Below are 1,072,998 nucleotides of genomic sequence, written 5' to 3' on the forward strand. Positions count from 1 at the left end.
AGGCCCTTCCCATTCTTTTCTTTAGGCTTCCTTAAAGATCCCTTTGCAGAGGCTGCCTAAAACACAGATTGGCCTTACTTTGTCTTTTTCTTTTTGGGTGTTGTTGTTTATTCTGCCAGTCTCCCCATGCATTTAGTTTGATGGGATACCCTTATAGCAAGAACTGCTTTGCCTCAGTGATGGATAGCAAGAACTGATTTGCCCCTGGCCAAATGGGGCGTCCTGTCAGATCTTCAAAGGGGACACTATTCCTGTTTCCATTTCATAAACAGTGCTGAAAACTATTGCCACATCCTTTGTGACCAGCAGCCTCCACCCCCTCAATGGGCAAAAGGGGTTGGAAGGCAAGGCAGAGGCCAGGTTCTCTTTGGCCATTTTTCTACAACCCAGGCAGCTTTTCCGGGATTTTTTTTTTTTTTTTTTTTTTTTTTTTCCCAGTTTAGGGCTAGTGTCCTTGACCACAGTGAGATTGATCTGTGGCTACCTGGGGTCAGACTGAGAAACAGTGCTGGGAGTGCCAGCACTGGGTTTAAAAGATACAAATCATTTTGACCCTTTATTCTGGCATCCTGCTCTCCTTGCACACCAGAGGTGGTGCCTTTTGATGCCTTTGACTTAGTTCCTGAGGTTTCAGACCCCTTATCCTGCAATTGTATGTACATGTGCTGCATGTACATGCAGAATCTCTTTCATACACTTTACCCCTGACAGGCCAACTTCAACATCAAGATAGTATAATAATCCAGAAGACTATCAACAGCCAGATCATTACCATAAAACATTGTCTTAGGCTTATTCCTTTAGGGGACCCTTCAACTTACTTTACCTCTGACAGATCAGCTCCCACTGCAAGATTGTACAAAAAAGAAACACAGAGACAACCAGAGAGGAGCCCCCAAAACCATGGCCATTAGCCAGGAACCTTTAAATTGACCAGCCAAGATCTTTCCCAGGAGACTAAATGTAGGGTCAAAGCAATATTGGCATGTCTTAAAAGGGGCAATAACAGAAACAAAACAAAAACGCAGACAATCAGAGGGAATTCCCAAACCCAAAGGGAACAGATGAAAACCTAGAACAGATCAGAAGGGAGTAAACATCCCTAGGTTCTCGAGTCTCACTTAACTATGACTCCTACACCAGTGACTCCCGAGATGTCCCCACAAAGAGTATTCCCATGAAGAGGAACCAAATGTGTGAAATCAAGGGACTCTGCATACTCACTGGGGACTTACCAGATGGCCAGGGGTATTGTGACTTTACTTGAGTTCAGTTTCCTTTTTCTCAAAGTGGACCACGATGGAGCTACCTATACCATTCAGGGAGAGAAGGTGGGAGTTCCCAGAAGCAAAAAGAACTTGAGCAGCTGCTGAGATAATATAGTCCCCCAGTCTCTTTACTCACAGGAACCGCTCCTCTTGTTCAAACTGAGGCAGACTCACCCATCTCCTAACCCCGCTGCAGCTGGATCTCAACAAGTTCACCAGCCACCTTGCATCTTCACCATGGAAGTGGGGTTCCTTGGAAAGCCAGGCCTGCCCAAGAAAGCTGAAGCAGGGGCTATTCTCAGGTCCCACCCAGGGTGCCAAATTTGTTGCCAAAAGCTTGGTCCTTGTCCCCAATGCCAATCCAATTAATGACACAGTTTTGAGAAAAAGGAAATAGAAGGTATAATACCTTGCTAGCAAAGGAGAAACAGGGGACTCCATCCCAGAAGCTGTGTTTCTCAGTATTTAGCTCTTAACCACCAGATATGAATTATGTGTAAAGAGAAAGTGAAGAGGTGTTATCATGACTCCATGCACAGTGTGGTGACAGCACATGTGAATTATGGGGAACTTCTTGCATGTCTGTGCTCCAGAAAATTAGTCCTTAAAATACTTTATAGTTTTATCCCTATGTCTGTTTTAGAGAGGACTATTTTATGGTATGTACTATTCATAAATGTTTTATTTATTTTTATAAATGGTATATTAATTTCCCCAACCCAATACTTAACTATATTTAATGAGATAGTGAAGCCATGTTATTGAGCATATGAGTAAATATTTAGAAGGAATACATGTAATCAGACAGGGAATGCAACTTTATTATCTTGACCACAATTCTAATTGTTAACTCTTTAGTGGCAATGCCTAGGAGAGAGAAATACAGCTTTCTTTTTTTTTTTTTTTTTTTTTTTTTATTTATTTATTTTTTTTTATTGTAAACAAATGGGATACATGTTGTTTCTCTGTTTGTACATGGCGTAAAGGCATACCATTTGTGTAATCATAAATTTACATAGAGCAATGTTGTTTGATTCATTCTGTTATTTTTTTCCCTTCCCCCCACCCCTCCCACCCCTCTTTACGCTCTATACAGTAGTACCTTCCTCTATACTTGCCCCCCTCCCTAACCCTAACTCTAACCCTTCCCTCCCCCCCATTATGTGTCAACCTCCACTTATTAGCGATATCATTCGTCCTTTGGCTTTTTGAGATTGGCTTATCTCACTTAGCATGATATTCTCCAATTTCATCCATTTGCCTGCAAATGTCATAATTTTATCATTCTTTATGGCTGAGTAATATTCCATAGTATATATATACCACAGTTTCTTTATCCACTCATCAATTGAAGGGCATCTAGGTTGGTTCCACAGTCTGGCTATTGTGAATTGAGCAGCTATGAACATTGATGTGGCTGTATTTCTGTAGTATGCAGATTTTAAGTCCTTTGGGTATAGGCCAAGGAGTGGGATAGCTGGGTCAAATGGTGGTTCCATTCCAAGTTTTCTAAGGAATCTCCACACTGCTTTCCATAGCGGCTGCACTAATTTGCAGCCCCACCAGCAGTGTATGAGTGTACCTTTCTCCCCACATCCTCGCCAACACCTGTTGTTGCTCGTATTCTTGATAATCGCCATTCTAATTGGGGTGAGATGGAACCTTAGGGTGGTTTTGATTTGCATTTCTCTTATTACTAGAGATGTTGAACATTTTTCCATATGTTTGTTGATTGCTTGTAGATCTTCTTCTGTGAAGTGTCTATTCATTTCCTTAGCCCATTTGTTGACTGGACTGTTTGAATTCTTGGAGTAGAGTTTTTTGAGTTCTTTATAGATTCTGGAGATTAGTGCTCTATCTGAAGTATGATTGGCAAAGATATTCTCCCACTCTGTAGGCTCTTTCTTCGCATTGCTGATAGTTTCCTTTGCTGAGAGAAAGCTTTTTAGTTTGAATCTATCCCAGTGGTTGATTCTAGCTTTTATTTCTTGTGCTATGGGAGTCCTGTTAAGGAAGTCTGGTCCTAGACCAACAAGATGAAGATTTGGACCTACTTTTTCTTCTATAATCTGCAGGGTCTCTGGTCTGATTCCGAGGTCCTTAATCCATTTTGAGTTTAGTTTCGTGCATGGTGAGAGATATGGGTTTAGTTTCATTCTGTTGCATATGGATTTCCAATTCTCCCAGCACCATTTGTTGAAGAGGCTATCTTTTCTCCATTGCATATTTTTGGCCCCTTTGTCTAGTATGAGAAAATTGTATTTATTTGGGTTTGTGTCCGTGTCCTCTATTCTGTACCATTGATCTACCTTTCTATTTTGGTACCAATACCATGCCGTTTTTGTTACTATTGCTTTGTAGTAGAGTTGAAGATCTGGTATTGCAATACCCCCTGTTTCACTCTTCCTGCTAAGGATTGCTTTAGCTATTCTGGGTTTCTTATTCTTCCAGATGAATTTCATAATTGCCTGCTCTATTTCTGTAAGGTACGTCATTGGGATTTTAATTGGAATTGCATTGAATTTGTATAGCACTTTAGGTAGTATGGCCATTTTGACAATATTAATTCTTCCTATCCAAGAACATGGAAGATCTTTCCATCTTCTAAGGTGTTCTTTAATTTCTTTCTTTAGTGTTGTATAGTTCTCATTGTAGAGGTCTTTCACCTCTTTTGTGAGATTGATTCCCAAGTATTTTATTTTTTTCGAGGCTATTGTGAATGGGGTAGTTTTCCTAATTTCTCTTTCTGAAGATTCATCACTTATGTATAAAAATGCGTTGGATTTATGGGCATTGATCTTGTAACCTGCTACTTTACTGAAATCACTTATGAGTTCTAAGAGTTTTCTGGTGGAATTTCCAGGTTCCTCTAAATATATAATCATGTCATCAGCGAACAGGGATAGTTTGAGTTCTCCTTTTCCAATTCGTATCCCTTTAATTTCTTTGGTTTGTCTAATTGCTCTGGCCAGAGTCTCAAGAACGATGTTGAATAGAAGTGGTGAAAGAGGGCATCCCTGCCTTGTTCCAGTTTTTAGGGGGAATGCTTTCAGCTTTTCACCATTTAGAATGATATTAGCCATGGGCTTAGCATAAATGGCCTTTACAATATTAAGGAATGTTCCCACTATCCCTATTTGTTCTAGTGTTTTGAGCATGAAGGGGTGCTGTATTTTATCAAATGCTTTTTCTGCGTCTATTGAAATAATCATGTGATTCTTGACTTTAAGTCTATTAATATGGTGAATTACGTTTATTGATTTCCTGATGTTGAACCAACCTTGCATCCCTGGGATGAAACCCACTTGATCATGGTGCACTATCTTTTTAATATGTTTTTGTATGCGATTTGCTAAAATTTTGTTGAGAATTTTTGCGTCGATGTTCATTAAGGATATTGGTCTGAAATTTTCTTTCCTTGATGAGTCTCTGTCTGGTTTAGGTATCAGTGTGATATTGGCTTCATAGAATGAGTTTGGGAGGGTTCCCTCCTCTTCTATTTTATGGAATACTTTGAGAAGTATTGGAATGAACTCTTCCTTAAAGGTTTTGTAGAACTCGGCTGAGAACCCATCTGGTCCCGGACTTTTCTTTGTTGGTAGGCTTTTGATGACTTCTTCTATTTCAGTACTTGAAATTGGTCTATTTAAATTGTTTATGTCCTCCTCATTCAGTTTAGGCAATTCATATGTCTCTAGAAACCTGTTGATGTCTTCGAAATTTTCTATTTTGTTGGAGTATAGATTTTCAAAATAGCTTCTAATTATGTTTTGTATTTCCATCCTGTCTGTAGTGATATTTCCTTGTTCATTCCGAATTTTAGTGATTTGGGTTTTCTCTCATCTTCTCTTTGTTAGTGTGGCTAAAGGTTTATCAATTTTGTTTATTTTTTCGAAGAACCAACTATTTATTTTGTCAATTTTTTGTATTGTTTCTTTTGTTTCAATTTCATTGATTTCAGCTCTGAGTTTAACAATTTCCTGTCTTCTACTACTTTTGGTGCTGTTCTGTTCTTCTTTTTCTAAGGCTTTGAGCTGTAGTGTTAGGTTGTTTATTTGTTGAGTTTTACTTCTTTTATTAAATGCGCTCCATGAAATAAATTTCCCTCTAAGTACTGCTTTCATAGTGTCCCAGAGGTTTTGATATGATGTTTCTTTGTTCTCATTTACCTCTAAGAATTTTTTAATTTCCTTCTTAATATCTTCTGTTATCCATTCATCATATAATAGCATATTGTTTAACCTCCAGATGTTGGAATAGTTTCTGTGTTTTACTCTTTCATTTATTTCTAACTTCAATCCATTATGATCTGATAGAATACATGCTAGTGTCTCTATCTTCTTGTATTTGCTAACATTAGCTTTGTGGCATAATATATGGTCTATTTTAGAGAAGGATCCATGTGCTGCTGAGAAGAAAGTGTATTCACTCTTGGTTGGATGGAATATTCTATAAATGTCCGTTAAGTCTAAATTATTGATTGTGTTGTTGAGATCTATGGTTTCTTTGCTCAATTTTTGTCTGGAAGATCTGTCCAGTGGTGAGAGCGGCGTGTTAAAATCTCCTAGTATTATTGTGTTGTGGTCTATTTGGTTTCTGAAATTGAGAAGGATTTGTTTGACATACATAGATGAGCCACTGTTTGGGGCATAGATGTTTATGATTGTTATATCTTGCTGATTTATGCTTCCCTTAAGCAGTATGAAATAACCTTCTTTATCCCTTCTGACTAACTTTGGCTTGAAGTCCACATTATCGGAAATGAGGATGGATACTCCAGCTTTTTTGCTGAGTCCATGTGCATGGTATGTTTTTCCCCATCCTTTCACCTTTAATCTATGGGTATCTTTTTCTATGAGGTGAGTCTCTTGCAGGCAACATATTGTTGGATCTTTCTTTTTAATCCAGTCTGCCAGTCTATGTCTTTTGATTGATGAATTCAGGCCATTAACGTTCAGGGTTATTATAGAGAAATGATTTGGTTTCCCGGTCATTTGGTTCATTTTTAAAATTTTGTTTATTTATTTGTTTGACACAACTTGTTTCCTCCTTTATTTGACAATTCCTTTAGGATAATTCCTCCCTTTGCTGATTTGCTTCTTTGTTTTTCATCTCTTCCTCATGGAATATTTTGTTGAGAATGTTCTGTAATGCTGGCTTTCTTTTTGTAAATTCTTTTAGCTTTTGTTTATCATGGAAGGATTTTATTTCATCGTCAAATTTGAAGGTAAGTTTTGCTGGGTATAAGATTCTTGGTTGGCATCCATTTTCTTTCAGGGCTTGAAAAATGTTGTTCCAGGCCCTTCTAGCTTTTAGGGTCTGGATTGAAAAATCTGCTGATATGCGTATTGGTTTCCCCCTGAATGTAATTTGGTTCTTTTCTCTCACAGCCTTTAAAATTCTGTCTTTATTTTGTATGTTAGGTATTTTCATTATAATGTGCCTTGGTGTGGGTCTGTTGTAATTTTGTGTATTTGGAGTCCTGTAAGCCTCTTGAACTTGATTTTCCATTTCATTCTTCAGATTTGGGAAATTTTCTGATATTATTTCATTGAATAGGTTGTTCATTCCTTTGGCTTGTTTCTCTAGGCCTTCCTCAATCCCAATAATTCTTAAATTTGGCCTTTTCATGATATCCCATAGTTCTTGTAGATTCTGTTCATGATTTCTTACCATCTTCTCTGTTTGTTCAGCTTTGTTTTCAAGGTTAAATATTTTGTCTTCAATGTCTGAGGTTCTGTCTTCCAGGTGTTCTATCCTATTGGATATGCTTTCTATGGAGTTCTTAATTTGGTTTATTGTTTCCTTCATGTCAAGGATTTCTGTTTGGTTTTTTTTCAATATCTCTAACTCTTTATTGAAATGATCTTTTGCTTCCTGTATTTGCTCTTTTAACTGTCGATTGGTGCGATCAATCAATGCTTGCATTTGCTCTTTCATCTCATCATTCAATGCTTGCATTTGCTCTTTCATCTCCTCGTTTGCTTCTCTGATCATTTTAATTATGTACATTCTGAACTCCTTTTCTGTCATTTCTTCTGCCATGCTGTCATTGGGTTTTATTGATGTAACATCTAGATTTGTTTGCAGCATTTTCTTTCCTTGTTTTCTCATGTTGTTCAGATATCAGTGGACCGCTGAGATATTGCAGATTTCCTCTGTTGATTTACAATGACCCTGAAGATTTCTATATATATCCCCTCTTAGCCTTCAGTAGGCTGAAGTTTTGGAGGAGGTTGATAATGCGGTGCTCCACAAGGAAGCTGCCTCTCTAGGAGTGGTGGCCTTCAGGTGGGGTATATTCCCTGCTAGTGGGCAGAGGTGCCTCCACTTGTTGACCAATGGTCATCCAAAGGGGACCTAGGCTGTGGGCTGAGGCAAGGCCTGTTTGGGCCTGAGCCTCTGGTTTTACCGTCCTTGTGGGAAACCTCACCCAGCAGGGAAGACTCACCCGGTGGGGAGGTCTCGCTGGTCAGTTTCCTCCTAGAGGTTCCCCTCAATTTACATCTATTGCCTGGGCTGGGCTGCCTTCCTCTGCAAAGTTTCCAGGGGCCCGGCCCTACCTCCTGGGCCTGGGAGCCTCACCCTTCGCAGATGAATCTCCTTAGGCTGCCCCTCCTCAGAGAATTTGCCCATAGGCCTGGAACCTTCGCTCCGCCCTAAGCCTGTCTCTGTGCGGCTCTTCCACCCAGAAGCCTCCTAGATCCTGGGACCCTGTTCTGCACCTAATCGCCTGGCTGCGTGGCCCCTCCTCTGAGCAGCCACCTGTGGCCCCGAACAATCGCTCTGAGTCCCAGAGACCCGCCACAGGCCTCTTCCTCCAGACAGCTGCCCAGTATGCCGGTGCGGTCACTAGGAGTCCAAGAAACTCACTTCGTGCCTCCTCCTCCCACCAACCACCCATAGCCCGGGGCAGTCAATCACTCCGAGTCGAAGTGACCCTGCCCGTTCCTCCTCCTTCTCCAGATAACCCCCCGGGTGTTCAGGAGCAGTCCCTCTGAGTGGCTCTGAATCCACGTGACCCGCTGCACGGGTCCTCTGGGCCACCGCCCGGAGCTCTGGTGTGGTCCCTCAAGACCAAGCGTCCCACCACGCTTCTCCTCCAGGCAGCCCCCCTGTGTTCAGGAGCTGTCACTTTAAGACCAAATAACTCACCACTCGCCTTCTCCTCTGAGCAGCCGCCTGGAGCGCTAATGCAGTCACTGCGAGTCCAAAGGACCCGCCGCGCTCCTTCTCCTCCTTCTCCTACTCCTCCGGGCAGGCCCCGGGGTTCAGAAGTGGTCAGGGTCCAAACAGCTCGCCACGCAGCCCCTTCTCTGGCAACCGCCTGTAGTTCCCGTATAGTCACCCGAATCCAAGCGGCTGCTCCTCTTCCTCCTTGTCCTCAGGGCAGGCCCCGGGGTTCAGAAGCGTCGTTCTGATTCCAAACAGCTCGCCGCGCGGCTTCTCCTCTGGCAACCGCCTGCAGCTCTGGCGCAGTCTCTCCGAATCCAAGTGGCCACGCTCCTCTCCTCCTCCTCAGGGCAGGCCCTGGTGTCCTGAGTCCACACAGTTCTCCCCGCCTCTCCTCCCCCGGGTAGCCGCCGGAGCCCCAGTGGCTGCTCCAAGTCCCAGCGCTGTGCCGACCGGCCTCCTCTATGGCGCTCCAGCGGGGGGAGGGGCGTCTCGCCGGCAGTTCTACTTCACAACGTTTCCTGCGTTCCGGGACCCCCGTCCCATCCGGGATGCCCCCCCAGGGGGTGAGAGTCACCCGGCTACTTTGAGTTGGTCCCAAGCGTCTCAATATCTCCTCTCTTGAATCCTGAGTTCTGGAGCAACACGTAATGCAGCCACCCTCTAGGCCGCCATCTTGAAAACTCCCAGAAATACAGCTTTCTTATCCTTACGTACTTTTATTCATGCTGAGCAGAAAAGTACTAGTTTCCTCATAAATTCCACTAGCCAAACTTCAGAGATTAATTAGTTAAAAAAAAATGAAAACTCAGAAGTATCATTTCAGTGTCCAGAAAAATATTCAGCTTGCTACTATCATGATTACACTGGGAAATGAAGAGATGGAGCATGCAGACCCATGTCCCCTGAGACTCCTGCTGTTCTTCCGGCTATGACAGTGTGCAGTTGAACTCTGCTTAATTTGGTTCCAAAGGGAATTTACCTTGTTTGAACCTGTGTTCATCATGTCAATTCTTTTATTGTTTATAGATATGGAGGATAAGTATTTACAGACTTTGTACAATGGCGATAATGTTGAACTACTATAGTTTATTTATATCTGTGGTTTGCATATTTGTTGTGGTGAATTTTGTGTGTGTCATTGCATTCTTGTCATATAATGAGTTCATAAATATCAAGATATATGGATATTTGAAATATTTAGTTGAAATTTAAGGCTCTGAATAATGCTATACCCTGAGGAACCATATTATTAAAGAAAAAAAGAGCCACCAGTTCCTCTTATAAGGCATTGTGGAAGAAAAGCCACAAAATAATTTTAAAAAATATATGGTTTGCATTCTAATGAGTGTTACAAATATGACATCTCATACATAGGAAGTGTGTATTTTTTTTTTTTTTTTTTTTTTGGCACTGGAGATTGAACTCAGGGGCACTTTACCACTGAGCCACATCCCCAGTCCTATTTTGTATTTTATTTAGAGATAGGATCTCACTGAGTTGCTTAGCACCTCAACATTGCTGAGGCTAGCTTTGAACTCCCAGTCCTCCTGTCTCAGACTCCTGAGCTGCTAGGATTACAGGCCAGGCTAAGTGTGTATTCCCTTGAGGAAGAATCCCAATTTCATGAGAGAGAACAAGCAATAAAAGAATTCCAAAGGAGGAGGCTATACTGGTTTCCTAAGCCTGTCATAACAAATCACCACTAACTTAGTTGATTAAATAAAATAAATATTTTCTGGAATCCTGAAATGCAAAACCGAAGTACCAGCAGGCCCATGCTCCCTCCAAAGCACTTGGTGAGAATCCTTCCTTGTCTCCTGCAGCTTCTGGCAGCTCCTGTTATACCTGGATTTATGACAACAACACTCCAGTCTTTACCACCATCTCCGTATGTCGCCTCTGTTTTCCTGCCTATCAAATTCCCCTTTCTTTACTCATAAAAGGTATCCAATCATTGAATCTAGTCCCATCCCAAATCCAAGATGATGTCACCACAAGACCCTTAATTATGTCTGTAGAGACTTTGCATCAAAATAGGATCATATTCATAGTTACTGGGATTAGGACTTGGATAAATCTTCACAGGGAAACAAGTCAACCAATTCAGTGATTAAGCAAGTAGGAGGCTAGTTTGCCTCTACTACTAAAGTGCCAAAGGTAAACAATAAAAATCAATGAACCAGGGCAGGAATACTGTAGGATAGCAAAAAAAAAAAAAAAAAAAAAAAAAGTTTCAATAGCATGGTAGGCCTATTTGCTTGTCTTCAAGTCCCAAGAAGTGGTCTATAGACCAAATGTAGAGCCACCTGCAGAAAGTATAGCATTATTCATGGCCTTAAATTTCAACTGAACATTTATCCATACAACTGAACAAGTTGCACTCATCCAGAGATCAAGAGTTTCTAAAGGAATCATTATATGGTCACCTTGATCTCCCTGACTACCTATATGACTGATTACTTCAGAGGCATGGTCAAAAATAATAAGTAGAGATGTCAAGGGCTGTGGTGAACTTCCTCTTCCAACAATCTACCTGTTTGTTCTACATATTCATGTTTGACATCAAGGTTTTATATGTGTGCATCTATGCTAGTTAGAATAATGGCTCTTAAAGGCATTTATACCTTAATCCTAGGAAATTATGAATGTGTTACTTTTTATAACAGGTGTTTTGCAGGTGGACCAGAAGCTACTAATCAGCTGATATTGAATAGGGAAATTGGGCTGGGAGGGCAGCTTACTGGTAAAATGCTTGCCTAGCATTTGTACAATTCTATCTCCAGAATCTCAAAGTCAATAAATAACTAAACATGAAGATTTTCCTGGTTTATCTCCCTGAGACCAATGTAATTACATGGTCCTGAAAAGTGAAAAGTCCAGGCAGAAAAGTGGGTCAGAGTTTTCAGCATAAGAAGGACTTTATCTACTATTGCTGATTCTAAAGATGGAGGAAGTAGGCATGAGCCAAGGAGTTTAGGCAGCTTCTGTAAACTGAGAAGGACTTGAGTAGCTGACAGCCAGCCCAAAATAAAAATGCGGATATTTGCCCTTTGAACACAAGGCACTAATTTCTGCCAACAATCTGAATGAATGATGAAGAAATTGAATATCCCTTAGAGCGTATGGAGAAACAAATTGGAGTTCTAGCAAATAAGAGCCGTGGCAGACTTCTGATCTTCAGCTCCCCAGAGAATAAGTTAATTTTGTTTAAACCAATGTTTGTCATACATTTGTGACTAGAGCAACAACTAACATGATGTCATTACTCTGCAACTTAGATTTGATGTTCTGATAGAGACTGTGATCAATTCTAGTGCATTTGTCTAAATCATACTTCATTAATGATTTTACCAACAGAATTCTGATCAGAAGACAGAGTCCAACTGGCAATGTTGATCTCAGCTATACAGTCTAGGATCCCATGCTTGGCTTACTGGATAAGTCCCGAACAGACTGATAGGTATTATTTCAGAGAGCAGGTACAGTTGCACTTTTCACCTGCCTGCATTAAGCCAGTTGCAATAGGAAGTGTGGATGACTATACATCCTCTTTCCTGCTCATTGAGAATGTTGTTCTATGGAACATTCACTAAAACCCATACAAGGGCTGCTGACCTCTTAAGACTTGTGGTGTCTCACTAGGGACACAGTGTCATACTGTAGTTTGGGACTTGCTGGTTTACATTAGTATTATGTTGGTTTGGTAAGCCACATAACAATATCAACAAATATTTTTGTCTTCAATAACCATGTTGCATAAACTAAAGGCAACGGTACCAGATGAAGCATTTGAATTTTTATCAGACTGAATGAAGTAAGGTTGCTCTACTGGGTGTTTGAGCATGCACAGAGCTACTCTGCATTCATGAACTTGTGGTTGATGGCCTCAGGCTCCGGGGACTCAGCCTAGAGGACCAAGATGGGAAGACAAACTCTGTGTTGCTTATGGACTCAGGTAAACAGGTGATTGTTTCTCCAGGCACCAGTAGTGAATATTTATCATCCCTCCCTCCTTACACCTTCTCATGCTCCCTGACAAATGTCAGTGATGCTGCTCTCACAAACTACTCCTTCATGGACACACTGTCCACGTATCCAAACCCAGACCTCTTCTGCACCCGGGTGACAGGTTTGTGAAGCTGGGACATTACTAAGATTCCCAAGGAGAAAAGTTGTTTGCTAAGCACCTACTATGTGTCAGTAGCTTGATTTATTTGTATTTGTGCTAGCAAAAACCTTGAGATAGAGATTTATTATTGACATTTTACAAATGGAAGCCTAAGCTTTCTGACTCTAAAGTCAGAGAAGTTTAGTAACTTTTTCAACCCTGACTCTGCTAAGCCTTCCATCTCTTGCCTTTGCATATGGCTTGAAACCAAGAAATAGCCTTTGTGTTCAATTGGATGAATTAATATGATTCAAAAACCTCATGTTCCATTCCTTTGCCATATTACCGTCTACTGCAAAGAAAGAAAAATGGAGTCTCTGTTAAATTAAAATATACGCATAAAGACACATACTATTTTGATTTTCTTTTTTCCAGTCTGTCCTGTTTTAATAAACATTTAGCAGAATTATTATTTAATAATTTATTGGATTTCCAAGATAAGTTATATAGGCATAAAAATGTATATTTTGTATGTATACAAAATCTATATAAAATGTATTTTTATTGGGCAATACAGAAATCAAGGTATATAAAAATGTATGCATATTTAACTAATACAATATGCAAATTATAAAAATATATATGCTAAAATAATGATTTCATTGTTTTATTTAGCAATTAATTGCATAATATTAAATAACATTATTTAATAGGAAAGGTATGGCACAGACATAGATCATACAAAAGTATGCTAAGATAGGTATATCCATCATCTCCATCCCCAGATGAGAAACCTGAGATCCTACAAGACTGTGTAACAGCAATAAGCAAATCATTCTATATTCAAACACAGGTTTGCACTGCACAGTGAAGAAAGCATTATTTGAATCATATTGCCATCCTGTGAACTAAAAATTAAAGTGTTCAGGGTGACCTTGGTAACAGAATTGCATTAAGCTTGTCATTCTCATATTACCTAAAAACAATATCACACATGAGTAGCCACCAACATAGACTGACTGCATTTCACTCTGGCCACAGCAAACCTGCCTTTGTGGTGGACAGATTTATGATAATGGATATATAGATCCTTGGGGATTGTTTTTAATTTACTAACTATGAAAGGAATCTGTGACCATCATCAACATAATTTACTGTTTGTCCCAGAACTACCTCACGAAGTGCTCATTGTGTTGTGTGTTCATTGTTGTAGGTAACATCATTGCCAAGCAAGGAACTCTCTTAGTAGTGAAGTATCTGAAATACCTATTTTATTAAAATTGATATAAAAATTTCTCATTCTGTGAGGTCATCTCTGCCTCTCCTTACACATCATATGTACCCTGATTTTGTTGGTGATACCAACAGTAGTGCAGCATCAAAGCACTCTGGAGACACAGCTTTTCAAATTAGCAAGAAATTCTTCGTGGGAAGTCATGGGGAGGTCCAGCAATTCTTATGCTCAGGTCCCAGCATGCCTTTCTTTCTTTGACTTCATTCCCTCACATGCAAGCTCATGCCAGCCCTCACTAAAGGCTGTGGTGCAGTACTGACGAAGTTCTTTGAGTGGTATGAGCACCTTTACTCATGCCAGTGATTCTCAAGTATTAGTGAGTTGCCACAATCATTCAGAGGGCTTGTTAAACACAGATCATTAGTCCTCACCCAAGACCTGTTGAATGGGAAGGGTTCTTTTGGGGCCTAGGAACACATTCACTGTATCTGTGAGAAAATTATATTTAATCCCACTAATTCTTGGAGAGATTATTAATAAATAGTTAGATACCACTCCCTAGATAGTCTGATTAAATCAATCTGGCCTGGTAGGGTAATGTGAGGCAGAACTGAGGACCACAGCAGCTTGATTACTTGTCAAGTCATTCACTGGAATGCAGATGTCATTGAATGAAAACATGTGGTACTAGGTAAGCAGTTTGATTCAATGTTTTTCACCTCAGTTTCTGTTTGTGATGTTCTTGACCACAAAGTTGGCACTCTCTGACAAGGTTAACAGTTTTTTCCTCTTATTTCCTGAATACCTACTATGTGACAATGCTTTCCCAAGATATAACATAAATGAAAATCTTATATTTATGTTTATGTGTGGATACTAATTCAGATGAGCAGTACTGAGATTTAGGAAGTAGAAGGACAATGTTACTCTGGGACAATGTCACCTTGGTTCATACCAAGGACACCTTCCAGTTATCTCTTAATCATATACACCAATGGTCCCTCTGCCCACTGGAAAGCTCACTGATGAACGTTACATAGCATACACCATTGCATTTGATGTGTGCGAGTTCTAATAGTTTGGCGATTTTTGGTAGCATGTTACCTGTGCACTAACCATAAGACTTTTAAAAAGAATTTGAAAAATACCAAACTCTTGACATGTCTTTGCTTTTGTTAAGCATTTTGTTCAAGACCAAAATATGCTGATTGATATTACATTCATAAATTTATTTTATAGTTTCCTGTGATAGGTATAATAAATTATCAAAATATTGTGAAAATTGGAATGAGGATGAAAAGTAATCCAGGATGGAGAGTTGATGGCATTTGTGCCATTTAGTGAGAAAGGTGGTGGAAGAATGGTTCGTGGCTCTTCCTGACGTATCGATTCTTATGATACTATGGGCTGTTTTGATAAAAATGTGGATTATTTTTATATATGCTGGGGCTGGGAAGTTTCAAAATTTTAAACTGGTAAGATAACCAGAAGAAAATATAAATATATTTTAAAATATTTTAAACTGTTTAACCATAGTCTCAATATTTACAATTTTATGTTAATCACTGTTTCTGCCTTTGAAACTATCTAATGTCTTTGCAGCAGCAATGATGAATGATATTACAAGATAAGGTACCTGTAATAATTTATAAAACATCCATTAGGGAAAGATAGAATTGAAAATTTCTATTAGCTTTTTTACTTTGACTTTTTTCTGGTATCTACTCTTAAAATAGTGCTCTCATTTAAAAGAGGTAAGAGCTAACTAGAACATAATTCTCTTTTAGAAACTACTATAATAGATGTAATTGTTCATTTGATTTGAAGTTAGAGATGATCAAGTATTATTTCACATACATTAAAAGTCATGAGTACCAATGGAATTATTAAAATATTTCCAAAGTGAATATTATTGTCATTATTACCATAAGTGGCTTTTATTATGAATATATTTCATAATGAATATCTGTGGCATTGCTTTTTAGTCTATTTTTTTGAAGATGAATTTCACTTTTGAGATGGTTTTTCACTCCAAGGATTTTCACAATTAATTTGAGTTTAACATTCTTTTTTATAAAATATTTATTTAGTAAAATACAATTACAGACCTTGATTCTAAGTAAAAGAGAAATTGATAAATAATTACCTTCAGCAAACACTGGAAAATCAGATGAATCAGGAAAACAATTAGATGAATCAGAAAAATACTTAACTTTAGTTTATCCTGAGCAATTTTTAGAAGTCAGACGATATAACTGATGATTTACAAAAAGTCCATATAAAAATGAGCCAAAGGTTAGATTTTGGTTGAAACATCAACTGATCATACCACCAGGAAATACCAGTGTCTATGGTAAATGGTGTCAGTGAGTGAAATGGAAAGAAAAATGGTGCCCAAGAGTGGATTTCATAGGTTCCATGATCTAGATAGGGTTTTAAAACAACATTAAGTCTGAGATTTCTGATTAAGAGTCCTCAAAAATATTATGAAAATAAGATAAGATCATGTCTATAATACATTTGACAGTTATTGGCACATTATTATCTCTTTCAATTTCTTAAACATTTATTCATTAAAAATCTTGTAACCAGTCATGATAGGAGCAACCTCTGGCAGGTACAGAGGATAGTTTGTTAGTGTGTAAAACTTTGTTGCTTTCCAGTGGAGTTTGGATTGAATGCTCAACAGTTTCTATATCCCCTATTTCCCGTATTATTTTATTTCACATATAGTACCCTATTGTGTAGAAATTTCTCTACCTAAGAAGTAGCCAAATAATCCTCAAAAAAATGTTGACACTTGGTAGATAGTTTTAAATATCAATAATCACACAAATTATGATGCTCATAGTTAATGCATTTAATGTGTAAGTTAACTAGACTTTTTTGAAAGTCACATCGAACATACCACTTTCCCTGCTTCTGGGGATATAATAGTAACCAGAATGCATAGTCAAAGCACTGAAAAAGAGGAGCCTCACATAATTGCAGGTACCTGAGAGATTGAAAGTATTTGGAGAGAGAAAGGAGGAAGGGCTGCTTGTGTGAGTGACTGGAAGTGTGCAGAGATAAATCACATCATATACACTGGAAGTGCATTGAATCTTTTCAGAGGGAGTGCATGTATACTGGAGGAGAATAGAGGACTTCATAAGTGTCTTTCATGTGGATTTGATTTGAAGTACACAAAACATCTAATTTTCGGAAAACATAATAGTTAAGAACCCAAACTTGGGATTTAGTATAAATTCTGATTCTTCCCCCTGCTGACCATGTTCATCTCTTTTATCCAAGTATTGGTTTCCATATTTGTACAGTGGTGGTGATACAGCTCCTACCTTGCAGGATCTACAAGAGGACTGACAAATAATGAAGTGAGAGTGCTTACTCTCAAGACTGGCATGCAGTAAAGGCTCCAAACACCGTAATTATGAAACTTGGCTTTTACTATTATATGGATCTGGATATCAGAAGCATTGGAACTGTGGACTTCAGTATCTTCAACACACAGGTGGTATCAATCCTGTAGGAAAGTGAAAGGCTATTACTGAGAATGGAGGGAGGACAGATAAGAAACTGTGACTGACCCCACAGAAGTAATAGTTGAGGATTAGTGAGGGAAGGTAGAACTGGCAATCAAAGCTGAAGAGGAGCATCAAAAAGAACAGGGCACAAACACGACTGTGATGTTGCTTGAAATCCAGAACTCCAGAAAGACAGAGTGACCGCCTCCATCAAGTGCTTCCTAGAGATTAAATGAATGATAAAAAATGTCCTCTGGATTTACAACATGGGAGTTGATGGTGGTCTTGGTGAGAGCTTTTCAGATGGGCACCAGGGGAAGAACCTGATGAATGGAATAGGACAGATGGCCACGGAAGGTCAAGAAATGGGAAAATCTAGTACAGACTGTCCTTTAAGGATATTTGTGAGAATTTAAAAAATGAGAAATACCATAATAGATATATTAGGCAGTATTTTTTTATTGGATAGACTTTAGACTTTTTAATGCTAGCAAATAATAATACTAGTAATACTAATGCTTTTCTGAGCAGGAGGACTTTGAACAGAGGGGAAGACAAGTTATTGTAGACCAAGAAATTAGTTGAATGGATGAATATTGGTATCTAAGCTCAATGGTAAGGGCAGTGAGTGGCACAGAAATTCATGAGGTTGAAGGGACAAAGGTCGTGATGACTTGGCAGAACTGGAAAGCATTTATTCCGAGAGTAGGGATGGGAGATAATAAAATAGATCAGTTGGAAGATTCGGAGTGTATGCTCAGTGATGCGTGCAGCTCTTAATGAAATATATTTTTAAAGATCCCAACTGAAGTTAGTTGTAATTATATATTTTTCACATCCATGGAGAACATCGATCAGATGTTGAAAACTCAGTATTCATTTTATAAGATCAGAGCAGAAGTCTTAATAATTTGAGCAGAAAATGTGGCCCAACAGAGGCCTCCTGGAATTTGCACACAGCAAGGGTGTCACAGTGAGTAAATCCTTAAGTTCACCCTTCAGTGTCTTATAAGATAACAACTTTGGTTTCTACCACATAGATGGAAAGGTTGTCTAAGAGATTTCTACCTGAAGAGGAGTAATTTTATCCTTCTGCTGAGTTTTCTATTTTACAAAAGTGTTGGTTTTTCCAACAGACTGCCTCTGCGTTAGTTTTACTAAGGAAAGAAGACCACTTTCATGGCAGCCCCTGCTGCTGGCCTTTAAGGCTTGTTTCTCCTTAGCAAGCAGGAACAACAGGGGCCAGAGCCTGGAGAGCATTAAGAAAGTACAGAATCTTAAGTTGGGATTTAGTCTCCTCATTTCCATCATGCTTAAATATTCCTAGCAAATAGTTTGTCCAGTCATTTCATATAAAAATTTAAAGCAAACATCAACCATCTCAATGACGTCTGTTTCTTGAAGAACAAGATTTTGGACATCTGGTGATGTTTACTTCAATTCTGTGAAGTAGAGGAAGTCTTTATACATGACTCTGATTTCTGCTCTGTCTCTGCTAGGAGGGTACCCATTTTAATCTACACAAAGGCAGCATATAAGCTATCTGCCATAAGTGACAGATTGTTTAAACATGAGGATCTAAAATATTGGTACCAACTGAAAGGTTTCTTCTGACAGTCACCAGGGATTTTAGATGGTTGCTTTAACTTTCCATATCCTACAAACCCTCTGGTTATTGAAAGCTATTGTAACAGAAAGGACTGGTTAAAATGTAAAGAGGAATAAGATGCAAAGTTGAAAAACCTATAGCAAATGCAGGATCACAATGGCAATTGCAAACCCATGCGCATGTTTTTTAAAGTAAAGTAAATGAGGTAATGTTTATTTAAAGTCTACCTTATTTCAAAGGCTAGAAATCACTGCTATTATTATGATAGGAGCACTTGAAATTCATTTGTTATTCTTTACTCTGAATGAGGTATGATTAATAAATTTAGATATTCATAGCTGAATGATGCAGTCACCCTAAAATTTAAGGTAGTTTTTTAGAGTATCCCAATTTTCCTTGTAATAACACAAATTCTTTACAGGTATTTTTATTGCTTAGTTTGACTTTTCTTACATGGTGCCTGTGATTAGGCTGAAAGTGTTTTGTACACCCAACAAGACAGACTGGAACTGGGAAATCAGCCACTCCTCCCCTTCAGTTAAAAATGACATAAGTTATCATTAGTTGACAAAATTCCATATGCAGCTTAAGTTGTATACATACTTGAAAAATTAAAATAACTGGAGAAAAAGTTTAATGTCAGACTTTAAGTTGTTAAAGTGATAAGAATTAATATGTAATATTTTATTACCTATTTAAATGTAACAATGAAAAATTTGTATCTGGGTATTATTTATTATGTTGAAATCATATGATTTAACTTTAAATTAAAAGTGATAATAGTTATCACAGATTATTTTGTATTTGTTTGACCTAAATAGAATGCAGCATTTATCTTGCATTCCAAAGTTAATTAACAGTGGATGTGAACCTGAAGGATTCTAACTTGATTCCACTTTGTATAGCTTCTGTATATTTGTGAGAATGCAAAGTGGATTCATGGATTCAGAATATATTCACTACTATGTTTAAAGTATTTGAAATAAAAGGTAGCTGGCCTGTAAGTATTCTATGAGATACTGCAGGGTTTATCCTAGAGAGAGCTCCGAGAAAGGTGACAGAATGAGGATATGGGAAGTAGGACAGTAATTAAGCACTGAATTACAGTGGCACCCCATCCCCGCCTAGCCCTTGTGTTTGTCTGGGAGAAAATTCTATGATTGAGTGAATAAACTTTCAGTATAATATCATGGTAGCCTGACATTATTTGTTTTCAAGGCAAATATGATCTATGAACCATTATTGTATTATCTAGAGAAATTGCTTATCTGGTTTTATATAATGGGCTTTACAGTTTGTGATTGACTTTGACTGGCTGTTGAATTCTCCAGGCAGAGAGCATGGGGGCAAAGCATTTGTTGATCTTTACATTAGTACATTTTAAGTCATTTTTGTTAAGTATGTATTGCTTAGGTTAGGTTAAATGTGTAGAGACTCAGATTGTTTTATTTATACTGTATTCACATAATACTCTGTGACCCTGAAGCCTTATAGTTTGTCCTTTGACCACTTCCTAGGGTGCATGTTCTCTTCATGGGCCATATCATGCTGCGGAGTTAAAACTGTTCCTTTAGGGAGGGCAAAAACAATTTTAGATATTACTGTAGCTCATGGTGCTCTGAATGACCACATAATATAGATGACTATATACAATAACTATATAACATATCCACAATATTAAAACTTCATGGTGAGGAGAATCAGGAAAAAAGATATCCAGAAAGCCTCCTTGGGGAAGGTATTAATGGTGGCATACAGGCTCTGAGAAATGTTACCCAAGGTATTATTCCTTTTTCCTTCCTTCTGGCAGAAGGTAATAGGGAGCTCAGATTAATCCATAGCAGGATTTTGGAAGTAGCAGGAAACACTCCCACTCCTATCAACTGACCAAACTCAGCCGCAGGACCAGAGATAGGTGCAAGGGAGGCTGAGAAATGTAGTCAGCTGCATGTCCAGGAACAAGAGAAAGACAGGTTTTGGTGGCTGTTGAGTTTGATTTTTGAATTTATTTTGACACAGAATTGTACATATTTATGGGGAACAGTATTCTTCAGTACATGTCCACAATATATAATAAGCATATTAGGGTGAGCAGCGTTTCCATTTCTTTAAACATCTTTTATTGTGTTGGAAACTTACAAACATTACAAGTTCTTGATAAAATATATTGTAAGGTGTTGTAAGGTATAGTCATCCTCCTGAGCTATAGAACACTAAAACCTATTCCTTCTATCTGCCTGCCTTTTGATACCTCTAACCTACCCTCCCTTTATCCCTCCCTTTATCTGTTGATTGATTGTTTTCTGAACTGCCCTGGGAAGTGGTGTGTGGATCTCTGTGTAACCTTCTAACATAGCTTATATCTCAGCTCTGTAGCTCATCAGTGAATTTTTGACCCATTTTGTAGAACTGTGAGTCCATTTTGCTTTTATGATATTCTTCCTTATTAAGCACTGGCACGAGGTGACCTGGATGTATTTCTGGGAGTTTAGTCTATGCCTCTGCTGTGAATCTTGTTTTTGTAGCATATTATTTTGACATTTAAATATGACTTATTTTCTGATTCTATATGTTGCTTTTAATGACATTATTAATCTCTAATCATTTTGAATTTGAAATTGATCTTTAAAGTATTACTTGTATAAACATGTTAAGTAATTTTGCATGAAGTTGCAGTACTTTTCTTTATAATAACAAAATAGGCAAATGACAAAATATTTTAGACCACATTATATATTCAGATTACTTATGATGGAGACTATTATAGATAAAGACCTTCAGACTACATTAAAATGAAAACATGGTGCATATAATTACTCCCGGTATGTTCCTTTATTTAGCATTTATTTTTCCTTTATTCTATTTTACACAACACAATCTTCTGAAGAAGTTCTTGGACACTGCTATCCACTTCAAAATGCACATGGTTTAAGATTAGATTTAAACCACTAGGCTGGGGAAGAAAACAACACAATAGACACTGTTTATAAGGTAGATTAAGAAACTTTGGTTCTAGACCTGTGAATCATTCAGACCATTAAAGAACTCAAAACTTTGATTTCCTCAGAAGTAAACAAAGAACCTTCCTTGGTGAACTTTATAATTCCTTCCATTTTATTGACCACTGATACAGAAAGGCTCCTGTATTCCTAAATCCGCTTTCTGATATTGGACAAAAATGCTAGCAGATTTCAGTGTCCAGTAGACAGTTGGAGGACAGACTGTCTTGTTGCGCTAAAGACTCCACTTCTCTATATTCACTTACAAATATGTGCAAATTTACCTTAACATTTGTATTTCTACCCATATAATTTGATGACGGCTTCCAACTGTATATTACATACTTGAATGGCAGTATTTTACTTATTCCTCATAAGATGCCTTATGAAGAAATTCTTTATATCACTTTACAAAGGAGAAACTGAGGCAGGGGAAAAACCAGACATTTCCAAAGGGCACCTGGGGCTGGAACCAGGGTCCATGCACCCCATCCTTCCCACAGATCTCAGGCGTTTCCCTGTCATCTTGCATCACACATTCCTTCTTGCTAATTTGTTCAAACTTTGAATTTTAAGGAGATAAATTTACATTTACTTGCTACTTGCAATTTTTACCCCATTTATTAGAGGTCAAATATTCTTAAGCTAAAACATCATACTGGATAATTTAGTTTTTTCCCTATCAAACGTTTCAACTTATCTTCACATCATTTTAACTAGTAGCATCTAACTAATGGGTCAAGAGAGAGGCTGTCTTTCATGAATTTGAAGATGAATGGGCAAAATATTTAATAAGTGTATATACTATTGTTATTTTTTAAGATTTAGTTTCCTTAGGTTGCTCAAATATATTCTGTGATGAAATAGTGGAAGTAAATATCAGTTTAAAATTTATTGTTGTATTTTACAAGGTCAGGTTTACTCTATCAGTTCCCAACTGCAGCAGAAGATCAAGTTCTATTATTCTAAAAAAAAATGACGATATAAATGCAATCAGAATGATTGGCATTCGCTGAAGCTTCTAAAAACTCTTTAATTTTGAATCAGAAAAATTAACTAAAGAATAAAAGAAGTAAAAATAAATAAGCCAAACAAAAATTCCTAAATATGTGATTTCTAATTGCTGTCTATATAATCTAAAGATAAATTTGACAGCCAGATAGATATTTATCATAACTAAAATTATGCTTCATTTTAAATAAGGCAACGAAAACTTTTATATGCCAATAAATAAATATTCTTACCCCTATGATGTGTTAGTACTTATAAAATTATGTCATTGAGGCAGTTGGTCTCCATGTGCCCACATTTGTGGTCAGTGGGTTACCATGTAAGTCTATGGCTCTAACCATAGAGTAATAGAGTAATTTAACTAAATATTTTAGTGTAGTAGGGAATAATTAAGAGACTTTTTGAAGTTGTAGATTTTAAATGATGATGACTCCTATCTAGGATTGTTGTTGGCAAACTGCTTAAAAGATTGAGGAAACTTTGTGGACCATCAGAAAATTGTATAAATGTTCAGATTTCTTGATATCTTTGATAAGCTAAGTAAATATCTCTATTTTGTAAGAAATACAAATCTTCATTAATTCTTTTTGCACTTTTTTTTTCAAAAGTAATTGTCTTAGTTCATTTTGTATTGTTATGAAAAATATTTAAGGCTAAGTACTTTATAAAGAAAACATGTTTATCTGCTGTTGGTTCTGGTGTTTGGAGGGTCTGGACACCAGGGCCCAGCATCTGGGGAGGCCCCTGGCTGTATCACCACATAGCAGAGAGGCAGAGGAAAATGGCAGCATACGTACAGAAAGAACCAGGCTTACAGCCTGCCTTTACTTTATATAACTTTATGCTGTCCATAAGGGTAGTGCTTTGTGACAACCTGCTCTCATGAGAACCAACGCAGTCCTGGGAGAACCATGCTAATTTTCTCCAAGGGTGGTCTCCCATGACCTAACTGCCTTCTACAAGGCCCACTCCTGCAGATCCACCACTCCTCAATACTATTACACCAGGGACCAAGTGTCTAACATGTGAAACCTGGAAACACACTTGAGTCAGAGCAGTGACCTTCTAAACCTTTAAGGTGGAAGTTATATTAGAATTGAAGTAAAACAAACTAATGAATCCTACCCATGGGCTGTTTTCCAAGGGCATTCAGTGTTTTCAGCTTCTATGAAAAGAGATTTAAGTTTGAATTAACCTTCACTGTGGTGCAAGCCTGTAATCCCAGTGGTTAGGGACCCTGAGGCAGGAGAATTGCAAGTTCAAAGCCAGTCCCAGCAACTTAGTGAGACCCTGTCCAAAAATAAAAAGTAAAAAGGACTGGGGATGTGGCTCAGTGTTTCAATCCCTGGGACCAAAAAGAGAGATTTAATTTTGAACCAGGTATCTAATTGGTGGCAAGCCTTATCCTAGGTCTGTCATAGGAAGAAATTATTTTTATACATGCATGACAAATAATAAAATAAATTAATTAATAGGAAATAACTATAATAGTTAATAGGAAAGTGTTTCTTTGATATATTCAGCAAATAGTCTATCTAAACAAATTCTATGAAAATATTGTGATCTTTGTATAAAGATTTAAATATCTCTCAGATTTTTGTTCATCCATTCAACAAATACTTATTAAACAATTATTATCAGAAGTATCTTTCACTTGGAAATGTTTATTGTGAAAGCTTTAAATTTTCAAACTTATTGCAAGTACAGCAGAAACATACTTGTTGCTTTTTTTTTCTTTCAAAAATATTCCCAAGATAGCTACATTTTTATGCACAGCTTGTTTCTATACACTAATGAATCACATTGCATGTGGGGAAAATCATGTTATAAAAGCAAAATTTTTTCATGGTTTGTTAGATAAATGCTTACTAACTATTTGATTATAAATAAATTTTCTCTGGAAAATCTTAAAACAGAAACGTGATATACAAGTTAGTTAATTTTCATTAAGGTAATAACATTTCTCATTACATAAAAGTTTTCTTTCTTTTTAAAATCTAGGGACAATCTTAACAGTTACTTAATTTAGGCATCTGAAAAAGAGCTTTAAAGCAGGCATACACTGATCTTCATAATAATAATAATAATAATTACTATATATAGTCACTTAAATATATATAGTGACACATATATATATATATGTATAGTCACTTATTTTAAAAATAGAGGGCTAGAATTAATACACAAGATGCAGTTTTATTACATTTATTAAAACTCAGATAGTTCCTTTTTCATATAGTATTCAATAAAGTATCTTTTTCAGAAAATAGAAAGCTCGAGTTCCTGAACTAAACAGTGTAATTCTCCAGCATGAACCTTATTTTAAAGGTATGAATCATTGACTCAGGTTAAATTGCTTATTAAGAAAGTCAACTGTCTTCACCAGAGCACATTGTAATCACACTATAATCCTACTATGTTTAACTCAAGAGGATCTGAAACCTAGGTGGTAGACTTGGGCTTTTTTTTGCATCAAAGTTCAACACTTAATCCTTAGCATCTCTCTCTCTCTCTCTCTCTCTCTCTCTCTCTCTCTCTCTCTCTCTCTTTTTCTCTCTCTCTCCATGAGCATGCATGTGCACACACACTCACATAAGTATGTACTCACCTAGCCTCTATTAGGAGACACATGACTTTAAAACAGGTGTTAGAGAGGAGAGGAAAATAAAGAAATAAAAACTATTATGTTGAGCAGAAAAGTCAAAGAATTCAGAAATTTAAAGCATTGTTTTTATGTTTACGCAGGTAAATAAATTCATTTGACCAGTAAATCACAATACCACATTTAGTGTATTTATTGGAGTCTATCTTATTAATTGAAGATCTGGCCTAGATGTTTAATTGGCTACAGGGTGAAAGATAAGTCTAAATTCATTGTTTTCAAGCATATATTTGCACAATAATCAAGGTATGAGAAATATACCTCTAAAATATATTAAGCACAATGCGGTTCCCCATTGTGCTATTTATTTCTTACATTGATTCACAACCCCTTGTAAACAATAGGACTTGAGGGTGTTGGAGACCAATTTGATAGTAAGAAGTTACTGTATTGTGAATTTTAATTTAGGTTAGATGTTCATCATTGTCATACTTACTCATTAACTATTAAGTATAAATGCAAATATTACTGAGAAACATGGCTTAAATGCAAAACAAAATATTATCAGAATGCAGTGTAATGCTGTCATAAGGTAAGTTGGAAATGTGGAGAAGCTCTTTCATTTTCCGAGTTCCAGAATACCAAACTTAATAGTATTTTTATACTCAATGAGGTGATTCTTCAAAGGAAAAATTTCACATTTCCTTTATGTATTGTGTCTATTTTAATCATATAGGACATCAAGTCATTTACAAAGTTGTATGCCTCCTGGTTTGTGAACTACTTAAGGCAGGGATAATGTTGCTAATTGTTCTAGCTCTTGGCAAAGAGGACTACTACACATGGCAGCTCACACTGAAAAAGTTCCTGTGCCATTTGGAAAGATAGTAAATATACAGTCTCAGTGGAGTTGTTTATGTAGGTACAAAATGATTTTGGAGGCATACAATTTAAAAACCAGAAGGTAATTTTGACTTCTGTTGGAGATATCTTGATTTTGTATGGATGGATTTTTCGTACCAAATATATTAAAGATCATCATACGTTAACATTTTAAGTCTATGTAATTCTTAGTGAGTTATGGGTTTGATAGTATTAAAATATTACTAAGTTGGTTTGCAATTCAAGGTCCTCACTGTGGTATTTCTGTACACATATTATCCATATCTTGATGAAAGAAAAGATTTCATTGTAATGTATTGATCTTTTATTGAGAGCTTATGAGGTCACTTTTCTAGGCTCCAGTTTATGTCTACATGCTCAGAGCACATTTTCATGTTTACTTTATAGTTATTATCTCTACATCATTAAATATTTTTTAGTTATGTTCATTAAAAATTTTCACCAAACATAAAGACATTTTTGAGTTATGCACCGTAATGAAAGCTGTCTTTAGCCAACAGCTCTGAGTACCAGCCTCTGAATTAGTATTTTATAGATTCAGTTATCTCCCGTTATCAATGTCTTAGCATGTTTGGGTTCCATTACAAAATGCTTTAGACTGAGTGGCTGTAAACAACAGACATTTGCTTCTCATGGTTCTAGAATCAGGAAGTCCATGACAAAGAAGCAGTAGATTCAACATCTGTTGCAGACTTGCTTCCTGATTTGCTGATGGCATCTTTGGAACCTCACCTGGTAGAAAGGGCAAAGCTGCTCTCTGGGGCCACAAGCATAAAAGCATGAATCTCATTCACCTCATGAGGACTTACCTCCTAATACCATCAAACTAGTGACTAGGTTTGAATATGCGAATTTGGGGGAGATGCAAACATTCAGATATGAGTAGGAAAGCAAGGTTACAAAAGTTGCACGTACTCAGAGCTGGCAACTTCCAGACTCAGGTTAATGTCAGCATCTGACTCCAAAGCCCGTAGTACATAGTATTAACCTCAATTTTCCTAGTGCGAATGCCCTTGAGTAGAACCAAGTTCCTCCCCTTCCTCCCTCCTTCTCCCTTATAGGTGTCATCTCTCATGACTCTTGGATATTCCAGTTCTACCAGTGGTCTCTAAAACTACAAACATGATTGCTTGACTGCTGAAATTCCTGGTTTTGCAATCAGGGAGACACAACTACAGGCACTGGTTGTTCTCTCACATCCAGAATTGGAACACACACTCACCCAGCATACAGCCCCATGAGTGCATTCACATGTTTATTTGATTATATGATTTGGACAAATAAATGATAAATTAAAGTCACCACCACTTTCTTTTGTATCCTACAGAAAAAATGTGATGAAATTATTTTTTATTTTAAAAAGTAACATTAAATACTGAGCTTTATACCAGCACTAAACAGTCTATTTTATAAACTCGTTTAATTTAAAATGTGTCAACTTAATCCAATGAAAATTGAAGATGCAATTTGCTTACCATGAGTAAATAAAAACTTCTGCCTTTCTCTACCCCTAACTTCAATATACAAAAATAATTTATTACTCATCATTTTAATTTCAAAGTCAACAAGTATCTATGCCAAAGTAATATCTAGTTTAATAGACATGACTATGTTTTGCTGTTTGGCAGAATGTTTTACAGTTTGTTGATTTCCAGGAGATAATAGATAGAACCTATTTTTAAAAGTGTTGGTTACTGAAACATGCTGTTCCAATGTAATCTCAAGGAATTCATTGTAAATGCTGTGGGAGATCTCTTGTAGAACAGAATTACAGCATTTCAACCTTCTTTATTCCCAGGAGAGCACATCTCTACCCTGTGTTCCTATGTTAAGGCACTCTAAGAATTGTCCTTCTTAATTTTAATATTGTAATTGTGACCAGTTATTGCTGATTCTACTAGATTTTCTGATCTAATTTGTAGGCATTAAAACAATTGGTCTTGCACACTATGAGCTTGGGGAAAAGAATTTTTAAGTACAGACCTCTCTAAATAAATGGCCACTTTATTTTCTGCTTTATAACGTACTTGTAGATATTCACTTTTCTATTTTGTCTTTTTTCAATACATTTCGTTTCATTTGTGGTTTGGTGGCTTAGTTGTTAAGTTTCTTTTCTTCTAAGTGCTTTGTAGTCTTTATGGAGACTTTTTTGTATCTTAAAATTATGATATAAGAAAAATCAGAATATATTTAAGTGAAAATGAAGCTCATTCATGTGGAGAGAACTACATGTAATCTTTTTATAAATGCTTTTAGATCTTTTTTGGTGTTCATGCATACAGATTCTCTCATACATGTATGCACTTACTGAAAAAGACCTGTGGAGGTTAGCTTCTGATTTCACTAAGCAGCACATATGCATCTGAACTTCTTTGCTTCTGCTTTATTGCACTGACTTTCCATGCAGATATTATTCATACTTGGTATATAGAAACACACATAATGTACATATGTTGTGTGTAAATAAAACACAACATATACTTCTGGCTAAATATTGTGAATCATGACTTGCCAACTATTTTTTGTCATTTTTCAAGTACTTTGCAAAATAAGTTGTTTCTACATATTTATTTAAAATTGTCATTTAAAAATAATTTCTTATTATCTCAATCCATAGGTTAGAGACAAACCTTGCATAGATATTTTAAATTAATTTCTCGATTTTTTCATAATCAATCAAAACCAGATATTTCTGGTTGTTTGAAGCATAGCAAAATTACATTTTGAATGCCCTGGTTGTGAGATGGTCCTGTCAGATGAGGTGCTATTTAGCAACCTAATGGCTCTGAAGGTAAAAATTGTTAAATTGCAGTTTAATATGTTTACTTAAAATAATTTAATCATTAGGATGAAGATTTATTCCAGATTGAACCACCTACTTATGCACCATTTCTAAGGAAATATTATTTTGTGACTATAATTGCTTTCATAATTTTGTTTCTGCACATTTAATTGTTACAATAGCATTCCAGGATAGACATGCCCTGGACCAGCAAAGATCTTACAAGATACAAGATGCAATATGTTAACGGGAAGTGGAGACTTTAATGTATAATATGTGTTCCAAGAGAAAAATTACATTATTATATAACCATATGAACAAGACACTCATATTGATTTTCAAAACAATTTGAGATAAAGAGTGCATTTGAATGTGACATCTTTGTGTGGAGTAAAGCATTTACTTCTCCATGACCTTGGGAAAATCTGATTTTGCAACCCCTTAGAGAAAGGGACTGGAGCTTAGAAGCTTACATTTCTGGAAGCACTGTCTCCTTCAATCAGTTTCCTATCATTTAGATAAATTTCTGGATATAGGTGATCAAGTATTGCAATGACTGAAAAAAGTAAAGACATTTAAAATGATAGATTACTGATTGGAGTTTGGGGCTCATACTTGCAATATTCCTATACTTACACGCAGGGTTCAAAATACAATGGCAGCATGTGCATCTCTAGTCCCTTAGCAAGTTCACTTCAGCCCTCTGAGAAATGAAGAAATGGAGCAAGTGATAGCTGCATCTCTTCAGCTTGTACTGGGTCCAGTGTTAGAAACTTTATTTCATTTCCTCATTCTATGTTCATTCTGCCCTTACCCCATTGTTCAAGACACTGACTGATAGAGTTGCTGAAGTGTTTTCCTTTTGAGTGGTAGATAAATTCCAATATTCAGTCTTTCCACTCTGAGTTCCACTCCCCAATTCTGAGCACATTGTATTTATTCTTTATTCTACAAGAATGGAAGATTTGTATACTCTAGAGTAACCTTATTTTGCCAGCTATTTTATTTTTATTTAAATATTAGTAAAATATATTGGAGTGTGGTAAATTTGTGATTATTATAAAATAAAATTTCATATTTGGGTATTCTACCTATTCTGGTAAGATATCTCATGTTGGAGTTATTTATTTCTACTGTGAGATGGCTAGTATTCCTATTTGATCTATAATTCACTGCAATAAAAGTAAGAAGTGGAAATAGAACTTTATTTTTTTTTTCTCATGTAAAAGAGATGATAACAAGAATGGGAACTGCCCTACCTACATCAAGTTTTACAGTCTAAATATAGTTATATTTTTCACTGTAGTTACCACCATAGTTGGAAATGCCTTTGCAGTTTGTATATTCCGTTTACTAAAATGTTTTAATTTTGATTGATTAACACCTGCATATTTGTTTGTGTGTGTTTGTGTGCTTAAGGTAATTGGAGCTTTATAGATTCTGAAATGTCACCTAGTATGAAAGAAATTAACACCTTTGTTTTCCTGGTAACGATAATGAAAATAAGTTAGAATTACAATTTAGGCATATTGTTAATATATGCAACTGTTTTCTTAAATCTAGAATACCATCTTCCTGTGTTTTAACGGAAACTCATGATTTCCTTTAGGACTGTGCCTAATTTGTACTCCCGTCAAAAACCATATTACTCAATGGTATCACCTTTTTTTCTTTTACTTGATATCTAACATATGCTATTTTTATTATTATTTCATGTTATTTTCCTTAACTTCTGACCTTTTCATCACTAGGCAAATAACTAAAGTGTATCTAGAGAAATTAATGAAACATGGAAGAGGACACCACAACAGATACAAAATCTATCCTTTGTAATCTATCCTATTCCTATATTCTGTATTTCCTATTAAAATACTCTGGTCCTAATATATTAAATAAAACATTCAGAAAACTGCCCTTAATATTACAGCCCCTTTTAACTACCGCACATCCTGGAGAGCATCCTTCATGAAATATTATTTAATTGTGTTATCAGCTTTTTGTTATTGTGACCAAAACACCCAACAAGAACACCTTATAGGAGGAAAGTTAATTTGCTGACATTTCAGAGGTTCAATCCATGGTGGCCCACTCCATTGCTCCACTGCCTCATGGGCACAAGGCAGAACATCATGATGAAAGGTCTTGTCAGAGGAGCACTGCTCCACTGATAGTGGGCAGGATGCACAGAGAGGGAGAGCCATGGGAAGGGGTGCAGGGAAGGCGAACCCTCTCAGGCTTGCCCAGTGTGACCCACTTCTCCAGCCATGCCTACCTGCCTAAAGTTAGCAGTTAGTCCACTCAAACTAAGATGGATGATTAATTCACAACTCTGATATTGTAATCAGTCTGCCTCTAAATCATCCTGCTTTTAAGAAGCTTTTGGAGGATACCTCATATCCAAACAACAGCACTCATAAATAATTCAAATAACCATATATGCTTTGTATTAAGTCCTGGTTTAAGTTGAGGGATCATTTCAATTACTGTGTCGAAGAGAAACACCATCAGTCAGGATACTAGTTCTATCGTTGATAAAATGCTTGGATTCTTCTATCAATGACAACTGCCTGAATCTAAGAAACCCACAATCTCCATCCTGTTAAGTTAAATATCTTTTTTCCATTCAAGAGATATGAAAAAAATTCTTACTATCTTTAATTGCAGAATTGAATGTGCCTGGAACTTGCTTAGGAATTTTGAAGACTCTTGGAAGAGGTTTTGTTCTAAAATATTTTTATCTGATGTCATCTTGAAGATTCCTCAGAAAACCTGGAATGGATCCACCTTTTGACCCAGTTATCCCACTCCTTGGTTTGTACCCAAAGGACTTAAAATCAGTATACTACAGTAACACAGCCACATGAGTATTTATAGCAGCTCAATTCACAATAGCTAGATTGTGTAACCAACGGTAACCAACCTCGATGCCCTTCAACAGATGAATGGATAAAGAAATATGATGTATATTGACAATGAAATATTATTCAGCCATAAAGAAGAATAAAATTATGGCATTTGCAGGGAAATGGATGGAATTGGAGGATATCACCCTAAGTGAAGTAAGTCAATCCCAAAAAACCAAAGGCCAGATGTTTTCCCTGATAAGTGGATGATAATACATAATGGGGGTGGGGGAGGTGTCAGGTGAGAGAAGAATGGAGGAACTTTGGATTAGGTAGAGGGAAATGAGAGGGGAGTCGGGGGACAAGGGTATGAAAGATGGTAGAATGAGACAGATATCATCACCCTATGCACATGTATGATTACATGAATGGTGTGAATCTACAACCATAGAAATGAAAAGTTGTACCCCATTTGTGTACGATGAATCAAAATGCGGTCTGTAAAAATAAAAAGAAAATGTTACAAGCTCTAAAAGTAGAGTAAATGCTGAAATATTACTGTGTGGCCCATAGCAAATTTCAGTGTATCCAGAGCTAAAGTCTATAATACTTTTTCATATTTTAAAACTGTATACGTGGATGGAATTTCAAAATTGCAAAACTTCTACCCTATATCTGGGAGATGTATAAATACTAAAAAATTAAAACTTGCTAAACAAAAATATAATAGCATATTGACACAACGAGATAAATTCCAGATTAAAAACATTGAGCTAAACATTTAGAAATATTTGTTTTTCATTTTGTCTTTTCTGGAATTTCTATTGCATTCCTGTGTAATGGGAATCCTGCCTATTCCAAGTCCATTTCCTGCGTGGCTCATTAGATTCAGGTGGCATTCAAATTATTTCAGTATATACACAGCACTTTAAAAAATGTGGGGAAAGTAAAAGAAGAAATTTTGTCTAACTTTCAGCTTCTTTGCCTTTTGGAAAGCATATGCATACACCTATTTTTTATGAATGAAGTGAATAATTATGGGTTGGTTGATTTATTTTAGAAGTGACATGGTTTCACCTAAAGAACAAACTTGTTTCAATGCTAGTGATAATGACAAAATTATGACATTAGATATGAACTTTCCTATAATAGAATGTATTATAAAAAATAAACCTCAACTGTGTGCAGGGATTCTCTTAATACTTGGAATGTAAACATATGTGGGACAGATAATTCTCAAGGAATTATTGGTGATATGGGAAGAGATTGATGGTGTAAGGTTTGCAAATGGCGGGACAGGAATGGGCATGCAGAAAGTTAGCTGCAAGATTTTTGAGGATGAGGCAACTTTAACTGAGACTGGAACCAGGAAAGAAGGTGGATAGAATTTAAACAAACACAGTTGATGGCCGGGAGTCCAGATGAGAAAAAACAACATCTGAAGACAAGCAACACTGAGAATTCAGACAAGGGTTTTGGGAAGCTGTTGGCTGACAGTTTGGCCCTGTCTCAGAGTGCAGAGTCTGCTTGGGAAATGAAATGGGAATAGTAACAAAACCTTGCATATTCATTCAGCCACTCAATGAATACATCACGGAGGATGCCGGTTTTATTTTGTTTTAAAGCAAAATGATTTCAAGTCTATTCACCAATTTTGAAAAGTTTAAATATTTAAAAATTAATATATTTAATGTTTTCTCTTTCCCCCCAATAAAATTGTCACATATTTTTCTATTCTTACAGAACAATATTAGATGCATGCACATAAAATTCTCTATTAAAACAAACAAACTTACTGGAATTGTTTTCTGGTTAGAGGAGGATATTGATTCCCATTATTCGATTTTATTTCCATTACTATCCATAGAGTATATAAACTTTAAAAATAAATTTTAAGAACCAGTAATGAAGTGAAATTTTACTGATGAGTGCATTCCAAAGTGTGGAATAAGATTTATATTGTTTCCCCTCCATCTAAAACAAATTTTAAATAAATAAATGTACCAATGACCTAAAAAACAAAAAATAAATCCTTCTTTGTCATACTACCCTACAATAGATCAATTGGATTAGGAGTCAGGCAACTGAATGTTTAGTTCTGTTTCTACACTGATTACTGAAGTGAATTTTTTTGGCCAATTTTCCAGCTTCAAGCGTGATAAAATAATGCTCCTTTTTTCAAAATAGGGCTAATCACAGCTGGCCTATCCTCCTCAAAATTGTCATGATTAAATAAGTAAAAACATATTGGGAATTGCAAATGTTTTGCAAACATAAAGTATCTTATCCTTTAATTTTGGTTTTAGAGTGATGTTGGAAACATTGTACCCCATAATTTTGAACAAATCATTAGTAACAATGCGCAGAAATGGGTGATAGGGTAGAAGCCTGTGTAGGATAGAGGACCCAGGATGCTCTGCCTTCTCACCCTGTGCCTTAGTGTTTGCTCTAACTTGAGGAGATGCCAACATTTAGGGGTCTGTGGTGAAGAGTGAAGTCAAGGTAAGGTTTGGTCAAGTCGCAGTTCACTGTGTAAGAAAAGAGCCCTTGGTTAACTCCAGTGCAGTATGGTATGGTTATCAATGCTTGGCCAAATTTATAAAACTTGGTAATGCTAAACTCTGTCAAGGATGTGTATCAACATAAACTGTTTTACATTATCATTGGGAAGCTAACCCATTGGGACCACTTTGGAAAAGTTTTGCATCATCTTTTTTGAATTTGCAATGCTCATGGGTAAACAATTCCAGTTAGACCATGAACTATTTTGATACTGTTATACATGTAAAAGAAACATTAAGTACTATGCTATTCCATGTATTTGGAATTGAAAAACATAGAAACAAATATCTGCCAAAATATTGAGGAAACAAATTATGACATAGATAAATATTGAAATGTCTTAGAGAGATAAAATGAATAAACTATGGTTTCATACAGTACAGATGAATCTTAGAAACATTTTATTATCAGATTCAAAATACTAAATCTGGTAAATACTAAATAGGATAATTATACTTTAGAAATATCAAAGGCAAATTAAAAATGAAACATTATTAATAATGTGTAACATACATATAGGATAAGTTGATGTTTAAAAAATCTTAAGGATGTTCTATTTTTAATTTTTTAAGAAACTTCCATCCTATTTTTTATAGTTGCTGAACTATTTTGCCTTTCCATCAAAAAATGTATTCATGCATCAAATTTGCTCTACCCTTACCCACAGTTATTACTTTCTGTTTTTTGTTTTATTCTTTTGACAACAATGATCCTAATAGGAGTGAGGTGATATCTCATTATAGTTTTGAATTGCACTTCCATGATGATTACAGATGTTGACTCTCCATTTATTTTTTGGCCATTTTTATGTGTGCTTTGAAGAAATGTTTATCCAACTTTCTTACCCTTTTTGAATTGGCTTATTAGTTTATTTTCTATTGAATCGAAGGTATTTCTTTTATGTTTTGGAAATCAAACCTGATCAGAGACATGGTGTGCAAGTGTTTTCTCCAAACTCGTTGGTCCTCCCTCCACCCTGTTGATGGTCTCCTTTGCTGCAGACACTCTGCAGTTTGCTGAAGCCCCACTGGTTTATTTTTGCTTTCGTTGTTTTGGCTATTGGTATTGCATCTACAAAATCATGACCAAGACAAATGTTATAAAGTATTTTACTTATGTTTTCTTTTAGGAGTTATTATAGTTTTAGTCCTTAAATTTAAATCTTCAGCCTATTCTGAGTTGATCCCTGTACCACACAGGAAGAGATGTCGCAGGAGGAGGGTCAGAGGAGTTCCCAGAGGGGAGAGGAACTCAGCTCAGGACCAGCAGGGTTCTTGGCATGGGCGACTGAAAACAATTCCAGCAAGAGCCAAAGGCACAGACAGAGGTTCATTTAGGCAAGTAGACACACATTCACCGGAGAACACAGGCTGTCTCCAGAGTGAGAAGCTCACCTTGGGCTCGGAGTCGTCCAATATTTATGGACGGTCTGTATCAGGGGCTGCCCCGGAGGTGGGTTCATGGTGGAACGGCACAATTTCCTGCCAGTTTTCACTGTGCTTGCATATCGCCCTCATTTTACAATGGAGTGGGCCAAGAGCCCCTTCCTCAAGATTTACAACTGTGCTGTCTCTATCTGTGATTCATTTTCCTTAAGATGCTATCCCAAATCCCTATGTCTCTTGTGTATGATGTATGACAAGGTTCGATTTCATTTTTCTGTGTATACCCAGGTTTTTCAGCAACAGTTCCTGAAGAGACTGTCCCTACCCCATTGTGTATTCTTTGGTGTCCTTGTCAAGATGAGTTGACTGAACATGCATGGGCTTGTTTATGGTCTCTCTCTCTTCAGTTTCCTTGGTCTGTATCTCTGTTTTTACACATGTGTCATACTTTTTTGATTACTTTTGCAATATTACTTTTTTGAAATATATTTTGAAATCAGGATGCCTCCAGTCTTGATCCAAAAATCCCATTTCTTGGCATTCCTCCTAAAAAATTATAACCTGGATCTCAATGAGATGGCAGCACTCCCTTGTTTATCGCCGCACTGTTCACCATGGCTGAGATACGGAAACAACCTAAATGTCCAGGATGAATGAACAGGTAATGAAACGAAGGCACATGTGAAAGGCGGAGTACTTCACGTGCTTAAACAAGAAGGAAAGCCTGCCACATGCCCTATCTTAGATGAAGTTTGAGGACGTGATGCTAAATGAAGGGAGCCAGTCAGTTGTAGAAGGAAAACACTGCATGACTAAATTTACATGAGGTCCAACTCATAAAAGTAGAGAGTAGAATTGTGGTTGCCAAGGGCAAGGGGGAGACAGAAAGGGAGTTGCTGCTTAATGGGTGTAAAATTTCTGTTATGCAAATTTTAGAGTATGCTGTACAACCTCACGCCTATTGTTAACAATATTTTATTGCACATTTCAAAGTGTTCTTCCCTCAATAAAGTAGAGTAAAATTAAAAATTCTTAAGGCTGATGAGCATAAGATTCAAGACTGTGGTTACTCTAGGAGGGGCAGATGAGGTATGGAACAAACACACAAGAAGATTTAATAATGTTGGCAACATTTGTGTTTCTGTTTATTGTTGGGTAAAAATGATACTTATTTCATTACGTTTTTCACATTGTCCATATATTTTTAAAATTAATCTAACATCATATTAAAATTTAGAAGAAAAATTACATGAACTCATATTGACTGTATAGCGACCAAAATAAATGTCACAGGAGAGACATGTTTATTTGCCATTTTATACGGGGAAGGAAAACGTCACTTACTGGATAAGCATTTTACTAAAAAGTACTCATAATTAAATTTAGGAATTGACTCTTGTTTAAATAAACAACTATTCAATTCTAAGAAAGAATTAACATGAAATAAGCAACTAGAAATCTTATTCGAGGACCATTACATATCTTGCTTGGACCAATTAAATTCAATATTTTGTTAAAAAATTTATGGTCATCTTAAGCTGTTATAAAGATAGTTAAATGAACATAAAATTTCTTCCTCAGGAAACCCACTGAAGACACAAATAAGGTAAGGGTAACAGGTGACAGTTGAAGAATCTTATTTCCTATGAATATCTCCCCTCATTACCACTGGGATTTTATGAAGCTTTAAACGTACAACTGACTCTTAGAATTATTTCATGACTTTTGGATCATTATTTGAATCTATTTACATGGCATTAAAATGCTCAAGCGATTTTCATTGAATTGCTTCTTCCTTTGATGTCTGACTTTTAATTGCATTCCCTCATGATTGTGGTTCCTGACTGGAATATTTGCAGCTCCTCGTGCACTTTTCAGTATGAAAACATTCTAACCCTGGAGTACAATAACATCAGTGACACAGAGTCTACATGGATATGCTGACTTGTAACAATGATACAACTTCCACAGGAAATGCTAATCTGTGGGTATATCTTGCCAGCTGTTAAAACAAAGAATAGAACAACTATTGTAGTTCCATTTCACTCTTTTTCACTTGCCTGAAAACTTTCAAATGATAATGATGGGTAATCAAATCTGATTGCATTGAAGTAGGATTTGCATTTGTATTTACACTTAGCTTAAAACTAGGTGAAATACAAATGTTTATCCCTATCACAGGCATGAAAGCTATAACCGAGGTATAATTTACCTTCTGGTAATGTAGAAATAACATTGAAGTGGAATAAGGAAGAAAGAATAGGAAAAATCCATTTTATACTCCATTATATTCTATATTCCATGTGAGACACTGCATAAGTTACATAATTTAATTTTTATGAATCTATGATAACCCTGTAGAGCTATTACAAATAATATGATTTATCAAGAAAAAAGCCTGAGATTTAGAGACATTAAACATCCTGTGCCAACAATATTAATGTAGTGGAAAAATAATTTGAATTAAAAATTTTCAACTAAAATCAGTCATAAATCTGCATAGTGGGAAAAGAGAAGGTATAGATAACAGATATAGATAACAATATGAGCTATTTCCCTAGCATGATATGTAAGTTATAGGAATTCACTCATGATGAAGGGAAACAGAAATTTAAATTTCTTCAGCATTTTTTATGATTCTGTTACCATCTGGCTTACTGTGGCAACCATTTGCTAAAGCTCAGCATCTCCAAGGTTGCTGATGAGAGAAAGGCTTTGTAATTTATGTATACTTTAATATTAAATCCAAAATTTGTATATCTTCTTTTTGAACATTGTGAAGTCACCCTTGTTGTGTCAAAGACTACTTCCCAGAATCTTCTTGAGATCTGCTTAGGCTAACATACCTCTAGACAGGTCCTGCAAAGACAAACCAAAATGTAATGTGCCTCTCTCCTCCCCCCTAAGAAAGGCAGAGCCCTTAGCACAAGCCTTTGCTCTTGGAGTCAGAAACACCACCTGTGTATTATGCAAAGGTTGACTTGGAAACTCATTTTTAACCCATTAGTTCCTGAGTTTTCAATTCTACAAGCATAATAAATATTCCAATATTATTATAATATCTGTGGATATACCTTGTGGTTCTTTACTGGAATATTATTACAATTATATTCCTGACTGGAATATTCTTATAATATTCCAATATTATATTCCATTTTTATAATCATAATTGCTATATTTGTTGCTCAGTTTAAATTTTGGTAGGTGTTTGGTAGGGGTAGGGCACTTGTTGCTACTTTACTGGTTCCTTAAAGTCAGCATTATTTTAAAATGTGTTTACCACACAGGAGCACTATGGATAGGCAACCAAAGGTAGAGGTATTCCCCAAGGCGGGAAGACAAGAAAACTGTGTATACGGAGAAGGATGCTTCTAATGGCCTGCTTCCATTGTGAAGTTGCTAGGGAAGGTCAGTGGAGGGATTTCAGTTAATTGGAGTATCATTAAATGCTCTCATTATTTTTCTAATTCTGAAGAATATCTTTTCTGTTTTTTCCTCTCTGTTTCTACAAGTTTTCCTTTCCTTCTCTGACTGGGTTCCACTGCACCCTCTCCATGCTGTGCACAGTATCATTCAAGCATTATTTATTAGTTTAATTTCTTTCTTTTGTATTTATTGTAACTTGGAAGAATTGGTCTGTGGACCCTTAGTGCTCCTGTGCATACTGAAGGTAAACACTAACTGCCATTCAGAGCAGTCTGAACTTCCTGCTGTTTAGACTATTACTATATTTGTAATTCTTCACCTCTGAGAACTCCTCTGTCCTCTCATCATGTTAAATTTTATCACCTTGCTCTGTCCTTCCATTGGCAGATTAGAATTATTGTCTCCCACTTGAAAACAGAAATTTATTTATCTGGAAATGTAGTATTCAGTAAATTAGAGATATCATATAATGAAGTAGATACAGTTAACATTTCCCAGTATTTTTTTATTTCAGAAGTGTAGTTCTGCATCTAGAAAGGTTTCCTACAGGTAGCAATTTGAGAAATCTGGAGCAGGTCAAGAATGAAGGAGGAATTGTGTCTAACTCAATGTGAATATTCCTAGACTCTGCAGTCAGTGTTGTCTGCTTTTTATATTACTAAAATAAAAACATCTAGTTCTATGTTTTTATTTATATTATTAGTTCCAATCCATTTTATGCAGTGGGCTGTACGGCATAAGTGACCCATATTGGATGTATGAATTCCAGTTGTCTAGTTATGTAGGCAACTATTAACTTCTACTCTATCTATGCCCCAGCAGTCTATAATTGAATATGTTAAATAACAGACCTTTCTTTTAATTATTTAGGTTTTAAAATTTTTTTAAAAAATGTATTTAAATGAGAAATGTTTGCATACATTTCATTAAATTCTTGAAACATTTCTGGAATGACACAGGATTGTTGTAGTACTGAGGATTGTTGCTTGCCAGGACCTTGGCAGAATCATATCACTTTGGCTCACCTAAGCCTTGGCCCTTGTTACCTGGGATCATAGGAGCACAGAATTGTGTTGTCTAACAGTAGAAGAAAGCTTCATGACTCTCGTAAACTTAACCTCACTGAAATGAGTCACATTAGTAAAACATTGCGTTGTATTTTAAGACACAAAATCTTAATTTGGGCTTCAAATATTAGAAAACAAACATTACATTCCAGATGTTACAAAAACAAAACCATTCTAATATGTTAACCTAAAAGGATCGATTAAAAAAATCGGCACACCAGTTTCCTTAATAAAACTCCTAAGTCTCAAGAGGAAAAACCATTCGTTAAGTGGAATGGCTTCAAATTCCACTTAGCAAAGGAAATAATTACAAGCATGAAGAGAGAGCACATAGAATGGGAGAAAACCTTTTCCAGCTATTCTTCCGATAGAGGAGTAATATCCAAAATATATAAAAAACTCAATTTAACACCAAATATATATATAATATATATGATATGTATGATACCAAATATATATATATAACCCAATCAATAAATGGAAATATGAACTAAACAAACATTTCTCAAAAGAAGAAGTACGAATTTCTAACAAATTATATGAAAAGATGCTCAATATCCTTAGCAATCAGGGAAATGCAAATCAAAACCACACTAAGCTCGCTGTGCTGGCCACTCCCAATCTACCAATGGCAGCTGCCACCATAGCCCCCTTGAAATGGTAACCTCCACCTCAGGGCATCAGACAGGGCCAGGAGGCAGCTGCCTGCTGCAGCACTGCCCACCAGAGCACTGCATCTCCGAACACCTCACCCTACACCACCACACAGCCTGCCCATCTCTGAAAATTGTCACCTCCATCTTGGGACTCCTCTGCCACCATCTTGGATTATCTCTGCTGCTACCATCACCATCTTTAGATGGGGCAGCTTAGATGGTGTCTTGAGACACTGACCAGGCCTAGAAGCCCAACATCAAGGTACCTACAGGTTTATCACCCTGCCATCATCAAGTTGGGACACTTCTGCTTCCCTCTAGGGCCAAGAGTCGGGGCCTGGAAGATCATCTCCAAGGTCCCTGCAGGCTTGGTTACACCTGAGATCACCCTGCTAATGTGCTAATAGCCACCATCTTGCTGCAGAGGTAGGAGAGAACCTTGCAGAGGATCGATAGGTTGGAAGAGGGTGTGAGGGCATCTTGATCCTGGTTAGCCCAGCCAACTAGCCCTGCAACCACTGGGTTCCCAGGGTCAAATCAGGTGGCATGTGCTGGGACCTGACCCCAGTCCAGTTCCAAACTCCCTCCCCAATCTGGCATCCACTGATAACCTAGTCCTGATGGTTTGGCAATCAACAAGGCTCTCTGACTCCCAAATACCCAGTCTCCCCACCACCACTTAATCACCAACCTGGTCCAGTTCTTGTAGCGATGTGACTGGCCGGAAAGCTCTCAATGCCAGGTCCTGATCTGCCTGATACAGAACAGTTCTCCATGACAGACCCACAGGTCCCAGTGCTCAGTCCTCAGGACTAAACAATTCAACAAAAGAGGTAAAAAACCTCTGCAATGAAAATGACAGAACACTAAAGAAATTGAAGACCTTAGAAGATGGAAAGTTCTCCATGTTCTTGGGTGGGCAGAATTTATGTTGTTAAAATGTTCGTACTACCAAAACCATTATACAGATTTTATGTCACTCCAGTTAGAATGCCAATTAGCAAGAATCAAATAACAAAAATTGCTGGTGAGGACGTAGTGCAAAAGATCTACTCGTGCATTGTCAGTGGGACTGCAAACACTTTGGAAACAAGTATGGAGACTCTTCAAAAGACTTGGAGTGAATCCACCATTCCACCTGACCCAGCTTTCCCAATTCTTGGTATTGGCCCCAAAGAATAAAAATCAGCATGGTACAGTGCTACATGCATACTAATGTTTATAGTAATACCATTCACAATAGCCAAGTAATGGAACCAGTCTGGGGGACCTCAGTTGATGAATGGATAAAGAAAATAAAATGTGGTGTTTATACACAGTGGAGTTTTACTCAGCCCAGAAGAAGAAGGAAATTATATCATCTGATGGATGAAATTGGGAGAATGCCATGCTAGGTGAAATAAACCAGACTGAAAATCACAAGTCAGTTTTTTCCTCTCATATGCAGAAGCTTGAGAGAAATAAGGAATTTAATTAAAAGGGGATATCATGAAAAGAGAAGTGAGACGGTAGAGTAGAGGAAGAGGATTGAGGAGGAGGAGGAGGGATGGGAAAGGGGAGGAAGCACGGAATGCAATTGACTGAATATGCTACATACATGTATGAATATAACATAGTGAATTCCACTTTTACAAAGAACTATAATGCAACAATTTACAAAAACATTACTAGAAGAAAGACCAATACAGTAGAATAAGGGAAACAAGGGGAGGGAAGAAGATAGTCCTGAAGATTGAAATTGAGCAAATTATGTTACATGCATTTATGAATAATTCAAAATAAACTCCATGATTATGTAAAACTGTAATGCACTAATAAGAAGGAAAAATCAATCAAATCAATAAACTGGTACAAGAAGGTAAGCATGATGAATGCTTTGTTTTCTCAACAGAATTCTTAAAGTTTGTATACAGTGATTTTCTTCATTCAAAATTGTTTTATTTGTATACAAAACCATTCAGGATTATATGTGAACAAATGGTTACATAGAGTATCATTTGATCTTATACTTTCAATCAAAAGTAGAAATGGATCAAATGAAAATATTCCAACTTATAATTATACAAAGTTCACATCATCCTTTGTTAACAAGACACTAAATTTATTTGAAATGGATTTAGAATAAATTATCTTATGAATATTCATCTACAAATTACTTTCCTAGTATGTTATTAAATCCATGGAAAATTTTCAGAATATCATTTATTGTAAAATGTTAACATGCAAGTATAAAATAGTCATGCTATTCTGCCAACAAAATTATTATTTGAAATGAATAAAAAGACTTTGAAATTCATCTTACATTTTCTCATTCCACAAATTGCATTGTAGCATTTTCATATGAATATTCTGTGCCTGTGGTGTTATGCTCTTATAAAATAACACTTTTGTAGAAATGTTATGGTGCTATAAGTTTTCCAGAAGGTACAATTGGATGCCAACTCACATACTACTTTATGGATTTTAATAGAATTTTACTTGCTTTTGCACATTCATCCTCTGTGGGACTCTATAAATTTATTGTACTTTTAAATTTCATAAGATATAAGATGTCTAAAAATTTTACTGCTAATATTATTTTTATATATGGTGTGTATGTCTTAAATAATAAACATTTCCTTCTCTAGATGTTTGCTGTTAATGTATCCTAGAGAATTAGTTCTTACTTTTCCAAAAAGCAGTCAAATTGGTATTTAGAAATGTCATCCTAAGAGTTGTGATCTTTTCTAATATGTTCTAGCATAGATTCCACTCTTTATTTGCTTTGCTTTCTTTTCCTATAATTAGGTTGCAGCAATGTTTTCTTAGTTTTGTGATTCAGTTTTGCAAAGCAAATAAAGACTTGCTTCATTTGTTTTCTAGAGCCCTCTTTCAATTTAGTTCTTTACTCTACATGGCTAACTTATAAATCTACATATTTGGTTATGTTCTCTTATACTTAACTGCATCCTCTGACCTTCAACTAGCTGAGAAGTAAATGGTTGACCCACTAGCATGTCAATTCAACATATTTCTATATCCAGAAAATTCATGCGTTTCAGTGTGGTAATGTTCTCCTTCATTCCAGACCCAGAACTGTTACTCATTATTAAACTATCATTTTATAACGTGGGTTATATTCAGAAATTGATGCACTCAATATCAAACAATGAATGAGAAAATAAGTTTCTCATTCATTGTTTGATATTGAGTATTTCTCTTTATGTCCTGGGTTAGGCACTGTATGTACAGTAGGAAATCAAACACCATTGCCTTCCTAGAGCTTAGAGTCAAGTAAAGAAGGAAGGAAAATTCAGGTCATGTTGGTTTCTCCCCCTCAGGAACATGTCTGGTATCCATCACTTACATGGCTACTGTGTTCTGTATCCTATGGCAGTCTCCAGGCTTGCTTCCCTTGATTTCTGCACACTGGCCTCAGCAGATTTTTCAAATTATTTTTCCCTGAATCAAAGACACTTTATTATTCCTATTTCCCTTTACACCAAAGAATCAAATAGTTCTTCCTCATTTTTAAGGCCCTATGTCCTTGATGCACCCCTTCATTCATCTGTCCCTATAGTCATTGGTTACACTGCATTCCATTCCACTGCAATTCCACTCACTCTGGACAGGAAAATATTCTTCAGTGGATGGCTGGAAATAAATTTGTCATGCTACATATAAAGATAAAATATAGATTTGTTGCGGGCCTGCATGTGAATCGCAAAGCTGTAATGCAATGAAAATCTAGAACATCTTCAAGATTTTGTAACGAGGAAGAACTTCTTAAAATTCATAAAAGCAGAAATCAAATGAAAAACAATGGTCAATTTGAATAAACAGTAACAATTCAGGTTGGGTCAAAGATATTTTAGTAAAAGTTATGAGGCAATTTATGGATTTGGAGAAGGTATTTACAAATCTAAAGTCAGTAGGAAAAATTCTTACAGGAAATTCTTACAAATTAGCCAGATAAAATTATAGGAAAAATAGAAGCAAAATGTGCAAAACATGCTGTATCTATTCCACCTGTGATTACCTTTAAACTTAGTGTGTGTTTAAAGGTGGACTTTCATTGCCCCAGGTATCAGCATCTGTGTTCCCTGTTCATCAAAATGACAGCTTTCACGGGCTCTCCCCTCCTTGTCTCCATCTGTTCTAGCTCACTTGTCATATTGGGTATCATCTGGACTCCTACTTACAGAATATTATTATTGTTTTTGTAATCAACAACTAGCAGATGTGCAGTAATAGCTGACAACTTTAGGTTTAACTGCAGGTTCTTATCATAGTGTTTTGTCTAATGACTACAACTTTGTAGCCAGTGATTAACTTTTGAATATGTATGGGTATGTGTGCATTCATATGCTTATTCTAGTAAAACTATCAATTCTCCCAGATAGTGTGTGCACGGTCGTAGGTGGCTCAGTGGATGTGTCTGATTTTCTTCCTTTTTATCCCTTAAACCAGCACATGTGAGTACTGTTGAGTGACTACTTTTTTCAAATGTACTGTGGCAGAGATGTCACGTTTGGTACTTGCAGGGCTCTTTCAGAACAAGAAGGAATACCTATCCTCAGTTCTGGAAATTTCCTCCCTATTGCTTTGCCTATTATGTAACCACAAAAGTATCTTCTGCCAGAAACCTAGTGAGTCAGATAAAGTTCTTGATATGCCCTCCGTTACTTTTAAATATGATTTTATTTTATTCTTTCTATTAAGTTATCACTTGCAGTACATTCTGGGATAGTACCTTGGCTTGACATTTGATCAAACAAATTCACGCTTCCCCTGTGAAAAATTTGTTATTCAGCTCACCTCTCTCATCATTTTATTTTCATGACCAAATTCTAATTTCCAAAGTACCAGTTTAATATTTTATGGATGTGATTTCTTTTTATTGAGATCTCTGAGGTTACTAGAAATATCTAAAATTTTATTCTGTCTCTTATTTTAACTCCAATTCTTTGGATAGGAAGTTAATTGTTGATTTTGGTGCTTATTTTATATGCTTGATTTTTCTCAATTTTTTTGTTGAATATTGGCCGTGAATGTAGTTCCATTTTTTGTTTAATATTGCCAGTTATCTCATCTATGGAATTAGTGTAGACAAACCCAGTTATCTTTTGCTTAGTGTTTGCTTGACATTCTTTCCCTATCCTTTCTTTTCTAATCTGTGCTTTTAGGATGAATCTCGGGTAAAAAGTATGTATTTGGAACATGATTTTACAACCAACCTAACCATGTCTTTCCATCGTCATGCTCAGACGATTTTTCATGCCTGCTCTCTTTCCGGTGGTAGCACAGTCCCAAGACTCAAGCTCTTTATTTTCTTCAGGATTATTAATCACACACTTTAGTATAATTAGGAGATTTAGAAATCAATTAGCAAGCAGGAAATGTATCCTGAAATAAGTGTTATTTTTATCAGGAAAATTTTGATGTCTCTATGAACTTAGGTTTGAGGTCCAGTGATCTGGTGTCGAGGAATACATGGATTTCATATCAATTCTTAACTCCAAACTTATTTCTCAGATCCTGGAACTAACAGCATGTCCCTCTTATTCATGTTATATAGAAATACCCTTTTATCATGTTTGATACAGAATGATCAACAGCCATCTGCCTCAGAGGAAATTAACATAGCTCATCAACACACGAAAAGATGCACGACTTCATTGGTCATCTGGGTTGTTCATATTAAAATGATTATGCAACTCCTCCTGACTTACTGGGTTGTGAAAATTAAAAAGTAAAATAGTATAGGTGTGATAAGAATGTGGAGAAATGGAAACTTTCCTTCATTTGGAGAACAAACCTTTCTTCATTTGAAAAACAATTTGATACAATCTAGTAAAATCACTCTAGACGAAATATAGTTTACGAGTGTTTCCTTTTGACCAGGGCAAGTGGTATAAAAAGCCTCTCATTATTCTTCCCCTATATAACACAACTGTTTTAGGTATTTTCTCTGTACATGGAGAACCATATCAGAAGTACATGGTATCTGCTTACCCATGAGACATAATATGGAAAACTCCATAAAGAGAAGAGGTCTGTGGTATTTACACCATTTTTACTTCTCTTTACTTCTCTTTCTTGATGTTACAGGATTCATTATTCTGTTAGAGAACTTCCTTAAGTCATTCTTTTGACACTGATCTGGTCACAAATTTTCTCAGTTCTTCATCTAAGCATGTCATTTTCTTTTCATTCTAAAAGAAAATTCTGCTTGCTATGGAATTCTGAACTGACGGTTCTTCCTCCACCCCTTCCCAGCACTTGAGAAGCATTGAGAAAACCCCCTTGACTCTCATGGCTTTTTATGAGGAATTTAAGATTCATCCCCTTGTAGAGAAGAGGTGACCTTCTATAGCTAATTTTGAGATTCTTTTGTTTTTATTTTTCATGAGTTTTACTATGATGTGTCTTAACACAAATTGCTCTGAGTTTGTCTTGTTGCTATTAGCTTGCCTTCTTGAATCTATAAATTGATTGCTGTTAATTTCTTCTACTACTTTTCCAACTGTAGCTTTTTTCTTCTTTCATTCTAAGAATTGAATGACATGAATGTTAGACTTTTGTACTAATCCTACAAATTGCAAAGGCTGTGTTCATCCCTTTTCTCTTTTCTCTTAGTTGTGTTTCGGGTGATTTCTTTGATTCTGTCTTGAAGTAATCGTATTTTCTGTTTGTCTACTCAGTTTTACTATTGAGCCCATACATTATGTTTTTGTTTAGTTAGACTTTTCACTTTTAAAACTTCTGTTTGATTTTTCATTATATTTTTTATTTTCTTTTGAGAATTTTTACTTCTCATTAGGAGTTTCTCTTATTTGTTTAGGTGTGTTTTTAATTGCTTATTAGACTATTTTTTAAAATGATGACTTCTTTGAAACCTATGTTGTATCTTTCCAAAATCTGTGACATTCCTGTATAAGTGTCTGTGAGTTATCTTCTCATTTAAGTTGAAATTTTTTGAGTTCTTGGATGATGGGCAATTTTGATTGATAGATTTTTAAACCTGTGCACTAATATTTAGTAAGGCTATGGAATAATGTCAAGAAGTACATAATTTCTTGAAAAAGATGTATAATTTCTGACTGTGAAAGATTTATGTATAAATATTGTGAGCAACTTCTATATTTTATATATTCCTGTGTAAATTAACATAGAAGTATTTAAAAAATATAATCTATTAATGTTCTTTCAACTCATAACTTTTGATTCACATTAGTGCAGAAAAATTTCTTATATTTTCACAGTTAAATATAATGGAAAATAACTTGCTTCTTTTTATCTGAATTCTGATTTTGAGTCACAATTTTCCAACTTGCATTAACCTAATCTCACACATTTTTTGTATTCTATTTCTATAAAACTTTAATCTCTAAATCACCAATTGGCCATTAAAATCATGTTATATATCTAAGTAAAAATTCAGTGAATGGCCTGAAAGTAGTGGCTTTCTAACTGTTGTGGGAAATTCTGAGCTTCTCTGGTGCACCATTGGAATACCTTCACAATTCAACACATATATTATTTTAATTTTTATTTTGAGATAATTGTAGATTCACATGCAAGTGTAAGAATACTATAGAGAAATGCCAGATATCCTTCACTTTATTTGGTAGCTCAAGAATTAATATTTTTGTTTCTCTATAATTCAGGTAATAAACACAACTATCATATTCAAAAGCGTTTGTGTGTGTGTGTGTGTGTGTGTGTATGCCCCCACCCTTTTTTGATGTAAGATTACTTACCAGGTGACCCTTCATTTTAATGAGTTTTACATACATTAATTACTCATTAGCTGTAGGCACTGTTTACAGCAGATCTCTGGAACTTGCCCCCTTTTTATAACTGTGACTTTATACCCATACTTCCTCACCTTTCCCTTGGGATCACCTTGCTATGGCTTACTTCTATACTTCATACTCTTTGATGTCTCATAAAGGAGGAATCATACAGCATTACTCTTTCTATGATTGACTAATTTTAAATAGCATATTATTTTCAGTTCCACCAACGTTGTCCCTAATGATAGACTTTCTTTTTAAAGACTGAATAATGTTGTATACATCAGGATAAATAGGTCCCAAATCACCACATTGTACACATTAATTATGGGCCACTGGTTATACTTAATAAGGCTGGGAAAAAAACAGCAAATCTGTTTATTTGTATATTTTTACATATTTGAAGACCACAGATTGTGTCTTATTGTATTTCATCACAATCAGTAGAAAACCCATTGGCCTGAGCTTTGGACTTTTACCTCCAGAGAGCATGCTTATTTGCTTGTAATAAAAAATAAAATAAAATCCATCCCAGTGTAACAAACTAGGACAAACTCATCTTTCAACTGGGTTCCAGACCTAATCCAAAAACCAGATCTTCACTCCATTCCTTGGATCAGACCCAGTACCAGGACCCTGAAGAAGACCACGTAGTTCTTTGGCTGGCATGGCTCCATTCAACTTGGACCTCACACCTGCCTTTCTTATCTCCACCTGCCCATGTCTGGAGTTTCTTTCTAATTCCTATGAGGTTACTAATGGAAGCTGTATTGATCCAGTGTTCTGGAGGTTTCATGGAAGGAAATGCACCTGGACCACCTGGTTTAACATGTTACTGTCTCTCCACTTTTGCTTTTTTTATTTTTCTGATTCCCTATAATCAACCATTTGCTCTATGGTCTCAATTACTGTATTTTTCTCATAATTACCACAAACCTGGTACACAGCAGTTGCACAAATACTCATTAAATAATACATCATAACTAACATAACACACGGTGATGAAACATTATCACAAAATTCATTTCAGTCATTGTTATTCTCAGGGTCTTATTTCTTCCTCTGACTTCACAGGTTGAAAAAAACTGTTCTTGGTATTTTAAGATATCATTTTGCTTCATTATCAATTTGTATTACAAAACATTTTTGATAACTCACCTTGTTTTTAATCAATAATTTCAGAAGTATATAATTATTGATAATACTAGAGAGCAAATTATAAGCAGTTTTAAAATTATTAACTTGCCTAAGAGTAAAAATATTTTGTGATTACATATGTGCATTTTCTTCTAGTAAGAGAAAATTAAACCACCATGATGTATAATTTCATTACTTTTTAGCAAATCTTACATCATGTAAATCCATCAACCATCGCTGTTTTCCTTATTAAATTTGAAAATGAGAAATTTAGGTTACTTTTAAGCTGTCAGAATGAGAGTTTTTCATAAAATATATGAGGGAATAAGAAATATTTAGCATGTTTATTGCTATGAAAGTCATAGACTGCCTGTGTTTCAATTATAAACAAAGATACAATATCAGTAATAAATCTTTAAAGGACACTTATTTCTCTATCTTTCAAGTTCTTTGGATATTACTTATTGCTTATGGGAAGAATATAGCCAAGAGGGTTTTTGAGATGAAATAAATCAAATGTAAAGAAGAATTTCTATAAATTTGGAGTCATAAATATTTATGTGTTTATATTACATAATTCTTCATTTAAAAATATTTGCTCATACCACATTAGAAAAAAATTAATTCATCTTTTTCGAGTCAAAGTTGGAAATGTGATTTGGGTGGAGAACTACCTGTTCTTATGCCATTCTTAAACTTACCTGGGTAAAATCTACTTCATCCAATTATGTTAATTACCTTTGTTATTTTTCTGCCAGGTTTCTAATCCAATCTTTCCCACATACTTGCAGCATATCCTTGAGAACATCTAACTTATTTTTAGCTAAAGTTCTTCATTTGTAAAATGGTTATATAATAGTACCAGGATGGTTTGAAGGATTAGATGTTTTCATATTTGTTAATAACAGAACATCCTCTAGCACATAATAATTCATAAATGAATTGAAATTATTTTCTAAATGCATTATGCCTTATAAATTCTTTTTGAATAACACTGTATTTAAGCTGAAATTGTCCAATAAATTAAATATGATACATGTTCAGATATATAATTATATGATAATTTTAGTAGTAAGCATATATAGTAATGCTTGCATCCCAGATTTTATGTGCTATATTGAATAACACTTTGCTTTGGACATGAGTTTCATAATTTGACCCAAGGCATAAGAGATTAAATATGATTTCACTATGCAGCAAATGCACATATATATGAAAACAAATATTTTGTTATAGTCAAGATAGAAATGTTTAAGGCAAAAAAATGTGAAGTAACCATTTGGAATACTGAAACATTACATTTAGGTATAGCACACTGTCCTTAGAAATAGTAATGAATCCTATTTAAATACCTTTATCAACATTTATTCTTTGAAAGCTTTTAATCAAATTCATTTTGATTAACTCCAAGTTTTCATATTCCCTTTTATTTCTGGTATGTACACCTACATGTGCTTGCAAAAATATTTTCAAATTATGTATAATTAGTACCATTTACCCATCTTACTCTTGCCTTATGCAACTGATTATCATGCACTGTTCCTTTGCAGATTTATGTTCAGTTCTACCTCCTTTTAATTTCCCTCTTGCACAAATTCACCTACCATATTTTCCCCATGATCCTAGAAAATTATCGAGTATAAGTTGCATACATGTATGGATACTACTTTAGGACAAAAAAAGTTAGTTATTTGATATTTGATTCATTTCAATTACAGTTTATGGTTACCTGCAGTATTCCCTCATCTATTTTCTCTGAAAATTGTTACATTTTGTACAAAATGCAGTGAGGAACTGGTAACTTATTTGTACAAATATAATAAGGGGAAAGAAAACTTAAAAATGAACATTAAGTTCTTGGTTTTACAAACCACTGAACATTTTGCATCAGAGTAGAGGAAACTGTCTAGGTCACTAAAAGAACAAACAATGTACTTTAACATTTTCAGATCTTTTCCTATTTGCATTGCACCCATATTTTGTCCACCTTTACAACACTCAGTTATTATTAATAATCTGGAATACATCATTATTAATTTATGTATACAACTTCTGTACTGAAGTGTATACTTATTCCTCAAAAAAAAAAAATACATCTAACTAGATCTGCCAGTAAGACAAGGATAAATATAGATCTTCCCCCATCTTTACTTCATCTCTCCCTGGCTTTTGTCACCCCTCCCAGCTGTCCCCTTCATTTTCTATATGTTGTCTCCTGCAAATATAGCCAGTGTATCTAATGCAAAGACAATATAAGAGGCATTTAAAGGTTATCTTATATCACAAGATGGAAGTTCTTAGAAATAATAGAACAGTAATTTGGAAAGTATATACTTCAATAAAACAAAACAAAATGTAGATTTTGGAGTTGTATCCTGAATTCTTCCTTCAAAGAAAGAATTAGAATTTAGACTATCCTTATCCTTGCTTCAGGTTGACTAAAAATGTTCTCTGTAACATTTTTATTTCTATCTGTCCATTGCAGTTGATTCCAAACTACTGGTAAAAGTATTTTTTATGTGTGTGTGTGTGTTTTGTTTTGTTTTGTTTTGTTTTTTATCTGTGAACCCCTTTAAAATTTCAATACAGAGTTGACATATAATAGTTGGTCAGTAAATATTTTCAAAACTTTGATCAATAGATTTCAGTGAATTGATGTTTGGCTTCAGAAATGGGTATAGAGAGATAATACGTATGAATAACATACTATGTATTACTATAAATTTAACTGAACTTTAATAACAAATGGATTCTTATTTAATGATTCTGTTCAAATTTAATTACAATTACTACCATGCCCAATTATGCTCCTATTTCTTAAAATGCTATCTTCCTATTTGTTGTGACTTCATTAGCTCCTTAACAAAAATGCAGGTGTTACAGTTAACTTCTGAATATCAGCAATAGGGAAGGAAAAGAATACTTTCCATTTCATGTAGAACATTCATGAATTCCTTAATCAAGGAATGTTTTAATTTAGGACAGATGACATGTAGAGGCTGCAGATTTCTTATGTTCCTATCGTGAGATTTAAATTGCGGGTACTGGTGATAACACCCAAACCATCGAGTGATTTTATTGATTTGCATATTGCTGTACCTGGATGGGAACCCTTAATCCTTAAACATCCTGAGACGTTACATAACAGAAAGCCTTGAAAATTTAAGTATTGCATTTTTGTCTAGTTTCTTGTTAGATGGGAAGAACTCCTTCAGTGTTATTCTCATAAAGTCAATGTAATTAATAGCAAACAAGCCCACCATTTTTAAGTGCATGTCTAATTCTGGACATAAAGTAAACTAGAAGGTAAAAATCAAATAAAATTAAGGGAACTGTATATATAAATGACCATCTAGCCACAAAATAGTAAATCAATTTTACTTTAATTTTCTCAGTAGTCATCACATTGTATGATATGGTTTACCAGAGTTAACCCACATCACTCCCAAAGCTGTCATGCTTGTTTATTCATTAATTTCTCTGATTTAGGGACACTAAGAAGTGAATAATAAATATAGAGATTAGCAACCAAAAATATGATATGTTGATATCAGTCTGTGATGCTTAAAACACAATTGTGAGTATACCATGTCATTCACAAATTCATTAAAAAGTCATTTATTATTACTTAATAAGACATTAATTTGCTCATTATCACAAATATACAATATTCATGATTATTTCAATGCTTTTATTTCTGCACAAACAGCATAATTTTTGACAATGAACAATTTTAAGGAGTCTTCAAAATTATGGACAATATGCTGATTGTTTTGGAACAAAAATTTAAAATGCTATTTCTAACTTAAAATAGTCACAGATTTGCTTTTGCTGTACTACAATCACAAATATCGAATCCACTGCATTTTAACTGCTGCAACATTGTCTTTGCCAAAGCTGAGTCACCTTCTATATGAATGATGTAAAAAGAATACTCACCCCAATATGAGGAACTAAATTGGAATCCTTGGTGATTTTTACTAATTTTTATCAGGAATTTTGGTGATTTAAGTATCTATTATGGTTAGAGGACTTTTCCCACTCCAAATTTCATTTTGATTTTTTGTTGTGAATAGGTATTTATTTGCCACAACTCTGTTAACTGTATGACAGCTGATTTTCTTTGATGATTTTAAATCTTCATACAACATAATTTTCCACTAATGGCCATGAGATTATGTTATAAATACTAAAAATGGCATTGAAATTGAAATTTTAAAGTGAAAACAAGTAGAATTAGGATGCAAGAATGTAGAAAACCAAGATTCTATTCCTCCTGTTTTCTTTCTATATGTGTCACTTTTCCTCAGTCATTAACAACAAAATGTATAAATGACTGTTTAAGGCATTAAGATAGGCTGTCTTTTTAAGGACAGATAAGATATATCAGTCTGTCAAAATTATCTCTTTCAACCCTACACTATGTTGAAGACTCCTTCAATCTATTTATTTATTTATTTGCAGTGCCAGGGTTGGAACCCAGGGTCTTGCATGTGTTCAGCAAGCCCTCCACCACTGAGCTTCAACCTCAGCACTGAAAGACTCCCAACGCTAAAGGAAATTAAGAGTCATAAGACATCACATCCCTCAAAGAGCACACACATTCAATGAGAATGCAAAAGCACATCCACATGGAAAAATTACAGGAGATATCATCCATTATCAAGTGAAGAGCGTAGTCATCTGTCTTAGGCTCCAGTGCCAGCTCCGACTCTGCCTCTACATTCTTACACCAAGTTTTCCGTCTACGTGTGCTTTACATATCACTTTTTTCTCTTTATGGCTTGATTTTCTAGTAATTATCAATTTACAAGTATTTGACAGGTCAAGGGAAAGTAGAAATTTAATTATTAAATATTTAGTTAAATATTTTTTGTCTTGAGAAAACAGTGAGATTATAGAGCAATTTGTTACATATAAACTCTTACCAAATATTTCAGGATAGAGGCTGGTATCTGTTGTACAGTCTGTAATAATGTTTGAGAATTATCTGTGGATTAATTTTTCTAATTTTACCTTTGAAAGTTGTTACCATAGATGCAAACTGTTTCTGAGTCATTTGAGGAGCATCATTTTGCATATCTGTCGTGTTGAAGGAACACTAATGAGTGATAAGTTAAGGCAAAGAACCCTTGTCTATTTTCAAGTTGAAGTGTATGGTTGGGGATTATTTTGTGAGGTTGGCCTGCTTTTCTGTTGGGTGTTCTTTCATTAAAATCATTGTTATCTAATAAAATGATTTTGAAAAGCAATGCAGTGTTTTGCTATGAGTCATTCTCAGAGCAAACAGTGTGCCTTCTATGCACAGCTGAAACCCTGTACTCTCCAGGAGCTCTTTCATTTAAAATAAATTCTCTTCCTAAAATCCCAGCCCCATAATGACCTTAAGCTTTTCAAAATTCTTCATCATCAATACTTTTTCCTCAGTCTCTGAGATATTGTGGGTATTTGTAAATACAGCAATAATTCAGGTTTTTATCTTCTTTTTATTCGATAGAAATACAGATGCCATTCAGAGAAGTTTTCTTTGAGGATACTTCCCCCTAGGAAATTCCTTTTTCTCAGTGAAATGGCATTTTCTCAACTTGTATCAATGTATTTAAAAAAAACTTAAAATAATTTCTTGGGTTTTTTAGGTTTTAATTAAGTGGTATTTAGATTCCATTTTATACATACAGCAAACTCTTTTATGAATATAGCTTAAAATTCCACTAAAATGTCTAGTAGAATTTCACAAATCTTAAAAATATCAATATTAGAAAATTGATTAAGTATACTCAAAATGAAAATTGGCTATTGGAAAAATTCTTATATTTTAAATGACAAAATTTTGATTATTTTAATAAAAATGATGTAAATTAATGTAAAAATCCTGGGAAATACAGAAACTATCACAAATATAAAAGGAAATATTTTATAAAATCATTATAACTTTGTAGCAGCATTTTTTGTTGTTTGATCTTATTAGTTATATATGACAGTAGAATTTATTTGACATATTATACATATATAACTTCCCATTCTTCTGGTTGTACATGATGTGAGATTACATTGGTCATATGTTCATTTATCCAAGTAGGAAGTTAATGTCTGATTCATTTTACTATCTTTCCTATTCCCATTCCTCCTCCCTTCTCTTTATTCCACTTTGTGAAATCCAAAGTACTTCTTTCTCCCCTACCTCTCCCACTGTGAGTTAGCATCTGCATATCAGAGAAAACAGTTGGCTTCTGGCTCTTTGGGATTGGCTTATTTCACTTAGCATGATAGTCTCCAGTGCCATAATTTAATTTCTCTTTATGTCTGAGTAATATTCCATTGTTTAAATATACCACATTTTCTTTATCCACTTACTTGTTGAAGGGCACCTAGGCTGATTTCATAGTTTAGCGGCCGTGAATTGAGCTGCTATAAAAATTGATGTGGTAGTGTCACTATAATATGCTGATTGTAATTCCTTTGGGTATAGACTGAGGAGTGGGATAGCTGGGTCAAATGGTGGTTCCATTCCAATGGTTTTCTGAGGAATCTCACTGCTTTCCAGAGTGGTTGCACCAATTTGCAGTCCCACCAGCAATGTATGGGTGTACCTTTTTCCATGCATCCTCGCTAACACTTATTGTTGCTTGTATTCTTGATAATTGCCATTCTGACTGAAGTGAGATGGAATCTCAGTGTAGTTTTGATTTGAATTTCTCTAATTGCTAGAGATGTTGAATATTTTTTCATATATTTATTGACAGATCGTTGTTTTTCATCTGTGAAGTGTCTGTTCAGTTCCTTAGTCCATTTATTGATGGGGTTATTTGCTTTTATGGTGTTAAGTTTTCCGAGTTCTTTATATATCCTGGAGATTAGTACTCTGTAGGCTACAAAGACTCTCTCCCATTCGGTAGGTTCTCTCTTTACATTCTTGATTGTTTCCTTTGCTATGAAGAAGCTTTTTATTTTGATTCCATCCTGTTTGTTAATTCTTGATTTTAGTTCTTGTGCTTTAGGAGTCTTGTTAAGGAATTTGGTTCCTAAGCCGACATGATGAAGATTTGGACCTACTTTTTCTTCTATTAGGCGAAGGGACTCTAATCTGATGCCTGAGTCCTTGATCCATTTTGAGTTGATTTTTGTGCAGGATAAAAGATAGGGATTTAATTTCATTTTGCTGTACATGGATTTCCAGTTTTCCCAGCACCATTTGTTGAAGAGGCTATTTTTTGTCCAATGTATATTTCTGGAACCTTTGTCTAATATGAGAAAACTGTATTTATGTGGGCTTGCCTCTGTGTCTTCTATTCTGTACCATTGGTCTACATGTCTAGTTTGGTGCCAGTACCATGACATTTTTGTTACTATTGTTCTGTAATATAGTTTAAGGTCTGGTATTGTGAAGCTTCCTGCTTCACTCTTCCTGCTAAGGATTGCTTTGGCTATTCTCAGTCTCTTATTTTTCCAAATCAATTTCATGACTGCTTTTTCTATTTCTATGAAGAATGTCATTTGGATTTTAATAGAAATTGCATTAAATCTGTATATCAATTTTGGAAGTATGGCCATTTTGACAACATTATTTCCGCCTACTAATAGGCAAATCAATTGTTTCAGTAAAATAATACACACACAATTGTTTCAGTAAAATAATATCAGAAAATTTCCCAGACATAAAGGATGAAATGAAAAATCAAATACAGAAGACTTACAGGACCCCAAATATACAAAATTATTAGAACCACACTAAGGTACATTATTATGAAAATGCCAAGCATAGAGAATAAGGATAGAATTATAAAGACTACCAGAGATAAAGATAAGATTAAATTTAGAGAGAAACAAATACAGATCTCAGCTGACTTCTCAACCCAGTTGCTCAAAGGAGGTCTTGGAATAATATATACCAATCTCTGAAGGAAAATGGATGCCAACCAAGAATACTGTTCCCAGCAAATTTAAGCTTCAGATTTGACAATGAAACAAAAAACTTCCATGATAAACAAAAGTTAAAAGTATTCACAATCAGAAAGCCTGCACTATAGTACATTCTCTGCAACATATCTCATGAAGAAGAAATGAAAAATGAAAATGAAAACCAGCAAAGGGAAGAACTACACTAAAGGACCAGTCAATCAATAGAGAAACGAATTCAAATGGAAAACCAGAAATAAACCAAGATGACTGGGAATACAAATATCTCAATAATTTCTTTGAATGTTAATAGCCTGTACTCATCAATCGAAAAACAGACTGGCAGATTGTATGAAGTATTCTTGATGAATACATTATAAACTTAGAAATATTGTTTTTAAAGAAATCCTAGTAAGTAAATGATATTTTTGTTATCATTACATTTTTCTGATTTTTACTTTGGTTCAATCACTAAAATATTGGTCACATTTTAATTTTTTTTATTGTGTTGTCAACTTTGTCTCAAAAATGGTATCAATTTTTTTCATTAGAAATGAACAATTGACTTACAAATTCTCCTAATTCTTTAGATTTTTGGGATTTCTGTATTTTAAAAATCATCTGCTTTTGATATGATGTCCCTGGTTTTAAATATTTTTGTGTTAAAGTATTTTAATTCATAGAGTGAGGAAAGCAGTACATTTCTTTTTCAAAACATTCCTGGCTCCTTTCTTACATCCTTACTTGCAGACGGCTTTCCATATTATCATTCCTTGTTCTTAAAGAAAATCCCATTTTGAGCCCTTTGATTTGTCTGATATTTAATTTGTGAATGAATTTAAAATCAGTTTTATACACCATGAATCACTGTTTATATCAAAATGTCTCTTCATTTTCCTGATCTTTGCATTCTGTTAGAAAACTTTCCTTCATATACATCATATGAGTTTTCTGTTCAGTTTATTCTTAAATATTTTCCAGTGTCTTTGCTACTATTGATTGGATCTTTCAATTACAGTTCCTGTATGTCAATTTTGGTCTATAGGAAATGCTGTTGGTTGATATGTCTTTGTTTATAATATATGACCAGATTAACCCTGGGATTCCTCATACACTTTCCAGTTGTAATTTGGGGAGTAACCTGTTTATTCTTGTATATAAAAAATGATGATTCTGTGCCTACAGTTTTAGTATTTGTAATTTTTCAATATTTTAAAATGTTGCTTTGGTCAACATTTAAATAGCTACCCTAAAACAAAATAAAAAGGCATCCTTGGTTCTTTCCTGGCTTTACATGTGCCCCAGGGAAGGTGGCGGTGATAACAGTGACGATGATAACGGCGACGATGATGTCCCAGACTCCGTGCCGGTGTGAAATTCCTCCTCACGGGGATTCACTCAGCTTTTATTTTTTGGAATGTATTTTACAATTTTTTTCAAATGTTCTTAGGTCTATAATGAAATGATTTAGGGGCATTTTTCCTTCCATTTAGCAATTTATTCATTGAATCATATGAATAACTTTCTAACAGCAAAACATTTCTGCCATCCCACAAAAAGTGCTTGCCTGTCATTTTCTATTATTCATTTAGTCTACTGCCAAGTTCAGTTTCTACTGCTTTACTTAGGGTTTATCAATTCACTCTTAATTTGCTTTCATATTCAGTTGAACATTTTTTTCATTTTAAGTAATATTTATTAATTCTGATAGGTTTAAAATATATTTTATCATCACTTTAAGGTCCAAATGTACGTGGGGTGGGAATATTTAAGACTACTACTGATATTAACTACTGATATTAACTACTTAATGTACTTAGTAGCTTTTTGAAAAGAAGAATTGTGATTTGATTTTGTTTAAACCAGTAAATTAAGGTAATATGGCTTTCTTTTGACCCTGCTATAATTAGTTATGGGTCTTGGAAATTACAATTATTTTGGGTTAAGACATTGGAAATACAATTAATCTAGGTTAGAACACTCTTTGAAAGTATGTAAAACTAAACACGGCACTGAAAGGCTTCTTGGCCTTTGTATACTAGTGGAAGCTGTTGTCTTGGTCTGCTGATCTTTATTTTGTCAGGACCACCCCATGCAGAGATCATGAACACTGTGAACCTGCAGGCACAGGCATAAAGGGATCAGAGCTGCAGAGCCAAGCCTGCTGACCTGCTGGTTTATACCTGCCCCTGGAAACCACTGAGCTAGTCCACCCCAAGAGCATAGCATGCTGTGGAGTCAAACTGTAAAGCACATAATACAATACCACTACATAATTAAATGTTTGATAAATGTTTTCTTGTATTAATACTTTGGCCATTATCCAATTCTTCTTCAGTGAGCCCTGGGCACCAGATCACCTATTGCACAATCAGGGAAATGGTAATCTTTTCTAGTGATTAATAAATTCTTTAAGAATCTTCTTTTAATATGACATTAGCCTGATGATTACTCATATCCTTTCTGCATATTGTCTAGAGAAATAATTATGCTGTTTCTAACAAAAGATTAAATATGCCAAACATTAAAAAATATAAGGGCTACATGTTAAATTGTTCTAAAAATAACTAATATTATTTCTTATCTAAGATTAAATTAATGAAAATAAGAAACATGGAAATTAAAGAAAGGGGAATAAAAGCAGGACTTCAGGTGTTAAAAGTATATTGGCATATATTGTATAAAATATTTATACTAAGAATTAAACATTTGGGTAAAAAAGAAAACAATCACAAGCATACAATCCTAAATACTTTACAAAATAAAATTTCAATAATTTTTCCAATTAGAAATGATATGAGCCATAATACAGTAAAATATAACCACAAATATTTATACAATAACACCTTTAAAATAGACATTAAAATACATTAAAATCATTATTTTAATTATCTGTCTCAGAAAAATAATTACTCATCAAGTGATTATTTCAAAAGTTATGGAAGTCAGCAGCTTTTTTCATAATAGTCAAAATCTAGAAGTAGTACACAATTCATAAACAATAATGTGGTTAAATCAGCTGTGATATATTTCTATGACAGAAAACTACATTGGAATGACAAACAAACAAAAACTAACATATAATACCGTGAATAAAGGATCTGAGCTACAGACTTTGTATGTGGTTGAATTATTTATAGAGGCCAAACGTCCACTTACCAGTATGAAACAAAGGCTTGAGACAAATAGAAAGGAGCAAAGTCCAGCAAACCAATACTGTACGTAGTTGAATTATTTATAGAGGTTGAGTGTCCTGAGAAGACATTTTGAGCTCCATCGAGGAGTGGGGACGTTTTGTGAGCTGCATGAGGTCTGAATACTGGTTATGTTCTATCAACCACAGATCATTTTCTGAGATGTAGAAGGCGTGAGTGAAGCAAACGCCAGATCCACACAGGAACCCGATGGCCAAGAAGCAGGTACAGTTGAGATGGCACTTCATCCCAGAGCGCAGTGACTCTCCAGATCATCGTGGGCAGGTGAAGTAGTGACTGTGTGTCTCAGGTCCTCGGTGTCTGTCTGCAGGTGTATCTGCCTTCCTCTGACTTCCTGACATGCTGGAGGGAGTAGGACCCGTGCTGGGAGTTCTGCAGTGGTTTGGTCCAACGGTAGTGATCCAGAGTGGAACTCTTTCCTCTAGAACATAAACATTTTATAGGCACCTAATTCCTTGCCTCAAACCCCTTTTTTCTTAGGAAATCAAGAGCTTCCTGATGAACAAAGAATGATACAGTGATCTTAAATATGTTCATTCCTTTATTCAACACACATTAGCTTAGGCCTGTTATGTGGTTATGAGGTACATCAGTGAATAAAACAGACAAGGCTTCTTGGCCTGGAGCTCTTTATATCTTAGCCAATGTAGCCAGTCACGAAAACTCGAAGGTGATGTAATTGTAAAAACCTGAGAAAGGCACACTCATTCAGAATGCACATCCTTCTTAAAGACTACAGGTGTACTTTAAAAAAAAATCTATTAACGATTTTTTAGAACTTTATTTTATTTATTTATATTTTTATGTGGTGCTGAGTTAAACCCAGTGCCTCACATATGTAAGGCAAGTGCTCTACCACTGAGCCACAACCCCAGCCCTACAGATGTTTTTAAATTTTCTTATCCAGGCACATACCCAGCCACATAGCAACTTTTATTTTATAGTATTCTTGAAAATATTTTGCTTTTTAAAATGGAAACTTGGTGATTATATTCTAATTTTACATAGATGACTAGAAATCAGTTTCCGTTTTTGTTACTTAATGTGCTTTACTTGATATATTTCAGTAATTAGAATACATATCTTTTTTCCCAATGTACTTTAAACTTCTTCCATGAAAATACAGTGTTTTCTTAGGAGTTGCCAATGAAAAGTATTTGATAATAATTTTGGAACCCAGTGAAGAATTGCAGCAACATTTCATTACAAACCTTATAAAGTAACGGGCCTCTTAAAAAATCTATCAAAAATTGTACATAACACCATTCTGTAAATAAGAAATTTAAAACATGATTGTATCTTTTCTACTTCACATCAAACCCCACTAAGATTTGTACCAGAAGAGATGCAGTTTTGAGGCTAGGGTTTTCATGGTGTGATTGTGTTCATTTTATTCGATTTCCATTTTCAGTAGCTCACATCTTTTCTTTAATGGGAAGTATACATTAATTTGAGAGGAATCTTGAGGGGTGATTAGTTATTTTTGAGTATAGTCCATGTGATTTAGGCGAATATATGAACTTTTTTAGACTTTTAGTAAATCATTTCCTCACTCTCATAATCATCTCTCTGCCAAAGTGAAATGGACTTTTGGCAAGTAACCAGTTAATTTGAGCAATGGAGATGCCAGACATCATGCAGGGGAACTGTCTCTTGGCGCCTGAGAGAGGTATTAATGGACCAAGTGGTTTGATGCAACTGCAGGGATAGTTTTCTCACCTTGTATGAACTGACCCTGTAAAATTCATGGAGCAAAGACTGGCTGGGCATAAGAACTCAAGCGAAAGTGTTAAGCTTTCATTATTTTACAAGTCTGTGATAAATGGATTGATTTTTTTCCCCCCTCAACTACACGTAGCAACAAAATAATCATCTTCAACTTTCCTACAGAATCTTTGTGGATTTGAGGTAAAATGTATGGGAAAACAAATTTATTTATCAAAGTATCAATTTAAAGACATGTTACAAGGTGTTTACCAGGATATAACATTTCTGTGCATGAGTAAATTTAAAACTGTCATTGAATATGTTCAGCTTTAAGACTAACTTAATCTCAGACTTATAGGTCGAACTTAATTTAATAACATGTTAGATGGTTTGATCTGGTTTTGGAATGCTCTGAAGCTGATCTTGTAGTAATTGACAAGGAAATGAATAACAACTGTATGGTTAAGGAAGGAAAGAGCAATTTTGGCCAATAAATACCAAAATCATCAAATAAAATAAATTCCAAAAATAATAAATTTCTAACATTTTCAAGAAAATTTTCAAAATAAGTAATTTAGAACAAAAATGCCTTCTTGTAAGCAAAATTACTTTTACTTGAGCTTCACTCTTGCACTTTAAGTGTATTTGTGCACTGGGCAGCAATATGTTGTTTTTAGGATCCAACGAACCATTTCCTGTGACTGTCTTAGAGGTATCAATGGATAGAAGGTGGCCTTACCCAGGTCTAAAAATTATCAGTGAATTTCACTTATTTAAAAATGTAAAATTCATGAGAATTCCACTAAGATGAGAATTCCATTAAGATTATAATTTGAGAATTGAAGATTATTTAATTCTCAAATTATATTGATTATATTATTAGTACATTAAAAATAAACTATTTTAAAAGCATGAATAGGTAGTATATACCATATAAATAGAGAGGAAAAATATTTAGAACTTAGAAAGCTTTGAGTAATGATTGGTGTAAGACTTTTGAAGCCTGTTAAATTTTGTGTTTAAAATTTATGACTTCTATGAGTTCAACTTTTTAAAACTTCACATATAAGTGAAATCATGCAGTATTGTATCATTGGGCTTTAGCATAACGTCCTGCAGGTTTATCCATGTTGTCATATAAGATTTCCTCATTTTTAAAGGCTGAATAATACTTCATTATTTTACTGAATCAATTTATTAGTTCTAGAAGTTTTCTGGTAAAATTTTTTGATCCTTTAAATGTAGAATCATGTTGTCAGGGAATAGTGATAGTTTGAATACTTATTTTCCTATTCATATTCCTTTAATTTCTTTCATCTGTCTAATTGCTCTCCTACAGTTCCAAGGATGATGTTGAATAAAAGTGGTGAAAGAGGTCATCCCTTTCTTGTTCCAGTTTTTAGAGGGAATATTTTCAATTTTTCTCTACTTAGAATGATGTTGACCTTAGGCTTAGCATAGATAGGTTTTACTTGCTGAGGTATGTTTCTACTATCCCTACTTTTTCTAGTGTTTTGAACATGAAGAGGTACTGTATTTTGTCAAATGCTTTTTCTGCTTCTATGAGATTATCATATGATTTTTCTCTTTATAAGTATATTGATGTTGTGAATTATATTTATTGATTTCCATATGTTGAACCAAACTTGCATCCCTGGGATGAACCACACTTGATCATGGTGCATTATCTTTTAAATATATTTCTGTATACAATTTGCCAGAATTTTATTAAGGATTTTTGCATCTATGTTCATTAGGGATATTGTCCTGAAGTTTTATTTCCTTGATGTGACTTTGTCTGATTTTGGTATCAGGTTCATACTAGTTTCATAGAATGAATTTAGAAGGATTCCCTCTTTTTCTATTTCATGGAATGATTTGAGGAGTATTGGTGTTAATTCTCTGAAGATCTTTTAGAAGTCAACTGAGAATCTGTGTGATTGTGGGCTTTTCTTGGTAGGCTTTTGATGATGTCTTCTATTTAATTGCTTGAAATTGATTTGTTTAAATTGTGTATGTCCTCATGATTCAATTTGGGTAGATCATATACCTGTAGAAATTTGTCGATGTCTTTGTGATTTTCTATTTTATTTGAGTATAATTTTTCAAAGTAGTTCCTCATTATCTTCTGTATTTCAATAGTGTCCATTTTTCATCACAAATTTTAGTAATTTGTGTCTTCTTTCTCCTTCATTTAGTTAGGATGGCTAAGTGTTTGTCAATTTTATTTATTTTTTCAAAGAACCAACTTTTTTGTTTTGTCAATTTTTTCAGTTGTTTCTTTTGTTTCAATTTCTATTGATTTTAACTCTGATTTTAATTATTTCCTGCCTTTGACTACTTTTGGTGTTGATCTGTTCTTTTTCTACAGCTTTGAGATATAATGTTAGGTAATTTATTTGTTGAATTTTTATTCTTTTAATGGATGAGCCCAGTGCACTGAACTCTCCTCTTAGCACTGCCTTCATGATGTCCCAGAGATTTTGTTGTGTTATATCGGTATTCTCATTTAACTCTAGGAATTTTTTTAATCTCCTCCCTGATTTCTTCTGTTATCCATTTGCCATTCAATAGTACATTTAGTCTCCAGGTGTTGAAGTAACTTCTATTTTTTATTTTATCATTGATTTCTAATTTAATTACATTTTGATCTGATAGAATGTAGAGTAGTATCTCTATTTTTTTGTATTTGCTAAGAGTTGCTTTGTGGCATAACATATGCTCTATTTTAGAAAAGGATCCATGTGCTGCTGAGAGAAAAAGTGTATTCACTCATTTATGGATGAAATAGTCTATATATGTCTATTAAGTCTAAGTTATTGGTTGTATTATTGAGTTCTATAGTTTCTTTGTTTGGAAGATTTTTCCAGTGGTGAGACAGATGTGTTTAAATCACCCAGTAATATTGTATTGTGGTCTATTTGATTCTTGAAATTGAGAAGGGTTTGTGTGATGTACATAGATGCTGTGTTGTTTGCAGCATAAATATTTAGGATTGTTATGTCTTGTTGAATATGAATCCCTTAAGCTGTTTGAAATATCCTTCCTTATTCCTTCTTACTAATTTTGGCTTGAAGTCCACTTTATCTGATATGAGGATGGCAATCTCTAATTGTTTACAAAGTCCATGTGAGTGCTATGATTTTTTTCTCATACTTTCACCTTAGAATGTTTTTCTAGGAGATGAGTCTCTTGAAGGCAGAATATAATTGGGTCTTTTTTAAAAAATGCAATCTTCCAGTCTATGTCTTTTGATTTATGAGTTTAGGCCATTAACATTCAAGGTTATTATTGAAATAAGGTTTATATTCCCTTCCATTTCGGTTTATTTTGGTTTTTAACTTGACTTGGTTTTTCCTTTAGTTTATTTCATTTCTTTGCTGAATTTTATTGTTGTCTTTCATTTGCTCCTCATGGAATACTTTACTGAGAATGTTCTGTAGTGCAGATTTTCTAGTTGTAAATCCTTTTACTTTTTTTTCAATCATAGAAAGTTTTTTTTAATCATCAAATCTGAAGATTAATTTCGCTGGATATAAGATTCTTGTTTGGCATTCATTTTCTTTTAGAGTTTGAAATTTGTTGTCCTTGGACCTCCTAGTTTTGAGGGTCTGAGTTGAGAAATCTGCTGAAATCCAAGCTGGTTTCCCCTATATGTAATCTAAAACTTTTCTCTTGTGGCCTTTAAAATTCTATCCTTATTCTGTATGCTAGGCATTTTCAATATACTGTGTCTTGGTGTGGATCTCTTGTAAATTTGTACATTTGGTGTCCTGTGTCTTCTATTTGATTCTCCACGTCATTCTTCCAGCTTGGGAATTAAAAAAAAATTTTTTTTTTAGTTGTAGATGGACACAATACCTTTATTATTTATTTATTTATTTATTTATTTATTTATTTATTTATTTATTTATTTATGTGGTGCTGAGAATTGAACCCAGTGCCTCTCACATGCTAGGTGAGCACTCTACTCCTCAGCCACAACTTCGGCCCGGGAATTTTTTTGATATTATTTCATTGGAAAGATTGTGCATTCTTTTCTTTTGTATGTTTGTGCCTTCCTCTTTCCCAATTAATCTTAAATTTTGTCTTTTCATGTTATCCCAGAATTCTTGGAGGTTCTGTTCATAGTTTCTTACCTTCTTCACTGTGTGGTCAACTTTATTTTCAAGATTATATGTTTTGTCTTCATTGCCTGCAGTTCTGTCTTTGAAGTTATATAGTATGTTGGTGATGCTTTCTATGAATTTTTAATTTAGTTTATTGTTTCCCTCATTTCAAGGATTTCTATTTGCTTTTTTTTCAGAATTTCTCTTTCTTAAAGTAATCTTTTGCTTTCTGTATTTGCCCTCTTATTTCTTTATTGAAGTGATCTTCTGTTGCCTGCATTTGCTCTCTCCTATCATTCTTTACTTTGCAGATCATTTTAACTATGTGCATTCTGAACTCCTTCTTTGACATTTCTTTTACTGTGCTATCAATGGATTATATTATTGTAGTACCTTGGTTTGCTTGGAGCACTTTCTTCCCCATGTTGCTTGTGTTCTTCCCCTCTAGCAGTGTGGATCTGAGTTATCACAGTTTTTACCCTGTAAACTTGTAGTGCCCCCGCAGGTTTCCAATACCTCACCTTTAAGTGGGAGATCAATATTAACAGTGCCCAATACAATCAATATGCAGCCAAAAATCAAATAGCTCCCATTAAGATGTTTACAGTTTTGTTGCAATAAGCAGAAATGATATGTTCAATTATTATTTACAATATACGATATACACAATAGACTTACAAAAAGGGTCAGCAGTTTCTAATGGTGGACAAAGAGAGAACTGGGGGAGTGGTATAGATGTGATGTTTACGAGGTAGGAGGTGATAATATAGAGATGTTAGTGAAGGTGGAATCAAAGTAGTTGGCTATTAGCAGGAGAAAAGAAAGAGACTCCAAGGAAACAGATAAGTGAGAATATATAGAGTGAATTAAAAAATAAAAATAACAAAATAAAAATAAAAAGAATAGAGTGTAAAAGAATACACAACAAAACCATAACATACTATTCAGACATTTCAGTCCTCAATAACCTGATGCATGAAAAGTACTTAGTTTAAATAATGTTGGGGGTGTGTGAGGAAAAGAAAGAAGTAAAAAAAATCTCAAAGGAAAATTGAACAATTGCTTCAGTTGGTGTTCAGTATCTCTTTCGGCTTCAATTTTCATCTGATAGATGGGGTTGTCTGTACTTTGCTGGGATCTCCATCCTCAGGATGGTGAGAGATACTAGGTTAGGAGGGTTAGTCTTGGAGGCAGAACTCTGGAGATGGGCTGTAGCAATTGCCAGTCCCCATTGGAAGACTGCACCCCAGGAATCTCCTTTAGTGTACACTTGTGTGATGTAGGAGCCTGGTCTTAACTCCTTACATAGCCTGTGGATCCCACATCTCCTGGTCTCTAATTTAGTCTCTAAACTGTATCTCTCCCTCCCCTGCCCTTTTGACTTCCCTATCAGGAACCTCTCTCAGGAGGTTAGGGACCTATGGGCCTTTCATGAAGAGCTGTTCTGTATTGTGCAGATCAGGACCAGGCATTGAGAGCTGTGGGCCAGCCACATAGCTGCAAGAGCTGGCCCAGGTTGGTGGGTAAGTGGTAGTTGGGAGACTGGGGATTGAGGAGAGAGAGAGAGGGCCCTGCTGATTGCCAAACTGGTGAGACCAAGTGATCAGCTGTCATATTGGGGAGGGAGTCCAGGACTGGGCTGGTGTCAGATCCCAGCAAGTGCCACAGGAGTTGGCCCTGGGAATTCAATGGGTGCCCTACTAATTGGCGAGGTGAGCCAGGATGAAGATGCCTTCACACCCTCTTCCAACCTACCAACCCCATGCAACACTCTCTCCTGCCTCTGCAGCAAGATGGTGGCTATTAGCACAGCTAGCAGGGTGACCTCAGGTATAAACAAGCCTGCAGGGACCTTGGTGATGATCTTCCAGGCCCTGGTTCTTGTCCCTGTATGGAAGCAGCTGTGTCCCAAGTTGGTGATGGTGGCAATAAACCTGTAGGTACCTTGATGTTGGGCTTCCAGTCTCTAGTTGGTGTCCCAAGGTGGAAGCTGTCCCAACTAAAGATGGCAATGGCAGCAGCAGAGGTAACAATGTGACTGTGGAGCTGTCCAAAGATGGAGGCAACTACTTTCAGAGATGGTGCAGTGAGGGCAGGCTGTGTGTTGGTGTTGGGCAGGGTGCTGAGGTTTGCAGCTGCCTCCCGGCCCTGAATGGCATCCTGAGATGGAGGCTACCATGTGGAGGGGGCTATGGTGGCAGCTGCCATTGGTAGATTGGTAGATGGGTCTGTGTGGAAGGCAGGAGGGGCACATAGTGGCCTAATTACTATTTTTAGCATTAATTTTTAAAAGAAAATCAAAGAGATTATAGTTGTTAAGATTTTCCATTCTCTGTTTATCTATAGCAGCCATTCCCAGAAATTGTATTAGTACTCATTTTGGTTTTTGTTTGTTTTCAGTGCTGAGATGAAACCCAGGGCCTCATGCATGCTAGGCAATTGCTCTACCACTGAGCCACATCGTGTTCTATTTTAATGTACATGATCCCATTTATCTCTTCTAATAGAAGTGATTTCCCTAAGGTTATGACACCTTAGGTATCTAGTAACCCCTGGGTTCATAGAATGTGTACAGCCTACTGCTTGTGAGTCACTGCCAGGTGATTCCAACACGTGATTACCCTCTTACAAAAGCAAAACTGTCCACATTCTGGGCACCTGGCACTTGCATTGTTTGTGTAAACAGCCAGTGAATAAATTTGAATTGCCAGACACTACTGAGGAGAGCAGTCGGAAGGTGGGTCTGGGAGTGTTTCCAGCAATGCCTCCAGCTCACCTTTTCTTCCAGTGGGGACTTTGGAATATGACATCTATGCATTTTCTTCTTCTGTTGACTTATGATTTCTTTGTTTTTTTCCTAAAGAAATTCTTAACCCATGCAATATTATATTGCTGAATTTATCCTTTATCCTGGAGCACACCCTGACTCACCTTGCATGTCAGGTGACCTTGAAGATAAGTATGAGGATATGTTTAGACTGAGAAAAGTTAAACTACTTGTTTTTTTTAAGCTTTATTTTAATATTCTGCCCAACTTTAACTTCCAATGATTCTCTTTTAGAATCACCAACACAAACCACAAGATGAAAATAAAATACTCCATGTGGAAGGACTTATTTATGTATCTTAATTTATCACTACATTAAACTGTTACATATTTCCAGATTCCCTATAAGAACACCTTAATGTATTGCACAAGTTAATGCTGACTTATAGAATTTTAAGATAGTTTCATCGGTCACAGAATTTGATTTCTGAATATGGAAGCCATCTAAACAATTAACAATTCGTGCTATGAGTAGTTACCTAATTCCTATATTATGGAGATAATCTGACTTTGTGAGTAATACTTTAAAAATCTGAGTTAGTCTTATAGTTCTATATCTAAATTTATTTATTTCAACCAAAAATGAAGGTCCAGAAGAGCACTCAACTTGTGTACTTGTGATCCCTTGTCATGTTCCCAAAAGAAGTACTAGGTCTCCAGAATCTATAAAGAACTCAAAAAACTCTACTCCAAGAATTCAAATAATCCAGTGGACAAATGGGCTAAGGAAATGAATAGACACTTCACAGAAGAAGATCTACAAGCAATCAACAAACATATGGAAAAATGTTCAACATCTCTAGTAATAAGAGAAATGCAAATCAAAACCACCCTAAGATTCCATCTCACCCCAATTAGAATGGTGATTATCAAGAATACGAGCAACAACAGGTGTTGGCGAGGATGTGGGGAGAAAGGTACACTCATACATTGTTGGTGGGGCTGCAAATTAGTGCAGCCACTCTGGAAAGAAGTGTGGAGATTCCTTAGAAAACTTGGAATGGACCCTCCATTTGACCCAGCTATCCCACTCCTTGGCCTATACCGAAAGGACTTAAAATCAGCATACTACAGAGATACAGCCACATCAATGTTCATAGCTGCTCAATTCACAATAGCCAGACTGTGGAACCAACCTAGATGCCCTTCAATTGATGAGTGGATAAAGAAACTGTGGTATATATATACAATGGAATATTACTCAGCCATAAAGAATGATAAAATGATGGCATTTGCAGGCAAATGGATGAAACTGGAGAATATCATGCTAAGTAAGATAAGCCAATCTCAAAAAGCCAAAGGACGAATGATATCGCTAATAAGTGGAGGATGACACATAATGGGGGGAGGGAAGGGTTAGTGTTAGGGTTAGAGTTAGGGTTAGGGAGGGGGGCAAGTATGGAGGAAGGAACTACTGTATAGAGGGTAAAGAGGGGTGGGAGGGGTGGGGGGAAGGGAAAAAATAACAGAATGAATCAAACAACATTACTCTATGTAAATTTATGATTACACAAATGGAATGCCTCTACGCCATGTACAAACAGAGAAACAACATGTATCCCATTTGTTTACAATAAAAAAAAATGATAATACACTGGTATTGTATAGAACAGTAAAGTTTTGGAGACTATTATTTGTTTACCAACAGATAACACAAAAATTTTTAGAAGACTTAAATTCAATGCAATAGAAACTCTTTTTAATCTTTTCTATGTCAATTCCTATTTTCAGTTTGATATGTAATGTATATGTAGGTGTGAAAAGAGATACAAATATGAATGAGAGGAAACATTATTCTTCTTAAAACATACCCTGTATATTCATCAGTTCTGATCAAGAAAATAGAAAATACACTAGGTCTACAATCAATGGGGATTTAATACAGCATTTGAGGAACTGAGAAGCTAAGAAATACACTTCTGCAGGGTACCCTATAGGTAAGTAGCAATAGGGTGGATTAGCTCCAGGACAGAAAGGCCCTATACAGCACGGACTTGTTGACAGACCTAGTAGCTGGAGCTGCGTGGTAAGAACCAGAACTGCTGCTAATGTGTTCTCTTGGAGGAAAGGGTGTGCAGATAGGAATTAGGGAAACTGCAAGAAAGATGCAGCTCCAGACAGCAGAGAACTCTGCATTCTCTGCCCATACTGCTGTCCAGTCTTCTGCCAGTCTTTTTCTCCTATTGGCTGAAACATTTTAACAGTCAGCTGGAAAAGGGCCTGGGAAATGGGTTTCCCTCCACTATGCTCAAGTGAGGAAAGGGGAGGAATAGAACTGAAAGCAAATGTGCAAGAGGCCAAACTGCACAGGGACAAAGGTGAGCGCTCAAATCACTAGTGAGGAAACATGGCAGAAGCCATGAGGAAAGTAGAGATTACCTGATGGAGGGAAGACTAAAGCTGATAGAGTAGGTAACATTTGGGTGTGACTCGTGATTAAAGAGAAGACATTCTTTATCATCTGAACTAAGATCATTTGAAGAATGGAAGGGGGCACTCTTAGGAACTACCCCACAGCAGCATGCATAGACTTGAAAATATAATACATGAGAAAGGCAGCACTCCAACCAATCATATAATTCAGTATGAATCTTCATGACTATGTCGTTGAAGATATTTTGGAACTAAATGCCAGTATCCACCAAGTGCCAGCATTATTGATGTGGAAGAATCATTGTACCATGCTATCTTTGGGACTATGAGGTTGTTCTTGGAAAGATTAAAATCAGGTTGGTTTGGGACTTCGTGAGTTGGCAAGTGTGACTAGGACATGTCTGTAGGTCTGTGTCAGAAGGTGATTGATGCCACAAGTCCAGTGCTCCATTCCGTGGACGGCTCCGTGGATGGTAGTAAGGCCTTGTATGAGGCTCCAGCATGCCGCCCTGCATTCTGCAATGCTGCTCTGATTCTTCTTGGTCAAACTCTGTCCTTACCTGCTTAGGCCACATACTGTGCTTGCTGACTATTCAACTTCAGTACCCAGCATTGTTTAATTCTTGGAAATCTGTACTCTCTTGATCCATTCCTCTGAAAGTATTCTTTCACAATTCACTAATAAATGTGTATGTGCCAGATACAACAGACATTCTTCAGTTTTTATGCTTCTGTGCATTTCTGGATCAGTTGAAATTATCAGGTACCCTTGAAAAGACTGGTATCCTTGGCCCAAAATATTTTGGATTGTTTTCCTCCTATAATGCTTTAAAAATGAAGATTATCTACAATGTAAAATGCAAATCACCTTATACTAAACCCCATAAGGAATGCATTGTCTACATTTTCAAATGTTTTGTTAATTGAACAAATTGCAAGTCAGAAAGGGAGCAGTGGAAATTTTTCTTTTCCATACTCCTGCCTTGAACATGTTCTGTTCTTATCCACTTCTGGTTAAATTCTAGGAATATCACAGAGGCCTCCACAGCATTGTTGGTCACTGCGAGCAATTCATCCTGTCTGTGGTGAGGGATTCTAGTTACAGGTCTCAGTCTGTGCTCCGGCTCAAAGCCTCTGCCTTCCTCAGTGGGCTGCATGGGGTACCAGGCCACAGTGGGCAGGTAGTGTATGTCCCTTCCTCCTCCCCAGACTGCTTGTCTGTCAGTCTCCCTGGCTCACTAGCCTGCTCTCACTTTTCATGAGGGGGAGCCAGCTAGAGGAGAGGAGGCCAGGAGGAAAAGTCTTCCTGCCATCAAAATGCTTCTCATGTATTTTAAAGACATATTATTCCACTAGGGACTAATTTCCTTAATAAGGGCCAGTTTCCTTAATAAGGGCCTAATCATATAGACAACTGCAAATATTTATTATTAGAAGTAATGCCGAGTGAACATGTCTGAATACACGTTTTGTGTGAAGGTTGCAATTTTCCTAAAATAGTTCTCTTGTCATGAAATGTAAGAAAGATCTGAATACTTGATACATCTCAGGATATATCTCTCCCCCGAAAATATCACTGATATTTGTATCTTCCTTCAGCCAAGTTCTAGAGTGTCTTTCTTACTGTTTCTCTTTCCATATTTGTCTCTGTATTTTCGCTGGGAGGAATCTTGATTTCCTCCCCGGCGACTTTTCCTTCCTTTGTGTACCTTCATCCGGGCCTCCCATGGCTTCCGGTCAGTTTTATGACACTCCCCCTGGTCTCATTTCTGTTTGCTTTTCTCACTTTTGTATTGTACTCTCTTTGGCCATTCTGCTCTTTCTCGGACACAAAAGCAAGGAGGGATTGTTTGGATATTGCTTCTGTAAAATGCAATACACAAGTACATTTATTTCATTTAGATTATTTATTTATCTAGAATTATGAGCATAAACAAGAGCTTCATACTTCATTCAGTCGTTTATTAGGGGAGTTTACTCTGAGTAAAAACTTGTAAAAGACTGATTTATCAAATGAAATCAAGCAGTTTGCCAACAAAAACGGGCTTTTTTGGAACATCTGTGACTCCGTGCAGTTGGAGGGCGCTGACAGTGGGCAGAGAGAAGGCCCAGGACTTGGTTATAAAGCACTCTTCGGCTAAGTGCCCTGGCTCTGGGAAACTGTGTAGGAGGATGTGCGCCCTGCTGAGTGAGAGTCAGGGGGCTCACTTTCTCTACCCCTGGGGCCTGCAGAACAGAAAGGGGACTTGTGATTCCATCTTCAATTCTGGTGAGTAATCGCCGATGTTTTGACTTAATATTTGTTCTCTAGAGACACAGAATACCGCCTGGACACTAAATTACGTTTGTTACTATGGTTTAGCTGTAGAATTAACAGCCTTCTTTTCAATTCCTTAGAAACCTTTAGATATCACAGAATCAGAATATATTTTATAAAAGATTGAAACGTATTGCTTACTATTATAGAACTTTATTTGGAGATGTAATTGGTGATTAATGAATGCTGTTAAAAGAGGAGAAATGTAAAAACATGATTTCTATTTGACCTACATCACAAGAACTAATTCATCTCTATGTATGTGATTCGTATGGGATATACTCAGGAAGTACACTTATAGAAACAAATACATAATTATGAGGCAAAAATAAAATATAGCTGGGTAAGCCCTATAATTTTCCCTATAATGTTTCAAAGGTACATTTGGCATTTATGTAAAGCCTTTACTTGTACCAGGGAGGAAATCTTGACTTCTTCTCTTTTTCTTTCCTCCTTCATTTGGTTCTCTGACTGAAAGGAAATAATTAGTAGTGACAGACATTTAAGTAATCCAGAATTGCTTGGGAAAGGGGTTTGGACTTGTCATTTGAATTCCATTGCATAGAATAGAGTCCCAAACCCTCAGATTATGTTTCATTCATATAGGTGATAAATGCTTACCAGCCACTGTCCTTCTGCCCACCCGAGGAAGAAACGCATTGAGTTTGGTGAGTTCTGTGGGCCCTAGGCTTACCTCAGGAAGCTCTGACTCCACACAGCCTTTCCTGCCCCCTCTGTTTCTTCTCATTTGAGTCTAGTGGTACTCAACTGTGGCTGCAATGGTAGCATCATCTGGGAAGTTTTTAATACATAATGATTCCTGCGTCGCCTTCCACCCAGGAGGGATCTCTGGACATGGAACCAATGGCCATTTTAAACCTGAGCTATAACTAGAAAGTCTTACGGAATGCCAATCTCTCCTGCTTATTTCTTTTTATAAGGACTTTGTAGTAGTTTCTGTAACATGCCTTAGGTATTCTTTGCTCCATCTGGTTCCAGCTTCCTTATGGAGATACACACCTTAGCTGCCTAATTTTACCTTAATCCAGCTCTACCCATGCTTTGACTAGAGAATACCCCATGTGCTCCCTCCACACAGCTCACTGCTGTCTGCCTTCCTGGACAGGCTCCCTCTGACTCACAAAGCCTGGCTGGCTCCAACTCTTCCCTTGCTCATTCATTCATTCATTCAGTTGGTCTTTTGGTCAGTTAGCACTTTATCATTATATTATAAGCAGTGAAAAAGATAGCAATTGTCCCTAGTCCTTGAAATATACATCATAGTAGGTTGTAGGGTGGTGGTGTCAGAAAAACAAAATCAGACCAATAAACACACCAGATACCAGGTAGTAAAGGGCAGAGAGACAGAAAATTCAATAAGTACTATGATAGACACGAGAGATGATGGGTAAGGAGAGTTCTTTGTCTAACTAATGATTACTTTTCTGTCTTTGTGTTTACCCTCCCGATTTTTGATTTAGATCCCCATTCAGAGGAGGACGTAAGGAAGAGTCCTACATGAAACAGAAAATATGTAAAGGGCCCTCGTGTTTATCTCAGGGTAAAAGCAAAAGGAAGCGCAGTTGTCGATGGCCGAGGCTGGAACTACACGCGGACCCGGGTCCAGGGAGACAGAAGGTCCTGGAAAGGGGTCCGCCCCGCGTGTGCAGACCCGGGGGCCTCAGGGAGTGTGGCGAGACAGTGGCTCTGATGGTCTCGAATAGGGGAAACACCTGCGCTTTACCTGTGGGGTATGAGGAAGGAAAGGGAAGAAGCTGGGAGAAAGGTAGGGCCGAGCTCCAGTCTGTGAGGCCCAGTTTATAGAACACGGTGCCACAAAAGGAGAGGCTCTGGGGATGGAGGAACGGGCGGGGACATGCTGTGCTCATGCTGTTTTTCCCTCCTGCAGGCACCGTGAGAATGGTGTCCACAAGGTCTTTCCAGGGCTGGATGTGGGCGTAACATAAAAGGAGGAGTCAGACAAGGATTAAATCACAGCTTCCTGCTGGCCGCAGGTAGAAAGCAGCTTTGAGGAGAATTTTACAACTTCATTTTGGGTTGAATTTAGTTTTTTTTGTAAAATCAAATATTTCAGAGAATTTAGAAATACAGAACATTTCAAAATGGACAGATGTAAGTTTAATGACAGATATCACAGCTCTTTTGACATTTATGAGAAAGATTCATGCGGCTGTAGCAAAAGACACACCTTTCATTTCATTCCCCTCTCCTTTCCTATAATAAAGAGAGATGCTGGTGAATACCTTTGTTATGTGTATTTTTACGCCTAGATCAAACCTCAGCGCACTCAACAACGTATTATTAGCTTATACACATTTTAAATGACTGACATTGTACTGCATAATTCTGCGACTTACTTTTATGCTACAATTATTTTATAGATGTCTGAATTTTGATAAATATGACCCTAATTTACTCATGTACTATATTACAGGACTCCTTGGGCTTATCAATTCCCTATTGATGAGTCTGTGTTTCCTCAATTTATAAACTATGCCATATTGGAAATTTGTATAAAGCATGTAATCCATATGTCCAGGTGCTGTTTCACATCAACAGAATGCTTTTCAGATGTGATGAACGCCACCAAACTGCTCTCAAATTGTCCATGCCAGCTTACATTCCTACAGTGTTCACCCACCTGTGCTCAGCATATATAAGAACATAAATTGATGAGTATTTTACATCAGTATGCATATCTATGCCTATGGATATTTAAAACATGATAAATATACATAATATAAGGTATTATGTGTGTTTAAAATAGAACTTTTAGAAATTGGGGTATTTTCTGAAATGATTTATGTGATGGCAAGTGTACCTATTTCTCTAAGGTTTGATAAAATTTGTCTAAATTGTTTTCTGAACTTTCCTTGTTCGACTTTCTAAAGATCATTAAAAAATATGGACTTTAGCTTGAAAGAAGGATGGAATTAAAAGAGCTTTCTGTTTTTAAGACCCACGTTCCAGGATAGGATTTATAATCCCCCACGCCGTTCGTGCCTGTCTTGTGCTGCCTTCAGATGTGCAACTACCACGCACACCTGGAACTCCATGCTGCGCCTCTCGCTCATTCAGTTGTCTGTATCTATAACTTGGTCTATGATGGCAGAAGCAGAGATTACTTGGTTCACAGTGGCCACCAGCGTCTAGCAGGGTATCTGAATGATATATAGACTGAGCTTTTTTCAACTAATTTGTTTGAGGTTGGTGGGAGAGAATTTGTTTCTTCCCCCTTGATACAGTACATGCACTCTGGGAATGGTGAAAAGACAGGCACAGAATGAAATCCTGTTCGCTCAACAAAGGGCATGCATATCGAATCTCGATTAAGTGAGTTTCTCTCTGAACCCTCCAAAGGGTGGGTGCAGCCAATGAGCAAACCATAGTGAGCTTAGTTTATTATTTTGGTAATGAGAACGATAACTAGGCACATATAAAAGACAAATATACTGCAGCAAATACTATATACATGCCAATTTTTACTGGATGCTCTTCCAATCACTTAAAAATATCACATATTTACATAGCACAATGCCCCTTAGAGATGGTGCTACTACTTGTTTACATATGATATACTAGAAAAAATAATCTTCACCATCACAGATGTCTTGAATCTCTCCAGGGGGAAAGATGGTGAGGTTAGAGCTGCATCTACTCTGACCTAGCACAGCCTGCTCAGGCTAGCTGCTCTTCGTAAGTTCCACCGGTGACAGAGCATTCCTAACACGTGTCTAGATCCACGCCTTATCACCAAGCGCAGATTCTCCCATCTCCCCCTCTGTTCTCACACATACATTATGACTCACGGCTCTCCAGCAAACTCTTCAAATGCATTTCCTGTACTTTTTCCTGTTTTATTTTCCCCCTCATTTCAGTTTGTAGTATCAGAAGCACAGAGTTATAATAGAGAGTAAAGTGACATTTTAAGTTAGGATCATAATTAAGTCAATAAGTTATTACATTGGGATATTCACAAAAGAATGGCCTTGTTCTGGTGCATAGTCTTACTTCTGACTCTATTGCCACAATCTGAAAACCTGTGATCTAAAACTTTGAAGTTTAAATTGGTGATCATTCACATCTGGAACACAGTACCTCTATATAGCCAGAACTGATAGCTCTCCATACTGATTTTTTTGTTTTTTTATGCTAGGGTCTCTTAAGACATGAGCACACATTCACATGGAATCTTTCATTTGGACATCATTTTCTCCTACTACATATGAGTACTCTCTTAATAAATAGGCTCATGGTCCTGGGTACCATGCCAAAGCACACAAACATGTGCACACGCACACACACTCTCACACCCTCAAACTCAGAAGCACACACACTCACACTCACACTACAATCTCCCATTCTCAAACTCACATTCACACCACACACTCACACACTCATACCCTCACACACTCACACCCTGATAACACTAGCACTCACACTAACACTCACACTAACACTCACACTCAGACTCAGACTCACACCCTCCCCTCAACCTCGCACATGCTGGCTACTGTCTAGGCCCCTTCCCAGTGACACATGCCTTGGGGTGTGCTGTTTCTTCAGCTTGGAACATCTTCCTCTCAAACCTTCCTCTTCACATAATGATCTTAATTAACTTCAAATTTCAGAACGCACGTCCACTTCTCTATGAAACACTGCCGTTTTCCATAGTACCATTAGCTTCTTTGTCTCTGCCAAGTGGCCCGAACCTTGATTTTATACAGTACCACTTACACAGCTAATTGCTAGACATATATTTGTTGAATGAACAAATAGAATGAGGAAAGGAGGGATAATCAAGGGAAGCAGTGGGGAAGGAAAGAAGGAGGGATGCACAAAGCTGGACTCTTGAATGGCAGACCTTGGTTGATCAGGATCCAAACCCTTCTCCACCTCCCCTTTGACGGGACACTTACTTTCCTGGAGTTTTTGCCTGCCATGCTTGCCTGTAGTTCCTCAGTACAGGAGCCGTTCTCGGCCCCAAAGTCAATGATTAAGCCAATATGAGTATTCTAATTTATATAAGCTTGTTTTCTTTATCAGTGATGGGTACAAGCTTTAACATGACAGAATTTTAGCTAGTTAGGCATGAAGTAAAATCATGGGTAACTACTAGAGATTTTTTAACTTTTAAGATGCACCCACAAGAAGAGAATTACCTTTTTCCTCTAGATGTTGTCTTAAAAATCCTGGATTTCTTGCTGAAGGAAAACCAACTTCTAAGAAGAATGTATCATTTCCAACAGAATAAACCTCAACACCACAGTGCAACTTAGACACTGTCTTAAACTAAATAAATAAAAAAAAATAGAAAGGGCTGGGGAAATAGCTCAGTGGTAGAAGGGACCTGGATTCAATCGCCAGTGCCACAAAAAGGAACAAGAAAACAACAAGAAAAAATAAAAGCACTTTCTAGGACTTCAAGACATACATGACAATATGCCTTAAAAGAGAAAATACACCTATCCGAATAATTACAGAGGCAGGAAAAAGAGTACAGTGGAAAACACCCTTCAGCTGCTGGAAATGATGACATCCCTTCTACTCAGTGTCACTGATAGAGAAAGTCGTAGCCACACCTGAGTTCAGCGGTGCAGGTATACCACGCAGGTACCCTTCTCAGGCAGAAGCGCTAACAGTTTGTGCGTAGTCATGCCAGCTCCAAAGTCCTCAACACAGACATGCCTGCCCGACGCTCAGTGAATACTCAATCACTGCACTGCAGAATCAACAGCAGACAGTCATCAACCCTTGGGTTTATTATCAGAGGTGAAACATTATCTTGCTTGCTTCTTTCCTAATAGTTACAAATTTAAATACACTGAAATCAACCTTAATACAATTTTGTCTTTACTAGTTTATTTCTACCATTGCTATTCAAGTGTATACTGTACTCATTTGCACAATGTTTTGATTTTCCACGCCACCATTCTAATAATAAAAGCAAAAATGAAGCTCAGCCTCTTTATACCAGGATTTAAGAGCTTTACCCAGTCTGTACCCAGTCGGATAACCCTTTTTCTTCAATACTTAATGCTTTAAAAGAATCTGTCAAGAACTCTCCCACAAGCCTGGATTGCCTCCCACTCGGCGTCAGCTCCACATCATCTGTGTGCAACGATACCCTCCAGTCTCCCACCCTCTGAAGAAGGCTCTTCAAACAGAAGATGCGAGGAAAGAACACCCTCCCCCAGATATTTGTCTCCGAACATTTTCCACAATAGGGAAACTTGGGTTCATCAAATCAACTCCAGAACATGACCAAAATAAATAGCATCTGATACATAATAATCAATGAATAATATTATGGCCTATTAATTTAATAGAAATTCCACAGTTGTGAAAATTTTAATCATGTAATTTTCTTTTTATTTATTATTTGTAAACCCTAATTCACTCTTCTACCCCAAACATATTTTTAAAATGTTATTTATATATTGAGCACTGGAAAAAAATTTATTGGAATTAATTTCATGGACATCAAAATACCTTATTCTGTCTTCTCTTCCCTCTCTCCCTTCATTTTTCCATTCCTTCCTCCTTTTTTCTTTTCCTTCCTTCTTTTCCTTTTTCATTCTTTCTATTTTTTTATTTGCACATCTCAAAGTTTTTGTCTACGTAAGTTCTTTTAAATCCATCTTAGTAAATTTTACAGGGCTACTGGCAAAGCATTGACAATCTGAGAAATAATTTTGCTAAATCACACAAGCATTTGCTAAATCACACAATCATGATCTTGTAAATTTGTTATAACTCTTCCATTATAACTCTGCTTTACTTTTGAGCAAATTCTTGACTTTATGTTTGAGAGATTGAGAAAGATCACATTGTCATTACAAATAGTGGAGTGGTGTTCCCTATTACGAGTTTCTTTGTCAAAGAATAAGACTCATAACTTGACATTTGAAAATCGTGTTCTGAAGAGGAGTGAGAGCTCTGTCTGCATTTCCAGCGTGCTCTGTGAAGCTATTCAATACAGTGCTGCAGTGATTTCATAGACTGCAGCGTTGCTCTGAAGCTACTGACCAGCTGACCAGTTGTGTACCCCTCTGACTGCCCTGTCCGGGTCTGTTTGCTCGTCTCTCCTGCTGCTGTTTCTCAGGATTGGTTACCAACTGGTGGTTCTGACTCTGACTGTTTATTGTACTCAATGCAGTCTCCAGGTTGGTCCACGTTGTCACCAATCATGACATCTTGTCCCTTTTTGTGGCTGAATTGTCTCCCATTATGTACATATCCCACCATGCATATGCACCAACTTGTTTTATCCCTTTATCAGTTGATGCACACTTAGTTTGTTCCTATTTCTAACTCTTATGAATACTGCTACAATAGACATGGGGATGCAGATCTCTCTTTGACCTACTGATTTCATTTACTTTAGATATGTACCCGGTAGTGGGAAAGCTGGATCATATGTTGTCCAATTTTAACCTTTTGAGGAATCACACATTGTTTCCCGTAATGTCTGTTCTAGTTTACATTCCCACCTACAGCATGTAAGTGTTCCTTTATTTCTATATCCTCATAATTGAACTTCTAAATTTTTGTTAGTTATAGATTCATATATATTTGTAAGCAATAATACAAAGAGATTTGTGCAACCTTTACCAAGTTTCTCCCAATGTTATCATCTTGCAAAATCATGTTGCAATTGTACAACCATGTTATTGAACTAGAGAAAGTCAGAACAGAGAGCATTTCCATTTTAAGAATATCTGATGTTGCCCTTTTATAGCCATCCCCTGCCTTTCCTGAGTCCCCCTTTCACCTATCACTAACTTGATCTCCATTTCTGTATTTCTGATATGTCAAAATGTTATGCACACTGTAATAATAGTTCCCTTAGTTGAATGAAGCTGAATATCTTTCAACCTTTAGGAGATATTCCATTTTCTTTCCTGTAAATTCTGTCCTTTTATATTTTATGTCCAGTTAATTTTTATAAACTTGATATAACTCAGTGTATAGTGAGATACTGTCTCATTTACATTTTCTGTATACAAAATGTTATTTTATTTACTATGTGCAAATTGTATGATTGTGATTAACATGATCATTTTATGATCTTTTGGATTGGGACTTTACTTAGGAAAACTTGTGCCATTTGACAATTTTAAAAATGCATTCAAATTTTTCTTCTAACATCTTCCAGTACTATATATTCTTTTATTTTTTATCTTTTTACTTTTGAATTTCTGGTTTGTCATTATCAGGATGACAATCAGTAAAAGATATCAAGAAAAATTCAATTTCTAGTTGTCTATCTAATTGTCCTAAGTAATTGAAAGGGTGATTCATTTCATACTACTGCCATTCTTTGTGAGTTATATATATAAATTATGATGACATTGTTTTTCAGAAAGTCAAAGAAATATCATTGGGTTTTCCTGCAGTATTATAATACTAGGAGAAGGTACAGATGTTTTTCTTTAAAGCTTTAAGAAAGATGCATTCCACGATGACAATACTGTTAATTTCATGCTGTGAATTTTCACTGAAAGTAGTAAACAACATTATTAATGATCTGAGACCCATTATTCTATAAACCTATGCCGTGCCTGGTGCTGATCTTAGCAACACTGGTTGGTTGAACAACTGTGCCATCATGAACTTGTGTGCTACTTTATCATGTTCTCCAGGTTGCTGACCCAGATTCCGTGGTTTGTGGAGGGGCGGCAGGTGACAACGGGATTGCAGTAGCACAGAATGCCTCTCTCTCAGAAACACAGTTAATAGCATGCACCATGCTTTCGATACTTCTGCTGATGTTGTAGCTGAACAGCTTTTTTGCTTTTAGTTTTATCATATTTTACTCCTCTCTTATGGGTATGTGATTTCCTTCTTTGGAAAAGATATATTAAAACTTTTCCTGCATAACGAGGGAATTGAAATATTTACTCAACACAACAAAGAGCTGTATTTTATTTCAGTCATGTTAGACACAAAAGAATGCATCTTCCACTTCCAGTTATATGTTAATCATAGTATTTGATTGCAAGCTGGGCACAGGGGTGCATACTTGTAATCCCAGGGACTGGGGAGACTAAGATAGGAGGATCACCAGTTTGAGGCTAGCCCAGGGAACTTAGCAAGATCTTTGCTCAAAATTAAGTAATCAAATGGGCCAGGGTTGTGGCCTAATGGTAGAGCACTCCTGAGTTCAATTCCCAGTAAAGACACCAACAACAGATATCAATTGCAGCAAGACAGAGTTTGAGATGGATGGGTAACCCATCTGAAATTTTCCTGGAACACTTTTCTCCTTGAACAGAAGAACTTTTCTTTCTTCATACTTCATCAGAGTTGATTGCAAATAATTGATCCCTGCTTTCTCTTGAAAGGAACTGTTGAACCTTGAACATGTCTATCAAAAACTAAGTAGACAGTACCAGGTAAATGCGGCAGAACTGACTCCTGCAAATAGCCCAGTGGATCAGAACGAGGCAGAAGCAAAAAGACTCAGATTTTGAGTGGAAGAACTGAACTGGGGCTGAACCAAAAAGAAGATGAGGTACTTTATGAATGAGCATGTGCTGAACGGCTTCAAAACAGCACTGTAGCATGTATATGAGGCATTTTGTCCTTTACTAACACATCATTAATTTGGATAAAAACCTTCATATTTTAATAATTGAAATCAATTTTAAAATTATATGGAAAGAGAAGAGATTACAACATACACATTTGTGGTGCCAATAGTATGTTTATAGCTTCAGAGTTTCAGCATGGCCTATTGTGTGCGTGTGTGTGTTTAAATATGGGCACAGCATTACTAAAACCTAGAGTTTTAAATTTAAGATTTAAGCATATATTGGAGAAATACAATACTTCTTGTATATTAGCATTGTTCTCTGGAGCTTCGGAGGAGCCTCATTTTGCTGCGTAAGGTCAACTTGTTAATGGCTATGGAATATCTCAGATGGTTCCGGAAGGCAGACATCTCAGTGTGATGTCTAACAGCATGACTGTGACTCTGGTGCAATTTCAGCTGCACTCACAAAGACAAGGAGTTTGTTTATTTGTTTGTTTGTTTTCACAGCAACACAGTCTCTGCTGTCAGTGTGACTGTGGGACTGTCCCCTCCCAGCTACGGTAATGTCAGATGGTGTTCCAGTAACTGCATCTGCTCCTGTTGGACAGCTCATGAGGGCAAAAGCAAAAATCATTGGCTCCCTCCTTAGAAAGTGTGTTCACAGTGCCAAAAATTTGGAAATTTAAAAAAAAAAGATCATTTTTCATGGAAATTAATAAAAAAGCACCTTCCACATTTTGTGCTTTAGTTTTTAATCAATTAGATTTCAATCAAGCAAAATGTATTTCTCTAGCAAAATCTTGAAAAAACAGACTCATTCCACCAGTGAAGCTCACCCCTACCCTCTGCTCTTCCTCGTGTTGTCTTGTTGGCAGACACTTTATCCCTAATATGTCTCTTTGTAATGAAGGTATTTGTCCATTTATTGATATTCATATATATTGAAAGAGTAAGTCCACAGAAGACCACAATAGTCTCAAGAGAATGTTGTTACATTTTTCTTTTATTATAGCCATTATTCCTGGGAATAATTTTAACGTGCTTATGTTTCTTGGGGTGGCAGATGTGCTGAATAAAACTTTGTGTTCGTCAATTTAAACTTTAAGAAATCATTTGTTGCTAAATTATTTGCAAGGAAATGAAGATATCTTCAAGAGTTTGTTAGTTAATGAAATATTAGTCCCCAAAGATCTGATTCAATAATATCATGGAATTATGTAGAAATGAGTCATGGTTTCAAGGATGGGCATATCCTTTGCTCCTCCATGTAGGGTTATGTGTCCCATAGCATCAGTGACAGGCATGGCCATATGATGCTCACTTCACCAATATTTGATGAGGAGAAGCAAAGCTCATTAGTTGTCATCAGAAGCTTGAGAACCAACAAAGGACGTGGGCATGTCTCTTTTTCCATGTGTGTTTTCTTCCAGGTCTCATGTCATAAAGCCAACATGCCCCAGAATAGAACATGTTTATTATCTGCAGAGATCCCAGAATGAAGAAGACATGAAGCAGCACTTTTGCTGACCCACCATGGAATTTATATGAGTAAAAGTCAGTATTTGCTGATACAAGTCACTGAGACTTTGGAATTATTGATGGGAAAAAAAAAATTAGTTGAAGCTGACTGGTATGGTCATTAAAATAATATAAGAAACAATCTCTAAATACATGGCATTGGCTTTTGTGCCAGAAGAAGGAGGTTAGAAAATATATTGGAGGTTGGAATGATAGAGACCTGTTTTATGGAGTGGAGAAACATCTGGTACATTAATTTCCTTTGATATCTTGAAAGACAGATGATGAATGGAATAAGCTGGTGGCTTTTAGGTGTAAATATGTGAACTAATATTTCTTGTTTGCTATTGGTGCATTCGACAAGCACCTGAAAGGAAGATGAACTATAAAATAATTGTCAAAGTTTTAAACAGATATGTAAGATCATACAGTAATTTAAGACATCCTGTGGTTTAGACTGCTGTAAGACACATCTGACACTCGTTTCCAAATGAGAAAATAGAAAACTAAGAATTCCTTGAATAACAAAGGTCAGTTAGAGTTGAGCTTTGCGGCAAAGACTAAATCAATGTGTGTCTATCAAATGACACTAAAGTCCCGACTCTATTAAAGTAGCATCCTATAAATCCTTTAAACAGAGCAAAACAGTACAGGGAGGAGAGAATGACGTTGTACTTCTACCAGAACATCTCAAAATTCAAGTAACTACAAGTAGCTTGGCAACAGAGTCATGTCTCCAAAGGAATTTCAGATATGAATATTTACACACAGAAGTTACTGGAATTAAAGAAAAAGACTGTGAAAGTTATACTGATAAATGAGCTTCCAGCCTGGGCTGCGATTGATTTTTCAAGATTTGAAACGATTCTCTGTTCTTCCAAACTTCCACAAGAATGTTGCTGACTGACTGTTATTTAACCACTGAGGGAGGAAATAATCCCATGAACATGTTAGACACAGCTATAATATGATGATGATGATGATGATGAAGATGATGATGAAGATGGTGATGATGAGGTTTGTGGCCCTGGTTTTGGGGTGAGCACTTTAGAAAACAACAATAATAAATAAAAAATAAAATGAAATAAAAACAGAAGCTATGTACTAAGCAACTATTATCAGGAAGTGCAAGTCAGACAAAATATAGAAATGTTCCAAGGGACAGTGTAGGTGCCCCTGTAACATCTACCAAGTTAGAATTCATTAACATTTTCTATTTCCCCTTTCTATATGGAAGAATTTATTTGACTTTCATTGTCCTAATTTTCCTACAGAATATTGAGTTTGTAGGTGTGGGCGTAAATTACTTTTCCTTATTAATGCACAGGTCTCTGGAGCAACAGAGGACACACGGAGATCTGCTATAGAAATTATCATGAGATCTTGAATGTTGAGACCAGTGCTGTATTTGGAATGTCATTTGTATAATCTTTTATGGTAGGAGATGAAAATTTTTGAGTGAAGAATAGAATAAAACATCTTATGAAATACCAAGAGGTTAGGCAGTATGGATACTATCTATAAATGGGTATTTGTGAGTGCGTGTGTGTGGTAGGTGGTGGTGTCAATATTGCTGCCCTTTGCTGTGGGAAGCTTATGTTCCCAAGCATAAATGGCAGGCTCGATCCTAGTACTTGCTTGGCCAAAGAAATGTGTGTTACTTTCCAGAAGAATCTCTAAGAACCATGGTTCCATCTGTAGAAAGATTGGGGCTTATTTCATATCTGAAGCCTAAAAATGGTTCAACACACAAAATATTTCAATGTTTTATACTTCTAATTCAATTAATTGATCACCAGAGAGGATTAATCCAAAGTACCATCAGCTCATAAGGGGTCCTCTGACTGCAGTTCTAAGGTCCTCAGTTCTTATCTAATTAAATAACATCACTGATTTTGATGGGAATAAAAATATTCATCATGAAAATAAGATTTTGCCTTAGATAGCAGTCAACATTTCCATAGTTTCACATATCATGAAGAAGCCAAGGAAATTATGTCTGTTTCATTGCTAAGCTTTTCAGTTTCATAGTAGCAAATTCTTCGAATAGCAATTAGTGTTTAATTGGAATTGCCAAAATCAAGGTTTCTGTTGACTCCCACAAGTCAACAGATTTTAAATAAATGAAAATGAGATATTAATCCTCTGTACTGTAGAGAGAATAGATATTCTTGGGCCCTTAGGAGCAAATCCAGAATCTGATTAAACGAATGATCAAATTAAAAAATTCCTTTTTTGGGTCGGTTGTTTTTCATTAGCAAATACAGCAAAAAATTCAATTTTACATATATATATGTATATATATTATATATATATAATATTTAAGTCAATATACAGTTCTCACCATTTCCCCAAAGTTTTTCTGAGTTTATGAGTTACATTTTAAAATAGAAAAATTAACCATCATATGTCCACCTTAAAAAATAATACTTTGCCATATATGATGAGTAAAACAGTGTAGTAAAAATGCAACAGTACAATAAGCATTGTTGTCAGAGACAGAAATAGATGTTAGCTGAAGATCACAAGATTCTGTGTCTTATATCCAAAAGAAATATACATAATATAAATAATTAAAAAGGCACATGAATGTTCAACCTTTAGAATTGGTGTCAAAAAGGCTAAAGGATGGAATGAATATCTAACTTTTATAAACCATTATCACATCACATGAAGAAGGGGGAATAAAGGGGAAAAAGTCAACTTGGTTATCATCACAGGGTAATAATATGGTACTTTAGTGTATGGACTTCAATTGACCAGGGTATTTTACACACAATTATAACCACTGTTGCAAGTAATATTCTGTCTCACCTTATTGATAACCATAACCAGTTTTCATGTTGCTTTGTGGTGTTCACAGACGGTGTTTCAAGGGAATTATCTCAAAGGATATAAATCAAAGCATTAATCCATCTTCCCCTATTGAAGATTGTTTGGATTTTTTTTCCAAAATTCTTCTACCTTGGGACTTTTTTAAATGTCCAATACACATCTTTTTTTTTCCATTTAAAAAGTTTTCAAGGTGGGCTTACTAACATATATGAATGAAAATAGTTCTTAGTATGCATGATCTTATCAATCTTTTTTGGTTCTCAATAACAGGTCACATCATGGAAATGACAGCTGCTACTTGATGCAGAATAGTTAACTGCATCTTAATTAATGCAAAACTAAGGTGATCCTCACAGAATTTTATAAAATTAAAAATGTTTTAGTCACTTAATTTGTTATGTTCTTAATTGTATTTTCTTTTAATTCCAGCTACTTCCTGTCATTGATTTTAAAAAAAATTGACTATTATTTAATATTAATTATTTTAAGCTCATTTTATATTTTCATCTTAAATATTTTAACTTTTCATTAAAAATTTTATATATTTGAAGTGTACAATGTAATGCTTTGATGTAGAGTGAACTGATCACGCCAGTGAAACTAACGAACATCACCTCTTCACATGGTTTCTCTTTCGCCTGTGTGCTCTAAGAACATGTTAGATCTACTCTACTAAATTTCAAGTATGCAACGCATTGTTCTTAGTTGTAGTTATTAAGCTGTACCCTGGATCTCTAGAACTTCTTCATCCTATGTAAATGAATCTTTGTACCCTCTGACTAAAATCTTCCTGTTTTCCCCTACATACTTCCTGGTACAAAAAGTATTCTGTTCTCTGCTTCTATTAATTGGACATTTTTAGATCCTACATGTGGAAAGCAGTGACTCGTACCATGTTCTTTGACTGCCTCAGAGCTGTGGCTGCACTTTACCCTGGGAACTTTCTGTGCAAAGGCTCAGGACAAGATTGTCCAGGATCTAGGTAGGGCCCTGTTGAGGAAATTCTGTGCAAAGGCATGGAGCTATATCAGTCTTGACCTTGAGTTCAGACACTGGCTGCCAGTGATACAGAATTATGAGCATACCAAGAGAACCACAATATCTTGTAAGCACTGCAACCTTCAAGCCCCCCTGCTTTGCAGAGATTTTTCCCACAAAGGATCTTCTGATGATAAAACCTATATAATAGATATGCTGTGCTGACTCTGGGTCCCTGTTCCTCCATTATAGATTGGTGTTCCGCCTGGTCCCAGCTTTCTCTCTGTAAATGTTTGTGTGTCTTTCTTAATCCCCCATTGTCACTCACTGGTTTCTAGGATTCCACTGTGCAGGTTGCAGCAGCTACATGTGAATGAGTTTGTGAAGTATTTATCCTTCTGCGCATATTTCACTTAGCATATTGTTCTTCAAGTTCATCCAAGTTGTTGTATATGGCAAGATTAAAAGGCTTAATTCTGTTCCATTGTGTATATTAAATGTATAATGGTATTTAATAAGTATTAAGTATGTTATATATTTATTAAACTGTATTCACCCACAATAAACATTTAGCTTGTTCATATCAATATTTTGTGAACAGTTCTGCAATGATATGAGAGGGAAGATATCTCTTTGATATATATTTATGCTGAAGAGAAATTTTTTTCTCTCCTTTTTTTATTGTACACAAATGGGATACATGTTGTGTCTCTGTTTGTACATGGATTAAAGGTATACCATTTGTGTAATCATAAATTTACATAGGGTAATGTTGTTTGATTCATTCTTTTATTTTTTCCCTTCTCCCACCCCTACCCCTCTTTTCCCTCTATACAGTCCTTCTTTCCTCCATTCTTGCCCCCCTCCCTAACCCTATCTCAAATCCTAACACCAACCCCTCCCGCCCCCCATTTTGTGTCATCATCCACTTATCAGAGAGATCATTTGTCCTTTGTTTTTTTGAGACTGGCTTATCTCACTTAGCATGATATTCTCCAATTTCATCCATTTGCCTGCAAATGCCATAATTTTATCATTCTTTATGAAGGAGTAATATTCCATTGTGTATATATATATATATATATATACACTGTATATATATATATACCACAGTTTCTGTATATATATATATATATATATATATATATCACAGTTTCTTTATCCATTCATCAATTGAAGGACATCTAGGTTGGTTCCACAATCTGGTTATTGTGAATTGAGCAGCTATGAACATTGATGTGGCTGTATCTCTGTAGTATGCTGATTTTAAGTCATTTGGGTATAGGCCAAGGAGTGGGATAGCTGGGTCAAATGGTGGGTCCATTCCAAGTTTTCTAAGGAATCTCCACACTGCTTTCCAGAGTGGCTGCACTAATTTGCAGCCCCACCAACAATGTATGAGTGTACCTTTCTCCCCACATCCTCGCCAACACCTGTTGTTGCTTGCTTGATAATCACCATTCTAATTGGGTGAGATGGAATCTTAGGGTGGTTTTGAATTGAATTTCTCTTATTACTAGAGATGTTGAACATTTTTCCATATGTTTGTTGATTGCTTGTAGATCTTCTTCTCTGACGTGTCTATTCATTTCCTTAGTCCATTTGTCGATTGGATTATTTGTATTCTTGGTGTAGAGTTTTTTGAGTTCTTTATAGATTCTGGAGATTAGTGCTCTATCTGAAGGATGATTGGCAAAGATTTTCTCCCATTCTGTTGGCTCTTTCTTCGCATTGCTGATAGTTTCCTTTGCTGAGAGAAAGCTTTTTAGTTTGAATCTATCCCAGTTATTGATTCTTGCTTTTATTTCTTGTTCTATGGGAGTCCTGTTAAGGAAGTCTGGTCCTAAGCCGACATGTTGAAGATCTGGATCTACTTTTTCTTCTATAATCTGCATGGTCTCTGGTCTGATTCCGAGGTCCTTAATCCATTTTGAGTTTAGTTTCGTGCATGATGAGAGATATGGGTTTAGTTTCATTCTGTTGCATATGGATTTCCAATTCTCCCAGCACCATTTGTTGAAGAGGCTATCTTTTCTCCACTGCATATTTTTGGCTCCTTTGTCTAGTATGAGAAAATTGTATTTATTTGGGTTTGTGTCCGTGTCCTCTATTCTGTACCATTGATCTACCTTTCTATTTTGGTAACAATACCATGCCGTTTTTGTTACTATTGCTTTGTAGTAGAGTTGAAGATCTGGTATTGCGATGCCCCCTGCTTTGCTCTTTCTCCTAAGGATTGCTTTAGCTATTCTGGGTTTTTTATTCTTCCAGATGAATTTCATAATTGCTTGTTCTATTTCTGTAAGGTACATCATTGGGATTTTAATTGGAATTGCATTGAATCTGTATAGCACTTTTGGTAGTATGGCCATTTTGACAATATTAATTCTGCCTATCCAAGAACATGGGAGATCTTTCCATCTTCTAAGGTTTTCTTTAATTTCTTTCTTTAGTGTTCTGTAATTCTCATTGTAGAGGTCTTTCACCTCTTTTGTGAGATTGATTCCCAAGTATTTTATTTTTTTCAAGGCTATTGTGAATGGGGTAGTTTTCCTAATTATTCTTTCCAAAGATTCATCACTTATGTATAAAAATGCATTAGATTTATGTGCATTGATCTTATATCCTGCTACTTTACTGAATTCACTTATGAGTTCTAAAAGTTTTCTGGTGGAATTTCCTGGTTCCTCTAAGTACATAATCATATCATCAGCAAATAAACGACCTAACACTACAGCTCAAAGCCCTAGAAAAAGAAGAACAGACCAACACCAAAAGTAGAAGACAAGAAATAGTTAAACTCAGAGTTGAAATCAATGAAATTGAAACAAAAGAAACAATACAAAAAATTGACAAAATAAATAGTTGGTTCTTTGAAAAAATAAACAAAATTGATAAACCTTTAGCCACACTAACAAAGAGAAGACAAGAAAAAACCCAAATCACTAAAATTCGGAATGAACAAGGTAATATCACAGCAGACACGACTGAAATACAAGACATAATTAGAAGCTATTTTGAAAATCTATACTCCAACAAAATAGAAAATTTCGAAGACATCAACAGGTTTCTAGAGACATATGAATTGCCTAAACTGAACGAGGAGGACATACACAATTTAAATTGACCAATTTCAAGTAATGAAATAGAAGAAGTCATCAAAAGCCTACCAACAAAGAAAAGTCCAGGACCAGATGGGTTCTCAGCCAACTTCTACAATACCTTTAAAGAAGAGCTCATTCCAATACTTCTCAAAGTATTCCATGAAATAGAAGAGGAGGAAACCCTCCCAAACTCATTCTATGAAGCCAATATCACCCTGATACCTAAACCAGACAGAGATATCGAGGAAAGAAAATTTCAGACCAATATTCTTAATGAACATCGACGCAAAAATTCTCAACAAAATTTTAGCAAATTTCATACAAAAACATATTAAAAAGATAGTGCACCATGATCAAGTGGATTTCATCCCAGGGATGCAAGGTTGGTTCAACATCAGGAAATCAATAAATGTAATTCACCATATCAATAGACTTAAAGTCAAGAATCACATGATTATTTCAATAGATGCAGAAAAAGCATTTGATAAAATACAGCATCCCTTCATGCTCAAAACACTAGAAAAAATAGGGATAGTGGGAACATTCCTTAACATTGTAAAGGCCATCTATGCTAAGCCCATGGCCAATATCATTCTAAATAGTGAAAAACTGAAAGCATTCCCCCTAAAAACTGGAACAAGGCAGGGATGCTCTCTTTCACCACTTCTATTCAATATCATCCTTGAAACTTTAGCCAGAGCAATTAGACAGACCAAAGAAATTAAAGGGATATGAATAGGAAAAGAAGAACTCAAACTATCCCTATTTGCTGAAGAGAAATTGAAGGATCAAATGGAATCCTATTTTTAATTCTTTTCAGGAACCATATCCTTTTTCATAATTGCTGTACCAATTAACATTCCCACCCATAGTGTACCTGGTTCCCTTTCTCCACATCCACACTAGAACTTATGGACATGTGTTTGGGATGGTAGCTGCCTAACAGGTTTGAGCTGATAGCTCACTATAGGTCGAGGTTATATTTCCCACCTTGTTGATTATTTGTATGTCTTCTTTAGAAAAAGTGTATTTAGGTGGTTGGCTCTTTTTTTCGACATTGTTATTTGTTTTTTTGCTATTGAGTTGCATGAGATCCTTATCTGCTTAGAACATTGACTCCCTATCAGATATGTGGTTTGCCATGGTTTCCCACCCTGCAGACTGTTTTCATTCTGCTCACTGATCCCTTTTTCATGCATAAGCCCTTTAGTTTTCGGTTGTTCTGGCTTTATTTTTACTTTTATTGCTTGTGCTTTTGGTATCAGATATTTTTAGAAATCACTTCCAAGACTAAAATCAAGAAGTTTTACTGTTTTATTCTAGCAATTAATGGTTCCAGACTCTGTGCTTAAGTCTTCAGTCATGTTGAGTTGGTTGTTGAGGATGTGATTGAAGGTCCAACTTCTTTCTTTTGCACACGGGCATCCAGTTTTCCAATACCACATGTCCCCTTCCTGATCATGCATTCTCAAATGGGTCAATTTCTGGGCTCTTTGTTCAGTTTCATTGATCTATTTGCATGCTTTTATTAAAATAACATACTTTTTTTCACTGTAGCTTTTAAATATAATTGGAAATCTGGAAGTGATTGTCTTCAACTTTGTTCTTTCTCAAGATTGCTTTGACAATTCTGGTGTTTTTATGGTTCCACACATACTTTACTTTTTAAAATTTATTTGGAAAATATTATTTTAATCATGAAGGGATTGTGTTGAATTCATAGATCGTTTTGGATAATAAGGGTATTTTAATGATATTACTTGTTCCTATATATGGGATATCTTCCCTTTTATTTATGCCTTCACTTTTTTTCATTTTTGCTTTTACAGGTATCAGTGGTCAATTCTTCAGCTTCCTAAGTTAAATTTATTAAGTATCTTATTACTTTTTGATGTTGTAAATGGAAGTGTGTTTTAATCTCTTTTTTGGGTAGTTAGCTGTCATTGCAAATAAATACTATTCTTTTGGGTATGTGCAGTCTGTACATTACAGAATTTGTTTATTATTTCAAACAAGCTTCTGTTGGAGTCCTTAGAGTTTTCCACATGTCATATCAGATCATCTGAAAACAGAGGGATAGTTATTTTTTCTTTTCTAATTTGGATATCTTTTGCTTCTTTCTTTTGACTAATTCCTCTGGCAGGACAACTTTGAGCAGAAGCATTGAGAGTGGACCTTTTAAAAACTTTCATCTTCCCTTCCATTGCTATGTTAGCTGTTGTGTTTCATAAATGGCCCATATTGTGCTGGTGTAGTTCCTTCTATATCTAGTTTATCTAGACTTTTTATCATGAATAGCTGTTGAATTTTGTTAAATGCTTTTTCTGCATCTATTGAGATGATCATGTTGTTTCTGCCTCTCATTTTGTTCATGTGGTATATCACCTCATTTGATTTGTACATATTGAAATCTGTTTCTTTAATTCAATTGCAGTACTTACTATTGTTCTGTGTACTTGTTTAGAAGAATAAAGCTTCAATACATGAGGGTATTTGAAATATTTAATGAATTTTTTTGTTTTAAGAAAGATAAAAATCAGGGTAAAGCAGTTTCTAACTGCCAGATTTTTATATTCACAAATAAACCTGCATAGAATAAGAGCCAACATACAGTAATTGAAAACTGCAAGGTCTATGCTTAGTAAAGGGGAGAAAATACTGCTCTGGTTTGAGGTGACATTCATGCTTTAAGTAATTCATTATTTTCTTTGTTGAAATATGATTTATTGAGCTAGGTGCTCACTACAATTCTGGGTGCAAGAATATAGATAGAAAGCATTTTTCTGGGTAGTGTTAAAGTGTATACAATGATGTTTAAATCTAGCTGCACAATAGTATCACTTTGGAAGATTCAAAAACTTACATTTACGCCTAACCTCCAGAAAATGTGATTCGATTGTTCTAGGTGCTTTTAGAAAACTTCTCAAATGATTCCAATATATCACCAAATGTCAGAACTACAGGTCTAATGAAAAAAGGCTGCTAAAATTGCGAATCAAATTTGAAACTATAGTATCCCTGGATCACATATATTTATAGTAACAAATTTTACCAGCATAACATAAAAAAGAAAATGGTCTGCTAGTGAAATAAGTTTTTTGTGTGGTCTGCATCTTACACTGTAATCTGCAAAATTAATGTGATGAGTCTTCTAATTTTGAAAGACATTTGGAAGATGACAGTCACTTAAGTAGGGAGCAGATTCAACTGAGCCCTCAGTTCACACTCCAAGTGTTAGTGTTTTGCTAAATGCATTCCAGATATAGTTTTACACTTCGCAATTATCACCTTATTGTTACAACTTAGCTAATTTTGGCCTCACATTTGAATACCTTTGGATGTCAAAAAGGTGAATCTTTTCAGAAGTTGGATATCATCAGCAAATAATGAATGTGAGAGACACTTTGATTAAGCTAACAGCATTAATCATCTAAACTCGTGTCCAATTTTTAAACATTCTTTATTTGGAAGGACATAGAAAACATTTCCAGTCCTAACTCTATTTTGGTAAAATCTCATTAATTTACACCCAGAGATTTTAAGATCGTGAGAACAGTGATAGACTGAAATTCACATTTATCCATGAAAAGAATGTGGTATGTGTTTCAGGTAAAATTAAAAAGAAATCTTAAGGAAGGAGCCAACCACAGGTTCACCTGGGGACACAGATGGGGACCGTTTCTCATGAAATCACCAGGCACTGAACAGACTGTAAATGTCAGTAGGGTTCATTTATCATTTATTACTTACTAACCTCTATGCTAAATGTTAGGATGTACTTAATTTCATGCCCAAAAGAGAATTTTACTGCATAAGGGATATTGAAACACAAATATATGGAGTCAAATGTAACAAAATAAATGCAAAATTGGTGGGATTCACACAATTCAACCAGAACGACTTGCGGAGCTTTCTTTCTTCACGTGCTCAGGACCCCGTGACTGCTTGTATTAGCTGTTTAATGTCTGACGCCCCAACTGGGACGCATGTGTGGGATTGTGGGGTCTTTGCCTCTGCCAGCCGCTCTTCTTGAAAATGCACGCGCTGCCAGCGAACAAGGCCCGCGAGTCCCTCAGCCCCGTTTCCACTCGCGGCCAATCTGAGTCGCTCCAGTAATTCCAATCCTCTTTCCGTGGATTCGAGGTTCGCTAAGTCTGTTCTTTTGCTTGACCTGCCTGACTGCTGCTTCTGCTCCTTCATAACCTGGTGGAGTCCAGACCATCCTGCCTGGCATTGTGTTACCTATGATTTTTTTGAGTTGTACCTAAGTGGAAAAGGGAGCCTGAGTCAGGAGGCCAAGTCGGGACGGGGTGTTTTAAGATCAGGGATGTGGAAAGGATTAGATCATGGTTTGCCAGCCGCTTTTCCTCCCCCTTTGTGTGTCAGACCCGCACCCTTTCTTTACCTTTTTTCTCTTTTAACAACATCTGATACCTCATTCCCTTTCCTCTTCCTACGTTATCATTCATTGTCCCTTGATTTATGAATGAATGGTTATGATTATATGTGACATAAGCCTTGTTATCTTAGATAAATAATGATAGGAAAGAGGAGTATCTTTCTCCTCTCTTTATCCCCTCTCCTCTGTTTTATTTCATTTTATTAGTTTATTTCTGCTCTTCATTCTTCTGGTAGGTAACCAGGTTGAGTTGGTACTGGGATACTATCAAGTTATTTCTTGGCACAGTTGTTGATTCCTGAAAATCCTTTTCTGATAGTGTATTCTGTTTTATTCTCATACTCACTCTGATCCTCTTCCCTCTGTATGGCATTTTTTTATATTATTGTATTACTGTTTTTTGTCTGTTTTGGTTTTCTTTGTATGCACATTTGTGCATGATGTGTCCTTTGTTTTGTGTGTGTGCACGTGAATTTGTGTTAACTCTGTTCCTGGTCTTATCTACTAGACCCTCACACAGAACCCTGAGGGGCGGCACCGGGAATGTGTGGCAGCACTTTCCTGGAGGTCCGGAAGAGGTGGGAATCTACTGTACAGAGGTTATGTGCACAACCACACCAAAGGCTCCTAAAAACTATGCTTAATGTAGAAAAGATAGGAAAACATGGTATTTTTAAAAAAGTAGTATCATTCTGCTCTGTGGTTATGATTGATTAATGCTAGAAGGTAAAAAGTAGTCCTGGCCTCGCTTCTGAAATTTTGACACTAAGTATGGTACATTGGGTAAGATAATCAGATCTGGAAGTTTTCTCTTGTGCATCTGTCATTTGTGTTATATTGAGTTAGTGTTTAGCTATATGGATTACTTTCCTGACCTGCAAAATGAAAAATAATGTGTGGGCTTACATAAATTTAACTGTTGAAATGTCTATATTTGGTTTGATAAAACCTGTAAGGGAAGTAAATAAAATGTCTATGTTAAAATATTAAAAATGATACATAGTTGATCTAAAAACATCATGGGTCTAATATTCAGCATTTAATTTACAGTGTTTAATTGGTCTTACTTTATGTAGCCAAATTTGATTGAATGCTCCAATATTGAACATATAATAATGTTGTAGTATGTTATAATATTTAACCATTATTATGAACCTGTACATGTTGCTATAGTAATTTTGGAATATAAATATTAACATAGTTATATTGTTCTCCATGTCAGCCTTACCACAACATTGAAATTAGGTACAATAATTGCAGACTTTACAGGCCTCAGTATGCAAATGCTAAGGCAGGAATCTGACAGGAAAGCAGCCAAGACACCTCCCCAGATGCTGAAGCACAGGAACAGAGCACGTCCCCTGGGGAACTACCATGTGTCACTGCATGACAACACTCACATAGATTCAAGGACCTTTCCTGCAATAGAAAGTTCAAAGATGAAAGGAATATTAAGTGCTATTCTTTTCATGTTGAGCTACTAAGCAGGTTTAGTAAGGCTGGTGTTATCAATTCCTGGTGAGCCATTTCAACTCTCAGGATATTTTTTCCTGGCCTTAATCAAAATGTTCTTTTTGTACAAAAATCAGAATGGAGTTCAGTAGCAAATAATTGAAATAATGTTCTAGAAATAATAACAATGAAATAGAATGTGTTTTATTGTATTTAGGGAAGGAAATAAAATCTTTCTTGAGAGTCTACTATGTAAAAAATATAATGAGAAATAGTGATATTGTTTGGGTGTTAAAATTATGATCAAAGGAAAGCAAGTGTCAAGGGTGGATTTATACTTTCAGATTTAAATGAAATAAAAGAAATACAATAAGACCATTCCTTGGGTTTAAAATGCTGTTTAATTCTTATTTAAATTTACTACTGAAGTTGCTTTGAGAATGGGAATTATAGATTATATGTCACCCTTCAGAAGACTACTGTTTGTGGTCTAGAGAGACAAAAAAGCAAAGAACTTTGAAAAACAGATACGGGAGAAAGAGATAACATTTGTTCTATTACTTTGGATAATGTCACAATTTTATAAATACTATGTATTCAGACATCTAAGTTATCTTTACATTGGAAATATGGAATTTCAAACTTATAGTAAAAAGTATAACTTTTATATATATATATATATATGCATATATGTATGAGTGTGCACACACATATTCTTCAGAAGTTTTCTGTTACACAGAAATGCCCATATAGATAGTAATCACCCAAAAAGCACAATAGTCTGCTAACTAGCATACTCTATTTCTCATGAATTAAAAATATTTAGCCATATTTTTACTCTGTCACCTTATGAGTTGTCTAGGGACACAGTTAAAACAACAGAGAAAATAAACACCTGTCAAAAAAGACATTAGAGATTTATTTTATGACACCCTCTGTCTTCTGATTCATGTAACCAAGGAGATTCTGAACCTCCAGTGATCTCCTACATGTGGAGGGTACAATGGCCGTGGTCAGGAGAGTCACCCTTCAGCTGGAAGAATCAAGGCAACGTGGGACATCTGTAATGGGATATCTGTAATTTCCAAATGCCGGACCTGAGCTTGTACTGTCCACCTTAACTGTGAGAAGTCGTCCTTATTTAGCAGAATCAGACTAGGTTGAACCCTGGAACACAGAAGCCTGGCTTGCAGGAATTGCCAGGAAGCATGTGGCACTGCGTGGGAGTGGTCCCTTTCTCCTTCTGGAATTTTCCCCTAAGAGAATTTAAGATCTATATCCCTTGTTTCTAATGATTTAAAAAAAGAAAAAAAAAAAACAGGAAAGAAATTATTAATATTATTTACATTTGATGTCTTGACTTTTGCAATCAAGAATAAATAAATTTAATTTGAGGTAAATAAAATTAATTATCTAAGTTTTTATTACAGGAGATAATTGATTTACAAGGATGGGATACCAAAAGATCATCAATTGGAACGTCATCTACTAAATATGAAAACATCAGATACCCTTAACTAAAATATATTTAAACATTAGATATATTTGTAATTTGATTAATATTAAAGAACTAAAATTCCTTTATTCTCTATGTTCTCATTGAGAACAAAGATACTAGCACTTAAACTATCAGTTGTGATATGTAAGTATCTAAAAAATTTTTTTTTTCACCTGATAAAATAGAAGACTGTAACATGTTGAATAAATTAAAACAAAATTTGTACAAAGTAATTTTCAAGAACTTTACATGTAATTTAATTGGTTATATATAATTGGCTATATATAATTAACACAATATATATATATAATTAAATTGGCTATATATAATTAACACAATTGGCTAAGGTTATTAAAAGTTTTTATTCTTTAAATTCTTTAAGTTTCTATTATAAAGGTTATTTACAAATATAGATAAGATCTTTTCACAAGCCCCTATTAATTGGACCTTCTAACTAGAGGATAGAAGAAAAAAAAACTTAAAACACTTATTTCTCATTCTAATAAAATAATTTCTTTTGCCTGCTGAATTTCTATTATTTAAAAAAAGCTAATTTCAAAGACATTATGGTTTATACAATTTGGTTTAACAATAACTTATTTTACAATACCATCTTGCATTCCAAATTTTAAATTTCTCTTTAAAAGCCAAATTTGACTAATATAAAAACATCAATGATGATATTTTAATTTACCACGGTAAGTAGTATTTATTATGTTAATTATGTTCTTGTTTTCCAGATAAAGAAATCTTTAAAATATTAGATTTAAAGAAACATTTTATTAAGCTGGTGCTCCCTAGACTGAAGCTTTTTCAATAATGGTCTCTTGCCAACTTATATAATAGTAAAAAATTAATTTAAAAAATTGATTATATTATTTAATATTTTAAAAATAAATAAATATGTCATATACTTTTTATATTACTCTCCACACTAAGAAGTAAACTTAGCTGTATATTTAGAGGACATTCAGAAGATAATGGTTTATTTTAAGGCTAACAATATGGGATATGAAAATATTTTGACACCTTCCTCCAAGAGGGGATGGAAGCTCTTGTCTTGTCTGTTTTATGTTTCAGATGTGATATTAGATTATGCTGCTTAATTTATGTTAATCCAAAGAATTACATATGGAAGTTTTAGAACATAATATTCAGATAAAGTAGTTAAAGATGGTTTCAAGATTAAAGTACCTTCCCTAGATTTTGTCAAGAGACCCACTTAGGAAAAATTAAGTATACATAAATAATTGTTTTTTTTTTTTTTTTGAGGTTCTGACAACTATTATTAACATTACTAAATCTTCTAAACTGCTTTCCATACATAAGCTCAGAGGTAAACATATTTTGTACATTCAGAATTATATTGTGCATTTTAAAAATTGTAACATTGTTTTAATTTACACATATTCTTTTACAACATTACTTTTTTTTAACACTTTTTCATATATTTATTAATAGCCTGTATATTTTCTTCTGTATATTTTGTCTGTCCAGTTCCTTGGCCAGTTTATTGATTTGGGTTCTTTTTTTTTGTTTGTTTTTCTTTTCTTTTTTTTTTAATTTATTTTTATTGTACACAAATGGGATACAAACTGTTTCTCTGTTTGTACATGAAATAAAGGCATACTGTTTGTGTAATCATACTTTTACATAGGATAATAGTGTTTGATTCATTCTGCTATTTTTTTTCCTCCCCCCAACCCTCCCACAGACAACATTACTTTTAATGCCAGATTTTTGTCATATAGTTCATTTATCCAAAACCCTATGTTGGACTTTTGGATTAATTTTACTACTTTAAAATCAAGGTTATTAAAGATAGTCATACAACTATATATTAAAGATAAAGATTATATTTCCATAGATCCCTTAAATACAATTCATAGATCAATGACATAAATTTTATGATTTTTAAATAATTTATTGAATTGCTATCCTGACAGACACTACCAATTCTAATATAATAGCTTAAGTTAATTTAGAATAATAAGGCCATTACCTATAGGACACACACTTCATCAGACTAATTTTCAATGTCTATACTGACTACATTTTATAGCTTTGTAACTCAACCCACTATTAGAGACAAAACCTGGTTGTATGTTTGGTGGAAATTTGGCCTTTCTTTTATTGTAATGCCCTTTTCAACTTAACAACATTGACTTTAATAATAGGTAACTTTCATTAATCTTCCTGGCCAAATAGAAATATTTATTAAGTCACTTCTTATGGTTTAAATATTTGTACAACGCTAGGCCATTGTCTACAATTTAAGGTTAATAATGCTCCAGTTTATAGTAATCTTTTTTTTTAAAAAAAAAGGGAAGGGGGGACAGATTCCTATGTAAACCTACTTAATTTCAAAAAATATTTTCTAAAAATTATGGTATTAGGAGTCTCACTGCTGCTGAGTGACACAGGTAGCAATAGAATGCACCAGAGTTTATGATCAGGAGGTCTTAAATCTCCAGCTACATTATTTATATACAGCTCTTTGAGCTCTCAGGTAAGTGAAATACGTGGGAGATCTGTTGGACCCATTTCCCAGATCCACTTTAATACATCCAACAATGTGGACTGGAGAATCTATCCCAATATTTACTTCATATGATGGGAGGTTTTGCAGATGCTCACATTACACCCATCCGCGTGACTGGATTTGACTGTACTGGATGCAATGGAAACTTATCTATATGCTGGTTCCATGATAGGCTCTCTGGCTGTCTAGAGGTAACCTTTAAGAAAAAGACAGCATAAGGAATGCCTAGGCCAGCCAATTATACTGGCCCTTGGAAATGCCATGTAATTTAGACTCTTCCCTATTGTTTGGATATTACTTTGCACTACGGGTAATCATGTAATAAAGATCAAATTAGAATCCAACACACTGATTGATATAACACTAGAAAGATGAATATAATTCACATCTGTATTCTTATAGTTATTTCTTTGATGATAATTTGGTTCATATATATTTTAATGTATTCTTCTGGGTTTCCATTTGTTTCCACATTCATTATATCTAGGGGCATGATTCTTTTTGTTAAGATGCTATGGCCCCTGAAAGTTAAATATTATTAAAAATGATTGAGATGAAATTAAATGCTTTAACAGCTACTATTTCAAATATCAGTGATGAGCCTTTTGCTCTCAAATTTAAACAAAGCCTTAAATGCCATAATTGTAAGCATGTATATTGTACAGCTAAATATGTTACTTCCCAATGGGGCTAAGAGATAATTAAGAATCATCTTATGGACATTTGACATAGCAGCAATAATAGCCTGGATCTTGGAAACTGCATCACTACATCCAAGATATTCAAAAGATACAGTTAATCTCATGGACTTTGCATTCCTGGTTGATCAGATATTTCCTAAATTGAATGGCATTGAAATAATGTTTGCTGCTAATTCTTTTTGTATTGAGATAATAAGTTACCATAATATGTTACTATACCCTCAGAACCAACAGCTGGGAACTTGGAGCTGCTCTCAGAACCAAGATCTGGAGCCTCAACAGAACTTCCCACTATTTGCATTTTAAAATATTAAAAGGGGTGAGATGTGGGAAGCCGTCCTTATTTTGCGGAATCAGACTAGGTTGAGCCAAGGGATGCAGAGGCCTGGCTTCTAGGAACTGCCAATAAGCATGTGGTGCTGTGGGAGTGGTTCCCTTTCTCCTTCTGGAATTTTCCCCTAAGAGAATAGCTTCCCTAACTCCACCCTATCCTGTCCATCACAGAAACAGCTCCTCCCAGTCCTTGCCCCCTTTACCTTATATTATAAATCAAGAAGAGTCAGTCAACTCCATGTTGTTTTAAGAGGCCCGAGCTGGTAAGGCCAGACCCATCACGTCCCCTCTCATAAAAAGATTATTGGCTCTTGTGTGTTCATTGAGTAGATAAGTTTTTTGGGTAATAGAAAAACCACCAGCATCCTCCTGCATCAGTTAACCCTTTTTTTCCTCCATGGGGCACATGGCAGAGAAGACCCCCACACTTAATGTCATTGGTCAAAAGTTATAGAGCCAGGAGCCAGCAAATAAAAAATAAAAGGTGTGAGGTATCCAAGGTGGTGTGGGTAGAAGATTCTCCAAGCTCAAGGGACTCATGCAGAGAAGACACTGAGCTTCTTCCCTCCACTGGAGTCCTTCTTATTGAGAGAGTAGAAGCCAATTTCCTCTGATCCACAACAAAAGGGAAGGGTAAAGGGAGAAGACAAATCCTACTAGAGGTACTGTAGATAGGTAATTTGACCCACAGGGGGAAAAATATTCACATACAAAGATAACATTTTAACCGCAAGGGGAAAAAAAACCCCAGCAATTTAGAATAGATTAATATGTTTGTCCAAAGAACATGTGTTCATTCATTTCCTGTAAAGATTCAGAATAGAAGTAGACAAAGACATTGGCAGAAGTCTTAAAACCAGAACAAAGGACTATGGAAAGCAAAGGGAATGTGTTGTTTGGTAGGAAACAGAATGGAAGCAACTGGTTCCAGAACTCAGAGGCAAGTTGCCATGAGAAACTTTGGCACTTATTTTAAGACCAAAAAAAGAAAATTACCATTTATAAAAAAAGTGTTCAATGCTGTTAACATTTGGCAGTATTGAGGACGGGGAAACTACTGCATATGTGTGTGTTTTGTACTCATTTCTGAGAGATATAAGACCTAAGTTCTTGCTGAATCTACATATGCTATTGCTTTCAAAAACAAAAGGTTTTATTTTTAGTATAATTTATACAGATAATGAAGCACATCAAAGTTTTCTTTTTTTTTTTGTTTGATTCAAGAACATGATTAGCTCAGTGAAGGGAAGATGATTCTGTCTCTACTTGATAACAGCTTATTGGATTGGAGGAGACCACTCAAGATTAAAGTTAATGCCTTGAATGTCAGACTTATTTGTTCCTGAGGTGATAAGCACATTTTAGAATGCAACAGGCTATAATCCATTCAGAGTAGGAAGCACCGAGGAATAGAGTTGAGATTCAGAACTAGGTCAAGTGGTACGGACGGAGGTGAGATAGAGTCTGGATCAGAACGTATGGAAGAGTGGTCTGGAATGATCCCTTGGTCTTGCTAGGTAAAACTGGAATAGCAACCCAGTCTTTCTGTTTTCTGGTCATGAATTAAGAGAGTAGGATGGAGTGAAGCTTTGATTTTTCCCTTGTAGCAGTATTAGTCTCTTATTCAAAGTAAATACAATTTAAACCTATCCCATTCAAAATTTTAAAATCATTGTTTTCCATAGTTCCTTTGAAACTGTTTAACAGGGTTTAAAAGATCTTTAAGAATAGCATACCTTCATTAGAATTGGGACATTGGACCCATCGCTTGAGGTCAGGTGATGGTTTTGATGACCCCAGGGACTGATTTTCATATCCATGATCCTAAGGAAGCTCTTTTTGCTTCTTGGCTTTATTAAAATAAGTTTCCAGTTCTAATATGCCATATAACAATTTAATGCTCATTTTCCAATTTTCTTGATTGGCATAAGATCAACACATATGTTTCCTTTTATGCTCATGCAATTTGTACCATGTCAATGTGTATTCTTTTAGAAATGGAATTTTCCATATACAACAGGCAAGATTCATTTTTATGAATTTGCATGCTATTTCCAGGTGCAAAACATTAAGTTCATTAACATTTTCACTTTAAAGTTGTGAGTTTTTTTAAATTTTTTGTTATGCATCCTAACATCAGTGAAATTTTAGATTCTTGACATGTTGATGGAGAAGGCAATTTTAATTTTTTAGGCAAACTAAAACTTCATAAAAAAAAACTATCTCATAGAAAGACGGAACTGCTTTTTTTCTTGAGTAGTGCATGAGTGTGGTATTGCTCTGAGTGCCAATTTGCCAAACTTACTGCATAAAATAATAAGAAGTAGTCATTTGTCTTGCACATGGAGCTCTGAATGTGAGAATGCGATGCACTAAGGACTTACTATATTCTGGGTCCGTAAGTAGGCAGTGGTGATACAATGGTGATTAAAAATGCTAAGGACAGTGACTGCCACCTAACAGATACCCAGATATATGTGGAAGAATGCATGGTCTCCGGTTTCACAGTGGTTACAATCTATTGGGGAAAATAGATAAAAGCAATCATCCTGGGAGTGGTTTAGTAGCCTATTGGGGCAATTAGGGACAACTAGCTTAGGCTAATCAGAAAACTTCTTGGAAGAAATATGAGCAATGAGGCAGACATTGAGAATCTAAGGATGCGCACAGGTTAGTAACCAGGGCCAGGGCAGGAGGCGGGGTGTGAGGAGAGGAGGAGCCTCCTCCAGGGCTGCCTGATGGGTGAGAGGCTGGCAGGTTGAAAGGGGAGCGCCGGCACTGCCGACCTGCGGCTGGCGGGGAGGAATGGTGGGCAGGTGGAAGAAGGCGCCTGGGGCAGGGCACAGGCCCAGAGCCGTTGGAGCGCCCAGACCTCACCCTGAAGGAGAGGCAAACCATGTATTTCAGGCAGGACCGCGGCATGGCGGTGACCACGGCCGAGTCATGACATGTTGGTTCCAATACGCCTTGTGCTCTGATCCGAAGGTGAGGCAGGTGTCCTCACTTGTCTACCCCGAGCCCTCCAGACCTTTGCTCTCTCTCCCTCCCGCTCTCTGTATACACCTGCACCCCTACTTCTATCATACACACGGATGGCATCAGCTACCCTCCTCTCTGCTGCATGGCACAGTCCTGACCAATCTTCATCACGCCTGGACACTTTAGCTCTTATTTCCACTCTTCAGGACGCCACTCCAGATGATTTTAGTATCCAGAAAGACAATTTTTAGTACTCCGTACCGTCGATTCCTCAAATTCTTCTCTTCCAATGATCTAGCCTAACACAGACCTTACCACCCCAATCCTAAAATCATACTGTAGGTGTGACTGTTTTCCCCAGCATCTCAAATTTAGCCTCCTGTTCTGTAAACACAGTCTTTTTTCTTTACAGTTTATTCCCTTTAATATCCCAAGTACCCACTGGGGCACTCAATCTGTTAATGATAACAGCTTTCACTGTTATTTGTTCACCTCTATTTTTGATTTCACCCCATGCACATTATAAATGGTGTGGTTTGACATTATAACCATTTAATTGCATATACTTCAATATTAGATATAGGTAGATATAGATGAATAGAGAGAATAGACAGGGATATAGAGATATAAATATGCACAATATGCAGATATATATACATGCATAGACACTCAAATTTTTATATATGTTAGTGGGATAAATCTCCACAAGTAATTACAGGTAGTCCTAGGTGAATTAAAGTAGCATTTGGAGCTAACATCTCTTAAAAAATATATTGTTATTGTCATTCTAAGTATGAGAAGCCTTCATTCTTCATCAGATTGAATGATCTGCATCCCCATTAATGTAAATCCTATAAAAGGATTTATGTGTTAGATATGTGAGGATATTTTTGGTACTGCTTCTAGAAACTTCTATCCAAATGCAAAATGTGTTAAGAGCTCATCCAGCTGGGCACATACTCCACAGGAGAGCATTCTTCAAACCCCTGGTTCTCAACCCTGGAGGTTCCAGAGAAGGTTGATGGAGGTGCAGGAGAGCAACACTGTCTTAATAAAAAACTTTAAGGTGCTATTTGCCTTTTTATCTGTATTAACTTTGAATTGTTCAACCAAAAAATGACAGCAAAAAATATTTAAAATTAGTTCCGAGATTATAGGCAAGGGCTGTGTTCAGAGAAGGAAATGGCAGAGAGATGAGGGTGAGTTTGGAAGCTGAGAGTCATCTCCAGAAAGAGCGCTCGATGCTTTCTCATCAGTTTTCATTTATACATAACAAATTCTCGTCTAAGGAATGTGCTTCAAATATCAGTTCTCTCTTTATCTCTTCAGCACTAAATACTTTCCTTTGGCTTTTGAAACAACACTAATGCTATGACTAGAAGTGTTGTGTTTCCATGAAATTAAACTAAAAGTTTTATTCTACTTACTATTTTGTGGAAGAAATTTTTTCTTTATATTTTAATATGGCATCAATTTTGTAAATTGTGACTATACATGTACTCTACCTTGCTGTTACTCAAAATAGCTTACCAGTGATGATAGCGTACAACCATAAATCAATCTTAAACTTATTTTTACTATGAAATATGTAGAACAAAATATTTAAACATTTTGCTTTCTTGTAAATGCTTAATGTGCCAGTTAACTACCATTTTCTTTTATATTCATCAATTCAGATACTGATATAAATGCTAATTATTTCATATAATTATCATCCCAATTATTCAGAGGAAATTAATCAAAATTTCTTGGTAGAGAAATATCTGAAAGGAAATGTTATTTTTGGCCTAGGTATGAGTAAATTTATACTAGACAAATCAGGAAGCTTAAAACAGATTACATTTAACAAATAATGTCGTGGCCTTTTTTTCAATGTTGAGGCAGTTTTTGAAACAGCACATTGTTGGACTCTTTTGTTTCTTCAAACTGGCATAAATATATGAACAATAATTATTTTTGTAGGGTATATGTGTAAAAGTTTGTATGCAAGTCAGTTTGTCTTCCTTCTAAATATTTGTACATGTGTTTTATTATAAATTTTTTATTTGAATTTAAGCCCATGAAAGGATTGATTTTATTTGTTTTGCTTTATTTTCTATGCAAGGAAGGAAACCCATAGCAACAGGTTTAGGTGTCCACAGCCCAAAGGGCTTTATTAATGAAGGAGAGGATGCAGAGGAAAAAAATTTCCCCTGAGTTTGTCATTTTGGAGATTGTAATCAGGAATGATGTTTGTATTGTAGAGGAAAAGTTTCTTCCTTCCACCACATATAACTTATGATCATTATGGTCCTTTTTAGAGACTTACAGGTTCTCTTCTAAATAAAAAAATCAAATATTAGTTTATCATGCCATCTCTTTTCTCTGGGGGGACAGTTAATATTACTCCCTTGACTTATAATCCAATCATAAAATTGTTTTCTTTTCATAAAATATATAAATAATTTTAATTTCTTATTATTTCATGCATTCTGCTTTATTATAAAGCACCTTTTGGGAGCCCTCTTCTTTGGTTTTACTACTCATTTTTGGGGGAATTTATTTTGATGTCACAACATTTTTCTAATGTGGGGCATGTATTTTTTATTTTAACAAGAGCCTGAACCTGTTTGAATAAATATGCCAAGAGTGCTTACTGGCTTTTTAGAACCTTCCATTAGTTCCTAATTTCTTTTCCTTTTGTTTTTTGTTTTCAGATGAAGTTCATGTAGCTTTTAATAAAATTGCTTTTTCTGTCTTATGAAGATTTCAGTACCTTCGTGGCAGTGAATTTCTCTGACTCACTGGTCGATTGTCACCTGTGTAAACAGTACAATGTGGGCAGTGCTGCCTTAGTGACTGGGTTGAGCTGCTGGAGTGCAAGAGCCACCTGGGAGAGTTGCCAGGTCATGCTGTAATAAATGAGCAAATAAAATAAATAAGTTGTTTCTGAATTCTTTTGTTCCTAATTTTAAAATTCCTTTAAGACAGTTTCATAATTTAGCCACACTTCTTCATATTTAGGTAACCATTTTTTAAAATTTGCTTTTCTTTGAGTTAAAATAACAGAGAATAACTGTCTTCTAATACCTAGATGCATCATGTACTGGGGCATGAAGTCTGGGGGTTCAAAGCTTGTGCTAACAGATGGGAGCTCTGGAGAAAATGGCAGTTAAGTTTCTTTCAGTGAGTTTCATGGTGCTGGACTCCTCCCCAACATCCCAAGGCAAAGAGGCATGTAGCCCAGCATTCCTAAAATGCTTCCTCTGAAAGCAGACATCTGTCATGTGTTAATTGAGCAAAGATGACATAGGGAAGGAAGATCTGTTAGCTCCCGGGTGCTTTATGAGTGCTTGCTACTGTTCAGGTATTCAGAGCAAAGTGGGAAACAGATACATCGAATGATGATCAAATACAAGAAAAGAAGCGTTGGTGCTAGTTGACATGATTTTGTCTTCTTTTGCTGTTAGACAAGGTAATGTTATTCCTTGCACAAATAATTTAGCATATTATTCAGATTAATGCAACTTGGAGTTCATTTTAATAAATATCCATATCAAAAAATCTAAGGATATCCTGGTTACAAATTAAGCACCTGTAACCTTTTGTCACAAATCTCAATAAAGAACATTCTCCTCTGTGGAAAGAGATTTTCTATAGTTGTCATTAACCTGGGTAAAATTGGAGAAATGACCCCTATCAAGATGACACACCATAAGCATGTAATATTGCCACATGGAAGATCAGTGGAGTGCTGACGTGGTCTCTTAGCAGCAGCTGGGCCACGTGAAGCTGCTGCTTTGATTCTGCAGTTGCTGTGGCTTCCTGAGTAAATGCTCCGTGTTCCCAGTTTAGGGCACAAACTGAGAAGCACCATCATCCTAGAGCATCATGCTCTTTGTTCCCTCTGGTCACTGCTGGTTTAATTTAGTTAAAAAGGAAAAATAACTGAGCTTTTGGCAAATAGTTTAATATGTTTAATGGAATGCTTTCTATATAAACATCACTAAGCCCATGAGACTATCTAGGTTAATACGTTTTAAAACAATGCCAATATTTATTAGATCTATTAAGGCATCAGCACCCATGCTTCACATCAATTCTTTTTTTTTTTTTTTTTTTGGTACTTGGGATTGAACTCAGAGACACTTGACCCCTGAGCCACAGCCCTATTTTGTATTTTATTTAGAGACAGGGTCTCACTGACTTGCTTAGCACCTCGCTTTTGCTGAGGCTGACTTTTTTTTTCTGTAGTATCATGGGAAAGTATGATCACAGTCCCCCACTACCACAAATGATGCAGTCGAATTTCTCACATTTGGGGAAATTGCAGGGGTCAGCACATCTGGAGTGCAATGGATAAACCTCGCCCAGGGAAAATCACCTTTGTGATCATGGTATTCCTTGGCTTTGAACTTGTGATCTTGCTGCCTCAGCTTTCAGAGCTGCTGGAATTACAGGTGTGTGCCACCTGCCCCGCTGTTTTGCATCAATTCTTAAAGAGATTTCAAAAGTTCATCATACCAAGTTAAAGCAACGAAATGGTACAGATCCAAGCAATGTAATTACTTAAGATAACATTCCTAAGAACTTAGGAATCATGTATATTGTTTATTTGTGGGTACGCTAGAATTAATCTTGATGTGGCTTAATACATAAAAGTGTAGCAACCAAAATGTATGTTACACTTATATGTTTTACTAAAAGGTTTATTAAGATCTAATTCATGTACAGTAAAATTCACCTTGCCAGGTGCGGTGGCACATGCCTGTAATCCTAGTGCCTCAGGAGGCTGAGGCAGGAGGATCACAAGTTCAAAGCTAGCCTCAGCAAGAGCTAGGGGCTAAGCAACTCAGTGAGATCCTGTTTCTAAATAAAATCCAAAATAGGGATGGGGATGTGGCTCAGTGGTCGAGTGCCCCTGAGTTCAATCCCTGGTACAAAAAAAAAAAAAAAAAAAAAATCACCTAAAGTGTTCAGTTCAATTAAATGATTTTTAGTATAACCACACAGTCATGGAACAATCACTGCTATCCAACTTATAAATGATTGTCATCATCCAAAATGTCAAAAACCCCATACACATCTGTGGGCATTGCCCACTCTTCCCTTGCAACTACTAATCAACTTTTTCTCTCTATAAACTTACCTGTGTGGGACATTTTATGAATGCTAATATGATCATAAAAGTACAATCATAAATGACTATATTCTTTCATCTAGCATAAAGCTCATTCACATTATACATGCATCAGTATTTCATTCTTTGGCCAAATGAAATCTCCCTGGAGGGATATACCACATTTTGTTTCTTTTGTTTATCATCTGATGGGCTCTTGGGTGTCTCCAGTGTTTGGCTATTCTGAACAATGCTACCAACATTCATGTACTAATTCTGTGTTGCTGCATTTACATTTTTCCCGAAATTTCTGGATTATAGAGTTAGACTCATGTTTAACTTTAAAGTAGTTGCCAAAAGATTTCTCAAAGTTCCTGTATCTTTGTATATTTACATAAGCAATATCTCTGAGGTTTCTAATTGCACCATATTTTCACCAACACGTGTGGGAACTCTGCTCTCTTTGTGTAGGTCTGGAGATCAAGTGCTCTACCACTGATCTATGTCCCTTGTCCTGTTTTGTTTATTTTTCTCTATAGTAATCCTTGTGGATATCAATCGTACGTGCTTGTGATTTTTATTTGAATTTCCCTAATGATTAATGATCTTTAGTATGTTTATATGTGTGAATTGGCCATTTGTATATTTACTTTGGAAAATTTCTATTAAGATTCTTTGCCCATGTTTCAATTGGGTTGTCTTTTTGTTCTTGGGTTGTGTATTTTATTTATCCTGGATACAAGTCACTTCTCAGGCACATGAATAATATGTTTTTCCTCACTTTTCTGATTCTGTAGATTTTCTTTTTTCTTCCTTTGAAGAACACTTGTTAAATTTTTTTTATTAAGTCCAATTTGTTCTTTTCTTTTCTTGCTTGTGCGTTTGGTAATGTCTGTAACGCCCAATTTAATGACATCAAGATTTAGTCTCTTGTGTTCCTTTAAGATTTTTATAATTTTAGCTCCTAAAACTTTAGGCCTGATCTATTTTGAGTTATGTTAGCCAAGGTGTGAAAAGGGGGTTCAACTTTATTATTTGCTTATAGGAGTCAGTTGTTCCAGACACATTTGCCAAAAAGTATTATTTCCTCATTGAAAAGTCTTGACATTTGTCAAGAATTGATTGACTGCTGGGCTTGGTCACTGCCTGTCATCCTGGATGCTCAGCAGGTGGAAGAGGGAGGATCACAGTTCAAGGCAGCCGAAGCAACATAGTGAGAACCAGTTACAAAAACCAAAGATCAAAAACAGCTGACCATCAATCTGAGAGTTTTTTTTCTGGGGTTTAGAGACAATTTCAATCATATGTCTATCCTTATGCCAGTAAAATATTTTCTAGTAAGTATGGAAATCAGGAAGTTGTGAGTTCTCCAACATTTTTCTTTTATTTTAGGATAGTTTCCATGATCACTTTTTTTCTCTCTCAAGAATGTTGACATATACCCACGTGTGTAAGAACAATGGCACAAAAGCACAGCTACTCGGAGCACTATTCTGGCTTTTTAATATTTAAGATAAAAATAAAGCTTTTTGGGAAATAATTGGTTGAAGATATTCAGAATATAGTTTCCTTCATTTGAATCACTTCAGTGGTCCAATTAGAAATAAACCTCTCCAAGTTTCCCCAAATGCAGTTTCTGTAACATGGGAATATCTCAAATTTGAACCTGTCATTCCATATAGAATTAGTTTTTTAATTTTATTTTTTTGTAGTACTGAAAATTAAACCCAAAGCCTCATAAATAAATGGTAGCCAAGTGTTCTGCAACTGAACTACACATTAGGCCCAAAATTACTCCATTGTACCAATCACTTGCAAGCAAACAATATACCTTTGCTTTAAATAGTGTAATTTAGAGATTGAGATATTTAGTTGTGATACCCTGTTTTTATTTTCACTGACTCTATATCTACAGAAAGTGCATTGTTAGTACAGCTTATTGGAAAAGTTATAGTTCATAGACCTCAAATGTCAGCAAATTATTTTAGCAATGCATTTATGCAATACTATACTGTTTAATATTTATTAAACACTTAACAATCTCCCATTTGACAATGAGGATACTTACTTTAAATGGAAACCATGCTGCAGAAATCTAGCAGCTGGTTCTATGAAAGCTTTAACGTCTTGTGAAGTACAAGAGTATATGCATATTAAAAAAAAGATCAGTGAGGAAATTGCATAAATAAATCTGATAAATCACACCCTTCAGTATGGGTTACGAGTCCCAGGACATTCTGTATTAGAAGATCACATTTTAATTTTAAGTGCCTTAGTACTAATACCTTAGACTCACTAAATTTACATCACCCAACAATTTCCATATAGATAGTAAAAAGATATTTTAGAACCTGAAATTCATACTGTCATGGAAAAATATGTAGTCCTGTAACACATGCTATGTGCTTTGCAGATCTCTCAACCACTTCCCCCCTGAAATTATCAAAAAGTTTTAGCAAAGTGTCCTGATTGTGTTTACTTTTTTTTTTTTTTTCAGTTGAAGAACTCATTATGGTCTAGTCCTATGATAATATGACTCAGAATATTTCAGTTCCATCTATAATACCCAAGCAAAATTTACTATGTATTAATCATTTAAAGTCACCGAATTTTTATGCTGGTTCATTTTGTACAAGGGTTCTGCATTACATGAACTGCATTTAGGGAATTTTTATAAACAGAAACCTATCTAAATTTGTGCCATCATTCCTTATTACCATGATCAAATTCCAAACTGCAGGGATTACAAGGATAACCCACCGCAGATGCCCGGGAGCAGACTTGAACAGATGGGTCAAAGGGACTTGCCAGAACGCGCCATGCTCAACTGTTACTTCAGTTTTCAAGGCAAGAACTCGTCCTGTTCTGTTGCTAAGGGAAAAACTGATCACCAACTTTTTACAACTGAGATTTGGATAAGGATTTGTAATATCAGTAAAAATAAAGATTTATATTCTGTGATCTGTAGTATCTAACTGGAATTTCTTTTTCCAGGCTTTATAAAAATTGTTTATCATATTTTCCCTTTTTTTTAATTCTAGAAATCAATATTTTCTGAGAATTGCAATGCATTTTTAGCTGAAATTATTGTTAACAAGACTCAGACTATAGTTGGACCTTGTTTTACTGCCAACTTGATCAGATTCTGAGATAAAGTTTGAATATTTCCTTTGACTAATGAAATTTTGGAAACCTACCCAGATTTCAGGCAGATGCCTGGGACCTAACAAGAGTAGCAGTAAGAACAAAGCAATTATTCTGCATTCACAGTAAATATTGAATTGGATTCATCTGGCATATATAAAGCTTTAAGATACTATTTGCATAGAATTTTTTAAATTATGACTTACTTGGCAAAAAATATTAACCACAGTAGAAGGGCATCTGTTGCTTTAGCTTTTCCAGCATCCATTTATTCTTTTCAAACAAACACATACTATTCCAGGCACTTGGAATACACGCATGCATAAAAAAATACCTGTGCGGCATAAAATAACTACCCACACTGCTTGGAATTTGCATTCTAGTAGAGAGTCGGAGGTCATTAAGGTATGAAATACAAGTATTAGCAAGAAAACATCAGAATTCTTACACTGGGATTAGGTCTCAATATTAAGTGAGGTGTCTGGCCTGAGCTTCCAGTAAACATTTCAAAGATGTTAAAGAAAGTGAATCGTTCATGTAACTGTTGAAATAAATCTCGCAGTAGAGGAAACAGCCAGTGCAAACCTCTTGATGGGACTGATCAAACAAGAAACCAGAGGATATGTGATGGAATGTTGCATATTGATAAAATGAGGTGTGTTCTTGAGTAGGGGAAAGGGTAAGGAACCCGGAGCATAAGTGAGGTGCACGTGCGTGCACATGTGCGCGCACACACACACACACACACACACACACACACACGGAACATGTATCTGCAGCACTGTCAAAAACCTTCAGTCTATTCCCAGTCTATGAAGGACTGAGGCAGAAAATATACTTTAGTTCGGTAAGCTCAAGGACAAAGGTAAACAACAGGGCTAGCGGAGTGTCTAAGGAAAGACAGCGGTACTGGTGGGGTAGGATCGACTTCCACTCTGGTGTACCACCAGGAGTAGCCGCCGCAGTGTCACTGGAGAACATGTTCATGGGCCAGATCCTGGACTCCAACCGAAACCCACTGAGCCCATATCTGCATTTTAACAAGATCCTTAGGTGATCTGGAAGAAGTTGACATTTAAGAAGTCAATTTTAAAAGATTTTAGTAGTGAAGCAGTGGTCCATTCCAGAGAGAAGAGAGGACTTGAATCAAGGCAGGGAAGAGGAGAAAAAAAAAAAATAAATAAACCTCACCAACCCCAGCACATCCACCCTGCTGTGTGCTGAGAACTATAAAACACTGAGGGTGTTTGGAGCTGATAAGGAGACGATAGTAAGAGTGTGATCTGAGAAGGAAAATCGGGGGAGGATTTATGAGCTAATCTGGGAACTGAGATTTGTCTAGTAGTCACAGGGACTGTTGAGGGATTTATGCAGTGGGGCGACATCACAGATGCGTTTGAGCCGGACCAGGTGAGAGACTGTGAAGGTCTGGATTACACCTCGGCACATTCTTTGGATCTTAAAACACCCTTAGTGCTAATTTAAATGCTTATTTATTTTTACTGTAAACGTTATACCAGCTTGGCACAGATTTAGAAAATTCTATAACATTTAGACCACAAAATGCTCATAATGATAGTATAGCCACTTCCATCAGCAGTTGAGCAGTATTTTTGTTTTTACTTTTTCCTCATGAATAATTTCACATAAAAAAGTCATAAATTGTTCACAATATTATGAGAGTTTTTCTCAATTTAGACATAAAAGTGGTATTATAAAATCTATATGTTTTAATGTCTGCAGAATGTTTCATCAGAGTGATGGATTATAATTAAATATAATACTTTCAGAAATCAAGTAGGTCAATTTAGCTTTTTCATTACCATAATGAAGCATATTTGTGCCGAAATCCTTTAATGTGTTTTTGATATTATTTTCCACACATTTGAACACTTGATGAATATTTTAGGACTTTTATTATGACTCTGATTCCAAAATGCTCTGCAGAATTTGTTTCATACTCACCATCCTCATCATTGTATGTTTTTTCTGATCCAAAAAAGTGCCCTTTATTTAAAATATCATAAGCAAACAAAGTACCAAGATAAAAAACTTGAAGTACCCGTAATTTTGTCCTCTCAGAGATGATCTGTACCAGCATTATACTTTGTTTCCTGCCAGACTTGTTTTTTCAGTCATTTATTTTATATCCACCAAGGGAAGTAGGGGAGGAAGGAAGGAAGGAGGGACGTACAGAGAGCTGGACTCTCTAAGCAGGGGTGCTTGTGTGTGTGTGCATCGTACACCAATTATTTGTATTTTCTCCATACACTTACCCACACACCCAGCATTCTGCCACAACATCGTCTCTTTGTTTGCAACTAGTGTGCCTTGGAGGTAGTACTAATATGAAGCTTCTTTCAAAGGAACATAGAAGCCTTTTTTTTTTTTCTTCAGGAGGTTCATAAGTGTAACATGCATGAATCTTAAACATCATCTAGTGACTCCGCATTTGATTGTAACACTCTTTTGTTAAATAAAAATAAAAGCTAAAAAAAAAAAAAAAAAAAAAAAGAGAGATTGGTGGACTAGACGAAGGGAAGTGAGGGGGAAGAAAAGCAGAATGGATGTGACCCGACTTTCCTATGTGCATTCGGAATACGCCACAGTGCATCTCACCGTCACGTATATCCAAGACCAACAACACCACCCCACCTCCACAACAAACTATGAGCAAAAAGGAAAGCAGAGGGAAGGGAACAGGGATGGGAGGAGGGGAGGGGAAAGGCAAGTACTGGGGACTGAATTAAACTAAATTATGTTCCATGCTTTTATAATCATGTCAAAATGAATCCGCATGCTATGCATAACTAAAAAGAGCAAATAAAAAGGCAGAAAGGAAAAACTAACTCTCTTATCAGTTGCTCTACCACTTGGAAGGTCCACCTGTACATTTTTGTTACCTTACTGCCAGCTGGGATAGCAAAGAGAGGACAGAGCCCTGTCCTGTGTTTGTTATGTGGTGACCATGTGTAACCCCCATCACGGAAATCCCACTTTCTAGGGAGGTCTAGACCATCTAATTAAAGATGGAAACCTATTGAGAGTATCCATCTGAAGTTAGAAAAGAAAATGCCTTAGGAGGACTCTGTACATGTTAGATAATATTAAGATTCTGCTCTACACAGTTCTAGAGTCTGCTCTTTCTAAACTAAAATGTGGTGAGCTACATTTTTTTTCCAAAATTACTTTGTGCCCTGTGGATTATTATATTACTCATTTTAATGATTTCACTGGTTTGAGACATGGGTCCCTTGTGTCTGTTATTTGTTATCATAGTTTACAACACTGACCCAGAGATGTTTTGTTTACATTTTCTTCATTGTAGATTAATTCTATCATTCTCAATAGCATTATATATCCTGGTAGCCTTCTGTGTTAGACTCGTTCACATTTTAAGCAGGTGACTTTATTAATCACTCTTATTAGTTTCATATGTGGGTTTGTTTACAGTAAAATAAACTCTCACACACACTTGAATTATTTGATGTGCAGTAATGTCCCAGCTGCTATGAAATCATGGTGGCATATTTGCTCTTCTGCATTATTGTCATGAAAAGTCATTATTCATATTTAATAAAGCAATTTTTATCATTTATTACTATTAGTCTGTATTTGAAAGAAGTATGGTTAGGAACAGTAACATTCTTTGAAAATTCACTTCTACAGCATAACTAAAAGAAAATAAATTGGAAAATCATAGGATAATAATATGTCGGTTAATGTTATACTAAGGTTTTTTTCCCAACTCTAACCTTGAAATTTTAGGAAGTATGCACTATAAATCTGGCATCAACCTTGCTTTACTTTTGCAATTTGATCATGTTAGACTTTTAAGTACTCTTTTCTTTACTTACTCTATTAGATAAATCTTTGAAATTCCCTTTGTGGGCTCAGGGGTGGATTTTGCATATAGTACATATGTGTGTGTGTGTATAACATATGTATGTTATAGTATGTATATATACATATATATACTATATACTACATTCTATATGCTACATATATATATATGCTAAAGTTTATTTTTGAACTGAAAAAAATTTGTGAAAATGTAAGCATTGAAATCCCATTAAATTCATCCTGTTAGGCTGATCAGGTCTGGTGCTATGAGCCACACCCCTATTCCTACTAGAACATTACATCTTATTTTTATATCAAAATAATCAAAGTTTTTAATAGGTGTGTATATGACTGTTTATTTCCTGCATTTTTATTTTTGAGTCTGAGACACATTATATACATATACACATATAAATCTAAAATGTGTGTGTGTGTATATATATATATATATATGCATATATAGAGAGAGTGAGATTAAGTATAACTTTTTAATGTGAAAGCTTTCTCAGGGCTCAGTTTGACTCTGTGACTAAATTTTTGATAAATTTGCTAGTGTTAGCATATCAATTTAGTCATTAACAAATCAAATAACAGGGTTATCTAGATTTCTCATTAGTTATCTTCTAGAAATTTGACTGAATATCCTGATTACTTTACTGATCTGAATTCTACTTCCAATCGTATCAGCAGATTTTATTGTCATGTAATAACAATGTGCTTGATCAGTAAGTTAAAAAAAGGCAAGTTTTTGTGATTATACGTACTCAGAATTGTCTTATTTTATCTTCCTGATAAATGAAAATGTGTCTTTCAAGAGTGGATGCTGCATTATCAAACCTTTAAAAAAAAATCTGTCACCAGAGGCTAAAGTAAGTGTTCAAAAACAGTATTGGTTCCTTTCTACCCTTTTGTGTTTAACTTTTCTAAACCTGAGCAAGACAGAGAGACTAGAGCACTCACAAGGACGAGGCTGAAAACTACATGCCAAAGCCAGCAAAGGAGATGCCGGAGAGGTCTCAGCCATCGGTGTTGCATCAGAAGGGGAAGAAAGAACACTGAAGTGTTGGGGGGAAAGGACAGTAAGGTTCAGGAAATACAGAATCAAAGCAGCACTTGTCAGAGACTTTCCACAGTAATCCTGCCATCACATAGAGTCAGCAGATATTCAAATTTATATCAGTTACCTTTAAAAAATAAAGCTTAAGCTAGCAATTCTCCTCTGAGCTATGTCCTAAGAGAAAATCTTACACAAGCGCATCAGGAGAGATATACAAATATATGAATATTCAGAGTAGCACCAAGCTGAAAACAATTTAAACATTGATGAACAGAAGCGTAAGTGTATTTATCACAGCATGTTCATGCAATGCTATGTTGTAAAGCAGAACAAATAAACTATAGTGACAGACACCACGTAGATGAATCTTAGCAATTACAGTTGAAAAGAAGACCCAGAAGATTACACTCAGTATGATTCTCATTATTAAAATTTTTTATTTGTTCTAATTAGTTATATATGACAGTAGAATGCATTGATTTTATTTTGATAAATAATACACAAATGAAGTGTAATTTCTCATTTTTCTGATTGCACATGTTGTAGGATCACATCAGTCATGTAGTCATACATGTACATGAGATAATAATGTCTGTTTCACTCTACTATTCTTCCTACCCCCACACCCCTTCCCCTCCTTTTACTCCCTTCTACCTAATCTAAAGTAACTCTATTCTTCCCTAGTGACCCCCCACCCTTATTGTGAATTAGCATCTGCATATCAGAGAAAACATTTGGCTTTTGGTTATTTGGGATTGGTTTATTTCACTTAGCATGATATTCTCCAACGCCACCCATTTACCAGCAAATATCATAATTTCATTCTTTATGGCTGAGTAATATTCAATTGTGTGTATATACCATAATTTCTTTATCCATTCATCTGTTAAAAACAACTAAAGTATACTTTAAAATTTATCTAAACAAATTAATTTGGTATATATTATATACACACTTAGGAGACCAATATATGTATGAGAACATATAGATTTTTTTCAGTCACAAAAACACTTAAAATCTACTCTCTGAGCAATTTATGAATATACAATATATCATTATCAATTGTAACAACCATGATAGAAAACACATTTCTCTCTAGAACTTAACTCAAGCATGTTTAGCTTCACAATTCCCTAAATCAGATCTTTAAGTTCCAGAGGTCTCTGGATGACCATAGGGAAACAAAATCTTGGAGATTGAATTCAGATACTTAGGAACCTGGTCATTATTTTACAAAATATTTTGAATTCAAGATTAGGATCTTAGAGAATGGAATTTTGATGTCCTTTATGTTTCTTTTATGTTTTCTTAAATATTAATAGCATTATTTTCAACAACTTGAGATATTAATTAAAAAAACAGACATTTGAAGCACACTTGAATTGAGGGGTCTCAGCTAGTGTTTTTTTGCTTGGTAGATGTTGCATGTTCTTGTAAAGTCAATTTAAATATCATTTAAAAATAACTTTCATTCTAAAATGCAAACAAATTTTGAAAGACAAAAGGAGATTTCAGGATACATTTCACATAAAAGATGGAAGAGTTATAATATCTGCAAGAAAAAAGTTGAAAACCTATGAGTTCCTGGACTTGAGAAAAGAGTCACTACATTTAAGTGAAAGGGTTTTTGTTTTTTTTAAATAATCGACAGACTCTTGTCATGTGATTTTTCATCTACATGGTGGAGGTGGCAGACTGTGTGAAAAAAAAATGTCATTCAGAGAGGTAACACTAAACTCCTAGAATAATTGAAAAAATTCTTCGTGATTCTTACATAATTCTGGTCAAAGGGAAGAAGTGGACAGAGGCGTCAGACCAACTGTTTTGAATTGTAAGGAGACTGAAAGGGCAAGCTGAGATTTGCACTCGGATTAAGACAAATATCCTAAGGAAAGGAATAAATCGCCTGTGTCGGGAGCCAAGGAAAAGCTGCCGCCTCTCTGAGGGGTTTCGAATGCTTTCAGCTCCGTCTGCGGAGACGTACCTGCCACAGCTACACGGCGGACCCACAGGCCTCAGAAGGGACCGTCCAGGGGCAGAGCAGACTCAAGTGCAGCTCTGTTCTCCCTTCAGGTGGTGGGAGCAGAGCAGAGTATAAAACTTCTCTTAGACGAGTATTCCTTTAAAATCTTTCCTATGTCGTATAGCTCACATTTAAGTTAGTTTTTAAGATAAAAAATTTGCTTGGAAACTGACGATATAAAATCTCACAAAGCTATGTCCAAATGGAACCGATGTAAAGGACTTACCCCAGTCAGCGGCCTATTCCATTTCCTCCCTTTCGCATCGGTAAGTGGAGAAAACAAAATCTTACTAACTCGTGGGTGAACGAGGACCACGTTTTCCCGATACGCTAGCCTTTCTGCTGGCGAAAGACTTGCCATCCATGGACACTCTGTGCCCGTTCCTCTGACACTGGTAAAGGGGGTCCGGCCTTGGGACCCGAGGTGCCCGAGGCTGGGCCCGGACTGCGCACGTTCTGATGGTGAGTCGGTATCTGATGGTGAGTGGTATGGTGAGCTGGTCCTGCGCTGAGCAGTGAACTCCCTTCTCTTCATCGACCTCTTGCAGACAAAACTCCATCCTGCTTCTGTTCGTGGTGACCACCTCTGTCCCATGACATCCTCTACTAACCAACCGACTTAGGAGTTCCCGGCCTGACTCTCACCTCAGCTACAGCCCCATGTGAGACTGGGTGTAGTTTTGAGGAATAAATACTGTGGTCTTCCTCTGCCTGACCACACCGCTCTGTGGTTCTGTGTCTGAGCCTCGAGCAGGGGTGGTCAGCCTGCGAGGCAATTCCTCCCAGGATCCTGAATGTGAGTGGAAGACAAGGGCCCCCTGCCCTTGGACCTCAGCCCTTCACCCCAACCTGCACAGCTGGCCTTGAGTTGGCCCTGGCACCACGCCAGATCACAGCATGAAGGGGCATTGAGCGCTTTCTGGAGGGAGGTCTTGTCTTAAAATCCCAGGACCCAAAAGGAATGGTTCCTATGGTTTTACCTAATACCATGTGTTTTCTACTCTAGGACTTGACTATTGTGGAAGGAAAAGGAAGCACGTCTCCATTAGCGCAGAGTCTTGCTGAGAACTGCCACTTGCAGAGTGCTGTGAGGAAGACGTTGCCCTAAGGCTTCCATGACTGTGGACCACTTCATTTTCATGAGATGCATATGATGTATCTACTTTTACCTCCATAAGTCAGATAAGGAAATTGAGGCACAGCTGTTAAGTGCACAGGATTATGGAAGAAACCACAGGAAGATTCATCCTACCGAAAGATGGGGTCACTCAGTGAAAATGTGGTTTCTATGGGCCAGGGCCTAGGAACCATATCTGCCTAATGGTTTTACACATGGCAGATCCGCACAGGGACGTGGCTTCCAGGGTGATCTCTGGGGAGTTACACAGTGCTACTTCCTTCATATTCTATTGGCAAAGCTGGTCACGAGGCCATCCCTGATTCAAGACCATGGCTCCACGGCTTCACGGGAGCCACAGGCACATATAAGGACATCCCAGGGACTGTTTTCGTCCATCATTCCAGGCAGTTGAGCACAGCTGGCAATGTGCAGCAAGTGCTGGTCTGTTATTTATTTACCTCCCTGCCTGTCACCTGGAAAAACCCAAACCCGATGGAATGGTGTTCTTAATGGGAAAATGAGGGGTGTGCTGGTGCTGGTGTGCGTGCATGTGTATGCGTGCATGTGTGTGTATGTGTGTGTGTGAGATCTGTGTTCCTTTTTCAGCAGCTCATATTGATTTTTACAAGATAATAGCACATGGTTGCTGAGGATGGTCTTTGGACGCATTTTACTTCTGAATATACTCTCCCAGCTAAATCAATAGATAGGATTTGCTGCTTATTATCTTGTGACCTTCAGCATGCTTCTTATAATAAAATTAATTCCCTCAAATATTAAATGAAATAATGTATGTGAAAAATCTGATAACAGGCCTGTCATTAATAAATACCAAACAAATATTAGTTTATTCATTTCATTCTACTTTTCAGGAGGTAATATCCTTCAGAGCAAGTAATTTTAGAATGTAAAGTTACTGTGCAAATTAAAGTACCCTTTTAAGGAAATCTTGAAAATGTATCACATAAAATTTTAAAATCATAATGACACTTGCCCCTGACTCCAACTTCTTAAGACTTTAGCCTCTTATTTGGTATATTTTCTTCTCTTTTATTGACATACGTCTAAAAAATTATTCAGACTTCTATATAATATCATTTATGACAAGAATCTGGACGTCATACACTTGACACTTGTATATTAGACTTAAAAATCAGGTGTGCAACATTATGATATGAAAATACAGACATTAGCTAGTAAAATCAGCAGTTGAATTTTGTCTTTAAATATTCTAATTTATCCTTTATGAAAATGGTTAAACTTTTACCCTTTTATGGTGAGATTTTACATTAGTACAACCATTATGGAAATCTATGGAAGCTCCTCAAAAGACCAGGCATGGGACCACCATTTGACCCAGCTGTCCCTCCTTGGTGTCCCCTGAAGAATCAGTCATCTTCTACAGCTATGCACTCATGTTCGTGTTTATAACTGTGCGATTCACAAACCATGGGACCACCCCAGGTGTCCGTCAATGGATGAACCGAATGGGTAAAGAAGATATGGTGCATATACACAATGGAGTTGTATTCAGTCGTAAATAAAAATTAAATTATAGCAATCGCAAGACAACGAAGGAAAAATTGCAGGAACTTGAAAACATTATTTTAAAGAAAATAAGCCAAACTCAGAAAGTCAAGGGTTGTATGTTTTCTCTCATGTGTGGAAGCTGGAGAGGAAAAAGAAAAGTTGGGGGGGTCCCATGGACAGGGACCAGGAGAAGGGAAAGGGCGCGTGAGGCAAAGGGGAGATAATGGCAATGACACGGCCAAGGTGTATTTTTATACTGTGTTGTGTGCACGTTCAAACGTGTAACAGCAAACCCCATCCTATGTGCAACTACAGTCCACCAATTAAAAAAATGGAAGACAATAAAGAAAATGGTTAAAATTATATACCGAGGATACCCCCCAAATAAGAACTGTTATCTAAATGTTTCTTTAACCGGATAAATAATCAATTAGTATTCATAACCACATTGAAGGACAAATCCCCAATATTATTTAAAAAAAAAAACTTAATTTAATTGCTGGGTCAACTAACTTCTACATATATGCATTGAAAAACAGAACTATAGTAACTTCAGCCAACTTTTATTGATCAACCTAAAGAAAAAGATTGCAACAGGAAAAAAAATATTTCAACGTGGCACAGGGGTCTATAAAATGTGTACAGAATGTGTCTTTCTGTAAGTCTCCAGGCTTCCAATAATGCCTATTTTATTACCTAGCTTTATAGAAGTAAATAAAAATACACGTAAGAAAGGGTACATTGGGCAGTTGATTTTAAGTGAGACTTATGGAAAACCGCCACTTCTTAGCCTGCGTTGCTGCAAGTGGCTCGCGCTGCTTCTTGCTCTTTCAGCCAGACCAGAACTTCAGAAGTTCATGAAGCAGCTTCTCGTTTATTCAGATAATACCCTCAATATCTTTAAATGAGAGTTCATATATGGTCATGAACTTTTGGGAATCTCTACTCTTCATGAAGATGATTCTGCTAGGTATGAAAAGCATACTTTTTAGAGATGTGTTCAGTGCTGTTGTCTCCGCTGTATTCAACCAAAACCTGGTAAACAATAAAAAGAATTTTTGAAAAGCAAACTCTGTCAGATTTATATAATCATTTTTGCCAATAATGGCTTGGCAAGTTTAAATAGGAAAACCATTTCTATACTGAATGTTCTTATTTGGACCTGTAAAGATCTATTCTCTAGCAGAATGTATTTCAAAGACAAATGGATTCTACTGGGAAAAAAATACTGCTGAGGCCAACTCAAACCATAATTATGGGGTGAGGCAACAGTACTATGGAAGTGGTGACGTTGGAAAGAGTGCTCCTAAGATAATGTGGATAAAGAAACATAAATCACAATCTGTGGTCCTAAGTGATTCAGTGCTAGAAAAGAATTAGAAGTAAAAAAAGTTCCTAAGGGAAAAGAATGTAATCTATTAGCAAAAAATATGAAAGGATGCACATATAGTGGAATATCATTCATGTTTAAGAAAGGAATACTCAAGTATAAGAAAGGAGTACTCAAGCTATTTACAGTGAACCCCACATTTCCCCCATGGGTGTGCACTATCCTGCTAGCTTCATAAGGTAGGGATTGACATCATTTTTTTCTGAGGAGGGTAGGCTACCAGGGATTTAACTCAGAGGCAATCAGCCACTGAGTCACATCCCCAGCCCTATTTTGTATTTTTTTAGAGACAGGGTCTCACTGAGTTGCTTAGCACCTCACTTTTTCTGAGTCTGGCTTTGAACTAGTGATCCTTCTGCCTCAGCCTCCTGAGCCACTTGGATTACAAGCGTGTGCCACTACACCCAACTTGACATCCATTTTTCAGGTGAGGAGCAGAGTTTAGGTGAGAACGTGATTTTCTTAAGTATCACATGTGTGTCTGTAGACTCTCCTTTTTATTGACCCGCTAAAATTACAGAAGAAGAGGGTTTGGAAGCCATTAAACACACACAAGACATTTAAGCATATCATTTAATCTTTCAGCATTACTTGTTGTAATAGCAGAACTTGTTGTAGTTATAAGCTTGCAGCCATAACTGAGTGTATGCCAATTATGTCAATTTGAAAGGAGGCCAAAATGTTTCATGATGAGGTTTAAATCAATGATAGATTAAATAAAAATTAGAAACGCACAATTTAAAATGTCTTCAATGGCTTTGGGCTCACCAATATTTTTAAATTTTATCCATTTAATTAATATGCATTCCTTTAATGTTGAATATTGACCACTTTTCAGTTTGGCCTCTAAAAATGAAATTAAGAAGATCTCAGGAAGAATGACAATGATTTATATGTTTGAGAATATTTCCCATAAAAGGATATTATAAAGAATTTATTTTCTGTAACTTTCAACAGCTATTTCAATTTGACTGTTAATGTCAAACAAATAAAATCTTATTCAGGGAAAGACATGGCAATCTTCTGTGGCAATAGATGGCCAGGAAGAAGTGTTTAATAGAATCTTAGAAATGAGAAATTCCATCTTACCATTAAGCTATAACTTGTGATAGAGTGTGAGATAATAGCTCTCAGATCTAGTATTGTAATTTTGTGAATGAACATGTTACTATCCTCTTACAGGCACCATTCATTCAGTTTTGTAGTAGCAGATTATATCCAATCTCTTTAGCTTGCTTTTAGGTCTATTAACTATTCTCTGTGAATAATTAGATCATAACTCAAAGAATATTACAGCTGAATGGGAATCCGTCTCTTTAATAACCTAATTCCTGGGTTTTGAAATATATTTTGGACAAAATTCTCTCCTCTTTAATGTGGCATTTAAGAAGTGACTGCTTTAGTTGAGGTGTTAGGAGAGACTTAATATACTTTACTTTTATGGTGAAAAGTGTCATCCCATGATGGGGTTAATATTTCCAGAGTGTGACTCATTAGAAAAGAAATTAAAAGTCTTTGTTTGGTGGCTACAAAATACACACGCACCTCTCAATGAGACTAGGAACATGGATATTGTACAGTTGCTAGTAACAAAATGAAAGAGTTACTGAAAACAGAAGGATTGTAGTACTTATGTCACCTGAAGGGTAGGAATGACAGTAACTTGTATTATTAACTGGGGCTTTGCCTCAGTAACATTGCCAGAAGGGCTATAGTTGCCACAAGTATTTGAGACCTGGAAGAGATGTCAACCTATGCCTTGAATAAAGCCAAGGTAAATTGGTATTTCTTATTCCAGAGATTCATAAAAGCATTTTAAACAGTGTAAAGTAGCATTTAAACACAGGAATTTCACAAATGACCATGAATATTTTTTTTAAAAATGTTTGATTTCATCCACTTATTTGCAAATGCCATAATATTATTCTTCTTTATAGCTGGATAATACTCCATTGTGGTATATATACCAGAGTTTCTTTATCCATTCATCTGTTGAAGGGCATCTAGTTCGGTTCCACAATCTAGCTATTGTGAATTGAGCTGCTATAAACACTGATGTGGCTGTGTTAGTGTAGTATGCTGATTTTAAGTCCTTTGGGTATAAATCGAGGAGTGGGATATGTGGGTCAAAAGGTGGGTTCATTCCAAGTTTTCTGAGGAATCTTCACACTGCTTTCCAGAGTAGCTGTACCAATTTGCAACTTCCAGCAATGTATGAGTGTGCCTTTTCCCCACATCCATGCCAACACTTCCTATTGCTTTTGTTCTTAATAATAGCCATTCTAATTGGAGTAAGATGAAATCTTAGAGTTGTTTTAATTTGCATTTCTCTAATTATGCACCTCTGTGTGTAACACAGTTCCCTATGAGTACTTTAATGCAATTCGTTCCCCAGAAAATAGTCACAATTCAATATATACCCGAACTTGTAATAAAGGTCAGACTCCCGATTCTAGTTTATTAAATTAGTTAGTGAGCATTAGATCCAGATATACTATTTTCATTTATTAATCATATATAGTTTAAGATGCTTTTTCTATTCCAGTTTTTAAAATCAAAATGTATTTACATGTTTTCAATTAATTGTAAAGAGTTATTGATATTGTGACCGCACTCTGCCTTTGTTTGACCTCTTACTTTGGTTCCTTTTCAAAACTCTGGAAGACACATTTCTCCCGGTATGACAGGTAGGTACTCATACTCTGATGCATAGACAATAACTTGGATTGTGCAGAACCCTTGATTCACAAAATTCTTTCATCGGTGAACTTCATTCTGCTGTTAATGTTGGAAGACATCTATCATCAGTTTCACCTTTGGCTCTTGGAAGTGTCCTTTTCTAATCAAAGAGCTAAAATGAGTTCCAGTTTTTAAGTATGAATATAAACAGGATAGGTCCTAATGCACATACGTGGTTCATATAGTTAGTGGAATTGTGAAAACACATTCATCTGTGTACTCTTCAAATTTCAGACAAGGACGACTTGAGGTACAGTACTATTTCTGATGAAATATTTTTCTTTGATCAAAGGTACTTTCCATTTTTTTTTCTGTTCATGGTCTTACCAGTTTACTTCTCTTTGTATGACGAAGTATTTGTTTATTCACTAATACAATCTACATTATTGTAAGTTTGATAAAAAACTTTAACATTTATAATATGTGACCCAAATGGAATACAGAAAACATGACTAGCTTAAGTTTATAACAAAAGTGACAGTCACCATGAAAATTTAGACAGTGAGTCATAGGAACTGGGGATAAGAACAAAATCATTCTGGTTGTTGGTATTAAAGCAATGAGATCTACAGCTATTTGGTGGTAGTGCTGTATTAGTCATATGTGAGATGCTTTCTTATGACTTCCTACTGAACTTTGAAAAATATTTTTAAAAGTGCTTCATGCACTGAGAAATATGGTGCTGTCGACTTCTGGGGAGACAGAGCAGCAGGCTTCTGTCTGGAGTGGCAGGGCCACCAGGGGCTTTGCAGCTCTCCCCTTGGGCCCTGTCCTGCTCTTTCTCCTACGAACCATCTACTGCTGTCCTACTTTTAATTGTCTTTGCCCTTCCTTTCAGAAGAGAGTGCCTCACATTGGCTGACAGTCTTTATATCACCCCGTGAATGGTTCCCACTTTCCACCTTTGCTCTGGATCCATTTCTGCCAAAGAAATTCTCTCCTCCCGTTCTGTCGGGAACTCTTGGCAAGGGAGAGAAAGAATGCAAACTCTTTCAGGATGCATGCATACAGAGTCAACTTCAGACCCTATGTGCTAGTGGTTTCCACTTGGCTTTGATGATGGTTCACTTTGTGCCTCAGTTTCCATGTTGTCACTTAATAATCCACCCTCAGTTCTTGGTTCATGACTATGAATGTGTGAACATTGAGCAAAGGCAGTCAACAGCTCGCATGTGTTTTCATGACGTGTGGTATAGAATCGTACTGTGGATGCTGTAGGTCAATTCAATATTACTTGGGATTTCATCCTGAGCCTTGCGGTACAGAATATTTGATAAAAAAAATTGTACAAACTTACTTAAAAAAAAAGAATACAGAAAATTTGTTCAATTTGCAGAATATTCTCTTATTTCTAGGACTTTCCCTGTGGCTTTTTCAGTGCATTTGATCAGCAGATTTGCATTACTGAAGAACATTGAGTTCTCTGAAAAGGAGCTTACCAGAGAAATATCCACTACCACCTCTATTCAGTTTCCAATATTGAAAATTAAAGTTTCAAACAGCGCTGTGCAATTTTAAATACAATGTGAACCATAGATATAAGCCATATGACAAAAGGAACAAAGAAGTGGATTAAATTAACTTTAATGTTAAATTTATTTAGCCCAACATTCTCAATCTATCACCATTTGTCAACATGGAATAAATATTTTAAATGAGATACTTTTATTGTGTGTGTTGATTTTACATTTGGAGCAGCACACTTGCCATTTATAGCAAGGAATTACAGTTAGTTGCCCAATAGCCATGTGTGATCAATGGCTACCATGTTGGAATTAAATTTCCATGTTTTCATTATTAAATGACCTGTTTTATTACAAATATGATGTAAGGGGTATCGATTTTCTTAGCTTAGTGTTTAAATAGTTATCATCTTCCAGTTTCCTTTATATTTGAAGTATCTTTTGTGGATATTGATTTTTTAAACAGTACATAATTGGGTCTGCATCTATCATCTATATGAAAGGCTTTCCTTTAACTTAAGTTGTAGAATCTTGTTACAATTAAAGCAGCTACTCATGTGTTTGAGTTTATATAAACCGATTTATATTTGCCATTTTTTTCCCTACTGTATTGTCTTTTAAAAAATATTAATCAACTACTTTTCTTTATTCCTCAAATCTCTTCTACTAGCTTTCAACTTTTTTCTTTACTTGGGTTTGGAAGTCTGTCTATGATGGGTCTAGATTGTTTTTTCTTTGCATGGATCCTAATTGTGGTTTTCTGCATATATTCAATCTTCAGGCTTATTCCTTTGTTAGATTTAGAAAACACTAATCATTTATTACTGCTCTGTCCTAGTCTCATTCTTTTCTTCTGGGACTCTAATTCAAATTATTTAGCCATGTCCATTCTCTCTCATGATCCATTTCATTAATATTATTGATGATGACGTTTTCTCTGGTTCAGTTTTGATGTTTTTTCATTGATTTGTTATAGCCTTCAAATAATTCCATCCTCCACTCTACTCCCTCCAGTAGGTGGAGAATTTTCAGATCAGCTACTTTTTCTTGTTTGAAGCTATGATGTTCTTGATACCTACTTCTGCCACTTCTTGGTAAAGCAGAGAAGTGGGTTGGGTCTCCTTTTCCCCAGCTTTCTGCCATCACTGTGGTCTAGATTACCATGGTCTCTTCCCTGGGTGCCTCCACCAGCCCTGAGCTCACACCTCCTCTTCCAGTCCATTCTCTTCAGTGGCTTCTCATTTAATCTAGAATATTTGAACTCCTTGTACTGAACTCCTATAAAATGTGGGATTCTGTGAGCCTTCTACAAACTACTCTATTGCTCTGTTTCAGCAGCATTGACTTTTTGTTTTTCATCTAATTGACTGAACTGGCAAAGCTTTTCTCATCGCTCCTCTCCGGCCTAGTCTGCTTTTTATGGTCATGACATTGTGTCCGCCATTCCTCCCTGAATTCTTTCTCTTTCTTTAAATGAGATCTTAAATGTCACTTTCTGATGAGATGTTTCCTGAACACAAACAACTTTACCTTTAATTTCCCAACATTCTGATATTTTCACTCATGGCACAAAGCAAAGAATAAGTGTTCTTGCATGCAATGTGGCCCTGAGCATCTACCTTTCTACCACACATAAGCCTTGTGAGGACGGGGTCAGATCTTTGTTGTTTGTTTTATTGATCACTCTATGCTCAGTGTTTCTACTCAGTATGTGGCATTTAATAACTGTTATGTCACTGATATATAGTATGTTAAATTATCATTCACTGAATTAAGGGAAATATGGTATATAATATTTAATTTCATAAAGTATTTTAAAAGTCATCATTTTGAATGTGATATATTTGCACAACGGAGTTTTATTCAGTCATAAAGGAGAATGAAATTGTGGCATTTACTGGCAAATGGATGGAACTGGACAATATCACACTAAGTGAAATAAGCCATACTCAGAAAGTTAAACGTTTTCTCCCACATATGGAAGCTAGAGCAAAATAAGGGGCAAAGGCGATGGGCAATAGGGTGGGCAGGATGAACTATTGTACAGACAGAGGGAAGATCAGCAGAGTGACAGGAGAATGAAGGGAAGGAGGAAAGAAAGAAAGGAGAGGAGGTGCATAATGAATTTGACATAATCACACTCTGTGCTTGCATATAACACGTGAAAATCCACCTTTAAGTATCTCAACAAAAGCCCAAGTAAAAACATATAATTGAGTGGAAGGCAGGTAGAGTAGAAGAAGGAAAATAGGGAAAATAGGTGGAGAGGGGAAGGTGGGGCAAGGGGACTGAAATGGAGTAAATTAAATTGCATGCATGTATAATTGTGTCAAAACGAATCCAACTATTACATACAACAATGATGCACCAATAAAAGTAAACAAAGTCAAAAGTTTGAGGCTTAATACAAAATCACATTCTCAAAAATTTGAGAGAATGGGAATCAGAAGAAACCATAATTATTATTTTGATGTAATAGTCTTTTTTTAAACACCAGGTACATGCAAGTCACTCCAGTGTTAGAGAAATCATGTTGCACAGGAAGCATGTTTAATTACAAGTAATTCCTGTTATCTAAAAATGTTTTTCTCATATTTTATATAAGAATGTATTTAACTGTTTTGCTTATAATTTCACAACAGCAGTTCACTCAATTCCCCAAAGAATTCTAAAAACAGAAAAATATTTTCCTTGTGATTTTTTGAAAGATGGACCAAAATTATCATTAATAATGAAAAATATAATCGTATTTCCTTGAATATTAATGGATGACATTCAATTTGGGGATCTTTATTATAATTAGGATCCTCTAAACTATACATTGTATCTTTTTATCACTATATACTTTTTAAAAACTTTATTTCGTATATTGTGTATGTGGTGCTGATGATCAAACCCAGTGCCTCACACAGGTGAGACCAGCACTGTACCGCTGAGCCCAACCCCAGCCCTATCACTACCTACTTTTACTGACCTGCATTTACATGTTTGAAAATAAGAAAGATTGAATGTTAGCCAAATGAAAAGAATATTAAGCTTTAAAGTGATTTATGGAAAAATCTTCTTTTAACTAACATTAAGAAAACTAACTCAAAGATTTTAAATCTTTCTAATATTCACCTTTGAACATTAGATTTCTCATCAGCATAAACAAATTCAAATCATTGCATGTGTGTCTTAATGCACTAAAGTAATTAGAATAACATATTTTGAATGAGAAGACTCAAATAATGTGGAAAAATACCTTATTTTCTGTGTCTGTATATGCTTGTGCATAGCACATCAATATATAGGTTTTGAAACATATCTGTATTCTTTCCCACACAGAATTGAGGTGATGATCAAATAAGTAAGTATATTTGAAAGCATTTTATACCTTTTTAAATAAAAATTTTAACACTGCCCGTTGTGATCATAAATATTTTTAAAGAACTGGTATATCTTTAAAAAAAAATGAGATGAAACATGACTATCAATGTAGTTGCTTACTTCCAAGAGCATGAAGCTGTTTATAAAGTTGAATTATTTTGTTATTGTGGATCTTTGTCCCTGTTTCTGAATCATTTTTACCTTTTTCAGGATGAGAGGCTTGCTTACAGAGTGACCTACTTTCTTCTAGCTATTTTTTGGGTCTATATTAGACATTTCTAAAATTACATTAACTTTTATGGGTCACTTATATACCATTAAATGAGTTATTGTTTCAGCACAACAAATTATTTTTTCCAAACTAATGCCTACAGACCATCATTAATCCAGGAAAATAAAGTTGTTTGGTGATCTAATTACACATCTAATCCTTTAAACATTCTGACTGAATAAAAACAAACTAAACGTGATAAAATGATACTTTATGCATTATACTAAAATCCAGTTGAGCGAGTCATTATTATTTTATATGTGATTGTTGACACAGTGTGTAAGTAACTGCAATTAAGATGGTACTGTAGGATTACTCACTGATCTCCCTGCCTCAGCAGATAGAGATGCAATTTGTTCTTAAAAAGCATTAAGAAGCACATAGACGTGATCAGTCATACATGTAGAGCTTCACGGGCCAGAACTGCAGCCAAGGAGGGGGCATCTGCATGTAAATGTGGACAACAGGGTCTGGACTATCACTCCTTGACTGTGATGGGAACAAAGTCAGCTTTGTCAATAAAATGTGCTATCAAAATAGATTTTAAAAAATAGAAAGAACACACATAGGTAACCTTAAAATTTAAAACCAGAGTACAGCTGAAGTTCCATATGATATTTGTATGACATAAGTGAAAATTATGAAAGACTTTAACCTATGAAGATACAAATTTATATGATATTAAAATTGTCTAGAAAATAATTTCCAGTTCTTCATATAAAATAAGAAGAACTCAAAGGAGCAATGATTATTAAACCCATCACTCATGAAGCAAGTTCCTATTTTTCCTTAAAACAAATAAGTTTTATAGCCACATTTTATACATGAATTTTGCCACAACTCTAAGGAACAGATCTTAACATTTAGAGAAACTCAAAAGAACATTCTCCTAACACATTTCATGAAATATTGTTATGGAAATTTAAACTTGATGAGAATGATGTAAGAAAATAGAATTACAAATTAATCTGCAATTATGGGTTCAAAACTCTCAGTGATAATATCATCAAATGGAATCCAGAAGTGTTATAAAATATTCATCATGACCATATGGTGTTCATTCTCCCAATTCATGGAAGGTTCTCCCCAGAAAATGTAATAATTTAATTCATTACTGTAATTGAGAAAAATGGTAAGAGTATTACATTAAAATAATAAAGTCATTTTAAAATATTGACACAAATTCATGACAAAACGGGGAACATGAAAAGACTTTTTCTAACCTAGACAGAATTTATACTTGAAATTTATGCCAAGTATTATTTTTACATTGAAACCTTTAACTTCTCAATTAATTCAGAAATGCATGCAATGATAAAGATGACCACTATCTGACTTTTCAACATTGTATCTTAGTAAAGCAAAATGGTAAAATAACGCAGGCAGGAAAGTTATTGAAAAATACTATGAAACAGTTGAACGTCCAGAGGGAAAAAAGTGAATTTTTATGTAGAATTTATACTTATCCCCCAAATTAACTCAAAACAGATCAAAAACCTAACTGTAAAATTCAAAACTATAAAGTTCCTGGAAGATAACTTAGGAGAATATCTGAATTAACTTTAGTTTGACAATTCCTTTTTAGATAAAACACCAAAAGTGTGATCCAGGAGAGAAATAGTAAACTCAACTTCACTAAAATTAGAAACTTCTACTTTATGAAAGTTAGTGTCAATAAAGGACAAACAACAGACTGGGAGAAAATACTTGAAACTATTGCAAAAGACATTAGATAAAGGACACATTAGACAAACATATCGTATAGCTATATGAGATATATTCTTTTTAAACTCAACCATAAGAATATATAAAGTGCAATGAGTCAAAGACCCTAACAGGCATCCCATCAAAGGTGATAAAGGAATGCAAATAGGTACGTGAGAAGGTGTCCAGTATCACAACACATCCAGGAAATAGTAAACAGAACCATAGCGAGCTCCCGGGGCACACCTGCTGGAATGGCCACGCTCTGAGCAGGGACAGCAGCTGGCCACGACCTTCAGCACCAGAGCCTTCGTTCGTTGCTGTGGGACTTCCAAGGGCAACAGCCACCTTGGAAGACTGCTTGGCAGTTTCTTACAAGCTAAGCATTCTATTCTCATGAACCAGCAGCATGACCCTTGGTATTTGCCCAAAGGCCTTGGAAACATGTCTACACAGAAACCTCTGCATGGCTGCTTATAGCAGCTTCAGTCATAACTGCCAAGACGCAGAAACAGCCGATCTGGAAAGTCTAGTGCTGTGTGATTCCAGTGGTAGGACGTACTGGGAAAGGAATAACGCTGGGGACAGTGGAAGCAAGTGGTGCTAGGGTTTGAGGGGAGCGGTGAGGACTAGGGGGAGCAGAGAGCATGCCTAAGGCAGTGAGACCACACTGCGTGATACGTCATGAAGGATGCATGCCACCACACATTTGTCCAGGTCACAGAGTGTGTGGTGTCACTCCATGACACCAAGAGTGATCCAGTGTGATCTCAGGACTCCATGTGAGAGTGCGCATACTGTAGGTTCATCAGTGGTGACAAAGGTACGATGTGGTGGGGACGTTAACCATGAGGGCAGCTGTCCATGTGTGGGCTCAGGAGTTACATGGGAAACTGTTATGCCTTCCTCTCAGTTTTATGAACCTGAAAGTATCTTATAGACGCATATTAAAAACAGAAAAAGCTCATTGATGATCTAAATTCTATGAATAAAAGTTTTTAGCGTGTCTTTGAATCGCTCAAGCATCTATGAAAAATTTCCTTTTTTTAAAATTTATTTTTATTGTAAACAAATGGGATACATGTTTCAGTTTGTACATGGAGTAACAGCATACCATTTACATATTCATACATTTACATAGAGTAATGATGTTTGATTCATTCTGATATTTTTTCCTTCCCCCCTACCCCTCCCACCTCTCTTTTCCCTCTATACAGTCCCTCCTTCCTCCATTCTTGCCCCCCTCCCACCCCCCATTACGTGTCATCATCTGCTTATCAGTGAGATCATTCGCATTTTGGATTTTTGAGATTGGCTTATCTCACTTAACATGATATTCTCCAATTTCATCCATTTGCCTGCAAATGCCATAATTTTATTATTCTTTATAGCTGAGTAATATTCCATTGTATATATATACTACAGTTCCTTTATCCATTCATCAATTGAAGGGCATCTAGTTTGGTTCCATAGTCTGGCTATTGTGAATTGAGCCGCTATGAACATTGATGTGGCTGTATCTCTGTAGTATGCTGATTTTAAGTCCTTTGGGTATAGGCTGAGGAGTGGGATAGCTGGGTCTAATGGTAGGTTCATTCCAAGTTTTCTAAGAAAAATTTTCTTTTTAGAAGATTATAAAATTTCTTGTAAGTATTGAAAGGGACTCTAAATTAGGAGCTACATTACATTCATAGGTAATTCATTATGGTAAGGATATAATTTCTCTTCAGACTAATCTTTATATAATTTCTGACCAGAATACCAATAAATCATTATAGAATCTGTCAAATTGCAATGAAATTTATATCAAAGTAAATTTCAAGAAATCTATGCTTTTTGTACATAAGATAGTTTTATGTTAGCTCTATTTAGTCATTTCACAGTGTGTAAATATTATACTTCAAAACATCAGGTTGTACTTGATAAATACATACAATTTTATCTGAGAGTTAAAAAATAGAAAACAAAAATCTCTTAGTATCAAATAAATATGTTCCATTTTGGGCAACAAAAAAGAGAGATTACTTCTATTATCATCAGATGTCAATAGGCACTGAAATCTATGATAACTGAAACAACATTCATTATTTCCACAATATTCATTTTTTTCTATGAATGTTACGCTGCATTTGCTGGTATTTTGGAAGATATTTTAGCATAAAACATGTGGTCAGCTTAAGTTACAAAGAATGTTCTTTGAATTATATGTACATTGAATAAAGTCAAATGCATCATTAAAATGCCTCTAATGTTTTTCTAGGGTTTTCTTCCTTCAGACATTTCAAACATAATTTGTTATCTTGCTTCTACATCAAGAATCAAAGTGCCCATGTTAGTGTGACTTATGTTTAAGTCTGAGAGGCAAAGTGAACATACTTATAGGAAAACCTTGCGACTTTAAAAGATGAAAACCAAGTCAGCAAACATCCTCATCTCCCTTGGTATGTGTGTGTGTGTGTGTGTGTGTGTGTGTGTGTGTGTGTGTGTGTGCGTTTGCATTATTTATTGGAAAATAAAACTGTTGGCTTTCATATATTTATTTGCATTTAATATTTTGATTTATGTGAATTCTTCATAGACTTTCTTAGCCTTTCTTTCAGTTTCCATGAGGCATATTTCAGTGTGAATAAATAAATCTTGTCTTTTCTACATATTCTACCTATTTCTAAATTTTTCCATTAATGAGAAAATTATGAAATAGAAAACAACCTGTGATTATTTAATTTTTCATTGTTTGGGAGGAAAGAAAATCAATATCAAATTACTCGATCCCATGAATGAATGGTCACCCAGTACGTTAGATATTACCAAATTGCTACTTTACAGTATGACTACCTGGCTCACCATTGAAGTTGTTATGGGGCCAGATTTTTAACAGCATTCATTCCACGAATATCTGAAACTGGTTTAAATGTTATGTTTTCAGACATGCAGACACACATGTAGTCACTGCTTTTAACATATAAAAATCTAATTAACTTCAGGAGAGATTCTCATTGACTTAAGACCTTTAAATACTACTCTTCATCCTCCCCCATCACTTTTATAACACATTACCTCATTGCTAGATTTTTATATACAGAATGCGAGGGTGAACATTTGATCTATTTAAAGGAATACTTCCCCATTGTTATACCCGCTGGTGACTTCCAGGGGAAAGAGAAAGGGCCTGGGCTTTGAGGGGGTGTCTGTCACTTCACAGTAACCAGACAGAGCTAACTAAATGCTATGAAAAGTAATGGGGCATTAGATTCCATTCAAACAGAAATAATTATTTATACCCAAATCTAGTCTATCATTCCTTAAGGAACTTAGAGGAAGAGTCATTAATTAGTAATCTAATATTGAACATTTTTGAACATCTCTTCATTAGATATTATCTCATTTAATTGAAACTGTGAGTCTATACATTTTTATTGCATTTTTTCTGATTAAATTTAACGAATTCTCTGTACTTTGTAAGTGCTCCTAATGAATAAATTTCCATTTAATCTTACCTTACCTAAATGCTTTATATAATTTCATGCTCCAAATATATAACTCTTCAATATCTTCACTTAAAATTTGAATATTTCTATTGAAACTCACCTGATTAGAACATGCAGTTCATGTCAATGAACTAAAATATTGTTCATGATTTTTTATATAGTTCTATATTTTATTTTAAATATTTATTTATATTTTTTGTATTTTATTTTTATTTTTTATATTTTAAATTCTCTCCATTGTTGGTGTATTTTTAGGACCTAATATTAAGCTTAGGTTTTTGAGCTACATTAGTTCATTTTGTTGACATTTACATCAACTGTGGGCACTTAAGAGTTGGTACCTAAGGAGTCTTTGACTAGAAAGAACATTCTTGCAGCTCTTTCTTTGAAGATTTCCAGTATTACCTTTACATTGTTGTCATGTCCATCAAGAGCACTGCGGAGCTCTGGCTGTGAAAGTCACTTACACAGTCAGAAGTGAGGACAGTGACAATCACAGAGGGCTTCCTTTAGCATTGTTGATGCTATGTGCTTACTTATGGTCATTAAGTTTTCACGATCATTTTATAACGTGTTTCCCAAACTCAGAAACAATTAATAGGGAAATGCATCCAACTTGTAAGAAAGTGTCTTCCACTTTTAGGAATGCCCATCTTGAAAACTGCTATTAAGTAAAAAGAAAATGGCTTAAGTTATTTGTGTAAATTTACAGGTGCATAATCTGGAGGGTCACTAGAGTTTGCATTTTTAACTAACTACAAAAGAAAAACTCAGTGACCCACTCAACATCTCAATTTCCCTTTTCATTGGAAACAATGTCAAATTCAGGAATGCAAGTGATTTATAAAATAACTCCCACAAAATTATTTTAACTTTTTTCTCTTTATGGAAAATAAAATTAGCAATGTCCATAACAGTCAGTGCCTCACTGATGTATTCTAGAATGACCAGCTCAGAGACAGCAAAGAAAATGTGAAGATGGGAGGGAGGAAGGAAAGGAAGGAGGAAGAGAAGCAGGGAGGCTGGCAAGAGCATACCGAAGGAAGGAAGTACCAACGAGAATGAAGAATTTGCTAAGTTGCTTCCTTCACTTTAAGAAGAGTGTAAAATGCTGAACTCAAATCAACCTCCGCTGCTGAAACTTCTCATGTTACTCCTGAGCTCTTGTTAATTTACGACACATTCGCAATGTTAATTTTGTTTATTTGATTTATTAAAATAAGTGCTTTACCTTCTAGTACCTAAAAAAATATACCTTCATTTGTTTAAGCCAAATAGTCAAAGATGCCTTCTAACCACAGAATCTGAAATTTGGTGTGTATTCATTTTTAATTTTAAAGATTAAATTTAGCAAAGTTATTTAAAATAATGTTGATAGCAGTAACAAAAAAATTTAAACAAAGTTTCACAGGTTCACGAGTGCCAACAAATATATTCAATAAAGGGTCATGAGGTGTCTGATGAATTTTAGTACACCATATTTGCAGATCTAATTTAAAATTGTTAAGAGAAAAAAAAAACTTTGTCAGATTAGGATATTAAAACTTTGGCTGGTCAATTTATGTCTCTACGTAATTTCCTAAGTTCAAATACTGAAGTTGGCCTTTTTTCTGTTCTCAATACAGAACCATGTCTGAGTTCAGAGTACACATGACAGACAAGGTCACTAGCATGGATGTGATTGCCAGCATCGATGTTGGAGAGAGTTTGGCCAAAACAGCAAATGAAACAGATAATATCACATTCTGTTTTAAGTGAGCCACAGGGAATGCCGTGATGCCATGCAGACATTAATGGGAGTTAGTTACTTTATGGTTAATATGATGGGAAATAAAATAATGTCATGCCGATAACCATAGTTTGTCCAGAAAATGTACAGGATTTAGTCCTTCTTAACAAATCCCTTCTAAGAACTTTGTTGGAAATGACAATTTTGCAAACCTGAATAACTTGACAAACGTAGACTGCACGCCTAGAAAATCCTGTTCTCACTACTAATTTCGTTTTCTGCCCTGGATCACTTGGTTTCATGGAAGGCCAAGACTAAATTATAAATTAGTTAATACTCTTCAGCCACTCTTGGTCTTCATATGGTGTATCTTTCCACTCGTTCTCTTATTCTGCTTGACTTCTGTATACAACATTCTCTTAGTTTTCATTTCTAAGTCTTTTCCATGTCACAGGGAGCTGATGGATGTGTGCCCCGCCTCTCAATGATCAGGTCAGACCAACTGCAGTGTGACTTCGGGAGCTGCCTGCATTCCTATTGCCTCCACAGCCTCGCCTCAGGAATAACTGGATTTGTGGTGATACAGTGTTCTTACATAATTCTGATTTAATTTTTCTGGTGGGAAATTACGAAAGTTCAGGAGCTGGGCACATTTTACTGAAATAATTATTTTCAAATTCCCTGAAGGTGTTTGTATTGAAGGGATGTAAAAAATTAATTGCAGGAGTAGTAAAATCTCCATCACTATGTGTTTACAGTGATGTTTAATTTTTTTTAATATACTCCTTCTCCTATACAGGGCAACAGTGTTTGTATTTAGAATTATGAAGTTGGAAACAATTCCCAACACTTAGAAGCTAAGCAGGAAATTAACTAGAAATACAGGCTTTATCCACTTTGTTAGGTATATTGTTGCTGTTAGATCTCAAATAGTTTTGTAGTATGGGTGAGAATCTGTTCAGTGTGTCATAATTTCTTAAGAGGCATGCCCTCATCTTAAGGAGATTACTTTGTGTTACAACTGAGCATGCAGAAATTATATTTTGGTGGGAGGGGAGAAGGGATAGGAAGAAGAGAGAGAACTACATAAAGGGAAGAACTCAGACCTTCTGGATCAAAAGGAGGAGTCAATAATTTGTGGAAATCCTTAGAGAACACGGTATCCCACTGTTAATTTTTATGAACTCACTCACCCAGTGCTCCAGAGTTACCTTTTACTAGTTCTACTTCCTTTGCCTAAAATTTGTAAGAACATAAATTAAAACATGCCAGGTGGAACACAAGAGTTATCCACAATCTCAGAAATCAGAAATGTTCATGGAACATGTTTTGCACAACTCTGCAGAGTTTTGTGACGATGTATGTGTGGTGCATAGGCTCGTTTTGTGAGATATAAGTCATGTATGTGTGCATACATATGATATACTAATTAAGACTCCTGCAGGGTGTACTCTCAGTTACACATTAGCCTACACAGAAATGAACTCATCATATCCAGCGCCAGCTCTGTGTTTGTTTTCCCCATTTCACATCAGGAACATTTAAACCCTTTAACATTTCATGTTTCAAAAGACACTGTTTAGAAAGTAAAAAATCCTGTGACAATCTAAGTAGATTTGTCCTCACCCTAAAGATTGTAAAAAAAAAGGTACACATAGGTAAACTACTAGTACTTTTTAAACTATCATTTTTTTTTTCATTTTCTTTGTTTCTAGTTTGTTTCCATCCTAGACAAATAAAACAAACAAGAACCAGGTGGTATGAATTATATTCTAGCCCATTGTCCTTCCGCTTTCATTCCTGAAAATAGTTTCAGACCCACCTCCGCATCCTTCCCAAGTCCCTGCTGTGCTTTTCCTCCGACCCTCAGCTTGCTGCTCCAGGGCTCGGTGGCATCAAAAAGGCTACACACGGCCATCAAAGGGCGGGGTAAAATCTAACCTGCGTGCCATTCGATGTCCGCAATAGGGAGGCCAAGGGAGCAGCCCAGCAGCCTCCTGCCGCGCCTCAGTCTGGGGCCTCTGCCTGTGCGCATTTGTGGTTTTTATTTTTGTATGACATATATTGCTAAAATACATTCCCTATGGCAAAGAGCAACCTGCTACTTTCAATACCATGCACATTCCAAAACACACACGAAAAACCCTAACTCAGACAAACATAGTCCTGGGTCTTCAAAGTCTAATGATTCAGATGTACTAAAACCATTAGTAATTAGGATGTAATGGAGACTAGGATTTCATCCAACTTGTTCCACACGCCACATGTTGTCAATTTCAGCAATCTCAGTGGTATCATTGACCAAGACTCCTTAATTTCATTTATTCTTCCTCCAGCAAAGAAAGAGTGGGGATGTGAAGAATTGTGTTTTATTTGAGGGACACATGACTGTTGCAAAGGTCAGGTTAAAAATAAATCTGGTAGAATCACAGTATTAAGTTTCATGAAAACTAAATAATAATGATTAGCAATAACAGTGAAGATTATTTTAATAGTCTCACAACTATGCCAATAATCTCTACTAAATTGAGGACAAACGGTTAGCATATATTTAGGAATTCTTGCAACATGGGTGATCCTGGGAAGTTGTTTATCTTAGTTTCTGCTTTGTCTAGATATACGCATTGATTCCACTATATTTATTTCGATAGCAAAATGGGTAAAAATATGCCTCATTTGGAATTGTTGCTGATACATTTTAGGAACTCAATGGAATTCAGTTTGCAGACTATTTTGAAGACAAAGACTGCTCTTTTATCTCAGCCAGCAACTGGTAAATACAGTTGGTGTGTTTTATGTAATTATGATGGATAATCACTTTAAATGTTTTGACTTTTAGATGATGCCTATATACATATATTTTAGGTACTTAGTCTTTTATTGAATTCAATCTCATATTTATCAAAGTTGTATTTTTTAAATCAACCACCTATGATGATTTACCACTGACTCATATGTGTTGTTTAACTTTGATTCTACAAATAAAGAAACTTGCAAAGGGAGAGACTCAAAATAAAATGGAAGGCTGGCTTATATGATTTGTATATCTAAGAGATGTATCAGAGAGATCTGCAAGAATTTCAACATCTGTGATATGACACTAAGGAAGTAAAATCTAATTTGCATGAACATTCTGTCCCCAGCTACTTTGTGACCTATTATAGCTTTTCACAGCAGAAAACCTAAAAGTATAAGGGAAATGGATTTCAGTCTGCCAGGTGCATTCTTGCTGAATCAGCCGACGTGGAATGATGCCAATTTTTACTGTTTTTCACTAAGGGAAAATATCCCTCAATAAAAAATGTTCATAATATTTAAAGGGAAATAACAGCCTGGATCCAAATTTGGAAGTCGTAACCAAAACAAGTTTTGCCACGAAAGTCAATAAATAACAATAAGGGGGAAAAAAAGAAATGTGAAATTTAAATGGGCAACATTGAAATTTCAGAATAATTTTAATCTTAGCTTATTATGGCATTTCTGTGTTCTTGGTATACAAAAAGAAGATATGTTCCTTTTAGAAAAAAGTGTTCAGGACAAACTACACAAGGTAATATCTGGTCTTTGCTGAGATGAGAAGGAGTTGGCGTCTGAGAAGCTATAACAGAATTCACAGACTGGGGCATTTATAAAGAATAGAGATTTATTTCCCACTGCTCTGTAGGCTGGGAAGTTCAAGATCAAGACACTGGCTAGCAACGGCTTCGTCTCCTCGTTTTCCCACTATGGTACCCTGAACACTTCCTCCTCCAGAATGCAGGGGTACCACATGGTCACATGGCAGAGGGCAGAGGGGAAACGCTCCCTCCATGGAGCCTTAGCACTATTCGAATCTCATTCACGAGAGAAGAGCCGTGGCTTCCTACCTTTACAGCCTCCGGCCTTGAGACCATTACACGGACTTCACCTGCACCAGGAGAGGACACAGTCACAGCCTAGCAGGAGGCAGTAGCTTCCTAGTCAAGGTTGGGGAAGACGTTGGAGATGGAGGAGATGCAGAGTCTATTGTAAAGAGCATGCGGCACCGTGGAAATATCCCAGGCCAAGAAGTCAGATTAGGCAGCACCTTTGACCATTTGGTTACCAGTTTCCTCATTTAGAAACTGGGTTAAGAGACTTCTCCATCCTAAATGAATTCAATGAAATAGCAGGATATAAAATGAACACCCATAAATCAGCTCCTATACACCAATGACAAATCAACTGAAAGAGAAATCAGGAAAACTATCCCAGTACAATAGCCTCAAAGAAAAAATGGAAATCAATGTAACAAGAAAGGTGAAACACTCTACAAAGAAAACTACAGAACTTTAAAGAAAGAAGTTGAAGAACTTAGAAGATAGAAGACCTTTCATGTTCTTGGATAGGCAGAATTAATATCGTCAAAAAGGCCATACTACTAAAAGCACTATACAGATTTAATGCAATTGCTACTAAACACGAATGACATTCTTCATAGAAATAGAAAAAGCAGCCATGAAATTCATTTGTAATAATAAGAGATCCAGAAAAGCTAAAGCAATCTTTAGTGATAAAAGCAAAGCAGGAAGCATCACAATACCAGAACTTAAATTATACTAGTATACTAACAGAACTGGCATGGTATTGGCACAAAAAGAGACATGAGGACCAATGGAACAGAATAGGAAACACAGAGTCATGCCAGTGGAAATACAGTTCTCATACTAGACAAAGACGCCATAAATATGCATTGGAGAAAAGATAGCCTCTTCAACAATGGTGCTAGGAAAACTGGAACTCAATATGTAGTGGAAAGAAAGTGAACCTTTATCTTTCACCCAATACAAAACTCAACTCAAAATGGATCAAGGACCTAGGGATTAGACCAGAGACTCTGAGTCTAATAGAAGAAAAAGTAGGCTCACTCTCCACCATGTCAGCTTAGAAACCAGCTTCCTCAATAGGACTCCTAAAATTCAAGAAGTAAAATCAAGAATCAATAAATGGGATGGTATAAAACTAAAGTTTTTCTTCAGGGCAAAGGAAGCAATCAAGAATGTGAGCAGATATCTTACAGAATGAGAGAAAATCTTTACCACCAGCACCTCAGATGGAGCACTAATCTCCAGGATATACAAAGAATGCAAAAAGCTTAACACCAAAAACCCCAAAATAACTCAATCAATAAATCGGCTAAGGAACTGAACAGGCACTTCGCAGAAGAAGAAATATGATCAGTCAACAAATATATGAAAAAAAAATGTTCAACATCTCTAGCAATTAGAGAAATGCTAATCAAAACTGAGATTCCATTTCATCACAGACAGAATGGTAATTGTCAAGAATACAAGTAACAGTAAGTCCTGTTGAGGAGGGGAAAAGGTTCACTCATACAGTACGGCGAGACTGTAAATTGATGCAGCCACTCTGGAAAGAAGTATGGAGATCTTCAGAAACTTGGAATGGAACCACCATTTGACTCAGTTATCCCATACCACAGTTTACACCCAAAAAGATTTAAAATCAGCATACTGTGCTTATCAATGTTTATAGCAGCTCAATTTACAATAGCCAAGCTGTGGAACCAATCTAGGTGCCTACCACAGATTAATAGATAAAGAAAATGTGGTACATATACACAATGGAATATTACTTAGCCATAAAGAAGAATGCAATTATGGTACTTGCTGGTAAATGGAAGGAACTGGAGAATATCATGCTGAGTGAAATAAGCCAGTCTCATAAAACCAAAGGACAGATGTACTCTCTGATATGTGGATGCTAACCAACAATAAGGGAGGGAAAGATTAGAAGTTCATTGGCCTAGACAAAGGGGAATGAAGGGAAGGGACAGGGGATTGGAATAGAAAAGATAGTAGAATGAATTGGACATATCCTTAAATATGAATACATGACCAATGTAACTTTACGTCATATAAAGCCACAATAATGGAATCCTAATTGGAACAAGTTATGCTTATTCTATGATAGTATAATATGTTAAAATATACCCTACTATCATACATATCTAGAAAGAACACATAAAAACTACACACATTCATACACAGACGCACACACACACACACACACACACACACACACACACACAAAAGCTAGCCATGCAGTCATTCAGAGAATAAAAATTCTATTGGCTTTTAGATAATATATCAATCTATTTTCAGTATCAATCAATGCTTTTTTCTAACAAGTAATTTAATAATTTTGAGATAAACAGATTTTTAAGATATTAGCTGAAAACCTCATATCTTATGTTCTACTAATCAACATATTTATTTCCTAGATAATTATTTTTAAAGAGAGACAAATATTTTAGAGTAAGTCAATCTGGGTTTAAGTTCTTAATACTGCTCAATGACTTGGAGTGGTGACTAAAACTGTATTAAGCTTGAGATACCTCACCAAGAGTGGAGAATGGTTGGTTCACATTTCCATTTTCAATAAATGCTAGCAATTTATGCTACTTTCTGTAGACCTCTGCTATATTCATGTGCAGTTGACAGGTGTGCATTGATTCTGTCCCTATGTTGACCATGTGAGCTTATGCATTACTTTGATGTTCATAACCCAAATAACAAAGACTGATTATCCAAATGACTTGGAAATGTGTTGCCTGGAATTTATCATTCAAAATTACTATCCACAATGACATGTTGCCTTCTAGATGCTCTTTTGAAGCATCCAACACATTGATTTTATAGTAGAGAAAAGAGGATACCTAGATGTGTGAGTTTCAATAACAACACAGTAGTTTTGCCACAAGACAGTAGGGAGAGACCCCAGAGGGATGCAGGTAATTGAACATTAAATATATGTAATGAATTTGCATTACTGGAATTCAGAGGCAAGAAGATATATGTGAAATAGGCTGAGACAGGATTTGTAGAGAAGGTTAGCTTGGAATGTGCACTTAAGAAAAATTGGGGTTAGGGGTGTAGCTCAGGGGTAAAGCATTTGCCTGGCACAAGAGAGGTCCTGGGTTCAATCACCAGTACCACACACACTCACACACAAATAATTACAAACAAGTCAAAAAACTTAAACAGAAAAGATGTAGACCATTAGCAGAGACCTGAGAAGGGAATTATGATATGCAGGCAAAAGATAGTTTCAGTATGCCATTGGGGATACATCAGGCAATGTGATTGGATAAATGGGAGATTGGAGACAGATGGTGGATGTCAAAAGTCATTCTGCTTCTTAGCTTGAGTTGGGCCTCCTTCCAGGGACCTGTGGGAGGGGAAAGAGGCAGGCTGCATGGACTTACAGCTCTGATGCACGGGTCCCAGATATTAGAATGACCATCCAGTTCAGGAAACTGAAGCTAACTCTTTTCTGATGTAGGGGCTCTCCTGCACAGCATGCTGAAGCCCCACCCCCACCCAATAGATTTTACCCGAGCTCCTTTCCTTTTTGTTCAAATCCAAAGCAATACAGCTGCAAAAATATAGTTCCTATTATTATTCTTAAAAGAAACAAAATTACTGTACCAGGCTGAAATAAGATTGTTTAAAAAAAGTAACACATGAGGTGATTTTGAAATAAAATATCCCTTAAAGTAAGGCTTGGAATTTGATCACTTAATTTTTACTGTTTAAGGAAAGGGTATCTACAAATCACAAATATAAAATATTTATTCAGGAATTCACTGCTAACTTGTCAATCTTGCCAAATGTAAAGATTCTCAGGTTTGATTTGGGGGTCTGGCCCCAGGCATATAAAAAGAAGACATGTCAAAGCAGCGGCCTCCATTTTCATCACCGAATAACGTGGAATGTTGAAAGGCTACTCGCTGGGTCTCTCCCAGAAAAGCGGTTCATGGGTTAATGTACTGGTCAGGTCATGTGTGAGAACGCTACAGAAGGACACGAGGGCCGTGAACATGAAGACCACGTTGTCCGTCGGGTTTGCCCCTCGCTAGAAGGATGCCGGCTGAGAAGACAGGGGCAGCAAACAAAGGAGATGGCCCGAGGGGCAGGAGGGCCGTAGCTGTCACCAGCAGATCGTGCATAACTGGGTCCAGCTAGAGCCAGCACGTGAGGCAGAGGGTACTGAGGTCCAAGAGGAGGAACCACGTGAGCAGGACAGGACGCATGAGAATTCTACCCTCATGCAGACACTTGTAGACCAGGAGGCTGATGCTCAGCAAGATCAGTGATGCATGACCACCGTCTGCCGTGGACGGGAGGGCTGCCCCTCAACAAGACGTCCCAGCGGGCTTGCCCTCCTAGGTTGTGCTGGGAAGTGGTGAACCTAGGAGATGGGGCCTCGCCAACGGTCCTCAAGTCCTTGAACTCATGCGTGAGGGAGGGCGTGGACCCTGGCCCTGCACCTGGCCTTCGCTCCCTGGCCACCGGCGGAGCACCCACCACATGTCCTCAACGTGATGCGCTGCTTTTCCGCGGGCCCCGGAGTCACAGCCCAACTTGATCATGGACTGGAACCACTCAAGCTAAGTCAAAATACACCTGTCTGTAGGATCGGATGCTGACCAAAAAGGGATCGGGCCACAAGCATCTAAACAAAGCTTCATTGGGGTTGGCTCTCAGGTGAGATTCACCTGTTCCCCCAGGTAAAGGGGAAGCTCCGCCGCAGGTATGGTGGGGCGGCGCTTTTGTAGTCAGGGGCAGGAGGGGGAAGGCTTGAGGGCTCGGTGTCCCCCTAGGGTTGGCTGGAGACCCCGTTGATTGACGGGCGGTTGCAAGACGCCACTGGGTTTTAGCTGTCAGTGTCTGATGAGCTGTTCTTTGCCCTGCCCCCCTCCAGGGGCCTCAGACCGCCCTAACACTTTCTCTTTACAAGTTAATTATTTCAGTTATTTTGGTAAAGTGATGGAAAGCTGGCTAACACACATATCTTTCAAGTCAAAATTCTTTGGATTCGACACTACAAAGTTAAATATCGGACTTATCAGCGAGCAATATTTTCTTATTTCAGAGTTTTAATTAACATGTTTCACTACTAGGAACACACACACACGCACACACACACACACACACACACACACACACACACACACACGGAGTTATATTCTACAGGCACCATCTGAATTGTCTGAACAGGTGCACCAAAACGAGGGGCACAGGGACTCTGTAGACATGCATACTGCATAGCCATTGGAGACCTGGACATATTAAAACTTCATGCCTTTGACATTGAAGGACAAAAAAATCATACTAACTTCTTCCCTATTTAAGCAATACTAAAATAGGAGCTTGGCTTTCTAAAAATGATCTATGCTATTTTATTAAAATGTTGCCTTTTGTTGGAAGTGTCCCCGCATAACTTTCCCACTTGCTTTAACTGTGCTGTCCTAATTGATAGCCTTTTTGTAGTTAAATAGGCATCAAATAGAGACACAAAGGCTCTGTTATCACCAGGCAATTACATTTGGTTAATAACCTGGCTGTGTTCTCTGTTCACATAGGACAGCTCTGTAAAAGTCCTGGCATTAGTGGATTTTATTCAAAGCGACAAAGGAAATATTAAAATTATAATACAATTTCCTTTATCATCTCTATCTAATTGGGGAAGACATCTGCACCATGACACAAACTCACCCGCAGAAGAGGAAGTTAAAATACTGTTATTTCTGCAGAATGACCTTTCTACTGTGCTTTGCACTTGACTTAGACTCATAATTTGGCCACTGACATGTTGTTTAAAATATAGAGAGCTAGAAATGAGCAGGAAATCTGACTTTTTAACAAGTGCAATAAAGTATGCGTGATCAGCCTGTATTCCTTATTTTTGCTTCCTAATGTATAAATCCAAATGTTGTCATTGTTTTAATACCTTTTCATAGTTCGCCAAATATATATGAGCACCATTTTATGTTAATTCTATGTTCCCAACTAGAGAATATGTTAAGAATATACATTATAAGCAGCAAAAATTCCCAGGAAATATAAATTAACTATCAATTAAATTAACAATTAAATTAAAGATGCACTTTGATATGTTGCTCACTATTGTGTAATTAACCTTGGTCCTGAAATTTGGGTGTCAATGCCAAGGTCAGTTGAACAAAAACATTTAGTAGACACTTACTTTGCAGAAAGTATTGAGATTATGAGGAAATCATAATATATTCATTCATCTTTTTGACAACTGGTTTTTGAGAGATTACTATAGGACAAGCAGTTTTTGTAGTTACTAGGGCTTAAGTATTGAAAAAAATTGTGGAATATTTGTATCCTTTTGGAATATACCTTCTGGTGGAGCAAGCAGATATGTTGAATTAAACTTTCAGTAAAATGTGATAAAAGCATGCACAGAATATCACGGGCTTGAAGTTGTTTAGTTTTGGTTATACACAGGATATATGTAAATACCACTTTTGTGAGTACATAGAAAAGCATTATTTGAGGGGAAATGAAATATACACTAATTGTTTGGGTTGTAAGAAATAAGATTTGTCTTTTTCACATTGGGCTGTGGTATAACTATCAACATTCTTGTACATGAATAGCTTCCAATAATGGTTATAAAATTTCAAAGATTTTATACTGATTTGAACACACTTTCTTTATAGCAATTTGATAGACATGTAAAATGATTTCAACTCAGTGATTGCATAATGAAATAATAGCAATAATAAAAAAAAATGTTAAAGAAGAAAATGACTTCCAAAATCTGATTGACAATACAACTATAACCATGATTCTAGTTTGTATTGTAATTGTAGTTATTTATGGTATCAGAAAACCTAGTCAATATGTAAAATCATATACAATTAAATGCAAAGTTCTTAATGTTAAAGTACCTTAAAATTTTATTTGCTTATTACATGAATTACTTACCTTATTTAATGGTGTGCTGAATTCTTCTTGTCTTCCAATACCACATAAAATGGTAAAAAATTCCAATTTTTCCTCTGTGAACTATTACAAAAATTCTAATTTGTCCACAGGTTAACCTTTTCCATCAAGGATTGTGGAGCTGGTAGACTTGAGTGGTTAAGCGTAGAGTTGGGTGACCAAGCTCCTCTGAAGGCAGGTTTCCCTGCCACAAACTCGCCTAGTCACCTCAGATATTCAGTTACTCTCTCTGTGACTCAGTTTCTCCAAATGTAAAGCAGGGATAGTCATTGTGCCTAATGTTGTTGTGAGGACTGAATGAGTTCACAAATGTGAGGAGGGTGGAAGAGTACATGGCATGAAGAAAGTTTTGCATAAACATTACTTTCTAAAGATTCACTTCTAAGTGTTATATATATTTCACACACACATACATATGTATTTCAGACAATGTTTTCCAAAATGTGGTCCCCTGGCTGGCCGTGTGGACATCTGTGCTACTTTGGCTGGTTAGGAGTGTGACTTCTCCCACCTCTCCATAGACTCAGCATTTGAAACCATGGCAGGTGTTTTGACAAGCTCTCTGGACCAACTGAAGCTTGGGTTTGAGACCCTCGGCACCAAGGGTAAGATGGTGACAGAGGAGGAGGTGAAGGGGGGTGATCGTGACATCACTCTTGCCACGACTGCCAAGAGTCTTCTGCTTCCCTAGAAGAAAGGGGGCAGTGAGAGACACAGACGTCTAACAGGAGAGAAGGACGGAGAGGAAGAAAAAGAATGAAGAATGAGAGGCAGGAGATAGAAGAGTGACGCAGGCTTCTCCACTTTGCTGCTTTTAGGCGGTAGGCAAATGTGTTCTGGAGCCTCCAAAGCTGGAACGGGTTGGAGTGAGGCTTCAGGGTAGTGGGATCTGGCAGCTTGTCCACCTGCTGGGCAGCAGGGACCAACCTGAGGGAACCTGCTGCCCAAGGACTAAGGCCCAAGGACTGAAGGCCAAAGCCAACACCATTCCTTCCACATTACCAACCTCTGTCTCCATGCCCAAGACTGCAAACTTCTCTACTGCAGAGAACAATGATCTCCGGGGACTCCACTGAACAAAACCATTACCTGGCTGTAAAAATCACCATATATGTGCACAGAATATGAATAAACAAGTGAAATTTATAGGAAGGAATCTTACTTTTTTCTGTGTCTTTAAATACAGTCATGCATTGCTTACTGATGGCAATGTATTTTAAGAAGCACATTGTTAGGAGATTTTGCTGTGCATGCATCTTGGAGGTACTTACACCAAGATAACAGCCATGTCACTGGGTGGCACGTTCTTATGAGACCACTATGACATATGTGGACCATCGTTGATGGAAAGGTCATTATGTGGTGCATGACTGTGTCTCCTATCTCACAGAAGGATGATACAAAATAAATTAAAGAGATGAAGCAAGGAGGCGTTCTCAAATATCACACATAGGGTTCACATGGCAGAGGGCGTAATGAAAGACATGAGGATTATTTTCCCCAGGTTTTTATTTTCTCTTTCACTAATGATTGCAAAAGCATCAATAATTAAAATGTTTTGTGATGTTTTTGCCGGGGTCCAGCCCTAGCAGGAGTCCATGGGTTCCACACTGGTAAACGGGGTGCGGGAGACAGCGTCGGCGATGGGTGGAGAATGAAAGACACAGACTCTAGTTCTGGTGCAATCAATCCCACTTTATTCTGGGGAAGGCTGGGTTTATACACATTTTTCTTCAGGCTATGATGATAGGCTTATGATTAATAAAATCAAAGAAGTTTCCAAAGCATAGGCAGAAATTGTTTTTACCAAAAGATTATGAGAAAACAGTAACCTTACAGATTATCCTTACTTTATCACAATTATTTTAAAAATATCTAATTACATCAATGAGCTAATACAATGTTTATTTCCTTAATATCTAAACTCTATATGACCTAAGACTATTTTTACTATTTTTGTGGTAAAGCGATAGACAATGTCATGTGACCATCTCTACTAGGTCCTTCTGGTTAATATCTAAATTGCTGAATTAAGGGTTACAGGAGGGCAGCGGTCCCAATGGTTATTATGTACCAACGTTTATTATAGGGGTGACATATTCTTTGTAGGAAGGAAGGAATGTTGTGAAATCTTATTTTTTTACCTTACTACCACACATAAACACAACCATCATCTGGATTAAACCACCCTGTAGGAGACAGGGGGAGATCTATATCTACCTTCTCTAAGGGCTTGCCTTTAGGGGGGTACCAGGGCTTGCCATAGATAAAATAAGCTGGTCCATGTCTAGTAGCTACTGTGGGAGATGCTTTGTGTTTAGAACTTGGGGAAACATTGTTATATATAAATTTCTGTGCCCCAACAGGTTCTGGCTGTGCCAGTAAATGCAGTGTTTGGTTTTTAACATAATAAAAACATTCTCCTGTAGTGAGGTTAACGTCACAGGGTTTCAACATGTGTTTTGTCTCCATGATGTTTTTCTGGAAATTTGTAGAATTATTCCCATCACCTCTAGCAAGTTCCCCAGACTGAAGTGAGTAATATATTATTAGGAAAACTCCACAGAATAACATCCGAGCTAGGGAGGCATACATCTGGCTACAGTCCTTTTAGGATGAGTCTCTGCAATCATCCTTCAGTGGAACTCTGTCAAGCACTGCAAGGAGAGCCAGGCGCCCCCGCATGTTTTCTCTTTTAAAATATATTTTCATATAAAAGGAGCTATTCAGTCTTCTAAAGGTCAGTGTTTTGTTACAACATGTATAGTATTTACATTTTGATGAAATTAAACCACATCAATCAACTTTTAATTCTAGCTTAAGCAATATTAGTTTAACATTTAATATGATAAGAATGATTTTTGGCCAACAAAGCATGCTGAATGCAATAAAAACTGTTTTTTTCTAACTTGAAATGAATTTTATGAATGTACGTTAAATTATTATTTTTGGAATAAAATTTTATATATATAGAAAGGGAGCAATGCTGTAATATTTCAATTATTTATACTTATTTTTATGAGTCCATATATCCCCAAGTAGCCACATACACCTTCCTCAGTTCTTCATAGTCTCCTCATTATTTGACCAAACCCTCAATGATGCCATTGGAACACATGAGTGCCTCTGATTTTAAATATACCTAATGTTAAATCCACATTTTTCCAGGTAGCTCTATTATGCCTTTAGAATTAACAACAATTCCTCCTCCCATAATCAAATGTGATTGAGTTATAAAATTATTCTGCCTCAAGAAGACAAATCTTAAAAAGATGAAAAATTGATGATAATTCTTATGGAAGTCTTCCCTGAAGCAAATTTAGCTTACATAACCATAACATAATTCTTCTGATGTTTGCCACCCCCATCCATAAATTCTGGTTTACATGATTTTTTAAAGTTTTAACCTCACAAAATGCAGAAACATATCAAATTTACTTTATTAACCTGTATTTTAAGTTAGCTAAACCTCTGAGACTTTTTTTTTTTAATTTAAAATTTCTATTGTACCCTAGAAATCTGGGTAAATATATTTGGTCTAGGTGGTTGTAGGTTCAGGACTGGGAGAAAAAGGTTTAGCATGACTGAGTTGTTTCAAGAGAACAAGAAAATAGCAGTGGTCAACCCGGGGAGTTGCTACCTGTGTTGTGATCTAGGTGTTTATTCAACATCAATCATGAGCTTGCTGAGTAGTTTAAGATTAGTGTCAAAAATGACATATGTATGAGAGTCTTCTTATAACAGTAACATGTTTTCAGGAAATGAAAAACCATTCTTCAGACTCCTTTATAGTCAATATTCTGAGTTGTCCCACAGTATTGAAAACATATAACACCTTCAATTTTATCTATGTACAAGCTACACACTTTGCTATCTAATATTTTCTTCCTTTTAGTATTATTTTTCTGTTGAATCCTTATGCTAATAGATTTTTCCCTCATAAACACATTTGAGTCTGTGTGATTGTTTCAACAATTTTTTCAATTGTTCAGAAATCTGATTCACAAAATTGTTGTGAGGACTAATTTTGGAAGGAGCAACAAAGTGCTTATCCTTCTCCTTGAGTTGTAGAAAACATTTAATAGTAGTTATTAACCTTGTGCCTTATTTGATTTCTCACATAATTGGTTTGTGTATGTGTGTGTGTGTGTATTAGACATCTATTGCTGTGTAACGAATTACCACAAATGCAGCAGCTTTAAATAATATTGATATTTAGGGCTGGGGTTCTGGCTCAGTGGTAAGTGCTTGCCTCACACATGTGAGGTACTGGGCTAGATCCTTGGCACCACACAAAAGTAAATAAAATAAAGGTATTGTGTTTATCTACAACTAAAAATATTTTAAAAAACAATATTCAGATTTAACTCCCCGTTCTGTTTGGCAGAAGGTATGGCTGCCTTAGTTCTCTGCTTAAGGTTTTGCAAGAGTGGAATCAAAGGCCCGGGAGAAGTCCCGGGTTCTTTCACACTTCTATCCATCATCCATAAGTTAGGAATGTTGGGTAGGATAATTCTCATGCTGCTGGTCTCTGACCTGCTACCAACCAGAGAAAACCCTGTTTTAAAAGTCTCATGTGACTAGGGCAGGCATACCTGGAAAATCTCTCTGAATTAATTCATAGTCAATGATTTTTAATTTAATTATATCTGCAGCCAAAGAGATAGAAGTTGCAGAGACCAACTTAATATTCTCCCCACCACAGCCAGGTCTCAAATTTTGTAGGACATAATTGTGTTGTAATTTTAATCATCTAAGTACCAAAACTAATTATTTCAAGAATTCAAAGGGATAATAAGGACTTGTCCCCTGAAGTATGTGGACAACCACAGCTGATTTGTCAAGAAGAATGTGAACGTGTTGACACAGTCAGAAGTTGACATGCTGCTTTTTTCTACTTTTGACAACTATCATTGAAGATTTCACAAGATCAATGCATATGGAAAAGTATGAAAAGTGACGTAAATAATACATGACAAACGCTTGTTTATCTTGCTTTTCTGACATTAAAACTAAAGGAAGGCTTGGTGAGCACAGCTGGGAAAATTAATGCCTATAATTCTCATTTCTGTATGCCTCACTTTGCTTTCCTAATTCCCCACGGCATACGGCTTCTCCATCTGAGCGAAGGGATCCCATTTGAGTGCCAGTATTTAAAAGGGAAAGCCAGCTCATGTAATATTTCTTGACTCCAAAAGACAACCAGACAGCTCAAACCCTTCCAAATCATTCTTGCCTTTCACTTAACCTCAAGATGGCTAGAAGGGAAAGGGAAAAATGCGTCCAGTACCATCAATTGCAGTTTTACGCTGATTTGTCCTTCCTCAGCTGACCTGAGGAGCTCTCCTGCCTGGTGCTCCATCCAGTCCCGAAACCAGCACAGCCCCGCTGTGTGACGCGCTGGGTACAGGGACGGTTACAAGACAGAATGAGTAAGGAGGGATAGGTGCTGCCTTTGGACAATCTACAACTCCCTGTGCAGACGAACAAGAAAAGGAGTGCAGTGTGAGGCAGCGCACCACGGAAGGGCAGAGTGGGCTCCGAGAGGGAGCAGGGTCCATGGAGAGCCAGGCCAAGGGAGAGGCGAGGACGTTTGGATCAGTCAGACCAAACACATCCGGAAAGAGAAGTGAGAGCTGCTGATGCTTCTCACGGGCATCCACCTCCTGGGCCCAAGGACACCGCAGAGGAGATGAAGAATGGGATCTGGAGACGGAGCAAGAAGGAAGGCAGCCTCCAGAGAGAGGGGAGACTCGGCCAGGATGGAGGCAGGAGGGCAGGAGCCGGGGGAAGTGGGAGGTCCTACAGGTCAGGACTGCCAGGAGCAAGGCCAGGCTTGAAGTGAGGTTTAAGAGCAAGGCCAAGGCTGCAGTCCGTGTTCCCTTAAGGGTGGGGAGCTCCCCTGCAAGGTGAGGAGGAGCCAAACCAGGCTGTGAGGTATTCACCTAGGGAGCAGTTGAACTGTAGGCTCCTGGACTCCATTGCAGGCTGGCAGCTTACATTCCCAAGGTTTTCTGAATGGCGTCCCCTGAAGGCATCACGCCTCTGACCAAGACTCGAGGACCCTTGTGGGGTGATTGTGCTGGCCAGCCCCGTCGGCCTTCACAGCCTATCCCACCCTTCTCTGCCTTGCTGTTTGGCTGTGACGCTGACCTCTAGGGACTGTGCTGCTCTCGCCCCCTCAGACTCTGGCATGGCAGTGTGACCAACAGGAGCACCGGTAGACGGGAGCGCAGAGGAGAGAGCGTGGTGACTCCCTGCCGTCTTCCTGCGTGGTCTGTACTCCGACCGTGGAGGATATTTCTACTGCTCTGCCGAGCGGATCCTCTGCCACAGCGGCTCTGGCAGACCCAGTAACAGCAGGTCCCCCGAGCCTTCCTGTGTGCGGGTGCTGCTGTCCTGCTGGACCCATAACCTGCTCGCCCCCCGGGCTTCCCTTGGGCAACAGCGCATGCCCACGGAGTCCAGGTAAGCCTTTCTGGGGAGCATCTGCTTCTGTCAGGCAGAGGCCCCGGTGAGTTATCACGTGGGGTGAGCGTAGAACCTCGGTCAGACAGCAGTGGCAGCCTCGGTCAAGGGAGGAGGGCTCAAGGCAGGGATGCCACCACAGGACCGTCGCGGGTCTCCAGGTGGGTGATGCTCAGCTTCTGAAACTCAGACGGAGAAGACAGGCCTTGAAATGACCTGAACGCCTTTGCTATTGCAGTGGGAGAGAGAGGGAGACGGTGAGGGAGGAATCTGCTGGAGAAGAGCCTGCACACTTCAGAGGGCACGGTGTGCATGTGTGTTTGTGTGTGTGTGTGTGTGTGTGTGTGTGTGTGTGGCCGCGCACGCCTGTGCGTACCTATAGCTACAGCTGGGCACACATACAGGCTGTAGAACAAGTTGTATTTGGACAATGCTTGCATACTAATGATTTTATTGTTAGAAATGGCAACATAGAGTATCGCCAGCCACCAGATACAAAAAGAGGACCTGAGCAGAGGGAGTTGGTTGGGGACGAGCTGCGGCCCATTTTATGAAGTGAGAGGCTCTGCACTCAAGCCGCAGGCCTGGCCCCAGAGTGGAGGAAGCACCGAGTGTGTTCCATTGTCTTCCTCAGATTCCACCTGGTGGATTTCATCACTAAAACCAGTCCATGGACTGAACTGTCCACATGATTGGTGATGGTCACTCTTGTCTGATGGTGGAATGTTCTTAACTGAAAAAGAGAGCAGAGGTTTACCGAGTTTCTGTTTAGTTCGAAAACTTGCCCCAGCAGGTTTGAGATGCACGGGGTGATTCAGTTACCACAAGGGCTACAGTGCAGCCTCAGCACATTCTGACCCCGGACTGTTGTCTTGATGAAGGCGTATCCATCCAACCATGGGTACCAGTAAATACTTTAGGTTTGTTTTGTTTGTTGCTTGTTTTAGGTTCTCAATATCTAACCTGAATAAGTTTGCTTTTATGTGCTTTCCTGTTAAAAGTAAAAATAACACATTGCTTTCATCTTCCTGTTTATATAGCACCTTACATCAAAAACAGTTCAAAATATTCCTTTTGGTTCTGTTGTGTTTAGAAAAAGATATAAAAATCTTACATAAAGTAATGTTTTGACAGAACCTCTATACCATAAGAGTATTTCAGGGAATCATGTAAGTGTTCAGAGCTCATTACATCACCCAGAAAATCTTCGCCTTGGTTATGGAGAGATAATTACCTTCATTTTTTTTCTATTGCTGTTCTTCAAATACATGTAATATGACAAGTTACGACAAGCAACATGTCCTTTCTCCTCTTCATGTGTTCAGAGACAGTTTGCTACACCTGTGTGTGAAGATCGAAATTCCCCTTGTCTATTAGTGTGGTCCAGTGAGTGATTTATAACAGTCCAAAACACCATTTTCCAATTTTACTGTGATGTGAAAGTCATATGCATTCAGTAAAAACAGGACTTGGAATTTTGATTGAAGTTTTAATTTTTTTCACAGATTAGCAACATGCAGCTGGGTCCTCTAGTGATACAGTTTATAGCCAGTGAGCCCCAGTTCCCAGCAGGCTGCTCCAGCTGGAGGTCACGCCCACTCCACAGTGCGCTTTGCTGCTAAACTATGTCTGGTAGACTGGGGTACCTAATGCATTGTCTACATGAGGCATTTTGAAGTTAGGATGATTTACTGGGTGGTAACCCCATGATAATTCAAGGAGCATCTGTATTTCCATCACATGATGGCATGGAAATCAAAGTTTCTGTGGTCCTGAGTTTGCAAGTAGGCTGTGTGATCGTCTGCCCAACGCTTCGCTCTGTAACACTGATAGACTACATTGCCACCGTCCTTGGTGAGAAAGGTGACATGCAACATTATCCATGTCCCTAAGAGCTTGACAACCATTTTCATTGCTATACACACAGTTACTTTGTATTCTGGCCGTAATTCCTTATCTTGTGGCTGGACCAACATCTACAGCGATTTGAAGTCATGCAGTTCCAGAGAAGTTAGACACAGAAATTTTGCCAATTTAAAGATTTCAGACAACCCTGAATGATTCTCGTGAAGATTCTCCTTCTCATGATGCTTATGAAAGCTTCTGATGATATCACAGAATGCTTAAAGAATTCTAGCTTTAACTGGTTTTAATCATTTTAGAATCTTCAACATTTCTTCTGTATCAGGTCTAACTTCTTGAACGATGCTTCCAGCTGTAGTCCATGGCTCAATCTCTTGCAGTTCTCACAGAAGTGTTGCGCTATCCCCCATTCTTCTGCTGGGTAAGGCGTCTTTGGCTGACTTTACCTCGGGCAGAGACTGCTTCAGTGGTTAATAACCTGTCCTTGCCTCTTTGCATTGCTGGACTTGTTCTCAATTTTAATTAGCACTGTGTGGTTTGATCCACGTCTGCCACTGAAACTACCAACGGAGTCACCTGTCCTTTTGCACTTTCCCTCCAAATGTAAAGGAAAAGTGTTTCTGATAATGATTATAGTTTACTCAGAACCTGAGATGGAACAATCATTGTCAACTTCGAGAAGACTCAGTACAAATCCAGAATACTTGCCATTTGCTCCTTTCATGGGGTCAAAACAACATTTCTAGAAGTTGACTGCTTCTCTTATCATTTCACTGAATGGCATTGCAAAGGATCCCATAATAGTTATCAAGATATCAAGTCATCAAGAATTGCCACCTTATATTCAGCATTTATTTTTGCTTTCAATTCAGTGTTAAGATCCTGCTAAAATGTAGAAAGGCTGTAAAAATGTTGTCCTTATAAATAAACTGGTAGAAATGACTTTCCCACATTGGGAAGCATAAGGGTTGTCCCCATACACAGAGTTCTCTACACTCAGCAGTTGAAACCTTAAGAAATGCAGTCTTCTGTTTTTATATGTGAGTTCCAGTCCTGTTTTCATATAGAGGTGTGGAAATGGTCTGTTACACACACTGAAAGAAAATTACAAACTGAAATTTAGAAAGTTCACTGTTTATTTTTATCTTTCATGTAGTTATTTCCATTTTTTAAAAAAGGCGTTTTCGTGGTAGCTTTTCTTGGTGTACAGACTGTGTTAAGAATCCCATAAGCACACTTTTAATCATGAAAAACTGCTCAGCCAGGTTCAGCTGATAAGCACACACATATATATAGTTTTCATTTCTCTGTTTTGACTTTCAAAGTCATCCATCATTTTATGCTTGAGACGATGTAATCTTTTATGGTTGTTATTAGAAAACACTGTGTTCAGACAAACATCCCAGCTGCCCTGCTAAAGCTTCCTTCGCCACCTCCTCTTATGCCCTGCATCCCTTTTCCAGGATATGCGGTCTCAGGCCAGTTGCTCAAGTTCACTTTTCCCTTTTAGGCCCCAGTCTTGCTTCTCAGGATTTTCTCTGCGACTCAATCTCAAGCAGGGCAGTTTTGTTTTCTCATGGTTGCCTACACTTCTAATTCTCTGATCTTTAGAGATTCCTCTGCTCAGTCCAGCCATGGTGGCATAGATCTATTTGAAATTTGATTTTGAATTACATTCAGTAAAACATGGTTACATTTATAATGTTTGAGAAGTGGGCTGGGGATGTAGCACTCAGTTGGTAGAGTGCTTGCCTTGCAAGCACAAGGCCCTGGGTTCAATACCCAGCACTGCAAAAAAAAAAAAAGAATTAGCACCCATTCCAAAAATGTACATGTACAATTATGGAAGAAGGCTATTTACAGCATAAACTTTAATTTCTGTATATATTTATTCAGTTTATGTTTTATAAACATTGTTAAAATAGGGGCATAGAAATAATCCATGGTAGGGCCCATCATGATGGCACATGCCAGTAATCTTAGCTACTCAAGAGGCTGACACAGGAGGATCACAAGTTCAAGGCCAGCCTCAGCAATAGTGAGGCCCTAAGAAACTTAGTGAAACTCTGTCTCAAAAATTAAAAGAAAAAAATGCTGTGGATTCTGCTCTGTGGTTAAGCACCCCTGGGTTCAATCTCCAGTATGCCACCAAAATAATCCATAATACATATTTACATAAATCTATAAATTCAAACTTGGCAAAGAAGTGCTATTTTACTTTTACCTTCTTTATTATGAAGAGAATAAATGACAAGCCGAAAACTTGGGCAAGAACAGAGTTGTTAAAGTCTCGTGGTTTCTGCCTGTTTAATATCTGGAGTTGGAGGCATCTGCTCACCAATTTGTTACTGAAGAACTACATCATTTAAATGTTGCTGAGAATTCCTCCAGGTACACTTGAGTCTCTCTGGTACAATTAATTAAAAGTGCATGAAAGCCATTTAATTTATCAGTATCCATAGAGTCCCACTAAAACCAGAAACCAGAATAATAACTGTTCATTAAGGACAGCAGTTTATCTCTATTCTAAAATCACTGTCATAATTAAGTTATTCCAGTATAGGATATTTTATGATTCTTAGCTTTTTATGTAAAATTTAATTAATCTTTAACAAATATGAATTTGGATATTAAATACATGGAAAATTAGTATTTTTATTATTTTGTCTGTAAATTCTTTTTACTTTGTGAGTTGTGAGATTTTTAAGAAAGCTACATAATAGATGATCCAAATACCAGCCCCACAGTTATCAGACAGGAATTTGTTAGATGCAAACTTTAGGCCTCAGACAGTCACACTGAAGCAGAATCTGCATGGTCTAGGTGAAGCTGATCAAGCACCTAGTGATTATGAATTTAAAAACATGGTGCTATTTAATTTTTAGTTTTTTGTTTTTATTTTTAAATCAGATTTGATCACTGAGGTTTTCTTAAGGAAAACTCGTTCAAGTTAACACCACTAATTGGAATAAGATTTCCAGTGATCTAGACGTGTGAACTGGGCAGGTGAGACTTGGTCCCCACCTCTCCAGGCCTACACTTCCTGTTGTCCAGGTGCTTTGCCACCTGACTCCTCCACTTTCTCATTACTTCTCTCTTTTTGAGTTGGTGGGTGAAACTAACCTTGGTAATGACTGCATCACTCTGCCATTTACTAAATATGCACTTCTTGTATATTTTTAAAATGGAAGAATTTTGGTATGTAAACTATACCATAATAAGAGTTGCCTAAGAAGCTGAAGAAACATACAAGTTCAGGTAGTTGGTCTATTAGTGGATTTTTTTTTTCCTGTATTATGCTTCACTGGTTTGGAAAATCAGTATTTAATTCTATATACGAAGCATTTTTTCCTAGATGTAGATACGCATTAGTAGTCACAGGAATAGCCAGAAATAGAGTTTTGACTATTAAGGAAACCATATTTGTACTTGACAAAAAGGAAAAAAATTAACATCATTTCCAAGGACCACAAAACAAATTGTGAGCCTGTTAATTCATCATTGGTTTTCCCGGGAAGCTTACTTTTGCGCAACTAGCACACATAATTGCCCAATAAAATAAAGATGAATTTTGTGTATATGTGTTATGTAGTATGAATGTGGTATTATGGAAGGATAAAAAAGTTAATCTAATATCAGAATGGAAATTACAATAAAACTAATGATAACATGAAAAGAGTCCGGCTATCTTTCATTAAGACAAGTCAATTTTGAAATTAATCTCAAGAGGGAAAGCTAACATTTTGCTGATAAGCCATTATTTTCCATTTAATTATTATAATTGAATAAACAGTCACATTTATTAGAATGAGTAATTGACTCATGCTTTTCTAATAGCATAGAAACCATGATAACTAAAATGAGATAAAGAGTTTTTAGTAAAAAAAAAAAAAAAAAGATAACCTCAGTGGTGGTTATCTAACCCTCAATTAGACAGATGAAAGAAATTAAAGGGATATGAATAGGAAGAGAAGAACTAAAGCTATCACTATTTGCTGATGACATGATTCTATATTTAGAGGATCCAAAAAACTCCACCAGAAAACTTCTAGAACTAATAAATGAATTCAGCAAAGTAGCAGGATATAAAATCAACATTCATAAATCTAATGCATTTCTATCAACAAGGGATGAATCCTCTGAAAGAGAAGTTCGTAAAACTACCCCATTCACAATAGCCTCAAAAAATAAAATACTCAGAAATCAATCTAAAAAAAAGGAGGTGAAAGACCTCTAAAATGAAAACTACAGAACATTAAAGAATGAAAATAAAGAAAACCTTAGAGATGGAAAGATCTCCCATGTTCTTGGATAGGCAGAATTAATATTGTCAAAATGACCATGATACCAAAAGTGCTATATACAATGCAATTCCAATTAAAATCCCAATGACATTCCTCATAAAGAAATCAATCATGAAATTCATCTGGAGGAATAAGAGACCCAGAATAGCCAAAGCAATCCTGGGCAGGAAGAGTGATGCAGGAGGTATCATAATACCAGAACTTAAAATATCCTACAGAGCAATAGTAACAAAAATGTCATGGTATTGGCACCAAAATAGACAGTCAGACCAATGGTACAGAATAGAAGACACAATAGAATACAATGGAGAAAAGATAGCCTGTTCAACAAATGGTGCCGGGAAAACTGGAAATCCATATGCAGCGAAATGAAATCAAATACCTATCTCTCACCCTACACAAAACTCAACTCAAAATGGATCAAGGACCTAGGAATTAGACCAGAGACCCTGCACCAAATAGAAGAAAACGTAGGTCCAAATCTTCATCGTGTTGGCTTAGGACCAGACTTCCTTAACAAGACTCCCAGAGCACAAGAAATGAAACAAAGAATCAATAAATGGGATGGATTCAAACTAAAAAGTTTTTCTCAGCAAAGGAACTAGTCAATAATATGAGGAGAGAGCCCACAGAGTAGGAGAAAATCTTTTCCATACACACTTCAGACAGAGCACTAATCTCCAAAATTTATAAAGATCTTAAAAAACTTTACACCAAAAATACAAAGAACCCAATCAATAAATAGGCTAAGGAACTGGGCAGACACTTCACAGAAGAAGATATATAGGCAATCAACAAGTATATGAAAAAGTGTTCATCATCTCTAGTAATTAGAGAAATGCAAATCAAAACTACCCTAAGACTTCATCTCACTCCAATTGGAATGGCTACTATCAAGAACACAAACAATAATAGATGTTGGCGTCGATTTGGGGAAAAGCACACTCATACATTGCTGTTGGAGTTGTGAATTGGTGGAGCCACTCTGGAAAGCAGTGTGGAGATTCCTCAGAAAACTTGGAATGGACCCATCATTTGACTCAATTATCCCACTCCTCCTTTTATACCCAAAGGACTTAAAATCAGCATCCTACAGTGACACTGACACATCAGTGTTTATAGCAGCTCAATTCACAATAGCTAGATTGTGGAACCAAACTAGATGCCCTACAGTAGATGAATGAATAAAGAAACTCTGACACATGTACACAATGGAGTATTATCCAGCCATAAAGAAGAATAAAATTATGCCATTTGTAGGGAAATGGATGGAATTGGAGAATATCATGCTAAATGAAATAAGTCAATACCTAAAAAACTGAAGGCCAAATGTTTTCTCTGATAAGTAGATGATGATACATAATAGTGGGGATAAGAGAATAATGGAGGAACTTTGGATTGTATAGAGAGAAATGAGGAGGAGAAGGGGCAGGGGGAAGGAAAGATGGTGGAATGAGACAGACGTCATTACGCTATTTACATGTATTATTACAGAAACGGTATGAATCTACATCATGTACAACCATAGAAATGAAAAGTTATACCCCACTTGTGTACAATGAATCAAAATGCAGCCTGTAAAAATTAAAATAAAATTATTAAAAAAAGATAACCTCCGTAGTGATAGGGTCTTCACATATAGAGTTAATTTAAATGTAATATGCACACGCAGCCCTGGCCACCTCTGGTAGGACCAACAAAGATGCAACCTTTCTGTTGTAGGATTTAGAGGATAATTTTACATGATGATTGTAAATATTCTATGATATGAGAAGATTTAAGATTAATAAAATCCGGAAGTTTCTTTTTTGTAGCAAATGCCAAGAAAAATATAAATTATTTCTCTAGTGGAGCAGGTGATTTGTATATAAGAGAGCACTGAAAGTGCTGTACCAATCCTGTTAGTAACACATCTATTTTCTTACACTGTATCTGATGTTCCGTGATCATATTTAATATTTTTTGTAGTACTGAGGATTGAACCCAGGGGCACTCTACCAATGAGATATATCCCCAGTCCTATTTTTTTTTTTTTTTAAAGATAGGGTGTCCTTATGTTGCTTAGGTTGGCTTGATCTTGCAATTCTCTTGCCTCTGCCTCCCCAGGACTTGGGGACTGTGCCCAGATCATGTTTAATTTGTACACATGAATATCACAGCCTCTAGAATTTTGTCACAAAATTCAACCAACTGTTTAGTTATATCATTTATGTAAAGAAATGGTATTTTGTTCTATGTGATGACCCAAGAAAATTGATCTGAATTTACAGGGAATTTATTCTAGGAAATTGCAACTAAATTGACCATCAAAAGGTACTATTAACAGTATGGAGACAGGATATTTTTAGTACATTCAACAAAGAGAGGCCATGGTAGTGACAACCAGGATTTATCTATGCAAAGAATCCATTTAACATCATCTACAGGTAATTATTCAGATTTGAATTGAATTCCCCTTATTGTGAAAGAGGAAGAGTGTAAAATTTTCACACAATTCCATATATGTATGCATTCACCATTGTCCTCAAAGTGATTGAATTTGAAATTTAAAAATACTAGATGTGCACTCTCCGCAGATTCCAAAGTTCCATTAAAATATAAAGGGCTGTCATATTATCATTATGCTTCTGTGAAGTTTAGATAGAGAATCATTATCCTCTGAGTAAGTGCTATGGTGTTTTTGGGGCTTTCAATAATAATTAAAGACAGGTAATCCTGCAAGACAAAAAAAAAAAAAAAAAAAAAAAAGGAAAAAAGAAAGAGAAATTAGGTACTTCTTAAACAAGAAAGAATTGCAATTAATTCTGCAACAAAGTGAGTCTCCAGAAAGGGAGCCTTAGCCTGGGCAGAGCGGCTGTACCCTCAGCAGGAGCACAGGCTTCTGAGTTTCTGAATCCTGTTCCCCTACCTTCCATTCTTCAGTGACTGTTCACGACTGAGCTCCACCTCGTGTGTATTTCACAGGGAGGAATGTTGGAAGGGGAAGGATGTGTCCCAGTTTTCTCAGCCGACTTCCTGCAAGTGACCCAACAATTCTGTAGACGTCTCACTGGCCAGATTCTTGTCACAAAATCACACATAGCAGCAAAATAGTCTAGGAATTCTAGCCTTCTTTACAGGTGGAAACCTATGGGAATAAAATGGGATAGTGTTCATAGAGAGGGTGAGAATTGATATTGAGAGAGAACAGCAGTGCCTGAGAAAACCAAACCCGAGTGCTTATTAAGCACCTACAGAGCTTCAATTGACATTGGGCAGATTCAAAATTACTATAAAGAATATGCAAGACTCCGTGTGACATTTTGCCTAGTTCTGTATTACCACAGCTGAAGAACTGGCATTGTGCTGTTAAGAATTAATTCCAGCACTTCCATCTGAATCCTAGCTCTCCCTCTTCCCTCCTCAGATGGAAATGGCCTCTCATTCCCTCTCACACACCTCTAATTCACTTGCCAGGAAATGCCCTAGATTCTTCTCTGGGTCTTTTTCTCCTCTTGCTAGAGTTTTTAAGAACAAGAGAGTATGCTCTATTTCAGAAAAAAATCAGAGATTACTCCCAAAGGGCTGCACTTTTTCTATTTTTTTGTCCTTCTCTCTGAAAATTAATATATTCTCAACAGTTTTGCCCATCTGTTTGTATAGCCAGGGACGGGTTTCCAGATTTACACAGAGTCTTCTCCAAGTTTGTTTTGCTATCTTTGCCTTTATCTTAGAACAGAGAATATTTAGCATCTTGTGCTCAGTTTTAATAGGACCAAATGTAAAGGATGCCGGGGGGGTGATCAATTGTTTTCCATCATTCCTTAAGGCTGAAGTCCAGTGAGATCAATGTGTGGCTTCCTTTATGTGGATAAGACGATGTTCAGGGTCCGTGTGATATTCAAACAACCCTGGTAAACTGAGTAAGATCTATCAGGCAGCTCTGTGGTGCTGCTGGTGGAAACCAATGGAAACAGATGCTATGGACCCCCGTCTGCATTACATAAAAGAGTATCTACCCTGATATATGGAACTGCTTGACATATCAAATATGTTTTATAGTTCTTTTGATCCTTGGTTTATGATGGTGAATGCATTTGTGTATATATGTGCACATAATACATAATGTATATTTAAACATATCGTATACTTTAAGTATATATTAATCTTTTTTATTGTAAACAAATGGGATACATGTTGTTTCTCTGTACATGGAGTAAAGGCATACCATTTGTGTAATCATAAATTTACATAGAGTAATGTTTGATTCATTCTGTTATTTTTCCCTTCCCCCCACCCCTCCCACCCATCTTTTCCCTCTATACAGTCCTTCCTTCCTCCAGTCTTGCCCCCCTCCCTAACCCTAACTCTAATCCTAACACTAAACCCTCCCTCCCCCCATTAGGTGTCATCATCCACTTATTAGCGAGATCATTCGTCCTTTGCTTTTTTGAGATTGGCTTATCTCACTTAGCATGATATTCTCCAATTTCATCCATTTGCCTGCAAATGCCATCATTTTATCATTCTTTATGGCTGAGTAATATTCCATTGTATTTATATATATAATATATATATATATATATATATATATATATATATATATATATACCATAGTTTCTTTATCCATTCATCAATTGAAGGGCATCTTGGTTGGTTCCACAACCTGGCTATTGTGAATTGAGCAGCTACGACCGTTGATGTGGCTGTATCTCTGTAGTATGCTGGTTTTAAGTCATTTGAGTATAGGCCAAGGAGTGGGATAGCTGGGTCAAATGGTGGTTCCATTCCAAGTTTTCTAAAGAATCTCCACACTGCTTTCCAGAGTGGCTGCACTAATTTGCAGCCCTACCAGCAATGTATGAGTGTACCTTTCTCCCCACATCCTCACCAACACCTGTTGTTGCTTGTATTTTTGATAAAGGCCATTCTAATTGGGGTGAGATGGAATCTTAGGGTGGTTTTGATTTGCATTTCTCTTATTACTAGAGATGCTGAACATTTTTTCATATATCTGTTGATTGCTTGTACATCTTCTACTGTGAAGTGTCTGTTCATTTCCTTAGCCCATTTGTTGATTGGGTTATTTGTATTCTTGGTGTAGAGTTTTTTGAATTCTTTATAGATTCTGGAGATTAGTGCTCTATCTGAAGTATGATTGGCAAAGATTTTCTCCCACTCTGTAGGCTCTTTCTTCCCATTGCTGATAGTTTCCTTTGCTGAGAGAAAGCTTTTTAGTTTGAGTCTATCCCAGTTATTGATTCTTGTTTTATTTCTTGTGCTATGGGAGTCCTGTTGAGGAAGTCTGGTCCTAAGCCAACATGTTGAAGATCTGGACCTACTTTTTCTTCTATAATCTGCATGGTCTCTGGTCTGATTCCGAGGTCCTTAATCCATTTTGAGTTTAGTTTCGTGCATGGTGAGAGATATGGGTTTAGTTTCATTCTGTTGCAAATGGATTTCCAATTCTCCCTGCACCATTTGTTGAAGAGGCTATCTTTTCTCCATTGCATATTTTTGGCACCTTTGTCTAGTATGAGAAAATAATATTTATGTGGGATTGCGTCTGTGTCCTCTATTCTGTACCACTGATCTACCTTTCTATTTTGATACCAATGCCATGCCGTTTTTGTTACTATTGCTTTGTAGTAGAGTTGAAGATCTGGTATTGCGATACTCCCTGTTTAATTCTTCCTGCTAAGGATTGCTTTAGCTATTCTGGGTTTCTTATTCTTCCAGATGAATTTCATAATTGCTTGCTCTATTTCTGTAAGGTACATCATTGGGATTTTAATTGGAATTGTATTGAATCTGTATAGCACTTTAGGTAGTATGGCCATTTTGACAATATTAATTCTGCTTATCCAAAAACATGGGAGATCTTTCCATCTTCTAAGGTTTTCTTTAATTTCTTTCTTTAGTGTTCTGTAATTCTCATTGTAGAGGTCTTTCACCTCTTTTGTGAGATTGATTCCCAAATATTTTTTTTTTCGACGCTATTGTGAATGGGGTAGTTTTCCTAATTATTCTTTCCAAAAATTCATCACATATGTATAAAAATGCATTAGATTTATGTGCATTGATCTTATATCCCACTACTTTACTAAATTCACTTATGATTTCTAAAAGTTTTCTGGTGGAATTTCCTGGTTCCTCTAAGTATATAATCATATCATCAGCAAATAGGGATAGTTTGAGTTCTTCTTTTCCTATTTGTATCCCTTTAATTTCTTTGCTCTGTCTAATTGCTCTGGCTAGAGTTTCAAGGACGATATTGAATAGAAGTGGTGAAAGAGGGCGTCCCTTCCTTGTTCCAGTTTTTAGGGGGAATGTTTTCAGTTTTTCACCATTTAGAATGATATTGGCCATGGGCTTAGCATAGATGGCCTTTACAATGTTAAGGAATGTTCCCACTATCCCTATTGTTTCTAGTGTTTTGAGCATGAAGGGGTGCTGTATTTTATCAAATGCTTTTTCTGCATCTATTGAAATAATCATGTGATTCTTGACTTTAAGGCTATTGATATGGTGAATTACATTTATTGATTTCCTGATGTTGAACCAACCTTGCATCCCTGGGATGAAACCCACTTGATCATGGTGCACTATTTTTTAAATATGTTTTTGTATGTGATTTGCTAAAAATTTTGTTGAGAATTTTTGGGTCGATGTTCATTAAGGATATTGGTCTGAAATTTTCTTTCCTCAATGTGTCTCTGTCTGGTTTAGGTATCAGGGTGATATTGGCTTCATAGAATGAGTTTGGGAGGGTTTCCTCCTCTTCTATTTTATGGAATACTTTGAGAAGTATTGGAATGAGCTCTTCTTTAAAGGTTTTGTAGAAGTTGGCTGAGAACCCATCTGGTCCCGGACTTTTCTTTGTTGGAGGATTTTTGATGACTTCTTCTATTTCATTACTTGAAATAGGTCTATTTAAATTGTGTATGTCCTCCTCGTTCTGTTTAGGCAATTCATATGTCTCTAGAAACCTGTTGATGTCTTCGAAATTTTCTATTTTGTTGGAGTATAGATTTTCAAAATAGCTTCTAATTATGTTTTGTATTTCAATCCTGTCTGTTGTGATATTTCCTTGTTCATTTCGAATTTTAGTGATTTGGGTTTTCTCTCGTCTTCTCTTTGTTAGTGTGGCTAAAGGTTTATCTATTTTGTTTATTTTTTCAAAGAACCAACTATTTATTTTGTCAATTTTTTGTATTGTTTCTTTTGTTTCAATTTCATTGATTTCAGCTCTGAGTTTAACTATTTCCTGTCTTCTACTACTTTTGGTGTTGGTCTGTTCTTCTTTTTCTGGGGCTTTGAACTGTAGTGTTAGGTCGTTTATTTGTTGAGTTTTCCTTCTTTTATTAAATGCGCTCCATGAAATAAATTTCCCTCTAAGTACTGCTTTCATAGTGTCCCAGAGATTTTGATGTGATGTTTCTTTGTTCTCATTTACCTCTAAGAATTTTTTAATTTCCTTCCTAATATCTTCTGTTATCCATTCATCATATAATAGCATATTGTTTAATCTCCAGATGTTGGAATAGTTTCTGTGTTTTACTCTTTCATTTATTTCTAATTTCAATCCATTATGATCTGATAGAATACAAGGTAGTGTCTCTATCTTCTTGTATTTGCTAACATTAGCTTTGTGGCATAATATATGGTCTATTTTAGAGAAGGATCCATGTGCTGCTGAGAAGAAAGTGTATTCGCTCTTGGTTGCATGGTATAGTCTATAAATGTCTGTTAAGTCTAAATTGTTGATTGTGTTATTGAGATCTATGGTTTCTTTGTTCAATTTTTGTCTGGAAGATCTGTCCAGTGGTGAGATAGGCATGTTAAAATCGCCTAGTATTATTGCGTTATCGTCTATTTGGTTTCTGAAATTGAGAAGGATTTGTTTGACATACATGGATGAGCCACTGTTTGGGGCATAGATGTTTATGATTGTTATACCTTGCTGATTTATGCTTCCCTTAAGCAGTATGAAATGTCCTTCTTTATCCCTTCTGACTAACTTTGGCTTGAAGTCCACATTATCTGAAATGAGGATGGATACTCCAGCATTTTTGCTGGATCCATGTGCATGGTATGTTTTCCCCATCCTTTCACCTTTAGTCTATGGGTATCTTTTTCTATGAGGTGAGTCTCTTGCAGGCAAAATATTGTCGGATCTTTCTTTTTAATCCAATCTGCCAGTCTATGTCTTTTGATTGATGAATTCCCACCATTAACATTCAGGGTTATTATTGAGATATGATTTGTTTTCCCGGTCATTTGGTTCATTTTTAAATTTTATTTATTTATTTATTTATTTATTTATTTGACACGACTTGGTTCTTCCTTTATTTGACAGTTCCTTTAGGATAATTCCTCCCTTTGCTGATTTGCTTCTTTGTTTTTCATCTCTTCCTCATGGAATATTTTGCTGAGAATGTTCTGCCATACTGGCTTTCTTTTCGTAAATTCTTTTAGCTTTTGTTTATCATGGAAGGATTTTATTTCATCGTCAAATCTGAAGATAAGTTTTGCTGGGTATAAGATTCTTGGTTGGCATCCATTTTCTTTCAGGGCTTGAAAAATGTTGTTCCAGGCCCTTCTAACTTTTAGGGTCTGGATTGAAAAATCTGCTGATATCCGTATTGGTTTCCCCCTGAATGTAATTTGGTTCTTTTCTCTCACAGCCTTTAAAATTCTGTCTTTATTTTGTATGTTAGGTATTTTCATTATAATGTGCCTTGGTGTGGGTCTGCTGTAATTTTGTGTATTTGGAATCCTATAAGCCTCTTGAACTTGATTTTCCATTTCATTCTTCAGATTTGGGAAATTTTCTGATATTATTTCATTGAATAGATTGTTCATTCCTTTGGTTTGTTTCTCTAAGCCTTCCTCAATCCCAATAATTCTTAAATTTGGCCTTTTCATGATATCCCATAGTTCTTGTAGATTCTGTTCATGATTTCTTACCATCTTCTCTGATTGTTCAACTTTATTTTCAAGGTTAAATATTTTGTCTTCAATGTCTGAGGTTCTGTCTTCCAGGTGTTCTAGCCTATTGGATATGCTTTCTATGGAGTTCTTAATTTGGTTTATTGTTTCCTTCATTTCAAGGATTTCTATTTCGTGTTTTTTCATTATCTCCAGCTCTTTATTGAAATGATCTTTTGCTTCCTGTATTTGCTCTTTTAACTGTCGATTGGTGCGATCAATCAATGCTTGCATTTGCTCTTTCATCTCATCATTCAATACCTGCATTTGCTCTTTAATCTCACTGTTTGCTTCGCTGATCATTTTATTTATGTACATTCTGAACTCCCTTTCTGTCATTTCTTCTGCCATGCTGTCTTTGGATTTTATTGATGTAACATCTAGATTTGTTTGGGGCACTTTCTTCCCTTGTTTTCTCATATTGTTCAGGTATCAGTGGACCACTGAGATATTGCAGATTTCCTCTATTGACTTACAATGTCCCTGGAGATTTCTAGTATATCCCCTCTTAGCCTTCAGTAGGCTGAAGTCTTGGAGGAAGTTGATAGCACGGTGCTCCCCGAGGAAGCTGCCTCTCTAGGGGTGGTGGCCTTCAGGTGGGGTATAATCCCTGCTAGTGGGCAGAAGTGCCTCCACTTGTTGACCAATGGTCATCCAAAGGGGAACTAGGCTGCAGGCTGAGGCAAGGCCTGTTTGGGCCTGTGTCTCTGGTTTTACCGTCCTTGTGGGAAAACCTCACCCGGCGGGGAAGACTCACTTGGTGGGGAGGTCTCGCTGGTCTGTTCCCCTCCTAGAGGTCCCCCCAATCTACAACTACTGCCTGGGCTGGACTGCCTTCCTCTGCAACATTCCCAGGGGCCCAGACTTACCTCCTGGGCCTGGGATCCTCACCCTTCACAGACGAGTCTCCTTAGGCTGCCCCTCCTCAGAGAATCCTCCCGCAGTCCTGGAACCTTCGCTCCGCCCCTAAGCGTGTCTCTGTGCGGCTCTTCCACCAAGAAGCCTCCTAGGTCCTGGGACCCTGCTCTGCACCTAATCACCTGGCTATGCAGCCCCTCCTCTGTGCAACCACCTGGAGCCCCGTATAATCACTCTGTGTCCCAGCGACCTGTGTTCCGGTGCTGTCACTAGGAGTCCAAGCAACTCACTGCGTGCCTCCTTCTCCCACCAACCACCCGTAGCCCTGGGCAGTCACTCCGAGTCCAAGTGACCCGCCCCGTTCCTCCTCCTCCTCCGGGTAGCCCCCCGGGTGTTCAGGAGCGGTCGCTCTGAGTCACTCTGAGTCCAAGCAACCCGCTGCATGCCTCCTCTGGGCAGCTGCCCAGAGCTCTGGTGTGGCCACTCTGAGACCAAGTAACCCACCACGCTTTTCATCCGGGCAGCCTCCCCAGTGTTCAGAAGAGGTCTCTCTGAGTCCAAACGGCTCGCCATGCATCTCCTCCTCTGGCAACCGCCTGTAGCTCTGGTGCAGTCACTCCAAGTCCAAGCGACCTGCCGTGCTCCTCCTCCTCCTCCTCCTCCGGGCAGGCCCCGGTGTGGAGTGGTTGCTTGAGTCCAAACAGCTCTTCTCGCAGCTCCTCCTCTGGGCAGTCGCCCAGAGCCCCAGTGGTTGCTCCGAGTCCAAGCAATGTGCTGAGCGGCTTCCTCTCTGATGCTCCCAGTTGTCCGAATTCACTGCTCCTGTATATATTAATCTTGAAGAAACTATATGTCAGTCTATATTTGCAGGTTGCTCAGATATTTCTGTTAGGGATCTTTTATGTGGCAAAATGAATATATGAGTGAAAACGTCTTTTAGAAAATAGGTAAATGTTCAGAAGTAAGTTTGATAGAGAGTGGAACAGAATGGAGAGCCCAAAAGTAAACCCACATATCTACGGACATCTGATGTTCAACAGAAGTACTAAGAACATGCACTGGAGAAAGGACAGACAAAGTCAACTTAAAACAGATGAAAGACCTGTTAACCCTGAATCTGTGACATCATTAGAAAAAAATAGGTTTCATGTTTCAGCACAGTGGAATGGGGAAGAGATTTGGGGTAAGACACCAAAAGAATAGGAAACAAAAGCAAAATTAGACAAATGGGATTTCATCAAACTTAAAGCTTCTGCATAGCAAAGGAAAGAATCAACAGAACACACAGAATGGGAGAACATATTTGTAAACCATGTGTGTGACAGGGGAATATCCAGGATACATGAGAAACTCTGGAAAAAAATAGTAAAAACAAAATATAAGCAAAAACAAAACAATCATTTGATTAAAAAATAAGCCACAGACCTAAACAGACATTTCTCAAAAGAAGGTATAGGAATAATCAACAAATACATGAAAAACATCCAGTATCACTAACCATCATGGAAATGCAAACCAAAACTGTTGAGATGTCCTCTCACCCCAGAAAGAACAGTTATTACCACAAAAACTAAAACCCAAAATGTGCTCATGAGGATGTGGAGAAAAACTAACCCTTGTGCACTGTTGGTGAATATATAATAAATGAGCAGTCATCCTGGAAAACAGTATGGAGCTTCCTGAAAGAATTTGAAATAGAGTTCCATAAGATCCAGCACTGCTCCTCCTGGGTATATGTCCAAAGGAGGTGCAGCCAGTATGTCGAGGAGAGTGCTGCTGTCCTGTGTTCACGGCATCACTATTCACAGGAGCCAGGGAATAGAGACACACTGTCCATCAAATGATGGATGGATAATAGGAATGTAGCACATATACACCTTGGAATACTCTTCAGCCATAAAAAGAATGAAATTTTATCGTTCACAATGACATGGATAGGACTGAAGACAATTATGTTAAGGGAAGTAAGCCAGGCACAGAAAGACAAGTACTGCGTGCCCCTCACTCACACGTGGAGTCTAAGAAGGGGAATCTCATAGAAGTTGAGAATAGCATGGTGGTTACCAGAGGCTGGCACTGAGGAGGAAAGAATGACTGTGCAAAGGTTGATCAATGGGTAGCAAGTTACAGATAGATGGCGGCCAGAAACTCTGGTGTGCTACTGCACAGAGGTGAACAGAGAGCAATAGAGTATGTACACCACAGAGAGCTAGAAGGAAGGATTTTACAGGTTTCCACCATAAAGGCATGAAAAAATGTTTGGGAATATATGCATTTACTCTCATTAACCCTTTTATAATGTACACATGGATCAAAACATTACATGGTGCCCCATTAATATGTACAATTTTATGTTTTTTATGTATTGGCTAAAATAAATCTGTAAATGAAAATAAAGGAAAAGAAGTAAACATATAATTATGTAAGCATACTAAGGTGCAATATTTAATTTATGCAGAGCAGTATATATATATATTATATTTGGTAAGTTGATAAGCATAACAATAGGAATTGATAAAATGAGCATTCATTAAGGTATGTAGAAATTATTGGGGGTACTTTTAATAATTTCTGAAGACATTGCAGTTTTTCTTCATATCTTTTGATGCTGAGTAAAGGTTTTTTTCTTTGTAAAATGGGGATTTCTCAAAATATTCTTTTGTTTAAAAATTGATATTATCCTATTAACTTCCTGCCCCTCTTTCCTATGATACCAAGAAGTTCTTTTGCCAGTAGCTAAAAGAAGTCCTCGTTATCTTCAGGCACCTTCACTGAGGTGCCCTGACCCTGATCACATGGGTCGCAAGGAAGGAAGAGGACCAGGAACCCAGAGATGAGCGAGGGCAGAGTGGAGGTGGGTCTCAGAGACATGTCACATGAAGGCCTGACAGCTCGGCACTGAGGCTTCCTTTCTCTACTGACAAGAAGCTTAGGGATCCTTTGTTTCTCACCATTTAAAGTTTATCAATAAAAACAAAGGCCCAGAGAAAGCAAATGACCTGCAGGACAGTAATGAATTCTGTGGTATTGTCACTGCACTAAAACTGGGCTCTCATGCTCTCTCCCTGTGACTCTGAATTATTGACTTTAAACGTGATCTAACCTAATATAAAACAAAATGAAAAAAAAAAAAACAAGAATGAGTACTTTTGTGTAAAAGACCCCTTTACTCTTAGAATTGTATTCTATGATATAATTGAACTCTGAAAGATAGATATCCTGAATAAAAAAAATAGGCTCACCTCTCTAAGTCTTAGAAAAATTTGAAACATCACAGAGTGTGCTGAAGAACACCATTGAAAAATAGAGGTGGCTTTTGAAAATAGAAAAACACAGAAAACCATAAACGGAATGCAAAAATCACAAATTTAAAAAAATATTGTGTGAATTCAAAAAAGAAAGCTCTCCCTACATACAATCAGGCATGTAAGATGTCATCATTATTAGTCTAAAATACCATATCTCTTCATCAAATGACAGTGTACAAATCACCATGGAAATTTTTAAATTATTCACTGTTTCTTATGTGTACCTTTATTTCATTGTTATTCTTCAATAATTTGAACCACAATTCTGAAGAATTTAGAAGTATAATGAATCAAAAGTAAAATATATATATATAAGAAACAAAATGAAGTTGTTTTGTGTTTGTATGAACCAACCCTTGAATTTGCCTAATAAAACCAAACTTTTTGAGGAAATTTCATTCTTTTCAGTTTCAATTTGCATGTTCTTGCACTTATGTATATGAACAGGTATGTGTGTGTGTGTGTGTATGTGTGTGTGTGTGTGTGTGTGTACTGTGTTGAGAAGTAAGTAAATAGAAATTGGACAAGAATATAGATTACACTTTTTACCCATAGGCTAATATTTTCTTGTCTTAAAAATACAGTCTTACAATGCACAAGAGGTAGACAGACCTAATAGTCTATTAAATGTTCTCTACTTCGCTTTTATATTTACATTTCTGTGCATCATTTTTACCTTCTGAAACTGTACGAGCCTCCAAGCCTCAAGATCCCTAAAGGACAAAGGAGAAGCATAGGCTACAGTAACTCTAAGGAGCATTAATTTTATTCCTGCATTTTCTTAATAGATCATTGATCATGCAACATTTTCTAGGAAAAGTTATTAGAATTACATCACCTCTAATGACTTTCAACTAACTTTCAAAGTACTAACGGGGGAAAAACATTTCATATGAATCAAAAGTGAAGGAATTTGCTTGATGAACTTTCCCCTTCTTCCATGTGCAGGGTAAGAGGATTCTTGGAAGTTGTTAAATTACATTTCTGCTTTGTTTCCTGACTCCTGAAAAGTAGGACACTATACATTTTGTCTGGTGGAAAGGATACTAGCTAACTCGACCTTGCTTGTTCTGGATGAAATCGTTCTGTCAAACCTAGCTATATTATTTCCCAAATTAACACTGATTGAAGCAAGGATGGAGCCTGGATCTGACTTTACTCCAAGGGGAGTGCAGAAGCTAACCCCTTTGCGAAGGTGCAGTCTACCTCGGAATGGGAATCCAGGCGGGAGGACTGATGTGGAAGCAGGGAAGCTGGTCAGGAGGTTATGTGGTAATGCTGGAGGAGATTGTGTAGAGATGATGCAGAGACTGAGAAGGAATCGGATTTGGCATTCTAAATATTGAGAAGCTAGAACTAAGAGACTGTGTATTGTGAGAGGAAGGAACGAAACGAGTTTACTCTGAAGTGTTTGTCCTAAGCTTCTTCAGGGCTGGACATGGCATTCGAGTTAGGAAAGTCAATCAACAGAGGTTCTGGGTAACTTCTGATTAGATGTCCACTTTGGATGTGGGCACATTGTGTTTAAGAGGAATATTTGATTTTCAAGTAGGAAGTCTAAAGGTTAATATGAATTATGAGGCATAAATGTAGTAGAGAGGTTTAAAAAACAACATAAATTTGAAGGAAAAAAGCAAGGTTGGAGGTACTGTTATTAATTTAGTGGCCATCAACAGAGAATGTTTGAAGCCGTCACACTTGATTGACTGTAGGTGTAGTAGAGATGTAGGAAAGCATACAATGAAGTGGAAAGTTTGGGTGTCTGGGGTTGTTGCTCAGAGATGGAGCACATGCACAGCATGTGCAAGTCCCTGGGTTCAATTCCCAACACCAAATGAAATATGGTTTACAGATGTTTATGCATAAAAATAATGCTAACTTTCTGTGAGTATTGTTGTTATGTTTTTCTCAGAAAACATGACGTAAGTCCACATTAACAAATATTCTAATGAAGATTTTGTTTTTAGCAAATTTATTGATGTATTTAAAAATAGCATAAAATCTATCCATTTGAGGTACAAATCCCATAATTTTAGTGACTTTATTGATGTAATGACTGTCATCATAGATCAGTTTTTGAACATTTTCTTCTCTTAAATACTTGTTGAACTTTCTCCCTACAGGCACTGCATTATTATCTGGAAGCACATCCTCCCTAAACAATTACTAAATGTTCATATTTTCACAGATGAAACATTAGTGTTCAGCATTGTGCCAGTTTGCACCACCTTGACTGGGGGTGAGATAAATTATCTTTCACTTATATTTCTCTGGTTCATTTTTGTTAATTGTCTACAATATACTCTGTATTTATTCTACTCGTATATTTTTTTTCCTTTCCTTACTCAAATAGCTCAGTTTGTCTCTATTTGCTGTGTAAGTTGTAAATATTTTCTTCGTTTGATATTTGACTTTTAAAATGTGTGTTTTAAAATACCGAGATTTTTAAGATTTATGGAGTTGATACTATAACCCCCCGTCCAGGTGATTTTTATTAATACTGCCATGTTAGGCTAGCCCATCCTCAACTTATGAGTTTTGCACTCTTTATTTCTTAACAGTGTTTGTAAATTTTTTCCAATTTACATTAATATATAAATTATAATTATTTGTTAAAATGAAAAAGTATAATTCATATAAAATGAATTAATTTCATGGTATAAGATTGAGAACTAGCATGGTTTTCTCTCTGAACCAATAAATACAAAAATATACTGAGTTACTTATTCTTCTTTTAATATACTCTGGGAGAGTTTCAGTTGGTGCAATTTTAAATGTATATTTATTAGATTCCATTTCTATGACTATCTAATATGCATGTGTTATGTGGACTTTATTCCTCAAGTACTATTTTCGAGTCTCTAATCACTTTTTCCTCTATTCATCTAGTAGCTATCCTAAACCTCCTGCTTACATAGATAAGTTTTCCAGTTGACTCAGTTCTCTTTTTTATCTACTTTACTTTTTAACTCTATGATGGTGTCCTTTTGAACCTTAACATACTTCCTGTGATGTCCGATCTATAGGGTGACCCTAAGTAAACCTATCTCCTGGGATTGACACATTGTACTGGGATTGGTCTCAGAAACCAAAGGACTGCACAGAGGATGGTATGGCACTTCCACAATGAGCTTAGGAAGGACTCCAGCTGCCATCTTGGCTTCTCTCTTTCCAGTCACTCTCCTGGAGAGGTTAGCTGCAGGTCCTGAGGATGTTCAGGCAACTGGAGGCCCACACGGCGAGGACTGGAAGCCTGGCCAAGAGCGGGTGAGGAGCAGGGTCCGTTAGCAACCTCCTAACAGCTTCTCCAGGCTCAGCTCAGCCCAGACTCCGAGACTGCAGCCCCAGCCAACAGCTGGACGACATCGCTTTCTGCCATGTTATGTTGTTTCTCTCTCTTCCTTTTGATAAAAAGGAAGATTAGAGTTTATTATAAATTTTAGCACAATACTGAAATTGGAAAGTCCTTTTAACTATCAGACATTCCAATATTTCTGTATTACTTCCCCCTTTAACAGTCCTCCACTTATCTTGCCATGCATTCATGGGACAACAGGAAATATTGCTTACTCCAAGAATGAAATGTACTCGTATAATGTGTTAATGTTCTTTAGTGTATATTTGTCAAGTCTTTCTTGAAATTAAGAAATTGATTGCTTTCTCCACATTTAGAGAATTTTTGTTTTTTTGTTTTTTTTTTTTTTTCAACAGATAGCAGATGTGAAATTTCCAGCTGAAAAAGGTAAAATAATATTATGCCAAACCCCCATAATAGTTAACCTACTTTCATTATTGGGATGCCTGTCAGAAGGAGCTATGGAATGCCCTTGAAAACTTATTTTTCATATTGTAAATCTGACGAGTTTGAGATATATTTGTCCAACTGAATATTGGTCAATGTCTACTAACTGTTAACACATATCATTGATCTTCATCTATCATGTCCCCATAGGGCACTTCTCCTCATTTAGCAGGTCTCTTCACAAGTAGGTTTAAGAGGGATGGAGAGCTGAATGTGTCTAAAGCAAGTAGTGTATAAAAGTGTTATTCACTTTTGAATTAATAGGTCCAAATGTCATAAAAATATACGGTTGATGCATTGGTGTCTAAAACCATGCTATGCTTGAAACAAAAATGAAGCTATTCACACTTTTTTTATTATCAGCAAATATCTCTGATCTTTAATTAGACAGGAACATCTCTCTCCATAACACAAGAAGCAATTGGAGTTATTTCTGCAGGAAACATATGGGAGATGACATCTGAGAGACAGTTTTCTTTAAACATCTGCTTTGTTCACTGTTTTGTTTCTTTGTCAAATGCATTTTAAGCTCTAAAAATGAAATATGTATTATGATTATGAATGTCACATCCATTTAACTGACCAGGCAACTGATTTCATAGTTGTGAAGAGTTTAGGGGTTTGTTTTGTTTTTATTTGAATACTAGAAGCAGTTTGCTGAGGTGAATGACATGACATGCATTGTGATAAGGCCACTACTCAAAGCTTATGGGGACTTCAGACATATGGTGCTCAGGATCAGTAGATATCTGAGGTTTCTCTCTCTCTCTCTCCCTCTCCCTCTCTCTCATATGCATCAGGTTTTGTTTGGGAGGGTTAGATTGGCACCTTAAACAAGTTATGAAGTGTTCCCACCTCTGTGGCTTCTGAAAATATTTGTACAAATTTGATATTACTTAATTCTTAATTTCTATTTCGGAATTTACCCAGCGAAGCAATCTGAACCTGTGGAAAAGTTGTCATTGCAATCTCAATTTCTTTAAGAGAGCTTCAGTAGTATTGGAATTCTAAGTCCTCTTAAATTAGTTTTGGCATTTTTCAAAGAATCTCTTTTTTTCAAATTTACTAGAATAAGATACCCACACTGGTTTTCTATTTGTTTAATATTTTCTTTACACATGAACACACACAAAAATGCTGTTATTAGAAGCCCACACGTGTATCCTTTTCCTGTACCTTCCTGTCCAATCCATTCAGATCTGCCACTTGAGACCATGTGTTTTAGCTGGTGGCATATTCTTGCATGATGCATATGTTATTTCCATATGCCCAACTTTCTCTTTTCTTCTTCATTTCTTCATGAAACAGCTGTCTTTTTTCTTCTTTTGCTGTAGTTTTCCTTCTTGGTCTCTTTCATTCTTCATTCTTTTGAAAACATATACTTAGTACCACTTGTTCAGCAGCTGGTAAAATCACTCCATGAGTAGGAGTGAAGTCCAGCATGAGGTAGTAAGCATGTCCTTGGTTGTGAGAGAAATACAGCCCATTCTCCCTGCCCACGCCATCAGCTTCCAGCCTGGTCCTCCCCTCCCCGCTCCCGGAGCCGGCTCAGGAAGGCAGACTGGGGACTATGTCCTGGTAGCTCTCTCTCATGTCATGCTGGGCCAGCTATGCCTTCAAAAGTTTGTCATACCCAGGATCTGTCTGTTTTGCAGCACGACCATTCATAACATGAGAAGCTGAAATAAAAAAATATATATATATTAAAAAATTAATCTTATTTTTTCTCATTTCTTTTAACAAGAAAAATTATATATAAAATACAGTACATGGGTTCAGGGTGAATGTTCCAGTGGCTTGTATAAAAACAAGGCCGGATGTGACAGCTGTTCCCTCCAGCTACTCTGAAAATTCTTTCTTTTTCAATGAGTTTTCCATAGGTTTTAATCACACAGAGCATTACAATCATATTTTAGTCACTATAAATATATTTTATAAAACCTATGTGAATTCTTACAATTTTATTTTGTTTCCTCCATACGTAACACTTTTCAGGAAAATGTCATCATTTTGGTCTGTGGACTGACGTGTGCCCTTTTAAATATGTTTATGTGGTATGTTTAATTTGACCTCTTATTAATTATTACATTTGTTAATAAGTTTCATACAAAGTTGACAGTTAAGAAAATCCAGAATATCTTATAAATATCACTTAAGTAAATGTAATTTAAAATAAGGTAATATACAGATGCATATTTATTTGTTCACTATTTGGACAAGATATTCTTTTGGCAACACTATCCATGCTTTTGATATTTAATTCAACTTAAACTGTCAGAGGTCACATTAGAAATAGTACAAACTTGGGAATTGAAAAAAAAAAAAAAAAAAAACCTTCATTTAACAGTTCTGTAGTTCCTGGATAATTTGTATTTAAATACTCTCTTTTCTTATTTTCTTATTTATATTATCTGTATAATAGAATTTTGACTTGTGAATAAAATATATTCTTCTTAATAAATTGCTTATATATATTTATTTATCTAAGCTGTTTGTCTAATATTGGGGCTTATAATTGAAGTTGTCATCACATTTTAAATCGGCAAGTGCATATGTATCTACATTTAATGCTTTTTTTTTATTTGCTATGTCTTTGGAATTTTTAGTTTTTAAACTTTCATGCTCTTCCCAGGTATTTTTTAATTTTTGTTTGCAATCTAGATCAAACAAATAATTAGAATATTCACACACATAGAAGTAACCAGGAGAGAGACTGACATTGTTCTTTTTTGATAATTATCTGTAGTTATTATATTGTAGTCATCTACTGCAGAACACAGACATTTAAGAATAACTGTCATGAGTTTCTGATTTGGAGATAAATACTTCTTGATACATAGTTTAGCCAATTTTCCTCACTTTCTACAGGAATTTATCACCAAGGAGCATGAGAGACTCCATCTTAGTTTGCAGGTCACAAATGAATTGATATGTCATTTTTTTTTTTAAAGCATCAATGGAGTTAATCCGTCAGGAGGATTTTTGGGTAAATTGCCTTTATTTTCTGCTCAGAAAACAAGGGTCGTTTCAAACTTCTGACTTCTTAGGCTTTTGCTTTCCTTGAAATATTTTTAAAAATTCCTCTAAGAGCTGTGAAGTCCCCTTTCTCCCTCCCAGGTCATGTCAGGTGGAGGGGAGAAATCACCCTCTCCCTGCCCCACTAGTCGCTGAGTAGCCTGCCTCTCCTTTATCTCCGCAAGACGGTTGGTGTTGTCATGCAACTACTCTTTCTTTTTCAGTGGAGCAAAAAGGAGCATGTTATAGAACTGAAAACCATAGTATTTCTTTGTTTTCACTATTTAAAAAGTTGCATGTGAATCTTCCCCTTGCAACCTGTCATGTTAAAACATGCCACGGTCTCTGACCCCCTTTGATAAGGAGGGAGAGTCTAATGTCCCCTTCTTGAGTATGGCTTGTCCTTAATGCCACCTAGAAAGTGGCATTCAACTAGAAGGCCACTGAGGGACTCAGGAGGCTAGGTTAGGAGGCTGAGGAGGGAGGCTAGGGTGTCGCCTGACACAGCCTCTTCTGGCACAGACAGCTTTGGAGTCCTGAGTCACCAAGCAGGGAATCCTGCTGTGCTGGAGCCACCTGAGGGAGAGTTCATGCGACTAGAGCACGTAGGCACAGATGTCAGAGCTGCTGGAGGTCCCTCCACATCACCTGACACATGGCAGATTCTTGAGCAAGTGACTCTCCAGAAGATTCCAACACTATCTCAAGGCCTTCCAAACAAGGGCTCGGAGGTGATGGAGCAGAGATGACTGACCCTCTGCCTGCTGAGCAAAATGAACAGTGGCTCTCTGTGACTGATTCTGTGGTCACCGGATCACAGTGGACTAACTCAAGCCCTAACGCCATGCTTCATGACAGTCACCAACTCAGTTGTTCCTCGCCGGAGGGAAGGTGGCCACGTGACAAGAGCTGCCATCCTCCAAGGTCGTGGGCTTCTTAGGCTCTCCTAGCATCACTGCGGAGCTACCCACATCCTTTAAGATGCATAACACCTGATACCTTGGAGCGACCTGCAGGCCTTCCGTGATGCTTTTTCAGCTTTGTGCTCCAGATGAACTTTGGTTCATCTGTTCGTTGGAATTAATACCAGAAGGTGACAGAGTCCATGGTTTAAGCAATTGTTTTGCAATAATAATAATAATCAAGATTTTTGAAAATCATGACAGGTTTCCTTTTTTGCTATTGAAAAGTATAAAAATGAGATAGCAGTATAAAATAAAATGTTTTTGCAACTTGCACTGATTTTTTTTTTTTAAATGTACTGACTTGGTTAATAGTCTCTGAGTAAAAATATCTTTGCTGTAAACAACAGATGCTTAAATTCCTATGTGCAAACTCACACCACAGGTATGAACATTTCATTTGAGTTGAATTCTTAGCACCACTGATGAGAAATGAGAAATATATTTTGCATATTTTCATATACAATATTCTTTTCTGAATTACTTTTAAAGAAATTATCTCTTCCACTGTTTTTGAAATAATATAAAACATGTGAAAATCATTTTGTCAATCATCTTCATTATGAGATATTTCATCAGATAGCAATAAATAGGGGAAATGGATAAATTTGAGTTTTATATTTGTTTTTGATCCTTTTATGTGTTTATTTCCACAACCTTCTCCCCAGTCTCTCCCTAGAACCACCGTGCATAGGGCCCTGGGAAAAAGTGACCAGCAGACAGAATACTACTGAGAAGAGAATGTCCTGAGGTAACTAGGGGCAGTAGCTAACCTCTCAGGCATTAAGATTTGATTGTTCCTAACAAAAAATTGGTTATGTATAAGAAGCTTAAAGTAATCACATTTGCTAATATTTTCCTGAATAAGAATTTTAACTCAAAAGTTTGACATATTATCCACTTCTGTAATTCCAGTGAAACACCATGACCACTATTTCTTGAAGATTGCCATTCTTTACTTCAACACTGTACAGTCATAAATGTAATTATTTCAGTCCTCTGCCAAAAATTGTCTTTAAACCTTACCACCTGTTAAATATCCCATATTTTCAAGATTGAGAATCTTGTAAAGAAATTATAGCATCTGAAGTGAATCAAAATACTATAAATGAATTCGTTATCCATGAAATGAGTGTAAGTGCTGTTCTGCTGTGTGTATCAAATTCACTCTTCCATATTATCTTATTTATAAGACACATAAAGCCCCTTAGTAAACGTTTCACTAAATGTGTTGCAACTATTCCACCATGAGGCAGATGGACTGATAGTGAGGGCAGGTTGGCCAATAGTGAGAGCATGGGGGCCTCAGAGGTTTCCTGAGGATTCCTCCCTACATCTGTATCTCTGTTCATATATATGGTGGGATCTCTTAGCAGGGTGTCCAAAAGTGTGTAATAAAGCAGCATGCTTTCAACAGGGACAAAATATCTTACTTACAAGTGTACGTACTTGGATGAGAGTCTTTTGGAGATTTGCAGACTGAACATTCCTTCTTAGTGAACTCTCCTACCACATCCCTACCCTAGAATAATCCCATCTTGTTATTCAATTGTCACAGTGGAAAAGAGAGAAAAGCTTAATAAAGAAATGGTATGGATTAAAACTAAAAACTTTTTTTCAGCAAAGGATACAATCAATAATGTGAAGAGAGAGCCTACAGAGTGGGAGAAAACCTTTTCCACATGCACTTCAGATAGAACACTAATTTCCAAAGTTTATAAAGAACTTACAAAACTTTACACGAAAGATACAAAGAACCCAATCAATAAATGGGTCAAGGAACTGCATAGACACTTTACAGAAGAAGATATACAGTTGATTAATAAATATATGAAAAAGTGTTCAACATCCCTAATAATTAGAGAAATGCAATTAAAACAACTCTAAGATTTCATCTTACTTCAATTAGAATGACTATTATCAAGAACACAACAATACTAGATATTGGCGTGGATGTGGAGAAAAAGGCACACTTATACATTGCCGGTGGAGTTGCAAATTGGTGCAGCCACTCTGGAGAGCAGTATGGAGATTCCTCAGAAAACTTGAAATGGACCACCTTTTGACCCAGTTATCCTACTCCTTGGTTTTATATCCAAAGGACTTAAAATTAGCATACTACATTAACACAGCCATATCAATGTTTATAGCTACTCGATTCACAATAGCCAGATTGTGGAACCAATCTAGATGCCCTTCAATAGATGAATGGATAAAGAAACTTTGGTATATATACACAATGGAATATTATTCAGCCATAAAGAAGAATAATATTATGGCATTGGCAGATAAATAGATGGAATTGGAGAATATCATGCTAAGTGATAAGGGACAATCCCCCAAAATCAAAGGCCAAATGTTTTCTCTGGTAAGTGGACAATGGTACATAATGAGGGTGGGGGTGGGAATAAGAGAAGAATGGAGGAATTTTAGATTACATAGAGGGAAATGAGAGGGAGGAGGGAGAGGGAGTATGAAAAATGGTGAAATGAGACAGACATCTTTACTCAATGTACATGTATTATTACATGAAAGGTATGAATCTACATGGTGCACAACCATAGAAACAAAAAGCTGTACCCCATTTGTGTATAATGACTCAAAATGCAGCATGTAAAAATGAAAAAATAAATCATTTTTTTAAAATGAGGGACAATTATCAGCCCATTAGTAAGAAGATATATCTCATGTGTCCATCATTATATAACTTCATAGTTAACTGTACCTGATTCTCATTACAGTATTCTCAATAAAATATTTGAATGTCTTTGTAAAAAAAAAAGACCAACAAATAAACAAATGAATAAATAAGAAATCACACCAAAAATAATTGAATGAATGAATTCTTCATCTATAGAAAAGCTACAGTTAATGATGTGAAACATGTGGAGAATCTGAAGTCAACTTTCAGGTGTCCTAACTGCTGGTGTTAATGTCTGGAACAAGTAGGTAAATCTCACTGATACTCTGGGTTTTCTATTTGAAAAGAAAAAGCAAAGTTTACTCTATATGTCTGTTACAATATTAAATGAGAGCATCCATATTGAAAGGTATCAAATGGACTCTCTAGAATAAATAAACTATATTTGTTTGGTCCCACACTAAAAGTAATGATATTCTCCTAAGTTCTTGAGCTACCAGAGGTTCCACACTAATGTCTCCTCCAAAAATTGGGTGATTACTTCAGTATTAGTAAGATATTATTGTTTAAATCAAGGGCTCAATTATTTTCTAGTAAAAATGTTTCATGTATAATTAAATTTGTGGCTTGCCAAAATTGAGTATCTACCATATAAAATCTACAGAAGTTATACTTGACTATGATAAGCTCAAATGATTAATTCTTTCAAATGTTATTAGTATGGACAGAGGTTATTAGTTCAGCCTGACTTTTCAATATCCCTCTTTCTTTTTAGGAGGCAGGTTGGTATTGATCTCAGAGGTGGTTGGTCTACCCACCATAAGATCCACTAGATAAATGCAAGTTGTCTATAGGATTTTGCTAAGTCTAATATAATCCCAGATGTGAAACTCTGAAAATACAGCAAAATTGGTGTATGTGTGTGCCCATAGCTAGCTTCTTTTTGTAAGTCATAAAACTTAGGTCTAACATCTAAGTTTCATATCATGCCACCTGTACCAACTTAGTTCCTGCTTTGTAGTTTATACTTCTGAATGTACTAGTGTATTCATGTTGTCTTGCCCTATGATTTTTATCTAAACATCTACTAACCTAAGAGAAGCTGAGAAGACAGCCCTAGTGGATGTCTGTGCCAATAGGGCTTCACTTTGCTCTGGAACCTCAATATTTCAAGAATGGTCTGAATAGCAGCAGTATCTGTAGTGCCTGGGAACCTAGTAGAAATGCAATCAGTACAGATACACCCAATAACAATTGGTATTTTAACAAAGTCTTAGGTATTTCATATACTCATTGATGTTTAAGAAATGCCCTTCTGTTACTTCAATTCCAAGTCAGGTCTTCATGATTGTGCAATTATGGGAAAACAAGCATTCTTTCAAACTTCCCATCAAATGATCAATCATCAAGAGACAAGTTCAAACGATTTCAACTACTAATGATCAAAGTTGCTTTGTGTCCTGGGTGCATATGTATTTTTTCTGACCATTGAAAATGTCTCATTACAAGAATTGTGGTTTTGAAAATCATAATCCCAGGAGGGTCATTCAAATAAACCAAATGATTTAAAGATACATAATCATGGAGAGTTGCTGTTCTTAAAAAAGCTTTTTTCTTAGGCATTGCTGTCTGATTTTGATATCACACCCATAAGTTGTTAAAGAAACCAGAAGTGTCCTCAATTTTATACATACCAATAGACATAAATGGATATATATAAATATAGATATGTTTAAACACATATGTATACTTACACCATTAAAAATAACCATTATACTAAAAGATTCATAAAAGCCAATAATAAGAGTACTATTCAACTCTGTTTTTATTTATACTATTTGAATTTCCAACTTTATATTTTGCAATCAGAAAAAAAATTTAAATACCATTTGATCCTTGATAACTACTGATGTTCATGTAATAAAATACTGGATGAGAAAGCTTATGCAGCATTTTATTTGATATGTGGTTAAAATATAAAACTGATTTTAAAATGCAGTGATTCATCTAAAATGTATGGAGGGCATTTGAAAAAATTCTCTTGATTTTTTTTGAGTATAGAAAACAAGTTACAGGCAACATTTTTGTAAGTAACTTATTTGTTGAAATCCTGATATAGCTTCTGAAAAAGAAAAATTGCAATTACAGTTCAATGCAATAGTTTATTCAGTGAAAAAAAGATGAAAAGGGTACTAACAAGGAAAAATAAATCCTTCTTAATAATTATTACAGAAATCCCCAAATTACATCTTCTTATGAAATTAAATGGCTGATTAAGGCATCTTAAATTTGTAAACAAAGAATTAATTAAAATATTATGAGCATTATGAACACGAATGCATCCCACATACTTTGATATAATAGTAAAAGAAAATAGTCAAAGAAAAGCAAAGGCATATTTGTCTGGAACATGTATCTATAAGCTAAACTGAGATCCCCGATCTCAACCCAGGAGCAATGATTCATTATAAAACGAATGAATTAGCGCCTAGCATTTCGTACTGATCCCTTACGTGGTAAGTAGGGAGCTTCGGAACAAATACCGCAGCGCATCCCCAGCGGAACCCCCCGCGAGGCCCGGCCTCTTCCCTGACTCCGTTGCTGATCCCCATTGCAGGAGGGGCGGGAGGCCCGGGCGGGGATCATTTCTTGCTGCCATTGTGAACAGGAGGGAACAGGCATTCGAGTGTTTGGAGAAAGACTCTTCAGCTTCCATCTGTCAGAAACACAGGTTGCCCATGGGCGCTCTGTGGCCGGCTTCTCCCGACGGATGGAGTGTCACAACGCCAAACCAAGAGCGAAGCAGAAGAGGGGCCTGCGGAGGCCAGGGAGGCGGACCCTTGTCTTAAGTGAGACATTGAGGCCCAGGTCCAACCAGACAGTCCTGAAGTGAGGCTGCAGAGATGCTGCGCCAGAGGCTCGTCATTCGTAAACGCGGGCACAGCCATGGGGCCCCCACGCAGTTTCTCCTTATCTCTAACCCCAAGATGGTGTTAGCACCTTGGCTTCTGCATCAGGACCTGACGCACAGTGTGGTGGGGGCCGATGCAGTGGTGTGGCTCTGAGGAGCACCTCCACGTGTGTTGTTTTCTGAGTGCTGGAATTTTAAAAATGATTCTTTTATTCTTTATAGATTCTAACCAAAAAAATCATACAAAAGGGAGGTTGAATACCACTTTGTATTTCACTTTTTTCCAACTAGGACTGAAAGTCTAAATCAGCTTGAAGTAGTATTTATACAGAATTTGTTCTGTTCAATCCAAGTATTCCCTGGAAGCTGAGCACAGGCCTGCCTTAATGTCAGCTCCTCGGGGTGCAGTCTGGTGGCTGCTTCTTGTGACCGAAACACCCTACAAGAATGTACTCTAAAAGGGATGCTTCCTAGTCTCCCTTCGGACTTCGGACTTCATCACATGGCTCCTTAGGACCGCATGGTGTTTTTCAAAATCTCTACAGAGCAGGTCGGGGCAGTTGTGTGCGTGTGCAATGATGACCATGAACATTTCAGTCCCATATTCTCCAAATGTGCTAACAAAAAGAGAAGATGTGAGGGCACAGAGGATGTGTTCCTGCAAATATTCTAGGAGGTATTCTATTAATAGAAGATTTATAATCTGTGGTCCCAAATTCAGAATTAGAAAAAACAGGTGCAAATACCTGACATTCTACTTCATATAAAAATATGTTCTCGTAATGCTGCTATGAGATTATAACATGTTCTCAAAATGCACTGAGTTGGGAATCAGCATAATCTTTCAAATTGGGACCAAAACAATGACAAAAACGTGGGTTAGCAATCACTGCCTGATCAAGGCACTGAGGGACTGGTCCTCTGAGACCTTGCGGGTCTTTTTCTCCTTCTCTTGGTATTCCCATGTATGTGGTACTCATTTGGGGGTTAGTTTCAAATGAACAAAATGAGGAGGAAGAAGTTAAAGCACCAAACACTAAGTGGCTTAAAACAGAAGTACTTCACTTATTCCATAGTTCTGGAAGATAGAAATGTGAATGAGGTGGCAGTAGGGCAGAGCGCTACAGAGTGGGATTCTTCCCGCTTGTCCTCACTTATGGTGGCAACAGCACTCTTCAGTGCATCTTTTTTAAAAAATAAATTTGTTTTTAATCGTTATATAAAAACATTAAAACTGTACACATATATGTAGTACTATGTGATGCTTTAGTGTGAATGTAAGTACAGTGAAACTATTATGGAAAACGGTATGGAGGAGCCTCAAAATCATTAACAATTAGCACTTCCCTATGACCCGGCCACCCCACTCCAGGGTATATACCCAAGGAAATGAAATCAGGAGGTGGAGGAGACATCTGCACTCCCACATTCATTGTAGAATTATTCACAGAAGTGGAGAAACGGAAACCACCTAAGTGTCCTGGGTGCGTCTTGGTTTGAGATGCGCCCTCTACTCTGCTGTCTCTGCATGGCTGTTCCCTATGTCTGTCTCTGCATCTCTTCTCTTTTGCTAAGGACATGATCCTATTGTGATATGAGCATAGTAAAAGACTTTAAAATTATTAGGAATTAAATACGAATGGAATACAAATAAGCACCACGCCAATCCCTTGTGCTCATATAACTCATCTCTTTAGGCAGAGATCATTTTCCTTGATAATCTAATTACCACTGGTTCTCATGATGGAAAGAATATGCAGGTGTGCGAAAGAATCAGAGAATTTGATTCAGATTGTGAAGTGACTCTGTCCTCAAAGTGCCACATCCCAGATCAGAAGATTCGTCAATCTCCACTGAAATGTGATGGATTTGACTCAGGCAAATTCTTGTTTTCCTAAGACAGTTAAATGGCAGCATTTGTCATTGTGTTAGGCAATCTCAAAGACAGACTGAAATTTCTCCCTCCACTTTTTTTCCCCTTGTAATTTTTGTTCTAAGGAAAGACATGAAGGTTGTCGTTTCAAGTGCAAGCAAAAAACTTCAATTTTCAATTTTTGAAAAAATGTCATTAATTATAGGAATATATCTTTATTTATTTCTGATCATTTATTGCTTCCTGTTTGTGGAATGAAACTATATAGAGTGGAGAACCCCATGGGGACCTTACTCTAAATGTGTTCAGAGATCATTTTTGTTTTGGCTTTTGTTGCGGTAGTCAAACATTCAAATTATACTCTTTAAATTTTAAATTAATATCTTAAATTTATAATTTTCAATTCACTTAAAATTTCTTATCAGGAAATTCTAGCTAAATGAACACACTACAAAATATAGAGCCTGGAGGAGCAATCCAAAGTGCTTAAATATAAACACTCTTTGTACCTCAGTGTCTTTTATAAAATCCTGCAGAAATTAATTGCAGCTTTCAATCATAAAGCAATTACATCAACTACAGCACCAAAGGTAAATTTGTCCTATTTTTAAATTCTAAATGTAAAATAATCACTAGCTTAAAATATTTAATGTATGAGTTATCATAAACTGTTAATTCTTTTTCTTAGTTTTACATATGCTATTTTGATAGTAATAACAATAATTTAAAACATATTTAATATAAATATTGACCCAAAGCACTATTTTAAGAGTTGAGTTTCATTGCAAATTTCCTATATAAAGGAACTTCACATTTAGAAATATTTGATACAATGATTCTTTATTAATCAATCAAGTGATCACTTCATTAAAAGGTAATACTATAAACATTGATGTGGCTGCGTTACTGTAGTATTCTGATTTTAAGTCCTTTGGGTATAAACCAAGGAGTGGGATAACTGGGTCAAAAGGTGGGTCCATCCCAAGTTTTCTGAGGAATCTCCCTACTGCTTTCCAGTGGCTTCACCAATTTGCAACTCCACCAGTAATGTGTGACTGAAACTTTTTCCCCACATCCTCGCCAACACCTATTATTGTTTGTGTTCTTGATAATAGCCATACTAATTGGAGTTAGATGAAATCTTAGGGTGGTTTTAATTTGCATTTCTCTAATTGCTAGAGATGTTGAAAACTTTTTCATATATTTTTTGGACAATATCATGCTAAGTGAAATAAGCCCATCTCAAATGACCGAAAGCTGACTGTTTTCTCTGATACATGGATGATGATACGTAACAGTGGAGAGAAGCGGGTGAGAGAGGAATGGAGGAACTTTGGATTGTGTAGAGGGAAAATAAGTGGGAAGGATGGGTATATATACATTTTTCTTCAGGCTTTGATGACAGGCTTGTGACTAATAAAATCAAAAAAGTTTCCAAAGCATAGGCAGAAATTGTTTTTACCGAAAGATTATGAGAAAACAGTAACCTTACAGATTATCCTTACCTAATCAGCAGGGCTTGCCATTGATAAAATAAGCTGGTCCACATCTAGTAGCTACTGTGGGAGGTGCTTTGTGCTTAGAACTTGGGGAAACATTGTTATCTATAAGTTTCTGTGTCCCAACAGGTTCTGGCTGTGCCAGTAAATGCAGTGTTTGGTTTTTAACATAATAAAAACATTCTGCTGTTGTGAGGTTAATCATCACAGGGTTTCAACGTGTGTTTTGTCTCCATGATGTTTTTCTGGAAATTTGTAGAATTATTCCCATCACCTCTAGCAAGATCCCCAGACTGAAGTGAGTAATATATTATTAGGAAAACTCCACAGAATAACATCCGAGCTAGGGAGGCATACATCTGGCTACAGTCCTTTTAGGATGAGTCTTTGCAATCATCCTTCAGTGGAACTCTGTCAAGCACTGTAAGGAGAGCCAGGCGCCCCCGCAAATAAGGGAAGGTGAAGGGGCAGGGAAGGAATGAGACAAACATCATTATCCTATGTACATGTGTGATTACACAAATGATGTGAATCTACATTGTATATAACCAAAGAAATGAAAAGTTGTACCTCATTTGTGTACAATAAATAAAAATGCAGATGGTAAAAATACATAAACTTTTAACAGTAAAATAAATAAAATTTTTTAAATGGTAATACTTAAGAAAATATTTTTTTAAACAAAATTTAAAAAGTTTGAGTAATTAAGTTTAACTCCTGTAAACCTGATGTTAAACCAATAAACTTTTATAAATATTGATCAAAATTTATCTAAATTTAAGCTCCTTCATTTTGACTGATGATTTAAAGTATTGTAAGAGATGTTTATCTTATATAAACATCATTCATATTGTTGCCACAATTCCATTCCAGGAACATTTAATTTCATATGCATGAGCACAGGTGAGATTTAATAAAAATGATTCTGCTTTTCTATCAATTATTTATTATTTTGACTTTTTATAACCATTTTAAAGGTCATCCAGAATTGGAAAAATAAGAGCATTAGATTACTTTTTCTGATTCTTTAATGTTAACTATGACTAGATATTTTATCTCAGTATCATTTTATATTTATTTTCAATTAATTAATGTTTCAATCAACATTTTTATCATTTTATCTCTGCATTTGTCATAATTTTGGTGATAAATTAATCTTTTATTAATATTAATTTTTTTAACTGGGAAAATATCACAAATAGGGGAAAATGTGTCACTTAAAAAAAGAAAAGGAAGAAAAAGAGCAGTTAGAGAAGATCATTCTCCCACTGCCCAGATCAAGAGGTATGAAGAAGCTCTGCCTGCAGGAAAGCAGAGCCAGCCCTCTGAACAGTCCTAGGATACAGTCACTGCCTAGCTTCCATGGAATTCTTCCTTGCATTTTACTGTATTTTCATCTTCATCATTAGTATAAGTTCATATCCTTAGCCATACACTTTATCTGTTTTGAACTCTGCATAAATATGAATAAAACTATTATTTTGAGTGCTTCTTCAGTTCAGCATTTTAATGAGATTTATCCAGTCTTTGACTGGCATTGCATTGACTTTAGAGATCAGTTTGAGGAAAATTAACATCTTAATAATGTTGAGTCTTAAATCTTACGGACAAGATAATTTCCATTAATTATATAGATCAAACAAATTACTTTCATTATATGTATTTAAGCAATATTCCCTGATTAGAAGGCTTAAATGTTGTGTATTAGATTTAATTCTAATTTGTGATGGTTTGAAGGTCTTATAAAAGATACACTTAAAAATCATATGGAAATGGAGTTGATTTTGTATATTAATCATGCATGGGAGAGTTTCTTATAAATTTCGATGCAGATTTACTTCTACCTTCATTGTAAGATTATCTTCATTGAAAGGTGACAGTTTCGCTTCTTCAGTCTTTCTGGGTAGTACTTCTTTTCTTTGCTCCAAGGGACCCTACCATCTTCATCCTGTCAAAGAAATAATTCAACACTCTCATTAAATGTAAGACTTGCTGGAGAACTTACATATCCCGAAAAGCCACACAAATCTGAGTTGACTCTACATTCTATCAGAAATGACCATGAAATTTATCAGATTACTTTCCTATATCTATTAAGGTGTTATGTTTTCTTCTTCTTTTAATCTCCTAATGTGGTAAATTGTTTTAAACAGCAATCCAAACTTTCCTTCATGAAATAAAACCAGCTGCTTGTTAAGTATTATTGTTTTTACATATTGCTGAAATTAGACCTTTAAAATATTAATTTTTATATTTTGATATTTCATCTTAGAAACAAGGAAAGTTGCAATAGTAACAATAATATAATAAATAATAAAAATAAATCATCAAGAATAGGCGAATCCTTACACACAGAAGGGACGGAGGCTTTCCTGAGGAGGTGGGGAGTGGAAAGTGAACGGGCAGCGAGTGCAGTTTGGCTGGGGTGAGGAGGTGCTTAGGAATGGAGGTGGTGACCCACAGCTCTGGCACCTTCCCGTGTACCATGTGAGCACACTTACTGTGGGGCATTAAAAAGGTCAGTGATTGGGTACTTGACTCTCACCTCAAAAAACAGTGCACTCTCTCAAAAATAAAAAAATGGGAAGGATATCAGAAGGAAAGAGAGTCGATGAACTGATTTTAAAATCGTCAATTCATTCTACATTATTTTTGTAGAAGAGATTAGACATCTTTGAATTTGGTCATGGAACCAATAGGAGTTTTGAGTCTTGTTTCAGATACATATTCAGACGTAGGCTTTCGGGATTCCAGCAGAGGCAGATAACAGGTTTCCAGCACACCTGCTAGATTAGTCCATGTGCCCACACCTCATTGTGAGAGTTAAAGTCTCACAAAAGCCAAAGGCCAACCCTCCCTTCTCGTGAAGCTCTGTGTTCAGACCCCGAGCATCAGAGTGGGAGGAAGGATCAGGAGTGCAGAAGAAAGGGAAGGGTGTCCCAGCAGCTACAGAGTGTAATGAAGTATGCGTCACAGACTGTCTTCTTCAGAGGGTGTGAGTTGCCTCTCGCAGGACTTAGGCCTCCAAGAAATTCCTTGTAGTCAAAAGTTTGATTAATTTTAAATTCTTTGCTTTAAATACATTTGCCTCTTAAACAAAGTTTGTGTTTTAATCCCATGGATTTACGTGGAATCGGCTACAGTGAAGCGCTGGGTAAAGGGTGGAAAGGAAGTGGGCAGTTCAGAGCCCCAGGAACATGGGACTGTGGAGGGGAGCAGCTGCCACATGACCAGGACAAACTCCCCTGGAAAAGCAGAGGACAGAACACAGGAAGAAGAGTGGGAAAGGAGAGCCCGGCATTTCCCTACGTGGAAGTAGCACCCAAACAGCCAGCCCTCCAATATTGCATCTGGCAAAGAGCACAATGACATCAACACATTCGAAAATAAGGAAATTGGGACCACTGGGTGAAGGACGTGAACTCATTTGCATGACTCTCTAAAATAATAGATCTCCAGTGACAATGGAAACAGGCGTGGGCAGTAACATGGAGCATTGTCTTCAAGTGTGGTGGTTTCGGGAACTGGGAGGAACTCCCAGCGATTTCTAGAAGCCCAGATCAATGGTTTCTCCTGAAGCACACCCTCTTTCCAGTGTCCAGAGTGGGACATTGACTTGCAGACAAATTTGATTAAAATAACGGACTGCTTTGTGTCCAGAAGGTTGAAATTTACATGATTACATTGGATCCTTATTTGGGGCAACCAAGAACATCACTGATTTCTAAGATTTGGAGGATAGGAGGGGCCTTATTAATGTCACCATGTTTAGTTCTTGGAGCAGTGAAAACAAAAGCTATTTGTGTATCTGTAAATGGAGCAAATTCTGTAGTTTACAAACCAAAGAGGGTAACAGTGATTTTTAAAGTTTTAGAGAGTCCAAGAGAAAAGCATTTATTTGATTGCAAATGGACATCAAAAGTCAAACTACACCTTGAATATCAGGGTACAACCCAAACAGTGCGCCCTTGCGCTGTTCTCTGAATGGTCCACACACACCTTCCTCCCAGAAGGGGCTCTCAGCTCCCAGATGGTGAAGCAGGTAGATGTATCTTGCCTCTCCCCCAGAGGCTGTTCCTTCCTGCACTGACAACTCTTCTTTAAGGCTGAGAAAGAAAGGGTCCCATAAGCCACAGTTATGGAAACGATTCTGACATTTAGACTACAGATTGAAATGAACTTCGGTGAAATGCTTTTAAAAGACTTGATAATATACTTGATAACAATGTAAGAACTTAAATGAGGAAGTCTCTCTTTTTTTCATTTTCAAAATAGTTTTTCTCTGTATTGTTTCCATAGCATACAAAGTTTTGATTATTTTCCTGTGTGAAAGAGACTTTTGTTTTGATCCTAAATACTTTGCTGTCAGTTTTTTTCACTGACCTTTACCGTTTAGTAGAAATAATTTTTATAGATGAAACTATTTTTAATTCATAAAAGAGACATTGGAAAATAATTATACCTTACTCTGAGAATATCTAAAGAGAGGTATTTTTCATGTCTTAAATTTCTATTCTTGGGATGAAATATATGTAGAGATGCTTTAGAATGAGTTTAGAAAACTGTGAGTTGTAGGGGCAAAATGAAAGAAGCCCTCTCTTCCATTATCATTTTGGTGAGTACAATATCAGATAAAAAGGAATATTGTTTTGATTGATGACAAAAATTGGGCATATTCAACTTTAAATGTGATCAGTTAGCAGGAAATAAGATCTTTTATTCCGTATGTATTAGGTAAAACATTTCATCTCCAGAAGTCATTAGATGACCTAGCCATTTTATGAGTAACTGACACACTGATATAAAATTAATATTTGCATGCCCTTATCTTGCGTTAGAGTATACATTTATGCTTTGTGCATGTTACTGGGTGCTCAGCACAGGATTTTTCCTGGGATCAAGTTGACAGAATTGGCCAGCAGCTTCTTCTCTAACCCCTCATCAGAGAGCAATATCAAGATGAAGAATTTTAACAAACCTCCCCAGATTGGAAGGAAACGAAATGGAGAGGGGGGCAGAGAAGCAGCTTAGGGGAAGAGATCCGGGCTCCTGCACCAGGGTAGCCATTGCTCCCGGCACCAATGACTGTGCACCCGGGAAGAGCAAGGACGCTGAGGATTCTTTATTTTGTCAGGGAGGAAAGTAAGAAAGAAAGGAGGCGAATAGTCACCAGAGCTCACGTCCTTATTAGCAAATACTGGAGAATGAGAGACCCAGGTAAGTACACATTTTTTTGTGTGTTGTCGACCCCTAAAATACTTAGAAAATCAAAAAGACAACATCAGTGAGCAACTCATCTTGGTACAAAAATAACACCTATGCCATGGATCTGACGGTAGAACTTCACATGTAGGTAAGAGTCACACGTGTTCACACTGATCCTTCAGTTAAGACCTGAGAAGCTGGTGTCGGCAACCACGAGGAGCCACGCTCTGTGGTCTTAGTTCTTGTTTTAGAACCATTCCATAAAGCATGTCAGGATATAATTCCGCTCGTTTTTCCAAGAATGAACAATTTGCTTAAAAAAAAAAAAAAGACTTTTGGGGAAGAATGTTAACTAATTTTTCTCACTTTGCTCCCAGACCTCCCACCCTTATACACACACTCAAACGTGACTAGTACTAATCACCACAGGTGGCAGAACCAGCAAATAACAAAGTTGATCTGTATCTGGTGAATTAGTATCTTTCTGGTAAGTAGACTTTTAAGTGGTTGACTTTACTGCCTTAAGAATAAGTTATTTGGGGCTGGGGAGATAGCTCAGCTGGTAGAGTGCTTGCCTCCCAAACACAGGGCACTGAGTTTGATCCCCAGTACTGCAAAAAAAAAAAAAAAAGAATAAATTATTCTACAATGGAAAACAAATAACTTATTTTTAAATACAGAAGAAAATATTCTGAGAGTAAAACATATTTAAAATACATGTTACAGCCAGGCTTGGTGGTGCACACCTGTAATCACAGCAATTTTGGAGGCAGAGGCAGGAGGAGGGCAAGTTTAAGGGCAACCTCTACAGCTCAGTGAGACCCTCAGCAACTTAAAGAGACCCTGTCTCAAAATAACAAATAAAAAAGGAGGGTATGTAGCTTAGTGTCAGAGTACCCCTAAGTTCAATGTTTATCAAAAATAAATAAAATGATATAAAATATTCATTGCTTAAAAACTGAAAAAAGGCAAAAAAACACATAAAATTATAGAAAAATAGTATGTCACAATAATAAATACAGATATAACATATGCCAAAATAGACATAAAATGTATACAGGGATGCAGAATAATAAAATCAACTAGTAAATATAATATTATACATTTTAATCTAGCTGTGTATTGAAGTAACATGGCTTGGACAAGAGGATTTATTCAAGGGATACATAGAGAGCTCAATTTAAAATAATAAGTTAGGTTGGATTGAGACCAAGAGGAAAGACATATAATCAACCCAACTGCTACCATCTTTTCCCGTGAATTGAGACAAGCAAGCATTCATGACCCACAATAGGAAGAAGACAAACTGTTATTATGCATGGTCCCACAGAATAAAGAGGACTATTGAGGCTCAGGAGAATAAATAACCTTCCAAAGGTCACAGACCTGTGAATGACTATTTAAAATTGGATCTTTAGATCAAATTATAGGTTAATAACAAATTAAAATGGTATAATCTTGTTTCTGCTAACAGACATAATCATAATATTGTTATAAAATATAAAATTGTACTGCTTTCAGAATGTTTATCGCCAGGTTCTAAACTCAGCTCTTCCATTTTTGTATATGGACTGATTTCTTTGTAAAATAATTTGTGAAGCTTATCCAAAGCCTATCTACCATTTTATCCACAGAATGTGCCTGAATTCCTTTGTGCAATATTTTGTATTATTCATTCATGATATTAGCACTCTATTGTGTAAACAACGAATCACAGATTCCAATCTTGAAATGACATTAATCATTAATGTGCTCTAACTCTGCCTACTTTATAGGCATACAGAGAAAGACTTCTATGAGACAAAAATGTTCCATGCAGAAGAATAAGCAAAATAAATCAAATAATTCAAAAACATGTAATGTGTTCTTTTTTGTTAGATCAGTTTCAACGATTTCATTTATATTTGTCATTGATTTTATTTATACTTACATCAAAATTAATGTACATATATATTTCCTAAATAACAGAGCTCCATCTCCTAGTTAAGAACATACATGCTCTTTCCCCAATCTAACCTCAATCTCCCTCCATAGTCTTCTCTTCCTTGACTCCCCTCCATTTCTTTTATGCTCTAGATATTTTGAGCTCATTCATGGGCCTTCTATATTTAATATCCTTTGTGACCTTGGTTTCTTTTTATGGCAGCTATCACTACAATGAGTGCCTGCTATTAAATCCCTCCTTTTCTCTCTACCTCAATGTCATGGACTGCGGTGTTCATTCTTTTATGTCCAACCGAAATACACAGTCTCTCTTGAAACACTTCTTCAAACATGCATGACCCGCTCTTGTGCTTGAATAGAGACTCTGCTCAGAGCTTCTAGGCGGCTCGCCCACTCCTTCTCTCCAATGCCTGTGACCCCAGACGCTGTGAGCTGGGGAGGGCCTCGTCTTTGCCATCAAGCCTTTCAGTTGTTGCAGTGTTTCACTGCAATTCCCAAGTGGGAGGAAAGAAGCCGTGTGTTGAATTGAGTAACTTACTCAACACTGTTATTTAGAAAATATTCCGAATAATGTAGTTGCATATGGTTTTATGAAACTTCAAAGATTTATAGCATTTGTAATTCTTCACCATTAATAATAACTCTTACAAAAAATTCATAATAAACCTTAAGGGAGACTGAGAAAAGGATTTAATTTCCAAAATGTATATATATTTTTACCTCTGAAATCGTTAGTGAAGTTTTCAAGTTAGCTGGGATTGGTACTTACACGTATTTCCTAAACATTATGCGTGCTTCCTGTCCTTGTTTATGAAGTAATGGTATTCACGCTTTTGCAGATGGTAGAGTATCTTGATGCAGGTCAAACTTGATAAAAACTTGAACTATGGACAAATGCAAACACATATTTTTAAAAACATGAAAGAACTACCAGGATACCTGAGACTCTGGGGGCCAGGATCCTGGAGTATAAGAAACTATGGTATGAAGATTCCATCAGTCTTAATAATTAATTACTATGTATGGTAAAATGAATTAGGAGGTGGGTGTTAACATCAGGCAATCAATGTATTCTTAAAAATTCTACATTCAAAATTAAGTACCTGAAATTAATAACACATTATATGGATTCATAACAGATTGTAAACAACAGAAGAGAGTATTAATAAAATAGAAGATAGGTCAAGGAAATTATTAAGAATGATACATTGAAAAGGTAGGATGAAAATTTTTAAAGAGGATAAGAGATAAATAGTACATGTTGCAAACGTTTGAAAATGTTAATTGATGTACCAAAGAAAAAGAAAATAATCTGAAATCAACATTTGAAGAAAATATCCATCACAAACTTCAAAACTGAAGAGAACTTCGAGTAATAGACTCAAGAATGCATGAACCCAAAAAAGTATGTGAAGAAAATAACACACAGTCATATTACAGTGAAAATGATGAATACTTATAAAATACCTAGGCAAATTTTAAGTAAATATTTTAAGTTGTCTATTAAAAATCCAGTTTTAAAATATAAATATAAATGCTAATATCAAGAGATCACATTGTACCTCACACATATATGCAAATATTTCACAACTATGCATATGCAGAAAAAGCATGTTATTATTTATCTCTTGCAATATTATTACATATAATTAGGAGAACCAGGTCAATTTAGGGGCTGAGCACCTGGATTTCTGGTTGTGATTATGCACTTTACCCTTCCTGTATAGCCTGGTCTATTCCGCAGTGAGAGGAGGAGACTTGACACCCACCTACTCACAGAACAGCTTCTATGACCACCCCCCACAACAAATTACACAGTAACAAATTATTCCAAATTTAGGAACTTTAAGTAAAATGTTTTCTCTCACAATTCTGGAGGTGGGAACCTCAATGGCTTTTTCCCTGGGTTTGCCTCAAGTCGTTGGCAGGGCTGTGCTCCTTTCTGGAAGATGCAGGGAAACCCTTTCCCTGCCTTTTCTAGTTTCGTGAGGCTGCCTGTATCCCTTAGCTCATGGCCTCCCTCCTCCACCTTCAAAGCCAACAAGGGCGCATCTGTCTGATCCCATTTCAGTGTAGAAAGGTCCCCTGCTTCTTCCTGGATAACCTCCCTACCTGGAGGGCATAAACCTTAATGCCATCTGCTACCTCTCTTTCACAGGAAGCAGCAATGCTGGAGATCAGGATAGAGATGTCTTTGCCGGTGGGCTATTCTACCTACCACAGCAAGAAAGCGTTTTAGTATGTTGGAGTTTCTTTGAAGATAAATGAACAAATTCTTCATGCAAATATTTCCAAATACTCATGTGAAGGCAATATCTAGGCAATTCAATTGCAGGTGCCAGCGATGAGGGCCAGTCCTCTCTTAATCTTCTGCACAATGAATGGGATTAATGAATTGGTACGATTTGATGGAAAGGAAAGGCCGTGAAGATTCCCTTTCTTCATTGGCTGGTCATGGGTTTTGTTTGCCCACTGGGATACAAACTCTTTTCACGTCTATGGGATCTGGCATCAGAATGACGGTTGATGGAAGGGTTTTTTGCTTCTGGTTTTGAACTGGTATTCCATTTCTCCACCCACTGGCAGCCGGGTATCCCTACTGTGTTCCTCCCCTGCATTTTCTAGGTATGGTTATCCAACCTTCTGTTGATTCTGCAGACATCCTGACAACCCCAAAATAAATTCTACCTCTGCGTAAATTAGTCAGGAACCTTATATTTACAAACGAAAATACATAGCTAAGTTTATTTCTCCTTACTTTAAAATCCAAGGAAATAAATAATTTAGCAGGAACAAACAAACTTTGGATCCACTGACATATTTTAGCTTGTCTGGAATAAATTCTATGATTGTAATCACCAAAATTCTGGCAAAAAAAATTTCTAGAATGTAGAATTAGATTTTTTAAAATAGGAGTAATTTAGAGGTCACACACGCACGATTGTTTAAAAAAGGTAAATTCACAAATCTAGATACTGAGATTCTTTTCACAAAGGTGCATTTAATTAAAGGAATTTAAGTGTGCTGTCTTTAGTTGTGTGTCTGTTAATAAAAACAACTCCATTTCAAAGTCAGATTGCTAATTTTTTAGACAAAAAGAAGAATGGGGTCACTGGAAATACTGATTTTCTGAGCACAGTCTAAGTTTAGCATAAGGAATTCTTTTGATGAGGGATGACATTCAAACTCAAGAACATTTTAAAATATCATCCTGGAAGGAATCTTAGAAGGATACGTTTACTTCTCCCTGCTTTAGAGAGTATTTTTTACTGCCTCCTCACATGACTCATAAGTGATTATGCATAGTGACTGTACTCACCACTCACTGACCAAGGGCTCCTGTTGCCCACTGTAGCTGGTTCCCAATAAAAAGTGACTTTTACAGAGAGCAATGAGGAAGGGGACTAGGAACTATAAAACATGGCAAGTTAGGAAAATAAAACTTTATGTTTTTATGAGTAAGACAAGTGAGAAACACACCAAAGTTCAGAACCTTCGACAGGAGTCATGTCAAAGCAATGTGTGGGCTTCTCCAGACCTTTACGCGTGAAGTCAAATGGTTGGGTCCCAATGTCAGATTAACAGCCTGTGAGTCAGAATCTGGCAGTGCTATTTATGTATGTCAAAAATGAAGATGCTGGAGGAAATGCATGCAATACGGAAACGTGTACCAAAGAGGGAAATTAGAAGGACTTGGTGGAAGAGAGGAATCTGTTCAATATGGTGGTGAATCTGAGTCTCAGCACGATGTGCATGTGTGAGAGTAGCCAGCACAGGTGTACTGATTTTAAAATCTAAGAGTCACTGCGTAACCCAGGGTGGAAAGAACAGTGGTCTGGAAAACACAACTTCTAGAACTAAATATTAAAAGAAGCATTTCACTTTAAAGGCAGGAAAGGGTAAATTGACCATTATGAAATCAATAGTATGAATGGAAGTAGTGTTTCTTTCAATGAGTTTTCCCATTAAAGTCTGATCATTAACCCACTCAAACATGGGTCATTTTCTGCATCACAGCACAATGACTCTCAAGTTGCCACCAGCCACTAAATAAGAAGAAAGTTCTATTAGATCAGACATCCAAGCAGAGAATTAATGTTCTCTGAATTGAGATATAGGATGAGGAGGATAACCTGAATTTTTAAAAATGCCTGCCTATATAATTTTCTCAATTTAATGACATGGGAGAACTGCTCATGATCATCGCCTCTGTGATGCTTAGGAAACTTGGATTGTCCCAAGTCATCTCAGAAAACCAACAGATTAATTTGACGCTTAGTTATCATGCCAAATGAGCACATTATTCTTTAGAATTTCTCCCATTAGTAACAATGATGACTTAGTAATACACTGAGCACTTCAAGTATTCATTAATGATTAGCATTTGAGCAGTGCTATCCTCACCTGCATTTCTTCTCTGAATGTGTTACTCAGTTGGTCTTTAGGACTGAAACTTACCATCAATGAATTCTATTCCAGAATTTCTGGGTCATCATGGCCAGGCAGAGACTGTCCACATTGATGGAGATCTTACTGAATTGAATACCTTTCTTTGTTTACTGATTCAAGTGTTCCATTTGAAAACAGATCTGAAAAATGTACCCAAGCTTCCTTTCCACTTATTTCTGCTCAATGACACATGAAGAGGCAGACATGATTATTAAACTCTTCTCAAAAGAGATCAAGACAATGCACTCACTATTGGAGTTGAATTGAAAGGTGGAGAAATCATGTATTTGCCAAAGTTAATCCTTTGTTCTCTTATGATTGTGGACTTATAATTAGTTACAGGATCACTTTTCTTTAGTATTAATCTCATTGGAAGGGCACATACTCTGATTTTCAAAAAAAAGTAACCTAATATTAAGGTATCTCTACCAAGGATTAATCAAAAGGGAATTACAATTCACATGTAAATGCATGTCCCTTGCAATTGTGATATTTTTATGCCCTTATAAAGCACGTCCCAGTGGAGTAAATGAATCTTTAGTCCCAATCAGGTTATTCACATATGTTATTTAAACTTTTTTAATGAGTTACATGAGATCTTTTTATTACTGTTCCTTGCCAAAAACAATTCAAATTTTTTATGATATCACTATTCTTTGAATGTTTTCAACAAGTACTGATGAGGTTAAAAGGTTTTGCCTACTCCTATTTTTAACTATTTTTATTCCCTATTTCTTTCTAGGCCTTACACTAAAAGGTACTATATGAAGCTACATGGTGGTGTTCCTGTTTTTCTATCCTAGAGTCTTACTTTCTCCAAGTTTTTGTAATCTATATTTAGGTAAACTAAATATAAGTGATGAGTATAAAGATTTACTTTTACTTTGTCATTCAGATAAAAAAACCTTATTTTAGTAGACGTGTGTTGGGGTTTATCATTAGTAAGATAGCTGGGATGGAGAGGTGATATGTTGTGGATAGCCATGGAATTTTCTCATCGGAAAGACTCTATTTTTGGAAGAGATCAGGATTTTATTCACAATAAAATAACCTACAGATGCCCACACTACGAAGAGAGAAAGGCAATTTCACAGCAAGGAAAACGGCCTGAATATTTGAGTTCTAATTAAGAAAGGAAGCCTGTGAACAGCAGCCAGGCGGGGGGTGGAAGGCGAGAGCCCACACAGCACATTTCTATGGGAGCAATACAGCAACTGCTGTCTGTCCTGTTCCAACGGCTATGTATCAGGTACAGGGCTGGACTCTGGTGGGATGCAGAAGAATGTAAAGAAAGCCCGTTTACTTTAAAAAATAACACAATTACATTTGTCAAAATATGACCTGGAAGACCATTAATTCTTCATATTAAAAAACAAGAGTCAGCAGTTCAGTCTGTCTCTGAAGTGCCAAGCACAAGGGTAATTTCAAGGCTAACCCATAATCAGAGAAGGCGCTGCCAAGGAGACAGATGTTATCCTTGGAAGTGCTCTTTCCATTTGTTGGGTAGCATCTGAGCCTTCTTCAACCTTAGCAAATGCCAAAAAGTGAGGAAAGGAATGGTTTTGGTAGTCCTTACAAATCTAGGAGTCATGCACACAAATAAATACACACAGCAAAAGACAGCCAGACTCAGGGCGTACACACATGGAACAATTTTAAACATGGTTTTCTTCTACTTTACACAGGCATGCTGACCTGATTGGCTATTGATCAAGCAGCATCATTACATCATCTTTCATCAACCTCTAGAGATAACATTTTTAAAGTATTAATGAGGAGCACATGGATGGGGAATTTGATATTTGTTAATTTAAATCATGTCCAGAATTATATCTTCCAAGACTTGTTTGAAGTCAGAGCTAATGGCTGCAGGCCTGTGCTCTGTAAATGGAGACACTTTCTCAAATGCCAGTATTGTTTCCTCTACTGATAGAGTTAGAGGGATTTACCTCTTGTCATCCTCTTCTGTGAGGAGGGAATACATTTAGTCGCTGTAATGAGACAAGGAAATAATAGGACTTGCGATAGTTGTGTGTTATATAGTAATAATAAGCTGTATTTGGTATTTGTCTGGACTTGTAAACTAAAATCATAAAAGTCGCCTGGTGACAAACTTGCTGTGTGGCAGGATGACACTCCTGAACAATGTCAATATGAACTTTTATCTATGATTTGAGTGGTGGCTCCTGGTCTAGTCGTGTTCTGGTCTTTATCAACGAGGACCAGAGCATGACTGGGCTGAAAATCACTACTTAAACCCCTGGACTTCTGGAGCAAACTGTCAGCAGCACCGTGACTGGAGGACTCCATGTCGCTGTGTCTCTTGACTGCCCTGGCTGTTGTCACACTGTCACTGATTGCTGATCCACCATTGTCACCGAGGCCAGACCACTGACCACCTCTCCTGCAGTGACGACTACCACCCAGCCTCTGGATTATCAGACACCTGAAGACATCAAGGACATCTGAGGAGCTGAGAGAGGCTACGGCTGAGAAGAATCCCCTCAGTCTTATTGACTGACTTCTTGGCTAAGAGACGTTGCATTGAGTAAGTCCATGGGGATTGGACTCTAGGTGAACAAGGGAGTGAATCTTCAATGTATTTGTGACTTGCTATCATTAGGAATGTTAAGTTGAGTGTGCATTTCATGAATAAAATCCACTTGTCGGAACCAAACTTGATTCCTCTCTTACTGCTTGCAACAGTCCCCCACATATCTCTATGTGTATATGCATCTAAGTACTTGTGGATGTAAAGGGAAGCACAAAAGTTCTCCTCACCCACACCCACAAATCAAGAGAACCAGCTGCAGAGCAGATACAAAGGTGATTGCCTGCCTGCGTGTAGTGGTATGCACCTTTTATCATGATAGCACTGAAAATTAAAGACCAAGCAAAAATGCCAGTGCAAGGAAGTTTTTTGGAAACATGGATGTAGATGCCAAATGGAAAGCTGAGAAGTTAACGTTGTTGCTTCTGAAAGGTGAGAAACGAAGGGGGAGGCTGGAGCAGGGTGCATCTTGTAATACGAAAACAGGAGAAAAGCATTCAAAGACAAAGCTGAAAATATTTGCTATTGAATTTAACTGGGGTAAGTTGAGGATGGTATTATTGGCTACCTTTACACACTTCTGACATGAGCAACTAGAGGTCTATGTTTACTAAGGTGAAGAAGATTATGCAGAGTGATTTTTTGGCTAGCAGGAACCAAGATACATTTGTTATACATTTTAACTCAATGTTAAGTGGAAATTAAACTAGTGTATTAATAGGCAGTTAGACATGCAATTTCAAAATTTGGGAAAGAACATTGGCAGTGAACATAGATATTTAAAACATACAAAATGATAATACCCTGGATGTAAGAAAAATATCAAGTTACATAGATGTTAGGACTATAAGATGATAAGTCAACTAAAAATGTAGAAGAGATGTATCTGTTTCATACTTATTTTCTTAATATACTAATAACAAGAAGCCAGATGTAGTTACTTTTGAAAAGAGTAAAAGAGATTTGTTTTCCTGAAATATCAGGAAAATTCAGTGAAATGAGACACCTTTGTCTTAGTGCATTTGAGCTGCTATAACAAAATCCCTTCTATATTCTAGGTAACATAAACACAAGAGGAATTTAGGGATCACAGTTCTGGGAACTGGCAATCCAAGAAACCCTCTGGCAGTTCCGGTGCCTGGTGAAGGCCTATTCCTCACAGGCCATACCTGCTGTGTGTGCACCAGGAAGGGACAAACGGCTTCCCTCTGACCTCTCTGATTCTGATCCACTCATGGGAGCAGAGCCCTCAGGGCCTTATCACCTCCCTCAGGCCCTGCCTCCTAATGCTATTAACTAGCAGGTTAGGTTTTAATTTATAAATGTGGAGGGGACGGAACATTCAGGTGGTATCAGTCTTATATGTGTTTGTTGCGTAATTTAAAATAAAAATTATTGACTTTTTTAACTTGGTTCAGATTGTCGTACGTGAGGCTGGATGCATGTGTTGTTCACACTGTGCTGATGCCCTTTGGTGATTTCACTCTGCTGCTCCTCCCTTCCCATCCCGCCTCCCTGCCCTTGGTCTCTTCCCCTTCCTCTACTCATTCTCTCCTCTACTTTCATGAGCTTCTGCACGATTTTTGGTATTTCCTTAATGGCAGCCATACAAACATGATAGAAGAATCGAAGCTAGTTGAAGGGGAACGAAAGACGTCAGACTGCAGAAGGTATTTAGTGCAGGCCAGTAGGTTCACCTTTTCTAGAATATTTTTTCTTAACTAGACATTGTCATAATTTATACTACTACTATATCTACATCATGTACTACTATATAATCTTACTATATATGCTTTATTAAATTTAAAAAAATATAACCTGTAATAATTAAGTCATAGTAGAATTGCTCTTTTATAATTAACTTAATCCTGGGTCTTGAGGTGTAACTATGATTAAGAATATGGGCTTACATTTAAATCCTATTTTATGAGGCAGAAAATAAATATTCAAAAATAAATTACTAAAAAGGTATACAAAATACCATGGGAATAAAAGACCAAAAAGATAAGTAAGTTTGCCTATAGAAAGTAGGTGTTGCCTCAAAAAGGGTTTTGAAAAATAATTAGGAAAAACCTGAGAAGATAATAGCATTCAGGATAGTCTTTATTTTATTTATTTATTTATTTTTGGATAGTGTGGATTGAACCCAGGGGTAACCACTGAGTCACATTCCCAACCCTTTTTATATTTTATTTCGAGACAGAATCTCTCTAAATCGATGAGACTGACTTTGAACTCATGATCCTCCTGCCACAGCCTCCTGAGTCGCTGGGATTACAGACTGGTGCACCACACCTGGCTCCTGGTAGTATTTTAAAGTCAGAGAAGCATGAGAGGCAACACATATTAAGGAATGATTGTCTTGCTAGTTTAGAACATTTGTTCTGTCAGGAGGAATGTAAGATGGCAGGGTAGGAAGAGGAGCAAGACCTCTTTTGAAGCATGCAATTTTACAGAATAGCAGAGGCAAGGTCTTTAGAGTAAATAATGACAAGTTTGTGAGTCAAACTTACATATGAAACAAATTTTCCAATTTCCTTCAATATCTTCCTTTTGGGGGAAATTCTGGGGATTGAACTCCGGGGCACCAGGCCACTGAGTCACATCCCCAGCTCTATTGTGTATTTTATTTAGATACAGGGTCTCACTGAGTTGCTTGGTGCCTAACTTTTGCTGAGACTGGCTTTGAACTACAATCCTCCTGCCTCAGTCTCCCAAGCAGCTGAGATTACAGGCATGCACCACCACACCTGGCCCCTTCAATATCTTCTGGAGTAAAAAATACAACTAACATCTTTGACAAATTAACACATGCTGTTCTTTAGCAGAATTAAAAACTGTGTTTAGGCACTAAGTTTTGCTATTTTTAAGCATATATAATAACATAAACCATTCTCAGAAGCATTGCCTAGACCTTTGGAATAATTTGACACATTACTTATATTAAAAATATTTATTTATTTAGACTACATTATATGATGTATAAATTATATCAATTACACATTTTATAAATTATTTAAATTTGGTTTTAGAAAACTCATATATATGGATGTTCTTATGATAAGAATGCATTTTCTATATTAGCAATTTAAAAATTCTCTAATGTCCTAGACTGTCATTTATTCATGTATTCATACAGCCATATAGTATTTATTTCATGAAGATACATTTTAAGTTCTGTAGAAAATACGTTGTTGAGCATACAACATATTTTAAAATTGCCTAAAAATTCAGAAACTTAAAGAAAACTGGACATTTATTATTTTAAACAGTTTAAGAAGCTGGATACAGATTACCTGAGTGGGTACTGGGTCTCTCAGAGGCTATTGTGGAATTGTGGCTGTGAACTGACGTCTAACCACCTAGAGTTCTCGGGATGAATTTCTGTCCCCAAGCTCAGTTCCATGGTTATTGTCATGCAGATCTCTCAGTGGGCTGCGAATTCCCTGACTAATCCCAGAGAGAACCAGAGAGTGGCACAGTCTACACATAACCCAGTCTTAGAAGTGACATGCTATTATTAAGCCACCATTTCTGTGTAATGAAAGTAAACCGCTAATCCAGCCCACAGGGTAAGCATGGAGAAAGTAAACTCCATTTCTTGGGGAGACAGAGAGCTAAGAAATGGTTGCTGCATTGAAAACCATCACTGGGAGTTTTTTCTATTCAACTCAGTTAATTATTAGAAATAGGATGAAATCAGTGTAGTTAGGGTGTTTCGTTTTCACATAGCTCATAATGAATACAAATATCTCCACTGTTTAAAATCAGACGGTGCAGTGGCCATGCATGACCTTCATAATTAACATCTGAATTCAAATCTCTCCTCTTCCACTTACTAGAGGTAATCATGGAGAAGTGTGTTTACCCTTTTAAAGGACCATTGCTTAACATTTTTTAATAAATATTACCTAATGTGATTACCTGTAAAGTTTTTCCAACTTAAGAATATCTACTTGTAATTTTATTATGAGGATCACTAATGAAAGAAGTGATAAAGGATTTGTTATAATACCAAGAGCTTACAACAGATCGTGTTTGCACACACGGAAGTGAAATGAGAGTGCACCAGAGGCTGGAGCTGGCACTAGCACTGAGAGGCACAGTTGGGTAGGAACAGGCCATATGCCTCCGTACACGTGGAGGCTGCAGCTGCACTGTAGTCACCTCTCATGCCACCGAGCCCCTGAGTAGTGAAAAACATATGGTGTCTCTCCTCCTTCCTGGTGTTTCTCTGTCCTAGGTTTGACTGACAGCTGTTTACCATTAATCTTCTGCCAGTCATAAATATGAGGAGATTGCATGTAAACTCTTCTCCACACAAGGAATTGTTCTGTGGCCTTTGCATACTCTTCCTTTATTAGTGTCAATTTGTGTCATTAATTCCAGTATCCGTGCCTTGCATCCCTTCCTAAGCAATTCTTATGAAAAAAAATAGCCATTAGCCATTTAATGCAAAGGCGATTTTAAAATAGAAGAAAACTGTTTAGTTCCTTAATATCGGTTCATACTATATTATGATATTAAGCATTCTTTCCAATCCTTTGATTCCAATATATAAAATTCCAAAAGTTCTTATAGGGAACTGGCATAACCAAATGTCCTTTTACAAATTATCCAAAGAGAATAAATACTTGAAAATCAGAAAAACTCTATTTTTTATTTGTAAAATTTACAACGAAATTTTAGACAAAGTCAGAAACTGATTGAACCTCAGTCTTTACTTCAGTTGATAGTAGAGTAACAGAAAGAAGGGAACTTATATTGAATGGAAAGCCTTAAAAATATTGTCTACAATCTCAGAGACTAAAATAAAGCACACAAAACCCAGTTTCCATGATTCCCAACGATGCAGAGCTAACACATGACATCGACAGTTGCAGTATCAATCACCCTTCTGCTATTCTGAATGATGCAGGTAGATTTCCTCTGGTTTAAGTTGTCCTAAGTAGCGAAAATTATACAATTCTTCTCATTTTCCTACTAACCGCTACTTGTACTATATAGATAATCTGCTATATTGTTTTGAAATACAATCAATCATTATTAAATGCTTACTTAGCAGTGATACAAAATGGAAGCAATACAACATGGAAGATCAAACGCCTAGGGACCAATTACAAAGACTCCCGACTGACCTGGTTCAGAGTAGCCACACAACAAATCCAATGCTGGAATCATTATGTTATTATTAGCTTTGTTGTTAATAGCAAAATAAAAATATTCCTATCTCAAGGAATCATATTCTATAGTTGCAAAACGTATTCAAAATAATGCAATAACATAATGATAATTAAAGAAAAAAGACTGTACAAACTTTTCATGAGGGTTAATATTACTTGTGAAATGTTAATGAAAGGTGATGTGCCTTCAGCAAATGCTTAGAAGTGAGAATCTTCAGGTAGCTACGGTGCTCATGCACCACAGATGGAAGACCAACTTCAAGAACAATTAGAACCTATAGGATCAGAGCTCAGAAGTTGCAAGTCCATCTCTGCCTGATCCTGTCCTAGGTGCTGGGAAGCTAGGGAAAGATAAGCCAAGTCTTTGCCCTTAAAATCTTCATTCTAATAAATAAAATAATTTCTGATGGTGTCACACACAGGCTGTGAAGAAGTTGAAGTAGGTGGCAGGTCAGAAAGGAAAGAAGTCAGAGCAGGCTTCGAGAGGTCTTGAGCACCAGGAGAGTCAGCAAGCATGGATCAAGCCCACGAACCTAATGGATATATTTTTTAATTCATTGATTTTAGGCTATGGTTTTTTTCTATTTTCTAATTACAATGGGTTTATACACTTAAATTATTAACCAAGCTATTTATTATTTCGTTAAGTATTTATGGGTAACTATTACAGCTATCATAGGTTAGTCATAAGAAGTACATGGCTCTGGAATAGCTCACAGACTAAATAAAAAGTGGGAAGTTTTACAAAAATGTTGGTCAATGTAAATGGAAGACCGGCAATGCAGAGGAGGCCCGGAGGGTGCGTGAGAGGGAGCTCAAGGGACCCGTCGTGTGGTTTCAGTGTCCAGCACTAGTCTGGCTCCTCAGAACAAACACGGGCTGTTTCATTTCAGAGTGGATTCACCCTACACAACAAAACCACTGGATGTCTAATAGCGTGCCCGTAATGTTCTGAAAACACTTGTCTAGTGACAGTGAAATCAATAGCAGCCCTGCAAAAAGCAGGGGATCTCTGAGGTCGCGAGTTGGACTCACTTGGGTTTGGTGGAGCATCCTGCAAGCAGCATGGATCACCCTACTGACTGGGAGGCGGGTTGCAATGGCTTTTCCTGGTGCTTTTATAAACTGAACTCAAGAATGAAGGCTGGGAGGCTCACAGTCATTGACAAGTGTCCCAACTCAGCACCTTTTGAAAACCTGGGGAGTGAGTTATACCATAATGCCGACGTGGTGAAACAAGTCAACGGCTGTAAACCATCGAGCTCTGAGGAGTTAAATGCGGCTCCCCCTGGTCACCTGCCTCTTCCATGAAATGGCACGGGTGACCACAGCCTGTCAGTGTGGGGAGAAGGAATGGCATTCAGTCAGCCTAGGATTCGAGAAGAGCAACAATTTTTTTGATTACACAGAAAGTAATTAAACCCTTCTCAGTAGGAGAAAATTTTCCAAGGGACATATAATCCAATAATGTACATGATCCAGGAGCATTGCCTAAAATATATTGTTAATATAATTACCAAATGATATTTGATTTTTAAAGTGTTCTTGTTTCCTTGAATTACTCAAGTATGTTTTTGGTTTATTCCAAATTGCAGTCATTTAGTCTCTTATTCACATTTTTCCTGCTCTTTTTCAGTCAAAAATCCCCAACACCACAAAAAAAAAAAAAAAAAAAAAAAAAAAATTGCTATTGAAAGTAGCAAAAGCACCCATGTAGATTCCATAGATGAAAAGGAGTGAGCACACAAAAGTATTCCACAGACCGTGTATAGATGAGGGTGTGTGTGTGTGTGTGGTTACTGAAGAAGAATAAGCCAAGTTCCTCAAACTGGCAACATTGACTATCTAGAGAACACCTCAGAGTTAAATTGAGTGTATAAAACATATTAAGTCTTGGGAAATCCACAAGGAATATTCATACTTAGTTGTTCATGAATTTTTTATATACTAAGAGATGTAGTTCAAGTTCATGTGAATGTTATACAAATCTTCATTTCAAACTCGCCTCCATCTTTATTTTCTCAAAGTAAAGTTGCAAAACAAAATATGTTATTTAAGAGATGCTGAATTTTTCTTGGTTGCTATTTTGCTAACATACCTTTTCCCTGCCCTTTACTTTTCTATTTCTGTGTTTGCTAGTGGATGATAGTTCTCAGTCACTGAGGGGTTAATTTTCACATACTCATGAATGCATGCAATGGATTTCTCCATTTGGATCCCAGGTACTGCTTCCTTCCAGCTCCTCCTCCCTCCTCCTGAACACCTACCTCTATTCTGTTGGAATTGGTTCACAGTTGTACCTAACAGTGGAAATCGTTGTGATATATTCCTACATGCACACAGCATAATTTGCTCAATTTCAACCCACAGTTCCTCTCCTCCCCTCCATCCTCCTCCTCTTCTTCACTGTTCTCCCTTCTATTTTCATGAGATCCCTCTTTTTAAAAATTCCTTATTTCTTCTTGATTTCTGCACATCAAAGAAAACATGCAACCCTTGATTTTCTGAGTCTGGCTTATTTGCTCCATATAATTTTCTTCAATTTCATCCATTTACCAGTAAATTACACAATTTTATGCTTCTTCTTTAGGATTCCATAAAACTTCATTGTATATATATATATATATATATATATACCACATTTTCTTTATCTATTCATCTATTGAGGAACACCTAGGCTGGTTCCACAACTTGTCTATTGTGAATTGTGTTGCTGTAAACGTCAGTATGCATGTATCACTACTGTATGCTGATATGGGTTCTTTGCGGGTCCATTCCCAGTCTTTTGAGGAATCTGCATGCTGCTCTCCATAGTGGTTGTTCTAATTTGCAGTCACACTGACAATGCGTGAATGTACATTTTCCCTGCATTCTTGCCAGCAATTATTGTGATTTGTATTCTTGGTGGTTGCCTAACTGGAGTGAGAAACAATCTCAGTGTAGATTTGCATTTTCCTGTTTGCCAAGGAAGTTGAACATTTTTTCATATATTTGGTCACCATTTGCATTTCTTCTTCTGAGAACTGTTTGTTCAGTTCATTTTCCCACTTACTGATTGGGTTGTTTGCAATTTTGCTGTTAAGAAGGTTGAGTTCTTCGTGTATTCTGGATTCTAATATCCCTTTTGAAGAGTAGCTGGTAAAGATTTTTCTCCCATTGTTTTAGCCAGCTTTTTCATTGCTGTGACCAAAAACCCCGACAAGAACAGTTTTAAGGAGGAAATGTTTCTTTGGAGACTCATGGTGTCAGGTGGTCTCAGTCCATAGAAGGCTGACTGCATTCCTCAGGGCCTGAGTCAAAGCAGAACATCATGGAAGGAGGGTGTGAAAAAGGAAAGAATTGGGAACATGGTTCCAGGAAGCAGAGAGCGAGAGAGTTCCCCTCGTCCCAACAAAGTATGTACTCCATAGGCACACCTCCCAATGACCCCCCTCTCCCAGACCACCTTACTGGCTTTCGGTTACCACCCAGTTCATCCCTATTAGGGGATCAATTCACTGATTGAGTTGAGTTAACCCAATCATTTCACCTCTAAACTTTCTTGCGTTGTCTCACACATGAGCTTCTGGGGGACACCACAAATCTAAACTATAATGCCCATTGTGAAGGGTCTCTCTTTATACTTGTTTCCTTTGCTGTGTGAAGTGTTTTAATTTGAAGCCATTCCACTTACTGATTTGTGGTTTTATTTCTTGAGCTTTAGGAGTCTCATTAAAGACATCAGTGCCTGACCCAATATTTTGTAGTGTCCAGCCTGTGGTTTCTTTTAACAGTTGCCGTGTTCTGGTCTAATTCCTAAGTCATTGATTCATTTTGAGGTGACATCTGTGCAGATGAGAGATAGGGAACTGACTTCATTCTTCTTCATGGGAATATCCAGTTTTCCCAGCACCATTTATCAAAAAGGCTGTCTTTAATCTGTTTGTGGCACCTTGTCAAGGATCAGTTGACCCTGTCCGTGTGAACTTGTGTCTATGTCTTCTATACTATGTCATTGATAGTTGTGTCTGTTTCTATTCTAACATATATTTTTGTTACTCTGGCTTTGTAGTGTCATTTGAGATCAGGTGTTGTGATGCTTCTACCATGGTTCTTGCTTGGGATTTTATGGCTACTCTGAGTCTTTTCTTATTCCACATGAATTTTAGGACTATTTTTTTTTTTTTTTTAAGTTCCATGAAGAACATCATGGTATTTTGATGGGAATTGTATTTGCATTTGGTAAATAACTGAATTTTCAAGTTTGTGCCTAAGATAAAGGTACCTGCAATTTGTTAATAACCTCTTTTCAAGCTGTTCATGTGATGAAATATAGGCATCTAACACATCCACATAATTTGTGACAATAAAGTTTCAGAATATTAGAAATATTTTCAACCATGAAAATAAAATGAACTTCTAGTTTATTCTAAAGATATTAGTGAGCAATGCTAAGTGTGGTTGAAGAAAATCTTTTGGCATAGTCCTGGCACAGAGGAATGTGGTCTGGTCCAGAGGTGCAGCATGCTGGAATGTGGGTTGCATTGAAATGGTCAATGTTGATTCTCCTTTCTCATGAAACAGGTAGGATTTTCTAGTTGCTAAGCTTATAACCACTCTAAAATTCCAGGTTACCTGCCATTTTTCCCACTCACAACTCATTATTTTGCTGACTAAAAAGCTTCCTACATAACATGGAAGAGATAAGTATTCACAGGGCTCATTCCATTGCAGATGATTTATTAAATCTCTTCCAATCACAAGATATTTTTAAAGCCTTGCCGTACTTTTGAGACTTTAAGGCTAATTAATTTTTCCTCTCACTTAGTAAGTTCAATTTAGTGTTATTTCCATTCATTCAGCAAAAAAATAAACCTTTAAAAAAATCTAGGGAACTCTGACTTTTCACTTGGTATTGGGGGACCTCCAGCAGGCCAGTAAATCATATTCTTTCTTCCTCTTGTTCATAATAAATTAAGAAATGGAACAAAGACTACCATATCATGCCCAATGTATTAGCTTTATTACTTACAAAGGCTTTGTTGGAGAGTGTGGTTCAGTGGCTTGGCAGAAGGATTGCCAACTGAACCATTAAAGGAGGCGGTTGCCCTGTGGGAATGAGCTATCAGAGAAGGCGCTAGTCCCCAGCAGGAAAATGAAGACAGGCACTGAGTGGGGTGCATGTGTGTGGTCTCTCACTGGGTGAGGGGTGGAGTGCAGGCTGGCTCTGTAGTAAAGAAGCTCCCAGCAGCAGCACTGGAACACAGCTCCCCAGAACACAGGTTTCCTGACAGGAAGGATGAAGAGGGAACTTTTCCTTCCTGGAAGCAGCTCAGAGCCCATAAGAAGTGCAGCCAGAAAGGAAGCGGCTGCTTCTGCCCCAGAGAGAGACCTGGAATTGCCTGAGAGGAGACTGCCATTGTGTGTTTCTATTTTTAGTGGTTCTACATTTAGTCAGAAAGGATGAGGGAATCTCACAAGGGAGAAGCTATTTTAGGCAAGAAAATTTTGTCAAGTAATTGCCTCACAAATTTCAACCCTGTGTATAGAAGGCACCCTCTTTCATCAGGGTGACTATTAACCTATTTTATCCCCTCATCCTATACGTGGAGAACCTATACAAAATTGTGTTGTATACATTCTATAAGATAAAATAATTGTATGACATGCAGTTTGATTGTAACATAATGTCAATAGTAACATAATAATATGACCTAGATTATGACTTCTAAACTATTTCATGTACCTGCTTTGATTTCATTGAAATATTCACAGAATTAAAGTCTTGGGACTGAGTGGATTAATGCCTGCTCTCCAATTCCTTCTGCTATATGGGTCAACATGCAATATCTTTATAAGGTTAGCAGTTGATATTTATTGAGTGTTGTGTACTAAAAAATTTTATTTAGTTAATATATGTTATCTCCTATAGTCTTCTAATAACCCCCACAAAATAGTTATCATTATTATCCCTATAGCACAGATGGATGTGCCTAGGTAGAAATAGGCTATTTTGCTTGAGGACATTGCACAGACATTAGACGTTAGTCTTTGGGGAGAATTCATGCCATCCATAGGATGACATAAACATTTTCAGTCTTGGTGGCAAGCATGTCGAGGTCTGGTCCACATCCCTATCTGCCCCTTGTCATCAAGCCTCATTGAGAGTTTTTGGTCAGACATTCTGTAATCTTTCCTATGAGTGCCTTGAAACTGTGCCTTCCAAGGTAAACCTCTAACTTATTTATTATTCTTGCTCAGTGAACGTTAAGTCTGCTATCAGTGATGTAGTCATTTCTAATATTTACTTTTTTTGAAAAACATTTAAATCTATAAGTTCAGATTAAAATTCTGGTACACTGTTTTCTCTAATCTTGTGTCATCATGCATTTCTATGAACCACACAGCTCCTTTCTCAAATGAAGAAGTCATTTCTCTTCCATATTTTTTAAAAATAAAAGCACTCCCCATTTAATTTGAATTAATTTGTGATATGAACTCCGGTAGGCTACAGAGATGTGGTCTCCAGTATTGAGCTGGAAGATCCCTCATTCCAGTGCCACAGGCTGCATAGCATGGATTTAGCATTTGACATCCTATTGTTAGAAGGCACATCCTTGGGTTTAACTCAAGAAAATATCCGTGCAAGGATGTTCAGAATTAACATGAGCACTTGCTTAATGACTGGACCAAGCCACAACTATTCATTCTTTTTTTTTTTTTTTTTTTTCCTATCCCATAAACTTGGTTTTCCATAAATTTTGCCAGACCCATCCTATGTGAGCTACCATACAACATTCTGGGATTACAAAATGATAAATGAAGAATCATAAAAGCACTTCTATAGTAAGCGATGGAAGTTCAGAGAAAGTACAAGGGACATTTGAAAAAGTTAAATAAAATCTGTGCAATATTTATGTTTTATAGTCTGGTTTTGAAAGAAATGGCAGGGAAATAAAAGCAGGAGAAAGGGCAAGTCATTACAGGCAGGCCAACCTCCAGGGGCAGGAGCCATTGCAGCCAGGTTCACATCTGGATTTAGGAGCACAGAGGACAACATGACTCCTTCCTTCAGGCTGCACAAGACGCTGAAGGATGGGGAGGTGAGCCAGTGACATTTTCAGAAAAAATGGGGGTAGCACTTCTTAGTAACAGCTAGCAGAGACAGTGGCCCTGTTCATTTCTTCCCTATCTTTTTTGCCATTTAGAAACTATTTCGACTTTCACGGATCTTCGTAGACAGTGACAGGAATGACTATCTCTTGCTCACAGGTTTTGTTGAGCGGGGAAGGTGCACAGAAAGGGCCTGCATTTCCTGCGCCCCTGTCCTGGACAGACTTCCTGCATACCAGAGAACGAATCATAAAAGAAACCCAAGTCTGGGAACCAAGTCCTCAAACATGCTCTACTTAGCAGACCTGCCCCTTCAGCTCACTCTGAGCAGAACTAGGAGTTGGCTTTCTGAAACTCAAGCCTGCTCGGGGAATGTCCCTACTCAGAGTGCTCCAACCTCCTCCTCAAACACAAGACGAATTCCAGTCTTAAATATGTCAACCCACACTGAAACAGGAAGGAAGGGGCCTTGCCTCCAGCTTCCTGTGTACGTCCAGAGTTGGGTCAGACTGGGACATGGCGTGCTGTCAACTGGACATGGACAAGGGGAGAAGGCCCAGCAGGTCCTGCTCTGGTCTCCCAAGATGTGCCCCAGCCCTGTGCTGCATCCTCACTCTACCCCTGTGTCACCAAATCCATCCTCTGTCTGCACTTTGACTCTTTTTCTTCTCTCTTTTCTGGACCCCCTTTTGCCTTTCCTCTTTACACTCTCCTTCCCCTCCCACCAGCCCTTTACCCCTGCTGACCCCAAACACTCTTAGAGATGCTCCTAACACGTGACCTTGCTGCCTGGCCTGTTCTCCATGCTTCCCTGCAGGGTGGTCCTCCCTGCCCTCTGTAGACCGTCACAGAACACCACCCTCCACGAAGCCGGGGAGAGGTTTAGCAGCAGGACTGTGTTGTTTCTCTTGCATTCTCAACCACAAGCAAAATTCTTGGCATAAAACTACTTTACATAAAAGCTTTTATGAACTGTTATTAAACATGATAAAGGATAATTTTTTGAAGACCTTCTACTGTTATTATTTCCTAGTGCCAAAATCTTTTCATAATACTCCTCTTACAATATGATGATTTGACATGAGGACTTTTATGCTTTTGATCAATAGCAATTATCCTCATTAATAATTCATTAATGTTTTGGTTTGAATGCAGCTTCATAACTGCCTTATCCCATTGATATTTTTTACTTGTTATATTCCTTAGAAAGATAAGCTGTCTGGGTATTCCAGAATCCGTGACTTTCCTAGCAAATACTTATGTCACAGTCTGACTTAATAGAATCCTGGTTCCCACATTTGAAAATCAAAGATATAGACAGATTTCATCCCACCCTAATAGTCTAGCCCGGAATTGAAGTAGAGACATTGCACACACATTAATAACCAAGCATGATATGAATTCATGAGTACTTTCCTCATGGTTTTTAACTAAATATCTACACAAATATTCTGGTGAAAGGTACCAAAGTGACGAGGTTAAAAAAAACTCACTGGTTTGCCGTGCATTTGTACATTCAGTTATGTTAATCTGGTGTATCATTTTATTTCAACATAAATACAAGTAAATTGTGGCTAATTGATATTAGTAAAAGAATCACCTTAATAGAATTTCTAAGTAATTTCTCTTGACTATAAGAAAAAGTCCTTGCTTCTTTTCCAGTGTTTGTACCTTTTTGATGTTAACTTGAACTATAATTGCTGTATATGATAGAGATATAAAAGGTACAGAAAGCCAGCTTTGGGGCTATGTGAACAATTTCACTTTGCATGTTCTGAAAATCTTCTGAAAATGGTGATTTTTTTGTCATGATAATCTTCAGCATTACAGCTCACCATGTGGCCTTATTTTAGATTATATTATTAAATGCAGCTTGGGAGATGGAATATGAAGTGGAGTTTGCATGATTTCTAACTGCCTTTCTGATAAAAGCAGCAGGGAGTTATTGAGCAATCCCATTCTTAAAGTGTATGTTTGCAGGGAAAATAAGACTCCAATCCTCTCTCTCTGTAGGCAACTCTGTAGTGGCAAGAGGAATATTTTATCAGTTTCCTCATTACAGGGTGTTTCTTTTTACAGTTTATAGGATTGCACTCTCTTACAGGATAAGACATATGTCTCTTACAGTGCACAAAGGACCTAGGTAGTACTGTTTCGGTCTTCTTGGGTCCTTACGTTTTTTCTTCAAGATTACAGATGCCCTCTTTATCATTCTGTGAATGGTGCTATTTGATAATGACACTTCGATATTTTTAAATATCTTCGATATTAAGTTTTAAATAAGAATATACATCAGATTGAATCTTAGCAAGCATTTGAATGTATTATTGTCTAATCACTAATTTAGTTCTTATCGAATAATTTATCATTATTTATTTTGATATGCTTAGTTTGTATCATTAAATATATTGACTAGACTTTAACACTTTTAAGTAATCTTATGAACCCTGAAGCATAAATAGGCCTTCTTTTTAGGATTCTTAAGGAGCACTGGTGGTAATAAAATGTGAGTTTTTCAGGAATGAGGGAGGGTCTGCCTTCGTGAAATGAATAGATGCAAGTTTCTAGTCAGAAGCTACAGTTCTTCCCCAAAGAGCTATCTGCTATCTCTGCTTCTGGTATCCTACCTTATTATTTTTTCTTGGTTTCATGGCAATTTTCTGCAAAGATCAGAAGATATAGAGGTTTGCATAGCAGAGAGCCATATTATGATAACACACACTTCACCACCATAACTGTGTTTGCATATATTTTTCATCTCTTCTGTCCCTCCTGGTCTTATTTCCTTTCACCTTTTGCCAGAGATTCTGGCTGAATGTGTGTCTCTCCATTTGTGGTTTTACAAATACTTTTGCATTTATATACACACACACATATATATCTATACACTATATATATATATATATATATATACACACTATATACTATCTATCTATATATATGCTATATATATATAGACAGATAATAGATAAATATGTCTGTAAAGAAGATATATTGTTACTGGTACTTATGTAATAATATGTCATTTCCTCAGATTTTTCAAGCTTGCTTTTTATTCCCTCAACATCATGTTTTGGAAGTTAGTTGATTTTGATACGAGTATATTTTGTTACTTACTTATTTTAGTGAATCCACTGTTTGACCACACTAAATTCATTTCTCTGTTCTTTGACGGAGGAATATTTGAATTGTTTTCACATGCTTGCTACTAAAAATGACTCTGAATGGAGACCGTGTACTTGAAAGATGCTGCATGTGATCTGAAGTCCTCACTTTCTGTTTCTATGGCATCTAAGCCTTGTTTTCAACAAAAAAATTCATCTTCAGAAGGTAATATCTTCCCTATGGAAAAATAAATAAATCAATAATTATTTTCTAAAAACTTACTGGGGGGAGCCAGTAATAGTCTGAACCAAATTGTGAAGTATTTTGAGTGCAAAGTTTATTTTTTCTTGAAAAAATGTCCTCCCTTTTTGCTTTGTAAGTAAATAAAAAGGAGTGAAGTGTTTTGAAGTGTAATGGACCAACCTGCACTCCTGTTAATGAGAATTTCTTCACAGCTTATCCAAACTGCAGAGATCTCAAGGCCTCTCTCCAACATATGGCTCTTTAAACAGCTGCTTCACTGTACTCAATTTACCTGTGCAAAGGACAAGTAGTTTCTTCTAAGATTGATATTCTTCCTAATGAGGAATTATCTGCTCATCTGGACATTTCTGGAAGTTTGACACCTGAGAAAGTTAAATAATATTTAACACCCCCAAGATTAGTGTTGTTTTTTTTTTTTTTTTTTTTTTTGTGGTGCTGAGGATTGAATGGAGGGCCTTGTGCTTACAAGGCAAGCACTCTACCAACTGAGCTATATCCCCAGCCCTAAAATTAGTGTTTTAAGCTATGAATTTTAAATTTAGAATATAGATAAATGTTTTTAAAATTAAATCTTTTGAAAACTTTAATCATCAGCCCTCCATATCTTTGGGTTTTACACCATGGATTCAACCAACTATAGGATAAAAATATTTGAAAAAAAAAAAAAAAACTGCATCTGTATTCAATTTGTACATATTTTTAATCACTGTTCCCTGAAAAATACAACATAACAACTGTTTACATAGCATTCACACTGAATTCAGTAATTTAATTGATTTAGAGAAGATTCAACATGTGAGAGGGGATATGTAGTTGTATGCAAATATGCATATAAAATATATATTTTATGTAAGTGGCTATTCAAGCATCTGTGAGGGGTACTGGAACAAATTTTTAACAGACATCAAATATTTTGATATCAATTAAATATAACTTTTTACCATTTTACTTTTCATTTGTGTATGTTCTCTCTCAAAAAATATCCTTATACAGAACACTAGACCAGTGTCCATAACAGTTACATATTTATGCCACTGATACATATAGCTTGTATTTATGCCTACAAAATGACAGACATTGATGACAGTTAATTTTGAGTGGCCACCAAGCTAGCCCAGACCATGGGTCCATTTTTGGGTCCGTGAATCCTGAGGCTGTCATAAGGGTATTTCTTAGATGCGGTTAGCCTTTCAATCAGTAATGTTAGCAAAGGAAATTACCCTCCAGAATGTGGTGGGCCTCATCCAATAAGTTAATGGATATAAGATAAAACTCTGAGGTTTCCTGAAGCAATTCCAGGAAGCAATTCTGTCTTAAGACTCTGACACAGAAACCGGGCCTGAGAGTCCTGTCTATGTATCTCCAAGTCAGGATTGTTCCATCACCTCCAGATTTTCAGCTTGCTGGTTTGCTCCTCAGGGTGGTAATTCCATTTCCCAGATATCCTATTGCTTCTGATTCCTTGAAGAAATCTGACCAACATACTGTTTATAGATCTAAATACCTGCTTTATAAATAGGGTAAAAATATTAAGAGTAAAGATACTGAAGTGAACATCAGTTCACTGAAAGATCTAAGTACGGTGACTTTGTCCTATGTTTTTCTAATTAACTAAATTTTGTTTAAATTTTGTTTTGTTTTATTAATATCTCACGTTTCTGTATGCTTTCGTTTTTTTCCTACACAATGATATTCAACTGAATTAAATAAAATGCATAAGAATTAAGATAAATTGCCTTCGGAATACAATTTATTTAGTTCAATAAGATGTGAAATTCCTCAGAAAGTCACCCCCAAACATAAAAAAGCAGGTAACGTGTTTGTTTTTTAGGAGGGCAGACTGTTTTGATTAGTGCACTGATCACAACAGGAGTGACGTGATGTTATCAGCTATATTTTACCCATGCTGACTCACAACGGGCACTTCAACAGCACTGTTCCAAGTTATTAGAGAAATATCTGCTCCTACATAAAGAAGAAAATTAAAATATTCCAAACTGCTTATTAATTATTGCTCAGGAGTTGCAATACACATTCTTGACTTCTGCAGTCTGCTTAGAGTGAGCCCTCTTTCACTTTCCATGAAATGGGACTTTTGTCACCAGGCCCTTCTGTTTGTGTTCATATTCTGTGTGCTCCAGTCAACGTGTGTGAAGCAGCTCCATGTGCCAGAAGCCCGGCAAAGCACCATCGCTCTTGTGCTGTCCACAAAAGCTAAACGAGCTGAGAAAGGGAGCCTTTCATGGGCTCACCTGTTTGCTGTCTTCTGTATACTTGAACGGCCATGTTCATTATTTAACTACAGAATGAAACGCATCCTGATTTTTTACCTCTCTTGACTATGATGTCATACTATTTGTGGAATCTGACAATGTCTTAACTCCACCTTCAGGTTGCAGGAATATTTTCATCACCTACAGAATTCTATGTTGATAATCCTTTTTATTTTCTTTTCCTTTCAGTAAAGATCTTCAGTAAACATGCCATTCACTTGTCTGCTGGCCTCCACTCATCGATAGGTTAGCAATCATGCGCATGATCTTCTTGAATGTATGTTTTTTTTCATCAATTTTGGGAAATTTTTATAGCATATCTGGTCAAATTTATGTTTTTTTTTTTTTTTTTTTTTTTTTCTAATTTACTTTCTCACTTGGTGGCTGGCTCTCTGCTTTCTAGAATAATTCAGGCTACTTTGTTTATGATGAACTCTTGTCTTTTGTTTTTCAGCCAGTAAATTGTTGGTTTCATCAAACTTCTCCATGTCCTTTACAGTGCTTCTCTGCTCCTGCCTTCAGATGTGAATTCTTATAAATGCCTTTTTTCCCAGTTGTGTGCACTCTCCTCCGGGGTCTGCCTGAGTTTGTTTGATCCCTGATGCCTTCAATGGCATCATTCTCTCTCTCTCTCTCTCTCTCTCTCTCTCTCTCTCTCTCTCTCTGTCTCTCTCTCTCTCTCTCTCTGTCTCTCTCTGTCTCTCTCTCTCTCTCTCTCTCTCTCTCTCTCTCTCTCTGTCTCCCTCTCTCTCTCTCTCTCTGTCTCTCTCTCTCTCTGTCTCTCTCTCTCTCTGTCTCTCTGTCTCTCTCTCTCTCTCTCTGTCTCCCTCTCTCTCTCTCTCTCTCTGTCTCTCTCTCTCTGTCTCTCTCTGCCCCTAGTTTATAAGGCAGGTGCTTGACTGCTAAGGAAGTCAAGGAAAGCTCTTTTCATTATGCAGATCATTTTAAAAAGATTCTTCTTTCAAAAGATTTCCCACCTTACTTGCCATCAAGTTTTGAAATTCAAAAGAAAATATAATTGTTAATTGGCAAGCAAGAATCCCTGCTAAGAAGATCATAAATATTGCAGCTTACCAATTGATTTTCATTTGGTTACAGAGTTCTATCAAACTCTGTATCTTCTCTAAAGCACTGACATCATACTCACTAATCTATATAATTACAAACTAAAATAAAATTATTTTCAGCCTGATTTTATAACCTCCAATATGCACATACTTTCTAAAAATTAGCTCCCTTACAGATGCCAGGATGATCTCAGAGGATCTTGGAACAGAGGAAGTCTGCCTCAGCCCCTCCTGTGGAACTCCGTGGTCCCCAGGCTGCTCTCCAGACTGTGACTTGAACAATCACAGCTGAGTCCCCTGCTCTTGACTGTAGCTATGGACTGAATGTTTGTGTCCTCCAACTGCACATGATAAGGCCCTGACCACCATGGGATTTTGTTTGTTTGCTTTTTGTTGGATTTAAAAAATAAAAATTAAATATTCACTCTTAAAATATTTACAATACTTTGGCATTAGCTCTCATTTCCTCTTCCACTGTCTCCCTATTTTTCCAAGCAATGCCATTTCCACTATCCCAGATTTTCTATATGACATTAGCATTCACTTTGCTAGGGAAATGTGCTTGCTCACATGTACAGTAACGGTGTTTCCTATATCTTACTAACTTACTCATTGGTCAATCTATTATGCAAATACTTACATGCCCATCTTTGCACCTTGGATTTTTGATTTTTTATTTTTTGGAAATCATTGAATTGCACTTTGCTGTAAAGAAAATTGCATAAGACAATGTAAGTGACAGTACGGATAAACAGCTTGAGGTCAACCAAAGTTCCTTCCCTCCTGAGCACATGACCACATGGTGCCCTTCTGTTAGGAAGTTTCTTGCTTACTGGTCTACCCTGAGCTGGCTTTGTCATTACTTACATTTACCCAGAGAACATTTATATTAATAAATATATTTTTAGGCACCTGCAGGTAAGATGTTGTATGCCATAGACTAATTTTGACCTTCATAATGTGGCCAGGTTAATTACTAGTTAATGAAAACCATTTATTTTACCTACAATAAGCTGCTCACCAGGAATTTTCCCTCCTAATTAATAGTGACATGTTATATGAACCTCATCTGGCATTTTGCACCCAATTCAAGGCAATTTCAGAGATTAATAATCCACAGTACATTTGACTACGTCTCTGCCAGCAATGATAACAATTCTTGGTAAAGAGTATTGGGTAAAGAAGCAGCACATGGTGATTTCTCCAGGTAATTTCATCTTCCTCACAGATAACATGAATAAACTGAAGAATATCTCTTTGCCTCAAGGTTTGACTTGAAAACCCATTCTTATTTAAAATTTAAACCATGTTCTAGCTCACACATGTACTTCTCTCAGCATTTTAAATGCTAATATTCAAGGACTGATTTGTTTTCCAAACAGACCCAATGCTACTTAAGAGTATCATAAAGGAAATGTGGATATTGCTTATTTTTACCAACATGGGATGTATGTGTCCAAGTTTGTCACCTGGACCTGTGAAATGAACTTTCTCCTACTTATTTATCACATTTGAGTCACATTCCTGTTTCTTTGCATGTACTATAATTTTTAAAAAGCTGGCCTGCCTAGAGAACAGATTGCAGCAACGTGGTTGCTGGCTCCCCTCCCTGGGGCTCAGGGTTGTCTTACAGTGCAGTCAAGTGCAGAGGATCTCAGTGACTGCGGGAGGGCACGGCCCTGGGGTTGCACGCACCACTCCCGGGTGGTTGTGGTTTCCCGTGGGCTTCCCAGGGACTTGCTCTTTCCCTGATCTCTTTCTGTGGCCCCTGGTGGTCTCAGCTGGTACTGGCCCACTTGCTGACCTTCGGGGAGGCCAGCACGTTGCTGTACTGCTTTTGATAACGCCTGTCCCAGAGGGTAAACTGCTTCACAGTGTTTTCGGATTTAGGCCCCATTACAGAACTGTCACAGGCCATGTTGGGAGACTTGTTTCAATCCATGAAAACTCTTCTTCGCTATTTCTTTCCTTTGTTCTCTCCATTGGTTTCAAGAGCACTTCTAGGCTCCTGTTACCCTACACTCTGCTACAAAGAAAGGCAGTTCTGGATAACACTCAGCCCTCTGTCCTTGCCACCTGCCTCTCCCTTCCAGTGCTGTCTATGGGCATGGGACAGTGGCCCACCTCGCTGCTCAGCAGGAGGATACCAAGCAAACTAGGTAGTTGCTGGCTGACTTCCACACCTTGTTCCTTTTAGCATGTATGATCATTTGGAGCGTGTGTATGTGTGTGTGTGTGTGTGTGTGTGTGTGTGTGTGTGGTGTGTGTGTATGTGGTGTGTGTGGTGTGTATGTGTGGTGTGTGTGTGTGCATGTGTGTGTGTGTGGGGTGTGTGTGTGTGGTGTATGTGTGGTGTGTGTGGTGTGTGTGGTGTGTGTGGTGTGTGTGTGTGATATGTGTGTGTGTGTGGTGTGTGTGTGTGCTGTGTGTGGTGTGTGTGGTGTGTGTGTGTGATGTGTGTGTGTGTGTGGTGTGTGGTGTGTGTGTGGTGTGTGGTGAGTGGGTGTGTGGTGTGTGTGTGTGTGATGTGTGTGTGTGTGTGTGTGTGTGTGTGTTCAGCGATGGGGATTGAATCCAGAGCCTCCTGAATGCAAGGCAAGTGCTCTACCTGAGCTACATGCCCAGTCCTTCCAGGGCATGATCTTGAAGAGGATTGGGGGACCCTGGTCTCTTCTGCCTCTCTTTAGTTCCTGGCCCTAAAGTCAACAGGCCCCCTCCACCACAAACCCATGGTGTGAAATACTATGTCATTACACATCTGTCAACCATAGGCAGAAATCTTCAAACGTGTTAGCCTAGCCAAAGTAGACCTTTTTTCTTTATAAGCTGATTACCTCAGGTATTTGTAATAGTAACGCAGCATGAAACCTATGAGCAAGGTGGGAGAAGGAAATCCTGAGGCCAGTGACTTGTTCTCAGAGTGCAGCGTCCACCTGAGGAGTGGTGGCTGGTTGGTTGCAAAGAAGCCAGATGTCTTCATCGGTGCCTAGAATGGAGCCTGCACATCCAGAGCTGGGAAGTCAGGTGTGAGACACTGAAGCCCTCCCCATCCTGGAGGACAACTTCAGCCTCTACTAGAAGCTGAGGATAGAGGGACCCAGTGGTGTCTGTGTCCATCCTAGTGAGGGGAGAAGATGAGCAGGCAGTAGCTCAAGTGCCGCGACTCTGCTATTTTTACCTAGATGGTGCAGAGTTCCTTAAATAAATGTTTCTTCATTTGCCATAAACCCAGAGACTTTGAATGGTGGCTTTTATTCATTTTCATTTCATTTTTATCAGTATGGCTTTGCTTAGGAGAGGGTCTAGGGAACTCTATATGCCCACCACCCTGGAAGGCATCACCTAGAATAATACTTTAAAGGTTAGGAACCAAAAAATGTTTTTTTAAAAAGAAAACTTCACTAGAAACTTTTGTTTTATTTTTCAAATATTCATACTTTCATTATGTTTCTAGATTCAGTTCAGAACAATATCCACATTTCTAACAGCTTGATACCACATATTATATTTGCATGAATTCTTAATAAACACTCTGTTAATGAAGCTACCAAATCTACTCCTATCATTAAAAAAGAAAAACCCACAGTCTCAGGCAACAAAGATGGCATGTTCCTTCAATGAATTCTGCCTCTTATTCCAACTCTGATTAACCAGTTTGTTTGTCTGTATACATCAGAAGGATTCAACACTATTTACCTTTCAGATGGTTAAAGTGAATCATATAACCAAAATAAGAAGCCTGACTAAATTAATATGAGAACCCTGGACTTGTGGGAGCAGATAATAATCCTTTCTTTTTACTTTTAAAAATACACTGAACTCCAGAGAAGCACAGAAAAATTCTCTGGAGTGTGGGAAAGTGGGTGGTTGTTTTAAAACTGCTGAAACTTCTGAGCCACAATTTTACTATATATGAATTATAATTCAAAAATCCCAACCTTAAAAGTACAGCTACCTGAAACTTTGAAACCGTTTGAAGAAAAACTGGGGGAAACATTTCAACATATAGGCGAAGGCAAAGACTTTCTGATTAGATCCTATAGCTCAGGAAATAACAGGAAGTCTTTAAATGGTATGAAATGAAATCAAAACACTTTTTTATGCCAAAGGAAGCAATGACCAGAGTGAAGAGACAACTTACTGAATGGGCAGAAAACTTTTCAAACTACTCTTCTGGCAGAGGATTAATATTCAGAACATATACAGAACCCTCAAGATTAAATCAAATAACCAAAATCAATATATAGGCAAAGGAACTAAACACATACTTCTCAGAAGAAGTACAAAAGGTCAACCATTATATGAAAAAAGTGTCCAACATCTTTAGCCGTTAGAGAAATGCAAATTAAAACTACACGGAGATTCCACCTCATTTCAGTTGGAATAACAATAATTGAGAACACAAGTTAATGGTAAATGCTGGCAAAGATACAGGGGAAAGAAGAACTCTAATACACTGATGGTGGGAATGTCAGTTATAGGCCACTATGGAAATCAATGTGGAGGTTCCTCAAAAAGCTCGAAATAGAACTACCATATGATCCAGCTATACCATACCTTGGTATTTAGCCAAAAGAAATACAGTCAGTTGTAGATGCATGCATTCCCCTGTTGCAAGACAATTCACAATATTCAAGTTGTGGAATTAGCCTAAGTGTCCATCATCAGATGAATGGATAAAGAAAATTATATATATACATATATATATATTTATGTATCTAATTTATATATATATATATATATATATATATATCAGAGTTTTATTCAGCCCTAAAGAATTAAATTATGTCATTTGCAGACAAATGAGTAGAAGTGGAGACCATAATTTGAGCAAAATAAGTCGGGTTCAGAGAGAACAATAGCTTATGTTTTATCTCACATGTGGAAACTGAGGCGGAAGGAACAGTGGAGAAAGGAGACCCAGTGGAAGCGGAAGGGAGATCAGCAGGTAGAGAAGGGAGCTGGGCAGGGTGGGGGAGGCAGTGGGGAGTGAAATCCACCAAGTTCTGCTTCTATGTATGTGCAAATATGCCACAATCTGACCCACCATTCTGTATAATTGATACACATCAACAAAAACTCCCTACCTCATAACCTAGAGAAATTGTTTCCGACTGAAACCAGAAAAGAGCAGATTTGATGGCACAAATAAACAAAAAGTGCAGAGATGGTGATAACCAGGCCTTGGGTCCTTCTTTTCAACGTTACCGCCTTGCAAACTGGAAGGAGAACTGAACCATGGGTACAGAACGGATCAGAGCAGCCTGGGAGACCGCAGCCAGAGCAGAGAGAGGAGTTCTGTTGATACGGCCAAGTCCACGCTCCATCGCCCGCCTTTGAGTGAACAGCTACTAGGAGTGGGGGGCAGCGCTGCCCAGGATCTCTCCAGCAACTCTGACTGCAGCTCACGTGGACGTCACAAGAAACGTTTAAGTTGGAGTCTATTATTACCCCGTGTAAAATTGGAAGATAATGCAGTTTCAGAAAGTTAGGTGATCTTCCCCAAATACTGAAGCTGATGAGTCATGGAGCTGGGAGTGAAAATCAAGATTGGATGATGCTGAAATGTATGCGTTCAAGTGTGACAGGATAGCTCCCTTCAAGTTCTTCAGCGGCTAAGTTATACTACGCTGAAGTTTATAAAGTCGATTGTGTAAGTATGAATCAATTTGCTTGAACTGGATGGCGTTTTAAATATAAAATACGTAGCAAGAATATGTAGGCAGTCCAGTCTTGATCACCGTGATTTACGATGATCCTAAGCTGCTTTAATAACATGGTATCAGTTGTAGAGTGGAAGTCACCAATGCTGGTGTCTAAAGCTTGGGCTAATGATTCTCAATGTGGAAGTTTGTCTCAGGCTTCAGAGGCCCCCAGAGAAAAACTTTTGAACTCCTGGGTTTCTCCACTAGACCTATCAACCCAGGAATTCCTATTTTAAAAAACACCACAGGTGATTCATAAACACACTGAAGGTAATCTCTCCCAATGTTACTTATCTATGTCCCCATTCAGGGTATCAACATTGAAAAATGACACTTTTAATTCCACACGGACCTAAGAGGCCTCTTAGAGAGTTTCCAGCAGGTTACAGTGTGGATGTTTTTCATTTGTTCCCACTTTTTCTAAATGTATTTCCTGGGAAATATTTTGTAAGTCAGTTTTTCAACAGAGGTATGCATTTATTATTTAAGAGTGGAAAATAGAAAATATAAATTATTTTATGACATGGGTTTATTTATTTTGATTATTTCAAAGCTAATAACAAATTATGGGTTATATAAAAATAAGTGAATCCTTTAAGAAGAGGCTAAAATGATGTTCTTAGGATAGTTAGCTTTCTCTCTCTTACCAAACTATAAAAACGACTCAGTTGTGCTTGAAGCAACTCCAGCTATTTATTCATCTGCTCTATGATCTATATATACTTTACTTTCAACTTCAGAGTTTTTGTAATATAAGAAAATAGTTTTGCTCACCTTGAAAGTACATCAAAGGGAAACAATGTCCTCAGAAAACACTGTAAATCTGTAGCAGTGTTCATAAAAGAAAGCCAGGTAGAGGGAAACCAACGTCATTTTAACATGGAAGAGATATTCCAGAAAGCCAAGGGGGAAAGTTGGAAGAAAGAGTATCACAGTAAACTAAAGTTTAGGGGAAAGGAAACAGACTACTGAAATGTTAAGGATATGACGTGTCTGTCCATGGGTTCACATTTTGGGTAAGTGAAATAAACATGCAGTTTCACCTTAATTTCAAGTTTTCATGGAAACAACCCAAGCAAACTCACAAAGAATATTCTGAGGCATTGACTCTATCTACATGGATTGTGTTTATAGCAGTCTCCATTCAGTTGACCAAGAGGAAGCAAATCAGCTAGTCGACACAATGTGTACTAGATATTGAACAGTCCTGTGGAGTAATGGTTAGCATTTCATATTTAAGAAGGCTGTTGTGGTATTGTAGAAAGAGGTATGGATCTGAGGTCATCACTGCATTGGCTCAGAGGCTCAGTTAGTAATGTTTACTCTGAAGATCAACTTGTAAGAAAGGAGCACTTGTCCATGACATATTTCAAGCAACTAATATTGATGTTTTTTTCATTTTCCTTATATGTTTAATGCAATCTTTTTTGGTGGGGGAGTACTGGAGATTGACCTCAAGAACATTCCCCACCCTATTTTGTATTTTGTTTAGAGACAGGATCTCACTGAGTTGCTTAGTGCCTTGCTTTTGGTGAGACTGGTTTTGAACTCTCAAATCTTCCTGCTTCAGCCTCCCACTCCACCGAGATTACAGGCATGTGCCACTGCATCCAGCTAATGCAATCTTTTTTATTTCAAATGAATTTCATGTGCAAATTGAAAATTTGTGTTTAAATTAAAGATTTTTTCCCAAATTCCTTATAAAAACGAATTGGTATGGTTACTCAGCTTTTCGTTTCTCTAACCAAAATACCTCACAAGAACACTTAGATAAACAAAGATTTATTTTGGCTCTTGGTTTCAGAAGATTCAGTCCGTGGTTGGCTGGTCCAAGACAGAGACATCATGGCAGAAGAGTGTAGCAGAGGTAAGCTGTTCAGCTCATGGCATCCAGGAAGCAGAAAGAGAGGAAGGGGCTGGGGAGAATATAAGCCCTTCTAAGGCACACTGTCAGTTTCCTGCTTCTCACAACGATGTTCTCCGCCCCAGTATAAGGACATCAGAGCCCTCATGATCTCATCATTGCCTAAAAGCACCATCTTTGAACCTTGCTGCACTGGGGGCCGTGCTTCAATATGGGACTGTGGGGGAACATTCTAGACCCAAACCATTATAGGTGCTTTGATTTATAATTCAGAAAAATATTGTAGAGAGAAAATATATGAAAATAAATACAGAAAATTTGCTTAGACATATACAGTACTTAGATTTTATATTTTAAGGAATATATTTCCATACTCCTTAAATAGAAGGATATTCAATGTATTGGGAAATGATCTGAATAGGTTACAAAGGATTGGGAAATACAAAATGAATATTGAAAAATAACAAACTGAGTTTGCTTTGTTTCATATTATTTTACACATTATAATCTTAAAAATCAATCTTATAATAAATTGACCCAAGGCTGGTCATAATTATATCAATTTCATAAGAAAGAAAGAACATAAATGAAGCATAAAATTCACTTTAATCTTCCCTTATCCTATTCATTTAATCTTGCTCCTATCCTTTAAAAAAAGCAGAAGCTTCTAATTTCATCTTCTTATCTTAGTATCTTGATGCACTGAGTGAAAATGGATGGAAGATAGTCAAATATCCTTTTAGATTTTTCTGATCAGCACTTCCTCTAACCTTGCATTTTCGTGTTGACATTAATGCAGGCTGTCCAACCAAAAGCTATATTAAATTCTATATCTTATCTTCACTGCATTTATCAATTATACTTCTTTTCAGGTCACTAATCTTTCTTAAAATTGTTATTACTAAATTACCTCAGTTGAAGTGATCCTTAAATTTCTCCACGGTACTTCCTGAAGCAGTGAGACCAATAGTCAGTCGGGCTCACATCATCATCTATCTGGGAATCATCTATCCTGGGAATCTGTTCTAGTCAGTACACACACACACACTTTCAAGAGCACTCACGCTCAAATTTACACACACACAAAGAACCTCATGCTTTGCAACATTTTGCATAAAGATTCTCAGAGACAGAAATAGCATTAAGGAAAAGGGAGAGATAATTTCCACTTACACGGCTATGATGACATTTTAGAAATAAAAGAGCAAAAAAGCAGCGTTCCCAAGATGGAGTTCAAACAGAATAGAGTGAATGATAATACCAACATATGTATCCAATAACTATAGGAAGTTACCATAAAAAGGGAGAAATGATTCAAATAACTCTATCCAGTACTCTTGCCTTGTCCATTTTGTGCTGCTAGAACAAAGTATCTGAGACGGGATAATGTAGGAGCGACCACAATCTGTTTCTTACAGTTCTGGAGGCTATGAGTCCAAAGGCTAGGTGTCAGCAGCATTGAGATCCATGAAGACTTCTCTCTCTGCTGGCAATAGGGTCCCTTGTTGCTGCAACACCAGGGCAGTAGGAGATGGGCCTTGTATCCTCACAGTGCAGAAGAGTGACAGAGATTGACTACTGCCTCAACCCATATGTAAGGGCCATAAACCCAGCCATGAGGGCAAAGCCCTCCCTTAAACCTCCCAAAGTCCCACCCTATAATACTATTATGCTGATTAAATTTCAACATATGAATTTTGAAAGGAATGCTATCATTCAAATCATAACTTCATACAAAGAATATTTAATATGCTAGAAGATTTTGTGGCTACAATATTAAAATTCTTTACATCTTCTCAATTTGCCTTAGAGATTTGGGTCTTCAGGTACAAAGAAATTAATTGGCCACCAATCTGCCCTGCTGGAGATTGTCCTTGAATCTGCCCCTAACGCCAAACTTTTCTTACAGCCCGTTTTCTCCATTCTTCCTACCGTTTCCCATGTTAATTGTAGGCTAAAAGTAAAGGATGGGGTGAATAAAGTCTCATGATGATTTATTTTGGAAAGTTCCAAATTGTATCCTATCCAGGAGATGGAGAAGCTGGAGCAGTTCTGAGGGAGGAAATCCCACGTGCTAAAGATTTCATGCGCCAATGCCTATGAGCACAGTCATCTCGGGAGTGAGGTTTTACGACTTCATAAGGAAGGTGTAAGCATTCTAACCATGGGTAATCAGTAAATGGGGCTGCATTAACTACTTCATGTCAGAAACGTCACTAAAAGAGTCGAAAGAAAAGTGACCTCAGCTGAGGAGCTGATACCCTCCTTGCGGAGGTCCCATGGAAGAGTCAGGAAGAACTGCCAGAAGTTAATAATAAATGCCAAGGAGAGTAATAAGACAATGGCACGTAGATAGCAAACATTCATAAAGGAAGATAACGAAATTTTGATAGCATGAAAAAGTTGTTAGAACACATTAGTCATTTCCTAAAGCTAAATGTACTAATTCCATATGCTCTATAAATTGACTGCTAGATAAATAACCAAACAAATAGGAACCATGTCTACTAAAAGTGACATATGACTCCAATGTTTATCAGCATAAAATGGATGAATATATTATATTTTTTGTAACAGAATGCTACACAGTAATGACCTTTAAAAGTATACCTATATTCAACATTGCCTTATAACCATAATTATAAACAAAAGTTAGATAAAAGAATGAGTACTATAATCCATTTATGTACAGCACAAAAATAGTCAAAGTTATCTATGGTACTAAGTCAGGAGTTTACCATTAGTGGGTTGATGATCAGATAGGGCACAAAGGAAGGTCTCCAGGGCTCCAGTAATGTTCCCGCTTTTTTATTTCCTTGAAAAAACTGAGTGTCTTTATTGAATGAAAATGCTTTGTTTTTCAGTGCTGGGCACTGAACCCAGGACCTCTCTCATGCTCAGCACTTACTTTCAACCCTTATATCTTACCTTCTCATGGCAAATTCTTCAAGCTTCACACCCATAGTCTTTGCAAATTTTATAATAAGATAATGAAAGATGGTTCTGAAAATATTTAGGGAGAAAGGATAAGAAAAGACATAATTTCAGTAAAATATGAGTGTTCATGGTCAAGACTATAGGTTCCTTGTTGATAGCCTCTATGTTAACTGTGTTTTCGTGAAGTTCAAAACCGTGCAGTGGTCCTATATCATCCGCCCTTCTTGTGACATTGGATATCACAGATACCTTCATGTTGCAATAGTTGTCTCAGTTGGAATTTTTTTTTTTTTTTTTTTTTTTTTTTTTTATATCAAACCACCAGTGTTTACTCAGATCTTTCTGGAGCAAGGGGTTTAGCCACCATCACTAGTGACTTGGCAAAGACCCCAAGGCAGGCAGAAGAGTGGAGAAACTTCATGATATGAGAAGCGAAGGCTTCTGTTGGGCCCCCAGAGGAGGTTGTTTCTGAAATACTGTTTACATTCTTTCCTACTTCAAGATTATGATACGTAGTCAAATCAGAATTAAATTATGTTCAGAGACTGAATATTAAATATATAATTTATACATTTTTTTCAAATTGTAAAACAGTGCATTTTATTTATTTTTAAAAATTATTTATTTTTTATTTTTACAGACTGCATTTTGATTCACTGTACACAAATGGAGTACATTATTTCGTTTCTGTGGTTGTGCACAAAATAGATTCATACCATTCATGTAATCCTATGTGTACATAGGGGAATGATGTCTGTCTCATTCTATGATTTTTCATACGCCCCCTCATTTCCTTCTACATATTCTGAAGTTTAATTTACATATTAATACATATACTGTATGTTATATGTAACTTATATAATATGTACATTAATATATTAAATATAATATTCCATCATAAGTTTCTCATATGTTGATAATTCTATTTATGTGTAATGAGTTTTCTATGTGCTATTATACCTTTTATGCAGTGGAACAGTATCTCAAACTTCAAAATTGCTATAGAAAGGTCAATAATTGCTGGATTCCATTAATTGACAGGTAATCTCTTTTATTTTTTCCACTTCTAAGCAAAGCAAACCAATAATATATCAGGCTGTTTAAAAAGGGGTATAGTCCTATATTTTAGTGTCAGACCCTGTTTTAGTCAACTTTTTCGCTGCTGTGACTAAATGATCTGACCAGCACAATTATAGAGGAGGAAAGGTTTATTTGAGTGCTCACGGTTTCAGAGGTCTTAGTCCATAGAAGGCCGGCCCCATTCCTCAGGGCTCTAGATGAGGCAGAACATCAAGGTGGAAGAGTGTGGCAGAGAGAATCAGTTCACAGGATCAGGAAGCAGAGAAAGAGAGAGAGAGAGAGAGAGAGAGAGAGAGAGAGAGAGAGAGAGAGAGAGAGTCAGTCTCCACTCTCCAGATGCAAAATATATACCCCATAGCTACGCCCCAATTCCAATCTCCTACAGCCACACCCACCACTGCAATTAATTCAGTCACACAATTCCACTGCAGTTAATCCCATCAGGGATTGATTCAATGATTGGGTTAAGACTCTTACTACCCAATCATTTCTCCTTTGAACATTCCTGCATTGTCTCACATGTGAGTTGTGGGGGGATACCTCACATCCAAATCATAACAGACCCCCCAAAAAACCAGCCCCAATGACCTGCTGTTTTCCACCAAATAAGATTCAGGTCTTCCCCAGCAGGGGTATGGCTTATGGCAGTACCAAAGGCAGTTCCCAAAGTTCCCCCTTCACGGGCAACAATCCCTGTGCCTCTGACAGCGGCCGGTCTTGCTGGTCCCTTCCTCAGTCTCCTCCCTGCTGCTTCTCACAGCTACTACCGTTGTCACTGCAGAAACACTCCCATTCCAGGGTTGGGGCTGCTTCTTAGGGTTCCTCTCTCAAGAGTTGCTTCCCTCTAGCAAGTGTGAGCAATTGCTGTCTGCACCAGCTCCTCCTGGAACCTCTTCAGAAGAAAGGCGGCTCTAGTCTCTGTGAAGTCTACTGATTCATCTCTTGCTTGGCAAACTCACATTAGAGTCAAACAAAAGATGTTAATTTCACAGGTCTTGCTGATGAGGATAAATCTACCTGTGATTTATTGTTTTCTTTTTTAATTGTACTGATTTTTCATTATGATTCCCATCTCTCTTTGCCAAGTCACAATAACTGGAAGAATGCCAGTACACTAGATCATTTCCTTCCTGATATCATAAGATTATACAATCTTAGAGAACAATGAAATCTATACATCTAATGTTTATCTAATAGAGTGAGCCATTGGGAAAAAGTGCCCAAAGTTTCACTCTGGTATTATCCATAAACTAATTATTCAAACAGTGATGAGATGCCCAGCTGTTGCGTCATTCACTCAAGGAGCTTGTGATCCAGCAGAGAGCCCCACGGCATGCCCTCTGGACTGGGGTCTCAGACCCTCTCCCTGCCGCCCCTGTGCGAGGTGGAGCAGTTCTGTCTTCACTCCCTCTGGAGGTGTGCACCCCGTTCAGTGGGTTGTGCTGGTCCTGCACTCGGGGCTCCCCTGGGCTCACCACTAGGCTGCGGCCATCTCGGAACCCCCCCAGGATTCTCGCACCAATTCCACCTTTGCAGCCAGTCCTGCAGGCTCCTCCCTGACTGCATTGTTGCTTGCTCCTCAGAACGTGCTGTCACCAACGGTGATGAGTAAGAACTGTGAGTATCTGCAGGTCAAGCACAATGCATGCATTTAAAATGGGGTATTTTTGTATTTTCATAATGTCTCATATCTCAAAAAAAATTCTGAGTCATTGTTTTTCCTTCCTGCCTTCATTTCGCTTGAGGGACTTTATATTTGTTTTTATTCTTGTTTTTTTTTTTTTTTTTCTCAATTCAGTGGTATTACTTACTATCAAAAACACATTTTTTTTTCTTTTTACATGATTCCATGTAAAAATCTGGAATGTTCACTGACTTGGAATGCAGGTTGATGGAAGAGTGTGTGTTTAGCACTCACAAGTCCCTGGGTTCAGTCCCCAGTCCCAAACAAAGCAAATAATTGAATAAAGTTAACTGGAGAGGTAGACATTAACACAGAAGAATCTATAAAAATTACAATTGTGTCCGAGGGTGACAATTGCAACAGAGGGTCTTTATAGCAACCCTGAAATGAAAGATCACTAATTAAAGATTGGTAACTTTTCTACCTTCTCCCAGTCCAAGCTCATCAATTTTTGTGGCTGCAACACTGTTGGGAATCCATAATTGGAGATAGTGTTCCTCAACCTTCATCAGATCAGCTGGAGATCTTAGCAGGGAGAATGGAATCACTTGGATGTCACCTGCAGGATGCCATGATTTGACTGAGCTGGGATAAGGCCAGAAATTCATCTATTTTTTTAAATTCCCAACAATTGGCTTCCAGTTATATGTGAAAGGATCTTGGAAATTGCCACTATTTCCTAACAACTAGTAAAATGCTGAACATAACAGAAATCAACAACTCTCCTCAGATCTTTAAGAGAGAGGAGGACAAAGAGCAAACTTCTACCCTGAAGGAGAGAGAGATAGACAGGAAAATACAGAGAGTAGAGGGCGACCTTAGCAGAAGCTCTGAGTGAAGATTTCTAAGGGACTTGATCATGGAGGAAGTGATTTTGTAAGTTTTACCTTCAGGACCACCATCAGGTTTTTATAGTAAGTATTAGAGAAAAATTGATATTTGTGCCTCTAGCAGGGAAAGGAAAGAGAATAATTTTGGAATATGTCGAAATATACTGAAGCAGTCTGTTTTCCTATCAAGTTCTGCTGTTCCTTTACCACAATTAACACAAAGTGGATCACACACCTTAATGTAAAAGCCAAGTCTTCAAAAATTTTGGAGGGTAACATAAGGGAACACCCAGATGAACTTGAGGGTGGCAGTGACTTTTTAGACAGAACATCAAAGGCACAATCCAGGATATAAATAAATGATATGATGAATAATAAATTAAAAACCTCTGCTCAGAGGAAGACAATGCAAGAGAATGAGAAGACAAGCCATAGACAAGGGGAAAATATTTACAAGACAACTATGATGAAAAGTCTGTTGTACAAGATGTAAAAAACACTTAAAATTCAACAATAAGAAGATAATCTGTTTAAAACATGGACCAAGGACCTTAGCAGACACCTCACCAAAGAAGACTTATACAATGGCAAGTAAGCCCACCAAAGTGGCTCCACTTCACAAGCCATCAAGGACATGCAAACCAAACCGAAGCAAAAATGTGATCCTGCGAAGCACCTGTTAGTAGAGACGAAGCCCAGAATCCTGGCAAAGCCAAATGCTGGAGAGGAGGTAGGCCAATGGGAACTTTCATGTCCTGCTGGTGGGCATGGAAAATGGCACAGGCACCATGGAAAATTATTTGGCAGCTTTTTGTAAACTAAATATATTCTTACCACTCAATCCAGCTATTGTGCACCCTGGTATGGACCCACCAGGGGTGAAGACACATGTCCACACCAAAATCTGTGTTATGGTTTGAATGTGAGGTGTCCCCCAAAAGCTCATGTGAGTGACAATGCCAGAAAGCTTAGAGGTGAAATACTTGGGTTTCGAAAGCCTTGGCTTAATTGGTGAATTGATTCCCAAATAGGGATTAACCTAGTGGTAACTATGAGCAGGTAGGATGTGGCTGGAGGAGGTAGGTCCCAGCAGGCTTGCCTTTGAGGTAGGTGGGGGAACTCTAGCTCTTTGCTTCTTGGGCAATGTCCTGAGCACTCTCCTCTACCTCGTTCTTCTCCCATGACGTTCTGCCTCATCTGGAGCCCTAACCAATGAAGCCAGCCTTCTGTGAACTGAGACCTCTGAAACTCTGAGCCCCCACATAAACTTTTCCTTTTCTAATTGTTCTTGTCAAGTCTTTTAGTTGCAGCAATAAAAAAAAAAAAATGTCTAAAACAATCTGGGCATAAATGTTTATAGCAGTTTTGTTTATAATTTCCAACTTGTAAGTCACCAAGGTGCCTTTCAGTAATAAAGGAATAAACTGGTGCATTCAAGAAGTGGAATATTTGAGTTTTCAGTTCCTCAAAAGGCGTGGAGGCTGCTACATGGAAGAAAACCATTATGAAGAGTCTACATACTGCATGATTTCAATAATATGCCATTTTTGGAAAGGGAAAGTGATGGAGACAAGAAAAATGTCAGTAGCCACGCAGTGTTTGGAGTGAGAGGAGGGACAAATAGGTGAAGCAGCAAGGACGGTAGGGCAAAATACTCCGCACAATATGATAATGGTAGATACCTGTCATTGTACATTTGTCAAAACCCATACGAATGTACAACACCAAACCTGAATCTTAAGGTAATACGGATTTTTCTGATTATGATCATCAATGCAGGTTCATCTGTACAAACATGTATGTCCTGTTTTGGGGAATTTTGAAAACGAGGAGGCTGTGTATGTAGGGAGGCAGGGCTACACAAGAACTCTGCAACTTTCCTCCAGTTTTGTTGTGCACCTAAAACTGCTATTAAAAAACAAACAAACCAACAAAAAAGCTTTACAATAAAACAAAACAAAAAGGAAAAGAAGCATTCTCAGCTGGTGTCATTTGGATCTGAAGTGTCCCTCAGAGGCCACGTGTTAAGGACTTGGTGCCCAGCCTGCAACACACCTGGGGAGCGACCTTGAAGAAGGCGTCGGCACCCTGGCCACTTCCTGTCTCTTTCACTTCGTGGTTGCCATGACAAGAGCAGCTTTCTCTGAGTGTTCCCACCAGGATATTCTGCCCCGCCACAGGCTCAGAAGCAAGGTCCAAAAAACCATGGACTGAAATCTCTGTAACCATGCTCCCCAAAACCTCTCCTCCTTAAGAGTTGACTTTTCAGTCATGTTCTCATAATGATGGAAACCTGACTGATGTGCCAGGAGACTCTACAGAGGAGCCCAGATAAGGAACATCTGATTCTATTTATCGATTTATGCAGGACACCTTCTCCCCCACTCTCTTCTTACCCTCCCTTATCTCTTCCCATCCTCTTTCTCAATTCTTCTTGAGATCTGGTTTCATCTTCATATTTTAAATGTACACATAATGTGATTTCACTCTTCAAAAAAATTATACCACCGCATTCCTGTGTGTGTATAGATTGCAGAGGGATTTGGCACTGCAAACATAGAATAAAGATGTAGAAAAATGGGGGAAATTTAAGAAGGTTCTCCCTAAGACCATGTAGGGTTCCAGTCAGAAATCCATGAAATGCAGAAGCAGGAGAAAAGAGAGTCCTGGTGTGTGGATTCCTCCATTCCACTTCTAGTCCATGCACCTTGAAATTCTATAAGAACTGTTAGTCATTCTCTACCACTTTTACTAAATGGCCAACCTGACCCAGTTTGGTGTAAAGAGTAAGGCAATTTTCACTGCAGTTGAAAGGGTCATCCCTGTTGGCTGTGTGGAGTGGATGGAAAGGAAGCTTCATCCAGAGAGATGATAAATGGGGGAAAGATGTCCACTGATCCATAAAGAACACATAATTCAGTGTGCAAGACATTGCCTGACCTCTGACACTTTCCAATGGGTTATGGTATTCCACCACACAGCAGATTGCAACTAACTCACCACTAAAAATGCACAGATAAGCATCCCAATGACCATCTATTACAAAGGCCATTCTATCTTTATTTGAATGCAACACAAGAAGAAACATGCAGCTTCTAATCCCAAATTCAGAAAGTTGCACAGTATGTTGTTCTCAAGTTCACTTGTTTTTTGCATCTCTAAATAAGGATTTCTGCATAGTTAGCATTCAATGTAAAGTGGGTGGGGTTTTGCCTATAATTGATCCTTTGATTTCCAATCTATGGAAAAATACAAACAGTGATACAAATTTTATTCCTTAACATGCATTTAGATCTTACTAAATATAGGAACTGGAGCTAAAAAATGCCATCCCAACAACCCTTCAGTAGAGAAGAATTTTTAAGGAAACTGAGCAATCAGAATAAAGATGTGAATTTCAGTTGCATAGCAGTGAATGCAAGTGTGAGATTTTATGTTCAAGGTCATCCTGTCAAGGGCTTAAGCCAGGGATGCATTTTGAATTCTCTGTGTGTATTTCTTCCTAGATCGGCCTTAATGAAGTACCATAATCTTATTGGCTTAAAAGAATGGAAATGCATTCTGTCACAGCTCTGGAGTCTGAACCCTGGTATCAGCATGGCCATCCTCCATCTGGAGTCTTGTGGAGCATCTTTCCTTGCCTCTTTCAGTCACCTGGTGACTCCAGCTGTTCCTTGGCGTGTGGCATCACTCCAATTTCTGTCTCTGTGTTCACACAGCCATCATTTGGCTGTGTCTGTGTCTTATCTCCTGTCTTACAAAGACACCAGTCTTAGAACCCACCTCATTCAGTATGACCTCACCAAATTACATCTTTGGTATAGTTTAGATATGAGGTTCTCTCCAAAAGGTCCTGTGTCAGTGATGGAAATTCTTAGGTCAATTTATTAGGTTGCAAGATCTGTAATCTACGTGGTCCAACTGGGTGGTAACTGTGGGCAGGTGGGATGTGGCTGGAGGAGGAGGGTCACTGGAGCATGCTCTGGTCGGGTGTGTCTTCCCTGAGGTTGCTTCCCACCTCCAAGTTTCCTGGTCGCCTCTGAGTGGAACAACATGCCTCCTCTGTGCCCTTCACCATGATCTTCTGCCTTGCCTTGGATCTGGAGTCATGGAATCACCGACCATGGACTGAATTTCTGAAACTGTGATCCAAAAAAAGAAACCAAAAAATACTTTTCTTTCTCTAAGTTATTCTTGTCAAATATTTTGATCATAGCAATGAAAAGTTAGCTAATCTTCAAATACCTAATTTCCAAACAAAAATCATTACCCTATGTCTATGTATGATTACACAAATTGTATGAATCTACATGGTGCACAACCATAGAAATGGAATGATGTACCCCATTTCTGTACAATGAATCAAAATGCAGTCTGTAAAAAATGAAAAGATAAATTTAAAAAATCATAAAAAATAAAAAAAATTTAAAAAAGAAAAATAAGTGTCAGGGATTAAATACTTAAATGATATAACTTTTTGGAAGACACAACTCATATTTATTTGTATGTATTTGTACATATTTTACTGTATGTATTTTACTGTATGTTGTGGAAGACACAACTCATATTTATTTGTATGTATTTGTACATATTTATTTGTATGTATTTGTACATATTTGTACTGTATTTTATAATCTAAATAAAAGGTTGAAATCTTATTTCAGAATTAGCAACAATAACAAAATGGTAACAAAACACCTAGAATCCTCAAGTCTCCCTTTCCGTCAATTGTCCTGAACACTGTAAGCCAGGAGCTATAACCGCTATGAAAGTCAAAATTTGAATATGAAATTGAACTAAAATCTTCTTTAAAAACCATAAATTGACTGTAATGTCGAACATAGAAACACATTTTCCTAGCATGTAAAAATCAGTCACTAAAATATTTAACAGAAAAATTACTTTAGAAGCTTTAAAAATATCATATTCAAAATAAATACGGCCTATACCATATTTGTACTTCTTATTTTAATCCAGAAGCACCAGATTAGCTCCCATTTTTGTAAGAAGTTATGCTCTGCTCTGTAAGGAGAAGTAGTGTAGTCCAGTTATAATCAGACATTTTAATACACCTCTCTCAGCAAATTGAGGTAGAGAGAAAATGGGGGTAGTAGCCTGAAATGACACTATCTGACCAAGTCCATCTAATGATAGAACATTACCACAAAATGGCAAAGTAGACATTATTTTTAAAAGTGTCTGGAGCATTTACCAAGATAGAATATTAATTCTGACCATAAAAGAGATACCAATAAGGTTAAAAGTATTCAAATTATAAAAATAAGTTCTTGGACACAAAGGAATAAAAGTAAAAATCAATACCATGATTTGTGTGTGGAAACTGTTAATAGAGAATTAGAGATACCTAAGTGAATGCTGACCCCTCAGCAAGAGCCCTCCCTTTCTGCTGTCAGAGGATAGAGTTGGTTATTGGTTACCTTAATTTCCCTGGGAACAGAGCTGAGTCAGAAATGGCTGCAGCTTCTGCCACTATTGGTTTATCTGGTAAGAAAGATGTGTGGGTTTATTCTAGAAAGACAGTTGTTTTCAAATCCTTGGAGGCTGGGATGAGTTTGATCTTCTTGCCAGCCCAGGTCTCCAGACTCCCCTGCAGTCCAGTCCTGAGGGCCCTGGGCTGTCTTCCAGGGGCTCCACGGAGTCCAGGGTGTCAATGTGTCAAGACCGCGAGAACTGCCTTCTCCAGCAGAGTCCCCCACGGGAACTACACCTGTGTCCAGCTGTAGCAAATTACCCCAAAGAGGAAAACAGTCACTGATCTCCATTTACCTAGGAAGATTTCTGATGTCATTAAAGGAATTTTTTTTAATTCACCTGCTTCTTTTTTGTTCTTTTTCCTCTGCCAATCAGAGAAGAGTGCCTAACCAGAGATCTATGCTTTCTTCTCTTTAAAAACTGCAATTCCGCTTTTATAAATGTTTGTGTCTAACAATGCAAACTAGAAATTTAGAAATTATTTAGAATATTTATGCTACATAATATGAATCATGTGTCACTTTATCTTCTTAACGGCCTCAGTATAAAAACTTCCAGTTGATAGCATTCATTCCTATGTAAAATTGGTTCATCTAATGAAAAACTAGGTCAACTGTTATTATGAAGAGTATTTATTAACTGTTCCCACCCAAAACTAGATAAGAAATTCCAAATTTAAATAGCGTATCTCATTTGCTATACTTTAGTTTTGAAATATTGTGCTGAAGATTTGTATAACTAAAAGTTTTAAAACAATGTAAATGCCATATGTATAATTTGAAGTTGCTTATTTTGATATTTATTCATTTGATTTAAAGAGTCTAAGAGGAAAAATGAAACAAATCAGCAATCTCTGCAAGGAATGCAATTGCTTTTTAAAATTAAATGAGACTATAAATGTTTTATAAAATATATGCCCAATTTTCCCAATAGTGATGGTTGTTATAGTGATTCACTGATTAACTTATTAACTGCAGCTCTTGTCTCCTATCTTTCTTCTAAGTTTGTTGCTCACATTGTTCAACTATATAAAACATGAATGCTTTTTTATAAATAATTAGATAATTTAACCTTTAAATATACCTTGAGTATTCTTGATAGCTTTAAAAATCAATATAAATGAAGTTCTATGTGGAGTTTATTACCAATATTTAACATTCTAAGCAAACAACACCAGTACAAAAGTCTGAAAAATAACACAACCCCAGCTAGCAACTTTAAGATGTTTTGCGTATTGCCACCGCAGTTACTGAGCTGTGACTCACCTCTGAGGTGCCAATAATCAAGACTCAGAAAGAAGTTGAATAGTTTTATTTTACAGGGATGTTTTCTGATTGTGTGTGTGTGTGTGTGTGTGTGTGTGTGTGTGTGTGTGTGTGTGATTGCACACAATGTTATTTGCCCCACAGGTCAGTATCTATTGCATAATTTTAATCCTATAGTGACAAAATCTCATATTCATGTTCAATTCAAACATATGCCAATTATGATACTTTCGAATCCCATCCTCAATCTGTTCCTGTAGTGTACATGTACCTAGTGAAGTATATTCACCACTTTCCACTTTATCTCCAAGGAATGTGAGTCCGCAAAGATCTCTGAGGAGAGTGTTCCTTGGTCACCTGCAAGGATGCAGATATCCTATCACCTGGGACAGGTAATCTTGTAACAGGGCTGGGACCCTCCAGAAAACTGAGATAGTATAAAAGGTCCCCTTCAAATCCCAATTTGATTTTGTGATCAAGTCACAAAGATTTCAGACAAGTTACTCAGAGTGAAAGACATGAGTTTATTGATGGAATACAAGAGGGAGAGAGTGGGTCCTCTCAGAGTAGAGAGGGATCACTTGGTCCTTCAGTTTTATTTGGGGCCCCAGGAAAATTTCCAGGTCCAATCGTTGACTTTTGACTGACAGCAGGATGACATCAGACTTTCAAGTCCCCACTGCCTTGGCAACACTAGGTCACTTTGACCCATACTGATGGGTTCTAATTGGGACCCATTCTTCCAGATTTTGTGGTTAGTGGGAATTTTCCTTATCTCACTGAGTTCTGGGGTCACAAAAGCCCCCCCCACACACACACTTCAAGGTAACTTGCGTTCTTCTCATTAGCATTTTGGACCTGCATTTCTCCTGCAGAAAACAGACGGTTTGCCGAGGAATGTGACATATCCTGTAGACTTCAGCCCGGCAGGGCTGCAGGGAAATTTGCTTTACAAAACAGAGAGCAAGTGGGGTCAGCCCAGTGACCCCAGTTCATAGAATTATTTCCTTAACTTGTGTTCCACCACTCAGGTTTGTCTGTCCCCTATCAAGCTTACTGATTTACCACAGTGACAGTCCATGTAGCTAATCCATCCATTCATTTTGATAAAAACATCATTGTTAGATGTAAAAAAAAAAATTTTTAAATGATAACTTAAAACCTTTTTGAATAATTTCATATGTTTATTCAAGCATCAGCTCCTCGGTCAGTTTCATAACTTCCATATTTAAATTGGCTCTCTATAGTGTCCTCCCACTTGACTCCACTTGTATGCATCTTCTTGTCATCATTGATGCCATTTTAAATAAATGTTTTTCCTAATTACATGCTCCCCTTGGAGTGTAGGTTTCATGAAGTCAAGAATATGCTTTTTTGTTGTTGTTATTCGTTTGTTTGTTTTGTGGTGCTAGGGATTGAACCCAGGCAAGCTCTCTATGAACTGAGCCATATCCCCAACCCAAGAATATGGTTTTTATTGTTGTAGTCAATGGTGACTTTGACATAAAAGCCACCAAATGAATATGTTTTAACTAGATTAATAAACTTCCTGGGCAATTTTTATATCACTGTTTTAAATTTTTGGGAAAAAAGGAGGGTAGATTATAAGTATTAACTATTAGCTGACAATAATTTTGACACATTTTAATTTACTAGGTAGTAAATTTTGCTATTGAGACATATTTTAATTTTTTTTAAATTTTATTGTGTATATTTGAGTTGTACATATTTTGATATAAACATGCTTAATCAAGTGATTACTTGAGTCAAGCAAATTAGCATCTGTCCTCTCATATATTTGCCTTTATTTCTTCCCCTCCTCCTCCTCCTCCACCTCCTCCTCCTCTGCCTCTTTAATTCTACTCTCTTAGGAAACAGCCCAGGTGTGTTTCAGTGCTATAAACCGTAGCCCTCACACCGTCCACTGGATCTCTAGACTTATCCATCCTCTGTCCATGCAGCTTTGCTCCCTTGGTCCACATATCCCCATTTCCCCCACCACCTTCAATTCCTGGAAACTACTTCCATTTTCACTTTCTAGGTACTCCAATGTTTAAAAATTTCTACATGTAAGTGAGATCACCCAGTATTTGCCTCTAAGTATCTTTTTTTTTTTTTCTTTTCACTTAAAATAGTGCTCCTTGGATACATTTGTGTTGTAAATGGCAGGCCACTCCTTTTTTAAGACTGGGTAATAGTTCATTATAAATGCAATACTGTACTGCATACTCAGTTCTTTTATCTAGCTTCTGTTGGAGGACACTTCCGTTGTTTCCATATAGTGTCTGGGGAAAATAATGCTGCAGCGCACATGGTAGAGCAGATGTCTTTGTGAGGTGGTGATTTCAGGAAGGCCGTTCCTTGGCTGAGGTCATGACAACCTGATGTAGAACCATAATGGTGGCACAAATCTAAGTGCAGGAAGCAGGAGCCAGGAAGCAGATGGTGTGGCCCAGGAAAGGCAGAGTCACCAACAAGAGCGCTTAGGGAATGAGGGGCTCCTGGGTGTGGCTGGAGCTCTATCCACTGAGGCCCTCGGGCAAACTACCTGACACGTGTCCGAATTCCCTCACAGAGTGTAAGACCCTGGAAGAGCCCCCTCGAATCCCTCACCCCACGTGTTTGAGGCGTGTGATCAGGTATTGACTGGACTACTGAACTACAGCTCCGTTGTGGAAGAGAGAGTCCTCAGCCAAGCAGAAAGCAGCCTGATCCTACAGGTGGCAAGCGGGTGGCACCAGGGCTGCTGAGGGGAGCATTTGGCCCAAGAAGGGTCAACAGCAGTGCCGTTGTCTGCACATTCCGCTGTCACTCAGTGGCTGTGTCCTACCTGGGACGTGTTTCTTGATCAGCCTGTTAGTGTCCTATTTAAAGAATTCACACAGGCCCTGTTTTGAAAGCACAACGTCATGTAGTGTCCTTGGCTCTGCCTGTGGCAGATGAAAGGGATCCGATTGGAAAGTGTGTGCTTGTGACACTGATAGAAATTATTCATTAATGCAGAATGTTCAAACATGTCAGCAACACAAAATGTGTAATGGAGTCTCCAAATTACTAGTATGTCATGACACAATGTTAATCTCTCAAGTAATTTAATAATTCAGTTTAGACAAATAAGGAATGGCTAATGAAGTAACACCAGAGATCACGATAAATAAATAAACTACAAGCAATAGTGGAATACAATTTAAAAGTGTGGTTGAGCTGGATGCAGTGGCACATGCCTGTTAATCCCAGTGGCGTGGGAGGCTGAGGCAGGAGGTTGGCGAGTTCAAAGCCAGCCTCAGCAACTTAGCAAGGTGCTAAGCAACTCAATGAGACCTGTCTCTAAATAAAATACAAAATAGGGTTGGGGATGTGGCTCAGTGGATGAGTACCCCTGAGTTCAATTCCCCGTACCCCTCAAAATAAGTATAGTTGAATTCATGCTTTATTAAAGAATAAACATTTAAGATATTTGAAAACAAAATGTAAATACATACTTTTAATACTAATTATGACAAGTAATTCCTTAAAAAGTTTGAATATAAGAAATGAGCAAGAATATATATAGCAGTGAAATAAAAAGAAAGAAAAAAGAAAAAAGGGCACTATTAGAAATATCAGATAATATAAAATTTAAAATAAAAAATAGCATAAAGTAGAACATGCTATGTGATAAAAGAATGGATCTCCTTATAATTTTAAAGGTCAAAGAAAAATTCTTTTTTATTTTATAGAGCAAAAAGGAAAATCTTAATGTAAAAAGATAGAAAATTAATGAACCTTTTTAATATACCTAGTACAGGCGGAAATACAAGAACTATGCACTTTTACTTACATAAAAAGAAATTTTACATATGAGGGAAATGTCATTTACCCAGCACATTAAAATAAAGGACATGTTAGTAAGCCAATGCTGCTCTTAGGATTCATGACATTTTCCTCAAATATAGACAAAGAAAACATAATATTAAAGGATTTAGGAAGATTTGAAGAACAAAATCAATAATGATTCTGTCATCAATTTACAAAATATATTCATTATTTCAAGTGCTCATGAAACATTTCCAAAAAGAGATTATACAGTATCCCACAGAGAAAAGCCATCCAGTTACACCAGGCCAGCCAGGTGTCATGTATGTCCCTGTCAACCCCCGGGCCATGCAAGTAGGCACTGACCACAAAAGTCTGTCTTTCCCTCCTCGCCTTGTCTCGCCCGAGCCTTTATTGTCCTGCCTCTTCCTTCATTTGAAACCACATCCTGCTAGAGGTCTTTGAACATCTTCATTGATAAGAGGAAATCAAAAGCAAAATTGCAGTTGCTTAGAAAGGAACGCCAAAAATGGAGGTATAATTAAATGCTGCACAATATTGAAAAACCCAAAGGAAGAAAAATACCTCAATACCTTCACAGAACATAATACATATTTAAAATAAATGAGGAAGGAATACAACTCAATCATCTCGAAGCATAATTAAATAATATCTTTTAAATTCTTAGGCTGAATACAGACAGAAGGTATGAATGAAATATAAAACGTGAACGTTTGAAAACTGGTGTCTGGAAAAGACCAGTGAAGTCTTTAGTAAGTCTGTGATCCAGGAGAAGAAAAGAAGACTAACACAGCAGTGGTAAAAACTGGGATGTTAAGATTTTAAGGAGTAGAATATAAACAGTAAAATATAGCAATGTATGAAATTATGCAGAGTATGTGTGTGTGTGTAAGAGTGTCCACTACCAAAATCATTTCACAAAGTACAAATGCTATCAAGACTAATAGCTTAGCACCATACAAAAATAAACAAAGACAAAGTTGCCCATCAGCAACTACAAAAATTAAAAAAAAAAAAAAGACTAATATCCTGAGCTCCAGCCTGGCCCACCTGTCCCTTTTGGACCCCGTGCCCCACTGTAGACGTGCCTTGCTGTGGCTCCCCATCTACTAACACCTTGGGATGCCTCTGCCACCATCTTGGACTATCTCCACCACCTCTGCCACCATCTTTAGTTGAAGCAGTTTCTATCTGGGAATAATTGCTGGAGACCAGCAGCTCATTATAAAGGTAACTACAGGTTAGCCACTGCTGCTGTCACCAACTAGGGACATGAATCCTTACATCCAGTAATTGCCAGGACCTGCAAGATCATCACCAAGGGCCCTGCGGGCTTGGTTGCATCTGAGGTATTCCTGCTAGGTGTGCTAATAGCCACCATCTTGCTGCAGAGGCAGGGCAGAGCCTTGCCAGGGGTTGATAGGTGGGAAAAAGGTGTGAGGGCATCTTGGTCCCAGCTCATCCAGCCAACCAGCCCAACACCCACGGGATCCCAGAGACAACTTGTGAGCACTTGTTGAGACCCAACATAAGCCTGGTGCATGACTTCACTGAGTACCTGGTCCTGCTGGTTTGTCAATCCACAGGTCTTAAAACTCCTCAATCCCCACTCTCCCAACCATCTCCTGGCCACCAACCAGAACACTGCCTGCAGCTATGTGGCTGACCCACAGCTTTCCAAGTCAGGTCCTGATTTGCCCAATACTGAACAGCTTTCCAAGATAGGCACACAGGACCTGGTGTTCAGCCTGCAGGACCTCCGGGGAGAGAGGCTCCTAACTGGGAAATCAAAATGGCAGGGACAGGAGAGATATAATTTAGAGACTGAATTATAGACCAGGAATTAAGGGATCCACAAGATTAAACCAGATTCCTGTGTCACATGAGTGGACCCCAAAGGAGAGTCCTGGGGTGCAGTCTACCATAGAAGAAGGACTGGCAATTGCTACGCCCAGCCACCAGGAGTTCTGCCTCCAAGTCTAATCCACCCACCTTAGTAACTCATCAACCTGAGGGTAGAGTCACCAGCAAACTCCAGACAATCTGCCTATCCGTCGAGAGGGGGCAGAGAAGATATTGAACTCCAACAGAAAACAATGTTCATCTTTCCTTCAAGATTCTTTTTGTTTTTCCTTTTTCTTTCCTCAAATTTTTTTTTCTTTTTTTCCTTCTTCATTTCTCACTGTCACATCCCCATCATCTTTGAAACCAAGTGCCTTTCATGCATCAGGTAACTGAAGACTGAGAGGTTTGAATAGTATATTACTGTTTTATTGTAGATTTATTTTATTTTAATTTTTATTTTCTCACTCTCACTGTTTTCCACTCATTTACTGGTTTCCTTGAAATTTCTTTCTCCCTTTCTCCTGCTAACAACCAACTTCTTTTGATTCCTCTTTCATCCTTCCTATGATCTACTCCCTCTGCCTTCTCACTTCTTACCTCATTAACTTCAATCCTACACCCCTCCTCATCCTCTTTGTCCACCATTAGAAATTGTAGACCTTATTGCAAACCTATTTTTTCTGCTGTAGATAATAATTGAACTCATCATCTCTGTTTATTAAAACAATACTGTTAACATCTTAATATGGGCTATTTGATTTAAGGCTGCATATTGGTTGCATCAGGTGCTGTTAATATTGATTTCCCCCTTAAAGGCAAGGTATTGGAAACCAACAGGGACACTTTAAATCTATAGTGGAGAAATCGTAAGACCTTGGATCTGCTCTGTTAGAGGGGAAGATACATGAACAATATGAAAAAGCAAGGGAAGAAAGCACCCAAATAAACCAAGATGCTATATTAATAGAATCCGTTGAGAGAAAAGTAGAAGAAATGTCAAAAAAGGAGTTCAGAATCTACATAATTAGAATGGTCTGTGAAGTAAAGGATGATATAAGAGAGCAAATGCAGGCAACAAAAGATCACTTCAATAAACAGTTAAAAGAGCAAATGCAGGAAGCAAAAGATTACCTCAATAAAGATAAAAAGATTATGACATAAAACCAAACAGGAATCCTTGAAATAAAGGAAATAATAAACCAAATTAAAAACGCAATAGAAAACATCATCAAGAGTCTAGATCACTTGGAAGACAGAATCTCAGATAATGAAGACAGAATATTTAATCTTGAAAATAAAGTTGATCCCACAGAGAAGATGAAAAGAAATCATGAGCAGAACCTCCAAGAATTATGGGATAACATGAAAAGACCAAATTTAAGAATTATTGGCATTGAGGAAGACACAGAGATACAAAACAAAGGAATGAACAATCTATTCTACAAAATAATATCAGAAAAATTCTCAAACCTAAAGAATGAAATGGAAAATAAATTCCAAGAGGCTTACAGAACACTAAATGTACAAAATCACAACAGATCCACATGAAGACACATTACAATGAAAATGCCCAACACACAAAATAAAGAGAGAATTTTAATGACCATGAGAGAAAAGTATCAGATTACATATGGGGGGAAACCAATGTGGATATCAGCAGATTTCTCAGCCCAGAATCTAAATGCTAGGAGGGCCTGGAACAACGTATTTCAAGTTCTGAAAGAACATGAATGCCAGCCAAGAATCTTATATCCAGCAAAACTTACCTTCAGATTTGATGACAAAAACCTTCCACGATAAAAAAAAGATAAAAGAATTCAGAACTAGAAAGCCTGCACTACAGAACTTTCTCAGCAAAATATTCCATGAGGCGGAAATGCAAGTCAGCAAAGGGAGGAACTACACAAAGGAAAAGCCAGAGGAGAAACCAAGTCAAGTTAAAAACCAAAAATGAGTAAAAAACCTTAGAAGATGGAAAGATCTCCCATGTTCTTGGACAGGCAGAATTAATATTGTCACAATGGCCATACTTTCAAAGGTGCTGTATGATTTAACACAATTCCAATTAAAATCCCAATGATGTTCCTTATAGAAATAGAGAAAGCAATCATGAAATTGATCTGGAAGATAAAAGAACCAGAATAGCCAAAGCAGGAAAAGTGATTCAGGAGGTATCACAATACTAGACCTTAAACTATACTACAGAGCAATAGTAAAAACAGCATGGTATTGGTATCAAAATGGACAGGCAGACCAATGATGCAGGACAGAAGACACAGAGACAAACCCACATAAGTTCAGTTATCTCATCCTGGACAAAGATGCCAAAAACAGACAATGGAGAAAAGATGGCCTCTTTAACAAATAGTGCTAAGAAAACTGGAAATCCATATGCAGTAAAGTGAAATTAAATCCCTATCTCTTACTCTACACAAAATTCAACTCAAAATGGATCAAGGACCTAGGAATTAGACCAGAGACCCTGCACCAAATAGAAGAAAAAGTAGGTCCAAATTCAACATGTTGGCTTAGTTCCAGACTTCCTTAACAAGATTCCCAAAGTGCAAGCAATGAAAGCAAGAATCAATGAATGGGATGGTTTGAAACTAAAAAACTTTTTCTCAGTAAAGGAAACAATAATATAAGGAGAGAGACTACAGAGTGGGAGAAAATCTTTTCCACACATACTTCAGATAGAGCATTAATCTCCAGAATTTATAAAGAACTCAAAAAACTTAATACCAAAAATGCAAATAACCCAATAAATAAATGAGCTAAGGAACTAAGCAGACACTTCACAGATGACATATAATTGATCAACAAACCTATGAAAAAATGTTGAACATCTCTAGTAATTAGAGAAATGCAAATCAACACCACCCTAATTTCATCTCACTTCAATCAGAGTGTCTATTATCAAGAATACAAGCAACAATAGATATTGGTGAGAATGTGGGGAAAAAGGTACACTCATGCATTGCTGGTGGGGATGCAAATTAGTGCAGCCACTCTGGAAAGCAGTGTGGAGATTCCTAGAAAACTTGGAATGGACCCACCATTTGACCCAACTCTCCCTCTCCTCCTTTTATACCCAAAGAAATTAAAATTAGCATACTACAGTGACCAGCCACATCAATGTTTATAAAGGCTCAATTCACAATAACTAGATTGTGGAACCAACCTAGGTACCCTTCAATAGATGAGTGGATAAAGAAAGTGTGGTATATACACATAATGGAGTATTATTCAGCCATAAGGAAGAATTAAATTGTGGCACTTGCAGGTAAATGGATGGAGATGGGAAATGTCATGCTAAGGGAGATAAGCCAATCCCAAAAACACCAAAGGCCGAATGTTTTCTCTGATAAGTAGATGCTGGTATATAATGGGGTACCCCTTCAGGGACGGGGGTAAAGAAAAATGGTGGAAGTTTGGATTGGGTAGAGGGAAATGAGGGGAGGGAAGGGGCAGGGGGAAGGACAGATGGTGGAATGAGACAAACATCATTACCCTAAGTACATGTATGAATGCACAAATGGTGTGACTCTATATCATGTACAACCAGAGAAATGAAAAGTCGTACCCCATTTCTTTACAATGAATCAAAATGCATTCTGCTGCCGTGTATACCTAAATAGAAGAAAGAATAAAAGAGTAGAAAAATTTAAGAAATAAAAACTAAATAAAAAGGAAAAAAAAAAAAAAACAAAAAAAACACTAAGACCCAGAAAGACAGAAATGTCGATCCACAGGGCCCTTCATCCCTCCAGAAAAGGAAACTTTCTACCTCAGGATAGACTAAACACTCAGCTGGAGAATTAGTACTTCCAATGTTATTGAAGTTTTCTATTTAAAACACAAAACAACAACAACAACTAAAAGATTCCCAACTCATCCTATGAGGCAAACAAGACCCCAATGCAGAACTCAAAGGCATCTCACATTCACCCTAAGAACAGAATATGTGTGTTTGTATAGACATAAGCAGATGTCCTAAGTACAATGTTAGCGATTTCCCCACGGCATGTTACGACAATGAAACATGGTACTCCAGGACATTTATCTGCATGAAAACTGTGTAAAGATACGAAAGAAGTAACTTTACTAATCATACTCAAGAGTTCATAAGCCAGAAAACTGGGATTCCTGGGTGCTCCTTCCTCTCCTTGGCTTCTGACCCATCCATTGCCAGGTGTTCTCAGGTTTCCCTCCTGACAGGTCCCACGTCCCCCATTTCTCCCCCAGGGCAGCGGAGCCTGCCTGGTCCAGTGCGCCTTACTCTGTATCGTCACCATCAGGGGGCAGAACTGTTCATCAAGGACAAGAGGACCTCCCGTCTTTCCCTGTGCTTCCCACCATGCAGTTTGGGGTAGCACCGGCTGGTTGCCTGAAATAAAACCTGTCCCTATATTCTTTTACTGCTGCTTTAGGACTTGTTTTTCATGTCAGCCTCCTCTATCATTTGCTTCTATTTAAAATGTGGGATATGTGGCAGGGCTCCAAATTTACCATTTTTGACTTGCACATTCAGTTTGCCCTCTCTTAAGGAATTGTTCCTTTTCCCATAAGAATTTCGAGTGCATTTTCATTCTGGAATCTGTACTGTGTTTCCCTGCTCAGTTTTTTTCTTCTGATATAGGCATTGCAACTTTCTTTTTTATTATTATTTGGCCTTGTACAGTGTGCTTGTATAACAGGGGAGTGGGGGCAGTTGCTCCTTCATGGAGAAACATGACCCAGAAGATTGTTTGAAAAACAAGTGTCTCCCTTTGGGTTTTAGAAGTTTAAAAAACAAAATTGGTGGGCTTAAGAAAGCTGTTACAATGATATAGCTTCAGCTCATACGTAAATATTTATTAATCAAATTTAAAGTGTATTGAAACTATAACTTAAAAGATTTATTAAGCAATCATTAAATTCCAAGGCAGCCAAGTTTGAATTTTTATCCTTAGGTGATTGTAGAAGCAGGGATATCATTCATTATTCCAAAATATTTTCAGCAATTATTCCAAACAAACTAGCAAATAAATATACATATATATAGGCTCAAAAGGGAATTGGATTTGGTTTATAGTGTCATTACCTGCAATTCCTTCCTATTTCTACTGGTGAACAAATTAGAATTCTCACATAGAAATTCATCAAATCTGGATTTGGGGTAAGCAATAAGCATAAAAACAACAAAAGATAAATATTTGCATGTAAAACATCTGCTTTGTCAGCACTAGAATTCTGGCTGTATTAATTTAGCAATAACAATATACCCTACAGAGACTCTATCAGGATGCTTTGTATATTGAGGTTAATGCCCTTGCAAATGAATTTACATTTACATATCCTACATCGTGGGAGTCTTTAAACCATTCTTTAAAAAAATTAGGTAATAAAAAGTTAATATGATTTCATAACATTTGAATTTAAATTATATAAGATGTTATACCAATCAGTACACCAAATTTGCATTTTATCACAGTAGCATAATGAGTTGAAGGCTGGGTAAAAGAAATGTAACAAGCTACACACCTACCCAGAATTTATTTTCCTGCAGACAGGATTTGGTATTGAATACTCCTTACCTGTTCTTATCTATACTGGACTTGGTAAACTTGGCTCTGATGTCAAAATATAGGCTACTACTACAGAGCTTTCATACACATGTTAAAAATTACAGAGATGGGGTTTATTTAATCTGCAACCATGTGATGATTGCAATAAAAACATCTTCTAATACTTTATTCCAAATTTTGGAATGAATTCTCCTTACCACTTAATTTAGAGTATTTTTGGCCTAAATATAAATACATGTAATAAATAGTGTAAGGGAAGAATTCTGACAATCATTTCCCACTAACCATCCCTGTATAACTGGTGTTACTAATACTTTTTGTGATTTAAGACATTATTTTATGGTCCTGACTGGACTGTGCGATTTTTCTCAGTCTGCTTCCCCTGATAGATTCTGCACTGAAGCTTGTATTCTTGCTTCAAATTCTTTATTATTCGTCACCTACGTATATTTTCTTTGATGGTAGACTTTTTCAGAGAGTTGCATTTAGTGCTACATCTTTTGTCTTCTGCAGAAGGCTTTCCTTTCCCTCATGGCACTATGCCAAGGGTCCACTGTGGGTTTTCCCAACACCTGGGAAACAGGATAGGAATCCATATCTGGGATGTCTCCATTGAGTCTTTGTGGAATCTCAGCGGTGCTTTCTCTTCAGACAATGATGACAAGTGTTGATGGAACTTGTTGGCTTCACAGGAACAGTCTTTCCCTCACTGAATTGACAGTTACTGCAAAGCCAGTGTTGTGTGCACTGTGGTTCACACTTCCTCCTTTGTGTGTCAGGTCCTTCCTTCATGCCAGCTGGTCACTAGAAGACACACACTGTCCCAGACCCCAAGGACACAGCAATATCAACCAGCAAAACTCCTGCCCCCGGCACACTTACAGTCTAGTAGCAATGAAGCTTTTCTCTACAGAAATATGGGTGGAACATTATTATCTAGATATTTTGGCAACTTATCAGGAAGATTAAAGAAGTCTTCATTTACTGTGGGAAAATAAAAAATTTAAATGAAGGAATTAAATAGTATACTACAAATTAACGTAGAAAGTGTGAACATGTACGTTATATGTATGAATTCAATGAAAGAGAATCAAATTCCTCTTTTGACTCATGTACTAATATTTCTAACATCTTTAGAAGAAGCACAATATGAAATTCATATTCATCTGTATTTATAAAGGATTTCACTCTAATACCCCTAAAATATTCCACATGTTCATTCTTCCTCTGTTAATTGTTCACATATGATTCTCTGTTGTTGGTATTTTTTCCTGTGTGCTAATATTGACCACTAGGGAGGAGAGAGGCTGTATCTATTTCCTTCATCTTCTATTTGCCCAAGAAATCAGAGCTTCCCATTTGTGTTCTTTCAATACACCAAAGAATTAGGTCACAATGGATATTTCCAAGGTTCAGCCTGTGCAGAAATTTTTTTAAAAAGTAGTTTTCTTTGTATTTATCTTAAATTTTGCTGTTTTATGAGGATATTTTCATTTATTTGTTTACCTGTATAACTTGGGCTCATTTTCTTTGTATTTATAATTGCAACCATTGTGATATTATTACATTGACGAATGTCAGCTGACACCTTTAAATTAATTAAAAACCTCACCTGTCTCTTTATTTTTAACATTTTTTTTCTAGAAGCTCTGTTGTGTCTAAATCTGACGGTGTGAAAGAGGTTAAAAAGAGCTCTCCAAAGTAATTTACTGTTCTTAAAATAAGATTCTCTTCTTTCTACTTACCATCTCTCTTTTTTAAAGAGGCCAAAATAACTTTATTTTGGTTTTAATAAAAACGGACCTCACTGAAATAGCTTGAATATCTTAAAGTAATTGTGATATGGTAATTTCAAACATTTTATCAATTTTTGTACAAATAACAATTTGAGGAACTTCTATAATATATTGGAAAAGATACAATGTTCATTTTACACCTTCAACTTCATATTAATATCCGCTGATAAGAGAACAGATAACTTTTACTAAGTGATAACATTGCTAAATGAAACTGAGAATTAATACTGAAACTCTTATATGCAAACATGTTGATAAAAAAGCAAATACCCAATATATAACAGAAATGGAAAGTTCAAGTTTATTCAGAATCACAAATGCAAAAAGAGCTAGGAAAGTTGCAGTTATTCTTTAGAAATTTTAACATCAAAAGTGTTCACTGGTTTAAAAATTGAGAGAAAACAGTTTTATATCTTAAACTATAATCTTCCAAGAATTAGGACACAAATATGTGCTTATCTTATATATAGATATCAACAGTGGCAGAGTAGTTATTTATCATTCTTAAATATTACCAAAACGTGTGAATGAAGCATCCCGGATATGGTGGGCATATCATGGGCAATAATCACGCGCTTTTTTTATTTATGCACAATATAATAACCAAATTCTAATTAAGATATTAAGAAGATGGAAATGATTTAGTAAAGACTAAAGCTATGTTCAAATTAACTGTAACACATATGATTCCTCAGTTTAAGAGAGTATGTACAGGCTAATGTGGAAATAAACCCATCATTATTAAGTAATAATATTCTTATTTTTAATTTGTTTTCTTATTGATTATTGTGGAGAGGATAATCTTTGAGGAGGATGAGCAGGTGCATATTTATGAAAACTAAGGAATTTGTTACTATTGAGAAAGAAAATAGAAAAGGTACAATAGCATCCAGCAGTATCAGTGATAAAGCTTGATTAGGTTTGCTTTAACATACATGCCAAACTAAATACACATTCATGGCAAGTTTTGGTTTCTGAATGAATTGTATTTCCTTATTTTTAACTATTCAAAAAGTTTAAAACAAATGCCGTCGATGAATTTGTTAAATGAAAGACTAAAGCATACAAGTGGAGGTTGTGTCATATTTGAAACATACAGAAGTGGCTCAGTGATTGGTATAATGTTAAGGTTTGGGTCTGAAATGTCTTGCAAAGGTCATGTGCTAAAGGCCTGGTCACCAGCTGGGGCCCCACTGGGACAGGGGACAAACATAAAGGTGTGGGAGCTGGTTGGAGGAGGTCACCGTTGGTTGCTACTGAAGAGTGCACGACCCTTCCCCCTCTCTGCCTCTCCCTCCACTCTTTCTCTGGCCCCCATGGGCTGGGCAGCTTTGCTCCAGTGCATGCTCCCTGGCCTGCTGTTCAGCATTACCACAGGCCTGAAAGCAATGGAACCAGCCAATGACAGACTGAGATCTCCAAAGACATAAGACAAAACAAATCCTTCCCTGAAGCTGAAGTCTGTCAGGTATTTTGTCACAGTGACAGAAACCTGACTAATACACATAGGCAGCATAAGTATTCATTTGTATTAGAAATAATTTTTAGCCAATGAAAAATTTTTTTCCAAAGTCCATAACTCTCAGAAACATTTAAATATATAACTTATATTGAAATCTTCTGACATAATCAAAAGAATACATGCTTCTATGCTCATACTTTACAAAGGTAGCTGGCTTTATTTCATAATCTAATCACATAAAAAAAATTCATCTGAGTATCACAGTACTTGCCAAGACTTAAACATCTTCATCCTTCTGAAGCTCCATGACCTAGAACTTGCATGTTTTATTATTCTTACCCTCATGCTTCTTTGTTTTTTAAACAATATTAGTTTTAATAAAGCATCATTTATTTTGCTTAATATATTTTGTTCTGTTCAGTGAATCAGTGTGGTTGTTATGTGAATGATGACATAAAATAATCTTATGAGGGGGACTATTTAGGTATATAATGCAAGAATATAGAGGAAATTCCACATTCAAACATGTTATTACTATGTACAAATGTAACATTCATTCAATGACAACAGAAATCTATTTCATAGTATGTGACTAAATAAGTACAATATATGGAATAGAATTTTTATCCTATTAATGCAGGTTCTACACAGTATTTACAAAGCACAGCTAAATTCTGGATGAAAAGACTGGTTTGAGAGATGTACCTCTGTTATCCAATCCTTTCTTTGTAGATATTATTCTTTTCAGTATGATATTATGCCCCACTTCTTAAAATTTGCAAAATTCAGCATTTGCCTCCCACGTTCTATGCTTTTATGAGTTTCTTTAAAAATTACTTTGGCCAAGGGGAGAAACAGTATTGATTAACAGCAACATGAATGATCATCATTGTTTTATCTCTTTAATATTTAAAAACATTTTTTCACAATATTACATTTTAAAAGAACTCCGGATCCTTAATATCTTCTCACTATAGGAAGAAAATACTTTTATACACTAAAGTCATGCATAATTCACTTACACCAAAGAAAAGGAGCATGAACAGCATTTGTAAAACAAATGTGATATGTTTTAATGGGACATGGAAATGTTTTCTTTATAAAGACCTAATTATATTTCCATGATCGTGGGATTGCTCATTTGAAGTGAATCAATCACAGAGTCTTTAATAGGGCTATTGTCCATCATTTTAAATCTGGAACTGTATGCTTTAATTTATTGAGAAGTCTTTACCATTTCAGCAGTAAGAGAAAAATGTTCACTTGGCCTATTTAGAACTTGGTTTCTGAAGTTTCTCACTCTATTTTATTTCATTTCATTGCCTAGATTCTTGAAACAAACAAACAAAAAATACTCCAAGTCACTCAAAGCACTGTTGTGTGTCAGCCAGGGAAGAGAGACTCAGGGTGCGACGCTGGCTTACCGGGGTCTCTGCAGCATCTTGCAGTCGCTCAACCTCCAGTCCTCAGTTCTAATCCACCTGGGCCACTGGCCTTCGTTCCTTTTCTTTGTACTTCCCCGTCTTCTCTTGTTTTAGACCTAAAGTGCTCTTATCTTCTTTTCCCCAAAAGTCTGTGCATCCATTCAAACTAGTACAAGCCATTTCTCTTTGTCATTGATCATTTTCTATGCCATTTGTTTCACTTTCAATCATCCCTCTTTTCTCTCAAACTAGCTCTTTATTCTCATCACTCATTTGCTGTTACTGTTTGTGCTAGATCTTATTTACCTGATCACAACTCCTTGAACTGAGAAGCATATCTAACATTGTCTTCTGTTTTCCACCTCTTCTAACATAAGGTTTTATGTAGTACATTCTTTAGATGCTCTGTCTAAATCCGGGTGTAAGATTTTTTATTCCATTTACACTAAAGTGTGTGTTTCCCTGCCTAAATTCAGGGTCCTTTTCAGGTAAACTTTTTTTATATTACTTGAGAATGCAATGCTCAAGAGGTAGTCCTCAGGAACTGTGCACCCTGTTACGCTCCAGGGAAACATCCAAGGAAACTTTCACTTTATTTTCCATAACCAAATAAAAGAATTAATTCTGTAATCAGGTCATCCCTTCAATTGAGACATATTACTTGTACATATTGTACACACACACAAGCATACACACATGATGAACTTAGGCAGGAAAACACAAGTAATTTGGTGAGGTATAAGAATAATTTTCAGGAAACTGTTTTCTTTTCTGAATCATAATGCAAGCAACACTGCTCCTGGAAATATTTTAAACCGAATCAAAACAAAGCAAATTAAAAAGAGAAATAACCTTACCAGAATATGACCTAACATTTTAAACTATAAGAATATAAAATATTGGTCAATATAAAAATCTTATACTCTATGAAAATAATTTATCATTTTTTGCTGCATATCTCTTTTCTAAAGTTTAAGTTAGATAGAATACTGATATTGCTATGACAGGGACAATGTGCTCTGTGATAAAAAGGAGACTCCAACTGTTCACATCGGTCTTCTTCCAACAGATTACTATATACACATGATTAAGTCTGAGAGTTCTCAGGAAGCAATCTCAGCTCCAAGAGATAAGTCCTCATTTCTAATTCTAACTTTGCTGCTTAAGTTCAATAAACAGTATGAACCTTAGTCTCTTCATCTGGATTATGGAAGTAAAACCTCCTGGCATTGTTGCAGTAAAGACTAAAGATAAGTTATGCAAAGTCCCAGCTCTGGTCTTGGTTTATAATACACATCTGACCAGTTGAAACTGTGATGACCATTTATACTAAATTTTGAGAATGAATACATTGACTTGCTTCTCCAATTTTTAATATGCCTAATACTATTTACTATATAAATTTCCCTTATTTTAGGTCTGTTTGCCCTCTAGGAGTTTTTAATGTGGTATGTCCATTTTTATCTTCTATAAATTATGATTCCAAATCAATTGCAGTTCAGGCAGATTTAGCACACCACAATTTCATATAGAATTAATAAAGCAAAATAGTCTTGGGATTGTGGAGTAATGCCGCTGTTATAAATCGGACGCTCTCATAGGAACAGGGACAAAGGCAAGAGAAACACTGAACTTTGCTTTGGGAAGTCAATCACCCAGTATTGTTTACAAGAAAGGCAAAACATTCACATGTATTTTTAAAGTAAGAGTGATAAAAAGAGAACAAAAAGGAGCAGAGGCACTTAACACCACACTGCTGTGGTTTGGTGTGAGAGGGACAAAAGAGTTGGTGCCCCAGGACCAGAGAAGTTTCAAGGAGAACAACCATGTTCCCTCCACACTTCTGAACCAGTCCTTGCATGCTGAGAGGGTTTCTAACCAGATACTATAGCAAAGAAATGAAAGTGACAGTCTAAAAATAATAAAACAATTCAAAAATAAAAATAAGTTCCTCTTCTAACAAGAAAATTTTGGGCAATTAATTGTGACCTACATTGAGGAGGAGTTTAAATTAATTTAGTGCAATGATATAAAATACAGATGGTCTTTGCTTTTATTTCTCCAATCTGATGTAACAAAATTCATAAAACTATATTAACTCCTATTGGTCAGTTTTTAGTCATTGGGATCAAAATACCTGACAAGAACAGCTTAGAGGAGGAAAGGGTTATTTTGGGCACATGGTTTCAGTGGTCTCAGTCCATGGTAGACTGATTCCATTGCTCTGGGTCTGAGTGAGGCAGAAGATTATAGCACATGATATGCAATAGTCACATCTTTTTTTAAAAAAATAAAATGTCTATAATATGTATAGGAGGATATAAAAGCATTTTTATACTTACACATACAATAAGACAAGTTTTTCTTAAATAGATTTACTTTCCCCAAAGTCCCCACCCCTCTACTTACATAGTTGCAGACATATTTAAATGTTTCCTCTGTCTAAACTGATGCCTAGTCTTGACTTTCTTCAGATCCTATTTCCTCTGGAGGTGTGCTTATTATCCACTGTACTTTTCATATTCCTATAGCAAACAATGACATCCATCATTTTGTATCAAAGTTATGTTCATCAATCACCTACTAATTCATCTACAAGCTGAGTTAGATGTTGGGGTAAGTGAAAGTGGATGACTTAATTTGCTAAGTTTAAAGCAGTTATATCAAATTCATGCAGAAAATTAAAAAGCTACCCTCTAGAATAAATGACATCAAAATGAGTTTAGAGGATGACGCTACCGCTTGAAGTAAAAGAGGAACTTTTGCCAGAACTTTTTATTTTGATTGTCCAAGTTTTGTCTATATAAATGGAAAATATAAAGTGAAAATCCTATTAAATCTAAGGTCGGACCCCCATTCCCATTCACAAATCTGTGAAATACGATTGGATGAGGGAATGGACCTGAGTTGCTACATCTTAACAGCAAGCACTTCACAAGTTTGAATGGCAGATCTGGTTGATTCCATCCTATTGGGGACGTAGAGATCAGACAAGTGGACGTGAGTCTGCTTTTCCTGAACTGGAAGCCACTGTTATCAAAGTGACAGGTGCCCTTCAACACACTCAACCAAAGCGCCTGTCAGCTAAGCAGATGGTGAAGCTCTTCTCCCTTGCTGACAGCCTGCTGATAAATGGAGGGCTTACCTGGACGGCCCATGCACTGCTGAAGAGCAGGGATAAAGGAAACATCAAAGAAAAACACCTATTGATCACTGAAGAATGGGTCCGTTCATGTTTGAGATAGCATAAGATTTTGTCTATCAGAGCTGACAAGGCAAAATTCAAGATGACTTAAACTCACTAAACTCAAGCAACAAAAAATACAGATTTTTGGTGACTGCTGTGATGATATTCCTTCAATAAACAGAAACCTGAAATCAAAACATGTCAGCTAAAAAAATGGAATATGTATGTGACTATATAAACACATTTTTGTGCTTACACATAAAATAAAGTGAGTTTTTTTGTAAATAGATTTATCTTCACACAAGTCTCCACACATGCAAACATACTTAGTTTCTTCTCTCTAATCTAAATGAAAATCAACAGAAAAAAATTTAATTAAAATTTAAAATAGATTCTTGTGATACACACACCTATATAGCAAAATATATATATGCTAAAATATATATATGTTAAAATACATGTACATTTTAACATCCTTCACAGGGAGAACTAGGGCACTCACTTATTCTTAGCTTCTAATATGCTGGAATTTGCCTTAGAGCTATATAAAAGTCATAATATCATCTTCATGATTTTATACTGCTGGTACTATTTTAAGTCCGAGCAGGTCTGGTGATCACATCATTTTTTAACTTATTAGTTGAAGTTATTAAAATAAAGCTTCCTGATAGCCTAAACTTTTCTTTTTCTTTCTTCTCACACATTAACAATCTTAAAGGTCTCTCCACTGATCAATTATTTTCATAATCTCATCTTCTTTTCAAATACCTGGGTTTCCTAAGAGCCTCAAACACCTGAGGCATCACTGTGTACTCAGGGGAAGGTCCCCGTGAGCAGGGGCCTGCCATTTCCCTGCCCCTTCCTTGTGCCTGGCAGCGGCTCTCAAGGGTACCTGTTTTCCTCTTCTTTCCTCTTTTATTGAAATGAAATCAAACATTAACATCTAGTGTGCCGTCAGCATGTTAATGGCGTCTGACATTAAGACTAAGTACATCATTCCAAATTCCTGCATTTACCTGAGAAACACTTGTGCGGGACCCTTGCACTTCTTTTATCTTTTAATTATTTTAGGTAGGCAAAGATTGATGAACCTCACACCTCTCTCACAGAGGGGTGAAATGGACTATTATACAATCATCCTGGGCACCTCTATGATTTATGAGAGGAAGGAAAATCCAGTTCATTAAAGGCACAAGCTTTCAGAATGTTCTGTCCAGAAACCATTTAACCTCTGGGTTATTCCTGCCATGCTTACCTGGAGGAGGAACCAGGCAGGGCCAAAGAGCAGACATTATTCAGAGATAATTGAGAAGGGCACTTGCTGGCTTCTTTTCCCCTGGCCTTGTTATGAATAGCAGAAGACAGCTGCTGTCAACAAGGTAGCCAGTGAGGGGTGCCAAATGTCCTCTTGGACAAAGCTGCCATCAAAGTCTTGCTTCATTTTTAAAGATTCCAGCCTCATTAGCTCCTTTGGTGCCCTTAACTGCTCTTTAGACAGTATTTTAGTTTAAAAGGATAATGAATTTTCCATCAAATGAGCTGAGATAGGTTTATCCAACTATTTATTACTACCCTCTACAGAAGAACCTTGGGGAATTAAGACAAAAACAGTTTAGGTGGTAGAATAAAATAAGGAGTTTCCAGGAGAGCTGAACTTTATCAGATGGGGTAAATGTTGTAATTTCAAACAGGAAGGTCAAGGTGACAGAGGCAGTTTGGAAATCCTTACACGGCATCCAAGCACAGCGTACGCATACTTGGGAATGACACAATGAAACGCTGAACACTCACAATTTAAGAAGAAAACTCATGAGAAACGGAGAACTGAATTTGGTGGAGAGGGTGTGTGTTGCAGATACCTAGTAAATAGCTTGGGGTTTGCACCCTTTTTTAAAAAGTCCCAGCCTTTTTTATTCTTCTCCTTGGAGAAAGAAGACAGCCATTTTTACATAAGCCTCAAGGGAACAGAACCTTGAATCCCTTCTGCAGACCCCATAACACACCCACGTTGGCTATCACCTGTCGGTGGCAATGGGCGGATACATTCCCGCTACGTCTGAACTCCCCTGATCCCACAGAAGTGAGGACAGAGGAGGCAGGGAAGCAGAGAGGGGCCAGTGGGAGGAAGAGGGTTGAGTCAGACACCACTGGAACTTCCAGGACTCAGAGCAGGCTCCATTTCCCCAACCCATGACACCTAGGGGGAGATTGCTTCCTGGAGAATTCCATCCAGCTCTTTATGCCACATGCAGTGATCAGTTATTTAGTGTTAAATCATGTAAGATAGTTCAATAATACATTTACTTTAGTGAGAGCTCAAAAGAATTGCTTGTTAAACCAAGGGAATGATTTCTGGGGAAAAAATGATAGTGGTTTCCTTAAATTAGATTTTCTATTTGCTGAGCAGAACTCTTAATTATGTATTTTTAGTCAATACTCAGCGTTCCTTCACCCAGACTTTTAAGCACAGTTTAAAGATAACAGAACACTTATCTTATGGTAGTGACATTTTGCATAGTTTAGCTTTAAGCACACAGATTGCAGGCTAGATTTAAAAGAAAGGCAGTTTTCAGTAGATGACACGCACGTTTGTAGTTCATCTCGATACGAAGGCAGTTCCATCATGCTTGCAATTGTTAGACTGACCTGGAAAGGGTGAGTGAAGCTCATTTTTGACTGAGGTACTTAACAAATATGTGACTGTAAGTGAAAATTTTTACGACTGCTTCATTATTTATTATTGTTATAACAATTTTTTTCAACGGATGTTGATTCATTTGGGCATTGAGATAAGAGTTGAAGAGATAAAAGTGAGCAAAAGGACGGTCCTCCTCCTTGTGCTTTGAATATGGGATGTCCCCCTGAAGCTCACGTGCTGAAAGCAGGTTTGCCTGCAGCAGGGTTCAGAGGTGGGCTCTTAGGCGGTGACAGGTCCTGAGGGCTCTGAGCTTCTCAGTGGATTAATCAATTGGCAGCCGAGAGGACTCCGGGGGTGGGGGTGCCAGGTGGAGGAGCAGGGCTCAGGTGTGACCCCTGGAAGGGTTCACCTGCTCCCAGCCTCCCCCACCTTCTCTCTGCTTCCAAGCTGCCACCAGCTTTCCTCTACCACGGCCTTCGCCATGATGTCCTTTCTGCCTCTCCTCAGGCAGAGGCAAGGGAGCCAGACAACCGTGGGCTGAACCTCTGAACCACAAACCAAAATAAGTCCTCTAAGTTGTTTTTGTTCAGTGTTTTGGTCACAGAAATGACGATTTATGTTTCTGAAAACTTCCTATTTTAGGAGGAGGGAAGGACATGTAACTGTAGAGCTAAACCAATAATATCAATGAGTTACTGAAAAGGACGACTTAAGACAATGAGAAGTACTCCTCTGCCTGAGAGGAATGACATGAAGGATGGCATGATGTCTACAGTGCCTGACAGACACACTGGGAACGCAGAAAAAGAGTTAAGAATGTCGGTATTTATTCCACCAGAGGCAGATGACTGAATTAGGAAAGAAGCTCTTCGGTGAAATGGAGGCGGTAACAGTTGTCTCTGTGACACAGCAGGGGACAGACTTAATAGCAGATGCACCGGGATGTAAGGAAAGCAGATTGCAAATGGCTTGGAGAGAAAACAATCGCACAGTGTCCTCAAATAAGTCTCTTTGGACGGTTAGGATGACGGTGTGACGTGATTGGTGGCCGTCGCTCCGCTCTAGGCTGGGGCTCTGCAGCCGGGAAGGAGCAGGGAGTGTGGTGAGTACCTTCAACGGTTTGGGAACGTGAGGTGACGGCAGATGCAGGCTGCCAGGAGGTGAGCCCGGAAGCACAGCAGCGCTGAGCTGAGGGTCGTGAAACGCCTCGCACGCCGTGACCTGGGGGCCACTCCAGGGAGCGACGAGCCCTGGGCAGGCCGTCCCAGTCAGAGCTGCATCTACGCTTGGTCACCCCAAGGCAGCATGCTTTGAGGGGGCCAGGGGTGCAGGAAAGTGTGCTTGAAGCGGGTGTACGTGCAGGACAAAGAGCAGCCCTGGGAGCAGCACGGCAGGAAGGTGGAGGGTGGAGGGTGCAGCCTCGTCGGGAGACCCAGGGTTGAGGAGGCAGAGAGGGCTGGCAGTAAGAGGTCTGCCTCTCCTCCCACCTGTTCCTGTGACTCTGAAGTGCCTCTTCTTACTGGAAGAATCGGTGCTTATTTCTGACGGTGCTGTGCTCACATGATGTTGTCCAAACATCTCACTCTGTACAGCCCTCTCCTCCTCACCCAGCTCATGTGACTTATTCATGACTCTCCACAGACTTCAGCCTGCGATGACTCGGGCCAAGAGTTGTCCCTGTCCTGTGCAGTCACTACACACTACCCCTTCACTTACTGTCCCCAACGCTGTGCTCAGATTGCCTCACTCAAGCATCTGTCCATCTCAGAGGGATGGACCTGTCAGGGCTGAATGGAAAAGGCAGGTGAGGGGCAGGCAGGTGTCCTTCCAAAGAACTCGGGGAGAGCCAGCAGCGGAAGGGCCTGAGGAAAGAGATAGATTTCTGTGGGTTTTACTGACAGACAAGGAGCAGTGCAACCAGTAGTCAGGAGGGAGGTACTGGAGAGGGAAGGACTGGGGCCGCAAGGGAAGCAGGCAGCCCTGGAGGGCTCGGGGGAGTAGCTGTTTGCCAATCAGTAGATATTTCAACCACCAGCACAGCTGTTTGGCCCGCCCAGTCTGCCTTTCACAGATGTGGGCTGCAGAGTGGAGAGCTCATAGAACATCCAGTTCTCCCTCATCAAGGACCATGCTGAACCCTTAACAGGTCTCTTCTGATGGAGTCTGGATTTGCTGTTGTTATGGTTTAGACATTAGGTGTCCCCACCCCCAAAAGCTCATGTGTGACAATGAAGAAGGCTCAGAGCTGAAATGATTGGGTTAACCCAATCAAGTGACTTAATCTCCTAATTGGAATTGAGTGGTAACTGCAGGTGGGTATGGCTGGAGGAGGCAGGTCATTGGGGGTGTGCCTTTGGGGTAAATATTTGGTGAGCTGAGCTTAGTCTCTCTCTCTGCTTCCTGGTGTGAAGTCTTGATCCTCTTCCTTCTGCCACACTCCTCCACCATGATATTCTGCCTCACCTTCAGCCCCAAAGAATGAAACTGGCTGTCTACGGGTTGACCTCTGAAACCAGAGGAAAATAAGCTTTTCCTTCTCTAATATTCCTTTCAGGTCTTATGGTCATAGCAATGAAAAAACAACAGCTTTCTTCTAGGTTTGGCTGATGTGCTTTCTGGCCTCGGAATAAACTGACACCTGATTCTCTTGGTGCCCTTATTTTTTAGTTCTTTTTTATTTGACTCAGTGTAAATCTGATCATAGTGCCACAAAGCATGCTCTCCTTTAAGTGAGCTATACTTTTGCAGGCTTCTTTCTATATTTATTACTGGGAAATGGCTCTACTTTCTTTGGGTTGAACCTGTAGCTTTCTATTTATACATACTTAGCTGGCTCTGTGCTTAGCTGCAGATGCAGGGAGATTTAAATTCTGCTCCTTCGGCAGAATGGGGTGGAACTACATGGGGGAAGGGAAGCTTCTTATGTACAATGCCTTCTAAAAACAGATTCCCTCATTACAGAGAAACGTGACCAGCTCCGTGATTCTGTGTCACAGCTCTCACGGGCTGCCCGCCCTGGGGGGCGGCAGCTCAGAGGTCTTCCAGCTCACACTCATCCCTGCAGTCGCCATCTACCATGGGCCACAGGAGCAGATCACTGTCGTCCTGAACCGCCGCCCTGGCCTCCCACCATGGGGAAGCTGTGTGTGTGTTCCTTCTGAGCTCCACCACACTTCCACAGTTCGCCTCTGCGCTGAATTATTTTTAGCTCTCATTTCAGTTCTTGGATTGATATAATTTAATTTTCGTGCTATAGTAATAAATGTTCTTTCTAGCCTCTGATGTAAACGGCCAGCTCGTTTCAGTTTTGACTGTTTCTTGGCCACTTTTATCTCCTCTTTCATCTGATGTTCTTCTGCTCTTAGTGGTTTTTGTAGCCAAAAGTCTCTCCTCTCACCTTCTTCACCTCCAACCTCCTCAGTCATTAAGACCTTCGTTTCATTCCCTTTTCTCTTTCTCCTTTCTTCTTCAATTTTTAATTTTTTTTTTATTTTTAGAGACTGCATTTTGATTCATTGTACACAAATGGGGTACAACTTTTCATTTCTATGATTGTACGTGATGTAGTGTCACACCATTTGTGTAATCATACATGTACATAGGTCATGATGTCTGTCTCATTCCACCATCTTTCCTACCCCTGTTCCCTCCCACCTCTCATTTCCCTCTACATAATCCAAAGTTCCTCCATTTGATCTGTGCCTACAGACACTCAAAGGCAAGTCTCACTTCCACGAATCCATAACATTGATTTTATGAATTCTGCCTTATTTGAGTTCATGCTCAGACTCTCCATCGGCATCTTAACATGGGCATGTCGGACCTTTAATCTGAGATTAGGCCACGCAAGTCACCAACTTCTTTTGGAGAAGATACATTTTTATCTAGAACTGATGGAACTCAGGATTGGGCCCAACTGCAGGGGACCAGACCAGGAGGAAACACAGAAGAAGGTATTCCCCACTCTAACCCCCAGCCCCTCACCCCCACCACTGATTTAGTCTGACCTAGAAGGGTGCCTGTATTCTACACCAGGTGCAAAAGCTTGGGGACTTTTAGGGACCCTTACTCATTGGGACCACATGTCCTTTGATTCTGGAGGCCCTTACTGCTGGGACTTGCTGCTGAGGAGAGCGTAACTGGGAGACAGTGATGGGGGACAGCAATTCCCCTGCCTTCTGTGGGCCACATCTACATACCACCTAGAAAGCACAAATGCTTTCCTTTCCGTGATTCTGTGATTGAACTCTCAACATGGCCATGCTCCAAAGAAATTCAACCTTCGCACGTGGAAAAGTTTTTGAAAATTTTAGATGCATGGAGGTTTTCTAAGACTCTCATCAAGTCAGCAAGTTATAAAATACTTACGGTGACATCTGGTCCTAAATTTGAAAAAGAAATGGACAGGTTCCCTCCCAGAGACATTTCTTTAGACAGCAGGACAAAATCCTTCTTTCTACTTCTATTTTGCTGACTATAATGGAAGTTATATTAGACTGCAGCCTCCCAAATGGCTACATGACGGATGAGAAAGTAGGCAGCAGGAAGGAGAAAAAAGACTGCTCATATTCCTGCCAGGGCCCCATGTATCACGTGGAAAGCTGGCTCTCAGCCAGGGTGGGTGACTTGATACATGCTGAAGGTGGCAGGCTAAGTGAGGTAATCAGAATTACATCTGCATTCAGCTGTTGAGTTCTCATCTGTTTTTCTCTGAGCCACTAGGTTCTTTCAGTATCTGCTCACTGCAGTGGTGTATTTCAGAACCATTCTCAGCTAAGGAGGTGGGGACCTAGGAGTAACACCCATGACATGGCAATTGGGAAGGACTGTCATTTGGAATTCTGTGGAATCCTGGCTAAAACACAGCCCCAACTAACCACTGACAGAAAACCCACCAGAACTGAACAGAACACTGGAACTGGGCTCTATTGTCAGTCTAGATATTCCTGGACTTGGGCTTCACAGCTCCCCAAAACATCTCCATCTCTCTAAAGAGTCAGAAAACCAAGCACCACCAGATAGGTCTAATGCTGGAACCTGGGGCAGCTTAACAGACTAACTAACCAAACAAATTACAGATGCAGTAAATCCAGTTCTCTGTGTTCCGAACCCCTATACTTTATAGAGGTCAGTTTAGTCTGACATCAAAATAGGATGGATGTATGAAAGAAAGTAAAAAATGTTCTTATTTTGTAGGACCCCTTTATTTCACCTCATGAACAGTGACACATTGCAGTTCTTGAAATTTATACCCAAAGGACTTAAAATCAGCATATTACAGTGATGCAGCCACATCAATGTTTATAGCAGCTCAATTCACTATAGCTAAACTATGAAACCAATCTAGGTGCCCTTCAACAGATGAATGGATAAAGAAAATGTGATATATATATGATATATATATATTATATATATCATATTATATATATCATATTATATATATCATATTATATATATCATATATATATATATGATATATATATATATATATGATAGACTATTACTTAGCCTTAAAGAAGAAGGAAATTACGGCATTAGCCAGTAAATGGATGGAGCTGGAGAATATCATGGTAAGCGAAATAAGCCAATTCCCTCCCCCCAAAAAAGCCAAATGGTCTCTCTGATATGCGATGCTAATTCATAATGTGGTGGCTAGGGAAGAATAGAGTTACTTTATATTAGCTAGAAGAGAGTGAAGAGAGGGGAGGGGTATGGGGGTAGACAGGATGGTAGAATGAATCAGACATTATTACCCACATACATATATAACTATACAATGATGGGATTCTACATCATGTATAACCAGAAGAATGAGAAATTATATTGCATTACTATGATGATATATGGTATATATGATGTACCAAAATGCATTCTATTGTCATGTGTAACTAATTAAAACATATTAAAATTAAAAATAAAAAAAGAATTAAAACACCAAAAACAGAATATGTCAAATTTAGTAAAGTCAAAACCAAAATATAAAAATTACATTCAATCATAACCATATTCTTTATAGAAAATAGTTACCTTCTCAAATACAATTATAAAATTTAATGATTTTACTGATTTTAAGGAATTCTGACAGTATATAGTATAGTACATACTATATAATATACAACTAGTTGATTGACCTGTAACAGTGAGATCGCTGAGAAATCCTAAAAGTCAACATGAAACTTGATGTCATATTTATAATTTCTAATGTAGACAAATGCATTTCTCAGTGAGCCTGCCTAATTTTTTGTTTTTGGCTCTGAGTTACTCCACTCCTGTGAAAGTATGTGTATAATAAATTTCATCTTCACTTTGATACCTAACGAAAAGCTTGGTGATCGCTGGAAGTTTTGTGAAGTTCTTTAATTGATTATTTATAGTGTGTCTTCTCTAAATCATTCTTCTTTTTCACCTCTGGACATGTGCTCTAAGCTAATATAAAAAGAAACTATTTTCTATAAAATAAATGAAATCTGCTTGTCATCTAATTACATTGTTAAACACATTTTTATGTTCTCATTGCTTTTATGTAATATTTATTACATACTATTAAAATGTTCAGATGTCCTCTTTTGTATATTTTTTTCATCAATTTTGATCTAGACTATGATTAGCATAAATAATTACCTGAAGAGTAAGAGTGAGCATTTTGCAGTGTGGTTGTCAAGAGAGTTAGCTTATATCACAATTAACATGGGGGTAGGGAGGAGTTGTAAACCAGGATTCCTAAACTATATTAGCTCTTTGAGGAAAAATTTGTAAAGGAGGGATGAGCATTCCACAAGGAAATTTAGAGAAAATATGCCCTCATTGTAGGTGGAATGTAATTTTACAGTAAGAAATGTGCACAACCTTCCTGTTCTCTCTTCCTGAATTTCCTTGGACAGCATTCTCTGTGATCACAAACATGCCATTGTATGGGCAGACTTTGATCTTGCAAGCTCTCCTAAAAGTTTATTTTTTGTGATCATAACAAAATTCAAGTTCGGTTGGGCAAATAGGTGCAGCTCAGTAGTAGAGGGCTTGCCTAGCAAGAGTGAGTCCCTGGATTCAATTCCCAAAGGTGCAAGGGAAAAACAAACCAACAAAAAAACAAACCAAGCGCAACAGTCCTCTACATGCTGGGCACAATGAAAGGTGTTTGAGAATGAGAAAACAAGACCACCTTTCCCTGGAGATTCTAGATTATTGCAGAATAATATGGAGAATACCATTCATAAGCAAGTTTGGGGGGAAGAATAGAAACTTGCCAAGCCTGGGGAGTGTCTGGGAAGGCAATTTGAAGGAGAGGATGCTGGATGCCTGATACCTGTGCTTCAGAAAAACAGATTGTGCACATTGAAGACAGTGGTCTCATTGAGAGCAACATCAAATATGAAGGTCACAACAATAAATAAATAAATCAGTATTCCATTGAGCAAGGAATGCTCAATGAAACAAATAAATGACAGGTCAGATCACTAGTTCAGTATATAAAATACCTCTGCATTATCTACCATTAGCAGATATTTATCATTTCTCATTAGTTTTCAATATTCTGGTTACTCAGGGAACAAAAAATCAGAATTAGTATTTAAGGGCAAACCCAAAGGTATTTATTTAACAGTGTTTTACAAAGACTGCCTCCTTGAATCTCATATTATCTCTATGAAGTAGGTGCTATTGTAATACTTATCATATCACTTGGTTAACCAAGGAATAGAGGTTCTAAGTAATTTCAAAATAAAGGTAAGTTACCAACCTAATATGTATTAGAGGTTAGATTCAAACTTAGGTCTGTGTCTCCAGATTTTATTACCAGAATATGTCATTCTACAATCAAAATCTTAACTCAGGATGAAGTAGGCAGATGAAAATACCTGGCACCAGACCAAATTCCTAGGATTAGATATGATTCTCACAGGCAGGAAGGAACTGAACATGAAACAGGAACTAAGCTAAATGCTCCAAAAGAAACTCATCATAATTTCAAATGTAGTCAAGCACAGTGCCCTAGTTATTAACAGACAGTAGAATTTAATAAGCAAGTTGAGCCAATTTATGATTGTAAGTGACCAAAAATGGTCTTCAATGTCATTTAGACTTTTCAAAACAAAGGGTCAATACATCTCTTAGGGTTTTCCCTGACAACTAGCAACATCCATTTCTAACTCATTTTGTGCATCATTCTTTCTTCCTGCAGAAATTACCTGTAAGATTTTTGTAACCTTGGTAACTTATTTTATGTTGTATATAGTTACTCTCCAGAGGGCAAAGACTGCGTCTTATATTTTCTTCTCAAATTTTAAAATAATGCTATCCATGATAGTTAAACAGTGATATGGTTTAAAGCTCGTATCAAATTAGGCAAATGCAGACACACGTGTAAGAGAGAAAGGAGGGAGAAGTCTAAAGAATAAAGGTGCTTTCCAACTCTTCAATATGAGTACCACCGAGTAAAAGAGATTCATAACTGAACCAGTGATACCTCCACCAAGCTCACTCCTCCAGCTGTTCACAGCACAAGCATCTCAGCTTTGAATGTAATTCCATGGACTCAAAAACATGTAGTTTTCTGAAAGAATATCTCCTAAATGCAAGGTAATGAATTCATTGGGTGTTCAACTAAAAAACTCAGTGGTTTATTCCAATGTTGGGAAGAGAACTGATACTTCAACTTAAGTCTTCAATGTTGAGATCTCCTAAGGGATTTTTAATGGAAATGTTTACACAGTCATGACTCTAGAAATCACCTATGGATTCTACCTGGTGATACTTGTCACTCTATTGTATTCAATAAATAAATGCCATGTTAACTGATAGAGTGAGTTTTGGGGTTTTGGTGGGACTAGGGTCAATGTTAGTGATACTTGGCTAGAAAACAAAAGATATCTGAATTCAGTTCAACTCAACTAAACACCCTGTGACTCTCCATAACAAGTTTTTTTGTTTGTTTTGTTTTTTATGGGGGGACAGGTACTGGGGATTGAACTCAGGGGCCCTCTACCACTGAGTCACATCCCCAGCCCTATTTTGTATTTTATTTAGAGACAAGGTCTCACTGAGTTGCTTAGTGCCTCACTGTTGCTGAGGCTGGCTTTGAACTCCATGTCTTCCTGTCTTAGCCTTCCAAGTTGCTGGGATTACAGGTGTGTGCCCCTGTGCCCAGCCACAACAAGGTTTCTAAGAAAGAAAATGGAGCCTCTGACCACTTTTCCTGCGGTTACCCTGAGTTAATCATGTTTCCCACCCAGGCTTCCAGTCCAGCTGGATTGAAGCATACAACTCAGTCTGAAGCCCTGTTGAGTTCTAAACTTCCCCTCAGCCCAAACCCCATTTCAGCAAGTTAGATGGAGCAGAGGTCCAGTAAACCTGTCCACAAGCAAGAGCCCAATCCTCTTCCTAGGTAGTGTCTCATCACTGTTTGTAGGTGTGGAGCTGCAAAAGAGGAGTGAGGGAGAGCTTCTTTTCTCTGAAATATCCACACCCATTTACTGTGTGTGTTAAAGCAGGGTGGGTAAAATGTTGAGAACAGGTTGCTCTTAGAGAGGTGATTACTCTTTCACTTCTGAAGTTTCACTGTGCCTTCTATTACTTACATTGCATATCCTAAAACAACTTATTAATTACTACTGTGTATTTTGTGCTAGTATTTGTTTGAATCCATGACTACAATGCACAACAGGTAAAATGAAATGTTTGTGAAAACAAGCCAACAATAAACTGTAAGTATCGGATAATGAAGTCACCCCCCCCCAAAAAAAAAAAAAAAATGGAAAGACCTCAGCAATAACTGTGGAGGAATGAGGTCAGGTGTTTAGTCTCTCTTCTGTCGTGGTGTGGGTTCCCTTTGCACTTGAACTATCCACAGACTCTTGGTTTTAAAGTATATAGAGTTTTATTCAGTTACCTCAATCTCAGAAGAACAGGGTGTGGCAAGAATTCAAGTGAAGAAGAGAGATGGATAAAAGGATTTTTAAGAATAGGAATTCCACCTCTCATCTGTCTGAATCTGTGCTTCGGAAGTCAGGCAGGAGCTCTGTGCTCTCAAAAGATCAAAAGCAGCGTGTGCCTGCTTCTTTTCCGCTTGTCTATTCCATTGCTTTTCCACACCAACCACTTCTTGTTCTATAAACATGAGTTCGATTGGCCTGCAATAAATAGGCAACTTTTCATTTCTCAAATTCCAAGTCCAGAAATAGTAATTACCTCCCTTTCATGGATGCTAGAAGTCACTGGTGATGCCTTTGAATTAGGAACGCACTGGTACCCAGGGCCAGAGAGTCATGTGATTCACCCTGGCAGCACCAGGAAGTGATCCTGGAGAAGGTGAACAGAGACGGGAAGGTACCTGATTCAGTGTATTTTACCTTATCATTTACATATTTGTCAGCTAAATGTAAAAGGGGTCTAGGGCTTGGAATCATCTCCTTACTAAGTTAATTTTAACCTCATATGTATTTAATCTTATCACTTTTAAAAATTGTGTGACTTTGGTAGATCCATGTGTATTCTTTTCAAGTTTGTTTACCTGTTTTAACACACTCCTTGATGATTGCTGAATGCCATTGTGGAGTTAACCAGCTGTAAGAGTTGCTAATGCATTAACAGCTTCCACTTGCCAATAAGCTCCAAGTTTATTTTGTTAAATTTTAGATCACTCAAGGAGTAGAAGTTAAGCCCAATGCTCCATGTCTTTGCTATCATCCTGACTAGTTGATAATTGACATTATGCACTTTGATGGCCCTTTGAAGTTCTTACAATACTGCTTCCATCCCTCAATATGCAGGAAGCCAGGAAGTTAAACATCGGATAAGTAAGTAGCATGAAATACCACTAAATTACAAGAACTGAAGTTCATTATTTCTCTTTTATCTCAAGCTCAATCCCCAAAGTTAAAGTGACGCATTATTCCTTTTAAAGAAAGTTGATTTAATAATTGAATCCTAAAGTATGCATGTAATATCGCTAACATTTATGTCCCATGAACCTACCAAATCCACCATCTCTGTACTGTCAGAAATCCTATCCTAATAAGTGAAATACCATTTTACTGAAAAGACAGATTTTCAGTTTTATCCTGGTCCCCAGTTGTACCTCTGTGAAAAGCAATTTGGATCACAACTTAGATCACAGATTTACTTTCTAAGGCGCATTTTTGGCTGTGTTAGCATGGTAATAAACAGAAATATTCTTTCCTATAGATTAGATTGCAATGCATTTGAATTTATGGAGCTGCTTCTTCATTTGTAAAGTGGAGTTGAACTAGCTCATATTTAAGTTTCCTTCCAGAATTAAAATGCCGTGATTCTATGACTCTGCAGTTCAGGTAAGCATTCCCTTTTTCTAACAAAAGATTTAGAACTCAGGCAAAATTTAAAGTCGGCTGCAAGGGTAACTCAGTTGCCTGTCAAATTGTTTCCTCCACATTCACAGACTGTATCTTGTCCTCACAGAATCACTGGTGTTCTTTTCTAACTGCTTTAAATTATTGTTCCCTTCAGAGCGAAGCATTTGTAAGGGGAGCCCGAAAATAGGAAAAGTCTTCAAGATACCAAGTGATTAATTACTAAAGGTGAAACTTCAATAAATGATGGTGGTCCTTCAATTGTGATGACCTACCTTATCTACTCAGGCCTTCTGGATCAGCTAGAAGTTTTGTAGAATTTAACTGGCTCCAAAAACCATTTTCTTCCTTGTTCAAATTGACAGTTAGTTGAGTAAAAGATGTCAAATACTTATTTCCTGTATTGGTCAATATGTGGCTGATTCCTATCACCTTGATAGCAGACTAGACAAAAATAATGAGTATAAAATATATCGAGTTCTTTTTATGGTATATGGTATATTTGTGTGGACAGAGTGGAATTTGGCAAACAATTAATTTGCAGAGTTCAGGGTCATCACTGACCTTATGGGGTCCTTCATGTCCTCTTATAACACACTGCGACTCAGGTTTAATATTTGAGGTTCTAAACTATGCATACAAAATATTGTTTGCATAAAAGAAATCATTTTGGTTATAAAACATCTCCAATTTATACCATCCTTAATTAGAAGGCAAAGATGACATTTTCCAGGACACCATGACCTGGTAAATGAATAAATTCCATTTTGTTCACATTAGGCCTCCCAGATAAATGAGGTTACGTGACTAAATGTATTTTATAGTTGAGAACTCTAGTTTTCTCTAACAGTGAAGACATTAATGCATTTGCCAGAAAGTTACATTAGCATATGCACATGAGGATTTGGCCAGATTTTCTTTTCTTTATCCCAGGAGAGAGGAAAAGGTTACAGCTAAGCACTGTTGACAATGGAATTGATATTTGTATTAATTATCCAGTTTCAACAGAACCAGTATTATCTGAGGCAAACCAAGATATTGTGACATTAGAAAATTTTAATCATGTTGCACTAAGGTTAACTTTCAGACATAACAGAACAAACATGAGGAATTGTTAGAGGATAATGTTAAAAGATAATAAGAAGTGTCAATCTATGATTCTTTTTATATTATATTTTTATGTGTTCTAATTAGTTATATGTGACAGAAGAATGCATTTATGCATTTTGATAAATCATACATAAATGTAGTATAATTTCTCATTTTTGTGATTGTACATATTGTAGAATCACATTGGTCATGTAGTCATACATGTCCATGAGATAACCATGTCTGTTTCACTATACTATCCTTCCTACCCCATACCCACTCCCCTCCCTTCACTCCCCTCTTCCTAACAAAACGTAACTCTATTCTTCCCTAGCCGCCCTCCCTTGTTATGACTTAGCATCCACATATCAGAGGAAACATTCAGCCTTTGTTTTTTGGGGTTTGACTTATTTCTCATAGCATTATATTAACAAGCAATTCTTTAATTTACCATTATAAGTGTATGAGTATGATTCCTTCTTAAATTGTATATTCCACTTTGCCTTAGCATCTAGAACTGTGAGTCACTGTCCAATGATGAAATAGGGCATGAAAATCTGGGTGCTTTTATTGTTGTTGTTGTTTCTTTTTCTCCTTTTTTTCTTTTCTTTTTTCTTTCATGTCTACTGTAGACATCTTCAAGTTCTGCAGGATTAGGTTTCCTTTGAATGAACTGGATGAAATTTCCTGTATAGGATGGTTACCTGAGCATTTTTTTTCCTATTTATTTATTTGGTTTTTAATTTTTTTGCGAACTGCCTTTTGATTCATTGTACACAAATGGGGTACATCTTTTCATTTCTATGGTTGTGCACAATGTAGATTCATACCATTCATGTAATCATACATGTGCATAGGGCAATGATGTCTGTCTCAGTCCACTTGAGCATTTTGATAGTTCTTTTTAGCAGTAGGGACTGCTCTACTCTGGGGGTTTTGAGTGTGCTCCCCAAGAGTTCTAGTGTTGGAAGGTCTGTCCCCATCATGCCTGTGTAAGGTCTGAAGAGACTTAAGACTAGACTTAAGTCTAGGGGGAGGTCACTGGGTGACTGAGGACACTGTCTTCAGAAGGGATTAAGGTGGTTCTCATGGGACCCTGAATTAGATCTCACGAGAGATAGTCGTAAGACAGTAGCCTGGACGACGCCCATGCTCTGGCTTCCTGTCTTGCCCTGTAATCTCTCCCTACCTTAATGTCATCCGCAATAATATCATGCAACCAGGGGCCCCTCCCAAAAGTTGATGCCATGCTATTTGAACTTCAGCCTCCAAAACTCTGGACTAATTTAAACTCTTTTATTTATAAGTGACGCAGGTTCAGGTGTTTTGTAATAGCAATGGACAACAGACACACGAGGGCAAAAACTGGAAATGCATTTGTGAAGTTAGCTTAGACAAAGTCCTTTCAAATTATGAGTGTAAGGTGGGAAAGGAAATCTGCAAGATGTATATTAGTTGGAACATCAACCTCCAGAATGAAAGCTGGGGGATTTCTCTGCATAACTACCTGAAATATGGAGGGAAAAGGGACCATTCATAGAATGTCCCATAAGAGAGTCTTAAGGGTAACTCTATGTCTCCACAATTTGTCAAGTTCCACAAGCTCCCCAGCTTGTTATCACTTGGCAGCTGTATAATCTTACACTCTATTTCTTGGGACATATATATTCAACCACTGGTTAGTATCACATTCACCACATTGAGTTAGATCGCACTTTTTGTCCCACATAACAAATTACTTCATGAATTCAACAATAAGAACACTTAATATGTCACCTCAAAGTCCCACTGAGACTTCTGTTGCAGATTTTTATAAGTTCATCCTTTACAGAGGGGTTTCCATCTTGCTTCAAACTCCAGGACCCTAACTTTTATCCTGAATTGATTCCCATAGGATTAAAACAAATTGACCATCATGGCTTCCAAATGCTGGTCCAAAAGCAGATAGGAAGGTGACTTCTTCCTAATGGGTCCACTTTTATCAGAAACCAATCTTTGCCAGCAGCCCACTACCAAACTTATATTTTGTCAACCAGAATAGAGTCCAAATCATCTGCTAAAAGAAAGGTAATTATAGCACTTCTGCTGGTTTTTCCAATTATGGTCAATGTTGAGACTTACCTTTTGTCACCCCAGACACATGGTTAATTTGAGATTCTGCTATCAAGGATGAAGGTTCAAATGGATGTGGGGCAGCAGCTCCAAACCCTCCTGACATGCTCTGGAGTGTTGACTCTATTCAACACAGATTGAAAAGCTTCACATATTTCTATCTCTAAATCTGCAGAGCCTTTCAATTAGGTGTGTTCGATTTTTACCCTCACTTGGTAGAATTTTCAGGTACATTTATAAACTCATCCAGACTATACCAAAATCATGGTGTAAGAAGAGTCCACAATGATCCACATTTTTATGTTCTCTGCAAAACAGAGGCTGCTCTGCTGTGGTAGGAATTATAATCAATGACTGAGGCCTACTCTGATCAGTCGTTGCAGTGAGACAGAATATCGCATGCCAGTTATGCAGGGTTAATTTTTTTTTTAAAGAAAAAAACTATAGTTTTAATCCTGAAATAAAATGATTGTTATCCCAAAATTAGAAATAGGAAAGTTTTCCATTCACTGAATAAATCTTGAATGAATATAGAAGGTAGTAGAAAATTCTTGAGAAAGGAATTTTATCTATGCTCAAAGCTGGCTAAGGTGTGATGAATTTGATTCTAAGGTATTTATAAGATTAACAACTTTATGCTAACTTTATTCTTTTGGTTAATTGTGTTTCACTGTTCATTTAAGTTATGTACACATGATTATACTAACTCTAGTATAAAATGCAGATGATCCCCAACTTGTGATGGTTTGACTTATTATTTTTGAATTTAGCATACAGGTGCTAAAGCAATGGGATTCAGTAGAAAATGTGCTTTGGATTTTAATCTTTTCCCTGGCCAAGTTCACGTGGTCCGATACTCTCAGGATGCCAGGCACTGCAGTCCCCCAAGTCTAGTTGGGCTCTCCTTCACCAGGGTAAACTCCCCGCCCTCCACAGCACACGGCGTCATTAACCATGATACTCTCTCTGTAGGTCAGGGTGCTGAGTACATTTTGAACGTATGGTATTTTCAGTTTCTGTGGGGCTTATCGGGTTTTAATCCCATTGTAAATTGGAGCGATGCTAATTCACAATTCATAGGGAAGAACAGAGTTACTTTATAATAGGTAGAGGGGAATGAAGGGAGGGGAAGGGGCATGGAGGTAGGAAGGATAGTAGAGTGACACAGACATTACGACCTCGTGCACATGTGTGACTGCATGATCGATGTGATTCTGCAATATGTATAATCAGAAAAATGAGAGATTACACTCCATTTATATATGATCTATCAAAATGGATAAATGCATTCTACTGTCATGTACAACTAATTAGAACAAATTTTTAAAAATTAAAAATCAGGAAGCATCTGTAGCATACAGATGCAAAGCTGGAATTTGGCTTTTTTTCTGATAATATTACAAAATGTTCTTCTGTTCTTGGTTCATTATTACTAAAATTTTGTAAAGTATTACTCTCTATCTTTTGAGTAACCTACCTAGAAGGCAAGTATTATGTATTTTCAGAATAATTTCCTTTATTTTATGTTGACTTCCTTTTGTCCTTGACTATTTAAAAAGAGCAAAATTTCTTCACATATAAATAAAACTAAGATTCTTTGGAATCGTGTTAGCTGCTCTGTTTCGTGTTAAGGTATTCCATCTCTGTTCTTTCTCTTTGAGCTATTTTCCACCTCTTTGTAAATTGCATAAAACTGACGTATATACAAAATATGTCTTTTCTGAGGCAAGTTTGGTTGGATCCTAATCTTAATCTTAGAAATAACAGATTTGGTACCTGTGAGTGGGTGAATAGTGTCCCCCTCCCCTGAATTCATGTCCACCAAGAACCTCACGACCTTATTTGAAAATGATGTCTTCACTTATGTATTATTTAAAGATTTTGAGATGAACTTATCTTAGATTTAAGGTGGGCCTTAATCCAATAACTAGAATTTTTATAGAATGAGAAAAAGATGTAGGGAGAGGAGAGGCAGGAGCCCCCATGAAGGCGTATTTTCAGAATAATTAACTTGGAATGGTGCAGCCACGGTCCGGGGGGCCAAGGTTGCCTGCAGCCAGCCCTCCCCTCCACCCTGTCCCCAAAGCTGGCAGAGGCTAGGAGGAGCTCTCCCCAGAGCTTCCAGAGGGCCATGCTCTGCCAATACCTCTTGACTTCCAGAACCATGTGAGAATAGACTTGTGCTGTTTTATAACCACCATATGGTATATTGTTATGGCATCTATAGAAAACTAATAAAGTAACTATCTGTGAATTGGACTGTATTCTGCTTTCTTGTTCAAGATTTTTTTTTACCAAATTTCAAATGTTTCCAGTTTCATTCAAGATACCTTTTCAGTGTTTTAGGCTAACTTTTTCAATTTAGCCCCCTGTCTATGTGGATGTCACCAAGAACAAAAACCTGACTGTCTAGATTATTATGGAGACTCTAACTGGCTTTATAGCCAGAATTTTCCCTTAACATCTGAAACAAAAAAAAAAAAAAAAAAAAAAATCCCTGGGAGCTGAAACCCAAAACGTTAGCATAAACATCATAGGGCTCTTCACTGCAGTAGACCAAGTGTTTGGGTTTCTCTCTGGGCAATCCAGTCTGGACCACAAAGGAGTTCTGGCAAAATGATTGGTCTATCCATGCCTTTTCACAAGTGGCAACAAGGCCTTGGTCAACATCACCAAGAGCACCAACAAGCTGGGAATGGATATACTAATTACTCAACTTCAATCATTACACATTACATACATGTGTCAAAAAATCATGCTGTATCCCATAAATATGCATGGTTATTATGTTAGAATTAAAAACATGCAAAGATCCTCAACGTTCTGCATATCTGAGGATTTCCCTTTGCCAACCACCTGAAATACAATGAGCTGGTTACTTTATTCTCAGGATTCACCTCCTGGCTCTCTACTTTAGTACAAACTTTCGGGTGAAGATTTCTGTTTCATCTCTGTCATTCCTGCTCAAAGATGGCTTATCTCCAGGACCTCACAGCACCTGACCTTTACTGTCTCCTTTCAACATCTGGTTCTGGGGACGTCACAGGCACAGGCCAATGAGTCTTTGGGAGACTAGCTCTTTCTAGCCTGGATGGCCCCATTTAATATATGGATGGTCACCTCAGAGCTGCTCAAAGATACATTGCTATCTTGAATAAGGAGAGGAGCAACGGTTGGAATTTTACCTGAGCCCTGTGTTCCCAGCAGTGGTGATGAAGATCCCTCCACCCTTTTGTCTTCTTGGAAACAGCCAACCCTCCCACAGGACCTAGAGGAGTCTGCTGCCTGGGTCTCCTCCTCACCCTTGTTCAGCTACCTCTGGGTTCCCTTCCTCTCTGTGAACTTGCTGCCCAAACCCAGCCCAAAACATAGATTGTGTGGTCACTTACCCTGTCCTACTGCCCTGGTTTTCTCCCCAAACCCACTCATTTTATTTTTCAATTTTTGCTTTCTATTTCAATTTTTAAAGTTTCATAGTGCATTTATTTCCCAAGAGCAGCTGTTTTACTTGTCATTTTTTCCTAACTATACCTAAGGAGTTAACGTGCCAGCCTATCTCTGGAAACTCGCTCTATTTCACGTTGCACAACGCCTGTTGCTCTGGGCATCTGTGGCTCACTCACTACACTGCAGGGTATTGAAATGTCACAGATTATTCTCCCCTTTTACTGTGAATGTGCATCACTTAGCAAAATTGCCAGTTTGCAACCCAGGAGGAAAATCCAACTTGTACCATCTCAAATGTTGTGTTTTCTAAATGATGCATCAACTTGCAATCCCAATATACAATATTTTAGGAGACTATTAATTTGCTCACTCACCACATCGGTGTTAACTTCTTGAGTACTGCCACTGTAAAACCTGTGAAAAATTAACTTGCATTTGCCTGGTTATTTGTGAGTTACTGTGTTTGTTTTGGTCCTTGTGACTTTTGACTATTTTTCTATTTATTTGTTTAGTTGTTTTTAGTTTGTAGGAAGCCTTTCCATCATTCTTGAAAGTTAACCTGTGGTCCAGTGGCTGTTGAATAATTGATCTAACATATGCTGCACCAACAGAAACAAATGAGAACAAACCCTTGGCAGCGAGTCTGGTTTGCTTTGGCTATGAGACTTTCCAAGATCCCTTGATTCCAGCGCCAACCCTGAAGGAAGACCTCCCTTCTGGACTCCGTTGGTCTTGTGCGAGGAAAGAACAGAGACAGGGCATAATTGGCTGATTGCCTGGTTTGACATTAGCACCCCTCAGTTCCACTCTCATCAGAGTGGCCAAAGCAAATCAGTACACAGACAATTCAAAATCTTCCCTCCACCAAGAAGGCAATGGTGAATAGTTAAAAATAAGAACACACGATGCAGTGAAAGCATCGTGGAGTTGATTACTTGTCCTCTCACTTTCTGAACCAGAGGTCCATACCTTGAGAAAAACCCAGGACCGAACCATGAAATTGAGTGGAATTCTGATGTCTATTCTTCTGAATAGACCCTGAATCTTCCCACACCTACAGGTGGGATGCCAGATCACATAGCTCTTTGCTTTATTCTATTTTTCAAGGGAATTTCATACCATTTTTTCACAGCAACTATAGGAGTTTTGCATTCCCACCAACCGTGTCTCAGGGTCCTGATTCTTCCATGTCTTTTCCCATGCTTCTATTTTTATTTTTGCTTTTACTTTTTTTATTTGTTTGTTTGATAAAGTCATCCTAATAAAAGTGAAGCGATATCTCTTTCCAGTTTTGATTCGCATTTCCCTGATGTTGAGCCTCTTTTCCTAGAGCAGCTAGACATTTCTAGTCCTCCTCTCCTGGAATCCTCTGCCATGGCCGATTGAGTTGCCTGTTTTGTTTTGGTTACTGCTGCTGCTGTTGATGCTTTTGCCATGCAGCTGCCGCAGGTCCTCACGAATCGTGACGTGACACTTGTATAAGATGTATGGCTTGCAAATGTCTCCCTCCCATCCCATGATTCACCCCTTCACGGTTGGTCACTCCTGTCCACGTGCAGAAGCTGTTTGGTTTGGTACAGTTCTGCTCGTCTGTTTTAGTTGTTGGCTCTCTTGATATCAGACACAAGATACCACTGCCAAGACCCACGTCATGAAACGCTTCCATTCTGCTTTCCTGAGGTAATTTTATGGACTCGGGTTTCACCTTTAAAATTTTAATCTCTTCTGAGTCGATTTCTATATATGGTGCAAAACAAGAGTCTAACTTCATTTTTCTCTTTGCGGATATTCAGTTTTCCCAGCCTCTTAGTTCAAAGAAGCTGTTCTTTCCTTGTGTTTTCTTGGCACTCTGATGGAAAATAATTTGACAGTTTCACATGATGAGAAAGTAGTATTGGAGTTCTGATGTTGATCAACAGAGGATTTACATTTCTCTAAAGATTGGGCGGAACACTTCAGGATATCTCACTCTGCAGCACCAGCAGTGGAGTTGTAATTAACAGTGTCTCTTATTTCTAGAAACTTCCACAGTCTCTCAGACATGCCCTCTGTAAGAAAACCAGTTCGCACATCTTTTGAAGATATCCTTCTGAGTTGAAATAGCACAAGTTGAGTTTTAATGCAAGAAATTCAGGCAGTAAATGATGAACTTTCAAAAATTATTAGGGAGAAATTTTGTCAATAAACCACTATAATCTGAGATCTGAAAAAAAAAAAAAAAAAAAGGCAAAGCTTTCCTCTTTCAAAGGCAAGGCGCCTTCTCTAGATAGAAAACAAATCATCCCAGGACTTCAGGACAATGCACGTGGCTGTACATAATGACCACAGTCTGTGTCAGAATCATGAAAAGGGGAAATGCAGGTTTGAAAAGAAAGAACCAACCCAAGGAATCATTTCTTTAGCTGGAGGAGAGAGATGTTAAGAAAGGAGTCAAGAGTGACTCAGCCCCCACTTTTGAAAGAATACAGATTAATCTTTAATTCCACGTGGCACAGTAATCAGGCCTGAGCTGAATCCAGGGCTGGCAGACTCGGGGTGAGAGAGGGGACTCTGAGGACATGTTGTCCCGCAGGGCTGGAGGCTGGGCTCTGATTCCGCCCACGTGCTCGGTTTTCTGTGCCTGTGTTCTGCGGTGCTTGGAGGTTCCTCTCCGATCACTCCCTCATCGAGTGGGCTGCAGGATGTGAGGCCCTGGGACTCCATACAGCCCCTCTCTAGCTGGATGTCCCTCCTGTATCCGATGCTACACCCGCATTGTGACACCATCTTTTCCTTACATCCTCTGACACCAGCCTCTCCTCTCCTGCAATCTCCTATGATTTCTTCTCGTCTTCTCAAGTTCTTCCCTGTGGCCCCCTCATGCATGTTCACAAGGCCCTACTTCCTGTTGCCTCTGGATAATGGCACCCACACCCAGGTTCTCGACTTCCCGCAGTGTGCTGATAACGTGTGCCTCTTCAGCTGCAATCTCCGTGTGACATCAGCGACCATCTGTTCCACCTGCACTTCATGTTCCCGGCGTGCCCTGGCCTCCTTCACGTGCAGGTGAACCTTTCCTTCAGAAGCCCTTTCACATGGAAAGACAGCACCATCCAGTCCTTAACAAGAACAGAAAATGAGGATCACCCTAATCAATTTCTTTATCTTTTTCATTAGTTTTTTCTGCACTTTATCTAAGTCAAGTTACATTATTCGGCAAATGGTCCAAAATCCGTTTCTTTCTCTATTCACCTCCCAGAGTCTGTTAAGCTGGACATCATTTCTCCGCATATCAGTCCAACATTCTTCTACAGGGTGTCAAAGAAAAATTGTACCAAAGGAGACGTCACTCTCACTAGGGCATTGTGATAAGGAGAGGCTAGAAGGAGGCCTTGAGCCATGGCTGGTGCTAAGACCTGGGGTGGGGAGCTCAGGGCTGCCTGTTTGCTAACTGATTTCCTCTCATCTTCTTGACAGGACATAGTTTTACCACTCAGAGCAGGGCTCCTACCAGCAAACTTCGCTGGTTTGGGGGTCAAAGCTGAACCAAGTAATATCTCCACCTTTGGGCTACTGATGACCAAGGAGATGACTATACTCAGAGTCTGCCTAATACAGGAAAGGCTGTAGAGAAGACAAAATTGTTCTAGTTATAGAAATCTGGAGGGAGAAAAATAACACCTAATGTGATACATAAAGGAAAAATGAGGACCGTCAGGTTCATCAACGTGAGGAAAACATCCAAACAGATGGTGTGTCAGGATTGAAGACCTGGAGGAATCACAGAGCCTTCTGTGAGTGAAGTGCTTCAAGCAAATCAGTGTTTACGTAAACCATGAAAGTCAAAGTCGCCAGTGGCTGGAAAATGAGCAAGGCGAAGGGTAGGCTTAGGGACAGAGAATGCATTCCAGGGAGCATGACGGACGTCTGGGGCACTTGTAATGATCTGTGCAAACATTTATCAAGACAGGATCCAAGGACACATATTATCAGGGATCCTTGGGAATTTCAAAGATGTAATTTGCAGCTTTCGTTTTGATTGTGTATTTGGGATCATTTTGATGAGTGCCCAATTCCCAACCACTGCCATGTAATTTCAGCAGCTGCATCAGGGATGGTGATTAAAATGACAGACATGGCCAAGGAATACGCCTTTAATTGCCACAAACTACCGCGAAAATAGAATACACACAAAACCAGGCAAAATAATATATTTGCAGTCAGTGAAGGTCATATGGTAAGGTACAAGTGGAAGTCTCATAGAAATTCCAATAAAACTAGACAATTGGGAAGAGAATTGCATGAATCCCTCTCATGTGGCAGAGTGAATATGAATTCCAGAGAAAAATAGACACCAGTAACCTGGAAGGCGTGATTTAAATTCAGCAAAACGTCACTCGTCAAATTCAAATACCACTTTCAATTGTAATTGATTTATAATTCAATTTCTATTTACTTTGTAATTAATTTATGTGCTTTTGTTTTATACAAATTATACCCATAAAGAGTTTTACTTATGTACTTATATATCATAATAAAAATAATTTCTTTAAGCCCTTTAGATCTGTAGGAATTTTTTTTGTCTATTTTATTTATTTATTTGTAAATTTTTTACAAACTGTACCTTGATTCATGGTACACAAATGGGGTACATCATTTCGTCTCCATAGTTGTACACGATGTAGGAATTTATTTCGTATTTAAAGAGGCCCTGGAGCTGGCCGATTCCCAGTAGAAGGTTAACATTGCAACTGCAAGGTAGAAAGCCAGAGATCTGAGTGGAGCATCTGGGTTTACTGGTGTGACAAGAAGGGCCTATTTTAATTACAAGGTGCTTCCCCTCCCATTCCTTTTCTTGTTATATGGTCTTTTTCATTCTGTCCAAGTCAGATTATGAACCGATTACAGTCTGAGTTTATATCAATTGTGTTTTTGTTAACCTGTGAATCTGCAGTTGTGAGCAATCAGTATAGATTTTCAAAATCCTTCCAAGTTTACACAGTTGTGGCCTCTGTTACTGACACATTTTGGAGAAGACAACTAGAAAACAACTCGAGAGTTACCATCTCATTTTCAAAAAAGAAAAAAATATTATTAATAACTTTAACAAAATATGTCTCTATTTCATTTTTAACATCATGTTTTACAAGGGCAACATGAAAATCACCCTCGGAGATAACGTCTGCTGACAAGACGCTGATCTGAAGGCATCCGAAGGCTGAGGAAGCCGCAGTCTCAGGGAGTCCAGATGTCTAAGCGTCTTCTCAGCCAGGCTTACATCAGCGCTGCATCCTTCAGGGCACATCCCAGCCCCAGCTCGCCAGCCGGGACTCTCCAGGGTCCTCCAGACCAAGCGAGATGCCACGCCCCCGCCTCAGTGCTCAGGTGGAGAACACGGCTCCCCAACACACGGACTCACTCATCATGCAACCTGCGGAGTGAACATAGAAAGGTGAAGTCACCTCACAGCTAAAGATTTTTGAGTCCCTTAACTCTTCAAATTTATGCTTTTCCCTTAATATAGTACTTTGAACTTTCTGATGAGTCCCCACCTTTCCTTTACTACCTCAAGACCTCTTCCACGAGGGGCTCATGCTTCTTTCTCCATTGAGCAGAGTGGATTTCAGTAGGACTCATGAAAAAAAAGAAAAGATATCCCCATTGGAATACTGTTTTACTCTCAGAAACCTGCCAGTTTTTGGTAGAGGTTACAGATAATGTATTCTGTCTAATTGTCTGTCTGTATGCTACCCCTTCCCAAATCTTTACCTCAAGTCCCTTCCTGGTCTGACAAATGGTGGATGGTACCAGTCCTGGGCCAAGGAGGGAATCCAAGTCCACTCAGATCACATTACGGTTCACACTCCAAAAGTCTAGAACCAGAATGCAAAGAATGAGAAGAAATCTCAGTTTCCCCTTGAAATATTTGAGAGTATGATATCCTGAAATATCTAGAAGAGACCAAATAGCATAATACACAGCAGACCCACAGCCAAGACTCAAACCATGAACAGGCTACTTCATGTTTTTCCTGTAAAAGGGAAGAAAATAACAGTATCTGCCTTGTATGGCTTACACAAGGGTTGGACATATCAGGAATGGTGTTGAAAGGTAAAATAGTCCCTCAGTGTGGTGTCCACCTCAATTACTGTTCCATGGTTGCAACAGAAGGTACATTTTACAGACGTGCATAGACGGCCTTTTATCTCTTCTCGCAGACAGCTAAGGATCACAGAGCTGCACCAACAGGAAGGGGGAAGGTAATCAGGGAGAGGCTTTCTTACCTAACTGAGTAAAATAATTTACCAAAGCAAAGTCACAAAACTTCACAACTTAGAAGTACAGGCTCCCCTAGCACAAGTTGAGAGATATTAACACTAATGGAACTGATAATCATTTTTTAAATTAAAATCAAAACAAAAATCACAAAGTTCCCAAAGCCCCATGTGTTGCTTCTAGACATAAAATAAGACTGGCAGTTTGCAGTCTTCCCCCAACACCGCCACATCCAATTGTCTTCTGACTCAGGCTTTGCCCCAAGGATAACCTGAAATAACCTCCCTCAATTGATTTCTCTTCTTCTGATGCCAAGAATTCTTCTATAAGATTATATTGTATAAGACTCAGCCTTGGAGGCATTTTAATGAAAGTTCTCTACCAGGAGGAGATATGCCTGCCAGAACGGAGAAAATACTTCAATTCTTAGAGACTTTAACAAATAAAAAAGTATTGTAATCCAAAGAAGGCCACTCAGCCCTCATCAAACAAACCAAAAATCCCTCCTAGGAAGAAGGTCGCTTTATTTAAATCATCTCCTTAAGACAGTAAGTCTTAACTTTGAGAACTTGGAAATGGAGAAATGTCCCCTTAAATAAGTCCAGATTGATGATGATAAAGGGCAAAGGGGTTGTATATATTTAAAACAAAACAACTTAATCAAGAAACGCTGAGTGAAGACCAAAAGAAGAAACGTATGATCATAAGTAAGTGTGTCTTAATATCTGAAGAACTTTTTTATATTTTCCATGTTAAGGATTTCCTGCCTCCACACATAACTTTTAATTATTGTGATTCACATAAACATAAGTTGATTGAATTTAAATTTTTTTTTTTTTTTTTTTTTTTTTTTTTTTTTTTTTTCAGGAGAGCTCAGATTTTAGGGAGGAAGTTTTGAAAATGTTCCTGGAGCATTTGGAGACCAAAGGACTGGATGCCACAGTCAAATTGGTCCCTTCAGAGGGTTTTACTACCGGTGGCATGTGTAGAGGGTCGGTGGGCAGCATGGGAATCGCAGGGTGGTGCTGGAGCCCTAGCTGGCAGCCAGGAGTGCAGGAGGCAGCTGGCACCAGGAGGGCAAGCCCTGGAGAGAGGTGGGCGCAACCCCCCAGCCCAGGACACTCCGAGGGGTTGGGAAAGTTACCCCCGCCTCTCGCTCTTCTCCATTTGACCATCTGCTGGGGTTCAGCTGGCCACCAGAAGGCAGGAGACCCCTGTCGGTGCAGCAATAAGTCAGCGTCCCGGGGAACCCAGGCGGAGGAGGCGGAGGAGGCGGCAGGCCCGCTGAGGGTGCCCAGCCCCGCTGCCTCCCCACACTCGGCTTTCAAAAACGGAAAATTAGATGTTCTGCTGATAAAAATATGAAGACTTCTGTTTCTGTTCTTTACTTAAACGTTTGTGTTTTTAGTAAATTAAAGAATGACTGTGAATCACTTTGATGGAGCTAAAATTTATCAGAATTGAACCTGTTACACTAAAAATTCTCCTTCTTTTTAAGAGTATCCTCTTAAATTTAAGAAATTTAACTAATGGGGTGATAAGATCAGGCTGCAAGCCAAGAAAGAGATAAAAGGATTAACTAATCCAAAGCTAAAATCTTTATTTTCTCAAGAGTTAGTTTTGAATTTTCCAGTAGCAAAATCCAGATTTTAGAAAGTTGGGAGGGGTAAACATCTTCCTCAACCCCTACCCACGGTTAAAGAATTATTTATGAATTTCTAGGTTTTTTTAAATATACATTTTTTTATTTTGATGTTGAATATCAAATTCCACTTTGAATTAACATGTGATTTTAAAGTGCACATGATATAATAAAACTAAGACATTTATTGTCTTACCTTGTCTTAGATAATTTTTTTCAAGAAATGAGCACTGTTACTAGTAATATAAACATGGAATTGGGGACAAAGCCTAATCTAATTTCCTGCAACTATTTGCTTTTCTTCACTAAAACAATGTAAATAAAATATTATGTAAATGTGACAGGAATTTAGTATTGTCCTTATGATATTAGGGTTTGAGTTAGAATTGTATAAACTTAATGCTCTAAAAATGTGAATCTATAAACAGAATCCATGGAATCTGTAAACTAATATTTAAGTTTATTTACTATGTGCATGTACTTTATAAACCTTTCCAAAAATTGTAATTTAGTGTTTGCAAGTTGAACTTTATCACTGAAATGGACACTTATATTCCAATGTTCTTTGACATTTTTCGATTTTCACAAAAGGAATTATTGTAGTTAATATAAAAAATGTTTAAAATACAAAAACAAGCAGAGTAAAGTTGAATTTTGTTGCATTATTCAAAATAAGATCACATCTGCATCACTACAACTTGTTTTTATATACCTTCCCCACTTGTCATGAGAAATTCCAAGAGAAGGCTCAACCCCTGGATTTCCCTACAGGAAACCTAAGACAGGTTCAAATAACACTCCCGGAGAGAATCACTTGGAGTGTACTTGGCAAGAATTGGAACAATATGAATAATAAAATAATAAATAGCATAGTGCATTAAATATGGAAAGAGACGTTTCATATCATAATATAAAGACAAGTTTGTGTGTCCAACAAGCTTTTCCATAAAGATAGTTTGGCAATGTTAAAATTTAATCGAATATGCAAAAACATGGAAAATCTACTAATACTAGAAAGTCGAGAGTTGAAGTCAGAAAGGGCTTGCTCAGTGGGAACTCCTGTATGTGAACACAGTGAACTATAAATTTTTACAAAACTGTAGTTGGATTTTAGTGGCAAAATGAAAGATATGTTTAGAACTTTTTCTTTCTGATTATCTCAGGAATGACTGGCAGAAAGCCTTTTCCCTCTCCTCCAACAGTTTAATAAAGTCACAAAAACAAAACAAAGGGATAAAAAAGGACAAGCACCCAACGAGTACCATAATAATTTATGACTGAACTCTTCAGAATATCACTTACCTGAAATAAAAGAAGAAAAGACAAAATTGAACAAAACCATCAATCATGATAGGGCATCATTGGCTGTCAGTAGAGAAAAGCAATTAAATGCTCATTTCTTGGGTGTTCTAAGGACAAAAATGTTTAAGAGGAAATCATAAGTTCATTAAATAGATTATTTTTCTCATATTAATATGATTTTCACACGTTTTAGGAAAGATGATCATTAACAGAAAAGTACATGGGTGTCACTTGGAGAAGACAAACATTTGTAAAGGAATGTGATAATATCAGGCTGAGTTGGAAGATGTCAGTATGAACTCTATCTTCAAAAGAGAAAACAGTTATCACGCACAGTCCTTCTGTTCCCCCAGATACCTAGAGACGGGGCCACGCTAAGGCCAATCTCATTCCCCACTAACTGATCAAGAACTCCTTGTAGGTCAGAGTTCCACCCGTCCTAGGGGAGCCTAGAACATGCTCTAGGACCAGAAGGCAGGGTGTTGCCAAGGATAACGGAGTCTATTGAATGTGCATACAAAGTGTTCCCAGGGAATGAAGTGTCCCCAGTTGGTGCATCTAAAGAGAACCAAGACTGGACTGGACTGAAAAACGTTGAAAGACACGAGTTCAATTGTTAACTCTAACCAAAGTCAAAGGAAATGATAATATCAGGTATTTAAACTATAGAAGTACAACATCCTCTTGCACTTCATATACCTTAGAAACGCGTTATAGTGACAGAATTCTGTGAGAGAACAAAAAAATTAACACTTGAAGGCCTCCTAATCTGTATATGTTTACATGTTTAAATGCCTACGTTTTCTAAAGCAAGATTTGTCCTTTTAAGTTAACAGCTTTGTTACTCATATAAAAGTTGAATTGAGTAACAAAGGGTTAAGGATTTATGGCCACATTTTATAATTTATGAGCGGTATCACGACATCTAAAAGAACTTAACTGTATTCATATGAATAATTCATTACATTATAAAAATTATTTTGTAGATAGAAGAAATTTATTTAAAATACCAGATAATTGAAGTACTTTAAAAGGAAATACAACTTTGAAAATAAAGCGGAGGAGGGATGGGATACAGGAAGAGTGGTGGAATGGATCTAAACTTCCCATGTCCATATAGGAATATACCAGTGAATCTCACCATTATCTACATCCACAAGACACTCATTAAAAAAAAAAAAAAAAAAAAAAACTAAATAAATAGCAGAAAGATCAGTAGGGTACAGGGATGGAAAGGGAGGGATGAGGAGAAAAGGGGAAATAATGGGGACTGAAATAGAGCAAATTGCATTCCATGCTTTTATAATTGTGTCAAAATAAATCCTAATGTGGTTTATAACTAAAAAGAACCAATACGAAAGCTAATATATGTAGACTGACTTCAGCATTATACAATGAGTACTTGATTCAAAATATTACATGGTACCTTCTTGTTATAGACAACTTTTATGATTTTATCTTTCAGTTAAATTTTAAATGAACAATAAAAAGATCAACATATGTAAAGATACTTAAGTTAATGAATAAGGTCAAAGACAACCTAGAAAGGGTGGCTGAATATGGGGGAGACTTCTGAATTGAATGATGACATTTCCAAGTGGAGTTAAGGCCCTGGAAGAGAACACCCAGGCGTGCAGCGCCCCCCGGCGCTTCCCTTATGGCACGTCCAGCAGGGCCTTCAGCTCCAGAGCAGCCGAGCGGCCAGGGCGCGAGTGGAACCGACAAGCAGGGCCTCCCCAAGTCCAGGCTGCTGTTCCTCAAGCCGTGCTTCCTCCAGCTGCTGGAAGACATTAATAGAACAATGGCTACCCAGCTATCTACCATGTGGCCCCTCGCCCCACAGAATGAAGAGAACGAGGGGGAAAGTCTCCTCGAGTAACCGAGCTCTCTGCAGGTCAGGTACAAGCAGAGTCTGAAAAGTCCGTCTCTACAAAGTGTCTCTTTGTGGCAAAACCGCGAAGCCTGCCACGCAGGTGACGGACCTTCACCTTGGAAGTTCGCTCAGGTTCCACTCTGGATTCTCTCCTCCCTCGTCTGCACCATGAGCACGGATTCCTGCTCTGAGATCGGGCACGTTTGGGAGGGTTTTCAGCTGTACGTACTCAGGGTTTCAGGCCTGCAGAACTTTCCCTGCGTCCCTCACGGTGTGCGGGGCAGTGAGCAGCAGTCGTGCTTTGATTCTGTGTCCGTGGCCCCTTTCCCCTCCTAGGCGTCCCGGCACTCCATCGTCTTTGACACCGAACCAGACAGAACTCTAAATCCCAGGCCCAGCTGTCACCTAGACGCTGTGTGTCTATTAGAGAATTCACTTGCTTTCTGAAATAACATTTCTTATCTGATCAATGATGCTAATAAGAGTTACAATTTCACAAAGTCAACTGAGACAGCCCACGGGAAGCACTTGGAACATGCCTGATAAATGCATGGTTGGCTAGCAATAGTTTTGCTGGAATTTTCGCAATATATTATAATTTTTAAAAAATATTTTATGTCTTAAAATCCAGATCATTAAGGAATGGAATATACTTCACTTTTATTTCTGAATCTCCACTATTTTTTTTTGGGTGGGGTGGTGGTTTCCTGGAGATTAAACTCAGGGGCACTTGACCACTGAACCACATTCCCAGCCCTGTAGAGACAGGCTCTCACTGAGTTGCTTAGCTCCTCACTTTTGCTGAGGCTGGCTTTGAACTTGCAATTCTCCTGCCTCAGCCTCCTGAACCCCTGGGATTACAGGCATGTGCCACCGCACCTGGCTCCTATATTTAATATTGGTATATTCACTACTGTTCACAAATGAATGCATTAGTAAATTAATTAAATGCCTAGCTGATAAAATTGTCTTTCAGATCCCTTCTAGTTATGGAATGATGTACCTTAATGATAAGAGGACTATTTTATCCTGAATAAATGGAAGTTTGGGCAAAGAAAGCTCAGAAACATTTGAATCCACAGTGGTTTGTACAGTTTTCAGTCACTCAAGAGAAAATTTTAAGGATAAGTTAATTTTAGCTTTAAACAGAATCAGTTATATTGAAGGAAGGAAAATACAATCTTCTGTATGGTTTAAATTGGTAATTTTTGTAGGGGAGAAAAACCCAACCTGCTAAAATATGTGGAACATTATTCCATATCAATCTATCTACCTAATTAAAATTGTGCTGTAAACAATAACTATAAAGATAGTATAAATATCTAAGTGCCCACTGTTGGTTTTGAAAGCAATTTAATCCACATTAGAAAATACAATTTCAAAATGATATATGTGTGTGTGTGTGTGTGTGTGTGTGTGTAAATACATACATACAGACATACATAGATATATAAGGGGAGACAAAAAGAGAGAGATAAAGACAGAGAGACAAAGAGAAACCATGCAGGCACAGATGAAGGCGGACGTGGGTGTAGCTTCTGAGGAACACTTCCGTGGAGCATCGGCCTTCTGAGCAGAAGAATGTAGTGGCCCCAGGTGTGGGCGTTCTACCTGGGAGGTGCTGTCACTCCAAAGGACAGTGTCTCCTGTCAGTGCATGTATGTCAACTGGAAGGTGCCAGGGGCTGACACAGAATCCTGCGCGGCAGCGCATGAAGAAAATGAACTGGAAGTAGACCTGAGCGGTCCCTGGGCTAGTTCCATTGCTGAAGGATCTGAAAGCCGGGGACCTTCCATGCGCTTCCCCTTTGTCTCACGATGGCCTCGTGGTCAGGAGATCACGGCTTCCCTCCAGCATCACCTAATCACAGGGAAAAGGACAGGTGAAGGCCCAAAGCACAGATGCACACAGGCAAGCCAGACAGACAAGGCGCCAGGCCGAGGGCCCACGTTAGCGGAGCTGTCCCAGAGGCTGCACCCAGGACTCCACCTACCGAAGCCTTGCCCGTCCACCCCACTCGAAGGCCATGGGGAGAGGCAGCTTTACAGCTGGAGGGACGCCGTCCAGTGCAGTCTTGGTGCTGTTAGCAGGGGAGTCGTGGTGAATGGATGTTGGATTGGTGTCCTGGAATCCTGGCAGCCACCGAGTTTCCATTTTTTACATCACTGTGTTTTGCTAAATTATTAAACAAATAAAACACATCTATTATTTAAAAATCAACCCTGGTAAACTCACCAACATTTTTTATTAATAGAGATTTTTTTCCTCTTTAAGGATAGTCTTGAGTCCACAGGACAATTGAGCAGAAAATAGGGCACCCATAGCCCCAGCCCCCCGCAGTCCCTGTCCCTCACCTGCGAGGCTCCTGTAGTAAGAATCCCTGAGCCACGTGGACACATCTCGACTGGCCCACCTCCCGGCTTTCGTTAGGGCGCCCTGTGTTGCACATTCTCTGTGCAACATGTTTCATCACGTTTCTGCATTTGTCGTATCATACTGAAGAGTGGCCCTGCCCCAAGACCCCTGCACTCTGCCTATTTATCCCCGTTTTACACAAACCCTCTCTGCCAGAAATCTCTACTGTCCCCATGGGTTTTCCACTGTGGGATGTGTTGAACTCAAACACTCGTGGAGGCTCTTCAGATAGGATTCTTTCACTTAGCGAGGCAGGTAAGGTGGCTTCACGTGTCTTTACAGAGTGACAACTCCTTTGTTTTCAGTGTTGAGCCATGTTCTGTGGTGTGGCTATCTCACAATTCATCAACCGAAGAAGGTATGAGTTGCTCCACAGGTGCAGAAATTATGAATATCTGCTATAAAATTCATGTGGGGGTTTTTGAATGGACATAAATTTCCAATTATGACTTCATTTTAGTCACATGACATAACAAATTTTGGCAAAAGTGTCAAAGTACTCAAGAACAATTAAATTTTAATGTTGGAATTGGGATTAATTTGTCCATCAACACAAAGTACAATTTCGTTGCTTACATCAAACATATTTTTCAAGGTGAAAATACGTATGGAGTTACCTATTTAATAAAATATAATTTAAAAATTATTTTATATTTATATTAAAAATAGTTCTATATCAAGCTAGTGTCACTTTCATGTATATGTACATTTATACATTCATGTATACATTTTGAAATACACAAAGCATATCTTTTTATGTCAAGCTATATATTGCTTTAATAATAAACCCTTATTTGAATTTTATTTCTAAGTTTTTCTAAATCTTTTCTTGCTTATTTTAGGAACGGATCTGTCTAAATCTTCTCCAACCATGTTTACATTTCAGATTAACTGCTTTTTTGTTTTATATTTATCTGTCTTAGCCTCTAATTTACTTCTACTCTCTGTGAGCTCACATCAGTCAAATCTAGAGGCTTCACACCATCATCCAAGGCCTGGTGGGCTCTGGAGTGCTCAGTCAACTTTATTTAGTTGTGTAGGATTCAAACCACTTTCTAACTGACTCGACCATTGTTAGTGGCATTTTACACACTTCCAGTCCTTGGTTTATAACATCCCTTCTCTCCGTTCCTTCATTCATGTCTGACTTCTTCAAATGCTCTAATGTAAGAGAACTTGCCTATTGCCATTTCTCCAGGAGTCCAATAAACCCCTGCCCAATGCTCCAGAGAACATTGGACTCTCTCTTTCTGAATATCCATGTGTCAGCTCATAACACACACCTGGTATCCTGTTTTGTATTATTTTCTAGCTGTTTTTGTATATTTGCTCCTAAAATCATCTAGGTCTCCATTGGAACCTCCTGTATTATGGATATCATGGGAGATAATCAGACTCACTAGGTTTTTAGTTAGTTGATGATGGATTGCTCTCATTTATAGATATGCTATTACAAGGTTTTGTTACCCACCTTGTCCTACCTATCTGTACCTGTAGATCCAACCCCATGCTAGACTCTGTCAGTGATCTTTCTTAGGCAGGTTGGAGGAGTAGCGTCCAGGTCAATAGTGTTTTTATACAATGGGCTTTTACTCAGCGTTAAAGAAGAAAGAAATTCTGGCCTTTGCTGGTAGAGTTAGAAAATATCATGCTAAGTGGAATAAGCCAAACCCAAAAAACCAAAGACCAGATGTTTTCTCTGATATGCAGATGCTCATTCAAAATAAGGTAGGGGGACAGGGACAAATAGTGTTACATTAAATTAGGTAGAGGGGAGTGAAAGGTGGGGAAGTGGTCTGGGAGTAGGAAGGAGAGTAGAGTAAAACACATTACTGGGATTTTTCAAGATGGCGGACAAGAGGGTGGCTGCATTTCATGTTGCTCCAGGACTCAGGATTCAAGAAGAGGAGATATTGAGAGACTTGGGACCAACTCAAAGCCACGGGGGAGTCTCTCCCATTGGGGAGGCATCCTGGATGGGGCGGTAGTCCCGGAACGCAGGGAAATTTGAGAAATAGGGTTGCCCAACGAGACACCCCTCTCCCCACTGGAGCAGTGAACTCGGACAACTGGGAGCATTGGAGAGGAGGCCGTTCAGCATGACGCTGAGACTCAGAGCAACCCACCAGGGCTCCGGGAGGCTGCCCAGAGGAGGAGCTGTGCGGTGAGTTGTTTGGACTCAGAACAACCGCACTGGAACTCCAGGCAGCTACCCGGAGGAGGAGGAGGAGCACAGCGGGTCACTTGGACTCAGAGTGACTGCACCAGGGCAACGGGTGGTTGTCGTGAGGAGGAGGTAAGCAGTGAGTTGCTTGGACTCATAGGGACCACTACGGAACTCCGGGCGGCTGCCTGGAGAAAGAGGAGGTACGTGGCGGGACACTTGGATTCAAAGTGACTGCTTGGAACACTGGGTGGCTGCCTGGAGGAAGAGGCATGCGGCACGTCTACGGGGCTCCAGGTGGCTGCTCAGGGGAGGGACCTCAGAGCCAGGCAATTAGGTGCACAGCAGGGTCCCAGGACCTAGGCGGCTTCTTGGTGGAAGAGCCGCACAGAGACAAGCTGAGGGGCGGAGCAAAGGTTACAGGACTGCAGGCAGCTTCTCTGAGGAGGGGCAGCCTAAGGAGACTCGTCTATGAAGGGTGAGGCTCTCAGGCCCAGGAGGTAGGTCTGGCCCCTGGGAACATTGCACAGGAAGGCAGCCCAGCCCAGGCAGTAGTTGTAGATAGAGGGGAACCTCTAGGAGGGGAACTGACCAGCGAGACCTCCCCACCAGGTGAGTCTTCCCCGCCAGGTGAGGTTCTCCCACAAGGACGGTAAAACCAGAGACACAGGCCCAAACAGGCCTTGCCTCAGCCCGCAGCCTAGTTCCCCTTTGGATGACCATTGGTCAACAAGTGGAGGCACCTCTTTTCCACTAGCAGGGAATATACCCCACCTGAAGGCCACCACTCATAGAGAGGCATCTTCCTTGTGGAGCACCGCATTATCAACTTCCTCCAAGACTTCAGCCCACTGAAGGCTAAGAGGGGATATACTAGAAATCTTCAGGGACATTGTAAGTCAATAGAGGAAATCTGCAATAACTCAGCGGTCCACTGATACCTGAAAAATAAGAGAAAACAAGGGAAGAAAATGCCCCAAACAACTCTAGATGTTACATCAATAAAATCCAATGACAGCAAGAGAGAAGAAATGACAGAAAGGGAGTTCAGAATGTACATAATTAAAACAATCAGAGAAGCAAACGAGGACATGAAAGAGCAAATGAGGGCATTGAATGATGACATGAAAGAGCAAATGCAAGCATTGAATGATCGCACCAATCAACAGTTAAAAGAGCAAATACAGGAAGCAAAAGATCATTTCAATAAAGAGTTAGAGATATTGAAAAAAAACACACAGAAATCCTTGAAATGAAGGAAAAAATAAACCAAATTAAGAACTCCATAGAAAGCATATCCAATAGGATAGAACACCTGGAAGATAGAACCTCAGACATTGAAGACAAAATATTTAACCTTGAAAACAAAGTTGACCAAACAGAGAAGATGGTAAGAAATCATGAACAGAATCTACAAGAACTATGGGATATCATGAAAAGGCCAAATTTAAGAATTATTGGGATTGAGGAAGGCTTAGAGAAACAGACAAAAGGAATGAACACTCTATTCAATGAAATAATATCAGAAAATTTCCCAAATCTGAAGAATGAAAGGGAAAATCAAGTTCAAGAGGCTTATAGAACTCCAAATATACAAAATTACAACAGACCCACACCAAGGCACATTATAATGAAAATACCTAACATACAAAATAAAGACAGAATTTTAAAGGCTGTGAGAGAAAAGAACCAAATTACATTCAGGGGGAAACCAATACGGATATCAGCAGATTTTTCAATCCAGACCCTAAAAGCTAGAAGGGCCTGGAACAACATTTTTCAAGCCCTGAAAGAAAATGGAGGCCAACCAAGAATCTTATACCCAGCAAAACTTACTTTCAAATTTGACAATGAAATAAAATCCTTCCATGATAAACAAAAGCTAAAAGAATTTACAAAAAGAAAGCCAGCATTACAAAACATTCTCAGCAAAATATTGCATGAGGAAGAGATGAAAAACAAAGAAGCAAATCAGCAAAGGGAGGAATTATCCTAAAGGAATTGTCAAATAAAGGAAGAACCAAGTCATGTCAAATAAATAAATAAATAAAATTTTAAAAAATGAACCAAATGATCGGGAATACAAATCATATCTCAAAAATAACCCTGAATGTTAATGGCCTGAACTCATTAATAGAAAGACATAGACTGGCAGACTAGATTAAAAAAAAAGATCCAACAATATGTTGCCTGCAAGAGACTTCACCTCATAGAAAGAGATACCCACAGACTAAAGGTGAAAGGATGGGAAAAAACATACAATGCACATGGACTCAGCATAAAACCTGGAGTATACATCCTCATTTCAGATAATGTGGACTTCAAGCTGAAGTTGGTCAGAAGGGATAAAGAAGGACATTTCATACTGCTTAAGGGAAGCATAAATCAGCAAGATATAACAATCATAAACATCTATGCCCCAAACAGTGGCTCATCCATGTATGTCAAACAAATCCTTCTCAATTTCAGAAACCAAATAGACCATAACACAATAATACTAGGTGATTTTAACATACCTCTCTCACCACTGGACAGATCTTCCAGACAAAAATTGAACAAAGAAACCATAGATCTCAATAACACAATCAATAATTTAGACTTAATGGATATTTATAGAATATACCATCCAACCAATAGCGAAAACAAGTTCTTCTCAGCAGCACATGGATCCTTCTATAAAATAGACCATATATTATGCCACAAAGCTAATGTAAGCAAATACAAGAAGATAGAGACACTACCATGTATTCTATCAGATCATAATGGATTAAAATTAGAAATAAATGAGAGAGTAAAAAACAGAAACTACTCCAGCACCTGGAGATTAAACAATATGCTATTATATGATAAATAGATAACAGAAGATATTAGGAAGTAAATTAAAAAATTCTTACAGGTAAATGAGAACAAAGAAACATCATATCAAAATCTCTGGGACACTATGAAAACAGGACTTAGAGGAAAATTTATTTCATGGAGCTCATTCAATAAAAGAAGTAAAACTCAACAAATAAATGACCTACCACTACAGCTCAAAGCCCTAGAAAAAGAAGAACAGACCAGCACCAAAAGTAGTAGAAGACAAGAAATAGTTAAACTCAGAGCTGAAATCAACAAAATTGAAACAAAGAAACAATACAAAAAATTGACAAAATAAATAGTTGGTTCTTCAAAAAAATAAACAAAATTGATAAACCTTTAGCCACACTAACAAAGAGAAGACGAGAGAAAACCCAAATCACTAAAATTTGGAATGAATAAGGAAATATCACAACAGAAAGGATTGAAATACAAAACATAATTAGAAGCTATTTTGAAAATCTATACTCCAACAAAATAGAAAATTTTGAAGACATCAACAGGTATCTAGAGACATATGAATTGCCTAAACTGAACGAGGAGGACATACACAATTTAAATACACCAATTTCAAGTAATGAAATAGAAGAAATCATCAAAAGCCTACCAACAAAGAAAAGTCCTGGACCAGATGGGTTCTCTGCCATGTTCTACAAAACCTTTAAGGAAGAGCTCATTCCAATACTTCTCAAAGTATTCCATGAAATAGAAGAGGAGGGAACCCTCCCAAACTCATTCTATGAAGCCAATATCACCCTGATACCTAAACCAGACAGAGACACATTGAGGAAAGAAAATTTCAGACCAATATCCTTAATGAACATTGATGCAAAAATTCTCAACAAAATTTTAGCAAATTTCATACAAAAACATATTAAAAAGATAGTGCACCATGATCAAGTGGATTTTATCCCAGGGATACAAGGTTGGTTCAACATCAGGAAATCAATAAATGTAATTCACCATATCAACAGACTTAAAGTTAACGATCACATGATTATTTTAGTAGATGCAGAAAAAGCATTTGATAAAATACAGCACCGCTTCATGCTCAAAACACTAGAATAAACAGGGATAGTGGGAACATTCCTTAACATTGTAAAGGCCATCAACGCTAAGCCCATGGCCAATATCATTCTAAATGGTGAAAAACTGAAAGCATTCCCCCTAAAAACTGGAACAAGGCAGGGATGCCATCTTTCACCACTTCTATTCAATATCGTCCTTGAAACTCTAGCCAGAGCAATTAGACAGACCAAGGAAATTAAAGGGATACGAATAGGAAAAGAAGAACTCAAACTATCCCTATTTGCTGATGATATGATTATATACTTAGAGGAACCAGGAAATTCCACCAGAAAACTCTTAAAACTCATAAGTGAATTCAGTAAAGTAGGAGGATAAAGATCAATGCACATAAATCTAATGCATTTTTATACATAAGTGATGAATCTTTGGAAAGAATAATTAGGAAAACTACCCCATTCACAATAGCCTCGAAAAAAATAAAATGCTTGGGAATCAATCTCACAAAAGAAGTGAAAGACCTCTACAATGAGAACTACAGAACACTAAAGAAAGAAATTAAAGAAAACCTTAGAAGATGGAAAGATCTCCCATGTTCTTGGATAGGCAGAATTAATATTGTCAAAATGGCCATACTACCAAAAGTGCTATACAGTTTCAATGCAATTCGAATTAAAATCCCAATGACGTACCTTACAGAAATAGAACAAGCATTCATGAAATTCATCTGGAAGAAAAAAAACCCAGAATAGCTAAAATATTCCTTAGCAGAAAGAGCAAAGCAGGGGGTATTGCAATACCAGATCTTCAACTCCATTACAAAGCAATAGTAACAAAAACGGCATGGTATTGGTGCCAAAATAGAAAGGTAGATCAATGGTACAGAATAGAGGACATGGACACAAACCCAAATAAATACAATTTTCTCATACTAGACAAAGGTGCCAAAATATGCAATGGAGAAAAGATAGCCTCTTCAACAAATGGTGTTGGGAAAACTGAAAACCATATGCAACAGAATGAAACTAAACCCCTATCTCTCACTCTCACTCTGCACGAAACTAAACTCAAAATGGATTAAGAACCTCGGAATGAGACCAGAGACCCTGCAAATTATAGAAGAAAAAGTAGGTCCAGAGCTTCCTCAACATGTTGGCTTAGGACCAGACTTCCTTAGCAGGACTCCCATAGCACAAGAAATAAGAGCAAGAATCAATAACTGGGATAGACTCAAACTAAAAAGCTTTCTCTCAGCAAAGGAAACTATGAGCAATGCGAAGAAAGAACCTACAGAGTGGGAGAAAATCTTTGCCAATCATACTTCAGATAGAGCACTAATCTCCAGAATCTATAAAGAACTCAAAAAACTCTACACCAAGAATGCAAATAACCCAATCGATAAATGGGTTAAGGAAATGAACAGACACTTCACAGAAGAAGATCTACAAGTAATCAACAAACATATGAAAAAATGTTCAACATCTCTAGTAATAAGAGAAATGCAAATCAAAACCACCCTAAGATTCCGTCTCACCCCAATTAGAATGGCGATTATCAAGAATACAAGCAACAATAGGTGTTAGCGAGGATGTGGGGAGAAACGTATACTCATACATTGATGGTGGGACTGAAAATTAGTGCAGCCACTCTGGAAAGCAGTATGGAGATTCCTCAGAAAACTTGGAATGGACCCACCATTTGACCCCACTCCTCAGTCTATATCCAAAGGATTTAAAATCAGCATACTACAGAGATACAGCCACATCAATGTTCATTGCTGCTCAATTCACAATAGTCAGATTGTGAAACCAACCTAGATGCCCTTCAATTGATGAATGGATAAAGAAACTGTGGTATATATATATATATATATACACAATGGAATATTACTCAGTCATAAAGAATGATAAAATTATGGCATTTGCAGGCAGATGGATGAAACTGGAGAATATCATGCTAAGTGAGATAAGCCAATCTCAAAAAAACCAAAGAACGAATGATCTCACTGATAAGTGGATGATGACACATAATTGGGGGTGGGAGGGGTTAGTGTTAGGGTTAGAGTTAGGGTTAGGGAGGGGGGCAAGAATGGAGGAAGGAAGGACTGTATAGAGGGGTGTGAGGGGTGGGGGGGAAGGGAAAAATAACAGAATGAATCAAACAACATTACCCTATGTAAATGTATGATTACACAAATGGTATGCCTTTACTCCATGTATAAACAGAGAAACAATATGTATCCCATTTGTTTACAATAAAAAAAGAAAAGACATTATTACCTCATGTGCATGTATGACTGCATGACCCATGTGATCCTACAATATGTATCGTTAGAAAAATGAGAGATTACGCTCTATTTATATATGATGTATCAAAATGTACAAATGCATTCTACTGTCGTGTACAGCTAATTAGAACAAATAATATAAAATAAAATAAAAACCTGTGCAATAAAAGTAATCTAAAAGACACCAACATATTAAAAAAAAAAAGTTTTTATTTATCAGAATATTTTGCTGTGGTGTTGGTGATTTTCCCTGAATCTCCCAGTGGTCAGACTGGGTGTTTCTCTTCTCATGTGCTTTCGACTCACTTCCCCCAGCTTTTTGGGGGTGAGCAGTCCCTCTCCTCCAGGGCTTCATCTGGTGTGAGGGGTTCTTTCACCCGCACAGGCAAGTTCCCGAGAAAGTGGCTGCTACTTCTCTTGATCAACACTGTTCCAGGCGCCTGGTAAAATGCTGGTGGGCTCTGAACAGCAGCCACTGGGTGAGCCAACGCTTCCTAGGTCTGCGCTGGAGTCTGAGCGTTGCCGATGCGGCCCCCTGATCACAGTCTTGGTGTCCTGCTTGAACAGACCTGGATTTTGAACTGATTTTGTTTGGAAATATTTTCAAGAATAGTCCTCCACAGTTGGTTCTCTCCTCCTTTAAACGCCTCGCAATTGGCTTTTTTCAGCATCTGGATCTTCAGTCTTCAATAAACTGTTCCTCTCCTTGCCAACTGAGACCCAGTTCAGTTACTGCAAAATGACTGCAGTCTAGCCTAGAGTCAAAATTACAGAGGGTGATTTTAACACGTTTGCTGTCCAAACATCTCCGTGTTCCAGGTTGCATCACAAATGGGTGAACCTGTGAGAAAATTCAGCTGATTGTGGTTTGCAAACCCCTGTAATCTAGCAGGTGCCTAAGGCTCATCGTGGTTCTCTTCGTAGAAGCCTTCATAATAAAATTTGTTTGAAAACAACGAGGAATTTCTGTTTTTCACTGTATATCAAACTCACCACTAGCTCAGAATTTCCCATGCATTCTTAGTCCTTAGGTTATTGCACACATTCATTATTGCTTTTATTTACCTCTAGTATGATTACACTAAGTACGAATTTTAGCAAAATATTGTTTCTCTATTTCCTTTATTCATTCCTTTTTTATTTAATTATTTTTTAAAATTTTTTACAGACTGCAGTTTGATTCATTGTACACCCATGGGGTATGTCTTTTTGTTTCCATGGTTGCACACAATGTAGATTTATACAATTCGTGTAATCATACATGTATAGGGTGATGGTGTCTGTCTCCTTCCACCATTTTTCATACCCCTCTACCTCTCATTTCCTTCTACATAATCTAAAGTTCCTCCATTCTTCTCTCACACTCAACCTCCACCCCATTATATATCATCATCCGCTTATCAGGGAAAATATCAGCCTTTGTTTTTTTGAGATTGGCTTATTTCACTTAGTGTGATATTCTCGAATTCCATCCATTTATCTGCAAATGTCATAATATTATTCTTCTTTATGACTGAATAATATTCCATTGTGTATATATACCAGAGTTTCTTTATCCACTCATCTGTGGAAGGGCATCTAGGTTGGTTCCACAATCTAGCTATTGTGAATTGAACTGCTATAAATATTGATGTGGCTGTGTTACTACATATGCTAATTTTAAGTCCTTTGGGTTTAAACCAAAGAGTGGAATAGCTGAGTCAAATGGTGGGTCCGTTCCAAGTTTTCTTAGGATTCTCCACACTGCTTTCCAGAGTGGCTGCACCAATATGCAACTGCACCAGCAATGTAAAAGTGTGCCTTTTTCCCCACATCCACGCCAACATCTATTATTGTTTGTGTTCTTGATAATAGCCATTCTAATTGGAGTAAGATGAAATCTTAGAGTTGTTTTAATTTGCATTTTTGCATTTCTCTAATTACTAGAGATGTTGAACACTTTTTCATATATTTATTAATTACCTGTATATCTTCTTCTGTAAAGTGTCTGTTCAATTCCTTCACCCATTTATTGACTGGGTTCTTTGTATTTTTGGTGTCAAGTATTGTGAGTTCTTTATATATTTTGGAGATAAGTGCTCTATCTGAAGTGCATGTGGAAAAGATTTTCTCCCACTCCGTAGGCTCTCTTCACATTCTTGATTGTATCCTTTACTGAGAAAAAGCTTTTTGGTTTGAGTCCATCCCATTTATTGATTCTTGTTTTGATTTCTTATGCTTTGGGAGTCTTGTTAAGGAAGTCTGATCCTAAGCCGACATGCTGAAGATTCGGGCCTACTTTTTCTTCTATTTGGTGCAGGGGCTGTAGTCTAATTCCTAAGTCCTTGATCTATTTTAAAATGACAATGGCATTTGTCCAAACTATGTTCAATTCTGAAAAGCTCTTCCTAGTTCACTTTCTTTATTCACAATGGGAACAATCAAATTTCTCCAAAATTTGCTCAAAAGTGAGGAATAAATTTGAGAAGTGAGCAGTTGTATCTTCTCTTTAAGTTCTTGAATCCTCTATTTTTGTCAGCTCTTTCATTGCTGCGACCAAAAGACTGAAAAGAATAATTTTAGAGGAGGTAAAAGTTATTTCTGGCTCACAGTTTCAGGGGTCTCTGTTCATAGATGACTGACTCCATTCCTCAGGGCTCAAGGTGAGGCAGGGCATCAAGGCACAAAGGGTGTGGCAGAGGAAAGCAGCTGAAGACAGGTCACCAGGAAGCAGAGAGACATACTCCACTATCCAGGGATAAAATACATGTACCTGAGCCGCATCCCCAATGACTGACCTCCTCCAGCTACACCTTAACCTGCCTATAGCTACTGCCCTGTTAACCACTATTAGGGGTGTAATTCACTGGTTGGATTAAGGCTCTCAAAATTCAGTAATTTTACCTATAACACTTCTTGCATTGTCTCACACGTGAACTTTTGGGGGACACCTCATATCTAAACCAGAACATCCTCTAACTGTAAATTACGCCTAATAGCAGTTTTAGGATTTTAAAATGTTCTTATTTGGGTGTAATTTCAAATTAGCTTGCAAGCTTTCACACCTTATCTTTGGCTGCAAAGATGTTTCTGAGTGTTAGTGTTCTGAGCTGCATTCCCCGCCTTTGTGACAGGCTTTGCATTATGGATGTTGTGGGGAGAAAGAAAGCAGAACAAGTCAAAACAAATAAAAGCATAAAAGACTCTGAGCACCAGGGGAAATAAGGCATGTGTGACCTTTGTATTTCTCTTTAGAAGGAATGTAACTTGGTAGTAATGTTTTTGAAAGAGAAACAATGATCCAAATAGTAAGGACAGTAAAGACTTAAAATCACATTATAAGTCCAACCAAAACTTTCTGTTTCCTTTTTTTATTTTTCATTTTATTCCTTTTTTATTATTATTTTTACAGACTGCATTTTGATTCATTGCACACAAATGGGGTGCGACTTTTCGTTTCTATGGTTGTGCAGGATGTAGATTCACACCATTGGTGTAATTATACATATTCGTAGGGTAATGATGTCTGTCTCATTCCACCACTTTTCATACCCCCCTCCCTCTCATTTCCCTCTACGTAATCTAACATTCCTCCATTCTTTTCTCACCCCCCACCCCCATCATGTATCATCATCCCCTTATCAGGGAAAACATTCGGCCTTTGGTCTGTTTCCTTCTTAGTATGAAAGACAAGATTAAATGGAGGTTTTAATCATTCAACTAGACATGAAGTGCCCTAGAGTCTAACTAGCAGTTTTGGGTGTTTATATACCTTTTTAATAATGCCTCTGTACACCTCTTTAAAGCCTCTCAGAAAAATAGGAATTATTGCATTCTTTCTTTTTGATAGTAAGATAAAGAGCCTCGAAGAAAACTGCCTTCATTAACGTTGACTAGCACAATAGAATTGTGGCCACTTAAGAAGAGTACTGGTTTACAAGGATTTCTGTAAAATAAAACCTTGTGTCATTTACAAATCTCATATACAAATTTTCTTAGCCTGTTCTAATACACAATTTTTCAAGGTGTGACAAATTTAATTAATGTGGAGTTACCTGTGACGCAAAAAGTAATATATTACTCAATTTTCCTTTCCAGCTCAGGAGTTTTAAAACCGTGATGAAAACGTACAGTTCCTAAAGCTCCCATTTACTTTCCAAAGTTCTGCCTTATTTAGCATTGGGCTACTGACGGCACCTACAAGGGATAATTTGTAATTTCTTTCACTTAATTATCCCAGTCAGAAAAAGGAATAAAATGATGCTTTTTCCATTGGTGAAAGTGGTATTTGAATATATTTCATCTCAGTGATTCGTGCTTTTTACTCATTGGGTCCTTTTTATTAATAGAACATAGAACTCATTCTGTAATTTAAAGCTTAGTTATTTGCAGGTTGGCAGTCAACTGTGTACGTAGGCATATGGTGTGGGGGGTGAGATTGTGTCCCAAGAAAGAGGCTTATTGTTGACTGGTTACCGACTTGTCTGAGTGTGGTGGAAAGGAGCACACAAGTCACACAAAGCAAGTCACACAAGGCAGCTTTATTTCTTATGGAGACCAGAAGGCCCTGATTCATTGCCTGTCAGTCCCCCAAGACCAGAGCTCTTACCAGGCTGGAGGCTTGTCTACGTGGGCATCACTTGCACTGATGAATGGCGCGCAGCCCACTTTGGGATTTACATCCCAGGAGTCACACAACATCATGTAGTGTTGAAATACATTCTATTCCTTGGAAGGGACTGGAACAGAGCCTGAGTTGCCCTATCAACTCTTTATCCCCTACACATTCTACCGTTGTCCTTGAGAGTACAAGCAGGAGGGCAGGGAGCAGAGACTTCCTCCGGGGCCGTCCAGAGAACTGGCTGCCATATGCTTTAGCAGTCCTTTCCTATTCCCACACCCACTCCCTGGCCTTAGGCCTGAGTGAACATCAATCTTTCAGCATATTTATTTTTGCTCCCTACTTCTGAATCTAAACTACATTCTGTTTGTTTTTACCTACAAATTTAAAATTTGGTTAACAAAAACTTGATTTGATTGTTCAGGAGATTAGTTTTCTATTACTGCCATACATATTTCCACAGTTTTTGAAACTTGAAACAATAAAAATTTGTCTTTGGTCATCGTAGGCCATGAGTCTGAAACACTCAGCTGGTTTCTCTACTCCAGTCTGTACAAGGCCACAGCCAAGGTATCGGCTGGTCTGAGCTCTCTGGAAACTGCTCCCAAGCTCGGTCAGATGATGAGGATCCAGGTCCACACAGCTGAGGGGCAGGGTCACCACTTCCCTGTGGCTGCCAGTCAGGAGAGGGCTTGACTTCTGTGCCCGGCTGTCCTGCAGGGCTTTGTCCTACATAAACCCCAGCCTCTTCCCCTCTGTGCATCCCTGCGTTCTTCATCTCTGACTCCAGCCTGGGAAAGGATCAGGTGACAAGAAAGGGCTGACACTGACAGTCCAATCTAATCTCCCCCACTTGATGGCTCTTAACTCAATTGTATCAACAAAGTCCCTCTCATCAGGCAATACATCACGGGTTTTAGATACTGCTGTGTGAATGTCTCTTGGGGGCCATTTGACTCCAAGAGGTACCAGTTTATCTGTTTACCACTTATAGGAAGATGGCATATTAACCTGAAAAACGTAAATTTAATGACACAGACATGCAACAATTAGAAGATTTTAACCATCAAAAATTAGTTAAAAATGTGATGCATTAGTTCTTTAACTGACATTATTTTCAAGTCTGAAGTCCTTGCCTGTTTTCATGTAATTGACTTCATATAAATATTTTCTAGTAAACTTAATGCATTTTGTGACTATATTTTGATCCAGTTGTGACTGACCAGAACCTCAGTTTCTCTCTCCGTGCCTCAGTGCACACTCTCCCAATCTCACACCTAGTTCTATTTCTAGAAGAAATGATCAGCTCATTCGGAAACAGTGCTGGGAGCTCAGAGCTGGTGGTCCATCTTCTGCACCTTCTCTTCCTCTACTTCTTTCCTTGGCCTCAGCCATTCCTGTCTTCAGTTGTTTGCTTCTGGACCCAGGGGTAGGGGCACATTTGATTGTAATCCAGCATGGTGGGTGTGATCCAAGTGTCTCTGGGCTCACAGTTCTGGCAAGAACTCCCCAAGGTGGCCAGTTGAGCTGTCAGCCCGATTTCTCACCTTATTTCTGCACTTTTCATAGGGACCGTAAAAAATTCACAAGACCCATTCTTTCATAGCAGATGACTGGGAAAACTAGGGCAGCTGTGACTTTTGGAAAGAGCTCAATTGTCTTCAGTCCCTAAAAGACACCAAACTGTAAGGGGCTTCCTCTCTCATTTCTCTCCTTCACTTACTCAGAACTCACCCTGCAGAGGTAAAGGAACCACAATGGCAGTTTCTCTACCTTCTGTGCCTATTTCTCTCCTATTTCCTACCCCTAGCAGCCCTACCAGGAATGTGGAAAAGTCTCATCCATTTTATTTTAATATCATAACCTCAATCACATATACAGTACTTGTAAATATATTTGTTTTATCTTTATTTGAAGTAATGATCTCTTTAAAAGACATAAGTTAATTATGAATTCATAATTATTCTTCATTTTAAATTAGTAAATCAATATTTATATACCTAATGGATGGCTACTACAATATTTAAACTTAGATATTTTAATGACTATTGCTGCCAGTGTGATTGCTTACTCAGTTTCTCAGAACCAGGCTGATCAGGAGATTAAAAAAAGAAGATGAACAAATGCAAAAATAGAGAAAATGGGACCGGTGGTTCAGTAGGCCTCTGATAGAGGGTGACAGACCAGGAGCAGGCTCCGTGCATCTATTACACAGGTTTTTACGTCTAAGGGATTCACTGTGAGAAGGTGACTTTAAAACAGAACCAGGGTCAAAAGATTGAACAGCCCAGTTACAGTCATCAGCTTGCACCCACAATTCTTCACCCCCGGATGATGGAGCCTGAACTTTAAATCATGAACTGATAAACCCCATGGCAACCATGGAATTTCCCCTTGGACAGGGCATCCCCATACAAATGGGTGGTTTTCTTGGAGACTTTGCACGGAAAGCTTCCCAAAGGAGGTGTCAGCCTCTGTGTCTGGACAGCTCAAAGACCCGTAATTTTCATTCACCATTCCTGACAAATGAGTTATTTCAAATATCGCTGTTAAGTGGAAATGAATGAATAATGAATGCATGCAATCTTTTTTTTTTCTTTTTCTTTTTTTGAGGATATCAGTGACTTTATTTCCTTTTCATATATGCCCACTAATGATATAACTGGATCATGCGATACTTTTAGTTTTTTGAGAAATCATCATGCTGTTTTTTTTTATATTGGCAGCATTAATTTACATTCCCCAACAGTATGTAAGAGTTGCCTTTTCTCTATATCCTTTCCATGTTTATTTTTTGATTTTTAAAAATTTTTAAAATTTGTTCTAATTAGTTGTAGATGACAGTAGAATGTGTTTATACATTTTGATAATTCATACATAAGTGGAGTGTGTTTTTTATTTTTCTAATTGTACATATTGTAGGATCATATCAGTCATGCAGTCATATATATACATAAGGTAATAATGTGTTTCACTCTACTACCCTTCCTACCCCTCCCCTCCCTTCACTCCCCTCTACTTAATATAAAGTAACCCTATTCTTCCCTATACTCCCTCCATTGTGAATTAGCATCCGCATATCAGAGAAAACATTCAACCTTTGATTTTTTGGGTTTGGTTTATTTTGCTTAGCATGATATTCTCCAACTTCATCCATTTATCAGCAAATGCCAGAATTTCATTTTTCTTTAAAACTGAGTAATGTTCCATCATGTATATATGTACACACATACATATATATAATTGTATTTTCTTTATCCATTCATCTGTTGAAGGACATCTAGATTGGTTCCATAGTTTAGCTATCATAAATTGAGCTGCTATAAACATTGATGTGGCTGTGTCACTGTGGTAGGCTCCTTTTCCAAACATATACTCTTTACAATTCACACATTCAGAAAACTTTTTTGTCCTAGCAAATTATGACTGAAATTATTCAGAAACATTGACATCAGATTATTTATTCTTTAAATTTCCCCTGCTAATTAAAATTCTCTTTACAAATACTTGGAAAATCGATCTAAATAATTGATTTAGGAATTCCTCCAGCCATTCATTCCTGTGTAATTAATGACTCTAAAATTTGATGGCATATAAAGCAGCCTTTTATTATACTCATGATTCTGGGGGTCAGAAGTTAGGAGAGGGCACAACAGGAATTCTTCACTTTGGTTGCATGGTGTCTGGTCTGGGGTTGCACACCACCTGGAAAGACTAAGGAGCAATGAGCCTGACTCTTGATTCTTCTTCACCAGCAGCGCGGAGGCAACCCCTTCTTCATGCACAGAGTGTTATGTTGGGAAGGGCTGCCTCAGACAAGCTGGTGCCCTCTCCAAAGAGGCTGGCTTGGCTTGCCGCAGAATCTACATATTTCTCACTTGTACCTGGCTTCCAGAGGGAGAATATTCTAGAAATCCATCCTAACCATGAGTGTCTAACATTTCTATCCCCTTTCCTTGGTTACAGATTCAATATTGAAAAGAATTGGGCAAGAGCATGGGTACCAGGAATTGTGGTTTACTGAAAGCTGGCTACCCTAGAATCCAACAAATAATGCTAATTTCTCCTAGATAAATGCTGTGGTTTTATCTGAAATGTTGTATATTCACATTTGTGTTCTTTTGTGTGCTTTATGAATAATTTAAAACAAAAGGAAGTAGAGTATATTATATTTCTTCTTCATGGTTGTCTTGAACCCAAGAGGTAAAAATATTCTATTAGTGTTTTACAGTAGTGGATGTTGAATTATATGCATGGTGTACGGCCCCAAAGTGGACTGACTGAAAATCCTCCCATGGGAGATTTGCAAATAACAGAATGAAAAATAAAAATAAATAAAAACTCAATAAAGCATTTGAGCTAAAAGAGCTAGTGTTGATATTGTTGCTGCTGCAGATGGGACGTTGCGGAAGATAGAAAGACTAGAAATGGCACTCAGACACTGGGCCACAATTATTCAATTTTTGGTTTCCTAAGAGCAAGGTCAGCCTCTTAGGTTGCACAATGAAATGGTAGTGAGATGGGGTAATGGTCATGACAAGCTCAGATTGGGATTGAAGTTAGCTCTGAGACACAGTATCTTTTATTCTTCCCTAAAAATCTTAGCCAAAGGAGAAACATGAGTATGTCAAAGTTGGATGAAGAGGTATGGGGTGCGTGGGAGGAGAAAGTCTGCTCTGATGACAGGTGTCCCTCTTTGTCACAAACTCTTCCCTCTTAAATTAGAGTTCAAGAAACCCAGGTGACGGTCTTCGCCTGCCACATGAACATCCTTCCTACCTCGTCTAGACCTGGTCCACAGTAAGCCTAGCTTCTTTCCCTTATGTACATGTTATTACTTAAACATTCATTCCTCATGTTCCTCTGCAGAAAGTGTGCATATTTAAAAACGCTTCATCTGAACTGGACTGAGAGATGGTATCCTATCCATTGCTGAAATTCCTACCTAAACCCCAAAGGCTTCTTCTCACATTTGGGAAATTCTGATTCTCTGGACTCCCCATTGGAATGTGAGGGCTGTTTGATCTCATGACTGCAGTTCAGTATGGCTGCTGTGTTCTGTGACACCTCCAGAGAAACATCTAGGCACATCACCACTAAGAAATAGTGTCTGGACCAATCTACAAATGTGGGACCCTATGGGGATGACAATGCTGCCAACCTGGGCAGCATTGATCCATTGTTGAAAAGATTACTCACCTCTACAAAATCTCCATTGTTTACAAAGCTTCCACATATGTCCATAAACCCTTATCCCCAGTCTTCGTCATTATCAGTATGCAGTTGGTGCTACAAATTCACAGTTTTCATGTCCATGTAGCTAATGGACTCTGGATTGAACCTATTTGGAAAACTAAATGGTGTCTGTATGGGACATGTACAGACTTCTTGTCATTGGTCCTTAAGCAATACAATAAAACAACTGTTTGCACAGCATTTACATTATTTTGGGGTATTCCAAGTAATCTAGACATGATTGAAGTACATAGGAAGATCGCATAGGTTATATGCAAATACTGTGTATTGTATAGAAGGGAGTTGAGCAACTTCAGATCTGGTTAACCAGAGGGCACCTAGAACAGATAACTCATGGACATCAATGATGACTATTTCATATTCCTGTCTTGCCAACTACACTACATTCTGAATTCACTATATACATTTCTTTTCTTTTTAAAATAACTTGGTTTAAACTATTCCTTCATTTTTTAAATTTTTTCTAATTAGTTGTAAATGTCAGTAGAATGCATTTTGATGTGTCATGCATGCATGGAGTACAATTTCTCATTCCTCTGACTGTACATGATGTAGAATTACACCAGTCATATAATCACACTCAGTTTCATTCTACTGTCCTTCCTACCCCAAAACCACCTCCCCTCCCTTCACTGCCCTCTGTCTAATCCAAAGTACCTCTATTCTTCCCTAGCCCCACCTTATTGTGAATCATCGCATATCGGAGAAAACATTCGGCCTTTGGTTCTTTGGGATTGGCTTATTTCACTTAGCGTGATATTCTTCAGCTCCATTCATTTATCTGCAAATGCTATAATTTCATTTTTCTTTAATTTCATTTTTCTTTATTCCATTGTGTGTATATACAATATTTTCTTCATTCATTCATCTATTGAAGGGCACCTAGGTTGGTTCCATAGTTTAGCTATGATGATTTGAGTTTCTGTAAACATTGATGTGACTGCATCACTGTAGTATGTTGATGTTAAGTCCTTTGGGTATCAACTGAAGGGTGGAATAATTTGGTCAAATTGTGGTTCCATGCCAAATTTTCTGAGGAATCTCCATACTGCTTTCCAGAGTGGTTGCACCAATTTTCAGTCCCACCAGCAAAGTATGAATATGCCTTTTTCCCCACATTCTCACCAATATTTACTGTTGCTTATATTCTTGATAATTGCCATTCTGACTGGAGTGAGCTGGAATCTCAGTGTAGTTTTGATATGCATTTCTCTAATTATTTATTCCTTCATTTTTAAATGCCTAGAATATATATTGCCTTAGCTTCAGTTTTCCAAATTGTTTGGCATTCAAATAAAATTCCACATTCTATAATTTCCATATTCCATATCAGAACTAATATTTTTCTGAACTCTTCTAAGTTTTTGATACCTCCATTGCTTTTTCTTTTTACATTAAATGTAATTTATTTATTATAGATTCTTAAGTTAATATCATTTAATTTCTTGCTGCCAACTATAGGCCTACACCCCAGCACCCTACCATTGATACCTTGAGCATTCTAGATGCCTAATTATGGCTAACATGAATGAAAAAAACATTTTTAATGATTAATTATTATGCTATATTAATGTTTGAGTACAATACTGATGAGTCATATTAAAGTTTGAGTAAGCTAAAACATTCATAATGTTAAAAGAGAGTCTTTGTAAAAGAATGTGAAATTAGGCTATTGGAAAGAAACGTCAGGGAATCCATCTAATATCTCATACTTAGGTTGGTAATTTTTTTAACTTTGCCATACAGATTCTGCAAACACACTAAAGATATTATAAAGTGTTCCAATGATGGCTAATTATTGCCTTATAATTTTGATTTAATATTCACAGCATTTACTCTAAGTAAAAAATATGTTTCAATATGAATTTATTAATTGTTTTTGCTTCACTACCATTTTACCTATTCATTTCAAATAACCATGGACTGAGATGAGAAGAAATGAGAAATGGAAAAATTCAATGTCAAAATGATTTATTGTAGGACACATTTTCAATGGAAAAGCCTAAAAGACTAAGGAGTTTCAAAATTCAAATATTCTGTGGAAATGAAAAACAATAACACTTGAAATTAAAATGCTTTGTAAGAGAAAAAAGCGATTAGTCGAGGCTTTTGTGAAGTTTTTATATTGTTTTCAGTCAGATGTTGAACATTCAGAACAAACATCACTTTCCCAATATAACATCACCTGAGCTAATTAAAAAGTTGTTATTCACCAGAGACTCCACCTTTGTTAAACAAATGCATATACTTATGATAATAGTCCCTTTCAAATGTAATTTGCCTTTAACTTTTGTAAATGTTATGTTTTATCTGCTGTTAAAACACACTTACTACAAGATATATGGAACATATATAAACATGTAAAAGAAAATATATCCTATTACTAATTTGTTATATTCTACTTCCAAAACACATTTATAAATTTTAACTGTCTGCCTTTAATTCAGTTACAATTAGGACTTTGTAAAGCTTTTCATTAATTGAAAAAGAAAATATGAAAATTTCAAAACAATTTCCCCACAAGATTTATTCTGAGTTTTTCTTCAGATGTATCCGTCTGAATATTTTATTTCCTTATATAAAATCTTACTAACATTCTTTGTTCTGTGTTAAATTAATAACTTTCTCATTTCTTTCTTCATTTCTTGCCTGCCCCTCCCACACACACTCCTTTCTTTTTCTTCTCCATATTAGAAAGGAAGATCTGCCCTAAATGGGGAAAGTGCAATCTCGAAGTTATAAGACCTTTGAAATCCATGAATGACCTTTGAAGTCATGATGCTGTTGAGCTAAAGACCTGGCTGTGTCTAGTTATAACCATCCTTAATCATCATCAAAATCATAGTCAAACTTCCTCATGTGTTATGGTCTAGATATGAAGTGTCCCCAAAATCTCACGTGTAAGGCAGTGAAGGAAAGTTTACAGCACAGTTATTGGGTGGTGAGAGCCTTAATCTAATCAGTGCATTAATCTCCTGGCTGGGATTTACTGGGTGGTAACAATAGGCAGGTAGGTTGTGGCTGGAGGAGGTGGGTCTTTAGGATGTGCTTTTGAAGTACATATTTTACTGATGTTCAGCCAAAGTTTCCCTTTCTCTGCTTTCTGATTGTCATGCCCTGAGTTGCTTTCTTCCACCAAACCCTTCTGCCATGAATGCTCTGCTTCTCCTTTATGCATAGAGCATTGAAACCTGATGTCTACAGACTGAGACTTCTGAAACTGTGAGCCCCAAATAAACCTTTCCTCTTCTATTTTTGTCAGGTCTTTTGGTCACAGCAGCAAAAAAGCTGACTAAAACAGAAATTGCTAATGGGAGTGGAGTTCTTACTGTGACTTACCTGAATATGTGGTTCAGGAGTTTTGGAGCTTTTTGGAATTTGTGGGAAGAATTTTGAAAAGTTTAGAGATGCAAGTTGGAAGTTTTAGATTCTTGTAAGTGGAGATGAACGGGTGATTCTGGTGGAGCTCAGAAGACCAGAATGCTGATCGGACTGTGGACAGTAGACTGGAGTCATAAGGTTTTAAAGGAGAAGGAAAACTCCATTGGAAGCTGGACTAGAAGCCACTCATGTTACAATATGCCAAAATAATTGTCTACATTTTGCCCATGTCCTAAGACATTTTGTGAGGGTGAATTTAAAGGTGATGGACTTCTTAACTGGCAGAAAAAAAATGTAGGTGGCATAATATTCAGGCATGGGTGTTGCTAGAGGCTTTTAGCTGAGCTTACTGTGATAATTAGGAGCAGAAAGCAGAGCAGAAAGATCTGAAAAACTTAAAGTTTGGCCAGAAAACTGCCAGTAAATGTAAAATGTCAGTTCTTTTGGTCACAGCAGTGAAAGAGCTGACTAACTCAATGGGTGGATATTTAATAGATGTCTCCAATTTTTTGTTCACGTTACATCTAAATAAAACTTTCATTTTACCCACCGCCTCTCAGTCTCCTCTGAATGCAATTGTTTAAACCCCAATACATCAACCCCAGGCCATTGGCATGAACCTGCCTGTGGATGACGTATTCACTGGCAACCACAGACTTTTCTCAATCCCCTTTTCTCTGCTTACTTTATTCCACAGTTTAGAGAATAAGACATCTGCATTCCCATTCTTGTGTGTAACCAGAGGTTGCCATATGTTCAAGTTCTGGGCAATAAAAATAGATATATTTATGGGTACTATGTAAAGTTTTGTTATATATTTGCAGTGCAGAATGATTAGGTCAGGGAAATTAACAAATCCATCACCTTACATGCTTACATTTTGTGGTAAAAGCATTAGGATCTATTTTCTTTGTAATATTGAAATATACAATTTTGAAATATTTAATTCATTATTGTTTATTACAGTCACCATTCTGTGCAATAGATCACCAAAGTTTATTCCATGGCACTGAAACTTTGTAACTTTCAATACACTTCTTTTCTTCAGAACTAAAATTCTAGGACTTTGTCATCCTGCTCAAAAGGATACAGCTCATGCCATTAAAATCCCTCAGTTCACCCCTCTGCATGGGTGAACGTGACGCCCAGAGTTGAGACTGCTTTCATGTGAAGAGGTGAGAACGAACAGCAAAATCTGCAGTGAAGGTATCAGGAAGAAACGCCTTGGGTCTGGGATGGCACGGGGACGCAGCGGAAGCATAATCAGCAGGCACTTGCTGCCGAGTTCTCTTAAGCAGGGAAGATGACAAAGACTGGAGCCCCTGAGGTCCCGGGCTGTTACCTGCAGCTGAAGTTCTCATAACCAATCTCTCTCCGTCACGTCCCCTCCCAGCTCCTACGCCTCTCCACCACTACCACGTCTTGATAATTCTACCTCCAAAGTAGATCCTACGTACCACAACCTTACTTCAAAAATCCCAACAGGCCTCTCTTTTTATATGAGCTGATCATTTAAAAATGCCCCAGGATCAGGTTATATATGAACTCACCAATAATAACCAAGAGACCCAGAACCTGTCTCACTGCCTGAAAGGCAGCACCTGCCAGAGGCAAGCCCTGTGAATTTTTCCTTTCTTGTCGATTCTTTCAGGATCTTCCCAGGAGTCAGTATAATTCTTGGCTGCACACTAACCCCGTGCAGGCAGATGGCTGCTCAACGTTGTGCTTGAGTTGATACCCAGAATGTCTTTCCTGAGGCCCGCGTGTGAAGGCCCAGCAAGTGTGATATCGCCCGTACTTCCTTCACACGACAGTTGGAGTAGTTCTTTCTCTCACATTAAACGTGATATAATATGTGCAAAATGAAGCAGAGAAACTAAAGGGAAATGGATAGATTGGTCAAAAATGGTCAAGACAAAATTGCCCATCATTCTGGACAAACATAATCAAGTTAGTTTCATCTCGCTTTGTAGACCAAATTAAAATCAAGATGAATTTAAAAATCAAATGTAATAAGCTAAACACTAAAAACTTCGTTACTCATTTCGTGTCTTCTAAACTGCCTCATAGCCTTAACATGTTAAAATACCATAATAATTATCTCCTATCTAAAGCACACAATTCTTGATGGATACTACCCTTTTGCCACTGCCAGCTTGAATTTTAGGATTGTCACCTACATGGAGAGACACTCTTAGTTTAGTCTTAATAGAAAAAGTCAGACATTGATCAACCTTGTGCCACATAAGGCAATTTTTCCTAAAAAAAAGAGATTAGAGAACTAACCAAACAAAACCCATTAATTAAAAAAAAAAAAAACACTCAGTATTAATTTCCCAAAAATAACATTTTAAAAGTGTTATTGTACTGAAATTGTACTGTTACTGATTCTCATTCTCAAAAAATCCCCAAAGAAGAAAGAGAAGTCACAGTGGTTGCACAAGTTACAGGTGAGTACAGGAAGACACATATAGATGAAGCCATTGGATGGTGGACCACATGCCCACTAGAATCATGTCCATCTCAGAACTGGCTCCACAGATGTGGGAGCCGTAGGGACGGCAGGGTGGCTGCTGTGTCCACTGCTGCCCACTTCTGTTCCAGCCACTCCTAGCCCAGCGGTGCCTCATTCCTTCCCAGAGACAGACAGACACTTAGTGGACTAAATAAAGCCTTCTACCTCTTGCACCAGACAAGAGCAAATGTTTACTTTTTAAGTATATGTGGTTCCTTTATTTCTAGACTTAAAAATCATATACTTTGTCTTCAAATCTTAATTTCTGGTTGCTAACACTGTCCATGATTTTTTCTATGGGGGGACGGAGAGATGCTTTGCAATGTGGGAAGTAAGAAAAAATATCTTTGAAAATAATATATAGAAACCATGTATTCATTTACAATAAGATTGTGTGTGTGTGTGTGTGTGTGTGTGTGTGTGTGTGTGTGTTCCTCGTAAGGCCCTGATGCTACTGTAGGAGCAAAGAAAATGGGAAATTCACCCTTCTCCTAATATCTACTCTCCATAGGAGACAGTATCTCTTCAATTTATTATATTGTGATAAAATCGTTATTTTAATCTGATTTCAAATCTGATATTTCACTTATATTTTCTTAAATTTAAACAACACTTTATATAAAAATAAATCGGTCATCTATCTTAATAATTTTTCGGGACATTAAAATTAATGGAGGATGCACGTCAACTTGAACTTCCTCGCAATGAACCATTTCATGTTGAAGAATGTCTCCAACCCATATTGAAACCAAAATGCTTTGCTAAATCACTCTGACCCCATTACATATATACAACCTTTCCTGGCAACGCTTTCATATAAACTGTGAAAATTAAAAAAGTCCGAAGTTACTCTACCCTGGTAAATGTCTTCCTATTATTTCCAAAAGTACAGAGTTCATCATGCCACTTTGAACTTCACTGTGGCTAGGTGAGGGGCTCATTTTCCTGTATGTGCCATGTCCATACCTAGCCTCTGGCTCCTAAACTTAGCAATTAATCCCTCTTATATCTAACACAGAAAAATTCATTTTAGAAAATCACAGTACAGCTCCATCACTAGAATTTTCCTTATTTATGCCTTATTTATGGTGACAGCCGAGTCTTCGAAGACTTGCTTTGTCCTGCTGGAGCTTCACCTCTGTGCAGCCTGGCGTTTCTGAGGTTGGCCTTACCAAATGCCCTCTGCATGGCTTTCTCACTCTCTTCTGAACTATTTCCTCACTGATAGTCAGGCCTGCTCTCTCATATATCATGCCAAATATCTTGTATTCAATAATTCTCTGAGAAGTAGTTCCAAATGGTCACTTAAGTTGTTTAAAGCAGTTTGGCTAGACCCTCAGGCCCCAGTTTTATGTGCTTATCATCAGCATTTCTTCCAGTATGACTGCATGAGTAGATTTCCCAAGGATGAGCTGCAATAGCAAATCAGTGGAAATCAACATCATCTGAAAATTAAGGAAACAGTACAAAACAAATGTTTACTATGCAAGAGAGGCTTAAAAGCTAAAGGAAAATATTTATCCATTCATCTACTGATCTTTTCTTAGCTAACTTCTGATAACTGGAAATTGCTGTCAGTCATCTTATTTTAAACACGAATTTTCAAGCATAATGGTCATCTAGTGTCTACGTGGCAGGTTAGCCAGATGGCTACATGCATCATTTTGGTCATTCACAATGCCCAGATCAAGTACATGTGGATGGTCAAGCTCAACCCAAACCCTAAATTGTGATGTTTGTTTTGCTTCTGGCAACAGACATTGTATGTGAGCTAATGAGAGCCTATGGGTAAAAATAAGAATATATACATACATGTAAAATTTTATATGTGAATTAAAACCAAGCAAGATTTGGAAAGGAACCAAAAATGAACAACACTAACAAGTAAACCTAACTCTGTTCCAATTTTATAAAATATGAAAGATGCATGTGGTGGGGAAGGAAAGAATGAACCTATAAAGCTTTTTGAAAACACTATTTGGATTTGCTACTATAATACTAAAGACAACAAAAGCTGCACATAAATGCTGAAATCTGGTTCATGGATCTGTATTATGTGCACAAGAGACTCGAAAGAATTACTCTGAGAGAAAGGTACAGGTAAGCAAAGAGGGAAGACCAAAGAGAATCCTGGTGATGTTGCTCTGAAATCAGGTGTCAGTGTGAATTCAGTGATGGACAGATGGTCAATCGTAGGTGGAGTTAGATGTGGTAATGATGATGACGAGAGGTTGGAAGAGGAGGAGGATAATGAGCGCAGGCAGTGGATAGCTGACGGATGGATAGATAGATAGATAGATGATCCCTCTTTATTCTTGGGATATGTTCTAATACCCCCACTGAATGGCTGAAACCACAGAGAGCACTGAGCCCTGTAAATACAGTGTTTCTAGACACAGATCCTCTTGGGTGAATGAGGTTTCTATCCGAGTTGCACCTCAGTCTTCAAGCTCCACTGGACGCTTGTCACACTCTCGCTCTGCCCTGCTGTGTGGCAGCCATGAAAGCAGCTGCATTCTCATCCTCTTCCTCCTCCCTGGGCATCCACCTGCCCGTTGATGGATGCTGCTGCTGATGGAGCTGATGCTGGTTTCTCAGCTCTCATATCCTCAGGCTGTGGTGGGAACGAGAGAGGCGCTCCAGGTTCTCCTGGCCTTGGGCTTGGCAGCTCTCCGGCTGCCGGATCTCTGCTGAGCCTCTTTGGGGAAGGGAAGCAGCCCACTCTCCTCCGCCATCACCCCTCCCTTGTGGAGGAGCTAAGCTTCTGGTGGCACGGGCTCAGCAGCCGCTTCAGCTCCTCTCTCTCTTCCTTCTTCTGCGTCTCTTTCTTCCCTCTCTTTCTCTTTCTCATGCTTGTGGAACTTCCTTGGCTGTCCCACCTGCCTTCCTGGACAGGACCTGTGGCAGCTCAGCACTGGTTTCGTCTCACCCTTGGCCCACAGGAAGCCCACCGACAGACGTAATCAGAATGTGCACACCTCTCTCTCTTTTTCCTGTGATGGCAAGTTAGGAACCAACTTTATGTGCATTTATTTATCCGATATGAGTTGAGTTTTGGTTACGTCTTTGAAACTCTAGGAAACAAGTGTTAAACTACAGAAGTTTTCCAAGTAAAGTCCCTCTTCTAGACTTTCGGTTGAGGGAGGAAACATTTCCTGATCTTCAACCCTCGTCTTAACTCTTCATCTTCTTGGCAGCCTGAGAATAATTGCAGAAACCCCCTTTGGGAGTCTTATGGAAAGGTCTTGGATTCCCTTTGCAATGTAGGACCTGCGTCTTTGGGTCTTCCTCTAACAGTGAAGAGTAAAATAGCTTCATTTAAAAAGGATCTTCAGACCCTGATAAGACGTGAGAAGTCCCGTTTTTTGTTCGTTGGCTTCTGTTGAGCACTTGAATACAATGGAAACTAAGAATCGAAAGAAAAAGACTAGACTACTCAATGTTCAGTGGAATTTGTGGACGTAACTAAGTGGGCAAAATTGGTCCTGTTACCAAACTTCAGTAATAAAATATGTTAGCATTACAACATCTGGTGTGCTCACATGAGGATGGCTGGTTTGCTGTGACTCGCATCTGTGACTATAAGTAGTGACACCCTTGGCGATAACGAACTTGCCAGCCGCTCTCTCCTTCTCCCTTGAAGTCTCAACATTATAAAATTTAATCTTGGAATCATTTTTTCAAAGTTTATTTCAAGTAGTTTGTAAATTGTTATGTATGAGGAGATGTAATCAAGAGGAATTAGGGATGATTTCTGATTTAATAGTTAAATTTAGAAATGATTAAAAAGTAGTTTGCATTAAAGTTTCTAGACAATAGAAAATGCTGAAGGAAAATATTGAAAGTGATGTGAGAATATTGCTTTTGATATGATATCACACACTCCAGCTCTGCCCAGGCACTGAATCATTGCTGCCAAAGAGCAGTACAGAAATCGAAAATTTGAAAAATGACAAAACATTATAGAAGAGAATCATGAGGCTAAGTGAACTGGCAAATCTAAAGTGAAATCACCTTAATCTAAATGACAGACACAACTTTGTGAAAATGTGAACATTAATTCTGAACAAGTACCGTTCATCAAGTAGAGTCCTTATGATTTGCACGGTAAAACTGCTTGCTTTTATGAATTTTTCATATTTGCATTATTCTACCATAAAGCATTTAGCAATCCCCCTTTAGGCCTCTCCCTTTTAAATACCAAAAGAGTATTTTTCTACTTTGTACAAAATAGAAGATGGAAAGCAACCAAAAACATCTTTTCTTGGTTGACTGGCATTCTTAAAAGATCTCAACATGCTTTAAAAATACATTGATTACATCTTACAATAACATAAAATTGAAATAATATAAGAAAGAATTTCATTATAAACTTCATTTTTGCAAAGATAAGGTACTTTGGAACTTTACTTATTATCCCAGAGTCAAAGAGTTTCGCGTCGTGAAAACGGTGTGGGAGTAACAGGAGCGGCAGAGCCAGGCTCACAAGGCGCAGCATGTTTGGCTGTCTCGGTGATGAGGTCTGAGTGAATTCCTTCTGGCTTCCAAAATACGCCGTCCTGACTTGCTCAGGGATGGCCAAAGCGCTCTCCAAGGTGGCCAAATCCTCTCATCTCAGTTAACTGAAATCTTAAACTGAAAGTACCTCTGCTAAGTTCAAAGAAAAGATACTGCAGTTTTTCTTCGATTCAGATTCAGCGAAGGAGGATGTCAGTGAACACATGAGGACTTCGAACAAACTGACAGAGGATGGGGTTTTCGTGGTAAAGGAGAGAGGAACACACAGAGATCCCAAGGTACCCTAAGAAGGTCCCCATCTTGAATATGTTGTGCAGGCTCTGGAAATTGGCCTTCTGTTGCCATTCCCTGATTGCAGAGTGGCTAAAGCTTTCTGTAGAAGGGGGCCATTAGGTCACATCACAGAGCCTATTGATGACTATTGTGGATACAGATTACTGAAGTACTAACAAATTCAGCGCAGAGGCTGGATGATCATAATTCATCATCATCATCACCATCATCCAGCCTACATCAATTTTCTAGAAAGTGCTGTGCATGACATTGAGAACACTAAGGATAAGGGACAAACAACATTCCCAAGGGTAAGCCCAGAAACGAGAATGAAGAACTGACATTTAGGATATCAGTGAAACGTCCGTTCTCCTTAATTTGTTACATCTTTTTTGCCTAAACACGTTACTATATTTAATTAAACTGATTTTAATATGTACCTATTTTTTAACAAAAATCAATAACGTCTTTATGCAGAAGAGACGTAAATGAGTGAATTAGACTGGTCTCTAATGGCAGGTATTGGATGGGCAAAGGGCTAGTGACAGACATACTGCTAAGTGCCATATAAAATGGAAATATGAAACTTTATATCTACATGATGTTTTAATATTTAATTTCACTATAACATTCAAATCCATAACTCCAAGAGCACAATTTTTATATTTATAAATGAGAAAACTAGAGAAACAGAAAAGCTAAGTTTTTCCCAAGGCTTGAAGATCCTTTGTCTTGAAGACTTGGGTCATTATTTTATGTGCTATAGGAATATCATTCACCTGTTTGGGAATTATTTATCGAACACCAAAACCTGGTCACAATATGCCATTGTTCAGTTATAATCATAAGCAATACACTGCTCTTGGCCAAGATTCATGGTCCTTGGGAAAATACACTTGGACAAATAAAGGCATGATTTTCTGGGGGAGTGCTACAGGAAACATGCACAGCAAGAGATACGTTGGGGGCACTGTATTCATTTTCTATGGCTGCCACAACATGTTATTAAAACATTAAAGATGACTTGCAAAAGCACAAGCTAATTGTGAATGATTTCTGTAATTCTGAACTCCAAAGTGGGTCTTATTGGGCCAAAATCAAGGTATCAGCAGATCCTTCTGGAGGACCGGAGAAGACCACCTCACTGCCTCCTCCAGCTTCTAGGGCCTTGCCATTGTACTGGGCTGTGATTCACCTTCCGCTTTCCCAGCCAGCAGCACTGCATCTCTCTGCCCCTTCTCCCTTAGTCAGCTCTGAACTCTCCTCTTTCCCCTCCCTCTTCCACTCTCAAGGCCCTTTGAGATTATGTCAGGTCCACGTGAATAATACAGCATAACCTCCGTATGTTAAAACCGAAGTTAGCAGCTTAATTCCATCAACAACCTTAATTCCCTTTTGCCATGTCACCAACATGTTCCCAGCTTCTGAAGACAAGGGCGTGAGTATCTTTGGGAGACTGTTATTCCATCCACTACCAATGCAAACAAGGAAGTAGAGAGGATAGACGTCATCAGGAAAAATGTTTCAATGATCAGACCTGAAATATGATCAGAGCCAAGTTGCTATGGCAGTTCAGAGACGGAGAGATCGACCAGAATATTAACGCATTCCTGTGGTGACACAGCAAGGTATTGTAACTGACAGACCCTCCCTAGAAGTAAATCTACACACACCCCGTCAACTCTCAAGGCTGTGCTGAGCAGGAAATGCTCTTGACATACCAATGAGAAAGACAGAAATTAGTTCAAAGATAAATTCCATTTCCTATAGCAAACTTATGTTTAAATTGACCAAGAAACACCCATCATACAAATTTGAGAACTCAAGAAGAGTTTTAGCAACTTGTCAGCAAATAAAATTTAGCTCTTCATTTTGTAATTTATGCATGTTTGGATTAGTGTTTTAATCCTTGAAAAATTAATAAGTTCAAGTTTGTTATTAAATGAAAAATAAATATACATGACACTGAAAGTTTGAATTAGTTAATTACTATATTATTGTTCTCTAGATATTTTTCTCATTATACCAGGTCATGTGTTCAAGGGAGTTTTTCAAATTAAATGTGCGTGTAATGTTTATTTTCAAATTTTATCTTAAATGTTCTTCATTTTGAACAATTTTATAATCACATAAAAATTGGGTAGATAGTGCATATACCTTGCACCCAGTTTTCCTATTATTAATGCCTTACATCAGTATGGTACTTGTGTTAAAATTAATCCAACAGTATCAACACATCTTTGCTAACTGAACCCTATGCTTGACTCAGATTCCTTAGTTTTCCCTTCTTTTTCCTTTTCCAGTATCTCATCAAGGGTACCACATTATTTCCAATCATTACATCTCCTTAGGTTCCTCTTGGCTGTGATGTTTCTCAGATGCCTCTTGTTTTTGATGATTTTAATAGTATCAAGGAGCACTAGTCAGATGTTTTGCAGGATACCCTTTTATTGGAATCTGTCTGACATTTTGCTCATCCTTAGATCAGGATTATCTGGTTTTGGAGGAAAATCATGAGGTAAAGTGCATAGCATCACATCACCTACTCTCTGTAGGGTGTGTCACCATTGATGTTGGCCCTGATCATGTGCCTTAGGCAGTACTTGTCAGGCTTCTCCACTGGAAAGCTACTCTTCACTGCATAATGTTTTCTTTAAATAGAAGTCACTACATCCAGCATAAATTTTATCAAGTAGGAAATTAGGCTCATCTTCTTAAGAGAAAGTGTGGCTACCTAAATTATTTGCTATTCTTCTAAGTGGGAGATTTGTAAAAGCCCTCCAGTGATTTATTTTTCTATTCATTTATTTATAGTAGATTGCACTCTTGCATATGTGTTCCTGTGCTTTAGGTTATAATCAAATATTTATTTTGTTGCTACAACTGATCAAATAAATTGTTGTTTAAAGAAGATAATGCTGCTTAAATATTTTGGTTAAATTATCAGTAATAATGCAATACAATGGCTAAATCTGTTAGATCTGTGTATTACGTAATATTTTAATTAGACAAGTCAGATTAGACATCCGGAATATGTAAGTTCTTCCTTAGTCATTGTTAAAGAATTTATCATTACAAATTTAGCCATTTTAGATTCATACAAAAATTCACTTCCCAAAGGATGTTATGGCTAGAATATTTTATTCAGTGCCACCTGCTTGAATAATAACAAATCTATTTCTTTTCATGTCCCTTATTATTTGGCAGCTGAATTAACTAAATATGATTTAGCTAGAGAAGCGTTCTTTATATTTGAACTAAAATACAAGACGCTGAGAACAAATAATAATATTATAATTGCTTTTAGAACTCAAAATTCTCTGCAGGCATATTTTGCAGGATTTAAATGGTATAAAATAAAATTAGTCTTACCATGGTGATATTCAGGGTTCATGTCTGAGGTCAGAAATACTTTGAATATATTAACTATATGTATTATTGTGAGAAGAAATACAGTTCTCTCTTTGCCTGATCTCATTGGTCAAATGTATAATTTAACATTCTGTGCAGCTGTAAAGAGGAATTGAATTCTCAATGCTTAATTACTTTAGCCAGTTTCCATCTGTTACTTGATTTTAGGCCTTTTCTCCAACTATAGATGACATAGAAATTCTGCAAGCAGTACCATTGCATGATGGGAATTTCATGCTAAAATGCAACAGACTTAATGTTCACCTTCAAATTCATTTACCCAGCATCCTGGCCCTATGTGACCTCCAAGTATATGAAATGGGTTTTATTTCTGTGTCCTCAATATCGTTTTCCTATCTGCAAACCTAACATTTTAAAAAAGTATAATCTTAAACTGCTTTTACTGAGTCACACCTTTGATCAAATAAAATGGAATTTTCTTTTTTTTTCTTTTTATTTTTGTGGCTGTGCTAGAGATCAAACTTAGGGCTTCACACATGCTAGGCAAGTGCTTTACTACTGAGGCACATCACCAGTCTTAAAATGGAATTTTTAAGACTGTTTAAGAATGTTTTACCACAAGTAAATTGAGGTCTGACCAATTTGCGATTTTGAAATTTCAGCCTTTCTTTCCAGAATGGTCACTGTTCCCAACCCACTGTACATAAAGGTGATATCCAAGGAACTTCACATTATTGAAAAAATAAAACACCCTATCAGGACAAAACAAAAGAAGTCCATGAAATGTTACATAGTCTGAGAAAAGTCCTCTTGCATTTCAAGACCCAGACTATAGCAAGAAACACAGCTAGAAAGAATTATCTGGAAAGAAAACTGCAATCCAAAAGAAAATGGCCAGTTGTATTTCAGTTGTCCTAGGAAATAGATGTCAGAACTGCTCTCACCAGAAAATGTGAGGAGAGTATTCATCATGCCCAGTGAAATTCCAACAAAATGAGTTTGCAAAATAGTCACTGGTTCTTTTCTCAAAGGAGATCTTGGTATCAAGGAAAGATATAAGTTATATCCCCTAAAGTGAATACGTTTTTCAAGGATGATGGAAAAATGACCCACAGTGATCTGAGGAAGAGCTAACTGCCACAAAATTTTGCTTTGCTGCACTCATGGTAGGCCAAACTGAAGTTGGTATCATAATCATGCCATATGGGATATTTCTGAAATATTGGAGAAATCCTGTTTATCCCAGAACTGCACAATGGTTGACTGAATTTGGTGCTGATATAGTCATTACAAGAGACGTTGTTGTTTCTGATTTTATTGGTAATGATTCCTGGAAATTCACCGTCAGGAGAGAAAGGCTGGCAGAAAGATAAACAGTCTCATGATGACCTCAGAGAAATGACCCTTGAAGGGCTCCAGATGGTAAAAGAAAACTTTGAGTGGACTGAAGAGAGTCGAGTTGCTTAAGAAATCAAGGCCAGCGCGGGCTTGCAGTATTGGTGAGTTCAGATTTTTTATGCCTATCACAATGAAAAAAGTCAAAAAGCCTTGTGGATATTTTGGAATCTAGTGTCAACTTCAGGTAATGTCTGCCCAAAAGGAATCAGATGAAATTCTGGGGACTGAAGTGAAGGGACGGCTCTTCTCCTGGATTTGTGGCAGTGGTGGGCCGAAGCGATGGTTTGGGCCAGTGACGCCTGGTCACTGCATAACCAGTTCTCAATAGGCTGTCCTCCCCTCACGCCAGGCTGGGATGCTCAGGATGTGTGGGCTTCTGCTTGATACCCAGTGGTCTAGGCTGTTCAAACATACTTTCTCCAGAAGGATCAGTTCAGCTCTGATATTTGGATTAAATAACCATTTGGTGTGGTCCAAACTGTAAACAAGCATTCCGGAAAATATAAATGTAAGAAGGAATGTCACTGTATTTTCCAGGGGAAAAATCTACAGATTTCTAGTGTAGTTGCAGAAAAAGAAAAATCAAGCAAGGTGAATCACGGAACCATCAAGTGCTGCATCTCTTTTCTCCCATCTCACTGCAGGCCCAGCGGGCTGCACTTGCCCTCACCGTCCCTCGTGCCTGGCTGCCAGCGCCCCTGCCAGGAGCAGGTTCTGACACCTCACTCTGCCACTGCTTTCGGACCCTGCAGAATGACAGTACAGGATCACCTCCCATGCCCGGATATGCCCCAGAGTGACCCTAGCTTCAGTCATTGGACTTGAGGTTCCTCCCCCTACAGTATTACACAGCTTTCATGTTCAGTAAGTCTAAATCAAGCTGGAAAACTACATAAGGGTACCAAGATCCTATGATCCGTAAACGTCATTAAAAACAAGAGATCCACACCAGCTCATCATTCAGAAAGTCTAATGAAAATAGATCGGTACTGAAATAATCCAAAGTATGTGTCCACCTAATTCCGTAGCTACATATAATGATGATGGCATATGATTTTGTTAAAGAATGTAGAGTGACCGTACGCCTTTTTGGTTATTATTTTCAGATGGATGTGAGTTTTGGGGAAAAAGCAGTATTTTACTTTTATTCCCATGGCTCTACAGGCACACGTTTCTACATGCCTATGTATTTGTCTATGCACATGAAATACAAGAGCTAATCCAAGCAATGTTTTCCTTTTCTCCATTACAGACTGTATTTAATTAAAGCTTTCATTTTTCACTGAATTATTACAGGGCTGCCGCTAGGCCTCCTTTCTTATAATCTCCATGAACCTGCATCTGTGTTCTTACAAACCCTTCTGAGCTACTTGCTTGCTCAGTGACTGACCACGTGTTGTGGTGAGATTTGAACTGCTGATTCTGACAAGCAGCCGTTGGAGCTGAGGCACTTACCCCCGTGCTGATCCTGGCACACGGGCCACGGTGCTGTTTCCAGAAGGTGACAAATTCCATATGCATACTGTTCCTTGTCGTTACCTGTCCTTCCAATTTCCTACAGATTTTTTTTTTCAGTTTGTCTTTTAATTTATTTGTTTATTTTATTTTTATGACTCCTACATGCCATTCTGACTGTGTTAAGCAATCATCTTCTCTGTGCCCTGGAGCCACCCTCTCCTAAAGTCAGCCATGCCCTTGCCTGCAGTAGCACCTGATCACCACTACTACTGCAGCCTCTGTCCTCTACTCTAGAGCATTTGTGCATTTAAGAATCCTAAGTTCCCTCGTTGCTGACATGAACAATTACTCACAAATGTGTTGTGTGAACGATAAGATCATTTGGCATTTGTTATCTGTATTGTTTTCTTCTTAACTCCAAACTCAACTACGAAGAGAATGTGAGTCAACTGTATGGGACTATTTCAGAGATGAAAATTGAGGGACACCACATTGCAGAACAGTGGCAGGGGGTCCTGTGGGTATATTACTGTGAGCCTTTTGCTGTTACCACATTGATCTGCCACAATTATTAGAGTCTTTCCCTTAGTTCTTGTCTTAGCATTTAAGCTTGTTTCTTTGTACTTTGATTGCATAAGGAATAAAACTACACCAGTATATATCAAGTACACATCCTTCTGTATTGTTTACACTTTTTTGCATGTCTCTTCTTTCAATCAACCAGATTAAATTTTATTTCTTTATTCACTGAAAAACATTATTTTTTCCCATTGAAAACAGTTATTCAAAACCACGTATGGCAATACTTATTTTACCTTTTCAGTAAATACAGGCAAAAGAATTTAATTATTAGAAATCTGATTAAAGATTTTTAAAGAATCAAGTTTTCAATTTTAAATAGCAGTAGTACACTATTTTCAATAAACAAATTTTCATTTTCCTCATTAAAATATGTTCAGGGGTGTTTAAAATATTAAAGTTCTTTAAGCACACATCTTTGGAGAACATATGGTAATTTCTTCATTGATAAATATGAATTGATAGATTCTGATCTCTATAAATGAGAAATCATTATGATACATGTTTGCATATCACATAAAATATGATAAACATGCCCAGCAAAGACATTTCCAAAATAGTAATAAAAGAATTAATCATTATAATGAAATGGAATTCACATCAACACCTAAGTTTTTGGAATCTCCTGTCACATAAAACATTTTAATGAATTCATCAAAAGAGCATTCCTTGTTCAGGAATCAAACTGGGGGGGAAAGGGCTGAAATTTTGGCAAATACCCCGATTCAAATTATAGCTGTGAGCTCGAGAGGAAGGTACATCATTGGTCATATGAAAACCTCATTATTTTGAAGAGATGTAAAATAAAATATTTGCCTTGTTTCAGAGAGCTTTTGCGTGCATGAGTTTTCATACCTATCAGAGATTACTGCAGAGTAATGAAACTCAGCTCCAAAACTCATTTAGGAAAAAAAAAATAATTTTGAGTAATAAGACCCTTGTTTTGAGTCAGATACGACAATTGAAGAACAGAGCACATTAAGCTATGCTCCATCTGTGTTCTCAGACCAACGGGGCCTGGAGGCATCAGGAAGGACGTCACCACCCTGACAGGTTCCTCGTCCCCACGGGACCATACAGCACCTGGGGGGTTGCTGCCTTTAAGTAGCTGCTCCAAAGGCTGCCGCAGTGAGCGCCTGCTCTCATCTCTAGAAGAGAGGCAGATGGCACCTCCCGCCTGGCTTGCTCTAAGGTCTCCCAGTGCAAGGCAAGGATTGGGTCGCAGGCTCTTATACCAGGAACTTCAGGAGCCTGGGGTTGCCTTAGTAAGGGAGGAGCCCAGCTCCTGTGAAGTAGACACCATGCACTGAGACAGCATCACATGGAGAATTCCTAATATTTATCTAAGAAAAGTTCCTTGGAGAAGGGTCAGTAACCTGATGCTTCTTTATTACCTGGTTAGTAGATGAGAACTCATATTCCTCTTTCAATTTTTAAAGCACTGGACAGATTTTCTACAAAGCTTATGCTTTATCTGCAATAGTCACTTAAATACCTCAATTTCTTTCTAAGTAAATCATTCCAATTGCAATGCACTGAAAACATTTTTAACAATAAACAGGTAGAATGTTTTACTTAATTTTTCACCTTTTAATATCCAGACATCATAGATAGCCACATTTGAATTTGGGATAATTAAACCAATTTAGTATGTATGTTTCATGTCCATGTTATCTATTGTGGAAATCAAGAAAATAGCACACAACACGAGCTCTGATTAATTTTTCAATTTCTTGATCTTTTTTAATGAAATTCAGATATGTCAAATGACCATGAAATATTAAGTGTCCTAAGGGTTAAGAGGAAAAGGTTCAGCACTTAACCTGGGGGCAGGGGCAGAGGATGAGGTGACTTTACTAAGGAGAAGGGACTTGAGATGAGTCAGATATATATAATGAGTCTAAAGAAGTTGCATGAATGCGGGACAGAAAAGATGTCCTGAGGGGCCTAATTCCCACACAAAGGCAAGAGCGCTTGCAGCAGGTCAGAAATGGGTGGTATAGGGAGGGAGAATCCTCTGGCTTTGCAGAGATGCTGAGTGCTATTTGGCTCTGGTTATTGACTCGGAAACTCAGCTTTTATTATCAGCAAAGGGGAAGAAAGGGTGAATGGATAATTGGGACTTGATCGCTGAAATGACACTTGATAAGGACAAATTTAGAACAAATTAATGTGATGTCTGGTCACAACAGGTTTCCTCAACGTTAGCGGTACTTGCGATAGTGAACACGAGGCCGTGAACGTCCGTGGCGATGGAAGCTGTTTTGGTGATGGGAAGAGAAGCATGGCATCTCTGGAGGGTAGGATACAGAATCGAGAGTGAGCAGCGGCACATGCGGGATGAGGCTCCTGTGGGATCTAGGTGTCCTGACCAGGCCCTGGCTGAGGGCTGCAGAGGTTCACTCAGGAACACATATTTCAACAATCATGCTCTGCCCTCATTTTCCTCATCAAAGCGCCTCTCTGGCCTTAATCCTGGAAAGGGATTTGGATTTCTTCTCTGCCAGCTGCCTCCGAAATGAAGTCACCTGGAGTATCTGTCAGGCTGAAGAAGGGAGGTCCTGGATTCGGAAACAGTTGCTTTGTCTCCTCTCTCCAGAGCTGCTTGCAGGTTAATATAAAAACTGTGCCATGCTTCTGGAATTGAGTTTTCAGCAACAGCTAAAATTATTTAAAGAGAAATTCATTCAAAATCATGGTTTTATTAATGATATGGAATGAGATGAAAATTCAATATCAATTTTTATGATCAATTATGTTAACCTTTGAAAATTTGGAGAGTAATAAGCTATAATCTCTGAGCTGGAACATAGAAGAAAAGAAATTAATTGATCAACACTTGTTTCATATTTAATGGATAATAAATAAGAAATCTGGTAAAGCAAAAAATCAATGCAGTGCAAACATGAATAATAGATTTATAATACATGAAGTCCCGATTATTTTGAATATTTACTTTCATGTACAGAGACTAAAAAGAAAAAAGAATTTTACCGTATTTATTAATTCAGAAGGAATTCATCTAGAGAAAAAAAACAGTAGAAACATTAATTTGTGTGTGTGATTGTTTCATAATTAGTAAAAATCTAGATTTCCATCAAAATCACATCAGAAATATAGCTGTATTTGTGTATCATGTTCTTATAAGTCATACCTAACTGCTACTACTATAAGAAACCAGGGAAGAAAATTTTAGCAAGTTATTCCAGATAAATGAGCATAGAAAATGTACATAATATCACTAAGTTTAGATTCTTAGGATCCTGAATTGTAAGCAAAGAAATGAGCTACTTAGCTCCCTCTCAGCAAGAGCAGATAATTAAACAATTATTTGCATGTTGGCAGAAATTCATATAAAATGCAAGTTTCAATCAAGGTTTTCTTTTTTCTTTTCAAGTAATTTGGGTTTAAAAACCCTTTAGAGGTAGAGTTGAATGCTGTCTTAATTTCCATAATATCTAGCATGGACTTGGAAAATACATGCTAGTTGCACAATAGGAATTTTTAATAATATGAAATTAAAATGATTATTACATTGTCTAGTTATTAAAAGGTATAAAAGAATGTTGAAGAATATACATTACCAGACATCAAGATATGCTATAAAGTTACAGTAATTAAGAATATTGTTATTGGCACAGAAAAGACTAATAGACCAGTCAAGCAAGATAAAGATCTCAGACTAGAACTCACATATATAATGACTTGATAGGCAATAAAAGTACCAATACAATTTAGTGAAAAAATATTATTTTGGTAATGTTTTAATAATTTCACTGAATGATTTGTTTGGTAAAATTAAGTTTTTTCCTACAACACAAAAATCCTTATAACATATATTTTAAACTTTAAACGTTTAGGCTCAAATAATAATGCTTGCAGAGGAATATAGAGGACAATATATGGGTTAACTGGAGTGGAAGGTATACAGTTGTGTTAAACAGGACACAAAAAGTATAAAAAAGAAGAAGAAAATTCAGGTAATTTGGGTTTGTTAAAATTGAGATTTTTACCCAACCAATACTATGATTAAGAAAAAGAACAAATGAAAAAGGCAAGACACAAACTTAATGCAGTTATTCGCCAAATATGGTAAACAGAATTCAAACCATTCGAATCACTAAATAAAACCCAATGAAAAAAGAACTAATATCTTGGATAGGCATTTCAAATTACTTCTACATACATCATGGTTGAATTTATTGAGCTAATGTAAAGTGAAAAAATAGGACCTCTGAAAGAACATCCTATGTGACTTCATTTCTATAAAAATTCAAGAACAACTTGATAGACTAGCTAAACGAATCTGTAGTGATTGAAGTGAAGATAAAGGATGGGGGTCATATGGACTGGAAAGGGACACCTGGAGCCTTCCCCAGTGAGTGTGTACATTGAGGTGCACACTTGAAATTTCTTTACAGATGTGTATACTCTGCCAAACTTGTATAAAACCCAATAAAAACAAACAGTACCAACAGGTATATGTATTGAGAAAGAAAAAGAGAAAAACAGTCAGAGAGAGAGATGCATTTGCTATGGGAATGGGCTCGCATGATCGGAGAGGCTGACAAGTCCCACAGTGTGGGGTCTCCAAGCTGCAGAACCAGCAAAGCTGGTGGTCAAAGGTCTGAGAACCAGGAGCTCCGACATCTGAGGCCAGGAGAAGAGGGGTGTCTCTGCTAGGGAGAGAGGCAGTGAGTTCACCTCCCTTCTGCCTTTGTGCCCTATTTGGGCCCTCAATGAGTTGAATGGTGCAGGTGATCAGCTTTACTCAGTCTATGATGCTAAATTCTTCCATGGGAAACACCCTCCCAGCCTTGCTCAGAAATAGTTTTACCCTCTATCTGGGTATCCCCTGAATCAGTCAATTTTATACATAAAATTAGCCCCACAGTATAATAATGAATGTCTAAAAAGTTCAGCAAAAAAAACAAAAATCAAACAACCTTTAAAACAGAAAATGATGTTGGGGAAGATGTATGTCATTTGGTATGGCTCCTACAAGGCTAAATTTCTGAGAGTCAGTAATCCTGTTGCAGAAAGACAAAGGTGATCCATTATGTTAGTCTCAATCTTAACAGTTAAAAATTTTTATAGTTGCATTAAAATTGTAAATAGTAGTGGGATTCATTGTTTCATATTCATATGTACACACTCTCAAGCACAGGCTGTTCAAGTTTGTGGGGAAATAATCAAACAAAATAACCAAACTTACTCTGTAGGCATCCAAACTATTCAGTCTATTAACACGCCTCCTGCAGAACTTGAGTTCTCTGAGATCTCCTTCCACAATCTTAAATTCAAGGCACCAGCCCTTCCCTGTGGATATTTCTTTCCCTGTGCACTAATAAACTGAAGGCCACACCTCCCATATTTCATGATGGAGAGATGAGAGACAGCTGTCACCACACCTGGTCAGTCTCAGAACTTTTACTTGTAGAGCATGTCTTCTTTAAGAATCGCTCTTCTAAGGTCACCAACTTCAGTCTCTGTTGTGTCACATCTTCTGCCGATTCCTGGTAAATTCTAGTCATTAACTAAAGATCTCCATTTCCATATCGCATGATCGTCTTCCCTATCACAAAACCAGACTTCATCCCGGACAGCCTCAATCATGTCCCCCAACATGTACCCCGAGTCCAGGGACCTTCAAGAGCCAATAATCCGCCCCAGGCCATTTCAACGAGGCTCCATATGAAAGCCTGCCACTCAGCAGACGCGCTTGTGGGGTGTCTGGAATTACAGTGCTCCTGACTCCTGTCCATGACCTGTGACCCCTGAGCCCCCCCTGCCTTACTTTCGCACCTCAGTACAGTGCCTCACGGTGATTTTGGCCTCTCCCCCTCTGATTCATACACCTCTCTTTCTCACCTTTGCTTTCAGATGACGTGTGCTGCCCATCACCTTCCCCACTCTCTCTCTCCATGCGCTCCAGTCTCCTGGCCTACAGCGTGTCCGTTGCCTGGCAAAAGTCCCAAGGGCAGATTCATCCAGTTCCACCTGTGGACCCTTCTAAAATATGGGCAGTGGAACTATTTTAGAAAAACCAACACGGCCCTCCAGATTTTAGCCTCGGTGTTCCTGTGGTATTCCTCCTCTCCCAAGGGTGAGTACCACCAGCCCTCGGATTTTATCAGGATAACCAGAGCACTACCGTTTCTCCACAGAGACCATCTCAAGCGCTTTCTTCCCCACCCTGTGTTCTACCAGATGATCTCTTTCCGTTTTGAAATCAAATACAAATCATTGCCAGAATTTCCTGAACATGATAGCTATAAATTACCTTTGTATCCATCTTGATTTCTTCCAGCTTTCCTTTAGTTTACTATGGCTCTCAGAGGTTCCCAGCCTTCTGATGTGTTTCTTTCTATTATTCCCTGTGGGACCACTCTTCATCAGGTCCTACTCCGTGTCTTCTCTATAGTCACTTCAAATGATTGGGCCTTTCTGTTTCAATTAAAATAGTCCTTCCGAACAGCACCCCAACAGGTGGAAACCACGTCCCTTTTCCCTTAGACGTACAAAATGATTTCTTAAAACTATCCACCTTTCGCATACCTCTGGACCCTTATTGTCAACCCCACTTTCCATTCAAATAATCCCTGTATCTCATAAAACTTCAAAAACTGTTCTTTTCTTTCTATTTAATACCATCAACCCCTGAAAGGTATACTTTAAACACATACATACAAAACCAGCCTCTCTCTGTGTCTGTCTGTCTCATACTTAGGTAGGTAGGTAGGTAGGTAGATATAGAGATATAAAACATGTGCATGCATACAAGGACAATAGTGCAATTTATTACATTATTGAATTATATTGCACATGAGTGATGTTATTGTTTTGGGTAGAAATATTATAAAAAGTCATCTTTGAAATTAAAGCTAAGAAGCAACCTAAGAAATGACTAACATTTTTGTAGTGAGCATGATTCATTTTGCAACATTTCTTTAATCGACTATTGCATATAAAATATTCCTGATGTCTCAATCCTTTACACCAAAAAAAAAAACAGTAAAATAAGTTCTAAACTAAAAGGTGAAAACAAAAAGTTTATTTAAAAAGTCTTCAATTTCTGAAATTTAAGAAAAGTCAGGTAATATTTGAAGCGCCAGAGCCAAATTCAGGCCAAGTTCTGGCTCTGACCATCATAGATTGAGCCTCATAAAGAACGAGTTTTAAATGTGTTGCTATGTAACGATTATTCCACTTCAGCAACTATAAATGTTAGCTTCTCTCTTTCTCTCTCTTTTTGAAATTTCCCTTTTAAATACTCCCTGGTATCATCTGTCTCCTCACTTGTATTTCCTTCCCTAATGGTTTAAAAATAATTCCGCCACACCTGTGCTTTCTCAAAGGCTGCCATCGTTTGTACAATTGCATAACAAACCTTCGTTCTTTCAGCTTCCTCCCTGCGTGAGGAGCTCGCTTCCCCGAGACAGCATTCCTCACGACAACCTCAAGCCGCAGGGTTTTAAAATGCACTTGACGCCGCCGAGTCTTCGCTCCGAGACCACTGCTGTGGAGAACTCTTGAAATGATGCGCACAGGTGAACTGGCTGGGGGAGAGGCACTGACCTGGTTGTCTTTAGACAGCCTATCTCAGCACCATGTCCCCAAAGTTACTGAAACTTTCATTGTCTGTCCTCTGCTTTTCTGTTTGACTACTCTTTCCAGATTGACAGGGACTGATATTTATGGTGGAAGAGGACTGGCCAAGGGAGGTGACAGGGAGGTGGAAGCTGTTTGTACAGTTCCCACCTCAACTCCTGCTGGGTTCTCAATCCACCCAGGAAGGTCACCCTGACCGCAAGTTCCACCACAAAGCCCTAACCCCTCACCCCACTCCTCTGTGAACTCACATTAGGACACGCTGTGTTAGTATGGATGGACTCCTGGAGAATACAAATTAAATATATTCATAAACTCCCTTTCTTGACTCCAACACAAAGAGAAAATTTTGCTTTTGTTTTTGCCCATTTTAAAGTCCCACAGTAATAGAAAGAATTTGAGAAGCGCAAACCTAAAAAGTGCTAAGAGATGGAATCGTTCCTTATCTTTATCATCTTGGTTTTATATTCTGACTTTTTTTAAAAGGAGCAGATATAGTGTGAAATAATAAACATGAGAAGTCAATAACAGAATTCCTACATAAAATGCTCCATTAACTTAAGCACAAATTCCCAAGCCCTTCTCTATAACTGTGTTCAAATAAGCATATCTAATTGTGATTTTTCCACATAAAACTGCTAAAATGAGTCAAAATTTTAAGAAGACCTTGGTTAACATTTTTATAAAGCAGGAGGAAAACTTCCAGAGAAGAAGGAATATTTCAACATAGAAGATACAGTGGTTACATACGTACTTATAATAATACTATTGATACAGAAAATTTTATTTAAAAACAAAATATGGTACTAAATGCATGTATGCTTATATTATTTGACACCATAAAGACTTCTAAAATTCAATCTATATTCCACAGCATGACCAAATGAGATGTATTCCAGATATTCAGGTGCAGTTCAACTTTTTAAAATCAATGAATGTAATCTACTTTCATGACTTGATAGAGAACAACTCCAAATAAACCTATAGCTAGTATCATAATTAGTGTTGAGAACCTCTAAGATTTCTCACTAACATCAGAAGAAAAGCAATACTCTCAGTAGTATTATTTTTCAATATTTTACTGGAAGTTGGAACTAATCTAATGAAATCAAAGTGTGTACAGCTTGGGAGTGAAGAAAATTTTGTTTGTAGATGATGTGACTATCTATGGAGAAAGTCTGAAAGAACCAACAAGAAATCGTGAAGATTACAGAACATAAGGTTAATAATACACAGAAGCCAATTCCTTCTCCATACACCTGCCATGAACACGTGAAAATCGAAGATAAAAACACAATAGTATTTACATGAGTACAAACAAAAATGAAATTCTTAAGCAAAGCCTAACAAGACATGTACAATATTTACATGATAGAAACTACAAAACTCTGATGAAGAAAATCAAGAAAACTGAAGAAATGGAGGAGTAGTTCATATGCATGGATATAAAGACTCCATATTGTCAAGATGACATATTTTTCCAGCTTGGACTGTGGAGTCAATGAAATGCCAGTCAAGATCTCAGCAAGTCATTTGGTAGATGTCAGTAGTCGGATCCCAAAGTGTACGTTGAGGAGCAAAAGTCTCACAACAATCAAGGAGGGCATGCTGTAGGACTGGCTCCAAAGCTCTGGGCATCAAGACAGCAGAGTGCTCATGAAAGAGCAGACAGGCAGATCAGCAGAACAACACACCCATACAAATTCAGCTGGTCCTTGATGAAGAAGCAAAGGAAATCCAATGAAGAAAAGACAATATGTTCCACAATGGTGTGGGGACAATGGGACATCCCCCTGCAAACATGCCTCACACCCCTCTCAAAAATAACTCAGAATGGGTCTCAGATCCAAACCTGTCATGCGAAAAGCGTAAACATCAAGAGAGCATAGAGGAAATCCAGGGTGGTGAGGTTTTTAAAATGCAACTCAACTTTATTAAAACTTAAAAAAAACTTCTACACCTTGAAAAACATTGTCAAGAGGGTAAGAATATAAGAGACTGATTAGAAGAGAGTATTTTCAAAAGGCAACTGATAGAGGACTGTTATCCAAAACATAAAAAGAACTCTTGAAACTCAACAGGCAGCTGGGAGCGAAGGGAGGGAAGGGGCATAGGGTTTAGTAGAAGGGATAGTAGGATGAACTGGGCATTATTACCCCATGTACATATAGGGTTACATGACCGTTGTGATTCTACATCACATACAACTGGAAGATGAGAAGATATACTCCATTTATGTATGACATGTTAAAATGCATTCTACTGTCAAGTATAACTAATCAGAAAAACCAAAAAAAGAACGCAACGGTTAGAAAACAAAACACCTAATTAAAAAAATGGAGAAATATGTGATATAACACCTCACTAAAGATAACATGCATATGTTGAATACAAATCTGAGAAGATGCTCAACATTATGTCACCTGGGAAATATAAATTAAAACAAGGAGATATGACTACATACTTATTAGAATCGCCAAAATCGGTAGCACTGACGACCTCAAAAGCTGGTGAGCAGGAGAAGTGGTGCAGCCACTTGAAGGCCACATTGACAGACCCTTACTAAATGAGCCCACATGAGCTGGAAACTCACACCCACACAAATACCCCCAAGCGAAGAGTCATTCACAATTGCCAAAATCTGGAATTGACCAAGAGACCCTTAGGATGTCAATAAACAAACTAAGGCACATTCAGACAATGGAATGTCATTCTTAGCTGAAACGAAGTTACCATCAAGCCATGAAAAGATGTGGGGGAACTTAAACACCCATTAGGAAGGGAAGGAATCCAACCTGGAGGAGATGCATGTTCACCACCCTAAATCGTGAAACTACGGAAGAGACCAAACTGCAGATTCAGTACAAAGATGGAGTTGCTGGGGGTTAGGGGACAGCGTGGGATAAATAGGCGGAGCACAGAGGAAATTTAGAGTGAACTACTCTATTGCTGTTATAGTGGTGGATACACGGCATGAGACAATTGTCAAAACCCATGGAATGCACAAGACCAGGAGTGACGCCTAACGCAAGTGATCTTACCTTTGGGTTGTAGTGATATATAAACGTTGGTCCGTCAGTTGTAACAAATGTACTAACAGACCACAGTGGTCGGGGTGTCGATAGGATGAGAAGATGTGCCCATATGGGAAATCTCTGTACTCTCCACAGAATTTTGCTATGAACCAAAAACTGCCATGAAAATTAACCTCTACTGTTAAAGATGCAAAGAAAGATGCCAGTTCATGCAACAAAAACCCCACATTTTTATGCCTTTCAGCTCTACAGTTGGAAAGAGATTATACACAGACCATTCCGCTTACTGCCTCCACATCACCAACCTTCAGGGACTTCATCATTGTTTCAGACTTTTTAGTTCTTTGAGCTACTCAATTTTTCTTCATAAAAATTTCCCCAAACATGTTTTCTGGAGAGAGTGATTTATAAAACTTTGAATATGCTAAGCCTCAGTTTGGGAAACACAACATCACAGCGCTGGATATAACCAATGATTGCCATCATGAAAACTCTGATGTGCCGGGGGGTAAAGTTCCCTCTTCTACCTCTTGGTACACAAGCATTTCCTGAGTGTTTTTAAGCATGAAACTCAGTTTGGAAAGAACTCTTCTAAAAATTCTATAAAGCAAATCTAGAAAACAGCATTTAATCATTTTTTTCTAACTACAATGGAAAACCATGAGAAGAGTCCAGTTCCTCCAGTGGGCGAGCTATTTCCTTTGCTCTTGGCATAAAGGGCACTTTTAACCCTCAGGCGTTAGTGGCTGTGCTCTATCATGACTGATGGTTGTGATTTAACCTCCTCTGGAGTTTACACAGCAGACACCATCATGGAAACCCTCTTGGGTGCAGAGATGCACTGAAAATGCCACCTGCAGTTAAGTGGCCCGGTACCCGGTGACACTTTGTCCCTGTACTTAGTTACAAAGGAGGCAGTAGATCGCGTCTCTGCCTCTAAAGACTAGAACACGACAGAGACAATGACTTTATAACAAAGATACCTACAAACACTGCCTCAGCTAGGCAAGCAAATTAATGCCAACAGCCAGCACTGTTGGGCACACCTGTAATCCCAGCAGCATGGCAGGCTGAGGCAGGAGGATCACAAGTTCAAAGCCAGCCTCAGCAACGTAGCTAAATAAATAAATAGGGCTGAGGGTGTGGATCAGTGAATGAGCCCCCTGGATTCAGTCCCTGGTGACTCCCAACAGTGACGGATCATGTTGAGAGGGTAGCCCTGAGGAGGACCCAGGAGCTTTACCTCACGTAGTTTTCTGTCCACAACACGTAACCCCTGTCTGACCATCAGAAATGCATCGTGCAAACCCCAATTGAGAGAACTCCCGAACACTGCTTGCTAACGTTGCCAAAGTCAAAGGAAGACAGTCTGAGAAACCATCACAAGTCAGATTAAGCTAAGGACACGTGCTAACTAAATTAAATATGGTACTGGAGAGAATTCTCCACAGAAAAGGAAATCTGAACACGGTGTGGGATGTAGTTAACAAGGATGTGCTGGGATTGGCTCTCTGGTCGTAATAGGTGGACCATGGAAATGGAACTTAGGAACAGTAAAAGCCCCCAGGTGAAGGTCACTGGGGCTCTGGAGTCTGCTATCCCACCGGCTAGTCCTGTCCATCTGCAACTTTCTGTCTAAAGCTGTTCAGAAATAAGAAGCTCATTTTAAAAATCACTTTCCTTTTCTGATTCGAGTAGCAATAAGCCTTCCCTCTGGAGATAAATGCATTTTTAAGAGATGATTTAATCTTTAACTTTTATATGGTAAATAATGCTCTGCAATCTCTCCTTTCTGGTGTTTTTTGACTCCTCTGAGCATGCTTGGGTCTCATGATCTTCGAAGAGTGTGACAGTGACCGAGCCATCATTTCCTCCTTCTGCTTCTGCGTTTGGGGCGAGGTGGGTCTCAGGGTCGCCTCAGCTCTCCTGGTGGAGGACGCATGACCCACTGCCTCCCTTCCGGACAGGGTCTGAGTAATCGCTTCATGTTTTCTGGCAAGTTGTGAAACCAGCAGTGACTGAGGACGTGTGTCACAGACTGAAGGGCAGCCTAGGCGAACGGAGAGGAGGCAGAAGTCAATGCGGACCCCTGACCCGTGACTTACTGTTCTCCCCAGCAACATCTGTGACAGGTGCCCATGCCTTGCTGGGGATTTCAATGTGTGCTGTCAAAAATATGACTCAAGAACAAAGGTGTTTTGAAAACAAGTGGTCAGCATTTCTTAAATCATATCAAAAGTCATTATGTTTACATAATATTCAGTGGTATTTATAAAACTTTAGAAATATACATTTAAACACCAAGATGGGAACAAACCCATCTGTGATATAACCACCTGCAGTCACAAGACCTGGGCTTCTTATCTGCTTCTTTTGCTTATGAACTGTGTGGTATGTGCCCAGAGTCTTGGTCAGTTTCCTCTTTTCTTCACATAAGGATGCAATACCATGTCCTATGTACATCCCAAGGTTTTACTGACAATCGGATGGTACATGGTACCTTATATGATGGTCTGTTCCACTCTCTCTTTTCTTCTCTGTCTCTAATACCAACCATCTCTATCCCTAATCCAGCTCTTCTGATTTGCATAAGCTCTCACTCACCTCCTGGTTGGGCTCCCAGCTGCCAGACTCCAGATTCAATGGCAGGAAGAGTCAGGCTGAGCATCTGATGACAGTGTCCCTGGTTGTCCAGGAGGAACAAATCCAGCCACATTACAAGTTCCCCCATCAACGAGCCCCTGTCTATCCGTCAAACTCTCTCATACGTGCTTCCCTGATCCCCAAGTAGTAGAAACAAAATCTCCATGTCTCTGTTCCTTGCTCACTGTTTAATTCAATTACAGGAATGAAATTTCTAGGTGTTATATTTTGTCTCATTCTAACCTCAAGACTGAGCTAAAGGCTCATTATCAATGCTTTTATAAATACCTTGCTCATTTCTTCATGATTTTATGTTCATATTTCATAGTCTTTTATGAGCTGAACTCAGTCTCTGAAAATGGAATTTTTTATTATTGTTTCTGAGTAATTAATACAATATTAAATAGATACCTTATTCAATATTGTTTCTGGACTAGAGTTAGCAGTAGGTTATACAAATATGAAGTTATTCTATTATTAATTCAGGGAAAATTCTCTTGAGTCTTAAAGTCCATGCTATAGGGTATGTTTCTGAGGGCTACTATAATTAGGATGTGTTATGGATTAAATAGTTCCTTCCTGAGAAAATGATATACCAAAATCTTAACCCCCAGTAACTTAAGAATATGACTTTATTTGAAAATTGAGTCGCATGATATGGATGTAATTATTACAGAAATCAGTATTAAGTGACCAAAATTTAAGATTTTACATTCAGTAAGTTAGCAATTGTGAATGAAGACAAAGGTCCTCAGCACTGGGTGTGTGGCACAGAGCATGAGGCCCCTCATCAGCTCCAGGACTGGGTCCCCACTGATGGCAGCTTGTGCTTGAAGTATGAATCACAGAAGCCAGAGCAAAATAAGGGGAAGAAGATGATCATGGGGTGCGCTCCAATGCCGTAAAGACGTGGGGTAGGTAGTGAAGTGGGAGATTGAGAGGGAGTGAGGAGGGATGGGAAGGGGAAGAAATGCAGACTGCATCAGCAAAATCATGCAGTGCACATGTATAAAGGTGTCGCAGGGAAGTTCACTTTTAACCATATGTAGAAAGCACCAAATCAGAAATAAATACATAAACGAAGGAAAGGAAGATCAGTAGAGTAGAGGCAGGAAAACGAGGGGAGGGGGGGAGGCAGGGAATAGGGATAGAAAACAAATCCCACACAGGTACGATTTTGTTAAAAGGAGCCCTGCTACTATATATAACTATAATACTCAATAAAAATATGAGCCACAGGACCCAAAAATCTAAAAACCCTCCCTAGATACATAATTAAAACTCTGGTCACTATCCTTGGTTCCTATAAATCTTGCTCTTTTAATCCCTTAACCTCACCTCCGTGGGCTATGTTGTATATGTAGCCTGTTGTCAATTTTCAGTAAAATATAATTAAAAACAAAGTCTATCCCAAGCCAAAGTTCTCTCCATGAAGGTAACAGAGAAAGAAATCACTTTAATTATTGAGTAAGCATCAAACTAGACTGTGAAATACATCACAGGCAATCCACCAAGAGGTTCCAAAGACACAAGAAATCCTGCTGGTGTATATGGTCAAGCAGATCTAACCCATTACTTGGACATTTTCAGGATAAAAGGTAGCATCCTCAAGGGAAGGGGACGAAAGCACTTTTTATCAAACATGGTTTGTGTGAAATGTTCCCATGACCATCTGTACTGGCTAATTGGCCCTATCCAAAGACGAAGCAAAGGAGAAAGTAATAAGGCACATCTTTATTGAGAGGCACATTTTCACAGCTTGAAGGAAGGTGTCCCTGAAGTTAGGGTCCCAGCATCCTGTGGAACCTGGGGCACCCAGGTCTTACCCTGATGTTTCCGTACCAAAGAGCTGGCTCCCAGGTTCTGGAGAAAGACATCCCAGGGTCTCAAAGCTGACCAAAGCCTATCTAATATTTATAAGCACTGTGTACATATCAAAGAGAGGAAAGAGTACTTAGAAATTTTCTAAAGTAAATCCTTAAGGACATAAAGAGTGCAAAACCTTTCCATTAATTTCGAAGTGTAGAATTAAATCTCTTTTTTAAAAAAATTTATTTATCCTTACATAATATCTTATTTTGAGACTCACTGTCTAATCTGAGTCATTCAAAAATATGTTCAAGTCCTTATTAAAAAATAGTCTACTGGTCAAAATGAATTATAAATTATATTACTTCTAATTAAACTATTCAAACTATTTGATGTGAAATTAAAAGTAAATTTGATCACATTGAAAAATATAATAGGTTTTTATTAATCTCTTCATCCTATAATCCTTTCAAATTATTGTGTTAGGAAATGTGTTGAGATCACCTCCTGCCCGTGCAGGAACTGAGCCCAGGGCCCTCCTGCCTGCTAAGCATAGGCTGTACACTGAGACCCCACAGAGACATTAATGTGTCTTTTGTTCTGATGGAACACAGCCCTGCCTCCATATCCATGGGCATTGTATCCATGGATTCAGCCAACCAGGAACTGAAAATATTTTTTAAAAACTTGATCCTATACCAAATATGTACAGATATTTTTTCTTCTCCTTGCAGTCTGAACTTTCTAACTACATCAAATTTGTACTAGATTAGGTAGTATAAATAATTTATAGATGGTTTACAGAATGGGAGAATATGCTTAGATTATATGAAAATGCTTCATCATCTTACAAAAAAAGGAGTAGAGCCTCCCTGGATTTTGGTATCTGCTGGGGATCCTGAAACCAATCCCCTTGGATCCCAGGAACAACTCTTTACCTTTTTCATGGAAGTAGTTTTGAGTGCTTGACTTCCTTAAAACAGAGCCTTGGGCTGGGGATATAGCTCAGTTGGTAGAGTGCTTGCCTTGCAAGCACAAGGCCGGCCCTGGGTTCAATCCCCAGAACCACAAAAAAACAAAAACAAAAAAAAAACCCAAACTGAAAAATTCTTAAATAATATCTTCTTGCTTTCTGCTGGTTCATTTAAGAATTACAATCTAGCTTTCCTGGAAGATGAAGAGAGCTGTCAAAGATAAGCAAAGCAAGGAGCTGGGTGTGCTCAACTTTGGGGCTAGCTCCCTCACATCCTCAGGTCCCGGACTCTACCCCCTGCCATCCCTGGAAGTCTTGGAATGTTCTCAGGGAGATGGGTACTAGCATCAGAGATCTCAGTCTAGGCAATGTTGGGCAAGCGATGTGTCTGCATCTGTATTTGTTGATACATATTCATGTGCATGTAAGTGGATAGGTAGGTATATAATAGAACAAGCTATACAGCAGCTGAGAATACAGGAGAAATGGGAGAAGTCTTAAGAAGAAATCTAAAAAAATCATATATATGAGATTTTCAAGATGGCAGAATAGAGGTCACTTTCCTGGCTGCTCTGTGGAGTGAAACCAAGAAAGCAGACAGGAAGCTTCTCAGCAAGGTGGGTGAAACAAACAAAATGGGAGAGGACTTTACTGGAATTTAAAACTGGACATTCGAAGCTGATAGGGGACTCAGGAGGTTGGATATAATAAAATAAGGAAGAAATCCCCAGCTGGCCAGACTGGAAGCACCTCCTGCCTGCTAAGCACAGGCAGAGTGGTCACTCCAAAGACAAAAGTGAGGGATAAGAGAATTAAAGGGACCTGCATTTTTAGGAGCTTGAGGCTTATAGATCAAGGACATCACCCAAAAACCTGAAAGGCGTGCTGCACAATATCCTTGTGCAGGAAAGAAGTCACTATCTGTCCAGCAGAGTGCAGAGAACAAAAGAAGAAACTATTTTGCAGCCCCAGTGTGGGAGCCAGCAGCTGAAAAAGTCAGTTCCTGGCAAACCTGAGTTTGGCCCAAAATACAGGCCTAGTAAACACACACTGCATGCCATAATGCTGCATCCAACGGGACCAAACTCATGGTTCCAGCAAGGGGCAATGGGGGATTAGAAAATAAAGACTCACACATGCAAGTTTAGAAGATAAAGCTGGGATCAGGTGGGGCACTGCTCTCTGATGGAGAGGCAGATCTGAAGAGTTACACCAGCAATCTTTATTTATATATGTCTCATTATCACGTTAAAGACTATGCAAACATTATTCTTTGTACTCAGAAAAATTACAAAATTAGAAACATCTATGTAGGTTTTCCACAGTTGCAATGTGCAAAGTTAGGAGCTTGGTGTAGCACTCGAGGAGGTCCATTGTTTAAAATTGATAAGCAGGCAGGTTCAAGAGTAGCAGAGCTAGTGAAACATTGTGGTTGTCTAGCATGAGAATTCCTCTATTCATGGGAGTTTTGTGCCTGAGATCAAGGTCGAAACTGATAAGACTCTCACACAAAGTCTCCTCAGGCAGGATGTTCCATAGCAGCTAGGCATCCTATGCCCTTGCAGAGAAACATTCACAGGTGAGCCACAGGCATGAGGTCATCAGAGACCCCCAATCCAAGAGTGTACTTAGTGACCAGGAGAAAATCAGAGATGGAGAGAGTTTTACATAGGGGATAATTGGTTGTGGAAACCCACCAGGTTCTTCCCCACCCCCTCCAACCCTGCTTGCAGGACCAGCTGGGAGAGACACATCTGGCTTGGAATGTGGAAGGGTGGGGACAGGAGAGATTGAATTTGGAGACTGAATGCAAGACCAGGCTATATGGGGGCCGCAGGTAGCATAGGGGACTAAGAATTGACTCCTTCACCACACATGTGGTACCCAGGGGAGATCCCTGGAGTACAGTCTTCCAGCAAGGACCTTCAATTACTGGGACCTGGAGGTGCACTGATCTAAAAATCTCGAGACCAACTGGCATTCAGTGAAGAGCCTGGAGCCACCCTAAGTCTAAACACTTCCTCCAGAAATTCCACCGATGGGATTACCTCTCTACTCCACCAATCCAGAGGGTGGAGCATCATGCTCCAGAGGATCCCATCTAATACTGCTGAAAAGGGAAGCTGAGAATCTTTTGAACTCCAAAGGAAAAAAATTCATTAACTTTTCATTGAGATTATTTTCTTTTTTTCTTTCTTTTCTTTTTTTTTTTTTTGTTCTTTTCTATTTAGTTGTGACCTTAATGGTACATGGACAGATATATATTCATATTTTTTTTCTCATTTCTACCTTTTCTGAAGTGCATCATTTTTCATGGATTGGTATTTGGAGGACTAACAGGTTTGATTAGTATGGTTTAGTTTGTGAATTATTTTTATTTTTATTAACATTTTTTACATTATATATTTTTCACGTACCTGTTTCCCTTGATTTTGTCTTTTTTTTCCACTAGCCATCAATCTCTATTGTTTTTGCTTTCACTCTTCCTTTAATTTTTACTTATATCTTCTCTCCTCCTCTCTCATAATCATCACATCCTATATCACTTCTGCTCCTCCCTGTTCAGCATTTGATATTGTAAACACTTTTGCAAATTTGCTGTTTTTATTATAGGCATTAACTAATTATATCATTTCTGTTTATTGTGATAATTAACATTGTAGACATCATAGTAGGAATTATTTGGTTTAATGCTGTGTACTGTTTGCATTGGTTGTTATTATTTGTCAGCCCCAAAATGGTAAAGTACTGGAAATCTTCAAGGACACTGTAAGTCCACAGGTTAGAAAGTCTACTACATCAGATCCATACTATCAGATGTGTAGGCACACAAATAACATGAAGAAGAAAGGGAACAGATCACTTCAAATGAACAAAAATACTTCTATAAGAGAATCTAACAACACCATGATAGAAGAAATGTGAGAGAAGGAACTTAGAATTTACATAGTTAAACTAATTTGCAAGGTAAAAGAAAATGTAAGGAATAATATGAGAGAAAATACAGGAAGTGAAACATCACTTCAATAAAGAGGTAGAGATTCTGAAAAAAATCAAGGAGAAATCCTTGAAATGAAGGTATCAGTAAAGCAAATTAAGACTTCAATGGAAAGGATCACCAACAGACTAGTCCACATGAAAGACAGTTTCAGGCAATGAAGACAAAATATGTAATTTTGAAAATAAAGTTGACCCTGGAGAAAAGATGTAAAGAGGCCATGAACAGAACTTCCAAGAAACATGAGATAAACTAAAAAGAGCAAATTTAATATTTACTGGGATAGATGAAGGTTCAGAGATACAAAGCCAAGGAATATACAATCTTTTCAAAGAAGTGATATCAGAAAGTTTCCCAAACCTAAAGAATAAAGTGAAAAATCAAATACAGGGGGCTTACAGGACCACAAATATACAAAATTACAGCAGACCCACACTAAGGCACATTATTATGAAAATGCCTAACATACAGAATGATAGAATTTTAAAGTCTGCCAGAGAAAAACACCCAGTAACACTTAGAGAGAAACCAATTCGGATCTCAGCTGACTTCTCAACCCAGACACTCAGAGCTAGGTTTCAGAATGATATATACCAAGCTCTGAAAGAAAATGCATGCTAGTCAAGAATAATATACCCAGCAAAATTAAGCTTCAGAAGTGATGATGAAATAAAAACCTTCCATGATAAACAAAAGTTAAAAGCATTCACAACTAGATTCAGCAAAGTAGCAGGATATAAAATCAATACTCATAAATCTAATGCATTTCTATTCGTAAGTGATGAATCCTCTGAAAGAGAAATTAGGAAAACTACCCCATTCACCATAACCTAAAAAAAATAAAATATTTGGGAATCAACCTAACAAAAGGGGTAAAAGACCTCTACAATAAAAACTACAGAACACTAAAGAAAGAAATTTTTAAAATCTTAGAAGATGGAAAGATTTCCCAATGTTCTTGGATAAGCAGAATTAACATTGTTAAAATGGCCATACTACCAAAAGCTATACACAAATCCAATGCAATTGCAATTAAAATTCCAATGACATACATTATAGAAATAGAGAAAGCAATCATGAAATTCATTTGGAAGAATAAGAGACCCTGAATAGCCAAAGCAATCCTGGGCAGGAAGAGTGAAGCAGGAGGTATCACAATACCAGAACTTCAACTATACTACAGAGCAATAGTAACAAAAACAGCATGGTATTGGCATCAAAATAAACAGGTAGATCAATGGTACAGGATAGAGGACACAGAGACAAACCCAAACCCACATAAATACAGTTTTCTCATACTAGACAAAGGTGCCAAAAACATACAATGAAGAAAGGATAGCCTCTTCAACAAATTGTACTGGGAAAACTGGAAATCCATGTGCAGCAAAATGAAATTAAACACCTATCTCTCATCCTACTCAAAACTCAACTCAAAATGTATCAAGAACCTAGGGATTAGCCCAGAAACTCTGCACCTAATAGAAGAAAATGTAGGTCCAAATCTTCATCTTGTTGGCTTATGATCAGACTTCCTTAACATGACTTCCAAAGAACAAGAAATAAAAGTAGGAATCAACAAATGGAATAAATTCAAACTAAAAAATCTTTTCTCAGCAAAAGGAAACAACAATGTGAAGAGAGAGCCTATGAAATGAGAGAAAATCTTTTCCACACACACTTCAGATAGAGCACTAATCTCCAGAATTTATAAAAAACTTAAAAAACATTATACCAAGAATACAAATAGACCAATCAATATATGGATAAGGAACTGAGGAGACACTTCACAGAAGAAGATCTACAAGAAACCAACAGATATATGAAAAATGTTTAACATCTCTAGTAATAAGAGAAATGCAAATAAAAACTACCCTAAGATTCCATCTCATCCCAATAGAATGGCGATTATCAAGAATACAAACAACAATAGGTGTTGGCGAGGATGTGGGGAAAAAGGTGCACTCCTGCATTGATGGTGGGGTTGAAAATTGATGCAGCCACTTTGGAAAGCAGTATGGAGATTCCTTAGAAAACTTGGAATGGAACCACCATTTGACCCAGCTATCGCACTCCTCAGTCTATATCCAAAACTTAAAATCAGCATACTACAGTGATGCAGCCACATCAATGTTTATAGCAGCTCAATTCACAATAGTTAGATCGTGGAACCAACCTAGATGCCCGTCAACAGATAAATGGGTTAAAAAACAGTGGTGTATATACACAATGGAATATTATTCAGCCATAAAGAAGAATAAAATTATGGCATTCACAGATAAATGTATGGAGACGGAGAATATCATGCTAAGTGAAATAAACCAATCCCAAAACACTAAAGGCCAAATGATTTCTCTGATAAGTGGATGATGATACATAATGGGGGGGATCAATAAGGCAAGAATGGAGAGAGGATGGATTGTTCAGAGGAAAATGAGGGGTGGTGAGATGTTGTAACTAATGACACGTTAACTAACTCAGGCTGACTCCTTACTCCCTGGCGAGTGAGCAAGATCAAGGCCTCAAAGGTGGTTTCAAAGGTTAATGACGATAAATCGGACCACCGTCAGGGATTGATTAACAACAGTTCCGCAAACGTGATCAGCTCGTGCTTGCCATATAGTCCTATGGGACTCTCACCTGCATGAACACCAGTGCCTTGCTGACCTTTAAGCTGATTGGCTCCCACCTAGTCCCCACCCTACATAAAAGCTGTGTGACTTCCTCGGTAAATGAGTTCCTGCTGTGACTGGTCTCCCTGACGCGTCTGATTGTCCTCTGCCCGGAGGGCTGCCTGCGGGCGGTCAGTCGGCCCTACCTATCCAGGTCTGGCCTTGTTGGGGAGTGTCCCCTTCCCTTGTTGCTGCTCGAGAAGAGTAAGGGGGCTTAAGACCCGGACAGTGAGAGGGTGGCAGTAAGGAAAGATAAGAGAATGAGACAAACATCATTATCCCTGTGCATGTATGATTTCACAAACTGTGACTCTACTTCTACTTTGCATACAACCAGAGAAATGAAAGTTGTACCCCATTTGTGTACAACGAATCACAAAATAATAAACAAAGAAAGACTTTGCTACAAAACATTCTCAACAAATAGTACATAAAGAAGAAATGAAAAGTAAAAGTCAAAACCACCAAAGGGAAAAACTACACTAGAATAGTTAATCAAAGGAGAATATAATACAAATTAAAAAGCAGATAAAAATCAAAATGACAGGGAATAAAAATCATTTCTGAAAATAAGACAGAATGAAAATGGTCTAAACTCATCAATCAAAAGACAAAGACTGGCAGATTGGATTAAAAAACAAGACCCAACAATATGTTGTCTTCAAGAGATTCGCCTCATAGGCAAAGACATCCACAGACTGAAGGTGAAAGAATGGGAAAAATACATGTCGTTCACGTGGATCTCGTAAACAAGCAGGGGTTTCTACCCTTAGATAAAGTGAACTTCAAACCTAAATTAATCAGGAGGAACAGAGAAGGAAATTTCATACTGCTTACATCAACAAGACATTAAAATCTTAAATATTTATGCCCCAAACCATGGAACATCAATGTATGTACAAATCCTTCTCAGTTTCAAGAATTAAAAGACCACAACATCATAAATCTGGGTAATTTAAACATGCCTCTGTCACCACTGGCTAGATCCTCCAAACAAAAACTAAATAAAGAAGCTACAGAACTAAAAAGTACAATTGATGATTTAGACTTTAGAGACATATTTAGAATATTTCATGCATCAATGACTGAATACCCTTTCTTCTCAGCAGCACACAGATCCTTCTCTAACATAGATCGTGTTATGTAAGCTGTCATATATGTTGCATACAAATGTAATATTACCCGAATGTATCTTCAGCATCTGTAGGGTAATCTTATTTATTTATTTATTTTAGTAACAGAAATGTTTATTATGACATTATTTAATAAAAGGAAAGCATCTTGAATTAGGGTTACGGTTAAGTAGAATATATTTATCTTTATAATGAAATACTGTACTATTAAAGTTATATTTATAAAGAATCTTTACTGACATGGTAAAATGATAACATTATATCTTATCATTTTTGATCTTCATTCTTTTTTTTCAATTATTCATTTTTTTTTATTTTTACAGACTGCATTTTGATTCATTGTACACAAATGGGGTACATCTTTCCATTTCTATGGTTGTACACCGTAGGGTTATTTTGATAGCTCCCTTTCCACTGATATTAGTTTTTGTGTTCTTGCCATTCTTGATGAGGCTAATTTGATTTTAATCAACTTAACTGTATTATTTCTTCTCTATTTCATATATTTTACTCCCACTCTTATTTTTTCCTTCCTACTACCTAATTTGAAAATAATATGATTGTTAATCTAGCTTCTTTCTGATACAAGCACTTTAAGTTATAAATGCTCATCTGAGCACTGTTTCATTCCAGAGATTCTGACATTTTATGCTTTTATTATCACTTAGTTCACAGCACTTCTTGTTTACTTTTCTTGTGCTTTCTTCCTTGACCTGTGAGATATTTATATTTGTGCCATTTAATTCTGCAGTAATGGATGTGTGGGAGTGGGGTTCATATATCTTGAAGTGGTTGATTTCTAATGTAACCAATCATGCAGGAAACAGTTTGCATGATTTCAAATTTTTTTCACATCTCTCTCCCAAGCTCTTCTACTTCCTCCTTCCTCTTCTGAGGACCCTGGTGTTTGCCTGAGCCCAGGGGAGAAACCTGGAGAACATCCTCTTCTCCAGATCCTTGACTGACTGGCAGCCTCCCAGTCCACTTTACCGTGTGCAGTAGCAGACCCAGGGATTAGGTGGACCCTCTCAGCGACACTGCTCTGACTGCAGTTTTCATATTTCATGCCCGGGAGGACAAAAGCCCATCATAGATAGGTGGACACACTTAGTGGAGAAAAGCAATAGTTCTCTGCTTTCCACTTGCAATCTGTCACTGAATGAAGATGCCATTAGCTACAAGTGATTAGAGGAGATGAATGTTGGAAGCTGAATGATGAAGTAGTTGGTAGTACTTTGGGAAGCAGGAGAGGGAATTGACTAGGCTGGTAGTAACAGATCTTTTAGACCTCACCTGAGTTTGGGGATGATAATTTTAAGATCACTTTTCAATAGAGTAGTATATTTTCTCCATTGGGTTTCAGGTTTGTATCAAGTAGGTGGATATTTGGCTTTCCTAGGAGCAAGATGAGGACCAAGGCTCTTGGAGATCTGCACGGGAGAAGGTTCAACATTGTGGGGCATCATGCTCAGCTGGACAAGAGGAAAGGAGAACACATGGGTTGGCTGGACTCTGAGGTGGAGGGCGGGGACTCTGAGGTGGTCAAGCAGGCACAGAAGTGGTCAGCTCCAGGATGAGGGGTCAGGAAGAGAGGAAAGAATCAGACAGGCAGGAAATTGAAGTTTTAAACAATGGAACTGGCTTGATTATTATTGAAGGCAGAGTCGAAGTCATGGCCTGTGGTGGAGAAAACGCAATTAGAAGTTTAGAGGTAAAGAAACCAAGAGTCCCAGGAGGTGGTGGTGCGCTCCTGAAAGTCCAGCACTCAGGGAGGCTGCAGGCGGAGGATCACAACAGAAGGCCAGCCTGGCAGCTTGGGAGACTCTGTTTCAAAATAGGGGTCTTGAGAAGTGGCTCAGTGGGAAAATCCTCCTGGGTTCAGTCCCAGGCCTAAAAACCAAAACCAAAATATAACCCAGGAAGCTGGGTTTGTCTTCCCAGATGTGTCTGTGTGCATGTCCAAAAGTCTGTCTAGTAGCACGCTCTCGCTTGCTCGCTCTCTCTTTCTCTCTCAATCTCTCTCAATCTCTCTCTCTCTCTCTCTCCTCTTATCATTTTACAGTTTATTGGGAAAAAAGGAGTTTTAACTCAAAGTTTGAAATGCTCTCTACATTGAGTTGTTAATAAAGATCAGACTTGAAAAGCAGTCTTTTGAATTTGTTCCCAGAAATGTCCTCAGTTAACCTTCGTATTTTGCAAAAGGGCATCGTTGGCGAAATCATGAGGAAGAACATTTCTGATGAATACCACATATGAAATGTGTCCTAGTCCAGAGAGTCACATCGGGTGGGGACTGCACTCTGATGTGCTTGCGTGTTGAGGACAGGGAGCTTTTGCTGTCATGAAATCCTATATGCAGTCTCTATTCCAAAATGAGACCCTGAACCAGTATAAAATCAACCAACTGGCCTACCATGTCAGCCGAGGCGGTGGTGAAGCTTGACCTTGGCTTCCAGCTGAGCACCCTGCAGAGCTGCCTCAGACTGTGCCTCTAACTGGGGAAGGCATGGGGCTCCCCAGGAGGAGCGGACGGTCTGGGGACACGTCCTCACATAAGACTCCTCTACAGCCCCACATCCTCTAAATGCCTCACTAATTAACGGGGAGACCATCATATATCAAGCGCAACGAGCATCCAGGGACCAGAACACCATTGTAAAGAAAGATGTCGGGTTCATACCGAGCCATTAAATTCTTTATTTTACTTCTTTCTCCTAAATGATGACATTATTGATATCACACAGAATGATATTTTAAAATTGTGCTCTACATGAGATTAAGTTGTAACCTACAGGGATAAATTCCATGATTCTCTAAAATTAATTTATTTTCAAATCTATAATTAACAGTTCACTAAAATCTCTAGCACCATTATAGCAGTAGAACGGCTCCTAAAGTCCCAACTATATGCTCATAAAATTCTGATTACTTCTTGTAATCATGCCATCTGGTACCTTTGTTATAGCGATAGCTTAAAACTTACTGGAAGTTGGCTGATTATTAAGGTTTTTTTTAATATTCTGATAATTCATCATCTTGGGAATAAAACTATAGCTTTTCATCTTTAAAAATTAAACCATATATAAGTTGCTCTTGTATAAAAATGAACTTTTAACTAGTTTTGTTAACATCGGTACTTACTATGATAAGCACTTCACATAACATTTATTAAATCTCTATTGAGTTTAAAACAGCAAATTTTATATCTAAGGTGCAAATAAGGGCATTTGAAATAGAGTATCTTCTGTCAGATAATGTGACTAAAAAAACTAAATGCTTATTTTAATTTTATGCAAGCATAAAATTTTCATACAATCATATATCTAAAAATAAATGATAATAGAAATAAAATGATAATAGTGATAAAGAGAAGAGGCCCAGCTTTCAAGAGCCTCCGCATCCAGGTACTGCTCTCAGGTCTGGCTGTGGATCTGCTAAGCAAACAGAGAGGCGGTAAGGATCTTCAGATCCGAGGAGGGTATGTGAAGCAGCATTTGGGGAAGAACAGCATTGTGCCGCTGGGTGACACGGGACCCCAGAGTGGCATTAAGCGCCATGGCCACCACAGCCGCCGTGGAGTCTGACACTGTCTGGCCTTCCCTGCTGCTGGCTGCCGCTGGGGACCAGGTGCACCCTCCAGGCTCCTCAGTAGCAGAGAAGCGTCTCCCGTGGCTCCAGGCTGCTCCCTGCTCGCTCCAGAGCCCAGTGCAGACCACGCCCAGCCCACTCCTGGGTCTGACTCCAGGGCCCCGGGAGCTGACCCACAGCTGGACCGCAGTCCCAGAGGCAAGCAGCCCATCCACGGCCCCACCTTCAGGGACCAAGGGACCTGCAAGACCAAGAGAACGCTTGGATCAGGTCCCTGGGGAGGCGGACGAAGGAGCAGGGAAGCAGAAATCGGAATGGAATATTTTTACTTTTGGAGTTTAAAAATTCCACTATATGTTTTGGATTAGTGGATAGTAACTGTAAAACCCAAAAGTAAAGCTTGCAGTATTAGGTGATAAAAATGCCTCGGGCGCAGAAAACTCTAAAGATAAAATAGAGGAGAAACTAAAAGCACCTGGCTAGGTTGCCATTGTTATTAAAAATTACCTGTGAGAGATTATAGCAAAGACAACAAGAAAACAAAACACAACTGTAGGTGGAAGGTCAGCACATCCAATGTTAGGATCTTACACTTTAGAATCCAAGGATTAAGTAAAATCTATTAATAGTTTTGTTAAATGATTGATTATAAGAAGGAAAACGGAAAAAACTGTCCCGTGGTAGTGACAACATAAATCGTGATGCACTTAGAAATGCATTTAACGGGGTCCCGTGTAAGAGTAAAAACTGTGATTAAAAGATAAGAGCAAATGGAAAAAATAAGACATAATGGATCTGAAAACTTAAAGTCATCTGATGTAAATCATCACCAACTCCAAATGCAATGCGATTTTCATGAAAAATCCTGACAGTTTTATTTTTTAAATAGAAAATAACGTTGATTCGTTCCCAGGGTTTTGTTAAACACCAACACTTGTCATTCCTGGGCTTGCTCTTGAGGGTAGGAGGCAGTGAGCCTCTGCCCCGGAGCACCCCCGCCTGCTAGGGGAGACGTCCCCGTAAAGCCACGCGTGACGCTGGGGAGCAAAGAGCGGGAGGAGGTCAGGAGCTCTGGGAGGAGGTCCTCCGCGCTGGGCGGACAGGAGGCGTGCCCGGAGTGCCCGGCCCGGAAGGTCTGGAGGTCCAAGGAGAAGAGCCTCCAGGAGGGAGCCCAGGGCCTGAGGGAAAGACTGAGTGTGAAGGACAGGGGGACAGAAGGAGTGGGGAATGGCGGGGACTGGGGTCAACGCACCAGCGGACACACCTAGGAAGGGCTCCTGTGGAAGAATGAGGACCCGACCTTTGCTGCACTTGTGTGGGGAGGATCGGAAGCCGTGAGGGTGAGGGGACAACGGCAAGGGCCAGGCAAGGGCCTGGCGGGAGCTGCAGTGCGCATTAAGCCAGGCTGTGCCGTTGTGCGGGAGCCACAGCTGAAGTGGAGGTGAAAACGTCCTGGGGCAGCGCAGGCAAGCGGAGCGCAGCTTCCTTAGGAGAGTGGAGATCTGGTTGAGGAAAAGACGGCAGGTACACCTGCTGAATGCAGCTGTTTGTGAGTAAAATGGAAAACCAAGGACGACCTTTCACATCACCCGAGCGACTAATTGCACCTCATATTCAGAGCTATGAAAATCAGGGACTACGTAGGGGAAAGTTTTGAAGAATGTCAAAGGGTCATTTTTTACCTGATATCAGAACTGTTGAAAAATTAATAAGGTAGATTAAACATTGTGCTGTGACTTCAAAAGGCAGGTAGACTAATGTGTCATAATATTGAATCCAGAACTAGCATTATGGTATGTAAGATTCATTCCATGACAGATGTGATAGTGCGAGTGCGGAAGGCGTGGAGCACTTGCCGAGGCGTGCGCGCCGTGAGCGAGCCATCTGGGCAGTAGCTCGTGGGCACGTTCCCACGAGTGTCCCGGGCGGGCCCAGTGGGCTGATGACTGAACTAGGGGGAGAAGACTTCTTTACCAAGACCAACACTTACAAACTACGAGGGAGAGCCATCCACCCCAACACACACACACACACACACCCCTTGGGACAGTACTGCAAAGGATATTGCAAAAAATCATTTGAAAAATAATCAGGAAATTTATTTTTCAATTCACATGACAAAACAGTGATTATAATTCATATAATATTTCATGTAATTCATTTAAAATACCAATACCCTAAAAGAACAGGGGTAGGGAATATTAAATGATTCACAAAGAGTTTCTATGAATATTAAAATCTGTATACCTCACCCTTTAATTCAAAAATTTTACTCTTCATATTGGAGAAAATTGAATAGTGTATTCATATAGAAATATGTAATAAATATATATCACAAAAATAAAACTGATATATAAGTATACCATGAATAAGTTATTTAATGTAATCATGGTGTGAAAAGATGAAAAAATTGGGATGTTAGTACTCTAATTAGTTGGAATATTATGCAGTCAGTAAAAAAGAAAGATTTATGTTTTCACTAGTGGACTTGGAAAGGATTTTGTGGAGTATTAAACAATGAGCAAAAAAATATAAAGCAGTGGGTGTGAGTCTACTTTTAAAGTAGAAGTAAATCAGTCAAATAAAATATGATTCTAAATATTTATAAATTTTATGGATATATGTAGATTTGTATATAAACATTTATGCATCTGCATTTGCATATGTGATTATATGAGTGAAAAAGCAAATATTTTGTACAATAACTATACTCTGCACTCAATATTTAAAAAGAAATAAAATTTCAGCCTTTAAATATGTGCTTGAACAATAATTCATAAAGAATGAACAATACATGTGAATTTTTAAAAAACACATAGGGAATATTGCATGTAGACACAGGCACAAAATAAAAGTTAAGTTCTCACAGGACATAATGTTTTTGCAGAAAAATTGCTATGCTTTGTCAAATTTCACATATAGAATCATATATAAATGCAGAAATGTCATTGTAAATATTGCTTTAAATATCTTATTGAAGAGATCAAGAGAATAAAAACATCATATGTGTTTAGTTAGGCATACGTGTATGGAACAAACATACATGTGGGTGTGCTACACATGTACATGGTTACTAACGTTTAAGATTTTAGACACTTTTAATTCTATTTTGTATACAAGAATTTCTTCTGGTGTCAATCTACCTCAGTCAAAGGACCAATTTCTTCAAGTGTTCTCGTAGTTCCTCTCTGTTGGAGAGGAATTCTCTGGATTATTGTCTGTGTTGGTCTCACCTTCTGTCTCATAGGATACTTCTGCTGAGTCAAGAGTCCTGGGTTCGCAAGTGCAATTCCTTGATTTGTCGCCTCTGGGGCTTGCTCTTGATCAGCAACTTCCGTTTCATTGCTTCCAAGCACATATTTCTCCTTCTGTTTTCAATTTTTTCCCTCCATTCGTGGCTTTCAGCACTGAGCGTGGCTCTCTTCAAGTTCATCCAGTGTGGCAGTTACTGGGGGACTGGCTCTCTGAGTGTGTGCGTGTGGGTGTTTCTCAGCTCTGGAGCCTTTCCTGACAGTAGCTTGTCCCATTCATTTCCCTGCCTCTCTCTCTCTAGCCCTCTCTCCACCTCACCTTCTCTCCCCAGGTCATAGGTGTCCTTGTCAGCTTTCTCTTGCCGTGTCCAGGAGACCTCACAAGAAGAGCTTTAAAGGAATAAAGGTTCATGTTGGCTCGTGGTTTCAGGTTCCCTTCAGGATGGCTGATTCCACAGCTCTGGGCCCCAGGTGAGGCAGAACTCATGGTGGCAGGACCTGAGAGGGGAAGGGGATCAGGACCTGGCAACCAGCAAGCAGGGAGGCCTCCACTCTCCAGGGAGGAGAAGAAACCGCAGGCCCACCTCCAGTGACACGTCCTCTCCTCGGGCCTACCTGTCCCAGACCCTTATCAGTGGATTAATCAACTGTGAAGGTCGCACCTCTTTGTCTAGAGCCTTTCAGCTCTGCAAACCCTTGCATCGGCCCATCCTGAGCTGAGTCCCATGTGAGTCCCATCATGAGCTTTGTGGGGACAGCTGATATCTAAACTGAAACAGCAGGCCTTGATTGACACATCTGCCAAGTAGTTTGATATCTCTAACTCAGTAACTGAATCCCTGTTCATAGTTTTGCTTTCTGTTTTTTAGATTTGCTATGTTTTCTTTTCAAATTATTATTATCATATTTTTAATGTTTATATTATTAATCATATTACTTTTTTATTTCAGATATTGTAAATTCCCACTTGATGTTTTTGTAGGTTTCTTCACTCTACTGATTTTTCTTCATTCATTATAGTCATATTATCCTTTACGTTATTGAACCTATTTATAATTATTTATAGCTCTTTACCGCTAATTTCAATACCTGGATCATCTTGCCATTGGTTGCTCTTAATCAATCATCTTTCTCTGCCAGTCAGGCTTCTTTATGAGCCTAGTAATTTTTATTATATGTTGAACTTTGTAAATGCAATATTTTTGAGATGTTAGATTTTGGTGTCTTCCTTTAGTTAGTTATCACCAGATATTGTTTTGGCAGTTAATTAATTTACTGATGTCATAGTTATCCTTCAGAGTCTTATTTTTAATTCTTTAGAACTAGTCTGAACTAGTCCTTATTCTAGGTGCTTTCTGAGTTCTTAACTGAATTCCTGTGACTGTAGCGTTGAAACTCTTTTTTTTCTTTTTTTTTTTTTTTGGTGGCAGGGATTGAACCTAGGGGTGCTTAACCATTGAGCAACCTCCCCGGGCCTTTTTTATATTTTATTTAGAGACAAGGTCTCACTGAGTTGCTGAGGGCTTTGCTAGGTTGCTGAGGCTGGATTTGAACTTGCAATCTTCCTGCCTCAGTCTCCCAAGCTGCTAGGATTACAGGCGTGCTCCACCATGCCCAGCGAAATTCCTATTTCTAAGAAATGTTTGACTTCTACCATTTCTGTTCCCTTCAAAGCCCCCTGGAGGCTGTTAAGCTGGGTCTTGTGCCGTTTTGCTGAGAAGATGTACATAATCAGATGTTAATGGGAAGTTGGTAAAAACTTCTAAAGATCGCTTTGTGCTGGGCCCTCCTTTCCACCGTTCCCTGGAAATTTCCACTGTCCTCCATCCATTGACTTAGACCAGGCGACGGACGTCGGGAGTCTTCTCTGCTCTAATGGGGCGCTGCCTCCCTCTGCCAGAGTAGAGAACGCCAGCGGGTCCTTGCCCAGGGGTGACAGTGCCACTCTGTCCCTGTGCACTTGAAACTTTCCCGCATGTGTTTTATACAGTTGTTCCATTGTGAATGACGGGAGGGTCGGAGTGGTGACCAGTTAGTTACTTCATGGAGGCTGGAGTTGGTGACGTGGTTGCTCTGTCTTTTGGGTCTGCTTCCAGGCATCAGCTCGGTCCCGGGATGGCTGTGACTTACCCAGTGCTGGAAGGTAAAGCCCAGTTACTGCGCAGGGCGTTCTCACAGGAGAGCAGGCCCGGAGAACCGCGCCCTGACATCTCAAGATGTAAAATGCTCCCCAACAAACAGAAAAAAGTCAGGGAGCTGTGTGAACTTGAGTGAATGCAGCTCACACTATTTTCAAATCAGAATTTTTCCTGTTGATGGCACCAAAAAAAAAAAAAAAAAAAAAAAAAAAAAAAAAAAAAAAAAAATCCTGGACATAATTCATGCAAGTTAAAATGCTCTATAAAATGTTGAATTATTAGATAATTCACTATGAAAATAAATATAGAATGTCTACTCTAATTTTAAAAGCCTTTTTTTTTAAATCTAGGATTAAATCAATAATTTTAAAGTAAGAATACCTTTATTCCTTACAGAAAATTAACTCATAAACCCTTTTATTTGTTGTTGAAATCTCAAGAAAAGGGAAACATTGTCCTTTCTTCATAGTCTAAAGATGTGCTCAATTTTTGAATGATAATTTGCTCCTTTGAAAATGATAAAAACATACTTTTTTTTCCAGAAATTATGCATTTTTGGAATTCTGACTCTATTAGTGGAAACATGAAATAAATCACAGTGATAAAAGGCTGTCATCATAGAGCACTCTGATGCATCATTTTAAATAGGTTCTATATTGATCATCTACGTAAATCTGAATGCTCAACTAATCACAATTTATTATAATAATTTGGAAAAATAATAAACATCAACAATGTGAGCTGCATTTGTAGGATAATACAGGCTGGATTTGGAAACTACTCTTCACCCCAAAAGGGTAAACCTAATTTTTGGTACTAACTGAACACATTCAATGTCAAGCACACATACCCCAAAGATCCATCATATTGCTCTAACACTTGGCTAATTTTGTCAAAATAAATTGACCACATGTTAAGCCATGTTAAGCCTGATTCAGATTCACTTGGCAATGTCGATAGAGCCTAGATCACATAGCGTGTGTGTATGTAGATCAACTCAATATCACATGGCTACCCCACTGCTTGGAATAAGCCACAGAAATGTCAGCAGTACACGCCACCAAGATGTTCAATCTGACAAATTCCCCTCTGAAAACCTCCCAATTTGCTATCTAGAGCTCTGGCACCAGGTCCAAGAGAATGTGTGGAGGGTAAGAATAGAAATAAGCTCCCTGGCCTCCTCAATAAATGCAGCTCTATTTTTTAATTTTTTAAATACCAAGATTTCATGTGAGAGTTAAATATACATGCATATGTGTACACACTCACACACACACACACACACACACACACACACACGTGAACTATAAACTATGTAAAGGTCAGACAATGGGACACTGCCACAGCTTGGATCAAGTGACATCCATGCACCTAATACACTGGCAAATTTTGGGGGTCACATAATAAGGTCAACACATTTGATGAAACACATAAACAACAACAGATGAAGCCTGGTTCTCAGGATACACAAGAGAAAACAAATAAAACAATGCAAAAAGCACCTTGCAATATATCCACAAATTATGCTTCTTAGTATATATATCACTAGTGGCATTTTGAAATTTTATTTTGGTGCTGATGAGAGTGTTGGAGAAATTTCTGTGAAAACCCATTTTGACATCTTCATTGACAGTCTGTAAACATTATTAGGACTTTTAACTGCAGATAATACATATTTTGAAGTATATTACATTTTCTTACCATAATAATAGCATATAAAACACTTATTTCACAGGTTTTCAGTTTCATACAGTTTCCAGTATGTGAATTTTCTGAGACTTACAAAATAGTGACAAATAGTAATTTGACTATTTACCCTATTCTTACATTTTGAAGTTCTTCTTATGATATTCAAAAGTAATTTTATTACTATGATATAATAGAATTTCACTTAAATGTATAGCCAGTAAAACCAATTGATATTTTATAATATATTAATAATCCTGGAAATATAGTTGATTTAAGCCAGTTGACAAAATTGATTCGTAACATTTAATTTCCATATCAAAATGGTGAAGTGGAATTCACACACACACACACACACACCTATTTACCCATTTTCATTTTCCACTAGAGGCAGGGAGGTCTGGAGCTCTGCACCCGAGGGCCCAGCTTCACAAGGCAGCCTATCAGGGAATTCATGCTTCTCTGCTTATCAGCATCTATATCCGTTTTCAATGATGGCTAGCCTCTGAGGTTTTCATAGTGTTAGGTGAAAACAGTTGACTTTCTTCTTTAGAGTTTGGGGCTTTTTTCCTGATAAACAGCAACATTGTTTGTCCTTCACTTTGATCATTTTGAAGCTTTTTAAAATCTCTATTTGAGTGTAAGCAGCGTAGCTGTTAACCTAGGGGAGAAGATAGCCCCGTCTCTAAAGGAAGCCACTGGATAGCCTTGAATGTCTCTTTGAGTAACGAGAACTCTCTAGTTTGGATGGTTGGAGTTTGAGAACTCCACCTTCCCCTGAACACTTGGCAACACGTTCATCTCCTGGTGTCCCATGTTTTCTTTTCTCAACTTTGCAGCGGTGATTTAGGAATGGACACCATTCAGAAAGAGTCTGTGTAACCCTCAGCAGATCACCGTTCCTTCTCTCAATGGCTTGCTTTCCAATATCTAATGAAAAAATGTTATTTAATTTTTTTCTTGCTTATATTGGAATATTTAATTGCATATCTGATTCCTTCACAGTCAGAGTACAAATGAAATTAATTTTTACTAAAAACTACATTATAGGGTATCAGAGGTTTAAGCTTCACAAAGTTTAAAAACTTCAAATATTACCAAAATCAAATAGACTGTTAACAAATATATTCCCTACCTCATAAAAGAATAAATTATTTTGTACTATTAACATTTGAGTCAGAAAATATGTTCTTGGTCTGAATCTGTGATTAATATTCAGTGAGACCTTTGTCAATGCCCTTTATCTGTATATTTTATAATATCATTAAAATATGAATAATTTACGCATTTTCATGGAAAAAAATTCTACTATGAAATTGTTGAGAATGACATAAATATTCTGTAGACATTAATAGCTGGTGGGCATTCTTATATAAAGATATCCTACAAAGCCCTTACTGAGATTTCAGGCCGAATCCTGGGGACACGTTAATAGCCTGTGATTAAGATGGTGCATAATGAAGCTCAGCACTACTTTCCTCACCGTTACACGAAGGCCTCACTTGGCTTCTACCCAGGGCAGAGCGGCACCCCAGTCTCACTAGACCTCAGCTCCTGTTCCCGTTTCATGGAGTTGCACAACAAGGCAGTACTCTGGGTGTGCGGAGAGGCTGTTGTGATCCCTGGAACACCAGACTGACTTTTCCTCATCAAGGGCTCCCGTGTGCTAAGCTCACACCCATGAATGGAGACACACACCACGAAACCCCGAGAGCAAAGCACTCTCATCAGTCAGAGAATGAGACTCTATATTTCAAAAATGAAGTGCAGGTAAAAACTGGTAGGAGTTTACCCACTGAAAACATTGCTAAACCCTAATTCAGATTTGCAGAGTGCACAGATTGGCTAATGGCAGTATTGACAGGGAAAATGTGACTCCTAAGCCCTAGTGCATGATTTATAACGGACAAGAAAAGTTGCTCCCTTTTTAAAAGAGGGTTTTTTAAAATGCTGCAAAATAGTACAACAGGAACAAGGTAGACTGAGAATAATGAAAGGATTTAAGAAACAACCCTTGGAAGCTTATTTAACTTTTGACAACTAATAATTTCCTTAAGGTTGGCATGCTTCCCCTCTATTCACAGCTGTCCTACTTTACATCACCACCCAGGTAAGAATGGAGTTGGAATGTGTGATCCAGCCGCTGATCTGGCTCCTGGAGAGGATCACTTCCTGGACTAGGGGGCGCTGTCCACTCGCAAGGGTGCCATTGGCCTTTGCACAGGTAACACTCTCATGTGGTGGTGGCAGTGGGCCCAGGGATCGTGCCTTGGTGGGCAAGCCAATTTATTTTCTGCTTACTGCAGTTTTATTTGCATGCTGTGTTAATGTTCAGATAAAGTATATTAAAAAGGCTAAGTCAAAATATGATAAATATGTGAAACATCCAAGTTCATTTATCATCATGACAGCAAGAATAGTCTTATAGCCAGCTGCAACCGGGCGAGCATATGGAAGTTCTGAAGTGGACTTGAAATTCATCGGCTAGGATTACGGAGCTCATATTCTACTCTACTGCTTGACTTATCTGAGTGTGTGGGGAGAGGGGTACTGGGGTGTTGAACCCTGGGCCTTGCATGAATTCTACAACTCTTCTGCCACTTAGCTATATCCCAAGCTATTTTATTGTATTTTATTTTGAGATGGGGGTCTCACTCACTTACCCAGACCTTAAATTTGCAGTCCTTTTATGTTAGCCAAGTAGCTGGGATCATAGCCATGCACCACTGAGCCAGTAACCTTGATTTACTTAACTTGTTCCATTAAGTTCAATGGCTGGTCATGTGAGGGGCGAGAACTCTTTTGGATCTTCTATGGTGTTTTTTGTAGGATATACTCTCCTATTAGAGCAATAAGGCAGCTCTGTAGCTCTAGATTTCATTTATTTGCTTTTAAAAACAAATAATCAAGAGGCAAACCTTTATTCTAATAGAGTTTAAACCAATTAATTTTTTTAAAAAAAGTCAAAATGAGTGATGGAGGAAAGGTAACACAGATGTATAGGACCGGGTCTCTCCATCCACTATTGTCTTTTAAACTACCATGCAAAATAGTTTCACTCCTGTCTAGAGCAAGTCTCTGTATGCTACTTCCTAGCTCAGTCGCCAACTGATCTTCTTCCCTTTTTGAATCAAGGTGATGTCTGGGAAACATTCAGCAATGTCAAGTTCTCCCACATCCTGGTTTCTACCTCAACTTCCAGAGTAGCATTATCAAATCCTTTTAGTGCATTTTGAGGTATCAAAGTGCTGTGTTAAGCCAATCTCAAAAAACCAAAGGACGAATGATCTCGCTGATAAGTGGATGATGATACATAATGGGGGGTGGGAGGGGGGTAAGAATGGAGGAAGGAGGAACTGTATAGAGGGAAAAGATGGGTGGGAGGGGTGGGAGGAAGGGAAAAAAATAACAGAATGAATCAAACACCATTACCCTATGTAAATGTATGATTACACAAATGGTACGCCTCCACTGCATGTACAGAGAAACAAGTTGTACCTCATTAGTTTACAATAAAAAAAAAAAATGTGCTGTGTCGTATGCTATCTACACACACCTTGGTTTCGTTTCTATTTTTTCAATTTTTACATGGTTCTACATCTACCATGCTTCCTCTTTACGATTGGAAGAAATTCAAATATCTTTTCGCTGAAATTTCCTCATTTATTCACCAACGGACCTCTCTTTTCTCCGTTTTTCAATAATGCTGTATTAATATTTCTTTCATGAAACTCATTACCTTTTACCTTGCACCAAAACACCACCAAAATCCTTGATGAGAAGAGAATCTATATTCGCCTTTCTTTGGACATTGTCCACAACCTAGCATTGTCATAGAATAAGCTAAAAAAGCTGGAAGTTTTTGCTGTTAACTTTTTCCTCATAAATCTTCAAGTCAAGGACCCTGGAATTTTTTATTTTTATTTTGTACGCTGTAGTTAGGTACAACATTGCTTATCCTTGATCTACGAATTTGTTTTTTTCTATGTTTGATTAAACAAATTCATGTGAATGCTTTGTTGAGAAAGTTCTACTACAATATCTCGTAATAAATTTGTCTTTAAAGCCCTTTCAGGTAAATTTTAATAATGTCTCATTCTTTCTCACTCCCCTTAGGGTCATTTTAAGAAATATTCAGCAAGAGGATATAATGAAAGAAAAATGTATTTTCACATAAATTTTATAGGAAAGAATAATTGACTCCTCTAAAATTATAAGTGGCAAGACTATAATTCTTAAAGGATTTTTAGTTTACAAAAAAATCTTAGATGAAAATATGGCTTCTGACCATGACTTTCAATTTATAACTTGGATACCTTCTAGTTCAAAGATGTGTCTTTACATCTGTACTATATAAAGAATTTCTTTAAAGGACATGTTATGTAAATTTAACCTTTGGAATACTCTGTGAAAAAAAGGTATATCACATATTTTTTCCTTTTATACTTCAAATAGCAATAAAAATGCAAATACTTTCAGCAGTGCTGAATTCAAGTAAAATTAACCAACCAAAATATAGCAGAGTTAAATACAGGGGGAAAATTCATTTTACCAATTAAACATTTTCAAAAGATGGAAATCAAAGACAATTTGATAATTTCAAGCAAGAGCCCCTGAGTAAAAGAGACCTATTAAACAGCTTAAGGTGAACACCTGATGGATAAATAAGTATAAATTGAAAGATTGATAGATGAAAGTAGCATTCACTAAAAAAAAAAAAAAAAAGAAAAAAGAAAAAGCAAAGTTAGCTTTTGTAGGTCTTAGAAAAACTGTTTTAGGGACAAAAAGACTATTTCATGTGTGTAAAAATTGTCATACTCTACACCAAAATTATATATGTGGCTAAAAATATGGAAGAGATTTCCTTCAAATTATCACATGGACTGGGATTAAGAAAGTATATTCTTCTAGTCAGTAGCAGACAAATAAAAGTAGAGTTTAAAATCATAATGTAACATCTGTAGACACCCCATTATAGACTAGAATAAAACAAACAGAAGGTGGAGCTGGAATCATTCCCCTTTTGGTCAAAATCCCTTTCTATTTATTTATTTATGTTTTTTTATAGGCTGCATTTTGATTCATTGTACACAAATAGGGTACATCTTTTCATTTCTATGGTTGTACACAATGTAGATTCACACCATTTATGTAATCAGCCATGTACATAGGGTAATGATGTCTATCTCAATCCACTATCTTCCCCCCCCCCCTTCCTGGCCCATTTCCTTCTACACAATCCAAAGTTCCTCCATCGCTCTCTTACCCTGCCCTCTCATTATGTATCATCATCCACTTAGCAGGGAAAACATTCAGCCTTTGGTTTTTTGGTCTTGGCTTATTTCACTTAGCATGATATTCTTCACCTCCATTCATTTACTTGTAAATACCATAATTTTGTTCTTCATGGCTGAGTAATATTCCATTTTGTATATACATACCACAGTTTTTGTCCATTCATCAACTGAAGGGCATCTAGGTTGGTTCCACAATCTAGCTATTGTGAATTGAGGAGCTGTGAACACTGATGTGACAGCGTCACTATAATATGCTGATTTTAAGTCCTTTGTGTATACACCAAGGAGTGGGATAGCTGGGTCAAATGGTGGGCCCATTCCAAGTTGTCTGAGGAATCTCCATAGTGCTTTCCAGAGTGGATGCACCAATTTCTGTATTACATAAAAAAATAAGCTCTCTTCAGGTTCTTCTGCTGCATGGCAACAGCTCTGCAGAGCAGAAATGGCAATGGCCACCAATCAGCTACTTCTTCCACTCCTTGATTTATATTTCCTTCAAAATTCACTTCCTATGTATCCCTTTTTAGTTATTTGATGTACCTTCATCTTTTTTGATTATTTACTGTTGTAAAATATTAGACCAGTTTGATATTGGAGATTCTGGGATCGCAAACACACTGTCTGTGCATGAACTGAATAGCACATACACAGTGATCAATCACCAAAAGAATTGAAAGCCCTGATGTGACTGGACCTTGATCGTGATGCATGATGCATGTTGTCTACATAGTGATATGTGTACCGAAGAGCTAGCAAAATCCTTGTACGTTTGGGAATTTACCCACAGTTAGTATATTGCCCTAATCAAAATTGTAGCTGTATTGCTGAGAGACTGCTGTTGAAGTAAATATTGCTAACTCTATATATAGGCAATATCTTTAAAATACTGAAAGAAAACTATAATCATCCACTGATAATTCTGTATGTGGTAAAAAAATATTTCCAGAGACATTAGACAAAGAACTTTTTTCAATAAACAAAATCTCTGGATGACATTGAAGACAATAAAAAATTAGGCCTTAAATCCTGTAAGGAAAAATACCATACACAGCAATAAATATTGTCACAGAATTCAAGGCATTTTGAAAGTATCTTTCCAAAGATAAGACAAAATAGCAACTCTTTTTTCAGAGAATATATTACCAGCATACTTGGAGTGAGCAATGTTAAAGAAACTTCTTTAGGCAGTCAGAAAGTGATCATATATGGAAATCAGAACCTAAGAATGAAAGAGTAACAGAAAGAATAATACTTGGGTAAACATTGAACAAATATTTGTTTTTTTTTTCTTGTTTAGGTTTCTCTAAAGACTATTAATTAATTATACAACAATGTCAATGATTTGTAGAGTTTATATTATATAAAGAAGGAAAATACATTACTAAAATATGAAAAAGAGCAAGAATTGGAAAATAGAAGAAGAGCTGATATAATTTGGAGGTTAGCCATGATAAGTTAAAGACATAATGTTTACACAATAGGACTAGTAACGTAAATAAAACAAATTGGTCTAACAAATCTTGGGGACAAAAAGTCTGTAGACTCTAAACACGTTAAAGATACAACACAAAATATTAAACGAACTGAGGAAAGCAAACCCAGGCATTTATAAATAAGAAAATATGCCTTAATCATGTGGGGTTCATCCCAGAAGTGAATATTTGTTGTTTAAAATTTATCAATAAAATTTACCTTATTAACATTGACATTACCCTTTACAAACATGTTTTGATGTATAGTCCTTGGTTTGTCCAGTAACTTTATAATTAGTTCATCAATTTTCACAAAGTAACCTTTCCTCTTTGGATTGAAGAGAATTAGTCTTTTGATAACACTGAGTCTTTTGATATGAGCATATTATATCTCTTCATTTATTTTGAATTCTTCTGTGGAAAACATTTTGCAATTTTCTAGATACTTCAATATATTTTCTTAAATTTCTTGCTAATTATTTAGTATATTTTTGAAATACTATTGTTATTTTAATTTCAATTCCCATAACTTGCTGTTAGTATATTGAAATAGAATTGAGGCCTTTATAATAATGTTTCTTTGATAATTTAGCCATGTCAAAAGTATTGTCAAAAGTATTGAGAGAACTGCAACATATGATTTCAAGATTTATTAGCTACTAGAGCAATCAAGCCCTCGTGATATTAATGCAAGTTAGACATACAATTCTGAATCAACTATGCTTCTAGTCAAAGATACAAAATTTTAAAATATCTTTGGAAAATGAAACTTGAACAAAGACAAAAGTAGAATTTCTCAAAGAAATAAATAACTGAAATTAGTGAACAGGAAAAAAAGATTACCCAGTTTAAAAGCACAGAAAGATGAGGAAATGGAAAGCAGAAAATCAAAGGCGACATGGATGACGGGTATACAGAAAAACAGACGATTGGCTAAAAGCAGAATTTTAAAACTAATGCCTAAGAATTTTGAAGCATAATGAAAAATGTATACATATATTCAAATGTACAAGGATGCCCAAGAGGGGAACAAAAAGTTTTAAAAAGAATTGAGAGAATAATTGGAGGGGAAAAATGAGCAAAAATAGAATACAATTAAAAATCAGGAAAACAGTCAACCACAAAGGTCATGTATCCATGTGGAATGTGCAGTCCAAAGCTCCTCAGTACAAGCTCTATGGAGGTACATCACACCTATTTGCAAAAAAAATGGCTCTAATGTGCCTATAAGCAAGTTTCAATGAGACTCTAAAGACTGCAATAACATGAAGCATGTTTTCCCACCAGAATTTAATCATGCTACTCTAATGATGCCCAACAGGCTGCCATCAGGAAACAGCACACTAAAACAGCTCATGTGAGAAGAATGTGAAGGATGTCAGATTGAAAGCACAGGTGGGCACAGCTTTTTCTGTAAGGGGCAGATACTAGTAGCTGAGGTCTTGAGAACCCATGTCTGGTGCAGCTGCAGGCTCTCAATGTTCAGGAGCACACAGAGCAGGACCCTTGAGCGGCCCTGTTCCGGTAGGAGGCGGAGTGCAAAGCTGTCAGGGGCTAAATATGGCCCCCAGCTGCAGTCCGACCACATCTGCTGCAGTCAATCAAGTCTTCGGGATTTCTGCTTTGCCACCTAAAGGCCCTGTGATATGAGGTTAGTTAATAAATCTCTCCTTGCCTCAGAGTGCTCATCTGAAAAATGAAACTAGTCTTTCTCTTTGTCTCAGGATTTTGTAATGAGATAAAAATGAAAATTCTCCGTCTCACCCCAATTAGAATGGCGATTATCAAGAACACAAGCAACAATAGGTGTTGGCGAGGATGTGGGGAAAAAGGTACACTCATACATTGCTGGTGGGGTTGCAAATTAGTGCAGCCACTCTGGAAAGCAGTATAGAGATTCCTCAGAAAGCTTGGAATGGAACCACCATTTGACCCAGCTATCCCACTCCTCGGCCTATGCTCAAAGGACTTAAAATCAGCATACTACAGAGATACAGCCACATCAATGTTCATAGCTGCTCAATTCACCATAGACAGATTGTGGAACCAACCTAGATGTCCTTCAATTGATGAATGGATAAAGAAACTGTGGCATATATATACAATGGAATATTACTCAGCCATAAAGAATGATAAAATTATGGCATTTGCAGGCAAATGGATGAAATTGGAGAATATCATGTTAAGTGAGATAAGCCAATCTCAGAAAACTAAAGGACGAATGATCTCGTTGATAAGCGGATGATGACATATAATGGGGGGTGGAGGGGTTAGCGTTAGGGTTAGGGTTAGGTTTAGGGTTAGGGTTAAGGAGGGGGGCAAGAATGGAGAAAGGAAGGACTATATAGAGAGAAAAGAGGGGTGGGAGGGGTGGGGGAAGGGAAAAAATAACAGAATGAATCAAACAACAACAACAAAAAAAAATGAAAATTCTTAAACATTCTTTTTGGTAACAGGCATTGAACCCAGGATTGCTTGACCACTGAGCCAAATCCACGACTGTTTTTGTGTTTTATTTTAAGACAGGGTCTCACTAACCCTTAGGTTCTTGTTAAGTTGCTGAAATTGGTTTCAAACTTGCAATTCTCCTGACTCAGCTGGGACATCTCTGTATTAAACAAAAACAAAGCAAAACAAAAACAAAAACAAATCCAACTTTTTAGTTTGTTTAATCAAATGTATCTGACTATGTTAGAGGTCATAGAACCTGTTACTAAATCAATGGCTATTTGAAAACAATATGAGCAGAATAATTGTTTTTCCTACATACCTCAATTCAAGTTATTTTTCGACCATTCAAAAGTATTGTTTGATTAGTTAATACCCATTATCCATTTGAATTTCCATGCTCATTTGATTGCTCTTAATGCAAGCCTGTCTCCCTGCAGATAAATCACTCATCCTCTTTCAGAGGAAAAAGTGATAATTACCTCTGGAAAAGTAATATTGCTTTGTTCTCTCAAAAACATCAATTCTATTCATTGGTAAGGGAAATCATCACATTTGGAGGAAGATAAAATGGAGATTCATCATTTATTTTAAAAATTTGGTTGCCATCTGATTTTTGGAAAAACTGTTTCATTTATTAAAATGTAACCACAATTGTTTTTCTGTGAAAATCAGTTTTATAGAGAACCATATCTAAATCCAACTGTACAGAAAATAAAAAATGATATTGAGTAGAAACTGAAACCATGAGCCAGAAAATAGTATTCTAATTTGTGAAAGGAACCAGAAAACATTTCCTGCTTTTAGTAAGAAATATTGAAATGCCTGGTATAATACTGGACAATAACTTATCTAAAAATCAATTGTACCAGATTTGGTATTTTACACATGATTTACCCTACTTTTATAGATTTTACAAAAAAAAAAATCCTATTAGCATTATTAGAAGACTAAATATTTTATTTCATTTAAATAAGAGTAGAACTATCATTATTGTTAAATCTGAATACTCATCAAACATTATAATACAAACGTGCAGATTTGATCATTCTCTTAGAAACAGCATGAGTGTACTTAATATTGCTTGCCAGTGACATGATGGCAATAATGTTGGTGAGCAGAGCTGAATGGATGGCCTGCTGGGCACAATTACTACAAGGTAACAATAATGATATGCAAACAGGACTTTGTTTTCCTGCTTGCAGTTGGAATGATTTGCCTTTCATAAAATAATAGAGAATCACATTGCAAAAAAAAAAAAAAAAAAAGACCTCGAATTTCACATAATTCAGGGCATTTTTAGAATGACTGAAACTCAGAAAGTTAAAGGGGTGCCCTGAGTCTAAAGTCCTCAACTTCAGGACTGACTCCTTCTCAGGACCCTGCTGGTCCCCAAGGGCACCAAACACTCCCAGCTGGGACTCCCTAGCCCAGCCTCTTCCTTCAGGAAGGCAAACATGGCAACTCGGGTCTCACTGGAAACCACTGCTGGTATTCTGACTGCAAAGTGGCTTCTTGCTAAAAAAAAAAAAAAAAAACCCAAATTTTGGGGTAGCATACATTGTCAAATCTATGGTATACAAATAAGAAAGTTGCAGAGGTTGCAAATGAGCTACAGCAGGTAAACAAACCAGTGGAGAGAGCAACACTGCAGCTGGCCATCAGTGCAGGGTGTCCACACGCAGCTTCAGTTTTGAGTGTGAGTAACTTGAGGAATGATAGGTGGTAGATGATGGTCCTTGCTTACAAACATTCCACCATGGGCAAACACAGCCCAAGTTCTAATATTAGTATAAAACAAATGATTTCAGAAGTATGTGTTTATTTTATAAATTTAAGTGTATGGCATTTACTTAATACAAAGTGAACATGTGGGTGGTATAATAAATTGAAAGCTGAATATTATATGGTTGTTTCATTCACACACTTAGGCCTCAACATCTGCTTGTGTATTTTTATAGTACAATGTTAAAAGATCCTAACTCGCATTTTTATATTTAAATTGTCTTATAACTTCATATTATTGTTTAACTGTGAAATTTCAGGTTGAATTTCAATCTGCATAAAGTGTGATTTTACTGAAATGCAAATTATAATTGTGTTCATCCTATTATGCTAAAACTAATATATTTCAGTATGCAAAGTTAAAGACGCCAAGCAAGGTCTCTCCTTCATTGTAGCCCAGTCTCTACTAATAATCCAGAAGTCTCAGTAAACATAGATCATTAACCAAATAAATTATAAAATAATTATTATCACATAGAGTCTATTGGATTGTATGAAACAGATTTCATTAAAATTAAGAATCACTAGGAATTCCAACAAGTCAGTAGGTAGTAGATGTCCAGAAAAAGTCCTCTGTTCTTTTTCTTTCTCTTGTGCACATTTAAAATTACAAAGTCAGTAACAAACACAAAAAAATCACCTGTATCTGCATATATTACCTTCAAATAATTGACACATAATTTAAAAATCTATTAAAAACCACGCGATATTGATGAATAATTTTAACAAAATATGCATAAGGCTAAAAAAATAGAATAGAAGCTATACATCAAAAACTAAAAGTTTCTAATAGGTAAAATTAAAGAAAATGTTAATAGGTGGATATGTTTTAGTTCATTTCCTATTGCTATAACAGAACACATTCTTGTTCTTTTTAGTTCAATACTAGCTAAAACTCATCCAATAGAAACCGGAACAGAAGCTGTGGCAAGGTGGGAATTGATACAGTCACAAGGTGACTTGATTAAGAAGAAATAATGTGGCAAGAAATTCTCCTTTTTATCTTTTGGTATTGATTGTAGATCTACTACTAAGGACTGAACTTTAAAAAGGTTTTTCTTATTCAATAAATTTAATGGATTTTCAGAGCAAGAAAGAGTAATAACAATTCTGTTATTTTTTCTTTATAACAATTCTGTTATTTTTCTTTAGAACTCAAATTTAAGTAAAATGTAGTATTATCAAGTATTGTTGTTCTCTCCTCTAACATAGATTTTAAAGTGTTAGAACTGAAAATAAAGATCTACAAATTAGAACAGACAGCAGTCTAATCTGATGCCTTTGAAAATGCATATCAATTAAAAATCAACTTCAAATCACTTTTTATGACCAATTTACTAATTAAACTGAGTTATTGTTAAAATTTAATTAACAGGAAGTTCAATAAGCTTGGAAGTATTCAGTCATCATTTGTAGTACCATTTTATTAGAATCCAAAGTTAACAGTATTCATTAATGTATCACCTATGAAAGTAATTTTAATTATATTAGCATTGAAATTTAACTTGTAAGTTTTAACATGAGCCATTATTAATCTCAATCAAAACAAATTTGTTAGATAGTATCAATTAAGCAGGTCAGTGATGGTGTTCTGTTATTAAAGACATAGGATCTTTTCAGGTGTGATGAAATATTACATTAACTCCCATGGTTTTTAAATGATGAGGATTGTTTCTAAGCTTGTATTGGGTTCAGTAGACTACGATGTGCAATGATTAACATGACCAAGATTTGCTGCTGAACAGTTCTGAATTAATGCTTCATTTCGATGCCTATTACTTAATCCTGAACTCCAGCTTCTAAATTTGACACTAACAAATGATAACATTTAAAAATGTTTCCTCAATAAATTATAAAGATAGCAGTTTGTAGCCTATAGAAAATTAGGCATCAAAATTAGGTTTTGAATCTTATCTATGAAGTTAATTTCGGCAGATATTTTTAAAGGATCTCTCACTGCACTATACATAACTTCTAATTAATTAAACTTGCATTATGGTTTCAATAAATATCCAATAGTGTGGATTACACGTCAAGTCTAACTGTCCACTCGAGATGGTGCATAGGAGGGGATGAAATACAGTGCATTCTCTTTTCCCAGCCCAGTATGGCCACGGGGGTGGCAACAGTATTGTCATGATGATGGGCAGGGAATGATTTTCTCTTTCTTGCTTTCCTTGCTTCCACACTGAGCCTGAGAGCTGGCCTGCACTAACCAAGATGGAAAGGAGTGGCAGAGGGAACGAGCACCTTGCCTTGGCTGCCATTTATTGTCTTGGAAGTTCTTCCAGGCTTAAATCTCACAGGCAACAAGGTAGTCATAAACCGATTAGCCTGGTTACCTTATCAGTTCTGCATAGATGGAAACGTAAACAATCTGAGCTTACCAGTACACCTGAGTCAAGTGCTTGATGCTGTGGTTTTTCCCCATATTTACACCTCTTTGAGACCATGGAAACTTCAGTTCCTGCAGATTATGTAGCAATGTCAATCAGTAATGAAGTATCGGAGGAGGGTAGGAGAGAAACCTCCTAATAGCAATTTTAAAATTTAGATAAGAAGGAACGTGCGTATACTATAAATGCATCATAGCTTTTCTGGTTTTTGTTTGTTGTTTGTTTTGTTTTGTTGTGGTACAAGGAATAGAAAGCTGACCTCCAGCATGCTGTGCAAGTGATCCATCACTGAGCCACATCCTGGCCTTCCAGTTAACTTTTTATGTAACAAAGCCAGTGTCAGTTTTGGAGGAAAATTGACAAGATATAGTTTTTAAAAATTTGCCTGGAAGGATAATAAGTGTCACAAAAGTAAACATGAATAGGAAGATATATTACTCACAGTATGTGATAGGGTTAGACCAAGAAGATATATGAAAGATTGTAAAACAAAAAGAGCCATCTTGCACTTTGACAATTGACACATAGACTGCAGAAATAAATAGCATTTGTTATACAGGATAATTTAATATATTAAAAATAAGTCATTTTGAATGAATTATAATAGGGTTAGTATTTAATTATTGTTTAATAATTGGTTGACACAGAAAAAAATTTCAGTTGAGCTCATTTTGTAGGTGAATTAGAGAGTAAAACATGCATGTACAGTATGCTGTTTTGAAATATGCATAACCGTAAAATGGCTAAGTCATATACCTCCTTTTTTTGTTGTACTGAAAACACTTAAAAAGTTCCCCTTTTAACAATTTTAGACAATAAAGTATGTTGCTGCTGAATGTAGTCACCATTGTAGGTGTTCATAACATTTATCTTAGACCTTCACAGCAACAAGAGTGGGGGTTGAATGAATAACCAGGCACAAATTAATTGTGTAGCCAAGTTGACCCATAAACTTAACCACCCCTACTGCAGAAACACAAGCCTGCCTGGGACTCTCAAGGGCTCACCCACAGTTGACTGAGACACTCTGAGGACACCAGCACCTGAAGTTTAGGTCAATCAGCTTCATCATTTGCATACCTATCGTCTACACTTCTAGAAAGACAGTAGAAGGCACACTTTGAAAAGTTCACTTACAGTATCATCAGCATCTTTCAATCAAAATAATGTATGTTTTCAGTAATGGATGCTTCAGCAACAGAATGAAAAGTCTTTCCCTTGTCCTGACATATTGATCCAACAATTATAAGGTTCTTTGACAGTCCCGTACTGGAGAGGGACCAACAATCAAACTAGCTGTATCAGCCATGAACCTGCATCTCTTTTGTGAATGTAGCCATCCATGCCTTATGGAGACCCCATGTCTGTGGAGTTGACGTGGAGCTGGGCGGATGACCTCTATTCTTTTCCTGAGGTTGACTCCTTCACCCATCAACTGCACTTTTCCATCTTACCTAGCCGGGAATCTCTCCTCTCTCTTGTGTGGAAATTGTTTTTCTTTTTCTGTTATTCCTGTTAGCTTTTAAACATGTTGAAATAGTTACCATCTTTTTTAAAACAGTATTTCCATTGATCCCCATGTCCCCTCAGTTATCATTTCAGTCTCAATTCTTTTTTACTACTGATTCCACTTCCTGTCTCCCTTTTTCTCCTCTTGCACTCCAGTCAGGTTTTAATCCCCGAATGCTTGACTGAAATTGCCTTGGTGAAGATTTTAAATGACTTCCATATGGCCAAATCCCAACCAGACTTTCTCGCACATGGCCAGTCCCTGAAAGGATCCTGCTTCCTTTCCTAAAGCGCTTTCCCAGGTGGCCTCCACCTCTTGCTGATCCTCTGAACACACTGCCCTTCCCCTTATTCTTCTCACGGACCTTTAAAGGTGGGGCTGCCTGAGAGCTCAGTAGTTGCTCCCCCTCACTTTACTCTCTGCTTGGATCATCCCCTATGTTCCCATCATCTGAAATTTCAGATGTAAGTGAAATGTAATCTGAAGGTTACATGGGAAGGAAAGATTGAGCAGAAAATCTGTAACCTATACCTTTTTCACCTGAGGGTTGAAACTTCAACCCAACATTTTTTTTTTAAACCCATTTAAAAAGATTTCTTGGAAAAAGTAATAATGGTATTTACTAGAAGAACAATCATAGTAAGTCCTGTTCTACAATATGTTTTTAAATGAAGATAGCTGTTCCACAAATATTATATTATATAAGTAAGTTGGACCTTATGGATTTATAAGGGAATTCTTGGGATTAAAGAATATCAAGAAAATTATATAATCAATAGATTGAAGATGATGGATTTGAAATGAAAACGTTCCCTAACAGAAATGGCTTTCTCCATGAAAAATCATGTCACATCCATTGCTCAAACACATTGTTTATTACCCTGAGGCTGAATTGCATCTCGATAGAGCAAACTTAGGCTATTATTTTACTGGAGGTGATGTCAGATGTTTTCAGATTCAAGCACAAGTCTGGTGATGAGCTGTGATCCTTCTATCAGAAGTAAAGTTTGATATGGAGAAACCTCCATGAGTGTCCTGATTCTGATTTAACAGTTCAGTCCTTGGTGTCTCACTCCCAAATTTATTTTTCAGCTAAAACACTTTCACCAAGAATACAGAATCCATAGCCTAATTTATTTAAATGTAAATTATTTGGCTGTAAATTTTGCTTTTTAAAAGAATATCAAACTCACTAACAGATTGCTGAGTCTTTCCCATCTGATAAATGCTCATCCAATTCAATGCACTTCATTCATTCTGTACTTGAACAGGAATGTATATGTATATGTGTTCTCTCTCCTAGAACCCAAGTAGGAGTCTATACTGTAGTCCATGCATGGCTTCATGTGAGAGGCATCACACTATAAACTTTGGGCTGTATTCCTCTGATCTTCCAGGTTAAGTCAATTAAGCTGGCTGTCTTTCTCCTTTCTCCTCAATGACTTAGGTAAAAGTTAAAACATGCATGATATAGGTCATCGTTGGATGAATATTATGCATCTAATTTTAAAATCACTATGTGAGGGTTTCTAACTCTTTATTCCTAGTAATTTTTTCTGGACAGTAGAAAATTCTTTATACATTTATAAACTTGGTAAAGTTTCTGCCAATGCAGATTATCTTCACGCTTTCCATCTATTGCTTTATTAATCTTGTACATAATTTTTATATCCTTAACCATATCATTTTTATCACTATATTCCTATATTTGCCCATTTCCTCTATATTTTAGAAGAGTATTTCAACTTGTTCTTCCTTACAAGGTATTTAATATTTTAAATAATAGCCTTTTTGAAGTATAATTCACATTAAATGAAATCCACTACTTTAGTATTCTATCACCCAGAGGTTTCTAAGATATTCACAGATTTCTATAACCATTACCATGGTCTAATTTTATAGAAAACCCTGGCCTGATTATCAGCCACATTGCATTCCTAAACCACTCTGAGAGCCCTGACGTTACAATGCACTGTGCCTTGCCTTACTGAGTATGTCACGCAAATGGAACAATGCATGGGATCTTTGTGACTAGTATGTATAGTTCAGCAGAATGTTGTCAAGGCCCACCCTGATATGGGTGTTGTGGCCCATATCAATACCTCATTGCTCTTTATCGCAGAACTGTGTTCATCAGAACAAATAGGGCCCCTTACTGTTCATCCACTGATGCACACTTAGGTTGCCTTCACTTTCGGCTATTATGAATAAAGCTGCTAGGAACATTATATGTAGACGTGTGCACATGTGCATGGGTAGGTGTGTTTGTTTACATGTTTTGAATTTTCCTGCATACCTACCCAAGAATGGAATCGCTGGGTCTTATGGTAATTATGGGTTTAACATTTCAGAAGCTGCCAAGCTGTTTTCCAAGGTGACTGTGCCAACTTTACAAAACTATTGACCATGTATGAGGGATCCAGTCTGCACACGTCACATCAACACTTGTCACTGCCCGTCATGACTGTTAGCTGTCCTGGTGTATATGAAGTGGCACTTCATCGCAGCCTTGATCTGCATTACCCTCATCACTGACCATGCTAAGCATCTTTCCATGGGCTTATTGGCCATTTATGCATCCTTTTTGAACCATCCATTCAAATCCTTAATGCCTATTGAATTGTATCATCCTTTTATTATGAAGTTTAAAAAGTCTTTATATGTTCTGGGTAAAAGCCCCTTATCAAACATGTGACTTACAATCATTTTCTCACCTTCTGTTGTTTTTCTCCTTTCTTTGTTGTCTTTAGAAATAAAGTCTAATTGATTTGGGTGAGGTTTATCTCTTTTTTTCTTTGTTTTCTTGTGTTATTAATGTCTAAGAAACAAAGGACCAATAATGACTTATTGTCTTGCCGCACATCCCGCGTGGGCAAGGGAAAGGGTTCCTGTAGGAGGGATGGGCTGGCCGAGAAATAAAAGCTATGAAATTTATTTATCAGAAATAACGACAGAAGACAGAATTATCCTAAAGGAAGGGGCATGGCTGATCACACTGTCCATAAGGGTCTGGTTCTAACAAAGTATGGAGCCAGTACTTGGTTTATTTTTAATGGTACCGATCAAAAGGGGACTGGTAGGAGCTTCCTCAAGAAAAACAGGATGGGGGCTGGAGTTAAGCCAGCCATTTGTCTCTAGCGGGTCACTCCTGCATCCAACTCTTGCATTTGAATTTCAGCTCCTGCATCCAGTACTTGCATTTGAATCTCTGCGGTGAACCAAGGAAGGATAACCACATAACTCAGGCAGTTCCTGAGGCCAGATCCTCCTAACAGCTCAACCAAGCTTGGTTCGCATACAAACCATGAGTGGATCCCAGCATTGTCGTCCTGTTTTTTGTAAAATTTTTAGCTCTCACATTGAGGTATTTAATTTATTTTGAGATCAGTTTTACATATGATGTGAGGAAAACGTTCGTGTTCATTCCTTTAGAAATGGAAATGCAGTTATCACACCAGTTTGTTAAAAATATCCTTTTCCCATCTAGTCACTGGACCCCTGTGTTGACAACCAACTGATGACAAGGGGAGGCTTGATTTCTGGACTTTGGATGCCATTTCATGTACCTGCAGGTCTATCTTATGCCAATGCCAAGCTTTCCAGATTGCCGAAGCTTATAGTAAATTCTGAAGGTGGAAATATGAATCCTTCAAATTTGCTTTTTCTTTTCAAAGTCATTTTGGCTGTTTTGCATCCTTCCATCTCCATTTGAGTTTTAATATTTTCTTGTCAATTTTTGTGCCTGATAAAGTCACTTGGATTTTGCAGGTGGAGTGTAGATTAGACCAAGCTGGGGAGCACGGACTTCCTAACAGCAGCAAGTCTTCAGACTCAGTAGCACAGGCTCACTTTCCCTCCTTTAGAGCTTATACAACTTCTTTTTCATGTCATTTTATACTTGTCAGAATATTTTCTCACATCTCTTCCATATTTAGCTCATCTTTATTATTCTGGTGCTCTCATAAATTATTTTTATTTTTACTTTTCAATTATTCCTTGTTATGAAATAGAAACTTGATTTCTGTATATTTTTCACTCTGAAAACTTGCTGAATTCATTTCTTAGTTCTAACAGTTTTTCGTGTGCTGGTTTGTCTTCTATATGAAAGATCATACTGTCTATAAGCAAAACATCTACAAACAAAAGTCTTGCTTTTTTCTGATAAGAATGCCTTTGGCCCCCATCCCAATCCTCAGTGGTCTTGGCCGGAACTTCTAGCACAAAGTTCAACAGAAGAGGTGAAGACAAACATCCTCGGGTTTGCTGATCTTGCGGGGGAGTTCTTAGCCTTCCTTTATGAAGAAGGATGTGCCTGTTGATCTGTTTCTGAGGTCAAAGAAGTTGTATTCTATCCAGTGTGTTAGCCATTTTATCATGAGTTGGTGTTGGATTTTGTCAAAGGATTTTCATTCTTTATTAAGAGGGTCATGTGGATTTTCTTCTTTGCTCTATGAATATAGTGTCTGACATGAATTATTTTCAGGTATAGAAACAGTTTTGCATGATGGTGGAAACTGCAATTTGGAGGTATGCTACTCATATTCTTGTTGCACCTAGTTTGGTGATATTTTGTTGACTTTTGCATCTATATGCATAAGAAGCATTTGTCTGCAGTGTTTCTTGTAGTGACTTTATAGGACTTGGGAATCACAGTCGTTACAGAATGGGCTGCTATATCTTCTTTCCTCTACTATTATGTTTCAAGTTATCTTATCAAGCATTGATCTGTTGCTTTGGTACTGTTGAGTTGAAAGAGTTCCTTATATATTCTAGATACTACATTTGTGAACTATATATGTATATATATATAAATATATAAATTTTATACGTGTATACATATATATACACGTATAAAATTTGAAAATTATGTATATAATTTTCAAATGTTTTCTCCCATTCCACAGTTTGTCCTTTGATACAAAAAAAAAAATTTAATTTTGGGGAAATTCTAATTTCCCCTTTTTTTTTTCTGTTATATCTGGAGTCATATCTGAGAATTCTGCTGAAAAGTCTTCCAGATTTATGGTACTATTTCTGATGCAAAACCCAAATTTTCCTTTTAAAAATGTTTTGCTTTTACTACCCAGTTGACAAAGGTTTTCCCTCCTCCCTTTCCTTCTCAGAAAGTTTTATAGCAGTTTGATGTAATTAGCAAATTAAGAGAAAGAAACAGAGTTTTCCATTACGCTCTCTGCCCCTAATCATAAATATCCTCCCCCTCTATCACCATCCCACGCTACAATGGAACATTTGTTACAATTGGCGAACCTACACTATTAAATCATCATTATGCAAAATATCATTTAAGTAAGGGTTCACTCTTGTGACATATGTTCTGTGAGTTTGGACCAATGTATAATGAATGTGTGTGCCATTATATACCATGCAGAGTGTTTCTCTGCCTAATAATCTGTGCCTCATATATTCATCTTTCCTTTTTCCCCAACTCAGGCAAACCACTGGTCTTTTTACCATCTCCACAGTTTTGTCTTTTACAGAAACTAATAGAGTTGGAATTGTAGACTATAATGGTCTGGATATATCACAGTTCATTTTTCCATTTATGTACTGAAGGATATCTTGTTTGCTACTAAGTTTTAGTGATTTTGAGTAAAGTTGCCATCTGTGGGTACATAATTTTAACGTTTGGGTGAATACCAAAGAGCATAGTTGCTGACCTGTGGGACACAATTGTGTTTCATTTCCTAAGACCTCAGACTGTCCTACCAAGGGTCTGCACCATTTTTCTTTCTCAGCATGAACATGTGAGAGTTCATGTGGCATGCATCCTTGCCAGCATTTGATGTTAATGTTTCTGAAACTGTTTCTCTGAGTTTTTCCATCCTCCAAAATTGTGCATTTCAAATATTGTGCATTTGAATTATACCTGACCTTTAAATCATGGTTTTTATAAGTACAGTCACTTGGGCCTTGAACTGAACATTCATTGAATTTTTTCACCTTTGGTCTCTGCCCTGATCTTCAAGGACACTTTCTCAGTATTTTTCTATTTTCTTCCTTAGAATAGGTTTCAACTCCCCCATCCCCACAGATTACGCTTCAGTCCTTTGTTGGAATTCTTCTGTCTTCCCCAAGTTTCCTTTAGCTTGTCTTTGTTTACCACAAAGGCTCAGACCTGGTTGGATGTAACTCTACCACATGGGAGAAGCATGGTGGAATTTGGTGATGCTTTTCCTTTGCACTCAGTTATTTTTTGGTTTCAGGAACTTTTGGCTTCAAGTCATGCTGAGCAGGTAGTTTTGTGTAGAATTTACTTTTCTCTTTTACTTGTGGTTTGGGAAATGTATTTCTGGACTTATGTAGCTATGTGACACTGCTGCTCTTAGTCACCCAGAAGTCCTTCTTCAAAGGTTCTATATGACATTTTTTACAAAGAAGATGGAGAAAATATTAAGTGGATAATATTGCTACTGCCTGAATTCACAGCTATTTAGGCAATCATACACAAAATGTATCATTTAATTATCTATTTTGACCCATAAGTACAGGATTGAAAAGCCTGAATTGGCATCATTTTATTTTTTGTTGTTGAAAAGAGCCCTTTTCACAGTTGGCTTCTCTTCCTGGCACACATGCTGTATTTCCACCCCTGTCCCTGTCTGGCTACTACGTCTCTCTTCTTCACTTGAACACCTATTCACCCATGAAATCTCAGTTTGTATGTCACTGGTCTCCAGGTTAACTGAAGCTCTTCTGATTTAAACTCTGATAACTGCATGTGCTTACATGGTATGAATTGTCGCAATGGAGATTCTCCCCAATCAGCATGTGCGTACTGGGCTTCTGTCCGTCTAAATTCTGTTTCAGAATCTCACAGCTTGCTTATCATATTGTAGATGTTAAATATCTATTTCTTAAGCTAAAACATGAACAGAAGTAAATGTGGAATTTATGTGCAATTTCTAGACAATTTTTTGGCCTATTATTAGTCAACATTTGAAAGTTACATGGAAAATACTAGAAAAACATACCACAGATATCCAGCAGGCATCCAAAAGGTAAAGGAGCTTCTAAAAGTGAGCAGCACATCCTATCCCTGATCCTAAGAAAGTATGAGGACTATTTGTGAAAAAGGAAAGTTCCCTCAGTGGCCTCCCCAGTGCAAACACACTTTATATTCTTGATCGTCCAGCTTGGGTGAAGGAAGCAGAAGAATCTGTTTACTCCAAAAAGTTTGAGAAAGGAAGCAAGGTAGAATATTCAAATATTAAGGCCCCCTAATAATCAGCAGCAAACTAAGAAAGAAAAATGATTCCTGCAGCCCTCAAGAGGGAAGTCAAGCAGAAAGAAGCAGAGTACATTCCACCCTGGATGATTATAGAGGAGTTGAACAGAAAATTACCTATAATATCGTAGTATCTGTTCAGGATACACACACACCCGCATGTACATTATTGATGCGGAAAATATAACTTACTAAGTCAACAACTAAGCATGCAATACAAAAGAGTAATGTCTCTCTCAACCCAAAAATTTTTGAAAGAAAGAAATATGTTTATTGTGTTAGTCAGCTCTTTGTCTCTATGACCAAAATATCTGACAAGAACAATGTAGAAGAGGAAAGATTTACTTTGGCTCATCATTTCAGAGGTTCGGTCCATGGTCCGCTAGCTCCAAGGTACAAAATTGTGGTGGAAGACTGTGCTAGAGAAAAGCTGCTCAGCACCTGGCAGCAGCAGGAAGGTGGGGGCGGGGAGGTGGGCCGGGGCCAGGCACATACACAGTCCATGGAGGGCCCTCAGTGACCTGCGTCCTCCAGCCACTTCCCACCTGCCTTCAGCTACTACCCAGTAGCCCATTCAAATGCTCAGTCCATCAATAATAATCAGCTGATAAGGCTCCAGTCCCCATCATCTTATCTCTTCATCTTGCAACATTGCTATATTGCCTAACACATGAGCTTTTGGGGACCACTCCTAGATCCAAATCATGATATTAATATACCAAACAAAGCTAGCATGAGACAGAAACCACGGAAGAGAGGCAAGAGCACATGTGGATAAGTCTTGGAGACACTATTCAAAAAGAAAAAAAAATTAAATAAGGAAAATATGGAAGATGTAAGCAGAAATTAAACAAAATAAAGTTGTTTTAAGATAACTAAAACCTGTAGATTGAGAATGCTTGCCAAACTCAGTCTGGACAAAGAAGAAGAGGTGCAGATAGTGATGAAGAAATGCAATCAGTACAGCCCGTGACTTTCATCTGGCTCTGCTGACAGCAAGATACTGGAACAGTACCTGCACACCAGGAAAGAAAGGAGAGGGCAGCATGAAACCCCGTAATTTTCTCTCTAGGAAGCTCTCAGTGCTCCGTGAGGGGAGAAGAGGAAGCGGTGCATAAACTGTGAGGTTGGCACATCCATGTAATCTGCATGCAGACAGCCCTGGAAAATGACTTCACCTTAATCATAAAGGTGATGGGGGTGAAAGTAATATCAATAACAACAATTGGGAGACGCAGGCAGAGAAGGTTGTGATGAACGTGAATCACCGTTCTAAATGGGTGATGGTCAAGTGCCTGACAGTGCACTGCACTGGTCTTACACAATGACCCAAGAACAGCTGGGGAATACTGCAACGAATATTTGAATCATTGACTGAAACTTAAAATAACCATGATGAGTCAAATATAGTCAATGTGTCGATCATTGCAAAATGTGAATGCATCAAATCACTGTAAACAGAAGACAAATAATACTCAGTGATATTCAGTTTGCAACAAACACACTAAGATTGTAAAAAGAGTTGATGGTGAAGGAAAAGGCACGGGGACACTAAGCAATCAAAAATTAAAGCAGCAGCAACCACGCTATTAACAGGTAAGTGAAATATGAGCTTAAGAAGAACTAAATGAGGGAGGGGGTATGAAAAATGGTGGAATGAGACAGACACCATTACCCTATGTACATGTATGCTTACGCAAATGGTGTGAATCTACATCGTGCACAACCCTCGACACGAAATGATATACCCCATTTATATACAATGAATCAAAATGCAGTCTGTGAAAATAAAAAAATAAAAATTAAAAATAATAATAATAAAAAGAATAAAGCAGAATAAAGAGGGAAAGTGAAGGCATAAGAGCTATAAATTCAAAACAAGCATATAAAATTATATTTAAAAGGACTGAATAATCTATTTAAAACACTGTAAGATCATCAAACCACATTACATACAGTGAACAAAATGCAGACATTAAATATAAGAATGCAAAAAGGTAGAAAGTAAAAGGAGGAAATGAAATACCATGCAAACTCAAACCAAAGAGCTGGTGGCATGAGATAACATCAGAATAAATATGCACCAGGTGATAAATTCAGAAAGACGTTTTTAAGAACCAATTAAACAAGAAGAAAAGTCTGAATGTGTATGTCTCCAATGGCAAAGCCACCACAGAAGCCATCCTACTGGTAGCTGGTATGCAAGAGGCATGTGGCACACCCCTTGCAGAGAGTGGCACTGAAATTCTGTCACTGCTGCACTGCCACAGGGATTTAAAATCACACGCCTGGAGAAGACATGTGTTCTGGGTATGGATTTGCCTGTTCTGAAAGCGATGCTTCTGCCAACTCCATCATTGCTAGACTCAGGGCCTCTTACTTACCAGAGTGGTGTTCTAGATAACATCGTATCTGAAAAAGCACAAGATATCACAGCAAAAGAAGTGCAATGGACATCACTGGTCTTATCATACACCCCATAACAGAAAAGGGGCTGGGTCTATAAACATGGGATAAGGGTCAACTGAAGACCGACTTATAGTGCCACTTGGGGGAGAAAAGTAGTTTAAATGACAGGGTTCTAACTCAGAAGACAAATGTGAACCCGGGACTGAGTCATGAGGCATTCTCCCCAGAGTGGAAACGGAGTCTGCAGATGGAGGAATGGGTGTGGAGACCCACCATCTCAGTGTTACAGCATAAGACACTCAAAGATCTTCTTTTCTTCTAGTTCCTGCAAATTTGAGTTGCACGGATTTAGAGGTGTTTTAGTCAGCTTTTTCACTGCAATGACTAAAGTATCTAGCCAGAACAATTTTAGGGTAGGAAGAGTTTATTTGAAGGCTCACAGTTTCGGAGTTCTTAGTCCATAGAAGTCTGGCTGCGTTCCTTAGGCTCCAGGTGACGCAGAGAACATCATGGCAGAAGAGCGCGGCAGAGGGAAGCAGCTTGCATCATCAGGAAGCAGAGAGTCCACTCCCCAGATTCAAATATATACCCAAAGCCACACCCCAATTCCCACCTCCTCCAGCCACACCCTACTACTTCAGTTACCACTCAGTTAATCCCTTATCAGGGGATTAAATCGCTGATTGGGTTAAGACTGTCACAACCCAATCATTTCTCCTCTGAATCTTCTTGTACTGTCTCACACGTGAGCTTTTGGGGGAGACCTCACGCCCAAACCGTAGCAGAGGTCTTGGTTCTCAGGCAAGAAATGATTTTACCCACATAAAAGTGGTTTTGTTGAACTAAGAACTAAAGCACCCTACATACCAATGAGCAAGCAAGGAGGGAGGTTTTCTCTTAGGTGGGGTGATTCATCCCAGTTGCTAGGCGGGAACTGATGGGGACAGGTAGAATCAAGTCTGTGAGTCACGGTCTGAAAACCTCTGTGAACATTAAATAAAGGAATGAGACCCTCGAGGAATGAAGTTTTTCTTCACTCTACCACTGATGTCCTGGGTTAAAGGAAAATGGAACTGTAGTAGAACAAAGTTAAAACCGTCTCCTAAAATCCCTTCGTGAGAGTGAAATGAAGACAACAGCAGCTGTCTATATTCCTCTGAGGTTATTGGACATCTGCACAGCAAACATCTCTTCCTCCTCCTCTTGTTACTATCTCTCGTACTCTTACTGTTGTTGCGGGTGAACTAAAACATTTCTTTTCTCAGATAACTGAATATTAAGAAGGGACTGTGACTGAACTTAGCTGTCACATAAACATAACCCAGAGAAGGTGGCCATAACCAGCATGGCTCTAATCCTTCAGTTCAAGAAGAACAGAACATCTCAATTTGTACAAAAGCAGTTTCACATGGCTAGATGCAAAGACAGAGATGTGTTGTTGTTTGATGGAAGCTCTGGTATTATAGAAGGGTGGTGTGTATTTTACAAAGGAAAAATAGTGTACTCTGCCAGTTACAAAGTCACTGTGTGTGCTTCAAACCCATTTTTGTATGTTCCCTTAGTAAAAATGGGACCAATGCATAGCTGGATCAGGGTGAGGAGGGAAGAGACTTGGGAGCAAGGTCAGAGGGTTACTGCTGACCAGATGCCTCAGGATTTGTGGGTCACCTCCCGGGATTTGCCTTTTACTCTGTGAAATAAAGAGCCACAGGGGACTTTTGAGAAGCATGGCCTGATGCTTCCTGGCGTCCATGCAGACCATTTCCGTGCAAAAATCTCTCTTCCTAACACTCCAGCAGATAGCTGGCTCCTCTGGAGCTGCCTGAGGCTTTCCTCCCTCAGTTTGCTCTTTGCAATTGGCTTTCCTGCTCCTTTGAAAATAGTCGATGTTTTCTCCAGAGCCTCTCTTAAGTTGCTTATTGTTTACTTAGTAAACACTTAATGCTTTAAAAAAAGTTTCTCACATACCAACTATCTTCTTGGATGCCATGGTTTTGTAACTTCTCAGTTTATAAAAGTAAATGCCAAGGCCACAGTCCACTATAAAATTATCAAAATTCTCCCTAGGATTCAATGATGTACTTGGGACAATCCACAAGGCTCAAAACACGGTGGTCCCAGTGGTCAGGGAAGCTTTGCTGGAATTAAGTGACTTCCAGTTGCAACACTAAGGCAGAACTCTTTTGAAGTCCAGTCCAGGGGTTTTGATTGTTTGTTTGTTTAATTTGTTCTTTTTAGGTATACCTGACAGTAGAGTGTATTTTGACATGCTGTACATACATGGAGTATAAATTATTCTAATTAGGATCCCTTTCTTATAGTTGTATATAATGTGGAGTTATACTGGTCTGGTTGTGTATTCATATATGAACATAAGAAAGTTATGTCCCATCCATTCTACTGTCTTTCCTATCCCCATCCCCCCCCCCATCTTTTCATTCCTCTTTGTTTAATCCAATGAACTTCTGTTTTTCCTCCTTCCACTAATGTGTGTGTTAGCATCCACCTCTCAGAAGAACATTCAGCCTTTGCTGTTTGTGACTGGGTTATTTCACTTAGCATGAGAGTCTCTAGTGAATCCATTTACCAGCAAATGCCATAACCCCATTCTTCTTTATGACTGAGTAATATTCCATAGTGTATCACATTTTCTTTATCTGTTCATCTGTTGAAGTGTACCTAAGTTGGTTCCATAGTTTAGCTATTGTGAATCGAGCTGCTATCCACAATGATTTATCTATGTCACTGTGGTATGCTGATTTTAAGTCTTTGGGGCATAAACTGAGGAGTGGGATAACTGGGTCAAGTGACAGTTCCATTCCAAGTTTTCTGAAGAATATCCATACTGCTTTCCAGAGTAGTTGCACCAATTTGCAGTCCCACCAGCAATGTGTAGTATAGCTTTTCCCCCACATCCTCGCCAGCATTTATTGTTACTTATCTTCTTGATAACTGCCATTCCAACTGGAGTGAGATGGAATCTCACTGTAGTTTCAATTTGCATTTGTCTACCAGCTAGAGCCGCTGACATTTTTTATGAATGTGTTGACCATTCATACTTCTTCTGTGAAGGGCCTGTTCCAGCCCAGGTTTGACAGCAGCTGCAGTATCCACCAGGCTTCCACAAGGCTGATGTAACATAGCTTCCTCTTGCTGTAATTTTAATACCATTTATATTTTATTATATTCAATAAAAACCACACGCAAATAAGTGTGTTTTAAGGCATTGTGCAATTGTACTCAAACACACTTGCGTGCTTTTAGAGACCAATTAAGGCAAAGGTTGGGAGTCTTCACCGTAAAAAAGACTTTTTTTTCATTTTCTTCCTTCTTACCATGGGAATAAAGTAATTTATCATTTATAATTTTCAGTTATTTCTTTGAAATTAATGAGAGAAAGCATGCAAAAGTCCTCCAGATAAAAGAGTTCATAAATTTAACCGAAGCACACAGATAATTTCTATCAGTGTTTTCCCGTATAACTTTTGAAACTGCTTTATTGTATATTTCAATTATTATTAAGAGCAAAATCACAGGTTTCTTTGTTGGCATTTTGCTCTTTATTCAGGGACATTAGACAAAACAGCATTTAAATGTGTAGATATTCAAAATAAGAAAAAACATTTAAATTTTGATCTGTATAATTAAATGGCTTGAATTTGGAAATAGTATTTAAGCTCTAGTGTAAATAATCTCAGTATAGATGAGATTTTAAAATCACATTAATTGAACTGATAAAACCAGAATAAATCTTATTCACTAATTTGCAGAAACTGCATTCAGTATTTCTTGTTATCATTGGGGTAGCTTATATTTAAGTTGATTGTAAATTACAAAGTATTACACAGATGTTAATTATTATCTAGTTTTGATAATGTTGGAATGAGAAATTTGCAAATCTGCTGTAAAACATCTGTGTTTTGTTAAAGGTGAATATCCTTTTAATGTTGGTAGTGATTTTTTTTTATTATATTTATATATCACTTGTAGTAGAATATCTACACTAAAAACAAAGATTTCTGTTGCCATGAATGTTATAAAATACTACCAAAGTTTCATAAAGTTAGAGAAATAAAGTGTATTGTATTCTCTTTGAAATCTTAGTAACATGTACTTTCTGGTAGCTTGGTGGTACCATGGCAAGTGATTAACCAGACTGAAAACAAAAAGCAGATCCTGAAAGCCAGTGAAACTCGCATGCTGATAGGCCACCCTTTAGAGTGTGATCTAATTCTACCCTTTAGTAGCTAAGTTAGCACTGAAGATGGAACTGTCCAAATAGACTCACATATATCTGAGGTCTTCCCCAGTACCACGCTTCTCTACAAATTCAAGGATACAATCAAGAGACCTGGGTGAAACAGGGAGAGGTCCAGCTCATTAAGGTGCCTTCCTTGGTCCTTTGTTCCCCAAGATTAGCATCTTTATTCCCAAGTAAAAGATGGGACTTTTATGGGAGGTGTTGCTTCTTGCCCCAAAACACATTCAAGACAGTAGCATCTTTATGCTGTGCACAGGTGCACGTTTGGCTTGGGTAGCCGTTGCAGGAAACCTGCCTCCTGAGTCTAGATTTTGTAGCTGTGCTACCTGAAGCATAAGCAGTCCCAGAGGCGACATCTAGGTGGAGCATGCGCAGTGGTGTCCCTCCGTTTCCAAGGCGAGCCCATCACCAGCTGATTCGCGGGGGAATCAGATCAAGACAGCTCTGTTTTTTTTTTTTTTTTTTCCCCAGGAGAAGCCCAGCCTTGAATCAGGAGATAATGACGTGGGAGGCCAGCAGCTTTCTTTTCTTTTTTTTTTCTCAATAACTCTAAGAATTTGGGCATTTTACTTACAACTGATCGATAGATCTGTGTTTTCTCATCGTTTATGTGAAAATAAGGGTGCATCTTGCTGAGCACAGTACCGCCCCCAACGCCCAGGGGTGAGAGCTCAGTGAATTTGAGCCTTTGACCTTGTACTGTTTTTATTTGTTTGCTCCAAATAAAAAGGAGTGAGTTCGTCTTTACCAGAAAAATTCTAGGTGCGGGGAGAACAAAGAGGGCAGTAGTGAATATCACAGAATGTCCAGCGTGGGAGGCACTTCATGCCTACTTGACTGACCAGGAAGAAACCGCACAGCGTCACACCCCCTGGCTACTCAGTGAACCAGTGCGCTTCCGTCTCCATAAGGGAAGCTTGTGGAGTCCCGTATTTATAGAATGTCCTAGAAAATGTAGTTTTTAAAGATTGAAGGAGTTAAAATTTAAGTGCCCATAATTAAAGCACAGAATCTGTAGGCTAGCAAATGAACTTAGGAAAAGAAACAAAGAGGGACAGGCCTGAGGCCTGATCATACCTAAACAAGCCTAAAATAAGACTGCCAAAGCATCAAAAACTAACTGGCCATGGAGGATAAACAATCTCCACAAGACCGTGGACCATCTGGTGTCACCCACTTTCCCCCTTCTTCCCTTTTCTTTAAGGTCAACTTGACCCCTGCTAACCAAAATACACTGCCCTACCACATTGCTGGAATGTCAATTTGCATGTACTACTTGCTGATGTAATCAATGTAGTCATGTGCCCGCTTATGTTTGAATCAGCCAATTATGTGTATCCTCGCCAAACTCCCTAACTTTTCCTATATAAACCCCTGACTTCTGAGCCTCGTGGTTGTCTCCTCTGTCTCCTGCGTGAGATACGTATTGGCCCGGAGCTCCGCTATTAAATAGTGCCTCGTGCTTTTGCATCAAGCCGTCTCTCGTGCTTCTTGGAGCGCGCCATCCTGAGACTCGAGTAAAGGTCTCCCTTTTTGAGGGGGGTCCTACAAGATCACTGCTGAAAAAATACAGAAACAACTTAGTGTCTGGTAACCTTAGAATCCACAAAGTTAATAAAGTAAATACCTTTGTTTACCCTCACTTGAATCTTCAAGCTTGAAAAACACTGGAAGGAGGACTCTCTCTTGGCTGAGCCTTTAATGAGGCCGTCCCTTCTTCCATCTTGTACTTACATCCGCCAATGGGTCAAGTGAATGGGTCACTGTGTTAGCAGAGGTTGAGAAAAGTGTCCCACCAAAGTACCCAACACACCACTGTAATGGTGAATCTGAATTGTCACCTTGGTTGGATTAAGAGATGCCCAAGATTAAGAGGCCTCTGGGTGTGTCCCTGAGGGCGTGTCTAGGAACAGTGGGAATGCTGGATAGAGAACTGGAGTGCAGCCCCTCCCTCAGCGTGGGCAGCACTGCCCAATAGGATGGAATAAAAGCTGGAAGAACAGGAAGCAGATGCAGATGCAAGCTCGGCTCTTCTTGAACTGGTTCTTGATGGCTGCTTCCATCCTCTGAGGATATCTGACTCGCCGTCTTCACTCTTCCAAAGCAGACTCTGACAGTGATTCTCCAGGGAGTTTCCAGAAGCCTTGGTCTGAGACTGGGTAGCACTGTTGATCTCTCTTGTTCTGGGGCTTCCGCCTCTTGGACTGCGCAGCTGCTGGTTCGTCCAGCTCCCCAGCTGCAGACGGCCATTGTGGACTATCCAGCTTCTGGTCCTGTAAGCCAATCTCATAAATCCCCTTTTATAATCCTACTTCCTGTTGATGCTGTTCCTCTAGAGAACCCTGACTAATACAATCACCTTGCTTATTTGCTTACTTTTTTATGCCTTCCTGATCATTGTGTAATTATAGCAAGCAACAGTGACGGCTCAGTGATTTGGGCTGGGTTTTGTCTTTTTTTGTCCTCTGCCTGTGTAAACGGGTTCTGGGTTCCTGGACGTGATGATGGGTAGGAATTCCATCAGTCTGCTGCCCTTTCTGAGAGTAGAACTTTCCTTATCATTTTAAATTGTTCTGGGCTTCATTCTTATGCCTCCAACACATTTTGGGCCTTTAACTTATTGCTGACTCTTACTTTTCTTATTCAATCACCTATTTCTCCAGCTTTATCAAATCAGTATGAATTATCCATCCCATTTTTATCTTGCATTGGTCTTCTTTTTATTGCCCAGTTTTGCTTATGCTTTTCTCTCTAATTTTCTTTTGGATCCAACTTGACAAAATTGATTCTTTCAAAGAATGATTTTGTGGTTGTTTGCTAAAGTATAGTCATTTTGTTGTTTTATTTGTATTTAATTTATATTTTATTTTAATTCCCCATTTTTACCCATAGTTAAATTATAGTCTTCTTCTCCCAGTTTCTCCGTGTTAAAGTTTGTTTATTTTCAATCTTTTTTGTTTTCCAATTATGATATTTAGATTTTTAATTCTCTTGGTCTCATAGCTATGATATTTTATGTCTTTGTTTACATTTATTTTTGATATAGTTAACTTGAATATTTAAATGTAATTCAAATTAGACAATTTTTCCCCCAAGGTCTAAAGATTGGAGGATAGATGGTATATTTAATAGCTGATAACTTTTATCTCATGTTCAAAGAAAAAACCTGTGTGATTTTACCAGTTTGTACTTTATTGAGTTTTCTTTGCTTTCCAGTAAAGAGACAATTGTGTAAAATGGTTATGGATAATATTTTGCTTCTTCTTCATAGCTCTACTCTTTTATTTTAAATTAAAAGATGTTTTTCAGCAATAATTTATATTCATAGACATTATTTTCCTTTCTTTCTTTTGTGGTCTTTTTTAATATCCTGTAACTTCCTCTCCTTGGAATTAATTTTGCATGTTGGTAGAATACCTCCCTTGTTGATTTTGTTTCAGAATTACTGCATGATGGGAAACTTCCTGGCTTTGTCTACAGGAATAAGTCCTTTCCCTCACCACTAAATGCTGAATTGGATAGTTGCAGAATGTTAGATCCTACCTTCTCTCTCAGAATGTTAACATCTTCCTCCATTTTCTTTGAGAATTCTATATTACCAACAAGAATAGTGATCTATAGCTAATTTTTGTTCCCAAATAGTAACCTATGTGTTTTTTCTGAAAGTTTTTTTATTTCCTTTAGTACACAGATATTTAGATGTCAATCATTCTTTTGCTCAGAGACTTTCTTTCTTTTCATATTTCTTCCCCTTGATTTTTTAAAATGTGATGGATATTGGAACTTCTGGACCTCTGGTCTCTCTCTTCTCTCAAGAGCTTCATTTTGATGATGGCATCAGAGGTATTTGCATATCTCCAAACTCATCAAATTGTCTTCCATTTAAAAAAAATAAATTTTTTTATTTTTCTTGTGTTTTTGAGAGAGCCCACAGTACAATCATTCAGTGTAAATGTGTCTATTATGTTATTCAGCCCATTTATGGACCAACCATCAAGTGCCCTTCTAATTTTCAAGAATGTAGGTTCTTTTTCATAGCACATTTAATTTTCTATAAGATCATATTTTTTCAACTATGTTGAAAGGTATTGACTGTACTTTTTTATAAACTCTTTCCTTTTTCTAAAAACATACTCTATTTCCTCTGGACTAATAGATATCTCTTTGTTTTTCATTTGGATTTCATTAAGTTCTTACAATTTTTGTCTCTCCGTTGAATTGATGATGTCTAGATGGGTCAGTAATGACAAGCTAGGTATTTCTTAGCCCATAAGAAAAATTCTGTGTTCCTTCATACTGAATGTAGATTCTATGTTGTGGAGCTCCAAGTTTCATGATTGACAGGGCTATGGACATGTAGCTGGGCTTTCTAGAAGACTTCCTATGATGTTCCCAGCAGTGTTTAATGGGATTGGGAAATGGGAATAGAATCTCCCAGTTCCAGTAGGACTGCTTTCTCAACAAAGGTCTCAGAGTATCAACCCATTCACTTTCTGGGGATAAACAAAATCATTGGTGTCACTTTCAAAAAATTCCTGTACCAACTTTATGGTATTATTCTGTCTGTCTCCCACTGGCTCTGATTTTTCTATCATCCAAAGGTGAGCTGCATTTGGGATGGTAAGCTACTCTTATCCTGTTAGCCAGTTTGATCTGATTTCATACAGAGCAACTTGTTCTCATTTATAGCTCTACTTCCAACATTATCGTGTCTACCCCAGCAGAAATATTTGTTTTCATTTATATTTTATATCTCAGTTGTCTTATGGGAATGGTGTTCACAATTATGTTCAGAAAGGTATGCTGAACTAAAGGCTAAAATTTAAAAAAAATTAAAGCTTAAAACATGGTGGATTTAAGATGAAATCTTCAAGAGTATCATGAGATAATTCTAAAACGTGATCTACAATATGTCACTAGTAATTTGGGCTTTAATCATGGTATACCATATTTTTCAAGATCTTGCAAATAAGTAAGATTATCCTTAGGTGTTGCATTAAAAATAAATACAATGTAAAAAGAAACAAAAATTTGGGCAAATACATAATTCCTTAGTAATAACTTCATTTATCTTTCTGTTATCTGTATGCATCACCATATTAAAGCTATTACACTCATCATTGCCTTCTTTGTGAACTTTACAAAACACTGAACACTGAAAGCTGTCAGCGCAGAGTTCCGGAATGTGGGGACCAGTGAAAAGCATTACTCTATATACACCAAACAGAGAAGAGGGCAGAGAAAACTCTGCAGAAAAGATGGCGAGTCTTCTCACTGCATTATCAAAACTAGTAGCAATTTTACTGTGTTTTTTTTTTCTTTTCTTTTCCCAAGGAGTGATTGTTATATTACTTAAGTATATTTAACTCTTTATCAATTTATTGGTTTTACTCTAAACTGCCTCGTGAAGTAGACTGATCACAGGGACAGTACTTGATAAATCATGGGCAGGCTTTACAAATCCCTATGTCAGTATTGTCATGACCATTATAATTTGAATGCAAATGGGATTCATTTTTAAAAGTATAAAGCACTTATAAAATATCTAAGCAAATTGTGATTTTTGTGGGTATGTTAATCATTGTTATTTTCCCTTTTTTAGTTTGTCAAATTATATTCCTTTCAGATGCCTTCTCACCATGTTGCCCTGGGACTGATGGGACTTATCTTTTTATTCAGGAGTAGCAAGATTTTTTTTTAAAGTGCCAGGGAAAACTATTTAAGTTATTTTGTATTTTTCTGGGTAAATTTTTGAAACAATTGGCAAAAAGCAACCTTGTAGAACTATTCTGTATATGAAGATATTTTATTTTAAGCATCAAATGAAGTACTATTTCATTTCTTTATGTATTTAAAATGCAAGTGAGAGGTTTCAAGATGGCGGCCTAGAGGGTGGCTGCATTTCATGTTGCTCCAGGACTCAGGATTCAAAAGAGGAGACATTGAGAGACTTGGGACCAACTCAAAGCAGCCGGGTGAGTCTCTCCCGTTGGGGAGGCTTTCCGGATGGGGCGGTAGTCCCGGAACGCAGGGAACTTTGTGAAGTAGAGCTGCCAGGGAGACGCCCCTCCCCCCGCTGGAGCAGTGAACTCGGACAACTGGGAGCGTCGTAGAGGAGGCCGCTCAGCACAGCGCTAGGACTCCTGAACGCCGGGGCCTGCCCAGAGGAGGAGGAAGAGGAGGAGGAGGAGCGCGGCAGGTCGCCTGGACTCACAGTGACTGTGTTGGAGCTCCAGGAGGCTGCTCAGAGGAGGAGGCCAGTGGTGAGTTTTTTGGAATCAAAGTAACCGCTCTTGAACACCGGGGGGCTGCCTGGAGGAGGAGTGCTGTGGGTCGCTTGGTCTCGAGTGGCTGCACCAGAGCTCCGGGCGGCTGCCCGGAGGAGGCATGCAGTGGGTCATGTGAACTCAGAGCAACTCAGTGCGAATCAGAGTGACCGCTCCTGAACACCCGGAGGGCTACCTGGAGGAGGAGGAGGAACGGGGCGGGTCACTTGGACTCGGAGTGACTGCCCAGGGCTACGGGTGGTTGGTGGGAGGAGGAGGCACGCAGTGAGTTGCTTAGACTCCTAGTGACCGCACCGGAACACCGGGCGGCTGTCTGGAGGAAGAGGCGTGCGGCGGGTCTCTGGGACTCAGAGCGATTGTACGGGGCCCCAGGTGGCTGCTCAGAGGAGGGGCCGCATAGCAAGGCGATTAGGTGGAGAGCAGGGTCCCAGGACCTAGGAGGCTTCTTGGTGGAAGAGCCCCACAGAGACACGCTTAGGGGCGGAGCGAAGGTTCCAGGACTGCGGGCAGATTCTCTGAGGAGGGGCAGCCTAAGGAGACTCGTCTGCGAAGGGTGAGGCTCCCAGACACAGAAGGTAGGTCCAGGTCCCCGGGTACGTTGCAGAGGAAGGCAGTCCAGCCCAGGCAGTAGCTGTAGATTGAGGGGAACCTCTAGGAGGGGAACAGACCAGCGAGACCTCCCCACCTGGTGAGTCTTCCCTGCCCGGTGAGGTTTTCCCACAAGGACGGTAAAACCAGAGACACAGGCCCAAACAGGCCTTGCCTCAGCCCGTGGCCTAGTTCCCCTTTGGATGACCATTGGTCAACAAGTGGAGGTACCTCTGCCCACTAGCAGGGAATATACCCCACCTGAAGGCCACCACCCCTAGAGAGGCAGCTTCCTCGGGGAGCACCGCGCTATCAAGTTCCTCCAAGACTTCAGCCTACTGAAGGCTAAGAGGGGATATACTAGAAATCTTCAGGGACATTATAGGTCAATAGAGGAAATCTGCAAAATCTTAGCGGTCCACTGATACCTGAACAATATGAGAAAAGGGAAGAAAATGCCCCAAACAAATTTAGATGTTACATCAATAAAACCCAATGACAGCACGGCAGAAGAAATGACAGAAAAAGAGTTCAGAATGTACATAATTAAAATGATCAGGGAAGCAAACGATGAGATGAAAGAGCAACTGCAGGCACTGAATGATGAGATGAAAGAGCAAATGCAGGCATTGAATGATCGCACCAATCGACAGTTAAAAGAGCAAATACAGGAAGCAAAAGATCATTTCAATAAAGAGTTAGAGATATTGAAAAAAAACAAACAGAAATCCTTGACATGAAGAAAACAATAAACCAAATTAAGAACTCCATAGAAAGCATATCCAGTAGGATAGAACACCTGGAAGACAGAACCTCAGACATTGAAGACAAAATATTTAACCTTGAAAACAAAGTTGAACAAACAGAGAAGATGGTAAGAAATCATGAACAGAATCTACAAGAACTATGGGATATCATGAAAAGGCCAAATTTAAGAATTATTGGGATTGAGGAAGGCTTAGAGAAACAAACCAAAGGAATGAACAATCTATTCAATGAAATAATGTCAGAAAATTTCCCAAATCTGAAGAAGGAAATGGAAAATCAAGTTCAAAGAGGCTTATAGGACTCCAAATACACAAAATTACAACAGACCCACACCAAGGCACATTATAATGAAAATACCTAACATATAAAATAAAGGCAGAATTTTAAAGGCTGTGAGAGAAAAGAACCAAATTACATTCAGGTGGGAAACCAATACGGATATCAGCAGATTTTTCAATCCAGACCCTAAAAGCTAGAAGGGCCTGGAACAACATTTTTCAAGCTTTGAAAGAAACTGGATGCCAACGAAGAATCATACCCAGCAAAACTTACCTTCAAATTTGACAATGAAATAAAATCCTTCCATGATAAACAAAAGCTAAAAGAATTTACAAAAAGAAAGCCAGCATTACAGAACATTCTCAACAAAATATTCCATGAGGAAGAGATGAAAAACAAAGAAGCAAATCAGCAAAGGGAGAAATTATCCTAAAGGAATTGTCAAATAAAGGAGGAATCAAGCCGTGTCAAATAAATAAATAAATAAATAAATAAAATTTAAAAAATGAACCAAATGACTAGGAAACCAAATCATATCTCAATAATAACCCTGAATGTTAATGGCCTGAATTCATCAATCAAAAGACATAGACTGGCAGATTGGATTAACAAGAAAGATCCAACAATATGTTGCCTCCAAGAGACTCACCTCATAGAAAAAGATATTCATAGACTAAAGGTGAAAGGATGGGGAAAAACATACCATGCACATGGACTCAGCAAAAAAGCTGGAGTATCCATTCTCATTTCAGATAATGTGGACTTCAAGCCAAAGTTAGTCAGAAGGGATAAAGAAGGACATTTCATACTGCTTAAGGGAAGCATAAATCAGCAAGATATAACAATTTTAAACATCTATGGCCCAAACCGTGACTCATCCATGTATGTCAAACGAATCCTTCTCAATTTCAGAAACCAAATAGACCATAAAACAATAATACTAGGTGATTTTAACACACCTCTCTCACCACTGGACAGATCTTCCAGACAAAAATTGAACAAAGAAACCATAGATCTCAATAACACAATCAATAATTTAGACTTAACGGACATTTATAGAATATACCATCCAACCAAGAACGAATACACTTTCTTCGCAGCAGCATATGGACCCTTCTCTAAAATAGACCATATATTATGCCAGAAAGCTAATGTTAGCAAATACAAGAAGATAGAGACACTACCTTGTATTCTATCAGATCATAATGGATTGAAGTTAGAAATAAATGAAAGAGTAAAAAACAGAAACTATTCCAACACCTGGATATTAAACAATATGCTATTATATGATGAATGGATAACAGAAGATATTAGGAAGGAAATTAAAAAATTCTTAGAGGTAAATGAGAACAAAGACACATCATATCAAAATCTCTGGAACACTATGAAAGCAGTACTTAGAGGGAAATTTATTTCATGGAGCACATTTAATAAAAGAAGTAAAACTCAACAAATAAATGACCTAACACTACAGCTCAAAGCCCTAGAAAAAGAAGAACAGACCAGCACCAAAAGTAGTAGAAGACAGGAAATAGTTAAACTCATAGCTGAAATCAATGAAATTGAAACAAAAGAAATAATTGAAATAATTGAAAAAATAAATAGTTGGTTCTTTGAAAAAATAAACAAAACTGATAAACCTTTAGCCACACTAACAAAGAGAAGATGAGAGAAAACCCAAATCACTAAAATTCGGAATGAACAAGGAAATATCACAACAGACACAATTGAAATACAAAACATAATTAGAAGCTATTTTGAAAATCTATACTCCAACAAAATAGAAAATTTTGAAGACATCAACAGGTCTCTAGAGACATATGAATTGCCTAAACTGAACCAGGATGACATACACAATTTTATTAGACCAATTTCAAGTAATGAACTAGAAGTCATCAAAAGCCCACCAACAAAGAAAAGTCTGGAACCAGATGGGTTCTCAGCCAACTTCTACAAAACCTTTAAAGAAGAGCTCATTCCAATACTTCTCAAAGTATTCCATAAAATAGAAGAGGAGGGAACCCTACCAAACTCATTCTATGAAGCCAATATCACACTGATACCTAAACCAGACAGAGACACATTGAGGAAAGAAAATTTCAGACCAATATCCTTAATGAACATCGACGCAAAAATTCTCAACAAAATTTTAGCACATCGCATACAAAAACATATTAAAAAGATAGTGCACCATGATCAAGTGGGTTTCATCCCAGGGATGCAAGATTGGTTCAACATCAGGAAATCAATAAATGTAATTCACCATATCAATAGACTTAAAGTGAAGAATCACATGATTATTTCAATAGATGCAGAAAAAGCATTTGATAAAATACAGCACCCCTTCATGCTCAAAACACTAGAAAAAATAGGGATAGTGGGAACATTCCTTAACATTGTTAAGGCCATCTATGCTAAGCCTATGGCCAACATCATTCTAAATGGTGAAAAACTGAAAGCATTCCCCCTAAAAACTGGAACAAAGCAGGGATGCCCTCTTTCACCACTTCTATTCAATATCCTCCTTGAAACTCTAGCCAGAGCAATTAGACAGACCAAAGAAATTAAAGGGATACGAATAGGAAAAGAAGAACTCAAACTATCCCTATTTGCTGATGATATGATTATATACTTAGAGGAACCAGGAAATTCCACCAGAAAACTTTTAGAACTCATAGGTGAATTCAGTAAAGTAGCAGGATATAAGATCGATGCACATAAATCTAATGCATTTTTAGACGTAAGTGATGAATCTTTGGAAAGAATAATCAGTAAAACTACCCCATTCACAATAGCCTCGAAAAAAATAAAATACTTGGGAATCAATCTCACAAAAGAGGTGAAAGACCTCTACAATGAAAACTACAGTACACTAAAGAAAGAAATTAAAGAAAACCTTAGAAGATGGAAAGATCTCCCATGTTCTTGGGTAGGCAGAATTAATATTGTCAAAATGGCCATACTCCCAAAAGTGCTATACAGATTCAATGCAATTCCAATTAAAATCCCAATGATGTACCTTACAGAAATAGAGCAAGCAATTATGAAATTCATCTGGAAGAATAAGAAACCCAGAATAGCTAAAGCAATCCTTAGCAGGAAGAGTGAAGCAGGGGGTATCGCAATACCAGATCTTCAACTCTACTACAAAGCAATAGTAACAAAAATGGCATGGTATTGGTACCAAAATAGAAAGGTAGATCAATGGTACAGAATAGAGGACATGGACATAAATCCAAATAAATACAATTTTCTGATACTAGACAAAGGTGCCAAAAATATGCAATGGAGAAAAGATAGCCTCTTCAACAAATGGTGCTGGGAGAATTGGAAATCCATATGCAACAGAATGAAACTAAACCCATATCTCTCACCATGCACGAAACTAAACTCAAAATGCATTAAGGACCTCGGAATCAGACCAGAGACCCTGCAAATTATAGAAGAAAAAGTAGGTCCAGATCTTCAACATGTCGGCTTAGGACCAGACTTCTTCAACAGGACTCCCAGAGCACAAGAAATAAAAGCAAGAATCAATAACTGGGATAGATTCAAACTAAAAAGCTTTCTCTCAGCAAAGGAAACTATCAGCAATGTGAAGAAAGAGCCTACAGAGTGGGAGAAAGTCTTTGCAAATCATACTTCAGATAGAGCACTAATCTCCAGACTCTATAAAGAACTCAAAAAACTCTACACCAAGAATACAAATAATCCAATCGACAAATGGACTAAGGAAATGAATAGACACTTCACAGAAGAAGATCTACAAGCAATCAACAATCATATGGAAAAATGTTCAACATCTCTAGTAATAAGAGAAATGCAAATCAAAACCACCCTAAGATTCCATCTCACCCAATTAGAATGGCAATTATCAAGAATGTAAACAACAACAGGTGTTTGGGAGGATGTGGGGAGAAAGGTACACTCATACATTGCTGGTGGGGTTGCAAATTAGTGCAGCCACTCTGGAAAGCAGTGTGGAGATTCCTTAGAAAACTTGGAATGGAACCACCATTTGACCCAGCTATCCCACTCCTCGGCCTTTACCCAAAGGACTTAAAATCAGCATACTACAGAGATACAGCCACATCAATGTTCATAGCTGCTCGATTCACAATAGCTAGATTGTGGAACCAACCTAGATGTCCTTCAATTGATGATTGGATAAAGAAACTGTGGTATATATATACAATGGAATATTAGTCATAAAGAATGATAAAATTATGGCATTTGCAGGCAAATGGATGAAATTGGAGAATATCATGCTAAGTGAGATAAGCCAATCTTAAAAAACCAAAGGTCGAATGATATTGCTAATAAGTGGATGAGGACACATAATGGGGGGAGGGAGGAGTTAGTGTCAGGTTTAGAGTTAGGGTTAGGGAGAGGGGCAAGAATGGAGGAAGGAAGGACTGTATAGAGGGAAAAGAGGGGTGGGAGGGGTGGGGGGAAGGGGAAAAAATAACAGAATGAATCAAACAACAGTACCCTATGTAAATTTAGGATTACACAAATGGTATGCCTTTATGCCATGTACAAACAGAGAAACAACATGTATCCCATTTGTTTGCAATAAAAAAATACATATATACATAAATAAAAAATAAATAAAATGCAAGTGATATATGCTGTAAAATAAAAATATGAGCATATACAAGAATATTTTAGTATACTGCACAAATTTAGTGAATTGACCATGATTTTTCGATAGTAGTGGGTATAATTTGTTTAGAAATAATCAATTTCTATGGGAAATAGTGAGCGTTTTAATTATCAAAAGATATCAATTGGATTGTGTTTTATAGCTGTCATCAAAAATGTAATGGAATAATCAAATACTCTTCAGAATCAGACATTATCAAAAAAATATTTTGCCTATGAACATGATATTGGGTCACCAGTCATTTGTATTTATAAATGGCATCTTCTGCAAAATGAAGATAATACAACCACTAATTTTATAACAAGCATTGATATGAGTTTATGCAGTGTTCATTGGAGACTTATTTATGTTCCATACTATGGTCAGCGTTACATACCTCACTGAATCCTCAAGATAACCCTAGGAAGTGAGTACAGTTTTCTTCCTGATCTTCATAGAGAGGACACTGACCGAGCATGTTAACCTAGATCTCACATTCGTAAGCGTCAGAGGCTGGGAAGCCGCGTGGGAGCTCTCTCCGTGGGCTCTGTGGTTGCCCTGGTGTGCACTTGCTGTGGTCTGTCTCCGCCTGTACTTCCACTCCTGATTGCAGCTCAGATTTCATCCATGCCTTTGGGGATTCCAGCATGGGGTAACTCTGAAAACCAAGCCCTCGACATGGAGCACACGTCCCATACATCTAGCTGCTCACGGCAACTTAGGGTGCAGGTTGCCACAGAAGGCGCCCACGTTCTAAATGCCACCTTGGGAAAACGTTAACTGGACCCATGACTGTGGTCTGACAGCCGCAGTCTTACAGTAGTTACCACCATTTCTGACAACACAAGCACCATGCTAGTGTAGTTGCTTTGAGTATCCCCAGAAGACTCGGGCTTCTGGAGACAGCGATTGTAACCAAGATCACTGTCTTGCTACTTTTGTCCCTGGAACACAGTGGGTGCTCAGGAAATATGTACTGGCTTTAATTGAAGTTTTTGTGAATGGTTCGCCCGAGGCAGACACATTGGCATTCGAGAAGCCAGATACTGTCTTGCTTAAGGCCACACAACAACGGATGGATTTCAGCATGTGGCTGGACACAGCGTAAATGTCAGAAATGTACTTTCCTTGGACAAATGACTGACTTGGTTATGAGTGTAATGAATGTCATGAAGATACTATCATTGAACAAAATAAAGTGACCAAGTAACAATTTCAAGACATTCCCTACCTGAGGAAAAGCAGGGCAACAGAAGTTAGAGATATCTACACATTTACCTTGCAGACAGAGTCTTGGGTTGGACCCTGTGTTACCTCCAGTGCCAGCAAAATAAAATATGCCTTCACTGTGAGCCACTAATTTCCAAAAGAAAAAAATGTAGGCAGAGTTGGCTTATGCACACCTGGTTGGTTTCCCCAATTTGCCAGTTGACCAAGTTTGACCACCTCCCTGCAGGTGGGGAGAAGAGAGGGCATGGTGGTTCCAGGTTGTATACTAGAATCTGGACTCATGGAAAGAAGAGAAGTTTCTTCCCTATGAAACTGGGGTTAACATCTAACAGAGACAGTTTCCGTTCCAAGAATTCTTATGCCTAATGTATGGTGGGAGGTGAGCACAGACTCCTCTGGTGCCCAGTGTGGGTCCCTGGTCACTTCCCTGGACTTCCACTCATCAAGGGAGAATCTATCCTCTCAGGATGCTACTGAAATCAACTCCCAGGCTTTCCATTTCCATTCTATTTGTTTTTTTTATCCCAAATATCTTCCCACAGAATCAGAAATCAACACTCAGATAAAATGTACAAATACAATGCAGAAGCTCCAATTGAGAATTTCAGCTGAGCCATGCCCTGGTTTTAATTCTATACAATAATACAATTCCCAGGAAGAAATTAAAGGCAAAATATGTAACACCTTTTCAAGTTAAAATGCAAACATAAAGGGGTCTGAAGCATTTAAGATCTATTATCTTATTCTTAGAAGTTAAAAGTCTAAATTGCAAATTTTTGTGTTAAATTTAAATTTAAAATGTCACTGCCCTACGCTTTTTCCTACTCTTCACCTCACTTGGAGATGTTCTCAGTGACTCCTTGGGCATCTGAAGTTGAAGATGGCTCTAGTGTGTCCACTCCAAATTCTGTGGTTCTTTCAGGCTCAGAGAGCAGAGAGGGAACACATCTCTCAAGAGTTCCATGATTTTTTTTATTTAAAAGTCTTTTGTTATCAATTTTCTGTCTCAATCTACATAAAATTTAGAAAACAAGACAATCATTAGCTCTTACAGCAACTAACCCAGGCACATTTATATTCCTAGAACCCAGTACTTACTTTTGCTTAAGTCCCAGCTATGAACTGAATGAAGGGAAAGTCTGCAAATAATCATCCAGCCAGGATGACAACTGGATCATGCCCTTGCCCTATAAACCTTATAATAAGTCATGAAACATTGTTTTTGGTTCTACGCAATTGTTAAATCTGAATGAAAGGTCTGTGTTATACATTAATCTCATAACTCATCTTCCGGCATTCAAATGATGTCTACAGGGTCCTTTTGGCCCGAGAACCCTGGGGGCGTGTCCAAACCACTCCCCTAATGGCCCCAGGCACCTCTCTCCTGAATTTCAAAACTCTTATGGTCTCACCTCACCATCTGGCAACCCCTGTCTTTGCTGTAGGGTGTCTTCTTGGAAGTTCAGAAAATTCAGTGAATGGGGTTACAGTCTATGGATGATATTTGGTTTTTCTTTGATAATCAAAAGCATGGCCTCCAGTTTTCTGATCTGACGACCCGCTGAAGTTAGCATCCATCTGAGATGACGTGCTGTTGTTCTGGGAAGCCTCTCGTTCCCAGGCCGCGGTGCCACATCCCCCTACTTCTTCTTATGGGATGAGTTGAAGTTGGTGGACCGTGACCTTCTTCTCCTCTCCCTTTCTCAGTTCACTTGGAAAAATCACCTTCAGGTTCCTGATCAGGGGCTGCTCTTGCTCTTTGACGTTTTTGAAACCTCTGCCAAAAGGATCCTAATGAGAACCACTTCTTCCGCATGTTCATAAAAAGACACCTTTTTATTCACTTTCTGAATGTTCCAAGCATTGAATTCAGTCAATGACTTTACATTGTGTTCTCTCCCCAATAGTCATGAAAGCCCCATTCATGAATCCTGATTCCCTTTCTTTTCCTTATTCCTTTCAGGAGGGTGGAACTGGGTTCTGAAGAATTCAATCTCATTTTTAACTTAGTTTCTTTCCCTTTTTACTACATGTGGATTTTATATAATTAGTTTTAATTGAAGAATAATAATTGAGAGTTAGCATTTTATCACGGATAAGAACAACTTAGAGGAGGGAGAGTGGAGGGGGGAAGCCTCTCAGTTCCTGGCAGCTTGGAGGCAGAGAGTGGGAGTAGCCAGTGACCCTCCCCCTCTAGCCATGCCCACCTGCCTGGGGTCACCACCCCGGGATCCCTTCCAGTTCCTAACCCTATGGATTAGCCCATGGATGAGGTTTCGCTCTCCTAACCTGACCATTTCACTTCTGAATTCCACCCCACATCCAAACTGTAACAAATTAAATACATTCATGGCTACAATGTGATACTTTTATAATACTGTGATATATCGTAGAATTATTTGCTTTAATTGTATCAGGAGTCTTGATTTTTTTATATTAGGTCCCATATATTTTTTTCCACATATTCCTCATACTTTGTCCTCAAAGTTAAATGGTTCTGAATCTTCCAAATGTGTGTGGGTGGTGAACTATCGTTCAAACAAATCTGTCCTCCTAGTGTCTCGGAGTTGGATACTCCCGTTCCATCACAACCGTCGGAGCCTCACTCAGTTTGCCATTGTCTCTTCCCTGAGATGTCTCCACTAGTACTTGGTTCTGGGCATGAGTTCCATAACCTTATTGGGCAGCTGGCTAAGGGTAAGCCTATATGTCTGCCATTTGTGGCTCTAGCACCTTGGAATTACCTAATAAGCCTCTTTCCCACTGACATTTCTGAATTTTCTCCTTAAGCCTGCACAGATAAATTTTTGGTAATCCCTGTCACAGTCTTTAAAAGTGGTTCTCCATATGGTAAGGCCACTTTAAAACAATACCCTGGATTCTGGTTTCTTTGGAGAAATTACTCCCACTTATTTTCTGTGAATACTCTTAGATTTTTTCAGACAGATGAGGTTTCTGATTTCTAATAAATAAAAGGTATCTTTTACTTAAGTGCTCAAACATAGGGGTTCTCTTTGCATCTGCATTGTCTCCTCTGGCCTTCGACACCAGATCACATTTTTCTCCTCAGATCTGCTAGGTCTGTGCCTTAGAGTCTCCACCCCTTGCTAGAGGATGCCCCTCTCTCTGAAGCACCCCTTCTGTTGCTTCAATTGCTTACTTTATTCTATTCCTGCTTGAGTGCTAAGCATGCTTCTCAATCTACTTCTTAACCCATGTAATTTATTTACCTTGTTCCTCTAATACCTGGATGACATGTGGTAAGGTACCTGCTTCTTTTTATTTATGTACTAATTAGATCTGTTATCCTTACTTTGATGAATGTAGTTAAGTTATAAAAAGCAGGCCAAGGAGATGCAGTGATTAAAGCTTCAGATGCTTCCCTGTGGGGTGGGTGTGTGCATCTATGCTGGGAGTGGGGACACCTCACAAGGTACGGAGCGTAGGTCAAGACCCTCTGCCGGGTCCTCCCCAGGGGGTGCTTGCTTGCTTCGTTGCATGCTGACATTGCGCTTGCTGGTTGGCCCTGTCGACATTGAACTCCTGATGTGCACTGCCCAGGCTTCACAGCTCTCTGAAGACCGGCTGCCTAACGCGAGGGTGAGGACACAAGGAGTAACCCTAAAGAGAAATGACGGAAAGTATGTAAAGTAAAATAAACACCATCAACTGTGATTGCTAGCCCAGGTCAAGAAGCTCCGTGGCTGACTCAGATGAGTTCACCTGGGCCACAGCGGGCAAAAGCCACTGTCTCGATGACAAGCATCCCCTTGGCCTAAGAGAGGCCTCCGTGAATCACTCAGGCCGATGTGCCTGCCCCTCACCCTAAAATCTATGGGTACAACCTCACTCTGCTGTTCTCACTTATTACCTGAGATCCCACCTGGTTAGACATCCCCTCAATTATGTCAGCCCCTGCCTTTGTTTCCAACCTATTAATGCAATTGTTTTCTCAGCAGTTCAACTTTAAGAAGCTTAAGTCCAACATCAAGTTTTAAAGTCAGGAAAAGCTGGTTTCAGAATGGAAGTTAATACCACTTAGTTGTGTCTGGGTTATTTCATGATGTGCTTCAAATTCCCTGTTAAAACTTATTAATGTTTACTACAACATTGCTAACAAAAAAGACACATTCCTCACCAAAGCCCGTTTGGGAATATATGGGTAGATATGTAAGCATAGACAAGATTGGCTTTTGAGAAGTCCAGAGAGATTTGAACTTCTTCAGTTTAAAAATCAGTTGGAGGCTTAGAAAACTGTCAGAACAAATATCGCCAGAAGTCTTCTGCAGCCTCCAATCAAAGGCGAGGAGAGAGCACTGGAGCAGAGCAGTGTTCTGAGCCACTCGTCTGACCTGACTTTTTAAACACCGTATTGAACCCACAAAAAATAAGCCTCTGCCATATTCCTGCATTTTATTTATCTTTAGAGTTGCTATGGTAACCTTCCAAACTCTAAATTTAATCCCCCTAGGTTGCCTGTCATTTTTACAAATTATTGAATTTGAAGCTCTATGGCCCTCGGCCAGAATCACTGCTGAGCTGAGCGCCCAACGCGAAACTTGGTAACATGCTCAGATTTATGAGGAAAGAGCAAGTCCACGGGTCCCAGAGCTGACATCTGAGCCACCTGCAGACCTGCCCCTAACCTACCCACCATCTGCAATCCCCCCTTGAGTTACTCGTGATTCGCGCGTGCGTGGTTTGAGGGCGTCGCCCACAGTCCACGAGTGGGAAATCGCATCCTCCTGACGGCAGTGTCCGGGGTGGGATTTCAGGAGGTCGCGGGTGAAGCGCGCTCGGAGTTGCGTCACCAGCGTGGGGTCTGTAACTGTCAGAGTGGGTTTGTGGCAAACATGAGTCAGTCTCCCTCTTTCTTCCTCCCCGACTCCCGGAGGCTCTTGGCCTTCCGCCTTCTGCTGTGGGAAGAAGCAGCAAGAAAGTCCTCGCCAGAGGCTGCCCTTGATCTCGGACTTCCCACCTCCAGAACCTTGAACAAGCAAGCTTCTCCAGCCGGTGCCGTGCCTGGCCTCAGGTCTCGTGTTGCGGAAGGTGCATTGGACTTGCTGGTGCCTTTCCAGACTCTCAGTGAGCAGTGCCTCTCTACGAGGCCACCATAAGCATGTCCTTCCCACCAGCGAGCATTCTTTGCCTTACGTTATTTCTGATCACGATTTTCTCTTCTTCCTTTCTATCCCTCTTCTTCTCTTTGCTTCCTTTTCCCTTCTGGTCTAGAACCTCAGGAGCGACCAGCACCGCTTTCTGGCTCCTGGTTCCGGACTGACTGCTGACCCTGAAACGACCAGCGCTCTTGGCCAGCTCGCCTGCCTCCACACGCAGCCGCTGCAGTGTGGTTTTTCCTCATGTCCCCAAGTCAAAGGACAGCCACCGTGGTGTGCGCTTTCACTGTAGACGAGCTAGTGTTGAAGCTGAGCCCATTTTCTCCAGCGGTGTGTGAGAGAAGCGAGATGCTCCAAGAGACTGTGTTGCTCAAAAGAAGGAGTTTGGATTTATTCTCAGTTCAACATGGAGCACTGAAGTCTTCAAACAGTAAAGTGACAAGATTTTCTAAATAATACAAAAAGAAAAAACCACTCTAGTTTTACTTGTATGGAATGATTTTAGGGAAGCAAGGGTTGCATCAAGAGAAGAACATTGTGAAAAATGTTTTTTGTCAATTCCTTGATTCATAAAAGTATTTTAAAATGAATTCATAATATTACAGGGAGTCCTCTGATTTTTTACTTTAAGCATTTATTCTAAAACTTCTGATTTAACCTATATAGACCAGGTATCATGTGCTTGTTTTAAATCAATGGATTCCAAAATAAATGTCTTCAAAATATGAATATTAGATTAAACAAGCAAATAAAAAAATAAAATGCAATAGAATAAAATAAAAGTGCTTTTAATTTTTATTTTATTTTTGAGCAGCCTGCTTGATAACCCAGAATGACTTGTCTTTCTCTCTGCCATATTGTTTAATGGCCAGAGTTCTGTGTGGGTGTGTGTGCTCGTGTGTGTGTATGTGTATGTGTCCCTTATATATTTTTCTGCCTTCTTGCGGTTTTATTCCTGATATTTTGTCTATTTTTGCTGCATTTCTCTCCCTGCCCCTTGCATCTCAATGAGATATGGCAAAATATATGATTTTGTAATGATATATTCATTTGTTTTCATTGATTCAGGGTCAGATCCAGCCTCCATGGCTGTACACTCCTATGTACCCAGAATGTGGCAGAGTGAGTGCAGAGTACAGAGCACACACAAGCAAACATTTGCCAGATTAGTGAATAAATGTTTCTATCTAAAGATACCCTTCAACATCACTTCACTCAGGAGCTCACAGAGCAAGATATTAGTAGACACTTTTAGGATCCAAATAAAAAAGTTACAGAATCCATCCATTTAGGAATATATTTATGTAAATTAATGCACTTTTCTTCTATTTCATGTTCTTGGATATCAACCTTGGGAAATTGGTAGTAACGATTTATTTTAAACTGGTGATACATTTATGATATATAGTCACTCCTTGATTATTATTTGAATATAGTTTGTCTATCAAAAATGAATCTACATCATGTACAATCACATAGATGAAATTATGTACCCCGTTTGTGTACAATGAATCAAAATGCAGTCTGTAAAAAATATATATAAATAAATAATTTTAAAAAAATGATTTATTTTCTAAATGACTTCTGCCTCCAGTTGGTATTCTTCTAAATAGCTTGTCCAAATGGTTATACAAAGATAGGAAATTATTATTACATGTGAGAAATAATTACAAATTAAAATGTGTGAGTATATGATGGAATATGCAGGCAAGGGAAGAGTTCAAATGAATTAAAATGGAGTTAAAAATAGAGAATCTCAAAGCAGAAACTTTGTGTAACAAACCATCACTAACAAGTTGAGAGGGTCACAGTATGGGTGAGCACTGGCTGTTTAAAGACCACAAGAGAAGCTGAGTCCAGGCCTGCTAGGTATGGAGAAAAGTGATATGGAATAGAGGTTTCCTAAAAAATGCCCTTTAACTCAGGTGGTCACTTCAATTCACTGAGAGTCCAGGGATTTGAAACTTCATCATATTGCAAAAAGTCAATAATATGTGTAGCCCATGGAGCAGGGGGCAGAACTTCCTGCAAGCCTTCCCAAACCTAGGCACCTCATGAAGAATGCCTTCTCACAGTCTATTACTTCACAAGGCCTCAAGGCAAAGAGTATGTGTAAAAGAGAAGCACCAGGAAAGAAAAGAGAAGGTGCCATGCTTGAGAGTTACGTGTGTGATTAACAGCACATAGGACTTACTGAAAGAAAACAGGCCTTCCCAAGCTTGAGGAAGTTGTAGTGCCAAAGAAAGACCAAACTTCTTTAAAGACTGATTTTACTGTTGCCTTCTGTCCCGTGCCTGGGCCACTGTATTCACAATTTCCCACGCTCTACCATGAACTTCAGATTAGACCAACAAGGATAATGGGTCAGGAAGAAACTCTCAAAAGGAAGATAATGGACACGTGGGTTGCCAGAGGACCACCAGGAGGCCGTGTTGGACATCCCGTTTCTAAGCAATGATGGCTGCTCCTGGTCCACCACTGTGCAAAGTACACCATGCTCAGTTCTGACACACCAAAGCCAATCCATTAGTGGGCCCTGCCAGCTGGTAACAAAACATGAAAAATCTCAACTGTGTAAGGACTCCAAGGAGTGAACAAAAACAAACTCTCAGGAAGAGGCAGGATTTGGAAAACCAGTTGCATTCAAGAGTATTTTGGTATTTGTTTGTTGTCTGTCTTCCCCCGCAGTTTTGTTCTTAGTAAATCTCAAAAAATAGAAGTAATAAAAAAATAAATGCACACATTAGGATCAAACTTTCCAAAAGAAACAAACAAAAACACACAAGTCAAGTGGAAAATCTTTAAGGGGAGAAAAAAATAACTTTCCGCCCAGATGTCTACATCCAATGAAAATGCCCTTCTGGAATTAAGGGATCTTCATAAAGATATCTTCAGAGAAAGGGAAACAAAGAGTGTTCATTGCCAGCTGACCCACTTACAAGAAATTCTAAAGGATTTTTTTCCCCGTGAGAGAAAATTATGCCTGAGGTAAAGGAGGGTTGTATAAGGAAGCCAGGGCGTGGGGCAGGGGATGATAAATTGATAAGTATCAACTTTAGAAAGACTACTTCACTGTATTCACAATTTCCCAAATGCACATCTATGTCAAGTCTGTCCAGATCACACTCAAAATGCATATATTGCTTAATGTATTTCAATTTCGTTTCTTTAAATATGTAAAAAAAGAAACTTTGACTTCATTTTAAATGTTGATTAAAATTTTCAAAAGACATGTAGAGTTAAAGAGATGATTTATTATCTACCAGGGTATTTGTCTTCACCATTCCCTTATTCTCAGTTGTGGTGGTACACTATCAGACTTTGTATCCCATGATTTACATTCAGGTAGATGCCCCAAATATGTATAAATTAATTACACTAAGGCAGCCATTATGCAAGCTAGGAATGAGGCTGAATTGGACCAGAATGGTGACTATAGAATTAATAGAAATCAACAGCCTACTATATGCTGACTCTCGGAGAAACACAGTAAGTAAAATGGATAGATTGAAAGCCAATTGCTGGGGAAAAAAGTTCCATGCAAACAGTAAGCATAGATAGACCAGAGCGGGTGTAGGACTCTATTCACATCACATGAGACAGACTTCAAGATCAAGTGTGTTGCCTGAGATAAAGAGGGATATTTCAGAATGATGAAAGTGACATTTCCTTGATATGGATTGAAAGTACATGCTTAACAGAACAAGATTCTGGCTTGCTTTTGAAATGATAACATTAGAGAGAAAGCAGGTATTTTGGCCTGAACAACTGGAAGGATTAATTAGCCATTTAATTTCACTTAGTCTGGGAAGCCTGGAAGCACCAGGTATGAAGAACTCAGTGATTAACTCTGAGATGCTTATTAGACCTTTAAATAAGGCTTGGGGATATTTCCAGCCTGGGGGTATTAGGGAAATATTTAATGTCCTGAAAAGAACTGAGATAACCAGAGAGATGCATACAGATGAGAGGAGTTCCCAAATTCAAGCCCTAGGACATTTCGACACTAAAAAGTTTGGGGTATAGTTAACAATTGCAAGCATTTATAGTAACAACAAAGAGTTTGAAACTGAGTTGCAGGTATATGAAACTTTATAAATAAAATTGATATATGTTTTTGCATATTCATAAAAGAATATATGACTCCATCAGTTGAAACACTTTATATAAATAAACATGTTAATTTAATCATCAGAACAACCTTATGCAATAGATATAGTTATAATCTCCAAACATTGAAGACTACTTCAGTACTTCCTTCATTAAATGCAGAAGAGCTAACTAAGTACCCACGTTCTCACAGCTAAGTGCTAAGTGGTGAGCATTTGAACTCAGGCCCACTGAGTTCAGAGTTAGTAGCCTCTCCTACCGTACCCCATCCTCTTATGAGGAAACCCTGGCAATGGTCCCTACAAAGAAGCATCTCATGAAGTCAGAGAAAAATCTAGACAAAATTAGGGCCTTGTATCCTGGAGGAAGGACTGGTAGGCAAGGTTCAAAGCTGCTGGAGGGTCTACTGAATGATGCTGAAAACAGAGCATTAGCTACCCAAGGGAGTCATTGTGCACCTGACACAGAAGTTCCTCTGAAAAGGGCTGATAAGGTGTGATTTCAGGAAAGACTGTGAGGAGAGAAAGTGAAAACAGACTGTGGGCCTCTCTTTCAAGAGCAGAAAACAATATGGCAGCTGGGGGTGACTGTGTCCAAGGAAAGGTGCCTTGAAGACAAAGGATGCGACTCTCCACTTCCGTGTGAATCAATTCTGCAGCATCGAGAGACAAAAGGTCACAGGGTGACCTTGTTAGGAGTCATTGTCCTAGGAGAAAGAGAAGGAGACTCCTTGTGCAGGTCAGGAGATCGGCCTCAGGCAGGAAGAAGGCCATTCACAGTCAAGGGAAGGAAGGCGGAGCACCTGGGCACCCTGTAGGGTTTAACCTTCCTGGGCAGAAGGCAGAGTGGGAAAGAGTAGAGAGCACAACGTGGTGGAGCAGAGGCAGGGAATGCAATGAGGACGAGAAGATGGGTGGCTGGTGGGGCCACTTGCTAGATGTCAAATGTGCGACTGGTGGCACTAAGAGGCTGTTGGAGTGAACTGGGAGAAAGACCATGATTGCGAGATAACAGGGTGCTTGAAAATGAGATGATGTATTTAATGCGATCATCTTTATACTATAGCATCAGAGCAACATTCTCCTTTAATAATGCAAGATCATTTTACATTTGAAATGCATTTTGCATGGTTTGTAAAGTGCTAATATAAAGTTTCAAAATTAGTTCGGACTTTCTACATATTTATACTCATACAGATACACATACAGATACTTATACAGATACAGGTGAATTATTCTGAAGTGAGCTTTTAAATTTTCAAGTATTAAGTGCATAAAATTCCATCCCAAATACTTTTAAAATATAACTGCAAATTTCCAAACACTAAAAATGGAACCAATGTATTTCCGATCTGTAGCTCTTTGGATGCTTTATTTCTGTGCTCAGTTCCAACCCCTGGGCTACTGTGATACCTCACCTCTTTTCCAGGACACTGAGTCTTGTCTTCACTTCCATTTCTTAGTCCTAATGCTGTGGTCTTCACATAGCTCCATAGATGTTTCCTACTTGAGTGATGCTATAATACCCTGCCTTCTCTTCTCAGTAATTTTTCAATGAAGGTACAATTATAGTTTTCTCGCGTTCACTATAATTTTCATTCAATATATCTCCAGATTATTTTCAGCGTGGCACATAAATTTTCTTCATTCTTTGAAGAACACTCAAAATGTCTTATCCTAAAAAGGGAATTAATCTTGATAATGTCTTTTTTGTTATTTCCCACCACCAAGCACTTCTCAAGGCTCAAGGTGATCTGAAACACCAAGTTACTTCAATTTTCCTCTTGAATATTGGTCCCAAGAATTTTATTCAAAACACTGTCAACTCATGAAAACATTTTTTATGCATTTATACTATACAAAGATAAATAACTCTAGAAAGTATTGTTTGCCATTTAATATATCAGCCCCAAGTTTTAAAAGTTGCTTATGAGGAAAGGCCTATAAATACTTTCTACAGGGAGTACATTGATTGTTACTTTGACTGTGGGAGAGGAGTAGACATTTGTTCTGGTGGGTCCCTGATAGGAGCAACCCAAGACAGAATGGGGACGTGTTATGATTTATATCTGGAATGTCCCCCCAAAAGGTCAGATGTGGACAGCATAGTCCCAGTGTAACAAAGTTTAGGGGTGGGGCTTTTAGGCAATGATTGAATCATAAGGCCTCTGACCTCATCCATGGTTTAATCCATTTGGTTAATTAATCCTTTCATAGCTGAATAGACTACTGGGAGGTGGAACCCAGTTGGAGAAAGTAGGTCACTGGGAACATGCCCTGGAAGATTATGCTTTTTCCCCCTATCGTCCCTCTCTCTCTCTCTCTCTCTCTCTCTCTCTCTCTCTCTCTCTCTCTCTCTCTCTCTCTCTCTCTCTCTCTCTCTCCCAGTTGGCATTAGCCAAGCAACATTCCTGCACCATACCCTTCCACCATGATGCTTCTGCAATGGAATTGGCCAACCTTAGACAGAGACTTCTGAAACTTCCAGTCAAAGTAAATGTTTTATTCTCTAAGTTGTTCTAAGATGTTTTGGTCATAGCAATGAAAAGCTCAGTAGTACGCGGGGACCGTTGGAAATACGATGATCCACAATGAGCATATGACTCGAATGCAGTTTTAAGCATGAACACTCACTTCACAATTTTTTCCTAGATCTGCGTGAACATTTGTTTTTATTTTTTCCCCAGAACATTTTCTGAATGTTCAGTTCAAAACTTTCCATCCCTACCACCTCATCTCTCCACTTAGATCCCAAAGTTCTTTTTCTTAAGGTGACTCTTCCATTTCTTACAGAGCCAGAGTTCCATGAGAAATGACATCGTGGAAACCTTTTTTTAAAAGCCAGGTGACATTTAGAATTCGTTAACCATGTTGACTCTAGCCAAAAGATGAATCTTTACTTTTTTGGTTTTCCCAAAACTAAAAGCTGAAATGCCTAACTCCTTTTCATCATATTTTCACTACATAGAACAAGGCTAAATGCATTCATAACTTACTACTCCCTTAAAGAAAACAGTAATGGGCTTTTAGAAACAACCTTCTAGAGCACACTTACATATTGGTAAGCAATATTAAAGCACTGTTTCTTTCTGCAATAATTTAATGCCCCTCATATAAGAATTATCCCCGTACAGACTCAAATGTTGAGTACCTCCACATTAGTCATCAAATAAAGGTTCGATTAAGTATATGTTTGTAGGATTCCTATTATACAACGGAATACTCCAGGCATTATTTCAGAGGCACATAATTCCTGTAATAATATTAGTATGCTAAACAGACAATGAAAAATGCAGGAGGAAAGCATGTCAAGCCATCCATCGTCAGAGCCATCAGGCCTTCCACTCTGACCTGTCCTAGCTCAGCACCCGGGATTCTCGCTCTTCATCTTTGACAGCTTGGAAATGATGTTTCTTTAATATCTGCTCTGATCACACAATTTCCACCTACGAGTTGGTACCTGTCACAGTGTCACCACCAGATACACAAGTGTTGGTGCCTTCTCCTTATTGTTTCTGATGGCCGTGCTACACTTCTGTTGCTTTTATACTGAAAAAAAAAAAAAAAAATTGTTTCTAGTGTTACTGGATCAAATCCAGTGAGAATTACAGAGAGGGCAAAGACTTCAAGGTAAAGAACACAGAGTCAGCAAATGCTGTGTGGGGTCGAGCATGTCCCTGACCACTGAGCAGGCATAAGAACTATCGTTCACATGCACATCAGGAGTCCAGGGACTCAGTTACCTTAGTGGTTCATCCCAGGGCCAGATAGCAAAAGCATATGAAGCATAGTCATCCCCATGGTATTTCCCTACACCAGGTATCTGAAGGGGCTGGACCAGATAAAGCCACCTGGCAGAGGCCCTGTGAGCCCCTTTCCCCTCAGTTAGCCTGCTGAGGAGGCCAGGGTGGTTGAGGAAACCACACACTGGACAGAAGGACAGGCAACATAAGATCTTCTCCAAGCTATCCCACCCAAGTTCAGCTTTCCCACTTAATTTGGAATAGTACTATTTTTTCTTCTAGGATTTCAGAATTGAATGACAAGACCTGTGGGAAGTATCTGGAAAAAGTGGATACTCAAGGAATGGCAATTTGGCTTCTTTCCTTTTCTCATTTCCCAAGGAAGTAATGTTAGGTCCATCCCTTGCTCTGCTGGGCAGACTGGGTTGTCTCCACCTGAGCAGCAGATATAGGGAAATGGGGAGGATGAGGGTGAGAGGCAGTGCTGCCCAGGTGGGGCCTCGGGAGGTCCTAGCAGAGACTCCAGGAAGCAGGCAGTGCACCTCATGCGTGAGATGGAAACACATGCCACCCCCTGCAAGACCCTGAGCTGTGGCAAAGAATTCCTAATGTCAGTGGAGTGACAACCTCCTGCAGCAGAGATAGGAGCTGAGCGTCAATCAAGAGCAGAGAAGAAAACAGGCCCAGGCAGGAATAAATATTGTTTGTGGTGAGCTTTCTCCAAGAGACCAGATGCATGGCACAGTGATTCCACAAATCCCTGGGATCAGCTCAGAGGTTTTCAATCTTTTACCTGTTTAATGAGGCTTAGAATAAAATCCAAAGTTATTGGAAGTCATTTAGAAACCATTTTTTTGCAAAACTTTGCCTTCACTCAGTCTAAACTTTAACTGGAAAAAAGATTATAAGATGGCTTTTTTGTCCCGAGTAGAAGCTTGTCAATGTTGTCTGATCACCGTGTAGCAAGAAGTGACCACATTTGCTGTGACGGAATTCACTGTTTGCTATGGCATGCAAATCAGAGTACTTCTTTTCCTCTAGGATGTTCCAGTGGTCAGATCTTACAATCTGGAAAGCAGAGAGAGAGACCTGTGGCATCATCTTAGCTATCTATCTTGATGTTGAAGAATCATTGAATTTTGAAATAAGGTTTCCAAGGGCAAAGGAGAAGGATCAGTTTGAGGAGCGTGGAGAGGCTGGAGACCCTGCCTTACTAGAACAGAGCTGTACTTCAACACCACGAATCCCGCCCAGGTCTCCCAGACTTCCGTGAGTTCTTCAGACCTATCCACTAAGTTATATTTTGTGTGAAAGAGTTCCTTCTCTGCTCGCCTTCAGCACACCCCATCCAGCACACCCTCCAGAATTCAAGTGGCAAGAGCACTTACTAGAAGCAGATGAAGGAAAAGATCTGGGTGCATCACCAGAAACACAAAAGGCGGAAAAGTCACTGCCTCATGATACAACCAATTCCGTGTCTGGATTTATCTAATTAAAACAAACAAGAACTCTTTCCAATACTGTACTGCACTTTCTTCCTTGCTCTACCTTAATCAGAAAGAAATTATAAAAACTGAAATGAGTAGGTCATTTGGGGCTTATGAAAATAGAGTTCATCGATTTCTGAGGCAGAATCCAAATTGCAAAGGCTTAGCATGAGGGGGCAGTGGAGACTGGGGGTAAGCAAAGTAGCAGGCGAGGCAGAGAAAGGACCCTGGAGCCAGAGTCATTGAAAAGGCTGCAAAAGGGAGTGTGATTTAGTGAATGAGATGGAGCTGATAGACTGAGTTGAGGATCAGCAGGGGGAGGAAACGGACAATGAAGAGGAAGAACACAAGGGACAGGGATGGATGAGATTCCGGAAGCCCAGGTGAAATGCCTTTGATTTTTTAAGGTGATTCATGAATTCACAGGCCTGTAAGTGATCTCAGAAGCATCTGAAACAGCCTCCTGATAGGTACATGCATTTCTTCTTCAGTATTCAGCAAACAAGCCAGGCAGTTTCTTCCTGAAACTTCTAGTGCTAGTGACATATTATCACATGAGATTTTATGGGTTGCTTCTGAGTAGCTCCAATGGTACACTGTAGTAAATTGAGGAAAAAGTAGGAGCCCTTAAACCTTCCATCGATCTGTTCCAGAAGCTCAAATCTATTTTCCTAACATCCATTCCAAATACTTTCTTACTTGAGGTTAATTATAATTCTTACTTTAGCAGAGTAACGGATCCTAACATGTCCTTTAAAATATAGACTACACATCACAATCTGTTTTCAGGGGCATGTCTGTTCAGATCACCCATTGTTTTTCATCTGGAAAAGCTTTTGAGTTCCTCTCTCTCCCCACCTTCTTTCCCTCTGTCCCTCCTTCCCTTTTTCTCCCTTCCTGTCTCTCTGTGACCATATTTCTTGCTGACTCCTCATTTCTTCCTTGGCCTCTTCCCCTTCTTCCTTTAAGGTCCTACTGTGCCTGAAGCCTGGGTCAGTGAATGTGTGGTCAGAAGCCTTTCCTCTCCAGGCAGGTGATGCTTACCAAGGTGCCGTCAGACACACATTTCTTTCTCTTGGCCCATGTCGTAAGCAGCAGCGATTCCTGTAATTGCGCTTTCTACTTAGATTTGACTCTCAAGTTCATGTTATCTCAGACCCATAGATGTGTCATCACATCATGACATGATTTCTGATACACTTTATAATAATTTCCCCCAGAAATTGCCAAGACTCCTTCCTATTGATTTTCTTTATCCCTTGACAGACAAGATTTCCAGCATTCTACCAATTTACAGCTATATCAGGTCCGTCTTTCTCCTCCTTCTTTAAGCTTAAATTCCTTGTCATGAAATCAATAAAACTCAGGGAAAGTACATTTTTAAAAAAATCTTCACATCAGTCATCCGACCCTTAAAGGGAAGCCATGTATTGCACAATGTGTTCCAGAAAGTGAAATCTTACCATTCATTTTAGATATAAACTTTGTCAAATCTCTCCTTCATGTGAAAATATTCATTTTCAGGACTTTCCAGGCCCTTATTAGGATCTCATACACACATGTAATGTTTCTTTCTCCATCACTTATTTTCTTTACTGTAAGATTTGTTACCACACTGATTCACCCTATAACTTTTTATGGAACATTAATCATTCTTCAGTCACCATGCTACATGGTGTAAATGAAAAGACAAATTGGACATCTTCATTTTTCTAATGGAACTCTCAGGATATTACATCAGGTATGTGAGTCAGTTAACAATCATCTTATTGTTACTGAATGAGTTACTGATTATTAATTGTTATTAGTTGTTGGTTATTGATTATTAATAATTATTATAATAAAAATCATGTTATTGTTACTGATGAGTTCCTGGTTTTTGTCTGAGGGCATAGCGAAATCAGTAACAGCCTTGAGAACATATGTCATTTTAGTGGCGACCTCTGGAAAGACCGAAGTTAGATTTTTTAACAGTCTTAAGGCTGGGAGGAATGCAGGCAGTAGGGCTGAATACGTCCATCTGCTCTCCACACCTTCCATAAGGCCTCTCCACTGTCACAGTGTTAAGGAGTTGGCAGTTTTAGAAGCATAAACGAACTCCTTTCCCTAACTACCTGCCTTGGATCTGACACTGACATATTTGTGAATGGCCAGCTGCTCCCTTAAATGCTTTCCAAGTATCCCTCTTTGCTATCTCTACCTCGACTGCATGTGACTTAATGAATCTGATATCCCCCCTCTGTGCTTAGAAAACTGCTCCCGGTCATATTCAAAACTCAGGAATCCTGAGGGAGGGAACTTCTGACGCCTTCCCAGCTTTGATTTAGTCGCACCAGTGGCTGTGATGAAGAAAAAGCTGAAGAGCAAAGACACGGAGAAATCAACTTTTGTGAGATCTTGGTGGGAATTGCCTCTCTGACTCATCACACAAGCCTTTGTCCTGCCCCCAGTGTGGTCTGAAAAATCTCCTATGACTCATTCAGCCAAATAGCCTGTCCTTCAGCCTCAGTGTCTGTTGGGACGTTCTCAGATGGAGAGAAGGGAAAAGTAAAGAAATAAAGAAAAAAAGAAAATGAAAGTGAAAATCTACCATTCTCTTTTTCCTTTTTATTCAAGCATTAACTTCCAACAGCGCTTCTTTCTTTCTAAAGGCTATATTCCTTTTACTCTTAAAACATGTTGTAAATACCCTGTTTCCTTCTCCCCCTGGGCTGCTGGGGAATAAATCCAGGGATGCTCTACACTGGGTTACATCTCCAGTCATTTTTTTTTTTTTTTTAATTTTGAGATAGGTCTCCCTAAATTACTGAGGCTGGCCAAGAGGTAGAGATCCTCCTGCCTCAGCCTCCTGTGTAGCTAGGATTACAAGTGTGCATCACCACACTCTGCTTGTGAATACCCTCTTTAAGTTGCTTTTGCATACTTTCTTCCTGTAAGCTCTTTATATTTATTTAGGTAGCTATCAATGTTCAGGATTCCATACTTACGTGTTGATTCTTTTTCCTTACATGAGTGAGAAGATTTCTCTGAAAACTGTCTGAGTCTGATGTTGCAGAGTCAAATGCAGACTTTGGTGAAGTAGAATGTTCTTTTTCCTCTCTTCTCTAAATATGTTTCAAATAGTCTGCAATAATTGAAGTTATTTATATTTATAATGTGCTTCAAGGTTATACTGTTAACATTCAACTGCTATTTGATCAGCACACCAAATATATGGAACATTTTATTTGTACTGAATATTTAATTTTTTGAAGTCTATATTTAAATTTTAATTTATTTTTACCTTTCACTTTTTAAAATTAATCATTATTATTTTAATTGCACATATTTGGAGGCTGAGAGTGGTCGTTCTGCATACCTTACATACTGATGGAGTCAGGGTAATCAACATTTCGTCCTACTTTGTGTTTGGAGTCCTTGAGCTCCTCTCTTGTCATGATTCATAAAATATGTAATAGCTTGTTGTAAATTATTGTCACCACCCCATGCCCTCGGAAGCCAGAACGTATTAGGAGGGTCACTCCAGGAGATGACTCACTCTGCAGAGTGACCGCTGGAGCTTCTAGCCATCACTCTTCTCCAAGCACATGGGTGGTTTTTAGCATCCACTCTGACACAGAACTAGTGGGGGCTGCCTCTCGGTCTGACTGACCTCACCTAACAGAAAATCCCCCAGTGCCATCCATTCTCCTGTAAATAGTGAGGTCATGTTTTTCTTTCTTAATCTTTTTTTTTTTTTTTTTTTTTAAATAAGACCCTAACATCACAGGCCACAGAAGCAAAAATAGACAAGTAGGATCATATTGAGGGAGAGGGAAACAATCAGCAATGTGACCAGTCAACATGAAGAAATGGCACACTTCATCTGATAAAGCTTTAACATCCAGAATACATAAGAAGCTAAAAAAACAAAAACAAACAAACAAAAAAAATCTCAAAAAGAATAATGCAGATACTCCAACTAAAAATGAGCAAATGATATGGACAGACAGATGTTAACCAAAAGAAGAAATTCAAATGACCAACTCATTTATGAAAAAATAAAAATAAAAAAGCCGCACTCAGAAAGTCAGGGTCCTATGTTGTCTCCAATTCATGGAAGCTAGAGATAAAAGGAAGAATAGGGATGGTATGAAAATAGAAGGGATACATAAAAGTTTATCTCTTGCCTGAATTGAGAACTAACGAGAAGAGCTCACTGAGAGTTCTGATGCATGGATACGTATCTGAGCTGCTTCTCTCTATGATTCAAAGTATAATGTTCCAACTGATTTAGGGAAGGTAAACCCTGCTCCAGAAAGTCCTTGAAGACAAAAGAATAGTATGTTATGTGATTGGTACGGTGTAGAAAAGTGGCTGCTTAGATCAGTCGACATCTCTGGAGAATTGGTTCCCCCTTCATTCGCTGGGAAGTCCTGCCCTTAAGTAAGCTGTGGCTGGTCTTGCCCTGTCGCCCTGTGGTTGGCCTTTGCACAGCGTAGTCATTTCCAGAAATGGAAAGGGAGTGGCAAAGAGTCATGATTTCTTGAAATATAGAGAAGATGTTGAACATCACAGGAAACAGCACTGAATATTTTTAAAGCAATTATTAGAGACAGGACAGAATTGTTTAAAAACTTTTCAAGGACAACATATCTGGAAACACAGAGATGACTGTACCCGGTGGAAATCTGCCCTCTGCAACTCTGGAACTCAAAGGTGGACTATCCTCATCTGTCATTCTCTGTGTTCCCTGTGTGTCCCGCTTCCTAACTGAAGCAAAACTTTCCCTTATTTTGATACCATTTTGTCTTCTGAGTTTTAAAAGTCCACTCTGGAAATATCACTCAATTAAAATAAATGTCCCTAGAGAGGTAAAAATAAAACACTACTTGTTTTATGAAACTGGAAATCTCTAGCTAAAAGTGAAGAAATCTATACGAGCTACAACTGACAAAATCATTTTATTTTTCTTAACTTACATGGATTCGAAGTGTGTCAAACATCTTTATATATTAATGAGCAGGCATTTAATTAACACTGGTTTTTAATTTCTAATTAAGTTTCATAATTAAACATTACCATTCACTACCTTGTACCTATTGATTTGTTCTAATGGGAAATAAAAATGAAACATAAATATTTTCTTCCACAATTTGAAAATGAATTGCTCATTTGCAATTTAATAATAAATAAGATGTAAATTAGAATGAAGGATCAAATGTATCTTTGAAAGACAAAAAGAAAGCTGGAAATAACAAATTCAACCCAAATAATATTTGAAGACTTATTTAAATGGGCAAAAAATTTTAAGAGCAAAAGTAAGTTAAACCCCATCTTAAATAGGAGAAAATCAAAATTAGTATTTGAGTTTTTCTCTTTCTGTTATTAAAATGCATATCAAAATGCTTTTGAAATGCTCAAAATAATAAGTGGTAATATTTAAGAGATTATATCTCTTCCAAAATTCTTGAGAGCAAGCAAGGAAAGAGAATCTAATCAATGTAACAAAATATAGAAAACAGAGGAAACAGCATGTAACCAGAAAATACTAATGCAGAAAACAGAGTAATAATGTTGATATCAGCCACAGAGAGAAAGATCAATAAGAAAAACCAACAAGGAACAAAACACATTCAATAAGTATACCAGAAAGAATGTAACCCACATACATACGAGTAAAACAGATTAATTTAGACATCTTTACAAGTATGAGTAAGAAGTCTTAATAAAAATAGCAAACAAAAAAAGAACTCAAGGAAAACCATATTAACACAGGGCAATTTTGTGTTAACAAGTACATTTTCAATAAGGAGAAAACATAAAAGTTCATGAACTAATCAGCACTCCATTAAAATGCAAAATTTGATGAGACAGAAGTATACCTGGCATTTATTGAGTATAAAGAGCGTGATAGGTTTTTAAATGGAATTATTCTATTATATATTATTGATAGACAATTCTGGAGGTCATTGATACTCCTTGTATCAAATGAAAAATATGTGAGAGCCCACAGAGACCTCAACTCTAACTCCAACACTAACCTTTGTGAAAAAAAATTTTAAAAAAGCTATTATAGTGATGTTGTTTGGCAATAACACAAAGAAAAAACAATTTTGAGATTAACATACTCAATTTTTTGTCAAAGTAAACAGAATGGACAAGAATGTAGAAGAGTAAATAATACAATTAAGACTAGTTTTCAGCATATGTAAATTTTGAGATAATATATTTGGGGACCCCATGGGAAATTCTGAAATACCAATCATGTTCTAACAGAAAACATCAAATATTTTCCAACTTTATAGGATTATAATTATATGGGATAGATTAATTCTACAGGATTTGTTCTCTGGCGACAATGGAATAAAAATTTGAAATGTTGCTTGGAGCTTATGTTTGTTTTTGTATGTTTTTTCCCCTAAATATCTTTTAAACCAAAAATGAAATCCAAACCTCAATTCTTTCCTGTTTAACAATTAATCATAATGAGAACATCACATGCAAGATCGCCAATAAAATTGATCTTAGAAAAAAAGCTCACAGCCTTAAGCAGCTTTATCATTTTAAAAAGGATAAAAATATGTTATTTAAGCATCTAGTGTAAAAATGGGAAAAGTAAGAAATAATAAATCTAAAATGGAAACTTAGAAATGAGAACGAGGGCAAAATTGGAGATGTCTTATTTGATGGCCCTTCATAGGCCCTGTGCTTTCCCCAAGTTCAGGTTGGGGGCGACCCTGCCCTGAGCAAGTCAGTTGGCAACGTTTTTTGCTACTGTCACATTTGTTTAATTCTCATAGTATTTCAAACCTTTCATCACTGTATCTGCTCTGGTGATTTGTGATCAGTCATCCTCAAGGTTACTGTTCTACTTGGGGACAACATACGCCATGCCCACAGAAGACCCTGACTCTTCCCCCAGCCAGCTCTTCCCCCCAGCTTTCTCCCTCTCCTTTGACCTAGCTGTTCCCTGAAACAACCATATTGAAATAAGACCAGTTAATCACCCTCCAGTGACTTCTCAGTGTTGGAGTGAAAGGAACAGTGCACATCTCCCCCTTCAAATCCAAGCTAGAATCTGTGAGTGAGGAGGCATGTTGGAAGCTGAGACAGACGGAAAGCCTGGCCCCTGGCGCTGAGCAGTGAGCCTCATTCTGGATGCAGAGGAAGAGTTCTTCAAGAGAATTGAAAGCACTACTGGAATAGACACAGCAAAGATGGCAGAGTGAAGCTGCCATTTGCTAACAGGGAGAAAGTCCTAGTGGTCTGGAACCAAGAGCGAGCCAGGCACAGCATTCAGGCACAGCATTCCCTGGAGCCAAAACCAGAACAAGGACCCCACCCTCTTCCATCCTCTGAAAGGTGAAAAGGTTTGAAATCTGGATTCATGAGGTTTAAGAAAAGAAGACACCTCTTTACAACCTGGTTTACTGAACATTTTAGCTCACTGTTGAGAACGACTATTTGTAAAAAGAGACTCCTTTTGAAACAATACAGCTTATTGATAATTCACCTGGTCACCCAAGAGCTCTGACGGCAGGTATACAAGGAGATCGATGCCCTTTCCTTTCTGCAGCCTGTGGATCAAGGAGTCATTTTTATTTTTAGTTGTACTATTTAAGAAATATATTTTGTAAGGCGACAGCTTTCAAAGACAGTGATTCCACGAATAGTTTTGAGAAAAGTAAATCAAAAACCTTCTGGAAAGGATTCATCATTGTAGATGCCATTAAGAACATGGGTGACTCATGAAAGGAGGTCAAAATAGCAACATGAAAAGAAAGAGGAAGTTTCCAACCTAAAGGATGACTTTGAGTTCATCAAGATTTCAGTGAAGAAACTAATTACAGAAATAGTGGTAATAACAAGAGAAATAAAACTAGAGTTTAAAAGAGCAAAATAAATGGTAACATATTAGTTTATGATCTGAAAGCAGAAGTGCAGAGTATGTCTCAGAAAGGACAAACAGAAATTAAGGGATTTAAAGAAAATGAGGGAGAAGAAATAAAAAAGGAAAGTCTAGGTTTAGGATATAATAGAAAATCCTGAAAAAAAAAAAAAAAAAGGATAGCCAAAATGAAACAAATAATAAATGTAATAATAGAATACATTTCTATTATATTTATAATAATGTGAACAAGTTCTTGGTCATCTCAATGAGAAGTCATACAAAGCTAAACCATGGTATGCTTCTGGAAAGGAAGAAGGGAAAATTTTACAAGATTCAGAGTAGAAAGAAAAAAGCCACATATGAAAAAAGGTCAAATGGACATTGCATGCCTTTTCCGTCGATGATAATTTGAGGACTATGTCTGACACATGCATACCCAGAGATGTAAGTCTGAAATCCAAGAGTCTGTGCATGTGTAAAGCGGAAGTAAAGATGTTTGAAGAGCTGCTAGAAGTCAGGATGCCCTACACGCAGGCATTTCAGGAAAGCATTTTTTTAAAATTGTTTTAATGTCTTATTGTGGAAAATGTTAAATGTAAACAGAACCTTGCCCACATATTTATCATCCAGCCTCATAAGTTAACAACCTATAGCACATCTTACCCTACCCGCTTGCTTTCCTTTCTTTGTTGTTGTTGTGGTGCCAGGGCTTGAAATCCGGGCCTCACACACATCAGTGAGTACTCTGCCCCCAAGCTCCAACCCAGCCCCTCCCTCTCCCATGTTCTTTTGAAGCAAAATCCAGACATCATATTATTTCATCTTATCTCTAAATATTTCAGAATATTGCTAATATGACGGCTTTTTAAAAAATTATCACATCCAAAAGGATTAAAGAACAAATAAATAATAATTCTTTAATATAATAATATCATCAAATACACCATCAGTGTTTGAGTTTCTTTTAAGGACACATTGTGCAGGGACAGAGAACAGAAGAAACACCTAATACACGGGGATGAGGAAAGACAATGAGGGAAAGAATGTTGGGCACTTGATCCATATAAAAAACATGCTTTAAAACGTGGAAATGAGATGTGTCTGGGAGTGTGTCCTACGGGTGTTAAAAAACAAGTTATCATTATAAATTAGTGAGTATTCATCTCAAAACTCTTGTAATGGGGGAAGAAAGATAAGAGAAATAAAAGCATCATAAATATCTACTGGGAGTAGAAAAAAGGTAAAAGAAATTGGAACTGAAACTATTCTAAAGTTACATCATTTCATTGATGGTTAAAGAAAAATAGCATATATCAGTGAGGAAGATGTTGATTTGGGTGGGAGGAATTAATTAGCATATTATTTCCAGTCAATTTATCATATATATTTGTCTGCGAGACCAAAATAATAGAAATATTAATTACTATCATGAAAAAGTACATTGCAATTTACAAATTTAGGGTGGGGAGTTTGAATAGATAAAAGGTAAAGTAGGAAGCATTGAGAAGCGTTTAAAATCATAAAAAGAAAATGTAAAAAGAATAAAATCTAGCATAGTCATCATAAGTGTGAACTAAATGAATAATTTCAGCAGCTGTCACAGGATGTTGAGTTGAAATGTAAAGCTCTTCTAGATTTTGTTTAAAGTGATGACAATTTAAATCAAGGAAAGAAAATAAAATATTTAGTAAAGAGATATGTTAAAATATAGCAATAAAAGAGCAGTATTTTTAACATATACTTTAAATATGAGAGCACCAAAAAGCACACAGGATATTAAATAATTTCAGTGGCATAATATGTGATGCAGCTACGCATTCATTTACCTGAGTGCAACGAACGAGAGTGTAACAAATACATGAACAGATTCTATTACATGCAAGAAAAAGAAACAAAATTAGATTTTAATGAAAAAAACTCAACATGACTTTCTGAGAATTTGACATAGGAAAAACATAAATGCAGTTGAAAAGATTAACTGCATTGAATCACCATCCATTAAAGGACATGTCCACGTATAAAAATCTTACGAAGTCTTTAAAAATAGAGATTTTATTGACTACTATTTCATAGAATGTCAATAAACTCGTTATACATTCATAAATTACTTGAGCAGAGTTAATTACAGAAAAATCACAACATCTCTGGAAAGCAACGAAAGCATATTTCATAGACAATGAATGAAATAAAGCTTTTTAAATGAATTCTGAAAAAAATTCCTTAGGTACTGACGAGACTGGGGGTTTAGGGCCTCAAATATGCAGCAGGCTTCCCACCTGAAGGAGTGTGTTGAAGTATGGGCAATGTGATGTGGTCTATATGGCAAAGTCCGAAGCTCTAAACCCTGGGACGTAAAATCCTTACGGTCCCACTGGGCTCGCAGAGTCAAAGATCCATCAGGTTTTTGAAAACACAACCCTCAGGTAAGCGTTCAAGGCCACAGAGAATGTGGTGAAGTCATTAGCTAGCACCATTTCTTCCCGAAGGCATTTGGCTATACCAACCCATCTAGAGAGTGAGAATTTTCTTTGCTCCCAGGTCTGTGCTGAGGCTGTGGAATCGTTACAATGGCATGAGACTTAAGGAAAAAACTGGAGACTTGCAGGTGTCTGTAACACTGTCTCCTGCTCAGAACAATCACCATTTCATAAATTCAAAATCCATTCTTGATCAAATCAAACAGAAAACAAGCAACTGAAGCATCTATATAGTGAAAGTTATTTATGAAGTTAGTATCATATTGATGGAATCTTAAAAAGATCTTCCCCTAGTAAGCACACAGGCAAAGACATCCAGTCCTAACAAATTGATACAACATTATTCCCTAGGCCTTAATCACAGCAGGAAGGGAGAGGGAAGAAGAACTGGAACTTCAGGTGCATGCCACAAAGCCCAGATTTTTAGTACTACTATTTTTCATGAGGTGGTCAAACTATTCTAAATGTGGAAAAATGCAAAGTAATGTGCATGTATAATGCTAAATTCAATAGGTGAATCTAGGAAGGTCAATATATAAAAACCAACTATTTCTGTATACTGAAAGCAAAATAAATTGAAAATGAGGTAAAACACCACTCATAAAGACTTTAAAACCAAATATCAAGAAATAAATTTAAGGAAATAGGTGCAGACATCTGAAATAAAGCTATGGAATGTTTATGACAGCATAGTGTTTTAGTTTGCTAGGAGCACCATAGCAAAGTACCAAAGGCAGGGAGGCTCAAATGACAAGTACAAGTAACTGGATATGATTAGCTATTAATAGTAATAATATAACTATTTTACTTTAATCAATAGTGAACATTTTAGTTATTTGTCAACACGTTAAATAATCCTTCCCCAAATCTCATTTATCAAAAATATTGTGAAATGATTTCTTTAGCATCTGTTTTGTACCATTGTTCCAGAAGTTATATGCATTTCAATAAAATGAGAAAATATTTTAGTAAAAATGTTGACAAGGAAATAAAATTATTTGAAAAATAAATGCAATAGAATTTACTTAAATCCATTTGAAATAATGTTTTTAATGATATTTCTGCAAGAGCATTTGTAGTATTCTAGTATAAATATCCATTACAAAAAAAAAATTACTATTTCCAATAGCAAAAATACACCAAAGAATGAGTTAAAAAGAAATATGGCATGTTGATGCTTATGAAGAAAATTGCACAGTTCTACCAAGGAGCATGAAAAGAAAAGCAATTTATGAAAAGAAGCAGCAAAATAATTTACTACATGGGAAAACTCAGTATTTTAAATACATAAATTCACTCCAATTTCGCCAAAGAAATTCAGTTTCAAGCAAATCCAATGGGAAATAGGTATGGTGAGGAAGCAGATTTACAAAATAATACTCTATCACAAATACAAAAGAAGAAAAAAATAATGCATACAGTGGGACAAGGGACCTGCCCAACCAGATGCCAAAGCACATTATAAAATATATTAAATCTGCATTGTAAATATTATAATAAACTAAAGTTTTGCAGTTCTATAATGAAATATATTTATTTTCAGTTGAATACAAGGTACAAAGCAGAAGTTATTACATAGTAACTGTTAGTATATACTATTTGGACCACTGAAATTGAGTAAATTGAGATCTATTTAATAATTGTGATTAAATGTGAGGAAAATATATCCATATCAAGATTCCCTCCAATAAGCCTAAATAAATTAATTAAATATTTAAATACATCACAAATATTTTGAAAGATAAGGTGGCTACTCTGGAAGATGGCGTTTTTGTGGACAACAAAAGAATTAGAATATCTTAAATCTTCTCACAAACATGAAGATTGCAATTAGATTAGAAAAGGAAAATAATCCTCATGCAACTCCTGCATATAACTAGGTGACAAGGCATGCCACAGACTGCAATAAGATGGGACATGTCCCATCAACAACAGGGACAAACCCCCAGGGGAAGAGTAGTCCCCTAGGAGACAGGAGAGGCAAAGAGTGGTCTCTGACAGTACAGGGAATCAAAAATCCCAAACACCAAAGGACACACCTCCAAGGGGAAGAGCACCCACTCAGAGCAGAGGAATTAATAGATCCCTCTGAGAACAGGGTGGAGGTCAGAAGTCCTGAACTTCCAGGTGATCGTGTCCAGAGGAGCGGGTGAACTAAGAGGCCTGGGCCCTCAGCACTCTGAAATATGAAGTCTAAGAGAAAATGCAAGTGTGAGCAGGCGAGGGCACAGAACATGAACGCTATCCAATTCCAGATATTCTGGGTGAATCTCAGACAGCGTTAAGATGGGCTCATTGTGAAGCCATCTTTCTGATTATTTCATGGTGCATGAAGAGAAGGATGCTGAGGGTATCCTACCTTGGTTTCTCCCCCATAAAAAGAAATTACCCCAAAAAATAAAATTTAAAATAGTCCCTAAAAATTAGCATCAAAAAGGACTGGGAGTGCACCTTCCCCAGTGTCTTGAGTAGGACACATGAATTAGCTGACATCTTTAGGTTAGATGACACCCAGGAGGAGGGTTCTTGTTCTCTGGTATGTGAGGAAAAGCCAAGAGACACCGAGGGACACATCCATATTCTTATGGTGACCTAATCTTTAAAACAGCATCCTGTGATATTGTGTTTGTGAGAATCAGTTCAGTGAATCCAACCCAGGCTCAAGAAGAGGGATTACAAGGAGGTCAAGTCCTTTGGGGCCCATCTCAGAAGCTGCCCACAGGACCACAATAGCTCATGCTCTTCATGTGCAAAATACATTGACCCCCTCCCCAACCCCTCAAATTCTTGCCCCATGACAGTATGAGCTCAAAGGACAGAAACTTGTTAGGTAAAACGAGTCCTGGTGTAAATCAGGCTCCTCAAGTGCAAACAATACCTTAGGCTCAGTTCTTCAACTATAGATTTTTTTTCTCAAACTGTAATATTTTCTCAAAACTTTGAAACTAAAGAGGCAAGTTATCTGCTTCCCACAAATCCAACATCCAATGGGAATAAGCATAATATGAACACTACATATTTCTGTTCAAAATGGGTGACTATGGAAAGCATACAGTTACTGGTCCATAATGGTTCTGAAATCCAGATGGAGAAATATTGAAAATATGGATTAGCTGTCAAGGTCAGAATATAATTATCCACGATTCTTTGCTCTGCCCTGTAGGCTTTTGGTTCCTCCTCTGAGTAATCTCTAGTTTTTCATTAAAGTTAGCATATATTTGAAGCTGGGTAATTCTCTCAGTACAGTACTGGGAATCCAAGTGCCTCTCCTCATTCTGGATTTTCTTTGTCTGGCAATGTTTCTGCATATATAACTCCTTCAATAATAATAGTTGAATAAATTAATGAAATAGTTTCTACAAAGAGAGGTAGAAAATGGAGAGGAAGGAATCACAGATCGATGTGCTTGTTTGATAGATTCAGCTTTGGAAATTTGTAAATATTTCACATAAAACTAAAAAAAATAGATACAAAGCTTAAATATTGAATCTCCCAACATTAATTTGAATTGGAAATAGCCTTAAAAACTGAGAACTTTTTTCTTTGGAAGTATATTTCTATAGTAAAAGAACTCCCTTACTTTGTAGCAGAAAAGCTTATGAACACTAGAATCCCCCACACACACACATATGCACACATGCACACATGCATATGCACACACACACTTGCACTCCTTCCATAAACAACCAGTTTATGGAAACTGGATTCTTTCTCCATTTCCCATTTTTGGAACCAAGGATCCAAGAGAAGTGATGAATTCTAGGTCTGGAGCTGGAAGTGTCCAAGATGAGTCTGGGATACTTCCTGTCTAGAGTAAGACTGGTAGTGTTCTTGAGAACCTGTTAAAGCACAAGAATGTCAAGTGAAGCAGCACCTCCGAATACAGAAAAGAATAATGACCATGAGCTATTCAACTACAGGACAATCTTCTAGTTTAAAAAGAAAAGTTATTCTTTATGTGTTTGTTTGGTTTTGTGTTTAGTAAGGGAATTAGAATTCATAAATTCGGGAATAAAATAAAATTAGAATGAAATAATACATGTGATCAATGATCATCTGTGGCAGCAAAAATCATTAGGTGGAAGGTTGGTGGAGGATTTTATAATATATCTTTTATAATTTCAGAAGTCATATAATTCATACTTTATTTATATATTTATATATTTCACAATTCTATAAAGGCAGCATTACAGAATTCAAGTTGGCAGCGTTTTGAATATTCATGTGGACAGCTATGTGATACAGAGGGTTAGAAATATTTCTTCTGGATTATCGTTGAGGAAAAAAAGAAGAATATAATCAAATTTCTAAGTCACATTGGTAGTTAATAGGACATGTGGGACTTAGGTGAGTATATTAAATAATTCCATAAGGATACAATGAATCAAATTCATAGTTGGGAAAATTTACATGACAAATAACCTAGTATTTCAACTGGCAAAAAAAACAGCACACACAAATTGTTCTATCAGGAATTTTAAGATGAAAAGTAAATATAGGAGAATATTTAAATTATTTGAAGGTTTCATAAAGACCTTCATAAGCATAAAAATGCAGGTACAATCATTACATAATCCTTAAAATTCATAGTTGCCTATCATACTTGATCATTATGTAAGCACTAAGACAATTGCTGAGACAAAAGTAATCCCTAACTTCTGTGGAAACAGATTATGGTATACATGGAAATGGAAGTGAGTGATCATGAAAATTATAGTCCCAAATTCAATCTTGAAATTTTGACTGTGTAATAGAACATTCTCATGTCTCAGTTTTCCTTTCTAGTAAATGGGCAGAATGTTTCATTAAAACTTTATGGTTGCAGAGGACTGAATGAAATGTTGAATTTACAGCACATGCAATCTAAAGTAGTATTTACCTTTTAAAAAGCAGTCATGTGCTATGTGAATATAAGTGGAATAGATAACATGTCTCAGGCGTTTAGAGGAGGAATCACATGGAGTTAATAGGGAGGTTTTGTAAACTTTTTCAAAAGCCAGAAAGAAATTGAGAGCTCATTTCTGAGCGAAAATCCAATGAACTCTGCCATGTTATTTTAATTCTCTCCCACAGCATCTGGTAGTTTGCATGGTGGGCAGTTAAAATAAAAAGAAAAGAAAAGAAAGAAAGAAAAACAACTTGCTACATATATGAATGACTGGCATAGTATGTAGGAATTTGGAATTTCCACTGGGTTGCATGGGCTCTAGATGGAGACTCTTGTTAAGGATGGGACAAAAATCATCCTTGGGATGCAAATTTGATTGGGGTGAAGGACATGCTAACTTGTCCTCCAAGATTTTAGTTTTTTTCTCCCCTTAATCAGTTTCTTCTCTTAATGTGGATCGCATTACAAATAGGGTTAAGACATTTTAAATGAGAACCCGGAAAATACTGCTCAAGGTAATAAACAGAAATGAACTGTTTATTATAATCTTCTGAACATTAATTAAATGTAAATTCTTTACAAATGAAGGAGACATAATAACATTTTCAATAGGCATTTTTTTTCCTAGTTAGGAAAACCTTCAGCTTCTAAGTGCTAAAAGTAAGCCATATATGGACAGCAGTCAAAATTCAATACTCCCCTTTTCCTTGAATCTTAGAAAACGATACCACTTTTAAAATGAAAATCTTTCCAAAAGATTCAAAACCTACTTCTAAATGTTCCTACAGTGGGGGGCGAAGTTCTTCATTCCTTTTATTTTACGAGTTGGACATTTCAGTGCAGCACTGATAAGAGCGACGCTCTTCCCCGGGTGGATGAAAAGCCAGGAGCCACCGTTAGTCATAGTTAACTAAAACGCGTGCATAAATCAAGCCGCCGGGTCGTCTTGCTTCTTCAGTGGAGGACGGCGGCGCCGGGCGGCCTCGCCTGATTGCTTCAGCCTCCTCAGCAGCAGAAGGATCAGACACATGCGCAGGATCGGTCTCTTTGTGTGCACCAGGAAGGGTTTGGCGTCGATTTACACTTCCTAACGGGGCAAGGACCTGGAACGGCCGCGTGTGCCTAGGAATAAAAATGCACTGTAAACACCGCCACTGAAATAAACAATGGTCTCGCTCCGTTTGCCGGCTGCGTCGGGAGTGTCCCCACCGCCCCGTCCCGGTGTCCGGCTTGGGAGGGGAATGAGGAGCCCGGGAGTGATGAGACCTGTCCTTAGGCAGCCCGCACCCGGAGAGCGTGGCGGGCGAGGGGAGCGGAGGGAGCGGCGGCGGGGGCGCGGGCGCGGGAGCCGCTCCCGCCCGCGGAGGGGTGATGGAGCGCGTCTTGCGAGCATCTTCCAGCCCAGCCACCCCGGGGCCGGGGGGAGGGAGCCGGGCAGGCGAATCGGCCCGCCCCGCCGTCCCTCCCCTCCCCCCGCGCCGGGGAGCCGCGATGGTGCGCTCCGGCCAGCTGTGCGCCGCCGAGTGAGGCGCCAGCCCGTGGGTGCTGCCGGGGGCGGCGCGGGCCGCGAGCGGGGCTGGCGGCCGGGGGCGGAGGTGGGGACCGGAACGCCGAGGGCTGGCGCTGCTCGCGGCGCCGGGCCCCGTTCCCCGATCGCGGCGGCCCTGCCTGCGACCCCGCGTCCCCGCCGGCGGGAGCTCGGGGAGGACCGGGCGGCGGCGCGGCTGCTGGCGGCGGCTGGCTGGATGCGAGACCTGCGCGGACCCGGCGGCGGACGGCGGCTTTCGACTCCGGGAAGCGGCTCGCCCAGCGGACAAGGCGGAACGCGCTGGCCATGGCCTCCAACTTTAACGACATAGTCAAGCAGGGCTACGTGAAAATCCGCAGCAGGAAGCTGGGGGTGAGTTGCTGCTCGGTTTTCTCCTTCCCTGCGTTTGGCCCCGCTGGCGGCTTGGGGGGTGGGGGCGGGGAGAGGTGACAGGCACGGGGACGGGGGCAAAGAGGGACCCGGCCCTCCCGCGGACTGTCCGCTTGTTGCTTGACCCGGCTGGGGACCCGCACCTGCCTGGGGACTGTGCCGACGGGGGCTCCGGACGCTCCCAGGTTTCTATCCTCAAGTGAGCGGGCTGATTGCGACCATACTGAGAAGTCCGGTGGACTAAAGGGATCTTCAGTTCAAAGAGGAATGCGCCTCGGAGGAGATTTATATACCGTGCAGTCCACAACGATGCTCTCAAAAAGTGTGCGCCTTTCCGTAGACTGCTCCGTGTGCAGACGCCGACTGTATCTGCGTGTGTTAAGAATCACCATTTTCTGGTCCCCGCTTCCCCAAGCCCATTTCCAAATTGTCTTTTGATGCACTGTCAGCACCCTGCGAACCTACCGGCTATAGCAAGCGAGTTTCATGTGCCCTTAACAATTGCCCACTGGCAATCTGCCTCTTTCCGTGTGTGCTCCTGGGCATGTGTACCTGCGCCGGTGTGCGGGCAGGTGTGTGTTCACCCATTCTCCCGCCGACACTGGAAAGTCCACGGAGCAAAGTTTATGGAGACCTTCTCCTACTTTCTTCTTGAGAGATGTTTTGCTTGACTTGGGAGAGGAAGTGTAGACCTTGGGGGTGAAAAACTTATCTAGTGACCAGGCGGTTGTCGTAGAGGATCTGGGGTGTAGACAGAAGGGAGCAGAAGAGGAGAGGCGAGCTCCTGGGCTAAGAACTGTCCAGACTTGGCGGACTCAAGGGGCGGAGGAGGGATCGGGGTACCCAGGGGGAGCGCGCGATCTGAGGTGGCAACAGAGTACCACCAGGGCGGGCTGATCCGGAAGATGGAAGGGAAAATCGATCTGGAAGAGATGTCCAGACATCCAGACAACCTCTGGATGTCTCTCAGCCTCACTGGTCTCAAAGTTCCAGTTCTGAGAAGCTCGGAAATCCTGGGGCAAAGTGGCCCGGAGCTAGAACATTCCCCGCGTTCTCCGCGGAGTGAGTGAATACTTCTACTTGGAGAAGGGGAGAGATGAAGGGGAGAACTTCGTTAATCTTCGAGTAAAAGGGAAAGGAAATGCACCTTTAGATAATTGAACAAAGGTGCACCGCAGTGTCCCGGAAAGAGGGAAAATACGCATCCAGAATTCCTTTGTAGGGAGTTGATGGAGGCAGGTGTTGGGAGCAGGATGGGATAGGCAGATTGCCTCTTGTCTGGCCCCTGCGCAGACTGTACCCCGAGGACACAAGAGACCCATCCGCGAACTTCAGCAGATTGGTTGAACGCTGGGGTGCGGTAAGAGGGAGGAAAACGAGGCTGGGTGAACACAAAGCCCCCCTTCCCCAACCTAGCACCATGGCGCGCTGATGTATGCTCCAGGGCAAGGCGTTCAGACCCCCGCAGCCGGGTCTCAAGGACTTTTCTTGGGTAGAAGATCGCACTTCATTCTTTTCCAGGGAGATAAGAAAGAACCCCGTGAAAATCTGCGGTTGTCCATGAGGCTAAATGCTTCTCGCAGTTGGGACGCTGTGCTCCAATCTGTCACCCGCCCAGCTGTCAGCCAAGAAAGGAGGTGCGGAGCTGGAGCTCCAGAAGAGTCTTCTTACCCTGACCTTTGACGCCCTTTGCTTTCCAAAAGGGAGCTTGTTTACCATTGCCTCCCTCTGTCTTCTCAAACTCCAACTGTGGCTGACTCTTTAGACTGTAAACTAAAGGATGAGTAGAGTCCCCCAGTGAGATACTTTCCTGCTTCCACAGTCACAGTGCTCTTGAAAATGAGGTGAAGAGCCCCAAGAATCCCCCTCCTGGAAGCCCATGGAATTCCTCCCCCATTTGGCCTTTCTGGCTTTCTTACAGTAAAACCTGAATATGTAGCCCAATAATCGGGTGCATGTAAAGAGCATTGAAGACTTGCTTGCAGAGCGGCAACCTCTGAGATGTCCTTTTGGAACAGCAATTTTGTCTAACCTTGTGTGCACAAGTTACACACACAGGAGGCCCAACTGAGTCTTGTTCTAAACTCACTTTAGAATTATGCCTTTGTAAAGGGCAGCCATCAGAGCAAATAATAAAACCATATTTAGACACAAATTGTTTTGGTCTTCTATTTCTGCTTGAGAAATGTGAACCTCAAAGTTTAATGTTGAAATAGTTTTGTTTTAATATTAAATATATTTTGGAAAACATCACTTATTAAAAATTCCGTACAGACTTTTGAGAATGTTCTAGTATGCAGAGGAGTTCACTCAAATGACAAAACTTGACCTGCTTGGGGCTGTGGAGCTTGAGTTAAGTGGGTCCCATAAAATAGTGAAACCTCAAACAAAACCCTATGCCTTTAAACTCTATGCCTTTAAAATGCATTATCATGCCTCAAGTCATAGCAATGAATGTTATCTAAAATTCATGTTTATTTTCATAATAAGTATTGCATATGCGAATTTTATGAACTCAAAACCACACACATTTACAAATAAAATGTTTTTAACTCTAAGGATACATGACATATGGCCAACACTGAATTTCAAAATAGAAATAATTGCAAGTGAATATATTCAAATAATTGATTTAGTATGAACAGAACTCAAGCTTTCAAAAGTCAGATTTTGGTTTGGGCCGACCAGGAGACCAACCGCATCAGAGATAATTGCGACGTGAAAGCATATTTTATGATGAAATGCTGTAATTCACCCTTTAGTCCTCACACATTAGTGTTGAGAAGTAAGTCATTCCTTTCCCTCTGAGCATTGCTGACCTTACAGAGGTGCTTCCTGGGTTAAGTGACTGAATGGCCTTTGCCCTGTGCCTTGTGGAAAATCTACCTCCACCTGTTGACTGTAGCTGCTGAGCCAACAGTTTGGTAGTTTTAAGGAAATCTTACTATCAGATATTAAATTTGTCTTCCACTCATTAATCAGATTTTCTTTCATTTAGGAAAAAAATTGAGAAATACAACATTTTCCTGAATTTTATTATTGCTTTTTAAAAGTGTTATGTATTGTCATTAAATTTTTATAGATACATTTTTAGGCATTAAACTTTAAAAGTATGACATGCATTTGTTTAAATTCTGTACTTAATTTTCACTATATCAGTGTTCTGTGAATACATTTTTTTTTTCCTTTTGCAGGATTTCAAAGTCTTTAGGAATGTCTAGTTCCTCTAAGCCTCTATCTGCAACATGATTGGTATTATAACTCACAAGATGCCATGGCACTCTGTTTATTTTAAGAAAAGGACATTTGAAAATATCAATTAAAATAATAACTAAAACAAAACAAGTGCCAGACATATTAGTGTATGCCTATATTCCATATACAGCTGCTTGGAAGGCTGAGACAGGAGGATCAAAATTTCAAGGCCAGCCTCAACAATTTAGTGAGACCCTGTCTCAAAACAAAATAAAATAAAATATCATAAAATAAAATAAGGGTTGGGATGTAGTTCAGTGATAGAGCACTTGCTGAGCCTGTCTGAGGGGCTGGGTTCAATCTTCCCAGTACTGAGAAAAAAAAATAAAATTTAAAAATAAAATAAACAAGTCTGCCATTCAAAATTGTTTATCTCTTAGTCTTGATTGCCTATTTTCTTCTGACTACTGATGGGTTAAACTTAGTAAGCAAGGCATGTATTGCAAAATATCCAATCTGTTCTTGATTTGCAGCCAAACTAAGAAATCTATCACTGAAACCATTAATAACCTAATATCTTGCTTATTGACTCTATAAATGTATAAAAATTAAATGCAGCATTATGGAGTGATATCAATCATCCTCACCAACATCAATGAATAAATTCCAGACTGCTATACTTTGATTAATTCTAAACTTGGGCCTCTCATCATTGTTTTCAAGGAATTTCAATTAAATACAAGGTGAGCAACCCTGATCCAAAACTCCCAAATCAGAAATGTTCCAGAATCTGAAACATTTTGAGTGCCGACATGGTGGTGTTTTCCTCGGCCTGTCTAGTTTGGGTCCAGGTCCTTGATTTCCCAAACAAAGATTTGAGCAAGACACACACGAGTAACAGGCCAACTACAGATTTACTGAAGGTGCAGGTGGAAGAAGAGCTCCTAAGGTAGAGTGGAGTGGTGGAGCAAGAGAGAGCGGCTCAAGGCCCCATGTCTGGAAACCAGCCTTCTGGGCTGAGCTGTGAGGCTTCTCTTCCCTATACAGACCTGAATGAAGGCCTTACCCCATTAGCCCCCATTGGTTACCTTAGATACCTGATTTGAATATTGTTGGATTTACCCCTATTGGTTACTTTAGAAGACCTAATTAGAATACTATCCGATTTACCCCATTGGTCATTTTAAAATACTGATCCTGTGGCAGGAGTTGTCATGGTAAATGGGACATGACTCTCTCCCTCTCTTGTTCTGCAGTGCATCCTTCTTATACACTGCTCCGCCATCTTGGCATCTTGAACTCCTGCCTAACCAAGGCACAAGTGGAAAATTTCCCATCTGACCTCATGTGATGGGTATCCTTCAAAATGCAGGCTCACAAAAATTATTGCATGAAATTACCTGCAATGCATGTATATAAGGTACATAGGAGAAATAAATGAAGTTTGAAATCAAATTTTAGTCCTACCCCCAAGATATCTCATTACATATATGCAAATATTCCAAAATATGAAAAAATGGGAACTCTGAAGTATTTCTGGTCCCAAATATGTCAGTGAAGAAATTGTCAACATATATATCAGTGTGACTCTTCCCAGGCACACTGTACACAGGCAAAACAATAATTTATGTAAACTTTTTTATTTCTTATTCAAAGTTAGGTGAGACTTGGTATTGGTATGTGGGGATGGCAAGGGAGTGTCTCTGGATATGATGGGATGTGTGTGTGTGTGTGTGTGTGAGAGAGAGTGTGTGCGTGTGTGTTTAAATTTACATAATCAACAGATGTTTGAATGATCATGGAGTACTTAGAGTTTATTCAATGGTGTACACTGGTGTGTGTGTGTGTGTGTATTACAGAGTCATGTTGTGTTCAGCCAGGTTACTTACAATAAACTTAGATCATTACTCAGCATGTCGGGCCAGTTAGAGTCACTTTGCTGTTATAGAGAAGGCACAAAAATCTGGAAGAACACATTTGGATTTTTTGATGAGCACAGACTCTGTGGAGCTGAACACCAATTCTATGCAGGATTTTCTTTTTCCCATACTTTCTACTTGTTTGAATAACATACTGGGGATTCATTTAATTCTTGTCCACTGCTTCTCCTTGATTAACACCTCTAGACATCTCCGTTCCTGGCTTCTAATGGTGATTGTCATTCTGCAGACACCTCCAGTTTTCCTTCTTCTGCTGATAATTGGTGGGACAGCAGTAGTCATGAGAGAGACTTAGGAACCTTCTCTCTTTCATAGAAGCTCATTCATTCAAATCAAGGGGAATGCGTGCATATTTGCACAGGCTGTTTTGTTCATTCCAGTATTTTTAAAAATTTCTTTGATTCACCCAAAGCTCTCAAATCTATTTTGTGAAGAGTGGCTACATCTTATATGGTATGCATTCTCATTTGCCAAGAATTAGACACAGTTAATATGTATTAAGATTAAATGTATACAAAACAAACAATTTTGACCGTTCAAGAGCTTGAAAGAATTTCAGCATCATTAGCTCAGGTGAGAATTCTCAATCTGTGGATTTAAAGAGGGGATTTGCATTGGGGGTGTGTAAATCTTTACTCATTCTAGAACATTGTGTATCCTGGGCATTACTGTCAGAAATGGATCCATGATGCCCATGCTTCTTTATAATATATCTCCTCATTAAATATGGATTTGGAATGTATGAAAAATTCCAGTTATTCACACTATTATATTCTACATTTTTATTTATAATGACAATTATACATATTCATAAACATGTATACATGCCAGTTATTTTATATCTTTATATATATACCTTAAATATGATTGATTCCTAATGTTTAGAGTAGAAAAAGTTCTTATGTGTAAAGTTAGTGTGTATGACATTTTGTGTAGACTTAGAAACTCTACTTTCTACATGGATAAGATTTATTTATTTTTAGTTTTTTTTTTTTTTTTTTTTTTTTTTTTTTGTCTCTGTACCTGTGTGTGGGCATACCTGATATTCTTTAAATTTTAGAAAGCTAAAGTCCAAAACAAAGAAAATAAAAGTAACCCTACTATAAAAACCAAACCAAACGTTTGGCTGGAGTTTTAAAGCTCCCAAGATGAACTTATAGATGGTACTTTTTGTCTCAGATAATAAAGATGGCATTCCGTACTTAGAGAAATCTTTCACATGACTGAAATGACTACATTGTGAGCAGGACAATCTTACTGTTGTCCTGTTGAGATCTACATTCCAGTTTCCTTAAGTATTCTCCAGAAATGCACAGTAATGCCTGATATGTTCAATCCATATATCTGGAGCCTGTATATTTGACACAGGTGTTGTCCTTTGGACACCTTTTGGACTTCTTTTTGTAAGTCTTGTTCTCTTTGGATCCTAATAATCCTTGAGGATATTGTTGAGTAGAATTATTACATATTTGTGTCTTTGGATTCCTTATATTCACAAGAACTATATTTTAGAAAGAGTAGAGAATTTTTAAAAATCAGCAGTGCAAATAAAATGAAAATTACAATTATTCCTTCCATTTACAGATAATGTCTAGATTTCACATTTTCTAAAGTGACAGTTTTAAGGAAACAGTATTTCTGTCAAATGAGATTAGAATAATTAAAAGGTGTATACTGCAATTTCTTGGGTTCACTTCTGTTACTTTTGCCTCACTTTCTTCACAGTGTTTTCTTCTTATTTTTCTTTTAAGCCAACATAAATTTGTCCACAGAGTCCACAAACATAAGACAGAACATTTTCATTAACTTTCTGTATAAATTCCCATTAGCTTTAAGACACAGAGCAGAATTACCAACTGAGTAATTCATTTTTACATTATAGCACTGTTTTCTCAATGAGAATATTGCACCTGCCAGTCAAATTAGATGGAATAAGAAATGGTATTATTGCATATGCAGAGAATAGAAATTTATTTAAAAAGGAAAGCTATTATTTTTTTCATGTCTGAAATTAGTGATGGTTGCAATTTTTGAACTTGTGCAAGATATTTTGTTCATTATTTTTGCTTAATTCATTGTAAACTTACGGTTTTTATTTGTTTGTCTTTGAACTAAAATTAGTGAGTATGCAAAAACATTGAAGCTTAAGGCTTAGTTTAATATGAGACTTTGTAATACAACCTAATCATGATGCATTTTGTGTACACTAGGTATTTACATATTATGAAAATTTTTCACATGCTATACAATTCTCCCAGTAGGCTTTTCAAAGTATATTTAATTTTTATTCCCATATTATACCTGAAATAAAATCCAAAAGAGCAAAAATATTGACCAGAGTTCTCGAGACACAGCTGGGTTTCAGTATTTGCTACAGCAGAGGCTGGGTTTTGATCTTCAAGTCCAGGGTGTAATCTCCTGTGCAGCAGTTACTTCTTAGCCATTTATTCCTGGCAAGTAGCAACATAGTAGTTTGTACTCCTCAAAGTAAATGTGTTTTCTTTCATTGGTAACTTGGCAAAAAGCTAATATGATCATTTACTTCACTCAAGTTACTTAGATTACAGCTAAAAATACTATTAGTGAAAGATTTTATGTCACAATGAAGAAGTGCAATACAGACATTTGTCCAAGCCATTTTAACTGGACACTAGTCCATTTTCATTGATACTGGTGCTAAACTCAGCTAATCTCCTTTGAGTAAAGAAACACAGGCTCTGAAATGAACTGACAGTATCTGAGTAGAATTCAAAACACTTGGAAAATATTCAGATCTACTTTTTCATTGCCTTTACTTATAAAAAATGATCATTTAAGGTGGTTATGCAAAATATTATATTTAAATTAGTTAAAAGAGATCTCATTTAAAAAATATCAAAAATCAGTACAGATTTACTGAGATGTGAAAAACCAAAAGTTGGAATGTGGTGACCAATTCATGTAGCAAATAATTGGATGGTATTCCTCAAATGCTTTGGGGAACAGCACTGAACTATACCAGGATGTTCACCTGAGAGGCTGGTTGATTTTGTTGCTTGCTGATTTTAAGGATAGGAATTAAAGTTTATATATTCAAATGATGTTCATCTTTAAAAATTTCTCTTATTGTTTAAATTGTATTAAATGCTACTCTCTTATACATATATTTATAAGCATTTTATTAATATTTTTCTTTGTAAATATAAAATTCCTTTTGTCTGACTACTTGGCTAGTCTTTAAAATATATGTTATGTATGAGAGTACTGTATGTATGTGTGAACATCTCTGGGTACACATACATGCAAATGTGTTAATGTTAAATATAATGGATATGTTAAACAAGATATATATATATATATATATATATATATATATATGTGCAAAAGGCATGTCAATACTCAGACCCACAGTCTATATGACAACAGCTCTCCTCTCTCCTGCACCTGGGAAAGGAAATGTTCATAGAATATGTTGATAGCAGACAAGGGAAATTTTTATTGTGTGAAGTGTTACATATTTAACACTATTTTTATTTGGGAAAAATGGAAGTGTTGTTAGCCAAAAATTGTGTGGCTGATGAATTATTTTTTAAAAAACATTATTTTAAAGGAGGAAACTAGGAAGGTTCCATATTAATCTGTTCTTACACAACCCTAGTAAATTTTCTCATGTATTATTCAAGGATAAGAATAGAAGCATCCTTTTTACAAATTTTAAATGCCTTTGACAAATATGCCTTTTGGTTTAACTTATTAGCAAATAGGAATGTATTTCTCTGAGTTCTTTAAGAACCCCAGGGCCATGCTGTATAAAGTGTCTATGTCATTTAACTGATGATTTTACAAAATCCATCACACTTGGAATCTTTAAGTAGTAACTGTGTAGGTCTAGTTAAGTAAAGGAGGACATCTCCTGCCAAATCCTGATGTTGAGTGTAAGAAACCTCTAATATGAAACATGCTGCTTTATACATCGACATGAAAGCTACTTAGAACTCTGAAGGCTGTTAACACACATACTATTGCTGATAGTTCATATAATTATCTAGATGACCTAGACCTTTATTTCTTTATTTTTAAATGTTCTCTACCTTGCCTGCCTCCAAGACACCTACAGATCTTTCTCATTAAACTGGTCTGGAAGATTTGAGCTTGGGTAGGCTTTTAAAGCACCCCCAAGTATCTTAAATGTGGTGCCAGGGTTGGTAACCATTGTCGAACAGTAGAGATTTAAAAATATATGTATATGTATAGAAAATGTTGTGATAAGCTAAGCTACTCTAACACTACTGTTATTAGTGCTAAGACTGCTGAACTGGCATTTCTGGAAAAAAGTTGTTTATTCAATAAATCAATCATGTCCCTAGGTTGCCGATAGCCTACAGTGCTTTAGAATATGAATATGCCCACACACGCACATGCACGTGCGCGCGCGCACATACACACACACACACACACACACACACACACACACACATAAAAGATACACCAAAAATTTCTTTGCAGCACAGAAATTCACTGTTAAGCAATGTAATGAATACAAGTTAGATTTTTCCTGACTCGAAATTGTTTTTTTGGGTGCTTCTATTGGTGCCAAACTGAGGTTTCCATCTGCAATGTGGCTGTCCCCAAAGTACTTGCTGCTTCTGCCCTGGGAATTCTGACTTGGCTGACTGAGCTTTCTGAGTTTCTTGTGTGGAGCTGGAGATCACATGGTCCTGATCCTCCAAAATCACACAGCCAGCAGAGCTGGCTCTCTAGTTCTTCTCTCCTCCCATGATAATTTTGGTTTAGATTATTTTTAAAGCAAATGAGGTGCCGCCACAGTAGAACTTGAGGCTATGACGGTGAAGTTGAAGAAAAATGGAGATCTAATTTCAACTGCTACAAGTAGGCAACGTGGGTCTAACCTGCCTGTAGGTAAAATGGGTGAGAAACAAAATAAGAAGTAGCTGTAAGCCTGCTCTAGGATTGAATTTAGTGAAGAATGAACCCAAATAGTTCTTCCCTTAAAACCATCATTCTTGGACCTGGACACTCATCACATCATGGGAGAGTGTTTTTCACTTTTTTATTTGTTTTGTTGATTTTGTTTTAATCTTCCCAAGTAATTCTAGGAGACATGAAGTGCCTTCCATTAGAATAATTTTTTGAGCAGATTGCTTAGCACCAGGTATTGCCATGGACCCTGGGGAGTCAGAGTAGGTTGTGATACATCTCCACAGGTAGCTAAGCACCTTAACACTGGATGGCTGTGCTGCTCATGTCTCATCTACTTCCCCCCCAGAATTTGAGTTTCCTTCCCATAGTTGGAGCATACCCCAGGTTGGGTTGTGGGACAGCACCCAATGCCTTGCATCGGAGAGGATGAAATGGCAAAAACATTCTTCACTCATCTCCCATGTACCTGGGGCATGAGAAAGTGAGTTAGGTTTTACCAATTACAGGAACCTAGGACAGAATTGGAGTCAGTGACAAAAGAGCTGATTCTGTGGCAGGGTCTTCCCTGTGGACAACAGAGTAATCATTTCTACTGCATCCATTTATCAATGTTAAAATATAAGCAATACAAATTATTGCATCTTCCATCAAAAGGTAGTATTCCCATCAAGCCACTTTAATGACTTCAGGGATCATACTTGTCTGTTAGTCTTAAACCTGGTTTTCCAGTCCTCTCTAAATCAGCCAGAGTAAGCCTCTATTGCTTGCAACTAATGCATTTGACTGATAAAGTAGCATTAAAAAAAGTGACCCAATTAAATTTCTTAAGTAATATAACTAGTGTTTTGAGTTCTAGATATTAAACATCTGTCCTAGTGATATATAGATACTAGAATCATTTTCTCTAGTGTTCACTTCTAGCTAGGACAATTAGAACATCATTATTAGAGTCTTCTGCTCACTCATGAAGATGTGTAGGAACTTTGATGTAAGCATACATGCATATCATCAAGAACAAGATTATTCCAAAAAGGAGCTCACATAAATGCATGTAATGGATTTTTGACAAAGGTGCAAAAATGATTCAATGAAGAGTTACCTTTTCAACAGATATTGCTGGAGCAGTTGACCCATAAGCAAACTCAGTGGACCTCAGTGTGCAAACTGTCTCTGTCAAGAAACCGATATTAAAAAAAACAAAACAAAAAACACCCAAAACTTTACAGAAAAATTAAAGATCCATTAGAAAACCAGCAAAGTACCGAAACAGACATTTTAGCAAATTTGAGGTGCAGATGGCTAGTAAGTACATGCACAGGTATTTGGCATCAGGAGCCACCTGAGGTGCAGACTGTCACAGGGCAGGCACGCCTGTTGGAAAGGCCACAGTGAGAAACAGGGGCGACGCCACACGCCGGTGCTTGCACCTTGCTGGCAGGAATTTGAAATGGTCCAGAAGTCCTACTGGAAGATAATTTGTAGGTTTCTGGTTTTAAGATGTTTTTCTTAGCTTTATCAAATCACAAGGGGAAAGACCTACATGTATTAGGAGGAACAAAGTGATGTATGCACGTATTGTGAAATGCTTATCCTTATCGAGCTCACTAACATTTCCATCACCTCTCCTACTTAACCTGTGTGTGCCTGTGCGTGTGGTGAAACATTTAAGATCTATTCTGTTAGCATATTTTACGTATATAGTCATCGTCATGATTATTATCTTGTGGTGCCGGCAGCATGCTCAGCCTCTGAGCTGCACCCCAGCCCGTGAGCACTGTTAAATACAGTCCCCATGCTGAATATTGCACCTCGCTAGCTCATTTTTCCTGCATAACTGAAACTTCATACCTTTGGACCATCATCTCCCACTTTCTTTACTCACTGGCCCTTGGCAACCACCTTTTTACCATTTCTAAGGAATTCAACTTTATAAAATTCCACACTAAGCATGAGGTCACGCGGGATTTGCCTTATTTTGTTCATCCTAATATCTTCCAGGTTCATTCATGTGGTTGCAAATTTCCTTCTTTTTTGAAGGCCGATCATCTTCCACCGAGTGTCTGTCTGTCTGTCCATCACCTGTGTACATACCATGCTTCAGCTATCCATCCACCCACTGATGGCCACTTGGCTTTGCGATGTATTTTGGCTACCATGACTACTGATGCCACCAACACTGGAGAGGCATCTCTTCGATGTGGTGCTGTTCTTTCCTTTGGTTATTCTCCCAGTAGCGAGGTTGCTGGGTCACACAGTAATTCTGTTTTTTCTGAGGGGCACACTGTTTTCCGAAACTGCTGTGCTGCTTTACGTGACCACAGCAGTGTGCCAGGGATCCCTCTTCTCTCATCCTTGCCAGCGCTAGTTCTCTCTTGTCCTTTGGCTGTGAGCCTTTTTAAAGGGAGTGAGGCATAATGCAGTGTAGTTTAGTTTGCCTTTCTCTGTGATTACTGATCTGAGTGTGCTTCATATACTTGTTGGCCACTTGTATGTCGTCTGTTGAGGAAAGTTCACTTGGGTCCTTCGCCCATGGTTAAGTTGGGCTGTTTGTTTCCTTGGGGTTAGAGCTCCTCTCTATGTGGTGCAGCCACCTACCCCTCACCCTGACCGCTCCCTGGTTGTCCAGCAGCTGTTTAGTCTTGAGTGATCTCATGAGCCAGTCTTTGTTTCCATGCTTGCTTGTGGTTCGTATTCAAGAGCATCGTGGTCCACACCAGGGTCTTGAGCTCTTCTTCTCTGTTTCCTTCTATGTTTTTTGCATTTCCAGGCCTTATGGTTAATCCTTAATTCATTTCAGGTGGATTTTGTAAGTGGCATGAAACAAAGTCTGACTCCAGTTCTTTCTCCAGTTGGCACCCTTGTTGAAGCTCAGTGGATTTGTCAGTGTGGACTCGTTTCTGGGCCTCCTGTTCCATGGGAGTACCTGTGTGTTTCCGGGCCAGCACCAAGCTTTTCTGCCTACAGCAGCTCAGGAGCAGAGATTCAACTCAGTGTGATGCCACCAACTTTGCTCCTTTTGCTCAAGGTTGCTTTTGATGACTTGGAATACTGTTTGATTCCCCACAAATTTTAGTTTATTGTTTTCTATTTTTATGCAAAATGTCATTGGAATTCTGATAGGGATTCAGTGAATGCATCGATCACTTTGGGTGTGGGGACCTTGTAACAGTATTAATTATTCCAATCCATATCTTTTCATTTATTTGTATCTTTTTAATTTTTATTTGTCAGAATTTTACAGTTTTCAGTGTGTAGATATTTCATCTCATTCAAATTTCCTCCCAAGTATCTTATTTTACTTTTTTTATTGTAGCTCTTACACATGGGGGTTGTTTCTTGAATTTTTGTTTGAAGATTATTGTTTGTATATAGAAATGATACTAATTCCTGTTGATTTTGTATGCTGCAACTTTGCTGACTTTATTATTCTCACTTTCTTGGTGAAGTGTTTAGGGTTTTCTATACATAATGTCATGCATCTGCAAATGGAGAAAATTAAATTTCTTCCTTTGCAATTTGGATGCCTTTTATTTCTTTCTCTTGCCTAATGCTCTGGCTTAGACTTGACTTTTCATTTTCTCAGTCTAAGTACAAATTGATCATATGACCTGGCACTTCCACTGCCAGGAAATTTATTCCAGAGAAATGAAAACTTCTGTTTGCACACAAATCTGCAGAGAATGTTCACAGGTGCTTTGTTTGAAATACTCCCAAACCAAAAGCAAACCATGTGTCCATCATTGCATGAATGGTTATAAAAACTATACTACATTCATATTATATATTACTCAGCTATAAAAATGACCAACCATCAATAAATGCAGTGATGATCACTTTTGAGAGAATTATATTGAGTTAAAAAAAAATCTCCAAAGTCTTATTTGATTTCATTGATGTAACACTCTTGAAATGACAAAATTATGGAAATGAAGAACTACTCAGCAGCATCCTGGACTTCTGGAGGAGAGAGGACAGAGGGGCTTATGTTTGAGGTGGGAGGGGTCCTCACAGAGCCGTACAGTTTTCTTACCTTCCTTGTCTTAATATTATTCTGGTTGTGATATTTGATTATAGTTTCACAAGAAGTTACCATAGGAGAAAACTGAGAAAATGGGGTGATCTATGCAGGGTCACTGTGTGTTATCTCTCACAACCACATTATGACCACAATTGTGTCAACATAAAAACTTTCCTTAAAAGGTGTAAGAGGAGGCATCACAGTGTAGCCCCATTTCCCAACCATGACCAACAGTGTTTTGAGGACACAGTTGCAGCAGGGAGAGTATAGAAAAGACTGGAAGGCTACTGTCTTCAGGATTCGACAGTGTGATGTAATCCATAACTCTGTCAGTTTAAATTGTGTAAGCCAAGGTTAAGTCTCAAGTGCCTCTGTGCCTCACTTGGCATCATTTACAAAATGGGGATAAGAGACCAACCTTTTTGTTTTGTTTTGTTAGAATTGAGTAAAATAATATTTCACACGATCTCAGTCTATGACCTTTGAAAGGTAGCATTGGTTGAAAGAGTCCACCAGCCTCCCAGAACAGTCCTCTGCAGAGGAACACAGCATGGTAGCCCCTCTGAGCTGGGGGTCCAGGAGAGCAGGAAACCTGCTTCCTCAAGGGTCCCCATGCGTGTCATGAGTTAACTTCACTTAGCAGGGAAGACAACTTAACTACATGCAGTGCTTAGGAAAACTGAAAAAATGATGAGTCAAACCTTTTCTGAACGTCTTAATTCTCTCATGAAACTCAGGTGGAGAGAGGCTGAATTTTGCTTGATGGGGACTGTCAACTTTGACATTTCACCAAGAGCATAGCTAGGCATGGAACCGTTCTGTGAGTGAGGCATCCCACCAGGCGCTGTCTTTTTAAAGATTATTGCTATCATAAAGATAGGCTCTAAATATCTATTGGATCATAGTTTTTGGGTCTGATGTGAGTTCATATAGATGCCATATTGAAATGTCATACGATGCTTTAAGTCATTCTGTGAAAACACTGTGAAGACATTCATCATGTCATTTTCAGTGCCTAGAGGTCAAAGTGTCCATGAAGCAAACTCTGGTTTTGGGAAACAAACAATACCACACCTAAAAAACTGCAAGCAATATTTAGAGGATCACAAAAATCAGGTTAAAAACATCCACTTAATAGTCGCAATTCATACAGAAAACCAAGGCTTCTTGACATGTAAAAGATTAAACTTACGGAATTTTAGGGGGAGATGGTATTGAATTCATATATTCATGTGAGCATTTTTGGTGAATATACTCATCATTTCTTGAGCCTATCATATGGTTCAGATCGACTTAATTAGCACCTAATCACACTTAGTTAATCACATTTCACAGTGTCCTCTTCTGTAGCTATTCCATTTCCTTCTGCCCTACAAATCTGTGGACAATTTTTTTTTTCTCAATTAAGAAAGGAAAAAAAGACAGAGGAGGAAAGGAAGGAAGAAGGAAGGAAGAGCCAATCCGTCTCCATTGCAGTCTTAATGTCACGATGATTCTCCTGAAACCCAAACCACAGTGGCATAGAAAATTCTGAGTTTGGCATAAAATTTAAGTTTCAGGATAAATATATGAAAATGCCAGTATGATTGACTAGAATAACTGCTTAAATTGGCACATGTAAAAACGGGGCATAAAAATGGCAGTAATAATGTTTTCCTTCAAAATCTGAAAAATCTCGATCCTTTACTGCTACGTTTTCCCCAGAAATACCACAGGAAGCAGGAGAAACCAATGGTTTCAGTTCTTATCAACTTAGGAAACTCCCAGTTCCAAAATTTTTCCTATTTAATAAAATGCTTATATCTCACTCTGTCCAGAAAAATCTCACCCCCTTGTCCAACCTCGTCCTTTCTTCTCTCTGAGATCCTGGAGTATTTATTTGTGACTTGGGGCACCACAAAGGAGAGTATTGAGGGTTATGCCTGCATAGGACAAAGCCACTATGTGCACAGAGTCTACCTCCCTGGCCATATTCTATCTTCAGACAGGGTCTCACTGTAGCTCAGGGTCTTTCTGCATTGCTGACGCTAGCCCAGGCCTTGCCATCCTCCTGCCTCAGCCTCCTGAGTCACTGGATTGCAGGCCTGTGAATGCTGTCCTTCCCTATGTCTGTCTTTGGTCTCATAAAATGTTTCATTTTGGGGAGGATTAGACCAATTAGGCTATTTTCATCTCCCAGTTGTCAAGTAGGCATGCATATCAATAAATATATGCTGATTATAGTTATATGACTATTATTTAGAACAGTGCTCGTACTTTTAATGTGTCTACATATTCTTTGGCACTTGTTTATGCACTTTTGGGACTATTTTCAATTTAAGTCTAAGGTAAATGGACATTCTGTTATTGAAACTTTTATAATTTTGTCTAAGTCTGATGAATTTTTACAGTTTTTCTCAGTGAGTTTTCAGAGATGTGTGAAGTAGGACTTGAGTTTAATACTGAAGAGCTTTCAAATAAACATAAAATGGAGATAATTGTTTAACTCCAGGAAAGATAAAGCTTCTCCTTTTTTTGCATTTTTTAATTAGATCATCATAGTTGTTGGCTTCATGGAGAATTGTAGTCCTTGACTTCATACATGATCATTGATTTCCATCCCTGTTTCTGGTTTCCTTTCTCCCCTTCCCTCCTCCTGTTCTTTCTCTGCTCTGCTGATCTTCCTTTCACTCACTTATTTATTTTTAACTGGTTCTGTCTACTTGTACATAAAGATGAAAGTCCCTGGGGTATTTTACATATATTCAATGTGATTTTTAAAAATTCTTCACATTTCCTGCTTTTTCTGTTCCCTCTGTCCTCCCTTTGGATCTCCATCTTCTACTCTATTGATCTTTTCTATATCTTTATGATACCTGATCCTTGCACTTACTTTACTCTAGCTTCCATGTATGAGTGAAAACATTTTTGTCTCTTGATTTTCTAAGTCTGGCTTATTTCACTTAGCATGATATTCTCCATTTCCATCCGTTTACCAACAAATACCCTATTTCATTCTTTAAGGCTGAGTAGAAGACCATTGTATACATGACATTTTATTAATCCATTCATCTGTTGACGAGCATCTGGGTTAGTTCCATAATTCGACTATTGCAATTTGTGAAGAAATAGCTGCTTCTAAAGGTTGGCAAGAAATTAATAGTTAACCAAGAAATACTAATACTACTAAGGTAAAGCCTTTGCTTATTGAAGTACGTATATATCAATTATGAGCTGGAAATTTGGTGGGCTTGTTCTCTTTATGAATTGGGGAAAATACAAATGATAATTATTTAACAGTAGCAATTTAGTGTTCTCTGTGCAGTGAGGTTTATATAAGTGGCATTTGCCCATGGAATACCTTAATTACCAGGAGCTGAGAGGTTTGTACACTCCACTGAATCTAGAAACAAACAGCAGCGCAAAACTTCCCTGCCTCTGCTGTTGTGCTCTGGCTTCATCTTGGCTCAGTTAGGAAACATCATTAAACAGAAGAAGATTAAATTCAGCACCATTCCAATGAAACTCCACTTTATATCTCCAGCAATGGATCGCTTAGCCACATGCCCTTCCAAAAAGCATGATTTGCTGTCTTGGTACTAGTGGTGATACCTAGTCACAACTCCTTTTTAAATGATAATGAAACTGCCAGAATACCAAGCAAAGGAGGCCCCAGAGGAAGCATCTGAGATGGCTTAGTTATGCTCCTACTGACAGGCTCATTTCAACACTTGCATAAAATGTGAAGGAAAAACAATAAAATTACTTTTGCAAAGAAACATAAAAACATCAAAAACATTTATCCCATCATTTATCTGTGATTTATCTAGGATTCAGAATCAGTGTTCAAAGTGATAATTGTTCGTTCTCCAGTTAGAATCTGTGTATTTGTATGTACCAGATGTATTTGGTACATTTTTCTTTTGGAAATACAAATGATATATTAAGAGATGTAAAATAGGAATTAGTCAAGGATATGCTAAATATGAGATATATTAAGACTGAAAGAGTACAAATCCCAAGAATCTGGAATTTAAGATACACAGGTAGACAGTGTGATGACTAAGACCCAAAGCCACCCTAGTCCAGCTGGACATAAAAGAGGCAGGCAACAAACATTTGCTAAATTGGTAAATTAAGTTTGCATCCAAAACAGTGCCGGGACACTTTTGATTGATGTGTAGGTGAGTTTGGTACTGCCTTCACAGAAACATTTTGCAATTCTACCTTTGTAATTAGCTTCAGCAATATCAGTTGAACTATAATATAAAGAGTGGACTTGGAAATATACCAAACAGAAAATGTCTCATATTTTACCTAAAGGGCATTCATCAATGTTTAATTTTTCACCAAATGTATTCTATAACTTTAATGAAAAACAGTTCTCAAAAAATTTTTTGTGAAAGCACTAAAATTTGCTTTCTGAAGAACAAAATGTACAAAAAAAAAAAAAAAAAAAAAAAAAACCCACAACATTTATTAATGTTTTGGAGGGAATAGGTCAAGGGACAGTTTTTGATATGAAGGCTACGGAAATCTTAACAAGTTCTGCAACACTGTCTTCATGTGTGTTTCTTACATTGTTTCAGATGCCATTTTGACTCTTTTATATACTAATTTACTTATTTTTAACATTTACTGTGAAATTTCAAATAATATATAAATTAAAATTTTGCAGTAACTGATTCTCTTAAATCTTAACCACAGCCCTTGTTCTTTAATATTTTACATCTTCATGCATGCTTTGGCTTAAAGTTGGCCTTTGACTCAGCAGTACCATAGGGTGGACAGGTCAAATATTGCTTTCATGTTACCCAGGAGCTCTGTAAAGCTCGTCAGGTGAGATGACACACTGAATCAGAGACTCAATTCCATCCCTTGAGTCTTAGTCCTCAGAATTCCTGTGCTAACCACTGCACACACTTTTGTGGCGATGCTTCCCACCCTCACCCAACAGAGGCTGACTTATCTCTGAAAATGCCACCCTAGACTAGAATATGGTATGTTTTTCTTAGTAGCCAAAAAATAGTGAAGCTTCTCTTTTAATACAAATTTCCTTCTATGTAGTTTGGTACCATTTCATGATCTGTTCTAATGCTTGACCCTGCTGAGCATCCCAATTCCTAATGTTAGAGGTAATGTCACCAGTGAATCCTCAGATCTCTTTATCACTTTCTTTATGGTCAGTCTGCCAGCCCAGAAAATCTGTGATGCATGCATTGCTTTGAATGTGCTCAAGATTATGAAAATTTCCCATTGGTCTTTGTTTTTAAACAGAAATAGTCCTTCATGCACACCCATTCTGAAATAGGTTTTCTTCTGTCCTGCTGTTGGTGGTGATTTTATGTCATGTGGTTTCATGACTTAGATGGAGATTTTTAATTTCTTCTACCAATGACTACATTATTTTGTCTCCGAAACAATTCTCCACAGACTTTTGCTTCAGGAAAACCTAGTACTGCAGATTTTTTTAAATTATTTTTTTAATTTTTACAGATTGCATTTTGATTCACTGTATACAAATGGGGTGCATCATTCCATTTCTATGGTCGTACATGATGTAGATTCACACCATTCATGCGATCATACATGCACATAGGGTGATGATGTCTGTCTCATTCCACCAGATTTTTAACATGATGTGAGCTCCAGTTCAAGAACTTGACTCTCTGAGCATCCCAGTGTAGTTGAGAGCAACAGCTTTGAAAGAACAGCCTTGGGTTGAACCTGTCAGCTGTTGGATTCGGTCCTCACCATGCTCCTGACACATGGTGGACCCCAAGCCCTTTCGCCTGCTGGTGTTGTTATTTCTAAGCAAGCACTGATTTGACATGCACATTGAAGGAGTGTTACCATTTTGGAGTATTTTAGTCAATTTCACCTCTTTGAGATATCACATCTCTTTTGATTGGGGAAAATATTTTCTGGGATTTATGTTTGACACAAAGTAAGAAGACATGACAGCATTTGAATCTGCAGCAATTACTTGATTAACTGTGTCTTGGACATATGAGTCTGGCCAAATGATGCGTGTTGATTGATGCATGCGAAGACGTGGAGCCAGCGTGGAGGTTGCCAGAGCTACGATGCTGGGGTGGGGTTTTACCTTGGGGCTTCCTGGAGGGCTGCCTCCTGACTTTAGCCTGACTGGCTCTTCTGTCACTCACAAGGTTTTTTGAATGTCACTTCAACTAGTGTCAGGCAGTGGCAAGACAGTATCACCTAGGAAGGCCTCACATCTGGACCTTCCTTTGCATATACCTTACCAGTTTCCAATACTTCTTCTGTTCCTGGTACCTGAGTGTCCCATATGCCTTGGTGGCCAGGAAGCCACTGCTGTCCCCGCTGCCCACTACAGCTCTTCACTGTCTCCTTTGCCGCCTTCCCAAGGCTTGGGTGCAGGGCTCTCCCTGTGGTATTTTAAACAGTCTTATTCTCCTGTATAAAGAGCCAGGAGTGGGCTAGCTGCCTGGTGTGGAGGTTGCATTCCTAGCGTTCTGAGGACTCCATGCTGCTTTCCAGAGTAGCTGTACTAATTCCCAGTCCCACTAACAATGCATGAGTGTGCCTCTCCTCTGACACCTTCACTAGCATTTACTATTATTGTATTCTTGATGATTGTCATTCTGACTGGAGTGAGATGAAATCTTAATCTAGTTTTGATTGGCATTTTCCTAATTTTTAGGAATGTTGAACATTTTTCCTGTATCTGTTGACAAATTGCATTTCTTCTTTTGAGAATCGCATTTAGTTCTTTTGTTCATTTATTAATTGGATTATTTGCTTTTTTGGTTTCAAGGGTTCTTTTTTGAATTTGTATGTATTCTGGATATTGATGCCCTATCTGAGGAGCAGGTGGCAAAGATCCTCTCCCATTCCATGGGCTTTCTCTTGGTGCTTCTAACTATTTCCTTTGCTGTGCAGAAGCGTTTTAATTTCATGCCATCCAGTTATTGATTTTTGTTTTTATTTCTTGTGCTTTAGGAGTCTTGATAAAGAAGTTGGTTCCTGTGGCAATATATTGGAATGAAAGCAACACAGTCTTAATTACTATTCCTTCATTATAAGTATTTATACCATAAAGGGAAAACCCTTTATCTCCTTTTGTGTCATCTACTATGATTTTACATTCATAAAGCTGCAGAAAGCATCCTGTAAGGGTTTGGTTGAAACTGCACTTGGAAATGAGTGGGAGTTGACCATTTGTTTTCCTCCAGAAGTTTCAGTTTCTGGTCTAATTCATAGGTCCTTGATCCACTTTGATTTGACTTTTGTGCAGGGTAAGATATAGGTATCTAGTTTCATTCTTCTACATAGGGATGTTCAGTTTTCTCAGTACTAGTTGTTATAAAGGCTATCTTTTCTCCAATGGTGTATACTTTGGGGGCAAAACACATATATATGTTTATGTCTGTGTCTTCTACTCTATCCCATTAATCTTCATTTCTGTCTTGATGCCAGTACTATGCATTTTTACAACTACAGCTCTGTAGAAATAACTTGAGATCAGGTATTGTGATGTCTCCAGCATGGTTCTTCTTGCTCAAGATTGTTTTGGCTAGTCTGGGTCTTTTATTCTTCCAAATGAATTTTGAGACAGTTTCTTCTAGTTCTGTGAAGAACGTCATTGGCATACTACAGCCATACAGCCACGACAATGTTTGTAGCAGCACAACTCCTAATATCCAAGTCATGGAACCAGTCAGGTTCCATCGGTAGATCAATGTATTAAGAAAATGTGGTGTGGGGGTTTCAGCCACGTCCCACGTGGATGAGGGAAGGGTTAGCTGCCAGAGGACAGCTTGCTGGCAATAAATCAATTAATTACCAATAAACTTATCTAATCGATAAACACACAGGAACCAATACTCTTCTCAAATGGGAGGAGGTGTGACCGATTGGGCTCTACCAGATCTGGTCTCTAACAAGATGGAGCAGCCCACCTCTCCTTTATTTTATAGTCACACAGGTAAAAGGGGCCAAGACCTGGAGGGACTGCTTCTGTGAGGAACAGGATGGGGTGGAGTTAGGGAAGCCCTATGTCTAGGGAATTTGCATATCAGTCAGACGGTGACTCCCACACAGGGCCACCAACTTCCCAGGCTATCTGGACCAGTCTCTCATGGCTGCCAGTTCCTGGCAGTCAGGCCTCTGTACCCCATGGCTCAACCAAATCTGATTCTGCTAGATATGGATGGCTTTCCACAATGAGCTATATACACTCAATGACGTTTTACTCATCTACAAAGGAGAAAGAAATTTGAGCATTTGCTGGTAAATGGATGGAACTGGAGAACATCATGCCAAGTGAAATAAGCCAGTCTTAGGAAATCAAGGGTCAGATGTTTTCTCCCATATTCAGAAGGTAGAGCAAATAAGAGGGGGTAAGGGGGTGTCTGGACAGTATGAAGATATAGGAAAGATCAGTGAAGTCGAAGAAGTTTGAGGGAGGAGGGAAGGGAAAGAGGAGGAAATGCCAAATGAAGTTGACAAAATTATGCCATGTGCTTGTATAAATGTGCCACAGAGAGTTCCACCTTTCAGTATATCTGCATAACACCAATTAAAAATAAATAAATAAATGAGTGAGAGGAAGATCAATAAAGTAGAGGAAGGGCAAGAGGGGGAGGGAGGTGGGAAGAGAAAGTGGGGCACCAGGGACTGAAATGGAGTAAATTAATTTCCATAAATGTTTGATTAACTAAAAATTAACCCCACTCTTACATGTGACTAAAATGTAGGAAAGCATAAAAAATTTGTATTCTTTCCCTCAGAGTTTTTTAGTGCTAAGCCCTCGTTTTATTCTCTTTAGTCTTAGAAGACTCTCTGAAATAGACATTTTATATCGTGACCTCACTTTCCAAGTGTGCACGTCCACATTCCGCTCCCATCCCCGCGGGAGGCAGGGCGCACACTGCGCTCGGTCCTCGCCAGGCGCGCCTCACACCCGCCCAGGCAGGTAGAGATTTCCGTGGCACTGCCACTCTTCTCACAGGGGACCTCAGCGACAAAGCGGCCTTTGCCGGCTGTCCCTCCTCCACCACATCAGGCCAACACCCGCCTGGCTGGGCTGCCTGGGAGTCTCTGCCCCACTCTGCTTCCGCGCAGTTGGAACTTCTCCCTCTCACTTGCTCAGGGTCTGCGGTGACTCTACTGCCTGTTCAATCATCCTCGCATTCCTGTGCACGCGTGTTTGGAGATCTCAGTTTGAAACATATAATTCCCCCTCTTGAAACGTCCCATGGTTTCTCATTAACTTGAGTGATAATTACACTTAAACTAGTAATTCAAAGTTATCCACAATACCTACCATTTTGGTTTTTAGTTTTTTAAACATAGTATTTCACATAGACTGGAAATTACAGAGAATCATAAACCGGCATGTATAAACTACCCATATTTTGTCAATATTACCCAGTATTTGTTTTCCTGCTTCGAATTTTTATTTGAGATAGAAACATTTTGGGAGTTGATAACTCATTTGTACCTCTTGCCATAACCACACTCAAGAATGTTATTCAGTATTTATCTAAACTAGAATGATACACATATGTGTGTGATAGACATATATATATACATGTGCGAATACATATATATGTGTGTGTGTATTTATCATATAACTAAATCACCCTTCCTCCATTAATTGATATTAAGAAATTTTCACTATTTTTACTATTATAAACCTAGCTTCAAGCCAAACCCCCCAAACCAAAAGCAGAATGTTTTCTCTGATATTCAGAAGCTAATTCATGATAAGGGGGAGGACAGGGAAGAACAGAGTTACTTTATATTAGGTAGAGGTGAGTGAAGGGAGGGGAAGGGGTATGGGGAGGAATGACAGTAGAGTGAAGCAGACATTATCACGTCATGTACATGTATGCATGACCCATGTGATCCTGCAGTATGTACATTCAGAAAAATGAGGGATTACACTCCATTTATGTATGATCTATCAAAAGGTATAAATGCATTCTACTGCCTTGTACAACTGATTAGAACAAGTAAAATTTTTAAAAAAATTTAAAAACACACATTTCTTGGGCTGAGGGTGTAGTTCAGTAGCAGAGCACTTCCCAGCAGGTGTGAGGCCTTGAGTCCCCTCCCCAGCAAAAACAAAACAAGGAGCACACGTTTCCATGTATGTTTGAGTGCATGTATCTACATTTCCCCAGGGATGTGGACAGAGGTAGATCTGCTGACTTGTAGAACACATGCATTGTCACTTTTCACGTTAGGAGATGTTTTCCAATCACTCACAAATGACCGTTCCTGTTGAGAAACCCAGAATGAGATCTCTTTCAGCACATCTTCAGTAGCAATTGCTCTTACAAGGTTTCTGCAAATTGTGAAATGTTTCACGCATACTGAGAGCATCAGTTTTTCCTTAAATATAGTTTGCTTGTTTGTTTCAAATTCTTCAAAATCAATAAAATGGATAAAATTGAAACTCATCAATTCAGTTACTTTGGAAGTGAACTCTGGTTTATGATTCTATGTGCAGTTGATCTACATGCATTACATTTTGTGTTTCTTTAAATAATATATATTGCTGCTCTGCATAGTTCAGCTTTATGTAATTGGAATCAAACAGTTCGTCATTTCCTGTTTTGCTTAAGATTATGCTTTTGAGATTTAATTGTGTTGGTATTTAGAGTCCCAGTTCATTCTTTTTTAAAAACTTTTATATGCTATTGCTTTGTATAAAGGCTCAAAAGGTGGATTTGACTTGATGGTCAGAAGCTGGCAGTACCCTTACTAGATAGACCCTGCTGGTTTATCTGTGGGTTTTCCAGATGTACCCAAATCACAAAATCTGAGCATGTTTTGTCCTGCCCTCACCAATACCCTATGACATGAGACTTTTCTCCCTGGCAAATGGTTGTCTTAATGTTGACTTTGTCTGCACTTTGAACATATTTTCATATGTTTGATGGCCAATTGATTTTTATAGTTTGTGAATTATCATTTCAGATCCATTCCTCATTTTTCTTAGTGGTTTATAGGAATTCTATATCTATTTAAAATATCGATTCTTTGTAGATATATAGTATACGACTATCACCTCTCAAGTAGCTTGCCTTTAAATTTGCTTATGGTATCTTGCATCTTACTAAAATTTTAAGTTTTAATAAAATCACAATTATCTATTCCTTTTATGATTTGTACATTTTGTGACTTAAGAAGTCACTCCCTACTGTATTATAAAATTACCATTTTCTATTCATACAGCATTTTATTCTAATTGTTTTCACTTAGAGGTCTTTAATTATACCATTAATCCTTATTTTAGAATTTGAGTTTGGGACCTAGTTATTATCATATGAATAATCCATTTTCACCTATATTAATATTATCATTAATGAGCTTGTTAAGTAAGTATAATTTTTCATGTTTTCATATATGTATTTCTAATATTTTGTTAGATATACTCTTATATAGTTCATACATTTTGCCCTTGTGGGTGACACAATGTTTTGAGAAATTGGATTTTCTAGTTGGTTGCCCCTAGTTTCAGGGAATGGCATTGTTTTTGCATATACTTTATCTGCAATTAATTCACTGAGTATTGGTCGTGCTGAGAGCTTGCTCTGTGCATGTGATACATGTGTGCCCCAGTTACGTCGAAGGAAGGAGCGTGATCCTTGCCTTTTGATGAGGGGTCACGGATGCAAAGGGTTGTCCCAAGGTCACATCTGTACCCATGACAAGGAAAGATGGGAAAGACTCTGTTTTTGAGAACCAAGAAGTTTCCAGAGAAAAGGAGGCTTTTGAGTTAGTTTTATGAAAGAGGTAGAGCTGAGGAGGCGGGTTGGAGGAACAAGTGGGAAGGTAAATGGAGCAAGATAAACAGGCCAAAGACAGTGGAGTATCAGAATACCCACAGGTATAAAGTCCAAGGTCCTGAGTCACCTCGTGCAAGGTGCGCAAGGTTAAGTTAGGTTGATTAGGTGATGGCAGTAGAGTCATGTTTTTGTTTTATCAGGGTTTTTTTTTTAGTTACACATGACAGTAGAATCCATTCTGATAAAATTATACAAGCATAAAATGTATCTTCTTCTAATTAACACCCCATTCTTGTGGTGGCGCAAAGGTGGGATTCACTTGGGCATTTTCACATGTGTACATGGGGAAATGATGTTAGATTTATTCTCCTGTCTTTCATACTTCTATCCAGGCACCCTCCTTTCATTCCTTTTCGACTAATCTTCGGAATGTCTCTTCTTCCTGTCCACCCCTCTATGTGGTTCAGCTTCCACATATCAGTGAGGACATCCAACCTTTGGTTTTTTGGGACTGGCTTCTTTCACTTAGCACGATAGTCTCCAGATCCATCCATCCTGTCATAAAGTCATACTTCTTTATGGCTGAGCAACATTCCATTGTGTATATATACAATTTCTATATCCATTCCCCTGCTGATGGGCATCCAAGTTGGTTCCATAGCTGAGCTCTTGTGAATTGTGCTGCTACAGACATTGATGTGGCTGCATCATGGTAGTATGCTGATTTGGGCTGTATGCCAAGAAGTGGGAGAACTGGGTCAAATGGTGGTTCCATTCCTAGTTTTTGGAGATTCCTCTAGGTTAGTATGAGCAGGGTTATAAGTGAAAAATACTACGGAGAAGCAAAGCTGAAAAAAATGCAAGAGTCACCGGGGCAGCAAACTGAGGGAGCATGCCCTCGTATGCAGGGACTTTTATATTTTGCAAGATAAGTAAGAATGGATGAATGATTTTCCTGCTTCTGGTCTCCTCATTGTGTATACTCATGTATAGTAAGTATCTCTTCTACCCTCACCATAATGTCTTGTTATAGTGCCACCTGTCACTTAAAATTATTTAAAAGAATGCGTCATGTACAAGCCTTGTCTAGATTTCCTGAACAATATGTGGCTTCTGCCCCTCCCCTTCAATTGCTCATAGTGCTTCTTGATTGCTTCCTGGGTGCCTTTATTCTGCTGTTAGACTTAAGTGTTCATGGAATTATTCTTTTCTCCATTATTCCACAATCATGTATTTACTTTGTAAGCTCTTATTAAAACCTATTAACTGGAATTTGAATTTATTATAAAGTATTCTACTTTATTATTACACCAAGATTAAAATAATCTTTTTTTTTTTAAAGCAGAGCACTTTTAAACAAAATGGTGGTCTTTAAGTAAACTCTAATCAGATAGTTGCAGTTTTGAATCAGCGTGATTCTGATCAAAAATGCTAAAAAAGTGTTACTTCTTTAAATTTGCAGAAATCACATAAAGCACTAAACGTGGTCTTTCTCCTTTGACCTGAATTTTCTATCTACATATTAAGGAGTAGGACAAGACACTCTTTAATATCACTTTAACAGTAGCATATAGTAGTTAGAAATGTGTATGTACTTTTTTTAATTTCTGAGGAAATTTCTCCCTGCCATAAGATCTTCTATATTTCCTTCTACGAGTGTGAGGTTTGAATTTCCAAGTGTAGGCTATCTCACTGACATTATTCTTGATGGCTGATGTGCGATAACAGCCAGATTTATTTTTCCATGTATTTCTCACCACCAATTGAACAGTCTACCCTTTCGCACTCATGTCCAATGCTGCTTCCTTCATGTGTCTCGTTCCTCACCTGTGTGGAGTGGGTCAGCATTCTGTTTGTCCCACCTGTTTGTCTATTTGCAAAGCATCTTGCTTCCCTTCCCACCCCTAACCAACTTCCCTTTCCTTTCCAAAGTTGTCTACACTCTCTTGAACCATGACTTTGTCATCTGCATTTCAGGATCTGTTTATAATTTGAAACACGATTATGCATGAGTGTTAGATACTATGATGTTCCTTCTTAATTAACAAATATGGAAATGAAAGTCAGAAAAAGTAAATTCAGATCGTCTATAAAAACCATTTTGTATCTAATTTTCTAGGGGAAAATATAAGCGACAAAATTTGGACTATGTTGGTAAACACTGTATATCATGTTTATGCCATTCAAAATAATAAAATAGAATACTCAGGAAAAATCTAAGAAAATAAAGTCGCAATCAATACAATGAATTGTTTAAGGAAGCATCAAATATACTATCATTTTACTAAACAATCATAGCGTGTTTTCTATTTTATAGAATGTGAAATACTACAAATTCTGATGAATGCTCTTTTCTGGATCTGATCAAGTTTTTTCTGATCTTTTCCAGTCTACTGTTTCCACTTTATTTTTAAAGCTATTTTCACATTATTTCAAATTATTAATGATGCTAATTTAGTAAACGTTGTATTGCACTAATGAATGGATTATGGAGTATAGGGCATACAGTTTCCACAGAGAGAGAATAGAGATCGTGCAACACAGAACGTGTGAACTATTTCTCTTCTGCTCACTGAGCCACCTGGCTCTGTGCCTAGATGCTGTTGACTCTACACACAACTCCAATGAACTGGAAAAAAACCATATTTTGAATTCCATGGTATATGTATCCATTCATTCATTCCCCAGTAGAGATTTAGCCTGTACTTTGGATCAGGTATGATTCTAATCCTGCTCAGAGATTTAAACTCTTGCCCCAATTAATCTTTCTTGCTCTTCCATGAAAGATTTCATCTATTATCTGAAATTTGAGTTTCAAACTGATATTAAAGAATTGATTTAAAAATATGGACTTTGGCCCCAATAAGGATTAAACATGTAACTCTAGAACATCCTCATGCAAAAAATATTAGATTATAGAGTCAAAGAGCAAGTCACCTGAAAGAAAAATAAGCCTTTGATAGCTCGTTTGCTGAATAGAATAACAGAAATAATAAAATCCAAATGGATTGTCTAGGATTGTCTAACATGTCCATAAACAAATCAGCTTTACCACAACCTCTCTGTTCTCCATTCATGTACTCTAGCAAATTAAAACAAAAAGCATTTTCTCAAACAGAATACCAGAGTGTCAATTTGGTATATTTTTACCAAATGAATATGAATAATTGTCAGAATTATTGTTTCATGGTGGACTCATCATTTGTATTTATAACTAGTGTTTCTATACAGAAACTTAGAACATGCAGAAAAGAAATCTGAAAAATCAAGGTTGGTTTATTACCTCTTGCTTTGCACAAGTGAATGAATTCATGATGTGAGGCCCAACATTGCTCAGCAAGGCTGATCTGGGAAAAGAGAAAGCTTACCTCTTCAAAGAAGCCACAAGAGAACTGATTAATTGCAGACATAGGAATCAGGTTTCTACAGGATATATCTTTTAATTATTTGCTCTTTCTATGTTTTCCAATTTTTTTTTTTTTTTGGAATATATACTAAAATTTCCTGCATGACTTCTTATAAGGAAATCATGAGAGCATTTCAGTAGCATAGACACATATTCCTGTTCACTGAAGATAGGATGAGAGTATCCCTGTCCTCTTGGTATAAAAGGATGATTTGTTTCACTAATTGCTCAGTTTACATAATATAGATGTTTAACATGATTTGTTTTTGCATTATTTATTGCACATTCATAGTTCATATTTCTGCCAAAAATATATTGGAAATGGTCTCTTAGATTCCTCTTTGTATTCCACATTTTGTACTTGAATATATGTCAAAACTCACAATTTGTTCAATCAGGGTTATATTCAACAAAAATAGCAACTATATTGGCATTGATTTTATCACAAGAAAAATATTGAATTGTTCTCTGTCTTTGCCTCAGTCTGTAATATATATATATATTCCCTCAGTCTGTAATATATATATATATATTCCCTTGTAGTAGAATGTCTGACCTCCCCCTTTTCTATCATGATTACATGCAATGTCTGTAACTCCTACTGATATTTTTATTCTCATAATCGTGATTTCAAATTCAAATGCATTAAGAAAAAAGAAACTATATTTCTTTCCATTGTTCTTATTTCTGAATTTGCCTATTGAGAAACTGGTTAAACTATTGATTGTGATTATGAAACATTGATTATTACTATGAAAAATTGATAAGTTGACCATTTTTATTTAATGAAATTTCCTTTTCGAAAAAGAGAACCACATAAACCACCTAAGTGTTTATAAGGCCATGCAGATGCTTCTGAAGTAATCTAAAGTGATAGCTGAACATTTTCACCATCAATTGCCAAGACTTTTAATTTTCATAAAGCCTCCATTCTGAAGAAGGAATAGCCTAACTGTAAATCCCACCTGTTCTACCTGTGATAAAGAGTCTTGATTTGGCTTTCATAGAGAAGCAGCCCTCATGTCCAAGAAGTCCAGAGTGTCTACACCCATCCTTCTACCTTATATCTTTCTAATATCCAAATTTGAAGTATCCATTAAGTCTCCATCTTCACTCTATGCATTCTGAAATGAACAGTAATGAATGTTCAGATCTCCATGACTTGATAATTCACATTTAAGAATAGCTCTGCTTTTGCTGTATTATTTTTGAGATCGGGGCTCTTTCTCTTCAAAAATTTTATTTTCTTTGATCATGAAATGAATTGTTCTTTTGAAAATAAAAATCACACAATGTAGAAAACTGTGAGACTCACTCCCAATTGCCTGCTTCCTCAATAGTCTTGTTACCACTATGGATTTTTATCTGCATCTAGTCAATTTTTTTTTCTTTCCCTGAATGGAGCATATAAATATTTTACAAAAATAGTAGAGTATGTGCATTGTTTTGTGTTTTTTTTCTACTTAAAATGTACTATTCATATTTTTGATTGTCCATTATCAAGACTCCTCAATCTAAGACAGTGAATAACACTGTGTGCTAACAAAATCAGGTTTATTGACCCTTTGCAATGAGAAAAGTCACCAAACACAGGAACTTTCGGATTCTTTTTTTTTTTTTATTTATCTTTTAAGTTTTTACAGAATACATTTTGATTCATTGTACACAAATGGGGTACATCATTTTGTTTCTATGGTTGTACACAATGCAGATTCATACCATTTGTGTAATCATACATCCACATAGGGTAATGATGTCTGTCTCATTCCACCATCTTTCATACCCCCCTCCCTCTCATTTTCTTCTACATATTCTAAAGTTCCCCCATTATTCTCTCATTCCCCACCCCCAACCCCAGTATATATCATCATCCACTTATCAGGGAAAACATTCAGCCTTTGGTTTTTTGGGCTTGGCTTATTTCACTTAGCATGATATTCTCGAATTCCATCCATTTATTTGCAAATGCCATAATATTATTCTTCTTTATGGCTGAATAGTATTCCATTGTGTATATATGCCAGAGTTTCTTTACCTAGGAAAAATATAAACATTATAGTATTTTAGGGCATGCTGAAGTGTAGTTAAAATGTAAATAAATCAGTGCCTTTCACAGGCACAAATCAGAGCTGTTTAAAAGCATCCACTCCATGAACAATGTCTTATAAGTAGAATTATTGGTTCAAAAGTATGTATTTATTAGCTTTTTAATTTCAGATAACTTTAGGCTTACATAAAAGTTACAAGAATTGTGCAGAGAATTCTCCATAATCCTCAACCAGCTTTCTCCTATGTTAATATCTTACATAAACACAGAATAATTATCTACCTCAATTTTTAGTTTTACTACTGCTTAGGATCCGACATGAAACACTCTATTTCTTTAAAATGACAACTGTTATATTATGGGAACCTATTTTAAATTATTATAACCAAGGAAGAGAAATGAAAAAAAATTTGAAAGGAAATCACGATTAGACATTAAACCATTCCATCACTTAGTTTAAAATTGGTAAAATCTGTCTCTAAAAGTTGTTACACTAGTTTAATTGCTCTAATTGTTCCAAATGTGTAAAAAGATAGCAAAACCATCAATAAACTGAATGAAAATAATGATCCTTTCACCTAATTCTGTTTTGAGGAAAGAGAAAGAAGAGATTATACACAATTCAGATACAAAGCTACAAAATATGAACTTCATCTTATTCACAGTTTGACTAATTAGATAATAACCGCTGGCAACAGCAGCACATTTGGTCATGTCACAGCCTAGATGTTAATGTTTGAGGATGAGAAGTTTAAAATGTGCTTTTCAAAGAAAGGGAACAATTATTAGTGGAAGAAAATGAAATTTTACTTGAAGCATAAATTAATGCAGTTTAAACAAATATTTCATTAAGAAACGCATATTTGTGTTGTGCTTGAAATATATAATATGATGACTTCATTGAGCTAAAGAGGGGCCCGCTAATATTTCATAATTAAAGTGAGTGCACACTGTGTGTTTTGGCAAACTCAGAGTCGCTAAGTCAAGACTTTAAGGGTCTGCACATGTCTGCTTGACCCCAAAGCACAGAGATTTGCTTCTTGTAATGGTTCTGAGTACTGCTGAGTCATGGAAGTGGTGGTTATAGACTGTGGTGCAGCCAAAGACAGAAGCTGTCCTCTACACTGTTGAGTCCAAGAGCTCAATCCTGGGTGCCCTCCTGGGCTTGCGCCTACTTGAAGTCAGCATGTTAAAATTTTTGAATTAATTTTAAAATTGAAATAGAGCACATCCAAGTTTTCCAGAAGATCTGTTGTTACTGCATTTAATAATGCCAATCAACTACTGCTTCTGCTTGAGGAACAGGCAGTAAAACTGTCTTGGAAAGCAAGTTTCAGTTTTCCTATGAATTTTTTCTTTTTCTGACATTTGCTGAGATGTTTTTTAAATATTTTATTGTTTAAATGAATGACTAAAACATAATAGTTTTGACTTCTGAAAAGCTTTCCCTCCAATATTTTGCAAGCATCCTCTGCCCACGGAAATAGAAATGGCAAGAAACATTAGAGATGACATTTAAGTGATGGACATAATTTTTTTATTACATCAACTTTTGTAAGTGAATCATAAGGTAATAAAAAAATTTTAACCAAAATAACAGCCAATAATTTACCCCAAATAGAGATAAAACTCATAATCCAATTCTCGTGCTTTATTTAAAAATGTAATGTGGTGGGGACATTGCTGGAAGGATATCCATTCTGGTTTCTTGCCCTGAGTAGGACAGTGTAAGGTCCAATGTGCACACAGTTTTAGGGACTTGGCTCTGTTTACGTAATCTGTATATATGGCAAAGAAGAAGAAAATCCAGATATTCTTTTTCCTTAAAAGACTTGAGTATTATGGAAAGAAATGCAGTTTTCCTACTAAGGAACTAGTTAAATATATAGTCTCTTTGAAAGCATTAAGAATCACTAGAAAGAAAAAATGTGGAAAGAACAATATGAATTTCACATTTCTAATGTATATATAATGCATTTATAATGAATATATATTTGCATACAGATATATTTCTGTGTATTTTTTCACTTCAGATTTTCTACTTACTGTAGAAAGTTTTGCACAAACATGAGCAATGTAATAATACTACATGATTTTATAGCTCTACTGCAGCAAGATTTTCTGTTCACTTACCATTTTTCCAGTGGGGATATCAAGCCTACTTTTTATTGTGCCTTTTTCTGATTGACTTCTACACTTATTTTCTGATACACTTATTTTGTGAGCATAATGATGCAAGATCATGTCCCACTGGGTGTCAGAGTATCAGATCCTTCCAGAATGAATGGACACCAGGTTGTTAGCCAGGCGGAGCTGGGTTGGAAACATTTCCCAAGGCGTCTCTCATTCCCTAGGTACCTGTTCACTTCTGACCCTGCTTACATTTTCCTTAATTCTTTTACCAGGTGTTCTCTGTGGGATTTTGGAAAAACTACTTTTTTTTTTTTTTTTTTTTCTGCGGTGCTGGGGATTGAACCCAGGGCCTTGTGCTTACAAGGCAAGCACTCCACCAACTGAGCTATATCATCAGCCCTGGACAAAGTACTTGAACTCTTCTTTCTTTACACTCTTCATTGTTTTTTTCTCACAAGGAAAACAGTTCTTTGCTTTCAGACTAGGTTGAGGCTCAAATAAAATGGAAGGAGGTGATGTTGTCCTCCTGTAGGGTGTGCGTGGAGATTTGTTTGTGGTAGGTGTACTGAGACTCTTCTGGGAGGTACGCATGTAAGTAACTGGAGGAATAAGATTGGCACGGAAGCTCACCAGCAGTTGCCGAAGTTGCAACCATGGCCCGAACACCTCAGTGACTTCTGCAGTTGGATGACCCTTGAGGAACTTACAAATTGAAGTCAAGGAGCCAGTCTTTGCAATCCTGTATCTGCTAGTCAGTAGACTCAGGTTGTCACCCTCCTCTCTCAATATCCTGTGATGTTCAAAGTCAATGTGAGCACTCACTGATCAAATATCTATTTAAGCTCTGCATTCTATGGGTGATACAAAGACAGGGAAGTCATGGGCTCCTCCATTCAGAATGCATTGAACTGGATTTGTGAATCTAGTAAACTATTTGTTAGTCTAGTAAACTAACAATTCGAGGAATCTTATAGAGCTCATAACAAAAACAGAAGAGTACGTCGTCTGTAGTGGGGCACAGAGAAGGGAATTTCTATTACATTACCAACTCTGGAAAAGGATTCCTTAAACATTCTTTAAGGATATGGAACTTGAACTAGGATTTTGTAGTCATGACCCGCTTAACAATGAGCTGCGTTTAGGTAATGTACTTCTAGGCATCATTGTGCAAACACAGCATGAGTGTACACAAATGAAGATGTCTGGGGCATCACTAGATGATGTTCTCTTACAGGACCACCATTACATAGGCAGCCCTCATTGACCAAACGAGGGTTATGCACCAAATTACCGTATTTCAATAAAGCCTTGGATGGATAATAAAATGGTAAGAAGTTCATATTGTAGAGTAGCATTAAATATTATCTTTTCACTTTAATAATTTTTAAATCTCTTAGTTTATTTTTCTTAAAATATTTCCAACTCATTATTTTTTATATTTGAAGAATACCTATTATTTGCATATAAAGAAACTATAGGTATATTTTTCAGTATTGTCCTCTCTCTTTTGGTTTCGTCCCCCTGAGATGTATCTACTCCTTACTTTGTTTCATTTGGGCCTTTCTTTAGAAATATGAAAAAAATCATGAGAATTTAAGATAATATCTCTTTATTCTCTGCTATGAAAACTGAATAAAGTTAAGTTTATTTTTATTTAGTTTTTGTGTACTATTCTAACTTAAGGTTTTGACTGTTACATTATGTAACATAACTACAGTTCTCACATCTTTTCAAACTTTTGATCTGCAATATTTATATTTGTTTACTTTTTAGTTCACATGTGCTATTCACGTACATTTATGGGGTACAGATCCAAACCTGTATCATTCACCACCATGGCTGCTTCATCTTGAGTTCTTTATTTTCATGCATATGTAGGTTGGATGGAATTCATCACTAGATGTTGGAAGAGGACAATTACGAGCATCCATGAGCGTGTCCTCTGCCTTTCTATACACAGGGGAACCTCTGCCTGCTGCTCTTGTGGTTGTAGACTGGACCGCTTCCTCGGGGTACAGTTGTTCTCATGGAGACCCTTGTAGACCTGGTTCCATTGTCTTCTGGCGATGATGTAACCTGTGGGGCATCTTGGTCTCTCACCCCACCTTTCTATACAAATTGCTTCCTATTCTGGGATTTATGATTTCTTAAAATATACTTTGCTTGACTTAACTATGAGAAATGTTGAACATGAAACAAAAAAAACTGGTCTTTATGTAGAATTGTGATCTTTGAAAAACAACAGCACATTGTCTGATTGAAGCTTCAATACAGGAACTGAGTGAGTGGGTGGTGAATTTCAGTGGCTTCTTGAAGCTTTTCAAATCCCACAGTTGATTCTCAATAGGCTAATTAAAAATTAGCTGCCTACTTTCAGCTTTTGAAATTATAACAGAAGAAAGATATTAAAACTAAACTTTTCAAATTAATTCTCTATACTGCCTTATTCTTGCTAAAATGTGTGTGTGTGTGTGTGTGTGTGTGTGTGTGTGTACTCATTTTAAGTCAGTTCTGATAGTTAACAGAAATATACCCCTTGCTTCAATATCAAAAGAAGTTAAAGTAACATTTCATTTCAGGTATTATTAATACACTATGTTATGGCCAAAATTATACTATAATAGTATAAAACTATGCCACATATTCTGGTGGTGTTTGGTTATTCAAATTCAATAAGTGGGTTGCTCCTTCCTGCCCATCTTCTTCACAAAAAAGGCAAATGCTTTTGGTAGGCAGCTTCCTTCGAGGATCTCAATGCCTCACACTTCTTGAACATTTTGGCAATTGAAGACGTCGGAAAAGAGGAGAATGTGAATTCAACAGGACATCTCTGTATATAATATGTACATAATACATATTATTCAACTTAATGGGAATTACCTACTTTGAACTGTATTTCTTATGAAGAAAAATTCTCAAAACCATACCACGTCCACACCCAGTAACACTTGGGTGTGGAGATAACTTAAATTCACAAGGTGTTTCTGAATGAGATAATTATTTTCTTTGGCTCACCAGAACATACTTTGAACACTACAGTAAGAAATATAGATAAAAGTGTAATATTCCTTTTTGTAATGGGGTATCAGCAGCCAGGGATGCACAGAACAGTCGTTCATGCACCAGCTGTTGCCTCGTGCATGGCACTACGGGGGTCCTGTGGTGTGCAGAGGTGGCCCCAGGCAGAGGTAAAGCCCAGATACATATAATGTAGCACAGGATGTGGCGAGTACCTCTGTCTTGGGTATTGAGAGAGAGGAGCACACTGTCCTGGCTGGAGGGAGGGGCGAGTCCAGAAAAACACTTTACAAATGAGATCACATTTAAGCTGGGGATTAAAATAGTTTCCCTGTAACATGCTGAGGTGGAGTAAAGAACTAAATAAAGGAGTGAGAGGATTTGGATAACCCTCAATTGTGCATAAATCCTGCATAATTAATCAGCCTTCCTTTTACCTGTGTTTCTGTTTTGCTTTTTTTTTAAATACTGCATTAATGTTGGTTTTGGCTTCTTTTATTCTCTCTCCTTAGAAGAGGATCAATTTGCTCATTTTAAGTTAAATAGCAACATTTTTGTAATTGTTTTATGCTATCACTTTTCAAGATCTTTAAGGATTCTTAATATGTAAGTTATTTTGGGTTACTTTTTGCATACTAATTGTGCTGAAGGTGCTTATATTTTCCTCTCCTAACACATTTCACAGTCTTTAATTCTACTCCTCTCTGAATAGTTCACTAGTGTCTCTCTGCCTTCTAATTGGAGTACCATGAAGTCAGGGACGATTTCCCTTATTTATCAGTACAGTTTTATGACACTAAAGTCACCCACAGCAGGTACACAATACGTACTTATTGAATTAATGCCCAAAGAAGTGAAAAATGGATGCTATTCTACACTCCCTTTATTTACACATAATGATGACCACTCAAATTTGGCGTTAAGAGGATACAAACAGGAAAGACTAACAACAAATCCAACAGTTGATTCAGAGCCTGCCTTGGTACCTTTCAAAGTTCAAAATTATATATTTATAGGATCTGCAGGATTCTGCTGATGGTTTTTTCACATTGTTCATTTGTAAAGTTATCCATATTTGCAGAAAAACTTCAGTGCTTGAAGATGCGTCTCAACTCCCTGCTGGATGTGCAGCTCCCCTCTCAGCAAGCACCTTGGGGATCAGACCTTGTGAGAGAAACCTGGTGCAGTGGTTAAGTGCCCAGAGCAGACTGCCTCGGGTGGAACCCCAGCAACAGCTCTTGCCAGCAATGCGACCTGGGATATTTACCTTCTCTTTGTTCTCCCGCTTTCCCCTTTGCCCATTGCTTTTGTGGTGATGATTAGATAAGTCATGTAGTCATTTAGCACAGGTGGCACAGGTAAAGTGCGTTTGTATTACTAGGCTCATCGAGGGGACACCACTCTCAACGCAGCTGGTTAGGACCAGGGTTGCTCTCTCTAAACTGAGAAAACTTGACCACGTCTGTTTCTTGCAGACTCTAAGAAAGAAAGGAAGTGCCACCTTTGTTCCATTCATTTCCAGATGATGTCGTCCGACATGGCCGCTGCACACAAGTCTAAGGCCTCGGCTTGATGTCAAGGCCACTCCGGATCAGCCCCTGAGTTACACCCTAAGCGTCGTCCCATGCTGCCCTCTAACCCTTGTGCCATACGTTCCACTGCACAGGATTGCTTTCTGCTGCCTCTGTCTAATTTGAAGGAGTTGCTGATACTGCTCCACAGATAGAGGCCTACAGCATCCTTGCCACTGCATTTTGCTAGGCTAAATTCCATTTGCTTCTAGAGGTTGTGATCCTCAAGTCTGGGCAGGTCGAGTCTCCCTACACCCTTAAGTGCTGTGTATACTCCATGCTGGTGCTCAGCACAATTTTTTTCCTTTGGTTGTTCACAATGTAGATTCACACCATTCATGTAATCATACGTGTATACAGGGTAATGATGTCTATCTCATTCCACCATCTTTCACACCCACATCCCCTGCCCCCTCTCATTTCCCTCTACATAAAGTTCCTCCATTCTTCTCTTATCCCTCACCCCCCACCCCCATTTTGTATCATTATCCATTTATCAGGGAAAACATTCAACCTTTGATTTTTGGGGATTGGCTTATTTCATTTAGCAAGATATTCTCCAATTCCATCCATTTACCTGCAAATGCCATAATTGCATTCTTCTTTATGACTGAATAATATTCCATTGTTTATATATATACCATACTTTCTATATCCATTCATCTGTTGAAGGGCATCTAGGTTGGTTCCACAATAGAGATATTGTGAATTGAGTTGCTATGAACATGGATGCGGCTGCATTACTATAGTATGCTAATTTTAAGTCCTTTGGGTGTAAACTGAGAAATGGGATAGCTGGGTCAAATGGTGGTTCCATTCCAAGTGTTTTGAGGAATCTCCATACTGCTTTCCAGAGTGGCTGCACCAAACTGCAACTCCACCAGCAATGTATGAGTATGCTTTTTTCCCCACATCCACGTCAACACCTATTATAGTTTGTGTTCTTAATAATAGCCATTCTAATTGGAGTAAGATGAAATGTTAGAGTTGTTTTAATTTGCATTTCTTTAATTACTAGAGATGTTGAACACTTTTTCATATATTTATTAATCACCTGTAGATCTTTTTCTGTAAAGTGTCTGTCCAGTTCCTTGACCCATTTATTGATTAGGTTCTTTGTATTTTTGTATTTTGGGTGTAAAATTTTGTAAGTTCTTTATAAATTTTAGAGATTAGTGCTCTACCTGAAGTGTGTGTGGAAAAGATTTCCTCCCACTCTGTAGGCTCTCTTTTCACATTACTAATTGTATCCTTTGCTGAGAAAAAGCTTTTTTAGTTTTAATTCATCCCATTTATTGATTCTTACTTTGATTTCTTGTACTTTGGGAGACTTGTTAAGGAAGTCTGATCCTAAGACTACATGATGAAGATTCAGGTCTACATTTTCTTCTATTTGGTGCAGGGTCTCTGGTCTAATTCCTAGGTCCTTGATCCATTTTGAGTGAGTTTTGTGCAAGGTGAGATATAGAGGTTTAATTTCATTTTACTACATATGGATTTCCAGTTTTCCCAGCACATTTGTTGAATTTGTTGAACAGGCTTTCTTTTCTCCATTGTCTGTTTTTGGCTCCTTTTTTTAGTATGCGATAATTATATTTATGTGGATTTGTCTCCGTGTCTTCTATTCTGTACCATTGGTCTACCTATTTTGGTGCTAATACCATGCCATTTTTGTTACTATTTCTCTGTAGTATAGTTTAAGCTCTGGTATTGTAATAACTCCTGCTTCACTCTTCCTGATCAGGATTGTTTTGGCTATTTCAGGTCTCTTATCCTTCCAGGTGAATTTCATGATTGTTTTCTCTATTTCTATGAGGAACAACTTTGGGATTTTAATTGGAACTGCATTGAATCTGTATAGCACCTATGATAGTATGATCATTTTGACAATATTAATTCTGCCTATCCAAGAACATGGGAGATTGCTCCATCTTCTAAGGTTTTTGTCAATTTCTTTCTTTATTGTTCTGTAATTTTCATTGTAGAAGTCGTTCAACTCTTTTGTTAGATTAATTCCCAAAAGTATTTTTTATTTTTTTGAGGCTATTGTGAATGGAATAGTTTTCCTAATTTCTCTTTCAGAGGAATCATCACTTATTATGATTTTATAACCTGCTACTTTGCTGAATTCATTTATTAGTTCTAGAAGTTTTCTGGTGGAGTTTTTCGGATCCTGTAAATACAGAATCCTGTCATTAGCAAATAGTAAGTTTGACTTCTTCTTTTCCTATTTGTATCCCTTTAATTTCTTTGGTCAGTCCAATTGCTCTGGCTAGTGTTTCAAGGTCAATTTTGAATAGAAGTGGTGAAAGAGGGCATCCCTGCCTTGTTCCAGTTTTTAGAGGGAATGCTTTCAGTTTTTCTCCATTTAGAGCAATGTTGGCTATGGACTTAGCATGTGGACTTTACAATGTTAAGGAATGTTCCTACTATCCCTATTTTTTCTAGTGTTTTGAGCATGAAGGGGTGCTGTATTTTATCAAACATTTTCTCAGCATCTATTGAAATAATCATATGATTCTTAAGTCCATTGATGTGATAAATTATGTTTATTGATTTCTAGATGTTGAACCAAACTTGCATTCCTGGTATAAACCCCACTTGATCATGGTGCACTGTCTTTTAAATATGTTTTTGTGTGTGATTTGCTAGTATTTTGTTAAGGATTTTTATGTCCCTGTTCATCAGTGATATTGGTGTATAGCTTTCTTTCCTTGCTGTGACTTTGCCTGGTTTTGGTATCAGAGTGATACTAGTTTCATAGAATGAGTTTGGAAGGGTTCCCTCCTATTCTATTTCATGGAATACTTTGAGGATTATTGGTATTAGTTCTTCTTTAAAGGCCTTGTAGAACTTGACTGAGAATCCAGCTGGTCCCAGGTTTTTTTGGTTGGTAGGCTTTTGATGGCTTCTTCTAATTTGTTGCTTGAAATTGAACTGTTTAAATTGTGTATGTCTTCCTGATTCAGTTTAGGAGGATCATATGTGTCTAGAAACCTTTCAATGTCTTCAATATTTTCTATTTTGTTGGACTATAGATTTTCAAAGTAGCTTTTAATTGTGTTGTGTATTTCAATGGTGTCCGTTGTGATCTTTCCTTTTTCATCATGATTCTAGTAATTTGAGTTTTCTTTCTCCTTCTCTTGTTTTAGTGTGGCTAATGGTTTATCAATTTTGTTTACTTTTTCAAAGAACTATCTTTTTGTTTTGTAAATTCTTTGAATTATTTCTCTTGTTTCAACTTCCCTAATTTCAGTTCTGATTTTATTTATTTCCTGCCTTCTACTATTTTTGGTGTTGATCTCTTCTTCTTTTTCTAGGGCTTTGAGATGTAATGTTAGGTCATTTAGTTGTTGTTTTTTTATTCTTTTGATGTATGAGTTCATTGCAATGAGCATTCCTCTTGGTACTGCTTTCAGAGTATCCCAGAGATTTTGATATGTTGTATTGTCATTCTTGTTTACCTGTAAGAATTTTTTATTTTCTCCTTGATGTCTTCCATTATAATTGCATCATTCAATAGCATATTATTTAGTCTCCAGGAGTTGGAGTAGCTTTTGTTTTTTATTAAATCAATGATATCTGATTGTATTCCATTATGATCTGATGGAATACAAGGTAGCATCTCTATTTTTTTAAATTTATTAATGACTGCTTTGTGGCATAACATATGCTCTATTTTGGAGACGGATTCATGAGCTGCTGAGAAGAAAGTGTATTCACTCAATGATGGATGAAATACTCTGTATATGTCTGTTAAGTTTAAATCATTGATTGTATTATTTAATTCTATAGTTTCTTTGTTCAGTTTCTATTTGGAGGACCCATCCAGGGTGAGAGCAGTGTGTTAAAGTCACCAAGTATTATTGTGTTGTGGTCTATTTTTCTCTGGAATTCAGAAGGATTAGTTTGATGTACATAGAGGCGCCATTGTTTTGGGCATAAATATTTACAATCATTATATCTTGCTGTTTTATGCTTCTCTTAAGCAGTATGAAATGTCCTTCTTTATCCCTTCTGACTAACTTAGGTTTGAAATCCACCTTATCTGATATGAGGATGGAGACCCCCACTTTTTTACTGAGTCCATGTGCATGGTATGTTTTTCCCATCCTCTCACCTTTAGTCTGTGGATATCCTTTTCTATGAGATGAGTCTCTTGCAGGCAGCATATTGCTGGGTGTTTCTTTTTAATCCATTCTGCCAGTCTATGTCTTTTGATTGATGAGCTTAGGCCATTAATGTTCAGCATTATTATTGAGATATGATTTGTATTCCCAGTCATTTGGGCTTATTTTTGGTTTTTAACTTGACTTAGTTTTTCCTTTGATTGACTTTTCCTTTGTGAGGTTCCTCCTTTTTCTGACTTGCATTGTTATTTTTCAATTTCTCCTCATGAAATATTTTGCTGAGTATGTTCTCTAGTGTAGGCTTTCTATTGGTAAATTCATTTAACTTTTGTTTATCATGAAAAAATTTTATTTCATCATGAAATCTGAAGGTTAGTTTTGCTGGGTATAAGATGCTTGGTTGGTATCCATGTTCTTTCAGAGCTTGAAATTCATTAATCCAGGCCCTTCTAGATTTTAGGGTCTGGGCTGAAAAATCTGCTGATATCTGTATTTTTTTAGATTTATTTTTATTGTACACAAATGGAATACATACTGTTTCTCTGTTTGTACATGAAGTAAAGGCATACCATTTGTGTAGTCATACTTTTACATAGGATAATACTGTTTGATTCGTTCTGTTATTTTTCCATTCCCCTCCACCCCTCCCACCCCTCCCACCCCCCCTTTTCCCTCTATACAGTCCCTCCTTCCTCCATTCTTGCCTTCCTCCCACCCCCCATTATGAGTCATCATCCGCTTATCAGTGAGATCATTCGTCCTTTCGTTTTTTGAGATTGGCTTATCTCACTTTACCATGATATTCTCCAGTTTCATCCATTTGCCTGCAAATGCCATGATTTTATTCTTATTGCTGAGTAATATTCCACTGTATGTATATATATATATATATATATATATATATATATATATATATAAACACAGTTTCTTTATGCATTTATCAATTGAAGGGCATCTAGGTTGGTTCCACAATCTGGCTATAGTGAATTGAGCAGCTATGAACATTGATGTGGCTGTATCTCTGTAGTATGCTGATTTTAAGTCCTTTGGGTATAGACCAAGGAGTGGGATAGCTGGGTCAAATGGTGGGTCCATTCCAAGTTTTCTAAGAAATCTCCACACTGCTTTTCAGAGTGGCTGCACTAATTTGCAACCCCACCAAGCAATGTATAAGTGTACCTTTTCCCCCATATCCTTGCCAACACCTGTCGTTGCTTGTATTCTTGATAATTGCCATTCCAATTGGGGTGAGATGGAATCTTAGGGCAGTTTTGATGTGCATTTCTCTTATTACTAGAGATGTTGAACATTTTTTCAAATCAAGCATTTTGTTGATTGCTTGTAGATCTTCTTCTGTAAAGTATCTGTTCATTTCCTTAGCCCAATTGTTGATTGAGTTATTTGTATTCTTGGTGTAGAGTTTTTTGAGTGCTTTATATATTCTAGAGATTAGTGCTCTATCTGAAGTATGAGTAGCAAAGATTTTCTCCCACTCTGTAGGCTCTCTCTTCACATTGCTGATAGTTTCCTTTGCTAAGAGAAAGCTATTTAGTTTGAATCTATCTCAGTTATTGATTCTCGCTTTTATTTCTTGTGCTATGGGAGTCCTGTTGAGGTAGTTTGATCCTAAGCCAACAAATTGAAGATTTGGACCTACTTTTTCTTCTATAAGATGCAGGGTCTCTGGTCTGATTCTGAGGTCCTTGATTCATTTTGAGTTGCGTTTTGTGCAGGGTGAGATATAGGGGTTTAATTTCATTCTGCTCCATGTGGATTTCCAGTTTTCCCAGTACCATTTGTTGAAGAGGCTATCTTTTCTCCATTGCATATTTTTGGCACCTTTGTCTAGCATGAGAAAATTTGATTTATTTGGGTTAGTATCCATGTCCTCTATTCTATACCATTGATCTACCTTTCTATTTTGGTACCCAAACCATGCCGTTTTTGTTACTATTCCTTTGTAGTAGTGTTGAAGTTCTGGTATTGCAATACCCCCAATTCATTCCTCCTGCTAAGGATTGCTTTAGCTATTCTGAGTTTCTTATTCTTCCAGATAAATTTCATGATTGCTTGCTCTATTTCTGTAAGGTACATCATTGAGATTTTAAATAGAATTGCATTTAATCTGTATAGCACTTTTGGTAGTATGGCCATTTTGACAATATTAATTCTGCCTATCCAAGAACATGGGAGATCTTTCCATCTTCTAAGGTTTTCTTTAATTTCTTTCTTTAGTGTTCTGTAGTTATCATTGTAGAGGTCTTTCACCTCTTTTGTGAGATTGATTCCCAAGTATTTAATTTTTTTCAAAGCTATTGTGAATGGGGTAGTTTTTCTAAATTCTCTTTCTGAAGATTCATCACTTATGTATAAAAATGCATTGGATTTATGAGCATTGATCTTATATCCTGCTACTTTACTGAATTCACTTATGAGTTCTAAAAGTTTTCTGGTGGAATTTTCCAGTTCCTCTAAATATATAATCATGTCATCAGCTAATAGGGATAGTTTGATTTCTTCTTTTCCTATTCATATCCCTTTAATTTCTTTGGTCTGTCTAATTCCTATGGCTAGAGATTCAAGGACATTGTTGAAGAGAACTGGTGAAAGAGGGCATCCCTGCCTTGTACCAGTTTTAGGGGGAATGCTTTCAGTTTTTCACCATTTAGAATGATATTGTCATGGGCTTAGCATAGATAGCCTTTACAATGTTAAGGAATGTTCCCACTATCCCTATTTTTTTGAGTGTTTTGAGTATGAAGGGGTGCTGTATTTTATCAAATGCTTTTTCTGCATCTACTGAAATAATCATGGTACTTTAAGTCTGTTGATATGGTGAATGACATTTATTGATTTCCTGATGTTGATCCAACCTTGCATCCCTGGGATGAAACCCACTTGATCATGGTGCACTATCTTTTAAATATGTTTTTGTATGTGATTTGCTAAAATTTTGTTGAGAATTTTTGCATCAATGTTCATTAAGGATATTGGTCTGAAATTTTCTTTCCTTGATGTGTCTCTGTCTGGTTTAGGTATCAGGGTGATATTGTTTTCATAGCATGAGTTTGGGAGGGTCCCTCCTCTTCTATTTCATGGAGTACTTTGAGAAGTATTGGAATGAGCTCTTTCTTAAAGGTTTTGTAGTACTCGGCTGAGAATCCATCTGATCCTGGACTTTTCTTTGTTGGTAGGCTTTTGATGACCTCTTCTATTTCATTGCTTGAAATTGATCTATTTAAGTTGTGTATGTCCTCCTGGTTCAGTTTAGGTAATTCATATGTCTCTAGAAACCTGTTGATGTCTTTGAGATTTTCTATTTTGTTGGAGTAGAGATTTTCAAAATAGCTTCTAATTATGTTTTGTATTTCACTCATGTCTGTCGTGATATTTCCTTGTTCATTCCGAATTTTAGTAATTTGAGTTTTCTCTCTCCTTCTCTTTGTTAGTGTGGCTAAGGGTTTATCAATTTTGTTTATTTTTTCTAAGAACCAACTATTTATTTTTTCAATGTTTTCAATTGTTTCTTATGTTTGAATTTCATTGATTTCAGCTCTGATTATAACTATTTCCTGTCTTCTACTACTTTTGGTGTTGCTCTGTTCTTATTCTAGGGCTTTGAGCTGTAGTGTTAGGTCATTTATTTGTTGATTTTTTTTCTTCTTTTATTGAATGTGCTGCATGAAATAAATTTTCCTCTAAGTACTGCTTTCATAGTGTCCCAGAGATTTTGATATGCTGTATCTTTGTTCTTGTTTACCTCTAAGAATTTTTTTATTTCCCTCCTGATGTCTTCTGTTATCCATTCATCATACAATAGTGTATTACTTAATCTCCAGGTGTTGAAGTAGTTTCTGTTTTTATTCTGTCATTTATTTCTAATTTCAATCCATTATGATCTGGTAGAATACAAGGTAATATCTCTATCTTCTAGTATTTGCTAACAGTAGCTTTGTGGCATAATATATGGTCTGTTTTTTTAGAAGGATCCATGTGCTGCTGAGAAGAAAGTGTATTTGCTCTTTGTTGGATGGTATATTCTATGAATGTCCATTAAGTCTATATTATTGATTGTGTTATTGAGATCTATGATTTCTTTGTTCAATTTTTGGTTGGAAAATCTGTCCAGTGGTGATTGAGGTGTGTTAAAATCACCTAGTATTATTGTGTTGTGGTTTATTTGATTTCTGGAATTGAGAAGGATTTGTTGACATACATAGATGAGCCACTGTTTGGGGCATAGATGTTTATGATTGTTATGTCTTGCTGATTTGTGCTTCCCTTAAGTAGTATGAAATGTCCTTCTTTCCCCCTTCTGACTAACTTTGGCTTGAAGTCCACATTATCCGAAATGAGGATGGATACTCCATCTTTTTGCTGAGTCCATGTGCATGGTATGTTTTTCCCCATCCTTTCACCTTTAGTCTATGGGTATCTTTTTCTATGAGGTGAGTCTCTTGCAGGCAGCATATTGTTGGATCTTGCTTTTTAATCCAGTCTGCCAGTCTATGTCTTTTGATTGATGAGTTCAGGCCATTAACATTCAGGGTTATTATTGAGATATGATTTGTATTCCCGGTCATTTGGCTCATTTTTGTTTTTTGACATGACTTGGTTTCTCCTTCATTTGACTATTCCTTTAGGATAGTTCCTCCCTTGCTGATTTACATCGTTGTTTTTCATCTGTTCCTCATGGAATATTTTGTTGAGAATGTTCTGTAATGCTGGCTTTCATTTTGTAAATTCTTTTAGCTTTTGTTTATCATTGAAGGATTTTATTTTGTCGTCAAATCAGAAGGTATATTTTGCTGAGTATAAGATTCTTGGTTGGCATCTGTTTTCTTTCAGGGCTTGAAAAATGTTGTTCTAGGCCCTTCTAGCTTTTAGGGTCTGGATTGAAAAATCTGCTGATATCTGTATTGATTTTCTCCTGTAAGTAATTTGATTCTTTTCTCTTGCAGCCTTTAAAATTCTGTCTTTATTTTGTATGTTAGGTATTTTCATTATAATGTGCCTTGGTGTGGGTCTGTTGTAATTTTGTGTGTTTGTCATCCTATAAGCCTATTGTACTTGATTTGCCATTTCATTCTTCGGGTTTGGGAAATTTTCTGATATTATTTCATTGAATAGATTGTTCATTCCTTTGGTTTGTTTCTCTGTGTCTTCCTCAATTCCTATAATTCTTAAATTTGGCTTTTTCATGATATCCCATAATTTTTGTAGATTCTGTTCATGATTTCTTACCATCTTCTCTGTTTGGTCAACTTCGTTTTCAAGATTAAATATTTTGTCTTCAATATTTGAGGTTCTGTCTTCCAGGTATTCTATCCTATTGGTTATGCTTTCTATGGAGGTTTTAATTTGGTTTATTGTTTCCTTCATTTCAAGAATTTCTGTTTGGTTTTTTTTAATATCTCTAACTCTTTATTGAAATGATCTTTTGCTTCCTGTATTTGCTCTTTTAACTGTCGATTGGTGTGATCATTCAATGCCTACATTTGCTCTTTCATGTCATCATTCAATGCCTGCATTTGCTCTTTCATTTCTTCATTTGCTTTCCTGATCATTTTAATTAGGTACATTCTGAACTCCCTTTCTGTCATTTCTTCTGCCATGCTGTCATTGGATTTTATTGATATAACATCTAGGTTTGTTTGGGTCATTTTCTTCCCTCATTTTCTCATATTGGTCAGGTATCAGCGGAACACTGAGATATTGCAGATTTCCTGTATTGACTAATATTGTCTTTGTAGGTTTCCAATAACTCACCTCTTAAGCCTTCAGTAGCCTGAAGTCTTGGAGGAACTTGATAGTGCGGTGCTCCACAAGGAAGCTGCCCCTCTAGGGGTGGTGGCCTTCAGGTGAGGTATATTCCCCGCTAGTGGGCAGAGGCACCTCCACTTATTGACCAATGGTCAGCCAGAGGGAAACTAGGCTGCGGGCTGAAGCACGGCTTGTTTGGGCCTTTGTATCTGGTTCTACTGCCCTTGTGGGAAAACCTTGCCCAACAGGGAAGACTCACCCAGTGGGGACATCTCACTGGTTGGCTCTCCTCCTAGAAGTTCCCCTCAATCCAGAACTACCACCTGGCCTGGGCAGCCCTCCTCTGCAACGTTCCCAGGGGCCCAGACTTACCTCCTGGGCCCAGGAGACTCACCCCGCGCCGAAGCATCTCGTTTGACAGCCCCTTCTCAGAGAAGCTGCCTGCAGTCCTGGAACTTTCGCTCTGTGCCTAATCGTCTGGCTGGGTGGCTTCTCCTTCAAGCAGCTGCCTACAGTCCCAGGGCCTTTGCTCCCAGCCAGAGTGTCTTGCTGAGCGGCTCCTCCTCTGAGCAGCCACCTTAAATCCCTGGACTTTTACTCCCCACCCAAGTTTCGGGCTGAGTGGCCCTCCTCTACAATGCTCCTGGTTGTCCAAGTTCACCGCTCCAGGGGGCTAGGTGGTCCCGTTGGGCAACCCTATTTCACAAAGTTCCCTGCATTCTGGGACTACTGACCCATCCGTGGCACCTCCCCAGCATCTTTGAGTTGGTTCCGAGTCTCTCAATACCTCCTCTTCTTGAATCCTGAGTCCAAGTTACTGAAGAGGAAGTGGTTGGAGCGAGGCACCACAGGGCGATGGCGGGGCTTGGTGGGTGTAAGTAAGAGTCTTACTAAAGGGAATTCTGATATCTGTATTGGTTTCCCCTTATATGTAATCTGATGCTTTTTCTCTCGCAGTCTTTAAAATCCTATCTTTATTTTGTATGTGAGACCTTTTCATTATAGTGTTCCTTGGAATGGATCTGTTATAATTTTGTGCACTTGCTGTTTTATAAGCCAATTGTATTTGATTTTCCATTTCATTCTTCAGGTTTGGGAAATATCCTGATATTATTTCATTGAAAAGCTTGTTCATTCCTTTGGTTTGTATCTCTGTGCCTTCTTCAATCCCGGTAATTTTTAAACTGGTCTTTTCATGATATTCCATAATTCTTGGAGGTTCTGTTCATGATTTCTTACCATCTTCTCAGTTTGCTCAACTATATTTTCAGTATTAAATATTTTGTGTTCATTGTCAGAGATTCTGTCTTCCAGGAGCTCTATTTTGTTGTTGATGATTACTATTGAGTTTTTTATTTGGTTGTTTGTTTCTTTCATTTCAAGTAATTTTTTTTCAGAATCTCTCTTTATTGAAATGTTCTTTTGCTTCCTGTATTTTCTCTTTTAGCTGTTTATTGGAGTGATCATGCATTGCTTGCATTTGATCTCTTATCTTATTTCTTCCTGGATCATTTTAGTTATGTAATTCTAAACTACTTTTCTGTCATTTCTACTGCCATGCTGTCATTGGAGTCTATCAAAATAGCATCTTGGTTTGTTAAGGACACTTTGTTCCCCTGTTTTTCATGTTGTTCCTGTATATTCCCCTCTAGCAGTAAAGATCTGAGATATTGCAACTTTGATCTTGTAGGCTTATTGTGACCTTGCAGGTTTCTAATACCTCCCCTTTGAGGGGGAGATCAATATTAGCAGCACCCAATACAAACAATATGGAGCCCTAAACCAGATAGCCCATATAAAGATGTTAACAGTATTGTAATAAAACAGGATGAGTTTGACTATTGACTATTGTATAACCAATAGGCTTGTAATGAGCTCTACATTTGCTAATGGTGGACAAAGAGGATGTGGAGGGCCATTGGATATAACCATTAATGGGATAAAAAGTGAGTACTAGATCAAGGGAAGAGTGAGAGCTGGATCAAAAGAAGTTATTCTTTAGCATGAGAAAAGGAAGAAAGAGACTCCAAGGATACAGGTAAGTAAAAGGAAAATAGAAAAAAAAAAGAAATTAAAAATTAAAAATTAAAAAAAAAATCTATGGTACAGAGTCATCCACCACTCAAACCTCCCAGTCCTCAGTATCATGATGCAAGCAAGGTACCTGTCAAAGAACCTACAGTCTCCTGCAGGCATGTCAGGACGGAAGCACCCCACCCAAAGATGGCGACCATGCCCTCAGGGATAATTCAATGTGTCTACAGCAGCCTAAAAACACAAACATTTTAATGAAGTTCATTTTTACTTAGTTTTCCTCTGTGACATGTTCTTATGATGGTGTATCTAAGAATTCATTGACATATCCAATCACATGTATGTACCCCTTTGTTTTCTTCTAATGGTTTTATAGTTTTGATTTCTGCATTTTTGCCTTTCATTGATTTTGAGTTGAACTGTTCATAAAGGGCAAGGTTGAGTCCAGCTTCATTCTTTTGCATGTGTACTTCCAGTTGTCATGGAACCATTTATTGGAAAGACTGCTCTTTCTCACCACATGGTTTTGGCACCCTCGATGAAAGTCAACAGATCACTGACATGTCCATCAAATTGTACCTTTTTAGTTAGTTTTGAAATTGAAAGGTGGGAGTCCTTCGACTTTGCTCTTCTGCATTGTGTGTTTTGTATTGTGACTGTCTTAAATATTTGGGGTTCCTAATAGTTCCAAAGTACTTTGGATCAGGTTATCTTTTTTTTCAAAAAGCCACCGGGATTTGGATAGGAATTGCAGAGATGTTTGTATTCATCACTTACATGGGCAGAGTATTTCCATATTAACCCTGTGAAGTATCCCAACTGATGAGCACAAGATGTATTTCCATTTATTTTCATCTGCTTTAAGTGGTTTAATAATGCTTTGTAGCTTCTGTATATAAGTCTCGTACATCCTAGCCTAAATTTGTTCCTAAGTGTTATAATATTTTGATGCTACTCTAAGTGGAATTATTTTCTTAATTTTATGTTCAAATTATTATTACTGGTATGTGGAAATGCAACTGATTTTTGTGTACCTATCATATACTCTGCTACTTTGTTGAATTCGTTTATTGTAAGTTCTAACTTGCGTGTGTGTGTGTATGTGTGTATTTTCTCTATACATGAGTAGGTATTCAGCAAATAGAGGAGATTTTCCTTTTTCCTATTTTGATTTCTTTGATTTAGTTTTCTTGCCTATAGTTGTGTTCAAAACCACTAGCACCATATTGATTAGCAGTAGCTAACGTGTTTATTCTTTTCTTTTTCTGGTTTTGGAGTATAGACTTTCAGTCTTTCTCATGGAATACAATGTTAAGTGGATTTTTCCTAATTGATATCTATCACATTAAAGTAATTTCCCTCTATTCCTAATTTATTGAATTATTTTTTCAACACAAGAAGCATTAGGATTTTTTCAAATGCATTTTCTGCATCAACTGAGATAATCACATGAATTTTTCCTTCAACTTTGGAATGCATTACTTTGCTCAGTTTTCATATATTAGATCACACTTTTTTTTTTTTTTTTGCACTCCGAAAAATAAATCTCACTAGGTCATGGCATATATTTTTTTTAATATTCTGTGGCATTGTTTGCTAATCTTTTGTTGAGGATTTTTAGATATATTTTTCTTATGATATAGTTTTCTGATTTTAGTGATGATGGAATTATTACCAGGAATATTTTACAACTGAAGTATATTATATGCATATGTGATGTGCCACATTTAAACCCATTACTCTGTGGAATCACTATGTGCTACTAAGAAAACAGCACCTAAAAAAAAAAAAAAAAAAAAAGAATGCAATAGGAGTATTTCCTCCCACTTTTTATCACTTAGAAGAATTTGAAAGGATTGGTGTTACTTCTTTGAAATATAGACTGCACCATTTAAGAAATTTGATTCTGGGTTGTTTGGGATGCCGTGTGCTGATTCCCCTTTCAACCTCACAACCCTTTATGAGTCTACCAATATTTTCTATGTCTTCTGCAGTTGCTTTGGGTAACGTGTGCTTTTGGAATTTGCCCATTTCATCAAAGTTCTTTAATTTTTTAGTGTGCCATTGTTTATAGTTTCTTTTATAATCCTTATTCCTATACTGTCTGTAGTAATGTCTTCATGTTCATTTCTAATATAAATGATCTGAATCCTCTTTCTTTTTTCTTGGTCAATTATCTGGAAGTTTGTCAGTTTCGTTCTCTTCTTGCATGGAACCAGCCTGTTTGGTTGACTCTCTGTTGCTTTCTCTGCTCTCTCACTCCTGTCCCCTCAGATCCTCATAATTTCTTGCTCTGCACTCCCTCCCTGCTTCAGAGGCCATCTCAGCTCCCCCTTGACCCTCACGACCTGCTTCCTTCACTTCCTTCCAGGAGTTGAAGGTAGGCCAGTGTGGTAGCATGCTGTTCCCGTCTCTTTTCAGAGTATACTGTGCAGTGCTGGGTGTGAGCTTCGTCTTTATGATTCCTCAGAATATACACACTTCTTTCCCCATGTGTCTCTATTTCAACCTCTTCTCTGAATGTTTGGTCTTTGCTCGTCTTGATTGTTTTTCCTGACTCAGCTTCTGTGGCCTGTACCTGCTTCTGGCAAATCTTACCTGAGCCCTTAGAACGTTGTGATTAGACAAATTAGCTGGAAGCCTTCCTTCAATGAGTTGCAGGACGGTGAAATCACAACCTGGATCTTTGGTAACAGTATCCAGGTCTCACCCTCCTGTCCCAGGAGAGTTCTGCAAAAGCCGCCTGGGATTTCTTGCTCATGTTCAGGTGGTTGGCCCGAGTTCCTTTCTTTGCCATTTTTGTGATGCCACCCATTTTAGTTCTTCAGAGCAGACTACATTATTCTTGGTTTTCTGTTATTGTAAACAAATGGGGTACAACTTGTTTCTCTGTTTGTACATGAAGTAGAGGTGTACAATTTGTGTAATCATACATTTACATAGGGTGATGTTGTTCGATTCATTCTGTTATTTTTCCTTCCCCCCAACCCTCCCACGCCTCTTTTCCCTCTATACAGTCCTTCCTTCCTCCATTCTTGCCTCCCTCCCACTCCCCATTATGTGTCATAATCCACTTATCAGTTAGATCATTCATCCTTTGGTCTTTGGAGATTGGCTTATCTCGCTTACCATGATATTCTCCAGTTTCATCCATTTGCCTGCAAATGCCATAATTTTATTCTTTATGGCTGAGTAATATTCCATCATATATATATATATATATATATATGCCACAGTTTCTTTATGCATTCATCAATTGAAGGGCATCTAGGTTGGTTCCACATCTGGCTATTGTGAATTGAGCAGCTGTGAACAGTGATGTGGCTGCATCTCTGTAGTATGCTGATTTTAAGTCCTTTGGGTATAGGCCAAGGAGTGGAATAGCTGGGTCAAATGGTGGGTCCATTCCAAGTTATCTAAGGACTCTCCACACTGCTTTCCAGAGTGGCTGCACTAATTTGCAAACCCAGCAGCAATGTATGAGTGTACCTTTTCCCCCACACCCTCGCCAACACCTGTTGTCACTTGTACTCCTGATAATCGCCATTCTAATTGGGGTGAGATGCGATCTTAGGGTAGTTTTGATTTGCATTTCTCTTATTACTAGAGATGTTGAACATTTTTTCATATATCTTTTGATTGCTTGTAGATCTTCTTCTGTGAAGTGTATGTTCATTTCCTTAGCCCATTTGTTGATTGGGTTATTTGTATTCTTGGTGTAGAGTTTTTTGACTTCTGTATAGATTCTGGAAATCAGTGCTCTATCTGAAGTATGAGTGGCAAAGATTTTCTCCCACTCTGTAGGCTCTCTTCACATTGCTGACAGTTTCCTTTGCTGAAAGAAAGCTATTTAGTTTGAATCTATCTCAGTTATTGATTCTTGCTTTTATTTCTTGTGCTATGGGAGTCCTGTTAAGGAAGTCTGCTCCTAAGCCAACAAGTTGAAGATTTGGACCTACTTTTTCTTCTATAAGATGCAGGGTCTCTGGTCTGATTCTGAGGTCCTTGATCCATTTTGAGTTGAGTTTTGTGCAGGGTGAGAGATAGATGTTTAGTTTCATTCTGCTCCATATGCATTTCCAGTTTTCCCAGCACCATTTGTTGAAGAGGCTATTTTTTTCTCCATTGAATGTTTATTCTTGGTTTTTAATGAGAAATCAGTAAGTGTTGTTACTTAGTATTGAATCATAGAGAAGTATTATTTCTTAAAATCAAGTACTGCGCACAATAAAAGTGACATATGATGTACATTCAGTGAATAGTCAGTATTTTCTTTATCATTAGCCATATTTTTTAAAGTACATTATAGAATATGCAAACTATGTATTTGAAAAGATCAAATAATTTATCATCCAAACCTTGATAGTTTAAATGTAAAAAGAAATGCTAATCAGAACTTTTTTGGGTTCATCAGAAAGTATGATCTGCATGTATCTCTTCTTCTCTTTGGGGATTGATACTCTTGACTGAGGTGCTAGTTCGTTTGGATCTTTAATTTCCAGTTTTTGTTGCTCTTATGTAGCCATACAAGGAGCTATTATTAAAGAATTGGGTATTAACTAAGTTTGCCTTTGATATAATACACTATGGATAGTGTTTTTGATCTCGTACAAGAATAATAAATTTAAGGCTAATATTATATTAGAAACCTTTGCATTGCTGTTGTAGAAATGTGATCTAAGTGCAGGAAGGAGGAGAGGTTTTAATCTCCTTTGTAAACATTGACATAAATCTGTGAACCAATGAAAGAAAACAACCAAAGAAAAACATTTTTATTATGACAAAAATCAAAATTCTTTTGCATTTGAAAAAAGAACATTTTCAGTAACTACAAAACCAATTTACTATCAAAAGTTTCTTTGTTTCTTAGAGAATACATGGGGCATTTTTAAGCACATTTAGACTTGTCCTTTTGTAATGAGAAGCTACATTAAAATAAAACAAACAAACAAAAAGCTCAAGGTGAAATTCATTAATATGTGAAGAAAAAAAAACAACATAAGAAAGAAGAAAGAAAGAAGAGTAGTGAGTTGATGTCCTTCTGTCAACAAGCGTGATGCTTCTGGGACCCCAGTCATCCCTGAAAGCTAGGCTGTCTGTTAGAAGTCTCTTGATCCCCTGTACTGTTGGCCCAAACCTGCTACACCGAGGGTCTATAAACTCACTTTGTGTGTTTTTAAATATGTAATGTGAAAGCTGACTGAAATATTTAACACACATCTACATGAGTGACTCTGTAAAAGAGCTCAGCACGTTCCTCACCTGCCTGGCACGTAGGTTTCTCTCTCTCCTCTCTCTCCCGCTTCTGTGTCTCATGTTACAGGCGGCGTGTGCACTGGAACTGTGCAGTCGCGTGTGTATTTTGAGGGGATTTGATCCCTGTGACAGTGTGTTTTACATAGGGATGTGGAGCGAGAGCCACAGAGGTTCTGGCTTTTATTTGACAGAAGAGAAGCACAGAACATTTTTGAGGGGCAAATGCCACAGCATAAATTGTAAGATATTGTCATCCCTCTTTCAGTAAAATACCTGCAGCTGTATTGGCAAACGACTTGTCGTTTATATTCCGACTAAATTATGGGCAATTTGAATTCATTTATCTTTTTTATGTCCATACAAATAATGACAACATTAATCTTTTTTTTCCCAAAAAGAATGAACAACTAGTTTGAAATGTCAACTCTCTAAAGAGACTTCTACTAATAATAGTGTTTCCAAATTAAAAGCCAGAATTTAAAGGAGGGATTTAGGGCTTGAAAATTGTTTGAAATAAAGGAACTATAAGATTTCAAACTTGTTTCTACTACATAAAAATAAAAACTATTATTCAAGTATTGTAGTCAAGAGCCATATCTGCTCATCAAAGCATCCTTCCCCCTGATATGAAAACAGTTTTAATTCTAGAAATGCATTTCAGAACATAATACATACAAAGTAACCTGTTATATTTTCTGTGGTTCATCAGTTTTTTCCCAATGGTTTATACTTTTTCTCATTTTAAACATGTTCTGTACCTTTCTTCTTGATTTCTTCATGGGTCCTCATATTATCTAACTGATAATGCCAATAATGTCTAATTTTTGTTGACCATTTAAAATGTGCCAATGTTCTTAGCATTTTGCTTTTTATTTTTTTAAATTAAAAAAAAAAACTGTTTTTTGGTTGTCAATGAACATTTACTTTACTTATTTATTTATTTATATGTGGTGCTGAGGATCGAACCCAGGACCTCACACATGCTAGGCGAGCACTCTACCACTGAGCCACAACCCCCACCCAGCATTTTGCTTTATAAAGAGTGCAGTACTCACCTTTTGCTTTATTTGGGACCTTGAGTTGTCTGGTTAAGGAGACGAGCTCTACACACGGCTTGAGTGGTCACTATGCTAGTAAATAGTTTCTCAGATTGTATTCTCCATTACCAAGCTACTGTAGTTGGAGCTTTAATGACATTGAATATCATGAATAATATTTTATGATTTACCTTCAAGAAAAAGCCTCAAAAGGAAATGTGAGAGAAATACATGAATTATACCTGGTACTTGGCATAAATATACATAAATGATTTAAAAATATCTGTTTTAAATAATGTTTGTAAATGTAATTGAATTTTTTTAGGTCTTTATGGTTATACATAGTAGTTGGATTCATCTTGACAAACTCAGACTGTTAATAACATTTTGATGATGCTTATTCATGGGTACCAGTTATTTAAGAAGTTACTTTCTTGTTAGCACACTATTTGTATTTAAAAGTGAATTTTATTTATTTCTTTAATGTCAATTATGGACTAATTTACAAAATTTAATTTAGAATTAATTTATCCATTTTTATTTTTAAATTATTTCGGGTGATACATTAAAGCAAACAGTTTACATATTTAGGAGGTTTATGTGATGGTTTCATAAATGTATATACTGATGTTTTAATCAGGGTAATGGATCCATCTCCTCAAACACTGATCAATTTTTTTACTTGCTCTTTTAGATATATATGACAGTCGAGTCTATTCTGACATATCATACCCACATGGAGTGTAACTTCCCACTCACGGTTGACCCTGATGTGGAGTCACACTGGTCGTGTATTCATATATGAACATGGAAAGTGTTGTCTGATCCCTTCCACTGTCTTCCTTATCCCCATCCTCCCTCCACTCCCCTCATTCCACTTTGTCTCATCCAATGAACTTCAGTAGTGTCTGCTGTGATATTTCCTTATTCATCACAATTTTTAGTAATTTGAGTTTTCTCTTCCTCTTTGTTAGCTTGGTGAAAGGTTTCGCAATTTTGTTTAATTTTTAAAAGAACCGACTTTTGTATCATATATTCTTTGAACTTTTTTGTTCATTCATTTCAATTTCATTGATTTTGGCTCTGATTTTATTTCCTGTCTTCTACTGCTTTTGATGTTGATTTGTTCTTTTTCTAGGACTCTGAGATGTAATGTTAGTTTTTTTTTTTTTTTTATTCGTTGAATTTCTAGTCTTTTCATGAATGAGTTCAATGTAATGAACTTTCCTCTTAACAATGCCTTCATGGTGTCCCAGTAATTTTGATATGTTTTATCACTATTCTCATTTACCTCTATGTATTTTTTTTTATTTCAGATCCCTGATTTCTTCTTCCATCCATTCATCATTCATAGCATATTATTTAGTCTCCAGGTGTTAGAGTAACTTCTATTTTTTAATTTTATTATTGGTTTCTAACTTTATTCCTTTATAATCTGATAGAATGCAAGATATTATCTCCATTTTTTTGTATTTGCTAAATGTTGCTTTGTGGCCTAAGATATGGTGTATTTTAGAGAAGTATCCATGTGTTGCTGAGAAGAAAGTGTATTCAGCCGTTGATGGATAAAATATTCTATAAATGTCTGTTAAGCCTAAATTATTAATTATAATTTTTAGTTCTATAGCTTCTTTTCTAGTTTTTGTTTGGAGGATCTATCCAGTAATGAAAAAGGCAGGTTAAAGTCACCTGGTATTATTGTGTTGTGGTTCATTTGTTTCTTGAAATTGCGAAGAATCTGTTTGATATACATAAATGCTCCATTGTTTGGGGCATAAATATTTAAGATTTTTATGACTTGTTGATGTACTGTTCCCTTAAGCAGTATAAAATGGACTTCTTTGTCCCTTCTGATTAATTATGACTTGAGTTCCTTATATGAGGTGAGGATAAAACCCCCTGTTTTTTATAAGATCCATGTTAATGATTTTTTTTTTCACAACATTTTTTCTTCAGTCTGTGGATGTCTTTTCTTATGAGGTGAGTCTCTTAGAGACATCATATTTGTTGGGTCTTGTTTTTTAAATTCAATCTGTCAGTATGTGTCTTTTGATTGATGAGTTTAGACCATTTACATTCAATGTTATTATTTAGAAATTATTTTTATTCCTGTCATTTTCTGGATTTTACTTTGAATTAGTTTTTCTTTGATTGACTGTTCTTCTAGTGTAGCTCCTCCCTTTGCTAGTTTTCACTTTTAACTTTCATCTCTTCTTCATGGCATATTTTATTGAGTATGTCTTGTAGCACAAGCTTTATAGTGGTGAATTCTTTTACCTTTTTTTATCATGGAAGGTTTTTATTTCATTGTCAGTTCTGGAGCTTAATTTTGCAGGATATAGTATTCTTGACTGGCATCCATTTTCTTTCAGAGCTTGGTATATATCATTCTAAGACCTCCTAGGCTTGAGGGTCTGGGTTGAGAAATCAGCTGAGGTCTGGATTGGTTTCCCTTTAAATTAAACCTCTCATTTTTCTCTTACAGCCTTTAAAATTCTGTCCTTTTTCTGTATGTTACACATTTTCATTATAATGTGCCCCATTGTGGGTCTGTTGTGATTTTGTATATTTGGGGTCTGGTAAGCCTCCTGTATTTAATTTTACATTTCATTCTTAAGGTTTGGGAAATTTTCTGATATTACTTCATCATTGAAAAAGTTGTGCATTCCTTTTGTTTATGTCTCTGAGCCTTCATCAACCCCAATAAATATTAAGTTTGATCTTTTCAGGTTATGTCATGTTTCTTGGAAATTCTGTTCATGGTCTCTTAACATCTCTTCTCCATGGTAAACTTTATTTTCAAGATTATGTATTTTGTCTTCATTGCCTGAAACTGTCTTCCATGTGGTCTAGTCCATCGGTGATAATTTTCATTGAATTTTTAATTTGCTTTATTGATTCCTTCATTTTGAGGATTTCTGCTTGATTTTTTTTCAGAATCTCTCTCTCTTTATTGAAGTGATCTTTCACTTCCTACAGTTTCTCTCTGATTTCACTCCTTACATCATCCTTTACCTTGCAGATCAGTTTAACTATGTACATTCTAAACTCCTCTTGTCATTTTTTTGTACTGTGATGTCAGTGGATTCAGTTTAATTGAAGTATCTTGATTTGTTTCATGTGATTTGTTTCCTTGCTTTTTCGTGTTGTATGGATGTGAGGCAGTATATTTTCTATCCTGTGGACTTAGAGTGTCCCTGAAGGTTTCCAGTACCTCACCATCTAAGGGGAGACAAATAATAACAACCAATACAATATACAGCATTAAACCAAAAAATCCTGCTATGACATCTACAATGTTACACAGTGAACAGAAATGATATGATCTCTTACTGCCAACAACAAAAACAGTAAGTTTGCAAGTGGGTTTACAATTCTGAATAATGGACAGGGAGAGAACAGAAAGTGATATAGGTTGTGATGATTATGAGGGAAGAGTAGAAAAGATAGAATTAAAAATTAAGGGAAGAGTGAAGGAGGGAACAATAGAGATTGGCTGTTAGTAAAAGAAAGAGAGAAAGAATCAAGGAAACAGGTACATGAGAGAAAAAAATATACATATAAAGTAAAAAATTAAAAATAAAAATAAAAGAATAAAAAACAAAACGTAAATATACTAATCAAACATCCCAGTCCTCAAAATACTGATCCATGAAAAATAACTGGCTTCAAAAGTGATAGAAATGAGAAAAAATATGAATATGTATAAATGCCCATGAACCATTAAGGTCACAATTAAGCAGAGACAAGAGAAATAAATAAAAGATCTGAATGAAAAGTTAAAAAATAGTTTCTGTTGGAGTTCAAAAGATTGTTAGGTTTTCTTCTCACCATTGTTAGTTGGGGTTTCCTGGAGTGTGATGCTTGCTTCACCCTCAGGGTGGGATTGCTGAAGTGAGAGAACTAATCCCATAGGCAGATGTCCTGGAGGTAGGATTTAGGCCTAGGTGGGCTCTAGGATCTTCACTGGATGCCTATTGTTCTGAAGATTTAAAATCAGCACACCTCCAGGGCCCAGCAATTGCAGGTCCATTTGGAAGACTGCACCTCATAGATTTCTCCTGGGTTCCATTGGTGTGGAATTCTTAGAGGAGGAGCCAATTCTCAGTCCTCTAGGTCACCCATGGACCCCATGTTTCCTGGTCTCAGATTCAGTCTCCAAACTCAACATCTCTTGCCCCAACCCTCTGAATTCCCACCCAGGAAAGTCTCTCCCAGTTGTTCCTGCAAGCAACCAGATTGGAGGGGGAGTGGAGAGCCCAGTGGGCTTCCACTATTATTAGTCCCAGGTGTAAATACTCTCCACATTTGATTTTCTCCTTGGCACTTGGTTACTCCATGTTGTACAGCATGGTTTTGCCTGTCTTCTTTTTCAGGCCAGACTCAGGTTTGTCAGGAATTAGCTCCTCTAGCTGCTGACCCCTGTGCCTCAGCTGCAAATGGCTCCTTCTTCTGTCCTCCACACACAGCCAGGAGAGATGTGGCTTCTTTCCTGCACGAAGATATTAGGCGGCATGCTTTTCAGTTTAGTTGGTTAATGTCTTTGATCTCTAAACTCTCCATACCCAGACATTCCTCAAGGCTCTTAAAAATATAGGTTTATTTAGTTCCCTTTTCCCTCCACTTTGCTTTTGGAAGGAATGCTCTGTCTGGCGTCTTGTGTATGAGGAAATCACAGCCTTTGCTCACCTCCTTTCTAAGAGTGCCTTGCTCATAGCCCTGCTCCCAGGAAGTACCGAATATTTATGGAGCATTCCTTGTGGCTAATGTTAGTATTAATAGTAGCCGTGGCATTGTGGTGCAAGCACTTTCCCTTCTGGTTCTGAGGAATACATGTAGTAGTTCACACACCCACCCACACACACACACACACACACACACACACAAACACACACACACACACACACACACACACACACACACACACACTTTTATTAGACATGTTTTCACCCTCATCTGAAACCCAGAAGTGTTCCCATTTACTTCCAAACCTCTCTTCTGCTTCTCTGGGCTTCTGACATACCATCTTGCTGGTCAGTCTGAGCATACAACCTCTCCTTCCACTCCATCTGGGGTTGCAGTTGGACTGACAGGGCTTCCTTAATTCTGAAATAAATGTCTGACAACTGTACTAATGTCTAAATATGCCTTTACTCATCCTAAATTGAGTAGCATACCTACACTGATTGGTCTAAACTCCTTCCGGCTTTCCTTTGAATCACATCTTATGGTGGGGACCCTATGTAAGCTATTGTAATGTCTTACTTCAATCTCTAATTTGTTTTTTCTCAACCCCCTTTGAGTCTTTTCTAAATTCTGCTATAGAATGGAAAAGGGGGAAGGAATTCCATTAAAATAGAAAAAATTTCAGTGGAATGGACCAAGGGGATTGAGAGGGAGGGAGGAGGAACAGGATAAGGGAAGAACAGTGGAAAGAATCTCCCCTAAGTTGCCTGTATACGTATATAAACATACCACAGAGAATCTCACCATCATGTATGTCCACAAGGCACTAGTAGAAAAAATAAATAAATAAAACCTGCAAGTCAGCAGCAGAAAGATCAGTGGAGTAGAGGGAAGGGGATGAGGAGGGAAGGGGGAGGGAGGGAGGGAATGCCGGTGACCTACTCGGAGCAAATTATATTCTATGCTTTTACAATTGTGTTGAAATGAATCCTAATGTTATGCATAACTGAAAAGAACCAATAAAAAATCGATAGGCATTCCAGGCCATGGGCTACCCGTGTAACAATTTTAGGTATTTCCCTTTCAAGGTAATAATCTATTAACTTTGACCCCATATAAATATACCAGGTTCAACATTGTTCTGAGAAGATGATTGACATTAAAAGGTTAAATCCACAATATGTGGCTCTTCCAGTCAATTTCATTGTTTTATAATCTTGCTTCTTACAATCAATAAAAAGTATTTCTCAGTTCTGGCTTTAGTGTGTATCCCTTCTCTATCATCTTCGTAATATGTTGGATATGAGAAAGTGACATTCTATTTCAGGTATAAAATTAAAAAAAAAAAAAAAACGGAAATTCAAAGCTTTTTAAAATCTCATGTTCTCCTCCAGCTATTGCTTTACCTTTTTTCCCAAAGAATGAGCAAATATTTTCAGAGGATTTCATAATTGCCTGTGAATAAGTATGTGTGTCCTAAGAACCTGAGATAGAAGTGGCATGGGTTTGTCACTCTCCTTTAGACCTCTCTGTCCACCTTCCATGTCTCGGTCGGACCAAGTCACCCTGTGGAATGTCAGCCTGTCTTGGTTCCTGCATCCTCAGGAAGCCCAGAAGTCTTAGTTGGCTATGGCTGGGTGTCCAATTTTGGTTAGCCTCCCACATAGCTCTTTGTAGACACGATGAACTAACTTCAGTCCTCCGAGGGCAGCTTCCTGGCTCTTGGTCATCTCTGGACACCTCCACCTGTTTGCTCTTCTCCTCCCAGCTCTTCTGTGGTCAGCTGCTGGTGATTCTTATTTAGACCGACATCTCGTCTCCTGAGAGCTCTTCCTTGACATACCCAAGTGAGCTAATTCCACTCTGGGGATTATAATTATCTACTTATTTGTCTGTATTTCCCACTCGCATGAGTTTATGAAAGTAACCGCCTTTTGTATATTTTTAACCATTTGTTCTCAAAATCTAGAGCACGTCTTGTCAGGTAGAAGTCACTTGCTAGCCACTGATTCCGTGAAATGTTGGTTAGTTGGCTTCTCACATAGACTAGCATGTGTATCTCACTGTGTGTGTTCTTAACATACTTTGGGCTATGAAAGGTAAGAATATTTGCAAAATATTTCCTCAGACATCAGTTTTCTGTAAATATTATGATTATGTTCTTTATTTCCATTTTGCTATTAAAATTCTAAGTATCATGGGTATTTAAATGTATATTTTTTTCAACACACTGGCAAATGATAGAAAGTCTCTGCCTTATATGTGCTAGATTCTTGGTTTTTGTTTTTATTAAAAGCTTCATTGAATTGTTTTGTCTTTAAAAATGTTTTTATAGAGCATCCATGTATGGTATTAACTGATTAATCCGTCTCCTAGAAGATTATGGAAACCTCAAATCTGTGCAGAATTCAGCAAATCCAGATTAATAGCATTTAAGCATGGAAAGATGGTTTTCTTGGGATTTTGAACAATTATTTTAACTCTGTGCCCAAGCAACTCGAGCCATTAGGAATTGTCCTGCCTTTTAAATTTCTTGAGCCCGGAGGGATGGCTGGACACTTTGCCTGTTTTTCATCAGTGACTTTAAAGAGTGGTACTTGAAGTTCAGTCTATGGCTAAGAGTTTTGGCTACATTCAGCTGCTGTTTTAGTCCCTCTGGACATAGGGAGCTCCTGCACAGCACACACTTATTTCTCTCAGAGGCTGAGAAGTCTAAGACTCAGGCACGGGTGGATGCGATTAGGTGAAGTCATGGATGACACCTTTGGGCTGTGTCCTCACACAGTCTTGGCACAGGGTCTCTCTTGGCCCCTCACCGTACAGTCACATCTCAACTGAGGACTCTGCCTTCTTGACCTGACCTTCTCTCCAGGGACCCACCTCCTGACCCTTCACCCTGGAGATCAGGACTCCACAGGCACAGTCACTACCACTGGCTCCCTCCCCTGGCAAGACCTACTCCGCACTTTGTGCTCACCGAGGCATGAAGCAACCTCTCTTCTGCTGCCCTGCCCCAACCTGCTCCATCCACTCTCCCCTTAGGAATGTTTTCTGTTGGTTGAAATACGAAGCGTTGTCATTAAAGTGACTGAAACATGAGATAACTCATGACTGAATAGGACGCTGGAGAAGGAAGTTCGCTGAACCCTTGCTAGTTGTTTTCTGCTGCAGGGGAAGTTGTCTTTTGCTTCCTCTTCCCTCAAGGGTGTTGTGACATGAACGTCTATGTCTGTGAGTATGTGTGTGTGTGCATGGGTATGCATGCTTGTGCCTGTGTGTGTGCAAGCATGCACTCGTGCTAGCTTGTGTTTGTGATTCTGTGTTGAGAATGATGTGTGTGTGAGCCTCAATTCTGTCCCCTCTCTTATTTAGATGTCAGGTCACTGTGTCAATTTTGTAAGGATAGAGCTTAGCATCCCACTGATACCAAATAAAGCTTACACTACAATCATTGTAACTACTGCTGCTTTTGTTTGCAAGTAATATTTGCTATAGATTTTCATCAATATTTTGTTACTTACATTGCTTCCTTCTATATTTATAGCATTCAAAACTTGGGACTATGTGCATAAAGATCCGGACCATTTAAAGACGTGTCAGTGTTTAAAAGCACCCAGTGGGTCCTGTGCTCCAAACGTGACTGTAAATTTTAACAGCTAATGAGGATGATACCCTCACAGCACAGTGTTGTTTTTATAAACATGTTTGCTAATGACAGAGTCACTTCTGAAAAGAGATCATCTAATCAATGTGAATTCCAGCATTTTGTCACACATCCTATGTGGGATTTTCTAAAAACCTTACTAGTTGAAAGCTAGTCTCAGGAGACTCAGAACTAGACATGCATCACCAGGGAGGGGGATGCTTATTTTAAACTTGAGTTAGGTCCTCTTCCTGTTCTTGAAGGAGGGACTTGTTCTGCATGCTGTCTCCATCTTCATCTTTAGCTATGCTGACAGTACAGTGACAGCAGGCGATACTTTTAATGGGATTTATGCTAGATTATGAGAGTAAGAAAGCTGATACACCATGGTATGCATGACCAATTAAGGGGAAATCTATAAATATTGTAGATACATCATCTATAAAATTGTGTAGCTGAAATGTCTTATATTTGCCAATAAACTGTTTGCGCTTTGAGCTAATTATGAGCAAACGCTGTCTGCATTAATGAATAATGCAAACTCCAGAGTGCATGTAGAGATGAATAGTGCTGTTCTATAGAATTAATCAGGGCTCTTCAAATTAGTCTAGGAAACTGTTGACAGTGGAAATACTTGAAGGACCAGCCTCCAAGAAGTAAGACAGCAAAAACAAAACCTCTATTTTTACATTTCAGATCACACTTCTTAAAGTAAATGCTTCTCAAATTTAATTCTAATTAGTCCAAATTACTTGTTTCTTTTTAACACCTTTATCTAACTTAATTGGTTATTAAATACTTTTGTTAACCATATAAGTAAAACTTTTGTTCATTCAATTCAGTTTCGAGTTTTTGAAGTCTAAATTTTTAAAAATCCAGTTATGGGGGAAAATTGTTCAAATATATACATATGACTGAAAATACATTCATCAACTTTTGTGATATTTTTGATTTCTATGCTGAATGGCAGGTCCTTTAATTTTCTTAGAATATAAAATAATGAAAAACAGGAATATTTTAGTCTGTATATTCATTAAGTCAAAAGAAAGTGAATTCATTTCTTTTGTATTTTTGTGATATGACTAGAAATAAAATAAGCAGAATTCTTACGTTATTCTGTTACCCACATCCCTTTAATATTTTTATTTAAGTAGAGTTGACACAAATTGTATGTATTTATGATGAGCAACCTGGTGCTTTGACACATACAAAGTGGCTCAATCCTGCCGACCGGACCCCACCACCTCACCAGTGACCACGGTGGTTGAGAAGGCTACCTGCCCTCTGAAGTTCTCAGGCACGTGGGGTCTTCTTACTGCCTGGCATGGAGCAGACCTCTTGGACTTCCTCAGCCTCACTGAGACATGGCTCTCCGGCCGTTCTCATGCTGACTCCTCACCCCGATCCCACCCCTGGCCAATCACCATTCTAGGCTCTGCTTCTGAGTCTGACTTCTAAGAAAAGTCCACCTACATGTGAAATCTGTGGCATTTGTGTCTATGTCTGGTTACCTCATTTAGCACGGTCTCCTCCAGGTTTATCCACGTTGTTGTAAATAACAAGATTTCACTCCTTTTCAGGGTTCAATAGTATTCCACTATTGCTGTGTGGGTGTGACATTTTCTTTATTCATTCACCACACCGTGGACGTGGAGTTTAATTCCTGTCCTGGCTCTTGTGACTAGTGAGCATGGCAGGCGATGTCTCTTTAACATACTGACAGTTTTTTTTTTTTTTTCCTTTCAAGAACATAACCAGAAATAAAAATTGCTATATCGTATGGTGGGTCCTCGTTTTGAGATTCTCAGGAATCTCTGTACTACTTTCTATAATGTCTGTTAAATTTGGACTTGATAAGAAATTTTACATATTTCTCCAGCCTTTGGAAAGGGTTTCAGGAACAACCAGAAAAAGCTGAATGAAGAAAGAAGGCAGGATCCCCAGCTTATCCAGTGATGAGTTTACTGCATATGGGACACAGTCTCGCCCAGCCCACAGACCCAAGGAAGGGAGGCAGGAAGGGAGGTCCTTTCTTCCCAGTGAATAGTGAAATAGCATTGTCTGGTGAATGTTCCCAGATATAATCAGCATTATCTTTTATATTGTTATCTCCTATCTATAAACAATGTAATAACCTATGATCTATAACAGCAACCCTCTTTTCATAATCCCCTCCCGCCTTTATTTTCTTCTTAAATAGGTGGGAGGGAAGACCACAGAGGCACTTGCAGCTTGGAGGTGAGGAATAGGGAGTAACATCAAGGTGATAATGACTAACTTTATTTTTGAGTGAAATTGAATCCCATTTACATACTATAATCCAGAAAAAAAATGTTACTCAGTCCAAAATCTTAACAATGTTATAAAGATGAGGACGGAGGACGTGATTAAGAAGTGACTGAAAGATGGGGGGGGGGGGGGGAATCCTATTATTCTATGATTACTAGAGGAGAGCGGGTCACGTGCCAAACGAGAGCCCCTGAGGTTATTGATGATTCGTGTCTAAGATCAAAGGACCGTTTTTAACTGCAAAACGAGAATGGAGTAAAGAACAAGTGTTTATTATGACATGAATAAAAATTTGATCAAGAATTAAGTGGGATTTTGAAAAGGGAAGGCGAGGGGGTCCTTCTCTGTGAGTGCAATGTGTGACAAGGTGGCGATCAAGCGCTGCTTCGCGGTGACCCGAGGAAATGCAGGGCCTTTTTCCTAGTCTATATTTGATGCACAGGGTCACGTAAGTTAATCATTTGGTGTATTTACGTAAGCTGGTTTGGATATCATCGAATTATTTCATTCTTACTATTGCACAGATAATGAAAAATTTGGTGCTTTTTAAGGAAACGTCTCCCGGCAGTGTGGCACTAGATAGTCAAATCCAGCGAAGTCAGTTCCTGACAGCCAGTGGAAATCGCAGGTTCCTGCATCCCTGTGCCCTGATTCTCCTGGGGTGCCTGCCACCGTTGGCCCTGGTGCTCCCGCCGTCTGTGAAGTCGGTGAGAGGGGAGGGCAAAAGCACCGCCACAGGCAGGTGGAGGGCCGCTGGGCTCTGAGGAAAGATCCAGAACGCTGGGGACTCGGAAAAGCACTAGGCCATGCACAGCCTTGTCTGGAGTTTGAAACTGTTTCATTACCTTTTCAAAGCAAACGGGAATCCGTGTTGGTCCGTAGGGTGCGCCCTGTTTTCAGCCAGGTTCGTGCCCCCGAGGTGAGCACGGGTCCCTGCACCAATCCACCCCACGGTTTATACGCAGCGGCCCTTAGGTAATGGTGGCAATTTGATATTTCCCATTATGAGGGAATTACTTCCCTTGCGTCCCATAAAGGAGGTCTCTGTATTCTCAGAAGCAGACTGAGTATTTATTCAACAAATAGAAACATGGACTGTGCGGATTCTCCTCAATGCTGTGCCACTTAGAATTTGAACTGCTTGGAATTTAAAACTCTTAAGCTTAACACAAACACGCACAAAATGGGATTGCTAACTATGCCCAGGTGCCATGAGGGAGCGGCCAGTGTCTGTGCCCTTGAGGGGTGTGTGACCTGTAAAGGGTGTCCCTCAAGTTTCCATCAGCCCTGTATCCATCGAGATCTGGGAAGCAGGTGTGCAGCTGAGGAGACAGAGGAACCGAAAGGCCTTACAGTTTCACATCAGCCACGACAGACAGTGAGACCTGGGCCATGTTAGCTCTTACCCTCAGATGACATGGGATTCGGGCCCTGGATTTCCGTGATTTACAGGCCGACGTATGCAAGGTGGATTCAAAGACCCGGGCTATCAGCAGACCAGTCTGAATACTGTTAGAGAACTTAGGTCTAATTAAAATGCAGACTTTAAAAAAAAAAAGCCAAGAGAAAACTTCAGACGCTCTTCAGAGCAAGAGACATAGAAATTTTATAACTACTTGGATATTTGAGACAAAAAAAAGGTATATGGGGCAGTGTTAGTGAAGTTGATGTCTTGTTTACCTATAGGTCAGAAGCTAAGGATGATGCTTCTGAAGGAAGCATGGCTCATGTAGGAAGTTAATGAATTCAATTGTTTATACCCAGTAAAATAACAACAACAACAAAAAAGAAATGATGCATAAAGGCAGAAAGAAGTAGCGGGCAAAATCCAATGAGTCAAACCCAGAAATTTGGATTTATTGGTCTCTAATGTCTGCTAAGTGCTGATAATTCCATAAAGTAGATTTTATTTGATTTGCGTTCTCAGTTAAATTGTTTTTATGAGATAGGCACAGTTTCAATACGATTTTCATCCTAATCTTTATTTTAAATAATAGAACTCTTTAAATTCGAATCATCTTAATTTTGCGTTTGTTTTGCAGGATAAAGAAAAGATCATTTAACAATTTGTAGAGATGCTAATCTATTTTTTCCTCATCTTTACTTGAAACACATACAATGAATGAACTACTCCAGAAAGTCCCTTGAAAATAATTCTAGAAAAGGAGTAGAAAGCACAACCTAAGGAATCTTCTGCTTATTTAACTAGCAGTCATGCCCTGACTTGTGGCTGGAGTAGGGCAGGACAGAGATTCAATGCTCAACCCGTGGACCAAGAAATAGGCCAGGGCAAAAGCTGGAGAGGCAGCAGGGTAGAGGAGGCCCTGGTGGAGGGGGCAGCCACCGGCTCCTCTGAGCAGGCTGCCTGCAGGCTAGCGGCCAACCCTGGGTCAGGGGAAGGGCGTGCTGAGCCTAGGGAACAAACTCGGTGTGTTGGAGGAACAGAGGGAAGCCAGCACAGGGGAAGCGGGTGCCCTGGAATAATATCTTTGGAAAGGTCACTGGGGGATGAAGCAAGGGGGGATTTTTAAGTCAGGAATACTGTTGGGAGTTTGATCTTCAGTTTTCTGAGAAAACACTGGACCCTTTGAAGGAGGGACCTGTCCTTGTTTGATTCATAGTGCTCTGTTATGATGGAGAGTGGGTGCAAGGACATTGAAAGAAGGAACCAGAGAGGCCATTTAAGAGGCTGCTGCCAAAATCGCGTTTGATCAACACATACTGAACAGATGAGTGCATCGTCTTCTGCATCAAGAGAAGCGTCCGTCCTGTTCTTTTCACATGAAGACTAGTTCTTGGTTGAGCAAGTGCAGAGACTTCAGGTCAGCTGACAAAACTTGCTTATGCTTTTCCTAGTGAATCCTTTTCCTGAACTGTCCTTTCCAAGTTTCAAGCCCTGACTGCCTTGGTTCAATTATTTTAACCTTTACTTTATAGTGTTGATTGTGGGAGAATTATTAATGGTATTATGTTGTCCTGGTTTTACCTACTCAGAGGGGTTTTCTACATGTGCTTTTGCCAACAACCCTATTAGGTAGGTAACATCAATATTCCTATTTCATGTATAAGAAAACTGAAGCTTAGCCTCACCTAGGAAATATTCCTCCTATTCCTACTGAGGAAAAAATTAGAAATCAATGTAAATAAACCACTGAAAATACCCTTCACTTGAAGTTAAAGAGAGGCAGCCACAGGAGTTGGCCCTACCTAATAATTTCAGGTGCTGGGAACAGGTACGGGCTGTGCTTGCAGGAGGATGCTGTCTTCTTCCCTGTGGTTGTACCAGTCTCTCAGGTGTCTCCTTGATTAGCACACCCCAGGAACTTGCAGGCTTAGAAGATAGAAAGGCACATACTTGTGCCTGTGGGTCTAAGGTTTCTGTGGAAACCCTCCTGGACAGCATGCACCTTGGAACTGACCCGTGTTTGCTTGGCAGTCAGCCATGAGCATGGGGGCTCCTTCCGCCTGCCCATGGGCTTTGAGGCTGCTGGTCGCTGTGCCCTCTTAGACCCACAGGGCTATTTCCAGAGCCTTTGTTTCCTCTGTCTTCCTTCCCTGCTCCTCGTCAAGGGAGTCACGTGAACACGCACACGTGTGCACACACCTCTGATCCCATTACTTCTTCAAAGAAACACTTTCTGTCCTTTCATTTGTCCTCAGTCACAATGTCTGGCCCAGAGGCAGACAAATTATCCAACTCAATATCCCCTTTATAGAAACAAAGAATTTGAAACACAGGTGATTCATCTCATGTTGCTTTATGTCCTGTTTTATCCTCAGTGAAGACTCTCGTACTATTTGAAACTTCCTCAAAGACATCTCTCACATTTGCTTCTTCTGTTCCACAGCAGTGTTTAATATATAAGTTAGAGGGAAATGTATATTTTTTGCTCAAGTGCAAACTTGGTTGGGGAAAAATTAACATTCTTTATCTTATGTAACTAATATAATCTTTTCTTCCAAAAAATGAGAGAAAATGTTCAAACTTGTCATGTAATTATAAGTAGGTTAGCCAGACAGAACATAGGATATTCAGTTAAATTGGAATTTCAGATAAACACTGATTTTTTTTAAATATATATATCCAGTGTAATTTATATGTTTATTTGTTAAATCTGGCAACCCAACTTATAAGACTATTGTAGTTAAAGGTTCAGTCAGAAAACTTGGTTAAAACATCTCAAATCGATTTTCACACTCACAGTAATGAAGCGATGTTACCTAACAGATCCCAGGAGCTGGGGTGAGGCATGTTCAAGCCTGCGGGTCCCTGCTAGCTCAGACTCACCTTCTGTCTCACTGCCACTGAAGATCCTGCACAACTGCTGAATTTTGCATCTGCCTTCTGTCTTGGACCCCCACTCTGAGTATACGCTGTGGGACCAGCACTCACCCCCATGGCTCTGTGGCAGACCCCTGTGTCCATGCAGGATGATCCAGAGGGATTTGGGAGTCCTCTCACGATACAGGCTGCTGAGGGAAACAGTCACTACCTCACGTTCTTTCTCAACCTGAATACTCCGTGGAACTTTTGAATTGCTTTGGCAGTGTATCTTGCTGTGGAATCCAATGGAAGGAACTCCACCCTTCTGTATATCTATAAAGCACCCACTAAAAAGAAACTAGTAAGTGAGCGGAAGGTAGACCAGTAGACTAGAGGGAGGGAAGAGAGGAGGAGAAGGGATAGGGGACACCAGAGACTGAAAGGCAGTAAACTAAACGTCGTGCATGTTTGATTAAGTCTCCTAGAAATACAGGCAGCAGCGGCTGTCCTCCTGTTGAGCTGTTCATCTGGCTCCTGGCCTCCCAGACCCCACTGGTTTTCCTGTTGTCACCCGACTACAGGTTCACGCTCAGTGGCAGGTTGAGGGCAGAATCCTGGATTTTCTCTCTCCTTTCTCTCCTCCAAACAGAGGAAGAAGAGGGCAGCGTGCGGACAGGAGTAGCAGTCCTCATACTTCAGTTTCCCCTTGTTAAAGGCGAAGTGCTTGGCTCTTTGTAAAGTAGGCTTTTGAAATTGCACCCAGACTTTTAAGACTCATTAAAAACTCAAGGAAGAGAGTTCTCTGGCCCAACGGCATCTTCATTTCAGGAAGTATTATTCTTCCTGTTGAAAGAAGCTTCATTAAAATAGGATTTTCAGAAGTTGAAGTGTATTGCAAAATATTTTTAAACCCCCCATAAATTAACAAGGTTTTCATTATGTGTATGTGCTGGGGAGAGTTGGGTTCTTTTTTCCTCCTTTTCTCTCTCCTCCTTCCTGCTCCCTTCTCTAGTTTCTTTTCTTTCCTCATCCATGGATTCTTCACTCTCTTATTTCTTTGAGACCATTAAATAATATATGAGTAATTAAAGTATCACGGCCTCCCTTTTGAACAACAACAAAATTATTTTCAGAAGGCTGAACAAATTTAATGTTGAATTTTGAGTTAAAGACAAATTCTAAGTTACTTTTATCAATTTTGAATAAGAATTGATTCTATTTTATCTGGGACTTATTCAGAAAATGTATGCTTACAATAGCCACAATATGGAACCAGCCCAGGTGTCTGTCAGTAGAGGAATGGGTGAAGGAAATTTGATACGCATGCAGGTGAAGTTCCACTCAAACTTATAGAATGAAATTATGGCATTTGCCCGTAAGTGGACGGGAGGGAAGAACAGCACTCTGAGTGAAATAAGCCAGACTCAGAAAATCAAGGGTCGAATGGTTTCTCTCAAAGGAAGCTAGTGCAACGTGAAGGGGAACAAAAAGGGAGAGGTTGGATATCATAGAGACATAGGGGGCTTGGTGGAGTAGAAGCAGATTGATGGGGTAGAGGAGGAAGGGATTGATGGGAAGGGGAGGAAACGTGGAATGAGCTTAACAAAATTATGCTAAGTGCATGTATAAACATATCACAGTGGACCCAACCCTTACGCATATCTATAAAGCACCAATTAGAGATGAATAAAAAAATGAGTGGAAGGTAGACCCGTAGACTAGAAGAAGTGAAATAGGGGAAAGGAGGAGAGGAGGAAAAGTATGGGGGGCAGGAGCCAGAGACTAACAGGCAGCAAATTAAACTTCATGCATGCATGATTATGTTAAAATAAACCCAGCTATTACGTACACTTATAATGTACTAATAAAAGAAAACATGTGCTTAGAACTCTACAATGAAATGCTTACTGAAAAGCAATTTAAATTGATTCCTGATAAGGTTTCCTTATGGTTTAATATATGCCAAGGATCTATTCATTGGTAAATCTGCCAAAACATATTTAATGCTGTTTTTCATTTTGTAGTAACTTACAGACAACTTCCTAGGGGAACTGTCTTTACCTTCTTTGGCAAGAAAATACTTGGCCATAACAAAGCTAAGATACTTTTAAAGATTTACCAGAGTAGCATTTTACAGCATACTGAGAAGTAGAATATTCTTGTCAAAAACAAAAACTAACACAGTCCTGTAATTCTTGTAAAAATGTCATGATTTTAAAAATACTGGGGCCTACGGTATTAATTATCTATAAGCAAAGACTTGGATCAAATTGAAAGGTGTAACAAAATGGAACATTTTCTTAAATGCCAAAGTATCCATTTTGTATATTTAAAAATATGTGCCTTAAAAATTTAAATCCTGCAATAGTCTTCAAATAAAACCTGAATCGAAGGGATGTTTCATTTGTGAGTTCCAGGTGACAATTTGCTCTAAATTTAGCATATTAGAAAAACTGCATAAATCACTCTGAAGAGGATAATGCAGCTAGTAAATCATGTATGCCTCAATATTTTAATCTACTTTACTATAACAGAAAAGCATTCGAATAACATATTCTTTAGAAAAAAGTAAGAAATTGTGGTTAGATAGAAAATAACATTGAAATCTTATTTTTCCAAGGAAAGTTGGAAGAACAACAGTATTGATCTTTACCAAGAGTAAGTAGTTTCCAAGGGCACAAAGTAAAACCAAACTCCAGGATTGAACCCAGTGGAAACGCACTCTCAATTACAAATTCCTACATATTTTGAAGTTTTCCCCTAATGAGACAAAGAAACAATAAAGTACTTTGACATTAGAAATATAAAACAAAAAGAAAACAAGAAACAACATATCACAGAATTGGGGAGTAGCTTTGGATTTTGGGAAGAGAAATTAATGTCATGTGTGTAGTAGAAGTTGCCTTAGATACTTTTCTGTGAAGCCTCATTAAGGTTGTCCCAGCTGTACCTGGAATTGTGTTTCTGAAAATAAGAAAGCTTGATTGTTACTAGCACCATTCTGAGCTGCATATCACTTGAAAATTGTTTCCTTCATATGTATCAGCTCTTTGGGTGAATAACCAACAGATGTTTCTATCTCCCTGTCACTTGAAAAACTTTGTCTCCACGTCATTGTGCAGCAATTCAATATGCACATAAGCTGATCTTCTAGTTTCCTCTGCAGACATTACACAGTAGGAACCTCTAAGTCCAGCTACCTAACATCTGCATGCAGTTTTCCACGGGCTACTGTTAGTGACAAGTATTATTAATTTGATCCATTTGTCAATTGTAAACCACATTTATCATCTTTTAAACTATTTTTTTCTCCAGCATATAGGCATAGTTTTTTGTTTTTGTTTTTGTTTTTTTCTGGGTAGATGGACCTACATGTGTTTTTTCATATGAATTTTGTGTGGAGATTGTATGTAAGAGTGAGACATTCTCTACATATTCCTAAAATCTTTGCCTCATCTTGAATGTAAGTAGCTGAGAAATCCTGATGTCGTTTTTATTTTCTGCAGACGGGGGAGAGTTGACGGGATGCTGGCAGATGCTCACACATAGTCATCACTTGCTGAGCCCGGCCCGGGGCAGCCGAGGGGCTCCAGGGCTGGCTAGAGAAATCTCACTGTGGACACAGTTAATGGACAGCGGAAGGAAACCAATGAGAGTCAGGAGGGAGTGAGGGAGCCTCTGGCAGCTTCACCAGCATGAAGGTGACCCTGAAGGAGGGTCCCCAGGAGGAGTGGCCTTGGGAGATGCCTGCAGAGAGGGGTGAGGGAACAGCAGTGGGCTTCTCCTTTCGCTCCTTTCCTCCCTCCATCGCTCACCAGAACCCCCTTGTCTGACTCCAACTGGACTCCTGGGAACTTACCATGCATGTGGTGGAGAGCAGCCTCAGGACAGAGCAGGCAAGAGAGCAGAGGGTGGAGGGATCCAGAGGGGCCATGGGCACATAATGCAATTCCTGTGTATGTACACAGAGTAAGACAGGCTGGATCAGAAGATAATACCCACTGTTCAGTCCTCGTTATGTAAGTTCTGTTAACAACCCCATCACAGAATTCACTTGCAAAGCAGACTTCACCGATAAGCTCCTTGTAGCACAGAAATGCTCTCACTGTTAAGGATGGATGGGGAATGGCGGTGCTCCTTACTGTCGTGTTTCACAGCGTGTGTGGGGGTCGCGATGTCGGTGCTGCTATCTTATCTTTAGTTTCAAATGGTATCAGTTTAGAACAGCATTCACCCTTTGGCGGATCCTGTCAATCCTCAGGTATGGAAGGAGACTTTTTATAGATTCATCCCAGGATAAAAGCATCAAAAGTTCCAAGGACTGCAGGGACAAGTTCACCCTACTGGAGGCTGTGGTGGTAGTAGACCAGACCTGGGAGCAAGAAGAGAGAGTACTGTCTTCAAAGTGCTATGGATTTAGTGAGGCACAGTGGTGCACTCTCTTAATCCCAGTGACTTGGGAGGCTGAGTCAGGAGTATCACAGGCTGAGGCTAGCTGCAGCAATTCAGTGAGACCTGTGTCAATCACTGTATTCAACAGATGCATTGAGTTTCCATAAAAGTATTTGAAAATGTTGTCTTGGGAATGCAACACACACACACCGCTTCTCTGTTGCTCTAAGACATTATTACCTATTTTACACTGAAATATAGATTAACATGTCTTTGATAGGGGCCAATTTCTATGTATATTAAAAGTCAGAACTGACCCAATTCCTGGTTTCTGTTAGGTTTAACAGGACTGAGCAGAAATACCAAAGAAAACACTTGAACATTAATACTTTCAAGGTGGTCTTGGCATGTAGTACTCAATAGCCAGGACAGCCCCCTGGAGCAACCCGAATTCGACCTTGAGACTGGGTCTCCATACTCACTTTTTCTGTGTTTGGCTTCCTTCAGCATAACTGTGAAAAAGAACTCTACTGTAGCATTTGAGGCTTCAGCATTAATTTCATTAAGGTTGGATCTGTCACAAAATTTGACAATGTAAGTAATAACCATCATTAACAAATGATGAAAGAAACTTATATTTTCTTTCTTTCAAAGTGTAGAAAATTGCCCCAAATTGAGTGTTGGAGAATGGCCCTGACCTGGATCAAGAGCTCCAGGTCTCAGAGCACATCACCTATGGCTACTCTTACCCTGGCTCAGTGGAGAGAAAGCAGGCCTTCTGAATTATGGAGATCCAGCACTCTATTTAGCTACAGCACCTGGGTGATTAAAAACTGGGATTAGCAGTCTTACACTAGCATAGGACAGACGTTGGAACAATCATCTTAGTCATCTTTTATTCCCAGGAACTTCTTGCACCTTGAATGAAAGTCCATCTGTTCAGGCTACAGTTTCCAGTCTGGTCCTGTCTGACTGACCCCTCCTCCTCCTCTTCCTTCCACTCTCTGCTCCTCCCATTTTCTTACTTCCTCTTTTTCTTTAGATGAATATTGGGGAAAAATTTACTTTCTCATTGATTTTCTAACCTGAAAAGTTGGAACAATGCAATTAATATTCTAGTTTCCCAGTTACAATTTCCACAGTCCATTCCATCATTTTATTTTTATTTTTGGAGGAACAAATTCATTGAATGCCACTGTAAGATGAGTGTTTTGTTTTCTGATCCTATTATTATACATTTTTAATATGACTAATACGACCATCACTTTATTTCAAGTATGTCAATTGTATGTCTATTTTGGGACATAATATCAGTATTACAAATGAGAAAGCTAGCACACAAACTTTTACGATGATTTCTTATTGGAAATGTGTTAATTTGCAAAAGAGTTGCAAAGTTAGTACAAAGAGGCTATGATTCTTTGAGATCCCTCTAATCTTAATATCCTAAACTGACATAATTTGTCAAAACTACAAAACTAATATTGCTACATTACTATTAATTGAGCTCCACATTTTATCTGCACCTCATGTTCTTATTCTGTTCCAGAATATATAAAATATATTGCATTTGGTAGTGCTTACATTTGGTTAAATTTGGCTTTTTTTGTTACAGTTTATGGTTTAGATTTGAATTAAAATGAATTGACACTTTTGATACATATCCAATTTAGATATTCATCAGTTTTCAATCTTATAGACAGCTCAGCACTCTGAATAGCGCTTATATTGGGAGGTAAGAAAATCTTTAACCAAAAGACAGATGCAGGTTGCCTGTTCTTAGGATATGATGGTTCTGTTAACAAAAGCAGAATAAACAAGGAAAAAGGATTCCTAAGATGGAGGGGAGGACCAGGGATATTGAATCCATAGTGAACAAGTTTGGTGCTGAAGGGCTCCTGTAAAGAATGGCAAATATGAGAATTAATATCAATAAAATGACTCAGAGAGGATGTGATAACAACTTGACATGAAATCTAGCGGAGAGTACAAGATGAGCTGGCTGGAGCTGCTGCAGACTAGCCCTCAACACACACAGGATCCTCCGCCAGGTGATGGATTCCAGGAAGCAGAAGTATCCCCTTCAGGTTCTGGGGACAAGAGTGCAATCTCTTCCTCGGTTTCCATTTTGCTACAGACTTGCTTTTTATAGCCTAATCGTTGTCAGGCCATTTTTAAAGATTTAATTTTATGCTCTTAAGAAAGAAAACGGTCCATGAATAAAAGGTAATACTCTGTAACTTAAAACATTCATTTCCAGGTAATTTATTCATTAACCTTGGCAAATTTTCACACAAAAGGAAATACCCTCTGCCACCTATGGTCTGTTGGGATGGAGTGACTTCCCATGAGGAGAAAGGGCATTTAACACTCCTACATAGAACCATAAAAGAACTTAGCGAGACGCTGAAAATTCCATAAAGTACTGGAGGGAAGAATGGCTCCAGGGTGAGCAAACATTTCTTTTGCATCTGTTCAGCCTCTTCTGAGTATGTGGTAGTGACCTGATTTTGATTTAATTATCAGGACCACTAATGAATTAGCAATAAATCAAGAGGGAGCAGGTCAATTTCAAAAGTTATTAATAAACTGTCACATTCTAAAGTCATTTCACTCTTCAGGCTCTAAACCAATGAGGGGGCTTCAGCCTATTAGTTGAGATATTGTTACAATTGGATGCCTCTGTGTTAATCAAATGTGCCCCATTTAAAATGGTAAAATAAGTGTGGTTTAATTCTAACAGTGGCTTCCCTCACAATACCTTCACCTGCTACTTTGCTGAATTCATTTGTTAGTTCTATAAGTTTTCTGGTGGAGTTTTTTGGATCCTCTACAATAGATGAATGGATAAAGAATCTGTGGTATTTATACACAATGCAATGTTATTCAGCCATAAAGAAAACTAAAATTATGGCATTTGCAAATAAATGGATGTAGTTGGAGAATATTATGCTAAGTGAAATAAGCCAATCCCAAAAAACCAAAGGCTGAATGTTTTCTGATTACTCGATGATGATTCAAACAAGGGGCAACACGGGGGATAAGAGAATAGAGAAATTTTGGATTGTGTAAAGGGAAATGAGAGGGAGGACAGGGTGAGGGTATGAAAGATGGTGGAATGAGACAGACATCATTACCCTCTGTACACATATGATTACACGAATGATATGGATCTACATCGTGTACAACCATAGAAACAAAAAGTTATACCCCATTTGTGTACAATGAATCAAAATGCAGCCTGTAAAAATGAAAAGAAAATAACTTCACCCTTAAAATTGAATGATAAATTTTAGTCTTTAAATAATAACCTGTGAACTCCATATCATTTTAAATATGCTTATTCATGTGCAACTTATCACAGAAAAGCTAATGGAAGCTCCCTACATAGGGAGCTATGTTGATTTCCCAAATTTTATCCAAGTTTTAAAATGGCAAAAGGAATGTAAAAACTATGAATATTAGTACACTATGATAATGATTTTTTTCAATTGTAGTTATATTAACCCTAACTCTTAATTAAATTATTCTATGGGAATGAGGTCTCTACTATATCTAAAACATTCTAAAGCCATCTGAAATATTTGAGATCTCTTTAATAATTAATGTAATTCTCTGGACTTCTTTTGAGCTACTTAAAGTTAGTGGCATTGAGTAGAGATGTAATCATCCATTGCACGTGTTGGTGTTGATCAGTAAGTGCCTTTGTGTTGTACTCTTCAAAGGCATCTTGTTGGGGGAAGAAGTGTTTTTGGAAGTTGCTATGAATTTGATAAGACAAGGAACCTCATGAAAAAATGAAATCGAAGAATTGAATGAGGATAAATTAAAAATTCCTCTAAATAGCTATGTATTGATTGCTCTTCTTTAATGACACAATGCAATCCCATAGTGTTGAGGCCCCTGCATGTAAAAATACTCATTTTCATTATAGAATAGAATCCTGGAGGACCTTCTCTTGGAAGTTGTCTTGGGCTGTTTGGGAGGAATCCAGGCTCCCCCAGGGACAGGCGGAGGAGTGCTCGCCTTCCTAAGGATTTCTTTTTCTGATGTTTGCTTCCTTCAGCAACTCTTCTTCTGAATGCTGGTAACACCAGGGTTCCTTTCCTCAGCAACTGCAGGTGTCACTCAAACCTCAAGAAGCTCTCCCTCAACACTGCAATGACATGCCTGGCAAGGAAGACTTAACTGAAGCAGTGCCTTAGCAGGACGTAGGCGTTGCACACACTTACCCTAAGGAAACTCAGAAGGCAAAGCCACTAGGAAAACACGGGTCTTCTTGTCTTATTCATATTGTTGTAGAATGGACATCATTTTAAAAAGTTAATTGCTTTCCTTTAATGATAAAATCCACTTTTGTCCATTAATCTACAAGTCAAATTGGTTTCTTTTCATTTGATTAATTTCACTGAATTGGTATCTTTCAAATTAGCAAGCATATTTAACCATGTCAGTCAGCCTCATGTCTTCTTGGTTATATAAGAAACCAACAGGTTGAGAAAGCATACTCCGCTGACATACCTGTGACTCCAATACACATATATTGCATCACCATTGACTTAATTTATAAATCCTAAGGCCTAAACCTTAATTCCGAAGTTAAAGCAAATGCCTGATAAGTCTTTATCTATTTATTTTTTTTTAAACTAGGGATTGAACCTAGGGGTGCTTAACCACTGAGCGACAAAACCAGCCCTTTTTTATTTTTTATTTTTTATTTCATTTTGAGACAGAGTCTTGCTAAGTTGTTGAAGCTGCCCTCAAACTTGTGATCCTCTGGCCTCCCAAGCTGTTGGATTACAGGCATGCACCATAACATCCGGTTGAAACATGATTATTTTAAAGCATTTTGATTAATCTTTTGCTAATATTTTAAGTAACTGAAATATTTATTTTAGAGAAGAACTCTAAATAAATGTCTCACTTTGGAAATATGCCTATTGAATTGATTTAGTATTGGTCATAGGAATAAAGTCTAAATGTAGAAGCAATTTTTCTCTGATGCGATAGACTGAAAACGCCTCCACTTTCAGTTGCTGTGTTGTTCAGTGAGTTAAGGAATCAACGCAGCACAGTCTAGAGGGGTCTGAGCTTTGAGTGCCATTAGGTGATACAGAGCCATGCTCCCAGGTGAAATGCAGTGAGTACAGGGAGCCCTGGTCACAGCATTGTCACCAACAAATTAATACACAACCCTGTGTTAAGTATGTTTCTGATTAAAGACACTTAATGCATATTTTTTTTCATGAACTTTTTAAATTTTTGTTTGTTCTAATTAGTGTACATGACAGTAGAATGCATTTATACATTTTGATTGATCATGAATAAATGAAGTGCAATTCTGTACCTTTACTCATTGACATTGGGCTCCGGGCCAGCATCCCTGCAACTCCTGACAGCGCAAGCGTGTCCTCTCCCGTTGTCTCCAGGAGGGGGCGCTTTGCAGATCGCCTCCTTGTCTGGAGCTTACCAACACCACCCAGCTCATTTGCAGTCTGCTTGGGAGCCTCTGTAAGTGGTGAAATCACCACCACCAACAAGAACACAAAAATGCAAAACCTGTGGCTGAAGAACTTGAGGAACAGAACTCGCTGGTAGTGGGAGAGCTGAAGGAGACAGGCTGAGCGAGCACGCAGCTGGAGAAAGGCGCTGTGGGCACCCGCCTCCCCCAGCCCTGAGCCCCTCCGTGTCCATGATCTGCCGCGTGGGTTGCCAGCACGTTTTAGTAAGTGAGCCAGCAAGTTCAACATCCGCCCGAGGATGGGCTGCGTTTCACAGCCCGCCTTTCCCCTGCCTTTCAGGACGTGCTCCAGGCTCAGGGGGGCACCAGCGGGGCACGCGGTGCCACAGAGGTGCTGCTCAGAGCCCGTCCACGGTGCGACGGCAGAAAGTGGAGTCGCGCTGACGGCTTTGCCACAATTTGACACAGTGAGGTTAGATTTGTGGAACCTAATTACATTTTTACATGGGCTTCTCTAGTATGTATATTTTTAGAATTCCATTTTAAGGTACTTTATAAAGTTTCTTAACAGATAGGAGATAAAGAAAGAAGAAGGAGAAGGATGATTCTCCTCCCCAGACAGCTGGAGAGGCTAGACTAGGGTGACTGACGGGTGAGAGCACCAGACAGGCTGTGGCGGCCCCACCGCCAGCAGCTCCTCGCCATCCCCCTTCCCAAGCCTGGCCCAAGACAGGCTGGACCTTTTTGCTTCATTTTGGGCGAAGACTCCTCAGACGACTGAAGAAAGGCTGCCGGTCATGCTCGTTATCCTTCTTAGGAAGGCAGAACTGGTGATCCTCTAGGAATGAAAACATTTTCTGGTTGGGTTTAAGTGACAGATAAAATGTTCTCAGATTCCACTGCAAATATTAAACTAAAATACACTACTTATCTTGCCCTAGACATAGGATTAAATAATATATATTTATGTTCCTCTGCCTCCTCTACCACTAAGGAAAAACAATTCTAATAATATAAATTTTGGAAATATTCTTAATAACAGCCTCAGACTCACTTTTTTTCTGTACCTCTAGAATGAAATTATCACATAAAATGAAAGCCTATGGTCACCTCACAATCACCGGTACTCATTAATTTACAAGGTACATTTAATGACCATCTTCTGAGATTCAGGAATTGCAGTTGATTGAATGGTTTTGTTAATGCATGGTTCTTGAAAACTTCTTTGTACACGTTAGGAAACCTTTCATTTTATCTCAAGGAATGTAGTCATTATGTATCTATCATCTATCTGTGCATCTGTGTATCTATTCTCTATCCGTGCATCTGTGTATCTGTTTTTACTTCCTGAAAGTGAGATTGCAGGAGTACATAAATGATTCAAATAAGTGATCAGGTCAATCACACTCTTGATAAGTTCTACCAGATAGATGGCTGATAATCTATGTATCACATTGTCAAAATGTGGGCAAAGAATGGAAGAATTAAGTGTCAGAGAAGATCTTGTCTATTTGAAGAGTTGAAGCAATTGCAGGTGGCCTTTGTGGATAACACCAGGGAGAGTTAAGAGATGGAGGGAGCTCATGGGAGTCTCTAGCAACTGAGCCGAAGGTGATACAAGTTACTATTACAGATTAGTGATGCTGTGGGCTCCTTCTAAGTACAAGGACCCAGGAAACGTGGACAGCTGACTGAAGGGGTGGGAACTGCCTGCCTCCACCATACCAAGTGAGAACTGCCAGGATTGACTGTTGTCTACAGTCGGGAAAGTTCTGCTAGTCAGTGTGCAACCCTGAGATTCACTTTCAGGTGGCAGGCAAGTAGGAATGACTTACCTTTGGGGGATAACTTCTGGATTGAAACTGTTGTTCACTCCATAAACTACGCTGGTTTATGACATTGATCCTATGTGACTGGGAATGGTGGTTTTGGATGATTTGCTTGGAACCCCAAACCTCTACCTGGATGTCTCAGGGGCTCTTGCTGCAATGAACGGAGAGACCTGAGGGGCAGAAGGAGCAGATCCCCAGCTCCAGTCCCTAGGACAGTGACATCCTCCTCTGTCCCACTCATTGCAATTGGAAGGAAGGTTTTGTTTTTAAACAATGAGTTGTCCCTGCTACGGAAGAATAATTTGAATTTGAAAATCAAATTCTGTGGTTTTTGCAGAAAACCACTTCATATCTATCACAAAATTGGCATTAAATAATACAAAAAGTGAAATTTGATACACTTGACAATTAGGCTACTTGAAATTTCAACAGAATAAAAGTAAATATATATTTGGAAGGCTCCTCTTAGCAAAGAACCCCTTGTAATATCCATCCTATGTGGAAAGAATAAATCTAGAGGTCTAATGTGTAACAGGAAAAATACACTAAACATCACTGTATACTGAAAATTTGTTCAGAGAGATGATGTCCTATCATCTCTCTGATCTTTCCTACATATTTGCCACATATGTAGGAAAAAGTATGTGAGGTGAAGAACAGGTTAACTTTCTGAATTCTGGCAACCATTTTAATATGTGTATTTATATTACAACATCATGTTGCCCATCTCAAATGAATACTACAAAAATATAAACATAAATTTTGTCTGCTTTTCATAATTAGACAAACTCTTCATTGATGTTGGAGTTCTCTTTTGAGTGAATAGAACCTAGGACCTATGTTTACTGGGAAAGCCCTCTACCTCTACCTACCCATCAGTTTTCTTTTATTTTGAGACAGGGTCTCACTATGTTGCCCAAATTGGTCTTGAACTTGTAATTCTTGTGCTTCTTACAGTTGAGTGCCATCCCGCCTAATCTAACCTTGGAGAATTTTAACCCTTGATTTCTAGTCAAAATAAATCTGTTAATCTTTAATTTGACATATGTATGTGTGATAATTGGCTTTCTCATGAAGAAATCAATGCAATTGAAAAACATAATCAATGAAAGCATTAATTTATAATTTAATAATTTAAGTAATATTATAGTTAATATGGATAATATAAAATTTCATGTATATAAAATATAGTAAACAAAGGAATTATAAAATTATACACCCTTGGGCAGGAAAATACATCATGACGTGAAGATGCTTTAAAGCATCACAGGTCAAAAAAATTGAAATAATGAAAGCTTATTAAAGCATTTGTAATGGGTTTTCAGAAAAGCTTTAAAAAAGAATTACCCTTTAGAAAAATGCCACTTCAATCATACTAAATACATAATTTTTACTTACATTTAAACTGTTATGTAAATATTTGACAGTGATATTTAGTTAACAGAAATTACTGTAGAATTTTTTGAGTCCTTGACATTTATTTCCTTTGTGAAATATTTGTTTCTATTATTTATCATTGAAGATACACTGAAAAAAATTCTAACTGTGGAAGTAAATTGAGAAATACAGAAATAATACTATCGCTGACCTTTGAGGAAAATAATTTTATATACAATGTCTACTAGAATTCTTTTATTTTTCTCAAGTATTAATTTAATGCATTCAACCACAAAAATGTTTAGAAGTATACTCAAAATCTATTATAGATAAATATTGTGTGCAATTAAATTTCAACATGAGATTTGGAGGGAGATATTCAAACTACAGCAATAAATATTTTACAGATTGAAATCTTCCAAATTGATATGCCAAATAACAACGTATTGATAAGTAAAGAAGCAATTAGCTAATATACTACTTAATGAAATTTCATCGTATAACTAACATTTTTCACTTAACATGTCCTTAAAGGAAAAGGTGCTTATCATGAGGAACACATTCCAGTGAGAAGCTTTAATTTAAGATCAGGGAACAAGGTTAAAGCATTGAAACATGTGTCACAGTTCAAGAGGTGATGATACTTATGTCCACAGACTCTAGAAAGCAGTACAGTTTGTCAGGACAGTGCGAGAGCACTAGGAATTTTAGCATAGACCTTCCCTGTTCTGCTGTGCCATTTTGGATATAGGTTTCCATCTGGAGGAATCATTCTTCATGATCCATCACCGTTTGGCTGCCGTAAGCCATCCTGCTTCAACTGATGAATGCAAAAATCTGCATTTACTATACAGTTGTTCAGGTGTCTTTACTTATATAATAGGAAGATTCTGGATATACCTGAAGCTTGGGGATTTATGTTTAGACTTGCAGTTTTGAACACAAGCAACAAAACTGACATAGCTGGAAATGTAGACAACATATTTCATACTATTCTTTAGTGTATAATTGACTTTCTAGTTTTGATAGTTGATCATTAAGTATAAGCATATTCTTGGGTCAGTATGTTACAAAACTGACTATAATTTTCTCCTATTAAATACAAAGCTTAAATTTTATTCATTAATCGCCACTAATACCTAGAAGGAGTGATTATTTGTATATAGTGCCAGTTTTCGAGAGACTCTAAGGATTGTGAGGACTGTAGAGTTTGGGGACCATGAAGCCCTTGTACACTTCAAGAGAGCAGAATGGTCAAAATTGGGGGCGGGGGGGCGGTAGGAAGACCAAGAGAGAGCACCTGGAGACTGAATGGAAATATCTGGGTTGATGCCTCATCTGAGAAGCTTAGTAACATTAGGAAAGAGATAGACTGGGAACTGGGTGGCAAAACAGAATCAAGAGATGGTTTTTGAGAAGGAATGAGACTTCTTGTTACAGTTTTGTTAAGACTGAAAACGAGAAAAAGAGGCAAAATGTGCAAGACAGTTAGATGGAAGAAGATACAGAGAGGTGATCCTTAGCATAAAGGCTAAGTACTTCTTCTTGGGAGACAGAAGAGGCCTGGAAAAAGCAAGGGAGTGACTCAGAAATATTTTGGAGTGAAAAGGAGTTTGTGGATTCTTAATACAAGGTCAGCGCTTTCGCATGTTTGCAAGGGTCCGTGGCGTTGTTTCTTTATTGACTCAGTCATTTTCCTCTTTGCTTCTTGCTCATCCCCTGAGGTTGAACTTCTGCGTGCTTCCTGCCTCCTTCTGTTTGTTGCTCATGTGGATTCTGTCTGGCAGTCATTGTTCCCCATGATGTCCCCATGCCTTCTCACCTGGTGCATGTCCCTCTCATTGGAAAGGGAGCAAACCTTTCCAGCTGCTTCACCAACAACCTAGTCTCCACATCTTCCTTCACTGCAAGCTGACTCACATTTATTTCTGAAATTCAATGTTCATAAGAACCTTTGATGTTTGTAAGTGAAAAATTTAAGTCTCCAAAAATTATTGAAGAGCTTATCAGTTAGTAAGAAAGAACATATAAGAAAAGGAAAGTTTGGGGCCGGGGTTGTCACTCAGTGGTACAGTGGTTGCCTAGCAGGTGTGAAGCGCTGGGTCTAATTCTCAGCACCACATATAAACAAATGTTTATAACAAAGGTCTCATCAACATCTAGAAGTATATTTAAAATAAGAAAGTTTTTTAAAAAAATAATATTTTTATGTTTTGAAGGCAAATTAGTAAGTCACACACTTTTAAATACCAATAAGTGTATGATCTCTAGTACAACAGCTGTGACTTCCTTGGTCCATGACTGAGAGGTGCATAGGGAAGTTGGGCAGCAGTGAGGACACACAGCACATACACTGGACATGGGAGGTGCTGGTGGATACTACTGTGCTACCTACTGCATAAAATGCATTTGTCTTAAGGAATAAAGCACATATTCCATAATTTTAATACTTTCTTATTCCAAGATGCCACCTCCCTATAAAATCTCTTGGAAGAGATATTTTTAGATTTACATTCAACTGGAAACCATGATATTTTGCTTTATATAAATGAATGTTAAAATTTTAGCAAAGTTGGAAAAAGCTGGATATGGCATACTGAGATTTTGGTTTTAGGGAACTATTTTACTGCAATAAAGTGTCTTATAAATTTACCTCTAATCATTCATTAACATGATTTACAATGAAATACTGCACTAAAATTGGAGCCATTTTCTGTAACTTTGAAATCATATCTATTATGACTCATTTTAAAAATATTACACACTTCCATTCATATATGAAAAATGGCAGCCTTTTTTAGGTTTAAAATATTTAATAGATAAATAAACACTGCATATATATTGTGCATCATGATGATTTGATATATGTATACATTGTGTACTGATTAGTACAAATTATATACCAAAAAAAGTGTGTGTGTGTGCATGTGTATGTATATATATATACATATATACATGTATATATGTATATTTATATTTTAAACTGTATTGATGAATGTTAACTGGGAACTAGAAACACACAGAAAATGTTCATGGTGGATCAGATACCCCAGAAAGACCATTAAGACCTGTTTGCTTGCTTGTGTAAATGAGCAGATCTACAGGAATCTAGAAATACTTTAAAGAAAAATTTTATCCTTTATTGTAAGAAAAATGAGATTGTATTGTTTAGCTAATGTTCGTATCAGAAAAATGACCTTCATTTCTAGTCTATATATTTTGGTCACTCTAATAGTATATGTTTTTTACATTTCTTAATTTTTCTGCCATGCAGATTTCAGCGTTGACCTTTTCTGTGTTCAGATAACCATTTGTCTGTTGAGAATAGACCGCTGTGCGGGATGGCATAGGGGGTGCCCTGCATTAGCTAAGATGATGTGCTCAGGGGCCAGCCGTGCAGGTTCAAGAGCTGGCTCCAACACTCTTGGACTTCAGCCAGTCAGCTTGATTCCCTCTGCATCCAGTTCCTTACCTGTAACATAGGGAAATCAGAAGCGCTGTTGTGAGGATTATATAGGATCAGTTAAGTGGATTGATAATGCTAGTGTCATACATCTTCTCTCAAACATGGAAGTTAGAGAGAAAAAAGGAAAATAGCATGGAGATCATTCGGTAGCGGAGGGAATTGGGGGAGGGAAGAAGAATGCACAAGGGATGGTGCTGGGGAGTGAAGTTGACCAGATCTTGTCATGTGCATGTGCAAACGTGCCACAAGGAAACTCAGCATCCTGCAAAATTTATATGCAGTGATAAATTTTTAACATAATTTGAAGTGCCCAACACATAATATGTGCTAATTTATGTTACATAGTGTTACTGTTATTATTACTTCCACCAAAGGAAACCCTGGCAGAAGTTGCTTTTCTCCTTATTGAGAAAACCACACAGCACAAGGGACATCTCCTAGTTACTGAGAGGTAAGAAGGGTAATGGGGTATTATAACTGCAAAATTTTCAAAAACCTGGCAGCAAGAAGAGCAGAGATTTTTTTTCTCCAAGATTGAAAAGTAAGGTCAGGATCTTTAAAAAAAATCAATCCACTTTTCAATTCCTCCATCACAACATTTATTAGTTTCTTGTGACCCCAGAAATTTGCCCAGCTCATCCCATTCTATGGCCGTCCTCATTTTCTTCCACTTGTGGTTTTGTTTCTTCTCATTCATGTGGAATAAAACTCCTGTGTATGTTTTTCCCTATCCTGTCCCTCTTGTGCACAGGAAGCACCATTCAGATTTTCCTGAATTTTATAATTTTGGTTACATGTGTTTTGACATATCTCAAATGGATATTTTACTACTTCATGCAAGTTAAAGTTTTTTAGAAAGGGAAGGAAAAAATAGGAGGATTTTTTTTTTCTTTTTTGCATATAATTTTCTCTAAAATACTTTGGGAGGAACAATTTTAAGGCCCTTTGAAAGTCTATTTCTGCATATATATATTTTCTAGGCAAATGTTGGCTTAGTCTAAAAAGCATGCTAGAAAGCCTGTCTATATATAAATGCAATTTCCAGGCAAATTGGCATATCCCATGCAATATTATAGGCTACCATGTCATAGTTTTAAATATTCAGAGAACATGCTAATCAGTCCAGAATTAGTTTCTCAGATGGCTTGAGAATCAGATTTCTTTTTTTAAAACTTGCCCTGTGTAATTTTATATTTTCTATTTTAAGGGGGTAAGCACGTCTAAAAACAAAACCAAAACAACAACAATAACAAAAACACTTCTTTCTGCAATGGGTCATCACTCTGCCTGCAACAACTGGGACTGCCTGTCAGTGATAAGGCACTCATCTCCCGAAGGCTGTGTATCCCGTACTGTTCATCTGCATGCTTGATACCCCCCAGAGGCAAAAAGAAATTGCACTGAAATGGAATTACTAAATTAATATATTCGATAGAATTTTCTAAATTCAGAAAACAGGAAAAAAGAGAAAGAAAGAAAAAGAAAGAAAGAGAGAGAGAGAAAGAGAGAGAGAGGAAGGAAGGAAGGAAGGAAGGAAGGAAGGAAGGAAGGAAGGAAGGAAGGGAGGGAGGAAAGGAGGAAAGAAAGAGTGGACGATGGAAAACTGAAGACAAAAATGATGAAAAATGTTTTGAGTTAAGTACTTTTTATGAGTTCTTTTAACTATGTCTATTTTTAGGGAAATTAATTCATTAGTATATGCCTGTTAGTGTATATGTGAGCTAAAAAATACATTTTACATAATTTAAGACAAACTTCATTTTAATGAAAATCTTGAGATCAAAGACTAAAACTGCAACCAACTATATGCAGATGCTTTTCAATTTACTAGAGGGTTATGTCCCATATAAGTTGGAAATATATTAACCTACTGACAGTCTTAGCAACCCAGAGCACTATAGAGTATCCATCCTTTACCTTCATGATCACATGGTAAACTGTGCCTGCTGCTCCCTACTGATTCAACAGCAAGCATGTTGTTAGCCTGGAAAGATCAAACACAATCAAATGCAATATTTGAAATACAGTTTCTGCTGAATATGTATGACTTTTGAACATTGTAAAGTTGAAAAACCATAAAGTTATACCATCCTAATTTAGGAACCATCTGTACTAATATGTTGCTTTCTCAAGTTCCTCATGTACTTTCATATTGCACAATTAAACCAAATATGTGTATCTATATAAAATATATATATGCATACATATATATATATACATACACACATGTATATACATTTATGTGTATATATATATATGCATGAAAAAGGTCAATTTAAATTATTTTATTTCTAATAAAATAAAACATTATTTTGAGATAAATATAAAGAAATAAAATCATGGAATACTTCTGCTAATTAAAGCCTTGTATTAGATTTTACATTTAGCAAATCAGATCTTCTGGTTTCTAAGCAAGGTGGATTGGGGTACCATATGCATGTACTCCTTTCTGTGTGATGTTACACGAGAACCTCGTGTCTCACAGGAGTGGTGTTGGAGAGCGCACGGCCACTTGCCCAGACTAAGCGCTGAAGGAGCCCTTGGAGTGCAAAGCAGAGCTTTCCAGGTGCCCTGCTCCTCAAAGAGCTGCAGCTCTTCCTCAGACCTGGCCTTGAACACGTTGCATTTCACAAGGGGAACAATATGAATCGTAAAAAACAAAGCTACTTTTACAAAAGGTATCATATAAAATAAAGCTACTTTTTTCCTGAATTCAGAAGGGGATGCCTTCTTATTTGGGACACGTGGCAGAGTGGCCAGACCTGGCAATCAAAGGTCTGGAATGCAGTGAACAAAGGAAGCCCAGTGGCTTCTGTCAGAGAGCAGAGTGCTCAGGGGTTCCACCGGTGAGTGTCTTCTCAGGACCCAGCATCTTACAGTGCCAGAGATGTCAGCTCATTACTGTATTCATTTCTTGTTCCCAGAAAGATATAGTTTGGGAAAAAAAAAAAAAAAAGTGTTGCGAAAAGATTTAAAAATTCCTGGCATAGTTGTTTACAGTAGACATTTATAGAAAAAAATTGGAAAATATAACAATAAATCTCACTAAAGAAAATACAAATCAACAATCCTACCGTCATTTAAAATTTCATTTTTCTATTTTGTATTAATGCTTTAAACAAATAGCAAATATCACTCCTAACGTTTCTTAGGTACCAAATATAGTGGAAAGTTAGCCTGTCATATGTCTAACTAAGAGCTATGAATTTATAATTTTCAGTATTATGATACTTTACATTAACTATTTCGAATAGATTTCTTTTTTAAATCTATGCCTTTTGAGATAAAAATGATTTACATACTAATTACAAAATAAGAATATAGAATAGTAATTTCATCCAATGATATTAGCAGGTTATGTTAGTATTTTTTCTTTTCACAAAACAATACAACACACACACCTTGAAGGGAAGAAAAAAATGATATACTTAATGCCCACTGTTGACTCATATGTTTATATATTATTAATGATTGTTAAATTCATATTGGACTTTCAAAATCAACCATATAACAAGAGTTTAAAATTGTGTATGTGCATCTCTATTTTTTGAAATAAAAAGTTGCTGAAACATAAAATTCTCATACGTTTATGTATTTTTCAACTTAAATAGAGGTTTCCAGTACTGTTCAACATTCTGATAACAGAGGAAAATACATTTAATCTGTTGATTCAGTGTACTTTGCTTCTTTATAGACAGTTATTAAGTTCAATTACTCAAGTCTGAGAAAACTAATAGGAAACAGTTTTTAAATAACATATACAAAAGATTTCTCTGAAGCTAATTCTGTAATATTTAAGATATAATATTTCACTACCAAATCTGTTTTCTCAATTGATAAATAATCATTTAGTTGATTAACATAAATCATTCCTGCAAAAGGAATACCATCTATTAAACACTCAGTAAACGTTGCTACTAATAGTAATAATAAATGGTGATATGGAAATTGTTCGAATGAACTGAGACTTGTCACTAGTGTGAAAATCTATTGGGCTTCCCAAGATGATTAGCAAATGCTTTTTGTTGGTTATTTTCCAGAGGAAGTGCATCCTCCTTGAGCTTTACTATTTGGGTTGGCTCAAACACCCTTCATAGCATAAGAAAGGCTATGGAAGAATTACATTGCTCATCATTTTGTCATAAAATAAAATAGTTTTCAATAAATTGTTGGATATTTTGGGGGGGCAATAACTCTAGGAATTGAAAAAGTATTTTCTAAAATTTAAATAAAGTTACAAAGGAATAACTTGGAGATTCTGAAATGTTGTCTCAATGATTATATTATTGTATTGTGTGTCCTTTGTATAATTCTGTCACAAATTAGCAAAATGTGCAGCATGTCATCAGAGAATTTCCTAAGGAAGAATCAGAAATCTATGCTAAATACTAATTTCAGCCATGACTGCAGGTTTTCTAAATCGCAGTGGTCACTTAGGCTATTATTATGCATAAGACTATGGTTTTGGGAGTTGCTCATTATATCTATTGACTTTGAATTATTTAAAATTGGTGACCCAGGATTATTTCTGAACATGCTGACTAAATATAAAAATGATCTTTTTTTAGTCAGCTGGCTAGACATTACCACCAAATAAATGATAATCAATGTGCAGAGAGCCAAAAAATATTAAATGTAGGCATTTCCAAATTGAGAGTATAGGTAGTTTTACTATGGCCATATTTGTTAGAAAGTGTTCCTTTTTTTCTATATTTTTACAGAACTAATCATATGACAGCAGTAGATAAAAAGCTGAAGAGAGGAGCGGTGTGAATCCATAATTCCAATTATCTTATTTGTAGATAAATACTGCATGTGGCAGAACTAATATATTGCCTTTGCTGAATTTACACACTAAGAACTATAAAAATCTCAATATTGTTTCCATGAGAGCACAATTTCACACAATTATTGATTTTAAATTTATGGATATCCTACACAGTAGAAAATAGTGCTAGACAGCTTGCTTACTTAAACACTAAGAGCAATGTGGTGGTCCCTGTTGGAATCATGCACTATGTATCTGCAAGATCTAATTCTAAAACACCTCTCACTGAATTATTTTATGATGTTACTGCTTTGCATTTTTTTAAGGGTATTATAAGTAATACTCCAATGATTTGCTTTTCTTTAAACCCAAGCTGTGTCATTTATCACCTGTATTTTCTCTTTCTTAATTAAGAATGGTCATAGGAATTCCTTAGGAAGTAGTCAAGAGTTCTAAATGAGTGCATAGACTGATGTGCAGGAAGGGACAATGGAAGCAGCCACTGCCACCAGAGCCCCTTGTTGGTTTCATTATGCCACAGTCACAAAAGATCACATGCAGATCTTTCCAGACCTCTGAGAGGAGTCTATACTCCTCTATACACACAGGAGCATCAGCAGTTTTACTCTCTCGTCACTGAGTAGCATCTTAAAAGACTATGACCTGTTTTAAAAGATATTGCCTTCTTTAATCCCAACTGGAAATCTGCAAGGTAGGGTTGGCATGGTGGTGTGCTTCTTTACCAATGTGCAAGTGGAGATGCAGATGGGCAGGTGGCTTGTCCCACACACAACCTGTAGTGGCCAAGGCATGGGTACCCATCGCCTCCAACAGCTCTTCTCTGGGCTAGTTCCCAGACAGACCGGCAACATCAGGGTACACCGTTCTTATGAGAAATGCACGCCACCTGACGCAGACCTGCTGGGTCACAAGCTTGGGGAGTGGAGTTCCAGAACTGTTTTAGAAGAAGGTGATAGTGATGCACACTGAAATGTGAGAGCCATTAGCTAGATAAGCAACAAAAGATAATCTCTAAAATACAAGCGACAACTAGTTAGCAATGGCCAATTGTGTTAGATTCACAGCTGTATGTCTGTGAAATGAGTACGCCCATCTTTCAGAGACACTACAAGCAGTGTATGCATGTTATCATGCATCCTCAATGGGTGAATCTACCTAAAAATCAAAGAAACTTAAATCTCACAGATGGGAAATAATCCATGGCAGCTCTTATTTTTCCCTGTGTAATGGCTTTATTTTATTCCAGCTTCATTAACTTATAATTGACAAATTAAAACAGTATGTATTTAAGGTGTGCAATGCATTGGTTTGATATGCTTGCACACTGTGATTACCATAATCAAACTAATTAACAGGTCTATTACCTCTCGTAGTTAACTTTGTGTTAACTCTTCCTAAACACACCTTCAGATAGTCCTTCTACTCATACATGTCATTTTACTTTAAAGGAGGGTAAGCCAGGACTATCTTATGCATAAAGGTCCTTAGGAAACAGCTAAAGCACCAGTTCTAAATGAAGAATTTTGTCTTCTAATTTCAAGGAATTTCAAGTGCTGGTTGTCATGCATAATTTTCAGATCAGTGTTTCTTCCTTAAGCCCAAATTAAAACAACTTAAGACTTTTTTTTAACAAAAATGAATTTCTACATGGTAATACATAGTTTTAAAGTTACAGTCTATAATTAGGCACATGAGGGAATAAGGCATTCTATTTTCTGGGATGACTGAGAAATAATCCCTTCAAATTCTCTTCTCCTTTAATTTCTTCTTGATTTTGTCTTTACACTTGACAAATATTGACACTGACTGGTTTGTGTCCTGAGCCCTGCCTTCTCATTTTTCTTAAAAACTTAAATGATAATTTCTATTCTTTAATAGCCACTGGCTTACTTATTCAAATCTCCACATCCAGCTCAGCTATTAAGTTCCACCTATATATGTGCTATGGTACCTCAAATGGATAATTAAGAAAGAAGTTGTACCCAACGCAGCCTTTTGAATCAGCTTCTTATGCTTTAACATAATGCATTTGAGATCTGTCTATGATTTTTGACCTCAAAAGTAAATCACCCTTTCTCATTGGCAATAATATTTCTCCAAATGGATGTCACACGATTTGCTTACCTACTCACCTCTTAACAGGTATGTGACTCTTTTCCAGGTTTTGCAAGTTGTGAATAAACATTTCACACACATATTAACTTATGTTGAACATAGCTTTTATTTATTTTGATAAACACCTAGGGGTGGGATTGCTGATTTGAATGATGGGTATAAATTCAGAATTTTAGAAACTGATGGAGAGTTTCCCATTTTGAGTTCCCATCAGCAATGTATGAATTTCCAGTTGCCCCATGTTGACACCAGCACTTAAATACTGCCAATATTTATTTTGTCTTAGCTACTCTAATGAGTATACAGTGGGATCTTTTATGATGCTAATTTACACTTAACTAATGAATAATGTTGGACATATTTGCTTCTGCTTATCCACCATTTATATATTTTCTTTACTAATATTTGATCAAATAGTTTGCCATTCATTATTTTTATATTGAGTTTTAAGAGTTTTCTATGTATTCTGGATACAAGCCTTTTATCAAATACATATTTTGTTAATGATTTTCAGCCTGGTTTCTTTTCATTTTAGTGGTATCTCTGAAACAGCAGATGTTACAAATTTTATCACAACTGTTTTTTTTCCTTGAGTGATTCATGTTTGGTATCATATCTAATAAATCTTTCCCAAATGTAAGGTCACAAAATTTGTTCTTACATTTTCTTCTAGATGTTTTATATTTTGATTCTACATTTATGGCTACAATTCATTTTGAATTAAATTTTATAAGTGTACAGACTTGTGAAGTATAAGTAGTTTTTTGGTTTCACTTAGTTTGCGTTTGGATACCCCTTAGTTCCAGCAACACTTGTTGAAAATAATATTCACTCTCCAATGGACTGCTTTCGCACCATGTTAAAAATCAATTCTGTACTTTTAGGTATAAAATTTCTTGATAATACTCTGTTTACTAATCTATGTATTCATCCTTTTGCCAATATCCATTGATAGGTGTAGTTTTACAGTAAGTCTCAGAATTGAACAGTTTAGTTTTTCAACATCGTCCTTTTTATAAAAATCATTTTGTATTCTTAATTATTCTGCTTAAAATTTATATACATTTTAACTTTAGTTTTGTCAGTTTCCAGAAAAAAGTGTGAATTTGTAGAGAAATTGCATCTTACTGACATTGAGTCTTAAAAATCATGAAGACTATGCTTATTTAAGTACTTATTTAAGTCTTGTTTTGTTATTTATCAGTGTTTTGTAGATTTCAACAAACATTCTGGACCACAGTTGGTTAGATTTATAACTGGTTTCATGCAATTCTAAAAGAATATTTTTTCTTTTTTAAATACAATTCTTCATTGCTAGTGTACATATATATGTATATACATATGTAAATTGCTTTTTGCATATTTATCTAGTTTAGTATGACAAGGATATACTTATTTATTAGGTCTTGAAACTGTATATTTTTTAGGGTTTTGAAAATAGAGTCAACTCTGTTTTTCTTCTCCATCTTGAGGCCTCTTATTATCTTTTGCTTTACTAAACTGGCCAGGAACACAAGGATATTGAGCAGCCTGAGAGAACAGCCCATTTGACCCCAATCTCAGGAGGGAGCCTTCAGTCTGACACCTTCACACATGCTGCTAGCTGCAGGCTTTCCATGGAGGCTGTCTGTCAGTCTAAGGGAACTCCCTTCTAATCTTAGGTTCCTCTGCTTTTTCTATTGAATAAATTGATATTGATCATTTTCAAATTTGTTTTCTGCATCTCATTTAGTTGGTTGGTTGTGGGTTTGTTTGTTGTTGTAGTTGCTGTTTTGTAGTCTTTTGATATGGCAAGTATTTTTCATTAGCTTTCAGTGTTGAACCAGCCTTGCATTCCTGGAATAAACCCCACTTGGTCATTATGTTTTATGCTTTCTCTATATATTTCTGGATTGTTACTCTTTTATGAAGAGTTTTTGCATCTGTATTCATAAGGGATACAGATCTGTAGCTTTATTTTTTTTCTCTCTCTCTCTCTAACAATGTCTGTAATCCAGGCGGCACAAGCTTCACTGAACACTGAGTGGCTCGGGTAGACTTCTCTCCTCTTCTGTATTTGCAGTAGTTTGAACAGCATTCGTGTTTTTCTTTGTTATTTGGTAGAATTTGCCAGTGACATCATCAGTGCTGGGAGGTCTTTTTGTGGTTGAGTTTTTAATTACGATTCAATACATGAAAGACATACATCGTGTACAGTCATGGAGACGAGATGATGTACCCCATTTGTTTGCAGTGGATCAAAATGCAGTCCGCAAAAAATAAGTTTTAAAAAAAGTTTGATTAAAGGGATTTAAAAAAAAAAGACATAGACTTTGAAAAAAAATCCATAAAGATACAGACATCGGGGGATATTAAAGATCACATGTTGAGCTGATCAAGTAGCACATATGAGGACAGAGGTGGGGATGAGTGATACTCTAGGCAGGAAGGCACAGGTCAAGGGATGAGGATGGAGAAGATGGACCACACCCAGGCCAGGTGCTTTTGCACCTCAGAGACACTGGAGACCATGCAGAGGCATTGTTCTGAAAGGCCTTGGCTCTTGTGCAGTCCGTCTTAGAAATGTTTAACTGTAGTTGGGAAGATTCACTGAAGATGAAACAAGACAGAGAGGTGAACACAGAGTGGTGGAAAACTGTAGGCTTTAGAAACACTGTGGTATTGCATACTGGCCAAACGGTCTCTGCTGCTTTGAAACAATTGTAGATGCCGATGAAAATCTTGTTTGATATTATTAATAACAGATAATACAATTACATGGATTCTGAATCTGTATAGCTAATGTTACATATTTCAGCAATCTTATTATATTTCCAACATTACTCAAGTTTAGCCCTGCTCAGTGGTAACACAGACCCTGTCCCCCTTGTTCTGCCGATGGGTCCCAGTTTTCTTCCTTCATCAGTTAGGGACCTATCCGTGTCTCTACTCTTCAAAATATTGATGTTATTTTTCCAAAATAAATTATGTTCATTAATTCTTTGTTTTCCTTTATGTTTCTCTTCCTTCAGCCTCTTTTACGTATAAATGTCAACCATCTTCCAAAGTCTTTATAAAAGGTTGCACCAATAATCAGAAAAGCAACTGAAAATGCCAGGCTATTTGTAACCTGTGACCTTGAGACTTATTTCTCCTTCCCCCTGGTAACACTTCCCCAAATGAATTATTCACTTAGTATTTACACTGTGCATTTAACGGCTCACATTCAAATAAATGAGTCCCTATAGAATTTTTTTTTTTTATTCTTGCATGAACACAGCCAAGTGGTTGTAGTGCTGTTATTGAGATTCTCAGGGTACTGCGTATTTATGTAAGAGAAAATAGATGTGAATTACTTCCATTGCTTCCAATCCTCAGTGCAGACCCAGCAGTGGCCACAATAGATTTTCCTAGTAATGTTCCACTTGATCAAACTGCCTGTCTGGACAGTAGTTTTATTAAACCAACGTTGAAACATGCAAGCTTAATGAAAGATGGTGATCAGAGGTAGTTTTTACCCTGCGATTACTCTGTTAAGGGATTAATACTCTAATTTATGTTTTAGGAACCTGTCATTACCTTAGACTCACTTTGACTAGAATTTGAAAATTATTTGAAACAAATGAATTCCAGCATTCTTCCTAAACAGAGAAAACCATGAAATGTAAATTTATTGCACTGAATTTGAGCTGCAGATATTGCCTATTTAACTCTTCATTATTCTGCTCTCCTTTCTGGTGCAGCTACAACTGTACAATATTGCTTTCAAGTATTATCAAGCATTGAATCATGAAAATATCTTTAATCATTTAACAAGATACTTTATCACTCACTCTTGAAGCCATCCATTTTGCTTGTGTAAATATGAACTACTTTTTTTACTATTTATTAATTTTTTAAAGCAGTCATGCCAAATATTTTTATTTTTTAATCCTTTTTAATTTTGTTGGTTCTTTTTAGTTACACACGACAGTAGAATTCATTTTGATGTGATTATACAAGCATGAAATATATCTTGTTCTGATTAGTACCTTTTTCTTATGGATGTACAAGATGGTAGGCTTCAGTATGGTATATTTATATAACTACACAGAAAAATTATTTTGGATTCTTTCCACTGTCTTTCCTTTTTCTATCCCCAAATCCCTTCATACCCCTTTGTCAAATCTACTGAATATCTATTCTTCCCCTGTCCTCCTTACTGTGGTTTAGCTTCCACATAGCAGCAAAATCATTCACTCTTTAGCTTTTGGGGATTGACTTATTTTACTTAGCATGATAGTCTCCAGATCCATCCATTTATTTGCAAATGCCATAAAGTCATTCTTATTAATGGCTGAGTAATATTCCATTGTGTATATATTTACCACATTTTCTTTATCCTTTCTTCTGTTGAAGGGCACCTAGGTTGGTTCCATAGTTTAAGTATTGTGAATTGAGCTGCTACTAACATTGATGTGGCTACATCACTGTAGTATGCTGATTTTAAATTCTTTGGATATATATCAAGGAGTGAGATAACTGAGCCACATGGTGGTTTCATTCCTAGTTTTCTGAGGAATCTCTATACTGCTTTCCAGAGTGGTTGCACCAATTTGTAGTCTCACCAGCAATGATGAGTGTACCTTTTTCCCACATCCTCATCAACATATCTGCCATTCTGACTGAATGAGATGAAATCTCAGTATAGTTTTAATTTGCATTTCTCTAACTGCTAGAGATGTTAAACATTTTTTCATATATTTGCTGACCTTTGGAATTTCTTCTTTTGAGAAGTGTCTGTTCAGTTTTTTGTGCATTTATTGATTGGGCAGTTTGTTTCTTTGGTGTTAAGTTTTTTAAGACCCTAAATAAAATGAATTAAATAGTTTTTTTGTTTGACTTACGACATTTAATACTTAATATGCAGCCAAGTATTTTTAAATTTTTCTATAGTTTTCTGACCATTAACAAAGCAAATACCACTATTTTGTCATTGATCCAAAAGTATATATTCATTTGCATATTGTCCACATAAAGACAAGACCAAGCATGAAATTATCTTTACTACAACATATAGAGAGTTGTGAGTCTGAAATGGTATTTTAAAAAATGAATCAGATTTAGTTTAGTTTAATCAATGATATGGAAAGGTGTTTAACAGCTTATCACAATTTGGGGTTTATATTATGTTAGTAATTTTAAAATTATCTTGATTTTAACTCATTTATTTTTTCTCATTTTCTCTTTATTTTCCTCTTTGTCTTCATCCTCTCTCTCTGCCTCCCTGATTTCTTTCTCTTCCACTACAATGTGTTTTACGTGGACTAAATTAGAAATGTCACCAGGTCCTGGAAGAAGTTGCATATGTAATTGGAGAAGAACATGAATAGTTCTGGCAACATTCTCTTATTTTCAAAGAAAGGAAAATTAAAGTAAAACTCACTAGCAAAGAGAATGAATGCTGAACGTGAGATGAGTTGAGCAGCAGATGTCTCCTTCCCTGTGGCTGCTGCTCTTTTCTTTGCACTGGCGTCACATCCCGGAGTCCTGTGCGCCTGATTACTGCAGCCTTATCTGTTTGCAGTCACTAGCCTCGAAGCCCTGGAACCGTCTTTCTCTCTTATGCTCCGCTGTGTGCACCTGTCAGCAGGTTACTCTCACACCTTATGATAGTCCTGGTTTTGAATATCATGCTAAGTGAAATAAGCCAAACCCAAAAAACCAAAGGCGAATGTTTTCTCTGATATGCTGATGCTAGTTCACAATAAGGGGGCGGCTAGGGATGGATGGAGTCACTTTATAGTAGGTAGAGGGGAGCGGAGGGAGGGGAAGGGGTATGGGGAAGGAGGGATAGTAGAGTAAAGCAGACATTATTCCCTCATGCACATATATGACTGCATGACCCATGTGATCCTGCAATATGTATAATCAGAAAAATGAGAGATTACACTCCTTTTATGTATGATTTATCAAAATGTATAAATGCATTCTACTGTCATGAACAACCAATTAGAACAAATAAAATTTAAAAATTAAAAAAAAAAAAAAAAGAAATGAACCACATCAAATGAGGCAACTGGGTATAAGTTGGTCATAAAACAGGTCCTCTTTTTCTTTGGAAACCACTTACCTTTCTAAACCCTCTTTATCCGGGGCGACTGGAAGCGTCTCCCATGGCAGCGAGATGCGCTCTGCACGGTGGAAAGGCGGCAGGGACCGGCGTGCGTGTGCGCGCTCGCCCACAGGGCCGGACAGACCCGCCGGCAGGACCCCAGGACTTCAGTCTCGGGCAGAGGATTACGAGCATCATTTTTTTCCTAAAACATGGTGACAATCACAAACTCCTAAGAATTTGTTCTTCCTGTTTCTTTTTTCTAAGACCCGAACTATTTTCTACCTTGATTTATTCAATAAAACAAGTGAACAGAAAGGAGCATGTCTGTTGGTGAACTATAAATAGTTAAATCTATGTATCACACTAGTGGAAGAATTTTATTGCTGCATTTTAGTTATAATCATAAAAACTGAAAAATCGATATTAGGGTTAAATTCCATACCACTACCAGACGATTTTACACCCTCCATTTGATAAAATCGGGTGGCATGTGAAGAAACAAGGTTAAGGGTTTGCCCAGTGTTCCCTGCAAGGTCCCCAGCCGTGCTGGGGTACCGTGTCTGGTGCTGACTCAGGCTGTCTGGTCCGCGAGCACGGCGCTCATTATGGGAAGAAAACCCGGCACTGAAACCCCTCCTGTCCGGTGACTTTTAGCCATGCTACCGGCGTGGTGACGATGGTGTTGGCAAAGCTGCTGGGCTTCCAGTCCCATAAAAGCATAGCACGATTGTGTGCAGTACACGACACTGGACAAGGAAAATAAATGACTGGTACCGGTTTACATATTTACTAAAATATGTTCTATAATTATTTTAGAAAATACTCCTTCTACCTGTTTTAAAAAAAAGAAGAAGAAGAAGAAGATAGCTAGCTGTGGATCAAGAAGACCCTCCGGAGTTTTTCCAACAGGAGGCGTTTTATCAGGGCAGGTCCCATGCATGCCACTGCCCTGAAGACAAGGTGTGGAGGCAGAGGACAATGACGACGGTCCTCACCAGCGCGGACCAGGCTCATGTGTGCCTGTGTCTTAGTTTTTAACAAATTTAAACAATGAACATTTTTCAAAAATAAATAAAATAGGAAGAAACTTGTGAGTTCAAAGCTAGATTTTACTGTCTCATAAAATACTTGGAAACCTTTCTATTATTTGATTAACAGAAAAGAGTGTTGCGATTTTTGCATCATGGTTAAATTCTTGGGCAGCAAAGCTATCTAGAGGTAGCATAAAGTTTATTACAATGAGACTTTTGTTGAACTAAATTGCTTAGCAATGAATAAATGAAGTCCTTACTTGCCAAGGGATCAACATATTTCTTGGTATTATAAAACTGCAACATTATAATTTTGTCAAAAAACTAAGCCAGTGAAAATACAATGTACAATTAAAATGTTACTGTATTATCTCCTGAAAGCTAAGCTCTCTTTAATAAAATATGTTTCACATTTCATATTCACATTTTCAGATTAAAATTGAATAAAATTCTAGGTTCTTCTTAAGGTTCAAAATACATATTATTTCTGGTTAGGTTTTTAACTCTTTTTATGCAAAAAACTTATCGAATTCAGATTTGAAGTTATCATTAATATTTATTTGCATTAATAGATGCATAATGAATGGTATATAAGATTCTTTTTTTCATTTGAAATCTTGCAATTATTTGATTACCATGCAAATACTCAAAGTATATATGTATTATCCCAGAATTGACTTATCCCTGTGCTTTTTTACTGATCATTTTGAGATCAGTATAATGACACAAGTACAAATGAGCAAAAAGAACAGGAGGGAAACAAGAGAAAAAAGCAGACTATGGGAATAAGGAGTGAAGGTGAAACTTCAAAACATTTTCTCCTTTGTCATTGTCTTAAAACAATTAATACCAAGAGTTGCCTTATGAGTCGACTCTATTTTCACATCTTCTCTACAGGCTATGTTTCCAAGGTGGGGAAAAATAACATTCCTGAAAGTATTAATAGGATAGTGTGTTGTTAAAAAAAAAAAAAAGAAAAAATTGTTTTACAGTCAAATTAGTTGAATGAATCTGAAATATAATGAAAACTCCATTTGATGTATTCAAAGACATTAAAATGAAAAAGAGAATGCATGTAAGTCACACCGACGTCTGTGCTCATAATAAACAACTACATGGTTGGTTTGTTCATTTATATTGTGAACAAAACCCAGAGGATGTCATCTAACCAAAAAGTGTATTACTTTATCCCATGTCTTTCATCTGAAAATACAAAGATAGGGGCTTTTTAGAAATCATTTATATTTCAAAATAAGGAAGTTTTCCTTGCCAGAAGGGAGGAAAAACTTCCCATGTGGTCATGCATTTGATCCCTCCTGCTTTGTGACCCACTCCTGGCTAGATTTGCCTATTTCCTTGGAAGAAACGATCCTTACTGTTTGCATGCAGGCTCTGAGTTTTGGGGTTCGGCTATATGCCTTACTTAGCTCCTTTGCCTGAGAACAACTAGAAACTCTGCTCAGTTCAAAGCAGGACAATAGGGCAATTTTGAAAATGATCGACACTGAATTTTTTGCAACTTCAGATCAGCTATTCACATTGTATGCTCTCGGTTGAGGCTAAGATGGTGTCACTTTTCCATTTCTATGATAATGAAAGCGTGAGGTGAGATAGGTATTTTTATACCAAAATGGTTTTTCCAGAGTATTTAATCATGTATAATTTGTGGATTTCTACCATTTCTTCCTGAACGTACTTTGCGCTACGGGACCAGGAAAGCAAAGGAAGCATGTGTAAGGATGTGTGGAGAAGTTTCCCTATGTTGGTGGAACTTGATCTTCCCAGTGCTGATGCAAGAAGTGGTAAACATTTTTCTGACTCTAAGATGAACAGGGTAACACATTCAGTGAGCTTCCATGTCTTCTGCTATTCTCTAGATAACCTGATTATCTGCTGATGAGTTGTCAATCATTGGCCTTACTTCCCTTTGTTTTGGGGCTATCTGAGGGTCAGTGGCATACTGAGTACATGAGGACTCCAGGCATAAAATAGAAACATAAAAGATATTTTTAATTTTTTTTTTTTTTTTTTTTTTTTTTTTTTTTTTGGCCACAGCTCAAATGAAACACAAATGGAAAGGGCTTGAGAAAATAAGCAGATGTTTTAAAAGATACAAAGGAGAAAAATCAGAAAAAAAAAAAAAACTATGGAGAAATGACTTGACTTGGAAGTGAGAAATATATGGAAACTAATCTTCCCGCTCTCAGTTATTCTGGTTGAGCAAATTTATGTCAACATATTTTTGGGAGAGCAGCACCTTTGTGTAGGACTGGCTTCACAGAATAATATTAAGCGCACACAATGTTGGGTTATGTAGGGGCAGGGAGTGTTATAATTAAGGAATATTTCATTGTTGTAGGGGTTTTCAGTGTTTTCAAATGTGCTAATATATACTGTGAATTCCTCAAACAGATTTATGGTTATACATTTTTCAAACTCTTTGGAACACATTAATTTTCACCAATACTTGCTTCAGCATATACTGTTGTAATTTTATCATTGAGAAAGTGCTGATCAATTCTTATTTTTTGCAGCTTTGTAATGCAGAACATGATTTAAATTTTGATTCCAGGGAAATTTATACAAAATTTGCAAGTGTGCTGTGAATAGGACTTTAAGTGGTCCTCTGTTGTGCCCAGAAGCACCCAGAGTTTTACCAAGTGCACTTTGTCCAAGACAGCTTTGCATTCCAGGTGTCGTGATACATGTTGGGGTGCAAGAGGTTAGCTTTTTAAAATTCAAACTAAGACTCAGACTAGGGAGAACGGCAGAAATGTGAACACATGACTCTGATACAAAAAAATTAGTGGACTATCCAAGGTAAAAATAAAATTCTGTTTTACAAAACAGGACAGCAACCTACTCTGGAGGGAAATGGGCTAGCTTATACAGTGAATGTACTGAGTACTGAAGGATGACATATTCTTTCACCAGGTGAGCAAGGGAGAATATGTTCTGAACTCAGCAATTGTAAAGACAGAGACAGACACATGATTTCCTTTACAAGAAATAACAAGTAACTCGTTAAGGTATATTATGTAATAATTTTTTAGAAAGCAAAGTTTTTGTATATTAACCGTTTTGTAACTTAATACACTATCTTATCAATTTTCTTTAATGTAGTCTTAGTTACCTTAGGTAATTTGCATTTTCACGTAACAAAACTATTTGTCACTCCTATATGTACAAATTTTGAGTTTGCATCATTCTAAATAGCAAGATCTTGAAGAAGGAGATTGTAGATTTTGCATGATTACATTCTCATAGATATGTATGGATGTGAACACACGGGATCCTCGGTAAGTGAATGGGATGTTAAAATACTATCTGAACGTCCCTAGATGAGCATAAATGCATTGCAAAGATCTGCAAGCAGTGTTTTTAAGCTCTAATACATGAAGATATCTATATTCACTATGCAGATACAAGGGCTGAGTGGATTATATCTCCATGTGTAGCTAATGCTAATGATACCACCTGACTTCTACTTAAGGAAACCTGTTGTCTTGCTTATATATTTCCTAGATTTTATTTATACTCTTCATTCTTTGATCATGACTTCTAAAGAAAATCTTTGACTAGGCTAATTAAATGAGACATTGCATGATCTCTTTGATGGTTAACTGGACTCTACAGAGTCATGGGAGTCTAGTAAGCCAGGTCATGCAATGAATTATTTTTTGTGTGTACATATGTATGAATGCATGTATTGATTGATTGACTTACTGCTGCTAGAGGTTAGATTACTTTTGTTTTTTATGTGCTTTTAAAATGTTATTACTTTCAATTGTAACCATGTGTTTAATGACCCTATTCCTAATTGTTACAGTACCTCACACCTGAACTAGCACAACCTATATTTATTTAAGAGTTGTATTATACACCTTGGGTTGTTGTTGTTGTTGTTATTGTTGTTGTTGTTATTACTGTTATCATTACTTCCACAGTCTTTTCTTAGAGGTACTGTATTTCAAATAGTAAATAGTATGAATATGCACATTTCATCCCATGCGCTTAATTTGACGGTGTGGACCTGAGTTATCCCTTGTTCCGATTCAGCTTCCTGGGTGCTCTCCCGGCCGTCAGCTCCATTGCCTCTACACCAGTGTGCCGTATTAAATGTCAGCAGCGCGAGACCCGCCTGTCCCAGGCCAGATGATGTCTTTACACATCAGCTGGGGAGGCTGGCTCTCAACTCTCTCCTCGGGGCTCTGCCTGCCAGCAGCTTAGTTTCCACTTGTGCATTCCAGCGACTCTCTTAATAATTCAGAGCATGATTATTACTTCTCATAAATATTGCAAGGTTTACTCAGAAAGAAAGAATGCCTATCAGCACTCCTTAATTTTAGGAAAGCATTGCTAGTCTGATGAATTGTGAGCTTGTTTCCACAATATTACATTTTTGAAAGAAGCTTTTGGAAAAATTATAAACACCTGAACAACATGCCTGAACATTTCCCACTCCTCCCACCCTTCATTCCTCCTCCTCTTCCTACTCTTTCTTTCTCCTTCTCCCCTCTCTTTTCTTAGAGGGTTGTGTCCTCGGTGCCGGTGGAACTTCATCCTTTCCTGCCACTCTTTCTGCTCACTTCCATTCCCCTTCTTAAGAAGTCTCCTTTAATCTTTAATGAGGAAATACCTTAGTTACCTATAGAATATTGTGTTGTGCTTTAAATACATTAATATATTATTTAATCATCAACAGAGGTTATGTAGCCTGAGGTCATCCTTAGGTTATTAGGGTTAAGATATTATGAATGAATTTGAAAAGTTTATATCAAGATTAAATGAGGGGGAAATTTGTAAATGTTTGGTAGGGTAATACACAGATAATTATTTCTATTGCATTCCTTTGGTAAAAGATAAAAACAGAAAAACAATGTAAATTGAAGTGAGTACCAAAGCTCAAATCATACTAAGTAACAAGGAACATGATAGGATGAAGACATTGGCCTATGTTAACCTCTTTCAATTATGTATGATGCTGTACTAGAGTTAACAGAATATGTGATGGCAGGTAATCTTGCCATCGATAGACGTAACAATCTGGAATTCTTTCTTCTCTTCCCCATATTCCATGTCAATTAGAAAAGAAATTGCAGAAATTTGCCAACAGCATATTGAGTTGGCTTTCATGAATTTTATTGAGAAAATATTACAGATAGGATTAATGAGTATGAGAGGGACTAATGCTTATTTTGGAGCTTAACTTTCCAGATTTTATGTTGGGAACCAGAGATGAGCATTGCAGAAATAGTCATGTTGTGATTTTTCAGAATATACAGTCTACTGAATGTAATCAGTGAAAAAGAAAATCTTTTACAGCCAATTACACCTATAGCCATTTAACAGTTAGCCAGACTAAGATCATCAGAATGAAGAAGCAAAAGAGGATAATTCAGAGATAAGAATGCTCATCCCTGCTTGTTTTCCACTGTTCACACATACCAAAGGAAAACCACTGAATTGGGGGGGGGGGGAATGTGTGTGTGTGTGTGTGTGTGTGTGTGTGTATATATATATATATATAAATTATACTGGAGTCATACAGTAGACTTGAATAGAACCATTAAAAATTGAGAAATTGGAGAGAATAGACTTAAGAATAGGTTGATTAAACTTTTTCATGTAAAAGGTACAGAAGTTTAAATTTTCAAATCTATTAGAAATGTATAAAAATAGGCGAATTATACTAAAATGTACTAAAATATTTTAAATGGCTGCTTTTGGAATAGATATGAAAATGTATCATTCCGTAATGCACTTCTGCTCTCCTTACTTCCTTCTAAGGAGGACAGACAAGAGAAAGAGAAAGGGAAGAAGAGAAGATGCTAGGAAGAAAGATCTAGAAGAGGGCTGAAGTAAATAGATTTAAGGCCCTGGAGTAAGACTGGTGTTATCAGATCTGTGTGGGGTACATTCTTGCTGTCTTGCTTATTTTGTGGCAAGTGATGCAAAACCTCTGTTTGCACAGATTATTTAGCAAAACCCATGTTTCTGAGATGATTCAATAGTGTTCTTTCTGCTTCTCCAAGGATTCCCTGGGGTCACAATGAAAGCTGTGCACGGACAGCCCACATCTGATTCTAAAAGAATTGTTCTATGGAATGGGTGTAGGAAAGGAGACAGTCTTAGTAAATGAAAACATTTCATTGGAATCATTTTCAAATTTATACATTTGTGTAAAGTATACCATGTTTTGAAATATACTCTAGTAGAGCCCAACTAATTAGCAAATGCATTACCTCACATGGCTGTCAAGTTTGTGGTGAGAGGATTTAATACCCACTCTTGACAAGTCTTCGAGAATACAATTATATTGTCATTAACTATTGTCGCCATGCTGCACGGTAGGTATCTTGAACTGAATCCTCCTGTGAAATGGCATTTGTACCCTTGGACCAACACCTCCCCATCTCTTCTCTGAACTGCCTCGGCTTCCAGTAACCAACATTTTACTCTGTGAATCCACATTTCTAGATTCTTCATGTGAATGAGATCACCAATTATTTGTTTTTCTGTACCTGGATTTTATTGTTATGTCTATTATAACATTGACATATCTTAATTGCCCCATGAGAGGTTCTCAGTTATAAAAAAATTAAATAACAGTCATAATATATACCTCAGTTAGAAATAATTACCTTGTCACCTGATGAAACAAGTCTAAATCAAAGTCTTTGTAATAGGTTCATAGCCATGGAAATTTTCCTTTGGGTTTAACCAGTTTTTGTTTTCTTTTTTTAATTTTGTGTTCAAAACAAATGTTTCATTGAATGGTTAATACTTTTTTCAGATGCTATACATATAGATCTTCCATCAAAGAAAACCAATTTTTTCTCTACAAACATGTCCCCCACCCCCATCTCTTTGGTGGTGGTGTTTGGCTTCTGTGTTTTGTAATTGTTCAGCCTATCTCTAGCAGCAGAGAGCAAGAAAATACTGCCTTGTCAGCTGCAATAACATTTTTGTTGCTGATAAACCCTAGAAATCTCTTTAACTTAAAGTAACGGTCAGGAATATCTGACCTACAGAGGCTACATGAACATAATCTGCAAATGCATTAGGTGGCCATGATCTAAAAGCTGAATATTCACTCAGAAATTGATCAGACGCTCTCCCTAGCCCATATGTTTATAGTCCCTGATGCTTTTTCAACCTCTACCTCAGACTTGTGGCACTTCAATAGTGACAAAACATGTCTGCAACTGCCCAGGTGCAGGATTCTAATCCTGGGAGATTTTCATCCAAACCCGAGTGCTTCCTGCAGTGGATTTTGTATTCCGGAATGAATGCGATGCTTGTATTTATTTTGTGTGAAGGAAACACATTACTTGTGTGGTTTTGTCACTGTTTTAGTGAAACAGGACAGATCTGCATGGGAGTTAAGTAAAGCAGGGAATGAATAATTGAATATTAAGGGTTTGAACATTCTATTAGGTTAAGAAACCTAAAGATAAATGAAACCAGGCAATATTTTTCAATTATTTACAACTTACTTAGAGTGTTTAATGAAATATTCTTCAAATTTCATCTGATAATTTATGCAATTTAAATTAATAAATAACTAATTTCCTAATAGTAGTTCCCTTGTGTCTGTTGCGACACTAGAGTGGGACTTTCATTGTAGCCACACTCCCTGAATTCACTGGAAGGTGTGGTAGCTCAGTACACCAGAGGGTGGGCAATGGTATGGAGTGGCTTCAGTTATCCACATGGGTTTTCAACATAGATTGGTTTAGAAAATTGTGGCAACACTAACTAAATCCAATGTATCAGAGCTATGAAGATTACTCAGAAACTTGAGGATTTAACATTTTACTTTATAAACTCAAAGCATTCTTTCAAAATAGAAACGAAGAACCGATTGTTTTGAAGCCACCAGAAACAATGGTTTTATTATGGGGATTATGAAGGAATTCAATTTGAATTTCTTATAGCAGGTAATTAATCATTCAGCAGCCTGGAACTAGTATGCAGACTTTTGAAAACTGAAATTAATAAGATTATGTTGATTAGTTTGTTTGCCTAAAAGAAAGGAATACAGAGTGTTTTTTCATGTCAATCATTATTGTTCAACTTTTTCTTCTCTCAATCATGAATTTCTATCAATTATTAGACCAGTCAGCTTGAATTTCTCTGCTTACAAATTCACTGAAGAGAGGATAAATTTTACTTTTTAATGAATTGATATTAAATGAAATTTCAATGGAAAGCAAAACTTAATTTTCACAGTACAGTGTATTAGTACCTATGCTAGTATTTACAGAATTATGTTGAATAAGCCAAATACTGTATTTTATAATTATTTTTAGGTTGGTAGATAGAAATGGCTAAATTTTGAAACCTATTTAAAATTACATAAGAAATGAGAAATTGTTTGATTTTGCAAACTAATGTTTGTTTCTAGTTTTTGTTCTTATTTTTCCTTTATCCATTCATCTGTTGACGTGCCCCTAGGGTGATTCCACATGCTAGCTATTGTGAATCATGCCGCAGGTCTCTTCTGTGTGCTGAATTCATCTTCTCTGGATACATACCCAGAAGTGGGATAACTGGATCATATGGTAGATCGATTTTTACTTTTTAATGGAATCTCCATACTGTTCTCCATATGATTTTAGTTTTGAAGGAGTAATATACTTATGAATTGTTTCCTCATTATATATAATAAAATGCAAATGATCAATGACTGGCATTATGCTTAAATGTCAAACTATTGCATTCTTTATTTCAATTTAACTTTTATTTCTCTTTATAATGTTAATTTTAGCCTTGAATTCTATGTAAAAATTTGGGGACATATTATGAATGATTTTGCATGTTTCTGGAGGGTTTCTACTTCACATTGACATCTTGAGTAACTAGTAAAGACATGGAGATGGCAGGTGTGATAGTTGACCTGGCCATGGCGAGGAGCAGGAGAAGGCCAGACCCGTGAGCAATCATTCGGCTGTCCTGGAGACTGGACCCAACATCTCCACCTTCAGGGCATTTGCCTTAGTTCAAGCATGCATGTGGCCATCTGCTTCCCTGCTTTGAACCACATATCCTGGGTGAAAATTTTGGCAACCTTTTTCTGTATAAGTCCAGAATCTAAATATTTAGGTCTTTGTGGTCTATAGAGTATCTTTTACAACTACTTGGCTTGGCTACTGTTGCAAAAACGCAGACGTAGACAATTCATGAATAAGAGCAGCTATTTTCCTATACCCCTTTTATGGACACTGAATTTTATGTAATTCACCCCTGTCATGAAATTCATCTTATTTTTGGTCATTTAAAAATGGTAAAACTTGTTCTTAGTTTTTGAGTTATGCATAAATCTGTCCTGTGGCCTGTTTTTCTACTATTCCACAGTACAAGTATGATAAAGCTTAGAAGAACTGATCTACACAATTGAAAATTTATCCAGTAAGTCTGGATGCATGGAAATACATCATTTTAAAAAGTAAATCTCTTTACACTCTACCTTTCCTTATTAAATTTTTATACCAGTTTTATTCAGATATAGTTAACATAACATAAAATTTGATCACTTAATGTGTCCAATTCAGTGGCTTTTACACTGTGTACAGAGAATTGTTCATTCCTCACCACAGTCAATGTTAGAACGTTTTCTCACCATAAAAGAAATCCCATAACTCTTTATGGTCATGCTTCACCTCTTCCCAGACTTCCCCTACCCGCCAGCCAACCCTAAACATCCCCTGGTGAATGATTCCTATTGATTTATTTTGGACATTTCATATTAATGAAATCATCCAATATGCCATCTTTTATAACTGAGTTATTTTACATAGCTTGATGTTTTCACTGTAGCATATATTGGTACTCTATTCCTTTTTATTAATGAATACTATTTTGTAGTATGAGTACACTGCAATTTAGTTATTCATTCATCCAGTGCTACCATTTGGATTGCTTCTATTTCTGACTCATCTTAACAATACCACTATAAAAACTATTGTGCAAGTTTTCATGTAGACATATGTTTTCATTTCTTTTGAGTATATCCCCAAGAGTGGAATGACTGAGTTTTATACAAATTTAATGAAGTTCTCTTCTTAGTGAGTTATGAGTTCATTTCATTGTGGTCTTGAAACAAATTTGGTGTCTTTTCAGTCCTTTTAAATGTACTGAGATTTGTACTGAGATACCCACATATATACTCACACCTGCAAATATTTCCATATCCACATATGTGTATCAATGTTAAACCACATTTAAGTTCTTGCTAATATCACTTAATCTCATCCATTGTGACATGTTTCCTTCCTTCCCCTTCTCTTATTTATCTGTAGCCTCCTGCTCTGACAAAGAGAAATGAGCTTTCACAATCCACTATCTATTGCTGAATTGACTCCAGTGTACACTGAAGTACACAGAATTGTTGATCTGTGCTCCTGTGGAAGACAACTACCAGTACATTCCCTGCATGTGCTTCTACTCTTTTGCCTGCAGTCTTACAGTCTCCGCTTGTTTCTGAAGTTACTGAATTTGGCACCTAATTTTCCATCCACTTTAGGGAGGTTGCTTTGTATATTTGTAATACAGTAGATTGTTAGGTTACATCCTGAATTCTATCCTATGCATACATGTTTTTCCCTGAAATTTTATTTGACACAAATACTACAGATTTGTGCAAAAATGAATTTAATCAAATGCTGAATTTCTGTTGATTAGTCTTCATACTTTGTAAAAAAGTGATTCTGTCTATTTTATACAGATAAATGAATACTAAACTTGCTTATTAGCATAATAATAAAAGTTACCTTTCAGGTCAGGGGCTTCATCTTACAGATGGAGAAACTAGCGTTGAGATGCAGAGATAAAATTGTTAATTTCTAAGTAAATTAAAGGTGTAGCCAGGCAATTATTCTCCACTCTGGAAAGAGGATCCTTTCTACCATTCTTTTCCGTCTTGTATCATGTACAATTATTATCTCAGACAAAACAGTAGTAGTAGTAGTCTCTTACCGTATTCCTTTCAGAAATTAAATTTTCTAATGTATCTAGGGTTGGTAAAAGGAGGAAAGTCACTTTGAAATTAAGCATTTAACTCACCAATAGGTTTCAACAGAACATTAGACTCTGAATGGGGTGCATTAGTGCAGGGAGAACTTTGGTTCCTGTGTTTGGCATCTATCCACAAGATTCCCTGAAGTGTAGCCTGACTCTCACTGCTGGTAAGAATGCTTCTCCCAAGGAAAGCTCTGATCTTGCCAGTTTACAGTGCCAGGGACTGCGCAGAGTCCTGCATTCCAACACTCATTTATTTAGGCTTTCTACTTAAATGCAGGTTTAATAACATTGATTCTCCCGGGACCGACTGTCCATCATTCAGGCAGTAGCTCTGTCCAGATCTCACTAATGAATCGTCAGCACAATGGTGGCATATGTGACATTACTTTATATCCTCCTTAGCTGAAGCTATGAGAGCAGCACAGCTTTAGAGCAATTGGCAAAGCTGAGGTCGGATGACTCTATGTCACCTTTTTCCACAAAGAGGACAACAAAAGTGAAATTCCTTTGCCCTGATAGGTCCAAAAAGAAAATTATTGTGGATAAATCTAGTATTTCTAGAATTACATCTCTTTCATTGGCAGGACTTGCAATGCCTCTGGGTGGTCTGTTGGTTTAGTATTCTCATTCTCTCTCTCTCTCTCTTTCTCTCTCTCTCTCCTCCCCTTTCTCCATCTTTCATGAATTTGTACATATACAAGTATCTTCCTTTAACTTCAATGAAAGGAAATTGCTTCTTTATAAAAACAGTTACTGCTGAAGCTGAATTGTTATAATACACCAGGCACTCATTTGAAAAACTCCATAAATTTGATCTTAGTCCTTATTGAATAATTGGAACTTCTTTTGGATTTCTTCCTCCTTCACTTCTCTGTTCAACTCACCAATAATTTTTCTCTTTTCTGTCCTGGCTACCTGTTTGAAATACCAAGAATCAGCACTATTTTATACCTTCATCTTATGTCTTGAACTCATTGCTGGATGGAACACAAACTAGGTTCTCCAAAGAGGGTCCCCTGGCTGCAGCTTGGCAATCTTCCTTTGTTCATAGAATCTGCGTTCACTTGATGCATTGAGCCATCCACTTGGAAAAGAATGCAAATGTCTGGGGAGGCTCAGCTCCTGCTATGTAAAACAATGATTTCAGGTAGCACAGGTCCTCCACAGAATAATAAATGCAGTCTGTCCCAAATGCCTTTTCTGCACTCTTCCTTTAAATCTTTGATGAAATTATTATTACTCAATAGAAAAGACCTCTTTTTCTCACTTAGCTTTATTAAAAGCCAACATATCCCTCTTTTTTGGTTAAATATCAATATTCTCCTATTTCATGGAATCTTCAGTGACAATACAAACTGGAACAAAACTTGAACTTTGATGTTACTTAGTTTTGGTACCTCATATTTTATATTTCACAATCCTCCAACATTTTGTATAATGTATAATGATGATAAGCTAGAGGCTTTACATACATCATCTCATTTTTACAGCTTCAGTGTGCCAAACCCTGGATAAGGGAGGCTTTACTCTATAGTTGTCTCTGACATTTCCAGTTGTTTAGCTTTTGGCAAGTGTGTTAACTGTTACTCATCTATCAAATTAGAATCTTTAGGGTTCTTTGTCATGTTATTATGAGGATAAATGACATTTATAATTATATAAAAGCACTTGAATTGTTCTTCTTGTTATTGATATTATTACCTTTTTACAGAATACTAAATTAAGTCTAAAAGGTACAGTAAAACTGAGCAAGATCATGTCATTAATAAATGGTAGGTTCTAGTCTGATTCCAAAGCACGTGATGTCGACAACTGTGTATACACCCTTATTTTTTTAGTGATTGAAGAGTTGTCCTCTGCATTATAAATAGCGGGTAGACATCAGCTGCCTAACAATAGCAGAAATACTTTTTAGGTCCTCCCTGCTTTGTTTCATGTAATATTACACACCCAAAATTGTCATGTAAGTCTGTATGAATCTGAAGCTGAGTTTAGACTTTGAAGAGCTAAAGTGTGACTGTCAGCAGGGCCTGGAGAGCAGATATTGCTTCAGAGAATTATCAATGGTTCTTTGAGACACGTCAAAGAAAATTTGCACTAGACAGAGTTTAACAGTCAAGAACAACTTTATTCAGGACTACTGTAGTAGGGGACAGAGATGGAATTCAACTCCTCTTAAAAACATTACAAACAGATTTTGAACCACCGGGTGAGTGGAAAAGTCCTTTAGGGCATTGGAGGGGAGGTTTCTAAATGAGGGCAGGCCACTTTTGTTTGCCAATTCCCTTTTGAGAATTAGACTCCCAAGTTCCCATGGAGTTCCAGAGACTGGGAGCCAGGCCCTGTGTCCCTCCATGGCTACATTTCAAATGGATGGCCCTCGGGTCATTGAGGAAGGCATTCTTTTGTTGAAAACTGTCAAGAGGCTTGAAGAAGGTCTACATCTCCAAAGACACAAAGAATTGTGATGGAACGTTGCCTGAAGTAGATTCTCTAAGAGTAGTGAGTTCGGGAGGCTGAAGTAAGAGAAAAGCTGGTCTGATGTTTACTCGAGTTGAGGGGGATGTTAATGCCAAGGCCATTTTTGTCTTAAGTTATCCTAGTCCAAAACACGTTCTTAGGAATATCCCATGTGCAGCAGAACTACCTGGTGGGCTTGTTAAAAACACACAGCTAGACCCAACGCCTACAGTCTCTTTCCGCATTTTCTACCATGTTCCTAGATAATACTGAAACTGCTCATTTGGGGACCACGCCTATAGAATCAATTCCCTAGGTGACCGTGTGTCAGCAGGCTGGTTCATTATCTTACCACCTTTTTCAGCAATCTCTGTGTAGACTAGTAGACTCACTAGTTGTTCAAAGTTAATGAGAAAATTAATTGTCCAGGTACATGTGGAATATTTTTCAACGGAAGATCAAGACAAGGAAAGACAAGGAGTAAAAACACTATAACTTTTTTGATAGGTTATTATCCGTAACTCAAAATTGAGGAAAATAATTTATGCATGTGTGTTCCATCTTGATAAAATTTTCATCTTATTTTTGAATGAGTGGAAGCCAGGTACTCATGGTATGAGTTCAATGTATGGTTCAGTGTTGAACCACACAATGATATTTCTTAAAAATGAAATAGTTATCCTATGTAATTTTAGATTAAGAAAGCATAATCGCTTGGTGTTTACAAAAGTCCAACACAAAGTGACATTTTACAAATAATTGAAAAGTTTATTAGTAAATTTTCCTACTTGAGAATGTTTTAAATGAAAGACGTTAACAGTCATGAAGAGCCAAATTCTGCTCATGCAGCCCTGTGCCTATAGAAACTCTTGGTTCATGTTCTGCCCGCTTCCTCCTGCTAGCATTCCTATTCCTTTTCTTCTCCTAAAATCCCTCCATCATCTCAGAACTTAAGGTCATGAGAATGGGGTCTCCCTGTGGGATCAGTTGTCCTCATAAGAAGAGAAAGAGACACCAGAGCTTCTTCCCTCCACCATGTGGAGATACTGAGAGAAGACCTCTGAATCCGGGCACTCTGACCTTGGCTGGCCTTCCAGCCTTCAGATCTGCGGGGACCAGTGTCCGTTGTTCTTGCCACTGTCTGCTATTCATTCATGACAGCCTGGCTAAACTGAGCACCCCTTTCTATCTGAGTCTGGAGCTCTGGAGCCCTCTTCAGTTTTACAATCATTATCTTGGGGAAAAATCACATCTATCACAAAACATCGGCAGAGCACGCAATATCATTTTCAGTGTACACAGCAGGACATTGTGCTCTTATGATCCTACATGGGACAATATCTGTTGATCAAAGAAGAGACATTTTCTCATATCACAAAAAAGTGAAAATAAAAATGATTCCTTCCAATTGTCTGGTCACAATGTACTTACCCAATCAATCCCCAGTCCCTCCCTCCCTCTCTCTCTCTCCCTCTCTCTCTCTCTCTCTCTCTCTCTCTCTCTCTCTCTCTCTCTCTCTCACACACACACACACACACACACACACACACATAAAATGTCTAATTTGAATATGTTAAGTAATGGTTTTCTAAATAACTTAGATGATATTTTTCTTTCAATTCATGTTCACTGACAATGGCATTAAGATATTTCTGGGAATAAAATGGCTTTAAAAATTAAATTTCAGAGGTGGTTTAATTTTGTAAAAGTAAGCATTGTTTTCTCAGAGAACAGGTTTGTGGGAGACCATCAATTTCAATGTCTGTTCTTCTGGGAACAAATGAACAGAGACAGTCATTTTGAAAGGTAACAATTTGTGATAATCTAAAGGAAATAAGAAGAAATAACAGTGAAGTATATTCTTTGGGAAAGTCTATCATATGTTTTCTTATAGTGACACAACATTTTATTCTCCTTCAGAAAAAAAACACGGATACTGAAACAGAGCACTCAGTTCTCTGCACAGTACAAAAACGGCTTCAAATGTCTTTAAAATGGTAAACTATATAGATTAAGATCAATGTGCATATAATATTGCTTGTTAATACCATAACTCCAATGTTAACTCAAAATTAGTTCTGACATTTTTTTTCTTTTTCAAACATTTAAATTATATCCTCATTATCCACCAAAAAATTATGTTTAGTGTGGCTTGTCATGTCTTCTACAATGCAGAATAAGTCGTGTCTAATGTTATGCCGACAGGTTTTTCTATGCAGTCAAATCGAATAAAAATAAGGCACAGGCATTATCTCACTGAAAAGTTATAAAATGGAATGATTCATATTATGCAAATATAATTATTAACCTGACAAGATGTAAGATGGAAACTTATAGTAATTTTTTATTGAACTAATACCAGAAACTCCTATTAGAATATTTTATATAAGGACAAATTATTCTTTTTTATCAGTATCCATTAGAAAAATGATGTGCCTAAATTTAAGTTATAAGGAAATTGCATTTTATGTTTAGATCCTTAGTAAGCAGACATCTTTATTTTCCTTTTGTTTCTCTCTCTGTTTGAAAATCTGGGAAATTCTCCTTTGTTAGCACCAGTTGTTATTAAGAGATTCCTCAGAAGTTTGAGATATTCCATCATGCCAGCCGCACGTACAGATAGGTCTTCTTCCTTTCCCATCTTACTTCAACTTACTCCTTACTCAAGATTGTTCCCATCTTGAATGTGCCAGAGAGGACGGCCTTAGGCAGAAGGTGTTCCATCTGTCCCCATCAAATGCAATGTTCGCTTACATTTTTCCTCAAAATCTCATCAGATTGAAAAAAATTACCTGTTCATATTTCTCTTTCAGACTTTATCCTGAATAGGTATGAAATCTTGACAACTGATTTCTCTGCATATATTTAAGTGTGCTGGCTTTTCTTCTTATCATATCATTGTGAATTATATACATAGATGTTTAAATACTTTTTCTATTTTCATAAGATTATTTTAAAATTATATTTTCTTGATATATTTGATTCAGTCTTTGGTTTTTGCTGATATTATAAGACAACTTAAGACTTCCTTGTCCACTACTCCATGGATTGTTTTGTATGTTATTGTCTTTTCTTCCTTAAACATGAAATAGAATTCATCAGTGAGGCCTTTGGGCTGTGAATTTGGTTTGAGGGAAGATTATGAACAGAAACCAAATTCCTTTGATAGACCTAGGACTATTTAGATTTTTTTATTTCTTATTTTAATAACTGGTGAGTTTTCCAATAATTTATCCATTGCGTCTAAGATAATGTGTTTATTTGACGCCGTTTAGCGAAGTCAATTTGGCGTGGGAGACAAATGAGTGGCGAGGCTCTTGAATTCGGGAGGGTTTATTGCTGATTCAGGAACCTGGGAACACCGGCGCTGGAGGAGAGCCGGCTTATATCCCCTCCAGGAGGCGAAGGGTAGGGCTGACGCCCATCATGCGAAGATCAGGTGAGGAGCTAGCTGTCCAATCCCCGTGCAGGTCAAAACGAGCAGGCAGATCAGGAGCACTCGGGAACACCTGTGCACGCCTTGTGTGCGTGGACTTAATCGAATACGGCCAATGACAAATCACCTGGGTGTGCTTATGTCAATCAACCTCCTCACCACCTATGTGATCAGAACAACCTCTGGCTGGCTGCCAGGCGCCATCTTGGCATAGTATGCATGGCATAGCCCCCAACATTTATTAGCATAAATACTTTTAATGATTGTCTTATTAACCTTTCAGTCTTCAAAAAATCCACAGAATATTCCCAATGTTCTTGTTTTCTTAGTAGGTTCCCCCCCTCTCTCTCTCCCTCACTGGTATTACTGATCTTTTCAAAAAGCATTTTAAGTTATTGATTTTTACCATTTGTTTCCTAATTTTAAAACCTTGTTTTTACCTTTATTTTCTTCCTTTCACTTTCTTTGAGCTTGATTTACTTTCCTTTTTCTTTCTGTATGTGTGTGTGTTTGTGTGCTCAGATAAGTAATTTTAACCCTGTAGAAAGCCATGAAATTAATAATGACTCTGGCTTTGTCTGCATTTCCCCAGAAAATGGAAATGTTGTTTTAATTATCTTTTCATACACTTTTCTGATTCCTCCTCGACTCAACTCTGGTCCACGCCTATTTAGGACTATGTTGCAAGTCCCTGGGGTTCCAACACATACCTTGTCTTTCTAGTTCGATCTCACTGTGATTGAAGAACACTCTGGACCAGTGCAGCTCTTGGCCTTGTTTCATGTTCCTTCCTCACAGCCTGTTTGCCATCCTCAGGCCTTCTGCATCATGCATCTTAAAATCTTCCATCCTCTCTGTCCATGGCTCAGTTCAGAACTGAGCTGTCCCACATTTTTAGGATTTATTATGGCAGGACCCTGCTTTATGGTTAACAAAATATACATTATTTTTATTGCTACATTTAAACTATTCCACACTTAGAGGCTTAAAACAACAAAATTCATGATCTCAGTCTTGGTGGGTCCTGAGCCTGGGCACGGCTACCTGATCCTCCACTCTGGGTCTACTAAGACAGCAGTCTGCATGCAGAGGGGCTGTATCGTCATCTCTGTCTTGGGGTCTCCTGCCACTCGTTGTTGGCAGTTTAGTTTCTTGCAGATGTAGAATTTATGGCCCTGGCTCCTGAAGATTACCCATCCTTTCTTTTCATGTGGTTATTGAGATATAAGGCCAACAGCTTCTTCATGCGTAATGAGAGACTTTCTGTGCTGCTTCAAAATTTTCTTTGGTCTCTGACCTCTAGACCTACTTTTAAAGATTCATTGGACTGGTCATGCCCACCCTAGGGTAATATCTCTTTAGAAACCTGGAGCCAACTGGTTGAGGACCTTTGTTATATCTGAAAACTTTCCTTTGCCATGCAACTGAATGGCGGGAGGGATGTCCCACCACATCCCCCAGCTGCACCCACTGCCATGGGCAGAGGACTGTATTTGGAAAGCACAAAGGGAAACCATGAGTCTTGGGGGCATCTTAAAATTCTGCTTAACACACAGACCTGTACTTTCATACTCGTGTACCTGCACCAATAAAAATTAATTTGAATTGGGTTTTTCCTTTTATTAAAAAGTGTTTATTTTTGACAGTTTTTAGAATCTCAGAAAAGTTAAAAACATAGTTCAGTGAATAAGTGTGAACTCTTCGCCTGAATCCATCAAATATTAACACTCGCCAACCTGCGCTCAGCAACTCTTCTACCAAACCATGTGAGGGTGGCTACATACTTCGGGACACATCACCCTGAGCACTTAGGCATCTTCTATTGAAAACCAGGGCCATTCTCCAGCAGACCACCATGATCAATGCAATGGTGGGATGCAACCATGTGATGTGAAGTACAGGAGTAATAAAGAATTCTAACGTAAGTCTACACTCAAAGCCACATCCTTACAAAACACACCTTTGTGGTTGGTATGCCTTTTCCTTCAGCTGAAGACCATTCCTGTTGCACACTGCATTTGGCTGCTATCACTCCTTAACGCACCTCAGTGTAGAACAGCACCCACCTCCCTTTGTCTTGATTTTCTCGGTGATAAATTCTTCAGAGTCTAAGCCAGTTGCCTTGCGAGCATCCACAGTACGAGTCCATGAACACGTCCCCAACAACATTCACTAGGTGGCACTGGTACTGTTGGTGACACCTTCCTTGGTTAAGTCAGTTGTCACATTGGATTTTAAATCTTACATCTTTTGTGGGAAGAGCAGCTTTTCCAATTCATTTTCTTGATAAGAATTAGTGAGACAAATAGAAGAAATACAGATGAATGTGTGGGCCCACATGCCCCCTGGTGCTCTCAGATGGTAACTGTGGACTTTTCTGGACTGCTCCTCTTGTGGCACTGGACTGAGTGCTATACACTTAGTAGGCTTATTATCATAACAACTCCTAAAAATTATTTTTAAAATCAGCTTGTTATTTTGCAGAACTGAGGCTGAGCAAGAGCGTGTGCCCTGCCTACAGTCCCACCACTACCTGGCAGCCTCCATCCGGGACTCTGCTAAACCTATCTCAGAGGCAGAGGCTCTATTCTTTAAAATAAGATTTCTCTGTAAGAAGAAGAAAATGTGATGCTGAATCTGTATAGGAATTCAGAAGTAAGAGATGGTAATTATATGAAGGGGCAAAGCCAACCTTTTAGAAGCTGACACCTCTAAGTACTGATAACCTTCAGTGAGGGTGGTGTGTAATGAGCAGCCACAAAGCCCCAAAGCACCACAGTTACGTGGCACTCACTGGCCCTAGGTCCTGACCCTGCTGGGGGAGGAATTAGAAGGAGAAAGACAGCTGTTCCTTCTGCTCTTTTATCAATATTAAATCACTGGATTTCAGAGAATGTTAATGATGGCCAAATATTATTTTTAATTGAAAAAAATCACAATAAAATTAATTTATCCAAAATATTTTAAAACTTGTAATCTAAAGAGCTACAGATAATTTCCTCTATTCATTCTACTCTGAGTATTGAGAGAAATGTCATTGTGTAAAAAACTAATAACACATGTTATGAATTAGTATATTGATGTTTCATAAATAAAATAATCAAAACAGCTCCTGAATGGATGTGATATTTTATCATACTTTACTGTGTTGAGAAATTGAGCTTATTATGAAATGTATTTTCTTCTAAGTGAAGGCTTCCTGTTCTCAGTTCTAACAGTAGACTTGGCAACAAAAATGATCATCTTTTCAGCTATGCATGAACAGTGGTCTAATTGTGTCTATTTGTTCCAAGTGCTAATATGATTTTAATACAATTTTTAGTCTTGGGGTTGAATTTTGTATGTATTTTATATGTGCCTTCTGTGTATAAATGTTCATATTTTAGATATATATTTTCAGTCTAAGAAATCATTTTCAAGTCCAAAGTAATAAATTCATTATTCTATATTTCTCTCTAGAGTTTTTTAAAAAATTGCTTTTTATAATTATAATTAAATATTTATACATGGGGACTGATTATGTGTATCATGAGAACTTTGAATAAAACTTGTTCTTTATATTTTATCCATCCCTTTAACCCTGCATCAAAGCAGCACAGTCTCCTTACTCTTCCTTCATTACAAATCTTTGTACCAGAAAGGGAAAGCCCTTTATCTCCTTCTCTGTCATGGATCATGATCTACAGTTGTGAAGCAGCAGAAAGCATCCTGAAAGGGTTTGTTGAAGCTGTGAGGTAACCAGTGTGGACCCTTTTATTGCTCAGACACCTCTCCATTTCCACTGAACTTTAATGTCTTTCCAAAAAGTTATTTTCTCCCTAATAGTCTTAATTGACTTTCTTATATTTATATCTACATTTTATATTTTGGCAGTCATTGCAAAATTTGTGTTTTCTTCCTGCACTTTCAACATCTTTGTTGCTGCTGAACAAGAAAATGAATGATTTCTGTATATAGGTCTTATGATCAGCAGCTTGATAAAATTATCATTTCAATAATTTAATGGTTTGTTATGGATTAACCTGGATTTTTTGGGGGGGAGTGCTGGGAATTTAACCCAGAGGCACTTAACAAAAGAGTTACATCCCCAGCCCTTTCTTCCTTCCTTCCTTCCTTCCTTCCTTCCTTCCTTCCTTCCTTCCTTCCTTCCTTCCTTCCTTCCTTTCCTTCCTTCCTTCCTTCCTTCCTTCCTTCCTTCCTTCCTTCCTTCCTTCCTTCCTTCCTTCCTTTCTTTCTTTCTTTTTTTTTTTTTTTCTCTATTTGGCCAGTGTCTCACTAATTTGCTGAAAACCTCACTAAGTGCTGAGGCTGGCTTTGGACTTGTGACCCTTCAGCCAGCCTGGTCGCTGGGATTCCCGCTGTGGCTACCACACCCAGCCCTCACTCCATTTTTTTATGTAGACAATAGATTTCTGTAAATAATGGCAGTTCGGGGTTCTCTTAATTTTTTCCAATCTTTTTTTTTTTTTTTAACTTTCCAAATACTGTTTACTTCACTAAAACCTGCAGAAAGGCAGGGAAAAGGTATGCCAATGTCTTGGTCACCAATCCTAGGAGTGCACACTGACAATGGCGACATACAGGGCCCAGGTGCTGAGGGCCAGCAGCCCTGTTACCACTGCTCAGGCCAGCAGTGCTATCCAGCTGCCCAGGGAGCAGAGGTGGACGAAGGTCTCCATGACAAAGGCCTTGTGGACACTAAGGAACATAGCAGGACAGCTGGCCAGAAGGTATGGTACAGGTCATAGCGTGTTTATCATCCAGACCTGGATGATGCACCCATGTAATGGACAGACTGATGCTGGAGTTAACGCTCATCTGGATGCATTTCCAGTCAAACTCAAGGCCCCGGGCTCCAACCCGGAGTGGGGTGCAAGGGATACAATGAGCTCGGCTGTGGCCCAGCCCAGGGCAGTAACCATGATCCTGTTCCTTGCCCGCATTCCGGGACATGACAAGGCTTAGGCCTATCAGGTCTGCCACATCCATGTTGGCCTTCATGAACTCCTCAATGAAGTCAGAGATGCCACCTTCCCAGGTGGGGAAGAAAGTGACTAAGAACAGCATCTTGCATAGTTGCACAAAGAGGTAGGTGACCCCGGCCTGGACACATTTCCAGAAGGCGTTGTACTCAGACAGGCCGCTGCTCTTATACCTGATGAAGTAGGGGAAATAGGCAAGGACGAAGCAGTTCCCAAAGTGGAACACGGTCATGACACTGGCCGCCGGGTCCCTCCAGCACAGGAGTCACGAGGTGACCTCTTCTCCATCACTCTGTCTCCATCGCTCTAGCTGGGGCAGGGGCCTGGTGCTCACCTGACTGTCCAATCTTTATATAGCTTTTTTTTTTCTCAGTTAATGAGCTTGCTGGAAATTCCCAGCACATGGTTGGACATATATACTGTGCTGATCATAATTAATTGTGATGTTACTAAACATTGTCATCATGTTCCTGATCTTAAGGGCATTACTTCTAATATGTTGTTATTAAACCTAACATTTTTACTTTTCCCTAGGCTAGATAAAAAGATAACTATATAGAGTTCTTCATATTTCCAAATAGAAAAGAAAATGACTTAGAATGTGGTCATTCATGTTAACCCCAAATTTCATTAGGAATCTCTGGATTCCAGAAAAGAATAGATCAAGTCACAGAAAATTCTGAGCAACACTGTTACCCAAAAAATTGTTATACTTGGATAAGTTAACATCCCAATATAAATGCAACAGGCATAGCTTTCTAAACATTTCAAACCTGAAAAATCTTGGGATTGTAACATCTAGAAAGAATTCTTAAAAAAAATAATAATAAAATGTAAAGTACTTTCACAATAGTAAGTGGAAATGACATAAAAAAAAAAAAAAAAGGACTGGACCAGGCTCTGTGTCTACATAATTAGCAGAATGTCAATGGCGTTTGGTGAAATCAAGCATTTACAAGAAAGTTAATCTCTCCAAACCATCAAGTATGAAGAGGACATAGCAACATATTTAAGAATGTAAGAACCCAAGGGTTACATCTTATGAGCCCTTCTTAGAACAAATGACTTAGAAATAAAATCAGTCTACTGAAACATTTATGGCTAGAATTACCTCAGGAAAAGAATCTCTGGCAAAAGTATTTTCTAAACATGCAATCAAGTGATACTTAGATAATTTATGGAAGATAAATACCAAAGAACCAGGTATGTAAAAATCCAGCTAAAAATAGTCCACTAAACAGATATTATAAAAATTAAAAAGTAAAAGATATTGTTTTGCTCTTAAGTATAGCCTTTATGAAAGACTTCTCATCTATATAAAATCTATTCTGATTTTCCATCCATTTATCCATGTTCAGAAAATCTATACAGAATGTTGGTTATTTTAAACTGATGATTCTTTCTGGTTGGGATATTCACAATATCTCACAATATAGTTTTGTCTTAAAGGGTCTCTTAATAGTAATTTAGTTCAACTGCCTCATTTTACAAAAAAAGATGAATTAGTCCAAGTGGTTCAGTAATCTGTCCAATGATCAAGGACTCAATTTAATGCATCTTCAATTAAATCAATTCAATTTGTACAGACAAAAAAGTAACACATTGATATAGAAGAGAGAAGGTTTAAACCATATCCATGTAATAAGAGTTAAAATGACTCGTGAAGAATCCTCCACTTTGATTTTATGGAGACCTTGGCCTTGGACGTAGGTATTGGCCTCTGGGGTTGCCTGGTTAATTCAGTTCCATTCCTCTCTTCTCTTCTGAGCAGGTTCCTTCCTGCAGACTTTGCTGCTCAGACTTGTGTGGTGCCCCTCTTTGTCTCAGTGCACCCTGAGAATATCATCGTCCTTTCCCTTCCTACAGTGATCTGAAATTATTTTTTACATGCTGGTCGACATAGACCACGTTGGATTCCATTCATTATCATTCCCCAGTTCTATGAATATTTATTTAACTGATTGAATTGCATTTAAGACTCTATATACTCAGATAATCATTGAGTATTTAAGATGAGCATGACATATTGATAGGAACTGAATTATTCCTCTGTGTCTAAGACACTGTGTGAATTTTTACAAATATTCAGACTACTGTTCTTATTTTCTGCTTTTGAATGAGGAATAATTTATGACCTCTATCTGGCAAACATACTTCAAAGGTATTTTCAATAGCTACCTGGCCAAGATCCTGATAAACTCTCCTTTGCAGAGGGCATTCTTTCTGCTTTTATGTGATTTTCATAATATTATGTCTTAGAAGTGTATTGACATTATAGTCCAGCATGTCCAAGATATATCAAAGATTTGGATTCCAGCAAAAATAAGCTCCTTAGAAAGCTTACAGTATTGCTACTTTTTTCTAATGGAATGATTGAGGGATTTTTAAAAAGGATTTGTATCTAAGCAGAGATTTCAAATGAAACTGTCATGTACGATTTGGTGTTTTATGATGGTGACATATGAAAAATGCTGTAAAATTTCAGGGCTATCATTATTTTATTGAAATCTAAGGTAAATAGGATCTTTTCCCACATATCTTCTCAGTTGGAACAGATGCATTTTGAGAATGGAAATGTTATATTGATGTATGAGAATCTACATGGAAGATAAATATGAAAAGGGTGTGGAGACAGAAGTCTCGCAGCAAGTTCCATAGTGTTTAGGGGACGACGGGGATGGCCCGGGGTTCGGTTTTTAAGGCCACATGTTCTAGTCAGGCTGTGATGGCCTTTCGTGCTCCGCAGCAGAACGTGCCAGTGCTTGGGCGCTTGGACGCGCACCTCCTTGGCTGCCTCCTTACACTCCCTCCACCACCCGAGGCTCCACCCTGCCCAGCCACTCCAGTTCCGTCCGTCCGTCTGCCTTCGCACCCAGTCTTGCCTGTTCCTTCCAGTGCCAAGCGCCCCTCCTGCCACCTTCCTTAACCCCTTTCTCTCCTCGATTCCTCCGCGCACATGACCTGCTGCCCTGGTTCTCCTGGGCTATTTGGCAGCGTCTCTAAGTCTTGGTGGCTTCATCTCCAAACTGAAGATAATGGGAGTGGCCGCCACACGGTGCTGGTGAGAGGGTGGAGTGAGTGGGCGCTGGACATGCGAGGAGGAAGGTGAATGAACAGGCGCTGCTCCTGAGGCAGTGCAAGGACTGTCCCTCGCCACTCGCTCTGAGTCACCCTGCCAAAGCAGCCTTCCGTGCGCAGACGCAACCCCCATTCTCTGGTGGCTCTCTTCTGATTTTTTTTTAGAGTTCAAATGCCTCTGGGAAGCATTTGAACGGTCATTTATCCTAGTTTAATATCCCTTATCAGACAGGCGATTCAGTGGCACAGACTCTGAAGAGGAGAACTGTCTCTCCGACTCTCACCTTTGCAGACCCCACTCAATCCTGTAGTGAAACACTTTCAAAGTTTATTTTAGAGTCTCTCTCTCTCTCTCTCTCTCTCTCTCTCTCTCTCTCTCTCTCTTTCTCTCTCTCTCTCTCTCTCTCTCTCTCTCTCTCTCTCTCTCTCTCTCTCTCTCTCTCTCTCATCCTGGTGGTTGAATCCAGGGGCTCTTTATCACTTAGCCACATCTACGCCCCTTTTTATGGTATATTTTATGTTAAGACAGCATCTTGATAAGTTGCCTCACCCAGACTGACCTTGAACTTACATTTCTTAAGTTCCTCCGGCCTCCGCCTCCCTGCTGGCTGGAATTATCAGTCTTCACCACGGTGACTCTATTTCCTATGCTCTTCTACTCTGATCACACGTGCCGTTGCTGCAGTGCTTGATTACTGGGGCATCTCAGCATCAGTTCAAATGTGCCCTAGATTTCCTCACTAACCGCTAGTTCTACTAGTCTTACCTTCTTCGGTTGTAAGTTAAATAATGCATCTAGTAATTTAAGGTTTACTGCATATAAAATACTAACTAATATCAAAGAATTTGTACCCTCATGAGAGCCATTTAAGGTTTATCTCATTAAAATATTAACTACTACAGTTGAATTTACCTTCTCTCCCTATCAAGGTGAGCCTTTCATTAAAATCATGGTTTATGTCCTTGGAAATGTTTTCTTATGTTCCTTTTGTAGATCTTAACATTTCATTTAGGTGTATTTCTAAATTTCTTAATAATTACATGTCCATCATAAATGGCCTTTCCATCCTACCTTGTGGATGATTGTTGTATAGATATGAGATTATGAACTTCTGATGATTAACTTTATAAACCCTACCTCAGTGAAATTAATCCTCGTGTACTCTATTATAGATTTCAGTTGGTTCTATTGCTTATCAATATATAATTATTGAACCTGAAAATTGTTTTATCTCCTATTTTTTAGTATTTTTATAATTTCTTTTTTATAATTGCATCATTTAATATTTCTAACATGTTAATCACAGTGTGGCAATAGGGAATTTTTATGGTGATACTAATTGGCACAAATTCTTCATTGTGTTTTTAATAAGTCCAATGTTGATTCTTGGTCTTAGCTGAATGGGAGAGGTAGGGAATAGTGTGCATGTTATCTTGTAGTGTGTATACACACACACACACATACACACACACAGAGACACTTTACTCACCTAGTGATATATTTACTTGTTCTTCTGATTCCCCAAACTGTTGCCAATTGAAGCTAATTTGAGTTTTTTCCCTCCATTATTGTAAGTATGATGTTTTGCCACATTTTCAACATGTATTTACTGTGTAATTTGAATTATAAATTAAGCCTCCTAAATCGCAACATACTGTAACTTATTCTCATGCTCTGGAGTAATTCCTAGGTAGAAATAGCTCCTTGTTTGTGATGGAGGAATTGATGTCTGACATAGCGACTGGTATCTAGGAGCCTGCAGTGGTGGAATCTATGCATTTTTTATGTATATTATCCACAAAGATTGAATACATTGTTACATCTTTTTTTTAAATAGCAGCAATTTTCAGTCATTTGTGAGAGACTTTTGTTGGAAATAAGTATTAAAGTGTGACTGAAATATATAATTGCTTTTATTTGGGTTTGGAATAATTGTTGCTGGTTCTTTAGAAATCTAAAATAATCAAGTCACACTTCCTACCCATATATACTAAGCCCTTATGGGACTCTGTCCTGCAACAAGCTCTTTGACATGCAAAGTTGCATCTGCAACAGCCACCCACCCTAACAGGAGAAATGAAACTTCTATATATTCATTTATAAAACAAATAAGACAACAATAGCTGTCATGTTTGTAGCAAATGGAGCACAGGAAAATGGATACTGCAAGCATGACAATGAGCAAGAGAGCTTCATCTGCCTGAGGATTTCTTCCCGAAAACTATTAGACTGATAGGAAAAAGCAATCAGGTCGACCAGATGTCAAGACACCACTAAAACACAAAGAAAGGATGCTGACAAGTAATTGTGAGTCCCTGGGAGGTTTAATTTGAATAAAAAGAGATAACCCATAGGCAGAAGGAAAGAGGATGGGGAGAGAAGCCTTCTATGTTGGAATTACACAGTCAGATGAGCATGTCAGACGTGTGAAGCCTTCAAACAGGCAACCAGCTTGCAAACATTGCTAATTGTTGGTGGCATACAGAGGAGTTTAGAATGGAAGGGAAAGCAAAGACATCAAGTCAATTCAGCAAACAATAACAATAATTTAGTATTGTGCCAAACTCGGAGTTACTTAACTTTTCTACCTGAGTGTGCCGTTCTATCAGCAGGGGTAATTACATGACCCCCTTCTTGGATTTAGTGCTGTTTAAACTTCAATAATATTTGTAAATCCCTTAGAACAATGGAAAACTTAAGAATTAAAATGCCAGTTATTATTATTGAACGTCAGTTTGCTGCTGCTGTGGAAACAATGCCCAAATGTTGACCCAAGAGAAAAGTCAGGTTCAATCATACCATTACAATAATACTAAAACAAATGGGGAGCCCCCAAATCCAATTATATAGCTCTACACAGAAAGTCAAGACTGTTTTAACACAGCAACCAAAATTAAATTTGGGGAAATGATAGTAATAAAAATGTAAAGCAGGAAAGAAACACTGTAATTTTGCAAAGTTTTTTTTTTTTTCTTTTTTTCTCAGAAAGAGTGAAAGTGCTTGTGTAGATGCTTCCTTTCATGAGATCTTTACACCTCTGAGTCATCCTCTGAGCTGTTTCTCTCCTGGGCTTTGGAGCCCTGAAGTTTCCTGCCTCCTGATAGGAGGGAAGCTGTAGGTCAGCCACTGAGCGTGGCTGAGCTGCAAGATGGCCCTGCTCTCAAACACTATTTACTTACATCTGGACACTTTTATGAACCCTGGATTTTTTTAAAGATGCCTTAGGACTGCAGAAGATTTGTGCCCTTAAAAGGAAAGCATAGAATGCTTGCCTGAAGGAACATTTTTAAAACCCCCGTTTGGGGACAAAAAAGTATTAATAAATAAGCATGGGGATTAAAGAGTTCTCCGTTGGCTTGATCCTGAGCAAACCCAGCCATGGCCTTGGTTCTCCAGGTCTTGGAGGGAGGACTGTACATTACAGACATTTCTTTCCTTTCCTCTGTTTTGGTCTCTCCTGTCTCTTGGATTAGTATCGGGAGGACATTTTTCACACAAAGGTGACTTCAGGAACAAATAAGAAAAGAACTTGACAAACATACCACCCTCTCATTTTCACTTGATTCCTCTATTTTTAGGTTTTTTCTCCCAGCTCAGTTTGTAATTTACCCCAAGTTTGGTGTGATTTTTCCCAACTTTAAAAATCAATGGGTTCGTGTCTTGCTTGTTTAAGATTTGAATGGCTTTGATGGGTGAGGGATATGATAGAGTAATTACAAACACAAACACTAAAGCTGCATTATCAGGGTTTCATTTTTACATCTCAGCTATTATCTTTTCAGCATTTATGTACATTGATTTTCTCATGTATTTCAAATACAATGATAATACGGTAACCTAATAATGTTGTTTCGGGGATTAAATTAGTTAATACATTTAAACAGTTTACATCAGTGCATGACCTAGACTAAGGGCTTGTTTCGAAAGTTACAGAAGAGCACACAGCTCTAAGGCAGCGATTCCCTGGCACAATGATTTCCAGGCGGTCACCGTGCTCTGAGAGAGCTGTCGGTGGAGAGGAAGTTCTGTGCAAGAAGCAGTGCTGGCTTCTCTGTTGGATCCAGAAAAGGAGGCAAATTTTCAAAATGTAGTAAGGAACAAGCATGGAACGGAAAACATCCCTGAACATTCTAAATTGGAAAATAAGTGGTTCCACGTAAAGAAAATAGCGTAGGCAGAGGAACTGAAGCCAGGGTGTCCACCAGGGCAGTGAAGAGTGAACCAGTGCAAGGTGAGGAGAACCTGGAAGAGGGGGGCCGAGGACGGTGCCACGTGGCCTTGGGGCAAGTCGGGGCCAGGCCTGGAGGGCAGTTTTGAGATTCCAAATTGGCTTAAAAGCTCTGGGCAGTGGTGAGGCATTGACAGGTTTGCTGTCTGTTTTATTTTTTTTTTTTTTTTTTTTTTCCCTTTGGTGGTTTTTTTTTTTTTTTTTTTTTGGTGGGGGGAGGGAAAGTTCTGGTTTTGTTTGTTTTTGGTTTTGGTTTTGTTTTCGTTTTGTGGTGCTGGGGATTGAACCCAGGGCCTTGTGCTTGCAAGGCAAGCACTCCATTTGAGCTATATCTCCAGCCCTCTGTTTATTTCTTTGACTTTTTTAAAAATTATTTTCTTATTTTTACAGACTGCATTTTGATTCATTGTACACAAATGGGGTACATCCTTTCACTTCTATGGTTGTGCACGATGTAGATTCACAACCATTCGTGTAGTCACACATGTACACGGGGTGATGGTGTCTGTCTCAGTCCACCATCTTTCATACCCCGCCTCCAGGACCACATCACAGACTTAGGAGTCCTTACAAAATGGTTTGTAAACTTGATTGGGGTGAAACAAATCAAAAGCCGGAGATCAGCTGGGAGGCTGCCAGAACACTGTCCCTTAAGGTGAGGTTCATTAGATTTAGTAATAGAAATGGAAAGAGAGAGAGCTGAGATGTGTGGGTGATTAGAAATATTTGTCAACCAAACAGCGATTTTTATGGAGTGGAAAGGAGAAGGTTTCAGAGGCTGCCTTAAATCCAAGAAACTTTATTAACCTGTCACAAAGTAGGAAAAGAGTCAAATAAGTGTACTAACAGGAGAAAAATAAATTTAAAACCATGAGATGGTGAAGAGTTCAAATATACCAGTTACCACACGATTCTAATGTGTATGTCCATTAATAAATAGGTAGAAAGCCAGTCAGAAATGTCTAAGGCGGAAATGTTTTTAGAGGCCTTTATCATCTTTTTCAAATTTCCCTTACTGATCCCTATACATCTGCCAAGTATACTGTCAAGTTTTAATAAAAATCTCAATTATATTTTTCATTGAATTGCATTGAATTTTTAATTTAGGTTGGATACAGTTGATATATTTAAAATATTATTTCTTATGTGAGATTATATTATTCCTATCCATATACTCAGAATTTATTTCATATTCTTTATCAAATATTTATTATTTTTCTTTTCTATATTCCATACTTAGTTCATTTGTGATCATTGTGTTATATTGCTTTAATTTACAATATTTTATGCATTCCATTTCTTCAGAAGTGTAATGGTTTCAATCTTTAACATTCCCTGAAAAGTCCCTGTGTTAATGCAGGGAAGCTCAAAGGTTAAATGATAAGATTATGAGCTGTAACTTCATCCGTGGATTAATGCATTTGATGGATTAATCATTGAAATGGCACCAGAAAATGTGTCTGTTTCCTGGAGAGCTCCAATAAAGAGAAAAGTTATTTTGTTCCACTTCACATCAGTGTCAGCAAGACACTGAAGGGTGTGGTTTGAAGATCTTTCCGGGGCTGTGATTAGAACATGACAGTTCTAATGTATGTGACAGTAGAAAGCATTTATGCATTTTGATAAATCATACATGAAAGGAGTGTAATCTCTCAGTTTTCTGATTATACATATTGCAGGATCACATGGGTCATGCAGTCATTTATGTACATGAGGTAATAATGTCTGTTTCACTCTACTATCATTCCTACCCCTATACCCCTTCCCCTCCCTTCACTCCCCTCTACCTAATAGAAAGTAACTCTGTTCTTCCCTATCCCCCAACACTTATTTTGAATAAGCATTGGCATATCAGAGAACACATTTGGCCTTTGGTTTTGGGGATTGCTTATTTCACTTAGCATGATATTCTCTAACACCATCTATTTACCAGCAAATGCCAGGATTTCATTCTTCTTTAAAACTGAGTAATATTTGATTATATATATATATATATACACACACATGTAATATATATAATTTTCTTTATTCATTCATCTGTTGAAGGGCGTCTAGGTTGGTTCCGTATTTTAGCTATGGAAATTGAGCTGCTATAAATTGATGTGGCTGCATCACAGTAGTATGTTGATTTTAAGTCCTTTGGGTATAGGCCGAGGAGTGGGATAGCTGGGTCAAATGCTGGTTCCATTCCAAGCCTTCTGAGGAATCTCCACACTGCTTTCCATAGTGGTTGCACCATTTTACATTCCTACCAGCAATGTATGAGTGTGCCTTTCCCCCCACATCCTCGTCAACATTTGTTGTTGCTTGTATTCTTGATAATTGTCATTCTGATTGGGTGCTAGAAGTTAAATCGAGAATCAATGCATGGGTTGGATTCAAACTAAAAAGCTTCTTCTCAGCAAAAGAATCAATAATGTGATGAAAGAGCCTATAGATTGGGAGAAAATCTTTACCACATCCACCTCAGAGCATTAATCTCTAGGATGTATAAAGAACATCAAAACAAACAAACAAACAAACAAATTACCCAATCAATAAATGGGATAAGGAACTGAACAGATACTTCACAGAAGATATACAATCAATCAACAAATACATGAAAAAATGTTCAACATCTGTAGTAATTAGAGAAATGCAAATCAAAAATAAGTTTATTTTTAATTGATAGATACTAGTTGCAAATATTTACGAGGTACGGTGTGACAATTTAACAATATGTACAATTTACAGTGATCAAATCAGTGTTATGAACATTTCCAGTTCCTCAGGCATTCCTCATTTCTTTGTTTTTGTAAGGTGACTGCAGTTTACAACTTATGTATTTTATCAGAACACCTTTTGACAGTTACCTTTGACTCAAAGATTTCAGCCGCTCTTGCATGACTTAGTATTTCTAATAAATTCACAGAAAGGTTATTTTGAGTGTTACCTATTTTTCACGGAGGCACTGAATGTATTTGGGAGAATGGGGCAGGCTGTAAACCACATCCTGAGTTGCAGGTGTGTGTGAACACCAAACTGGCTCCGTGTGTTCTGCAGCCCGTGTTGTTAGTTGGACTGAGCCCACAGAAGCCAGAACTACAGATGTTGCAATGACAGCTGCAGATTTTTCTATTTAGAGGTAACTCGTGTCTTGGAAATTCAGGCAGTTACAGATTCAAACCGAAATCCCCAGTCAGCACATTCCTGTCTCTGTAATGTGAAATATCACAACACTTCTAATGGAAGTCACCATCAAAGTTGCGAGTGGCCCTTTTGAAGTTGACACGCACTGTTTTGTTCATTTAGTAGCAGGTTGCCGCGTTCTTACTGCCTCAGTGACAAACTGCTGCCGCTCTGTTCTCCACGCCTTTCCTAGTTCTTGATCAGATATTTAATGTTCAAAAATAAAATCGCTTACCTTGGATGTAGGTGCTGCATCCATGCTTTTTGGTGGCGATTCTCATAAAAGCAGTTTGTGTCTTGACTTGTCTGTGGTTTGTCAGTAAAAGGAGACTTGCTAAGTGGTTTTACTTGAGGATGTTTGTGGGAAACGGATGACTACATAAATGCACATTCCATGTCACCTCTCAGTTCTTCATGCACTCGTGGTCTGGGCCATTTAATGAAACAAAGTACACTTTTATTTGAACAAACTTATTAATTATATTTCCCTAATAAATGTACAGAAGAGTTTTATTTATTTTTTGTGTGTCTAGGAAATCAAAACTATTGTCTATCATTTCTTGGGTAAAGATGTATTAGCAGGCAAGAAAACAAAAGAATCCCTTTATCTGGTTTTAATCTTTTTACGATATGCTGGGATAATTTGTAAATGTTGATTTTTCAAAGTTTATCTGGTACAATCATCTTGCTTTTTTAAAATACTGGCATATAAATGCTCTAAAACTTTCTAGACCAAATAACTAGAATTACAAATGACTTAAGATTACTTAGTTCTTCAATGATACATATAAAGTCCTCACTTTTGATCTCCCTTCATCTCCAAAAATCTACCTTATGGACCAGTCTATTTAGTGTAAAGTATGAACAGTCTGCTGAACACTTTCAGACTCTAATAATACCTATATGAAAAGCATTTTTGGATGGTAATGCTGGTGAGAATTGCTACTTCTTCCCAATACTGAACACACCTGAACAAGAGAAAAGAATCCATGGGGGGAAAATAAAGCAAAATAAAGCACAACACAAGACAAAAATAAAGATGCTTTGGTTAATTAATTTGAAAAATAAAACATACATACTTCTCCTGCATACACTCAGTGCATATGGTGAGCACTTTGAGAATCCCTAAGTAGAAACAACAATTCAGCTTTGTTTAACCCAGCGTTTTCCAGAATCCTTTCTGTATGGAAACTTGGCTTCTTCACTCAACATATGTATTGCTTTAGACACTGTGCTAGTCTACTGCATAGAACAATTTGAGAGTGCTTCTTTGAAAGATGTCAAGAAAATAACCCAGTGTCCCTAGGGAGAAAAAAACCATTGACTGTCATGGTTTTGAGAATGGATGACGTCTTGTTTTCCTTTCTGCTCCATGTTCATGGGTTCTTCCAACTTTTTTTTTTTTTTTTCTTTTTAAATCTTAACTTAATTTCAGGCAGTAACATTCAATTTTTAAAATTGTACTAATTTAATCAAAGCGGTGGAAAAAAAAATCTTCATTGGTGAAAGAACAAATTAAATTTCCAAATAATTGTTTTCTTCTATTGTAAAACGTGCAGATAAGTGATATGGAAGGCAAATTACTCCTTTACAAAGGAGTTGCACTGATAACTCCACCTTTGACAACACAAAAGAGTTCCATAAATAAAACCTTATACGTAAAGTTCAGGTAATTCTTAGGAATCCTGGAACTTATGCCTGGGCTTCCTGCGCACCTGTGACCTAAGGTTTTTGCATTTCACTTGTAAAGTTTGAAGAAAGCAGTTCTGTGTGTTTCTGGAATATGACATCTTGCAGTCAACACAACATAGGGTTTCCATTTCAACAGTCACCATTTATTCAGTAAATAACTTGATTACCGTGCATGTACAAGTCACTGCCTTGGACTCAGGATAGGTGGCATTTACCCTCTTTGTCAGACGTTTGAAACATAAATCAAAATTAGAAAAGAAATGGGCCTATGCATTGGAGAATGTGGAGTTTCCTCTGCTGAGGAAATCCAAGAGGTACGTCAATAAGGAGAAAAATAACATTGCTCAGGGGCACCACACAAAATAGCAGAAAGTCTCCTGTGGCAACATGAAGAAAATCCATTGTTTTCCATCCTGGGCTAGTGGGTCTTAAGAAATTCATATATCAAAACAAACCTCCAAACGCCACAGTTGGAGAGCGTGGGGGACGTGGGTAAACAAGTACCACCTTAACAGCAGCATCTTAAAGCGTTCATTCTTTTCAGTCAACAGGTATCCATATTTAGATTTTCCAAATTGATTATTAATGTTTCTCTTTATTTAGATAAGCACTTCCAAAATATGTTACAGTCTCCATGGAGAAAAAATAAAAGTTATAATGCATCCCCTTGCTAAGTACTTAATTACTCAGGTAAGACTCACATTCAGGAGAGACAATTAGATGGCAACACTTTGCCAATTTTCTAGCAAGCTCTTTGTTGGATGATTGTTAAATGTATTAAGAGGGGATTTAAAAGCTTGCTTTCCAGGAATTTAGTGAGCATTTGATGTACAAAGATAAAAAGAACCCTGTGTCTACACATGAGAAACTCATTGTCTTATGGACAAATTGAGAAAAATATGCTTATGTAGTTTTCTGTACTTATAAAGGTTTAGAGTAAACACTTGTTTTAGGACTTTGGAAATATAAGATATATAGACACGTATTTTAAATATATAGACATATTTTGAAGACATGAATTTTAACATAGTAAATATTATAGTAAATGAATATCATATATTAAATGGCATGTTTTATTTTTATACACCCACTAAGAAAATTTATATTTTTAAATTCTTATTCATGTCATATTCATAAGACATGAAAGCTGATTCCTTTCTCCAAAACTTCCACTTTCTCTTCTCTCCTGATTTTCTTGCTTCTGGTTATTCTTTTTACTCTTTGGTTTATCACATTATTGGTAAGTTGTCTTTGCGGCCTTACTGAGAAGCAGACTTCATGAGGACAGGCTTGGAGGGTGTTCTGGTTTGCTTTTGTTCCTGATTGACACCATGCAACTGAAAATATACCTAGAAAATACCAGATATTGGACTGGAGATGTAGCTCAATTAGTAGAGTGCTCGCCGCCTTGCAAGCACAAGGCCCTGGGTTCAATCCCCAGCACTGAAAAAAAAAAAAAAAATAGCAGATACCCAAGAGGTGTGTGCTGAAAGAGTAAATTATAAGAGGTACATGTCTGTAACAAAGTGCATGCATAGAAATGTGTGTGTCTGGAGAGAGAGAGAGAGAATGAGGGAGACTGAGAGAGATTTTACGTTAGAGGAATGTTCATCAAAATATCAGCAGTCTTTTTCTGGATGGTGGTGGTCTTTTAAGTGATATTAAAACATTCTCCAGTTTGCTATTTGGTATTATGTGTCATTTTAACCAAAATATTTTAAATTTTAATCTGATTTAAAAATATTATCACAATCATGCATTCATCCAAAACTAATTTTTAATGCCTGTGTTGTTGCAAGCAATGAAAAAAAGCTGTTCTTGATCATTTTTTTGTTTTTTTTTTAATTTATTTTTATTGTACACAAATGGGATACATACTATTTCTCTGTTTCTACATGGAGTAAAGGCATACCATTTGTGTGTGTAATCATACATTTGCATAGGATAATAGTGTTTGACTCATTCTGTTATTTTTCCCTTCCTCCCCACGCCTCCCATCCCTCGTTTCCCTCTATACAGTCCCTCCTTCCTCCATTCTTACCTCCCTCCCACCCCCCATTACGTGTCATCATCTGCTTATCAGTGAGATCATTTGTCATTTCGTTTTTTGAGATTGGCTTACTCACTTAGCATGATATTCTCCAATTTCATTCATTTGCCTGCAAATGCCATAATTTTATTATTCTTTATGGCTGAGTAATATTCCATTGTGTGTGTGTGTGTGTGTGTGTGTGTGTGTGTGTGTGTGTGTATCATATTTCTTTATCCATTCATCAATTGAAGGGCATCTAGGTTGGTTCCACAATCTGGCTATTGTGAATTGAGCAGCTATGAACATTGATATGGCTGCATCTCTGTAGTATGCTGACTTTCAGTCCTATGGGTATAGGCCAAAAAGTGAGATAGCTGGGTCAAATGGTGGTTCCATTCCAAGTTTTCTAAGGAATCTCCACAATGCTTTCAAGAGTGGCTGCATCAATTTGCAGCCCCACCAGCAATGTATGAGTATACCTTTTTCCCCACATCCTCGCCAACACCTATCCTTGCTTGTATTCTTGATAATTGCCATTCTAATTGGGGTGAGATGGAATCTTAGGGTAGTTTTGATTTGCATTTCTCTTATTACTAGAGATGTTGAACATTTTTTCATATATCTGTTGATTGCTTGTAGATCTTCTTCTGTGAAGTGTCTATTCATTTCCTTAGCTCATTTGTTGATTGGGTTATTTGTATTCTTGGTATAGAGTTTTTTGAGTTCGTTATAGATTCGGGAGATTAGTGCTCTATCTGAAATATGATTGGCAAAGATTTTCTCCCACTCTGTAGGCTCTTTCTTCACATTGCTGATAGTTTCCTTTGCTGAGAGAAAGCTTTTTAGTTTGAATCTATCCCAGTTATTGATTCTTGCTTTTATTTCTTGTGCTATGGGTGTCCTGTTAAGGAAGTCTGATCTTAAGCCGACATGTTGAATTTGGACCTACTTTTTCTTCTATAAGATGCAGGTTCTCTGGTCTGATTCCAAGACCCTTGATCCATTTGGAGTTGAGTTTTGTGCAGGGTGAGAGATAGGGGTTTAGTTTCATTCTGTTGCATATGGATCTCCAGTTTTCCCAGCACCATAGGTTGAAGAGGCTATCTTTTCTCCATTGCATATTTTTGGCACCTTTGTCTAGTATGAGAAAGTTGTATTTATTTGGGTTTGTGTCCATGTCCTCTATTCTGTACCATTGATCTACCTGTCTATTTTGGTACCAATACCATGCCGTTTTTGTTACTATTGCTTTATAGTATAGTTGAAGTTCTGGTATTGCAATACCCCCTGCTTCACTCTTCCTGTTAAGGATTGCTTTAGCTATTCTGGGTTTCTTATTCATCCATATGAGTTTCATGATTGCTTGCTCTATTTTTGTAAGGTATGTCATTGGGATTTTAATTGGAATTGCATTGAATCTGTATAGCAATTTGGTAGTATGGCCATTTTAACAATATTAATTCTGTCTATCCAAGAACATGGGAGATCTTTCCATCTTCTAAGATCTTTCTTTAATTTCTTTCTTTAGCATTCTGTAGTTCTCCTTGTAGAGGTCTTTCACCTCTTTTGTGAGATTGATTCCCAAGTATTTTTTTTTTTTTTGAGGCTATTGTGAATGGGGTAGTTTTCCTAATTTCTCTTTCTAAAGATTCCCTCACTTATGTATAAAAATGCATTGGATTTATGTGCATTGATCTTATATCCCGCTACTTTACTGAATTCAGTTATGAGTTCTAAAAGTTTTCTGGTGGAATTTCCTGGTTCCTCTAAGTATATAATCATGTCATCAGCAAATAGGGATAGTTTAAGTTCCTCTTTTCCTATTCATATCCCTTTAATTTCTTAGGTCTGTCTAATTGCTCTGGCTAGAGTTTCAAGGACAATGTTGAATAGAAGTGTTGAAAGAGGGCATCGTTGCCTTGTTCCAGTTTTTAGGAGGAATGCTTTCAGTTTTTCACCATTTAGAATGATATTGGCCATGGGCTTAGCATAGATGAACTTTACAATGTTAAGGAATATTCCCACTATCACTATTTTTTCTAGTGTTGTGAGCATGAAGGGTGCTGTATTTTATCAAATGCTTTTTCTGCATCTATTGAAATAATCATGTGATTCTTGACTTTAAGTCTGTTGATATGGTGAATTACATTTATTGATTTTCAGATGTTGAACCAACCTTGCATCCCAGGGATAAAATCCACTTGATCATGGTGCACTATCTTTTTAATATATTTTTGTATACGATTTGCTAAAATTTTGTTGAGAATTTTTGCGTCAATGTTCATTAATGATATCGGTCTGAAATTTTCTTTCCTAGATTTGTCTCTGTCTGGTTTGGATATCAGGGTAATATTGGCTTCATAGAATGAGTTTGGGAGGGTTCCCTCCTCTTCTATTTCATGGAATACTTTGAGAAGTATTGGAATGAGCTCTTCTTTAAAGGTTTTGTAGAACTCGGCTGAGAACCCATCTGATCATGGACTTTTCTTTGTTGGTAGGCTTTTGATGACTTTTCTATTTCATTACTTGAAATTGATCTATTTAAATTGTGTATGTCCTCCTGATTCATTTTAGGTAATTCATATGTCTCTAGAAATCTATTGATATCGTCGAGATTTTCTATTTTTTTGGAGTAGAGATTTTCAACATAGCTTCTGACTATGTTTTTTATTTCACTCATGTCTGTCGTGATATTTCCTTGTTCATTCTGCATTTTAGTAATTTGAGTTTTCTCTTTCCTTCTCTTTGTTAGTGTGATTAAGGGTTTATCAATTTTCTTTATTTTTTCAAAGAACCCACTATTTATTTTTTCAGTTTTGTCACTTGTTTCTTTGTTTCAATTTCATTGATTTCAGCTCTGATTTTAACTATTTCCTGTCTTCTACTACTTTTGGTGTTGCTCTGTTCTTCTTTTTGTAGGGCTTTGAGCTGTAGTGTTAGATCATTTATTTGTTGATTTTTTCTTCTTTTATTGAATGTGCTCCATGAAATAAGTTTTCCTCTAAGTATTGCTTTCATAGCATCCCAGAGTTTATGATATGCTGTATCTTTGTTCTCATTTACCTCTAAGAACTTTTTTATTTCCCTCCTGATGTCTTCTGTTATCCATTCATCATATAATAGCATATTATTTAATCTCCAGGTGTTGGAGTAGTTTCTGTTTTTTATTCTGTCATTTATTTTTAATTTCAATCCATTGTGATGATAGAATACAAGATAGTATCACTATCTTCTTGTATTTGCTAACAGTAGCTTTGTGGCATAATATATGGTCTATTTTAGAGAACGATTCATGTGCTGCTGAGAAGAAAGTATATTTTCTCTTTGTTGGATGCTATATTTTATAAATGTCTGTAAAGTCTAAATTATTGAATGTGTTATTGAGATCTATGGTTTCTTTGTTCAATTTTTGGTTGGAAGATCTGTCCAGTGGTGAGAGAGGTGTGTTAAAATCACCTAGTATTATTGTGTTGTGGTCCACTTGATTTCTGAAATTGAGAAGGATTTGTTTGATGTACATGGATGAGCCAATGTTTGGAGCACAGATATTTATTATTGTTATGTCTTGCTGATCTATGTTTCCCTAAAGCACTATGAGATGTCCTTCTTTCCCCCTTCTGACTAACTTTGGCTTGAAGTCCACATTATCTGAAATGAGGATGGATACTCCAGCTTTTATGCTAAGTCCATGTGCATGGTATGTTTTTACCCAGCCTTTCACCCTTAGTCTGTGGGTATCTCTTTCTATGAGGTGAGTCTCTTGCAGGCAGCATATTGTTGGATCTTTTTTTTAATCCAGTCTGCCAGTCTATGTCTTTCGATTGATGAGTTCAAGCCATTAACATTCAGGGTTATTATTGAGATATTATTTGTATTCCCAGTCATTTGGCTCTTTTTTGTTTTTTGACACGACTTGGTTTCTCCTTTATTCGACTATTCCTTTAGGATAGTTCCTCCCTTTGCTGATTTGCATTGTTGTTTTTTATCTCTTCCTCATGGAATATTTTGCTGAGAATGTTCTGAAATGCCAGCTTTATTTTTGTAAATTCTTTTAGCTTTTGTTTATCATAGAAGGATTTTATTTTGTCATCAAATCTGAAGGTAAGTTTCGCTGGTTATAAGATTCTTGGTTGGCATCCGTTTTCTTTCAGGGCTTGGTAAATATTGTTCCAGGCCCTTCTAGCTTTAGGGTCTGGATTGAAAAATCTGCTGATATTCTTATTGGTTTCCCCCTGATTGTAATTTGATTCTTTTCGCTCGCAGCCTTTAAAATTCTGTCTGTATTTTGTATGTTAGGTATTTTCATTATAATGTGCCTTGGTGTGGGTCTGTTGTAGTTTTGTGTATTTGGAGTCCTATAAGCCTCTTGAACTTGATTTTCCATTTCATTCTTCAGATTTGGGAAATTTTCTGGTATTATTTCATTGAATAGATTGTTCATTTCTTTGGTTTGTTTCTCTAAGCCTTCCTCAATCCCAATAATTCTTAAATTTGGCCTTTTCATTATATCCCATAATTATTGTAGATTCTGTTCATGATTTCTTACCATCTTCTCTGTTTGGTCAACTTTGTTTTCAAGATTAAATATTTTTTCTTCAATTTCTGAGGTTCTGTCTTCCAGGTGTTCTATCCTACTGGTTTTGCTTTCTATGGAGTTTTTAACTTGGTTTATTGTTTCCTTCATTTCAAGGATTTCTGTTTGGTTTTCTTTTTCAATATCTCTAACTCTTTATTGAAATGATCTTTTGCTTCCTGTATTTGCTCTTTTAACTGTCAATTGTTACAATCATTCAATGCCTGCATTTTCTCTTTCATTTTGTCATTTGCTTCCCTGATCATTTTAATTATGTACATTCTGAACTCCCTTTCTAACATTTGTTCTGCCATGCTGTCATTGGATTTTATTGATGTAACATCTAGATTTATTTGTGACATTTTCTTCCCTTGTTTTCTCATATTGGTCAGGTATCAGTGGATTGCTGAGATATTGCAGATTTCCTCTATTGACTAATATTGTCTTTGTAGATTTCCAATAACTCACCTCTTAGCCTTCAGTAGCCTGAAGTCTTGGAGGATCTTGATAATGTAGTGCTCCACACAGAAGCTGCCTCTCTAGGGGTGGTGGCCTTCAGGTGGGGTATATTCCCTGCTAGTGGGCAGAGGTGCCTCCACTTGTTGACCAATCATCAGCCAAAGGGAACTAGGCTGCGGGCTGAGGCACGGCTTGTTTGGGCCTGTGTCTCTGGTTCTACCACCCTTGTGGTAAAGCCTCATCCAGCAGGGAAGACTCACCTGGTGGGGACATCTTGCTGGTCAGGCTCCCCTCCTAGAAGTTCCCCTCAATCCAGAACTACCACCTGAGCTGGGCAGCCCTCCTCTGCAAAGTTCCCAGGATCTGCCTCCTGGGCCCAGGAGCCTCGCCCTGCGCCTAAGAGTCTCGTTAGGCTGCCCCTCCTCAGAGAAGCTGCCCACAGTCCTGGAACCTTCGCTTAGCCCCAAGTGTCTCTCTGTGCGGCTCCTCCACCCAGAAACTGCCTACAGTGCCGGGACAGTCACTCCAAGTTCAAGCGACTCGCTGCGCAGCTCCTTCTCCAGGCAGCCCCCTGGAGCCCCGGTGCAGATGCCCCGACTCCCAGCGTCGTGCTGAGCCGCCCTCCTCTACAATGCTCCTGGTTGTCCGAGTTCACTGTTCCAGCTGGTAGGGGGCGGATCTCATTGGGCAACTGTACTTCACAAAGTTCCCTGCATTCCAGGACTACCACCCCAATGGGAAAGACTCACCTGGTGGCTTTGAGTTGGTTCTGAATCTCTCAACACCTCATCTTCTTGAATCCTGAGTCCTGGAACAACATGAAAAGGAGCCACCCTCTAGTCCGCCATCTTGAAAACCCCTGCTATTCTTGATCTTAAGTCAATGAATAGTTTTTTGAGAAAGATTATAAAACATTGACTGGAGAACAAAGTCAAATGTAACAAATTCCTTAACAGTCGAGCACAGTGGAAGTCCATTCTAAAGAATCATTATTGAAAATGATTTTCTTATTTCAGACATGAATAAGACATAAGTTAGGGTCTCCTCTCTGCACATCTGTTATTTAATTAAATGTCCAGTACTTCACAGTTTGGAATGGAGACAAGATGATATGGAAATAGGATGGACCACAGAGATGAGCCCAAAACCCAGGCTTCAGAGCCAGGAAGACCCATTAGTGCATTGGTAGCTCAACTTGGCCTGCGAATCTCTTCCAGATTACTTGAGCTACACGGATCAGTCACATTTACTCTTCCACGTCTTTGCTGAATTGCCTGGTCCTGGGTGAAGGCGGCACTCAGTGTCAATCAGTGTCAATAGTTGCTCTACCAGTGCGGCCCTGACACCTCGCTGATTAGCATCCCACCTTGTCTCCCTGCAGTGGCACAAGCATACGTGTTCCCTCCCCACTAGGTCCAAAGGCCGTCAGGGTTAACTTATTTTTAATAGATAAGGCTGTCAGGATTTATTTATTTATTTATTTTAGAAACTTGAGCTCATTAGATCCCAACATTTCTGGAATGCCTATATCTTAACCCAAAGCTGTTGGCATCTGCCTGCTTCCTTAGGGTGGTCAGTCTCATTAAAGGTTTATCCTAATATCTGTTCTGGCCTCTTCTTGGGGACTGCCATCTGCTCTCTTGAAAAACACAGTGGGATCAATTCCTCTGCCTCTGTCCATTGCTTTATCTTTCCTCTTAGCAGTAGGATCAAAAGTAAGGAGAAAAGTAAAAGAGGGCTCCTAACATCTGTGTAAACTTGAACATGAGGTATTTTTAACTTTTAAAAATAATTGAAAATTAAAACAGTCACAGAGAAAAAATGACAAACTGAATGGACAGGTTGAAGCAAATACTGGTCTACATACCACCAGCTAGAGTTTTTTGGCAGCCACGGAGAGCCCATGGCATATTCCTTCCCACTCACCCCACTGCCTCCCATTAAATCAACCACTCTGCTGATTGTGATGGAAGCCACCTTCTTGCTCTTGGTATACTGACCACCTAAGTATGCATCTTTGTACTGTGTTGACTGGTTTTGCCAATTTGGGGCAAAAAAAAATTATAGAAGCAACTCGACACTATACATTGTTCTTTTTTTTAACCTGGATTCTTCTATTCACGGTGAGGATTTTGAGATTTATCTGTGTAGCCAGAGTTCATGTATTTTTCAACGCTGCCTAGGATTTAATTGTGTACATAAATCACAAGGTGTGTATCTGAGACTTTCATGAATAATGCTATTAAGGACATTGTTGTACAAGGTACACAATTTTTTTGTTGTTGTTTGGTTTCTGTTTTTGTTTTTTACACAGAGTCGAATTGCAAGAGTCTGTGAATTTCTAGAATTGTGGAAGTATAGATGGCTATGCAGATTCCAAACGCATCCTGCCGGGCTTCTTCCTCAGGCAGAATATGAAACCGTTGCTCCACAGCCTCGCCAACATGTGCCATGGGCAGAGGGTTGCTTTTCCTTTCACTTTAGTGGAGTACAGCGATTTCTCACTGTGCTTCACATCAGACTTCCCAGGCGCCAGGAGACTGGGCACGGTCACAGGCTGGCTGGCCGTGTGCACGGCTCCTTTTTATAAGGGCCTGTGCTGGGACCTGCCTGCCCTCCTTAACCCAGATTGTTTCTCTTTTTCTTTTGTATTTCTAGAGTTCTTTGCGTACCCTGGATCTGTGCTACTTGATAGTCATGTGTACAGCAAATATCTTCTGATCCATGGTTTGACTTTTAATTCTCAGAGTATTTTTTCCTAATATGAAAAATTGAATTCTTGCTTACTTCCATTATACATTTTCTCTTCTAATTAAGTTCTCGTGTCTTATTTTGCTCCTAAATTGAGGTCACTGAGTGCTGGTTAGTACACTATATATTTTTTTCTGGAAGCTTCAATGATTAGAACTTTCACATTTAAGAATCCACCCGATTTCGAAGCCTGAAAACGTACGACATCAAGTAGGGGAAGGCGAGAAAGAGGAATTGAAAGGCAGAAACGCTGCTTGGCCGGCATTGCAGCGGTTGGTTAAAGAGAGTGCTCCTTTCACATCAAAAGGTGAAACCGATCTTCAGGCATCAGGGGCAGAGGGCAGTTCTCTTTTTGTTGTTGTTTTGTTTATTCAGTGACCCCAGAGCCACTGATAGCAAGTCTTTCCCTGTTGCTGTGAACCAAGAGCTTTGTTTCGTTGTAAACCAAATATCCACATATATGCTGCTGTGTTGATTCTAGTCCTTTGGTCTGTTTGCCCAGTTCTGCGGTGTCTTAATTACTGTGCCTTTTAATTAGCATTGGCACTCCACTTAGCAAGGCTTCTGTGTTGCTCTTCGATCTGGTGTCAATCCTTGAACTTGTTGGTTTGTAACCTAACACATGGTCACTTTCTCTCCCATTCTTTGAAAGTCTGAAAATCGCGTATACTGTGCAATCGTCTAGCACCATGTAGAGAAGTGTATTTAATCGGCTTCATTAATCATGTCATTCAAACACTGTACATCTGTAACTCATTTATGTATTATTTATCCTGAAAATACTGAAACCTTTGAAATGTTACTCTGATATTTCCTATTTTTTGACAATTTCGGTTTATAATTTTGAGGTTTCATTTGTGGATGATCACCAAGGCAGAATAGAACACACAATCTGCTTAATCAATATGTGAGCATTTCAAATAGTGTCTTTCCCCACAGACATATTTTTACCTTACTGTAAATTTCGACGATATCATTGCGATACTTTTTGTTAAAATTGAAGCTCTCCTCTATCCTTCATAGCTCAGAGCTCTTAGTCGCATATAGACACAGACTAGAAGCTAAGGTCCTTACCTGAGACATCTACCCTGTCTCTCTGATCTCCTGTCCTCTTACTGTCCTCCCCTGCCCACACCCCTGGAGTAGTTCAGACAGTTTCCCACATTCACTAGAGATAAAATCCCACCTGGACGATAAAGAATTACATTTATTTAGGGCTTGTTAGGATTGCAGTCTGGAAGATACAAACTGCAAGCAGTCTTTAAAGTGTGCTCTGAGGTTCTACAAGGTGATACCTGTTTTCATAGCTTGAAGTGCAAGGTGGATTGCTAATTACATCTTTTTCTTGTCAAGGATTGTCATTGGTTCATCAATGGTCAACTGTCTTATAAGGGGCATTGGGCCCAGTCTCAGGCAGCCAGGGGACGGTTTCACTAACTATAACACTAGTGATTTGCTTTCTAGAAGTCGCAGTTGGACCCATTTCACAAAGTCAGCATGTACAGTGTGGTGCATGCAGTCTGTTCACATGCTCAGCTGTGGGTGTGCCCAACACCTGCTTCAGCAGGGTCTCCTGGCTCCATTGGATGTGCCCAGGATGTGCCCAGCACCAAGCCTGCAGCTCACTTGACTGTCTTCCCCAACACTGCGCAGGGCATGGTACCTGAGCTTCTCAGCCTGGAATCCTCTGTCCCATGCCTGAGTCACTCATCCTCTCCCCTTCTCTAATGCTGGACTTGACCATCCCCTGGCCAGCCTTCCATTCCCACGCTGCTGCTCTCCTCTCTCCCTGTGCTCCAGCCCAACCCCAGCCCCAGCACCCTGGGAAAGGCTGTCCACACAGGAGCTCTCTGTCTGCTGTCACTGGCCCATGGAGGGAAATTCCCAAGGCAGGAGCTCTGTTTCTGTAGGTGCAGAAACTTGGTTTTTGTCATTATTGTTGTTTTTTTAAAAACTACTATTTCTATAGAATCTAGAATTCTCAAATACTTTTTGAATAAAGGACTGAATAAATGAGCAGTATATCTATGTATATGTGGTATTGAAAGATACTAAGACTCTTTTCTATATTGAAAATATAACTAAAACTAATGTTAGCTGTAAACAATCCTTCTTATTAGATACTTTTCACAAAGAATTAAATATCTTTTAATACACCATGTTCCTTTGGTCAGAGGACTAAGCAGCTAAAATTATTTGTAGAATAACCTGCAATAACTATCAGCTGGGCTTTACTTCTTTATCTGTTGTTCTGATAAGTTCATCTGACACATGATAGTTATGAATAAGTAATACAATCTTTACCCAGAGACATCACCTATATAGTATCTTGCTTTCAGAAAGGAATACAAACAGAAGTCATTCAGATGGGTCACTTTCTTCTGTATGTTTTTGAAACCTCTAGAGACAAAGTAAGTTTCTATAACTCACAAAAGGGAGTGACACAGATTTTCAGGTTTGACAGTTCCTATAATCAGAAATTCTTCCAAGAGGCTAACCAAAGTCCCATTTGAAGCGCAAGGTTCATTAGGTCAACAGCTTGTGATGGAACAGGCCCATTAAATCCAACTTCTGAGTAAGTTGAAGCTTGTGAACGAGTCCTATCCAAATAATGTAATTACAGCTATGAACTAAAGCCAAGAAATCTGCTGTCTTCTACTCAGTGAGACTTAAGTGCAGAAAGGATGTCCTTTGTGTAAAATCACCTTGAAAAGGAAAAGGCACTAAGGGGAAGAGGTGGCCATGTGGTAAAAGGGTTTTCATCAGACAGCAGGGGATTAGGAGGGGATTTAATTACGGGAGCGGCTGGCTGGCTAATGCAGTCAAGGACGGAGGGCAGTGCACCAGCTGGAGACCCTGGGGATTTCTGGAGTCCTGACAGCAACAAGGAATATTCTATAAGGAGAATCTGAAGAGCACCCAGGAACTAATTTGGTGAGATGATCGGCATGTTTAGGAGAGGAATCTGAATGGGAAGGTGAAATTGGCTGATGCCCTGAAATAGAGTCTTATGTAACATCCAGAAACCAAGACGGAGCGTGCAGAACATCATCGGCTAAGGGACAGACACCAGCCAAAGAGAATCCTCTTGCAAGAAATAAGTTCTGTTGCTAATCAGCCAAATTTTGTTCTTTCCTTGAGGTGATTTCCTGGGCTCAGACAGTTATTTTGCTGCTCATCTCTGGAATCTTTCCAAAATACTCATAGAAGACGTCAGTTCTAGGGCCTGAGCAGATCATAGCACACCAATGAACACTAGTTTGATAGACACGGACAAAGGGGCGATCTCCTCATGCTTCCACTCGGTTTATACTCCTCTGGTGGAGGTGGAAGCTGGTGCCCTGACTCGTACTTAATTTGACTTCACGGTAACACAAAATGACTCTTGAAAATTCTCCATACCAAGGCCTTTTTGGTTACCTTTCTCATCTTTAAAAGCAAAATATTTTTTAAAAAATGTGCCTAAAAAGGGGGAAATCTTCAATTTAGTGATTCTTTTACAAATGAAATATAATTAAATGTAAGTAGTTCACAGCCATGATAAATATTCTTTTCCCAATAAATTATGTTTGTTTGAATCACTTTACTGTGAGATTTTCTTTAGACTTTTGAAATATCAAAAATAATTTGAGACAAACAGAAATATAAGAACCTCACACAAAATATTTGACTAATATCCTTCAAAATGGTCAAGGTCATGGGAGACAAAAATAAGACTAAGAAACTGTCCTAGATCAGAGGACACTAAGGACATAGGGCAAGTGAAGTGTGGATTGGGCCCTAAAACAGAACACAACAAAGAAAAGCTGGTGAAATCTGAACATCATTTGCAGCTTACTTAGTAGTTTTACTAACTACTTTGATATTTCACCAATGTTCATGTCCTATTTTTGAACAATGTACCTTAGGTAAGATACTGATATTAACAGAAACTGAAAGTGTGGAAGAACTTGCTACACCTCTCTCAATCTGTTTATAAACCTGAAATTTTTCCAGGAAAAAACAAAGGATAACTTAATGACTTCAACCTGGTAAACAGTTTATTACAAGTCTTTAAACATCAGTCTTGGACAAGTGTGGTGTCACATGCCTGTAATCCCTGTGACTGAGGAGACTGAGACAGGAGGATCACATGTTCAAGGCCAGCCTCAGCAACTTGGTGAGGCCCTTAGCAACTTAGTGAGACCCTCTCTCAAAATAAAAACTAAAAAGGACTTGGTATATGGCTCGGTAGTAAATCACCCCTGGTTAAATTCTCAGTACCAAATAAACAAATAAATAAATAAATGTCTTCTCAAAATGGGAATGTTTGTATTTTCATGTTGAGCTCACTCCAAAATAGAAAATGACTATAGCAATACCAGATGTAGTCACTAAGTAGCTCTTGTGCATTTCTGTGAGTATTAAAGGCTTCATTTGACATGATGATGGTTCCTGAGCTACAAACAATTAAAGGACAAATGGTAACCCCATTGCTGATATAGCCATAGATATAGGCATAAATATAGACATAGGTACTGTTGATAAAGATACAGATATATTACTGATAAATAGATACATTGCTTATATATATATATATATATATATGAATCTATATATATAGATTACATATATATTCTTTTTCTTTTCTTAATCAACTCAGGCTACCATAACAAAGTGCCATACATCAGGTGACTTAAGGCACAGAAATCTACTTTTTCACAACTGTGCAGTATGCAAGGCCAAAATCGGGTGCGAGCATGGTTGAGTTCTGGTGAGGACCCTCTTTCTTCCTGGCTCACAGATGACTGCCTTCTCACCAAAAGCTCACAGGGCTCTTTGTGAGCAGGCAGGGAGAGAGAGGACGCAAACTCCCTGGTGATCTTCTCATGAAGATCAAGGTCCTCCCTTCGTGACAAACATCCAAACTGATTATCTCCCAAAGGCCCATCTCCAAAGACTGTCTCACCAGGAATTATGATGTCAGTAAGTGAATTTGGGGGGACATAGTTCAGCTCAGTACCCAGAACCCAAGAGCTTCACCTCAGACTGTAGACTACTTTTCAAGCATATGCTAGGTGCTTTCTGCAGGCTGCCACTTGTAATCCTAAAGGAATGACTTCATGATGTAGATTCGACCTTAATTTATAGGTGAGGAAGTTAAATCTTGGAGACGTTAAAATAACTCCTGTGAGGCAAGGCCTTTAAAGAATAGCAGAACTTACTGTGAAATTGAGTTTTTTACATTCTTGGGTGTTACAGCATAAAACCCCCAGCTCTAATACAAAGGCTCAAATTTGGTCAGAGACTGAGTGAGAGTACTTATTCTGTGCACGTTACTTCATGGTTCATTGCCAAGAGTAATTTTTGAAAGGGATTTCATTTTTTCTTTATTTCAACTCTGTTGATAAATGTAAACATGAATGGCTAGATTACTTAACAATACCTAAAGCACCATAAGATATTTGTATTCAGTGGAATGTTTAGAGACATTTTTCTATTGATATCATGTATTACACAGTTCTCATAATTTAGGGAATCTTCGAAAACTTCAAAGATATATATGGTACAAGTCAATTTTACCATATAGCATATGTAAGTACACTGCAGTATGCAATATGTAAATATACCTGCAATACGTGTAAATGGTTTTGGATGCCATGAAAGGCCAGCTGCTGAGAGCATCTTGTCTGTTTGTACACTTGTGTTCATTGGTGACTCTGCATGCACTGTGGGAATAATTTAATATACTTAATTTCTTTTTCACTTCACAATAATCGTACAATAAAGGCATCATTTTCCCCAAGCTAACGTAAGGACACATGCTCAGAGCTCCTCACAGGGGCTGAGCTGAAGTTCCAAGTCCTGTCTTTTCAGTCACACGGTTTGTGTTTGGAAGATCATTGATATATTTTCTGTTTATCTTTTAAACTTCTCATGTGGTCATCTTATTTTTCTGGATAGAGAGTATTTGCATCTGAGTATTCTGGCTCTGAATATCTGTCAGACTTTTATCTCTTTAGGAACAACTCCTAGGTACAGTTTTGTCATGAGCAGAAAATTGCCCCTGCTCTGTAAGAAAAAGGGGCCTGAGAAGCAAGCATGTCCTGTGGACCACCTTTCATGGATCCACCTTGCTGCGTCTTCCCTCCTTCTCTTGGGGTGCTCTGTTTGTTAGCTGGACACTGAGAAATCTAATGCTGCACAGCTAGTAGGCAGCGTAGCCAGGATGTAAACCCAAGTGTGTCTGACTTCAAACTTTGGGAATTTTCCATTATACCAAGCTGTCTTTTCTAAGTTCACTAAATGTTCACTAAGTTCTAAGTTCATCTAAATGTTACCATTTAAAATATAAATATGTTTATAAAATTTAAAAGCCGGAATTCTCCAACATTAAAAAAATAAAAGAAAAACTATATAGAATTGAATTCATTGAAGCTAAACAAACCGTATACTAAGATCATATCCTAATTTCATTTATTTATCTTTTGCTATTGTTTTACTTTGGGGGCAGGAGTCACTAAGGGGCCAAAAGACACAGAGCCATGCTGAGCACAGGTGTGGAAAGAACACAGGGGTCTCTGGAGTAGCTCCTCATTTCCACATGGGCGCAGGGAGGTCACTTGAGAGGGAAGGCATAGCCATCAGATCCCAAGCAGAGATGGGCAGACACACTCCAGGGCAGGAAACTCGGGGTTGTCCTGGACATGCACCTCCAGGCTCCCTGAGAAGGTCTAAGGAAGACAACAAAAGCAGTCAAGTGTATGTGCTATTATTCTGCTCATTGTGATTTTACAATCAGAATAATCTTTATGGGTTGCTCTAAGAGTGCCTTTTAATAAGAGAGATGCTGTCTTTTAGCGAAGAAGCAATGCACAGCAGAATTAGTCAAAAGAACTGCATTATTTGTCATCAAATATAGTGACCTAAGTTTCTGAAATTTTCGTTTATGACTTTCCTTGTGTCTGTGCAGAGGTCTTATTCCAGCAAACAATGGATAAACTTTGAAATTTAAAAGTTGTGACCAATTTGCATTCCCAGACCAGTTTAATTACTAGAATAAAAGATTCACTTTACTGCTTTGCCTCCAAAAAGACCTGTGGAGGGCATGTGGTATGGTGAGAATCAGGTGACATATAATGTAAAAGTCCAGTGTAATTAGTTCATAACTTAAGGGCAAGTTCCCGAAATAATGGTTTCTGTTTGTGCAATTATTAGTCATTTAACGAAAGCATAAGAGGCATACAGTTGTGTTTTCCAATCTTGCATTATCTCTAACTCTATCTTAAAATGAGTTAATAAGACTTATATTATCCACTAGTTATGATGATTAAAAGTGTATATAACTTCTGAAACTTATTGTACATACTAGATCCTTAATAAAATTCTAGTTACTATAACACATTAAAGAGTGAGACAGATGTGCCCATTATAAAAACAAATTACTTTCTCTTTTCTAAATTAACATATGGGCATCTGTTAAAAACCCTAAATTCCTACAAGATAAGTTAATTTTTAAATGCAATGTTCTTTTCAGAGATAGAAAATTGGACCATACAGACGTGCTTCATTTAAGCTTATTGAACTGCTACTTCATTAGCATAGAAAATAGAATATTTTCTGTCCTGAGAATAGTGGGAATAAAGGCTATTATGGTATTGAAACACTGGGAATTTACTTACATTGAAGACTACCAAAATGAACACATTGAAGAACTCATTAAACAAAGAAATCCTTTAATATGAAATATTATATTTTTAGAATTTGCTGCAATTTTAATTAGTAACATACTTCTCATTCAAATACAAAGTTACTCTATAAAGTAAGTGTGCTTTAAAAAGTTTATTCCTCATGAATTAATTGAATAGATAAAACTCTTGATGTCACTAAGAGTGTATAAAAAAGAGAGATAATGGGATTCTTTTATTTATTTTCAGATTTTCAGACGATGTTGGCTGGTTTTCAAGAAGGCTTCCAGCAAAGGACCCAGAAGGTTAGAGAAATTTCCAGACGAAAAGGCAGCTTATTTCAGAAACTTTCATAAGGTAAGTCAGGGTCCTGGGAGTCCCTGGGGGAATAGCTGGACCCTTGGCAACTTATGGAGATATTTTCTTAAAAGATGAAATCTGCAGAGGCAAAGATTCATGGTCAAGATAAAATGACCCTGTTCTGATAAAACTCAAAAGTTCTTTTTCTTCTTTATTTTAATCATCTGTTGTAAATGCCAGTGGTACCTCTGCAAAATGAAAGAGTCATTTTTATTGCTACTTTGCAAAAATGAGATGACTCATAACTCAACCAGATCATTTTCTAAGGTGCTGAGTAGGCATTTTCCCTCTGTTCAGGTTAATTGAGCATTTGTTACATTGATTTAAACCCGGGACAATATTTGGGAGATAAAATTTTGAGGCTGGTTTCAGCAGTGCTAATGATGTTGTTAATGTATGTAGTACTTGGTCAGCTCCGGAACCAGAAATGATCACCAAATATGCTGAGACGTAGGAACGTGCCATAAATTCAAGGAATAAGATATCAATTTCCTAAGAAGTAAAGGATATAAAACATAAGCCCCAACTAACAATTCATATGCTGCCTGAAGTTATCTTTGGGGATCACATCAAAACACAGTCCAGTATTTTGCAGTAACACAGGAGTCATGATCAGAACTCAGAACTGTGCAACAGTGCTGCCTGGTGGTAGGTTTCTGGGAAGCTCAGTAAAGATTCTAATCTGTCCCTGATGGTGAGCCAAAGAAAGTTACCCGTTGAGGTCAAGAATGTGTGGAATTTTATTTTACGTGATACACAATTCTAATTTATCCTTTTGTTAGCAACAGATTATTCGATAGTAATATGCTTACAAATTCTATTACACAAATAGCTAGCAGTCTCATACATTATATCTCAATCTGATCAGAGAGCTTAGAATTTGAGTTTCAGTAACTCTATGATGTATTCTATGTATTAATATAGATTTACTGTCAAAACATGCAAGTCCAAGTCCCTGTTCACTTACTAGCTCCTGGGCATTTGGTTTTCTCATGAGTGGATGGATTTTAGAATTATTATATTACATATCTCTAAGGGTTATTGGAGTTAAGGTAGTATAAAACAGCCAACACAATACTTCTTCTAACTACAGGAGAACTATTCGAATTCTACAGTCTTACTGGTATTATTGTATTATGATGATTATGGTTATGATTTTGGCAATAAGATTAAACCTGACAACAAAGAATTTCCAGGATGCAAAATATGAATACATGATATTTATTTTATGAGAAAGAAGTTGAGGAACTTAACATAATTATGCTTTCCGTGAAATTCTGGTGAGAGCCCCTGCTTGCTGATCAATGAATTATATTAAAATGAGCTCACTAGTCAGTGCACCTGGCCCTCCTCCCACCCCCACACTCCTCCTTTACTGCCTAATGTTTGGGCCCAACCATCTTCTACCTGAAAATTCAACACACCGTAGAACTCTAATCAACTATGAGGACTGGTAATGTGGACACAAAGAGGGAAATGTCTTTATTCCATGTCAAACCCCCCTGCTCCTGGTTGGTGATTTGGAAGTACAGGAGAAACAGACTTTGCCCTGACAAAGCTTTAGGACCCACCTAATTCACAAAAGTGAGTACAGATATGAACATACACATTGTTTTCTATAGAAAGAGCATTTTGCCTAATTGGGAATTCAGGTAAAACTTCCTAGCAAAGATGATTTTTTTTTGTCTTATTTATTTATTTTTAATTTTTTTATGGACTGCATTTTGATTCATTGTACACATTGGGGTACATCTTTCCGTCTCCATGGTTGTACATGATGTAGACTCATACCATTCGTGCAATCATACATGTACATAGGGTGATGATGTCTGCCTCACAGATGATATTTCTGACAGAATTAGTGGTGATGGTGTTTCCATATGCAACAATAGTCAAATACTAGGCTTAAATTTTTAATCACATAAATAATTTATTAAATGTTATTACAGGGGCAGAGATTGTGGCTCAGTGGTAGACCACTTGCCTAGCAAATGTGAGGCACTGGGTTCAATCCTGAGCACCATATAAAAATAAATGAATAAAATAATGGTCTATCAACATCTGAAAAATATTTTAAGGAAATTTTAAAAGTTGTTAAACATTAAACTTATAAGAATGGAAATTAATATCTAACAATAGGCTGTCTACAAATGATACACATTACCTATAAAGATAATCTGAAAGTAAATGAACAGGAAAAAGATATATAATGAAAACAGTAGTTGCAACAAAGTTGCAGTGGCTTTATTAAGTCAGATAAAATATATTTCAGACAGAGTATTATCAAAGAGAAACAGTTTATTTCATAATGACAGCAGTATCAATTTATGCAGGAGATGTAAAAATCATAAATGTTAATGGGTCTAACTGTAGAATCTCAAAAAATCACAAAGCAAATATGACAGATATACAGAGAGAAATAATTCCACAATTTATGTTGAGGATATTAAATACCTTCCTTCTCATCAGCTGATAGAATAGCTAGGAAAGCAATCAGTAACAACATAAGATCATATGAACTCAATCAGCCACCCCCAATTGCTATTTTAATACCAATACCCCAGACAGCTACAGAACACATGTCACTCTCAAGCGCACATGGTATGTTCCACAAAGTAGACCATGAGGTGGACTATTCAACTAGTCAGTCTCAGTAAATTGAAAAGGACTGAAATCATACAGCATGCTTTCTCTAAGGAAAAATGGTTGAAATTAGAAATCAATAACAATAAATTACCTAGAAAACTTAAGATATTTGGAAATTAAAATATTCCAAGGGACAATATTCAAAAGGCACAAGGCATAATGGCAAATACTCCCAATGACCGGTGAATGCTGGTATTAACTCATGTGGAACAGAACTGAGTCAGTGAGAACAGGGAAAGTGTAGTTTCAAGTTCTCACGTTGCCCAGGAACAAGAAAGGCGAGCACAGGTGCCAGTGAAGCAGAAGACAACGTGAGAACACGGAGATTTTACAGAGCCTAAACCTGGATCTTAGGGCTGGGGTTGTGGCTCCGCTGGCCTAGCACACCAGAGGCACCAGATTCAATACCCAGCACCACATAAAAAGTCTAAATAAACAAAATAAAGGTATTGTGTCCACCTGCAAATGAAAATATTTTTTAAAAACTGGCTCTTAGAAAATAAAATCCATCTATAATTCCCCAGCCAAATTGATCAAGGAGAGAAAGACAAAAAACAATCAGACATTGGGAAATAGAGAAGAGTTATCACTGCATATTCTACAGTCATTAAAAGGATCATAACAGCATACTGAGCACAAATATATACCAAAATATCTGGCAATTCAGATGAAATGGGCAAACTTCTTGAAAGATACAAACTGTCCAACCTCTTTCAATAGTTCAATAGGTTATAAAAAATAAATCTTATAGATGAAACATTTCCCAGCACAAGAAGTTCAAGTCCATTAACTTTTACTGATGAACACTTCACCATAGTTAAAAGGTAGGCAAAGAAGTGTATCTAAATTTTTCCAGGAAGCATAAAGAGAGGAAACTGTTTCCTATCCTATCAGACTAATACTACCCTAAAACCAAACTAGACAAAGACATTAGAAGAAAACTAGTAGAAATTTCCCTACAAATTTTCTTAAGAAAATAGTAACAAATTTCATTTAAGCAATACATTAAAATAATCATATAGCATGATCAAATGGGCCTTGTCACAGAAACATAAGATGGTTTTAATTTGAAAGTAAATATAACAATTTGCAATAAGAGAAAAAAATCACATGATCCTTTAAACCAATACAGAAAAAAATTTAAACAGTCAATATCCATTCATTATTTATCACTCTCCAAAAACCTAGGACCAATTTCCTTAATTTGAAAAATGTCATCTAACAAGAACTTACAGAAAAGAAAAGTATATTTTTTCTTACGTAACATAATTTTCTTGTTAAAAATGCTTGCTAACCTACAAACCAACTACTAGAACTCCTGAATTCAGTGAGTGATACAAATTTAATATGTAAAAATTAATTGTACTTTAAAATAGTAGCAGGTGACACCTGGTAAATTAATTTTTAAAAACTTACAATAATGGCAGCAAATAATTATGAGTAAATGTAGCAAAGCTCATGTAAAAATCCCAAAGCTGAAAATTATGGAGTATTTCTAAGAGAACTGAGGAAAGAAGACACATAAAAGGGGAAATGCTCTTGGACTTAATGACTCAATATTAATAGGTTGCGATTGTCTAAAAATTGATGTACAGCTGAGTATGGTGTGTGTGCACACCTGCAATGCCAGGGACTCTGGAGGCCTGAGGCAGGAGGGTGGCAAGCTTAAAGCCAGTTTCAACAACTTAGTGAGACTCTGTCTCAAAATTAAAAGGGCTTGGAAGTTAACTCAGTGGCAAAGTACCCATGGGTTCAATTCCAAGTACCAAAAATTGAAAAAAAAATTCATATATATTTAACATAATTCTAATCATTATTCCAGGAGTCTTTTTTTGTAGATATTAAAAGTGCATTTTATGTGTATAAAATCTGTGTAAACTAAATAAAACAATGTGAGTTTAATAAAGAGCAAAGTTGGAACTATTATACTTAAAAACATCTTACTATGAAATTGCAGAACTCATCACAATAAGGTATTAGCAAAAGGGCATATAAAGCAATCAACAAAAGGGAATAGAAGGTCAGGAGCAAACTGACACTTTCATGATCAATTGAATTGAAACAAATGTGGGAAGACAAGTCAAGGGGGAAAGAAATTTTCTTCAACAAATGCTGTTGGAACTACTGAATGTCCAAGGTAAATAAGTAAACATTGATCTTCCTTCACACCACAGCAAACTCAAAACAAGACCACTAGTCTAAATTAAATGCTAAAACCACAAAACTCCCAGACGTAAGCATAGGAGAAGATTGTGTCCACTGTGGTATAAGCAAACACTTCTTAGGAAAAATAAAAATAAAAAGTAAGAAAAAACTTGCTAAACTGATCTAAACTACATCAAAATTTTAAAATATTTTTCTCTTCAAAAGACCCAATTTGTAAATTAAAAGGACAGTAGTAGACCAGAAAACATCTTTATAAACGATTTATCTGACAAAGGACGTGTATCAAGGATACATGAATCTTATAGTGCAATAAGAATAACATGAACGATCCAGTGTTAAAAATGGACAAAAGCCATGAATGTTTTCCAAATGTGCAGTAAGTGCACGAGACAATGAATGACATCATTAGTTATGTAGAAAAATCAAACAAAAATCAACAACTACCTATTCATTAGAATGGCCCAAAAGACTGAAAAAATCAGAGTTAGTGAAAACAGAGCAACTAACACTAATATTGGTGGTTGAAATATAAAGCCATAGGACCAATAGTGTTTAAAAAGTTATCCAGTCATGTCGCTTTTAGAAATTTATCCAATAGAAGTAAAAAAACCATATTCACAGAAAGGCATGTCCAGAAATACTCACTTTGTTTACAAGAGGCAGGACTGGAAACAACCTAAATATGGGGGGGGGGGGAGATTACAGTATATCCATCAGTGAATGCCCCTGAATAATGGAAGAGAAAGTCTTCTGATATGCAGAAGGTGAGATGAATATCAGAATTATGGTGCTAAGTCAAAGAATTCAGACCCCGGATGATTCATACTGTCATGACTTCATATTTAACTTCAGTAACAGGAATGAGGCCATTGGTCACCTAGCTTTGAGAGAGGGAGAAGGGTAGAGATGTGGATGGGGAATGAACTGCAAGGAATGGTGAAAATATTCTTTATTTTTATTATGACAGTATTTTAATAGGCATATACAACTGTTGAAAATTGCACATTTGCTTATTCTAAATGGATGCAGTCTCTGTGGGTGAGATATTGTTTGGTAGCGCAATAAGGAAAAGGTCAACCCTGAAAGAATATTGAAGAAGGTCAGGAATCTCACCCTCTGCCCAGCAGGCATATTGTACACGGTAGATCTAGATCCTGTACGTAGCAGCTGTGTGAACTCGGATTGGCCATTTAACCTTCAACATACTTGGTTGTCCTCTGATAAATTAAGATTATTCTAGTGTCTATGACAAAAGGCTACTGCAAGGAATAAATTTCACCATTGCCATATAATGAGGTTAAATATAGCTGGAATTGTTAATAAATGAAGTTTTATAGCTCTGCATGCAACTGCTTAAAAGAGGTTCTTCATATACAGCAAGTCTTAAGCAGTAATTAGTACAAACCAGATGTGATGATAGCTTAGATGAAGATGTTGGCAATGGATCTGGAGAAAAAAGATGATCTTTGGACATAGTGTGTGAAAAGTGACAAAATTTACTTAGGAATTAGATGGAGTGAAAGAGAGTCATCATGCGTGATTCATGGGTTTGAACATGAGCAACAGCATCAAGGATGATGTGATTCATGACATGAGGAAGTCAAAAAGAGCTAACATTGGGTAAAAAATCACGAGCTTTAACTTTGTATGTGTTACACATGAAATGTCAGTTAGGCACTCAAACTAAAATGTCTAGTAGTCAATTGGGTAATTGAAAGTGGTCCAGAGGTGGGGAAAATATCAGTGCTACAGTTGCTCATTGGTTGTTGTGGGCAGATTGGTAGCACTCTATGCTGCAGCACGGGGTGCAATGTCCATGGAGGAGGGAAGAATAAACAGCAGAGTAACACTGCAACAACTGAAGATTAGCAAGGGCAGTGGAGCCTGGGCAGAAGTCTGGAAAGGACTCAAAGTGGAAAAGAGAACACTCAGAGTAGACCACTGGAGCCAGAGGAGAACAGCGCGAAGATGGCCATCTGTGCCTACCATCACGGAAGGGTTGGTAAGATAACAGAGAGGGTGAGATGTCAAACACAGAAGTGTTTGGTGGCTTTGACAAAACTATCTCATTGAAAAACCAGGACTAAGTTCATTTGGAGTGACCTACGGAAGAATGAGAAGTGAAAAGGGAGGACACCAGCCCTTAGGAAGCTTTCTCAAGAAGTCTTGTGCCCAGACGCGCAGCGGATACGTTTTAAAAACGTCACGTGTATGGCAACGCACCTGCAGAACGGAGGGAATGATCTAACTCACTGAAAATCATCAGGGGGACGTTCCTGTGTCTTGTCACAAGACCTTGTCATTGGAAGAACCGAGGATGCTTCATGCATTTTTAACAAAAAGAAACGGATAGAATCTGAGAGTGGATACAAGCAGGTCGTATAAAAATTAATGTTAAAAAGCTGGGACTAGACTAGGGTAGAGTGCTTGCCTAGCACTTGTGGAACATTGGGATTGGCTCCTCAGCACCACATAAAAATAAATAAAAATAAAGGTATGGTGTTCATCTACAATTTAAAAAAAGAACTGTGACTAACACTTCAAATTCATTCATGTTTTATGCACGTCTCCTCCCCCATTACATGAAACTCAAGCTACAAAACAGTAAGGAACTGAATGAGAATAGGAATATTTAAGGGAATAATCTGTTAATAAGTAGCTAAATAGATTCCATCAACTTTAATGTGAAGCTGCTGAAAGCATTTTAATAAGTAGATTCAGTATATGTGACAGCTAAAATTTACCTTTCTTGTGGCAGTGCTGAGAAGATTAAAGTTTTTATTACTATGACTTTATAGCTTTGGCAAGGCTAATTCACTTCCTTACTGACTTAAGTTTCCTTTCAATAATTTTATCTCATTTTTTTTTCCTGAGGTCGACTGTAAACTGAATTGGTAAATTTAGACCAATCTTTATATGGAAGATTAGTTAGAGCATAGTTCATCGGTGATGAGAAATCTTGCAGTTCATTTTCCACAGGGTATGTTCAGGTTCCCTTCTCGTACTTTGACTTTTTTTTAAGCAAATATTGCCTGCCACCTCCAAACAGCTGACTTACTCTCTTACCTCAGCCTTCTATAGCGACTTGCCTGGGCTGCTTCTTCCTGCAATCTTCCCCAACTCAGTGATGCTTGGCCCTGTGTCCTCTTTCCCTTAGAATGTACACTACATTTCTTCAAATTCATTTTTGTCATTCCTTTATTTTTCTGTAATGCCATCTTTATCACTCGAATATGGTCTCTTCTCAAGTCATCAAAATGGTATTGTCATTAAGCAATACTTAAGTTGGAGCAAAGCCTTCAACGTGAGTATTTGCTTTTCCTGGATGAGGTAAGTGACCTGCAGGTGCATCTATCTCTAGGAGTAATTACTGTAGCTTTTCCGAGGAAGTGCCAAGGGAGCTGCCCTCTTTATTATGAAACTGTTATTAATCCCAAGTCACATACACGGAACACAGCATGATTAAGAATGTTACAGAATTTTTTGTGAGACTACTAATACAATACTACCATTATCATGATATTTATTCCTATGAGACCACAAGGTCCAGTGACAAGACAGATATTGAGGCCCTCGTTTGCACAACAGGGACAGCAAGTGTCATGGTCCACAGGACCACTGTGAGGAGAAAATAAGATACTGCATAGGAAGAATTTAGGAGTGTGTAGAGTAGTCCATAAATGCTAAGAGTTATTATCATTGTTGTTTTAAGTTTTACACTCTAATGAAATAAAGGGTCTATAAATAGCTGACTATAATAAATATGATGAATAATAAAAACTATAAGGGAACAGTTAATTGTATCTCTGGAAATTAGGGCTTTTAGAAGGATGGGTCAGGGGCTTCTTTAAAGATTACTCTGTTGCATTAAAGATTATTGTTTTAAGCAAAATACACAGGGGAATGCATTGTGTGAAGAAGATCCACTGTGATAACAAGGTGCATCGTGGGGTGATTGGAAAAGGACTGGGTAATTGAGTGTTGGCAAACTCTGCCAGGAGAGGAGTGGGGGGGGATGAGCCAACACAGGTGGACGCGGCCACCAGGCGAGGGACCACGAGTACCTCCCAGAGCTGGGTTTTAATCCTTAACGCCACAGAGAAGTCATGAAAATTTAAAATCCCTTGTCAAACACTCCAAAATGTTGTGTTTATTAATGTTTAAGTACTTTAAACTAGTAATTAGTCAGTAATTTTGATTTTCCCTAAAATCTGCCCTAATGTATCATAGCAATAAATTAAAATAATCAATCAAATAAATGAAACGTTTCTAGCCTAAGTGAGGAATTTATGAAAAATAAGCTAAGGGTACAGTTATTTTCATACCAACTTTATATTTGTATTATGCTCTGTCTAGAACATACATTTTATAAACTTATGAGTATTGATGGTCTCATTTAGACATTGATATGTTTACTGTGAGCAACATCCTGCTGCATAAATCAATTTTTATATGAAACTGTTATAAAATGGTATATACTTTTTTAAACTTCTTGGTAGAAAGAAATTTGAAATTCAAATCACTAGCTACCGAAGGAAGTTATTAAAAATGCATTAGGGTTGAAAATGTAGCTGTATATAATTGTCACAACAGATATTCAAAACAAATTTATCCTGGATGAAAACCAAACTAGAGTAATTTACATAAGATCAGCTAATAAATTTTCCTTAATTTTCTAAGCAGATGAAAAGGAAACAGTTTATAGAAAATTTAATGAAATAAATATGAGTGCTGCCTATAAGGAGGAAAATATGAATAAAATCCCTTAGAAGGACGAATGCAGACGGAATGATGTGCGGTTTCAGGGGTGACACCACCAGAGTGAGGCTTGGATTGGGACCAACCCCATGTGGAAATCCTCGTAACCTGAAACCGACAGCCTCATTTCCAACTCTCTGCTCTGCTCCCACTGGGTGTTGGCAGTATCCACCTTCACAGGAGACAAACATCTGAGAGAGTCCAGGAAAGGATGGCAGTGTCCTGGTGAAGAGCTGCCACCTCTGCAGCATACCTTTAAAAGCCAAAAGTCCTTGGTTAGTGCAGGCACAGCGTATGTGCAGAATGTCCTGTTGAACACTCTCCTTTTGACTCTGTGAAGAAACGGCTCAATGCTTGGGTGTGTGCACACCTGACATGACATGAAGCATGTTCCAAAGCTTGGTGTCTCTTGAAATACCTGCTGGAGGTTCCCAGAGTGCAGTTCCAGGAACGAGTGGCATTTATTTGGATGAAAGTATCTTACCCATTGGTTCATTCGTTCCTGAACACATGCATCTTGCCATCTGAAGAATTTTCATTTTCTTGACCATAAACACCCTCCAGCCAACACGTGAGTTCTGGGACAGTCGCTCCTTAACCATGATCCTTTATTGTTTATTTCATCCTATCACCGATCTTATTCCCATCATCCCATGCTAGTTACTCAGGGGACACAAAGAAACGAAACAGGAAGAGCAGTTTTTACGTAGGATAAAAAAGGTAGGAAGTGCCCAAGGCACACAGTGCCTTCTGCATAAAGTGCCTCTGAAGGCGGACCCTGAAGTCAGCCATCAGCAGGAGGACTGGGAGTCAAGACTTCCTGGAGGAGGGTGTCAGCAAAGTGTGACCCCCAAATAACAGGGAACTTCCAGAGGTAAACTTGATCTGTGTAATATCAGAATCGAAGCCAAATAAAACTCTCCCAAACACACTGAATCCCCAATAAGGAACAGTCCATGTGGATTAAGGATTCCTTGGAAAATAGATCACCCAGTAAATGGATTTTTAAAACACCTATCACTTCACAGAAGATGAGAATCAGACTCTTAGAAAACAGCTATATGATTGCTAGGAGCTTGGTTTAGAGCATATAGATAAAATATTGTCTTATATGGAAAAAAAAATACTGTCTTTCTTGCACTTTTTAACATTATTTGCTTTTTTGTCTAGTTCAGGGCAACTATTTACAATGGTACTATATTTTAAAAATGGTATAATTTAAACAATATATTTCCCTATCTGTAAATAATAATACTGCACCAAGAGGATAATTACATATAAGACACCATGTAAACATAAGACAACAATGGCTGTAATCATCACTTCTGCTTCAGATTTTGCAGTTTATAAATCAGGGAAATAATTCATACCAACTTTAGATAAATTTTGAGACAAATTTGGAGGATAAATAAAATAAAATTTTTAAAAGTCATTTGATGTGGTAAATCAGACAATGTGAAAAAATATTCAGTACCACAACTCTGTTTTGACATTATTTCCATCATATCTGAAGCATTTTAACATTTATTTCACAGATTTAAATGCACTGCCTTTAATTATTATTTCAGAATTTCCTCAGCACATTTTCAGTTTTTAAAAATCTTTTCCATCCATAAAGTCTGCCTCACTCTGCCATAGCTGACAGACATGACAGAGAAACACTTACGGCATCACACTCCTGAAAATAAATGGAGTTTTTTCCTCCATTAGTGGAAAGTTATATATTATAGCCCAGGTAATGAACGCCTGCCTGTTCAGTACAACCTACAATTTGAAAATGCTTCAGTGAGAACTTATTCTTGAATAATACTTTGCACCTCACTATAAATATCTATCTCACATCTTTACTTTATAAATAATAATGCTGCCTCAAGTTTATTTCAAATTGATATGGTATTTTAATATTTTAAAGCTTTCTAAATCTAATATTTCTATTAACAAACAATAGTAAAGTTTTAATTGGCCATTGAACAATTGTATCTTGTAGATCAGGAGCCACCACCCAATGACTGTATTTATTATAAAGTAAGTCATCAATTTAGGAAATTGTGGCCTTTGAGACTCAGTGAAATCACTTCTTTTAATGACAAGTGCTCCTTTTTTTTTTTTTTTTAACTTGAAACTATTACCAGACATAATTTGGTCTCTTGAGGAAATGAAGAAATTTCTGTCACAAAACACTGAGGGAAGCAAGGTGTTAGGCTTGGTTTTGTTGGTTATTTATTTATTCATTGAGACAGGCAGATATGCACACACAAATGCACAGAGATATTGCAAATATTTGCATAAAAATGAACTATTTTTCACAACTTCTTTTTGATTTCTTTGAATACAGTTAATCATATTTAGACACCAAATATATTACAGGATTAAAATTCAACCTGGTTTAGGAGCTCGGAATCCTCCACAGGATATTCTAGTCTCCGAGTTGGATCAGCCAACTCCCTGAAGGTGAGCCAAGAAGTGAACTTTCCTGTCTTACCCAGTTCCACCCTGCAAGTAAACTGACCCGATCGATCCCACCACTATCCCCCCAAGATTCAAATATTTTATGCAGCTCAAATGCTGACAATAACGGGGGCACAGTTTTCCATGGCTGAGTAACCAGTTGTCACCAAGGCAGTGTGTCAAACAGCACCCAATTGTGAGTTCACAGTTCTGCGAGTCCAAAGCCTGGCCCAGCGTATCTCTGAGTTCCACAGGCTGAAGTCAGGGAAGCAGGTGGACTGACTTCTCATCTGGCCCTAAAGAAGAATCTCCCAAGCCCCTTCTGTTGCTGGTGGGTTCAGCCTCATGCAGTTGCAGGACTGAGTCCCCTTTTCTTACTGATTACAGACCAGAGTCGAACCCAGCCCTTGACACGTGGTTCTCTGTCTTAATTGAGTTCTCTGTTATTTGAAGCTTTATGAATTTCTAACCAAATTTTTACAAATGTGCACCATCTTAAATATGGTGTCTTGAGTCTGTAAATGAGGAGATAAACATTAGCTAGATGTTGTTCGCAGTTTACTCATACATCACAGTCAGAGGTGGTCTCATAAGCTTATGAGATTAATCACAGTCTCAGCTTTTATAACCTTTAGTATTGATATATATCAAGGACCACACTGTCCGTGCTCATTTCCACTCCGTATTCCTCACCACAGAAATACAACGGGGCCATTAGTTATGTTAAGAGGCACCGTGTACTGCGTGCTGGGCGGCTAAGCTGAAGAGCACTTGCAGTCTGCAGTGAGCATCAGTTGTCAACAGCAGTTGACCTGCTGCAATCTCAGTTGGCTTCCTTCCTTTCTCTCTTTTGCTGGCTCTGTAGAGCTCACCTGCAAAGGTTGAATTGATCACATTGATCACATCCACTCAGTGGATGCTGTCATCATTGGTTTCTATAATTCTTAAAATTTCAAGATTTTCTGTAATCTCTTTTATTCCCATTCCCTGATTCAATTCATTTCTTCTTGTTCGTAGCCATCATCACAGTGAGTGATTGGAATCTTATTTGTATGATTCATAAGAACACGTTCTGTTCATTTCTCGTACACTCACTGCAACATTAATCCACAGGAATACCACTGTGTAATAATTCTTGGCTCTGTCTTATTTTCAATCACACCATGTGGAGGCTAAGACCTGTTTGCATTTCTGTGTTGTCTTTGTCATTGGCTTCCAAAAGCTGCATGGATTCCCATAGCTTGCAATTCTATATTTTACTTTTCTGTTTTCCTAGCAAAAGAAACTACATTGGTAGCAACTTCTCATTACCTTAAATAATTCTGTAATTAAGATTTTTTTCTACATCCTAATAACCCAGGGTGAGGAACCTTTGAGGGCACATAAAAGGACTGAGGGCATTGTACTAAAGATGTGCGAAGTCTCAATTTAAATGTGTGCTAGCTGGCTGTTAGAGCGGCAGCTCTGCTCCACACCTCTACTGACTCAATAGGGCCCCACATTTTTCTCAGTACACTCCATTCCTTAGTCATCTTCTCAAATGTACGGACATAAAGTGATTCTATTCTCATTGTTTAGGACTTTCTTCCTATAGTGGTTCGCTTTTGGTTATATTTATGCAAGAATTACATGATAATACTGTTTGTCCATTTTCTTACTAGAATTAGTGTATTTTTTTCTTGCTGTTTTGTAAGGTTTACTTGTTCGTGTTAAGCATTATTCTGACTTTGATCTTACACTTTGTATTTCTTACCTCTGTCACTTGTCTGTTAACTTTGCATGGAGTCCTGCAGTAAATAGAAACCTGCAAATTCCATGCACCAAAATTCGTCCTGGGTTGAGCTCTGATCGTCTCCTTTAAGAAGTACTTTCCCACCTCGTACGTCAGCAATACATTTCCCACATTTCACTCAGTGAGCATTATAGGTTTCCTTTAATATTTTTGCTTTCCATCTATGTAGTGTCTAGATTTGTATGCTGAGTTAAGAATTCTCTTTCTTAATATATAGAGAACCAGTTTTCCCAAGTCTTCTAAGTCGTATCTCCTGCAGTCATCGTGGGGACATGCATTCAATGCACAGACACAGAGATGTTCACCTCTGCGTCATCTATTTTGTAAACTGCTTGTTCTTGTTCCATGAACACACCCTATGGCTTATCTCACCATGGTGCCATACTACGCTTGGGACATTTAGTAAGGCAAGAGTTCCCTCAACATTCAGTTGGCCCTCCTTTTATGGAAATATTTGGCCACTTATCAAAGAACCTTTTATTCTGCTTCTTTTAAGGTTTAAAATTCTCCCTAGTTATCTCATAATTTTCCTTATTATTGTGATTGCACTTATATCTTATTTTCTAACTCATAATTGCTGGTGTAGAGCAGTTACTTTTCAAACTGTGTATCTGACAATATTGTGAGATGTTTTTGTTGTTTCTAACCGTTTTTTCCAGTGACTGTTTGTTTCTGTCAGTGATCGTAATATCTGAAAATACCGATAATGGCATCTCTTTCCTTTCCTGGTCTTTTCCCCCATGTTATATGGAGGCTCTGATAGCATCCGGCAAGCCTCCAGTAATAAATGGACTGTGTCTGTTGCTTCTGCAGGAACTAGAATCAATTTTGGTATCTACCCTGTTAACTGAAGGAAATTATTTTCTATTCTGGATATAGAAATAGTTTTCTCAGAGAAGGTGTTGAACTTTATCAACAATACTACTATTTCAGTCTGCTAAGGAAATCAAGTGATATTCGTCACTTAATCTATCCTTTTTGAGAAAGATATTTATAGAGTTTCTGATGTCAACAAAACTTTTACTCCTGGGACAAAGTCTATTATCATTCACTGTCACCTTAAATTTCATAAAACTCTATTATGAAATCACCCATAAAGGTAAATGAGCACTTTGTTTTATTCGAGTTTTCAAGTTTTCTTTTTGTTTTGCTGATGATTTTGAGGATTTAGGTTTTCCTAGATACATCTTTTTTTTGCCTGCACTTTAAAATATTAGCATGCAGTTATTCACAATCCTTCTATTCACACTTACATTTTGTCCCTTTTCCTCCTGGCACCTTCTGATTTACTTCTACTTTGGTTCATGTAGCTTGCCAGAGGTCTCTTAATTCGTTCTTCCACCTGGAGCTTCCGGTTTTGTTGCATTTCATGTTAGTTTCTTCATTTCATTGATTTCTGACTTTCTTGATTTATCTTTATGGAAATACTCTCTGATGTTTTGTTTGATTTCTTCAAATGAATGCCATGGTTCTTTGCTTTCACCTTTTTGTATTATTATTCGTGAAAAATATTTATAACACTATATATTTCTTTATGCAAAACTGTATTTGTGTCTCTCAAATTTTAGCATGTTTTGTTTTTATTTTCACTAAAATCTAAGTATTAAGCTAGGTGTGGTGGTGCACGCCTGTAATCCCAGCAGCTTGGGAGGCTGAGGCAGGAGGATCCAGACTTCAAAGCCAGCCTCAGCAAAAGGGGGGCCCTAAGCAACTCAATGAGTTGCTTTATTTAGTGTCTCTAAATAAAATATGAAATAGGACTGGTGATGTGGCTCAGTGGTCAAGTGCCCCTTAGTTAAATTCCAAGTACCCGCCCCCCCAAAAAACTAAATATTTTGTCACTTGACTTGAAATTTACTTTTTAAAGCATATGTTATAACTCATATTTAGAAATATGCTATTTACTTTTATATGTATGGGACATTAACTGTACACATAAGTTTTAATTATATTGTGTTAATGCCATAGTATGTAAATTTGTATAATTTTATTCTTTTGAGTTTACTAAGCTTTCTAATCCTCTGTAGTTTAATTTTTATAAATACTCCAAATATGCTAAAATGTATTTCAGTTGTGTTGATAGTAGATATATGTATATAGATCTGCACAGATAATATAAAATAGCTTGACCCTATTCATTATATTTTGAAAAACCTCCATTTCTTTCTTATTAGAGGGAAATTTTTATTACCTAATTTTCCTGTGAACTGTCAGATACTTTTGTCACTGAGATAACATTATAATTTGTCCTCTGGTTTTTCCATTTGCTATGTAATTTACTAGATGAAAGTCAATAGATTTCCAAAACCACTTGGAATGGGATTAGGGACACCCTGCACTACTCTTGGCATCTATGTTGTCTTGATTAAGAATCGAATTTTATTATTGTCTATGCAGCCAAGATGTGAGCCCAGGCAACATTGAAAGGTAGACACAATGTCTTAACCTGCAAGGATTTTCTTTGTATTTTTCCATTCTTGTTTCCATTTGGAATCCAGCTTGTGACACTTTTAAAGGTTCATGTGTGTCAGCAAAGTTTGCATTTAACTCTAGTCTTGGGTCTTTTGAACAGCTGCAGAATCCTGAGAGTTGTTAATTTTGCTTCATGCCATCAGTTCTTGATCTTATAACATTTCTGTCTGCTATTTAATGGCAGGTCAGCAATCCTAATTAATTCATGGTAGTTCTTTCCAGATATCAAAAAGTATGCAGGCAACATTGAACTTCTCAACAGGTACCTATTCCTATGTTTCAATTCCAGTAATGCCAAAAAGAAGCAGAGCTACAAAAATTATAACCAGTGTGATGACTTGTGTAAATATTGATCAAGAATTTTCTTGAGAGTCCCATGAAAATCACCAAGTCCGTGATGATGGAGCATGGAGAGATTTCCTCCTTCCTTCCTTTTCTCCATTTTTTTCTTTGGTTGTGTTGTTGTTTTTACCAGAACATACCTGCCCTCTTGGACAAGGGTGTGCTGGAGACTCTTGGTGCCACTGACACTCTTCTCCAGCGCTAGCTATGTTGCCTGGCATTGCAGGAAGAGGGCAAGTCCTCTGTAGTGTAACTTTTTCGCTCCTATTAAAGTGCCTAGAGCAATAAAGAAAAGCGATTTTGGGTGATAAATAAGACAAAGAAGAAAGCAGAGCTACCGCTGTGGAACATCACTGAGACCTTCTCCCCCCAGCTCTGGATGACCTCTCCTGTAGGAGGGCTTCCTGCACCCCGTGCCTCGCTCCCTGATTGAGAGAGCTCCCCAGCTCGGCACCAGGTCAGCCTCGCTGCTGACCCCCTCAATCAGTAGATTTGTTTTCCAAAGAGAGACATGTGCTCTGTCACCTTATTGCTGCTGCTTTTTCCTGGGGACTTCAGTTGTGACAGAGCTCATCATAGGGAGGTGTTGCCTGAAGGACTGTCATCTTCTGTGTGGCTGTCCATCAATCATCTGCGCAGGCTCTGGGGAACCACCTTAGAGAGCCGTGTGAACTTTCTATTAATCAAAATTAAAGTAAAAGTATATATAATGCCTTCAGGTGACACGAAATAAAGATAAACCCCTGGATTTTCAATAGGCTATGAGGGAAAAAGGGCTATATACAAAATTTTCATGTTGTCTTTCATTTTGCTTTAATAGTTACTTTGTAACACAATTGGGCTATTTATCTTCAAGTAATCTGGTGTAACTCTATTAGTTTCCTGGGCTGGCCTAACAAATTGCCACAAACTTGGCACCTCAATACCACCTAAATTTATTCTCTCACAGTTTTAGAGGCCAGAAGTCATAAATCAAGGTGTTGGCAGGAGGGTAGTCCCTCAAGAGCCTCAGGGGAGGACAGGTGCTGCCTGCCCGGTACCCACTGGTTAGTGGTAGCACCACAGCTGCTTCTGCCTGGACCATCTCAGCTCCGTCTCTATTCAGTCTTATCTCAGACCTCTCCCTGTTCCCCAAGAAGACTAGCCATTGGGCTCAGGACCCACACTAAACTCAGGGTGAGCTCCTCTCGGGATTCAGGACTTAACTGTGAAAATCCCTTTCCCAAATAAAGGCACATTCATTGGTTCTGGGACTTGGGACTTGGACATATCTTTTTGAGGACTACCATTCAATCACAATAATAATGAAGATACTTAATTTTGTGCATTGCTAAGTAAAGTCCTCGTAGCTGAATAGTTTTCTGTTCACATCTGTGTAGTAAACCTGTGGTTCTTGAAGTAAGAACAGGGTCACAGCCAGTGAAGCATATTACACATGCTAAATTCATACCTAGCCAGGGCAGTGCAGAGATTCTCTATCTTAGTGCACATTGTCCTATGTACTAATTTTATGCATTTCTCAATCCTGAATATATATTATCTTTCTGTTTCATAATAGACAATCTCAAAATAATTTAGGAGTAATAATGTACTGAGGTTTTCCTAGACTTCCTTCCACCATCCCTACAGCCTGAGTCTTTTTTGTAGTTGATTTCCTTCCTGTAATAACTTCTTCTTAAGCTATTATTTGATGTTGATAAATCACATAACATTCAGGGCAAAGGCTCTTATATAAATAGAAAGTGCACTAGTCCGAGGTGGAGAACATGGTCCTCCTTCTGACCTGACTTTGTGTCACAGGCCTCCATATTGGGACAGCCCATTTTACTGTAGAACTAGAGAAGGTCTATCTGTAGAACTAGAGAAGGTCAGCTCTAAGTTTGCTTTATCAGTTAGAATCTTTTTGACTCCAAGTAAAAAGTGAACTATCATTAGTATGTTCAGGGAGGAACCTGACCTTGGGGTTATTTGATCCAATAACTCTTGTTATCAGTTAAAATTGAGGACCTCTTGTCTGCCTGTGCATGCCCCACTCCACCATCCTTGGGACGGCCTGGGCTCCTTAGCCTAGTTGCAGGCCAGCTGGAGCATTTCTGAGTTCTGACATCCAGACAGGACAGCTCCACCAGAGCCAGCTCCATCAGAGACACTCATCAAAAGCCACTGGTCCTCCTTTCACCAGAACACTCGTATTCATTAGCCATATGTGGGGCACGATCTCTCGCCTAAGCTCATCATGAGCAAGGAGACTGGTACCCTGGGAATGAGGAGCTCTACCCAGACCAGGGCTCAGAGGTTACCGCCAGGCCATGATGGAGGGGTGGGAACACAAACAAGATCAGGTCCCACCAGCAATGTGGAGCTGGAAGCTGAGTCGGAAGCCAACAGCCACCATCACAGTGTCCCTCGGCAGCTGTGGAGGACAGGTTCCACTGAAGGTACCAAACTACAGATGCTCTGCTGTAAAATAGTGTGGCACTGTGTACCCGGCACACATCCTCACATGCACCTCAGTCACCTCTGCCTTACTTACAATACCTAATGTGACAGAACTGCTTTGGAAACGGTGGTGGCTCTGTATGGTTCAGGAAATGATGACAAGCACGGAAGTCCTCACATGATCAGTACCCACTGATCACATCGTTCACGTAGTTTTGCTCTCTGGTTGGTTGAATTCCGAGGTGCAAAACCTGTGGCTAGAGGGCCAGTTATGGTTAACTTCAACTCTGAGGTAACTAGATGATGCATTTCACAAGGTGGCTTAACACGCCACAGCCTTTATATCTGTCAAAGATGGGGAAGACCGAGTTTGTGATTATTGATAATGAACACTTTCAGATAGTCAAAGGGTGACCCATGAAAGACTCTATCAGAGCACATGAGCTCTGTCACAGGTCTCTTTGAGAATACATTATATTGATTTTTCAATAGCACATATTCATTTTTATAAGCAACAAGGGGAAAATGTGAGGAGGCTGCTGCTGGAAAACCAATGTAAATTTAGTTGAAAGGAAGCAATAATAAAATTTTTATGTAAATTTTAACATCTAGCTATTGAAGCATACAATGTAGGAGATAACACAAATATTTAAATTATTCATACGAAAGCTTAGCAATCAAGAATAGAGAGACTTGCGTGTACTAAGTGTGATAATAATTATAATAAAAAATCAGTAAAATTCTCATCATCTTTTCATACTAGAAAATCAAAATTCTCTATGCTATTAAAGTTTTATTTAACTTGCTCCTAAAATGTGATATTTTATCCTACAAAAATCCTTTCTTAATTAAAACAACCATAGAATATTAGTAAAATACCAGAATTAATAATAATTATTACTAAGATTAATGAGAAAGAAGAGTGCAATTTGTGTTCTAATTCATTTGAATCTCTTGAAAATAATCTAAAAGTTCATTTCTTTTCACTTTTCGAAAGATAATTAGGTTTAAAAAACAAAATGAGCACTTAAATAGGTGGTAATTTAATCTTGACTGTCATGAAGTAAACTGCTTAGAGACACTCTAGAACTAATAATTTCAATAAATATGCCATCTCACCTATCTATGTGTGTAGGAAATAGTAAATATAATTTTACAATCGTAAGATCTACATTAAGTGCTAACATTTAGTTTAATCTGTAGTTAGGGCAAGGGGAAAATGCAGAGCTTCAATAGCATGATTTTTAAACTGCACGATGAATCTTAATTTATTTATGCTAAATGATACTAAGTGTACAAATAAAAGCACTCTGGAAAGCTTGAGCTGAGTTGCAGAAAACATCACCATTTCCTTCAGCCCATATAATTTCCCCCCAGTTAACTAGCGGTACCAGCAGAACAAGAGATTTAACCGTTTTGAATTACAAGAAGAACAGTTTCTCCCTCTGATGTGTTCTATCTATTTATAACTCCCAAATATCTAAGTATGCCCTCACTCTCAGAGCAGACCACCCAGAGAACCAGTCTTTTCCAATGCCAAGTGATTTGAAAGAAATAATCAGTTTACAAATGCCTAGTGCTTTTCACCTTGAACAGCATGCGGTCAAATACCCAAATAAATGAAGAAATAAGTAAATCCTGTCTTGAAAAAATACCTAGCTGGACTTACTGAGCCTAGTGTAAAAACCCAAACATTGTATAATAAGCCGAGATGACATCTGAGCTCAGATCAAATGCCAAGGTCATGAGAAAAAACCCAAGCGAGAGCCAGTCACTAAAGTCACCTGTGTCACTCAGGAGCACTTGCCCATCAGAGCGATTGTGAGTTTGACGGGAAGGAGGAGGCACAGGGTGCCCCAAGCAGATCATTGAGTGAAAGCCTGCGAAACATGAAGGGGGTCTGCCTTTTTTTTTGTTCAGGAACACTGGGAGACTTTGTCTCCTGTTGGAAGTTACCTTGCTCTCAGGGTCGAAGTGGAAACGGATGAGCTTAGGTGTGCAGGCCGGAGCTGGATCAGTGGAAGCCCTGGAGTTCTTGCTGAGGAGAGGGACCCTAAGTTCTAGGGCCGTGGCCACTGGCCCGAGTCTGAGGGGAATGGCCGGGCGTTGTTTAGGAAGTTAGGACAGTGACAAGATCCTGGAGGGTGCGGAGGGTGTGGGCATGAAGACAAGGAGGAGGACTGCCGCGAGTCCCGAGTCTGGAGAGGAGGGCGCGGGTGGGACAGTGTCAGGAAGCAGAACTGACAAGCTGGGTGGCAGGAACGGTGCGGTGCGGGGAGAGCGCCCAGCAGAGCGCCCAGCAGCGTGCGGGCTCCGCGGCCGGCCACGCCCCGGCAGGGGCTGACCCGCTGGTCCAGCTCTCGGTCGGTGCAGAAGCAGCAGCACGCGGAACCCCAGCACTAACCAGGGGGGCTCCGAGCCACGGTAGCAGTCACTGCATTTTTATGCTGCCTGAATAAGAAAAAAACAAACAAAGAAACAAAAACCTTAACTTAGAATCCCTGTTTCAAAGCAACAGAAATGTTAATTTTATTCCATCTAGACCCTGTTGGGGCTCTTTAACATTGTGTTTGCTAAAATAGCAAGAACTCGGAGCACTGGCGTGGCGTGGGGTCCAGCACAGTGGCTGCGGCTTCGGAGGAGGGAAAGAGAACTCCCACGGTACTGAAAAGTGGCAGGTGGCAATCTCCTCCCGCAGCCGAGGGACTTCTGGTGGACATTTCTCAAAACTGAGCTAAGGGCTGGGGATAGAGCTCAGCTGGTAGAGTGCTTGCCTGGCAAGCAAAGGGCCCTGAGTTCCATCCCCAGCACAATAAATAAATAAATACAAATTAAAATTAAAGAAAAACCTCAACTAAGCAGGGGATTGAAAGGGAGGGAGGAGGAGAGCATGGGAACGCCTGGGAAAGTAATCTGCCACATTGTGCCAGGTCCACGTGCAATGCCGGATAGATTAGGAACGGACCCCCTCGCGGGCGTAGTTATGATGCGCTGATTGACATGGTAGGAGAGGGGGGATCACAGAGCGCAGCCAGTGGGAGGGGCGAGGGGGGGGGAGGGACGGTGCTGGGAAGGAGATGGAGCAAACGTGCATGGCGAAGATGGCTTCGTGGGCACCACTGTGTCATCACAACGCACCGTCGAAAACTGAACTAAGAAAGCCCACGTTGGAGAGAACAGTTCACCGTGCTTACCGAAAATACGAAAATTCAGTCTTCAGGTGAAAATTATAATTTGAGAAACGCGAATCTGCATTCTTGAGTTGGACAACGTTTCAAAACAGATTCATCTGAGGAGATTTATGAAACTAAAGAGGTGACAGCATCACAATGTTGATCAACAGCAAAACGAGTCTGGAAACCAGAGTAGCAGCATCTGCCCTGGGAGGCTGTGGGCATCCCCGGGGTGGCGCCATACGTGAGCAAGCACTTGGCGCCTGAGCCTGAAGGTAGAGGATCCCTGGACCCCTCGTGCCTGCCGCGTTTCCCCACCTGTCCATCGCTTTGTGCTGTTGATTTTTGTAATGAGACTCCAAAAAATGCAAAATCTACAATCACTGACATTGGTGAATAAAACTATTTGGAAAAGGCCCTTGAGCAAGATTATAAATGCTTTCTTGATATTGTTTGCCACTGCTAGATATTTTATATAAAACAGCTTATAAAAAGTCTATCAATTTTGTGTTCTAAAGCAACACAAAATCATTGTTTAGAGATTGAATTTGGGTAGGATTCTTTGTTTAGGTAAAATTATCATTTGACAATATTGGTTGTCTTTTAAACCTTGCTTCAATCTACTATGTTGGAGTAAAATTTGGCATTGATATTACTTGAGTCAATTATTTAATCATTTCAAAATTCATAGGTTAGACTTTGAGAACATGCTTTGATAATATGTGAATCATTGCTCCAAAAAGATGTTCCTGTCTTTCTCTCCAGTGTATTAATCTTCAGAATCTTCAAAAGGTCACATGGTAATCTTATGAGAGATTATTACAAGTGAGAAACAAATATAAATAAGGTGTATAATAAAACGAATTTTCAAGGTATGTGTGTGACAGAACAGTGAGTTCAAAGTGACAGAGCCAGAGGGCAGCTCCAGGTGCAAACAGCAACCCTGAGTAGGGGCTTCTCTTTCACAAAGGTACAAGTCCAGGTCACTAAAGATTTTGCAAAATAGGTGACAGCTAACAACAAGCTCCTAAAACTGTAGCATGTAATTTTTCTTTGCATATAATGTATTATATGATATGAGTGGGTCTTGAATGGTTCATTTTTGACTACTTCCATCCTATCGCATCCTGATTGATATCAGAGGTACCAGTTTCCAAAATGAGGATCAAAAGCTTTAAAATAAGTGAAACGCATCTGTACATTTTCCTTTACTTAGAACACTACTCAATAATTGTGCTTATAGTGGAGCATTGTAAGTCATGAGTGGAAATGCATGTGTTCTCTTTAGCAATATCCTTCATTTGCAGTTGAAACTTGCATAATACAGTAAGGCACTGACCATTGCTCAAGCAAGTCAAAACCGCTACCCTTGTAAAGAGAATTCTCCTTGCATTAGATTCACTGCAGAGACCCGACTACTCAAGAAATCAAGCAGGCAGTCAGCACTGGGTGCCGATCTCTCCCTTACCAAGTCGAGCAATGCTGGGGCTGTTACTTCCTCTGGTTACCACTTTCTTATCTGTAACACAGGGACGATGTTAATATCTACTCTTCTGGGTTTTGTGAAAATTGTGAGAAAAACACGCATTGGATCTAAGAAAAAGATAAAGATAAAGCTCAAAATCCTAAATATATTAAATACCAGAAGGGGGCATTCTAGGGGTAGCAATGTGGCTATTCTAAATGCAGCAGAAAAGAATCACTGCTTGTGTCGCACTTTGGGGCTGTGATCTTGCTCTGAAGTTCCTCCAGATCCAGTCATGCAGAGACCTGGCACTCATTGGTGCTAACAGATGACCTTACATTCATGGTCACTACCAATCATCGATAAACAAATGACAAAACTTGAAGTGTGCTGTGAAAGCAATGATATCAGCCATTTTGACCAGAGTCTTGAAACACTAAAGTTTAATTCAGATTATGTAATCAACCAACTTAAAAAATACTCGTTTCATTCTTTTTTTCACATTAATTAATGAATAAAGGAATCCAGCACAGTGGCACCTAAAGTGCAGGCCTCTAAAATATCCTAGCCCATGTAATGTTTGTGTGTGTGCATGCATGTGCTGGTGTGTGCGGTATATTACGTGACATATGAAGGGTCTACGCTGCAGCAAGTTAAATAGCTTAACACTGAGCATTTGCTATTGCATTTACAAAACATTGAGTACCATTAGATGAGAATTATTCAGTGAAAATACATTAAGAAATTGATGAAAACAGCATTCATAGAAGGCTTAGCATTCTTTTTCTAGCATTTGACAGATTAAGTTGAAAAAATTACAGAGAATATACCATTTTTCAAATGGACTTGTGATTTTCAAATGAGACAAAAACTCAATAATTATAAAAATAAAGGAATTATAGATTACAGAAAACAAATAGAACTTGGCTATCTGCAATGTAAAAGTCCTCCTCCCGATCTTCTGTTTTGGGTAATGTGACAAGTGAGACGATTCCAAAAGCCATCCTGTGGCAACACACCTAGAGGCTGCAGTTCAGACTCAGGCCACCAAGACCTTCGCCTTTCTGCAGGTGCCTGTGTCTACACACGACTGCAAACATCCCAGGAGGACTGATTTGCAGGGTCTGAATAAATTTTAGCCAACAGGCAAATTCACAATGTGGAAATCATGAACATGAGGACTGACATAACTCAAGAAAACATGCCTGGTGAATTGACTGATTTTCCTTGACAAATAAGTTTTAGCAAAAGATCCCATCTCAGTACATGCACTTGCCCATTTCCATGCAGAGTGATGCTTCAACTCATCCTTCCTTGCCTGTGGCTTTTGTTTTCGGTGTTTTTATTGGGATTTCTGTCTAATTCACATCCTGTAATGTTAAATTCAGTTGTAAGTGCTAGTTAAATTCTTACAGCATTAAATGGCTATTGATATGGAAGTACTACATATAGATCTACACATATGTACACAAGTGCCTATATATATATATATATATGTAAATATATATAAAACATACCTATGTCCATATACTCTCACACACAGTCAACTTTCCATATCCACATTCCACATCTATAGATTCAAATGACCATGGATCAAAACTATTTGGAAAATTGTGTGTGTACTGAATATGCTCAGATTTTTTCCCATTCCCTAAACAATATGATATGACAAGTATGTATGTACCATTCACATTAAATTAGCTATTATAAATAATCTGGATCTTAATAAGTTATATAGGAGAAATCTATGTAGGTTATGGGCAAATAATATCCAATTGTATATGGGGGACTTGAGCATCCCTGGATTTTGGAATCAACAGGAGTGGGGAGACTGGAACAGATTCCCCACAGATACTGGGGGATGACTGTATATGTAAATGTTATGGGTTTGTGTATGGGTATGTGTGGGCGCAGTTACGTGTGCGTGTGTGTGTGTAGATAGATGGTCAAAAGTCAAGGTTTATTGTTTAGTTCTGTACTTATCAAAAATATTAATCTGCAAAATAACCTTCAAAAGTATTAATGAAAATTCCAGATTTTGAGAGGATAAATTAAAGCATAGTCAAAAGATAATTAATTTATCATAGGTTCCTACAGGATCATAGATATGACACCATAGTTGTCATAAAAATATTAATGGTTATCATTATGTTAGTTAATTCTGCCCACTTTCTACTAATAATGCTCATCCAGGAATAGGAAATCCTTTAAATTAAAAGGAAAAAAATCAGCATGTTGCAAGATCATTTAGAAAAAAATCAACTCAAACATTATTGCAAGGTTGTGTTGCAGAGAAGTTGAAGAAATAAGCATTTGACCATTTCAATTGTTTGTGAGGAAAAAGAAAAGAAGCACAAGTTGTAGCAGAACATGTACCAATAAGGAATCAAGAAGGAAAGTAGATAAATGCATTCTTTATTCATTACCAAATGAATAAGGCATCGTTAACCTGAGTCCATAATCATAGGTGGACCTTGATGAGAGAAGTGATTCATGGATCCACAAACACTGTGTTTTCCTGATAAGCAGATCCATTGTTGAAGGTTAGTTACTCAAAATTTTGTGGCCACCTTGCTGATGGACAGCTGTCAGTTGTCCCATGGCTATAACACTATCATAGATGGGAGTTAGGAGACAAACAAGATATTGAATACAATCAACATTCAACAGATACTTAATGAGGAGAATTATTCGTGTACCATAGCTACTATGGGTTACTGGGCATGCAACTTTACTGAAAATATAGAGTCCATGAAGCTACTCTACATAATTTTTAGAGTATTTCAAACTGCAGCAAATGACATCAACTGTGACCAAGATTGAGTGCCCTGTGGAAGAGATTGTGTTTTTTTCCTTATTGTTTTTGACTACAGTTAATTAAAAATTAGTACAATAATCCACTGGGAAATCATGTGAGACAGTGATACCTGATCCTTGTGGGCTAGCACTCCCGTATAGAATGTATTCTGAGCACTAAGTTTAAAATACTTTTTTCTTTCAAGGTAACCGAACTACACAACATCAAAAATATAACCAGACTGCCTCGAGAGACAAAGAAGCATGCAGTGGCAATTATCTTTCATGACGAGACGTCAAAGACATTTGCCTGTGAGTCAGGTAAGCAATTGCAGGCCTTCTAGAATTTGAGGAAACTGAGTGCTTCTGAGACAAAGGCCCAGGCAGATGCAGATGCAGCTCCGAACTGGACAGCTCATTGTAAGGAGGGGGCTCTGGAAGACCTTAGCAGGGAGTTCAACATACTGATTTCTACACATGTTTAGGGTATTTATTCTCTGTCTGTGCCTGGATTTTGCTCCCAGGTGGTCTGAGAACTCTGGCAGTTTCCGTTCAAGCTTTGAGAATTAAGTCAACGATACCCAGGCAATGTTGTTGGGGTAAGCATGTGATTTGTATCTTGGATTTAGCTGAGAGTAGTTGCAGGTATTTTGTAGGGCAATAACACCACCACCGTGCAAAAGGCTGCCAAATGCAACCTAACTCCCCAGATGTTGCAAAACAGAACTTTGTGCAGTGGGCTGCTTTCACTGGTTCGTGGTCCCACAAGTAAACACATTTTGTACTAGATTTCAGCCTGTGGGTTTATAAAGCGCTCTGACAGTACTGAGACGCAGCACTTTTTAGTGTGAACTTGCAATCTTCTTCATGATGAAGTCCCTGGGTCATGTATGAGTTGACCTAATGCTTTTTAAAGGTTCTGCTCAAAGAAATCACACGTTTGCTTTGTATTGGGCGTTACCAAAAATATGAAGGGCTTGGAAGATGCGAATTTAAAATGGTAGTGAAGACTTTGGGAGAAGATTTTTAATTTTTTTTACAGGAAAAATGAAGCTTCTGGCTTGTATGAAGTTGATAGGGTGAATTAATTTATTTGAAAGCGGACAATGCCACTTTGCTTGGCTGAGACTGCTCACACCCCTCACCTGGGCTGATCCTGGGCTTCCTGACCTGACCTGCAATGCACCAAAGTGTCCCTTTTTCTTGGGATGTCTTTATTCATCAGCCCTTCTTCATTTGCCATCTCATCATTCAAAACAGACTTTTTAGAGGTGCAGAGATGTCTGTGATTGGTCATATAAATTCCCATTTTGTAACAGAACCTGTCTCGGCCTTATTGATATATTATTATCCAAAAATATTTCTGCCTTCTTGTTCACTGTCTTAAAACAGTCTAGTCACTTCAATTTTCTCTGAGTTCTTAAACATATAATATTAATGTCTCTTATTAAAATTAATGACAACCAGAAAATTGGTTAAAAAAAACTAAAAAAGATCATTTTCATTATTTTAATTATTACTTTTCACTATTGTTTTACTTTTTTGAAATTGTAGTGAGCAATGTTGTGGATGTAAAAGTGCAATCAGAGTCTGTTAATTTCCAGAAAGAATGATATTTAATTATATTTAAGAAAAAATCTTATTTAGATACTCTTTAGAGAGACATTGGCCTAAAATTTGTGTTTATTTCATTAATCACTCAATTGATTGCCTTTTACAATCTGATTTTTACTAAGATTAAAGTAGAAACATTATTTAATGCAATTTCATATATTTACAACAGATGGCTTTTCTGATTTAAAGCTACAATCATTATTTGCTTAATTTCCTATCAGTTTTTTAACTAGGCTTGATATTACTACAAAACATATGATACTGCCCTCTTTCAATTTTTTGCATTCTATAAAGTTGGGGAGAATGTACAGCACACACACACACACACACACACACACACACACACACACAATTTCCTCCTCAATACCCCGCCACTCCTTGGCATTTCTCCAGATGTCACCTAAATGTCCTCCCCGTTATGGACCACAGGATGTCATAGGTCACACCAGATGAAAACACACTCTTAACTTCTGTTCTGACACTGAAAGTCATTTCAATGAAGACATATTGTTCAGACACCACATGCGTTTCATCATCCCAGGAACCTGGATTAGAAACGTTCCCCTCCGTAAGATATCGATATTGGTAAATTGACTAAGAAACTCCTGAGCACATAACTCTAGCTCAGCAGGACTTGGGCTGAACTTCAGAATGTGCTGCCTGGAATTCTCAACCTGATGTGAAGAATGCCATTGAACTCCACATCTCAGAGCACCCGGGTTTCCCGAGAGCGAGTGTGATCGCGGCAAGTGGCACCAGCCCTCCAGCCGTGGTGACAGTCTAAGCGTTGTGTCTTTACGTGCAGCTCAGCACAAACAAAACCCACTCCTCGCTGTGTCAAGTTAGCAAGTGCAACTGGAAGGTCATATAGATTAAGAATCTTAAAATAAAATTTTTTAGTATACCTAGCATCCAGCTCTTGGTTTCTCATATCAGGAATCAGAGTCTGAGTCCATTCTAATATAAGTAATTGACTGAATAAGCAAGTAAATGGTAGCAGATGGACAGATATCCCAGAGAAGAATTCATGCAGATGCCCTGCCTTTAGGAGAGATGCATAACTCCCTTCTCTGTGATTGTGAGCTGCCCGTGTGGCTTCCTTCCAAAGGAAATTGCACAGAGAGGGGTGGGGTGGGAGAGAACTTGGCAGTAGAGAAGAGTGAGGAGACCACCTCAGCCAGGGACCAAGGTCAAGATGAACACCAGTAATTCATTCTGGTTTAGGTGCCCTTGGTAGGATGTGAGGGGAAAAACTAAAACAGCACTTTACCTCATCCTCTTCCTCCCAGCGACCCACTAATCAGTATAAACACCAGACAAAAGCCAAACTGGAGGACATTCTACAACATGCCTGAAAATCTGAGATACTGTCGCACCCAAGAGGAGCAGAAGGAGCCATGAGGAGAAAATGTATGTGGCATCCTAAATGAGATCCAGAAATCGAAAAAAGGGTCATGGGACCAAACTAATGACACTCTATAAAGAGTGAGGAAACCTTGATAAATGATTGATTATGACCATTAATAAGAATGTGTCAAAACATTGTTTCATCAACTTTAGCAAATGTACATAGCAAATGTAAGATGTTAATAACAGGGGAAAATGGATAAAAGAACTCCGTATCACCTACGCAACAACGCTTTACATCTAATCCTATTCCAAAATAAGGAACATTTTTAAAAAATCAATGTGGAATTGACACAAAATATATATCAATGAACTAGGTTAAGTATAATGTGCATTTTAAAGGATTTAAGTTTACTAAAGAAAAACTAGATATTACAATAAACAGTATTTTAAAAATTAAACATTCACACCACCTATCATTGTATGGTTTCAGATGATAAAGTAACATGTATTATGTAACATGTATAATGATGAAAGTGACAATATGAAAATAACTGTTACTGGACAGTGACTTGACTGGAAATTCTAGGTGCTTGCCAAGTGCAGTAGTCACTTTCCTGGTGGAGAATCAGACTCACAGTTGCAACGTGGGGGTGCCATTATTCAGCAGAGAGATGCAGCAGCAAAGGATTCTACTGCATGTCCTCCTAGTGAACCGAGCACCGCCTTCAGGGCAATTCTAGATCACAATTCCGTTGCCACCTTTTAAATAACTAGGCATTTCCTGTTTTTTTTTTTTTTTTTTTTTTTTTTTTTTTTTTTTTTTTTGGAAGTGTTGCTGGCGAACTCCTTGGCATAGATCTCATGCAATAAAACTGGCAACTGTGGACCCTGGAGCTACAGCTGTGCCTCCCTGTGCTTCCTAGAGTGCTCTGTGGAGGTTTGTTAGCCCACATGGAGGGCATGAAACCCACAGCTGAAGGTGCCACCTTGGTCACACCATTACCATCACAGCCACTGTGACCATGCTGGTCCATCCCACCTAGTTCTAGACATCCTATCATTTTTGTGACAGTGGAGAACTTCACTCAGGTCCCACTGGGTCAAAAAGTCGAAATTATGATGGAGATATTTGTGAAGCACAACCTTAGAGATACATTTTCAATGGGTTATTCCACTGGCTTGTTCTCAAGTGAAAACATTTATAGGGAAGTGAGACTGCAATTGTATTTTTTTAATTTGATTTTTTTTACTCCCTCTGCTATTATTTTTATTTAGTTATTTTTATATGTTGCTGAGGCTCGAACCCAGTGCCTCACGCATGCTAAGTGAGCACTCTAACCCTGAGCCACGACCCCAGCCCCCCAGAATTGTATTTTAACTGAAAATTTTCTGAACACAGATATAAAATTAGAGTCACAAATATCATTTGAATCAAAGCAGGCAGACAATGGTGTAAGTCCCAGTGAGCACTTTGAACCTGTAATTTAAACTAAACGGCTATTTTTAAAATACCGGAGTTTCCCTCTTTCTGACTTTGAATCTTGACCTCATCAATTGCAAGTGAAAAAATGGCTCACCTGAAACGCCACTAATGAGACTAATGAGGGTACTACAATTAGCATCATCACGAAGAGAGGGGTCGTGCAGTTGTAAATATTTCTTGAACACAAAGAACCCATTGAGGACAAAGAGGATTTCATAACCTGCCTATGTTTTGCACCCTCAGAAGTAACCCATGGTTTAGGATCTGAATTTCCTAGTGGTGGTTTCATGGTATGTAATATGTTTGAGGAAGGAAAGGCTCTTCATTGGAAGAATATGGTCTCATTTCTAAGAGAAAAATCTCCTGACAAAGCAGCTAAAGCTAGATCTAAAATATTTGAATTTCTAGCAAAGAGTCTTCAACTAGTTTAAATTAGGACTGACTTGAAAATATTACTTGTTTTTTTAAAACTGCTTTTTGTGGATAAATATAACGGCCTGCTTGAAGCTGGTAAAGTGCTTGAGAAACAAAGGCATGATTTGTTTTAATTGTCCTCTTTGTGGCACATGCTGATGGAAAACAGAAAGACTTGGAACTCATAAACAAGGAATTTGACAACTTTTTCACAAAAATTATTTTTAGACTGATGTCATGCTGCAGCACTGTGGTCCATACCTGTTGACCAAATTCTATTTTGGGGAAAATGCTGTGTCAAGTAGACACTGCATGGAATATTAAATACTCAAAGGAAGCGTCAAGGGATGACAAGAAACAGTTTTCTGGAGGTAAAATGGAAGGAATGATGTGTCTCCCTGTCTGAGGGGGTCCCCTGCAATGCTGCCTCAGGACAAGGCCCACGGGGGAGAGAGCCCTTTTATAATTCAAAGTTTCAGAAGAGGCTGAGATCAAGTCCTTTTTAGAGTGTTCAGAAGCTATTTTCAGATTTTAAAGTCTCAGATATACTGACAGATTAATAAAAAGTCAATATAATTCAAATGAAGACTTCCTGTGGATCTGCTGCAAGAGGAGAAACTGTCTTTGTTCACCCAAACCCGCTGCAGTGCGTGAGAAGCCCAGCTTCCCGCCAGCCAGAAAAGAATCGAGCACCTGGACTCTGAGCCCCTGCTCTCACAAGCTCAGCCACTTGCCCAAAGTCTTGCCTGAGTTCCTTTGCATATTATAAAACATGTACTTCTAAAGGTAGCTCATGGGGATATGCTGTTTGCTCTTTAAGAGGTTTCCCCTTAAGTATAAATTGTAATTAGTGTAGGATCAAAGTTCAAACATCATTTTTGTTGCTAGGCAATCTGACAAATGGAACATATCAAAAATAAAAGGTACTACTGTAATTTTCACTACTTGCAAAAACAATCAATGCAAACTTTCCTACCCATAGTCTAAAGAAAAATTATATGATTAAATCATTTGATACAATAGAACATTGGAAAAATGCAGACCTATTCATCATAACCATGAGAGAAGAAAGAATAAAGGGGAGCTCCTCATATTGATAAAGAATAGCTTCAGAAACATTGCAACATTGCACTTAGTGAGGAAAACCAATGCTCTCTCCCTAAGATTGGGAACAACGTGAGTTTATCCACACTCCTCTCTGCTGTGCCACATGGCACTAGAAGTTCTAGCTTTCACAGTAAGCAAGAAAGAGAAATCAAGGACATACGGATTGAAAGTCAAGAAATAAAACTGTCCCTAACTTAACATAGCAAGATTGGCTACAGACAAATTCAAAAGGAGTCTTGGGGGAGGGCTGTAAAGGATCCTAGAACAAAAAAGTACATTTTACCAGCTCACATAATAAACGATCAAAGTGTAAAGATCAATTTTATTCCTATACACTGCAATAAACACGTGTAAACTGAAATTAATGTACAATATCATTTATGATCACTAAAAATAAAAAAACCTTAGGTGTAAGTATACAAAACACATATATTCCGGTATATTCTGAAATTACAAATACTAAAGGCATTTAAAAAATTCTAAATAATGCAGAGCTATGTTGTGTTTATGGCTCAGTGTTCCAAGTATCAATCTTGCCCAGATTGATGCACAGTCTGATTAAAGCAAGATATTTATGATTATTATAAAATAATATGGGAAAAGAAACTGTCAACAAAATAGAAGGAACATACATGAACAAAATAATGGTCATTGATTTAAACTCACATCTAACATCATAACCAATGGGAAAGTACTAGAAGTTTTCCCTCTAAGATCTGGTACAAAGCTGATGGGCACTCTTCTCACTTCAATTCTTTAACACAGTCCTGTAAATTCTAACCAGATATAGACAAGAAAAAGAAATAATATGCATCCAATCTAGAAAGAAGAAGCAAATAGTATCTGTTTGCAGATATAAAAATCCTAAAGCTCCATTTAAAAACTGTTAAAGAAGTTCAGTGAAGATGAAAGCTATGAGATCAATGTGCAAAATCAACATTATTTCTTTTTACTAACAACAAACTATCTGAAAAGGACACACAGAAAATAATCTTGGAGGTAGAGCAAGAGGACAATCAAGATCCTCCAGTGATCATCTCCATAGACACCTAAATTTTAATAGTTATTCCCTTGTCAGACACTTTCACATGAGCTAAGGAGGCCAGGTAAGAGATCACAGTGACCATTTTTAATATAATAACAAGATGAATTGAAATTGCCAGTAAGGAAACATTTGCTCAAGTCACTCCCCCCACTCCAGATCCCAAGAGCTTGGAGAGAGTTGTTCCCTGCTTGGGGGAGATAGCATAACACAAACCAATAAATGTCATATAGCATGTCAATAGAAGGAAGAACAAAACAATATAATCATCTCCATAAATGAAAAAAAATGTCTTGTGATAAAATTCAATATCCATTCATCTTAAAAATCTCTGATCAAATTACTATCAAAGAAATGTATACCAGTATAATGCAGATCATTCATAATAAACCAAAAGATAACATCATACTGAATTGGAAAGAACTGAAAGCTTTCTCTCTAAGATCTGGAACAGGATAAGAATGCCCACTTTTACCATTTTTTGTTCAACTCACTATTGGAAAGCCAGGTCAGAGTAATAAGAATAGAGGAAGAAGGGCATTGGCATTGGAAAAAAAGAAAACCAAAATGTGACTGTTTTCAGATGACGTGATCTTATACCTAAGAAGCCCCAAAGATTCCACCAAAATAGTATTAGAATGTACAAATGAATTTTTAAAAGTTACAAAAAACAAAATCAACATAAACAAATCAGTAGTGTTGCTATATAAAAATCAATAAAGCCATCCATTTTAAATAGCTACAAAAAATAAAATATCTAGGAATGAATTTAACCAAGGAAATGAAAGATCTCTACCATGAAAATTTAAAAACATTGACAAAAGAAATTGAAGAGGACGCATAAAGGAAATCTATGTCATAATCATGAAGTAGAAGAATAAAAATTATTGAAATATTCTTACAATCATAAACAATCTACAGACTCAATGCAATCCCTATCACAATGTCAATGACTTTCTTCACAGAACTGTAAAAACAATCCCAGAATTTTTAGGAAAACACATGCGCGCGCGCACACACACACACACACACACACACACACACACACACTAAGGAAAACTTGACATAAAAAGAACGAAGCAGAAAACATTATACTTCTTGACTTCAAAATTCACTGTAAAGCTGTAGTAGTCCAAACAGAATGATATTGGCATAAAAAGAGACACACAATGGAACAGAATAAATAACCAAGAAATAAACCCTCACATCTATAGCCAAATGATTTCTAAGGTCAGTATTTTTAATAAATGATGTCAGGAAAATTGGATCCATGCAGAGATGGATGAAATGAGACACCTATCTCTCATCAGTTACAAAGACCACTAAGAGTAGATTAGATACTTAAATGTAAGACCTGAAATAATAAACATATTAAAAATAGTGGAAATAATTCAGGACATTAAAATGGGCAAGAATTTGGAGGGGGGCAAGACCCCAAATCACAGGAAACAAAAGCAAAATAAACAAAAGAATTACATCAAATCAAAAAATTCTAAACAGCAAAGAAAATAATCCAAAGAGACAATCTAGAGAATAGGAAAAATATTTGAATGCTACACATCTGTCATGAGGTTGATATCCAGACTATATAAGTAATTCTAAGGACTCGGTAGCAAATAAATACATAAATAAACTAATTAAAATATAAGCAACAGATGAAAATAGACACTTCCCAAAAGAAGACATACAAATGGTCAACAGGTATGTGAAAAAAAAAAAATGTGCAACATCATTAATCGCAAAGCAAATGCAAATCTAAACCAGAGTGAAATATCACTTCATCCCACTAAGAATGATTATCACCAAAAACACAAAAGGTAAGTACTAGGGAAGGCATGGAGAAAACAGAACACTTGTATGCTGTTGGTGGAAATGTAAATTAGTACAGTTATTATGGAAAACAACATGGAAGTTCTTCAAATAGCTAAAAATGGAACTATCACATAATCCAGAACCCCAGCACTGGGTATGTAGCCAAAGAAAATGAAGCCAGTGTGTCGAGACATTTGCACAACTATGTTTATTGCAGCAATATTCCAATAGCCAAAAAATGGAAATAACTTAAATGTCAATCAGCTGTTGATGAAAAAGAAATGTGCTACATATTATAATCGAATACTATTCAACCATAATAAAAAATAAAATACCGACATCGGCAAGAACATTAATGGAACTGAAACTCATTATGTCCATTGAAATAAGCCAGGCACAGAAAGACAAATACCAAATGATTTCACCTATATGTGGAATTTTAAAAAGTTGATCTCATAGAAGTTGCAAGTAGAATGGAAGTGACCAAAGACTTGGGAGAGGAGGAGCGAGAGAGCAATAGGGAAAGTCTGATTAGTGCATAGTAAGTTATACTTAGATAGGAGCAGAATATTCCCGTGTGCATTTGACAGTAGGGTGACACTGGATAACAATTATGGACTGTGTATTTCACCAATTTAGAAGAAAGTATTTTGAATGCTTTTATCATAAAGAAATCATAACTGCTTACAGAGATAGAATTATCTTGATTTAAACATTATGTAATGTATGCATGCATCAAAACATCATAGATATCTCATTCATACGTTAATTTCTGTTTCTATGTATTGGTTAAAATTTTTAACTTAGATTTCTTTTAAAAACCCATCTTCAATAGCATCAAAAATAATAAACTATTAAAGAATAAATCCAACAAACTAGATGCAAGACCTGTATGCTAAAATCCATAAAACATTGATGTTTTCCTCTGTTGCGTATTCATAGATCCCAGCAGATGACAAAACACTCCTGGGTGAGAGAAAAAGTTTGTTACCGATGACAGAGACCATAGAGGAATTCTGCACAATTCCTTTTGTAGGGACATTTAAAATAGTCAAATTCAGACAAATACAAGGGTGGAGGTCAGGGCCTGGGAGAGAGAACAGGGAGTTACTAATCAACAGCATAATGTTCTACTAAAGCAAGATGAATATGCTCTAGAGATCTGCATCAGCAAATTGTACCTCCAGTACACAACAGTGTATTTCACTTAAAATTTTGATGAGATTATCTCATGTTTAGTGTTCCTACCTCAACAAAATAAAATTTTTAAAGGAATCTGTATTAGTCAGGGTTTTCTAGAAAAACAGAACCAATAGGTGGTATGAGTATAAAAAGGGGATTTGTTAGATTGGGTTACACAACCAGAGATGGATAGTCCACAATGGCTGCCTGTGGGCTGGAGAGCTAGAGGAACCAGTAACTGCGCAGTCCAAGATGTTGAAGCCTCAGAACAAGAGGGATCAACAGTGTCACCCCAGTCCCAGAATCAAGGCCTCTGGAAACTCTCTGGAGAATCACTGGGAGAGCTCTCTTGTGAAGAGTGAAGGAGCAAGAGTCTGATGAATTCAGACGATAGTAGCAGCAATCAAGAACCCGTTCAAGAAGAATTGAGATTGGATCTGCTGCTGCTTTGCTGTTCTTCCAACTTTGATTCCATCCAAGTCTCCAGCCTATTGGATGATGCTGACCACACTTAGGGAGGGTGTACACTTCAGTTTATTATCCCATATGCCAATCATTCCTAGACACAGCCTCATCGACTCACCCAGAAGCCTCTTACTCGTCGCATATCTTAGTCCAATCAAGTTAACAATTCAAATTAACCGTTACAGGTCCATCCCTTGTCAACTTGATATCTGAACATGACTCTTTACCTCACACTTAATCTCCAAATAAATACAATAACAAGGTCATAATTCTGCCTAACATAGCATAACTACTTATTATGGTCTGGATGTGAGATGTTCCCCAAAAGCTCATGTTTAAGACAATGCAAGAAGGTTCAGAAAAGAAACGATTGGGTTACAAGAACCTTAACCCAATCAGTGCATTAATCACCTGGTGGTAACTGAGTCTAAGTGAAGGAAGTTGGGGTGTGACTGGAGGAAGTGGGGCACTGGGGTCATGGCTTTGGGGGGTATGTTTGTGTCTGGCAAGTGGAGATCTCTCTTCCTCTCTGCTTTCTGATCATTATGTGAGCTGCTTCCTTCTGCCACGATCCTCAGCCTCACTTTGAGCCCTAAGGAATGCAGCCTGCTGACTATGGATTGAGACCTCTGAAGCCATGAGCCCTCAAATAAACTTCTCCTCCTCCACAATTGTTCTGGTCAGATATTTAGTCACCGCAGCAACAAAGCTGACTAAAACACTATCCTGTGCACAACCAAAAATGCCAGTTTGGTTCTATTTTTTCCCTAGAATATAAAGGGAAAAAATCACTTTAAGTACTGATATTAAGTCAATCAATATTACATTACATGATGAGTAACAGAAGAATAACAAGTCCACTCAATACACAAGTGAGTATGCACAAACATATTCTTAACAGAATAAGAAAGAAATATCCATGGCAATTATAATCCTCATTTCTGCAGCTGGTCACGTGACCACGGTTGGTGTTTATGACTGCTGCCTTCTTCTACTACCCATTCCATATTCCTTCTACCTTCAGCAAGTACCTCAGCAGGTCATGGACCTTTACCTGGAGGTGTGACCCACACCTTCATTCCTGAAGGGTCTGAGACATTTGTCATCTTGCCTGGATTGGGTTGTTGTAGTTTCCCCTTGACCTTAAAAACAGGAATGCCCCAAGGGATCTCCTGTACTCCAGGAGTGTGCTTCCTTACCTCCATTGTGGAGTAATAGTTCCATGTCCCCTTGGTAACCTGGATCAGTCACCACCGCCAGCACTGTCGCCTGTTCTTAGCCTGTTGACTCAGAGGCATGAGGAACCCAAGTGACCAGGGGAAGTCTTAACTTCCAGTTTAATGAACTCCTTGTTGTACCTCCTGGCAGAAGCTTTCCTCCTTCTCTACCTACGACTTCTAGGCCAGCAGAGCAAAAGGTTGCAGGGACAGGAAGCAAAACTGTCCTAGTGGGTTAGAAGGGGCAATGGTGAGTGGTTCCATCCCTGTCTTCACCCTTGATTCCTGGACCCATGAATTCTAGCAATAGGAGAGACAGGACCACAGCGTGGATGCTGAATTAGAGTGTAGCAGCCTTCTGGAGAACCTTGCCCCAGGTCTTGCACCGTATGCCACCTAGCTGGCATTATAATTGCATCTCCAAAAGTCCACTCCATCTTTCTATCTAATGAGCTGCTTCGGGATGCTGGGGAGCAGCACATTTATTTCCAGTGAAGATTCAGGGAACAGTGTGTGCTCATAATAGCTAGATGGAATATGAATTGTATTGAATTATATTAATTATTTTTTCAGGAAAAATGGCAACAATACATATATATTTTATATAATATAAACAATAGTATATATATAATATATATGTATATATTGTATACCACACACACACACATACACACAAACATACCCTTGATCTATTGAGCCTCTTTGGGACCATATCCCACATAAACAAACATACCACTACATGAAGATGTGGGCTTAAGTACTTAATGTATAATAGAAAATAAAAATAAATACCTATTAAGTGAACAGTTGAATAAACAATGGTATATCCTTTTCAAGAAATGTAATCACTAGAAATAGTTTCATCAAACTTCTTAAAAACTTTTCCATGAAGTATAGTTCTTCATGCAAAGCAACTGTTTTAGTTAGCTTTTTTATCACTATGAGAAAAGACCTGACAAGAACAATTTAGAGGAGGAAAAGTTCATTTTAGCTCATGGTTTCAGAGGTTCAGTCCACAATCTGAGGGTTCCACAGCTCTGGGCCTGAGGTGAGGCAGAACATGACGGCAGAAGGGCATGGTGGAAGAACAGCTCAGGATGTGGCAACCAGGAAGCAGAGAGAGCACTCCACTCACCAAGGACAAAATATATAACCCACTGACCCACAACTTACCTGCCTATAGTAACCACCCCATTAATCCTTATCAGTTGATTAATTCCCTGATTAGTTTATACATCTCACAATCTAAATATTTCACTTCTGAAAATTCTTGCATTGTCTCACACATGAGCTTTTGGGGGACAGCTCGTCTCCAAACCATAAGAGCATCTATCAGCAAGTGTATGTGGGATAATCACATATTGTAAAGGAAACTGAGAGAGAGACAGAGAGAGTTTTGGCAATTTTACCAGGGGTGAGAGGACATGATCTGTATAGAAAAGACTGTTGGGGGAAAATGCAAAAAAGAAAGGAAAAAACAAAATGAAATGAATAAGAATGAAATACTCAGCATATAATTTATGTTATTTACATTAAATCATTCACATGTAAACATGGGCATAAATGTGTCCAATTTTTAAACTTAATTTAGTACCAGGAAATACAAACTAAAATCTCCAGGAAGTTCACAGTGATGCATCTACTCAATAGTCAAAATGTAAGAAGATAAAACACAGGTGAACCCCAGGATTCTTGAGGCACAGAGAAACTAGATCTGCCATTCACTGCTGTGGGAGTTTAAAACACTGCAGTCACTCTGAAAAAAAAAAAATGTTTGGCAGACTCATAAAATTAAGCATGCAATTACCATTCAAGCCAGTAATTGCACTCTTGGGCATTTATCCCAGAAAAAAATAAAATGCAGACACACACATACAACCTGTATGTGAATGTTCACAGCAGGTTTATTCAAAGAGCCTAGAGCTAGACAGAGCCCACAAGTCCTTCCACAGACAGTGTGCATCATGTCATAAAATACTCCTCAGGGGGAAAAAACTGTTAATACATACAGCAATTTGGATAAATCTTTAAGGAATTATACTAAGTAAAAAAAAAAAAAAAAAAAAATTGATCTCAAAAGCCTAGTATCATGTGACTCCCTTTGTTTAATGTCTGTGAAATGACGATTTTAGAAATGGAGGACATACTGGTAATTGGGACAGGTTAGGAGTGGGGTTGGAGGTGTGGGGACAGGAGAGGTGTGTGGTGGTAAAATGATAACGTGACCCAGAATCTGAGTAATGCACTACCTTGACGGTGGTGGTACAAACACAAACCTGCACAAGTGATAGATCACATAGAATTTACACACACACACACACACACACACACACACACACACACACAAATAGAACTGGGGAAATCTGAGTAAGACTGGTCAACTCTCAATGGAAATACAGAGCTTGTGACATGATACTACAATGTTACAAAACACTATGTGGGTTGGGGGTAAGAGGACTGGACCAAGTATACCCAGGATATCTCATTCTCTATATTAATTTGCTCTATTTGTTTACTTACATGTGAGTCTGCAATTCTATCAATCAAATTTCCAACAAGTTAGATGTATCTATTATTAGATTGTCTATGATGTATTTTCAACTTGTAAAAAACAAGGGTTGGGATGGGTTACAGGAAAGCATCTTTGGTATGATTCTGAAGCCATCAAAAGAAACAAATAATACCAAACGAGAAGAAAGCTAATCCTCAACGTAAGCTTGAGCAGCTGGTGCATGTTTTACGAGCTTGGAGGCTCTCGTCCTTCCCCTAAGGTGAAGCCCACCCCTGGGTGGGCTGCCTGGCCTGCCTCCCCAGCCTCAGCACCATGCCTCACCCTGCCAATTTCCACAGCCCTCCATTTGAGGCTCCAGTGTCTTCTGTCTCCCGCTCCCTCATCTTGCACAGAGACTTTATTCCGGCCCCATAGTCACCTGACCCTGGGCTTCACACCCTCTCCCAGACCCCTCTACTCTGCCAGAGTCCATGCTCAGTGAAGGACATTGTTTTCTAAAATAACACCTTTTCCCTAAAATGACTTGTAATATTCAGTAAGATATGTTATTACCTTACCTTATTATTACATTTTTTCCTTAGAAACACTTTTTCAGAAGATCCTCTTTAGTTTTCTGCTTTTATGTTTCACCTCATCTAGAAAAGATGCTGCCAAAGCTCAACAGAGTCAGAATAAAGGTGATAGGAATGCAGTTCTGCCATCCTGTTGATTAGCATTTCTAAGCTTTATTACGGGATTATTGACAAATGAAAGTTACATATATTTAAATTCTGCAGCTTGATATGTTATATATGAAACCATCATCCCCAAGACCTATGACACCTCACATAGTTGTCATTTTCTTTTCTCTTATTCTCTTTTTTTGTGGCAAGAACTCTTAAGATTTGTCCTCTTTGCAAAAATGTGCAGTTACAAAGCCTACATTAGCTCCAACCTGCAGCACAGAATGTGTAAACATTAGAAAAAAAATTATTTGCATCTATGTTAAATCTTCAGACACTAGACCAAAAAAACAAAACAAAACAAAACACAAAAACTACATTTAGAATTAAGTTATGGCACCTACTGTGTTTTCCAGTAGCATACAATAATATATATGTGTATGTGTGTGTGTATGATTTCACTGGAAGTATTTCATTCAAGTTTTTTAAAGCATTCCTATTTTCTTACCAGGAAATTCTTTAAACTATGTAGAATGCTTACATACTGTCTGCATAAAAGTCAGAACAGGGCAAGGGTCCCTCCTGCAGAGCCTCTGTATTTCAGCTACTCACCCCAGATCACAGAACTTTTTTATGTTTGTGATAGTAGAACTGGTTTAATATAAAGTTAGATAATAAAACAACGAATAGATTTTCTTAATGTTAGATCACTTGTATAGTCAAATACGTCAAGCTGTTGCAAATTCAGTCTGGATAAAACAAAATAACAGCTTGTGGATATCTAGGACAAAGAAGACAATCAATTTTACTGCATGTAAAGGCCAGATTAGAATGTGACATTAGAAAAATCCTCATTGCTACTGCCCAGAGATGCAGGGTTTGTGGTAAACATGAGACTTGAGTTTCCAGTGACATCAGTCCATTGCTTTTATCACTTTGGGGATAATGGGGGACATTTTGGCTTAGTGATTTTTTTCAGTACAAAAGACAACATGGACGAAGTTGGAGGAACTTCTGTTTCCAGCTGACTCAGCCATTGTGGAATAGAAATGCTGGTTTATGACCATCTGCTTCTTAGCTACTTGGCTAAGAGATGTGGAAGAAATCATTGAAAACAGAATACAGTAGCCTTACGTGATCAGAAATGTGTTGGAATTTTGAAGTTAACTCTTCAGAGAAAGTGTAATGCAGCTAGCAATGACAATGTGGTGAGACTCAGAATCTGTGTTGCCCTTCACAGACCTACATCAGAGAAAAACACCAAGCTTATGTTGCACCTTCTCATGCAAAATCTAAATTATTTTGGTGAAATTTGGGCAGGGTTTTGTTGAGTTGTCATGAGAAACATATCAGAGACAGAGCTGATTTGGGCAAGTATGCTATGAGCTTTTTCCTGCATGTCAGGGACATCTGTGAAATGGGTAGGTTCAGTGGACAGCAGGCCCTGCCCTGCATCAAAAGTCACTACTGATATGAGCTGATTCCACCTAAGAACAAGAGGGGTAACATACCATTCCTGAGAGAATTTCCTGGTCTCGGACATTGCAAAGAAGAGAGGAATTAGTTTTCTGTGAGACGAAAATACAGAGGCTGATGAATAATTTATTAAAGAATATAGGATCAAGTTTAGTATCTAAACTATTGGTGTACTCTGGTTTACTCGCCAAGTAAAGACTGAAGTACTCTAGAAATTAACAGCTTCAGAGAAAGTTTAGTACCTGCCCTAAAGATCTCCTTTCCGTTCCAAACTCCAAGGGTTTGCTCTTCCAGTTTCGCCCTGTCTAGTTTGTGTGCCTGCCTTTGTACTCTGGGTGCTAAAGGGAGTTGTCGCCTCCTGACCTTCTGCTCTGTGGTCCCAGCACAGCTACCACACTGCCCGACCCACAGGGAAGCCGGACTCTGGTGACCTGTTGCTAGGCCAGGCAAGGTTTCCCCAAAGGCAACCAAGCTCAGAAAGTGATTTTAGTACTACAATCGTGCAAGAATCTAGACAGTTTTTTTCAGTTTTATGGACAATGAGTACACAGTGTCAGTTTGAAAATGACCAATGGGCTGGCATCATCCTCCGTCCTTATTTTTATACATTGAAAAAAGGTACTTAAGGTTTATTTTTATAATTTACATGAAGAATAATACCTTTGATGTGCCATTCCAAAGTTTTACCATATGCTACTATTGTATGCAGAATTGTATTTTTTTTCCTGAGAAATCAGGCCATCTATAATTGGGTGCCACATTTTTTGAAATCCTTGAAGCAGAAAAGTGGTTTGATTATTTTCCTGAAGAAAAAAAAAAAAAAAGCCTTTCATTTAAAGACTGATAAGGACTTAGAAAATATTGAATATGTTTCTTAAAGTAACAATCCATCTTAATAAACTAACATGGAGGTGTGATACATTTTTTGAACTTTCTAGAAAATATTGCAGACAATATTCAATAGTGTAATAGGCTTCCAAGACTGAACTTTTTTTAGTAATTTCTCTTTATTATCTGTCACGCACATTTTTATATTAATTTTTTTATTTGTTCTAATTAGTTGTACATGACAATAGAATGCATTTATACATTTTGATAAATCATACATAGTGAAGTATAATTTCTCATTTTTCTGATTGTGCATATTGTAAGATCACATCAGTCATGTGGTCATATATGTACATAAGGTAATAATTAACTTTTTAAAACTTTTTGTTAACTTGTCCTGTATATTTCTATTTGTAAAAACAAATGCTTTACTGCAAACAGATCAGGAAGATGTCTTAAACAAGTATCATGCTCTGGTAGCACAAAACAGAACAATAGTCTAAAAAGAATTTATAGTGCATTGGTTAGCTTACCCCCCAAAATGCATGTTCAAGTCCTCACCCCAGTGCCTATAAATGTGGCCTTATTCTGAAATAGAGCCCTGTGCAGATCTAATCAAGTAAAGATGAAGTGAGATTTCATCAGTGTCAACCCCACAGTTGTACGAGAGAAAAGAGTGACTTTTGAATAGAGACATACAGAGGAGACCTGGAAAAGGCTCTGTGGAGAGAGAGACAGAGAATGGAAAGATGCAGCCACAACCAGGGAAGCTGAGCATTGCCAAGGCCAGCAGGAGCTGGGAGATGGCCTGCAGCAGACCTGCCTCCCGGAGGACCCAACCGCTGACACGCTGATTAAAGACTCGGTCTACAGAAATGTGAGCAACGAGATCTTTGTTGCTTTAAACTAACCGGTTTGTGATGATTTGCTCTGGCAGTCCTAGAAAAATAATATTGAGCTCTTCCAAATCAAATTTTAAAACATCAATCAATGGGTACTGAATTACAGTTAGGAGCAATAAGTCTGGTGTCACCATTACACATTTGGGTGACTATAGGTAACAAGAACATACTACCATACATCTCAAAAAGCCAGAAGAAAGGATATTGAAAGTTCTTGCCCTTAAGAAATAAAAAATGTTTGAAATTTATATATTTAAACTGATTAAAATATTCATATTTAAACATATTGTGTCTGAACATAACATGGACCTATTAATATGTATCTTTTTCATATTTTACATGTAAGTTTAAAAATAAATTTAATTAATAAAAAGGAACAGTTAAAACTGGTCATGGTAGTGCATGCCTATAATCTAGTGACTTGGAAGGGTAAGGCAGAAGGATCTCAAGTTCAAGGTCAGCCTGGGCAACTTCATGAGACCCTCAAAATAAATAACAAAAAGTGTTGGGGATATGGTTCAGTGGTAGAGCACCCCTGAGTTCAATTCCTAGTACCAAAATACATATATGGACATGAAAAAGTTAAATAATTTCTTAACAACCTGTCATTTGTATAGAATTTGAGGTTTCGATAGGTAGGTGAATGGAAAAAGGAATTCATTCTGTGGATAATGGCAAAAATAAGAAACTCTGAAGTTTCTCTTTGTTTTTTTTTTAATTTTTTATTTTTTGCGGATTGCATTTTGATTCATTGTACACAAATGGGGTACAACTTTTCATTTCTATGATTGTGCACAAAGTAGAGTCATACCATTTGTGTAATCATACATGTACATAGCGTAAGGATGTCTGTCTCAGTCCACCATTTATCATACTCACTCCCTCTCATTTCCCTCTACATAATCTAAAGTTCCTCCATTCTTCTCTCACCCTCCAGCCCCCACACCCATTATATCATCATCCACTTATCAGGGAAAGCATTCGGCCTTTGGTTTTTTGGGATTGGCTTATTTCACTTAGCATGATGATCTCCAATTCCATCCATTTATCTCCAAATGCCATAATATATTCTTCTTTATGATGAAATAAAAAAAAAAAAAGACCAAGGTGTGGAAACAGCTAAGAAATCTTCAAGTGTTTGAAGTTCGCTTTGAACATAAATGGGCCAAATCAAATTCTTTTTGAAAAAAATAGGAACAACTTTTTTCTGATTATCAAAGTCATAGATGTTGTCTCCAAATATACAGCTGGTGTTACACATGAACAATTCAGGCAGCACAAAATTCAATGTCCCCAGTAAAATATAAGAGGTGGTTAAATGCATAATTCAGCATCCGAGAAAGAAAGAGGTGGCACGGAAGGAAAGCTGAAACAGAACGTCTTCAAGAGGGGCAGGCTGGGTGGGCTCCGAGACGCTCGGAAATCACCGTGGGACATGCGCACTTCAACGGCTGGACGGTAGGCAGGACGTAGGCTGGACAGAGGACCTTGGGCTTCCACCCCGGGAACACGCCCCTGTCCTCGCGGCACCGTGGTGTCTTCACAGCGCCTTCCTGGTCCTGGACGCCCCGGTTAAAGACCGGTGCAAGGCGAACCCAGAGCCTCATTCATTTGAGCACCACAGGCCCTGAGAATCCCCACATGCAACTTCCCATACGTGGATTTACCAGCAAAGAGGACCGAAATCACGAGCACAGAAGCACCTCCAGTAAAAGTTAGAAAACAGACAAATTCATTTGTGAGGAGGATCATCGCAGTGCTTTTAATAGAATAGAAAAGTTGATGACCTACATTTTCACCAATTTGTCATTGATGTTAAAAAAATTTTTGCAGCAATTTAAACTGATGATTTAAATTTATATTTGTTAGTGTGAAAAGATGCACATCACATCACGTGAAAACCAAAGTTTGCAATATGTGTACCATCATTTACCTTAAAGTTCCCCCATATTTTTTTTTATTTTTTGGTACCAGGGATTGAACCCAGGGTGCTTAACCACTGAGTCACATCCCCAGGATCCCCCCACCCCTTTTTGACTATTTCATTAGGGATGGCTTCAAACATACAAGAATGCATACACATATATACACACACCCATATATATGCACACGAGTGAGCCAATTTGTCATAAAACATGAAGTAAAGAAGATTTGTCTGGATGCTGTTTTGGGTATAGGGATATCAGTGATATTTATGTTTTATTTTTGTATTCTAAAAATTAACAAGTATGTATTTATTGTTATTTTATGCATTACTAAATATCATACATAGATAATAAATATTACAAATACCTATGAACTTACTAACTACCTTGTGAAATAAATACAGCACAGTATAAATACATGGTTCATGCTTTTGTTACAATCATATCAGTCTCTAAAACTGACCATTTGAGGGTCAAGTTTAGGGTCTAAAGTATAGTCCAGCAGACTGAGTTCAAATTATCTCTGTGCTTCTGATTCCTCCTCTGCAAATGGGACCAATAGCAGTTTCATCTTATTCTAAGGAATGTTTGATATGAAAACAACAAAGCCTGGTACATATTAAGCACTTGATCAGTGGTAGTTAATATTATCATCTTCATATGTCAAGAATGAATTGATGCATTATTTTTAATAAAAATTTCTGTAACACATAGGAATTGCACAACCCTGCTCCCAGGTGAGGTGTATCTGTGAACTTCTTGTACTTTCCTAGTCCAGTTTTGACATCAGGATACATAAAAAGAATAGCAAACTGTTCCTGTTTTTGAGTTCCAGAACAGTTTAAATAACAAATGAAATATTGCTTTCATGTTGCTTCTAAAATCATCTTAGTCTAGTTCATTTTGAAGGGGACTTTGTTTACAGATGTCACTCAGGCTTTCTACACTGATTTGAATGTATTCCAGTAGTTTGATTTTTCTGGAACACTATCCAACTCTTCCTGGTTTCTAGTTTCCTCTGTATGGTGAAGTGGGCAAGACCATGACCTGTGGCATCAATTGCCTGGTTCAAACCCCAGTATCCTACAACTAGTGATGTTTGGGAGAAAGTTACTTTATTTCCACAAAGCTTGTCCTTGATATCTTTAAGAGGTTAACTGCCGACGGCACTGAAATTGCTGTTCACACAGCACAGTGACTGAGCCTCAGCAAATGCCCTGTTGATGCTATTATCATATTACTTCTTGTTGTTTTTATTTGATTTTGTTTGCATACCCATTTTCTTCTCATTACTAATACCGTGCACTTGTATTTCCTTCTCTTTTTCCTTTTACGCTCTATAGAATGTGTAGGAAGGTATTATTTATTTTTCTGTCTTGTTCATCAAGCACATTGAGGAAGCAAGGAGAAGGGGCCAGCAAGCTCATTCTATCATAGAAGACACTGTAATGGTTGACTCTTGAGTTCAGGCTACATGAGGAGGTAACGGGGACAAGAAGTGGGTGTTCGAGTTTGAAAGTATGTCAGGATAAGCAATGGATTGATGTTCTTGGTGGTTAAAGTAGTGTTGGAACTGAGATGCTCAGTGCAGTAAATGGGAAACCAGGAGGGTCTCCCTGAGATTGGGATGTCTGTAACCTCTAAGAACCACCATTCCATGCTCAAGCGAGTCCCACCAACACACTGCTTCATTTCCCATGGATACCCCCACAGGAGTGGGACTGATGAATCATGTAGTAGTTCTCTTTTGAGCCCATTTGAGGAGCCTCCATTCTGTTCCCCATAATGGGTACAGGAATTTATACTCCCATCAACAACGTGCGCAAGTTCTCTTGAAAATAGCTCCAGTCAGAGACGTGAGGTTTATTTAGCCATCTTCCTTACCAAAAATAGTTAATTCATCCATCATCCATCCATAGTGAAAGCATCATAGAAGCCGATGCTTTGCTCATAGTCAATACACAAAAACAGTTGTTGTCGATTGTAGCATGTTTTAGAAGAGATAAAATGATCTTTTGCTTTGAAAAAAAAACCAATAATATATATTATATACTTCAAAATTGCTTTAAGATGGATTTGAAATGATCTCACTACACAATGTGGTAAGTATGTTTGGTGATAAACATTTCATTAGCTTGATATAATATTTCCACAATGTAAATATGCCAAACATCACATTGTACCCCATAAATATCCACAGTATTTATCAACCAAAAATTTAAATGTAAATGAAAGAAAACAGACTTGTGACTCAGTTTGTAAGAGGGAGGGACCAAATACTAGGGTAATTTGGTGAATGTCTTTATTCTATTCCACTTTTTAATTTAATTTTTAATTGGTTTATATTAATTATACAGAATAGTGGTGTCACACGTGTTTGTACATTTATATTACAGGATTTGATCCGTTCCATTCCCCAGTACCTCCTCCTCTTCCCTCTCCCTTGTTCCCTTCTTCTACCTTACTGCCCTTCCTCCACCTTCATGAGACCCCTTCTTTCTCTTATATTTTCCCCCTCTAACTTCCATATAAGAGAGGAAACATGACTCTTGACTTTCTGAATCTAGTTTATTTCCCTTAACATGATGTTTTCTAGTTCCATCAATTTTCCTCCAAATGACATAGTTTAATTCTTCTTTATGACTGAATAAAACTCCATTATGCATATATACCACATTTTCTTTAAATATTCTTTGTTGATGGACACAAAAGGATGTTAGTTTCAAATAGTTCAAGATCATTAGCAGCTCTTCTGTTAATTTCACCACCAGACTCCTAGACTGAATCCATAATCTGGGTATTATTAATTGTGTTGCAATAAACATGGGTACATGTGTATCACTAAAGTATGCCATCTTACTTCTTTTGGATAAATACTGAGAAGTGGTAGAGCTTCATCACATGGTAGTTTTTTTTCATTTTTTTTTTTTTACAAACTGCATTTAGATTCACTGTATACAAATGGGGTACATCTTTTTGTTTCTATGGTTGTGCACAATGTAGATTCATACCATTAGTGTAATCATACATGTACAAAGGGCAATGATGTCTGTCTCATTCCACCATGTTTCATACCCTTGCCCGCTCACCCCTCTCATTCCCCTCTACATAATCTAAAGTTCCTCCATTCTTTTCTCACTCCCACCCCTCACCCCCATTATATATCATCATTCACTTATCAGGGAAAACATTCGGCCTTTGGTTTTTTGGGATTGGTTTATTTCACTTAGCATGATATTCTCCAATTCCATCCATTTATCTGCAAATGCACAATTTTATTCTTCTTTATGGCTGAATAATATTCCATTGTGTATATATACCACAGTTTCTTTATCCACTCATCTGTTGAAGGGCATCTAGATTGGTTCCACAATCTAGCTATTATGAAGTGAGCTGCTATAAACATTAATGTGGCTGTACTACTGTATATGCTAATTTTAAGTCCTTTGGGTATAAACCGAGGAGTGGGATCACTGGTCAAAGGGCGATACCAGGCCAAGTTTTCTTAGGAATCTCCACACTGCTTTCCAGAGTGGCCCACCAATTTGCAATTCCACCAGCAATGTACAAGTGTGCCTTTTTCCCCACATCCATGCCAACATCTGTTATTGTTTGTGTTCTTCATAACAGCCATTCTAATTGGAGTTAGATGAAAGCTTAGGATGGTTTTAATTTGCATTTGTCTAATTACTAGAGATGTTGAACACTTTTTCATATATTTATTAACCACCTGTGTATCATCTTCTGTAAAGTGTCTGTCCAGTTCCTTGGCCCATTTATTGATTGGGTTCTTTGCATTTTTGTGTAAAGTTTTGTAAGTCTACTTTTAGTTTTTTGAGGAAACTTCAAATGATTTGCAAAGTGAGTGTACTAACTTACATGCCCACTGACAGTGTATAAGAGTTTCTTTTCCCCACCTCCTCACTAGGATTTATTGCTAATTGTTCTATTCCAGCTGGAGTTACATGGAATCTTGGTGTAGTTTTGATTTGCCTTTGCCTAATGGCTAGAGTTGAACCATTTTCAATATAATTATTGGCCATTTGTACTTCTTTTGAGAAGTGTCTGTTTGCCCATTTATTGAATAGAAAATTTGATTTTTATTGGTGTTCAGTTTTGGGTTCTTTATATATCTGGATATTAATTATATTTCAGAAGAGTAGCTAATCAAGATTTTTCTTCCAATATGTCAACTGGAGAAAATGATCTTAAAGTGCATTTAAAGTAATGTAATTAAAAGTTTATCATAACATACTTCTTATACTTGCTTTTTGGAAGCATTAATTTTTATTAAATAAATTAATTAATCTAATTTTCTTAGTTTCAAATAGTTTGAGTACAGTAACAGATTTTGTTTAATTTCACATTTGAAATTTCAGTCTCCATGGATTCCAGTGCCAGAAACCTGTTAACACCCACTGTGCCTGACACCATGCTGAGTAAGACCATGGAGGACAGCCACTTAACTTTCAAAAGAAATCTTTCTGTTTATTGTGTTTTCCAGAAATGCACATTCTTACCAACTTATAAACTCAATACCTTATTTTTATGACTTTCTGTAGCCCCATAAAATAGAGACTAGGAAATTATATATAAGTTCACAGTCTGATAACCTGTGTCTCCTGTGAATGCAAGCTTTGTATTAAGGAAGCACATCACATTGACATCTGAAGGGCTTATTTATTTTGATAACTATTATTTCTTGAACAGAATACATCAAAAATATCTGCAGTCAAAAGCATTTTCTTTAATGGGTCCACTAGAAGTGCTATGAAAACAGCAATGGTGTTTTGTGTTTTAAGTATCCTCTTGCCATTTGCTTCAAGCTATTTTTCTCTATTTTTAAATGTACTCCTACTAAGAACACAACTATGGTTTGCTAAATTGAACTGAGTGTATTTTTAAGTAGTGAGGCAGATGTCAACATAAAATTCAATTTAATGCGGGTCATCATGGTCTCTTTAGATAAGAACTTGTGGCATTTGATGGAAGTTACATAATGACACAAAGAAAATTGAGATTCAGAGATCTAAACACGGGCAGGCCCAACAAGTGTTCCTATTGTCTAAGGATACAAATGGGAATATTTTAAAAACTTATTTATCTCCAGACCAATTCCCATTAGGAATTCCAGGAAGCTGAGGATTCACAGGCGTGTGCCTGACTGGGCAGACACACCAGGCCTGTGTCTGCCACTTCCACACACTGATCATGTGAAAGAGAAATACACCATTTGAGTTGGAATTGACATTTTACTATTCCCACAGTTTTCACCCTCTGGTAATTATTGTGGATAATCCATGCTTTATACTCAGGGACGTTTGCCAGTATGTTGGGGAAAAAGATGAAGACGTTTCCCTAAAACATAACTAGGAAGATGAAATTCAACTTTGAATAATTAATTGGAGAGTTCTGTTGTCTAGGTGACATGGGTTCATAATATCTATAATCGAATTTTAAAAGAAAATTTATTTTTTTTTCTTTCAGGAAGGTGAGGTAATGTAGGGCAAAGGAAATGGATGGTTCTAATCCACTCCATGGCCCCAGACCAACTGCCCAACCCCACCTCATGGCCACTGGGACTGCATCGTCCAATATTGTTTCTACCCCACTGTGCTCCGCATGTGAGTGAGCACCCTTACATCTCGTAATAATGCCCGCAGCACTCTCTGAAGGCTATTATTCCCAGTTTAGAAGTAATGAAATGCGAGCACAGAATGGGTATGATGCCCATCCTGAGTCAGAGCCACCGCCCCATGAAATCAGGGAACCCCAGTGCAGAACCTCTCCTCCCGTGGGCTGTGCTGTGTACATTTTGGCCGAGTGGTTTTTTTCTGTGAAAAGGAATATTTTATAGTTCTGTACAATCAGGTACGAAGCCCCTGGCATGAGCAGACCCCAGCGAACCGTGACCACCTTACCGTGGCTGTCAAATTCCTCCTATCAGCTCTTCATGTGGAGTAAGGAACTGCGCTATTTCAGGACCTGGGAAGTTGCGCTGCTTCCTAAGTATGAAAACAGTTCAGAAGTTGACTCGTTTAGTTCGCTGGCCCTTGAAAGTCCCTCCCCTTCTCCACACCTGTCCTTGGAGGAGCCGTTAAAATCTGTCACCAGCACCCTCCTCAGCGTAACCACCCACTCTTCACCTCTCATCCTCAAAGTCAGTAAATGATCATAGTTTCAAATTTGTACCTCCTATCAGTTGAAATGGATGCATCGAACCTATTTTTATAGCAAGATTTTGTAGCCACTTTTATCAAACCTGCTAGCAATAGAATTGTATTTCGAGTTTCATCTCTTGGCAATCTAAAATCTAAAAAGTTAATAATCTATCGTTTTTTTCCATGATAAGAGAAAATGAAAAGTAATGGCTTTGTTATTACTTTGTTGTATTAACAAAGGCATTGCTCTTCACAAAAGAAAAAAATACTTGCTGAAGAAACAGCTTGTTTTGCAGAGCGATCGCCCAGCATGCGGGAGGGCGCAGTTCGAATTCCCTGCCCCTCAGGGGGGAAAAAAAAAAAAGGAAAAATAATAAAAGAACCCAAATCTAGCACAAGGTCCTGGGTTCAATCCCCGGCACTGCAAAAAACAAAAAAGAAAGAAAGAAAAAAAAAAAAAAAAACCCAAATCTAATCGTTTGACCATCCCATTTCATCCCTAAGTCCCATACAGTTACTAAACAAAAGCTTATCCAGGGAAGAATTTCATGTAAGTACCACCTTCTGGCTCATTATAGGGGTCAGATTTTTTAATTAACGGGTTCCTAAATGTATTTTTCCTCTAACAACATCATCTCTATTGGCCAATCATGGTATAGTGAATCCTGGCTTTTGAATGGCTTTATCACATATATTACAAGCCAGTTTCTTTGGAATTTACCTATATAAAATAGTGTTTTGTATGTTCTTTTATTTGACGTTGCAAGACTTACAACTAATCCAATTAAACATTGTCTTTTTCATCTTCACATACTTTTCCAAACATTTTTTCAAGATCAATGCTATCTTAAAGGTGCTATACATCCCACCCTACTAAAGATTTAACTATAAATTTTTATTTTTAAAGTACTGGTATGAAAGTCACTAAGATATTTTGAAAGTTGAAGCAGGGTCCAGAACAACTGGACTAGACAATTCTAGAGAAGATCTGAAGTCCGAGTTTCTAGTTTCTTCCAGCATCTTTTGTGTCCTCATCATGTAGGTAAATGCTCAGTGACATTTAAGAAGCTGTAGGGCAGTGCAGTAGAGGACCTGAGGTGCTGTACCCTCTTCATTAGTGTCGAGGACAAATCAGAATTCATTTTAAGGTCACAAGTCAGCTCTGTTTTATTATCTTTTCATGAGTTAAAATTATAACAGGAATGTGTTTATGGCCAGAGAGTAAGCTTTATCTATAATTTGTCAGGGAAATGAAATCTGTCGTGTGATCGGGTTCTCGGGTCTGGGAGGGTGACTCACCTTTTAAAGATGAATTCGTGGGGGATTGTGCACACAGACACAGCCTGTCTTGCCCAGCCAGCACTGCCTCCGCTCTTTCCGGTCAGGTGTTGTCTCCTTTTGAAGGTCTGAGGTCAGATGTTCCTGTTCACAGATGTAAGTTGAGGTCCTGATGACAGGAAGCGTTCTAGTCTTTGGAAGTGTTTTCTCAAACAAGTGTCTTAATTGCTACCTGTCCCTTTCCTAAGCAGCACCAGTGACATTTTCTTTGGGTCAGGCCCAGTGTCCACTAGTCATGTAAAATAATGGAGCACTATGAAAAAATGTTCATTGGCTTGGTCATTCTGAAACCGGTTTGTTATTCCATAAACTAATTCATCAATATTATAAATAGCTTCATTAATTTATAAATATCATTTTATGAAAATAAAATTACTAAAAGGAAGTTGATAATTCAGTGTTTTCATGGGTAATTAAGTGAATTCTGAATTATAGATCAGGGAAGTACAGCCCAATCCCTCATTCCTGGACAAAGTAAAAAATCAACCTGTATTAGCACTTATATACAGGATTCACCTGAAATGTTGGACTCCAGACATACCTGTTAGCACTGCTCCTTCCTGAGTAGGACTAGGTATGTGGTCTTGCTCTTCCCTTCACCCCTTATCAGTATATTCCCACTTGCTTTTGTTGACTACCAGGGAACAGAATAGATTCACCTTTCCATCTATCTCCTTTACTCATCAATTCAAAAAATATTTATCAAATGTCAACCATGTAGAGACTCGATCCAAGTCATCAGGGATACGGCAACGGAGAAAGCACCATACTGGCAAAGTGCTGTAGGCAAAAAGCTTATAATCCAGTGGAAAAAGACTAAATCTAAGCGCAACAAATAAGAAAAATGTTTAATACCGTGGTGATAAGTGCTACCAAGAAAACTGAAGCAGGACAAAGCGCTTCTAGGTAAAGAAAAAGCGAACTTTGTCATGTTTAAGGTAGGTGGCAGTTGGAGCTAGGTGGCTTCAAAGTTAAGCTCCTACCCTCCCATGGAGACTGGGAGGTGGGACACTGTCCTGGATCACTAAAAGGATGGCTCCTTGTGGTCAGAGAAAGACCTTTCTGGATTGCCAAACCCACAGGGGCTTTAAGGAGATTTACCTCCCAAAGGCACAATTACAATTACTAGTTTCCCAATGCAAGGCCCTATTAAAAGGGAAAAGAGGAGTCTCTGCGATGCTCAGGCCTCCTGAATTCCTTCAGAACCTGGTGAGAGGCCTTCCAGGGCTTAAGACAGGAGAAAGATTGTTCTGAAGTGTAGACCAGGGCTGGGGATGTGACTCAGTGGCAGAGCACTTGCCCAGAGTGCCTAAGGCCCAGGGTTGGACCTCCAGCATGTAAATAAATAAATAGATAGATAAGTGTTTAAAAGGCTAGTCACGCTGGGGGAAAGCTGAGACTCCTGATGGTTTAACTGACCTGGGTACAGACTTGGGCTTGCTGAGAAGGGATGGCACTGAGGGCTTGGAGGTCCTGGCTTAGAGCACATCCCAACAGTGGAGAGAGGCAGAGCACAGGAGCAAAAGGAGGCAGAGTGGAAGGAGTCAGACCGACTGAAGCAAAGCCAGCTGGTTATGTGGGCAGCCAAGGAAGGAGACTGAGTGGGTCACAGGGCAAAAGACAGGCTACAGCCTCTGAGGACAGCCCAGAAGCGACAGAGACACTGAAAACGGTTAGCAGAACAGAGTGGCTTGCAGACATACAGCCAAAAATTGAACCAAAATGCACGGTAATTTGGAGGGAGGTTTCTACTGTTCAGTGAAACAAATTCCTAAATGACTAAGTTTTCCTAAACTCTTCTGCCGTGGTAAAGCAAATATCTCTGGTGTCAAATCAATGTAGTCTGAGGATGACGGGATTTCACAAAAAGAGCAATCCCAGAAACTTAGTGGAATTTATCTTTTGGGACAGAACTCTTTCTTCAGCAAAATTATCCAGAACTTTTGCATTTCTATAAAACATAGAGGTGTCACTTCATAAAACTGCATAAAATAGAAAAAATAATGATGCCTGTTTTGCACTTCAAGTGAATTCTATACATAATGTATAAAAAATGTTTCCTGAAATATGACCATAATATCCATTTTAATTTTTATTTAATTCTAAATAATGTTTCAAGAAATTTTACATTTGTGTTTCCCCAAAATGTCACCCAGAGGCCATTCATTTTTTGTAAGATAAATGTCTACTGCATAAAGAGAGGATTGCTAAGGGCTCAAAGATTGGGTCATGTTGGCTTAATCAGAACTCAACCATTTTATTACCATGGAACTTCTCAGAGCATTTATTGTTACTGCAAACTACACCTGTTCAAGGAGGGTGTGATATAAACATTTCCTAAATACGCTGTTGAAGTGTGGATGGATACTTTAAATTTCTGAACATACTTTTGAACTGTAGTTCTATAGAAACATATAGAAACGATTATTAAATTGGTTAGGTTGCGAAGGCTTCATGGCTAGGCCTAAGTATGAGAGTAATTCACCTTCAGGTAGGAAGTCTCTCGGGTGGACTGGACGGGGACACGTGCTGGGGAATCAAAGCTGAGGTACACTGGGACTGGTGGTGGAGAGTGTGCAGCCACAAATGTCCACACTGTGGACATCAGAGGAGCCCGGCTCAAGCAGGATTTGGAGGACACTTGGCTTTTGGTTCAAGAGGTGGTCAGATGGTGGTAAAAAGTGGTTCAATTTGGCATTGAAGGCTGAAATGTTTTAAGGTTTCCTAGCCAGTTGGAGAGAATGTTGAAAGTCTACCAGTGTGAGGACCATCGTTCCTACCACATTAGCCCAGCAGCTGTTTTGCAAGCAGTCCAGCAGCTCCAAACTCTGCAGCAGCCTTGTCTGATGGTGTTTATGGCCCAGAAACCTGGAGCCAGGCAGGAGGTGGTTATGGAGACAAGGAAAGTGACATGTGTCTGTGATTTGCTCAGCGTACAGGGGGTTTGTTCAAGTTCAGAATAGCACACCAAGTATAACTGTGGCTTTCTCAACCATCCTAAATGGGCACATATTTAACTTATTACTGGCATGTTTCACATGCCATGTATCATATCTAATTAAAAGACAGCATTCTGACAGACCCTCCCCCACACATCACTCCTTCTTCCTGCATCTGTCACTTTTTTGAAAGTATAATTTGCAATAAAAGTGAATTTTCATGTTAATTTATTTAGAAGTGGAATAAAACCATCAGTGAGACTTGGCACTGAGGGATAGATTAATATATAAAAATAATTTTCTGTCTCCAATTACAATTTGAAAGGCAGTTTCCACCTTGAAGGACTTTTCATTTTCGCCTTGAAGAAGGGGCCCTCAGGGGTGGGCAAGCCATCAGAATAGTGCATCCTAACTCAGATTCTTCAGCACTGTGGTCTCCTACGTTCCCTGAGCACGTCAGCACACTACCAGTGGAGACTGTGATGTACAAGTGCCTCCTCCGGAAATGGCAGGGCCTGGTGAAGCCTGTTGGGTGAGGCACTGTCCCAACACACAAGTGCATGCAGCACAGCATCCAGCAAGGGCCAGAAAGACCCGAACTGATCACTTTAACGGTGATTTTTCCAATGCCAACTGGAAAATAGATTCTGGGATTCCTGATTCCAATTATTTTTCTTTTTATGATGCCATGCTCCTTGAAGCAAAATAAATAAATAAAAAGGAATTTCCCACCCTGGCTAACTTTAATTCCCCTGGATTTTTAAAATCAGTGAGTAGCATTTATTTTAAAATACATTTCACTTTAAAACTTTTGCATGAATGAGGAAAGCTATATACTTCCTTACCTTCAGTCATTCATTATTCATGAAATCAAAACACAAATAGACTGTCAGAATCTAGCCAAAGGGCTGAGTTTGGAGTAGAGGGCTGCTGTTACCATGTAAAGTGCTGTGCGAAACTGAAATCATCATAATAGAGGGTAGGCAGATAATTCTTCTTGAGAAAAATGTGCCCCAAGTTTCACGAAGCATTAATCATTATATTCATTTCTATTTTCAAAGCCCCAGGCATTATTTTGGATTTCTTTGTTCTCTGTTGAATGGTCAAATTACACTCTGAGTGCATGTATTGCATTGCATACTACAAATCTTTATTAACTCCCCTGAAATGCTTCTGTAAAAGGCTTTCGGTATTGCTGAATATTTTTGTGTCATTCATAAAATATAAATTTATTAGTCCTTTCTTAAGATAGTTTCTTAAGGGAATAAAAAGTAGGTGCCCCTGGTCATTTGGTATTTAGAAATGCAAGTAACTGAGAGGTAGCTTGGCAAACTGAGGGAGTTATTCAGATTCTTAATAATGTACGTTCACGATGTGTCTTTGCTGAATCAGGACACATTTACTTACCAGAAAATTATTACTATTCTAATAAGGTTACCAGGTCAGCCTCGCTGCTGACCCCCTCAATCAGTAGATTTGTTTTCCAAAGAGAGACATGTGCTCTGTCACCTTATTGCTGCTGCTTTTTCCTGGGGACTTCAGTTGTGACAGAGCTCATCATAGGGAGGTGTTGCCTGAAGGACTGTCATCTTCTGTGTGGCTGTCCATCAATCATCTGCGCAGGCTCTGGGGAACCACCTTAGAGAGCCGTGTGAACTTTCTATTAATCAAAATTAAAGTAAAAGTATAATAATGCCTTCAGGTGACACGAAATAAAGATAAACCCCTGGATTTTCAATAGGCTATGAGGGAAAAAGGGCTATATACAAAATTTTCATGTTGTCTTTCATTTTGCTTTAATAGTTACTTTGTAACACAATTGGGCTATTTATCTTCAAGTAATCTGGTGTAACTCTATTAGTTTCCTGGGCTGGCCTAACAAATTGCCACAAACTTGGCACCTCAATACCACCTAAATTTATTCTCTCACAGTTTTAGAGGCCAGAAGTCATAAATCAAGGTGTTGGCAGGAGGGTACTCCCTCAAGAGCCTCAGGGGAGGACAGGTGCTGCCTGCCCGGTACCCACTGGTTAGTGGTAGCACCACAGCTGCTTCTGCCTGGACCATCTCAGCTCCGTCTCTGTTCAGTCTTATCTCAGACCTCTCCCTGTTCCCCAAGAAGACTAGCCATTGGGCTCAGGACCCACACTAAACTCAGGGTGAGCTCCTCTCGGGATTCAGGACTTAACTGTGAAAATCCCTTTCCCAAATAAAGGCACATTCATTGGTTCTGGGACTTGGGACTTGGACATATCTTTTTGAGGACTACCATTCAATCACAATAATAATGAAGATACTTAATTTTGTGCATTGCTAAGTAAAGTCCTCGTAGCTGAATAGTTTTCTGTTCACATCTGTGTAGTAAACCTGTGGTTCTTGAAGTAAGAACAGGGTCACAGCCAGTGAAGCATATTACACATGCTAAATTCATACCTAGCCAGGGCAGTGCAGAGATTCTCTATCTTAGTGCACATTGTCCTATGTACTAATTTTATGCATTTCTCAATCCTGAATATAATTATCTTTCTGTTTCATAATAGACAATCTCAAAATAATTTAGGAGTAATAATGTACTGAGGTTTTCCTAGACTTCCTTCCACCATCCCTACAGCCTGAGTCTTTTTTGTAGTTGATTTCCTTCCTGTAATAACTTCTTCTTAAGCTATTATTTGATGTTGATAAATCACATAACATTCAGGGCAAAGGCTCTTATATAAATAGAAAGTGCACTAGTCCGAGGTGGAGAACATGGTCCTCCTTCTGACCTGACTTTGTGTCACAGGCCTCCATATTGGGACAGCCCATTTTACTGTAGAACTAGAGAAGGTCTATCTGTAGAACTAGAGAAGGTCAGCTCTAAGTTTGCTTTATCAGTTAGAATCTTTTTGACTCCAAGTAAAAAGTGAACTATCATTAGTATGTTCAGGGAGGAACCTGACCTTGGGGTTATTTGATCCAATAACTCTTGTTATCAGTTAAAATTGAGGACCTCTTGTCTGCCTGTGCATGCCCCACTCCACCATCCTTGGGACGACCTGGGCTCCTTAGCCTAGTTGCAGGCCAGCTGGAGCATTTCTGAGTTCTGACATCCAGACAGGACAGCTCCACCAGAGCCAGCTCCATCAGAGACACTCATCAAAAGCCACTGGTCCTCCTTTCACCAGAACACTCGTATTCATTAGCCATATGTGGGGCACGATCTCTCGCCTAAGCTCATCATGAGCAAGGAGACTGGTACCCTGGGAATGAGGAGTTCTACCCAGACCAGGGCTCAGAGGTTACCGCCAGGCCATGATGGAGGGGTGGGAACACAAACAAGATCAGGTCCCACCAGCAATGTGGAGCTGGAAGCTGAGTCGGAAGCCAACAGCCACCATCACAGTGTCCCTCGGCAGCTGTGGAGGACAGGTTCCACTGAAGGTACCAAACTACAGATGCTCTGCTGTAAAATAGTGTGGCACTGTGTACCCGGCACACATCCTCACATGCACCTCAGTCACCTCTGCCTTACTTACAATACCTAATGTGACAGAACTGCTTTGGAAACGGTGGTGGCTCTGTATGGTTCAGGAAATGATGACAAGCACGGAAGTCCTCACATGATCAGTACCCACTGATCACATCGTTCACGTAGTTTTGCTCTCTGGTTGGTTGAATTCCGAGGTGCAAAACCTGTGGCTAGAGGGCCAGTTATGGTTAACTTCAACTCTGAGGTAACTAGATGATGCATTTCACAAGGTGGCTTAACACCACAGCCTTTATATCTGTCAAAGATGGGGAAGACCGAGTTTGTGATTATTGATAATGAACACTTTCAGATAGTCAAAGGGTGACCCATGAAAGACTCTATCAGAGCACATGAGCTCTGTCACAGGTCTCTTTGAGAATACATTATATTGATTTTTCAATAGCACATATTCATTTTTATAAGCAACAAGGGGAAAATGTGAGGAGGCTGCTGCTGGAAAACCAATGTAAATTTAGTTGAAAGGAAGCAATAATAAATTTTTATGTAAATTTTAACATCTAGCTATTGAAGCATACAATGTAGGAGATAACACAAATATTTAAATTATTCATACGAAAGCTTAGCAATCAAGAATAGAGAGACTTGTGTACTAAGTGTGATAATAATTATAAAAAAAATCAGTAAAATTCTCATCATCTTTTCATACTAGAAAATCAAAATTCTCTATGCTATTAAAGTTTTATTTAACTTGCTCCTAAAATGTGATATTTTATCCTACAAAAATCCTTTCTTAATTAAAACAACCATAGAATATTAGTAAAATACCAGAATTAATAATAATTATTACTAAGATTAATGAGAAGAAGAGTGCAATTTGTGTTCTAATTCATTTGAATCTCTTGAAAATAATCTAAAAGTTCATTTCTTTTCACTTTTCGAAAGATAATTAGGTTTAAAAAACAAAATGAGCACTTAAATAGGTGGTAATTTAATCTTGACTGTCATGAAGTAAACTGCTTAGAGACACTCTAGAACTAATAATTTCAATAAATATGCCATCTCACCTATCTATGTGTGTAGGAAATAGTAAATATAATTTTACAATCGTAAGATCTACATTAAGTGCTAACATTTAGTTTAATCTGTAGTTAGGGCAAGGGGAAAATGCAGAGCTTCAATAGCATGATTTTTAAACTGCACGATGAATCTTAATTTATTTATGCTAAATGATACTAAGTGTACAAATAAAAGCACTCTGGAAAGCTTGAGCTGAGTTGCAGAAAACATCACCATTTCCTTCAGCCCATATAATTTCCCCCCAGTTAACTAGCGGTAACAGCAGAACAAGAGATTTAACCATTTTGAATTACAAGAAGAACAGTTTCTCCCTCTGATGTGTTCTATCTATTTATAACTCCCAAATATCTAAGTATGCCCTCACTCTCAGAGCAGACCACCCAGAGAACCAGTCTTTTCCAATGCCAAGTGATTTGAAAGAAATAATCAGTTTACAAATGCCTAGTGCTTTTCACCTTGAACAGCATGCGGTCAAATACCCAAATAAATGAAGAAATAAGTAAATCCTGTCTTGAAAAAATACCTAGCTGGACTTACTGAGCCTAGTGTAAAAACCCAAACATTGTATAATAAGCCGAGATGACATCTGAGCTCAGATCAAATGCCAAGGTCATGAGAAAAAACCCAAGCGAGAGCCAGTCACTAAAGTCACCTGTGTCACTCAGGAGCACTTGCCCATCAGAGCGATTGTGAGTTTGACGGGAAGGAGGAGGCACAGGGTGCCCCAAGCAGATCATTGAGTGAAAGCCTGCGAAACATGAAGGGGTCTGCCTTTTTTTTGTTCAGGAACACTGGGAGACTTTGTCTCCTGTTGGAAGTTACCTTGCTCTCAGGGTCGAAGTGGAAACGGATGAGCTTAGGTGTGCAGGCCGGAGCTGGATCAGTGGAAGCCCTGGAGTTCTTGCTGAGGAGAGGGACCCTAAGTTCTAGGGCCGTGGCCACTGGCCCGAGTCTGAGGGGAATGGCCGGGCGTTGTTTAGGAAGTTAGGACAGTGACAAGATCCTGGAGGGTGCGGAGGGTGTGGGCATGAAGACAAGGAGGAGGACTGCCGCGAGTCCCGAGTCTGGAGAGGAGGGCGCGGGTGGGACAGTGTCAGGAAGCAGAACTGACAAGCTGGGTGGCAGGAACGGTGCGGTGCGGGGAGAGCGCCCAGCAGAGCGCCCAGCAGCGTGCGGGCTCCGCGGCCGGCCACGCCCCGGCAGGGGCTGACCCGCTGGTCCAGCTCTCGGTCGGTGCAGAAGCAGCAGCACGCGGAACCCCAGCACTAACCAGGGGGGCTCCGAGCCACGGTAGCAGTCACTGCATTTTTATGCTGCCTGCATAAGAAAAAAAAACAAACAAAAACCTTAACTTAGAATCCCTGTTTCAAAGCAACAGAAATGTTAATTTTATTCCATCTAGACCCTGATGGGGCTCTTTAACATTGTGTTTGCTAAAATAGCAAGAACTCGGAGCACTGGCGTGGCGTGGGGTCCAGCACAGTGGCTGCGGCTTCGGAGGAGGGAAAGAGAACTCCCACGGTACTGAAAAGTGGCAGGTGGCAATCTCCTCCCGCAGCCGAGGGACTTCTGGTGGACATTTCTCAAAACTGAGCTAAGGGCTGGGGATAGAGCTCAGCTGGTAGAGTGCTTGCCTCGCAAGCACAAGGCCCTGGTTCCATCCCCAGCACAATAAAAATAAATACAAATTAAAATTAAAGAAAAACCTCAACTAAGCAGGGGATTGAAAGGGAGGGAGGAGGAGAGCATGGGAACGCCTGGGAAAGTAATCTGCCACATTGTGCCAGGTCCACGTGCAATGCCGGATAGATTAGGAACGGACCCCCTCGCGGGCGTAGTTATGATGCGCTGATTGACATGGTAGGAGAGGGGGGATCACAGAGCGCAGCCAGTGGGAGGGGCGAGGGGGGGGGAGGGACGGTGCTGGGAAGGAGATGGAGCAAACGTGCATGGCGAAGATGGCTTCGTGGGCACCACTGTGTCATCACAACGCACCGTCGAAAACTGAACTAAGAAAGCCCACGTTGGAGAGAACAGTTCACCGTGCTTACCGAAAATACGAAAATTCAGTCTTCAGGTGAAAATTATAATTTGAGAAACGCGAATCTGCATTCTTGAGTTGGACAACGTTTCAAAACAGATTCATCTGAGGAGATTTATGAAACTAAAGAGGTGACAGCATCACAATGTTGATCAACAGCAAACGAGTCTGGAAACCAGAGTAGCAGCATCTGCCCTGGGAGGCTGTGGGCATCCCCGGGGTGGCGCCATACGTGAGCAAGCACTTGGCGCCTGAGCCTGAAGGTAGAGGATCCCTGGACCCCTCGTGCCTGCCGCGTTTCCCCACCTGTCCATCGCTTTGTGCTGTTGATTTTTGTAATGAGACTCCAAAAAATGCAAAATCTACAATCACTGACATTGGTGAATAAAACTATTTGGAAAAGGCCCTTGAGCAAGATTATAAATGCTTTCTTGATATTGTTTGCCACTGCTAGATATTTTATAAAACAGCTTATAAAAAGTCTATCAATTTTGTGTTCTAAAGCAACACAAAATCATTGTTTAGAGATTGAATTTGGGTAGGATTCTTTGTTTAGGTAAAATTATCATTTGACAATATTGGTTGTCTTTTAAACCTTGCTTCAATCTACTATGTTGGAGTAAAATTTGGCATTGATATTACTTGAGTCAATTATTTAATCATTTCAAAATTCATAGGTTAGACTTTGAGAACATGCTTTGATAATATGTGAATCATTGCTCCAAAAAGATGTTCCTGTCTTTCTCTCCAGTGTATTAATCTTCAGAATCTTCAAAAGGTCACATGGTAATCTTATGAGAGATTATTACAAGTGAGAAACAAATATAAATAAGGTGTATAATAAAACGAATTTTCAAGGTATGTGTGTGACAGAACAGTGAGTTCAAAGTGACAGAGCCAGAGGGCAGCTCCAGGTGCAAACAGCAACCCTGAGTAGGGGCTTCTCTTTCACAAAGGTACAAGTCCAGGTCACTAAAGATTTTGCAAAATAGGTGACAGCTAACAACAAGCTCCTAAAACTGTAGCATGTAATTTTTCTTTGCATATAATGTATTATATGATATGAGTGGGTCTTGAATGGTTCATTTTTGACTACTTCCATCCTATCGCATCCTGATTGATATCAGAGGTACCAGTTTCCAAAATGAGGATCAAAAGCTTTAAAATAAGTGAAACGCATCTGTACATTTTCCTTTACTTAGAACACTACTCAATAATTGTGCTTATAGTGGAGCATTGTAAGTCATGAGTGGAAATGCATGTGTTCTCTTTAGCAATATCCTTCATTTGCAGTTGAAACTTGCATAATACAGTAAGGCACTGACCATTGCTCAAGCAAGTCAAAACCGCTACCCTTGTAAAGAGAATTCTCCTTGCATTAGATTCACTGCAGAGACCCGACTACTCAAGAAATCAAGCAGGCAGTCAGCACTGGGTGCCGATCTCTCCCTTACCAAGTCGAGCAATGCTGGGGCTGTTACTTCCTCTGGTTACCACTTTCTTATCTGTAACACAGGGACGATGTTAATATCTACTCTTCTGGGTTTTGTGAAAATTGTGAGAAAAATACGCATTGGATCTAAGAAAAAGATAAAGATAAAGCTCAAAATCCTAAATATATTAAATACCAGAAGGGGCATTCTAGGGGTAGCAATGTGGCTATTCTAAATGCAGCAGAAAAGAATCACTGCTTGTGTCGCACTTTGGGGCTGTGATCTTGCTCTGAAGTTCCTCCAGATCCAGTCATGCAGAGACCTGGCACTCATTGGTGCTAACAGATGACCTTACATTCATGGTCACTACCAATCATCGATAAACAAATGACAAAACTTGAAGTGTGCTGTGAAAGCAATGATATCAGCCATTTTGACCAGAGTCTTGAAACCACTAAAGTTTAATTCAGATTATGTAATCAACCAACTTAAAAAATACTCGTTTCATTCTTTTTTTCACATTAATTAATGAATAAAGGAATCCAGCACAGTGGCACCTAAAGTGCAGGCCTCTAAAATATCCTAGCCCATGTAATGTTTGTGTTGTGTGCATGCATGTGCTGGTGTGTGCGGTATATTACGTGACATATGAAGGGTCTACGCTGCAGCAAGTTAAATAGCTAACACTGAGCATTTGCTATTGCATTTACAAACATTGAGTACCATTAGATGAGAATTATTCAGTGAAAATACATTAAGAAATTGATGAAAACAGCATTCATAGAAGGCTTAGCATTCTTTTTCTAGCATTTGACAGATTAAGTTGAAAAAATTACAGAGAATATACCATTTTTCAAATGGACTTGTGATTTTCAATGAGACAAAAACTCAATAATATTAAAAATAAAGGAATTATAGATTACAGAAAACAAATAGAACTTGGCTATCTGCAATGTAAAGTCCTCCTCCCGATCTTCTGTTTTGGGTAATGTGACAAGTGAGACGATTCCAAAAGCCATCCTGTGGCAACACACCTAGAGGCTGCAGTTCAGACTCAGGCCACCAAGACCTTCGCCTTTCTGCAGGTGCCTGTGTCTACACACGACTGCAAACATCCCAGGAGGACTGATTTGCAGGGTCTGAATAAATTTAGCCAACAGGCAAATTCACAATGTGGAAATCATGAACATGAGGACTGACATAACTCAAGAAAACATGCCTGGTGAATTGACTGATTTTCCTTGACAAATAAGTTTTAGCAAAAGATCCCATCTCAGTACATGCACTTGCCATTTCCATGCAGAGTGATGCTTCAACTCATCCTTCCTTGCCTGTGGCTTTGTTTTCGGTGTTTTTATTGGGATTTCTGTCTAATTCACATCCTGTAATGTTAAATTCAGTTGTAAGTGCTAGTTAAATTCTTACAGCATAAATGGCTATTGATATGGATAGTACTACATATAGATCTACACATATGTACACAAGTGCCTATATATATATATATATATGTAAATATATATAAAACATACCTATGTCCATATACTCTCACACACAGTCAACTTTCCATATCCACATTCCACATCTATAGATTCAAATGACCATGGATCAAAACTATTTGGAAAATTGTGTGTGTACTGAATATGCTCAGATTTTTTCCCATTCCCTAAACAATATGATATGACAAGTATGTATGTACCATTCACATTAAATTAGCTATTATAAATAATCTGGATCTTAATAAGTTATATAGGAGAAATCTATGTAGGTTATGGGCAAATAATATCCAATTGTATATGGGGGACTTGAGCATCCCTGGATTTTGGAATCAACAGGAGTGGGGAGACTGGAACAGATTCCCCACAGATACTGGGGATGACTGTATATGTAAATGTTATGGGTTTGTGTATGGGTATGTGTGGGCGCAGTTACGTGTGCGTGTGTGTGTGTAGATAGATGGTCAAAGTCAAGGTTTATTGTTTAGTTCTGTACTTATCAAAAATATTAATCTGCAAAATAACCTTCAAAAGTATTAATGAAAATTCCAGATTTTGAGAGGATAAATTAAAGCATAGTCAAAAGATAATTAATTTATCATAGGTTCCTACAGGATCATAGATATGACACCATAGTTGTCATAAAAATATTAATGGTTATCATTATGTTAGTTAATTCTGCCCACTTTCTACTAATAATGCTCATCCAGGAATAGGAAATCCTTTAAATTAAAAGGAAAAAAATCAGCATGTTGCAAGATCATTTAGAAAAAAATCAACTCAAACATTATTGCAAGGTTGTGTTGCAGAGAAGTTGAAGAAATAAGCATTTGACCATTTCAATTGTTTGTGAGGAAAAGAAAAGAAGCACAAGTTGTAGCAACATGTACCAATAAGGGAATCAAGAAGGAAAGTAGATAAATGCATTCTTTATTCATTACCAAATGAATAAGGCATCGTTACCTGAGTCCATAATCATAGGTGGACCTTGATGAGAGAAGTGATTCATGGATCCACAAACACTGTGGTTTTCCTGATAAGCAGATCCATTGTTGAAGGTTAGTTACTCAAAATTTTGTGGCCACCTTGCTGATGGACAGCTTGTCAGTTGTCCCATGGCTATAACACTATCATAGATGGGAGTTAGGAGACAAACAAGATATTGAATACAATCAACATTCAACAGATACTTAATGAGGAGAATTATTCGTGTACCATAGCTACTATGGGTTACTGGGCATGCAACTTTACTGAAAATATAGAGTCCATGAAGCTACTCTACATAATTTTTAGAGTATTTCAAACTGCAGCAAATGACATCAACTGTGACCAAGATTGAGTGCCCTGTGGAAGAGGATTGTGTTTTTTTTCCTTATTGTTTTTGACTACAGTTAATTAAAATTAGTACAATAATCCACTGGGAAATCATGTGAGACAGTGATACCTGATCCTGTGGGCTAGCACTCCCGTATAGATGTATTCTGAGCACTAAGTTTAAAATACTTTTTCTTTCAAGGTAACCGAACTACACAACATCAAAAATATAACCAGACTGCCTCGAGAGACAAAGAAGCATGCAGTGGCAATTATCTTTCATGACGAGACGTCAAAGACATTGCCTGTGAGTCAGGTAAGCAATTGCAGGCCTTCTAGAATTTGAGGAAACTGAGTGCTTCTGAGACAAAGGCCCAGGCAGATGCAGATGCAGCTCCGAACTGGACAGCTCATTGTAAGGAGGGGGCTCTGGAAGACCTTAGCAGGGAGTTCAACATACTGATTTCTACACATGTTTAGGGTATTTATTCTCTGTCTGTGCCTGGATTTTGCTCCCAGGTGGTCTGAGAACTCTGGCAGTTTCCGTTCAAGCTTTGAGAATTAAGTCAACGATACCCAGGCAATGTTGTTGGGGTAAGCATGTGATTTGTATCTTGGATTTAGCTGAGAGTAGTTGCAGGTATTTTGTAGGGCAATAACCACCACCACCGTGCAAAAGGCTGCCAATGCAACCTAACTCCCAGATGTTGCAAAACAGAACTTTGTGCAGTGGGCTGCTTTCACTGGTTCGTGGTCCCACAAGTAAACACATTTTGTACTAGATTTCAGCCTGTGGGTTTATAAAGCGCTCTGACAGTACTGAGACGCAGCACTTTTTAGTGTGAACTTGCAATCTTCTTCATGATGAAGTCCCTGGGTCATGTTTGAGTTGACCTAATGCTTTTTAAAGGTTCTGCTCAAAGAAATCACACGTTTGCTTTGTATTGGGCGTTACCAAAATATGAAGGGCTTGGAAGATGCGAATTTAAAATGGTAGTGAAGACTTTGGGAGAAGATTTTTAATTTTTTTTACAGGAAAAATGAAGCTTCTGGCTTGTATGAAGTTGATAGGGTGAATTAATTTATTTGAAAGCGGACAATGCCACTTTGCTTGGCTGAGGACTGCTCACACCCCTCACCTGGGCTGATCCTGGGCTTCCTGACCTGACCTGCAATGCACCAAAGTGTCCCTTTTTCTTGGGATGTCTTTATTCATCAGCCCTTCTTCATTTGCCATCTCATCATTCAAAACAGACTTTTAGAGGTGCAGAGATGTCTGTGATTGGTCATATAAATTCCCATTTTGTAACAGAACCTGTCTCGGCCTTATTGATATATTATTATCCAAAAATATTTCTGCCTTCTTGTTCACTGTCTTAAAACAGTCTAGTCACTTCAATTTTCTCTGAGTTCTTAAACATATAATATTAATGTCTCTTATTAAAATTAATGACAACCAGAAAATTGGTTAAAAAAAAACTAAAAAAGATCATTTTCATTATTTTAATTATTACTTTTCACTATGGTTTTACTTTTTGAATTGTAGTGAGCAATGTTGTGGATGTAAAAGTGCAATCAGAGTCTGTTAATTTCCAGAAAGAATGATATTTAATTATATTTAAGAAAAAATCTTATTTAGATACTCTTTAGAGAGACATTGGCCTAAAATTTGTGTTTATTTCATTAATCACTCAATTGATTGCCTTTTACAATCTGATTTTTACTAAGATTAAAGTAGAAACATTATTTAATGCAATTTCATATATTTACACAGATGGCTTTTCTGATTTAAAAGCTACAATTCATTATTTGCTTAATTTCCTATCAGTTTTTTAACTAGGCTTGATATTACTACAAAACATATGATACTGCCCTCTTTCAATTTTTTGCTTCTATAAGTTGGGGAGAATGTACAGCACACACACACACACACACACACACACACACTACACACACAATTTCCTCCTCAATACCCCCGCCACTCCTTGGCATTTCTCCAGATGTCACCTAAATGTCCTCCCCGTTATGGACCACAGGATGTCATAGGTCACACCAGATGAAAACACACTCTTAACTTCTGTTCTGACACTGAAAGTCATTTCAATGAAGACATATTGTTCAGACACCACATGCGTTTCATCATCCCAGGAACCTGGATTAGAAACGTTCCCCTCCGTAAGATATCGATATTGGTAAATTGACTAAGAAACTCCTGAGCACATAACTCTAGCTCAGCAGGACTTGGGGCTGAACTTCAGAATGTGCTGCCTGGAATTCTCAACCTGATGTGAAGAATGCCATTGAACTCCACATCTCAGAGCACCCGGGTTTCCCGAGAGCGAGTGTGATCGCGGCAAGTGGGCACCAGCCCTCCAGCCGTGGTGACAGTCTAAGCGTTGTGTCTTTACGTGCAGCTCAGCACAAACAAACCCACTCCTCGCTGTGTCAAGTTAGCAAGTGCAACTGAAGGTCATATAGATTAAGAATCTTAAATAAAATTTTTTAGTATACCTAGCATCCAGCTCTTGGTTTCTCATATCAGGAATCAGAGTCTGGTCCATTCTAATATAAGTAATTGACTGAATAAGCAAGTAAATGGTAGCAGATGGACAGATATCCCAGAGAAGAATTCATGCAGATGCCCTGCCTTAGGAGAGATGCATAACTCCCTTCTCTGGTGATTGTGAGCTGCCCGTGTGGCTTCCTTCCAAAGGGAAAATTGCACAGAGAGGGGTGGGGTGGGAGAGAACTTGGCAGTAGAGAAGAGTGAGGAGACCACCTCAGCCAGGGACCAAGGTCAAGATGAACACCAGTAATTCATTCTGGTTTAGGTGCCCTTGGTAGGATGTGAGGGGAAAAACTAAAACAGCACTTTACCTCATCCTCTTCCTCCAGCGACCCACTAATCAGTATAAACACCAGACAAAAGCCAAACTTGGAGGACATTCTACAACATGCCTGAAAATCTGAGATACTGTCGCACCCAAGAGGAGCAGAAGGAGCCATGAGGAGAAAATGTATGTGGCATCCTAAATGAGATCCAGAAATCGAAAAAAGGGTCATGGGACCAAACTAATGACACTCTATAAAGAGTGAGGAAACCTTGATAAATGATTGATTATGACCATTAATAAGAATGTGTCAAAACATTGTTTCATCAACTTTAGCAAATGTACATAGCAAATGTAGATGTTAATAACAGGGGAAAATGGATAAAAGAACTCCGTATCACCTACGCAACAACGCTTTACATCTAATCCTATTCCAAAATAAGGAACATTTTTAAAAATCAATGTGGAATTGACACAAAATATATATCAATGAACTAGGTTAAGTATAATGTGCATTTTAAAGGATTTAAGTTTACTAAAGAAAAACTAGATATTACAATAACAGTATTTTAAAAATTAAACATTCACACCACCTATCATTGTATGGTTTCAGATGATAAAGGTAACATGTATTATGTAACATGTATAATGATGAAAGTGACAATATGAAAATAACTGTTACTGGACAGTGACTTGACTGGAAATTCTAGGTGCTTGCCAAGTGCAAGTAGTCACTTCCTGGTGGAGAATCAGACTCACAGTTTGCAACGTGGGGGTGCCATTATTCAGCAGAGAGATGCAGCAGCAAAGGATTCTACTGCATGTCCTCCTAGTGAACCGAGCACCGCCTTCAGGGCAATTCTAGATCACAATTCCGTTGCCACCTTTTAAATAACTAGGCATTTCCTGTTTTTTTTTTTTTTTTTTTTTTTTTTTTTTTTTTTTTTTTTGGAAGTGTTGCTGGGCGAACTCCTTGGCATAGATCTCATGCAATAAAACTGGCAACTGTGGACCCTGGAGCTACAGCTGTGCCTCCCTGTGCTTCCTAGAGTGCTCTGTGGAGGTTTGTTAGCCCACAATGGAGGGCATGAAACCCACAGCTGAAGGTGCCACCTTGGTCACACACCATTACCATCACATCCACTGTGACCATGCTGGTCCATCCACCTAGTTCTAGACATCCTATCATTTTTGTGACAGTGGAGAACTTCACTCAGGTCCCACTGGGTCAAAAAGTCGAAATTATGATGGAGATATTTGTGAAGCACAACCTTAGAGATACATTTCAATGGGTTATTCCACTGGCTTGTTCTCAAGTGAAAACATTTATAGGGAAGTGAGACTGCAATTGTATTTTTTTAATTGATTTTTTTACTCCCTCTGCTATTATTTTTATTTAGTTATTTTTATATGTTGCTGAGGCTCGAACCCAGTGCCTCACGCATGCTAAGTGAGCACTCTAACCCTGAGCCACGACCCCAGCCCCCCAGAATTGTATTTTAACTGAAAATTTTCTGAACACAGATATAAAATTAGAGTCACAAATATCATTTGAATCAAAGCAGGCAGACAATGGTGTAAGTCCCAGTGAGCACTTTGAACCTGTAATTTAAACTAAACGGCTATTTTTAAAATACCGGAGTTTCCCTCTTTCTGACTTTGAATCTGACCTCATCAATTGCAAGTGAAAAAATGGCTCACCTGAACGCCACTAATGAGACTAATGAGGGTACTACAATTAGCATCATCACGAAGAGAGGGGTCGTGCAGTTTGTAAATATTTCTTGAACACAAAGAACCCATTGAGGACAAAGAGGATTTCATAACCTGCCTATGTTTTGCACCCTCAGAAGTAACCCATGGTTTAGGATCTGAATTTCCTAGTGGTGGTTTCATGGTATGTAAGATGTTTGAGGAAGGAAAGGCTCTTCATTGGAAGAATATGGTCTCATTTCTAAGAGAAAAATCTCCTGACAAAGCAGCTAAAGCTAGATCTAAAATATTTGAATTTCTAGCAAAGAGTCTTCAACTAGTTTAAATTAGGACTGACTTGAAAATATACTTGTTTTTTTAAAACTGCTTTTTGTGGATAAATATAACGGCCTGCTTGAAGCTGGTAAAGTGCTTGAGAAAACAAAGGCATGATTTTGTTTTAATTGTCCTCTTTGTGGCACATGCTGATGGAAAACAGAAAGACTTGGAACTCATAACAAGGAATTTGACAACTTTTTCACAAAAATTATTTTTTAGACTGATGTCATGCTGCAGCACTGTGGTCCATACCTGTTGACCAATTCTATTTTGGGGAAAATGCTGTGTCAAGTAGACACTGCATGGAATATTAATACTCAAAGGAAGCGTCAAGGTGATGACAAGAAACAGTTTTCTGGAGGTAAAATGGAAGGAATGATGTGTCTCCCTGTCTGAGGGGGTCCCTGCAATGCTGCCTCAGGACAAAGGCCCACGGGGGAGATAGCCCTTTATAATTCAAAGTTTCAGAAGAGGCTGAGATCAAGTCCTTTTAGAGTGTTCAGAAGCTATTTTCAGATTTTAAAGTCTCAGATATACTGACAGACTTATAAAAAGTCAATATAATTCAAATGAAGACTTCCTGTGGATCTGCTGCAAGAGGAGAACTGTCTTTGTTCACCAAACCCGCTGCAGTGCGTGAGAAGCCCAGCTTCCCGCCAGCCAGAAAAGAATCGAGCACCTGGACTCTGAGCCCTGCTCTCACAAGCTCAGCCACTTGCCCAAAGTCTTGCCTGAGTTCCTTTGCATATTATAAAACATGTACTTCTAAAGGTAGCTCATGGGGATATGCTGTTTGCTCTTTAAGAGGTTTCCCCTTAAGTATAAATTGTAATTAGTGTAGGATCCAAGTTCAAACATCATTTTTGTTGCTAGGCATCTGACAAATGGAACATATCAAAAATAAAAGGTACTACTGTAATTTTCACTACTTGCAAAAACAATCAATGCAAACTTTCCTACCCATAGTCTAAAGAAAAATTATATGATTAAATCATTTGATACAATAGAACATTGGAAAAATGCAGACCTATTCATCATAACCATGAGAGAAGAAAGAATAAAGGGGAGCTCCTCATATTGATAAAGAATAGCTTCAGAAACATTGCAACATTGCACTTAGTGAGGAAAACCAATGCTCTCTCCCTAAGATTGGGAACAACGTGAGTTTATCCACACTCCTCTCTGCTGTGCCACATGGCACTAGAAGTTCTAGCTTTCACAGTAAGCAAGAAAGAGAATCAAGGACATACGGATTGAAAGTCAAGAATAAAACTGTCCCTAACTTAACATAGCAAGATTGGCTACAGACAAATTCAAAAGGAGTCTTGGGGGAGGGCTGTAAAGGATCCTAGAACAAAAAAGTACATTTACCAGCTCACATAATAAACGATCAAAGTGTAAAGATCAATTTTATTCCTATACACTGGCAATAAACACGTGTAAACTGAAATTAAATGTACAATATCATTTATGATCACTAAAATAAAAACCTAGGTGTAAGTATAACAAAACACATATATTCGGTATATTCTGAAAATTACAAATACTAAAGGCATTTAAAAAATTCTAAATAAATGCAGAGCTATGTTGTGTTTATGGCTCAGTGTTCCAAGTATCAATCTTGCCCAGATTGATGCACAGTCTGATTAAAGCAAGATATATTATGATTATTATAAAATAATATGGGAAAAGAAAACTGTCAACAAAATAGAAGGAACATACATGAACAAAATAATGGTCATTGATTTAAACTCACATCTAACATCATAACCAATGGGAAAGTACTAGAAGTTTTCCCTCTAAGATCTGGTACAAAGCAGGATGGGCACTCTTCTCACTTCAATTCTTTAACACAGTCCTGTAAATTCTAACCAGATATAAGACAAGAAAAAGAAATAATATGCATCCAATCTAGAAAGAAAGAAGCAAAAGTATCTGTTTGCAGATATAAAAATCCTAAAGCTCCATTTAAAAACTGTTAAAGAAGTTCAGTGAAGATGAAAGCTATGAGATCAATGTGCAAAATCAACATTATTTCTTTTTACTAACAACAAACTATCTGAAAAGGACACACAGAAAATAATCTTGGAGGTAGAGCAAGAGGACAATCAAGATCCTCCAGTGATCATCTCCATAGACACCTAAATTTTAATAGTTATTCCCTTGTCAGACACTTTCACATGAGCTAAGGGAGGCCAGGTAAGAGATCACAGTGACCATTTTTAATATAATACAAGATGAATTGAAATTGCCAGTAAGGAAACATTTGCTCAAGTCACTCCCCCCACTCCAGATCCCAAGAGCTTGAGAGAGTTGTTCCCTGCTTGGGGAGATAGCATAACACAAACCAATAAATGTCATATAGCATGTCAATAGAGAAGAACAAAACAATATAATCATCTCCATAAATGAAAAAAAATGTCTTGTGATAAAATTCAATATCCATTCATCTTAAAAATCTCTGATCAAATTACTATCAAAGAAATGTATACCAGTATAATGCAGATCATTCATAATAACCAAAAGATAACATCATACTGAATTGGAAAGAACTGAAAGCTTTCTCTCTAAGATCTGGAACAGGATAAGAATGCCCACTTTTACCATTTTTTGTTCAACTCACTATTGGAAAGCCAGGTCAGAGTAATAAGAATAGAGGAAGAAGGGCATTGGCATTGGAAAAAAAGGAAAACCAAAATGTGACTGTTTTCAGATGACGTGATCTTATACCTAAGAAGCCCCAAAGATTCCACCAAAATAGTATTAGAATGTACAAATGAATTTTTAAAAGTTACAAAAAACAAAATCAACATAAACAAATCAGTAGTGTTGCTATATAAAATCAATAAAGCCATCCATTTTAAATAGCTACAAAAAATAAAATATCTAGGAATGAATTTAACCAAGGAAATGAAAGATCTCTACCATGAAAATTTAAAAACATTGACAAAAGAAATTGAAGAGGACGCATAAAGGAAATCTATGTCATAATCATCAAGTAGAAGAATAAAAATTATTGAAATATTCTTACAATCATAAACAATCTACAGACTCAATGCAATCCCTATCACAATGTCAATGACTTTCTTCACAGAACTGTAAAAAACAATCCCAGAATTTTTAGGAAAACACATGCGCGCGCGCACACACACACACACACACACACACACACACACTAAGGAAAACTTGACATAAAAAGAACGAAGCAGAAAACATTATACTTCTTGACTTCAAAATTCACTGTAAAGCTGTAGTAGTCCAAACAGAATGATATTGGCATAAAAGAGACACACAATGGAACAGAATAAATAACCAAGAAATAAACCCTCACATCTATAGCCAAATGATTTCTAAGGTCAGTATTTTTAATAAATGATGTCAGGAAAATTGGATCCATGCAGAGATGGATGAAATGAGACACCTATCTCTCATCAGTTACAAAGACCACTAAGAGTAGATTAGATACTTAAATGTAAGACCTGAAATAATAAACATATTAAAAATATAGTGGAAATAATTCAGGACATTAAAATGGGCAAGAATTTGGAGGGGGGCAAGACCCCAAATCACAGGAAACAAAAGCAAAATAAACAAAAGAATTACATCAAATCAAAAAATTCTAAACAGCAAAGAAAATAATCCAAAGAGACAATCTAGAGAATAGGAAAAAATATTTGAATGCTACACATCTGTCATGAGGTTGATATCCAGACTATATAAGTAATTCTAAGGACTCGGTAGCAAATAAATACATAAATAAACTAATTAAAATATAAGCAACAGATGAAAATAGACACTTCCCAAAAGAAGACATACAATGGTCAACAGGTATGTGAAAAAAAAAAAATGTGCAACATCATTAATCGCAAAGCAAATGCAAATCTAAACCAGAGTGAAATATCACTTCATCCCACTAAGAATGATTATCACCAAAAACACAAAAGGTAAGTACTAGGGAAGGCATGGAGAAAACAGAACACTTGTATGCTGTTGGTGGAAATGTAAATTAGTACAGTTATTATGGAAAACAACATGGAAGTTCTTCAAATAGCTAAAAATGGAACTATCACATAATCCAGAACCCAGCACTGGGTATGTAGCCAAAGAAAATGAAGCCAGTGTGTCGAGACATTTGCACAACTATGTTTATTGCAGCAATATTCCAATAGCCAAAAATGGAAATACTTAATGTCAATCAGCTGTTGATGAAAAAGGAAATGTGCTACATATTATAATCGAATACTATTCAACCATAATAAAAAATAAAATACCGACATCGGCAGAACATTAATGGGAACTGAAACTCATTATGTCCATTGAAATAAGCCAGGCACAGAAAGACAAATACCAAATGAATTTCAACCTATATGTGGAATTTTAAAAAGTTGATCTCATAGAAGTTGCAAGTAGAATGGAAGTGACCAAAGACTTGGGAGAGGAGGAGCGAGAGAGCAATAGGGAAAGTCTGATTAGTGCATAGTAAGTTATACTTAAGATAGGAGCAGAATATTCCCGTGTGCATTTGACAGTAGGGTGACACTGGATAACAATTATGGACTGTGTATTTCACCAATTTAGAAGAAGTATTTTGAATGCTTTTATCATAAAGAAATCATAACTGCTTACAGAGATAGAATTATCTTGATTAAACATTATGTAATGTATGCATGCATCAAAACATCATAGATATCTCATTCATACTTAATTTCTGTTTCTATGTATTGGTTAAAATTTTTAACTTAGATTTCTTTAAAAACCCATCTTCAATAGCATCAAAAATAATAACTATTAAAGAATAAATCCAACAAACTAGATGCAAGACCTGTATGCTAAAATCCATAAAACATTGATGTTTTCCTCTGTTGGCGTATTCATAGATCCCAGCAGATGACAAAACACTCCTGGGTGAGAGAAAAAGTTTGTTACCGATGACAGAGACCATAGAGGAATTCTGCACAATTCCTTTTGTAGGGACATTTAAAATAGTCAAATTCAGACAAATACAAGGGTGGAGGTCAGGGCCTGGGAGAGAGAAACAGGGAGTTACTAATCAACAGCATAATGTTCTACTAAAGCAAGATGAATATGCTCTAGAGATCTGCATCAGCAAATTGTACCTCCAGTACACAACAGTGTATTATTCACTTAAAATTTTGATGAGATTATCTCATGTTTAGTGTTCCTACCTCAACAAAATAAAATTTTTAAAGGAATCTGTATTAGTCAGGGTTTTTCTAGAAAAACAGAACCAATAGGTGGTATGAGTATAAAAAGGGGATTTGTTAGATTGGGTTACACAACCAGAGATGGATAGTCCACAATTGGCTGCCTGTGGGCTGGAGAGCTAGAGGAACCAGTAACTGCGCAGTCCAAGATGTTGAAGCCTCAGAACAAGAGGGATCACAGTGTCACACCCCAGTCCCAGAATCAAGGCCTCTGGAAACTCTCTGGAGAATCACTGGGAGAGCTCTCTTGTGAAGAGTGAAGGAGCAAGAGTCTGATGAATTCAGACGATAGTAGCAGCAATCAAGAACCCGTTCAAGAAGAATTGAGATTGGATCTGCTGCTGCTTTGCTGTTCTTCCAACTTTGATTCCATCCAAGTCTCCAGCCTATTGGATGATGCTGACCACACTTAGGGAGGGTGTACACTTCAGTTTATTATCCCATATGCCAATCATTCCTAGACACAGCCTCATCGACTCACCCAGAGCCTCTTACTCGTCGCATATCTTAGTCCAATCAAGTTAACAATTCAAATTAACCGTTACAGGTCCATCCCTTGTCAACTTGATATCTGAACATGACTCTTTACCTCACACTTAATCTCCAAATAAATACAATAACAAGGTCATAATTCTGCCTAACATAGCATAACTACTTATTATGGTCTGGATGTGAGATGTTCCCCAAAAGCTCATGTTTAAGACAATGCAAGAAGGTTCAGAAAAGAAACGATTGGGTTACAAGAACCTTAACCCAATCAGTGCATTAATCACCTGGTGGTAACTGAGTCTAAGTGAAGGAAGTTGGGGTGTGACTGGAGGAAGTGGGGCACTGGGGTCATGGCTTTGGGGGGTATGTTTGTGTCTGGCAAGTGGAGATCTCTCTTCCTCTCTGCTTTCTGATCATTATGTGAGCTGCTTCCTTCTGCCACAATCCTCAGCCTCACTTTGAGCCCTAAGGAATGCAGCCTGCTGACTATGGATTGAGACCTCTGAAGCCATGAGCCCTCAAATAAACTTCTCCTCCTCCACAATTGTTCTGGTCAGATATTTTAGTCACCGCAGCAACAAAGCTGACTAAAACACTATCCTGTGCACAACCAAAAATGCCAGTTTGGTTCTATTTTTTCCCTAGAATATAAAGGGAAAAAATCACTTTAAGTACTGATATTAAGTCAATCAATATTACATTACATGATGAGTAACAGAAGAATAACAAGTCCACTCAATACACAAGTGAGTATGCACAAACATATTCTTAACAGAATAAGAAAGAAATATCCATGGCAATTATAATCCTCATTTCTGCAGCTGGTCACGTGACCACGGTTGGTGTTTATGACTGCTGCCTTCTTCTACTACCCATTCCATATTCCTTCTACCTTCAGCAAGTACCTCAGCAGGTCATGGACCTTTACCTGGAGGTGTGACCCACACCTTCATTCCTGAAGGGTCTGAGACATTTGTCATCTTGCCTGGATTGGGTTGTTGTAGTTTCCCCTTGACCTTAAAAACAGGAATGCCCCAAGGGATCTCCTGTACTCCAGGAGTGTGCTTCCTTACCTCCATTGTGGAGTAATAGTTCCATGTCCCCTTGGTAACCTGGATCAGTCACCACCGCCAGCACTGTCGCCTGTTCTTAGCCTGTTGACTCAGAGGCATGAGGAACCCAAGTGACCAGGGGAAGTCTTAACTTCCAGTTTAATGAACTCCTTGTTGTACCTCCTGGCAGAAGCTTTCCTCCTTCTCTACCTACGACTTCTAGGCCAGCAGAGCAAAAGGTTGCAGGGACAGGAAGCAAAACTGTCCTAGTGGGTTAGAAGGGGCAATGGTGAGTGGTTCCATCCCTGTCTTCACCCTTGATTCCTGGACCATGAATTCTAGCAATAGGAGAGACAGGACCACAGCGTGGATGCTGAATTAGAGTGTAGCAGCCTTCTGGAGAACCTTGCCCCAGGTCTTGCACCGTATGCCACCTAGCTGGCATTATAATTGCATCTCCAAAAGTCCACTCCATCTTTCTATCTAATGAGCTGCTTCGGGATGCTGGGGAGCAGCACATTTATTTCCAGTGAAGATTCAGGGAACAGTGTGTGCTCATAATAGCTAGATGGAATATGAATTGTATTTGAATTATATTAATTATTTTTTCAGGAAAAATGGCAACAATACATATATATATTTTATATAATATAAACAATAGTATATATATAATATATATGTATATATTGTATACACACACACACACACATACACACAAACATACCCTTGATCTATTGAGCCTCTTTGGGACCATATCCCACATAAACAAACATACCACTACATGAAGATGTGGGCTTAAGTACTTAATGTATAATAGAAAAATAAAAATAAATACCTATTAAGTGAACAGTTGAATAAACAATGGTATATCCTTTTCAAGAAATATGTAATCACTAGAAATAGTTTCATCAAACTTCTTAAAAACTTTTCCATGAAGTATAGTTCTTCATGCAAAGCAACTGTTTTAGTTAGCTTTTTATCACTATGAGAAAGACCTGACAAGAACAATTTAGAGGAGGAAAAGTTCATTTTAGCTCATGGTTTCAGAGGTTCAGTCCACAATCTGAGGGTTCCACAGCTCTGGGCCTGAGGTGAGGCAGAACATGACGGCAGAAGGGCATGGTGGAAGAACAGCTCAGGATGTGGCAACCAGGAAGCAGAGAGAGCACTCCACTCACCAAGGACAAAATATATAACCCACTGACCCACAACTTACCTGCCTATAGTAACCACCCCATTAATCCTTATCAGTTGATTAATTCCCTGATTAGTTTATACATCTCACAATCTAAATATTTCACTTCTGAAAATTCTTGCATTGTCTCACACATGAGCTTTTGGGGGACAGCTCGTCTCCAAACCATAAGAGCATCTATCAGCAAGTGTATGTGGGATAATCACATATTGTAAAGGAAACTGAGAGAGAGACAGAGAGAGTTTTGGCAATTTTACCAGGGGTGAGAGGGACATGATGATCTGTATAGAAAAGACTGTTGGGGGAAAATGCAAAAAAAGAAAGAAAAAACAAAATGAAATGAATAAGAATGAAATACTCAGCATATAATTTATGTTATTTACATTAAATCATTCACATGTAAACATGGGCATAAATGTGTCCAATTTTTAAACTTAATTTAGTACCAGGAAATACAAACTAAAATCTCCAGGAAGTTCACAGTGATGCATCTACTCAATAGTCAAAATGTAAGAAGATAAAACACAGGTGAACCCCAGGATTCTTGAGGCACAGAGAAACTAGATCTGCCATTCACTGCTGTGGGAGTTTAAAACACTGCAGTCACTCTGAAAAAAAAAAAAATGTTTGGCAGACTCATAAAATTAAGCATGCAATTACCATTCAAGCCAGTAATTGCACTCTTGGGCATTTATCCCAGAAAAAAATAAAATGCAGACACACACATACAACCTGTATGTGAATGTTCACAGCAGGTTTATTCAAAGAGCCTAGAGCTAGACAGAGCCCACAAGTCCTTCCACAGACAGTGTGCATCATGTCATAAAATACTCCTCAGGGGGAAAAAAAACTGTTAATACATACAGCAATTTGGATAAATCTTTAAGGAATTATACTAAGTAAAAAAAAAAAAAAAAAAAAAAAAGTTGATCTCAAAAGCCTAGTATCATGTGACTCCCTTTGTTTAATGTCTGTGAAATGACGATTTTAGAAATGGAGGACATACTGGTAATTGGGACAGGTTAGGAGTGGGGTTGGAGGTGTGGGGACAGGAGAGGTGTGTGGTGGTAAAATGATAACGTGACCCAGAATCTGAGTAATGCACTACCTTGACGGTGGTGGTACAAACACAAACCTGCACAAGTGATAGATCACATAGAATTTACACACACACACACACACACACACACACACACACAAATAGAACTGGGGAAATCTGAGTAAGACTGGTCAACTCTCAATGGAAATACAGAGCTTGTGACATGATACTACAATGTTACAAAACACTATGTGGGTTGGGGGTAAGAGGACTGGACCAAGTATACCCAGGATATCTCATTCTCTATATTAATTTGCTCTATTTGTTTACTTACATGTGAGTCTGCAATTCTATCAATCAAATTTCCAACAAGTTAGATGTATCTATTATTAGATTGTCTATGATGTATTTCAACTTGTAAAAACAAGGGTTGGGATGGGTTACAGGAAAGCATCTTTGGTATGATTCTGAAGCCATCAAAAGAAACAAATAATACCAAACGAGAAGAAAGCTAATCCTCAACGTAAGCTTGAGCAGCTGGTGCATGTTTTACGAGCTTGGAGGCTCTCGTCCTTCCCCTAAGGTGAAGCCCACCCCTGGGTGGGCTGCCTGGCCTGCCTCCCCAGCCTCAGCACCATGCCTCACCCTGCCAATTTCCACAGCCCTCCATTTGAGGCTCCAGTGTCTTCTGTCTCCCGCTCCCTCATCTTGCACAGAGACTTTATTCCGGCCCCATAGTCACCTGACCCTGGGCTTCACACCCTCTCCCAGACCCCTCTACTCTGCCAGAGTCCATGCTCAGTGAAGGACATTGTTTTCTAAAATAACACCTTTTCCCTAAAATGACTTGTAATATTCAGTAAGATATGTTATTACCTTACCTTATTATTACATTTTTTCCTTAGAAACACTTTTTCAGAAGATCCTCTTTAGTTTTCTGCTTTTATGTTTCACCTCATCTAGAAAAGATGCTGCCAAAGCTCAACAGAGTCAGAATAAAGGTGATAGGAATGCAGTTCTGCCATCCTGTTGATTAGCATTTCTAAGCTTTATTACGGGATTATTGACAAATGAAAGTTACATATATTTAAATTCTGCAGCTTGATATGTTATATATGAAACCATCATCCCCAAGACTATGACACCTCACATAGTTGTCATTTTCTTTTCTCTTATTCTCTTTTTTTGTGGCAAGAACTCTTAAGATTTGTCCTCTTTGCAAAAATGTGCAGTTACAAAGCCTACATTAGCTCCAACCTGCAGCACAGAATGTGTAAACATTAGAAAAAAAATTATTTGCATCTATGTTAAATCTTCAGACACTAGACCAAAAAAACAAAACAAAACAAAACACAAAAACTACATTTAGAATTAAGTTATGGCACCTACTGTGTTTTCCAGTAGCATACAATAAAATGAATATATATGTGTATGTGTGTGTGTATGATTTCACTGGAAGTATTTCATTCAAGTTTTTTAAAGCATTCCTATTTTCTTACCAGGAAATTCTTTAAACTATGTAGAATGCTTACATACTGTCTGCATAAAAGTCAGAACAGGGCAAGGGTCCCTCCTGCAGAGCCTCTGTATTTCAGCTACTCACCCCAGATCACAGAACTTTTTTATGTTTGTGATAGTAGAACTGGTTTAATATAAAGTTAGATAATAAAACAACGAATAGATTTTCTTAATGTTAGATCACTTGTATAGTCAAATACGTCAAGCTGTTGCAAAATTCAGTCTGGATAAAACAAAATAACAGCTTGTGGATATCTAGGACAAAGAAGACAATCAATTTTACTGCATGTAAAGGCCAGATTAGAATGTGACATTAGAAAAATCCTCATTGCTACTGCCCAGAGATGCAGGGTTTGTGGTAAACATGAGACTTGAGTTTCCAGTGACATCAGTCCATTGCTTTTATCACTTTGGGGATAATGGGGGACATTTTGGCTTAGTGATTTTTTTCAGTACAAAAGACAACATGGACGAAGTTGGAGGAACTTCTGTTTCCAGCTGACTCAGCCATTGTGGAATAGAAATGCTTGGTTTATGACCATCTGCTTCTTAGCTACTTGGCTAAGAGATGTGGAAGAAATCATTGAAAACAGAATACAGTAGCCTTACGTGATCAGAAATGTGTTGGAATTTTGAAGTTAACTCTTCAGAGAAAGTGTAAATGCAGCTAGCAATGACAATGTGGTGAGACTCAGAATCTGTGTTGCCCTTCACAGACCTACATCAGAGAAAAACACCAAGCTTATGTTGCACCTTCTCATGCAAAATCTAAATTATTTTGGTGAAATTTGGGCAGGGTTTTGTTGAGTTGTCATGAGAAACATATCAGAGACAGAGCTGATTTGGGCAAGTATGCTATGAGCTTTTTCCTGCATGTCAGGGACATCTGTGAAATGGGTAGGTTCAGTGGACAGCAGGCCCTGCCCTGCATCAAATTCACTACTGATATGAGCTGATTCCACCTAAGAACAAGAGGGGTAACATACCATTCCTGAGAGAATTTCCTGGTCTCGGACATTGCAAAGAAGAGAGGAATTAGTTTTCTGTGAGACGAAAATACAGAGGCTGATGAATAATTTATTAAAGAATATAGGATCAAGTTTAGTATCTAAACTATTGGTGTACTCTGGTTTACTCGCCAAGTAAAGACTGAAGTACTCTAGAAATTAACAGCTTCAGAGAAAGTTTAGTACCTGCCCTAAAGATCTCCTTTCCGTTCCAAACTCCAAGGGTTTGCTCTTCCAGTTTCGCCCTGTCTAGTTTGTGTGCCTGCCTTTGTACTCTGGGGTGCTAAAGGGAGTTGTCGCCTCCTGACCTTCTGCTCTGTGGTCCCAGCACAGCTACCACACTGCACGACCCACAGGGAAGCCGGACTCTGGTGACCTGTTGCTAGGCCAGGCAAGGTTTCCCCAAAGGCAACCAAGCTCAGAAAGTGATTTTAGTACTACAATCGTGCAAGAATCTAGACAGTTTTTTTCAGTTTTATGGACAATGAGTACACAGTGTCAGTTTGAAAATGACCAATGGGCTGGCATCATCCTCCGTCCTTATTTTTATACATTGAAAAAAGGTACTTAAGGTTTATTTTATAATTTACATGAAGAATAATACCTTTGATGTGCCATTCCAAAGTTTTACCATATGCTACTATTGTATGCAGAATTGTATTTTTTTTCCTGAGAAATCAGGCCATCTATAATTGGGTGCCACATTTTTTGAAATCCTTGAAGCAGAAAAGTGGTTTGATTATTTTCCTGAAGAAAAAAAAAAAAAAAAGCCTTTCATTTAAAGACTGATAAGGACTTAGAAAATATTGAATATGTTTCTTAAAGTAACAATCCATCTTAATAAACTAACATGGAGGTGTGATACATTTTTTGAACTTTCTAGAAAATATTGCAGACAATATTCAATAGTGTAATAGGCTTCCAAGACTGAACTTTTTTTAGTAATTTCTCTTTATTATCTGTCACGCACATTTTTATATTAATTTTTTTATTTGTTCTAATTAGTTGTACATGACAATAGAATGCATTTATACATTTTGATAAATCATACATAGTGAAGTATAATTTCTCATTTTTCTGATTGTGCATATTGTAAGATCACATCAGTCATGTGGTCATATATGTACATAAGGTAATAATTAACTTTTTAAAACTTTTTGTTAACTTGTCCTGTATATTTCTATTTGTAAAAACAAATGCTTTACTGCAAACAGATCAGGAAGATGTCTTAAACAAGTATCATGCTCTGGTAGCACAAAACAGAACAATAGTCTAAAAGAATTTATAGTGCATTGGTTAGCTTACCCCCAAATGCATGTTCAAGTCCTCACCCCAGTGCCTATAAATGTGGCCTTATTCTGAAATAGAGCCCTGTGCAGATCTAATCAAGTAAAGATGAAGTGAGATTTCATCAGTGTCAACCCCACAGTTGTACGAGAGAAAAGAGTGACTTTTGAATAGAGACATACAGAGGAGACCTGGAAAAGGCTCTGTGGAGAGAGAGACAGAGAATGGAAAGATGCAGCCACAACCAGGGAAGCTGAGCATTGCCAAGGCCAGCAGGAGCTGGGAGATGGCCTGCAGCAGACCTGCCTCCCGGAGGACCCAACCGCTGACACGCTGATTAAAGACTCGGTCTACAGAAATGTGAGCAACGAGATCTTTGTTGCTTTAAACTAACCGGTTTGTGATGATTTGCTCTGGCAGTCCTAGAAAAATAATATTGAGCTCTTCCAAATCAAATTTTAAAACATCAATCAATGGGTACTGAATTACAGTTAGGAGCAATAAGTCTGGTGTCACCATTACACATTTGGGTGACTATAGGTAACAAGAACATACTACCATACATCTCAAAAAGCCAGAAGAAAGGATATTGAAAGTTCTTGCCCTTAAGAAATAAAAAATGTTTGAAATTTATATATTTAAACTGATTAAAATATTCATATTTAAACATATATGTGTCTGAACATAACATGGACCTATTAATATGTATCTTTTTCATATTTTACATGTAAGTTTAAAAATAAATTTAATTAATAAAAAGGAACAGTTAAAACTGGTCATGGTAGTGCATGCCTATAATCTAGTGACTTGGAAGGGTAAGGCAGAAGGATCTCAAGTTCAAGGTCAGCCTGGGCAACTTCATGAGACCCTCAAAATAAATAACAAAAAGTGTTGGGGATATGGTTCAGTGGTAGAGCACCCCTGAGTTCAATTCCTAGTACCAAAATACATATATGGACATGAAAAAGTTAAATAATTTCTTAACAACCTGTCATTTGTATAGAATTTGAGGTTTCGATAGGTAGGTGAATGGAAAAAGGAATTCATTCTGTGGATAATGGCAAATAAGAAACTCTGAAGTTTCTCTTTGTTTTTTTTTTAATTTTTTATTTTTTGCGGATTGCATTTTGATTCATTGTACACAAATGGGGTACAACTTTTCATTTCTATGATTGTGCACAAAGTAGAGTCATACCATTTGTGTAATCATACATGTACATAGCGTAAGGATGTCTGTCTCAGTCCACCATTTATCATACTCACTCCCTCTCATTTCCCTCTACATAATCTAAAGTTCCTCCATTCTTCTCTCACCCTCCAGCCCCCACACCCATTATATATCATCATCCACTTATCAGGGAAAGCATTCGGCCTTTGGTTTTTTGGGATTGGCTTATTTCACTTAGCATGATGATCTCCAATTCCATCCATTTATCTCCAAATGCCATAATATATTCTTCTTTATGATGAAATAAAAAAAAAAAAAAGACCAAGGTGTGGAAACAGCTAAGAAATCTTCAAGTGTTTGAAGTTCGCTTTGAACATAAATGGGCCAAATCAAATTCTTTTTGAAAAAAATAGGAACAACTTTTTTCTGATTATCAAAGTCATAGATGTTGTCTCCAAATATACAGCTGGTGTTACACATGAACAATTCAGGCAGCACAAAATTCAATGTCCCCAGTAAAATATAAGAGGTGGTTAAATGCATAATTCAGCATCCGAGAAAGAAAAGAGGTGGCACGGAAGGAAAGCTGAAACAGAACGTCTTCAAGAGGGGCAGGCTGGGTGGGCTCCGAGACGCTCGGAAATCACCGTGGGACATGCGCACTTCAACGGCTGGACGGTAGGCAGGACGTAGGCTGGACAGAGGACCTTGGGCTTCCACCCCGGGAACACGCCCCTGTCCTCGCGGCACCGTGGTGTCTTCACAGCGCCTTCCTGGTCCTGGACGCCCCGGTTAAAGACCGGTGCAAGGCGAACCCAGAGCCTCATTCATTTGAGCACCACAGGCCCTGAGAATCCCCACATGCAACTTCCCATACGTGGATTTACCAGCAAAGAGGACCGAAATCACGAGCACAGAAGCACCTCCAGTAAAAGTTAGAAAACAGACAAATTCATTTGTGAGGAGGATCATCGCAGTGCTTTTAATAGAATAGAAAAGTTGATGACCTACATTTTCACCAATTTGTCATTGATGTTAAAAAAATTTTTGCAGCAATTTAAACTGATGATTTAAATTTATATTTGTTAGTGTGAAAAGATGCACATCACATCACGTGAAAACCAAAGTTTGCAATATGTGTACCATCATTTACCTTAAAGTTCCCCCATATTTTTTTTATTTTTTGGTACCAGGGATTGAACCCAGGGGTGCTTAACCACTGAGTCACATCCCCAGGATCCCCCCACCCCTTTTTGACTATTTCATTAGGGATGGCTTCAAACATACAAGAATGCATACACATATATACACACACCCATATATATGCACACGAGTGAGCCAATTTGTCATAAAACATGAAGTAAAGAAGATTTGTCTGGATGCTGTTTTGGGTATAGGGATATCAGTGATATTTATGTTTTATTTTTGTATTCTAAAAATTAACAAGTATGTATTTATTGTTATTTTATGCATTACTAAATATCATACATAGATAATAAATATTACAAATACCTATGAACTTACTAACTACCTTGTGAAATAAATACAGCACAGTATAAATACATGGTTCATGCTTTTGTTACAATCATATCAGTCTCTAAAACTGACCATTGAGGGTCAAGTTTAGGGTCTAAAGTATAGTCCAGCAGACTGAGTTCAAATTATCTCTGTGCTTCTGATTCCTCCTCTGCAAATGGGACCAATAGCAGTTTCATCTTATTCTAAGGAATGTTTGATATGAAAACAACAAAGCCTGGTACATATTAAGCACTTGATCAGTGGTAGTTAATATTATCATCTTCATATGTCAAGAATGAATTGATGCATTATTTTTAATAAAAATTTCTGTAACACATAGGAATTGCACAACCCTGCTCCCAGGTGAGGTGTATCTGTGAACTTCTTGTACTTTCCTAGTCCAGTTTTGACATCAGGATACATAAAAAGAATAGCAAACTGTTCCTGTTTTTGAGTTCCAGAACAGTTTAAATAACAAATGAAATATTGCTTTCATGTTGCTTCTAAAATCATCTTAGTCTAGTTCATTTTGAAGGGGACTTTGTTTACAGATGTCACTCAGGCTTTCTACACTGATTTGAATGTATTCCAGTAGTTTGATTTTTCTGGAACACTATCCAACTCTTCCTGGTTTCTAGTTTCCTCTGTATGGTGAAGTGGGCAAGACCATGACCTGTGGCATCAATTGCCTGGTTCAAACCCCAGTATCCTACAACTAGTGATGTTTGGGAGAAAGTTACTTTATTTCCACAAAGCTTGTCCTTGATATCTTTAAGAGGTTAACTGCCGACGGCACTGAAATTGCTGTTCACACAGCACAGTGACTGAGCCTCAGCAAATGCCCTGTTGATGCTATTATCATATTACTTCTTGTTGTTTTTATTTGATTTTGTTTGCATACCCATTTTCTTCTCATTACTAATACCGTGCACTTGTATTTCCTTCTCTTTTTCCTTTTACGCTCTATAGAATGTGTAGGAAGGTATTATTTATTTTTCTGTCTTGTTCATCAAGCACATTGAGGAAGCAAGGAGAAGGGGCCAGCAAGCTCATTCTATCATAGAAGACACTGTAATGGTTGACTCTTGAGTTCAGGCTACATGAGGAGGTAACGGGGACAAGAAGTGGGTGTTCGAGTTTGAAAGTATGTCAGGATAAGCAATGGATTGATGTTCTTGGTGGTTAAAGTAGTGTTGGAACTGAGATGCTCAGTGCAGTAAATGGGAAACCAGGAGGGTCTCCCTGAGATTGGGATGTCTGTAACCTCTAAGAACCACCATTCCATGCTCAAGCGAGTCCCACCAACACACTGCTTCATTTCCCATGGATACCCCCACAGGAGTGGGACTGATGAATCATGTAGTAGTTCTCTTTTGAGCCCATTTGAGGAGCCTCCATTCTGTTCCCCATAATGGGTACAGGAATTTATACTCCCATCAACAACGTGCGCAAGTTCTCTTGAAAATAGCTCCAGTCAGAGACGTGAGGTTTATTTAGCCATCTTCCTTACCAAAAATAGTTAATTCATCCATCATCCATCCATAGTGAAAGCATCATAGAAGCCGATGCTTTGCTCATAGTCAATACACAAAAACAGTTGTTGTCGATTGTAGCATGTTTTAGAAGAGATAAAATGATCTTTTGCTTTGAAAAAAAAACCAATAATATATATTATATACTTCAAATTGCTTTAAGATGGATTTGAAATGATCTCACTACACAATGTGGTAAGTATGTTTGGTGATAAACATTTCATTAGCTTGATATAATATTTCCACAATGTAAATATGCCAAACATCACATTGTACCCCATAAATATCCACAGTATTTATCAACCAAAAATTTAAATGTAAATGAAAGAAAACAGACTTGTGACTCAGTTTGTAAGAGGGAGGGACCAAATACTAGGGTAATTGGTGAATGTCTTTATTCTATTCCACTTTTTAATTTAATTTTTAATTGGTTTATATTAATTATACAGAATAGTGGTGTCACACGTGTTTGTACATTTATATTACAGGATTTGATCCGTTCCATTCCCCAGTACCCTCCTCCTCTTCCCTCTCCCTTGTTCCCTTCTTCTACCTTACTGCCCTTCCTCCACCTTCATGAGACCCCTTCTTTCTCTTATATTTTCCCCCTCTAACTTCCATATAAGAGAGGAAACATGACTCTTGACTTTCTGAATCTAGTTTATTTCCCTTAACATGATGTTTTCTAGTTCCATCAATTTTCCTCCAAATGACATAGTTTAATTCTTCTTTATGACTGAATAAAACTCCATTATGCATATATACCACATTTTCTTTAAATATTCTTTGTTGATGGACACAAAAGGATGTTAGTTTCAAATAGTTCAAGATCATTAGCAGCTCTTCTGTTAATTTCACCACCAGACTCCTAGACTGAATCCATAATCTGGGTATTATTAATTGTGTTGCAATAAACATGGGTACATGTGTATCACTAAAGTATGCCATCTTACTTCTTTTGGATAAATACTGAGAAGTGGTAGAGCTTCATCACATGGTAGTTTTTTTTCATTTTTTTTTTTTTTACAAACTGCATTTAGATTCACTGTATACAAATGGGGTACATCTTTTTGTTTCTATGGTTGTGCACAATGTAGATTCATACCATTAGTGTAATCATACATGTACAAAGGGCAATGATGTCTGTCTCATTCCACCATGTTTCATACCCTTGCCCGCTCACCCCTCTCATTCCCCTCTACATAATCTAAGTTCCTCCATCCTTTTCTCACTCCCACCCCTCACCCCCATTATATATCATCATTCACTTATCAGGGAAAACATTCGGCCTTGGTTTTTTGGGATTGGTTTATTTCACTTAGCATGATATTCTCCAATTCCATCCATTTATCTGCAAATGCACAATTTTATTCTTCTTTATGGCTGAATAATATTCCATTGTGTATATATACCACAGTTTCTTTATCCACTCATCTGTTGAAGGGCATCTAGATTGGTTCCACAATCTAGCTATTATGAAGTGAGCTGCTATAAACATTAATGTGGCTGTACTACTGTATATGCTAATTTTAAGTCCTTTGGGTATAAACCGAGGAGTGGGATCACTGGTCAAAGGGCGATACCAGGCCAAGTTTTCTTAGGAATCTCCACACTGCTTTCCAGAGTGGCCCACCAATTTGCAATTCCACCAGCAATGTACAAGTGTGCCTTTTTCCCCACATCCATGCCAACATCTGTTATTGTTTGTGTTCTTCATAACAGCCATTCTAATTGGAGTTAGATGAAAGCTTAGGATGGTTTTAATTTGCATTTGTCTAATTACTAGAGATGTTGAACACTTTTTCATATATTTATTAACCACCTGTGTATCATCTTCTGTAAAGTGTCTGTCCAGTTCCTTGGCCCATTTATTGATTGGGTTCTTTGCATTTTTGGTGTAAAGTTTTGTAAGTCTACTTTTAGTTTTTTGAGGAAACTTCAAATGATTTGCAAAGTGAGTGTACTAACTTACATGCCCACTGACAGTGTATAAGAGTTTCTTTTCCCCACCTCCTCACTAGGATTTATTGCTAATTGTTCTATTCCAGCTGGAGTTACATGGAATCTTGGTGTAGTTTTGATTTGCCTTTGCCTAATGGCTAGAGTTGAACCATTTTCAATATAATTATTGGCCATTTGTACTTCTTTTGAGAAGTGTCTGTTTGCCCATTTATTGAATAGAAAATTTGATTTTTATTGGTGTTCAGTTTTTGGGTTCTTTATATATTCTGGATATTAATTATATTTCAGAAGAGTAGCTAATCAAGATTTTTCTTCCAATATGTCAACTGGAGAAAATGATCTTAAAGTGCATTTAAAGTAATGTAATTAAAAGTTTATCATAACATACTTCTTATACTTGCTTTTTGGAAGCATTAATTTTTATTAAATAAATTAATTAATCTAATTTTCTTAGTTTCAAATAGTTTGAGTACAGTAACAGATTTTGTGTTAATTTCACATTTGAAATTTCAGTCTCCATGGATTCCAGTGCCAGAAACCTGTTAACACCCACTGTGCCTGACACCATGCTGAGTAAGACCATGGAGGACAGCCACTTAACTTTCAAAAGAAATCTTTCTGTTTATTGTGTTTTCCAGAAATGCACATTCTTACCAACTTATAAACTCAATACCTTATTTTTATGACTTTCTGTAGCCCCATAAAATAGAGACTAGGAAATTATATATAAGTTCACAGTCTGATAACCTGTGTCTCCTGTGAATGCAAGCTTTGTATTAAGGAAGCACATCACATTGACATCTGAAGGGCTTATTTATTTTGATAACTATTATTTCTTGAACAGAATACATCAAAAATATCTGCAGTCAAAAGCATTTTCTTTAATGGGTCCACTAGAAGTGCTATGAAAACAGCAATGGTGTTTTGTGTTTTAAGTATCCTCTTGCCATTTGCTTCAAGCTATTTTTCTCTATTTTTAAATGTACTCCTACTAAGAACACAACTATGGTTTGCTAAATTGAACTGAGTGTATTTTTAAGTAGTGAGGCAGATGTCAACATAAAATTCAATTTAATGCGGGTCATCATGGTCTCTTTAGATAAGAACTTGTGGCATTTGATGGAAGTTACATAATGACACAAAGAAAATTGAGATTCAGAGATCTAAACACGGGCAGGCCCAACAAGTGTTCCTATTGTCTAAGGATACAAATGGGAATATTTTAAAAACTTATTTATCTCCAGACCAATTCCCATTAGGAATTCCAGGAAGCTGAGGATTCACAGGCGTGTGCCTGACTGGGCAGACACACCAGGCCTGTGTCTGCCACTTCCACACACTGATCATGTGAAAGAGAAATACACCATTTGAGTTGGAATTGACATTTTACTATTCCCACAGTTTTCACCCTCTGGTAATTATTGTGGATAATCCATGCTTTATACTCAGGGACGTTTGCCAGTATGTTGGGGAAAAAGATGAAGACGTTTCCCTAAAACATAACTAGGAAGATGAAATTCAACTTTGAATAATTAATTGGAGAGTTCTGTTGTCTAGGTGACATGGGTTCATAATATCTATAATCGAATTTTAAAAGAAAATTTATTTTTTTTTCTTTCAGGAAGGTGAGGTAATGTAGGGCAAAGGAAATGGATGGTTCTAATCCACTCCATGGCCCCAGACCAACTGCCCAACCCCACCTCATGGCCACTGGGACTGCATCGTCCAATATTGTTTCTACCCCACTGTGCTCCGCATGTGAGTGAGCACCCTTACATCTCGTAATAATGCCCGCAGCACTCTCTGAAGGCTATTATTCCCAGTTTAGAAGTAATGAAATGCGAGCACAGAATGGGTATGATGCCCATCCTGAGTCAGAGCCACCGCCCCATGAAATCAGGGAACCCCAGTGCAGAACCTCTCCTCCCGTGGGCTGTGCTGTGTACATTTTGGCCGAGTGGTTTTTTTTCTGTGAAAAGGAATATTTTATAGTTCTGTACAATCAGGTACGAAGCCCCTGGCATGAGCAGACCCCAGCGAACCGTGACCACCTTACCGTGGCTGTCAAATTCCTCCTATCAGCTCTTCATGTGGAGTAAGGAACTGCGCTATTTCAGGACCTGGGAAGTTGCGCTGCTTCCTAAGTATGAAAACAGTTCAGAAGTTGACTCGTTTAGTTCGCTGGCCCTTGAAAGTCCCTCCCCTTCTCCACACCTGTCCTTGGAGGAGCCGTTAAAATCTGTCACCAGCACCCTCCTCAGCGTAACCACCCACTCTTCACCTCTCATCCTCAAAGTCAGTAAATGATCATAGTTTCAAATTTGTACCTCCTATCAGTTGAAATGGATGCATCGAACCTATTTTTAATATAGCAAGATTTTGTAGCCACTTTTATCAAACCTGCTAGCAATAGAATTGTATTTCGAGTTTCATCTCTTGGCAATCTAAAATCTAAAAAGTTAATAATCTATCGTTTTTTTCCATGATAAGAGAAAATGAAAAGTAATGGCTTTGTTATTACTTTGTTGTATTAACAAAGGCATTGCTCTTCACAAAAGAAAAAATACTTGCTGAAGAAACAGCTTGTTTTGCAGAGCGATCGCCCAGCATGCGGGAGGGCGCAGTTCGAATTCCCTGCCCCTCAGGGGGGAAAAAAAAAAAAGGAAAAATAATAAAAGAACCCAAATCTAGCACAAGGTCCTGGGTTCAATCCCCGGCACTGCAAAAAACAAAAAAAGAAAGAAAGAAAGAAAAAAAAAAAAAACCCAAATCTAATCGTTTGACCATCCCATTTCATCCCTAAGTCCCATACAGTTACTAAACAAAAGCTTATCCAGGGAAGAATTTCATGTAAGTACCACCTTCTGGCTCATTATAGGGGTCAGATTTTTTAATTAACGGGTTCCTAAATGTATTTTTCCTCTAACAACATCATCTCTATTGGCCAATCATGGTATAGTGAATCCTGGCTTTTGAATGGCTTTATCACATATATTACAAGCCAGTTTCTTTGGAATTTACCTATATAAAATAGTGTTTTGTATGTTCTTTTATTTGACGTTGCAAGACTTACAACTAATCCAATTAAACATTGTCTTTTTCATCTTCACATACTTTTCCAAACATTTTTTCAAGATCAATGCTATCTTAAAGGTGCTATACATCCCACCCTACTAAAGATTTAACTATAAATTTTTATTTTTAAAGTACTGGTATGAAAGTCACTAAGATATTTTGAAAGTTGAAGCAGGGTCCAGAACAACTGGACTAGACAATTCTAGAGAAGATCTGAAGTCCGAGTTTCTAGTTTCTTCCAGCATCTTTTGTGTCCTCATCATGTAGGTAAATGCTCAGTGACATTTAAGAAGCTGTAGGGCAGTGCAGTAGAGGACCTGAGGTGCTGTACCCTCTTCATTAGTGTCGAGGACAAATCAGAATTCATTTTAAGGTCACAAGTCAGCTCTGTTTTATTATCTTTTCATGAGTTAAAATTATAACAGGAATGTGTTTTATGGCCAGAGAGTAAGCTTTATCTATAATTTGTCAGGGAAATGAAATCTGTCGTGTGATCGGGTTCTCGGGTCTGGGAGGGTGACTCACCTTTTAAAGATGAATTCGTGGGGGATTGTGCACACAGACACAGCCTGTCTTGCCCAGCCAGCACTGCCTCCGCTCTTTCCGGTCAGGTGTTGTCTCCTTTTGAAGGTCTGAGGTCAGATGTTCCTGTTCACAGATGTAAGTTGAGGTCCTGATGACAGGAAGCGTTCTAGTCTTTGGAAGTGTTTTCTCAAACAAGTGTCCTTAATTGCTACCTGTCCCTTTCCTAAGCAGCACCAGTGACATTTTCTTTGGGTCAGGCCCAGTGTCCACTAGTCATGTAAAATAATGGAGCACTATGAAAAAATGTTCATTGGCTTGGTCATTCTGAAACCGGTTTGTTATTCCATAAACTAATTCATCAATATTATAAATAGCTTCATAGATAATTTATAAATATCATTTTTATGAAAATAAAATTACTAAAAGGAAGTTGATAATTCAGTGTTTTCATGGGTAGAATTAAGTGAATTCTGAATTATAGATCAGGGAAGTACAGCCCAATCCCTCATTCCTGGACAAAGTAAAAAATCAACCTGTATTAGCACTTATATACAGGATTCACCTGAAATGTTGGACTCCAGACATACCTGTTAGCACTGCTCCTTCCTGAGTAGGACTAGGTATGTGGTCTTGCTCTTCCCTTCACCCCTTATCAGTATATTCCCACTTGCTTTTGTTGACTACCAGGGAACAGAATAGATTCACCTTTCCATCTATCTCCTTTACTCATCAATTCAAAAAATATTTATCAAATGTCAACCATGTAGAGACTCGATCCAAGTCATCAGGGATACGGCAACGGAGAAAGCACCATACTGGCAAAGTGCTGTAGGCAAAAAGCTTATAATCCAGTGGAAAAAGACTAAATCTAAGCGCAACAAATAAGAAAAATGTTTAATACCGTGGTGATAAGTGCTACCAAGAAAACTGAAGCAGGACAAAGCGCTTCTAGGTAAAGAAAAAGCGAACTTTGTCATGTTTAAGGTAGGTGGCAGTTGGAGCTAGGTGGCTTCAAAGTTAAGCTCCTACCCTCCCATGGAGACTGGGAGGTGGGACACTGTCCTGGATCACTAAAAGGATGGCTCCTTGTGGTCAGAGAAAGACCTTTCTGGATTGCCAAACCCACAGGGGCTTTAAGGAGATTTACCTCCCAAAGGCACAATTACAATTACTAGTTTCCCAATGCAAGGCCCTATTAAAAGGGAAAAGAGGAGTCTCTGCGATGCTCAGGCCTCCTGAATTCCTTCAGAACCTGGTGAGAGGCCTTCCAGGGCTTAAGACAGGAGAAAGATTGTTCTGAAGTGTAGACCAGGGCTGGGGATGTGACTCAGTGGCAGAGCACTTGCCCAGAGTGCCTAAGGCCCAGGGTTGGACCTCCAGCATGTAAATAAATAAATAGATAGATAAGTGTTTAAAAGGCTAGTCACGCTGGGGGAAAGCTGAGACTCCTGATGGTTTAACTGACCTGGGTACAGACTTGGGCTTGCTGAGAAGGGATGGCACTGAGGGCTTGGAGGTCCTGGCTTAGAGCACATCCCAACAGTGGAGAGAGGCAGAGCACAGGAGCAAAAGGAGGCAGAGTGGAAGGAGTCAGACCGACTGAAGCAAAGCCAGCTGGTTATGTGGGCAGCCAAGGAAGGAGACTGAGTGGGTCACAGGGCAAAAGACAGGCTACAGCCTCTGAGGACAGCCCAGAAGAGCGACAGAGACACTGAAAACGGTTAGCAGAACAGAGTGGCTTGCAGACATACAGCCAAAAATTGAACCAAAATGCACGGTAATTTGGAGGGAGGTTTCTACTGTTCAGTGAAACAAATTCCTAAATGACTAAGTTTTCCTAAACTCTTCTGCCGTGGTAAAGCAAATATCTCTGGTGTCAAATCAATGTAGTCTGAGGATGACGGGATTTCACAAAAAGAGCAATCCCAGAAACTTAGTGGAATTTATCTTTTGGGACAGAACTCTTTCTTCAGCAAAATTATCCAGAACTTTTGCATTTCTATATAAAACATAGAGGTGTCACTTCATAAAACTGCATAAAATAGAAAAAATAATGATGCCTGTTTTGCACTTCAAGTGAATTCTATACATAATGTATAAAAAATGTTTCCTGAAATATGACCATAATATCCATTTTAATTTTTTATTTAATTCTAAATAATGTTTCAAGAAATTTTACATTTGTGTTTCCCCAAAATGTCACCCAGAGGCCATTCATTTTTTGTAAGATAAATGTCTACTGCATAAAGAGAGGATTGCTAAGGGCTCAAAGATTGGGTCATGTTGGCTTAATCAGAACTCAACCATTTTATTTACCATGGAACTTCTCAGAGCATTTATTGTTACTGCAAACTACACCTGTTCAAGGAGGGTGTGATATAAACATTTCCTAAATACGCTGTTGAAGTGTGGATGGATACTTTAAATTTCTGAACATACTTTTGAACTGTAGTTCTATAGAAACATATAGAAACGATTATTAAATTGGTTAGGTTGCGAAGGCTTCATGGCTAGGCCTAAGTATGAGAGTAATTCACACCTTCAGGTAGGAAGTCTCTCGGGTGGACTGGACGGGGACACGTGCTGGGGAATCAAAGCTGAGGTACACTGGGACTGGTGGTGGAGAGTGTGCAGCCACAAATGTCCACACTGTGGACATCAGAGGAGCCCGGCTCAAGCAGGATTTGGAGGACACTTGGCTTTTGGTTCAAGAGGTGGTCAGATGGTGGTAAAAAGTGGTTCAATTTGGCATTGAAGGCTGAAATGTTTTAAGGTTTCCTAGCCAGTTGGAGAGAATGTTGAAAGTCTACCAGTGTGAGGACCATCGTTCCTACCACATTAGCCCAGCAGCTGTTTTGCAAGCAGTCCAGCAGCTCCAAACTCTGCAGCAGCCTTGTCTGATGGTGTTTATGGCCCAGAAACCTGGAGCCAGGCAGGAGGTGGTTATGGAGACAAGGAAAGTGACATGTGTCTGTGATTTGCTCAGCGTACAGGGGGTTTGTTCAAGTTCAGAATAGCACACCAAGTATAACTGTGGCTTTCTCAACCATCCTAAATGGGCACATATTTAACTTATTACTGGCATGTTTCACATGCCATGTATCATATCTAATTAAAAGACAGCATTCTGACAGACCCTCCCCCACACATCACTCCTTCTTCCTGCATCTGTCACTTTTTTGAAAGTATAATTTGCAATAAAAGTGAATTTTCATGTTAATTTATTTAGAAGTGGAATAAAACCATCAGTGAGACTTGGCACTGAGGGATAGATTAATATCATAAAAATAATTTTCTGTCTCCAATTACAATTTGAAAGGCAGTTTCCACCTTGAAGGACTTTTCATTTTCGCCTTGAAGAAGGGGCCCTCAGGGGTGGGCAAGCCATCAGAATAGTGCATCCTAACTCAGATTCTTCAGCACTGTGGTCTCCTACGTTCCCTGAGCACGTCAGCACACTACCAGTGGAGACTGTGATGTACAAGTGCCTCCTCCGGAAATGGCAGGGCCTGGTGGAAGCCTGTTGGGTGAGGCACTGTCCCAACACACAAGTGCATGCAGCACAGCATCCAGCAAGGGCCAGAAAGACCCGAACTGATCACTTTAACGGTGATTTTTCCAATGCCAACTGGAAAATAGATTCTGGGATTCCTGATTCCAATTATTTTTCTTTTTATGATGCCATGCTTCCTTGAAGCAAAATAAATAAATAAAAAGGAATTTCCCACCCTGGCTAACTTTAATTCCCCTGGATTTTTAAAATCAGTGAGTAGCATTTATTTTAAAATACATTTCACTTTAAAACTTTTTGCATGAATGAGGAAAGCTATATACTTCCTTACCTTCAGTCATTCATTATTCATGAAATCAAAACACAAATAGACTGTCAGAATCTAGCCAAAGGGCTGAGTTTGGAGTAAGAGGGCTGCTGTTACCATGTAAAGTGCTGTGCGAAACTGAAATCATCATAATAGAGGGTAGGCAGATAATTCTTCTTGAGAAAAATGTGCCCCAAGTTTCACGAAGCATTAATCATTATATTCATTTCTATTTTCAAAGCCCCAGGCATTATTTTGGATTTCTTTGTTCTCTGTTGAATGGTCAAATTACACTCTGAGTGCATGTATTGCATTGCATACTACAAATCTTTATTGAACTCCCCTGAAATGCTTCTGTAAAAGGCTTTCGGTATTGCTGAATATTTTTGTGTCATTCATAAAAATATAAATTTATTAGTCCTTTCTTAAGATAGTTTCTTAAGGGAATAAAAAGTAGGTGCCCCTGGTCATTTGGTATTTAGAAATGCAAGTAACTGAGAGGTAGCTTGGCAAACTGAGGGAGTTATTTCAGATTCTTAAATAATGTACGTTCACGATGTTGTCTTTGCTGAATCAGGACACATTTACTTACCAGAAAATTATTACTATTCTAATAAGGTTTCTCTGGGTATTTGCACTTAAAAAAAAAATATATATATATGTTTATATTTATACATATCATATATTTATATATACTATATATTTATATTAAATGTAATACATATGTATAGTTTTGTATTTAAGTACATTTCAGTGTCCCTCCTGGATCAAATATCAATAAAGGGAATATATACAAGCCATAGACAACAAGAGAAAACATGTTTTGCCAATTGCCTTTTTGTATGAGAGATTCCAAAACTCCATTAAGGGTTCAGAGAAGACACCATTGCTAATTCACAGTCCCAATCTTCTGGGGCTTCTGCATTCCCCAGAGAATTGCCAGCCAATAAAGTCCTCACAGTAATTTGAAAGTAGAATCTGAGACAGTTCTGATCTGTGACTGCCCGAGCCCAGGACACGCTATTCAGAGAATAGCGTGGTCATCTGTCGCACCTCACCAGGGACACCCGCTGTGTTCACCTGTCACAATTCAGCTTTGGTTTGGCCAGCTGGTCCTATGCACCACATGTTCCTACAGACGGTGGCACCGATCCATGCCTGCCCCACCTTCCATTTGAGATTTCTAAAAGCTATTATTTAAAAATTTTTAAAAGTCCTGCTTTCAAGTATTATTTTGCCTCTAAAATATTTTCAAGATAGTCTTCTAAATAAGACTGGTTTGTGATCTGATACCTTTCTCTGTGGCCACTGCCTGGTCCGCAGTTTGAATGTTCTGAGAGCATCATGGTTTAGGCTGACATTAGCCATGCCTGTCCATCATGCACGTGGTTACTGAGCTTGTAGCTTTAGGTCAGAGACTCTCCATATGTGCTTAGTGTGTGGACTCTAGGGAATCCATGTATTCCTTGCCTTTTTTCCATTTGTGTTTCTATGACTTTCATTTTTTCAAGAAGTATTGTTTTCCCAGAGGACTTAAAATTAGCATAATGCAGTGATGCAGCAGCATCAATGTTCATAGCCGCTCAATTCAAAATAGCCAAGCTATGGAACCAAAATAGGTGCCCTTCAACAGAGAATGGATAAAGAAAATGTGGTATATATACACAATGGAATATTACTCAATCTTAAAGAAGAATGAAATTATGGCATTTACAGGTAAATGGTTGGAGTTGGAGAATATCACGCTAAGTGAAATAAACCAAACCCCAAAAAACCAAAGGCTGAATGTTTTCTCTGATAAACAGATGCTTATCCATTATGGGACAGGGGGAGGGTATTAGGGGTTAGGAAGAATGAAGGAACTTTGGATTGTGCAGAGGAGAGTGAGGGATGAGGGGATGGGAAGGACAGTGGCATGAGATGGACATTTTTATCCTACGTAAGGTATGATTTCACTACTGGTGTGACTCAGCACCATGTATAGCCAGAAGAATGAGAAGTTGTGCTCCATTTGTGTACAATGTGTCAAAATGCAGTCTACTGTCATGTATAATTAGAACAAATAAAAAAAAGAAGAAATATTGTTTTAGTTAATGGTTTTCCTCTGAGGGCAGGTGTAACGCCCTCTCAAGAATAATAATGGAATTATTAAACACATGATATTTGTCATGCCTGTAAGATTTGATCATATGCTGCGAATACCATTCACTGTTATTTACAGATGCAGAAATTTTAGTAAGGTAGTTTAAGAAATTTCCCAAGTTCATACATCTGGTAAGTGACAGAGGGAGAATTTAAAACCAAAACTCCTATGCAAAGCCTGTACATAGTAACATTACCTAGGAAGCCAGACCTGAAAACAGCTAGCTCTACCTTGTGGAATGTATTCTGTTGTGAAGTGCGTTGGGCTGTGCCCAGCTAGGTTTGGAAGGTTTACCACACCACTCACAAGGGTGGATCCTGAAGTGTGGGCACTTCTGCTCACAGCTCAGTCATCACTTATTCAGTGGAAAGGGGGTCACGAGAAAAGTTCAAGAGATGAATTTTCATGTCATAGGAATTTAGGTACACAATGTCTACCCCTTTGAAAATTCATCAGGCACATTTACATACAAAAGGCTTTAAGAAGAGACTAAAAAGTAGTAAAAACGATACTTTTACCCTTATTTAACTCAGTAACTACTGAACTTAGGAGCCTACACAACTCCATTTTATCTATCTGAAACCTGACCTCCCCTTCCTCTCTCTGGATGAGCTTCCTTCCTGTCTCATCATTCAGGGAGAAAGAGCAGTAATCAGAGTAACTCTGATCAGGGGTAGGCAGAATTCACAGAGCTCTAGGGAAGGAAAGGACCTTGGATAATATATACTCTAGTGACCTCCCCCTGAATATTTATGACCGAGAACCATTTTTAAATTCCTTCCTCATATATATGATTCTGGAAAAAAAAGTTCTATTAATAACTGAATATATAATAATGATTTCCCATCTCTTTTGAGTAAAGAGTTATATAGCTGCCTTTGAAGTCTTTGATTAATGTTGACTTAGACATTCATTTTGTTAATTTAGTAACACCTTCAGAAAAAACAAAATCAAAAGACATTGACATTTCAGTTGGCAAATTTTGAAGTTGTTTTTTTTTTTTCTTCAAATGACTTCTTATTTCCAAATCTCTGTAGGCTAGACCTGTAGTCTGCCCATCTCAGCTACTCAGTAATAACACAGTCTGGTTTCACAAATGGAGCATTCTTACCCTAGGCCTGCTGCTATCAGGTAGAACTCGGAGCTCCTAACTCCCTGATCAATAATCTTTCTATTGCCTTTGACATTTCTCTAGAGCAAAGGTTGGCAATGTTTTCTGTAAGGAGCCAGAGAGTAAATATTTGAGCCCTTGTGGGTCCTGTGGTCTCTGTTGAAACTGTCCAGCATTGCTTTGGTAGTGGAAAGCAGAGATAGACAATGTGCACTCAAATGGGTTCACCCCTGTAGCAATAAAACTTTATTTATAAACAGGCACCAGGCAGGGTGTAGCTGGTGAGCCACATTTAACCCCCACTAGAGACCACTCTATCACATACTTACCTGGTCATAACATTCAGCAGGACTATGGGGTAAAATACAGAGAGTCCTATACCTCTTTTCTGATTTTCATGTATTATGAGGCCCAAGAATCTGTGCTGTTTTTAAACATGTTTGGTGACTTTTTATTTCCAAAGGGACATGTTCGGCAAACATTGATCTAGGACATACTTACTCTCTATAAGATTCGAAAGTCACACATAGTTATTTCCAGTTGCAACTGATTGATATTAATTTTGCCAATTTGCACCAGGTCCGGATTGATTAAAAGAACTTTAATATCTGGATTCGGTTTCGTTTAGCAGATTAACTTGATTCCATCTTTAACTTGAGGTTTAGTTTTTGTTCCTGGTTGTTATTTGAACTTTTAAATGGTTTATTTGTGATTCATTTGAAGGTCTTCAAGCCAAATAACTCAGAGAAGAATCTAGAATTGTCTTCTAAAGGATCTGATGCCTGATTAAGAAAATGTACATACATATAACATATACATATATGTGTGTGTGCCTGTGTATACACAATCTCACGAGAGAGATGAGGGAATCTCATGTCTTAGAAGTGGGATTTTATAAAGCAATTAAAGAGTAAGTAATATTAACATGATTCTGTAGTTGAAAATGTATGTTATTCCCATTTGATATTTATAATCCTGGCAAGTAGGTCCTTTGTCCTTATTTTATCGCTGAAGAGACTGAGAGATTCAAATCATGCTGCTGGTAGACGGAACTGTGCCATAAACACAGGGCTTTAAATTTCAGAGTATGTGCCCTTAGTCCCACAGTCCAGGAGGGAGAAGCAAAATAAGCGTAATAACAGAGCCATGAAAAGCCTAAGGACCAAGGGAAGCCTTTTCCTCAGAGTTCAGTCGCCAGGGCTCCTGCTCCGAAGGGATGCTAGACTTCAGGAGCTGCTTCTCGGCCGTCTTGAAACAAAGCTAGGAAAAATATCTCTAAATGTCTTCCGATCCTCTGACTCAGAAGAACTCTTCACGGCCCTGAAGGGCCCTCTATGGCTTGAGAAATCGAGATCAAGAGCCCAGCTGAGGAGGAAGTGGAGGGCTTTGGAGGACAACGTGGCTGAGGAGGAAGAAGGAATCCTGTGCAGTCAGCAGCGCTGGGCTCCGGGTCAGCGGCCTGAAGCTGCTCCTTTCCATGGTCTCTGAAAACTGATCGATGGCCTCTCCTTTAGGTCCTTCTGCAGACTTCCACGGTTCCTGAAATACCTCTCACACACCCTCTTGCAAGACCCTGCAGGATTGTTATGCCAGCTGTTTTCTGTTCAGTACCAGGTAGGGCCAAGCTGAGCTCAGGCCCTGATCTCTGGAGGTGACCTTGACCACAAGAGAGAAGTGGAATGTGGGGAGGATAGGGCGGGAGTAGATAGGACCCAAAATAGAGGAAAGGTGAGTGTCAGGCGGGCACAAGAGACACGTCAGCATCACCAGCTGACGGAACAACGTCTAGTATCTCTACCCATCGCATTCCTATCCCTTTCCTCCTCCTAAGCAAAGAACAGCGTTATGCGGTCCCCCAGAGTCCCTCACCCTCCTCTGATTGTTGAACTGCAACTTGGCCCTGTGAATCAATGGCAAGGGTCCACTGCCTGTTTCCCAGGCGCACCGGGGCTAGAGACCTTTCCTTAGACTTCGCTGCCACTAGTTCCCCTGGCTCTAACCTCACTGCCTACTTGTTGTGTGCACAAATACCAAATTAACCTACAGCAAGGATCCAGAAGGGTTCATAGCGTCTGTACTCTGCTTAACGGAGCCTGAATTCCTTGGCAGGCCTTACTGCCCTCTGCGAGGCAGGCAAGGTGTGCGCTCGGGCCTTGCTCTCATTCATGCATTGCCAGTGGACTGGAAAATCACACTTCGCAAACATGTCCAAAACATTACCTCAGTCTCCTATTCCTGCTCTTTTTCTGGTTAGTTCTCTTTCTGTCTTTCAAAATAGGTTCCCGACATGATCTCTCAAGGAGAATCTTGGAACAGAGAAACAACAAGTATCCATTTGTTTACAATAAGAATAATTTTTTTTTAAAAAGGAAGAATTAAAGAACAGAAAGAAAAAAAAGGAGAATCTTGGGATCCTTAACCTCTCTAAAAGTTCCTGCTTTCACTCAGCATGGTGGCGCATGCTTCTAATCCCAGCAACTAGGGAGGCTGAGGCAGGAGGATTACAAGCTTGAGGCCAGTCTCAGCAACTAAGCAAGGCCCTAAACAACTTAGTGAGAACCTGTCTCAAAATTTAAAAAAATTAATTAATTAATTAATTAAAAGGGCTTGGGGTGTGACTCAGTGGTAAAGCCCCTCTGGGTTAAATCCCCAGTACCAAAAACAAAACAAAAGTTCCTTCTTTCCTATTATGTGATCATTATCTTATTCTTATCATACGAAAGCAAAATTGTACACAAAGAGCGCTGCCGAGTCAGAAAGAGGTAGACTGCACATTCAGTTCTTCAGCCTTAGACACGTTGTGTGCTGGTTTGGAGCCTTGTGTCCAAATTTGCAAAATGGTACCGGAGAGCAGTGTCTTGTCCATTTTCGCAGAGCTGGCAGCAAGCGAAACCTGCTCTCCTTGCAGCAGAGGCTTAAGTCCTTGTTCGCTGAATGACAGAAATGATCACATCAAACTGCAGGACGGGGAGGAGGCGGCTGAGGAGCCCGAGGGCAGGGGCGTGGGATCGCAGATGGGCTCCTGTTTTTGTGGAATCATGATTCTGAAATTTAACCAAAGGAAGTCGCAGAGTGTCTTGAACTGATGTTGAAACTAATCAGACACTCTAAACTATTTCCTTCTTCTAAGGTCTTACCAAGAAACGCAGCCCAGGAGTCACCAGCTGTCCCTGCGCATGCTTCTCGGATGCTCTGAGCAGTCCTGCTCCGGGGGTCTTCTCTTAGCAATGCTGCGCCCCCCCGCAGAGACGAATCAAGTTGCTTAGTCCCACTTGCTTCAGAAAGATGTTTCCCGCTTGTCTTCAGAGAAACCTGAACCCAACCTTAATGGCAAAATAAATAGGAAGTGGGGCTAATGCTGTTCCAACCCCCCAAAAAATTCCCCGTTCATCATTTTAATCATTTACGATACTAATTTCAAAAATATATAATGGGGAAAATTTTACCATATGTACTTTTATATTTAAACAACAGCAAAAAACATCCTCATGGCAGTTGTTTCCACACCTTAGCTGATGAACGTCCTTGGAAGATGAGAAAACATTTGGACTTTGAAGCCACTCCCCGAGTTTCTAATTTATCAAGTCTGGAACGCTGCCTAGGAATTTGCATTTTTAAAGCAGCAGATGCTTACCTCATAACAATAATCCATCCTCATTTTTATTGTGCTTTTCATACCTTAACACGATCATTTATTTGTGGAGTTAGATTTCAGCCTCTCATCATAATTACATTGCTTGTGAGTATCTGCGATGAAACAGTGTTCCACACTCACTGTTAGAACACGATTTCTTAACTCCAATTTTCAACTAGCTTCTGAAGGAAAACTTGTCGAGGAATAAGGGACCCCAGTTCCCAGTAGTCAGTCTCCGCTGCAGCCACATTGCTGGGCAGGAACTGCAGCGTGGAAAGCTGGGGGTGAGACTGTGCTCCCCACTGTCCTTCAGCAACCCTCAGCTAGCAGAGACTCCCCTGACATCTTACTTCCTTAGCAACATGTAATAATCACTGCTTTTAAAAAAATTATGAACATAAAGGAAAATTGAAATAAAGAAACGCAAAGGCCTGCTAATACCTGAATTTAGCAGTCAACACTTGGCAATATTTCCTTCTTTCTGCATCTCCCTGTCTTTGCATTTTTGCTGAATCTTTGAAAGTAAGTTGCACACATCATGACACCTGCCTAGAGATTCCAGTTTCTTTTATCTCTTAATTAAAAAAGCATCTCTCACATAAATATAAGGCTGTCATCACACCTAAGATTTTTAATACTGATAAAATAATTCAGGCCGTTTTCAAAAACATTTTTATTTACTTTTGCTCCAGATTTCACACAAGGACCCAATGCATTGAGTTGCTTTACCTTCTTGGTCTCCTTTAATTCGGAATAATCTCTCCACCTGCCTTTTTCATTTATTTTTCTTTAGGATAGTGACATTTTAGAAAAGTACAGGAATGTGCCTTTCCAATGTCTCCCAACCAAGATTTGTCATTTTTCCCCCACAAGTTAAACATTTTTCCAAGAATATGAACATGAGGACTCTTGTGTGTCTGGGCATTTGGAGGTACATGATGCCCATTTGTCCCCTGTCACTTATAGGTGATGATAATTTTAGTCACTTATATATTGCAGATGTGGCCAGATTCCCCTGTAGTAAAAGGAACTGTTTCCCCTGGTAATTAATATCAAATTAATACCATTTTTCCCACACAGCTCAACTCACAGATCAAATACTGATTGATGAGCCCTACCTGAATCATTTAGGGGGTTGAGATTTCATGTTAGAAATCACACAGATCTATCATCACTTCTGCATTCCTAGGTGGACTTGCTAGGTAAAGAAGAGCCTTCTCTCGTCGTGCATTTTCTTGATTGGTTTCTGATCTAGAGTGAACTCGAGGATTCCTCCTGTACTCACTGCTCAATAAACCATTACTAACGTTCTTTTTAAATGGAAATAATCATACATTCATGTGCATTTGTGCGAAATAAAAGAGAAACCCCAAGGGTAACATTCCCCAAGACCGTAGGGTCAAGTCTCGCCTGGGATACAGTCACCAGTACAGCTCACGAGGTGTACTCAGAGCCCCAGCGTTGCTTTCTCTCACGAGGGTGTGTGAGCATCACAGCCGACACCTGAGCAATTCAAACTCCACAGGGTTCTTTCTGCCGACTCTGCGTATCCACCTCGTCCCCAGCCCAGCCACCCTGTCCCTTGCTCTTGGTATGTGTCCTCTTGTTTCAAAATTTTTTCATCCAAAGTGTTATATAAATTGAATCCCATCCTAATGTGGCCTTTGGGGCTATTTTCTCTATCAGCGTGTTCTCTGGAGATGGTGTATGAGCAGTTCTCCCCTTTCGTTGCTGAGTTCCCTGGCACGGCTGTTCCCTGAGTGGACTTAACCTTCACCCCTTGAAGGACATCTGAGTTGTTTCCACTTTGGAGTTTTTACAAATAGAGCTGCTGTAGATTTTCACTTGTGGGTTTTTATCGGGACATAGTTTTCATTTATCTGGGTTAAACACTCAAGAGGCCCATTGCTGAGCTCTGTTCTAGATGTTCGCTCAATTTTACGAAAATGTGTCAAAATGTCTTCGAGAGAGACTGGAACACTTTGCATCCCATGAGCCATCCAGGAATCCACCATTTTTCTATCCTGGCCACTCTGATAGGTAGGTGTGCAGTGGTATCTTGCTGTGGCCTGGATGTGCATTTCCTTAATGGCAAGTAATAGTGGACCTGTTTTCTTTATTCAAATGTCTGGTCATGTCTTTTGCCCATTTTCTCATCAGATCTTTTTGCCTTTTTGATTGTTGACTTTTGAGAGCACTTTATATATTACAGACCTAAGTCATTTTATGATCTGTGGTTCGCCAGTATTTTCTCCCAGTTTTAACTTGTATTTCCCATTTCCATTCTTCACACATGGATTTTTACAGAATAAGATTTTTGATTTTTTGTTAGTCTGGTTGTCAATTTTTCATTTTATGAGTCCTGGTCTTAAGACCTGAAAATTTCTCTCCTACTTTCAAATTATGTTTGTTATATTCTTTTCACACTCCAGTCCTTGATATATTTTTAAAGTTAATTTCTTATTATGCTCCTGGTGTGCATGTACCAGGCTGTGTTCAATCGTGCACTGATTCAGGGCAATTGGGTTGGTTTTCATTTGGGGTGTTGCAATAAAGCTGCTGTGAGCAATCATGTAGTTATGCTACGTATGTTTTTATTTTTCTGGCATGAAGACTCAAGAGTGCTGTTTCTGGGTTATGTGTGTGTTTATTTTTCAAGAAGAAACTTACTTCCCAACTGTTTTCCAGAGGATCTGTACACTTTCCACTACCAACCTCATGCATTTTGCTTTGTGTAAAGGAATCTGAAATCTTTTTTTAATAATAAATGAACTTGATACTTTAAAAGTCATGCTGTGTCTGATGCAATTGATCTCTGCTTGCCATGAGTATGATATTAGCCCCACTTCTTTCTCCATGTGAGATATATTCTGTTCTCTTTTTCTGGGGATGAGTCTTGAGAATAATTAACTTTTCATATGAATTAAACTCCCAATGTACAACTAAACACTCTAAATGCTTAAAATCAGTCCTTTGGCCGACATTTATCTTTATGGCTTCTCCTCTAGGAGATTCTAGAGGATAGTTATTTTTTTTTTCTCTCAATTTCAATTACATGTCTATGTCCTTAGACATAAAGACCCTTATCACTTTTCCCCTTGATTCTTCTGGAATGTACCAGTGTTGTCTTATGTTGAATTCTAGGGTTTAGGAGTCTGATTACAATCTGTCTCTTTAAGTGGCTTTGTCTTTTTGTACAGGAGCTGAAAGAAATATCTCTTTATTCTTAAAATATATAGTTTTACCAGAGTAAATGGAGAAATTGCCCATCTTTCGAATTCCCCTAGTACACAACACCACTTTCAATATGTAGATCTAGATTCCTTTTATGAGCAGTTTTATTGGATTATTGTTTCAAATATCAATTTCATCCCATTGTTTTAGTTTTCTTCTTCAGGGATTCTAGTTATGACTGTTCTAGTTATCTTTCTTATTTGCGCCTCTGTATCTCTGTTCTCCCTTATCTGTTCTAAGTCGATGACATTCTGACAGAAGGTCTTGAGCTGTTGCCTATTTGAGGGTATTTATTGCAGATTTGATTATGGTATTACTGTTTTCTTCCTCTTTCTTGTTATCTTTAAGAAAATCCTTTTCACCCTTTGATATGCTTTGATTCATTTTCCAGTACTTTTTTTAATGCAGGTGGCCGCGGGATATGAGGGCTGACCGCCTTATTATAGGCGTGGCTCTCGGGGCCTCTGCTGGGGGTGCAGGAGGGGGGTGGCTCCATGGCTGCAGATTTCAGTTCTCTTTGCTTCTCTGGGAGCATCAGTTTTCAGCACTTCCTGCTTCTCTTCTTTACCTCCGAGCCTGTGAGGGAAGCTTTCCTCTACCTCAGAGAGCCGCTGGCCATGAGACCAGCCCCTCCCATGCCACACACTTTCAGGGCCCTTCCTTTTGATTCACCAGGCTACTGTTTCCATCCATCAAGTCTCAGACACATCGTCTCTGTTCTCCCTCAGAGAGCGCCCCTCTCCCTGGGCGTGAACTGAGGGATGTTCTACATTGCTCAGCCTGGATCCCCTCTGTCCATTTCCAACATAGTCTCTCTTGTCCATCACCTAGCATCTACTGCCCTGTTTACTATGTATTTACCTCTCATAGTCCATCTGTGTGTATCATCTATGATCTACGTCTCCCGTTACCTGTCATAGCATGCGTCTCTCATGCATCCACTCACCTATCGTGGCTCTTCATCTACCATGATCTAGCTATTCATCCATCTGTCTGTCACAGTATCATGCAAAGGCTCCTCTGTCCATCCATCCACCTAGCGTGCTCTGCCTGTGTATCTTTCTCTCCACTATGGACTCCACAGCTGATCTTCTAGTTGCAATTTTTTTTTTTAATTTCTGTACTGGTAAAGTGCATTTTATAGTTTCCTTACTCTGCTGAAGCATGGGTTGTGGGCAGTTTTATTTGCCATTCTGGTGATGGTGTAATGTTGGAAAACATGTTGATAAAGAAGGCAGCCATGGGAGTCCTTCAGGTCTCTGGCACCCCAAAGCCTCCAGATGCTAGAATGCCCATTCATGCACATCACTTGCAAAAGGGGCCTCCATGTTGCATGAAAATGCAGACGGAGTCTTGAGATTTGAAAGTAGATGCAGGTCACAGGGCTAAGCATGACGCTGCAGACCGTGGGGTCTGGGTGGGTGTGACGTGCCACGCCCTGTTTTCCAACATTCCACTCTCCTCCACTCTGTGGGAAAAAAATGAACGAAAGCATTAAGTTTTCAGTGATAGGGAAACTTATGTGCCGACTTATTCCTTATTCCTTCTATCTATCATCTATCTCATTATGTATGTATGTATTATCTGTAATTTATCTATGCTATTTTCTGAAAATGGACAACCCATAGATCAACTCCGTGCCATCAGGGTGAGAAAAGATGATAGTAAAAGTGATGATGTAGCAATTTAGCTGAGAGGGCCAGAGAGGCGCCCAACTCTGTCCATAGGCAGGGACCTGGGGGCTGTGTCACGGAGCACTCTGCTCCTGAGGGCGCGGTTTGAACTCCTCAAAGGCATCAGAGACAAGTTGCCTGTGTTTGTTTGCTGCTTCATTTTAGAACACGTTTTCAGTGACTAATGGGCTATGGAATACTTGTTTAGACTTAAGAATTACCATGAAGCTTGGACAACCTTTTTGGTCTTTTTTTTCTTAAAAAGTGCTTTTGAAATTTGCCTTTTGCCTTTTATTCCACACCCCTACAAAGTGAAACGGTGGTCATATTCATGCACTCATGAATATTTCGATTCCCTCCAGCTATGTACTATACTAGTTGGAGTGACTATTAAAAGCAAACAGATTCAGAATATCGTGGTGCTAAGTTTCAGAATATTTGCAAGTTAAGTGTTAACCTAGGTTACGATGTATCTACACCTGATCAAAAACAAGACAAACACAACAGAAACACGTTCTCTTTCTCTTTCACTAAGGATGTTTTCGCCATTGTGCTACTGAGAGTTTATGTAAATGACCTTTATCAGGGAATTTAGAAACAATAGTAAATGGCTTTTTAATATTTAGAATCTGGACTCAGGGTTAGAGACAGGAAGGCATTAGAAGCACGTGCCTTGATAGGCAGAGCCCAGCACTGGCCTTGGCAGTCCTGTGGGCTCAGCTCTCGGGGTCAAGGGTCAATACTCATTCTGCTTACGTCTGGATGAAGTTTGTAGAAGATGGTCAGAACAGCCCCCTATGCCCATTAGCAGTAAGAGAACTGTGCTATTGAGAACAGTAAGTTCTTTTTTATTTCCGGTTCTTATGTAGAAGGTCAAATCCCTGGTCAATTTCAAATGTATACTATGTTTTTAAAATCTATAAATTAAGATCAAGAACATGAGCTAAATCATACAGGAAAAGAGAGACATGCTGTGTACTATTAAGCACATGGTCCCACTGGATATGATCATTAGAGAATGACATCCAGATGGCATATTCTTGACTCTTGATAATTTCCTGGCAATAAAGTTTCCCTGACTTTTTCTCTATCCACATGACTTACCCGTGCAGAGTCTGTAGGCATGTCTATCCCCAAGAACACCTGGAATCTATGAGAGGGACACTTAGTTTTCTCAACACCTATCACTAATAAAATCTAAAAGGCTAATCCAATTATAGAAAAGAAAAAAATTAGGTTATCTTCATTAAAAATATTTACAATAAGGTTTTTCTCAGAGTCATTTATTCTACAATGAAAACCTATGTCGGAGAAATAATTTATAATTATTTTGACCTCTCTTTAGAGGTCTAAACGATTACTTGCTTCACTGCACAGACGAGCCATTCACAAATCCACAGAAGTGACAACAAAAAGGCCGGGCAGGTCCAGGACGAACCCCAGCATTGCACCTCTTTCTTTACAAAGGGACTGCCTGTTTTTTAAAATGTATCACTCCTAATAGATATTCTCAGAATTTGGCAAATTAATTGATATTTCTGTGAGGAAATTTTTCTGCATTCCCCTTTATTAAAATAACGGTGTCACTGCAAACTCTGCGATTGTGTAATTTAAAAAGGCAAGATGCGATCAACTAAAAATGTATTTGAATTAATGATTTTGGTAAATCAGCACAATATAAGATCAACATACAGAAATCAAGGATTTACCTACAAAGAAACAATACTTACATGCATAATAATGTGTCTAATATACGTCATAGAGTTTATATGTAAATAAAAAGACAATGGAAACCAAATGTTTCCAATGGACTTCAGGCAGTCTCCTGGTACTGGGAAGAAGGAGATGGAGTTTAGCCAGCTTCCAAGGCCACCTGGACTCAAGGGCCCAAGATGCTAAAAAGATGAAACTCAAGAGGTGAGTCTGATGCTCCCTCTGCTCTGCCTCACGAGGTAGCTCTGAGGGGCACACAAACACCAGGGGGTTTTGTGTGCTGAAGTGCTAGCAGCCTCATGATACTGGGGCCAAATTTGAATTTCCACATCCACCAAGGAAGAGGGACCCTCGTGAACACCCCAGATTTCTGGTGGGATTCCGAAGGGCTATGCCCCAGGGATAAGGACGAACTGAACATGAGCCAGTCTTTAGAGTCATCAGAACCCAGACTCCAATCAGCTGAACCCCAGACTACAAAAGTTGATACGTCTGTAAAGACTTAGAGTAAGGCAGACTGATAATGTCGATGTTATTCAGATCCTCGAATTACCTCCATGACGTTAGATACATACTTTCCAGCCTTCAATTAATCATCGGGAATCATACTAAGAAGAGAAGCTAAGAGATAAAGCAGCCAACAGAAGCAGGACTGCAGGCTATCCTACACTGGAGTTATCCAACAGGGGAGTTTAAGTAACTAATTATATGCTCAAATAGGAATGATGTGATGGAGAACTTCAACAGAGAATCGATACCTATAAACATGAATTAAACAAGGAGTGGAGGGAGGGGAAGGGGTATGGGGAAGGAAGGAGAGTAGAGTGAAGCAGACATCATGACCTCATGTACATGTATGACTGCATGACCCATGTGATCCTGCAATATGTACAATCAGAAAAATGAGAGCACACTCCATTTATGCATGGCCTATCAAAATGTATAAATGTGTTCTACTTTCATGTACAATAAATTAGGAAATAAAAAATTAAAATAAAAACAATCTGAATCACACTACAAATGAAACTAACATCTAACAAGTCAACTTAACATTTGTTAAAAACAGATGAAGAAGACATTAGTTAATTGAAAATGGGTCACTAGAATTATGTAAGCAAACACAGAAGAAAAAATAAGAGCAAAGTCTAACATGTTTGAAATTGGAATTCTGGAAGTTGAAGAAAAATGGGGGGGAATATACAAACAATATATTTGAAGAGAAAATAGCTGAGAATTTTCCAAATCTGACAACAGATATCAAGATGCGAATTCTAGAGTTGCTATGTGCCTGAGCTAGGGAAACACAGTTGTAAATCTCGCTAGAGCTAGAATGTGACATTCACCTTGAGCAACACAAAGTCAGGGCTCTGCACTTGAATTCTTTGCATTAAATCTGGTCCTTTAGGTGCTCACCTCTTCTGAAAAGAAAAGGAACAGCAAATCCGACTTGCTATGAGAAAAGAGACAGTTGTCTCAGAATTAAGCTAGAGGATAGCAATCACTGAAAGGAAGGCTTGGCCCTATGTGACTGTAGTGACCCAACATAAGACACTTGCATAAGGAAAGAATTCCCAAGTGGAATTAAATTCAAAATTAGTATGGATTGGATGACTTCTGTAGGAGGTGAAGATCAGTTTGTTGAGAAGCTTTAAGAATCCAAGCTCGTGAAGAGAGAAAACCTGCTGAAGAAGAACTTAGGAGAAACAGCCTGAACCAGGGGAGTAGAGGACAGTGAGGGAGAGTCGGCTGAGTCCAAAGCAAGGGCAAAGCAGCGCCCCAAGAACTCACTGCAAAGGCTGGAGTGTTTAAAAAGAGTGTCAAGAACAACTGCAAGAAAGAAATAGCCAGAAGCAGTGGCACATGCCTGCAATCCTAGAGAGTCCAGGGGCCGCAGCAGGAGGATCACAAGTTCAAAGCCAGCCTCAGCAAGTTAGTAAGACCCTGTCTCAAAACAAAGCATAAGCAGGGCTGGGGATGTGGCTGGTTGGTTATGCACTCCTGGGCTCAATGCCCTCAGAACCAAAAACAAAAACAGGAAAGAAAAAAAGAAATAGACATCACTTTGGAAGGAAAGGCATAATGTAAAAACAAACAAGCAAAAAACAACATCTAAACAAAGTAAGTCAGTATACCTTTGAGATATATTTGGAAGCCATTGAATAGGAAGGATTAATAACAATTAGACTAAGAAGCTTACTAGACAGTCAAAAGATAAATATAAAGAAATCAACAAGAATGCAGCATAAAAATAAGAAGGCATGAAAAGCTTGATCTAAGGTATAAAGCAATACATGATGTCAAGATATGAAAGACAGACCCAGAATGTGCAGTGTAGGTCTATCACCCATGACAGGATTTGCAATTTAAAGAATGACAGTGAAGAGGAGACACACAACATTTTTAAAGATAATAGCTGGGAAAATCCCAGATTTAGAGTTATATCAGCCAGCATGCAGACACATTGTGGTGAATGCAAAATTCAACATAAAGCAAGAAAAATTAAAAGCAACCCCAGAGAAAAGTCAGCCTGCTCATGAAAGAAACGACAGTTAATGAATGGCACTAGATGATTAGTTTCAAAATGCTGGAGAAAAATAAGAGTGAAGATAAATTAATATTTGAAAGAGACATTTTCAGAAATGTAAAAACGAAGGAATTTATTAACCCAGGCCTTCACAGAAAGGACTACTAAGAATGTGTTCTTTAGGAAGAGGAAACGAAAAGGAGAAAGGAGGGAGGTGCAGTCTGCAGCGTGAGGCAAAATGTCAAAGGGGCTTTCAAACTGTGCTGTGTGACTAAGAGTAAATCACTCCACCCCTCTGTGCCTCAGTCTCCACATCAGTTAGTTGAAATCCCCGGGGCCCACCCCAGTCTCGACAGATCGTGGGGCCTGGGTCCCAGACTCCTCCTTAACAACCCCAGGTGCTGGAAGTACACAGCCAAGTCTGAGCAGATCTGGAAGAGAAACAGCAGACAGGAGAGGGTGTGTGGAGCCATGCAGGTGGAGACAAGCAAGCGCGAGGTAGAAACCCAAGCAGCACACGGGCCAGTTCTTGATGAGACCTGGAACTGTACTTCTCAATCCAAGGAGGTGCTTTCTACAAGACAAACGCACCTAAAAGTAAGGATCCCGAGAGACGGAGGCAAAGAACGGGCAAGGTGAAGGAGACCTGGCAGGCTGCTCCTGTTTCTGGTCGTTCCCACTTTCCCTGCAGGGGTGCTGACTTCTGCTGTTAACGTGCCACATGCCAGGTGGTCCTCATTGCATTGTGCAGCTCTGTCCTGGCTCTTAGCACCTTTGCCATGAGACTGGACAGGAAGCGGCCCCTTCAGCCTGCCCCAAGCTGCCCTACGCCCAGGACCGCCAGGAGCAAGACAGGAGCTTTTTCCATGGAGAAATCCTCTGGGTCTGCGGTGCTGAGTCTTAGATTCTCAGCATAATCCAAGTAAAAGCTGATTGATACAGAAAATAGAAAACAGCTAACCGAAAAATGTTGGCATCATACAATGAGATCTTTGAAGTTAAAACATTCATTAGAGCCAGGTGCAGCGGCACACACCTGTAATCCCAGTGGCTCAGGAGGCTGAGGCAGGAGGATCTCGAGTTCAAACCAGCCTCAGCAACCACAAGGCACTAAGCAACTCAGTGTGAGCCTGTCTCTAAATAAAAATAGGGCTGGGGATGACTCAGTGGTTGAGTGCTCTTGAGTTCAATCCCCAATGTCCCCCAAAAAAAATTTGTTAGAAATTCAGGTGGCTAATACTCAGTCCTTAACAACAACAACAACAACAAGTTGCAAAATAAAAACCATATGTTGAAAATTTTATGTGGGGAAATTGGTCCCACACATGAAGGAGATGATAAATCTACCGACTTGATGAGGATTTTCATCTGTGTCTCATATTTTTGGAATTAGGTCTGGAGTTCTCCTAGACCTAAGATACTAGTGAGTCAGAGTTTTTCATTATGCTTGAGGCTGAATTGCTGGGTGACTCCCAAGTCTTCATGAGTTACATGCACAATCTGGCAGTTTATGTCAACCCTGGGGCCTCAAGGACACCAAGTGGACAGATGGGTGACTTTCCCACAGGGCTGTGAGATGACTGTGAGGTTGTGCGTGTCCACAGGGTGGTTGGGATGCTTACATGAGTCCACAGGAGTGATGGAAATTTCTTAGGCCAGACAGCAAGCATTTTTACCATACTATGATTTTATTGTTTGAAATGAGGACAACACTGCTGTCATTACTACTGCTATTATTGTTATAGTAGAAGCTCATTTCATTCCAGAACAACATGGAGAAGAGCAAAGTCAAGGATTGTTTATTTGCTAATCATCCTGATCAGATAAAAGGGGCCCCTCTGCCTCCCAGCTTCGATACTTAGATCCGCCAGCAGTGACTTTCTGTATTCTTCCATCTCTTTCATAATTAGAAATAAATCTTTTCCTCGCTTCTTTTTCTCCAGTATTCTCTAATACAGCCCAAGGTAATATGGACAGATTCAATATGCCTTATTTTTTACATGTATACCCTTCCCCTTCCAATAAGGAAAATATTCACCGGCAACCATTTTTCCAGTAATTCACAGCCCTCGACGTTCCTGGCCAAGGCTCAGAGCAGCTATAAAAGCGAGCCTGCAGGTAATCGTCAGCTGTGTTCCTCAACAATCTGTGGAAGGAGAAACTGTTCCTTGACAGTCACCCTGGTTTTGTCAGTTCCCTTAAGAGCGGAGGGGTATTTTTTTTTCAGCTTTGAACGTTTGGAAACACAATAAAACCAAGCAGACATGGGTTGAGAGCTTCCTTTATTGAATGCGAAAGCCATGCACCTGCTGAATTCCTGGTCTGGTTTTGCTGTCGCTGAGTGCCCACGAGGACAGCAGCTGCCCCCACCCTGCGTTCTGGGTGTCCTCTGCCCTCTGTCCTTCAGCCTCCTTGGTCTGAGGTTGTCTTTTCCTCTAACCTCTTCAGAAGAAACAGGCACCCTCTGCATTTCCTATCACACCCGATGGTCTAAAAAGTCTCCGCTAAACACATTCACGGGTGATCTTCCCAGGGACTCAGAGTCCAAGCATTGAACACCGGCATCTACGAGAAAGAGAAAGTGACCAGGACAGTCCTGAAAAGAAGGCTAGGAGTCGTCATTTCACAGAAGTGAGAAGATAATCACGTGGTACGTTCTCACACAATATATTTCCTTATATTCTTATTTAGGAATTAATTCCCTGAGAAATTGGACATTGCTCCCATTTACCAACCGCCTCTGTTTAATTAAGCAGCCAGAGAGAAAGCCAAGGGTGCTGTGGACGCGAGCAAACAGGTGGTGGAACGCAAGGACCGGATGCAGTCTCAGGACGCATCCCCACTGGTGTCTGCCAACCCGATCCGTCCTGAAGGTCCCAGAAAATGGCGAGAGAAGACGATGATCTGAGTGGGGCCGCAATTATTTGCTAGGACGTCACGTCTCTGAACCCTGAACACATGCTAGAGCTGAAACACTGTTAGATAAACAATTTGAAATCCTAGTTCTTCCTGACGAGCAGGAACTCCAAACTGTCCGCTGTGCCATGTGTTTTGCACTGAGCGTGTCATCGGGTCAGCTCGGGAGAGGCTGCGATGAAGTCAGGACCCAGTGTGCCACTTGCTGGCAGGGCCACCACCTCCGTCCTCCCTGATGGCCACTTTCACTCCTCTCGACCTCGTTCTGTCCTGATGAAAGGACAGCATGGTGGCCTGTGACGTGCAATTATGGATCACATTCGGGAACTTAGACATAGGTCATAAAAATGTTGCGCTCTGTGCCAAGAGTAGGATGCAACTCTCGTTTGTGTATTTATTCAAATTCAAATTAATGAACATTCGATTTCCAGGGACTTGTCAGTTTTGACTCCAGTGCACACATGTCGGAGGGGCTGTCCACCCTTCATTACTGGTTTCATGGCACTGAATGCTTGTGCCTTGATACTGGTGGTTTTTCAGATTGGTCTTAACATGAGCTCTAACATAAGCCTCCGTGACTTCAGCTGGACACATCTGGCATCTGTGGTGAGCTGAGGAGCACTCCTCTGTGAGACGTCTATTCCTCTCCCTGAGGCTCCTGTGCTTGTGTCTCAAAGTGAATGGAGAGAGCAGACTGAGAAAGCCACCTCAACACTCACCAAAGTCCCTGCTGCCTTCGTCCACTTGGGCTGCCATGAGTACCGGAGACCCAGTGCTGTCAGGCAACACACCTTAGCTTCCCTCTGTTGGGGAAGCTGGAATCCAAGACCAAGGCATGGCAGACCCCGTCGCCAAGGGCCCACTCCGTGGTCCACAGAGGGCGGACTTCTCACTGTGCTCAGAGGATGGAAGGGGCAAGGGATCACTCTGGAGTCTCTTGCATAAGGACACTAAAGCCACCGTGAGGTCCCCACATAATGAGGTAATCACCTACAAAGGTTCCATCTCCCAAACCATCACCCTGGGTATTTGGTTTCAAGTATGAACTTGAGAGGTCACAACATGCAGTCTGTAGCATACACACAAGAACGGAATTCAGGAGCAAAAGGAACCGCTGGTGTCTCCTAAATGAGAAATTGAAATTCGGTAACCTCTGTGGCCTCTGGCAGCCCAGTGGACAAAGGCAGCATACTTCTGAGACCCAGTGAGATCATTTGCTATTTATCTTTCTGTGCCTGGTTTATTTCACCTTTATAAGGACCTCCAGATTCATACACATTGTTACAAACGCCAGGATTTTCTTCTTTTCTAAGACTGCTAATGTTCTTCATCCATTTATCTATTGGTGGAGTAGTTGGGGAGAAGGTTGAGATGTTTGTCAAAGGATACAAATTATAATTATACAGAAGGAACACAATTCAATAACTGTTTTATAAGATAGATGCTATACTTAATAATATATTTCATTTTTATTTTTTTATTTATACAGACTGCATTTTGATTCATTGTACACAAATGTACAAAATTCATTGATTTTTCATTTCTATGGTTATGCATGATGTAGATTCACACCATTCATGTAATCATACATGTACATAGGATAATGATGTCTATCTCATTCCACCATCTTTCATAGCCCCTACCTCTCCCCCCTCTCATTTCCCTCTACATAATCTAAAGTTCCTCCATCCTTTTCTCACCCCACCCTGCCACCCCCATTATAGATCATCATCCACTTATCAGGAAAAACATTTGACCTTTGCTTTTTTGGGCTTGGTATTTCACTTAGCATGATACTCTCCAATTCCATTCATTAATCTGCAAATGAACAATCTTGTTCTTCTTTATAGCTGAATAATATTCCATTGTGTATATATACCACAGTTTCTTTATCCATTCATCTGTTGAAGGGCATCTAGGTTGGTTCCACAATCTAGCTATTATGAATTGAGCTGCTATAAACATTGATGTGGTTGCATCACTGTAGTATGCTGATTTTAAGTCCTTTGGGTACAAACTGAGGAGTGGGATAACTGGGTCCAAGGTTAGGTCCATTCCAAGTTTTTTGAGGATTCTCCACACTGCTTTCCAGAGTGGCTACACCAATTTGCAACTCTGCCAGCAATGCACAAGTGTGCCTTTTTCCCCACATCCACACCAACATCTACTATTGTTTGTATTCTTGATAATAGCCATTCTAATTGGAATAAGATGAAATCTTAGGGTGGTTTTAATTTGCATTTCTCTAATTATTACAGACCTTGAGCACTTTTTCATATATTTATTAATCACCTGTATATCTTCTTCTGTACAGTGTCTGTCCAGTTTCTTGACCCATTAATTGATTGGGTTCTTTGTATTTTTGGTGCAAAGTTTTTTAAGTTCTTTATAACTTTGGAGATTAGTGCTCCATCTGAAGTGCGTGTGGCAAAGATTTTCTCCCCCTCTGTGAGCTCTCTTCACATTATTGATTGTATCCTTTGCTGAGACAAAGTTTTTTAGTTTGAATCCATCCCATTTATTGATTCTTGCTTTTATTTCTTGTGCTTTGGGGCTCCCGTTAAGGAAGTCTGGTCCTAAGCCAACATGATGAAGATAAAAACAGCATGGTATTGGTGCCAAAATAGTCAGGCAGACCAATGGTACAGAATAGAAGACACAGAGACAAACCCACATAAATACAGTTATCTCATGCTATGCAAAAGTGCCATAAACATACAATGGAGAAAAGAGAGCCTCTTCAACAGATGGTGCTGGGAAAACTGGAAATCCATATGCACTAAAATGAAATTAAACCTCTATCTCTCATCCTGTACAAAACTCAACTTAAAATGAATCAAGGACTAAGGAATTAGACCAGAGACCCTGCACCAAAGAGAATGAAAAATACATTGTATTCTTGAAAAATGCTGAGCGAATGTGAAGTGTTTAGTTATTCCACAATGTGTACATATTCCAAAACATCATGTACACTGAAAATACATGCAAATGTACCTGTCAATTTAAAAAACAAATATAGAAATGAAAGAATTTGAAATCCAGAAAGCATAACTAGCTCAAGTTCAATTATGACGAACAGAGGCACCCCTTTGCCTCCCACTCAGATAACAATTCAAGATTCCTTTATATCCACTCATTGAAATAATGGTTGGAATACTTGTTTTACGTTTTTAGATTATTCTTATTGGAGATTATCAAAATGTAGCTTGATTCATGATTATCTCATCACTTTTTGGTTTCCCTAAGATAATTTTATATTAAAATATAACTTTAGTTTATTGAATTAAATTTTATAGCTGAATAAATCAGATGCAATACAAAGGAAAAAATAGAAATTTTACATAAAATATGCAACATGAACAGTTCCTTAAATACACATTGCAGACATATTCTCACTTGTCTGTTGATCAGAGACCTGAGAAGAACCGCACACCCTGAGAAACTGTTCTTCTGGGCTTAGCCAACCTGTTTTCCATCTTGATTCTTCTACCTAAACCCAAAGCATAATCTCTCTGTCCACCCTTTGATTCAGACTTCCAAAAGTTAGCTCTTTATTCTCTTCCATCTCTCTTCTCCCATTTCTTCTATAGTTCAGTCTAGACTTTCACACTCCATTCAGGGTGGACAGTTACCGAGACAGTTTGAGAAGACTCGAGCCTGCTACAGTTTATATTCTCTTTACCACCATTCTTGGTAAAGAGCGCTTTCTTTGAAAATGATTTTCTCCTACTCTAACTATATTCTCAGTAGTTTAACAGAATCTGCTCCAAATTCTTGGTTCTTTCCCTTCTGTTTACTGTGGTTCTTTATCTTAAGAATTTTTTTGTTAAATGGATATTGCCTCTGAATGAAATGGACTGTTTTGAACACGGTTTTACATTGACCCATTTTAACAATCAACCAAATCTGCATGAGTGCACAGTAATAGGTTTCCAATGAGATTTTATAGTCAGTTTGAAAATCTTTACTTTAGAAAAAAGATCATCTATAAATAAGCTAAATGGTAATGATTTGAAGATTAATTTTCTGTTCCGTTGCCAACTCTGCAATGATGTTTAGTCATCCTAAGCTTCCTGCTATAAAGCTCATCTTCAGCCAAGTTCAAAGAGGTACTTTCAAAGAAGTACTTACTGTGGGCAAATGGATGGATTTGTCCAATGTCAATGGGATGCATGCAGCCTTCAAGGTGACATTTATTCATGTTAGCTACAAAGCCAGTGAGGAAAACCAAAGGATAATTTCCCTGAACCATACCTAAGTCATTCAGAAATTATTTCATGCCATATTCTTGGAAGGGTGTTTTGACTCCCCAGTTCCGTTAATAAAGCAAAGGAGCTGAAAGGCCACTGCTTCAGGCAGAGTCAGCTGGACAATGTGTCAACCTTGGGGATACACTTAGCAACTGGAATGGATCTGACCCATCCCTTTGATCCCAGAATCCCTAAATGATACCACACTCTGAAGCAATGTTGCAGGAACTCCAACCTATAATTCTGCTTTGCTCCAGGATCATGACTTCTATAGGTTTATTTTAAGAGTTTCCAAAGGAAATTACAAATTACAAGTCAGCAGAGAACCCAAAATCCCTTCAGCTAAAATCCTCCTGGAATATGAAGACAGGTCCCAAAAAAAATAGTAATTAAATGCTGTTGATTGATGATATTGGCCCAAACATATTATGGGGCAATGCTAGTTGGAAAAAAAAATTAACTCTGAAATTCAGGAGAAGCAAAGTTCTAAGAATTGGAGAATGTTACTTCCAATTAACCTCAGGAATAGCACTAAGTTTTGTGTTAACTGTAGTAGAGATTTTAATAAAATAATACCTTAGTATGGGACAATCATTCCCAGACCATTTTGGTCTGGGAAAGCCCTTTCATTCTTATGTATACTTTCTTAAATCTCTTTGTAATTTAAAAATACATAACAATTGAATACTATCTGTATATCATATTTTAAGGAAACATTTTAGGCAAGGATTCTTTATTCAGAATGTGACCAAAGAGTGCGGAAGCTGAACAGGGAAGGGTTGGCTTTGCTGGCCTGGTGCTCTCTCCATGCCTGCCTTAAGCTAAGCGCCCTCAGACTGCCCTTCCCTGCTTAGCTGATCATGCTTCCTGTTCCCGTTCTGGTTTTAAAATCCAAACCTGTCAAACGTGGCACCGTGCTCCACTTTGTAGCCCTTCTGCTCTCCTTCGCATGGGCTGGGGGCCCAGGGCTGGGAGGCAGCGCACAATCTTCCTACGGTGGCGCCTGGGCCACACCCCGCGTCTCTGGCCTGCCGAGTCTTGGGAAAGCTGTGGAGAAATGGCCCCACACCTCCTGGCTGGCTGCTTGCCACGCTCCAGCTGGCCATGGTCTCCGGGAGGCAAGTTCTCTTCCGTCAGGCTTGTGAGCTCTCTGGGAAGCCAGGAAGAGGGCCTCATCCGGCACGGGGCCTGGTAGGAGTGAGAAGTGCTTCCACTGACCCACCGACAGCCACCCAGCGTGCGCCCTGAGTCGGTCCAGTGCTCTCTGCTGCGGGGTCTCCTTGCCACCTTGCCCACCACGCAGCTCTCCTGGCTCCAGCAGCATCCACTGGGCACTGAGTCCTTTGCTCTTCACAATCCTCGTGTGAGGACACAGCTCTGCGGATGCCACCTTTTGGCCTCTTTCCAGTTCTGCTGTCCCCATCATCCAGCCCACGACTGAGCACAAAGCAAGTCACTGCACCTGCAGAACCCAGCACCATAGAGACAGTAGCGTCTCCTCTTCCTGCAGACAGCCCCATTCGGTTTTCTCTCTCCTCCAGCTCACCCACATGTACAGCCCTCCCTCCGCTCGCAGGATGAAGGGGAGCTGTGTGCTCTTTCAGAACCACAGGGCAGGAAGCCCTGGCTTTCCTCCTGTCTGCCAAGTCCCCACCAAGATCATGGCCTCTAATTATCATTCTTGACTTAAGTGCGCACATGAAAAGGAACTGCAGTCCCCAAGGCCAGTTGACCTCAGTGCTCTGTTTACACACAACGCCCGGCCTGTGCCTGTCTTTAGAAAGCTCCTAGAATTTGAGCATATTTTCAGGAGGTTGCTTCCAACTCAAGAGGGAAAAACAAAATCCCATTACGCTGTATTACAAAGTTTACTTTAATTACATTTCTCCGATACTTAATATCTGAAAATACACTAATACATTTCTTAATCCCCTAGTTTAAAGGGTGATTGGGCAACACACAAATTTTTAAGTAATATGTGATGTTTGGATCTGGTCACAAATGTAATGTGCAATATCAAAATTCAAAATTTGTTAATGCATCAAAAATTTATACAAATTAATTTGAGGATCTAATATATGATATTCTTAAAGTTTTTAACTTAAAATAGTGGACTTGTTTTTATAATTTCTGCATCTTATTTTTAAATCACTACCAAGAAATAATTTTTCAGACCTATCATAAGTCCTTTACTATAAATATATGTCCTCTTCATGCCCAACAAATGGAAAATTAATCAGGACATAATATTTATTACTTGTTCTTATGTTGACACTGGATTTTGAAAAGCCATCTTTATGAGTTATATATTTATGATCACATAAATAGAAGATGTAAATCTTAATGACCATCTTGAAGCAAATTATCAGATTAATTATAATTGTGTTCCTCATTAACTATTCATATTTCAGCATTTGAGCTTTCCTGTTTTATAGATATAAGACTAAAATGTAAGAATTCCACAGTGTGCCATGGTGTTCTTCTGAGAGCAGAACAAACACTCAACACATTCATCTCAGGTGCTACTGTGGGGAATTCTCACCCCTTAGGCACTTGGAGTTTCTCAAACTATGTATTTAAAGGGAACACATACAGAAAAAATTTTGTCAATCTTTCATTAACTCAACAAATATTCACTGGCTGTATTCAATGTGCCAGACACCTGCTCCCAAGAGGAGAAAATGCCGCGTGATCAGGTGCCTAAGAAAAGCAGCGAGGATCCAGGGCATCATCTGTACAAAGGATCACACCATCCTTACCTTGGCCACCAAATGCCCATTCAGATTTTTTGCTAAAAGCACAATCCATTTACTCCTTCCCAAAGACATACATAAGTGGTTCACCCAGTCCCCACATGCAGACTCTGGGCCATACGTGACTGTCCCTACAGCAAGTCCAGATATGGCTCTTCTTCATCTAGAAACCAATGATCCACACACGTAGTCCTAGTGGGATGAGGCAAGATAAGCCTGCTGTGAGGCCCCCACTATGTGAAGTGGGGTCTGTCACAAACCAGTAGTAAAGGTGCCACCTTTGCACTCCCCTGTGACACCCATGAGCTCACTCTCAGGAAGCTCCTTCTACACCTGTTCTGACCTCTGAGGTGAACAGGGGAGTGTGGCCATCCTTCTCTTGGATTCTTGGCCTCCTTCTGTGGACCTGTCAGGCTTCCAACCCCAGGTTTTAGTGGGCAAACCAACCCCTGGTCTCTTCTTCCTGAGTTATTTTTCCAATTGAACAGGGACATTGGTCGTCACATACAAGGGGAGCTCATTCTGGGATGCTTTCAGCCTTTCAGAGGTCCATCAGAAGAGCTCAACGGCTTGTCTTTCTCATGCTGTCAGTGAGCTGGAGCTTCGCCTTTCACAGCTTGGAGAGGCTCCAGGTGTTTAGATCTTCTCTATTTCCTTTTAATCTATTGCAAACTGACCGATTCTTTTTCTTAATACTTTGACCAGTACAGCCCATGGCACCTAACACAAGTTGCTAATGTGATGGAATTCTATTTTCCACCTCCTTTTCCTGGTATTATTTTATATGCATTTCCCAAGTTATCACAGGTGACATTTTATCCAGACATTTCACTGTTGCTTTATATGGATGAGCATCTTTCCAGAATCTACTTACAGTTTTAATCCCTTGCTGAGGGATCACCAAGAGAAGGATATGTTTTAAGTTTTTTGTGTGTTAGCACCACCTCACTTGTTTGTTTTTCTTTCATCTTTTTTTAACTAAACAAGAAATATTGGACATATAGCTACAGAAAAAAAATCCCTAAATGTCAGTGCTTACCCTAATCCTGTGGCTCTGCAGAACATCAACATCAGGAATCCAGACTAAGGCAAGCACCATTATCTTATGTTATGCTGTTATGTTACCATATTGCAGGTGTTTTGCACATAGTAGAACTCAACAAAATGTACTGACTGTATTGGATGATAGGAGATGGAAGGTATGGAATGAGTTAGCAGACAGAAGTCAAAGATGGCCTCAAGGTTTAGAAGTCTGATGAAGAAACAGCTGCGTGCTCAGTCTTCTTCCACAAAAGTCAAGGAGAGGAGATCCATCTGCAGGCTGCAGAGACTGGGATCAGAGATCAAGAAACTGTCAGTGACCTCAGTATGACAGAGGCCCCTTTCTGCTAAATGAGGAAACCTCCATGGCCTGGGGGAGCCTGCCTACCTGTAGGCTCCACCTCCATCCCAGGGAGCCACCAGGAGGCCTGTGTATTCCCAAGAAGTCCCCCCCATCTCTCCCTACCTGCAACTCTCTCTGTGTCCCCTTATTATCAGCATAAGGCCATCAGGACTGATTTCAGTGCACTCTTTATTTCTATCCTTGTCAGTTACGACAAGAAGATCACGCTCCTTGGCCCTCTCTGGTCTCCAGAATGGAATCTCCTAGGGGCTCTGTGCACGTTGCTACTGACTCCTCCCCACACCCTGAAAACTTCTCGGCACCCTCACATCATGCCATTAACCTCATGTTCAAGCAAAATTATCAAACAAAACTCCTGATCTCACTTCCCCTCCAGCTGTTGTGCCAGGCAGCTCTCTTCTTCCCTTCAAAAGAGCATTATCTGGACTGAGTGTTGATGTTGACCTCTATTCACCAACTCGTTTCTGTGCCTCTTCTTTCTGATCTCTCTTGCACCTTTTCAGTCTTTTGTTTCCACCAGTCCAGTAAACTTTCCTTATAAGGTAACTACTGCTTTCCATGTTGGAAAATCTTATCATTTGGGGAGCTCATTTTAGTTGAGCTTTGCTAGCATTTAAAGCGGTTGATCACTCTGCTCCCTGAATCTCTTTTTGTTTGTCTTTGCTCCCAGCTTATTTCGGATGTTGGTTTCTTCTTCCTCAAAGGGCTATTCTTTCTGTGCTGCCTTCCCTGTTTATGTCCCTGATCTCTAAATTGTGGGAGTGTCCCAGGTCCTAATTCTTAAACATCCTTCTAACTACCAAGTCAAACTGCTTCGTGATGTCATTTGGTTACGTGGCTTTAAATGGAATCTGTACACTTGACTCCCAAACTTACAAATCCAATCTGAACTTCTGTACTGAACATCAAGCTCACACATCCTCGTCTATCCATTTCAGCAACTAAGAAGCATCTAAAACTTACTTCAAAAGAGAACTCTCAGTCTTCCAAATCAGCCACATCCCCTTGCTAAATGACATATTCATTCCCCCAGTTGTATAGACAAGAAGATGAAGATGAAGAAGAAGAAGAGGAGGAAGAAGACCAAACAACATCAACAACACACACAAAAAGATTACAAACTTTTTTTTTTCATCTTTAATTTCTCTCTTTCTCTTACACTCCACTTGCAAATCCTGTTGACTTTTCTGAGCACATCCTCAGTCTCCAGGGCTCTCATTAGCAATGGCCACTCCACTGCCACGTTGGTCCAAGCCACCATCATCCTCTGCCTGACATTCATTTCCATTATTTCCACTTGATCGTTCTCACTTCTTTTTTAATAACAACTTTATTTTCTTGCTTTGCTAATGCCTCTTGAGAAATATTCAGTTGAGCCTGTTCTCTCAAAGGCATGTGATAATTTTTCTTCTACTTCTTTCCTACATTCATTCTGCTCTGTACATTTCTCCTAATTTTTAAATTCATTTTCAGTCTTAGTTTTCAATATTTTTTTTTTATTTAAGTTGGTATTTTGCATCTTAAACCCTTGTCTGAACCTATGCAATTGTTTTTGGAGGATACTCATGGTTTTCCTCTGTTTCAGGTGGAATGAGGTGAGGTGGTTGCCATTTTTCTGAGTTTATTTCAATTCATTTGAATGTGCTCCTCTTGAACTTCTTCAGTTGTTCTCTATGGCTTTTATTTTCTTTGCTGATTTTTGAAGCAGGGAGCTGTTTCATGAGAGTCCAAGTTTAACACCACCCTATTCTTTGGGTTTAGGGAGGCCCAGGGAGTGTGGAGGGGTGGTTTGCTCTGGTGATGGGGGATCTGGAGGTCTTCTGTGCTCTTGCACCCTGTTGTCTTCCAGGACCAAGCCTTCTCCTTTCTCTTCTGTTCCCCGCCACCACCACACTGTCGAAAGTGTTCCCTTCCTTCTTCCTTGCTGCTTTCATGTTCCCTCAGCCCCTCAAAACCCGCACGCCCTTTCGGGCCGCCCCTCATGCCCTGTGAGAGCCCCTGCTGACCCTGCCTGCACTGCACGTCCCAGGCTTCCAGGCACCAGGAGGCTCTGCTCTCCTGGCAGCTGCTCCAGCTCCCTGGGGCCCTTTGCCAACATGCCTCCTCACTCCCTTCTGCAGTTCAGCTCTCGTGTCTTGAGATTGTGCCCCTCCAAGGTTGGTAATCCGAAATTCCTAACGCTTCTCTTTCCTAAACTTCCAGCAGGTCTACTCACACCCCACTTCCTATTTTTTTCATCCTGTTAAAATAACTTGCTGGGAGAAAGGAATAGAATATCTGGCTTTTGTGTTTGTTTTGGTTTTTATCACTAATGTAACAAATTACCGTGCACAACTGCTTACAGCAACATGAATTCATTATCTCGCAGTTCTAAGAGGCCTCAGAGCCAATGTCACTCTCATCAAAAGTCGAGGTGTCCACTTTTGTAAGTCTGCACCCTTTCCTTTCCCTAAGCTCTGGGGATGAATGTACCTCAGACTCTTTGGTGTTGTTTGCCAAATTCAGTTCCATACTCAACATGAGCTGCCACCACAATGTCTTTGGAATGGCTCTGGTTACAGAGAGAGAGAGACACTGTAAGAGCTCTGTACAATTTTAGACAGTGGTTTTACATGACCGTGTCCATATTCCAACTCCTGGCTTTCCTCCTTGCTTCCCTCCCCGCTCCCAAGCGCCTGGGGACAGTTGCACAGAACAGCATTGCTCTCTGAGCCCTGATGGCAGGGGACTGAGACCAAAGCTCCTCACAGAGCTTCTTCCTCAGGAAAGTCCCTGTTTGATCCCCGTGTTCCTGTGCAAACCCAAGCTTCAGCGTCCAGTGTTCTTAAGAGTGGAAAGTATTCAGCCTCCATGCAGATCCTCCTGCACAGAAATCCACCGCCTGGTGAGGCAAGTTTCCAAGCTGCTGCAAAGAATCCTTTCGGGCCTTGCTTTGTTGTGAGGGACATCCATTCTCACCTCCACAGCATGCACACGCATGCACAGTACACCTTCACTTTCAGACCACTTGCCTGTGCTAATTTCTCTTTTTCTTATTTCCTCTAAATTGTTTTAAACTCTTGTGACATTTACTAACCTCCGTATTAAAGCATTTTGCAATGAATTCTTGTCAGGCAGAAGAACAGCACATTTGATTGTTCTGTCAATTGCTGCTATTTGTCATTTGTTACTCTGCAAGACAAGCAGGAGCAATTTTCCATTTGGTCATATCTGGAAACTGAACCTCACTCCTCCAATTCACAAGGAGGAAAATAGCAGAATAAGGTTTTCTGTATTGATTCCAGAAATTTGACATATCAACCTATTGTTAAATCAAAGAAAATAAGCTACCATTATCTTCATAAAAGATGGAATACTTTTAGTTGGTTACTCATTTCATTGGCTCCAATTTTACTTTTTCTAAGATTCCACTGCTTTATCTATAGGAAAAATAAAAATTTGATCTACTGTGTATTACCTGTAAAATCAAAGAGGCTATGTACGAGAATTCCATGTTGACACAATATACCTAATGAAGAGATTAAAAGAAAAGATAAATAAAAAAAGAACCTAGGCATCACTGCAGTTCGGTGGAGAACATGCCTTGTGGTGTCCTCTTTCCTGCTAACTGAAGATCTCTCTTAACTAGATAACCCAGAGGTGAACACCCAAAGTCATATAAATGCAGATGGACACAGACCACAAAGCTTGCAAGAAGAGACAGACTACTCCCCAGGTCATCTGCATTAGGTTCTAGAATGTGTCTCCAATTTGGGGGAAGTCACTGCAAATCCCATCTATGGACTTGTCCCGTGTTTATTTATTAGTTTCCATATTCAGGCATTGTGCTAGGCTCTTAAGGACCACACCAAATAGGCCTCCTACACTCTAATTTCTTGAAGCACAGTAATTGGGAAAGGCATAAAATAACCCAGTGATGTCAAGGACTATAGAAAAATATGAAATTCAGAGAAACATTGTCACATTCAAACCTGGGTCTGAGGAACTAAAAAGGTCAGATTTAAACCAAATTTTAAAGGAGGACTACTAGGTGTGAGTGAGTTTTATATAAGAGAGTAAATGAGGAGCAGGCCACAGAAGGAAAATAAAGACACTTCCTCCTTAGCAAAAATAAACAAACAAACAAACAATAACAAAAAGCCACTGCCCCATCTCTCAACTGATCAATCCTACAGATCTGACCTCAAAGGTAAAAACTCTTTCCTGGGGGGTAAACAGAGATACTTCCCTTTGTGTCAGTTAAAGCAAGAGTTTAGGTGTCAGCATGCTTCCTATCATCCCGCTATAGAAAAAGCGAAGTGGCGGGGAGCTTGCTCTTTCAGGAAGGAGAGCTTCGCCCGGTGTCCTGTTTGAACAGCACTACAAACACTGCATGGCAATGAGAGAAAGCTGCATATTCTCTGAGCCACAGTCTGTGGGGAGTGGTGTTGCTTTACTTCGCAGCAAAGCATGTATTTAATACTTTAATAAGCAGCAAAGCAATCTTTATCACTAAATCGAAGCAAATCTGCACAGACAATAAGAATTAGATATAGTTAAGAATTACTGTTTATGCTGAAAACAAAGCAAGAGTATTTTACCTATGCTTCCCTGAGATTACCAATAAAAGCTAAATCCAGGGAGGACTGCATGTGATGATTTGTTGTTCCCACACAAATGTAGTCCGGCTGCATCTTAGAAAAAGCACAAAATTGCACAGGGGTCTTTTCATTCTGATATGTGATTTTGACTGGTAGCACATTTTCTGTATATGTGATGAAATTTTGGAAATAACCAAATCATAGCTCATTTTAGATAATTTAACTTTAATGTTGTTATCCTAAGGTCCAAATATAGTGAAAGAAATAAAGTTTGATGATTCTAATCATTTGGTTGGTAGACATTTATTAAGGGCCTTCTTTGTAAAGACTGCTTTCTCACTGAAATGGATGCAGGCAGGCCACCCCAGCATCCTCTGGGGGAGATGGAAAGAAGCTGAAGCTCAGAGAGGAGACCCTGTTGGACTATAGTATTTCTGGTTTGCACTGTCCCTGATCATCTTTGGCCTCTAATCAATAAGTCTATTCACTACATATTTCACTATTTGATTTCATTTTTCTTCTCCAAACATCTTTTCATTGTTTTTGAAAATTATCAAATTTATCCATTTAATCCTAATTGTGAAGAAAACATTATTTGGGTTTCTATTGTCAATAATTAAGAATTTGAACCTACGCACAGGCTATTGGAAAAGGCATCTTGCTTAAAAACAAAACAAAACAGAAAAAGCATTTCTATAATGAAAAGGATACAAACTTAACAGAATATTTTAATGTCTTTATTCCACCATAAAGAAAATTAAATTATTTATACACCATGTGTAGACTGAGAGGTTTGAAAGGTGAACCATGACAAAAGACAAAACTTATATTTGCATATAATCTCAGCTCTGTTAAAAAAAATATTTAGGGGCTGGGAGTGTAGCTCAGTAATACAGCACTTGCCTAACATACAAAAGGCACTGGGTTTAATTTCCAGCAATGTAAAATAAATATAAATATATATACACATACACATATATACGTGCATTTAGATGTGAAAGAAGAAAGTTAATTGAGAGAAAAATGCTAGTTAAATAGTGATAGGACAAAATGAATTAACATGCAGGAAAAGATGACAAGACTTCAATGGACAGCAAATAAAAAGCATAGCTGTAATTTCTTGAAAGGTGACTATCAAAAAACAGATTAAAGAAACCAAAGTCTTGTACAATACTCAAACTAATTCAACTTCTCTACAGCAACACTGTCAGATCCAGTCTTCACACAGCAAAGGTTAGCACTTTTGAGATGAAGGTTTAAGGCTGATATAATTGAACCAAACAATAACATCCTGCGAAGAACAGACAGTACTGTGTCTCCCATCTTCCCAGGTGAACGCAGCTGCTGTAAATGCCACTCTCTGCCCTGCAGATGCCCCCATCTCTGCCCAGCCATCTTCCACATGCAGATGCACACACACAAACCCATGGACACACGCCCACACGCACCCACCCACACATACAGACTCATACACTCACACACACTCACACACGTTCACTTTCACACACACCTGTCTTCTGGCTGCTGGCCTGCGAGCCCCTGTTCTGATACCTCCCACCCCGCCTAGCCTTGGCCACGGTTGCTCTTGGGACCTGGCGAAGCTAGCAGCCTTCTGGAGCACCACATACCAAGCTCACCTGCCCGTCCCACTGGAGTCTATGATAACCGAGAGCAGAAGTGGTGATCTTTCAGCTCCAAACACAGTGCCTGACGTGTACTGAGTTCACAACGGTGTATGTTTTAAAGGAACCTGATAACAACTGAAATGCAGGGAGGTGTCTCTTTCCCTTGCTCTTACTCTCTCTGAACAGTTTACAGCTCAGTCTCTGAGGCGCCTCTACTCCATTTACCTTCACTACTCTGGGTCTTCCTGTTCTTGTATGCTGCTACACTGCTCACGTGCTGAAGCACTGTGATCGCTGAGACAGGCTGCAGAGACACCCCTACCTGCCAGGACGCCCACGGGTGTCTCTCACCGCTGTGGTGGGGATTTCTCTGACGTCCTGTCCTTAGACTGCATTTAGCATTTACTTGTACTTGAAAGAGGCAGCTCAGTTTCATAGAAGCCCTTTACTATATGATGACTTCCTTTCTCTGATTAAATTCTAGGACAAAGGAGTGAATAGGGAAGGATTGAGTCATGATTCTCCAACCTTTGGGCATGATTCACCACTTACAGGGAACACTGGCTCCGAGGTGCTTGGCATATTTAGCATTCTTATTTTTACCCCAAATAGCATATTAGATATTCCCATCACCATTCATGAAGAACTGAAAATACTATAAAGTAAAATAATGTAAGTGAGATATTGATTGCATGTGATTTTAATTAAGAAATTTAATAGTAGAGTCCTGAGAAAACTTCAAAACATTAAGAATTAAAAAGAATAAATAAAATCATATTGTCTCCCTTATTGAAAATTCCAGGAATTTCTAGATACACAGCATGTAAATGAGCATAGCCTGTAAGATTTTGGTTTGCTTTTAGAAAAGCTTCCAAAACTCTTACAAATTTTGTATATTAAAACTCCAATATCCAAGAAAAATTACTTTTGATATTTGCTATTTTTTGCTTCTGTAAAAATTTTTCTAGGTAGTCTGGTGTACCTTCCCTATTTAAAAAAAAAAAAAAGATATTTTTGTTTGTTTTTGTTTTTGAGGAACCCATGAGCATCAGCAAGTGCACAGTTATTTTATCAGTGATCTTGCAGTGAGAAAGGATTATCTCTTGGGTTCCTGAAGAAATGTCCAGGCAGCCCCTCCCAGGCCTTGACTTCACCTGAGCAAAGAAACTAAGCTCTCCTGGAAATCTAACAGATCCTTAACTCAGGATGACTGCGGCTCACACCTGGAAGGGAAAGTTAGGAAATGTGAATGATTCCTCTGTAATCAGAATGAAAGTTGGAAGTATTAGTTTTATTAGAATAGCGCTCTGTGGGAGGGGGCATTTTTTTCCTGCTTTATTGTCTAACAGTATGTAGCCATGGTCTTGATAAGACTAAATAAATGACAAACTTGTCCTGACATTGAATTGATCCAACTTATTTTCGATGCTAAGGCAGTGTGACTCAGCTCAGGAAGGAAGCCAGGTCTGTCAGGTTGACCCTGGAGGAGAGCAGTTGGTACTCAGATGCGTGGAGTCCCGAAAACCTGTCACAGATAACTCTCCATGGGGAGTTTAAAATGTCAAGGCAAAGGTTGGAATGTCATCCACAGAGAGCAAGAGATTTGACAGAAATCTATATTAAACTGTTCTAGTACAGACTTACGCGACATGCAAAAGTCAGAAACTTCTCTCAATAGTGTCAGTGTGAAAGTTCTGATCTAATTTGTAGATGTGTAGATGGAAGATGTTTAAGTGTTTACAACAAAGAAAAAAATCTGTGAATATAAAGAAGTGGGGAGGTAAGCGTAGTAAAAGGAATAAAGATCTAATCAGTAGATTAGATTATTGGAATTTCCCAAAAAGGAAAGATACTGCTAACATCCTACCACATTTTTTTTCTAAAGTTAAGAATAACCCACGTTTTGGGGTTCACGGAAGAAAAGTTGATCCGTGATCTGCTACTACTCAGAATGACCCAAACATGGGATCTTCAGCCCACACAAATCTAAATCACAACCAGGAAAGCATTCACTTGCTTAACCTAGTTGGGCATTTATTTCAACTACTCATTTATATATTTTTATCTTACCGTTAAACTTTTTGTCTAAGTAATTTCCCTCCAAAAAAAAAAAAAGGGAAAGCAACCTAGTATCTGCTGTACAGGAAACAAATATTCACAGACTGTTATTTGTGAAAACAGTGAAGGATCACAATTTTAAACAATTTGAAAGTGGACGGTCAAGGGCTGGGGATATAGCTCGGTTGGTAGAGCGCTTGCCTCGTGTGCACAAAGTTCTGCGTTCAAATCCCAGCCCCCGCCCCCACCCTGCAAAAAAAAAAAAAAAAAAAATGGAAGGTCAAGCATAGGAAATGAAGGTGAGGAATTCCTCCACCTGCTGCGTATGGTTTCGCTTGCCGGATTCTCGGGATTGCTGGGGTCCTGGGTTTGGGAACCGGCCCCCGCCCTGGAGCGCTGCTGACTGTCGCTATTCCGCTTTCCAGAGCTGGAGGCCGAGGAGTGGTGCAAGCACCTGTGCATGGAGTGCCTGGGGACCAGGCTCAACGACATCAGCCTCGGGGAGCCGGACCTGCTGGCGGCGGGGGTGCAACGCGAGCAGAACGGTCAGTGTCACAGCCCGCCACACCTCGGGCACGGCTAGCTGCGGAACCGACTCCTGGGAGGACCATCAACCCACGTTACTATGGGACTTTCCCACAACGGCATCGTAGCTAGAGAAAATGCTAAGGTGCCACCCAGGTCCCCCGGCTTCTGCTGTGACATTGTCATTTGTTCAAATAAATAGCTAATAGGTTAACCCAGTGTGTGAAACGCCTTGGAACATAGAGCAGCCCTGCATTTCCATCTTTGAAAGTTGGTACAGTTTGGTCAAAGGTTGGCAAGCGCTTTCCTGGCGTTTGACTACTTCTCTCAGTAGGAAAGTGCCCAGGATGAAATCTCAGGGTACCACCCGCCTCTAATTTAACAGGTATTTCCGTTGCCTCTGAACAATCTATGCACCTCCGATGCAATTGGAGTAAAGTATGTATTATTCAATGGAGGTCTTGAGTATACTCAGAGTAATTAGTAATTGATTGTGAGCCCATTTTCCCCTACTTTTTAAGTAATTAATGCCACTACCAGATGATCTAGTATTGTGCAAGTAGGAACTTTTCAGTGTTTGGATATCATGGTCAGTGTTGAGAAAGTCTGAGAGTTATGGGTGAAACTTGACACTGTTTATTAAGAAGAATGTATGGCACTCTCCACGGTGTGTACCAGAGGGCACGGGTGAAGTGCACCAAGATAGCACTGAGGACCATAGTCCTGTTGCTACTAATAACGATGCTGCCAATAACCATTGCTCTTTCACAGCTCATTAGAACACTCTTTCATGTGTCACTGGAACCAGGAAGCACGACTTTTCCTCCTATTGATCAGGAACATTTGCAGGTGCCAGACACTGCCTGCGTCTGATAGTTCTTACAAAGTCCCAAAAGCATGTCGGCAGCTTTTTCTGGGTTCCTCTTTACACTTCAGCTCCATTCCCACCTCGCTCAGATCTCCGCATCTGATTTGTTTTCTGGAGCTGTGATAAGTGCAGAACGTCCATAGCTGCGCTGCTTGAAGTATGCTGCTCAGTACAGTAAGAAAAGGATAAAAAGGGGGGTGGGGGGACTCTTACTGATAAAAGAATTGGCAAGTACTACATAAGGAAATACGAAAGGGTTTATAAATGAAGATTTCAGGTGATTGATCATCTTTTCTAGCATACACTATGTGCTTTCAGTTTAAAGGTTTGAAGTGGTTTATGGTTTCTATCCAAATGGAAAATGGAATCCTTTTATTATAATTCTGTTTATAATTTGATGATAATACTACTTTGCCTAGACTATAAAGGGAAAATTTCAATATAGATTTGGTTTTAGGATAAAACAAATATGGAATTAAATGTAAGAACGACATGAAAAGTAGCTCTCCTTTTAAAAGTTTCCCTTTTAAAAAGGATCACAAGTCAAAACAAACAAACAATCCCTGCATATATTCTAGAGCAGATCTGAAATTATAATATTGCCAATGCCACAAATGCTTGTCTTAGATTTACTTTGTTTGATAAACCATGCAAAAGGGATGTGTGTGTTTTAAAATATAATTATATAAATCCATGAATAACTATTGAGCTGGGTAAAGTAGTATTGGGTTCATTTAAATGGTCTTCAAAAGGCACACAGTGCCCTATAAAGAAATCTCACTCAGTAATGTACATGCAGACTCACAGGCACGTTGCACACACATGCATGCACACTCACGCACACACAAACACACACACACACACACATATACACCTCTTCAGTGTTTGGCACCAACAGGAAACTCCTTGATGGGAGAATTGCCTTTCCCTGGGAATCACTGTCCCCTCACCTCCAGGCCAGGTGTGCAGCCAGCTTGGGGCTTAGAGGCTTCCTTTTGTTTAGGAGAGTCCCTGAATCCCCATGGTACCTTTCCTCAGTCCTTAGCCCATGGAAAGCTAGTTAAAACTTGAAAAACTGTCATGGACATTGGAGTAGGACAATAAAAAGAATAAAGCTCAACAAAAATCAAGATTTCTGACTCCACTGTGGTGCACTCAGTAATTCCAGTGTCTATATGCAGCTGGGGAAGAAGTGCACACAGATTGGCACAGGTCCTTGTGTTCACACCCAGTTTTCTCACTTCCTAATCAGTAGGCTCCCCTGTGCACACGACAGCCCCAACAGAGAAGCCCCCTGAGGTAATTAACTACCACAGCCTCTAAAACTTCATGGGCAAGACTAAGATTTGCTCTTAGCTGGCGGACCCCCTCCTCCCGTCTGAGACTGCCCCGGAGCCAGCGGACCTCCCCCAGATGGTTATGCCTATTAATTTGACTTAAAATGTGTAAGAAAGATGATTAATGTTTTAGCTAGCTAATTAATGTCTTTAAAACTAACATCTTTTAAAGTTTTCCTTTGACTCTCAATCACGAGTCCACACTTCTCAAGATAAACCTTCTAAAATAAACAAAATCATTAACTTCTTAATACATGTTTGAAGTCATCAATATGTACAAATTGAGCTAAGTATTTTATGAAAGATTTGTCATTATAGATTCAGTTTTTTTCTTGAGGCATTTTGGTATTAAATCATGTAATTTATTCTCTGTCAGAGAAAAACTTTGTTATCTTGTCAATCATGTGGTTGAATTTAATTTGAAGTTTTTCTCCTAAGAGATAAGATAAAGCACCCAGAATTGATGTGAAAAATTACATTAGGGTGGCTTGTAATGACCTTGTGGTATTCCACAATCTAGGGAAGTCACACTGCTTGGTCTTGACCACAGCATTATTTTGACATTCAAAATTGCTACTTCTCCTCTAGTGTTTCCCTGACTGTTCAGACAGCTTGGTCTTATTTACTCTGAGGTTAACAAAGAATAGATATTCATGCAAATAATTTTAAAGGTGAAAAATAATGTGTTTTGCTGAGATAAAAGTGGTTATTGATTAAATTCTTTGCCATAATCACCTTTATCTAAAGCTGTCAGCTGCTTTCCCATCGACTCAGAATCCTACATTCTATAGGGAAAGTTAAGCAAACACTAGCTCACACACACACACGCACATACACACACTCACACAGACGTGATTCATAGACTTAAGGTGACACGGCCACAAGAAATAGCATAGGGAGTAAACACTTCCAACTTTAAATTCTTACAATTTCTTGGATCTCCAGATATTTCAGCATCATTTTGAATAGCCTACATTGACCTTGGAAGATATGAACGTATAGTGTAACCATCATTGTTGTTTATCAAAGCTTCGCCACACATAATCATGATTCTCGAAAATAGGTGTTGCATATTAATCATCCATAGCAAAAGTGAGCATCTGATCAAGAAGCAGCTCACTTGCAGGAACTTCCTGCAGTGGCAGCTGGAAGGGAACCCTGGGGGACATCCAACTTGCTACCCATGCAAGAGACTTCTCTGCATCTGGAGCAAACATACAGAAAAGTCACCTCGGACTTTGTCATCTGGCTGATTCAGTCAGGTCTGAGAGTTTGGCTTTGTCCAGGACCCAGTGGCTCTGCCAATGACTGGACTAGACTCACTATGAATTCCTACTTTCGGCCTAAAAAAAAAGTTCTGGTCCTTTTTCCAGAACCAAAATAATATTCTGTGTTGGCTCTAAACTCTTTACCTGGGTTGTCAGAGTAACCATGCTGCCTACATTCATCCCAGACACCTATGAATATCATTTACTCTTTCATTATTCACACATCAAATATTTTTGAGGATCTATAATATCCAAGAACTAAGCTACAGAAATGCGGAACTGAGCAAAATAGGGTCAGTAGCCAAGAAGCTCACAAAATAGTGAAGCACACAAATCTATAAGCAAGGTCTGTCAATCAACATTTTGTAAAATAATGTGTTGCCATCGCCAGAAAATTCTCAATAGCACGGAGCAGAAGCATGTCTTTGCTGTTCATGCACAGGTGGAATGGCTGAAGGTCAGCTCATGTCCACTAGGTTCTGCTCCAAGTCCTCTCGTCCTCCCTACACCTGCAGCTACTAAAAGCATGTCTCAGAACAATTACTAACTGATGCAAGAGAGTAAGACCAAACTTGCAACATGACTTCATCCTCCATGTATTTCATGTCCACTGATACTGCATTGGCCAGAGCAAGTCCTGTGTCCAAGCCCAAAGTGAAGAAGCACAGTGGAGCTCACCTGTGAAGCCATGAAAGAGGTTAGAATGCTCCACCTCAAAGAAGGAAGAAATGGATAACTGAGGAATACAAATAACAAGGATGCAATCTGCTGTCTAAGCCATAATAAAATACATGTTAAAAAACAAAAACAAAAAGAAAGTGCCATGATACAGTTATGATTAATTCTTAGTATAGATCATTCTCTTTTTTAAAATTATTTTTTATTCCTCAGGAAAGCTTCTTCAGTCAGGCCAGTCTGAAATTCTTCATGTCTATCCATGGTTAAAATCAATATTAGCAGGACCTTACTCATGTGGAACATAGCCAATTAATGAAAAGACAATGGCAACAGTGACAATAAGTATCTCTTTAAGGACTTTTCTCCAGTTCCTTAAAAATGATATAAGGTAGATGATATTGACTCTCATACCTGTTCTTTATAACCAGTGAGTTCTTCAGGCTTATCGCTTTGTCCACACAGGGTGACACTGAGCCAACCCAACCTGCACAGGGCTATGGTCTGAGTTCTGTGTGCTGCCCACAAGCCTAGCATTGGACAGTGTGTCCCAGGAAACAGCCGAGATGACAATAGCGAAGTGGTGATAGTGGTGATGCTAACTGTGGGCTGAACTGGGTCCCCTGCCCAAAAGGGCACACCAACATTTCAGCTCTCAGTTCTCAGAGTGTGACTGAACCTGGAAAAGGGATATCTAGTTAAAATGGGGCCATCAGCATGAGCCTTAACCCAAAGAGGGGAACCTTGGACCCTGACAGACAAGCATAAGGGAAGACAATGTGAAGACCCATGAGGAGACAGCATGTGGCTGGAGCGATGATCTTCAGCAAGCCCAGGACCCCAATAACTTCCTGCAAACACCAGAGACTAGAAAGACGGAGCATCAGAGAGATGACCCCACCACAGGTTGATGTCAGACTTCTAGCTTCCCAAGCTGTTAAAGAATAACTTCCTGTTGTTTTACACCACCGACTTTTGGTATTTGTTATCGTGGCCCTAGGAACCCAACACCAACCTGTATGATGGTCACAATAAACACAGTAGAGTTCTTGAGAAATCCTCTTTCTGTACATGATGCATATGAATATCCTGTGGAATTCAAGTTCCATGAAACAAGGAAGGCTAAGATAACCAATGAGTGGCCATCACAGGGAACACTCAAAGTGACTACGGGCACAGCCACCGGGCAGGAAGAAGATGACGTTAAAGAATGAAGCACCGAGTCTTGAATGAGCCACAGTGTTTTGCCCAGCTTTGTGTTGTACTACTTTCCATTTCATTAATTGATTTAACAAACTTGGAATATGATTTAACAAACAGGCTAAACCACCACTTTTCTTACTTGGTTCTCAGTATGTATTCAGATGGAATGAAAGTCAATGCTATGTGTGTTTTTGCTTCTACTTTGCAATAGATGCTTCAGGGGAACCAAAGGTGTTTCCTCACCACAGAAACAAATCCAAATGGTCCATTTGTGCACGTCTAACCATATTGGTATAAAATGACATTCACTCTTGCAGGAATATTTTGGAGCATCAAAGGATGCTGCTTCATTTGCCCTGGCAAAAATCCCCTACACCAAAGGTAAAAATAAAGATGCAAATTCTGAAAACATTCCTAGCAATGTGAAAGGAAGAGCTTTCCAGGGGTATAATTATTCCAGAAGCACCACTTTCTCCATGCTGCGAACCATGAGAAGAAAAATGACTAAAAAGAAACTCTCACGGAAAAGTAATTATTATGCCCTGTCCTTCCTCTGTCCTTGGAAGTTGAGTGGACATGGCACAGGCTTCTATCTCCTCACATAAATTAGAGATGTCTTCAAAAGGAGAAGACTAGAATTGGATTTTCCCGACTAGGTTTGATGGAAGGCATGGGGCAATTAGTGGAGAGTGTTAGTGGAGCACAGCAAGATGTAAGAAGGTACAGACGGACTCCATTGTCTCAAGTTGAGTCTGACCTGGAGCCGGTGCCCAAGTTCCTGCAGGCCCAGATTGGGCTCCAGATATTACCTGGGAGCAGAAGTTGGCATAGTACAGGAAAGCAGAGTGAAGGGACTTCAAAGCAGCACAGGGGCATACAAAGCAGAAAAGATGGTCTCCTTCCCTCTGCTGACACCTGTCATAACATCACTTCAGCCAGCTTCCAATTCCACCTATAGAAATAGGCAGGGAGGCTTAGCAATTGAGCTTCAAACAAACTACATTAAACAAATCCTTTGATGAAACACAAATGAAAATAAATACAAAAAGAAATAAACAGAAACCTAAACTGCTTTCAACATACAGTATTGGGATTTGGGTTTTTTTGGATCCAGTTTTTTGGTGGTTCATTTTTTTCCTGCTATAGTAGAGCAAAATATAGAATAGGAAGGAAAGTTAAATATGTAGCCTATCAAACAGAAATTGCCAAAGTTGGTATGTAATCAGGCTGTGATCCACTTTTTACATGCCATGGGGCCTTGATCAGATTAATAAAATCCTCTAAATCTGCTTCCTACTTTGCTCATTGAAGATAATAATAGTCTTTATCTCATAGAATTGTTGGGAAGAATAATAATGTATGACATGGAAAGTAATAGCACAATGCCTAGCCAAAAACAAAAAGTCAGTATTTCTCCTGATAGCAGTGGACACCCAATGGCATTAACATCAGTGAGGTAAACAAGAGAGCTCCAAGCCCACTCACACCTGCAAGGTAGGTATCTCTTGGCAAATGGGGTCCACACATATTTCACAAGTCCAGTAATTCTCTTCATTACGAAAGATTAAAAACTGAGGGTAACAGGCTATCAATTACAATTAGCTTTTATTTAAAAAAAAAGAAGAAGAAGAAAAAATCTGCCAATGACTGAAAAAAATTATCCATTTCTTAAGAAGTTTCAAAATTATTGACATAAAATTTGACTACTACTTTTTCATTGTATCATCTTTTTAATTCTGAAGTGATATACTTTTCTTAATTTCTTTTTATATGTTTTTTTTTTCTTAGTTTACATCACCCAAGATTTACCTATTTGTTCAATCCTTTTTAGTATTGCTATGGACTAAATTTCACCACCTTCAAAATTCATATGTTGACGTCCTACTCTCCAGCACCTCTTATGTGAGGGTACCTGGATGCTGGGCCTCAAGGGGCAATTAGGTGAAATGAGATTCCTTAGGTGTGTCCAGTCCAACTCAACTGGGGTCGATAGGTTAGGACACACCCAGAGGAGACCCGGTGGAGACAGTATCTGCAAGGCAAGGAGGGAGACCTCAAAAGAGATTGACCCTGCTGACATCTGACCCAGAGCTCCCAGCCCCCAGAACCCCGAGGAGGACAAAAGTCTGTGTTCAAACGAGCCATCGACAGCACTTTGCTATGGCTGCCCTGGCAGAGGAACACATGCATGTCTACATTTCATTGATTTCTGCTCTTTATTCACCATTAATAATCACTCTCGTTGCTCTACAGTAATTGCTGGCTCTTTTTCAGATCTCTCAAGATGGATATTTAGATCATTAATTTTCAGTCTTTTATTTAATGTATTTTGTAAAGCTGTACACTTTTCCAGTGTGAGCAAGCTTAAGATATTAACATCATGAATATCATTCCAAGAGTTCAGGTTATAAGTAATGTTAAATTTGGGGAGGAAGAAGTAGGTGGAAATGATCTAAATTTCCATCTGCCATAGGAAAATTCAAAACATTATCTTTGATCATTGCTTTTGAAAATAAAATCTAATATTTCAATTACATATCTACTATTCACTAGATGAAAATAAAAGATAACAAAGGAAATAGCTTAGGAGCCATATGAAATAAAACAGATAATATATGTAAGACATTAATTTTAATAAATTTGAAAAAATTGTTCTTTATTATAGCATAGTTTTCTTCAGATTGAAATCAGTCTAATTTTATACCATTCAATAGATACAAATTACCCAACCTGACTCAAGAAGAAACAGAAAATCTAAAGAGCCCTATGACCATTTAATAAATTTAAATTGTCCTACAACTTCCCATCCATAAACTGTAGTCTCTATAACTGCACTGTTGAACTTTACCAAATATTCAAGGAAGAAATGATATCAATACTATGAAAAAATTTCAATATATAGGGGAGGAATGATTCCACAGTCCACTTTATGAAGTCACTAACACAAACAGCTACCCAACTAGACAGTCTAAAAATTTAAAGCATGCAAATTTCCTCCATGAATATACATACACAAATCCTGCTTAAAAATATTGGAAAGTGAAATGGAGTGTTATGTTAAAAAAAATGCACCCTGGTTTAATTTTTCCATATCCTAGTAATACAAAATTTCCAGAACTGTTTCATCGTTCTATAGGTTAAAGGAGAAAATTGTATAATCATTACAATTTCTCTATAAAAGGCATTTGATAAAATGCAACATCGTTTTATGAAATCAACTCTCAAAACCCTAGTAATAGAAAGAGATGTTCTTAAAATAATGAAGGACGTTGATGAAAATCCTCCAGAATATCTCTCTTCTGTAAATAGAATTTCGAATGCTTTCCCCATAAGATTGGGAATAAGACAAAGTTATGTTCTCTCACTACAGATAGTATTCTACTTATGGTCCTGATCTGCACAAAATGATAAGAAAATAAAGTCAAGTTATAAAAAATGATAAAGAAGAATAATCTAGGAAAATCTAGAGATTTGTCAGAAAACAACCACAATGAATAAGTGAACTCAGCAACAGTACAGGCACAGTTGATGTTAAAAATAATGAATGTTACATTTTATATATTCACTTATGCAATGAAAAATTGCAAAATGAATGATTAAAATACCATTTATGAAACCATCGAAAATCCATCACATATTTAGGGAAACATTGTCAAAGTATGCACCAAATTCTACATTGAAAACTATTGCTGAAAGAAATTACAAGAGATCTAAAAAAAAAAAAATGGAGTGATAAACCATGTTCATGAGAGGAATGCCCAATGTTATTAAGATGTTAGTTCTTCCCAAATTAATCCATAGATTCAATAAAATCTCCATAAAAGTCACAGAGACCAGACATTATTTTTGGTGCTTGACAAGGTAATTTTAAATGACTTTGGAAGGCAAAGGACCAGTGCTGGCTGCACAGGACCAATGCTAGCCAAACAATCTTGAAAGGAGTCAAAATGAGCACGCTTCCTAATTTTAGGATTTCCTACCAGGGACAAAAGATAGACAAAGACATCAATGGAACATAATAGGAAAAAATATCAATGCACACATATATGGACAAATCATTTTTGATGAGGACACCAAAGTCCTTTTCATAAGTACATTAGTAATTGTTGAGAGAAAAGTGAAACGTGTTTAATAAATTGTTCTAGAGTGACTGGGTATTTGCGTTGGAATAACAAATGTGGATTGCTAATCACACCGTACTCAAACAGTTTAAGATGTTTAAGATGGGTGCAGCCTAGGGATACACAAAAATTTCTCAAATAAAATGCTGAAAGCACAAATTATAAAAAGAAACAAGTTGCAATTCATCAAAATTCAAACTTACATTATGGTGCTTTTTAGCACCATCAACATTTTTAAATGAAATAAATAAGAAAGGGAAGCTACAGATGGAAGCTGGCTGCTACCAGTCACAATAACCTGCTAGAATCGACAAAAATAACCTATAGTGCTAGAAATCAGATCAGCGCCTGCTTCTGAAGGTACTGGAGGCTGGGAGGTGGCAGAAGGGGACTTTCTGAGGTGACTCAAATCTTGGTTAAAACTAAAAGAACATTTCACATGAGATATGAACATTTCATTGAATGCTACAGTATAGCTCAATCTTTCAATGCAAAGGACTTATTGCAAAAACTAAAGAAAGTAAATCTTTTTTCCACCTTTGGACTTAAATAACATGAAATTAATGAAAATATGAGATTGAATATTTGTAACAAACAGGATATGAAGTATACCTAGTATGCAGAATTCTCATAATTAACAAGAGAAACAGCAGATCTATTTTTTTTAATCTTGCAAAAGACATGCAAATGATGAGATTTGGAGTATGTGTTGGTAAGGAATTTCTGGAATGCAATTTGGCAATGTGAAATTTTTTAAATAGTTTATAGGATTAAGTCCAATAATTCAGATTTTAATACCCAATATATGTAATAATCTAATATATTAAAAACTATCTAAAATTTATAAACAATGAAGTAACTCTTATGAACCAAAACAAAAGGAATGAATTATTCAGCAAATTTAATGGAGAGTTATTTCACTGCAGCATAATTTATATTAGACAAAAATTGGCATACTTCAATATTGATCAAATAAGTAATTATTAAATAAATTATAGCACAACTATAAAGTAGAATGTTATACATTTATTAAAAATTTTATCCCCAAGGAATATTCATAATCACATCTGAAAATGTTTATACTATAACAAGTTTAGTATACAAAGTTTAAATACCTTATATTTAATATAATAATAATTGCAGAAATATTTTTTATATATAAAGTATGCTGTGACATTTATCTCTGCAAGGAGTAATAATGTTGAATTTTTATTTTTAAATAATTTTCTATACTGCAATGAGCACTGTTTATTTAGAAATGCACATAAATGCAGGCTACAGTTTTTGTAAAGAAAAGAAAAAGAAAACTGCTGAGGGATTCAAAAAATTGCTGTGATTTTTTAAGTACTGTCAATGGACTCCAGAAATCCAAGTGTCCCAATCCACAGTGGTCATATGCACAGGCCACTTAATATATGCCACTGTAAAATAAAATACATTTATAAATTTCAGTTTGAGTAGAAATGGAGGTCATAGCTTCTGAAGAGTTCCACAGGTTTTGACATTGACAAATCACGTGTTTTCTGGTGGTTCCATTGCACTACACAGATGTTGGGATGTTCCTAAATGTGGAAACACAGGCTTTTTCCAGCCTACACCATTTCTCAAACTGCTGGAATTGAAGAGTGACCCCTGTGATCTGTATGACAGAAACTTTGGAAATAAGAAGGTGCAAAATGGAATGATATTGAGTGTCTCATTATCTTCTGTGCAACATGGACTTCTGTACAGTTCCTTTAGCTTCGTTGGAACCTCGATTCCAAGATGAATATTCAGTAATAAATCTGAAACAGGTTCAGTTTTTTGTTTTTTGTTTTTCCAAATACCAGATCTCCTCTGGGCTCGTTCATTGGTACTTCAGATTAGACCAATGTTTCTGATCTTTTGACTACATAACATTTAATAAACTGTTGGTTAGTTTTGTGATCTTACCCAAATTTCATGTTTTCCAATGGTGTGTGACAATTGTTAAATAAAGTCCAGAATGAGACTTTCTTCTTGACACAGAAATGTTCTGAGGTCCCAAAACTTTAGATAGTAGATGAGAAGTACCAAGAAAACACCTAAAGGACTGATTAAAGAGGATTCTCTAATGGTATTTCATAATAGAAGAGAGGAAAGAAGCGGGTAGTTAAACCCCTCCCCTGCTGGAAGAAAGAAGAGGAGCAAGGGAAATAGTCACAGAATTTTGGCTGATTGTCAGAAGTGAGACTGACTTCTTACCTCACCATACTATAGTCACGTGGTCCTACAGTGTGCAAGAGAGTTTCAGGGAGCTCCTGAGTTTGGAGGTATGAAGGTTTCTGCTTCCACCATAACGGAGCTGAGGTTAGCATGCAAGATGGGGGCTGAGGCTGGTCATGACAACCAAATGTGCAGAACTGATCAGCCCCTAGACCAGACATCCTTCAGCATTTGGTGGGACAGTGATGTGTGAGTTTTCCTGTGAACTAAGTAGTTCCCTTATACTTAGCTGGACTTGAGTCATCTTGAAGAGACCCACACCAGGACCGTGAAAAGGATCTCCAGCAAAAAAGAGGATGGAGTTTGGAGCAGAAAATAGGAGCAGAGGAGGGTGGGGTCTCTGCACAATTAGCACCTCCTCCAGGGAGCAGGTAGTGTGGGACACGGTTCTTAGGAACATTCCATACATACCAAAACAGAGAGCCAGCATTTGAATGCCAGAACCTTGCAAAGAGGGAACTTCTAACATTGCCAGCCATGGAGAAAGATTTGATCCCTTTTCCTCTCATTCTTCTCACCCTGGGGAAGCCAAGAGCAAACACAGGGAAACTGTGCAGGCAAGGAGGTGATGGAGCAAGTAAAAAGAGCATACCTTCTTGCTGCTGGATCCTGAGGGACAGGTCTGAACTGGATCACAGGAGGACTGCACTTTAGATGAGGCAGTAAGTTCAAATTACACCCCTGGACTCACGGCAATATGAGGATGACTGACAAGTGGGTCAGCTAACAAGGTACCGCACCAGATAAGGTCAGAGACAAGAGAAGGAAGCATGCTAGGAGCAGCAGTGGAAGGAAAACAAACTCTTTTCTAAATTACACCATACTAAGCCCATGTATTTTAATGAACTAACTACAGTAACAACTATGACTTAAATGATCATTTCCATAAACATTGGGTTTTTTAATCACATAAAGTTTTGAAAAAATTTCTCTTTGAATGCTCTTGCTCTTTGAATATCTCAGTGAAATCTTTAAAATTATTTTGACCAGGTAGTTAGATACAAAGTAAATTTTGCCTATAAACTCACAAGTGAAAAGAAATAACTAAATGAAATTCAAAAGCTTAAATAGCATCCAATTACATACATGTATTATTCATTTCATAACTAGTTTTACATATAAAAATGTATGTAATTCTTAATTTTTTATTCACATTATTCCACTCAATAATGTCTAAATATTTTAACCAGTGAATGTTAACAAATATTTAAGCCTCTTTGGTGTGGAAGAAATGCAGATAATCAGGCAGAATGGAAAACACAGTTAAATTTTTACACAAGGAATTATTTGAAGCCTAAATCATTATGTCACCACAGATCTGAAAAATGTCCTTATTTTTATAGGACTTGAACTTCAAAATACATAAGCAATGCTTAAGTGTTTTTTTAAAATTATTTATTGGTTCTTTTTATTTACACATGACAGGTGAACCCATTTTGATACAATTATACAATGGAATATGTCTTATTCTAATCAGGATCCCATTCTAGTGGATGTACGTGAAGGTGGGATTCACTGTGATGCTTTCACATATGTACACAAGAAAAGTTCATCTGATTCATTCCACTGTTTTTCCTTTTTCTGTCCCCCCTCCTTCTCTCCATTCCCCATTGTCTAATCTCCTGAACTTCTATTCTTCTCCTAACTACCCCACTCCTTATTGTCGTAAGCTTCCAAGTATCAGAGTGAACATTCAACCTTTGACTTGCAGGGACTGGCTTATTTCACTTACTATGATAATCTCCAGATTCAGCTATTTACTGCAAATGTCATAAAATCATTCTTCTTTATGGCTGAGTAACATTTTGTTGAGTATATATATCACATGTTCTTTATCCATTCATCTGTTGATGGGCACCTATGTTGGTTCCATGGCTTAGGTATTGTGAATTGAGCTGCTATAAACTTTGATGTGGCTGCATCACCATAGCATGCTGATTTTAAATCCTTTAACTACATAAAGAGAAGTGGGGTAATTGGGTCAAATAGTGGTTCCATTCCAAATTTTTTAAGTAATCTCCATACTGTTTTTAGAGTGGTTGCACCAATGTGCAGCCCACCAGCAGTGTATGATTGAACCTTTTTCCCCACATCCTCGCCAACATTTAGTGTTACTTGTATTCTTGATAATTGCCATTCTGACTGGAGGGAGATGAAATCTCAGGGTAGTTTTCATTTGCATTTCTCTAGTTGCTAGACATGTTGGACATTTTTTTATATATTTGTCGACATTCCTATTTCTTCTTTTGAGAAGTGTCTGTTTATTTCCTTTGCCCACTTATTAATTAGGTTATTTGTTGTGGGGTGGTGTTAAGCTTTTGAGTTCTTTGTATATCCTTGCACTTGACACTCTTAGGTGTAGGTATCAAAAATTTTTCTCCCATTTTGTAGGCTCTATCTTCATGTTCTTGATTGTTTTCTTTGCTATGAAGAAGCTTTTTAGTTTGATGCTGTACCTTCTAGACTTTTTTTAAATTTTATTTTACTTCTTGTACTTTAGGAGTCTTGTTGGATCTACATTTTCATCTAGTAAGTGCAGGGTCTCTGGTCAAATACCTAGGTCTTTGATCCTCTTTGAGCTGAGTTTTGTGCAGGGTGAGAGAGATGGCTTAAATTTCAATCTGCTACATAGGGATTTCCAGTTTTTCCAGCACCATTTATTGAAGAGGTTATTTTTTTCCAATGTATGTTTGTGCTTTGTCTAATACGAGGTAACTGTATTTTTGTGAATTTGTCTGTGTCTTTTATTCTATTCCATTGGTTTTCTTGCCTGTTTTTGGTGCCAATACTATGCTGTTTTTGTTAATATAGCTCTGTAGTATAGTTTAAGGTCTGGTATTGTGATGTATCCTGTCTTACTTTTCTCTCTAAGAATTGTTTTGGCTATTCTGGGTTTTTGATTTTTACAAATAAATTTCATGACTGCTTTTTCTATTTCCATGAAGAATATCATTGGAATTTTTATGGGAATTGCATTAAATCTATATAGTGCTTTTAGTAGTATGACCATTTTGACCAAATTAATTCTGTCAAAGACCTAGGAGGTCTTTCCATCTTCTAAGGTCTTCCTCAGTTTCTTTGTTTAGTGTTCTGTAGTTTTCACTGTAGAAGTCTTTCTTTCACCCCTTTTATTAGATAGATTCCCAAGGTTTTTTTTTTTTCTTTAGGTTATTGTGAATGGGATGGTTTTCCTAATTTGTCTTTCAGCGGATTCATCATTGAAGTACAGGAACACAATTGATTTATGAATGTTAATTTTTGTGTCCTGCTACTTTGCTGAATTCATTTATGAGTTCTAGAAATTTTCTGGTGGAGTTTTTGGGTCTTCTAAGTATAGAATCAGGTTGTCAGCAAACAGAGATAGTTTTAGCTCTTCTTATTCTATTCATATCCCTTTAATATCTTTCTTTTGCTAATTGCTCTGGCTAGAGATTCAAGGACTATGTTGAATAGAAATGGTGAAAGTGGGCATCCCAGGACCAGATGGATTCTCAGCTAAGTTCTACCAGACCTTTAAAGAAAAAATAAGAACCATGTTCCTCAAATTAGTCCATGAAATAGAAAAGGAGGGAACTCTCCCAAATACATTCTATGAAGGTAATATCACCCTGATACAAGAACCAAAGACAGAGCAAGGAAAGAAAACTTAAGACCAATATTCTTGATGAACATAGATGCAAAAATTCTTAACAAAATACTGACAAATCACATACAAAAACACATTAAAAAGATAGCACCATGATCGAGTAGGTTTCATCCCAGGGATGCAAAGTTGGTTTTACACACAGAAATAGAAAAGACAAGAATCACATGATAGTCTCAATAGATGCAGAAAAAAACATTTAACAAAATACTCCTTCTGTTCATGTTTAAAACACTAGAAAAAATAGGAATAGAAGGAACATACCTCAACATCGTAAAAGTTGTATACAACAAACCCAAGGCCAACATCATTCTAAACAGAGAGAAACTGAAAGCATTCCCTCTAAATGTTAAATCTTAAGAGGAAGAGAATGTAAAAGTTTAAGTTCACGTCACCCAGCTACGAGTTAGGTTGGATTTAACCCATCTCTGTAGGGAACTGATGAGTTGTATTATCTGTGGATCTCTTGGCTTCCAGATATTCAGGTGCACTAACTGAGCTACTGTTTCTTAGTTTTCCTCTGACCTCATCTTCAAACCCAGGACTTCTGCATGGAACAGTTGGAAGGCTCATCACTGTTCTGCTCTCTGCCAGCTTATTTCGCTCACTGGGGGAAATTTGTGCATCACTTCATATCAGAACACCACATTTCTGACCCTTGCTTGTCCCACGCAGCTTCCATGCTCCACTGTCCCACCAGCAGGCTGGCTAACAGCTGGGATTGGTCCTGCTCTAAACTGGTCAAAAATTCACCAGATGAGGAAAGGAGTTTTTGGTGCCTCTCTGGACAGATGACCTCCTGGGTTCCGCTCTCTGCCTGGTGCCCCACTGACCCTTTACCCTGGCCATTTTTCCTGAGCAACTCCCCTCCTTTGGCTGATCTTAGTCTATTCTTTGTGACCATGCCTCAGTTTGTAATGCTCTCTAGACACTTCTTGAGGTTGCGACCTTATTGCCATGTCTCCAACCTTCTTTGGACCATGGCCCACGCCTTGGGTCTTATATCCCTCCCTAGTGTAAAAAGGCCTTTGTAAATGTAATCTCAGATTCAATACCAGTGCATCAGAGGACAAAGTAATGAGTACTCCACCTTGCTTATTGTTTCAGACATTTAAAATAAAATTGTGCTTTTTCATGTATCAGCTGACACGTGACTTCACGTTTTATTAATACACATTCATTGGGCAATAGTTGGAAATATTTGAGCTCTGTAATTTTATAGTGAGTAGGGATCACACATTTTAACCTGACATGTGTTTGCACAACTTTTCCAAAACTGATTTCTTCATAATGCGTAAGTCATAACAATAGTCGTACAATTTTTCTCATGTTTCAGAAAATTATCATTATTTAGACAATTAGTTTCTTTTCCAGTTCTTTTGGCTACTTGGCAATGGGTTTTCCGGTCCTTTTTAATAGTATTTTCTGTTGCTGTTAATCACAGCAAAATAAAAATTATTTGGAATATACATATCTTGGTAAATGATAAACTGTCTTTAGTGCACCTTCTTCCTTCCCATTCCTTTCTAAGCATGAGGTCACTTTTTTATGTCAATCATGAGTCCATGGAGATGGCATTAATTTACATGAACAGATATTAGAGAGTAGTTTTGAGAAAATGTGCTGGTTTGTCCTACTAGAACACAGCACAGATTTTCAAAAGTATTATCTTCTCTAACGTTACTATTTCCCTGGCCATATTTTAAAAGGAGTTTTGCAAATCAAAATTTCTCAAAGTGTGGTTCCCAGAGCAGCAACTTTCTCATTTCCTGGAAATAAATAGAAATGTAAATTACCTGGCTCCAACCCACACATGCTGTATCAGAAATGAGGGTGGAGATGGGCCAGTACTGTGTTTAAAACAGCCATGCAAGTCATCTTGGTGTACACCAAACTCTGAAAGCTAGGATTCAAGGCAAAAATCAAAAAACAACAAACAAGCAAAAAAAATGCAGGTTCTTAAATTTTTAAAAATGCATGCCTGTTAGGCTCATTTTACACAGGTATACATTTTTTAAATCATTATGGTAAAGCCCATTTTAATCACTCCATCTTAAAATGGTCTTTCTTTCTAATAAAAGCTTCAATGAATTTTCTTTAAGCACATATTGATGTTGCAAAAGAAGTAAACAATTTTTTCATAGCAAAGGGAGAGAGCTTCCTCATCATAATGGAATAGAGTGATGTACAGATATGTAATCTCCTATGCTACCCTCCCCTTTATGTGCCTGGTTTTAGGCTGGATTTAATTAGTCCACTTTTCAGTTGAATTTGAAATCATTAGAAATTAACCATTGGAGCACAATGAATTTTGAACAGCTAAAATTTTAAAATAATATTTCTTATGGTAATTCCTTTTCAAAGTTACAAGAAATAGCATCAAAGGAAGATAACTAACTTTCTAACCAAGTCAACAGGAATAGATAACTTGGCTTGTTGGTTTAAAAGCGTTTGACGATAGGAAGGCAGAAAGCCAGCAAGTGGAAGGGACCTAGGTAAACATCACCTGTTGTGTCCCCAGAGCCTGCCCTGGAAGGGCTCCTTCCGGGCATGTCCTCCGATCATCATCTGTTTGTAAATGTGACTCCATGATTTTGATATCTAGAGCCTTACCTTAGGTGAATCTTACTAAGTTCTCTATTATTCATGTTATTCATCATATCCGTACACTATAATTCTTCTAACACTTCCATTGGTTCTTATTATCAGATTTTATTTGCTGACATTTGAGCACGTGGACTCAATCCTGGGGATGTTTCATGTGCCATCCACCTGAATGGCACTCAGTGTCGAGATTCTTTTTTCACATGTTGTTTTTTTTTTTTTTTTTTTTTTAATAATATTAAGCTCTGGTATGGTTACCAAAGGTCTATACAGCCCTAAGCAATAGTAATACTGGTTAATGATGTTTATTTATTTCAAAATTCTGGAAAGAGCACTGTTATTTCTTGCATTTTGGCAATGACTCTTTGCTGTCTTTAGATTCTAATATTGATGGACAGGGGAGACTGCAGAAGAATGTTTTCCTTTCCTCTTTGATAACAGTGTCTTCCCCTTGTACAACAGAGACCACTGAAATACCATTAATTCCAAATGTGGAAGCTTCCCTTTCTCCAAAGGATGTTTTTTTGAGGTGTCATTTCATTTTTTAGCTTTTTTATTGGTTCTTTTTAGTTATACAAGACAGTGGACTCCATTTCGATATAATTATACAAGCATGGAATGTATCTTATTCTAATTAGGACCCCATGCCTGTGGATGTGTATGATGGTGAGATCGCTGTGGTGTCTCAAGCAAAGAAAAGAGCATGAGGTTCAGGCAATGTCTATATTCCTGAGTCCACCCCCGGGGTCCAAGTTTCATGTAAGCTCTTTTATGAGATCATGCGCCTTTCATCCCACTGGGGTAGCAATTATGGCAAGAATGCCAATGATTCATTTAATGCTAAATGCATTTTAGGATATACGCAATGAGTATATATTTGTGATTTTTCATTGTGGATAATTAATGGGACAACATTCTTTCTTCATTTTTCACCTATAAAATTGATCTCCATTTGCCATTTTCTGAGGAAATGAATGTGAAATCCATATGTATATTCACTTCATGGATCAATAAGTAAAACTTAAGTCCTTGGATGATCTTTTATCAAAAAATATGCAAACATATGTATATAATAGTAGCCATTTAGTGACCACTAAATTTTAAACTACTATGCCTATGTTAATTTCACCCATTTGGAATCCAAATATTGTCTTTTGGCATCAGAGAATTCTTACTGGATAAAATGCCTGCCAGAGAAAATATTCTTTGTATTATACAAGTAATTCCAGCTGAGCACCAGCAAACATCACATAATTCAGATCGTGATAGTAGGATGGATAATAGCACATCCTCAAACATATCAATCTCTTTCCAACGCAGCTGCATATGCAGTGTCTGAAAATTACTAACTTAACAGAACTGCATCTAAAGCACTCTTCACAATTAAATTCTAACTTATAGAGATCAGCAGCAATTCTTAAATGTGAAATATGTTAACTTTTTCATATTTCCTCAATTTTTGCCTCCCATATTCATCATGGTATAAATTATTTCACTCATACAGTTACCTGATATGTATTGATTTCTTACTGTAAAATAAGGATATGATACTAGGAACTAGGGTGTTTTATAGGACACTTCATAAGGCATACCAAGTTCTTTACTTTCTGGAACTTATAAACTAACCTCTGTGCTTGTCAAAATAAAGTCATTTAATGCATTTAAATGGGAATCAAGGGCTGCAAAATTTTCCAATAGCCTTTGAGATATACTAAAAAAATGACATAGCAGGGTTTGGAATCATTGCCTAGTAATAGTATTTTCAACTATAAAATTCCAGAATGAAAGAAGGTATGCATTTTTATTTTTCTTACGAAGGTAATGTCTTAAGTTCTGCAGAAAATGGTAACAGATATCTACAATTACTATATGCTGAATTTGCCCTGATGCCCTTTGTTTTAAGATACAAACTAAATTATTTTTTGCAGTGCTTATATAGCTAGTGAGTCAGGCAGATTGTGTATTAAATACTTTATATTACCTAGGTGAAATTCAGTAAGTTCTCGCCAATTAGAATAAGTAACATATTTCCTGCAGGATATCAACTCAGATTGTGTGAAGAAGCCGAGAGAAGCACCATTTGGACAGAGACTCCAATTAGCTTTTGCCCCCAGTTTTCTTGTGACTTCATCCTCACCATAGAAAATGCATGCCGTGAAAAGGTACTTAATGAGAGCAAAGGAATTAATGGTTAATCATATTTTAATGAGCTCCTATTTTCACACACAAAAACAGAGAAGGTGGTGTTTTGCAAGGGATATCCCTGTCACCAGGGAATTCGGTGTGTGGAGGCAATGAGGTGTACGAATTAACACTGGCCTCTTGTGAACACAAGGCCTCTTGTCACTTAATTTTCTCCATATGCTTTGTTTCTTTGCAGAGCGATTCAATGTTTATCTCATGCCTACACCAAATCTGGATATTTATGGAGAATGCACAATGCAGATCACCCATGAGAATATCTATCTCTGGGACATCCACAACGCCAAGGTCAAACTGGTGATGTGGCCTCTCAGCTCACTGAGGAGATATGGTCGGGACTCGACGTGGTTCACCTTTGAGTCGGGAAGGTAAGCTCTAGTGCAAAGACCAAGAGTAGGAGAAATGGAATAAACAGCTGAAAGAAGAGTCTATCCACTGTCGCCAGGGATGACCTTGCCATTAACAAACACAAAATCTCTTCCGATTCTCAATGATAATCTGAATAAAATTTATTAAGTCTATGGCAAGATAATTACCCCATTCAAAATAATTTCAGTCACTTCCACTAAACCTCAAACTATTTTAATAATGCAATATATTTTCCAATATTATAAAATATAATTTTTTGTTTATTTTCATGCAATAGGATTCCCATAAAATTTAAATATGTCCTTCTCTGGAGTGTGGTTTGTGAATGTACTATAAGCACACCATGTTAAATGGCATTTTTATAAATCATTTAAACATTGCTTTTCAGGCTTGTGATAAGTACACTGTTGCCTTCACAATCCAAGATGTTTGCGTTGATAATATTAGCAATTAAGCATAATATTAATTCAAAATGACTGCATAAATGTTGGCAAATCCATAATTTATGATATGTACAACTCAGATTTCAAGCTGAGCATATCAAGCAAATGGTTAGTTTTCTCATCCTAGTGTGTGCTTGAAATTCACATGTACCTGAAACGAAAACTTGATCATCATGCACAGACATGGACATAGACATGAGCCACAACCAACCAAATTGTGTCTTTATGCTGAGGCTCCTGTGAGATTGTTGTCACACTCCCAAGATAAGATTTGAGTTTGGGGTCTCTATGTAAGGAAAAGACGTTCCATGCATCCATCTGTACAGTGGGGACAGACTTACCACATTCTTAAAATGAATCCATGATCCAAAAGGTAACAAAGAGTGAGGTTTCATTGCCTTAACACAGGAATTTTAAATTGTAACCTTCTTCTTACAAAACTAAATATTTATTCAAGTCATCTGTCTCTTAAAGGAGACAAATAAAATAAAAGGAAAACCTCAGTAGTAGTAGTAGTAGCTTTACCAGTCTGGAACACTTTGCACAGAGCTCTCCACCTGCTGATCTCTCTGAAGAGTCTTGGATCTTGTTTATTCAGTGGCTGTGAGCTCACCCAGCTCTGTTCCTGTCTGCCTGGATACTGGGAGTGTAGTGGTAACCGTGTTCCGGATAACTACAAGTTAAGATTCTCATAACAAAATGAGTATTTTTAGACATATACATTATATGAAAATCATAATATGAAAAAGGAATGATATCAACCACCTAAATCTACGATACATTTTTTTTACTGGCCTTAGAAAGTGTGTATATAAATGAACTACAATTTTGTTTGTTTTTTTCTCACCACTCAGTTAACACTACTTCCAAGATCTCCCCTCCTCTCCCTGAGTCTTTCTCCTGTATATACCTATCTTCCTTTTCTTGCATACAAACGTAACAACCATAATAATAACGATAATGATAATTGTATCTGTCCCATCATTTCAACAGACTACTACTCAGGGTTTTCAAAAATAAGCCTTTTTGTTTCTTATAAAGAAACTGCACTCGATTTCTACCTGTTCACCTCATGTTTGCCAATGTTTTCATTATATTTTTGTATTTTTTCAAATTCCTTATTCTGTCAAAGCATTTAAGGGCAGTGAACTGACTCTGTATGTTTTAAAATTAATATTCTCAACCAAAACGCCAAATTTCATGCTCCTGATGATTTTCTGTACCTTACATTAAAAAAAAAAAAAAAAAAAAAAAAAACTACATTGGAATGGATAAGGTCCATAATCTCCAATTTTTTTTGTTTTCTTAGCTGAGTATTTGTTTGTAATTTTTGTTGTTTGCTGGAATAATTTCTTAAACAATGAGTATCTTAATACCTAAAACTTATGCCAACACACCCACATTCCTACATGCCCTGGGAATCAGAGTGAGTTAGGTGTTAGGTTTAGACCACAGCTCTGTCACCTACCAATTTTATCTGGGGCCTTTGACCCCCTGGCACTGGGCTTTCTCTTTTGTATTAGCAGAATCCTAACTCCTACCTCTAGCTATGTTCAAAGAGGCCAGCCAGTTGGTGCAAGCAAACCACACACCAGGCAGCATTGCCGCAGGACAGGCTGGTGAGAATCTGAGTTTCAACTCCTCCTCAGAAATCACCTTTTGCCCATTTCCAGTTTCTAAGCAGAGCTCTGGCCCAGTCTGGAGAGCTCTGGCCAGGAGAACTCTGCTGTGGCACATCCCTAGGCAAAGCCCAGGAAATGAGAGAAACAGCTCAGCACAATGCTTGGGAGAAGCTTGTGTGGAAATGCTAGAGAATTACCAGCCCTGCTCCAAGAATGGAAATCGGTGTGACTGGCCAGGAGTCAAGACCGCGAGGCCCATGTGTGAAAACAACACTGGAGCCACAAGACTTTGGGGAAGAAAGGAAAGGAAAACACTGGACAGCTGTCTGTATGCTGACGGGTGCCCAGAGCACACCTGAGGGTCGGTGGGGGCCTACTGCATTGAAGAGTCAGCAGGACACATGGAATTTACTAATTTATGATGTATAAATCTTTGAAATCAGTTTATGTTCCAGTATTACTGATTGGAGAAATCAAATTATAAAGCACTGAAAATCAAACTTCTGTATGCTCGAAATGCTAAGGGAAAAAACCTGACAAATCTATTTTGAAAAGCTGCTAAGATTAAGATGTGAATTGACCATAGTTGCGGCATATAAATATTCCAAAATCAATAATATTTTCTAGGCTATCAATGAATAATTAAAAGTAAAATATTTATGGCTTTACTTATAAAGGTGTCAAAATGTGAAATATGCACAGGTAGATTTAACACAGAAGTGCAAAAACTGTACATGGAAAACTGTAAAATATAGCTCAGAGAAATTAAAGAAGAGCAAAATGAATAGGAATATGAACATGCTTATGAGCTGGAAAAACTATCTTGTTAAGAGAGCAATCTTCTCTAAATTAATTTATAGATTCAGTTTAATCCCAATAAAATCTCAACCTGACTTTTTTGAAGTAAATGACAGGCTGATTCCAAAATGCATTTGGAATTGCCAAAGATCTAGAAGAGCTAACACAATTTTGGAAAGAAGAGTGTAATTAAAGGATTTTCACTACCTGATTAAAGTCTTGCTATAAAACTATAATAATCAAGACTGTACTATTAAAATAAGGATCAACCTCATGATCAACAGAAAATAATGACAATTCAAAAACAGCCACCTTTCATGAATCGATGACTTTCCCCAGGGATAGTAGCTCTCTTGCACTGATGAAGCACATTTGAAGCCTTTTGCATCTTACAGCTGAGCATTTTCACTGGCCTTAGGGAGGACTACATGGCTCCATAGAGCTCCATCTGTATCTGCTTTGGAAAATACACCTACATATCTGGTCAATTTGGTTGAGGATTTTTTTTTTTTTTAAGTCTACATAATTCCATGTGGAAAGGAAACAAATGGTGCTGAAATGACCAGATGCCACAGGGAGGAACGTGAACCCCCACCATTCCCTCACTGCTTTGGCCAGAACCGTGTCCTCCCAAGATTATATCGAAGCCCTACCCCCAGTGCCAGGGTATCTGCAGAGGGGCCTTTTAGAGATGATCAGATTTTGGTGAGGTCATGAATATGAGGCCTCATGATGGGCTTAGTGCACTTTTAAGAAGAGACCAGGGAAGCTCGCTGGCTCTTCTCCTCCCACCAGGTGAGCACATGGTGAGAAAGCAGCCATCTACCAGCTATGAAGAATCCTCAGCAGGAGCCACCCTCCTGCCATCTTGATCTTGGGCTGCTCAGCCTCCAGAACTGGGAAATGATAAACTTCTCTTGTTTAAGGCACTCAGTTATATTTTGCTATGGCACCCCAAGCTGACTATACAACTCATAACACCTCCTCAAAGCTCAAAATGAACCTAGACCTAAATATGCAAGTTAAAATTATAGACTTACTGAAGAAATATAAAGAAAATATTTGTAACCTCTAAATGAAAAGATTTCTTAACCACTACAACAGAAACAAAATGTATAGAATAAGTACCAGTAGATCAGACTTCATCAAAGTTAAAAACTTCAGCTCTTCACAAGATATGCCAGGGTATCCAAGAAAAGATGAGGCAGAGCTAGAGTAAAAATCATAAAATATTTATCTAACAGCAATGTGCTTATATATTCATGACCCATAAAAATTTTTTACAATCCAAAATAAGAAGAAAAATGATCCATTAATAAAATAGGCCCCCAAATGTGGACAGTTTATAAAAGAAGTGATACTGCTAGCCAAACACATGAAAAGATGTTCACTCTCATTAGTCACCAGGAATTGTAGATTAAAACCATAGACCCCACTAATCCTCCCCCTTACCAAAGAGAAAACAAAAACACTGAAAATGTCAAGAGGAGATGGAATACTCTAATTTCTCTTTGCCAATGGGAGTGATAAATGGAACATAACTTCAAGAAATAGTTTGGTAGCTTTTATGTGTACCAAATGACAGTGTTACTTCTAGATATTTACCTACCCAACTCCCAAAACAACCACAATACTTTTACCTGGATGTTCATGACAACAACTATATTCATAACAGACAAGACTAAAAACAACCCAGATGACCATCATAAGTGACTGGATAGACAGATGATAATATAGTTCTACAATGGAATGCTGCCTGATATTGGAACAGTATGAGACTGAAGCTCAAAAAGATTATCCTAAGCAATATGCTTGACCATATATGTAAAAAATTCCACAGCAGGCAAAACTAACTTGTAGTGGCAAACAAATCAATGGTTGCCTGAGTTAGGGTAGGTAGGATGCACTTCAAGGGGAACAAAGGAACTTTTTTGGTGGTAAAAATGTCCTGTATCTTGAAATGTTGAGTTTTCACCACACACACCACACACACACACACACACACACACACACACACACACACAAAGATAAAAATGTGAAGTAATGAGTTTGTTAATTAGCTCTATCCAGCCATTCCAAAACATGTGCATATCTCAAAACAGCATATTGTACACAAAGTACCTACAATATGATATTTATTTTTAAAATACATTTTAAGGAACCAGGAATGTAGCTAGATGGTAGAGTGCTTGCCTAGCATGAATGAGCCCTGGGTCCATCCCCAGCACTCCAAAAGAGAAAAAATTTTAATAATAATGATAAAGTCCTGCATCTTGACATTTAAAAATCATGGAACTTCTCACAATATTGATGAATATTATTATATGCAAATTGTACCCCATGTTTCTTAAGGTTTCTTTTCCCTGGGAAAAGAAAGTATGAAGAAATTTATCATTCTTATTTTATACGTAGAGAAAGAGGAAAGAAACCAGAGCATTCTGTGAATAGGGTGTGTTAGAACATAGGATACAGCCAGGTCTTTTTCTTGGGTACACAGGATAAGACAAGAAATCAATTTTCATAACCTGAGAAAGGTTCAAACATTTTAAAATTTTTAAAATAAATCACCAAATATTCAAGGTATTGAATTTTTACTACCTAAAATTATCTGATTTAAAAAGTTAATACAAACTTTTGAGAAAGGTATGGGAAAGTAAACCTTAAGATCATTCATAATATCTCCCTTTGGAGGTAAATGTTGTTAATAATTTGGTATACTTCTGTCCAACATATTTTTAAATGAATATAAATAATTTATCCTATTTCTTACTTACATTATATTTAAAAGAAATCCCTGAATCCTTTGAGATTAAGTTTCCAATGACTATATGAGGTCTAAACATATGGCTAGCCATCATTAATTTAACATCAAGATGTTTCCAAAATGAACTATAATAAATAAGGTCACACTGACCATCTGTGAAAAAAATGTGCAAATCTCTGATTATGTTCTTAACAGAGCCTTTTTAAAAGAATTGCTGGATCAAAGGATGTGAACATTTAAATGTTATTTACAGTACAGCAAATTTCTCTGACGGAAAGTAATACTGATTCACACACCTCCTACCGGTGCTAAGACAGTGCCCTTCTGGTCCCCATAAATACAAACACTAAAATCATGATCTAAGGGTTTTCTATTTTGATAGAGCAATTTGGTGTCTCCTTTCCTTTTTCTTTTTTCTTCTGATTGTCTCTGAGATTGGAAGTTTGTCCTTTCAAACACAGTTAATTTGTATTATTTCCTTTTTACATTTTGGGTGTCTTCTGTTCCCTAGTGATTAGGATATTGATGGTAATTATGTGCCTTCTTTTATAACTTTCAGATGATCTCCCTCCTACTAAAAGGAACCAAGGACAGAAGTTCTTGTGCCTGACTGATCCAGAGAAACACATGTAGGCCTTGTGTTCCCTGGGTCTGAGCTGGTAGAGAGACTGGTGAACGACTTGGGATAGCTTGAAGGCAGATTTGGGAGTGAAGCCAGGCTAGTCAGCCTAGCAAAATAGAGCAATAGACCCACATCTTCTGGTTTTATTTTATTAGCTCATTACCCAAGGCATACTGTTTGATAGAAATTTTTAGCCATTTACTTATATTACTATGTGTACTAGAAAGTAATATAGTTGGATATGTCAAAATATTCTTTTCTTACTGATAGACTTTTTCAAATGAGTTGATAAATTCTACTGTACCCCCAAGTTATAAAAATGAACAATAAGATGGATCTAGATCATTCATTCCAGAAGGACATAATCTCATTCACCCTTATAATTATAGTCATGCATCGTAAGCCATAGGGAGCAGGTGCTCAGGGCAGGCCAGAGAAGAACAAGGATCACAAAGCTTTCGGTCCTCGGCAGGGAACATTATTTGAGACATGAATTCATAGCCTCACATCAGCTCAGAGTGATTGTTTTTTTACCATGATGATTGCAACTTTGCATTTTAAGAGTAAAAAGCAACGAATTTTTGTTGCAAACTTATTTTCTGAAAATATCACAAATTTACCAGACCTGCAGAGTAAGTCATAGGATTCGTGATTATGCACTATTTTATCCTGTGAAAGACAAAACCACTTTTTAAACTGCTGATGTGACATTTTCACTTCATATAACCTCATAAATATTGTGAGCAAAAATCAAGATGAATAAAATGCCTACATGATAAAAATCAGGTAAGCCCAAAATCCTTTTTATAAAACTATCATTCAAAACATAACCTCCCCTATTGAGCAAAATGCTTAAGATAACAAAACTGGTGTTTAAAATAATTTTCTCACCAACTCTCATGAGATTGTCTCCACTTAAAAGTCTGAGGAAAATCTGGGTACCAATATAGAGCAATTGGGAATGTAATACATCCCCCACTGACACTATGGTTACTAAGGGATGACAGTTACAGAAGCAAATGCTGTATGTGTTATAGTAAGGATCCTGTCACATCAGAGACTTCGTTTTCCCTGAATCTTTTGTCATCAGGAATTCAAACAGAAAGCCTGCCTTCATTGGTTCATGTTTGAGTACACAGGGAAAAGGTAAGATAATACCGGCAATCCCAGTGACTTGGAAGGCTGAGGCAGGAGGACTGTCAGTTCAAGGTCCTAGTCTGGGAGACTTAGCCAAACCCTGCCTCAAAAAATAAAAAATAAAAACGGTCTGAGGAGGAGGTAGGTCTGAATGAATAATATGAATAATGGAAAGATAGAGTATTAAATATGATATAAACCCATAAAATATATAATATGTATATAATTAATATGCCATATATGAATTTGAAATATGCTGTACTATTGTGTGATATATATATATATATATATTTTTTTATAGGTTAAGGCTGTATATAAATTATATATATATAATACAGGTTAAGGCTGCCTTATTTATTTGAAAGTCTTGAGACCAGAAGTAGCTCAGATTTCTGAGGTTTCAAACTTTGGAGCATTTCCACAGACTTTCCTGGTTGAGCATCCTTAATCCAAAAATCCAAAATCTGAAATGCTCTGAAATCTGAAACATTAGGAGCACTGACATTATGCTTAAGTTTGAGGATTTCAGAGTGTTTCAGATTTGGGATTTTCAGATTAGAGACGATCAACTTGCATAAGGTATATAATGTAGCTAAGCAATTTCAGAAACGTTCTCAAGAGCCCAGCTCTTCTGGATCAACTTAAAGTTATCACTGCCTTTGTTCTTTTTTCACAAAATTTTTAATTTGCCATCAAGAGTGTTTGTGGGGCCACTTTCTTCACAGAACAGTGTACTTTTGTGATTCTGGCATTTTCTTCTGAACTACTAATTCGTATTCTGTAGGTGTCAACTGGTCAGGGCATATTTTGTCTCCCAGAGAGAGTCCATGACAGCTTTTTAGGCAGTAAGCAGGACTCATGTTCCTTTATCACACAGTCCTAAGACATTTCTGGACTGAAACATGGAAAAGTTGTACTTAATTAAAATGAAATACAACTAGACTCAAGAAGTGAACCAAGGACACACAGAACTTCAGTCCAAGGGAGGGATCCTTGAGCACTTCCACCTGGTGCTGGCTGTGCTTGTCCGCAGCCACCTGGCAGGCAGCCCTGAACAGGCTCTTCAGTGAAGACTCACCAACAGGGACAAATCAGAAGGGCCAACTTGCAACCCGTGCATTTGTTGAATGACTGAGTTGGACAGTGCAAGGCTCTGTGCTCTAGCAGAGGAGGGAGTGGCCTCCTGGGAGAAGGAGTCTCCAGGGAGGTGGTCATCAGACACCAGTCTAGGGGAGATCAAACCAGAGCTTCAACTCTCCCTCCAGTGAGTTTACCCCCTCATTTCTAGAAATCATTCCTTGATTTAATGACTATTGATAAAGTTTAGGGACTTTCTGAAGGAGAATTAAAAAGTCCAAAGAGGAAGAGCAAAACTGTCATTTTGATCCCTGTAGACCAATTAGTGAAAAGCAATTCACACTAAGTCTGTGTGGGTTCAATAAAAATGTGTTGAACTTTAAAGTTAACGGAGCAAAAACGAAGATCAGAGCCTCCATTTCTTGATAAGGACAGTTTCCTAAGGCATTTAATTAATGTTTTATCCTAGGGGAAAAAATTAGTCCTACTATTATCATAGCAAGAGAATTTCCAAATTAGACATACCAAAAAAAAAAAAAAAATGACATTTCCTAAGAGTCTTGGAATTAAAGGAAGGTACTGTCTATACCTGTGGATTTTAACAACACATACCTCCCTGATGCACGTTCTCACAAGCTTTTCCTGTACTGTGTAATCAAAAGCCAGTTAGATGCTAGGATCGAAATAGTGTTGTGACATCAAAACCTCTACCTTATCCTTTGGGCTGCTTTTATTCATTTGTCAACCACTAGGAAAAGAATTAGAGAAATAAAGATGAGAGATGCATAATCTCTGCCCTTAAGGAACTCACAGGGTATTTGGCAAGACAAATCAACACATGGCACAACATAATGTATGAATTCTAATAAAAGAAATCACAGGATGTTATGTATTAGAATAGGTTAAGTTATGCAATGGATTTTAAAATGCAGTCATGCCAACCCCAACTCTCAATGGCTGGGAACACAAAGGTTGGAGGGGTGTCTGATGTAGGCCTGCTCACAGCTCGTGGGCACCATCCAGAAGCCCAGGCGCAGCAGCCTTGGGTCTCAGATGCCTCAGTCCTCACACCTCAGCTGACACGGCAGGGGAAGAGGGCAGGACACTCTTACCAGATGTCATAGACCATATTGTGTATCCCCAGAATTTATATGCTGAAGTCATAACTTTTCGGCATAAGGATGTTTGGAGATAGGGCCTTTCTGGAGGTAATTAAGTTAAATGAAGTCAGAAGGGTAGGATTCTAATGTTATTGAATTAGTGGCTTTATGGTATTTTGTTACAGCAGCCTGAGCTGACTAATATCAATTATTTAAATACTTTGACACAAAGGTAAGGCTTGATACAACCCACCAGGCACTGATTGTAGCCCAGAGTTCAGAGTCTGCAGGTGATTTTTAACAATGTCTCATCAGACCCAGAAATAGCATTTTTTGGCTCCAGAAGAAAGACTGGAAAAACCATTTTCTCCCTCTACCCATCCATGAGTAGTTTAAGAGGGACAGGAAGATTGCACCGCATACACCCTCACTGAAGAGAAAAAGGATTGGGAGCCACGAAGCCAGCAGGCCCTAGTCCTGAGATTCTGCTTGGGAGATATCCCGGGGGCCGCACCAAGACTTACCAGGATCCTTGACTGGCCACTTGCTGCTCTTTGAAAGAGCTGGCTTGGCCTTCTTCTCCTTGGCTCTGCCCCCTGCCAACTGGGAGGCTTCTCCTTTATCGGTATCCTCCCTGGCCTCGTCTGACTGGACGTTGGGAAAATGTCCTCTTTGAGGTCTTGCAAGTGCCTCAGTCACTCTCTGCCCTGGGAAGGCCACATTAAAGACCTGAGGGTCACAGCATATTGAAAGGACATAAATAAGCCTGAGAGCAGCGTCCGTGTGGCCCTTCCCTGAGTATAGGCGGAAAGGAGTGCAGGCAGAACTCTAACAGAGGTGGGGCTACAGTTCCAGAACAATCTCAGGCAGAAGACCTGCAGGCCACAGTAGTAGCTGTTGGATCCCACTGTAAAGGGTAGGGTGCAGAGATCCAACCCAACGGCAGGAAAGCTGGAGACTGGTTCTTCTCCAGAATATAGAGGTGCCGAAGCAGTTCTAGGTGATAGTGACACTAGATAGAGATAGATAGTGACACTATCTAGAGATAGCGACACTCTCGGAAACCATGTGGCCTGAACTAAATCAGTATAGAAGGGACATCCCTGAAGCCGCCCATCCCTCAGAAGTCCTGAGATCTTCCACTCTATAAATTCCGTGTCTCTCTTCTATAATAAACTAATGATGTCTAAACATCTCCAAAATTCAGTTTCCTTTTACTGATAACAAACATTTCCAAGGAACATATAAAAATGAGTGGATAATATTTTTATTTTTATTTTTTGAGACGTCATAAACATTTTTGGTTTATGGAGTTTTCCCTCTATAAAGCTTTTTGGAATATTGCCAGGCTGCTTGTATATTCCATTCCAGTGGACCAGGTACCTAGTGTGATACTCATCAGTCCAAGGGTTTCTTGAGACACATTTCTGAGATTTGCTGTAGACTTTTATTTCCTTTGCTCAGAAAACCCCGTCTTCTGACTTGCACAGTGCCACTGTGACTTTCTCAGCCTCCAGGAGGAACGGCTTCCCTTAATCGATTCTTCCCCTCAGGTCATCTTCATCTAATTAGAAGGTGGCAGTGGCTCTGAGCCCTCAGGCTGCTGTTTACCTTGACCCGCCTTCCTCAGCTGAGATTCAGTAGTGTGTGTGCAGGTTACACACCTAATCTGCTCTCTTTGGACTGTTTTGAGTTGCTTCTGTCACTTAACCACTTTCTTATGTTGTCTCCTTCTCTTTGGTGTCTCCACACATTTATCTCAAAGGCCTTTCATTTCTTCATTGAAAATTCTCAATTTCTCGAGATCCTCTTTCTCTGCAGGGCCTTGCCAGTCACTAGACATGATTAACAGTTTCTCATTGGACCTCTTCCCCTGGAAATACAATTTAAACAAAACTAGGAAAATATAATTTAAAAAAAAAAAACCTTCACCCAACCCAGAAATTTCACCAAAGTAGGAGAGAAAGAAAAAAATTCTCGTTGTTGAATACTGTGAAAGCAGAACGTGAAGCATAGTGCAAACAATCTGTGAGGAGATTTCAAAGACATAAAGAAAAGCTCACCCTTCCATCCACTCTGTCAGACATGACCCAGGACATTCAGGTGTGAAGGATGGAGAGCGACTGGTCTCCAGTAGGAGAGCTCAGCAGCACCGCCTGTCACCCACAGCTCAGAGGGCAATCCGCGTGGCCATCGTGCTAGCTGTCTTCATCCAGAGGATACGCACATTTCTCCTGTCTTTATGGTGGAGGTCCTTAGGTTCCCAGCCTCCTCTGACCCTGAGATGCTATCTCCGGTCACTTTTACTTTAGCTGTCCTTACCAGCTAGAAGTTCATTTGGCTAGAACTCTTCTACCACACTACCCCAGGTCGGGCCAAATGTCTCCCGCAGCTTCAGACCCTTCTGTCCACCCTGCTCTCCTTTCTTTCCAGCCCAGTCACTGTTCCCTGCCACAGGTTTAAGGCTGTGCAGTCATCCGCTTGCCTGTTACCGTACCACTGTTAGGAATGAAGAGGGGCATCCTTAAGTAACGCAGTCTCCGTGGCTTACTGCAGTGGGCTCTGTTTCTCACTCGAGCTAATCCACTTTGGCTCTGGGCAGCTTTCCTGGAATCAAGACAACTCTTGCAATCAAAAAAATAAATACTATCATTTAAGTATACATCCCTTCTGTTCAGAGTCCCTCTTTAGAGAGTTTGTCATACGCCATACGGCCCCCATGGCACTGGATGTTGGGGATCGCAAGGAGAATTTGGAGAACACTACTGTCTGGGGAAAAGGACATCAAATCCAGTTTTAGGAACTTAGCTTTACTGAAGGAGATGAGTTGCAAAAAGAATCATCAAACAGTGAGTTGGGGTTATTTAAGACTAAGTGAGAGGTTGATTGGGGATGCTGGTGTCTCGGCATTCACGATGGGTGATGGCTTGGGTCCACCTGGATGTGTGTTGGTGGCTATTTTGCTGTTGGAGGTTAGAGTAAGAAACAGAAAGTGGGAAAGAGAGTTTGTTAGAAAAGAAGATAATGTTCAGGCCCAGAAACATTTCTTTGGGCCAAAAAAATATCTTGGATTTTATCTTGTAACCAGCAGGGGCTGCTTTTAATGCAGGCAAGTAAACATAGATTTAAATGTCAGATATGTCTGTCTGGTAACTTTGTTGAAGATATCTTTGAAATGAATCTTTTAACTTGGTTAATAATTTTAAATAAACAGCACATCCAGTTCATTGTTCCCTGAGTAATAAACAAAAAAAGAAAAAGAAAAGAAAAGAAAAACCCACAGGGAAATAAATCAGACAACTCAGATAACATCTGTACCTGCCAGACCCTTACTTCCCATGTGACCTCATTTATACCCTATTAGCTTTCTGTGGGGCATGATTTTTCTCATCCATGAGAACTTGATAAAATAGATTCTGTGTGTCCTCCTTCAGTGCAGATGTGAGCGTAAAGTAAAATAACATGCTTTGAAACAAGGGTTTGGAGGTTATCGGGCGTAACACAAATAGAAGAGTTGATTGAATCTAGCACTTATTTTTATGCACACAACCAGGAAATAGGAAATCAGAAAGGACCCCTTCCAAAAATCATCCTTCCTCCATGTAAAAAAGCTAAAACACTGGAACATGGTTTTGTAGTGTCAGCTGCATAGTGTCGTTGCAAAACAGAGATTGTATTTTAACAAAGATGCTGAATATCAGTACACTGCGCCTTCTGCAGAAGCAGTTACCCGTGAAGGCAATGCGTTTTATCACTGTTGTCTCGGTTGCTTTATAAAATGTCTTAGTCCTTAATAAGTCAGATAAATAATCTGTCCCTTGACTTCAATACTAATTGCTTCACTTTCTTAACTGCAATGTTTCTACTAAAAAGCTACTGGTTGATACATCTGTATTCAGATCATCACTTTACTGGACAAATTTTAAACCTCACACCAACAATACAGGGAAGACTCAAAACCACAGTTACTTTTGTAATTACAAGATTTTTTTTCTTGGTATTGCATTCTAAATAAAGATTATGAATTCATCAGTATATTTAAGTATCTGCCACAAGCACAGATCATATTATACACACATGAGCATAGTAGTGTTTAAATTACAAGATGCATCTGAAGCTAGGCCTATGTTTTATTAAACTTCAAAAATTAAAAGTATCAGGACGTTTTTGCATTAGTAGAATGAAGAAATATAATACTTCTAATGTGAAGAAAAATCAAAACTGTGTCAAAATCAGCTCTTTCAAAACTGATTTTTTTCTGTCACATTTTGTCTTAATACATTTATTCAGTTAGATTTTCACTTTTAGCTCTCTGATCATTTGAATATTTGAAAAATTATAAAGTTACTAAACACAACAACTTAAATTCCTATAAGTTAAGCAAATCATAAGAAACTTTAAAAAATTAAAAAGGGGGCTGGGAGTATAGCTCAGTGGTAGAGTTTGCCTTGCACATGTGAGGCACTGGGTTTAATCCTCAGCACCACATACAAATATATAAATAACATAAAGATATTGCATCCATCTACAACTAAAAAAAATTTAAAAAGATTAAAAAGGAGGGAAAGCATATACTCTAAACACTTAGCTAATTCTCATGTACCTTATATCACCAAAATCTTGCAAAATTGATATTTTTGTCCTCATTATCACAAATGAAAGGAATAAAACTCAAGAACAAAATATCAGTTTGTCCACACAGTAGAATCAATCCAAATCAAACAGTATTGCAAAACCCATGTCCTCATTATATTTGGCTTTGCTAATATTTCTTGGCTTTATGTTTGTAGATCAAAGTAAGTAATTTGAGTGGTGGATGTTCCCTGTTCCCACTGGCAATTACCAACAGATGATGCAAAAACTTACGTTTTGGCACAAGGAGACATAGCTTATGAGAAGTGAAATTGGTGTTAAATGTAGAACAAAACTATATTTCAAGATTTCCAGACACCAGATTCCTCCATGTCATGTCTCAGCGGATCATGAATTGAGGATTCCCTAAAAGTCTATCAAAGACTGTTCTGTCTAGAGAGCAGAAACCAATGAAGTCACATATGAAAATGGGTGTTTTTGTTCCCTTTGATTTACAATGGGTAGTTCGTGGAGATTCCCTTTGCAGCTTGCTTTAGTGGCCACTGGCTCTGTCTTCCCTGGACGCAGCTGCATCCCGCCCAGCCAGTGCGGGGGCTGCGAGAGCACAGGGTCGGGGCTCACTGCGAGGCAGGCTTTGGTTGCTCTGCTGTTCTTCCAGTCAGAGCCACGGCTCCAGCCGAGTGTCACGGTCAGCGAAGCCTTCCGTACATCGTCCACATGCCAGCTCCAGAGCTGGCCACTGTGCCACTTCACGCTGGTCCCATTTAAGAGGAGCAGGGAGAACAAATGCACAGAGAACCCGAGTTCATCACACACTTTCCTCAAGGCCTGTTTCCAAGTAAATATTTGTGAGTCATTTACAATGAGAATTGGTAGGTGGTCAGCATGTACGAAATCCATATTTGGATATGAGTTTCTGACCATAGTGGAATCTTTCAAAGATCAACAAGGTAACAGATATTCAAAGCAAATCACCCTTTCATCTGTGATTCAAAACCATCACCAGTACCAACCATTATTAAAAGAAATTAAGTTGCTTCCAGAACATTTACTAATCTTATTTTTCATATTCCCCGAAAACAAACCAATAGGATAATATATCATCTAAGTCGTTTCTTTTGAAAAATAATGCCATTACAGTGTTCTTTAATAAGAAAACATAGTTTCCCCTTGAAAGGGGGCTTCCACTGACATCTAAATATCTAAGTGACTCCTTAAGGCATCACGTGACTGGTTCCCCCAGTCATCACCTGATCTGATCCTTCATCAACATTGCCAAATAATGATAAAATTAGTCAGTTTTATACTACTCTGTAAGGTTAACAACAACGCAAGTAGTAAAAGAAGTAGAACATCATTTGGTGTTAGAAGAATAAAAACTTTCCTAAATTTTATTTCTTTGTGGATTCTCTGCACTAACGTAGTCACAGCAGATTCCATGACACTTTATTTGTGTAGAAAATCAATTCAGTGTAGGAACACTTTCTTTTTAACAGTGTCGTAGTTACTTCAAAGGGCGCAAGCTGCAACTTAGAATAAAATAAGAAGTCTAATTTTTCAACTCTTCATTCAAAATCAACAGAAAAAACACATTTTCCAGGAGAAAGGGTATGTGAGCAGGAACGTACAATCAACCCGACTCTTTGAACACACTAGTTATCTTCCTATAAAAGTACATAGGCAGGGCGGGTGATGTAGCTCAGTTGGTAGAGTGTTTGCCTTGCATGCACAAGGCCCTGGGTTCAATCCCTAGCACCACAAAAACAAAAGAAAACAAACAAACGAAAAAACTACATAGGACACTTACATCTTAAAAAAATCCCTTATAAGCGGAGGAGCAAATATAACCTTGTATCTTTCCTGATTCAATGGTAAAATCCAAAAATATTTTAAAATATTGTTTTCAAGATACACCAAATTAACCTTGAAATTATAACTAAAGTTTAGAAATTTATACATTATGTTAATGCTGGGTTATCTAGGATAAAATGTGTCACCTGAGGTCACTGAGTCCCTGATATTTAAGGAAAATACAGTATGTCCAGGTCAGAATCTGTGACTATTCAGTAGAACAGGAAACTCCTAATCCTTTTGAAATTAAGATTAGTCTGGTTTTTGGAAAAGCACAACAAAGATATAAAAAACAATTACTAAAGAAGATCTAAAATTTATAAAGAATTTTTTACTGAGTCGAGGAAGGAAGGATTTAGAAACGTGAAAACAATGAGATGTCACAGAGGTGTCTATTTCTGTCCTGGTTATAACCCAAAAACCTCAGAGAGCCAGCCCTGGGCGATGCGGGGTGACCGGGGGAGCGGGAGGTGGCCCTGTCACTCACTGAGCGTGTACTTGGAGCAAGTCACTAATTGTTTTAATCTAAAAACTATATTTCAAAGCAGTGGTTATGATATTGCTTTCATATCATCTGAAAGTTAAAAATTCCAGAATTACCATGGGCATATAATAACTAGTAATGCAAATGTGTATGGATTTATGTTCTACATTCATATATATTGTATTTATTGTATATTTATTTATTTTATATTTATATTTCATTTCTGGCTAGAAACCTTTGAGGGCACAATCATCTCTCTGTTATTTATGTTTTCTAGAGTTTCCTAGAAATTGAGTGCAATTCTTTTGACACAAATATTATATTTGCCAAGAGGCAGATTTTTTTCTGAAATGCTCATGAACCGTGATTTGAAAGCTCTTCTCTAAGAAGGGCCCTTGGGGCCTGTTCATATATGTGACCATCTATTTTTGTTATTTTGGACATGTAAAATGTTTTCCATTCGTCTTATTAAAGCAAAGGGGCCTCTAAAGTTGTATAAGCTTTGAAACCTGAAAAGTTTGCCTCTGTACCTGCTCACTGTTTCATCATTTCACCCACAGAAGTGCTGGGGTGGACTCTGTCTTTTTCACACCTCCTCCTTTTCAGAGGACTCAGCAAAGCTCCCCCTCCAGAAGCATAATGCTTCCGGTTACATCAGGACCACACTGATCTTGGCCCCAACCCACATCAGTCCTCCCAGCAAAGTGAGAAGATCAGTTATAGACCCAAGGACATGTCCCCCCGTAGAGGAGGAAGATAAGCACCTGACCTGAGATCCACTTCTCTCCCAAATACTGCTAAAGCCACCTGGGTGTGGGTGGACAAGGCAGGCGGTCCAGGCTGAGCCCGTGAATGTGCTGGAGAGCCACCTCCTGGTAAATGAATTTGTGATGTTTCCCAGGACAGAAACCCCCATTCCTGGATGGCCATGTCAGGAAGCTCCTCCTCCAGGATTACTTACAGTAAATCAAACTTCAACCTAGAGAATGCCCCTTAAATTAAACATTGGTATCTGAATGATATTCCCTTCCCAAACTGGATCCTGCGTGTGCTGGTCATGCCTTCAAATCCAGCCCTGGTGTAATCTGAGTCAAGCCCTGCAGCGTCCAAAGCCAGAATCAAGACCTGAGGAGCTGCTGGTCCTTGCCCTGCTTTGTCTGTGTCTCTTGATTGTTTTTATTAATGGTAAACCTGACATTTAAGTAAAATCTCTCAGTAATCTGACCCTTTCTTTGACTCACCCACCAATGTGCTCAAAAATGTTTGAAAGGGAATAAGCAAAATAAATTTGGAGCAGAAATTACAGTTCATTGATATTCCTTTTAAATGAATAAACCCCAAATAGATATTTTAAGCAATATATATGAGTCGGAAGAAATAAATAGCAAGCAAAATAGTTGATCATTAAATATTTAGAAGGATTTTCATATGATAAATATTTTATTTACACAGTGACATTTTTCAAAATGCAATAAGCATATTCATCAATATATAAAGACCTTAGATAAGTTGAATTACATTTTCATTGACTCACAGAATTACTTCAAAAGTGTATAAATCAAGAAGGATTTGATACAAATTCATAAATCAAATCAGGCTATGGAAACATTTTATATGTTTATTTCCTTTTTTTTGTAAAATATACAGTATCATAAACCTATTCACTAGAAAAAAATCACTAGAATGACAAACCTTTATATCTGCCTAAATTTGTTATTAGAACATTACACATTTCTCACATTTAGGTCATGTAATGAAGAGATTTAGATGAGAATATAAAATTGGCAGGTAACCGGTCTGTGTTCAGATTTACTTGTACCAAGACTCTTCACTCCTGTAAGCAGTTTCCTCATTTGAACGCTGGAGATTTTTGCCTAGGCATTGTGGTTGTTTTCAGAATTAAAAGAGATAATGAATTTGGAAAAAAAAAAAAAATGATCACAACGCCCAAAGACACGTGAGCAGAGTGAATGAGAATCACGGATATTTATTAGACCCCTCGATGTCTGCAGTAAAATGTCAAGGCTGTTGAACCTGAAAGACTCCTGCATTTCCAAGTTTAGAAGAGAAAGTAGAAATCAGGTCCCGGGGTAGTGAGCACATATGCTAAACTCAGGAGCATATGGACCCGACTGGCAACTTTTCAAACTGAAGACGCGGGCACGTCGCTTCTTTTCACGCACGCTGTTCTGCTGGCAGAGGGGTCAGTCAATGCACCGCCAAGCACAGGCCTGACGAGTGGGAAACAGAACCTTCCGCGTTTCGCTTTGCGGATGAATGAATTCTTCCAAACTTACAGACTCTGAAATGATTCTCTACAGCTACATTTACCAACTCATGCCCCATTGCTCAGTAAAGAGATTGTATTTAAAACAAGTCAGATCGAAATCTGAATCACTCATGTTGGCATTGCAAGTCCCCATTGACATTCTCTTTGTCTTCCCATGTCCACTCTGAACCCAATCTTGCTGATTTGAGAGGCTACTTTTGTTGCATTCGTTATATGACTATTAAGAAAACTGGCAGAAACTGGTTCATTCAACATACAGATGGAAAACAAAACCATTAATAATTCTGCTGGAAATAACTAATTTGCAAGTGTAAAGTCTAATCAAAAGAAAAAGAAATAATTTAACAACATGATTTCAGCAGCTGAGACCCACGCATATTCAAGTGGATCTGTTTATATTTTCCCCCAACAGTGCTAAGCAGGCTGAGATTCTAAAACCCCTCTCCTGGGGCAGCTGTGGTATAACTGTTCCCTCCCAGATACAAAGTGCACCCCTAGAGAAAGTCTTCTTTTCTACCCACCAGATTATGGTGGGTAACAGCTACTGAGGCCCACTTCGAACATATTTTGTAAAGCTGGAGAAGTTAACTGGAAAGACTTCACTGAGAACTGTCACTCTAGAATGAGGAACTATGGTATAATTTGATATGCAACCACTTTTGTAACTATAAATGACAAGCCATAAATATGTTGCAGTGAAGTTCTAAAACGGATGTTTCTGTTTCCTCTTTGCCACAGAAGTAGTTAAAAACCTTTTCCTGAAAAAGTTAGGGTACTATTCAGTTTTGTGCCATTATTTGAGCGGGTCCTGCTGATTCTATACCATGTCACTCATGTCCAACCCTAATCTGCCTTAAAATGTCCCTACTTTGTTTCAACATTCTTGTTGCCACTCGAGAAAATTCTTAGAAGTGCCTATAGTTGCTCAAAGTTGCTTTGGTTGACAGAGTCTCTGCACAATTGGCAAAAAATATATTCCTCTGATTGCCTATAGCAGGGAACTGAATTTTACTTTTTTAAAAAATTGTATTCCTGCCTAATAATGGAGTTCCAAATTCCACTCCTTTTGCTAAGAATAATTTCTGAATTATTTCTGATTTCCAATTGGGCACTTGAGTGACAAAACTGTTCAGCCCGCCGGGTCCCTAGGAAATATGGATCTGATTTCTATCCCTGCAGTTTTCTTTCTTCTAGAATATCCTTTAAATATATATCTAACTACCTGCATGTAGCACAATGCTTTTTAGATGCTTCCAGGTGTTTCATGCACAAGTGTGTATTCCGTTTTCTAGTGGTGTGAATGCACCACAATCCCTGAGCCCTCCACCAGTCAAGAGTTTTAAGATTATTTTAGGTTCTTGTCTCACTTAAACCCATTAGTTCTGGTTTGAGGAATACTTCTCTCTCACCCTTTCTGTATCCTTTTACTCCAAAATTCCTGCAATCCAAAGATATGCTGCTGGATTTTAATCACTACATAATGTAATATTTTACAACAAAAAGCTTTCCTCATATGAAGACGTGAAAGCATTCATGAAACCTTATCGATACTTCTTTTTTTTTAGTGAGTAAAACAAAAACTTTGAAAAGGGAAAGAAATAAAAACAATAGAAAAATGGGTAAATATGTTTCATGTTGCATTAATAAGAGCTTAGAAACAATTTAAAAGTACTTAGAACATATAGGTAATAATTTTAGTTGATTTTGTTATTATTTAGGTGCAATGAAAACAATAGATAGAGAGATGATTGACACTGAAATAATACTCCTGTACACTTCTCAGGAAGGGGGCATGTGCCTGTTATGGCACAGGGAGGCCATGAGGAACCAATGTCAGTCAGGAAGCAGAGACAGGAGACTGTGGACAGGAGTCTGTTGTGGAGCTGGCAAGCCAGGGTAAGCAGGTTGAGGAGGGGCTGGGTTGAATATTTTTAGCAAGGTCTGGAGGAGTCTAGTCTCTAGGCTTGACCCTGAGTGATTGGTGCAGGTGGACAGTATAAGTACATTCCTTTGGACTCCTTTGAGAATAGCTCTTTAAGAAATTCTTTTAACATCCCGTTGATGCTCTTTTAAAATCAGTAGAAAGTTGCTTTGCCTAACTCCATGTCACCGTAGCTTAAGGGAACAAGAGCAGAGGAGTCTGTGCTGCCCACATTGGGTTTTGGAGACAGAGGAGTGGATTTATTTCCTCTTGCTTTTGAAATTCACTGGGTGCCCAAGTGACTTTGGTGATTGGAAGGGAAGAGGGGACAGTGGGCTTCAGCAGGAAGACGAAGCATGGAGGTGTTGAATCCTCTATTCCAAGAGCAGTACATTCACAAGTGAGCTGAAAATAGCAATAGAGCACATTTTACTAAGAAAGGAGCTATGAGTCAGGGGTGGAAAATAGCAAGGTAGTAAAATTGTTAGAAAAATGGTTTCTGTACTCTTATGATGCCCCCATTCCATTTAAAAAGGGAAGCATAGTTTATATTGTGCCTGTCAAAGAGTGAGCAATCAGTTTCTATTGTGCTAATAGCAGAAGAAAATCTGCTGCTGTTGTTACACCAGTCATGAATTCTGCCCCTCAGATAAGCCCGGTGATATTCGGTATGTGCACCTTTTCTCTCCAGCTTGCTGGTCCTCTGTTTGCCCAGATTGGAACAAAGCATTAAATACCAGAAAAGAGAATCAGGAGGACGATCCTAATGGTAGATGAATGTACTAGGTTCTGGCAAATTGGATATTTGAAATTTCTACTCCAAACCTGAATAAAAGCTAAGACATTGACAGTATAATATAGTGGTCTTCTATGTTCAGATCCTCATCATTCTAAATCTTAGAAGAGGGAAAAATATGATAAACTTGTTGAAAGCAACATGTGATCCATATCTGAAAGCCGTGGGCCCCATGTGGTTGAAGACTGGTGTACACTGACATTAGTTCTCACCACATAAACGTGGTTTAAAGATTGAGCATGAAGCATGGTTTAGCAAACATAAGACTTACACGTTACTATTACTTGGTTTACATTTTTAAGCAAAATATTATCTACTGGCTTCCTAGGCGTTATAGAGTTATAATCACACTTTTGCATAATCTGTGCATTATCAATGTACAATATTAATTATTAACATATATTATTATATTTTCAAAACATAATTTAGATTTGTAACATTAATAATTATTAATTATAGTTGATGTTTATAAAGTACATAATGCAATATTTTGCATAATGCTATTGTTTTATTTAAGAGCTTCACTTACTTTTTCTAACCCATACCTTGATACAGGTAATTCCTTCAATAATCCACCCAGCTCACGGCCAAGCTTTCCCTAGCAGATTACCATGCACACAAGAATCTCCTAATGAGATTCACCTTTATTATTTTCAATTATTTTTAATAGTTTCTTAATTTTGCCTTTTCTACCACTGAAACCCTAAAATGCTAGTACTAAACTTATTTTTTCTCTGTCTTTAGTGTATGAACATATAAATTACTTCTGAAATGACTATTTTCAGAGTACAATGATATTTTAATTGCATAAAATCAAATCTTGATTCTTGCATTTATTTCTCAAAATACTTGTAGCAATCTCTACTTTTTCTGCCAAAACTTCTAACTCAATGTACAGCATTTACAAGGGCAGGATCTTGAGAAAGGTGAGTATAAATTGTCTCAAGAGGAAGAAAATGTGTATTACAGACCTCAAACTCTTTCAATAATAAGTTCTTTACACTACCATATATGAAAAATAACCAGATCACATCAAGACAATAAAGCTTGAAGAACAACAAGAATAAGCAACGGAATAATAACAAATTCCAAAAGACAATAGATTCTGGAGTTATCATGTGCAGATGTCAAGATAAATATACTTACAATACTTAAAGAGATAAAAGACAAGTTTGAGAATTTATTCAAAGAACCGGAAACCATGATGAAGATGAAGAAATGAGAATTTCAGAATAAATAAGCGTAGAAACCTACAGCCAAGATCTTATTTAATGAGGAAGTCAGAGCTTCCTGCTGAGACCAGGAAGGAAGCAGAGACGTCCCCACTCACCACTGCTTTCCAAGACCACACTAGAAGTCAAGCTAATCAGCAACACACAGAAAGGAAACAGCTCATACAAATTGGAAAGAAAGAAAGAAAACTGTCTTTGTTCTTTGTTTTGTTTTGTTTAATAAAAAAGTGACATTCTTTATTTATCAAACCTTCTTAAACACCAAAATGCATTCATCTTTCTGCTTAGGTTCTTAAGCAACATCTTTTCTTTCCTTTTGCTGCACATACTACTAAGTTATTTTGTGGGGTTCATCTCTAAAATTAAGATTCTTTTTTTTTTTTTTTACTTTCTTATTGTTACTAATTTTTTATTGCCCCAATATCAAAACCAATTGATAGATATATTCTCTCTTGGTCTCTAACACATGAAATGGATGTTAATAATGGAGACTGTATCAGCACATTTTCAAAGACGACATCAAAGATAAACTCAAAGCGAGCACTTCACAGCAATAACATGCCATTACATTTTTGAGAATTTAAGTATCATTGTTGGTACAAAAGAAGAAGTACTCAATTTCAGAAGCATATTCTTATATTGGACATCATTTATAATGTCTAATTAATTCACTTCCACAGTACTGATTTCAGATATGGAGTTTTCTGCTGTTCTGAAGGTTCAACATGACTGCCTCAGATTTAATTCTTGAATGTCAATGACATAACACTGTGTAGGAAAATCTGAAAGAATCAACAAAAATTCTTCTTGAAGTAACAATACATTATGATAACAAATTAACACACAAAGTCCAACCACTTTCCCATGAACCATCAATACACAAGTGGGATTTAAAGTTAATACCATTTATATTAGCACCCCCAAAATGAAACATTTAGGTGTAAAACTAACAAAAATATACACAAGAGCTATGTGAGGAAAACTATGAAACTCTGATGAAAGAAACCAAAAACTACATGAACGGAGATAGTTCATGTTCATGACAGGAAGGGTCCATGCTGTCAAGATGCCAGTTCTTCCCACCTTGATAGAGCAATTCAGTGCAATCCCAAACAAAATCCCAGCAAGGTGCTTTGTGGATTTTGGCAAACCGATTCTAAAGCTTCCAGGGAAAGGCGAAAGGTATGGAATAGCCAACACAAAATTGAAGTAAAAAATAGTCAAGACTGACCCTACCCAACTTCAAGACGTGTTATAAAGCAAAGTAATCAAAATAGTGTGGCATTGGCAAAAGAATAAACAAATAGATCAATAGATCAAAACAGAGAGACAGACCCACAGAAATATAGTCTATAGTCCACTGTTCTTTACGAAAGGAGCAAAAGTAACACACAAGAGGAAAAAATACTCTTTCCAATAAATGGTGCTATAACAACTAAACAGTCACATGTAAAAAAGTTTTTTCAAAGAATATGAATCATAGATATAAAATGCCAAGTTATAAGCCTCCTAGGAAATAATCTAGAAAAAAACAGATGACCTTGACTAAGGTGATGACTTTTTAGATACAACACAAAAGGCACAATCCATGAAACTGCTGAGATGTTGAACTTTATTAAAATTAAGAAATTCTGTTTTCTGAAAATCAATATCAAGAGAATGGAAATAAAAGCCACAGATAGAAAATATTTGCAAAAGACATACTCTGCCTGATAAGGGACTGTTACCTGGTTTATAAAGAGAACTCTTAAAACTGAACAATGAGAAAACAATCCAGCTGGTGGGAATTCCAAATGGTACAGCCTTTTTGCAAATGAAACAGGCAGTTTGGCAGTTTCTTTTTCTTGCAGTGGGTGGCGGGTACTGGGGATTGAATTCAGGGGCACTCAACCACTGATCCACATCCCCAACCCTATTTTGTATTTTTATTTAGAGATTGGCTCACATTGAGCTACTTAGCGCCTTGCAGTTGCCAAGGCTGGCTTTGAGCTCACGATCCTCCCACCTCAGCCTACCAAGCTGCCAGGATTACAGGTGTGTGCCACCACGCCTGGCCAGTTTGGCAGTTTCTTATGAAACAAAACCAACTCTAACTATACAGTCCAGTAATTGTGCTCCTTGGAATCTACCCAAAGGAGTCAAAAATGTAGGCCTACACAAAAATCCACACCCAGATGTTTATAGCAACTTTGTTCAAAATTGCCAGGACTTAGAAGCAACAAAGATGTCCTTCAGTGGGTAAATCAATAAAGAAACTGAAGTACATCCAATGAAATATTATTCAGCATTAAGACAACGAGGTACCATACTATGAAAATACACGGAGAAAACTTAAATGCGTATTACTAAGCAGAGGGAAACAATCTGAAAAATCTTCCTACTGTACATTTCTAAGCAAATGAATAACAGAGGGTATCTAAATGACCAACAAAAACAGTAAGGTCCTTCAATTCTGCTATTCCTCAGAGATAACAAATTCAAGTTTCTGTAAGGTAAGATTGTCCATACCTGATAATGGTTAAAAGTGAAAAGATTGATAGTATCAAGTCTTGGTGAAGATGTTTAACAGTAGGAATTCCCAGATAGTAAGGAGTAGAAATTCGTATAATCACTAGTTTGTCACATAACAAAGCAATTTGACTTCTAGACATATGCTTGATAAAATAAATAAATAAACCCTCTGTGCATATCGACCAAGAGACACATACATTAACTTGGTAAGCTTCCCAATATGGAAATGACCTAAATATATCCCAGCAGTAGCACTGCATAGTAAGACAGCATTATCAAAATACAGAATGATAATTTGATAAAAACAGTCACCTACACTGTACTTATATATTTGGGTGAACAAATATATAAGCCAGGTGTGGTGGTGCACCCCTGTAATCCCAGTGACTCGGAAGGCTGAGGCAGGAGGATTATGAGTTCAAGGCCAGCCAAAGAAACTTAACAAGGCCCTAAGCAACTTAAAAGGACCCAGTCTCAAAATTAAAAAGGGCTGGAGTTGTAGCTCAGTGGTTAAGTGCCCCTGGTACCAAAAAAAAAAAAAAAATGAAGGAAGAAGACAAACACAAAGAAATGAAATTGCAGGTTGAGCAGAACAAAACTATGTTTACAGCTGACTAATTAAATGAAACACTAAAGAAAATCAAGGAAACTAGTGTCCTAATCATCCGCTTAAATCACAGTAGAGAGGGAGGGTTGGGCAGGAGATGGACATAAAAATCCCTGGGTGCTTTCCATAGTCTGTGTTTTCACTAGGTGGTAATTACACTAGCACCCGGTGGTAGTACTTTATGGGTACTAGTTATATACACTGAAGTTTGCTCTCTGAGAAGTTGTTGAGCAGCACATATTTTACTTTATCCCATTCTCTATATATGTTTCTCACAACCAAAAGCTTATATGAATGTATTAAAATTATAAGAAATGTGCTCTTTTTTCTACATCAAAACCTTCTGTCATTTCAGAATATGGAAACGAATTCACTGAGCAGTATCATAATTCTGTAGTGCATCCATATTTGTGTGTGTGTGTGGTGCTGGGATCGAACCCAGGGCCTTAGTGCTTGCAAGGCAAGCACTCCACCAACAGCACTAAATGCCCAGCCCAGTGCATCCATATTAAAATACCTTGTTATTATGATATCGGGTTAACTTTCAACTCGTTAAACTTATCTCCCAGTTTGGGACTGACAGCGACATTTGCTAAGGCGTGAGATCATGAGGGCGCGTGGCCTCCTCCTGTACATATCCCATGAGCGCACTGATGTCTGCACTTTCCTGTGCAGCCTATATGCTAATTCTGAATTTAAATCTGCATGCTAAAGACAATGAAGAAATGTTCAAAGAATCGCCAAAGCAGCAGATAGAAAGTCTTAATCCGAAATGCACATCTTTAAATTCAGTTGCCATTTATCCAGAATAACATAGTTGACAGATTTCCTGAGGGGTGTTCAGGCATAAGTTTATGCAGTTCTTCCATTCAATTTTTGCCATAGCTTATGTGGACATAATGCGTAATCAGTTCATTTATCTCTCCCAGAAGTCACAAAATTTCACAGTTTTTAGTTTCTGGCTTTTGAAATAGAGACAGTATGTTGATTGTCTGATCATGTTCCCTTAAAAGACTATTGAAATCAAAATTTTAAAGTTTTCCTTCCTTTCAGTAGCTCATCAGGAGTGTGAATCTTATCAAAGGTGGACATCCTAAAATCTATACAGCTGCAGTGTGTGTATCCCTATGGAAAGGACTGAATATAACCAAAAAGAACTATGAAACATTTTTTGTTTCTTAGAAATGCCCTTTATCCACAGCATGCCCCCAAAATGTATTTGTAGGTTGAGTCTTAACTTTCCTATTATTTTTCTACTTAACATCGCTCATAAATTCCAAAGCTCACCTTCTTCGGGCCAAAAGAAAGAAGAGCACAGCCTACTGTACCCGCAATGTCATACACACGTCTGAATTTAAAGTCGTCCCCTGAGTCCTGCCAGGAGCTTGCTCTGTGCTATGGACCGCACGGTCAAGGCCTCCTCTGGAAGCCCTTTTCTCCAGCATGCACTTGAATTCCAGCACATAGTAGGCATTGGGAAACATTTTCTCAGTCATTTGAAGATGATCAGAGCCTTATAATCCTTATCTGAAGAGTGAGGACATCTTTATTTTGACCCACATCCTCTTCCAATGGCAAGGGCTTTGTTAAGTCTTCAGCAGACACTCCAGACTTGCTGTATATCTGACCAGAATGTTTTAAAAAAAATAAGGTTTTCCATAAAAACATGTTTATGACAATATAAGTTATGAATATAGGAAAAGGAGTGTTTTAGTTATCCAAAACAAAAGATAAATAAATTTACTTCATTCAATCCCATTTTGCTGCTGTGTGCAGTGTACCTTCAGGTGTATTCTTAACTGCAATAAGCATTTTCTTCTCTGTGTCTTGACAGTAGGCATCCATCAAAAAATGCTAATTATATTAGTTTTTGCCTAAGCCATCTCCCTTGGAAGGAATTTTAAAAATGCAGTAGAAGCATTATTATGAATTTACTTAAAGTAAGTATTTCATACATTTATTGATGAGAAGAGAAAATAGAGGAAACAACGACCAAAGAATTCTTTTTCTTTTGTTTACAAAAGACAATCTAAACATAGATAAAAATAAGTGACGTAAGAGGGGCTGTCTTTCCAAATAGAATGAAGCTAAAATCTCTGCAAGTGGATTCTCTCTGGTGTGAAATGCTCACCACACTGGATAAACCCATGTGACTTGTCTTTCAAAAAGCCTTCATTAATGAGAGAAGTTCTAGACTGCGAACGGTCAGGTCAAGGATACGTGTAGATTTGGAATACTATGGAAACTCAGGGGAGACTGAGACCTCCCTCAGAAAAGATGTGGTGCTATTTCAAATCCCTCCTCATGGGAGCTCTTGACTGAATTCCGTAGCACTAAATGAACTCCGGTCTAGGTCTACATGTTACTCTTGATCACGGTTGAAAAACTTTGATGTTCTTAATGCATTCTTCAGGGAAGGAAATGATGCTAAAGCTCCAACATTATACCTGTGAACTTTGGGTTCATATTAACACAAAAGGGTATTATTCAAGAAAGTTATAATTCTTCAAGTGAGTGCCGCAAGCAGCCTAGGCCCCTGCTTAGTGTGGTGGACACTCACGTTGACGTATGCCGAGCCTCAGCCCACACTTTTTTCCTTGGATCTAAAACTTGGAGGATATTAACAACCAAGTTTTGGAGCCAACTACCATCCCTCTCCCTCTCCCGACAGTGCCCCCCTCTTTGATCCTCTCTCAGGGAATTAGCAACGGACCGGATGAATGGATGGCTCATTGTCTCAGCCAGCATGACATTGCTAATTTACCAAACACCCAAATTGAAAAGTACTGCCTTGAGTTTTTCAGCCTAGTCATTATGTCAAGAATCCTTAGTTTTCTGGAGACTCCTTGTACAATGCTGAGCTCATTTTCCTTAGGTAGTCATGGCTTAGGCTAGAGTAACATTTATTATTCTATTGTTTGATTTTCCTAAGGACAAGTCCCCCTGTTCCCTGTGCTGATTCTGTGACTTTAGCTAGCATCTAGATACACTCTTTGATCCAGCTTGAGAAGCCATCTAAGCCAAGACCCCATTGTGCTGAAATTCTGTATTCTCTCTAAAGACTATCCACTAACATTGCAGTGCCCATAAATACACAGAATTATTACATGTCAGTTTCAAAACATGTATTAATTTTTAAATAGCTACAGTCCACAGAACTTATATCTCTCCGGCCATCTAATTCCCTATTTTGTTGTTGTTATGCACATATTTTTAATTTATAATTTTAACTAATATGCACCACTCAGTGTCATCTGTTGTAACTCATGGCCAGCAAGCCTTTGGAAACCCATGTGTTAGAAAAAGTCCCCTGCTTAACTCTCTCTGTGCAAGCACCATACCCAGCCACGTCCCCCAGCTGCTGCAGAGGCTCCAGAAAGCACGTTCTCAGTGTCCTCTCCCCTGCCACCTGCCATATCTGTGATAATACAATAATGACACATGATCATCTTTCCTTGATAGAACTCACTTGAAAAATATTTTTGTATGTTTTATTTGCAAAGAATCCCTTGATGAGCTATGTGTTGCTGTGCAACAAGTCACCCTGCACTTGCATGGCCTAAACCCCAACCCCTGACGACCATGAGTCCACAAGTTTTCCGAGTCATGCTGAACTGGGACGCTCCCACCGGTCCATCTTCTGCAGTCAGTCAGTCAGTCAGTCAGCAGCGTGGATGGAGACCGAGCCTGAAAAGGGTGCCTCCTACTTGTCTAATGGCTGGCCGAGCTTGACAGACGCATGCCTCTTACCCTGTCCTCAGCTTAACTGAGGACAGTTTAACATAGGGACTGAAGAGGTGTGGGGGACATTAAGGTGTAATCACAAGATGAACCAGAATGCAGGACTAGCAAGAGAGAGACTTTCCACCTCTTAGCCAAGGCCCAAGGGAGCAAGGAAACCAGAGCCCAGAGAGAACTGGATCCGGACAAGAAACACTGTCAGAACCATAGTGCCCAGGGTGGGCCGGACCCCCGGGCTTGCTCCCACCCTCTGCTCATGTCCCTCTGCCCAGAAGGCAAAAAGCCTGGACCTGCAGAAGTCTGCTTCCCCATGTACCGTGCCAAGGAGGCAAGGCAGAAAGGACAGAGAATAGAAATCAAGGTACAACTAGAGAGTGGCCTGCACATTCAAGGTCACAAAAGTCACAACAGCACAACCCAGAATGGAAGCCCCTGTCCATGGAGGCTGAATCTAGAGCTCCTTTGCTCAAATAGAAGATTTAAATTATGAATAACCAGAATATTTTCTTTGGCAGGTGTTCGCATTAATAGGAAAAGACTTCCTATCTCTAAAGTTAAACTCAATCACGTGTATATTAAAATATTGATATAAAAATATTCAGTCCAAACTCCAAAATGATAGCACAGGATCCTGAGGAAATGTGCATCATTGCTCTATTTACTAGTGAAACTGGTTCAAAATGAACCCTGCTGTAACAGAACCTCTAAAGGAGATATAATCCCCCAAAGAAATTCTGTTTTCTTGCTGTTTTGTCAAATAAAATTGACGTTTTAAATAGAACCCCAGAGAAAAATACATAAAGTCACCCAAATCCACAGTCATAAACTAAGGCTTTTCTATTTATTCCAGTCCTGATCGGCTATAAATATTTTTCATACCGCATTTCTATTAAACACGTAAAAGGCTGACCCTAGGAATAGGGATGGGTTATTTTGCCTGTAATTCTAACCATATCATCTGCATGCTCTGTTGCACTAAATATAATGAAACTTGCTACGGGGGAAGATAGCACAGCCCCAAGAACAAAATGAATTTCAAAAAAGGCAACATTACTAGGCTATGCAATCAAAACCTCCACTGTGGGGCAAACAGGTTGAAAAATGACCTTCCTGTAGCTGGTGAAATAGCAAAGTGCTTTTGTTGCTTTCTCAACTGCTGTCTGTTTTGGTGGAGGCAGAGGGAGATTTCCCCGGTGGAAAGCTGCCACTTTACCAGGGGAAGCAGTTTTTCACCAGCAGATTCTCTGACGGGGACAATTGCTAGTTTGATATAGCACACGCTAGGGTGTGATTGGGCCTGTCAGAAGTATTGTGGGTCACAGTCTGAGAATAGGAAACAGTTTCCAAACATAGAAAATGCAACATCACAGGGGACCTAGGAGCGGGGACGGGGTTCAAAGGCACAGCAAGAAAGTTTGGCCAGGGAGGAAGATTCAGCTCTCCAGAGAGCTCCAAGCCCCTGGAAAACCAGAGATTGTGATCACCCTGACAAGGTCTCTCATGGCAAAGGGCTTGGCAGTGGTGGTCTTGAGCCTCACAGCAGTCCTCTGAGGTGTGTAAAGAGTTTTAGGGGTAGGGCTGGGGATATAGCTCAGTTGGTACAGTGCTTGCACAGGGCCCTGGGTTCAATCCCCAGCACCAAAAAAAAAAAAAAAAAAAGAGTTCTAGGGATAGGCAGTCACATGCTCGGAGGTCAGGTGACTTTTGCAAGGCATCCAAACCCTTTGGCTTTTCATCAGCGTTTGCTCCAAGATGCCCCAAGCCCTGGCAGTCTTCCTCCACCCTTGCACGCTGACCCTGACATTGCTGTGCGACACCGCACAGCCAGCTGCTTAACCCTGGTCTCAAAACCTTGAAGCCTCCTTCAATGTAATATTCATTAAAAACAAACAGGACGTTTGCTTTCCAATTCTGACTTGTTTTCTACCTTCTAATTCCTTCTTCTCTTCAATGACTAGAAAACCCTAATAAAAAATAGTAAAAGAAATAATCATTGGCAATTTGAATGCAGAATCAATCCTGGGATGGAAAAAAAAAATAGTATGAGTTACAGAAGTATAAAATAACTTTACAGCTCAAGCATCCAGAATCTTAGCAACGGAACAATTTGGAACTTTTTATAATTAAGACACCTATAATTAATCCTTACAGTTAATAAGAAAAATTAAGTCCCTTAGATATTACTCAGCAGCCAACCATCTTTTGTTCACAGAGAAGATAGCACTTAAAACGAATGCTTCATGGCGCCTTAGCAGCTTAGCAAACATGCAGGAATGTCTTTCACCAAGATTGCTTTGATCCAGGATAGATATTTATAATATGCAGCCCAGGACATTGACCATTAAGAAAAATGAGATAAAATGTATACTCTTTGAATTCCCATTAAGTCGGACGAAAGAGTAAATTTCTCTCAACTCTTTTCTTTTGGCGTTTTTATTCCATTCTTTATAGCAGTTGGTGCTGGGCTGGGAACAGTAGGAAAGATTCCAGTGAACTCCCGCCCCCTTTCTGCTACCAGAGCTGCAGCCTGGGCTGGGACAGCCGCCAGAGAGGAGGCAAGGCCCTCTGTCCTGTCCCCACCTCATCTGCCCACTCAAGAAGGGGGTCTGGGAGGGACCCAGTTGTTACGGTAGCCACCTGGGCCACCTTAACCAGCTGGCGTTGGTACCATAAGGAATGTGGGATCAGCTGCCACTTGGGATTTTACATCTCCTTTCCCCCACCTGACTCGTCAGGACCCACCTTCCTGCAGCCGCTGGCTATCAAAACTAAGTTGCCACAACTCCCTCTTCTAAATACTCGAGATGGCCCTGCCCAGAGAATCGGACTCCGTTCCTCTCAATGCCCCTCCGTTACAGAAGCGATACATAATTCCCACCCTGAGCCCCTCTGGCCTCTCAGAAGTGTTTAATAACTGAGGATATTTCTGGGAACATGAAAGAAATCCGCCCGGGGCCAGTTGTGGAGACATGGTGAAATGGCAGCCGCGGTTGTAGTCTAAGCTCCTCTGAAGATGCGCCAGAGCCTCACTCCTTCCAGAGCTACCCCATTGCCACCCGGCACCTTAGGGCCACTGCGGGGCTGGACAAAGACCTTGGATACCATGAGTGACAGATCAGTGCTAGCTGAACCAGAACAAGCCAATGAGAATCACTCCCACGAGGTCTCGAGGCCCGGGCTTCCCTCCTGTGTTTGATGGAGCAGAAAAGCATCCCAGGCTTGTTCGAAAAGCACTGCCTTCACACCTAAAGATGCAGAAGAATCACCTAAAGCCTTTGTTTAAAATGCGGATTCAGTCGCTGTTAGCAGAAATCTTAACGGAATTCAAATAGATGAAACAAAAGACGCCCTTCGGGGGAGGCGGAACAGGGAGTTGAGGGTCCAGGAAGAGACCACACTCCCTCACCAAGCTCATGCACCTCCTCTGGCCTCTCTCTCTTCGCAGCTGAACACCCTGGGCCTGTTGCTCGGGGTCTTTCAGCTTCGGTCGTGGGCAGGGGAGAATGTGAGGGCCACCAGCCACAGTCAAGTCCGAATCGGGGGTACCCTCGGGCAGGCGTGAACAGGGTGCAGCGGAGCAGATGCACAGAGTACGCCGTGAGGACGAGAACTTGAACTGATCCCTGTGTTTGAAATCTGGCTCTCTCCTCCTCTGCTGCTCTTGATCTCTACCCCTCCTGCAGCCTTTCCTGTTCTCAGGATAAAGTCACTGAAAAGGGCTGCTTTTGGAATGGTCGGTTTCTCTTACTCCTTGGGGATTTTGTGTCACCACTGACTGCCTGGCCCTTCTTTCTTTCTGTCCTTCCTCCTCTTGTTCATGTGCTTCTCTGTCTCTCTCTCTAGGCCTTCCTCCAGCTTCTCAATCAGGTTAATCTCACCTAAGCAATCCATGTTACTCTACAAATCCAACTCTTCAGGAGCAAATGACCACAGCAGAAAAGATTCCAGTGCCCAACTACGCCTTGCCCTGGTGACCCTTTCTTTATCATCAGACTCTGTCTTAAAACATTGGCACTGCTATTAAAAAATACCGAAGTGGCTTAGAAACAACCAACATTCCACATAGTTCTGGAGCCTGGGAAATCCAAGACCGAACGCTGCCAGATTTGGCGTCTGGTGAGATCCCAGTCCTCTTAGACAGTGCCTTCAGGCTGTGTCACATGGCGCGGGGCATGCAAGCCACCTCCAGCTTCACTTACAAGCTCACCTAAGTGCTCTGCCCTGAGTGCTCTCCCAAGACCCCGCCCCTTCACACCATTGCATTGGGAATCAAGTTCAACACATAATTTTGAGGGAACAGGAACATTCATACCACAGCTGACTCTCTTCTGGAGTGATAGAAATCTAGATCATCAGAGCCTGTTCTAAATTATGTCACCAGATATGTTCAACATCTATAACAATAAATTTTTGGTTTTGGCTCTCTCCACAGCTTTCTGACAATGACAAGAGCCTCTTTATATGCGGTTGCTTCCATGCCTTCAAGGGTCTGGAGAGACCAAGAGTAATACTGGAGAGGAGTTAGAAAGGGCCAAATAGGCAGAAACTTACGGAAAATAATTTGCACCCAAATTCATGTAGTCTGTAGAGCTAACTTGAAGACTATAAAAATTTAAGAACACAGTAAATGAAAACCTTTGCCAGTTAATTTTCATACATGAGGGAGTGTGAGTGTTACCATTTGAAACTGCAAATATTTTACAATGGTACCAGTTTCAAGAATGTAACATTACTTGGGTACAGATTTTCACTGCACCACATATACATGCATCATCACCATATCAGATGGTACCTCATTAATGTATGCAACTTTTATACCATATGTATCAGCTAAGAAAAAAAATTACCAAGGCATCATCCGAAAACAATAAGAAAGTGTACATTCTTTATTTTCTCTGTATTTCTATTTCTTCTGAACCACTTCCCACTGGAAAGAGAAAATATTAACTGGCTATTTTGAAAAAGTTGACTCATCTTGGCGTTAGACTTTTTTCTGCCCCTCCTTTTAAGTTTGATGTAGTTTGATGTGTGACCACATGAAAGACTTTCGTGACCTTTTGGAGTAACGGGATCCTTGGCTCCAAGCTCAGGCAGCCTTTGTGGAATATGCACCACTGACCCTGGCCAGTGTCCTCAATCCTAGAAGACCGAATACTCTACTCTTCTCAATCCCAGTTCTCCGCAGAGGAATCCTGGATCCCTGCACACAAACCAGGAGTGAGGAGTATGGCTTTCAGTTCATCTATTTGGGCACCAATTAATTTTACAGTCCTGCTTTCTCTGAAATCTCCAGTAAGATACGACACCTGGACACAGACACCACACCCCGTGCTTCCCAACTCTTCCCCTTTTCCTTGTCTGTAGTTGAAAGGTCTAGAAGGAATAGGTCACCTCTCAAGTTGGGTCCAAATATCCATCTAGGTATGATTTATAGTAAAATTGATTTGGTCATCTAGAACCAGCATTTTGAATATTCACAAACATCTGCCTAGCTAGTAGCTCAACTCTTACTCTGAATTTCAGAAGCAAAATATTGGTTTTGTATTCTGTAATAATAGTGCCCAAGCAAATAAAGCCCTTAGTCAATGAGGGGAAAGCCTCCACAGTGCTTTGTCAGTAAAGGAAAATATCTGTCATGCTAGTAAGAGAGTTAGCCAACACAGAGAAGCCATCTCCTCCTGCCCCTCGTCAGCCCTGCTTCATCTGCAGCTGTGTTTGGGGAGGAGACAGGGTTCCCCGGGTCCAGGGATCAGGGGCAGCTCCTCCTGCCTTCTCTACAGGGACTTAGGGACTGAAAGCCCACCTGAATCTCAGCAAAAAGAGCTCCCAGAGTAGTGCTGGTAACAAAGAAAACCCACAAACTCTGAAGCAGAAAGCAATGCCTCTTTTCAAACCTGTCTCTCTTCATCCTTCGGTCACCAGTGTCTTTGTAAGGACAGAAACTACCATGGATCTCACTCATCTCTCTCAACCTCCCCAGGCTCGGGAAAACAGATTTTCACAGACGTAGAGGAGGGCTGGAGAAGTTAGAAGGCAAAGATAGACCTGCTGAATTAGAGTTCTCTAGAGAAACAGAACCGGTAGAGGAGAGAGAGAAGGAGAGAGAGAGAAAGAGAGAGAGAGACAGAGAGGCACAGAGAGGTAGGGGCGGGCTACATACATATATCCAAGAATGTAAAAATATACATGTCTATATATACACACATGTCTATGTGCGCGCACACACACACACACACACACACACACACACCCCATCTGAGTCTGAGAGGACAGACTCCAAGGCTGGCTGAGGATTCCTGGCAGAGACCAGCAGGAGCATGGTGCTAAAGACCAGGATGAGCACAGTTCATTGAGAAAAACGCCAAAGGTGTAGCAAGGTTGGAGCGGGAGGGGCTGTCCATGGAGCAGGGATGAACCTGACGCTTCTGTGTCAGCAAAGGTTCTTCCAAGGATTCCCGCATATTATCCTTGGGAAATGGAAGAAATATTCATTTGTTAATTTACCAAACAAAGGAGCAACCTTGCTAAAAAGTTAATGCTATCAGTCTGGGATATTTTTACCTTTAGTTGCTTGGAAAATACCACATAGTTGGAAATAAGGGTCAAAAACTCAGAGAAGAAATGCCAACCAAAAAATAGTGGTAGTTAAACTCATGATTATGGATGGGTGGCCAGGGAAAAAATAGAGAGAAAGAGGAAAGGTTGACCAATAATAGAACTCTAGAGCACAGTGCAATTTAAGGAGTAAACACACAGCAAAATAGTGAATTCCAATAGGCGAATTCACTTCAACCAAAGACTACATTTTATAAATCAAATCTAGCTTGTTATTTCATGTTTCCTTTGTTCTACTAAGGGACTCAAGTTCTGAATTGCTTTTGCATTTTGACCATTATATGAAGTAATGTCAGTAAGAAATTATTTTGCCCTCTGTTTATCTGTCCCAGTTGATATTCTACCAATACACCTGCTTTTTCACTAAAAAGGAAATTTTCCTTTTCAAAACATTAACCAAGATAGACTTGGAAAGACTTGACCATTTTTTTTTCTTCATAGTTAGAATGAGCCATAGGTAAAGGAAGTAGGACATTATTGAAATTCAGTTCACAAAAGGAGGTAGCTGGGCACCTACTAGATGAAGGGAAATTCCCATTATGATCTGTTGAAACACCAAATCCAAAGACATTACATCAAAGTAATAGGATTTGAAATTTTTTAATTGCTCTTCACTTCAATAAAGTCATTTTTTTAACCATGGCAAATAATGGGCCTATGAAGCAACACATGGGGAGAAAATTAAGAAAACACATCATCCTCAAATTATGCAAAGACAGAGGGGCTCTGAAAGTTTTATTGCAAGTTCTAATAAAAGCTATCAAAGAACAGAATCCTTCAAAGTCAAGGGAGGAAACAGAGAAAAATAAGGATGAAATTAATGTACTATGATGATAAGGAAAATAAGTTTGATAAGCTTTCATTGAAACCTTAGAAAAAGGGTAAGTCAATATAGGAGGAAGAAGGTAATCAATAGGGAAATGCACAACAGAAGGAAAAGAGGAACATCCAGCTACAAAAGCCAAAACAATTGGAGCAAAATCAACATATTCTTGGCATTTCCTAACTTGACTCTGCAAATTCATGTCTTTCATCAAATTTGGGAATTTGGGGCCATTATTCCCAATGTATTTTTTTCTCCCCTCTTTTCCTCTTCTTTCCTTCTGGAATTCCAGGCACATGTATGTTAGATGAACTAACATTTACCCAAAGAATTCTATGACTGTGTTCATTTATTATCAGTCTTTTTCCTCTGTGTTCTTAAGACTGAATGATTTCCATCAGTCTCTTGTCAAGACATTCCTCAATCTTCTCCATTCTTATCTTAAACTCATCCTCTGATTTTACTTCTTAATTCGGTTATTAATTGTATTTTTCAATTCTGGAGTTTCCATTGTGTATAAATAAAATTAATGAAAGGTTAGAAGTAATAAACTTGAAGCATACACCTGACCCAGCAGGGGAAATGAAGATATGAGGGTTCCATTCTAAGCTGGGATGCATTATTAGTATGAACCTTGATGAGCACTGAACTCTTGTATATAAGAAGATCAAAGATCTCAAGAGACAAAAGGAAAAAACTGATGCTTTTATTTATGGGGGGGATATGTTTATTCCATTTCTTATCTTCTACCTTGAAGGTGATTTAAATGATCTGTTTACCAATTGTTTTCAACTCTGATACTTTTAAGGAATGTAATGTAAAGTGTTAATTGAAATACTAAAAACTAAGGTTTAAAACATACTAACCTGCTGGGCACAGTGGCACATGCCTGTAATCCCAGCAGCTCAGGAGGCTGAGGCAGGAAGATTGAGAGTTCAGTCAGCCTCAGGAATTCAGTAAGGCCCTAAGCAACTCAGTGAGATCCTGTCTTTGAATTAAATATTAAAAAGGGCTGGGGATGTGGCTCTGTGGTTAAGCAACCCTAGGTTCAATCCCTGAAACCAAAAAGAAAAGAAAAGACAATATGGCCATCTCTGAAATCCAGAATCTAACACAGTCCCTGACAAGTAACTAGTGTCCAAAAATGCAAAATTTCATAAATGAATAGATGTCAATAACTGCAGTCACCATGATGAAGAGTGTATCTCCTAGGCTGGATCCTCCCAAGAAACTGGAATATTGCCCCACACATGCATTGTTTGTATGACACTATGCATATTATTTTCATCTTTCCCTTGTGTTTGGCAAAATATTTTAGAGATTTAACTATTAGTAGTTGTAGAAGCAGTATAGCAATAGTATTCACATAAGAAGTTAAGGTACTATTTTAAGATTTATATACATTACAAAAGTTTTTCTTTTCTAAACCGGCTAGCATTGAAACAGTTTCTTGAAGAGGTCAGTTTCCCTCACTGATCTGAAATTCCTCTTTGACCCACATATTTAACTCTCATTCAGACTGGCTCTGTTTCCGGGTGTTCTGTGTGTTCTGTGATATTGTTTTGGTCTTTCATCTGGAATGTCTCAGACTACCATTCATGATTGCCTTAGTCTACTCTCCACAGTGCCTCAGTCTACAGCCCATAATGCCCTATTCTACTGTCCCAGAATGCCTGTCTAGTCTCCACAATGCCCTAGTCTACTGTTCATGCTGCCCAAGTCTATATCCATGATGCTTCAATCTACTGTCCATAATGTCTTAGCCTAATGCCCATGATGCCCTTAGTCTATTATCTGTAATGCTTCAGTCTACTGTCCAGGATGCCCTAGTCTATTTTCCATGATGCTTCAGTCTACCATTCATGATGCTTTAGTCTACTCTCCACAATCTCCTCAGCTATTGTCCATGATTCCTCAGTTTACTGTCCATGATGTCCCAGTCTACTGCCCATGGTGCCTCAGTCTACCATCCATTATTCCTCAGCCTACTGCCCATGGTGCCTCAGTCTGCTTGTCTATGATGTCTTAGTCTATTGCCCATAAGCTTTAGACTATTTTTTCATATTGATCATAGTTTCTTTGCACAGATCAATGTTTGGCTCACCAGAGTTCCCTAAGCAGTAACCAATCTTTTCACAGCTGCCTAAAAAAACGTTTAAAACTTCAGCATTGTTACGTGATGATAAAATATTTAAACCTTTCATGAAATAAAAGTATTAATTGATTTAAACCACTCTGAAGAAAAGCTGTGCTTTTAAGAGTTTCATTGCCTTTAAATTTTAAATTCTGGATAGAAACACCACTGACTTTTCAAGAATATTCCCTGCTTTATTCCATTGCAGGCATTTAAAAATTTCCATGCACATGGAGGATAAACATTTGGTTATTAATATGTACAACAATATTTCAAAACTTAAGTAAGAATGCGACTTACAGCTGTGAAGAAGGGTAAAATTGACAGAGGTCATCTGATTGGCCTGTAGAAAACTTCATCAAGAAACTCACAGAATTATTTTAAAGCATCCCTATTATTTTTTTTAAGTAAAGTTCTCCATATTTTTTTGACTTGGCAAATTTCTTTCACTTGTCATTTAGAAGAAAAGCTGGCATTTCAAAGCCACTTACTGTATAGAGCACTATGTTTGAGACTGATAGGAAAAGGGGACAGTGAGGTCATAGTTACATGTTGGGAGCTTTTTCTCAGTAAAATCTCCTCCAGGGCTCACGTTAGGGCTGCTTCTCTCCTTGAAGGCGACTACAAAAGCCATGTATATTGGAGCACTTCATTTGGAGTTCAGGTTCCTATAAATACAGATATCCACATAATTTCTTATTCTCCCTGAGGAAAATAACAATAGGAAGAAAAAAAAAACTTATGTGGATACCTGTATTTGTAGGACATCACAGAAATGAGCCTGTTGGTGTTGTTTTGAGAGATTCTGGAAGTAAGTGCAAGACAGGATAAAGAAACAGAATATGCTGGAATAGGAATCTGGTCACAAACATTTGGAAGAAAGACAAGGATTTTAGGTTCTTATTGTATAAAAATACTTCGATGGCCAGCAGTCGTAGATGGAGGGTGCCCCAAACCTATCCTCGGGCTTCATGATTTTCCAGAAGACTCACAAGACTCAAAACCTTCACATTCACAGCATGACTGACTCGCCGCGCCCGAGACGGACTGTTTAAAACCCGGCAAAGGGAAAAGCCAGGAGACCTGAGACGGGGCCCAGGCCCCTCCCAGTGGTGCTGCACAGAACCACACGGACACTCCCAGCAGAGAGGCTGACAGCACGTGAGGAGTGCTGTCAACCAGAGGAGCTCCCCAAACCTTGGCGCCTGGGATTCGCCTGGGGTCAGCCATGTGGGCAACAGGCACCCTCAGGACCCCCCTCAGCTGCTCACACTCCAGCCTCCATCAGCAGAGTGTGGCCTCAACCTCTGGCTGAACTGGTTAAGGAACAGGCAGAGTATTCAAAAGGCCCAGAGGCTGTAATCAGAAGCCAAGCCAAGGGCCCCCGCCCTACAAAGAGGAATTTCCATGAAATCACATGGCTTGCGTAATCTGGTCATGCTGAATTAGTCCTTTCCTGCTACTACCACATACATTATCTAATAAAAATAAAAAATAAAAAAAATCTTGTGACTAAGGCTTGGTGCCCCATTCTACAGACGAGGAGTCTGTAGGTGACCCCTCTGCTCAGGGCCAGTCCTCCTACCACAGTAAACCATGTGCTTCTGTGGACAAGGCTTTTCTTCCCTCTTCTTGAAAAGTCTCCAGAAACAGTGGGTTATGTCTGTTTTCCCCTCCTCTTACCTCAGGCTCAAGACAGTGTTGGCTTAATAGTACCTACTTAAAAAAATATGTACTTGATTTACGTGACAGGCCATGGCAAGATGTTTCAAATTCGTGCCCTAGTCTCTTGAAACTTACGCTGTTATAATTTTCCATATAACAAACAGTGTCGAAACAAACAAAAACAGAAAACAAGCAAGAAAAAACACCATGGAAACAGGTGTGTCAATAGTACTCACTTCTTAGGATCGTGACTCAGAATTAGAAGGGACCTTCAAGATTTTATTCTTCAACATTTCATTTTAGATAAGAAAATGCATTAATTTTGTACAAATACCTTACTAAGTCAAAGATAATATTTGCAGTTGTCTTTAAATATCAATTGAATTCTAGTTTGGAGTCAGAATAACAGATGCTATCCATATTTTCACTTTTTCTCAAAATAAATGCAATCATTGCATGTTGTGCTGGGGGCAAGGAGTGACTGTACTCAAATATAACCAGCACCTCTCTCTGACTCTCTCCAAGTTAAGTGAAGGAACCTTTCTGGTTGGCGTCTGCCCTTTTTCTGTTCTTTCTTCCCTTCTAACTTTCAGCTTCACGTATCACATCTTTAAAAAACCTGCACCAATGAGGCTTCTAATTTGTGCTCATTTGAGTCCCACGTTTCACAATGTGCATAGAACTGCCTGGGGACATGGTCAACATGCAGATTCAGATTCCCTGCACCGCTGGCCTTGGGCCCTATTTCAAGAAGCAGGTCAAAAGCCATCTAAATTACTCCATCTTTTTGCCTGCCATTTCCTCCAGTACTGGCTCGCCACCACCAAGCTGTTTACACAGATAATAAAAGCCTCCATATCGGTTCCCTGCCAGCCCCCACCCCGCCACAACACATTTAACAAACAACAAAGAAGCCTAAGGTGTTCATTTCAACAGGGCCGGACAGGACCATGAAGAATTCTGACCTTCAGCTTGGCTTAGGCACCAACGTTTCAGAGACATTGAAGAACACCTTCTGTTTCTTTGCTTTTTATGCCAATATTTTTTAAAGGCCTTGTTTCTTGATCAAAGGATGAATTTACAGGAGTCATTTCAGAGACTGGAAAAATAAATAAATAAAACCTTCTGTAAGCATTCAGACTTCCCCCCAGGGCAGAGCTAAGTCCCAGGAAGTGGACAAGCATTAGAATCTTACATCTCAGTGACTGAGTGTGAAATAACAATTGGTGCCTTCCTTATCTCATTTCTGGAGGTTAATAGGCAGTGTTTTCAGAGGACCAGGAACAACACTCCACCTCAAACAAGAGGCACTCGGACCTACCAGTGACTTTGCTGCCGCTCTTGGATTTCCTTACTCCCCTGAATCAACAGAGAAAGTTCATTTGTTTCACTTTGCAAAAACTCTTCATTTTTCCCCCCAGGATTTCCATTTCACGCTGAGTGAATTTTATTAAGATCACTTTCACAAAAGCTAAGTGCTGGCTCCAGGGGCCCTAAGGGATCACCGTGGCAGCCTCTGCAATGTCTGGAGACTCCCGAGGCAGTTCTTTTCTGCTGAAAATTCCTTGGAGAAACATAGAGTAGAATCGAAACTCCTTCGGTGCTTGAAGAAATAGTTTGGCCTCATGAGTATTTTGATGTTGGAACCTGCAAATCGTTTGATGGTGTCATCTGAAAACCAACAATACAGTGGCCCGGTCCATATCCAATGTCTGAGGATTAATATCACATTGATATTAATCAATATCAACTCATGTTAATTGGGGTAGGTCTTTCCGAAGGCTTTCCATTATGTTTAAAAGCTGGCCTAAAATAGTAATTAAAATCCTTTTTCATTTTAGAATTAGATTGTTAATAAAACTTACCTGAATTCCTACTTGTCTGTGAATTGTAAATAGTATGGTTTTTAAAAGTCAATTATAGTTACATTTTGATTGATAATTAAAAAGTGACTTATATTCTGATTTTTCCTCTCAAATTTTACACAGTAAGAATTTTAATGTGGTTCTATGTCCAGAGGTAAGGACAGCAATAGTTGCTTAATAGTCTTTCCAAAACACTACATCATAATAGTAAAATAATCTGTATCACAATAATAGACCTAAAAATAGAATTAACCCAATCATTTCTCTATGGTAGAAATTCACTATTTCCAAACTTTCCTTATGATTAATTCCAAAGTTTATAATGAAAATAGCAATAGTTAACATTTGTTGAGTACTTATATGTGCTAAGGAACACTGTAAATATTTTGTCTACCGACTTTTTTTCACTTCATCAAGATAGATAGGATCCTAGAACTCCTATTTTAGAGGTGTGCAAAGCAGGCACAGGCCAGTTTACCAACTCACCAGGTGCACACTGCCTGGCAATTGGCAGACAATGTTCAAACCAAAGACTAATATTCTGAACAGAGTCTCCTTACGTCATGTCGCGCCCTGAGTTATACAAGATTGACTTAAGAATCAGTCTGTCAATTTTAAGACTCAGCCTATGTATGCAAATCCATAAATTAAAAAAATACATGAAATGAAAAAGGTATAAAAGCTGTGTAGTCACTTTCTGCTTGGTTCCAGCGAACGCAAAATTGCAGATTTTTCTCAAGTCCTTCACATTTTAGGAGCTACAAACTCATAGGTGCTGGTGCTGTTATATCAAGCACATGAGGACATTTAAGAAAATAACTGCTGTCTTTTACTCTCTCTTCCATACTGAATGCACTGCAATGACCTGAGTCACTTTTATCTGTTGCTTATGCTGGGTGAACGCTTTGTCTTTAGAAGTCCATCCTGATGGACTTTCAGTTCCCTTCCCCAGTGCAGTTTAAAATGCTTCTGTCGGGGCTGGCCAAGGATGACTTGCTTTCACTAACTGCTGAGAGCGAGGAGGAAGGTAGCGTGAGGGAAGGGCGTCTTACGTGGAGGACTGTTACCGCTTGAACACGTGAAGACCCATCTCTTTTCCCTATCTCTGTTCTCACAGAATGTGTGACACAGGAGAAGGACTATTCACTTTTCAAACAAGGGAAGGAGAAATGATCTATCAGAAGGTCCATTCTGCGACACCTGGGGCCATAGCGGAGCAACACGAAAGATTAATGCTAGAAATGGAGCAGAAGGCCCGGGTAAGGCTCCTTCCTTGGTATCCTATAGCTTGGGAACGGAATGTCCCTGTGGTCTGGTGTTCCATGGTGTTCATGTGGGTCCATTTCTGGAGTGCCTGTATCCACCCTGCTCTGGCCCAGGAACTTGCCCAGGGACCTCACCTGTCTTTCATCTCTTTGGTATGCTGCTCATTGTACACAGAGGTTAGTTATGTGTGGCCACTACTTGTGAGCCCTGCACTCTGTGTCTCTACCTATTGCCTTAATACCCAACGGAGGGGCAGTGTCTAGACAGTGAAGTGAGGGCAACTCTGTCCACGTAGCTCCATATACACTGTGCGAGATTCCAATATGGGCCCAAAGTAACTAGGAAAATGGAGGGTACTACCGGAGAGGATTTCACTTTCCATCTCTTTCTTTATCATAGATGCTCTGACACTTAAGTTTTTTTTTTTTTTAATCTATGTTTCAGAGCCAATAATAAAGTGCTTGCAGAGGAGCATATACTATTTACCAACAGAATAATTGGCCTAGCATCCTGTTCTGGAGCTGTACTGCAGATTCAGGGTCTAAAATAAATAATTAAGTAAAGAATCGGAAGAAAAAAAGTTTATACCACTGTAAATAAAAGTTATAAACTTTACTGCTTTGTTCAAAGAGCAGACAATGGAATGAATTTCTTCCTTCCTGCAGAAGGAATAGAGATACACCAGATTTCATCTCTGAGAGGGCAGGGGATGCTTTGGGAAACTTTCTCATTCTCTTTGATACATCAACAGGCCTATTTCCATTTAAGATGTGATGAAATTTTTATCTAGTATTGCATTATTTTTTATTGCTAAAATTCTACTGAATAATTTGAATTATGAAAGAAAATTCTGCTTTCTAAGAAGCAAGTAGTTTAACAAATGTTCTTATGTTGTTATTAATGCATTTTTGGTGTGTTTCTGATTTCCCCAATTTTACATATATATTTTATCTCTCTGTCTGGGATATGGTTTAAAAAGCCTTCATAACTCCTGAGGGGGACAAGAGCAAATCCTGCTTATACAGGCCATTTGACCCTCTGTGGGAATGCATAAGTAGTTTGAGCATTATTGGGATTGTTGCTATATAACTGTGGAATTGATTGAGCTGGTAAGACTTACCCTTCTAGAAAGATTTGGGTTAAATTTAAACCAACCCTGGTAGCAATTATCTAATTAATATGGCATATTCCTAGTGGTCCCAATCAAGTGGAAGACTAAAACTACCAATTTCCAATTATTCAAGAGACTTGTGCATTCTTTATCAGCCTACATGTACAACCTACTGATGGTCTTTTTCAACCAAAATTAAAGATTGTGATATCATTTGCTGTTAGTAACAGCTGAAGTTCTTATCATTGTTCTAAGCAGATGAATTTTCATAAGAGAAAGGTTTAAATTACACTTTCATGAAGGAAACAAAGAGTGCTTTCATGCAACCATGGTTGTCCGCCATGGTGGAGAGTACCCCACATGGGTCTCAGCTGACTTCCCAGTTCAACCACTCCCTGGCTGCGGAACCCTGGGCAAGTCACTTAAACTCTGTGCCTTGTTCTCCTTTGTCTGTAACGTGGGGACATAATAGTTCTATCCAGTTGGTCATTTTGAGGTTTCCATATAAAGCTTGGTCTATATAAAGTGCTAAGAATTGAAGCAAGCACACACACTACCCCATGAAAGTGTTTGTTCTTGTGATGTTGACATGGGAATGATTTTGAATAATTATAGGACTTGCAGTAATTGTAAAGTCCACAAATTATTATTCTAAACTGTGGCAATATTTCATCTTTCATACATTTTCAAATATGTCTAACCATCTTGTGCCAAAAAAATTGCAAAACAAAATTTAACTCACATTAGCTTTTACTGTTGTGTGTTTATCATAACCAGAACCACTGAGAGGCAAGTCAGGGAAGTGGATCAAGCAATTGCTGCTGAGGGCTCAGGGACAGAGGGTTCACTCCCTAGGAACTCGGGCAGTGGATGCACCCTGGATATGAGGCTAAAACTCAGAGATAAAAGAAAATGCAACAGATATTCCAAAACAGGCCCACTGAAGCTCCACCTTAAAACCATACATTTCTAGCAACAGAGATTCCATCCTTAGTGCACACAGGTAAATGGAGTATTCAGTTTAATTTCAAAAACAATTTCACTTATAAAGTCTTGTGAAAGCTAATGCTGGTAAAAATTTCTTCACTTCTAGTCCACTCAACTAGTCCTTTTCTGAAGGCAGGTTACCTCAACTTGATAACTGCCAAAATTCCAGGATCATAATTCTAGGACCTGGATCTTTAAAACACAACATTTTCTTTTAAGATACCTCCTGTATGTGCACAAAACTCTTTAAAAAAGAAGTTCCAAGTATGAGAGAGTATTTGAATTCCCTCTAACTCATTTGTTATTTAAAGATGCACACCTGTTCTGTCAATTAGACAATAGTGTAGCTCAGGAGTTGAAATATTACGAAAAAGTTTATCAAGATTTGAAAATGTTGCATTTCATTCATTTTTTGTCTGGTGCAAACCAAGAAGATACTACTAATTGACTTTCCAGTTCTAAAACCAGACCATGTGGGATTGATATGGATCAGGTAGCAAGTGCTTACATAATTTAATGTGATTTAAATGATTTTATAAAATTAAATCACAAAGATCTATAAAGGTAACGATGCCACAAACATAGTTGTGCAGTCAACTTTCGCATTTAGTTTTATCCTTTTAAAGAGAGATCATTGAGGGGTGTTAATGGATTTATAGATTAAAAAAAAAAAGAAAACCTCAGTGAGAATAATGTCTCGATACTAATTTCTCACTGTGCATTAACTTTTCATCACTGTGAGCAAAATGCCTGACGAAAACACTTAAGAAAAGGAAAAGTTTATTTGAGGCTCACGGTTTCGAGTTCAGTCCATAGCAGCTGACTCCATTGCTCTGGGCCTGAGGAGAGGCAGAGTTTCATGGCAGAATGGTCTGGGGGAGGAAAGCTCACGGTAGCTGTGAAGCGGAGGGAAGAGGAGCAAACCAGAGACAAAACAAAATCCCCAGAGGCACACATTCCCTCACACCCATGACCTACTTCTCCCCACCACACCACACCTGCTTACAGTCACCACCCAGTGAATCCACTCAATTTATTAATCCAGCAAATGGATTCATCCACTGATTAGGTCACAACCCTCCTAATCTAAGCATTTACCTCTGAACATTCCTGCAGTAATGCATGAGAATCTTCAGGGGACACTTCATATCCAAACCACGACACACTGCAAGAAAAAGAACTCAGTACGGTCTTTTGACAGCACATATTTTGTAGAACCTTGTTTTGCCCTTCTGAATAACCTTCCTTCTTGGATCCATATGAATAAACATTTTGATATTTTCCATAATCTAAGTAGGTCATATTTTTATTCATGCTTAAAGAATCTGATATCTAGAAAAATTTTCCAGTACTATGAATAAAACTATGTATCTCTTACAGCACTAGACAAAGAAACTACTAAATCGGTAAGGATATTGAAAGAGTGTATTTTGATTTTCTTCATTGAGAAAGATAATGAAACGATTACGCTTGACAGACTCAATTAAAGCCTTTTTAAGGACAGGTTGACTACGTATTCACTATGCACAAGATTATAATGCAGTTATTCCATACTCAGTGACCTGCACAGTGCCAAAGAGAAAACCAAGAAAAGAACGGGGAATTTCCTTCTCTCGAGTACTGCACAATTTTGTGGGATCGAATTATCTCACATCTTTTAACTTCTTGAAATATCAAGTTTCCCGTATCTTAAGACAACTGTGGATCAGACATCACAGTCAACTTCCTGGGTAATCACCTCACTGGAAGCCCTCTCAGGAAACGCCCCCAGAGACTGACTCCAGTAGGGTGAGAGGACCCCATCCACTGTTGCATGCAGATGCCTCACTACAGCTTCCCACTCCTGCATCCCTGTGAGGATCAGAAATTGTCCGTGATAGGAAGAAGCATGGCAACCTTCAGCTGTCCATTTTCAACCCCAAGCCTGTCTTGCTTTAACAGAGAGCTTTGTTCAGGGGTGCATGGGGGAAGTAAGTCAACGTAACAAATTTCAAACTGGAACCATTGCAGAGAGATTACTAACACTCGAATCACTGGGAAAATTATTTAAAGCTAGATATTTACATAGAATGCACTGCTAGAATTTGTTTCCATTTCATAGAGATCACTCTTACTCTTAGAAACTGCTGAGGTTCTTCAAATTCTTTTGCCAAAACACATTCAGCTGTGTTCCTGCCACATTGTCAAGGAAAGTCTTGACTTTCTTTGTGATATGAGCCACTGAAGAAAAACTGCACCAGAAGCCCAGAAGCCTGCTGTGGATTTAGCCTGCTGGACTGATTGAGTTCAGGCTGAAGTCATCAGAGACAATAAAGCTTCCAAGGCCCTGAAATAATTTAATTTTGACATTAGTGGAGTTGCTAGACACATTCACAACACACACACCACACACACACACACACACACACTCAGACAGAAATGGTGTGAAAGAAATTTTGTTTTCTTTTTATGTTCTTAAAAGCTTTGCAGAGGTTATAAAATGCCCAAAGGTAAAGAGCAGCTGAGAAGACAGGAATAAAAAAAAAAAATTTTTTCTGATATTTAAAAAAAAATTAAGTAAATAAAAAGGGGAATTTTCACTATTAATTTTAATCTTCTAATACTATACATAATTTGAAAACATATTTGGAGCTGAGCAGCCTCACATAATAAGAATTATTTAAAAAAAAAACATTTAGGATGCTCCCATTTTCCTGCAATTCCTATCTCCTAGTCAGCAGAAATGCTGTGTACAATTTAAGGGCAAACAGCACCAGTGCTATTGAAATACCAGCAAATGGCAAGACTGCATCCCCCCTTTACAGAATCCGTCAGCAGGACTTGCCAAGTGGCTGCTGACCACAGCGGTCAATCCTGTGAACACCCCAAACACTGGTGGATAGGAGCAGGAACATCAGAGTCTCACGTAAAACTCCTTCCCTGAAGTCAAATAAGTGTTTTATTATTATTATTATTTGCTAGTTGACACACTATGTTTCTTATTAGTAGAAATGGAAAGGATTCAAAGCAAGTCAGTTTCATGCACTTAATAAAATAAAAAATGAAAAAAGCCTCACTTTTCAACAACTGGGAACATTTTGAGGAATAATTATTTTAAAATAAATTCTATCCTTTTATAATGTGCTAATCAGAGGCATTTCTGAAGAAGCAAGGACACTGTTTTACTCTACCACCCCATTTGCATTAGAAGAGTGTCAAAGACACAGGCAGCTCAGAGGAAGACAAGAGGAAAGGAGCCCCAAGAGGAAAGGAAAGACAGAGAGAATGGAGCCAACTTTGTGCCCAAGTCAACTAAATTAAGTGGGTTGTCCCTACTCCATTTATGTTTTCCCATGAAGCTGGCCTTCTTCTGTAGGGAAAGGGTTAGCTGGGTGGTTTATGAGTGCAAGCAGCAATAATATCTGATAAGAATAACTGTGAGTAAATTAATTCTTCAAAGTTCTATTCCTACCACTCAATATAATCAATAACAGTCATAAGGCAAGCTCCTTCATTATTACTGACAAAGACCCATTCCCTGCTGGAGAATGCCACTCACGTACTTGAGAAATCTTGATGAATGGATTTGATAAACACTGATGGTAGCGAATCAATGCAAGCTCAATCAGAACAAGTTTTTATGATTGATAATAAAAGTGGACCCGTAAGCCTAATTAATTGTCTCACTGTTGTTCCGTTTCAGAACACTAAGAAATTTATTCTTTAAACACACAGACACACAGACACAGACACACAGACACACACACACACACACACACACAAACCAGATTTCTTCATTAATACACAATGAGGTGGAAATGTTGAGGGCCAACATACAATTTGTCTGGTCAGTTGTTCCATAACACAATGTAGAATAAAAAGTTCATTTAGATCATGTTTTTTTTTTTTTTCTTTTTGATTTAATTATTTTTTAATTTTTTAATTTTTCACAGACTGCATTTTGATTCATTGTACACACATGGGGTATATCATTTCATTTCTATGGTTGTGCACTATGTAGATTCATACCAGTCGTGTAATCATACATGTACATAGGGTAATGATGTCTGTCTCATTTCACCATTTTCATACCCCTCCCTCTCAGTTCCTTCTACATAATCTAAAGTTCCTCCATTCTTCTCTCACTCCACACCCCTCCACCCCCATTATATAGCGCCATCCATTTATCAGGGAAAACATTCAGCCTTTGGTTTTTGAGGATTGGCTTATTTCACTTAGCACGATATTCTCCAATTTCATCCATTTATTTGCAAATACCATAATATTATTTTTTTTATGGCTGAATAATATTCCATTGTGTATATATACCACAGTATACCACAGTTTCTTTATCCATTCATCTGTTGAAGGGCATCTAGGTTGGTTCCACAATCTAGCTATTGTGAATTGAGCTGCTAAACATTGATGTGGCTCTGTTACTGTACTATGCTAATTTGATCAATAATAAAAGTGACCCGTGAGCCTAATTAATCATTTGCTTACTGTTCAGTTTCAGAACACTAAGGGAAATTTATTCTTTAAACACACACACACACACACACCACACATACCACATAAACCAGATTTCTTCTTTAATACACAATGAGATGAAAATGTTGAGTCAACATACAATTTGTCTGGTCAGTAGTTCCATAACACAATGTAAGAGTAGAAAGTTCACTTAGATCATGTTCTTTTTTCTAAAAAGCTGTTCTGCATACTCCAAGTCACTTCAGAGAATGCATGAATGTTAGTGTTCCTTATATCTAAGCATCTAGAGCTGTAACTGCATACAGAAAATGAGGGTCCAATGTAACAGACTACAACTTCCATGTTAAAAATAGCTTTGTTTCTTTTGTTTTGGCGGATGGAACCGAGCAACGACAAGGACACGCCATGGGCTTTCTTAATTGAAAAGAACAGATTTCAACAGTTAATCCAAATCATACAACCATAGGACACACACATAAAACCCAGTTCATCAGACTCTCTTCTTTGGAAAAGTGCTTTCAAACAGAAGAAAAATAATGTAAGCTACCCTACCCGTGGGTCAACTAACACATCTGAAAGTCGACCTTGGTATTTCATAAAAGGCTAATCAATGTGCTTTCCTTGAACATCGGCGTACTGTCCACTCCCCAGGCATGCTCAGTGAAAGCACACAGGCGGTGGAAGCAGAACCCCATGGTGGTCAGCAAGAGACCCTAGAGGAAGCCTGACCAGGGCTCTGCAAGCTGGGGCGAGTCACTTGGGGTCTCTGTGCTTTCGCTACGCCTTCTTAGAAGAGGCTAAGAGGAGCACAATAATAATGTCTGCTCCACAGTGTTAGCACACCACCTGAGCTTGAAGAAAAGTCCAATAATTAGGAGCTAATTCATATGACAAAAAAACAGCTTTATTTTTAAACAGTAAAAATAGTTTTAATTGCTACTAAAAATTCATCCCAGTTTTCATTATGTGCGCATATTGGAAATTAATTATTTGTAAAAACTTAAGTACAGTCTCTAGATTTTACATATTTAAAATTTAAAAAGAGGAAAATTTTGATGTAAGACGACCATGAAATTTAATGCTTAACATGTATGCATTCATCCCGTTTTTTTATATTCAAAGAATAGCTCTGTAAATGCATCTACTTACTGATACCGATGATCCAGAGAAAGAGATAGGCATTAACAATATAAATGCATAAATATTTATATATATATGTGTGCTTGTATGTAAATATCCTTAAAAGCATTATAGTCTATAAATAAGAATATAGTTTAAAATATTTATGTAGATGTTTGTAATGATTTCTATGGTTATTCTACTGCTTGACTTTTTTTGCACTACCTGAAAATATTTTGGCCAATGCAGGATTTTAAAATATAAATAATAACTTTCATTAAAATATAATAAACTTTCATTTTATTTCAAATTTAATGTAAATAACTTTTCTGTGAAGTTCAATTGAATGACATCTAGCAACTTTCACTAAAAGACTATGTAGAACACCTTTTATTTGTTATCCTGGTACAAACTCAGCAAGTTGGCTCCTGATTCATTTCCTCTTATCGTGAATAAGATGGAAGCGTAAGTGTGACGTGTCCCCTATTGAAAATCAAGCCATGTCTGTGAGAAACCCATCAATCTTCGGAGAACTATTCTGACGGATCCAGGCAGTGCAGGGTGTGGCTGGCGTACGGGCCCAGGGTCTCGGCTCCACTCAGAATCCACATCACGAGCAACTTTCCAAGAACAGGATGGAGCGTTCCCAGCTGAGTGCACGCGTGTGCGCTTCTGACCCAGCAGCACAATGCATCTGACAACTGACACACATTCCACGGGTCACACCAGTGAGTTCCTGGTGGTTTGTACCTTCGTAATACTGGCTTCCAGTGCTTCCCTGCCCAGGTCCTCTTGCCTGGGTGTCACAGGCACATGCTGACCTGTGCTCTGTGAACATTTCCTAACGCCCTGCTCAGGCGGGAAAGCCTCCCCAGCTTCTATTGTGTGTGCGTGTGCGCACACATGCGAACACATACAAATACACACACACACACACACACACACACACATACACACACACATACACACCCCGCCCCTGGCATTGCTCATCTGTTCCCACCTTCCCCCTCCGGCCACACTGACAATTTGTCCTTCATGTTCCTTTTCTTGGGTTTTGTGCTTCTCTCTTAGGCTGAGATTCAAATGTGTGTTGCTGCCTCCATTGTCATTCCTTCCGTAGCTCGATTTTGACACATTTCTGTGTTTCGACACATACACATAGACACCTCTAGCTGTGCAGAGCAGTAGAGGCAATGACAATGCAGCATCTCCACCAGGCGCCTCAGATGTGAAAACACTGTGCTCCTCACTCTAAAAGCACATCTTCTGTAACATTTGTCACACTCAAAACAGAGTGCATCGACTCCAATTTAGAGATAAGCAAACACTGAGACTAAAAAAAAGAAAAATTAAAGTATTTGGCCTGTGATGGTATAACCAGGCAGCGGGGTCCCCCATCCGGGCAGTCAGCGGACAGGTGACGCTTCTGCCCTTAAGGGCTCTAGTCCCTCCCAGACACCACGGGAGAGGGAGCTCACAGTCGGGCCCTGGTCCTTTGGAATTCACGGTTGGTGTGGCTCTCATCGCATCTGCTCCTGAATCCTGAGGATAAGGGTTCTGGTGGCGACTCCACCAGAGATCTGGTGACGAGGGAAGAGCACCTCAGCAGCCTCGGAGGCGTGGCTCATGGCGTGGCTGTCCTCTGTGAGGTTGAGATGGCATGTTGACGATTTATGTGGACATTCGATGCGATAACACCTGGAACCAGTGGACACATTGCCAGGCATACAAAGAATGAATCACGAATGCTAATTCATAAATGCTAAACTTTGTCTCTCCCAAATGTGTAGATTTGTTACACAAGGGTTAACACAATTTTTAAATTTCTAGGTAAATACTTGGGAGATGCAGAGTAAAAAGAAAGTTCTAGGGCTGGGATGTAGCTCAGTAGCTACCTCGCACTCACAAAGCCCTGGGTTCGAATCCCAATTCCAAAAAAAAAGACAAAACAAGAACCCTACTCAAAAAAAGATAAAAAAGGAAAGTTGTGTGTGTGTGCATTCCTGCATTTGTGTGTGTGTGTGTGTGTGTGTGTGTGTGTGTGTTAAGCTATGGATAAAACCAAGGACCTGTGCATGCTAGGCTAGTGCTGCTCCACCACTAAGCTACAAAGCTACCTCTCCAGCCTGGACAGTTACCTTATTGTACAAATAATCTGGGAAAGGTGAATAGATGAATACAAATTAATGTTCATTACAGAGGGAAAGTCTCAAAAGAGCAAGGTAGAAAAAGTAATAAGATAATCCAATTGTTTTTGTTGTTGTTGTTGTTGTTGTTGTTGTTGTTGCTAGACCCACAAAGAGGTGCTGGTAGCCAGTACTGTCACAAAAGAGTCATCCCTCCCGCTTACAGGCAGTTCCAGTCCTCTCCAAGTTCAGGGTTGGATTGTCCCACACTGCAATAAGCTGGGGAAGAAACTCATTTTCCCCAGGAGAGATCGACATTCAAGTCTAAACAGCTGTGGGCTTATAAGGCTGTTAGCTACACAGAACTACTTGAAAAGTCAGTAAGGAATGCAGGCTATCACAAGAAACTCAAGGCCAGGTGCGAGTCCCAAAGAATTGCTTCCTGACCACTACCCTTTCAACCAAGAGAGATGGACAGTTTCCTAAAGTTGGGGAGAGGGGGTATGCATTGCAGGAGGACACGCTATGGAGATCTCTCTTTGATATCATCTACAGGTCTCAGATGTTTACAAATAAATAAATTTGTTTCATTATTTATTGCAAAAACGGGAAGGATCAAAAGCAGCCCAGTCCACCCGTGTTCATAGCTTTATGAGAGTCCTGTACAGAGGTTTGCTGTTTCCTTCCTCATTGTCTTTAGGAAGGCAAAACCCTTATCTGCATGGTGCTTAAATAGGGTATTAACTTATTGCCGTGCGGCTCACTTGGAGCGTACATGTGCTCTTCGGCTGAGGGCGCTGAGAGGTGGGCGACCCACAGCCAGAATGAAATGTTTTAGCTGCTCTCTGGACCTTATTGAGCTGTGTTCTCCACTCTTTCCAGGTGCCAAATAAGTGGCTTCTGATTCATTGTTCAGTATTCCAGCAAACTAACAATTGTCTCAAAAGAATGCAACAAAAACAGGGTTAGAGCCAAAAATGGGAGAAAGTTTGGGCAAGGGTCTCGAAATCTGTTAAATGCTTCTGTATTCAGTTGATTTCTGCACCTATGCCGAGGCACTCTTTCTGAATCTTGACCCTGTCTGTGCAAAAGGAGAAGCAGAGAGTGTTGCCTGCAGGAAAGAGCCCACAGTTAATACTGAGGGAATTCTGCAGGATTTTGTGTTGTTTCTTGAGCAGTTTTTCACTGACTAATGCCACTATAAGAATCATCACAGATCCTTCCAGAGCAGGAACAAAAGAACTTGACAGACATGGATCCACCTTGTTTAATTTCTTAAAACAGTGTAATTGCTTTGAAATGATCTCACAACACATTTTTTCTTTTTTAAAAGTATGTAAAAAGGCATTTGTTCTCATTATAAATGTAGATTTTCACATTTTTTTTTTACATATTTACTCTTATGATCCTAAAAACCCTCCAGGTCATATCGAAGCAATATTCTTTCAATTATATTCTTGACTGAAATCCTTCTTAATCTTTCCCTTACTTATCACATATTTAGGAAGAGAGTTCTTAACTACAATGACCTCTGTCCCTTTACTTCAGTCTCCACACATGGCTCAGGAACACTGTGCGAAATGTTCAGAGTAGGCAAATCTATAGAAAGTGAATTGATAGTTTCCTAGGGCCTGGAATGTTTTAACTGAACTGTGCTACTGACCTTCACGGAATATGTGTGTAGGGCAGGGTGTGTATTGGGTCAATTGATTTTTGACAATAGTGCATAGGCAAGTTAATGAGGAAATCACAAGCTTTTCAAGTAATAAAATATTTTGTATAGAATGTTTACATAGTTATACAAAGAATAAATAAGTAAAACCAATCTCAATTCAAAAAAAAAATTACTATAATACTATAGACCTTTAAAGCTTACTTTTATCTTGACACTTTCACTTGAAGCCTTATTATAACATGAAATAGTTAAGGATGATTATATATACTCCTGTTATTATACATACTCTTGTTGAATTCTCTCATCAAGAGTTTTATCAGGAGTTTAAAATGAGAACCAATGAAATTCTCTAATAAAAGTTCTTGGACCATTGATTCATTGTCTCAGTCATTGTGCCAATCAAAAAGACCAGTTTATAGTACATATAGTAAAGTTAATAACCCAGTTTAAAATTACTGGGCAAATCAGATAGATGCTACATTTTCTATTAGACTGTGCCCAGCACAGAGTACTTAAATTGGTTTGCTAAGAATGTCAAAATAAATATCACAGACTGGGTGCTTGGCCAACAGAAATGTATTTTTGTACAGTTCTGGAGACTGAGAGTTCCAATCGACGTCGCAGTGGGGCTGGCTTCCCAGCCTCCCTCCGTGGCTTGCAGATGGCTCCCTTCTTGCTGTATTTTATCAAGCTGTCACAGTTCATTGATCCCTGGGGTCTCTTCTTCTATAAGAAGACCTTTTTGGATTAAGGTCCTGACTTTATGGCCTCCTCTAACCTTAATTAACCTCTTCAAAGACCCTGTCTTCAAATAGAGTAAGGGCTTCAGCACAGGAATGCAACACACAGAAAGGAAACAGCTCATACAAATTGGAAAGAAAGAAAGAAAACTGTCTTTGTTCTTTGTTTTGTTTTGTTTAATAAAAAAGTGACATTCTTTATTTATCAAACCTTCTTAAACACCAAAATGCATTCATCTTTCTGCTTAGGTTCTTAACAACATCTTTTCTTTCCTTTTGCTGCACATACTACTAAGTTATTTTGTGGGGTTCATCTCTAAAATTAAGATTCTTTTTTTTTTTTTTTTTACTTTCTTATTGTTACTAATTTTTTATTGCCCCAATATCAAAACCAATTGATAGATATATTCTCTCTTGGTCTCTAACACATGAAATGGATGTTAATAATGGAGACTGTATCAGCACATTTTCAAAGACGACATCAAAGATAAACTCAAAGCGAGCACTTCACAGCAATAACATGCCATTACATTTTTGAGAATTTAAGTATCATTGTTGGTACAAAAGAAGAAGTACTCAATTTCAGAAGCATATTCTTATATTGGACATCATTTATAATGTCTAATTAATTCACTTCCACAGTACTGATTTCAGATATGGAGTTTTCTGCTGTTCTGAAGGTTCAACATGACTGCCTCAGATTTAATTCTTGAATGTCAATGACATAACACTGTGTAGGAAAATCTGAAAGAATCAACAAAAATTCTTCTTGAAGTAACAATACATTATGATAACAAATTAACACACAAAGTCCAACCACTTTCCCATGAACCATCAATACACAAGTGGGATTTAAAGTTAATACCATTTATATTAGCACCCCCAAAATGAAACATTTAGGTGTAAAACTAACAAAAATATACACAAGAGCTATGTGAGGAAAACTATGAAACTCTGATGAAAGAAACCAAAAACTACATGAACGGAGATAGTTCATGTTCATGACAGGAAGGGTCCATGCTGTCAAGATGCCAGTTCTTCCCACCTTGATAGAGCAATTCAGTGCAATCCCAAACAAAATCCCAGCAAGGTGCTTTGTGGATTTTGGCAAACCGATTCTAAAGCTTCCAGGGAAAGGCGAAAGGTATGGAATAGCCAACACAAAATTGAAGTAAAAAATAGTCAAGACTGACCCTACCCAACTTCAAGACGTGTTATAAAGCAAAGTAATCAAAATAGTGTGGCATTGGCAAAAGAATAAACAAATAGATCAATAGATCAAAACAGAGAGACAGACCCACAGAAATATAGTCTATAGTCCACTGTTCTTTACGAAAGGAGCAAAAGTAACACACAAGAGGAAAAAATACTCTTTCCAATAAATGGTGCTATAACAACTAAACAGTCACATGTAAAAAAGTTTTTTCAAAGAATATGAATCATAGATATAAAATGCCAAGTTATAAGCCTCCTAGGAAATAATCTAGAAAAAACAGATGACCTTGACTAAGGTGATGACTTTTTAGATACAACACAAAAGGCACAATCCATGAAACTGCTGAGATGTTGAACTTTATTAAAATTAAGAAATTCTGTTTTCTGAAAATCAATATCAAGAGAATGGAAATAAAAGCCACAGATAGAAAATATTTGCAAAAGACATACTCTGCCTGATAAGGGACTGTTACCTGGTTTATAAAGAGAACTCTTAAAACTGAACAATGAGAAAACAATCCAGCTGGTGGGAATTCCAAATGGTACAGCCTTTTTGCAAATGAAACAGGCAGTTTGGCAGTTTCTTTTTCTTGCAGTGGGTGGCGGGTACTGGGGATTGAATTCAGGGGCACTCAACCACTGATCCACATCCCCAACCCTATTTTGTTTTTTATTTAGAGATTGGCTCACATTGAGCTACTTAGCGCCTTGCAGTTGCCAAGGCTGGCTTTGAGCTCACGATCCTCCCACCTCAGCCTACCAAGCTGCCAGGATTACAGGTGTGTGCCACCACGCCTGGCCAGTTTGGCAGTTTCTTATGAAACAAAACCAACTCTAACTATACAGTCCAGTAATTGTGCTCCTTGGAATCTACCCAAAGGAGTCAAAAATGTAGGCCTACACAAAAATCCACACCCAGATGTTTATAGCAACTTTGTTCAAAATTGCCAGGACTTAGAAGCAACAAAGATGTCCTTCAGTGGGTAAATCAATAAAGAAACTGAAGTACATCCAATGAAATATTATTCAGCATTAAGACAACGAGGTACCATACTATGAAAATACACGGAGAAAACTTAAATGCGTATTACTAAGCAGAGGGAAACAATCTGAAAAATCTTCCTACTGTACATTTCTAAGCAAATGAATAACAGAGGGTATCTAAATGACCAACAAAAACAGTAAGGTCCTTCAATTCTGCTATTCCTCAGAGATAACAAATTCAAGTTTCTGTAAGGTAAGATTGTCCATACCTGATAATGGTTAAAAGTGAAAAGATTGATAGTATCAAGTCTTGGTGAAGATGTTTAACAGTAGGAATTCCCAGATAGTAAGGAGTAGAAATTGGTATAATCACTAGTTTGTCACATAACAAAGCAATTTGACTTCTAGACATATGCTTGATAAAATAAATAAATAAACCCTCTGTGCATATCGACCAAGAGACACATACATTAACTTGGTAAGCTTCCCAATATGGAAATGACCTAAATATATCCCAGCAGTAGCACTGCATAGTAAGACAGCATTATCAAAATACAGAATGATAATTTGATAAAAACAGTCACCTACACTGTACTTATATATTTGGGTGAACAAATATATAAGCCAGGTGTGGTGGTGCACCCCTGTAATCCCAGTGACTCGGAAGGCTGAGGCAGGAGGATTATGAGTTCAAGGCCAGCCAAAGAAACTTAACAAGGCCCTAAGCAACTTAAAAGGACCCAGTCTCAAAATTAAAAAGGGCTGGAGTTGTAGCTCAGTGGTTAAGTGCCCCTGGTACCAAAAAAAAAAAAAAATGAAGGAAGAAGACAAACACAAAGAAATGAAATTGCAGGTTGAGCAGAACAAAACTATGTTTACAGCTGACTAATTAAATGAAACACTAAAGAAAATCAAGGAAACTAGTGTCCTAATCATCCGCTTAAATCACAGTAGAGAGGGAGGGTTGGGCAGGAGATGGACATAAAAATCCCTGGGTGCTTTCCATAGTCTGTGTTTTCACTAGGTGGTAATTACACTAGCACCCGGTGGTAGTACTTTATGGGTACTAGTTATATACACTGAAGTTTGCTCTCTGAGAAGTTGTTGAGCAGCACATATTTTACTTTATCCCATTCTCTATATATGTTTCTCACAACCAAAAGCTTATATGAATGTATTAAAATTATAAGAAATGTGCTCTTTTTTCTACATCAAAACCTTCTGTCATTTCAGAATATGGAAACGAATTCACTGAGCAGTATCATAATTCTGTAGTGCATCCATATTTGTGTGTGTGTGGTGCTGGGATCGAACCCAGGGCCTTAGTGCTTGCAAGGCAAGCACTCCACCAACAGCACTAAATGCCCAGCCCAGTGCATCCATATTAAAATACCTTGTTATTATGATATCGGGTTAACTTTCAACTCGTTAAACTTATCTCCCAGTTTGGGACTGACAGCGACATTTGCTAAGGCGTGAGATCATGAGGGCGCGTGGCCTCCTCCTGTACATATCCCATGAGCGCACTGATGTCTGCACTTTCCTGTGCAGCCTATATGCTAATTCTGAATTTAAATCTGCATGCTAAAGACAATGAAGAAATGTTCAAAGAATCGCCAAAGCAGCAGATAGAAAGTCTTAATCCGAAATGCACATCTTTAAATTCAGTTGCCATTTATCCAGAATAACATAGTTGACAGATTTCCTGAGGGGTGTTCAGGCATAAGTTTATGCAGTTCTTCCATTCAATTTTTGCCATAGCTTATGTGGACATAATGCGTAATCAGTTCATTTATCTCTCCCAAAGTCACAAAATTTCACAGTTTTTAGTTTCTGGCTTTTGAAATAGAGACAGTATGTTGATTGTCTGATCATGTTCCCTTAAAAGACTATTGAAATCAAAATTTTAAAGTTTTCCTTCCTTTCAGTAGCTCATCAGGAGTGTGAATCTTATCAAAGGTGGACATCCTAAAATCTATACAGCTGCAGTGTGTGTATCCCTATGGAAAGGACTGAATATAACCAAAAAGAACTATGAAACATTTTTTGTTTCTTAGAAATGCCCTTTATCCACAGCATGCCCCCAAAATGTATTTGTAGGTTGAGTCTTAACTTTCCTATTATTTTTCTACTTAACATCGCTCATGAATTCCAAAGCTCACCTTCTTCGGGCCAAAAGAAAGAAGAGCACAGCCTACTGTACCCGCAATGTCATACACACGTCTGAATTTAAAGTCGTCCCCTGAGTCCTGCCAGGAGCTTGCTCTGTGCTATGGACCGCACGGTCAAGGCCTCCTCTGGAAGCCCTTTTCTCCAGCATGCACTTGAATTCCAGCACATAGTAGGCATTGGGAAACATTTTCTCAGTCATTTGAAGATGATCAGAGCCTTATAATCCTTATCTGAAGAGTGAGGACATCTTTATTTTGACCCACATCCTCTTCCAATGGCAAGGGCTTTGTTAAGTCTTCAGCAGACACTCCAGACTTGCTGTATATCTGACCAGAATGTTTTAAAAAAATAAGGTTTTCCAAAAACATGTTTATGACAATATAAGTTATGAATATAGGAAAAGGAGTGTTTTAGTTATCCAAAACAAAAGATAAATAAATTTACTTCATTCAATCCCATTTTGCTGCTGTGTGCAGTGTACCTTCAGGTGTATTCTTAACTGCAATAAGCATTTTCTTCTCTGTGTCTTGACAGTAGGCATCCATCAAAAAATGCTAATTATATTAGTTTTTGCCTAAGCCATCTCCCTTGGAAGGAATTTTAAAAATGCAGTAGAAGCATTATTATGAATTTACTTAAAGTAAGTATTTCATACATTTATTGATGAGAAGAGAAAATAGAGGAAACAACGACCAAAGAATTCTTTTTCTTTTGTTTACAAAAGACAATCTAAACATAGATAAAAATAAGTGACGTAAGAGGGGCTGTCTTTCCAAATAGAATGAAGCTAAAAATCTCTGCAAGTGGATTCTCTCTGGTGTGAAATGCTCACCACACTGGATAAACCCATGTGACTTGTCTTTCAAAAAGCCTTCATTAATGAGAGAAGTTCTAGACTGCGAACGGTCAGGTCAAGGATACGTGTAGATTTGGAATACTATGGAAACTCAGGGGAGACTGAGACCTCCCTCAGAAAAGATGTGGTGCTATTTCAAATCCCTCCTCATGGGAGCTCTTGACTGAATTCCGTAGCACTAAATGAACTCCGGTCTAGGTCTACATGTTACTCTTGATCACGGTTGAAAAACTTTGATGTTCTTAATGCATTCTTCAGGGAAGGAAATGATGCTAAAGCTCCAACATTATACCTGTGAACTTTGGGTTCATATTAACACAAAAGGGTATTATTCAAGAAAGTTATAATTCTTCAAGTGAGTGCCGCAAGCAGCCTAGGCCCCTGCTTAGTGTGGTGGACACTCACGTTGACGTATGCCGAGCCTCAGCCCACACTTTTTTCCTTGGATCTAAAACTTGGAGGATATTAACAACCAAGTTTTGGAGCCAACTACCATCCCTCTCCCTCTCCCGACAGTGCCCCCCTCTTTGATCCTCTCTCAGGGAATTAGCAACGGACCGGATGAATGGATGGCTCATTGTCTCAGCCAGCATGACATTGCTAATTTACCAAACACCCAAATTGAAAAGTACTGCCTTGAGTTTTTCAGCCTAGTCATTATGTCAAGAATCCTTAGTTTTCTGGAGACTCCTTGTACAATGCTGAGCTCATTTTCCTTAGGTAGTCATGGCTTAGGCTAGAGTAACATTTATTATTCTATTGTTTGATTTTCCTAAGGACAAGTCCCCCTGTTCCCTGTGCTGATTCTGTGACTTTAGCTAGCATCTAGATACACTCTTTGATCCAGCTTGAGAAGCCATCTAAGCCAAGACCCCATTGTGCTGAAATTCTGTATTCTCTCTAAAGACTATCCACTAACATTGCAGTGCCCAAATACACAGAATTATTACATGTCAGTTTCAAAACATGTATTAATTTTTAAATAGCTACAGTCCACAGAACTTATATCTCTCCGGCCATCTAATTCCCTATTTTGTTGTTGTTATGCACATATTTTTAATTTATAATTTTAACTAATATGCACCACTCAGTGTCATCTGTTGTAACTCATGGCCAGCAAGCCTTTGGAAACCCATGTGTTAGAAAAAGTCCCCTGCTTAACTCTCTCTGTGCAAGCACCATACCCAGCCACGTCCCCCAGCTGCTGCAGAGGCTCCAGAAAGCACGTTCTCAGTGTCCTCTCCCCTGCCACCTGCCATATCTGTGATAATACAATAATGACACATGATCATCTTTCCTTGATAGAACTCACTTGAAAAATATTTTTGTATGTTTTATTTGCAAAGAATCCCTTGATGAGCTATGTGTTGCTGTGCAACAAGTCACCCTGCACTTGCATGGCCTAAACCCCAACCCCTGACGACCATGAGTCCACAAGTTTTCCGAGTCATGCTGAACTGGGACGCTCCCACCGGTCCATCTTCTGCAGTCAGTCAGTCAGTCAGTCAGCAGCGTGGATGGAGACCGAGCCTGAAAAGGGTGCCTCCTACTTGTCTAATGGCTGGCCGAGCTTGACAGACGCATGCCTCTTACCCTGTCCTCAGCTTAACTGAGGACAGTTTAACATAGGGACTGAAGAGGTGTGGGGGACATTAAGGTGTAATCACAAGATGAACCAGAATGCAGGACTAGCAAGAGAGAGACTTTCCACCTCTTAGCCAAGGCCCAAGGGAGCAAGGAAACCAGAGCCCAGAGAGAACTGGATCCGGACAAGAAACACTGTCAGAACCATAGTGCCCAGGGTGGGCCGGACCCCCGGGCTTGCTCCCACCCTCTGCTCATGTCCCTCTGCCCAGAAGGCAAAAAGCCTGGACCTGCAGAAGTCTGCTTCCCCATGTACCGTGCCAAGGAGGCAAGGCAGAAAGGACAGAGAATAGAAATCAAGGTACAACTAGAGAGTGGCCTGCACATTCAAGGTCACAAAAGTCACAACAGCACAACCCAGAATGGAAGCCCCTGTCCATGGAGGCTGAATCTAGAGCTCCTTTGCTCAAATAGAAGATTTAAATTATGAATAACCAGAATATTTTCTTTGGCAGGTGTTCGCATTAATAGGAAAAGACTTCCTATCTCTAAAGTTAAACTCAATCACGTGTATATTAAATATTGATATAAAAATATTCAGTCCAAACTCCAAAATGATAGCACAGGATCCTGAGGAAATGTGCATCATTGCTCTATTTACTAGTGAAACTGGTTCAAAATGAACCCTGCTGTAACAGAACCTCTAAAGGAGATATAATCCCCCAAAGAAATTCTGTTTTCTTGCTGTTTTGTCAAATAAAATTGACGTTTTAAATAGAACCCCAGAGAAAAATACATAAAGTCACCCAAATCCACAGTCATAAACTAAGGCTTTTCTATTTATTCCAGTCCTGATCGGCTATAAATATTTTTCATACCGCATTTCTATTAAACACGTAAAAGGCTGACCCTAGGAATAGGGATGGGTTATTTTGCCTGTAATTCTAACCATATCATCTGCATGCTCTGTTGCACTAAATATAATGAAACTTGCTACGGGGGAAGATAGCACAGCCCCAAGAACAAAATGAATTTCAAAAAAGGCAACATTACTAGGCTATGCAATCAAAACCTCCACTGTGGGGCAAACAGGTTGAAAAATGACCTTCCTGTAGCTGGTGAAATAGCAAAGTGCTTTTGTTGCTTTCTCAACTGCTGTCTGTTTTGGTGGAGGCAGAGGGAGATTTCCCCGGTGGAAAGCTGCCACTTTACCAGGGGAAGCAGTTTTTCACCAGCAGATTCTCTGACGGGGACAATTGCTAGTTTGATATAGCACACGCTAGGGTGTGATTGGGCCTGTCAGAAGTATTGTGGGTCACAGTCTGAGAATAGGAAACAGTTTCCAAACATAGAAAATGCAACATCACAGGGGACCTAGGAGCGGGGACGGGGTTCAAAGGCACAGCAAGAAAGTTTGGCCAGGGAGGAAGATTCAGCTCTCCAGAGAGCTCCAAGCCCCTGGAAAACCAGAGATTGTGATCACCCTGACAAGGTCTCTCATGGCAAAGGGCTTGGCAGTGGTGGTCTTGAGCCTCACAGCAGTCCTCTGAGGTGTGTAAAGAGTTTTAGGGGTAGGGCTGGGGATATAGCTCAGTTGGTACAGTGCTTGCACAGGGCCCTGGGTTCAATCCCCAGCACCAAAAAAAAAAAAAAAAAGAGTTCTAGGGATAGGCAGTCACATGCTCGGAGGTCAGGTGACTTTTGCAAGGCATCCAAACCCTTTGGCTTTTCATCAGCGTTTGCTCCAAGATGCCCCAAGCCCTGGCAGTCTTCCTCCACCCTTGCACGCTGACCCTGACATTGCTGTGCGACACCGCACAGCCAGCTGCTTAACCCTGGTCTCAAAACCTTGAAGCCTCCTTCAATGTAATATTCATTAAAAACAAACAGGACGTTTGCTTTCCAATTCTGACTTGTTTTCTACCTTCTAATTCCTTCTTCTCTTCAATGACTAGAAAACCCTAATAAAAAATAGTAAAAGAAATAATCATTGGCAATTTGAATGCAGAATCAATCCTGGGATGGAAAAAAAAAATAGTATGAGTTACAGAAGTATAAATAACTTTACAGCTCAAGCATCCAGAATCTTAGCAACGGAACAATTTGGAACTTTTTATAATTAAGACACCTATAATTAATCCTTACAGTTAATAAGAAAAATTAAGTCCCTTAGATATTACTCAGCAGCCAACCATCTTTTGTTCACAGAGAAGATAGCACTTAAAACGAATGCTTCATGGTGCCTTAGCAGCTTAGCAAACATGCAGGAATGTCTTTCACCAAGATTGCTTTGATCCAGGATAGATATTTATAATATGCAGCCCAGGACATTGACCATTAAGAAAAATGAGATAAAATGTATACTCTTTGAATTCCCATTAAGTCGGACGAAAGAGTAAATTTCTCTCAACTCTTTTCTTTTGGCGTTTTTATTCCATTCTTTATAGCAGTTGGTGCTGGGCTGGGAACAGTAGGAAAGATTCCAGTGAACTCCCGCCCCCTTTCTGCTACCAGAGCTGCAGCCTGGGCTGGGACAGCCGCCAGAGAGGAGGCAAGGCCCTCTGTCCTGTCCCCACCTCATCTGCCCACTCAAGAAGGGGGTCTGGGAGGGACCCAGTTGTTACGGTAGCCACCTGGGCCACCTTAACCAGCTGGCGTTGGTACCATAAGGAATGTGGGATCAGCTGCCACTTGGGATTTTACATCTCCTTTCCCCCACCTGACTCGTCAGGACCCACCTTCCTGCAGCCGCTGGCTATCAAAACTAAGTTGCCACAACTCCCTCTTCTAAATACTCGAGATGGCCCTGCCCAGAGAATCGGACTCCGTTCCTCTCAATGCCCCTCCGTTACAGAAGCGATACATAATTCCCACCCTGAGCCCCTCTGGCCTCTCAGAAGTGTTTAATAACTGAGGATATTTCTGGGAACATGAAAGAAATCCGCCCGGGGCCAGTTGTGGAGACATGGTGAAATGGCAGCCGCGGTTGTAGTCTAAGCTCCTCTGAAGATGCGCCAGAGCCTCACTCCTTCCAGAGCTACCCCATTGCCACCCGGCACCTTAGGGCCACTGCGGGGCTGGACAAAGACCTTGGATACCATGAGTGACAGATCAGTGCTAGCTGAACCAGAACAAGCCAATGAGAATCACTCCCACGAGGTCTCGAGGCCCGGGCTTCCCTCCTGTGTTTGATGGAGCAGAAAAGCATCCCAGGCTTGTTCGAAAAGCACTGCCTTCACACCTAAAGATGCAGAAGAATCACCTAAAGCCTTTGTTTAAAATGGATTCAGTCGCTGTTAGCAGAAATCTTAACGGAATTCAAATAGATGAAACAAAAGACGCCCTTCGGGGGAGGCGGAACAGGGAGTTGAGGGTCCAGGAAGAGACCACACTCCCTCACCAAGCTCATGCACCTCCTCTGGCCTCTCTCTCTTCGCAGCTGAACACCCTGGGCCTGTTGCTCGGGGTCTTTCAGCTTCGGTCGTGGGCAGGGGAGAATGTGAGGGCCACCAGCCACAGTCAAGTCCGAATCGGGGGTACCCTCGGGCAGGCGTGAACAGGGTGCAGCGGAGCAGATGCACAGAGTACGCCGTGAGGACGAGAACTTGAACTGATCCCTGTGTTTGAAATCTGGCTCTCTCCTCCTCTGCTGCTCTTGATCTCTACCCCTCCTGCAGCCTTTCCTGTTCTCAGGATAAAGTCACTGAAAAGGGCTGCTTTTGGAATGGTCGGTTTCTCTTACTCCTTGGGGATTTTGTGTCACCACTGACTGCCTGGCCCTTCTTTCTTTCTGTCCTTCCTCCTCTTGTTCATGTGCTTCTCTGTCTCTCTCTCTAGGCCTTCCTCAGCTTCTCAATCAGGTTAATCTCACCTAAGCAATCCATGTTACTCTACAAATCCAACTCTTCAGGAGCAAATGACCACAGCAGAAAAGATTCCAGTGCCCAACTACGCCTTGCCCTGGTGACCCTTTCTTTATCATCAGACTCTGTCTTAAAACATTGGCACTGCTATTAAAAAATACCGAAGTGGCTTAGAAACAACCAACATTCCACATAGTTCTGGAGCCTGGGAAATCCAAGACCGAACGCTGCCAGATTTGGCGTCTGGTGAGATCCCAGTCCTCTTAGACAGTGCCTTCAGGCTGTGTCACATGGCGCGGGGCATGCAAGCCACCTCCAGCTTCACTTACAAGCTCACCTAAGTGCTCTGCCCTGAGTGCTCTCCCAAGACCCCGCCCCTTCACACCATTGCATTGGGAATCAAGTTCAACACATAATTTTGAGGGAACAGGAACATTCATACCACAGCTGACTCTCTTCTGGAGTGATAGAAATCTAGATCATCAGAGCCTGTTCTAAATTATGTCACCAGATATGTTCAACATCTATAACAATAAATTTTTGGTTTTGGCTCTCTCCACAGCTTTCTGACAATGACAAGAGCCTCTTTATATGCGGTTGCTTCCATGCCTTCAAGGGTCTGGAGAGACCAAGAGTAATACTGGAGAGGAGTTAGAAAGGGCCAAATAGGCAGAAACTTACGGAAAATAATTTGCACCCAAATTCATGTAGTCTGTAGAGCTAACTTGAAGACTATAAAAATTTAAGAACACAGTAAATGAAAACCTTTGCCAGTTAATTTTCATACATGAGGGAGTGTGAGTGTTACCATTTGAAACTGCAAATATTTTACAATGGTACCAGTTTCAAGAATGTAACATTACTTGGGTACAGATTTTCACTGCACCACATATACATGCATCATCACCATATCAGATGGTACCTCATTAATGTATGCAACTTTTATACCATATGTATCAGCTAAGAAAAAAAATTACCAAGGCATCATCCGAAAACAATAAGAAAGTGTACATTCTTTATTTTCTCTGTATTTCTATTTCTTCTGAACCACTTCCCACTGGAAAGAGAAAATATTAACTGGCTATTTTGAAAAAGTTGACTCATCTTGGCGTTAGACTTTTTTCTGCCCCTCCTTTTAAGTTTGATGTAGTTTGATGTGTGACCACATGAAAGACTTTCGTGACCTTTTGGAGTAACGGGATCCTTGGCTCCAAGCTCAGGCAGCCTTTGTGGAATATGCACCACTGACCCTGGCCAGTGTCCTCAATCCTAGAAGACCGAATACTCTACTCTTCTCAATCCCAGTTCTCCGCAGAGGAATCCTGGATCCCTGCACACAAACCAGGAGTGAGGAGTATGGCTTTCAGTTCATCTATTTGGGCACCAATTAATTTTACAGTCCTGCTTTCTCTGAAATCTCCAGTAAGATACGACACCTGGACACAGACACCACACCCCGTGCTTCCCAACTCTTCCCCTTTTCCTTGTCTGTAGTTGAAAGGTCTAGAAGGAATAGGTCACCTCTCAAGTTGGGTCCAAATATCCATCTAGGTATGATTTATAGTAAAATTGATTTGGTCATCTAGAACCAGCATTTTGAATATTCACAAACATCTGCCTAGCTAGTAGCTCAACTCTTACTCTGAATTTCAGAAGCAAAATATTGGTTTTGTATTCTGTAATAATAGTGCCCAAGCAAATAAAGCCCTTAGTCAATGAGGGGAAAGCCTCCACAGTGCTTTGTCAGTAAAGGAAAATATCTGTCATGCTAGTAAGAGAGTTAGCCAACACAGAGAAGCCATCTCCTCCTGCCCCTCGTCAGCCCTGCTTCATCTGCAGCTGTGTTTGGGGAGGAGACAGGGTTCCCCGGGTCCAGGGATCAGGGGCAGCTCCTCCTGCCTTCTCTACAGGGACTTAGGGACTGAAAGCCCACCTGAATCTCAGCAAAAAGAGCTCCCAGAGTAGTGCTGGTAACAAAGAAAACCCACAAACTCTGAAGCAGAAAGCAATGCCTCTTTTCAAACCTGTCTCTCTTCATCCTTCGGTCACCAGTGTCTTTGTAAGGACAGAAACTACCATGGATCTCACTCATCTCTCAACCTCCCCAGGCTCGGGAAAACAGATTTTCACAGACGTAGAGGAGGGCTGGAGAAGTTAGAAGGCAAAGATAGACCTGCTGAATTAGAGTTCTCTAGAGAAACAGAACCGGTAGAGGAGAGAGAGAAGGAGAGAGAGAGAAAGAAGAGAGAGAGACGAGAGGCACAGAGAGGTAGGGGCGGGCTACATACATATATCCAAGAATGTAAAATATACATGTCCTATATATACACACATGTCTATGTGCGCGCACACACACACACACACACACACACACACACCCCATCTGAGTCTGAGAGGACAGACTCCAAGGCTGGCTGAGGATCCTGGCAGAGACAGCAGGAGCATGGTGCTAAAGACCAGGATGAGCACAGTCATTGAGAAAAACGCCAAAGGTGTAGCAAGGTTGGAGCGGGAGGGGCTGTCCCTGGAGCAGGGGATGAACCTGACGCTTCTGTGTCAGCAAAGGTTCTTCCAAGGATTCCCGCATATTATCCTTGGGAAATGGAAGAAATATTCATTTGTTAATTTACCAAACAAGGAGCAACCTTGCCTAAAAAGTTAATGCTATCAGTCTGGGATATTTTTTACCTTTTGTTTGCTTGGAAAATACCACATAGTTGGAAATAAGGGTCAAAAACTCAGAGAAGAAATGCCAACCAAAAAATAGTGGTAGTTAAACTCATGATTATGGATGGGTGGCCAGGGAAAAAATAGAGAGAAAGAGGAAAGGTTGACCAATAATAGAACTCTAGAGCACAGTGCAATTTAAGGAGTAAACACAACAGCAAAAATAGTGAATTCCAATAGGCGAATTCACTTCAACCAAAGACTACATTTTATAAATCAAATCTAGCTTTGTTATTTCATGTTTCCTTGTTCTACTAAGGGACTCAAGTTCTGAATTGCTTTTGCATTTTGACCATTATATGAAGTAATGTCAGTTAAGAAATTATTTTGCCCTCTGTTTATCTGTCCCAGTTGATATTCTACCAATACACCTGCTTTTTCACTAAAAAGGAAATTTTCCTTTTCAAAACATTAACCAAGATAGACTTGGAAAGACTTGACCATTTTTTTTTCTTCATAGTTAGAATGAGCCATAGGTAAAGGAAGTAGGACATTATTGAAATTCAGTTCACAAAAGGAGGTAGCTGGGCACCTACTAGATGAAGGGAAATTCCCATTATGATCTGTTGAACAACCAAATCCAAAGACATTACATCAAAGTAATAGGATTTGAAATTTTTTAATTGCTCTTCACTTCAATAAAGTCATTTTTTTAACCATGGCAATAATGGGCCTATGAAGCAACACATGGGGAGAAAATTAAGAAAACACATCATCCTCAAATTATGCAAAGACAGAGGGGCTCTGAAAGTTTTATTGCAAGTTCTAATAAAAGCTATCAAAGAACAGAATCCTTCAAAGTCAAGGGAGGAAACAGAGAAAAATAAGGATGAAATTAATGTACTATGATGATAAGGAAAATAAGTTTGATAAGCTTTCATTGAAACCTTAGAAAAAGGGTAAGTCAATATAGGAGGAAGAAGGTAATCAATAGGGAAATGCACAACAGAAGGAAAAGAGGAACATCCAGCTACAAAAGCCAAAACAATTGGAGCAAAATCAACATATTCTTGGCATTTCCTAAACTTGACTCTGCAAATTCATGTCTTTCATCAAATTTGGGAATTTGGGGCCATTATTCCCAATGTATTTTTTTCTCCCCTCTTTTCCTCTTCTTTCCTTCTGGAATTCCAGGCACATGTATGTTAGATGAACTAACATTTACCCAAAGAATTCTATGACTGTGTTCATTTATTATCAGTCTTTTTCCTCTGTGTTCTTAAGACTGAATGATTTCCATCAGTCTCTTGTCAAGACATTCCTCAATCTTCTCCATTCTTATCTTAAACTCATCCTCTGATTTTACTTCTTAATTCGGTTATTAATTGTATTTTTCAATTCTGGAGTTTCCATTGTGTATAAATAAAATTAATGAAGGTTAGAAGTAATAAACTTGAAGCATACACCTGACCCAGCAGGGGGAAATGAAGATATGAGGGTTCCATTCTAAGCTGGGATGCATTATTAGTATGAACCTTGATGAGCACTGAACTCTTGTATATAAGAAGATCAAAGATCTCAAGAGACAAAAGGAAAAAACTGATGCTTTTATTTATGGGGGGATATGTTTATTCCATTTCTTATCTTCTACCTTGAAGGTGATTTAAATGATCTGTTTACCAATTGTTTTCAACTCTGATACTTTTAAGGAATGTATGTAAAGTGTTAATTGAAATACTAAAAACAAGGTTTAAAACATACTAACCTGCTGGGCACAGTGGCACATGCCTGTAATCCCAGCAGCTCAGGAGGCTGAGGCAGGAAGATTGAGAGTTCAGTCAGCCTCAGGAATTCAGTAAGGCCCTAAGCAACTCAGTGAGATCCTGTCTTTGAATTAAATATTAAAAAGGGCTGGGGATGTGGCTCTGTGGTTAAGCAACCCTAGGTTCAATCCCTGAAACCAAAAAGAAAAGAAAAGACAATATGGCCATCTCTGAAAATCCAGAATCTAACACAGTCCCTGACAAGTAACTAGTGTCCAAAAATGCAAAAATTTCATAAATGAATAGATGTCAATAACTGCAGTCACCATGATGAAGAGTGTATCTCCTAGGCTGGATCCTCCCAAGAAACTGGAATATTGCCCCACACATGCATTGTTTGTATGACACTATGCATATTATTTTCATCTTTCCCTTGTGTTTGGCAAAATATTTTAGAGATTTAACTATTAGTAGTTGTAGAAGCAGTATAGCAATAGTATTCACATAAGAAGTTAAGGTACTATTTTAAGATTTATATACATTACAAAAGTTTTTCTTTTCTAAACGGCTAGCATGAAACAGTTTCTTGAAGAGGTCAGTTTCCCTCACTGATCTGAAATTCCTCTTTGACCACATATTTAACTCTCATTCAGACTGGCTCTGTTTCCGGGTGTTCTGTGTGTTCTGTGATATTGTTTTGGTCTTTCATCTGGAATGTCTCAGACTACCATTCATGATGCCTTAGTCTACTCTCCACAGTGCCTCAGTCTACAGCCCATAATGCCCTATTCTACTGTCCAGAATGCCTGTCTAGTCTCCACAATGCCCTAGTCTACTGTTCATGATGCCCAAGTCTATTATCCATGATGCTTCAATCTACTGTCCATAATGTCTTAGCCTAATGCCCATGATGCCCTTAGTCTATTATCTGTAATGCTTCAGTCTACTGTCCAGGATGCCCTAGTCTATTTTCCATGATGCTTCAGTCTACCATTCATGATGCTTTAGTCTACTCTCCACAATTCCTCAGCTTATTGTCCATGATTCCTCAGTTTACTGTCCATGATGTCCCAGTCTACTGCCCATGGTGCCTCAGTCTACCATCCATTATTCCTCAGCCTACTGCCCATGGTGCCTCAGTCTGCTGTCTATGATGTCTTAGTCTATTGCCCATAAGCTTTAGACTATTTTTCATATTGATCATAGTTTCTTTGCACAGATCAATGTTTGGCTCACCAGAGTTCCTAAGCAGTAACCAATCTTTTCACAGCTGCCTAAAAAAACGTAAAACTTCAGCATTGTTAAGTGATGATAAATATTTAAACCTTTCATGAAATAAAAGTATTAATTGATTTAAACCACTCTGAAGAAAAGCTGTGCTTTTAAGAGTTTCATTGCCTTTAAATTTTAAATTCTGGATAGAAACACCACTGACTTTTCAAGAATATTCTCCTGCTTTATTCCATTGCAGGCATTTAAAAATTTCCATGCACATGGAGGATAAACATTTGGTTATTAAATATGTACACAATATTTCAAAACTTAAAGTAAGAATGAGACTATACAGCTGTGAAGAAGGGTAAAATTGACAGAGGTCATCTGATTGGCCTGTAGAAAACTTCATCAAGAAACTCACAGAATTATTTTAAAGCATCCCTATTATTTTTTTTAAAGTAAAGTTCTCCATATTTTTTGACTTGGCAAATTTCTTTCACTTGTCATTTAGAAGAAAAGCTGGCATTTCAAAGCCACTACTGTATAGAGCACTATGTTTGAGACTGATAGGAAAAGGGGACAGTGAGGTCATAGTTACATGTTGGGAGCTTTTTCTCAGTAAAATCTCCTCCAGGGCTCACGTTAGGGCTGCTTCTCTCCTTGAAGGCGACTACAAAAGCCATGTATATTGGAGCACTTCATTTGGAGTTCAGGTTCCTATAAATACAGATATCCACATAATTTCTTATTCTCCCTGAGGAAATAACAATAGGAAGAAAAAAAAAACTTATGTGGATACCTGTATTTGTAGGACATCACAGAAATGAGCCTGTTGGTGTTGTTTTGAGAGATTCTGGAAGTAAGTGGCAAGACAGGATAAAGAAACAGAATATGCTGGAATAGGAATCTGGTCACAAACATTTGGAAGAAAGACAAGGATTTTTAGGTTCTTATTGTATAAAAATACTTCGATGGCCAGCAGTCGTAGATGGAGGGTGCCCCAAACCATCCTCGGGCTTCATGATTTTCCAGAAGACTCACAAGACTCAAAACCTTCACATTCACAGCATGACTGACTGCCGCGCCCGAGACGGACTGTTTAAAACCGGCAAAGGGAAAAGCCAGGAGACCTGAGACGGGGCCCAGGCCCCTCCCAGTGGTGCTGCACAGAACACACGGACTCCCAGCAGAGAGGCTGACAGCACGTGAGGAGTGCTGTCAACCAGAGGAGCTCCCCAAACCTTGGCGCCTGGGATTCGCTGGGGTCAGCCATGTGGGCAACAGGCACCCTCAGGACCCCCCTCAGCTGCTCACACTCCAGCCTCCATCAGCAGAGTGTGGCCTCAACCTCTGGCTGAACTGGTTAAGGAACAGGCAGAGTATTCAAAAGGCCCAGAGGCTGTAATCAGAAGCCAGCCAAGGGCCCGCCCTACAAAGAGGACTTTCCATGAAATCACATGGCTTGCGTAATCTGGTCATGCTGAATTAGTCCTTTCCTGCTCACTACCACATACATTATCTAATAAAAATAAAAAATAAAAAAAATCTTGTGACTAAGGCTTGGTGCCCCATTCTACAGACGAGGAGTCTGTAGGTGACCCCTCTGCTCAGGCCAGTCCTCCTACCACAGTAACCATGTGCTTCTGTGACAAGGGCTTTTCTTCCCTCTTCTTGAAAAGTCTCAGAAACAGTGGGTTATGTCTGTTTTCCCCTCCTCTTACCTCAGGCTCAAGACAGTGTTGGCTTAATAGTACCTACTTAAAAAAATATGTACTTGATTTACGTGACAGGCCATGGCAAGATGTTTCAAATTCGTGCCCTAGTCTCTTGAAACTTACGCTGTTATAATTTTCCATATAACAAACAGTGTCGAAACAAACAAAAACAGAAAACAAGCAAGAAAAAACACCATGGAAACAGGTGTGTCAATAGTACTCACTTCTTAGGATCGTGACTCAGAATTAGAAGGGACCTTCAAGATTTTATTCTTCAACATTTCATTTTAGATAAGAAAATGCATTAATTTTGTACAAATACCTTACTAAGTCAAAGATAATATTTGCAGTTGTCTTTAAATATCAATTGAATTCTAGTTTGGAGTCAGAATAACAGATGCTATCCATATTTTCACTTTTTCTCAAAATAAATGCAATCATTGCATGTTGTGCTGGGGGCAAGGAGTGACTGTACTCAAATATAACCAGCACCTCTCTCTGACTCTCTCCAAGTTAAGTGAAGGAACCTTTCTGGTTGGCGTCTGCCCTTTTTCTGTTCTTTCTTCCCTTCTAACTTTCAGCTTCACGTATCACATCTTTAAAAAACCTGCACCAATGAGGCTTCTAATTTGTGCTCATTTGAGTCCCACGTTTCACAATGTGCATAGAACTGCCTGGGGACATGGTCAACATGCAGATTCAGATTCCTGCACCGCTGGCCTTGGGCCCTATTTCAAGAAGCAGGTCAAAAGCCATCTAAATTACTCCATCTTTTTGCCTGCCATTTCCTCCAGTACTGGCTCGCCACCACCAAGCTGTTTACACAGATAATAAAAGCCTCCATATCGGTTCCCTGCCAGCCCCCACCCCGCCACAACACATTTAACAAACAACAAAGAAGCCTAAGGTGTTCATTTCAACAGGGCCGACAGGACCATGAAGAATTCTGACCTTCAGCTTGGCTTAGGCACCAACGTTTCAGAGACATTGAAGAACACCTTCTGTTTCTTTGCTTTTTATGCCAATATTTTTTAAAGGCCTTGTTTCTTGATCAAAGGATGAATTTACAGGAGTCATTTCAGAGACTGGAAAAATAAATAAATAAAACCTTCTGTAAGCATTCAGACTTCCCCCCAGGGCAGAGCTAAGTCCCAGGAAGTGGACAAGCATTAGAATCTTACATCTCAGTGACTGAGTGTGAAATAACAATTGGTGCCTTCCTTATCTCATTTCTGGAGGTTAATAGGCAGTGTTTTCAGAGGACCAGGAACAACACTCCACCTCAAACAAGAGGCACTCGGACCTACCAGTGACTTTGCTGCCGCTCTTGGATTTCCTTACTCCCCTGAATCAACAGAGAAAGTTCATTTGTTTCACTTTGCAAAAACTCTTCATTTTCCCCCCAGGATTTCCATTTCACGCTGAGTGAATTTTATTAAGATCACTTTCACAAAAGCTAAGTGCTGGCTCCAGGGGCCCTAAGGGATCACCGTGGCAGCCTCTGCAATGTCTGGAGACTCCCGAGGCAGTTCTTTTCTGCTGAAAATTCCTTGGAGAAACATAGAGTAGAATCGAAACTCCTTTCGGTGCTTGAAGAAATAGTTTGGCCTCATGAGTATTTTGATGTTGGAACCTGCAAATCGTTTGATGGTGTCATCTGAAAACCAACAATACAGTGGCCCGGTCCATATCCAATGTCTGAGGATTAATATCACATTGATATTAATCAATATCAACTCATGTTAATTGGGGTAGGTCTTTCCGAAGGCTTTCCATTATGTTTAAAAGCTGGCCTAAAATAGTAATTAAAATCCTTTTCATTTTAGAATTAGATTTGTTAATAAAACTTACCTGAATTCCTACTTGTCTGTGAATTTGTAAATAGTATGGTTTTAAAAGTCAATTATAGTTACATTTTGATTGATAATTAAAAAGTGACTTATATTCTGATTTTTCCTCTCAAATTTACACAGTAAGAATTTTAATGTGGTTCTATGTCCAGAGGTAAGGACAGCAATAGTTGCTTAATAGTCTTTCCAAAACACTACATCATAATAGTAAAATAATCTGTATCACAATAATAGACTAAAAATAGAATTAACCCAATCATTTCTCTATGGTAGAAATTTCACTATTTCCAAACTTTCCTTATGATTAATTCCAAAGTTTATAATGAAAATAGCAATAGTTAACATTGTTGAGTACTTAATATGTGCTAAGGAACACTGTAAATATTTTGTCTACCGACTTTTTTTCACTTCATCAAGATAGATAGGATCCTAGAACTCCTATTTTAGAGGTGTGCAAAGCAGGCACAGGCCAGTTTACCAACTCACCAGGTGCACACTGCTGGCAATTGGCAGACAATGTTCAAACCAAAGACTAATATTCTGAACAGAGTCTCCTTTACGTCATGTCGCGCCCTGAGTTATACCAAGATTGACTTAAGAATCAGTCTGTCAATTTTAAGACTCAGCCTATGTATGCAAATCCATAAATTAAAAAAATACATGAAATGAAAAAGGTATAAAAGCTGTGTAGTCACTTTCTGCTTGGTTCCAGCGAACGCAAAATTGCAGATTTTTCTCAAGTCCTTCACATTTTAGGAGCTACAAACTCATAGGTGCTGGTGCTGTTATATCAAGCACATGAGGACATTTAAGAAAATAACTGCTGTCTTTTACTCTCTCTTCCATACTGAATGCACTGCAATGACCTGAGTCACTTTTATCTGTTGCTTAATGCTGGGTGAACGCTTTGTCTTTAGAAGTCCAAGTCCTGATGGACTTTCAGTTCCCTTCCCCAGTGCAGTTTAAAATGCTTCTGTCGGGGCTGGCCAAGGATGACTTGCTTCACTAACTGCTGAGAGCGAGGAGAAGGTAGCGTGAGGGAAGGGCGTCTTACGTGGAGGACTGTTACCGCTTGAACACGTGAAGACCCATCTCTTTCCCTATCTCTGTTCTCACAGAATGTGTGACACAGGAGAAGGACTATTCACTTTTCAAACAAGGGAAGGAGAAATGATCTATCAGAAGGTCCATTCTGCGACACTGGCCATAGCTGAGCAACACGAAAGATTAATGCTAGAAATGGAGCAGAAGGCCCGGGTAAGGCTCCTTCCTTGGTATCCTAATAGCTTGGGAACGAATGTCCCTGTGGTCTGGTGTTCATGGTGTTCATGTGGGTCCATTTCTGGAGTGCCTGTATCCACCCTGCTCTGGCCCCAGGAACTTGCCCCAGGGACCTCACCTGTCTTTCATCTCTTTGGTATGCTGCTCATTGTACCACAGAGGTTAGTTATGTGTGGCCACTACTTGTGAGCCCTGCACTCTGTGTCTCTACCTATTGCCTTAATACCCAAAGAGAGGGGCAGTGTCTAGACAGTGAAGTGAGGGCAACTCTGTCCACGTAGCTCCATATACACTGTGCGAGATTCCAATATGGGCCCAAAGTAACTAGGAAAATGGAGGTACTACCGGAGAGGATTTCACTTTCCATCTCTTTCTTTATCATAGATGCTCTGACACTTTAAGTTTTTTTTTTTTTAATCTATGTTTCAGAGCCAATAATAAAGTGCTTGCAGAGGAGCATATACTATTTACCAACAGAATAATTGGCCTAGCATCCTGTTCTGGAGCTGTACTGCAGATTCAGGGTCTAAAATAAATAATTAAGTAAAGAATCGGAAGAAAAAAAGTTTATACCACTGTAAATAAAAGTTATAAACTTTACTGCTTTGTTCAAAGAGCAGACAATGGAATGAATTTCTTCCTTCCTGCAGAAGGAATAGAGATACACCAGATTTCATCTCTGAGAGGGCAGGGGATGCTTTGGGAAACTTTCTCATTCTCTTTGATACATCAACAGGCCTATTTCCATTTAAGATGTGATGAAATTTTTATCTAGTATTGCATTATTTTTTATTGCTAAAATTCTACTGAATAATTTGAATTATGAAAGAAAATTCTGCTTTCTAAGAAGCAAGTAGTTTAACAAATGTTCTTATGTTGTTATTAATGCATATTTTTGGTGTGTTTCTGATTTCCCCAATTTTACATATATATTTTTATCTCTCTGTCTGGGATATGGTTTAAAAAGCCTTCATAACTCCTGAGGGGGACAAGAGCAAATCCTGCTTATACAGGCCATTTGACCCTCTGTGGGAATGCATAAGTAGTTTGAGCATTATTGGGATTGTTGCTATATAACTGTGGAATTGATTGAGCTGGTAAGACTTACCCTTCTAGAAAGATTTGGGTTAAATTTAAACCAACCCTGGTAGCAATTATCTAATTAATATGGCATATTCCTAGTGGTCCCAATCAAGTGGAAGACTAAAACTACCAATTTCCAATTATTCAAGAGACTTGTGCATTCTTTATCAGCCTACATGTACAACCTACTGATGGTCTTTTTCAACCAAAATTAAAGATTGTGATATCATTTGCTGTTAGTTAACAGCTGAAGTTCTTATCATTGTTCTAAGCAGATGAATTTTCATAAGAGAAAGGTTTAAATTACACTTTCATGAAGGAAACAAAGAGTGCTTTCATGCAACCATGGTTGTCCGCCATGGTGGAGAGTACCCCACATGGGTCTCAGCTGACTTCCCAGTTCAACCACTCCCTGGCTGCGGAACCCTGGGCAAGTCACTTAAACTCTGTGCCTTGTTCTCCTTTGTCTGTAACGTGGGGACATAATAGTTCTATCCAGTTGGTCATTTTGAGGTTTCCATATAAAAGCTTGGTCTATATAAAGTGCTAAGAATTGAAGCAAGCACACACACTACCCCATGAAAGTGTTTGTTCTTGTGATGTTGACATGGGAATGATTTTGAATAATTATAGGACTTGCAGTAATTGTAAAGTCCACAAATTATTATTCTAAACTGTGGCAATATTTCATCTTTCATACATTTTCAAATATGTCTAACCATCTTGTGCCAAAAAATTGCAAAACAAAATTTAACTCACATTAGCTTTTACTGTTGTGTGTTTATCATAACCAGAACCACTGAGAGGCAAGTCAGGGAAGTGGATCAAGCAATTGCTGCTGAGGGCTCAGGGACAGAGGGTTCACTCCCTAGGAACTCGGGCAGTGGATGCACCCTGGATATGAGGCTAAAACTCAGAGATAAAAGAAAATGCAACAGATATTCCAAAACAGGCCCACTGAAGCTCCACCTTAAAACCATACATTTCTAGCAACAGAGATTCCATCCTTAGTGCACACAGGTAAATGGAGTATTCAGTTTAATTTCAAAAACAATTTCACTTATAAAGTCTTGTGAAAGCTAATGCTGGTAAAAATTTCTTCACTTCTAGTCCACTCAACTAGTCCTTTTCTGAAGGCAGGTTACCTCAACTTGATAACTGCCAAAATTCCAGGATCATAATTCTAGGACCTGGATCTTTAAAACACAACATTTTCTTTTAAGATACCTCCTGTATGTGCACAAAACTCTTTAAAAAAGAAGTTCCAAGTATGAGAGAGTATTTGAATTCCCTCTAACTCATTTGTTATTTAAAGATGCACACCTGTTCTGTCAATTAGACAATAGTGTAGCTCAGGAGTTGAAATATTACGAAAAAGTTTATCAAGATTTGAAAATGTTGCATTTCATTCATTTTTTGTCTGGTGCAAACCAAGAAGATACTACTAATTGACTTTCCAGTTCTAAAACCAGACCATGTGGGATTGATATGGATCAGGTAGCAAGTGCTTACATAATTTAATGTGATTTAAATGATTTTATAAAATTAAATCACAAAGATCTATAAAGGTAACGATGCCACAAACATAGTTGTGCAGTCAACTTTCGCATTTAGTTTTATCCTTTTAAAGAGAGATCATTGAGGGGTGTTAATGGATTTATAGATTAAAAAAAAAAAGAAAACCTCAGTGAGAATAATGTCTCGATACTAATTTCTCACTGTGCATTAACTTTTCATCACTGTGAGCAAAATGCCTGACGAAAACACTTAAGAAAAGGAAAAGTTTATTTGAGGCTCACGGTTTCGAGTTCAGTCCATAGCAGCTGACTCCATTGCTCTGGGCCTGAGGAGAGGCAGAGTTTCATGGCAGAATGGTCTGGGGGAGGAAAGCTCACGGTAGCTGTGAAGCGGAGGGAAGAGGAGCAAACCAGAGACAAAACAAAATCCCCAGAGGCACACATTCCCTCACACCCATGACCTACTTCTCCCCACCACACCACACCTGCTTACAGTCACCACCCAGTGAATCCACTCAATTTATTAATCCAGCAAATGGATTCATCCACTGATTAGGTCACAACCCTCCTAATCTAAGCATTTACCTCTGAACATTCCTGCAGTAATGCATGAGAATCTTCAGGGGACACTTCATATCCAAACCACGACACACTGCAAGAAAAAGAACTCAGTACGGTCTTTTGACAGCACATATTTTGTAGAACCTTGTTTTGCCCTTCTGAATAACCTTCCTTCTTGGATTCCATATGAATAAACATTTTGATATATTTCCATAATCTAAGTAGGTCATATTTTTATTCATGCTTAAAGAATCTGATATCTAGAAAAATTTTCCAGTACTATGAATAAAACTATGTATCTCTTACAGCACTAGACAAAGAAACTACTAAATCGGTAAGGATATTGAAAGAGTGTATTTTGATTTTCTTCATTGAGAAAGATAATGAAACGATTACGCTTGACAGACTCAATTAAAGCCTTTTTAAGGACAGGTTGACTACGTATTCACTATGCACAAGATTATAATGCAGTTATTCCATACTCAGTGACCTGCACAGTGCCAAAGAGAAAACCAAGAAAAGAACGGGGAATTTCCTTCTCTCGAGTACTGCACAATTTTGTGGGATCGAATTATCTCACATCTTTTAACTTCTTGAAATATCAAGTTTCCCGTATCTTAAGACAACTGTGGATCAGACATCACAGTCAACTTCCTGGGTAATCACCTCACTGGAAGCCCTCTCAGGAAACGCCCCCAGAGACTGACTCCAGTAGGGTGAGAGGACCCCATCCACTGTTGCATGCAGATGCCTCACTACAGCTTCCCACTCCTGCATCCCTGTGAGGATCAGAAATTGTCCGTGATAGGAAGAAGCATGGCAACCTTCAGCTGTCCATTTTCAACCCCAAGCCTGTCTTGCTTTAACAGAGAGCTTTGTTTCAGGGGTGCATGGGGGAAGTAAGTCAACGTAACAAATTTCAAACTGGAACCATTGCAGAGAGATTACTAACACTCAAATCACTGGGAAAATTATTTAAAGCTAGATATTTACATAGAATGCACTGCTAGAATTTGTTTCCATTTCATAGAGATCACTCTTACTCTTAGAAACTGCTGAGGTTCTTCAAATTCTTTTGCCAAAACACATTCAGCTGTGTTCCTGCCACATTGTCAAGGAAAGTCTTGACTTTCTTTGTGATATGAGCCACTGAAGAAAAACTGCACCAGAAGCCCAGAAGCCTGCTGTGGATTTAGCCTGCTGGACTTGATTGAGTTCAGGCTGAAGTCATCAGAGACAATAAAGCTTCCAAGGCCCTGAAATAATTTAATTTTGACATTAGTGGAGTTGCTAGACACATTCACACACACATACACACACACACACACACACACACACACACACACACTCAGACAGAAATGGTGTGAAAGAAATTTTGTTTTCTTTTTATGTTCTTAAAAGCTTTGCAGAGGTTATAAAATGCCCAAAGGTAAAGAGCAGCTGAGAAGACAGGAATAAAAGAAAAAAAATTTTTTCTGATATTTTAAAAAAAAATTAAGTAAATAAAAAAGGGGAATTTTCACTATTAATTTGTAATCTTCTAATACTATACATAATTTGAAAACATATTTGGAGCTGAGCAGCCTCACATAATAAGAATTATTTAAAAAAAAAACATTTAGGATGCTCCCATTTTCCTGCAATTCCTATCTCCTAGTCAGCAGAAATGTGCTGTGTACAATTTAAGGGCAAACAGCACCAGTGCTATTGAAATACCAGCAAATGGCAAGACTGCATCCCCCCTTTACAGAATCCGTCAGCAGGACTTGCCAAGTGGCTGCTGACCACAGCGGTCAATCCTGTGAACACCCCAAACACTGGTGGATAGGAGCAGGAACATCAGAGTCTCACGTAAAACTCCTTCCCTGAAGTCAAATAAGTGTTTTATTATTATTATTATTATTTGCTAGTTGACACACTATGTTTCTTATTAGTAGAAATGGAAAGGATTCAAAGCAAGTCAGTTTCATGCACTTAATAAAATAAAAAATGAAAAAAGCCTCACTTTTCAACAACTGGGAACATTTTGAGGAATAATTATTTTAAAATAAATTCTATCCTTTTATAATGTGCTAATCAGAGGCATTTCTGAAGAAGCAAGGACACTGTTTTACTCTACCACCCCATTTGCATTAGAAGAGTGTCAAAGAACACAGGCAGCTCAGAGGAAGACGTAAGAGGAAAGGAGCCCCAAGAGGAAAGGAAAGAACAGAGAGAATGGAGCCAACTTTGTGCCCAAGTCAACTAAATTAAGTGGGTTGTCCCTACTCCATTTATGTTTTCCCATGAAGCTGGCCTTCTTCTGTAGGGAAAGGGTTAGCTGGGTGGTTTATGAGTGCAAGCAGCAATAATATCTGATAAGAATAACTGTGAGTAAATTAATTCTTCAAAGTTCTATTCCTACCACTCAATATAATCAATAACAGTCATAAGGCAAGCTCCTTCATTATTACTGACAAAGACCCATTCCCTGCTGGAGAATGCCACTCACGTACTTGAGAAATCTTGATGAATGGATTTGATAAACACTGATGGTAGCGAATCAATGCAAGCTCAATCAGAACAAGTTTTTATGATTGATAATAAAAGTGGACCCGTAAGCCTAATTAATTGTCTCACTGTTGTTCCGTTTCAGAACACTAAGAAATTTATTCTTTAAACACACAGACACACAGACACACAGACACACAGACACACACACACACACACACACACAAACCAGATTTCTTCATTAATACACAATGAGGTGGAAATGTTGAGGGCCAACATACAATTTGTCTGGTCAGTTGTTCCATAACACAATGTAGAATAAAAAGTTCATTTAGATCATGTTTTTTTTTTTTTTCTTTTTGATTTAATTATTTTTTAATTTTTTAATTTTTCACAGACTGCATTTTGATTCATTGTACACACATGGGGTATATCATTTCATTTCTATGGTTGTGCACTATGTAGATTCATACCAGTCGTGTAATCATACATGTACATAGGGTAATGATGTCTGTCTCATTTCACCATTTTTCATACCCCCTCCCTCTCAGTTCCTTCTACATAATCTAAAGTTCCTCCATTCTTCTCTCACTCCACACCCCTCCACCCCCATTATATAGCGCCATCCATTTATCAGGGAAAACATTCAGCCTTTGGTTTTTGAGGATTGGCTTATTTCACTTAGCACGATATTCTCCAATTTCATCCATTTATTTGCAAATACCATAATATTATTTTTCTTTATGGCTGAATAATATTCCATTGTGTATATATACCACAGTATACCACAGTTTCTTTATCCATTCATCTGTTGAAGGGCATCTAGGTTGGTTCCACAATCTAGCTATTGTGAATTGAGCTGCTATAAACATTGATGTGGCTCTGTTACTGTACTATGCTAATTTGATCAATAATAAAAGTGGACCCGTGAGCCTAATTAATCATTTCGCTTACTGCTGTTCAGTTTCAGAACACTAAGGGAAATTTATTCTTTAAACACACACACACACACACACACACACATACCACATAAACCAGATTTCTTCTTTAATACACAATGAGATGAAAATGTTGAGTCAACATACAATTTGTCTGGTCAGTAGTTCCATAACACAATGTAAGAGTAGAAAGTTCACTTAGATCATGTTCTTTTTTCTAAAAAGCTGTTCTGCATACTCCAAGTCACTTCAGAGAATGCATGAATGTTAGTGTTCCTTATATCTAAGCATCTAGAGCTGTAACTGCATACAGAAAATGAGGGTCCAATGTAACAGACTACAACTTCCATGTTAAAAATAGCTTTGTTTCTTTTGTTTTGGCGGATGGAACCGAGCAACGACAAGGACACGCCATGGGCTTTCTTAATTGAAAAGAACAGATTTCAACAGTTAATCCAAATCATACAACCATAGGACACACACACATAAAACCCAGTTCATCAGACTCTCTTCTTTGGAAAAGTGCTTTCAAACAGAAGAAAAATAATGTAAGCTACCCTACCCGTGGGTCAACTAACACATCTGAAAGTCGACCTTGGTATTTCATAAAAGGCTAATCAATGTGCTTTCCTTGAACATCGGCGTACTGTCCACTCCCCAGGCATGCTCAGTGAAAGCACACAGGCGGTGGAAGCAGAACCCCATGGTGGTCAGCAAGAGACCCTAGAGGAAGCCTGACCAGGGCTCTGCAAGCTGGGGCGAGTCACTTGGGGTCTCTGTGCTTTCGCTACGCCTTCTTAGAAGAGGCTAAGAGGAGCACAATAATAATGTCTGCTCCACAGTGTTAGCACACCACCTGAGCTTGAAGAAAAGTCCAATAATTAGGAGCTAATTCATATGACAAAAAAACAGCTTTATTTTTAAACAGTAAAAATAGTTTTAATTGCTACTAAAAATTCATCCCAGTTTTCATTATGTGCGCATATTGGAAATTAATTATTTGTAAAAACTTAAGTACAGTCTCTAGATTTTACATATTTAAAATTTAAAAAGAGGAAAATTTTGATGTAAGACGACCATGAAATTTAATGCTTAACATGTATGCATTCATCCCGTTTTTTATATTCAAAGAATAGCTCTGTAAATGCATCTACTTACTGATACCGATGATCCAGAGAAAGAGATAGGCATTAACAATATAAATGCATAAATATTTATATATATATGTGTGCTTGTATGTAAATATCCTTAAAAGCATTATAGTCTATAAATAAGAATATAGTTTAAAATATTTATGTAGATGTTTGTAATGATTTCTATGGTTATTCTACTGCTTGACTTTTTTTGCACTACCTGAAAATATTTTGGCCAATGCAGGATTTTAAAATATAAATAATAACTTTCATTAAAATATAAATAATAACTTTCATTTTATTTCAAATTTAATGTAAATAACTTTTCTGTGAAGTTCAATTGAATGACATCTAGCAACTTTCACTAAAAGACTATGTAGAACACCTTTTATTTGTTATCCTGGTACAAACTCAGCAAGTTGGCTCCTGATTCATTTCCTCTTATCGTGAATAAGATGGAAGCGTAAGTGTGACGTGTCCCCTATTGAAAATCAAGCCATGTCTGTGAGAAACCCATCAATCTTCGGAGAACTATTCTGACGGATCCAGGCAGTGCAGGGTGTGGCTGGCGTACGGGCCCAGGGTCTCGGCTCCACTCAGAATCCACATCACGAGCAACTTTCCAAGAACAGGATGGAGCGTTCCCAGCTGAGTGCACGCGTGTGCGCTTCTGACCCAGCAGCACAATGCATCTGACAACTGACACACATTCCACGGGTCACACCAGTGAGTTCCTGGTGGTTTGTACCTTCGTAATACTGGCTTCCAGTGCTTCCCTGCCCAGGTCCTCTTGCCTGGGTGTCACAGGCACATGCTGACCTGTGCTCTGTGGAACATTTCCTAACGCCCTGCTCAGGCGGGAAAGCCTCCCCAGCTTCTATTGTGTGTGCGTGTGCGCACACATGCGAACACATACAAATACACACACACATACACACACACCACACACACACATACACACACACATACACACCCCGCCCCTGGCATTGCTCATCTGTTCCCACCTTCCCCCTCCGGCCACACTGACAATTTGTCCTTCATGTTCCTTTTCTTGGGTTTTGTGCTTCTCTCTTAGGCTGAGATTCAAATGTGTGTTGCTGCCTCCATTGTCATTCCTTCCGTAGCTCGATTTTGACACATTTCTGTGTTTCGACACATACACATAGACACCTCTAGCTGTGCGGAGCAGTAGAGGCAATGACAATGCAGCATCTCCACCAGGCGCCTCAGATGTGAAAACACTGTGCTCCTCACTCTAAAAGCACATCTTCTGTAACATTTGTCACACTCAAAACAGAGTGCATCGACTCCAATTTAGAGATAAGCAAACACTGAGACTAAAAAAAAGAAAAATTAAAGTATTTGGCCTGTGATGGTATAACCAGGCAGCCGGGGTCCCCCATCCGGGCAGTCAGCGGACAGGTGACGCTTCTGCCCTTAAGGGCTCTAGTCCCTCCCAGACACCACGGGAGAGGGAGCTCACAGTCGGGCCCTGGTCCTTTGGAATTCACGGTTGGTGTGGCTCTCATCGCATCTGCTCCTGAATCCTGAGGATAAGGGTTCTGGTGGCGACTCCACCAGAGATCTGGTGACGAGGGAAGAGCACCTCAGCAGCCTCGGAGGCGTGGCTCATGGCGTGGCTGTCCTCTGTGAGGTTGAGATGGCATGTTGACGATTTATGTGGACATTCGATGCGATAACACCTGGAACCAGTGGACACATTGCCAGGCATACAAAGAATGAATCACGAATGCTAATTCATAAATGCTAAACTTTGTCTCTCCCAAATGTGTAGATTTGTTACACAAGGGTTAACACAATTTTTAAATTTCTAGGTAAATACTTGGGAGATGCAGAGTAAAAAGAAAGTTCTAGGGCTGGGATGTAGCTCAGTAGCTACCTCGCACTCACAAAGCCCTGGGTTCGAATCCCAATTCCAAAAAAAAAAGACAAAACAAGAACCCTACTCAAAAAAAGATAAAAAAGGAAAGTTGTGTGTGTGTGCATTCCTGCATTTGTGTGTGTGTGTGTGTGTGTGTGTGTGTGTGTGTGTGTGTTAAGCTATGGATAAAACCAAGGACCTGTGCATGCTAGGCTAGTGCTGCTCCACCACTAAGCTACAAAGCTACCTCTCCAGCCTGGACAGTTACCTTATTGTACAAATAATCTGGGAAAGGTGAATAGATGAATACAAATTAATGTTCATTACAGAGGGAAAGTCTCAAAAGAGCAAGGTAGAAAAAGTAATAAGATAATCCAATTGTTTTTGTTGTTGTTGTTGTTGTTGTTGTTGTTGTTGTTGCTAGACCCACAAAGAGGTGCTGGTAGCCAGTACTGTCACAAAAAGAGTCATCCCTCCCGCTTACAGGCAGTTCCAGTCCTCTCCAAGTTCAGGGTTGGATTGTCCCACACTGCAATAAGCTGGGGAAGAAACTCATTTTCCCCAGGAGAGATCGACATTCAAGTCTAAACAGCTGTGGGCTTATAAGGCTGTTAGCTACACAGAACTACTTGAAAAGTCAGTAAGGAATGCAGGCTATCACAAGAAACTCAAGGCCAGGTGCGAGTCCCAAAGAATTGCTTCCTGACCACTACCCTTTCAACCAAGAGAGATGGACAGTTTCCTAAAGTTGGGGAGAGGGGGTATGCATTGCAGGAGGACACGCTATGGAGATCTCTCTTTGATATCATCTACAGGTCTCAGATGTTTACAAATAAATAAATTTGTTTCATTATTTATTGCAAAAAACGGGAAGGATCAAAAGCAGCCCAGTCCACCCGTGTTCATAGCTTTATGAGAGTCCTGTACAGAGGTTTGCTGTTTCCTTCCTCATTGTCTTTAGGAAGGCAAAACCCTTATCTGCATGGTGCTTAAATAGGGTATTAACTTATTGCCGTGCGGCTCACTTGGAGCGTACATGTGCTCTTCGGCTGAGGGCGCTGAGAGGTGGGCGACCCACAGCCAGAATGAAATGTTTTAGCTGCTCTCTGGACCTTATTGAGCTGTGTTCTCCACTCTTTCCAGGTGCCAAATAAGTGGCTTCTGATTCATTGTTCAGTATTCCAGCAAACTAACAATTGTCTCAAAAGAATGCAACAAAAACAGGGTTAGAGCCAAAAATGGGAGAAAGTTTGGGCAAGGGTCTCGAAATCTGTTAAATGCTTCTGTATTCAGTTGATTTCTGCACCTATGCCGAGGCACTCTTTCTGAATCTTGACCCTGTCTGTGCAAAAGGAGAAGCAGAGAGTGTTGCCTGCAGGAAAGAGCCCACAGTTAATACTGAGGGAATTCTGCAGGATTTTGTGTTGTTTCTTGAGCAGTTTTTCACTGACTAATGCCACTATAAGAATCATCACAGATCCTTCCAGAGCAGGAACAAAAGAACTTGACAGACATGGATCCACCTTGTTTAATTTCTTAAAACAGTGTAATTGCTTTGAAATGATCTCACAACACATTTTTTCTTTTTTAAAAGTATGTAAAAAGGCATTTGTTCTCATTATAAATGTAGATTTTCACATTTTTTTTTTTACATATTTACTCTTATGATCCTAAAAACCCTCCAGGTCATATCGAAGCAATATTCTTTCAATTATATTCTTGACTGAAATCCTTCTTAATCTTTCCCTTACTTATCACATATTTAGGAAGAGAGTTCTTAACTACAATGACCTCTGTCCCTTTACTTCAGTCTCCACACATGGCTCAGGAACACTGTGCGAAATGTTCAGAGTAGGCAAATCTATAGAAAGTGAATTGATAGTTTCCTAGGGCCTGGAATGTTTTAACTGAACTGTGCTACTGACCTTCACGGAATATGTGTGTAGGGCAGGGTGTGTATTGGGTCAATTGATTTTTGACAATAGTGCATAGGCAAGTTAATGAGGAAATCACAAGCTTTTCAAGTAATAAAATATTTTGTATAGAATGTTTACATAGTTATACAAAGAATAAATAAGTAAAACCAATCTCAATTCAAAAAAAAAAATTACTATAATACTATAGACCTTTAAAGCTTACTTTTATCTTGACACTTTCACTTGAAGCCTTATTATAACATGAAATAGTTAAGGATGATTATATATACTCCTGTTATTATACATACTCTTGTTGAATTCTCTCATCAAGAGTTTTATCAGGAGTTTAAAATGAGAACCAATGAAATTCTCTAATAAAAGTTCTTGGACCATTGATTCATTGTCTCAGTCATTGTGCCAATCAAAAAGACCAGTTTATAGTACATATAGTAAAGTTAATAACCCAGTTTAAAATTACTGGGCAAATCAGATAGATGCTACATTTTCTATTAGACTGTGCCCAGCACAGAGTACTTAAATTGGTTTGCTAAGAATGTCAAAATAAAATATCACAGACTGGGTGCTTGGCCAACAGAAATGTATTTTTGTACAGTTCTGGAGACTGAGAGTTCCAATCGACGTCGCAGTGGGGCTGGCTTCCCAGCCTCCCTCCGTGGCTTGCAGATGGCTCCCTTCTTGCTGTATTTTATCAAGCTGTCACAGTTCATTGATCCCTGGGGTCTCTTCTTCTTATAAGAAGACCTTTTTGGATTAAGGTCCTGACTTTATGGCCTCCTCTAACCTTAATTAACCTCTTCAAAGACCCTGTCTTCAAATAGAGTAAGGGCTTCAGCACAGGAACTTCAGGGACACTATTCAGTCCAGAGCTGTACTTAATCCGTAGTAGGCATGAACGGTGACTGGATTCTATGACGTCTAAGAGAACACTTGAGATGTGGTGCCCACGATCCATGATGATCCCGAGAAAATCCATAACCCAGTTTTAAACCCAAAATCTTTCATTTTCTGCAATTAAATATGAAGGTAAAATAAAGAGAGAAGAAACCAATGGAAAATTAGAACACCATAAAAACCTTCCTAGGGCTTGACAACAAGAGAGAGAACTAGAGGAGCGTGAGGTGACCAGGGGAAGGGATTGACCTCCAGTGGTCTCCAGTTATTTGCTTCCAGCAAACAAAATATGTTTATTGTGTTTCCATGATGTTTACGACTGATCATCCGGGGTGGGGGGGAATATTTCCCAGAATAGAAAAATGGAAGAAAAATCACTTTCATCAAATTTCAGAAAGATCTATTGTATGCTAAGTAATAAGCAAATAATAATATATTTTAAAAGAATAGACAGTAAAGAGAACTGTGATTAATATAAGGTCTATGTTATGAATTAATGGATGTTATTAATGGACATTGCTGACACAAGCTAAAGATTTGTGAGTTTAATTAAGTTTAGGTGTCACGTGGGAAACTGGCTTTCAAAGCGAAAGCCTTCTCTCCTAGTAACACTTTCATAAAACGAGCCTCGCCTCTGTCTCGGGGCAGCTGGGGGTGATGAACTTCAGTCCGTGTGAGCAGATGTGGTGTGCTCTTAACGCGGGAGCCTCTTGAGCAGATATTCTCCAACCATCAGGGCTGGGCCCAGCAAGAAATGCACATTAACCATGTCCCAAAGATTCCAAACTCTTGCCATATTAAAACCCAGAAATTCATCTTCTCCTTTGCCCCTCCCCACAACAGCGGGAGGAGGCTGTGGACAGTCTACCTATGCTTGTGAATAAGGAGGGAAGCTTGAAATACGCCAAATCCTGAAAAATGTAAAAACTAGGAATGCTGCTGTTTGGAGCCATCTTTTTTAAAGAACCAATAATGCCAGACTTCTAAGTGGACGGATGGGACTTTGTGACAAGAGATAGAAGAGAGAGTAGTTCTGGAAATGTTTTACCACTAGAGAAAGTAAAATCAAATTGGCACTTTCAAACTCTCATTACACCTTTCTTAAAATGTAAAAACGACTTGCCTTTATGTGGCTTTAAGGGTCTGTTATGTCACATCATGTGCTTTCCTGACAGCAATCTCCTATGAAGGGCCCCACTCAATGCTGGATAAGGAATGTGAAGTATTGACGGTGGGTGGGGCTGGGCATCATGAGAGTCCAAGGCTAGATTTGACAGAGATAATATTTAAAGCTCCAATTTTTACTGAGTCAGGAATAAAGTAAGGGAAAATGTGAAATTTTATTCATTAGAGAATTCACATTGTCAATCAAAAAGTCAGTGTTTGCTCAGATGTCAAAGAAAGATACACAAGGATCACCTCAATCCACTTCTCTGAGGTTTTTAAGACCTGGTGTGAATCAGTAAAAACAGATCTTTTCAAAAACTTCAATGTAAACTACTGCTTTGTTTGTACTTAGCATATGCCTGAGCAAGTGATGTGATATGGTATGAGTCCCTTCTGCTATCCTCAAAATGTAGGTTTCAAATAAGAAAACATGCCAACCTTTTATTACAGTTTCTCAGAGAAAACACTTGATTAATATGGACAAGTTCCATGATAAGAGCAAGAAAAGCAGTCATTGTACAAGGGAGGAGGTATCAGGAAGGCGCTGGGATGCGTAAAAATGACTCCTGGGTGTCTCGTTCTGGGTGTCTGGTTCTGAGGGACTTGCAGCTTCCCATTTTGAGGGGTCTTTGCCATTCTGTAAGTTGTCGAAAGCTGATAGTAATGCATGCAGCTGAATGCAGTTGATTATCTCCCTGGAGATCTGCGGACATTCCTGGTTGGCTCTCAGCCTTTGAGACTTTCCTTGGAATCAGTTGACCACCCTAGCACTCTCTTCCCAGCTAGGTTCAACTGTGTACAAGTGTTAACTTAAGAACTTGGGAATAATGACATTGCTTTTTAAAAAGTTACCCTTAAATAGGCAGTTATCCTGGGACCTAGGACAGATGCTACTACATGTCACTCAAATTCAATCCTCAACAGAACAGATTCCAGTTTAATATCTTCAATAAACGCTACGAAACCTTCTCTTTCTCTCTCAGCTTCAGACGAGCTTGACTGAACCCATGACGTTATCCAAATCCATCTCCCTCCCTCGGAGTGCGTACTGGCACCACATCACGCGTCAGAACAGCGTTGGAGAGATCTACAGTTTGCAAGGCAAGTACCTTTAAACCAGTGGGGCAGCCCTGATGGACGGCCGGCCCTCAGCTTCCCCAGGTGGACCCGCCGTCTTGCAAATTGCTCTGCATTTGCTGCGCTCCTTTTCCTCCTTTGCCATTTACTGGCTGTCACCGGCCACAGTGGGAACTCTGAGAGACACGGTTGCCTTTTAAAAGGTGTAATTGCATACACTTGTGGTAAAAATTATTCCAAAAATTACTGTGAGCGCTAAGGATCCAATTTGGCACAAGACCTTGAAGAAACACATTATCAGGAGCTAAAAGCTAATGCTGAGATCTGTTTCATGCTGTGTTTTACAAAGAAATTCTATTTTAGCATCTTTTCCCCTTAACAGGATTAAGTATCAGTTCAGGACTGACTTCGGGTTCCATAATAACAGGCTGCCCAAACCTCCCCACAGAAGTTTTAAGGTACAGAGAAAGCCTCAACATGCAAACCCTTCCCGGAGGGTGCGGGCAGAAGGGGCCAAGTGTAAATATGCTGCTTCTCTATTTCCCCTGATGACTAATTAACAATATGGGAATGACTTGTGAGGTGTCAAGTTAACAGACAGCAGATATTTGATCAAAAGCAGCAGAAACCTCTGCTCAAGAGTTGCTTCCTATGCTTCTCTTTTGTTTTAAAATGAATAATATTTTCCTTCAAATCATTGGGCTACAACAGTTGACTAAGAGCTAACCCACACTGGAGGAGGACTTTTCTTTCAGCCTAAGAAAAATAAGGCTGAAATGCACGTTCACTCATCTGGCCAACAGTTACTGTGCACCAGAGGCGTGAACGGAACAGGGAGACACTCAGTACCTGGTGAAGAACCGAGTAGTCATGACCTTGAGCCTGGTTAGGCATTCCAGACGTCTGTTGCTGTCAACAACAACAGCAACAAACGTCTTTGTTTATATGAGCAACACTACATGTTGATCATAAGCAAATTAACATAACACAAATATTTTTAGAGTAATGTTCACTTGCCGGAATTTGAAGCCTAGACTAACAGAATTTGATCAGTTAGAACTAGTGGTTAAAGATTTATTCCACAAAGAAAGGCTGTTGGAATGATTTTAGCCACTTATTGAAGGTATTTGCATTTTATATTTTAAATGGCCATTTACATTTGTAGTTTAAATGGCCTTCTATGGCCAATTCGACTACCTATATTTCAGACATAGTTGTTATCTTTTTGTGTTATCTAGTTTTATGAGAAGAAATTTCATAGGGTTAAAAACTAGAAGGTTGGAAAAATCAAAAAGAACTAGTTTGGCAATTTCAAGAATCAGAAAGTGGAGACAAGCTTCTCAAATCCTGGCTTCCTTCGACAGAGGCCAGAATTCCACACTGAAACTCTTAAGTTATGATCTTGTCAAATTAATCTTTCTCTTTTCTGTGATTAGAATGAGAATATTCACTTAAAATGGAGTTATTTGTCTTTAGACATAAACACACATTGACATTCACTCAGAGAAAATAAACTATGGAATATTTGAATGAGGAAATTAAAAACATCACATTTCTAAGCAAAAAAAAAAAAGAGGTTGATAGAAATAGTTATGAATAAGTTTGAAATCAATGAAATAATAACCAGTTTTTGTCAATGGTTTGGTATATATTTCCAGAAAATAGAAGATGGTTGTTTTCATAGTGACATAATTAAAAATTTTCTCCAAAGAGAGTGTTGACATTTAGACTGAAATTCAACTTCAAAGATCATTTCACATCCATCCAAGAACGATACTGGAGTGTATTGAAATAGCTTAGAATTTTGCCAGAGATCCTTTGAAGGGTGATCTTAATTTACCTATTGGACTCGATAACAGTAACTGACTGGAATTCTCTATGATGCGTCTAATATTAATTTCTAGTAAAGCTAGGGCTTTTTAAAGAAATGCCTCATCAATTGCAATGAACAGTTTATTTACATGGTCTCAGGAACACACTTTTCTCTGGTTGGTTGGTGGTTTTGTGTAACAGAAAATGTACATTGCCTGAAGTGATTGCTGTATGTCAAATATATAGAAAAGGTAGGCAGTGTAAATTGCATCCCACTGCACGGCTGCTTGGCTCTTTGCATTACATTCTTCTTTGAGCACTACATCTTACCATTGTGTATACCCCTCGTCTTACTGTTACCCAGAAAGATAGATGCAAAGATATCCAGGTAGGAGGGAGGGAGGGAGGGAGGGAGGGAGCAGGTGGATGGACAGGTTGCAGATAATAAACAGATGGAGACACAAGCTCGCTAGTGATCCTTTGACAACAGTGGCATTTCGTTGTCCTTTTGTGGCAGACAAAAGCCTCAGTAGTATCTTTACTGGGGCTAGGCCCTAATGGAATCAGGGTAGAATGAAACTACCGAAGCAAAGAGAAAGAGAGACAGAAACAGTGAAACTCAGCACTCTTCCATGCAGGTTGGTATTTTTTCCCCACAAAACTTCATTTACAAGCGTGGTTACCTTGTCTCCCTTCTGAGTTGTGCTCCTTGAAGCGACCTCACTTCTTTACACCTAGAGAACACAGGGGGCTCACTATCCCTGTGCACTGTCCGGGTCGGGGTGCACATCTGGCCATGTGGGTGCTATGTCATCGAGGAAGCTGCTGGTGACGTGGAAGGACGCAGGTGCATCTGCAGAACTGTCTCCACAGAGCGTCACTCTCTCAACTGCAAGCCTGAGGTCAAGGTGAATTAAAAGAGTTCATACTAATGAGTGGAATGAATTCCTAAGGAATGCTTTTATTTGGAAGGTAAAGGAGAAATATTTTACATCTTTATTTAATAGATTGAGATTTAAGAGTAAGTGGCACATGCACCAGAGCTGAGAAAATTCCTGGTGTGCAAACAGATGCAGTCTGTGTCAGCACTTAGCTGGAACCTCCGTTGTCTGTCACTCTCAGTGCTTCAACTCAACTCGGTTTTGCCGTACTCATTCCTGTCCTGCATTGCTAGACACTCCTTTAAAGACAGGAATATCAATACTGAGCTGCTGCTCCACCTGAATGACTGGAGAATTAGTGCCACAGAAGGGGCCTGATTGCTTCCCCCACACACTCCCAGAAGGCCGCTCTGGAAGAGTCAGTCACTATGGTCTCCCTGCTGTATCACCTGTAATCAACGGAGTGAGGAGAGGAATCCTTAGCTTCTAACTCATACCTGTTGCCTCAGAACTGGGTCACGGCTGTTGATGATCTCTACCGGTGTGCCTCGAGCAGGTTGATTTATGCCCCCTCTTCTTGCAGGGTGATAAACACCTTCCTCTCCTCTCTTTTTACCAGTTAGTAGAGAATTGCTTTGTATTATAAGGTACTTTGCTATTTATATTCACTAACTTCCCGTGCACCTATGAAAAATGTGTGCATCACACACCTACAAAGGATGTTATCTGTAGACCTAAGAAAACCATGACTGTTTAAGGAGAAGGGAAAACAAAACATGATTTCAAACTCTTGACTCAAAAGTGAACGTTCAAAACCCACTACTTGTTGAACCCTCCTACGGCTGCGACTTTAGATCTGAAGCTTGGGGAGCATGCTGGGAGCCTGAGGGAAAGAGAGAGAAGGAAAGAAACAAAAGCAACCCCTTTAGATGATGGGGCTTTTCTTACTTCCAGCTCTCACCAGGACTTGGAATGGCCATCCAGCCCGTGGAGATGAGAAGCAACACAGTGGCATCTCTTAAGTCAGGGTTTGTAAAGCAACAAAAGCATCTGCTGAAAGCAACAAAGCACACTAGTGAAACCATTGGTGGCACCAGGGACATTTCAGGCACCAGTGACTCAGAAACTTGAGGATGCTTGAAGGTGATGCGGTCAACACCAGCCCTCCCTGAGGCTGGACCTGGGGACCTGGGACCAGTCCCAAGTCTGGGCAGCTCATGCTCCCCTTGGCCTGCGAGGTCTTGGCTAGTGTGTCTGCTTCTTGAGTCAGGATCAAGACCCTCACTCTTGCCAGTCTTTGGGTGGACAGAGGAACGGGGGTGAGATGCAGAAGAGCTGTCCCTTTAACCTGGTAGCTCCATCCATGTCCCCCTCTGGCTACTCTCCCCTGGATTGGTTCTTCAATACGCCACAGTGATGAGTCGAGGAGACTGGGGGCTGAAAATGGTCCCCAAGGAGAGGCTCTTTGGGACTGTGAGCCACCCTCCAGCTTCCCTGATGTGTGTAATGTCCTGATGCAAAATTAAATGGGAGTTCCTTTGCTCCGTTTCTGAACGACCTTACTCTGTGAGTAAAGATGGCCGGGGGTGCACCTCCTGAAAGGGGAAGCCTCCCCTCTGTTTTCATTAGCCCCCACTAGCATCCAAATGCCAGCTCTGACTTGTGCACGTCCCTCTGCCCCTGCACGTCTGTAATCATACTGCAGGCCTCTGGCGTCAGCACGAAGCTCACCTGATTACACGGAGGGCGTTCCATGCTCACGGAAGGGCATCTGTGGCTCCGATTCCTCAGAGGGACAGATGAAAACAGGCAAATTAGAAATAGAGATAACCTTCAGAAAATGCTAGAGAGTTCTTCCATAGATTAGCAAGGTACATCCACGAATTCATTTGTTCTTTGCTTTGCTGTGACCCTCTGTCCTTCTTACTGCCCATTCAATTTCAAAGCCTCATAGTACATAAATTGCTTCCATTGACATTTTCTCTTTAAATTCTTATTATGGGATGTTTTCCCAGATTACAAAGTTAATAACCCCCCCCCCCCTTTAAGTTAAAAATACAGAAATTTCAATGAAAGTGAACCAGGGGGCTGTGTGGTTCACAGGCCAGCCTCCCGGTACTTGGGGTGCATGTTCTTAGGTGCATTGGTCCTGGCCCTCGGCAGCACCTCAGAGGCCACACGTCTTCCACGAGCACAAACTGCTCCTGGCGATTTGGCAACAGCCTTTAGAAATATGAGTCTTTTTCCAGAAGCAACATTTTCTGTCTATTAAACCATATTTATGGACATTTGCTGCATATCTTTACCTTAAGAGATGTAAGCCAAAAGCAAAAAATGCCTCCCTGGATATCGCTTTTCAGAGATAAGTGAATCAATTGCTCCCCAAAGCGGACATCATAAAAATGCACGAGACACCCCCACGACACCACGTCCTTATCTCCTGCGGTTATAATTAATCACTCCTTCTCCTTGCTCCCACAGACATTTATACATAAATTTATTTTATCCACATGTTTGCTTAAAAACCTGCTTCTTCCGCTGGATTTTGATGCAGTAACTTTGGGAATGATTTTTTTGCCGTCACACCTCAGCCAAATGGGGGGCAGGGGCACAGTGTTTGTGATGAGACACAGAAGCTAGAGTCCTGAAATTTGGAGTCAAATAAACCCCGGGTGTGAATATTACCTTTACAGCAGCTAAGCTGTTTGTGGGCAATATAGCCAGCCTTCCTAAGTTTCTGCTTTCCCCCCCTCCCCGGGGAGAGGGGCAAGGGCATGCCTGTTGAACACCATCTTCTCCACCAGCAGGCAACCAACCCCAGGCCCACTCCCAGCTGCCCTGACTAGAGACCTCGGGTTGCCGAGAGCAGTTTCTAAACAAGCCATCTGCAGGTACTGGGGTCCCTGAATGGTCCTTTCTTGGGTTCAGCACTCAGTTTATGGTTCATCAATTTCTATGTAAAACATCTATAAAGTCGTCAAAACTTTTCATGGTAAAATTAAGCATTGTTCTTAAATACACAAAAAAAAGTCCACTTTTTTTTAAAGGGAGAAGCAAACTTTAGCATGATCATTGTTATTATTTGAGCATGTCTACATTAATGTTACAGCTTCTTTTGGAGTGTGTTAAAGAAAGTGAAATATGTAAAAAGAGAAATCACAATTCACGTCCTTATCTACCGCTTCCTTCCTGGTCCTCAGCACTGAATCCATCCTTCTAAAGGCAAAGAGACACTGAGAGTCAGGAAGCCAGAGACCTCAGCCCAGTTCAATAATCTCACCCAGTTTTGTTCAACTGCACATAATTTCTCCAAACAGTAGAGGAACAGAGATGAGTAGACACTGACCTGGTTTCCAACAGAAGTTTTGTGGTCTAGATAACAACTGGAAAGCATAATGTGTTTGGAAATTCTTTATGGAATGGGGGGATCTACCAGGAATGAGGCCTTATGCTAGATGTCACAAACTCATAGGAGCCGCACCCGCTCCTAAGAGGAAACTCCTAGAAGGTTGGAGGGTTTTCTGTAGATGGGAGAACACTGGTGTCATTGTAAACTCAGCTCACCTGGTTGATCACCTCACACTGGGTCATGGGATTTCTTCTTCACAACTTTGACAATTGCCTCTATTTTACAAATAAGGAGACTGAAGGACAAAACTGCAGAATGACTTGCCTAAGGACAAAGATTAGGATCATCAACCCAAACAACGTTGGTTTCTAGTTCCTTGGCTTACCTAACTATTCCCCGGGTGACGGAGTTTAAGGGCCCGGGTGGAATAAAACATTATAGTCTCCGTCCTTCTGTCCCGGTACATTCTCACTGAACCATAATCAAGGTTTACAAGAATTATTTCCCTGAAACACAGTCAACAGCAAGTCTCAAATGTGCTTTAAATGAGAGAACCCAGATGGAAGGCATCTAAGCAATTCACGGAAAATCCTCGTGTTTAAAGATGAGTTCTGTACGGTCAGGCACTGCTTTTTACAAATTCCACGTAACAGCTTTAGTCTTCTTGTGGAACAATTTAAAGCACATTGTATATGTAAATTAGCTGGTTTAACTCTTGAGGGTTACCATTACTTTTCATTATTACTTTTCAAGCTTTTAACTAAGCTTTCCAGCAAGTTCAAATGGGCTCCTCCCTCGTTCCAATTTCTTTAAAAGTGAGTTATTTTGGAGATTTCAAAATTGCTTTCCCAGTCTCAAATCTTTTTTATTCCATAAGCTTTCTTTGTGGAACATTGTTTTTCTTTTCTTCAGGCATTATTGTTGTGTCCCCTATGTCTTCAAAAACAGAAGGGCAAATGCACTCTTAATCAAGTGTTATTTCCTTTTAAAAAGCGATTTTTTGTATCTTCCATAGAAAAGTGATTTTCTAAATTCAGGCAGTAAGAGTCCTAAAAATATGATAAAATTCTAATAGATAAATACACAAAATTTAACTGAAATCAATAATCAAATTGATAAGTTGCAAAATGAATATTACCTAATTGAAAAGTTCAGGACATAAAGAAATATATAACTAAAGTAAAAATAGAAAAAACAAGTAGAAATATATAACTAAAGTAAAAATCACCACTAATTCTACCATATGTTGTTAACCTTTAAGAATATGAATATAGATAAATAGATTAAATTGTATGTTGAAAAAAATTCATATATTTACATATACAGTTATGAGCACACATTATACACATTTATTTGTCATGTTTTGAAGTTGAACATCTAATTATGTGGCAGATCAGGACCTCATGGTGTTAGATGGCTAAATGCCTTGGATTTAACTATCACTCTAAGATTCATCATGAGGTTTGTTATCCCCCACTTTTTATTGTTATAAATAACGCTGTAACAAACATCCATATATAATCTTTAAAGACACTCGTATTTGTAGAAGTGGAATTGATTATTTTTCAAAACTTATTGGCCTGTGTAGATCTTGAGGATATATTCCACTTGTGCAGCACAAAACCAGTGTGTTCTCCATCCCTATTTTGCGAGAAGTGCAGACTTGTAAATAATTATACAAGATTTGCTGATTCGTTCATTCATTCAATGACCATGCATTGGGTTACTTTATGGACTGTTTCTAGGTAATTAAGGATGCAGAGATGAAAAAGAGATACAAGACATTTATTCACATAGAAGTAAATACTGTAAGAAACATGTAAGGAAAATAATAAACAATTTTAGACTCTGAAGAATAATGTTAAGAAGAAAATGTGTCAGAATGATGACAAAGAATGGGCCGGATGTTTACATATCCTTTAAGAAGAGGTATTTGAGTTCAGGTTCAAATGGCAAAAGAGTCAGCTTGCAAAGTGTTATGGAGGAAATTGCAGACAGAGGACACCTCAGGCAGAAGAGAGCCTTGGAGAGTAAGGGGAGGCAGGCGTGGCTGGAAGGTGGAGGGCGGGGCTGCTGCCTCTGAAGAGGGACTGTGAGCTTGCCTAGACAGCGGGGACCCTGTAGGCCATGGGAAAGAGGCACAATTTTATTCTGGTGTCCTGGAAATCCATCCAAAAATTGTAGGCTCTGTGGTGAAATCCTCATTTTTTTTAAGATCATGCTTGGGGCCTGGTGGGCACTGTATTGTTGAGGGGAAATATATAAAGTAAAGGACATTTGGAAAGTTATGGCAGTAGCTGAAGGCATAGATAATGGGGCATTGGCTTTACAAAGAAGTTATAGAAATGAGGATAGAAGTTTAGGAAGAGCATGGAGTCCAGTTTAAGCCTGCATAGGTGAAAGTTGAGAAGGCAGAGGAGTAAGACTCTACCTCCACCTATTCAGAAGGAGATGGCTGGACTTCACTTTTCATGGACTGGAACCTCAGGGTCCAGTGCTGAGCATCTGGCTTTTGCCAGGACTCCCACAAATAGCAAGCACCTAAAAGCAGGCCACCGGGCACCTGAATCTGTTTGTCCCCGAGTCCCACAGGACTGCACACGTGCTTGCACCTTTAATGAAAGGAGAACAGCCTGGGGCCCTTCTTCCTCCAGTGCTCAGTGGAATGATCTTTAGCAAGAGAAATTTCTGTGCAGTAGGATAAATGAGAGATTCAGAGGAAGCCATAGGAGGTAAAGAACAGATGGATAAAATTAAGGTGGCAAGAGTATTAATAAATAGTTCTTATAACTTAAATTGTTAAAGAGTAAATATATATTTTCAGGATAGTGATTCAAGCTGTCAGGACTTATTCTTTTCTTTTTTTTTTTTTTTTTTTTTTTTTTTTTTTATTGTAAACAAATGGGATACATGTTGCTTCTCTGTTTGGACATGGCGTAAAGGCATACCATTTGTGTAATCATAAATTTACATAGAGCAATGTTCTTTGATTCATTCTGTTATTTTTTTCACTTCCCCCCACCCCTCCCACCCCTCTTTACCCTCTATACAGTAGTTCCTTCCTCCATACTTGCCCCCCTCCCTAACCCTAACTCTAACCCTTCCCTCCCCCCCATTATGTGTCAACCTCCACTTATTAGCGATATCATTCGTCCTTTGGCTTTTTGAGATTGGCTTATCTCACTTAGCATGATATTCTCCAATTTCATCCATTTGCCTGCAAATGTCATAATTTTATCATTCTTTATGGCTGAGTAATATTCCATAGTATATATATACCACAGTTTCTTTATCCACTCATCAATTGAAGGGCATCTAGGTTGGTTCCACAGTCTGGCTATTGTGAATTGAGCAGCTATGAACATTGATGTGGCTGTATTTCTGTAGTATGCAGATTTTAAGTCCTTTGGGTATAGGCCAAGGAGTGGGATAGCTGGGTCAAATGGTGGTTCCATTCCAAGTTTTCTAAGGAATCTCCACACTGCTTTCCATAGCGGCTGCACTAATTTGCAGCCCCACCAGCAGTGTATGAGTGTACCTTTCTCCCCACATCCTCGCCAACACCTGTTGTTGCTCGTATTCTTGATAATCGCCATTCTAATTGGGGTGAGATGGAACCTTAGGGTGGTTTTGATTTGCATTTCTCTTATTACTAGAGATGTTGAACATTTTTCCATATGTTTGTTGATTGCTTGTAGATCTTCTTCTGTGAAGTGTCTATTCATTTCCTTAGCCCATTTGTTGACTGGACTGTTTGAATTCTTGGAGTAGAGTTTTTTGAGTTCTTTATAGATTCTGGAGATTAGTGCTCTATCTGAAGTATGATTGGCAAAGATATTCTCCCACTCTGTAGGCTCTTTCTTCGCATTGCTGATAGTTTCCTTTGCTGAGAGAAAGCTTTTTAGTTTGAATCTATCCCAGTGGTTGATTCTAGCTTTTATTTCTTGTGCTATGGGAGTCCTGTTAAGGAAGTCTGGTCCTAGACCAACAAGATGAAGATTTGGACCTACTTTTTCTTCTATAATCTGCAGGGTCTCTGGTCTGATTCCGAGGTCCTTAATCCATTTTGAGTTTAGTTTCGTGCATGGTGAGAGATATGGGTTTAGTTTCATTCTGTTGCATATGGATTTCCAATTCTCCCAGCACCATTTGTTGAAGAGGCTATCTTTTCTCCATTGCATATTTTTGGCCCCTTTGTCTAGGATGAGAAAATTGTATTTATTTGGGTTTGTGTCCGTGTCCTCTATTCTGTACCATTGATCTACCTTTCTATTTTGGTACCAATACCATGCCGTTTTTGTTACTATTGCTTTGTAGTAGAGTTGAAGATCTGGTATTGCAATACCCCCTGTTTCACTCTTCCTGCTAAGGATTGCTTTAGCTATTCTGGGTTTCTTATTCTTCCAGATGAATTTCATAATTGCCTGCTCTATTTCTGTAAGGTACATCATTGGGATTTTAATTGGAATTGCATTGAATTTGTATAGCACTTTAGGTAGTATGGCCATTTTGACAATATTAATTCTTCCTATCCAAGAACATGGAAGATCTTTCCATCTTCTAAGGTGTTCTTTAATTTCTTTCTTTAGTGTTGTATAGTTCTCATTGTAGAGGTCTTTCACCTCTTTTGTGAGATTGATTCCCAAGTATTTTATTTTTTTCGAGGCTATTGTGAATGGGGTAGTTTTCCTAATTTCTCTTTCTGAAGATTCATCACTTATGTATAAAAATGCGTTGGATTTATGGGCATTGATCTTGTAACCTGCTACTTTACTGAAATCACTTATGAGTTCTAAGAGTTTTCTGGTGGAATTTCCAGGTTCCTCTAAATATATAATCATGTCATCAGCGAACAGGGATAGTTTGAGTTCTTCTTTTCCAATTCGTATCCCTTTAATTTCTTTGGTTTGTCTAATTGCTCTGGCCAGAGTCTCAAGAACGATGTTGAATAGAAGTGGTGAAAGAGGGCATCCCTGCCTTGTTCCAGTTTTTAGGGGGAATGCTTTCAGTTTTTCACCATTTAGAATGATATTAGCCATGGGCTTAGCATAAATGGCCTTTACAATATTAAGGAATGTTCCCACTATCCCTATTTTTTCTAGTGTTTTGAGCATGAAGGGGTGCTGTATTTTATCAAATGCTTTTTCTGCATCTATTGAAATAATCATGTGATTCTTGACTTTAAGTCTATTAATATGGTGAATTACGTTTATTGATTTCCTGATGTTGAACCAACCTTGCATCCCTGGGATGAAACCCACTTGATCATGGTGCACTATCTTTTTAATATGTTTTTGTATGCGATTTGCTAAAATTTTGTTGAGAATTTTTGCGTCGATGTTCATTAAGGATATTGGTCTGAAATTTTCTTTCCTTGATGAGTCTCTGTCTGGTTTAGGTATCAGTGTGATATTGGCTTCATAGAATGAGTTTGGGAGGGTTCCCTCCTCTTCTATTTTATGGAATACTTTGAGCAGTATTGGAATGAGCTCTTCCTTAAAGGTTTTGTAGAACTCGGCTGAGAACCCATCTGGTCCCGGACTTTTCTTTGTTGGTAGGCTTTTGATGACTTCTTCTATTTCAGTACTTGAAATTGGTCTATTTAAATTGTTTATGTCCTCCTCATTCAGTTTAGGCAATTCATATGTCTCTAGAAACCTGTTGATGTCTTCGAAATTTTCTATTTTGTTGGAGTATAGATTTTCAAAATAGCTTCTAATTATGTTTTGTATTTCCATCCTGTCTGTAGTGATATTTCCTTGTTCATTCCGAATTTTAGTGATTTGGGTTTTCTCTCGTCTTCTCTTTGTTAGTGTGGCTAAAGGTTTATCAATTTTGTTTATTTTTTCAAAGAACCAACTATTTATTTTGTCAATTTTTTGTATTGTTTCTTTTGTTTCAATTTCATTGATTTCAGCTCTGAGTTTAACAATTTCCTGTCTTCTACTACTTTTGGTGCTGTTCTGTTCTTCTTTTTCTAAGGCTTTGAGCTGTAGTGTTAGGTTGTTTATTTGTTGAGTTTTACTTCTTTTATTAAATGCGCTCCATGAAATAAATTTCCCTCTAAGTACTGCTTTCATAGTGTCCCAGAGGTTTTGATATGATGTTTCTTTGTTCTCATTTACCTCTAAGAATTTTTTAATTTCCTTCCTAATATCTTCTGTTATCCATTCATCATATAATAGCATATTGTTTAATCTCCAGATGTTGGAATAGTTTCTGTGTTTTACTCTTTCATTTATTTCTAACTTCAATCCATTATGATCTGATAGAATACATGGTAGTGTCTCTATCTTCTTGTATTTGCTAACATTAGCTTTGTGGCATAATATATGGTCTATTTTAGAGAAGGATCCATGTGCTGCTGAGAAGAAAGTGTATTCACTCTTGGTTGGATGGAATATTCTATAAATGTCCGTTAAGTCTAAATTATTGATTGTGTTGTTGAGATCTATGGTTTCTTTGCTCAATTTTTGTCTGGAAGATCTGTCCAGTGGTGAGAGCGGCGTGTTAAAATCACCTAGTATTATTGTGTTGTGGTCTATTTGGTTTCTGAAATTGAGAAGGATTTGTTTGACATACATGGATGAGCCACTGTTTGGGGCATAGATGTTTATGATTGTTATATCTTGCTGATTTATGCTTCCCTTAAGCAGTATGAAATGACCTTCTTTATCCCTTCTGACTAACTTTGGCTTGAAGTCCACATTATCGGAAATGAGGATGGATACTCCAGCTTTTTTGCTGAGTCCATGTGCATGGTATGTTTTTCCCCATCCTTTCACCTTTAATCTATGGGTATCTTTTTCTATGAGGTGAGTCTCTTGCAGGCAACATATTGTTGGATCTTTCTTTTTAATCCAGTCTGCCAGTCTATGTCTTTTGATTGATGAATTCAGGCCATTAACGTTCAGGGTTATTATAGAGAAATGATTTGGTTTCCCGGTCATTTGGTTCATTTTTAAAATTTTGTTTATTTATTTGTTTGACACAACTTGTTTCCTCCTTTATTTGACAATTCCTTTAGGATAATTCCTCCCTTTGCTGATTTGCTTCTTTGTTTTTCATCTCTTCCTCATGGAATATTTTGTTGAGAATGTTCTGTAATGCTGGCTTTCTTTTTGTAAATTCTTTTAGCTTTTGTTTATCATGGAAGGATTTTATTTCATCGTCAAATTTGAACGTAAGTTTTGCTGGGTATAAGATTCTTGGTTGGCATCCATTTTCTTTCAGGGCTTGAAAAATGTTGTTCCAGGACCTTCTAGCTTTTAGGGTCTGGATTGAAAAATCTGCTGATATGCGTATTGGTTTCCCCCTGAATGTAATTTGGTTCTTTTCTCTCACAGCCTTTAAAATTCTGTCTTTATTTTGTATGTTAGGTATTTTCATTATAATGTGCCTTGGTGTGGGTCTGTTGTAATTTTGTGTATTTGGAGTCCTGTAAGCCTCTTGAACTTGATTTTCCATTTCATTCTTCAGATTTGGGAAATTTTCTGATATTATTTCATTGAATAGGTTGTTCATTCCTTTGGCTTGTTTCTCTAGGCCTTCCTCAATCCCAATAATTCTTAAATTTGGCCTTTTCATGATATCCCATAGTTCTTGTAGATTCTGTTCATGATTTCTTACCATCTTCTCTGTTTGTTCAGCTTTGTTTTCAAGGTTAAATATTTTGTCTTCAATGTCTGAGGTTCTGTCTTCCAGGTGTTCTATCCTATTGGATATGCTTTCTATGGAGTTCTTAATTTGGTTTATTGTTTCCTTCATGTCAAGGATTTCTGTTTGGTTTTTTTTCAATATCTCTAACTCTTTATTGAAATGATCTTTTGCTTCCTGTATTTGCTCTTTTAACTGTCGATTGGTGCGATCATTCAATGCTTGCATTTGCTCTTTCATCTCATCATTCAATGCTTGCATTTGCTCTTTCATCTCCTCGTTTGCTTCTCTGATCATTTTAATTATGTACATTCTGAACTCCTTTTCTGTCATTTCTTCTGCCATGCTGTCATTGGGTTTTATTGATGTAACATCTAGATTTGTTTGCAGCATTTTCTTTCCTTGTTTTCTCATGTTGTTCAGATATCAGTGGACCGCTGAGATATTGCAGATTTCCTCTGTTGATTTACAATGACCCTGAAGATTTCTATATATATCCCCTCTTAGCCTTCAGTAGGCTGAAGTCTTGGAGGAGGTTGATAATGCGGTGCTCCACAAGGAAGCTGCCTCTCTAGGAGTGGTGGCCTTCAGGTGGGGTATATTCCCTGCTAGTGGGCAGAGGTGCCTCCACTTGTTGACCAATGGTCATCCAAAGGGGACCTAGGCTGTGGGCTGAGGCAAGGCCTGTTTGGGCCTGAGCCTCTGGTTTTACCGTCCTTGTGGGAAACCTCACCCAGTAGGGAAGACTCACCCGGTGGGGAGGTCTCGCTGGTCAGTTTCCTCCTAGAGGTTCCCCTCAATTTACAGCTACTGCCTGGGCTGGGCTGCCTTCCTCTGCAAAGTTTCCAGGGGCCCGGCCCTACCTCCTGGGCCTGGGAGCCTCACCCTTCGCAGATGAATCTCCTTAGGCTGCCCCTCCTCAGAGAATTTGCCCATAGGCCTGGAACCTTCGCTCCGCCCTAAGCCTGTCTCTGTGCGGCTCTTCCACCCAGAAGCCTCCTAGATCCTGGGACCCTGTTCTGCACCTAATCGCCTGGCTGCGTGGCCCCTCCTCTGAGCAGCCACCTGTGGACCCGAACAATCGCTCTGAGTCCCAGAGACCCGCCACAGGCCTCTTCCTCCAGACAGCCGCCCAGTATGCCGGTGCGGTCACTAGGAGTCCAAGAAACTCACTTCGTGCCTCCTCCTCCCACCAACCACCCGTAGCCCGGGGCAATCAATCACTCCGAGTCGAAGTGACCCTGCCCGTTCCTCCTCCTTCTCCAGATAACCCCCCGGGTGATCAGGAGCAGTCCCTCTGAGTGGCTCTGAATCCACGTGACCCGCTGCACGGGTCCTCTGGGCAACCGCCCGGAGCTCTGGTGTGGTCCCTCAAGACCAAGCGTCCCACCACGCTTCTCCTCCAGGCAGCCCCCCTGTGTTCAGGAGCTGTCACTTTAAGACCAAACAACTCACCACTCGCCTTCTCCTCTGAGCAGCCGCCTGGAGCGCTAATGCAGTCACTGCGAGTCCAAAGGACCCGCCGCGCTCCTTCTCCTCCTTCTCCTACTCCTCCGGGCAGGCCCCGGGGTTCAGAAGTGGTCAGGGTCCAAACAGCTCGCCACGCAGCCCCTTCTCTGGCAACCGCCTGTAGTTCCCGTATAGTCACCCGAATCCAAGCGGCTGCTCCTCTTCCTCCTTGTCCTCAGGGCAGGCCCCGGTGTTCAGAAGCGTCGTTCTGATTCCAAACAGCTCGCCGCGCGGCTTCTCCTCTGGCAACCGCCTGCAGCTCTGGCGCAGTCTCTCCGAATCCAAGTGGCCACGCTCCTCTCCTCCTCCTCAGGGCAGGCCCCGGTGTCCTGAGTCCACACAGTTCTCCTCGCCACTCCTCCCCTGGGCAGCCGCCGGAGCCCCAGTGGCTGCTCCGAGTCCCAGCGCTGTGCCGACAGGCCTCCTCTACGGCGCTCCAGCGGGGGGAGGGGCGTCTCGCCGGCAGTTCTACTTCACAAAGTTTCCTGCGTTCCGGGACCCCCGTCCCATCCGGGATGCCCCCCCAGGGGGTGAGAGTCACCCGGCTGCTTTGAGTTGGTCCCAAGCGTCTCAATATCTCCTCTCTTGAATCCTGAGTTCTGGAGCAACACGTAATGCAGCCACCCTCTAGGCCGCCATCTTGAAAACCCCCAGGACTTATTCTTTTCTATTGACTTTTTTCACTGTCATTGAAAAACTTTCTTTGATCCATGTACTTCTTCTACCTAATGCCTAATACCCAGCTCCTCCCATAATCAAACTTCAAAGAGGAATTTGCCTGATATTTCCACAACACTGTTGGAATTAATACATTCAGTAAAGTTGCAGGATATAAAGCAAATATACACACAAAATCAGTTGCATTTCTGTACACTAAACTTGAACTATCTAAAACAAAAATCAGGAAAACAATCTCATTTATAAAAGCAGCAAAAAGAATAAATTACTTAAGAATAAATTTAACTAAAAGAAACTAATACAGTGAATACAAATCATTGATGAATGAAATTAGATACAAGTAAATAGAAAGACATCTTTTGTTCATGAATTAAGATTTAGTATTGTCCAAATGCCCATACTATACAAAGCAATTTATAGAGTCAATGCAATCCCATTTGAAATTTCAATGCCATTCCTTCCAGAAGGTAAGAAATTTCTAAAATTCATACAGAAACACAAAGAATTGCAAATAACAAAACAATCTTGAGAAAAGAACAAAGCTGGAGGCAACATGCTTCCTAATTTCAAAATATATTACAAAGCAACAGTAGATAAAGCAATATGTGTAAAACAAAACTAAAGAAAAACATATAGATCAATGGAACAAAATAGCCAGAAATATATTCTCACAATATGGCCATTGATCTTCAGCAAAAGTGCCAATGATGTTAAATGAGAAAGGATAGTTTCTTAAAAAGTGCTAGGAAAGCTGCATATTTACATGTAATAGTATAAAGTAGTACGGTTTGCACGTGAGGTGTCCCCCAGAAACTCATGGGTTAGTGTGGAATATTCAGAGGTGAAATGATTAGACTGTGAGAGCTGTAATCTGCTCAGTCCATCCCAGTTTGAAAGAACTAACTGGGTGGTAACTGTAGGCAGGTGGGGTGCAGCTGGAGAAGGTGGGTCATGGGGTGTGTGCCTTGGAAGAGTGCATCTTTCCTGTGGTCCCTTTCTCTTTTCCCTCTGCTGCCCAGCAGCCATGAGATGCACAGAGTGTTTCTCCACTGTGAAGTTCTGTCTCACCTTAGGCCCAGAGCAATGGAGTCAGCCCGCCATGGACTGAACCTCTGAAACCAGGAGCCAGAGGAAATATTTCCTCCTCTAAGATGTTCTTGTCAGGGACTCTGATCCTGGTGACAAAAAGCTGACTAATGCAGACCCCTAGCTTGTACCATACACAGAAATTAACTCAAAATGGATGAGCCTTAAAAGTAAGATTTTAAACCATAAAACTCTAAGAACATAAAGGACAAGTTTCATGGCTTGGATCTGGCAATGATGCATATGACATCAAAAAAAGATATGTAGGACTGTTTCAAACCAAAAAGATTTTGCACAGCAAAGAAAATAATCATCACAGAGAAAAATAGACCTGCAGAATAGAAGAAAATATTTGCAAACCATACATCTTATATAAAGTTCATTTCACATTTCATAAATGTATAATGATATCCTATAAGTCAATAACAAAAACCCCTTAATTTTATAAAGTTGAAAATACTCAAATAGACATTTCTCTAAAAAAGACATATAAATAACTCACAGATATATGAAAAGGTGCTCACCTTAGTTAAACCTCAGGGAAATGCTAATCAAAATCTGGAGGTATCCCCACACATTCGTTAAGATAGCTACTGTTAAAAAGAAAAGTCAAATGTTGAAGAGGATATAGAGAAACTGGAATTCTTTTACTATTAGGAAGGTAAACGTGCTGCCACCATGATACAGAGTATGAAGTTTCCTAAAAAATCATGAAACTACATCAAGCAATTCCATTTATGGGTATTTATCCAAAAGACTTGACAGCAGGATCTCAAGGGGAGAATAGTACCCCTGCATTCCCTGCTGCACTATTAAAAACAGCCCAGAAAAGCAAACAACCTAAATATCCCATGATGGATGAATGGATAAAGAAAATGTGGTGTGGACATGCAGTCAGATATTACTCAGTCTAGAAAAAAAGGAAATCCTTCCACATGCTACCATATTGATTAACCTTGAGGGCATTATGCAAAGTCAAATCTTCCACTCAGAGAAGGACAAGTACAGCAGGAATGAGCCTGAAGGAGGTATAGAAAATAGCAGAATTCTTAGAAGCAGAGAGGAACCCGTGCTTGCAGGGACTGAGCCAAGGGCCAGTGGGGCCGGGCTATACTTCGTGGGGTATAAAGTTTGAAGTGCGCAAGGTGAATGCCCTGCAGAGATCGGTACACCTTCAGCTGTGTTGACTACTGTGTTGTACACTTAAAAATTTGGTAAGAGGGTAGATCTCATGTTACATGGTCAACCAGAGTTAAATCATTTAATTTTAAAAACTCAATGAACTGTGGAAGTGATAAGACACAATTGCAGAATCAGTGAATTGTAGACTAAGAGAGAGATGGCATGGACAGATTAAAGAGTGGTAAAGATAAAATATCCCTAAACATGCAGAATAGAATGTGAATATCAAAAAAACTTAATAACAACTCCTAAAGGAAATGATGGAATAAACCAAGATGAGGTGATATTTAAAAAGAGATAACTAATGATTCTCTAGAATGGATGGATGAACAGCATGACGTGTTACATTGAAGAAGCATATTGAGTTTGAGCAAGGAAAGTAAAACATGGTACATGCTTTGAAACAGGAGAGTAGAATTGCCCAGTTCCCAACACAGAAAGAAAATGTGAGCAGGAAAGACAGACGACCTACAAAAGAACCCCCAGACTCGCATCAGGCATGTCCATGCCTCCTGAGGTGGGACCAGACTCTCCATTTGACTAAGATTTCTACATCCAGATGCAATAAAAGAAGCCAGAAAATAATGGAAGCTGTCCTCATATGGCTGAGGACTCTGTCATCCACTGAAATACCATGCAAACACAAAGATTAAGTCATTTTGAAATGCACTGAGTTTACTGAACTTAAGAAGCTCACTACTGAAGAAAATAAGGGATGCACTTGAAAATAAATATGAGCTCAGAAGGAAGGGTTGAAGCACTAGGAGCAAACAGTTAAACATTTGGGTAAATCCCACATGCACTAGCTGTAAAAATAATAATAGTAACACAGACTGCATTTTGGGTGGTTTAAAAAGAAGAGAGAAACAAAATAATATTTCATAAAGAGTGACATATAACACAAAAGATATTAAACAGATAAATCTCTTATGTTTATATTTTAAATGTATTTTTATTTTCTGAATAAAAATGTTAGTGCTAAAAGAATGTAAATACATTCAAACGAGTAGATGAGAAAAAAAGGAAATTTAACAATCAAAGCAATTGAAAATAGTAAAATAAGGAGGAAAAGAAAATAATGATATCACAAGCAAAAGTCATTAAGAGAGTAGAAAAATATAAATACATAGAATCAGAATCAATGAAGATAGTTAAGTTTCCTTGTTATAAAATGGAAGGGAGAATCTGAGATTTAAGTTTTTGAAATCCAGATGGTGCTATTTCTAATAGCAAATTGTAAGATAAAGGAATGGTGAAAATAAATGGGAACAAAGGAAAAACACATTGTTTCAGAAAAAGGTCATAATGTGATTCACCAGCAACATAAAACACACCTGAACCAGGATGAAACATATCCCTGTGGTATATTTTGAGATTTATACAAATTTGAAAATAGAATTGTAGGGCTGAGCCATCTGAAATTGCTCTTGTTGTAGGTGAATAACCCTTAGGGAACAGAAATTTCCTATGGTTTAACCTAAAACTAAGTAAGTTGAAAACTTGACTATCATAACAAGATTTTTTTAAAGACACATTTGATAGCTAGGAAGGCAGTTCATAGTAGATCCATGCTCCGTATACTCAAGGTCCTAGGTTCCATCTCCAGCACCAAAAAAAAAAAAAAGTGCATTTGATAAAAATTATATCACATGAAAAATGTTCCTCAGGAAACAGAAAACTGCACAACATAGAGAAGCTTCAGGAGAAACAAACATTAGAGAATACACATTATTTTTAACCACTCATGGAATATTAATAAAAACTTCACATCTTAACATGTAGAAAACAGAAAATAGCCCATAGATCATGTGCTCATGTTTTCTAATCATAGTGTGACAAAAATGGAAATCTTTATAATTAAGTCAAAAGGTCTATACTTCTGAAATTTACATTATTTATATGATCTTGAATTAAAGATACGATAAGGGAACTCAGAAAATATTGGAACTACTCATCAAAACGTATGAGACGTAGCTAAATTGGCAGTTAGAGGAAATTCTATAGCCTTAAATGCAGATATTTGTAAGAGAATAGGAATGGAAAATTAATGTGCTAAGCATTCAGTTCTATAGTTTTGGAGGAAAGTATGAAATAGAAAAAATACCAATCTCATCTGTAAGCATCAATTTGAAAAGCATCATCATAACTCAATGGCATTTATTCCAGAAATGTAAGGCAAATTTAACAGGAAAATATCAGTAAATACTTCATAGGAAGAACCTGGAGCTAAAATGCACCTAATGCTCTCAACAGATTAAAAAACAAACTACTTGATAAAATTCAGTACTTATTCACTATAAAAAATGCTGTGCACTGCAGCACTTGCCAGTAACCTTTTTCACTTGAAAAAAAAATAACATTTACCAGAAGCCTACTGAAAACTCCCTTCTCTAAGATTGAATAACAATTCAGATGTACCTCAATCACAATTAGAGCCACGGATTTAAGAAAACATGAATATTGGATAAGAAGAAATGAATTATTTGAAAATATTATCTTTTGTCAAAGAAAACCCAAGATGTCCTACAAATGGTAACAACTCCCATAAAGGAGCTGTTAGATTTTACCATAGAAGGAACAAAGTAAACATGTAAACAGATGGCAAGCTCAGCACAGACCAACACAATGTCCAGGAACTTCCAACAGCTTATTCCAGGTGACAATCACTATCTCAATAGATGCAGAAAAAGCATTTGACAAAATCCAACAATGCTTCATATTCAAAACACTAGAAAAACTAGGGATAGTAGGAACAAAACTCAACATTGTAAAAGCTATATATGCTAAATTCAAGGTCAACATCATTCTAAATGGAGAAAAAGTGAAAGCATTCCTTCTAAAAACAGGAACAAGACAAGGATGCCCCCTTTCGCCACTTCAAGTCAACATAGTCCTTGAAACTCTAGCCAGAGCAGTTAGAAGAAAGAAATTAAAGGACTATGAATAAGAAAAGAAGAACTCAAACTATCCCTATTTGCTGATGACATGATTCTATATTTAGAAGACCCAAAAAATTCCACCAGGAAAACTTCTGGAACTCATAAATGAATTCAGCAAAGTAGCCAGATATAAAATTAACAACCTTAAATCAATTGATATACATCAGTGATGAATCTACTGAAAGATAAATTAGAATTATCCCATTCACAACAGCCTCAAAAAAAAGTAAAATATTTGGGAATGAATCTAACAAAAGAGATGAAAGACCTGTATAATGAAACTACAGAACACTACAGAAACTGGAAATCCATATGCAGTAAAACGAAACTAAACCCCGATCTCTCACCTTGCACAAAACTCAATTCAAAGAAGGAAATGGAAAAATACCTTAGAAGATGGAAAGATCTCCTATGTTCTTGGATAGGCAAAATTAACATTGTTATATGGCCAAACTATCAGAAGTGCTATGCGAATTTAATGCAATTCCTATTAAAATCCCAATGACATTCTTCATAGAAATAGAAAAAACAGTCATGAAATTCACTTGGAAAAATAAGAGATCCAGAATAGCCAAGGCAATCCTTAGCAGGAAGAGTGAAGCAGGAGATATCACAATACCATATCTTAAACTATACTACAGAGCTATAGTAATAAAAACAGCATGGTATTGGTACTAAAACAGACATTAAAACCAATGGTACAGAATAGAAGACACAGACAAACCCACATAAATACAGTTCTCTAATACCAGACAAAGGTGCCTTAAACATACATTGGAGAAAAGATAGCTTATTCAACAAATGGTGCTGGCAAAACTGGAAATCCATATGCAGTAAAATGAAACTAAACCCCCATCTCTCACCTTGCACAAAACTCAATTCAAAAGTGAATCAAGGAGTTAGGCAATAAACCAGAGACCCTGTGCCTAAGAGAAGAAAAAGTAGGCCCAACTGTCTATCCTGTCAGCTTAGGAACTAAGTTCCTCAACAAGACCCCTAAAACACAGAAGTAAAATCAAAAGAATCAACAAATGGGATGAAATCAAATGTAAAAACCTCTTCACAGCAAAGGAAACAATCAAGAATGTGAAGAGAGAGCCTACAGAATGGGAGAAAATCTCTGCCACCTGCACCTCAAGTAGTGTTAATCTCCAAAATACACAAAAAGCTCAAAAAACTTAACACCAAAAAACAAACAAACAAACAAATAACCCAATTAACAAACAGGCAAAGGAACTGAACAGACACTTCTCAAAAGAAGAAATATGATTGGTCAGCAAATATATGAAAAAATGTCCAACATCTCTAGAAGCTAGAGAAATGCAAATTAAAACCACACTGAGATTTCATCTCATGCCAGTCAGAACGGCAATGATCAAGAATACAAGTAACACTAAATGTTGGCGAGGATGTGGGGAAATAGGCACACTCATACATTGCTGGTGGGAATGCAAATTGGTGCAGCCACTCTGGAAAGCAGTGTGGAGATTCCTCAGAAAACTTGGAATGGAACCACCATTTGACCCAGCTATCCCACTCCTCGGTTTATACCCAAAGTACTTAAAATCAGCACACTACAGTGATGCAGCCACATCAGTGTTTATAGCAGCTCGATTCACAATAGCTAAGCTATGGAACCAACCTAAGTGCCCTTCAACAGATGAATGGATAAAAAAATGTGGTATGTATACACAATGGAACTCGCCATAAAGAAGAATGAAATTGTGGATGGAACTGGAGAATATCATGCTAAGTGAAAGAAGCCAGCTCCTAAGAAAGGAAGGCCAAGTGTTCTCTCTGGTATGCAGATGCTAACTCACAATGGGGTGGATTAGGCAAAGAGGCGTGAAGGGAACAGAGGGGGAATGGAGTAGGAAAGAGAGTAGAATGAATCAGACATTCCTGTCCTAGGTGCATATATGATTACACCACCCGTGTCATTCTACAGCATGTACAACCAGAAGAGTGAGAAGTTATACTCCATTCACATATACATAATATGTCATGTATAGCTAATAAGAACAAATAAAAAAATATCCAGTCACAAAGACCACATCTTGAAGGTTCCATTTCTATGAAATTCTGGAAAGGCAACACTACACTTGTGTTTTGCTTGGTGCCAGTGTTGGGAAAGGGGACTGGCCAGGTGGCACACGAAGAAACCACTCTGAAGAAATGTAGTCACGTAAAATCTGGAGCCAGACGGGGAGCCAGTTTCTTCCAGTCCTACTTTAAGAAACATGGTTCTTTAAAAAGAAGGGATAAATGGCAAAAATGGTGTCTTTGAAGTTTTGACATTTGCGCACTTATCTATTACTTTCTTTTCTGATAAACAATAAATTTTCATCAACATATTTATTTTCACCAATATTAAAGAGAATGTATTACAAAGGACAACTGCAGTAACAGAATTCTTTAAATTATTCTTTCTTAAAATTTCAAATATATTTCATTGAAATGAAATTTTGGTGAATTGCATTAATTCGTGGTATGGCTGTTTCGCTAAGTCCCGTTACACATGCTAAGATTGGCAGTTGAGTCGTAGGCTCATACAGTCCTCAGTGCACAACTTTCTGCCTTCAATCCCTTGCAGAGCTCTTCCTCGTCGACCTCCCTCGCACCCAGACTTGCCATCTCTAGGTCTCTTACCCAGCAACGGCCTCAGTTCTGCTTCACAAGCATTAAATGCCACCTGCCAGCCAGGCCGGGCCAGGCTCTGGGGGTGTGGAGCTGATGAAGACCTTCCTGCCCCAACAAGCTCACGGTTGGGTTCACAGCCGGGTCCCTTAGTGACCAGGAGTCCCTGAGCTGCAGTTCTGCTGGCCTTCTGAGCTGCTCTGCTTTGCCCCAGCCCCGCCTTCTCCCTGGTCTCCCACCTGCTGTCCTCATCCGTCCCAAAGCACCCTCACTGCAGTCAAAGTGGTCTCTGTAAAGCCCAATTCCGACCCCATCATTCCTCTGTGAAAACCCGGTTGTGGATCCATGGCCTGACCTGAGCCAACCAAAAAGACATGACATTCAAACCAAAAAGGAAGTTTCTTCCACCGATAAAAGCCAGAAGCTGAACCTTAATTCTCAGGCTATTCAGAATAGCTACTAAATAAATTTATGTTAAAATTTAGTGGAGGAAATTAAAAACTGAAGCCCACCTCTGCAGCCTGTGTACAGGGCTCAGATTCCCTGACATGCGTGTAAAGACTCCAATCAACAGAACATCATCAGAATGTCCACGCCGAGCACCGATCATCCTGTATTGCTCTATTAGGAAGTGAGAGTGCCTCCACCTCCCTGTGAGGCATAGTGTGGCAGCCCAGGTCGCATGGTGGGCAGGACCAGGTGGCATGGTGGGCAGGCCCATGTGGCATGGTGGGCAGGACCACATGGCATGGTGGGCAGGCCCATGTGGCATGGTGGACAGGCCCATGTGGCATGGTGGGCAGGACCAGGTGGCATGGTGGGCAGCCCAGGTGGCATGGTGGGCAAGACCAGGTGGCATGGTGGGCAGGGCCAGGTGGCATGGTGGGCAGTCCCATGTGGCATGGTGGGCAGGACCAGGTGGCATGGTAGGCAGGGCCAGGTGAGATGGTGCAGGGTCAGGTGGCATGGTAGGCAGTCCCGTGTGGCATGGTTGGCAGGACCAGGTGTCATGGTGGGCAGGGCCAGGTGGGATGGTGGGCAGGTCCATGTGCCATGGTGGGCAGGTCCATGTGCCATGGTGGGCAGGGCCAGGTGGGATGCTGGGAAGAGCCAAGTGGGATGGTGGGCAGGCCCATGTGGCCTGGTGGGCAGGGCCAGGTGAGATGGTGCAGGGCCAGGTGGCATGGTAGGCAGTCCCGTGTGGCATGGTGGGCAGGACCAGGTGTCATGGTGGGCAGGGCCAGGTGGGATGCTGGGCAGGGCCAGGTGGGATGGTGGGCAGGTCCATGTGCCATGGTGGGCAGAACCAGGTGTCATGGTGGGCAGGGCCAGGTGGGATGGTGGGCAGGGCCAGGTGGGATGGTGGGCAGGCCCATGTGGCCTGGTGGGCAGGGCCAGGTGGCATGGTGGGCAGAATCATATGGCATGGTGGGCAGGCCCAGGTGTCATGGTGGGCAGGGCCAGGTGGGATGGTGGGCAGGGCCAGGTGGGATGGTGGGCAGGCCCATGTGGCATGGTGGGCAGGGCCAGGTGGCATGGTGGACAGGCCCATGTGGCATGGTGGGCAGGCCCAGGTGGCATGGTGAGCAGGCCAGGTGGCACGACAGGCAGACCAGGGGGATGGCGGGCAGGGCTAGAGGATAAACGGCTGAAACACGGTTAGTCAGCTTCCATTACCATAGCAAGTTCCTGAGGCGATGACTGAGAGGAAAGCTTCGCCTTGGCCCACAGGGTTGGAGGTTCTGCTCCAGGATCACCGGCCCCTTGCTGTGGTCCTGTGGGGGGCAGGACACCAGGAGCTGAGCATGGAGCAGAGCAAAGTGCTCACCTCGTGTCCAGGACACAGAAAGGAACCGGAAGGGACCAGCCCCACCACCCCTGGAGGGCTCACCACCAGTGCAAAAGGCCTCCCACCAGCCGGCCTCCTAAGGGTCCTGCCACCGCTCGAGGCACGTCCCTGGGGACTGGACCTTCAACGCAGGCCTTTGGGGGATTTAAGAGCCACACTACAGCAGGCACGCACTGTCCCAGTTTCTCTGGCATCTTTTCTATCAGAGCCTGGAGATAACCTGCTGACATATTCAATTCAAAAGGACCTCCCGCCCCCCTGCAGCCCCTGGTCCTGCACCTTCCCAACACTCCAGGAAAGGTCAGTCCCTACAGAACCGGCCCTTCCAAGAACAAAAGACGGCAGAGAAGGTTCAGCGCAGTATCCATTGCAGATGCTAAAAGGTAACAAGGGGGAAAATGAAGAAAACCACATTTTTAAAGTACTTCTCTTTATGCATAGGAAGTAACGAAAGTGTGCGCTCTTCGAAGAGCAGCTTGAAAGCATTCAGGAGATTCACTAGTAGATAAGATACTGGACAGGACAGAAAGCCAGCTAAAGCGCTGTGCAAAGTAAGTTGAAAATAATGCCAATCCATCACCAAAAAACTGTTTTACAAGCACTCAGAAGTTCAGAATAATTGTAGCTGAAAATAGCCTGTAGCACCTCCAGGAAATCACAAGTGCTGATAAAATAACAGAGAAAAGGTGGTCCTTTGAGACAGGTCTGGACTCGCCTGGGCGGACATGAAGACAAGTCTGGAAGTCGGGTGGTCCGGGAGCCCTCAGCCTTTGGGGGTGATCTAGTGATTTTTGCCATTCCACGGTGTCTCGTCAAATCTTGCAAAGCTCCGTCTTTGCCTCTCTTTCTAACTCACCCAGAAACTTACTGTGGGTGAACTCTGTTTCTTATCTTCTTGTTTTTCAATGGATACAGAAATGCGGGTATTCTAGGCGACTCGAGGGTCACAGGTAGTGGCCAGGGGAATTCTTGACTTAGCTGCGAGCTCTCCAGTGACTTCTCTGCTTGTCTGATGACAGCGAGCCTTTGGTCAGAAATGTCGTGGTGTGACCAGGGCTCTGCATGCCTGCAGACCCGTCAGTGCCCAGAGGAAGGACTGAAAACGGTTTCCAAATTCCAGCTGATCTCCTGCTTGTCCCCTTCGGCATTTTCAGAGGAGAGTTTTCCTTGACTTAATTTGTATTCTTAAGTGAGAGAGGATTTTCTTTAAAGCTATAAAAATAAGTGGGTTTGTTTTTTTCCAAAGGAAGGTTTTAGTCAGTAAACTTGATGGATCAATGTTGTTTCCTGTGACATTTCCTGGATTCTGAAGAAAATCGACCCCTGGTTTTGAACATTACCTTTCAACACTGGCTCACAGATACTTTCATGGCAAAACCACCTATGGCTCGAAATAAACCAGCTCTAGTTTTATCATCAATGTTCATAGATTGTTTGCAGTCAGAAATAAGTGTTAGAAATATCATAATTTGTATATGACATGATTTACTGAGCACCTAAGTACGTGATAGTGCCCAGAAGGCAAAACAATAGTGGGTAAAATTTATGAAAAGTACTCTATTACTACTGTAATTGCACAGATATTTTTATGTTTTACAAATAATTGTCTCAGATAGAGATGGAGAATCTAAGCATAAAAGTACATTTAAATGGCATCACATAGGAATAGCTAAAAATGGTCCTTTTAATTAAATTTTACACATGAATGATTAAAATTACTATGTCACCTATTTTATGTAAATAAATAGGTTGGAAAGTAAATTTCTAAAACTGTGAGATTTCTTCTGTCAAAAGAAAATTTATCAAAGAAAAATTAAGCTTTAATTCAGATGACCACCTTGACTTGGTAGTTTCCTTTAAAAAAAAAAAGCATTATTATAAATACATTTTCTAAGAAAAGGGAGAGTTCATTAAAGAAAAAGAATTTTTTTCCAGAATTTATCAGTTCATTATTCACACTTGAAATGCTGTATTAACCTAGGAAAAAATAATAAATCAGAAGAAATGGTATTGTAGTTCTATTATAATAGGCTCATAGTTAATAAAGCATCTTAATTACTGTGGAAAAAGGTGGATGGATTGTAGAGAATACAGAGACTACAGAAAGAGTGGGTGTTCTGAAGAGTCGGCACTTCTGTTAGTGGCTGAAGCGTTTTTAAAATCTGGAGATATCTGGAAGTTTCTAAGGCTTCATGCAGCTTCCTGAGGAAACAATCTTAGAAGTTAGCTGCTCAAAGATTAAAGACTGAGATGTGCTTCATTAAGTCATTCCAAGGAAAAAGATGCTGTTCTTAACAACACATCCAAACGGGTCCTAGATGACTTACAGTGTGGGCTTGTTGTTCGCACCCCACTTACCCTGTCCTGAGTGTGATCCACGCTTTGCTCCCGACCCCGGGAACCCAGATTCTCATTTCAGTAGCCACCATATACTGCAGACTTTGGAGACTGCAAATTTGGGAGAAACTCACAGCCTCTGGTTCCAGGATCAGCCACTCTGGAAGTCTAAGTGGCGCATCCTGTTGGGTTGGTCAGAGGCAGATTCAGAGATTGATGGGTGACCCAGGCAATAAAGTAGACTTGCATCCAAGACTCAGATGCCCTCACCCACACTCCTTCCCACCCACCAGGCTTAACCAGAAAGCAGATAGCGCCTTCTGTGGCTGATGATCAACCTATTTCCACAAGCATAGCCACACTGTGGCGAAGCCCACACTGGAGTCATGCTGCCCAGCACGGTAATCACCCGCACAAGGGCTTTTCAGCATCTGAGATGCAACTAGTCCAAACTGAAATGTACTGTACACGTGAGGCACACACCAGGCTTGATCCAGCATCTCACAAGTAATTTATGCTGATTATACATGGTATTGATGATATTTTGAATAGGCTGGATTCAAATCTGATACTAAATTAATTCCACCCCTTTCACTTTGCACATGTGTGGCTTTGGTAAATGTAATATTGCATGCGGGGCTCATACACTATTGGTGCTGGCCAACACTCTGGCCTTGGCAAATCAGGTGCTGATGATGTTCTTGAGTGTCCAGATCAAGCAAGCCTGAAACCTGCCTCCCCCTCTGCATTTTCTAGAGGATTGTCAGGATTTTTATGTTGTCAGGATCTTTTTAAATTTATTAAATCACCCCAGGGCTTATATTTTTGGTTCTTTATGATCAAAAGCATCCAAATCAATCATCTGTGATTTTATATTTCTTCACTTGGTTTATTTTTAGATTTACTTTTAAAATTGAAGGCCTATACTAAATTTTCCTTTAAAACTGTGATGATTTTCAATTAATATTACTTAATATTTCAGAGAGCACAAAATTTTAGTGTAATTATATATCTGAATTTGTGTTTCCAATATCAAATGTTCAGCAAGTGATATTAAACTGTTTTTATCCTTTTGTTAACATCATTACCATCACAACAGATTAGTTACAAGTTAATTTTTATATAAAAATGACAAATATATATGGGCATGATAAAATTAATATTCTAAAGTAAGAATTCCATGATTCTTAGAGATGAAATATAGAACTTAATTGAATTGTTAGCTTTGTCCTGGACATAGCATCATGCATTTATGATTTTTTAAACTTATACATAAATAAATTTCTACTGTAACATTACAATATAAAACAGCATACTTAATTTTATTAGTTTAATATGAAATATTACAGTACACTTGTATGTGTGCAAATTGTGATTAATTTCTAAAAGTTGCATATGATTAAGTGAAAATGGCTATCAATCATCACTTTATGATGGACTGCATCTTATTCCTGTCAAAAAAAATTCATTGGTGCATTTAATTGGCTTCATAAGATATTCCTCAACACCAATCTAATATGACAACATAGTTACTCCACAGGGGAAAAAAGGATCTATTTTCACAAGATAGATGAATCTTGCTTTTATGGAAGATTTTTCACATGTTTTTTTTGAATATTTAGTGGAAGATTTATTAGATTTTTCCATTTTCATGGTCATGAATCATTCACCTTCAAGAAATGCAGGTAAATTGACTTACTGTTTCTTTTGCATAATTACAAGTCCCACAGTCAGACTGTTTATTAACCATACTGATGCTAAAAATGCAATTCAAAATCTGATTCTATAAACACTAGGGCAAACCTCCAAACTGGAAAACATGATTTCATCCTACTCACTATAATTAAAGAACACTCAATGCCCTTTTGATGGGATGGCAAATGACAGCCTTGGGGACTTCCTTTCCATTATGACTGACACATGATGTATGTGATGCACCAAGTGCTTCCGTTTCCCAGAACTTCACAGTTGTAATGACAGTTCAACATCAGCAGTGTTCCATTGACATATTAAGGGATGTAAGATTACCTGTTTGGAGCTGAAAACTAAAAAAGACCGTTTGGATGACGTTGTAGTGAGCATCTCATTCATCTGGTCTGGAATTTAACTCTACCATGTAGGTCTGCAATTACACACTTTGCTATAATCCAAGCACTTTTATACATCAGGCACAGAAATTCTGTTGGTTCTGTTTTGCCCAGTTTTCTATGATTATTTCCTCAGACTATAACACTAAGAAAGTTTGGTTTAAATTTTTATGAAAACTTTAGGGACACTCATTCTGCAGCAAAGACCACCATGGTTTAGCAAAGAAAGGCATATTCAACTTAAAAATACTGAACAGTCAAGACAGGAAATAGAAGATGGACTTTCTCCCTAAATTGTACCAGTTATTGGAATCCTATTTTAAGGATGGAATTGCCATTCGTGCATGGGTATGTAGATTCAGCGACTTCCAGAAATATTCTTTTTGCTCTGTTACCAAACTTGAAACTCCATCACAGCAGTTTTATTGCAATGTTCATTGTTGCGGTGGTTTCGATGTTTCCTTCCTCATTTCTGACATCATTTGTTACATTATTCACTTCTCAATTGCTTAGTTCCTTATGACTGATGTCATGTTACCTCAAATACTTTGTGAAAAGAGGCTTGGTGCACCGTTGTTAAATATGAATGTTCATCAAACATCATTCAGAGGTTCTTCTAGCCCTCCTTGTTAGAGAAGTAATGCTCCCTCAGAGTTAAACACTCAAAGGTAAACATACTCGAATAGTCTAAATGCCTATTAAGATATCTTTGGGATAATATAATAGAACTGGAGAAGTTAACACTTCTTAGTTCTAAGATTTCCCTTACAAATTGATATAGAAAGAGATTAGAAAGTTAAATTTTCTTTGAGCACTTTCATATTTTTAATGGTTTTACATTTGTAGAGATTATAAAAATTACCCTAGAATGTACAATTTTAGTGCAGGTATAACATATTCTACTCATTTCAAATTTTAAGCATTTGCACTAAAAAATAAAGTGGCTTTAACTCCCTGAATTCTTTCTCCATATGATGAGGAGAATAAAATCATCTGAGGATGAACCCAAGTTTTATGGGTATTGGAACCCATTCCATCCAGTATTAATATTGAAGAGTGGTTAGCATATACCATAATTTAATTATGCTTCTTCTGAGATGTTTATTATGAAACGTTAAGACCAATTTAGGCTGTTGTATGACAACTTTCTAAGAAAGTCTTTCAAAGTATAATTTTTGGTATATAATCTCATATGTGGAAATATTTTCCAGCAATTTTGATGTTTTAATGTAATTGGGGTGGTATGACGTGGAGGAAATTTATTTGTGCCATATTATGAGACAGCGCATACAAAATTTGCAGTAAAATTAAAAGCAGTTACACCTGAAAAGGAAAGAAATTAATAATATGTTTTTATCATAGAGAGAGAAAGAGAAAGAATGCTAGTTCTGTCCCTGCAGGAGCGCAGGCACCCTGGATGAGCATTCAAAGCAATCTAAGGCACACCAGCAGCTCATTTTTGGTCTCTCAAAGTACTTCTCTTGAAAAGGAGTTATTTTTCTTAAGAAAGTAGTTGATTCCAGTTTTGGGAAATTAGAAAGGTGAGGTAAAGCTGGCATACTTTATACATTTTAGAAATTTGTAAACTTAAAGCACTTGGAAATAGTCTTGGGTTCGTATTTAGTAGGACAGGGTAGAGCCCAGAGAGGAGCCGATGGTGGCGGGCAATAGTGCCAATTCAAGTATCAAAGGAGAGTTAACACTATTCACACAGTTAGCTGGGGGGATGCTGCATTGGTGGACACCATGAGCCATGGTAAAGCCTTGAAAAGGAAAAACTAAGAACGCATCAGTCCATGGTTATGATGCATTTTCTACCAAAAATGTATTGATCAACTCATATTTTGTAAGTTTACAAAGCAGTTTTAGCCACCCACTGGGTGACCAACTATAAATATGAAATTGAAAGACAAATATGTTTTTAGTTTTGGTCCAGGGGCCTGTGAAACACACAGAAATGGACACCCTTTCCCACAGAAAGTTTAAAGAAACATATGAAGGGAAGAAGAATGTTTGGGTCTTGCTGAGTTCCCCTGACTGGGTTTTTATTGGTGGATGTGGGAAGTCTGCTTGGAGGGCCAGGTTACCAAGATCCCAGTGAAGGCCCATGTTCTGCAGAATGCCATGCAGCTGACCTTGGTCACAGGTTAGGTGTGTAGGTATGATGTTATTTATAAACCAAAGATGAACTCCAGGCTGATGTGGGAGGGTGGATGTGATCCAGTCAGTTCTGAGAACAGTCACCAAACAGGAAGAGACGTTTTCCTCACATCTTTCTAGGCGCTTGGAGGAACAAGTGATCTAAGGTCACATTTGGGTGAGGAACACTGAGCAGCACAGATTTCCTAGTCTAGAATAACAGCTCTCAGCCTGTATTAAAACAAAACACACCACCAAAGCTTCATTCCACTTCCAACCTTCCAAAGAAGGTAATTTTTGTAAAGTTTATGAAACATAATATAAATGTAGAAAGTGAACAAACCTCAGGTGTAGCTCAACACGTGTTCACCAAGAGCACCCAAGTCAAAAATCAAAGTATAACCTGAAACCAGATTCCCTGCAGGCCCCTGCCAGTAATGGCCTCACACAGCTCTGCTACAGTAGCTTCCATCCCTACTTTGACACCATTCCTTTGCCCAGTTTTTTTAACTATATCAAGGAAATATGTAGTATATAATTTTTGCATCTCAGTTCTTTTGCTCAACAAGAACAATTATTTATGTGTTTGCAGGCAACTGTCTTTTGCTGATTATCATTCTTGCATTGTGCTCTACAGTATAGATATGCCACATGTATTTATGCATTGGATTGGGTCATGTACAACCCTTGTCTATTATGAAGAGTTCTGCTAGGAACATTTTGGCATGTCTGTTGAACATGTACCTGGAAATGGAAGGTCTGGGTTACTAAGTGCACGTACATCCAGCCTCGGAAGATGCTGCCAGTTTGTCCTAGGCGATCCTATCAATCCTGCTTCACAAAGCAGAGTAGGGGCATTTCAGGTGCTTCACAGCCTTGCCGATAGTTGATGCCGTCTTTTTTATGTTTGTCATTCTGATGGTCTGGTTGGTTTTGTTTGTGATTCTAATGAACATTCAGGCTGAGAATGGAGATGGGATGGGCATCCCCACACTTGAACAGAGCAGATTAGAGGGACTCCTGAACAGAAATTAAAAGGATATGGCTATACCGGCCTCACGCTGGTGCCTTCCCTCCTCCTCCTCATAGAAGCAGAACTGTATCAGAAACCTAATGGACCAGTTAATAAGATGTGCTAAAATTGCCCTGAGCTTTCCTGACAAACTACAATAATATCTGAAATGGGAGAGCTACAAGGGAATTTGGTTCAGGGTACATTTAGCTAGGTAAGGTAAATAATAGAAAAGCTATAATTGTAGTTTACACTGCTCTCAAAATACTCCAGACGTGTCCATGGGGACTGGACACACCAAGAACAAGGGGGTGAGGCCCACGGCAGGTTATCTGTGCCTTTGCTGATTTCTTCAGAGACCAGAGCAAAAGACGTGTGCGTGTTTGGTTTTGTTTCTCAATTATACTTTCCTTAAGTGTTCATATCAGGCAACGAAAAATACTTATATATAGTTTTAAATGGTTTCCATTTACATACTTACAAAAATAAATCATGAACTGATGTTGAGAATTTAAAAGTCTATTGAGTTAAGATTAATCATATTATCTGAGATCTATGTACTCAGAAAATGACCGAAGCACCTAATAATAATCTAGAAAAAAAAAGTATCCTGTTGTCAACTTTTAAAATATGGTGACTTTAAAAATTGTATTTTGATATGTGTATTTTACTTTTTAGGTAAACAGACTGTTCTTTTTTATTGCACAAGTCAAGTGATTTTAGCAAGCCACTGAACACATTTAATGCTGTGTTTAAACAAGGCTCTATTGGAAAGCACCTTGCCATACTCTTCCCTTCTTGACCACACTGCAATGCTGTAATTAGCTTATTTATGATTTATTCCTCACTGGACTACACTTCCTTAAGAATGTCCATTTCTAATTTTGTATATCCATCCTTTAGTAAAACATTCAACATAAAAGCCAAAAAGTACTTGTGGAGAAAAAAATGACTTTCAGATTTTTAAAGTGTGAATTAATTGAAAAATATTATTTACCATTATCTCAGGAACTTATTGAAATTTCGTGGAATATCTTTAATCCCTCTAATGTACCTTTCACAGATAACTGGACACTTGGGCATTTAACTACAAAATACAGTAAAGGTATTAAAATAATATCATTCTACAGGAAAATCTTAGGAACTCCCTCTTCTGCCACATTATTCATTTTTAATGGAAGCCAACTTTGGAGATACCTTTCTGGATTCAACTCTTATTATTTTGTTTGGGGCTGGAGGTGTTGCTTACCCATGGAGAGTTTGCCTGGCATTCATGAGGCACCTCTGGAAAAGAAAGGAAAGAAGGGAGGGAGGAAACTACTATTATTTTCTAGAATACAAACTGAATGATTCCATGTGGGGCGGTAAATTGAAGCTCTCTGCTCTTCGGAGAAGGCCTTGGGTTATTTGAGAGGCACACTCTCAGCTTGACCCAAACCCTATTCAGAATATAATCTTTTAATATAAAGAGAAGTCAGCTCTGGAATAAAGACTGATCAATTAAAAATAATGCTGCATTATTCACAAAAGCTGCTGGGGAAGATCTGAGTAGTGAAACAAACCACATTTCTCACAACCTGGACCTAGTAGAATCTTGTGTAATGAAGTCTTATTTTCTGCTAGTGCCAAGCAGCCATTTGCTTATTTTGAAACTCAATTCACAGTTCCAAAAGTACTTAGAAATTGGCAAAAAAAAAAAAAAAAAAAAAAAAAAAGTTCAATACTTAGAAAACTTGCAAACGTCATCCGGGAAATATTTTGCACTGTGATCAGGAAAATGCTGAGACAGCCACAGTGATGGAATTCTGCATACTTTGCCTGTGAGCCCCTCCTCTGAAGAGCTAGATATTTTTGAAGCCTCTGTGCTCTGTCCACCTTGGGCTGAGTACATTCAGCCCTGGTGTGAACTTACTTGTCAGAGCATCCAGATACTTGGTCTAGTTTATTTATTGATCTAGCAGATACTTAGCACCCATCAAGTATTTCTGAAGAAGCTCCTGAGTCCTTGGACACCTCACAGATATTTTTCATTCTCTGGTGGCATAGCCTTCCAGAGTCACTCAAGGGAGACAGGTTTGAAGTGGGAGAAGACTCTTCTCTGGAACCTACAAGCCTCAAAACATCTCTATTCTGCAGAGTACTTCTAACTTCACTCCAAAGGGCTAACAGGATTGTAGAACAGCTAAGGGTGGTCTCCGTCTCCTCCGGTTGGAATTGGGTACCCTGAAACTCTCCTCACGAAGCAGGATAACCACCCAGCAAGGTGCTGGAACCGGAACATGGCTGCAGCTGTGTGAGCTAATATTGTCAAGAATCCCAAAATCTCCTATGGCTGCCCTTGCTCACCAAGGAATTGTAGAGTCCCCTAAGACAGAGCAAGGACTGATTGCCTAAATATGCAGTCATGACTTAAAAGCACAAATTGCCTCTTTGAAATGAGGCTAAATTAGGGGGTTCTACTCTAGTTTCACTGTGTGGAGGAATATAAGGGAAGAATGGATGTTTCCCATGACATGTAACCAATAAAATTAAGGTGGAGAGCCCAACATTAAGATACTGCTGAGCACATGATCCACGGAAACTTGGCGCTTAACCCAAGCAAGAAAGCCTTCCAAGGGGTCTGACTGATCATTCTGAGCGTGGCCAGAGTGGTTGGCAGGAAACAACATGCATTAGTGTCATCCGACTGCCTAAATGGCAATCGGGACGCCACTAAAGCACACCCCTGTCAGCAACAGCATCACCAGGTAACAAAGGCAGACCACTGGATGAGAAAGATGTCTCATTTACTTCCTTCATACATCCCAGTCTGTAAAGTAGTCGTGTGAAAAAGTGGATCAGATGCCCTTTGTTTCCATTTTCAGCAGGGCTGTCTTGTGAAATAATGGAAACGTTTTCCTATGTACAACTGAAGTACAGAAATTAGAAAAGTTGTCATAGCAACAGAGCACCTGGCTTCAATTCCTTTTAACAAGGATGGCATTCCCAATACGCATGTCCTTCAAATGTGAGATTAGTGACATTCATCGCAGGTATTTGTTTTGATTTGTTTTGCAGTTTGAGGAGTTGAACTTGAGCCTCACACACGCCCGACAAGCTCTGCACCACTGAACTGCGTCCCCAGTCCTTGGGGCAGTTTTTGAAAGATATCACTTTGCTATCACTTTTGTTAAAATCATGCCAAATGATTGTGACCCAGACCATATATTTGGGTTGCAAACATGATCATAAGAATCCAAGAGTTCATAAAAATTGTGAGAAAGGAAGATTGTACAATTTTGAGTTCCACCCCCATGCTGGGTGCCTTTTTCTTTTAAATTAGAGTAACTTGTACTTATTCATAGGCTTTACATAAACTGTTAATTATTCATCAAAGAAAATAATGTATGGTGTACACACATATATGTGTACGTGTTTGACATCTGGCCGAGCTGACTGTGTATCTCTTCCAGGGACCCATCTTTTACTTTGGTCTTGTTCCATTTGTCCTTGGGATACTAAAAAGGAATAATGACATGTTCACAGAGCAACTTTTTCCTTAATGGAATGGATGTGTGGTCATTATATTTGTGTGTGTGTGTGTGTGTGTGTGTGTGTGTGTGTGTGAGAGAGAGAGAGAGAGAGAGAGAGAGAGAGAGAGAGAGAGGCAGACAGACAGACAGATGACAGACAAACAGAGACAGAGAGAACTAGAATAAAAAAGAACAGAAACTACACTGTCGCGTCTCTTTTGTGATAGCAACACGAGATGAGAAACTGCTATTTTCCACTGCTGTAGTCCTGTTTTGTATTATGGGAGTAAGTAACTGAACACATGGACACACATTGCCAAAAATAACATTTTGCGAAAACTTTTTAAAAACAACTGGCAATCTTTTTTCTGCCAAAGTTTGTGACTATTCACTAATCACACTCAGCCAGATTAAGTACATTAAATTGTTTTCTTTCCCAAATTCAATCATGGCTAACCACTAAGACTTCAGTGGGAACGAGTTGAACTACATGTTCAGAACAGTTTTAAACACTGCTTCTTCCTAGCTCAAATATCCAGTGTGTGTTCTGCTGCTGAGTTCCCCCCACACACGCGAACACATGGGGGGTGTCAGTGTGAGTCTGAGGAGACACCCCAGTCTCTCTAAAATGTAAAGACACTTCTCATCCCCTGAGACTTCTGCATATTACCAAAGAGGCACTACTGATTCCCCTGTGCTGCTATGGTGAGGCAAAAGATCGAGGTCTTCAGAGTAGAATAACTGGTGCAGGCTTCATCTCAAGTCCTCCACCAGCAGCAGAGATTTTCTCAAAGGTGAAGATGGCTCCTAACCCAGCACAGGAAGCAGGATGCACCTCTGTGATTTAAAAAGGTGCTATGTTTTTGAGACCCTCTAAGTTATAAAGCAGTTATAATTGATTGTGCTATCTAAAGAAAGCATACTCTGTAAGAATGCTTGAATTTCTAAAGATCCCTATGGAAGATACTTATATCTCCATTCCCCATATTTACTAATATAAACTGTAAAGTGGGGCTGCATTCCTGCTGTGAGCCAGATCCTAGTGTAAGGCAATCTCATCAAGAACAAAGGCTCAGTCCTTTGGGCCTTGCAATTATAACACATTACTTGATTCTCAGGTTTTGTTGTCCTTGATTATTTTGGAAAATAATTCTTTGGGACATTTTTTAATGATGCAAATTATACAAAAAGAAGAATTTCTGGTCCCTGTTGAAAATAGTCTCCAGAATGCCTGATTGAAAATGATGACTAGCTTAATGGCAAGAACTATGTCCAACCTTCCGACCAGTCATCTTCTAAGAAGTGTAGAAATAAATATATAAATGTATTAGAAACTGTTCCTTGTAGCATCATTTTACTTTAATTGTCCTAAATCTCCTATTTTTGATAGCACTTAAGATACCTAGGGATCCAAGGAAGGAATTCATGGTCCCAAATTTCTTGCCTTTAAAAAAAAAAATTAAATGATTTCATTGTCAAGTACAGAACTAGAATTTAAGCCCATTTTTCTCTGAGTTCCTTTCGCCATTGGAGAGAAAAGGTAAGATTTCTTAGAAGAAGTAGCGCTTTCCCAACATCTTTTCCATAAAAGGAAAGAATGAAAGGAGTCAAGAAAGAAATGACATTTTCATTATTCCTCATTCTGCATTATGGATATAGGGCCAGATTCAATGGGAATGAAAAGCAAAAAAGCAAAAGCCACGGTCAATGGAACTGAGGGATTTCCCCGGCTCTGCTGAGAAGCCGTGAAACCACAGGCACTGCATTTAGCCGGCTACTCTCATCTCTCTATCCCACTGCTGACATACGGTGGAGAAGCCTTTCCTGAATATGAGAGTGACAAACGGCCACTGTTTCCCAACAGCCTTGCGTATGAGCTCATCTTTTTGTTCAACAAACTCACAAACTACCAACTGTGTGTCCTTTGGTTGTCCTGTCTTAGATCCTTCCTGCCTGCTTTTCCTGTGACTCCACCTTCCTGTCTGGCCTCCACAAAGCAGCCAGTACTATTCAGTCGCAAACAGTTCACCAAGTAGCCCAAAACACTTGAGCTGTTTCTGCAAGAAAATCAACTTCTTTGTGTGTTCTGGAGTAAGCACTATCTCCCCAGTGCAGGTTCACCTTCGTGTCCATAATCAAAAGAGAAAAGAATTGTATGGAACATGGATACCTATTTTCAAATCAACCGAGATGTTTCTTCTTCATTTTACTTTTTCAGCCATAAAGCCAGCATTACCATTTCTTCAAACGAGATGGCTCAATAAGAGTTTTGGCAACATGTCACATTGTGCAGACTGGGATTTGAGGACAGTTATTCCAAATAACTCGAGTAACATTCTCGTCTGTTACTGTACTCATCCTGGCCTGTTGACAGCTGTGCCGTTAAGGGCGTTACCCTGGGCACTCAGGCACTGTGTTTTCATCCCAGTTGGTCAGGGAGCTCTGAACAATCCTCGACAAGCAGATTTTCTGCTTTGGGTCTCAGAGCTCTCCTGTAACATCTGCACCAGGTCACTTTTGTTTCACAATGTGTCGCCCTTCAAACTTGACGTGCAGAACATTTCACAGTGGTAGTAGAAGTCGTTCAGTCTCCTATGTGATGGAGGAATGAGGATAGTCCTGTACAGCTAAAGTTTTAAAAAATACTTTGAACTACATAAATGCTGAGTTTGGTAGTGATGCACTGGAAGAGCAAAGGGATCCGAGGTAGAGAAGACAGAAGTCTCGGGACAGCATCGTTCAAGGGGAGAACGAGAGTCCGATACTCTATCATTTGTGTTCAAATGTTTGCTACGCAACCAAAGTGCTATGCAAAGTGCCAGCTCCTCTGAGGAGGAGGCGCCTTCCTTGTACAAACGGATTCATTCAGTGATAGGCTATTTGGCAGGCAGGATGAGCAGAATGTTCTGCAGAAGCTCTACCTGCTTTGAACCACCTCCAACATGTAGACAGAAACAGCTGTACAGATCTGCTCATTGATTTTGCCTCTGAGTAATCAAACTGTGGAAAGCAGCCTCTGACCCTAGAGAGAGAGAGAGAGAGAGAACCACCGAGCTGTGAACCGCAATCATCCTGTAACTGAGGACCTGGAGCCCTTTCTAGAAGAATGAGCTTTCTGCCTCAGCGTTTCCTTCTGAGAAGAGAGAGACGAAATGCCACAGCAATTATCTGGGCAGCGGACAGTGCAGGAAACGCTGGCTGTGGCTAGAGGCCCAATTCCTGGATTAGGCAGAGGTGGTGCCCACAGCCCCTGTCACTTCAAGGTGAGCTCAGGAGCCTGCGAAAGCCTGAGAAGGTCCTGGACACAGGCAGGTGGGCCTGACTGGCTTCGTAGGAATTCTTCAGGGTCCGCATGCACCCCAAGTTCCTCTGTTCCCCAGTGAAAAGTTGCTGCTGAGAACGCGTCTGCAGCGAGCTGAGCAGTGCCTCCTCGCCCGCTTCCCCAGTTTTAACTGACTTCTAAATGTGCAGATGTGTAACACGTGGATCTGGCCACAGGACAGTGATGTCTGTCTCTTAGCTTTCACCTGCACAGGAGCCTCCTAAGAACAGACGACTGCCCGGTCCTCCCAGAGCTTTGTAGTCTGGGAGGTCTGGCAAGTGTCAACACGTGTATGTGTCAGAGTGGAGAACTTTCCGCGCAGTACAGGGCCCAAATCCACTTCAAAAGACATCAGTCCTGGGCTGGGGCTGGGGCTCCGTGGTGGAGCGCTTGCCTAGCACATGTGAGGCACTGGGTTCGATTCTCAGCACCACATAAAAATAAATAAAGGTATTATGTCCATCTACAACTAAAAAAAATTTTTTGAAGACCTCAATCCTGCTGTTAAATAAAGCTCATAGAAAGACTGAGCTCACCGGCAAGCCCCTACTACGAATGAATTAGGAAACCCGTCCAGTGGGTTCCGTCCACGTGCTGGACAAGTGTACAGCGGAAGCCACAGAAGCACATGCTGCAGTCCAGCCACAAGGCCTGGGTGGCCCGATCGCCGGTCTCTTTCGCCTGTTTCTCGAGTCACTCAGAATACTGAAGCTATCGGATGCTGCGTGGCACCCCCGGGGAGAGGTCCTGAATGGAGAGGAAAGTATGGTATGGAGAGGAGGCATCATGAGCCTCACGGAAGGGGTTTTGAAAGTAAGATTCTTGAAAATAGCTCCTCCTAACTGACACCCTGGCTCAGTCGTGCTGCTGTGATGGTTTCTCTGGAAATCGAACCTGTCAATCTAGGAATTTCATTGGAATTAATTATTTCCAATTCTTCCCTCACTTACAAAATGATCTGTATTTCTCATGAAAGAGTGGGACACCAGTCACTTACACCTACACAGAATCTACCCCGAGTGGATAGCACTGCTCACTGACTGAAAGACCAAAAAAATTAAAAATCAGTTACTTGTTGGCATTGAGGAAAGGTCTGTGCCCTTTCTAAGGGAACCAAGTGCCACCACCACTGGAGTCTGGGGACTTTGCCCCTGGAAAATGCAGACCAAATGTGACAATCATGAAACAGCAACAGAGAGCGGGCCTCAGTCATCGGTCACGTGGTTTTTAAGTTGTTACATTCTCACTGCGCTGGTCTGGCATTCCCGTACACTGTAGCTACCCCGTCTCCGCGCCTGGCTGCCTGTTAAAAGTAGCTTCTTCATTTTCATTCAGAGGACCTATGAAGTGGCCAGGAAGCTGCCCCAGGTTGGTAGCATCCTGAAATGGCCTTAAGCTTTACCAAGCACTCCCAGACACTGAGGCAGAAAGTGACAAAACAGAGGCTGGATCTTCCACTTTGTCAGGGTTAGCAGGAAATGATTTTTAATATATCGATTTTTAATAAATACACAGAATCAATTTGAAATAAAGACCTATTATTGTGAATGACTGCAGACAGGTTATCATCTACTTCTGGTGAGACCTTCTGCTATCAGTGGTGCCCTGTGGCATTTCATCGTGTCCTCTTTTGAACTGACATACATCTCCTCTCCATCCGACTGTTCTACTTGCTGCTATAAATAACGAGCCGCGGAGTCATTCTCCGCGTGTGAGGTGGGAGTGTCCTGCACTTCCTCACAGAGCCCAGCTCCCAGCCTTCCTCTCATTCCTCCCTTTAATTCTTTCTTTGTCAAACGTTGACTGAGGCAGGCCATAGCGCGCAGAAGTCACGCAGTGGCTGCCTGCCTCAGCTCCGCTGAGCTTCCCCAGCCAGCCACACGTCCTCCACAGCCGGGCTTGGACTGGGCCTGGGCATCGTCCAGGTGTTGGCAACCACTAACAGCCCCAGGGACCCCCCTGGAACGCCAGGCAATGAACACTCACTTCCACTGAACTTTCAGTAACGTGGGTGAACAGTCTCACCTTTCATGCAGCCACGTAAAACGGAGATTTTAAGAACACTGCATTCTTACAGGATATTTTACTGGAAATGACAAGAAGCATTTAAGAAATAAAGGAAAGGAGACAGGAGGAAATGCTGGAGCCAGGGAACCTCAGAGATCCAGCCTCCAAATATTTTAACCCCACAAATAAAAAACTTAGCAGTGATCTCTGTGAATTTAAGTAGTTACTAAACAATTTCCTTAAACAGCTTCTGGAAACTCATTTAGCACAAAACAAACAATAGAAAATCACCAAGCCTGAAACCTATGAAAATCATGACTAAAAAGTAAAAATTTAATCCTCTGTTTCGTAAGAGGAGTTATGCAATGACGGAAGCCTTGAAGGAACTATTTAGTGTTAGAAAACTTAGGAATTAGGTAACAGAACCACAGAATAGAAATAAAAGGAAAACTGTTTTTGAAGTAAAAACGAAAAGAACATGAGAAAATTTAAATAAAACAGACATTGTCTTATGAGAAAGAAGAGGCAAAGGGATGAAAACATTAAACAAAAATACAATAACAGATTAAAATATTAAAAAGTGTCAAACATTGAAGGTAGCCAAAGAAAAGTCCAATATATGAATAATAGCATTCTTTTAAAAAAGTTAACAAAAGAAAGGGAATAGTAAACATTAATTTAGAAAATGACTCCAAATTATTTTTAAACAAAATAATGTTTCTTATTTAGTGTTTGAAATAAGATTCACCACAATAAACAGAAATCAACTCAAAATGGCCAACATCATTAGATATTCTGTTAAAATTACTAGACTTTAAAGAAAATAAAATCCTTTAAGCGTCTGTGTTGGGGGAGCATATGACATGTTATGCATGAGAAATTCAGATTGTTTGACTTTTATACAGCAGCATAATATTCCAAAAGAAAATGGACTTGCATAGTTAAGGTATCCAAAGAAATAAACTAAGAGCCAAAGTACATAATTACTTAAAACAGCAATATAATGAAAGTTAGAAGAGAGAAAGGGAGAAAATACATAAACACAGCTTCACTTGACAATGTAGATAAAGTTCATGCATTTTTTAATGGATGGAAATAGGGGAACATGTTTGAAAAAACTGTGTGTTTTCCTGATCAAAATCAGTGCTGGCAGTACCGGCACCATAACTGTTCGACCGTTATGGGTGTGGTGCAAGAAAACGTGAGATGATGTGATCTTCTAACTTTACCATTTCCTGTGTTCTCGGGAACTGAGATCCACAGGAAGAAAGGAGCTCTGTCTACATACACACTTAGAGATTGCTCCTAATGACACAGGAGCTTGCAGTTCCAAACTTAAATTGGAAGTATCTGTACAATGTTGTGGGAATTCTTCTTCAGTTAGATAAACTAGGGCTGGTGGGAGAGCTGAGAGATGGAGTGCTTGCCCAGCAACTGCAAGGTTCTGGGTTCAATTCCCCAGCACTGCAAAAGACCAAGATAGGCTGTCCAGATAGAGAGGCATAAAGACAATTCTGACTTATAGAGATCTACTTGTACTGATATCAAATGGATATTTAGTTTCATTATGTGTCAAAAGAATTCAGAGACTGTTGACTACATATTTTTACATTACAGTAAAAGTCAGGGGAAAGGTCATTTTGGAGGGAGGGGGATCTTTGGGTAGGAGGGCAGAGTTCTGTTACTGGTGGTACATGAAAGTTATAAGGGCCAAAGAACCATCCAGATTTTAAAGACTTAAAATAATTCATTAAGCTAGATTTTGGTTTCCTGCAGTTTTCTGTATCTATGTTTTACTTTACAATGCTTACATGTGTGCAAGATAATATTAATATTAATGCATTAGTAATGCAGTGTAATCATTTAAAGTCATTTTAATTTAAAAGTCAGCTGTATTCATTGTATAGCATTTGCACATTAGAATACATTTTCAAACCTCCCAGAAACTTTAGGTTATCAAAAAATACCAGAAGTTGATTTTACCAGTCTTTAGGAGAAAGTAAAGTTGTGTTTTCTCTTTGACATAATTTTGGAATCTCTTAAATAAATTGAAACAGTAGTCTTATGCTATCATTATTATAAAATTTAGAAATAGATGTCCTCCTTATTGCCAGTTAAGTTTGTAGGTTATGGAGATAGCTATTTCACTTTATAGGGGGCTGTGTAGCCTCATATCATTTAAACTGTTACCCTGCGCAGCAGAGGTGTGGTTTGGGGGATGATGCTTCTTCACCGGATCTTCTGACAGCTACTCATGGGGCAGCTGTGGGTGGAAGTTTAACTGTGGTATCATCTCTGTTTATTAATGTACAAAATAGGACTAAAGTTATTTTACCATTCACAAGCTGATAAGCAGAATTTAATGTCATGAGCGAAGCCTCAGACATAATAAGCTTGCATTCACTTTTACCTATCACCATTTCCGTTATCTCCCCCAAGTGTTGCTATGAGAGCTAACATACTGATCAAAAACCAAGAAACTGGGGTTGTGAGCCAAAAGGAAATATTTCTTCACTGGACAGTTTAAATGTCTTTCATATTTTATTAAAATTTCACAAAATTAGAAATTCTAATTTTTTAAGAAGTTGGCTGTCTGCAGCAATCTGCAGAAAACTAGGTGAGAAAGGAGATCGTATACCTTCAGTTGGGAGACAGCATAGCTGGCCAAGTAAATGACCCCATTAACTCTGACCAGCCTGTGACCCAGAGTTCAGTCCATGGGCTATGAAAAGCATGTATTATTCTGAAATCACTGAAATATCCATTCTTGGGGGAAAAGTGGAAAAAAGAATGAAGTGCTTCTCCATCAATTTCCATCAGGATAGAAAGGAAGGGATAGTTCTCCTTTGTCATTGTTCAAATATGGCACATATATTCCTGATGAGCATCTAAGATCATAAAATTTCCTAGGCAGTAAATTCTATAATGAAACTACTTCAGCACGTGTTGGCCATGGGATAGAAATGCAGTGGATTTAAATTCAGAGCCCAGTCTCAGAACTCAGACTGCGACGTCACTTACGGAAGACACGGCCCCATAACCCAGAGGTGTGGCTCTCTCCGGAGGACAAATCATTTCTCAGGCGCCCTCTCAATGACCCAGACCTTCCATTAGAGCCATCTCACACTTCAACGGGTCCAGTCTCAGATGCCATCAGCTGGAAACCCTCTCAATTTAAACGCACAACTTGATTCTCCAAGCCATCTGACTTTTAATATAAAAAACAAATAAAAGTAATTATAATAGCTGTCTTTCGAGGGGTGGGAATCAGTTCTCAGCATACACAGTTTTAAGGCAACAAATTGAAATCAGCAGGAAAGAAGCATTTGCAGTTCGGTTTCTCTTTATGGAGTTATTTTCTACTATTTTTAGATTTTTTTTAAATTTTGGTATTCTCTATAAAGGCATAAAAATAGGGACCATTCAATTTTGGCTTCCTTTTTCCGCTGTATTGAAACACTTAAAAAAAATGTCTACAGTCACTAGTCTATGGAATTCCTCAATTTCAAAGTATTTTAACATTTTCTCTTGAAGATACTTACCAAATGACTTCTCATTAAATGGGATTTTAAATTTTTTCTAAATTACAATTAGTTTCTGCTCTTCCTGACTGTATTTCCAAATTGCTTTTAACAAAGAAGCCAAATCATTCCACATTCATTTTGCCCCTGTTTAGTTCCTCTTTTCAGAAATCACTTATGCTTCAGAAATTACCCATTCTGTTTCTGGGAAAGATATTAAGTCCTATTATTAAACATGATTCATCCAGTGCACTTCATCTGTATACATGTCTAGTGGGCTCCTTCAACGCAGAAAGCTGTGCTGTGTGATTTCGTCAGAACTGGTAATTTTGGAAAGAAGGTTCATGTGCATATTTGCTCCAGACATTTTCAGTTTTGGCTCTGCAACAGTTTCAGAATGATAGCTTTTATTTTCTTTTAAATTTATGTGTGACCTCTGGAAAGCATGAGACCTCCTATTTTATAGTGGTTCATATCACATCCCCATCATTTAACCTGCCCTCTCTGAACCAACCCCTGAACCCTTGGATCCTCTGCCCAGTTTAGAAACATCATACCATAGTTGAGTCAGGGTTGCCAGAGAGACTGGAATGATAGGAGACAGACAGAGAGAGAGAGACAGACAGACAGACAGACAGACAGACACACATATATATACATATACACATATATGTACATACATGCACAAACACACACACACACGGATATAAGGAGAGTTGGCTCATTAATCAAGGAGGCTCAGAAGTCCCACAATCAGCCACCCGAAACCTGGAGAACCAGGGGCTGCTCAGTCGAATCCAAAGGCCCCCAAAACATTAGGAAGCCAGTGGTGGGGCCTCTCCATCTGAGGCTGAAGTCTCAAGAGCCCAGGGGTCAGGGGCCGGGAGCTGAGGCACAAGCCTGTAATCCCAGCAGCTCCGGAGGCTGAGGCAGGAGGATCGCGACTTCAAAGCCAGCCTCAGCAAAAGCGAGGCACTAAGCAGCCCAGTGAGACCCTGTCTCTAAAGAAAAAATACTAAATAGGGCTGGGGAAGTTCACTCCCCCGTCTCCAAAGGTTAGTTTCATTATGTTACACATGATATTTTGTATGGATTTATCTGACGATGAAGACTTCCTTTCCACTTTACCCTTCTCGGCAGTATTTTACTAAACCATTAATCATTGCTGAAGGCTAAAGTGAGTATGTTGCCAGATTAAAATTTCTAGAGACGTCCACATAAGGCTGGTAGCTACAGCAGTGATACTACCAAATGTTCCCCGTTAATGTCATAATTCCTAGCAATACTGCAGATATTTGATAATATTTGATAAAGGTTTCCCAGCGATTGCATAGTGAATAAAGGAAAAATAAAAATGCATTTTATGAGGTACTGAGAAGATTCTCCAAAAACAAAATTCAGAACAGCCTGCAGCAGGAGGGTGATGTATCAAATGCAGAACTGTATAAAAAGGCGCCGAGCAGAAAGACAAAATGACTCTGCTCGCTCTAGAAAAACTAATGAAGGAAACTGCAAAGGAGGGGTTTAGTGATCAGCGGCTATCTACACAAGAGCGAGCTGTGACCCTCAGTGCAGAAGAAATGTACCCCAGAAAAGGTGCGGTAAGATCCCAAAGGGCAGGTTGGATTGAATTACACAAATGCACCTCATTTATTTCCCCCACGCGAGTTTGGCTTGTATATAAAGCAAAAATCATCCGGCTGACTGAAAACAGTGCTAATTCAATCTAATAATTCCAGAAAAGAGATTGTTTTTTCCAAAATCAAAATGTTTGAGGTTGTTTTTCTGGAGTGGCAGATCCCTAAAAGAAAACCATCCAAAGAGAAAAAGGGCCAGGAGAGATGGGGTTTTCCACTGTCTCAGCGTTGGGTACGAGGGGTTGGCTCACTGGACTTGAGGGGTTTGCTTTAAAGATGGCTTGCATCCAGACAATAAATGAGTGCAAGACTGAATTTCCTAGTGTGTTATCCCAAAATGCACTTATGATTTCCAAGCAGATCAGTTACCCAAGAAAATGAGAAAGTTTTTTTGTTGAAGTTTAGAACATTTCCTTTTCATGATATTAACAAATGGTGAAGTTCATCCACTTACTGATCTGATGATAGAACTACAATGATAGTATATACATGTAAAGTTCAGTAATTCCTTTTAATTCCAATTTTAGATAGAAACAGACTTTTTAAAAAAATTTTGATTGTAGGTGGACACAATACCTTTTTATTTTGCTTATTTATTCTTATGTGGTGCTGAGGATCAAATCCAGTGCCTCACACGTGCTAGGTGAGCACTGTACTGCTGAGCCACAACCCCAGTCCCTAAAAACAGACTTTTTAGAGAGATCCTATGGAAATGATTACACATTGTATGAACTTCCATATTTTTTAAGCCTATATACCAGAAAATTAGCAAAGTACGCTCACAGAATTGTTATTTATCTGGGTTCATATAAGTTCCTGTGAGCACTTGGGATGAGATTCTTGTTACTGTTAGTGTGTCTTCACCTTTGACCAAACCAATGCCTTAGAGAATATGAGATTGAAGACCAAACCACCTCAACCTCCCCCCAATACTTCTGAGTGCCCCCGATTACTTCCTAGCCTTTCTCAGGAAACCTAGGTCAGACCTGCTCCTGTTAACACCCAGGCTTGCTTGCTCTGCGGGTGCAGGTACTGACCACTGCCCGTGGGTCCTAAGGCTGTGTGCATCCAGTGTGCTCCGAATCTGACTTTGGGAGGGGTGTCCACCAGAGGAAGTATCTGCAGGGCCACATAAAAACTAAATATGGAGTTAGCAATAGGGGAAGAGCTGAAATAAGTTTCTGCCCAGAAGAGAAGGTGGCATCCTTGCCCTGTGGAAGCAAGAGCAGCACTCCTGAGCAAACTGTGCTTAATACAATTTCACTGCAGAAACAGAGGCTTATGCAGGGGCTGGAAACCCGCTCGCTCACAATTATAATGATTGGTGTGTCGGTGAGTCAGGAGTTCCCGCTCTGTGGCTGGTAACAGAAGCGCACATACTGCCCAGACGTCAGCTCATCATCAGGGGAAGCATTTTCTTCTCAGGGGTGAAAGTCCATGAGCACTTACCTGGGTGGCTTTACTTCCCTGCATGTCCTTTCATGCAGGGTGGTGACAGAGGGACAAAAGTAGGAAGACGCTCTTGACAGATGCAGAGATACGAGTGATGAGAAGTCATGAAGTAGCCCTTCCAGTATGAAGAAGATGTGTTCCTCCTTGCAAAGCTGCATGCAAAGTGGGTGATGCCATGTTTGGATTGAACCCATTTCTGCGTGTTCTTCCTCCAGTGTGCCATAGGCCACGGCACTGGAAAGAGTGAGCTACAGGCCACATGCTTCTGAATCAATCTTCTCCAAATAAATCCTACAGCAAACAAAGCAAACACACGATAATGTTTGAGAATGATCAGTTAACAAGCAATATGCTTTCTCTTGAAATTTTGACTATAGGTTTACAGGTTTAGCTAAAAATTCTTAGGATCCAAAAATGCAAATAAACCATAAGAAAAGTAATTTGAATAGTCAGTCCTTTCAAATGAACTTTTCATCTGATTAGTAAGGGGAAAATATCATAGCAATTTATTATTAATTACTTGGTTTTTGAAGCTAAACATATGTGTTTATATATTTGTGTGTGTTTAAATTAATACCTAAAAGAAAAAAATGAGTTTTGTGTTTTACTGCTTACTTTTTATAAGCGTAATTTCTCATGTCTCTTGCAAGGTTTTAAACCAGAATTTTTATTATACCCAGTTAAATATCTGTCTTATTTGGGCTCTTTTAAGTCTTCAAGTCTGGCAAAATCCCAATGAAAGAGAATTATTTGTTATGTTTATAGCTAGTAGAATAAATAATGCCATTAATGATATCCACATGGTTTAGAAAAATAGTTTTATTTCTGTTACCTTAGATGGCTTTGCTGCCTAGGAATTCTCATTGGAAGGTAACTAAATAAAAATTTTAAAATTTTTCGAAGCACATTATTTCTACTTTTGGATTTTAGTCATATGTTAAATTTTGTTCCATCCCAACTTTTAATGATGTAAGAGGATCAAACACTCAATGCCAACGTGCTTTGGAGAAGCTGCACTCAATGTTTACCCCATAATTATTAAGCAGGAAAATAGTATTATTTCCTTTAGAACACATGAGCCCAACAGAATAACAGATAAGAGACATAAATTTTGCAACTGATACCCTAACTAGAAATAAGCTATATGAGTCAAATACATTTTGGTTCAATTTTATGAGACCCAAAATTATAATAAAACCTCTTTTATCAATCACAAAAACCCATTATCATCAACCTTAAGGATCAGTATGTTACAAGGCAGGCTAGGTAATTAGAGACTCATACCACTGGACAGGTTATTATATAAAGTCATTATGTCAAATGACAAGCTTATTCAGGAATCCAATTGCCGTTATATCTCTATAAATTTCTAAAATGTAAACACTAGCCAATCAAGTCCATCATGTATTCAAATAGAAAATAGGATCAATATTGAATTCATATAAAACTTTATGCAAACCTGGTCAAAGATGCTGACAGAAATATCATGGGCACACTCAATCTTCTTGTTCATTATCAGAAGCACCAGGCTACCTAGTTTTATTGGCAGTATATTGATAATGTCTACTGGTATTCTCAATCACAAACCATTAAAGCCCATAGCAATTTAGATGTTTTCTAGGCCAGTATTGAAAATGTGCTCCCCAGATTAGTAACATCTTGCAAGAGATACATTCCTTGGACTCTACCCCAGACCTGCCGAATCAGAACTACTAGGAGGGGAGCCCACAAGGGTGCATTTTGGAAACTCCTAGGATGATTCTGATACATGCTTGAATCTCAGTCAACTAGTCCTCATTTTTGCCAATTTTGTGAGTCACAAGAATATCATTAGTGGGCAGCCAAGTCAGAAGGAAGCACCGATTTCTTGACTTTTCTATTACTCTCCTTCCCTTGAAATTACCTTGACTTTGCCACACCTCAAAATAGAATAAATATTCATTGAACATCTCCTCTGTGATATGCAAAACTCCTGTCTTCATGCAGCACACTTTCCCAAGAAGGAAACAGGAAATAAATGAAAAACTGCCTATGTACTAGAGGATATTTAATAGAACATCAAGGAGCTGTGTTGCTGTAAAGAAACATCAAGCAGAGGACAAGAAAACTGAATTAGTTCTGAACTTGTTTCAAACCATATGCTTTCCCTCACAGTCTTGATCTTGAGTAACTTGATCCAATGGCAGACACTTCTCTCACCCCGTACTGTGTGCCAAGAATTAGGTGTGCCCCAACTGATAGGGAAGACAGTGGTCATGCGGCTGTCTTCTCTCCATCACAGACCCCTTCTCTGTGACAATAAATCACATAGCATTTAGTATATCTTTGAAAAAGTTTTAAGACTGAAAAGTCAAGCAAACTTGATGGATGTTCAAGCTTCCTAGATGAGATAGCTGTCATGGCAATGACTGAGATATTGACAGTAAACTGGCTGTCAGCTCCCATGGGTCAGAGGGCATGGTCCAGATGTTCTTTTATGGACAACTCCTCAAAAGCATCTGCCTTTAGAGAGACTATGTGGGTGAAGGTCAAGGCAACCCAGCTGGAATAACCAGCATGAGTAATCCCCACTCACTGGGTCAAAGCATTCTATACTCTTGGTCTTACTGTGACACTTGCAAGAATAACTTTCAGGTTGGCTGCACAGAGGACGTTAGCTTCCCTCGACTGATAGGATAGGTACCTCATCTTACGAGGTGCATAGTGCCCAGGCCAGGATCCTGCCTCAGGTCAACGTGACTTCACAGCTTGTTCCTGTGCTAAGGGCACCCTTTCATTCCAGATGAGGCAACCGAAGCCTGAGAGACATGAAATGGCTTGGAAAGTTCCAAGATTCATGGCTGTCCAGGTCAAGCACTGTTTAGGTAGCAGTGCGTGGGACCATAACTGGGGAATATAAATGTGATTAACTGAAGCTGCTGCCCGGGTTGCGTGCTTCCTGAAGTTCTCTTGCAGCTGTTAGGAACCGCGATTAAGGTAAAGCTCTGAGGTTAGGTGTCATCCTACAGTGCTCTGGGAATATTGAGAGCTGCTCCTGACCTTTCTATACGTATTCATCGGTTGAATACCATCTGGCGGAGGTAAACCAAGTTATGGCCTATGCAGAGACAAAAAGAACAAAAGAGAAACCCCTCTGGAAACGTTGGTGGACGTTTCCTTTAGATGGAAACTAAAGGACTTCTGGATAAGACTTTTATATATTTTATACAAGCTTTTATATATTGGGCCTCATCTCCGGCATTAATGGCAGGAAGGTGAAATCAGGAAAGCTTGCTGTGTAGGCTCTAGTGCCCACAGTGCACAGCTGGGCAGGAAGGACAGCCTGCCTGAATGCCGGGAGCTAACCCAGCCAGGGGTCAGGCCACCTGGGTCCCCGACCTCACAGGAAGCTGACAATCCTAGCAAAGTCAGGCACACCGCTCCAGTTCAGCTTTTCCGAGTGCTAAATGGGAGCAACCTTACTCTTATTTCCCAATGCTGTTTTGAAAATTAAATGAAGTAATTATGTATGAAAACATCATGAAGCCTAACGCAATGTAATACATATTGCTAATTTTATCACACCGGTCACATGCCGCCAAGAGGGTGGAACCCAGGAGCGAAGAGCTAGCAGCAGAAGAGGGCAGGAGAGGCAGGTGCTGGGAAGACGACAAGCCACTGAGGGTGGGGAGTCAGCCAGTTAGGGAGGCAGGGAGAGCCCTTGACCTGGAAGACCAATAAAAATAGAAATGTTGAGGAAAAGTAGAGTCCAATAGTCAGAAACAAGAGCCAGATGGAAAAAGAAATGATAAGTGAAAGAAATGGGCTAGACCAGATTCCCCCATCTGCAATCCGTAGTGCAGCAAAAGCCGTGAACTCCGTTGACCCTAAATGGAGCCCCGAGACCCAACAGCGCTGTGCTCTATGGCGCGAACGCCCCCTAGGGGGCGCGCGAGAGCCGGACTTGAGCGGATTTTCCCGGTAGGAAAAATATGAAGGTAAAACCCGGGGATGATGGGCAGGTAATTCTCTAATACTTCTTATGAAGTCGTTGTAGTCGAATCTAACACCCATGAGAATGAAAGGGGATACGAGCTGTCTCACTCTGTCCACCTTAAAAGGACCAGAGTGTAGGTGAGTCTGGGGAGGGGGCAGCCCTGGGGAGAAAGTAAAAGTCAGCCCAGGGCAGACACAGGGAGGAGGCCGGACCTCAGTGTGCCAGAGATGCGGAAGGAAGGCTGCGCCTTAGGGGCGAAGTTCAAGGTGGGACCGGCACAGTAACTGCCTTATACAGCATTACCCTGTATTATGTCACTTGTTGCACAAGTCTGTGTTCCTGGTGTGATTTTAAACTCGACACGGGTGGGGGGGAGTAAATAAGAAGCAATACTATATTATGGAGATATGTGCTAAATTCTGTGCTGAAGCGATGCACTGGGGTGCCAGTAAGGTCTGCCACACTGCCAGGCTAGTCTGAGTGCTGTTTTAACTCTATCTACGTGAAGGGCGTGCTTTGAGATAAGAATAGAGCTGCAGGAACAGATCATTTCAATTAAAGCAAAGGAAGTTAATGGTGACAGAAATTCTAATAATAACCATATTTCTGTGTATGTGTGTATTTTTGGTTGAATGCCATGAAATTTCTGATATTTTTCAGGTGTAAACTGTAAAACTACAATTTCCTGGGATCCAATCTTATCTTTATGTCCAGATAGACAAATAGACAACCACAGATAGAGACACAGATGCACATGTATATTTAATGTGAGGCTTTTGACATTTGATTAATTTTTTTCTTTTGGTCTCATTTTGTTTGATTCAATACACTTTACTTATATAAAAATCAGCTTCACATTGTAACCTTATCCAATCGCATTTTCTATCCTACATTTTAATGTCCTCTAGGATTTATGGAAAATACTACTTTTTGTCCATATGGCTATGTTTTCAAAAACTAAAATACTATGACTTAAGAGACAAGAGCAGAGACAAAGCCATTGCTGCCAATGACAGCATAAGAGACAAAACAGCTTGATTCATCCTCCACTGAGCAATGTTTTTCAAAACTTAATGCAAGCTCACGACCCATGAGAAGGCTCTCCCCACCCACTGCTCCTAATTTGTACTGATGAAGCATCAAATTCCAGACATGAAAGTCCTGTGGTATGCCAGGCCCCTTTCCAAACTCCTGATCTGCTGGACACTGGAAAGACAGCATATGCGCCTATGCTTCTCTCTGCCAATAGAATGTGCTCTTTTGTATCCGTGTGGTTTGCTCCTCTTCCAAATAATAGGAACAGTGCATAACCTAAGTTGTGAGCACACATATGATTATAAATAGACCACAGTGCCTGTGAACAAATGGGTGAATCAGCTTCAGAATCTTAGGGCAGATCTGCAGCAAAGGATTGTGATTTATGACCAGAAATGTCCAAGTTTGGTTACTTCAGTGTATCTTCCTCTGTGATGATAAACATGAACAACTAATATGTATGGAACATTTGCAAAGTAAGTGTGGTGCAAAGAATGTCCCACATTTCCCTTGTAAAGATACTTCACACCTAACCTAAAACATAGTTATTATCCTTTGTTTCAAAAAACACCATTCCTGACTACTGAACACAAGGCAGGTGGGTGGGGACCCAGGAAAAGAAAAGCCCAAATCACTGCCGTCTACCAGCAGTAACTTCAGAAAGGTCTTCAAGCCAAAACTTACAGCAATGTCTACCAGTAGGCACCCACAGAAAACCCCAAAGGAAAGCATTTTGCATTTGTTGCTCCATGTGCAGAGAACAGAATTCCTTTTGGCTCCTATAAGTAGTAAGTAGACTCATAATTTCAATGAACACTAAAAAAATATCATATTAAACTCTCAAAGGTTTTACCTCTTACCTGTTCTTGCATAATTGGTATTAATTCTATGATTGTCCAGCCCCATTCATCTGTGTCTTTGCTGTTCTTTCGTGAAGCACAGTGCAGTAGCTGTTCAATAAATGTTTGTCTTGAGTTGACTATTCACAGGACCATACCGTCCATAATTTCAGATGTGTTCTATGTGCAATTAGTGAAAAAGTTCCATGTTTCTTCTTCATTATAAAAAGATAATAATGAAAATATTCCTTCAGGGTCTTTGGTCTCAAAAGCAATGGCCATGGTTCCCCTGATTAACCAAAGTCGATCCTTGTCTTGGTCTGCTCAGGATGTCCTAACATCACAGCAAACCACCAGAGACTGGGTGACTTAAACAACAAAAATTCAATTTCTCACAGTTCAAGAGGCTGGAAGTCTGAGATCCGAGTGCCCGAGTGGCCTGGCTCTGGTCAGGACCTTCTTCCTGGCTCGCAGACAGTCACCTTCTCGCTGTGTCCACATATGGCCTTTCTGTTGTGAGTGCTCAGTGGGAGGATAAATCTGTCCCTTCTAATAAAGCCTCCAGTCCTCTAGGATCATAGCCCCACCCTCACGACTCGATTTGACTTTAGTTGCTTTCTAAAAGCCCTGTCTCTGTCTAAAGGCCTCACTGAGGGTCTGGACTTCATTGTGAATTTGGGGAGGGATGCAATTCAGTCAAGAGCAGTCTTCTAACAGCTAAGTTCAGGCCAGGATCCCAGGAGCCACCTGCTAGGTGCAATGCAAGTGTCCTCTGGCCACTTCAATGCCACCATCTGGGAGACTGGCTAGCTATGCTTGAAAGTTTCCCAAATCAAAATGCTGAGGTTTGGAACATTTTTAGAAAGTCAGGAAAGTCAGAAAGAGTCCTGTGAACACAAAACCAGACAAACACCATCAGCTTCCTTCCCCCACAAGTGCCTACTCCAGGATTCCCTCGGAGTTTAGAATCCGTGAACTAGGAGCACCTAAAACCCCTGCCTCCTGGTACCCCACCTAGATTCTGGCACTCCTGGCCCAGGAACAGGGCCACCCTGCACCTGCGGTTCTCCAGGACCACTCTACTCACATGTCCTGCTCCGAGGCAGTCCAGTGCACCTGGACGTCCCCGGGGAGGGACATCTCCGGCGGGTGTGCTGGTTGGCCGTGGACAGCACTGTGCATCAGTTAGCACCCAGCTGGAGCATGACACATAGGGAGAAGCGCTGGCGTGTTCTAAGGACTCAGCCTGCCTAAGTTCCCCGGGCTTAGGGGCCAAGCGTGACTCCCCTTGGGGAGGCTGTCAGGAGGACGGACTGGGACGTCAGAGCAGAATCTGAGCCGCACAACTTCTTCAGGGGGGCTTTCCACACCACTCTCAGGGCTTTCCAACTAACTGAACCAGAGCCTGGCAGATTATCTAGAATCATCTCTCTAATTATAGACTTCACTCACCTGCAAAATACCTCCAGAGCAATACCTGTGTTAGTGTTTGAATAGCGGAGACAGTAGCCTGGCCAAGTTCACACGTCGACTGAACGTCTGTGCCTATAAACATTCCCATTACACTGCTGAGGGCTGCCAAACACCAAGGCAAAATCTAGAGCCACCCCAAGGCCAGGACATGCAAGACCTCCCTCCAGCTGCCTAGAAGAAACAATGTGGAAGCTCAACCACCAACAGTGACAGAGGCTCCAGCATCCCCAGCAAAGCCAGCAAATCTGGCCTGCCCTGCCCAGGCCATCGGAGGGGTGAATTGATACTAATACATTGAAAACCAAACTTTTACACCACCTGGGGTTTTTATTCCTATCGCTGTTATTGATATCAAAGAATGTTTGCCACTTATTTAGAGCAAGGAAGAGTTCTGCAGGACTCACCAGTATTAGGCAGTATTGCAGCACCTGAGATTTCATGAGATTTCAGTGACCTATTATTATTACTATTATCATCATCATCATCATCATCATTACTATAAGAACACTTAACATGAGGTCCAGCCTCTTAACAGATTTCTGTGAGCACAACACAGTATTGTTAAGTATAGACACAGTGTTACCCAAAAGATTTCCAGAACTTAATCATTTTGCATAACTGAAGTTTTATACTGGTTGAACGGCAACTTTCTGGTTCTCTCTGTAGCTCCTGGCAAGAACCACTTTACACTCTGTTTCTTATAAATCTCATATCAGTGAAATTATGCAACATTTGCCCTTCAATGTCTGGCTTATTTCTGGAAGCGTAATGTCCTCAGCCTTGTTGGAGCAAGTGGTGGGATTTTCTTCTTTTACAAAGTTAAATAATATTCCACATACATACAGTGTACCTGCATTTTCTTTATCCATTCATCTGTCGATGGACATTTTTGTTGTTTCCACATCTTGGCTTCTGGGGATAATGTTCATGCAGTGTTCTAAACAACCACCTAATATCCGGCACTACTTACCACAGGAATATCCCAAATCACAAGAATCAGAACAGGTGAAAGTGATCATGCTATGATGTTTCTGCTAGACAGATTTATAAATATGTAGAACTTATTCGAATCCTCCTAAAATACTAATTGTCAGTAGAAAGTAAAAGGCTGCATGCGGTGCATAGTTTTTTAAGTCATTGATGAATTTTACCCATAAAACACACTTCAGTTCAAAAAAGAGCAGTGTTCTCTCTCTGCATGAGATTCCCTCCATAGGAGGTGCGTAGATTAGCAGGAGAAAAAGAGAGTAGGAGAGATACTAGCATTTACTTTTCTATTTTTGTATCATGCTTCTTTCCATTTAGAAATTTAAAATAGTGTTAAGTTGAAAATTTAAACATTTAGGTGCAATATTTAAACATCACCAGAACTTATTGTTATTAAACCAAAAGGCCAAATCATTCAAAAGTTTCTGAATATCAGGATAAGAGGCAGCTTATTACAGTATCACAGTCGGTCCACAGAATGGTGTTCAGCCATGCAGTGGAAATGCACACAGTGGTTAAAACCAGACAGCAGCAGGAGGGGCAGGAACTGAGTCACGGGTGTGGTCACAGGGTGTGGCGGGATGTCCGAGCCTCAGTTCCTGCTCCAGCCTCCACCTCAGTGACACTTCTGTGTTGGCCACATTCTGATAGCCAGAGGCACAGTGCCTGCATCTTTTCAGTTCAGTTCAACTGTTACTGGGGACAAAAAAGAAACTACCTTAACAAAAGAACTCTGATGAGAGAGAGATTCACCAGTGAATCTTCTTCTGAATGTTAACCATCACGGTTTGTAGGCTGTTTACCCTGTAATCTCTTTATTTTCCATCTCTAAGAGTACTCTATTATGGTATAGCAACAACATCTCAGAGCAATTTTGAGGAGCAGCATATTTTGGAGAATAATTTTCCGTATTCAGAATTAAAACGTGCTTCGCTCTTTTTAACAATGGTTCTTACAGGATAAAAGCTTGATTCTCAAACCACAGGAATCATTCATTTTCTCTGCTTTGTGTTTGTTCTAAAATAAATGTTTCCTATTTCCTTCTTCCCTGGGAAAGTCAAAGGGGGTCCTCTGATTTTTTTTATCACTTCATTATGTTGACAGCACATTGTTGTTTTTTTTAAGATCATCTGAAAAAGTCCTTTCCACAAAACAATAGCCACAATAAAAACCTATTTACCTTATAAGAAATAAATTGGAAAAATCTCCTTAGGTGACTGAACTGTCTTGACTAGAAATTAATTGAGATTAATAGTCTTTTTCAATCTTCTAAACTTAAGTGGTAAGTGGTTCACCTACCTAATCTTCTGTTCTCTAGTGAAAATAACATTGTGCATATTCCTTCTCTTTGTCTTGTATCCTGAAATTATTCAACTGTGTAGGAAACTATCCAATTGGTCACTATTGTGTAAATTATCTCATAATGACAATGTGTACTTCAGATCAAGGAAAAATGTATTAAAGTTTAGCAGAGTTTAAACAAATAATAGATAAATGTAAAATCCAACAAAAGTTGAAAGGCACTGTTTACTAACATTGTCAAGAACTGTGAAGGGTCTGAGATTTTACCCTACATGCAAGTTGGTAAATTAGCCTGCCACCATGTCATGGATGTTAGTAGAATACATGAGACTCCTGGATCAGAGACAATGGGCAGGTTACTACTCACAGCAATCGCACTAACCAGAGTATCAGCATTTGCAACAGTTTTGTGAGTCCTAATTACCACCAAATGGAGCACAGAGAATCAGAATATGCTGTACATGAAGTAGATATGTTGCAGGAGAGGAACCACAAACTTAGAAAACCCTGATATTTTATATAGGAACTAATGCAACCTGTTCATTGCCCCAGAGAGAGACATTCTCTTTCTTGTACGCACTAAACAATTCTGAATTCCAAATCCTATAGTCCTATGAATACCCTTGAAAAGATAATCCAGAACAAAGACAGTGAGTGCTTTTGCACACAGAACATGCAGAAATGTAACAGTCTCATGGAAAATTGTCTATTAACCAACTCACAGCATAGGTCTTCTTTCCTCGTTTTCTCATTAAATGCACATCTGCATAGATTTTTAAAAATTTCTTTTAAATTGTTGTCCAGTTAGGAGAGTGTATTACAGTGAAGCTAGAAATCATCATTTTCTTATTCTTATTTTTATACCAAGAACATACATTTGGCAGTCACATTAAGCTTTTTATTATAATTTAGATTTTCATATTTTAAAGGAGTGTTATTTTTCATTAGTCAGGGTCAGGTCTTATAATTAAATTGCTTTGATTCAACAAGTAATTATTGATGATCAAAGATGTGCAAGACAAGAGCTAAGATAGCCGTGTTCTCGTGTGTTTGACTCTATCTGTGCACACAGGAGTGAGCTGCTGCATACATTTTTCATAGTTTTATTCATTAATATTTATTGAGTGTCTGCTGGGTGCCTGGAATTTTACAAGACTGCAAAGACACAAAGGTAAATAAGCTTTCTTTCTTCAAGTTCAGTGGAATCTCATGGAGGAAATACAAAAGTAAAGAGACAAGACAGAGTTTGCAGGGGTCCTAAGAGAACACATCTCAGTGCTCCTGGCCCGGGATTCGCCTATAGCAGTTGAAGCTCAGGTGAGTGTGCGGGTGGACATTCCTAGTGGCTGAAGCAGTCATGTTAGAGTAAAGGGAACCAGCTTCTTCTGGGAACTACATGTAGTTTCAGACGGAGCTATAGAGAAGAGATCTGAGGAAGAGACCAGAAAGAGGGGAGGTTATAGATATAAGCACATTTCAACCCACAAAGCATCGTTAGGTGAAATGTACATACATATGAAATATATAAATACATGAGAGAGTTGGTTGTGGGTAAAACTCTGGTTGTAAGGAAACACTGGGAGATTTGTGATGAGCCATTATTTGCACAAACTGTATTTTTATATAGATTTTGGCTAAAGAGGAGTGAAACTGAGAGCTTGTACCTGGGTGTTAACGAAAGAACACCACCTTGTCCCACACTGGTACCACTGGTACCTTAAGTACTATGTTAGGGAGTTTGTGTTTTTCCTGAGAAGGTATAGAGGTTGAAATAACCAGATGTCCATAATCACTTTAGCAAAGAACAGATTAGAGGAAGATGCAAACTCTGGCAGAACAACCAGTTGGGTGTCTGCAGCCATAAACTTAATGAGAAAGTCAAGGTAGAGGTAGTGAACGTGAACCAAAGGGATGGATCCAAGAGTGGTTGAGGAGGTAGACTCTCCAGGACGTGATGAGGATGACAGGAGAAGCAATGGCGGAAAGCAAGGAGAACGGATGTCTCCCAGCTTTTTGCCATGGGCTGTTAGGTGGATGGGTGCCATTCCCCAAAATAGCAAACAGGAACGAAAAAAGAGAAATTGATTATGAAGCATGATGGGTTCTGTTGTGAAATATCACTACTCAGTAATGGCCAAGTTTTTGTGTCTTGCTTCTTTTTTACTATTCAAATGACAAATGCCAAGTTGAAGAAGCACAAAGGTTTCATTTCAGAAATCCCTCATTCATTGTCAGTAGGTGATTGAGAAAGTTGCAATTGTAAGATTTGCAGCTGTTGGACTCTGTTATGGAGGTGTCTCCCAAAGGCTCACGTATGACATAATGCAAGAAAGTTTAGAGGTGAAATGACTGGGTTATGAGAACCTGAATCTAATCAGTGCATTAATTCACTGATAGGGATTAACTGGGTGGTGACTATGGGAGGTAGGCTGAGGCTGGAGGAGACTGGTCCCCATGGGCATGCTTCAGGGGAAAGATTCTGCCCTGTGAGCAGAGCTCAGTCTCTGTTCCTGATGCCTCTGCCCTCCACTCACTTCCACCCTTATGTCCTACCTCACCTTAGGCCCAGAGACACGGAGTTGACCCTCCAAGGACTGAGACTTCTGAATCTGTGAGCAGCAGATAAATTTTTCCTCTTCTAATTGTCCTTGTCAGGTCTTTTGGTCATGGTGGTGAAAATGTTGACCAAAACAGACTTTCCCAAGCAAGCTCTCCAAAGCAATCCACCTTTACCCACTAACCTCTCTTTGCGGGGAAAAATTCTTCAATTTATCAGGAATGCATTGTTTAGTAAATTAAACATTCAGACAACATTTTCAAATAAAAAGTAAGCAAGTGGGAGTGCTTGCTATATTGGGTTTTACTGTATCCCTCATTAGCTCAATCTTCACAGGTCTGGGACAATTACAGTTATTCCCATTGCTCAGACAAAGGGGAACCAAAGGCCTAAGTTACACAATCAGGACTCAACCTCAAGTCTGCCACATCCCAAAGTATGCTCTGTGGCACTTTCTCTACCTCAGTTTTATTTCTAAACCTGCTTGGAACCATTTCAGTTTTCCAAATTATGACTCATCTCAGGTTCGAGTCATGTGATGTCTGTAAGTCTGGCAGTATCCGCAGCACCAAAGGTCCTATCTCAGGTCTAGAAGACGTTTTCTACACAACTTCACCTGAACTTATCTCATTGATTTTTATTTCTGAGAATCACATTTTTAGTCCCTCATGCTTGGAGGAAATGATAAGTCCATCATGTAATAATAGTCCATTTATTAAGTACCCACAAAATACAATAGCTTGTAGTAGAAACTTTAAACACACCATCTAGTTAAACTTTCACAAGGAATTTTGTAGAAGACGAGGTTGAAGTTTAGTGTAGTATAGGAACTTGCCTTGGGGTACTCAGTTAGAGAGTGCTTGGGATGTAGCTTAGTGGTAAAGTGCCCCTGAGTTCAATCCCCAGCACCCAAACAAACAAACAAACAAATAAAAAGTCATTTGACTTCAAAGCTGCTAGTGTGCACTCCTCTGCATGACTTACCCTGAAGCTTAATTTTCTCAAAACTATTACACATATGTTTGAAAGTAAAAAGAACTCAAGAATACTACATGCGGTATTTCTCAAGCCTTCTGTAACTTATCTTCATATGTAGTACAGGTAAGATCCTACACCAGTACGTGTCCCTGTACCATCCACAGCACAGTGTGCGAGGGCAGCAGGCTAGGTGGCTGAGAGACAAAGAAGACAGCCAGAGATGGCACGTGAGACATGATGTCACGGCAAACTGCCCACAGGGAAGGTTCCGGGGTGACAGGTCCCGCAGGGAGGGGGGCTTTATAGGTCAGGTTTCAGGAGCAGTAACATTAACAGCTCTTGTTATCCCATTGTGTGAGCAGCATCCCAAGGAACTGAGCGCACGTGCAAGGAAGTGGTTTCTACAGAAAACACCACTTGCTCTAGCTTCCCCGTGCGTGAGAGAGACAGAGGGAGGGAACGTCTTCTTCAAGACGACACTTATCTGGACATTCTGGCCAGGCCTACTTCCACTGTTCCCCTGACCTGGCTAGGTTCCTGGGGAGGGAAAGGGACATTTCAAGGACAGGACACATTCACCAATAGAGCTAGCCAAACTTCCCAGTACCCAAATTTTTAAGAGGGGATATGGAAAGAATGGTCAATGGGTATGAAATCAGAGTCAGACCAGAAACGCAAATTCTGGTAATTTATTACACAGTAGAGTGATATAGTTAACAACCACAAAAACTTGATAGAGACTTGTGTGCAGACATAGAGGCGTAACACTTAAGCAAACAATCTGCTTCTGTGTTTGACTTAAACTTTACAAAAATCTGCTTATATGATTTACCGATTTTCATTAAATACACATTATTAATTAGGTAAACATAAATAAATGTCTTGCCCTGAAATATTCTCACCTTCCACTGCCAAAGTAAACAGAGAGTGACTCTGTAGCACTAGCCAATTTGTTGTCATACAAAACTCCAGGAATAATGCTTTGCCGTATATGGACCATAACTTTCACCATATCCGTAGGGGTATCAGGGAGATTGAATACATCAACGAAAGTGAAATACCTGAGTCTTCTTGGTGCACTGCTAGTGCTTAATCAGCTTTAATGATCAGCAACATCATGTGTGTGGCCCTCTGCTACTTGATATATGGTTATATATGACCTGAGGGCCCTGGCAAGAATGAGGACTGGCCGTAGGGTCTGTATTTCTCTTCTCTTCCTATTCTACAGGTGCTCAGAACAGGTAACCCAGGTGCAAATACATGATGTAAAGTGGCAGTTATTTCAAATATGAATTTATTAGGCTTTTACATTAATACTTACTATGAAAAATAATCGATAAAAGTATATTGTGAATATGTTCTCCAACACAATGACAGTAAAATAAAAATAATGAAAAATTAAAGAGTAGTCAGGCATGGTGGTGCACAACTGTAATATCAATTATTGTGAAGACTGAGGCACCAGGATTGCAAGTTCCAGGTTGGTCTCAGCAACTTAGTGAAACCCTATATTTAATAATAACAACAATAATAAATGATAAATGACTGGCAAATGGTTAAGATAATGACTTTCACTGTTGCCTGCTGGATGCAACGGAATCTTGCCTAATAATAATTGCTCGATCTGCCTAGAAGCACATTCTCATAAAAACTAAGAAATTTTAGAAGAATTCTTCCTTTGTCCTACCCTCCTGGACTCCGTTTTCATGACTTTCAGGTCACTTGCCTTATTCCGTGTTTACAACACTATTAAAGACACATTGAAATCTTCACTCTGGTAAGTGCTAACAGTTGGAAAACTGATTGAGTTTCAGACTTCTAAGCTCTGAAATTATTATATCATCTATTAATTGTGTGATTTAGAACTTAGAGCAGTGACTCTAATGACAAATACCTATAGATCTTCCTCAATGAAGATGAACTGCTCAACACTCCTCTGCACCCGACTCCTCAGGCCCATCCTTGTCCATGTCTCTACTAGCAATTCTGACCCCTCTTATTTGGTGCTGAAGGATAACTGACGAGTTGTCGAGTGATGTGAAGCACTGTCAGTAAGTGACAGGAAATGCAAGTAAATCCAGATGCTTCCTTTCATCTCTGTAGAGCCTTGTGAGAGGCTGTTCTGCCTGGGGAGGGTTTCACCCATCAGATAGTATACGGCAGAAAGAAGTGGAACGCAGTGGTATCACCACTGAGGGGGATTCAGATCACAGCTCCCATGCAATCTACTCACTGTCTTAAAATCTTCAAAAGCTTCCTGTCATCTCCTAGAAAATAATCTACTCCTCTTGGAAGTAGAGTGAACTCTCTGTGACTTCCCCCCTCTCCATCTCCCCATCTTATCCTCTATCACTCGCCAATGGGGTTCTTATGTTTCATTACTAACATAATGAGGGCCAAATTCATAGTGGTGAAATATAAAGAATTTGAAAGCCATGACTATTACAGGCATTGTGATCTCAGAAGACTAGCCAAGGAAACACTTGCAAGTCTATCATGCACATTAAGTATTTGCAAAGATAAGATAGAATTTTGTCTGTGGTGATCAGAATGCTTCTTAGATCTCTGGAAAAAATCAGTCTAATTAGTTATTAGAAGGGAAACCCTGGGCAAACTTCTAGAACTTGAAAAGCATATGGGAAGCTTCTAGAAAGTGAGATGAAGACTCAGACCTTTGTCAAGTAAAGACAATTTTCGAGACATATCCTCAAAGTTCTTTCCAAAGTTCTTAAAGTAAATACAAGCTTAACCTTACATCTATTGCAGAATAAACTGTGCTACATGATACAAAAACCTGACAGGAAATTTTAAACCATTTCATGATATTCTTCATGTTTATTCTGAACTTTGCAAAAATTGTTTCCTGCATAAATTTAACATTTGATAATTTCATATATGATATTTCTCTAATATGTATTACATAAATAAATGCTGGAGAGGATGTGGAGGAAAAGGAACACTTTTACACTGTTAGTGGGACTGTAAATTAGTAGTCACTATGGAAATCAGTGTGGAGCTTCCTCAAAAGACCAGGCAAGGAACTACCATATGACCCAGCCTCAGTATTGAGATTGAAACTGAGATTGAAATCATTTTACCACAGTGATATATGCATATCCACGTGTATAGGAGCACAATTCACAGTAGCCAAACTCTGGAACCAACCTAGTTGTCTATCAACAGATGACAAGATGAAGAATATGTGGTATTATACACCCAATGGAGTTTTATTCAACTAAAGAAAGATGAAATGATGTCATTTATAGAAAAATGGATGAAACCAGAAACCATTATTTAAGCAAAATAAGTCAAACTCAGAAAGTAAAGGGTCTTATGTTTTCACTCGTGTGTGAAAGCTAGAAAGAGAAAAGGAAAAGAAAGGTGGGGGTGGACCTCATGAAAATCACAGGGAGATCAGCAGAGAAAAGGGACCAGGGGCAGTAGGAGTCAGGAAGTGCCAGGAGTGATACTGGCCAAATCATTTTGCTATAGTGTGTGCATCAACAAATCCCATCATTATGCACAATTATAGTGCACCAATAAAAATGTGAAAAGATGAATCAAAACGCAGTCTGTACAAACAAAAAAAATACAAAAATATCAACTTCAAAAATGTAATAGTAAATGATTGAGATGAAAAAAATGTGAAAAGAGAAAACAAAGAATATATCATGTAAAGAAGTCCCACTGTCATGGGAAAGTGTTTTTATTTTGCATTAGCTTAAATTTTTAGATAAGAATTTCTTATCTAAATCATAATCTTAAGACCTACAACTGATAAGTATCCTTCCTATTATCAATTTATAGGACATTAAGGTGATACTTTAGTAAATTTATTAGCTCAGTTTATAACTCAGTTGGGAATTCTGTACTTTATAATCCCAGTTAACTCCTTGGTTGCTGAAACTGTCTAATAGTAGGCTCCAAAGTGAGAATGAAGATAAATCAGTAGATAATGTTACTTTCATTAGCACCATATTCAAATTTTATAGCTGAACTTTTGAAAATGGCAACTTAGTATTTATATTTTTAAAACTAGATACCTGAATTTTTCATTATAGAATATTTTCCCATTCCACTTGCTAATCAACATTAGTGGATTTTCACTTTATGTATTCTCTGTTCCTATTGTTTTAATTCAGATGATTCCACTTTAATATTTGCCACTTTTACTGGCTGTCACAGGTTGCTTGCTTATAAACTCTAGAGATATTCAAATGAATTCTGTATCTGCTAATAGTAAAGAGTTCAGCTAAGTTTTGTTGAGATCTGAGAGGTACAAAATTAATATCCCAGTAGATAATTACAAGAATTGAAATATAAGAAAAATTAAATGCAGGCAACAAGAATGAATGAATGTTACTTCAACCAGAATAATAGATAGAAGACTTTTTATTATAGAGAATTTATGAAATGAGTATTAAAATGTAATTCTGTTGAGTCAAATTAAACCATCTTTAAAGCAGATCAAAGTATAATAAGCTACCTCATATCTGATATTTTTCATTGTTTTTAACCAACCAGTCTTTTTATTATCCATAGTCAGAGCACTACATAAAATTAATTTGCAGTTTTTTCCTGCAAAAAATTCTGTTTAACTTTTAAAGATATGAGAAAAGAATACTTAGCTGTCCACTTGTGAGATAAACTAAGGTCCCTGGGTGGGTAGAAGTCCCATTACTAATAGATATATGTATGCATTTTATGTCTGCATGTTAGTAAGTTAAAGAAAAGAGAGGGGGGAAAGAAAAGCCTTTGCAAATTATCATCAGAGTGGTAGAATTTTATTTCTGAGAGTCTGGAATAAAAGGTTGAGCAAATTACAAATCTCCCACAAAATAAAGCAGCAAAAAAGAAAATAAAGGGGAAAAAAAAGATTGGTGGTGGGTGAGGGGGAATTCTGTGACGGTAGAAGGAAGTTCAGTGGAAGAGAAGAGGGGGCTCCCGGGGAGGAGGAGGGACAGGAAAAGGAGAGTGGGATGGAATTGGCCAAGTTATGCTGTGCGCACGTGTGAGTGCACCATGGTGAGTTTCTCCTTATAATACCTATAAAGCACTAATTTAAAACCTTAAATAGAAGGATGGTCCATAGAGCAGAGGAAGGAGAACAGGTGGAGGGAGAAAAGGAGGTGGCTGAAGTGAGCAAACTACCTCCATGCAGCATGATTATGTCAGAACAGACCCAATAGTATGCATAACTAGGATCTGCTCTTAAAAAAGAAAGTGAAAACAGACAAGATGAGAAAAGTACAAGATCAGTATGCCACTTGAACATATAAGCAGATGACTTAGGAAAAGAAACCAGAAATGGAAGAAAGAACAGAGAAAACGGAAGTTAAATAATTAACAGAAAATCATAATGATTTAGAAATGTTTCCCAGAAATTAAAGACATTGGTTCCTTGTTTGAAAAAAAAGATTTATAGTTTTTGAAAAAAAATATACCAAGACATATCATGAACCTCTCAATAGTAGGAAAAGAGAACTTCCTAAAACTTCCAAAGAGGACAAGGCAGGTGACATGGACGGAATTTGAGGTGGACACTACCGTGTGTGTGTGTGTGTGTGGTAAGCACTAGCCAAGGGACCTGCCCTGCTTCCAGCAGACCTGCACTGCTTAGGATGTGAAAAGTTTGATTTGCAATGAATTAAAGAGCTAAAGATAGCAGAAAAAAAAATTGTGAAAATATAAGAAAATATTTTAATATTTTTGTGAAGACTTGATATCAAGACATAAAGCCCAAAATACACTAAGAAAGATTTTACTACAAAGAAATTGTGCAGCAAAAGGAAATAAACAAGATGCAGTTGTTCATATTTCTTTTTTTTTCTTTTTTCTTTTTTTTTTTTTTTTGCGGTGCTGGGGATTGAACCCAGGGCTTTGTGCTTGAGAGGCGAGCACTCTACCAACTGAGCTACCTCCCCAGCCCAGTTGTTCATATTTCAACTTGATAAAAAGTACATTTAAAAATCTAATAATATTCAGATCTATCATTAGATAGTAAGTTCTTTTACACTCACTAAGTGGAAAAATGTATTGATACAATGCAATTTGACACTTTACATTAGAAACTTTGAACATAAAACCACTGTTATTTCTTTTTTCATCATTCTGGGGATTGAACCCAGGGCCTAACATAGGCTAGGCCTGCCCATACCCCAGCACCGAGCTACATTCCCGCCTCTATTTTTCATAGATTGTTATGAACTCTGAATTGTGTCCCCCTAAAACACATAGATCGAATCAACATCCATGAATGTGAATGTTTTGGAGACAGGATCCTTAAAGAGTTAATTGAGGTAAAATGAAGTCATGGGCTGGGTTAACCTTCAACACAGCAGAGTCCTCAGAAGAGGAGATGAGGCACTGAGATCACAGCCCTCCAACAACCCAAAGAGAAACCTCACTCAGAGGCCTCAGGAGAAACTCACCCTGACCACACTTGACCTTTGATCTCCAGCCTCCAGAACTGTGAGAAAATAAATGTTCACTGCTGAGTGGCCGCCTGTGGTGTTTGCTATGGCAGCCCCAGCAAATTAAGATAGCATTGCTCCTTTGAACTTTATCAACCTCCTCCTTATTTCAGAGGTACGCCAGTCAGGGCTTTAGTGAAAGCACCCAGGAAACCACTCTGGACGTGAGAACTCACACAAGAGATTTTATTAAGCAGAGGAGCACAATGTCTGCCCTGAAGGGAGGAAGGGAGAGAGAGGGGGAGAGAGAGAGAGAGAGAGAGAGAGAGAGAGAGAGAGAGAGAGAGAGAGAGAGAGAATGGTGGGGGAGCTATTCTTTAGTAGTGGAATTTCTCAGGCCAATAATCTGACCAGTGACTGTGATGTTCGCGGGCTAACAATCTAGTTTGTAAAATGGTGTGGCGGAACGAGGGGGTGGGGGCAGAAAATGGGGGAGGAGAAATGTCTGCAGCCTTGTTACCACGTTGTCCCTTCATTCACGTTTTTGCTTTTATAAGAAGATCCCTTTTCATGTGGGTGAAGATCCATCTTCAGCAACTGCTTCCTGCTGGGTGAGGGCGTAGAGCTGATTCAGGGGAGGGAGATGTCATTACAGCAGGTGGGGGTTGGGGACTGGATAGCTCCGCTGGGGACTGCACTTGTAGCCAGGCCCTGATTCTTCCTTTGTGAGGTCCTGATAGTCCTGTGATACAAGCTGATTAATAGTCTGATTAGAAAGAATTTTTGAATCTGACTTTGTGCAAATTTCAAGTCACAGGGGGCAAAGACCAGTATGATGGCAATTAGTGGGGGACATTAAATGGGAGAATAAGTTGCCCTAATTAGCCTGAAATGGGTCATGAGGATCCTTGGGTAAATTCATTCCTTCTCTTCTCCAAGTCCTCCTGGAACTGTTTGATCCTGTCCTTATCAATACCTGACTGGTTGATGTAGAAGCAGCATTCTGCCCACAAGCACATCCCTTTTCCAAGTGAACCCACAGGGCGGCTTCCACTGGAGGATATGCAGCTGGAAGCAAATTGGAAGAGAGGCACTCCTGATAATTTTGGGGTGATATCTGCCTGCTCCAAGGGGGTGCTGTTGACAGTCAAAGAGCTGTTAAGGTCTAGAGCCCTAGCCAGAAGATGAGACAACCCCACTGTCATGCACTTTCAACATCTCTGTGCCAGGAGAGGGTTAGTTAAATTGAGTATGTGGTGTGTGGTGGTGACTCTCTGAGTGAAGAGTGGAACTCTGGGCAGCAGCTGTGAACATGTGTAAAATGTGAAGCATCTCTGGGGACAGCAGGAGCCGGTCTTCCCACAGTCCCGTGGGCAGTCCAGAGGGAGGAAATGGCTGGCACCTGGACAGATCTATTGGGGAAAAATTCGATAGGAAAATGGCAGACAGGGCAAAGGGCAGGGGAGGCAAGAATGCAGCCGGCAGTCCAGTCCTCATGGCTGGGTGTGGTTGTCTGGTCCTCAGCCTCCAGAACAGGAAGAAGGCTAGAGGGCTTGATGGCCTTCAGCCCGAGGCAGAGAGGTCCCATTGGAGTGCTTGAGTATTGGTTGGAAGAAGCCTGAGGGTTAGAAGCTGGAGAGGAGTTTGTGGATTGAGAGTAGTCCTTAACCCGAGAAATGTGTAGCCATCCTGGTAAACCTCACACCTTGACAGCCGTTGACATAGCCAGGATCACCATATGGGGGTCCCTGCCATTTGGAAGATAAAGATAGGAGTCAGTAGCCTCCTGAGGAGGAGAGATAAGAACTTGGTCTCCTATTTGAAGAAGTTGAGCCAGAGGGCCAGACAAGGGTCTAGGCAGGGAGGAGTCAGCGTAACCCCATAGGAATACCCAAATGTGGTTTAGGATATATGAGAAGGAAGAGAGGAAGGATAGTGAAGAGGCACTATCCCAGGGGGGAGGGTGGGACAGCCGTACATCAGTTCAAAGGGGAGATATTGGCAGGTTTCTTTAGGAGCAAGCGAAGACACAGAAGAGCAAGAGGCAGGATTTTAATCCAGTCAAGGCGATGTTCTGAAGAAAGTTTGGTTAAGACATTTTTTAAGAGTTTGGTTTGTTTGTTCTACTTTTTACCTGATGCCTTTGGGTGAAAGGGAATGTGGAAATTCCAAGGGACTCCAAAAGCCTTGACAAGTTGTTGGGAAACTCAAGAGATTAATGCAGGCCCATTATCTGACTGGAAGGAGGTAGGCACTTCAAAGAGAGGAATGATTTCATGAAGGATGAAGGTAGAGACAGTTAGTGCCCTTTTATTAGAAGGCTTCAACCCATCCTGAGAAGTATCTAACATGACCAAAAGATATTTAGATTTCCTTACTGTGGGCATGTGAGTGAAGTCAAGTTGCCAGTCTACACCTGGAATGGCGCCACGGGTCTGATGAGTCATAAAAGCAGGTGGTCTGAGGGCTATAGGATTGGTTTGTAGACAAACTTCACATGTGGAAGAGATTTCCTTCATAAATGATGTCAGAGAAGGGTAGTTGCAAATGAGTCTTAGCGAATTGTGAAAGCGAAGAAAAGATGGGGTGGAGTAGATGGTGGAGGTAAAAAAGTATCTCCCTGTTGGGGGCAGTGGAGGTCATGATGGGGGGATCATGGGGAGTCATGATGAGGACTGGTGTGAATGATAGGGCTGCTCTTCTAGCCTCCTTATCTGCCTTGTTGCCTGAAGAGATGAATGATTGGTCTGTCTGATGGGCTGTGCAATGTACAAGGCCTATGGTTGCTGGGAGGTGAAGAGCCACAAGGAGGTTTAGGATGTAGCTAGAGTTGGTGATGGAGATCCCTTTCATGGTAAGAAGGCCCCTCTCTTTCCAATAGCACCATGTGAAAAGCGTACTTAGAGTCAGTGTAGATTGTGAGGATTCTCCCTTTGTGAGGCCGAATGCACGGGTGAGGGTGATTAGTTCTGCCTGTTGGTTGGTGGTGTTGTTAGGTAGTGGTCCTGACTCTACAACCTTTTCCAGGGAGACAATGGCATATTCAGCCCATTGGATCCCTTCATGGAGAAAAGAGCTCCCATCCATGAACCATATGAAAGTAGGATTGTGTGAGGCCCCCTCCTGAACATTGGAGGGGAGGGGAGTAACTCCTCAGAGTCTCAAGGCAGCTATGGGTTGCTGAAGCATGTATGTCGGAAGGCAGGGTAAGATGGTGGCTGGATTTAGAGGAGGGTATGTCTTAAAGGAAATGGAAGAGTCCTCAATAAGAGCAGTTTGCAAGGCTAACACCCGACAGGGTGGTAGAGTTTGCAGACCCTTATAAGTAAGAAGCTCAGACAGGTGATGAGGTGAGAGCACTTCAGTGGGAGCCCCAAAGGAAAGTTTCTTTGTTTTTTTTTTTTTTTTTTTTGTTGTTGTTGTTGTTGTTATTGTTGTTGTTTTGATTTCTGGGTTAAGACAAATGCTGTGGCCAATACTCTAAGACATGGTGCCCAGCCTCTTATGGTGTGGTCTAGCCTTTTTGATTGTATGCCACTGGGCCAAAGGTGGGACCAAACATGTGTCCTAAGACCCACAGAGTGAACCCACTTTTCTCAGAGAAAAACAGGTAGAATGGTCTGGTGATGTCAGGGAGGTGTAGGCTGGGCCTTGAAGAGGACTTTCCTTAGGGTCTGGAAAGGGGCTTCCACCAGGTTGTGGAGAGGTGCAGTGGGTGTGCCCTTTGAAGCCTCATATAGGGGAGCTGCCAAGATGGAAAAATTTGGGATCCAGGATCATAAATATCCTGCTAATACTAGAAAGGAAAGGATTTCTTCCTTGGTGGACGGAGTGGGCATGTCCTGCAACAATGCTTTTCTCTCTGCAGTGACAGCCTTAAATCCAGGTGAGAGACTGACTCCTAAGTAAATAACCTGAGGTTGGGAAAGATGTACTTTTGCTGGAGAGACCCTATACCCTCCGTCAGCCAGAAAATTTAGAAGCTTAGTAGTGTCCCCTTGGGAGTCCTCGACAGAGGGACTACATAGAAGAAGATCATCAACATACTGTAAGAGGAAGGAGGAAATGAAAGTAAGAGAGGCAAGATCATGAGACAGTGTTTAACCAAAGAGGTGAGGGCTGTCCCAAAATCCCTGTGGGAGAATTGCCCAAGTCAGTTGAGAAGAAACTCGAGGGAGAGGGTCAGTCCAAGTGAGGGCAAAGAGATTCTGAGAGTCAGGATGAAGAGGGACAGTGAAAAAGGCGTCCTTCAAGTCCAACACAGAGATGCACATGGTGGAGGAGGGGATTGAGGAAAGTTGGGCACGATGGGGAAGATGGGGACAACTGCCGAGTTGATGATGTGGAGATCTTGCACCAAACGGCAAGATCCATTAGGCTTCCTAACAGCCAGGATGGGAGTGTTACAAGGTGAGTTGGTGGGGCATGGGAAGCCTTTCTGTCTTAAATGCTGGATGACTGGGTGAAGCCCTAAGAGGCTCTTTTGGGGAAGGGGATATTGGGCCTGGGCTGGGTAGGATGTTGGGTCCTACAGGTGAATGAGTACAAGTGAGCATGTGGCTACAGAGGGTGTGTGGGTGTCTCAGACCTTGGGGTCAACAAGGGAGGGAGGAAGGGGATATGAGGTTGGGTTGTATATTCTTGCAAGGTCATGAGAAAAGGAATAGCAGAGGAGTCTTGGCAGAGGCCAATGGCAGGTGACAAGGAAATAGAGGCACCCAATTTGGTTAGGATGTCTCTTCCCAGGAGGAAAATGGGACATGTAGGAATTATCAAAAAGGAATGAGTAAAGCAGGTTCATCCAATATGGCAAATTACTGGGGGAGTTTGTAGAGGGTTATATGGTTTTCCCTCTACCCCAACAATAGAGGATTTGGCAAGGGAAGTGGGTCCCCAAAACTCCCGCAGCACTGAGAAGGTGGCAAGGAAAGGGAGCTGCCTGCCTGCCACCGTAAGAGTCCCCAGTGCTCCTGAGTGGTGATGGCCATTGGGTGTAGAAGTCCCTTCAGTCATCCATTGCCAATTTCAATAAGTCACTAGGGGAAGGGGGTGAGGACAACCTGGCACTTCTCTAAGAACCAGGGCAATCCACTGCCCAGTGTCCTGATTGGTGGCATTTTGGACAAGAACCCGGGGGCTGCTGGGGGTTGGGGCAGGCTTGTGCCCAGTGGCCCTCTTTCCGCACTTGAGGCATGGGCCTGGAGGCCTTTATGTCCAGGTAGCTTTGGGAAAAATAATAAGTCATGAGTAGCTATCATCTCTCTGGAGTTTCAGGATCTTGATTAATATATTTGAGCATAGCCTCTGTGAGGCAACTCAGAAAGGCAGGTGGATTTTCAGTTTTGTCCTGTAGTACTTCCTGAAGTTTATCATAATTAATGGGTTTAATGGCAGCTTTTCGGAGACCTGCAAAGATGTAGTTTTGGAACTCACCCCATCACAGATGCCTGGTCCCTGTGTTATAGTCCCACTGGGGCTCCCTATCTGGTACTGCTTCAGCCCCAATGGTGTGGATTGGGTTGACTGGTGAAACTCATCTGCATAATTGTGCACCTGTTCCCAGACTCTCCTGCACTCCTCAGGGGTCAAGGTGTTGGACATGATCATATGTCATGCCAGGAAAAAGGTCATAAGACTGAGTAAGATACTGAAATCCCTTAATGAAGTTTGTGGAGTTGGAGGCGAAGGAGCCTATGATCATATGAGTACATGGCGCATGGTTTCTTCTCAGATATTGGAATTTCGTGGGCTGAGAGGAACCAATCGCAGAGGAGAATTCTTACAGACTGACTGATGGACCAATAACATATTAGAACATAATGTGGGTGGCAGGAAGATTACAGCAACGTAAGCCGGAAATTCCTGTAACGGAGGAGGTGGGCAGAACGCAGATTGACAGGTGATGGCGAGGCCAGATTCCTTACATTCCCCCATTTCCTTTTTTATAAAAAATAAAAAAATCTTGCTTTCCAGTTCTTTTTGAAGCCTTCTCTCCTTCCTGCCTAGGTGACTGGGGTTGATTTTGCAGGTGAGATGTAAAAAGTTCATTCTCCTCCCAGGCTTCCAAAGGCAGATGATTTTCATGGACTTCATTTTCTTGATTTGATTGATCCCTATTTCTGTACTAACTGCCTGCCTCCAATTCTGACTTCATTTACCCCTCTAATACTAGGAACTCCTTCACTGCTGTAGGGAAAAGGGGTGATGACCGATCTGGCTTCTTTGAGCTGGAAGTGGGCAGCGTGGGGCAAGCAGTTTGGAGGTTCCTTTTTAGAAATTGAGTCAATTGAGGGGTTCATGGTATTAGTCCAGTTGCGGGGAGAGCAGGCTGTAAAGGCATCTGGGGATGGGTGCGTCTATGGGACAAGAACAAAAAGACGTGAGTACTGAAATGAGATTGATAAAATATAAATGTTGCAGGATCTGGAACATGCCAATGAATATTATAAAGATGACAGAAGTCAATAATTCCTCACCAGGGGGTGGAAGAACTGAGAAGTTGTTCCCATAACAAGGCCTAGCAAAGGCTGGAGAGGACAGGCCTTTATTTGGGAGCTTTAACATTGTCTAGGTTATCAGGAATGTGAACACAACATTTAGTAGAGATCTCTATACTTCTGTTACTAGCAAACATAGATTAAGCCTACCTGTGTCTGTAGGCCTTAAACTGACTAAAAACTTCTGAATCGGCAGTTTCTCTTGATAGTTACTATTATTTTTAAATGCCCAAGAATGGCTATACTTTGGTTTTAACTGATTTGCTAGGTGTTTAAGATCAAGCTAGTCAAAGTGACCTGTCCTTGTCTGTTAAAGAGTCAGCTGAGTTTCCACAGGGGTCACTCACAGAGAACTTAAGAGCAGCTTCTTAGCTCCATTAGTGCCATTTGGTTAGGCAGGGTCTTCTTGATGATGTGGCTTTCCTTGAAAGCATCAGGGATGTCTCCCTTTTTTCGATGACCCTCCTCTGCAGCAGATGCACTGAGTGGCTTTTCCTCTAGCGGCCTCATCAATCTCCTTGGTCAGGAGGTTGTGTGACCCAGAGTTGCAAAGCTCCTTGGAGAAGTCCTCTTGTTCCCTGGGTTCAGACTGACTTTGAGGGCAAGACCCAAATATGGACTTTTCTTGACCTCCGTATTTAATCTCAATCGTAAAGTTTGATCTTAACCATCAAGCAAGACAGCCTCACCAGTCATAAAATAAGAGTACTGGGTTTTAGCTTTAATGTCTATAACTTTACAGTTATTTACCCCCTTTTTATCTAATTGGGCTTTACATTATCTATTCTGTAGGTGGTGGCTTACTGTTCCAAGTTAATTTATGATGTTCGCTCTTTTTTTTAAATTTATTTACTTTTTTATTGTAAAAAATGGGATACATGTTGTTTCTCTGTTTGTACATGGCATAAAGGCATACCATTCGTGTAATCATAAATTTACATAGAGTAATGTTGTTTGATTCATTCTGTTATTTTTTCCATTCCCCCCACCCCTTCCACCCCTCTTATCCCTCTATACAGTGCTTCCTTCCTCCATACTTGCCCCCCTCCCTAACCCTAACTCTAACTCTAACACTAACAATTCCCTCACCCAATTATGAGTCATCATCCACTTATTAGCGATATAATTCGTCCTTTGGCTTTTTGAGATTGGCTTATCTCACTTAGCATGATATTCTCCAATTTCATCCATTTGCCTGCAAATGCCATAATTTTATCATTCTTTATGGCTGAGTAATATTCCATTATATATATATATATATATACATAGATAGATAGATAGATAGATAGATAGATAGATAGATAGATAGATAGATAGATATCACAGTTTCTCTATGCATTCATCAATTGAAGGACATCTAGGTTGGTTCCACAGTCTGGCTATTGTGAATTGAGCAGCTATGAACATTGATGTGGCTGTATCTCTGTAGTATGCTGATTTTAAGTCCTTTGGGTATAGGCCAAGGAGTGGGATAGCTGGGTCAAATGGAGGGTCCATTCCAAGTTTTCTAAGGAATCTCCACACTGCTTTCCAGAGTGGGTGCACTAATTTGCAGCCCCACCAGCAATGTATGAGTGTACCCTTCTCCCCACATCCTCGGCAACACCTGTTGTTGCTTGTATTCTGGATAATCGCCATTCTAATTGGGGTGAGATGGAATCTTAGGGTGGTTTTGATTTGCATTTCTCTTATTACTAAAGATGGTGAACATTTTTCCATATGTTTGTTGATTGCTTGTAGATCTTCTTCTGTGAAGTGTCCATTCATTTCCTTAGCCCATTTGTCGACTGGATTATTTGTATTCTTAGAGTTTTTTGAATTCTTTATAGATTCTGGAAATTAGTGCTATATCTGAAGTATGATTGGCAAAGATATTCTCCCACTCTGTAGGCTCTTTCTTCGCATTGCTGATAGTTTCCTTTGCTGAGAGAAAGCTTTTTAGTTTGAATCTATCCCAGTTATTGATTCTTGCTTTTATTTCTTGTGCTAGGGAGTCCTGTTGAGGAAGTCTGGTCCTAAGCCGACATGTTGAAGATCTGGACCAACTTTTTCTTCTATAATCTGCAGGGTCTCTGGTCTGATTCCGAGGTCCTTAATCCATTTTGAGTTTAGTTTCATGCATGGTGAGAGATATGGGTTTAGTTTCATTCTGTTGCATATGGATTTCCAATTCTCCCAGCACCATTTGTTGAAGAGGCTATCTTTTCTCCATTGCATATTTTTGGCACCTTTGTCTAGTATGAGAAAGTTGTATTTATTTGGGTTTGTGTCCGTGTCCTCTATTCTGTACCATTGATCTACCTTTCTATTTTGGTACCAATACCATGCCGTTTTTGTTACTACTGCTTTGTAGTAGAGTTGAAGATCTGGTATTGCAATACCCCCTGTTTCACTCTTCCTGCTAAGGATTGCTTTAGCTATTCTGGGTTTCTTATTCTTCCAGATGAATTTCATAATTGCTTTCTCTATTTCTGTAAGGTACGTCATTGGGATTTTAATTGGAATTGCATTGAATTTGTATAGCACTTTAGGTAGTATGGCCATTTTGACAATATTAATTCTTCCTATCCAAGAACATGGAAGATCTTTCCATCTTCTAAGGTGTTCTTTAATTTCTTTCTTTAGTGTTGTATAGTTCTCATTGTAGACGTCTTTCACCTCTTTTGTGAGATTGATTCCCAAGTATTTTTTTTTTTGAGGCTATTGTGAATGGGGTAGTTTTCCTAATTTCTCTTTCTGAAGTTTCATCACTTATGTATAAAAATGCATTGGATTTATGGGCATTGATCTTGTAACCTGCTACTTTACTAAATTCACTTATGAGTTCTAAGAGCTTTCTGGTGGAATTTCCAGGTTCCTCTTAATATATAATCATGTCATCAGTGAACAGGGATAGTTTGAGTTCTTCTTTTCCAATTCGTATCCCTTTAATTTCTTTGGTTTGTCTAATTGCTCTGTCTCAAGAACGATGTTGAATAGAAGTAGTGAAAGAGGGCATCCCTGCCTTGTTGGCCTTTACAATGTTAAGAAATGTTCCCACTATCCCTATTTTTTCTAGTGTTTTGAGCATGAAGGGATGCTGTATGTTATCAAACGCTTTTTCTGCATCTACTGAAATAATCATGTGATTCTTGACTTTAAGTCTATTGATATGGTGAATTACATTTATTGATTTCCTGATGTTGAACCAACCTTGCATCCCTGGGATGAAACCCACTTGATCATGGTGCACTATCTTTTTAATATGTTTTTGTATGCGATTTGCGAAAATTTTGTGGCGAATTTTTGTGTCGAGGTTCATTAAGGATATTGGTCTGAAATTTTCTTTCCTTGATGAGTCTCTGTCTGGTTTAGGTATCAATGTGATATTGGCTTATAGAATGAGTTTGGGAGGGTTCCCTCCTCTTCTATTTTATGGAATACTTTGAGAAGCATTGGAATGAGCTCTTCTTTAAAGGTTTTGTAGAACTCGGCTGAGAACCCATCTGGTCCCGGACTTTTCTTTGTTGGTAGGCTTTTGATGACTTCTTCTATTTCAGTACTTGAAATTGGTCAATTTAAATTGTGTATGTCCTCCTCGTTCAGTTTAGGCAATTCATATGTCTCTAGAAACCTGTTGATGTCTTCAAAATTTTCTATTTTTTTGGACTATAGATTTTCAAAATAGCTTCTAATTATGTTTTGTATTTCAATCGTGTCTGTTGTGATATTTCCTTGTTCATTCTGAATTTTAGTGATTTGGGTTTTCTCTCATCTTCTCTTTGTTAGTGTGGCTAAAGGTTTATCAATTTTGTTTATTTTTTCGAAGAACCAGCTACTTATTTTGTCAATTTTTTGTATTGTTTCTTTTGTTTCAATTTCATTGATTTCAGCTCTGAGTTTAACTATTTCCTGTCTTCTACTACTTTTGGTGCTGGTCTGTTCTTCTTTTTCTAGGGCTTTGAGCTGTAGTGTTAGGTCATTTATTTGTTGAGTTTTACTTCTTTTATTAAATGCGCTCCATGAAATAAATTTCCCTCTAAGTACTGCTTTCATAGTGTCCCAGAGATTTTGATATGATGTTTCTTTGTTCTCATTTACCTCTAAGAATTTTTTAATTGCCTTCCTAATATCTGCTGTTATACATTCATCATATAATAGCATATTGTTTAATCTCCAGATGTTGGAATAGTTTCTGGGTTTTACTCTTTCATTTATTTCTAGCTTCAATCCATTATGATCTGATAGAATACATGGTAGTGTCTCTATCTTCTTGTATTTGCTAACATTAGCTTTGTGGCATAATATATGGTCTATTTTAGAGAAGGATCCATGTGCTGCTGAGAAGAAAGTGTATTCGCTCTTGGTTGGATGGTATATTCTATAAATGTCCGTTAAGTCTAAATTATTGATTGTGTTTTTGAGATCTATCGTTTCTTTGTTCAATTTTTGTCTGGAAGATCTGTCCAGTGGTGAGAGAGGCATGTTAAAATCGCCTAGTATTATTGTTTTATGGTCTATTTGGTTTCTGAAATTGAGAAGGATTTGTTTGACATACATAGATGAGCCACTGTTTGGGGCATAGATGTTTATGATTGTTATATCTTGCTGATTTATGCTTCCCTTAAGCAGTATGAAATGACCTTCTTTATCCCTTCTGACTAACTTTGGCTTGAAGTCCACATTATCTGAAATGAGGATGGATACTCCAGCTTTTTTGCTGAGTCCATGTGCTTGGTATGTTTTTCCCCATCCTTTCACATTTAGTCTATGGGTATCTTTTTCTATGAGGTGAGTCTCTTGTAGGCAACATATTGTTGGATCTTTCTTTTTAATCCAATCTGCCACTCTATGTCTTTTGATTGATGAATTCAGGCCACTAACGTTCAGGGTTATTATTGAGATATGATTTGGTTTCCTGGTCATTTGGTTCATTATTTAAATTTTACTTATTTATTTATTTGACACAACTTGGTTCCGCCTTTATTTGACAATTCCTTTAGGATAATTCCTCCCTTTGCTGATTTCCTTCTTTCTTTTTCATCTCTTCCTCATGGAATATTTTGCTGAGAATGTTCTGTAATGTTGGCTTTCTTTTTGTAAATTCTTTTAGCTTTTGTTTATCATGGAAGGATTTTATTTCATCATCAAATTTAAAGGTAAGTTTTGCTGGGTATAAGATTCTTGGTTGGCATCCATTTTCTTTCAGGGCTTGAAAAATGTTGTTCCAGGCCCTTCTAGCTTTTAGGGTCTGGATTGAAAAATCTGCTGATATCCATATTGGTTTCCCCCTGTATGTAATTTGGTTCTTTTCTCTCACAGCCTTTAAAATTCTGTCTTCATTTTGTATGTCAGGTATTTTCATTATAATGTGCCTTGGTGTGGGTCTGTTGTAATTTTGTGTATTTGGAGTCCTATAAGCCTCTTGAACTTGATTTTCCATTTCATTCTTCAGATTTGGGAAATTTTCTGATATTATTTCATTGAATAGACTGTTTATTCCTTTGGTTTGTTTCTCTAGGCCTTCCTCAATCCCAATAATTCTTAAATTTGGCCTTTTCATGATATCCCATAATTTTTGTAGATTCTGTTCATGATTTCTTACCATCTTCTCTGGTCAACTTTGTTTTCAAGGTTAAATATTTTGTCTTCAATGTCTGAGGTTCTGTCTTCCAGGTGTTCTATCCTACTGGATATGCTTTCTATGGAGTCCTTAATTTGGTTTATTGTTTCCTTCATGTCAAGGATTTCTGTTTGGTTTTTTTTCAATATCTCTGACTCTTTATTGAAATGATCTTTTGCTTCCTGTATTTGCTCTTTTAACTGTCGATTGGTGCGATCATTCAATGCCTGCATTTGCTCTTTCATCTCATCATTCAGTGTGTGCATTTGCTCTTTCATCTCATTGTTTGCTTCCCTAATCATTTTAATTATGTGCATTCTGAACTCCTTTTCTGTCATTTCTTCTGCCATGCTGTCATTGGGTTTTATTGATGTAACATCTAGATTTGTTTGCGGCATTTTCTTTCCTTGTTTTCTCATATTGTTCAGGTATCAGTGGACCGCTGAGATTTTGCAGATTTCCTCTATTGACTTACAATGTCCCTGAAGATTTCTATATATATCCCCTCTTAGCCTCAGTAGGCTGAAGTCTTGGAGGAAGTTGATAATGCGGTGCTCCACAAGGAAGCTGCCTCTCTAGGAGTGGTGGCCTTCAGGTGGGGTATATTCCCTGCTAGTGGGCAGAGGTGCCTCCACTTGTTAACCAATGGTCATCCAAAGGGGAACTAGGCTGCAGGCTGAGGCAAGGCCTGTTTGGGCCTGTGTCTCTGGTTTTACCGTCCTTGTGGGGAAACCTCACCTGGCAGGGAAGACTCACCCGGTGGGGAGGTCTCACTGGTCAGTTCCCCTCCTAGAGGTTCCCCTCAATTTATAGCTACCGCCTGGTCTTGGCTGCCTTCCTCTGCAAAGTTCCCAGGGGCCCGGCCCTACCTCCTGAGCCTGGGAGCCTCACCCTTCACAGATGAATCTCCTTAGGCTGCCCCTTCTCAGAGAATCTGCCCGCAATCCTGGAACCTTTGCTCCACCCCTAAGCGTGTCTCTGTGCGGCTCTTCCACCAAGAAGCCTCCTAGGTCCTGGGACCCTGCTCTGCACCTAATTGCCTGGCTATGCGGCCCCTCCTCTGAGCAGCCACCTGGAGCCCCGTACAATCCCTCTGAGTCCCAGAGACCCACCGCACACCTCTTCCTCCAGACAGCCACTTGGTGTTCCGGTGCAGCCACTAGGAGTCCAAGAAACTCACTGCGTGCCTCCTCCTCCCACCAACCGCCCGTAGCCCTGGGCAATCACTCCGAGTCGAAGTGACCTGCCCTGTTCCTCCTCCTCCTCCAGGTAACCTCCCGGGTATTCAGGAGTGGTCGCTCTGAGTGGCTCTGAATCCACGTGACCCGCTGCACGCGTCCTCTAGGCAACCGCCCGGAGCTCTGGTGCGGCCACTCGAGACCAAGCGACCCACCACGCTTCTCCTCCAGGCAGCCCCCTGTGTTCAGGATCGGTCGCTTTAAGTCCAAACAACTCACCAATCGCTTCCTCCTCTGAGCAGCCGCCTGGAGCTCTAATGCAGTCACTGCGAGTCCAAACGACCCGCCGCGCTCCTCCTCCTCCTCCCCCTCATCCTCAGGGCCGGCCCCGGTGTTCAGAAGTGGTCTGAGTCCAAACAGCTCGCCACGCAGCCCCTCCTGTGGCAACCGCCTGTAGCTCTGGTATAGTCATTCCGAATCCAAGCGGCCACGCTCCTCCTCCTCCTCCTCAGGGCAGGCCCCGGGGTTCTGAGTCCACACAGCTCTCCTCGCCGCTCCTCCCCTGGGCATCCACCGGAGCCCCAGTGGTTGTTCCAAGTCCCAGCGCTGTGCTGAGCGGCCTCCTCTCCGATGCTGCCAGTTGTCCGAGTTCACTGCTCCAGCAGGGGGAGAGGCGTCTCGCCGGGCAGCTCTACTTCACAAAGTTCCCTGCGTTCCGGGACCACCACCCCATCTGGTTCGCCTCCCCAACGGGAGAGACTTACCCGGCTGCTTTGAGTTGGTCCCAAGTCTCTCAATATCTCCTCTTTTGAATCCTGAGTCCTGGAGCAACATGAAATGCAGCCACCCTCTAGGCCGCTATCTTGAAAACCTCCCTGATGTTCGCTCTTGAAGCAGTACTTCTGCAAAATATTGACCAGGCAACAATTAGAGTTTACAAGGAAAATACAAAATGGAGTCATCAACAGTAAAACATTCAGTTTGCGCAATAGCTATTTTGAATTTTGGCTGAGTTCCCATTTGAGATACAACAAACATTAAACTTTTGAACACAACTTTAAATGAGTTAAAGTCAGGCTTACTTTGGAGCCATTGTAATGTGTAGCAGGGTGGTGAGGCAGAGCCTTATCTCAGGTAACGTGGGGCTTTTCAGTGAGGGGCAAAGGAGTATATAAACACAGATTTTGAAGATTAAGCTGAGATCAGATGGACCTCTGTTCTCTGATGGAAATGTGGATCTAAAGAGTTATGTCAGCAATCTTTATATGTGTGCAATGTTAGGTTATAGATAACCTATTGATGACAGGTCCTATAATAGAACATTAAATGATAGGTTTACCATTACAGACAAGTTTAATTTGAAGAACAGCAGCTTGATAAATTTTCTGCTTTAAAGGCTTGTATACCTGGAAAATATGAACACATTTAATATACAAAGAATAATGTTTTTAAGTATGTTACTCCATGGAATAGCTTTATGAATTAATCAGATGTCTCTAACAAACACATTTGAGTAATCCCATACATGTCAACTCCAATTCACTCACTTATTGTAGAAAAACCAGAATATCAGACAAGTGTACCAACAGTATTTGCCGTCTCTTTCCTGTTGAAGAAAATTCCTAGAAAAATTGATGTTAGACATTTTATAAACATTAATATTTTATTAGTGTGACCACCTAGAGACTTGTGAGTTAATTTTAATGACATTTTACTTCTATTAGTTTACCCAATTTAAATTGAACCTCATTAAATCACGTGAATTAAAAATATTTGGATCCATTTTTAAAATTTTAATGTTTATGCGCGCTTATATTTAACACAAAAGCAAAGGCCTTGTAATATTTATTTCCATTGCAATATAATGGATGTTCAAAAATAACTCTAGAGTTGGATAAAAAGAACTGATCAAAAATCATTAACCTAGGTCTGTAGGATCAAAATTGTGAGCTCAAAAATACAGCTTTTAAGAAAAACAAAGTCCTGGAAGAAAAATGATAATGGTTATTAATTAAAGCATGAGAAAATGAGAAGGAGAGAAAAGTTGAAAGGGAGAAAAGTATTCTGAGTTGTAGCCCAGGAGAAATTTAAAATGGACAGTTTTACACTTTTTTTTCCTTGGGTTTAAAACCGGTTTCTACTGCGCCTTTCTTCATTTACATTTCAATGTAACCCTTGACTGGGATCTGAATCTGAAAGGGGCGAATATATTCTAGCAGAAACTTGATGCTTAGGTCCTTTTAATTTATTGAGCCTGCAGGGAGAGCTGAGAGAGAAAGAAAAGATTTGAAAATAGGGAATCAGCCAAGAGAACGTGTTCGGGTTTTACTCCCTCCGCGCCAGCCACCTCCCGTAAAGGAGCTCGAATGTGTGTACGAGTCCGCGTGGTGGGGGACCTGGTGGGCTGGATGGAGGAGCAGAAGGAGAAATAGAAGGAGGCCAAGGAGAGGAATGGACAGGAGCTTCTGCAGCAGGAGGCCTGTAAGGAGATATTCATCAGCTGGATCAAACTCAGAGGAGAAAGGATGAAATGGGGGAGGAGGAGCAGCAAGAAAGAAAGGGAAAACAGGAAGCGGAAAAGTCCCTTTCCATTCACCAGGTGGCCCACATATGTACTTAATCATAACTAGTACAATTAGGCATATAATTATACCTAGCACAAAGCTAGAATTTAGGGTGTCATAAATAGACCATTCTGACTTCTATCTAAAGGACAACTTAGCTCTGATTCAGGGAACAGGTGAAGGGGTTTGAGATGATTTAATAAACATCTCAGGGGCGAGTTTGCTGGGCTGGATGTCCTGAATCCCATGGTAAACTGAGACACACCTGGCTAGTGATTTTTGGCACCCCAAGAACTACGGTGCCAGGCAACGAGAGGTTAGAACTAAGGTTTGGTCGTCACCCAAAACCAGTGTTTAACCAAGCATTAGCTGAGAGAGTTTGAAGACCTGGCCAGGATTTTGAGCGAGATGCAGCAGGAAATAAAAGAGCTTCAAACCCTGAGAAAGAATCTCAGCACCATAAAAATCAGGAATCCACCCAGCAACTAGGACCAGCTATGGGGACCAAGGAGGTACCCCCACACCTCGGCAGTTGGGTGGCGGGAGCCACAAAGCGGGCGACGAGAGGGAGCCACTGGCGGGTGGCAGAGGGAACCGTGGGGTGGCCGTATTCTCAGATACGGGGGGCCGTGGCTGGAGCCGCGGGTGGCCGAGATGTGTTTAAGTGGTCAGGGGCCTGCCTCAGGGGAACTCACCAATTCTGGAGTCCGGTGTTGTATGCAGAAAACTGGGCATCCAGGTAAATGGAAGGTGAGCCTGTATCCGCAGGTGCCAGGATAGTCAGCGGAAAAACCCATATCCAAGTCTCGGCACCAGATGTTAGGGGCAGTTATGGTTCGTCCTTAGCTCCCAGAAAGACGCTCCGCAGACACAGGTCTCACACGAGGAACTTTTATTTTATGCAGATGATTCACGTCCGCTCGGGGGTAAAAGGAAAGAAGAAAAGAGAACGTGGCGCATGGTTTCTTAGATACTGGAATTTCGCGGGCTGAGAGGAACCAATCGCAGAGGAGAATTCTTACAGACTGACTGATGGACCAATGACATATTAGAACTAACGTGGGAGGCAGGAAGATTACGGCAGCGTAAGCAGGAAATTCCTCTAACGGGAGAGGCGGGAAGCACGCAGACTGACAGGTGGTGGGGAGGCCAGATTCCTTACAGCCACCTCCTGTAAGGGGGCTAGAAGATGTGCAAGGGACCACGTGGCAGGAGGACTGGGTGGGCTGGGGTCCGAGGGGGCGGAAGCAGAAACAGAGCAGGGCAAAGGAGATGGAGGAGCAGGGGCCGTAGGGGCCTCTGCCGCAGGAGACAGATATGGGGGTGGTTCACTAGCCGAGTCAAAGTTGGAGGCAGAGGAAGGATCAAGAGGGGGAGAAGAAGTCAGAAGGAGGTGTTTGGGTTTGCAGGAAGCACAAAGATCAGGTTTAGTGCACAAGAATGAGAAAGCTTGAATGTAGAGAATCCATTTCCATTTGCCCGCTCACTCACAGAAGTTGCATAAGCACTCTTCCTCCTGTGAGTTTGTGCAGTGAGACCTATGCTTAAAGAACGTGTGTGAGGTGATGGAGCCGCTGTCTTGGGCAGCTTTCCGGCTTCTGTTTGCAGGACCCAGAGGCAACTTCCACTCTACCACCTGGTTTGGCTTGCTGTGAAGCACCTTGAGATCTTCCTTTTGCTTTTCCCACTAAAAATACATGTGCTAGTTGGGGCTCTCCAGGGAAGCAGAGCCCACAGGATACACACAGATATACGAGGAGTTTTATTGCAGGAAAGGGACATGTGGTTATGGAAACTACATCTGATATCCTGCCCATGTGTAATGGTTAATTTGAATTGTCAACTTGGTTGGATCAAGAGATGTGGATGATTAAGAGGCCTCTGGGTGGGTCCCTGAGGGCATGTCTAGGAATGGTTGGAATGCTGGATAGTGAACTGAAGTGGAGACCCTCCTTCAGCGTGGGCAGTACCGCCTGATAGGATGGAATAAAAGCTGGAAGAACAGGAAGCAGATGCAGATGCAGGCTCAGCTCTTCTTGAACTGGTTCTTGATGGCTGCTTCCATCATCTGAGGATATCAAATTCTCACGTCTTCACTCTTCCAAGCAGACTCGGCCAGTGATTCTCCAGGTAGTTTCCAGAAGCCTTGGGCTGAAACTAGGGTAACACTGTTGATCCTTCCTGTTCTGGGGCTTCCGCCTCTTGGACTGCGCAGCTGCTGGTTCTTCCAGCTCTCCAGCAGCAGACGGCCATTGTGGACTATCCGGTTTCTGGTGGTGTAAGCCAATCTAATAAATCTCCTTTTATAATCCTACTTCCTGTTGATTCTGTTCCTCTAGAGAACTCTAATACACCATAGGAAGCTGAGGCTCAGGAAAGCAGGTGCTCCAATGTGTAGGCCCGAAGACCAGGAGTTCTGCCTCCAAAGGCAGAAGACAGATGTCCCAGTTCAGAGAGAGGATCTGTCTTCCTCCTCCTTTTTGTTCTGTTCAAAAGTCCTGGGTGGGCTTTCCTTAACCCAGTGCAGTTGACACATAGGACACAATCTCACCTGCTAGAGCTGAGATGAGGTACGTGGCACAGGACCTAGACCCAAATATATGCTCAGTGAATAGTGGGTGTTATATTATGACTCTTCCAAATCATTCCTGTGTAGACTGAAACCAATGATCGCAGCTCCTCTTTGGCTCCAGAGTGCTGAAACTGAGTCTTGATACCCCAACAAATGTATTCAAGGTCATAAAGCCACTGAGCTCCTGGAATCCCCAAAGGAGTTTCAGAAGCACACTAGGAGAGCTCAAATACCAAAAAAACAAAGTCTAGCTGGAGTCACAACTTGAAAAAACTGAATAAAATTCAAATACAGTTACAGAAGAGATATGGGCATTTCTCCGTGTAAGTAATACACAGCAAGTCGTCGCTCAGACAGGAGATGGCCCTGCACTGCTGCTGCTGCTAGTCTGGCTTCAGCTTTCTCCAAGCTGCAAGGTCAGCATGCAAGTGCTCGACACCCCATAAAAACTATGTAGCCCCACTCTCTGTAGCGAGAGCCCAGGAGACCTTAGCTCTGCACCCGTGGCTTTCCTTTTGCGACCTCCTCCCTGTCCAGGCCTGGTCTGCGCCATTCCTGCTGGTGGCCAGAAGCTCCTTGGTCAAGAGGGAAGCCAGCCTTTACTCTCAGTCTCCAGGAGCAGTGGTGGTCCGTGTCCTGGCGCTTCCCTTCCTCCCCAGGGGACATTTCTATCTGTTTATTTTGCACTTTGTGTTTTTATTTTGTTTTATCAGTTAAGGGAACTGCACCCTTTCATCTTCCCCAGATCTAGCAAATTAATAAAACACATAGACAATCATGAAGTACCTCTGCTTGGCCCATTGCCTCTTACCAGTTATGGCCACGTGGTTTACGCCTTGGATCCTCTGGGAACAAAGAGAATTTTCTCTGGATTATGCATCAAGAAAGAAGAGAAAAACCAAGACTCCCCGGTGCCATGCTCAGTGAGGCCTCTGTTCCACCAGCACCCTCCCCACTCCGCAGGAGGCAGAGGACGTGCAGGCTACCTGTTTGTCCTTCTGTGCATAGTGGGAACTGCTGGTCTTGCCTTTCTGTTTGGTTGTTCTTTTCTACCACAATTTGTGCCCCTCCAACTTCATTGCCCGTTAGGATGTTTTATGACACAGGGAAGTGTCCCTCCAAGGTTGGTGTGGCTTGGCCTTTCTTTCATGACACTCTTGACTTCCTAGAATTGAGTTGGGGCGATTTCCTATAATTCTATTATAATAAAGCAAAAGTTTCAAATACCTCTGTATCCAATAGATTTCCTGGTTTATGGAAGGGGACTACATTTCTGGGGCATGCATGCATACCACAGGGAGAAGGTGGCAAGCTGGGGTATATTTCAAAGTGTACTTGAAACTACCAGGTAAAGACATTTTTTTCCCCAGATTGTCAACATTACCTGAATATATAGTAGAAAATGTTATTTTCTATTAAAACAAACAGGAATACCCAATGGAGTCAAAATCAAAATTCAAGGGGACTTTTGAAATAGAGTCATGGCTATTAACAAATGTCATTTGTGGTTGGCTAAATATTTATGATCATTTTGATCAAAACAGCATTGCAAATTAAGCCCTTATTAAGAAGTAAAACACCCATTACAAATTTTCTACCCTCAGATTCCCAGGGTCCAGATTCACCCATTTGTCTTTAAGGTGAACTGGAGGAAAAGGTGGGGAAGCGTTCGCTCGTCTCTCAGCATCACGGATGAAGAAAGCTGTCTCCTCACGCCGTTGATTTAAGCCACAGAGTGGATTTTGTTTTGCTTTCATCAACAGTGCCTCAGGGCATAATTCAAATGAATGTTGAGAAAATGCTTAATTATTTTTCTCTTTTGTTCCCACACTTATTCTGCCAAAATCAAACAGCATTTGTAAAGTCTTTATGTATTCCATTCTGATTGAGGTGTGTTGTTTTTGTGATAAGCATTAAATAGCATGATTTGTGAATTGTCTGTAAATAAACAGAAGAAAGAAAAATCATAAATTAATTTCCAATTAGACTAGAAATGATTCACAGAAGAGGGGGAGAAGCCAAGGTTGACCTTGAAAGAGAATGACATTCCAAAAAAACCAGTGAGAAACAGCACGTTGAGATGGTGGAGAAAGCAGGGGTGAATAGGGGACAGAAGGAGTGACAGGCGAGGGGCCCACTCAGTGCAGAAGGAGGAAAAGGAGCTTCCACGGTGGTCCTGCCGCCCGGGTCTTGCGGTGTGCTGTCTGCTCTGGAGAGGACACTCTCCCCATCAGCACCACAAGGCCCAGAGAGGCACAGCAGAACTTGAGGCTGACTGAGCAGCGCTGGGGAAGCGTGCACTCTAAGGAGGGACAGTCGCTCGTGGTCGTCCGAGTGACCCGTGTGGTTCTGGATGGCGGCCCCCTGTAAGCTCCTGACCTGCCAGCGAGGTTGCATGGACCCTTGGTTTGGTGCTGCCTGTTGCTCTCTGTCTGCCCATCATTCCCCAGCAGCTTGCCGACTCCGGAGAGGCAGGCTCCTGCCCTGTGTGGGAGCCTTTTCCACGGGGTCTTGAACTATCTTTTATAGATGATTGGTAAATGTTAGCTGCATGTTTCGCTGTTTAGGTTCAACATTCTAGGATAAAAAACTGCGTTCATAGGCAAAATGAATTTCCAACTTAAGCTTCAGCTTTTAGCCCACGAAGTAATGTGAGTTAAAGATAGTTCTAAAACTTTAAAAAAAATAACAGAATAAAAATCAAGGCCAGGAATATAGTCTTAATATTCCACTGTTCAGCTGCTTACACTGATCAACACCAGCATTTCCATTTAGAGAAAGTATGGAATATCACTGGTAAGGAATTATCAATGGTAAGATTTGAGGATAAAAATCACTAAAAATTTGATGCCTCTTCCCCCATCAGATCAGTGTTATCAGGACTTGGTCATATAAACGTCATGCCAAATGCCACCTCCTGAGGCAGGCCTTCTCCAGCTGCCCAGGTTGGCAGTTTGGAGAGTACCACCGCTTTGGATCCCTCTTCCAGAGTGGCAGTACTTAGCATGGATGAACTCACTGGTTTGATATTCAAAAGGACATACAAACTAAGTGACTGTATTAGCGTCCAGAATTTGCAGAGAAGGAAACTGAGAAATAAGTACCTTAAAGTGGGCTACAAGCTAGGCAGTAGAAGAGGCAGTACTTGTCCCTGGTGTCAAAGCTCCAGGGATCCCACCCTGCCTTCTCCGGGTCTAGCCACTCTCAAACTGCTCCCCATGCCAGCGCTAGCTCCCCTAGAGCTCCCGTTAGCAGCCCTCCACACCCTCTCCCCCTCTGCTCCATCCTCCATGGCTGTGGCACCAGGGACCTGCAGGAGAGAGAACACACACACTCGGATGAGATGCTAAGGGAGTTTAAGAAGGGACTTCCCAAGAGCTGTGGGCAAAGTTCAGGAAACCCACGGAAACTGTGAGGGACTCAGAGCAGTGGGGGGCAGGGCCTCCATCAGATCCGAGGGCCCCAGAGAGGAAAAGGAGCTTCAGGATCCCAGGAGACAGAAGGAAGTGCAGGAGCTGAAGAGGCTGAAGGAACTGGAAGTTCAGAAGGCTCTGTGGGAGGTGTGAACCCAGGAGGGGGACGGGAAGAACCCACTCCCCTCCCCTCTCCCAGATCCGAAAGCCACCTGTCTATTGTGATTTCCCTGCTCAGTCAGCAAGAAAGTCAGCAAACAGTGAAGCTAAAGTATTTTTTTATCCAGGAAGCAAGAGTTCTCTCTCGCCGTTTCGGCATTTCAGCAGTTCTTTCTACCAGCTTTAATTAGTCTTTTCTTATCCAATTCCCATGGTGTCCCCCCTGGATCCCAAGTTCCCCACGCTGCTAGGGCATTTTTTTTTTTTTTTTGAGTCATCAAACACACATGACAATGGCTTGAAGCCTATGACATTGCAAAGGACAAAGACTCTGAGTCTGAAAATGAGAAGTTCCATGTTTCTGAGTGAACAGATTGTCTTCTCTGCATTTCTCACTCTGGAGATCAGAGAACATACAAATCAAATGAAAGACATCTCTTCCTTTGAGCATAATATAAACTCTGGAAGGGCGGGGTACTGGATCAATGTTTCCAGTAGCACAAGTCATCTTCACACACGAAGAATAATTACTGGCTCAGAAGGATGAGGCGCTACTGGGAAGTCCACTGAAACCTCAGCATGCACACTCTCTCCACACATTTTGGCATTGTGACAAGTTTTCAGGGGCGACTTACATTTGGGTTTGCAGTTCACATGGTCTCATCACCCAGGTGCCCCTGAATAGCCCAAGCATCTTTAAATATGTTTTGCCTAAGATCCAAGAATCAGGCCATTTTAGTAACAATCAAGGCTTATCATTTTGGTGAACCATGTCATGGAATGGCTTCTGTGGCAGGGACAAACCCACCAGGAAAAACCAGAGCCCCTAACTCTGTCCCTGGACAAGGCTTTTTTCTTGGAAATTGATGGTTGCTGGTTAGGATTAAGTGTAGCTTGCCTGCTACACTTGAGAAAGTGTGCAATTTGCTTTTGTTTGTGCAAAGTGAGCCTAAAAGAAAAGAAAGCCGCCAACAGACCCTCCATCAAAAATAGCTTTGGGGGGGAAAGCTTTCCTGCTTTTCTTTCAAAAGTTAATTGACAGAAGTTTGAGATCCCTACAAAATGTGCCTAGTTCTCTGGCATCCAGCACGCTCACACAGCTGCCCCTGGGAAACACTGACCCCTGAAAACAAGACTTTCAGAGCATCAAAGGTGGAGACGCTGAGGTCTCCAGGTGTTAGCAGCTTCCGCACAGCCGGCTCAACGCCGCGATCTGGGGTCCTGCTGTGCGTGCTGGGGTTTTCCGTACACCTTTTGCTCTGCTGAACCTGGTTCTCAGCCAGTTCTCCTTTCCTGCTTTCTAGGTCACGGCTTTGGTTCCTCCAAGATGTCACGTGCCCAGACGTTTCCCAGCTACGCCCCTGAACAGAGCGAGGAGGCCCAGCCCCCCTTGTCGCGGTCCAGCAGCTATGGCTTCAGCTACAGCGCCAGCCTCATCCAATGACACCCAGCGGCCATGGCGACAGTCCGCCCTGGATCTGCCCAAGGGTCACTGTGCCCTCTGCCTCCTGGTAGACCACTTGCAGTACCAATTGACGCGGCCGGGTCTCGCTCAGTCTCATGGGAAGGTTAAAAACTGGAGTTCACTTCCTTGATTCAGCGGTTAAGTCCTTTATTTATTGAATTTCTATGGGGGAATCTGTGTTCTACAAAAATAGAATCCAAATCGTATGAACAGTCATTTAAACAAAATTCTTTGGGTCTGATGGTAGCAGAAGCCTGGGCACTGGGAGAAGTCGCCCACACTGGGCTGTGCCCGGCAACAGGTGCCCACCGTGCCCTGGTCCAGTCCTTCTGTCTGAGCCCAGGGTCTGTCCTTGGACATAGCAATGACCCACCCAAAGCTCTGTGACAGGGACAAATCCAGTGAGGCTCCACAAATGGCACCTTAACTCCCTCCATATAAATAAGACCAATGACAATTAAGGGAACATGAAATTAGAGCACTCTCTCAAGCAGGGCCCTGTAGTTCATGTGTGTGTGCGTGTGTGTGTGTGTGTGTGTGTGTAGAAAAATATAGATATGGATATTACTGTATCCATCTATATACCACAGTATATATCCAACTTGCTGAGGGTGACAGAATATGCTCACTTAAACTGTTGAAAACTATAATTTGTTGCATTAAAACTCAGATTGTTATGTTGAATAGCTATTTCTAAAATAGTGCTATTTAAAAATGGCTTCTCATTAGCAGCAGTATGTGCGTAGTCCAGTCTACTCCTGACACATGCAGGCGTAAATGAGGGACGGGAAATGTTTTGGAAGCAGGAGAACCAGCCCCGCTGTCCCTCCCCTCCGGTGTCTCACTGTCTGTCCACGTGGTCTTGCTGTTCTCAATGTTTCTCCCCTAGTTGGTCCTCCTGAGCCACTCGAGGAAGAGTCTGTGATCACTGACCAGCTTCCGTTTAGCCTCAGAGGACCCAGGAGTCGCCACCTGGGAAACTGTTTGAGAAAGAAACAAAAATACTTCAAACAAAACTCAGCTGTTTTGTAATCAAGAGAAGAACAGGCCCAGGATAGCAGATACAGAGATTTAAAATTTTGTAGATGACAATCCCTTGCCACCAGGGGCTTGTAACTAACTGTGTGGTGGCACTGGCTGGATTTTATTTTTTTCTTGTACTGGACATAGTTTGTCTGGGATTATAAGAGAAAGTAGATCACAGATAAATTTTTAAGCCCTGCAGTAAGCAGACCTATAAGGTTTTAAGGAAAGTGGCGATTTTCAAGTGAATTGAGAAAGTTTGGTTAATTCAGGTTGACATGGGTATGTCCGTCCTTAAGTCTGAAAATAAAAATAACAGTTATTCGGCCTGGGTCATCTGATGCTATGTGCCTAAGATGGTCATCTCTCAACCACTCCAGGAGGATTTAAAAAACTGGTGAGTCCAATTAAGCAAGAAGAAAACTTGATTATTTTTCTTAATAGTAAAATATGTTAAGCCATCGAGGTTTGTCAATAGAAAGGGTACCTTTTTTGCTAAACTCTGCAAAGATTCTTCTCATCCCTAAACATAGCTTGAGAGCCAATTGGCAATTCATGTCAATGAATTACTACTGAATAAAAACGATCTGCATTCCTCCTTGATAAACGTGCACTTAAGCAACTACCTAGACTCTGAATCAGTCACTAGGTATGAAAACCCCATCAAGATACTAATCATAAGAGTTAATGTGCCTGCAAAAAATAATTGCACGAAAGCCTTCAGGGAGAGAAAGAAAATTAACCAAACACCCCACACTGTGAATTTTGCTGACACAGCAGAGGAGGAGAAGACCGATTTCTTTCAAGGACACAGCCTTCCTGGAATCCCAGCTTTCGGGGGGGTTAACATCTCTGAATTTCCTTAGCACACGGCATTTGCGTTAGAAATGCCGGTGGTCAAATCCACCAGAGCAGCTCCCAGCTGAGACCATTTCAGCACAGTTCCTAGTGAGGCCAACACGCAGGGGCTCTGGCCGGCTCACTCAGTCGAGCTGTTGCTCAGACAACCACAAGTTTCTACAAGGGACTTATGGGAAGAGGCCCTCAGGGGTCACGGTCCATGTCTCAGCTTTATTAATGTGCCAGAAGCACAGACAGCGAGTCCAGGGGGATTCTGCTAATTACACAAGTCTGCTCTTATGTTTCTTTGGTGGGAGACAAACATGGGCTTGAAGTTACTTCAGCAACACGTTTTGGTTCTGATCATTGCCAGTAAGCGTTAAGAGGCACCAAAGATCAGGCGCAACCTTGGGCCATTTATTCTGAAAATAGTGTCACCAAAAGGGTATGTGAAAGAGAAATTTACTTCCCAAATCTTTAGCACAATCTCATGACAATGAGAATAATGCTAAGAAATTCCTCGTAATACCTTTTTAGAGCTTTATTCTAGCATCCTCCTCAAAGTATATTTATAATTACAGCTAAGTCAAAACTGCTATGTTGAGAGATGGGATTACAGTGACGTAATAACACATTTGACATAGGCAGTGTCATTGAAATAAAAGTGACAAGCAGATAAATCATCTACAGAACCAAAGATTGAAAGATACTTGTACCAGTCTCTCCGACCTTCATAAAATCAGTTCCACTGAGTGACAGAATAGCTGTGGACACTCGCTCAACTCCACTGAGCTCCCACTTTGCAAGTTGGTTCTCCCTTCAGATACTGTATCTTTAATACACTTGCAACTTTGTTTTAAGAGAGGGTTGCTATGCACCTAAGACATGTTTTGGCTCCTTCTGAAAGTGACTCAGTTGGGGTTCCTCCCAGATTTGTTCAGATGAATGAAGATAGCACCATTTCAACATCCAGTTGGAAGAGACCAAGGAGAGATGAAGGAATCCAGCAGAAATAGTGAAGTCTCTTCTATCAACAGAGAAAGACTAGAGGCATACACACACATTTCACAGAAGGATTAGATAAGGGGATTTATTTTTATGTCCCCAGTTTTTTCTTCTGATAATAAAGTACACATGACCAACACATGCATTCTATTTAAAATGCAGAGTAGTACAAAATGACATTGACCCAATGGCTCATTATTCTGGGGAGAGGGAGAATAAAACAGATCTTTCACTTACTTATTGAACCAACAATAGGCACTCAGAGCTAATTTATTTATGCAGGTTGGAAATATTTATGAATCAATGTTTGGGTCACTGCCACAATTTGAATTTGATGAAAAAAGAAGTATATATTTACTATATATTAGGAAAGATGCTGTTTCATAGAGCATGTGAAATAAAGTGAAATCTATTTATTAAAACCAAGCCACACCTCTTTTACCAAACAGTAACTGAAGTACTAGTCCTAGTATCTTGTACAATTCTTCTATGTCTTCATCAGGAAATTGTCTGAAAATCATGCTTCACCAATAAAACAGCCAATCACTTATATCTTCTATTCAACAAAGACAGTGGACTGGTAAATAACTTTACACTGTTAGTAGTACTTCCTACTGATCCAGTTTATTGCATGTGGTATCTTTATTGTAGATATTAAAATACATTGTAAAGATTGATGTCTAGCCCCAGTCTTTGGTCAATATCTCAGAAATCTTTGTAAAAAAAGCATGAGTACTTTACTCCCTTAGTTATTGGAACCTTTACAAAAGTCAATCATTATTGCTACAGTGAAACTAAGGAAATTATATTCTTATAACAAAGTATATAGTCCAGTTTTGACCATCATAACAGCACAATCAGGGGGCAATATTCAGTGGAGATGAGCTTTAAGCCTTTAACACCTCATGTTTCACAAAAAATATTACACTAAAAACTGTTCAGGGGCTGGGATGTGGCTCAGTGGTGGAGCGCTTGCCTGGCACATGTAGGCACTGGGTTCAATTCTCAGCACCACATAAAAAAATAAATAAAGATATCGTGTCCATCTATGACTGAAACTAATTTTAAAAACTGCTCAAAGTGCAAATTATGCATTTTCCCCAATTCTATTAACTAGTCTATCAATATCTTGCAATTTCAAATTACTTTATCAATCATTAATTAAATAAGTTCTGGAACACCACCTTCTCAAAATAGGTGAAAATTTGCCTCTGGGTATGCATTAGTAGTAACTACAATGGATGATATGCCACACAAATTAATTTTTAACCTTTGAAATTCACCGAGTGTGTATCTGCAGCTATGAAGTGTAGGGGGCAAACTTCCCTCAGAAGGAGTAGAGAGGATGGTGACTATTCAGGAGGACGAATTTGGTAAAATGATGAGAATCCATTGAAATGCCCAGAGTAACACTCAGACCTACCTTCCTAGCAGCCTGACCCAGTTCCAAGTCATGGTGTGGCCTTCTTTCCTAGCGCCATCTCCTGCTAAGTGTGCAACTTAAAGAAGACATGGCTGCATCACACCTTGACCACAGAAAAAAGCAGTTTGCCAACAAATATGCCTCTTTCCATTTAGTTAAAAAAAAAAAAAAAAAAAAAAAAAAAACCTAACACAAAAGAATGGGTCCCCATGGTTAAAAGTATCTTCAGTAGTATGAGAATCCCTTTTCCATGGACAACCTCATTGGGTAGCTAATGAAGATACACTGAGTCTGGCAAGAGTCTAAACATGTGAGAAGCAACCTCATGGGTCCGATCTTTGTAAATGTATTCAAACGATGACCCACCTTTAAATCTATGGGACTACGCAAATCCTACTTTCTCACTCGAGAATGTGACCCTTGTATCATTTCTACAACCATTCTGAAAGAAAAGGCATTAAATAGTGTGTAGACACTGGTGAAAGTATCACCAGATGCTGGACACGTTTTTGAGAAAGGTGGAATGTTAGCCAGCTCTTGAAGCCCTCGTAAACGTTACATAGAATAAAGGTCTCATTGTATGTTTCCCTCAGGAGAAAGTTGAAACCCATAATTTGCTCAATGAAAAAAAAAAAAAAAAAAACTAGTTCCAGGCTCCAGGTCCAGGAATGTTTCCTTGGCCCCATCTTGTCTCCCATTTAGATGTAGTGGGAGTTGAGAAATGCCACATGGCCTCGCAATAAATAAGACTTGTGCTTTTAAGTGTTTTGCCATATTTTTGAATTGCTCTAGTTCTTCTTGAACTCATTATCAGCTGTATCCCTAAAGAGACTTTCTGGAACATTGCATTAAACTTGTAGGTCATGAATGATTGGCATAAGCTTTATTACTTTTAAACTGCTATCCAGTTATTTTTTTAAAATTCAAACTTATTTTTTGCAGACCAACATATGATATATTGGTGCATATTAATTATACAAAATTATGGGTTTCACTGTGGCATATGAGTGCATGCATAAAAACATAATTTGATCAGTTTCAGTCCTCAATACCTTTTTTACCCTCTCTTGACCTCCTTCCTTGTGTCCCTTCTGCTTTATCCTAAAGTAATAGTTAAACTAAAAAAATTAAATAGGAGTGTGTATTTTTCAGTCCTATGAATTCTTCATATTGTAATTATGATTATTATTTGGGATATTTATCCCTCCACAGCACTTTAGGATGTCATTATTTGTGACATTTGTCATAATTTTGTTAGACAATTGATGAATCAGGGCTACATTTTTTTTTTCATGAGAACTTCGAAAAGCTATTCTCAACAGAAGTTTGAAAGATGAATTTTTTTACAAATACCTTACACACAAAAAAAATCTTACATATCAAGTTTCCTTATAAATTTCACTAAGCAATTGTTTAACTGAAGTTTGAATGTTTGAATAAGAATCAAGTTAAAAATAGTTCACTTACTAAATAACATGAAAACCACATTTTACTTGTAATTTTCAGATATTTTTCCCTGATTTGAGATTTGAATACCTTGTAAATACCTGAAGTAGAGGAAAAATTTACTTGTTATAGAATATTCCTTCTAATAATTCCATTTATGTCCTGAGTTTTTCTTTTAACATATCTTCTATGTTTACTTCCCACATCTGTGTCCCACATCCTGGTTGTCAGAAGAATAACTGTATTCAAACATTTTTTATCACTATCTTGGGCCCAAATTTAGTAGCTAATACAATTAACTTCCTTTCTGTTTACCACTTATGGTATGAAGTTAGACTAAGAGCATAGACCCCACTCTTTCTGTCGTTGCAGAACCTTGTGTCAAGCAGAGCAAGGCGGCTGGCCGCATTCTGTAGGGTGCCATTGTCGGAACTTAATCCTAATTCACCCCAGAGACCCACGGTCTCCAAAATGTTGTTTCTTACCACATAGTTGAAATTTAAAAGCCCACAAAGAAGAATACTGAGATATGATTTAATCTTTCAAAGTCACTGCAGCATTTCTAAGAAAACATCTTCAGAGGGTTTCTGTGGTGCTTCCAAATCCTTATTTGACAGAGGTACTGAAAGGCAGCAAAGGGAAGAACAAAATGATAAGAGAGAGTAAATACCTTGAGAGTAAGTATCAATCAGAAGCTAAGATGATAGAGGTCAATATGAAATAGTAATTCAACCACTCAAATTCAGATTCACAAATCTATTGCATAGTTCAAGAAAAAATGCTTAACTCTTATCAAAAGTGTGTGTGTATGTGCGTGTGTGTGTGTAAGAGTGGAAGGAGTGGGGGCACTACAGTTTCAAATTTGGGGAAAGACCCATGGAGTAGATGATTCTTCCCAGTTATGAGCCACTTTATCTTTCAGTTGTACAGGGCAGTGCATGAAGACATTAGCAAGTCAGTCAGCTCCCTAATGTGAAGGCCAGTGATGTCGTCACTACAGATGACAGGAGACCTCTCAGCATCTGCAGTAGCTCCTCATCCCACCGCCCTGCACCCCCAGCTGTCATGCGCACTTGCGCACCCACGTACACACACACACACACACACACACACACACACACACACACTTTAGTTTTGACCCACTCTGTACGTTTCACGGTAGGTTCTCTTCCTTCTTTTTAGATTCACATAGAATCACCCTGTCTTGGCATAATTTTTATCTCTATGAATCTCCAAAATATATTAATTTATATATGTTTGCTTTCTGTAAAATTCTATTTAATTAATTTATGTATACTTTGTGAAGTCTTATACTGTACATTGTAAAGGGATGTCATTTGTGGTTGGCTAAATATTGATGATCATTTTGATAAAAATGGCATTGGAAATTAAGCTCTTGTTAAGAAATAAAACACACACTACAAATTTTCTTCTGTTAGAAAACATATGATTGGGCATACTTTATTTTCAGTTATAATTTATTCCAAATAAATGGTAGTCTGGGGAACTCTTTACTGAAATACTAGTTGGGCCACTTTTTGGGATGAAATGCAAAGGTATAGCTGTCCCTGTAATATAAGTGTGAATTTCTGGCAGAACAGAAAATAATAATGAGGCAATAATAAAATTAGGAAATTCAATTATTTTTAAATCTGTCTGTGTGATTTTTCCCTTTGATTAAAATACATGAAATACATAGTTGAAGAATTACCTTCTTCTAAACTTACAGTATGCATATATATGTATATATACATATACATATATATCAGTCCTTAATTGATAAACCTAATCTATTATTCTCAATGTCTTATGTAATTTCAAGAAATAGACAAATGATATTGATACAAGGAGGAAATTTTATAGTTGTGCAATATCAAAATTTGCTTCACCACTTTTAAAAAATGTAAAGGGGTTCCAAAATATTTCCTTACACCAAAATTTTGCATGATTGAGACCTTGAACAACTAAATTGATGGTTTTACAAAGCCCATGGGTTATTTAATATAAGCAGTGTAATATTAAATGATTTTCTTACCTTTCTGTTATTGCGTGATAACATGTAACTATGTAATTAAACAGAATTCTGACAATCATATTCTGCCTCCCTTTAAAATGTTACTTATTCCTTCACTTATTAGCTTGCTATTTTCAAAATAAAGTAAAAGAAAGCCCTTTATTAAATGTAAGGTTACTGAGAATTTGTTCTGTATTTCCAGTGTTTTCCTAACCCTATCTTATTATGTAATTTAATTTGTTATGTCAAATATGGTTTGGTGGAATCATAGCATATTAATATTGAAGATGACATTAGAGAGCAACACATTTTTCTTCTAGTAAAAAGATATCCAGAGTGTGTAAGTGGCTTTCATTGTGTGATACAACTAGATAATGGGTTTTGTTCCAACACTCTGCTCACTCTTTAATAACCAAAGACAATTATTGAAAATGAATATTTGGTAGGCAAATTTATACATCAACACTGAAATATATGCAATTAGACACTATCCTCATCGGCTTCCTGATGTTAGTGATCAATGACTTCCCTTATTATATTCTTTCCTGTGATCCACCTTTGTTCTGGGATTTAGACCTGCCTAGAAATACATTTACAAAATCTGTTTCTCAAACAGGCCGGGTTTCCTGTTTACTTTATTAGATGAATTTGTTCTTTACTCCTAGAGATTCAAGCCTTTGACGAGAGTGGAGACCTTCCGAACACTGGGCAACGGTTTTCTCAGTAAGGGACCCTGGATCCGGCACTCGGTCCTGTTAATGTGTTCTCCTGTGAGTGGGTCCAGCCAAAGTCATGAGTAATGTATGGGATCTTCCATGCCCTGATCCAGAAGTTTATAAAATACCCAGGAGTAGCAATGAGAATGAAGACAACCCTGCTGTCCCGATACTGAATGAAATACAGTTTATTCTGAATATGAACTTTTGAGCCACTTTTGCAACAAATTGGTGATATGGACTCGGTGGAGTCTCTTTTCCCTTTTGTCACTATTAAAATTACAAGGACTATATTTCCTGAAGAATGTGTCTTTAAGAAGAGTGTAAATGTCTACACAGGCTTAGAGCTGACATTGAAGAAGATATTTAATAAATAAGCATCACAGGGCATAGCCCCAAAGCAATTATTCTGCTATTTTTGTAATGTACAAAGAAACCAGCTCTCTCTTTTTCCAACTAGACAAGTTTGTCTAATTTCGGTATCCATATGATGAATTGTTAAAATAAATGTGGAGCAAGAACTGGATAGACTATCTAAACACTCATGGAAACATGGGTTATCCCAATACGTAGGCATTTTAGGATATCCAGCGCTGAGTTAAGTGTGATCTCAAAGGCCAGTCACTGTTCATTGGCCACTGTTCTTGCCATCTCCAGTGTGTGGAGAAAGCACACACAATCTCTCTCAGTCTTTGGTCTTTCCTCCTTTTAATTCCCTTTGACATACTTCAATATCAAGGGTAGTGCTGAGGGGGAGGGCCCGCCGCTCCCCCAGGAGAGCTGGGGAGGGAGAGGGGTAAGAAGGGAGGCAGGCAACACAGGCCTCACCAGCTTCCTGACGCACATCTCAGAACTCTCTTGGAATTTCACCTCCTCTCCTCTCCTCCCCTCTCTTTCACTGAATAGACTGGTTTGAATCACAGAAAATTATTGCATAATCTAATGAAATTCCCAATCATCTCTTGCTGCTTGAATGCTATATACTTTTTTAAAAAAATTCTTAAATCCTCTTTTCCTCTTTTGACACAAACTTGTGTGTAAGACCAATATGCACATGAATATTCTCACTCATGTCACTTCCTACACATGTGTGAATGACAGAGGCCCCTTCTGAACCCAGAACACTCTTCTGAATAAATGCAAACTTCCATTGCAATGCAATCAAAGGAGAAAATACTATTTCAAAATTCAATTTGAAGAGCGTTAATTTAATCTTTATGCAGCTGGGATTCAAAAGTAAGACTTGATCCCTCCCGTAAAGGAGCTCACCATGTGGAGAGGCATATGTAACCTCGTCCTCTTCAGTGAATGTCCCTTGAGTACCATGAAGCTTAATAAATTCCTTTCTTGTTCCAGTATTTATGAAATGTTATTTTTAGATGCCTCCTTTTTTTGAGGTTTCTATTTTTTTAAACAAATCTAATTACATTTCAGGGAGCTGAGTGCAGAGATAGAGCTTTGATACACCTTCCACCAACAAATAAATATTAAGGTCACTGCCTAGAAATAACCCATTTCACTCTTACTAGTCACCTCACTCTCTGCAGTATAATATTTTTTAAAACGTGACAAGGAATAGATCTAGAACATTCTACTTAGCACTCCCCTCCTGCTCCCCTAGGCCCCCTGCTCCCCATATCTGACTGACCCTCTTTCTGAGCTTTCTCCATTTAAAAGGGCATGATCAGACTGGGAAAAGAAATGAAGGAGGACTGTCTTGAGTTTAGAATTTATAGATGGCACGACTAGGTATTAAATGGTAAAGAATGCCCACTGATATTTTTAGTATGTGCACAACCTAAACTGCTTTGGGGTGATGCCCAATAGCTCAGGTAAAACCAACATTACACTGCATAGAGGACACAATGTGCACTCTACTCACAAGCAGAATGTGACTCCCTGCTTCATGTGACATCGCACCTCCCACCCCTTCTGTGGAGACGGAAAACGCAGAGGGACCTAAGAGACACTGCACCCCAAGAGACGTTATATCATGGTGTCTGGCACTGCAAACAATCACAGTTTGAAGCTATATTTGACAGTGTTTCGATTGGGCTTATAGGTGGGGGTTGGGACATTATTTTTAATGTATCAGAATACTATGACATTTCTTAGTGCAGATCGTTGCTATCAACTCTTGAATAGAAGAGGTCACGCTTGTCTTTTTGCGCTCCTCCACAGACACCATATTTCCCTGAAGCTTACATGATGTGATTCTTACTGCTAGTTACTATTAATGCTTTTTCCTAATCTGGAAGAGACAATGACATGTTTGGGGCACTTGGGTTTTCTGGTGGCTTATTAGCTGACAGTAATAGGAATGTTCGACTTCAATACTGCCCCTACTAAGTAGGGTATAATTTCAGAAGAAATCATTAAATGATCTGTCAATAAAGGTTTTGCAGTATTATGATATATGGCCACATGCAGTGCAAACTAGGAGGCAACTCTAGAACTTGGGTCCATATTTTATGTCCAAATAGGTCTTTCACACATTTATAGTGAATATTCCTCTAAAAATTATACTGCAAAGGGCCACAAGATTCTTCTACCTTCTGTTTTATTTATCTTCTTTTCTATTGAGTTTTCTTCTTTTAGAGACAAATCATATATATATATATAGATGTATGATTCTTGACCAAGGTCTTAGTTCTTTGACTCCTATCATGAAGTCTTCAAAATCTTATTTATTTTTTTGTGTAACTGAACCTTAAAATAAATTAATATCAAACATCTATGACCAGCAAAATTCTGCAATATGACTTACATTTTCATTTTAGCAGAATTCCAAAAACAATTCCTAAAATCTCGTGCCTCAGACTGTGCTCAGTGATGAGTGAACATTACTGACTACATCTGCTTTAGCTTTTGTTGATTGGATTGACTAGACATATTTTCTTCTGTGACGTGAGACAAATTTTCTTTGCGTTACCTTTGCTTCTTTTTGCTCAGGAAACTTTATTATAAAAACATTGATCTGAACATACAGGAAAACTGAGTATGAGCTCATATTAATCTTCAGATTATCTTCTATATTTCATTTCATATTTAAAATATTTATTTTTAAAAAATACTTATTTTTTAAAATAAATGTGTCTGATTTGTGTATACCATAAATATTTATGCCAGTTCATAAAAAAGGGCTAAAAACAGCACAGACTAGAAAGTCAAATGGGACAGAGGCCAGTGTCCAGCTGTTCTTGTGTGGCATCAAGAGGTCAGGACAAAGACACAGCTCAGAAACCAAGAGAGCACAAACACACTTACTACCCGTGCGAGGAGAAGGACCTGCTATCCACTGCCAATGTGGAAAGAGCTTGTAAGATGTCACTGCCATGCTCACATCACATAAAAGCAGGAAAACTGAAAACTATACCTTTCTTAGACCTGTCACAGGACTGAGGTCCCAGAAAACATAGGCACCACAAAAATCTGGAGTGACAGACATATCCAGAGAGATACAGGAACCATTCTGCTGTGCAGAGATGAAGCCCTGGAGCTATCAGGGATAGGAGCACTGAATGACAATCAGCTCACTTGTTGCCATTTGATTATAAATAAAATCTCTTGGGAGCTCTAGACTTGGAGGGTCTCCATACTTCCATGAGCTTCCCCTCCAGGACACACACCAGGTTTTCATTACAAGGCTCCAGGACAAATCTCACAGCTCTGGCCAGGAATGGGGAAGCACCAGGAAGTAAGCCACAAGCCTTCTCAGTACAAAGGCTACCAAGAGGGGAAAGACCTTCGCCAAGTCACACCAGAGTCCTAGACCCTGCAGCTTTCCTGTCCCACTTAAGAAAGAAAAAATAATAATAATAAGCAAGTCAACAGGGTTAGGCCCTCAAGGGAATACCCTGGGAAAGCAAGCGAGGGGCAGGGTGGAAAGCTGCCCCACGAGAGGAGACTGCCAACACAGGCCTGATTCTCCTTTCCGAGACACAGACGCTCCCTCCCTGTGACTTGCCACACAGCCACAGGACCCCAACTGCAGCGAATCGCAGGTGAAAGAGCTGTGGAACAGAAAACCTCTCTGAGGAGGGGGCAGTTAGGGAAGCCAGAAGCACAGGGAAGGAGAAAAAGAGAGAGAAACCAAAGAAATCAGCCACATAAACAAAAAACCCACAGGACGCTAGAGGAACTCGAAGGCGTTTATCACCTACGGCTATGACAGGCTTCCGCACAGTCCAACGTCCAGTCAGGTTAAGGTAAATCTGCAAACCAAAGTCCTACCCATCTCGGTTCCCAGCACACGATACACTAAGTCTGGCTTTCTAGGAAAAAAACTATGAAGATTGTTAACAGGCAAAGAAGATATGGTGTGAAGAGACAAAGCAATCATTGGACCAGAGAGATGGTGACTCCTGTCAGAGTCATCAGACAAGGAGACCATGATGAAGATGTTCAGGGCTCTCTGGAAGAACCAGACAGACAGCAGAACAGATGGGCAGTGTAAGCGGAGAGGTGGACTCGAAGAAGAAATAAAAAATAATTGCTAGAAATAAAAGCACAGTGACAGAAATGAGCACTGTCTTTGTTGGGATCATCTGTAGACTTGTCACAGCTGAAGAAAAGGATCAGTGGTTAAAATTGGTCCATATAAACTTGGGAAAGTAAAAGGTAAGCAGGAAAAGAGAACGAAGACCCAAGAACTGTGGAATAACTTCCGAACAAGCACATAATCAAAATTCCAGGAAGAGAATGTAGCAAAACAATATTTGAAGAAATAGTGTCTGCAGACTTGCCAAAATTTATGACAGACACTAAACCATAGCATCAGGAAGCTCAGAGAACACCAAATAGGATAAATGTTAAAAAACCAACCAACCAACCTATGATAACTACTTAAAGGGTATGCTAAAGGAGAAAATAGAAGTACATACAGAAGGAAGATAATAGAAGAGAAGGTAAAAATTCAAAGAATAGGTGCAATAGTAGAAAACAGTTACAAACATGGTAGATACTAATCCAACTCTAATAATAATCACTTGTATTTGAATGGTCTGAATATGCTAATTAGAAGACAATTGCCATTGTGGATTTTTAAAATTTATTTTATTCATTCTAATTAGTTGTACATGACAGTAGAATGCATTTATACATTTTTATAGATCATACATAGAGTGTAATCTTTCATTTTTCTGATTATACATATTGCAGGATCACATTGGTCATGCAGACATATATGTACATGAGGTAGTAACGTCTGTTTCAATTACATGTTGTCCATAAGAAACACACTTTACATACAAGACTCACATAATTTAAAATTAAAGGGTGGCAGAAAGGCATACCAACAGGAGACAAAAGAAAACTGGGATGGTTGTGTTGGTGTCAGGAAAGGCAGAGATTCAGAAGACGGCGCTTCCAGAGCATGAAAAGGAATATTATGTGTGGTAAGGTGTTGATTGTCTAATAGAACATAACAGCCCTGGAAGTGTCTGTCATGACAAGAGTATCAAAGACTGAACCATTCCAAGGTGGTACTAATGTGCAGTCCACCAACCTCGCATGAGCCTTCCTTTTCTCCTCCCGTCTGACAGCATCTATCTTTGTATCGATGGGGGCCATTCTAACTGGAGGGAGATGAAATCTCAGTGTGATTTGGATTGGCTCTTCCCTGATTGCTAATGTGTTGGATGTTTTTCCATCTATTTTTAGCCATTTTTCTTCTAAAGAACATCTGTTGAGTTCATCTGCCCATTTATTGATTGGGTTAGTTGGGGGGTTGTTTTCGTTCTTTATTTATTTTGGATATTAATCCCCTGTTAAAGAGTAGTTATCCAAGATTTTTTTCCCATTCTGTAGGCTCTCTCTTTACACTCTGGTTTACTTTGCTGTACAAAAGCTTTTTAATTTGATGCCATCCCACTTACTGATTCTTGGTTTTATTTCTTGAGCTTTAGGAATCTTTTTGAGGAAGTCAGTGCCTGCCCCAATATGTTGGAGTGTTGACCTTTTTCTTCTAGCAGTTTCAGTGTTTCTAATTCCTAGGCCACCGATGCACTTTGTGTTGACTTCCATGCAGGTTGAGAGGTAGGGATCCAGTTTCACTCTTCTTCATATGGATATTCAGCCTGCCCAGCACCATTTGTTTAAAAGGCAGTCTTTTCTCCAGTGTATGTTTTTGGCACCTTGTCATGGATCAGATTACTGTATCTGTATAGATTTTTCTCTGTGTCTTCTATTCTATTCCATTGGTTTTAATGTTGGTTTTTATGCCAATACCATGCTGTTTTTGTTACTGCAGATATGTACCATAATTAGAGATTAGGTTTGTGATGCCTCTAGCCTCTCCCTTATTGCTAGTATTACTTTGGCAATTCTGGGTCTTTTATTTTTTCATATGAATTTTATGAATTTTTCTAGTTCTATGGAAATTCCTTAAAAGACTAGAAAGGGAACCACCATATGATTTGGCTATCCTATTCCTTTGCGTAGGGTACGATAGTAGTACATGCATACCAATGTTTACAGCAGCATAACTCACAATAGCCAAGCAGTGAAACCAGTGATGGTGTTCATCAGCAGATGAATGGATAAAGAAAATGTGGTGTATGTATATACAATGGAGTTTTATCAAGCCATGAATGAAATTATGTCACTTGCTGGTAAATGAATAAAACAGAAGAACATTATGTTAAGTGAAATAATCCAGACTCAGAAAGTCAAAGGTTGAATATTTTCTCTCATGTGCGAAACAAGAGGGAGGGAGGGAGGGTGGGAAGGAAGGGATTAAAAGGCGGAGGGTGATTTCCACCGGCCACTGGAGTTGCCACAGTTTCTTCCTGTTTCCCAAGCATATTCCATCAGTGCCCTGGGAATGCAAGCTTATTCCCCACATTCTGAGAGTCATTCCTGTAGTTCAAATAAATTGACTGTTTGCTAAACAGAGTCAGCATCAACTCCCATGCTGTGACCAGCAGACCCAACTTTTACAGACACATACAAGTACAAACGTGACAGACTCCTTACGGGCATTGTTGAATGATTACAACTGGAATATTATTGGGGGAAAGTTTCTAGAATTGACTCCAGAATTTTGTATGTTTTGTAGGAGAAAAAGCACAATCATTTTTACTTTGCGTTTCAACTAAGAGTGTTGACCAAGTCATAGGAAAACATGAAATACTGGCATTATCAAAATTTTAACACAGATAATTTGGAAGGACAGGACACCAGAAGAGTATGCAGCTGTGGTGAGTTTGGGGAGAGGAAGACATCAAAATGAAGAAATATCCAAAATTGAAAAGAAAAATTCACTAGTGATATAAGCATTCTTTTAGTCAGTTTTTCACTGTTGTCACCAGAAGATCTGAAAGGAACAATTTTAGAGGAGGAAAAGTTTATTTGGGGGTTCATGGTTTCAAAGGTCTCAGTCCTTAGACAGCAGTCTCCATTCCTTAGGGCCTGAGTGAGGCAAAACAACATGGCGGAAGAATGTGCTGGAGGAAAGCAGTTCAAAGAGAGAATCCACTCACCAGATACAAAATATGTACCCCAAAGGCACCACCCCAATGCCCACTTCTCCTGCCACACCCTACCTGCCTTCAGTTACCACTCAGTTAATCCTGTCAGGGGATTAATTCACTGACTATGTTAAGGCTCTTGTAACTCAATCATTTCTCCTCCAAACCTTCATGATTGCCTCACACATGAGCTTTTAGGGACATCTCACTTCTGAATCACAACAAGCATGGTTATTCTGAAAAGTGTAGGGAAATTGTCAATTAAAAGAAGTGAAATTTATTGTCTTGATGGAAGGAAAATGGAGGAGGGCAGAGGATTTCTATTAAAAAAAAAAAACTTCCTATATTTCTTTGGCCCTCTGAACTACACATATGTAAAGCATGAAGAATGTTGCTTTGAGATAGATGTTACAAAGTGTTCAGAATATTAAAAACTTCACTTCTGCATTTAACACTTTAGGTTAATTTTATTCTGTAGAAATTTTTCCTTACTCTTCTTTGATAGCAAATGAAACTGGTGATCATGATACACTACATTTTATTCATTCAAAACAACAGAATACAATAAATGAAGGCAAACATTTCCAACAAATGGAAAATCTCAAATAACTAGAAACTAAAACTGGAAACTGTTCTAAATAGGGTAACCACATAACTTAAACAAAAAGAACAATAGGCAGAATTGTCCTGGATTTGAGATTGGGATTATCATCCCAAATGAGGCTTTTTCTAATAGCATTTTACAACATAGTTAGTGCTTTGAATCCAGAAAAATATAATATGTAAACCAACCTTGAAGAGCTATAAAATTTCCTTTGGAAGCATTGCAGTAGATTCTAGAAGCACATTGGATCAGAGCAATAGAAAAATTTAAAGAAAAGCAAACTTGCTTTTAGTTTTCAGATAAATCTACAAGATCCTGGTGAATTAGCCAGAATAATTTCAATAAACAGAACAAGGAAAATATATATTAACTGATGTAAAAAATCTAAATGTGAAGATCAGCACTTCCTAGACATTACATTTTAATAGGACCTGAACCAGTGATAATTATAAGCCAGTAATATTTTATGTTTATATTATAGTTTTATAGTCTTCAAAGATATTTTCATATCACTAATGTGAAAAGGTTAACTTTGTGCTGACAATTTAGCATCTACACTTATACTTTTTAAGCATCTTACAGAAATTTTATGCAAGTCTACAAAATGTAGCTTATTACATAAATCTAGGAGAAGCATTTAATTAAACTAATCTCTAAATTACAATGTACACTCTTCTAGTTTGTAAAATTATTTTAGTACAGCTGAAATTTTTATTTATTTTATTATTTTTTTGCAGTACTATGAATTGAACCCAGGACCTCACACAAGTGATTCCAAGTCCTGGAAATCTTTTAAAATAAATTTTACATAAACCAATATAATTTAGATGTTTAAAGTAAAAGCAAATCTAATAAAATTTTTATTTTACTTTGTCTTTTAAATTGGTATTCAATATAGTTAAATATGAATAGCATTTTAATAATAAACTGAATTACTTAAAACATTCTATAAGTCTGAATTTTTCCTAACTGAAAATTATATACTCACTTACTTCTCCCAATCTATAAACATGAGTACAAGTTAATGAAATATGTACTCTGGACTGGAAGTGTGGTTCAGTGGTAGAGCACTTGCCTGGCATGCATAAGGCTCTTGGTTCTCTCCAGCACCACAAAAAAAAAAAAAAAAAAAAAAAGAATAAGTGAAAGAAATCTATATTCTATTTTCTCAGCATACATAAAGGCCTGTAAATAAAGTTTGAAAGTCTCTCTGATAATAACATAGTAAATATACAGTCACTGTAAGTTATATTTATTAAAGATTTGTTCTTTCCCTGATAAATTGAATCCTTTGTAATGACATTTAACAAGCTTACCTACCGTATTATCAAACAGTAATTTCCTTAATTGGTAATTTTAAATGTAAATATTAAAATCATGGTATTCAAAGCAAGCATAGATTTCATTTAATGTTCTATTATATATCAATATAAATTATACATGTAAAACACAAAAACCTTAAGATAACATCTGGCTTCCAAAGTGGCATCTTGCAAAGAAAACTTCTTCATGTTAGAATTGTAGAAATGTTTTACTTCTCACCTATATTAATCAATGAGAATTTGGTTATCAGAATCTTCCAGATTGTTTTAAACTTTTTAAGAAAAAGAAACAGCTTATTTTATAAATGGTGCTAAATTGCTTCACCATGTAAACTCAAGGATTCAGCCGTAGCATCTTGGATAGATGTGATGGTAGAGTGTTTTCTGGTGAACTGCCTTTCCACTGGTTTATGCTTATATACTCATGGAAATACTTCATAAATCCAAATATGAGGATCTTTAAGCAACCATAATAAAAACGAGAATAAATTCTTACTTATGGATAAGTACAACTAAGAAAACATTTTTATTATTTTTTTCCCTTTTGAGTTTCATGGAATATTTGTACTACTTAGTGTGCATGGTAGTTAAAGCTAAAATCATAAAACACTCATTGATTAGTTCCAAACTATAAATCACAACTTAGCATCTATGTAGACAGTGTGGAAATTTGGCATTGTTTACTTGAGATTATCATGAAGCCTTAAATTCTGATAAGTAAACAAAGGTTTTTGCAATCTTTTTGCAATCAATCTTTCAGATAGGAATGATCAACCTATTTGATAACAAGCATTTCAAGGTGACATGACAGCTTAATTTAGTTTCACAAACATTTTCATTGTCTGTGCAAATCTAGAATTCAGGCTGCTAAGGGTCATGGGTGTTGGGAGGGTCGTGTTTGTCCAAACTGTGAAGTAGACCCTTGCCTCTGTACCTCTGTTCCTTGATGCCTTTCCCTCCTTTCTGTTCCCTCTCCATACTCCCCCCACCCCTGTCTACCCTACAGCCCCATAGCACCGCTTACAACTACGGTTCTCTTTTCATGTACTCAAATTTCACAAGAAATTATTTTTAAAGAACTTAATGCCTAGGTTCCTGGCCATTTTGAGGGAATTTGTATATTTAAAATAATTCTCAAAGATAGCAAAAAGAAAAAAATCAATATAAAAAATATTTACATTATTTATTCTTGGACCATCTAACACACTTGCTCACTAGGCTAGGCCCAGGATGGTGGCAAGAATTCTACATAGATTCAGAGATAAATTTATTTGAAATTAGAAAAGAAAACTTAACCCTGTCTTCCTCTGACTATTCATTCTGCTGCCAGTTATTCTTCTAGACTATGGCTGATAGAGAAAATTCTAGAAGAGAGGAGAGTGAGAACTTATCTAGTTCTAATTTTTTAGTGGGTTAGCAAGAAATGTCTTGGAAGGTCAACATTTGTTAGTAGCAACCACAGCTTCTAGGTTCCTTTCCTTCTTTAATATTCTGAATTACCCCCTAGTGTGCTTTGTCCCCACCCTCAGTTCTTACAGGTGAACCCCTAACCAAGGTAAGCTACCTCATCCTAATGATGCCTGTTTAATGATAGGCAAATAACCAAATATGTTTGCTATGCTAGAAAAGCAAACACTTCATCAAACGCAAACAGAAATGTCTTTGGTGGTTGGCCACCATCTTGAAAGCACACAGGAAAGTCAGCATTGGAATTCGATCAAAGCCAGGCAAGTACATTCGTTGCTATGGGAGGGGATCCAAACCAGCTTAGGCCCATGCTTAATTCTAGACCCAACATTAAAGCCCTGGTAAGTAAACTCCCTCAAGTTTCGCCTACCCAGTTCCTCTGTTGCTTGACCCAGTAGGTTTCTCCTTTTCTGTATGAGCTAACTTGACTCAGGTGTCCTGAAGCATTTCTGTTCAGGATGTTCTCTAGGTAATGCAGTGTTTTCCCTACCAAATGAAAGCTCAGTCCACTGGAATTGAGAAAGTCATTGGGTGGTAGGAGGAAACTATAAAGATCCATGTATTTAATAGTCATCATTAGTTAGCTCATATCAAGAGAAAAAAGCTTAGACTCTAGGTTTTGGTCTTCGAGAAAAGGTTGGGTAGTTGACATAAATGTCCTCTCTTGCATCTTCCATGGGTTGAGTGGCAGAGATGGGGCTTCTGTAGTTATTGACTGCCTACAAAGACAAACAGAAGTGTCAATCATTCAGTGTATTTCAGTGGTCAGTAAAGATGCTCAACATATGTCTCTCAATTCAACCATAAAATAGGCCAAGCTTCCACTACACGTAATTTCTAAAACACTCCTTGCATTATATGAAACTTCTGTTAGAAATCACCTTCTTAATTTGTAGGATACTGAATGAGAGGCAGCATAAATATAATCCAGTTGCTGTATTGTGCTATGAATTGTCTTTTTAAGTGCAATACACCAAAAGTAGGATGGTGGGGTACCCATCAATGTCTACTGAGTGATGTCTTAATTCATAAATGATTTAGAGTACACAGTGTCCTAGCTTTAAGAAGCAACTGAACACAATGAAAGGACTAGGCAAAGAAAACAGTCTCCTTTAAGCTGATGGTACATAACCATTAATCAAATTACCTTGATACCTTGAATGTGCACATGTGACAAAATACACAGGTATGAGAATGAGGGAGAGAGAAAGAGAAAACAGAGAGAGAGAAAAGAGAAACAAGAGCAATCTGGTGAATGGTCTGGAAAGTTAGAGTGATTTTGGTCTTTACAAGAAGAAAGCAAAAGGAAAATCCAGGTGCCTTGTTACTTACACCACCTGTGCGGAAAAACAAAACAATCACGTAGGGCTAACTTCTTCACCTTTCACAGTCCCTCTTACTATCAAAATTTTAAACTGGCCTTGAAAATATCATTATTCTAAAAAAGCCTGGAAGAGCTGGATACCTAACATAGTGCTAAAGCATCTTCCTTTTCTCAAAATTCATAATAAATTTTCCTTTGGATTGGCTTTAGTGGGCACACAGCTAAGTACAAGAGAAAGAAGCCACTAAGTGGACATGCTGGGCAGCGTGCCACTGTGTGCCGAGCAACAGATGTGATGAGCTCAGCCACTGATCCTGCATTTGGTGCCAAGAAGCCAGCCGTGAGTTAGTCAGAAAAACACATCTGACTTGCAAAGAGTAACTGCTTAATAACAGAAAAAGTTAAACTGACAGATTATTAAGAAGTCTGAAGCACCCATTTTGGGTTGTCAGACACTTTTTAGTACTTGACTTTTTAGCCATGTGGAATTCAAATACAAATAATTAAAGCAAAAAGAAATTGATGCCATTTTGGAGAGCACTTGAGAAAATGTTTGCCTTAGTCAACTCAGGCAAGCTGTAATAGAACAGCACAGACTCACTGGCTGAAACAACAAGCATTTATTTCTCAGTTCTGGAGCCGTGAAGTCCAGGAGCTGTGTGGCGAGGGCTGGCTTCTTGATCTGTGGGTGTCCATCTTCTCCTGTGTCCAGGCATTTCGTGCAGAAGGCAACGAGAGAAAGCAAGCTCTCGCAGCTCTTCTTATAAGGGCACCAATTCCATCCCTGAATTATCTCTGAAGGCCCCACTTCCTCAGACCCTCACACTTCGCATGAAATCCTAACACAAGCATCCAATCTGCAGCATTTGACTGTGAATTTTAACAAGCAGAAAAACGTGTGCACAAGAGAGCAATGTCTGGCATACACTGGAGGCAATGAACATGAGATTAAGCATCCCTCTAACTGCAGGCTCGGAAGTTCTATCACCTTAAATAAACAATATGGGCAGGAGCAAAATAGAGTGAGATTGAAAATTTTATAGTTCTTCAGACTCCTGCAACCCATAAGAAAGTTCCTTAGGTTTATAATATAATGTGAGCATTCATTAATTCATAATTAGTTAAAAGGTAATAATAGTAATAAGTATCCTGTATTATGTCCTTTAATGTGCATGCTGTGCTTCTGAGCCTTGAATATAGTTTAGCTTAACTTAAACTTCACAAAAACTTTATGACATCAAAAAATGTTATGCTTTTTACTGGGTTAAACAGGAGCCCCCTAAAACTCACATCCTCCCTAGAACCTCTTTACATGACCTTCTTTGGAAATAAGATCCTTGCAGATAGAATTAGTGAGGCGAACATCAGGATGCACTGGGGTAGGGGGCTGGCCCTTACTTCAAGATGACTGGTGTCTTTAGAAGAGGAGAGGCATAGACACACACAGGGGAGACACCAGGTGAGGACAGAGTTACAATCCATGTGTCTACAAGCCACAGCCAGCCAGAGATTGCAGGCAACCTCCAGAAGCTCCTGGGAAGAAAGCTTGGAATGGTCTCACCTCAGGAAGGAGCCAGACTTCTCACACCTCTTTCTGGACTTCCAGAATCATGAGAGAACAAATGTGTGCTGTTTTGAACTATCCAGTTCGTGTACTTGGTAATGGGAGCCCCAGAAAACTAGTGTGGATTTCGGTAATGCACAGGGTTGATTCTTACTATGTCAGTGTAATTGCTCCTTTATTTATATTGATATATATTTTGGCACCTTAGTATCAAAAGGTATTAAGAGTAGTAGTATTAGAGATATTAGAGTAGTACAGAGAATGACTATTTCCTCAAATGACTGATACTTGGATTATAAGCAACTGCATTGCCAGGTTATTGGAAGGAAAACAAAAAGGAAGATCCATAATTGCAAAATAGGCTGACTTTACAAGACATTTATGAAGCACAAAAGGGGGAAGAATGGCAGTTCCAGGTGAACTCACCTTACTCTTTGTGTCCCAGGATTCTTTGAATGGGATGCCTTTCTGTCTCCTCCTCCTTCTAAAACACACAGTCAACAGGGAACGTCAAGACATGGCAGGTGAGCATGGCGTCATCCACTACTGCACACCTCAGCCTCTCCCCAGCCCATGTGACCTCTGAGTATGTGACAGTGATGAGTCACAGTTGCTCCCACATATTTTCTCAGCATTCTAGTGACCAGAGCTCACTTTGCCCACCTCTCCCACACGCCCTGGAGGGCATGCACAGCTCCGTGGCTGTTCAGAGTGTGCGCTGGTCATCCCTCTCAGTGATTCACGAGGCACCATCCATGGTGGTTATCACAGAATGGCCTACAGCCTTCTCCACAGAATCTCGGGCTTAGAGATTCTTACCATCAAACCTTGTTTGAATGCCGACAGTGAAGCTTCTTAGGTGACCATGATAACAGAGCTTAGTGTTAGAAACTCTCCCAGGTGTTATTTTAAATAACCTATATGGGTGATTTGATTTAGATTTCATCAAAACTCTAGACCTAACAGGTTAGGCAGCCGAGGTGCAGAGAGGGCGAGGGACTTGCCCGGAGCCACGTGGCAGGTTAGTGGCAGCATCAGCCCTCCCGCCTGATTCTCAGGCAACCCTGCTTTCAGAGGCACTTTGATGTGGTCAGTGACCGTCTGCAACCATGCTGCTCCACAAACTCTCTGCAGTTCTGATGATGCTTCTGAAACCCAACTTCTGGAGAAATCTCAGAAGAGCAGACGCGAGAGAAGCGAGAGGCTACTGGTGTTGAACGAAGAGGAAATAACACATACAGGTGTGAACAGAGTCATCCGGGAGATTCTCCCTCTCTTCCATCTCCCCAGAGCGAGGACCTCTGTTGAACAATGGAAGAGGTGGACTCCATGCAAAAACCTAGGGGGGTGTGTGTGTGTTTTAAGATGAGATTGCAATTCCTTAATAAAAATCCTGAAATCAAGCTAATCACTCTTCAAGGGAGGTGGTTCAGTGGTGAACAGTGATTCTATGATCTCTTCTAGTCTATCATGCTGGCCGTCTTACCTTATCCTGTGAGCACTAATATACCTAGTATACTTATTTATACTCATCATTTTTTGATTTACTTATTCTACATAATTTACCTAGTATCCTTATTTATGCCCATTATTTTTTTATTTACTTATTCTACATGAAAATTTACTGTGTGCAAAGTCCATTTCTAAGTGTTTTATATACATTACTTGATTTATTCCCCAAAGGAATCTATGATATGGCTGCTAATATTACCTTCTGTTTACAGATGAGGAAACCAAGGCACAGGTCTATGACCTTTGATCTTTAATTAAACCATGGTGCACAAGACTGTCCCATAATGTACAGCTAACTTTCCCAGCTGGATCTCTGCATACGTGTGTTTTAAAAAGTCTGGAAGAGACACCATGTTGAATGAAGAAGTGGGGCTTAGAGTCAGACTCTGTGTAACTTGCACGCTGCTATTGAGTGGCTGAGTGTTTTGCATCTCAAAAGATAGGTCTGTGAAATAAAGGCAGTAAATATCACCATTCGATCTAAGTTGACCAGCTGTTCCCTTTTGCCTGGGACTAAGGAATCTCCTTGGGGTGAAATGTCAAAACCAAGAAAGTACCAGGAAAACCAGATGCCAGGTCATCATGAACATCAGCACCGACAGCGATCTGCAGGTAAGGGGCTAATGTTTTTCTAAGTCTCTGAGCTCTCCCGGGGACGCAGGTGCGGTCCACAGATCACATGCTGGCTCTCCTGGTGTTCACCGGTGCTGTGCACCCCGTGTGCTCCTTTCCTTACTGTTCCTGCTCTGATCCCTACAAACCCGGGGCAGAGGAGCTGTTCACAATGCCCCTGGAACAGGTGCCTGGGCATCCCCTCTGCAGTCAGACTTTGTCTTGGCTTCGGTCCAAGGCAGCACATCTGAAGTGAGGGATTTTTTCAAATGGTCGGTCAGACAGGGTTCAAGGGACAGTGCTGAAGCCCTTGGGTCATTTCTCAAAACATTTCCATCCAAAGTAACAGCCACAAATGGAGACGAGACAGGCAGGAAGAACGGTGCTCTTTCCTTTGTGGTGTTCACCCTTGATAATGCATTCGAGTCCACTAACCTTCCCATCACTGTTAACCAAGAGGGACAATGTCCTCTGCAGTTCAGTGTAGCTATTCAGGCAAAAGCAAGGCGTTTCCATGAAGCAAATTCCATCTTGTCCCACATCTGTGACCCTCCATATGTCCATCTGTCCCTTACTCTCAGTGGTGCTGCCTGTCCCCACACACTCCCTCTGCCCTCTCTGTTTTTCACAAACCAAGGTGAGGCAGCAGATAAATCCTATAGGACACCAACCCCGGGGCACTTGCCTCCATCAGCTAATTTCTGGTCAGGAAAAGACCTGAGGGCAGCCATGATGCAGAGAAAGGTGAAATGACTGTCCCTGATTCCATCAAATTAGGCAGATGATTACTGGACAGCCACTGCTTGGACAGATTAGTTGCTACGTGCTATAAAACACTAAAAAAATAAGCAAAACACAATCCCCACCATTATGAATACTGCGTAGGGAAGACACACGCAAAAGCGATTAAAGTACAAAGCGGGATGCGAGGAATAGCAGGTGGGAGTACAAGATGATTCTAGATGGTGACGCCGTGTCTATTGACCTCACAGCGGGGACAGGGGTCTTGCCTGTTATGATGCACAGGATTAAGGCCAAATACAGGGAAACTGCATTTGGGGAGCACACCAAATGAAAGAGAGTGGGTGAGCTCAAAGAATAAATGTGGTTTTAACAAAATTTGTCAGTTTTAGAGCAAGTAAATAAGGGGGAAACTATGAATGAAAATTAAGTTGCAGTCAGAGAGCAGGGCACCTTCAGTGACAGGGTTAATGAGTGTAGGACTACCCTGGGGGCAGTGGGAGGGTAATACGGGGTTAATCAGGAGGAGGACAAAAGAGGAGGTAGGAAATTCCAATGGTTTAGAGAGAGGCTGTGTCTGAGAACAGGAGGGCAGGCTGGAGAGGGCCGCTATCATCAGGGGCCAGGAGGAAGAGGCAGAGGTCAAGGATCAGAACTTCCTGGGAATCCTGCGATCAAGCTGCACATCAAGCAGGGAGGAGTGGAGGTGGATATGATCACTTACCCAACAAACATCTGTGCTATCAAGACCTGTAAAACAGGCAGGCAAAGCACAGCCCCTTCCCCCTCAACAAGATGTCACTTTAAGTGGACACCCTATAAGGACTAATTCCAATCCAATGTGATTCTAGCTATGAAGTGCAACCAGTGCCAGGCCAGTGGACCTGGAGAGTCAGGAGGAGAAGAAAGGGCCATCCAGGAAAATCCCCGTGCCACACCCGGAGCAGCAGGAAGCTGCGAGTTGCCTGGACGGCTGCCACTCTCCCTGCGGTGAGCCTCCAGCTCCTTCTCCCTCAGTGATTCTTCAGAGTAGCATCCAGATCGCTTTCAGAAAGTATGCAACCACTCTCCATTATGTCGTTAGCCTATTAGAACCGCAGCATCATTACATCTTGTTCCCCACTTTCCACAATAAGTATCTGATGAACGCATAAATTAAGGCTTTATCCTCTCTTACTTACACATCTACCCGCCTGCACACACCCACGCCCTGGCTGGCGGCTCTTTCCTTGGAGGAGGGGAGAGAGGGCAGGCGGCAGAGCAGCAGCATGCCCACACCACTGACCCCCAAAGGAGCCACTCTCGCTTTGGCTTCTCCTGTCAATGTCTCCTCCCTTGAGGAAGAACACGTTCCCAGAAGTACCTGTGGATGCTGAGGCAGCTCGGCAAATTGTTGGGTTCTTAGTAGAGAACCTGTAACATTCACGTGACTCAGGGCAAACAAGATCAGGGTAAGTTGTTCTACTCACCTGTTACAAGCAATGACGAAGATGGTGACGATGACCACAACAAACAGCAACAGAACGGTCCCTCCAGCCACAAAGAGGCTATACTGGTTATCTGTTTTACCTAGGAGAAAAAAAAAACTGCAGTAGAAATTAGGAATCCAACTAATGCCACAAAAGGAAGGTTGGAAAGTGAAGAAAGGGCATATTAATCACGATAGAACATTAAGAACAAGGAATACATGAAAATGGCTGACCAAAGGGGGAAGACGACTTTCTTCAGAGCCTCCTTAGTATTTCTGACTCCTCACGGGCTTGTACTTGTTCCTTGATTAAGCTGGATTCATGCCATTATAAAAAGCAGCTAAGGAGCACACATCCCAATAGGCTCCCAATCGCTTGCACACAATCTTGTGTAGAAGAAAACAGCTACTGGAATAGGCTCCTAAGGGAGACCAGTCTATGTGTTTGACGTGTTCATTACACCAAGCGCACAACAGTTTGTAACTTTAATGTTAACCCATAGACTTTTGTTTAAAAATATTTTCTACTAAATTTGAGTTGATAGAAGTAGGTCACTCCAACGCAGCCTCTTCCAGAAGTTTACAGTGGTACAGGGGTGGGGGGCACTCACCCTGGGTCTTCCACTGATGGCCTTCAGCAGAGTCTTTACCTTCCCTGTCTGGGGTTCTCTCTTCTGCCCAGTGGTAGCAATGACTCGGTTCTGATGACACCACGGAGCTGTGGTAGGACCCTAATGAGCTGACGTTCCAAAGAACGATGAACTAATAAATCCTAGGGTAACGTCACCTCTGGGGCATGAGCCCACAGGGGTCAAAGGCCATTTCAGCCTCCTGCTTGGTCCTTCTGGCACCAGCACACACCACCCATCGCCACCCACAGAACACCTGTGGGGCTCCTGCCCCGAGAAGAAACCCATCAGTCCCTGTGGCTGGCAGGAATGGGTCTGAAGCGAACTGACCAGCTCTCCTCATTGTCTCTTTCTTTGGGACCGCAGATTTGCCCATCTTGCACACAGGAAGGGCACAGGCTGCAGGACGGTACAGTTCCCCTCCCTCTGGAGACTGAGGGTGCAAGGCTGGCATCTGGATCCAAATGCAAGTGGAAAATCATGCTCCTCCCCATACTGTCCTCAGGTTACTCTTCCCTCCTAAAACACTATGTACCTAAAGGTTTTTCCATGACAAGAACTCACCACCTATGCCCTCTCAGTCTTTTATGAGCTTTACTACAAAAAGAAATGGCAAATAATAAACATTTTTAGTTTTTAACGTTAACCTAGATTCTACATGTAAATAAGATGGATCATTCAGTATTTTCTTTCTGTGTCTGGCTCACGTCACCTAGCATATATCCTCTAGGTTAATCAGTGTTGTTGCAAAGGACAGGATTTCCTTCTTTTACACAGTTGACTATTACTCAGTTGTGTATATAAACACGTGTTCTTCATCCACTTGTCTGCCGATGGACACATAGGCTGTCTCTACTGCTGTCATGAATTATGCTGCATAGTGCAGGCCATTTAGCTCATCTGGTAGAGTTCCTGACTCTCATGCTGGAGGCCTGGGTTCGAGTCCCAGCACTCTGGGATTGTGGAAATGAATTATGCTGCATGAACGTGGGGTATAGATGTCTCTTCAGCATTCTGATTGTGTTCCTTTGTGGATACACCCAACAGAGGAATGCTCTGGTGATATGGTAGTTAGTTCTATTTTTAATTTCTTGAAGCACCTCCCTACCATGTTCCATCGAGGTATGCAATTTAAATTTCCACCACACTTCTTTTTGTCCCACACTCTCACCAACATTGATTGCCTCTTGTCTTGTTAATAGCAGCTATCCTAACAGGCTGAGGTGGTATCTATCTCATGGTGGCTTTGTTTTGCATTTCCCTGCTGACTAGTGATGTTGACCATTTTTTCATATACCTAATCGCCAGTTTTAGGTCTTCTTTGGAAATGTTTTTTTCAGGTCTAGTGCCTGTTCTTGTTTGTTTGTTCATTTTTTGTTTGTTTGTTTTCATTTGGTTTATTTGTGTTTTTTGACAATAAAATCCTGAGACTTGTGGCAACATATAAGAACCTATAGGACATTATATTAAGCGAAATAAGCCAGACATAGAAAGACAAATGCCACATGGTCTCGCCTGTAGTGTCTTCTAAAATTGTCAAAAACAGGAGCAGAGAGGGTGGAAATGTTAGTCAGAGGGTACAGACGTTCAGTGATAAGATAAATAACATAAGTAAGCTGGGTGATAAGGGTCGTGCTAACTCACTTATGGTAATCATTACACAATACTTACATATAGAAAACTATTATATTCTACAACTTAACTATATTTAATCTTTGACAATCATTTACTTTTAAAATTTTAAAGCAATTTTTTTAGGCTTTTTGGTATTTTCAATTTTTTCTAAAAGATATCTTGCTTTTTTAATCAGGAAAAATCAGTACAAAATTGTAAAGGTCTGCATGTGTGTAAAACAGAACATTTTACCAAATTTTGGTGGCTGTATTTAATAGGAGTAGGATGTAGAACTCCTCCAAAGTAGACAGAATTCTTAAGAATGCGGGCAATGTTTTTAATTAAGCTCAAAGTTATATGGACTCAGAAGTAGAATCCATTTGAAAGTGTGTCACAACTGGTTAGTTATAAATCCAAATTTCAAATGCTACGATTTGAAATATGTTCCCTATTTTTAACTGCTTCCAACAAAGTTCGACCATTGGAGTCTGGTCATGTATTTATTTGGTATTTACATGCATGCTATTTCAAGGTGTATTTGTGTAGCTGGTAGTACCGATAAAGAATGGAACTTATATTATTTTGGAAAAGTCTTTTGCAACTTAAAAATTGTCTTGGAACTGGTATTTTCCTTAGGAAATAAGTGTAAAACCATGGAAGAGAGGTGCAGATTCATCCACTCAGGGTTGCACACGGACTGTCCAGCCGCCTCCCCTGCCCCTCACCTACCCTGTCTGGCCAGATACAGCATGATCAGACTTGGGTGGGTGACTATGGAGCCTGCTGGTCCCCGTGTAGAAGAAGAAAAGGCCAATGGGAAGGGATGCTTGGGGGAGTCAATGAATAGTTGATGGCGTTCACTTTCCCCCAAGTTCTGCTGACAGAGCTTTGGTTGAATAATGTTGGCCCTCCAGCCCTTCTCTGAAGAAAGGAGAATCATTGTCTGTTTCAGTGGTCACTTTTTTGCTGACTTTTTCACTTACATCCCAACGCTGGTTGATTCATAGGAGGACAAAAGTGTCTTGAACCATGAATCCATTATTTCTCCTCCCATCACAAAAGATAAATACAGTGAAAACAATTTAAAGCAAGTCAGTGAAATTTATAAATGAATAATTTACTCCAGGCCTGTGACCCTCCAGGCTAAGTTTCTGCTGGTGACAAGGATTTATGGCTGAGTTATAAACCTTTAGAAACAGTTCATGATAGAAATGCTGCCAGGCCCTTCCTGCAGAGCCAGGCAGGCGAAGCAGCCTTAAGGCCTGAGGTTTCTCCTTTATTAGAGACAGGGGTGGGGTTAGGGAGGGAAGACACCAAGAAACGTATAACCTAAATAACTGGACCAGAAAACAAGCCAGAAAGAACTCATGCATTCCAACCTTCTAAGCAGCCCTGATAAATCCTGGCCAATATCAGTTACAACTACTCTTTTCTTGCCTCATTAAGAAGAGAAAGAAATGTTAGTTCTTGTTGTCTGTCCAGATGGAACACACACAGCAGCGAGTGCCTCGGGTGGAGAGGTGGGGGCTGACAGTCGGCAGGAGTGGTTCACTCTCAGTCTTACTCTCCAGATGACACAGGAAAATATCCAAGATTGTTTCCCATGAGACTGGTTGACTGGAAACACAGACGTGGAGGAGGGAGCTGAGGGACCTTGTCCTGTCTTCTAATTCTTTCCTTGGAAGATCTCATGAAGGACATTTAATCTCTTACTTAATCTTGGCAATTGTAAGATGACCATAAAAATCAAGCCCAGGGGTCACTATGGGACTAAATTAAAACACACAGATGCCCTCTAAATATTTTAAGCAACAAATAATATAAGCTATTGATAGTAGATTACATATACAAATTTCATATGTTTTGTGTTGAGATGTCATGTTGAAGTAGTCACGGATGGAAGGATGACAGAGCTAGTGTCAATCAACATATGTAAAACAGTTGTACCACTAGAGAAGCACTGGAAATAATGGCAGCCCAGAGTTTGTTGCATCAAAAATGAAATACACATCAGATGGATACTGGCATGCTCACGTTCCAAGTTTTCAAAGGTCACCTGTCTTTGCATAAATCAGTTTTATGCTCTTTGTATTTCAGAAACCTTTCCCTGTTTTATAGCAAGAAGGTTCTAGGGAATAAATGATTTTCAGAAATCATGACATCAACCTCCAATCTTTCTTCTCAGTAAATAACAAATACTTTTCCTCAGAATAAAAATATTATCAGATTTTTAACATAAGGAACAGGTTTTAAATAATCATACTATAATTACTGAACAGCCCAAAGGAAGCAGGTTTCTAATCTAAGTATAATTTCTGTTAACAGTTTGACTCTCGTGGTGTAGAATGGTTTTTCAAGTGGCTTAAGCACTTTGGAACTTCCCAGCTGAAAAGTGTACCAGACGAAACAGCCTTACCTGTACCTGCACAAGGCAGCAGGACTGCACTAGTGATCTTCTCTGGCTCCATCCATGTCATCATGTGGTTCCCTGAGGTGTATCGCTCCATGGTGACTGGCATATGGCAAGGGTACTGAAGTCAACACATGGACAAGGGCACAGCGAACATCTTTGATTCTGGACTCTTACTGAGATAAATTTCAAGGCTACTCTGTTGTACTAGACGTCTCATCTTCTTGCCCAAGTATGTCTTAGTCTGATGCTATACTCTCTGCACACTCGCCCATTGCTTGTAAACACATATTTCTCAAACGCATCATAAGGCAGTGCATCAAAAACTGGCCCTGTCCTGCCCATTTCATTAGTGAGTCAGCACCCAGAGAAGACTGGCAGTAGCAGCCCCACAGTGCAGTTCCCGGAAGACCCTGCTTTCAAGGCTGGTCCTTGGCTGGCCTGGGAGACCATGGCTTAGTTGTGCCTCTCCACCACTGCTGAACTGAGAGTTCGTTGTGCGTGAACCGTCTATACGTCAGTGTGACTTGGGCCAAACACCTGCTTTTTTTCTGGGATATCAGTGGATCCTTCCCATTTTGCCCTGTGCATATTTCCCCTTCACCAACTTTGAATCCTCTTGCTGAAATCAACCCGTGCAACTCTAGGCTGAGTGCTATGAGTCCTAGCAAATTTCAGATCCTCCAGGGAAAGTCTCAAGGACCCAAACCCAACTGAGAAGTCATGTTTTCATTGTGTCTTGACACCAATGACTCTTCTTAAAGCGACACTTTCATCATATTAGTGTAAGCACATATACATCATTACATGTATGTTACTTATAATACAGTCTATATAAATACGTTTTTATATATAAACAAATAGATACATATGATACATATGCCTTTTTTATAGGAGTAATATGAAATAATTTGATAGCATTCTCCTTTACCTTACTAAACTGACGATTTCTTTCTTTGCCAGTTTTCTGAGTTTTTACTGTTAAGTTGTGATTCCCAAGGGTAAATAATCCTGATCAGGACTGAGGGACATTTTGAACCAAAGGTAAGAGTATCCACATGAGGTATTTCTACCATGGTTGACCAAGCACAGGACAGGTCACATCTATGCCATTTTCTCTTTTTATGTGTTTGTCTAATTTCTAATTCCTGATTTTGACAAGACATGTTCAGATAATTGCACACTAGAACACTAGAAACAAAAGTACCCAGGAATAGATTTGACAAGTTTCCCACTCAGGTTGAGACTCAGTGTAAAGGGTTGATAATCATGTAGAGACTGGCTTATATCACTCTCACCTGCAGACCTGGAGACAAGGCCCGGGAATCTGTGTCTTTCAGCAAGCACTCCAGAACATTCCACAGTAGGTGGCCACAGATCTGGCTTTGGGGAACACTGCTGCACTCTAAAGCAGCTTCCAGAGGGCTCTGGCAGCTGACCCCTGTCCCCCTGCTGATTTCTCCACTCGCCCCTTTCCTAGAGCATTAACTTTAGAAAACTCAAGATCTGTTTTGGTCTCTTCAACTCTTTGAAAATCATGTAAATGTTTTTAGAAGCCCAGGAAGCTCCTTGCTAACTTTGCAATGGAGAAGTATCTTTCTCAAGGACCTGGAAGCCATCCCTGTGAAATGGACTCATCCCAGGCTCTGTGGGAGGGAGGGAGGCTGGCTTCCACAGGCTCCACCCACAAGTGGGAACCACCCCGTCAGGAGGACATGAGATGCTTGGATTCCCTGAGGGTAAAGTCATTCAGCTAACACAGGTGGCTACCCCCACTGCCAGGTGAACCCAGGATGAGCTATGTGTGAAAAATGGTGCCCTCAAGTCCCTTTCCTGAAGCCTGCTTACCTTTTGGGACATTCATGCAGTGGGCTCTCTCTGCTTGCCTATTAAAATGGTGAGACTGCTTTCTGTCTCTGTAACCTCTTAGTAGATTTTCTGGGATAACATTCTGGTTCAATGTTTATTCAATAATAAAATGATTTTCTTTCCCTTCTACCTTTTGTGGAACAGTTTCCCTACCTTTGTAAGAGGAGACTTTGTTTCTATTTCCCCAGCATATTGTTAATATTCCTGTTGTTTCATCAGGTATAACTCCGGTTCTATAACGTTACTATTATGCCTATCCTCAAGGATACAATAGGATATTTTCAAATGTTCTGACCAAATCAAGATGAACTGCCTGCCATCTGCAAGTTGGAATAGGCATACCATACTACATATGCATTTAGCCGCAGAATATGAAGTTATACAAATGTGAGAGAATACAAGTGGTCAGAATACGTTATTACAGGAAGTAAATTCTGGTTTGTCTTGGAAGGTTTTACAGTAAAGCCTTCACTATCCCTGAAGGTAGAAGAACCAGTGTTTCCATTGCCACAGACCCCAGCTCTGGTTCCAGAAGCCATTAAGTCATTAAGATCTACTGCACAAGAGCAAGAGAAGAGCGGGATTTAAGGAAAGAAGGAAAGAGGAGCTTAAGAGGGAAGGAGGGGTATGTGTGGGAACTTGTAGCAGATTCCTGGGCATTTGCTCAAGGGAGCAGTCTTTTCCATACGGAAGAGGCTAGTGGGGGCTCTGGTGAAGGTCTCTGGTGCACAGGTGCTTTGCAATGCCCAGAAGTCATGTGAGAACTGAGATTTCACCACATCATTATCCTGATGCCCAGATGCTGCTCCTAAAGTTCCCTGTTGCAGTCCCTTTTATGTTATGGCAACAGAATGCCACCCACTGGGAAATCTATAAGGAATGGAAATTTATCTGGTTCATGGTTCTTGAAGTCCAAGACCAGTGTGGTAGGTGCCTGGCCAGGGCCTTCTCCTGTGGATGGTGGAAGGGCGAGAAAGTGCAAGAGTGAGAGAGGAGGAAGGGGTGAACCGTCCTTCTCTCAGGAACACGCTCCATGGTAACTCCACTCCACCATAAGGGCACTAATCCATGGATGAAGACAGAGCCCTCCTGACCTCCCTGCCTCTACAGGTCCCACTGTCAACTGGGATTGAGTTTCCAGCATCTGAATGCTGGGCACACATTTTAACCACAGAATTGCTTAATCTGTCCTGGGCATGGACTGGACTTCCTCAGCACCCAGCACCCGCTCCCTGGACCCCAGCCCTGTGAGTCACATGTAGACCATGGGAGAGCCTGCCTGTGTGACCAACTCCCTGACACGCATGAGCACCTGAAAAAAAGGACAATAGGAGCTGAGAAGAGCTCACCACACAGCACCTGAGCCTGAGGCGAGGACCGGGGCCAGCTGAAGCACCTGCGTTAGCGGAAAACGGAGGGCGATGGAGCTCCATTCCTGGACCTGCACTTGCTCTGTATGTTGGCCCACCTTGGACCTGTGCACAGACCTCCTGAAGGAAGGACGAGGCCCTGTGACCCCCTGGGCACCAGCTGCTGATGGTGATGACAGATTTCTTCTGCTTTGAGCAGAAGTACAGAGCTGTGGCTAAGGACCAGAACCCAGCCAGTCTGCCAGCTCCGAATCCCAGCCCCTCATCCCCTGGCCAGTAAGCATGGATCCGCTGCCTGAACTCCCCAGCCCTCACCTCCTCATCTGTACAACATGGAGAGAACAGAGTCGTTGAGAGAGAACGGTCGAGGAGCAATTATGCACAAACTCTTAGAACAGCAACAAGAACACAGAGAAGCACAACATGCATGTTCATCAAACAGTGGCCACGACAAAGCCCATGACAATTCCTAGAGCTGCTAGTTAGAACTGTTTTGAGGTGTCCTTAGAAACATCAAAATTCAAACCGTAGGGCTGTTAGTGACCTTTCCATCACTATGACAAATATGTGAGATCGCCAACTTGTGAGGAGGAAAAGTTTGTTTTGATTTACGGTTTTGGATGTTCTAGTCCATGATCAAGTGACCCCATTGCTTTGGGGCCTCTGGGGGGAGCACATCAGCGAGGAGTGCCTGGTGGAACAGATCTGCTCACTGTGTGAACAGGGAGTAAGGGAGGGAAAGAAGGGGACCAGATCCCACTGTCCTCGGTGGCACACCCTGACAATCTAATGACCTCCCACAGGGCCACCTGGGAAAGGTTCCACCACCTAGAAATACCACTAACCCAGGGACCAAGCTGTGAATATGGGCCTTTGGGGATCCAAACTGTAGCTCTGCCTTTCATAAACACCTGTGTGTAAGTGGGTTACAAATGTCATGCAGATATTTGCAGAACATGAAATACACAGAAAGCCTTGGACTAAACATTTATCTCAAAATGTTCTAGGTTCTATCCAGCTCTAAGCAGTTGTATGAAAAAAAAAGGTTCACCAAGTGTTTAAAAAAGTGTATACAAACCAATACCTGGACATAAGAAACAAGATGTCTGGTAATGACTTCAAAATCTGAAGCTTTAAACACTAGAGTTCAGTTGTCCATTTGATCTTTCATCTTTTAAAAGAGTCAATGATTTAAAAGAAATTGCATGAGATTTTTGAAAATGATACCTTCCTTTGTTGGATTAGGAAGACAAAACAATAGTCAATCTAAAAGCAAGATGAAATGATGAAAGTATTTGAGATTTGGCATATATGCATGTGTTCAGTATGGTTGTACAATTACCCATACAATCACCTGTTTATTGACTGTTTCCACAGCAGGTTGAATAATGAATCTGTTGCTCCTTCTAATGAATGTTCACAGATTTATTAATTCATACACATGTGCACACACACACACATACATAAATGAAGACTGAAAACCGATCACTCCAAATGAGACAGAAAAAACTGAAGGCACAGTAACATCAAAGCACCTACACTTTCTGAACCTGCCTTTTGCTATATGTGCAAACTTCCTTCCTGCAGCCCAGATTTGGGGGCATGGGTGCATAAGGTCCCTGAGCACCCTTTCCTAATGTGGTCTCGTCGACTCCACATCTGCTCTTCCCTTGCCCATGCCCATCATAATGATGACAAGGTATTTGTTCATTTTTCTCACTATTAATAATGCTAAAGCCATTTTACTTTTCCACCAACCCAGGGAGAACAATAACATTTCAGCGTGGTACTTTTGAAAGGAATAATCTCTTCTTTTGCGTTTAAAATACAAGTCTCTGTTATAGCTAAAACACTGAGCACCATGGCTACTTCAGAGTTCCAAAAAATAGTGAAGTGCACTGAATTTATTCTGGAAATAAATTTAAGAGTGGCCAATGAAGATAGTAAAATAGATATTTTATAAAAGCTGTGAAGGAAAATATATTTTCTGTTGAGTAAACACCTTTAGGAATCACCGAATCATTTAAGAGTTAATTATAACTTAAAAAGATACAAATTGAGGTTAAAAGACATAACTCTAAGAATGACAGAGCCATGCTTATTCTTCATGGCCTTATCTTTTAAATAACATAGTCCTCCTCAAAACCATTATGTTGCCTTTGAATATTTGTCAGGATCATGTCAGGGTGTTTGAAATGCTTCAGATGAACTTAGAAGTCTTCAACTCATTAAATGAAATAGAATACATACAACTAAAATTTCTGGTAAGATGGAAATGCCAATAATCTTATATGAAGAACTAATTTCTAAAAATGTTACGTAATTTTCTATTTGTCTTTGGAGAAAACCTCACACATTCATCCATGTTCAGTTTGTAAAAAAAAACTCTGAGGGACAATCACAGGCTATTAACAATTCCCTGGAGTTTTTAGAATGAAAATTCCAGGCATGACAAAAAAAGTATATATGGTTATTTTGCAGTTAGAGGTCTCTTGAATAAATGTGGCCATGCACAGATTTTAAGGGGAAAGAAAATCAGTATGTTTGTCTAAATTTGAATTTCTACCTGTATAAGCTTACAAGGGAGAAGAAAACATCATGCAAACAGATGGAAATTCAATCCTAAGACAAAGCCCACTTATAGAATAGCAATTCTTAGAGTATTCCTACTATATACACTCAACAGTGTGACTTATCAAATAATTTAATGTGTAACCTTTCAAAATTTCCTCCTCTCTCAAACATCATTACCCTATGTAAATTTATGATTACACAAATGGTATGCCTTTACTCCATGTACAAACAGAGAAACAACATGTATCCCATTTGTTTACAATAAAAATAAATTTTCAAAAATAATAAATAAAATAAAAAGATCCCAGTACTCACCATCAAAAAAAAGAAATTCCTTCTCTCTGATATTAATTTGTATTACTCAACGAAATATCCTTATTCATCTTCATGAATAGGGTATGTATAACAAAATGACTACAAATGTTCTATGATTTTGTGCATTGGAAAAAAAATCAATATGTGGGGCTTATAAAGCAAATTAACTGACAAGTTGCAATTTCTTTTTAATGCAATGCCTTATAAAAATCCGGATTTGGGCAGAGGCAACTGAAAGATACAATGAAATAATAGGCCATGATTGAGGGATCAACTCACCTGTGATGTGAAAACAGTATATCACATCTGGATACCCAGTCATCGTTCAGAATTTTAAAAGCAAACCAAATTGGGCTGAAAATTGTGGCTGATCTGTTTTAGTAGAGGCTATTCTAAATTACAAGTAGTGTCACTGCTGCTCTGGGATTCTGGTTGTGTGTTCCTATCATATAAATTAACTGTCATGGACATTTTATTTTTCCATGTAGGTAAAAGATTCTAAAAGGCTGAAGTTCATTACACAGTATCATAGAAATGAATGTGTCCATCAGCCCAGTGTGTACTAGCTGAACAATCCCCCATATCTATTCTAAATTCATAGGAATAGGAAAGAAGGCTATGAATGAACAAAATCCTAAAAATAAAAAATAAACTTATCTATAACCTGAAACTGTTCTAGAATTCAAATCAATGGGGAACAAATTGGTCAGGTTTTAGCAGAAATTAAAGGCCAAAGGAATCAATGAAATTTATTTCTTCTTCAATATTCTCATAGTTCAACTCAACAGGACAGAGTCTTAGACTCAGTAATCCTCACCAAGCCATCGATAGCCAAGATGCATCATCTATAATGCCCTATCCCCCTGGGTTATTTCTTTGCCAACCCCAAAACCTACCGAAGAAATATGTGGGAAGATTTCCTTGGCTGTGAGAGCACAATTTCCTAATGAATACTCCTATAATCTTAATTTACAAATCCCATCCTCCAGTCTGGGGATAAGCAAATATGTACCATTATGTTAAAAAATTAAAAATAAGAAAAATGAAAGTTTAAAGAGCAAATAACCTTTTTGAAAGTTACATATGTAAACAAAATATCATGCAAATTTCTCCACAAACATTGCAATTGATCTTCTGAGATTTCCTTTTCTTTGGTAAGCAATCACTAAACTTCTAATGTTAAGTGTTGATGAGGAAAAATCTCAAAATAATCTACACAGGAAACTTGAAGCTAAGGTGGAAATGGTTCCTACCAGAATCGGTAGAAATATTAACATATCATCAGTCAGGAACCCTTGATTAGCACATGCTAGAAAGACACTTGGATAACCTTACAGATGTCCTAATCTCTGACCTCAAGATCTGGACCATAAAAGTAGATGCAATAATTAAGTCACTTGGAGATGGCAGTTTTTAAGTTAACAAATGTTTGAGAAATTCAAGATGCTTAATGGTTCAAAGACAAGGAAGCAGTTTGGGCTAACAGACAAACACGAAGACAGTGAGACCTGATTGAGATTCCATGGAAAGAAGGTACACGTGATGAAAAACAGCAGGCTGGCTAGGAGAAGGAGAAAGTGGTACTGGGCGAGTGGCAGAGCTAGCTGAGGGACGTTTTAGTGGCATCCCTCTCCCCTGTCTGGGCCACTTTTGTGCCCAGCTAAGGTGGATCTGGGGCCTGCAGCCCATCACCAATCCCAAGACAAGATGACTTCACAGATAAATTCTACCAAACGCACAAGGTAGAATTAAACCAACTCTTCTAAAACTTTTCCAAAGTAGAAGAGAGAACATTTCCAAATTCATCTTATGAGAACAGCATTCTCTGATAACAAAACCAGAAAATACCACAAGAAAACTACAGTCAATATCTCTAATGAACTTAAATAAAGAAGTCCTCAGCAAAATAGTAACTAACTGAACTCAATGGCACATTTAAAGGCTCATACACCATGATCAAGTGGGAATTATCCCTGGGGGATGAAAGAATAGTTCAATGCCTGCAAATCAATCAATATAATACACCACATTCGCAGAACGATATAAAAGCCCACATGATCATCCTGATAGAAGTAGAAAAAACATTTGACAAAATTTAATATCTTTTCATGATAAAAACTCTTAAAGTACAAAAGGAACTTATCTCAAAATAATAAAGGCCACATGTGAAAGGACTCAACAGTGAAAAACTGAAAACCTTTCCTCTAAGATCAGGAACAAGAATGCCCAGTCTCAGCTCTTGTACTCAGTGAAGTCCTGGAATCCCTAGCTAGCCACGCAATTAGACATGGGGGAAAACACATTTGAGTAGGAAAGGAAAAAGTAAAATGATCAGTTTTCAGATGACATAATCACATCTGTCTAAAATCCTGAAGACCACACACACAACAGCTAGAACTAGTAAATGATTCAGGAAAGTAGCAGGATATGAAATCAATACGCAAAACTCCATCATGTTTCTGTAGACAACTAATACTTCACAAAAGAAATGAAGAAAATAACCCCCTTCACAATAATAACAAAAATAAAATAAAATACTTAGGATTAAACCTAACCAAAGAGGTGAAAGTCTTGTACTCCGAAACTTAGAAACAACCCCATCTTCCTTGAAGCTGTTCTGCCATCTTTGCACTGGAACCAGCAAAGGTTCTCCTTGACTACTCCACAAACCCAGAATTTCACCAAGTCAACATTTCACGTGACCTACCTCATCCTACGTTAAACCAGAGCTCAGGCCCTGGGCCAGCTTGCTCATCTCATTGCCATTGCCCACACCGCCCATCTCCCCGTGCACCTCTCTGTCTGTGACTGACTGGTCTTCCCTCATCATCAGTTCCACTCGCCATACACCTCATTGGACACGAGGTGGTGTGGCCAAGTGGTCCCGCAGGTGAAAGAAGATCACAGCAGGATGCAGGTACGCTGATCACTTGTGAACCCAAGTTCATTCAAAACTGGTCTCCTCTAGGAACTTTCAGTGAGAGCTGATTTCATTTATTTTTTCCTCAATCTTTTTATCATGAATAAACTCAATTTAAACAATCATAGCCTGACTCCATCATTTCTTTTGGAGATACTGAAAATACCTCTTCCATAACTAATGAAAATCTGGAGGATATCAAAGACCAAAAATAATCTTGGTAGGGTGTCAGTAAACACACATTTTCTCCCCTTCCTGGCCCTTCTGGTCAAGTTTCTGGTTCAGGAAGGTCAACCTGGAACTACTGCATACACTTGCCAGGTCCTGAGTACAGTTGCTAAGAGCTGGCATTGCATTTCACTCAGTGAAGAAAGTGAAAGCCGAGTCTCTTCACACTTCTGCGTAAATCACAGGAAGGCCTGGATACATGGTGTATTCATTGGCAATTATACAGTTATTGGTTGGGGATTATACAAAAATCTCTTGGGTGACCCCTGACTAAATGATTCTTGTCTGATGATGAACACAGGCCAGCACCAGTCAGGGGAGAAGCCTGTATGTGTGTATAAATTTGAGTCTTAAAAATCTCTCTTTTGGATCCAAGAGTAAGTCCTATAAAAGAAGTTAATGGGAACTAACAAAAGGATGTATGGTACTTTATAAAATCTGTGTCACCCTCACCTTTCCCTTGACGGTTGAAATAAATTAAATCTGTTCCACATCTTATGCCTGCCTTTCTGCTTTAATCTCTGCATTGATTTTTGACCAAACAGCCTCAGGATTTGAAATAATCAAATTGCACCAGACAAAACACAAATGATCTATTTTGCTCTCAGACTGGTTTTTTTTTTTAGATTCAATCTTTACTTATAATAATTGAAAAAGGAATTAAGCCAAAGCATTCGGTCAATAGCTGTCATCTTCATCAATTATACTTTTTTACTAATGGATATAAGTCCAGTTGTTCGTCTTTAAATCTGTCAATTGACTGTCAGAAAAGCCATTCTGCAGCTGTCCAGAACTCATGGGCACTGACAGTACCCACCTCAGCTTCATTTCATTGGCAGATTTTTGACACTGTTTATAATTTACATACAAAGAAAGAGTTTTGTGCAAGACACTTAGTCATATTGGGACAAATCTAAGACATGTTTATTAATTAATAAAAGTTAAATAACTATATAACTCCTCAAAATCTCTTACCTTCATTTTCTTTGTGACTTAAGATGTTTATAATTACTTTTTCAGCACAATGGACAAGGCCTTATTTCCCATGTGTCTTTAAATGATTATGATATTTTTTCTGAACAGAACATTTTCTTCCCTTGGTTTCTAAGAAAAAGTTAGTATCTGTTTTTATTCTTTTTCTCTGGCCAGGTTCAAAAACTATTTCTGTACTGCACAATTTTTTTAGGTAAGAACTATTTTCTATGTCTGCAGAAATAGGGTCAACATTAAAATGTGGAAACTCTGCTCATTTTCCTCCCCAGAATATTCTATCACCCATTCTTCAATGTCAAGTTCTAAGTCCAACGTGCATCTCACACTGGGCTCCTGCCATCCTCGAGGGGGGCAGAGGAGGCTGGGCCTGCTCCAGAGTAACCTCACGTGGAAGTCTGCTCTCCTCTGCCAAACGTCCTCCTTGCCTGGGTACCAACAGTAGCAGTGACTGAGGCTGTGGCTTAAAAACCTTTTCTTCTTCAATTCCAGGGCAGGAAGAACTATCAGCCCGCAGTGTCAGCGAGGCCAAAGGCTTAGCCAAAGCCTAGGCAGCCTTGGCTCCAAATGTCTAAATACAAGCCAAGGTGAAGGAACTGGCAGAGAGCAAAGGAAGGAATCAAGGGACCACTCAGAGGCAGGCCCTGAAGGTCAGCTCAGTAGCCTCAAGGTCAAGCTGCTTCTGTGCCCAGGTCTGAAGCCGACTGAGAAAAACCAAGGCTCTGACCAGGCAGAGCAGCTGCCACATGATCCCACACCTCTTGCCTCCAGTCACCTGGAGACTGACTCACACATGACCTAGCACAGTCTCGTGACTGCTGGGGTTACCTAGGGATGATACCACCTTGTCACCTGCACCAAAAATGTTAATAGAACTTGGTGAGGCAGGAGTTTGAGGTTGAAACCTAGGGGCTGGTAATACTGTGTTTTTGTTGTTGTTGTTGTTTTTTTTTTTTTTTTTGATTTCTTATTGTGGCAGATAAGAAAATAGAGAATGTTTTTATTGTAAACTTTGTGCTGAATGGATTAGCAAGATAACGAAATCCTAAATCCTAGAACATAATAGTGGTAAACGTGCCTGAATTCAACCATTAAAAACGCTGTTGAACAGTAGCATCTCATGAAATGAACGCAAGTACCTCAAGAACAACAGCAGTGACTGACCCTCAATGGTTGACTTTTTTCTGTTTTTGTCCCTGGAAAACATCGGTGGCCCACTTACCATCGATTATGGTCAATTTTGCCACGAAGGTTTCGTTTTCTCCGGAGTGGGCCGTGAAGCGGCAGCGGTACAGCCCTGAGTCCCAGGCAGTGGTGTTGAGGATGAGGATGGAGCTTCTCCTGATGTCCTGGCTGCAGTTGCTCAGTATTTGCCTCGGGTACTTGGAGGTGTAGCTCCTCCCTTGGGACAAGTTGCAGCAGGTGAGGAGGTCTATCTGATGGGGCTGGATCTTTTCCCATGTGACTTGCTGCACTGGCCAGTCCACCTGAAGTTGAAAGGTGAGTGTGACGTTTTTTCCAGATTCCGAGACTACATGGCAATTCAATGGCGCAGCTGCCTCAAAACTGTCTGAAAAGAAGCAGCAGATGATTAGACTTAGGTGTCACACTGTTGGACTCAGAGCTGGAAGCCACCCAGAAAGTTCTGTCAAAGTGATTGGTGATGTTACTTGATGGAGTTTCACCGTGGTAAGTGATGTCTTTATATTGCATTTTTGTAAGGTTGGTAGAGAGAAAAGGGGGTTCAGCATTCACACATAGTCTTGCAGTGTTTCTTGGTTAACCAGATAATGAGAAATATAACCAAATCCTGGCACTTTTCTCAGTAGTGATTTTATTAAGAATCTGAATTTGATAACACTTCTGCAAATGCTGAGCCAGTGACTCAGAATCTGACTCTGGGTATCAAATTTCCAGATTAGAGTCACACCAATTAGAATTTAGTGGTTATAAAAAAGGTACCAAATCATTTTCATTGAATACACACATAAACTCACTTTTCAGGCATACATGCTTGTGCATCAGTAGAGACTACATGTGAAGTGAATTCCTGGTACCAAGGAAATTCCCTTATATTCTCCCGACTCCTGACACCCTTTCTGAAGTTTCCAGCACTAGTATTCAGGAATTACCTAAACCAGGAGGTGCTGGTGTGTTCTATGTCCCCCATGGGGTCACTGTGTCCCTTTGGGAGATCTACAAAGTCAAACTTATTTTCAAAGTAATATTACGATGTAAGTGACTCTCCTCACTCGTGATCTCTCCCAAGTATACAGCGGATTCCGCCAGAGGCTCTGGCGGCTCCTGGGCGTGTGTTTGAACAGGCATGTGTTTGAAACTGTGCTCAGCAAGTACGACAGATAGAGCCTATATGAGCAAATGCTCTTTGGGTGCCTTAATAATTTTTAAGAGTATAAAAGGGTCCTGAGACCAAGAAGTTCGTGAACCTAACGTAGACAATAAGCTTCAGGAATTATTTCTCAAAATTAAGATAGCACAGAGCAGTAGCAGGTGCATCTGTTTGTCAGTAGTCACCACCTTCCTTCCTCTGATGGCTCTACGGCTGCCCACACAGGGTTTTGACCTGACATCTCAGGGGAGAAGGAGGTCTGAGCTGTGATGAGGTCCCAGCTCGTGGGCAACAGAGGAAACGCAGAGTGGAAGGGCGTCTGTCATTCTTCTGTGTCACAACGCTGGCCAGAAGCCTCTGCCTGGCTTACAGCAAGAGCAACAGTAACAACAACAAAGGAAGGACAGACGGAAGAAGAAAAAAGGAAAAGAAGAGAAGGACATAGCACAGTAAGAGGCGGGGTCTCACTCTGTTCCTCCTGCCTCCGCCTCTGGAGTAGCTGGGATTGTAGGCATGCGCCACTGTGCAGCTATGTGATAGCACTTTTGGAGAAAAAAGTCTAAGTTACCGTAAGATTTGCTATCTCTATTAAATAAGAGCACTGCGTGTATAGTAGCTCAATCCCACTGAAAGTTAGCTTTAGCAAGTGGTTCCAGGTGTCAGAATGTAAAGAGAAGCCGCAGCCCTCCGGTTTTCAGTCTGTAACCATGCAACTGTGCACCAGCGTTAACACTTTACCCACGTGACAAGCACATCAAAAACATTTCGTCTAAGTTTTAAACCAACACAAGAAAGGGGAAGGAAAAAGAGGAGAGGAAGAAAATTTTTTTTTTAAAAAATGGGAAAAATAACAAGAAAATCAAAGCTGAAAGGAAGGAAAGGGGAAATGAAAATTTAGGTGGGGAAAGGAGGAGGCAAGAAATGGAAGAAATGAGGGGCGACATAGAGACAAGGCTAAGTCAGACACTAGCACGCCGTGGACATGGGGGAGAGGACACAGGAGAAATGGCAGCCGTGTGCAAGCCGGGCGGGATCTGGGAAGGAGCGGCCCACCAGTCCTCGGTGGGAACTTGTCGTTTGACCTCAGGGCTCTCTCTCCCAGCTGGCTTTTCTTCTTCTTCTTTCTGGATGCTTCCCTCTTCCTACCTCAGCCTCTCTCTCACCAACCTGCTCCCCGGAAGCTACCCCACCCCACGCACCTGTTGACTCAGGTTTAGAGTGGGGTCCTTCTTAGGAATATCTGCATTTTCACAAAGGACAGACCCACAGAGCAGGGTGCAGGAGCTTCAGCACAGGCTCTGTGTGAGGAGCCAGGCCCACTTAGGTGCAGACTCACTAGAGCTTAAAGGCACAGGGCAGGCAGATGACGAGGAAGAAGAGAGTGGCCCCGTGATCCCGTCCAGGTGAACTGCGCAGTGCTGGTGGAGGCAGATGGAAATCGAGACCCACCGAGGCCTGCAGAACCTGCCTTGCCTCAGATGCGGCTTGTGGCTTCTCGGGTGACCTGGTTCTCCTGCATGGCCAGATGCAAGGCTACCCAAAAATGACACTGAAGATAACAACCAGGAAGACCCCACACAAACTAAGGGCCCATCATCCTGACGCCCTGGGAATTCAGAAGTGAATTCATCAAAACCAGGAACTGAACTATATAGTAAAGAGGGAGGAAAAGGTCAATTCTAATCCTAAAAATAGAAAGGAAAGGAACAAATCCAGTTTATTCCACACATATAATTAGCTGTGTGGACTGTGTTGTTTTTACATGAATTTGCTGCGGGGTGACATCCTGAAATGCTCTGTACCTGGCACGTGACTTTTCTGGCTTGACAATCCTCGTTCACAAGTCATTTCAGTGCTTCATCCCCTTCCACAAGCACCCTGAGTCCTAGGAGTCCAGACATCCCTGGACGCACCTGCGTCTCATGCCTCTGCCCTGTGCACCTGCATCCCCAGCTGCTCACCTGCCCGCCTCCAGCACCTTCACTGGCCTGTAGCTCTACATGCATCTAAGCAGCTCTGCAAAATCACCTACTGAAACAATAAGTGTTGGGCAGGATGTGGGGAGAAAGGTATGCTCATGCATTGCTGCTGGGACTGCAAATTGGTGCAGCCACTCTGGAAAGCAGTGTGGAGATTCCTCAGAAACTTGGAATGAAACCACCATTTGACTAAGCTATCCCACTCCTCTGTCTATGCCCAAAGGACTTAAAATCAGCATACTACAGTGACACAGTCACACCAATGTTTATATAGCAGTTCAATTCACAATGGCTAAGCTGTGGAACCAACCTAGGTGCCCTTCAACAGATGAATGGACAAAAAAATGTGGTTTATATACACAACAGAATATTACTCAGCCATAAAGAAGAATGAAATGATGGCATTTGCAAGGAAATGGATGGAGCTGGAGGATGTCATGCTTAGTGAAATAAGTTAATTCCCAAAAACCAAAGGTGGAATGTTCTCTCTGATATGTGGATGCTAACACATAATAAGGGAGAGGGAGGGAAGAATAGAAATTCATTGGATTGGACAAAGGGGTATGAAGGGAAGGGAGTGGGAAAAAGACTAGAAAGGACAGTGGAATGAATCGGACATCACTTTCCTATGCATGTATTTGAAAACAGGGCCAGTGTAACTCCACATCATGTAGAGCTATAAGAATGGGATCCTATTTAGAATAAGTTATACTGCATGTATGCGTGATATGCCAAAATACATTCTATTGTTATCTGTATCTAAAAAGAACAAATCAAAAGGGAAAAAAAACTATTAAAAGAAAAAAACATAATTGCCAACTGACTTTGCAAAACTCTGGGTGCTTATACTCTCAGCTTTGCAAGCCTAAGCTTTGTCCAGGACTCGCATCTTTATTTCATTTATTTACTTATTGTTTTTGGTACTGGAGATTTAACCCAGGAGCACTCTGCCACTGGTGATATCTATGCCCTTTTTATTTTTTTATTGGGAGACAGGGTTTCACTAAATTGTTGAGTCAGTCTCAAACTTGCCATCCCCCTGCCTCCGCCTCCTGAATCTCCAGGATTACAGACGTGTGCCACCGTGCTGGGCCTGCCCGGCCTTTTTACGGCTCTCTATCCTTAGCCCCAAAAGCCGTGCTTGGTCTAGAGTAGAGAACGCAGTCAAAGTTTTCTGAATAAAGAATTAATTTGTACTCTCGCTCTGTCGTCAGTATACCTGTCTTTGGGTGGACAGAGGGTGTTGACATCCAGAATGGCTCTAACATTAACGCGGTGTTTGAACTGACATCCGCAAGGCCAAAGTGAATTCATGGTTCTAAGCCAAGATCACCAATATCTGTCAGTTCAGAAGACTTCCGCGTTCCCACCGTGCCACCCTGTAAGGAGCAGTCTCGCCACCGTGATCCAACCATGTGCTGCTCAAGTCTGGGCATCTAAGTGCCGACTTACAGAACTAGAGAGCGAGAGTGGTGAGATGACTGGGGAGGCCGCGTGGGAACGTGAGAACCCCAAACCAAAGGGAAGAACGCGAGGGAGGAAGGGAGGAGGGCCTGGAGGGGGAGAAGCAGAGGCCAGTCCAGAGCAGGGACCGGAGGCAGGGTGGAACTTCCATAGTTAATAAGAACTGAATAAGAGGACAGGGACACGGGTAATCACACGGGCCCCGACTGGAGGGTCCGGCTAGACGGCAACCGTGGAGTTCACAACGCTCTTCCTTCCGTGGGGAGGCTGAGAAGCCAGACACGAGGCTGACGGAGGCGCCTGCTTTGTGGAAGGCCCCTCACACTGGGCCTTGCACCCTCAAAACAACACATCAGGCGATATAAAATGGGACTGGGTCACAGGAGCAAAACAAAACTTTGACTTTCTCAACGTGCTGCTCTGGCAAAGAGCAGACTCCCAGATCCAGCAAACACGTTGGGTTTCAGAACCTGGGCATTTTGGGGCCAGAACCCCAGCACCTTTGGACACTTCCTTTGTCTTCAGCCTCTGCCTCTGATTGAACTGAGCCTCCTTTGCCTCGAAGCAGGGTCTTGCTCCGGCTCTGAGAACCACCTGGGACCCTGTGGTGCCCGCCGTCCATCCCTCTTTCTCCTCCCCTCTCCATTCAGCTTGGTTCTTCCCCTGGCTCTGCCTCCTGGTTTCTCAGGAGAACTTCATACAGTCTGGCACTCGTCCGACCATCTGCCAACACTGCAATGTCACCAGGTCCTTGGTCCTGAGCACCAGCCGTGCAGTTCCTGAAAACGGTCCACCTATCGCGGTTTGACGACGCTGGGCCTTCCTGCCCCCCGTCCCTCCTCTCTGGCCTCCCTCCATTGCCTCCTCAGAGTCGGTTCCACTTTCTCTACTGGTCCTTTCCAATGCTGCTGTGCCCCAGGGTCACCTTGCCTTCCCCCTTAGCCCACCATCCTTGGGTGACCCTATCTACTTGAGCTTCTCAGCCACCTCTCACGTGCGGGCAAAGTGGAAATCTCCAGTTCCTGCTGCATCACACCTTTCCCAGAATTTCTGAAAGAATAACATGTTCTCATGATGTTTAAACCAGACTAAAAGTCAAACAGCCCAGACTCGCCCTAAGCCATCTGGGAGAACCCTGTGGCCACCAGCCCATTAGGAGTGATGATGGTAACAGAGGCTTCACGCGTTTCCAGCCGCGCCCAGGTGATGAAGAACTCAGTTGAGAATCTTTCTGAAACTCTTAAAAGAGACCCATTCGATGCAAGATCAAATGTTGACTGCATAATGATCAATCTGGATGCATACTGATTAGGAAAGCATTCTAAAATGACCTGTGACACAGCTCTCAAAAAAAGCAGGCCAAAAAGTAAATAATAAACACACTAATTTCCAATAGTAAGCAGGCAGCAAGGTCCAGAGGGTGGAGAAGGGGCACTTTTGAAGCTCACGGGGCATGAAGTAGGGGAGGCCACACTGAGGGCAGACCCGAAAGTCTCAATGTCTCCAGAATCGTTTGGCCTCCCTCAGGGTTCTGCCTACGACAGACCAAAAGTGAAGGACAGGAGCAGCTCCCACAGAACAGAAATGGCAAGGACAGAAGCCTGCCGCCTTCAGCAGGCTGGCCATCAGGAAGCTGCACCACGCACACGTCCACCACTGAGAGCTCCCAGGGAGGCAGGGGGTGTCGGAGGACCAGGTGTCCGTCAAAAGATGACTGGATAAAGAAAAGAGGGTGTATATGCACAATGGATGACATTGCTCTGAAGACCCTCAGCATTCCATGATGACAGAGTTGGGGGATGAGCTGGACGTGTCCCCAAATGCACATGGCAAAGATCTCACCCCAGTCTCTTGGAAAGTGACCTAATCTGGAGATAGGGCTGTTGTGATTGTTAAGATGAGCTCATCTGGAGTCGGGGAGGGCCCGTCCAAGGTGACTGATCTCCTTGCAAGAAGAGAGACTTCAGACACAGGGCACAGGGAAAAGGCCACCGGAAGATGAAGGCAGAGACTGGGTGATGCTTCCACATCCAGCAAATGCCAGAGGCTGCCAGACTGACGGAGCAGGGAAAGCCCAGGACAGCCCTGGCCTTGATCTCAGCCTCAGGCTCCAAAACTGCTGGACGGTGCACTTCCTCGTGCACATAGCCAGGTGGTGGCACCTGTTACAGCAGTCCAGGCGTCGGGACCTCACCCTGGGAGGACGGTCCAGGACCACATTTCAGGATGTCTGCGCCTCACCGGTGCCAATCAGAGGCAGCAAGGCCACCCAGCTAGGAGCATCAGCAGCCCCCTGTCGTGTGCTGCTGTCCTCCATCCGTCATGGGGAGAGCAGATAAAAGGTAAAGGAACTAAACAAGATAAAGTGCGCTAAAGCACTGCTTGCCTGAAAGGCGCAGATAAAACTGGAAGGATGAGAGCTACAGTCAAGAGATAAAGCGGCCTGACAAAGCCGCCACGAAGGCAGGCCAGGCAAGGACATTTGTCTCAGTGAAAGAAAGTCACTAGAATCAAGAGGTCCTGGACGCCGAAGCAGAGACAGCCCCAACCCGCAGTGGAGACGTGCAACGGGTCCAGACGCCACCGCGCCACAGAGCAAAGGACCCGCAGCACAGCCTGGGCAGATCCGTGACCCCAGTCACCTGCCACTCCAGGCGACCGCGCGGGCTGTTTCCTGAGGCAGTTCCCAGGGATCCGGATACTTGGGATTCTTTCTCTGAAGAATAACCAGGATCCTCTCACTTTGTCACTTTTGTTCATTTTCTAATTGTGAAAAAATAAGTAAATAAATAAGTTTCTGTCTTTCCACCATGGTACAATGAGAGCGACGCTTTTTATTTAAGTCAGTACCATGAAGTTTACCGAAGTCCGTGAGAAAGTCTGACTTTTGAGCAGTTCTGCAGTTTTTCCCAACCAGAAAAACAACTAATGAATAGGATGTAAGAATTTTAAATAATATGTTTCTGAGGTCTTAGGAAGTTAAAAGATGACAATATAGCCCAAGACCATTGATTTCTTTTTTCTTCCAAATTCTTTTTTTTTTTTTTTTTTTTTTCAGTGCTGGGGATGGAACCCAGGGCCTTGTGCTTGCGAGGCGAGCACTCTACCAACTGAGCTACATCCCCAGCCCCAACTTCCAAATTCTTACTAGCTCCCAGATTAGAGACTTCATGCAGACTTTCTGCATAGTCGATTCTTAAAAGAAAAAGATATCAGAAGAGTAAGAGTCTCTGATCATCCCCACCAGAGGCTAGATTGTGTCCCTGTAGACTACATTAAGCATGTTGTCTCATGGACGTAGAAGACATTTTCAGGGTTTTTTAAAGGTTAAACAAACTTTGAAACTAGTCCTTGCTGTGAGCCAGCATGACGTGTGCGAGCACCTCGGCTCTCCACAGATCAGTCACCCGCTAGGGAACAGCAGAGATGTTCACACCTAGGCAGGGGTTGCATGGCCACAGGAACCAGTGGTGCCAGCGGTGACACCCACGGAGGGGCTGAGATACCTGGAGGTTTCTTTTCCCCTGAAGTGGGGCTGGATTTCACAGAAGCAAAACAGGCCCCCAGAAGGCCCAGTTCCTCGGTATCTTGTATTCTGACAACCTACGTCCTCTCCTTAGAAATCGGTTTCTGAACTTGTCCTTGCTGAAATGCACACAATGATCTCAATTCCCGGCAAGCATGAACACATCGTGTGATGTCGTCCATTCAGTTGTTTCCCAAGTGGAAGCAAAGGAAGGGTCCCAGTGAGCGTGTGCCGGCAACAGGCACCAAGCTGGGGGTGCCCATGACCTGGGTGACCTGGGCAGGACTCGAGCAGGAAGACAGACCACGAGCAGGGGCAATGGGTGCTCATCTCTCAGCCTCCCTCATTTCCCTCATGCAGCAAAGACCACAGTAGGTACTGAAACGAAGGCCGATCAGGAACAATTCTGAGTTAGGAGGAGATTCACGGGATTGTGGTGAAGGTGACAATTTCCAGAATGAAGTGGCAGGAGCCCCGACCGAGCCTCCAGAACATCCTTGCAGAGATGCTCAGGTCCACAGAGACCCCAGGACAGACTTCTGTGAGTTCCGAGGAGCAGCCACGCTGACCAGGGCTCACCAGCCACTAGCAAAGGCTCTCTGGCCAAACACAGAAATATTTTCCAGAAGCAACTTTGCTTAGGCCCCTAAACTCAAGACGCCCGATTGCCTATGCTGGGCTCATTGAGCACATCGAGCCCAAGTTCAATTTCCCTCCTCTTGGCACATTTTCTGCCCATGTCAGTGTTCATTTTATAACTACTTCATCATATTTATTTCATGTTTCCAGTAAGAAATATGGGAGAGAACAAACACAGAACAAATAAGTAGCATTTCTGATGCAAGATGTTTGAAAAATGATGAAGGCATTGATCTGATGTGACAAATGGGAAAACAAAGAAAGGACACACATACCCATGAAGTACACACCCACGCGGGTGTGGACTCCCACACGTCAGCTTCCACAGATACAAACCACGTCGTGAAGTTGAGCCATGTATCGTGCCACACTGTTCTCCCGGGTTCACGAATTTGACCCATATGATTCCCATCTAATTACTTTTACTCAACATTAATGCTGAATCAGACTAATTTTTCTTGAAATCTGGAAAACGAGTTCTGAAAAACTCTGCATAAAGATGACCTAAGAACTACAAGACATTTTCTTTAAAGAAAGGGAGCACAAGGCCCTCTGGTCTCACTCAGCATTGCATGAATCTTCAGGCACTAACAGAGACCACATTTAAAGACAAGTGAGCCACAAACTCACACGAGAGCTCTCTCCCTGAACATGTGGATATGAGCCCAGTTCACTTAGCAAAGCCTTTAGGTGCCCGAACAGGCCAGAGGCAGCAAAGGCCAGGATTTCTCGGGGGCTCAGCTTTCCATTCAACATTTGTGCTCCTCTAGAGGAAAAAGAAATGGTGACTGGGAAGAATTGGAAGGTCAGAACCCTAGCTTAGGGTTCAGAAATGAGCCCCAAACACCCTGCAAAACAGGGAGCCCAGCACCGAGAGGAGACTGGGCTTCGTGGGAACACTGAGCAGGTGCCCCCAGTGCTGCTGGCCCCCCGGGATCCCTTCATCCTTCTCAGACACCCGGCTTCTCTGTGCTCTCTCCCAGTCGCTAGCACCTGCCCGGTCTGTTGGAAGACAGCCTGAGGCTGAAGGAACCTGCCTATCCTGGTCATCTATGTACCCACAGAGACCTGACCTGACTGGCAGAAACACGGCTCCGTCCCCTAATCAGGAACTCCTAGAGTCCTCTGCCTGAACCCTTGCCAGGCTCACGTTCACCTTCTTCCCTGGACTTTGCTTAATTCCGGGCCTGGCCCGGTCTCTTTCCCTTTCCAATACTGGCGACCCTAGTGGATTTTCCTGAGAATACTTTCTAAAATATCCTTTTCCCATTTGTCCTCCTACCAAGCCCTGCTTCTGGAGAATGCAGTCTAATGCAGACTCAGTGTCGGGATCTTACAGATTTTACCTGGCAGCCAGCATTCCATCATGCCATGCTGTCGTGCCTGGAGCAGAGGCCACACAAGGCCTTCCGGTCATCTCCAGGGTAACGTGCTTGAGTCGGTTAAGATCTTCCTCTTCGACTCTGAACCCATCAGTCCCCAAGGCCCTGCTGGTCTTAGTTCTCTCCCTGGCCCTGCTCAGAACCATCTCTCTGCCACTGAGCCCAGCAGCCCTTATTTTCTTTTCCCATTTTTCTATAACTGTCCATAAGATACGACCACACTTGAAAAATATAAACTGCTATGTTTTCCATTTTTTGTAATTTTTTTTTCTTTTCTTTATTATAATGAGCTTTGTGCAAGCAAAAATCATTTCTAAGATATGTGCTTGTTGGTTGATATCCCACCATGTTCCAAAGGTGAATTGAACTTCTTTTAATCTCAGGAGAAAGCTTAAACTTTGCACCTAGGTTATGATCAACAACAACTTGCTAAATTCATTTATCTCATCTGCAGGAGTTAAAAGCAGTATCAGAGAGCTCTGCAGAGGAGAAAATGACTTCTAAACCAAACAAGCAAATTTTGAGAGTCGTGCGACGTCTCCTTCAAGGCCTGTTGAACTGGTGATCTAACTGGAGGCTCTAATTCCAGCCCCTCCCCTCCAGGCCACGTTGCAGCCAAGACTGGATGGCCGACGTGCGTTGGTAATGATACATCTCTATTAAAAGGCTCCATGCTCCGCGGCTACTCCAAGACAATGCATGCGTTCTTCAGCAAAAACGTTTTATACTCCTCCTTCTTTTGCCAGCCTCGTCTCCTACTAGAAGCTACCATTACTGAGGTTTCCTTCTGCCATTTTGCATCAGCCAGGCCTTCTCCCAAGAGCCTTCCTGTACCCTGTGTGCTCAGTCCAGGAAGACTGATATTCATCTGTACTTCCACCCGAGTGGAGGCAGATTTTCTTACTCATCCCAAGACAGGCCAACTATTCCCTCCTCAGTTTTACTTCTAGACCTCCTACCTATAAGTGTTTTATTTGTTGCCATTTATTCTTGGCCTTGGACTCTTGCATCCTTGTGGGCAACATACCCAGTCTGGGCACAGGGCCAAGCACTTTAAGTTTTGTGGAAAGATGGCTGAGACGTCACCTCCCAAGACGACATCGCTTCATGAGTTCAGGGGGCGAGAGGGGTCCTGCAGGAATTCGGGGCTGCATTCCCAGGTTTGTCACAGGGAAACACCCAGAAGCTGTCCCTCCTGGTACCTCGTCCCCCTGAGCACCAGCCGGCACTGCAGTATTTATGACTTTAATACCTTCTCTACAAAAGCTCCAGGTGCTGTTTGAACCACAGAAAGATGGACAATATTTCTCACAACCCTCTGAGGGAGGAGAGACTGGAGTTATTTAGTTCAAGCTATAATGAAGTTAAAATGAAAAATACAACAATATTGAAAAACCAGTGTGAGTGGGACCATGGAAGGTATAGCTGTGACCATCAATCTGTCCAGAAGTGAAAGAGCAGCAAGAAGACACAGCAAGATGGGGGCATCCCTGAATTTTATGCTGAATTTAAAAGGACTTGTGTGTATGTGTGTGTGTGTGTGTGTGTGTGTGTGTGTGTGTGTGTGTGTGTGAGAGAGAGAGAGAGAGAGAGAGAGAGAGAGAGAGAGAGTCAGAGAGAGAAATAGGAATGGCAGTATAATAAAAGGAAATAATGTTTATTCAGCATTCAATTTCTAGTCTTTATCCATTAGAGGAAAGGTCTACAAATCAATCCTAGGAAACAATACTTTTCAATAAAGCATTATATACGTGAGGATGGCTATCAAGCATTAGTTGAAATAGTGAATACTGGAAATAATCTAAATGTCCAGCAATGTAATAAGGTTAAGTGAATTATGAGAAATAAAGATGTCAGTGTGTCAACACTGGGAATGTTTATGATATAATATACAGAAAAAATTATCAATGGTATCTATGCTTTGACTAATGTCAAAAATATGTGTGCCTGTGAATAAGGACTGGACAGGAAATGGAAAATGAAATAGAAGGGGATCCAAAACTTTTTCACTTATTTTTTACACACTTTAATATATAATCAGATCTGCCCATATAGATAGACAGATCATAAATATATCAAACATAAATATATCATAAATATATCAAATATATATTGCCCACCAAAAGATGTCTCCTCATCCTATTTTGGCTGCAAACTTAAAATTGACTTCAACAAACTCTTCATTTTCTTGTAGCCACTCAAAATGCTTTTTAATGTCTTCATTTCAGCCTAAAATGGCCAAGCCCTATTATGGGAAGGATGTCGTCCAAACCCAGAGACAGAATCAGGCATGCTGTTCTGAAGAGAGCGCCCAGCTGCTTTTCCAATGGTGCCCATTCCATGCTTTCTGTTTATTTATTCATATTCACATCTTCTTCTTCTGCAACCCAGACAGGATAAATAAAGCTTCAGAAACTTTGTGAGATGTCTATATCATGAACTTCTTTAAACTTTTAGACATAGAGTTCCTCTCCCTGAAGGCTGGAACACACGTCGCCCCATTGCTGGGGTCTCAGCTTCCACACTCTGTAAGAGGATCCTCACCTGGAGGAGGAGCAGACTCTACCCTCCAGGTCTGCCTAATTATAGCAACGGCCAAGCTTCCTTGAGTACCTACTATCTGCTAGTCACTGAGCAAGTACTCTGTGTGTGCTATTTTAACATCTACACTGACATTGCCACATCATCTTACAATAACGAAACAGGCTGGAGAAGACCCAGACTCTCATCCCAGCCACTGGTGAGAAACAGTCTATCTCTATGTCCCCCAAGGCACGGGTGGGACATAGCACAAGCAGCTGGGAGCTGGAGGACATTTAAGGGACAGTTTGATTTGCTGCTTCTTCACAACTAGAGTAAGGTCATCCCAGACCTAAATGTCACTCTGCTTGTTATAAGTGGAGGCAGCAGGAAAGCCTTCCCTGGTGGGCGGCTGCCGCCACCCAACAGATGCAGGTCCAGGCTGGGGTGGGGTGCACCACCCTTACGCTCCCAACCGGCCTGCAGGCAGCCACCAGCAGCCTCTCCCCAACCTGCCTAGGCATCTTCCCTGGCTCTACCCGACCTTCACAAAGACAGCGAAGGAGAGAGAGGCCCCGGGAGAGTATCAGGGATGGCGTAGGGGGAAAAGAAGGATCATGGAATGTTTTAGAAAACAGGCTGTCAGAGCTTGGAAAACAAAGCAAGCCCTTGACTGAGGAGATAAATGCTCCCGAGGGATTTGTTTCCGTCACAGATCACAGCCAGGATGATCTGGCACTTTCAGTTGCTCATTTCTCACTGTAGGAAAGGACTGGTTTGATGAGAAAGCAAAATGGACGTTGTACTTTCTAAAATGTGGTGCTTTTATCAAAGCAAAAAACTGCCAAAGGCAACTCCAGAGTTTCATTAATCCCTGTTTATGCATTAGAGTGTGAATATTTTGTAAGTAGATAACTTTAGTAAGTCTACATCTTGTCCATCATATGGCGACCTCTGTCATCGCCATTTAAACTCTGGCCCTGGGTTAGGCACCAGCAGCAGCTGAGGAAAAGGTGGAAGAGTTCCTTTTGCAAGCAAGAGCTTGTGGGCAGGCAGCAGCTGTCGTGGGTAGAGAATCCACCCAGGGCTCAGGTGTCCTAATCCATGTCCAGCCTGCATGCTATGGAGAGAGGGACAGCCCAAGAGAGGTGGGAGAAACCTCAGAAAGGCTAGCAGAACTGGAAAATTACAGACCACCACAAAGGAAGAGAAAAAGAAGATGTTTCTAGGTGAAGCATGCAGGATATGCTGGCACCCGGGTCTCTCCATCACTTCTGTTGCTCTCAACGAGCTTTATGGACACAAAGCGAGCAGGGGAAATGTATCGGTTCCCCTAGAGGTATTTCTAAAGGTTGGAAAACAGTCTCATTGTGATCTTAGTTTCTTAGCATTTTTTCAGAACAATCATCTAAAATGTTCAGTATTTGCAAAATTATCCAAGAATTTAGTTTGTGTATATGACATCAGGAAGTGAGCTCTCTGGGTCTGATCTTCTACTTTTCTATACAATATTCCTTGTGATGCATGCAAAACAGCTCTGGGGCTCTTGTATGTTCTCAGTTTTCTGAGAGCTTCTTTGATTGCTTACAGTCAACCTTTGGGTTAGCACCATTGGCCACGTGAGGAAGAACAGGAGAGGCTTCATTCAAGTTTATTAGCACCTCCAGAAAAGAAACTTATAATGTATCCCCTCTGCCAGTAAATCCACTGTGTTCTTGGGCCAAGGGTAGAATTTTTTTTTTCAAATCTGACTAGAACCTGTGGTTGGCAGTTCTTGGCTATGGCTCTGCCAGTTTCCAATTTTCTCACTGAGAGCTACGGAGTTCAGCATTTTTGCCAAGTCCTGTAGATTGCTCTTTTACAAAAGCATTTCTACTGCAAGAAATTGGAAAAAGAGGAGAGGGCAAGACAGAGCAGCCTTCTGGCCCTGCTTCTAACGGAGGATGGCAACCAAAACCATTTCAGGTGCTTTCAGCTGTCGCTGTTTCTCCCAACCAAACAGAAACTCTCAAGCTCTGAAGAATCCAGCACACTATCAACCGAGGACCTATGCTGTTGATGATGATATTTGAGTTCTGGGCCAGACCTAACAGCCCTCAAAGGAATTACAGTGAACAATGGAAACGGTCCTGACTCATCAAAGAAAATTGGGGCAAGAAAAAGTCCACAAAATGCTTTTAAACTGCACCAGCCTACCCTGACCATGCCAGGAAGTCTCCTGTTGGGTTTAAATCAAGGGACGATTTCACTCTGCGGAATCGGCACTTGCCCGCAGGGGCGGATCATTTCAGAAAAAGCATCATTTGTGACTTCGCCATTCAGGGCGTTTGGGTCCTGAGCAGAGGTGGGCGACTTGCCCTCCTCCCTCTGTCTTGTCACCTACTAGTGCCGACATTTACACACTAAAATTCCTACCGTCTCACGACAAGACACTTCCTTCTTATCTCTCCTTTATGTCATGCTTAAATCATATACTTATTCTTTTGAAATTATATGTGTAGATAGTTTTCTTCTCTGTGAACAGGAGTTCAGAACAGTGAAGAGACTGATAAAATATTTATTATGAAAAAGAACAATAGACATGATAGGGTTGGGGACTGCTGCCACTTTTAAGTTGTTAGAAGAAAAAGTAGAAATATACAGAAATACAGAAATGTATAACACTTTAGTAATTGATCAAAAAGTCCACGTAATGTATTTTTAATCTAATAAATGAATCCAACGTTAATGCAACTAACCAAAAATCCCTGGGCACTTTCTATGCAGTGGCTTTCCCTTTGCAAGAAATCATCTAAGAGCCACATTAAAATCGTAAACAGTAGAAGCAAAGATGAATTAAAAAAAAAAAAAAAAAACTACTGATTTTTTTTCTAGATTACAGTTATTCAGGAAGAGCTAGACAAATCTGCCTCCTATGAATCGGTAAGTCCTATCTATGGCTACGTGCCATTTTTTTAAATGCAGAAACTAATTGAAATGGTTCCTTTTGAAATATTTAAACTCAATGTTTGTCATTCTCCCTGGCTATTTTATCTCACTGTAAATTCTTTCTCTAAATTAGGGATGACTTCCGTTTCCCTTCCACGGTCCACACTTCCCTTCAAAGTCTGCAATTTAATTTCCACCTCCATAATTTTAAATATTTTAAAGTCATCATTTTACACTCTCTGTTTTCCTCTAAAATTGCCTTCAGTAATGGCTTCCTAACTCCATTATCGTGGAATTACATTTATCACCTTTATGGGTTTGCCTTTTAAAAGCAAAACAAAACAAAAAGCCATAAAATTTGGGGATCCGAGCCCAATCGCAGGATGTGCTCAGCCAGGACAGCGATTATGAACACACCCTGACGTGCTTGGATCAAGGTGAGGTTTATCACAGTATGCCGCTCCGTCTTGGAGGCTTATTGCTGTGGAGTAATAGGCGAACAAAGCACCTTTGGAATTGTATTCAACGGCAAAAACAATCTACTCACTGGCCCAAATTAGGCATCTGAGTGATGCATATAAATAAATCAACCATGGCTCAAGCTAGCAGGGGTAATGACCACAATGGTGACTGGTGATTTTCTTGCAAAACACACTAACAAAACTAAAAGCCTCACTGCATATTAGAAGATTAATTTGGTACATAGCTACTTTAGAAACCATGTAAGATAAACAAAACAGCTAATGTTAAGTAATAGAATTTAAGAATACGCTAGCCCTAGGGGCTGATTTAGTATGACGCAGACTATCTGCTCACGCCCACTTTCTCTTTCCCGAAATAGAGTTTGGACCCTGAAAATGAAATATGTCTTCTTTAAAAAATTGAAAATAAAAAGTAAAAAATAAGCTGTCAGACTAATCTGTATGAAATAAAATGTTTTCCAGAAAGCTATGACTCAAAACATTTATCATCTAAGCAAGAAATGGTGATGTATTTGATTCATAGAGTAATACAAGAAAAAAAGAATATTTTCTTAATGTTTAGACAAGAGTTGAACCACAAAAATAATACTTTCTGATGAGTCATTGTACTGGAGATATGAGCCTCATCTTTTACATGAAAAAATCATTCATTAGCTAGAATGTAAATCCACTAAGGAGAGAAACCAAACTTTTTATCAATTTATTTTATTTTATTTTTTCATTTTGAGGATCAAACCCAGGGCCTCACATGTGCCAGGAAAGTGCTCCACCCCGGAGTCACACCCCAGCCCTGTGACAGTACCTTCTGCTCTTTTGTACATAAGAAGACAGAAGGTTTTCATACTCAATATGTGCACTTGGTGAGCATTCATTATATGCTTGACTTTGCTTTAAGGGATGTTGAGATAACGCTGTGGCCTTCTGAACTCAGTGACGTGGTATCCTTCTGGCCATCTCTGTCATTGCAAATCGCACCCCAGGTCCCTGCTACCAGGATCCGAAGCCGGTCTTCACCCTCTGCTTGACCACTCCTTCCTTTAACTCAGCTCTGGACTTCAGACCGCCTTCCTCTCTTCCTCTTCCCACCCAACATCCACCGCTGCTCCGCTCTTCCTATTGAGTAGACCTCCCCACCACCTCGCCCTGGGAGGCCACTGCATTATTCTCCCTGCTCCTGCCCACCTCACCTCCACCCACCTCCACACACAGCCAGAGAAATTTCAGTAAACTGAATCAGGCCCTGTGAGTCCCTGGCTTATGATCCTGGCACCCCCTAAACTTCAGGACAAGATCCAAACTTCCAGCGCCTGCCAGGAGTCCTGAGAGCCACGCTTCTCTCACTTCAGGCCTGGCCCTCGCAGATCCTCCCACGACACTCTCTTCTTCTGGTCTCTGAACTCCCTCCCTGGCCACCCTCCTCTGAGCGCGCAAGCTCCTGTCTTTCTGAGCCGCCTTGGCCTGTGGAGTCCCGGAGGGCTCTCAGGCGTCTCCTCCTGGACTCCAGGCCTGCCTGGCGCTGTGCTCCTACTTTAACCCCCACTCACCTCTTCATTCACCGTGCTGTCCACTGTACACAGACCTCCCCACAGTTGTTGATGTGTTCACTAAAGCAGAGGGATTTACGTTTCCTATCCAATTTTAACTTCTCTTGTTGGTTTGAGTTCACTTTTCCAAAAATGTCACTTTCATCTTTTTTTTCATTATCCAACACATCAGCTATGCCCTGAGATGTGTAATTTATTTCTAATAATCATAATTTATATTTAATTCCACACTCAACTAGTAAGAAGATGGGCAGTTCTCGCTGAATAGCACCAATACGGAGTGAGGATTTTTAAAATGAAATTATTTCAAAACAGAGTCGACTAGCTACTTGAAGGAACATGGCCAGCAGGTTGGCTTTACCTACTTCTGTTCTTCCTCTGTCTTTAGACCAAAACCAGAAATGGGAAAAACTGATGCTGCCCCTCGGCCCGCCCTCTCCTGCCTGGGCCTCACCAGCCCCAGGGCCTCTCTGCCGTCCACCTTCACCATCTGCCAGGGCGAGTGTTGAGCCACCGGGGTGTCCGTGGCCTTGCAGGGAAGGTGGACTCAGGCAGCCAATGATCTGCGATCGCTTTGGCCCCGCCAGCGTGCCCCTGTTTTCGTGTCACTTGCGAAATCTCAACTCTTCTTTTTACTTTCATGACAGTCTGTCCTCCGCATTTCTCCTTTTCCCAGTATTACTCATGATTCTTCTTCAAAAGAAAACGAGCCTTAGCCAGCACCGTGGCAGTCACTGCAATCCCAGCGACGGCCAGGCCGAGGCAGGAGGACCTGGGGCTGGAGACCAGCCCAGGCAGAGTACAGTCGCCGGGCTGTCGGTCAGGGGTGGGGCACCCGTGGGGTAGAACCCTGGTGCTGCAGGAAACCAGCCTTGCTGTTTCTCCCTCTCTTTCTCTCTCTCTTTTTTTTTAATGTCTCTCTTTCTCTCTTTTTTTTTTTTTTTTTTGGCTGATTCATCATAATAATTTTAAAATATACTAAGTATTACCATGTGATATAAGATATGGCAAATAGTCTCCAGGGAAGGTTTTGTTGAATCCGGAATCACTGTACATCTTGGGCACTCTTATCCTTACTCTCATTTTTAAAAGTATTTTTAAAAAAGAAAAAGTCATGGCTAGTGAAGGTAGTATTTCAAGCCAAGAATTTGATTCCATCCCTTAACAAAAAGAGCACAAGGCTCATCGCATCCCAGATTAGCAGATGTCAATCACAGAGCACACACGGCTCCTAAACTGACAACTACAAACTAGCAACCTGCAGGGCTCTGTGTGTCCCCTGTGTGTCCCTCCCTCTCCATCTGCAGACAAATGGCCCTCGCTGGTAGAAGCTGTCGCTCAGTCTTTCATGCCAGGAGCTTGTATCCAGTCTCTCCTCCGGAAGGAGGTCCTTCCCAGACGTGAATCTGGTCAGGCGTCCTTGCTTGCTGACCTGCAGCTCCAGGCCTGGCTGCACAGAGCCCCCTGGGCTGGGGCCTCCGCACCTCCCGTCACGCTGCCCATGAGGCTGCGGGGCTCGGGCTGGGTCACTCTCATCCACCCCACGACTTTCCTCTCTGCCAAAACCCTGGAAACCTGCGTTCACTCTGAAACCTCCTCGAAAGTCACCTGCGCAGCCGCTCTGCCCCACCTGAGGGCAGAGTCCTCCCCTTCTCACTTCTGCACTCGGCCGGCTGTTAGAAGTAGACACAACTTCCGCTGCCACCGACTGAGGGTGCCACCTTCGGAGCATGACCCAGGTGCCTTGCCTGTCACCACTCGGTCCAAGTAGCTGTGAACCAAAGTCAAGGATGGAAATCCAGACACCCTAAATGCTATCAGTGCCCTTTGACCTAAGTCGCCTGTGATGCTGCCATTTCTCTGTGATGGTGTTACTTCTCTGTGATGTTACTTCTCTGTGATGTTACTTCTCTGTGATGGTGTTACTTCTCTGTGGTGTTATTTCTCTGTGGTGTTATTTCTCTGTGCTGCCGTTATTTCTCTGTGCTGTTGTTCCTTCCCTGTAATATTATTATTTATTCTTACACTCTTAATCCTAGAGATTCTTTTCCTCCAGACTTTCACTTTGTTTCAGTCTGGATTTTGTATTTCTTTGAGATATTCTGTTGTTTTTCTGGATTGTTGTTTGTTTTCATGGACATTGAAAGCAGTCCCATTTCTGTCTTAGGATCACTACACTTAAGGGACCACCAAGAATCTTCAGCTTTGGACACACACGCACGCACCTGCTCCCTGTCTCCACATGCGCTGCCCTGGGACTCTGCCCCTGAAGAAGGCTGACACCAGAGGCCGCCTCTAAACCTGGCACCTCCAGACCTCACACTAGAAGAAACCTCTCTTCTTTATAACTTAAAAAAATCCTCCAGACCCCACACTAGAACAAACCCCTCTTCTTTATAACTTATAAAAAAAAAAAAAAATCCTCACTGCTTTTACTACTCATTGTTACCAGCTTCATCAAACAGGAAATCCACCCATGAAAAATACCCAGTTACCATTCACTAAATGAAGCATAAAGCTGCACACAAAGCAGGAAAATAGAAGGTGCCTATAAAAGAATTGAAGAGGCATTGCAACATTTTGATTTCTTCTTAGTAAAAAAGATAGATCTTAGTTTTAAAATACTAATAATAGGCCTGGAATAAGAAATGAGAAAAAATCCTCAGTGTTAAGAGGTAAGGCCTGGACGATTGCTGAGGGTCTCTAAGGTGTCACATGAAAATCAACAAGGCTACACAGAACATCAGCGGTAAGGGGCCCGATTGCCTCCTCAGAGGGGCCGACTGACTTCAACAGAAACGGTGACTCATCTCTCCACTGATCCCAGGCAGCCAGGAAACTGTAGGCCGGGCTGTCCTGAGGACACAGTGCTGAGAGCGACGCACGGGAAAGGGGCCTTTCATAGTCCACCCAGCTCCAGTCTCAGACAGCTCAGAAGTGACCAGGGCAGAGAAAAATGGCATGGGAGCAGTTTTGAAGGGGGATATAGCTTTAAGATGTTTTTTAAAAAAGAGCAGACACAGTATAAAGCTGGAGAGGGGTCGTGCTGCAGGAAGGCAAGGTTGGGGCTGGGGGCCAGGAGGACTGATGCGTGGACGGAGGGGAACCCACCCCTTCTCCTGACTCACGGAGCTTTGAATCTCAGTGCCAGCTGCTAAAAAGTCCTTCTCCTTTTATCCCTGCCTTATGCCACTCTGGCCTTTTTTACCTAAGAACACTAACAGAAATTCATAACTTTATCTTCATGAATATTGGAGGTCTAAAAAATTAATTCATATGAAACTCACAGAAAGGGACAACTTTGATATAAATGACACATTTGATTCAGAATGCAAAAAGGTCGATCAATAAAGATCACCAGAGTAGTGTGCCTTCAGAATTCAAAACCACAGACACGGCATCGCCCAGAGAGGACGGCTTAGCTCAGATCTAAGCAGCAACTGCTACTGCAACCTCAAAGATCTTATGAGGTGGAACTAGCCTCTGTGACATGCTGCAGACCACCTACCCAAAACCACAAGACTGGAGGGAAATATTATGTAAAATGGGACAGAGAAAAACTGAATGAGGGAAGACAGGTAGGCTACTTAAATTACCTACCTTCTATCTTGAATCCCTCTCTGAAAAAGCCTGGAACTCACCCCATTTAGGTTACATTTGTGACTGAATCCACAGGAAGAAAGTCATGTTGAATTTTATATACATTATGGAGTGGAGCAGAGACACACACCACACACTTTGAAGCACCTGCCACCATCAAATGACTAAAGGCAACTCTGACTAGAAAGGCAAAGTCAAAAGAGTTCATTGGAAATTTTGCAAAATTACAAATGGAAACCATAATAAAATGCAAATATTCTGGTTTAAAAATAAAAGGTATAGTTGAAAAGGCAAAAAAATCCCAAAAGAAACCTCAAGAATACTGAAAAACATATTTTGAAAGTCCAGGAACATATATTCTAACAGATCTAAAGGGCTGGGTGCTTAAAATAAAACCCCTCGTGGTTCCATATGGCAGTCAAGGTGCTACAGTCGGATGGAGGTCTCGCCAGAAAAAGCAAAAGACCTTTCAACGGGAAGAGTTAAAGACCCAGAGGTGCAAATGAGCAACAAACCAAGAGAGAATCTGAAAAGTATCTCGTGAGAGATGCTCAGGTGAGTGATGAAAAGTTTCCCACACATCAAGGAAAGAAAGCAAGAGAAACTTGATAGCATTTGCAAACAGCATAGACCACAGAAGTTTTCCAGTGAATAGAGAATGACAAGGACACAATGAATCATTTGTTCTCCTCTTTGTGAAGGAAACTATTAGAGAACTCCCAAATAGCCCATCAGAAACAGGAGGTACCGTGTATTACTTGAAAGAAATGAGGAGCTCTTAGTCTAACTTACAAAATGGACAAAACCATCTCCCCAGGGACAGGAAACCTCCACTCCACTCGCTCCACAAGGGGGTCGGCCAGCTTGTCTGAGAGAGGCACATCCAGCCGTGGCAGACGCCAGGTTTCAGAACAAGTGTCTCTTCAATGGCACCATCCAGATGGGGAGCTCTAGACAGGCTGGGAAGTCAAAGCCGATGCGTTTCTTTCCCTTCATCTAGAACACTGGGAGTATGTGCTCAGTGCATATCAAATATAATATAGTTTGGGAGCTACATTATGATCTTGAAAAGAAAGAGAACACCTAACTCACTTTCTTGGAATTTCCTTTGGAGGTGGCACAGGAGATCCAGATGACATAACTCAGATCTTCAAACACTTTTCTCCAACTTTAACTCCCAGGCACCAAGTCTTATTTCCCTCTCCAAACTGGCTCCCTCCCATTCTCAGCTCTATAGAGAAACTGGAGTCATTCTTAACTTCTCTTCCTACACACTCAGCCAGTCAGGTGCTGGGTCCTTCAATTCTGATTTATAAATGTCTCTGAAACAGGTACTACTCCCAGTCCCCGTCATCCCGTTCTAGTCCAAACCCTCTTCCCTCCTGCCTGTATTTCTCAAATAGATACCCCCCACACCTGCTTCATCCCAATCTTGCTACATTGGAACAAGGCAATTGATCTGATATCCCCCTGATATCCAAAACCCATCAGTCAATGTGACGTGCTGCAAACATGTTACCACCAGGGACGCTTTTCACTTCCTGGGAGACACACGCAGCGGCTGCTCTGCTCCACTTTACTGGGAACAGAACCAGCGCCTTCCTCTGTTCCTATCAGGGTCGATGCTGATGATTCTCATGGCTCTTGTTGTTTTGTTGAGTGTGTCTTGGAAGTACCAAGCACTGTCCCCAACAAGTGAGTGCATGCAACCCGAGAGCATCAAGCGCAGATGTGAGTTTCTGAGTGAGTAAAGAGAGCTGCCATAACAAGATTCCGTGGACTGGTAGCTTAAACGACACACGTTTATTTCATTTTTTTCATAATCCTGGATGCTGGAAGCCCAAAGTCAAGGTTCCCCAGGGCTTGTGAGGGCCTCCCTTTGCCTCACAGATACCATCCTCCCGTGTCTTCACGGTGATCTCTGTGCCCGATCTCTTCTCACACAGCAGCTGTCTTAGGCCACCATGACTGTTTTAACTAATTACCTCTTTAAAGACACATTCTGAAATCCCAGAAGTTAGAACTTCAACATACAATTTTGGGGGGACACAATGCACCCCATGACAGCCTCCTGACTAGTTTGCTTCTGAGCCTGATTCTAGAATCCTGCCTGAGTGCACATTCTAAATTGCAACCTGCGTGCCCAGTCTACACTCCTAACAGCTCCCCATTGCCAAAAGAATAAGATCAAACATCCGAGACGGCTGTACGTTTGTGGCACACACACAAAAAAAATGCAACTGGAGGGAACGTGAGTTCACACACCATCCTGCTGGGAAGAAAATGGAGCTTAGGAAGAAGGTGGGCTTGCCCTGCACCCACAGTTCTAGACCAGGCGTTCTGAACCTCCCCTCTTCCAAACAAAAATGTCAAGCGTCTGCTGATAGTACATCCAATTTCTTCTGTCTACCCCTCCAAGGTCATTACCTGGCATCAATAACCATGAAACAAACTTCCACTCAAGCTTCACTAGGCCTCAGGCTGCCACGCACACAGACGCCCTTCGCCCTGGTGCCCGTGTTCCAGCAGGAGTGCTGACAGGGCGACCTCCTTCAAACCAGGAAGTTCTAATCTCCTCTCCTGAGTCAACTCAAGAGTCTTTTGTTCTCTGAAGCTTCCCGAATGCCCTTCCCTCCTCCCAGGACCATCCTTCCAACACAGCCACACCACACGCAATGCCACCTCCACCTCCCAGCACCACCAACTGTCCTGTGCACCCACAGCCAGCAAGCATGGAACGGCACTGTCATTGGACTAGGGCCTGAGATCAGGACGGGACATTTCCCCTGAGTACCCCAACCTCGCAGCTCCCAGAACACGACAGCTGTTCTCTAAGTATTTGCTGAAAGAGAAGGGAAATGGAAAGGAGGAAGTTGAGGGGTGAGCCTTCTTCCCAAGGAAGGTGGATAGAGGCACCATGGAGAGAGACCACGTGGTGCCCACACCCTGGACACAGGGCCCTGATTTGCTGGGGACTGCAGGCCTCCCTTTTCCTCGCCAGTCTTTCTGCTTTCTTGGCTTTTACCATTCTACGTGCTGTTGCTAGGGTAATGGCTCCAGAACACGGCCAACCAGTTTACCAGCCACGGAATGGAATCTGTAGTGCAGATAGCCCAGCCTCCGACCTCCTCACAGGCCCCTCACCAACTCTGTTCTCACAGGCCGCAGATTCACAGCAGTTACCTTGTATGTGATGCTTCTGATATGCTTCTTCCTGTGGGACCTCCCTCTTCCTGCCATCCTCCACCTCCACCCTTCCGAACATACCCAGATTTCAGGGTCACCACTTCCACAACCAGGAGCAATCTCAGTTGTCTCTCAATTCCCCAAACTTTGTTTTGTGCTACTTACCAGCTTCTACCCAGCCATATGGCCACCTGGGTCACAAGTTCACATGGCATATAAGTGGATACTTCCCCTCTTAGATTATAAACTTCTCAAAAACAGAGACCTTTTACTCATTTCTTCATTTCCTAATGGCATAAAATAAATGTCTCTTCAATGAATTTAGAAAGGATTCACACAAGTGTTTAAATTACTGTTGTCAACATTCATCCAATAAAGTGAGTTCTATACTCCAAAGTGTCATTTGAGGAAAAGGCTTAATGATTTTCCCTTTAGATTAGTTCTGCTCTTTCTACTAAAATCATAATGGTCAGACTATGTTAAGAATCAAAATTCAAATACTGTGGCGGCTCAAAGAAATTTAACATCTGTAGTGGGAAATATTTCCATCTTATTAAATGCTCATTATTTTAGAAACCATTTCTAGGACTTAAGAAAAATAGAAGAAGGAAGTTACGAGTCTTATGTTAAATAAGTGACCTTTATTTAATTTAAATGGGCACCTCTATTTCTTAAAAGAATTTAAAGAGATAGCTCAAGAAATCTGATCTCATGAGCTAATGGGACAGACTAAATGGCCTCATTCATGGACATACACTAATATACCAAGCTCTGTCTCAGAGACGATGATTGAATTTCCTGGCTGTTTCTTAAATGAAAATGCTATATGTTCAATTATAGCATCCAGTTTGTAAGGAAAAAATGAATTTATGCATTCATGGAATAATTAAGGTATAGGATATAAAATTTTCTATAGTCTTGGATTAAATAAATGCATTTTGTTTAATAAATGAAGGAAATTACCTTGCACACCAGAATGTATGCACACACACACACACACACACACACACACACACACACACACACACATCCTTCTCTAAGCTATTCTGAAATGTCAATGCTGGTAGCATAAAGAATCCATGTAGCCTGCCAAGAAATAGTTCCCTGCTTGGGAACTAGTCGTCTGAAATGAGAATTTCTTAAGTATTCTGCTAGCTAAATGGAGCATTTAAATACGGAACTGATACCCAGACTTTATTCTTCCTGGCTACAGTCAGCACACCACTGAACTCAGCAGGTAAGATGCACATAGCTATTTATGGTGCCAGTACTCTGCTGTATACTGCATCTTTGTCCTCAGAAGCCTTCTTTTGTCAATATTCTATGAAACATTGGAGTTTTTCTCTGGGCAGATTATGAAGAAGGCTTTAAAAAAAAATGTAAGTTGCTTAAAAAGCTGAAGTCAGGGGAAATTTTCTCACATTGAGATTTATTGGATTGTGAATAATCTCTCAAGGGAGTGCCAGCAGCCCCATCAGCTGAGTTATTTAATTAAAACTATTCTAGAGTAAGTAGAAGTGATGTTGCCTGAGGGAGTAATTTTGCATTGATCCCTGAAGGATTGACTTGATGGTCTTCAAATTCTTAACAGTTCAAAATCTTTAATGTCTTCGCAAATAGTCTCCCACCATGCTCTGGAAGGAAAGGAGAAGTCATCCTGCCTGCAGCCTCCACTCCCCGTAAAACCAAGAAAAGACAAAGACCTGCATCCCAAGCACCGCTCAGAAGCCAAGTCTCTTTACAGATGCTGAACAACTGTCAGGGACAGCTTTAGCTCTAAGGGAAATTCTCTGAGGAGCCCAAGCGTAAGCTGAAAGCTTTACTTCTCCCCCTTTCTTCAGTTACTTGTTTTCTAATCTGTTTGCACATTCAAAAAAAAATCTAGAACTTATTTTTATAAGATGCAAACTTTAGCTTTCAGTCAAAACTTTGTGTCCTTTAGTAAATTCCTATAAGGTTTCTCTGAAGGTCACTCACACCTACACCTCAACCTACAGAGAAGCTTCTGAGAGCAAGTGCCAGAGAATAATGCCCACTCTCTGCCGTTTCCAAGCTTTGATGGGAGGAATTCCGGAGAACGCGGAAGCCTAGACAGCCGCGCTCTGCGTGGGATGCACATGTTCCCCTGTTCCTCGCGCGGACACCCACGACTGTCTGACGCCAGCTCTGGCTCAGCCACGAAGCCACATTTCCCACCCTCCACAAGCAGAGCACCCACGCACCGACACCCGCTCTGCAGAGGAAACGCCTTCCAGAGATGGTGGTTGGCAGTGCCTTTGGGTGCTGGGTGACGAGCAGCTGTGGGGAAACCAGTGGAAGCGGTGTGAGGTGTCTTGATCACTGAGAGCTGAGAACGCACGGCCTCCCGCAGAGCTGAGAAACGTCCAGGGCCCTGGGCCGGGCTGGGCAAGGCCCTGGCGGTGGTTCATTCCCCGGCAACCCCGCCCAGTGCGCCCTACCCTACAGCCTTCCTGGAAGTAAAAGATCCGTGATCAACAAGGCTCGGTCTTGCGCAAGTGGACGCGATGGTTTGAGCAAAGACCACAGCTAGTTCCCCGCTCTCTGCCGTGCCTGAGTGCATTCAAACAAGTCTGAATTACAAATCTCCTTCGTAGGTGCCCTAGCGAGTAAGTGCAGAAGACTGGGCTGTCTCAGAGGCCTAAGGGCAGGCAGAGAAAGTGGAGCCAGGACTGAAGAATCCAGGCAGACCTTACTCCAAAAACCCACCCGAGACCTGAGCTTGTATGCTCATTCCGTTGTCGTCTTCAATCACGAGTATAAGCCTAGTATTATCTTGTCTTAGAGGTCATTTTAGCTTTGTTCTTGTTTTGATTTTGGGGCACAGAGCTGCCAGAGGGTTGTGTCCCTTGGTGACATGTCTGCTCAAGCGGCTCCTCCCAGGCTCAGGAGAGGGAAAGCAAGTCAATAATAACCACCTTGGCACAGGCCCTGGTCACTACCTCACTCTCAGATTTCTATTTACTGTGCCCTTGAGAAGCGCAGTGACCATAACCTTGCTTTCCACGAGTTTTAAAATGCTCTTTATTATCTGGCTTCCTATACACTATTTTATTTCATTAACGGCTTCGATTTCTAAGCCTTTAAAATGTTCCTGTTTCACTAGTTGACTATTTCTTATAGGCACCATTTAATACCTTTTCTCTTTATCTTTTAATGAAAAACTACTGAAATGTATCATTTTACAGACTCTTTTTTAGTCTTATATGTGTATGTATAAATGCACACACATAAATATAGAAAAAGGAAAACTTTTATGACTTATTTCTGAGTTTTCTAGAATGGGCTTTAAGAAGGGTTTAACGGCTTCATTCTTTAAACAATAGATCCAAAGCATTTTTTCCTTATTTTTCCATCCCACTTCTAAAAAATTAAAAGGAACAGAGGTGCATAGGATGGTCACAACTGAATGAATCCACACTAAGATAAAACAAATGTATATGTGTATTGAAACATCAAACTGTACACCAAAAATATGACCCACAATATCTGTCAATTAAAAACAAAACTAAGAAGACAAAAGCATAATAAAAATAAAGAATTCAACATTATCCAGAAATGTCAAAAACAGCTGGGTGTGGTGGCCTATAATCCCAGAGACTCAGGAGGCTGGGGCAGGAGGATCACAAGTTCAAGGCCAGTCTCAGCAATTTAGCGAGACCCTCCCTCAAAATCAAAAACAAACAAAAAGGTTGGGGATGTACCTCAGTGGTAAAGTGCTCCTGGGTTCAATCCTGAAGGAAGGGAGGAAGGAAAGAGAAAAGAAACATCAAAAAGTGAAACCAAATGCAAAGCTGGCGTGTGTTGGCGACCTCTGTATCAGGGAAAGAGGGGGCTACACCTCCCACTGGAACTTCTTTAGACAGGAAAAACCTTTCAGATCCAGCCTGCCCCTTCCCTGTGCGCCTTCACTGACAGCAAGATCACGTCATTGTGTACGTTTTCTTCCTTGCTTTTGAATTTGGGATAGGTAAAACAAGCTGTAACGACAGCATATGAATATCTTCAGGTAGACTGTGAAAGACAATTGCAAAATACATCAGGCTTCCTGTGCCTTTTGAAGCAACAGATTGCAATAAGCCAAGCCATGAATTGTAAACCAGAATAAACTGCACTGATTTATTGACCGATCCTATGTGTTCATTTGATTTTAGAGGTTTTCACTGTTTGGGGTTGTTGTTAGAGTCCTCTTTAAAAAATGAAACTCATCTTCCAGAGTTGGTTAAGCTAGACCCAAAGCCATCTCTTTTCTAGAGGATTTTCTAAAGCAATTCTCCTGGAATGTCAGTTCACCCATCTTAGTCTCCAAATATTCCAGCCTGCCTCCCTCAAGGTTAAGTTCAAATTCCATTTTTTTCAGGATTTCTAATTAAAAGTGAATTCTGTCCTCTCAATTACAATAGCACTTACTGCTTTTTGCCTTAAATCATAATTTACAATATACAATTTTATCCCTGTCTTCCAAACCACTGAACATTACTTTGAGCATCAAAGGTTCTCAGTGAAGACTTGATGAGTGAGTTAATAAATGAGTTAATTTTCCCCAAATCAGCAAGCCCATGCATACAAGCCAGCTCCCACCTTTGAATCCTGTCATCGCACCAACATCAGGAGAAAGGTTGGCCCTGCTGGCCCCGCGGAGACACCTGCGTCATCTTTAGAAGCCTCTCCATCATGGGATTCCTCACACCTGCCATTCATCTAGGCCCTGGATATTAAAGGGCCCCTAAGAAGAAACATAAATGCAAGAATGCACGAGGAGCGGAGCTACTGACACCCAGCCGACAACACCAACCTGGACGGGGGTCGGGATGGGCGCCTTCTCAGAATGAGCGGATGATACAGAGCGCCTCGTGCAGCCCAGGACCGAAGGAAACCTTAAATGGAGACAGCGCGAAACATCTCTGTGCGGAGTCGAGATAAGCAGACTGGAATGTGGAGTTCGCAGGGTCAGAAAACTGATGCGGCCAGCACTGCGCACCTGTGCCCCTGCACACCTGCGCTCCTGTGGAGCAGGAGCAGAGGACCCCTCCCCTGCAACCGGAGTGGAATTTGCTCTCCAAATCAGTAGCACGCCTGTTCTGCGTCCGCTCCCCTCCTCTGCTTTCCCTCCTACGCCTTCTGTGTTGTATAGACGCTCTCCAAGCCCCCTAGCGCCTCACCTGGACTGCAGCCTCTGTCCACCAGGACTTCACTAACCATCTTTCTCACATTCTCACTCAAACGACTTAAAAACTGGTATTCCAATGTTAGTTCTTGTTTATCGGTTCGGGATTTCCTTTCTCAGCCAATCACAGGCTACCTTACAACTCAATGCTCCTGCAACAGACCTTTCTCCTCTCCTCCAGTCATGGGTGGCTTCCTGATTGCCCATCTTTGCAAATGAAACCATCATTTTTCTGTCCTTGGGTCTTAACAATTCAGAATCATTCTTGAAGCTTCCCTCTCTCTGACCTGCAGGCCATATCAGAATGAAAATCCCACCCTTAACTTAGACAATTATTTTCTAACTGCTCAAAAATAAGAATCACATCTTTCTTCAACATTTTTATTAGAAATTCAGTAGTTCTGAAAGAAATCTTATAAAATGTTTTTGAGACAAGTGGGAAATAAAACACAATATGTGAGTATAAACCAGGACTGTGAGCTTAGAAAACCCCTGTGGCCCCCTCCTGTCTCTATCTCCTTCCTGCTCATGCTTTGAAGATTTGCTTTTCTTTATAGTTCTACCATTTGTGTTTGACACATATAAATAACATATTGTTGGATTTTGCATATCTCTGAACTTTAAAGGAGAGGAATCATGCCCTAGATACCTTTCTGTAACTTGCTTGCTTTTCTCAACTTGATGTTCCCAAGATTCATCCCTGCTGGTGAGCACAGTGACACTCCAGTGCCTTTTCAGACATGCAGAGTATGCTATTGTATGAATGCTTCCAATGTACTTGCCCATTCCCCAGCTGAAATTGGGGATGGGTACTTTGGTTGTTACCAATTTGTTTGCACTTACTATCACCATTGCAAACACTGTGGGGCATTTCTCCCCTATGGGACAGTCTCTAAAACATCAAACAGTGGAAGTATTGGATAATAGGATAAGTGAGTCTTTAACCCAACTAATGTCATATGATTTTCCAAAATAGATGTGATGGTAATTGTTTGAGTGAACTTGAACTTGCTGCTGGATAAGATTAATGTTTAATCAGTGAATTTGAATAAACAGATTGCCCTCCATAATGTGGGTGGCCCTCATCCAATCAAGTGAAAACCTGAATACAATAAAAAGACTGGCCTTCCCCAGCAAGAGAAGGCGCCACACAGACTGCTGAAGACCTCACCGGAACCTAGATGAATCTTCCTGGCATTGAAAAACAAATCAGTTTGGTCTGTGTCTCCTCTAAAACATGTTCAGCAAGGTCCCGTGGTCTACATGAGAGAAGTTCGAAACCCCTTTAAGCACAACAAGATCTGAGTCATTGTAACTTTCCAGGTTCACGTCTAACACTCTGCCGCTCTAATAGTCTGAAATTTCTTTTTTAATATAGAAAATACTGTACAAATGCTTTACCTGAGACTCCAAAGTGTCATACACTGAGCCCATTTGTTGGTGGGGCAGGGAGAGTCTGGTCCTCACTCTTGAGGACACCTCTTGGGCCGCCTCTTGGGGAGCCAAGAGCCCAGGGGCGCAGTGTGAGAACCACCTTCTACTCAGACTCTGCCTCCTGCTCTCTGGGGTCATTCTGTCTCCCCTGGACAAGCTTTATACTGACCCCGCGCCCTTCTCTCCGCCATCAGTTCCCTCAAGACACGCTTCCTCTCCATTTTCTCTTCTTCCCTTACCACAGCCTCTCTATCTTAAAGAACTGTTTCCGGTTCTTCAAGGTACAGTATGACTCTTCCCTGTCTTGCTGCCCCGATGCATTCTGATGGAGACATGTGCTTTCCATGTCATTTTTGACACTTCAGAAACACTGACAAGACTCTCGCTGGGCACTGTAACTCAGCAACTCAGCAAACTTGAATGAGTTGGCTAACAGCCCTGGATCTCAGTACCCTCCGTCTTGGCACAGAAGACATTACCTCTCCACCGTATTTCACAAATATTAAGTGAAATGACATTTGGATACTTCATACCAAGTAGGTACCCTGTAAAAGTTAGGTAGCATGACATTTGAGTGGGTGGCCCATTTGGTGGTCACTTTTATAATAAACAGAACTACATTTTCTTTAACTGACTAGTAAGGCCAGAGATTTCAAGGAGGCAGAAAATCTCCCCAGGACCCTACTTCCATCACTACTCTTGCATAAAACAGGACTGCTTTTGGAAGTTTAGGTAACTTAGGAGTAAGTTACCTCAGCATGTTTTCCAATTAACTAGCTAAAATTCATGCAGCCATTTTTACTAGTAAATAGTCTAACTCCATTGCTAATTCAGAAATGTCTATTATGAAACTAACACACATTTTTAAGAAAAAAATTTTTTTTTTTTTTTATTAACAGGGCCATTTTTTCCAGAATGAGTCATCCAATTGGCTCAACTCTAGGCTGAAAGGGAGGGGGAAGGAGGAGGTTCAGGATGTGCAACAATTAACAACTCCTTCTTTCAAAGGCCCAGGTGGGGGAACGTGTCCCCCATGCTGTCACTCTATGTCTGGTTCCAACTTTACCAAGGAGACATACGTGGAGCTTGAGGTCCTGGAAAGCCACTAGAACTCAGGATCCTCACCTGGAAAATCAAAGACATGCCCACATTCAAGTGTGTGGCGGGGGCTAAGGGCGAAGGTCTGTGTGACACTGACATGAGCAATTCCCCACACCTGAGAAGTTACCAACAGAGAAGTCAACACGTTCGTAAGGCAGGGGCTCAACGCCTTCATTCGTTTGAAGTTCTTACAATCTGTTGTATGAATTAGAATTTTTAGATTCCAAATTTTAGTTCTTTCTTGTTAAATAGATCATCAGCTCCCCCTGACATTATACAAAAATGCAATCTTTAGAGATCCCGAATGTTGGGAAAAAAGCACATAAGGGAAATCTTTGATATATTTAAGGTAACTTTGAAATACAACTGATATTGTGTTTAAACTCTCTATTATCCTTAGTTTGAACCAATGAAGCCCTCAAATCTCCTAATCAGGTGGAACATCCCCACTGGCTCACTACATCAACTGTTCTGTGAAAATAAAGATGACCAAGACCAACAGGAACAGAACACATTTAAAGCTACCATCACAAGGAATGCAAACCAGGTGAGGACTGGATACCTCTTTGACAGGCAACTGGATGAACATTTCACCCTTGATTGTGAAAAAGCCCACAAGGCAGGCGCTCTCTTCCCCCACTTCAAAATATAAGAAGGACAACAAAGGTAGATGATAAGAATAGGGGGCTATTCCCAAAGCTGTTTACACATGACGCCCAAAATCCTACCCTGCTGTAGCAGTAACCTTGACAATTTAGCTCCACACTCTATCCAGAACACTCAGAAAAGGCCAGGCTGCCTGTTTTCAATTGGTTGCCCTGTGACAGAAATCGAAATACCTGGCCTGATGCCAAAACTTTAGAGGCTGACCACACACGACAGGGAGAGGGGCCCATCTCCTCCCAGCCCTGGAGGCACAGGCCCCATATGCAGTGGCTTGCCACTCCATTCCAAGACCTTTACCAACCCATACCTTCACTTGAAAGACTGGTCAGAAGTGGACTATACCCTAAAAACTTGCAAACAGGGCTTAACAGATGTCTGCATGCAGCAGCAAATGAGTTCTTGTGTGGCAAGATGGAGTCTTCAAAAAAATTATGTGTAATTAAAGCATTGTTGCCAATTGACACTCCTTAAGCCCTAGTCATATATGCAAAATTAGTCCAGAGCTGAGCTAAACATAAAGAGAAGGGAAACTATGCACATGGACATTTTATTTCCTTGCAATACCTTTATGTTCCTCATATAATACTGTAATTGTTCTTTGGAAGATAGATTGCTTGGATTGGGGTTGTAGCTCAGCAGTAGGGTGCTTGCCTATGAGAAGCTCTGGCTTCAATCCCCAGCAACACCCCCCCCCCAACACACACACATACTCATACAAACGAAGCACAGAACATGGAGCTCGTAAAAATAATTCATATAATGTTCTCCTTTATATGCCCAAGGGGTATGATTTGAGAGTCACCAGATAAGAAATGCATGGTTCCAAAATATTCCCTTCATTAGACTGTCACTTATAAATGAAAATGTCATCATTAATCATTTCTTATCAAAAGTCTAGGAAAAGAGAGTAATAATGGTGGTAGTAATACCTGCTCTTCTCTGATGACCATGGGCCAAGTTCTGTAAATATAGTCTCCCTAAACTGTTGAACAAAGAGAGTGCTATTATTAGCTCACCTTGCCTCTTCAGAAACCCAAGATGAAGAGAGAGCCACTGATACCAGTTTATATTAATGGACTGGCTACAACACCCGAGCTTTCTCAGTGCACCATATCCACTCGATGTGGCCACTCTAGGACCAAACCACAGCCACAGGGAGACAGAGCAGGAAATACTCAAGGACATCATCAGACTTCCTCACATGGTAGCGAGTGACTTCTGAAGAATCCTCTCTAGTCAAATTTGGAAGGGGTGAAAGACAGGCCTCTGTTTGAACCCTGCCAGGATTCAAATGATGTTGCCTAAAAAGACCCTGAGTCATCCCAAGGTTGAAGCTAGTGCTGAATGCCTCGTGAAAGGGAGGGACCTGGTCCTGAACCCACATGTGGCCCCATCAACTCAATCTAGGCTCACGTTATCATGAAGGTACATAAAGCCTGTGCTTTCTGCCTCAGGATTCAGATCAAGGAGACACTTCCACTCGGAAATGACAGCACACCAAGAGAAATGAAATTGATCCCCAATATCACTCCTCTGAAACAGTAAGGTCATGCAACCTGGAAATGGGCTTGGGGAAAGCCCAAGAACGGGATAAAGCATGTGCAGCTTCTACTTGGGCTTGACAGAATTCAATATTGTGGGTGGGTAAAGGGAAACGATATTTGCCCTTACCTGACTGAACCACGCGTATTTTCTTTTCCCAAGATCCACGTGGGAAAACATTGAAAAGGCAGGAATAGGTGCCAACATCAGCCTCGGAGGCATTATAAAAGGAAAGGATCACCTTGTTGGGAGCCGTCGTTGAGTTTAGAAGGTGAAGCCTCTTGTCATAGGGCTCCCGTACAACCACACCGTGAGCCGGGTGGAAAATGCCTATGAACTTCTTCTGCACGCCGTGGATCTTAAACCACTCAATCTGGGTAAAGGAGCTCACTGATGGGTACACACATTCTAGAGTCATATTCTCAGCAAATTTAACAGCTGTGTCCCAAAATATCTCTTCACATAGAGCTGAAATATACAACATGACATAAATGCAGTTAGGTTTGACAATGGAACACCAAATAAATACCTCGAGCTTTCTAACAGAGGAAGTTAAGATCTTGGGAAGACTGACAGTTTTCCACTGCTCACGTTGGCATTTGTAACTTCTAGCCCTTTGAACAAGTGAGAAATTATCCAAGAAATCCTGCACATGTCACACTGTAATACCAAAAAATGGAGTTAGTTTTTTAAATGAAGGCATAAAGATTATCTTTACCTTTGTGTACATGAAGAATAACCAAAAGGAAAGTAAGATAATCCATCTCTGGAAACTGTTTCGGAAGCTGGTGCATAAAAAGGCAATTTGTATAGCGTTACATGCACAGGCCGGGTGCGGTGACTGACTCCTTCCTCTCAGATGTTATCAGTAGCGTCTTCTTTTTCTGAAGTCTGAACACAGGAAGAAGGTCTTAGCTTCAAAGGCAGATTTGCTTTCGTACAAGGATGGGCAGGTTCGAGCTACTTCTCTCTTGGGGGAAATAGCTTATTTTCAAGATCTCGTTTTCTACAAAGAGTCATTCATTCAACAAGCATTCGCTGAGTGTGTTCTAGGTGCCAAACTCTGTTCTAGGAAATGGGATAGACAGATACACACACACACACACACACACACACACACTTCTTACCATGCCCACATTCTGGTGGGATGGAACAGACACCAAAATAAAGAAGTAAAAAAAAAATATGTGTAATGGGTTAAAGGTAGTAAGTGCAGGAGGAAAACGAAGCAGGAAAAAGGCAGGGAGGAGTTAGTGCATCCTTTCAGTAAGAAGGTCCACTGAGGTCCAGGACTGGGAGTCACTGACAAGGGCAGATGGGAGCAAGGTCAAGGGGAGGCACATCAGAGCTTTGGGAACGGAGACTCCATCCACCAGGACGACCTTCCTCCTCCATCTCCTTACCAGCCTCGAGCACTTGCTTAGGTGGAGAGGACAGACCAGGGAGAGTCCTCCAGATACAACAGAACCATGGTCCAGCCCTCATACAAACCAACCCTTCTGTTTGACATTTTTCTTGAACTTTTTATTTTGAGATGATCACAGATCACACAGAGGTGCCAAGACGGCGAGGGCGGCTCTGCACACGCTTCGCGGGTGGCTGCATCTTACCCAGCCACAGAACCATATCTGGAACCTCACTAGCTGCACAGGTGCATCGCCGAGCTTCCTCTTCTCCTCCAGTGACACTTCCAACCCCTGGGACTTCGCGAAGAGCACCTTAACGCGCCAGGATGAAGGTCCCATCCCGGTGAAGAAGGGGACTGTCGAGTGCCGGCCCCACTGAGAGCCCCATGGCAGGTGAGCACCAGGAGAAGGGGCGGCCGTCACCCAGGACGCCTGACCCGACCCGCCCCCGCCCTCCAGAGATGCAGCGCAGCTCAGCGCGGGTGTCCAGCTCGCAGCGCGGGCAGCCAGCTCGGGGCCGCTGCCGGGAGCGCGAAGGTCGCGGAGCCTGCGAACCCCGCGCGGCTCCAGTGCGTGGCCGGCCGCGCCCCTTCGCGAGCCCGGAGCCGTTATGCCCCGAAGCGTCGCATCTGACCCTGCAGTGTCGCGGGCCTTCGCAGAGTGGGCCTGTTACCGCTCTGCGATTCGGCACAGGGGTCGCCAGCTCCCCTGCCCGTGCTTGGGAATACAGACACGAGGAGATGCGCCCTGCCCGCGGCCAGGGTGACGGTGGGTCGGAAAGACAGAACAGCAGTTCACTGCGGAATGAAGATTTCTGTACGGATTACCTGATCAAGTTTTATGACAAACCCCAGAGGGAAGCATTCATCTTCACAGGTTTTAGAAAGGTTTCACAGAAGAAGTGGAAGAAAGATAAGTCCACCTAGGGCATTTTCAGGAAATGGTGACTGTGTGACTACAGCCTAGGGGTGTGACTGTAGCCTAGGGGTGTGACTACAGCCTAGGGGTGTGACTGTAGCCTAGGGGTGTGACTACAGCCTAGGGGTGTGACTACAGCCTAAGGGGTGTGACTACAGCCTAAGGGGTGTGACTGTAGCCTAAGGGTGTGACTACAGCCTAGGGGTGTGACTGTAGCCTAGGGGTGTGACTGTAGCCTAGGGGTGTGACTACAGCCTAGGGGTGTGGCTGTAGCCTAGGGGTGTGACTGTAGCCTAGGGGTGTGACTACAGCCTAGGGGTGTGACTATTGTTTAGGAGTGTGAGTACTCTAGGGGTGTGACTTATCTAGGCGTGTGACTACTGTCTAGGGGTGTGACTGTTATCTAGGGATGTGACTTCTATCTGGGATGCGATTACAATCTATGGTGTGATTGTTTTCCAAGGGTGTGACTGCTATCTAGGCATGTGACTATTATCTAGGGGTGTGACTTCTGTCTAGGGGTGTGACTGCAGTCTAGGGTGTGATTGCTATCTAACATTCTGACTGCTGTCTAAGGGTGTGACTGCTATCTAGGGGTGTGACTTCTGTCTAGGGGTGTGACTACAGTCTAGGGTGTGATTGCTATCTAACATTGTGACTGCTGTCTAAGGGTGTCATGCTGTCCAAGGGTACGGCTGCTATCTAGGCATGTGCCTACTGTCTAGGGATGGAAAGAAACTGAAAATCACTGTGGCTCATGCGGACAATTTTACATTTTTGGAAGATAATAGGTCATCATGGACAATGGACTAGGGGTGGCAAGGACTCAAGAATATCTGAGTTGGAAAAATTCATCCATCAAGTCTTATTTATAAGATCTCCTCTTAACAACAGAAATAAGAACACAAAATCTAAGTTAGATCAAGGCCTAGGAATTCTTAAGTACCAAAGAAAGTGCCCTTCTACTGTCCCCTTGTACCCAATATCCTTGGCATTTACCCCAGAATTAGTCATCTTACTGCAGTGATGCATGCACACCTGTGTTTACAGCAGCACAGTTCACAATAGCCAAATGATGCAACCAGCCCATCATCAATGGATGAATGGATAAGGAAAATGCGGTGTATATATACATGGTGGAGTTTTATTCAGTCATAAAAAAAATTGTATCATTTGTGAGAAAATGGATGGAATTTGAGATTATCATGTTAAGCAAAATGAGCCAAACTCAGAAGGTCAAGGGTCATGTTTTTTCATATGTGGAAGCTAGAGTAGTGGAAAAAGGAAAAGAAAGGTCGGGATGGATTTCCTAAAGATCAAAGGGAGATCAGTAGAGGAAAGGGACCACGGGGAGGGAGGGGGAAGTGCTGGCCAATATTGTCCTATTGTGTGCAGGTACGAATATGTAACAACAGATCCCCCATCACTATGTGATGCGCCAATGAAAACTGGAAAAAAATCCAAAACAGGTTCCACGTTACAACGTGAGTAAGAATGTGTTGGCATAGGAGAGAATAACAGTGGCTGGCAGGGAGGGGGACAGGCTCTCTCAGGAAGCGACTGTGTACTAAGACAGAACTGGGAGCCGTGAGGCGGATGAGGATGCAGCAGGCACTGCACAGCATCCAGGAGACAGGAGAGCAGGAGCCCAGCCAGACTCTGGGAAATGGGGATAGAACATGACAGGAGATCTGAGTGTGTGTGTAGGCAGAATGAGGTTGCTTTGCCAACGTGGATCCTCACATGTGTCCTGAGGCAACCTGAGAGCACCAGCACGAGCAATCTGATTTAAACTCTTGATAGGTAACTGACCGACACCCACCCCCCTTTCCATATTTCTAACAAGAACTTTATTTACTGGGGTACCCGCTCCTCTCCCCACACCTTAGGGGTGTTAGGATGAATCTGAGCTATTCCCCTAGCCACTATGATTGATTTGAGGACCTGGAGAAGACAGCATGGCAGAGTTGACCCAACTGGAGAAAAGGTAATTATTTATACTCCATACCAGAAAATAGTTCCCCCACCCTACCCCTCCCCATGCATGTGACCAAGAAGGAATATTGCCCTGGATGCTCTAGGCAGCTATCCAGAAGAACCCAGCCAAGGACATAGAATGACAGAGAAGTGGAAATACACTTGGGTCTCAGGCAGTATCACTGACCTACTGAATCCAACACCTCAGAGTCTGAGCATAGTGTTCGATATAATTAAAATTAAAAGCCAATTAGAAAGTTTCCATTATCTGCATCTATATTTATATATCTGATCTGGTATAATTTTTATGGCTACTATGTGAAGAAAAGATTGGAAAGGAGCAAGAAGGGTTATCAAACTATTTGGACACTATTATTATATTTAAGCAAAATGGAATGGTGGGCAGGACTAGAATTATTTCCATGGAGATGAAAATAAATAAACTTACTGCCAGAAGATTACCTATTATCATATTTAAATATAACAATAGGCATCCTTAACTTCATGTTTCTTAGGCAGGGTCCAGCCAGGAAAACATTCCTAATGGTACAACAGAGGTATTCTGTAAGAGAAGCTACTAGAAAAGATGATAGGAAAGTTAAAAAATAAACATGGATGGGGAGACAACTCAAACAAGAGCAGAATCCATTTCTGCCCTTAGAGTTAGAAAATTCGTGAAGAACCAGGACTATCTACTGTGGAGGTTGCTGGTTCAAGCTAAGAACTTGGAGGAGGTGAAACCCCTACATAGGTATTGAAAAAGGTCAAGGAATGAATCTGTTATTACAAAAGGCAAATGACAGATAAGGTAACTGATACACAGAGAGTTTGAGTTATTGCTAATGAAAGGTATGTGAGAAAATCCCACAGCTAACATCACACTCAAAGCTGAATGTGCTGCTGAGACAAGGAAGAAGACAAGGATGCCTGCTTTCCCCACAGCTATTCATACTCCATTGAAGACTTCAGCCAGAGCAATTAGGCAAGAAAAAGAAACACAAGGCATCTAATCGGCAAAAGAAGAACTGAAACTGTTTCCATTCACTGATGGCAGGGTCTTATATGTAAACATCCTAAAAAACCCACCAGAAACTATTGAGCTAAAAAACAAATTCAAAAAAGTTGCAGGAGAAATCAACACATGAAAATCTGTTGTGTTTCTATATGCTAACAGTAAACAATGAGAGATCTAAGTTGAGAAAATAATCCGACTTATAATAGCACCCAAAAGAATAAAACACTTATGAATAAATTTAATCAAGGTTGTGAAAGACCCTACATTGAAAAATGACAAAATGTTCATGAAAAAAAGTAAAGAAGCATGACTTTTCCTAAAGGTGGAAAACTCGTGTTTAGGAAATATGTCTAAAAGACAGCCCATGTTCATGAACTAGAAATTTTAATATTGTTAAAATGGCAATACTGGGGCTGGAGTTGTGGCTCAGTGGCGGAGCACTTGCCTAGCATGTGTGAGGCACTGGGTTCAATTCTCAGTACTACATATAAATTAATAAAATAAAGTTCTATCTAAATGATATTTTTTAAAAAGATGCCAATATCTCTCATAGAAATCTACAGATTCAATGAAATCCTTACAAAAATCTAGCTAGTTGGGGGAGGGACTGGGATTGATGGCCTGAGGTATGGGGTTCTCTTTTGAAATGATGAAAATGTTTTGAACTTAAAAAGGTGTTAGTTTAAAGAACATTGTGAATGTACTAAACACCACCTAATCCTGCACTCTAAATTGGTTTATTTTACGTTATGTGACTTTGACTTCAATAAAATAAATTATTGCTCAGTGAATCGCACAAGGGCAAACACAGCCCAGGTCCTCTGATTGCAGAAGCCACATCTGCTGTTGGCTGTGTGCTCATGATATCACTTGATCCCCACCACACTGGTCCACAAATGCAAACTGAGCCTCCCAGTGCCTTCGATGAGCCCAGTGGCACATATTGTGTCACACTTTTGTGGTGACAGCTGGGAATAAACAATGCAAAAGACAATAGTGCAGGTTGTCAGGCAAAGTATTAAGTCATAATAAAATCCTACATGCTTTTAAATGCACTTATAAATGTGCATATGTGGCTGTATGGGACTGTGTGTGTGTGTGTGTGTGTGTGTGTGTGTGTAAAAGAAAAAGAAGCAGGGGTCAGGGTTGGAAAAGTGTGCAGAGGTGCAGGAAGAAGGTCAGAGGGACAAGGGCAAAACAGCATCAACAGTGTGCTGATATGAACCCCAAAAGAAATGCAATATAATGAAGCATCTTCCACTCTCAGGGGCCCCCAAGGCCCTCAGGGAACCTTCCTGCCAAGTGTGAGGCACTGATGTGTGGGAGAAGTCTTGAGAAGGGGTGGAAATCAATAACTGGCAGTGACTCCTTCCCTCCATAGGCTTCTGAAGCCAAGGTGGCTGAGAGGTAAAGACCATCTTAAGGCACTTGCACCCTGAAATCAAGGGACCTGGAGGTCACAGATGCACATGCAAGGTGCAGAAGACCTGGGGGCTGACACAGAAGCTCAGCAGGGACATGTGTGCCAAGGAGGAGCCCTATTTATCAACATCTAACCAAAGACAAATAGAGACTGCACTGGCACTATTTTTGTTGTGTCCACAGCCATTTTTTGCATGATTTATGAAGGGGTTTTGGCTTGAGGTTTCTTTCCTAATAGAGCTGTCTGTATAAAAGAGCTTTGTCCTCAAGGAAGCCATTAATCAAAATATTACAGGATTCCTCTACTATTTAAAAACGTGTCAGCCAGCCACATGCGTCTGAATGCATCTCACGAGCTGGCCTCCAGGTGCAGACCCCTGGGCGACCTGCTGGACCATCTTCATGCACACTGATTTCTACATGCATGGCAGAGGCTTCTGTCTCTGTTTCAATCTTCCTGCCATCTGCACTGTGTCCTGCGTCCCCACGTGTCTCTCCCACGTTGGGATTCTAGTCCTCCTAAATTACCCCAACCCCACCCTCCCCAGCTCACACTACCGCACCTGGCATGTGTGGTGGGGAATCCGTTCCTGACTGCCGCCTTTTGCATGTTTCCATGTTTGCTCAGAGTCGCTGATATGCTGGGAAGAGGACTGCCTGTCCGCTCTGAGCACACAGCTGGCTGGGAAGCTCCAGTGAGGTCCTGTTTCTCCTCACCCAAGAGCCAGGGGTTGGCTGAGTTTCTCTGCTGGGGTGCCCGCTTTTAAGCAGCTCCTGCTTCCAGTGTGTTCCAGAGGAGCACTATTGCTTAGGTGTCTGCTCCCTGCCCAGGTGAATCTCCTGAAAGAAATCTTCCTGATGAGGAAGACGTGGTTTCCTCCACACTGTGACAGCCTTAGAACTTTGGCAAGCTGCGGACCTGCCCCCAGGAGTGAGTGACCAATAAAACCCACTTTCCTTCAACTCAGACTCTTCAGGAATCCTCTAGAATAGAGTTCTGGAAACTACAGCCATGGGCTGAGGCCAGCTGCTGCCTGAGTTCTGTGCATAGTTTAGGCGGAACACAGCCAGACGTCTTCCTTGGTCCACGTGTGGTCTGTGCTGCTCCTGTGTGCCATGGAGAACTGGGTGGTGCTACTCGGGACAGACACCACTTGGACTACAAAACTTTAGTTAACATTAGCTATCTGCCCCTTTGCAGAAATTGTTTCCCAGTGCTTGCATAGGGTAATAAATCCTTAGATACAGACAGTTATTATTTATCTTCACCCAGTCTTTCTTGAGAGAAAGAAGGTTAAGCCTAACAGCCCAGACACTGGTAAAACCAGCTCGATCTTCTGATTCTCAAGAACCATGCTATCGGATTTATGGTAAATACAGTTCTTCTAGAAACACACTGAGGAAACATAATTGAAAGGCATATTTTTACTAAAAACTGCACCCATCGTTAAACTCACAGGTTTACAGTGCATCAACCACTCAGCTCGTTAGTGTTCTCCGGTCGCTCTCTCCCTGCTGCATCTACTTGCCACGTGGTCTTGCTGGCAGTCCCTGCCCTTTATCCACTGTTTCTTACAGTGTGGAACTTGGCACACACAGGCTTTTTCGGGCGGATACTAACCTTGAGTTGTGAGTGTGCTCCCAGCACGTCTCCTCCAGCTCGGTGCTGGGAAGGCTCCTGTGGGCCTGGCCGCTCCCTCCACTCACCCGCATTGGCCTGGCCCCTGCTGTTCCCAGCCCTTCTGGGGGCAGCACATCAGCAGGGAGCGCTTGTCCTCCTGGGGCTGACTCTTCCCCTGCCCTGAGCTCTTCTCTCCACCAGAGCCTCTTCAGGTAGCAGCTGAAAAAGCACTAATATTTCATGAAGCTGACTTTTTTGAAGTCAGGAAGTTTCCCTGCTTCTGGAAGCATCTTTACCATTTCAGCTACCCAGACTCATTCCAAACTCAGATGTATTTCTGTCCCTCTTCTTCCTCCTTAGATTCTACAAGATGAAAGACTGTGTATCTCATCTTCTGCTCTAACTCTAAATGAAACTACCTGCAAAGACTTCAAACTGATTTCTGTGCCTTTTCTTCCCCATTTTTTTTCCTGCCAATCAAAGCACCGAATATTCAGTAGTCTTTTAAATTCAGGAAGCTTTCTTATCTCTGCTTGTATCTGTGTTTCAGTCCTCTCTTCTAGTTTCTCTCTCTCTCTCTCTTCCTTTGCCTTTCATTCTCTGACAGAAAAAGTGCACAGGCTGGTGTTTCCAAAGAACAGTCTCCCGTGTTCAGCAGCCTGTGCCTTAGAAACGCCACAGTGTCCCAGCTGCACCGGACAACAGTGAGCTTGGTTCTCTTACTCCTTTGGTTTACTAGGTTATGGAGGCTTCCTATTGGTTGATCCTCCATGAAGGAATGGGCAGCAGCTTGAGTTCCTGGAAGGACAGCACTCGACAGGCGGGTGAGACGGTGTGGGCCGAGCCTGCCCTGCACAGTCGCTCTGCGTGGAGCATCTGCATGGCCGAGGGCACAGACCACGCAGAGCTGTCCTTCATCACACGCACGCTTATTGAGACTTACTGTGGCCAGAAGTAGCTTTCCAAGACAGCCAGCTGGCTCCTGGCACTTCTCTCCTCAGGAGACGATTCAAGCTTCTCGCTGACCTGCGGCCCACCGTGGCCGAGCCCTGCCATTTTTCCAGGTCTTGGTCTCGCCCATCCTTTGCTCGCTCCCAGCCTACACTTGAGACCCACATGATATTTTGTTTTAAAGACTGTGCTCTGGTAGGGTGGGGCTCTCACACAGGGCCCCTCACACTCAACTTCTCTTAACCTCTCCCCACCAGCAGGGCTCAGCTCAGGCATCCCTGGGAGGACCTGCCCCTGGGTCCTCCAAGCCTGGGTTAGGTGTTCTTCCTGGGACCAGCCTGCAGCCCTCCAGGATATCCTCCTGGAAACACTCATCACATCCAGTGTGACTGCCTACTGACTAATGCATTTCTCATTCTAGCTTAATAAACCTCTTCAAGATACAAAGTCTGTCCACTGCCTGTCCTCAGAGCCAGGCTGCTGGAGCTGCACCAAAACGTACTGAATGGGGCTCCAGCCGTGATTCCCCTCCATTAGGCTCTACCACATGCATTCTATACACTCGTAACAATCCCCACTCCATCTTGTTTCCAATGTGCAGTTTTTCTTTTGCCTCAACCTTCAATTTCCCCAGTGAATAAGACAAAAGCATCATATATCTAAAGTACACATTGATGCTGCAGAATAAAACCACAGGCAAGGCTTTCCCTACCTGGGCCAAGTGCTCCTCACAATAATTTGGCTGGCCCTGAACTGAACTTCAAAGCCCTGATGAATAGTCACTGTCTACCCACACAATTCAAGAGGAAGGTCAGAGCCTGCTGTAAGAGAGACGATACTTACATCCCCAGGGCCTGGCGGTGAGAGTTCGTTGTTCATACTCCCTGACTCACTCAGTCCACATTCATACAGGCTGGGAACTTCTCCCACATCACTGTCTTTTGTAATCACTTCCTGATTCTGCCTCCATGTTCATGCATATGCATATGCACACACACACACACACACACACACACACACTCATCATTGTCACTCCTGTTATCAGCTACACCCCATAATAAGGTCATTGCTCCTGTTTAGTTAGACAACAGGAAGACAGCCTTCTTTGTTGTTTCTGTGTTGGGGGGACAGCCATCTAGTTTAGTTAGATTCTCCTTGGAGGATCTTGGATGTTTGTAACAAAGAACCTGCCAACTAGCTTTGTATGCCTTCCGAAGGACCCCAGGCGCCCAATGTGGCAGTCCCAGGAATCCAGACTTGTCCTTCTCCACAGGAGGTTACATATTCTCGCTCCACAAGTAGGAGAAATGTTAAAAGATCACATGATCAATAATGAATAATGAATCAATAATGAATCACGATAGAAACAACCTGAGACAAATGAAACTGTCTCATGTCAGCGAACGGTCACTGTGAACGTTCCAACCAGGAGACGAAATGGAGATGAGCAGGTGGAGAAACCAAGGAGGCAGAACGATCCTCTACCAATCACAGAGGAACACGATTCCTCCTTCTTCCATGTTCCAGTGACCCTTACCAAGGGCTCTGTCTACAGTTTTAAAGCAAAAACATTCTTTAATGCTGTCATTTGTTGACAGAGCTAGGAAACACAGGAAAGTCAGCACGTCACTGGCTGGAGTATCACATGAACTACTTCCTGCCTCACTCTCTGCCTCCCTGGTGTCAACTCATCGTCTTAACAAAGGGTAAGGAAGGGAAAGGCCTAAGCAGCCTCCCATTCTGTACAGACTCCTTGCAGCGTGACCCTAGATTCTCTTCAGAGAAAAATCCAGCTGCTAAGTAGAAAAAGCAATCATGGATGCATATTTAAATCATTTCACAGCCCCTATTAAAACACTGACACAACAGATCAAGACAAATGTTACGGGAAGCTGAAACCATCTGGAAAGGGCAAATGGGGAACTTTATAAGCAAAGAACCACTGACGGGTAATACCTGAGCCCCCATCGACCCCAGCTTCCCTGCACGGGCACCACAGACATGAGAGGGCCACACGGGGTGAGCGTCTCCAGTGGCTGAGCTGGCAGCCAGCCAGTCCTGCGGACGCAGCTCGTCCTGCAGGGAGAAGGCAGACAAGACACACTGAAAGAAGGGCCTGACTGAACGGGGAGAGCCGAACTGCTCAGAGCAGAGGTCCTGGACTCCTCAGCGAAGCAGCAGCCAGGCTGATGAACAAGCGAAGATCACTTAGTCCGGCAAATGCCAAAAGGCACTTGGTAATTTTAAATGTCCTTCTCTGATAAGGACTCATGGCGATTCTGGAATTTATTTAGTGTGATAAAGAAAACTGACTGGAAGCTGAAAGCCAACCTGATGGTGACAGACCAGAGGCATCTCCCTTTGATTCCTAAACAAGACAAAGACGAGCATAATCTGAAATATTCTGGAAGTTTTGGCTACGTGCAACAGATTTTTAAAAAGGAATAGAAACTGTAAATCTTAAAAATTATTCAGTATTTATTATTTGTGCATGATTGACCTGGGTAAGACACAGACTCAAATAGAAACTCAAATAAATTAGGTGTCAGGCAACATTTTTATGAGTCAACAGCTTTATGTCCCACCAAAAGCACAGCAAAAACCACATTTATTGACATATATAAAAGCACAGTGTTTGTGTTTGCATATATAGAAGTGTACCTTGAGGGTTTGAAGAAATTAAAAGAAGAAATTTGTGAATTATAGTAAAGAAAATTTTAAAAGCCCTGAATAAATGGAGATATATGCTGTGTTCCTCTATGGCAAGATCCATTTGGAGGCCACATTAAAAAAAAAAAAAAGTAGCCACATCAATGTTTATAGCAGCTCAATTCACAATACCTAGATTGTGGAAACAACCTAGATGCCCTTCAACAGATGAATGGATAAAGAAACTCTGGTATGTATACATAATGGAATACTATTCAGTCATAAAGAAGAATAATATTGTAATTCACCATATTAATAGACTTAAAGTCAAGAATCACATGATTATTTCAATAGATGCAGAAAAAGCATTTGATAAAATCCAGCACCCCTTCATGCTCAAAACACTAGAAAAAATAGGGATAGTGGGAACATTCCTTAACATTGTAAAGGCCATTTACGCTAAGCCCATGGCTAATATCATTCTAAATGGTGAAAAACTGAAAGCATTCCCCCTAAAAACTGGAACAAGGCAGGGATGCCCTCTTTCACCACTTCTATTCAACATCGTTCTTGAGACTCTGGCCAGAGCAATTAGACAAACCAAAGAAATTAAAGGGATACGAATTGGAAAAGAAGAGCTCAAACTATCCCTGTTTGCTGATGACATGATTATATATTTAGAGGAACCTGGAAATTCCACCAGAGAACTCTTAGAACTCATAAGTGAATTCAGTAAAGTAGCAGGTTACAAGTTCAATGCCCATAAATCCAACGCATTTTTAATACATAAGTGATGAATCTTCAGAAAGAGAAATTAGGAAAACTACCCCATTCACAATAGCCTTGAAAAAAATAAAATACTTGGGAATCAATCTCACAAAAGAGGTGAAAAACCTCTACAATGAGAACTATACAACACTAAAGAAAGAAATTAAAGAACACCTTAGAAGATGGAAAGATCTTCCATGTTCTTGGATAGGAAGAATTAATATTGTCAAAATGGCCATACTACCTAAAGTGCTATACAAATTCAATGCAATTCCAATTAAAATCCCAATGACGTACCTTACAGAAATAGAGCAAGCAATTATGAAATTCATCTGGAAGAATAAGAAACCCAGAATAGCTAAAGCAATCCTTAGCAGGAAGAGTGAAACAGGGGATATTGCAATACCAGATCTTCAACTCTACTACAAAGCAATAGTAACAAAAATGGCATGGTATTGGTACCAAAATAGAAAGGTAGATCAATGGTACAGAATAGAGGACACAGACACAAACCCAAATAAATACAATTTTCTCATACTAGACAAAGGGGCCAAAAATATGCAATGGAGAAAAGATAGCCTCTTCAACAAATGGTGCTGGGAGAATTGGAAATCCATATGCAACAGAATGAAACTAAACCCATATCTCTCACCATGCACAAAACTAAACTCAAAATGGATTAAGGACCTCGGAATCAGACCAGAGACCCTGCAGATTATAGAAGAAAAAGTAGGTCCAAATCTTCACCTTGTTGGTCTAGGATCAGACTTCCTTAACAGGACTCCCATAGCACAAGAAATAAAAGCTAGAATCAACCACTGGGATAGATTCAAACTAAAAAGCTTTCTCTCAGCAAAGGAAACTATCAGCAATGCGAAGAAAGAGCCTACAGAGTGGGAGAATATCTTTGCCAATCATATTTCAGATAGAGCACTAATCTCCAGAATCTATTAAGAACTCAAAAAACTCTACTCCAAGAATTCAAATAATCCAGTCGATAAATGGGCTAAGGAAATGAATAGACACTTCACAGAAGAAGATCTACAAGCAATCAACAAACATATGGAAAAATGTTCACCATCTCTAGTAATAAGAGAAATGCAAATCAAAACCACCCTAAGATTCCATCTCACCCCAATTAGAATGGCGATTATCAAGAATACGAGCAACAACAGGTGTTGGCGAGGATGTGGGGAGAAAGGTACACTCATACATTGCTGGTGGGGCTGCAAATTAGTGCAGCCACTCTGGAAAGCAGTGTGGAGATTCCTTAGAAAACTTGGAATGGACCCTCCATTTGACCCAGCTATCCCACTCCTCGGCCTATACCAAAGGACTTAAAATCAGCATACTACAGAGATACAGCCACATCAATGTTCATAGCTGCTCAATTCATAATAGCCAGACTGTGGAACCAACCTAGATGCCCTTCAATTGATGAGTGGATAAAGAAACTGTGGTATATATATACAATGGAATATTACTCAGCCATAAAGAATGATAAAATTATGGCATTTGCAGGCAAATGGATGAAATTGGAGAATATCATGCTAAGTGAGATAAGCCAATCTCAAAAAGCCAAAGGACGAATGATATTGCTAATAAGTGGAGGATGACACATAATGGGGGGGAGGGAAGGGTTAGTGTTAGGGTTAGAGTTAGGGTTAGGGAGGGGGGCAAGTATGGAGGAAGGAAGTACTGTATAGAGGGTAAAGAGGGGTGGGAGGGGTGGGGGGAAGGGAAAAAATAACAGAATGAATCAAACAACATTACTCTATGTAAATTTATGATTACACAAATGGTATGCCTTTACGCCATGTACAAACAGAGAAACAACATGTATCCCGTTTGTTTACAATAAAAAAAATAATAACTATCAATATGTACATGTTTTGGGAAGATTTTATTAGAAGACAGAGTGAAGAAGTCAAAAAAAAAAAAAAGAAAAGAAGAATAATATTATGGCATTTGCAAATAAAAGGATGGAATTGGAGAATATCATGCTAAGTGAAATAAATCAGTCCCAAAAACCAAAGGAAACCGAATGTTTTCCCTGATAAATGCATGATAATACATAGTAGGGGTGGAGGAAGGGGGGTGAGAGAAGAATGGAGGAATTTTGGATTACATAGAAGGAAATAAGAGGGAGGAGGGGATGGGGGTATGAAAGATGGTGGAATGAGACAGACATAATTACCCTATGTATATATATGATTCCACTAATGGTATGAATCTACATCATGCACAGCCATAGAAACGAAAAGTTGTATCCCATTTGAGTACAATGAATCAAAATGCAGTCTGTAAAAATACAAAAAATAAAATTAAAAAATATATATTTTAAAATTTTCCTGAAATGTTATAATCACTCACATCTTTGGGTAGGCGAGGCCATGACAGACTCTTCAGGAGGTACTGGCTCTCTGTACTCTCTAAGTGACACCTGAAGCCCCTGGAAGGTCACTCAGGGTGATGCTCAGGCCAATGTCGCTGTAACTGTGAATGCTCACGTAATGAAAATGTTCCTGATTAGCAAGTGCTCTGTTTAAGTGCATGGAGAATAGCAGAGCCTGTGACTTAAAAGATCAGTGGAGTGGGCACTACCAGAGATGAAGACATACGACAAAGCCGCCATGTGCAAGTGTCTTGCTCTGTAGGCATTCCGAGCTCAGAAGCAGACCTGAAGAGCTCTGGGCTTTCAGCGTCTGTAAGTGTGACGCTTCAGGTCAGCAGGGAAAGGATGGACTCGTAACACCAGTGTCGGGAAACTGACATGCCATTTGGAACATGCAGGCCAGTTCTGCCCTCACCACACTGAGCGCTCACTCCCGGGGCAGAGCACAGGCCAGATGCTTCCTTCACTCGGCTCCCTCACAGTACGGGTTGGGCCCAGGATGTCACCTTTGCCTGGTGCATTTATTCCCTTGAAATTTGAATCGGAAGCTCAAAGGTTTGAAGCCGTGCCACAGGGTCTGTCCTGGCGAGGGCTACAGAGGCTGCAGCCCCATTGAGCCCCCGAGAGCCCCACACATCCCCTGCTGGCACCACGGGACAGCAGCAGGCAGCAGTGTCTACACTACACCCTGGCCGGCCGTGCTGACATCCCACCAGGCCGCATTGTGGGCAGGGACTCGCTGCCAGCTGAGCTGCCTCAGGCAAGCTTCTTTCTGCTCTCACCACGCATTTATTTCATGACCTATCACATAGCCCTTCTCAAAAACCAACTTGAGGTATGACAGATACGAAGAAGAAGAAGAAAAAAAAGAAGAAACCCTCCTTATTTAACAAACAACCTACTGAGTGTGGAGACTACTAATGGAGCACCAGGAACCAGCACCATGATCAAGTGTTAAACATCCCCCGCCCCCTTTGTCCCTTTAATTTTTAAAATTCATTATATTTCATGGTAAAACTTTAGCATAAGATCCACCTCCTTAGCAACATTTTTTGAGTATAGCAACACCACAGCGTTGCCACCTGCAGTCACCATGTTGTGCAGATCCCGGGACTTCCTCATCCTGTCTGACAGACCTGGTGTCCTTTGCATGAAACCTCCTTCTCCTGTCAGGTGGACTTTGAAACATGACAACCAAGAACCCTGATTAACACATTCATCTCTGATATTAGCATAGATTTCAGATTTACTACAATTTGAATTAAAAAAAAAAATTTTTTTTGTTGATTGGTGTATTTACTTATATGCTACATATTCATTTTTTATTACTATATCAATTTGATGAAAAATACATAATTAAAACTATATATTGCATATAAGAATGTGTATATTCTCTTTTATAGTTTTTTCAAATATGAAAAATGTTTCATAAACATAGAAATGAAGATGGTTTTTTCATTTGTATGTGCTTTTAAATATATAAAATATATTTTTCAAATATATAGAACGTATGCGTGCATAGATTTTCCTACATAAAACTTAAAGCTCTGATATGGCAAACATATACAAACAAGGTAAAAATTCAGGAGAATCTGGAAAGGGATATATAAAAGTTATGAAATATAAGTACAATATTTTCTAAGTATAATGTGTTTAAATATCAGTGATTAAAAAATCCACAAATAGTTCAATAAAAAAACAGACAATGGATGTTAAACATCAATATACAAAAGAAAAATTACAAAAAGAAAAAAATACTCTCATCAGTTGTAATAATGAAAATTAAAACAACATACTACTTTTTGCTCATCAAGTTTGCAAATAAAAACCAACAGAATGATAATGACCATTGTCAACAAGAGCAGTGAGAGTGCAGTTTGCCAAATGCTGGTGGTGGAAGTGTGAACTTGCATAAATTTTCTGTGTACCCATGGATTTAAGCAATATATATGAAAAACAGACTTGTCACATCTTCAGGCCCAGCAAAATCACCTTTATCCAAAAAGATATCCAAAAAGACATTTATCCAAAAAGGGTAAATGTAGGAAATTTAGCAAAGAAGTATATCTAAAAATATGCAAAATCTTATCATAGCACATTTTTATCAATAAGAACTGGAAATGTGCAGGCCCATCTCGGTGGGGGGGCAGTTGAATTAGTCGTGACAAACCCAGTGATGGCTAACATGCCGCTCTGCGGTGATCACAGATCTGTGTTCAGACATGCAATGTTCCGTGTGGAGAGCGTTTGCAGCACGCACGTTCCCCTGACAACAAGACAATGCCCTGAGACGCACCCTGGGCTAGGCACCCATGCCCTGCTCCTCACCTGGCCCCAGCAACGCCCAGGGCCTCCTCACTTCTCCCACGACAACCTCGGCCACTGTCCTTTTCTTCTTTCTCTGTTTTCTTCTATGTTCTCTCGATGGTCCCAAGGTTCAAAGAGATAAATACTGGAGGCACATTTCAGGGACTCCAGACCTTGAGTGCCAAATGTTCTGTGAACATTTTTCCTAAGACATCAGGAAGCAAGAATGGCTTTATGGATGTGCAGGGACTCAGATATCGTTATCTCCTTCCCCCGGTCCGAGTCCCCTGACGCAGCTCGCTCTTTTCTCCTCCGTATTCCACATCACTGGGCACTGATAACGCTGCTCTCTTCATTGCAGCTACTTAGTGAGAGGGGCCAGCTGCCATCCCTGAAGCAACTGTGGGCTTTCCTGGGTTCAAGACCTGATCCGGGCGGCTAACTGTGGGACTCCCAGTCCTTGGCACATGGGCGGGCAGGGGACCATACAGCTACGAGCAGGCAAGCCCTCCTCGAGTTGCGCTGGGCCAAGTGCGCTCCACCCTTCGCAGAGACTATGAGGACCTTCAAACACTCTCAATGCGGGAGATGTCATTTTGCCACCTGTGCCCTCAATGCTGCTACATCCAGGTTACGGAAAGAAATCCTTAATTTCCCCAATGGCAGAAGATCTGTATGTGTTTAAATTAACATTTTGTCTGCCTGGATAACTTTTACTGCAAGCGTCTGAATTCTTTTTTTGTTGTTATTGCTGCTTCCTTGCTTTTCTTGAGCACAGAGAATATTTTCATCTGCATTTGGTAGTTCCATTTGCATCTGAGCCACTCAGTGAGCATTTACACCAGGGCCCTTGTCCCCAGGGCTCAGCACCTTAGCAGGGTGCCTCAGTGGGGAAGGCCCCCAGACTCAGGAGCACTGGGGGCTGCCTCTCCCTGAGCGTCTGGGCATGGAGGTCTTCCTCCACAGGCTCCCTGCCATGATCCTAACGCCCACCTGCTGCACTGCTGTGTTAACAGTCCCTCCTTTCATTCTCAGAACTTCCTGATCTGGATGATAAACTCTATGGTCACCTAGTAGCCATCTAGAGGGTTCTGGGCTTGAAGTTCCTTGTCCAGAAAACCTTTCCGTCCTGAACAAAACAGGATAGTGGTCACCCTTGCTATAGCAGGGACCAAGGACAGTGGGGCCCAGCCCACCATTCTTCTGGTCAGCTCACGTGGAAGGCAGTGATCCTGCGACCCAGCCCTCTGTCAGGTTACCTGGATCCAGCATAGAGCTGCTAACGATGCCCATAGTCGAGGCGGCAGGGCCAGCCTCCATTGCCCACCCCCCATCCCGCATCTTTGCCTACCTTCCCACAAAGACTTCTAGGTCCTGGGAAGGGCAGGCTGGACCAGACAGAAAAGCTGGCTCACCTCTGGGAACAGGAGCTACCCACTCAGGACAGGTAAGTGAGGTCCTTCTGAACACGAGCTAGACCCTAAGGGGACATGTCTTTCAGCCTGTACACACAGAAGGAGAAGCTCTTATAAAATAGACAGATGAACCAGTACACGAATACTTGAAATGCTTTCTAATCTGATGCTACACTCTATGTGCAACTGGATGGGCTTTCTGTCTCTGAATCTTCTGACCTGCCTGTGAATCTACGAGGCAGACTGCCGTCTTCACTGTTGTATCAAATGTGACCAACCCACGGGTCTGCTTGGGACCAAGCAACTTCCCAGGACACAGGACTCCCCATGCAAACACAAGGACAGTCCCCAGGATAACCCCAGTGGTGAGTCACCACAGCTGTATCCCAAGGCCAAGAGCAATGTCTAGCATACAGCAGGTGCTCAGCAAACAAATGTCACCTAATCATAAACTGAACTCTGACTTTGCAGAGTTGTTCTTAGAATCAGAAATGAAGAGGTGTGAAATGCCCTAGCAGGTGCAAGTGTGGGCAAAGAGAGGTCTAAGGCTTTCTCCTGTGGGGCTCTGCCTCCATCCCGGAGTGCAGGGGTGGCAGTGGCCAGATGCGCCAGCTTGTCTCTAAGCACCAATCTCTCCTTCCACATTCTCCCTTGTATCCCAGAAGCCAGAACCTTGGATGCTGCATGTCTCAGAATCCCTGTCAGCAAAATCCCAGGTTAAATTCTGCCAACAAAAGGCAATGGCCCAAGATCTGACATCAGAAGAGAAGCAGGATCTAACCCCTATCAAATCGACGCTGTACGATCCACATCGTGTGAACGTATGCTTCTTGCACCTCAGCTGTGTCGGCCAGGTGTGAGGGCTCTGCACCTAGGAGGCTGGAAGCAGCCTCCTGCCTGGGATCTTCCTGTGCACTGGAGGCAGCTGCAGGTGGGCTGGGGAGTTCTTGCAGATCTAGAACTTCCAACTCTTGAAACTTCGATGTCAACCTGAACTCAGGGGACACCTTCAGGTCCATGCCTGTAGGACTTCAGCTGGACCTGCAACTGCCTAATCCTCTGTCCTAAACTCCATTCTGTTTAAACATCCTCATTTATTTCCATTTTCCTGACTGATCCCTGATGGGTGCCTCAGATCTAATACATTTTGTTCACTGCTGCTAGTGCGAGAAATGTTAATGCCCTTATGAAGGGGAAGCCTGGGTCAGGGAAGCCAAGATGCTGCCAAGGGTCGCAGCCCACAGCCCCTCTCTGCACTCCTCTCCTGGGTGGAGACCACATCTGCGGACAGCATCCTCAGCAAGAGGCCTACTATGTGTTTCCCCTAGCAGTGAGGAAAACTGGGGCTTATCTGTTGGTCAATTTCATCTATTTGCTAAATCACAAACCACCTCCAAAACGAGTGGCTGAAACGCTAGTTTATTATTCCTCACGATTCTTTGGGTTAGCCATCTGGGCAGCTCTGCTGCTGGGGCCTCTTGCTTCTTCCTCTCCTCCTCTGGCTTATCTGCTGGTTTCCTGGATTCTCTCTCTCTCTCTCCTGTCAAAGCATAAGTTAGGTACCTAGAGCTGCTGTAATTGTTTCTTATGTGACATGGTAACACGTAGCTACAAAGTTAGTGGCTTACAACAAGTCAGAGTCCAACGTGGGTCTTATTGAGCTAAAATCCAGACACCAGCAGGGTGAGCTCCTTTCTGGTGGCTCTGGGTGAGGATGCGTCTCCCTGCCTTTCCCAGCTTCCAGAGGCTGCCCGCTTTGCTGGGTGGGCTCTCAGCCCTTGTTCTAGCTTCAGGGTCAACGAAGTGGCCTCTCTGACCACATTCTCATTGGCTTCTCTCTGGTTCTCATCCCTGCCTCCACTTCCACTTTGAAGGACTCCCCTGAGGGCACTGCGCCCATTCAGACCACCCAGATGAGCCCCCGGCTTCCTGTCTCACAGTCCTTAACCTAAATCACACATGTGAGGTCTCTTTTGCCATGAAAACTCTCATACTCACAGGTTCCGAGGGTTAGAATGTGGAGATCTTTGGGGAGTCATTATTCTGCATGCCATGCCAACCCAATACAAATCAGTTAATTTATTTCCTTTTCCCCAGGAAGCACGGACTTTGGCTTATTCAAAGCCCTAGTGCTTGGCAGAGGAATCAGCAGAACTATCCGAGAAAACTTGCTCACCCCTGATGTTCAGCTCTGTGGTTTGCTATCCTGAGAACTCCTGGAAAAGATGATTTGGAGGAAGAAATCGTAACAATCAGAGATAGGAGAAAAATTGTTAACTGAAATTAAGTTGCACACATGCATCTAATATGCTATCAGCTAAAAATACCAGTTCATTAAACTCTTTCCTCCTCCAATCTTTTTAGACCTATTTCTTTCCGATAATAGAATTCCAGGATCCTGTGGATTCCTAAAAGTTAGGATTGAAAGACACATTACAAGAAAATGAGGTGATGAAAATAAACCTGGCCAAATTCTAACACAAGCTGAAGTCCATGATTATGCATCTGGCTTATTTTAAGTCATTTGTACCAAGTCTCCCACTTACTTAAATCTTCTCTGCTACCGCAACCACATTATCCTTTCCTCTCCTTCTTTAATTTATGCATACTAATTTCTCTAGGGACTTTTTCCATTCCTCCTTCTTGTATTGTTCTCCTTCTCCATCCTGAGCACCAGCATGCCTTTCTTTCTTAATTTCCTCTCCAAGGAGCTATTCTACCACTTCAGTGCCCTCAATAAAAAGCTGCGATGTCCTCAGGTTCAAAGTTGCATCCCAGGTGCAGTCTTCCTTAAAGCCGTGTAGTTTGACTATGTGATCAGAGTGCTCCTTGAGCTGTATAGATCAAGTTCAAGGCTTTTGCATAAACAGACTAAAATTCATTATTTGGTTTGGTCTCATTAAAGCCAAAACTTAAAAGACCTATCATTTTTAAACTGGAATGCTGAAGTGCTATGGCTTACATGCGGACACCCAGGGCACACTTCACTCACAAAAGCTGCAAAGCCCTCTGCCCCAGTGCTGAGGCCGTCCTGAGGCCATCTTTGAGCAGTCCTTTATATCCCCCTATGCAACCCCAAACACTGAAGGGCAGCCACAGAAATACTTTAGGAGCAAACTCTTGCTTCTCACTGGACCCTTGCCATTTCTGAGCTCAAAACATCCACTGTGGGACCAGAGATTGGTGTCCTCAGCTCATTATGCAATGACCCTCAGGTCCACTTTCCCAGTGTCTACTTCCTGACTGGCAATACAGATGGTCATGTGCTTTGCTAATCATCTCATTCAATCCTCCAACTAGCAACATCCCATGCAATGACTACAGGACATGGCTATGAGCCAAACACTTCTCTAATGCTTCATATATGTGATTGATTTAATCCTTTTTAGAATCCTGAGGAGGGAATTGTTAGCAGTCTCCTGTAACTTACTCAAGGTCTCTCCACTTCTAGGTAGCAAAGTCAGTATTTGAACTCAGGTACTTGACTGCAGAGCCCACAGTTTAAAACTCAACACCCCTTTATCCAACCGAGGGAGTCAGATTTCTCCCCACTTAATAGGTAATTAAATGAACATAACATATCGGAAGTCGGGAGACCTCCTATAGTTCCATGGTAAGCAACACCATAGCATAGATCCTCTCTTCCATGATACTCCCTGGGTCAGGAATGTTAATTGGCAAAATAAATGATTCCCTATGGCAACATTTCCCAAAGTCCAACCTCCAATTGCCATAGACATTCTGGAAATGTGTGTTTTTATGAATAAGCAATATTGAGAAACTCCACAATTCATTCACCTTTGGGAGACAGAGAAACCACTCTACACTGTATATTAAGGCTCTGACAAGAATAGCAGCAAAGAAACTTATGGAACTTAGTTTGACCCACTGACTCTCAAACTAATTTGACCATAGTATTATAATTTTAGTTTATCATTTATTAGCATCCACCATAGAGCACAATTTGGAAAATGTTATGCAATACATTCAAATCTGAACACCTCCACTTTTTTCCCAAGTCTTACAGAGCCTACACTTTCTGTTATCTGTTCAATTTCATTTCTCATTTGAAAATCAATCAGTGCATTCCACAGGTTAAAGAAGATGTCCGTATTGATGGACACAGAATAATCATTTGACAAAATCTAACATCCATTCCACAACTCAGCTTGATGAAATAATGTAAAAAATCTACAGCTAGAAAAGACTGTTTTCCTCTGAGGTTGGAAACAAGGCAGGAGTTCCCCTCTTAACCCTGCTATGCAAAATAGAACTCGATTGCTATAAGGCAAGAAAAAGAAGTAAAAGACTTACAGATGGAAAGAAAGAAAACTATTGCTATTTGCAGAGGCATGATTACATAAAAAAACTCAGAAGTTTACAAAAAACCTTTTAGAACTAGTAAGTGAACTTAGCATGTTTGCAGTATATAGATGAACTCCCCCAAATCAACCACATTTCTATACAAAACAGTCAATGTAAGGGAACCAAAAGTTAAAATGCAGTATCATTTACAATCATTCTGAATAAAATAAAGTTCTTACATATCTTTAATACGATATAGGATCTTTCTGCTGAAAATTAGAAATTTCGAACAGAGAATCAAAGAGTTGAATAAATGGAGAAAGATGCGGGGTTCATGGATTGGAAGACTCAGATAGCAGAGATGTGGTGCCAGTCAGCTTCTCATCACTGTCGAAACACCGAGAGGAACCACTCACAAGGAGGAAATTCAGAGGTTTCAGTCCATGGCCACCTGGCTCCCCTGTTTCTGGGCCTGTGGGAAGGCAGGACATCACAGAGGAGAGCATGGCAGTGACGACGCTCACCTTGTGGCAGCCAGAGAGCAGGGCAGGGCGTGGATAGCGCGCAGCTCCAAGGGCACGCTCCCAGCCACGCACCTCTCGACAGGTCCCCTCCCAGTTTCCATCACCTTCCAACAGCCCCTTCACTGAAAGCCCCACATCTGCACTGCTGCCCTGGGGACCAAGCCTTCAGGGGACACTCTGGAGCCAAACTCTCCAGCTCTCCCCAAGTTCACCTATAGACCTAAGACCATTTCTGTTAAAATTCCAACAAGGATTTGTATAGACACAAATAAGCTTATTCTAAAATTTATATAGAAAGGCACAGGCCCTAGACAAGCAAAAATAATGAATAATAAACAATTATAGTAATTATGACATTGTATTGCTGGAAGAACAGAGCACTCAGAAATCAACCTACACAAATACAACCAAATGATTTTTTAAAGAATTTAAAGCAATTCAAGAGACGGAGAGCATTTGTACAAATGGTGCTTAAACAATTGGGCAGCTATAGGAGAAAAGAAAAACCCAACCTATTCCTTACATCTTCTACAGAAATTTAACCCACAATATATCACATTTAAATGTAAAACATAAAAAAAAAAACCTATAAGAAAAAACATGGCATATACGAAAATCTACATGAGTGATAAAGCTGCATAGGATGTAATATAACCAACGTAGTTTTTCTCCACACACAGTACGTACGCATCTTACCTTACTGAATACAACACGACTGAGTACAAGTCGACAGGAAATCTCTGTAGGATGGTAAGCTGCACCAATGTCCACATCTTGGCTGGGGCACTGCACTGCATTTTTAAGAGGTAACCACTGGGAGAACCTGGGTTAAGGGTGTGGCAAATCTCTGTTATCTCTTACAACTGCATATGTTTTCAGTAACAATTATCAATTTCAATTAGAAGACATGGATTTAGGAATACTCATGTATTTGGGCAAAAAATCTTCAGAACCATATTTGTGACATCGTTTTACAGGTTATTTTAGTTCTATTCCAGGGGAAGTGGAAAGCGTTCCTGCCCAGGGTCTTAATGTAGACTTTTTTTTTTTTTTTGCACCCTGCACTTACATTTAGACTTTGCACTTACATTTAGACTTACTTGCTAAATGTAAGTCTGATAAAAGAGCCTGATCATGACTCTGAATAAATATGTCTTCAAGAAAACAGGAGGAAAGGCAAGGGCATAGCATGACTTCTGAGTTCCTCTGGTCCACGGGCAGGCAGCCCCTGGCGGGAGCTGGACTGGAATCACCTGTTAAACTCCACTAGGAACGGCATCAACCTGGCCCCGGGGGAGGCGCAATCCCGGCACCACCTGGGCTCCCGTCTGCAGCTGCCTGGACCCAGGCAGAAGCAGCACAGGAGGTAGTGAACACTGCAGTTCACTCCGCAGCATTTAGGGAAGGAGGGGGATGCCCAGGCTGCTTTGGAAGGCTAAGTGGAACTTGGCAGGAGGCAGGGAAGGTAGGTGCCCTGTGAGCATGTAACACAGTGGTGAAGGTTTGAGCTGCTTCTCTTATCACCCAAGGTTTGACATCCAGCTTCTGTCTGGCTCACTCTCGTCCTACAGATACAGGATACATTTGGCAAAGGTGTACACGTTAATGCTGAGTGATCTCTTCTTCTGGATCCAAATTTAAGAAGCAAGTAACCAAATATCATTGCCAAATTGCAACCCTTCAGGATAGAAAGCAGCACAGTTATTCCTTTTCTATGTGAAGGCTTTCAAAGAAATGTCAATCCAAATCTACTTCCTATCATAGTTAACCCCATGATAGAAAGGGTTCTAGAAATAACTCTCTCTGTGGATAACTTCCTCCTGTACTTCTATTCCGGAGTTCCTTCTCCCACTGGGCTGCTATTCTGATGCTGCTCATTGTTTTTCTGTTCCCAACTGGACATCTCTAATGCTAGGGATATTTTGCTAACAAAATTCACTGTACACAACCATAGATATAGATGGGTTGAAATATCTGTTTCTAAAACCTTTATTTATCTAGATTTAAAGTTTTACATTTCCAGAATGCTATTTGCCACTTCATTCCAGTAGTACTGATTTATTACACTGTACTTGATGAAACATCATACAGGTGCTAAAATAATAGGCACGAAGGGGTGATAACACAAAAGTTTGAATACATCTGCACAGGATAAATGATTAGGAAGAAATCCACTAAATTTTCATAGGCAACATAACATTAGTTGTATTTTTCTTTTTTCTCCTAATGAGAAAGTTTTATTTAATAAAGGGAAATTTTTTAAAATGAATCTGGAATTTTTGTATTACATAAAGATTACTTTATTGAGAGATTAAAAATAAATGAAAATATTAATAAGATATAAATGGTGGTTATATTTCAGTAGGTACATTAAAAGCTGTCTTTATATTTTTTATTCATGATTTTGTTCATTTTGCAAATTTCTTATGAAAAGGTATTATTTTTACAATCAGACAAGAAATGTTAAAAGAAAAACGTGCATGGTTACTTATGGTATGGATTAATGGGTGCTACAGTCAAATAATGCATTTTCTGCTGTTGTAGCCAAAGCACAATAAGTGAAAATTAAGACTCTTCAGTAAGTATCCATTAAACTTAACAGGCCTTGAATTCAAACAGGTAAGCACAAAAGAATGTGAATGTGCTTGATTTTTAGGAAGATGAACTTCGCTAAGTGAATTTCAGAGAGAGAACCACACATGAAATTCAAAGCAGTTCACTTGGACTCATGCTCACAGGAGGAGGTATTCTCATCTGAGCTTGTGTCCTGCAAGTAGCACGAGATGCCCTTCATAATTTACCCACAACACACCTTATGTGTCCCCAAAGTGTATGCTCTAGTGACCTTCAAAGCAAAGAATTCATGCCCTTCTTCAAACTATTCTCTTTCAACTTTTGTGCTTTTACATGGAAACGGGGTTCCTAGGTGGACCTGGAGAACTTCTGCTTATCCCTCAGGATAAGGAACGGCACAGGGCTTGAGGTGGGAGCTGTCTACCAGGCTGCAGGTAAACTCAGGTAGGCTGAGAGAAGAGGGCCAGAACACAGTCACATCTGCCATGGCGGCCGAGGGGCTACAGGCCCTCTGTCCTCTGGGGCAGGGGAGCACAAGCACACCCTCACACGGACTTGGGAAGGACTCCCGTGCACACACCATGTGACCCACAATTCTGCCCCAGGAATCTGCTCTGAATGTAAACCTCTGTAGGCACAAACAGCATAGGAACCAGGTGTGGCATTATTTGTAAGAGCAAAACATTAGAACTAACAACTTCCATCCATGAGAAACTGTTTGGATAAACTATGGTATAGCCATATAACAGAGTACTAAGAATGAGGAATCGCCCTATGAACTTCTAGAGAGTAATATATTTTAAATAACAAAGGAAGTATAAAGAATGTGTACAGCATCCGATCCTTTCGGTAAAAAGGTAAACATAGAGAATATTTATGTTTACTTTTTTTGCAAAAAGAAATACAGAAAGGGCAAATCATAAATTAATAACAATATTTAAATGGGAGATGGTAGAAAGTAGAGGGGAAGTCTGGATAGAAATAAGACTGCTTATATGATAAATGAAAATATTAAAGGAAAGAATGAAAAAATCAAACTAAGACTATATATAAAAATTGAATGAGTACATCAAATACAAGAGTATTCAGAGAGAAAAATTTAATTCAATCTATTTTTGACCAGAGTTCTCTGATTGTTAGTTTAGTAATAATTACAAAGATCAAATTATCTATCATGCATGTATATGGCCTAATGAATCCTACTACTATGTATAATTATAATGCACCGATAATGTTTTTTAAATCTTGAACTTAGTATAAAGCAGTACCAGCTAGTTAGTAGTAGCACTCATTTAGTGATTATGAAACTATTTTGTTCAGGTTTGAGGACAGAGGAAATGAGTAGATCTGAGTACTTGGGTGCTAGAGGGAAGCAGGTTCTCACTATGGAGAAGACACAAATGCGGAATGGGGAACTGAGAGGAAGGACTCTAAGGTGCTGAGCTATCATTGAAACGATCTGTGTAAACTCCTGACTTGGGGAAGTGTTCCTTTGCCCTGTCTGCTAAAGGGATGTGGAGGTAGTGGCAGCCCAACAGCCGTGCTCAACCCTCTGCTCTGCCCACAGCTCATTCTGGTTTCTATTCCCTACAAAGAAACCAGGGTGCCTTGCAGGATTGATTGACTGCAACCTGGAATGGAGAAAATACAGGATCAGCCTAAAACCCTTGTGGCCAGAGGTGGAAATGAAGTCCCTGAGCAAACCGCAGCCACCACCCCTGCTCTGCAGCTCACTGGAGCCAGGGCTGCTTCTGCTGTGACTACAGCTCCGGCCTTGCTGCACTGCCCTGAACCCTCCTCACCCAGCACCCAGTACAGAGCAAACACCCCCTTTCCTTGACCTGCCCCGACATCTCCTCACACTCGTGAAAGCCTTACAATCAGGCTGCATGGACCCTTCTGCCTGAGCCACCCTCTCACCCGCTAGGGCCTGTGGTCTCCCTTGCTGCAGTGTCCAAAAGCCCAAATGCGGTGGATGGACTGCAGGCTGTGCACGCCTTCCCCCCAGCCGGAGATAAAGCCTGCCGTGTGTATGTGCAGAAGCACGTTTTGCTGATGACGGTGGCGAGGCATGTTTTTAGAACCCTGTAGAATCACACCTCAGAATGTTACTTGAGAAACTGCACCTCCCGCCTGCACTGCCGCTCTGGGAAACACCCACTCTCGAAGCTTGTGGCGTCCCATTCCTAAATAATAGGCTCATCCTGGTACTCCTGGATTTGCCTACTTATCCCCGTTTACTTGCCTTTCTTTAGCATATTATTTCTTTTGCACAAAAGAAAGAAAATTTTTTTCAAATTCAGAGGAAGGCCAAAAGGATGATTGCTTGATTGTTTTGAAACAAAAGCGTTTCTCCCAAACTTGACTGGCCCTCACCTGACACTCTCAGGAAATGTAACTTTATTTTGTTCAAAAAATACCTGATGAACAATCCACAGTGGCTGAAGGAAAAGACGCAAATCCATATTCACTCCTTCTTCTCCTCATCCTCCCAATGCATGTTAATCCTTATTCTAAAAAATGAACCTGCGTTGACATTATCATGACTATAAGTGCTGACCATGCTTATCTTGAACAACTTCTTCAGCCAAGAGCCACCGACCTCTCCTCAAACGTGGAAAGCCTTGTTCTGGGACCTTGGTGTCGTCACAACAAAGCACCACCGTCTTAACTCTCCCTGAAAACACCTGACTTGGCTTTGTGGCCGAGAACTGCCGCGCAACAGTGCGGTCCCTGCAGGTGGCCAGGACCTCGGGGTCCCTTGGAGATGCATTCGGTACACCACGCCACTTCTGTAAGGTGGTCTCAGGCACCAGTCTAGTTGGAATATCTGTCTTACGTATTTAACTTTATTAGGTGGAACAACTGAGAAGGAGCCAGATTTCCAGGACCTGGCCTGATCCTTCCCTGCAGTTTGGCATTAGACAGGAAGTCAATTCCTTCCCTCTTGTATTACCAACTGATAAAAGAGCTCGCCACATCTTTTTGTGGGTTAAGATGGCATTTGATCTTTATTTTGAAGGGTTGCAAATATATGAGTGGCATCATATATTTAATTACATAACTGGGCATTGAGGCTCCTTTTATTTAGGAGACCCACAGAGTAAGGCCAGATTAATAATCCAAGGCCCTTGAAGAGGACATGAGGTAAAAAGACAGACTATTACCAAGAATGTCCCAGGAGCTGGACATAACTTGGTTATGCAGTAACTTTGACAAGATTGGCAGATGACAGAGAGTTAAATTGTCCATTTAACATTTGGAAAACTTTTAGAAAAGAAGTTCAACTCAAAACTCCTCGTAGTACATTATTTTATTGTTTCCAACTCAATCATTTATTTATTTTCTATTACTTCATCCCCAGAAGTCCTTTTACAGATTTATGGACAAGGAGATTCAAAATATTCTGCAGCCTTCATCCAGAGATCCTTTGCCATGCCTGCATGTCCTGCTGTGACTGACGCTCAGACACTGAGGCTGTGTGGTTGCCACTTGTCAATTTGAGCCGGCTGCAATTCCAGGAGCAAGAGAAAATGTCAGTGCCTGGATGATTCTGGAAGTTATCACACAGCCTGAAGAGGAAACTGAGTTCCTCTGGAGAAGGGGCTATTCAGATCTACAAGGGTGTAAGATGTCGGCATGACAGAGGCAGAGGGTAGTGAGGAGGAGCCGTCAAGAATGAGACAAGTGTTCACAAGTGGCCCTGGGGTCTTCCCAGTGGAGGTAATAACTGAAGTCAGAAGCACTAATATGGCACCTTGGGGAAAGTCCACAGGGGAACAAGAGCTGAAGAATACTGACAATAAAACTAAACCAAAATAACCACACACCAAACCTTAAACCCCAAGTTTCTAAAGCATCCTTGACAGTTCAGAAGTCAGACCATATTATAGGTACCACTTCTCAGAACTGACAACCAGTTCATCATGGTATGGAAGTAAAAGTGAAACATCAAACCTTGTCAAAAATAGTTTAGCAGCAATTCTATAATTCATAGTAAGTAGGAATATTTCCCCTCTGACAAGAGTATGCTAAAGAGGACCTGGAGGCCAAATGAAACTAATGGAGCCATTCTAAAATGCTAAAGTATTAGGGCTCCACAAGACAGATAGACCCACACTCACACACACACACACACACACTAAATTCAAACATATGAAACATCTTGCCTATTAAATCAAACCGAGGGAAAGAAATTAGTGACTGTTGTCAGAGTACTTGGAAATTACAAGTCCCCAAGTATGAAATAGAAACAAACTTGCAGGCATTTTCTTATTAATTTAATAACTGTATTAACTTGATCTATGCTCTTATCAGCTCAAAGCAGGTGGGAGACAGACCTTTAAATTTCCTGAGACTGTAGAACAATGAGACTGAACATAATTCAGATTTTTCAGGAAATGAGGTTGGTGATTACATGTTTGGCACCCAACTGTCAAATCAGCTTGAGGATCTCCTTGTAATCAGAATGCTCTTCCTGTGGACATCCACACTAGGGGGAGCAGAGCATGGGCCAGGGCCAAGAGATGAGGTCCAAGTAAGGAAATCTGTAGGTACCACAGCCCTGAACGTGATGCAGGAGCCCATGTTGGGTGTGGCGAGCTCCCGAGGAAGGCAGAAGCAGCCAGCCCGTGTGAGAGCCCCAGCCATGAGGAGCCCGGAGGAGACCGTGCACACTGCTGCGGGTCAGTGTCTGCTCCAAACCCCAGTACCCACCACCACCACCCATGACATCTGTGTGTGCAACAAGACCAAAAGTAGGCAAGTGGGATCACGTCCTGCTAATGAGCTTCCGAACATCAAAGGAAACAACCCACAGAGGGGAAAGATGACCTACAGAATGAGAGAAGTATCTGTAAACCGTATTTCTACTACACACTTAATATCCACAATATATAAAGTATTCTTACAACACAGAAGCAAAACAAAAAGAAAAGCCCCAATTAAAAAAAATGGGCAAGAGTCTTGAATAGTTATTTCTTCAATAACAGACAAATAAGCAGCAGGAATAGGTACTTGATAGCACTAATCATCAAGGTAATGTAAATGAAAAACACCATATGACTTCACATCTGTCAGGTGACCATTCTCAAACAGCAGCAAGTGCTGGCAAAGATGAGAACAAACAGAAACACCTGGGCATTGTGGGAATAAATACAAAATGAAGCCCCCACTATGGAAAATAGGATAGTTCTTTAAAAAACTGAAATAGAACAACCATATGCTCTAGCGATCCTAGTTTTGTGTATTTATCCAAATTCACTGAAATCTCTAAGACATATTTGCACTCCTGTGTTCACTGAAGTATTATTTAGAATAGCTAAGATGTGCTAACAATCTGAATGTCCATTTACAGATAAATGAACAGAGAAAATGTAGTACACAGGTACGATGGAGTATTATTCAGCCTTTAAAAAGAAGGCAGCTTTGCAATACAAGACCACATGAATGGGCCAAGGGTGGTGGTACATGCCTGTAATCCCAGGGGCTCAGGAGGCTGAAGCAGGAGTATTGCAAAGCCAGCCTCAGCAACTTAGCAAGGCCCTAAGCAACTCAGTGAGACACTGTCTCTAAATAAAATACAAAGGCAAAAAAAAAAAAAAAAGAGGCTGGGATGTGGCTCAGTGATTAAGTACCCTGAATTCAGGTCTCGGTACAAACAAAAAAACACAACACAAAAAACCACCTGGGTGAACCTGGAAGACATTGTACTAAGTTAAGTATGCTGTTCAGTACTGCAGATTGCACCTACATGGTGCATCTAAAGTAATCAGACTCATGGGAGTAGGAAGCAGAATAGTGGTAGCCAGGGTCTGGGGAAGAGAATGAAAAACTGCTCTTCAATGGGCACGAAGTTTCACTTACAGAAAATGATTCTAGAGATCTTCTGTACATTATAATTAACAATACTATCCTATACACTTAAAATTTAAAATCATATCCATCTCATGCTATTTTTAACAAAAGAAAAAATACTACATCTGCTAATACTGTTGGATATCGTTATTGCTCAGTCGTTTTGACTGCTGCCTAATAATCCACTAAAAACGTTGGAATCAATCCTCTTGTGAATGGGCTTAGGTCCAGGGTTTCACTATTGTAGAGAGCACTGCAGTTAGTCCTTTCTGCGTGTCTCTGGACACCCATTTGAGTATCCAGCAGGTAAACGTGCAGGGGCAAAACTGCTAGGATAGTGATAGTTGGAGTTCTTATTTCCTATTCTTATCCCTTCAATTTCTGTCTCCTAATTTCTCTGGCTAGAGTTTCAAGGACAATGTTGAATAGAAGAGGCGGAAGAGGGAATTCTTTCAGTTTTTCTTCATTTAGAATGATGTTGGCCTTGGGTCTAGCATACACAGCTGTTGAGGTATGTTTTTACTATCCCTAGTTTTTCTAGTGTTTTGAACATGAAGGGGTGCTGTATTTTGTCAAATGCTTTTTCTGTATCTATTGAGATGATCAGATGATCATGAGGATGTGGGGAAAAGGCACACTCATACACTGCTGGTGGGAATGCAAATTGGTACAGCCATTATGGAAAGCAGTATGAAGATTCCTTAGCAAACTTGGAATGGAACCACCATTTGACCCAGCTATCCCACTTCTTGGTTTATACTCAAAGGACTTAAAATCAGCATATTAAAGTGATGTAGCCACATCAATGTTTATAGCAGGTCAAATCACAATAGCTAAACTATGGAACCAACAGAGGTGCCCTTCAACAAGTGAATGGATAAAAAAATGTGACACACACACACACACACACACACACACACACACACACGATGGGATATTACTCAGTCATAAAGAAGAATGAAATTATAGCATTTGCTGGTAAATGGATGGAGCTGGGGACTATCATGCGAAGTGAAATAAGTCAGTCCCCAAAACTCAGAGGGCGAATGTTTTCTCTGATATTTGGATGCTAATTCATAATAAGCAAGAGGGGAGAGAATAGGGAAGAATAGAGATATTTATTTTTTTTAATTAAAAAAAATTTTTTTTGGGGGTGCTGGGGATCGAACCCAGGGCCTTGTGCTTACAAGGCAAGCACTCTACCGACTGAGCTATCTCCCCAGCCCCTAGAGTTATTTTAGATTAGGTAGAGGGGAGTGAAAGGAGGGGAGGGGGTATAGGAGTAGGAAGAACAGTAGAATGAATCAGACATTATTACTCTACATACACATATAACTATACGACTGGTGTGATTCTACATCATGTACAACCAGAAGAATGACAAATTACACTCCATTTATGTATGACATATCAAAGTGCATTCTACTGTCATGTATGTATAATTAGAGCAAATAAAAAGTTTAAAAACTGCTAAGTATAGTGCATGCTAATGTGCAACTCCGAGAAGAAACACCAAATTGTTTTTACAAAGTGGTTGCAATTAGTTACATTCCCACCAGCAATGTGTAAAAACTCCTGCAGATTAACATCCTCTCCATCTGTTAACTTGTTACTTTTGGACTACTAAATGAATAACAGGTAACTCAATGTAGTATTGAACTCAATGTCATAAAAATGGCATTGAAGATCTTTTTTTATGTTTATTGCCCATTTCCTTTCCTTGAAATGCCTGCTCATGATTCTGGCCTTTTTTTCCAGTGCATTATGTTCCACTTATTGATTCACATGAGTTACTTATATTATTGATATTAATCCATTGTCAGTAACATATTATATCTTTTCCCAGTTTATAACTTTCCTTTCAATTTATGTATTTCATTTTCACATATTGAAATGTGTCAATATTTTCTCTTATAGTCAATGCTTTTTAAAAGAAATCTTTGAAATTTTTCCTAGCCTAAGGTTTAAAATACAGGAATATTTTCTACCAAGAGTGCCCAGATGTTTTACTTTTGACAAAAAGCCCTTAATTAATTGGAACTGATTTTTGCCTATGTTGAGAAGAAATCCAAATTCATTTTTCCCCTATGTATCTCTTTTCTTTTCTTTTTGGGCTTTAATTTTTATTGGTTTATTATCTTACCTCACGGTGGGAGTCATGTTGGTAACGTATCTGCACGTGCACAACGCAGTCTGGCTGATTTCATTCCCCAGCACCTCCCCTTTCCCTCTCCTCCTGCCTCCCCCTGCTCCTCCTCCTCCTCTAAGTCTAAAGGTCTTGATTCTATTTTCATAAGACTCCCTCTATTTCCCCCCTTTTTCCTCACTTCTACATGTCAGGAAAGCACGATCCTTGACTTTCTGAGCCTGGCTTACCTTGCTTAACAGGGTACGTGCCAGCTCCACCCACGTATGCGTTCCCTTCCTCTGTTAGTCAAGTGGCCTCTCTCTATCCACCAGTCATGACGCTTCAGTCAGAGATCAAACTTTCCTAGGAGTTTTGTGTATCCCTGCACCAATATCAGACTTCAGATAAACCACCATAATGTATGATAAGTTCTGATGCCATTCATTTTAAAAATTCTTCTTCAAAAAACATCCTGTTTTCGGGTATTTATTCTTTCCTTCAGAACAATGGCATCCATTTCTACAGACTTTTCCTATATATTCATGAGGCATCTTTTTATACTTTTGTGGTTTTTAAAATATGTTCATGGACTCAGTGGTTGAGTGCTTGCCTAGTATGCACAAGGCCTTGGGTTTGACCCCAGCACAGAAAAAATAAATGAAATATGTCTTAATAAACACGAGTAATTTCCTAGACAGAGATCATCCATGTTTTAGTTAGATTTATCACTTAGTGCATTATATTCACCATTGGTTAAGGATGTCTTTTCTTTAAATGATATCTCCTCTTTAAATGTATTTTTAAATTGCTTATAGTGTAAAGAAATGTAACTGATTTTGAATTTAGCCACCTAAACATGGAATTTTAAAATAACTTATTTAATTAAATTATTTGGGCTTTTTTGTATATTGATTATGTAATCTACAAATAATACTTTTATTTCTTTTAGGCTTCTGGTCTTCCTATCGTACAGCATTGCCTAGGACTTCCAATAACATCAGAACAGAAATAGTGTCAGTGGGCCTCCTTGTGGCGATGCCTAAAGTGGATACTTCTGCAGCTTCCCAACTGAGAATGGTGCTGCCGAGCTCACATCCTCATTAGTCAAGAGTGCCTTAATTTCATCATTAACAATAATAGACTACATCAAGTACTTTTCCACATCTACTAAGATAAGCATACGAAGATAAGCATGTGTTTTGTTGTTTCTAATGCACTGTTCCCTTAGGATTTTTTGCTTCTTCATTCATGAGAAAAACAGACCTGTACTTCTCCACCCCATATTGTCTTGGTCTGCTTTTAGGGTGACTGTTGCCTGTCTCCTAGAGGGGCCTGGTATTATTTCCTCTTCTTACAAAGAGTTTGAATAAAACTGAGACCACCTGGTCTTTGAATGCTTATCAGAACTTGCCCATAAAACTGTCTGTCTTGTATTTCCTTTGTGGGACGATTACAACCACTGCTTCAATTCTACTGAAGTTAATTATTTTTGAGGACATTGCTAGTGAATTACGTTTTTCTAAGGATTTGTCCATTTTGCTTACGTTTTAAATTTGCGAGTACAGAAGTATCGCTCATATTCTGGTAGTATCTTTGCTGTTTCTACTTTGTCTGTTTATATTCACCTTTACATTCCATATGTCATTTGTCTCTTTTGCTTTATCAGCTAAGCTGATCTATTTTTAGCACAAGTTTATCCACTGCTATTTATTCTCAGAGCTACTTTTATCTTTTTTTTGGTTATGCTGATTTTCTGTATGGTACTTTTCACTTTATTTTACTGACTTCTGCTTATTTTTGTCATTACTGCTTTTCAACTTAATTTGGGTTTATGATGTCATGATTTTTAAAACTTCTTAAAACAGACATTTCCAGCACTGATTTTCCGGCTTTCTTTTATACTTATTTAAGGTTAAAAATTTCTCTGGAAGATAAAGTTAAGAACTTTCATTTCTGTTGCATCCCACAGGCCTTTTAAGAATACAATTTCCATTATTATTCAGTAAATTTCCATTGTGGCTTCAGCTGTAACCTAAAATGGAAGTACAGGTCCATTTTTCTCGTATTTATTCATATTTTTAAATTTAATCATTCAAGCACATCTTTCACTTATGAGTGTGTTCCACTTACTTTTGTGTGTTTGTGATAGTGGGAGGGGGGATTGCATCCAGGGCCACACATGTGCCCTACCGCTGAGCTACGTCCCAGGCTGGCTGGCTAGCTAGCTAGCTAGTAACTTGCTTCTTTTTAACACAGGGCCTCACTAAGGTTCCCAGGCTGGTCTGAACTTGTGATCCTCCTGCCTCAACCTCCTGAGTAGCTGGGCTCACAGGTGTGCACCACCATACCTGGCCAGTTCATTTACTTTAAATATTTTGAGATATTTTTGTTGTCTTTATCTTTTAATTTATTCCTTTTTTTTATTTTTCAGACTTTCTTACTATAAAACACTTTTATCTACATTCCCCACCTTAATAACAATGTAGCATCTTACGTTCTTTATTCATGGACATCATTTTGATGTTATCCAGACTTAACTGGACTTAACTTTCTTTAGATGCCTTATTAAAACTAGAATATACATGTAAATACATGTTCAGTTTTAAGCCTTTTTACATATGTATACACCTGTTACCAGAACCTGGAACAAATTACAGAATATTATAGATCAAATGAGGAGCCCCGTCGCTTTGTCCTTTCCTGTAAACAACTCACCTATGGTATATCATTATGACCTCTTTTTATCAGGGATTACTTTTGCCCTTTACTGAACTTGTAAAAGAGGAATCATTAGTATGAACTCTTTTTGACCAGTCATCTTTTGCTAACTTAATGTTTTTGGTATTTATCCATGATACACTTATCAATATTTTGTTGTTTTTTATTATTGAGCAATATCTCATTGCTTAAACATACCACAATCTATCAATTCCTCTACTGACAGGCAGTTTTTATTGAGTACATACTTCATTCTCAGAAATTTCCTCCATTTGTCTTCTAATCACAAACTCATAACTGGGCTATACCCATCCTGCATTTGTTCCACCCATGGCAGTCTTTCAAACTTTATATTGTTGCACATAGTATTTTTTTTTTCTTTTTTTTCTTTTTTCTCTCTTTTTTTTTTTTTTGCTTGGGGTTTATGTTTTTAATTTCTTTCCTCGTCTCTTTCAGTGATTAATTTTAGTTCTTGGTTCATCTGTTTTGCTATATCTATTTCCTTTGGAATATGCATCCCCAGCAAGTTGCTTTCCTCTTGAAAGGGATGCATTCCTCAAAAGTCTTATTTTGGCCAGTGAGCTCCTTGATCCAGAAGTATCGGGCAATTCCTCCTGGCCTAGTTCGCAGAAGCTGCAGACAGATCAAGCAGTGGAGACTGGCGGAGAATAGCCAGCAGTGATAGTTTCAGGTACCAATCGATCAGCCAGTCCCTTCCCCTTTCACAAGCATTGCCTTCCACCTGCCAGGCCTCGGTCTTGGCTCCCTCGGTGGGAAGCACTTGAAGAGACACTTGGGAACTGCAGAAGCTAGGCCTGGGACCTGGGGTCTGCAGTACTACTGTCTAGGGTCTCAGGTCCTCACAAGCACAGGGCTCTGGGCCGCTGCCCAAGGTCTGCTCATAAGCATCCCTCGAAGAGACCACAACTGCTGGGGGAAGGCACTGTTTCCCGTGGGCAATGGCTGAGAAGGAGAGCAGTCCCTCCCTGTCCTCCCTCGTCTGGCCTTGGCTGGCTGTCTCCGGCTCCTGCACAGAGGTATACCCTGCCCCCAACACAGGCCACCATTCTCCTTCCATCTGTGGAAAGATTAAACTCAAACAAATAAAGATGGGTTGAGGGAGCCAGGAGGAGAAGACAGGAGAGACCAGGTTTAGTTACAAGGACCCGCAAATAAGCTCCTGACCTACGCAGGTGTTTGTGGTGTTTCCACCACACACTGAAGCCCCTAAGGCTAAAACTTACTACATGCTGCAGTTTATATGCTGAGACCTAGTTTTCATTACGATGGAACCTTGGAATCCTATAGAGAGCCACCAGGATAACCCCCACCCCGCAGCTCTCTTCCTTTCCCGAGAATTTGTGTTTCTGTCTTTTCTCCCGCCCTTTCTGAGAACTGCTTTATGTAACTCCCTAAGTTACCCAATGCTTTTCTTGTAAAACAGCTTGCTGTTCTGCCTGCACCAATCTAAATTCTTACTATGACTGCTGTTAACACCCCCTCCCCACTTGAGGGTTTTTGCATTTAAACTCCTTTGAAATCTGTCTTGTGTCTCCCCAGTTGCAACTCTGATCAACCTGATCAGGCTCTCTTTGCTTGCTCATCAATTTCTACCTCAGTTTCTCTTAAGGACTGACACATTCCAGAAGTGAATTTTAGGAGAGAGATTAGCAGACCCTATTAGTTCAGTGTCTTGGTCAGTACTAGCCTGTTAAGTCAGCATTCCATCACTGTGACAAAATACCTGAGAAAATCGACTAAAGAAGGAAAGACTCATTTTAGTCCAGTTTCAGTGGTTTCAGTCTATGACCATTTGGCTCTATTGCTGTGTGCCTCAAGCAAGGCAGAACATCATGGCAAAGAGGGTACAGTGGAGCAGAGATGCTTACCTCATGGCGGACAGGAAGAGCAAGGAAAGAAGGGGCCAGGGACAAGATATACCCTTCAAGGGCATACCCTCAGTGACCTACTTCCTCCTAACGTTTCCATGGCCTCCCAATAGCACTACCAGGTGGGAAGCATTTCAGATTCAAACTGTAACACAGCCTCAGACCCTTAGGCACTCCAAATCTTTAAATTTGTTTAAATTTAAATCATACACAGAGAATGGGGTACAGGTTAGATATACCACTTGTGAATTAGACTATGTACTTTTAGAGCTTCCCCATTTGGGTCAAAACTTGCCATACAAGAGAGAGAGCATCCTCACTCTTCCAGGCAGAGCTGTATGTTATCAGCTGTGGCTAAGAAAGAAAAATGAAAAATTTGAAGTGATACAATTACAGACGTCATTCACCACCACACAGGTACCAAGAGAATCTCACTCGTTTTCATTAAGTTGAGGTATTACGTTTTCTTTTAGCCTTCACCACTGCTTCCTTCTCTGCACAAAGAAAACAGCCACATTTACTTATTCAAACTCATGCTCTTTGGGAGTCTCGCTGCCAAGTGTGAACACTAAGACGCAGGAGCCAGAGAAGCTGACAGATTCTGTTCACTTTTGCTTTCCAAGTAACTGGTGGTGCAACCTGGCCTCTGCCTTTTCACACTGCTGGAGTAGTAGCTAACACACTTTTCAGAATTCACCATTCAAGCTTAAAAAGTACCAACAGCCTACTTCAAAAAAAGAGTATCCCAACAAGATTCCTAGTTTGCAACAGATCCTGAGAGCTTAGATTAGCATATCAGCTTCTTGTCGATGCTAATTATATTTTCAAATCATAGCTAAAATATTGAGCTTCATTTTTCTCTTTCTCTACAGAACAATTTTTTTTTTTAATTTAAGTGCTTTTATTAAGCAGGAATCCCTTTTAGAAGGTTAAAAAAAACTATTCAAAATCTACAAAAGAAACAATTATGGTTCTGTATATTTTGACAAAGTCAATAGAATTTTGAAAAACTAACTTACATTATAAAATTGTATGGTTTCTACTAATAAAGTATTTTTCATTCATTCATTCAAATCAATATAAGAGCACCTGCTCTGTGCAGGGCATCATGAGAAGCAGGAAGCTCCAAACTCCATCCAACATCACATATTTATGGAGATGTGGGAAGAGTGACTGCATGCAAATCAGCATGACACAGAAGTAAAAGGCTAAGTGACAGGAGACTTAAAAACAAAACAGCCAACCACCCAAACAGGAGAGCAAAGAAGGGCCTCCCGGCTGGGAAATCCCTGAATGAGATTACCTTTCACGGGCCTTCTAAAATAGGCAGAACCGTGGAGATGGGTGGAGACAGCAGAGGAGAGGTGAGTTAGACCAAGAGGTCTAGAAGGGGGCTAAGGAACCCGAGGCAGAGTATGAAAGGTGAATAAGGTGAATACATAACAGCCTCTGGCAGGCACACACATTCTCCAATCTTCGTTCTGATGGTAGGGAGCCAGGCAAAGAAAACCACAGAAACAAAAGAAAAAAATGAAGAAATCTCGAAAGCTCACACAGCGGTGCAGCCTCTCCTGACTGAGGACTGTCACAGGATGGATGTGCTAGGACTAAACAATTCTCTGCCTTCTCCACTAAAGCGTAATGGCCACTGCCAAAATGTGAGGCCGTGAGGATGAGTAGCGCTGGGTTTGTGGCCACCAGGCACACACAGGCCTTGCTCTGGCTTCTTCTAGCTGAGCCTCATGCCTACCGGATCTTGGCTGAACGTATTCCTACATCATTTCTACTATTTAGACTTGTTACTGCACTGACTGACAGAACTGGTTAAATATTAATGACAGAGTGAGAAGTAATGGTTTCTGTGAACAAAGTTGAATGCTTGGCAAAGAATGGGTAATAAGGTGTCACAAATAACTAGGATCTGGTGTGGGGAGTTAACCACAAAAAAAGGATAAAAAAATGACAGAGATCTGGAAGAATTCCTAGAGAGAACAGCAAAAAAATAAATAAATAAATAAAATCTGGGAGAATTCACTTCGGATTGCTTAATAAGTGCATTAGTTTTTGCTCTACTTCCAGAAACTGAAACTGGAAATTATCCAAATGCATTAAGTATGATTCATGACAAAAAAAAAAACAAAAAAAACAAAACAGTATTAACACCAAAAAACAAACTTTATTCAAAAAGGTCCAGCCCTTAATCAAGAGTCTGGAGAATAAATACACACTTACATATTTGAAAGAAAATGCTAGAGGTGCATATTTCTACAAATTTCAAGCAGTTTTTAATCAATCAGTTTTAAATTACTATCTTTGAGAATGCTTGGAATATTTTCAGACTGACTACTGTGTCTTCTCAGCCTCAGTTCTTTATGATGCAAGTGGGCCCGATAGCTGGTGCTTGATTTCAAGGGATAAACCTCACATAGGGCAGTGGACAAGTCATTTGCACACTGGAGTCACCTTGCCTTGCTCTCTGATACTAATATTTGTTGCTCTGGAAATAGAACTAATCATAAAGTCTAAATGCAGGTTGGATAGATGAATAAGTTTCTAACCTTTCTTATTTTCTCTTTGGAAGGATGACATCTTTGCCCCTCATAACATCATGTTTTCCTCTTAAATGAAGTTAGAACGCTGACCTGCATGGCTGAGTCCGTTGGGTGCCTAACCGCATCCCACCTCCCCTTCTCTACTAGCAGAGACCTGTTACTGGATGTGACAGTGTGCCCACGTAAGTGACTAAAATTCTTGGCCTCCCTTGCAGCTGTGAGTGACCATATGCTATGTTCTGTCCAAGAAAATGTGCATGCCAGTTGTTGGGATGGTCTTTTGGGAAGAATCCTTAAAAAGAAAACACAGTTGGGAACCCTCTCCTACCCTTTCTGCTTCCTAATTCTCATGGAGTAATTAGTGAAGGTGGTGTTCAAAGAAAGGAAAGTAGAAAGATAGTCACTGGGGTCCCTGAGGACACTTAGCTATTGACAAACCACCTGTGAATTTCCAGGATGTGGAAAACCATCACCATCACCACCACCACCACCCAAAAAGCAAAGCAAAACAAAAACAAAAAAGGAACTCCTCTCCCACTGAAAGCATTATTATTTTGGACTCTCAACTCCATGGAACCACGACTTTTCCTAACAGACACAGAAGGTAACTTTAAACCAGGTATCATACCGTCGATCAGTTCTTCCCAAACCAGTCTTTAAGATTATGATCAGAAAACAGTACGTCTCCATTTTACAGTCTTTCTGTGCTAAGTCAAAGGAAGGATGTTCTAATTAAGAATCTAAATAAAAAATGTTTTCAAAATTAAAAAATTAAAAAAACCGAATTGCAAGCAACCTGCTGCCAGAGGCTGGGGCTCACTGCCCAGGTGGATCTAAACCCCTGGCAGAGGGAAAGCAGGTGAAGTATAAAGGCAGGCGCACTGGCAGAGGGAAAGTGGGAAAGGGCGTCACTGGAAAGGAAGGACTGCATGAAAACTCTTAACCTTGGAGTCTTTATTAAAACACACATCCCCCCAAAAAACTGTTTTTTCTCTTCGGTTTCAAGCAAAATTAAAGAGAAATTTACTGAATGTTACCATAAGGATGTTTTGTGAAACAGTGTTCTAAAACAGCAGATTTTCTTTTTTTCTGAAACAGATTTTCAGATACAGAAGGAACAAATGAAACGCAAAGATAAATGTTGTTGGGAACATTTAAAACCAGATCACACTGAGCTGCTTGTGTATGTGGCTGCCAAACCTCAGAATTCCTGGGGTGTTGGCAGAGTCTTCTGTACATCCTGAGCCTCAAGGCTCAGCATACTCTCTCTCAGACCCACATGATTTATTACTTGAATTGTGGAAGAAACTTCCTATGAGGAATAACTTTTAGGAAGAACAAACTGAGATCCTCTACACTAAATCTCCCTAATTCACAGAAACAGTAGTATTTTATGACTGACCCCCATACTCTTCGGATCACAGTACAACAGGTGGAAAGAAGAAAATCGCTTCTCCCAGACTGAGGCACTCTTTAAGATCTTCTCTGGAATGTTCCATTTTCATAAATCAAATAGAGACAATAATATTTCATCAATTGACATAGAATCAAAACAACCTGATAAACAGAACAAAATACATCAATTCACCCAGGCATAGTTACTGCATGGAGGCAAAGCCTTGTAAGACACAGGTTTTCAATGACTTGCTGTGTAGCTCTAGGACTGTGCACCAAGGGCTGTGGACGTGCACTTCCAATAGAAACTATCTCCCTTCTGGAAGGATGTAAACTAGTTTTGCAGTATGATTCACTTCCCAGCACATTCCTCTCCCCAAAAGGAGAGAATGTTTGCAAGGACACGAAGTTTAAATGCTTTAATTAAACAGACCTGATTTTTTGAAAATTTTATGATAATTAATCACTGATAACATCTAAGGGATAATCAACCACATTCTAGGTACTGTGTTAAGCATTCCATCTTCACCAACTTTACAAGGTAGCTACCCTAATGTAAAAAATATACTCAAACATACGCAACCCAGAGGTTGCAGTGGTGGGGACAGGGATGATCACAGCTCCATAAAACCCCAGCGTCCTCTACTCTTAACCACCCTCTCATGCTGTCTCATTTGTTGAGAAAAGTATAGGAAAAGCTGGTTATGGCCAAAGCAGGGATGCTAATCATTACTTTAACTATCATTCTGCCAAATCTTAAGAATATCATTATGAGCCAAGAAGCAGATTTGGAAAAATAAAATACCTAGGAATAAATCTAACCAAGAAGGTAAAAGACCTCTATCATAAAAATTATAGAACACTTGAAGAAAAAAATTGAAAAATGACCAAAGATGGGGAGATTACTATGTTCATGGATACGCAGAATTAATAGTATGGCTATCATATTACTAAATACCCCATCAAAATACCAATGGCACTCCTTGCAGAACCAGAAAAAGCAGTCCTAAAATTCATATGGAAAAATAAGAGTCAAATAGCTAAAAAACATTCTAAGAAGAAACAAAACCAATGCTGGAGGCATCACATTAACTGACTTCAAATTATACTACAGAGTTTCAAGATGGCGGACTAGAGGGTGACTACATCTCCTGGCGCTCCAGAACTCAGGATTCAAGAAGGAGAGGTGTATTGAGAGACTCGGACGAACTCAGAGATGCTAGGTGAGTCGCTCCCACTGGGTGAAGCTCGGCCCAGGCAGCAGACCGGGACAGTGGGCAGCTTCTCGGAGCAGGGCAGGGCGGTGAGAGGCATTCCCCAGCAGCCCAGCTCCTTCCAGCGGCAGGCACGGGCCACAGCCAGCTTCATGGAGCAGACCCGCCCAGTGAGAGGCTTTCCGCGCACAACCAGTCCCCAGTGGTGCCCCATCCGGTCCACAGGCAGCTACTCGGACCAGGATAGGGGGGCCTGAGGCTTTCCAGGGCAGCCCGGCTCCATCCAGTGGCAGGCCCAGTCCACAGCATGCTTCTCGGAGTAGGCCCGCCTAGTGAGAGACTCTCCGAGGACTCCCATCCCCAAATCCCACACCCAACAGCGGGCCAGGGGCAGCTTTATTTGGAAGCACTGCATTATCAAGTTCCTCCAAGACTTCAGGCTACTGAAGACTGGGAGGTGATATGCTGGAAATCTACAGGGACACTATAAGCCAATAGAGGAAATCTGTAGTATCTCAGAGTCCCACTGATATCTGACCAATATGAGAAAACAAGGGAAGAAAATGTCCCAAACAAACCTAGATACTATATCAATAAAACCCAACGACAGCACAGCAGAAGAAATGTCAGAAAGGGAGTTCAGAATGTACATAATTAAAACAATCAGGGAAGCAAACAAGAAGATGAAAGAGCAAATGCAGGCATTGAAGGGGGAGATGAAAGAGCAAATGCAGGCATTAAATGATCGCACCAGTCAACAGTTAAAAGAGCAAATACGGGAAGCAAAAGATCATTTCAATAAAGAGTTAGAGATACTGAAAAAAACAAACAAACAAATCCTTGAAATGAAGGAAACAATAAACCAAATTAAAAACTCCATAGAAAGCATAACCAATAGGATAGAACACCTGGAAGACAAAACCTCAGACATTGAAGAAAAAATGTTTAATTTTGAAAACAAAGTTGACCACACAGAGAAGATGGTAAGAAATCATGAACAGAATCTACAAGAATTATGGGATATCATGAAAAGGCCAAATTTGAGAATTATTGGGATAGAGGAAGGCACAGAGAAACCGAAGGAATGAACAATCTATTCAATGAAATAATATCAGAAAACTTCCCAAATCTGAAGAATGAAATGGAAACTCAAGCACAAGAGGCTTATAGAACTCCTAATACAAAAATTACAACAGACCCACAACAAGGCACATTATTATGAAAATATCTAACATACAAAATAAAGACAGTATTTTAAAGGCTGTGAGAGAAAAGAATCAAATTACATTTAGGGGGAAACCAATAAGGATATCAGCAGATTTTTCAATCCAGACCCTAAAAGCTAGAAGGGCCCGGAACAACATTTACCAAGCCCTGAAAGAAAATGCATGCCAACCAAGAATCTTATACCCAGCAAAACTTACCTTCAAATTTGACGATGAAATAAAATCCTTCCATGATAAACAAAAACTAAAAGAATTTACAAAAAGAAAGCCGGCATTACAGAGCATTCTCAGGAAAATATTCCATGAGGAAGAGATGAAAAATAATGATGCAAATCAGCAAAGGGAGGAACTAGCCTAAAGGAATTGTCAAATAAAGGAGGAACCAACTCATGTAAAAAAAAAAAAAAAAAAAAAATGAGCCAAATGACTGGAAATACAAATCATATCTCAATAATAATCTGGAATGTTAATGGCCTGAACTCAACAATCAAAAGACATAGACTGGCAGATTGAATTAAAAAGAAAGATCCAACAATATGCTGCCTGCAAGAGACTCATATCACAGAGAGACATACCCAGAGACTAAAGGTGAAAGAATAGGAAAAAACATACCATGCACATGGACACAGCAAAAAAGCTGGAGTATCCATCCTCATTTCAGATAATGTGGACTTCAAGCCAAAACTAGTCAGAAGGGATAAAGAAGGACATTTCAGAGGTTTCAAGATGGCGGCCTAGAGGGTGGCTGCATTTCATGTTGCTCCAGGACTCAGGATTAAAAAGAGGAGATATTGAGAGACTTGGGACCAACTCAAAGCAGCCGGGTGAGTCTCTCCCATTGGGGAGGCATCCTGGATGGGACGGTAGTCCCGGACACAGGGAACTTTGTGAAGTAGAGCTGACGGCGAGACGCCCCTCCCCCCCGCTGGAGCAGTGAACTCAGAAAACTGGGAGCGTCGTAGAGGAGGCCGCTCAGAACAGCGCTGGGACTCGGAGCAACCACTGGGGCTCCGGGGGCGGCCCAGGGGAAGAGCGGCGAGGAGAGCTGTGTGAACTCAGAACACCGGGGACTGCCCTGAGGAGGAGGAGTAGCAGCGTGGCCGCTTGGATTCGGAGTGACTGTACCAGAGCTGCAGGCGGTTGCCAGAGGAGAAGCCGCGCGGTGAGCTGTTTGGACTCAGACCACGTCTGAACACCGGGGCCTGCCCGGAGGAGGAGAACCGTGGCGGGTCATTTGGACTTGCAGTGACTGCATTAGAGCTCCAGGCAGCTGCTCAGAGGAGAAGGTGAGTGGTGAGTTGTTTGGACTTAAAGCGACTGCTCCTGAACACAGGGGGGCTGCCTGGAGGAGAAGCGCGGTGGGTCGCATGGTCTCGAGTGGCCGCAACAGAGCTCCGGGCGGTTGCCCAGAGGACGCGTGCAGCGGGTCACGTGGATTCAGAGCCACTCAGAGCGACCGCTCCTGAACACCCGGGGGGTTACCAGGAGGAGGAGGACGAACAGGGAGGGTCATTTAGACTCGGAGTGATTGACTGCCCAGGGCTACGGGTGGTTGGTGGGAGGAGGCACGCAGTGAGTTGCTTGGACTCCTAGTGACCGCACCAGAATACTGGGCGGCTGTCTGGAGGAAGAGGTGTGTGGCGGGTCTCTGGGACTCAGAGCGATTGTACGGGGCCCCAGGTGGCTGCTCAGAGGAGGGGCCGCATAACCAGGCGATTAGGTGCAGAGCAGGGTCCAGGACCTAGGAGGCTACTTGGTGGAAGAGCCCCACAGAGACACGCTTAGGGGCGGAGCGAAGGTTCCAGGACTGCGGGCAGATTCTCTGAGGAGGGGCAGCCTAAGGAGATTCATCTGCGAAGGGTGAGGCTCCCAGGCCCAGGAGGTAGGGCCGGGCCCCTGGGAACTTTGCAGAGGAAGGCAGCCCAGCCCAGGTGGTAGCTGTAAATTGAGGGAACCTCTAGGAGGGAACTGACCAACGAGACCTCCCCACTGGGTGAGTCTTCCCTGCCGGGTGAGGTTTCCCCACAAGGACGGTAAAACCAGAGACACAGGCCCAAACAGGCCTTGCCTCAGCCTGTAGTCTAGTTCCCCTTTGGATGACCATTGGTCAACAAGTGGAGGCACCTCTGCCCACTAGAAGGGAATATACCCCACCTGAAGGCCACCACCCCTAGAGAGGCAGCTTCCTTGTGGAGCACCTCATTATCAACTTCCTCCAAGACTTCAGCCTACTGAAGGCTAAGAGGGGATATATATAGAAATCTTCACGTACATTGTAAGTCAATAGAGGAAATCTGCAATATCTCAGCGGTCCACTGATACCTGAACAATATGAGAAAACAAGGAAAGAAAATGCTGCAAACAAATCTAGATGTTACATCAATAAAACCCAATGACAGCATGGCAGAAGAAATGACAGAAAAGGAGTTCAGAATGTACATAATTAAAATGATCAGGAAAGCAAACGATGAGATGAAAGAGCAAATGCAGGCAATGAATGATCGCACCAATCGACAATTAAAAGAGCAAATACAGAAAGCAAAAGATCATTTCAATAAAGAGTTAGAGATAATGAAAAAAACCAAACAGAAATCCTTGACATGAAGGAAACAATAAACCAAATTAAGAACTCCATAGAAAGCATATCCAGTAGGATAGAACACCTGGAGGACAGAACCTCAGACATTGAAGACAAAATATTTAACCTTGAAAACAAAGTTGAACAAACAGAGAAGATCGTAAGAAATCATGAACAGAATCTACAAGAACTATGGGATATCATGAAAAGGCCAAATTTAAGAATTATGGGGATTGAGGAAGGCTTAGAGAAACAAACCAAAGGAATGAACAATCTATTCAATGAAATAATATCAGAAAATTTCCCAAATCTGAAGAATGAAATGGAAAATCAAGTTCAAGAGGCTTATAGGACTCCAAATACACAAAATTACAACACACCCACACCAAGGCACATTATAATGAAAATACCTAACATACAAAATAAAGACAGAATTTTAAAGGCTGTGAGAGAAAAGAACCAAATTACATACAGGGGGAAACCAATACGGATATCAGCAGATTTTTCAATCCAGACCCTAAAAGCTAGAAGGGCCTGGAACAACATTTTTCAAGCCCTGAAAGAAAATGGATGCCAACCAAGAATCTTATACCCAGCAAAACTTACGTTCAAATTTGACGATGAAATAAAATCCTTCCATGATAAACAAAAGCTAAAAGAATTTACGAAAAGAAAGCCAGTATGGCAGAACATTCTCAGCAAAATATTCCATGAGGAAGAGATGAAAAACAAAGAAGCAAATCAGCAAAGGGAGGAATTATGCTAAAGGAACTGTCAAATAAAGGAGGAACCAAGTTGTGTCAAACAAATAAATAAATAAAATTTAAAAAATGAACCAAATGACCGGGAAACCAAATCATATCTCAATAATAACCCTGAACGTTAATGGCCTGAATTCATCAATCAAAAGACATAGACTGGCAGATTGGATTAAAAAGAAAGATCCAACAATATGTTGCCTACAAGAGACTCACCTCATAGAAAAAGATACCCATAGACTAAATGTGAATGGATGGGGAAAAACATATCATGCACATGGACTCAGCAAAAAAGGTGGAGTATCCATCCTCATTTCAGACAATGTGGACTTCAAGCCTAAGTTAGTCAGAAGGGATAAAGAAGGTCATTTCATACTGCTTAAGGGAAGCATAAATCAGCAAGATATAACAATCATAAACATCTATGCCCCAACCAGTGGCTCATCCATGTATGTCAAACAAATCCTTCTCAATTTCAGAAACCAAATAGACCATAACACAATAATACTAGGTGATTTTAACACGCCTCTCTCACCACTGGACAGATCTTCTAGACAAAAACTGAACAAAGAAACCATAGATCTCAATAACACAATCAATAATTTAGACTTAACAGACATTTATAGAATATACCATCCAACCAAGAGCGAATACACTTTCTTCTCAGCAGCACATGGATCCTTCTCTAAAATAGACCATATATTATGCCATAAAGCTAATGTTAGCAAATACAAGAAGATAGAGACACTACCATGTATTCTATCAGATCATAATGGATTGAAGTTAGAAATAAATGAAAGAGTAAAACACAGAAACTATTCCAACATCTGGAGATTAAACAATATGCTATTATATGATGAATGGATAACAGAAGATATTAGGGGGGAAATTAAAAAATTCTTAGAGGTAAATGAGAACAAAGAAACATATCAAAATCTCTGGGACACTATGAAAGCAGCACTTAGAGGGAAATTTATTTCATGGAGCGCATTTAATAAAAGAAGTAAAACTCAACAAATAAATGACCTAACACTACAGCTCAAAGCCCTAGAAAAAGAAGAACAGACCAGCACCAAAAGTAGTAGAAGACAGGAAATAGTTAAACTCAGAGCTGAAATCAATGAAATTGAAACAAAAGAAACAATACAATAAATTGACAAAATAAATAGCTGGTTCTTCGAAAAATCAACAAAATTGATAAACCTTTAGCCACACTAACAAAGAGAAGATGAGAGAAAACCCAAATCACTAAAATTCGGAATGAACAAGGAAATATCACAACAGACACGTTTGAAATACAAAACATAATTAGAAGCTATTTTGAAAATCTATACTCCAACAAAATAGAAAATTTCGAAGACATCAACAGGTTTCTAGAGACATATGAATTGCCTAAACTGAACCAGGAGGACATGCACAATTTAAATAGACCAATTTCAAGTACTGAAATAGAAGAAGTCATCAAAAGCCTACCAACAAAGAAAAGTCCTGGACCAGATGGGTTCTCAGCCGAGTTCTACAAAACCTTTAAAGAAGAGCTCATTCCAATACTTCTCAAAGTATTCCATAAAACAGAAGAGGAGGGAACCCTCCCAAACTCATTCTATGAAGCCAATATCACACTGATACCTAAACCAGACAGAGACTCATCAAGGAAAGAAAATTTCAGAACAATATCCTTAATGAACATCGACGCAAAAATTCTCAACAAAATTTTAGCAAATCGCATACAAAAACATATTAAAAAGATAGTGCACCATGATCAAGTGGGTTTCACCCCAGGGATGCAAGGTTGGTTCAACATCAGGAAATCAATAAATGTAATTCACCATATCAATAAAGTCAAGAATCACATGATTATTTTGATATATGAAGAAAAAGCATTTGATAAAATACAGCACCCCTTCATGCTCAAAACACTAGAAAAAATAGGGATAGTGGGAACATTCCTTAACATTGTAAAGGCCATTTATGCTAAGCCCATGGCTAATATCATTCTAAATGGTGAAAAACTGAAAGCATTCCCCCTAAAAACTGGAACAAGGCAGGGATGCCCTCTTTCACCACTTCTATTCAACATCGTTCTTGAGACTCTAGTCAGAGCAATTAGACAAACCAAAGAAATTAAAGGGATACGAATTGGAAAAGAAGAACTCAAACTATCCCTGTTCGCTGATGACATGATTATATATTTAGAGGAACCTGGAAATTCCACCAGAAAACTCTTAGAACTCATAAGGGAATTCATGAAAGTAGCAGGTTACAAGATCAATGCTCATAAATCCAATGCATTTTTATACATAAGTGATGAATCTTCAGAAAGAGAAGTTAGGAAAACTACCCCATTCACAATAGCCTCGAAAAAAATAAAATACTTGGGAATCAATCTCACAAAAGAAGTGAAAGACCTCTACAATGAGAACTATACAACACTAAAGAAAGAAAGAACACCTTAGAAGATGGAAAGATCTTCCATGTTCTTGGATAGGAAGAATTAATATTGTCAAAATGGCCATACTACCTAATGTGCTATACAAATTCAATGCAATTCCAATTAAAATCCCAATGACGTACCTTACAGAAATAGAGCAAGCAATTATGAAATTCATCTGGAAGAATAAGAAACCCAGAATAGCTAAAGCAATCCTTAGCAGGAAGAGTGAAACAGGGGATATTGCAATACCAGATCTTCAACTCTACTACAAAGCAATAGTAACAAAAACGGCATGGTATTGGTACCAAAATAGAAAGGTAGATCAATGGTACAGAATAGAGGACACGGACACAAACCCAAATAAATACAATTTTCTCATACTAGACAAAGGTGCCAAAAATATGCAATGGAGAAAAGATAGCCTCTTCAACAAATGGTGCTGGGAGAATTGGAAGTCCATATGCAACAGAATGAAACTAAACCCATATCTCTCACCATGCACGAAACTAAACTCAAAATGGATTAAGGACCTCGGAATCAGACCAGAGACCCTGCAGATTATAGAAGAAAAAGTAGGTCCAAATCTTCACCTTGTTGGTCTAGGATCAGACTTCCTTAACAGGACTCCCATAGCACAAGAAATAAAAGCTAGAATCAACCACTGGGATAGATTCAAACTAAAACGTTTTCTCTCAGCAAAGGAAACTATCAGCAATGCGAAGAAAGAGCGTACAGAGTGGGAGAATATCTTTGCCAATCATACTTCAGATAGAGCACTAATCTCCAGAATCTATTAAGAACTCAAAAAACTCTACTGCAAGAATTCAAATAATCCAGTTGACAAATGGGCCCAGGAAATGAATAGACACTTCACAGAAGAAGATCTACAAGCAATCAACAAACATATGGAAAAATGTTCACCATCTCTAGTAATAAGAGAAATGCAAATCAAAACCACCCTAAGATTCCATCTCACCCCAATTAGAATGGCGATTATCAAGAATACGAGCAACAACAGGTGTTGGCGAGGATGTGGGGAGAAAGGTACACTCATACATTGCTGGTGGGGCTGCAAATTAGTGCAGCCACTCTGGAAAGCAGTGTGGAGATTCCTTAGAAAACTTGGAATGGAACCACCATTTGACCCAGCTATCCCACTCCTTGGCCTATACCCAAAGGACTTAAAATCTGCATACTACAGAGATACAGCCACATCAATGTTCATAGCTGCTCAATTCACAATAGCCAGACTGTGGAACTAACCTAGATGCCCTTCAATTGATGAGTGGATAAAGAAACTATGGTATATATATATATATACAATGGAATATTACTCAGCCATAAAGAATGATAAAATTATGACATTTGCAGGCAAATGGATGAAATTGGAGAATATCATGCTAAGTGAGATAGGCCGATCTCAAAAAGCCAAAGGACGAATGATATCGCTGATAAGTGGAGGATGACACATAATGGGGGGGAGGGAAGGGTTAGAGTTAGGGTTAGGGAGGGGGGCAAGTATGGAGGAAGGAAGTACTGTATAGAGGGTAAAGAGGGGTGGGAGGGGTGGGGGGAAGGGAAAAAATAACAGAATGAATCAAACAACATTGCTCTATGTAAATTTATGATTACACAAATGGTATGCCTTTACGCCATGTACAAACAGAGAAAGAACATGTATCCCATTTGTTTACAATAAAAAAAAAAAAAAAAAAAAACAAAGGACTTAAAATCAGCATACTACAGAGATACAGCCACATCAATGTTCATAGCTGCTCAATTCACAATAGCCAGACTGTGGAACCAACCTAGATGCCTTTCAATTGATGAGTGGATAAAGAAACACAGAAGTGACAGAAGCCAATCTCAAAAAGCCAAAGGACGAATGATATCGCTAATAAGTGGATGATGACACATAATGGGGGGAGGGAAGGGTTAGTGTTAAGGTTAGAGTTAGGGTTAGGGACGGGGGCAAGTATGGAGGAAGGAAGCACTGTATAGAGGGAAAAGACGGTTGGGAGGGGTGGGGGGAAGGGAAAAAATAACAGAATGAATCAAACAACATTACTCTATGTAAATTTATGATTACACAAATGGTATGCCTTTACACCATGTACAAACAAAGAAGCAACATGTATCCCATTTGTTTACAATAAAATTAAAAAAAAAAAAAGAAGGACATTTCATACTGCTTAAGGGCAGCATAAATCAGCAAGACATAACCATCATAAATATCTATGCCCCAAACATTGGCTCATCCATATACATCAAACAAATCCTTCTCAATTTCAGAAATCAAATAGACCACAACACAATAATACTAGGCAATTTTAACACACCTCTCTCACCACTGGACAGATCTTCCAAATAAAAACTGAATAAAGAAACCATAGATCTCAATAACAAAATCAATAATTTAGACTAAACAGACATATATAGAATATACCATCCAACAAAGAGTGAATATACCTTCTTCTTAGCAGCACATGGATCCTTCTCTAAAACTGACCATATTTTATGCCACAAAGCTACTGTTAGCAAATACAAGAAGATAGAGATACTACCTTGTATTCTATCAGATCATAATGGATTGAAATTAGAAATAAATGACAGAATAAAAAACAGAGACTACTCCAACACCTGCAGATTAAATAATACACTATTTTATGATGAATGGATAACAGAAGACATCAGGAGGGAAATTAAAAAATTCTTAGAAGTAAACGAGAACAAGGACACATCATATCAAAATCACTGGGACACTATGAAAGCAGTTCTTAATGGAAAATTTATTTCATGGAGCACACTGAATAAAAGAAGAAAAAAATGAACAAATAAACAACTTAACACTATAGCTCAAAGCCCTAGGAAAAGAACAGAGCAACACCAAAAGTAGTAGAAGACAGGAAATAGTTAAAATCAGAGTTGAAATCAATGAAATTGAAACAAAAGAAACAATAGAAAAAGTTAACAAAATGAAGAGTTGGTTCTTTGAAAAAATAAGCAAAATTGATAAACCCTTAGCCACACTAACAAAGAGCAAGAGGGAGAAAACTCAAATTACTAAAATTCGGAACGAACAAAGAAATATCATGACAGACATGACTGAAATACACACCATAATGAGAAGCTATTTTGAAAATCTATATTCCAACAAATCAGAAAATCTCGAAGACATCAACATGTTTCTAGAGACATATGAATTACCTAACCTGAACCAGGAAGACATACACAACTTAAATAGATCGATTTCAAGTAATGAAATAGAAGAAGTCATCAAAAGCCTACCAACAAAGAAAAGTCCAGGACCAGATGGGTTCTCAGCTGAGTTCTACAAAACCTTTAAAGAAGAGCTCATTCCAATAATCCTCAAAGTATTCCATGAAATAGAAGAGGAGGGAGCCCTCTCCAACTCATTCTATGAAGCCAATATCACCCTGATACCTAAACCAGACAGAGACACATTGAGGAAAGAAAATTTCAGACCAATATCCTTAATGAACATCGACACAAAAATTCTCAACAAAATTTTAGTAAATCGCATACAAAAATATATGAAAAAGATAGTGCACCACGATCAAGTGGGTTTTATCCCAGGGATGCAAGGTTGGTTCAACATCCAGAAATCAATAAACGTAATTCATCATATCAACAGACTTATCAAGTCAAGAATCACATGATTATTTTGATATATGCAGAAAAAGCATTTGACAAAATACAGCACCCCTTCATGCTCAAAACACTAGAAAAAATAGGGATAGCGGGAACATTCCTTAACATTGTAAAGGCCATCCATGCTAAGCCCACGGCCAGTATCATTCTAAATGGTGAAAAACTGAAAGCATTCCCCCCTAAAAACTGGAACAAGGCAGGGATGCCCTCTTTCACCACTTCTATTCAACAATGTCCTCGAAACTCTAGCCAGAGCAATTAGACAGACCAAGGATATTAACGGGATACGGATAGGAAAAGAAGAACTCAAACTATCCCTATTTGCTGATGACATGATTATATATTTAGAGGAACCTGGAAATTCCACCAGAAAACTTTTAGGACTCATAAGTGAATTCAGTAAAGTAGCAGGTTACAAGATCAATGCTCATAAATCCAATGCATTTTTATACATAAGTGATGAATCTTCAGAAAGAGAAGTTAGGAAAACTACCCCATTCACAATAGCCTTGAAAAAAATAAAATACTTGGGAATCAATCTCACAAAAGAGGTGAAAGACCTCTACAATGAGAACTATACAACACTAAAGAACGAAATTAAAGAAAACCTTAGAAGATGGAAAGATCTCCCATGTTCTTGGATAGGCAGAATTCATATTGTCAAATGGACATACTCCCAAAAGTGCTATACAGATTCAATGCAATTCCAATTAAAATCTCAATGACGTACCTTACAGAAATAGAGCAAGCAATTATGAAATTCATCTGGAAGAATAAGAAACCCAGGGTAGCTAAAGCAATCCTTAGCAGGAAGAGCGAAGCAGGGGGTATTGCAATACCAGATCTTCAACTCTACTACAAAGCAATAGTAACAAAAACAGCATGGCATTGGCACCAAAATAGGTAGGGTACAGAATAGAAGATATGGACACAAACCCAAATAAATACAATTTTCTCACTCTAGACAAAGGTGCCAAAAATATGCAATGGAGAAAAAGATAGCCTCTTCAACAAATGGTGCTGGGAAAACTGGAAATCCATATGGAGCAGAATGAAATTAAACCCCTATGTCTCACCCTGCACAAAACTCAATATGGATCAAGGACCTTGGAATCAGACCAGAGACCCTGCATCTTATAGAAGAAAAAGTAGGTTCAAATCTTCAACATGTTGGCTTAGGATGAGACTTCCTTAAAGGACTTTCATAGCACAAGAAATAAAAGCAAGAATCAATAACTGGGATAGGTTCAAACTAAAGAGCCTTCTCTAAGCAAAGGAAACTATCAGTAATGTGAAGAGAGAGCCTACAGAGTGGGAGAAAATCTTTGCCACCCATACTTCAGATAGAGCACTAATCTCCAGAATCTATAAAGAACTCAAAAAACTCTACATCAAGAATACAAATAATCCAATCAACAAACGGCTAAGGATATGAACAGACACTTCACAGAAGATCTACAAGCAATCAACAAACATATGAAAAAATGTTCAACATCTCTAGTAATAAGAGAAATGCAAATCAAAACCACCCTAAGATTCCATCTCACCCCAATTAGAATGGCGATTATCAAGAATACAAGCAACAATATGTGTTGGCGAGGATGCGGGGAAAAAGGTACTCTCATACATTGCTGGTGGGGTTGCAAATTAGTGCAGCCAATCTGGAAAGCAGTGTGGAGATTCCTCAGAAAGCTTGGAATGGAACCACCATTTTCCCAGCTATCCCACTCCTTGGCCTAGACCCAAAGGACTTAAAAGCAGAATACTACAAAGATGCAGCCACCTCAATGTTCATAGCTGCTCAATTCACAATAGCCAGACTGTGGAACCAACCTAGATGCCCTTCAATTGATGAATGGATAAAGAAACTGGTATATTTATAAAATGGAGTATTACTCAGCCATAAAGAATAATAAAATTATGGCATTTGCAGGCAAATGGATGAAACTGGAGAATATCATTCTAAGTGAGATAAGCCAATCTCAGAAAAGCAAAGGAAGAATGATCTCGCTGATAAGTGGATGATGACACATAATGGGGGTTGGAAGGGAGACAAGAATGGAGGAACAAGTGACTGTATAGAGGGAAAAGACGGGTGGGAGGGGTGGAGGATAGGTAAAAAATAACAGAATGAATCAAACAACATTACCCCATGTAAATGTATGAGTACACAAATGGTATGCCTTTACTCCATATACAGAGAGTCAACATGTATCCCATTTGTTTACAATAAAAATAAATTTTAAAATATTATACTACAGAGCTACATTAACAAAAACTGCATGGTATTGGCATAAAAACAGACACACTGACCAATGGGACATAAAAGATACAGACAACCCCATGCAGATACAGTCAGGTGATTTTTGACAATGGTGCCAAAAAGATGTTGGAGAAAAGATAGCCATTTTAACAGATGGTACTGGGAAAACTGCATATCTATGTAGAAGATTGAAACTATGCAAACCAAAACTACTCTGAGATTTCATCTCCAGTTAGAATGGCAGTCATCAAAAATACAAATAATAGTTAAGTGCTAGAGAGGATGTAGGAAAAAAGGAACACTTTTATAATGTTGGTAGGACTGTAAATCAGAACCAACACTCTAGAAAACAATATGAAGGTTCCTCAAAAGACTAGGAATGGAACCACTATATGACACAGCTAGACCACTCCTCAGTATTTATCCTGAAGAATCAAAACCAGTATATGACAGTTAATACATCCATACCCTGTTTTAGAGCAGCTTGATTCACAATAGCCAAACTATGGAACCAGTAGAGGTATTCACTCACTGATGGAAGGATAAATAAAATGAGGCATATACACATGACAGAGTTTTACTCAGACATAAGGAATGAAATTTGCAGGAAATGGATGGAACTTGAGAGCTCTATGTTAAGTTAAATAAGCCAGACTTAAAAAGTCAAGGGTCATATGTTTTCTCTCATATGTGAAAGCTAGAGAGAAAAAAGTAAAAAACGGGCAGATTATTGAAAAGAGAAGGGAGACCAGTAGATTAGAGGAAGAAGACTAGGGACAGGGAGAAGGGGAAAGAATGGGGTGATACTGGGGAATGAGACTGACCAAATTATATAGTTCTTTTGTAGGCATGTGCATATATATAATACAGAATCCCATAATTATGTATAATTATAATGCACCAATAAAAATCAAAAGATAAAGAAATGATAAAGAAGCAGATTTAGGACTTGGGCAACTTCAGGAATTGGGTATAAGGTATAGACACAAAGACTAATGATGGGAAATTACTATAGATGCGTTCATTCAATAATATAAAGAGAAATTGGTAATCTGGAGTTAAATAGGCAAACTTCTACGCTTTACTTTACTCTCATTTGGTATTTTCCAAATAATGGCTGCTTCCTCCCCAAGCTACTAAAAGTCTTAAAATCCAGAAGCCATAGCATCAATGTTGCAGTTGAACAAGGCACAGGCTGTGCTTACAAGGCACCTATATACACACTAGCCCACCTAACAAAAGTGTTAGGACATGGTAAAACTGGAGACCATGAGGTAGGAAGTAGGCCCTGCCCATTTTCTGGATCCTAGCATAAAGGGGGGTGTGTGTGAAGGAATACTTGATAGTCATGCAAGTCCCAATGTTATCACTAAGCAGTTAAGGATAACAAGACATTTTCATGTTCTAGTCAGTTTTCTGTAAAATCAGGGGGATTAGCCAGTGGTTCTCAGTGCAGTGGGCATAACCTGAGAAGTTCGTTATACATTCCTGGACACAGGAGTGAACTGTCTCGATGGGCACAGGAACCTACATTCCACCTGCCACCCAAGGGTTCTGCTGATGGTATCCGCAGTGTGGAAGCCTGGCAGCAGTGAGACCACTGCCCTCTTGGCTGGACCGATGGCAGCACGGCTGTCCTGAATCTAGCCCTCCGCATGCCTGGGGTTAGCGGTCCTGAGTACCTCAGACCAAGTGCAGGTTCCTGATCACCCTCCCCTCTCCCATGTCTGCAGTCCCCCTGGGCTCCAGCAGGCAATGTCTCTAAGGGGTCCTAATGGGTCACAAACCCCTACAGCACTATCAGGAACTTTCAGAGAAACAACTGAAATTTTTCTGCTTTCAAAGAGACGATAAGGCACCGCATACTCTGATGTGTG

At 39.0% G+C, this 1,072,998-nt stretch overlaps 2 protein-coding genes and 1 pseudogene across 6 annotated transcripts; 1 reads left to right on the top strand and 2 right to left on the bottom strand.

Annotated features, from left to right (window-relative positions):
• The first annotated feature begins 443,896 nt into the window (after positions 1–443,896).
• Positions 443,897–939,666, top strand: DOK6 (docking protein 6). Its single transcript, XM_079109215.1, has 8 exons — positions 443,897–444,270; positions 597,741–597,848; positions 624,555–624,669; positions 732,921–733,040; positions 753,364–753,553; positions 830,742–830,880; positions 845,487–845,604; positions 937,034–939,666. The coding sequence occupies exons 1-8, from the start codon at positions 444,205–444,207 to the stop codon at positions 937,171–937,173; spliced, it is 996 nt and encodes a 331-aa protein (XP_078965341.1). The 5' UTR covers positions 443,897–444,204; the 3' UTR covers positions 937,174–939,666.
• LOC306642568 (BOS complex subunit TMEM147-like) lies at positions 567,335–568,088 on the bottom strand (annotated as a pseudogene). Its single transcript has one exon. The product of its transcript is annotated as a BOS complex subunit TMEM147-like (transcript).
• A 16,142-nt stretch (positions 939,667–955,808) lies between the features above and the next one.
• On the bottom strand, positions 955,809–1,031,778 carry CD226 (CD226 molecule). Of its 4 annotated transcripts, XM_079109128.1 has the most exons (9): positions 1,024,345–1,024,613; positions 1,022,551–1,022,913; positions 1,014,910–1,015,082; positions 1,014,321–1,014,659; positions 979,886–980,233; positions 968,404–968,499; positions 963,746–963,845; positions 959,838–959,895; positions 955,809–957,242 (listed from the first exon to the last, which is right to left on the bottom strand). In XM_079109128.1, exons 3-9 carry the CDS (start codon positions 1,014,983–1,014,985, stop codon positions 957,129–957,131), a joined length of 1,131 nt encoding a protein of 376 aa, XP_078965254.1. In that variant the 5' UTR covers positions 1,014,986–1,015,082; positions 1,022,551–1,022,913; positions 1,024,345–1,024,613; the 3' UTR covers positions 955,809–957,128. The 4 variants fall into 4 exon arrangements, with proteins under 4 accessions (XP_078965254.1, XP_078965256.1, XP_078965255.1 ...); XM_079109130.1 differs by lacking the exons at positions 1,022,551–1,022,913; positions 1,024,345–1,024,613 and adding an exon at positions 1,031,642–1,031,778; XM_079109129.1 differs by lacking the exon at positions 1,022,551–1,022,913.
• Positions 1,031,779–1,072,998: the final 41,220 nt, after the last annotated feature.

This window comes from Sciurus vulgaris, assembly GCF_902686455.1.
Source record: "Sciurus vulgaris genome assembly, chromosome: 13".
NCBI lineage: Eukaryota > Metazoa > Chordata > Mammalia > Rodentia > Sciuridae > Sciurus > Sciurus vulgaris.

Bases quoted from the DNA above. Each gene is read 5' to 3' on its own strand.
- DOK6 (XM_079109215.1), top strand. From the start codon at position 444,205: ATGGCCTCCAACTTTAACGACATAGTCAAGCAGGGCTACGTGAAAATC. The intron at 733,041-753,363 runs GTCAGTGTCACA...GTTTCTTTGCAG, and splicing joins GGTGCAACGCGAGCAGAACG to AGCGATTCAATGTTTATCTC. The intron at 845,605-937,033 runs GCAAGTACCTTT...CCTGCTTTCTAG, and splicing joins AGAGATCTACAGTTTGCAAG to GTCACGGCTTTGGTTCCTCC.
- CD226 (XM_079109130.1), bottom strand. From the start codon at position 1,014,985: ATGCACCAGCTTCCGAAACAGTTTCCAGAGATGGATTATCTTACTTTC. The intron at 963,846-968,403 runs GTAAGGCTGTTT...TTTTTCTCCTAG, and splicing joins GCTGCCTTGTGCAGGTACAG to GTAAAACAGATAACCAGTAT. The intron at 959,896-963,745 runs GTGAGTAGAACA...TGTGTGTTTTAG, and splicing joins TTCGTCATTGCTTGTAACAG to AAGGAGGAGGAGACAGAAAG.